Source organism: Nycticebus coucang, chromosome 6 (assembly GCF_027406575.1).
Source record: "Nycticebus coucang isolate mNycCou1 chromosome 6, mNycCou1.pri, whole genome shotgun sequence".
Taxonomy (NCBI): Eukaryota; Metazoa; Chordata; class Mammalia; order Primates; family Lorisidae; genus Nycticebus; species Nycticebus coucang.
In genome coordinates, this window is record NC_069785.1 from 66,331,010 (window position 1) to 67,476,104 (window position 1,145,095).

The 1,145,095-nt window shown below is 44.2% G+C and overlaps 16 protein-coding genes, 4 non-coding genes and 11 pseudogenes across 47 annotated transcripts; 14 read left to right on the plus strand and 17 right to left on the minus strand.

The window, feature by feature from the left end:
* Positions 1-775: 775 nt before the first annotated feature.
* Positions 776-137,683, minus strand: DAPK2 (death associated protein kinase 2). 7 transcript variants are annotated; one of them, XM_053594832.1, is made up of 13 exons: positions 137,560-137,625; positions 132,464-132,602; positions 131,132-131,229; positions 64,381-64,602; positions 52,090-52,228; positions 30,835-30,964; positions 23,657-23,705; positions 22,897-22,923; positions 20,558-20,710; positions 19,532-19,577; positions 5,452-5,541; positions 5,267-5,350; positions 776-1,987 (listed from the first exon to the last, which is right to left on the minus strand). In XM_053594832.1, exons 2-13 carry the CDS (start codon positions 132,575-132,577, stop codon positions 1,907-1,909), a joined length of 1,233 nt encoding a protein of 410 aa, XP_053450807.1. In that variant the 5' UTR covers positions 132,578-132,602; positions 137,560-137,625; the 3' UTR covers positions 776-1,906. The 7 variants fall into 7 exon arrangements, 2 of the variants coding, with proteins under 2 accessions (XP_053450807.1, XP_053450808.1); XR_008380726.1 differs by lacking the exon at positions 776-1,987 and adding an exon at positions 17,674-18,290 and having other exon boundaries at positions 5,328-5,350; XM_053594833.1 differs by lacking the exon at positions 132,464-132,602 and having other exon boundaries at positions 137,560-137,683.
* A 32,461-nt stretch (positions 137,684-170,144) lies between these two features.
* On the minus strand, positions 170,145-193,112 carry CIAO2A (cytosolic iron-sulfur assembly component 2A). Of its 2 annotated transcripts, XM_053594852.1 has the most exons (5): positions 192,739-193,112; positions 189,220-189,384; positions 181,993-182,042; positions 175,329-175,374; positions 170,145-170,602 (listed from the first exon to the last, which is right to left on the minus strand). In XM_053594852.1, exons 1-5 carry the CDS (start codon positions 192,860-192,862, stop codon positions 170,505-170,507), a joined length of 483 nt encoding a protein of 160 aa, XP_053450827.1. In that variant the 5' UTR covers positions 192,863-193,112; the 3' UTR covers positions 170,145-170,504. The 2 variants fall into 2 exon arrangements, with proteins under 2 accessions (XP_053450827.1, XP_053450828.1); XM_053594853.1 differs by lacking the exons at positions 170,145-170,602; positions 181,993-182,042 and having other exon boundaries at positions 192,739-193,090.
* Positions 193,113-195,954: 2,842 nt separating this feature from the next.
* On the plus strand, positions 195,955-251,280 carry SNX1 (sorting nexin 1). Of its 2 annotated transcripts, none has more exons than XM_053596109.1 (15): positions 195,955-196,235; positions 222,733-222,844; positions 229,022-229,149; positions 229,560-229,626; positions 234,356-234,399; positions 237,465-237,606; positions 238,396-238,474; positions 239,126-239,201; positions 242,923-243,036; positions 243,198-243,312; positions 244,357-244,562; positions 248,686-248,829; positions 249,672-249,752; positions 250,198-250,269; positions 250,843-251,280. In XM_053596109.1, exons 1-15 carry the CDS (start codon positions 196,077-196,079, stop codon positions 250,891-250,893), a joined length of 1,590 nt encoding a protein of 529 aa, XP_053452084.1. In that variant the 5' UTR covers positions 195,955-196,076; the 3' UTR covers positions 250,894-251,280. The 2 variants fall into 2 exon arrangements, with proteins under 2 accessions (XP_053452084.1, XP_053452085.1); XM_053596110.1 differs by having other exon boundaries at positions 243,219-243,312.
* Positions 251,281-270,366: 19,086 nt separating this feature from the next.
* Positions 270,367-273,798, plus strand: SNX22 (sorting nexin 22). Of its 4 annotated transcripts, none has more exons than XM_053596111.1 (7): positions 270,367-270,516; positions 270,898-270,981; positions 271,370-271,474; positions 271,945-272,039; positions 272,391-272,423; positions 272,642-272,709; positions 273,568-273,798. In XM_053596111.1, the coding sequence occupies exons 1-7, from the start codon at positions 270,442-270,444 to the stop codon at positions 273,786-273,788; spliced, it is 681 nt and encodes a 226-aa protein (XP_053452086.1). In that variant the 5' UTR covers positions 270,367-270,441; the 3' UTR covers positions 273,789-273,798. The 4 variants fall into 4 exon arrangements, with proteins under 4 accessions (XP_053452086.1, XP_053452088.1, XP_053452087.1 ...); XM_053596113.1 differs by having other exon boundaries at positions 273,145-273,708; XM_053596112.1 differs by lacking the exon at positions 270,898-270,981.
* Positions 273,799-273,893: 95 nt separating this feature from the next.
* Positions 273,894-279,602, minus strand: PPIB (peptidylprolyl isomerase B). The gene is made up of 5 exons (XM_053596115.1): positions 279,301-279,602; positions 278,476-278,589; positions 277,222-277,315; positions 274,827-275,011; positions 273,894-274,210 (listed from the first exon to the last, which is right to left on the minus strand). Exons 1-5 carry the CDS (start codon positions 279,433-279,435, stop codon positions 274,088-274,090), a joined length of 651 nt encoding a protein of 216 aa, XP_053452090.1. The 5' UTR covers positions 279,436-279,602; the 3' UTR covers positions 273,894-274,087.
* Positions 279,603-282,236: 2,634 nt separating this feature from the next.
* LOC128589516 (uncharacterized) lies at positions 282,237-282,319 on the plus strand (annotated as a pseudogene).
* Positions 282,320-282,372: 53 nt separating this feature from the next.
* On the plus strand, positions 282,373-282,526 carry LOC128589515 (uncharacterized; annotated as a pseudogene).
* A 5,171-nt stretch (positions 282,527-287,697) lies between these two features.
* On the minus strand, positions 287,698-512,541 carry CSNK1G1 (casein kinase 1 gamma 1). 3 transcript variants are annotated; one of them, XM_053595048.1, is made up of 13 exons: positions 512,362-512,496; positions 446,033-446,415; positions 408,397-408,437; positions 398,054-398,123; positions 354,493-354,644; positions 353,005-353,239; positions 344,056-344,141; positions 340,918-341,002; positions 340,510-340,658; positions 339,226-339,333; positions 316,122-316,232; positions 304,370-304,476; positions 287,698-294,165 (listed from the first exon to the last, which is right to left on the minus strand). In XM_053595048.1, the coding sequence occupies exons 2-13, from the start codon at positions 446,211-446,213 to the stop codon at positions 294,111-294,113; spliced, it is 1,380 nt and encodes a 459-aa protein (XP_053451023.1). In that variant the 5' UTR covers positions 446,214-446,415; positions 512,362-512,496; the 3' UTR covers positions 287,698-294,110. The 3 variants fall into 3 exon arrangements, 2 of the variants coding, with proteins under 2 accessions (XP_053451023.1, XP_053451024.1); XM_053595049.1 differs by lacking the exon at positions 316,122-316,232 and having other exon boundaries at positions 512,362-512,541; XR_008380748.1 differs by lacking the exons at positions 287,698-294,165; positions 304,370-304,476 and adding an exon at positions 317,086-317,228 and having other exon boundaries at positions 316,196-316,232.
* Positions 349,576-350,429, minus strand: LOC128587683 (squalene synthase-like; annotated as a pseudogene).
* Positions 368,066-368,713, minus strand: LOC128588316 (signal recognition particle 14 kDa protein-like; annotated as a pseudogene).
* LOC128588317 (60S ribosomal protein L39-like) lies at positions 381,019-381,174 on the minus strand (annotated as a pseudogene).
* On the plus strand, positions 403,086-405,107 carry LOC128588313 (eukaryotic translation initiation factor 4B-like; annotated as a pseudogene).
* LOC128588315 (60S ribosomal protein L10-like) lies at positions 496,004-496,761 on the plus strand (annotated as a pseudogene). The gene has a single exon (XR_008380749.1). The product of XR_008380749.1 is annotated as a 60S ribosomal protein L10-like (transcript).
* On the plus strand, positions 507,529-507,630 carry LOC128589387 (U6 spliceosomal RNA). The gene has a single exon (XR_008380979.1). It is a non-coding gene; the product is annotated as a U6 spliceosomal RNA (small nuclear RNA).
* A 7,968-nt stretch (positions 512,542-520,509) lies between the features above and the next one.
* On the minus strand, positions 520,510-533,995 carry PCLAF (PCNA clamp associated factor). 5 transcript variants are annotated; one of them, XM_053595051.1, is made up of 6 exons: positions 533,831-533,920; positions 533,492-533,572; positions 527,761-527,923; positions 525,678-525,772; positions 525,079-525,156; positions 520,835-520,963 (listed from the first exon to the last, which is right to left on the minus strand). In XM_053595051.1, exons 1-5 carry the CDS (start codon positions 533,874-533,876, stop codon positions 525,104-525,106), a joined length of 438 nt encoding a protein of 145 aa, XP_053451026.1. In that variant the 5' UTR covers positions 533,877-533,920; the 3' UTR covers positions 520,835-520,963; positions 525,079-525,103. The 5 variants fall into 5 exon arrangements, 4 of the variants coding, with proteins under 4 accessions (XP_053451025.1, XP_053451028.1, XP_053451026.1 ...); XR_008380750.1 differs by having other exon boundaries at positions 520,931-520,963; positions 525,678-525,744; positions 533,831-533,917; XM_053595050.1 differs by lacking the exon at positions 525,079-525,156 and having other exon boundaries at positions 520,510-520,963; positions 533,831-533,971.
* A 7,177-nt stretch (positions 533,996-541,172) lies between these two features.
* Positions 541,173-637,639, plus strand: TRIP4 (thyroid hormone receptor interactor 4). 5 transcript variants are annotated; one of them, XM_053593210.1, is made up of 13 exons: positions 541,173-541,331; positions 551,379-551,548; positions 554,250-554,383; positions 556,063-556,275; positions 558,785-558,863; positions 563,560-563,710; positions 571,323-571,538; positions 580,135-580,261; positions 588,339-588,526; positions 593,441-593,565; positions 595,237-595,328; positions 620,978-621,080; positions 637,333-637,639. In XM_053593210.1, exons 1-13 carry the CDS (start codon positions 541,231-541,233, stop codon positions 637,398-637,400), a joined length of 1,767 nt encoding a protein of 588 aa, XP_053449185.1. In that variant the 5' UTR covers positions 541,173-541,230; the 3' UTR covers positions 637,401-637,639. The 5 variants fall into 5 exon arrangements, with proteins under 5 accessions (XP_053449185.1, XP_053449187.1, XP_053449188.1 ...); XM_053593214.1 differs by having other exon boundaries at positions 541,211-541,331; positions 551,440-551,548; XM_053593211.1 differs by having other exon boundaries at positions 541,322-541,430.
* On the minus strand, positions 544,125-544,259 carry LOC128589469 (small nucleolar RNA SNORA70). Its single transcript, XR_008381038.1, has one exon. It is a non-coding gene; the product is annotated as a small nucleolar RNA SNORA70 (small nucleolar RNA).
* LOC128587278 (60S ribosomal protein L32-like) lies at positions 572,494-572,894 on the minus strand (annotated as a pseudogene).
* Positions 628,111-628,217, plus strand: LOC128589308 (U6 spliceosomal RNA). The gene has a single exon (XR_008380903.1). It is a non-coding gene; the product is annotated as a U6 spliceosomal RNA (small nuclear RNA).
* A 9,824-nt stretch (positions 637,640-647,463) lies between the features above and the next one.
* On the plus strand, positions 647,464-909,370 carry ZNF609 (zinc finger protein 609). 2 transcript variants are annotated; one of them, XM_053593202.1, is made up of 10 exons: positions 647,464-647,567; positions 689,855-690,725; positions 836,320-836,545; positions 895,031-895,118; positions 897,282-899,622; positions 900,780-901,146; positions 904,333-904,508; positions 904,778-904,994; positions 905,445-905,523; positions 905,840-909,370. In XM_053593202.1, the coding sequence occupies exons 2-9, from the start codon at positions 689,982-689,984 to the stop codon at positions 905,516-905,518; spliced, it is 4,233 nt and encodes a 1,410-aa protein (XP_053449177.1). In that variant the 5' UTR covers positions 647,464-647,567; positions 689,855-689,981; the 3' UTR covers positions 905,519-905,523; positions 905,840-909,370. The 2 variants fall into 2 exon arrangements, with proteins under 2 accessions (XP_053449177.1, XP_053449178.1); XM_053593203.1 differs by having other exon boundaries at positions 905,460-905,523.
* LOC128589520 (uncharacterized) lies at positions 738,213-738,331 on the minus strand (annotated as a pseudogene).
* On the minus strand, positions 788,953-789,050 carry LOC128589554 (uncharacterized; annotated as a pseudogene).
* LOC128587687 (NADH dehydrogenase [ubiquinone] 1 alpha subcomplex subunit 12-like) lies at positions 871,941-874,278 on the plus strand (annotated as a pseudogene).
* A 2,602-nt stretch (positions 909,371-911,972) lies between the features above and the next one.
* OAZ2 (ornithine decarboxylase antizyme 2) lies at positions 911,973-928,307 on the minus strand. The gene is given in 6 exon segments (XM_053593236.1): positions 911,973-913,199; positions 913,416-913,501; positions 914,295-914,470; positions 916,868-916,948; positions 916,950-917,025; positions 928,082-928,307. Coding segments are annotated over 6 exon segments (570 nt in total). The 5' UTR covers positions 928,102-928,307; the 3' UTR covers positions 911,973-913,068.
* A 3,412-nt stretch (positions 928,308-931,719) lies between these two features.
* LOC128589562 (U1 spliceosomal RNA) lies at positions 931,720-931,875 on the plus strand. Its single transcript, XR_008381104.1, has one exon. It is a non-coding gene; the product is annotated as a U1 spliceosomal RNA (small nuclear RNA).
* Positions 931,876-935,822: 3,947 nt separating this feature from the next.
* On the minus strand, positions 935,823-937,913 carry LOC128587269 (heterogeneous nuclear ribonucleoprotein A1-like). The gene is made up of 2 exons (XM_053593230.1): positions 936,186-937,913; positions 935,823-935,896 (listed from the first exon to the last, which is right to left on the minus strand). The coding sequence occupies exon 1, from the start codon at positions 937,346-937,348 to the stop codon at positions 936,449-936,451; it is 900 nt and encodes a 299-aa protein (XP_053449205.1). The 5' UTR covers positions 937,349-937,913; the 3' UTR covers positions 935,823-935,896; positions 936,186-936,448.
* Positions 937,914-951,545: 13,632 nt separating this feature from the next.
* On the plus strand, positions 951,546-952,074 carry LOC128587277 (ubiquitin-40S ribosomal protein S27a-like). Its single transcript, XM_053593237.1, has one exon. The coding sequence runs from the start codon at positions 951,564-951,566 to the stop codon at positions 952,029-952,031; it is 468 nt and encodes a 155-aa protein (XP_053449212.1). The 5' UTR covers positions 951,546-951,563; the 3' UTR covers positions 952,032-952,074.
* Positions 952,075-961,242: 9,168 nt separating this feature from the next.
* RBPMS2 (RNA binding protein, mRNA processing factor 2) lies at positions 961,243-1,000,079 on the minus strand. 2 transcript variants are annotated; one of them, XM_053593234.1, is made up of 8 exons: positions 999,691-1,000,079; positions 976,091-976,168; positions 975,479-975,517; positions 972,937-972,999; positions 972,529-972,679; positions 971,918-972,066; positions 962,633-962,702; positions 961,243-962,365 (listed from the first exon to the last, which is right to left on the minus strand). In XM_053593234.1, exons 1-7 carry the CDS (start codon positions 999,775-999,777, stop codon positions 962,640-962,642), a joined length of 630 nt encoding a protein of 209 aa, XP_053449209.1. In that variant the 5' UTR covers positions 999,778-1,000,079; the 3' UTR covers positions 961,243-962,365; positions 962,633-962,639. The 2 variants fall into 2 exon arrangements, with proteins under 2 accessions (XP_053449209.1, XP_053449210.1); XM_053593235.1 differs by lacking the exons at positions 961,243-962,365; positions 962,633-962,702 and adding an exon at positions 969,088-969,269.
* A 41,519-nt stretch (positions 1,000,080-1,041,598) lies between these two features.
* Positions 1,041,599-1,142,943, minus strand: PIF1 (PIF1 5'-to-3' DNA helicase). 4 transcript variants are annotated; one of them, XM_053593207.1, is made up of 14 exons: positions 1,142,764-1,142,940; positions 1,050,600-1,051,179; positions 1,049,107-1,049,239; positions 1,048,901-1,049,026; positions 1,048,628-1,048,781; positions 1,048,426-1,048,540; positions 1,048,241-1,048,347; positions 1,046,149-1,046,288; positions 1,045,437-1,045,543; positions 1,044,604-1,044,691; positions 1,044,320-1,044,465; positions 1,042,775-1,042,966; positions 1,042,394-1,042,567; positions 1,041,599-1,042,114 (listed from the first exon to the last, which is right to left on the minus strand). In XM_053593207.1, the coding sequence occupies exons 1-13, from the start codon at positions 1,142,805-1,142,807 to the stop codon at positions 1,042,508-1,042,510; spliced, it is 1,992 nt and encodes a 663-aa protein (XP_053449182.1). In that variant the 5' UTR covers positions 1,142,808-1,142,940; the 3' UTR covers positions 1,041,599-1,042,114; positions 1,042,394-1,042,507. The 4 variants fall into 4 exon arrangements, with proteins under 4 accessions (XP_053449182.1, XP_053449181.1, XP_053449180.1 ...); XM_053593206.1 differs by lacking the exon at positions 1,041,599-1,042,114 and having other exon boundaries at positions 1,042,432-1,042,966; positions 1,048,901-1,049,020; positions 1,142,764-1,142,943; XM_053593205.1 differs by lacking the exon at positions 1,041,599-1,042,114 and having other exon boundaries at positions 1,042,432-1,042,966; positions 1,142,764-1,142,942.
* PLEKHO2 (pleckstrin homology domain containing O2) lies at positions 1,064,886-1,093,999 on the plus strand. Its single transcript, XM_053593215.1, has 6 exons — positions 1,064,886-1,065,031; positions 1,073,404-1,073,553; positions 1,080,890-1,081,006; positions 1,087,375-1,087,479; positions 1,088,842-1,088,940; positions 1,091,794-1,093,999. Exons 1-6 carry the CDS (start codon positions 1,065,020-1,065,022, stop codon positions 1,092,832-1,092,834), a joined length of 1,524 nt encoding a protein of 507 aa, XP_053449190.1. The 5' UTR covers positions 1,064,886-1,065,019; the 3' UTR covers positions 1,092,835-1,093,999.
* Positions 1,095,623-1,097,247, minus strand: LOC128587264 (NADH dehydrogenase [ubiquinone] iron-sulfur protein 2, mitochondrial-like). Its single transcript, XM_053593221.1, has one exon. The coding sequence runs from the start codon at positions 1,097,226-1,097,228 to the stop codon at positions 1,095,837-1,095,839; it is 1,392 nt and encodes a 463-aa protein (XP_053449196.1). The 5' UTR covers positions 1,097,229-1,097,247; the 3' UTR covers positions 1,095,623-1,095,836.
* Positions 1,142,944-1,145,095: the final 2,152 nt, after the last annotated feature.

The window sequence follows — 1,145,095 nt, forward strand, 5'->3', positions numbered from 1 at the left end:
TCCGGGACATTCCCTGCTGAACCCTGTGACTAGCCACAGCCAAGAGCCCTGAATGAGGTCCACGTTCAGCCTAGGCGGTCCTCCCACACTGGGGTACAGCGCTGGTCCTGCATGAGGATTGAGGAAACCCAAGAAAGTGGATGTCGACTGCAGAATTTTCTGCAACAAGCTTGCAGGCCCACTCCATTTCTGGCCGGAAGCTTTTCTGAAACTAAATCGCCTTTGTGTTCTGGATCCATCGACTGGCTGCTGACAAGGGAAAGGGATGCTCCCTTTCTCTTTTTTTTTTTTTATTGTTGCAGTTTGGCTGGGGTTGGGTCCAAACTCACCACTCTCAGTATATGGGGCCAGCACCCTACTCACTGAGCCACAGGCACCACCCGGATGCTCCCTTTTTCAAGGGCCCTTTCATTTCTACCCTTTTTATTCTCCCCCCTCCGCTTCTTGACTCACTTCCTCAGCTCAGTTCTCTAATCTACTTTCTAAAGCTTCTTTCCCGCTCTTCCCACCTCTTCCCATGTACCTTCCCAGTCTGCAGGCCTCACACTGACTCCAGTGGTCAGCAACACCTTTCTTTCGGCTGGACAAGCAGGGCCCAGATTTCTATGACATTGAGGTTCTCTTGCCATTTTCACTCAAGGGTCCAGAAAACCCATCTCCTTTTCCTCTGCTTTTCCCCAGTGGATCCTGCCTTGCCCCCACGGTGGCTGTAGTTGGCAGGTGTATAGCCTGCTAAGGCCACTCTAACAAAGCACCACAGACTGGGTAGCTCAAACCGAAATTTATTTTCTTACAATTCTGGAGGCCAGAAGTCGAGGTGTCAGCAGGATTGGTTTTTCCTCAGGCCTCTCTCCTTAGCTTGTAGATGGCCACATTCCCCTGTGTCTTCCCATAGTCTTTCCTCTGTGTCATAATCTCTCCTTCATATAAGGCACCGGTCATATTGGGTTAGGGCCCACCCCAGTGAGTTCATTTTAATTACCTCTCTAAAGACCTTACTTATGTCCTAACACATGATATTACTAAGGATTAGGCCTTCAACATATGAACTTGGGGGAGACACAGCTCAGCCCCTAACACTGGATTGATGGCGGTGGTGGGAAAGGGAACACGGGCATTCTACTCGAGTCCCTGGGCAGATTTTCTTGTGCTAGACACCTTCCTCCCGGGGAAGCGCGTAGAAGGCAGGCAGGTCTCCTGCAGGCTGGAGGGGACGGTTCAATAGGCCCTTCTCGGCACCTCAATCTGGAAGTTCCCACAGAGTCAGAGGCGCCGGGCTAAAGGAAATTAGAAGGCGATAGCCCTAAAAAAAGCCAAGCATCAAGAAAACTGAAAGTTTAATAAAAATAAAAAAAATTACAACACAGTGGGCTGGCAATGGTGGGACTTGTTGGTCAGCTTGATGTCCTGACTCCTGTGGGTTCTGGGAGGTCACATGACTGGTCCCTCACACCCAAGATTCACTTTACTCACATGCCCTGTTCCCATGGGGAAGGCATCTGTCTTCCTGATGTAATTTGTGACCAAGCTGGTTCTGAACTCCCTCACTGTGAGGAAAGCTGCTGAGCCGGCCCTTCAGCCCATGATGATGATGCTCCTTTACATTGTTTCCCTAAGTACCATCCCCATCCTAGGTTCTGAGGTCAGCAGCTGGATGAAAGCCTGTTCTGCAGAGAATTAAGAACTTTGGGGATGCTGGCGCCTCCTGCACAGCAGACAGCCACAGTCCCCAGGGCCTCCTGGCCCCCTTGCAAGTCCCCCAGAATTCTGCAGGCCCATCTCTCATGCAAAGTGTTCAGGGATGCAGATCACATTGGGTGCTGGTGATGAGCTGGGTCCCAGAGTGTGCACAGAAGGAGCCCTGCTGGGCATGGACCTCCCTGGCAGCTGCGGCAAGCCAGGCCAGTTAGGAGGTGCTGCTCCTCCTCCGGGGGTGGAGAGCTTTCCTCTTGGCAATGTCCTCCTCAGTGTCACTCTCGCAATTCCTCTGTGGGGAGAAAATAAGAGGGGCCCAGGACAGGAGGTCATGAGTTGCTGGAAATAGGTTTATGCTGGGCAACACGGGTTGATACACGTACACTTAGCCCAGGAACCTGCAAGCCAGGGAGGTGGGTATTGAAGGTGGGTGTTGCTCCATCCAGAGACCAGTTGTAGGGAAAGAGGGGCTGCCTTGGAACAGAACAACTGCCTAGAAGCAGGTAGGGTAGGGAAACAAAAAACAAAGCATGGGAGCGGGGAGGGTGGTGGTGAAATTGTCACCATGAAAATTTTATCTGATGTTCTTTGTGGCTGCCACATAATTAAGACCACTAGGATAGGTGGTCTGGGGGCTGAGGTATCCTGAGCTCAGCCTAGAGAGAATGGGAGGGATGAGGCACAGGTTCCTCCCCGGGCTCTTGACAGCCACCACGCCACCCCCCTTCTTCTCTGATGAGCTTGGATTACATCTTTAGCAAGATTTTCTGGGCAGTGTTTCCAAGGAAATGACTTCTGAGTTCCATTTTTATGAAAGGAAGAGATTATAAAGTGCATTCCATCATTTGCTACGTGGCTAAACCAGAGCTGAGCAGCCATCTGGAGGTCATAATGCCTTTTCATTCAGGTCATACTGATCCAATTAAGTTGCTAAGATTATTAAAATATGTACAAATTCAGAAAGACTGAAATAAGTCATAAGAAAAAAGTCTGTTCCATCCTGAGCAACATAGCAAGACCCTGTCTCTACAAGAAATTAAAAAATTAGTTGGGTATAGTATCATGTGTTTATCGTCCCATGTACTTGGGAGGCTAAGGCAGGAGGTTTGCTTGAGTCCAGGCTGCAGTGAGCTATGATCACGCACTGCGTTCCAGCCTGAGTGACAGAGCGAGAACCTGCCTCACACACAAACAGATCTGTTGTCAGATATTCAATCCAATGTTTCCTAAACAAAAGGACCTAGCATTGCTCTTTTTTAAAAAGGAAAGTCCCATTGGGAAAACTGCATAACAGATGTCTGGGACCCAACCCTTTCCCACTTCTAGAGCTGATGGTGCTTGCTGAATGTTTGAGAAAAAAGAGGACTATTTAAAAATGTTTGCTCAAGCACAAAAGTTAGGAAAGAAATTCTTTCATCAATTACTCTCTGGTCCTCTCTCCCCACTGACTACATTCTGTCAGGGAAACCGGGCCAGGGGCTCAGCCTGAGAGGCGTACCCACTGCCTGCCACTTGTTCTCCCGGGGCCTTCTCTCTTTCCCTTGGCATGAGCCAGCTGGAAATCCAAGGTCAGGATCAACTTTAGCCAAATATATCCCAGACCAAGCCTGGCTGGAACAATAAAAATAACTCAAGCTCTGCTGAATAGCAACTTTTAGTATGAGTCAGACTCAAACAGTAAAAAAGTAAGCTGAGCAAATTCCACCTGTCATAATCAGGGCTTCTCAGAGGGAGGGCATTCCAGTCCCTTTTACAACAGAGGAGGAAAGTAACCAGAGAAGACACAGGGCTTGACCAAAGCTGCACAGCTGTTTCAGGCCTCTGGAATCATAAATCCTCAAGTCCTGGTAAGAACAAGAATAAATAAGACCTCAAGCTAAAGACCCCAGGCTATATGGGGGGAGTGGGGAGTGCAGGGCTATGCTGAGTCCCAGTACAGCCAGAGTGCTGTGCACCTTGAGGGGGCTGCTTGGGATTGACTGTGCATCCATCTAGGGCAGCTGCCTTGCAGCCCCTTCCTCATCAGGGAGTCACCTTCCATCCTGACCAGTGCCATCCCAGACATTCCTGAGCCTGCATCACACACCCTGAGCAGGGGAAGGGCTCTCCAGGGAACCCCTAGCAACTGAAATACTAACACTGGCATGCTCTTTAAAGTTTACAGGAGGATGTAAAAAATGGCCATCTAATATCTTTTGTGACAACCTGGATGGGACTGGAAACCATTCTTCTTAGTGAAACATACATGAATGGAGAAACAAACACATGTACTTGATACCAAATGGAACTAATCGACCAACACTTGAGTGCACATATGGAAGTAAATCTCAATGAAAATCAAGCTGGGGAAGGGTGAAGTCACACCTATGGGGTACGGTGCACACTATCTGGGTGGAGGGCACACTTATAACTTTGACTCAATCTGTACAAAAACAAAGTATATAAACCAAAGGTATGTCCCCCCTAATATTCTGAAATTAAAAAAATAATAATAAAAAAAAATAAAGTTCAGGCCAGGTGTGGTGTCTCACACCTGTAATCCTAGCACTCTGGGAGGCCAAGGAGGGTAGATTTTCTGAGCTCAGGAGTTTGATACCAGCTTGAGCAACAGCAAGACCCCATTCTATTAAAAATAGAAAAATTAGCCAGGCATTGTGGCCGGCACCTGTAATCCCAGCTACTAGGGAGGCTGAGGCAAGAGGATTACTTGAGCCCAGGTATTTGAGGTTGCTGTAAGCTGTGCTACCAGGCAGTCTACTCAGCGCATCAGAGAGAGACTCTGTCTCAAAAAAATTCACCAGAGGGTTTAAAAAAACAGTAATAATTGAGATTATTTATTGAGTACTGATATGCCAGGCTTTAAGCATATGTCATCATTTAATCTTCAGGAACTGTTATGAACTGTATTTTACAAATAAAATTTTAGCACAGAGAAGTTAAGTAATTTCCTCCAGGTCACACAGCTAGTAAGTGGCAGATTTGAATCTTGGCAGTCTGGTTCCAGAGGCCACACTCTTCTCAAGTATATTCTGTCATATGCCTCTCATTTTAAATGCACACAAAATTGCAACAAAGTGATAGAATATGTCATCTAAATATTATTTATGATGGTAATTGAAAGCAAAACAGAAATGGAAAAATTGAATAAGTATGTTAAAGCTCCCATTCTAAAGCAGATTTTTGGATCGTGAGAAATAAATTTTGGGTCGTCCGTGGCACTCATTCTTCAGAGTCCACAGGGTTCTGGTGGGCTACCCATCCTCAGGAAGAGACTGCAGGGGCGGGGTGGAGTGGGAACAGAAGTCCCTCTAAAGGCCCACTGGGAGAGGGTCCAAAATCTCTAGAAGCCTATGCTTCCATCAGAGGTCCCCTCCCAGGACCACCCAGAAGTCCCCTGAATACACATGCATCTGATGATCAAACTTCAGCCTTCAGGGAAGAGATAAGGCCAGCAGAACTGGCTAGAAACAGCTGGCACCCACCTGCCTTGGGGAAAAAGGGAGCTCTCCATCCCCTGAGCTCCAGGCCGCCCCAGAATTCTGCCCAGAGAGAGGGCACTGCATTTACCTACCAAGTCCTCATCTGGCCTCAGGTGCACCTTCTTCATCAGCGAGCGGGTGAGGTGGTTGCACAAGGAGACGATGCTGAAGGACAGCTGGGGGGGCAGAGGAAAGGAGCAGGTGAGAGCTTGCACAACCCTGGAGACAGCCCAGAACCCCACCTGGGCCCCCTGCCCACCCCCAAACTGGGACACACCTTCCACCGCCTGCGGACATATTGCTTCTTGAAGTTCTCCAGATTGACCACGGACTCCCTGCGCACCATGGCTTGCTGGTTGTCCACTGGCTGGGAGACAAAGAAGAAGGGGGTGGCCGATGCAGGGTGGCTTTGAACAGTAGCCACTGCCTCCCCACAGAATCCCCGTCCACACGCCTGCAGTCCTTGGCCTGCTTCTGATACCTCCCCCACCAGGCAGGGTATGCAGTGGGAATGTCACAGTGGGGCAACAGCCACAGACGTCTCAGCTGTTCAAGAGATGCCCTGGGTGCCCCTGAGCTATTATTACCACAGCCAGATGCACAGACAGGCGTAGCTAGAGGCTTGGCCTCTCCTGAAGGGATAGAGCAAGAGGCAGGGGCTTTGGTCACTCTGGAGAGAGGGTGATTTTAAAGCAGTCTAGGATGCTCCCTGTGCACTGGGGTGGTTCTGGAATTAGCAAGATACATGCCTTGTTGGCAGACAGGGCATTAATACACCATTAAAAAATAAAGGAAATAGGGGCTTTCATTTTGATTTTTTATTTGAAGGTCAAGAGGAGACTGGATGTGTTTGCCTTTCACAGCCTGGCAGTCAAAGCTCAGCTTAAATCTTGACTTCTCTAAGAAGCCTGACATGGCTTCTCTGAGCCCCAGCTTTTTCATCTGTGATATGGGGATAATAATATCATGTCATGGGGTTGTTAAGGATGAAATGATTGTGGGTATATAAAGCATTAATCCAGTGCCACTCAACATATAATAATTGTCATTAGCATTTCTGCCTTCTCTGTTCCCTCCTGAATTCCTCTTTTATAAAACAAGGTTTTCTAGATCAAGAGATGGGTTTCAAGGGTCCTGTGAACCTTCTGAAATGGTCTGTAAGTTTTAGAGTGTATATTTATACATGGATGTTCAAAGCAGTATTCAAAATAATAAAAAAGTGGGGAGAACCCGAACACACATCAACCAATAAATGAATGAAAAAATGTGCTATAGCCATACAATAGACTGTTACTCAGGAATGTCATTCATAAAAACAAATGCATCCCTGATACATTTTACAAAACAAATAAACCTTGAAAACATTGAGTTAAATGAAAGAAGGCTACATAAAATGTATCCAGAATAGACAAATCCATACAAATAAAGTAGATGACTAGTTGCCAGGGGCTAGGGAGAGAGGAGACCAGGGAATGACAAGTAAAGGGTAAGACTTTTCTTTGTTTCTAGAATAATAAAAATGTTCTGGAATTAGACAGCGATGATGGTTGCACATCCTTATGAATATACTAAAAACCACTGAACAGTACATTTTAAAATGGTGAATTTTTGATGTTACATAAAACAAGACCATCTTTAATTATAAACAAAAACAAAAAAATGGTGAGCTTTATGGCATGTGAATTATGTCTCAATAAAAAAACCAATTTAGTATGTATGTATAGACAAGCATTTCTTCTGAGTTGATAGATTTTATAGGTTCTCAAAGGACCCTGTGACCTCAAGAAAATGAACCGCCCAGGATGATCCATGGGACCCCACGAAGCTCTACTTTCTCTCTGCTCTGACAGCCCACCTGGATGAGTGCTGAATGCAGCAGCTCATTGATTCCTGAGTGCTAGTCTTGTTCCCTAACCATATTCAGAGCACACCTCTGTTCTTGTTATTTTTTTTTTTTTTTTTTTTTTTGTAGAGACAGAGTTTCACTTTATGGCCCTCGGTAGAGTGCCGTGGCCTCACACAGCTCACAGCAACCTCCAACTCCTGGGCTTAAGCGATTCTCTTGCCTCAGCTTCCCGAGTTGCTGGGACTACAGGCGCCCGCCACAACGCCCGGCTATTTTTTGGTTGCAGTTTGGCCGGGGCTGGGTTTGAACCCGCCACCCTCGGTATATGGGGCCGGCACCCCACCGACTGAGCCACAGCCGCCGCCCTGTTCTTGTTATTTTTCAAAACATGGCATCAAGCATCAGAAAAAAGCCAGTGCACAATGCTGGCCCACACTTCTCTGGACTCGGCATCCTCTGGGCCACCCGTCCTCGTCCCCCCTCCAGAAGACCTCCAAGTTTTCAATGCCCGATTCAAGTGTGACTTCCTCCAAGACAAATCCCTGAAAATAATGTCTCTCTCCCCAGTGTGGCCAAAGCACACGTGTGCTCCTTTCTTGTTTATAGCACCTGTCTCAGCCAGTGTTACAGAGTAATCATCCCGCCCCTGGAAATCAACTGGACAGCACAGAAACTTACCCCATGTCTCTGTCAATGCCCCCTGCACTCTCCTCTACACCCAGAACCTACAGCAGTTCAACAGTTGTATGATTGGCTCCCTGAGCCGGTGAAGAGGTAAATTGGAACAAAATCCCAGGACCTGGGAACTGCTCACGCCCATTGATAAAAGGCCAGGTCACCTGGATCAAGCCAGTGATAAGACCAGGAAAGGGTGTCATGACACCATGGCTCTGAGAGTCCTGCCGAGGAGTCAAGGATGCAGAGTTCCACGGGGGTCAGGGAGCAGCGGGAGACAGAGAGTCCACGCAACCTGCCAGTGGATGGGAGATGAGAAAGCCTGGGGCAACTCACCCTCCCAAACTGTAACATGGTGGATTGGGTCATAGTGTGCAGAAGGAAAGAGAGGAGGGGAAGGAGGCAGACAGGGAGAGGGAAGGAAAAAGGATGAGGCTGTTAAGGGACCATCAGGCCATGCCCACCTCTCTCTACCCTGTCCTTAACTGCCTGTCACCCCTCTGCGCACCTGTGAGCCCAGGGCTGGCTCTAGTGTCACCTGGAAGGGAAGCACAAAAGGGGCAGCGGGCAACCAATCTGTGCTGAGGACAGCTTTTTCTTCTTCTCCAAATATTCCAGCAGCTTCCCTGTCCTCTCCATACACCCAAGTTTGCTCAGGGGTCACCTCCTCAGGGAGGCCTTCTTGACCATCCCCAGTAGAGCCCCAACTGTCCCCCACAACTCACCGTACCCACACCCTTCTTCTTCACTGCATGTGTCATTCCCTGACATTTTATGCTGATTTATTTACAGTCCTTCCCTGGTGTCTGCAGGGGATTGGTTTTAGGGCCTTCATGGACACCAAAATCCTCGGATGCTCAAGTCCCTTAAATAAATGGTGGAGTGTCCGCATATAACACATGCACATCCCCCATACACTTTAAATCACCTCTGGATTCCTTATAATACCTAATACAATATAAATGCAGTGTAGGTTGTTGTTACACCATAGTTTTAAATTTGTATTATTTTTAACTTTTTTTCTGAGTATTTTCGATCTGTGGTTAGGTGGAGCCGAGGCTGCAGAACACTAGGGTGTGGAGGGCCCACTGTATTTATTTTTTGTTACTTCCCTCTCCTTCATATCTCCCCGCTCGGGCTATCTCCTCCCCAATCATAAAACACCCAATCTCCAACTTCACTAATGTTTGCATGAATGATCTTTAAGCCTAACCCTTGCAGGGGTAGTAGCACCTCAGGAAGAGAGTTTGATGAGGTGGGATTAGTAGGCTGGGGGCGGGGAGAAGGGACCTCTTTTTGTCCACTTACTGAATGGAATCTTTGCCCAGGAGAGAAACGGCTGAACCCATGGATGGAGATCAAATGCAGACAAGGGGGATCTGGTTAACAAGAATCCCACCCTCCTCCTAGCCCAGCTAAAATGTCAGGTGAACCATTCCTAGAGGCCGTTAATGGGAGGTGATGCAATTACTTGTAGGGCCCTGACCATGTACGATAGGCAACAGCGTGAAACCTGAGGCTGGCCTTCCCTGATCAGTAGACCTCCCTGGTTGCTAAGAGGCTCACCAAACACTAACGCAGTCACTTCAACCTTCAAAGTCACAGATATAAATTCCACAGTAAAATCTGTTCCCAGAAGAAATGTGGCACAAACACTTATGATTAAATTGGGGGTGTGAGGATATGTTCTGCCTTGTCCTGACCCACCCTTCTCTGCAAACAGAGTGCCCATCTCCAAGCCTTGTGGCCCATTGATGACACCAGGGAATTTGGGACAACTCTGACCAAGCTCCTAGGAGTGTGTTTGGTGTGTTGTAAAAATGTCAGAAAGGGAGTTGAGAAAACAGAAAGCTGTGGCTATAGTCAAGTTTTGTTTATGCAGATGCAAATGCCTTTCAAAAGTCCATTGGGGTGTGCTACGTCAGCACCGACATCCACAGGCAGGGAGAGTTAGCAGCAGCCATCACTAAGGCGTGAAAAAGGAATCCTGGCTTTATAGAAGAGGAGCTCAGCCAGAACATTTTCTGTAAACACTAGATCTCCTTTAGAAACTGCAAGCAGATTGTAAGTTTTCCAAGCTCCATCTGTGCCATCTCTTCAGCCCCCCACTTCAAAGAAAGCCAGGCGCACCCTCAAATCCACTTCCCTTTCCTGCCCAGGACGGTCACACCAGCCCTCACCCCTTCCTGTCTCTCCACCTCTCTCCTTTGCTGGCTGTTCTGATGGCTGGAGCCTGGGCCCTGTTGGCCTCCCCCACCTATCTTTCCAGGGAAGAACATGAGGCCGGTGGGTGCCTGAGTCTCTGCCTCTGCATAGCAGGTGGGGAGGACGGCAGAAAGGCTGTGAGCCCACGGGTTGCTCCCTACAGCAAACACGCCAATGGAGGGGGCAGACATGTCTCTTTCCTTGCTTGGCCTGGTCTTACTCTCCTGAGTTAGGGCCCAGCATGAATATATTCTCTGTTGTAATTCTCTTCTCTGAGAGCTTCAGTTTTCTCAGCAATTTTCTTTTCTTTTATTTTGAGACAGAGTCTCACTATATGCTCTTGGTAGAGTGCCGTGCATCACAGCTCACAGTAACCTCAAACTCTTGAGCTTAAGAGATTCTCTTGCCTCAGCCTCCTGAATAGCTGGGACTACAGGGTGCCCACCACAATGCCCTTTTTTTTCCTTGTCGTCGTTGTTTGGCAGTCCTAGGCTGGGTTCAAACCCGCCAGCCCTGGTATGTGTGGCCAGCACCCTAGCTGCTGAGTTTTGATTTTTTTGATCCCAGCAATTCTTTTGATCCCAGAAAAAGCTGCAAAAGTTCTTCCTCCTATACTGTTACAAAGCCCAAGAAACTTGAGACACAGCAACCAAATGCCACATATAGACTGTGTTTGGATCCTGAATTGAATAGGACACCCCTGAGAACAGTAGGGACATATGAATATAGAATGGGTATCCATCCAGATGAGATGAAGGAATTATTGCTGATTTTGTCAGGTGTGATAATGGCATGATAGTTATTTTAAAAAGAAAGTCCCAGCTGGGTTCATCGGCTTGTGCCTATAATCTCAGCACTTTTGGAGGCTGAGGCGGGAAGATCACTTGAGGCCAAGAGTTTGAGACCAGCCTGAGCAACATAGCAAGACCTTGTCCTCCCTCCCGACCCAAAAGTAAAAACTTAGCCAGGTGGAGTGGCACCTGCCTGTAGTCCCAGCTACTGAGCCAGGAGGATCTCTTAAGCCCAGGATTGAGTTATGATCACACCACTACACTCAGCCTACAGTGAGACCCTGTCTCTAAAATAAATAAATAAATAATAGAAAGTCCAGTACTTATCAGAGATTTATGCTGAAAAATTTAGGAGTTAAATAAATCCGGCCCCATATACCGATGGTGGTGGGTTCAAACCCAGCCCCGGCCAAACTGCAACAAAAAAAACAGCTGGGCGTTGTGGCAAGCACCTGTCGTCCCGGCTATTGGGGAGGCTGAGGCAAGAGAATCGTCTAAACCCAGGAGTTGGAAGTTGCTGTTAACTGTGATGTCATAGCACTCTACTAAGGGTGATAAGGTGAGACTCTGTCTCTAAAAAAAAAAAAAAAAAAGGAAAGAAAGAAAGTCCAGTTCTTATCAGAGATTTATGCTGAAAAATTTAGGAGTTAAATAAATATAAATTTTGCTTTAAAATGTTCTGAATGCCCCAGAAAAAGTAATGGGGGAAATGAAGGACTGGCCATGACGTGATCCCTGTTAAACAGGTACACAGAATTCACTATAGCATTCTCTATACTTCTGTGTAAGTTTTGAAAATTTTCCTGCTGAGAAGAATATAACAAAAAATTAAAAACCAAAAATTCTGTTTTCAATCTCTATAATCTCCCTCTGTTTAATCTCCATGCAACTGTTCCTGGCCGCTCATCCACCACCGTCCAAATTCAACTCATACCTTCTTCAGGGCGATGCAGCTTGGGTAGGGGTATCAGCGGTGAGGAGCCTGTCCCGGGGGAGGCCTCTGCTCTCTGCTGCCCTTCCTACCCTTTCTCAGTCACAACTCTCCCTCCATTTCCTGGACTTGGAGGTAGCTATTTTATCACTCACCACAGCACAGCATTTCCCATGTCTGAGTTGGTTGGTTTGCCCTCTGCCCCAGACACTGAGTCTTTTATTTGGGCTGTCTTGTCCTTATCTGTCACCTCCCTTTTCAAACTAGAGAGCATAATCAGGGTTTATTGAACTGAACTGACCCCTTCTGCAACTTGAATATGCCCACTGCTGGGTCTCCTCTCCAGGGCAAAGAATCTTCTCCACAGGCCAAGAATTTCACAGACAAAGGAGAAAAGACATTCAGTTTCATAGACATTCACAGAAGGTCGACAGTGGGGGTGACAGCTGGGCACACAGCCACCTCCAACACAGGCCAAGTGAGCTGCAAGATGAGGGAGGTGGGAAGCCACCACCTTCAGAGTCACCTGCAGGGGACCTGGTGGGGAGGGAGAGGGAGTCATGGAGGAGACTCTGCCTTCTCCTGCCATCATTCCTCTGCTTATCACTTCATTGCCAGCCTCCTGCCTCTGCAGAGTCATCAGTTAACAAACCATCCCCACCCTTTCTGACAGAAAGTCAGGCAATCATAAGCTGTGAGCATCTGCCTTGGAGAAGGGACAGGCTGCTGCCTTCCCCGAGGGCCACCTCTCCGACTTCCTTGGGAATCGTTACTCAGGGAGCTGTGACACACTCACCCTCCACCCCACCCCCACCAAACAGCCCAGGATGGTATTTGAACAGAGCACAGAAGCCGACCTTTAATCCTCTGCTGTGGCAGAGGGAAGAGGCCTGCCAACAGAGCAGTGCTCCCACAGGCATCCTTCCTCTAGGCACCATTCCCCACACCCCATCCCGCCACTGTTAGCCGGGTCCTCAACTCCATTGTTAAAATGCCAGCTGTGGGATGTGGGGGAAGAGTCAAGCAGGTCCTCTGGTGGGATTCACCAGCCTCCCTGGGCTCCCCTCGCCATTAGGTTCTGACACCAAAGGAGAATGAAAGTTCAACTGACCAGGTGGCAAAGAAAGGTCATAACCTCCTCTGATTTCCCTGAAAAACATGGGGGTATTTCTCGATTTTCTTTATACAGAAAAAGGTCTGCTTATGAAATGTCTAAATGAGAAGCAGTTACTGATAACTGGATGTGAATACACTGATTTCACTGCTCTGAGGAAAACCACTTACAGCTCTGAGACCAGCTTAGGAGCTGACTAGCTGGGTGAGCCTAGGCAAGTCCTGCCCTGTAAAATCTTGTAAAATAGTGGTGACTGGTGGTTTTCTCTGAGGACCCTCTTAGCACAAACAGTGTGTACAGCTGATTCCATGATTCTCCTCCTTTCCCCCAGCTTCCCGAATTCAAATCATCACCAACATTTCACTCGTGTAGTGCATTTTATTTTGACCTTCACTAGAAAGTTTGCCCTGCATTACTCAACAATCGATAGCTTCCTCTCCTTAGGAAATCTAGCCGTATGAAGGTCAAGGTTTGATGACACAACCAAAAAGACCTTTAATATTTGCAGCATCTTTTTTTTTTTTGGAGACAGAGTCTTACTTTGTCATCCTAGATGGAGTGCTATGACATCATAGCTCACAGCAACCTCAAAGTCTTAGGCTCAAGCGATCCTCTTGTTTCAGCCTCCCAAGTAGCTGGGACTACAGGCGCCCGCCACAATGCCCAGCTATTTTTAGAGACAGGGGTCTCACTCTTGCTCAGGCTAGTCTTGAACTCCTGAGCTCAAAGGATTCACTCTCCTCGGCCTCCCAAAGTGCTAGAATTAGAGGCATGAGCCACTGCACCTGGCCTATTTATAGCATCTTAACACCAAACAAGCAAACAACATCCTGTGACAAGGCAGGTAAGACCTTGAAGAATCTGTAGATAGGTCCTTTGTACCAATTCTCTTGGGTAGGACATAGGAAACAGGCTTTTGTCATCTTTCATTGGTTCCGAGATAAACATTTTCAGATCTCTGAAATCAGGAGGCATCTCCCAGTCAATGACAAATCCTGATGATCAAACTGGCATGCAGGTAGGAGCTTCAGGAAAGGACTGAACTGTTTCCACCAGCCATCTGGGGCCACCCAGCCTCAGACTGTTGGACATGATATTCTCTGTGTGGTGTTCTTTTGGATCACACTGACTATACAAGTTCAGAAAGCAAAATGCATGCGTACCACCATGCAAGGTTGAGACACATGTTTTCTTCTCTTCGTTTTGCATGGTCGCTTTTATTTTTCATCTATCCCCTCACTGAGAATATCGCAGCTTTATGTTGAGGGGGGGTTCCTACGACACTCTCCATCTTGGGCTCTTTTGTTTCATTCTTAGCGGTCCATAAAATAATGATGTCCTTATAAATACGGGTTTTCATATTTAATGAAAAAAGTTAGTTACAAATATTATATGTTATTTGAAATGATCCAAAATCAATATATGATATTTAATGTATATATTTTTTTGAGACAGAGTCTCAAGCTGTTGCCCTGGGTAGAATGCCATGGCATCACAGCTCACAGCAATCTCAAACTCTTGGACTTAAGTGATTCTCTTGCCTCAGCCTCCCAAGCAGCTGGGACTATAGGCGCTCGCCACAATGCCCAGCTATTTTTTTGGTTGTAGCTGTCATTGTTGTTTGGCAGGCCGGGGCTAGATTCGAACCCACCAGCTCTGGTGTATGTGGCTGGCGCCCTAGCCACTGAGCTACAGGCACCAAACCAATATATGATATTTAAAATATGATAATTCCTGCTAATAGAAAAGGTGATAGGATTTTGAAGAAATGGTTTCATGAGATCAAACTTTCATGTCCTGTCCTAAACCACTTTCTATGTGTGCTGCTCACTGGGCATTTCCCCTTTAGCAGCTGTCACTGTTGACTTGCCCAGGACCCATCAGTGGTTTCCTGTGATTTCTAGGATAAAGGCACAATTCTTTTCTTTTCTTTTCTTTTTTTTTTTTTTTTGAGACACAGTCTCACTCTGTTGCCTGGATAGAATGCTGTGGCATTAGCCTAACTCACAGCAACCTTAAATTCTTGGGTTCAAGTGATCCTCCTGCCTCAGCCTCCTGAATAGCTGGGACTACAAGCATGCACCAGCATGTCTGGCTAATTTTTCTATTTTTAGTAGAGTTGGGGTCTTGCTCTTGCTCAGACTGGTCTGGAACTCCTGAACTCAAGCCATCCTCCTACCTTGCCCTCCCAGAGTGCTAGGATTGCAGGTGTGAGCACCGTGCCAGGCTCAGGCACAGCTCTTTAACACAGCCACAGGCCTGCAGGTCCTGCCTCCTCTTTCCCATGCCTATACATACTCCCATTTGCTCCTCTCCAGTATGCGCAGCCTTCTAAGCCCCTCTCCTCAAAGAGCTCTGGCATGATGACTGTTTGGAACACTTGTCTCTCCTTGCTTTAACTGGTCTCAGATCCAGTGTCACTGCTTCAAGGACACTCCCGTGACTAGCTCAGACCCTAATTGCAAGCTCTGGGAGTGCTGCATGCCTCTCTCATAGTATGTGTCCCAGATGCAGTCCCACAAATGTGTGGGGTCTTGTTGTTGTTGTTGCTGTTTTGAGACAGTCTCATCATGTTGCCCTTGGTAGAGTACTGTGGCTTCATAGCTCACAGCAATCTCAAACTCCTGGGCTTAAGCAATTCTCTGGACTCAGCCTCCTAAGTAGCTGGGAGTACAGGCACCCGCCACAACACCTGGCTGTTTTTAGAGATAGGGTCTCACTCTTGCTCAGGCTGGTCTCAAACTCCTTAGCTCAAGCCATCTGCCCATCTTGGCCTCCCAAAGTGCTAGGATCACAGGCATGAGCCATGGCACAAGGCCAACTGTGTGGTTTTTGATCCCTGTTAGAACCCTCCACTGGGGGCGGCGCCTGTGGCTCAAGGAGTAGGGCGCCGGTCCCATATGCCAGAGGTGGTGGGTTCAAACCCAGCCCCCGCCAAAAAAAAAAAAAAAAAGAATCCTCCACTGGACTGAAAACACAGGAAGGGCAGGAAAAAGGTCTGGTTTTACTCGACATTGTATCTCCAGAGTCAACTGGAAGTTGGTAGGTGCCCGATCATTATTTGTGAATGGATGGATGATTCTGGGCATAATCTGCCTCCACAAGCAGAGAGTAAACTCTTGGAGCCTGAGGCAGTCAGGAGAGGCAGAAAGAGCAACAGACTTGTCATCAGAATGCTTCCATTTTTGCCCCTAATGACATGAACTTGGGCAAATCACACTTTCTCTGTTTCCTCATCTTTAAATTGGGAAAAACATTTACCCTGCTTTTTTCTAGCAGGGATGTTTTGTGAAGCCATGAAGGCACTTTTTAACCACAGGATCTGCCCTCCACCTCCAAGCTTCTAGCACAGGGCGGGGCCTATCGTCCCTGCTTTGTCTACAAGAGTCACTTGGACAGCTCCTCCTTCCGGAAAAGGGAGATGACATCTTATAATCCTCAGGGAGGGGTGCTCAAAGCTTTGGGTCATAAAGGGACCATGAAGCCTTATACGTCCCAATCCTTATGTCCACTCTTTGAAAAACCTCATGGAATTTCTTAGACCAGCAGTTCTCAACCTGTGGGTTGCGACCCCTTTGGACTGTATTAAAGGGTTGCAGCATTAGGAAAGTTGAGAACCACTGTCTTAGACCCTCAGGGCCTGATGGTCTAGGTATATAAGAAAAGGAACCTCCGATTGAGTATCTTTCTTCATTCTCACCCAAAGTTAGGGCCCTCAGCCAGAAGAGGGGAAGGGTTGGGGAAGGGGTGGAGATGGGCAGATGCTGTTCCTGCCCTCCTGCCCTGCAGGCTGGTCTTCAGACAGGGATGGGGCTGCGTAGGAACAGTGCCCGTCTTCTGGGACACAGTTCCTGGGCCAACGTTCTGCAAGTGCATGTCCAGCACCTATACCTGACAGAAGACATGAAGTCGCTTACTCTGCCTCTGGAATCTAAACTTTAATATTAGGGTGGATATTTACAGCAAAGCCTAAGTACTTCCTCCCCTGGGCCTCAACTTAGAGATGGCATCTTGGGTTTCTGTTTCGTCTGTATTGACCAGGTGTGAATGAGCCTAAGTCATTTCTCCTCTCTGCGTCCATTTTCTCCTTAGTTCCATGAAAATACTAGTAATGCCACTCACCTTCTTAACTCACAGAGTTCTTCTAAGCATTAAGTGAGGTCACGTGGTAAGTGAAGTCAATACAAATGAAGGGTAATATTATTTCTCCGTACATCTTTTTTTTTGAGACAGAATCTTACTATGTCACCCTTGGTAGACTACATGGTGTCACAGCTCACAGCAACCTCAAACTCTTGAGCTCAAGCGATTCTCTTGCCTCAGCCTCCCCAGAAGCTCGGACTACAGGCGTCTGCCACAATGCCCAGTTATTTTTTGTTGCAGTTGTCATTGTTGTTTAGCAGGCCCAGGCTGGGTTCAAACCTGGCAGCCTCAGTGTATGTGGCTGGCCCCGTAACCACTGTACTACAGGCACTGAGCCATTCTCCGTATATCTTAAATCCCTACTTCTGTAAGCAGGAAAAGCACCCTGCTAACTTACTTATCCCTATTTAACTCAGATAGTACCCAAGATCTGCATACCATAAGGCTTGGAGGCAAGAAGTGAGATGTGAACAACTCCATCATCACAAATCAATTATCAAGCATCTCCCCAGGCTAGCTGTACTCCCTCTGAGAAGGGTACACTAAGGGGTATTCATTCTCTAATTGTTTTAACAGCTTGGCTGTCCTACCAGCACCCTCCCAGAAAACCAGGTTGGTAAGGGGAGGTGTGGAGAGAATAATTAACCAGCACCTCTGCGATCCCGGCTTCTGCAGAGGGGGTGGAAGGCTACACTACAGACATACACTCCTGCAGGATGATTAATTCTAGCTGGATTCTGCAGCAGGGTAGATGAGCGCATGCTTCCTCAAACCATCCAGGATGCAGTACTGACTCTGGTGCTCAGAGCTTCCACCCAGCCAGGACTTCCTCAGTGCACGATCTGTTGAGCAGCTCTGACAGGGATTCACTGGGGTCCCGGCAGAATGCGGAGCCCAGGCCATCTGAGCTCCCACTCTCCAGCTGGAAGCTGCCCACCAGCTCCTGGATCCACTGTAGGTCTGCTGAGAGCTCCTGCCTCAGAGCTTCGAACTGGGTCTGCAGATGGTCCAGTTTCCTGGCCACACCTCCAAGGCTGGCCCCTGTGGCCTGGATGTCTTCTCTCAGGAGCTTCTTCATGGACTCCACCTTGCGGAACTCATACTTGAGCTGGGACAGGTCGTGTCGGGCACGCTCATTTTCCTCTCGGTACCAAGCTTCTTTTTCATTGTAGATGGAGACCAGGGCCTCCAAGTCATCCTGGACAGTGTCATGGGCCCCTGCCAGAGCACGGCATCCCTGGTCCACCCGAGCCACATCCTCTACCACACGGGCAAAGCGCTCGAAGTTGACATAGGTGTTGTTGGGGGGCATGCTTGAGTGGCACTTGAGAGTGTACTCCCTCAGGTGCTTGGTCTTCAGCTGGGTGGGTTCCATCTTCTGCTGTTCAGGGGCTCTGACTTCTCCTTCTGACTGGTGGGTGTTCAGACAGAAGAACCAGAGTGTTAATTTGCGGCATGCTCCACAGGGCAGTCCAGGTGCAGGCAGAAGGCACACATGTGGTCTCCTTGGCATTTGCTACATGCAACAGGCCGTGGGAAGAACCAGGGTGGGATGAGCACCCTCACAGACCATAAGAAAGGTCGAGGGGTGGGGTGGGGTGCTGCCTGCATGCTCACCTCAGAGGGATCCACAGGCATTAGAGAGTTCCACACACATAGCATTTAGGGGATGCCACGCATAGAAGCAGGTGACAGCTGGGACTCTGTGGCCCCCAGTCAAGGGCTGGAGCACACACGGCTGACGCAAGGAGGCGAGGAACACCTCTGAGGCCTCGGCAACACTCAGCACACTGAGCAGGAGCACGGCAAGAGACTCCAGAGCTCTGTGCTCGGGGCCTACCCACACCCGGAGGGCCTTTGGTCTTGCCCATTCTTCCTGGACCACTCCGGCCCTCCCTGTTCTCCATCTTCCACAGGTCTCACCCCTTTTATATGCACTCTCAGACCAGCCTCCCTGGCCTTCTCATTTAATAACTAAGGAGAACAGGAGGTCTGGTGACATCCCTGAGTGTGCGTAGCTAGCTAGTCAGCAGAACCAGGGCCAGAATCCTGGTCTCCGAGTCTCACCCTCCCAAACTGTTTTTCACTATACTAGACTTCAAGACCTCCTGAAAACCAGCAGCTGGAGGTTCAGTTACAAGGTGAGTTAGGCAGGGATTCACCAGACGGAAGAGGATTGCCTTGACAGGGGCTGCCTCTCTTCCCCACCAGGCCTCTGTGTCGGAGCCCTGTTTCTGAGCCCTTGTGGTACCCGAGGAAGCCAAGAGACTGATTTGAGTGTCATCCTTGAGTCAGAACCCCAGAAGTCAGAAAGCAGAAGCTCTGGTTACAAAGTTGGGGTGTTTATTGCCATAGATCTCTCTACACCTGGGGAGTCCTGATTCCTGCTTTGAGAAGTGGTGGTGACATATCCTCTGAAGAAAAAGATTTCAAGTGAGATTTGTGAGGGTTTCATTTCGTAAGTTACCTGAACCATGAAATGGGAATTTAAATTAGCATAAAGCTATATGAATAAGCCCAGGCCCTTTGGGGGCCCTGTTAGTTTTCATCTATACTTCAAAGTAAGTGTTTCAAGCAAAGGCCTCTCCGCAGGCCGGCCCTGGCAACACAGCAGAGCCCCCTGCCCGTTGGAACCAATGGCCGTGGCCTTACCGTGATCCAGGGGTGCCTGAGGGCCTCTTGGATTGTGAGCCGTTTCCTGCAATGAGGATTAGAAAACACTGATGACCCACGAGGATGGAGGCTGATAGCAACAGTCTCCACTCTGGCTCTTTTTAGACCTGTATTATGGCTTTCTTTGACCACTGGCATCAAACCGGTTTAACAGAGGATGCAGAGATGGACAGGAATTGGCTGCATGCCCTGCACTCCAGGGAAAGTGGTCCAGGCAAACACCTCCGTAGAGTGACCTTATTACTCAAACTATCACCTTCATTCCCAAAGCTGAAAGGCCAAATACACTATATGCTCTCCTAAGCTTCCAGAATTCTCAGAAAGTCAGGTCTCCATCACTAACCTTCTACTCTCTGTTCTGTTCGCCTCCCAGAGCCTTCCTCTGCCCTTTGCTGCTCTGTACCCAGGCAGGGGTCACTACTTAGCACTGCCCTTAGCCTGAGAGGACATGGCCTCTTGTCTGTTGGACCTCTCCCCGGCTCCATGCAGGCCATGCTCTAGGCACCTGATACCCTACAATTATTTGCCTGTCTCTCATTGACCCCACAGCCCACAGGACTCACCCTGGCCTTGAAGAAGATGAAGGACTGGCACATCTCCCATTCTCCCACTGTACTGACCTCTCTGAGCCCACCTCCCTCCCACTGACTCCCAACCCGAATTGGTTTGAGATCCCTGATACTCTACCTTTTCAAATCTGAGTTCCAGATGCCTTAGGAACAGACTGCACAAGGTAATGATTTCTAAGGAAACCCAGGCGGACCTCCAACACACATACACATAGGGTTATTTACATTTCAGCAGGAGGAGAAAGCAGAAAGACTTTAGCAAACAAGATGAATGCCAAGTCTCAGCCAGTCCACACTTCCCAGCACCTGCCCAGATTAGATGACAATGGTGCAGATGACAGCTGTGGCAAAACAGGGACAGACGGATGCATCTTTGAGAGAAGTGACAGGAGGGGGTCAGTACCTGAGAAACCAGTGGCTTTCTCTGTCCTCTTACCGGGTCTCTTTAACCAGAAGCTTCCTAATGAAGTCCTTGGCCAGCTCGCTAGTCTGGCTGAAGAATTCCTCATCAAAGTCGTAACTGACTGCTGTGATGTTCGCCAGTGTTTCCTGCTTTGTGTCTCCGAGGAAAGGGGATGCTCCACTCAGGCTAAGCACAATAGAGAGGAAACAACATGACTGCGGGGAAGTGGATGGAAGTGGGGGCGATGGACTTGGGGAACCCTTACTTGTACCGTTGCATGGGGCTGGAAAGCTCCTAGCCACACAACCTGCCCCCTCTGGGCAGCTAACTGGCAGCCTTTTCAACTGAGTCCAATCCAATACACTTTCATGGAGCTTCTATTATTTACTAAGTACCTGACAGAGACAAATTATGTCTTCGAGGGCCTCAAAAGTAGAGAGAAACACAAAGACACGGTTCTTTGTAATCCCCAACAGAACAAAGCAGAACGTAATAAGAGGCCAGAAAAAGAATGGGGCATATATATATAGGAAAGGGGGGGGGGGACATGCAGCTTCATGGTATGTGTAGTGTTGACATTTGCATTGGTTGTATAAGAGGTTGTCAGTAGTCAGAAAAGAGGATGGAAAGATCTTCCAGGCTAAGAGAGCAACTTGAGCCTAAAAGGTATGGAGATAGATGAGCCACCGGAGACTAGAAGAGTCTGTGGGGCTCTCTCCCAGGGATTGTCAAGGATGTGTCCATCAAACTCCCAAACTCACCCTCTTCTGACTCATATTCCAGTTGTTCTGGGATACTTCCACCCAGATGTACCACTGTCCCAGAACTCACTGCACCCAGACCCTACTCCATGCGTTTCTGGCCTTGTGGACATCACTTCATAAATGTCCACTGGCCAAAAGTCTTACAGGTTAGATTTAGGATATACCTCTTGAGAATCATGCTCATCTCTACTGCCGCTTTCTTAGCGTGGTGATGGAGAAATATATTGGGAAGACTTTGATATTTCAATCCTGGGTTTGAATCCCAGCTCAACCACTCATTAGCTTTATGAACCTAGATAAGTCACTCAACCCCTCTGAGCTAGTTTCCTCATTTAAAAAATAAAGCAAATAAAAGACGCCACCTCATATGATTATTGGGAAGAACACATGTATACAAAATGTTTCACGCATTCTTGGCCCAGGGCTCTGGAATTAATGGCCATTATTACTGTCAATATTAGACACAAAGAACCTTCCATGACTCCCTATTTTCTCTATAGATCACACCTACACTTCTGGAAGTTGGTCCCTTCCACATGCTCAGTATATTTCAACCCCACTTAACATGCTCACCATTCCTTTCCTCATGCTGGTTCCCCAGTGACACAGCCCTTCCCTCCCTCTCCACCAGGGAATTCATTCCTCTCTCTCCCCTCCACTGTGCAGCCAGGGGCAACACCCTCTGCCACAGCCCAGGGGAATCCACCACATCAATCCAGCAATCCAAGTGGTGCTGGGACATTCGAAGAACTGGTTTACAGGGGTCATTGAAAGGATGATCCCTCAGCTGTTGAACACAGGTGTCCCTGCCCGCTCTGGGCTCCCTCTCACATCCCTAAGGGTCGTAAACAACACATCCCATGTGTGCCGTGAGGGGATAAACAGTCAGGAAGCACTGATGAAATGAACACCTACTAACCAGCTGTGTATGTGCTGAAGTCAGTGCTAGCAAATGTGCATGTGCTGGATTATTTAGCCCTCGCAACATGCCTGTGGTGGGAAAGTTGTGATTCCTATTTTTCTCTTTAGTAGCTGCTCAAGGACACTAGGATGGAAAGTGACAGTATGATCTGACTCCGGCCCCAAATGTAACCCACTACACAATGGAGCTATGCAGGAAATCTCTGCTTAAGCAACCAAATACTTCATGGACAGCAAAGCAGGAAAGAGAAAGGGAGAGAGAAAATATTTGAGAAATAAAAAGGGATCTGGGGAAAGGAAGGAAGAAGGGGAGAAAAAGAAGAGGCAAGATCAGGGACGGCAGAGGCAGCTTCAGGGCAGTTCTGAGGCTCTCAGTCTGGGAGAGGTGGAGTGAGGAGTCCTGTTGTTCCAAGGTAGCAGTGCAGACACAGGCTGTGCAGGATGGAAGGCCAAGGCTACTCTCCAGGCTTCCTGCTCAAACTCAAGCCCAGGGTCAAATGTGGGAAATGGAGCTCGACCCACTTTGTTTAAAGTTTGCATGAGGTATGGACTTAACACCCAACCCACTTTGTTTAAGGTTTGCATGCGGTGGGAGCTCAGTAAATGTCAGTCTGTCTGCCTCTCTCTTACTCCTCCCAGTTGCCCCGGTATAAGCTATGTCAGAGCCCCAGGATCAGGGATACTCACAGGATGTAGGTGATGACGCCTATGCTCCTGCAAACAGAGAACAATCAGATCAGGCCGCCGGGTGCTAAGCCAGCAAGGGACCGCCACGTGGATCTCAAGGGAAGAGATCACTAACTTCCTCCTTAGCAGCTCCTGGATGTTATCTTAAACTCCACACTCCCTCTCTGTTCAGCCTGGGATGCATTTGACATCACTGAGCTCTGGACACTGAGTCCCAGGACCCAAGTTCAAGACCAGACTCTTATACTTGTAGGCTCTATGATTTAGGCAAGTCCCTTATCACCTCTGTGCTTCTTTCTCCTTATGAAATGAGGATAAGGATGACTACCTCACAGGACTATTGGCAGGATTTTAGAAAACCAGGTAATGAAGGTGCTTGGCCAACTGTAAATCAGTGTTCAAATAAAACAAGCCCTGTTCAAGAGAATCGATCACCGAACACATGAGGTTCTCTGTGATCGCTTGGTTGACTGACTAAGCTACAGTTACTATCATCTGCATCCTGGATGAGGCAGGCCTGGGGTGAGCCTGCGCCTCCTTCTCACCTCTCCCCCTGTTCCTCCACTGCTGACAGAGCTCTGACCCAGCCAGGTTCTAACTGGCCACAGGTCCAGGCCTGGTAGCCCTCAGATGCTCCAGCTGCAGGTCTAGCACACAGAGAAAGGAGTTTTCTCAGTCAAGAGGATATCACCCCAGCAGGGTCTGAGGACTTCTACCCTTGGAGGGACCCAGGTCTTCCTAGGTGGCTTGCATAACTTACCACATGTCGGCCTCCAGACCCAAGGGCTCATAGTTCACGATTTCTGGAGCTGAAAGAAGTCATATTAAAGAGTCAACAGGAACAGGAAAATGAGAGGAGATGATTCTAGGGAATTTTAGGGTATTTGGCACCAAATGTCTCCATCCTGAATGCCCAGTAAGGAAAATCAGAGCAGCAGATGAAGATAATCCACCTCTACGAATTCTGAGGAAAGGAGTTGCTTTGGCCCGGATGTTTATGTTTCCTCAGAATTCATATGCTGAAACCTAAAAGGTGATTATGTCACAAGAGTAGAACCCTCACGAATGAACTCCTGTGCTTATCCAGGAGGCCTGAGGGAGCTTGTTTGCCCCTTCCGCCATGGGAGGACCCGGCAATAAGGCACCATGTATGAAACAGAGAGCGGTTCTTCACCAGACTCCCCATCTGCTGGCACCTGGATCTTGGACTTCCCAGCCTCCAGAACGATGAGCGCTCCATGTGTTGTTTCTATATAACCCACTCTAAGGCATTTTGTTATAGTATCCCAAAAGGACTGAGGCAGGAGTTGTCTGTATTCCTGATAGAAATCTTTTACAAACAGGCCTAGACAGTGAGGAAGAGGGACAGTACACCTAGAAAAGGTGGGGAGAGGAAAGTCCAGGAGAAATGGGGCCCTAGAGGCTTGCTTTAGATCTCTGAGGTAAAAACCAGTCAGGTCAACACGGAAGGTGATGTAGAAGAAATGGTGGCAGAGAAGGAATCCACCCTCCTCTGAGTCTGGTCTGAAAGAGGGTACCTCCCACCTGACAGGCAGGAGGACACTTTCGGGGGCCACTGAGATGACGACCTAGAGGTGCCCGAGGGGCAGCCACAGGAAGGGGCAGGCTATAGGTGAGTGGGCCAGAATCATCAACGTACAAGTAGAAATAGGAGCTGAGCCACTGATATGGCAACCAGGAGACGGTGCCAAGTCTCTGAGAGAAGACTCTACCAAGGAGAGGACGGAAGAGGCCCAGACGCTTCCCAGAGATCAAGTGGATGAGCATTGGAACCTAGTGCTGAATTTCACACTCACTGCAGTTCAGAAGGTAAAAAGTGGAGAAAAGAGTGTAAACGGCCCTTTTAAAAAGCTTGTCAATTAAATGGAAGTGAAAGAGAGAGCAGAAGTTTGAGGATAAGGAAGCCTGTTCAACTGCTAATGAAAAGGTGGAGAGTGGGAGAGGCTAAGTTGGCCTACCCAGTGTTCTGTACAGCAGGACACCTGTATCCACAGGGTGTGTCTACCATTCTGTCATCCTGCCCCCCACACTTCAAGGTGCAGAGGTGTCACTTATTTTTTAGCCTTATAAAAGTGACACTGTCCTGGCGTCACTTCCTTTTTAACCTTATAAAAGTGGTATCATCTCTGGCAGCACTGATGTGACACTATTTGCTAATCGACATGGGCCATTTGGGCTTTGCCAGCAGCCTCACGGCACCTTCTGGCTGCAGATCCAAGCCAGGAACACTGGTTGCACCGGTGGCCTCCGCTGCTCCAGCCTGGGGCACTTCCTCAGTATTTTTCTGCCTTCCATGAATAGAATGCGACGTGCAGATACAAGAACTGAAGAGTCTCTGGCCAGCTGTTTTGTAGATTGGCCTGGCTCTCTTTCTGGGTTTGTCTGACGTTTCCTTGTGACTAAACTCAAGGTTGTACATTTTTGTCAAGACTACCTTAGAACTACTGTTGACAGATAAAATACGGAGTACTAAAGGGTCGCATGGGACACACTTACACTGAAAAGTCATTCACTGCTTGTCTCAAGTTCAGGTTTAACTGGGCATTCTGTATTTTTATTTGGCAAACCTGGAAAGCCTTTGCCTGTGTGGGTCTGTGTCCTGCTCAAGGCATCGCACACCACCACGTGTTCTGACATTTCTCACGTACTTTGCTTAGCTGGTTACCCTGCTGTCAGGTTTCTCCTCGTAAAGTCATTATTCTTCTCTTTTTGATTAGCATGCTTGGGTCTATATAAACTGCTATTTCTCATCTTAGTTTTGCCTAAGTTTAACATCCACTAATGATTCTTTGCCTGAAACAATTATGACGGTAGAGCTTTCAAAATGGAGACTTCACACATTCGTCACTCCTCCTGTGTTTATTAACTGGGATCGTGCTGTAAGGAAAAGCTGTGCATTCTCCGCTACTGATGTATTTGCTCAATTATATTTTACATCGTAAAAAAAAAAAAAAAAGTGGTACCATCAGCATATGATCTATAATCACTTGGTTTTTTTTCACTCAACATTACCTTCTAACATCCACTAGGCGTTCATCCATGGTCTTTCATTTTCCCTGCTATATAGTAGTTCACTATAGGAATATATATCATTTTTTTTTTTTGGGCCGGGGCTGGGTTTGAACCCGCCACCTCCGGCATATGGGACCGGCGCCCTACTCACTGAGCCACAGGCGCCGCCCAGGAATATATATCATTTTTTAGTCATTCCCCTCTCAGAGATCATTTGGATGGCTTTCATTTCTTTTGTTATTGGAACAAAATTGCTATGAAGTGTTTTGGTCTGTGTCTCCTGCTGCGTACATGAACGACTTCCTTTAGCATAGTGATATCCAAGGTGTGGTCCACAGACACATAGTCTGCAGACTCTCACTGGGCCAGAAATTGGGAGTATGCACCTAAAGACTCTTATAGCAATTTGACATTGCTATGACAGCCAAACTCTGATCATTTTCCTAAGAATTTCTTTTCATCGTATTTTACTAAAATAGCAGCCCAGGACACATTAAAAACATTTAAAAAATAAAAAACTATTTTTTGAGAAGCATAACTCACTTCCCAGCGTTAATCTGCTTGATATATATATGTCATCCATGTACTTTCGTCTATTTTGTGTGTGCTTTCCTTTTCCTTTCTTAGCCTTTTTAAATGGAGATTTTTAGTTAGTTTTTTTACTATGTTTTCCCCAACTTTTTTCAAAAATGTCTACCCTCGAGACTTGACTACAGATATCTAACAAATTCTAACATAAATCAATATTTTGACCCTCTCTTAATAATCTAAGAAACTTAGAACACTCATTTCAAACACTCTGTTATAATTCTTTTCTTCACTTTTTAGTTTTGTCCTTTTTCCTTTAAGCTCACAATTAAAACTTCATCATTTTACACAGAAAATGTTCATATTGACTTAATGCTTTCCAATTTATTTATTTATTTTTGAGACAGAGTCTCACTCTGTTGGCCTGGGTAGAGTGCTGTGGCATCATAGCTCATACCAACCTCAAACTCTTGAGCTCAAGAGATCCTCTTGCCTCAGTCTCCTAAAGTAGCTGGGACTATAGGCGCCCACCACCATGCCTGGCTAGTTTTTCTTTCTTTCTTTCTTCCTTTTTTCAAATTGAATCACGGATTTTTGTTGTTGTTGTTTTTATTTATTTATTTTGAGACAGAGTCTCACTCTGTTGTCCTGAGATTGAGTGCTAGTTTGTCTATTTTTAGTAGAGAAGGGGGTCTCACTCTTGCTCAGGCTGATCTCCAACTTGTCAGCTGAAGCAATCCACCAGCCTCAGCCTCCCAGAGTTCTAGGATTACAGGTATGAGCCAACTCACTCAGCCTTGCTGAGTTCTAAATTTCAGCAATTATACTAAATTTTTTTTTTAATTTTTCTTTTTTTGAGATGGAGTCTCACTATGTTGCCCGTGGTAGAGTGCTATGCTGTCACAGCTCACAGCAAACTCAAACTTTTGGGCTTAAGTGATTCTCTTGCCTCAGCCTCCCAAGTAGCTGGGACTACAGGTGCCCACCACAACACCCAGCTATTTTTTGGTTGTAGTTGTCATTGTTGTTTGGCAGGACCGGGCTAGGCTCAAACCTGCCACCTCCAGTGTATATGGCTGGTACCCTAGCTGCTGAGCTACCGGTGCTGAGTCTATTTCAAGTTTTTAAAAAGTTCTATTTATTTGGTTCTTTTTAAAATTTGTTTGGTCATTTTTGACATCTCTTGGTGCTTGCTTATTCTTGTCATTCTACCTTTTATTTCTATACATATTCCACATATTTTACTGTCAAAATCTGATAATTTCAACATCTTACATCCATTGAAATCTTATTAGTCTCTGATTGAAATGCTGATGTGCACGCCTGCCTCTGGGCGGTCCTCCTATTTCATTTTCTTTGCGGCTCACGGCCCCAGCTCTAAGTTCAATTCACTAGCTTTTGGGGGTGGGACAGGTAGTGCTGAAAGAGTTACTGCCTTTAATGATTTCTTTTTTTTTTTTTTATTAAATATTTGCTGTGTACATTAATGCGATCATGGGGCACCATACACTTTAATGATTTCTTATCTCCCATGAGATCTGAATTTCATTAAAAAGAAATTTTTTCTCAAGAATCCAGTTTTGTAGTGGGAGAGCCTTAAAGCTGACATTTTAACTTTGAGTATCAGTTGAAATTTTAAAGGAATAGTGGGAGTAGGGGAAAGTAGTTGTAATTGCTCAGGGATCTTGGTATAGAAATTCAGCATAATTTGGGCACGAGTTTTGAGAAGTTGCCCTATATTTCTATAAGGCAACTTCAAACACTGCAAACGAAACCATACTGGCTAATAGGAGCCAACGCTGTGCATGTCTTCCCAACTCAGTATTCAGTGACAAGGAGTGAGTAGCTTGAAACTGCCCAATGCTATAAAGTAAGGAAATTTTTGGAGACTTGGTTGTTAGACATTTATCAGCATACCACTGAGAAAAAACCTTCACAGTCTGGTCTCACTAATCAATACCCCACTCACACCAAAGTCTGGTGTAAACTCTGGGCTCCATTCAGAGTGGACAGTGACTTGCCCCCAGTAAATGTACTCATTCTGGCCTTACTTTTCTGCTGTGGTATCACAGAACCTAGGGTATGTTCCATCCTAGCTCCCTTCCCCCCAACTTCGGAGATGTCTTCCACCCCCAGTAGCAGCCCCTCACTGGTTCAAGGCCACAACAGATCCCATTGCCTTTGACAGAGTGGATCTCGTATCTGAACAGTCCTTCAGAGCTGTCTTATACGTGTGTGACTCGCTTTACAGTTAATCACCTCCTGTCCTGGGACACCTCTTCCATTATTGCTCTGAATTTCTAGTGGAACTATTGTTACTTAACAAGTAGTATAAACGTAATTAATAAACATGCATTTTTACCACACAGGCGAATGGTGGGCAGCAACTGCTCTCTCAAAGTGTCTGCTGTTTGTACCCCAGGTTTAGGCCGGCTCTTCCACCAAGCTGTGACCTTCGGTGTGCCATTCTGAGTGTGGCTAACTCAGTGCACCAGACTATGTCCTGTATGTGTCACCTAATAGCTGTCATACAGTAAGTGAAGAATAACCTTCATTGACCTTAACTAAAATCCCCCAGCCCTATATTTCCACATTTGTTAAACTGGACAAGATGATCTAAAAAGATTATTTCAGCCCTCTCATTTGCTGGTTTGGTGTCTTGTTTTCACAACCAAATTGTATACTCTTTGAGGGTCTTCTTAGAGAAATAACCAGCTATAACAGAAAGAGCATAGGCTTTGATGTTGGCTGTACCTGTATTTGAAACTCAGCTCCACCACCTATTGGTTGTGTTGCACTTGAACAAGGCACTTGATGAAGAAAATAATCAAATCTGATTCATGAAGCCCTTCGAGGGTTAACGGAGACAATGTTTGTAGAGCACAAGACTTAGAGCCTGTCACAGAGAAAGGGTTTCCTGCCCTGAGGTCTGTGGGGTCTCTGTAGCACCATTCCATAGTGGCTGCAGAGCTTGAAAATCCATCGGCTAATATGTGTGATGGTCTAACACATTTTGTTTTTCTTTTTGATTAGACTGTAGTCACAAGTTTTAGCCCCCAAATCCTGGGGAGACAATGCCCTCCCTCCATCTCTAAAACCACTCCCCTCCTAAGGACGGTAGAACAGTGGTTCTCAACCTTCCTAATGCTGTAACCCTTTAATACAGTGCCTCATCAAATTATTTTCATTGCTATGTCATAACTGTAATTTTGCTACTGTTATGAATTGTAATGTAAATATCTGATATGCAGGATGTATTTAGGTGACCCCTGTGAAAAGGTCATTCGACCGCCAAAGGGGTTGCGACCCACGGGTTGAGAACTGCTGCAGTAGAACCTCTGTAAGTTGACACCCAAGGGCCTGTAACAAACTGGTCCACATACAGAGGTGGTCAACATAAGGAACTAGGCCTCCTGTACTGACACGTATATGAGGTGCATATCTGATCTATGAAAACTTAAGGAGGTGGGCATTGTACGGAGGTGGTCAACTACGGAGGTTCTACTGTAGATGGCTGTTCTCAACTCTTATTCCTTTCCCTTCTTTTGGGCTGTTTTTTCCACAACTCTCCACCGCCAGCCCAAGCCTTATAAGGAGGCCTCTAGCATGCAGGACAGGCGGAGGCCTGGGCCAAAGGAGAGAAACAGAGGGAAGAGAAAGCAGCCAGAGCCCCACGGGAGCCAAATACCCCCATCCATGAAATAAAGGCCAAGCACATAGGGCAGGCAAACGAGCGCACCTGACAGATGGCTTCCTTTTTCCTTTTCAGAAAATCAAGCTACTTCACAGAAGGTGAAGTTTATGGGAATACAAAAGGGTGAGGCAATTTTTTTTTAATTTTTTTTTTTGAGACAGTCTCATTTTGTTGCCCTCAGTAGAGTACTGTGGCATCACAGCTCACAGCAACCTCAAACTCTTGGGCTTAAGTGATTCTCTTTCCTCAGTCTCCCAAGTAGCTGGGACAGGTGCCTACCACAATGCCCAGCTATTTTTAGAGACAAGATCTCCCTCTGGCTCAGGCTGATCTTGAACTTGTGAGCTCAGACGATCCACCTGCCTCTGTCTCAGAGTGCTAGGACTACAAGTGTGAGCCATGGCGCCAGCCTGGTGAGGAATTTTTACATCTTCACAATAAACTCATCTAAAGGAAGGAGATGGGTCCAGCACTGGGAAGATTTAACTCTGCAAGGCCTCTAGCCTTAACTGCACACCCCACCCCTATCCTGGCCCCCAGCAAGACATTTCCTTGCCCACCTGTTAGGTTTGTAGGGGATATCTCCAGGCATCAACTCTCAGCCCAGAGGTCATAGCCCCAGATGCAAGTTTGTTCTTGGGATTTCCCTACCCTTGATGCCAGATTCTTGCCTTAAAACTCACCAACAAATTCTGGCGTCCCAAAAATGTTCTTAAATTCAACTCCATCTTCTATTTCATGAGCCAGGCCAAAGTCAATCAGCTTGATGTGTGGAATGGGAATATTCTTGTCTAACAACATAATGTTTTCTGGCTGGAGGAGATAAAAAACAAACAAAAAAAAGGAATGAAGAAAAAACAAGATGGTAATTAAAGCCCTGTTTTGTGATTTTGCTTTGGGGTTTGAGGTGAGGTTAGGATGTTCTTTTTTAGGAGACTAAAATAGCATAAACTCTTTACTGTTTTTGGGTCCTATCTTCTCCTGTGAACTCAAAAACGGGCACAGTACTGAGGGCAAGGCCTAAGTTTTACCAAGCCTTTTGCTAACAGCAGAACTTAAGCCTTGATCTTCCTTCTGTCTCTGAGAGGCAGATCCCTAAAGCAGTGCCTATTTCCTGTTCTGTCAAATGAGATACTTGCGGCATTTCCTGTAAACAAAACTGCCACCTCTGTGTGAGTGTGATGGGGACAGGGCATCACAGCTCAGCCTCGCTGACCTTGGTCTTCCTGACTACTTTTTTTTCTGGCCAGCCGGCTTCCTGTTGACAACACTCTCCTCTTCTATACTAACTGCATGGCCCACATTTCTCTATGTGTTTAACTAATTTTGGCCCTCAGCAGGACAGGAAAAAATGCACCCGATTTCCAGGGAAAATACCAGCTGCTCAGGCTATTTCCAGCCCAGCAAACAGCTGCCAGGTCTGACACAACAATGCAGGTTGGTGGGGGTGGAGGGACAGACCCTCCCACATCCCAGGGGCCGGTCCTCATATACCCTGGACTCCCAGTAAGGCTAGAACAAGAACTGAGCTGTCCCTTCTCACTCTCACCCAACCCCCCACATGACAAAGTGGGTGAGCAAGTCCCTCTGCTTCATTCTCCTCCCACTCCCACCAACCGTCCTAGACTTCACCCAAAATGGAATGTCCTAAAAACATATCCTCACTAAAATGTGTACACAAACATTCACAGCTGCATATTTATAATAGCCCTACAGTGAAAACAACCCAAATATCCATCAACTGATGAATGGATAAGCCAAATGTGATATAGCCATACCATGTACAGGATTCATGTGGGAATAATATTCAGCCATAAAAAGGAATGAAGTACCAAGACCTGGTACAACAGTGTTGACTCCTGAAAACATTATGCTAAGAACCAGTCACAAAAGATTACATATATGATTCCATTTATATGAAATATCCAGAATAGGCAAATCCATAGAAACAGAAAGTAGATTAGCAGTTGCCTAGGACTGGGGAATGGAGGGACGGGGAGTGACTGCTAAGGAGTACATGGCTTCTTTGGGGGGTGATGAAAAAATGTGCTGGAATTGATTCTAAAATTATTCTATAAATGATGGTGTTGGTTATATAACTTTGTACATTGCATACATTAAGTAAGTGAATCATATGGTATGTGAATTCTATCTCAAATAGCTGTTAAATAATCGTTTAAGAAAATTAAATATTCCTGTTTCTTAAAGCACTGAAGGATTTCCCACCTTGCACCTTGCCCACACCATCTGCTTTGGGGCTACCTGGGAAGCCTTCTATTCAATTTCTGTCCATCAAAATCCTAGCTGGGCTTCAAAGTCTAACTCAGTGGTTCTCAACCTTCCTAATGCCGTGGCCCTTTAATACAGTTCCTATGGGTCGTGACGCACAGGTTGAGAACCGCTGGTCTAACTCAACCCACCTTATCCTGGCCCTGACTTTCCTCAGCAGTCTGGAGCCCTCTCTCCTCCAGGCCCCTTCAGGCATATTTGAACATTTCTGTTAAGACCTTCAGCACCCTCTCCCTTGTCCAACAGTCCTTTGCTATCTGTGTCCTAATATCCCTACCAAAGCTGGCCTCAGCTGGAGGAAGGATTCAGATCTTTCCATCTGCATGAGACAGAGCACAGTGGCTGGCACACTGAGGGTGACCTAGCTGTTAGCTGAGCTGATGTTGCATGTGCTGTTACCCCTGGGGCCCCTGACTCCCTGAAGTCTCTGTGACCTCCCAGCTGGAAACTTTCACTCAAGGGGACTGGCTAGGCCCTCCCTTGCTTTTTTCACCCCCTTAAATAAAACACACATATATTTCCTTTTGCATTTTTTTCTTTTTTGAGACAGAGTCTCACTTTGTCACCTTGGTAGAGTGCTGTGGCATCACAGCTCACAGCAACCTCAAACTCTTGGGTTTATGCGATTCTCTTGCCTCAGCCTCCCAAGTAGCTGGGACTACAGGCGACTGCCACAATGCCAGGCTATTTTTAGAGATGAGGTCTCACTCTGGCTCAGGCTGGTCTCAAACCTGTGAGCTCAGGCAATCCACCTGCCTTGGCCCCCCAGAGTGCTAGAATTACAGGTGTGAGCCACCACACCCAGCTTCCTTTTGCATTTTTATAAGCTTGTTTATTCTTCTTCCCCTCTGGAGATTACTCTTAAAATTATTTTGAGGCTTGGTGCCTGTAGCCCAAGTGGCTAAGGCGCCAGCCACATACACCAGAGCTGGCGGGTTCAAATCTGGCCCAGGCCTGCCAAACAACAAAGACAACTACAACCAAAAAATAGCCGGGTGTTATGGCAGGTGCCTGTGGTCCCAGCTTCTTGGGAGGCCGGGGCAAGAGAATCGCTTAAGCCCAGGAGTTGGAGGTTGCTATGAGCTGTGATGCCATGGCACCCTACCCAGGGTGACAGCTTGAGGCTCTGTCTCAAAAAAACAAAAAAAAAATTATTTTGAAAATGTGTCAAAGTTATTTCCCAAAGCAGTGAAGATGCTTAAGCCCTACAGAAAGGAGAGTCAGCGGGAGGCCAATACACAGGATCCAGGCAGGTGGCCCCACTCCAATACCCCCCAACCCAGCCTGCTGGTGGCTGCTCATGGACCCCAAGTATCCTGGCACTCCATGCAGAGGAATGGACTCTCTCTACTGCCCACCATCTCCCAGGCAGGCAGCCTCTCCCTCCATTCTTAGGATTATCTCTATCCTCTACAGATTGTCTCAAAAAAGCAAACAGGAAGAAAAAGTATCCAATGTACTCAGCCCTTTCATACAGCTTTCATATGAAAGCTATAACCCAATTATAGCCCAAGAATATGGGGAAAGGGGATAGGGAAGGGAGGGGAGGGGGGAGGATAGGTGGAGGGAGGGTAATTGGTAGGACCACACCTATGGTGCATCTTACAAGGGTACATGTGAAACTTACTAATGTAGAATATAAATGTCTTAACCTAAAAAATGCTGTGAAGACTATGTTAACCAGTTTGATGAAAATATTTCAAATTGTATATAAAACCAGCACATTGTACCTCATGATCACATTAATGCACACAGATATGATAAAAAAAAAATAAAAAAAATTTAAAAACAGACAGAAAAACAGAATCTCGCTCAGATGCCTTGGGGTTGACTGCCATGGCATCATAGCTCACAGTAACCTTAAACTCTAGGGCTCAAGTGATTCTCTTGCTTCAGCCTCCCAAGTAGCTGGGACTACAGGCGCCCACCACAACACCCAGCTATTTTTTTTAGAGATGGGGTCTCGCTCTCGCTCAAGCCGATCTTGAACTCCTGAGCTCAAGCAATCTACTGGCCTTGGTTTCCCAGAGTGCTAGGATTATAGGTGTGAGCCACGCCTGGCCTTTTAAAGGGACCTGCTTTCCTTTCTTTGGCTTTTTTTTTTACATATAAATTGTTGTAGTACATTTATATTAGTGCTCTGTGTGACCTTTGCAGCCACCCTGCGTAGAAGGCACCATTATCAACCCCATTTCATGGATTAGAAAACCAAGGCTCAGAGGGCTAAGTGATTTGCCCAGGTGTAAGGGCTCATAATATCACAGTTGGAGGGCAAGAGGGTGGGGCCTTCTCTGGCAGCTCCGTTACTTTCTCTTCACCACATCACCCAGTCTGGTGAAGTACCTTCAGTAATCCCACTGACCAGCAGAGAAAGTCTAAATGCCTGCCTGGTATTTGAGGCATTCAAGGCACCAGCTGCCCCTGCTACCTGTTCAGACTCACCACCTGCCACTTGCCTGTACCTGCTCTCTATCCCCTCTGGTGGATATTTCCACTCCCAGAACATCTCAATCCATCCTTTGCTCTGGCTGTTCTTCTGGCCTGGAATGCCTTTCCCGATCCTCATCCTCGTCACACTTGCACAGCCTACTCCCCCACGACCCCTCCCTCCTCTTATCCCCTTACTTTTCACTGAAGCTTCCCCTGGCCTTGTGCTCTAACCTCCTCAGCAGAGATGTGCTTGCTGGCGGTCCTAAGCTGTAGGCTGTCTCACAGGTGTGATGCCACTTTCCTAGGTAGCCTTTTCCTTGTGAAAATTCAAATTGGTTTTAGGGTTCCTGGTGGTCCCCTACAGTGTCTTGCATCCTGCATGTTTCACTAATATTTGCTGAAGAGAAAATCTAGGGGCCAGAGACTCCTTTTCTGCCCCCATGCAGATCCTCCACCACCACTAGGGGCACCAGAGTGCACTCCTCACGTAGAGCTGTAATAGGACTGGGTCAGGAAGGAACAGGGCTAAGGGAAGGTACAAAGCAGCCCCAGGGCCCGCAAAGCAGCATTCCAGGGTTTGGTCTAAGCTTCTCTGCTTCCCCTCTCACAGAGCAGGGTGGTGAAGAAGAGCAGGGGCATGTGGAAGGGAAACGGCCTGCCAGCTTCACCACCCAAGGCTGTGTGAGCCACTTCCTTTCTATGGGCCTCAGGTCCCCAACTCTAAGTTAGGCACTGGATGAAATCCCAAGCCCCTTCTAGCTCTAGGTGCTGCAATTTCAAGGTGGTACAATCTCCCAAGCTGGTTGGGAAAATGAATACTTTTGGGCACTGGGCCCCAAGCAGGACGTGTAAAGGCTCAGGCCTCCTGGCCCCCAGTCAGGAAAGAATAGGCCACTGGGCCCAAGCCACAGTGCCCCTGGGGTAGAATGATCTTATCCATACGCCCTTGCTCCTATCTTTCTCCTCCAGCTTTGTTTACTTCAACCAAATACTTCACCCACACACCTGACATCACCTCCAAAGCACAGCTGGAGGGAACAACCACATTCCCATAGCTGCTACCACCACCTAGCCCAGGGCCCGAGGAGCTGCCACCAGGAGTTTGATCTTCTCTCACCTGTCAAAACAAACCCATCCAGCTCAGTCCACCAGGAAGACACCTGTGGGAGAGGCCAATGTGCCCTTCATGTCCTGGTGGATCTGGCCAGAGGTATCTGCTGTGGTGCCAACCAGAAGTTAGTCCTCTAGGGAAGACCCGTGTCCCCTGCACAGCATGCCCAGGAGCCTTTGCAGGATGAAGTCACCCTCAGGGGACTGTGTGATCAAGCACAAACAAGTGCTGGGAGTCAGGTCTAGGTCCAAATTCCAGTTCTGCCACTCGCAATATGTAACCTGGGCAAAGTCACTGGACCTCTTAGAACCTTAGTTTCCCATCTATAAAAGGACAACATCTGCCGAGGCATAGGGTTGTTCTGAGGATTCATAGAGATGGTCCATGTAAAGAGCAGCACCCAGCAAGACTGCAGAGAATAATGGCCCTTTGTTCATTCTTTTCTGGGATGCAGCATTAACAGTAGTTCCCGGGAGCTCACACTGAATCCCTGTTGAATCATCTGCACTCAGCTGAAGGACGTGCCCCTTCACACACTCACCTCCTCCTCCCCACTCATCTGCTGCTTCCTTCCTCCCACCCCATTTCACCCCCAACTCACAATGTGGGGGCTGCAAGGGACTTCAGAGATCATTTAGTCCCTTTTACATGGCACAACAGCCCAGACAACTCAACACTGAGCAGAGCCCAAGTATGCTGGTCCCCTGCCCAGGGCCCTCCCCAGGTGCCAGTGTGGCCTGCCTGCTACCAAGTGAAGCTGTTCAGCTCAGCAGAGCAGAGGTTGGACAGGCAACATCAGGCACAGATTCTTCAGGCAAGTGCTGGGTGATCAAAGAAAGCAAAGCAGCCTGCTGCCAGGCCACTGTGGACATGTGTCCAGAAAACTATGGCTCCCTCTCCTCCTGGCACACTGTAGATGGGACCACAGGCAGTCCCTCTCCACCAATCTCCAGTGTAGCCCATCCCCAACATCCATCTTAGCTTGGCATTCAAGGCTCATCACCCCACCCCACTCTGCAGTTCACTTAGCCCTTCTTAACAAGACCCTTCTCCCCTCACCCACCAACACACTCACACCTGAATGTCTTATGCAATGTTCCCCCTCCAACACACTAGTTGCTCCCACCCAAGGGCCTATTTGGCACCTTGCATATGCCTCTGGCAGAAAGTCAACTGCCACTACAATTATTTCCTACGTAGTCTGTCCCCACTGTACTAATGTCCCATGAGGGAGGACAGGGGTCTTGGCCTCACTTCCATCCTTCTCACCCCAGAATAGCTGGCATTTTAGTCTGTACTCAGTTATTGTCTGCTGGATAAATGAATGAACCAAAGCAGTCATATATGCATCTTTTGTACATCTTGCTTTTGGAGAATCAATATAGATAATCGCTAAGGGTACAGGTCTTGGGATCTGAGTTCCAAACCCAGTTCTGTCATTCACCAGCTGCCTGACAGTAGGCAAATTACTTCACCTAAAGGTTCAAGTTAGGCTTCTCACCTATACATTAGGAACAGTAATAAAATCTCACTCAAGAAGGTTACTACGGGATCAAACAAGGCATATAAAGTGGCCTGTAGTTGTTACTGTCTTTGCAACTATTTCCTTGATTATATCTCTCCCTTCAAAAACACGAATCTTTACCACCTGCCTATTGAACTCCTACACAGCTTTCAAGACCCTCCCAAAATCCTCTCTCCTCCAGGAAGTATCATCTGAACATGCAGTCAGGCCCTTCTTCCCTCTCCCAGTCCTACTCACGCAGCAATCTCCACTGACCAAGACCACCTAGAGCTCTGTGAGCCCTGCCTCCCCCGCTAGACTACATACTTGCTGAGGGTGGAGCCTGTTTGTCACACTCCTCCTGCGTTCTTCCACACACCCAACCTGGTAGTTCATGTACAGCAAAACACTGAGCACTTTACAGTTTACAAAGTAGTCACACTCATCTCATTTGATCCTAACTCTGTGAGCCAAGTACTGCCATCACCCATTGTTCAAGTGAAGAAACCAAGGCACCAGAGGCTAAGTGTTTGCCCAAAGTGTCTCAGCTAATAGGCAGTAGAACTGAAATTCAAGTGCAGACTGACCCAACTCCTTTGTGCTTTCCACTCCCCCACATTTCCTCCCTTCCTCCAGTTGATGCAAGAGTGCCTACTGGGATCTGCTAGGAAAGTGTCCCTCGCTAGCCGGGCACAGTGGCATATTCCTATAACCTTAGCACTTTGGGAGGTTGAGGCAGGTGCATCACTTGAGCTCAGGAATTGGAGACCAGCCTGAGCAAAAGTGAGGCCCTGTCTCTTGGGTTTCATGGCACATGCCTGTAGTCCCAGCTACTCAGGAGGCTGAGACAAGTGAATTGTTGAGCCCAGGAGTTTGAGGTTGCTCTGAGCTGTGACTGACACCAGAGCATTCTACCCAGGGCAACAAAGTGAAACTCTGTCTCAAAAAAAAAAAAAGAAAGAAAAAGAAGTGTGCCTCCCTGAGCCAGCTCTGGTCCTTCATCAATTTGCAGCCCCGTGTTTTTCCCAGAAAATTGTAACTGTGGCTTAGGGAAAGGCTTGAACTCAGATGCACTTGGATTTGTTAAACCACAGCCTCTGGCCACTCACCATGCATGGCTGTGACCTCCAGCTGCCCTGCTGGGTAAAGCAGGAGAGAAAACCACTATCTACTCTGTCTCTATATTCTTGTGGGATAGAGAGAGATGAAAATTCACTCTCAAGGTCATTCCAGGACCACTGGCTTTCAACTTTGGGCCAGCCAGCACACTGGCCCTATGGTCTGTGCCACACAACTAGTAACTGCTATGGGCTCTCCCAGCACATCCCTTTATGAGACTCTCGAAGCCACCAGGTGAGGTCAAGATGGATGTTGCCTTCACCTAACCAGTGAGCAAGCTGGGCCTGGATCGAGGCATTCTGAGCACCAAGCTGTGCTTTGGGGACCCCCATCTGTGTTAATCATCTATCAGAATGCTTGGGGACAGTATGAAAAATACCAAACCAACCAACCAGTAGAATTCCAGAATTGGAATTGTAAAGCTAGCTCTGGAAGAAGTCAAAATCTGTGTTCAGTGTTTGAAAAAACAGCTCTAAAGAGGGTTCTGTCATCAGACATGGGTTTAAGTTCCACTTCTGTCCCATGCTAGCTCTGTGACCTTGGTGAGTCACTCATCTCTCTGAGGGTTGGGCCCCTCATCGGCAAAATGGGAATATTAATATGGAAAGGGTCTCTGAGGAGGCACAGTGAAGCCCCAGGAGCCCTCTAGCAGCCTCCCTTCTATAACGTGGGTATAAGCCATAGGCTTGTCATGTGGGTAAAATGGATAAATGCATGCAGAGCACTTAGGGCCTGCGTGCATATTACATGCTCAGTAAATGTTGGCTGCCTTAGCTGTTATTTCAGCACTGCTGCACTGTTGTGGTGACAACACTTCAGCCTGGGTACAGCACCATCTGTTTATAAAATGCTTTTGCTTACAGGGTCTCAGAGACCAGGGTTATGTTGGAGGCTACTGGCTCTTGAGAGTAGATTATTAAATTTGTAAGAACTTTGCAAGCCAATTGTTAACCAGGACCATTATTAAAAATTAAATTATATTCCTTTCAGCCAGAGATGCCATCTTCCAGGAAGTCACCAAAATGACAAAACAGAGGCAAAGGGGAGAGGCACCCGGTACATGTTCTCCAGGCCTTTTAGAAACCATGGAGTTGGGCGGCGCCTGTGGCTCAGTCGGTAAGGCGCCAGCCCCATATACTGAGGGTGGCAGGTTCAAACCCAGCCCCGGCCAAACTGCAACCAAAAAATAGCTGGGCGTTGTGGCGGGCGCCTGTAGTCCCAGCTACTTGGGAAGCTGAGGCAAGAGAATCGCTTAAGCCCAGGAGTTGGAGGTTGCTGTGAGCTGTGTGAGGCCACGGCACTCTACTAAGGGCCATAAAGTGAGATTCTGTCTCTACAATAAAAAAAAAAAAAAAAAAAGAAACCATGGAGTTGTTCCTTTGGCCACATATATGCGAATCTACAAGAAACGTGATATTGTAGACATCAAGGGAACGGGTACTGTTTAAAAAGGCATGCCACACAGATGTCACCACGGCAAAACTGGAAGAGTCTACATTACAGTGGTTTTCAACCTTCCTAATGCCGCAATGTATTTTCATTGTTACAAAGGGGTCATGACCCATGGGTTGAGAACCGCTGGTCTGAGAACCGCTGCTCTACAATGTTACCCGGCATGCGATTGGCATTGTTGTAAACAAACAAGTTAAGGGCAAGATTCTTGCCAACAAGATTAATGTTTGTATTGAGTATATTAAACACTCTAAGAGCCGAAATAGCTTCCTGAAACGTATGAAGGAAAATAATCAGAAAAAGAAGGAAGGCAGCCTGGGCCTGCCAAACAACAATGACAACTACAACAAAAAAATCGACAGGCATTATGGCTGGTAACTGTAGTCCCAGCTACTTGGAAGGCTGAGGCAAGAGAATCGCTTAAGCGTTAAGAGTTTGAGGTTGCTGTGAGCTGTGATGCCACAGCACTCTACCAAGGGTGATAAATTGAAACTCTGCCTCAAAAAAAACAAAAAAAAAAAAAAGGAATAAATTTCAGGCACTAGCTCAGTGGGTAGGGTGCCAGCCACATACACCCAGGCTGGCAGGTTCAAACTGGGCCGGACCAGCTAAACAATAATGACAACTGCAACAACAACAAAAATAGCCAGGTGTTGTGGTGGGCGCGGGTAGTCCCAGCTACTTGGGAGGCTGAGGCAAGAGAAACCCTTAAGCCGGAGAGTTGGAGGTTGCTGTGAGCTGTGACAAGACAGCACTCTACCGAGGGCGACAAAGTAATACTCTGTCTCAAAAAAAAAAAAAGAAGGAAGTCAAAGAGAAAGGTACCTGGGTTCAACTGAAGTGCTAGCCTGCTCCACCCCGAGAAGCACACTTTGTGAGAACCAATGGAAAGGCACCTGAGCTCCTGGAACCCATCCCCTATGTATTCATGGCATAATAGGCATATAACATAGCGCATAGGAGAACCAATGGAAGCATGATATTAGGTGCTGGAACTTATTTATTCCCCATGAATTCATGGCATAATGGGTGTACAGAATAGCACACAGAATAACCAACAGACCCCATGTAACAGTGATATAAGGTGCTGGTACCTATTTCCCATGAATTCATGCCGTAATAGTCATGTAACATTTTGTCACATTCAATGGCAAGGCACCTCCCTGAGCTACCGGAATCTTTTCCCTATGAATTCATGGCATACCAGATATTAAAAATAATAGCCTATGACTACTGTAAAAATGTTTCTCATCATTCACTAAAAGTGTGTTTTTTCCTCCCAAAGAAGTATTAAAGCAAATTTTAATAGTGTCCTAAAAATATATAAATAAAAAATAATTAAATTACATAAAATAACGCAAATTATGTTAAAAACTATAAATACTTAAAACCTATAACCTTTAAAGTATCCATATTTTAGAATTTCATGTTCTTTAGGTTATTTATAACACAGATTAAATTCAAAAGGGCACCCTGTCTATAGCCACTGATCCATGAATAGCACAGAAAATAGAGGAAACAGTCTTTCAATATTCAAAAACTATTGTTTGATTCTGTAAAGTCATGTCATTAGTGAACAGGTAAATGTTACACATGCTTCCTTTGTTTCATTTTCATCTTACTTGTTAAGATATATAAAAGTATCAACCAGAATTCTTTTTTGGGTGGGGGGGATGAGAGTTTCACTTTGTTGCCCTGGGTAGAGTGCCCTGGCCTCTTAGCTCACAGCAACCTCAAACTCCTGGGCTCAAGCAATTCACTTGCCTCAGCCTCCTAAGTAGCTGGGACTATAGGTACCTGCCACAATGCCTGGCTATTTTTAGAGATGGGGGTCTCGCTCATGCTCAGGCTAGTCTTGAACTCATGAGCTCGAGCAATCCACCCTCCTCTACCTCCCAGAGTGGTAGGATTACAGATGTGAGCCACTGTGCCCAGCCCTCAACCAGCATTCTTGTCAGAACTATACTCATGTGTGAGCTGCAGCCGTTAAGCTAGGTACAGATGCAAGAGTTTTCCAGGAGCCTTCAAGGAAGGTGTACTCTGAGAATCAATTGGGTGCATGGATATATATTTTATTATGTAAATTTTATGTTACAAACCTTTCTATCAGTGAAATTTACAACAAGCTTATGTGTGTATGTTTGTGTGTGTGTGCACAGGTATGCGAATGTGTATACAGTTTTTATTCCCCCTGGAGATCTTCCTGTTACCAGAATACCTTCAGTAAAGTAGATTACAGCCTGAGTTTTCGGATGAGGAAGGAAACCAAAGAACAAAGAAGTTGAGTAACTTATTTAAGGCCACACAATTAATACCTGGTAGAGCCAGGTTTGAGTCCAGGTCTTCTGAGTGCCAAGATACCTGTTCTTTCTACCCCCACCCCGCAAGCTGCTTCCAGAATTAGATTTCTTTCATTCTTACTGAGATCAGATGCAAGGGCAGGGCTCATGGTGAGGCTATGAATGGAACTTAAAAGGCACTGTTTGAACACATGGTGCATTAATGGAGATCAGGCCTGGACAGGGGTTCAGAGTGGAGGTCAGTGGGCAAGTGGGGAGCTGCAAGAGAACTTTGAGCACCTAACTGTAGTGGGGAATGAAATAAGGACAGGAGAGGGGGAAAGTTTTTGCAATTTTTAGTTTTCTCATTTGAAAAATGGAGATCATGATAAATTGTCCAAACCATATGAACCTGGGTTTTTAGACCCTGGGAATTACACAATGTCCTGCCATCCATGGAATCTGCCTGGCTTACCGGCTGGAAAATGCTATCTTATTCCTCCTTTGGATAGTTCATGCCCACCTCCCTTTGTGAATCCCTTTGGAGGCGAGAGTGGAACAGGGAGAAATGTGGTCCCATAGGGAGGCTAGTTGAAATTTCATTACCAATAATCATAAAGAGTTTGGATGGCCAGGCGCAGTGGCTCATGCCTGTAATCCTAGCACTCTGGGAAGCCAAGGTGGATGGATCCCTTGAGCTTAGGAGTTTGAGACCAGCCTGAGGAAGAGCGAGACCCTGTCTCTAAAAATAGATGGGTGTTATAGGGGGTGCCAGTAGTTCTAGCTACAGGGAGGCTGAGGCAAGAGAAGCACTTGAGCCCAAGAGTTTGAGGTTGCTTTGAGCTATGACACCACAATACTCTACCCAGGGGGACAAAGTGAGATTCTGTCTCAAAAAAAAAAAAAAAAGTTTGGAGCTTTCAGAGCTCTTTTGTTACACTGATATTTTCCTGGTCCCTCATTCTACTCCTGTGGGATAGGAAGAAGAGGTGATCTTACCTCCACTTTTTAGGCAGGAAAGGTCAGAGTCATGACCTTCCCAACATCACAGAACAGAGGTTTGACTCAAATGCAGACTCAGGCCTCTCCTCTTTCCACTATGTCATGTGGCCTCCTGCCAAATCAGCTGGTGGGTTTAATACCCCTCATTGCAAAGCATCTATATTTCAACTCTTTTTTTCTTGAGACAGAGACTTACTATGTCACCCTCAATAGAGTGCTCTGGTATCACAGTTCACAGCAACCTCAAACTCTTGGGCTTAAGCAATTATCTTGCCTCAGCCTCCCAAGTAGCTGGGACTACAGGCACCCACCACAATGCCTGGCTATTTTTTTTGTTGCAGTTGTCATTGTTGTTTAGCAGGCCCGGGCCAGGTTTGAATCCTCTAGCCCCAGTGTATGCGGCTGGCACTCCAACCATTAAGCTACTGGTACCAAGCCAATATATTTCAACTCTTTTAATAGTTGTTCTCCACGGTTTAATTTTTGTCACATTTTGTTCTCTTTCCCTCAATAATTTAGGAGTTCAGTGTCTTTGGTTCATTTCACCTCCAGATCGCCCTGCAGTAGTTGAGAGGCAGTTAGCATGTATTTCTAGAGGTGACAGGGGAGCTGAGATGCAGGGGCCCATGAGTGTACTCTGGGGCTGGAGCACAAGCTAATCCTTGAGCATAAGAAACAGGAAACAAGGGTCCACTCATCAGAGCACACAAAGAGGGTAAGGAAAACCAAGGAAGACGTGTATTAAACCTTCTACAGCAAAGAAAAATAGTTTGAAGTAAATGTGCACTGCTTGGGTTAGAGTGTAAAATGAAAAAAGCAAGGAGAAAATTGTGAAAGTAGTATAGTTATTAGAACCTTAAAGCACATACATACTCTTGTGTGTATACTATTATCTGTTCACAAAAAAGTTGGAAATACACAAAATGTTAATAATTTTTTTTTGAGACTCTATGGCTACCTTCTTTGTATATTTCTGTATGCTTTTATAAAAGGTCATCAACGTTTTGTTTAGAGTATATGGGTTATCATTGATTCATCCTTTCCCACATTATTATTATAGCTTCCAACCAGCTTACTCTCCCCTATCTATCCTCTTTCCCACCAGGAGAATTTTCTTACTAAATCAGAAATTGAGGCTCAGAGCCCGTAGCTCAGTGGTTAGGGTGCCAGCCACATACACTGGAGCTGGCAGGTTCGGATCCAGCCCAGGCCTGCCAAATGACAACTACAACCAAAAAATAGCCAGGCGTTGTGGCGGGCGCCTGTAGTCCCAGCTACTCGGGAGCCTGAGGCAAGAGAATCGCTTTAATCCCAAGAGTTTGAGGTTGCTGTGAGCTATGACACCACGGCTCACAGCAACCAAAGGTGACGTAGTGAGACTCTGTCTCAAAAAATTAAATAAATAAATAAATAAAATCAGAAATTGGATCATGTTTCTCCAGCAACTAAAGGTTTTCCATAAATTATTGCTAATTGTTTTAAGTGTAATAATAAGAATATGGGTCAATAGGACACTACCTGTAGTCTCGGGTGCTCGGTACATGCTAAGTACATGATGATATACACATACATGCATATGCTTTGTATATTTTTTCTTTCATTTTTAAGGCAAGAAAGAGGTAAATCAAAGGTGACCAGATGTTGAAACTAGGGAGAAGGTCTAATCATGCCCGTTGTATTCTTCCAATTTCTTCAAATGTTCTGAAATTTTTTTCTCAATAAAATATTTTGAGGGAACAAGTTACCCATGGCTGGTTACAGAAACTCTCTGGCCTGGCCCCAAACCTCTAACCCATATTGTCAGCTAAATCTCTACGAGATCTCATCTCCACTCCATGCCTCCAAGATTTAGTCTCAAAAACAGCTTCATTCTTAAGTTCTACTTTCAAACATGTGCACATTTCATAACAATTAATAAAATACAAATTAATTTTTTTAGGTATTAGGAATTACTTATTAGAAAGAGAAAACAATTACTAGAAAGAAAGGAGTGACCAGATGAGAATTAACTATGTAAAGAATAAATTTACGGCATATCACGAACTTTTTGATTTGATGTGAAGGTATAGTCTAAGGAAGCAAGAAATCTGGACTGTGAATCCAGAATCTGGAGACCCTCAGCTTTGCTTAGTGTATCCTTGCTGGCTAAGTTCAAGTCCTAGCCCTATCATTTAGTATCTGTGTGATCTTGGACAGGTTACTTTACCCCTCTGAACCTCAATTGCCTTGTATGTAAAAAAAGTGACAATACTTTACTTTCAAAAGGATCAAATGAGAAAACAGATGAGTAATCATGAAGTATTCTAGAAAGTTCCATGTATATTTAAAGTATTATGGCTTGGCACCCATAGCTCACTGGTTAAGGTGGCAGCCACATATACTGGGGCTGGTAGGCCCAAACCCGGCTTGGACCTGCTAAACAACAATGACAACTACAACAAAAAAATAGCTGGGCATTGTGGCAGGTGCGTATAGTCCCAGCTACTTGGGAGGCTGAGACAAGAGAACCACATAAGCCCAAGAGTTTGAGGTTGCTGTGAGCTGTGATGTCACAGCACCCTACCGAGGGTGACATAGTGAAACTCTTCTCAAAAAAAAAAAAAAAAAAAAACCTGGGCGTTGTGGTGGACACCAAAAGTCCCAGCTACTCAGGAGGCTGAGGCAAGAGAATCACTTAAGCCCGAGAGCTTGAGGTTGCTGTGAGTTGTGACACCATAGCACTCTACTGAGGGTGACATAGTGAGACTCTGTCTCAAAAATAAATAAATAAAAATTAAAAATAAGTACTATCACTACATTTCTTATGAAAGTTTGACCACCAGACCACGTTATATATCCTGTAAACATAAGAATAGCTCGAAAGGGGTGGTGCCTGTGGCTCAAAGGAGTAGGGCACCGGGCCCCTATACCAGAGGTGGTGTGTTCAAACCTGGCCCCGGCCAAAAACTGAAAAAAGAAAAAAAAAAAAGAATAGCTCAAAGGATGTTTAAAGACTAGAATTTGGATTTTTGGAGTATCTTGCACAGGAAAGAATTCACCCCTCTTAACGCTCTTGTATAAAGCAAAAGCCCCTTCAGTTCTGGGTTCCTCTCTTGCATGGAATTTTAATCAGTTCTCGCAGCTTGTTTTTCGGCTTAAAATACCATCAGACTTGAGGACTACCTTCCATTTCTGAGTTCTCAAGTTGGATCAGGCTCAGGTCAGTATAGGAGTGGGGGTAAAGACACACCCATTTTCAAAGGAGAAATGCTAAATCCAAAATAAACGCAAAACCACACAAAAACGCCCTCTATAAGGCCTTTGTGTTGGGATTGTGTAGTGGGGTGAGGTTCCTGGGTGGTACTGAGTCCATTTCCTTATGATCCATCCCACAGAAGTCATGTCTGAAGACAGGTCTGGTGCCCTCTCAGTACTGAAGACCAGTCAGCCCCAGGGTTGCTCCCACCTATGTCAATACAGGGCAATTCATCCACCCTCAGCACCTCCCCCTACCCAGGTCAGTGGGCCTTTCTCTGGTGAATGTACAGCACATGCCAGGATGGTCTCCATTCTGCTGAGACAGATTTCATCCCTTGCATGTGAGTATTTGTTGGTGGCGATCAGTTAGCTTTTATTTCAGAGGGGCGTCCCCACTGAGTCTCACTGTGCCCATCTCCCAGGAGATGGTGGGCCCCTAGCAGGCCAGGACCACAGTATATGATGTTTGTCACTCTACCCCCTGAGTGTATACAGTAGGCCTTCAATAATTGTTCATATCAGTAAATTGAAATCTGCCTGCAACCTCATTTGCATTTTCCAGGTAAGACATGAAAGGGCCTTAGGCATCCAAGTGTTTGTCTTCACTAAAGCATTCATTCATTCACCCATTCACCCATTCATTCAATACTGAGTGACTCACCATGTGGCAGGCATTGTGCAGCAGAAAGTGACTCAGCAACAAATGCTTCAGCAGGTTTGCACAAAGAGCAATAGAAGCAGAGAGGTTAGTTCTTAGTTATGCTTTTGGGAGATGACAGGGTGGCAAAGGCTTCCCAGAGGAAATGGGGTTTCTGTCGGATCTCTAAGGGCGAGCAGGAAGTCCGTGGGCAGACAATAAAAGAGCAGCAGCATCCTGGATGGGAAAAGCATGAAAGAGGAGGAGAGAGGCCAAATCATGCATATGTCATTTTGTTCCCTGGGGCTTGTTTTTTAGAGTGGGGCAGGGTGGATGAGGCTAGAAACTGGGCTAGGGCAGTGCAAGAAAGGCCTGAATTCCATGCTGAGAATGGGTTCATTTATCCTATGGTGAACAAGGACCCATTACAGATTTGGGGGGCAAGAGGTGTCATGATCTGTTTTTACCAAAACTGCTTATCTAACATTAATTTGTCCACTTGTCCACTCTCTACAAGGCTGGGAACATGCAGTAAGCAGGAACAGAACCTGACTGTCCCTAGCACAATGGCTAGATATAGGAAGAGCTAATCAAACAGCAGCTTGAGGAGAGCTCAAGGCCTCAAGCCCAGAGCCGCCCTCCTCCATCACCTGCTCCTTTCAGCAGGCAGGTGAGCATACAGAGCAGCTTACGAGGAGTGTGGAGATAGCTGTGGGGATGGGCTGTGCTCCTGGGCAGCAGGGCCAGCATGACTCGCTTGACAAGGAGTAACAGAATGCAAGCAGGAAAGGCAAGCGAAGGTCCCTGTGGAGAATGAAAATCAGGAAGAACCATGTGGATTCTGTATGGTAAGAAACAACATGGAACCAAGTAGCTTATTCTAAGCTATTAGTTGGACCGTCTGTCTGATTTCTTCCAGTTGGCAGAAGGTTCCAGCCAGAAGGCATACAGGCCCACCTTCTGGCTCTAGGAAGTGTCCAGTCAATTATAGGTTAATCCCTCTGAGCTCCAGCTACTCATCACTTCCTGAAGTTGTCTAGCAGGGGCTGGGCCAAGAGACCCATGTGTGAGGGAGTCCAAAAGCTTGGAGTCCTCACGACTCTGAGGACACATGACTATAGTAGGGGTTAGCAGCATCCTTACCCTACATGCATCCGAGGGAAACCCAGACTGTCTCCAGGCCATGGAAAATGTCCAGACTAACCTGGGAGCTCGATACAAGCCCCTGCCAGCAGTCGCACCTAGCAACCAACTCGGCTCACTGCTGGGCAATTTAGAATTACACTGGCAGGGTTTGTTTTCCTAGTCTATCGGGGCCCAACACACTGTAATAAGAATTGTGTTTTCTTTTCCTCTATTCTGGGAAGGGAAATAATAACAACAGCTACTATTACAGAGCACCTGTTCCATATTCTGCACTTAATGTTTCTTCTCTCTAACACAGTGATTCTCAACCTTCCTAATTGCTGCGTTGTTACAAACGGAAAAAAGGGGTCATGACCCACAGGTTGAGAACTGCTGCTCTAACCCTTACAACAACTCTGCCAGGTATGTGTTGTTATTTGCTGTGAAGCTGAAAAATTGAGGTTCAGGTGTATCCTAGTACATAGTAGAGTAAGGATGAAAGCCCTGAGGGGCTAACTCTGATCCAGGGCTCCCCTCAGCACTGAACTACCCCATCATAGAAACAAACAAAAACTCATGAACCTACGATAGTAATCCAGGTCTGAGGGCTCCAGCAACTCCTCCCACTTCTACCAGATCTATTAAAGGGAAGACAAAGGAGCTCATTTTGAGGCTGGTCTCCTGGAGTCAGCAAAGACACAAGAAAAGAAGTTAATTGTCCACAGCAATACCAGGAAGGAGACAGGTACAACTCAGGCAGACCTTTTCCTGCTTGGTGTATTACTACCCAGGTGCAAAGCCCTGCCCAGGCCTCACCCTCCTTGGTGAAGACTCTGAAAGATGTCTTCTGTTGGAGGTATTAAAAAGAGTGTTAAAAATACTGGGTGGTGCCTGTGGCTCAGTGGGTAGGGCGCTGGCCCCATATACCAAGGGTGGCGGGTTCAAACCTGGCCTCGGCTAAACTGCAACAAAAAAATGACCGGGCATTGTGGCAGGCGCCTGTAGTCCCAGCTACTCAGGAGGCTGAGAATCACCTAGGCCCAGGAGTTGGAGGGTGCTGTGAGCTGTGACACCACAGCACTCTACCGAGGGCAATAAAAAAAAAAGTGTTACAAATACTATGACAAGGCCAGGCACAGTGGCTTGTGCCTGTCATCCTAGCACTCTGGGAGGCTGAGGAGTGTGGATTGCCTGAGCTCACAGGTTTGAGACCAGCCTGAGCAAGAGCGAGACCCTGTCTCTAAAAATAGCCAGGCTTGGTGCCCGTAACTCAGTGGTTAGGGTGCTGGCCACATACACTAGGGCTGGTGGGTTCGAACCCAGCCCAGGCCTGCTAAACAACAATGACAACTATAACAAAAAAAATAGTTGGGCGTTATGGCAGGCATCTGCAGTTCCAGCTACTTGGGAGGCTGAGGCAAGAGAATCGCTTAAACCCAAGAGTTTGAGGTTGCTGTGAGCTGTGAAGCCATGGCACTCTACCGAGGGTAACAAAGTGAGACTCTGTCTCAAAAATAAATACATAAACATTCTATGACAATTGGCATAAGGAGGGGAACCACGCTAACAGGACTCACAGCAGGTATCATCCCGGACTTAGCGCTCTCCATCTCCACATCTAACTAGGTAGCTAATCAGTATTCACACTGACCTCTACAGTAGACCTTGAATCTGTCCCCTGCTCACATATCACCCAGATTCATGCATTAGTCTCCTAGCTGTACCCCCAACCCCTAGGCTGCCCCCAGTCTATCTATCCTCTCAGCCAGAAGGATCATTCTGAAACACGCCCTTGCTCCCTGCACCTCGCTGCTTGCCTGGCCCCTGGATCTCTCAGGGTAAAGGGCAACCTCCCTGGCTTAGTGTTCACACCCTGTGTCCGCCTCTGCACTCCTCTTAGCAACTTTCCCAGCCACTCAGCACACACTCCCTATGCCCGTACTTCCTGAATGCACTGCTCTGTTGTTTCGTGCACTGCTCTGTGTTGTGACTGCAAGGCGGGCCTCTCTTCTTTAGAAGGCCATTTCCCCCTGCTCACTCCTGCCATTCCTTTGGAACTCAACTTGATACCATCTCTTCCAGGAAGCCCCAGGCCGACTAAGGTGTCTTCTCCTTCAGGCTTCTCAGCACCCCCATGATTCCCCCATCAGAGAACTTGAGTTGTTGGTCTTTCTCTTCTGTCTGCTACGCTAAATTCTCTGGAACAATACCCAGGCCCCCAGCACAGTGTTCGAAAGACCACAGGGATTTTTGGATAGGAAAATGAAGAGGTCTCCTCCCCAGCAAACAGATCACAGGTTTGATCACAAGTCAGAGGAGCATTATGGTTTAGGTGTCTGTAAAGTCCCATCAGTCTTTGCAACTGAGCTCTGTTACCAAGGGAACTGATCCTTCTACTCTGACGACAGTCTTGCTTTATAAACTGTTGTTTGGTCACAGTGAACTTTCTCAACCCTGAGTACCAGTTACCACAAATGATCAGTGCCCTAGAAGCTGTTTTATGGCCACAGTTTGGGGCATGTTAGGGAAGGGAAGCCAGTGGTTCCTGGGCTCCAAAATTTACAGGTTCTGGTCAAAGAATGCTGGAAGCCACTACGTGCTGTTCTGGAGAACAAGCCCACCTTAGCAATCTTCTAAACACATCTAGTTCTGCCCAGGACTTAGCTCTTCATTATTGAAAATTTCAGTCTGTGAAATGTGTTTGGTTTCAAGCTTCTTGTCACGGGGATACTTATTTAAAAATTATGCCCAACCTGCTGCCTGAAGGAAAGGTGCTATAGTCTGATTAAGAAGCTTCTTGCACCAGCCTGAGCCAGGCATTGTGGCAGGTGCCTATAGTCCCAGCTACTTGGGAGGCTGAAGCAAGAGGATCACTTGAGCCCAAGACTTTGAGATTGCTGTGAGCTATGATGCCACGGCACTCTACCAAGGGCAACAAAGTGAGACTCTGTCTCAAAAAAATAATTTAAAAAACGGCTGGGTGTTTATAGCTCAGCTGCTAGGGCACCAGCCACAAGTACTGGAGCTGGCGGGTTTGTATCCAGCCCAGGCCTGCCAAACAACAATGACAACTACAACCAAAAAGTAGCCAGGTGTTGTGGCAGGTGCCTATAGTCCCAGCTACTTGGGAGGCTGAGGCAAGAGAATCGCTTAAGTCCAAGAGCTCCAGGTTGCTGTGAGCTGTGACACACAGCACTCTACCGAGGGCAACATAGTAACACTCAGTCTCAAAATAAATAAATAAATAAAATAGGGCGGCACCTGTGGCTCAAAGGGGTAAGGCGCCAGCCCTATATGCTGGAGGTGGCGGGTTCAAACCCAGCCCCAGCCAAAAACCGCAAATAAATAAATAAATAAATAAAAATAAAAATAAATAAGTATATAAGATAAAAAAAATTTTTTTTTAAATCAGCTTCTTGCAGTCAGCTCCTGTGTGCAGAAAACCTAAGCTGTGAAATGAACTGAAGAGGCAGGCATGTTCCAGGCAGCGTTTCTTGACCAAAAGCTGAGTTTTCATCTGAAAGACCAGGGAGGGCCGAGTGGTGAGGCCCTCCTGGCAATGACACTGGGGGTGACTGGGCCCCCTTCTTTTTTTTTTTTTTTTTTGCAGTTTTTGGCCAGGACTGGGTTTGAACCCGCCACCTTCAGCATATGGGGCTGGTGCCCTACTCCGTTGAGCCACAGGTACCGCCCAACTGGGCTCCTTCTTCCCTTTCAAAACTCTGGTTCTTTTCCCCTTCTCCTCTTACTGACCTTGAGATCAAAGTGAGCGATTTTCTTTGTGTGAAGGTAGTTCACCCCATCCAGGATCTGCTTAATGAAGCTAGTGGCCTCCTCCTCACTCAGTGACTCCTTCTGGGCCAGGAAATCGAAGAGCTCTCCTCCAGACACACTGTAAGACACCAGAGGGAGGGCCAGGCCCAGTCAGTGTTGTGTGTCAGGAGGAGTTGCATCTGATGGGTGCAACCCCTGATCCTGACACTCCCCCAGGGACCCTGTAGAGCAGAATCCTCCTAGCTCATGTCATGGGCTTTATCCAGCAACAGGGACTGACTGTTGCTTCTATTTGCTGTGTTCTTTCTTTTGGATCACAAGGGAAGGAATCACCCTGAGGGTATTTCCACAAGGGCCACTGCTCAGACTCCAGGCTGAGGTCCCTGGTTACCGTAGATGTTGCTGTCTGTTCCCACTCTGCAGGACTGAGATGGCAGAGGACAGAAACAAGCACGGTGAGATGATGCTATAGTCTGAATGTCTATGCTCCTCCTAAAATTCATATTTTGAAATCCTAACCCCTCAGGAGATGGTATTGGGGGAAGGGGCTTTGGAAGGTGATTAGGTTATGAAGACAGGGCCCCCTCATGAATGGGATTATTGCCCTGCTAAAAGAGACCAGAGGACTCATTCACCCTTCTCATCACGTGAAGTTACAGTGAGAAGCAGGTGAGGAAGCAAGCCCTCACCAGACACTGAAATCTACCAGTACCTTCATCTTGGAATTCCCAACTTCCAGTACCATGAGAAATAAATTGCTATTGTTTATCAACTACCAAATTTATATTATTTTGTTATATAGAGCTTGATTGGACTAAGAGAAGAAATTGATACCAAGCCTGGGTAACAAATATCTAAAAATGTGGAAGCAGCTTTGGAACCCGGAAGTAGAGGCTCAAGAGTTTGAGGTACGGACAAGAAAAAGCCTACATTGGTTGGCGTGGTGGCTCACACCTGTAATCCTAGCACTCTGGGAGGCTGAGGCAGGTGGATCGCTTGAGCTGACAGGTTTAAGACCAGCCTGAGCCACAGCGAGACCCCATCTCTAAAAACAAAAAAATAGCTGGGTGTTGTGGTGGGTGCCTCTAGTTCCAGCTACTTGGGAGGCTGAGGCAAGAGAATCACTTGAGCCAGAGTTTGAGGTTGCTGTGAGCTATGACTCGACAGCACTCTACCAAGGTGACAAAGTGAGACTCTATCTCAAAAAAGAAAAAGAAAAAGAAAAGGAAAGGGAAGGAAAGGGAAGGAAAAGCCTACATTGCTAGGAATGAACCCTTAAGGGTGGTTCAGGTGAGGGCTCAGATGGAAAGAAAAAGATTTCTCTGTCTTCTTAGGCAGGCATCCTCAAACTTTTTAAACAGGGGGCCAATTCACTGTCCCTCAGACCGTTGAAGGGCCGGACTATAGTTTAAAAAAAAAAAACTATGAACAAATTCCTATGCACACTGCACATATCTTATTTTGAAGTAAAAAACAAAACAGGAACAAATACAATCACACTGCCTCATGTGGCCGGTGGGCCTCAGTTTGAGGACCCCTGTCTTAGAGAATACCTAAGGAGCAGTATTATGGCCACAGTTTGGGGCATGGTAGGGAAGGGAAGCCAGTGGTCCCTGGGCTCCGAAATTTACAGGCTCTGGTCAAAGAATGCTGGAGGCTAACAGAATATTAGTATAAATATGGATGGTAAAGGCTAACAGACTATTAACATAAATATGGACAGTAACGGCCATTCTGATGAGGTTTCAGATGGAAACAAGGAACATGTTATTGGGCAATGGAAGAAAGACCATTCTTGTTATGAAACAGCCCTTATGAATTCACGAAGGGGTGCAAGGCAAGAAGTAGTATAAGGGCCGCAGAACTCTAAGAAAGAGTAGGCTTAGCAAAAATAATAACAATCTTGCTTGATAATAATCACTGTCACCTCTGTTTGCTTCTTTACTCTGGAATAGTTTTTGAGATATATTCCAGGTCCTACATTCCAATAAGGGCCACACGTAAGCCAAGGAATTGACTCAACTAGTCTTGAATCCTCCACCCAAGGTCCTTCATTCCAGTAACTGACCCACCTAGATACTGGCCTAGACCAAAGGACTGATGGTTCTGCCTTGAAACCAGCCAATTAGCAGACCCTGATCGCCTACCCCCATGCCCACAAAACTGTCTTTAAAAAGTAAACCCTCCTGTAAACTCTCCTATCTCTGGATATTGGCTTTCAGGCAGCCAGCAGATGACCCTGGCTGGGCAGCAACAGTTACAAAGTAACAGAGAACCTGACTGAATTGTGTTTGTGTCCTAGTGTTTTATGAAAGGTAGAACTTACGGGCGGCGCCTGTGGCTCAGTGAGTAGGGCACTGGCCCCATATGCCGAGGGTGGCGGATCAGGACCCAGCCCCGGCCAAACTGCAACAGAAAAATAGCTGGGCGTTGTGGCGGGTGCCTGTAGTCCCAGCTGCTCGGGAGGCTGAGGCAAGAGAATCGCGTAAACCCAAGAGTTAGAGATTGCTGTGAGCCATGTAACGCCTCGGCACTCTACCCAAGGGCGGTACAGTGAGACTCTGTCTCTACAAAAAAAAAAAAAAAAAATTGGATATTTGAGGAAATTTCTAACCAAAGCTTTGAAAAGCTTTGAAGGAATGGCCTGGTTTCTCTTGACTGTTTATATAGTAAAATGCAAAAAGAGAGAAACGAATTAAAGATGGAATTGTTAATCAAAAGGGAATAAAAACTTAAAAGTATGAAAAATGTTGAGCCTATTCATATTGGAAAAAATGAATCTGTTTGGGAGAGAACAAAGGTGTGGCCAAGCACTGTTTGATAAGATCAGCTAGCTCAAGGGAAACCAGGTGCTATTCATTAAGACAATAAGGGAATTAGTCAGCCACCTAAACAAAAGCTAGAATTTATTGTTCAAGACCATTGGAATGACCTGGAAGTCATTTCAGAGATTTTAAGGGGTAAAGGGGTTTCCTTCCCATCACAAAGCCAAAGGTCAGGGGCTAGGGGGTAGAAAGATATCAAAGAAGGGGCCTTCGCTGCCCAGGGCTGCCTCACATTGCAGGCTCTGCTCCCCAAACTCTGTTGCCATGCTCCTTAGTCACACCAGATCTGGCTCCCAGAGGGCAACAGTGTGGCAAGCTCTATGCCAATCAAAACTGGTGGGTGGGTGTCTGCCTCCACCTGGATTTCAAAGGATGCCCTGCAGAGCTGGGGGGGGCCCTGGGCAGAGAACAGCCTTGGAGGCAGGGAGCACCTATGAATGCAATACCCAGCAGAGCCATGGGGGTGGGGTTGCCTCCGGACTCCCAGCCAGTAGAGCCCCTGAGGTGCAATTTTAGCCTGGGAGAGCTGTAGGCAGGCAACTTCAACCCATAAGAATTATGGCATAGAGTATGCCCAGCAAAGTCATGGGGGGAGGGTCACCCAAAGCCACAGGGGCCGCACCTCTGCCCCAGCAGGCCAGGAAGGCAGAGTATTGAGCCAAAGATTACTTAAGGTTTTGGACTGGCTTGAGACCTGTCACTCACTCCTTTCCTTTTTGTCCCTTTCGGAATGGGAATGTCAATCCTGTGCCTGTCTCCGCTCCCATTGTAATTTGAAAGAACATAACTGCATGGGATGTCCCAGGTTCACAGCTAGAGAGCAATCTGTCTCATGAAAACTCTTGCCTCATAACTCAAAGACTTATCCATATCTGATTTAGATATTTAGACGAGACTTGAGACTTTAAACTCTGGCGATAATGCTGGAATGAGTTAAGAGTTTTGGAGCTATTGGGATGTAATAAATGTATATTACAATTAAGAAAGACATGAATGGGGAGGGGGGCAGGGACAGAACACTATAGTCAGAGTGGACTAAGACAGATAATAAAGAGGAACAAATGCTGGGCCAGACACTGGAGACCCAGATTCTGTTCCAGCCCTGTCACTGACCTTGGACAACTCACTCCCTTCTCCAGGCAGGCCTTGGTTTCCTCACCTACAAAATGAGAATATTGGACAAGCTGGCTCCTCAAGCAGATTTTCATTAATATTATAAAAGATGGCCTGTTCACAGATTCAAAAGACTCTAGTCCTGGCCCCAATTTAAACACAGGACCCCATTAATTACATTAACCTTTAAAACCTCTAGAATAACTACTTTTTTTCATACTACACACTCTCATACCCTATGGTTCGTGTGACAAAAATAGAGAACCACATGGCAAAAAGACCCCCCCTCCCCATTTAGAGTTGCAAAATAAAATAGGTTTTCACTTGCTAAACCTGGCAACCCTCCTGGGCTTGTTTATCCTCTGACAGATACGGGGCTATGCAGGCAGTATGTGCTTCTCCGGGGCTGGGACAGAGCCAAAGGTCACCACAGGAAAAAAAAATCTCAGGCAAAGATCTGGGGCAATGAATCCAGGACCTTAGGATCATTTGGGGCAACCTGTTTTTTTAAGAGACGGAGTCTTATTTTGTCATCCTGGGTAGAGTGCTGTAGCGTCATAGCTCACAGCAACCTCCAGCTCTTGGGCTTAGGTGATTCTCTTGCCTCAGCCTCCTGAGTAGCTGGGACTACAGGTGCCCGCCACAGCGCCTGGCTATTTTTTGTTACAGTTTGGCCAGGGCCAGGTTTGAACCCCCCACCCTTGGTATATGGGGCCAGTGCCCTACTTACTGAGCCACAGGTGCCGCCACTGGGGAACCTGTTTAAAATGCAGGTTCCCAGGTCCCACTACAGACCTCAACAAATTAGATTCTCTAGCAGTAAGGCCTTAGAACCTGTATTTTTATAGTAATAACAGTAATTAATATTCACTGAACACTTTTTTTTACATCCGTTAAGCACGCTCATTTAATCATCACAATACCTTAGGAGCTAAAAATTATTATTGTATTTTCCTGTTTCACAGTTAAAGAAACAGAGGCTCACGAAGGTTAAATGACTTGCCCACAGTCATACGGCTAGTAAGTAGTACAGTCAGGATTCAAACCCTAGCAGAATAACTCTCAACTATTATATCATATTAAGTATGCTTACATGATTCTTAGATGTCCGGAATAGCTCTATCCAGCTTTGAGAATCACTCCCTGCCACCTAGTCCATCCTAAATAAACACATCAATATTCTTCTCCCCTTTCTGTAAAAATGCCTAGAAGCAGCACACCTGGACCTGCTGGGTAATCTCAGCATCATGAAAAGTAGAACTGGATATGAGGGGATACAAAAGGAAGGACACAGCAACACTTCTGACATATCGTGACCTAAAAAAATCAAACCTATGTCTGCTTAAGCCTCTTGTTTAGCACTATCAGCAGAACTTTCTGCAGTGATGAAAATGTCCCGTGTGTATACTATCCAACGCAGCAGACACTAGTCACATGTGTTACCAAGCACTTGAGATATGGCTAGTGTGACCGATGAACTGAATTTTAAGTTGTATTTCATTTTTACAATTTTATTTAATTTTAATTAATCCTAATTTAAAAACCAAAGTCAGGTAAAATATTTCCCATGAAACACACCTTTATTGTTGCGGTAGGATTGCATTTCACTTCAACTATTGCACTGCTTATGAGTTGAGGTGTGCTGTACGTGTAAAAGTCACACTGGTATAAAAAAAGAAGGTAAAAGATCTCATTGATAATTTTTATATTGACATGTTAAATGATGTATATGTTGGGTTACATAAAAATATGATTAAAATTAATTCCCCTATTTCTTTCTACTTATTCAACCTGGCTACTAGAAAATTTAAAATTACATACGTGGTTCATACTACATTTCTGTTGGAAAGCACCAATAGGAAGGGTATCTCCTCTAGATCTAACTATCAGTTAATAAAAAATACAGGGGATAGAGGAACAAGTTAAGTAATACCATGAGGAAGGAATCAACTCTAATGCAGACTGTTAAGATCACTGATGAGACAAATAACCTAGTTTTTCCAACATATCAATGCCATCAAAAAAGATGAAGAAAAAGAGAGAGAGGGGAAGGTGCAAGGGCAAAGAGAGGGTGAGATAAGAAGGCACCTTTACGTGTACCATCTGCTGGAGCTACAGTGCCCCTCTGCTCAGGGTGAGCTGGCTGTGGCCTCAGGTGTTGGGGACGAGGCTGATGCATTATTTTCTCAGTAACTCATGTGTGAGGTTATCCTGTACCCTACCCCTGCCTCCACCCCCACCCCCACCCCTACCCAGGACAGGTTCTGGAACCAGGAGCATCCTCCCAGTTGCTGAAGGAGTACCTCTGAGTCTGCTTTAGAGGCTGAGGTCAAAGGGCCAGGTTGACTGGCCTCAATACTTCCACAACAAAGACTCGGCCTTCACTTTGGGGTGGGGCATCTGAGAGTTCTACGGCTCAGCTTTTCTTCTTGTGAAATAGGAGTGAGGAAAAAAAAATCGTCTCATCACCACCTTCAGAGGTGGGAGTAGGAGGAATCCTGATGCAGTGTGGGATAAGTGCCATGAGATTCTTGGTACAGTCCTTGACATAAATTCCACAAAGCACCTCATTGTCAGGGTGGCGGCAGTAGAAGAGGGCTTGATTTAGAGTTTATCTGAAGTTTGCCACCAGTGCAGTGTGCTTTCTCAAACATTCCCTCCCTTGAGCCTCTCATCTACCCTGAAGGGTAAATGGAACCTCTGTCTCCACTTGTCAGATGAGGAAACTGAGGGTATAAGAGAGCAAGTGACTTGCCCAAGGTCGCACAGGTAGTAAGTGGCAGAACAAGGATTTGGACCCAGATCTCTCAGCCCCAATCTATCTAGTGGCCCACTTACCATGATCCCTTCATGTTACAAAGCCTGAGTCGCTGACGCAAAAAGGAAAGCCTCAAAGCCACCCCAGGCACTGGGCAGTCCTCTGACAGCTCGTGCAGATGCATCCAAGCCCTCACCACACTGGGCTTCCTTAAGTCTCTCTCCACCCAGCTAGATTATGTTTGATTCCATAGCATTTAGTGTGAGAAAGACATTCAACAGAAGTATGGTGGAAAAAAGAACAAAGGAAAGAAATAAAACACTAAAAATAACAACACAGCCAGGCAAGGTGGCTCACACCTGCCATCCTAGCACTCTGGGAGGCTGGGGAGGAAGGATTGCTTGAAGTCAGGAAAGCAGCCTGAGCAAGAGCAAGAGCAAGACCTCTTCTCTACAAAAAAAATAGAAAAATCAGGCAGGCATGGTGGTAGGTGCCTGTAATCCCAACTACTCAGGAGGCTAAGGCAGGATCCCTCGAGCCCAGGAGTTTGAGGTTGCTATGAGCTATGATAAAGCCATAGCACTCTAGCCAGGTGACAAAGTGAGACAGCCTCAAAAACAAACAAACAAACAAAAAATCAACACGACATAGAATATGTTATATCATATAGACAGTGAAGCCTTGTAATTTATAAGAGTCCTGTCCAGAGACCTTTGCAAACTGCAAATTTCCAAATCCACAGTGCCCCTTCCGAAACACACAGAACCCAGCCCTGCCTTCATCTTTTATACTCCCAGAGCCTCCCAGCCCCTACCAAGTAAGGTTGTAACCTCAGACAAATCTCCAAATAAATAATAATCCTACCATTCTTAGCTTAAATGCTGCATAAATGTAAAAGATTATTACTATAAGGGGGAGGTATTCTGTACCCCAAACCCACTGATATCAAAGCCCAGGCTGGGTGAAAACTTTGGGTGAAGTAATCAGCCAACTGTTTAAAGGTGTGATCTGGGCAGGAGGCCTGGTGATCTATGGTCTCCTTGGGATGAAGAAGGGAACAGACACTGTGGCCCTTAGGGACTCAGAAGGATGGGAAGCTGATGACCTGCCTGGGGTAACTGCCCAAGCTGTGGACAACCAGGCTGGGGACACTCACATCAATGCTCAGTTACCTCTTTTCATAGCCCAGTCTAGAAGCCTGAGTTTTATTTCTTTCCCCCCTAACAATTTCTAGTAAGGGCTTCTCAGCGCTAAGACCTCTGCCATGGAGACATTTCCCATCTCCATCCAAATTCTTTCCTCTCATATCCTAAATCTTTTTAGCTTTAAGATACAAAGCAAAACCTAGAGCCTGGCCTCCCCTCTTCCCTGGTATTCTCAGGATCACCTCCTTCCTGCTGATCTGACCTTTGCCTCCTTCCTCCCTGCAGGTTGGTCTGCCTGCTGGAAATGCTTTTCATACCCTTCCGGGAATGTGTGCGCAAATGAACTGTGTAGGCGGTAATGGGGGAAGGATGCTGCTGGAGCTGCTGGGCCCCAGGAAGCTGGACTCAATTTGGGGAACTGGGAAACATTACCACCACCCTGAAGCACTTTGCCAGGCCGTTCTCTGGTATGCAACCACCAGGGTATTGCTTTCCACAGGCTTGGAATCGAGTAGGCCACAGAACGGTCAGGGGCCAGCAACAAGAGGCCAGCCCAACCCTCAAAGGGGAGAGGTACATTTTTCTGGGCAAGTTCCACATGTGTCATGAGTTAAACTACTGAGATTTTAAATAAATATATTCTTTATACCACACAGAAGTCAATGTACTCATATATGGACAACTAAATCCTTCCCAACTCTGTCTTCAGCAGCCATGACCAGAGGCAACTGCTTCTCAGGAGGTCACAGATGGGATAATCACAGCTGAAGGGGACTTAAACCAGGGCTGGGCATGTCCTCCTAGTGCTGAGCTCTTTTGCAGAAAGCAGGAGGAAGCCTTGCAACAGATAACAGATGCTGGAAGGGCAATGGGGTCAGGGTAGACTCATCCATAAAGCCTGCACCTGAGCATATTACAGCTGAGTCGAGGGACACTAATACCAAGTTCAACTACCAGGCAAACCACTTACCTGCTAGAGCACAGTGAGGATCAGGGGGCCAAAGACTCCTGATCAGCCCAACAGGAGTCACCAAGTCCAAGCACAAAGTCTATGAACTCCTCTCCTGGGAGGTCCCCCTCTCAGACCCTGGCCACACAAGGGTCACATGGCTAGGCACAGTCTTAGCAAGCCTGGGTCTTTTCTAATTCACGAATCCTTAGCATCCCACAAGTAGGTACTCTGAGAAGACAGCTTGGAAGTGAAGGAAGAGACAGAAACCATGAACAGATGAAACTCAACAAGCACAGCACCCCCAAGCAAGTCACAGGAGCGCCAGTGTGACAACTGATGCTATGCACAGTGCACCTGAGCTCACAAAAAAGAGGGCACAGAACTATTGGCTGACCATGAGCCTGCAGCTTGAAACAAGAACATCTCAAGGGTATCCCATACCCCAACTCTTGGGTTTCTGCAAACAGAGAGAAGCAGGTAATTTCCCCAGCAATTAGGCTCAGCACCCATAGCTCAATGAGTAGGGCACCAGTCACATACACCAAGACTGGCGGATTCAAGCCCGGCCCCGGGCCTGCTAAACAACCATGACAACTGCAACCAAAAAATAGCTGGGTGTTGTGACAGGCACCCGTAGTCCCAGCTACTTGGGAGGCTGAGGCAAGAGAATCGCTTGAGCCCAAGAGTTTGAGGTTGCTGTGAGCTGTGACTCCATGGCACTCTACTGAGGGTGACATAGTGAGACTCATTTCAAAAAAAAATTTCCCAGCAATTAAAGAAGTATGGGGCAGCGCCTGTGGCTCAGTGGGTAGGGCGCCAGCCCCATATACTGAGGGTGGCGGGTTCGAACTCAGCCCCAGCCAGCTAAAACAGCAGTGGCAACTGCAACAAAAAATAGCCAGGTGTTGCAGTGGGCGCCTGTAGTCCCAGGTATGTGGGAGGCTAAGGCAAGAGAATCGCTTAAGCCCAAGAGTTGGAGGTTGCTATGAGCTGTGACGCCACAGCACTCTACCGAAGGCAAAAGAGTGAGACTCTGTCTCAAAAATAAATAAATAAATAAATACAAAGAAGTGTCAATTAAAATAATAATGTTTTAATTTATATCTACAAAGATCAATAAATAATGAAAAATGTCTTAAAACAAATGACCCAGGGATGGCAAGACTGCAGGCCAATAAGAACACTTCTATGCTATATTGTTACTGGCTACCCAATACTATCCCTTGAGAGTGAGGATAATCAAAGCCCTATCAATGCAGCTTTTGACCTAATCACCCCACTCCTGCCAACTTAAGCTAAATCCTAGGAATTTAGCTGAAAGAATTCTAAATAAAAGGGGGTAATCAAGGGAAGAAAGTTGTTTTATCAGCGCAATTTGTTGGGGTTTTGTTTTGTTCTGTTTTATTTTTGAGACAGTCTCACTCAGTCGCCCCGGGGTTGACTGCTGTGGTGTCACAGCTCACAGCAACCTCAAACTCCTGGACTCAAGCGATTCTCTTGCTTCTGCCTCCTCGGTAGCTGGGACTACAGGCATCTGCCACAACACTCTGCTAGTTTTTCTATTTTTAGTAGAGACCAGGTCTCACTCTTGCCCAGGCTAGTCTCAAACTCCTGAACTCAGGCAATCCACCCGCCTCCGCCTCCTATCAATGCAATTTGTGAAGGTTAAAAACTGAGAAATGAAAGCCAAATGTCTAACGAGAGGGGAACATTGATATGTAATTCAAAGAAATAGGATACAGTCAGTTAAAAGGGAAAAGGCAATTTATGGAACTATACTAACTGGGGAAAAAAGTAGAGCAGGAAATTGAGCAAGTACAATGACTGTATACAAACAAAGATTGAGGGGAACAACAGAAAAACATAAATAGCAGTGTTTAGGTTGTAGGATTATGAATGTATTATTTATTTATTTTATTATTATTATTATTTTTTTTTTTGTAGAGACAGTCTCACTTTATCACTCTCAGTAGAGTGCCGTGGCATCACACAGCTCACAGCAACCTCCAACTCCTGGGCGTAGGCGATTCTCTAGCTTTAGTCTCCCAAGCAGCTGGGACTACAGGCGCCCACCACAACGCCTGGCTATTTTCTGGTTGCAGTTTGGCCGGGGCTGAGTTTGAACCTGCCACCTTCGGTATATGGGACCTGCGCCCTACTCACTGAGCCACAGGAGCCGCCCAAATGTATTATCTTTTGAGTTCCTCAAAAGTGTTGTTTCTTTTTAAGCAATAAACTTTTAGCAAAGTGACCTGGCCTCGGTAAGGTATGCTTGCCACTCTCTGCTGGGAATTAGGATGCCAACTAACTCTTAGCCTTAGGGCATGCCACACCTCAGGCTGTTGAGACCCTCTCCTGCCTCAGCCTCCTGAGTATCTGGGACTACAGGCCCACACCACGACACTCAGCTAATTTTTTCTATTTTTTGTAGAGATGGGTCTCACACTTTTTCAGGCCTGACCTCCAGGGACCCTCCTGCCTCACTAGAGAGGGGGGAGCACAGGCAATTCTATACATTTAAACATTGAAATGGATAATTTAAGAATCAAATGGAAGAGTATGCAAATGCCCATCTGCTACTTACATCTCTATCTTGCCAACAAGAGTTGTTCTCAAATTAGAATGATCTCAAATGTCAGGTTGTCCACCCAATCTGTAGGCAGGTTAAGGGTGGCTGCTTGGTTTACAGATGAGATCTGAAGTTCAGAGGGTTGACATGACTTGCTCAAGGGCACTAAATCAGAGACTGCTGAGACAGCTGCTACCACTTCCCTACTAACTGGCAGGTACATGTGTGCTTGTGAGGCTCAAAGCATTCCTAACATGGAGCATTGCTCTCGACTGGACACAGACATTGTGACTTGTGCCACACACACCCAACTCACACCCTATTGTTTGCCAGAGTCCTACCTCTCTGTTCCATGGAGATGCCTCTGAGTCTTGATGTCCCAGCCAACCCTCTGAGTCTTGATGTCAACTATCCAAATTCCACTAAGCATTCTGAAGTCCTCCCTGGCTTGGAAAGCATGAGGCCATCCCACCTCATGCTCATAGGTGTCTGCACAAGCCATGTGGACTCAAGTCGTGGCTCTACCATTTCCTGGCTATGAGGTCTTATAAGTGACCTGCTTAGTGTTCTTTGTCTGTCAAATGGGGATCATAAGAGCCTGTGTGTGAAAGCACTGCTATGAGGATTAAGTACAGTAATAGCATTTGGTACAGTGAGCACAAAATAACTTCTCCATGTGTTAGTAAGACATTCCCCTCATCATAGTCTCTGTAAGGATTGAACTAGCTGAGAAATAAAAAGCACTCAGCAAATGCTTGTCTTATAGTAGAGCTCCATAAATAAGAGCTATTATTATAACGATAAAGTTGTCAAACACAGCACAGAAGCAGTAGATTTTCCCCAGGAAAGGGCTGGAGAGGAGCTGCATGTCCCTACTGCCGCCCTGTGGGTCCCAGTACGCCACTCACAGCTCAAGGATGAGCACCACGTCGGTGCGGTCCTCGTAGACGTCATGCAGCGTGATGATGTTGGGGTGCAGCACCTGCCGCAGGATGCTCACCTCCCGCTCGATCTCCTCCCGGCTCACGCCGCGCCGGCTGGCCCGACTCTGCCGCTTCTTGATGAACTTGGCTGCATACTCCAGCCCTGTGCTCTTCTCCCTGCACTTCTTCACGATGGCAAACTGGCCACTGGGGAGACACAGACCCACATGTTTAGAATGTCACTCTAACTCAGAGTCACTCTGCCAGGACAGGACAGATCATCCCCCAGACAGCACCCCCACCAGGCTGACAGCCACTGATTGAGACAGGGCAGGTACTGGGCTTCCCCTCTCTTCACATGAATCCTGTTCCTCTTACTAGGAAGGAGTGTTAGTATTCTTGGTGCATGGGGTGAACACTGAGGCACTGAAAAGTCATTGGTCTAAATGACACAGACTTTTCATTGCTCAGTGAGAACCCAAGTCTCGTCCCCACCAGATGAAATCACAATGTCTATAAGCAGGCTGGGTAGGCAGGGGTGCTGGCTTGGGCACGGGTTGGAGTAGAGGCAGCTTAACAAAGTAAATCGTCACAGTGGGAGACCATCACAGTGAGAGGACTAGCATGACCCCAGAGTTGTAAAGTTAGGAAACTGAGGCACATGGAGAGGTCAAGGGACTCGCCTGATGTAATCACAGAGTTAATGGAGAAACTAAAGCTCAAAGTTAGACAAGCAGCTGTCCACAAAGCCTCTGAGACAGCTTAAGGAGTCCAGAGCATGCTTAGTCCCCTTCAGGTGCCAGCACCTAGGCTGGGCCTGGAAATCCTTCACTCTAGGGACCTTCACTCAAGACAGCAACCACAAAATGATGTCCATGCCAGAGCAGCAAGCAGTTCCGAGCCAGCTTCCCTGGGCACTCCAAGGGCAGCCCACCCTGTGGGGAAGGGTAGAGCCTTCTGCTTCTCCATCTCACTGCTGGAAATCAGCAGGAACAAAAAGAAGTCCTTGCAGCCTTCTAGTGGCTGTCCTTCCTGGGCATCCTTCCAGTTCCTTTCCACCACTGCCCACTGTTGCCCCATGATTTCTTACTACCCCAACTGCCCACTGCTTGCAGTAACTCAGAAAGTTTTATAATTCAGCTTAATAAAGGGCCAACAGACTCCAGACTCAGGATATACCCTCTTTTCTTAGAAACTCTGATTTAGAAGTTATACACAATGAAATGCTCTGGATACACAGCATTTGCCCCAACCTCAGAAAATAGCATTGCATCTGGACCACTCCATTATTAAAATAATCCTCAGTGGACCAGGCATGGTGGCACACACCTATAATCTTAACACTTCAGGAGGCCAAGGAAGGAGGATCCCCAGAGCTTAGGAATTCAAGACTAGCCTGAGCAAGAGTGAGACCCCCATCTCTAGTAAAAATAGAAAAATTAGCTGACCGTTATAGCAATGCCTGAAGTCCTAGCTACTCAGGAGACTGAGACAGGAGGATTGCTTGAGCCCAAGAGTTTGAGACCAGCCTGAGCAAGTGTGAGACCTATCTACTAAAAATAGAAAAATTAGCCAGGCATTGTGGTAGATGCCTGTAGTCCCAGTTACTGGGGAGGTTGAGGCAGGAGGATCGCTTGAGCCCAAGAATTTGAGGTTGCTGTGAACTAGGTTGACACCTTGGCATTCTAGCCTGAGGACAACAGACTAAGACTCTATCCCCCCACCCCAAAAAAAGTAATATTCAGTGAGACAGTTTTCTTTTTTGAGACAGAGTCTCACTATGTTGCCCTCGGTAGAGTACCATGGCGTCACAGCTCACAGCAACCTCAAACTCTTGGACTTAAGCGAGTCTCAAGCCTCAGCCTCCCAAGAAGCTGGGACTACAGGTGTCTGCCACAACACCCGACTATTTTTTTTGTTGTTGTTGCAGTTGTTATTGTTGTTTAGCTGTCCCAGGCTGGGTTTGAACTTGCCAGCCTTGGTGTATGTGGCTGACACTGTAACCACTGTGCTATGGGTGCCAAGCCAGTGAGACAGTTTTTAAAATAACCTGAGAAGCAATAGCAACAAAAGAGTCAAGTTGAGCAAACATGGAATAGATATGCCAACACTTGAATAGCATTCTATAGCAACCACGTTAGAGATGTCACCAAACACAAACTCAAGTATCTCTCCATCCCTTTATCCTCTTTTCACTCAGCACTGTCTGAACATCTCCTCTGTGCCAGGTTTTGTGCTAGGCAGTGAGGGACAGGGACTAAAGGCACAGACAATGGGCACAGAGAGTATTCTGGGGAGGGAGACATCCCCGGGGGCCAGGCTGGGCAGGGAAGGCTTTGTGGAGCCAAATTTATGTTACATTGTCAACTAAATATTTACAGCTATTTAGGCCCCAAATATTGGCTCTGAGCTGTCCACACACTAGAGGCTGACGCAGGTGGAGTGAAGCCAGGCCTCTCAAAGCCAGAGTGAACACATTCAGTGCAATCTCTAACACAGATGGTCACTTGGAGCCACTTTGGGCCTCGGGGACATTGAGTCCCTTAGTGGGTGCCAGCAAACACTTGACAAAGCTTCCAGTTCCAGGCGTCTGTGAGTCTCAGTGTCAGGGGGCCATGCTCCTCTCCTCTCCCTCTGACAGACACCTCAAGGGGCAGCTGGCAGGGCCTGGCATCTCAGACTGTCCCTGACCTTTACACAGCAGCCCTGAGTTCTGACAGGTAAAGCAAAGCTTAATGATTTTATGCACTGCATTGAAGTTTACAGAGTACACAGGTGATAGCTCAGGGTTTGGCTTGGCATATAAGTCCCCCAGCTCCCAGCCCCACACCATGTTGACAATGTTAGGACTTGTGAAGGGGCAAAAAGGCCCCTTGTTGTTGTTGTCTTTCTGAGACAGGCTCCCACCTCAACATCCAGATACTTTTTCTATTTTTAGTAGAGACAGAGGCTGGTCTCGAACTCCTGAGCTCAAGGGATCCCCTCCACCTCGGTCTCCCAGACTGCTAAGATTACAGGTGTGAACCACGGCACCCAGCCACCAAAGAGATTTTTGGAAAGTAGAGCTAAACATTTCAGATCACCTTGACACAGCTTTCGCTTTGCCTTACCAGGGAAACAATGCATGTATTTTTTTAACGTCACATGCCTGAAAAACTTCTCAAACTCTCAAAAGGCAAATGAGTGTTTATTTTTCCTGCCTGAGTTTTCTCTTTGTAAGAAAGCTGTGCCAATGAGAGGTAACAGGGTTAGGCCTAATGTGCAGGCAATTTCTCCCCTCCAAAGGGAAGTATTTTGGGAGTTTGGCAACACCACTCATCTTGCCTCTCTTCATAGGATGGTGAGGGGGCCTCAGGCAGAGCCAAGGCCCTGGCGGATTTCTTCTCTCCTCTGGCTATTTCCATAAGAGCAGAGAATACTCTCCACTAGGCCCAGGGCCCAGGCTTCAAGGTCCAACAGGCCTTCAATGGCCCCATGAACTTACGCTGTCACCTGCAACAAGTCACTATCTGTTCTAAGCCTCCGTTTCCTTATCTGTAAAATGAGAATCAAGATTCCCTGCTAGAGAACTTTGAAGACTAGAAATAATTGCAGGGTTGGCCTACAGTCAGGATTAATAAATGGATCATGTGCGGATTGATCAGGAAGTACCCACGGACATGAGTCACTGATTCAAATGGTCTGGAACATGTAACCAGGGAGTCAGCTTCATTTTAAAAACCCCCAGTGATTCTAGTACACAGCCAGATGTGAGAACATCTCTGTTCCAAGCAATTAGCCATCTCTTTTTATTGCTGTTATTGTTTATTTATTTATTTATTCTGAGACAGCCTCAAGCTGTCACCCTGGGTAGTAGAGTACCATGGCATCACAGCTCACAGCAACCTCCAACTCCTGGGCCCAAGCGATTCTCTTGCCTCAGCCTCCCAAGTAGCTGGGACTACAGATGCCCACCACAACGCCTAGCCATTTTTTGGTTGCAGTTGTTATTGCTGTTTGGCAGGCCCAGGCTGGGTTCAAACCCATCAGCTCTGGTGTATGTGGCTGGCGCCTTAGCCACTTGAGCTATAGGCGCCGGGCCATTAGCCAACTGTTTTAATCTTAAAGCAGTGGATCTCAACCCTGGCTACACACTGGCATCTCCTGGGGCATTTTACAACTACTGATGTCTAGGTCTCACTCCCAGAGAGTACTAACCTCCTGGGTCTGGGATGCAGCCTGGAGATAGGAAGATGTAAAAGCCCCTTGAGTGACAGATGTGCAAGTGGGGTGAGGACCACTGACACACAGCAGCTCTCTGATCATCTCCATTTCATAGGTAAAGAGACTATACCACCATTACTCATGTTATTCCCTGTCCTTTTCAGTATTACACTTTCCAGCAGTTCCCTGACCTGGCTATTTAAGGGAGGGAAGAGAGAAAGGGAATCTTATCTCCTCTGTCAGCACAGTTTTTGCTTCAGTGGGGCAACAATCTCACTGCTGTGAAATTAACTTAAAAATCAAGACAGATTATGCTAGACCAGTGTTTTTCAACCTTTTTTGTCTTACAGAACACTTGAGCCTATAGTTAAACTTTTATGGCACACTTATGTTCATCAGAAAGTAAAAAAGAGAATATACTTACTGTAGTTTGAACTGCTTTCAAAAATAAGTTAATTAATGATCTTTAAAAATTTTTGTAGTGGGCTGGGTGTGGTGGCTCACGCCTATAATCCTAGTATCCTGGGAGGCCAAGGTGGGTGGATTGCTTGAGTTCAGGAATTCAAGACCAGCCTGAACAAGAGACTCTGTCTCTACTAAAAACATTAGAAACTAGCCGATGTTGTGGTGGGCGCCTGTAGTCCCAGCTACTCGGAAGGCTGAGGCAAGAGGATCACTTGAGCCCATGAGCTTGAGGTTGCTGTGGGCTGTGATGCCATGGCACTCTACCAAGGATGACAAAGTGAAACTCTGTCTCAAAAAAGAAAAAGAAATGAAAAAGCCAATTTTGCGGAACACCTAAGATCCTCTCATAACGCCAGTGCGCCAGCTGAAAATCACTGCTCTAGGGTCTGTGGGTGACAACAAGAGTGAAAATGTGCGGTTGAGTACTCCCTGGCCACTGTACCCACAGCAGATACACAAAAGCAGAATGTGAAGGTGGTTCCATTATGCCCATCAGAGGGCACCAGCAGATCCAAGGGCAGAGGTGAAGACAGTGATGGTGACAGGTGCTGTCTACACACCAGGAAGGCTCTGCAGCCAGAAGTCAAGGTCCCAGGTGTAGAAGCCACCCTGCTAGGCCATGGGGTAGGCGTGGGAGGCAAGGGCCCACCTAGGGTAAGACAGAGCCACTCAGTGTGTTATCTGCGGAGGGAGCAGAGGAGAGCTATTTGATCTCTAATAGAGGTCACTGCCAAAACTAATTCAAAAACTACGGGAATATTGTAACACTGATACACACATGGGAAGCACACATATTCAATCCCTCTCCCTTTCCCCATCACAACTGTTGAAACCTAATCTGTGGTCTAATGTATCAAAGGGCTAGTAGTCGGGAGTCCTGATTGCTGGTCCGATCTGGCTTCAAAGTTTCACACTTGGACAAGGAGCTGCCTTCTGGGGTCATGTTTCTCTATTTGCCGCCCGAGATCTCACCTGAGAAAGCTTCCTGTCAGAAAGTTCCAAAAAGCCTGTGACAACTCTAAACAGAAATGAAGCCTTTCCCTTCACTATCCAAATTCCTATCTCTGGGCTGGTGTCAGGGACCCTGGCTTATAGTCAGAACCCTACCACTAACCGCCCATGACCCTGGACAACCTGTTCAATTCTCTAGGCTCCAGTTTCCCCCTTTGCCAAATAGGGATGATAAAACCTGCCCTGCCCACCTGCCAGGGCTGTTTGGGAAATCATGAGATAATGTCTGAGAAAGAATTCTACCACCCAGCCTTGTAGGAAGGTGTGAGGAGAGGGCGGGTGGGAACTGCGTGCCTGAGGCTGGCTTGCAAAAGTCACAAGTCACGTAGGAGGGTGTAGTGAGGGACAGTAAATCCACCAGACACAGAAGGGACAGCTCCTGCCAACATGCTCTCCTGCAATTGTGTCAGGAACACACCCCTCTCCCCAGGCAGAGGACTCAGCTCCTCACTCACTCAGCACCCAGGAGGACAAAGATTGGTGTTACTGGCAGATGGGCCTCATTCCAGAACTTGGCGGGGGTGGGGGTAGGCAACCCACAAGGGCTCTCCTATTGTTTGCACAAGAATCACATGCAAGGGACTATACCCAGACACAGACCCAACCTCAGCTCCCAAGCTCCATAGAAGAAGCTCCATTCCCCCAAATTCTTCACTGCCCATGGGGAATAACCCAGACATGACCCAAATGTCATACCATGGGACAGATTTGGTATAGCAATGTGGACAGCACAACAATTTACATCCAGCTGGGCACAGTGGCTCACGCCTGTAATCCCAGCAATTCGTGAGGTTGAAACAGGCCAGGAGTTGAAGATCAGCCTGGATAACAGCAAGATCCCACCTATACAGGCACAGTGGCCCATGCCTAGAGTCCCAGCTACTTGGGAGACTGAAGCAGGAAGATCCCTTGAGCCCAGGTATTCATGACTATAGTGAGCTACGATTGGACTATTGTACTTCTCCCTGGGTAACAGAACAAGACCCTGTCTTTTAAAATGTAAAAATAAAGTTGCTTCCTTAGGTTGGAATCTGTCTCTTAAAAAACAAAACAAAACATATTTGCATTTAGTTTTTCCCTTTACAAGCTAATTTCACATTCATTCTCTCTTTTAATATTTTCAAGCATCATTCTTAGTTTCATTTTACAGATAAAAAAAAAAAAAAACCCTCTGGGTTTAGAGAAGTCAAGTGCCCTGGTAGTTGGTCCAGGTAGCAAGGCACAAATCCATGTCTACTGACTCCAGCTTCAGGGAGACTCTTGGGTAACTGACCAGACCAGGTGTACCAAGGAGTAAGGAGAGAGGCCTATCCCAGAGGGGAGGGACATTTTATTATTGACATTGTTTAGAATTACTGGCATGTGATGATAATAAAAAAGCAGACTCTCATAGCACTCTGGGAGACTGAGGCAGGGGGGTTGTTTGAACTCACAAATTTGAGCAAGAGAGAGACCCTGCCACATGTTGTGGTGAGCACCTGTAGTCCCAGCTACACAGGAGACTGAGGCAAGAGGATCACTTGAACCCAAAAGTTTGAGGTTTCTGTGAGTTATGATGCCATGGCACTCTACCCAGGGTGACAAGTGAGACATCATCTCAAAAAAGAAAAAAAAAGCAGACTGATTTTTATTTGATTTGATTATTGTTTTCCAATTCTCAAAAGACAAGGCACCCCTCATGGTCTACACTGAGGTGGACCACTGTAGGATAATATTTAGAAATAAACAAGCCTGCGCAGCCACCCTCTGTGGTAAGCCATGGCCAACCAGACTTGTTCACTCTGTCAACTAGCAGTGGCCAGCTGCTAAAGGTTTTGTTGGGTCTATGATCAAAGCAGTTCTAACTCATTCCCTTTCTCACTGGACTCTAAAGCTTCCATCAATAGAGTGATTTGCCCCAATTTATCAAGGTGGTGATAAGACAGCTGCACAGAATGCAGGGATCCACCCCCGGAACAAGATGCCATATGAGGTGAGCAGCATCAAATGGGAAGTGTTCCCAAACAAAGGGATGTGGAGTGGGGTTCCTCCTCCAGCTTCCTCACAGAGGTCACTACAGTTCCTCTTCACACCCTAGAGAAAAAGGAGTTGAGATGCCTCTGGAATTACCCTGCAAGTTTTCAGGGCCATAGGGCAGGGATAATGTTTAAAAGGTTCCCAGTCAAGGCCAGCCCAGGTACAGCCCAACAGGCATGGGAATGAAACTGAAGCCAATGTGTCTGGAAGGCAGCAGCAGCTCTAATTCATAGTCCACAGGAATCAGATCTGCCTGATCTTAGGGGGCATACACCAAGACCTCACAGCCACAGCCTGTCTGAGGATGGTGTCACTGAGCCCCCTCCCCACTCCTCTGCCTAGCTGGGACGCCTCTGTTGCTGATCCACCCCTCTCTCCCACCTCTTCTCAACAATCAATCCTCTATCCAGTACACTCCCAATTCTCACAAACAAGTTCCTTTCCCCCATTGCCTTAGCAACCAACCTGTTTCTGATCTCCCCCACCCAAGTTCAGAATTCAGAGTAAAAAAACCCAGGTTCTAGTTTTAGCTCTGCTGCCCTTAGCAAATCACGTAATTTTGAGGCTCAGGTTCCTTGTATGTAACACAGACATAATATCCCAATCTCATCAGATAGTAATGAGAATGAAATGAGACAAGGATGTGAAAGCACCATGCAAACCATGCTTTCTCTATGAATGTCAATTATTATTTCTTTCTGTCCATTAAATCACTACATTGAATGCTGGTCTCTATTTTCCCATTGCAGTATATTCTTGAACCTGATTCAACTGCAATGAAACCCATCCTCAAATCCCAGCTTAGAAACAGACAGTGCTAATAGTCAGGTGTTGTGGCGGGCGCCTGTCCTCTCAGTTACTTGGGAGGTGGAGGCAGGAGAATCTCTTGAGCCCAGGAGTTGGAGGTTGCTGGGAGCTGTGATGCCACGGCACTCCACCCAGGGTGACAGCTTGAGGCTCTGTCTCAAAAAAAAAAAAAGAAACAGACAGAGTTGGGTGGCACCTGTGGCTCAGTGGGTAGGGCGCCAGCCCCATATACCAAGGGTGGTGGGTTCGATTCTGGCCCCGGCCAGCTAAAACAGCAATGAGAATTGCAACAAAAAATAGCTGGGTGTTGTGGGTGCCTGTAGTCCCAGCTACTCAGAGGCTGAGGCAAGAGAATCGCTTAAGCCCAAGAGTTGGAGGTTGCTGTGAGCTGTGACGCCACACACTCCACCAAGGGCAACAAAGTGAGACTCTGTCTCAAGAAAAAAAAAGAAAGAAACAGACAGTACAAGGGGAGACTGTGGCAGTTGAAAAACAGGGTCCCCAAGTGGTCTGAGGATCTAGGAAGGCAGAAAACACTTGGGGACACAGTTACTCAAGTTCAGGGAAAGCAAAGGACCAGATGTCCAAGAAACCAACACAGAAGAAACACAACTTTATCAGAAGTCAGAGCTGGAAGCAGGTCAGAATTACAGGCCAGAAAGATGAGGGTAAGGAGCAAAATATTACCACAGGCCAGGCGGGTAACATGTCAGAACTAGACAGGCAAGACGAGGAGTGAGAAGCAGGGAGTAGCAGTGAAGCCAGCACGAAGCAGGCAGAGAATCTAGAGCAACAGAAACATTGGCCAGGCACCTGCAGGCAGAAGAGGGCCCAGGGCCTCTCAGAAGGACTTTTCTCCCAGCAAATGGGCCACGCTTGCTATTTAATGAACACATTTCCCCTCCCTGATCATGTTGCCACTGCCTTTCTTGACAATGGCTTTTAAATATATCTGAGAGGTGGGGCAGCACCTGTGGCTCAAAGGAGTAGGGCACTGGCCCCATATGCTGGAGGTGGCGGGTTCAAACCCAGCCCCAGTCAAAAACTGCAAAAAAAAAAAAAAATATATATATATATATATATATATCTGAGAGGTGGAACTCCTTCTCAAATCTTTCACAGAAGTCCAAGGTGTAGAACAGTTCAAAAGCCCTGCTTCTTTTGGGGAGAGGCACTCAGAGCCCAACTATTCACCACCCCCACCTGTGATATCTAAAGGGATTTCATGGAACCCCCCGCCAAAAGTTCCAGGGAATATAGTTTGAGAAATACTGCTCTATAGCTTGGAAGTATGTTCTTAGGTGATCCCAGAGAAGTTTCAAACTGTAAGTGAAAATTAAGGAAAAACAGAACACGCCAATGCTTCTCAGAGTTATTATCTAATCTTTTAAGAAGTCACTCGAACCCACGGTCAACAGTGAGGAATACTTGTAGGATAAGTATCAGGAAGTAGACGTCTCCAGGGAAGTCTGACCACTGCATGGCCACTGTCCACAATGTCAGAGGTGGCTCCTTTGTGCTGGCCTGTGACAGCTGCTTTAACAGGTTAGAGACTTTAATTTCCTGGGCCTAGAGACTAAGAGACTAACTTCCTTCCTCTGTTCTTCCCCAACCCCCATTTTTTGGTCAGAAAAACTCTGAAAGCACAAAAAGGAAGGAATCGTTTAGAAAAGCCAAGTCAGGCTGAGGTACGATTACTTTCTGGAATCTATTTTTAAATTTAAGCACATTTTGATGCTGTTGTCAAATGAACATGAACCCGTAAGTCCAAGACCTGAAATAAATTAGGGTCAATTTAAGTAGGGCTTGCCTCTACAGAGAAAGATTTTCACTAAAAATACAGATCAGTGTCCTCTGATATTTCCCTAGAACCTAGATTTTAGACACTGACATGATGTAGGTTTCTGAGGAAGTGCTAGGCTTAGAGGGTACCACTCACCTACCCACCCATCCACTCACCAACCATCCACCCATCATCCACCCAACTGTCCATTAAGCCACCATCCAACCCTCATTTATTGATTATTGTTCTGAATGCTATAAATAAGACACACCCTACAACCTGAGAGGCTTATAGTCTATTGCAGAGATCAAACACCGATGAAAAGGAAATACACAGCATGGGTATGAAAGAAATGTCTGCAGCAGCTCCCTGGAGAGGCAAGCAGTGATCTGTAAATGCTTCATTCAGCAGAGGCCCTGTCACTGGTTTCCATTCCCCTCCCTCCCTGACTCCCTGTCAAGTGGTCACTTTCTCAAGGAAATACACCAGGAAGATGAACTTGACCTTTCTTCTCCTCCTTGTGGTGTGGAGGGAAGGAGAGAACAGCAGTTGAGTGGCCAGTTGTGCTCAGTTCCTGATAAGCATCAGGAAGGCACACTTCCCACCACCTCCCCAAGTTCCTAACAGGTGTACATTTGATTAATGAAACCATTCAACAGAACAGGTGGGCTTGGCTTAAAGTATAACACCTTAAATGTGACTTTTGCTATGCCACAGAAAAGGACTGCAGAAATAGATGGAAAAATCCAGAGTGACTTGAGGCTTTCCTATCACTGTGGGGGTTTAGGGTCATCTCTCATAAATAGGTGACACGAACCGCTCATCTTCTAGACTATCTCTCTCCAACTTGGCAGACCCCTCCCCTCTAGTGCAAAGAGCTCTCTGGCACCTGGCCTGTCTCCTGCACCTCTTCTGAGCCCACATGCCCCTGTGATCTTTCTCACAACTCACAGAAGGTGAGAAAGGATCTTCAAGGGTTAATCTGACCTCTCTCCAAAGCAACACCTTCACATTTTAACAGCATTTTGACCAACCGGGGGCTTTCATGGTGGCAAGTTTAGGCACACATTAGACAAGTGGGGAAATGACTTGGGGATAGAATGGTCTTTCCACGTTCCTAAAATTCCTACTAGATACCTCTACAGAGGATTATTATGTGTGTCTGTGAATGAGGATGTATGCACAAATCATAACCAATGATTTCTTGTCCATTTTCTTTTATACACATGGATCTTAAGGCCCAAGGGATTCTTTTTTTTTTTTTTGAGACAGAATCTTACTTTGTCGCCCTCGGTAGAGTGCCGTGGTGTCACAGCTCACAGCAACCTCCAGCTCTTGGGCTTAGGCGATTCTCTTGCCTCAGCCTCCCAAGTAGCTGGGACCACAGGTGCCCACCACAACGCCCAGCTATTTTTTTGTTGTTGTTGTTGCAGTTTGGCTGGGGCCAGGTTTGAACCCATCATCCTTGGTATATGGGGCCAGTGCCCCACTCACTGAGCCACAGGTGCCGCTGGGCCCAAGGGATTCTTACTCCAACTTCTTCATTGATATTCAACTCTTAGCCATCTAGGGTAGATGGTCTCTGTTTCCCAGCATTCTGTGAAATTTTTACCCCAAGTTTGCTTCCACGCCCTTACTTGACAATGTCTAAGATTTCCTGCCTCTCAAGGCATGCAGGGCTGTGAATGAGGAAAACCACACGTTGTGTTCAGAGCACAGGGTTAGGAGTCCTGGCTTCACCACCAACTTCCACACCCTCTTTTCTCAAGGGGCCTCGGTTTCCTTATCCAAAAATAAAAGGTTGGATCAAAACATCTGTTTCAAGTGCCCACTTTCATCCCTGTTAGATTCTCTGATGCAGATCAGTACGTCCTGTGTATGTATCAGTATGAAATACATTCCAGAGACACACAGAGTGGCTTTGGGTTTCCTGTTGCATGGGAACTGACCAGTCATGTGTTGGCTAACTGAACTTCCAAAGACAGGGGACCAGTGCTTCAGGAGACCAGATCTCAGGTACTCTCAGTGAGATGCCCTTGTACCTTCTTCCATACCCAGCAAAATGCTAAGAACTGCAAACACCCGGAAAGCATTTCTGCCACAAATAACCTGGGCATTCATCTTATCTCTTCACTACCAACAAGGCTGTATCTCCCAGCCTTACTTGGGAGAGTAAAAACTGTTATCTTTATAACTCTCATGGGGCCCAGCTCACCAGACATTCAGCCAGTGTTTGTAGCAATGATAATCTAAACTAAAGAAGCAGAAGTGTGACAGGGAAAGACCTTGTCACCTCAGCAGCCCTCAAGGTAGCAGGAGCACTTCTTTGGCAGACCCGCTTAAAGAAGAAAACATTCTCACCTTTCTCAATTACAAAAGAGAAATGTTCATTATTAGAAAAGAAAAATAGAAAGAAAAGCACAAAGAAGCAAATAAAAATCTTCCTTAATCCCATATTCCTGAGATAATCATCAATACTATTTTGGCATCTGGTCTCTTGGACTTTTTTTTTTATTATTGTTAAATCGTAGCTGTGTACATTAGTGCAATCAAGGGGTACAATGTGCTGGTTTCATATACAATCTGAAATATTCTCATCAAACTGTTCAACATAGCCTTCATGGCATTTTCTTAGTTATTGTACGTAAACATTTGTATTCTGTCTTTAGTAAGTTTCGCCTGTATCTTGGACTTTTTCAGAGTATATCTTAGTGTTTTTTGGCCAGCCACGGTGGCTTGCACTGTAATCCTAGCACTCTGGGAGGCCGTGGATTGTTTGAGCTCAGAAGTTTGGGACCAGCTTAAGCCAGAGGGAGACCCTGTCTCTAGAAATAGCTGAGCATTGTAACCAGCACCTGTAGTCCCAGCTATTTGGAAAGCTGATGCAAGAGAATTACTTGAGCCCAAGAGTTTGAGGTTGCTATGAGATAATGACACCATGGCACTCTACCAAGGGTGACAAAATTAAGACTCTCTCAGAAAAAAAAAAAACAAAGAAAAAAATGATAGCCTTTTTTGTTAATAGTTTTAATGCAAGTGAGACAATACTGTATGTACTATTTTAAAACCTACTCTTTTTATTCTTCGTGTAACAATGTTTCATTATTTTTTCATGTAACTAAAAATTCTGTAATATGTAATTTTAGATAGCTGCATAACATCCCATGATACAGATAAACCATGACTTTTAAAGAAAATTCTTTTTTTCATCTAAAGAGAGAAAAGTGTCATTGCACATTCTTCCTCCATATTTTTGCAAAATAGCTTTTTTTTGAAGATGGATTTTTTTTTTCCACAATATCTTCAATTTTGATGTTCTGGCTGGCATTGCAGTCTAACAGTGCTATTTCTTTCTTAAAACTTACACAATGAAATTGCTTTGGTGCAGAACAGCAGCTGTAGACAGCTAGAATTGATAACCTCCCTATCTGAGAATTATTTCATGTTGGGTATATTGTCAATGCATTTGTATAGGTTCTGCAAAATATTTTGTCATTATCACCAAAAATGATAGTTAAAAATTTCTTTCATTTTTTTTTTTTTTTTTTGAGACAGAGCCTCAAGCTGTCGCGCTGTGTAGAGCGATGTGGCATCACAGCTCACAGCAACCTCCAACTCCTGGGCTCAAGCGAGTCTCCTGCCTCTACCTCCCAAGTAGCTGGGACCACAGGCGCCTGCCATAACGCCCAGCTATTTCTTGGTTACAGCCATCATTGTTATTTGGCGGCCTCAGGTGTATGTGGCTGATACCTTAGCCGCTTGAGCCACAGGCGCTGAGCCAACAGTTAAGAATTTCTAAAGAGGCTCGGTGCCGGTAGCTCAAGCAGCTAGGGCACCAGCCACATACACCAGAGCTGGTGGGTTCAAATCCAGCCCGGGCCCGCCAAACAACAATGACAACTGCAACCAAAAAATAGCCGGGTGTTGTGGTGGGCGCCTATAGTCCCAGCTACTTGGGAGGCTGAGGCAAGGGAATCGCTTAAGCCCAGGAGTTGTAGGTTGCTGTGAGCTATGATATCACAGCACTTTTGAGGCTCTGTCTCAAAAAAACAAAAACAAAAACAAGAATTTCTAAAGAAACTCAACCTGCCGTCCCAGAGCATTAAACATTGGTAAGGTGCTATCATTACTGGGGAGAAAAGGGTTAGGGCAGGAATTAAGAAAATCTATTTCTTATGAACTTGTAATTTGACCTTTTCTTTCTGATCTCGGGTGATCAGCATTTTTGTGCATAGCTGATGATTATTGCAGAATAGTAGCATTTCAAGAGAGCTAATAATCCTCAGTTCTTTTGTTCATAAAAAAAAATTAGCTTTTTAGAAATGTTAATTATTAGCCAGCGTGGTGGCTCACGCCTATAATGTCAGCACTGTGGGAGGCTGAGGCAGGAGGACTGCTTGAGCTCAGGAGTTCAAGGCTTATCTGAGCCAGAGTGAGACCCTGACTCATGAAAAAAATGGAAAAACCCAGCCAGGCACCACGGCGAACGCCTGTAATCCCAGCAACTTCAGAAGCTGAGGCAGCAGGATGCCCACAGCCCAAGTCTGAGGTTGCAGTGAGCTACAACGCCATTGCACTCTGCTCAAGGCATAGGGTAGAACATTGTCTCAACAACAACAACAAAATGTTAATTATTTTGTTGTTTCACTGTAGAAACTTCTCATAGCTGAAACTACATTATTTAATCAAAGTTGTGATATAATAACAGTGACATATAATTTCCCATTCAGAATGTGACAGTATTATTTCCTAATAGTTTAGAAATCAATTTTGAGGACGGCGCCTATGGCTCAGTGCATAGGGCACTGGCCCCATATACTGAGGGTGGCGGGTTCGAACCTGGCCCCAGCCAAACTGCAACAAAAATAGCTGGGTGTTGTGGCAGATGCCTGTAGTCCAAGCTACTCGGGAGGCTGAGGCAGGAGAATCACGTAAGCCCAGGAGTTGGAGGTTGCTGTAAGCTGTAATACCATGGCACTCTACCCAGGGCAATAAAGTGAGACTCTGTCTCTAAAAAAAAAAAAAACGAAACAAACAAACAAAAAAGAAATAATTTTTTTTCTTTTTTTTTGTAGAGACAGAGTCTCACTTTATGGCCTTCAGTAGAGTGCTGTGACATCACAGCTCACAGCAACCTCCAATTCATGGGCTTAGGCAATTCACTTGCCTCAGCCTCCCAAGTAGCTGGGACTACAGCCGCTGCCACAATGCCCAACTATTTTTTTGTTGCAGTTTGGCCAGGGCCGGGTTTGAACCTGCCACCCTTGGTATATGGGGCCGGCGCCCTACCCACTGAGCCACAGGCGCCACCCAAAAGAAATTATTTTTGAATTCACTTGATGGTACATTTGGAATTATTATATCCAGGAAATAGAAATAGACTGAGTGGCAAAGACCTTCCAATTTTATTTCAGTCATGAAATTTTGCTTAAGTGGGAGCCTAGGTATGACAGAAATATTGGTATGCTAAAGGGAAGTTTGTTACTTTTTTTTCTTTTTTTAGACAGGGTCTTGCAATCTGTTCCCTCGGCTAGAGTGCAATGGCATCTTCATAGCTTGCTACAACTTCAAATTCCTGGCTGTAAGCAATCCTCCCCCCTTAGCCTCCTGAACGTGCTAGAATTAGGCATGAGCCATCATGCCCAGCTTTTTTTTTTTGAGACAGAGTCTCATTCTGTGGCCCTGGATAGAGTGCCATGGTGTCATCATAGCTCACAGAAACCTGCAACTCTTGGGCTCAAGTAATCTTCTTGCTTCAGTTTTTCTATTTTTAGTGGAGATAGGGGTCTCACTCCTGCTCATGCTGGTCTCAAACTCCTGAGCTCAAACAATCCACCTGCCTTGGCCTCCCAGAGTGCTGGGATTATGGGCATGAGCCACTGTGCTTGGCTGACCATGACAAGCTTTTTTTTTTTTTTTTTTTGAGACAAAGCCTCAAGCTGTTGCCCTGGGTAGAGTGCTGTGGCATCACAGCTCACAGCAACCTCCAACTCCTGGGCTTAAGCGATTCTCTTGCCTCAGCCTCCCAAGTAGCTGGGACCACAGGTGCCCACCACAACACCTGGCTATTTTTTTGGTGGCAGCCGTCATTGTTGTTTGGCGGGCCCGGGCTGGATTCGAACCTGCCAGCTCAGGTGTATGTGGCTGGTGCCTTAGCTGCTTGAGCCACAGGCACCGAGCCAACCATGACAAGCTTTAAAGGAAATTCTTTTTTTTTGAGACAGAGTCTCAAGCTGTCACCCTGGATAGAGTACTATGGCGTCACAGCTCACAGCAACCTCAAACTCTTGGGCTTAAGTGATTCTCTTGCCTCAGCCTCCCAAGTAGCTGGGACTACAGGCGCCCACCACTACACCCAGCTATTTTTTGGTTGTAGTTGTCATTGTTGTTTGGCGGGCCGGGCTGGATTTGAACCCACCAGCTCTGGTGTATGTGGCTGGCACCCTGGCTGCTTGAGCTATAGGCATCAAGTCTAAAGGAAATTCTTAATTTTAGACATTTACATTATTTCTAACTTTTAATATCATTAATAACATTATTATAAATACCCTTATGTATAAATCTTTGCACATTTCCTTATCTTAAGATAAATCCCAAGAAGTAGAACCTTTCATTAAAAAGTAGACATTTTTATGGTTTTTGATGCTTGACAAATTATCCTCCAGAAAGACTGTCCCAGTAATACTCACCCAATATCCTCAGGTCTCCCTTCCACCTCCCAAACATCTCACCAAATACTGGGTTGTTATCTTTTTTCATTTTAATACTTAAAACTTGATAGCTCGTCGTTTTTAACTTGATCTAATTCATTTGTAGCTGATTATCTATCATCATTATCGAACGTCTTTACTTTTTCTTGTTGGTAATGTGAACTGCTTTCTCATATATGGTTTGCTAATTTTTCTATTGGGGTGTTTGCTTTTTCTTATTATTTGTAAAAGATCTTTGCCTATGTGTCATATTAACTCTTTGTCACGTATGTTAAAAATATTTTCCCTAACCGATTTTCTTATGGGCCAGAGTCGTTACGAGTTTACTGTCTATAAAAAAGCTGTAGGTCTTTCCCAGCATCAGAAGATATTAACCAGGGGCGGCGCCTTTGGCTCAGTCAGTAAGGCGCCAGCCCCATATACCGAGGGTAACGGGTTCAAACCCGGCCCCGGCCAAACTGCAACAAAAAATAGCCAGGTGTTGTGGCGGGCGCCTGTAGTCCCAGCTACTCGGGAGGCTGAGGCAAGAGAATTGCTTAAGCCCAGGAGTTGGAGGTTGCTGTGACCTGTGTGAGGCCACGGCACTCTACCAGGGGCCATAAAGTGAGACTCTGTCTCTACAAAAAAAAAGAAGATATTAACCAGTCTCTTTTCTCTTGATCTCTCCCCTCCTGCCTGCCACTTCCATTACCCATCTGCTATGACTTAGGGGCTCTCTGAAGGCAGCAATATGGGCCTCATGAGATTCTTGACACTATTGGTCACCTTCAAACTTCCCACACAGTCCCAGGGAATCCACCACCATCCCTCAACCTCACACCTGGTCCTTTCCTCTAAGTCACCACACTCTTGCTCCTGGCAATGTCCCTCCTGTGGATCAGGTCTGCTGCAGAGTGGGCCAGCTGACCCCATGGTGGGCCACAGTTGTGTAGAAACCAGCACAATAGATACCCTAGAGATACAAAGCATCCCCCTGCTACCCAAGTACCCATTATGTTTTAAAGTCCTTTTTAACAGAACCTGCATAATGGCTGTCTTTTAGAAATTACCACCAAGATGTTTATCTTCCTTTAAAAACTGATACCCTACCTCATTTCAGATAACAAAAATGACATAACCTATCTTATTTCCTTTTCTCTTATCCTGGTGGTCAATGACAGCAACTATGGTGGCTTAGATCTTGGGTGTATTTCCTTCCTCTTCCTTTGCACCACTAGTTCTCACACTTAGGGGTGTATCAGCATCATGGGGGTAGGCAGACTGCTTGAGCTCAGGAGTTTGAGACCAGCCTGAGCTCCAGGGAGCCTCCATCTCTAAAAAACAGCTGGGCGCTGTGGTGGGCATCTGCAGTCCCAGCTACTAGGAAGGCTTGAGGCAAGAGAATCACTTGGGTTCAAGAGTTTGAGGTTGGGCGGCGCCTGTGGCTCAGTGAGTAGGGCGCCGGCCCCATATGCCGAGAGTGGCCGGTTCAAACCCAGCCCCGGCCAAACTGCAACAAAAAAATAGCTGGACGTTGTGGCAGGCGCCTGTAGTCCCAGCTGCTCAGGAGGCTGAGGCAAGAGAATTGCGTAAGCCCAAGAGTGAGAGGTTGCTGTGAGCCGTGTGACGCCACGGCACTCTATCCGAGGACGGTACAGTGAGACTCTGTCTCTACAAAAAAAAAAAAAAAAAAAAGAGTTTGAGGTTGCTGTGAGCTATGACACCATGGCACTCAACCCTGGGACAACTGAGTGAGACTCTGTCTCAAAAAAAAGAAAAGAAAAAAAATGCAGGCCTTATCACATTTTGCTAAGTCATATCCTCTGGAGGGCTGTGGCTTTTTGTGTGTGTGTGTGTGTGTGTTTTTTTTTGGCCGGGGCTGGGTTTGAACCCACCACCTCTGGCATATGGGACCGGCGCCCTACCCCTTTGAGCCACAGGCGCCGCCCTGGGGCTTGTGGCTTTTGATCATCTACCTTTATTTTTGAATTCTGTCTATGTGCCTCTTGTATGTTGCATCAAATTCCTAAGATACAGGAGCAAGAAGAACCGTAGGTGGTTCTGTGCTGCCATCCCTACAGCATTCACTGGCCCAGGAAATAGCGTGGAGAAAAGGTATGAGCTGCAGAGTGTGCCTCCAAAGACAGAGCCCGGCCCATTTCACAGATGGCTAAAGGGAGGTGGCACAGTGTTAAAGGCTTTGCCTAAATAATCATTTATGTTGATGCTAATAGAGAAGTTGATTGCTTGCAGAGCAGAAAGCATTTCCCACAGGAATAAAATGGTGCCACTCCCTCCTCATCCAGCCCCCATGCTTGTAGATGCCCACTCCCTCATCCCCACCCTCAAAGGGACTTGGCTTTAGGCCCACACCCAGCTGCCTTGTGCCCACAAGCCTGGAAGGCAGGGTGGGGACAGAAGGAACAGACAAGTCCTCTTAGAAGCATATTTTCCTCCGAACTCTACTCCCTCCTGGCCCCAACTTCCCAGCAGAAGCCAGCGCCTCTGTTAAGCAAGTGGCTCAGAGTATAGCTGGACCACCTCTTCTGTCATCACCACCCCCAATTAGCAGATACCAGGCGCCTTCAGGGTGCCACACCTGCTGCGTTCCTCTAACTCTGCTCTAAGTCATTACAGGCTTTGGCACAGCCTGACAGGTTTCCTTTAAGCCTAATTATCAGGAAAGGGATGTGTCATCTCCAGTATGATTTACTTTTTTTCTCTGCTACCCCAACTGAAATCTAGAGTGGATCCCAGACTCTTAAAATGGCCTCTTTCCTCTAGAAATCCCACCCACCAAGTCTCCTCCCCCACTCCCACCTCAGGGTAGCTGCCTCCAGGTGACCTAATCCTCTCTCATGGCTCACACTGGAGTCCCAGAGGGGCAGGGGTCAGCCAGTAGCACTCCAAGGGCACGGCAACCTCACATCTGGGAAGGACCCCAGGACAGCTCCAGCCCAGTCCCATCACTAGCTGGATGTGAGACTTTGGGTGAGTTTCATCACCTGTAAGACAAAGATGACAACCTCCTTGTAGGCTAAGATGAGGATTTAATGCATTGATGCATATAAAGTGCCTGGAACAGCATCTGGCACATGGTGAACGCCAATAAATATGATTTTATTTTTAGCTCTCTGGGATCCAGTTTCCTCACCCGTGAAATGAAAATAATACCCTTATCTCATAGCACAGTTGAGCAAATTTAATTTGAGAAATGTGAGACCACTTAGCACAAAGCCTGGCATACCCTTGGTACTCAGTGAATGGTTCTGATTGATCATGAGCCAATTACACAGTGAATGTCATGGTGCAAAGCAAACATTCTGACCCATGGTTGCAGGCTGCCCTTTCCTGCCCCTTGAAACCCCCAGAAAACCACCTACAGCCTCAGAGAAACAAGCCACAGAGCAGTCACTGCTCCCACATGGACCCAGGTTGGTCAGACAAGCACATTTCTGCCTTATCGTGAGTGATGGTAGGTCCAAGCTTTCCCTCTGGAACAGAAGGGGAGAAACCAGGTTGTGTCTCAACATGTCAGGATTCTGCAGGGTCTCCTGCCAGTAGACAGGCTGGCAAGGCTCCTGTACACACAGAGAAAGGTACCCCCTTAAGAAGGGTTCTCTGCCTGGGTCCCAGGGCCTCTACTGGGTGGCCCACCCCCAGAGGAGACCCCAGGGAATTGCCAGGAAGCGCAGGCAGGATTGGCTGGGGCTGCCGTGACTGTAACAAGTGCCCTCTGTGCGCACAGCTCGGCCTCCTCCCCATCACGGCCCTTACTGCCGCAGACTGTTCTGTCCACTTGCCTGAAGCCCACCCTCTGCTATAAACTCCTGGGACAGTGCTCCTGTCTTGTTCACCATTGTGCTTTTAGCATCTATCAGAGCATGATGAGTATTATAGGCACTGGGAACACAAAAATGAACAAGATGCTTAAAAAAATAAACACGATGTCATCCCTCACCCATAAAACCACCACCAAATATCGAAGAACAGAGACCCCATCCCCACCTTTGAAAATTTTCTCTTTACTACCTAACCATTTTGTGTATTGACTCTTGAATGTTCTTTGTGCACGTTATTTTTATCAGCTAGCCACAGAGGCTCACACCTGTAATCCTCACTCTGGAAGGCTGAGGCGGTAGGATCCCTTGAGTTCAGGAGTTGGAGATCAGCCTGAACGAGAGTAGATGTCCACTAAAATTAGAAAAATGAGGTGGGTGCGGTAGTGTGCACCTATAATCTCAGTTACTAGAGAGGCTGAAGCAGGAGGATCATTTGAGCCTAGGAGTTGGAAGTTGCAGCAAGCTATGATAACACCACTATACTTTAGCCTGGATGACAGAGTAAGACTGTCTTAAAAGAAAGAGAAGAGAAAAGAAGAGGAGGGCAGAGGAGGGGAGGGGAGAGGAGAATAAAAAGAAAAGACAAGTTCTTTTTACCTCCAGGAGACCCGCTCTCACATAAGGTACACAGGACCCACTTTGACACAGAGTAAACTCAGCTGGGGAGCACAGCAGAACGCTCTGCTGGAAGCCGGCCCATTTAGTCTTCCTCAGTCACTCTCTGTTCTGAAAGGAATTTTCCCATGGATCCCAGAGACCAGTAAGAAGCAAACTAATTTGATTAAAATCCCTCTTCCTCCCAGCCCAGGCATTATTTGACCAAGCCAGGGCTAGGATCAGGACTATCCACAGGCGAGGCATCAGACCCCAGGCTTTCCACAGCTGTCAACAGCTGCTGCTCATGGAACTGCAGGTCAGAGCACAGGGGGGATAAGCACCCTCTCCACTCCCATTTCACAAGGCTGCAGAGCAGCCAAGACTCCAGGTCTGTCTAGTCCTATGTCTTTTTACATCAACAAGGATTTCCAAATTGCTCCAGAGTCTTTTTCTTTTCATTATTTATTTTAATTTTTTTTTTTTTCTGTAGAGACAGAGTCTTACTTTATCGCCCTCAGTAGAGTGCTGTGGCGTCACACAGCTCACAGCAACCTCCAAGTCCTGGGCTTAGGCGATTCTCTTGCCTCAGCCTCCCAAGCAGCTGGGACTACAGGCACCCGCCACAACACTCTTGGCTATTTTTTTGTTGCAGTTTGGCCTGGGCTGGGTTTGAACCAGCCACCCTCAGTATATGGGACCAGCGCCCTACCCACTGAGCCACAGGCGCCACCCTATTTTAATTTTTTTAACAAAGTAATATATATCAACATAAAAATTGCACAGAAGGCCCTATGATAGATACAAAAGCTCCCTGCCAGCTCTGCTTGCCAAAGGCAACCTTTCTTATTTTTATTTTTTTTATTTATTTATTTACAGTTTTTGGCCAGGGTTGTTTTGATATGGTCTCACTCTGTCAACCTGGCTAGAGTACCATGGCATCAGCCTAGCTCATAACATCCTCAAACTCCTGGGCTTAAGCGATCCTCCTGACTCAGCCTCCCCAGTAACTCCCCAGTGGACTACAAGCATCCACCACAATGGCCAGCTAATTTTTCTCTTTTTAGTAGAGACAGGGTCTCATTCTTGCACAGGCTGGTCTTGAACTCCTAACCTCAAGCAATCCTCCTACCTCAGCCTTCCAGAGTCTAAGCGTGAGCCACCACACCCATCCTGCCAACCAGGCTTATTTTTTTTAACTTTTTTTGTGTGTTTCTTTGGGGGGGGGGCGGGTTATTTGTTTGTTCGTTTGTTTGTTTACCAGGCCCAGGTTAGGCTCAAACTCACTACCTCTCGTGTGCGGGGCCAACATGCTAACTACTGATCTATGGCGGCCAACTCTGGCAATCATTTTTAAGCTTCTTGTATATAAGAACACTTTTTTCAAATAAATCTTACATAGAAGTTTAATGTACAAAAGAGATCAAAGTGAAGATGCTTTGGTTGAAAGGGAAATGACACGAAGCACTTGCTTGACTACTATACACACCCACAAACAGCCCCTAAGTCTGTACACAGGACTCAGTGTGAAAGCCACACCACTACAGCAAACTTCCCCTTATACCACAACCACCTGCTTTTACTGAGGGCCTGCTGTGGAAGAGAGGAAACTTCTTTCCCTGAACAGACATGCCTATTTCCCAGGCATACTTAGATTTTTGTTCCCACAGCTCCCTCCATACCCAGACACCTGAGGTGTCACTGTCTATAGCAAAAGAGACCTCTGCAAAGTCTCGGGTTTTCCCTAAATCATAGGCTCTGAGAAAGAACTCAGGAGGAATCCAGAAGCACAAATAACTAATAGCTAGTTGGGTGAGTAGTCATGTATACCATAGTATGAACTAATTGAATAAATTGCTTTCCTACCAATTGACAAAATTCAGCTACGCTGAGTAGGAGAATGGAAATTTTGACATAAGAGGAGAAAGGATAATGTTAGGGGTGGGGAGAAAGAAGACAGAACAAGATGGGCTCTGCAGTGGAGGTGCCTGGGGTGCTAGAATGTGCCCACAGCCTGGCAAGCTGGGAATAGGAAAGGTCAAAAGTCATCAAAGGAATGCAAAAACAAAGTGGTAAGGGCACCCTCTGATTGCTTATTCCTCAGTCCTTTCCTTCTTCAAAACACTTGAGTCAACAAACATTCTTCAACCACCTCTACCACCTGCCAAAAAAAAAAAAAAAAAACAACCCTGTTCTGGCTCAGTGCCCATAGCTCAGTGAGTAAGGCGCCAGCCACATACACCAAAGCTAATGGGTTCGAGCCCAGCCTGAGCCTGCTAAACAACAATGACAACTGCAACCAAAAAATAGCCGGGCGTTGTGGCAGGTGCCTGTAGTCCCAGCTACTCAAGAGGCTGAGGCAAGAGAATGACTTAAGCCCAAGCATTTGAGAGTTTGAGTTTGTTGTGAGCTGTGATGCCACAGTGCTCTACTGAGGGCAACATAGTGAGACTCTGTCTCAAAAAAATAAAAAAAAACCTGTTCCACAGTCCCACACCACCAGATACTGAAGGCAGGCACCAGATCATTCTGCTATCTCTAGCTCACTGTCCAGCCACAGTGCCCCTAAGCAACTTGGGCCCAATAAGGGACAGTTCCCATATATGATGGTGTAATCATCTTCCTTCCTCATCTTACCCACAGATGGGGTTCAAGCACTCATTATGTACATTTTCTACCTCTAAAATTCAGAGCAAATTCACAGCCTAAGAAGACAACAGTCTCTTCCCACCCTAAGCAGATGAGAAGAAAGTAGGGGCAATAAATAGCAACTAGAGCTCTCAAAAAGATCTTTCTGGAAATCTCCCGCTATGGCTCAAACAGGTTCGGAGCATGTCCTGTCTCCACCCCACCCCAGGGCTCTCGGCTGTACTTTCTGTCCTCTCCTCACCACTGGACACTGCACCCCTAAATACATTGTTCTCAAAAGGTGGTCCTTGGACTGGCTGCACTAACTTCAACCGAGAGCTTGTTAGAAAAGCAGAATCTCAGACTCCAGTGCAGCCCTATTGCATCTGAATCTGCATGTTAACATGACTCCCAGGTGGTTCAGGTAGACAGCAGAAGTGTGAGAAGTGCTATTTCAGAAAACACTACAAGGTCCCAGTCTACTCCTTAACAGACTCCTGAGTATCCCAAATTCAATCCAACTTTCCTTTGGTTCCGAACTTCTTGATGAAAGACTGTTTTCCTACCTTGGTAAAGGCAGTGTCAAGGGCAAACACAAAGTGATAAACATCCATTTAATGACTCCTTCCATGCCTTCCATGAATAATAGTAAGTCCTTGAAGAGTAACTTTGTTTTGCAAAGTGGTTTCAGTTGTGTTTTGTCACTTCACACTCACAAAATCCCTGGTAAGTTCTTGGGGACAGGTATTAATTAACTCTTAGTACAAAGAAGCTCCGTTCAGGAGTCTTAGAGTAGCACCATCAGCCTCCAAGGCTGCCCTTCTGATCCACATCTGGTGGAAATGTCTCAGCTCAACATTGATTAATTGTAGTGTTCGGAAGAAAGGATGAGCTTGTTTAACATTTTTTTATTAACAGAAATTCCTTTGGGTCTTCTCTTTGGAAACATCAATCAGCTTTACATTCTCTAGTAAGGAACAATATTCTATACATGTGCTTTTTTTTATTTTTACATATACATGTGTTTATTAGGTTTCCATTTTTGCCTTCACAGAATTAAAAAGGCTTAAAATTTAATAACAATAACAATGCTTAAGATACGTACTAGAAACAAAAATCTCGTAAAGAATGAATGAAAATAAATACATTCAGAAAAGAAATCAGATGATTCTGCATAGAAATATTAAGCAATAATAATAATAATGTAAAGAAAATAACATTCACATTGTCAGATAAGAGTATGTCTATTATAGAATGCTTTGACTCTGAGGTTCAGTATGGAGTCATCAGTTAACTTCTTCTTATTATTTTTTTCCAAAGTCTCAAAAAATAGACAACTAATATTTACAAATAAAAGTAAAAGATAATTTCAGAAAACAGATCATGCCAAATCTTATAAACAATAGAAAAAGAAGAAATACTTCAAAATCATTCTTCTCAATCTGGATACACCTGATATTAAGAGACAGAGTTTTACTTTTGTCCTTGGTATAGTGCTATGTTGTCACAGCTCACAGTAACCTCAAACTCCTGGGCTCAAGCAATCCTCTCACCCCAGCCTCCCAAATAGCTGGGATTACAGGCACCCACCACAACACCCAGCTAGTTTTAGAGATAGGGGTCTTGGCTCTTGCTCAGGCTGGTCTTGAACTCTTGAGCTCAAGCAATCCACTTGCCTTAGCCTCCCAGAGTGCTGGGATTACAGGTGTGAGCCACCATGCTGGGCCCTGTGTATGTGCTTTGATATAACTTTTTGAAGATGAATAGACCTCAAAAGGTCTTAATAGTTTCTCCTATTTATCCCTGTGTCTTCCATAGCATTCATCGCACACATAACAGTCAAAAGTCAAAAATATGTTTTAGGTGGTGCCTGTAGCTCAGTGGGTAGGGCGCTGGTCACATGCACCAGGGCTGGTGGGTTCAAACCCAGCCCCAGCCTGCTAAAACAAAACAAAACAAACAAAAAAATACCCGGGCATTGTGGCGGGCGCCTATAGTCCCAGCTACTTGGGAGGCTGAGGCAAGAGAATCACTTGAGCCCAGGAGTTTGAGGTTGCTGTGAGATGTGACACCAAGGCACTCTACCTAGGGTGACATAGTAAGACTCTGTCTCAATTAAAAATATATATGTTTTATTTAATGCATGGATGGATGGACAACCAATTGGAACAATACATCCTAAACTTCCTCAACTTCAGTTTCCTAATCTGTAAAATGAGGGCAATATCTGCCTATATGAGGCTGCTGTGAGACCTTTGTGACAATATAACTTAACATAAAAACTGCGAAGGCATGGCCTCTCTATGGATTTCACACAGACAAACTAGGCAGCTATTTGATTAGAGGTCAGAGGGTCTTTGTCCCCATAATAAATCCATTAACTGTCATTTCATCTCTAAAGCATCATTCCTTAGAGTCCTGCATGTTTTTAACAAAAAGTTGCCTAATGAAACTAGCAGCAGAGGGTGTGTGTGTGTGTGTGTTGTGGGGGCAGAGGTGGTAGGATGGAGTTATGACTGAACCCTTTATGAGCTTATCCAAACCAGAAACAAGCCTAAGTATGGCAAAACTTGAAACAGCAACACTTCTATAGGGTGTGAAATTAATCTGAAGATTTAGCAACAACACTTCATAATAGCCACTGCTTTGCTCTGGCAGAGACCTGGATACACTTTATACTGTGGGGCATCCAATACTTGAAGCATCACTAGGATCTGCCTGCTTCTTTGCTGACCCAAGGTGGAGTTAAAAACCTGGGTTTAACCTATTGAATGATCAACAACAAATCACTCAAAGCTGGGTGTGGTGGCTCATGCCTGTAATCCCACCACTCTGGAGGCAGAGACAACCTTAGTGGTTCAAGACCAGCCTGAGCAAGAGCAAGACTCTGTCTCTACTAAAATAGAAGGAAAAAAAAACTAGCCAGGCATTGTGTCAGGTGCATGTAGTCCCAACTACTCAGGAGGCTAGGCAACAGGAAGTTTTGAGTCCAAGAGTTTGAGGTTGCTGTGAGCTACGAAGATGCCCATGGCACTCTACCCAGAGCAGACTCTGTCTCAAAAAACAAAACAAAAAGTCATCCTCTCTAGGCCTTAGTCTCCTCATTTCAAATGAGGTGATGGAACTGAAACAAGATCTATGGTCTCCAAACTTATCTTAAAAAGCCCAACATGTAGAACAAAGGATCCCCCTGTCCCCTTTCCCTGTGGTGTCCCGGGGGACCCTGGGTTCTAAGGAATACCAGGTCGAATGAAATTCAGATGTATTCCATGTTCCCCTCCATCTCAACCCTAGGGGAGTCCATGATCTGTCTAGGGGCCAATAAAGAATGTGAGAGAAATCAGGAGAAAAATCAATTCTTTTCTTTGTTGTTGGGGGTTTTTTTTGCAGTTTTTGGCCAGGGCTGGGTTTGAACCCACTACCTCCGGCATATGGGGCTGGTGCCCTACCCTTTGAGTCACAGGTGCTGCCCAAGAAAAAGCAATTCTTAGAGCCAAGTCAGGGACTCGTGTTATATACAAAATTGGCCATTTGGAGTTGGGGTATTAACAAGGCTCGTGGAGAATGCATCACTTGGGTAAACTAGTCATTCTGTGCCTCAGTTTCTTTGTTTTAACTGAGGTTAGTAAGTTTTCCTTACAGAAGAATCTCAAATAATGTATGGTTTAGAGATTATCCCTTCCATGAAGTGAAGCCTAATTCCCTTCCCCTTGAGTGTGAGCTGGACTGAGTGACTCACTCCTGAGAGAGTACGGAAAGGAAAAAGCAGCAACTTCACAGCGGGGAGACCTGGCGGGCACCACTAACTAAGCAGTCAAGGCTAATATTGCCAGTGATAAGTCACGTTGTTATCACGCACCACCTGATACCAAGGGATCAGAAGGCCACTTCCCTCTGTGGTATTATTCTCCAAATCTGTAACCTCTGTCTAATCGTGAGAAAAGACATCAGACAAACCCAAATTGAGGACTTCCTACAAAATACCTAACCAGGCTCGGCGCCCATAGCTCAGTGAGTAGGGCGCCTGCCACATACACCGAGGCTGGCGGGTTCAAGCCCGGCCCCAGCCTGCTAAACAACAATGACAACTGCAACCAAAAAATAAAATAAAATAAAATACCTAACCAGTCTTCCTCCAACTCCTTAAGGTCATGAAAAACAAAGAAAAAGACACAGAAAAGAAACAGACCACAGGAGACTGAGGAGAAACATGATAACCAAATAAATGCAATGTGGTATCCTGGATGGAATCGCAGAACAGAAAAAGGACATTAATGGAAAAACTGGTGACATCCATGTAAAGTCTGGAGTTCAGTTAACAGTACTAATAAATAATTAGTAAATGTGCTAATGTTGGTTTCTTAGTTTTGACAAATAGTTATGTAAGATATTAACATTAGGGGAAATTCGGTGAGGGGCCTATGGAACTCTGTACTTTGTAACTTTACTGTAAATTCAAAATTATTCCAAAATTAATAGTATATTATAAATACTAAGGCTGATGCACATAATAGCATCTACCTTGCGGGGTTGTTGTGAGGATTAAATGAACAAAAGGCTTGGAACAGCATCTGAAACACAGTAGGTTCTCCATAGATACTGATTGACTATTACTATTACTACCAACAGAAAATAATCCTTTTCTATGTTCTACTGTATTGGAGTTCATTTGATTTGCAAATACATGTATTAATATTTCAATAATACCCATGACACAAAGGCTGAGAGGTGTGTCCACACAACAAGGTAAGTTTCTGAATCAACTTGGAATCAAATGGTCTCATCTCCTAAAAGTTTTTGTCAAATCTCTTTAGATTTTTGCTTGAGTCATTCAAATATTTATTGAGCAAATAAATATTATTTATTATAATATTTATTGAGCAATAAATATTATTATTTATTGTATCTTTAAGGGGATAAAAAGTAATTTAAAACATTGTCAAAAAGGGGAGGCAAGTGCATGAGTAATGGAAAGCATAAGGCAAGGATAGTTCACCGTCAAAAGAAAGTGCTTTAGGAAATCAAGAGTGAGATTGTTTCCAGCCTGGCAGGGGGTGCAGGTGGCAAATGAGGAAAGGGGATTGAGATTAAAATATAGGACTTCAATCTGGATTGTTGGTGATACTCAGGATGGTCTACATTTGTCTCTCCTTTTCCTCTGTCCCCATCTTTGGGCTTAATTTACCAGTAGTGCCCAGGAATGTTCAATGTGCTTTTTCTTTTTTTTTTTGGTTTTTGGCCGGGGCTAGGTTTGAACCCGCCACCTCCGGCATATGGGACCGGCGCCCTACTCCTTGAGCCACAGGCGCCGCCCAATGTGCTTTTTCTTGACACAGAGTCTCACTTTGTTGCCCTCAGTAGAGAGCTATGATGTCATGGCTCACAGCAACCTCAAACTCTTGGGCTCAAGCAATTCTGTTGCCTCAGCCTCCCAAGTAGCTGGAACTACAGGCGCCCACCACAACGCCCAGGTATTTTTAGACACAAGTCTTGCTCTGGTTCAGCCTGGTCTCGAACCTGCAAGTTCAGGCAATCCACCCGCCTCAGCCTCCCAGAGTGCTAAGATTACAGGCGTGAGCCACTGTGCCCGGCTTCAATGAGCTTTTTATATACTTGCTTGCATTTTTGCCTTAATGTCTTCTGCAGAACTAGGTCCTTTTGGTGTTTTAGGAGTTTTCCTGTGTTTGGAAGGATTCTTGACCTTTTGATCTCGGTGTTGACGGTTTTGAATCCTTTCCATTCTGGTTTGATTTTTGTGCATTTTTGGCTGGAGTATCTCTACAGATTTCGTCACTGGAGCTTTTTCTTCAGTTTCTTCATCATCATCTTCTTCTTCAGCAGCAAGTTTTACCTTTTTCTGTGGAACTTTGCTATCACCTCCAGGGGCAGATCACTTTCCAGACACTTAAGAGTTTCACATCCTCCTCCTCTTTATCTTCTGACTGTATCTTCTTCCACAGCTACTAAGTGCTACCTTAATATATGCACAGGCCCCGAACCACACTTCAACCACAGGTGGCATTCTTTCAAATCCCCCAAGAGAAACCGTTGGCTGTACAGACATTTTCAAAGTCTCCAGTGTTGCTTTAATTGAACTGCCTTCATTAATTCATTGCCTCTGCTTCAACAATGTGCAATTCATCTTTTGTACCAGCCCCTAAACTGACCGTTCTTTTTTTTTTTTCATGAGTTTTTTTATTTTTCTTTCTTTCTTTTTTTTTGGTTGCAGTTTTTGGCAGGGGCCAGGTTTGAGCCCGCCATCTGTGGTATATGGGGCCGATGCCCTACTCCTTGAGCCACAGGCACCGCCCCCTAAACAACCGTTCTTAAAGATAACTGGTGCTCAATTTCATCATTAGCCACCTTAAAATGATAATGTTTGTTGTCCTTTAGTTCACAACTGAAAAGATAGTTCTGAGGCCTCAAGGGGCTCATGTTCATTATCATTGAATCTTCAATGAGGTGGTGGCACGCACTTAGGTGGGAGAGAAGACAGACAGAGATAAACAACTACTGCTCCAAGGCACAGCCGTGCAGGACGGAATCACACCAGGGACATTAGATTTATTTTATTTATTTTTATTTTTTTAGAGACAGAGTTTCACTCCGTTGCCCTCCGTAGAGTGCCGTAGCATCACAGCTCACAGTAACCTCCAGCTCTTGGGCTTAGGCGATTCTCTTGCCTCAGCCTCCCAGTAGCTGGGACCACAGGCACCCGCCACAACGTCAGCTATTTTTTTTATTGTTGTTGCAGTTTGGCTGGGGCCGTGTTTGAACCTGCCACCCTCAGCACCCTGCCCACTGAGCCACAGGCGCCGCCCCGGACATTAAATTTTTTTAAAACTTCAACTCGCATCAATCCATAGCCGTTCTATTTCATCTACATGCCTACTTATTCCCCTCCCCACTGTATTATTCTGAAGGAAATCTCAGATGTCATACTGTTTTATCTATAATTATTTCAATATATGTCAAAAGATAGGGTTTCTTTTTTTCAAACTATAACCATAGTACCTATCACATTTCTAAAAACTAATAATATTTTTTTTGTTTTTGAGACAGAGTCTCACTTTGTCACCCTCAATAGACGGCCATGGCATCATAGCGCACAGCAACCTCAAACTCTTGGGTTCAAGTGATTCTCTTGCCTCAGCCTCCCGAGTAGCTGGGACTACAGGCGCCAGCCACAACGCCCAGCTATTTGCAGAGGCGGGGTCTCACTCTGGCTCAGGCTGGTCTTGAACCTGTGAGCTCAAGCAACCCATCCACCTCGGCCTCCCAGAATGCTAGGATTATGGCATGAGACACCACACCCAGACCTAATAATAATTTTTCTTTTTTTTCAGTTTTTGACCAGGGCTGGGTTTGAACCTGCCACCTCTGGCATATGGGGCTGGCACCCTACTCCTTTGAGCCACAGGCACCACCCCCTAATAATAATTTTTTAATGTCATGGATATCCAGTTGGTATTTATATTTCCCCCATTATGCCATAAATGTGGGGTTTTTTTTTTCTTGGTAGTTCATTTCATCAAATCAAAATCCAAATAAGGTCATATATTGCCAATTGATTGATATGTCTCGTAAGCCTCTTTAATCTTTGGTCCCCCTCACCCTTCTTCCTCTTTCTCCACAGTCTGGATTTTGCAGATCACTTCCTCACAATGTTGTTTACATGTTCCTCTGTCTCCTGTTTTTCGTGCAATCTAGTAGCTGGATCTAGATGCTTGATCAGTTCAGGTTTGAATTTCTGGCAAGACCCCTTCATAGGCAGTGCTGTGTGCTTCCGTCAGGAGAGACATAATGTCAGCTGTCTTTCTTTGTGATAATAATAGCATTTGATAATCAATGCCTAGATCCATTATTCAATAGGGGGAACTGCATTTACTAAAAAAAGTTCTCCTGCCCCTCCTCCTCTCTGATTTGCCTCATACTGACACCTTTGCCTGCATGGGGCAGTTTAGTTCAGAAAAGATTAGTGTTCTGAGAATTTGCAACTCCTCAGTGGGACACAGACTTTCAAAGCTATTACTATCCCACTTGCAGGGGTGGAGGCAGGTGTCTCTGCTAGGCCTCAATGGAACCTGCTGGCTGGTTTGGTAGGGTCTCCCCCTCAGCTTTCCCGACGATGACCCCGTGGTAGGCCCTTGGGCTGGCAGTGGGCTTTCTCCACAAGCTCTGGGCACACACAGACACGTCGAGCACATGCAGCACTGCCTCCCAAGTCGGCCAAGGACACAACCCAAGGATCCTGTAACTCTGAGAGCCACACCTTCCCTTTCAGCAGCCACAGGTTGTTCTATAACCTCATATTCTTGGCTTCCGTACCAATATCAGTGACGACTCCTCTTTATTTCCTTTGAAACATTAATTCCTTCTACTCCCACAACTCCTTTGAGATGAGGTTTTTCACAAGCTTTCAAAACACTGTCTTACCTAATCCTCCTAGCACTTAAGAGAGTATTAAAGGTGACTAACAGAGAGCCCCATGTCCCAAAGCTCAAAGGCGTGGCTGGGGTACCTGCTGTCCTGCCCTGGCCTCTGCCCTGCACTTAAGGGTGCAAGGTTATGCCTTTGACAAGACAAAGACATGTCTTCTAATTAAGTCATCCCTGAGGGGTCCTCTGTCCTGTGGTCTCTGGCAAGCTGGGAAGCTCTCTTCAGCAAGGGTATCCCATTAGCTGACAGCAAATCATCCTATGGAGATTTTCTCAAAGAGTAGCAATTTCAAACACTGTTTTACTTTCAGGTTCTGTGTGTGAGGCTGCGTGTTTTGATCAGGGGTTTAGTAAATACAGTCGCCAAAGTCCTTAGAAACAAGAGCAGAAACTTATCTTCCCTTGACCTGAGTCCTACATGCCAGCCCAGGAATGCCATGTGCAATTCAGAACGACGTGCAAGTGCTGGAGAAAAGGCGGCAAGTAACATGTGAAATGACCCAGAAGGTGGAAGCACAGCCATGTGCCCTACCAAAATGGGAATGGGCTCACACCAGTTTGCCAGAGTCCTTTAAGCTTGAAGCCGACAGCAAACACTGGGAGACAGACAGCCAAGGTGGGAGTGGGAAGGGGAGAAAATAAAAAAACTATCTTGCCCACAAGGGAGAAGAAGAGAACACAGGACTAGATTTAGGAAAAGAACCAGCCTCAACTCAAATGTAAAATTCTGTGACACAGGCAAAGTCAGCCTGCCCAACAGGGCTCTCCCTTTGCCATCTTCTGTCACTCATCACTCCCAAGAGGGCTTCAGGACCAACCCAGACTGAGTGGTCCCAGCCCACCACACTTGTCCATCCAGCCTCCCCAGGCCAACCTGACCCCTCCAACACCAAAGCAGCACCTACTACCAAGATGTGTGCCCACTTGACTTCTGACACATGTAGCTTTTGCCAGTTTACTAAAACATAGTCGGCTTGGTGCCCATAGCACAGTGGTTACAATGCCGGCCACATACACCAAGGCTGGAGGGTTCAAACCCAGCTCAGGCCAGCTAAACAATAATTACAACTGCAACAAAAAATAGCCAGGCGCTGTGGCGGGCACCTGTAGTCCCAGCTACTTGGAAGGCTGAGGCAAGAGAATCACTTAAGCCCAAGAGTTTAAAGGTGCTATGAGCTGTGAAGCCACAGCACTCTATCGAGGGCGACATAGTAAGGCTCTGTCTCAAAAAATAAAATAAAATAAACAAAACAAAATAAATAAAATAAAAATAAATAAAGAAAGAATAGTCCAGAGGCTGAAGTGCAGCCTTTGCCATCAGAGGACAAAGGCCTCCAGACTAACTGGTCAGGGAGAAGAAAAAGCCACTATGACTTTTCTCCTCATATCACGCCCTGGTCTATACAATATATGTCGGCCCTTGGAAATCCCTAACTAAGGATGTACAACCTCATCACCTATGTTAGGGCCCTCAAGGGAAGCAATAAATTCCACAAACTCCATTCCCAATCCACCAAAGCAGGGCAGAACCAACCAAGGAAAGTTGTCTGAGATTTTCCCAGTACATGATAAACCTTAGATAACTTCACAGAACTATGGAAATAAAAGGAACTTCTCACCATCACCCTTTACTTTACAGATGGGAAAACCGAGGCCCAGTAAAAGGAAGGAGCTTGCCCAGATCACCTCCTCTCCCAGGCAGTGACAGATACAGGATTAGACAGGTCTCCTGATAGGCAGCTGGTTCTCTTCCCTCCTCACCCTGCCTCAGGTTTCAGACAGCTCAAACTTGGCACCTGCGTGGGGAAGGCCTGGCAGCTGGACGAGGATAAGGCCAGGTACAGATTACGTCAACCTAGCAGGTAGCCAAGAAGGAAGTGCAGGCCATTATTCCCTCCCACCCACAGGCAGACTGACTCCAGGAACTACTGAAATGCAAGAGGCTCAAACCTCACCCAGAAAAATTTCCAGCTGCAGGGGAGGGGAAATCTAAGAGGCAGTGGTGATCCACCCTCACTTCATCATGTTTACCACCACACAACCCTTTCTTGCCTACCTCCAAAGTGCTCAGAAGGTACAGGATCCCCTGAACCTTCCCCTATTTCCAGGAAGGCAACCCATCCCCTATTTCCATTTGCCTAAGATACCTACTTCCTCATAGCTCCAGAGCTTTCCAGCCTCTAAGGGCCTGCTGGAAGCCTCCCCTGTCTCTGAAGCCCCTGCTCCGATCTCCCAGCCCCAGAGAAAGTTAGTACTGGGAAGGAAGGCAGTGGTCCCCTCCTGGGGGCACACACTCTACATGAGGATTTCCCAAAGCTCCCTGGGAACAGCTCTATAACGCTTGTCCTAACAGTTAGCTAATTAACTATTAAATGTTGTAAAAAGGACCGACAGTTCTACTTCTTTTGACACATTAAATAGCCTGGACTGTGCACCAGTGTTTGCTACGTGCTATTGAGCACTATACATCAAGACCCATGTTAGCAGGATGATGGCCATGGAAGTCAGAATCTGCTAAGGAGGAACAACTCACCTGCTCCCCGACCCGGAAAGGATCCATACGGCACAAATGTCCATTAACTAGTGAATGGATGAACAAAACGTGCTATCGCCATACAATAAAAGGGATATCATTTGACAATTAAAGAGAATAAAGTACTGATCTATACTACAACATGAATGAACCTTGAAAATATTATGCTAAGTGAAAGAAGTCATCACAAAGAACCATGTATTCTATAATTCCATTTATACGAAATATCCAGAATAGACCTGCCATTCGATCCTATAATTCCTTTACTAGGTTTATACCCAGAAGACCAAAAATTACAATATAACAAAGACATCTGTACCAGAATGTTTATTGCAGCCCAATTCATAATTGCTAAGTCACGGAAGAAGCCCAAGTGCCCATGGACCCACGAATGGACTAGCAAATTGTGGTACATGTATACCATGGAATATTATGCAACCTTAAAGAAAGATGGAGATTTTACCTCTTTCATGTTTATATGGATGGATCTGGAACATATTCTTCTTAGCAAAGTATCTCAGGAATGGAAGAAAAAGTATCCAATGTTCTCAGCTCTACTATGAAGCTAAATTATAGCTTTCACATGAAGGCTATAACCCAACTATAGCACAAGACGATGGGGAAAGGGCCAAGGAAGGGGAGGGAGGGGGGAAGTTATGGTGGAGGGACGATAATGGATGGGGCCACACCTACGATGCATCTTAGAATGGGTACAGGCGAAACTTACTAAATGCAGAATACAAATGCCTACATACAGTAACTAAGAAAATGCCATGAAGGCTACGTTGAACAGCTTAATGAGAATGTATCAGATTGTATATGAAACCAGCACATTGTACCCCTTGATTGCACTAACGTACACAGCTATGATTTAACAATAAAAATAAATTAATTTTAAAAAAATCCCAGCACACAGAATAGGCAAATCCATAGAGACAGAAAGGAGATTGTCTAGAGTTAGGGGGATTGGGGAAAATGGGGAGTTGCTTTTCATAGATATGGGGTTTTATGGGGGGAGTAATAAAATATTCTTTTTTTTTGAGATAGAGTTTCACCCTGTGGCCCTCGATAGAGTGCCGTAGCATCACAGCTCACAGCAACATCAAACTCTTGGGCCCAAGCAATTCCCTTGCCTCACCCTCCCAGTAGCCAGGACTACAGGCGCCTGCCACAACACTAGGCCATTTTTCTGCTGCAGTTTTCATCATTGTCTGACAGGTCCAGGCTGGGTTCACCTGGACCGGTGTACGTGGCTGGCACCCTAGCCGGTGAGCTACAGGCACCAAGGCAACAATAAAATATTCTATGACAAAGGTTTAATAACCAGAATACACAGAGAACTCAAACGTATTAGCAAGAACAAGTAATCCCATCTCAGTGTGGGCAAGGGGCTTGAATAGAAACTTCTCTGAAGAAGACAGGCTCACAGCCTATAGACACATGAAAAAATGCTCATCATCCTTAATCATCAGAGAAATGCAAATTAAAACCACTCTGAGATATCATCTAACTCCAGTAAGATTAGCCCACATCACAAAATCCCATAACCATAGATGTTGGCACAGATGTGGAGAAAAAGGAACACTTCTGCACTGCTGGTGGGAATGCAAACTAACACGTTCCTTATGGAAACAAGTTTGGAGATCACTTAGGAATCTAAAAATAGACCTGCCATTTGATCCTTCAATTCCTCTACTAGGTATATATCCAGAAAACCAAAAATCACTTTATAACAAAGATATCTGCACCAGAATGTTTATTGCTTAGCAATTCATAATTGCTAAGTTGTGAAAGAAGACCAAGTGCCCACTGACCCAGGAATGGATTAATAAATTATGGCATATGTACACCATGGAATATTATGCAGCCTTAAAAAAGATGGAGACTTTACCTCTTTTATGTTTACATGGATGGAGCTGGAACATATTCTTCTCAACAAAGTATCTCAAGAATGGAAGAAAAAGTATCCAATGTACTCAGCCCTAATATGAAACCAATTTATAAACACCCACACTTCCATATGAAAGCTATAACACAACTACAGCCCAAGATGAAGGGGAAAGAGGAGAGGGAGGGGAGGGAATGGGGGAGAATGTGTGGAGGGAGGGTAATTGGTGGGACCACACCTATGGTGCATTTTACAAGGATACATGTTAAATCTACTAAATGTAGAATATAAATGTCTTAACGCAATAACTAAGAAAATGAGGTGAAGGCTATGTTAAACAGTTTGATGAAAGTATTTCAAAATGTATGCAAAACCAGCACATTGTATACCATAATTGCATTAATGAATGCAACTATGATTTAACAAATAAATAATAAAATAAAATATTCTAAAATTGATTATGGTAATGGTTACATAACTCTAAATAAAAATACTGAATTATACATTATAAATGAATGATTATATGTAAATTATATCTCTGTTTTTTATTTTTATTTTTATTTTTTTTGTTTTGAGACATTCTCACTATGTTGCCCTCGGTAGAGTGCTGTGGCATCACAGCTCACAGCAACCTCCAACTCTTGGGTTTAAAGCGATTCTCTTCCCTCAGCCTCCCAAGTAGCTAGGACTACGGGTGCCTGCCACAACACCTGGCTATTTTTTGGTTGCAGTTGTCATTGTTTTAGCAGGCCCAGGCCGGGCTCGAACCCGCCAGCCTCGGTGTATGCGGCTGGCGCCCTACTTATTGAGCTATAGGCACCGAGCCATATATCTCTATTTTTAAAAAAGAACCATAAAATATTCGCATGCTTTTACCAGATGATGTCAGCTGTGCCTTCACATGTAGGCTCTTAGGAAGCACTTCTACATACCTTGGCCTCAGGCCATATCTCAATGTCCTGCACCGTTAACATTATACAGACTAGAGAGCTAAGGTCACAGAGCTAACTAGCCACAGATCTGGAACTTAAACCAGATGATTTGAGTCCAAGAACAGTGTTCTTTGGGAATTTATCTGACAGAGAGACTTCAAAAGAAAGAACTCAGCTCCGCAGACAAGGAAAAGCTGCAAATGAGCTAAACATCCTCCACGAAGGAACTGCCATGGCAATCCGGTGTACTGGATGTAATGGACAAATACACAAACGTTAAAATGGTAAACATGAACATTATGAGGGACATGTTTATAGAATAACGATAAACCTGTAGGTTGTGGGGTCGGCAGTTTTCCATTTTCTGTAGGTTAATTAGACAACCTATTGCATTCAGCAGTTTGCAAAATATTCAGTTAAATTAGTGGCATTTTGTGTTGAGGTTTATTGCAGAAGCATTTGGTCCTAGATGAATTTAGCGCCAGGCCCATCTTTGTGTGCTTGCATCCAACTGTGATTAGCCTATACATGTTAAGTTGATGGAAGTCCTTTGTGCTAAACACCAAATCAACCTAATTAAGGCTAAGGACAATAAGAAACTTGGGGAGATGGGTAGGCCTTAGTAAAATCAACAGAAAGGGAAAACCCCGTAAAGTGGTTGGTTGCAGTTGTGTAGTAGGTAAGGACTATGGCAAAGAATCTCAGGCCAAGGATGTCACCGAAGAGTACTTCAGGTGCAAGAAATGAATAAATAAACCTTTGGCTCAAAAAAAAAAAATACAATAAGTGAACATGTGCAAAGGATATGCATGGCTTGATTCAATTTTTAAGTACACCCACATAGTCAAAAAATATTAGTGAGCACAGATGCAACAGTGTGCAAGCAGGATAAATAGTTGAGTGAAACTTTTCCTTTTAAAATTTCCTGTGTTGGCGGTGCCTGTGGCTCAAAGGAGTAGGGCGCTGGCCCCATATGCCGGAGGTGGTAGGTTCAAACCCAGCCCCAGCCAAAAAAAAACTGCAAAAAAAAAAAAATTTCCTGTGTTGTTTCAGCTTTGAGGAAATGAGAAAAAGAAACACTTGAATGGACACCCCCAACCCAGTACAGCGGTGTACTGTCATCATCCAATCAACGGTGTCCTCAGGGGACAGGCCCCTGAGCTACAGGGTAACCAAGGGTCTGACAGTCAACACAGGAGGAAAGAGCAGGACTCCCTTTCTAGTCTGCAAATATAAGACCTCTACCAAAAAGAGGCATAAGAAAGTTGGCCAGAACTTATTCAGTTACCACTAATCTTTCCCTCAACATGTTGTGTGTGTCCCGGACACAAGGCTCTGTCCTGTTTTCACCTCTGTGCTCACCTCCATCATGGGATTCAGCATATTTTACTGAACTTCTTCCTTACTAAACTGAGATGTCCTTGCTAGACTGTAATTGTGCATCCTTGTACCCCCCAGGAACTCAAAACCATGCTGGACACACCATGCTGGTCTGCAGTGCATGTTTTCAGAACAGAATTGGGCTAGACCCTCTTTGTCACCTGCCACACTCTTGAGCTAGATTTTTACAGACCAATGCACTTAGCATAACCTCCTCATCAGCATTCCTAGCCTCAGCCCTCCACCCACACTCCCAGTCCACACCCTACATCCCCCAGTCTATCTTCGAAAAACACTGATGTCATCATGTTCCCCTGTTTTCCCCTTCCCATCAAACCTGACCTCCTTGGCTGGGTCCCAGGGTCCTTTCATTATCTATCCCCATTCTACTTGTCCAAATGTGCTCTGGCTTCCCAGGAGACACTCATTCCCACCTCTGGGCTTCTGCTAGCCCAGTTTGCCTATTTGGGAAGTCATCTACCTACCCAAATCCCACCCCTAATTAAGTTTAAGTTCTAACTCTTCCTGGAAGTCTTCCCCGGCCATGCCAACCCCACAGATCTGCACCTCTGAACGTGTCAGCCCCTAAAGTTCAGTATACTTCACTGTCTTTTTGTGCACTTTTCTTTACTGTGTTTGTCCTCCCCTACCCCCAAAATGGATTAATCTACCTAGAGCCAATAACTTACACTTCACCTCCCATCTACATTAAATTGTGTAAGGCCAATGTCAAATAATTCACCTGTGTGAGCCATCACAGCCCTGTAAGAGGGACACATTGTGGAGTCTCAAGACTTAGTGGTAGTTAGGACTGAAAATCTGAAACACACTCACAATTATTAACAACAAAAGTGGTTTCTAGGTAGCACTAAGGCTTGGTCTAGGCAGCCAGCACAGTCTGGGACTGGGTAGGATTTATAAAAAGGGATTAGAAATGCAAATTACGGGCAGCGCCTGTGGCTCAGTGAGTAGGGCGCCAGACCCATATGCTGAGGGTGGCGGGTTCGAACCCAGCCCCAGCCAAACTGCAACAAAAAAATAGCCGGGCATTGTGGCAGGTGCCTGTAGTCCCAGCTGCTTGGGAGGCTGAGGCAAGAGAATTGCGTAAGCCCAAGAGTCAGAGGTTGCTGTGAGCCGTGTGACGCCACGGCACTCTACCCGAGGGCGGTACAGTGAGACTCTGTCTCTACAAAAAAAAAAAAAAAAGAAAGAAATGCAAATCACTGTGGCTGGGCACAGTGGCTCACGCCTATAATACTAACACTCTGGGAGGACAAGGTGGGTGGATTGCCTGAGTTCACAGGTTTGAGACCAGCCTGAGCCAGAATGAGACCTCATCTCTAAAAATAGCCGGGTGTTGTGGTGGGCACAGCTACTCGGGAGGCTGAGGCAAGAGAATCACTTAAGACCAAGAGTTTGAGGTTACTGTGAGCTGTGACACCATGGCACTCTACCAAGGGTGACAAAATAAGACTCTGTCTCGGAAAAAAAAAGGAATGCAAACCACTGAAATTCTACTGAGACTTAAATTGAGTTATCCATAGCTCCTGATGATATAAAGTAGTGGTTCTCAAAGTGTGACCCAGAACCAGTAGCATCAGTACTATCTGGGGACTTGTTAGAAATGCAAATTACCAGGCCCTCTGCTGGGGGGGCCAGCATCTGTGGTTCAACAAGCCTCCACTAAAGTTTGAGAACCACTAGTGTAAACACACTAGGACTGCCTATGGATGCAATTTTTTTTTTTCTTTTTTTGTAGAGACACAGTCTCACTTTATCACCCTCAGTAGAGTGCCATGGCATCATACAGCTCACAGCAACCTCCAATTCCTGGGCTTAAGTGATTCTTTTGCCTCAGCCTCCCGAGTAGCTGACACTACAGGTGCCCACCACAACGCCCGCCTATTTTTTGTTGCAGTTTGGCTGGGGCCAGGTTTGAACCTGCCACCCTCGGTATATGGGGCCAGTGCCCCACTCACTGAGCCACAGGCGCCATGCCCTAGGGATACAATTTTTAAGAAGTGTCTTTCTGATTACTACTATTCCTAATAATAATAGTAATGAAAATAACAGTATTGACTACTTACTACTCTCTGCCAATTTTCCCAACTACATTTTTCAGGAGCAAGAGATTAGTGACATAGATATAGGCATGGGTATAGGAAATTTTGGCCCTTTCAATGTGGTAATGTCCCCCATTTGTCTCTCAGTTTTAAACCAGTGATTTCTCATCACTCCCAAACCCCTGCCAGCCACTTCTAGCAAAGGCCCCACATACCTGCCTTCTCAATCATCTTGATTTTCAGAGCTGGCACTTTAATTGTTCTGAGCCCCTACAGCAGTTTAGGTCTGTAATTTGTCTATCCACCTCCACTCTGGACAACCCTAGGTCCGTCTGTTGGCAGCTCCAGTTTTATCCCATCCATGAAGACAAACTTCACAAGCCTTCATTCTTAGCACCTGTCGGTGGGTGGGTATGTGCAGAGCAGCAGCCTGGCTTCCCATAATCTTATTTATAAACTGTTATTGATGCGTGTCCTGACCTAATCAGAAGAGGGCTCAAGAGAAGGCCTGCAGTCCTGGGGCAGAATCTGCAGGGATTTGAGACCAGCAAGAAAGAGACCCTGAATCTACTAAAAATAGAAAAAACAGCTGGGCGTTGTGGTGGGTGCCTGTAGTATCAGTTACTAAGGAGGCTGAGCAAGAGGATCTCTTGAGCCCAAGAGACTGAGGTTGCTGTGAGCTATGATAACGCAACAGAACTCTACTCGGTCCTGCATGGTACTATGGAGATGGAGTAGGCCCACCACTACCTTCATATGACGGTTAAGAATTTACTGAGATTTTAGCCTGGGAGGATGCAAGTCAGAAGACATTAAGTGAATCTGTGTAATCTTAAGAGGCCAGGCTAGCAGCTTAAACTACGTAACATGTCTTCAAGACTTAATAATCAGGCAGAAAAGTGAAACCAGGCAAGAAGCTTCCGATAGCTGAGTTGTCTCTGATTACCCTGCATTTAGTCCTGTGGGAGCAAATACCTTAAGAAAACGGGAGAGTTAGCTGGGAGAAGTGGCAAGAATTTAAAAATAAAGAACCCAAGGGCTGGAAAGGCCCTGAAATGCCATCTAGCTCAACCCCACATTGCCAGAGAAGTAGCTAAGGCTCAGATAAAAATGCATTCCTTCTAGAATGACTACAGATCCAGAAAGGAGGATGTTATTAAGCGACCAGAGTTACAGGTTTCCTGGTGTTGACTGGAAAAGCAAGATGGATTTGAGAAATTATTCCTTCTGGAAAAATACAGTTGGCCGCATATCACTGTGAAGCCACAGGAAACATGGACACAGTCCCTGTAAGTGGTCCAGCCTCACATGAATAAATCATGCTGCCATTGTGAGCAGATAGGAATCTCCCACTTCAGAACTAATTAGTCATTTCACTTAGCAAATGGGAGAGGCCCTGACCTTCTCCAGGTGTGGTTATAGTTTGCCAGAACGAAACACCTTCCAGCTAGGATTCTGGGCCAGGAGGCTGGGCTGCCTGAGCCCTCACTGAGGTTGCAACCAATGCAGGTCAAGTGTTTATCAGTTCTCCTTTCTTTAGCTAGACTCCAAGATGGCCTTCACCCACCCCAGAAAACCTGACCCTTGGGATGTGGGGTTATCATGAAGACTTCTTCACAGAGAAAAGTGTGGTTCATTCTACTTCGGGTTTTTAGGAATATTACCTATGGAACACGGCTGGGACCAGGGGCTGCGTGGGATCTCTGACCCTCTTTGGTCACAGGGAGAACACTCATGTTGTTCTAGGCCCTGCCACTGTAGACATGAGCCCTCAGAGACCACAGGGCTGCTGGACAATCACGTGAAGTTCAATCTGAAAGGCATCTCTGAGAGTATCCAGTAGTCCAGTGGTTTTCCAGAGGAAGAAATAAAAACCCAGGAAGTCAATAACTTGTACAAAATCACCCAATAATTTAGAAAAAGATGAGATGAGGCCAAATAATTTCCCATGTCAGCTGACCAGCCAAGAGGACATCAACAGGTATTGACCAAAAACCACATGCAAGGTACAGCAGGGGAGCTTACATCGAACTGGAAAAACAAGACCTGATCCCTCAGAAAAGTTAAGACTATTAAATAAAAACAAGACCGGACACAGTTGAGGGAGGATGGATAAATTATCAGATATGCAGACAAGAGGCACATAGGAAGGAAGGACGCTGAGAGGAGATGGGCTGGAAAGGATGGGAGGATGGGAGATCTGGACAGGAGGAGCAAGAAGAGTGGATTTTAGCAGAGTGGTAAGCAAGGGTCAGGCAGCAGGAAAGGGTACCACGTGGTCAAGGACCTGTGCCAGCTGCAATCTGGCAGAACAAAAGCTTGGCTGACCCATGGGGCCCTGCCATACCTAGGACACCCTCTCATCTGCCTATGCCCCATGGGACAAGAGCAGCATGTCCCAGGTGGGAATTACCACTCCAAAGTTCAAAAGCAGCTAATCCCAGGGCTCTGTGAACACTTCCATCACTGGGCTACAGGTACCAAGACCCACTTGACCATAAGGCTCAGTGCACTGGTGGAGGGCAGGGCAGGCAGCTGCTGTCTGCACAGGTCCTAATTTGCAGTGAGCACTCTCCAAGAGGAAAGAGGGGTAGGCAAGTATAGTGAGATGAATAGTCGCGCCCCCAAAATATGTCCATATCCTAACCTCTGAAACATGTAAATGTGACATCATTTGGAAAAACAGTCTTTGCAGATGAAATTAACTTAAGGATCTTGAGATGAGACCATCCTGGATTATGTGGGTGGGCCCTAATCCAATGACAGGTGTCATAAGAGGGAAGCAGAGGGAGATAGGACAGAAGAGAACTCACAGAGACATACAGTAAGAAAGTGATGTAAAAACACAGGCAGAGATCAGAGTGATGTGTCTACAAGCCAAGAACAGCAAGGATTGCCAGCAGCCACCAGAAGTGAGGAGACAGGCATGGAACTGACTCTCCCTTGGAGCCTCCGCAAGGAATCCAACCCCACTGACACCTTGATTTCAAACTCCTAACCTCTACTCCTGCAACAGAATACACTTCAGTTGTTTTAAGCCACCCAGGTTGTGGTAACTTGCTACGGCAGCCCCAGGAAACTAGTAGAGCAAGGAAAGAGGGCATGGGAAACAGGCTTGGGGGCTTCAGGAAGGTGTCCAAGAGGATGGGGCAGCCAATGTTCTGCAGAGTTCACTCAGCCCTGGGAGGCCAGCTGGACACAAGGGCAATGAAGTGGTATCCCCCGCACCCTCCTCTCTCTCAGGTACTGGGCCACCAGCCTCTGACAGATTCGCCTCTCAGAGCTACAGTCCCATCCCCCTTTCCAGCATCCTCCACACCTGGCCCTCTTTATCCACGATTTCCCAAAAGTAACTGGCACCATCCTTCAGATGCTTACATCTCCCCATGCCCAGACAGCCTGCATTCTAGGACATGGGCAGGTCTACAACTTAACTGAATGCGAACCCTCTTTCCTTTCTTGGTGTGGAATCAGAAAACCTTGGCTCAACTTATTAGCTCATGACCAGGTCACTCACCCACTCTGAGCCTTAGTTTTCTATTAAAAAAAGAGTCAGTTATCCCTGCCTATCTAGTAATGTGGCCATGAGAATCAAATGAGATAAATATGTGAATGTGCTTTGTAAACTGTAAAGGTCTATACAAATACAGGTGATTTTTATAATTACCCCCATTGTGTCAAATAACAGGCACATTGGTGTGAACCTCTGAGAAATGCAGACTCCTGGGTCAGAAGCAGAAGAGTACAAACACCACTGTTCCTTTCCATTTCTGTAACTTTGAAACCTTCTCCATCAAATTACTATATAGCTTTGCCAAGAAACCAAAAATATTCTAGCCACAACTCGAGAGATCATAAGTAAAGCCATTTCCATAATGACCGCTGCTGGGCTTCAATCAGTTTGGCTACTTTGGCCAAAAAAAATAGCGTTTTTAAAACACCACATACCACCATCTGGCCCCTCCCCCGTCGCTCTCCTAAGAAAATAAAATCAGTGGAAACCAACTTTAATTGATGAAATATACCAAAGAGGCACTCATTCCTGGAAGGCAGGCCCTTCCCATGAGCATTCTCAAGATGCAGTTTGCAGGCAGAGGTTTCCCGTGGAGGTGGGAGAGGAAGTGAGCTCCTCCCTAGTCCCAAGGGCTGTCTGTGAGCACACGACCTGTGAACCCAATGAGGCAATTGCTGCCACAGACTCAAAAATCCAGTTAAAGGCTAAACAGCCTTAAGACTTCTTTACTGGGGGCGGCGCCTGTGGCTCAGTCGGTAAGGCGCCGGCTCCATATACGGAGGGTGACGGGTTCAAACCCGGCCCCGGCCAAACTGCAACCAAAAAATAGCCGGGCATTGTGGTGGGCGCCTGTAGTCCCAGCTACTCGGGAGGCTGAGGCCCAGGAGTTGGAGGTTGCTGTGAGCTGTGTGAGGCCACGGCATTCTACCGAGGGCCATAAAGTGAGACTCTGTCTCTACAAAAAAAAAAAAAAAGACTTCTTTACTGGTTGTTTCAATCAATCAGGCACAAAGAAGGCTGATAGACCAACTTCTCACCCATAGGCCTTGATGCTGCAATCCCACACTCCAACTTCCTGGCCCCCCAAAACTGGTCTCTCCCATCACACAGGCAGTCAGCAGATAAAGGGCCCTCCCAGACCAGCCAGAAGGTACCCCAAAGGAGGCCACTTATCCCATGGTGCTCATGGTTCCATGGCCCAGGTCAACAGGCCTCTCTGGGTCATCTCCGGATGAGGAGAGAGGACACAGCCACACCTGGGTTCAGGACTGACAAGGCTGGGATCCTACTTGTAGCTACTCATCCATATTTTACATCTGGGCTGCCTCTTTCTCCAAACGTCCTTGGTCCTGAGTGGAAATTGTGCGGATCCTGTTTGATAGCTCCAGCTTCCTTTCAAAGTTTCTATTCTCTATTACAAAACTCTGAACTTAGCTCGGTGCCCAAAGCTTACTGTGCCGGCCACAGACACCAGGGCTGGCGGATTTGAACCTAGCCCCGGCCCGCTAAAACTAACAATGACAACTACAAAAAAAAAAAGCCGGGCATTGTGGCAGGTGCCTGCAGTCCCGGCTACCTGGGAGGCTGAGGGAAGACAATCTTGCTTAAGCCCAAGAGTTTGAGGTTGCTATGAGCTGTGACACCACAGCAATCTACTGAGGGCGATATAGTGAGACTCTCTCTCTCAAAACAAAAACCTTGAAGAGGTGGCCTGGCATGGCAGAAAGAGCAAATGCTTTGCAGTCAGGTTTGAATCCAGGGCCTACTGCTGACTGGCTCTGGAGCTTTGAAGATGTGACTCTCCTGGTTCTGGTTTTCTCATCCCTAAAAAAGTTGCAAACACCTATTCCATAAAGTTTTGTAGGGTTAGTAACAATATATGGAAGGCTCCTGGTATACAGTTGTTATAGTATGATTACATACCCATAATCAGGGGTAATTACAATCATAATGACACTCCCACCTCCTTCCCTTAACCTAATGCTCTAAATACTGAACCTACCTTTGCTACCTTCAGTTCATGGGCAACCACTTTCCAAAATGTCCTGTCTCAGACCTGCCCAGCTGTGTCTGGGCCAAGAGGAGCCTAGCTGCTGTGGAGCACAGGGCTGGCAAACAGAAAGCACCCAAAGCAGTTAAGTTTTTATTTACTTAAAAAAAAAATCCTGACATCTTAAATGATTGCATTATTTTCCTACTACACTCTGCTTTTTTTTTTTTTTTTTTGGAGACAGTCTCAAGCTGTCACCCTGGGTAGAGTGCCATGGCATCACAGCAACCTCAAACTCAGGCTCAAGCGATCCTCTGGCCTCTGTTTTTCTATTTTTAGTAGAGATGGGGTCTCGCTTTTTTGCTCAGGATGGTCTCGAACTCATGAGCTCAAGCAATCCACCCACCTCGGCCTCCCAGAGTGCTAGGATTACAGGCGTGAGCCACCTCACCTGGCCCCGCACTCTGCTTTTGTGGGTTTAAATCAATAAGTAAACATGCTTAGATCAAGGATTATTCAGAAGAGTAACTTCTTTTGATAGCTATGGATCTACAGTGTTCAGTAGGCAAAACAAAAAGGTTTGAGGTATTTGGATGGTTCTGAGAGTTCTTTCATACTTTTTAGTGAAAATCGTTTTTTTTTTTTGTTTGTTTGTTTTTTTGGCTGAGTCTCATTCTGTTGCCTTTGGTAAAGTGCTTTGGCGTCATAGCTCACAGTAACCTCAAACTCTCTTGGGCTTGAGCAATCCTCTTCCCTCAGACTCCAGAGTAGCTGGGATTACAGGCGCCCTCCGTAACACCTGGCTAGTTTTTCTTTTTTTTTTGTAGAGACAGAGTCTCACTATGTTGCCCTCGGTAGAGTGCCGTGGTGTCACATGGCTCACAGCAACCTCCAGCTCTTGGGCTTATGTGATTCTCTTGCCTCAGCCTCCTGAGCAGCTGGGACTACAGGCGCCCACCACAACGCCCGGCTATTTTTTTTTTGTTGTTGCAGTTTGGCCAGGGCTGGGTTTGAACCCACCACCCTCGGCATATGGGGCCGGCACCCTACTCACTGAGCCACAGGTGCCACCCTTAGTGAAAATTGTTTTATTTCTAACACTTTGTCCTTTTCAGATTATTAAAGTAATATGTAATCATTGTAGACAATGTGCAAAATAGGAAAAGTATATGAAAGTACTAATCTGTGGCGACTTCACCCTCTCTAGATAATGCCACAATGTTTTGGTATATTTCTTTGCAGGCTTTTCCCCATAGGCCTGTAGGTATGTAAGTGTTCATTCATTTTTAAACGAATAAAGGAATAAGCCAGCCAGCCAGTGCAGACAGGAAAGCAGCCATTGAGCAACTGCCCACAGAAGGCTTCCTTGTCCTGTTTTCCAGCCTCCCCACCCCTAAACAACTTGTTGGTGACACACCTACATGCTGCATTACTATATCTTGTCTTATCAGGGGATGGTGAACTTCTACCTTCTGAGTGAGTTAACACAGACACCTCTGCTTTCCATTTTCATACCACGGAGTCAATATTTACTAACTATGTTGCTAAAACAGGCACTGTTCCGTGGACTTGGTGCCAAGTTGCCTTTTATAATCTCAGCAGAAGTCATCTCAGTGGCACCCATGGCTTTACTGTGCCGTAGGCCACAGCACTAGCTGAGTAATTCCTCCTCTAACTATGTAGGCAGCCTGGGGCCCAGCAAAGATGCTTCACATAATCATGAAGTTGCAGGAGGCTAGGAAGGCACCTGAATGTTAGAGTTCAGGAAACTGAGGCTCTGATGGGAGAAGGGACTTAAGTATGTGTAGCTTCAGAACCCAAGCCAGGACCCCTAACCTCAGCAAATTAAAAAAAATAGAAATTATTCCTTGCATCCTCTCACACCATCATGGAATAAAAGTTGAACACAATAACAACAGGAACCTGCATACCTATACAAAAACATGGAAGCTAAACAACCTTATGCTGAAGGATAGATGGGTTATAGACGAGATTAAGAAGGAAATCACCAAATTTTTGGAACAAAACAACAATCAAGACACGAATTACCAGAACCTCTGGGATATTGCAAAAGCAGTCCTAAGAGGGAAATTTATAGCACTGCAAGCCTTCCTCAAGAAAATGGAAACAGAGGAAGTTAATAACTTAATGGGACATCTCAAGCAACTGGAGAAGGAAGAACATTCCAACCCCAAACCCAGCAGAAGAAAAGATATAACCAAAATCAGAGCAGAATTAAATGAAATTGAAAACAAAAGAATTATACAACAGATCAATAAATCCAAAAGTTGGTTTTTTGAAAAAGATCAATAAAATAGATAAACCTTTGGCCAACCTAACCAGGAAAAAAAGAGTAAAATCTCTAATTTCATCAATCAGAAATGGTAATGATGAAATAACAACAGACCCCTCAGAAATTAAAAAAATCCTTAACGAATACTACAAGAAACTCTACTCTCACAAATATGAAAATCTGAAAGAAATCGACCAATACCTGGAAGTACACCACCTATCAAGACTTAGCCAGAACAAAGTGGAAATGTTGAACAGGCCTATATCAAGTTCTGAAATAGCATCTACTATACAAAATCTCCCTAAAAAGAAAAGCCCAGGATCAGATGGCTTTACGTCAGAATTCTACCAAACCTTTAAAGAAGAACTAGTACCTATATTACTAAACCTCTTCAAAAATATAGAAAAAGAAGGAATATTACCCAACACATTCTACGAAGCAAACATCACCTTGATCCCCAAACCAGGGAAAGACCAAATAAGAAAAGAAAATTATAGACCAATATCACTAATGAATATTGATGCTAAAACACTCAATAAAATCCTAACAAACAGAATCCAAAAACACATCAAAAAAATTATACACCATGACCAAGTGGGATTTATCCCAGGGTCTCAAGGCTGGTTCAATATACGTAAATCTATAAATGTAATTAAGCACATAAACAAACTAAAAAATAAGGACCATACGATTCTTTAAATTGATGCAGAAAAAGTTTTTTGGTAATATCCAGCATCCTTTCATGATCAGAACACTTAAGAAAACTGGTATAGAAGGGACATTTCTTAAACTAATAGAGGCCATCTACAGCAAACCCACAGCCAAAATCGTATTGAATGGAGTTAAATTGAAATCATTTCCACTTAGATCAGGAACCAGGCAAGGTTGCCTATTGTCTCCACTGCTCTTTAACATTGTAATGGAAGTTTTAGCCATTACAATTAGGGAAGAAAAGGCAATCAAGGGTATCCACATAGGGCCAGAAGATATCAAACTTTCACTTTTCGCAGATGATATGATCGTATATCTGGAAAACACTAGGGATTCTACTACAAAACTTTTAGAAGTGATCAAGGAATACAGCAATGTCTCAGGCTACAAAATCAACAACACCCATAAATCTGTAGCCTTTATATATACCAACAATAACTACGCTGAAAAAACCGTCAAGGACTCTATTCCTTTCACAGTAGTGCCAAAGAAGATGAAATATTTGGGAGTATACCTAACAAAGGACGTGAAAGATCTCTACAAAGAGAACTATGAAACTTTAAGAAAAGAAATAGCTAAAAATGTTAATAAATGGAAAAACATACCATGCTCATGGCTGGGAAGAATCAACATTGTTAAAATGTCTATACTACCCAAAGCAATATATAATTTTAATGCAATTCCTATCAAAGCTCCATTGTCATATTTTAAAGATCTTGAAAAAAATAATACTTCGTTTTATATGGAATCAGAAAAAACGTCGAATAGCCAAAACATTACTCAGCAATAAAAACACAGCAGGAGGAATCACGCTACCAGACCTGAGACTGTACTATAAATTGATAGTGATCAAAACAGCATGTTTTTGGTACAAAAACAGAGAAGTAGATGTCTGGAACAGAATAGAGAACCAACAGATGAATCCAGCTACTTACCGTTATTTGATCTTTGACAAGCCAATTAAAAACATTCATTGGGGAAAAGATTCCCTATTTAACAAATGGTGCTGGGTGAACTGGCTGGCAACCTGTAGAAGATTGAAACTGGATCCACACCTTTCACCATTAACTAAGATGGACTCTCACTGGATTAAAGATTTAAACTTAAGACATGAAACTATAAAAATACTTGAAGGAAGTGTAGGGAAAACTCTTGAAGAAATAGGCCTGGGTGAATATTTTATGAGGAGGACTCCCCAAGCAACTGAAGCAGTAACAAAAATACACTACTGGGACTTGATCAAACTAAAAAGCTTCTGCACAGCCAAAAACATAGTGAGTAAAGCAAGCAGACAGCCCTCAAAATGGGAGAAAATATTTGCAGGTTATACCTCCAATAAAGGTCTAATAACCAGAATCCACAGAGAACTCAAACATATTAGCAAAAAAAGAGCACGTGATCCCATCTCAGGGTGGGCAGGGGACTTGAAGAGAAACTTCTCTAATGAAGACAGACGCCCAATCTACAAACACATGAAAAAAAGCTCATCATCCTTAATCATCAGAGAAATGTAAATCAAAACTACTTTGAGATATCACCTAACCCCAGTAAGAGGAGCCCACATAACAAAATCCCAAAACCAGAGATGTTGGCGTGGATGTGGAAAAAAGAGCACACTTCTATACTGCTGGTGGGAATGTACACTAATATGTTCCTTCTGGAAGGATGTTTGGAGAATACTTAGAGACCTAAAAAGAGACCTGCCATTCGATCCTATAATTCCTTTACTAGGTTTATACCCAGAAGACCAAAAATCACAATATAACAAAGACATCTGTACCAGAATGTTTATTGCAGCCCAATTCACAATTGCTAAGTCATGGAAGAAGCCCAAGTGCCCATCGACCCACGAATGGACTAGCAAATTGTGGTACGTGTATACCATGGAATACTATGCAGCCTTAAAGAAAGATGGAGACTTTACCTCTTTCATGTTTACATGGATGGAGCTGGAACATATTCTTCTTAGCAAAGTATCACAGGAATGGAAGGGCTTACTCAGTAGGGCTGAGTATCCAATGTACTCAGCCCTACTATGAAGCTAAATTATAGCTTTCACATGAAGGCTATAACCCAACTATAGCACAAGACTATGAGGAAAGGGCCAAGGTAGGGGGGAGGTTAGGATAGAGGGAGGGCAATGGATCGGGCCACACCTACGGTGCATCTTAGAATGGGTACAGGCAAAACCTACTAAAGGCAGAATACAAATGTCTACATACAATAACTAAGAAAATACCATGAAGGCTACGTTGAACAGTTTGATGAGAATATTTCAGATTGTATATGAAACCAGCACATTGTACCCCTTGATTGCACTGATGTACACAGCTATGATTTAACAATAAAAAAAAAAAGAACTCACGGTCCATTGAAGGGGTTAGACAGATGGTATCTTGGGACCCTTCAGCCTAAATTCTAAGATAGTTTGATGACAAATGACTCTTTTCAAACCCCATGGGGTGTCTCTGCCAAAATTTTTCTGGCAAAAAAAGATGGCAGACTCACTGTAGACAACAATGTACAATCCTCACCATTTCTTTTTTTTTTTTTTTAGGGACAGAGTCTCACTCCGTCGCCCTCAGTAGAGTGCCATGCCATCACAGCTCACAGCAACCCCCAGCTCTTGGGCTTAGGCGATTCTCTTGCCTCAGCCTCCCGAGTAGAATCCTCACCATTTCTTTACCTTCCCCTTTAGCTGCTGCCACCCTAACATACTGATCCTTCCCTCAGCAAGTCTCTTCTCTTTGTCAAGGGGAAATGCAGAAGAGGGTGGAAGCACACTCCTAGGCAAAGAATGACAACACAGGTATCCACACTGTGCTGTGGGAACATAGAACATGTTTGCCCAACACTACCTGCAGCAGTCAGAGCAGGATTCCAGAAGGAAGCAGAACTTGAGTACAGCTCATTGTGTGGGCAAGACCTACATGAGCACAGGACTCTTTGAGGGAAAGGTGCCCACTGGAAGGGTACACACAGGAATGGGAAGAAAATCTAGCAGCCATAAAGGGACTGGCCTGCCAAGCCACTAGCACCTCTACTATTGTAGGCTCCCTTCTTCATCATACATGTGTGTGTATATGTGTGTATGTTTCTACACACACATGGTGGGAGAAAGGGAGGATCCCAGCAGGGATCTGGTGTGAGTAAAGCCAAAAAGGCTAATTTGGGGCCAGAAATGGTGGCTCATAACTATAATCCCAGCACTGTAGGAGACTGAGGTGGGAGGATCACAGTTCACAGTTACAGTGAGCTGTGAACATGCTACTGCACACCAGACTGGGCAACAGAGCAAGGCTGCAACTTGGTCAATCAAAGGAAAAAAGGAATAAACCAGCATCTCTGAAAGCCTACTTTGTGTCTCAAGTACCATTATGAAGAACTGATCTTGGATTCAGTTGTACATTCTGCACAAGTTGGGATTCTATAAAAAGAACATATGCCAGGACCTCCTTTCCTTGTGAACTCTTCAAAACAAATGACCACCGGTCCTTCAAGGATAGACTTATGTGGACAGTGGTCCTGACACTGGGCTTCCCAGAGCCCTGAGTCACTGGAGGTTCTTGTGAGCCACAAAAGGGTGGCTGGGCAGAAGCAAGTGGGCATCTGCTCAACCCTGCTTTTTCTTTTCCTAACACCGCACCTTCCATTTGATCTGTTTATCTGCCTCCACCCCATAACAATACACTTTAAAAAGATCTGGGCTTGGGTGGCGCCTGTGGCTCAGTGAGTAGGGCGCCGGCCCCATATACCGAGGGTGGCGGGTTCAAACCCAGCCCCGGCTGAACTGCAACCAAAAAATAGCCAGGCGTTGTGGCAGGCGCCTGTAATCCCAGCTGCTCGGGAGGCTGAGGCAGGAGAATCGCAGAAGCCCAAGAGCTAGAGGTTGCTGTGAGTCCTGTGACATCATGGCACTCTACTGAAGGCAGTAAAGCGAGACTCTGTCTCTACAAAAAAAAAAGATCTGGGCTTAAATAGCAAACCCAAGTGAAGCAGATCAGGGATAGGCACACTTTTTCCGCAAAGGACCAGAAGCTAAATATTTGAGGCATTGTAAGCCAAGTACCAAGATTTGATATTACGTAGGTACTTTAAAACAAGGGAGAAGTAAAATATCCACAAGGTTTTAATTAATGAAAATCAAAATATACTAATTGTTCTATTTTATTTCAATTATTTTTTGTAATACAGGTGTTCCAATGAAAAGAATGGAAATTTAGAGTGAAGGATGAATAACTTTTTGCTTAATTGGGGTCCAAAGTTAGTGTTCCCTATTATCAAATCAATTGGAATTTTTCATCTGTAAGACCCATTCTTAGCTCCAGGGCCATTTGCACAGGTGGTGGACCAGATTTTGGCTATAGTGCTGTCGTTTTCCATCCCCAGACTAGACAATGTAGAAGCCCTTGCAGGTTAAAACTTGTGGGCTGGGGGCAATCTCCAGAAGACTCTGAAGTCATGGCTGTCACTTCTATGAGAGGCACTGGAAGTTTCTGGGTCTCACACAACCTCCCATTTGCAATGCTAGAGCCCTGGAGAAGCTTTAGTACAGCTGTGGTCATAGGTAGCTCTTAACCCTCACTTTGTTTCCCCAGAAAGAAGGGGAACGAAGCTCTTCTCTTTGCCCTCTCAAAAGTACCCTCCACTCCAAGTACCTCCTCTGCCAATAGCACTCCCTCAGAAAGCTTCCTAACAGAACCCTTTCTGCCAGCTTCTAAAAGTAGAGACAGGCTTGGCACATGTAGTTCAACGGCTAGGGCATCAGCCACATACACTGGGGCTGGTGGGTTCGAACCCAGCTCGGGCCTGCCAAACAACAATGACAACTACAACAAGAAAAAAATAGCCAGGTATTGTGGTGGGCGCCTGTAGTCCCAGCTACTTCGGAGGCTGAGGCAAGAGAATCATTTAAGCCCAAGAGTTTAAGGTTGCTGTGAGCTGTGGTGCCACGGCACTCTACCGAGGGCAACATAGTAAGACTCTGTCTTAAAAATAGTAATAGTAATAATAATGATAATTTTTTTTTTAAAGCAAAGACAAAGCAACAGACCCCTTGGCTGGAGTTATGGGGTCCCTTGAGGACCATATGTCCTTTCTACTCCTGTGGGGAAGAAGGCAACACCATCAATCTATAGGGAAGAGCTCTGCCTCTAGTCCTGACTGGACTGGGCCAGGTAGATTGTCTGAGTCTCATCTCCATCACCCATAAAACAGTAACTATAGTATTTGCCTTGCCTAGCTAGTATTGCTGCTAGAACTTCAAATTACTCATGAAAATATAATGACATGAAAATAAAATGTAAACACCCTGAAAGAAAGTAAAGTAGGAGAATAAGGTTTGAGGCTAAGGGGAAAGCACAGAAGACTTCCATCACTTTGTTCCCTTATAGCAAAAATAATGGATCATTACAAAACTCATAAGCTACCAAGAACACACAAAAACAATGAAAGTAGAGTTTAGCAAAGCCACAAGGAAATAAGTACATGCTAATGATACTGTGAACTGGTTCAGTATTTCTAGTTTCAACCATTAAGCAAGTCAGCCAGAACATTTGACCTGGGATCTCACCTCAGGGAATATACCCAATAGAAATAATACAGAGAGAGGAAATTAAAGACATATGTTCACAGAAAAGCTATTATTTTTAGTAGTGAGAAATAATAGGGGAAAGTTAAGTAAATTGAGAAAGTCTTCATGGTAGAACATCATGAAAGGTTTTTGTTTTTGTTTTGAGACTCTCCTTGTTGCCCTAGGTAGAGTGCCCAGGTATCAGTGTAGCTAACAGCAACCTCAGACTCTTGAACTCAAGAAATCCTCTTGCTTCAGCCTCCCAAGTAGCTGGGACTACAAGCACCCACCACAATTTCTGGCTCATTTTTTTACTTTAGTAGATGAGGTCTTGCCCTTGCTCGGGTTGGTCTCAAACCCACGAGCTCAAGCGACCCACCTACCTCAGCTGCCCAGAGATCTAGTATTACAGGAGAATATCATGGAGTTAACAAAAGTATACATATTTATTTTTTTAAAGGCCAGTATTTTTCAAAAATGTCAGTGTCACAAAAGTCAAAGAAAGGCTGAGGAATTGTTCTGGATTAAAAGAGACTAAAGAGCCAGTATACTTGCACCCACCTATAATCCCAGCTACTGGGAGGCTGAGGCAGGAGGATCACTTGTGGTCACAAGTTTGAGACCAGCCTAGGCAACATAACCAGACTCTGTCTCCACAAAAAATAAAAGCTAGCCAGGTGTGGTGGCACACGCCTGTAGTCCCAGGTCCTTGGGAGGCTGAGGCAAGAGGATCACTTGAGCCCAAGAGTTTGAGGTTGCTTTGAGCTATGATGCCATGGCACTCTACCAAGGGTAACATGGTGAGACTCCGTCACAAAAGAAAAAATTATAGTTTAGATAAAAATATCCTATCGGTATTAAATATCCTGAATTTGCTAACTGTACTGTGGTAATGAAAGAGAATATCCAGGTCCTTAGGAGATACACAGTGAAGTATTAGGGGGTGAAGAGGCATAATGCTTGAAAACTACTCTCAAATGGTTTGGAAACAAGGATGGATGGGAGGATGGACGGATGGCCCACTCTGAGAGACAGGAAAAAGAAGTCAGAAAAGAGAACAGGAGGCAAGAAAAGGCAGAGAAAGAGAGTGGGAGAGGGGTAGGAAAAAGAGAGGGCAAGAGAAAGAGAATAAGAGAGAAAAAAATGTCAAAAATTGGCATATCTAGGGCAAGGGTTAATGGGAGTTACGTTATGACAACTTTTCAATGAATTAAAATTATTTAAAAACAAAAAATGTTAAGTATATAAACTGTGGATAATGGAAAGATATAAATTAAAATTTTAAAAAACACAAAATTTACACATTGACAATAAATATAACAATGAAAACAGAAATAGATACATAATGGCCTAAAGTGCCCCCCCAATTATTTACCCCCCTCCAGCTCTTACAGTTTTCATAATGCAAATTGAGCTCACTGAGACCAACCCTTTAGGGCAAATGATTTGCACTGTGTGCTGAGCTTCTAATCAAAGGGTGTGCAATGCAGCCACTTTGTTTGAGTGCCTTTGTGCTTTGTTTTCCCAACAATCGGTGATGAAAGCGCCGTCCCTCTCTCATCCATGGCTCCTGTCATCCAGGGCCCTCTGCAGTCTGTCCCCCTAGCAGCCGTCCCTTCACCCTCTCCATGTGCCCTCTTGCCCAAGCCCCAGTCCTCTACTACTCAGTGCTGGGAGAGCCCTTACCTGGAGATGGTTACCAGCCTATCTCCTGCATTAGACCTCAGGAGCTATCCCACCGAGGTGATGGTTTCCTCCTCTAAACTCCTGCCACACGTTTTTGGGGTCACCCATTAGCACGTGGTCTCATCCATCTTACCATTTTATTTACTTTTGGCAAGAATACCCCTGTCCTTCAACTGAACCTTAAGCTCTTATGGAGCAAGAGCTGATCTCTAAGTCTCCTCTACCCATCATGGTGCCCAACACACAAAGAGTACCTGAGGATATTTATTGTAGACTGTGACAGTGACCTAGACTATGGATGTGAATTTACTCATGAGCTTTTTCACACACATTTGGTAACCTTTTGGAAACCACCAGCTTGTCTAGGGTGCAGATGTGGCCCAGATGGCTTCTTCACCACTAACCAAGCTTGTCTGTGCTACGCAACAAGAGGCCACTCTGAACTGTCTCATTTTGCATCTAACTGACTCACAGTTCCCTCCACCCTTCAGGAAGCTGCCCTTTCATTTGTTCCACAGGCCAGAAGAGCTATGGGGCCAGCCCACATCCCCCCCCCTTTCTGAAGTCAGGTGGTGTTGACAAGAGCAGAGTTGATGAAAAATACCATTTTTTATCCTCTCAAGGTCGAGGGGCCCCCTGCTGGCTTCCCTCACCTACCTCTTCTGTTTCTGGTCACTCTCCAACCCTGAGCTGGACCAGTCTTCTAGCTATAAGGCCCACAGTTACAAGAACCCATTGAGGCTGCAGGATAGAATCATATCAAGGAAGTGTGGTCTGCTACGGTCCTACTGCAGCCCCATATCCTATCCTCCCCATTGGCCTCCTTTACTGACAAACCCTCTGATCCATAGCAAGTCCCTTAACCATCCTCACCTCCCCTGACTCCCTAACTACCCTGAGCCCTGGGTCTCTACTAGAACAGACGACCTCTGAGGAATCTCCTGGGTCAATTTTGATTTAATTATGAAATGAGCATAACAGAGTATGGGTATTGTACCCAACAGACCTAGGATGGAATCCTGACTGTATGACCATAGAATATGTTATCCAATTTCTAAGCCTGAATTTCCTCACCTGTGAAATGGAAATGTGATCATCCAGGTCAAATTGTTCTAGAAGGATGGGAAGTACCCAGCACAGACACTGACAGGTGGGCAGTAGATTTTTTTTTTTTTTTGAGACAGAGTCTCACTATGTCACCCTGGGTAGAGTGCCGTGGCATCATAACTCACAGCAACCTCAAACTTTTGGGCTTAAGCGATTCTCTTGCCTCAGTCTCCCAAGCTGGGACTATAGGCGCCCGCTACAATGCCCGGCTATTTTTTTGTTACAGTTTTGCTGTTGTTTAGCAGGCCCAGGCAGGGTATGAACCCGTCTACCTCGGTGTTATGTGGCTGGTGTGCCCTTACCCACTGAGCTATAGGCACTGCCAGGATAGTAGATTCTTAACATACACCACTTGTCTTCACTTTCCTGGCAGCAGGAAATAAAAGCATGTATGTGATCAGAGAGGCCAGGGTGGTGAGCAAGGTTCTGCCCAGAGAAGTTCTGGCTTTTATTTCTGAACTTCTCTGAGATCTGCTGTGTCTTAGCTTCTCCTTAACAAGGCAGGTCTTTTTTTTTTTTTTTGTAGAGATAGGGTCTCACTTTATGGCCCTCGGTAGAGTGCCGTGGCGTCACACAGCTCACAGCAACCTCCAACTCCTGGGCTTAAGCGATTCTCTTGCCTCAGCCTCCCGAGTAGCTGGGACTATAGGCACCCGCCACAACGCCCGGCTATTTTTTTTTTTTTTGTAGAGACAGAGTCTCACTGTACGGCCCTCGGGTAGAGTGCCGGGGCGTCACACGGCTCACAGCAACCTCTAACTCTTGGGCTTACGCGATTCTCTTGCCTCAGCCTCCCAAGCAGCTGGGACTACAGGTGCCCGCCACAACACCCGGCTATTTTTTTGTTGCAGTTTGGCCGGGGCTGGGTTTGAACCCGCCACCCTCAGCATATGGGGCCGGCACCCTATTCACTGAGCCACAGGCGCCGCCCCTTATTTCTTTTTTCTTTCTTTCTGTTTTTTTTTTTTTTTTTTGAGACAGTCTCTCAAGCTGTCACCCTGGGTAGAGTGCCGTGGCATCATAGCTTACAATAACCTCCAACTCTTGGGCTCAAGAGATCCTCTTGCCTCAGTTTTTCTATTTTTAGTAGAGACAGGGTCTCACTTTTGCTCAGGCTGGTCTTGAACTTCTGAGCTAAAGCTATCCACCCGCCTTGGCCTCCCAGGGTGCTAGGATTACAGGCTTGAGCCAATGTGCCTGGCCAGGTCTGTATTTCTTAAGCCAGTTATCCAACATTTTGGAGACTGAGTTGCTTCATCTGTAAGATGGGAATAATAACTACTTATTATCAGGGTATTATCAGAAGTAAATATAATAACACATGTCCAGTAAATGGAAGTAATTTTTGTGTTTTGTTTCTAATTTTGTATATGAGGAATTCTGGACATTCACAGATTCCAGGGCCTGTAGGAACTGGGACCATGGCTGAGGTCTTCTTCCTTAGATTTAACTCCCAGATAACCCTGCAATTAACTGCGGGTGTTAAGCATTTATCAAGTATAAAAGGCCTACCCTGGACACCATGGCAGGGGAGATGAAGGAATTAAAGCTGAAGTACACAGGAGCCCAGCCTGCAGGACCCTTCAGTCCAGCAGATGACTAGGTAAACCCTTTGTGTAACATGAGGTAAATTTGAGCTGGGGGTCCAGAATAAGAGGTAATTAACTCTGACAGAAGGGAGTGGCGTGGGATGGAGTGGGTCATGGCAGGTTTTGTCAGGGAGACAACATTTGATCTGGACCTTGAAGAAAGAGTATAATTTTTCTAAGAGTGAGAGAATGAAAAGAGCAAAGATAAGCCACAGTAATTTGTGGGGACCTCTGACCTCTATCCCAGTGCTGTAGTCATGCTCAAAATAGGAGAACAGCTGTGGACCTGCCTTCAAAGAGCTAACATCCCAGTGCAAACAAATGCGAGATTTGTTTGTTAGACCTAATCTCCTCACGGGGTGCCACAGCAGACACAAAGGCGGGGCCATGTGGGTGTGAGAAATTACACAGAAAAGCAGCAGTAGAAAATGATCATGAAAAGTCTACCTGTGGCTGGCTCAGCGCCTGTGGCTCAAACAGTTAAGGTGCCAGCCACATACACCTGAGCTGGCAGGTTCAAATCCAGCCTGGGCCAGCCAAACAACAATGATGACTGTAACCAAAAAATAGCTGGGCGTTGTGGTGGGTACCTATAGTCCCAGCTACTTGGGAGGCGGAGGCAAGAGAATTGCTTGAGTCCAGGAGTTGGAAGTTGCTGTGAGCTGCGATGCCATAGCACTCTACCCAGGGCGACAGCTTGAAGCTCTGTCTCAAAAAAAAAAAGAAAAGAAAGAAAGAAAGTCTACCTGTGGGGCATGAGACTTGGAGGCAGACCAGAAGGAGTTCTGCTTTTTACATTTTTTTTTTTTTTTTAGCTACACCCCTAACAGCAGGAATAACTTTCTTTTCTTTTTAAGGAGCAGGGTCTTACTCTGTTGCCCAGGCAGGAGTGTGATTGCACAATTATAGCTCACTGCAACCTCAAATTCCTGGGTTCAAACCCCTGCCTCAGCCTCTGGAGTAGCAGGGACTATAGGTGCATACTACAACAGAAGGCTAATTTTTTTTTTTTTTTGTAGCAACAGGGTCTCTCTATGTTGCCCAGGCTGGTGTTGAAGCAGCCTTGACCTCCCAAAGTACTGGGATTGCAGGAGAAATACTTTTCACTTTATACTCTTCATAACTTTATGATATTTGCCAAGCATTACTGTTATAATGAGAAATTCTTTTTAATTTAAAAAGAGGTAGCAGGCTCGGCACCTGTAGCTCAAGTGGCTAAGATGCCAGCCACATACAACATAGCTGGCAGGTTCAAATCCATCCTGGGCCTGACAAACAACAACAACTATAACCAAAAAATAGCTGGGAGCTGTGGTAGGTGCCTGTAGTCCCAGATTCTTGGGAGGTCGAAGCAAGAGAATCCCTTGAGCCTGAAGATTGCTGTGAGCTGTGATGCCCACGCACTCTACCCAGAGCAACAGCTTGAGGCTCTGTCTCAAAATAAATAAATAAATAAAAAATAAAAAGGGGTAGCAAAGCCCCCTTGCTTCAGAGTTCGTCTCAGAAACTCTTTTCCCAAAGACTGAGACAGATAAATGTGAACATCTATTTTTGTTTTCTATAGTGTTTAGTGGCTGGACTGGGTTACTAAACCCAGACTAGGTAAATTTGAACTCCACACATTTCCTGGAAGTTTTTATTTCTCTCCCCAAAGTGTTGCTCCAGTTACGCTGAGCACATGGTAGAAGATCTTAACCACAGATAACCCCAACAGGAGACATTAGTCTTGCCGGCTCCCTACTTTTGTGGCTGCACCAGGGAATTTCTTGGCTGTGTTGAGGAAGGCTGAGGATGGGGTGCAGTGCCTCCTTCCCTGGCCAAGGCTCCTGTCCCTATACTAGGAGAATCTGCAGGTTAGGTGTCTAGCAGGGTGCCTTTCATACACGAGCCTCCTGTAAGTGGTGGCAATTATGGCTGCTGTCTCACCAGGGCAGAGGGGAAAGGACATGCAGGGACGTGCAGGATAATGGAGGTAAGATCCATAGACAACTTTTGTCTGTTGGTGTAAACCAGCACAATGTCATTAAGAAGGTTCTGCCTTTGAGCTCCAGCCCCTATGTCACTTGCTCTATGACCCTGAACAAATCACCTCTCTGTAGGCTTCACTTTCCTCATCTATAAAAGGGGCGATCTGAATTCTTTTTTTTTTTTTTTTTTGAGACAGAGCCTCAAGCTATCATCCTGGGTAGAGTACCGTGGCATCACAGCTCACAGCAACCTTCAACTCCTGGGCTTAAGCGATTCTCTTGCCTCAGCCTCCCCAGTAGATGGGACTACAGGTGCCCACCACAATGCCCAGCTATTTTTTGGTTGTAGTTGTCATTGTTGTTTGGCAGGCCTGGGCTGGATTCGAACCCACCAGCTCTGGTGTATGTGGTTGGTGCCTTAGCCGCTTGAGCTACAGGCACCACCTGAATTAAATTCTTGTTGAAATCCAATTCAACAGTAATGTTTTATGATTTTATGTTAATATAATAAGCAATCAAAGTATAGGAAAAATGGAATCACTAATCATTACATGCTGTGTACATTGTTACTTTATAATCTGACACATACAGAAGTTGTCTATGTGGAAGGTCCATGGAACCATCACTGGGCTTATCTATCAGTGCCCCTCCCTTGGGGAACATCATTCCTTCCCAAAAGCTTGCCCTCCTAACTCTGACCTTTACCCTATCCTACCTTATATTCTCTCCCACTCCCAGAAGCATTCAAGTTAAAAGAAGGAATGATTTTGTGGATCCTCATAGTGTGGTGGCCAGAGTGCCAGGACAGGTGTCAGATTACAGTTCCCACTCTGGTTGTATCACTGCTCACTGTGTGACCTTGGACAAGCCACTTCTCTCCTCTGCCCTTAGCCTCATTTGTAGAATAAAGTCTGGATGGATGGGTTTCTCTTTAGGAACCCTGTTCTAATATTCCTCTGCTCTGCCCTGCAGGTGGGAGGAGGGCCAAAGTTGGGAGAGGCCAAAATCTACAAGTCAGCATTTCTCCAAACACTCCCAAAAACAGTATCCCAAGCTGTTTCTGGGAAATATGCAGGGCCTCAAAGCCCTCAAGCCCTCAAAGCCCCACTTCCCACCTCCAGAGCCCACCAGGGCCAGGTGGGATCCCAGCCAAACACCACAGCCATGGTACCCTGTTCCAATTCCAAGCTTTTCTTATAGATGTTCTCTTCCTCGTAGGATAAGGACAAACAAGGCCTCCAAAGGAATCAGAAACGTGCTTCAGGGATCAGGCCAAGGCAGGGAGTTAAAGGTTATTTATTAATATAACATTTTAGTTAAGGAATAATATAAAAACAGGAAAATGTACATACACTTGTCTTGATATAAATATTCATGAAATGAACACATCTATGAAACAAACACCCAGATCACAAAACAGAATAATACCTATACCCAGAAATCCCCAGTCACTAGTCCCCCAAGGATAACAACCATTGAGACTCCTAGCACCATGGATTCATTTTTCTAGTTTTGAATATCACACAGGTGGAATTACACAGTATGGACTCTTTTGAATCTGACTTCCTTTGGTCAACATTATGTCTGTGAGCTTCACCCACTGTTACATGGAACAGACTGTCATTCACTTTCATTATGCATAGTAAGCACTTAAAAAATAGCCAAAATCATGAGACAGCCCTAAATCTACCCTATGCTGCTCACTAAGAGCAAAGGAAGGAGGTTTACATACAGCTCCCCAGAAATCGTGAGGGTGCCCCTGCTATTCTTCCTGCAGTCTTATACCTTTCTCCTGGTGGGCTTTCGAGGAGGGAAGTAGGGCTTTGATACCCCAAACTTACATGAAATCCTCAGTCCATCATCGGGGGAAGGCCAGAAGCTCTTGTTCATTGTACACTGACCCTGTGCCCAGCTCTGTGAGGGACACTTTTCACTCAGCATCTCATTTCATCCTCACAGCCATGAGGCGGGTACTATTATTACTCCTAACTTACAGGTAAGAAACTGAGGGGCTCAGAGTTGAGTAAGTTATCTTAAGGTTGCATAGCTAGGAAAAGGATCCGAACCCTATCCCCAAAGGCCAAACCTCTCCACTGCTCCGTGTTGGCAGGGAACCTGCCATCTGCATCCGCAGTCTCATCTAGCTCCGCTTGCCATGCTGGCATCCTGCCCACTCCTCAGGCCCCAGGCTATCTCTTCCCTACTTGGGGCCTGTCCAAGTGCTATTGCCTTTGCCTGCACCTTGGCCTCTCAGTTCTCAAATTAACAGTCCCTTCCTCAGAGCAGCTGTCTCTGACCACCACCTGAACTACATCTCCCCTTATCTGGTAGAGCATCCTTCTTTCTCCTTCCATAGCCAGTAATGCACCTTATGACGACTTATCCTTTTATGTTCACCTATTCAGTGCCTTTCCCCACTGACAGAACATGAACTGCAAGAGGACAGAAATGCATGTATTTTGCTTACCACTGCCTTGCACAGTGCCTGGCACAGAATAAGTCCTCAATAATACATTAAGTGAAGAAAAGGAGAGAAGGACAGGGCTGTCCCTGCAGAAGCTGAGGGGTCACCTAGCTCCAGCTGATCTAGGAATGGCCCCAGGCAAGACCATTCCCTTCTCTGAGCCTCAGATTCCTCAATGGTCAAATGAGAGGCCTAGAAGAAAAGACTTGTAAACCCTTCCAGCTCATTGCACCTCTAGACCACAAGTCCTACCATGTCTGGCCATTCCACAGGCCTGAGGCCTCTGCTGCCTCTTACCCACATTTTGACCAGTAGGCACTTCAGAATGAACGGGGAAGCAAGAGTCATCCAAGGCACCCCAGGCTGTGAGGTACATGGGGCCTGCTCACTCTGTTGCAGGTAGAGAAGCAGAAAACAGGAAGTCTCTTCCAGTTCTATTGGTTCACATCTTTAATGGATGAGTGGGGGAGAGACAAGACTGAGAAGGAATAATAAACAAATTACCCATGTAACTGCTTCTACTTCCTTCTTGAGACTCCTGCCCCAGACTTCTCAGTTTCTCTGCCCACCCAGACTCCAGACTCTTCTACCTCTGCCCGTTACCATGCATGTAGCTGCCCCACTGCCAGGCTGGAGTTCCTGTGTTCAAGGCAGAGACTGTGTCTTGCTTATCTTTGTGCCCACAGGACTCAGGGAAGACCCCTACCCAGAGGATGTGGTCAAGCTGAGGCCACCAAATCAAATGATACTTGGCACTGCTGGCCATGATCTATTGCTGGTGTCACTAAGGACAGGAGAAGAACCTGCAGCAGAGCGATCCCAATTTCCCTTTCAGAGGTAGACTCCAGGGACCAACTTTCAGCCTCTGGCTCTCTGTTCTCCTCCCACCTTTACCAGGCCCAGGACTGGGAAGAGTCATACATCTGCAGTCTCTAACTACCCCACTCAATCAGCCAGCCAGCCAGGACAACTTAAACCATCTGCCACCTCCCGTTCTACTTCGAATAAGGTTCCTCTGCTTTTGAAACTCTTTGTTTTGTTTTTTGTTTGTTTGTTTTCCTGAGACAGATTCTCAAGATGTAGCCCTGGGTAGAGTATGGCATCATAGCTCACAGCAACTTCCAATTCTTGGGCTCAAGTGATCCTCCTGCCTCAGTTTTCTATGTTTAGTAGAGACGGGATCTCGCTTTTGCTCAGGTTGGTCTTGAACTCATGAGCTCAAGCTATCCACTTGCCTCAGTCTCCCAGAGTGCTAGGATTACAGGCGTGAGCCACCAAGCCTGGCCTCTGTTTTATCTTCAAAAATAAAAGAAGATAATTAGTCCTGATTCAAAAGTTGTATATAGAGAAAAGGACTCCTGTTTTACCAGTTGGATACAAGGGACACTCTAAACTCCCATGTTTTCTTTTCTCTTTTTTTTTTTTTTGAGACAGAGCCTCAAGCTGTTGCCCTGGGTAAAGTGCCGCGGCATCACAGCTCACAGCAACCTCCAACTCCTGGGCTTACGCGATTCTCTTGCCTCAGGCTCCCAAGTAGCTGGGACTACAGGCGCCTGCCACAATGCCTGGCTATTTTTTGATTGTAGTTGTCATTGTTGTCTGGCAGGCCCAAGCTGGATTCGAACCGCCAGCTCAGGTGTTTGTGGCTGGCGCCTTAGCCACTTGAGCTACAGGCACTGAGCCTCTAAACTCCCATGTTTTTGCCCATGGGTATGCAAAGGGGAGAGTGTGCCAATGCCATGCTCACAGAGTGACCATGACAGCTATGCTGGTACCAACGGGCTGGTCAGATCCTAAGATATATACCTTTGGGCAACTTGCTTAGAATATGCACCAGAGTTTCCCCAACTAAAAAGCAAGAGTAAGAATAATTCCTATTTCATGCACTATTGTGAAACTCAAACTTCGGGACTGATTTTTTGTAGTCACTAAAACACCATTTAAATATTAGCAGTTGTTAGCAATGAAAGGCAGTAAGACAACTTCAGAAAAATCTGAATTTCTCTTCTAATAATAACTAGAATACTTTCAGATCTCAGAGTTCAGCCAGGCCTGCATTCTGAGTTCAGCAAACCTGAAAACACACCAAGTAACTCAGATCCCCAGAAACTTCATGACTAGGTTCACATGGCTGGTTACTCAACACAAATCCATTTTCAGGATGATTACTTCACCTCCTATTCATGCTCAGAGCTTAAAAAACAAAATCCTGGGAACCTTGGAGAATCCCATGTGGGATTCAGAGAAGAAAACCAACAGGTCAGGTCACTGTCCGAGGCCTGGGGGTACTTTGTGAAAAAAGTAACATTAAGATTTGTCCTGTTAGCTAAATTATACTGAAAACAGAGAACTCTATCATTTAGTCCCTTCTCCTGGCAAGTCTTTATTTCCAGAGAGATGACTATGTGCAGAAGGTGTATAACCTATGAAGGTGTATAACCTCAGGCTCATTTTTAAAGCCTCCCACTAGTCCTGTGGCCAGTCCCTATCTTCCAACACCAGCTGACAGGTACACCAAGAGTGTGACTCTGGCTCCCTCTGCCATCCCCCACCTCTCATACGGTCTCTTACCTCCCCAGCTCTTCTCCTATGTCATAAAAGTCCTCCACCTTCAGCTGCTTGAATGGCTCCATGTTCGGGCTCCTCATTGAGGCCTGGACCACACAACACTGAAATGGGAAGAAACCTGAGGTTAGGACAGCCACGCAAATTAGCACAAGCTTAAGGATCTGAAAACTACAAACAATTGGCTGCAAGGGAGCCAATACTTTAACAATTATCCATAGCCCTGATTCCTGAAGAACTGCTCTGCTCAAGTCTTTTCTAACCTGCAGATGATCATGATTTATATGAGTTCAAATTTGTTAAAGAAACAGAAAAAGAGACCTCCTCACTTCTTCAAATCTGTCTAAAGAAGTTCAGAGAAACATCCATGGTGAGAATCAGCTATTTGCTCTCACTAAATTCAAACCTACTGAGGAAAGAGGCATCTGATGCAGGAAAAAAAAGAAGAATGAATTTTAAAGTCAGAGTTCTCAGGTTCAAGCCCCAGTTTTTCTTGAGTAAGTCATTTAAGGTGCCAGACACTGAATTCGCTTCCTCGTCTATAAAGTGGAGCTAATACTGTAAAAATCAACTTCAAGTCATGAAATTGTTTGTATAAAATGCTACAGAAAGGTAAGGGATTATCATGACCTCAGCTCCCTCAGGGATTTGCCACCCAATTTCGAGCCTGAACTAATCCGTAAACTCTCACTCATCACCCCAAAGAAGGACGGATGGGAGTAGTGTGACAAACTACAACAGGCACGAGAAGTCTTAAGGTGCTAGTTTCAGCTCTGCCTGTGACTAGCTCCGTGATCTCATCTCCTGTCAGAAAGACCCAAGTGTCCTCATCTGTTAAATGGAGCTAAATCTTCCTGCCCAGGGCACCTCAGTGAGAGCCAAAAGACAATTCTGAGCCACGGAGAGTGCTCACCACCTCAACAGAAGAGATTGTTTGCATCCTCCCCTAGGATCCCCTGCCCCAAGGAGCTCACCCACTCCTGGCATAGACAGTCACATACCACCCTGGTCAGCACCCCAGAAGCAAGGCCCAGAGCAGTCTGCAAATCTGTGTCTTTCAAGAGTCGTTAGCAAAGGCCTCTCAGAACTCATCTTGGCTAGCACTGGCAGCTTTTCTTCCGCCTGCCAATCATATCCCAACCACACCCAAGGCTTCACCAGCCCCCAAAGGCTGTTTTCACCAGGCTAGGTGGAGGCACAATTACATAAGGGTGTGCCTCATCAATGCCAGGTGGTTGGAGCTGTACTAACAACTCTCAGGGAATATATACAATCTACCCTCTTTCCTCTACCTCTGCCCCTTGCAAACCAGAGTGACATTACCAACATGCCACTTACCTCCCTCCCTTCCATCAAGGCACACACATTCCTGAAGATCCCCAGGCAGGGCTGGCCTGGCTCACAAGTCTTACTCTCAAGGTCGCCTGTCGGCTGGCACCTCTGGTCCACCATGCATCCTCCCAGCTTAGTCTTCACTCTGTGCTTGACCAGAACCCAAGCAAGCATGAAGTACTGAAAAGAGCAGGCTCCAGGAGCCCCAGTTCCAAACTGACTTCGATGTGACCCAATCAGAGAGGGTGTCAGGCTCTCTGGGCCTCAGTCCCCTCATCTGTAACCTCAGGGGGTGACACTATCTACATCACCTCCTTCACACATCCCTGTGAGTTTCCATTGTGACAAGAGTATTAAGTGCTGCACAAATAAGAATGATAGTTATTATTGTTGTTTGACTCACTCCAGGCCACTCTTCAGGTTTCTGCTTCCACAGGCATTGAGACAACTAATTCAGGTCCTTTCTGAGAAAAATATTTTGGGGTCTCCCTGGCAAGCTTGGCTTGACCAAAATTGGAAGCTAGACCCACCCTCACTCCCACTATCCAGGTAAATCTGAGACTAGTGTAAGGGGTGGTAGGACTACAATCTACCATCCTCTTTCTCCTGAAAAAAAAAATCCTTCCAAATAAACTTTTCAGGTCAGATTGGAAAGGGGTGGATGTTACTAATTTCACACAGCTAGATTCAAGCAGGAAATGCCAAAAAAATTCTGTTCTCAGAAACCCTGAGAGTGGTCCCTGGAACAGCTAAGATCTCCCATTTGGCACAAAACCAATTCCTTGTGCTATCAGGAGCCGAGCTGGACTCAAAGAAACCCCATTCCCTCAGCAAAATGTGGAGCCTATGCCTTGGGATTCATACCCCGTGTACCCAGAGATAGGGGCAGAAGAGTCCCCTAAGGGCAAACTAGGCCCACCAGTTTGGTTCTGACTTGCCTTTCCCGCCTTAGCTCTCTCCCCTACATATCCTATATTATAGACAAAGTAGATGGTCCCATTTCCCCAAAGCATTCACACCTGCTGTGCCTTTTCCATGGGAGGTCCACCCGCACAGCCCTCTGGCAAAGCTGCCCCCTTCCCACATGACCTGGCTCAATGCTACCATCTCTATGAGGCTTCCCTCCCAAAAACAGATGAAAAATTTCTCCCTCTTTAAATTCCCCAAGAGTGTTCTTCATACATATTTAAGGTTAGAGTTTATCACATTCTGGCTCACAAAATAATCTATGTCTATGTCTAACCCTGAAAGAAAGAATCTAGATTTCGCAGTCACACAAGCCTAGGTTCAAATCCCAGCCCTACCACTTCCTAGCACACTGTCCTTAGCTGAGCACAAGATAACTTTTCTGAGCTTCACATTACTCCATGTGTTGGTGAGTATGTAGGGCAACTAGAACTCACCAACAGGAGTATTACAGTGGGGCAACAACTTTGGAAAACTGGCAGTTTCTATGGACTTGTATAAGAGAATTGTATACAGATGTTTTCCAAAATGGTCTATGTTAGAATGTTCACCACAGCACTACTTTAGTAATAACTAAAAGATGGAAACAACCAAATGGTCATCAATAGAAGGACAAATAAATTGAGGTACAGTACATCCAACAGAATCATTATACAACACTAAGAATTAACAAAGTACTAGTACCTGCAACAACCTGGATGAATCTCACATGCATAATGTTGAATGAAAGTAGCCAGACACAGAAACTAGACTGTGATTCCACTTAGGCAGAGCTAATCTATGGTGCTACAAGTCAGAATAGTGGTTACCTCTGGTGGGGGGAGGGGGTGACACAAAGGCTTCTGAGTGCTGGCAATGTTTTTTCCAAGACAAAGTCTCTCTCTCTCGCCAGGGCTAGAAAGCAGTGGCATCATCATTGTTCGCTGCAACCTGCAACCTGGAACTCCTAAGCAATCCTCCTGCCTCAGCCTCCCAAGTAGCTGGGACTGCAGGTGTGAAGAACCACACCTGGCTAATTTTTCTATTTTTTTAATAGAGCCAGGGTCTTGCTATATTGCCCAGGCTGGTCTCAAACTCCTGGCCTCAAGCAATTCTCCCACCTCATCCTCCCAAAGTCTGGGATTACAGGTTCCAACCACTGTGTCCAAGCCTGTTTCTTTTTCTTTCTTTCTTTTTTTTTTTTTTGCAGTTTTGGCCGGGGCCAGGCTTGAACCCACCACCCCCAGTATATGGGGCTGGTGCCTTACTCCTTAAGCCACAGGTGCCACCCCCAAGCCTGTTTCTTGATCTGGGTAGGAGTTATATGGATATATAGGATGCACACTTATTTTGTAAGCAATCAAAATTTTACACAATTTTTTAAGATGAGACTAATATCTACCTTATGGGACAAATGAAGTAATAGGTGAAAGGTTAATGGTCCCTGAATAGTCCCAACAGATGTGAGTTCCTTCTTTCCTGCCTATTGTCTTGGAGCCCCATGAGGCTCCTATGTCAGCTTTGCCCACTTGTAGTAGCGAGTATACAGTAGGCACACCATAAATTTTATTTGATAGATTTTGTGCCCCAACCCCCTTTGCTCAGATGCCTCATCAGGTAAAACTGATAAGGGCTTGAAACCCTTTCCTAACACCTCTCCTAAATGAATTTGCATTTTACCAGGTTAGAAACATGAAACTAAAGAGGAGAAACTGAATTAAAGTCACAAACTAGGGCCCAGAGAAGGAGCCAGAGACACAGGCACCCTGAAAAGCTTCAAAGACATGGCAACAAGAGGGACACAGTGACAACTTTTGGCCAGAGACATAGGCCATCAGCTCCAGACATTCCAATTTTTTTTTTTTTTTTGAGACAGAGTCTCAAGCTGTAGCCCTGCTATGGCATCACAGCTCACAGCAACCTCCAATTCCTGGGCTTAAGCGAGTCTCTTGCCTCAGCCTCCCATGTAGCTGGGACAACAGGCACCTGCCACAATGCCCAGCTATTTTTTGGTTGTAGTTGTCATTGTTGTTTGGCAGGTCCAGGCTGGATTCGAACCCACCAGCTCTGGTGTATGTGGCTGGCACCTTAGCCTCTTGAGCTACAGGTGCTGAGCCCAGCCATTCCAATTTTAATGCCCATATTTCTCCTAACGGAGTCCTTGGAATTTACATGCCTACCTACAACCCTAATACAAGGCAACTAGGAGGTGAACATGGATTTTCTAGAACCCCGCAGAAAGAGACCTCACAGATCACTTATTTGTGGATTTTTAGACTCTTTTTCAGGAACCACCAGGGTGAGAAAAGGAGGCCAGAGTAGTTCCACATTATCTATACTATATTTTAGGGTTCTGGGTAAGAATTCACTGAAAAAGAAGTATGAAAACCACTGTTCACTGGTCTAACCCACTTGTTTTACAAAAGGAGGAAACTGAGGTGTAGACAGGGGAAGGAATGTGCTAAATGTCACATAGCTGCCCCATCCAGCTGCTGCTTCTCAGGGTTTTTGCTGATAGCCATCACAACCCCTTCAAAGGTGGCACCAGGGTTGGGGAAGTCAGTGGCCTCCTGAGGGATAACCTAGGAGGAGATGTCCAAGGCTGGAATTTCCCCCATAGGGAACTCACAGCACTTACTAGGCCCTCTTCCCTATGTCCCCCAGTTCACTCAGCAAAGTGAACTCTCCCAGGTCCTCACCCTACCTTGCTCAGTGCAAGAAGGCAAAACAGGACCATGGCAAGGGGCAGGCAGTGATTGGGCCAAACACACATCACTATCCTATCACACTTCCATTAGGAATCATCATGCCCAAGTGTTGGTGAAGTTGCCAACAGAAGGGAGGGGGCTCTGGCATTATAGAGTCCCTCTGTACATTCAGGGCTTTGACCACCACAAGCCCTGATGAGGAAGCTGGGGCTCAGAGGTCAGCCACCTGTCTGAGTTAACATGAGAAAAACTCCATCTTTTTGGTAACCAGCCTGCTCCATTAGCCAGCCTGCTTGTTGACCCCAACACAGTCAGGGTCTGTTCAGGTCTCATTCCTTTCAACCACAAACTTGCCCCAGAAGGACAGATATCCACTCACATCCACACATCCCCACCTCCCTACCCAGCCCTCCTGGGAGGCTGCTGAATTACCAGTGGTGTCATTGTTGGCGCTAAAAACATATCTTGGGAGATGGATAGTTTGGGGAAAAGCAAGGCTGTGAAGGTAACTGTGAAGAGGCCAAGGTGCCAGGACCCCTTAGTCAACAGGACTTTCTCAGGAATCCCTTACAGAGGCAGTTGGGAAACACAGTGTCAGAAACCGGAGCAGTATCCCGCAGCTGCTGAACTCTAGAGTACAAGGTGTCAGGAGATGTCCCTCCACGTGCCAACTGGGACCTTCTAATCTGCCACTGGGGCAGCCTGATACCCTGTCCTCTCCTCCTCAGTTCACCCCTAATTTGCCACTACCTGGTCTCTGGGCCTTTGTAAAGAATACTTTTCTCCTTTGTAAAGTGAGAAGGCTAACTTCTGCCTTGCAGAGCTTTAGTGAGGGTTAACCAGATCCATGCATAGCATGAGACATCCGCCATGCCTGGCCCAGAGTCCAAGTCAACTGTTGGTAACGTCCTTCCAAGGGCTTCCACACAGCCTGCTGGCTGCAAACCTGCTGGCTGCCACCATGCCCACGCTAGCTCTGCCCCGGGACCAGGCTCCTTAACAGCGGGTATCCAGCTTCATTCGGCCACAAAGGAGGGTCACAGTATCTGAGCACCCTCCTGGCATCACCTCCTACTGCCAGCGGGGATCCGGGGATGGGAGAGGCGGGATCGGACGCGCTCTCCTCCCTGCAAAGGGGGCTAATTTGATGGAAGTCTGTCTCCCATCTCCTCCCGCGGTCCTGGCTTCTGCCCGCCTCTCCCGCCCCGTCTTCCCGGGTCAAAGTGGCAGGCTTCGGAGCGCGCCCTGAGGAAGCTGCCGGCAGATCCCACGTTATGGTGCCGGCCACCGTGCCCAAGGCCATGCCAGGGGGAAGTGTCAAGCACCCGGGCTGCGGGCCCGGGATCCACGAGAGAGCGCCCCGGAGTTCTCTGCCCCGCCAGCCCCGGCCCCCGGCGCTGCTGCACTCGGACAGCGCGCCCGTCGAGCCCGCAGACAGGCGCTACTCACGGCGGGAGGCTGCGCTGCGGCGGCCGCGGCGGACACCCTGGGCACCAGAGTCGCGGCGGGGAGCGCGGCGTTGGGCTCGGGCTCTCCTCCCTGCGCGCCCGCCGCCCGTCCGCGGAGCCGCCGAGGAGCCGAGGGGGCGGAGCGGTCGGCCCAGTCCCAGGCGCCGGCTGGAGGCGCGCGCCGCCTCCCGGGACGGGGCTCGGGGCGCCCCCTGCTGGGGGCCCTCTCCGGACAGCCCTGGCCGACCCGGCACCTGCGGGGCCCGGATGGTCCGGGGCATGGGGTGAGACAGCCGGTGACAAGACCCTCTGGGCGTCCTTACCCGCTCTGCCACTCACCTGCTGTGCGGCCTTGGGCAAGTCCGCTAACCTCTCGGAGCGGTGTCTGGAAAGCGATTTAAATGAGCTGATACAAGTAGGCGTGGTCTGGCACAATAGCTCAGAAAATGGGATTTCCGTGTCACCCTCTCCCACCCCCACCACATACACCGTGAGAGGAAGTCCCACTAGGGAATAGGCCGGTCCTTGCCTCCCTCCCTCTCCGACGACTCAGCACAGGTCCTTCTGGGAACCTCACCACCCACGTCTCACAGCAGGATGAGCCCTGGAATCAGGAGGGACACTCTGTTCTCCACCGTCCCCAACCCCACCCCGCTCCCACACTTTGGAACGTCCTGGTCTTGTTTGCCCTTGTTAGTGAGTGAAACCCTCGTATCACCACCAAGTCTTCCCTAATAAAGGACTTGGGAGTGGATGCCTCCTCTCTTCCTTCTGCCAAAAAATCCCAGAGGAAAAAAGGAATTTTAGGGGAGGAGGGGATAGGAGGGAGGAAGCGGAAAGGGAACTTAACCCAAGTTCAGTGGTCTTGTTTCAAGACCCAAGACTAAGTTACTTAGCAGAAAGAAATGAGGACCTCCCCTCCCAGAATTTCCATCCCTACCTCATTCACACGGCTCCTCAAAAGGGTCCCATTCCATGTCTGTATTCTTGGCGGTGCCTCTTTATTCATCAGTAAAGTGATAACTAGAAGACTTCTACTAGTGTGAGCATCACCCCACCCCACCCCCACCTTTAGCCTTTGGCACTGGGACAAATACAGATGGACTCAGCAACCCAGCTGAGCAGTGCCTTAGCACCTGGGACAGCCTCAGGGAAGATCTCAGAGCTTCCTTGTTTATAAACTTTACAACATCCCAGGACAGTGCAGTCTCTGAGCCTCCTCTCCTAAGAGCACAAGGCTACAATGGGTATCCAAGATCAGAGGTGGCTTCTGATATTAATGGGCAGAGAAGAAAGACACCCACTGGTGAGATTTCACTAGCATAGGGAGCCCCCTGACAAACCATCCCTAACACCTCCTCCCCCATTTCCAGTTATCTGTTGCTACCAACAAACCACTACCAGATTTGGTGGCACAAAACAATTTCATTATGCTCACACATTCTAAAGGTCAGGAATTTAGACAGAGCACAATACATATGGCTTATCTCTGTTCCACAACATTTGAGACTTAAGCTAGGAAGACTTGGGTGGCTGGGGGTGACTTGAATAGCTGGGGGCTAAAGTCACCTGGAGGATTTTCCTTCACATGTTCAGTGGCTAGGCTGTGAATTCAAGACTAGGCTTAGCTGATACCACTGGGCACCTACATATAGCCTCTTGGTCCCTTTCCCTCTGAGCCTCAATCTGACCAATATTCAGCAGCAGCAGTACCTCTTGCATAAGTCAAAACAGATGAACTTGGATTTGTCACTTAACAAATTAGTTAAGAGAATTGCAGCTGGAAAGATCATTGTCAATCAACCCATGCAGCTTGGTCTTTCTTCAGATGAGGAAACTAAGGCTCAGAGGAGGGAAGTGACTTACCAAAGGTAACATGGCTGGTGAGACAGAGCTAGGATTAGAACCAGGCTTCATCCAGATTCTCATTTTGGCGCTCCTTCCACTGCACCTGCCAAAATGCAATTGCCAGGGAAGTACCACCTGGAGAAGAAGTTCATGCTTGAGGTTGAATGAGTTTGTCACCTGAGGCCCTGCAGCAATAGGGCGTGGAACACCGAACATGAGACCAGGGTGGCAGTGGGCAGAGAACAGGAGACCCCAAGGATAATGGTAACAAAGACACCTACTCCAGAATGAAGCCAGAGTAGGTCCAGGTCTTAAGAGCTAAGAATTATGCGGCTCAGCCCCTGCATGGTTCTCACTGCTGACCAAATCGAGTCTAAACACCTCACCCTAGCATTTAAGGCTCCAGTTTGCATTTTCCTGCTATGTATGAACATTCTCTTCCTTCTTGTGCACACACATCGGGTCTTTTGCCAGGTCACATTATTGGCTGTCCCTGTCTCCATGCTTTTGAGCCATTCCACCATGACTCCCCTTATCCCATTCAACAAAATCCTATCTATCCTTCAAGAGTCCTCTAAAGCAGAGGCTGTCAACCTGTGGGTCATGACCCCTTTGGGAGTCAAATGACCCTTTCACAGGAGTTGCCTAAATACATCCTGCATATCAGATATTTACATTATGATTCATAACAGTAGCAAAATTACAGTTATGAAGTAGCAATGAAAATAATTTTATGGTTGGGGGTCACCACAACATGAGGAACTTGCTTCCCCTCTGTCTGTTAAAGGGCCGCGGCATTAGGAAGGTTGAGAACCACTGCTCTAAAGTATTGTATCTTCCATGAAAACTTCCTTGATCTGCCCTCTAAATGCCTCCCTCCTCTTAACCATCTTTGTTAGTGCCTCTCTTGTCATTTACTCCCCTCTATTTGAGTTATAATCAGTGTCTACTTTTGTTTTTCTCAAGGGCAATTACAGCATCTTGTCCACCTTTGAAACCAACCATACAGTCCCTGATATCCCAAATCCAATAAAAGTTTGTGAAACAGAATTATTAGAATGTAAATGCCACAAGGTAAGTGACCACAGCTATCTGGTTTTCAATTGTCCCCTAAGGGCACTCAAGTACTTGGCCCTTGTAGATTCTCAATAATCACATGTTGGATGGATGAATGTGTAATTAATCTTAACAGCTGTCAAGAATTACATTTCTTTTAGCTTGGTCATTCCAGAGCCTTATTTCAAAGTGCTTTAGTTAAAGGTGGATGTTATTACTCCCTTTAACAGATGAGGTAACTGAGGCTTGAGGAAGTTGACTTGCCCAAACTCACTCAACATAAAGGTGGTTGAGCTGTGATATAAATGTCACAATCTCTTTGGAGATCGTGTGCCCATCTCCAAAGCCCAAGCTTCTTCTGTGCTACGACCTTCTGCTGTCTGCCCTCAACTGAAACTTCCAAGATTTCTGAAATAATGTTAACGTAGAAGTATTCAGCACTGGCAGCATATCAGAATCACTGTGCGGGTGTTTAAAATCCCCCACTCGGCCGTGCACATGGCTCATGCCTGTAACCCTAGCACTCTGGGAGGCCAAGGCAAGTGGATTGCCTGAGCTCATGGGTTTGACCAGCCTGAGCAAGAGCAAGATCTGGTCTCTAAAAATAGCTGGGCATTGTGGCAGTCACCTGTAGTCCCAGCTACTTGGGACGCTGAAGCAAGAGAATTGCTTAAGCCCAAGAGTTTGAGGTTGCTGTGAGCTATGATGCAATGGCACTCTACCAAGGGCCATTTAATAAATAAATTAATTAATTAACTAAATTTAATTAAATCCCCCACTCTCAGATTGCACCTTACATCAATAACAAGCTCATATGCTAGCAGAACTTCTAGGGGTAGGGATCAGTATTCATTGAAACTTCCAATGCACAAGTTGAGAACCACTTCGTCCATGTCACAAAGATCTGGGAAAATGAAAGGATCCTCCAACAACCCATCCAGCTGCAAACACATTTGAGCACCTCTTTGTACAAGATGCTCTAAGGGTTTATGAGATGGGAGAGCCACAGGAGCTCCAGGTTTCCATAGGATGAAAATACAAGCCCACAAGTAAAGATATAACCATGGCAGACAGAAAAGGGCAACGATTGTGGTGATATCCTAAAGGACACTCTGGAGCCTTGACAACGGGTCCAGTGTCGAGGAATCCTTTCTTAGGCTATTACATCATTCCAGGAGAGGGCACAGGTGATTGCTCCCCAGCTGGCTTGCCCAGTGGGTGGAAGGTAGGCAGGAAGCCTCCTCCTCCCAAAGTAGCCTGTGGCCTGGCTTCTCAGCTCTTCCTAGCCCTACTCACCCAATCCTGTGCCCTTTGCACTCCCACACCCAACCAGGCAGAGTCCTGGGTATAGAGCAAGCCTGGAAACCCTTCTTGCTTCCCCTCTGGTCTACTGGCCCCTGAAGCCCCTAGCCTTTTGGACTCAGCAAAGCCTTGACCCCCACAAGGATGGAGTGGGGAAGGGGAGGAGAGAAGAGAGGAAGGAGCTGGGAGACAGGAGGCTTTGCCTGCCCCTGGAGGCCTGGAAGATGGGGATTTCCTGGACATGTGTCACACTCATTCACTACACAATCATTCAACAGCACCTCAACAGCTAGGTGCTGGGGTAGGGGGAAATAGAGGTCCAATGCAGGAAGGATCAGCTATACTCTGGAAGCCTTGAAAGGAATGGAAGGCTTGAGTCCAGCTCTTTTGCCAGGATGGATTATTGGCTATTTCTTTCTCCATGCTTTTGAGCTATTTCACCAATAGCTCAAGAAGAATAGCTTGGAAGAAAAGTAGGAGCACCAGAAGAATATGAAGTGGGGTGAGGGAGTCAGGGCACACGAGGTGAAAGAAAAGGGCCGGGATATAAAACCACCTGTCATTTACTGCCCCCACTCCAACCTGAGTCAACACAGAGCCACATTGCAGGATCATGACCCAAGCAGGTTCCATTGCCTTCTATCTGGGGCAGAGGCTGGGAACATGATGCTTGGGCAGGGTCTCCAAACTCTGCCCACTTTTAGGGCTACAAATTCCATCTACCTACTTCTTTAGCCTCAGGAATCAGGCAGGCCTATTTGTATTTCTGCTCAGCCACTTTCTGGGCAAGTCATTCCTCTCTGAGCCTCAGTTGCCTCATCTATAAAATGGAAATAATTACATCTTTCTTTTTTTTGAGACAGAGTCTCACTATGTCACCTTTGGTACAGTGCTGTGGCGTCACAGCTCACAGCAACCTCAAACTTAGGCTTAAGTGATTCTCTTGCCTCAGCCTCCCAAGTAGCTGGGACTACAGCTATTTTTTATTGCAGTTGTCATTGTTGTTTAGCTGGCCGGGGCTGGGTTAGAACGCACCAACCTTGGTGTATGTGGCTGGTGCCATAACCACTGTGCTATGGGCACCAAGCCGGAATAATTACACCTTTCCTTCAGAGCTTTCCTTACAGCTTTCCTTCAGAACCAGACTTACAAACACTGTGCCAGATGTTTAACAAAGCACTAGCACAATGTCATTTCCCCTCCCAAAGCAGATGCTGTTTTCCCTCAAGACAGTTTGTCATTGGGCGGCGCCTGTGGCTCAGCGGGTAGGGCGCCGGTCCCATATGCCGGAGGTGGCGGGTTCAAACCCAGCCCCGGCCAAATTAAAAAAAAAAAAAAAAAAAAAAAAAAAGACAGTTTGTCATTTATGCCATCTCTCTCTCTCTCTAGCCATGTTGTTCCTGCCACTGTCTCTGCAGTACTTTCTTTTTTCTTTGTTTTTAGAGACAGAGTCTCACTTTGTCGCCCTCAGTAGAGTGCTATGGCACCACAGCTCATAGCAACCTCCAGCTCTTGGGCGTAGGCGATTCTCTTGCCTCAGCCTCCCAAGTAGCTGGGACTACAGGTGCCCACCACAACGCCCGGCTATTTTTTGTTATTGTTGCAGTTTGGCCAGGGCCGGGTTTGAACCTGACACCCTTGGTATATGGGGCCAGCGGTGCCACCCTCTGCAATACTTTCTTCATTTCTTCTTCATCTATCCAAGACTTAGCTCAATTCAAGCTTTATTCATTCTACAAACCTTTCCTGGTACCCATCCTGGGCCTGCCAGGAGATAGCCTGGGAACAAATGCCTAGAATCCTGTGTTCTGCAGCCAGGCCAGGAGCTGGGCAGAGCCCAGAGGGAGCCCAGAGTTGGGGGGGAAGGGCCCTGAGTGCCTGGGCAGGTGGGAGGACGAGGAGGCTCTTCAGAGGAGAGGAACACTTCCAGATCTCACAGTCAGAACTCACAATCATATCTGCTGAGCTGATCATATGATTTCATCTTGCTGTGTCTGCAAAGAACACTCAGAGGGTTCTTTGAGTGACCCTCATCACACTTCCCTACACCATGCCAGTGATGTGGCTGGATCCGCAAGAGGCTTTTGGTGGATCCATACGGGAAGGATGGGTAAGACAGCATTTCCTTCCCACCTTCTCCTAAACAGAAAATACAGGGCCAGATATGGTCACTCTGAGGGAGGCTCCTCCCACACTCCTGCCTGATCCCTGACCTCTGTGTGGGTTGGCCCTCCCACTAGAGGCCCCTGCTCTGCCCGCCCTGGTCTGCACAGGTCCTGACCCAGTTCTGAACAGCTGCATCTGGGAAAACAAAGGTACAGGAGGCCAAGTACGGCCGTCTACAGTGGCCTCTGTCCCAAACAGGACTGGGCTCTGTTTCAGCTGCTCCAGATCAGCTCTCTAGACTAAGGAACTCCAGGCTCTTTTGTCCTTTTCCTTTCAGGAGATTTTCTGGCCTCTGAGCCTTGGCTTCCATTATTCCATCTGCATAAAATATCTTCATCCTTCCACCCAGATCCAATCAACATTTGTAGATAATTTATCATGAGCCAAGCACTATGCTGTTTTCTAATTATCTCATTTAACCTCCAAGTTGAATACTTCTTTTAGACCAATATTATGATTTTATTATATAAGTGGGGAAACTGAAATTCAAAGAAGGTAGTAGATTTTTGCATTTATTTATTTATTATCTTTATCTTTTTTTGAGACTGAGTCTCACTATGTCGCCCTGGATAGACTGCCATGGTGTTATCATAGCTCACAGCAACCTCAAACTCTTGGGCTCAAGAGATCCTTCTGCCTCAGCCTCCCAAGTAGCTGGGACTACAGGTGCCTGATAATTGTTCTATTTTTAGTAGAGACAAAGTCTCACTTTTGCTCAGGCTGCTCTCAAACTCCTGAGCTAAAGCAATACACCAGCCTCGGCCTCCCAGAGTGCTAGGATTTAGGCGTGAGCCACGGTGCCTGGCCTTTGCATTCATTTTGGCTGTCCAATTTTCAATCCCCCCCGCCTTAATTGGGAGGGAACAACTATAGTGGCTATATTAGGATATAAGTAGATGGAATGTACAATCTCCCCCCACCAAAGTGGAAGGAAGAAAATCCTCCTTCCCTGAAGCCATGAGACTCAGTCTTGGCCAATCAGATACTTCTTCTGCCCAGCACTTTGAATCCTAAGTAAGTAATGCCAAGATGTTCACAGTGGGGGTGTGCAACAGTTGAGGTCTTCTAGACAGATTATTGTTCCATTCTGTGGTTCCTGCTGCTCCAGCCTCGCACTGATTCTGAGACCCTGTAACCCGCCAGTAAATCCCTCTGTGCTGAGTTGGCAAGAACCTGACTAATACTGGGGGGAGACAGGAACATGCTCAATGCCGAAGGGCCAGGAATTAAACATCTTCTTTCACATCTTCTGTCCACTTCGTCACAGAGCTTCCGACACAGGAGAGGGAAAGAGAATTCCCAGGATCACAGGGAAGGGAAGCCCAAGGATGACAGCATGCAGCAGGCTTACAGCAACCAGACCAGATTTTCACATGGGAGCTGCCAGTCCCAGGAGCAACGACTCCAACAAAAAAGTGAAACAGATACATTGGACAATCTGTTTTGACCTCAATAGGTTAACTTCAATAGGCACTCTTTGAGAGGAAACTTCAGAGATGAATTTAATGTAAGTATGTAGAAAAATTAAATGAATAAGTAAGAAAGTGATTATTAACCTTAGAAAAACAAAAAGGCACAAACACAAAATGTCATCACAATACACTATGGCTCAGTTCTGAATAATATTTGTATGTCATACTAATGTGAAAAATAAATGTTTTATCTTACCTCAAGAGAGAGAAGGATGAGAATGGAGAAAAGTATAAACATTAAATCCTCAACTTTCATAATGGGATGTGAATGGATACATAAATTGCAAAGTAATGAAGTAGGTCTGGCGCAGTGGCTCACCCCTGCAATCCTAGCAGTCTGGGAGGAAGAGATGGATGGATTGCCTGAGCTCACGAGGCCAAGGCGGGTGGATTGCCTGAGCTCATGGCTTTGACCATCCTGAGCAAGCGTGAGACCCTGTCTCTAAAAATAGCCAGGCATTGTGGGAGGCACCTGTAATTCCAGCTACTCTGGAGGCTGAGACAAGAGAATCGCTTAAGCCCAAGAGTTTGAGGTTAAAAAAAAAAAAAAAGAGTTTGAGGTTGCTGTGAGCTGTAACACCACAGCACTCTGCTGAGGATGACAAAGTGAGACTCTGTCTCAAAAAAAAAAAAAAACGCTTAAAGAATCCAAGAGAGGATGATATGGGATATAAGAAACAGTTTGGGCAGAGTAAAATTCAGAAGAATATACAGTGAAAAAAAGAATAGGCACTGACACTGGAGGATTCCTTAGTCAAGTGGCTAAAATTTAATAACATGGAATTATGTTTCCTTTTTCATGCACCCCCAAACACCACTTTAGAACATTTTAGAATCACGAGACCCTTTAAAGTTATTGGTTTAGAACTTCTAGGGATAGAACGAAGAAATATGGCTCGACACCTGTAGCACAGTGGTTACGGCACCAGTCACATGCATCTAGGCTGATGGGTTCCAGCCCACCTGGGCCAACTAAAGCACAATGACAACTACAACAAAAAATAGCTGGGCATTGTGGAGGACACCTGTAGTCCCAGCTACTTGGGAGGCTGAGGCAAGAAAATCTCTTAAGCTGAAGAGTTGAAGGTTGCTGTGAGCTGTGATGCCACGGCATTCTACCAACGGTGACAAAGTAAGACTGTCTCAAAAAAAAAAAGGAAAAAATAAAAGAACTAAGAAATGTGAATCTTCAACAGGCCCTGTAGATTCACATCTACACTAAAATAAGACCTAGCACATATGCGTTCCTAGAGATAATAATAAATTCTATACATAATCATAAAATAAAAGTCATATATTTGATGTTAAATTTTTAGAATCAACCTATGAGCAAAGGACTGATTAGTTTATAGGTACAAATCAAAATATCATGTTACAAATATTAATAAAAAAATATAGTGAACACATTTGGGAAGTGGAAAAGGAAAAAGCAATAGAAAGAAGGGAATCTGTTCTAGTTTATATTATTTTAAATTATAATGGAAGATAGTTTTTTTGAGACAGAGTCTCACTATGTTGCCCTTGGTAGAGTGCTGTGGCGTCACAGCTCACAGCAACCTCTAACTCTTGGGCTTAAGAGATTCTCTTGCCTCAGCCTACCAAGTAGCTGGGACTACAGGTGCCCAGCTATTTTTTGTTGTAGTTGTCATTGTTGTTTATCAGGCTCGGGCTAGATTCGAACCCACCAGCTCTGGGTATGTAGTTAGTGCCCTTAGCCACTGAGCTACAAGCCAGATTTTTTTTTTTTTTGAGACAGAGTCTAACTCTGTCACCCTGGGTAGAGTGCTGTGGCATCATAGCTCACAGCAACCTCAAACTCCTGAGCTTAAGCAATCCTCCTGTCTCAACCTCCTGAGTAGCTGGGACTACAGATGCCTGACAAAATGCCCAGCTAGTTTCTCTATTTTTAGTAGAGATGGAGTCTCATTCTTGTTCAGACTGGTCTCTAACTCCTGAGCTTAAGCAATCCACCCACTTATGCCTCCCAGAGTGTTAGGATTACAGATGTGAGCCATCCCACCCCGCCTATGAGAAATGGCTGATACCAGGGCTCGAATAAGGAGAGTACAAGGTAACTTATGCCAGATAGTAAGAAAATGCTCAAAAGTGGACAATAATGTGTCAAGAGGACAAGAAGCCTTCTTGAAGGGGATTTCACTGGCCACATTTGGAATTATGTGAGTATTGAAATAAATAATGACAGAAATAGATTATAACATAGCAAAAAAATCTGTTAAATTTATTAAAAAATAAAAAATTTAAAGGGACAGAAAAATGTCAACCAATAGTGTAGAAGAAATGATGGAATTAGAAAAGTCAACACTTTACTATCACATAGTAATAAGTGATTCAGGCAAGAAGCATCACTGTATATTAAAACCATTGAGTGAAAGATTTTTGGAGAGAAGAGGATGTTCATGTGGTCTCTATCACTCCTATCACTCTATCACTCTTTTCTTTTTGTCATTAATGAGAAATCACTCATTAATGACAAAAAGAAAAATAATACTTTTACAGTGGAGTAATCCAGCAGTCCTCCTTAAAAAAATGACCAAACTTGGCAGCACCCACGGCTCAGTGAGTAGGGCACTGACCCCATATACCGAGGGTGGCGGGTTCAAAGCTGGGCCCTGGCCAAACTGCAACAAAAAAATTGCCAGGCATTGTGGCGGGCGCCTGTAGACCCAGCTACTCGGGAGGCTGAGGCAAGAGAATCGCCTAAGCCCAAGAGCTGGAGGTTGCTGTGAGTTGTAACGCCACAGCACTCTACTGAGGGCAACAAAGTGAAAAAAAAAAGAAAATGACCAAACTTAGCATCAATAACAATCAGACAAAGTTGACATCATATGCCCACTGAAGTGCAGCACGGAGAAAGATATCACATCATCTGTGTGGTTCTCTTGCCAGAAATGTAGAATCTGAATCGAATCATGGGAAAACAATCAGACAAATCCAGCTTGAGGGGCATTCTGCAACTGACGTGTACCCTTCAAAAATATCAGTGTGATGAAAGAAAAGCATGATTGCTTTAAATTAAAAACTGAAGTGTTACAAAAATGTAGTGCAATGTGTGATGAGTGATTGGATCCTGGATTGAAAAAAATAGCTAAGGCTAGGCGCCTGTGGCTCAAGAGGCTAAGGTGCCAGCCACATACACCTGAGCTGACAGTTCAAATCCAGCTTGGGCCTGCCAGACAACAATGACAATTACATAAAAAAATAGCAGGCGTTGTGGCGGGCGCCTGTAGTCCCAGCTACTTGGGAGGCGGAGGCAGGAGAATCTCTTGAGCCCAGGAGTTGGAGGTTGCTGTGAGGTGTGATGCCACAGCACTACCCAGGGTGACAGCTTGAGGCTCTGTCTCAAAAAAAAAAGAAAGAAAGAAAGAAATAGCTAAAAGGAACTTTATTGGACAATTATAGAAATTTCAATATGAACATTTTATTAGATAATCCTATCAGTGCTACATTTTCTTTCTTTCTTTCTTTTTTTTTTTTTTGAGATGGAGCCCACGCTGTCACCCTGGGTATAGTGCTGTGGCATCACAGCTCACAGCAACCTCAAACTCCTGGGTTTAAGCGATTCTCTTGCCTCAGCCTCCCAAGTAGCGGGGACTACAGGCATCCGCCACAATGCCTGGCTATTTTTTGGTTGTAATTGTCATTGTTTGGCAGGCCCAGGCTGGATTCAAACCTGCCAGCTCTAGTGTATGTGGCTGGCGCCTTAGCCGCTTGAGCTACAAACGCCACCAGTGCTACATTTTTTGAGTGAAAGAATTATGTTATCGACCGGGCGCGGTGGCTCACGCCTGTAATCCCAGCACTCTGGGAGGCCAAGGTGGATAGATTGCTTGAGCTCACATGTTTCAGACCAGCCCAAGCAAGAGTGAGACCCCATCTCTAAAAATAGCCAGGTGTTGTGGTGAACACCTGTAGTCCCACCTACTCGGGAGCCTGAGGCAAGAGAATCACTTGAGCCTAAGAGTTTGAGGTTGCTATGAGCTAGGACACCACAGCACTCTACCAAGGGTGACAAAGTGAGACTCTGTCTCAAAAAAAAAAAATTATATTATGGTTATGGAGGAACATGTCTTTATTCTCAGGGCATGCATGTTGAGGTATTTCAAGGAGAAATAGCATTATGTCTACAACCCTTCTGCAAATGATTCAAGGAAAACAGAATATTTGCATATACGTAGAGTGTGAGAAAGCCAAATATGACAAATTGTTATCTGCTGATAAGTCTAGGTGAATTCTTACAACTTCTTTCTAAATTCGAAATTTTCAAAATAAAAAGTTGGAGAAAGGGCGGCGCCTGTGGCTCAGTCGGTAAGGCGCCGGCCCCATATACCGAGGGTGGCGGGTTCAAACCCGGCCCCAGCCAAACTGCAACCAAAAAATAGCCGGGCGTTGTGGCTGGCGCCTGTAGTCCCAGCTACTCGGGAGGCTGAGGCAAGAGAATCGCTTAAGCCCAGGAGTTGGAGGTTGCTGTGAGCTGTGTGAGGCCACGGCACTCTACCAAGGGCCATAAAGTGAGACTCTGTCTCTACAAAAAAAAAAAAAAAAAAAAAAAAGTTGGAGAAAGCCAGACATGATGGCCCATGCCTATAATCTTTGCACTTTGGGAGGCCAAGGTGGGAGGATTGCTTGAGGCCAAGAGTTCAAGACCAGCATGAACAAGAACGAGACCACATCCATACAAAAAAATAGAAAAATTAGCTGGGCATGGTGGCATACACCTGTAGTGCCAACTACTAGGGAGGCCGAGGCAGGAGGATAGATTGAGCCCGGGAGTTTGAGGTTGCTGTAAGATTTAACCACTGCCCTCTAGCCTTGGTGACAGAGCAAGACTCTGTCTCAAAAAGAAAAAAAGAGAGAGAGAAATAAAATACAAAATTTATTACAGAATTGGTAGAAATTACCACTTGATGTGTTTATGGTAAGAAGAAAAAAGAAAGAAAAGAAAAAAGAAATTGGCAGAAAAACTAAAAAAAAAAAATGTTAAAATTGGTTGTGTCTAAGGAGGGTCTTAGTCCATTCAGTCTGCTACAACTAAATGCCATATACTCAGTATATTATAAACAACACAAGTTTGTTTCTCATAGTTCTAGAGGCTCAGAAATCCAAGTTCAAGGTACCAGGAGATTCAGTGTCTAGTGAGGGTCCACTCTCTGATCATAGATGGCACGCCTTCTTGCTGGTCTTCACAGAGCAGAAAAGGCAAGGCAGTTCTCTGGACCCTCTTTTACAAAGGCACTAATCTTTTGAAAGGGCTCTAATCTATACCTAAGGCTCTAATCTACACCTAAGGTATATATCTATACCTTGCCTCCTAATACCATCACCAAGAGGGTTAGAATTTCAACAAATGCATTTTGAGAGAACATAAACATTTAGACCATAATTGAGAATAATAACACTAAGGTAGGCCAAAACAGAGAAATCTATTTTTTTTTATACTTCTTGGACTTTTTTTGTTCGTTTGTTTTGCTATGTTTCCATATTACTTCCATGATTAACAACAACTAAATTAATAAATAAAACAAAATATTTACAATAGAAGCTGATCTGAGGATAGTAAGCTTATCTATGGAGGTCTCTTCATTCTAGAAAAAAATTAATAAATACTGTGTTTAGGGCGGTGCCTGTGGCTCAGTGAGTAGGGCGCCGGCCCTATATGCCAAGGGTGGCGGGTTCAAACCCAGCCCCGGCCGAACTGCAACAACAACAAAAAAATAGCTGGGCGTTGTGGTGGGCGCCTGTAGTCCCCAGCTGCTCGGGAGGCTGAGGCAGGAGAATCGTGGAAGCCCAAGAGCTGGAGGTTGCTATGAGTCCTGTGATGTCATGGCACTCTACCAAGGGCAGTAAAGTGAGATTCTGTCTCTACAAATAAATCAATAAATAAATAAATACTGTGTTTAATACCTATCAATGGTTATCAAGTTTCTATCAAGACCTATTAATGAGTGCTGAGGTCCTTGCAACTCATTCAGGTTTCCTCAGCTTCATTTCTGTTCAACAACAGTATTTATTAAAGTGTATTGTATTATTCTTTGTCTACATCTTGCTGAGAGGGACAGGCACGGTGGCCCACCCCTGTAATCCTAGCACTGTGGGAAGCCAAGGTAGGCAGATCCGTTGAGCTCGGGAGTTAGACACCAGCCTGTGCAAGAGCGAGACCCAATCTTTAAAAATAGCCGGTCGTTGTGGCAGGCACCTGTAGTCCCAGCTACTTGGGAAGCTGAGACAAGACAGTCTCTTGAGCCCAATAGCTTGAGGTTGTTATGAGCTGCAACGCTACAGCACTCTACAGAGGGCGACAAAGTAAGACTCTGTCTCAAAAAAAAAAAAAGAAAAATCTTGCTGAAAGAAAAAATTTGCCAAGAACATTAAGTATCACTAATGTGAAAACATATTAAACTGTAAATATCCTTCAGAAATTGATGAAAATGACAAAACAAATAAAAGCATATCTTGATTTTGTATTCATCCCATGTCCTGTTTTTCACCAGGAAGTTCTATCTCTGTCGATCCACCTAGCCCCTATTTTCAATCCACAAAATAAATAAGGAACTCAGAAAATTGCACATTTTATTTTATCTGGGTTTTTTTGTTTGTTTTTCTTTTTTTTTTTTTTGAGACAGATACTTATTCTGTCATCCAGGGCGGAGTGTTGTGGCATCACAGCCCACAGCAGCCTCAAACTCTTGGGCTCAAGAGAACCTCAGCCCCTGGAGTAGCTGGGACTATTTGGTGCTTGCCACAACACCTGGCTAGTTTTTCCATTTTTAGCAGAGATGGGGTCTCACTTTTGCTCAAGCTAGTCTTGAACTCCTGAGCTCAAATAATCCACCCACTTTGGCCTCCCAAAGTGCTAGGATTACAGGCATGAGCCACTGGGCATGGCTTATTCTATCCTTTTATTTGCTTTTAACCAATAAGGAGAAATGACTGCCCAAATCATGCTGCTATTTCTTGGCAAAGGCTCCACTAGAAACCAGACCACTTCCCATAGATCCTCAACTCATAGTTCCCGATCCCAGTGGTTCTGAATCTTCCATGCTATATAAGTGTGGACAGGTCAGTCAACACTTCCCAGCCTCAGTGTTCTTACTGCTAAACACAAAATTATCTCTCATAGTCCCTGATGGTAGCCATGATTTTCAGTTGGAGAAATGAAGTTCCCATAAGGCTCTACGGCATGGTAAGGTTTACCCTGTAAGGCAACCTTGAGCCTTACACACGTGTTCATTTTATATTCTGATCATCTGAAAAGACTCACCCAAACAAGGCCAAAGAACACCAATATGACAGCCTCAGGAATCCAGCAACAAGGAAACTAAGTTGATATGACCCATTTCGCTTAATTAGCTTAATCAGAAGAACAACAGCAAGAAAAAAACCTAGTAACCATAACATTCCTCAAAAAAACAAAAGTGGCAGCACCCATAGCTCAGTCGGCAGTGCGCCAGGCACATACACCGAGGCGGGTGGGTTTGGCCAGGGCCAGTTAAAGCAAGGATAACTGCAACAAAAAAATCGCCAGGCGGTGTGGCAGGCACCTGTAGTCCCAGCTGTTTGGAAGGCTGAGGCAAGAGAATCGCTTAAGCCAAAGAGTTTGAGTTTGCTGTGAGCTGTGACGCCATAGCACTCTACCCAGGGTGACATAGTGAGACTCTGTCTCAAAAAAAAAAAACAAAACCCTACAGCTTATTAAGCTAATAAGATTTGGTAAAAGGTCATAATCATTTCTAATTCTGCATCAATCAGCAAATTAGCAATCATAAACCAAACTTAATATTAATCCTGTTGGTTGGGCAGCATCTGTGGCTCAGTGGATAGGGTGCCAGCCCCATATACCAAGAATAGTGGGTTCAAACCCAGCCCGGCCCAACTGCAACAAAAAAATAGCCAGGCATTGTGGCGGGCACCTGTAGTCCCAGCTACTCGGGAGGCTGGCAAGAAAATTGTCTAAGCCCAGGAGTTGGAGGTTGCTGTGAGCTGTGACGCTACAGCACTCTACCAAGGGCGATAAAGCGAGACTCTGTCCCTAAAAAAAAAAAAAAAAAATCTTGTTGGTTGTTATCATGCTAATGAATCCTTGAAACTCCTAAAAAGCTGAAATTCACTATGGTTTCTAGCAGGTAGGAATTTAAATCCAGAAGAGATCATCTAACACCTTAAAGTGTAGAAGGAAGGAGGTCCACAGAGAGAAAGCAACTTACCAAGTTCACACTTGCCTGGGGCAGAGCCAGAATTGAAATTCAGGTCTCCCAACCCCTAGATCAGTGGACATTCTACCCACGACATGCCATAGGCTGAAGCCCTGGGTAAAGCCAAATCTACTCATCATGACCAAGGTGAACCTATAATAATTCAACAAGGAATTTTGGAAGGCCTATAATATTCAAACACCATACCAGGAGCTGTGAGAAACAACGGATACATTCAAGGAGATCGGAACTAAAAAACATATTCAAGACAGCCAAAACGTCAGGTGTGGTGGCTCATGCCTATTATCCCAGACACTCAAGAGACTGAGAGAAGTGTATCACCTGAGGAGTTTGAGGTTACAGAGAGGTATTATCACATCACTGTACTCCAGCCTGGGCAGCACAGCGAGATAGCCAAGAATTTGAGCTATACGCTACTGACCAGACTATAGGAGTTTGAATAAAATCAAAGGAAACTATCCCAAGGGGGAAAATACATTTTATTTTCCACCTTAAAAAAACATTGTTTACAAGTGGTTTTCCAAAACACACATATACCATAAGAGGTATTAAATAATATTTATTAGGGGTTATCAAGTTATCAAAAGGAATATTCATTGCAACAAACTTTGTTATTCTTTTTTATACAAACAGGGTTTTGCTATGTTGCCCAGGTTGTTCTCAAACTCCTGGCTCCAAAGGATCATCCTGCCTCAGCCTCCCAAAAGGTGGAGATTTATAGGCAAGAGCCTCTGTGCCCAGTCCACAAACTTTTTTATTTTCCTTTTTTACACAAACTTTTTAAAAGACTGAATAACTACCCTTAAATTTCAGAAGGTTGAGGAAGGAGGATCACTTGAGGTTAGGAATTTGAAACTGCCGTGACATGTAATCGCATTGCAAAGTGAGACCCTGTTCCTAAAAAAGACTGGGTAGGGGGCAATGGCGCTTGGGTGGATCACTTGAGCTCAGGAGTTCAAGACCAGCCTGATCAAGAGTGAGACCCCATCTCTACTAAAAATAGAAAAATAAGCAGTGCATTGAGACAGGCACTTGTAATTCCAGCTACTTGGGAGGCTGAGGCAAGAGGATCACTTGAGCCCAAGAATGTGAGGTTGCTGCGTAAGCAGTGTATGATACCATGGCACTGTACCCAGTGTGGAAGAGTGAGACTCTGTCTCAAAAAAAGGAAAAAGGAAAAAAGAAAAAAACAGGGAGCAGAGGGAGTAATATATTTCCTTCTAACTTTTTTTATACATAAATGCACTCGTTTTTAATTGCCATCACTTGGCATATATTGTTTTGTATTTTGTTTTTCTGTCTTAATTTTTTTTTTTGAGACAGAGTCTCACTATTCGCCCTTGGTAGAGTACGGTGGTGTCATAGCTCACAGAAACCTCCAACTCTTGGGCTTAGGCAATCCTCTTGCCTCAGCCTCCCAAGTAGCTGGGACTACAAGCACTGGCCACAATGCCCAGCTTTATTTTTGTTGTTGCAGTTGTCATTGCTGTTTTAGCTGGCCGGGCCGAATTGGGCCGGCACGCTACCCACTGAACCACAGGCGCCGCCCATTCTGTCTTAATTTTTATCTTGAGAAAAAGTTCAAGAGTCTCGGAAAATACTAAGAAATTCCATTAAATAAATGCAATGTCAATTGTTTAACACAGGGTGGCGCCTGTGGCTCAGTGAGTAAGGTGCCAGCCCCAAGAACAGAGGGTGGCGGGTTCAAACTGGCTCTGGTCAAACCGCAGCAAAAAAATAGCCGGGTGTTGTGGTCCCAGCTACTTGGGAGGTTGAGGCAAGAGAATCGCCTAAGCCCAAGAACTGGAGGTTGCTGTGAACTGTGACGCAACAGCACTCTACCAAGGGCAACAAAGTGAGACTCTGTCTCTAAAAAAAAATTATTTAGCCCATTACCTTTTGTTAGTCACTAAGTAGTACATTTTCATTATATAAAATAATGCTGTGATCATATGACTCATAAAGCAGGATTTAAAAATAATAGTCATGGATAAGATGAACTATTCAATAAGTAATGTCAGGACAATAATTGGCCACCTGGATAAAAAATTGAGTTAGCTCTATTCCTCGCTCTCTACCAGTATAAATTTCAAATGGCTCAAAGACTGAAATGTTAAAAGTAAAACCATAAAGGTGTTAAAGGAAAGCATAGGAAAAAAGTTACCCTGTAAGACTGGAAGAACTTTTTAATTATGGCAAAAAAATCTAGAATACAAAAAATTAAGGATTGGGACCAGGTACAGTGGCTCACACCTGTAATCCTAGCACTCTGGGAGGCCGAGACGGGTGGATTGCCAGTGCTCACAGTTTCAAGACCAGCCTGAGCAAGATGCAGACCCTGTCTCTAAAAATAGCCAGGTGTTGGCTTTGCACCCATAGCTCAGTGGTTAGGGCACCAGCCACATACACAGGGGCTGGTGGGTTTGAACCTGGCCCAGGCCTGCTAAACAACAATGACAACTACAATAACAACAACAACAACAAAAAAATAGCCAGGCCTTGTGGCGGGCACCTGTAGTGTAGCTAGTTGGGAGGCTGAGGCAAGAGAATTGCTTGAGCCCAAGAGTTTGGGGTTGCTGTGAGCCGTGATGCCACAATACTCTATCAAGTGTGATATAGTGAGACTCTGTCTCAAAAAAATTAATGAAATAAAATTAAACAATAAAAATAAAAATAGCCAGGTGTTAGCTACTCAGGAAGCTGAGGCAAGAGGATCCCTTGAGCCCTAGAGTTTCAGGTGAGCTATGATGCCACGGCACTCTACTCAGCATGACAAAGTGACTCTCTGTCTCAAAAAAAAAGAAAGGGTGGCGCCTGTGGCTCAGTCGGTAGAGTGCTGGCCCCATATACCGAGGGTGGTGGGTTCAAACCCAGCCCCAGCCAAACTGCAACAAAAAAATAGCCCAGCATTGTAGTGGGCTCCTGAAGTCCTAGCTACTTGGGAGACTGAGGCAAGAGAATCACCTGGGCCCAGGAGTTGGAGGTTGCTGTGAGCTGTGTGACGCTACGGCACTCTACCAAGGGCCGTAAAGTGAGACTCTGTCTCTACAAAAAAAAAAAAAATTTAAGGATTGATAAATTAAATAACACAAAATTTTTTTAAATCTTCATGGTAATATAAAAAGTCAAAACAAATGACAAACTGGAAAAAAATGTTGCAACACACATCACTTCCTCAATATATAAAGACCTATGTATTATTAAGAAAAAGATCAGAAGGAGAAATGAACCAATCATATGAATAGACAGTACACAAAAAAGGAAATACAAATACCTCCTACTCATATAAAAAAGATCCTCAATCTCACTCCTAATGAGAGAAATACTAACTAAAAATTCCACTGAGATATAATTTTTCACCTATCAGTTTTACTAAAAATCCAAGTTTGATAATGTTCTATTTGGTTACAGTAAAAACAGGAGCTTTCATACATTGATGGTCAGAGAGAAAATTGGCACAAACTCTGATGAGGGTAATTTGTTAGTATCTATCCAAATTATAATTATGTAGAGTAGACCCTTTACCTAAAAATCCCATTTTCAGGAATTTATCTGAGAGATTTATTTGCACATGTGCAATACAAAGTGTATATAAAATTGTTCATTGTTTATAATAGCAAAATAATGGAAATAACCTGAATGTCTAACAATAGAAGGCTTGTTAAATAAAATATGATATGCACAATGGAACACTAGGATGCTATAAAAAATAACGAGGAAGCTCTTTGTATAGTTAATTGAGAACATCTCAAAGATACATTGCTAAGTAAAAAAACAACAAGGCATAGAATAGCAGGTGTAGCTAGCATGATGGATGCTAAAATCTATGCCAAACATATTTGTATTGGCTTTTAAAGTAGGTATAACAACTCTCTGGAGCACCAAGTAAAAAATTATTAACCATGTAACCTATTGGGAAAGGGTGAGAACTGGGTTGGGAAGGAAGACGGAATCTTTTCACTGTATACTCTTTTTTTTTTTTTTTTGAGACAGAGTCTCAAGCTGTTGCTCTGGGTAGAGTGCTGTGGCATCACAGCTCACAGAACCTCAAGCTCTTGGGCTATAGCCATTCTTTTGCCTCAGCCTCCCAAGTAGCTGGGACTACAGGTGCCTGTCACAATGCCCGGCTAGTTTTTGGTTGTAGTTATCATTGTTGTTTGCTAGACCCGGGCTGGATTTGAACCTGCCAGCTCTGGTGTATGTGGCTGGCACCCTAGCTGCTGAGCTATAGGCGCCAAGCCTTCTTCTTCTTCTTCTTTTTTTTTTTTTTTTAAAAACAGTCTCACTTTATTGCCCTTTTAGAGTACTGTGGTGTCATAGCTCACAGCAACCTCAAACTCTTAGGCTCAAGGGATCCTCTTGCCTCAGCCTCCCCAATAGCTGAAACTATAGGCACCCACTACAATGCCCAGCTATTTTTAAACATGGGTCTTGCTCTTGCTCAGGCTGGTTGGTCTTGAACTCCTAAGCTCAAGCAATCCACCTACCTCACCCTCCCAAAGTGCTAGGATTGCAGGCATGAGCCACTGCGCCCGGCCCCCAGTGTATACTCTTCTATGCTTTTTGCTGTTGAACCACCTACGCATTACTCTTTCACAAACTGAATAAACAGTGTTAAACATGTTTGCATAACAACATCAAAAAAAAACCCTGAGAAACATATTTGTAGTTTATTTGATAGAAAATGCTTTATGTACATATATTATATATATAAAATGTGTATATAAAATAAGCAGCTTCTTTTTTTTTTGTAGAGACAGAGTCTCACTTTATGGCCCTTGGTAGAGTGCCGTGGCATCACACAGCTCACAGCAACCTCCAGCTCCTGGGCTTAAGCGATTCTCTTGCCTCAGCCTCCCGTGTAGCTGGGACTACAGGCGCCCGCCACAATGCCTGTCTATTTTTTTGGTTGCAGTTTGGCCGGGGCCGGGCTTGAACCCATCACCCTCGGTATATGGGGCCGGCGCCTTACCGACTGAGCCACAGGCGCCGCCCTTTTTTTTTTTTTTTTTTAAGATAGAGAGTCTTGCTCTGTTGCTAGGGCTAGAGTGCAGTGGCATCACCATAGCTGACTGCAGCCTCAAACTCCTGGGCTCAAGCAATCCTCCTGCCTCAGCATCCAGAGTAGCTGGGACTATAGGTGCACACCACCATGCCTGCATAACTTTTTTTATTTTTTGATCTTTTATTTATTGTAGAGACAGAGTCTTGCTGTGTTGCCCACACTGGCTTCAAGTAATCATTCCACCTGGCTTCCCAAAGTGCTAGGATTACAAGCATAAACCACCAAGCCCAGTCTATAATCAGCTTCTTCTTTTTTTTTTTTTTTTGAGACAGAGTCTCAAGCTGTCACCCTGGGTAGAGAGCTGTGGCATCACGGCTCACAGCAACCTCAAACTCCTGGGCCCAAGCAATTCCTTTGCCTCGGCCTCCCAAGTAACTGGAACCACAGGAGCCGGCCACAACGCCCAGCTATTTTTTGGTCTGGGCTAGATTCAAACCTGCCAGCTCTGGTGTACGTGGCTGGCGCCCTATCCGCCTGAGCTATAGGCACTGAGCCATAATCAGCTTTTTTAAAATGAGAACATCTCAGTAGAAAAGTGGGCAAAGAATATAAACAGATAATTTTTTTTTAATCTCAATAGAAGCCTGTTGACCAGAAGTTTGTGGCTATCAGTAATTTACGAGTATACAAGCCCTTGGATGATGGTTCCTGGAGCCAGATGTTCTGTTCTTGCTCCTGTGATGCCACCACACCCTTTGAGATAACCTTCAACGACATAAAGACATTTACAAACCCACATGGCTGACTCGGCTTCTGACTTTGAGAACATGAAGTGCAGACTGTAAGACATCTTCGGAGATATCGACCAGTGATTGTTGCCCACCCTCTCAGGCCCTGTTGCCCTTTCCTAACTGTTCTGCTCAAGGGCTGGGGAGATGGTATGGCTAGACATCCCTGCTTCCAGCATCCTCTGCTTCCTCTACCACATTCCCATATCCCACCACATTGATTCACTGACTAAATCCTTAGTCTCAATGATGGTTTGGAAGATGGTGGGTTGGTAGCATCCTCTTTCATGGCCCTTCCTTATCCTAGGAAAAGAGGATACTCTTACTCTCCTTGTGTGTGTCTCTTTCCCTTGCCCCTAATTCTTCTGCTCTGTTTAGGAAGAACCTGGAGGAAAAGCTGACTTCTACTCCCACTGTTCTTACCCGCATGGTAGTGGCCCTTGGCGATGCCCCCAGCCTCCCTCCACCAACTCTCTCTTTGCTTTGGATAGAAGGGGCCCTTTGCATTCTTCCCTCCCATCATTTATTCTAATTTATTAGCTTTGGCCCACCCCATCTGAGCCCACAACTTTCCTGTGCTTCCAGGAGGCTGTCCAGTGAGCTGCCCAGTCTCTCCTAAACCTGACCCAGCCTGGGGAGTGGGAAAAAGGCTTGGGTGTGGCCTCGTTGTTGGTTGGTCTTGCTGTTTTTGCTTTTTGTCTTTGTGTTCCATGGTACTGGCTGAGATAGAAAATAAATGTGAGCACAGCAGAAGGAGGTGGGGAATGGATCCTGACCAGGTGTGCCCCACCCCAGGCCTTTCCTTCAGGGGTGGGGAACCTTTACCTCCCACAATGAATGTGCCCCTTCCTTGACCTCCATGTATTTCAAGTAACACATAACCTCCCAATAAAATGATTGAAACTGAAAAAAAAATACCAATAGAAATAATTTTTAAGGCCAGGCACAGTGGCTCACATCTGTAATCCCAGCACTCTGGGAGGCCAAGGCGGATGGATTGTCTGAGCTCAGGAGTTTGAGACAAGCCCAAGCTAGAGCAAGACCCTGCCTCTAAAAATAGCCAGGAGTTATAGTGGGTGCCTGTAGTCCCAGCTACTCAGGAGGCTGAGGCAAGAGAATCACTTGAGCCCAGGAGTCTGAGGTTGCTGTGAACTATGACACCATGGCACTCTACCAGGGGCGATAAAGTGAGACAGAGAGAAAGAAAAGGAAGAAAGGGAGAAAGAAAGGAAAGAAAGAAAGATTTTTTTAAATGCTTAACCTTAGCAGGCCAGGCACAGTAGCTCATGCCTGTAATCCTAGCACTCTGGGAGTTGAGGTTAGTGGATTGCTTAAGCTCAGGAGTTTAAGACCAGCCTGAGCAAGAAAAGTGAGACCCTGTCTCTACTAAAACTAGAAAAACTAGCCTGGCGTTGTGGCACATGCCCTACCTACTCAGAAGGTGAAGGCAAGAGGATCTTTTGAGCTGAGGAGGTTGCTGTCAGCTATGATGTTGCAGCACTGTAGCCCAGCCAATAGTGAGATTCTGTCTAAAAAAAAAAAAAAAAAAGCTTAACCTTAGCAAATAGCTGCAATTAAAAAAAGATATTCCACCTTTGAGCAAAGATTTTTTTTCAAAATAATAATACCCAATGTTAGTGCGGGGCATTTTTGGTGGGCTATCAATCAACACGGTTTCTTCAGCATTCAGTTCAGTAATCTGTATCAAAGCCTCAAAATTATTTATAATCTTTGGCAAAGTGATCCCACATCTAAGAGAATGATGATAATATTCTAATGATTATCACTGCCTCAGGGATAATCACCCCAGTCAGAACAAAGGCTCAGACTGCAATGAGTCCAGAGTGGTCTCTCACCATTTAATGGAGCCTGGTTAGAGGGGTGGTGAGTGTGCCCTCAGGGCCCCTTTCAGGTCTGTGAGCAGGTCTTTCAGCTGGTCCCCTGGTAGCTGCTGAGAACACCCAGGGCAGCAGTAACAAGCAGGCAATGCTGTCACTACGGAAGCAGGCTTTGCTGCCATCTAGTGCTCCCCCAGGTAATTGCACCCAGCGGGGAGAAAAATTGTCTCCCAACAAACTTAACACCAAGTGGCCCTCTTCTCCATTTCTTTCTTTTCTTTTTTCTTTTCTTTTCGAGACAGAGTCATTCTATTGCCCTGGGTAGAGTTCCGCGGAATTATCATAGTTCACAGAAACCTCAAACTCTTGGGCTCAAGCAATCCTCTTTGTCTCAGCCTCCCCGGTACCTGGGACCGCCAGCAGCCACCACAACTCCAGGCTAATTTTTCTGTTTTTTGCAGAGACAGGGGCCCGCTCTTGCTCAGGCTGGTCTTGAACTCCTGAGCCCTAGCAATCTGCCTGTTTCAGCCTCCCATAGTGCTAGGATTACAGATGATCCACTGCATCTGGCTCCTCTTCTCAATCTTTAACAAACACTAACAGAGTATGTACTGAGTTCCAGGCATTGTACTCTGCAGTTTACAAGCATTCCATCTTTTTTTTTTTTTTTTTTTTTTTTGGTTTTTGGCCTGGGCTGGGTTTGAACCCGCCACCTCCGGCATATGGGACCGGTGCCCTACCCCTTGAGCCACAGGCGCCGCCCAGCATTCCATCTTTTAATTCTCATAACATCCTTATGAAATAAAGTAATTTGATCATGCTCACTTTAAAGATGAAGGAACTAAGATACAGAGAGGTAAGGTAACTTGCCTAAAGTCACAGAGCTATTGAGTGAGTCCAGAATTAGAACAAGGTGGCAGTTTGGCACTAGGGTCTATGATCTCGATCATATCCTTTGTGAGAGTCAAGAGTCTGTGTGATACTAATAGCGCTTAGCGGGAACCTCACAACCCATACAGCATATCATCCTTCACCCCAGCATATCTGCCCCAAATAAGTTCACACAGGGACTGACTGAGTTCATCTGTGCCCTCCAGGCAGTCTAACCTGAGTCCTGGATGACCAACTCAGGCTAGATTCAATGAGGACTTTATTTAAATCTTTATTTGTAAAATATTTCGTATGCACAAAAAGATATAGGAAATAATGTAATGAATACTTAGTACCTACCAGCAGCTTTAAAAAAGCTATTAACAGTAGTAGTATCAACAGTAGTGAATCAGGGATGAGTTTGAACCCTACTGCCATTGTATTAACACATGAGAGATGCCAACTGGGCTATAAATGCAATGCGACTTTTATAGTAATCCTTCCCCTTCCTAATAAACATTCCTCCCCTAATTATGGTTCTTGTATCCTGCTGGACATAGCTGTAGTTTTGGTAACAAAGCAGCTGCTTCACAATAGAGCTGAGGAATTTTCTTGATTATACGCTGTGGTCTAAGAAGGTTATGGCTCCTATTGGGGCTGTGAAAACAATACTCCAAGTATGGCACGTTGGCATGCTCAGTAGTTTGAACTAAAGATTGTTAGGCCTCTGGAGCAGCCTCACAAGCAAAGTCTGTCTCTGACCATCTCCTGCCCTCCTGTCTCCAGCCCCTATTTCTCTCCTGAAGTGAGTCGCAGAAACCAGAATTCCTCCTCCTCAAGGAAGGTCATAGAAGCCAAAACCCCGGTGAGTCAGTCATAAAACTTAGAAATAGTACTCTAGGGCGGCGCCTGTGGCTCAAGGAGTAGGGCGCCGGCCCCATATGCCGGAGGTGGAGGGTTCAAACCCTGCCCCGGCCAAAAAAAAAGAAATAGTACTCTAACTTCACCCACCATGCTTTTCATGTATGAACTGGCTGTAAAGAAATTCTCTGACCTATCTTATCTAATAGTAGTATGTCAAAAGACCCTCATTCCAGAGGAATCCTGCCCCATACCCAGAAGGAAGGCATCTCTCCACAGAGAGGCCGAGAAGAATCTGAACAGACAGGCCTTCCTGGGTTCCTCCTCCCCCAGTCTATTACCATTGGATCACATCCCTTTGTCTAATCACTGTTTCCTGACCAATTCCTCACCAAACCTAAGGATAAAAGCAGATACTTTTGCCAGGCATGGTGGCTCATGCCTGTAATCCCAGCACTGTGGGAGGCTGAGGAGGGAGGATTGCTTGAGCTCAGGAGTTGAGGCTTGTCTGAGGGAGAGTGAGACTCCTACTCATGAAAAAAAATTGAAAAACCCCAGCCAGGCACTGCGGCACTGTGATCCCAGAGGCTCAGAGGCTGAGGCAGCAGGATGCCCACAGCCCGAGTCTGAGGTTGCAGTGGGCTACGGATGCCATTGCCCAGAGCAATGGGCATAGGGTAGAACTCTGTCTCGACAAAAATATAAAAATAAATGAATAAAGAAGCAGCAGACACTTTCCCTGGGTCTTTGGTTTCATTACTGAAGGCTCCTTTGTCACATAAAACTTGATTAAATTAATTTGCTAGGAGGCAGGCAGGGGATGGATGATGAGAAATGGGTACGATGTATGTCAAGCCCTGATTGGACCTCTACATAATCTATGTGTGGAACATAATTACACACACACCCCATAAATTTATACAAATTTTTTAATAAAATACAAAAATAAATAAACGTGTTGTATTTTTCTCTTGTTAACCTTTTATTATAGAAATGTTGGCTATGGGGAGGCGCCCGTGGCTCAGTGAGTAGGGCACCGGCCCCATATACCGAGGGTGGTGGGTTCAAACCCGGCCCCGTCCAAACTGCAATAAAAAATAGCTGGGCGTTGTGGCGGGCACCTGTAGTCCCAGCTACTCAGGAGGCTGAGGCAAGAGAATCGCATAAACCCAGGAGTTGGAGGTTGCTGTGAGCTGTGTGAGACCACGGCACTCTACCGAGGGTGATAAAGTGAGACTCTGTCTCTCTAAAAGAAAAAAAAGAAGAAATGTTGGCTATGATCTTTATCATGGGTGATAAAAGGCATCCCATCTTTTCCTATGAACTCCCAAACAAGGCTGTGAAGCCCCAAGGCTCTAAGCAGTTCTTCAAGAAGTAGAAAGCCCAAATGTTTAGCAGCCATTATTTGTATTCCAGAGTTATTAACTTGGAGTCTATTAGCTTCTTAGCAAGTCCATGAATGTCCTGGAGGCACATGCATAGTTTTACCTGAGGGCTTTATTTCCCCTAGGGAGAGGGTCCATTCCATATCTTTTATCTGATTCTCAAATTGGTCTGAGCCTTTCCAAAAAGGATATGAATCACTCTTATAGATCAGGAGTCTGAAAATGGCCCACAGGCCAAATCCAGCCAAATGCTTGCTTTTTTACAACCCAGAAACTTTTTATGCATATATATATATAGTTGTTGTTGTTGCAATTCGGCCAGGGTCGGGTTTGAACCCATCACCCTTGGTATATGGGGCCAGCACCCTACTCACTGAGCCACGGCACTGCCCATATTTTTTTTAGAGACAGTCTCACTTTATCCCCTTGGTAGAGTGCCATGGCATCACAGCTCACAGCAATCTCCAACTCCTGGGCTTAGGCAATTCTCTTGCCTCAGACTCCCGAGTAGCTGGGACTACAGGTGCCTGCCACATCACCTGGCTATTTTTTTGTTGCAGTTTGGCTGGGGCCGGGCTTAAACCCGCTACCCTTGGTATTTGGTGCTGGCGCCCTACCCATTAAGCCACAGGCACGGCCCTGTGCTTTTTATATTTTTAAATGGCTGGAAAAAAAAAATCAAAATAGTAATAGTTCATGACACATGAAAATAATATGAAATTCAAATTTGTATTTTCTTGAAAACCCTTTTTTTAAGTAAAATTTATTTACACATTGTTATGGCTGCTTTTATGCTACAAGGGCAGTTAAATACTTACAAGAGAGCATACAGTTCCAAAGCCTAGAATATTGCCTATGTGGCCCTTTTCCAAGTTTCCTGACCCTTGCCAGAGAAGGACTAGATACATACGTCTTTTATTCACTTGTATGTAGATGCTGTCATGATTGAAAAAGTACAAATTCATTTTCAAATATTTTTCATGTGGTAGACATTAGTCATCCAAACTCTTTTACTATATTTGGAGAAATTCCCAGCGCATGACTCTTGCTGGGAGATAGTCCATCTCTCCAAACAAAAGGCCAGATTCTCTTTTCTCCTACTTCCTTGCCAGCCAGGGCATGGACATATGACTTGGGACCAGCTGAAGCAGACCTAGAGGAGAAAGTATTCTGGCAGCAGTGGAGATAACGGAAGTTATACCTAACTTCCAGAAACAAACAGCAGGGCCAGCAGTACTTGGACACCTGTAGCAGTAATCTGCTTCTGCTTGCACATCAGTAGAGTCTTCATCAGCCAGACCCTAGCAGGGGTGTCCAACCCCTGACCCTCATGCAGATTGAGGACTTTTACTTACCTATGGTGGCAAATAATCACTAAAATTATGCACGAACCTTTCTTTTTGCTCACCAGCTTTTGTGAGTGTTTGCGTATTTAATGCATAGCCCAAGACAACTTTTCTTCTTCCAGTGTGGCTCAGTGAAGACAAAAGTTTGGACACTCCGTGGGCCCAAGGCATGTTTTTGTCTTTGGTCCTGCTACCTGGCCTCTGTATCTACTTGGTCAGGTACTAGATGAGACTGAGCTTGTATCGCTCACTGCCTGGAACAGGGAGCAGCTAAAGGTAGAGGCTGGTAAGTATGACTCCAGGACAGACGATGGCTGATCCATCTTTGTGTCTTCACTACCCCCAGACAGTGCCTAGAACTTAAAAATTGTTCACTAAATGACACTGTTCATAAGAGAGCCAGTGAGTAAGTACTTAAGAGGGTGAGTGATTAGAGTAGGGATCTCTGATTTTAATAGATTCCAGCATCTGAAATTGGCAATGAGAGTTTCATGTATCAAGGTCTTCTGAGAAGGAGGTGCAAAGACAACCCTGCTCATTTAGCTCTATAAATGGCTTCCTGAGTTTCTAAGACCATCATTTCATCCAGTGATGAGAAGTGGTCAAGAAATCAGGGATTAATGTGAATTTAATCTTGGGCCATCTTGAGCCTCAGAGTCCCCTCAGATGATGTATCAGATCTTCTAGAAGCTGATACGATAGCTAGTCAGAATACTACTGACTAGCTGATAGAAGCTGATAGCTACTTCAGAATACTGAAGAAGATATACATCAAACACACACAGCCCCTGCCTTAGCCCCGGACCACAGACTGCCATGAAGCAAGACACTTAGTGTTGGGCCTAAGGACTTTTTCCTAAAATCTGTAATTTAGAATTGGCCAAGCACAGTACGTCATGCCTCTAATCCCAACACTTTGAGAGTCTGAGATAAGAGATCACTTGAGCCCAGGAGTTTAAGACCTGCCTGAGCAACATAGGTAGACCCTATCTCTTAAAAAAAAAATTAGCAGGGGGATAGTGCTGTGCGTCTATAGTCCTAGCTACTTGGGAGGCTGAGGTGGAAGGATCGCTTGAGCCCAGGAATTTGAGGTTGCAGTGAGCCATGATTGCGCCACTGCATTCCAGGCTGGTGACAGTCAGATCCTATCTCAAAAAAAAAAGGGGGGGGGGGAGAAGGAAGGGAGGAGGGTAGGAGGAAGTAAAGTGATTATGTGATGATTAAAAATTAGGAACATTTCATCACTTCTGGATCTATTTATGTATACTATGTAACAGACTTTTTTTTTTTTTTTGAGACAAGGAGTTTTACTGTTGCCCTGGGGTAGACTGCTATGGTGTCACAGCTCACAACAACCTCAAACTCCTGGGCTCAAGCAATTTTCTTGCCTCAGCCTCCCCAGTAGCTGGGACTACAGGTGCCCACCATGATGCTTGGATAGTTTTTCTATTTTTATTTAACTTTGTTTTATTTATTTATTTATTTATTTTTGAGACAGTCTTGTTTTGTCACCCTCGGTAGAGTGCAGTGGCGTCGCAGCTCACACCAACCTCAAACTCTCGGGCTCAAGTAGCTGGAACTACAGGTGCCCACCACACACCCAGCTATTTTTACAGACAGGGTCTCACTCTGGCTCAGGCTGGTCTCTAACTTGTAAGCTCAGACAGTCCACCTGCCTTGGCCTCCCAGAGTGTTACGATTATAGGCATGAGCCACTGTGCCTGGCCTATTTATTTATTTATGTATTTTGAGACAGAGTTTCACTTTGTTTCCCTGGGTAGAATGCCCTGGTGTCATGGCTCACAGTAACCATAAACTCTTGGGCTCAACTGATTCTCTTACCTCAATCTCCCAAGTAGCTAGGACTACAGGTGCCCTCCACAACACCCGGCTATTTTTAGAGACAGGGTTTCACTCTTGCTCAGGCTGTTCTCAAACTCCTGAGCTCAAACAAACCTGCCTCAGTTTTCCAGAGTGCTATGATTACTGGTGTGAGCCACTGCGCCCAGCTAAATAACAGATTCTTAAGGAGCCAATGAGAACTTTCATAACAAATGATCAGAAATAGTGACATTTCCACAAATCCAGGGTTTCGATGATCTCATGAGAGAGGAAGAACACAGGAATAAAGCTGTGCTGAGACATTCTTTCAGTGCAGAGCCTTAGCAGAGTCGGGATGATTTTAACAGGACCTCTATAACCAGTAAGTTGTACAGGAATTAATTTCATTCCTGTCTCGATCTCTTGAAATTCTACTGAGGGCAAGACCTTCCTCTGCCTGTGGGTAAATTCTGTCAGATAAGTCCATTTGTCCTATAATGTCACTTCATTAAAGTATCTATCATTAAAATCAGTACTTCTTAATGGAAACAACATGACCAAAAATCTGTCACAGAATTTTGAGACCCCCCCAAAAAAGTTATCTATCACATGTAATAGTCAAAACTATAAACTTCACATTAAATCTTTTGCTAACCTGAGCTATGGAGTCCTTTGCTCCCTCTCGAATTGCCCCATTTGTGAGTTATTCTCCCCTGCCTTGGAAGCTAGGGAGGGAGGAGCAGTAAGGGTAGGGCCATTCTTACTTAGCTGGTCAGCTTTGTGCTCTCTGGGCCTGCCTGGTGGTGACTAGAGCTGGCTTTCTCTTGGAGTGGCACTTTCACAGGCTTACTAGAGGCTCCTGCTGAGCACCCCACCCTGCCAGATGCATCTCTACCCTGACACTTGTTGTTCTCTCGCCTCAGTCCCCAGGCACTAGGCTGTACATGTGCAGATCCTTTCTGCTGAGGTGACTTTGGCCCTGCTGATGGTCTATTGGTATATGACCCACAATAGGATCCATGAGAAAAACTCACACGTCTTGCTGCACCAACTCTGCCATCAAAGAGCCTTGCCTTTCACTTTCACTCGGAGCCTAGCCTTCTGCCTAGTTCTGCTTTCTTTCTCAGGCATGAGTCAGGCACCAGTTTTCTGAGTCTCTCAAGCATTTCCAAACTCCTGTCCCCTTGAAACTTCCCCATCTTTTTGCCAAAATCGGGATTGGAACTCAACAAAGCTGTACCTTGTACCTTAGTTAATTATTGCTTTATAACAAGTTGCCCCAAATCTTAGTGGTGCAAACAGTAAACATTTATTATCTCTTATAGCTTCTCTGGGTCATTAATTTGTGGTGGCTTAGGCTAGGCAGTTCCGGGTTAGGGGCTCTCATGAGGTTTCAGTCAAGATGTCACCCTGACTGAGGCTGGAAGAAAGCTTCTAGCCTTAGTCATGGCTCACTCACACAGTTTGCAAGTTGATAATACTTGTTTTTTTGGTGGGGGTTTTGGCAGTTTTAGCTGGGGCTGGGCTTGAACCTGCCACCCCCAGTATATAGGGCCAGCGCCCTACTCCTTGAGCCACAGGTGCTGCCGATAATACTTGTTGGTAGAAGGCCTCAATTCCTCTCCATGTGTAATTCTCCAAAGGGCTGCTTGAGTGATCTCATGACATAGTGGCCAGATTCACACAGAATGAGCAATGTAAGATACCTTTTATAATCCAGCCTCAGAAGTCACACACTCCAATCTCTGCCACTTATTATTATTATTTTTTTAAGTAGCTGCTCACTCAGTTGCCTGGTTTAGTGATGTCATCATAGATCACAGCAACCTCAAACTCCTGGGCCCAAGCAATACTCCTGCCTCAGGCTCCCAAGTAGCTGTGACTATAGGTACTCACCAACACACCCAGCTCATTTTTCTATTTGTAGTAAAGACAGGGTCTTGCTTTTGCTCAGGCAGGTCTTGAACTCCTGGCCTCAAGTGATCCTCCTGCCTCAGCCTCCCAGAGTTCTAGGATTACAAGCATGTCCTCTGAGATTCTTTATTAGTTACACCCTGGGTGGGGAAGAGGAGCACTAAGGAGATAGGATCAGCTCTGATTCAATATGCAAAGAAACTATACAAAGGCATAAATACCAGGAAGTAAGGAACATTGAGGGCCAAATTGGAGGCTCCTGACCATATCCTGTCATACTTCAAGTGACCACTACCCCTGAAACAAACTGAACCAAGTACTAATAAAGTACAGACCATAAGTTTAGATTGGTTTAATCAAAAATTCTTTGAGGGTAGCCCATGAGTGCATAATGTACATAGCTATGATTTAATAACAAACAAACTTCTTTGGGGGATTTGTTGACCTTCAAAATTGTGCACATCACCTGGCCCTCTCCACATTTGATCCTCATCTATAAATGGGTCCAGGACTCTCCTTAATGGCAGGCAGGGTCTGATCTTAAGAGTTCCTTTTGGTTCTCAGATCTCTGATTCTACATAATAATCAGCAAAAAATAAAGCTTTGGAAATATCTTTCAGGAGTTAACATTTACACTGGAATTTACTAATAATTCAATAAAAAAATTTTTAAGTGAGTTATTATAAGAATCATCATTTATTTATTTTACAGAGTAATGATTTAAATTGATGTATTTGGGCACACAGATATTTGACATGAAAAGTAGTTGTATCAGAATGGGCATCAGAAAAATAGCAACTCATCTTACACATAATAACTAGAAAATATTATTCTGTCTGATCATTTAAATGTTACAAATCCTGAGAATGTTAAACACTGAACAAATTAGGTACTACCTTATAAGTAAATTTTGCTTGGAAATAATTATTTAAAAAAATGTTTCAAGGTATAAATCACCTATGTATTAAACATGAATCTTTCATACTATACAAAGAGTTTAAACAAATGTATCAATTACAGTTTGGTGGCTCTTAGAACAGCTATTAGTCAGGTTCAAGGACACACTGTTCCACAATTTCCCGTAAGTTGGGGTTTTCCATGGCCGCTGCCACTCGCTCTTTGTCATTTATCTGCTTATTGACTGAAAAACACACAGACAAAAGGTAGCAGAGAATTGTGTCAATATTATAGTGCTAGACATAATTTTTATTAGCCTGCTAATACAAAAAGCTTAACTCCTTGAGAACTTAAAACTGTTTTTGGCCAATTACTCATAATGTAATTTCCAAGGTCTAGAAGGAAGACTTAAGAGGAAAACATCTCCTATAATCCTACCGCTTTCACATCTTTCTTTCTGGTCTTTGTCCAGTCAGTAGAACCTCCATATTTGACCACCTCCCTACAGTGACCACCTCCTTAAGTTGACCTAACTTTCATAGGCCAGACAGAAACCATATGTATAATAGGCCTAGTTCCTTATGTTTTTTTTTTTTTTAGTTCATATTATTTATTAAACTTCAAATCTTCACATATTATCAATTCCAGAAAAAATTTTTTTTTTTTTATTGTTGGGGATTCATTGAGGGTACAATAAGCCAGGTTACACTGATTGCAATTGTTAGGTAAAGTCCCTCTTGCAATCATGTCTTGCCTAGTTCCTTATGTTAACCATTTTTTTTTTTTTGAGACAGAGTTTCCTTATGTCGCCCTCGATAGAGTGCTGTGGCATCACAGCTCACAGCAACCTCAAACTCTTGGGCTTAAGTAGCCTCAGTCTCCCAAGTAGCTGGGACTACAGGTGCCTGCCACAACGTCCCACTAATTTTTTTTATTATTTTCATTGTTGTAATAGCAGGACCTGGCCAGGTTCCAACCCGCCAGCCCCAGTGTATATAGCTGGCACCCTAACCACTGAGCTATGGGCGCAGAGCCATGTTAACCATTTTGTTGCAGTCCCTTATATAGTCAACTTACAGAGGTTCTGCTGTATGTATTTCTATACAGTTACATTCAAAGTAAATACAATTTTGAAAATTGCTATTTTTCCCCCCTTAAGCCTAAATTTTAAATTATGATAAACACAGTAGGTATTCTAAATTAAAATATAAAGACTATGCTAAAATGAAGACCTTTAAACATAAAGCCTTCTCTGGGGAAACATTCTTTAAAAATCAATAGGTATGGGCGGCGCCTGTGGCTCAGTCGGTAAGGCGCCGGCCCCATATACCGAGGGTGGCAGGTTCAAACCCGGCCCCAGCTGAACTGAAACCAAAAAATAGCCGGGCGTTGTGGCGGGCGCCTGTGGTCCCAGCTACTCGGGAGGCTGAGGCAAGAGAATCGCTTAAGCCCAGGAGTTGGAGGTTGCTGTGAGCCGTGTGACGCCACGGCACTCTACCGAGGGCCATATAGTGAGACTCTGTCTCTACAAAAAAAAAAAAAATCAATAGGTATGAGTATTTTTATGCCTAATTCATCTCATTAAATTACTTTCCAAAATTACTTACCATCAAGAGCAATATATGAGCTTTCAGGTTGCCAGCAATACCTGGCGTTAGTTTTTACTTTTATTACCATTTATTTCTTTTAGAGATGATATCTTGCTCTGTTGCCCAGGCTGGAGTATAGTGGCATGATTACAGTTCACTGCAGCCTCAAACTCCTGGGCTAATTTTTTTTTTTTTTTGTAGAGACTTTATTACCATCTTTCTTCCTCTCACTTTGTTGCCCAGGTTGGTCTCAAACTCCTGGCCTCAAGTGATCTTCCCACATCAGCCCCACCCAAGTGCTGGGATTACAGGCATGAGTCCCCATGCCCAGCCAGTATCTGGTATTATTAATAAAAACAAAAATAGTGGGCAGCGCCTGTGGCTCAGTCAGTAAGGTGCTGGCCCCATATACCGAGGGTGGCGGGTTCGGACCCGGCCCCGGCCAAACTGCAACCAAAAAATAGCCGGGCGTTGTGGCGGGCGCCTGTAGTCCCAGCTACTCGGGAGGCTGAGGCAGGAGAATCGCTTAAGCCCAGGAGTTGGAGGTTGCTGTGAGCTGTGTGAGGCCACGGCACTCTACCAAGGGCCATAAAGTGAGACTCTGTCTCTACAAAAAAAAAAAATAACAAAAACAAAAATAGTACCCCTCTCTCTCTCTTTCTCTCTCACTCTCTCTTTTTTCTCTTTCTCCCTCTCTCTCTCTTTTTCTCTCCTCCTTGGTGCTGCTCTGTAGCATCCCTCCCTCACTAATAAAGACCTTTCACACAAGCCTTGGTGGTCTGTGAGATCTCTGCCAGTTGAGTGCCGCCCTTTCATTTGGTATCAGAAGCGGGATGTAATTAGGGAACACTCCCAAGGGTAGCTTCCACCCCTTCCACGGGGTTTTAGCTCCTGGGGGCTCCCTATCCTCTTCTTGCACTGCGGGCGCTCACCATCACATCAGCTTGTGTCCATTGGCCAAGGCTCTCCAACCAGCACTCAACACTGGCCTCATCCAGACTTAGTAACTACTCAGTTGATGCTCCAAATCTACACCCCAGATACAGCTCCCAACCTACAAAAAGAAACTGTTCTTCATGAATAGACTACACTCTACTCCAGGCCACAAGACTTTCCTGAACACCACTTCTAAACAACCACCGCAAAAAGGCAGACTGAAAGCAAAAACTTACATCCTTCCAATGAAAAAGATCATAACTGGCCTCTAATTGGCCAATTAAAACTACATGCCCCGGGCGGCGCCTGTGGCTCAGTGAGTAGGGCTCCGGCCCCATATGCCGAGGGTGGCGGGTTCAAACCCAGCCCCGGCCAAACTGCAACAAAAAAATAGCCGGGCGTTGTGGCGGGCGCCTGTAGTCCCAGCTACTCGGGAGGCTGAGGCAAGAGAATCGCGTAAGCCCAAGAGTTAGAGGTTGCTGTGAGCCGTGTGACGCCAGCGGGACAGTGAGACTCTGTCTCTACAAAAAAAAAAAAAACTACATGCCCCTCTCGGGTTGGTGCCTGTGGCTCAAGGAGTAGGGCGCCGGTCCCATATGCCGGAGGTGGCAGGTTCAAACCCAGCCCTGGCCAAAAACCACAAAAAAAAAAAAAAAAAAGCTACATGCCCCTCTCAGCAGGAAGAAGCTACAGAAGAGAGAACTCCACATCCCCTATCCCAAGGCCAACTCCCTATTTTTAACATATCAAGAAGGGAGGAATGTTAAGTAATTGTCCCAGAAAAAGCCCCTCCCCTAGAAAACCCCTTCCTGCTTTCAATAGACCAAGACTAGCTGTCTCACTCTTAAAGTTACAGCTACCCACTGAAAATTTCAAACTTATGGCCTGCCCCTAAGGGCTCTTCCCGCCAGAGCAGTAACTCATTGGCTATTCTACCATCCCATCACCATTCTAAGACTTCCCCTAACTGAACTTATATAAAGGTGTGCTCTCTCCTTTCTCTCTCTCTCCCTCACTCTCTCTCTTTTCTCTCCTCCTTGGTAATGCTCTGCATCCCTCCCATGCCAATAAAGACCTTTCATACAAAAAAAAAACACAAATATAGTAGCCTGTAACAAACTACCCAAGAGACAAACTGGTCAACATAAGAAGGTGGTCAACACAAGGAACTAGGCCCACAGTACTGATACATACCTGAGATGTATGTCCAATTAGGTCAACTTAAGGAAGTGGTCACTGTAGGGAAGTGGCCATATATAGAGGTCCTGATATATATACAAATTAGAATGTATATAAAAAAAGAAAAAGTATGGGCGGTGCCTGTGGCTCAGCGGGTAGGGCGCCAGTCCCATATGCCGGAGGTGGCGGGTTCAAACCCAGCCCCGGCCAAAAAAAAAAAAAAGGAAAAGTAAAAAATGGCTCCAACTTAATACTATAATCTTTATTTCCTTGATAGATAGTAAAACAGAATATTTTCCATGTTTATTTATTTGCTTGTCTTGTGTGAATTTTCTGTTCATCTCTCTTTCTAGTAATGTACTAGACCTTTTTTTTTTTTGCAGTTTTTGGCTGGGGCTGGGTTTGAACCTACCACCTCCAGCATATGGAGCCGGTGCCCTACTCCTTTGAGCCACAGGTGTCACCCACTAGGCCTTTTTTTCTAAAACCAGTTTGTAAGGATCCTCACATAATAAAGGTATTGGCCCATTATGTTGTGTATAATTTGTTAATAGTACCCTTAATGGAAGAGTTCAAAAAACAGATCTCCATATTCTTTTTTTTTTTTTTAAAAATAAAGACAGAGTCTCACTCTGTTGCCCTCGGTAGAGTGCCATGGCATCACAGCTCACAGCAACCTCAAATTCTTGGGCTTCAGTGATTCTCTTGCCTCAGCCTCCCAGTAGCTGGGATGACAGGCGCACACCACAATGCCCGGCTATTTTTTTTGTTGTTGTTGTTATTGTTGTTTAGCAGGCCCTGGCCAGGTTCGAACCCACTAGTCCCAGTGCACGTGGCCAGTGCCCTAAGCACTGAGCTATGGGTACTGAGCCGATTGTGTCCTTTTTTCCAAATGACCCAGCAAATAACTTGGCTGGCAGAACTAGTATCCAAGATAAAACATTATCTGAAATTGTTCTTTTTTTTTTGAGACAGAGCCTCAAGCTGTTGCCTTGGGTAGAATGCCGTGGCATCATAGCTCACAGCAACCGCAAACTCCTGGGCTCAAGTGATTCTCCTGCCTCCGCCTCCCAAGTAGCTGGGACCATAGGCGCCCACCACGATGCCCACCTATTTTTTGGTTGCAGCCGTCATTGTTGTTTGGCGGCCTGGGCTGGATTTGAACCCACCAGCTCAGGTGTATGTGGCTGGCACCCTAGCCACTTGAGCCAATTTTAGCCACACTGAGCCCTGAAATTGTTTTTAAATGTTTCAACATTCACTTACTGTCTTCTTCTGTTGAGTGGGTTCCTTCAGAAATGTAGATTTCCAACTGGAAAGAAAACAATAGTAAAAGTAAAACATTAAAGCGTCTATCCTATATAGGTATAAGTGGAATCAAGAAACTAGGGATGAGGCCCCAAATTCCATTTCTAACATCAAAGACTTAGAGACATACCCTTTACATTCTTCTCTAATACAATAACTGAAATTAATAGGATTTTTAATTTTGGTCACTTAGGGAAGGCCTGCAAGGGGCATGTCTATTAATTTTATTATATGATTACGCATAAATACAATTTCATACAAATGGGATCTCATACATGTTTTTTTACTTACGATACCTCTCCTTTGTACCCTACTTCTTCCCAAATCAGTACCTAAACTTCCTCCTGCCCTGGCTCAGTGCCTGTAGCTCAAGCAGCTAGGGAGCCAGCCACATACACCAGAGCTGGCGGGCTCAAATCCAGCCCAGGCCTGCCAAACAACAATGACAACTACAACCAAAAAACAGCTGGGCTTTGTGACGGGCACCTGAAGTCTCAGCTACTTGGAAGGCTGAAGCAAGAGAATCGCTTAAGCCCAAGAGTTTCAGGTTGCTGTGAACTGTGACACCATGGCACTCTATCCAGGGTGACAGCTTGAGACTCTGTCTCAAAAAACAAACAAAAACTTCCTCCTGCCCTACCCCCCAGGAAAGCTCTATTAACAATCTAGTGTAGTTTCTTCCACATTTTTCTATATATGCACATAATCTTACATAGATTTTATACACATACACCCTCAAGATTGGAAGTTTCTTTTCATTGCTTATTTTACAAAAATAGGATCACGGGCGGCAACCTGTGGCTCATTCGGTAGGGTGCCGGCCCCATATACTGAAGGTGGTGGGTTCAAACCCGGCCCTGGCCAAACTGCAAAAACAAAAACAAAAAAAAAATAGCCAGGTGTTGTGGCGGGCACCTGTAGTCCCAGCTACTTGGGAGGCTGAGGCAAGAGAATCGCTCAAGCCCAAGAGTTGGAGGCTGCTGTGAGCTATGTGATGCCATGGCACTCTACCTAGGGCCATAAAGTGAAACTCTGTCTCTACAAAAAAAAAAAAAAAAAAGGGATCACAATATACGGTTTTCTGCATCCTCTGCTTCTCATTTATTATCTCACTATATTTATTCTCAAGTATAATATCAGGTAAGCTAAAACCCTGGCCCTGCTCTACCCCTACAAATTAGCTAACCTCCAGATCCAGAATTTTTCAGACAACTCACAAAATTGTTGCAAATCCTGTGTCAAAGAAAGCACATTATATAATGAAGACGTGTATATGATACAGAGGACATTGAAGCACATGAACTAATTCTTATTTACTTATTTACCACTGAGATAAATATTTCTCATGAGTGAAAAAAGTCAGCTTATTACAGCTAAAAGATCTCAGAGATCATCTAGTCCAATCTCTCTTAAAACATAAAATACCATATAAGCCCCCCTAGTAGCATAAGACTCTGACTCTAAAACAACAGATAAAGGATCCCTCTATACTCATTTACTTTGGTTTAAAATTATAATATGAAACCAGTAGACGATCTAATTCACGACCACATGGGAGAAAAATCCATTTCATTTCAAGTTGGGGGGAGGGGGAACGAGGGAGGTGGAGGGGTGGTTGGGGGTTCTCCCACTGAATGGCCACAATGGAGGGGTGTATGAACATAACTACAAGAAGGACTCTACCTAACAAATTCAAATGTTATGATTTGGTTGTTTGTACCCTTGCATTAACCTGAAATTTTTTTAAAATTAAAAAATAAAATAAAATTATACATGACTCCATTATTCTGAAAAATGATAAAAGGGAAGAGTCAGCATTTATTCTGTTATTCCTATACGGGTAACAAGCAGTTGAGGAGGACTGTCACTAATAATGGGACAAACTGAAATTGTAGGCCTCTTGATATCTTATGTGATACAATGAGAACACATTTATTCAATATTCTTTAAACAAAAACAACAAACAAAAAAATAGAGTCTCCCTCTACCACCCAAGCTACAGTTCCATAGCCTCAGCATAGCTCACAGCAACCTTAAAATTCTTGGGATCAAGCAATCCTCCTGCCTATAGGAGGTGTGGGACTGCAGCATACACTACCACGCCCGGCTAACTTTTCTATTTTTAGTAAAGATGTAGTCTCACTTTGCTCAGGCTGGTCTCAAACTCCTGAGCTAAAGTGATCCTCCTGCCTTGGCCTCCAAGGGTGCTAGGACTATAAGCATGAGTCACTATGCCTTGCCTTTTATTTAACATTCTTGCCCAAAATGCATAAACTACATCTGAAAACTTGATTTGAAGGCTGACTTACAAGATATTTGGCCTGGCCTATATTCTTCAAAAATATCAAGGTCATGAAAGACGAAGGCTAAGGAACTACTCCAGATTAAATGAGACTAAAGAGACATGACAACTAGTGATGGGGAGAAGGGGACAGAAGTAGGACACAGGATTGCCATGAAGGATATTACTGCCCAATAGGGGAGATATGAATATGTGTTGGAGATTTGATGATAGTATCATATTGATATAAATGTTACATTTCCTGGTTTTGAAAATCATACTGTGGTAATGAAAGAGAATGTCCTGTTTTGGGGAAATACTTCCTATATTAGGAGTAAAGGGGCATTATGTCTACATTCAAATGGTTACTTTAGGAAGTATGCCCATGAGTATATATTAATATATATAAACATGTATAAGAACATACATATATATTTATAGAGAGAGAGAAAAAGGAAGATTGAGAGAGAGGTAATTAATGATAAAGCAAATATGGCAAAATGTTAACAATCAGTGAACACAGGTGAAGGATATATGTAAGTTCTTTGTACATTCTACTTTTTCTATAAATACGAAATCATTTTAAATAAAAAGACATTAAATAAAATAAAATTTTAGGATATCATATCATAAACCACTAGCATTAGCATTCATTAATTTATTCAATTTAATACACATTTATTGAATTCCTACTGTGTATAAGACCAGAGAAGAGCCCAGGCATGGGGGCTGACACCTATAATCCCAGCACTCTGGAAGGCAGAGGCGGGTAGATTGCTTAAGCACAGAGAATTGCTCAAGTCTGTAAGTTTTAGGTTGCTGTGAGCTATGATGGTACTCTACCCAGGGTGCCAGAGCGAGACTGTCTCAAACAAACAAACAAACAAAAAAAAACAACAGAAAAGAAAAAAAGACCATAGCAGGAATATAGACATGGATCATACATAAATCCTGACTTCAAAAAGCTGCCAGTCCAGGAAAGAAGATGAAAAACTTAAATAGTTAGAACACAAATTAGAAAATGACATTCTCAATAGCCGGGCGTTGTGGTGGGCGCCTGTAGTCCCAGCTACTAGGGAGGCTGAGGCAAGAGAATCGCTTAAGCCCAGGAGTTGGAGGTTGCTGTGAGCTGTGTGAGGCCACAGCACTCTACCGAGGGCCATAAAGTGAGACTCTGTCTCTACAAAAAAAAAAAAAAAAAAGAAAATGACATTCTCTACATTAGAAGACAAAGACAGCACCATGAAATTCAGAGGGAAATGGCTTTAGTTAAAGAAAGCAGGACTGATATCATGGAATATAGCACTTCGGTGGGTCTTAAAATATAGGTAGGATTTGGATACTTGAGATGGGAGGAAAGCACCCCCACGTAGATGGTGGGGTACTCTGAGCAAAGTCTAGGTAGCAGCAAGGTGAACAAGGCATACTTGCCCAGGAATCAGAAGGGACAGTAAGAGACAAAGCTGAACCATTCATAAGCTACAACCAACTACCATGAATAAACTGTGAAAACTACATTCTTACTTAATAGTTGGTCAAAATATCTTCCTTAGATATCATACCAAAAGCACAAGTAATAAAAAATCCCACATAAATTGGACTTTACAAAAATTAAAAACTTTTGTAATGCAAAGGACACCATTAAAAAACAAAAAGACAGGGCGGCGCCTGTGGCTTAAGGAGTAGGGTGCCGGCCCCATATACCGAGGGTGGTGGGTTCAAACCCAGCCCCGGCCGAACTGCAACAAAAAAATAGCTGGGCGTTGTGGCGGGCGCCTGTAGTCCCAGCTGCTCGGGAGGCTGAGGCAAGAGAATCACATAAGCCCAAGAGCTGGAGGTTGCTGTGAGCCGTGTGACGCCATGGCACTCTACCGAGGGCAGTAAAGTCAGACTCTGTCTCTACAAAAAAAAAAAAAAAAAAAAGACAGGGTGGCGCCTGTGGCTCAAGGAGTAGGGCGCCGGTCCCACATGCCAGAGGTGGCGGGTTCAAACCTAGCCCTGGCCAAAAAAAAAAACAAAAAGACAACATGGAATGAGAGAAAATATTTACCAATCATGTATCTGAGAAGGGATTTGTATCTAGAATACATAAAAAACTCGGTAGCACCCACAGCTCAGTGGGTAGGGCGCAGGCCACATACACCCAGGCTGGCAGGTTCAAACCTGGCCCAGGCCAGCTAAAACAATGACAACTGCAACAACAACAACAAAAATATAGCCAGGCATTGTGGCAGGTGCCTGTAGTCCCAGCTACTTTCGGAGGCTGAGGCAGGAGAATCGCTTAAGCCCAAGAGTTTGAGGTTGCTTTGAGCTATGATGCCACAGTACTCTATCTAGGGCGACAGCTTACAACTCTGTTTCAAAAAAAAAAATACAAAACTCTTACAAATCAATAATAAAAAGACAACTCTATTTAAAAATAGGCAAAGGATCTGAATAGACAGCTCTCCAAAGAAGATGTACAGGGCGGTGCCTGTGGCTCAGTCGGTAAGGCGCCGGCCCCATATACCAAGGGTGGCGGGTTCAAACCCGGCCCTGGCCAAACTGCAACCAAAAAATAGCCGGGCGTTGTGGCGGGCGCCTGTAGTCCCAGCTACTCGGGAGGCTGAGGCAAGAGAATCGCTTGAGCCCAGGAGTTGGAGGTTGCTGTGAGCTGTGTGAGGCCATGGCACTCTACCAAGGGCCATAAAGTGAGACTCTGTCTCTACAAAAAAAAAAGAAGATGTACAAATGGCCAAAATGCACATGAAAAGATGTTCAATATTATTAGCCATCAGGGAAATGCTAATCAAAACCACAATGAGATATCTATTACTTCATAACCACTAGAATGGCTAAAATAAAAAAGATAATAGTAAGCCAAGAGTTGTAGTGGGTGACTATAGTCCCAGTCGAGAGGGTGAGGCAAGAGCATTGCTTGAGCCCAAGAGTTGGAGGTTGCTGTGAGCTATGATGCCACGGGGCACTCTACCAAGGGGGACAAAGTGAGACTCTGTCTCAAAAAAAAAAAAAAAAAACAAAGAGATTAACAGTAAGTGGTGTTGAGGAGGATGCAGATAAATCAGGACCTCATACACTGCTGGTGGAAGTGTAAAATGTATAAAATGGTGCAGCTACTGTGAAAAACAGACCAGGGGTACCTTAAAATGTTAAACAGTTACCATATGACTCAGCACTTCCACTCCTACTGTGAAAGAGAAATGAAAACATACACCACACAAAAACTTGTACATAGGCTGGGCACTGAGGTTCGCACCTATAATCCTAGCACTCTGGGAGGCCTAGGTAAGTAGACTGCTTAAGCTTAGAAGTCTGAGACCAGCTTGAGCAAGAGGACACCCCATCTCTACTAAAAAAGAAAACTAGCTGGGTGTTGGGGTGGGCACCTGTAGTCCCAGCTACTTGGGAGGGAGGCTGAGGCAAGAGAATCACTTGAGCCAAGGAGCTTGAGGTTGTTGTGAGCCATGATGCCACAGCTCTAAAACCTGGGGCAACAGAGTGAGACTCTTGTCAAAAAAAAGCCTGCACATAATTGTTCACAGCAGCATTATTCACAGTAGACAAAAAATTGAAATAATCCACATGTTCACCACTGATGAACAGATAAAATATGAAACACTAATACATGCTAAAACATTATGCTAAGACAAAGAAGCTAGACAGAAAAGGCTCTCATATGTATGCTATCATTTAAATCAGTGGTTGTCAACCTTCCTAATGCCGTGGCCTTTTAATACAGTTCCTGTGGGTCACGACCCACAGGTAGAACCGCAGATTTATTTTTATTATTTTATTATTATTATTTTTTTATAGAGACAGAGTCTTACTTTGTCATCCTCGGTAGAGTGCCGCTGCATCACAGCTCACAGCAACCTCCAGCTCTTGGGCTTAGCCGATTCTCTTGCCTCAGCCTCCCGAGTAGCTGGGACTACAGGCACCCAGGACAACACCTGGTTATTTTGTTGTTGTTGTTGTAGTTTGGCCGGGGCCGGGTTTGAACCTGCTACCCTCGGTATATGGGGCCGGCACCCTACTCACTGAGCCACAAGCACCGCCCAGAGAACTGCTGATTTAAATGAAATGTCCAGGATAGGCACATCTATAAAGACAGAAAGCAGTGACTGAGGGATGGGGGTGGGAGGGAATGGCCGGGATGGCAAACGGGTACAGAGTAATCTTTTTGGCCTAATGAAAATGTTCTAAAATTGTATTAATGGCTGCATAACTCTGTGAATATATTAAAAACCAGTGAGTTGTACATATTAAGTAAGTGAATTATACGGTATGTGAATTATATCTCAATAAATCTGTTATAAAACAACAAAAACTCATCTTCCTTACCTTGTGTTTAAACGGTAAACACCGCTGAAGTTTTACTCTTAAACACAGCCCTGTAGAAGAAAAAAAAACCAACTCCAATTATCTCTTTATCTCTTCTTCATTGGTTCTTTCTTTCTAAATTTCAAAATATCAAGGGGGTAGGTTTCTTTTGAGCCTGGTACTATGCTAGGAAATTTAACATATAATCTTACATATTCCTCATGATAATCTAGCAAGAGGTATTATTAATCCCCTTCTACAAATCACAAAGCCATGGTCACAGAGCCAGTAAAGTGGCAGAGTTGAGATTGTAACCTAAAACCCCTGCAAGCCCAGGCCTTTTCTACTACATCAGCTGATCTTCAAGCAAAGCTCAACTAATTTGTTATTCTTCTTTTGTTGTTGTTGAGACAGAGTCTTACTCTGTTGCCCCAGGCTACAATGCTGTGGTGGCATACCTTTTAGCAACCTCAAACTCCAAGGCTCAAGTGCTAATCCCGCTTTATTATCAAGTGAAAGTAGTGCCTTCCCAGTACCTGGGACTATAGGCACCCTCCAAGATACCTGGCTAATTTTTCTTTCTTTTCTTGTTTTTTGAGACAAGAGTCTCAAGCTGTTGCCCTAGGTAGAGTGCCATGGTGTCACAGCTCACAGCAACCTCCAACTCTTGTGCCCAAGTGATCCTCTTGCCTCAGTTTTTCTTTCTTTTTTTTTTTGAGACACAGCCTCAAGCTGTCACCCTGGATAGAGTGCTGTAAAATCATAGCTCACAACAACCTCCAACTCTTGGGCTCAAGTGATCCTCTTGTCTCAGTTTTTCTATTTTTAGTAGAGACGGGGGTCTCGCTTTGGCTCAGGCTGGTCTTGAACTTGTGAGCTCAAGCAATCCACCTGCCTCAGCCTCCCAGAGTGCTAGGATTATAGGCGTGAGCCACTGAGCCTGGCCCTTAGTTTTTCTATGTATAGCAGAGACAGGGTCTCTCACTCTTGCTCAGGCTGGTCTCAAACTCCTGTGCTCAAGCAATCCACCCCCATGGGCCTTTCTATAGTGCCAGGATTACAGGCATGAGCCACTATGCCCAGACTCATTTTTTTTTTTTTTTTGTAGATACAGAGTCTCACTTTATCACCCTCTGTAGAGTGCTGTGGCGTCACACAGCTCACAGCAACCTCCAACTCCTGGGCTTAGGTGATTCTCTTGGCTCAGCCTCCTGAGTAGCTGGGACTATAGGCGCCCGCCACAACACTCGGCTATTTTTTGTTGCAGTTCGGCCAGGGCCAGGTTTGAACCAGCCACTCTCAGTGTACAGGGCCAGCGCCCTACCCACTGAGCCACAGGCGCTGCCCCAGACTCATTAATCTTTATTGGATGCCCACAACCGGCCAGGACACACGAAAATTTAAAACCAAGTAAAAGTCATTTAAAAAGAGGCACATGAAACACCTCACATTTGAAATCCTTTGTGCCAGGCGGTGCCTGTGGCTCAAAGGAGTAGGGTGCCGGCCCCATATGCCGGAGGTGGCGGGTTCAAACCCAGCCCCAGCCATAAACTGCAAAAGAAAAAGAAAAAAAAAAGAAAGAAATCCTTTGTGCCTGCAAGGTACAAATAGGGTTACTTCTCTAAAACAAGCTCTGCTAAAGTTCAGTGTATCATCTCATGCTAAGTCACAGTTCAGTAATTTCTTTCTCCAGTTGAGACTGCAGCAGAAATTACAACTGGACTTAGAACAGATCGTTCCTTGCTGTTATGTTTCACTTCTCTTCACCTCAAATTAAGGAAGGAATTTTAACTAACTCTATACTCCTACTAAACAACCAAAAATAAATCTCGAAGAGAAAATGTTCAGTAATCAGCTTTGAAAAAATAGTCACAATGGGTCTGTAGTCCACTGGCCTTGAAGGCTCTTATTATTGACAGCAATTTATTTCTTCTCCTAGCTAAGGGATTGTCATGCTATAAGGAACATTTTGTTAGTATTTTAGTTTGATTAAAAATAAATATATGGGCAGCGCCTGTGGCTCAAGGAGTAGGGCGCTGGCCCAATATACTAGAGATGGCGGGTTCAAACCCAGCTCCGGCCAAAAACTGCAAATAAATAAATAAATAAATAAATATCAAGACTAGATGTGGTAGTTCACGCCTATAGTCCCAGCAGCACTTTGGGAGGCTGAGGCAGGAAGACTGTTTGAGACCAGCCTGGGCAACATAGTGAGATCCTGTCTTTACAATACATTTTTAAAAATAGACAGGGATGGGGGTCTATATTCCTAGCTATTCAGGAGGCTGAAGGGGGAGGAATGCTTGAGCCCAGGAGTCCCCAACTATAGTGAGTTATAATCATACCATTGTACTCCAGCCTAGAAGACACAGGAAAACCTCATCTCTTAAAAAAATTATAAATAAAATAAAGAGGCTCATGCCTGTAATCCTACCACTCTGGGAGGCCAAGGGGGATGGACTGCTTGAGCTCAGGAGTTTGAGACTAGCCTGAGTAACAGCAAGACCCCATTTCTAAATATAGAAAAAAATTAACTGGGCTTTGGGGCAGGTGCTTGTAGTTCCAGCGACTAGGGATGCTGAGGCAAGAGGATAGATTGAGCCCAAGAGTTTGAGGTTGCTGTGACCTATGACACCACAGCATTCTAGACTGGGACAACAGAGTGAGATTCTGTCTCAAAAAAAAAAAAAAGGGCTCGGTGCTTGAGCTCAGCGGCTAGGGCACCAGCCACATACACCAGAGCTGGCGGGTTAGAACCCAGCCTGGGCCCACCAAACAATAATGACAACACAACAACAAAAACTGCACATGGCTCAGTGCCTATTGCAGAGGTTATGGCACCAGCCACATACACGGAGGGTGGCGGGTTGGAACCTAGCCCAGGCCAGCTAAACAACAATGACAAATGCAACAAAAAACAGCCAGGCATTGTGGTGGGCGCCTGTAGTCCCAGCTACTTGGGAGGCTGAGGCAAGAGAATTGCTTAAGCCTAAGAGTTGGAGGTTGCTGTGAGGTATGATACCATGGCACTCTATTGAGGGTGACATAGTCAGACTCTGTCTCAAAAAATAAAAATAAATAGGGCAGCGCCTGTGGCTCAGTGAGTAGGGCACGGGCCCCATCTGCCGAGGGTGGCGGGTTCAAACCCAGCCCCAGCCAAACTGCAATAAAAAAATAGCTGGGCGTTGTGGCTGGTGCCTGTAGTCCCAGCTGCTCGGGAGGCTGAGGCAAGAGAATCGCGTAAGCCCAAGAGTTAAGAGGTTGCTGTGAGCCGTGTGATGCCACGGCACTCTACCTGAGGGCGGTACAGTGAGACTCTGTCTCTACAAAAAAATAAAATAAAATAAAAATAAATAGCTTGGCACCTGTAGCTCAGCGGCTGGGGTGCCAGCCACATACACCGGAGCTGGCATGTTCGAATCCAGCCTGGGCCTGCCAAACAATGACAACTACAACCTAAAAAAAAAATAGCTGGGAGTTGTGGTGGGCACCTGTAGTCCTAGCTACTTGGGAGGCTGAGGCAAGAGAATCGCTTGAGCCAGAGAGTTTTGAGGTTGCCGTGAGCTACGATGCCACTGACACTCTACCCAGGGCAATATAGTAAGACTCTGTCTCAGAAAAATAATAAATAAAAATAAAAACAAATAAATATAAATACTAAATAAATAAAGAAACACCAACAAAGAAATACTCAAACCATCCAATACAGCAAATACAAGCGGGACAGGCGCCCTACTCCTTGAGCCACAGGCGCCACCCACAATTATTTCAACTATCTTTTAAAGATATATAAAACTGATTTGCTAGCTTGGCACCTGTAGCTCAGCGGCTAGGGTGCCAGCCACAAACACCAGCTAGCAGATTCGAGCCCAGCCTAGGCCTGCCAAACAAACCACAATGACAACTACAACAAAAAATAGCCAGGTGTTGTGGCGGACGCCTGTAGTCCCAGCTACTTGGGAGACTGAGGCAAGAGGATCACTTGAGTTCAACCAAGAATCTGATATTGCTGTAAGCTATGATAACACCATGGCACTCTACCCACAGTGACAGAGTGAGACCCTGTCTCAAAAAAAAAAATCATTCCCTCAAGAGGGTCTCCCTTTAGGATCTAAAGCATATTTAGGAGAATTCCTCCTCTCCATGCCCCAACATTGTTCGCTTAATTTGTTATCTGTATACCATCTGAGTATCCTCGTGCATTCTAGTCACTGTTGGTAGGTGTTTTACCCATAAAGTAAATAAATGTTTTACAATTCACAAAGCACTTCCTTAATATAGCATAAGTAAGATAGATATTTAGAGGTTGAAAAGTGGCTTACTGCACACTAGCTGTACCCCTGAGCAAGTTATTTAACCTCTTTGAGGTTCAGTTCCCTTATCGGTAAAACAACAGTATCACAATCTGTAGGGCTGCCACGAAGATAAGTTGCTATGTAATGTTCTTAAAACAGTACCTGGCACATGAGTGTACAGTAAATGTCAGCTATTACTATTTTTATATTATTTTAGCATTTTCATTTTACAGCCAGGAAACCAAGTAAAGTGATTTGTTACACAGCTAACTAATGGCAGCAGTACAAGCTGAACCTATACCTTCTGACCCCCCAATCCTATGCCCTTCCCATTGGACCATAGCTGCCTTCAGCCATTCTTGTCGCAACACAAAGGATTATCAACTGATTTCCCTGCCTTACCCACGTGTCCCCTTTGAGTCTTCCTTATCTTTGGAATTACTTACCGAAGTAACTCTGAACAGGTGACAATCTAAGCAATCAGGGTGGAACTCTTGGGTGCCGTAATAGGACTACTTACTCATAAGAAAGCTCTCTTCATTGAGTTTTCCAACTGTGTTAACTGAGTATTATTATTCTGATGCACTACTATATACTATCTCTAAAAAGCTAAGAGTCTTAATTTCTACCCACATCAAGGGCCAATAAAAGACCAAACTTTGTCCAGGAAGTATAAGAGATCTAAAATATCAACTATCTCCTAATTTTAGAACTCTTACATAAGAGGGTTTTTTTTGAAACAAAGTCTTCTCTATTGCCCAGGATGTAGGGTAGTGGTGCAATAATAGCTCACTGCAGCCTCGAACTCCTAGGCTTAACTGATTCTCCTGCTTCAACCTTCCAAATAGCTGGGACTAAAGGTCTGTACCACCACACCTAATATTTTGTTTTTTTTTGTAGAGACAGGGTCTCACTATATTGCCCAGGCTGGTACTAAACTCCTGGGCTCAAGTGATCCTCCTGCCTCTGTCTCATACATTGAGCCTAAGAGTTTGAGGTTGCTGTGAGCTATGATGACACCAGGGTACTCTACCCATAGTGACAGAATGAGACTCTGTCTCAAAACAACAACAACAACAACAAAAAGAGTACAAACTTTTTAATAAGGATTTGCCAACATATACCAAGAGGCTTGAAAATATTTATGCCACCAGACCTAAGAATTCCACTTACAGGAATTACAAATGAGGCAATAACAAGATACATAAAATTACAGTAGAATCTCCATTGCTGACCACTTCTCTACATTGACCACCTCCTTAAGTTGTCCTAATTTTCATAGTCCAGACATGTACCACATGTACACCTGTAATCTCATACATTTTTTATGACAACTAATTTTTATTTTTTCTTTATGCTTTCATGGAGTTTCAAAATTATTGTCAAAAATATTACTTTTACAATTTAAATAAAAGTTACTTTAAAAAATGAAATTTCTATAGGCGTTTGGATTCTTTATTTAAGAACTTTCTTAGATGTCAAAATATCTTCAGACACGCCCTCCACATCAGTATAGTAGTGACACAGGAAATCACCTGATGTTTTCTGTCTCTTTTTCTCCCACCCTTTTCAAAAACTAAAACCTGCACCCCTGCCTAGGGGAGTGAGGGGCAAGAGAGGGTTTTCTGTCCTATGCACTACAGCAGATGGGCCTGGGGGGCTGGCACCTGGCTGAGGGGCAAAGTGCAAGCTGTAGGTAGGTCTCCCAGGTGGGCACCGCACAGTTTTCTCTTGGCAGAGATGGGATATTAACTGTAGTTAAATGACAATAAGATATTTTACAAGCTTTAGGGTTTCCTAGCACTCTGGGAGGCCTAAGGAGGTGGACGGCCTGAGCTCATGAGTTCAAAATCAGCCTGAGCCAGAGGCAGAGGCAGACCTCATCTCTAAAAAAATAGCCTGGCATTGTGGCAGGCGCCTTAGTCCCAGCTACTTGAGACTTTAAAACTTCTCCCACTCTTTTCAAAAACTAAAACCTGCATCCCTGCGTAGGGGAGTGAGGCTGAGGCAAGAGAACAGCTTAAGCCCAAGAGTTTGAAGTTGCTGTGAGCTGTAACAACATAGTACTTTACTGAGGGCGGCAAAGTGAGACTGTCTCAAAAAAAAAAAAAGAAAAGCTTGGTGTGTGTCACACTTTATGGGGGCAAGACATGATTGCAAGAGGGACTTTAACTAACAATTGCAATCAGTGTAACCTGGCTTATTGTACCCTCAATGAATCCCCAACAATAAAAAAAAAAAAAAAAAAGCTCTAGATTTCTGCTTATGTGCAGGAAAAATCCATATTTTGAAGATGAACAGTCTGTCATTTTTCTTCCTTTGCCAGCAAAGTGAAATATTCCCTTTCCTTGTTCTGAGAAACCACCTGTTCTTGTTTTTGTTTCAGCCTCAAGAACAAGTACCAAACTTTCAGTAACATAGTGGCAGTTCATTCAATGACTGTTGGTTCAGAAATTGTTCAATGACAAATAATCACTACGCATTCAAATAAAGCTGTCCCTAGAAATGTAATTTTTTAATTTTTTATTTTTTTGAGACAGAGTTTTACTTTGTCACTCTTGGTAGAGTGCCATGGTGTCATAGCTCACAGCAACCTCAAACTCTTGGGCTTAAGCAATTCCAGGCTTAAGCTGGGACTACAGGTGCCCACCACAACGCCCAGCTATTTCTAGAGGCGGGGTCTCGCTCTGGCTCAGGCTGGTCTCGAACCTGTGAGCTCAGGCAATCCACCCATCTCGGCCTCCCAGAGTGCTAGGATTACCGGCATGAGCCACCACGCGTGGCCTTTGTTTCATTTTCAATAGGTCATACGTTCCCATGGTATGAAGTCTCCCTCCCACTCTGTTTCCATCTGCCCAGTTTCTACCACTATTAGGATATTACCTCCTAATATCCATCATAGCTAATAAGAATGATTTAAGATTTACACACATGCGTATATATAAAAACTTACCAATAAGAGTTGCCAGAGAGCAATGAGGTACTGTTGGTGTAAACTTGATAATTACCAGATAGTCTTCTTCATTTATCTCCTGAACCTCCACACAACTTTCCGTTACCACTTCCAGTTCTTCTAGAGTATTGGGCTTTTCTGGGTCCCGGATAGTTCGAATCAAATCTAAAAAATCAGAGACAAGATATTCTATTAAACCATGAATATTTTAAATAAGGATGAATAAGCACTGGCTTCTTTCAAGTGTAAGCAAATATTATGGCAATTCCCACATTTCTGATAGAAATTTTTACTACTGGTTTCCTTTTGAGAAAACCGTTTTCTTAGATTATTATCAGACCATACCCAACCTTGCAGAGAACATAAAAAGAACGTAGAATATCATGGAAGCTCAACAGGTAGAAATACTTTCAGCTTAGAAGAATATAGCATCAGGTTTTACAGAAGTAAAATCTGAATCAAGCCTTGAAAAAAGGGTAACATTTCAGAATTTGATATTTTAGGTGATAAAAAGTAAAGAGCAAGAAGCTTAGTTTGTCTGGAACCCAGATTAAGGTAAGAAAAGTAGTAGGATATCAGGTGGAGTCCTGAAGAGATTTTAAACAAGAGGACCTGGACAATGTTGCTATCAGCTGGTAACTCATCTATCCACCAGCTGCTGGCAGACTAAAAAGCAGAGCCAATGATAGCGCTGAAAAAGCCAGACCTGGAATAGTGCCTGCGAGAACAGTGACAGAATGAAAAAAATAAAAAAAGAAACTTGGGTGGGGCCTGGGGCAAATAATTTCAATTTCATAAATAATAATTTTGAAGTGCTTAAGGGGGTAACAAGATAGAACTTTCTAGCAAATATTGAACTATGGCATAGAGTTTAAGAGAGCACCAAAGCTATGCTTATGGGGGTTATTAAACACATGGATTCACTAGACTTTGGGTGAATTACCAGGAACGCTCTAAAATGTTAAAAACTTATGCCTGGGCCCTACCCCCAGAGATTCTGATTTAATTATAGTATGTCTGGCTATTGAGAGTTTTAAAAATTCCTCAGTTGTTCTTAGGTGTAACCCAGTTTGACAATCCCTGGTTAAAGGCAAAAAACCCCCAGAATACATCCATGGAAAGCACCTAAGTCAGGGATCAGAATGGGAAGGAAAAATGAGAAGAATTAGACAAGGGAAGAGGAGGTGGTTAACAAAATTAAATGCTGCAGAACAATTCAGACTGATGAGAGCTAAAACAGATTTTTAATTTGTTACCCACAAGGTCAGCTGTAAGAAAGCAGTTTCAGTAGAGAGGGCAAGAGCTGAAGTCAGCTTGTAGAAGGGGAAGTGAGACCTGAAAATGTCTTCCTAGGGCCTCGAAGAGAAAGGAAAGGGAAGAAAAGGACAGAGCTGCATAAGGAAGCTACAACAATGACAGGGACAAGGGAAACTTCAGTATGTTTTATAACCCAAGGAGAAGAGAGATTGAAAATAGAAAGTGGGGAGGAGACTGGCAAAATAAGAAGGGAATGGGACTCAGGATGTGGGAGCCTGGGTAGGCCTGGGAGAGGACAAGATTTTCTTCTTACTGATTGAGGTTGAAGAAAAAGATGAAAAGGAGAATAGTAAAAATGGTGAGGTAGAAAGAAGCAGAATTTCATGTATGATGGTCTTGATGTTCCCAAGCCCAAGGTTTTGTTCTATTATTTAGAGCACCCCTATAATCAGAAGCGTAGCTGGGAAAAATAAAATCAAGACTACTTTGTCCCTAGCTAGCTGCTGGGCTTGTCACTTGATTAGAAACAGAATTTGAAAACATAAGAGGATAAAGCTTATCCTTCACAGAACTGTGTTATCGTGGGCCTTAGGGAAACAGGTTTTTGGGGGTTTTTTTGTGTTTTTTTCGCACCTCCCACTCCTCAAACAGGGTTTTCTAAAAAGGAGTTTTATGTGTTTCAGCCTAGGCCTTCTCCCTGTAAGGCTCAGTGGGGGAATTACACAAACTGTATTATATTCTTTATATGCGTGTAAGCACTGAAATTAAATCTCATCCCTTATTAAATTTCTCTGGTTTTCTAGTTTCTAGATTTGAAAGGTATGAATTTCTTTAGAAAGAAAGCAATGTTACTCTTCTCACATTACTCCCTTCACTAAAATTCTTCTATAGCTCTGCACTAATATTAAAATCCTTCATTTATATTTAAAACCTTTAGTATCAAATTTCATCCTACTACCTAAAACAATGTTCAGCCACACCTCCACATATAACCACAAACTTTATCCTGTAGCCCCATCTATCTGTCATTTCCTATGCTATTTTGTCACCTCCAGACTTCCCTTCTAGCTTTCTCTTAGTATGCCCTCTGACCTTGTACAGAGCCAGATCCTAATTATTCTTTGAGGCCCGAGTCACGTGACTCCTCTTTAAAGTCTTCTAGATCTCCCCAGAAACAGGTATCTCTCCTTTCTCTGAATTTTTATATCTACTATTCAGAATCATCTCTCTTCCAAAGATGTATCCCAGTGTCCTAACGGTCCTAGACGCTGTAGATAGAGATCTTACAGGACAGGAATTATGTCTATCCGCTTTGTGGAGATCATTACACTGGTAATTATGTCTATCATCTGGTTGGGGCTGACTAGAGAAGTCTTGTCTCTACCAAAAGAGGTAAACTAGATTAGCTCCCAAGGTGTTTCCTATCTCTGGTTTCCTTTTACTGGTCTATAATCCTTACTTGAATTATATTTGTATTCTATAGAGAGCTCTCTCAATATTACATTCAGTCTTTTTAGTTTTCAAAAACCATATGACATTTAAAAAAAGAGTCATAAGACAATTGTGAAATGGCGGAAAGTGCATTAATTTTGGAATCAGAAGATACAGGCTTTGGTTTTTGCTCTTTTTCTTACTGGCAGTATAACCTCCAGGTAGTTGGCAGTTGTTTAACCCTTCCAAGCCTGTTTTATCATCTGTACAATGAAGGTGGTCCCAAAGGTTAAATAGAGAATAGTTAATACACTATAGAGAGAAGAATATATGTGCGTATATATGTATGTACATATATATACTTTTTTTTTTTTTTTACTTGAGGCCTTGCTACAAGAAGTCCTCTTCTCTTAGACGCCTCTACCTATTGACTTTGCTCCAGAAGAGTGGCTGTGACGTTAGGCCAGTCCCCAATTCTGTCACCCAGAAGTGCCCTCAGCAGTTAACAGGAGCGAAAGGAGGAAAAGGGCTCAAGTAGTGCAATAAAGCTACCTTTGCTTCCTAAGCAAGCACCCTAAACCTGTGCTCTGCCTACAAGTCTTGGGATTGCCGCTAAGGCGTGGGGCAAAGCCAGGCTTGCCTCAGATTGCCTCAGATTTACGAAGGTCCTAGAAGGAACTACACTCTCTCGAGGAACTCAGGACCCTAAAGAAAACGCTCCAGACGAGATCTGCCAAATGTCCAGGTCTCCACTCCCAGCCCTCACGTGAGGCTCTCTTATCCCCTCCCCGCGCCTCTACGCCAAATGCTGCTTTGGGTAAAATTAATTACCATAAATCTCTAGCGCTTTTTCTTCCATGATCCGGGGCTGCCGGGCAGCTCCCCGCTCAGAGAAGCCCGAGAGCCACAGGACTCTGCTCAGCGTCCAGGAGAGCAGCCCAGACACCCGATCCATCCTCACGCTCCGCCATCCCTGGCGACTGTCCCACCCGCGCCACCGTCTCTCAGCAGCCGGTCTGAAGATTTATCAACTTCCTGGTGTTCAAACAGGACAAGTCAAGCCTAAAGGTTAAAGGGAGCAGAGACTAGGCGGGACCGGACAGAAAAGCGCGGAGCACCTACGGAAGAAAGCAGCAAGGACTACAAGTCCCAGCGTGCTTTGCTCGGTTTCGGCGGGACAATAACAATCACGCCGCCCGCGAGGCGCATTGCATGCCGGGACGTATGGGCTCTTTCTTTGGAAGATGGCGAACTGCATTCTGGGCTTTGTAGTCTCCCCCGGGGAGAAGGGGCTGTAACGGTCTATTAACCATCACTAATCAGCGCCCATGATAAACTAAAGATGAATCCCGAAGAGGTAGGGGAAAGGAGGTCTTGGTTTCTAGTACTGGAGGAGGGTTCTAGCACAGAGGTTCTTTACAGTTATTTCTCCTAGGGAGCTGCTTCCAGCCAAAATCTTTACTTTCTAATCGGTCCAGAAGTGGGTTTCCGTTATAGTGGGAAGAGTTGTCTTAGGAAGCCAGTAAGGCAGTTAGGCATGGCTGGGGAGGCAGTTTTTGGTTTTTTCTCATCTGGGAGTCAGTCCAGCAAAACTTCCCACTACGGACTGAATATTTCTGCCAGTAGTCTTAACAGTTAATTTAGAATAAGAGAACTTTCCCTGTGTCCAATAGAAACATAATGGAGATCGCCATCTAAAAAGTGTATTTTAAGTAAACTTTCTGGTGTTCGCGGCTGTGATGCCAGTAATAAGGTTGATGATGTTATTTTAACCATGTATACCTCCCCAGTCAAATCGTGAAGATGATTTGGATACTTAATTTGCCATACATGATCTGTAGGCGCAGAGGATACGAAGGTAGGACAGAGCCCCAGCCTTCAAACATCTCACATAGCTGTGAGGGAGCTAATCCCTGATGTTGAGGAATTTGAAATTATAACCAGACTAAACCTTTTGTCAAAGTTGCTGAAAAGATTCACCTCTATTGGAAGAAAGGCAGGATTATCTTGTAGAATTATCCCATGGTCACATAACCATTTATCTTTAAACTCCAGTCTTGGGAACCAGGCGCGGCGGCTCATGCCTGTAATTCCAGCACTCTGGGAGACTGAGGCAGGTGGATTGCCCTGTGCTCACGACTTCCAAAAATAAATAAAGATAGCCAGGCGTTGTGGCAGGCGCCTGTAGTCCCAGCTACTCGGGAGGCTGAGGCAAGAGAATCACTTAAGCCCAAGTGTTTGAGGTTGCTGAGAGCTGTGATGCCATGACACTCTAACGGGGGCAACAAAGTGAAACTCTGTCTCAAAAAATAATAGTATGGGCGATGCCTGTGGCCTAGTAGGTAGGGCGCCGGCCCCATATACCGAGGGTGGCGGGTTCATAACCCGGCCCCGGCCAAACTGCAACAAATAAATAGCCGGGCGTCGGGAAGCTGAGGCAAGAGAATTGCCTGAGCCCAGGAGTTGGAGGTTGCTGTGAGCTGTGTGACGCCATGGCACTGTACCGAGGGTGATAAAGTGAGACTCTGTCTCAAAATAATAATAATAATTATTATTATTATTATTATAAAATAAACTCCAGTCCTGTTTGTCTAGTTGATTCAGGCTTTTGACACACCAATTAATGAACAGTTTAGGTCCCAGGAAGATTTATTCGGATTTAATAATTTCCCTGCCATTTATTCCACTGACTTTCTCCACACCAATTGAAAGAATAATCCTAACTTCTTTCTAATCAAATTTAGGACCCTGAGGTCTCACTTCCTCTTTAAAGCTCCCTGACTTCTCCAAGCAGAACTGATGATCTCTTTCACTGTGCATCATGACACTGAACATGAGGAATTGGTTTTCGTTTCGTTTTCTTTTTTTTTCTTTTTTTTTTTATTGTTGGGGATTCATTGAGGGTACAATAAGCCAGGTTACATTGATTGCAATTGTTAGGCAAAGTCCCTCTTGCAATCATGTCTTGCCCCCATGAAGTGTGACACACACCAAGGCCCCACCCCCTCCCTCCGTCCCTCTTTCTGCTTTTCGTTTCTTTGTTTTGGAGACAAGGTCTTGCTCTATTGCCCAGGCTAAAGTGCAGTAGCATCATCATTGCTCATTGCCACCCCAAACTCCTGGGCTTAAGCATACTTCTGCCCCTGCTACTCCCATAGGTGGGACTACAGGTGCTTGCTACCACGCCTGGCTAATTTTTGTATTTTTTCATAGAGACAGGGTCTCTGTGTTGCTTAGGCTGGTCTTAAAGAGTTAGAGGTTGCTGTGAGCTGTGTGATGTCATGGCACTCTACCCGAGGGCAGTAGAATGAGACTCTGTCCCTACAAAAAAAAAAAAAGCTCCTGACCTCAAGCAATCCTCCTCCCTGGGCCTCCCAAAGTACTAGGATGATAGGCATGAGCCATTATGCCCAGCCTGAACAAGATGTATTGTTGATTTACATGCCTGTCTCTCTCAAATTATAAACACCTCGTGGGCCAGTAGCCTCTTTATATTTCTGTAGTTCAAACGCATAGCAAGGTGCCAAGCAAAGAGTAAATGGTCGATATATATTTCTTGAATGAATTAACTGAATGCCGTCCAAGGAATAAGTGACGAAACTTTCTTGCGGTCTGTTCAGAGACCTCAATCAAAAATATTTATCGAATCTCTGAAGGCACTATGCTTGGCATGGGTGGGTGGTGGGTGTGGCGTGTAGAGGTATCAAACATTTTTAGCCACAGACTCCTTTATGCATACGAAATCTTTTTTTTTCGATTTTGGCCAGGGCCAGGTTTGAACCCACCACCTCCGGCATACGGGGCCGGCGCTCTACACCTTTGAGCCACAGGCGCCGCCCCATTCCTACGAAATCTTATTAGAAGCCTATGAGATAAAGCTATCCAGAGCACAGAGGGTCCTAGGCACTTGAGCTGACTGTAGGTCCTTCTTTTCTGCTTCATCTCACCCTGGTTAACATCTGGTCCTGATCCAGGGCTCAAATTTATTGAGCAACACCGAGGCCCGCTGCCGCCCCGCCCTCTGCGCCTAGGCCCCGCCCCTGGGCCCCGCCCCTCGAGTCCCGCGGTCTGTTGCAGCCCTCCCACTCCTAGCTCCGTTGGAACGTTTTTCTCGCGGCGCTATCTCTCGATAAAGTTGTTGTTGCGGCTTCCGCCGCGGGTGGAGGAAAATGGCGTCGGGTGGTGGTGGCTGTAGCGCTTCGGAGAGGCTTCCTCCGCCTTTCCCTGGCCTGGAGCCGGAGTCCGAGGGAGCGGCTGGGGGGTCAGAACCCGAGGCTGGGGACAGCGACATTGAGGGGGAGGACATTTTCACCGGCGCCGCTGCAGCAGTGAGTTCACACCATTTGGGACAGCTGTCGAGAGGGTGCCCCAAAAGGAAAAAGAGACTAAACGAGGGTCGGGGAGGCTGGGCCGAGTGGACCGGGTGAGATCTTACATCGGTGTCTGGAGTCTGGGCTTGGAGTCCCTGAATGAGCTTGGAGCTGTAGGTCCTGACGTCCCGGCCCTGGGGCGGAAAGAGTGAGGGGTGTGGTGGCTTCGCCGCCAACGTCCCTAACCCTAGCACGGGCTGCGGTGCCCGTCCTTTGGCCCTGCCTTGTAGTGACCCCACAGATTCACAGGGTTTTGCTGGTCGTGACCTGCCTAGGATGATTTAATAGGTGAAAAATAAGGGAATGGGGCGTACACCTTCCTATTCTCCGCCTTGCTGCGTCTGCGATGAATAATGTTATCTGGAGTGGACCAGGGTAGGGACCCGTCCCCAAGTCCTTTCCTTAGCTCAGCACTTACAATGATTACCAAAAGCCCTTTGTAGATCTTAGTTTACAAAAGTTAGGTCGAATCCTCTGATCTCTAGGAAAATTGGGCCAGAAGCCGTTGAGATAAGTCCCTGCCAGAGAAATCACTGCATAGACAAGAAAACTCTGTCCCTTTTCAAGGGGTGAGTTAAAGTGCCCAAATACTTCATTGGGACCAAATCTATACATGAGAGAAGGAAATGGTATTTCCCATAATTTGGGAAATGGTATTTCCCATAATTACTGGATTTGTAATAAGAGTTATGTATTTGAAAAAACTAATCTTTATATGTGGAATGAGGAAATCAGTGATCAGTTACAGAACCAGTAGAGATGTTTTGGGCTGTTTTATGAGAATATTTACTCATATCACTTGGTACAGTTTGTTCCAGGCTGTAAAATTATTCAGTGCTGGGTCTCTGAATTTATCTTTCTATCTTGGATAATGCTTCTCTTCATAGTAGCTTCTCAGTACATTCTGACTAAATAAAACAGGTTTACATTCTTTATGTAGCATGTGTCTGGAGAAGTTTGAAGCTTGCTTCATTTGTGTCAGGAAATTTTTCCCTGTATTTGGGAATTGAGTCCATAATCTCATCTCATAAAGTGCTTTGAATATACTACTGTAGCTCAGACTGTCTAATGAAGACTGTTATTCTGAAAAATAAGTACTCTTGTTGCTAATTTAGTTTTTCTGTAGCTCATTTAAAGTATATCTTTATTCTTTTAGTAATTCTCTCAAATGTCATAGAGAACAGCTACCGTTGTTACTGCTAGTATTATAAATATTCAGACTGGGTATCTGAAATAGAAACTTAGGCACTGAAAGTGATTGGTCACATAGGCAAATGTTGATTTATGTTCCAAAAATGAACCTGGAAGAGTGAGGAGTTGTTTTCTAGAGTTCTCCAGAGTTCAGGAGGCTGCAATTTAATTGATATCACCAGATTACTTTATAGAGTTATCAATACCTCTTGCAGTACTGTAAAAATGTTTTGCCTAATTTCTAGCTTGGGAGAGGTGGAGTCAGAATGACCTTGTTCTGCCACAGAAAGCATAATTGTTTTTATATAGATTTGTACTAGGGAAATTGAGTTGCTAAGGAAACTAAAATACCACATGTAAGCCATTTTTTGAGCTGCCTGCTGATGTTAATATTCAGGAAACCAAGACCCCAAGATTCTTCACTAAACTGAGGCTGTCTTATTAAACAGCAATTTAATACAAATTCCGATAAATGCTTTAGTTGTGAGACAGAAAAGATAGGAAATGCAGCACTTCTGTATGTTCAAGAACAAGATAGAAGGATAAAGTAATTAAGAATGTGTCTTTGAGGGCGGCGCCTGTGGCTCAAGGAGTAGGGTGCCGGTCCCATATGCCGGAGGTGGCGGGTTCAAAGCCAGCCCCAGCCAAAAGCCACAAAAAAAAAAAAAAAAAAAAAAAAAAAGAATGTGTCTTTGAAGTCTGTTTTAAATCCAGACTATACTGCTTGCTAGTTTAAGCTTGGACAGGTACTTAATTACTTTGTACACTTTCCTTACCTGTAATATGTGAATAACAATAGTATTTACCTCAACCACTGTTGTGAATGTTAAATTAAAATACCTGTAAAGCACTAAGAATGGTTTTTCCACTTATTATAATAAACCTTTAAAGAGTGCTGGGTGTGTTGGCGCACACCTATAATCCTAGCACTCTGGTGGGAGGCCAGGGCCAGAGTATCACTTGAATTTAGGAGTTCAAGATCAGCCTGAACAAGAGCAGGCTGGTCTAGAAGAGCTCTATTTTCTACTAAAAATAGAAAAATTAGCTGGGTGTGGTGGCTCATGCCTGTAATCCTAGCACTCTGGGAGGCCAAGGCAGGTGGATTGCCTGAGCTCACAGGTTCAAGACTAGCCTGAGCAAGAGTGAGACCTGGTCTCTAAAAAAAGAAGCCAGGTGTTGTGGTGGGCACCTGTAGTCCCAGCTACTTGGGAAGCTGAGACAAGAAGATCACTTGAACTCAAGAGTTTGAGGTTATTATGAGCTATGATGCATGGCACTTTACCAAGGGTGACAAAGTGAGGCTCTGTCTCAAAAATATAAATGAATAGGCTGGGCACAGTGACTAACGCCTGTAATCCTAGCACTCTGGGAGACTGTGGCAGTGGATTGTTTGAGCTCACAAGTTCGAGACCAACCTGAGCAAAAGCGAGACCCCATCTCTACTAAAAATAAAAAAAACTGAGCCAAGAGGATCATTTGAGCCCAAGAGTTGGATGTTGCTGTGAGTTGTGATGCCATGGCACTTTACCCAACATGACAGCTTGAGACTCTGTCTCAAAAAATGAAAAAAAAGAAAAATTAAGCTCAGTACCCGTAGCCTAGTGGTTAGGGTGCTGGCCACATACACTGGGGCTGGTGGGTTCGAACCTGGCCTGGGCCTGCTAGACAACAGTGACAACTACAACAGAAAAATAGCTGGGCATTGTGGCCAAGCATGTGTAAGTCCCAGCTACTTGGAGGCTGAGGCAAGAGAATCGCTTAAGCCCAAAAGTGTGAGGTTGCCATGAGCGGTGATACCACACTACTCTTACCAAGGGCAACATAATGAGACAAAAAAAAAAAAAGAAAGAAAATAGAAAAATTAGTTGGGTGTCATTGTAGGTGCCTGTACTCCCAGTTACTGGAGGTGGCTGAGGCAGGAGGATCACTTGAACCCAGGAATTTGAGGTTGTGTGAGCTAGGCCTGGGCAATAGAGTGAGACTCTGTCTCAAAAGAAAAAAAAAAAAACAACTTACTTTTTTTGAAGGCTTGAGCTATATTTGTTGGTGAGCATGTTGTAAACTGGAATTACTTTAAGAATTTGAAAACCAGGCCATCATGGTGGCTCACGCCTATAATCCCTGCACTCTGGGAGGCGGAGATGGATGGATTGTTTGAACTGAAGAGTTCGAGACCAACCTGTAGCTGGAGGCTGAGAAAAGAGGATCACTTGAAACCAAGAGTTTGAGGTTGCTGTGAGCTGTGACACCATGGCACTCTACCCAGTGCAACAAAGTGAAACTCCCTCTCAAGAAAAAGGCAGGGGTGTGGGGGGTGGCGCCTGTGGCTCAATGGGGGGGGCGTCAGCCCCATATATCGAGGGTGGCAGGTTCGAACCCAGTCCTGACCAAACTGCAACAAAAAAATAGCCAGGCATTGTGGTGAGTGCCTATAGTCCCAGCTACTCTGGAGGCTGAGGCAAGAGAATCACCCAAGCCCAAGAGCTGGAGGTTGCTGTGAGCTGTGACTCCACAGTACTCTACCGAGGGTGACAAAATGAGATTCTGTCTCTAAAAAGGGGGGGGGGGGACTTAAATCTAATTATAGGTTAGAAAAGTTAATTAACCCTAAAGATGGGTAATATCCACATATAGTTTCTTAAAATCAAAACTAGTAATATTGCTTTGATTAGCTAAAAGCCATTAAAATAGGCACTTACTGATTTTAATAGCATTTTATTGATTTAAGTTAATCTTCATGCTGTGTTTGTTGCATCTTTCAAACAGAGAGGGGCATTGAAGAATTGGAAAGCTGGAGCATGTAAAATTTAAAACTAATTCATGGTATTCTAGTAATTTCCTGTACATTGATATAATAGCTGCTGCTGTTAATCATCCCATCTGCTTTCTTTTATAGCCCAAGAGGCTTTCTTAATGCAGTAATAGAAATGTGATTTGATTTATAATTGAAAGAGCAGCCTATGGTATACATTTCAGAATTTATAAACCAGTTACTTGAGTAGGAGAGACTGAAGTTAAAAGAATTATTAAAATAAATCTGAAGTCATTGCTTTAAGACTGAAAACCAGCTTGTAGAAATTCCAATTCTTATCTTTCTACCTCTTGTGGGCTGATAAATAAAAAGATCTAAAACTCATTAAATATATTATCTGCATCTTTGATGTAGATCAAATTAAATCCAGATATGTATTATGTTAGGTAAAACTTTCTTAGTTCTGGGATAGTATTTCATTTTTTCCTTAATAAAACAAGAGATTGAATTGGAGCCATTCCTCTGGTTCTTCTGACTCTTAAAATTATAATGTTAGGGTGGTGCCTGTGGCTCAAGGAGTAGGGTGCTGGCCCCATATACCTTGGGTGGCGGATTCAGACCCAACCCTGGCCAAAACTGCAAAAAAAAATTAAAAAAATAATAATAAAAAAATTATGTTAAAAAAAAGACTACAAATGACATATGAATTTTTACACTTCCTTTGTAAACTTCTAAACCTGAATGATTAGAATTGAAGCAAATTCCTTTATTTGCTTTCCCAAGAGTTCTTACATGCCTTCTTTACCAGTATGCCAGGACCACAATTAGATTTACCCTCTATGTAAAAGGGAAGAGTTTTCTCATGCTGAGAGAAAGGAGGAAAACATAATTAAATGATATCCTAAGCTCAGATTTTGGCCAAATTTGGCAACTTCTCCTGCTAATGATATATTAGATAATTAGAATTTTCGCCCATTACTCTTTCACTTGAAATCCTAGCTATTAGAGAAAAAAATCAAATAAAATAAGGAATAACAAGGGAGTTAAAAAATCAAATGTTGAATAATTATTCTTTGATAAGTCAAGAATTTATGTATGTCTGCTGGTGTTGAAGATTAATAAACAATATAACTTTTATTGGTGTTCAAAAGTCTTGTTTAGTAATTTTATAGACTATAGAGAATTGTATAAATATAAGTTATGTATTAGCATTTAGACAGGAAAGCCTTGGTGCGGTGGCTCACAACTGTAATTCTAGTACTCTGGGAGGCTGAGGCAGGTGAATTGCCTGAGCTCAGGAGTTCAAGACCAGCATAAGCCAAGAGTGAGACTCCATCTCTAAAAATAGCCAGGTGTTGTGGCAGACATTTGTAGTCTAAGCCACTCGGAAGGGTGAGGCAAGAGGGTCACTTGAGCCCAAGAGTTTGAAGTTGCTGTGAGTTAAGACACCATGGCAATCTAGACGCTAAGGGCGACAAAGTGAGACTTTGTCCCAAAAAAAGAAAGACAGGGAAGGACATGGTCTTTTAGAATCTGGCCCTAGGGCGGTGCCTGTGGCTCAAGGAGTAGGGCACCGGTCCCATATGCCAGAGGTGGTGGGTTCAAACCCAGCCCCGGCCAAAAACCAAAAAAAAAAAAAAAAAAAAAAAAAAAAGAATCTGGCCCTAAATCTGTAATCAATGTAAAATGTTCTGGGTGAGGGCAGCAAATGAGTTTTTTCCAAAAATTGTGATTAAAAAAAAAAAAACATAATAGGCCTGATATGGTGACTCACACCTGTAATCTCAGTGCTTTGGGATGCTGAGGCAGAAAGATTGCTTGAGGTCAGGAGTTTGAGACCAGCCTGGACAACATAGTGAGACTCCATCTTTACAAAAATGGTATCTTTTTTTTTTCTTTTGAGACAGAGTCTCACTGTATCGCCCTTGGTAGAGTTTCGTGGCATCACAGCTCACAGCAATCTCAAACTCTTGGGCCCAAGCGATTCTCTTGCCTCAACCTCCCAAGTAGCTGGGACTACAGGCACCCGCCACAATGCCCAGCTATCTACAAAAATTTTAAATTGGATAGGTGTGGTGTCATGCTTCTGTAGTCCCAGCTATTTAGGAGGAGCTGTGATCAGCCACTGCACTCCACATGGGCAACAGAGGGAGACCTTGTCTCTAAAAAAACTAACAAAAATGCTCACCAAAATTTACCCTCTTGGGTGGCGCCTGTGGCTCATTGCGTAGGCCACTGGCCCCGTATACCAAGGGTGGCGAGTGTGAACCCAGCCCCAGCCAAACTGCAACAAAAAAATAGGCAGGCATTGTGGCGGGCGCCTGTAGGCCCAGCTACTCGGGAGGCTGAGGCAAGAGAATCGCCTAAGCCCAGGAGTTGGAGGTTGCTGTGAGCTGTGACACTATGGCACTCACTCTACTTAGGGCGATAAAGTGAGACTCTGTCTCAAAAAAAAAAAAAAAAAAGAAATTTACCCTCTCAATCAGTTTTAAGTTTACAGTTCATTTGTGTTAAGTATATGAGTAGTCACGTTGTTATGAAACAGAGCTCCAGAACTTGCATCTTGCAAATCTGGAACTTCATCCCTTTAGATAATACCATAGCTCCTGTTTTTATTCTGCTCCCCAGCTTCTGGTAATGACCATTCTAACATTCTGTTTCTGAGAATTTCACTACTTTAGATACCTCATATAATTGCTTCTCGGCCTTTTGGCTAAGATCAAGTGTAGATACCTCATATAAGTAAATTGAGGTATTTATACTTCTGGCTTGTTTCACTTAGCATAAGATTCATCCATATTGTATGTGATAAGATTTCTTTTTTAAGGCTGTGTAATATTCCATTCTGTGTATACCATATGCCACATTTTGTTTATTCATCTACTAGAGGACATTGGGTTGTTTTTACTTCTTGAGTATTATTAATAGTACTTCTATGAACAGTACTCTTCAAGACCATTCTTTTTTTTTTTTTTTTTTTTTTTTGAGACAGAGTCTCACTATCTCACCCTTGGTAAAGCGCTGTGGCATCACAGCTCACAGCAACTGTGAGTGGGCTCAAGTGATTCTCTTGCCTCAGCCTCCCAAGTAGCTGGGACTACAGGCACCCGCCACAAAGCCCAGCTATTTTTTGTTGCAGTTGTCATTGTTGGTTAGCTGGCCTGGGTTTGAACCCGCCAACTTCAGTGTATGTGGCTGGTGCTGTAACCACTGTGCTACAGGCACTGAACCAAGACCATACTTTTCATTCTTTTGCATGTGCAGAAATGAGATCCCTAGATCATGTCTTCAATTATTTGAAGACACTCCATCATACTGCTTTTCATAGAGGTTGTGCCATTTTACAATACTCTTAGCACTTTTTTTTTTTGAGACAGAGTCACTCAGTTGCTCTCAGTAGAGTGCCATTCTTCACAGCTCACAGCAACCTCAAACTCTTAGGCTTAAGTGATTCTCTTGCCTCAGCCTCCTATGTAGCTGGGACTATAGGCACCCACCACAACTCCCGGCTATTTTTTGGTTGTAGTTGTTGTTGGGTAGGCCTGGGCTGGATTCGAACCCACCAGTTCTAGTATATGTGGCTAGTGCCCTAGCCACTGAGCTACAGGTGCTGAGCTTTAGCACTTTTTTTTTTTCCTCATCCCCAGTAGAGTGCAGTGACATCATAGGTCATAACTCACAGCAACCTCCAACTCTTGGGCAATCCTCTTGCCTCCATTTTTCTATTTTTTAGTAGAGACGGGGTCTCCCTTTTGCTCAGGATGGTCTCGAACTCATGAGCTCAAACCTCCCTCGGCCTCCTAGAGTGCCAGGATTACAGGCGTGAGCCACTGCACCAAGCCTTTTCTTACTTATTTTATTTTATTTTATTTTTTTGAGACAGAGCTCAAACCATTGCCCTGGTTAGAGTGCCATGGTGTCAAAGCTCACAGCAAACTCAAACTCTTGGGCTTAAGCAATTCTCTTGCCTCAGCCTCCCAAGTAGCTGGGACTATAGGTGCCCATCACAATGCCCATCTATTTTTTGTTGTTGTTGTTGTTGTTGCGGTTGTCATTGTTGTTTTAGCTGACCAGGGCAGGGTTCGAACCTGCCAGCCTCGGTGTTTGTGGCGGCACCCTACTCACTGAGCTGTGGACACCGCCTGTTTTTTTTTTTTTTTTACTTTTTTTGAGACAGAGTCTCACTCTGGGTAGGGTGCTATGGCGTCATAACCCACAGTAACCTCAAACTCTTGGTCTGAAGTGATCATCTTGGGTCAGCCTCCTGAGCAACTGAGTCAGCCTACCCATCACAATACCTGGCTAGTTTTTCTATTTTTTATTTTATATTTATTTATTTTTTTTGAGACACGAGTCTCATTTTGTCACCCTTGGTTGAGTGCTGTAACTTCATAGCTCACAGCAGCCTCAAACTCCTGGGGTTAAGTGATTCTTTCGCCTCAGCCTCCCGAGTAGCTGGGACAACAGGTGCCTGCCACAACACCTGGTGTTTATCTTTTCTTTTTTTTTTTTTTTTTTTTTTGGCCAGGGCTCGGTTTGAACCCACCACCTCCAGCATATGGGACCGGTGCCCTACTCCTTGAGCCACAGGCGCCGCCCATCTTTTCTTTTTTTTTAGAGACAAGGTCTTGCTCTGGCTCAGGCAATCCACCAGCCTCGGCCTCCCATAGTGCTGGGATTATAAGTGTGATCCACCTTGCCCTGCCAATTTTTCATTTTTAGTAGGGACAAGGTCTCACTCTTGCTTAGGCTGGTCTGAAACTCATGAGCTCAAGAATCTACCTGCCTCAGCCTCCCAGAGTACTAGGATTATAGTCATGAGCCATCCTGTCCGCCCACCTTAGCACTTTTTTTTTTTTTTTTTTTTTTTTTTTTCTTTTGGCCGGGGCTGGGTTTGAACCCACCACCTCCGGCATATGGGACCGGCGCCCTACTCCTTGAGCCACAGGTGCCACCCCACCTTAGCACTTTTTAAAACCAGTTTAATGGGGAGAGGTTGGTTAATGGTTATGAAATCATGGTTAGGTGGGAAGAATGAGTTCCGATGTTCTGTAGCACTAAGGGTGAATATGGTATCTAAGTATATTATATATTTTTGAAAGGCTGGGAGAGAGGATTTTTTTTTTTTTTTTTGAGACAGGGTCTCTGTCACATCATCATAGTTTACTGCAACCTCAAACTAACTGGCTTAAGCCAGTTAAACTTAACTGGGCTTAGGTCATTCTTCTCCCTCAGCCTCCCAAAGTGCTAAGACTACAGGCATGAACCACCACGTCTATAAAAGAGAGGATTTTGAATGTTAATAGCACAATGATAAATGTTTGAGGTGATGGATATGCTAATTACTCTGACTTGATTGTTACATATTGTATACGTGCATTAAAATGTTACTATCCCATAATATGTATAATTGATAAATGTCAACTAGACACAAAGGAAAAAGTTAAAAATGTCTTAAATTTAAAAAAGAGGCCGGGCACAGTGGCTCATATCTGTAATCCCAACACTCAGGGAGGCCCAGGAAGGAGGATCCCTTGAATGCAGGAGTTCGAGAGCCTGAGCAAGAGGGAGACCCCCCTCTCTACTGAAATTGGAAAAAATTAGGCATTGTGATAGATGCCTGTAGTCCCATCCACATGGGAGGCTGAGGCAGGAGGATCACTTGAATCCAGGAGTTTGAGGTTGCTGTGAGCAAGGCTGATGTGCCACAGCCATCTAGCTCAGGCAACAGTAAGACTGTCTCCAAAAAAAAAAAAAAAACAAATTTTTGCTATAGGTTTTCTGTATCTACTGTTTATCAAGTTTTTAAAGTTTCCTTCTTTCCTATTTCGATAAGAATTTTTAAATAAAAGACTTGAATTTTATTAATATTTGACATCTCTTGGTCATGTGATTTCTGTGTTAAATCTGTTATGTGGTGAATTATGTTTGTTTATTTTTGAGATAGAGTCTCACTGTGTTTCTGGAATACAATGGCCTCATAGCTCACTGGAACCTCAAACTCTAGGCTCTTTTCAATCCTTCTGCCTCAGCCTCACCAGCAGGTGGGCCTACAGGGATGCACCACCATACTTGGCTAATTTTCCATTTTTTATAGAGATGGGGTCTCTCTCTTGCTCAGGCTAGTCTCTAGCTCCTAACCTCAAGCAGTCCCCCCACTTTGGCCTCCCAGAATGTTAAGATTACAGGCGTGAGCCACTATGCCCTGACTATGTACAAGTGTTTATGTGGGTGCTTGCCAAGTTACCTGGCTGGTTTTTCTATTTTTAGTAGAGATTAGATCTCTTGCTTAGGCTGTTCTCAAACCCCTGGCCTCAAGCAATCCTCCCACTTTAGTCTCCTGAAGTGCTAGGATTACAGGTGTGAGCCACTAAACCCAGCAAGTTTATCTTTTTTTTAAATGTTGCTTGCTCAAATGGATTCAACATGGTTATGATACATCATCTTATTTTTGTACAGATATAGTTGTACATATTTGTGGGTACATGTGATAATATGTGTGTACAAGTATAATGAGCTAGTCAGGGGTATCTGTCACCTCAAACATTTATCCTTTTTTTTTTCTTTTTATTTATGTGTTTTGTCTTCAGACAGTCTTATTTTATCATCCTCAGTAGATGCCATGGCATCATAGCTCAAAGCAACCTCAAAGTCTTAGGCTTAAGCAATCCTGTTGGCTCAGCCTTCTGAGTAGCTGAGACTAGAGGAGCCTGTCACAATGCCTGGCTGGCAATTTTTGGAGACCAGGGTCTGTCTCTTGCTCAGGCTGGTCTCGAACTGGTGATCTCAAGCAATCTACTCACCTTAGCCTCCCAGAATGCTAGGATTATAGGCATGAACCACCAGACCTGGCCCTATCCTTTCTTTGTGTTGGGACTGTTACAATTCTTCTCTGCTAGCTATTTTGAAATATGTAATAAAATGATTGTTACCTATAATTTCCCTACTGTCCTATTGAATACTAGAACTTGTTCCTTCTCTCTGACTGTGTTTTTGTACCAACTTCTCTTGATCCCTGCCTCTCCTTACCTCCTCAGCCTCCAGGAACCAACATTCTACTCTTTACCTCCATGAGATGCACTTTTTTAGCTCCCACATATGAGTGAGAACGTGCATTATTTATCTTTCTTTGTCAGGCTTATTTTATTTACGGTAATGACCTGTAGTTCCATCCCTATTGCTGCAAATGACAAGATTTCATTCTTTTCTTTTTTTAATTGAGACAGAGTCTCACTTTGTCACCCTTGGTAGAGTGCTATGGCATCATAGCTCAAGCCATTCTATTGTCTCAGCCTTCCAAGTAGCTGGGACTACTGGCACCCGCCACAATACCTGGCTATTTTTTGTTGAAGTTGTCATTGTTAGCTGGCCCAGGCCAGGTTAGAACCCGCCAGCCTGGGTGTATGTGGCCTACCCACTGTCCTACGGGCTCCAAGCCAATATTTCATTCTTTTTAATGGCTGAATAATATTCATTGTGTATTGTGTATTTTTCTTTATTCATTCAGACATTGCTCAATGACACTTCAATTAATTTCCTGTCTTAGCTATTGCGAATAGTGCTAGAATAAAAATGGGAACACAGATAGCTGTCTGTATACTGATTTCCTTTTAGAATGTACCTAGCAGTGGGATTGTATTATAGTTCTTTTTTTAGATTTTTGAAGAACCTCCATACTGTTTTCCACAATGGCTGTCCTACTTTACATTTATGACATGTTGGTATAAACCTGTAGTTTTTCTTTCTCATGAAAACTTTGTAAGGTTTTGGGATAGAAATTGTATGGTACTATATCCTTTTTTATTTTTTATATTTTTTGAGACAGAGTCTCACTATGTTGCCCTCAGTAAAGTGCTGTGGTGTCACAGCTCACAGCAACTTCAAACTGTTGGGCTTAAGTGATTCTCTTGCCTCAGTCTCCCAAGTAGCTGGGACTACAGGCCCCCACCACAACACCCAGCTTTTTTTTGTTGCGGTTGTCATTGTTGTTTAGCTGGCCCAGGCTGGGTTCGAACCCACCAGCCCCTGTGCATATGGCCGGCACCCTAACGGCTGAGCTATGGGCGCTGAGCCATGGTACTTTATCTTTTTCTCTTCTTTCGAGAGTGTTTATAGGATTGGAATGTTTTGTTTTGTTCTGTTTTGTTTTTGAAACAGGGTCTCAGTCTGTTGCCTAGGCTAGAGTGCAGTGGCCTTGTTATAGCTCACTGCAACCTCCAACTCCTGGGCTCAAGCCATCATCCTGCCTCAGACTCCCGAATAAGCCAAGACTATAGATGCATGCCACCACACATGGCTAATTTATTTTTTATAGATATGAGGGTCTGATTTTTGCTCATGCTGGTCTTGAACTCTTGGCCTCAAGTATTCCTCTCACCTCGACCTCCCAAAGTGCTAGGATTACAGGCATGAGCCATCAAGCCTGGCCAAAAGACTAATTGTTTCTTATTGAATTGTTCTAGCAGTTAGCCTCACAGTTATTGGAGGAAAAGGTAATAAAAGTGGTTATAGGGCGGCGCCTGTGGCTCAAGGAGTAGGGCGTCGGTCCCATATGCCGGAGGTGACGGGTTCAAACCCAGCCATGGCCAAAAAACCACAAAAAAAAAAAAAAAAAAGTGGTTATATAGCACTTTTTTTTTTTTTTTTTTTTTTTGGCCAGAGCTGGGTTTGAACCCACCACCTCCAGTATACGGGGCCGGTGCCCTACTCCTTTGAGCCACTGGCACCACCCATATATGGCACTATTTTTAAAGAGAGAAGACTTTTAAATATGACTAATAAGAACCCAACTGAAAATTTATTTAAAATTAGAGTTTGAGTCTTATGAGAGAAACAACCAAGTTTGCAGTTGAACTTGTGGTTTCTGGAGCCAGTTGCTGCACCTTTGCTTATTCAGGTAAGCAGCTCTGATAACTTGCCTATTTGCCATTCTTTAGGTTGGGAGGGAAATGAGGAAAAAAAATATTCTAATTTCTCTCCTTTGGTCCTCAAAGCTTCTCAGTACTCTTAAGTAACTTTTGGAAGAAATAAATCATGAATAGTTTATAGTTGCCAGAGTAAGTAGCCATAAGTATCTCATCTCCAGGAAAAGATGTTGCTCAACTTTTTCTGGCTTATTCTTTTGCTTAGTCAGATGGACAGCTGTGGCTTTATTCTGCTTTCAGAGCAGATTTGAACTGGGTTTGCTTTTTCAGTTTAGAAGATAAACCGCCCATTAGTACTCTGATTCCTCTGCACTTTTCTGGGCCCTTCTAGGTCTACTAATTTGAGACCCAAAACATTTATGGAAATTACTTTAGAGAATTCAGTAGAATGTCTGTAGCTAAATTTTGGGAGTTCTTGAGACCTCTGACAGCCATGGTTTTCCTTAACTAGCTCAATGGTCAGCTTCATGCTTATTTTCCCTACCCTCTGCCCTCTCCCCCTTACCATTTTCATTAGTCCTTCTACTCTTTAGATCATAAGTTCTTTACTTTTTTGAGTGGGCCCATTGGCAGGCCAGTAAACTTGGTGGATACATTCCTCGAATAATATTTTTAAATGTATAAAATTAAAATACATAAGATTACAAAGGAAACCAATTATATTGAAATACAATTAACATATTGAAACAATTTTGTATTACTAATGTGCTTTTTAATGCTTTAAATAATATCAAGAAATAGATATAAACATCAGAATTTTTAAATTGAAATGAGCATACATGATAATTTGAGATCTATAACAACTATAACATCATATAAAATATCTATTAGTTACAGTCTCAGGTACTGCTATTGCTGTTATGTTTTGTTGCCCGTCTTTATGATTAAAGGCAATGCTGAATTTCAGTTAGAGGTTAATGAAAACAAAATTGTAATTTAATTCCCATCCACATTCATAGACCACCCCCTGAAACCTGGGTCTCATAGATCCCAATACAAAAACTCTTAGTTTAATTCCTTAAGCTATGAGAGGGAGTAATATTGTAAAATCATTTAGGTTAATTTGTGTTTACCCAGTTTATAGAGTAAGTAGCACCCTATCCCCAATGCTGGTAGACACTGAATGCCCAATTTCTCAAGCACAGATGCATTTATGCTTTAAATGCATCTGTGCCAGTTTTGAAACATAGTGGTAGGAGAGGAGCCACTCCTTACAATGAGCAGAATAATGTTCCCCCTTCCCCACAAAGATGTCCATGTCCTATTTGTAGAACCAGTGAATATGTTAGGTTATGTGGCAAGGGGGAATTAAGGGTGAAGCTGGAATTAAGGTTGCGAATCAGGTGATCTTAAGGAAATTAGACCAGATACGGTGGCTCATGCCTACAATCGTACAAGCACTTTAGGAGACCAAGGCAGAACAATCACTTGAGGCCAGAAGTTTGAGACCATCCTGGGCAACATAACCTACAAAAAATTTTTAAGGGTTAGCTGGGTGTGGTGTGTAATCCTAGCTACTCAGGAGACTAAAACTGGAGGTCACTTGAGTCCCAGAGTTCAGGGACTCTAGCCTGGGTGACAGAGCAAGACCCTGTCTCTCTAAAAAATAAAAAAATGTTTAAAAGATAGGGAAGGCTAGGCGAGGTCCTCACGCCTGTAATCCTAGCACTCTGGGAGGCCAAAGCGGATGGATTGCCTGATCTCACAGGTTCAAGACCAGCCTGAGCCAGAGTGAGACCTTATCTCTAAAACTAGCCGGGTGTTGTGGCAGTTGCCTGTAGTCCCAGCTACTTGGGAGGCTGAGGCAAGCGGATCGCTTAAGCCCAAGAGTTTGAGGTTGCTGTGAGCTGTGACACCATGACACTCTACCAAGGGCGACAAAGTGTGACTCTGTCTTGAATAAATAAATAGGCCAGTGCCTATAGTTCAGTGGTTAGGGCGCCAGGCACATTCACCTGGGTGGGGGTGGGACTCAAACCCAGCCTGGGCCTGCTGAACAACAATGATAACAACAACAACAAAAATAGCCAGGTGTTGCGGTGGGAGCTTGTAGCCCCAACTACTTGGGAGCCCAAGAGTTTGAGGTTGCTGTGAGCTGTGATGCCACAGCACTCTACCAAGGGTGACATAGTGAAACTCTACCTCAAAAAAAAATTAATAAATAAATAAATAAAAGATAAGGAAATTGTCCTGGGTTATCAGGGTGGGACCAGTGGAAAATCACAAGGATCCTTAAAAATATAAGGATTTTTGAAGGTAAAATAGGCCATGAGCCAAAGAACGGCCTTTAGAAAGGGCAAGGAAACAGATTTTCCCCTAGAACCTCTAGAAAGTCACATAGCTCTTCTAACATCTTCATTTTAGCCCACAAATCTGTATCAGACTTCTATAGGACTGTAATATTTTGTATTGTTTAAACTGTCAGATTTTTGACAATTTGTTGTAGGTTACAGCAACAATAGAAAACTAATACATTGACCCACTTATTTTATTTATTTATTTATTTGAGACAAAGTTTCAAGCTGACCCCGGATAGAGTGCTATGGCGTTATAGCTCACTGCAATCTCCAACTCTTAGGCTCAAGCAATTCTCTTGCCTCAGTTTTTCTATTTTTAGTAGAGACGGGGTCTCATTTTTGCTCAGGCTGGTCTCAAACTCCTGAGTACAAGCAATCCACCCGCCTTGGCCTCCCAGAGTGCTAGGATTATAAGCATGAGCCACTGCACCTAGCCCACTGCCCCCACTTTGCTCATTTCTTCCTGTGAGTAAAAGTGGCCAAAGGAGTTGCTTTTCTTGCCAAGTCCTTCTAGGGGAATTTTTAAAGACTCCATGGCTGCCCTGTCATCTGTGCATAGCTTCTAGTATTGACTGCTTCCTAATTGTTACAATGTGATCACATAACTCAGTAGCTCTATCTTGCTTTACTACCCTGTTTCCCCGAAAATAAGACAGTGTCTTATTTTAAGGTGTGCTCCCAAAGATGCGGTAGGTCTTATTTTCAGGGGACGTCTTAGCTTTCCTGTAAGTAGGTCTTATTTTCTGAGGATGTCTTATTTTCGGGGAAACAGGGTAGTGTACTAATTTTCCTTGAAAAAAATGGGTATTCTAGTTCTGCAGTCCCTAACCCTGGTTCATGGCCTGTTAGAAACCAGGCTGCACAGTAGGAGGTGAGCAGCATGTGGGTGAGGAAGCAAGCAAAGCTTATTCTGTATTTACAACTGCTCTCCATCACTTGCATCAACACCGGAGCTCCGCCTCTCTTGTCAGATCAGGGGCAGCATTAGATTTTCAAGGGGCAAACCCTACTGTAAACTGCATGCAAAGGATCTAGATTGTTTAGGCATTATGAGATTCTAATGCCCCACTCCACCACACCCATTCCTGGAAAAATTGTCTTCCATGAAACTAATCCCTGGTGCTGAAAAGTTGGGGACCGCTGCCCTAGTTCTCGAGAAACAGTGTTACCTGAGCATATAAATCCCTTTCAGATTCTGTTTTAGACTTCATCCAACATAATGATTTTCCTGTTCCATTCCGATTTTGGAAGACATTGATATGGTTTTACTTGTTGCGTTCTACGCAAGCCCTCAACTTGCTCAGGAATTGCATAAAGTGAAAACACATTTAACGGGAACTGTTACAGCTTCTAGGAAGGATTTTCCAAGTGATCTGAAAAAGAAGACACTTCAGGAATATGCATTATATGCCTGTCAATGTGAAGTGAAAATGATATGCCTCTCATATTATGAAAAAACGTCACTGAACAGTGCTGAGTACACTCTTTGGCCCTCAAACACGGTTGATCACACTGATTATGGGAAGAAATAGCCTGTTCAGGCTCAGTGCCTGTAGTACAGTGGTTACAGCGCCAGCCAGATTCACTGAGGCTGGCAGGTTCGAACCCAGCCTAGGTCAGCTAAACAACAATGACAACTGCAACAACAATAACAACAACAAAATAGCTGGGTGTTGTGACAGGCGCCTATAGTCCTAACTACTTGGGTGGCTGAGGTAAGAGAATCACGGAAGCCCAAGAGTTAGAGGTTGCTGTGAGCTGTGACGCCACTGCACTCTACCAAGGACGACATAGTGAGACGAGCCACTGTGAACTCGTCACAGTGAACTATGTCAGTGGCTCGACACCTGTTCTGTCTCAAAAAAAAAAAAAAAAAAACAAAAGAGCCTGTTAGGTTTGAAAAGCCAACAGTTATTTTAGAATACATAAAGTTTATGGGAAGAGTGGACAGAGCTGATCAGTAATAGTGTGGATGTTATGGATTTACAAGGAGGTCATATAAATGGTGGAAAAAAGTCTTCTGAAAAAAAAAAATCTATATGCTGGAGGTGGCAGGTTCAAACCCAGCCCTGGCCAAAAACTGCAAAAAAAAAAAAAGAAAGGTCTTCTGGCTGATGGAAGTTGCACTTTGGAACAGTTATGACCTTTACTTATTAGATGATGACAGTGGGGAAAAATTACAGACATACATTTCCTACAGGAAAAAAAGAGGGAAGCCCATTATCTTCTGACAACTAAGGACAGGCTAAATGGGAAGACGTATTTTATAATACAAGATGAAAAAAATACAAAGAATTGTATGGTTTGCAGCAGAAGAAATAAGAAAGGTGGAAGGAGAGAAACCAGTTTTTACTGTGAGACATGCATGAAGAAGCCTGGGTTTCATTCTGGAGATTGCTTCAATAACTGTGACAGTGACTTGGTGCCCATAGCTTAGTGGTTAGGGCACTGGCCACATACACTGAGGCAGGTGGGTTCAAACCTAGCATGGGCCTGCTAAACAACGACAACTGCAACAAAAAACAGCCAGGCATTGTGGCAGGCACCTGTAGTCTCAGTTACTTCAGAGGTTGAGGCAAGAGAAGTGCTTAAGCCCAAGAGTTAGAGGTTGCTATGAGCTGTGACACCAGGGAACTCTACTGAGGGCTACATAGTAAGACTCTGTTATTTATATTTTTCTCTTTTAAAATTGTAAGATAATTACAAGTAATCTATCAACCTTTTTCCAGCCCAAAATAAATAAGCTGGGGGTGGCTCAGCACCTGTCACTCAAGTGGCTAAGGCACCAGCCACATACACCTGAACTGGCGTGTTCAAATCCAGCCAGGGCCCGCCAAACAACAATGACGGCTGCAACCCAAAAATAGCCAAGCGTTGTGATGGACGCCTATAGTCCTGGCTACTTGGGAGGCGGAGGCAGGAGAATCACTTGAGCCCAGGAGTTGGAGGTTGCTGTGAGCTGTGATATCACGACACTCTACCCAGGGTGACAGCTTGAGGCTCTGTCTCAAATAAATAAATAAGCTGGGGAGTATGCAGGTGGCAGAAAAGTTGGATTGGGAAGAATTTGGGTTTGACCTCTAAATGCACTGAAGAGTTTTAATTACCCTTTTGAGAGTCCCTTGAATGTAATATATGGGTTCTGTGTGGAGCCAAAAGCAGTTAAGCAACATGAGGCAGAATCACACTTGCTTAACGTAAAGGGAAGTTGCCCAGAATCCAAGTAGAACTTTTCAGTAGCGAATGGCTTTGCCAATTCTGAAAGGTAGCAAGCCCATGTCTGTCCTTCTCTGAGCTAAGAAAATTGTGTTAGTGACCTGGGCCCAATGGATTGAGGCTAGTAATGGTCAAGAAATACCTGCTTGTATAGCCGGGCGTTGTGGCGGGCGCCTGTGGTCCCAGCTGCTTGGGAGGCTGAGGCAAGAGAATCGCTTAAGCCCAGGAGTTGGAGGTTGCTGTGAGCTGTGTGAGGCCACGGCACTCTACAGAGGGCCATAAAGTGAGACTCTGTCTCTACAAAAAAAAAAAAAAGAAATACCTGCTTGTTTTTAACCAAAGTGCCCTTGTTGCTAGCAGATCTATTTCTTCTCTAACAAATTAGTATTTGTCTGTGTGCTTTTATAGATAGAAGCAGTTGAACTTTTTTTTTTTTTTTTTTTGTAGAGACAGAGTCTCACTTTATGGCCCTCAGAAGAGTGCTGTGGCATCACACAGCTCACAGCAACCTCCAGCTCCTGGGCTTAAGCGATTCTCTTGCCTCAGCCTCCCAAGTAGCTGGGACTACAGGCGCCCGCCACAACGCCCGGCTATTTTTTGGTTGCAGTTTGGCCGGGGCCGGGTTTGAACCCTCCTCCCTCGGCATATGGGGCCGGCGCCCTACTCACTGAGCCACAGGTGCCGCCCAGCAGTTGAACTTTTAAACAGACTTATCTGCGGAACTACCTGCTAGAATTAACAGCCAAAGGCAGTAAGCAAGTGTTGAATATCCTAACTAGGATTCTGTTAATTAAAAAAAAAAAGAGAGAGAGAGAGAGAATGCTTCCTTTATATTAAAAGAAAAAGGGGGGAGAGAGTCCAGGCACAGTGGCTAACACTTGTAATTCTAGTACTTTGGGAGGCCGAGGCACGAGGATCGCTTGAGCTTAGGAGTTCAAGACCAGCCCAGGGAAGAGTGTGACCCTATTTCTACTGCACTGCACTGCACTGCACTGCACTCTACCCTGGGCAACAGAGTGAGACTGTTTTCAAAAAAAGGCAGGACAGTTCTTTGGTCTTATTTACTATATTACAGACATAGCATTTATATTATTATTTTTTTTTTTTGAAACAGAGCCTCAAGTTGTTGCCCTGCGTAGAGTGCTATGGCGTCACAGCTCACAGCAACCTCCAACTCCGGGCTTTAAGCGATTCTCTTGCCTCAGCCTCCCAAATAGCTGGGACTATAGGCACCTGCCACAATGCCCGGCTATTTTTTGGTTGTAGTTGTCATTGCTGTTTGGCAGGCCCAGGCTGGATTCAAACCCGCCTGGGTTTGAATGTAGCTGGCACCTTAGCCACTTGAGCTACCCGCGCCGAGCCAAGTATTAGTTTTTTTATCTGTTGTTGAGAAATTTAGTCCCTTTTGAGCAGATAGATAGTTGTATAACTTACACTAAGATAGTGGTTCTCAACCTTCCTAATGCTGCGACCCTTTTATACGGTGCGTCATATAGTGGTGACCCCCAACTGTAAAATTATTTCATACACCTATATTTGTACGGGCTGTATGTGATGGTTTTAGGCTACCCTGTGAAAGGGTCGTTTGACCCCCAAAGGGGTCGCAACCCGCAGGTTAAGAACCGCTGTACTAAGAGGTTTTTAAAATATGGATTATAAACCAAGGCTTATTTTTAGTATTGACTTTTGCCACTCAGTGTAGTTATTGTGTTTCCAAGTTCTTTATAAAATTTTAACTGTTGATTGAAAATTTGTTTTCTCCCACCTAATGGGCACAATGTAAGGATATATGGCACATCTCCTGCGTGTGGGGCACAACTACAACAGGGACCTTACCTATCAAATGCAAACATTGTAACCTAATCATTTGTACCCTCATATTAATCTGAAATTTTATTTTATTTTTTTTTTTAATTTTTATTTTTTCTTTTATTTATACTTTTTTGCAGTTTTTGGCTGGGGCCAGGTTTGAACCCACCACCTCTGGTACATGGGGCCGGCGCCCTACTCCTTGAGCCACAAGCGCCACCCTGTTATTTTTTTTTTTGAGACAGAGTCTCACTATGTTGCCCTGGGTAGAGTGCTATGACGTCACAGCTCACAGCAACCTCAAACTCTTGGGCTTAAGCAGTCCTCTTGCTTCAGCTGGCCCAGGCCAGGTTCAAACCTGCCAGCCTCGGTGCATGTGGCCAGCGCCCTACCCACTGAGCTACAGGCACCGCCTTAGTCTGAAATTTTAAAAAAATTCACTTTCTAATCTGAATAGACTATAGTCTTGTGCAAGACCTGTTTTCTGTTAATAGACCTGTATGCGCATGGGGTACTATGAACATGCATCCATTTCTTCTTTGAAAGTAGTTCTACTCAGTTTTCTTTTAATCTTATAAGTAAAACTTAAGAATATTATGCCTCAAACACCAGCTGTATCAAGACAAGTCACAGGCGTTCAAGTGACCAGTAAACAAAGGAAACAAATTTAGACCAGTCAACCTAGCAAAGATTTTTAAAAAGAGAAGTATTAGGGGCTGGCACAGTGGTTCACACTTAACAGTCCTAGTACTCTAGTAGGCGGAGGCAGGTGAATTGCTTGAGCGCAGAAGTTGGAGACCAGCCTGAGCAAGAGTGAGACCCCATCTCTGAAAGAAGTCAGGCATTGTGGCAGGCGCCTGTAGTCCCAGCTACTTGGGAAGCTGACGCAGGAGGATGGCTGACGCCCCAAGACTTTGAGGTTCCTGTGAGCTATGGTGTGACAGTACTCTACAGAGGGCAGAGGGCGACAAAGTCAGACTTTGTCTCCAAAAAAAAAGGCTTAACGTTGCTATGGATGCAGCCCTCTTACATACTTATGTAATGTTATGTTATGTAAATTAGTGGCTTTTCTGGAAGACAGCTTAGCAGAGACTGAAACAATTTTATGTCCACTGATTCTTCTTAACAATCTATCCCAAGAAAATAATTGGATGTGCATTTATATGAAAGATAGACATCATAGCATTATTTGTGGAAACCTGGAAACTAAATGTCAAGTCTTAGGGGAATGATTATGTTGTGGTATACCTATATCGTGGAGAGTTAAATAACTAAAAATGAGGCCAGGCATGATCACTCAAGCCTGTAATCCTAGCACTCTGGGAGGCCAAGGTGGGTGGATTGCCTGAGCTCATAGGTTCAAGACCAGCCTGAGCAAGAGCGAGACCCCACCTCTAAAAATAGCTGGGCATTGTGGTGGGTGCCTGTAATCCCAGCTACTTTTGGGAGGCTGAGGGAAGAGAATAATCGTTTGAGCCTTAGAGTCTGAGGTTGCTGTGAGCTATGATATCATGGCACTCTACCAGGGGTGACCAAGTGAGACTCTCAAAAAAAAAAGGTAAAAATATCCCATTTTTAGGTTTTGGTTTTTTTTTTTTTTTTTTGAGACTGAGTCTCAGGTTTTTTACCCTTGGTAGAGTAGTGCCGTGGCATCATAGCTCACAGCAACTTCAAACTCCTGGGCTTAAGCTATCATGCCTCAGTTTTACTATTTTTTAGTAGGGACAGAGGGTCTCGCTCTTGCTAAGGCTGCTTTTGAACTCCTGAGCTCAAGCAATCCACCTGCCTTAGCCTCCCACAGTGCTAGGATTACAGGCATGAGCTATCATGCCCCAGGCCTTTTTTACAATTCTTAATGACATGAGAAAATGCTCAGATGGTAGAGAGGGAAGAACAAAATACAGAAGAATAATTTTGTGAAAGTACAGAGCAAAGATTAGGGTAGTAAGTATAATCAGTCCACATTGAGGTTTTTTTTTTTTTTGAGACAGAGCCTCAAGCTGTCACCCTGGGTAGAGTTCTGTGGCATCACCACTCACAGCAACGTCCAGCTCCTGGGCTTAAGTGATTCTCTTGCCTCAGCCTCCCAAGTAGCTGGGACCACAGGCGCCTGCCACAACACCCGGCTATTTTTTGTTTGCAGCCATCATTGTTGTTTGGCACGCCCGGGCTGGATGCGAACCCGCCAGCTCAGGTGCATGTGGCTGGCGCCTTAGCCACATGAGCCACAGGCGCCAAGCCCACATTGAGATTTTTTAAAACTCAGCTTTGTGTGGTTTTGGGGATTGAGTCCCAGCAGATAGCAATTTTCTGTTCTCACAGGTGGTTGTTACTTAGCTCACTAAGGGAGCACAAGTTTGTTTGTTTATTTGTTTTGAGACATTACCTTGGGTAGAGTACCATTGCGTCACAGGTCACAGCAACCTCAAACTTTTGGGCTTAAGAGATTCTTATGCCTGAGCCTCCCAAGTAGCTGAAACCACAGGCGCCAGCCACAACACCAGGCTATTTTTTTGTTGCAGTTGTCGTTGTTATTTGTCCCAGGCTGGGTTCGAACCCGCCAGCCTTGGTGCATGTGGCCGGGGCCATAACCACTGTGCTATAGGCGCCGAACCCGCAAGTCTTTGTTTTAACAAACACTGTTTGGGGTTTCAAAGGGGGTGGGTATAGGAAAAGAGATTAGGTATTAGTGCTCAAGTAGTCACTACAGTATCCCATTCATCTGGATCTTTTTCTTCTAATTAGTAGAAGGAAAGACAGACTGCTGTCTGACACTGCTCCAGAAAATGTGCTTGGGCATTAACATTCCAGGGTTAGGTGATAGGTCAGAAAGGGAAAGTTGTCTTTATTCATCTTCATATCACAGGAACAGGTCCTGCTAGGCATTTGTAAAAATGGCTAAATTCTAACCTGTGCCTTTCCTGTTGCTCTGGTCCCCTCTGTGAACTATTAGTAAATGATATTTGTACACATATATCCTAATGTGTACTGGGTTTTAATCTTTTCTAGATCTCCATCTGGAGATGACTGTTGTCATTTGGAAGTGAATTAAATCAAGTGACTTTAGATTAGATTGCTGTACTGTTAAGAGTGTAGGAGGGAAGTGATTATGGAAGAAGATGGTTGGCGATGCATGAGGCAAAAGTTTATGCTGGTTTTATTTTTACCCTTTTTTTTTTTTGTTATGTGACCCTGCGTAAAGTAATGTGTCACAGCTCACAGCAATCTCAAACTCTTGGGCTTAAGTGATTCTCTTGCCTCAGCCTCCCAAGTAGGTGGGACTATAGGTGCCCATGGCAACACCCAGCTATTTTTTTATTTCAGTTGTCATTGTTGCTTTAGCTGGCCCGGGGTGGGTTCGAACCTGCCATCCTCCGTGTACGTGGCCAGCACTGTAATCACCGTGCTACGAGAGGCAAGCCTTTACCCTGTTTTTTGTCTTTTGTCTCCCTGCAGAGATTTTTAAATTTTGGTTTAAAGGTGGTAGGTAGAAGCAGCTAGAGAGGCCGGGTCTGGTGGCTTAAGCCTGTAATCCTAGCACTGTGGGAGGCCGAGGCAGGTGGATTGCTTAAGTTCACGAGTTCGAGACTAGCCTGAGCAAAAGTGAGACCCCTGTCTCTACTAAAAATAGAAAAACTGAGGCAAGAGGATCACTTGAGCCTGAGTTGGAGGTTTCTGTGAGCTATGACACTACAGCACTCTACCCCGGGCAACAGCTTGAGACTGTCTCAAAAAAAAAAAAAAAGAAGGGCGGCGCCTGTGGCTCAGTCGGTAAGGCGCCAGCCCCATATACCGAGGGTGGCGGGTTCAAACCCAGCCCCGGCCAAACTGCAACCAAAAATAGCCGGGCATTGTGGCGGGCGCTTGTAGTCCCAAATACTCGGGAGGCTGAGGCAAGAGAATCACTTAAGCCCAGGAGTTGGAGGTTGCTGTGAGCTGTGTGAGGCCACGGCACTCTACCGAGGGCCATAAAGTGAGACTCTGTCTCTACAAAAAAAAAAAAAAGAAAAGAAAAGAAACAAAGGCAGCTGGAGGACAGGACCACTGTCTCTAACAGAATTGTTATAACATTTAAACATATGCAGTTAAGTGCTCTTTAAACTTTATTAGCATAGAATAGTTCCAGTAGAAGCATTGTTTGCTAATATAAATCTAAATATTGGTGACAGTTTCTTTCTTAAGTATGGCCTCTGTACTGGCATGAAGATGTTTGCAGGCCAAATTTAGAATGCCCAAATAGATCTATCATTTCACTTTGTTCTGTTGGATCAGAAAAGGCCTGTCTCTAAGGAAGAAACTCCCTCATATTTGTTAAGGAAATGTTTATAAAAGGTTCCTTAGCCGGGTGCGGTGGCTCACACCTGTAATCCCAGCACTGTGGGAGGCTGAGGAGGGAGAATCGCTTGAGCTCAGGAGTTCGAGACTCGCCTGAGCGACAGTGAGACCCCGACTCGTGAAAAAAATGGAAAAACCCAGCCGGGCACCTCGGCGAGCACCTGTAATCCCAGCGGCTTCCGGAGGCTGAGGCAGCGGGGTGCCCGCAGCCCGAGTCTGAGGTTGTGGTGAGCTACCACGCCCACTGCACTCTGCTCAGGGGCATAGGGTGGGACCCTGTCTCAACAACAAAAAAAAAAAAAGGTTCCTTAAGTCAGGTCTTGTAACTGATTTGCCCTTAGGGGGCTGACTTCAAAACCCTGTAACACTACACCATGGCTTTTGAAGCCAGATTCCCATCTTTCTCTTTATGTTCTGCACAGTCTAGCTTTGTTCATTCTGGTATGGGTCTGGGGATCCACCCTACCCTTGTTTAGGGCTGATCTCTGAGCTTTAAAGGCCATGGACTGACTGTATTTTCACCATGTGCCCACTAGGCTAAGCATGACTGGTTTTTATTCTCTAAGCCTGACATATGGTGTGGTTAAAAACTGTGAGTTAAAGGCCGGGCGTGGTGGCTCACGCCTGTAGTACCAGCGCTGTGGGAGGCCGAGGCGGTTGGATTGCCTGAGCTCAGAGGTTCAAGACCAGTATGACTAGCAGTGAGCCAGAGTAAGACCCCCGTCTCTACTAACATCAAAAGCAGCAGAGCATTGCCAGAGGAAGAAGAAAATGAACAAAAAAAAAAAAGAGTACTTCAAACAAAGAAGAATGAACAAGCAAGCTGAAATTAAAAATAAAAAAGAAAAAATTAAAAAAAAAATGTGAGTTAAGATGAAAGATAGGTTTTTTGGTTTTTTTATGCCCCCTCCCCAACAGGCTACTGGGAGAACTTTTTTTTTTAATGTCATATTGATACAAGGTTATAAACAATTGGGTTACATTGTTTGAGTTTGTTAGGTAAAGTTCAAGTAATTGAGCCCTTCGCCTGAGAGATGTGCCATATACCCCTACATTATACGGATTAGATGATAGCACACCAAAACCCCATCACCGTCTCTCTCCTCCTTCCCATGATAAGCTATATTTATTTACAGTATTAGATGTAAAGTGTTGTATCCTCTATTTGCCTATCAGGTAGGTCAGTGAACTCCATACAACTGGGCTTCAGTGAACATTGTAGCCAAGGCCACAGAGTAAGCCAGGGACAGAGTTTAAATTCTGGATTCCATTGTGGCATCCTGATCACTAGAATGTGCCCCATCAGCATTTGAAAGAATAAAGGTCATCAACGGAGAAGGAAAAATACATTTGGACAGGTTCTTTTGAAAATTATCTGTGTGTACACATACCCGTGTTGGTATCATGTGCTTTGGGGTAGGGCATTTGAACAGTGTTGTAGTGTTAGAAATTAACCCACAAAATTTATGAACTTATTTTAGCTCTGTGATCGGTTACTTAACAATATTAATAATGGGGTGACGCCTGTGGCTCAGTGAGTAGGGCGCCTGCCCCATATACCGAGGGTGGCTGGTTCAAACCCAGCCCCGGCTGAACTGCAACCAAAAAATAGCTGGGCGTTGTGGCGGGCACCTGTAGTCCCAGCTGCTCGGGAGGCTGAGACAGGAGAATCACGGAAGCCCGAGAGCTAGAGGTTGCTGTGAGTCCTGTGACATCACGGCACTCTACCGAAGGCGGTAAAGTGAGACTCTGTCTCTACAAAAAAAAAAAAAAAAAATTAAAAAAACAAACAAACAATATTAATAATGATTTGCTGTTTATTGAATTGGTTGACTAGTAGCAACTGAGGAATGTATTAAATGTAACTTTCTAGGCATACTGGGTTTGTTTTTAATGGTACAGTTTTATTCAGATTATTTCTTTGTCTTTAGAGCAAGCCCCAGTCTCCAAAGAGAACTACATCCCTTCTTCCTATCAACAATGGCTCCAAAGAAAATGGTATCCAAGAGGAACAAGACCAAGAGCCACAGGACCTTTTTGCAGGCAAGTATAGTTGAAAAACACATTCTAGGAACCTTCTATCTAAATGGTTTTGTTAAGCTGCTGAATTAAAGTCAAAACCAAAATAAAAATTATTGGAAATATAACATTTTGTAAGATGCTATTGTGGAGGGTTCCAAAGTATGTAAAATACAGGCTCTGCTATCAGGATTCTTAGGGAGTAAGACATAAATACACAGTTATGTAAGAATATGAGTTAAGGGCGGCGCCTGTGGCTCAGTCGGTAAGGCGCCGGCCCCATATACCGAGGGTGGCGGGTTCAAATCCGGCCCCGGCCAAAACTGCAACCAAAAAATAGCCGGGTGTTGTGGCGGGCGCCTGTAGTCCCAGCTACTCGGGAGGCTGAGGCAAGAGAATTGCTTAAGCCCAGGAGTTAGAGGTTGCTGTGAGCTGTGTGAGGCCACGGCACTCTACCGAGGGCCATAAAGTGAGACTCTGTCTCTACAAAAAAAAAAAAAAAAAAAGAATATGAGCTAAATAAACTATTAAACCATACTAGAAATGTAGCTGAGAAATGATCGAAATAATGAGTCATAGGAGCTCATAGGCATGAGATCACAGACTAAAACAGTAGCTTTAGACTTTATGACCAAGACAGTTACTAGATGATGGGAAGCGTAGTGGAAGGAGAGAGGCATAAAGTAGGGATGGTCGGTGGGTACAAAAGTATAGTTAGATAGCTAGAATGAACAATATTTGATAGCACAATAGAGTGACTACTATCAACAATAACTTAGAGTATACTTTAAAATAACTAAAAGGGTGGAATTGGAATGTTCCTAATAAAAAGAAAAGATACATGCCTGAGGTGAAGGATACCCTAATTACTCTGATTTGATTAATTCACATGGTATGCCTGTATCAAAACATCACATTTTACCCTATAACAATATATAGCTATTATGTACCCATAATAATTAAAATTAAAAAAAATTGTAAGAAATGCATTTGGCATCATAATCCAAAATCCTGCATATTTTTATAAAATGAAAAGTGACTTGCCCTTACTACTTCTAAAACAATCTGAAATTTTGTATTGTTTCTCCTTTTTTTTTTTTTTTGAGACAGTCTCACTGTGTTGCCCTTGGTAGAGTGCTGTGGCATCACAGCTCACAGCAACCTCAGACTCTTGGGCTTAAGTGATTCTCTTGCCTCAGCCACCCAAGTAGCTGGGACTACAGGCGCCCACCACAACGTCCAGCTATGTTTTCTGGTTGTTGCAGTTGTCATTGTTGTTTTAGCTGGCCCAGGCTGGGTTTGAACCCACCAACCTGGGTGTATGTGGCCAGCGCCCTACGCACTGAGCTATGGGCACTGCCGACCAGAGATTTTTTAGAAGGCAATTACAAATTAGTTCGAGAGGGTGGCACCTGTGGCTCAAAGGAGTAGGGCACCGGGTCCACATGCCAGAGGTGGTGGGTTCAAACCCAGCCCTGGCCAAAAACTGCAAAAAAAAAGCAAATTAGTTCGAGAATGAAATGATAGGCTGAGCACAGTGGCTCATGTTTGTAATCCCAGTATTTGGGAAGGCCAAGATGGGAGGATCACTTGAGGCCATGAGTTCAAGACCAGCCTGAGCAACATAGCAAAACCGACTTAAATAGAAAAATTAGCCTGGTGTGGTGGTTCACCTGTAGTCCTAGCTACTAGGGAGGTTGAGGTGAGAGGGTTATTTAAGCCCAGGAATTTGAGGTTGCAGTCAACTATAATCATGACCCTGGACTCTAGCCCAGGCGACAGAGTGAGACCCTGTCTTTAAAAAAAAAAAGGTATAAAATGACAAAGACTAAACATAATGTAATAGAAGTAGAAAGGGAAAGCTGAAAACTTTTCAAGAGCCAAATCTGGAAATCTGGTGTAAATGATTGAATATAATGGGTATCAAAAATATGAGGATCGAAGACCAAGTCAAAGGTTTCAAGTCCAAAGCTTAAGAAAAAAATAGTACCATTTTTAGAACTATATTCTAAACAAGAAACTGACTCTGAGAGAGAAAAGTTAGATTGGGTATTAGATTTCTTAAATTTGAGATACAGAAGAAAATCTCCAAGAGATGATTTTAGCTATGGTACTCTATCTAGGGAAAGAAAAAAGAACTAGAGACCTGGGAATCATCTTCCTAGAGGTGGTGGTTAAAACTGCCATGTGAATGACATCCTCAAAAGAGAGAATGGTGGGCAGCGCCTGTGGCTCAAGGAGTAGGGCGCTGGTCCCATATGCCGGAGGTGGCGGGTTCAAACCCAGCCCCGGCCAAAAGTCACAAAAAAAAAAAAAAACAGAGAATGGTAAGGAAGGGGAGAGACAAGATCATGACTGCACTCTTCACGTTAGAACTCTGGTAAGATACTTAAAGGGCATAAAAAGAAAGAAGAAATTAGAAGAAGGAATTTAAAGATTTAGAATATTTTTCTACTTCTTTCACCCCTGAACTTTAAATATACACTATTCATTCTGGTAGTGACTATTTTTTGATTAAATTGTCTGCAGGAGATATGGTATGAATGTAGGTAATAAATTCTCTTTAGTTTTATGGCAGATTGAAAAGAAGGTAAATTTGTGTCTTTAGGATCTTAACATTTATATGATCTTTCTTACCCTCATGATTGGTTTTTATGCACATGAACATGTAGGAGGTCTTTATTAGGGACATATTTCTTAGTAATAAAAACTCTGATTTATTTCATTTCCCTACCAGTTTCATAAACGACCAATATCTGCCTCACTACCAAGAAAGGAACATATGATATCTCTAGAAAGAGTAGCTTCTCAGATGTTGAAATATTGAATGTAGAAATTTACTTGTTCTGGTTTTATTTTTTACATAATTAGTTTAGTGGTGGTCAGAGTCTCTGATGGAGCCCAAAGGCTTTTCTGTTACTCTTACCAGAAGTTCAAAGAAAAAAGTAAGTCTTAGGGAAGCTGAGGCAGGAGAATCGCATAAGCCCAAGACTTAGAGGTTGCTGTGAGCCGTGTGACGCCACGGCACTCTACCAAGGGCGGTACAGTGAGACTCTGTCTCTACAAAAAAATTTAAAAAAAAAGTAAGTCTTAATGTTTAAGTTTTGACATCTTTGTCACATGAACTTTTTTTATTTTTTTAACAGAGTCTTACTTATTAACCCTCGGTAGAGTGCCGTGGCACCACAGCTCACAGCAACCTCCAAATCCTTGGGCTTAGGCGATTCTCTTGCCTCAGCCTCCCAAGTAGCTGGGACTACAGGTGCCTGCCACAACACCTGGCTATTTTTTTGTTGCAGTTTGGCCAGGGCTGGGTTTGAACCCAACACCCTCAGTATATGGGGCCGGCTGGGGCCAGTGACCTACCCACTGAGCCACAGGCACCGCCCTTGTCACATGAATTTTTATTGAAAATGTACAGTTCTTCAAAATACTTTCAGTAGCATTCTAATAAGCCAAAGGTTTGTGGGGGGTTTTTTTGTTTTGTTTGAGACAGAGCCTCAAGCTGTCACCCTGGGTAGAGTGTCATGGCGTCACAGCTCACAGCAATCTCCAACTCTTGGGCTTAAGCGATTCTCTTGCCTCAGACTCCCCAGTAGCTGGGACTACAGGCACCCACCACAACACCCGGCTATTTTTTGGTTGTAGTTGTCATTGTTGTTTAGCAGGCCCAGGCTGGATTCAAACCCACCAGCTGTGGTGTATGTGGCTGGTGCCTTACCTGCTTGAGCTATAGGCGCTGAGCCATAGCCAAAGGTTTTAAATGAGCAGTACCTCCTGTTTCCAAACACCTTTTTAACTTAATTATTTATACAGGAACTGCATGATGTGACTACCCTACACATACTTCAGCTGGTTGCTTGTTTCAAAGACTCCTAATAACCTAACATGTTCAGTATTTATACACTTGACCTTTGAATAACACAGGGGCTGGGGGCATGATTCTCACACAGTTGAAAATCAATATGTGGCTTTTGACTCCTCCAAAACTTTACTGACTCCTGTGGGTCAGGATTTTGGGAGGAGTCAGTATGTTATGTATATAAATATTGTGTATTCTTATAATAAAGTAATCTGAAGAAAAAGAAAATGTTATTAAGAAAATAATAAGGAAGAGAAAACATTTACTGTTCATTAAGTGGGAGTGGATTATATAAAGTTTTTCATCCTTATCATCTTCATATTGAGTAAACTGAGGAAGAGGAGGAGTTGGTCTTGCTGTTTTATGGCAGAGGCAGAAGAAAATCCTTGTATAAGTAGACAGTGGATACACACAGTTCAAACTTGTGTTGTTTTATATTCCCACACCAGGGTGAGATTATATTACCACTTGTTTTATTGATAAGGATCAGATTTCATTTCTATGGGTGGCACCTGTGGCTCAAAGGAGTAGGGTGCCGGCCCCATGTACTGGAGGTGGTGGGTTCAAACCCGGCCCCAGCCAAAAACTGCAAAAAAAAAAGAAAGAAAAACAAAAGATTTCATCTTTAATAGTGTGGCAGCCTTGTTTCCAGACATGATTCATGTTTAATGATTAGAACACCGATACAGGAATTGATTATGTCTACCAGGCCCCGTATTTGGTTTCTTTTTAGCCCCAAATGAAAATTTAGAAAAGAAGAAATAACATTCTTTGAATTTCCTGAGACTAAAATTGAATACCTACTGATCAGACTAAACCCAAATGGCTATTTATGTTTTTCTTTACTAAAAAGAAAAAAAGTTGAACTATTTAGATTTAGAACTCCTAGCTCCATTGTTCCCAAGTTGAAAGTGCATTCTTTTTATCTGCATAAGAAATTTTAATGCCTAAAAATGGTATATAATGTTATTTTAATAGTCCCCACTCTGAAACACTTAGGGAATGCTAAACTGCATTTTCCTCAGATGGACAAAGGCAGCAGCTCTTAAGCAAGCACTATTTTTTTTTTAGATCTAGAAGCAATAGAAATATTTTTAGATACACATCTTTTTTTCCCATTTAAATAGCATATATTAAATATAATTTAATCTTTACAAGGAGGTCTAAACTATAATTATGAACAGTTCTTTTTTTTTTTTTTTTTTTTTTTTTTTAGAGACAGAGTCTCACTGTACCGCCCTTGGTAGAGTGCCGTGGCGTCACACGGCTCACAGCAACCTCCAGCTCTTGGGCTTACGCGATTCTTTTGCCTCAGCCTCCCGAGCAGCTGGGACTACAGGCGCCCACCACAACACCCGGCTATTTTTTTGTTGTTGTTGCAGTTTGGCTGGGGCTGGGTTTGAACCCACCACCCTCAGCATATGGGGCCGGCGCCCTCCTCACTGAGCCACAGGCGATGCCCATGAACAGTTCTTAAACTCTGCTAAAATAACAGTGCTGTCTCAGGTGTGGCAAACTGCCCTTTCCCAAGTGTTACTGTGTGTATACTTGGGTCCATTTTTTTCTGTCTTACAGTTCTCTTGACTCTTCCCTTTGATGTTCTTTTTTGCCATCACTGGGCCTGCCTCTTCTGTCATACTGATTTGTAAAGCAGATAACCAAACCTAGTCTTTTATGAGCAGTTATAACAGGAGTAAATAAAGTTATATAAGGTCCTAAAGGAATATTCTTTTAAGAGTAGGGGTGGCGCCTGTGGCTTAGTGAGTAGGGCGCCAGCCCCATATGCCGAGGGTGGCGGGTTCAAGCCCAGCCCTGGCCAAACTGCAACAACAACAGCAACAAAAAAAATAGCCGGGCGTTGTGGCGAGCGTCCTGGCGGGCGTCTGTAGTCCCAGCTGCTCGGGAGGCTGAGGCAAGAGAATTGGGTAAACCCAAGAGTTAGAGGTTGCTGTGAGCTGTGTGACGCCACAGCACTCTACCGGAGGGTGGTACAGTGAGACTCTGTCTCTACAAAAAAAAAAAAAAAAAGAGTAAAGTTAATTGACACACTTATTTTGCTTGTGTAGTCTTTTTGCTTGGTCACTGGTTCTTGTCTAAATTCTAATCAGAAAGTAGCCAAGTAGTTGTATTTGGATAGGAAAGGGAGAGTTTGTTCTACTAAGCCTGTGGTAGAAGAACGTGTCCCTTACCATCCTCTCCTTTTATCTATGTAAAAACTGTACAACTCTTGTTCTCTTAGTCTGAAAGCCTCTAAATATTGAGAGAGGCAAATCTGTAAATTGAAGTTCATCCTTCCAAGACCCATATTGACCTTCATTTTAAAAATCAACTGTCTATAGATGCCACCGTGGAACTATCCCTGGACAGCACACAAAATAATCAGAAGAAACTGCCGGCCAAAACACTCATTTCTCTTCCTCCACAGGAAGCCACAAATTCTTCTAAGCCTCAGCCAAGCTATGAGGAGGTGAGCATTTGTGTTATTGGTCTTGTTGCTTTGGGATTTTTAGGACTATGAGCTGCTGCCAGTCTGAAGTTCAGTTGAGTATGAACCTTGAGAAAATACTTAACAGCTGTTGAAAGGAAACCTTTGTTGTTAATGGACAGCTAGAACCAGTAAAGGACTCTTTCTTCAGCAGAATATCTGTTGCCCAGAGGATAACACAAAAGCTTTAAATGGTTGCTAATGGTATTTAGTGTCTAAAGCTTCCATATTCAGGAGTATAGTTTCTTCTTACTCCCTCCTTAGCCTGCAAGAGGCATGTCTTTCAAAATCTAGCCATTATTCATTGTCATCAGAATAACGTTTTAAGGTAATACGCTGTAAAATTAATAGCTTTTTTGTATCAACTCATGATTTGTCATTTCTTTAAAAAGCTAGAGGAAGAAGAACAGGAAGACCAATTTGATTTGACAGTCGGTATAACTGATCCTGAAAAGATAGGTAAGTGCTCCTGGGACTCTTTGTGATGTGGCTGTAGAAAGTATAGGTAGTTAACTTTGGGAAGGCTACCTTCAGAGCCGAACCAGCCAGTGTGAAATACTTCATCAGGATCTTTCTGTAGAAGTATGCTTCTTGCTCTGCTTCTAAGGCCAGAGGTAACAGTTACCTAAGCTTTTCATGGCTTTAGGAAGAAAAATCAGAGACACGAATACTGTAAGAATGCCTTTTTAAAAACCCAAACATTGGCCAGGTGTGATGGCTTATTCCTGTAATCCTAGCCCTCTGGGAGGCCAAGATGGAAGGATTGCTTAAGCTCAGAAGTTTGAGACCAGCCTGAGCAAGAGCAAGACACTTTTCTTTACAAAAAAAATAGAAAAATTAGGTGGTGTGTGCCTATAGTCCCAGCTACTTGGGACGCTGAGCCCAGGAGTTTGAGGTTGTAGCAAGCTAGGATAACACCATAGCACTCTACCAAGGGCGATGGAGTAAAACTCTGTCTCAAAAAAAAAAAAAAAAAATTTTTTTTAAATTTTTTTCAAAAATGAATTGTGCTCAAATTGAAATTAGATTTTCAAAAAGCCCAACAACTTTGCTTTCGCCAGACTTAGATTTTTAGGATAGCATTCCCCTATTATGAGGGGAGTTACTAAGTATAGAACAATAGACCTCAATTTTCCTTGTTCCAGGTATAGTCGCTTACACAAGAGCTATCTAGAGTTTGTCCTAAACAGGTGTAGTGTTTATATGGGTAAGAGGACAAATGTAATTCCCGACCCTTTGTCTATTCAGAACTAGGTACAGATACTACTTAGAGTTAGACTTTGTACCAAAACAGTTGTGATGAAACTGTTGGTTTTACTTTTCCTGGACTGTTCTGGTGGGAGGATATTTATGAGCATCTTCTACAATCCTCTCATCTAACAATAGAGGAAATTGAAAACTAGAAAGGAAGTAGCTTTCCTGTTAAGGCATAACATGGCCATGGTAGAGCCTGAACCAGAACTTTCACTTACATGTCTAGGATTCTCTCTTGCTTCTCTAATATTTATACATACTCTATGGGCTTATTTTTAAGCTAGTTATTAGCTGCTTTAAATCCTTGTTGAAATAAAACATACAATGAATGGTACTAAATTTTTTTTTTCTTTTTTTTGAGACAGAGTCTCACTTTGTCACTCGTGGTAGAGTGCTGTGGAGTCATAGCTCACAGCAACCTCAAACTCTTGGCTCAAGCTATATTCTTGCCTCAGCTTCCCAAGTAGCTGAGACTACAGGTGCCTGCCATAACGCCCAGCTATTTTTAGAGACAGGTCTCGCTCTGGCCGAGGCTGGTCTCGAACCTGTGAGCTCAGGCAATCCACCTGCCTCAGCCCCCCAGATTATAGGTATGAGTCACAATGCCTGGCAGTACTAATTATCTTAAAATTGTATATGTCATGATGTTTGAACCAGGAGAGGGAGTTTATTAGTTTCTTAGGGCTGCTGTACCACAAACTTGGTGGCTTAAAACAGTAGAAAGGGGGGGTGGTGCCTGTGGCTCAGTGAGTAGGGCGCCGGCCCCATATACCAAGTGTAGCGGGTTCAAACCCAGCCTCGGCCAAACTGCAACCAAAAAATAGCCGGGCGTTGTGGCAGGTGCCTGTAGTCCCAGCTGCTCGGGAGGTTGAGGCGAGAGAATCATGTAAGCCCAAGAGCTGGAGGTTGCTGTGAGCCATGTGACGCCATGGCACTCTACCGAGGGCGCTAAAGTGAGACTCTGTCTCTACAAAAAAAAAAAAAAAAAAAAAAACAGTAGAAAGGGTAGGGCACAGTGGCTTACACCTGTAATCTCAGCACTCTGGGAGGCCGAGGCAGGTGGATTGCCTGAGCTCACAGGTTCCAAACCAGCATGAGCCAGAGGGAGACCTGGTTCAGTGCCTGTAGCTCATTGGCTAGGGCACCAGCCACATACATCGGAGCTAGCAGGTTCAAATCCAGCCGTAGGGCAGCACCTCTGGCTCAAGGAGTAGGGCGCCAGCCCCACATACAGAAGGTGGTGGGTTCAAGCCCAGCCCCCACCCAAAAAAAAGAAAACAGCAAATCCTGCCTGGGCCTGTGACAACTACAAACAAAAAATAGCCAGGCATCGTGGTAGGCACCTGTAGTCCCAGCTACTTAAGAGGCTGAGGCAAGGGAATCTCTTAAGCCCAGGAGTTTTGAGGTTGCTGTGAGCCGTGACAACGCCACGGCACTCTACCCAGGGCAACAACTTGAGATTCTGTCTCAAAAAAAAAAAAAAATTCCCTCACAGTTGTGCTGGCCAGAAATCTAAAATCGTGATGTTGGCAAGGCATCTCCCACTGAAGGCAGTAGAGAAGGGCTATTCCATGCCTCTTTCCTAACATCTGGTACCTGAAGCATCACCTAGTGTGCTTCCATTATCACATGGCATTCTTCCTAAGTGTGTCCATCTTGTTGTCTCTCTATGCATGTCTGTAAATGTGTCCAAATTTCCCTTCTTAAAATGAAGACACTGGGCAGAGTGTAGTAGGGCCCACCCTAATGTCCTCATTTTAACTTGATTGCAAATAAAGTCACATTTTTAGATACTGAGAGATAGGACTTTCAACACATCTATTTCAAAGGGGACATAAGTCCACTTAACAGAGTAATTTAAACATCACTGGATCAGTTTATTTAAAGACAGGCACTCTTTATGATAAGTTTTTATCCCTTGTACTATAGTCTAGATTCTTTGTTGTGTTATTGCCAGGAAACTAATTCAAAGCATTTTCATATTCAAGGCCAGATCTTTATGACAACATACTCTGTTTATGTGAGCTGTTAATTCAGTATGTACTTCCTGTTTCTGAACACATCTAAATAAATCAGAATCTTGCTTTTACCAGGATATTCTTTCTAGAGCCTTGGTAGTTTACATGTGCCATCTTCAATTATGAAATTATTTAGGACATTTATGTACATTTTAAGACAATTGGCTCGGCGCCTGTAGCCCAAGTGGCTAAGGCGTCAGCCACGTAAACCAGAGCTGGCAGATTCAAATCCAGCCTGGGCCTGCCAAACAATAATAACAACTACAACCAAAACATAGCTGGGCACTGTGGCAGGCGCCTGTGGTCCCAGCTACTTGGGAGGCTGAGGCAAGAGAATCACTAAAGCCCAGGAGTTGGAGGTTTGCTGTGAGCTGTTATGCCATGACACTCTACCCAGGGTGACAGCTTGAGGCTCTGTCTCAAAAAAAAAAAAAAAAAAATTTGTTTTAAGACGATTATATTACAAGCCTGTTGGTAGATCTCTAGATTTCTGTGCTCAAATGCGTATTCAGTATGTCTCTTTTCGTAAACATTGCCTAAAAGCAGCTAACATACTGGTAAAGTGTCTGAATATCTTGCCTTGCTACTGGTTTTATGTATGTTTGCATTTAGGCTGTCTTTATGGCAGGTACTAAATTATGAGATTTAGTTTTTAGATATTTGACCATGACTATTCTACTGTGAATGAAATTTTGAATACTACTTCTATAAAGTAAACGTAGATGTTTTTCTTTTAGCAGTAGTAAAACATCCTTAGTAGTATTAGAGAATGTATAATAGTGTACATGGTTTATAAGAACTAAAGGCGGTGATCAGTAATTTCTAAATTAGCTTCTGATTTCAGTTTTATACACACCCTTCTGGCAGGGTTAAGTAAGTAGAGCAGACAAGCCTTCTATTTCTATTTAATCTGTAACTTCTCTGTGTACTTTATAAAAGCAGGCAATTCTAGCCATCTCACTGAAACCAAACTATAGTATGTGGCCCTGCTGATAGTATTGCCTGCCCCTTTGTCCCCTGGTCCCTCACCCCAGAGCTAGTTCAGTAGCTTAAGCAGCTGGTAATTGTTGATCTAGGTTTTTCTGTTTGTTGTGGGGAATAATCAGGGGTGAGGGATGAAGGGAACAAAACCAACCAAAAATACCACAATTCAGCACTGGAGCTGTGCCTGTCTGGATTCCAATGTGTGTCTTTTCAGTGCTTAGGGAGTCAATGGTGGCTTTATCTCCAGACATGGTCTAGGATAGGACATTACCACGGAGCAAAACAGTCGTTTGAATCCCAGATTATGTAACAGTCAAAGGCTTTTTCATAAAAATAATTCCCCCAGGAAAGGGAGATTTGTGTGACATTAGGCAGCCAAAATGTCTTCCTGGCAAACCCTTTGCTCTTGGTGAACAGGCTAGATCAGAGGGGTCAGTGTCCCCTAGCACCAATGGAGGGGGCTGTGGCGGTATTTCTGAAAGAGCAAACCAAGCCCAGAGCTAACCTAGGGTAGAACTACTTGTTTCCTTTTATATCAGTTGCTTCCTTCTCCTCCTACTTTATACAGCAAGAGAATTGTTTGGTTTCGGACAGATGTGTATAACTAGCCCAAATATTGGCAGGATAACAACTGATGGATTGTCAGCCTCCAGTGCTGCTTTGTGGAGAGTATAAATGGAGCCTGGCTTTGGAACAGAGAGCTGACTCTCTTGTCTAACTTGAACTGGGGCCTAGCCAGCATCCATGGCGGAATGTATGTGCCTGAGGCAAAGTAGGAACTGGGTTCAGAGATTGCATATAAAGCCTGGAGATGAAACAAGTATTCCTTCTCACACAGGGCTCCAGGGCTTATGATTCCTGGTTAAATGTTAGCTTGATTAGCGCTGCTCTGGTTGTAAGATAACCCTCCCCTGCTCTCTTTTCTTCCACAGGGGATGGTATGAATGCATATGTGGCCTATAAAGTTACAACACAGGTGAGTCCAGGTGACCCTGCTGTGATGACCACCTTTATAGACTAGGATGCTCATACCAAGAAGGTCATCATTCAGATTTTTTCTGGGTATCTCGTTAGTTACTTTGCGAATATCTTTCTTCATGTTTGCTAGAAATGGAGCAAGCCTGCATCCCTTGGTAATTTCATCTGAGTACTTTAGACTGAGTCTTTCCAGTATTCTTCTAGAGAGCTAACCCTTTAGTGGGAAACTATAAGTTTTATTAAGTCATGTGATGTATCTGGTGTATCCCCCTCCCTCTTAGGAACTGTCAGTTCTTCTGAAGTTTCACACACAGAGCTTTTAATACTTTCCTTAACCTTTTTTGCCCTTCATATCTGGTCTTCCTTTTTTATGTAATGTTAACGCATGCAAAACTTACATAATGTAGAGCCAGGCATTGTGTTGGGCACCTGTAGTCCCAGCTACTTGGGAGGCTGAGGCTAGAGAATCACTTAAGCCCAAGAGTTTGAGGTTGCTGTGAACTGTGATGCCACTGACATTCTACCAAGGGCAAAAAAATGAGACTGTCTCAAAAAAAAAAAAAAAAACTTACATAATGTAGTATGCAAGTTATGAAATGTAATAATGAAGCCATGAACCTACTATCAGTCTTAAGATGAGTCCCACTGACTCCACACTGTCATGTCCCCTGCCTTGTACTCTCCTGAGTTGTCTCTCATTTTCTTTATAAAACATACTTATATACGTGTTTGGGCAGTGCCTGTGGCTCAAGGAGTGGGGCGCCAGCCCCATATACCAGAGGTGGCAGATTCAAACCCAGCCCTGGTCAAAAACTGAAAAGAATTATTTAAAGTATTTATACACGTGTTTCCAAATAATACTGCTTTGCTTTGCTTTTTAGTTTCATAAAAATAGTATCATGCTGAAAATAAGCATGACCATCTTTGTTGGTCATAGCTGTAGTTAGTCCATATATTTATCCATTTTCCTGTTGTGAACATGTTTCCAGTTTTTCTGTGAACTGTGAACTTTCTTGCACATCTCTAGTGCATATGTGGAAGAGTTTCTGTAGAGTACATAACCAGGAGTAGTTTCCCTTTGGTTGTAGGTACTTCAAATGATCAACACAGGAATACAAACTTTTTTTGAAGTGTTTGTACCAATTCATGCTCCCATTGGCAGTGAGTAAAAGTTCTCATTGAGGGCGGTGCCTGTGGCTCAAGGAGTAGGGCGCCGGTCCCATATGCCAGAGGTGGCGGGTTCAAACCTAGCCCCGGCCAAAATCCAAAAAAATAAGAAAAAAGTTCTCATTGATTCATTTCCTTGCCAGCTATCGGCAAGGCCAGCCTCCTTAAATTTTGCCTACCTAGTAAGTATAAAGAGATCCTTCCTTTTTGTGTTTTCTCTCTCCTGCTCGTTGGCCTCCCTTTTGTGAACTCTAGATTCTAATACACTTACAGTTTAATGTCTACAACTTAGACATTTCAACTAGTCCGCCCCCAGGTTCTCTCTTAGAAGCACTTTTCAGTCTGTTTTGTCTTTAGTTTGAATGCTTTAACATAGCAGCTGAGAACCTCAAATAACTCAGTGAAAGAAGAGCGGGCTATAGGTGACCACAGAGTTCTAATTTGTTTTTTTTTTGTTTCTTTTTTTTGTAGAGACAGAGTCTTACTGTACCGCCCTCGGTAGAGTGCCATGGCATCACACAGCTCACAGCAACCTCTTAACTCTTGGGCTTACGCGATTCTCTTGCCTCAGCCTCCCGAGCAGCTGGGACTACAGGCGCCCGCCACAACGCCCGGCTATTTTTTGGTTGCAGTTTGGCCGGGGCTGGGTTTGAACCCGCCACCCTCGGCATATGCGGCCGGCGCCCTACTCACTGAGCCACAGGTGCCGCCCCAGAGTTCTAGTTTTAAAGTAGAAGTCACATTTGTTTCTTTAGAGCAAGAGTTCTTTTTTTTTTTTTTTTTTATAGACAGAGTCTCACTTTTGTCACCCTGGGTAGAGTGGCATGGCATCACAACTCACAGCAACCTCCAGCTCTTGGGCTTAGGCAATTCTCTTGCCTCAGCCTCCTGAATAGCTGGGACCACAGGCACCCACCACAATGCCCGGCTATTTTTTCTTGGAGTTTGGCCTGGGCCAGGTTTGAACCCACCACTCTTGGTATACGGGGCTGGCACCCTACTCACTGAGCCACAGGCACCGCCCTAGAACAAGAGTTCTTAACCTAGGAATGCAACTATATTTGAATGTAATTGGTTGCCTTTATAATCCTATATATTTTATTTCATATATTTAAGATCATTACTCTAGGCTCAGTGACCGTACCTCAAGCAGCTAAGGCGCCAGCCACATACACCACAACTGGCGGGATAAACCCAGCCCAGGCCTGCCAAACAATAATGAGAGCTACAACCAAAAAATAGCCGGGCATTGTGGCAGGCACCTGTGGTCCAAGCTGCTTGGGAGACTGAGGCAATAGAATCGCTTAAGCCCAGGCTGCGCCTGTGGCTCAGTGAGTAGGGCGCCGGCCCCATATGCCGAGGGTGGCGGGTTCAAACCCAGCCCCAGCCAAACTGCAACAAAAAAATAGCCGGGCATTGTGGCGGGTGCCTGTAGTCCCAGCTGCTCAGGAAGCTGAGGCAAGAGAATCGCGTAAGCCCAAGAGTTAGAGGTTGCTGTGAGCCGTGTGATGCCACGGCGCTCTACCCCAGGGTGGTACAGTGAGACTCTGTCTCTACAAAAAAAAAAAAAGAATCGCTTAAGCCCAAGAGTTGGAAGTTGCCATGAGCTGTGATGTTACAGCACTCTACTGAGGGCGACATAGTGAAACACTGTCTCAAAAAAAAAAAAAAAAAAATCATTATTCTAAGAAGGGCTCCTTAGGCTTCCAGACCACCAAAGTGAGAGTATAACTTGAAAAAATTTAAGAATCTCTGCCTTGGAGAAAGTTATTTCCAGGTGTCTAAAGGGTGGAGATCTGGGAAATGGATTCCTTTGATGTTCGCTGAATAGCTTTCAAGATACTTAATTCATACCCTATTTGGAATGAAATCGCCTGTGTTTTTTCTGTCCCAAAGACGAGCTTACCAATGTTCAGAAGTAAACAGTTTGCTGTGAAAAGAAGATTTAGTGACTTTCTAGGTCTTTATGAGAAGCTTTCAGAGAAACACTCTCAGAATGGCTTCATTGTCCCTCCTCCACCTGAGAAAAGCCTAATAGGTAAGCTTGTGGTCTTTAATTGCATTTGGATATTTTTCTCTTTGTATACTCTCTGAAATACACTTAATGGCTAGTATGAGACTCCTACTGTTAACACTGTAGAATCTTGTGGTTAGAAAGGAGACATTTCCAGTATTTTCCTACCCTTCAGGTCTAAAGAAATAGCGTATTTTGACTTTTTAGGGGGCTCTGGTTTTAACCTACATTGTTTATTTTATATTGGTATCCATGAGTCTTAAATGATTGCTCTTTCCTTCAAATTGAAATATCCTAAATTGGGGCTCAGCACCCCATAGCTCAGGGGTTTTCAGCACTAGTCACATACAGTTTGAACCCAGCCAGGGCATGCTGAACAACAATGACAACTACAACAAAAAAATTAGCTGGGCGCTGTGGCAGTCGCCTGTAATCCCAGCTACTTGGGAGGCTGAGGCAAGAGAATCGCTTAAGCCCAAGAGTTTGAGGTTGCTGTGAGCTGTGACACCAGAGCACTATACCTAGGGTGACAGCTTGAGACTCTTGTCTCAAAAAAAAAAAAAAAAAAAAAACCCACAAAGAATTGGCTTTAGGTTGTGTTTTGTAGTGCTATTATCCTCATTGCTTTAACCTCTGTTGACATTTTTTAAACAAGTTTATCCTTTTCATGATAACTTACGGTTATTTTGCTTTTTAAATTTTTTTTTTTTTTTTGCCCGGGGCTGGGTTTGAACCCACCACCTCCGGCATATGGGCCAGCGCCCTACCCCTTTGAGCCACAGGCGCTGCCCTGCTTTTTAAATTTCATTTTAGGAATGACAAAAGTGAAAGTTGGGAAGGAAGATTCTTCTTCTGCAGAATTTCTTGAAAAACGGAGAGCTGCTTTAGAAAGGTAGGTGCCATATAACAATTTTCCTGAATAACATGAGAACAAGTGAGAAGCTGAAATTGAAACTGTGCCGGGCACAGTGGCTCACACCTGTAATCCTAGCACTCTTGGGAGGCCGAGGCAAGTGGACTGCTTGAGCTGACAAGTTCGAGACCAGCCTGAGGAAAAACAAGACCCTGAATCTACTAAAAATAGAAAAAATTGAGACAAGAGGATCGCTTGGAGGTTGCTGTGAGCTATGACGCCAGGGCACTGTACCCAGGGTGACAGCTTGAGACTCTGCTCAAAAAAAGGAAAAAAAAAGAAAGAAATTAAAACTTAATTTTGAGACTTTTGATTAAAATCAAGATGAAACAAGTGAATTAAAGTTTCACACTGCGATATTATCTCTAACCTTTCCTAATTCTTCTTTCTTTCCTCATCCTGAGGAGACAATCAAATATGAATAGCTCTGAGGTCTCTCCGATTCGTTCTTTTTCTGTCCCTTTTGGGAAATGTGAAGAACATGAACCTGAATGTGCTTACAAGTAGAGTCCTACTTTAGTGTCTTATCTGAGGACATTTAAGTAATGAAAGTCATGATGTCACTGCCAGCATGGTATGACACCTGGTCAGAGGTGAAATCGACTAACAAGGTAACTCTTTACCTTTCAGGTACCTTCAGAGGATTGTGAATCATCCTACCATGTTGCAGGACCCTGATGTCAGAGAGTTCTTAGAAAAAGAAGAAGTTAGTATTGTATAAACTAGATTTCATAATTTATATCTGCCTCTAATGAAATGGAAGGTAGTTTATTTAACAGAACAAATACATGTATTTGAGCAACTAACATGCCTCCTACCAGAGTATATCCTACTTTTGTGTGAACCCCTGAAGGTGACAAGTATTTTTCGGCCTTTGAAATAAAAAAAGCCCAGTTTGAACCAGGTGTGGTGGCTCACACCTGTAATGCTTGCACTCTGAGAGACTGAGGCAAGTGGATCACCTAATCTCAGGAGTTTGAGACCAACCTAAGCAAAGGCGAGATCCCATCTCCCACCCTCCCCCCCAAAAAAAGAAGAAGCCCTGCCTGTAGTCAGAGCAACCGGTTGTAGAGGTTAGATGACAACCTAGTGTTATCTTATTGGATCAGCACAATGATGCTGTCCTTGGCATGTCTTTCACATGCACAAGGATGCAAGTCCTTGACATGTCTTTCACAGGTTCCTGCTTGCCTCAGACTGAATACATGTTTTATGTTCAGAAGGGGATTGCTTAAAAACCTCTTACCACAGACCACAAAACCACCATGTAGTAAAAGTGTTAATTCTACTGGAACAGACTATTCATGGTTATAAAATACTGGAGACAGCCCAATTGCCAATAATTGAAGAATTAAGTAAAATATATCAATGCAACAAACATTTGATTCTACTTATAAGCAGAAAGTATACAGAAATTCTAGGATGTGAAAGCATATATTAAAAGAATTATAAAATCTAAAACATGGGCGGCGCCTGTGGCTCAAGGAGTAGGGCACCGGTCCCATATGCCGGAGGTGGTGGGTTCAAACCCAGCCCCGGCAAAAAAAAAACCAAAAAAAAAAAAAAATCTAAAACATGAAATAGCATATAAATACAACTGTAGAAACATAAGTCATTTGGGATCAAAGAAACACTGGAATAAAACAGGAAGTAAATGACAGGGTAGGACCATAGTTTTGTTTTTGGCTTTTTGTTTTTAAATTTTTCTTTAATTTACATATAGTATGTATTACTTTAATGAAGAAAATGGTGCTAAGAGGCTGGCTTGGGCTACATGCCACCATGTAGTCCCAGCTACTTGGGAGGCTGAGGCAGGAGAATCCCTTGAGCCCAAGAGTTTGAGGTTGCTGTGAGCTGTGATGCCATGGCACTGTACTGAGAGTGCCAGAGTGAGACTTTGTCTCAAAGAAAAGAAAAGAAAAAAGACCATAGCAGGAATTTAGAGTTGGATCATACATAAATCCTGACTTCAGGAAGCTGCCACTCTAGGAAAGAAGATGAAAAACTTAGAACACAAATTAGAAAATGACATTCTCTACATTAGAAGACAAAGGCAGAGCCATGGAATTCAGAGGGAAATGGCTTTAGTTCAAGAAAGCAGGACTTGGCAGCCCCTCAGTTGGTAGGATGCTGGCCACATACACCAAGGCTGGTGGGTTCAAGCCCGGCCTGGGCCTGCTAAACAACAATGACAACTGCAGCCAAGACATAGCCGGACAGTGTGGCAGTTGTCTGTAGTCCCAGCTACTTGGGAGGCTGAGGCAAGAGAATCACTTAAATCCAAGAGTTTGAGGTTGCTGTGAGCTGTGGTGCTATCACCTTACCAAGGGTGATATAGTGAGACTGTCTCAAAAAAAAAGAAGGACCGACTTCATGAAATATAGCACTTCATTGGGTCTTAAAATATAGGTGGTATTTGGATACATGAGATGGGAGGAAAGCACCTCCACGTAGATGGTGGGGTACGCTGAGCAAAGTCCGGGTAGCAACAAGGTGAACAAGACATACTTGCCCAGTGAGACAAAGCTGAATCATTCATAAGCTACAAACAATGACCATGAATAAACTGTGAAAACTACATTCTTACTCAATAGTTGGTCAAAAATATCTTCCTTGGATATCACACCAAAAGCACAAGTAACAAAATCCTACATAAATTGGACTTTACAAAAATTAAAACTTTACTTGGGTGGCTGAGGCAAGAGAATCGCTTTAGCCCAAAAAAGTTTGAGGTTGCTGTGAGCCGTGACACCACAGCATTCTATGGAGGGCAACATAGTCAGACTCTGTCTCAAAAAAAAAATTAAAAACTTTTGTAATGCAGAAAACACCATTAAAAAAACAAAAAGACAACATAGAATGAGAGAAAATATTTGCCAATCATGTATCTGAGAAGGTATTTGTATCTAGAATACATGAAAAAAAACTTTCAATTCAATAACGAGAAGGCAACCCTATTTAAAAATGAGCAAAGTTGGGCGGCACTTGTGGCTCAAAGGAGTAGGGCACTGGCCCCATATGCCGGAGGTGGTGGGTTCAAATCTAGCCCTGACCAAAAACTGTAAAAAATAAATAAATAATAAAAATGAGCAAAGTAGGCTGGGGACAGTGGCTCATGCCTGTAATCCTAACACTCTGGAAGCCTAAGGTGGGTGGATTGCCTGAGCTCACAGGTTCTACATCAGAAGAGCCAGAGCGAGACGCCCCACCCCCACTCCGTCTCTAAAAACAGCCAGGCATTGTGGTGGGAACCTGTAGTCCCAGCTAGTTGAGAGGCAGAGGCAAGAGAATTGCTTAAACCCAAGAGTTTGAGGTTGTTGTGAGCTGTGATGCCATGATACTCTACCAAGGGTGACAAAATGAGACTGTCTCAAAAAAAATTCTGTCAAACACTTTAAATCTTTTACTTCCTCTTGGAGTATTCCTAAATCCATTCTTCCTTTTCACCCTCTCATCCTCACTTTGTTACCTTAGAACAGGGTTTGTCTATAGCAGCACTGTGAACACTTGGGCCAGATAATTCTTCCTTCTGGGGGTTGCCTGTGCATTGTAGTGTTTTTTTAGCAGCATCCCTGGCCTCTACCCCCTAGATGTCAGTAGTACCCCCTTCCCAGTGTAACAACCAAGACCATTTTCAGACATTGCCAAATGTCCCCTAGGAGGCAACATGGCCTTAACTTTAGAACTACTGCCATGGAGTCATGGGCACTGAAATCTAAGTGCCCATGACTAGCATAGTATATTACATATAATGTACAGATTCTTCAGCATTTTTTCCAGGCCTTAGGAGAGTAGTGGTAACAGTGAACCAATCAAATTGTTTCTAAATATTTGACATGCTTGGCTTAACTAGGTTATCCCTAAAAGTAGTCTCAACCTGAATAAATAATGTTTCTGTCCTTTGACATTTGTTCACTGAAGAAAATCCAGATGGAATCACAGTACAACTTCAGAGTCTCTTAAGACTTTTAAGACCAGGGCAGCGCCTGTGGCTCAAGGAGTAGGGCGCTGGTCCCATATGCCGGAGGTGGCGGGTTCAAACCCAGCCCCTGCCAAAAACCACAAAAAAAAAAAAAAAAAAAGACTTTAAGACCAGTTGCGTGCAGAGTGTGATAATCTAAAGGAACTTTTGACTTTTAACAGAAGTATGCCTGGTATTAAAGCAGTTCTTGCCTGGATGGGCAGACTATTCTAAGTCTACTTTTTTTCTGTGTACAATATCAAAAGCTGAAAATTTTACTGATTCTTGTTTAACAGGCTGCTTCAGTTTTTCTTTTTGCACACATTAGTTGTGGATTCATCCGCCTTTGAAAACAACAATCTACAGTTCAAATAACTTATGTGGCAAGTTTAGGGCATGCCATCTGAGCCTAAAATAGGGGCAGCACATAATTTGCCATTGTCATCTTCTGTTCTTGGTCTTGTAGCTGCCACGTGCTGTGGGTACCCAGACACTGAGCAGTGCTGGTCTCCTCAAGATGTTCAACAAAGCCACTGATGCAGTCAGCAAAATGACCATCAAGATGAATGAGTCAGACATTGTAAGTAGCCCTGGGCCTCTCAGAAGCCCTGAGGAGTCCTGAACTTCCTGAGATCAGAGACTTTTTTTTTTTAAGATAATTTAATTCCTTTAAAAAAAAAAAAAAAAAACCTGCTATGGAAAGACTGTGCTCTGCACCTATACAAATAATTTCCATTAAAGCTCTGGGCTTGTGTGTTTCAGTGGTTTGAGGAGAAGCTCCAGGAGGTAGAGTGTGAGGAGCAGCGCTTACGGAAACTGCATGCTGTTGTAGAAACCCTAGTCAACCATAGGAAAGGTAACAACCTCTGAAATGCACTTGGAGCTGAGGGGAATTGATGTCTCCAGTGAGCTATAGATGGGAGGGCATGCTGTTCCCAAATCTCTCAGCCATCCAAGTTGAAATGTTCAGCCTCCCTGGTCTTTGATGTTCTGATCAAACAGATATGCTGTCCATCTCCTGGCAGAAAACACAACTCAACCACTGTGGGCTTTGTGCTTTGTACTTTGTAGCATGACCCAGGCTGTGGGTTTCTGTTGATATGATTTGAGTTTTGTGAGAGCTTGGGCGCAGTGGCTCATATCTATAATCCTAGCTTTCTGGGAGGTCGAGGAAGGTGGATTGCCTGAGCTCACAGGTTCGAGACCATCCTGAGCAAGAATGAGATCCTCATCTCTAGAAAATAAATAAATATATATGTGTGTGTGTGTATGTGTGTATATATATATATATAGCCAAGCGTTGTGATGGGCACCAGTAGTCCCAGCTACTTGGGAGGCTAAGGCAAGATAATCACTTGAGCCTAAGAGTTTGAGGTTGCTGTGAGCTGTGACACCAGGGTGCTCTACCGAGGGCAACAAAATGAGACTCTGTGTCAAAAAAAAATCTTTGAGTTTGTGGCTTACATCCAAAATGATGTCACACATACCTTAGTTACATGGTATGTGTAAATGCAGGGAAACTACATATATCTCCTAAAGCCTTTTTCACCTTTTTGGGGTAAGATTTGCTTAAGAGCTAGGGACATTTTCCAAGTATGAATGCTTTCCTTCTCTGCCTTAAATATGCACATAAATAGAATTCTAAACAAGTAGAAGACCCAGATACCATTAGGCTACTGTAACGATTGGCAAACTGTGACCTGACACCTGCTCCTGTAACTGGGCTACAGCCCCTTCACTTCTGAATACAGTTGACTGTGGTGTAAGTGACTGGGTTGCAGAGCCTATAATGTCACATATACAGGGGGCAGCATTCCTACGACATGCCATGTAATGCCAGCTGACTTGTCCCTGATCCCTTAGAGTTCAAAGGAGCCTCTGCTTCTTTTCCTCCTTCCAGAGCTAGCAATGAACACAGCCCAGTTTGCAAAGAGTCTAGCCATGCTCGGGAGCTCTGAGGACAACACGGCATTGTCACGGGCACTCTCCCAGCTGGCTGAGGTGGAAGAAAAGATTGAGCAGCTCCACCAGGAACAGGCCAACAATGATTTCTTCCTCCTTGCCGAGCTCCTGAGTGACTACATTCGCCTCCTGGCCATAGTCCGAGTAAGCTTCTATTTCCTTTCCTTTTTCTTCTTCCCTTGGTCCGGTTTGTCTTCCCTTTGCTCTTCTCCTCTTAAGAAAGTTTCATTCCGGGCAGTGCCTGTGGCTCAGTGAGTAGGGCGCTAGCCCCATATGCCGAGGGTGGCGGGTTCAAACCCAGCCCCGGCCAAACTGCAACCAAAAAATAGCCGGGCGTTGTGGCGGGCGCCTGTAGTCCCAGCTGCTCATGAGGCTGAGGCAAGAGAATTGTGTAGGCCCAAGAGTTAAAGGTTGCTGTGAGCCGTGTGAAATCATGGCACTCTACCTGAGGGCGGTACAGTGAGACTCTGTCTCTACCAAAAAAAAAAAAAGAAAAGAAAGTTTCATTCCATACAGCTTGTAAATAGGGATTACTTTTTCTGCTCTATGAGAGCAGGTATCCTGTAATCCAAACAATCCATTTAACTGTTAGCTAGCCATTTTGAGGCTTACAGCCAAGTCTCCTAGATGCAGTTGGAGAATAGACTACTCTTGTAGGCTCTCCTTATTGTTGAAGCTAGACAGTGCCCTCTCTGCTCATTTCTTCAAGCAAGTCTTGAAGATCTGCTATATTGGCCTCTGATGCAGTGACTTCCTCAGTCCTTTGGTCTTTGCCTCCTTAACAGCTGCAGCTTTGCCCTGGTAAGAGTTCTTGGTGGCTTCCACTTGTCTCTCTAATGTGGGCAGTCAGGTAACTAACTACACGGAACTGGCTTGGTCTTGCATGGGAGAGTATGGTCAAGGGGCTGAGAGAGCTTGTCCCCAGAGCCCTTCCTGTGCTGTGCTGGCCACACTGATAACGGCACTGCAGCCTGACATTTTTCTCCCAGTGATCAGGGCATCTGGTTTTCCATGAGCTCTCAGAGTGGTTAAACAAGCTGGAGGCCAGGAGAGGTGGCCAATGCCTATAATCCTAGCACTCTGGGACGGTAAGGTGGGTGAATTACTTGAGCTCACGAGTTTGAGACTGGCCTGAGCAAAAAGGGAGACTCCCACCTCTGCTAAAGATAGAAAAACTGAGGCAAGAGGATCACTTGAGCCCAAGAGTTGGAGATTGCTGTGAGCTATGACTCTCCAGCACTCTACCCAGGGTGGCAGCTTGAGACTGTCTCAAAAAAAAAACAAAACCAAGCTTGACTGGGCAGTAGTATTAGCTTTCACATGGCCTCTCTCAGACAGGTAAGAACCAAGAAGAAGCCTGGAAGCTCCCCTGTAAGGGCCTAAGTCTGCCCCTGATTCAGCTTGGGATCAGGACACGTGAGCTTCTGAGTTGGAACCTTGCCACTCCCCACTCCCTGCCCCCAACATTTCTCCCACCAGAGAGCTTCTGTGTTATGTCAAGAGCTGAGCCGCTCCCAGGGCAATCACTTCTCCATGGTAGAGTTACTTAATATAGCCCATGAGACTGCTCATCGTTCTCTCTCTTGGCTATTTGATTTGCTGCTAACTCCAGTGATAAAAAAAATGCTTAAAAAGTAATCTGCTGTGAAATTCTTAGAACTGGTCAAACTACTTAGACTAGAAAACCATCTCAGCAAAGGGTACTCTGTGGGATGCTTTCTGGCAGGAGCATTGTTTGGGGTCTCTGGAGTACACAGCTTTTGTCTTTGACACACGCACACCCCACACACACAGGATGAGCCTATGTGTATAGAGTGAGGACAGCCTAGCTAGGGAAAGCTCCAGGGGCTGAGGAAACATACTTAGAGCACAGAACTGCCAATGGCCTTTTCGCAGAGACCCTTTATCTGCCTACCTCATGATCATAAGCTGGTGGTAGGACTGGAGAGGTGAGCAGAGGTTTCTTTTCTCCACTGAACCTGCTGAACCTGGAGTAGGAGCATTGTTAGCCCAGTGGGTTAGACTTGAGTCTTGAATGTGAAGTCACCCATTACCTAATCCTTTGACACAGAGGTATTAAAAAATTGCAGGGGAGCAGCAGTGACAGTGCTGGGGGCAGGTGAATTTAGTGGCATTCCACTCCCTAAGGTTCAAGTTTTGGCAAAGGCCCAAGGAGGCATAGGAAGTATACAGGGAGCTTTTGCAGGGAAGAGGGGAAGCAAATGGAACAAGGCTGGGAGGCTGGCCCCAGGCACAGATCTTTGATTCAGGCTGCTTTGTGAAGCCTCCAAAGTAAATGAGGGGTAGGGGATGGTTTAGTCAGCCTATAGCTGTCCTCCTTTGGAAATGTTGATTGAGATCAAGGGACTGAAAACAGGAAAAACTAAGAAGACTTTGGGGAGCTTTTTGGAGACCTCCATAGCCTAGAACAGGTGAGTGTGTAGTAGGGTTGAAAGCAGTATGTCCCTGTGGTGGTTTCTAGTGTTTATTTAAAAGATGTGGTGCAGTCAGGCTCACACCTGTAATCCTAGCACTCTGGGAGACTGAGGCGGGTTGATTGCTTGAGCTTATGAGTTCGAGACCAGCCTGAGCAAAAAGTGAGACACCACCACCCCCATCTCTACTAAAAATAGAAAACCAAGAGGATTGCTTGAGCCCGAGTTGGAGGTTGCTATGAGGTATGATGACAATGCATTCTACCCAGGGTGGCAGCTTGAGACTCTTTCTCAAATAAATAAATTAATTAATTAATAAAAGATGCGTTGGCCAAATGTTGTGGTTCATACCTGTAATTCAAATGCTTTGGGAGGTCAAGGCGGGAGGATTACTTGAGGACAGGAGTTTAAGACCAGCCTGGGCAACACAGTGAGACCCGGTCTCTAAAAATAATAACAATAATAAATTTTAATTAGCTAGGTGTGGTTGTGTGCACCTATAGCCCTAGCACTCTGGGAAGCCAAGGCAGGAGGATTGCTTGAGCTCTGGAGTTCCAGACAAGCCCAAGCAAGAACGAGACCCCATCTCTACAAAAATATAGAAAACTTAGCCAGTGCGGTGGGCGAGCATGTGGTCCCAGGTACTCGGGAGGCTGAGGCAAGAGGATTGCTTAAGCCCAGGAGTCTGAGATTGCAGTGAGCTATTATCACAGTATTGCACTCCTGCCTGTGCAACAGAGTGAGACCTTGTTTCTCAAAAAAAAAAAAAGGAAGCCGGGCACAGTGACTCAACGCCTGTAATCCTAGCTCTCTGGGAATCTGAGGTGGGTGGATCGCCTGAGCTCAGGAGTTCAGAGACCAGCCTGAGCAAGAATGAGATGCTATCTCTACTAAAAATAGAAAAACTAGCCAGGCATTGTGACAGGCACTGGTAGCCCTAGTTAGCCTAGGAGTTTGAGGCTTTTGTGAACTTTCATGCCACAGCACTCTACCCAGGGCAACAGAGTGAGACTCTGTTTCCAAAAAAGAAGGATTCGTTACATTGGGTATCTGTTCAAAGATTCTCCCTTAGGTTGGACTTTCCTGATATATCTCCCAGGCTAAGCGAGGCCCCTAGCTTTATGTTACAGTACCCTGCTTTTTTTCTCAGTACTCTGGATTCTTGTAAGTATATATTGTAATTGTTAATGTAATGTTGGTCTTTTCCATTAGATCAGCGGTTCTCAACCTGCAGGTCACGACCAATGAAAGTACATCCTGCATATCAGATATTTACATTACAATTCATAACAGTAGCAAAATTACAGTTATGAAGTAGCAATGAAAATAATTTTATGGTTGGGGGTCACCACAATATGAGGAGCTATATTAAAGGGTCGTGGCATTAGGAAGGTTGAGAACCACTGCATTAGATGATAAGTTCTGTGAAAGTGGGACCATGTGTTTCACTCCCCACTATGTTCTTAGTTCCTGGCACGTGGCAGGCACTCAGGGAAAATCTGTAGACTCGTGAACCAACTGATCTGAGAGAGGTACTTTGGAAGCCATAGTACTGGGCACTGGCATCAGGCCACCTACTGTGCTCCCAGCTATCCAGCTGTAGGAGCAGCATGAAGCAGCATGGCACTGGCCTCCTGGAAGCTTGGAGAAGAATCTTACTCAAGCTTGGCTTCTGAACATTAAACTTCCCAGCTGGGCACTAACATGTGGCTGCAGAACCTGCCCTTGCTCAGTCCTTCCCTGGCACAGCAGTTGGGAGAGCCTCTCCTGAGGCAAACCCAGCAGAGCTCTTGGACAGCTGTTATTCTCCTCCCCAAACCCCTGGCCCACAGGCTGCCTTCGACCAACGCATGAAGACATGGCAGCGCTGGCAGGATGCTCAAGCCACACTGCAGAAGAAGCGGGAGGCTGAGGCTCGGCTGCTGTGGGCTAACAAGCCTGACAAGCTGCAGCAGGCCAAGGATGAGATCGTAGAGGTGAGTCCCAGGAGGCAGCCCAGCCAGGGCACTCTCCTGGCTCCTGAATGAGCCCTCGTCCTATCTCAGGAGCTTGGAACCCCCATAGCAGGCAAGAGAGCTGATTGAGTATTAGTATTAAGGGAAGTGGCGGGCCAGACGTGGTAGCTCACGCCTGTAATCTTAGCACACTGGGAGCCTGAGGTGGGTGGATCGCCTGAGCTCAGGAGTTCGAGACTAGCCTGAGCAAGAGCAAGACCCCATCTCTAAAATAACCGGGTGTTGTGGTAGGCATCTGTAGTCTTAGCTACTTGGGAGGTTGAGACAAGAGAATCACTTGAGCCCAAGGGGTTGCTGTGAGCTATGATGCCGTGGCACTCTACTAAGGGTGATAGGTAAGACTGTCTCAAAAAATAAAATAAAGTAAAAATAAAGGGCTGTAGCAGCTTGATTGCCGGCCTGGCTTTTCTCCCCTCCCTGTTTCACCCAGACTTGCCCCATCAGAATTACTGTAGGAGGGGTCCCGGCATGGGTTTTGAAAAGCTACCCAGGTAATTCAGATATACCTCCTTGTGAGAACTAAATTTAGTTCTCTGGGTCTTCTTGCCTTGCTGGTAAGTACCTAAACCAGAGGGTGCTGGAGTACCAGAGCTTTCTTGAAGACCAGGCTTGGCCTGGGGCACATGTCATCTCTTTTCCAACTAGCCCCTGAGAAGTGGCCTTCTGCTAGACTCTGACTTAATATGCTGAATCCTTATGGTATCTAATCTTACCCAGAGGGACAGATATTAATGATCAGGCCTCGTGTATAGAATTGCTGTCAATAATAGCATAATATTAAGCGATTCTTTCTTTCTTCCCAGTGGGAGTCTCGGGTGACTCAGTATGAAAGGGACTTTGAAAGGATTTCAACAGTGGTCCGAAAAGAAGTGATACGGTTTGAGGTGAGGTAGAAGGTCCCACTTGTCACTTAGTGTGCAGTCCACATTTTAGTAGTAGTTTGGTTTCATCCAAGTCTATTGGGTAGAAGATAAAGGTGCCAGTGACTTGGCAGTTATGATGAACAGGTGTGGCCTTCTCTGGATACGTGTGTGCTTATTCCTGAGGCACAGTGGCTATTTATATTTGTTGCTAAACTTCAGCAGTTAAACACAAAGCCTGCAGCTGCCATGTACCCTCTGGACCCATATTGTTCCTCCCCTTTGCACTGTGTCCACCCCCAAAGAACCCTTGGGCAGAGGCTATTTGGTTGGGACTATAGCTATTCCAGCTGCCGGCTCTATTTTACGAGTCCTTGTTTGACCTTGGTCCGCAATAAATACCACCCTCCCATCAAAAGGGGAAGGAGCAACTGTCTGGACGGTCAGTGTAGAATCCTGTCTCCCACAGAAAGAGAAATCCAAGGACTTCAAAAACCATGTGATCAAGTACCTTGAGACACTCCTGTATTCACAGCAACAGGTATGTAAGTAATGCATGACATTCGTCCTTTACTGCCTACTCCAGGCTTTGTTGACAAGATGGGCAGGCCCTGCTTCTGAGAGCTGGGCCCTGCTGCCCTAACATGAAGCAACCAATAGGGTCTCCTGCTAAGCAGGACCCAACTCTGCTTCCCTAATTCTGTGGTGGGTTAGTTGTTAAGTACAAACACTCCTTATTTGTACCCTGAGTGGCCACCCCATGGTACCACCTGACCCTCTGGAAGCTCAGGCTCCAATCAGTATGTGGAACAATGGCCCCACCACCAGGAACTAACTGAGCTGGTCAAAACTGTAACCTGCAGGGGTGCTCCCTCTGGGGGGAAGCAAGACTGCCCTTGTACTGAAGGCTCAAGAACTGCTGCTCCCCTAAGTCTGGAGAGAGGTGAGGACAGCATATTCTTACTCAAAACCTGGGCCTCCACATCTGTTCGACACACCTTCTTCTGAGTGGCTGAGGCCCTTGGGAGCACCACGGCATTGTGCTTGCTCACAGCCTGACTCGAGTTCTACCACTAGGAGGGGGCACTTGTTTACTGTCCCCACTTCTTTCTAGCTGGCAAAGTACTGGGAAGCCTTCCTTCCTGAGGCAAAGGCCATCTCCTAATGGACCGAGGACGCCAGAGCCCACCTGTGTGACGCTGCCTTTTTGTACACTGCCCTCCTCCACCTTGATGGACGTCCGTGATACATCCTGCCTAGGCTGGACTTAACCCCTTCCTCCCTGCCCCCACAACCAACTGTCCCCAGTTACTCTAACCTTATTTCATCTAGTTTCCGTATATATTTTCTTACCTAAGAGAATAGTTTCCTGCTTTAAGCAAAAGACCTACAATAGGTGGTGGAATTATGGGATAGGGGTGGAGTACTGATATAAATATATAAATACAAATGTATATTTTTCAGGATGTGCCATAGGAACTGGGAATAACGTTTTCTGTTACTCCTGATGGTGCCATGAAAAGATTATGTAATAAAATATTTTAAAATCAGGTTACATGACTCAGAATGGTGGTACTTTTTGCTTTAGGCTGGGGACAGTCGGGAACAGGAGCTATGGGGATTTACAGGTTTTTGCTGCTGCTTCCCTGTGGATATGGGGTTTCTTTTTTTCTACCTCCCTCAGCTACCTGTTCTGAGGGTCTTATTAATCTTGTTTAATTTTTTTCCTTCTTCTTTAGGGAACAGATTCAAAGACATCTCTTATAATCACAGGGGCAAGAACTGTTCTCTGCAGAGGAAGCAGAGACTTCCTCTTTATTCCTACCCTGTCCCCTAAGCCACCCTTCAAAACCTGTCCTCAAAAAACTGCGTGACAGCGTAAAGGACTGATAAGGACTTGATGCTTTATCCCCAGACACAGGAGCCAAGCACTCTGCCTCTAGATAGACCAATGGTTCTCAGCCTATGGGTTGCAACCCCTTTGTAACAATGAAAATACATCCCGCATATCAGATATTTACATTACGATTCATAACAGTAGCAAAATTACAGTTATGAAGTAGCAACGAAAATAATTTTGGTTGAGGGTCACCACAACATGAGGAACTATATTAAAGGGTCACAGCATTAGGAGGCATTAGGAAGGTTGAGAACCACTGAGATAGACTAATCCAAGAGCCACTAAACGTTTTGAGGTTCACAGAAGCTTTAGTTTGCCTAAGAGGAACTGTGCCAACAAAAGCCCCTTATAAGCACAAGCCCAGGGGTATTCAGACAGATCTCAGTTGGTCTGGCCAAGGGAAGCCAGAGTCTCAGCTTAATCGTAGCTGGGCTTCCTTCTCACTACATCCACAGCTGTTTGTGTTGGGCTGGTCAGAGCAGACTGAAGCCCCAGTGTAAGGCAGGTGGCCTACTGGCTATCATAGATATTTGGCCACTCCCAGCCCCACCTCCTCCAAACTCCAAAGATACCCTGCCACAGCACAGGGGCCCCATGTTCTGCTCTATCAGTTCTTTTTCTTTAAGACAGAGTCTCTGTTTCCCTGGGTACAGTGCCATGGCATCATCACAGCTCACAGCAACCTCAAACTCCTGGGCTCGAACAATCTTCCTGCCTCAGCCTCCTGAGTAGCTGGGACTACAGGCGCCAGCCACAATGCCAGGCTAGTTTTTCTATTTTCAGTAGAGACAGGGTCTCTTTCTAAGGCTGACCTCAAACTCTTGAGTTTAAGCAATCTGCTTCCTTGGCCCCCCTGAGTGCTAGATTACAGGCATGAGCTGCTTTGTCCGGGCCTCTATGAGTTCTCTTTGGTGGGTTGGGGAAGGGCAGCCTGAACCAAGAGACTGCAGTGAATGGTAATTGATTTCCTGTACACAGACCCAGCACCAGTGCTAGGGGAAGTGCTGATGCCACCAGTATTTTTATTAACAGGTTAATTACTATCACCTTTGATTCTATCCTTCCAGTCTTACATGTTTGCTTTTACATAGTTATAATAATATACACATAAAATATTTTGTATCCTGCTTATTCAACATTGTGTACGTTGCACACATTGTTTTCTAACATTGTTAATTATCTTCACAAACTTTATTTGTAAAGCTATATAATTTTAGGGCTTTCATAGAGTGTACTACAATTTTGATTCATCCTTTGTTGGATTCTTGGAGTTATTTGGTATTTTTGTTTCTTTGTTTTTGAGACACTCTATACTCTGTCACCCTGGGTAGAGTGCCAGTGGCGTGGCATCATAGCTCACAGCAACTTCAAACTCCTGGGCTCAAGCAATCCTCCTGCCTCAGCCTCCCAAGTAGCTGGGACTATAAGCACCTACCACAATGCCAGGCTAGTTTTTCTATTTTTAGTAGAGGCAGGGTCTTGCTCTTTCTCAGGCTGATCTTGAACTTCTGAGCTTAAGCAATCTACCTGCCTTGCCCTCCCAGAGTGCTAGGATTACAGCAGTAAGCCACCACACTTAGACGGATTATTGGGGTTATTTTTATAACTTTTAAAATTTTAATATAATTTCAAATTTACAGAAAAGTTACAGTAATAACAAAGATCTCCTATATGTCCTTTATCCATATTTACTAAGTGTATACATTTTACTCCATTTGCTTTATCTGTGTTTACATTTTGTACTTTCTGAATCATTTGAGAATAAGTTGCAGGCAGTGTACCCCAGTACCTCAGAAACTTCAGCATCCAGGCTCAGTGCCTGTAGCTCAGCAGCTAGAGTGCCAGCCACATACACCAGAGCTGGTGGATTCAAACCCAGCCCAGCCTGCCAAACAACGACAACTACAACCAAAAATATAAAATGGCTGAGCTTTGTGGCAGGTGCCTATGGTCCAGCTACTTGGGAGGCTGAGGCAAGAAAATTGCTTAAGCCCAAGAGTTTGAGGTTGCTATGAGCTGTGATGTTACAGTACTCTACTAAGGGCGACATAGTAAGACTGTCTCAGAAAAAAAAAAACTTTAGCATCCAGTTTTGTTTTGTTTTTTTTGTAGAGACAGAGTCTCACTTTATTGCCCTCCGTAGAGTGCCGTGGCATCACACAGCTCACAGCAACCTCCAACTCCTGGGCTTAAGCGATTCTCTTGCCTCAGCCTCCCAAGTAGCTGACTACAGGCGTCCGCCACAACGCCCAGCTATTTTTTTTTTTTTTTTTTTTGTAGAGACAGAGTCTCACTTTATGGCCCTTGGTAGAGTGCCATGGCCTCACACAGCTCACAGCAACCTCCTCCAACTCCTGGGCTTAAGCGATTCTCTTGCCTCAGCCTCCCAAGTAGCTGGGACTACAGGCGCCCGCCACAACGCCTGGCTATTTTTTGGTTGCAGTTTTGCCGGGGCCGGGTTTGAACCCGCCACCCTCAATATATGGGGCCAGCACCCTACCGACTGAGCCACAGGTGCTGCCCACGCCCAGCTATTTTTTTTTTTTGGTTGCAGTTCAGCCGGGGCGGGGTTTGAACCCGCCACCCTCAGTATATAGGGCCGGCGCCTTACCAACTGAGCCACAGGCGCCACCCAGCATCCAGATTTTTTAAAAACAAGGACATTCCCTTATAATTTAAGTATAGTTATCAAAATCAGGAAGTTCAGCACTGATATAATACTGTTATCTAGCTTATAGTTCATATTTAAATTTTTTGTGTGTGTGTGTAAATCTATTTATTTTGTGAAAGGTAATTCTCATTTAAGCAGTACAAATTTAACAACATATGTACAGAAACAACATCTGTCCTTAGTGCTTAGAAATACACTGAACAGGTGACCACAATATTGAATAGAAAGGCTTTGCATATTTAAATTTTGTCACTTGTCTGAATAATGTCTTTTGTAGCAGTTCTTTTTCCTTGCAAGGGAGTGTGTTACATTTAGTTGTAACATGATTATTTACTGATGTCACTTTTTTTTCACATGTGTCTCTCTTAATGCAAAAGTTCCTCAGCCTAGGCACAGTGGCTCATGCCTGTAATCCCAGCACTCTGGGAGGCTGAGGCGGGTAGATTACCTGAGCACACAGGTTCAAGACCAGCCTGAGCCAGAGCAAGACCACACCTCTAAAAATAGCTGGGCATTGTGGTGGGTGCCTGTAGTCACAGCTACTTGGGAGACTGAGGCAAGAGAATCGCTTAAGCCCAAGAGTTTGAAGTTGCTGTGAGCTGTGACACCACAGCACTCTACCGAGGGCAACATAATAAAACTCTGTCTAAAAAAAAAAAAAAAAAGATTTCCTCAATCTTTTTTTGTTAACCTATTCTTTTTGAAAACCACGGGCCAGTTACTTTGTAGAGCATTCCTTAGTTTGTATTTGGTTTGGGTGGTTCTACACAACTAGGTTAGTGTTTTGCATTCTGGGCAGGAACATTCCAGAAGCCCTCACAGCGTCTTAAATGAGCATATGATTTTGGTTAGTGCCATTAATGTCCGTGTTAATTCTGATCACCTGGTTAAGTTGATGTCTGCCAGTTTTCTCCGTTTTATTACTATTTTCCCTTTTGTAATTAACGAGTAATTTGTGGGGAGATACTTAGAAATCATGTAAATGTTTTATTCCTTATCTACTAGTTATGAATCAGTTACTGCAATCATGGTTGACCAGTGTGATTTTCTAACTCCTTATGCCTTTTAGATTTATTGGTTGGTCTTCTACTTCTAAAGAAAAGCATCTTTTCTCCCCATTTATTCATTCACTTGTTGACCCATGTAGATGTGTGGATTACTATTTTACTCAAAAGTTGCAAACCATTGCTTTGATTTATTTTACATCTCAAGCTGTCTTAGATTTTTTTTTTTTCAGAAAAATAAAATCCTTCATTTTAATTCTTTTTTTTTTTTTTTTTTTTTTTTTATTTGGCCGGGGCTGGGTTTGAACCCGCCACCTCCGGCATATGGGACCGGCGCCCTACCCGCTGAGCCACAGGCGCCGCCCCTTCAGTTTAATTCTTTAAAAGAGGGTGGAATTGCCACACAGTGCTGCTCCCCTTTCTCACAAGACGCGTGAGGCCTGGAGGAGCCATGGAAAATGTTTATATCTTCAAATACAAATAAGATAGGATACAGTCAGCTTTAGAGGAACACAAATAAATTGTAATTCTTCAACTGTAAAACAAAATCATAAAAATCATGCTTTCACAATTATTGTGGCCCAATAAAAATACAATCATCTACAATTTTCTAAAACCAAATGATTTCAAAGAGTTGATGACAATATTCATATTTTATTAAAGATGAGTATTCATCTTCCTCATTAGGTTTGTTCAGGTTTCTTTTTTCTTTGTAGAATTAATAGGATATAAATAAGAATTCCTTGAAAGTGGTATCTGTTTTTATCTCTTTTTCCTGAATGTTAAATTCACTTTATGCTCAATACATGTATCCTGACTGCAAAGTGAAAAACTTGCCCACTGATCTAACTTTTTCAGCAAAATAACATTTGATGAGAAACCAAAATAAACACTGGATGACATATGAATGATCACAAGCAATAGCATCATATTTATACTTTCTTTAAAAGTTCAATTTTTAATAATTTTAATACTTTGATATTTAAACAATTTGGATGCTTTCCAGCCATTCATTAGAAGGCGTCTTTTTTTTCCAAATGAACAAAGGAAAACAATCTCAAAATGGTTTCAAACCATCCCTCATAATTCTCCTTCTTCCGAGGTCTTTTCTTCTTGGAGTACAATTCACAGTTAACCGATATCTACTGATTTCTTGCACCATGGAAATATATGAATCAGGTACAGCACCCATTCAGTAAACAAGATAACCAAATCATCCTGATTGGCGTAATGTTCCATGACTTCTTTTATTAATCTCACTTTTTGGCCCCCTCCAATGCTATTAATTCCATCACCACCTCTCCACTCTTCTCCTTGACCAAGAACCTTCACAGTATAATTGAAGTATTTGGCAGACTGCATAAATCGATGGAATCCATCATTTTCTTTTGTTGCTACAGTTACGACTAATAATTTATCTGTGAACTGTTTTGGTGTCTTTGGACTTGGCACTCAGTTGAACTGCCTTGGGGAGAGCCTGAGTGGGAGTGCGGAGAACTTTGGCCATTGTCTAGGGCCCCAGTCTGAGCTGCTGAGCCAGACAGAGTTAATAGGGTTTGGCTCACTGTCTTAGATTTTTAGCAGGTTCCTGTGTCTTTATAACTTGTCCCCATCTTTTTTCAAGCACTTTCTTTCTGGTAGATAAAAAGATGTTCCAGCCTCATCTTGGGTCTTCCTTGCCCCAGTCCTGGAAACCAGCCATTTCTCCAGGGAGTCATGCTTCCTTTTAACAAAAAATGATATTTAAAACCTAGGTCTGGGGTTAGATGAACTCATCGCTACTGGATTGTCATTGCATCTAGGCTCCCAGCGGACAGAGCCAAGGAAATACCTCTAGATACATAGAAATACTGAGATAGCCAGGCACGGTGGCTCACGCCTGTAATCCCAGCACTGTGGGAGGCTGAGGAGGGAGAATCGCTTGAGCTCAGGAGTTCGAGACTCGCCTGAGCAACAGTAAGACCCCGACTCATGAAAAAAATGGAAAAACCCAGCCGGGTGCCACGAGCGCCTGTAATCCCAGCGGCTTCCTGAAGCTGAGGCAGCGGGGTGCCTGCAGCCCGAGTCTGAGGTTGCGGTGAGCTACCACGCCCACTGCACTCTGCTCAGGGGCATAGGGTGGGACCCTGTCTCAACAAAAAAATAAATAAATAAATACTGAGATAGATGGATAAATGACATAAATAGGTTTGGGTTTTTTTGTTTGTTTGTTTGTTTGTTTGTTTGTTTTGTAGAGACAGAGTCTCACTTTATGGCCCTCGGTAGAGTGCCGTGGCGTCACACAGCTCACAGCAACCTCCAACTCCTGGGCTTAGGTGATTCTCCTGACTCAGCCTTCCAGGTAGCTGGGACTACAGGCGCCCACCACAACACCCGGCTATTTTTTGGTTGCAGTTTGGCCGGGGCTGGGTTTGAACCCGGTATATGGGGCCGGTGCCCTGCTCACTGAGCCACAGGCGCCACCCTGTTTGTTTTTTTTTAAGAGTCTCACTTTATCGCCCTCGGTAGAGTGCTGTTACATCACAGCTCACAGCAACCTCCAACTCCTGGGCTTAGGCGATTCTCTTGCTCAGCCTCCCAAGTAGTACAGGTGCCCGCCACAATGCCCAGCTGTTGTTGTTGTTGTTGTTGTTGCAGTTTGGCCGGGGCCAGGTTCGAATCCGCCACCCTCCGTATAGGGGGCCAGTGCCCTACCCACTGAGCCACAGGCACCGCCCAGGTTGTTTGTTTTGAGGCAAAACATTCTGTTGCCTGGGCTAGAGTTCAATGGTGTGATCATAGTTCACTGCAACTTTAAACTCCTGGCCTTTGGCAGTTCTGCCTCAGCCTCTCAGGTAGATGATAGGCCCATGAGGGATGATAGGCCCATGCCACCATACCTGACCATTCTGTTTTTGTAGAGATGGGGTCTCACTCTTGCTCAGGCTATTCTTGAACTCCTGGCCTCTAGCAATCCTCCTACCTCAGCACCCCCCAGAGTTCTAGGACTGCAGGTGTAAGCCACCATGCCTAGCCTGATAGATAGCATAAACAGGCACAAAAAGGCATGAATTCACATTGATACTCTTGGTCCAGTCCCCCAGATTTATTCTAGTCTGCCCCCTTTCCCATGTTTGTAACTCTCTTGTCCAGAGAGACTTAATTTTTCTAAGATATCTGCATGCTTTTAATTCCATCCAATGATCATCTTGATGCAAGTCTGTTTTTATTATTTCCTTGGGATGGAGTCTCCTTTCAACCCTGAAGCTGACTGAGCAAATAGGTGTTTCTGTAAAGAGTTTCATGATGTGGAAATGAAAAAGGCCAGTAGCAGAAGCCTTCGCAAGGAATAATAGGGGTACAAAAGAAAACATCATTCTACCTGTGAATTTATAAGGGGGAAATGTGTGGAGGATGTGGTGCTAGGACTGTGTCTTCCCTGGGACTACTCTGCCTCCCTGTCTGGCGGGGTGAGGGAGGCACACCTAGGGAGATGGAAGTGGCTTAGTGTAGTCGAAGTCAGGTCATTGAGGCAGCCCACGGAGAGTAAGGAACGGGCTGGATCACACCGCATCTGATATGTATGACCCGTGTGGCACTTTGAACATTCCCCTGTAAGTGTGGGGAGCTTGGAGGGACTTAAATGGGAAATAACATGATCACTCTGATGTGGACATATCACAAGTGTGGGACCGGAGACAGTAAGAGCAGCACCTCACCACAACCCTCAGGAGGCTGAGGAGGACGGTGTCAGTGGGTCTGGAGCTCATGGGAGAGGTTTGGGATGTGGAGTTGGAACTATGGGGATCTGGTCGCCAATGTGATGAGAAGAGAACCCTGAGGGAGAGGAAAGTAGATAGTGAAGCCCTTCATGACACAGGAAACAGGAGGCAAACAGGTTTAGAGCAGATGGGAGAGGAATCAGTGGCGACAGTGAGTGCTGATGGTGGTTAAGAGGCTCCCCAGATGGGAAGGGAGCCGAGTAATCAGAGGTGGGGGAACCACAGAGTAAAAGGAAGCATCGTTGTATTTAAAGGTGTTGCAGATTTAGGCATGTGGGTGCAATTCAGAGGAGAGAAAGACTACCAGAAGGAAACCTATAGGTGGAGGGAAAGCAGAAGAGGGGAGGTTTCATGCTTGACCATTAATACTTTCTTAGATAAAAGGTATGGAGAGAAGTGTACACTTCCCTGCTTGCCCCTTGAGTTAGCTCGCCAAGAATCTCTGGGCTCCAGAGTCCTGAAGATAAGGATTTAGAGCTGGAGAGATCCCAGGATGCAGTACATGTATTCAGTGACAGAATAAATGAGATAAAGAGAAGACGGGAACTGTCACACAAAACCTAGTGACCTTGAGCTCTTCACAGAAGATTTTCATTCTGAGTTTATCTGTAGCTGGGACCCATGAAGAAATAATGATTATGCAGCAACTCAGATTCTATGAAAGGAGTGGCGCTGATGATCTGCTCGGGTGGGGCCGAGATCTGGTGGAGGAGAGCGCGGTGATGGAGGAGTGTCCTTTGCTGAGTATGCTTAGGACCCACATGAGGTCAAAGCCGCCATGGGTTTGGAGGGACATCTAGCCCCAGGTGGTGGAATTTTCTTGCCAGCAGTTGGCATCCCAGGGGAAGGAGGGAGGAGGAGGTAACAGCAGCGGCTCTCCTAGCATAGACGGACAGGGCTGTGCTGCAGTGGGCACGGGAACCGCACACTTTGCGGAGACGCCCACTGAGATTCTCCTCTCCGTGTGTGGGCGGGGTCGGGCCTGAGCCAAGAGGTAGAGATGGGCCCTGTCTTCTGAACCCTGGAATGGGGCCTACATTGGCTGTCAGTGTCTTGTGATGCCAGTTGCATGACTTTCTGTTGGTGGTATCCACCAAACTGCAAACTCCCTGAGGTCATACATCTTTATAACTATAGGGCCCGCAGCAAAGTCAGGCTCAAAACAGGTGCCAAATAAATGGAGACTTATTATTCTCCAGGCACAGGCTCACCACCTGGCATTCATACCGTCTGTGAGAGGACCCCGGCTCACCTTTCCCTCTTTGACTCCCAGTCTTCCTAACAGTGTTGACACCTCATGGAAACTGATTCCAAATATGCCCTTTTGCATTTGTTTGTGGCCTGAGAAGCCTTAGCTGGGCTTTGGGCGGCGCCTGTGGCTCAGTCGGTAGGGAGCCGGCCCCATATACCGAGGGTGGCGGGTTCAAACCCGGCCCCGGCCAAACTGCAACCAAAAAATAGCCGGGCGTTGTGGCGGGCGCCTGTAGTCCCAGCTACTTGGAAGGCTGAGGCAAGAGAATCGCCTAAGCTCCAGGAGTTGGAGGTTGCTGTGAGCTGTGTGAGGCCACGGCACTCTACCGAGGGCCATAAAGTGAGACTCTGTCTCTACAAAAAAAAAATATATATATATATATTAGCTGGGCTTTGCACCTGAAGCACCCTTTCTCAGAATCACACCTGTCTCATGCGGGCATTTTCTAGCACTAAGGATGGTAGTGTAAGGAGATCAAGGCTGTTTGCCAACGTGTCAGAACATTTGCTGAAGATCCTCATAGGTGCTTCTAAAAATTAAGTCCGTGAAGATGTCTATCAAGGCATGTGATGGCTCATGCCTGTAATCACAGCACTTTGAGGGGCTGAGGCAGGAAGATCACTTGAGCCCAGGAGTTCAAGACCAGCTGTCTCTATAGAAAATAAAAAAATTAACCAGGCAGGGTGGTAGGCATCTGTACTGCCAGCTACTTGGGAAGCTGAGGTAGGAGGATTTCTTGAGCCCAGGAGTTTGAGGTTGCTGTGAGCTAGCCTAGGAGACAGAGCAGGACTGTGTCTCAAACAAACAAAAAAAAATGGCCCCACATAGCATTGTTTACTGAAATCAATGGAAAACCTGAAAATCAATGTAAATATCCATCAGGAAGGATTCAACGAATTATGGTACAGTCATACAACTGGATATTATACAGCCATTGAAGATGACATATAGCTATATTCATTGATAAGGAAAGCTCATATTTTTTAATAAAAATAGGTTACAGAATTGCATGTATGATATCCACATTTATTCAAAATTTCATATATGGGAAGGATGTTGATTGAATCGTTAATGATAGTCACCTCTAGAGATGGCAGTTTGCATTACTTTTAATTTTTTATACCATTTTATATTCTTAAAATTTCTGTGTGTTATCATAATCAGAAAAATCAAATAAAGCTATTTTCATTATGGGAAACCAACCCAGTGCATCCTTTGAAGCCTATGTCTTAGGTCAGTTCTCTGATCCATCCAAGCTTTCTCTGATCCATTCTCCTTGCCCATCCCCAGACTGGATTGGGAGCCCCACCTCCTTTTCACCTCTTGGTGTGACACTATATCTGTCACCTTCTTTAACTTCTGGTCTTTCTCTCCCTGGTGTAATGTTCTCTGAGATGATCTCATTAGCATCCAGAGCTCTGGATTCCTTAAGCTCAGGGGCTGTGTTTCTGCTCATCTTGGGGCTCTCTCTATCTGCAAAGGCAGCCTAAGGGGGCAGTGGCTGCTCCAGAGATCACAGCCACACAAGCTTGTGGGCACCCTCAGGCCAGATCTTGGAATTTTCCAAGAGATCCAGGAATCTGGCCTAATTTGGGATTTAATAGGCTTTACCATGGTTGGCAAAATTGGTGCTCAGTGCCCCAGGTGGGGCCTGCAACCCGGAGGTGATAGGAGGCCTTCACCCTTATCTGTTGTGGGACTGCCCCTCTGGAGTGATGACCACGCCCCTGGGGCAGAAGGCTCCACTCATGCAGGACTGCTCAGAGGAAGCTGGCTGGCTGTTCATCCTCCATAAAATACTTTTTGGGTCTGGAAAAAACCCACAGAAAAACCCTGTCCAATCTGAGATAGGACCTTTCCATAAAGAGTTGTGAGGATTGTTTCCAAATGACTGCCCCCCACACAGTTCCTCTTGCAGTATGAGTGGCAGCAGAAACGACTACAGGGGCCAACCAACCACTCCCCTTAGGGCAGTGGTTCTCAACCTTCTCCCCTTAGGGCAGTGGTTCTCAACCTTCTCCCCTTAGGGCAGTGGTTCTCAACCTTCCTAATGCCACGGCCCTTTAATACAGTTCCTGTGGTTCGCAACCATAGGTTGAGAACCGTTGCCTTAGGGAAATGAACATCGCAGCCTCACCAGAAAAATGGATGAAGCACTTGCAGCCAGGAACATGGTACAGAGCACAGGGGACAGACTGCCTCTGATAGTCCCTTCCCTCCCCAGGGCCTAATTATTAACTATAGTAAAGACTGCCATCTGTTGAACATTCTGTGCCAGGCAATGTGCTCAGGGCTTTAAGGCATTTCTAATTTTTAATTCAGCACCCCTATCCTGCAAGGTGAGCATTCTGGTCTTACGTTAAGAGCCTGGAGCTCAGAGAGCTTGAGCAGCTGGCCCAAGATCACACCAGAGCTGAGACGCTCAAAGGTCTTCTGATTACCTTTCTTTATTTTTTTTTCATCTCTGCCCACCCCACCTTTTTTTTTTTTTAAATAAGATTGCCTTTTAACTCAGCTTGTCTGCCATGCCATATCCCACACAATCTAGACAGGGATGGACAAGAGGAACCTGGAAATTAACCCACTAAATTGTTTTCTTAACGACCTGAATAAATTTACACCATAGCCTTGTTAACAACAAGCCCCATTTGGGTACATGGACTGTAAGCATTTGAACTTCTCTACCGCTGTGAGATACTCTCCCTAGACGGCTGTGCAGAGGCTAAAAGATAAGAAGCAACTTTGGTGGGTATCTATAGGACTATTCATGGCAGCGACTATTGACCACACCCTGCAGAGGGGAGCTGCCCCTGCGAGAGTGTGAGGCAGGGCCACCTCCCTTCCAGAACTCGAAGCGCGGGGCTGCTGTCCCTCCTGGCCTTCACCTATTGTCCTTAGTTCTTGGTCCCACAGCTGTCTTCACAATAAAGGCCTATTACTTGAGGGATCTGAGTGTGTCTTTATTCCTGGCTAGCACACCAGAGGGGCCCGACTGGTTGGCTGACGGATGTACCCCGCTGAGGGGGTGTTAGGAGTCATTCTATCGCCAGAAAGATCTGCCTGGAAAGCTGTGACATGGGAAGTGCTGCGGTGGCCTCTGCAGACTCCCCGGGGTTAGCCCTGGGTCAGGCTGTCTAAATCAGCTGAGCTGCCTCTATCATATCTGGGCAGGGGACAGGTGGCTTCTAGAAGTGACATTACTGGCTGGAGCCCTGGGTCCATAATCAGTGTATGTCTTGGGAAACAGGTCACCAACTGGCCCTGGGCCCAGCCTTGCTCTCAGGTTGGGCAGGATGTGCTTGGATGTGCTTGTCACTGGTGCCTTCAAAGCCTAGTCCTTTCCAGCACCTACTTTCCTTCCTTCCTCATACCTCACTTTCCTCAGTTTGTAGAAGTTTAGTAATTTTAAACATCTTAGCAGGAGAACTCTTTTTTTTTTCTTTTGAGACAGAGCCTCAAGGTGTTGCCCTGGGTAGAGTGCCATGACACCACAGCTCACAGCAACCTTCAACTCCTGGGCTCAAGCGATTCTCCTGCCTCCGTCTCCTAAGTAGCTGGGAGCCCGCCACAATGCCTGGCTATTTTTTTGGTTGCAGCCGTCATTGTTGTTTTGCAGGCCTGGGCTGGATTCGAACCCGCCAGCTCAGGTGTATGTGGCTGGTGCCTTAGCTGCTTGAGCCACAGGCGCCAAGCCTCTTTTTTTTTTTTTTAAAGACATCTTACACCAAAATCCGGTATTCAAACATAAAAATTTTGTTTTTAAATTTTATTATAATTTATTATTTCAAATTTATTAAAACATACTAAAGAGGCAGCAATCAGTAGGAACTCAGAGGTTATTTTGAGGAGCAAGAAGCTCTGCTTTTGATTAATTTTTTTGTTGTACAATGTGGAAGAAATTAGGAAAATCCTGATCACAAAGTTAGTAGTTGAAATAGTTAATTGTTGTTTTGCTTTGTGACAGGGTCTCATTTCCACTTGCTTAGGCTAGAGTGCAGTGGCCTCATCAAAGTGCTCTGCAGCTGGGCGGCGCCTGTGGCTCAGTGAGTAGGGCGCCGGCCCCATATGCCGAGGGTGGCGGGTTCAAACCCAGCCCCGGCCAAACTGCAACAAAAAAATAGCCGGGCGTTGTGGCAGGCGCCTGTAGTCTCAGCTACTCGGGAGGTTGAGGCAAGAGAAATCGCCTAAGCCCAAGGATTTGGAGGTTGCTGTGAGCTGTGTGATGCCACAGCACTCTACCGAGGGCGATAAGTTGGGACTCTGTCTCTACAAAAAAAAAAAAAAAAAGTGCTCTGCAGCTTTGAACTCCTGGCTCAAGTGATCCTCCTGCCTCAGCCTTTCCAGTAGCTGGGACTACAGGTGAATGCCACCATGACCAGTTAATTTTTTTTTTTTTTTTTTTTTTTGAGACAGAGTCTCCCTCTGTCACCCTCAATAGAGTGCTATGGGGTCACAGCTCACAGCAACCTCAAACTCTTGGGCTTAAACGATTCTCTTGCCTCAGCCTTCCAAGTAGCTGGGACTACAGGTTCCCACCACAACGCCCGGCTATTTTTAGAGGGGGAGGGTCTCACTCTGGCTCAGGCTGGTTTGGAGCCTGTGAGTCCAGGCAATCCACCCATCTTAGCCTCCCAGAGTGCTAGGATTACAGACGTAAGCCACTGTGCCCTGGCCTAATTTTTTTTTTTTTTTTGGGAAACAGAATCTCAAGCTGTCTCCCTGGGTAGAGTGCTCTGGCGTCACAGCTCACAGCAACCTCAAACTCTTAGGCTTAAGCTATTCTCTTGCCTCAGCCTCCCAAGTAGGTGGGACCACTGGTGCCTGCCACAACACCTGGTTACTTTTTGTTGTTGTTGCAGTTGTCATTGTTGTTTTAGCTGGCCCAGGCCAGGTTTGAACCCGCCAGCCTCGGTGTATGTGGCTGGCACCCTACCCACTTGGCACCGGCACCACCCCGGCCTAATTTTTTAAAGACATCTTATACCAAAATCCAGTATTCAAACATAAAAGTTATGTTTTTAATTTTTATTATATTTTATTATTTCAAATTCATTAAACTGTATGTACAAAAGAGGCAGGAAAAAAAGAATTTGTGTTTGTGGCAGGCACCTGTAGTCCTGGCTACTTGGGAGGCTGATGCAAGAGAATTGCTTAAGCCCAAGAATTTGAGGTTGCTATGCACTATGACACCATGGCACTCTACCCAGGGCAACAGCTTGAGACTCTGTCTCAAAAATAAATAAATAAATACTTTGTGTTTGTTGTTCATATACCTATATTAGTATGAACCATATTTAATTGACAGTACCTCACTATTTTGGTACAAAAGCAACACATTTTTTTCTTTTTTTTTTTTTGTAGAGACAGAGTCTCACTGTACCGCCCTCGGGTAGAGTGCCCTGGCGTCAACCGGCTCACAGCAACCTCTAACTCTTGGGCTTACACGATTCTCTTGCCTCAGCCTCCCGAGCAGCTGGGACTACAGGCGCCCGCCACGATGCCCGGCTATTTTTTTTTGTTGTTGTTGCAGTTTGGCCGGGGCTGGGTTTGAACCCGCCACCCTCGGCATATGGGGCCGGCGCCCTACTCACTGAGCCACAGGCGCCGCCATCTTTTTTTTTTTTTTTTTGAGACAGAGTCTCACTTTGTCACCCTCAGTAGAGTGCTATAGTGTCACAGCTCACAGCAACCTCGAACTCTTGAGCTCAAGTGATTCTCTTGCCTCAGCTTTCCATATAATTGGGAATACAGGCACTGGCCACAACGCACAGCTATTTTTTTTAGAGGTCTTGCTCTGGCTCAGGCTGGTTATGAACTCAGGCAATCCACCCACCTTGGCCTCCCAGAGTGCTAGGATTACAGACGTGAGCCATCATACCCATCCAAAAACAGCAAATTTATTTAATTCAGACAAACAATAATAGCTGACATTCATTTACTGTGTGTCAGGCCCCATGCTAGACTTTTGGAAGCTGATGTCTTTTAATCCACACCCAGCTCTCCATTTTGTGAGGACCTTGGGATAAGGATGGATAAGGACCTTGGGATAAGGATGGATAAGGACCTTGGGGTTGTCTGGGGTTACACAGGTGACCAGCTGGGCTTGGGTTAAACAGCCAAGGGCCCACCCTGGCTCAGGCTGCCCTGCGTGGCTGGGCCTCCCTCAGCCAGCCTACACCACCGCTACCGCCCACCAAACACAGGCACAGAGAAGAATCCGGCCTCCGTGCCCAGCGGCGCCACCAGCCTGTAGCCCAGGGCAGTTTGTTTTCTTAACAGGGTTAACCAAACCTCCTTAACAGCTTCTGCTGGCGCAGCAGAAGCCCTGCTGCTGAAAGGGGCTTTGTGTGCCAGTGGCAGAGGGCAAGGGCCCTAGCCAAGATAAGAGCTGTAGGCCAAGGCAGGAGCGGGGACGAGTTGGGGGGACATCTTCCCCCCAGCTCTTCCTGACCTGCTCTCAGACCTTGGTCCTGCCTCCAAGCAGCAAGCTGCAGGCTCCAAACTTGTACAGAGCAGCAAACATGTTCCCCAACCAGGTGCAAGAGTGTCACCAAGGAACTTGTCAAAAATGCCCACTCTCCGGCTCTACCCGACCCAGCACTCAGAGAAATCTAGTCAGGGCACTATCATCTGAAATTTAATAGAGGTGATGTTGATTGCTAAAATTTGAAAACAACAAAATTTTAATATGGAAATACCCTGGCCAAGAAAATGTGATCAAGAGTACTTTCAGGCAACTTTCTCTTACCAAGTTTAAATTAAATTTATATTGTAAATAGTGAGGGAGAAAAGACAAAAGATTTGTATAGTAAAACACCTCCTGTTTTTCTTTCTTTCTTTCTTTTTTTTTTTTTTTGAGAAACAGTCTCACTCTGTTGCTCTGGGTAGAGTCCCATGGTGTCAAAACTCAGCAACCTCAGTCCCTTGGGCTCAAGCAATCCTCTTGGCTTAGCCTCCTGAGTAGTTGGGACTACAGGCACCTGCCATGATGCCTGACTAGTTTTCTTTTTTTTTTTTAATTTTTTTTTTTTTTTTGTAGAGACAGAGTCTCACTTTACCGCCTTCAGTAGAGTGCCATGATGTCACAGAACTCATAGCAACCTGTAGCTCTTGGGCTTCCGCAATTCTCCTGCCTCAGCCTCCCGAGTAGCTGGGACTACAGGCGCCCGCCACAACGCCCGGCTATTTTTTGGTTGCAGTTCAGCCGAGGCTGGGTTTGAACTCGCCACCCTCGGTATATGGGGCCGGCGCCCTACTCACTGAGCCACAGGCGCCACCCCCTGACTAGTTTTCTATAGCAAAACAGCTCCTTTTAAAAAGAGAAGTCACTGTGAGGTTAAATACCAGTCATATAGAGTCTGGAACTTAACAGTGTTCATATGCTGAGCCGGCCAGTTCCTAAAGTATATAGAAAATAAAAGTAAGAAAACTCTTCCTTTTACTAATTACTACTTTGGAGTTTACATCATCTTGTATGTTCCTCTTTGTAGGAAAATATTCTCCAAATCCTCTTTTATCTTCCCAGAGACATCTTAAATGCTTCCAGGTAAAGGATCTTTTTTTTCTTCATGTGGACCTACACTCTTGTACCATGGAATGCTATGGAATTAGGAGCTAGAGGTTTACTACCAGCTGTTTCACAAATCAGGTGCATAAAATCTCCTCCCATAACTTGTCCATCCATAATTCTGGTGGTGAAAACCTACTGATTCAAGGCTTCTCAGGACTGAAAATTAAGTAAACAGATAAAGTGGACAAGTGCAGGCATGCAAGAGGTGGAGGGAGAGAGGTGTGTCCCTCTCTCAAAGTGGGAAGGGGATTCTTACTGTCACCCTCCTGCAGGCAGGCCTTGTAACTCTTCAGCAGCCCTGCTCTCTCCCTTCCCAAGTTGACTCCCTTCCAGAGTCAACATTCCCACCACCACCACTGCCCATTCATTCACAGAGTCTTTCAATCAATAAATGTTTTTTGAGTGTCTACTAAATGCTTGGCGCCATGGTGACACAGAGTAAACAAATTGCAGATTGTATGGGTGGCACCTGTGGCTCAGTGGGTAGGGCACCGGCCCCATATACTGAGGGTGGTGGTTCAAACCGCAACAAAAAGTTAGCCAGGCATTGTGGCGGGTGCCTGTAGTCCCAGCTGCTCGCAAGGCTGAGGCAAGAAAATTGCCTAGGCCTGGGAGCTGGAGGTTGCTGTGAGCCAAGACACCACGGCACTCTACCGAGAGAGATAAAGTGAGACTCTGTTTCTACAAAAAAAAAAAAAAAAAATTGCAGATTGTAGTAAGTGCACAGACAGGGTGATGTGGTTGGGTGGTCAGGAAGGAAGCCTCATTGATGTGAATTTTAAGCTAAGAATTAGAAGGTGAGCCCACCAGGTGAAGAGTAAAGGAAGACTGTTCAAGGTAGAGCAAACGTTAGTGCAAAGGGCCTGAGGTAAGAAAGAGCATGTCTGGTTCGAAGAACAGGAAGGTCACAGTGACTGGAGCCTGATGCACAATGGGGAAAGGAGAGGAACTAAGGTGGAAGATGGGCTGGGTTATGTAGAGCTTTGTAGATGTGATAGGAAGAGTGGGTCTTATTGAAAATACAATGGGAAGCCATTGAAAGTTGGTAAGCAGATGCCTTGATAATAGTTTGTGCTGGCAAGGTAGAGAATGGACCTTATATTAAGAATGGAGGCAAGGAAAAACAGGGACAGATGACAGTCACCAGGACGGTTGACCAAGAAGTCTGAGGATCGGGAGCGCCTGTGGCTCAGCGGGTAGGGCGCCGGCCCCATATGCCGAGGGTGGCGGGTTCAAACCCAGCCCCAGCCAAACTGCAACAAAAAAAATAGCCGGGCGTTGTGGCGGGCGCCTGTAGTCCCAGCTACTTGGGAGGATGAGTCAAGAGAATCGCCTAAGCCGAAGGATTTGGAGGTTGCTGTGATCTGTGTGACGCCACAGCACTCTACCGAGGGCGATAAGGTGAGACTCTGCCTCTCCAAAAAAAAAAGAAGTCTGAGGATCCCAAGAGGGGCCTCTCTGGACAGCTGGAGTTGGAGATGTCCCATAGGCTGAGGAGAGCTGTCTGAGCGATGGGGCCCTAGAGTGCCAGGGAGGAAATGAAAGCATAGCCCTCCTTATTATGCATGTTTCCCTTCCATGAGTCCACACCAGGGTCCGGGAAGCTCCCCTACAGCTGAGAGCAGAGGCCCTTCCCAACACATGGGGTGAGAGAGCTCTGCATTAAATTCCTGCCACATACCCAGGAAGCAGCTACCCGGAGGGGAGGACATGCCGCTTTCACCATCCACTGCCCTATACCCCCATCCTGTCCATCCAGGACAAATCTACCATCACACTGCCCTTTACTCCACACCTACTCTGTAAGAGTTGGACATGAACCATCTCAATGTTTACACACTCTACTGCAGGAAGCATATTACCCTTTTTTGTAGATGAGCGAAGATCTGCACAATTCCTGAAATCTTGTCTGACTCCCAAATCAGAGCCCTAGGTCCCTAAACTGCCTCTTTCTGGCAAACAGCCTGGAGCAGGTTAGGACTGAAAGATACGAATAGATGGATGGACGGATATATAAAACATGCACGAATGGAACAGCCCGTGGATGCATTGAAGGCGGGTTGGGGCCAGGCCGCGCTCCCAGGGAACCAGGCTGAAAAGAGGAAAGTCTTGGTCCCGGGAAGGGTCTGAGGAACGCCGGGAACGCCGCTGGTTGGTCCTCAGGGGCCCACGCTCCACAAAGAATCGGTGAAATTGTGGCTCTCCCGCCTTACGGCGTCAGTGGGCGCTAAGTGTTTTGACGAATGACTCCCCACCCCGCGCCGCGTCCCCACTAGACTCAGCAGCCGCCCCGGGGTGCCGCCGCTCTGCGTTCCGCCTAATCTTCTGGAGTCAGGACCCGCCGACGAGAGGGAACGCCCGGGGCGGGGCCGGGGGCCCGAGGGGCGGGGCGGGATCGGCGAGAGGCGGGGCCGGGGGGCGCTCAAAGGGAGGGGCGGGGTCTGCGCGGGGCGGGGCCTCAGGGCGGGGCGGGTCCGCCGCGCGGGGTCCACAGTCAGCTCCGGGTAACTCAGGCTCCCAGCGTCGCCTGAGCAGGAACTCTGTCTGGGGCGCGGATGCTGGAAGTTCACATTCCGTCGGTGGGACCCGAGGCCCAAGGGCCCAGGCAGAACCCAGAGAAAAGCCACATGGTGAGCGGAGCCGCTGATTGGGGAGGGACGCGGGGACTTGTAAGATTTCTCCTAGCGGAGCGCAATGGGACGCTGCACCCGGGGCTGGGGCATTTGAGCGCGGCGGGCTGGACCGTCGAGGGACAGCTTGTGGAAGGTTTTAGGGCCTCGATGTGCCGGCGCCGCGCACCGTAGTTCAGGCTTTTGAGGGACCACATGGAGCAGAGGGCGAGTCCGCCTGGTCTTTCTCCAGGTGCGCGGGGAGCGCGGGAGGGTCTCCGGGGAGCACAGCGTAGCAAGGCTGCTTTGTGCCTAGGAGGGTGGGTGCCTCGCCGCGCGCGGGTCTTGTCGTGTCTTCCCGCGGGGCATCACGCGCACCTCCGCCACCCGCCCGCCCGCCAGGTGTTCCGAGTGGAGGTGCTGTGCAGCGGGCGCAGACACGCCGTGCTAAGGCGCTACAGCGAGTTCCACGCGCTGCACAAGCGGGTGAGCAGGCGCCGGCGACCGGCTGACCCCAGTGCAGCCCCTGCCCGGCCCCGGGGGGGCGGGAGGGCGACCTCTGGCCCCAGCCCAGGCCCCCCCCTCTTCCCCTCCCATTGCTACCTCATCCCCTGGAGTGCGGCAGGTCCAGGCCAGACTCCGGTGGGTTGTGGGGTCCATCGCAGGCAGGGCGCGACCTGGGCGGCACTGCGCCGCCGACAAGCTCCCCGGCTCCCCGGCTTCTGGGGGTGGGTTGGGGAAACCACTCGTCCCTGTCCCGAATACCACTCACCAGGGTCTGTTCCAGGATACGGGAGATTGGGAGGGCTGTTGGCTAGGGTGAAGTGGGCTTGGATGAGTGGGGATGCTGTTGTCACACCGTGGTAACCTGCAGCTCAAGAAACTGTACAAAGTGCCCGACTTCCCCTCGAAGCGCCTGCCCAACTGGAGGACCAGAGGATTGGAGCAGCGCCGACAGGGCTTGGAGGCCTATATCCAGGTGGGTGGGGGACACATTCTGTTGCCCCCAGCTTGCTGTACCAGGGGTGTGACCCAGACAAGTGTGGAGTATACGGGGTCCAAAAACTTGGGGATGGTACTCATTATCATCAGGTGTCCATTTTCTGAACAGTAAGGCGTCCAAACATCCCTCTCTGAATTATTGAAAGGATTGAATGAGGTAACAGGAAGGCAAGCAGCCCCCACCCCAGTGAAAGCTAGTTCTGTTTCCCTCCTGTGTGTGCCGCCATGATGGGATGTAGGGGTGTCCTTCCCTGGAGCAGCAGAGCCAGGACACTTCATGGGGTACAATCTGTGCAATCACACAGGATCCAGGCTCAGAAGGGCCCCGAGCTTGGTGTAATTATCTGCTGTCTTCAGATTAATTACTTTGACACAAAAGGTTCTGCATTTTCATTTGCTGTGCAAATTAGTAGCTAGATCTGATGATGGGTTTCCTCTCCTCTCCAGGGCATTCTATACTTGAACCAGGATGTACCCAAGGAGGTGCTGGAATTCCTGAGACTTCGGCACTTTCCTACAGACCCTAAGGCTGACAGTTGGGGGTAAGGGTATGTGTGTTGTGTTGGGGGTGGGGGGAGGATAGGGGCCTTCAGCAGCAAGCCGGTGAAGAAAGGTTTTGGAGGCAAAGCCCTTTTCCAGCTCACAGCTGCCAGGCCCTAGTTCTCCCTGCTTCTGAGACATGACTTCTCTCCTCAGCTTTCCTGAGCCAGGTACAGGAGAACGGCTTTTTTTTTGGACAGCCTTGGTTACCCCAGCCACCTCCGGAACTAGGCTTGTAAGAAATAGAAGCAGTGGTCTCCTGGGAGGACATGTTTGGGGCTTTTGTGTCTCCACCCCTTCCTCACGCTTTGTGGGCATCCCCAAGTAGCTCACAGTGTTTCTCTTCTTTTCAGCACCCTGGGGGAGTTCCTGCCTGGCGACAGCAGGCAAGTCAAAACCCTGGCCCGTGCGCGGCTCCTGCTGCCCCCTAGTGGCCGTGTGCTGGGAGGCAGGCCTGCTTCCTCTGGCAGGTCTTAGCTGCCCGTGGCCTGTTCCGCTGGTGCCTCCTGAGTCCACCTTTTGTTCACCTTTTCCTTTGTGGGTCCACGGTGACCTCCATCTCTAGTTTCTCTCTTCCATGGTTCATGACTGTCTTTCTTTCCAGCTCACAGCTGCACCACCGGCCTGTCCTGAGCTTCTGCGTGGACCCCTACATTTGCACCTCCTCCCCAGGTGAGGTGGTATCTCTGACTGGAACCCACATTTAGGGTTTAGGTACTAGGGTGGTGGGGGTGAACTTGCTATTTCACAGTTCCCAGGATCCCCGGGCTGCTAGCACCTCTCTCCTGCTGTCCTTTGAGGCTACCAGCTGCTGTTCCTGTGCCCCTGTGGCCTGCTTAGGAGACACATCTTCGAAGCTAGGCTCCCCTGGTCTCCATTCCTCACCAGTGTGGCTTTACACAGCTGATGTAAACAGAATGTGATCTGGGAGTGCCAAGACCCTCATTTGGGGTGGACAGCTGTTATCTGCTGCCTTGGCAGGGGCTCCTACTCCCAAGGGATGCTGAGCCCATGAGCAGAAGCCTGGGGAGCTACAGGCCTGGGGTCAGACCTGTAGCTTTCCCTGCAGCCCTCAACTCCTTCCTCCTGTTTACTTCTGTCCCACAGAACTTCTGCCCAACGTGGTGGTGAATGGTGTGCTCCAGGGCCTCTACAGCTTCACTGTCAGCCCAGCTGAAGAGCAGCCAAATGCTGCCAGTCACCCTGCTCCTCTGCCACCAATGCCCTGAGCAGCCCAGAGGCCTTTGGGCCACGTTCCAGGACAGTCATGTGCCTCAGTCCTATGGGCTCCATATAAGGCTAGGTCCTCCTTTGGCCCGGACCTAGAACTTAACTACACAAGGTGCAGTTGTGCCTTATCCCCTCAAGGCTCTGAACTCAACTTGCACGGGTAGCTGGGGGTAGTAGGATTTGTGTTGATAAGAGCCCAAGGGCCAAGACAAGGCCAAGATGAGGCGAGGAAGAAGTCAATTTAGAGGTAGGCTATGAAGAGATATATATATATGTTTTTTTTTTCTTCTTTTTTTGCAGTTTTGGCTGAGGCTGGGTTTGAACCTGCCACCTCTGGCATATGGAGCCAGTGCCCTACTCCTTTGAGCCACAGGCGCTGCCCAAGCATAGGTATATTTCTTAACGCAGACAAAGCAGCGGCAGTGAGGGAGTGGAAGTTGAGGCACAGAAGCCGGCCCACTTTAGAAGGAGCAAAAAGGTCCCTTTTTGTGGGTAACATCTGGGCCCAAGGTTTCAGGTAGAGCCCAGGGAAGGGGCAGGTACGTTGGGATGTAGACTTTGAGGAGGTGCTACAGGCTCAATAACTCAGCCCACACACAGGTTATAAAAAAACCCTTTTTTTTTTATTGGTCAGTGTTGGCAGGAATTTGTTACAAAACTGGGCCCGTGCACTTGTGGAATGTGAGGGAAGTGGGTCCACTCTGTCAGATGCCAGCTTTAGGGGCAGGGCACAGAGAGCCCTGTGGTAGACTATCTTCACCCCCACGACAGCAACAGGGCCTGCACAGACTGCTCATCAAATGGAAGGGTCCCTGCAGCCCTACTCCTTGGCAATGGCAAAGGGCTTCTCCACCTCAATCTTGCCACAGTCTGCAATGATCACATCCTTTAGGGGCTTGTCACGACCATCTGTCTTGGTGTTCTCCACCTTCCGTACCACATCCTGGTAAGGCAGGAGCAAGAGGGCACATGAGTTGGTATGTCTACCACTCAGGACAGAGGCCCTGGCATCTGGCTCAGGCGGGCTGAGTCCCACATGTGATCAACCGCACACAAAACTTGAAGCACCAAAATCCTAATGGACTCATGGCTAGGGTGCTAGGCCAAGGCCAGGGCAAAGCAGACTTGACAAGAAGATGCAGAAATTTTGTTCCTTGGAATAGGGTGGGCAAAGATAAGAAAGAGGAGGTTGGCTGCAGAGTGTGGTACCAAGTAGCTTCTTAGGGACATTCATGTTCAGCTGTACTCTGAACAACTCAGTGATGCGAGCCACACCTCATTAAGTGAATGATGGGACAGAGATTTCTGCAGTTGGTGCAGCCTGAACTAGGCCTCCTGGTTGGGCTCTGCTGGGGCCTGGGAGAATTTAGAACCTTGGGGGCATGGATCAGCCTATTTATTCTGGATTACCCCCAGGTTAGGTGATAGGAGCATGGGTCTAAATTTCTGGGTTGGGTTCTTTTGGGAAAGGGATGAAACTTATGGAGCCCCCCTGCCCCAGGGTCTGTGTTAGATTTCCAGTGAGGACTGCCCAGGTTAGCTCCCAACTCTGAACTCACCATGCCCTCTAGAACTTTGCCAAACACTACATGCTTGCCATCTAGCCAGGCTGTCTTGACTGTAGTGATAAAGAACTGGGAGCCGTTGGTGTCTTTGCCTGCATTGGCCATGCTCACCCAGCCAGGCCCATAGTGCTTCAGTTTGAAGTTCTCATCAGGGAAGCGTTCACCATAGATGCTCTTTCCTGGGGAGACAGAGTAGGTCAGGGGAGCAGGGTTGGCCCAAATCAAGCAGATGTTTGGGGTGAGGATAGAAGGGACTCAATCTGTCCTCTGTGCCTCTAGGCTTGAGTGGAGTACAAGGACATAAAAGCGGTCCCCTCCCTATCCTCTGGCCTCAGAAACAAACCATACTGACACCAAGTAGGGCATATGCCTGGTGGATGTAGTGAATAGCTTATGGCTTTGACATAAGGCACATATTATCAGTTACCCTTGGCTATGGCCTGAGGCCTGCCATGGAGGGACTTTGGTGGAGAGAGATGCTATGCAGGAGAGCCGGGGAGGTAGGAACCCTCTAGAAAAGGACTGCTGGCTGAGTGTGGTGGCTCATGCCTATAATCCTAGCACTCTAGGGAGGCAGAGGCAGGAGGATCTATTGAGCTTAAGAGTTTGAGACCAGCCTGAACAAGAGAAAGCCCTCATCTCTGCTGAAAACAGAAATATTAGGGCCAGGCAAGACCCCATCTCTAAAAATAGCCAGGCATTGTGGCAGGTGTCTGTAGTCCCAGCTACTTGGGAAGCTGGCAAACTCTTCCTCGGACCCAAGAGTTTGAGGTTGCTGTGAGCTAGGCTGATGCCACAGCACTCATTCTGGTCTGGGCAACAGAGTGAGACTCTGTCTAGAACAAAAACAAAACAAAACAGAAAAGGACTGCTGTGACTGAGCAGCTTGGCTTCCTAAAGCACAAAAGACAAGGTCACAGATGCAAAACTGAAAGCAGCCAGAGGTGGGTGGGAAGGAGCAGGAAGAGGGCTACCACTTGGGTTCTGGAGAGTCAAAGCCTCTTATTAATGAATGAACATAAAAGGCAGCTATGAATGTATGTAATGTGTCTGTCCATGTGGGGTTTGGGGACATGACAGAGGGAGCTGAAAACAGATTTCTATGTGATTTCAGGTCCTAATTCCAAAGCTGATTCCACAAAAACACTGAAAAACTTTTCTTTTTCCTTGTTACCTCTTGGGAGAGTGACACTGTGCATTCACCCCTGAGAAACCTAGCAATAAAGAGGTCATTTTCATTGTTTACCCAACACTTTTCAAACTTATTTGCATGCAAAACCCATTTTTCCTTCTCAATGCACCTAACTTCATCCTGTGGCTTAGGAAACTGTCCCAGGCCCATGCTAAGTAGGGAGATGTTCCTGATTGTGTAGTGGGTGGATTCCTGTCTCTGCTCATCCACACTCCAACAGTGGCTGACTTTACTGAGCACTCAATGCACGCCAGGCATTCAAAACTCAAGATCTACACTGATCCTCACAGTACTATACCTCTCCTCACCCCTGCTTTACAGAAGAGGAAACTGAAGTTCCAAGAATGCATCTGCCTGAGGTCAAGAAGGTGGCATACAATGGATCGAGCAGAACTGTGCCTGTCCCCAGGCATACAGTTCTTTGTATTCTGTTTGTGCCTTTTAGTCCAGTTACCTTGTTCCATGGCTTTCTGGAGTTTTCTCCTTATTCTTCCCACCTAAATGATAAGCAGGCTCTTGAGGCCAGAGCCTGAATCCTAAAAGATATATCATGGTCCACTTGTAAATTGTGAGGCATTAAGTGAAGGGGAGCTGCTGTCCCACTCATCTTTACAAGTTCAATATGAAGCACAGAGCCTAGCCTAGGAAATAGTTGTCCTCCAATCTCAGCACTGGTCTGAGGCAACAATGGGCTGTGCACCTAAGCTCAATGAGAACCACGGATTAGTCCAGAGTATCTGTCTTTCTGTCCTATGTGGACAAATTAATGCAGAGGTGACAGTTGGCCCTTGCGGAGTAGAGTCTGGTGGGATCTGCCAAAGAGCAACTTTTCCCACTCTTGCTGGGGCTTCCGAGGTGGTCCACACAGGCCTTACATTCCTGACCTACAACTGTTTACCCGTATCTTCACCATGCTTACACACATGCCACTTCCCCCAACTTTCACCCCAAATAAGTATGGGAGAAAGATCACCAGGGTGTAAGCCTGCACCACAGATCTGCCACCTGGGAGAGCTCTTCTTAGGTCTATCATAGGTCCACGCCATTACTCCTTCTCCTTTGTACTGGGTTCCCTCTATAGAGGGTGTAGATGGTCTCAAAGCAAGTAATAGGCTTGACTCTGTTTAATCCACACAGACTGGCCCTCCCATCTTGGAGCCTACAAAGACCTATGTCTCGCCCAGAGGCCCAGGTTACCTCCCGTGCCATCTCCCCTGGTGAAGTCTCCGCCCTGGATCATGAAGTCCTTGATTATACGATGGAATTTGCTGTTTTTATAGCCAAATCCTTTCTAAAAAAAGGGAAGAGAAGGTAAGGAGGTAGCATGAGGCAGGAGGCAGACATCAAATAGGTTCAACAGAAACCCATCCCAGAACTCCTGCTCACAGAAGGGATACCACTACTGGCCAGATTCACCTTTCAGTGGTCTACTGAGTGAGCAGGGACTTCAGGCCAGGCACAGAGCAGACTGGGGAATTCCTTTGCCTTTATAAAAATCCTCAGACATGCCAGGTGCAGTGGCTCACACCCGTTAGACCAAGGCAGGTAGAGTTCTTAAGCTCAGGAGTTCGAGACCAGCCTGAGAAAGATTGAGACCCCATATTTTAAACAACCAAACAAACAACAACAACAACAAAAAATAGCTGGGCATTGTGGCAGGTGCCTGCAGTCTCAGCTACTGGGGAGGCTGAGGCAGGAAGGCTACTTCAGTTCAAGAGTTTGATGTTGCTGTGAGCTATGACACTATAGCACTCTACTGAGGGCAACAAAGTGGGACTGCCTCAAAAAAAAAAAAATTCAGACTTTACAAAATTCCTTTTTTTTTTGTTTGTGACAGTCTCTAGCTGTTGTTCTGGATAGAGTGTTATGGTGTCACAGCTCACAGCAACCTCAAACTCTTGGGCTTAAGTGATTCTCTTGCCTCAGCCTCCCATGTAGCTGGGATTACCGGCACCTGCCACAACACCTGGCTATTTTTTGGTTGAAGTTGTTGTTGTTTGGCGGTCTGGGCTGGATTTGAACCTGCCAGTTCCAGTGTATGGGGCTGGCGCCCTAGCTGCTTGAGCTACAGGTGCCGAGCTAGACTTTACAAAATTCTACTTCACATAATGACCCTCTCGTTTCTTCCAATCATATGAACAAATGTAAGAAAACTTCCTGAGGAAAAAGGTCATTTGCAGGGTTGATGGAAAGTTAAAACACAAACTTTTCAAAGGAGGCACTATTGTTCCCTTGAAACCTGGTGCCATCACCCCATGTGAAGTGTACCTGGGAAGCTGTATCCCCTTTACTTTTCAGGCAGGACAAAACTAGGATCCCAGGACAACAGTCAGTTGGTATCCAGAGAGGGCTACTACTACAGCCCAGCTTCATTCTGCAGTTCAGTTCACTGCCATCCCTACTACAAAATTCACTTCATTTGAGTTGACAACCTCTACCCTGGCCACTTACCTCTCCTGTAGCTAAGGCCACAAAATTATCCACTGTTTTTGGAACAGTCTTTCCAAACAGACCAAAGACCACTCTGCCTACATCTTCATCTCCAATTCGTAGGTCAAAGTACACCTGAGGAAAAAGACCATTTCAAACTCAGGTTCTTTTAAGAGGACCTTGCTAGGGAAAGTAGGGCACAAAAGGCTACTCTGAGGATGGGACAGAGAACAAAGCCATATTTCTAGAGAAGAATTCTGAAACTGATTTTTGGTGTAGGCAAAACCCAGTGAGAATCTAATAAAAGCTCCAGACCCTATTCCTGGAATACATGTTTGTTTACATTCTCCTTAGACTACAGGATAACCCCCAATCCTAGAAATTAACATAAAGAAAACCCATAAGGAGGGAAGCCTAAGCTTACTACGCAAATTTAAAGTGCATTTACTGTGCTTTGCTACTGAAAGTACCTAAAAATTGGCTTAAGGAGAGAAAGGATTCGTAATTGGTCAAGCATATTTTTCACCATCTCCCCAGCTGTGCTGGGTGTCTGCAAAATGACTGGACTTGCCGGCGTCTGCTCCCGCTGGCATCCCGAGCACCAAATAAGTCCCTGGGTCCCGTCAGGGCAGTGGCGGTCGGAGAGGGTCGTTCCCTGGTCAGAATGGGTAAGACGGCTCAGGCGCCTCGAGGCCACAGCCGGGAGCTAGGGAGGGGCGAAGCGTAGCCACCCAGGCTCGAGCTCCGAAACCCTAAATCTTGGATATCACTGGCAAGAGGCGCCGAGGCCAGACCCCAGACAGCAGAGGTGGGCCTGGCGACAGGGCGAGAGAAGAGAGCCCAGACCTTGACGGTGACTTTGGGCCCCTTTTTCTTCTCGTCGGCCGCGGAGGGTCCTGGCAGCAGCAGGAAGAAGACGGAGCCCACAATGAGGGCCGCAGCCAAAAGCACCTTCATGTTCCGCTCCGAGAGGCGCAGCATGCACCGGCAGAGGTGAACGCGGCGGGGGAAGCCGAGGGCCGGAAGAGGGTGGAGCCGCCGCTGACGGAGCGCCGGCACCGCCACTCAACGCGGCGGGGGGTGCTGAGGCTCCTCCCGGCCTACCGGCTGGAGAGGGCACTGTTTTCCCCCCTCCTTCGCGGCGCTGGATGGTAGATCCCGCTCGGGGGCGGAGCTCGGCTCCCGGCGGGGCGGGCGGATTCGCCGGCTCGTGGGTGGCTGCCACGTTATTGCTTCCTCATTGGATCCCAGCTCGCCCACTCCCACCCACAGGAAGGCGGTCAGCGGAAGGCGGCACTCCTGGAGACCCAGCGGGGCGTGGGTCTTTGGAGAACCTACGAGCCCCGGCATGCCAAGTCGTTGGTCTCGGGCCCACCCTGCCTTTCTGGAAGCGCTCCTCTTTTGGCGGGGATGGGGCAGAGAAGACACTTGTCACTGTTTGTATTAGTCCAGTTAGGCATTAGTCACCACCAAATTGGGTGTTAAGTATGATAGCTTACAAAAACTCCGGAGACGGGGGCGGTGCCTGTGGCTCAGTTGGTAAGGCGCGGGCCCCATATACCCAGGGTGGCGGGTTCAAACCCGGCCCCGGCTGAACTGCAACCAAAAAATAGCTGGGCGTTGTGGCGGGCGCCTGTAGTCCCAGCTACTCGGGAGGCTGAGGCAAGAGAATCGCTTAAGCCCAGGAGTTGGAGGTTGCTATGAGCTGTGTGAGGCCACGGCACTCTACCGATGGCCATAAAGTGAGACTCTGTCTCTATAAAAAAAAAAAAAACTCCGGAGACATTTATCCTTGTGCAGAGTATGACCTCGTCCAGCTCCTTGTACTTGTCTTACAAAACTTGCTTTAAAGCCCGCTTCCAAGGCCGGGCGCGGCGGCTCACGCCTATAATCGTAGCACTCTGGGAGGCCCAAGCAGGTGGATAGCCACAAGATCGCGATCAGCCTGAGCAAGAGCGAGTCCTCATTTCCAAAAACAGCCGGGCGTTGTGGCGGGCGCCTGTAGTCCCAGCTACTCGAAAGGCTGAGGCAAGAGAATCGCTTAAGCCCAAGAGTTTGAGGTGCCGTGAGCTGTGATGTGACGGCACTACCGAGGGCGACAAAGTGAGACTGTCTCTAAATAAATAAACAAACCCGCTTCCTTTCGTACTTAAGTCCCTGTCACTTCCCTGTGCTTACTGTTACTAGGTGTTAGCGCTCACTTTATTGTACACAGTGGCTAACTTCCTTTTTTTACCTAGGTGTTTTTCCAGGTAGATTAACATTTTTTTGAGAGCAAGGGTTTGTGTTGCACTTTGTATACACTGCTGCAGGACTAAGTGCTCAACAAGTATACCTTAGGGTAGCTTCCCATTAGCCTGAGGTGAGAAACAACATCCCACATCTGAGGCTTACAGTCTCCTTTTGCTTTTCCAGAGATCCTTAGGAAGGTCAGGCATAGTTACTAGATGCCCCCCCAGGACTTAACATCCATTTAATGTTATCCAGTCTACAACACATATGCTTTGGGACTAGTAGTCTTTTTTTTTTTTGTAGAGACAGAGTCTCACTTTACCGCCTTCGGTAGAGTGCCATAATGTCATAGGACTCACAGCAAACTCTAGCTCTTGGGCTTCCGGGATTCTCCTGCCTCAGCCTCCAGAGCAGCTGGGACTATAGGCACCCACCACAAAGCCCGGCTATTTTTTGGTTGCAATTCAGCTGAGGCTGAGTTTGAACCCACCACCCTCAGTATATAGGGCCGGCGCCCTACTCACTGAGCCACAGGCGCCACCCTAAAGCTAGTAGTCTTATACACCCACAAAAATAAAAATGACATACTCACTCATCTTCTAAAATCTGGACCTATGGTGTTATTAAAGTCTCTGAAAACTGTCTTGGCACCTGTAGCTCAGCAGCTGGGGTGCCGGCCACATAACACCAGGGCTGGAAGGTTGGAACCGGCCCAGGCCTGCCAAACAACAGTGACAACTACAACAAAAAAATAGCCAGAGCTCAGCACCTACAGCTCAGCAGCTAGGGCTGGAGAGTTCAAACCCAGCCACATACACCAGGGCTGGAGAGTTCAAACCCAGCCCGGGCCCGCCAAACAACAATGTCAACTACAACAACAACAACAAAAATAGCCGGGCACTGTGGCGGGCGCCTGTAGTCCCACCTACTGGGAGGCTGAGGCAAGAGAATTGCTTAAGCCCAAGAGTTTGAGATTACTGTGAGCTGTGATGCCACAGCACTCTACCAAGGGTGACATAGTGAGACTACGTCTCAAAAAAAAAAAAAAGCTTCTGAAACCAATTTTCAAAAACTAACTTTAAGGGCTCGGTGCCTTAGCTCAGTAGTTAGGGGCGCCAGTTGCCTACACCAAGGCAGGTGGGTTCAAACCTGGTAAACAACAATGACAACTGCAACAACAACAACAAAAATAGTCGGGCATTGTGGAGGGCACCTATAGAACCAGCTACTTGGGAGGCCAAGGCAAGAGAATCACTTGAGCCCAAGAGTTAGAGGTTGCTGTGAGCTGTGATGCCACAACACTCTACCAAGAATGACAAAGTGAGACTCTGTCTTGAAAAAAAAATTAAGGCCAGGCATGGTGGCTCAATGGCTATTAGCATTAACTGGCCCTTCCCTACTCTGAAGTCGCTGCAGTAATCATACCTATAATCCTAGCACTTTGGGAAGCTCAGGTAAGAGGATCACTTGAGGCTAGGCATTTTAGACCAGCCTCAGCAACATAGTAAGACCCCATCTCTACAAAAAATAAATAAAAAAAAAAAAATTAGGGGGTGTGCTCAGAGCAGGGGACCTGAAGAATGGCTCCTTTGTTTATAACACACCCAACAGGCCTGTAGTCCCAGCTACTCGGGAGGCTGAGGCAAGAGAATCGCTTAAGCCCAGGAGTTGGAGGTTGCTGTGAGCTGGGTGAGGCCACGGCACTCTACCGAGGGCCATAAAGTGAGACTCTGTCTCTACAAAAAATAAAAAAAAATAACACACCCAACAGGAATGTGGGGGTCACTGTGATGAGGGGCACAAAACTTGTGGCCTCCCTATGAACAAATTCCCTACATGTGAAGAAGAAAAAAGTTATGAAATTGCACCAGGTGTGATGGCTCACTCCTATAATCCTAGCACTCTGGGAGGCCAAGGTAGGTGTACTGCCTAAGCTCACAGGTTTGAGACCAGCCTGAGCCAGAGTATGACCTCATCTCTAAACAATAGCCAGTTGTTGTGGCGGGTGCCTGTAGTCCCTACTTGGGAGGCGGAGACAAGAGAATCGTTTGAGCCCAACAGATTGAAATTGCTGTGAGCTATGACACCATGGCACTCTACCAAGGGTGACAAAGTGAGACTCTGTCACACACACAAAAAAAGAAATTTATGTGGTGGATGTATGGGTGATCACTGTATATAATTCTTTCAACTGTACTGTATGTTTGAAAAATTGCCTAATAAAATGTTGGAAAATTTAAACTACAAAAAACAATTAGTCCCAGTTACTTGGGAGGCAGAAGCAGGAAGATGGCTTCAGGAGTTTGAGGTTGTAGTGAGTTATGATAAGGCCTCTGCACTCCAGCCTGGAAGACAGAGCAAGACTCATCTCTAAAAATAAAAATTAGGCTCGGCGCCTGTAGCTCAAATGGCTAAGGCGACAGCCACATACACTGGAGCTGGCGGGTTCAAATCCAGCCTGGGCCTGCCAAACAACAATGACCACTATAACCCAAAAATAGCCGGGCATTGTGGCAGGCACCTGTAGTCCCAGCTACTTGGGAGGTTGAGGCAAGAGGATCACTTAAGCCCAAGAGTTGGAGGTTGCTGTGAGCTGTGATGCCACAGCACTCTACTTAGGGCGACAGCTTGAGACTCTTTCTCAAAAAAAAAAAAAAAGAATAGGCGGCGCCTGTGGCTCAGTCGGTAGGGTGCCGGCCCCATATACCGAGGGTGGCAGGTTCAAACCCGGCCCCGGCCAAACTGCAACCAAAAAATAGCCGGGCGTTGTGGCGGGCGCCTGTAATCCCAGCTGCTCGGGAGGCTGAGGCAAGAGAATCGCTTAAGCCCAGGAGTTGGAGGTTGCTGTGAGCTGTGTGAGGCCATGGCACTCTACAGAGGGCCATAAAGTGAAACTCTGTCTCTACAAAGAAAAAAAAAAAAAAAAGAATAAATAAATTAATTAATTTAAAAAATTGTAGAAATTCAAGGTCATCAAAGGCCAGCTTGTAAGGATGGCTTCATTTCACATTGAGACCATCTCTATGTGAGGTGCTGATCTGAGTGTGAAGATATGCATAGCTACTGGCATTAACTCATTCTTCCTTACACTGAATGTCACTGCAGTTAGGCTATAGAGCAACAAGACAGTTCTATAAACACAAATGACCAGCTTGGCGCCTGTAGCTCCAGCAGCTAAGGTGCCAGCCACATATACCAGAGCTGCTGGGTTTGAATCCAGCCTGGGCCTGCCAAGCAATGACAACTACAATCAAAAAATACCCGGGCATTGTGGCAGGTGCCTGTTGTCCCAGCTACTTGGGAGGCCAAGGCAAGAGAATCGTTTAAGTCCAAGAGTTGGAGGTTGCTGTGAGCTGTGATGCCACGGCACTCTACCCAGGGCAACAGCTTGAGGCTATGTCTTAAAACACGCACACCCAAATGGCCTTTCCTTTTTTTTTTCAGACAGAGTCTCAAGCTATCACCCTGGGTAGAGTGCCATGGTGTTGTAGCTCACAGCAATCTCCAACTCTTGGGCTCAAGAGATCTTCTTGTCTCAGTTTTTCTATTTTTAGTAGAGATGGGGGTCTTGCTTTTGCTCAGGCTAGTCTCAAACTTGAGAGCTCAAGGAATCCATCCATCTCAGCCTCCCAAAGGGCTAGGATTATAGGTGTGAGCCACCACACCAGGCCCACATTTCCTATTTTCTAATCCTTACACAATCCAGACAACTCAATCAGGGGGAGATTCTTATAGGTAAAATTATTACATTGACAAAAATAATCTTCTAAATGTGCCCTCCTACACCCCTCCCCTTTTTATTGTTCTGTCAAGCCTCTTTCCCCAACTCTCACCCTGCCCATAGCCATGGCTGAGAAAATGTTTAGGAAACCACATTTTCAAAGTAGCCTCCTGCATATGAGGAACTAAAGTTAGAATAAAAGCAGCCTTTCTTTACCCCCACTTTCAAAAGAAAATCAGGTTCTTGGATAAAATGCTCTTGATGTGAAACTTTTGTTAGGATTTTTTTTTTTTTTTGAGACAGTCTCACTTTGTCACCCTTGGTAGAGTTCTGTGGAGTCATAGCTCACAGCAATCTCAAACTCTTGGGTTCAAGCAATTCTCTTGCCTCAGCTTCCCAAGTAGCTGGGACTACAGGTGCCCACCAAAATGCCCAGTTATTTTTAGAGATGAGGTCTCGCTCTGGTGCAGGCGATCCACCTGCCTCAGCCTCCTACAGTGCTAGGATTACAGGCATGAGCCACTGCCCTTTATTTATTTTTTTGAGAGAGTCTCACTCAGTCATCCTAAGGTTGAATGCTATAGTGTCATAGCTCACAGCAACCTCAAAATCCTGAGTTCAAGCAATCCTCTTGCCTCAGCCTCCCAAGTAGCTGAGACTACTGGGACTATACAACGCCTGGCTAGTTTTTCTATTTTTAGTAGAGACAAGGTTTCCCTTTGCTCAGGCTAGTCTTGAACTCCTGAGCTCAGGCAGTCCACCTGTCTTGGCCTTCTAGAGTGCCAGGATTACAGGTGTAAGCCAATATGGCCAGCCTCCTGTTAGGATCTTAAACATTCTTTTTTGCAGTTTTTGGTTGGGGCTGGGCTTGAACCTGCCACCTCTGGCATATGGGGTCAGCCCCCTAATCCTTTGAGCCACAGGCGCCGCCCAGGATCTTCTTTTTTTTTTTTTTCCACTGTCCAATTTTTATTAAGTTTCACATAATTCATACAAATTAAGCCTTCACTCAGATACTCTTGACTGCATAGCAGAAAACTTATGTGGGAATATTAAAACAGGATTTTAATGCAGAAATTTTTCTTTTTGAGATAGAGTCTTACTCTGTCACTGCGGGTAGAGTGCAGTGGTGGCATCACAGCTCACAGCAACCTCAAACTCTGGAGCCCAAGTAATCCTGCCTCAGCCTCCCAAGTAGCTGGGACTACAGGTGCCCACCATAAGGCCTGGCTAATTTTTTCTATTTTTGGTAGCGAAGGGGGGGTCTCTCTCTTGTTCAGGCTGGTCTCAAACTCCTGATCTCAAGTAATCAGAGTGTTGGGATTACAGGCATGAGCCATTGCACCTGGCCTAGAAATTGTTTTAAACTGCAGCCGCCCAGGATCTTAAACATTCTTTTCTGCTTCTACTTGCCTATGAGTAAAGAAAAGAAGAAAAAAAAACCATTTAATTAGTAACAATAAAGCTGGAACCAATCATGCCCAGATTTTTTTTGTTGGCCATATGTGCAGTTGTGATTTTACTTTGCTCATCTTAGTTATATCTTCTGTTTCTCATTAGTAGAGAATTATAAAACTGTGCACTAAATGGACCTCATCTTGCCCAAGGGGACCCCCAAAATACCTTAAAGCAGAGATGCTGGCCATGAGAAGGGAGGTCAGTCATGCTTTGTCACAGCCCCCTCTATTCTTGAAGATACCCATTATAACTCACTAACAGGCATAAGTCTAATCACACCAGCAGGTTATCAATTTACTTAACAGATCCCTTGAGTCTGGGTGTACATCTGTCCAGTGGCTTGTCTCTGATTAACAGACATTTTTTTATTTTTTTGAAACAAGAGTCTTACTACGTCGCCCTCAGTAGAGTGCAGTGGTGTCACAGCTCACAGTTAAGTGATTCTCTTGCCTCTGCCTCCCCAGTAGCTGGGACTATAGGCACCCGCCACAACACCTGGCTATTTTTTTGTTGTACTTGTCATTGTTGTTTAGCAGGCCTGGGCTAGGTTCAAACCTGCCAATCCTGGTGTATGTGGCTGGCGCCCTAACCGCTGAGCTATAGTCACCAAGCCTTAACAGACATTCGTATCCTTAAAACATTCCAAGCCTTGGCTTGATGCCCATAGCACAGTGGTTATGGTGCCACACACATACACCAAGGGTGGAGGTTTGAACCCAACCCGGGACAGCTAAACAACAATGGCAACTGCAACGAAAAATAGCTGGACATTGTGGTGGGCGCCTGTAGCCCCAGGTACTTGGGAGGTTGAGGCAAGAGAATCACTTAAGGCCAAGAGTTCGAGGCTGCTGTGACAACATGGCACTCTACCAGGCAACATGGTGAGATTCTGTCTCAAAACAACAACAAAAACAAAAACACTCCAAGACAAAGCTTCATTTCTTTAACCAATCACAAATCAAAGAATCTTCAAACCCACCTATAATCTGTAAGGCCCTGTTCAAGATGCCCTACCTTTTGGGGCCATGTACACCTTTCATGTATTGATTTATGACATCACGTGTAATTCGTATCTCCCTGAAATGTCTAAGACCTAACTGTAACCCAACCAAGGCAAGACTATTTGCTCAAGGTTTCTTGGGCATGATTCTTTAGGCCATGGTTGCACATATTTGGCTCAGAATAAACTTACTTAAATTATTTTACTAAGTTTAGCTTCTTTTCTGGCTTTTTTTTTGTTTTGATACAGAGTCTCACTTTGTCCCCCTTGGTAGAATGCCGTGGTGTCATAGCTCACAGCAACTGCTAACTCTTGGGCTTGAGTAATTCCCTTGCCTCAGCCTCCCAAGTAGCTGGGACAATAAGCACCCACCACAACACCCTATTATTAAAGGCGGGGTGTAGATCTTGCTCAGGCTGTTCTTGAACCTGTGAGCTCAGGCAATCCACCCACCTTGGCCTCCCAGAGTGCTGGGATTACAGGCATGAGCCACTGTGCTTGGCCCTAAATTTGGCTTTTTTGTTGACAAACCTAGAGAAGTTATTCCCAGATCCTGACTTCTGGGTGTTCTACATACCACCTGAGAACCACAGGGATACAAGAAACTAGTATGTAACTATGTCCAAATTCTTCAGGAAATATTTACTTTTGAAGTGACTCACAGGAGAGAGCAAGATTAAACCTAAAGAAATGAAGCAAACAATGCCAAAATATGAGGCATTTTTTTTGTTTGCTGGAGACTTGACTCCCGTCAAATTAGTCCTAGTAGACTGTTAGTTACAAATGAGCCAGGATTAAAAACAGACAAACAAATCAACCAAACAAGTAAAAGTAGCCAAGAAAGGTAAGACATTTTATTTTACATACAAAAAGGGTGCAAACAGAGTCCTTTCCTCCCCAAACTGGAGAAGAGGTATACTTAAAGATCACATTTTTATTTTCCATGGTGCCCTAGGAAATGGGCTACTCTGAGATAACATATCAGAACCCACTTTCCAATTTTTCCAAAGAAGGCTACTTCCTCTGCAGAGAAGTTTTTCCTAATGGTATACAAGTATCTCCTCCCAAGGAACCATTTCAAATACACTTGAAATCAACATTCATGTTTAAAAATACTAAAAGTTTCATTTTCACAGCTGAGCTTTGTGACCAGTGCCAGGGTTTATGAAACATTACATATCTTAAAAAAAAAGAAAAAGTAGAAAAAAGGCATTTAACAATAATCAGACACATCCACACATCAATTAAAACTGATTTCCAAAGCTGATTTATACATTATTTAGTTTAAAAATTGCAATCAACATCCCAACATCTGTTTAGATGGGCAAAGATTAAAAAAACAAATAATAATATAATAAATTAGAGCATGTAATATATTCAATGAGAAATGCTGAATCAACATTATTTTCCTTGTGGGGGGCATAGCATTTTTGGTTTCATCTTTACCTTTCCTGATGTTACTCTTCTCTTGCTTGATAAATGGGGCTCATTCCCAGAGCCAGCTTGCTGAGACACTTACTTTAAGCTCACTTGTCACCTGTTTACCTTTGAGAATACTCAGGAACACATGGTTCCCAGTAGTCTGGACTGTGAGTCTTTATGAAAGTGAAATGCACATGGATGAGCACATACATAGGTACACACAGGCAATCACACACCCCCATCTGTAAGTATACTTCTCCCCAAAGAAATGGCTCATCTTTCCTGAGACATTCCTAGTAGATTGATAAGCCTTCTAAAAAGGGTTTCAGTGCAAGGGTTGGTCTAGGATTTGGTCTTGAGCTCATGAAGGGGAACACTGAAAATGTCGCACCTGCTGTTAAAGAGGTTGGGGGGCAGTCAGGATAGTTGTCCTCCTGTGCACTGCACACTCATTTATTACCATGAATAATCCTCTGCTATGAAACCTTGAAGGTAGTGATGGCACCAGAAAAGTGATTGTTAGTAATAGAAGAAAAATAACAAAAAGAAATTCCATCCACAGAATTGAGGTTTCTTTATAACATCAAGTTTGGTAATCAAACTAGAAATGTATGGAGTACATGTTCACTTTTTGCTTTCTAAGAGGATTTACAAATACTGGAGTGGGTGTCCTGGTTGCTTTTTGAGAAAATATGTCAACTACTATTGTGTATATCCAAGGAACCTACTTACTATTTTGAATACATTGAGAAATCTACTCTTTTACACTTAGTCACCTGCAGTAGGAGTTAGGAAAACATATTAAGACTGTTCACTGGATCAAGACTTCCAAGATTCCTTTTTGTGGCCAAAACACTGTTCCACATTTGACAAACCCATAAAAGGGCCATGGTTGCCTCTTCCTTTTATTCAGAAACAAAATCTCTCACACACCCCAAAACTCCCCAAAGAGATCCCACTTTGAGAGTCACTGGCCATCAACCACTACATCAGACTTCTCTGGACTCTGAAAAAACAGGAACCTCAAAGGTAGGTGCCTGTCACCCATGTGGCCAATCTTAGAAGGGGTGCCTACTTATCCTGACTCCCTGAGGATTTCTGAAATTCAATTACCCACCATAGGGGAACAGTGCTGGAAGCTCCCAATCTGAGAAACTAGCCCTAATGTAGTTCTGATAGTATAGACAATGTTGTCACGGCAACTCAAAGGGAATGGAAAACTAGTTCAAATATGAAAATGGAAAAGGTGACTGGGACACAGGTGTCGTCACATGGGTTTGGGAAGAGATGCATCAGAAGAAGGTTAAAATTTCTTTGAGGAGATGCTTTTTAGGCTGCTATAAAGTTCTTATTTTTGAGAAATGCAGGCCATCCTTTGTTCACTGGGAGAAGGAATGGACTTTTATCTTTTAACATTTAAAGACAATTAAGGCTCTGATCTTTAGTAACCACTTTGACATATTACCATTATTACATTATTTCTGGCACTTAAAAGTAGTTGGTAACACTGAAACTTCAACACTGAATAAGCACTATTAGTGTAGATTCTTTTATCAGTGTAGATTTCATTAAGTTGGAAGTTCTTTAGAGGTATTGGACACCTCTTCTGGCTAACGGGCAAAGACTGTTTCTATGTACTTAGAGTTTTCTGAGAATGAACAGGCAATCAACACTTCTACAAGAAACCTCAGGGCCCTGCTATTTCTAGCTCATGCATTCCAAAAGAAATAAAACAGAACTTTTAACTGGAGCCTAACCTAGTCACCCAACTGTACCTTCCTCGATCCTATTTACTCTTAGACAGATCCAAAATAGTAGAAGAATGTTAATTAAGGCAGTCATGAATGCATACTCACTGCTTGGATGCTCTGTGCACCCTTGCAAAGCAGTCTGGAGTAAGATCTCTGGAAAAGTGCCAGGGTCCACAGAGCAACTTATCAATTTTTACATGCTTAGACTGCAGCACAGTCTAAGCTAGAACAGACAGAAGTCCTTAAATCATGTTCTGGTTACAATGAGGGAGGCACCCTTTATGCCTTGATGGAATCTCAGTCTGCTTGCTTCAATCTGCTTAAGATGCGAAGCCTGAAGGGCTGGATAACTTGGGAGAACTCCTAATGGTATAAGGATAAGGTTTTTTTTTTTATAAACAGATGCTGAATTAGCTTTATGAAGAGACAACTTCATTATCCCAAAGAAAAAGGTCCTCAGGCATCATAGCTACAAAATAGAGAAAGCTCAAAAACTACAGAGCAAGTGGACTGGGGCAGGGGTGTGGGTAATGGAGGGAGTGCCTAACCCTAAGGAGAAGGCTGAGGCATACAGCTAAGCAACAGAGGGCAGCAAGAGGGCAAAGGAAAAAGCCCTGATATGCTGATGGGGCTGAAACTAATGGCCAAATTGCTTCTGGGGAACTCAATTTTTTTTTCTTTAATTTTAAGGAAGATCACAACAGCATCTTCCAAGTCTGGGACCACTTTGGAATGTCAATGGCCCTGGAAGGATCACCATTACCCTGAATGCTAACGGGACCTGGAGCTCTTCATCTTTGTCATGAAAACCAAGTTCTAGTGACAGATATGTGGGGAATGGAGGGTGAGGGAAGTGTATTAGGAAGGCTCTTTTTCCCACAGCCGCTCAGGTTCAACCCCTTAAAATCAAGCCTTTTAAAAGCTCTAAGGAACATCAAGGAACTTGTGAGGAAATGCCCACAACCAGAAAATATCCCCACATCCTCCAGTCACAAACCCAGATGTAAGCTGGTTTGCTCTGCAGTCAAGCTGGTCACTGCCTTTGCATTTTTGTAGAAGCAAGGTGGCAGGATGGGGGAGGCACTTAGGTATAGTGTGCCAGGATACTCCAGGCTTTGCTGCCATTTCCCCCTGCCCTCTCTTGAAAGGTAAGGCATGTTCTACACAGGGATGAAGAATTTAGTTTCTATACAGGACGTTACGAGTTACCCAAATGCCAATTAAAGAACTAAGAAAATTGGGCGGCGCCTGTGGCTCAGTCGGTAAGGTGCCAGCCCCATATACCGAGGGTGGCGGGTTCAAACCCGGCCCCGGCCAAACTGCAACCAAAAAATAGCCGGGCGTTGTGGCGGGCGCCTGTAGTCCCAGCTACTCGGGAGGCTGAGTCAAGAGAATCGCTGAAGCCCAGGAGTTGGAGGTTGCTGTGAGCTGTGTGATGCCACGGCACTCTCCGGAGGGCTATAAAGTGAGACTCTGTCTCTACAAAAAAAAAAAAAGAAAAAGAAAATCGGGCCGTGCCTGTGGCTCAGTGGGTAAGGTGCCGGCCCCATATACCGAGGGTGGCGGGTTTAAACCCAGCCCCGGCCAAACTGCAACAAAATAGCCAGGTTTTGTGGTGGGCACCTGTAGTCCCAGCTACTTGGGAGGCTGAGGCAAGAGAATCGCCTAAGCCCAAGGATTGGAGGTTGCTGTGAGCTGTGACGCTACGGCACTCTAACGAGGGTTAATAAGTGAGACACTGTCTCAAAAAAAAAAAAAAAAAAAAAGAACTAAGAAAATTTCAGTGATGGGGCTTTAACCACCAGGAAATGGCAAGGACACAAACCCCAATATTCAAAATCCTTGTGGGGAAGGGGTGTGACATTGCATCTTCCAGCCACTCCATGTTTCATATTGTATATAAACTTTTTTTTTAAAGAAATGACAGATTACAATCTATACATAAACTAAGCAGGTTTGAATCCAGTGAAGTGATATTTTCAAGCCAAGGTCCAATGTGACAGGTGAACCCCAGTAACTTTGATTCATGCTAGTGCTGCTACTTCTGCTCTAAGGAACATCAAGGGACTTGTGAGGAAATGCCCACAACCAGAAAATATCCCCACATCCTCCAGTCTAAAAGACAGCCTTATACCTCAAGTTGGATGTGAAGATTTCTGTGCTCCACAAATCACCAAACTAAGTGACTAGCCATGGTCCTCCATGCTTAGTGCTCTACTCCCAGATAAATGAACACCCACTTTCCCTGATGTAAATAATACCTTCTCTTCTGTCACATTTAGAATGACGAGTCGCTGTTTGGATAAGCTACTAAACTCAAATGAAAACTGAAAATGAGAAGAGGTAATTCCACATACTATTGGCTTTTCAAACAGTGAATGAAGAGTTAAGACCCTTCATCATAGTACCTCATATGGCTCCACCACAGTGGGAGACAGAGGGCTTACAGGGGAGGACATGCTTAGGTGCGTGGCCATTGTTATTTGGAAGGAGTCTATGTCCAATTGAGAAAATAATTTCAGACCTTTCATTTCAGTCTCCCTTTTCCCTGGAATTTTCCAGCACCAACCAGTCTTACCCTCCTGCTCACTGCAGCCCCATGTACTGAGTCCTAAGCTTGGTTTATGAGGAGGCAGGCCAGCCCAAATGCTACAACTTAGCTATTGGGGCAGACAGAATATGCTGATTTTCTTTTCCTGGCCCTATGATGCCATATCCTGAGGCTCCTCTGGGAGTTGGAAGGCAGATTCACTGTCCTCTTCTTTTTTGTCCACTCGTGGCAATATGGTGACGTCTGTTTCATCATCACTAATTTTATCCCCCAAGTCACCAGGAAGTCACATGGCTGTCTAATTGGAAATCCTGGCAGTGGAGAAAATAATTTTGAATTTTTTTGTTAAGCATCTCCTCCTCTGGGATGAGCTGTCTCCTGGTCACAGTCTGGCTTGGCTGGCTCATCCCATGTGCTGGAGAGCTGGACTTCAAACTGTAGGCTGATTAAGTCAAGCTGTTCTTGTAGGAACATTCTCCAGCAGCTGAGAAGATGAATGAAAATTCAAGTATGCTTTCTTGTCAACCTGAGTGTTCACTCAGAATGACATGGAGTTTGGCTTCTTCTCTTCTGGGTGCTGCAAATCAAACTTTTTCCACTGAGAATGTCCTCTGGACCCATGTTTTCTCTGAATGGCTTGGTTGGCCCCATATCCCTCAAAACAGAAAAAGGTAAAAACCCCTAATATAATCAGACACAATATGCATCTGCCACGTTTTTTTTTTTTTTTTGAAATAAAACAAAACAAAAAAACAAACTAAAAGTGCAATAAAGTCAGTTTTCTTTCCTTTGCTCAGAACAATGTGCATTGTCCTACTATCACCTGGAGAAAAGAGTTCACTTGTCAAGAAAGCTAAGAATACCAACACGCGGGGACAGTAGACTGCAGATTTCTCACAGCTTGTGTCCTACAGTGTAACTTCACAGGAGGGAGGGAGGAAGGAAACTGAACCCCACGGCCAGCTGGGATGGACACTGCATAGGCACAGAGGAAGAGGAAACCATACTTTCAGAGATACTGGGAGGTGAAGAAGGTTCTTCTCCAGCCCAGGTCTGCCATCTTCCTCCTACCTTCTTGGCCTCACCCCTAGCCTTTTGAACTCCTTTCACAGACAGAGCCTTTAGCTCACTAGCTTTATGCTAGAGAGGGTTGTGGGTGGAGCAAGAACCAGGAGTAAACTGAGAGGAGGGAAGAGAACAGTAGTCCTTGAGTTTTTTGTGAATGACACTTTCACTGTAAACAATGGTAAGGAGAGTCAGCCAGGCAGCCCCAAGGGCAAGCAGTGGAGGAACAGCAGCTCTGGGACCTGCGCAGAGCCTTAGGCAGGCAGGAATGGCCACTGACCCATTAGGCCCTGGTTGCCGACACTGGTTCCTTCCAGGGGTATCTAATAATTCTTCTTTTTGGTTTGGATCTCCACCCTCCCCCAAAGAGGAATCCCTTCCAATGAGAAATGGCAGGAGCTGCAGGTACAATTGAGTCAGAGTCCCCAGAGCCTGAGGACTCCTGGGAGGCACTGGTCACTTGTGGCGCTGAGCAGTCTTCTTCCTTTTCCTCTTAAAGAAACAGCAGCACCTGGAGCACAAGGAACATTATAAGTCAGTGTGGGAGGCCTGCAGCATCCAGCAGACTTTTGCCTGTTTCTGTTTACTGCAGGGAGTGGAATTTCCCCCCAGCACCCACCCACAGGGCCGCCCACAAACTACAGTGAACACTCTGGAGGCATTGGAAAGTGTTTGCCAGAAAAGTCAAAGGACATATCTGCTTGATGTCAATCAGCAGCCATCCAACCTGATTATCAAAATGGCGCATTCTAGGCTTGGTGCCTGTAGCTCAGTAGCTAAGGCGCCAGCCACATACCCTGGAGCTGACAAGTTTGAATCCAGCCCGGGTCTGCCAAACGATGACAACAACAACAACATAGCCGGGCACTGTGGCTGGCGCCTGTAGTTCCAGCTACTTGGGAGGCTGGGGCAAGAGAATTGCTTAAGCTCAAGGGTTCGAGGTTGCTGTGAGCTGTGACACCACAGCGCTCTACCATGTGTGACATAATGCAACTGTCTCAGAAAAAAAAAAAAAAAGATACAGTCTAGACAGGACTGAAACAGGCCTTTCTGGAAGGAGCATGAAGAATGCTTCTTTTCTAGTTAAACACCCAATCCAGATGTTTCATTTTTGTCTAGGACCACAGCTGGGGGTCCTCAGGGCTGCATAAGAACAGTTGGCATTGTCTGTTGCTTGACACCAAGGGTACAGGGTATTTAATGCAACTTACTGGCCAGCTGACAGGGAGGCTAAACGAAAGCAAACAAATCCCCAGGAGAGAATGATGTTTGGGATTCTAGGAGGATCTTTCCATGCCACCAATGCAGGATTTAGAATTCTCTCTACCCTCTACCTCTGCCCCCACCCAGGCACCTGGAGTAGGCAGGAGAGGTCCTACTTTTCTTTCTTTCTCTCTTTTTTTTATTTTTTCTTGAGACAGAGTCTCACTTTGTTACCCTGGGTAGAGTGCTGTGGTGTCACAGCTTACAAAAACCTCAAACTCTTGGGCTCAAGTGATCCTCTTGCCTCAGCCTCCCGAGTGGGGGAGTGCAGGTGCCCACCACAATGCCCGGCTACTTTTTAGAGACAGGATCTTGTTCTTGCTCAGGCTGGTCTTGAACTTGTGAGCTCAAGCAATCCACCCGCCTCAGCCTCCCAGAGTGCTAGGATCACAGGCATGAGCCACTGCACCCAGCTAAACACCTTCTTCTTCTTTTTTTTGAGACAGAGTCTCCCTATGTTGCCCTCGTAGAGTGCTATGGCGTCCCCGCTCACAGCAACTTCAAACTCTTGGGTTTAAGCGATTCTCTTGCCTCAGGCCTCCCAAGTAGCTGGGACTACAGGCACCCGCCACAATGTCTGGCTATTTTTTATTTTGGTTGTTATTGTTGTTTAGCTGGCCTGGGCTGGGTTCGAACCTGCTAGCTTTGGTGTAGGTGGCTGGTGCTGAGCCATGAAGATCTGCTTCTAATAAAAACTGTGAGCTCCTAGTTACTGATTATAAATACAGTTCCCCTTTTCATTTGGAAAGGGCCCATGCCACAGACTAGGAGCTGACCACCAGGACAAGAAGCTCTCTGATTACAGAGTACTGTCCAACTTGGTTTTCTGAGACTGCTGCTGCTGTGCCAGATGGGGTTTAAGAACTGGCCCTGGTTAGGGTAGAGTTGGGGCCCACTCCCTTATAAGCCCTCCAAGTTCTGCCTTGTAAGGAGCAATTATAGTTCTGGCATGAGAACTATGTTAATAGGGGATACCCTTAGTTCCCTAAGCCTGAGTATCCTTTTGCCTCAGCCTCCCGAGTGGGGGAATACAAAATGTCTCTCTTGCTCAGGCAGTCCATAAGGGGGTGGTGAGGGCTGTGGCAAGGCTAGTGCAAAAGATATGTCCTTTCCAGGGAGCTGATACATGAGAACAAAGAATGTGAGGGGCAGAGGTGGCGGAAGACTTCAGAAGACCTACTTCCAAATGATGGAAGCAAGTAAAGTTGGAAGTATAACTCAGACTTGCTAGGCCCTTGCAAGAAAAGGTTTTCTGAGAAAATTATCTCTGAGTCTCTTGCCTAATGATGCCAGGTTTAACACCAGGAATATTCATAGGAAAATAAAGAACTATTACTTACTTCCCATATGCCTAGGTTTTTTCTTATAGCTAAGATTCCCTCTCTTTTTAGTCAGAGTCCTTGGTATTCTTCTATCTAATGGACTGGTTATTAAAAACTTGGATTCGTTGGTGTTTGGATTAAAAAAAAAACCTGGAGAAAGTTTTTAAGAATACAGAATGAAATATTTATATAGACAACGATGGGCTTTAATCAGATCTGAATGAATCATATGGTAATTTTGGAAATAGGAGTACCTTAAGAGGGTCTTAAAAAATATTTTCTCTGGCAGTGCCTGTAGCTCAGTGGATAGGGCACTGGCCACATACGCCCCAGCTGGCGGGTTCAAACCTGTGCGGGCCAGCTAAAAACAACAGTGACGGGCGGCGCCTGTGGCTCAGTCGGTAAGGCGCCGGCCCCATATAACGAGGGTGGCGGGTTCAAACCCGGCCCCGGCCAAACTGCAACCAAAAAATAGCCGGGCATTGTGGCGGGTGCCTGTAGTCCCAGCTACTGGGAGGCTGAGGCAGGAGAGTCGCTTGAGCCCAGGAGTTGGAGGTTGCTGTGAGCTGTGTGAGGCCACAGCACTCTACCGAGGGCCAGAAAGTGAGACTCTGTCTCTACAAAAGAAAAAAAAAAAAAAAACAACAGTGACAACTGCAACAAAAAAATGCTGGGCGCTGTGGTGGGCGCCTGTAGTCTCAGCTACTTGAGAGGTTGAGGCAAGAGAATCCCTTAGGCCCAGGAGTTGGAGGTTGCTGTGAGCTGTGATACCACAGCACTCTACTAAGGGAGACATAGTTAGACTCTGTCTCAAAAAAAAAAAAAAGCGAAGTGTTGTGGCAGGCACCTGTAGTCCCAGCTACTTGGGAGGGTGAGGCAAGAGCATCGCTTAAGTCTAAGAATTTGAGGTTGCTGTGAGGTGTGACCCCACGGCATTCTACCCAGGGCTATAGCTTAAGACTGTCTCAAAGAAAAAAAAAAAATTCTTTTTCTCTGACAGTATAAATGACATTTGTGAAGTACTATTAATGGGTATGAATATAATCACTAACCAAAGAGTCTGTGTAATGGGAAACTGAATAAATTCTTTTTAATAAAGATGACTAACGTCTTCGATTGTTTAAAATAATCCTCAATGAAAACTCTGATGAAAAAAAGTTTTAAATGGTCTTTTTCTGTACATATACTTTAGACTGAGACGCTTTCCAAGTTGAATGTCCTTAAATTAATATATATATATATTTTTTTTTTGTAGAGACAGAGTCTCACTGTACCGCCCTCGGTAGAGTGCCGTGGCATCACACAGCTCACAGCAACCTCTAACTCTTGGGCTTACGCGATTCTCTTGCCTCAGCCTCCCGAGCAGCCGGGACTACAGGCGCCCGCCACAACGCCCGGCTATTTTTTTTTTTTTGTTGCCATTTGGCCGGGGCTGGGTCCGAACCCGCCACCCCCGGCATATGGGTCCAGCGCCCTACTCACTGAGCCACAGGCGCCGCCCCTCCTTAAATTAATATTAAAGGAAGCAAATTAAATCTCTATTTTAATAGACTTACCTGTTTCCCTATTAACCTTGATTTTCAGAGGCAGTACTAACTTTTAAGTCAATTTTTATTCTTTTTGGAGGATGCTAAGATGATGATTGTATTTTATTGTATAAAGTGACAGAGTCTCACTTTACCACCCTCGGTAGAGTACCATGACATCACAGGACTCACAGCAACCTCCAGCTCTTGGGCTTAGGCGATTCTCTTGCCTCAGCCTCCCGAGCAGCTGGGACTACAGGCGCCCGCCACAACACCCGACTATTTTTTTGTTGCAGTTTGGCCGGGGCCAGGTTTGAACCCGCCACCCTCGGTATATGGGGCCGGTGCCCCACTCATTGAGCCACAGGCGCCACCCGATGATTGTATTTTTAAATAAAAGCAGTCAAAAATATAATTTTGAAACACTGTTTAGTTCCATTTCAAACTGTACAATGACTTCTCTTATACCTCCTCCAAGACAAGCCATAAGAATTAACATCTATTTACAAAGCATACTGTAACTTATGTGTAATGCTGAATTCCTCTGACTGGAGGAGAGTATGAGCTGTGGTTTTGAGGAGCTGGAATATTTTAAATTTGGAACTCTAGATTAATTTTTGCTGGTTACTAGGGTTAACACTTCAGCAGTAGCAGGAGTTTTAATAATTCTATCTATGAGGAAGCAGGCCCCACAACCTGCTCTTAAATTCATTGATTTTTGTGGTGACTACTAGCAACAGGACCTATTAAACTGGGTCAGATCTAGATCAAGTTCACTGACTGACTCCTACACACAGAAGTGTCAATCTCAGAAGAGAATGAAAGCAGGTGATGAGCCTGTCTGTGTTTTAGGTTCCCTTCCAGTTGGTTATTTGTTTGGAGGACCAGAAGTTCTTTTTTTTTGGTTGTACTTGTCATTATTGTTAAGCAGGCCTGGGCCGGGCTCGAACCCACTACCTACAGTGTATGTGGCGGGTGGCCTACTCACTGAGCTATGGGTACCCAGCCAGGACCAGAAGTTCTTATCAGGCTGGAGTCAAAATCGATCCTAGTCTCCCTAGTCACAAGCCATCCAGTGCTCTTCCCCCAGCACTCTGACACACTACCTTTGGCACACTGCTTTGTTACTATGGCCTTGCTCTCTCCCTTCAACTATCCCTTTGCTATGTTGCTCTCCTTTTCCATATTTGTACGTTTTTCCTTTCCTCTAATACTACAACAACCTCTTGGTCCCTCAGCCTCACAAAAGCAATAACCTCAATGTTCTAAAGAACTCCTTTCCTTTCATGTATGTATATCATATCTCTCCAGCTAGATGGTACCTAACCTCTTTGGAACCCCTGAGAGTTCCAAGCACAGGGTTGAATGAACATAAAGTAGGCCCTGAGTACCTGTACCAGGATCATGTGACTGACACTTCACAGGAAAAAAATAGACCACGACAATGTCAGATTACACAGACACATATTTGCAAAATGAATAGGCCAAATGTACTCTTTGATACCCAAGACTATTAATTCTACATAAAACTCAGATATTATCTCCAGTATATTCCTGCCTCTAGGGAAACTCCTATAGCCAATTTGGCTTGGACAGTTAGGATTCATAAACCAGTGCCTAGCCCAGTTACTGAAGACAAATAGAAACAAGGTAGTCATAAAGTCTAGCAGGCTGTTATCATGCACAATATTACCCCATGTGTGCAAAGTGAGAGAGTTACAATTCCATATTGCAACAGACCAATAAGTTCAGGAACACTTGGAAAGTCATAGGTAGTGTCCAGAAAAGAGAGCTGAAGAGAGAGCTCTGTGTTGTACTGAAAATGTTCCTTGCCACACACGGAATCTTTAGTGTTTCTCCTTTCATATGCTCTATGTTGTTCCTAAGAATGCATTCTAGAAGCCTTTCCAGGAGTAGCAGAGACAGGCTCTAATAATGTCAATTAGCTAAGTCAACCCTTGGCCAACTAAACTCTCTTCTGAATAAAGACAGTAAATGAAAAACAAACAAAACAATCCCCCAAACAACAAAATGTCTATATCTCCCCCAAGAAGGAGCTCTCTTCTTGAGAGATTCCTACTCTATAGATCGAAGAATGAGCTGAATCAAAAAATGTCACAGATTTTCCCAAAGCAGCCAATTTCCAGATTAGAGATCAAGTTGCAGAATATAAAATTATATGGCAACAGCACTATCTTTGCGGTTGTGAGGAAACACAACTAATATCTAAACAACTGATAGAGAAAACTTGTTTTCTTACCTCTGTGTCCCTCTCCCTCTGATGATAGTTGGTCATATTAATTTGGGAGAAAATACACTCAGTTAAATATAAAGAGATAATTTTGTAAACTGTTTTGGCAGGAGGCAGTGATATGGTGGTTTTGTAAGGAAAGAGGGAATAGATTAATTCCTGGGTATAGGCCTGCCCCATCCCCACCTTGTGGAGCTAGTTCCCCAGTCTGGGTGGTTATGGCACAAGGAGGCAAATGGAAGTCATTCAGTGTTCCTAAGGCATTTGTTTGGCTTTGCCAGTCCCAGCCTAGTCTGGTCCGCTCCCCTTGCATGTGGACTGGAGAGAGGGACTCACCACAGGTTGAGCATTTTCAGGCAGCTACAGAGTATGTAAAGAGAAAAACATAGAAAGGAAGAGAGAGAAAGAGAGAGATATTAGTTCACAGAGGTGAGATGGAAGCGACTCCCTGTGAGCCATGCAAACATGCAGTAAGTGTCTGTGTTTAGTTTCTTCTTCTATCAAGGTAGGGTGAGTAGGCCCAGGCCACTTGGTCCCCACATAGATGTGGAGGGGGCAGGAGCCTGACAGAAACACCAAAGTGTACGCTGATCTCAGGGATAAGGCAAAACAGAAAGAGCTGATGGGAGCCCCAGGGTGGACTTTCTGGTTAACTTCCAGGAAGGCAGGAAGGGAAAGAACAAATGACTCTGCCTGTAAGAATTCAATCAAGCACTGAGGGCAAGCCATTTTGGTTTCCACATGAAGTCTTACACTGTGCAAGCTAACTATTTAGCTAATCCTCCTATTTTGAGGGAAAAATAATTCCTTTTACAAGTCCAACACGCATGACCAAAGCAGCTAGTAGTAGTTATCTCTACCTCTAAAAGAGAGAAAAGGTTTAAGAGACACTTTATCTTATTAGAAGAGGATAAGGGGCATGGCTCTGGATTAACGTATAACTACCAGAGAAGGGCTGAAATTATATTCTTGTTAATTCTCAGGAGAAATAGGTTAACTTTTGTTAAGTGATAGCTAAAGTCTGGATAATCAAAAATTCCTGTGTTCGTTCTTACTATAACAAAAATCAATCAAAAAGCTGCCTGTCCTTACCACCCCTCTATCCATATGTAAACAAGGATATGTGTTCTGCTGCTAGAGAAAAAGGGAAGTCAGAAGTTCATTTTGCCTACAGAACAAAACCCAAGACTCTGTTATTTCCTTCCACCTTCACACAGAACAAGCTGAGTAAGGAACCCAAAAGTTTGGAAGTGAAGGTTTACATAGTTTCCCAATACCTGAATTAGTCTCAACATAGGTAATAGCCCCCTCTACCCCACAGCAGGCAGCATGAATGAAAGGCATCATGGCTGCCTTCAATTGAAGGGCTGCTGGGAAAGCCTCAAGCTTCTCTAGCTATGACTTCTTCCCATGAAAATGATCGAGCAGGTGAACACATGGCTATGTCGCGTCCCTGCCTCTACGCACATAGAAGACCAAGAAGAGTAACATATGGCTAGGCCCTGACTATTCCCTGGACAAGATGGATTGGTAGCTCATGAAATCACTAGGAGATTCAGTATATAAAATACTCTAAGCCCTGAGCTTTTGGATGACATTTAGCAAATGTGAGTGTTCCCCTCTGGTTTCCACATCTTTCAGAAGGTCCGAGCATGGAGCCGATGGCAAAGAGGCACAGTCCTTTTTGCTAAAGGGGAAGACCTTAAACTCTCTTTACATTTGAGAGTTTAGATAATACCAGAACAGAGTACATCAGATTTAAATCTCTTTGCGTGAATGGGCCCCTATCTTACACACAGAACACAAACATCACACTCACATACACAATTAGAGTACACATTTACCAAAATGAAATGAGACGAATGGTTTCAAAAGATAAACCTACATAGGGTGTATTATAAGAATAAAGCCCATTCAATCTTGATATTCAAAGTGTAATATTAAATCCAGAGCTAAACTTCTAGCTTTCAAAATAAGGCACAAAAAAATACTGAGAGTAGGGTGGGTGTGGGAACAGGTACAGCTATCTTTCAAGCCTACATCATGCTCACTGCAGTGGTCCCAACCTTATCTACATATTAGAATTACTTGAACTTTTATTTATTTATTTATTTTGTGGTTTTTGGCTGGGGCTGGGTTTGAACCCACCACCTCCGGCATATGGGACCAGCGCCCTACTCCTTGAGCCACAGGCACTGCCCAGAATTACTTGAACTTTTAAATTCATTTTTTGTTTTGGAGACAGAGTCTCAAGCTGTCGCCCTGGGTAGAGTGCTATGCATAGCAACCTCTAACTGTTTGGGCTCAAGTGATCCTCTTGCCTCAGTTTTTCTATTATTTATTTTTTTTTTTTAAGTAGAGATGGGGTCTTGCTTTTACTCAGGCTGGTCTCAAACTCATGAGCTCAAGCTATCCACTCACCTCGGCTTCCCAGAGTGCTAGGATTACAGGCATGAGCCATCGCACCTGGCCTGAACTTTTTTTTTTTTTTGGCCTGTGTTTTTTTTATTGATATTCACTTCAGTAACTTTGACCTGGCCTGAACTTTTAAAATTCTTGATCCACCTGCGGTGCCTGTGGCTCAATGAGTAGGGCATGGGTCCCATATACTGAGGGTGGCGAGTTTGAACCCAGCCCCCGCCAAACTGCAAAAAAAAAAAAAAAATAGCTGGGTGTTGTGGTGGGCATCTATAGTCCCAGCTACTCAGGAAACTGAGGCAAGAGAATCACTTAAGCCCAAGAGCTGGAGGTTGCTGTGAGCTGTGACACCATGGCACTCTACCAAGGGCGACATAGTGAGACTCGGTCTCTAAAAAAAAAATTCTTGATGGACATGCTGTACTCAATAAATTAAATCAGAACCTCTGTGGTCAGACTTGGATATTTTTATTTTCTAACATACTCCAGGTGACTCCAAAATGCACCCAAGGATCAGAGCCAAGAGGGTGAGAGTAACATATTGTTTTTTAAGAGATTGTAGTTCTATCATGGAAACAGAAAAGCTGTGAGTATCATTAACATCTCCAAAGTCCCTGTGAACAGGGAACATGTTTCTTTACTAACATGGTGTCTTCCTGGCATAAGCAGCATGGCCTCCCTTACGTATCAGTGCCTTATAAGCTGGGAGAAGAGCATCTGAAGCTGCCTATAGTCAGCAGGGGCCAAACAGGAAAGAGTCCAAGTCATTCTCAGTTCCTTTTTATCTATTGGGTAGGAATCTTTAAGCCCTGGCTTTCCGAGGAAAGGACCTCTTGAAGCAAAGTGAGCTCATCAAATAGATGCTCAGGAGAGCAGGGAAATGGGCAGGGCACAGCCATGCGAAGTGACTCTGGAAGAAAGAAGAATGAAGGTCTTGGCTGGCTGCTCAGTGACTCACACCTGCAGGTGAAAACATCTTCTGGCTTGTACTTAGGCTATCTGGAAGCTCAGGAGACCTCTTAGGGCACAGTAACACAATAAATACCTTGCCTGCTTCAGAGAACAAGACACATGGATATCCTATATATTCTCAAAGGGTTTACAAGAAAGGTTATCCATATCATAGTTGGCAGTAGTTACTGACTCATGATGTCTATCCCTACCTGATGTCTCCTTAGAGTTTTAGAACTGAATTTGGGATGGGTAAAAAAGGGAAAGACATGGTAGAAATGATGATTATGCAGCAGAATCAGCAGTTATTTCACCTTCCACCCCAGATTCTAAGACTTTAAACACAGACATGCACAGAGCACCACAGGGCTGGTGGTATGGGCAGGGCAAGACATACACATGCAAGAGAAGCAGGAAAGGGCATGGGGGTTAGTAACCTCCTCACTCTCTTGGTGTAATGTCCTTTCCTGCCTAATCTCTTTCACAGGTGCAGATTATTTTTCTTGCCTGACTTGTTTAGTCTTTCTGAATCCAAAATCATTGAGATTGAACAAATGGCCATGAAACACTGTTCCAGTACTGCATACCCTGTTGTGAGCCCACAACCAACAATTAAATGCTGTTCAGCGTGGCCCAATGGTTTAACAGAAGAATTTTCTCTATATACAACAGGGAGCAAGAAGCTCCACAGCCCCAAAAGCTCATGGCTATTACCCGTTGCAGCCCTGATAACATGATTCCTTTAGTTCACTGTTATCTTTTGCCCTATGTGGACTAGAAAAATATCACTATCTTCTCCCAAATCACAGCTAACGAAGGGCAGCAGTAGCCTTAAGGTACCATGCAAAAAATAAAATGGTCAAAGGAAGAAAGCTGTGGATACGAGCATGAAGAACCCAGTCTAAGATGAGCAGCACGTAGAGAGGAAGAGACAGAAAGATTTTCAACTCATGACTTAAGAGCCCCCTTGAAAGATGAACGTACTTAGCTTCCTCCACTACCTCCACCTCGGCATGAGCTGTGATCGGTGCATTGGAGTGGGCTCCCGTGGGGTCATCAACATTCAGCTCTCCATTGGTTGAGCTAACCACCTGAAACAGAAAGACAGAGTATGACAGGCACCATGGCAACCAGAGCCTCCTGACAGCACCGCAGAGGGTCAGGGTCACTAAGGGAAATCTAGTCTCTAACTTAGTACTAGCCAGGCAGTGTCTGGAATATTTGTTTTCCTGGGTTAAAGGACCAACTGTACTAATTTAGGGAAGGTTCCCAGACCCATGTCATATAAGAACACTAAATGAAATGATATAATGATATAGTAATAACGACTTCCATAGTAAGTACCAACTTTGTGTTAGGCACTCTGCTAAATTGTGTGTGAGTGTGTGTAAATTTAACCTTTACAAAAATCCTATAAAATAAGGTGGAAAGGTCCATAAAAGATGAAAATGCTAAGAAATGACTTAACCAAGGTATAGAGTTAGGGTCTGTAGACATCTACAAGGGAAGCTTGTTCTAAATATACATATTGTAAAAATATGTAAAAATGTATGCAATACTTTATTAAATTAAAAATAACTGCACAGCTGACTTCTAAAGGTAAAACTACTTTGTTCCTTTTAATATGAGTAAATTCTATTCCTCTCAGTTTATTATGCTATAGTTTGTTTTAAAATGTAACTGTACTTGGATTAAAAAAAAAATTCTAGAAAGGAAACCAATGGTGGGCACCAGAAACTATAAACAATCACTTTCCTTCAAAAATTTCTTCATCACTTTGACCATTGGTCTGAAGTTATTCAAATAACAAAACTGCCACCTCTTCGGTGAGAGGGAAGATGAAACACTCTCCCTTGGAAAACCAGTCTTATTTCATCAACCTTTATTTCAGGTTCATTGTCATCCCACTTCTCACTGATGGTCCCCGAAATGTAAGTGAAGGCTCTCACTCCTGCCATCTGGTTTATGTGGAACCGATCGGGCTTCTCTTGCTTGTGTAGCTGCTTCTGCCACCTGGTTTCATTTCCAGCACACGATTCCTGTTTATGTGGGTGCTGGGAAGTGGGAAAAGGGACCCCGTTGCTGGACAAACCACTCTGCTGTTAAAGACCTTGGCTGAAACATGGGAGAGAACCACAAGATAGGATAAATGGTTCAGATGTAATATGCCCTTGAGTAAGTAATTTCATCTATTTGAGACTATTTCTTACAGAAGAATGAGAGAATTATATAAGAAAATGTATGAGGCAGTGTATAGGCAGTACCTGGTACATAATAAAGGAGGTGGCATAGCATAGAAAATAAGAATTGGGCTTTAAAGTTAGTAAGCCTTGGGTTTGAAAATCAAGCTTCATCAGTTACTTGCTATGGGCCCTTGGACAAGACGCACAGAAACTGCTTAGCTAGGGTGGCACCTGTGGCTCAAGGAGCAGGGCGCTGGCCCCATATACTGGGGGTGGCGGGTTCAAGCCTGGCCCCAACCAAAACTGCAAAAAAAAGAAAAAAAAGAAAAGAAACTGCTTAGCTCAGTGCCATGGTACATGGTAATGGCTCAATAAGTGTTCATGTTACTGTTATTCTCTCTCCATTACATGTTTATTCGTTTTTTGGGGGGGTGGGGTGGGGGGAAACAGTGTCTTAAGCTGTTGCCCTGGGTAGAGTGTCATGGCATCATCATGGTTCACAGCAATCTCCAACTCCTAGGCTCAAGAGATCTTGCCTCAGTTTTTCTATTTTTAGTAGAGATGAGGTCTTGTTCTTGCTCAGGCTGGTCTTGAACTCGTGAGCTCAAGCAATCCACCTGCCTCAGCCTCTCAGATTGTTAGGATTAAAGGTGTGAGCCATCACCTCCAGCCATAAATGTTTATTCTTTTCTTTTTTTTTTTTTGAGACAGAGTCTCATTATGTCACCCTCGGTAGAGTGCTGTGGCATCACAGCTCACAGAAACCTCAAACCCTTGGGCTTAAGCAGTTCTCTTGCCTCAGCCTCCCAAGTAACTAGGACTTGCCCACCACAAACGTAGCTATTTTTTATTGCAGTTGCCATTGTTATTTAGCTGGCCCGGGCCAGGTTCAAACTTTGGTGTATGTGGCTGGCACCATAACCAATGTGCTATAGGCGCTGAGTGGATACATGTTTATTCTTATCTGCCTGGGGTCTTCACCAGCATTTAATCTAAAAAAGTTTCCTGAATAGTCATAAAGAGGGAGGTAGGAGTTAGGAGTAAATGTTTAATACAGGGCAGACAGGGTGAATACTATTTAGTAATCTATATCCACCATTATCTCTAACTAGAAATAATTGTTGCACTATTGCTAACACATGCTTTTAAAAAATTAAAATAATGCTGTATGTTTGGTGAAAAAAATGTGTAACATTAAATTTATACCTGCCAAAAGGATACCCAAATTTCTCCTAGGGATCAAATTCAGCATCTTAATGAGACAACCTGACCTTATCTCCTGACACAATATAATAAACAGTATTCTTGTCAAAATAAATAGTATTCTCATTGAAAAATTAAAGTTTTATCTGAATCTAATCATGATAAACAGGTTAGACAAATCCAAAATGTGAGATAGTCTATAGAACAATTAGGCTGGACTCTTCAAAAAGGTCTTTCCTTTTTTTTTTTTGGATTTAATTTAATTTATTTATTTATTATTTTTTGTGTGTGGCTTTTGGCTGGGGCTGGGTTTGAACCTGCCACCTCCGGCATATGGGACCGGTGCCCTTCCCCTTTGAGCCACAGGCGCCACCCAAAAAAGGTCTTTCCTTAAAAGAAAAAGACCTTTCCTAAAAGACCTTTTCCTTAAAGATTAAAAAAAAAAAAAAAAACTGGGGAAGGCTCAGCACCCCTAGCATAGTGGTTACAGTGCCAACCACATATGCCGAGGGTGGTGGGTTTGAACCTCACCCAGGCCAGTTAAACAACAATAAAAACTGCAACAAAAAACAGGGCAGTGCCCGTAGCACAGTGGTAATGGTGGTTACGTGCCAACCACATGCACTGAGGGTGGCAGGTTCGAACCTGGCCTGGGCCAGCTGAACATCAATGACAACTGCAACAAAAAAATAGTGGGGCATTGTGGCAGGCGCCTGTAGTCCCAGCTACTTGGGAGGCTGAGGCAAGAGAATTGCTTAAGCCCAAGAGCTGGAGGTTGCTGTGAGCTGTGACACCACGGAACTCTACCGAGGGTGACAAAGTGGGACTCTGTCTCTTAAAATAAATAAATAAATAAATAAATTAATTAATTAATAAAATAAAATAAAATAAAAGTAGTAACAGGGGTGGCACCTGTGGCTCAGTGGGTAAGGCACTGGCCCCATATAAGGAAGGTTGCGGGTTTAAACCTGGCTTAGGCCAGCTAAAACAGCAATGACAATTGCAACAACAACAACAAAAACAAATAAAACAAAATAAAAGTAGAAACAGGCTTGGCGCCTGTAGCTCAAGCGGCTAGGGTGCCAGCGACATACACGGAGGCTGGCGGGTTCAAGTCTGGCCCAGGGCTGCTAAATAACAATGACAGCTGTAACCAAAAAATAGCTGGGTGTTGTGACGGGCACCTGTAGTCCCAGCTACTTGGGAGGCTGAGGCAAGAGAATCGCTTAAGCCCAAGAGTTTGAGGTTGCTGTGAGTTGTGATGCCATAGCACTCTATGGAGGGCAACATAGAGAGACTCTGTCTCAAAAAAAAAAGTAGAAACATTATCTGGATGTTGTGGTGGGTGCCTGTAGTCCTAGAGACTCCAGAGTCTGAGGCAAGAGGATCTTTTGAGCCCAGGGAGTTTGAGGTTGCTGTGAGCTATGATGCTACGACATCCTACCCACAGGAACAGAGTGAGACTCTGTCACAAAACAAAACAAAACAAGGGATTCAAAGAGACTAAGAAATTGGCCAGGCTCACACCTATAATCATAGCACTCTGGGAAGCTGAGCTGGGAGGATGGCTTGAGGTCAGAACTTCGAGACCAGCCTGAGCAGCAATATAACCAGATCCTGTCTCTACAAAAAATGGAAAAATTAGCTGGGCTTGGTGGTATGTGCCCGCAGTCCTAACTACTAGAGACACAAAGGCAAGAGGATCACTTGACCTGAGAAGTTTAAGGTTGCAATGGGCTACGATGATGCCAATGTACTCTAGCCTAGGCAACAAAGAAGAGACCTGCCAACCTGGCCCCCTACAAAACCACAGACTAAAAAATGAAAAGAGATTGAAGAGGCATAATAATCAGCACAATGTATGAACACTGATTAGATCTTGGACACAATAATACTGAGGACAACTGGAATTAGGCGAAATGTGATATAGACTGCATATTAGTTATTATGAAATTAATTTTCTCAGATATCACAATGGTGGTGTTACTTTGTAGATGCACGATGAAGTATTTTGGGATAAGTGATGTTTGCAACTTTCATATGGTTTGGCAAACACACACACACACACACACAATTAAATCAAGTACAGCAATATCTTAATCCCCTAATCTCAGTCAAGGATATACAGTGGTTCATTGCATTTCCTTCCCAACTTTTCTGCAGATTAGAGAATCACAGTTCCTCACTCTAAAGCTATCCTGTTAATTTCCTCATGTTTTACATTTGCTTCTTCTGGATTTATTTTGGCTGTACACTAATGATAGATAATACCGGTAAGTTCATTCTGTGAACTCAAAGACTACTACTCAAAAACTACACTAAGTTTCTTGAATAAGTCAAGAAAAGATATTAAATTAAATGTTTTGACATCACAATTGAGAATTACCTGGTGACTTTGGGTCATGCTGCCTGTTTACAGCGTTTCACATCTCTCGTATTTTCTAATTTCTGCTTGCTATGAATTGCCACATGGGCCTATAAGCAATGTCCTTGGGCAATCTAAGGAAGAAGAGGTTATCCTCATTTTACAGATTAGACATCTTGTCTGTATCAGTGAGCATCTGGTCTCAAATGAATCAAGCACAAATGAGAACCCTGCCACCAGTTCTCTACCTATAAACTTAACTGTACCTAAAACATGCCTGGGACTTTTAATAGCTACATATCTGGGCCTTTACAGCATCCACGTAATTATTTCAGGCTGGACGTATGGTATGTCAAACCACTGACCTGTTGCCTGGATGTGCAATAAAATAAACACTAGTGTAAGTGACAGAAGATCTGGACTCCAGGCCTACCTCTACCATCAACACTTGTAAGCCCTACTTTCTAAATCTGTAAGATAGAGCCAATAACTTTCATCCTATCTACCTCACAATTATGGGAATTAAATACAATGATGTCTAGGAAAGTGATCTGAAAAATGTAAAGAACCTCATGAATGTAATGAATTATTGACATTTTAAACAATATCACTTTTTCTACTGAATTTTTTTTTTTTGTAGAGACAGAGTCTCACTTTATCGCTCTTGGTAGAGTGTCATGGCATCATAGCTCACAGCAACCTCCCACTCCTGGGCTTAGGTGATTCTCTTGCCTCAGCCTCCCCAGTAGCTGGGACTACAGGTGCCCACCACAATGCCCGGCTATTTTTTGTTGCAGTTTGGCTGGGGCTGGGTTTGAACCTACCACTCTCAGTATACGGGGTCAGCACCCTACTCACTGAGCCACGGGTGCCACCCCTCTACTGAATTTTTAATATAATATAAAAATAATAAGCTTTATTACAAAATATTTTATTTACATAATCAAAATATTGACATTTATTTTGGTTTAATTACTATTAAAATTAATCTCACATTCCTCTAGCTGTATTACACAAGACCAAAGTAATTAATATCTTACAGATAACTATGAGAAAGACTAAAGTGAAATACTATTTAGACCAGCTTCTGGTGAGGCTGAGGCAGAAGGATTGCTTGAGCCCAAGAGATCAAGGTTACTGTGAGCAAGGATGAACCTCTAGGCTGGGGGGACAGAGCGAGACTCTGTCTCAAAGAAAATTAAATTGCTGGGTGTAGCGGCTCATACCTGTAATCCTAGCTCTCTGGGAGGTGGAGATGGGTAGATTGCCTGAGTTCAAATGTTCAAGACCAGCCAGAGCCAGACCCCATCTCTAAAAGTAGCTGGGCGTTGTGGTGGGCACCTGTAGTCCCAACTACTCTGGAGGCTGAGGCAAGAGTTGAGCCTAAGAGTTTGAGATTGCTGTGAGCTGTGACGCCACAGCACTCTACTAAGGGCAAGAAAGTGTTAAAATATGTTTATTCTTTATTCATACAAGATTGCCAGTTGGGTTGAGTACAGAATTCTAGGCTTGACATAACTTTCCCTCAGACTGCTGTTCAGAAATTTGAAGCTAAACTAATTCCTGATCCTCTTTTGCATGTGAGTATCTTATATTTCTGGAAGTCTGAAGGATCTTCTCTTTCTCCTCAGTGTTCTGAAATTTCACAATAATGTACGTTGGTGTGCTCTATCAGCCATTGTGTTGGGTATTCAGTGGACTCTTCTGATCTGGAAATAAATCTCTGAATATTGGGAAATTATTATTATTTTTTTTTTTGTAGAGACAGAGTCTCACTTTATGGCCCTCCGTAGAGTGCCGTGGCCTCACCCAGCTCACAGCAACCTCCAACTCCTGGGCCCAAGCGATTCTCTTGCCTCAGCCTCCCGAGTAGCTGGGACTACAGGCGCCTGCCACAACGCCCGGCTATTTTATTTTGGTTGCAGTTTGGCCGGGGCTGGGTTTGAACCCGCCACCTTCGGTATATGGGGCCGGCGCCCTACCGACTGAGCTACAGGCGCCGCCCTTGGGAAATTATTTTGCTAATGATTTCCTCTCTTCTACTTTTTCTGGAAATCCTATTTCTTAGCAATTGGACCTCCTGGACTTTCCCCAAATCTTCTTACATTGTTTTCTCCTACTTTCCTCTGTCTCTTTGCTCTACTTTTCTTTCTTGAGACAGAGTTTTGCTCTGTTGTATGGGCTACAGTGCAGTGGTGTCCTCATAACTCATTGTAAACTCAAGTTCCTGGGCTCTAGTGATCCTTCTGCCTCAGTCTCCCAACAGGTGTGCATCACTAAGCCTGACTAAGTTTTCTATTTTTTGTAGAGATGGGGTCTCAGTATGTTACTCAGGCTGGTCTGAAAGTCCTGGCCTCAAACAATCCTCAGCCTCCCAAAGTGCTAGAATTACAAATGTGAGGAACTGTACACGACCATTCTTGGCTTTACTTTCCTCAAACTTTATTCCAAATTAACGTTTATTTATTTATTTTTGAGACAGAGTCTCACTATGTCGCCCTCAATAGAGTGCCAAGGTGTCATAGCTAACAGCAACCTCAAACTCTTGGGCTTAAGTAATTCTCTTGCCTCAGCCTCCCAAGTAGCTGGGACTACAGGCACCCGCCACGATACTCAGCTATTTTTTTCTTCAGTCGTCATTGTCATTTAGTAGGCCCAGGCCGGGTTTGAACCCGGCAGCCACAGTGTATGTGACCAGGGCCCTAACCACTGACCTATGGGAACTGAGCCAAATGAACTTTTAGATTTTTGTTTAGTATGTTTTTAATATCCAAGATCTCTCCTTACTGTTTTTATTTATTTATTTTTTGTGTGTGAGACTGAGTTTCACTTTGTCACCCTTGGTAGAGGGCATCGTAGCTCACAGCAACCTCAAACTCCAGGGTTCAAGTGATTCTCTTGCCTCAGCCTCCCAAGTAGCTAGGACTACAGGTGCCCACCACAACACCCAGCTATTTTTAGAGATGAGGTCTTGCTCTGGGTCAGGCTGGTCTTGAAGCTGCAAGCTCAGGCAATCCACCCACCTTGGCCTTCTAAGTGCTGGGATTACAGGCATGACGCCACTGCCCCCAGCCCTTATTGCTTTTAGAATGTTGCTTTTTTAAAAATATTGAAATTGTGTTCTTTGATCTCTGTCTTAATAAAGGCTTTCCTTAGAAATCTGATAACCCTCAATAATTCATATTTTTTAATTTTAAGGCCTAAGTCATTCTACCTTTCCTATTTGATGTCTACTCATACTTAAAAGTGGGGGATTAGGCTGGGCGTGGTGGCTCATGCCTGTAATCCCAGCACTCTGGGAGGCCGAAGTGGGTGGATTGCCTGAGCTTATGAGTTCAAGAGTCAGAGCCAGTCTGAGCCAGAGCAAGACCTTGTTTCTAAAAATAGCCTGGCGTTGTGATGGACGCCTGTAGTCCCAGCTACTTTGGAGGCTGAGGCAAGAGAATTGTTTAAGCCCAACAGTTAAGGTTGCTGTGAGCTGTGATGCCATAGCACTCTAACGAAGGTGACAAAGTGAGACTCTGTTTCAAAAAAAAAAAAAAAGTTTAGAATAAAAAGTGAGGCTTACACCTGTAATCCTAGTACTCTGGGAGGCTGAGGCGGGTAGATTGCTTACCTGAGCAAGACCTTGTTTCTCCTAAAAATAGATAAAATTAGCTAGGTGTTGTGGAGGTGCTTGTAGTCCCAGCTACTTAGGAAGCTAAGGCAAGAGGATCACTTGGGCCCAAGAGTTTGAGGTTGCTGTGAGCTATCACACTAGAGCACAGAGTAGGAATCTGTCTCAAAAATAAAAAGAAAAAAAAAAAACAAGTAGGGGACTGTATAATTCATTGGCACTGTGAAAACACAGGTGGGTATTGTTAACTATGGGCTATACTGTAGGATTATCTGGCTGGGCCATTTCACTGGGGAAATCCTGCTGTCAATAACTGTAAGTGTTTTCAGCTCTTCAGATTTTCAAAAACATGCTCTTTCAGTCTTTTGTCTGAAAGGTACAGACCTGGCTATCAGCATTCTTAAGTACTAAATGGGAAAAACAAACAGTATACATACATTAAATTACTCTCCCTCTTTTCAGTACAGTACCCTGCCCACAACTGTACCACATGTCCCCTAGTCCAGAGATGCTCGGTGTTGCCCTATCCAGAGAAAGACATCTTTGGTCTTTTCTGGAGATAAGAGAGCATCTAGGGATCTATGGTTTCTTATATAAACTTTCAACCAATCTTCCTTGTTCCTCTGCCCCTCCTTTACTTATAGAAAGCTAATTCCTGAGCCTTTTCAGAATTCCCCAATGTAAACAGGTTTAATTGTTAGCATATTTCCTTCTACTGGCTCAGGACTTAGTTTTCTTGGAACTCCAAAGTCATTTAATACCTCTAACAGCTCCAAACATTTTGTTGCTGTTGCCTTCTCTTCTGTTTTCTCCATCCTTATATAAACTCATGCCTTATTAATAATTTCTTTACTATTCTTATAGTGTTGTTTCAGGAGGAGTGAAAGTAGACATGTGTTTTTAATCTACCATTTTTACCTAGATGTTCCTATGAAGTTTATATAGGGCCAAAGCTGTCTCTTAACTTCCTATGAATAACAAAATCTTTTAATAAATCACTCCTTATAAAAGCATATCGTAGACAATCAAGCCTATCAAGATGTGTTTTTACATGCTAAAAGCCTCCCTGCATCATCATCTTTTTTTTTTTTAAGACAGAGTCTTACTATGTTGCCCTCGGTAGAGTATCATACTGTCACAGCTCACAGTAACCTCAAACTCTCTCAGGCGTAAGCGATTCTCTTGCCTCAGCCTCCTAAGTACCTGGGACTAAAGGCACCCATCACAATGCCTAGCTAGTTTTTGGTTGTAGTTGTCATTGTTGTTTGGCAGGCTCTGGGCTGGGTTCGAACCTGCCAACTCTGGTGTACGTGGCTGGCGCTCTAGCTGCCGAGCTATAGGCACCTAGCCATGCATGTTAATAAGAATTTATGTTTGGTAGCTCTGGGTTCACTTGTATATCCCACTTGTATATCCCAATTGGTTATTTACCAGTATGAGAAAAATATTTAAGATTATTAAAAGAGTCATATATAAGACAAGTTAAGAAGAAATACAAGATACTCTTATTCCTAAACAGAGAAACGAGATTTAAGAGAGTCCAAATGAATCAGAAATAACTTTTTGGCTTGGCAACTCCTGTAATCTCACCACCATGAGAGGCTAAGGTGGGAGGATTGCTTAAGGCCAGGAATTTAAGACCAACCTGGTGTGGCTGGGCATCGTGGCTTATGCCTATAATTCTAGCACTGCAGGAAACCGAGGCAGATGACCTTGGAGTTTAAGACCAGCCCAAGCAAAAAGTGAGACTCCTATCTCTACTAAAACTAGAAAACCTAACCAGGCATTGTGGTAGACACCTGTAATCCTAGCTACTCAGGAGGCTGAAGTAAGAGGATCGCTTAAACCCAGGAGTTTGAGGTTGCTGTGAGCTATGATGCCATGGCACTCTACCCAGAGTGACAGAGTTCTGTCTCAAAAAAATAAAAAATAAAAAATAAATAAATAAATAAAGACCAGCCAGGTCAAATAGTGAGTCCCTGTCTATACATTAAAAAAAAAAAAAAAAAAAAAAAAAAATTAGCGAGGTATGGTGGTATGTGCCTCTAATCCCAGCTACTCTGAGGCTAAAGCGGGAGGTTTAGAAGATATACTTGAGCCAGGAATTTGAAAATACAGTGAAATATAATCTTGCCATTGCACTCTAGCCTAGGCAACAGAGCAAGACCCTGTCTCTCAACAACAGCAACAACAATTTAAAACTACTCTCATTTTAGGGAGAAAAAAAGGGAAATAGCCCAATTCCCTGGGTATGCATACTCAGAAACAGCTCACTTAGACCAATTAATATTCTCAGCTTGTCATGTACTAAGGCATATATCATTACTGAATAAGCTATATATGCAGTCCTTTATTTAAAAAATACTTACTTTGTATGTTTCAGTATGGTCCATATCTTTATAATTTACAGACTTGTTAACTAACATACTTCTACTTTGATGATATTTTTAAGGTTTATCATAAATAGATCATGTAGTCAGACTAGGTTAATCAGAAATCTGCATCAGAAATCATATAGCTGTTTCTTGGCTTGGTGCCTGTAGCTCAGTGGCTAGGAGGCCAGCCACATATACCAGAGCTGTGGGTTCAAATCCAGCCTGGTCCTGCCAAACAACAATGACAACTACAACCAAAAACTAGGTGGGCGTTGTGGTGGGCACCTATAGTCCTAGCTACTTGGGAGGCTGAGGCAAGAGAATTGCATAAGCCCAAGAATTTGAGGTTGCTGTGAGCTGTGAGGCCAGGGCACTCTACCCAGGGCGATAGCTTGAGGCTCTGTCTCAAAAACAGAAAAAAAGGAAAGGCTCCCTGTAGCTCAAGCGGCTAAGGTGCCAGCCACACACACCAGAGCTGGCGGGTTCAAATCCAGCCTGGGCCTGCCAAACAACAATGACAACTACAACCAAAAAATAGCTGGGTGTTGTGGCGGGCACAACAGCTGGGTAGTCCCAGCTGCTTGGGAGGCTGAGGCAAGAGAATCGCTTAAGCCCAGGAGTTGGAGGTTGCTATGAGCTGTGATGCCACAGCACTCCACCCAGGGCAACCCAGAGCTTGAGGCTCTGTCTCAAAAAAAAGAAAAAAAGAAATCATAGAGATGTTCTTAATCAAGGAAAACAATAAGCAACGTTCTCAACAAATGACTCTCAACCCAAGTCCACTTAGGCAGAAAATTAATACATAGACAATTCAGTTAACAATAGAAGTAGCTCACCCCGGCTATAAATTTCCATTCTAAAGGAACCCAGTCTGCGGCCATACCACCCTGAACGCGCCCGATCTCGTCTAAAGGAACCCAAGTTTCAGAAGCAAGCCAACATTCTACCAGCCAACCTGGGAAGGCCAGAATAAGGCAATAAAGGCAGTAAGTACCTGCACCGATCCCCCATGGCGATCTGCAGCCAAGTGAGACGTTAGGTATGAGGTATTGGTCTGCCGGCTGGGCTGGATTTCCCACTCTCCTCGGCGCTCTGACGATGTGGTCTGCTCAAGGATTAGGAAGCATGAGAGCAAGATATGGAAGGAAAGGTGAAGCAACAGCAAGCAATTACTAAATCATGTACATTAGTGTCCTTGCAGGTTTTCTTTTTATTTTGGATTTTAACAATCGTTGCAAAGCACTGAGAAAAAGTTTACTTGGCTACATTAATTTCAGCCTAATGAGTCAATAACAATCTATAGCATACCATCCTCACCCAGACACAGGAAAAGAACAACGAGCAAAAAGGGAAAAAGAAAAAAATGCCAACTACCAAAAGCTGGAGTCATCTTTCAGTTTCTATATTAGCAAAATTCCAATAGCTAATAAGCAGATCAAACTCAGAATGTTAAGACTGTTGGATAAAGGAATAGTTATACTTACAACAGTCAATTCACTGATTAAAGATCTATCTTAATAAATAGATAGTCAATCTGGGAAATTTCTGCATTAGGAGTCAATTTAGTAAGACTTTTCCTTAAATAGGGAGTCCACTACAGTAAACATTAACCTCCATAAGACTCTGTATTAAGATAAAACAAATAGTGGCTGGAATATGATTCCTTATTTAAAAGAGAAAATGAGGTGTCTCTTCAAAAACAGGTTTACATGTAAAGAAAGTGAAAAGATGAAGGGATAAAAAAGCAAGGCTACATCGTTTGCTTAGTTCTTCTAGCTAACAGCTTCTAGTCTGGAATTAGAAAAAAATTTAATTATTGACATACTACTATGAATTATTTTCTTGTAGAAAGCTAAAGGAAATCCGCTCTCAGCAAAAGGAGGCCCTTCCATTAAAAACCTCTTTGGAGTCTGCTTTTACTTTTGCTATCATATAGGCTTTCTTCATTCCTTCTTTACCTGTTTTTTAGATCTCATACTATTCTGATCTTGCTCATATGTGACTTTTGTTCTGAAGAATCTGTTTAGGTGCCTCTTCCCCTGTGCCAGATGGCTGAGGAGGTGTTAACATCATGATGCTCAGCTGTAACAGTCCTAAGGCTCTACAAAAATGAAAAAGGAGTAGTTGGAGAGGCAGCAACGAGAGATTAGTAAATCATATTTTAATTGCTGCTGATATAAACAGCAGCAGGGGTTGAGATGTAATATTGCTGCTCTGCATGAAAACCAGTAAGGACTCTATAGATCTTAGAAATGTTCACAGCTATAAGCGTTGTATTCTATAAAAAAGGAGGAATGAAGAAGAAAGGGTTTGAAGCCCCTTTCAGTATCTCATTGACTAGAATTGCTTAAACCTCACCCATAAGTTACCAAAAAGGCATTTCACATATAAGCCAGAACCTTGTACGCTAGCTACAACTTATCTTTATTAGCAAAGTATGAAGTCACATGGGTAACAGCACTGTAAAGGATCTTGGTCATATTTTCTCTGACATTCCTCAGGGAATAAGCATAATTATAAAAAGGCAGCTATATTAACTTGCTTGCTATAGAATTTTATAAATGAGGTTTTATAATGCTAGCAGATCAGAGAGAATCAAAGCTACCCAAAATATTTCCCCCATCCAATTATTTCTGCTAGCAGTTAATTCATTTGTTTCATTTCCCCAAATCCAACTGTGATACACATGTACATAACATAATCATACTATTTTATAAACTTATTGACAGTGTCCATATATTCAGAGCTCTTAATCTCCTTTATTCTGACTACTAAAGATCTGTGACTAAATCTATTCTTTTTGCTTTATTTATTTTTCTTTAAATAGACTCCCCTAGAGTGTCACCCCACCTAGAGTGCAATAGAGAGATCATAGTTCATTTAACCCTGAATGCCTAGCCTCATATGATCCTCCTGCCTCAGCCTCTCCAGCAGCTGGGAGTATTGGTGTACTTTAGCACACCCTGGGAATTTTTAAATCTTTTTTTTTTTTTCCCTAAGAGATGGGGTCTCATTATGCTGTGCTGGCTGGTATTGAACTCCTGGACTCAAGTGATCCTTCTACCTTGGGCACCCGAAGTGCTAGGATTACAGGCATGAACTACCTGTGCCTGGCCTAGTCTTCTAATCTTAGAATTATCTATAATTACATCTATTAGTGACAGCCTTTAGGGCCAGTTCTCTCTCTTCTGGAGAAAACTGTTTTATTGTAATATTTAAAGAGAATATTTAAGCTCCTAAACTATTATATACTACCATTAGTTCTCCAAAACTTTAAATAACTAAAAGACTATCTGGACAATTTATAAGTCATTTAGTGTTGTTTTGAATTTTATTATACACACTCAATGTAATTACTTTCTCTCATGAATGCTGTTTTTGCCTTTTTTGGGAGACAGAGTTTCACTCTGTCGCTCTGGTTAGAGTACCGTGGTATCATCACAGCTCACAGCAACTTCAAACTCTTGGGCTTGAGCAATCTTATTGCCTCAGCTTCCTAAGCAGCTGGAACTACAGACATGTACCACCATGCCCAACTAGTTTTTCTATTTTTAGTAGAGACAGGGTCTCACTCTTTGGGCTTGAGCAATCTTCTTGCCTCAGCTTCCTGAGCAGCTGGAACTACAGACATGTACCACCATGCCCGGCTAGTTTTTCTATATTTGGTAGAGACAGGGTCTCACTTTTGCTCAGGCTGGTCTTGAACTCCTGAACATAAGCAATCCACCCACCTTGGCCTACCAGATGCCTAGGATTACAGGTATGAGCCACCATGCCTAGTCTTTGCATTTGTTTTTAAGGAAGATAAAATTGAAAATGGCTAGAAAGGTACGTTCATATACATATATGCATAGGTTTTCAGGTTAAGAATGCCATGGACAGTTGATAAAGTATTATTTCCATTTTTACTGAAACACACATCAGAACTCTGGTTTGATGCTACTGATTCAAGGGGCTGTATACCTGTTTATATTCCTTCTAGCTAAATAAATAATTTGTTGGAGGATGTTTTTCTTTAAGTTTTGGCCCCTGAGGCTCTCCACACATGCCTGCTCTCCTGCTCTGCTGGAGCCACCTCTTCCTGGGTGCATGCCACCAGCATCCCTGCTCACCCTGCCTGGGCATGCCCCTACATCCCAGCCTACTCGGCCTCTGAGGTGCCCCGCCCCACCCCGTGACCAACTGGCCTATCTGGTGCCACTGGCCCAGAATGAAGGGCAGTGAAGAAGACATCAGTAAACAGGCCTCGGAAGCTAGAAGCCCCTGAGATGGCTTCACCCACTTGCTGTGGGTATTCAGCTGGTGCTTATTCTACCTCAGCCAGGCCAGGGTCAAAGCTTCCAGTCACATGTCTGCACTGCTCTTGGGCTTTGCCATGGTGGCCAAGGTAGAGATACAGCTGGAAAACATCATGAATACTCGCCCAGCTTGCTGGTAGTAGCTGAGCACTTCTTTGTACTCTGATCTGCTGCCCCACAATGAAGCCCCAAGAAAGATCCATAATTTCTTTTTTTTGTAGAGACAGAGTTTCACCTTATGGCCCTCGGTAGAGTGCCGTGGCCTCACACAGCTCACAGCAACCTCCAACTCCTGGGCTTAGGCGATTCTCCTGCCTCAGCCTCCCAAGTAGCTGGGACTACAGGCGCCCGCCACAACGCCCGGCTATTCTTTGGTTGCAGTTTGGCCGGGGCCGGGTTTGAACCCGCCACCCTCGGTATATAGGGCCAGCGCCCTACCGACTGAGCCACAGGCGCCACCCAGAAAGATCCACAATTTCAACTCTGTTCACTAGTGACCACACCAGAGACTCCGCTACTATGTGGAGTTGGCCTGGGGCTTTTCCACTGCCTTGGGTGCCTCTCTCTTCCTCACTGAAGTTGTCCTGGTTGGCTGCATCAAGTTTGTGCCCACTGGGGCCCCCTTGAACACACTGGTATCCAGGGTATCTGCATCCCAAGTGCCTGGGACTCTGCCACCGGTGGCTATCTCCTTTAGTCCCACATCCAACCTCCTACTGTCCTCTCCTTCTGTAGCTCTGTTACAGGCGGAGCCATCTGAGGTCTGCCCATCCCAGAAAGTATGCAGCGGTAGTGCAATCAGGTGAGAGGCTGGCAAGCAGCCATGGGCTCCACAGCAATCACTGTACCTGTGGGCCTTGTGTTTATGGCCTATGTCTGGCATTTCTACTGCTCCTTAACAAGACAGACTGTCACCAACAGGAGCTGGAGGAGCTGCAGGCTGTGAGGTTGGTATTAAACTGCTGCAAGCACTGCCTCCCTCTCCAAACTGCACGTGGCCCCAGGGCTTACAGGACTCATTCCTTGTCTTTGGCTCAAGCCACTCCTGAGGCCACTCAGGTAGAAACCAGTTTACTGCCTGCAAGGTCCTTCTTGGGGCAATTCCCACATTCCCAGGAATTTTCCTGTGAGGAAAACTACTCTATGCCTAGGCTGGGAGAAAGTAGATCTTCAATCCAAGGATCACATGGTAGATAGAGGAGTGACAGATACATATTTTTCCCTTTTTTTTTAGACAGAGTCTCACTACATCATCCTTGGTGAAGTACTGTGGAGTCACAGCTCACAATAACCTCAAACTCTTGGGCTTAAACAATTCTCTTGCCTTAGCCTCCCAGGTAGGCGGGACTACGGGTGCCCGCCACAATGCCCAGCTATTTTTTTTTTTTTTGGGGGGTTCCAGTTGTCAGTGTTGTTTAGCTGACCCATGCCAGGCTGGAACCCACCAGCCTCTGTGTATGTGGCTGGTGCCATAACCATTTTTTCCATTACTATGTGGGATGGTCACAAGGTTATATGCCTACAAAAAGAAGTCAACCCTTGCTTTATTTTTATTTATTTATTTTTTTGAGACAGAGCCTCAAGCTGTCACCCTAGGTAGAGTGCTGTAGAATCACAGCTCATAGCAACCTCCAACTCCTGGGCTTAAGTGATTCCCTTGCCTCAGCCTCCCAAGTAGCTGGGACTACAGGCACCGGTCACAACACCTGGCTATTTTTTGGTTGTAGTTGTCATTGTTGTTTGGCAGGCCCGGACTGGATTGAACCCGCCAGCTCTGGTGTATGTGGTTGGCACCTTAGCCATTTGAGCTACAGGCACCAAGCCCCTTGCTTTATTTTTGTAGAATTTATTTCATGGTTGGCATTTAGGAATAAATGTTTCCCTATCCCCAGATTTTGGTGGTTTCCACATTCTATTTTTTTTTTTTTTTTTGAGAGACAGAGTCTCACTTTGTTGCCCTCAAGAGAGTCTGGTGGCATCACAGCTCACAGCAACCTCCAGCTCTTGGGCTTAGGGCAATTCTCTTGCCTCAGCCTCTCAAACAGCTGGGACTACAGGTGCCCGCCACAATGCCCAGCTATTTTTTGCTGCAGTTTGGCTGGGGCCAGGCTTGAACCCACCACCCTCAGTATATGGGGCTGGCGCCCTATTCACTGAGCCACAGGCGCCGTCCTCCCACCCCCCGACTTTTTTTGAGACAGAGTTTTATTATGTCACCCTCGGTAGAGTGCTCTGGTGTCACAGCTCACGGCAACCTCAAACTCTTGCCTCAGCCTCCCAAATAGCTGGGATTACAGGCGCCCACCACAACACTAGGCTATTTTTTTTGTTGTTGTTTGAGCAGGCCCAGGCCAGGTTTTAACCCACCAGCCCCAGTGCATGTGGCCGGCACCCTAACCACTGAGCTACGGGCACCAAGCTGGTTTCCACATTCTTGCCTTAGTTACTATAGAGGGATTTAGGTGTCTCTACCTCTATGCATAAGGTCCAGCTTTTCCTAGGAGGAGCCTCTGTATTCTTTTTCTTTTCTTTTTGAGACAGAGTCTCATTCTGCTGCCCTGGGAAGAGTATTGTGGCATCACAGCTCATAGGAACCTGAAACTCCTAGTTTCAAGTGATTCTTTTGCCTCAGCCTCCCAAGTAGCTGGGACTATAGGCCTGCAACACAACACCCAGCTAGTTTTTATTTCTTCATTTTTAGTAAAGACATGCTCTCGCTCTTGCTCAGGCTGGTCTCTAACTCCTTTGGCCTAGTGATTCACCCACCTCAGCTTTCCAGAGTGCTGGGATTACAGGCATGAGCCACTAGCACCTGGCTTCCTCCCTATTTTTGAGATTCAAGTTCACATCCTACCGTAGCTACACACAGAAGGAATGGTATTTGACCCACTGACCTACCCCTATACTTAGGCACCTATAACTGGTTTCCAAGCTCCTGGGCCACAGCTGGGGATCTTTGCAGACTGAAAGCCCCTGTGCCCAGCTTGACTCCTAGTAAGTGTTGGGTAAAGAGGTTTTAGGGAAGAAAATCCAGTCCTCAGCCCTTGGAATACAGAGCTCTCTGACACTGAATTTTTTATGCACTTTGTTTTATATAATAAATTGTGTTTCACAGGAAAAAAAAGATTTTTGTTTAAATGAAAACAGCAAGACATTTTTCAAAGGCCTGAAGGTCACATTCCACCTCCATCCTCAAAGCAACAACCTATTTATTCTTTTAATATTTTTTTTTCTTGAAACAGTGTCTCACTTTGTCACCCTCAATAGAGTGATGTGGTGTCACAGATCACAGCAACTTCAAACTCTTGGGCTCAAGCAATTCTCTTGCCTCAGCCTTCCATGTAGCTGGGACTACTGGTGCCCACCACAATGCCTGACTACTTTTTTGGTTGGAGTTGTCATTATTTAGCAGGCCAGGGTTGGGCACAAACCTGCCAGCCTCAGTGTATATGGCTGGTGCCCTACTCACTGAGCTATCCATGTTGAGCCTCTACGAAACTCTTCACTCTTAGAGATCACTCATGCACACACATCTCACTAAATGGTTTTCAAGATCTATGAGTAGAAAAGTCATTCAGCAAAGTCAGTTTCTCTGCATTATTTTATCCATTTCACTTTATGGCTTCAAAATCCCTTAAAAGTTGCTTCTATAAAAAATATTTTGGGGGCGGCGCCTGTGGCTCAGTGAGTAGGGCGCCGGTCCCATATGCTGGAGGTGGCGGGTTCAAACCCAGCCCCGGCCAAAAACCACAAAAAAAAAAAAAAAAAAAAAATATTTTGGGCTTGGCGCCCATGGCTCAGTGGTTAGGGTGTCAGACACATACACTATTGGTGGTAAACAACGACAACTGCAATAAAAACAATAAAAATAGCCAGGTGGTGTGGTGGGCGCCTGTAGTCCCAGCTTCTTAGGAGGCTGAGGCAAGAGAATCCATTAAGCCCCAGAGTTTGAGGTTGCTATGAGCTGTGATGCCATAGCACTCTACTGAAGGCAACAAAGTGAGACGCTGTCTTGAAAAAAAATTTTGGTTTCTCACATCAATCTTCTCAGTCTCATTAACTGTTACTAACTATAATTAACAAAAATAGAGACTAATACTAAAAGGTTAGTAGAGAATGTAGTTACTTTTGTCTTTTTTTTTGGGGGGGGGAACAGAGTCTTAAGCTGTCGCGCTGGGTAGAGTGCCATGGCCTCACAACAACCTCAAACTCTTGGGCTTAAGTGATTCTCTTGCCTCAGCCTCCCAAGTAGCTGGGACTACAGTGCCTGTCACAATGCCCAGCTATGTTTTTGTTGTTGTTGCAGTTGTCATTGTTGTTTTAGTTGGCCCAGGCCGGTTCAAACCCGTCAGCCTGGGTGTACATGGCTGGAGCCCTACCCACTGAGCTATGGGGCACTGCCAAGAATGTAGTTATTCTTTTTTTTTTTTTTTTTTATGTCTCAGTTCAGGAGGTAATGTTTAATGGCTTTCCATCAAGGTTGGATCTCCATTTGGTGCAAACATACAGATATTTAATAAAAGACTTTACTATAGAAACAAAAGAAAAATAAAGGCCAATATCTGGAGCAGTCAACAAGCTAGTCCATGAGTCTGGAGGCCAGATTTTTGGATCTGTGTTAAAGCATCTTTACTACATCTTTACTACAAGTCAAACAGTAGTACTCTGAGAGATTTTCCTGGTTTGAAGTTTAAGAGTCACAAAGGTTGTCTATACAGAAGTCATTCTAGGAATTTCTTGAGAATATATTTGTTAAATCAACTATCTTCAGATTACAGAGCCTCAGAGAAACACAGTTTTCATTTTTAGTGATCCCAAGTCAGAAGAGTAGGAGAAAATTTGGAAATAATAATTTGGAGATTTGAAGTTAGATCAAATAATTTCCAGGGAGAGATAAAGGTAAATCTTTTAATTCTGTTTTTTAAAAAGGTATACTTTATCAAATTGGTACAAAATATACATAGATTATTAAAAATTCTCTTATATCTATAATCCCAGCTGCTCAGGAGGCTGAGGCTGGAAGATTGCATGAACCCAGGAGTTTAAGGTTGCAGTGAGCTATTTTGATGCCTCTACACTCCAGTCTGAGTAACAGAGCAAGACCTATGAACTGTTTTGGTGTCTTTGGACTTGGCACTCAGTTGAACTGCCTTGGAGAGCCTGAGCGGGAGTGCGGAGAACTTTGGCCATTGTCTAGGGCCCCAGTCTGAGCCACTGAGCCAGACGGAGCTAATAGGGTTTGGCTGGGCCGCAGGGAGCCATTGTGAGTCAGAATGTAGTTATTCTTATCACACTTCCAAGACTAAAATTTCTTTTTCTTATTTGATATGGTAGGAATAAGAGGAAAGAAGAAAGAATGGGGCAGAAAAAATGGTCAAGGAAGTATCTTAAGAATTTTGACAGGGATAAAATGAAAAAAAAAAAAAAAAGAAAAAGAAAAAAAGAACTAGCAAGCTTTTATTGAAATGTATACTTTAAGCTTGGTGCCTATAGCTCAGCGGCTAGGACGCCAGCCCATGCACCAGGGCTAGCGGATTCGAATCCAGCCTGGGACGGCTAAACAACAACAGCAACAACAACAACAAAAAATAGCTGGGCACAATGTTGTGGCAGGTGCCTGTAGTCCCAGGAGGCTGAGACAACAGAATCACTTAAGCCCATGAGTTGAGGTTGCTGTGATCTGTGACGCCACAGCACTCTACTGAGGGCAACATAGTGAAGACTCTGTCTCAAAAAAAAAAAAAAGAAATGTATACTTTAATAAAACTAATACTTTCTTCTTTAATGTCATGAAATAGAAACAATTTTCCTAGGTAAACTCCTGTGCCACAAGGAGTTATTCGTTGCAATCTGTCACCTGTGCAAATGGTGACTTCCTGTATTCTACAAACTTGATCAATACAGGGGAAGTTTAAAAACCATTGACAACAACATGAAAGGGATTATTCTCAGGTTCAATACTATGCAGGCTCATAGAGATAGAAGTTATCAATTCTGTGAAGGTCTTAGAAAAATCACAGGAACCATCGTAGAAGTTTGTAACTCTCGGGCTGGGCACAGTGGTTCATGCCTGTAATCTTAGCACTCTGGGAGGCTGAGGAGGGTGGATTGCCTGAGCTCACAGATTGGAGACCAGCCTGAGCCAGAGTGAGACTCCATCTCTAAAAACAGCCGAGCATTGTGGTGGGTACCTGTAGTCCGAGCTACTTGGGAGGCTGAGACAAGAGAGTCACTTGAGCCCAAGAGTTTGAGGTTGCTGTGAGCTCTGATGCCATGGCACTCTACCAAGGGCAACAAAGTGAGACTGTCTCAAAAAAAAAAAGTTTGTAACTCTCTATTCCAACTCTACCCTATCTATACTTGGAATGTTATGAAATGGCCCCTAGGAAATGATGGTTTATCTAGGTAAGATCATTTCAGAATCATTAAGTCTCTTCCAATAAGGAGAAGGCTCAGAACACAAAATATTTTGCTGAAATACAAAATATTTAAGAAAGCACACAGGCAGAAATTTTTTTACTATGGGATAGATAATTAAGAGGTGAGCAGCAGGCTCGGCGCCTGTAGCACAGTGGTTACGGTGCCAGCCACATGCACCGAGGGTGGCAGGTTCAAACCCAGCCCAGACCAGCTAACCAACAATAACAACTGCAACAAAAAAATAGCCAGGCATCGTGGCAGGTGCCTGTAGTCCCAGCTACTTGGGAGGCTAAGACAAGAGAATCACTTAAGCTGGAGGTTGCTATGAGCTGAGACGCCGCCACAGCACTCTACTGAAGGCAACACAATAAGACTCTGTCTCAAAAAAAAAAAAAAAAAAAAAAAGAGGTGAGTAGCAATGAGTAGGTGATAGAGCAGAAGAAGCTAAGTAACAGACTTTCATTTTGTACTTACTATTTCAATGCTCCCTCAGAGTTAAGGTCCCAGAAATGAGGAAGGGCAGCACTGTCCTACACTGAGCTCTATGTGGATCAAGACCAGGGCAGGCATACAATCTCTGTGCCTGTGCTTCTACTATACAGCAGGCTGCATGTTAGGAAATTATACACAGCTTAGAAGGAAGATCTTTGACTACCTAGACAATGTACCAATCTGATCTAGTCTCTCCTTTGGAAAAATTATGCTCATAATAAGATTTATTCGGTAAGCATAGCAGCACTAAACCAATAAATATATGTGTGTGTATGTGTATATATATATATATATATATATTTTTTTTTTTTGAGACAGAGTCTCAAGCTGTTGCCCTGGGTAGAGTACCATGGTGTCATAGCTCACAGCAACCTCCACCTCTTGGGTTCAAGAGATCCTCCTGTCTTAGTTTTTCTATTTTTAGTAGAGACAGGGTTCTTGCTTTTGCTCAGGCTGGTCTTGAACTCATTAGCTCAAGCTATCCACCTGCCTCGGCCTAACAGCGTGCTAGGATTACATGTGTGAGCCACTTCACCTGGCACAAAATACATTTTTCTAAGGCAATATATTCCTTAGAGAAACAAATAAATCCAAACCACTATTTTACTATAAGCACATCTTCAGAACTCAGTACAACTTGATTCTCTTAAATTTTGTTATTTACTTATGTGTTTATAAGGTATTGAGTTATTTTAAATATAGTTCTTAGGAAGAATGAGAGATCAGCTTTACTGTCTTTAACACGTATTTTCGTTCTTTTTATTTTTTGTGGTTTTTGGCCGGGGCTGGGTTTGAACCCACCACCTACGGCATATGGGACCGGTGCCCTACTCCTTGAGCCACAGGTGCCGCCCCCTATTTTCATTCTTAATCAAACTGAAGAATTTGCCAGGAATATTCCATCTAGTAGAAAATTATAAAACATCTACCTCTTGCCTCTTAGACAGATGCTGTGCATATAAAGACCCAAAAAGGAATAAGTGATATTTTGGGATTCGGTATCAGGAGTAGGATACCATGCCTGCTAGAATTCAATAGTTCTTGATGTCCAATATGACTTGGTCCAACTTCAAAACAGTATCTGTTCTCTCTAACCTTTTACACTAAGTAGACTTTCTTCTTAAATGCCCACAGAAAACACACCAAATAAAAGAGGTCAATGGGAGTAAAAAGAAACTATTAAAATTGTTTTTTTTTTTTGGCCGGGGCTGGGTTTGAACCTGCCACCTCCGGCATATGGGACTGGCGCCCTACTCACTGAGCCACAGGTGCCACCCGAAACTATTAAAATTGTTAAACCATGGTAGTGTATGTTTGTGAGGCACTTACATAAGGATAATGACAAGCTTGGATTTAAAGTTCCGAAGGAGCAGGAAGAATGTTGCCACATGCATGTCCTAGTTAATGCAATATTCTATATTTAGTGTGTTGAACATGTACACAGAATAAAACCTTTCATATTATATGGTATATTATGCTCTAATGTTAGAGTACTTGCAGGACTTACTTCCTCTTTTTTTTTTTTTTCTAAAGACAAGGTCTTGCTCTGTTGCCTGGGCTAACACATAAACTGCCATTTAACCTATGCTAGTTTTGGCCTGGGGCCTCATGAAGCATGTCTCTTGATCTATCTTTACCTAAAAAAACACTGTAGCCCCAGGGAAAAAATTTTTTTCTAGTGTGGCAGCCAATGTGCCAGAATATAGCGGCATCATCATAGCTCACTGTAGCCACAAGCTCCTGGGCTCAAGTGATCCTCCTGCCTCAGCTTTCAGAGTAGCTGGGACTACTATATAGGCACATGTTACCAAGCCCAGCTAATTTATTTCTTTTCTTTTATAGAGACAGGGTCTTGCTCTTGCTCAGGCTGGTCTCAAACTATTGGCCTCAAGTGATCCACTTGCCTTAGCCTCCTCAAGTGTTAGGGTAACAGGCATGTGCCATCTTGTTCCACTAGATTTAATTTGATCAAAAGATGCAAGGGTAGTTTTTCCAGGTAGAAATAGGCAGAACTATTAAAATTTTAATTCCCTTCCTGCTGGATGGTAATGCAGAATTCTTTAGAGAGGAATCAGAGCCACAGCAAGATTTATCATCTTTACAATTTGGGAAGGAAAAATGCCAAGAGTAAAATGATGGAAAAAACTAACCCAATTGGGATCTTTCTAAATGAATCTAGTGTTTGGAATATTGTATTCTATCCACATTCATGGTTTAATTACTGTCCTTTATAGTTACACAAAATCTGTGTTAAAACATTCTGGAGCCCGGGCAGCACCTGTGGCTCAACGGGGTAGGGCGCTGGCCCCATATGCTGGAAGTGGTGGGTTCAAACCCAGCCCCAGCCAAAAAAAAAAAAAAAAAAAAAACATTCTGGAGCCCAATAATTTGAGGTTGCTACGAGCTATGACGCCACAGCACTCTACCAAGGGAAAGAAAGTGACTGTCTCAAAAAAAAAATCTTCTGGTATTAAAGTATATATTACAATACAATGCAAATAACAGAAATTTTAATGTTTAAAGGGTAGATCCAAATATGTGAGTTTAAATGCAGTCCTTTGGGGGCGGCGCCTGTGGCTCAGTGAGTAGGGCTCTGGCCCCATATACCGAGGGTGGTGGGTTCAAGCGCAGCCCCGGCCAAACTGCAACAAAAAAATAGCCGGGCGTTGTGGCGGGCGCCTGTAGTCCCAGCTGCTCAGGAGGCTGAGGCAAGAGAATCGCAGAAGCCCAAGAGCTGGAGGTTGCTGTGAGCCGTGTGACACCACGACACTCTACCCGAGGGCGGTACAGTGAGACTCTGTCTCTACAAAAAAAAAAAATAAACGCAGTCCTTTGGGAACCATACGTAGGATTCATTATTGTATCTATGGACAGCAGTCACTTAAATACTTACCATCTAAACCAGCAAAGAAAAATTTTCCCACAGTATAAGGCAAAGAGAGTCTCACTGTGATAAGAGAAGGAAGACTAATAGGATTGCTTGAACTTTGCAGCAAAAGACTGCTGTGTTTTTTTACAACCCTCCCCCTTCAGTGTACACAATCCAACTCTACTGGGGCTGTCAAACAGGTAGAATGGATCTTTGAAGACATGGAAAACGAGTAGGAAAAAAATTTGTTGTTCATTTAAGGTTAAATAAAATTCTTTATTATAAACAAATATTTCATTTCATCTATACCCTTAATTTGGCAGATAGATTCATTCATTCAAACGTTTATTTATCAAGTGCCCACTACTCCAGACATTGATTTCGGTGTTAGGAACAAAGCAGTGAACAAAACAAATATCTCTGCTCTTATAAGGCATAAATGAGAAAGCTGAGACCCAAAAAAGGTTAAATGTCCTATGGCCAAAGTCTTAGAATAAGTTAAAATCAAGTTCTGAGCTCTTCTTTCTCTTTCTTCTTCTCTAAAGTATGGGACTAAACAGAGCTTGTTAATCCCAGGCTCGCTCCTCTATAACATAGTTGGATGGGTATTTACCCAGAATAAGGAGGCTCTTCAGGCACCATCAATGTCATCTCCATACCTTGACTCCCAAACATTTCTCTAGTTCTCTTATGAGAGCCATCCTCCCCCTACTAGACCTCTATAGGTATAATATACTGCTAGTATTTCAAATTTAAGATACATAAATTCAAACTCTAAACAAGTTCTCCCAACTTTCTCATTTCTAGTAACAATACCACCTGCTTTCTAATTATTCATGCCCAAATTTTCAGCAATAGATTTGACTCATTTTTTTCCCTCAATCCTTACATTAATGTGGGCTGCCAATTCTGATGGACTTTAACTTTGTAGCATTTTATAATTCTATTTTGGAGAGTGGAGGGAAGACAGAGTCTTGCTCTGTTACCCCACCAGAGGACAGTGATGTAACTGTAGCTCACAGCAACCTCAAACTCCTGGGCTCAGACAATCCTCCTGCCTTATCGCCCTGAGTAGTTGAGACTACAGATGTATACTACCATGCCCAGCCAATTTTCCTATTTTTAGTACAGATGAGATCTCCCCCTTGCTCAGGCTGGTCTTGAGCTCCTGACCTCAAGCAATACCCCACCTTGGCCTCCCAGAGAGCTAGGTTTACAGGTGTGAGCCACCACACCTGGCCGCTACAATTCTATTTCATTTTCAGTATTATATAATTCACCTAGGCACCTGATACCTTCTCTCCCCACCCTCAAAGATTGTAACTCTATTGCCCTGGGTTAGAGTGCCAAGGTGTGTTGTAGCTCACAGCAACCTCAAACTCTTAGGCTCAAGATATTCTCTTGCATCAGACTCTCAAGCAGCTGGGACTATAGGCGCACACCACAATGCTTGGCTAATTTTAGAGACAGGGTATCGCTCTTGCTCAGGCTGGTCTCAAACTTGTAAGCTCAAGCAAGCCACTCACCTTGTCCTTCCAGGAGTGCCAGGATTATAGGCGTGAGCCAGTGGGCCTGGCCACTGCCTTCTTCTTGGTCTCCATGGTGGCTGCCAGGCTACTACTACATTCAATGCCAAAAGATTTCTTTTTCTTGAGACAGAGTTTCTCTTTGTCACTCTCGGTAAAGTGCAGTGGTGTCAGCACTCATAGAAACCTCAAACTCTGGGGCTCAAGCGATCCTTTGTCTCAGCCTCCTGAGTAGCTGGAACTACAGGCACCGGCTACAATGCCAGGCTTTTTTCTTTTTTTTTAGTAGACACAGGTCTTGCTCTTGCTCAGGCTGGTCTCAAACTCCTGAGCTCAAGTGATTCACCGGCCTCAGCCTTCCAGAGTGCTAGAATTACAGGCATAAGCCACCAAGCCTGGCAGTGACAAAAGATTTCTAAAGCAAAATTTCATAATTTAACTCCTTTGATTAAGAACCTTGAGCTCCTATTCCTACTGAAATTAAGCACCAACTCTCCAGTCCAGCATTCTAGGAGCTTCATCGGATGGCTCTAAACAATTTTCCCAGTTTTGTATCCTAGGGCTCCTATGTTCTTATCGTGTATTTATTTATTTGTTTATTTTAATATTTTGAAATAGTGTTTCATTCTGTTATCTGGCCAAGGGATCATCACAACTCGCTGCAACCTCAAACTCTTGGGCTTAAGTGACCCTCCTTCCCTAGCCTCCTGAGTAGCTGGGACTATAGACATGTACCACCATACCCAGCTTTCTATATTTTGTAGAGATGGGGTCTCTCTATGTTGCTCAGTGTGGTCTTAAACGCCTGGCCTCAAGAGATCTTCCATAGCCTCAGCTTCCTAAAGTGCTGGGATTACAGGTGTGAGCTACCACGCTTTGCCGCATCTTATATTTCAGAAAATAAAACTAGATATAACATTTGTTGTTGTTCATGTATTGTTGGAATACCTCTTCCATCTCTGCTTAATGCTTCTGAGAGCACTTCAAACGCAGTTTCTCTCATCAAACTCTGTTATGATCATACTAAATGAAATATTTCCTTCCTCTAATCTCAAATGATAATAATTGAGACTAGGATTTTTACCTGTTCTGCCTTCTGTTATAGTTATCTGGCTACTTGGCTTATCTACTTGTTAGCTCTTTAAGGACAAGGATTCCCTACTTACATTGGTATCCACAGGATATACTTTCATATAGCAAGTCATCAGCTCAGATTTACTGAGGGAAAGTTGCTGAGAAGAGATTAGATGTCCGTAAAATCAATATCATTCCATTTTTCTCAAGGAGAGATTATATATCTTCCTTTACTGATTTTAAAACATGAAACAATTTAGTCTAGAAAAGCATACTGTTTCATTTCTAAAGTAATAAAAAGGAACATAGCTGGTTGCAAGTTTTCTTTTTCCTTGAGGCAGAGTCTCATTATGTCCACCTGGTTAGAGTGCCGTAGCATCACAGCTCACAGCAACCTCAAACTCCTGGGTTCATGCGATTCTCTTATCTCAGCTTCCCAAGTAGCTGGGACCACAGGCACCTGTCACATTGCCCGGCTATTTTTGTTGTCATTGTTGCAGTTGTCACTGTTAATTTCAGCTAGCCAGGGCTGGGCTCGAAGCCGCCAGCCTCTGTGTATGTGGTCAGCGCCTTACCCACTGAACCACAGGTGCCATCAGGCTGCAAGTTTTCTTAAAAAAAAAAAAATTAAAAAAAAAAAACAGAGTAGTGCCTGTGGCTCAAAGGAGTAGGGCACCAGCCCCATATGCCGGAGGTGGCAGGTTCAAACCCAGCCCCGTCAAAAACTGCAAAAAACCCCCAAAAAGCAAAAAAACTCCAAGGTGTGCATATTAGAGAAAGAAAAGAAAAGATAATCCTGAATATGGAACAGAAGTAATAAGACCACAGACTAAGATAGTGTGAAGGTTGAACAGACACTAGAAATCCATTTACCCACACTGCACAGTACAAAAAGAATTTTACTCAGCAAAGATTCACAATCTAGACGGGAAGGATATGTAAGATTTGCGTGAATGTAGAACTCCAATCCTTTAGTAGCCATGAGATATTAAAAACTCTAAAAGGAAAAATACAATCAGAGAGAGACTTCAAAAATAAGCTTACAGGTTATTTTAGGAGATTTTTGTAAATAATTAAACATACTGGCCAAAGACCTTTCATTTAAAAGTACACTGAAATTCTCTAGATACAACCTCATTTTTTATCATGGTAGTCCAGGTTTTCAACTCTTTTCCTCGTATAAAAATCCATTCAAAACAATATCACTGATTATGAATTCACTGAAGCAGAAAATACTAAAGAAGACATGTTTTTGGGCGGTGCCTGTGGCTCAGTGAGCAGGGCGCCGGCCCCATATGCCGAGGGTGGCGGGTTCAAACCCAGCCCCGGCCAAACTGCAACAAAAAAATAGCCGGGCGTTGTGGCGGGCGCCTGTAGTCCCAGCTGCTGGGGAGGCTGAGGCAAGAGAATCACGTAAGCCCAAGAGTTAGAGGTTGCTGTGAGCCGTGTGACGCCACGGCACCTCTACCCCAGGGCGGTACACTGAGACTCTGTCTCTACAAAAAAAAAAAAAAAAAAAAAAGAAGACGTGTTTTATTTTTAAGATATTCTAAAATTATCATTTTTTTTTGCAGTTTTGGCCGGGGCTGGGCCTGAACCCGCCACCCCCGGTACATGGGGCTGGCGCCCTACTTCTTGAGCCACAGGCACCACCCGATATTCTAAAATTATGAGCAGGGATATAGGCCATTTGTGACTGCACTATTTTTTTTATTTTTCTATTTAAGTGAATTTTTCATTATAAAGTAATAAAGCTTCATTATGAAATATTTTGGAAATAGTATTACTCAGAATACTACTACTTCCAATGTTACTACTGTTCATATTTTAGCATTATCTCCTTTGATTGATTATATTTCCCCCTTCCTCTCTAATTCATGTTACTATAATTCAGCTTATCCAATAAGGGATTAGAGGTAGATCCATAACCATTCCTTTATAGGTGAATAAGTAGATCCTTCCTATACCTTTGCTATAAATTATAATATAACAGTTTTATGCATATAACTTAACCTATATTTTTGGTTGTTTTATTATGATTAATTTCAAGAAGTAAGATTATAGCAGAGAAGACAGTAACTTTATCAAATTACCTTCTAGAAGACTTGTACTAATTTGGAAAATCAATAGCAATGCATGCAAGTGTCAGTTAAACTGTGTCATCACCCGCACTAGTGATTATCCTTTAAAAAAAGTGGTGGGTGGGTGAGAGAGAACAAGTGCAGAAGTCAACAGTCTTTTGTTGTTAATTCAGAAGACAAATTACAGTCTCAGAAAAACTTTGACTGAGGCATGTTCGGCTGGGTGTGGTGGCTCATGCCTGTAATCCCAGCACTCTGGGAGGCCGAGGCGGGTGGATTGCTTGAGCTCAGGCATTTAAGACCAGCCTAAGCCAGAGTGAGACCCTCATCTCTAAAAATAGCTAGGCGTTGTGTCAGGCACCTGTAGTCCCAGCTACTTGGGAGGCTGAGGCAAGAGAATCACTTGAGCCCAAGAGTTTGAGGCTGCTGTGAGTTATGACGCCATGACACTCAACCCCAGGATGACTGAGACTGTTCCCCTTCCTCCACAAAAAGCATATAACTACAGACCCAATTAGTGTCCAGTTTGTTAAGCTGCATTTTTTTGCTTATCCATTTTCTCTTTTTTGTACTCTCTAATAGATAGCTTTCCTTCCTTTATATGTTTTCCTCCCTCACCAAGTCAGATGTTTTACCAAGAGTATGTACTTGCTGGTGAATGATCTATATTTGTGGATATACTTCATTGTACATGTGTCTAATTCTACGTACTATTCTTAACGTATGTACAAACATGTATACATTCATGAGATATGTATTTCTATATTTCCTTTTTTTTTGAGACAGAGACTCAAGCTGTTGCCTGGATGGAGTGGCTGTGGTGTCTTAGCTCACAACAACCTCCAAAGTGGGCTCAAGCGATTCTCTTGCCTCAGTTTTTCTATTTTTAGTAGAGATGGGAGTCTCGATTTTTTGCTCAGGCTGGTCTCGAACTTGTGAGCTCAAGGAATCCACCCACCTCGGCCTCCCAGAGTACTAGGATTACAGGCATGAGTGCCACTGCGCCCGTCCTTATTTCTCTATTTTCTTGTAAAAATGTTTGTTAATATAAAAAAGCAAAGCCATGAGGAGGAGGAATAAGCTAATTTGATTACGTAATAATGATTAATGATTAAAAAAACACATAAAATCTGTTTCCTATTCTTTGCTTAATTTATCTACTGTGGTCTCCATTTTTCTCTTACTGATATATATGATATAAAGATAAAAACTGTTTGTCATATTTACTTCCCAATCAGTTAGCCCTTTCAAAAAAATGTTAGATTTGTTGTATTCCTTTCATTTTTGCCACTTCTATATTTAATGTGAGAGATGTCCCTCAGCTAGACTCAATAGTTTTCCAAACAATGAAAGGAGAGGCAACATGGCCTTCTCTAGAGTGGCCTAAAGCAAAACCTTTGGGTCTGTCGAAAACTTCCTTGGATGCTAATTTATAGCCAGCTCTCTCTTTAGCCAACAGATTCTGATAGGTCCAGATTCTCTAGAATGGATGCTTTACATTAGGTATCTGGATATATCTCTGTATAATGCCCCAAGGGTTGTTACAATGTCATTACTACACTAGTAAGAAGCAAGCTTATTATCTTTTAGTATGTATATTAATGCAGAGAAGCTGGAGAATTTGGGTTTAGTATTAGCCATAGGAAGACAAATGTCTAAAACAGTATTTTTCAACCTTTTTATTTTATATCACATGAACCTACAACCTACAGTTAAACTTTCACGACGCACTTAAATTATGTTAATCAAAAAAAGAACTATAAAGGCCGGGTGCAGTGGCTCATGACTGTAATAATCCTAGCATTCTGTGAGGCCGAGGCAGGTGGATTCCCTGAGCTCACGGTTCAAGATCAGCCTGAGAATGTGAGAGATCCTGTCTCTAAAAGATAAGGGGCGTTGTGGCGTGCACCCACAGTCCCAGCTACTTGGGAGGCTGAGACAAGAGAATTGCTTCCACCCAAGTGTTTGAGGTTGCTGTGAGCTATGATGCCAGAACTCTACCAAAGGTGACAAAGTAAGGCTCTGTCTCAAAAAAAAAAAAAAAAAAAGCTTGCCAACTTAGCTATTTAAGAAAAAAAAAGTAAAAAAAAAAGAATATACCTTTTTGATTTATTAACACAAACAAAATGTACCATTATGGCAAAAAACTAAAACAATTATTATTGTAATTTATAATAAAAAGATAACAATTAAAATTCTTTAAAAAGGCATTTATACTTATTATAATTTAACATTTAATGATGCCTGAGCTTGACCTTTTCTTAGAATACCTTCTTTTTAAGGTTGAATTTTTTTTTTTTTCGAGACAGAGTCTCATTTTGTTGCCCTTGGTGGAGTGTTGTGGCATCATAGCTCACAGCAACCTCAAACTCTTGAGCTCAAGTGATTCTCTTGCCTCAGGCTCCCAAGTAGCTGGGCCTACAGGCACCCGCCACAATGGCTGGCATTTTTAGAGATGGGGGTCTCACTCCTGCTCAGGCTGGTTTTGAACCCGTGAAACTCAGGCAAACCACCAGCCTCAGCCTCCCAGAGTGTTAAGATTACAGGCGTGAACCACTGTACCCACCTGACCTACTTTTTATATAATTAATAATTTTAACAGAGTTGTCTAGGATGTTTTATAATTCAGGCACACATGATTTTGATGGTAGCACTTCTCTATGTAGAAAACAGTGTATGAAAATAATTTTTGGATTCTTTTCTTGTGCAGTGTAACAAATCCTTCTACACCTCAACATAAACGGGGCTCCATCTGTACAAATACTAATGCTGGAATCCCAAGATAAGTTACTACAATTAAAGGTATTGATCAAATCTAAAGAATCTTTCCCCTTTGTTGTTGTTTGGAGTGGTCAACAAAATAAAAACTCTTCTATTATTTCTTCTTTACAGACAAATCTACTGAATGCTAAAATTTGGGGTTTACCATTGTTATTAGTAGATTCACCCAACTGAATTGCAAACATGTTTACTTCTTTGAGGTGAGATATTACTTGAACTCTCTTGTAATTTCCGATAAATCCTTAACGTGCTGAGAAACTGAAAGCAGAATTTTAAAAATTTCTTTTCCTTATCTTTCTTCAAACATTGTTTTTACAATTGCACAGCAGGCCAGTAAAATAATGGATTCTGTATTTGTATGAGATTTCATTTTCATAACGACAATTTCTGCAACTGCATAACACCTTCTTGTGCTTTATCTGATATTGTTGCACATTCGGTCCATATTTTTGCTTGTTTAGTATTACTGAGTACAAGTCGCTTGAAATAGTTCACTGGCTTTTAAGGCAAGTGAAAATGTCTGGATTATAAATACCTCTTTAATTTGCATGGAACCATAGCTTCATCTGCTAATGTTTCACCACAAATTACTCATATAGGATGTGATAGATTTCCTTTACTACATATGAAACCAAATGATAAATAATGTTCATTATATTGATGACTGTTTTTAATTTTTCAATGTATTGGATGAAGCAGTATTCGACACAGTAGTGTCTTCTTCTAATTTTTATTTCTTACTAAAAACTTGTCCGTTTTAATTGAATGCTATGTAATAAAAATAAAAATGCTAAATCAAAAACAATAAAAATAAGTAAATAAACTCATACTTTTTTTTTTTTAATAAACTCATACTTTAAAAAAAAGAAATACAGGTATTAATTGAACATACTTGGAAAATTTTCAAAACTAGGATCTGCAAGGTAATTCTGTCCAACTACTTTACTATTTCAAATACAGACAGAAAGGCTTGGCACCTATAGCTCAAGTGGCTAGGGTGCCAGCCATATACACCGGAGCTGGCATGTTCAAATCCAGCCCACCAAACAATGACAACTACAACCAAAAAATAGCCAGGTGTTGTGGCAAACACCTGTAGTCCCAGCTACTTTGGGAGGCTGAGGCAGGAGAATTGCTGATGCCCAAGAATTGGAGGTCGCTGTGAGCTGTGATGCTGCAGCACTCTACCCTGGATGACAGCTTAAGGCTCTGTCTCAAAAACAAACAAACACACACAGACAGAACTATACCACACATTTAGCACAAGCTACGCTTCCTTGCTACTTCAGGCACCAGGGATTGCTGAGTCATATAGCTTGGATGATTTTGGATCATTCCTCTGGATGATTTTGACATCTATCAGTGTTCACTGGCAAATCCTTATCAAATTGCACTATCCATGGATGTATTGCAAAATCTTAGTTTTCAAGGCTACACCCTACCCACTTCAAAAATAAGCTTATGTTTACTTATAACAATAAAACATTTATTATAACAATGATATACACACTTAAACAATTTAAAGCGGTTTTAACTGCTTTGAACTTCTTTTGAAAATTATTTATTCATTACTTATTTATGACATTATCTATCTATCTATCTACCTATCTATCTATCCATCCAAAACACAATCTCACTCTGCCGCGCTGGGTAGAGTGCTATGGGATCACAGATCATAGTAACCTCAAATTCTTTGGCTCAAGGGATCCTCTTGCCTCAGCCTCCCAAGTAGATAGGACTACAGATGCCCACCATAATGCCTGACTAGTTTTTTCTATTTTTAGTACAGACAGGGCCTCACTGTTGCTCAGGCTGGTCTCAAACTCGTAATCTCAGGCAATTCAACTGTCTTGGCCTACTAGAGTGCTAGGATTACAGGTGTAAGTCACTGTGCCCAGCCTCAAAAATGATTGAATTAAAGATCTTTAAAAAATTTCCAGCACGGGGGCGGCGCCTATGGCTCAGTGAGCAGGGCGCCAGCCCCATATGCCGAGGGTGGTGGGTTCAAACCCAGCCCCGGCCAAACTGCAACAAAAAAATAGCCGGGCGTTGTGGCGGGCGCCTGTAGTCCCAGCTACTCGGGAGGCTGAGGCAGGAGAATCGCCTAAGCCCAGGAGTTGGAGGTTGCTGTGAGCTGTGAGACGCCACGGCACTCTACTGAGGGCAATAAAGTGAAACTCTGTCTCTACACACACAAAAAAAAATTTCCAACATGGGCGGCACCTGTGGCTCAGTCGGTAAGGTGCCGGCCCCATATATCAAGGGTGGCGGGTTCAAGCCTGGCCCCGGCTGAACTGCAACCAAAAAATAGCCGGGCGTTGTGGCGAGCGCCTGTAGTCCCAGCTACTCGGGAGGCTGAGGCAAGAGAATCGCTTAAGCCCAGGAGTTGGAGGTTGCTGTGAGCTGTGTGATGCCATGGCACTCTACCGAGGGCGATAAAGTGAAATTCTGTCTCTACAAAAAAAAAAAAAAAAAATTTTCCAGCACACCTAAGATCCTCTCATGGCACACACTGGTTGAAAACCACTGGTCTAAAAGAATTAAGAACAACAAATACCTGATTTCGAAGATGCTGCTGTTGTGATGGCCGATCCCTATGTGTGTGGCTTTCACGAGTTATTGCAGATGCACCAGAATCTACATGAACTGACCCTACTGGAGTAGGCTGGAAAAATGAAACAAAAAGCCAGATGGGAAAAGCAGGTCTAACCTAATATATTTGCAAAGGATAACATCAATCTAATTCTAATTGTAATAGAGTAGTAGTGAATATTTTCAGTCATCGAGAGCAGTTTCAAGTCTTTCTGTATTCTCTTTGCTCACCTACAAAAGGGAGGCAGCCTGATCTTCAGTAGTTCATTGGGGAGTAGCTTACTCTTTAAAATAAAAAACTGGGGGCGGCACCTGTGGCTCAAAGGAGTAAGGCACCAGCTCCATATGCTGGAGGTGGCGGGTTCAAACCCAGCCCTGGCCAAAAACTGCAAAAAAATAAAAATAAAATAAAAAACTGGGTGGCACCTATGGCTCAGTGAGTAGGGCGTTGACTCCATATACCAAGGGTGGTGGGTTCAAACATGGCCCCAGCCAAACTGTAACAAAAAACAGCCGGGCGTTGTGGCAGGCGCCTGTAGTACCAGCTGCTTGGGAGGCTGAGGCAAGACAATTGCCTAAGCCCAAGAGCTGGAGGTTGCTGTGAGCTGTGAGGCCAAGGCACTCTACCGAGGATGACAAAGTGAGACTCTATCTCTAAAAATAATAATAATAATAAAATAAAAAAGAAATAAATAAAAAACTATCCTACAGGAGTATGTTACCATACTCTCTGACCCTGTGGACCTCTGGCCAGAAGAGCAAATCCAAAAGTTTCCTATGATACTGGGTTCTACTCCTATCGAAGTCAAAAAGCTTAACAGCATATGGAGCACCAACTTTTAAATGAAATAAAACTATAATAGAACCTCCATAGTTGACCACCTAGTTACACTGACCACCTCCTTAAGTTTGTCTAATTTTCATAGACTAGACATGCACCACATGTATGTGTCAGTACAGCAGGGCCATTTCCCTATGTTGATCACCTCTGTGTATTGGCCTGTTCATCACAGACCTTTGGGTGGTCAACTTACAGAGGTCTACTGTACTTCTAAAAAACTGGCTTAAATTCTGGTACCTTAGAACATACAAGTTATAATCTTAAAGAATATGTAATTCCTACTTCCTAACTCCAGTGAGAACAATCTAGGGTGACACTCTGAAAAGGCTGTAAATATAAAGTCTACAATCTAAGGAGTAGGGCAATGCTGTTCTGGCAAAGGTTATGGGGTAAAAAGAAGATACTTACAATAGGCCTTCCGACCCAATCATAGGCAAAGTCAAAGGTGTACCCTTTTCTTTCAAAGAGGTCTGTGAAGAGGGTCCGTAAATACTCATAGTCAGGTTTTTCAAAGAAGTCTAATCGTCTGACATATCGAAGGTATGTTGCCATTTCCTCTGTAGGAAAGAGGTGAAAGACAATGCTCATTAGCTGAATGCTTCTCAATGATGTGGTCACAGAAGGGATAATTTACATAGGCATTTAAGTATTTTCTCTATGAATCAAATAAAAGTGATAAAATCTATTTTGGTCTCAGTAACAATAAAAGGAAATGTAAACTAGCTGAACAGCACCCATTATCGAGAGATACCAAGTCAAGGACTCCATCTCCTTAAGGCTCAGTCACATTGCTGAAGTGTTCCTTTAGCATCCTACCTGGAAAGTTCTCACAGAGAGCTTCAATGGGAGTATTCCTTTTGGTGTCACCAATTTTTTGATATCTCTCTTTTAATGTATCAGCCTATAGAGAGTAAAAAGAAAGTTATTTGGAAAGAGGTGCTAAGTATGGGAGGTTCAGATACAATCTTCATTAAAATTGGCAGATTTGTTAGTTACATTCAATTTGTATTCTCTCTAACACTAACAATTAAGAAATGTAGAGATGATATATTCAGATACAGACAAACATCTGTGTACTACAAAGTTTTACTTGCAAAAATATTTAATAGTCTCAGATAAACACCATCAAATGTAATGAGATGAGTGGCTAGGATAAGAAAATAAAAATATTACGTGGCAACATTTTCAAAATTGCAGAAGCTTAGTAATATCCCATCGTCATTAGGGTTTAACAATGATTTAGCTTCTTCCTCTTAGATCAGCTCTAAGATAAAAGTATTGCTAATGCAAGTAGAGGAAATAGATGGTTCTACCACATACAAGTGAGAAGTTGAATGAGGTGGCGGTGGGGTACAGAAAATGAAAAATGCCTTTCAGGGCGGTGCCTGTGGCTTAGTCGGTAAGGCGCTGGCCCCATATACCAAGGGTGGCGGGTTCAAACCCGGCCCTGGCTGAACTGCAACCAAAAAAAAAAAGAAAAAATAGCTGGGCGTTGTGGCAGGCGCCTGTAGTCCCAGCTACTCAGGAGGCTGAGGCAAGAGAATTACTTAAGCCCAGGAGTTGGAGGTTGCTGTGAGCTGTATGATGCCATGGCACTCTACCAAGGGCCATAAAGTGAAACTCTGTCTCTACAAAAAAAAAAAAAAAAAAAAAAGAAAAGAAAAATGCCTTTCAACAATGTGGTTCTAATGGCTGGCTACCAAGGCTCACACCTGTAATCCTAGCACTCTGGGAGCCTGAAGGGGGTGGATTGCTTGAGATTAGGAGTTTGAGACTAGCCTAAGGAAAAGCAAGATCCTGTCTCTACTAAAAATAGAAAAAATGAGCTGGGGATAGTGGCACATACCTGTAGTCCCAGCTACTTGGGAAGCTGAGACAGAATTGCCTGAGCCTAGAAATTAAAAGGTTGTAGCAAACTGTGATGATGCCTCTGAATTCTAGCAGTGATAATAGAGTAAGACTCTGCATCTCTCCCTCCCCCCAAATAAACAAAAAAACAACCAAAAATAAAAAACAAGGAGGTGGTTCTATAAAAGAAAAAAATTATCTGTGGAATAGGCATGGCTAACAGATAGGTTTGGTGTATATGAGTGGCTCAGAGCAGCCTAAGTCTAGTGTGCTCACAACTGTAGTCAGAGGGTTTCTGGACAGTAGACCAACAGTAGGATCTCTAGAGATTCTTGTCAGGCTTTACCTAACCCGCTGCACCTATTAAACAATAGCGTTCTGAAGTAAACTGGAGAAATTGTGCAATTGTAACTACTATTAAAATGATTCACAGACCATGACAGAGTTAAGCAATTAATAGTACACTAATGCATTGTTTGGTGAGATAACAAGTAGGATGTGAAAATCTATTTGAAAGCTATTGATATCTACGAGAAAATGTATAGCATTAGAAGAAGACCATGGAAGAGATGTCACGAGAGGAATTAAGGGAAAAGAAATAAAATCTCAAGGAGGAATGGGTTGAAGCCTTACATTTTAGGACAATGTCCCGTAAAGCATAATAAAATAGATCATTCTGCCGAATTTCTGGAAATAGGGGGTATAGCAGCACCCCAAGCTACAGATTAGGGTTGGAAGCTCATCATTTCCTAATCTAATAGCCAGAAGCAGAATAATTATAATCTTATAATTATGATAATTAATAGTTAATTCTGACATGTAGGCACTATACAGATGCCTACCTAAGGAAGGCTATTTAAAGTCTATACATTTGGCAGAGTGTGGTGGCTCAAGTTTGTAATCCTAGCACTCTGGGAGGGTGAAGCAGGTGGATTGCTTGAGCTCATGAGTTCAAGAGCAGCCTGAAGAGCAAGACATCGTCTCTCTTTTTTTTTTTTTTTTTTTGAGACCGAGTCTCACTATGTCACCCTTGGTAGAGTGCCATGGCGTTACAGCTCACAGCAACCTCAGACTTTTGGGCTTAAATGATTCTCTTGCCTCAGCCTCCCAAGTAGCTGGGACTATAGGCACCCATCACAATGCCTGGCTATTTTTTTTTTTTTTTGGTTGTAGTTGTCATTGTTGTTTGGCAGGCCCGGGCTGTATTTGAACTTGCCAGCTTCCATGTATGTGGCTAGTGCCCTAGTCACTTGAGCCACAGGCGCCGAGTCAAGATGCCGTCTCTTAAAAAAAAATATATAGCTGGGCATCGTAGCGGGCACCTGTAATCCCAGCTACTTGGGAGGCTGAGGCAAGAGGATCACTTGAGCCCAAGAGTTTGAGGTTTCTGTAAGCTATGATGCCATGGCACTCTATCCAAGGGTGACAAAATAAATAAAGTCTACACGTATGGCAAGGAATGGCTATTGTCTGAACAGGCATTTATCCAATAATACATGCGAACAGCAATATTAAACCTAGATTTTCATTTTAGTTCAGGTGGGTCCTTAGCCTACACAGGAAAAGTAAATATTTTCCAGTTGCCCAGAGGGACATCCCCTGCTGGGCTTTCTGGGAAAACATGTAGCAGCTGCAGTCATAAATTTGTTCTAAAAATTTCCTAACATACTGGGAACACTCCTCCTGCTACATAATGGTAGTGGAGGAGGAATACCAACACACAGGAAAAAACAACACTGCCAAGGCTGGGAGGGAATGAAAGAAAAGAATATGGTAAACCCCAAATCAAGGATAAAAGACAAGAAAGAAGACAAATGTAAACAAAACAGAACTTCCAAAGCCTAGTTAAGAATTTACAATGTACACTAATAATATAACTAGGCCCTGCTTCTCATTTCTATCACCAATCTTCCCCTTTGTGCCTTTTTGGTTTTTTTTACAGTTTTTGGCCAGGGCTGGGTTTGAACCCAGCATATGGGGCCTGCCCCTTTGAGCCATAGGCACCACTCTCCCCTTGGTGCTTTTTAAGAGACATAGAGCCAGCAGTTCCTTCATTAAGAACTGAGCATTGAAACAAAGCCCTCTACTGAGCACTTTCAAGGATACCTTGAGTCCTTGCCAGGGTAGGCTGCCTCGAAGGAAATACATGAACATATGGCCTAGGGCTTCCAAATCATCTCTCCGGCTTTGCTCTAAAAGGGAAGACAGATCACACATTAATGTTTGCAGTTATTAAAACAGAAAAGAGTTCAAAACCAAGTAATCTCTTCAGAAACCCTTCTGTTCCAGAAAGGCTCCGTTGACTAATTCTTTCAGGGATAGTATTTTGGATCAAAACAAACAAAACAATCAACGTGTACATTCTTTGCCTAGATCTGTTGCTGCTAAGTAATTATCAAATGAAAAGACCAAATCCTAAATTAAAACCAACCTCAGCTGTGGCTCAAGCCTGTAATCCTAGCACTCTAGAAGGCCAAGGCAGGTGGATCGCCTGAGCTCAGGAATTTTGAGACCAGCCTGAGCAAATGTGAGACTCTGTCTCTACTAAAAATAGAAAAACTAGCTAGGCATTGTGGTGGGCACCTGTAGTCCCAGCTACTAGAAAGGCTAAGGCAAGGGGATGGCATGAGTCCAAGAATTTGAGTTTGCTGTGAGCTATGATGCCACGGCATTCTACCCAGGGCACAGAGTGAGACTGTCTCAAAACAAAACAAAAAAATACCAAGCCTAAATCACTGAACAGTGAGTAATCACCCCTAACTCAATGCTGTCACCCTCCTGACAGAAAATTTAAATAAAATGCTATTTCCAGTATATGGGCTACAATTATACATTGGTTACCACCAGAGAAAGTGAGCAATAGATTAAGCAACAAAAACTGTTACAACAGTTCTTTCCGGCTAGGCCTAGCATACATGCTTAGTGCTTTTGATTCATCATAAAAACACTTACATGAAAATTCAGTTTCATACAAATGAGCATCAATGCATAATCTCTTGGCTCCTATTTCATTTGTACCAGGTCCTATAATTACTGCCTTTAAAAGAAAAATTTTAATTTTTTACTAAGATGCTCTGGATGAGCACAAAAAACAAAGTTCCAGCCAGGTATGGCAGTAAGCACCGGTAGTCCCAGCTACTCAGGCAGCTTAATGCAGGAGGATTGCTTGATCCTAGGTATTCAAGACCACCCTTGGAAACAGACTGGGACCCCATCACAAAAGAAACAAAATAAAAAACCCAAAAGTCCTTGCATTTTGGGAGCTTATCCAAAACAAGTTGCTGGATTTTTCTTTCCTTTAATTGAGAATGAGATGATAAAAAATAGTTAATAAAAAACTCTAACTTTCTCAGAAAATATCCTAAATATTCTTTGGTTCTCTGGTTGTCAGACTAAAGTACATGCCTTTATTTCTAATTTGTCAATTATGGTTCATCTCAGACATTTTATGTATTTATTTTTTAGAATCAAGTTTAGGGTTTTATCAAAATAAATTAGAGAAGCAAGACTGAAAGGCTACCTTCAACATGACTGTGCCTTCCTTGTACAAAAAGTAAAACTCAACAGGGCAAGGAGGCAAAGAAAGCCACTCAGCTCAAAATAAAGAAGCACAATATGGTGGATTGGTACCTGAAATTCTGGGAAATGTGCATGAAAAAGAATGAATAGTACTCTACTGATTAGATGAAGGAGAAGCAACTTTCTACATAGCTGTTTCAAGGAGGTCTATGGACAGGTGCTCACTAAGTGAAGGAGAGGCTCCCTAACAGAAGGATGAATAACATGAAACTGAGTTGGTATACATCAATTGAAATAATCTTCAAAAGAATGAAATAAAGGCTAGGCATGGTAGCTCACGCCTATAATCCTGGCAGTTTGGGAGGCTGAGGTATGAAGATCACTTGAGGCCAGAAGTTTGAGACCAGCCTGAGCAAGAGTGAGACCCCTGTCTCTACAAAAAAATAGAAAAAAATGAGCCAGGCGGGGTAGTGTGCACCTACAGTTCCAGCTACTTGGGATGCTGAGGCAGGAGGATCGCTAAAGACGAGGAGTTTAAAGTTGTAGGGAACTATGATGACATCACTGCACTCTAGTCTGGGAGAGAGAATAAGACCCTATCTCTAAACAAACAAACAAACAAAAGCGATACCATCAGAAGCTTTTGTCTGAATGCCTTGCCTAAAGTGTGCAAAATATTATAAATAGTTGACAACAAAAAAATAGTTTGGTAATGAACCTAAATATTTACAAATGAAAATAGAAAAGAGCAAGCAGGGTGAGCTGATGCCTCCCATAAAGCAGGGCAGATAGAGAAACCACATTGCAATTTCTCAAATTGTATCATATCTATTCACTGCCTCTCCATTTTCATATCAACTTGGTAATTAAAATATTCACTAGACAAATGTTTGAATTCTAGTTTGTTGGGCACTAGAGGGCGAAATTCTCCACATTTTCAATATAGATTGGGCCTAAAGAAAAAATATTTCTCTCTATAGCAAAGTCAATTATAAAATGAGATTAAAATAATTTTTAAACTCACTGGAATAAGTAATAAGGTAAACTTTCAAATCCTGAGAATGATGAAAAATAGCTATGAAATATGGGATAATAGGAAAACAGATCCTAAATCAGGTCAATGATCTAGGTGTTGGCTCATCTTGTCTTATTCAATTCAGTGAAATTAAGAATTGACAAATCACCTGCTTTGGGCCTCACTTTCCTCATCTGAAAATAAAATAGTCAATTTAGCACATTTGAAAAGTCATTTGCCAGCTTTAGAATTCTAAAGTAATCTGTGATAATTTATAACTTAAGCTATTAGGGCTTTTCAAGAAAAAAAAAATAATGAAAAAAAATCAGAGCACACTTATTTCTGTAATTCTTTCAACATTCCATACTTGTTCAATTCATTATTTCCACATGCCCTCATTATTTTTCATGCAGGATATTGTTATTTTCGAAAAAAGGTTTCATTATTAGTGAGACGTCAGACACAAAAATTCTTCAACCAATTAGAAATATGAGTTTGGTTTATATGCATCACATCTCTGATTTTAGGTTAAATATAGGGTACTCTGTAGAAAGAAAGGGGAAAGAATATCCAATATTCTTGCCCTAATTTTAACCATTAAATAATATAAATTGGGCTGTCCCAGCCATATCTTTTTTTTTTTTTTTAAGAGACAGAGTCTCACTTTGTCGCCCTCAGCGTCACAGCTAACAGCAACCTCCAATTCTTGGGCTTAGGCGACTCTCTTGCCTCAGCCTCCCGAGTAGCTGGGACTACAGGCACCTGCCACAAGGCCTGGCTATTTTTTTTTGTTGTTGTTGTTGTTGCAGTTTGGCCGGGGCCAGGTTTGAACCCGCCACCCTCGGTATATGGGGCCGGGGCCCTACTCACTGAGCCACAGGCACCACCCCCAGCCATATCTTAATAATTTGGAATGTGGCTATTATGGTCTGGATGTCTGTTCCCAAGCCTCATGTTGAAATTTGATCTCAATGTTAAAGGTGAGGCCTAATGGGAGGTCTTTGGGTCGTGGGGGTGGATCCCACATGAATACATTAGTGCCCTCCATCTGGGGGAGTAAGTTCTCACTCTACTAGTTCTCTACATAGGGGTCGTTAAACAACAGCCTGGCACCCCTCCAACTCCACCCCCATTCCTCTCTCACCATGAGATCTTTGCACAGCTGGGTTCCCACTTGCCTTCCACCATGAGTGGAAGCAGCCTGTGACTCGCCTCACCAGAAGCCAAGCAGATGCTAGTGCCCTGCTTTTTGTACAACCATGAGCTAAACAAATCTTTCTTCTTTATAAATTACCCAGCCCTCAGGTATTCCTTTATAGCAACACAAAGTGGACTAAGACAGTGGCTAATCTATTGTGGTAACATTACGTTTAGGACTCTTCCTTTTATTTTTTTTTTTGTAGAGACAGAGTCTCACTTTATGGCCCTCCGTAGAGTGCCGTGGCATCACACAGCTCACAGCAACCTCCAACTCCTGGGCTTAAGCGATTCTCTTGCCTCAGCATCCTGAGTAGCTGGGACTACAGGCGCCCGCCACAATGCCTGGCTATTTTTTTGTTGCAGTTCAGCCGGGGCCAGGTTTGAACCCGCCACCCTCGGTATATGGGGCCGGCGCCTTACCAACTGAGCCACAGGCGCTGCCCAGGACTCTTCCTTTATTCTCCTCTCCCTTCTCAGTCCTCTTTTCATTACAACATAAAGGATGCAACACATTTTAAAATCAATAACACTGGAGTTCCTATGAAAGCCTCTCTAGTTTGAGACACAGGACAGAGTTTAGAGAACAGTGACAATCATCTGTAAGTATTCTCTATAATGGGAAGAGAACAAATATGGTGACGGGGCTTGGCACCCATAGCTCAGTGGTTAGGGTGCCAGTCACATACACTGGGGCTGGCAAGTTCGAACCAGGCCAGGGCCTGCTAAACAACGAGAACTACAAAAAAAAAGTAGCCAGGTGTTGTGGCGGGTGCCTGTAGTTCCAGCTACTTGGGAGGCTGAGGCAAGAGAATCCCTTGAGCCCAAGAGTTTGAGGTTGCTGTGAGCTGTGACGCCACAGCACTCTACCAAGGGTGACAGAGTGAGACTCTGTCTCAAAAAAAAAAAAGTTGTTTTTTGATGGTAACAGTATATTTCAGTGAGAGTTGCATATCCTTTACATTTTTTCATTTTCTACTATGATGAATATTCAAAGGTTGCTTCAAATTAAAGCTATAGCTAAATATAGTTAATTATACTAGCACTCTGGGAGGCCGAGGTGGGTGGATTGCTTGAGCTCAGGAGTTTGAGACCAGCCTGAGCAAGAGTGAGACCCTCTCGACTAAAAAAAAGCAGAAGAGGAGCGGCACCTGTGGCTCAAGGAGTAGGGCGCCAGCCCCATATGCTGGAGGTGTGGGGTTCAAACCCAGCCCTGGCCAAAAACTGCAAAAAAAAAAAAAAAAAAAATAAGCAGAAGAATTAGCTGGTGGTAAGGATTGGTGGCTCACACCTGTAATCCTAGCATTCTGGAAGGCTGAGGCAGGTGGACTGCCTGAGCTCACAAGTCTGAGACCCTCCTGAGCTAGAGCCAGACCCTGTCTCTAAAAATAGCTGGGTGTTGTGGCAGGCACCTGTAGTCCCAGCTACTTAGGAGGTTGTGGCAAGAGGATCACTTGGGACCAGGAGTTTAAGGTTGCTGAGCTATGACACCATAGCATGCTACAGCCTGAGGCAACAGAGTGAGACTGTTTAAAAAAATATATATATATATGTATATATACACATATGTATATTTAATTATAATTCTAGCCAGACCTCATGACCAGTCCCATATGCACCCATGTCACCTTATCTGTAGCACAGAATGCTCTGTCATTAGCACAAGAAACTAAAGTGGTCAGCACTCTAAGTACCAAGCTGCTGAAGGCAAGGCAGCCTTTCCTTTCATTTTATATTCTTCTCAACTGCATTTCAATTTCTTAAAGGTTGCAGTCACCAAGAGTTCTTTTAGGGATTAAAATGGAAAGAAAAAGATGTTAGGAAGCCAATATCCATCTTTGAAGAAAAAGTACATCCATTTCATGGTGACCCTCAGCTTCCACACAAATCGCAAATCAGAGTTCTCCAGTCTGAAAATAGTCTTCTGTGACCTAGGGGAGTGTGTTCAGATACGATCGGCCCAGGGCAGCCAAGAGCATGACAAATGACGGGTAAATGGGGGGTAGTGGTGTGGGGAGATTCTGCATCCTGATATTGGAGATGATTTGCCTTGTTTAACTGCAAGATGGATCTGAGTTGGGAATTTTATGATAAATCTCTTCTATATATGGGTATATTATAGCTTTCACAGATGGCATATTGGTGGTATCTATTATCAGGTCACTGCTTGACCTTTCTGAATCTTCACCACCCCTTTGAACACCTGATTATTGAAACAGGCAGCCAATGTAGCAGGCCATTACCTATGGAATAGCACAGAAGTTAAACACGCTCTGGTTTCTTGAAAGATAGGTGATAACATCTGGACTGTAGTGTAGGGCATTGGTGATCAGATACGGCATAGCCAATATTCTCTGCCTTATCAAAATCCCTCAATTTCTTAACATACCTGCCCAAACCTCTTGAGGCCAAAACTTTCTTCCTTCTTGTTGGTCTTCCAAATAATCCCTAATGTTGTTTGTTTTCTGCAAAAACAGTCCAACCGAGTTGGCACTACCAAGTAAAGGGTCTTTGAACTCTGAGACTGGGAAGAGATAGGCCAATTCCCACTGGTCCAACAACATAGTGATAGTACTTGCCCCACTTCTTTTCAGAGGTCACGTGTTAATCCAAAACTGTCATCTCAATTCCCGTTTCCGGCAAATGTCAGCAATCACTTATATTTCTCAGCCAAGTTGCTAAACTTGAGGAAAATCGTTGGAAAATTCTCTAGCACTTGTCAAGCCTTCTGTCTCTCTCTCTCTTTTTTTTAGACATTCTTACTCTGTTGCCCAGGCTAGACTGCTATGGTGTCACCACAGCTCACTGCAACCTCCAAGTCCTGGGCTCAAGTGATCCTCCTGTTTCAGCCTCCCAAGTAGCTGGGACTAAAAGTGCACACCATCATGCCTGGCTACTTCTTTTCCTATTTTTAGTAGAGATGGGGTTTCAATCTTGCCCAGACTGGTCTTGAATTCCTGAGCTCAAGCAATCCACCTATGTCAGGGTCCTAGGATTATAGGAGTGAGCCAATTCCTTCTCCATGTCCTGCATGAAATATCAGTCTGGTTCATAAAGAGTGAAAGTTATAATAACAGTGTGACCTTTTCTTCCCCACACCGATGGTCATGTCATCTTCCAGAATGTCCACAGCATGGACAACTAGATACAATATGCACACTGCATTCCCCATTTCCCCATCCAGCACATCGATAATAGCTGCAAAACTGAGACTGTTCTGATTCAGATACTTGTAGCAAATTTTCAAGTTGCTGCTGAGTGAGTACATCCTGCCATGATTGCTCTCAATATGCTTCTTTTTTTTTTTTTTTTTTTGGTAAAGACAGAGTTTCACTCTATGGCCCTCCCGAGTAGCTGGGACTACAGGCGCCCGCCACAATGCCCGGCTATTTTTTGGTTGCAGTTTGGCCGGGGCTGGGTTTGAACCCGTCACCCTTGGTATATGGGGCCGGCGCCTTACCGACTGAGCCACAGGCACCGCCCTCAATATGCTTCTTGCGTGGCACAGGTGTTTAATAAATGTCTGCTGAATAGTCTACTGGGGTGACACTGGTCCATCTTGTGTATCACTATCCACCTGCCCCATCTGGAATCACAGCAAGTTGTAGAACTTCTGGAATGCCCCAAGCACTTCACAAACTACATTGATGGCAGGTAGCAATGAGCTTTCATTTACCTTTTTCCCAGGGGTATCCAATCAGTGGCCCATGGACCACATGCTGATTTTGTGAGGACTTTTTTTTTGCTTATCTGTGCTGTTGGATAGAACAAAAAATTTGCAGGGACCTTTTTTTTTTTACTAATCAGCTTTTGCTAGTTTTGTGTGTTTAATGTGTAGGCCAAGACAACTCTTATTCTTCTAATGTGTGAGAGAGAAAAAAGGGTTGGCATCTGTGGCACTGTACCTCATACAAACACCAGGCACAGTGTTCTTGTTTTTCCTGACAAAAATAAAAAAATCAGTAGGAAAACTACTGAATCCAGGAAGCAGGCATTAGAATAGCAATTTCTAGTGTTTGTCAGTTAAACCAATTATGACTTTACTATTTAAGATACAGTATGATTCCAAGTGAAAGGGAAGATTACATGTCATTATGAAGAAAGAAGGGGAGCAGTGTGCAAGAGACACATGTTACGTGTTGTACTTGTATATATATTATCCATTCAACCCTCAACACCCTTGTGCAGTACTATCTTCATTGTACTTAAAAGTTTCAGTGAGATTAAATAACCTGTCCAAAGTGATACCAATAATAAGTGGCAGAGGACCTTTTAGTCTAATTTGAAGTATTACATTCAGTTAAGTGAGAATTTCTGATGTTTACTAAAAAAAGTCCTGATAATGTCATAATTTCTACTCAAGTTGTAATGTCACTTCTACTCTTTGCTGTCACTAAAACCCTCATGTGAATACCTGTGTAGTTAACTCAATAGGACAATTAAGCAGGTATTACATTTGTCTTTGAAATACTTATTAGGGTGTAACAGTTCATTAATATTTAAAAATCTTATGTAATTAGCTATGTCTAGGAGTATGGAATGTGATATTGTTTACATGTCTATTCTCTAGGATGTCGATTTCGAAACATTTTTTTTTAATCACCTAGTAACCTTTTCTTGAAAGATTCTTCCATGGAAGCCCAACATATAAAACAGATAAAAGGGGAAGCATTTCTGGAGAAGCTGGCAAAGGGCTCTGCCTGCTGGGCATCCCACTGTTCCTTACGCTTCTCTGGCAAACACTCCCTCTTTGTCTAGCTCCTCTTATAAGTAAGGTCTTTTTTTCTTGATTAGAGCTTTTAGCAAAACTTGTACTGATTGTCCAACCCAAATAACTAGACTCATGGTAGAGCAAATATATTTTCATTGGATAAGACAGCAGCTCTTCCTTCAAGAATTATGAATCGTTTACACAAAGGGAACAGATGTTTAGTCCAGTTTTAGTGATATACCCTCCCCCCCAACAGACACCAGCCTAATGTCCTTTTTAGGACTGTCACATATGGGTCATATTTAAGTAAATACCAAATTCATTACTAAACTCATTTAAATGCTATCACCTTTTTACAATAATTCAAGTACTCAAACTGCTCAGAAACTAAGCATCTGGAAACATATAAAGTATTAAGAATCTACAAATAATCAATAGGATACTTAGAAAAGTTATTGACTTACCCATCCCAATATCACAAGTATGAAAATCACTTAGCATTATGAAGCAATAAGAATAACAAGTTGTAATGCAGAGTAAGAATAAAAGTGTTATTGGAATAAATGACTGTTCTAAGGACCCGTTCCCTTCAGGGAGCAGAAAATAAACACACCTTTGCCAAGATGCGTGTTGATAGACATATATCTTGCAGTTCCAGTTAAACTTTTGTGCTCCCTATAAGGTATGTGTTTTTTGGTTTCAGGATCAATATATTCCTTGGCCAGTCCAAAGTCTATAATGTGTATAACATGCTCTTTCTTATTGCCTTGTCGGCCAATCAGGAAGTTTTCTGGCTTGACATCTCGGTAAATGAGGTTCTTTGAGTGCACATATTCCATTCGAGAAAGCTGAAAGAGAAAAAAATAATAGAAGTCGTCTGAAGAAGTATATTGGGAAAGTATAGCAAAACTTTTTTTTATTAGCCCAAGGTTTTAATTACTGAAGTAACAAATAAAACTCATCTCTTCTTTATCACCCAGAGTCATTTCAGTGACTTGTAAACCAAAAAATATTTTTCATTACAAATACACATCTAACAAATATCAAGATTAGGAAAAGGAGGATAATACAGTTCAGTAAAATTAATTTTACTTCAGAAAATGAGCATTTAGGAGAAAGCAAGTATTCCAAGGTAGAATAAAAGACCTGGTGGCTTTTGAGGCAGGTGCCACTAATACATTCACCTCCTATCTGTATCTTCCTATCCTCAGTTGGACAGAATGCCCTAATCCAGCTCTTGCTGTTATAGAAAAAAGAAAAGTGAGGCCTAGAGAACTTAATATTAGCTTAACATCACATAGCTAGTTAGCATAGAGATAGGAATATAGTTTTATGTTAAAGGAAACATGACCCAAAATAATAATCATAAAATTATTTCACATTTTATTAATTATTTTTAAAGCTTCTCTACTTATAGAAAGTAGAAAAATGAAAGCTCAGACTTTTCCAAATATTTGCCAGACAGTGGCAGACTATCACCTTTTGAAACTAATAAAGATACATTTGCATCTTTCAAGAGGGCTTGACAAATTTCTCAAAGTAACTGTTGCAAATGTTCCTTAAACTAGTACTGATGTGTAATTTGGTAGAAGCTGCAAGAGCCACCCCTTCCACTCTACCAGTCTGTGAAAAATGGAGGCCAGAGAATTAAGGCAAATTCTTGGTCATACAATTTTTAAATCTGAGTGAAAGTGCTATGGGTTATATCTCCAGTCCTTTCTTGGATGGAACAGTGAAAGGAGAGGGATGACATGACAAAACTTTACAGCTATATGTTTAAAACCTACAAATGAAACATCAAAGAAATTATTTGCATTTATACAACTGTATCTAATCATGCTTTCTCCCTAAATTGTATGCTTCTACTTTAGTTAAAGGCAGAGTACTGCTTGAAGGTGCAAATTCTTAAAATAAAGCAAATTGTAGGTGTAGAATGACTTTTCTGAATTAACTCCTTTTATCCCAGTCAGCTTCCAAGAAGGCCCATCAAGCCTATGAGCACTAGTTCACTAGGTGTCACATCTGCAAATCAACAAAAAGCCCACAAGGATGTGTCTAGAGGACCAGTCCGTTCTCTCCCAGAATGGCCACTCCAACTTACCAACTGGATGGCTATCATTAACACCGTCTTCAAAGTAAATGTTCGGTCACAGAGGTCAAATAAGTCCTCCAAGCTAGGGCCAAGGAGCTCCAGAACCATGGCATTGTATTTCCCACATGGTCCAAAGTAATACACCTGTGGGAGACCTTCACCTGAAATCAGAGGGTAAAACAGGGTACAGAATGGAAGACACAAAACTATGAGACAATTGCATTAGCATTGAGTAAGATTTTGTGAGATTTCTAATTTCTTTCTTTAAGTTTCCTATTGGAAACTTGAGCTCATCTTCACTAATAATGGGTGGAAAAGGCTAAGTCATTGCATAGTATGTTTGAATAAGCAGATTTAATAGTATGATGTCAAAGGCATTTCCACTGCTATATAAGACAGAGAATGGTCCCTGATCCATCATTAGAGCAGAGTATAAACTATTCTTCCCCAAGGATTGTAGAAGTACTATATCATAAAAGGTTCAAAGGATGGCTGACTGGGGTCAAAGGCCAGGCTAACCGACCTTGTTGCATTATTTGGTTTTATTAGCACTCCATATGCTTACGGACAAAACCTCAAAAGCTCTTAGCAACTACTGCCCCATGGAAGACTTTGATTGAAGGGGCGAGGTCACAGACAGCACAAGCTGGCTATAGGCCAGCACAACTGACATTCTTCTCACACGGAGAGAACTCTGTAGTTTTCTATTTACTATCAGCTGAAGGAAAGTCAACAATTAGTTTTTTTATTGCTGATAAGTAATTATGAAGGGCAGGAAAAAAATACAAGACTGGATTTTCCCTAGATTTGAAATTCATAGCTATTAAGAAGCCAAAATGTACACTTTCTCATCTAAGTGGTAAATTTTGAATGAATTTCCTCTACAAAGAGCATTGTAAATGTGATATATTCAGTAAATATGTAATTGTTACCATGACAGTTAATACCCAGATAATACTGTGTATTATCGAAACTACAGAACATTTTTGTAATTATAAACATTTCCACATTTATGTAAATCATAGTCTACAGTTGTATATGTTGTGGATTACTGTCTGTTTCTGCCTTTAAGTTTTTCAGATAGTAAAACTGTCTCCATCTTCCTAGTCCCTTTTAATTTGTTATGGGTGAGAGATAGGCAGAGGTGATGGACATCTAGTACATCTTTCTCTCCAGGGCAGATTTTGTATATATAGATCAGTGCAATTCATTGCTATGATGTGTGTATGTTTGACTATTTCATGTACCACATTAGACTATTTTACTACACATAAATATTAAACAACTTGAGTATTTGCTTTAAATAGTTCATTCCTCACTTGTATCATCTAATATACAGTATACATTGTTTCTGCTAGCTCAGTAAATAGCCATTGAATTGTTTTTTGTGTTTTGACTCTTCCTATCTTCAAAAAAACAAGGGATCTAATATAAAGTATCTTTTTTCCCTGTTGCTTTTAAGAACTGTTTTTTTAAAGTATTCAAAACCAAATAGCTGTTATCAGTGAGTCCTGCTGAGAAATCCAAGGCAGAACACTCTATTCTAGAGATATGCTGTTTTTATTAATCAGACACATGGTAAGTGAAGTTTGGGAATCTTTTAAATTTATGTCCAAGTAAGTTTTTTATGTCTCTAAAATGTGAGATTCCTAATATAGAGTTTATATTCTTTTTTTTCCTTTCTTTTTTTTTTGAGACAGAGTCTCACTATGTCACCCTCAGTAGAGTGTCATGGTGTGACAGCTTACAGCAATCTCAAACTCTTGGGTGTAAGCGATTCTCTAGCCTCAGCCTCCCAAGTAGCTGGGACTTACAGGTGCCCGCCACAGTGCCCAGCTATTTTGTTTTTTTGGTGGTTGCTGTCATTGTTGTTTAGCAGGCCCAGGCTGGGTTCAAACCCACCAGCCCCAGTGTATGTGGCCATTGCCCTAACCAGTGAGCTACGGGCTCCAAGCAGGTTGTGGCAGTCTATCTATAACCTGTTCAATGTCCATTTTTCCCTTCTTTCTTTTATTTGTTTATTTATTTATTTTGTGGGACAGGGCCTCACTTTGTTGCCCAGGTTACACTACTGGCATCATTAGAGCTCACAGCAACCTCAAACACCTAGGCTCAAGTGATCCTCCTGCTTCAGCTTCCTGAGTAGGGATTACAGGCACCCACCATGCCTGGCTATCTTCAATTTTTGTAGAGATGGGGGGCCTCTCTATTGTCCACACTGGTCTTGAACTCCTGTCCTCAAGCAATCCTCCCACCCCTCCCAAAGTGCTAGGACTATGAGCCATAGTACCTGGCTTCTCCCCTTCTTAGAAAACTTCTCATTGTTGCAAATAACAACTTGCCTAGTTATAATTCTAGCCTCCCATGACAACAGGAAAGACCAGTGAGGTGGAAGCAGAAATCAATGGATTGGTGGTTCTAGAAAAGTTCTTTCAAGGGAGCCGACTAGAAGAGGAGGTACAATCCTTTGAAGGTCTAGAAGCCATTTAGAATCATCAGACACCTTGAGGACGTAAGATAGTACCAAGACTAGAATGAACAAAAATGAGAAGAACCTGAGGCCCTGATGGCTGTGAAGTACCATGCCACTGTTGGTCTTCCCTTCTCTCTGGCTTTTCTTTTTTTATACAAAAGAGAAATCAATCCCTACTTTGAGCTACTGTTATTTGAATTTTTCAACAGCCAATCTAATCTTAATTAATAAATATACTATTCTTTAAAGTGGTTGAATGGGATATCTGGGCATAATATACTCTTACTGAAGTATAGTCTAAAAGCCAGGCCTGCTTAGAAATATACCATTGGCATAATTTCCTAAACTTGCTGCCAATAATGAAGAATCAGATTAAATAAGACAAGTGATTTTCTTGTTCTCCACGATCTTCAGTACCAAATCTGGATTATCTTTCTCCAGAAATTTCCATGTTTATAAATAAGTCACAAAACAATCTTTAGAGTAATGCCTGTAATTTCTAACTACAATGTCACGAATAACTTCTACCTAGGAACTTTAAAGAATGAAGAGCCCCTGCTTGATGTGTTATTGTTTTTACTAAGTAGGCTGAGACATCACAACACCCCAGCAGGCTCTGCAATGCTCGGGACAACTTCTAGACCATTAAGTAGCTTTGCATTTCTGGGAAAGGAACTAGGTCCAAGATACTAATGCAAAAACAGCCAAAGTCAGAATCTTGGATCTAGTATTTGCTTCTGCTACTAACTCTGTCAAATTCCTTAGCCTCTATGAGTTAGTTTATGAATCTGTAAAAGGTAAGGTTTTAGACTGGTTCCTTTTAAAATCTAAATCCTTATTATGGCTAGAATTCCCTTCTAGCTACTTTCTTGGTTCCTTTTTATAAATCCAAAGAACCATTATAAATGGAACTCACCTCCATGTATACAAAATATATGTGATACCCATTCAAATGTAAGCTGGTAGTAGCACTCAACTGGAAATGTGCCTATCAGAAACATCTCTAAAACTTTAAAATTTTTTAAAAACTGACTTTACCTCATACCCTAAATCAGAATTTCTAGTAGTAGAAGCAAACATAGTTCTATAAGTAGATTCTGATATATGGTCTCAGCTGGACAACACTATATGTAGAAAGTAGAAATAAAGGGTATTGCTTTGTTTTATGACTAAGATATCATGAGGACTCAGAAAACACTGACAAACCAGTCTCTTTCAGAAGTTCTTTCAGAACAAAACAATCGTATTCAATTCTCTTTTATGGAAATAATTTTAAGGCTAGTTAAAAGACTTGTCTGTTTAAAGTTTCTGAAGTATTATAGAAAATGTGCCATGAGTATGAGTCTCTTTATAAAATGTGGTTGTGATTTATTAGAACTATCTGTAAATAAAGATGTGGGGACAAATTCTGTTCTGTGCCTGGTTTGGCTATAAAGTGGTCAGTGCTGGTCATAAAAGACACAGACATGGGCCCATTAAGAAAGTCTGTCTAGGGCGGCGCCTGTGGCTCAGTTGGTAAGGCGCCGGCCCCATATACCGAGGGTGGCGGGTTCAAACCCGGCCCCGGCCAAAACTGCAACCAAAAAATAGCCGGGTGTTGTGGCGGGCGCCTGTAGTCCCAGCTACTCGGGAGGCTGAGGCAAGAGAATCGCTTAAGCCCAGGAGTTGGAGGTTGCTGTGAACTGTGTGATGCCACGGCACTCTACCGATGGCCATAAAGTGAGACTCTGTCTCTACAAAAAAAAAAAAAAAAAAAAAAGAATGTCTGTTTGGTCAAAGATTATTAAATAGTAATGGTTTATTACATAGGTTTCATTTAAATGAAAATACTGCATATTTTACTCTTCTTTTGTACATCTATCTCTAATCTAGTGCTTAAGAAATTTTTAATTAGGGCCAGGCACAGTGACTCATGCCTGTAATCCCAGCACTCTAGGAGGCCGAGGCAGGTGGATGGCTTGAACTCAGGAATTCAAGACCAGCCTGAGCCAGAAAGAGACTGCGTCTCTAAAAAAAAAGTTTTGTTTTTTTTTTATATTATCAATATTATGCTGTAAAATACTTTAATAATACTGAGGGTAAAGGCAGATCCTTAAATGCCACATAAGTTGTATCTGTGGTTAAAAAGGTACTTCCAGTAAATAATTATGAGGAAAAGGAATGGGGTGGGAGAGTTGGGGAAGGTAAGTTTTCTCTGGATTCTTTGATCTATTTCTCTTAGAAAATAAGGCAGATGGCTTGGCACCTGTAGCTCAAGTGGCTAAGGCACCAGCCACATACACCAGAGCTGGTGGGTTCGAATCCAGCCTGGGCCTACAAAATAACAATGACAACTACAACCAAAAAAACAGCCGGGCAATGTGGTGGGTGCCTGTAAGTCCCAGCTACTTGGGAGGCTGAGGCAAGAGAATCACTTAAGCCCAGGAGTTGGAGGTTGCTGTGAGCTGTGATACCACTGCACTCTACCCAGGGTGACAGCTTGAGGCTCTGTCTCAAAAAAAAAAAAAAAAAAAAAAAAGAAACTAAGGTAGTTGTATAATCTCTCATCTGCTCTAGAAATATTACTCTAGTGAGGTCACTCCCTCCTAAATTGGTGAACCACACAGAAGCTAAGGAAGTTTCCTTTTTCAAAGGATTTCTGATAAAAGATTTCCTTTAACCACAAGTTAAATCTCTCTCTCTCTCTCTCTTTTTTTGTAGAGACAGTCTCACTGTACCATCCTCGGGTAGAGTGCCATGACTTCACACGGCTCACAGCAACTTCTAACTCTTGGGCTTAAGCGATTCTCTTGCCTCAGCCTCTCAAGCAGCTGGGACTACAGGCGCCCGCCACAACACCTGACTATTTTTTTGTTGCAGTTTGGCGGGGGCTGGGTTTGAACGCGCCACCCTCGGCATATGGGGCTGGCACTCTACTCACTGAGCCACAGGCATGGCCCTCTTTTTCTTTTGTTTGAGACAGAGTCTCAAGCTGTCGCCCTGGGTAGAGTGCCGTGATGTCACAGCTCACAGCAACCTCCAAATCTTGGGCTTAAGCGATTCTCATACCTTAGCCTCCCAAGTAGCTGGGACTACAGGTGCCTGCCACAACGCCCGGCTATTAAATCTCTTATAAAACCAAACTGCAAGGTTATATATACAACAGACATGTAACTCTTACACATTTTCCATGAGTACTAAGCCTTTCCATCCAACCATAGCATTTTCTTATAAACACTGTGGGATTTTTGGCTAACATATACATATATCTCATTGCATAGAACAGGAAAGTGAGGTGTACAACACTACAGCTAATTTCCAGTCTGTCATAAATTTATAATAACTTGGGTTAAACACACCAAATCAAAGATAATGGCTTCTTTATAGTCTAAGCTGCTATCTGAAAAGAGTCAATAATGCATTATGAACAGAAACTACTCTAAGAAGAGATATTTTTAAATGCATATCTGTTTGAGAACTGAAGTAGAACCACCTTGAGGCTTTTGGTAATTTGATCATATTATTGCCTAATAATTAGCCTTTGTTCTTTTTTAAAAACTAAATTACCCAATTGTAAAGCAAATTCAAATAAGTCCCATATCTACATTAATATCTGGATTTAAAAAATTATATCTATTTTATATGTCAATGTAAAAAATAAGAATATGTTGGTATGACTATTTTCTTTCTTTTTTTTTTTTTTTTTTGTAGAGACAGAGTCTCACTTTATGGCCCTCAGTAGAATGCCATGGCCTCACACAGCTCACAGCAACCTCCAACCCCTGGGCTCAAGCGACTCTCCTGCCTCAGCCTCCCGAGTAGCTGGGACCACAGGCGCCCGCTATGGCTATTTTTTGGTTGCAGTTTGGCCGGGCAGGGCTTGAACCTGCCACCCTCGGTATATGGGGCCGGCACCCTACCGACTGAGCCACAGGCGCCACCCTGGTATGACTATTTTCTAAAGTTAGACTAGAGAAAACCTTGAAGGACATAACCACCTTGGCAAGTACCTTCTTCTGCTTTGTTTATATAGTTTTTTTTTTTTTTTTTAATTTGGCCGGGGCTGGGTTTGAACCCGCCACCTCCGGCACATGGGACCGGCGCCCTACCTGCTGAGCCACAGGCGCTGCCCGTTTATATAGTTTTTTAAAAAATATTTTAAAGAGGCGGTGCCCGTAGCTCAGTGGGTAGGGCGCCGGCCACATGCACCAGGGCTGCCAGGGCTAGTGGTTTCAAATCCACCCTGGGACTACTAAAAAAAAAAAATAGCTGTGCGTTGTGGTAGGCGCCTATAGTCCCAGCTACTTGGGAGGCTGAGGCACGAGAATTGCTTGAGCCCAAGAGTTTGAGGTTGCTGTGAGCTATGATGCCACAGTACTGAGGGCAATAAAGTGACACTCTGTCTCAATTAAAAAAAGAGAAAGAAAAAAATTTAAAGAAAATAGGATGGTTTTTCTACAAAATTAAGCTCTCTTTTCAGTGTCACTAATGGTAGCTATTTCTAACACAACTATTAAATGTCAGAATACGATGTTTATGAGCAGAGGATTACTAACACTTGGGGAATGATTATTAGGGAAATAAATAGGACAATTAAACATATACACTTAACAAGAAAGCAGAAAGAATAGGCAGATAAATAAGATGATGCTCCATAGGAAATAGTGAGAGGGGTAAAAAAACAGCACAGCCTTTAAAACTCAGAGAATAAATCTATAAAAACAATGCATTATTACAAAGATATAAGAAAATACATAGGATTTCTTTTAGACAAAGAACGAGTAGAATCCCTCTTATTTCTCTGACGCTGAAAAATGCCTCTTTATAACATGAAACCAGTTCAACATATGAATCTGTCCAAAATGCTGCTTTAATAACAACAACAAAAGACAAGATTCAGAATTAAGGAATCAGGATTACTTTGTCCATCCTATAATGAAAACTGTTTTATAATCATCTTGTTCACAGGCCTCTTGGGAACTGAATATTGCCGGACATACACTGTTAATACAACTCAAATTTGCATGGTTGGGGAAGAGATGTGAGGAAAGGCAAAAGCAGAGGAATAATCACTTTTTTTAGCCACAGAAATTGAGTTTTTATAGCTACTTTATCACAACATATACACAATTACTAAATCCTTGAGCCTCAAAGCAGGCTCAAAATCTTATTTATCCAAAGAAGAAGGGAAAGAAAGCCCAAGATAGGATAATTTCTTCTGTAGCAGCCAGCAGATAAGATACACACAGATAAAGTTTCACTTTGTCGCCCTTGGTAGAGTGCCATGGTATTATAACTCACAGCAACCTCAAAGTCTTGGGCTCAAGTGATCCTCTCGCCTCAGCCTCCTGGGGGGGGAGTCTACAGGGGCCCATCACAATGTCTGGCTATTTTTAGAGATGAGGTCTCGCTCTGGCTCAGGCTGGTCTTGAGCTTAGGCAATCCACTCACCTTGGCCTCCTAGACTGCTAGGATTACAGGTGTGAGCCACTGTGCCTGGCCAAGATACACACTTTTATTAAAAGTATGGTGTGTATTGAGGGCAAGGGAAGGGTAACAGAAGAGGGGTACTTAGTTTTTCCAAAGAGACTAACTCGGCTGAGCTGAGTTACTAACAGATTGACTTTACTCAGTTGGTAAATTAATGGGATAAAAAACCCAGTGTGTAATTTTTCCATGTTCCTCAGTATTTTAGTTCCTGTGATTAAGTTACAAAAAGGAATAGGCTGGGTGCCCATAGCACAGTGGTTACAGCACTGGCCACATGCACTGAGGCTGGTGGGTTCGAACCTGGCCCCGGCCAGCTAAACAACAATGACAACTGTGACCAAAAAAATATGCAGGCATTGTGGTGGGCGCCTGTAGTCCCAGCTACTTGGGAAGCTGAGGCAAGAGAATTGCTTAAGCCCAAGAGTTTGAGGTTGCAGGTGGCGCCTGTGGCTCAAGGAGTAGGGCACTGGCTCCATATGCCGTGGGTGGCGGGTTCAAACCCAGCCCTGGCCAAAAACTGCAAAAAAAAAAAAAAAAAAGAAAGTTTGATGTTGCTGTGAGCTGTGATGCTACAGCACTCTACTGAAGGATGACAAAGTGAAACTCTGTCACAAACAAACCAAAGAAGGAATAGCTACTGAAGTTCAAAAGGTACCTCAAAAGCTAAGAAAAGAGGCCGAGTGCAATGGCTCAGGTCTGTAATCCTAGCACTCTGGGAGGCCGAGGCAGGTGGATTGCCTGAGCTAACAGGTTTGAGACCAGCCTGAGCAAGTGTGCGGCTCCTGTCTCCAAAAAAATAGTTGGGTGTTGTGGTAGGCACCTGTAGTTCCAGCTACTTGGAGGCTGAGACAAGAGAATCGCTTGAGCCCAGGAGTTTGAAGTTGCTGTGAGCTATGATGCTACAGCACTCTACCGAGGGCAACAAAGTAAGACTCTGTCTCAAAAAAAAAGAAAAGAAAACTTGAAAAATTACATCTCAAACTTAAGAAAATTCTAGTAAGCATAGTATAGTGATCCCCTTCTGTTCTTCTCTCACTATACTTTCTTTGCCCACGTGTCTATATTCCCCCATTAACTGAAGGCTATTTGAAGGCAGTAATTACATGTATTTAACCATGTCTGAACGTCAGAATCTAGCACTGGTCCAAACCTCTGGTAGATATCAGTGAAATAAGTACTAAGTGAACAAATAAACACAACTCAATGCAATGTGCTTGAGTTTTCTATTTGGAATGCCTGATGTTTTCCTTAAAATGCTAACCACACAAAATAAAACCAATTCATCAGATTTTAAATGTACACAGAATGATAATACAATTGATTTTTCTGAGTTCTTAAATTTCATGGGAATTTTTAAAAATAGTTCTGTTGGGCATTCACAAGTAAGAAGACTCCAAGTAATTCAGTGTTGCAATATTTCTACATTGATTTTCTTCTGTGTATTTTCTTCCATGATGGTTGTATATGGTATCTACAGTTTATCTTGCTCTAGGTAAACAACTATGTAGGTAAACAACTGTACTTAATAGTACTGAAAACTATACACAAACATCTTTCCCTCTCTCAAAACAGCACCTGCCCATCCAAATACATTAAATGACCAACAAAATTAGTCATCTTAGTCATCTTATATGGGAAAAAAAGCTGATGACTTTTCCCTAACCTTTTCTCCTCCCTATTTATAACGAATTCTTTATTTTGGTACTGTCTAACTTACAATTATGTAATCTTTTCTTTACATAAGTAACCCTTTCCCACTTCACCTGAATTAAGGGGAAAGTACTAATAATCCCATTTTACAGGTAAAATAGGAACCCTGTGAAATAGTATATGAATTTTCCCAGGTAACAGGGTTCCCAAATGTATATTACCAGATCTCTCAATTCCGACTGAGTGCCCTCTTCCCTACTACACCAATCTGCTTGCATTCTGACTCTAATGTTCTTTTTTCATTTGTGTAGTTGCTAGTTATTCTCCATGCTCCCCATCTTACCTCTTCCAAACCATGTGTCCTGCCCTTTTGGCTAACATTTTACTTTTTCTAGCAATTCTTTGTCATCTTTTCAGGATATATGGTATAATCCCTTCACTGTTTCTCACAGGCAGCTTGATCTGTTCTACTCATTCTTCTTGGTTCCTGTTATTATCATCACCATCATCATTTTTAGAGACAGCCTCATTCAGTTGCCCAGGTTGGAGTGCAGGAGCCGAATCATAGCTCATTGTAGCCTCGAAACTCCTGGGCTCCTGTAGTCCCAGCTACTCGGGAGGCTGAGGCAAGAGAATTGCTTAAGCCCAGGAGTTGGAGGTTGCTGTGAGCTGTATGATGCCATGGCACTCTACCGAGGGCCATAAAGTGAAACTCTGTCTCTACAAAAAAAAAAAAAAAAAAAAAGAAACTCCTGGGCTCAAAGAAACCTCCCACCTTAAGCTTTCTGAAGAGCACACCACCACACCTAATCCCATTATTTTTATATAGACTCCATGAATACTATCTTTTCATGTTACCATCACATGTCCATCTCTTGGCAGTTTTCAAGGCTTTTCAATTCCAGTCTCTGGTCTGGAACATGGGCCATTTTTGGCATTACTTTTTGAAATTATTAAAGTGAATACACACATACACTAAACAGTTGAACACAGCAGCAAATCAAAAGCTACACCAAAATACATGAATAAAAAGTATTCATAACCATAAAGGCACATGATTTTTTTTTTTTAATTTTTTTTTTTTTTGCAGTTTTGGCCGGGGCTGGGTTTGAACCCACCACCTCTGGCATATGGAGCCAGCACCCTACACCTTTGAGCCACAGGAGCCGCCCAAAGGCACATGATTAACAACACTGCACTGCAACTTCATTTTTGTTTTTTGAGACAGTCTCACTCTGTTGCCCCAGGCTAGAGTGCCATAATAATAGTTCACACCACAATGCCTAGCTAATTTTTCTAGGACTAGGGTTTACTCTAGCCCTTATTTTGGACAGAAACTTCCCCTGTCTTTGACCTTCTTAAACAAGCATTCTCTAAAGACAGTAGCTACTCAGTGCCTGAGGAATGGCTGTATATGCAAGGAAAAGAAACATGTAGGTACATTGTAAGAGAGGTGAGTAAAGACAAAAAAGTCAAGCATGACGTAGAATTAAAGGGGAAAAATGGCAACAGAAACTTTAGGGTCTATGTTTATTTATAAGCAAACATTCACTAACCAGGCTTTAGTGATTGACCTTCTCCAAACCTCTGCCTTCGTAAATTCTATACTTGTTTTCTGAACTAATCACAATTCTCCAGCATGGTTCACTTATATATAAACTATTTGGGTCTATTTTTGGAACCTTACCATGTGTTTTTTCATAATATCCCTTAAAAAAAGATAAAATCAAGTAACAAATTCTGTCTTCACACTGAGCAAATACCTCTAGCAGTTCTGCACTTTGCCAAACAATGCGCTGAAAAGCTGTTAGCACTCTCTGTTACTGTGAGGTGTATGCAGGCCAAACAATTTCTATAATAAACTCATGATGCTCTATTTGCAATTAAAAAAAATTATTGGTCCAAAATGTTTAAAATAGAAATGTTTTTCTTTCATAAAGACAGATAGAAGCTATAAAATTTTATTTATGTAATTAAAGATAATTACTCTATATGTTTCATGTGACTTAGAGCTATTGGAGAGTTTTAAGGGGCAAAGAGCCACATGGATTTGGCTCTAATAGATAAGCCAAGTCTTTTACAGCAAATGAATTTTCTTCTCCTTATATTTCACTATGTGGCAGGGTACACTGTTAGCCCTAATATGAGAAATGTCCCAGAAATGCCAGTATTTTATTTTTCAAACTAGCATAGCTAGTTAATAAAGGTTAAGGTCAGGAAGTATCATTGGTAGAAGAATAGATGGGAGTTTATAGTATCACTATTTTAGTTCCATTAAAGACTAGCAATTATTAGCACTGAGGATACGAATTATATCTTTCCAAGCCCAGTGAATAAAACCACCCTTTCTATTTTTTTCCACACAGAATTAAACATCAGCCATAGACCTAAGATGCAACATCAACGGAAGCATTTAAATAACCTTTAAAAATGTTTCCTGACAATGTAGGTGTATTTAGAATCTCTCTCCCCTCCCCTTACCCCTCTCAAAGGCAAAGGTGACCACTTCACTCTTCCTTGTCTAAAGTTTGTTCTGTACACTATGACAGAACTGCTTTTCACATACTGATTTCAGGTTCTTACTGCTGACTCACCCAACTCAGGCACACTTATATTTAGGTTCTGTTCCCGAAAAGGAACCACTGTTGACACTGGTGCTGCTCCTTCTGCAAAGTATATTCAAAGATTCAGATATTTTCAAATACCCCTCTCTCTCTTTACCAATGGATATTACTATAACATTTTGTTTTTAATAAGAGGCTTCTGACACTGCCTTACTATTTACTTATTTCAAATAGGTTACTCACACAGAAAGGACCAGGTCCACAGAGGGGCAAAGTTTGGCAGATAATAGCTTTAAATCTCAATCCCCTCAAAGTATTAAAGGAGCTGCCTCTCTTGTTTTATTTATTTTTTTAAGACACAGGATCTCACTCTGTTACCCAGGCTACAGTGCAGTGGCCCAATGATAGCTAATTGCAGACACAAACTCCTGGGCTCAAGCTATTCTCCTGCCTTACCACAAGTAGCTGGGACTACAGGCGTGGCTTCCCTCCCCTGGCTTGCATGTTAGCAAAGGCCCAAAGCAGGTTTATCTCCTAAAATGATTGTTTTCCACCAAGAGTTGCTAAGTACAGCTTATTGTGAAAAGGGCCGTTGTCTTTCCGGGAGTACTCATTGCCCTATGCCAGGATACCAGACAGCTACTCACCATTCTCTTATCATACTGTTAACTATTTTCTCCCAGTTCTTAAGACCCATTCTTAGAGACACTGTACTCTGTTCAGTGATGAGACCCATGTGATTGTGTACTCTTTGAATAAGCTACCTGGACCAGGACTAGAAAAGTAACGCAATCTGGGTCACCCAGTCTCATTCTTAGGAACTTGCAGTTGTGACAGAGGGGCTCCAATCAATCTCTGCTGATAACTTATTGAGGACAAAGATTGTACAAGAGCCTATTTCCTACAAAACATAAGGAGAAGAGAAGGCTGTAATGTGGAAAAAATGATGCAGGTGAATACAAGCTGAGGCAAGAGACTTTACCATCCCAAGTAGGGGAGTCAAATGGAGTTGTACAGAAAGCCAGCAACAAAAAGTAATTGTCTTGGTCTTCAGAGATTACCCAAGTGCTATGTTCTAATCCCATGTGAGGTCTGTATGTTTCCTTCCTTGGTTCCATGACATGTCCTTTGGTCTTCCTTTTGAGTTTAAGCTAATTTGAGCAGGTTCTATTCTTTGCAATTAAAACAGTGTTGCTGGATAGGGTAGCCCACACCTGTAATCCCAGCCATTTGGTAAGCTAAGGCAGGAGGATCACTTCAGCCCAGCAGTTTGAGTCCAACCTGAGCAATATAGAGAAATCCTTTTGTCTAAAAGAAATGTGAAAGAAAAAGGGGGGAAAAAAGTGTTGACTAAGACACACGTAAGTCTTTTTTTTTTTTTTTTTTTGATAAAGCAACATGTTTAATGATACATTGCTCTTCACACAGATGATTACTCAGACTTTTAATCTATAATCCAGGAATATACGATCATGCAGCTCAGACCAATTAGTTAAATCTAAAATAAATGACTTCTCACCACAACTACACTGTTAACACTGCAAGCCCTTTCTACAAAATGACCCTAATTTCACATGAAAGCAATTAGTGTAGGGGAATCAGAAACCTAGCTTTGTAGCCAAAAGTAAAAAACAAAGGAAAAATAGCAATTCAGCGGTTAGTTGGTGAAAGCAGGACACTCAGTGTCCTTCACTGTGCTGCTTTGCTCTTCTTACTCTTGCTCTTTTTGTCCCGCTTCTTCAGCCCATCCATGTTAGCTCTCAACAGGTTTGAATAAGCCATCTGAAACTTTTTCACTTCTTTAGAGCTCACCACAGTGCTGATCTTCTTTTTCCCATCTGTAGCTCTCAAACAGACACTTGTCTGCGGGATCGAAGCCCTCCACAGAACCTTTCTTTGGAAGGGCTTTAGTTTGAACATCATACTTTTTCAAGGTGATGTACACGCTGCCTGATGACCTGCACTTCTGGGAACAGCCTGGTCAGGTCTGTCAGGAACTGCTTGCTCTCCAGGAGCACCATCACAGCGTTCACGGTTCGACTTGGTCCAGTCCGATCTTGACACACCTAAGTCTTATAAGCAACTGATCAACTATCTCCTTTGATTGTTGGTTTGTTTTTTGAGACAGTTTCACTCTGTCACCAGGGTAGAGTGCCGTGGCGTCATAGCTTACAGCAACTCTAACTGGGGCTCAAGCGATCTTCTTGCCTCAGTTTTTCTATTTTTAGTAGAGACAGGGGTCTCACTTTTTGCTCAGGCTGGTCTCATGAGCTCAAGCAATCCACTCACCTCACCCTCCCAGAGTGCTAGGATCACAGGCATGAGCCACGGGGCCTGGCCTTATTTTTCTTTGTAATAACAGTCTTACTCTATTGCCTAGGCTAGAGTGCAGTGGTGTCATCACGCCTTGCTGCAACCTCAAGCAATCTTCCTACCTCAGCCTCCCGAGTAGCTGAGACTACAGGTACATACCTGGTTAATTTTTCTATTTTTTGTAGAGATGAGATCTCACTCTTGCGTAGGCTTCATCTACCTCTTCTTAAACCAACATTTCCTAGACACTCACTATGTGCAAGGTACTGAACTAGATGCTTTAAAGAGGGAAAATAAGATATAGACTTTGCTTTCAGAGAATTTAGTGGTAAACAGCTAACATGATACTAGAAATAACTTAAGTCAAGCTTTTCATTAAAAATTAGTAAAATGGATGAAGAACATAAAGTACAGTGGTATAGGAGCCAAATTTACCTAATGAAATAAAATGATACATACTTGAGAAAAAAATTTTGTGACAATTAAAAAACTACCAAAATTTTTTTTTTGTTGTTGAGACAGGGTCCCACTCTATGCCCCTGAGCAGAGTGCAGTGGGCCTGGTAGCTCACTACAACCTCAGACTTGGGCTGCGGCCACCCCGCTGCCTCAGCCTCCGGAAGCCGCTGGGATTACAGGCACTCGTGGCGGCGCCCGGCTGGGTTTTTCCATTTTTTTCATGAGTCGGGGTCTCACTGTCGCTCAGGTGAGTCTCGAACTCCTGAGCTCAAGCGATTCTCCCTCCTCAGCCTCTCACAGTGCTGGGATTACAGGCGTGAGCCACCGCGCCCGGCCCAAAAATTCTTTTGTAGATGTACAGACCTAATTTTTTATATATATATATCCACACACATACATGTGTACACATATAAAATTTGCACTGCTGTATATATAACATATCCATACTGTACAGTATATATTCACTGAACGTGATCATCCAATTAGATTATCCTCTATGGGCAATCTAAAGGATTTTTCAAGGCTAACTTTGATTCTGAGTATTTTCACCTAATGTGCAAATTTTAGGTCATAACCTCACATGTGACTTCATTGTATTTAACAGCCGGTTTCCTTAGAACTATTAAGAACTGTTATCCTTGGCCAGGCATCGTGGCTCATTCCTATAATACTAACATGCTGGGAAGCCAAAGTGGACCAATCGCTTGAGGGCACAAGTTCAAGACCAGCTTGAGCAAGACTGCAACTCTGTCTCTAAAAATAGCAGGTGCTGTGGTGGGCGCCTATAGTCCCACCTACTCTGGAGGCTGAGGCAAGAGGATCACTTAAGCCTAAGAGTTTGATTGCTGTGAGCTATCACACCATGGCACTCTACCCAGGATGGCAATGTGAGACCCTGTCTCAAATAAACAAACAAATCCTCATCTAACCTTTATATCAGAAAAATTTCAACAGAAAAATACATGCACAGGCTCGTGCCCGAAGCACAGTGGTTACAGCACCAGCCACACACACTGAGGCTGGCGGGTTCAAACCCAGCCCAGGGCAGCTAAACAACGACAAGTGCAACAAAAAATAGCCAGGCACTGTGGTGGGCGCCTGTAGTCCCATCTACTTGGGAAGCTGAGGTTAAGAGAATCATTTACGCACAAGAATTCGAGGTTGCTATGAGCTGTGACGCCACAGCACTTTACTGAGGGCGACATAGTGAGACTGTCTCAAAAAAAAAAAAAAATACATGCATTAAAAGGGCTAAATAGGGGGCAGCGCCTGTGGCTCAAAGGAGTGGGGCACCGGCTCCATATACCAGAGGTGGCAGGTTCAAACCCAGCCCCGGCCAAAAACTGCAAAAAAAAAAAAAAAAAAGACTAAATAGGCTTGGCGCACATAGCTCAGGGGTAAGGGTGCCGGCCACATGCACCAGCAGAGCTGGTGGGTTGGAACCCAGCCTGGGCCAGCTAAACAACAACAACAACAAAATAGCCAGGTGCTGTGGCAGGCATCTGTAGTCCTAGCTACTTGGGAGGCTGAGGCAAGAGAATCTCTTAAGCCCAAGAGTTTGAGGTTGCTGTGAGGGTGACAAAGTAAGACTCTGTTTAAAAAAAAAAAAAAAAAGACTAAATACATATGGCCACAGTACCTATGTGTGGAAAAATTAAATCTTTCATTTACACATTTACACACACAATCTGACAATTAAGTTCATGAACTTGGCACTGTGCACTTACATTGGCTATACCGTAAAAACAACTCAGTAAAGGTTTTTATAACCTTGGTATATCAATGTCTTACAGCTGTGTTCATGTTGACATGTGGCAGTATCTTGCAGAGTGGTGTTCATTATTGTTGTTGCATGTTTTTATGGGCCATTTTAAAAGTGTCTAAGGTTGAATTAGAGCAACAAACATTAAATATCTTGCTAAACCTGGCAAGAGTGGCTCAGTGCCCATAATTCAGTGGTTAGGGCACTGGCCACATGCACTAGGGCTAGTGGGTTCAAACCTGGCCTGGGCCTGCTAAACATCAATGATGACAACAACAACAACAACAACAACACAAAATAGCCAGGCATTGTGGCAGGTTCCTGTAGTCCCAGCTACTGGGGGAGGCTGAGGCAAAAGAATCGCTTAAACCCAACAGTTTGAGGTTGCTGTGAGCTGTGACACTATGGCTCTCTACTGAGAGCCACAAAATGAGACTCTGTCTCAAAAAAAAAAAAAAAAAAAAAAAAAATGAAACAAACAAAGAAACACCCTGGCAAGAGTGAAAGTGAAATCAGGGACATGGTAGTTCATGTTTATAGGGATAATGCCATAAGGAAAACAGCAGTACAAATGGGTTAAATGTTTTTCTGAGGGGGGAGAAAATGTCACTGATGAAGAGAGGTCAGGGGAAGCCAGTAACAAGCAGTACAGATGAAAACATTGTGAAAACTGGCTCGGCGCCCATAGCTCAGTGGTTAGGGTGCCAGCCATATACACTGAGGTTCAAACCCAGGTTCAAACCTGGCCCAGGGCGATAAACAATAATGACAACTGCAACCAAAAAATAGCTGGGCATGGTGTTGGGCGCCTGTAGTCCCTGCTACTTGGGAGTCTGAGGCAAGAGAATTGCTTAAGCCCAAAAGCTGGAGGTTGCTGTGAGCTGTAATGCCACAGCACTCTACTGAGGGTGACATAATGAGACTCTGTTCAAAAGAAAACATGGTAAAACCTCATGATCTATCCCTCAATGATTATTTTCTTTACCGGAAAATAAAGGAAATATTGAAAGGAGGGCATTTCGATAATATTCAGGACATCAAGGGTAATAATGACAGCTCTGATGGCCATTCCAGAAAATGAGTTCCCAAATTGTTTTAAAGGGTGGACTAGGCACTGGGGTTAATGCATAGCTTCCTAAGGGGAGTACTTCGAAGGTGACCGCAGTGATATTCTGCAATGAGGTATGTGGCACTTTCTCCAAGATGAGTTCATGAACTCAATTATCCAATTGTGTGTGTGTGTGTATATATATATATTTTTTTAATTTTTTGAGACAGAGTCTCATTTCGTTGCTTTCAGTAGAGTGCTGTAACGTCATAGCTCACAGCCACCTCAAACTCCTGGGCTTAAATGATCTTCCGGTCTCAGCCTTCTAAGTAGCTGGAACTACAGACAATACCCAGCTATCTTTAGAGACAGGGTTTCACTCTTGTTCAGGCTGGTCTCAAACTCCTGAGCTCAGCCAATCTACCTGCCTTGCTTGGCCTCTGAGAGTGCTAGGATTACAGACGTGAGCCACCATGTCTGGCCAATATTTCCTTTTTTATTTTTGAGACAAAGTCTTGCTCTGTTGCCCCAGCTAGAGTGCAGTAGCACCATCATAGCTCACTGCAACCTCAAACTCCTGGGCTCGAGCAATCCTACTCTCTCAGTCTCCCAAGTAGCTGGGACTAATAGGCATGCACCACCATACCCAGCTATTTTTTCTATTTTTTTTTTTGTAGAGACAGGGTCTCACTCTTGCTCAGGCTGGTCTGGAACTCCTAACCTCTAGGGATCCTCCTGCCTCGGCTTCCCACAGTGCTAGCATTACAGGCATGAGCCACTGCCTTTGGCCTATATTTTTCCTAAACTTTCAGTGATATTAGTTTTTTCTTGAATTTCCAAATTACTGCCCCCACCATGATTGCATACATTTATTGCAGAGCAAAGGTAAACAAAATACAAGGAGAAGAGAATATATTTCTTCAAGACAGGTCCCTCTCCATTAGTGGAGAAGCCCCTAACTTTTTTAAGTGCATTTCTTTTTTCCCTTCAGGCAAGCTGTACATAGAGAATTGCAAATACCTTCTCTAAAGTTATTCCCTGATTTAGGTAGCAGAGTAGCAGACAGAAAGAGCTATCTTTGTTGAACTGTAGTTGTTCAGAGTACAGCCAAGGCAAAAGTTGACAAGATTATGTCTACTGCCTCAACGTGATTGTGTCCAAATAAATCTCTAGCAACTCATTTACTTACATATCACCTATAGCTTCTTCTGTGGCACAAGGGCAACAGTGAGTACCTGCCTCAGAGACAGTTGGCCCACAAAGCCTAAAATATTTACTATCTGGCCTTTTACGCCTGTTAGGCCCAAAGATCTGCACTGGGGATGAGAATGACACATAGTTCCTACTTGCAGAAGGTAGGAATTTCACATGAACTCTTGGCTGCTCTGAGCTTGTAGATAACAGTAAATAGGTATGTCTCTAACAGTATTCTAAATCCTTATAGAAATAATTTGTAGGACCTTGCACTAATATCCTTAATTATTTGCTCATCTATTTTCTTTTCTTTCTTTTTTTTTTTTTTTGAGACACAGCCTCAAGCTGTCGCCCTGGGTAGAATGCCGTAGCATCACAGCTCACAGCAACCAACAACCTCCAACTCCTGGGCTCAAGCGAGTCTCCTGTCTCCGCCTCCCAAGTAGCTGGGACTACAGGCGCCCGCCACAAGGCCCAGCTATTTTTTGGTTGCAGCCGTCATTGTTGTTTGGCGGGCCCAGGCTGGATTCGAACCCGCCAGCTCAGGTGTATGTGGCTGGCGCCTTAGCCGCTTGAGCCACAGGCGCCGAGCCTGCTCATCTATTTTCTTAATGTAGTTAATCAAGAATAGCTGGTACAGCAAATGAAGAGGCTGAGAGTTTGGAGAGGGGAGTATATGTAAGACAGACTCCCCTCAACTGCACATTGATCTTATTGCCATGCTGATATTTCATCAATTTAACAGACATCTGTTGAAACTCTTCTTTGGATGAAGTGATATGTACATAATACAATAATAAAAGACGCTTCTTGATCTTAAAAAGCTCAAAAGCCAGAAGGATATTATACTGCAAAAAGTTTGCAGAGTGATACAGATCTTTCTATAAAGCCTCTCACTAAAGCACCTCAAGAGTAGGATACACTTCATTGAGATAATTTCTATATTCTGCAAAATGAAAATACTAAAAAAAGAATGGGAGCTTTGCTCACTGCCATGCTACAGCACAGGTCAGCAACTGTGGCTCACAAGTGAAATCTAGCCCACTTGTGTTCTGTATGATCGGCAAACTAAGAATGAAAAGTTTCTACATTTTTAAATGTTTAGGGGGGAAAAATCTGAATAATAACAATATTTTATGACATTCAAAAATTACATAAAATTCAAATTTAAACATCTGTAAAAGAAGTTTCATTGGAATACAGCTCATTCATTTATATATTGTCCCTGGCAACTTGTGTGGTTTAAGGGCAAAGACGAGTAGCTGGCCCAGAAAACCTAAAATATTTAGTATCTGGCCTTTTAGTCTATCTGCTTTCATAATAAATCTTATCTTCCACACTAGAAGCAAATATACCTATCTTTCCTTTTTCTATGGGTAATGATATCTACTAACATTCCCATAGACCATTGCATTAAACTTTACTTGTGGTGTTTCAGTAGTTCAGCATCAAAACCACACTTTCTTTGAGAATTCATAGATGAATCCAGTCATAAGGACCAATGTTAATTGAACCAGTTGCTCTGGTCCTTATATAATGGTTTCAAGTTGATTTTACATAATCAAAAATAAGGCAATTAAATATTTTCTTCTGAGGTCCAAGTGTCCCCTTCAAACTGGCATGAAAGGCTATAAAGTTGTAGAAGTAAAAGCATTCATTCTCACCAAGGAGACTCAAGTGAGGATAATTATATTTCGATGTGACCACACTTAGCTTGTCTGAAAAAAACAAACATTTCCCTAAAAATGACAGATGTGATTGGTTCACCACAGCTGGGATTCTGACGTATTGAGTCAGAGAAAGGACTGAAAAATACTAATTCACTATTGCGTGGGAATCCATCTAAAGTCTTCACAGCTGAAATGATTTCATCACCCTTCACTCTCATTTTTTAAAAGACCTTTGGGGAAAAAATGCAAATTTTAAGGATATTTCCACTTTTACAGGAAAGTTGTATCTTTCATTCTAATGTAAAACAGTATTACCTTGTGTTTATAAAGCACTTTCCCATTAAGAATTCAAAGCCTTGGGTGGCGCCTGTGGCTCAGTCGGTGAGGCGCCAGCCCCATATACCCAGGGTGGCAGGTTCAAACCCAGCCCCGGCCAAACTGCAACCAAAAAATAGCCAGGTGTTGTGGCGGGCGCCTGTAGTCCCAGCTACTCGGGAGGCTGAGGCAAGAGAATCGCTTAAGCCCAGGAGTTGGAGGTTGCTGTGAGCTGTGTGAGGCCACGGCACTCTACCGAGGGCCATAAGGTGAGACTCTCTCTCTACAAAAAAAAAAAAAAAAAAAAAAGAATTCAAAGCCTTTATCTCATTCAACTCCAGCAGGTCTGAAATGTAGAATGTAAATGTTTTGGCACAGTAACTGAGATAACGCCAGAAAGGCTATGTTAACCACTGTGATAAAAATGTGTCAAATGGTTTATGAAGCGAGTGTATGATGCCCCATGATCATATCAATGTATACAGTTATGATTTAATAAAAAAAAAAAAAAAAGAAACAAGGTTTTCTTGTTGTATGAATAAGGAAACTGAGGCATTGTAGGGCACATGGTTAACCCTGAGTCACACAGAAAACAGTGGGGAAAATGTGCACTGAATTTTTTTCCTCACTTGAATTCTTGGCTATCTCCACTTATTTACACTATCCAGAATTAAGGATGGGAATGTCTAAAAAAATCCTTCACAATCCTCAAAATATAATTTCAAGGACAAGAAAACTTTTCCCTAAATGTAGTACAGCAGAACCTCCACAGTTGACCACCTCAAGTTTACCTAATTTTCACAGAATGGACATGCACAACATGTGTGTATTAGTACAGTAGGCCTAGTTCCTTATGTAGACCCCCTCTGTATGTTGACAGGTTTGTTACAGTTTTTTGGGTAGTCATCTTGCAGAGACTCTACTGTGCTTGTTTCCTCTTTCTATATAGTACCTCTGGCAGAGAGACCTCTGAAAAGTTTATACATGAAAAGAAAGGATCCAGATTTTACTTTATTTATTTATTTGAAACAGAGTCTCACTATGTAACCCTTGGTAGAGCGCCGTAGCATCACAGCTCACAGCAACCTCCAACTCTTGAGCTTAAGAGATTCTTTTGCCTCAGCCTCCCAAGTAGCTAGGACTACAGGCGCCTGCTACAACGCCAGGCTATTTTTTGTTTGCAGTTGTCATTGTTGTTTAGCAGGCCTGGGCTGGGATCTAACCCACCAGCTTTGGTGTATGTGGCCAGTGCCCTACTCACTAAGCTATGGGCGCTGAGCCCAGATTTTACTTTCTTTTACGAAATTCATCCTTTCTTCCCTTGTCATGTGAACTTTCTACCAAATGGAGACAGAAAGGCTTTTTCTAAATTCCTTAAGCACTACAAAGGGACAATGAAATTAAGGCACTATTATTATTACTATTTTTTTTTTTTTAGTGGTAAAATAGGATTTTATTAGAAAGGAATACGTAATAAGTAAAAAGCACCAGAGCTTCTGGCAAAGGGGAAGACTCAAGTTGGAAGTTTCCCTGAAATTGAGGCATATTAGACAGAAAGGTTTTTTGAAAATTCTTTGAGCACCTTTAAGGGTCAACTAAGTTGAGGAATATTACACTTAGAAGAGTCACTTCTCCTTTAATTTATACTTCCATGTTTCTAATATATCTTTTGAAGTCTGTATACTTGAATTCTTGTGTACTATTGCCTCTGCTTAGCTGGCTTATAAGGTGCTCCTACTGATGTTCATACTATAGGAGGTCTTATCAATTTCTCATTGTCCTATGATTTCTCCAGGTCTATGCTTTATTCAGCCTTTCAAACAGAGGCATGTTCATGTCAATTTAATAGTAGGCTACATTCAAAGCTCTGTTTGAATGGTAAGAAACAGCAACTCTTGTCTTTTCTGCATGCATATAAAACCATTCCCTCTATCTAATTTCAAAATTGCAAAGCCCATCTATTAATACTTTCTTTAACCATAGCATAAAGGCTTCAGTGGGTAAAAATGGTTTGCAAACAGACGAGGGTCCTCAAACTTTTTAAACAGGGGGCCAGTTCACTGTCCCTCAGACTGTTGGAGGGCGGGACTATAGTTAAAAAAAAAAAAACTATGAAATTCCTATGCACACTGCACATATCTTATTTTGAAGTAAAAAAACAAAACGGGAACAAATACAATCACATCACCCCATGTGGCCCACGGGCCAGAGTTTGAGGACCCCACCTTTCAGTGTACAGACACCCTATGCATTCAAAATAAATGATTACTCTGGAAAGAAAAGTTTGAAAACCTAAATAGCCCAGAGCCTTAAAAGGGTTTCAAGGTAACAAAAACAGACTTCTACTTCACAAAATTTGGGAGTGCCATGCAAAACAGAAAATTCTATTCTTTCACTGGGGGAAATGTCCATCCTTTGCCTCAATTTTATCAATTTTCTATTACTATTTTAAAATTAGGTAAGGGAAAATATGTGGATGGTTCCAGGCATCTACTGGGTATATGCTCACAAGACAAAAAAAATCTGTACAAAAACATGAGAAAAACACTCCTTTTTCAGGACTGCCTATTGTGTGACCCTTAGGGAAGTTATGAAACTTCCCTGAGCTCAAAAATGGGGACAAATGAAATAATCATACCAAAAACTAGACTGAGCCTTACCAACTCAGGCTCTTCGTTATAGCCATAGCCCATCCTTCTGAGCTCATACTTTCAGAGTATCCCTTATTTCTGGAATCATGCCAGGACTGTATGCTGCCTCCCAGAGGTAAAATCAAAGTTGCAACCCAACCCTGTATACTCAAGCCGTGAGCAGGTGCCTCAGAGTCACAGATCCTGGTGCTGTGAGTCATCCATACCCAACCCTGCCATGGAGAGTAAACCTGCACATCGAGGCCCAGGTGCCACAGTATGTTCATGAGAACCTGAAGCTAGTATCCTGGTTCCATAGCTTCTCTGAGCACCTGCAATGAGAACCCAGAGTCATAGCAGCTGCCTGTAGACCATATCAGACTTAATACTAAGAGGGAACCCCTGACATAAGTCTCGTCATTGTAGGAAAAATGAGAATAAAAGGATTCCAAAGCCTTTGCCACTAAGGATATAAGCATTTTACCATCACTGCCACCACCGTAAAAATTCTAGAGCCCAGGTCACTGAGGCACCCAAAGTTCCTGCTGACATTTAATGTAGCTGAAAAAGTTACACAAAAAACATGAATACTGACAATTAAATTCAAGAACTCTAGAAAAAGTGCTACATACCTCATTGCAAAATATCACTGCAGTCACCTTTGAAGCCTCTGCTTAGCTGGCTTATAGCCCTTAGGAAGCTACGCATCAACTCCAGTGCCTAGTCCACCCCCCCCTTTTTTTTTTATTAAATCATAGCTGTGTACATTAATGCGATCATGGGGCACCATACACTGGTTTTATAAACAGTTTGACACATTTTCATCACACTGGTTAACATAGCCTTCCTGGCATTTTCTTAGTTATTGTGCTAAGACATTTACATTCCACATTTACTAAGTTTCACATATACCCTTGTAAGATGCACTGTAGTCCACCCTTTAAAACATTTTCTGGAATGGCCATCAGAGCTGTCATTATTACCCTTGATGTCCTGAATATTATCAAAATGCCTTCCTTTCAATATTTCCTTTATTTTCCAGTAAAGAAAATCATCATTGAGGGACAGATCAAGTGAGTAGGGAGGTGTTCCAATACAGTTATTTGTTTACTGGCTAAAACTCCCTGATAGGCAGTGCCATGTGAGCTGGTGCACTGTCATGATGCAAAAGTCACACATTTCTCATGCCAAAATTTTCAGTTCAGATTTTCCTGTTTGTTTTTCTATTGATGTTTACTTGGTCTGCTATGCTTCTCACAGTTAGCTGACAACTCTGACACACAATTTGATGAATTTTTATAATGTTTTCATCAGTTCTGCTTGTTACTGGCTTCCCCTGATTTCTCTTCACCAGTGACACTTTCTCTCCCCTCAGGGAAATATTTAATCCATTTGTACACTGCCATTTTCCTTATGGCATTATCCCCATAAACTTGAACTAACATGTCCCTGATTTCACTTTCACTCTTGCCAGGTTTAACAAGATATTTAATATTTATTGCTCTAATTCAACCTTGGACATTCCTGCAATGGCACATAAAAACATGCAACAACAATAACGAACACTCTGCAAGATACTGCCACATGTCAACATGAATATAGCTGTAAGACACTGATATACAAAGGTTATAAAACCTTACCAAGTTGTTCATACAATGCTGCTAAGTAAGCCGCATGCACCAAGTTCATGATCTTAATTATTAACCTCTTATATCACTGAATGTACCCAGACATAAATCCAATCATCACATCTTTTGCAACTGGCACGCTAAGACCTAAATGCAAAGAAAAGTCTTTCTCTATGAACAATATTCTAGAAAGCTTGAAAGGGGAAACTATTCCATTAAAAGTCAGACATCAACACAGGGACATAAGAAAAATTAAAAAAGCAAGGAAATATGACATCATCATGGAACATAACTCTCTAGTAACAGACTTCAATGAAAGGGAAATTACAAATTACTGGGAAAGGAATCCAAAAAATGATCTTAAGGGAACCTAAATGAGATATAAGAAAATATAGACAGGTAATTCAACAAAATCAGAAGAATAATTCATGATACGAACAAGAAATTTAACAAGGAAATACATATAACAGAAAGGAGCAAACAAATTCTGCAGCTGAAAACTTCAATTAATTAAATAAGAAATATATTAGAGAGCTTTCACCAACAGACTTGATCAAGCAGAAGAAAGAATCTGAACTTGAAGTTAGCCTACTTGAAATCACTCAGTTAAAAAAATAATAAAAATGAAAAAGAGGGCGGGGTGTGGTGGCTCATACCTATAATCCTAGCACTCTGGGAGGCCGGGCCAGTGAATTGCCTGAGCTTAGGAGTTCAACACCAGCTTGAGCAAGAGCAAGACTAAAAATAGCCAGGCACTGGAACAGGCACTGGAACAGCTATTTGGGAGGCTGAGGCAAGAGAATTGCTTGAGCCCAAGAGCTTGAGGTTGCTGTGAGTTATGATACCACGACACTCTAACCAGGGTGACAAAGTGAGACTCTGTCTCAAAAAAAAAAAAAAAGAAAAGAAAAGAGTGAAGAAAGACTACAAAACTTACAGGACAATATTAAGCTAACAAATATTCATATTGTAGGGTTTCCAGGAGAAGAGATAGAGAAAAAATCTATAATAATAGCTACAGACTTCTCAAGTCTAATGGGAGACACAGACATCCAAAAGAAGAAACTCAAAGATTCTCAAGTATTTTAAACCCAAAAGGTCTGCCCTAAGGCACATTATAGTGAAATTTCAAAAAGTCAAAGAGAAAGAGAATTTTTTTTTTTTTTTTACTTCAAACACAAGGTCTCACATATTTATTATTACACCAGCTTATTAGGGAATAGCACATAAATGAAGAGAAAACTCATTTTCCCAATGAAGTGTGGCAAATGTTCAAGTGATGACATTTTCAGCTTGATATGGTAAGACGATGATAGTGACCGTAATACAGCATATGTACATGCCGTCTCATGTGCAATTTCTTATAGACCCAGCTTGGTTCTTCTCCAGTGTCTCCTCTTCGAGTCGTACCTGATTTTATTACCGGTTTTCATTCAAATCCACTGGGGAATGGGACGATTTTGTTTTTGTTTCTTGGCCAAAAACCACTTGATTCTGAAAGTCTTATAAGAGGACATGGCGACAAACAAGACTACTCACACTCACCACAATGGAGAAGAGCCGAGAAAGAAATTCTTTTAGCAAGAAAAAAAATTGAGTCACATATAACAGAATCCCCACTATACTAATAGCAAATTTCTCAGCAGATACTTTAATACCAAGAAAGAATGTATTGATACACTCAAAATACTGGAAAGAAAAAAAAAATTGCCAGCCAGTAATACTGTATTCAGCAAACCTATCCTTTAAAAACAAGGGAGAAAAAACATTCTCAGGTGAGCAAAAACTGAATTTGTGGGCTCGGTGCCTGTAGCTCAAGCGGCTAAGGCACCAGCCACATACATCAGAGCTGGTGGGTTGGAATCCAGCCCCGGCCTGCCGAACAATGATACCTACAACCAAAAAATAGCTGGGCGCCTGTAGTCCCAGCTTCTTGGGAGGCTAAGGCAAGAGAAACACTTAAGCCCAGGAGCTGGAGGTTGCTGTGAGCTGTGATGCCACAGCATTCTACCCAGGGTGACAGCTTAAGGCTCTGTCTCAAAACAAACAAACAAACAACAACAACAAAAAAAAAACCTGAATTTGTCACCAGTAGACCAACCTTATAAAAAATGCTCCGGCGATGCCTGTGGCTCAGTCAGTAGGGTGCTGGCCCCATATATCAAGGGTGGTGGGTTCAAACCCAGCCTTGGCCAAACTGCAACAGAAAATAGCTGGGCTACTTGGGAGGCTGAGGCAAGAGAATCACCTAAGCCCAGGAGTCGGAGGTTGCTGTGAGCTGTGATGCCACAGCACTCTACCAAGGGCCACAAAGTGAGACTCTGTCTCTAAAAAAAAAAAAAAAAAAACAGGGCGGCACCTGTGGCTCAGTGAGTAGGGCATCGGCCCCATATGCCAAGGGTGGCAGGTTCAAACCCAGCCCCAGCCAAACTGCAACAAAAAAATAGCCGGGCGTTGTGGCGGGCACCTGTAGTCCCAGCTGCTCGGGAGGGTGAGGCAAGAGAATCGTGTAAGCCCAAGAGTTAGAGGTTGCTGTGAGCCGTGTGACGCCATGGCACTCTACCTAAGGGCAGTACAGTGAGACTCTGTCTCTACAAAAAAAAAAGAAATGCTCAAGAGGGACGGAGGGAGGTGGGTGGGGCCTTGGTGTGTGTCACACTTTATGGGGGCAAGACATGATTGCAAGAGGGACTTTGCCTAACAATTGCAATCAATGTAACCTGGCTTATTGTATCCTCAATGAATCCCCAACAATTTAAAAAAAAAAAAAGAAAGAAAATCATTAAATACTCCTTAGGAGGGTAAATACATTGGAAAAAAAAAAGAGTGTAGAAAGGAAAAAAAGGCCCATCTAAACAAAAGAAAATTCCCAAACCAGAAGCAACACCTTCTCTGGATGAGAAGAAACCAGCACAAGAATTCTGAGAGTATGAAAAGTCAGAGTGACAGAACACCCCCAAAGAATCACACCAGCTATATAGCAAGGGATCTCAACCAAAATGAAAATACTGAAATGACAGATAAAGAATTCCAAATATGAATTATAAACAAACTCAATGAGATCTGAGAGAAAATGGAAAACAAACTCAAAGAAACAAAAACATGTAGAAAATGAATGAAAAATTTACTAAAGAGACAGACATATTAAAAAAAAATAGAACTTCTGGAAATGAAAATTTCATTTAGGAAAATACAAAACATAGTGGAAACTTTTAAGAATGGACTAGACCAGGCAGAAGAAAGAATTTCAGAGCTTAAAGACAACTTTTTCAATTTAACACAGTTGGTCAAAAATAGAGAATAAAGACTTGATCTAGTTAATTTTTAGGAACTATGCAGAAATCCTTGTGATCTTTCCCTTTTCACTTCTAATCATATGTTAACGAAGTAGAAACCATTAACAGGATGATTTGTCTTTGTTAAAGTTATTTACATTTTCCAATCATACTGTAAGATGAAATATATGTCTTTTGTCCATGCTACTTCCCTGTACTGTCTATGGTACTTCCCTGTAGACAATTCTCTTGGGATACTATAAAATAAAGCTGATTTTGTGCCTTGAAAAAAAAAAAAAATGCTCAAGAGAGTTTGGCACCTTCAAGTGAAAAGACTATACTCACAATCAAGAGAACATGCAAAGAGGCCAGGTGTGGTGGCTCGCATCTGCAATCCTAGCACATCAATAGGCAAAGGCAGCAGGACTGCTTGAGGCCCAGAGTTCAAGACAAACCTGACCAAAAGCATGACACTGTCTTTAAAGAAATTAAGAAAAATTAAGCAGGCATGGTAATGTGCTGTATGTAGTCCTTGCTACTCAGGAGGCTGCCTTAAGCAGATCACTTAGGCTCAGGAATTTCAGGTTACAGTAAGCTATGATGATGCCAACTGCAATCTAGCCCCGGGACAAGAGTAAGGCACTGACTCAACAAAAATAACACACCATACAAAGTCAATAGTAGAACAGATATACAAAGAAGAAAGATAAAAGAATCAAATTTCATTACTGTAGAAACCACCAAACTATTTTATAATCTGAAATGACAGTAAGAGAGCAAAGAAGGAAAAAAGTAGTAACAAAAATCCAGGAAATGATTAAGAAAAGGACAAGAATAAATCCTAACCTATCAATAATAACTTTGAATATAAACATATTGGCCATGCATGGTGTTTCACACCTGTAATCATAGTACTCTGAGAGGCTGAGGTGGGAGAATAACTTGAGCTCAGAAGTTCAAGATCAGCCTGAGGAAGAGCGAGAACCCAACTCTGAGTCTACTAAAAGTAGAAAAATCAGTTTCGGTGCCTGTGGCTCAAGCAGCTAAGGCGCCAGCCACATCCACCTGAGCTGGTGGGTTCGAATCCAGCCTGGGACTGCCAAACAACAATGACGGCTGCAACCAAAAATATAGCTGGGCGTTGTGGCAGGCGCCTGTAGTCCCAGCTACTTGGGAGGCTGAGGCAAGAGAATCACTTGAGCCCAGGAGTTGGAGGTTACTGTGAGCTGTGATGCCATGGCACTCTACCCAGGGCACTCTTTTTGAGGCTCTGTTTCAAAAAAAAAAAAAAAGAAAAGAAAAATCAGCTGGGTGTCACAGGGCGCACTAGTCCCAGTCACTTGGGAGGCTAAGGCAAGAGGATCACTTGAGCCCAGAAGTTGGAGGTTGTTGTGAGTTAGGCTCATGCCATGGCACTCTAGTCTGGGCAACAGAGTAAGACTCTCTCTCTCTAAAAAAAAAAAAAAAAAAGGAGGGAGGAGGAGGAGGAAAAGAAGAAGGAGAAAAGGAAAAAAAAGAACATATTATCTGAGTGTCATAGTATGTACCTGTGCCTGTAGTCCTAGCTACTAGGAAGGCTGAAGTAGGAGAATCACTTCAGCCCAGGAATTCAAAGTTACATACAGTGAGCTCTGATGATGCCCGTATACTCCAGCCTGTCCAACACGAAACAGTTTTAAAAAAAGTGAAGATTTTGGCTGGGTGTAGTGGTCCTGAGATAATGCTTGTAATGCCAGGACTTTGGGAGGCCAAGGCAGGAGGATTGCTTGAGTCCAGGTAGGTGTTCAAGGCTGCAGTGAGCTACGATCATGTCACTACACTCCAGCCTGGGTTACAGAGAAAGATTTTGTCTCTCTTTTTTTTTTTTTACTTTTGCAGTTTTTGGCCAGGGCTGGGTTTGAACCCGCCACCTCTGGCATATGGGGCCAGACCCCTACTCCTATGAGCCACAGGCACCACCCAAGATTTTGTCTCTTAAAAAAAAAGAGAGAGAGAGAGATTGAAAATAAGCAACCTACTCATGCATCTCAAGGAATGAACTAAACCCAAATTCAGTAGAAGGAAAGAAAAACATCAGAGCAGAAATAAACAGAATTAAAGATAAAAAAACCACAAGAGATCAACAAAACAAAAAGTTGGTTATTAAAAAGATAATCAAAATTGCCAAGCCATTACCTACACTAACCAAGAAAAAGAAAAGACCCAAATAAATAAAATCAGAACCAAAAAGGGAGATAAGACAACTGATACTGATGAAATATAAAAGGTTCATTAGAGACTACTGTGAACAACTACTTACCAACAAATTGGAAAGCCTAATGAAAATGGATAGATTGCTAGACAAGATTGAACCAAGAAGAAATAGAAAACCTGAACAAGCCAAACAAGACTGAAGCCGTAATAAAGACTATTCCATCAAAGGAAAGCCTACGACCGATGGTATCACCACTGAATTCTATCCAACATTTAAACAAGATTAATACTAATTCTTCTCAAACTCTTCCAGAAAATTGAAGAAGAGGGAACTTTTTTTTTTTTGAGACAGAGTCTCACTATGTCACCCTCAGTAGGGTGCTGTGGCATCACAACTCAAGCAACCTCAAACTCTTGGGCTTAAGCAATTCTCTTGCCTCAGTCTTCCAAGTAGCTGGGACTATGGGCACCCGCCGTAATGCCCGACTATTTTTTGGTTACAGTTGTCGTTGTTTAGTAGTAGGTCCAGGCCGGGCTGGAACCTGTTGTTGGAGCCGGGTATGGTGTATGTGGCGGGCGCCCTACTCACTGAGCTACAGGCACCGAGCCGCCGAGCCGGAGAAGAGGGAATTCTTCTAAACTCATTCTGCATCTCAGCATTACTCTGACACCAAAACCAGACAAGAACACAATAATAAAAGAAAACTATAAGCCAAAATACTTGATGAACATAGATACAAAAAAAAAAAATCAATAAAATATTAGGAAACTGATCCAGCACAGCACATTAAAAAATCATTCACCGTGATCAAGTGCGATTCATCCCAAGGATGGTTCAACATATACAAATTGATACATCACATCAATAAAATGAGGGGCAAAAACCATATGATCATGTCAACATAAGCAGAAAAGGCATTTGATAAAACTCAACACCACTTTAGGATAAAAACACTCAACAAATTAGGTATAAGTGAAATATACCTCAATACAAATAAAGGCCATACATGACAAACCCACAACTAACATCATATTAGGAAAAAGCTTTTCCTCTAAGAACTGGAACAAGACAAGGATGCCTACTTTCATCACTCTTATTCAACACAGTACTCAAAAGTCCTACCCAGAACAATTATGCAAGAGAAAAAAATAAAGAACATCCAAATTAGAAAGTAGGAAGTAAATCTGTTCCTGTTTGCCAATGACAAGATCATATATATAGCAAATCTCAAAGACTCCACCAAGAAACTATTAGAATTTATAAAAGAATTCAGTAAAGTTGCAGGATATAAAATCAACATACAAAAATCAAGTGTTTCTGTATGCCAACAATGAACTATCTCAGGAAAAAAAAAATCTCTTTTGCAATAGCTACAAAAATAAAACACCCATGAATATATTTAACCAAAGAGGTAAAAGAGTCCTACAAGGAAAACTATAAAACACTGATAAAAGAAATTGAAGAAGTCACAAAAAAAGGGGAGAAAGATATCCTATGTTCATGACTTGGTAGAATTAACACTGTAAAAATGAACAAAAGCAATCTACAGATTGAATGCAAGCCCTATCAAAGAACCAATGACATTCTTCAGAGAAATAGAAGAATAATCCTAAAACGTATATGAAACCATAGAAGACCCTGAATAGCCAAAGCAATTCTAAGCAAAAAGAACAAAGCTGGAGGCAACACACGCTTCCTGATGTCAAAATATACTATAAAGCTCTTTAACCCAAATAGGTACTGGCATAAAGATGGACATGCAGACCAATGAAACAAAATAAAGAAACCAGAAATAAATCTACATTATTTATAGCCAACTGATTTTCAACAAAGGTGCCAAAATCATTCTATAGGGAAAGGAAAGTCTCTTAGTAAGTCATGCTGGGGAAACTGGATATCCACATGTAGAAAAATGTAGCTGGATCCCTATATCTTCTCATATTGAAAAATCACATCAAAATGATTAAAGGCTTAAATGTAAGATCTAAAACCATGAAACTACTAAAAGAAAACACTGGAGAAATGCGTCAGGCCACTGGTCTTGGCAAAGATCTTTTTGGATAGAACTTCCAAAGAGTTCTCATATGTGGTAGCTTAAAAAAGTATATCTCATAGAGGTAGAGAATAGAATGATGATTATTAAAGGCTGGGAAGCCTTGGGGGAAAGGAATAAAAAGAGTTTAGTTTACAGATACAAATACATAATTTGTTAAAAGGAATAAGTTCTAGTGTTAGCACATTAGAGTCATTACAGTTAGTAACAGTTTATTGTATATTTATTTCAAAATAGCTAAAAGAGATCTGAAATGTTTCCAACAGAAGTAAATGATCAATGTTTGCTGTGATAAATATCCTAATTACCCTGAATTGATCATTACCCATTGTATATATGCATCAATATATCACATGCACCCAGAAATATGTATGATTATGATATACCAATTATAAAAAAACGAAGTGACTACTAAGTATTCAACATGTCCACTCGCTTTCTCTGCCCAGTGAGATTCTGTCATAGCTTCAAGTTTCAATAAGCATCTTGTCATTTGGGGAACTGCAATAAAAACTGTGTCATTTCTATGAGGATTAGCTTCTTTACAAGACAGACAAAGCAGGATAGCCATTAGCAGATTAAAATAGCTGCTGGAAAGCCAGGAAGTGGTAGCTTAGACTTGGATCAGGTATAATATGATATTTATTTCTAGAACCCTTAAAAGATTTTCCCAAAAAGGTTGCTGTGTACAAGTGGAATTAAGTATTTTTAACAAGAGCAACATGAATTTCACCACTTCTTTAGGATCACTCAGCCCAATTCATCAAGAAGGGTCCAGAACGTCGGGCGCGGTGGCTGATGCCTGTAATCCTAGCACTCTGGGAGGTTGAGGCAGGTGGCTCAGGAGTTCAAGACCAGTCTGAGCCAGAGTGAGACCCTGTCTCTAAAAATAGCTAGGCAATGTGTTAGGTGGCTGCAGTCCCAGGTACTTGGGAGACTGACGCAAGAGAATTGCTTTAGCCCAAGAGTTTGAGGCTGCTGTGAACTATGACGCCATGGCACTCAACCAAATGTGATAAAGTGAGACACTGTTTCCACAAAAAAAAAAAAAAGAAGGGTCCAGATGAAAGGAGATTAGAGTTTCTGTTTCTACTATACTTAGGCCTTTCCAAATGCCCAGTGAAGTTCTAGGAATTTACCATAACCAATTTTAGTACTTTTACTTAACAATGTCAAAGCTATTATTCAATATCACTGTTTCTAAGAAACAGACCACTTAACTCTGAGAATAATAAAGGCAATTTTATAGCTTCAGTCAATGTTAGGATCTCTACCATGTTTTATCGACTTGAATTCTCATTTCTGTATCTAGAATCCTATTTTCTTGCCATCTGACTACCCTCCCAACCCCCTATCATCTTTCATTTGTTCCTACCCTGCAGGACACATTGCCCTCCCTCCCTCTTCTCCTCCCACTTAAGTTGCACGCTTGGTACTGGTTTACTTATCTTTTATTCAATTAACAAACATACAACAGGCCCTTATGATGTAGCATCCTGGTAGCAACAGTCTTCATTTTTACAGTCACACTCCTAGTGGGGATCTTTTTAGGCCACTGGCTGTTGGCTAACTCTGTCCAAAATCTGTCATCCATCAAGTCCTGTTCTGTGCACTAGGACAGAAGCAAAAGTGGGAGCTGTGTTGGAAAAAAAATTTTGAACTGGAAACTTTTTTTTTTTTTTGTAGAGACAGAGTCTCACTTTATGGCCCTCTGTAGAGTGCCGTGGCCTCACACAGCTCACAGCAACCTCCAATTCCTGGGCCTACGCGATTCTCCTGCCTCAGCCTCCCGAGTAGCTGGGACTATAGGCGCCCGCCACAACGCCCCCCTATTTTTTGGTTGCAGTTTGGCCGGGGCCGGGTTTGAACCCGCCACCCTCGGTATATGGGGCCGGCTCCCCACCGACTGAACCACAGGCGCCGCCCGAACTGGAAACTTTTTTAACTGACAATATATACATGTGTATATCTTCCTAAGTAAAAGACCCTGAGGACATATGGAAACCTAAAAACATTCCTATAAAAAGAAAATAAATTTAGAACTTGCTCAAGGTGACTACCATAAAATTAACATAACATTGATGAATAAAGAAAATGATGAGAACATAAGAAAAATGGTTATAACTCACAGGATGTTTTCAGCTATTGATTTCAAGCCTTATAGCCTTTAATTACTGTGATTGAAAGAGTTCCCATTCTTTCCTTTGAAGAAGGAAAGGAAAGCTGGCCCACTGTAACAAACAAATACCGAAGCTCTCAGGAGAGTGAGGAAGTTCCTGGAAACCCAAAGATAATCTTTAAGTCCCTAACTCCTAGTCGGTGTAAGCAAATTGTACTCAATGCCAAAGCCCTCTGTGCCTATAGGAAGGAATGAAACAAAAATCAGACAAAATTCTACGGTGCATCTTACAAGGGTACGTGTGAAACTTACTAAATGTAGAATATAAATATCTTAACACAATAACTAAGAAAATGCCAGGAAGGCTATGTTAACCAGTGTGATGAAAATATGTCAAATGGTATATAAAACCAGTGTACGGTGCCCCATGATTGTATTAATGTACACAGCTATGATTTAATAATAAAAAAAAGACAAAATTGAAGACTGAGTCTTCTTTGATTTAGTTGTTTGATTTAGACAGAGGACAAAATCTAAAACTTGGCTTCTATAAATAAAAAAAATAATAATTTTTCATAGTCATTACATGCAGTTGCAGCCTCACATTTAAAATTTTTTTATTTCCTTCTAATAAGTTTGGGAAATTCTCCATCAGTTTTAGGTTTCATAATCTGAATCGCAATTTGTAAGTAAAAACCCACCCCTGCCATCCTAATATATGAAAACACATATACTGTTCTTTTTTTTTCTTTTTGTAGCCCTCGGTAGAGTGCCATGGCATCACACAGCTCACAGCAACCTCCAACTCCTGGGCTTAAGCGATTCTCTTGCCTCAGCCTCCCGAGTAGCTGGACTACAGGCGCCCGCCACAACGCCCAGCTATTTTTTGGTTGCAGTTCAGCCGGGGCCGGGTCTGAACCCGCCACCCTCGGTATATGGGGCTGGCGCCTTACCGACTGAGCCACAGGTGCCGCCCACATATACTGTTTTTATGTTAACTGACCATCAAATGTTCTTTTTACCAGAGTTATATTTATAATGTAATTAATCTCCAAAAAAAGTTTGTATCTTCTGAAACGGAGGAAGATACCAAATATAATTGATCTGCAAAAGAAACATAACCAATAGAGAACATGTATTCCGTTAGAGTTTCTCATAACATCTTAAGAGTTTAAATAAGTCTTAAAAAGTCATATGTTCTAACTTACTATCCAGTGCACAAATCTCCCTCACCACATTTCAAATGCATACCTGTTCAACTTCTGCCTGAGCACCTCCACCCTCTCAGAGATGGGAAATCCTACTGCATGTAAGATACCTCGTTCCAGTTTACAATTTGCTTTCTTCCTACAATAACATGTTCAGAAATATAGGAAGCAAGATTTGTACTACTTTATCATTTGTTGAACTTACTGTTAACACATGGCTCAGGATAAACAGGGACAGGAGCAGATTGCTCTGCTTTTTTATCATCAGGCTATGGTGACTATAGAGATTACGCAGAGACAATAAATCCACTGCTGCAGTCTTTCAAAGAATTAGCATTATAAAAATAATTCATGCTCAGGGCAAAAAATGAAAATAATACTAAAGGGTTAAAGTGAAAATTTGAGTGTCATAGCTTCTTCCCATTCCTAATCATACCTCTTCTTCAAAGGTAATAATTAATAAATTCTTTTGTATTCAGGACCAGCCTGAGCAACATAGAAAGACCCCATCTCTACAAAAAAATATAAAAATTAGCCAAGTGTCATAGTGTGAACCTGTAGCCCTAGCTAATGGTGAGGCTGAGCCAGGAGGATCACCGGAGCCCAGGAGTTGAGGTTGCAGTAAGCTATTATGATGTCACTGCATTCTACCTCAGGCAACAGAGTGAGACCCTGGCTAAATTAAATTAAAAGTAAATTATTTTTTGTCTCAATTCAAATATTTTCTATGCTATGTGAACATATTAGATTTCATATATATATATATATGCATATATATGTACATTTATAGCACACAAACAGGCCCATCCTACATTGTTTTGCAAACATGTTGCTTAAAAATATTTTGTAACATCTTTCCATTTTAGTGAACAGAGCTCTAAACCATTTATTTATTTATTTACTTATTTATTTATATTTTTTGAGACAGAATCTCACTATGTGGCCCTCGTAGAGTGCCGTGACGTCACAGCTCACAGCAACCTCCAACTCTTGGGCTTAAGCGATTCTCTTGCCTCAGCCTCCCAAGAAGCTGAGATTACAGGTGCCCACTACAATGCCCAGCTATTTTTTTGTTGCAGTTGTCATTGTTGTTTAGCTGGCCCAGGCTGGGTTGGAACCCACCAGCCTGGGTGTACGGCACCGTAACCACTGTGCTACATGTGCCAAGGATACACCTTCTTTATTTTTTTATTATTATTATTATTATTATTTTTGGTAGAGACAGAGTTTCACTTTATTGCCCTTGGTAGAGTGCTGTGCCATCACAGCTCACAGCAACCTCAAACTCCTGGGCTTACGTGATTCTTTTGCCTCAGCCTCCCAAGTGGTTGGGATTACAGGCACCTGCCACAATGCCCAGCTATTTTTTTGTTGCAGTTTGGCTAGGGCTGGGTTTGAACCCATCATCCTCGGTATATGGTGCTGGCGCCCTACCCACTGAGCAACAGGTGCTGCCCAGATAAACCTTCTTTTTCATAGCTAATTCCATGGTATAAATATTACTCTTCTTTACTCAGTTTCATATATTCAGAGGCATTTAGGTTACTTTCAGTCTAATTGTTATACAAAGCCAAAATTTTATCTTCTTGAATTTTAATAAGTTTTGTTCTGAATCATTTGGAATACCTCTAATCTTTCATTTTATTTATCTTTAAGCATTTGAAAATAACCTATCTTATGGGGGCTGAGAGAACTTAGAAAAGTTTTGACCAGGCATGATGGATCATACCTGCATACCACCCTTAGTAAAAGAACAAAGCCAACAATAGTTTTGGATTTATAATACTCAAGAATCAAATTAATAGGGAAAAGTAATTTCCCAAAATGAAAATGATTTGGCCAGACAAGATGGCTGGAGGAGGCTGAAGGAGAATCACTTGAGGCCAGGAGTTTGAGACCAGCCTGTGCAATACAAGAGACTGTCTCTATAAAAAGTTTTTTTTTTTTTTTTTTTGTAGAGACAGAGTCTCACTTTATGGCCCTCAGTAGAGTGCCGTGGCCTCACACAGCTCACAGCAACCTCCAGCTCCTGGGCTTAAGCGATTCTCTTGCCTCAGCCTCCCAAGCAGCTGGGACCACAGGCGCCCGCCACAACGCCCGGCTATCTATAAAAAGTTTTATAAAAAGCTAGGTGTGATGGCACATGCCAGCTCCTAGGGAGGCACAGGCAGGAAAACTGCTTCAGCCTAGGAATTTAAGGCTGTAGTGAATTATGACTAAACCACTCTATTCTAACCTGAGTGACAGATTAAGACTCTGTCTCAAAAAGAAAAAAAAAGCTTTTTAAATGTCTGGAAACACAAAACAGTTGCTTATAACACAAAACAAACCTATGGTTGATGAAACTGATGGGGTATTATACAATGACTAGAAACAAGAAGACTATGAGGCATCATGACAAATACTATAATGTTAAGTAAAAGAAGACATGTTGCACACGAACTGAGATTAACTATGAAGTATGTTACATACGAAAGGAGAAGGGAGCATTCAAAGAAAATGTAGCTGGGGTAAGGCGGTAAAAATATAGGTAATTATGGTCAGCATTTTCTATCAAAATGTCCTTTAAGATGTTATAATTTGGTTTCTACAGTAAGTGAAAAAAAAAGATAGCTAATAGGAAGATGAAATTGCTTACTCTCAGTTTCAGGGCTCTCAAGGGCCCCTTTACTTTCTTCTCTGCTTAACTTAGAGATATCAATTTTTTTTTTTCTTTTTTTGAGACAGAGTTTCACTATGTGGCCCTCGTAGAGTGCCGTGATGTCACAGCTCACAGCAACCTCCAACTCTTGGGCTTAAGTGATTCTCTTGCCTCAGCCTCCCAAGTAGCTGGGACTACAGGCGCCTGTCACAACATCCAGCTATATTTTGGTTGCAGTTGTCATTGTTCTTTAGCAGGCCCGGGCTGGGCTCAAACCTGCCAGCCTGGGTATACGTGGCTGGTGCCCTACTCAACTATGGGTGCTGAGTCACAAGCCTTATTCTTAAGTGGCTTATAATCTTACAGGGAAGGGGAGGAAGCAAATGTGCAATTACTATTAAAAAACAAAAGGCAAGGGTAGCTCCTGTGGCTCAAGGAGTAGGGCACTGTTCCCATATACCGGAGGTGGTGGGTTCAAACCCAGCCCTGGCCCAAAAAAAACTAAAAAAAACAAAAACACACATACACACACAAAAAAAAAACAAAAAATAAAAAACACACAAAAGTCAATACCTAGGGCGGCGCCTGTGGCTCAAGGAGTAGGGCGCCGGTCCCATATGCCGGAGGTGGCGGGTTCAAACCCAGCCCCGGCCAAAAGAAAAAAAATAAATAAATAAAAAAAGTCAATACCTAATCATCAACAGGATAATAGAATCAAGATTTTTTTTTTTTTTTTTTGCGCAGTCTTTGGCCGGGGCTGGGTTTGAACCCGCCACCTCCGGCATATGGGGCTGGCGCCCAACTCTGTTGAGCCACAGGCACTGCCCAGAATCAAGATTTTTTAAATATCCCTATATAGCAATGATAGAATAAAATAAAATGAAGTTTAGGTGCTCAAAATCAATTATATAACTAGAAAATGTAGAAAGCTTTGATTGATAGAAGCTTATGTTAAGCTACTGTATGTGTATATACATATCAAAAAATCATGTACATCTTAAATACACTTTTTTTTTTTTTTAAGAGACAGAGTCTCACTTTATCGCCCTCGGTAGAGTGCCATAGCGTCACAGCTCATAGCAACCTCCCAACTCCTGGGCTTAGGTGATTCTTTTGCCTCAGCCTCCTGATTAGCTGGGACTACAGGCACCCACCACAATGCCCGGCTATTTTTTGTTGCATTTTGGGCAGGTGTGGGTTTGAACCCGCCACCCTCGGTATATGGGGCCGGCGCTCTACCCACTGAGCCACATTTGTATTTAGCTGCCCTAAATACATGTAAGTTTTTTTTGTTTTTTTTTTTTTGTGGTTTTTGGCCGGGGCTGGGTTTGAACCCGCCACCTCCAGCATATGGGACCGGCACCCTACTCCTTGAGCCACAGGCGCCGCCCAATACATGTAAGTTTTTTTTTTTTTTTTTTGTGGTTTTTGGCCGGGGCTGGGTTTGAACCCACCACCTCCGGCATATGGGACCAGCACCCTACTCACTGAGCCACAGGCACTGCCCAACATGTAAGTTTTAATTGTCAATTATACCTCAGTAAAGTTGGGGGTGGCCTTAAATGTAAATTAACAAAATGTTGTGTCCTGATCAAAGAGGACAGTAAACCCTATGTCTCCCTAACCACAGTTACATGTTTTGTTTTATAAAGTTCACTTAAGAGGTGCACACAAAAACAGGGGTATTGTATGTGAAAGGGCTGGGGTGGTGGCTTCATGCTTGTAATCCCAGTACTTGGGAGGCGTGGGTGGATTACCTGAGCTCACAGGTTCAAGACCAGCCTGAGCCACAGCAAGACACCATCTCTAAAAATATCTGGGCATTGTGGTGGGCGCCTGTAGTCCCAGCTATTTGGGAGGCTGAAGCAAGAGGATCACTTCTGCCCATCCTTTCTAGGGGAGCACGGATGCAGTGATAGTGAAGTATCAGTAAGCCATGTTATGCAAAAAGACGGAAGGAACTGAAGACTCTTATCTTTAAAAAAGACTTAAAGGTGGACAGTAGAGGGGGCACTGTATAGCAGATGTGAAGAATGCCTCTGAGCTGGTCAAAGAAGGCGCAACTGTGCCCCATAGAAATAAAAACAAGCCAATTTTGGCCCAGTATGAAGAACCTCAAATACTTTGGGCTCTAAAAACAAAGTACCTTGAAGAATGGTGAACTCCATGGCTAAAAGTTGTCAAACAGAAAACAGATGACTATATCTATATCTGTCTGTCTATCTATTTATCTACCTATTTATTTTTTGAGACAGAGTCTTGTTCTGTCAATCAGGGTAAGTACCATGACATCATAGCTCACAGCAACCTCAAACTCTTGGGCTCAAGCAAACCTCTTGCCTCAACCTCCTGAGTAGCTGGGACTACAAGCCCCTGCCACAATGCCCAGCTAATTTTTCTGTTTTTAGTAGAGACAGAGTCTTGTTCCTGCTCAGGCTGGTCTTGAACTCCTGAGCTCAAGCAATCAACTCGCTTCAGCCTCTCAGACTGCTAGGATTATAGTTATGAGTAACTGCTTCTGGTCTCAGATGACCATTTACTAAGAAAATCTAAAAGGCCAGGTGTGGTAGCTCAAGCCTGTAATCCCAGAACTTGGGAGGCCAAGGTCGGTGGACTGCCTAAGCTCACAGGTTTGAAACCAGCCTGAGCCAGAGCGAGACCTCCTCTCTAAAAAATAGCCAGGTATTGTGGTGGGCATCTGTAGTCCCAGCTACTTGGGAGGCTGAGGCAAGAGGATCACTTGAACCCAAGAGTTGGAGGTTGCTGTGAGCCATGACCCCATGGCACTCTACCAAGGGTGACCAAGTGAGACTCTGTCTCAAAAAAAAAGAAAATCTAAAAGCAATTCTTATACTGGATTGGAGGATTTGAAAAAAGATATATAATGCTCTTCCTATCTTGGGAAAGCTTGTAGCTACCCTGTTAATTGTAGGGCAACTGTTAGAAGACAACATCCACCACAGCTACTTTAAAAGCAGGATGATCTCAAGAAACAGAAAAGAAGCCAGGAATCACCACTGAACTTCATACACATATAAGACCTAGGAGGCTTTGTGACTTTTAGGTGATTGTTAGTGATTGTTAGAAAAGGTACTGGGGGGCGGCACCTGTGGCTCAGTCGGTAAGGTGCCGGCCCCATATACCGAGGGTGGCGGGTTCAAATCCGGCCCCGGCTGAACTGCAACAAAAAAATAGCCGGGCGTTGTGGCGGGCGGGTTGCTGTGAGCTGTGTGATGCCACGGCACTCTACCGAGGGCCATAAAGTGAAACTCTGTCTCTACAAAAAAAAAAAAAAAAAAAAAGAAAAGGTACTGGGAAACAGACTAACGATAGCCAACCTACCTATGAGCCAAGAGCCTGCATGAACACTAGAACAGAGTCCTCTTATTCCCACTGATGGCAATTACAATGCACGAGTCTCAGAGCTTCCAGTTTTTCCTTGCCGCCTTAAATGAAAGGCAGTATTTATGGTCCCCTTTCCTCCAATACTCTCCCTAATTACTCCTTGTTTTCAGTGAACAGAGAACACTGAAACTTAAAGAACCTGCAATGTTCTATATTTCAGGAGAGTACAAATCTAGCAACACAGATGTTATTTCTATGTAACAAGTTCATGAAACTTTTCTTTGGCTCCTGATAGGGTGCTTGGAAGGTCTTAAAGAGGAAATTCTAAAAACTGGCCTAGTCACTTTCCTACTCAAACTTCTAAGTTGGGCTAGATTGAGCATGTTTCTATCTGAGCCTCAGATTTATAAAACACATACAGATATGCTTATCTTAAATGAGCTGTGACAGTCATTACCCTAAAATTTATGAAACCTGGAACATAACATTATGAAACTAGAAGGAACATAAGAAAAACAATTAAAATTTAGTTCTGGAGCATCGGATGAGCCTCAGGTTATACATACATCCTGTGAACTCAGGTGCCTGTCTTAAATTTATGTCAGAAATATTCATATCAATCAACAAATATATATTGACAGGCTATTAATGAGCAAGAATTCATAGTAAGTTGAGTTCACGATGGCCTTCCTAGGTTATGACTATATCTAATAAATGCCATGGTCAGGCAATAGTAAGACTCAAATAACACTCAATGGCTCTTATATAAGTCTATGTATTTTAGGAAGTACAACTCCAATCCTCTCAATAGCATCTTCAATGGTCATGCTTGAAACCATAGTCATGTTTCAGTTATTCATATAAAACTACCCGAAGGAAGCATGAAGTAGAAGAATTTGTACTAATGTCAAATAATGAAACTTGTCTGAAGGATTTTATCTACTGAGAATTGTCACCCACAGTTGGAGTTGATAATCTTAGTCAAACAAAACATTTTTCTGGAAGTCAGTAAAATATTTCAAAAATTATAACTTTGATGTAAAACAGACTTTTTTAAAAATTATAAATTGGATTTTTAGAAATTGCCATAAGTCACAGATTATTACAAACATATGGATAGCTCTTGAAAATTACTGAGAATATATAAAATGATAGTGTTGTGGTGTTTCAGAATGTCTTTAATGCATAAATAGTTTCAGTGTATTAAAGTACAGCTTGAGAATTACCAACCTTTCTGCCTTTCTTTTGGTATACATGAAGAAATGAGAAAAAAAAAATGAATGAACTACCAAAGAGCAAACCCCCCATACCATGTGTACTTCAGACAGGCAAAAGCATTTGAAAGTTGGTCTTTGGACACAGTGATGGTATTATAGATCCCTAATTAACTCAACTACCCTCCCAGGAACCAAAAGCAAGTAGCTCTTTAGATGACAATGTTTATTTACCTATCTAACAAGCAGAGGAGATATATGGTCTAGTAAAAAGGGTAAAGCAGACAAGATTTAGGGCTTCCAGCTAAGCTGTATGCTAAGTAAATGAATAAAAAGACTTGACTTACCTGCACTGCCAAGCTGTTTATAAAACCTGTACTCTAAATGAAGCTGTGGAGCACGTGATTTTATTGGTTCCTGAAACCCAAGAAGAAAAAACGTGATCAGATTCAGACAAATGATATTTTTCCATCACTAGATTTTATGAGTAAATAAGGCTAATATCACTTCATGTTTTAGAGATGCTATGGGTGTTATGATAGCTTTTTCTTAATCACAATTTGTTTTAGACAGTGCAGCTAAGAGTAGATGAAACTAAATTACATATAACCCCTTCCATAGATAAATAAAAATACACTCTGCCTGAGCCATCATATAAGGATGGCTCCCTCACCATAGAAGTGCCCTGAAATGTATTCTCTAAGGAAACCAGATGCCAAACCTTTAAAAAAATACCACCTTGGGGCGGCACCCATAGCCCAGTGGGTAGAGCATTGGCCAAATACACTGAGGCTGGCGAATTCGAACTTGGCCCCACCCAGCTAAAATCAATAATGACAACTGCAACAACAACAAAAAAATAGCCAGGCATTGTGGCAGGGGCCTATAGTCCCAGCTACTTGGGAGGCTGAGGCAAGAGAATTGCTTAAGCCCTAGAGTTTGAGGTTGCTGTGAGCTATGATGCCACAGCACTCTACCAAGGGCAACATAGTGAGACTGTCTCAAAAAAAGAAAAAATAAAAAAACCACCATGTATGTCCTGCTTGTTTTATTATGACTTCTGGTCGTATACAGTTTTATTATCCTTAGAAAAATAAGGATACATGGCTGGAAAAAAATCATGTAAAAAATAAGGATATATGGCCGGAAAAAAAATCAAACATACAAAAATCATAAAGAAAGTAAAAATAATCTGGGATGCTATCATTTTAAAGATAGCCACTTTTAACATTTTGGTGAATATCCTTCCTAGAATTACTTTTCTTTCCTTTTTTTTTTTTTTGAGACAGTGTAGACAGTGTCTCACTTTGTCACCTGGGCTAGGTGCAATGGTGTGATCATAGTTCACTGCAACCTCAAACTCATGGACTTAAGAATCACTAAGCTTGTGGTGGGGACGCACTGCTCAGTGGTTAGAGCGCTGGCCACATGCTCTGGGGCTGGTGGGTTTGGGGCTTGCTAAATAAAAAACATAGCTGGGTATTGTGGCGGGCACCTGTAGTCCCAACCACTAAGGAGACTAAGGCAAAAGAATCACTTGACCCCAAAAGTTTGAGGTTGCTGTGAGCTATGACACTATGGCACTCTACCGAGGGTGACAAGGTGAGACTCTGTCTAAAAAAAAAAAGAAATCCTTTCTGGGGACAGTTGGGACAATAGAAACATACTACCATGCCCAGCTAATTTTTCTAATTTTAGTAGAGACAGAGTCTCACTCTTGTTCAGGCTGGTTTCAAATTCTTGGCCTCAAGCAATCCTTCTACCTTGGCCTCTTAAAATGCTAAGATTACAACAGGTAGGAGCCACTGTGCCTGGTCTCCTGATATTTCTTTATTCATATATTCATTATAGACTCAAAAACACAATTTTATTTTTTTTTTTTGAGACAGAGTCTCAAGCTGTCACCCTGGGTAGAGTGCTGTTGAGTCACAGCTCACAGCAACCTCCAACTCTTGGATTTAAGTGATTTTCTTGCCTCAGCCTCCCAAGTAGCTGAGACTATAGACGCTCACCACAATGCCTGGCTATTTTTTGGTTGTAGCTGTCATTGTTGTTTGGCGGGCTCAGGCTGGATTCGAACCCACTAGCTCCGGTGTACATGGGTGGTGCCCTAGCTACTTGAGCTACAGGCGCAGAGACCCAAAACACAATTTTTAGAGAGATGAGAGCATATTGCATTTGCTGTTTATTAATCTATTTCTGCATTCAGCAATGTGATGATAATTTTCTTCTACGGCAGTAAGTGAAGGTGTATAATATTAATTTTATTAGCTGAAGTATGCCCCTGCACGTATGTATGTATGTACATGTGTATATACACACACACCCTATAATTTGGGGACATTTTGATTGTTTTCAGTATTATGAACACTACTATTAGGACCATCCTTACATAATTTCTTATTACGCTTATGAAAGTTAAAGATTTTTTTAGTGCAACTGACACCACTACAACCAAAGTGGTGTTCAAGTTTCTAGAAAAAGGATTTTCTAAAGATCCCAAAGATAAAGCCAAACAACCACACTTTGTTCTATACCAAACTTCAAGAACTGGCTGGTTAATTATTCCAAATTGACATTGTTCCAGGAACCTTGCTAATAAGACAATCAAACATTACCCTAAAAAGATAGGGTTTTCTATCCTTTTTGTGAATAAACTGATAGGCAAAAAAAAACACCACAAACTTATTACATATACTTAAAATCTCAACATTTAATTTACTCACCATTACTATGACTAGTATCAAGAACATAAAATAACTAGTGTCGGCAAGGATGTGGAGAAATTAGAAACCTGTGCATTGCTAGTGGGAACATAAAATGTTGTAAGCCTACTGTGGGGGTGGTGGTGGTGCTGAATACCTTCACAATGTGTCCATCAGGCGAGATCCCACCAAATGCCCTCCTTCCTCCTGCCAATCGTCCTCCGTCTCCTTCTGCCCTCTCCCTCCTCACCCATCCCCCTTGCTAGACTATATTTGTGTTTTAACAATTGTACGAGCATGTGTTTATATACTGGTTTCATATTATTATTGAGTATACTGGATACTTTTTTTCCATTCTTGAGCTACTTTACTAAGAAGAGTGTGTTTCAACTCTTTTCCAGATAAACAAAAAAGATGTAAAGTCTCCATCTTTTTAATGGCTAAATAGTATTCCACGGTATAGGTATACCACAATTTGTTAATCCGTTCATAGTTTGTTGGGAGCTTAGGTTGCCCCCATGACTTGGCAATTAAGAATTGAGCTGCAGGGCAGCACCTGTGGCTCAGTTGGTGCCGGCCCCATATACCGAGGGTGGCGGGTTCAAACCTGGCCCCGGCCAAACTGCAACCAAAAAATAGCTGGACGTTGTGGCGGGCGCCTGTAGTCCCAGCTACTTGGGAGGCTGAGGCAAGAGAATCGCTTAAACCCAGGAGTTGGAGGTTGCTGTGAGCTGTGTGAGGCCACGGCACTCTACCGAGGGCCATAAAGTGAGACTCTGTCTCTACAAAAAAAAAAAAAAAAAAAAAGAATTGAGCTGCAATAAACATTCTTTCTGGTCCAAATGTCTTTGTGGTAAAATGATTTTTGTTCTCCTGGGTAGATACCTAGTAATGGGATTGTGGGATCAAATGGAAGATCAACTTTTAGTTCTATTTGACCTATTTTTAAAACAGACTCCGAAGAAGGAGATTCTACATCTTTCCTTGATAATTCATGCTGGTGTTCAGAAAGTTTCATGGTTTGGAAGGCTTTTATATGTAGTTGAAGTCTCATTACTGAAACTTAAACCTACATGTATTAAGTCTTCAAAAACAAAATAAAAAAACTCAAGTCCAGGCGCAGTGACTCACGCCTATAATCCTAGTATTCTGGGAGGCCAAGGTGTATGGATCTCTTGACCTCAGGAGTTCAAGACCAGCCTGAGCAAGAGTGATACCCTGTCTCTACTAAAAATAGAAAAATTAGCTGGCCATCATTGCACACATCTGTAGTCCCAGCTACTCAGGAAGCTAAAGCAAGAGGATCGCTGGAGCCCAGGAGTTTCAGGTTGCTGTGAGCTGTGATGCCATAGCACTTTATACAGGGCAACAGAATGAGACCGTCTCCTCAAAAATAGAAGAAAAAAAATAACTCCTTATTAACCTTTTTAATACTATAGTAGTGATCTTAAAATAATAATTCAATTATTTCTTAGACTTTCTTTTATTGGGGAAAGTAATTTCAATACTTTAACCTTTCCTCATTGTTCCTACTTTTTAATTCATTGATCATCTTTGAAGACACTTTCTGAAGCCACTTGAAGGTTTCTGTATTTTTCTTAAGGTAAAGAATCCATAAATCATATAATTCCAAAGTTTTTCTTGAATTTATCTAGTCTATTCCCTCTGCTATTCAATTTGCTTTTATGAAGGTTTCACCTAAATTAATTCAGACAGACTAGAATATTCATATCCCTAGTGAGTTCCATGAAAAACTCAAAACCTTCTTTGAATGTAAAATCAGTAATTATTAGGAGCTGAACTTCAAGTTTCTTAAGATTCGTATAATCAAAAGAAAAGTATCTAAGACTAATTATAGACTCTAGAGTCACTTTCTTTTTCTTTTTTTTTTTTTGAGACAGTCTCACTTTTATCGCCTTCAGTAGAGTACTGTGGTATCCTAGTTCATAGCAACCTCAAACTCTTGGGTTCATGTAGTTGTCTTGCCTCAGCCTCCCAAATAGCTGGGACTACAGGTACCAGCCACAACATTCAGCTATTTATTTTTTTTTTTATTGTACATTCAGCTATTTTTAAAGACAAGGTCTCACTCTGGTTCAACTGGTCTAGAACCTGTGAACTCAGCAATCCACCCACCTTGGTCTTCCAGAGTGCTAGGATTATAAGTGTGAACCACCGTGCCCAGTCCACTTTCTTATTCATTTATCTCTACAGAGAGAAGGAGCACTCCTGAATCTCCATTTAGTTGTAGAACTTTCACTATATCACTATCAAAGCATCCAGATATAGAATTTGTACTTTAGCAAAATCACTAAGAATTCATAAGGAATCAAACAGAAACAGTGATGGTAAATAAACATGGACCCAGAGGTTGATCAAACACTAGAAAAGGAACTGTTTTTTTCTGGAGAAACATCCTTTGTATTCCAACAAACCCTAAGAGACAATAAACTTAAAAACCACAGATCCTTCCTCAAACAAATTCTCAAACTTCATGCTGTAAACCTTAATAGGACATATTCAATTTAATCTTAGGTAACCAAATAAATAAATCAAAAAGCAAAACCTCTAAGAGTTCTAGGGCTGAAAGGGAGCATAGACCTCATATATACTCAGACATGAGAGTCTTTTTATTGAAGACTGAGGGATGCTTTTCCTTTCTCCGTTTCCCAACATGGCAGCCTCAGCAATAAAAAAGAGTAAAAAGGGGAAGATTATCTCCCTAACAGACTTTCTGGCTGAGGATGGGGACACTGGTGGAAGAAACACATGACTTTGAAGAAGACATTTCAACCACCTGGCACAGTAATGATGATGGCGAACAAAGAGCAACCTCCAATTGACCATTCCATCCTTCCCACTTCTCTGCAGGCTGCTAGGGAACTCAATATTAATCAGAGTGGTTTTCCCAAATTGCCACCCTATACTGCTTTTCTAGGAACCTGCCCTAAGATGTGACAGAAGACTTGATTAGATGTAGTGCAGTGTGTTTACCCCAGGAACTCAGTAATCTAGACAGGTTGAAAGGTTGTGGTTATGCTAAATTTCCTGAATTCCCTGCACAGTGCCCTGAGCCTCACTGAAGAGTCTCTAGGTAACAGGAGAATTTGAATACACAATGCTGATCAAGCACAGGATAAAGACAGGGATGATTGTTCTTTTGGCCAGGATAAAAATCAGGATTCTGACTAACAGATACAGACTGGAAAGCCCAACCTGCCACAGAAAACTCTGATGACTATCCACCTAGAAGAGGTGATGTTAGCAGTGGAGACAAGTATCAAGATCATTATGATCCAGATTGGTATCGGGATGGGTATTGTGATGGCCTATGCTGGGCATGAATCAATATGGGGGCCAGGATCACTACAATGACCGGGGCAGCAGAGACTATGATTCTAGGTTAGGGCATGGCAAGAGCATTTTGGTAGTGGTTACTACAGAGATGATGATTACAGAGGAGGCAAGGACCACTATGAAAATAGTTACAACAGAAGGGACGACAGATCATGGAGTGCCAGAGATGATTATTTTTTTTTTTTTTTTTTTTTTGTAGAGACAGAGTCTCACTGTACCGCCCTCGGTAGAGTGCCGTGGCGTCACACGGCTCACAGCAACCTCTAACTCTTGGGCTTACGCGATTCTCTTGCCTCAGCCTCCCGAGCAGCTGGGACTACAGGCGCCCGCCACAACGCCCAGCTATTTTTTTGTTGCAGTTTGGCCAGGGCTGGGTTTGAACCCGTCACCCTCGGCATATGGGGCCAGCGCCCTACCCACTGAGCCACAGGCGCCGCCCTGCCAGAGATGATTATTATCAGGATGTTTATAGGTGTGATGTTAAAGCACCCCCAACAGATCAAAATGAATCTAAAGATTCAGAGTACTACTAAGCAAAACGATTCCTCTGCTACCACCTCTCAGTTCAGTTGAACGGCTTCTATCTTTAGAAGGACAAAGCCCATTGACATAGCTGCTAGAGTAAGAAAAGTAGAAGAACAACTACAAAAGGAATAAGAGAAACTGCAATGTCAGCTGGATGAGTCAAAACCAGAATGGCCTCAGGAGAGACACCCAAGCTGGCGAAGTGAAGAAATTCAGCAACAGGAACAGTGGAGGACGGGAAGTGAGTCATCACAAACTGAGACCTCAGTCACATCTGGCAGAAATGTGTGAAGGAGAGAGTATGGAAAGTCTCTAGAATAAATGAAATACTTTATAAGGAGGAAGACTGTCACTCTTCCAACTTTTAAGCCTCCCAAACCTGATCAGACCCCAAAGGTAATGCCAGCCCCTCCCCCAAAGGAGAATGCTTTCGTGAAGTGAAGTTCTAATCCTCCTGCATAAACTCTGAGTTCAAACACAGAGTCACATTCCCTACAAGTGACAAGGGGAAACTAGCTTCAGTTCAGCCATCTGAGGAGGGATCAGCAAGGAAGATGAAAATAAAGTAGATGGGATGAGTGTCCCAAAAGGCCAAACTGAGAACTCCAGCCATGGTCCAGGAGATGGAGGGAATAAAGACCAATGAATGGTAGGAGTCAGGTAAGAAAGATGACAAAAAGGATCAAGACTCCAGATCTGCACCTGAGCTGAAGAAACCTGAGGAAAATCCAGCCTCCAAGTTCAGTTCTGCAAGCAAGCACGCAGTTCTGTTGATGGTGAAGATAAAAACAAGGGACAAGATTACACTGAATAGACCTCAACATCCTATGCTTTTTTTTTTAGACAGAGTCTCAAGCTGTCAGCATGGGTAGAGACTCATGGCGTTACAGCTCACGGCAACCTCCAACTCTTGGGCTTAAGTGATTCTCTTGCCTCAACCTCCCAAGTAGCTGGAACTACTACAGACATCCGCCACCATGCCTGGATATTTTTTATTGCAGTTGTCATTGATATTTTTGGCTGGCCCGGGCTGGGTTTGAACCTGCCAACCTCAGTGTACGTAGCTGGCACCCTACCTACTGACCTACGAATGCCACCCGACATCTTGTGCTTTTGCCTAGTCTCTCTCCACCCTGGAACATCTGAGAGCAAATCAAACCTCTATCCAGATAAGAGAAAATAAAACTCACCATCTCCTGGGGAGAAAAACATAAAAAAAAAGAGAGACTTACACCCTGAAGTCAGTCTCTTTAGCACATTGCTGTAGCCTGCTCAGCTAAAAGGTGGCTTTATGTTTTTCAGGAAGCACTATAAGTAAAACACATAACAAACACTCAATCCACAGCTTGGGGAAGGCAGCAAGATGAGTAGCATACAGAAATTTTGTTTTTTAAACAATTATTAGAAAACCTCTGTCAAAAAGAATACTAGGGCTCGGCGCCTGTGGCTCAAGCGGCTAAGGTGCCAGCCACATACACCTGAGCTGGTGGGTTCGAATTCAGCCCGGGCCACCAAACAACAATGACGGTTGCAACCAAAAAATAGCCAGGCGTTGTGGCGGGCGCCTGTAGTCTCAGCTACTTGGGAGGTGGAGGCAGGAGAATTGCTTGAGCCCAGGAGTTGGAGGTTGCTATGAGTTGTGATGCCAGTGCACTCTACCCAGAGCGACAACTTGAGGTTCTGTCTCAAAAATAATAATAATAATAATAATAGAAGTCTGGGTGATACATAAAGGAAAGGCTCATTAAACTATTTTGTTTACTTTGCATACGATTTTTTAAAAGAGTTCTTAGAAATCCAAGCTATAAGAGCCCACAATGAAGATCCAAACAAAGTAGAACTAAAGCAGCAGTAGCAGGGCTTCCTTGTATTTCTGTGCCAGATGCTGATTACATTGCCGTAGGAGGCTGGCCACTTGCCAAAACATTTGCAGAATCACCCTTCTTCTGGAACACATATGCCTGCCTGAAATCCTAAACCAACAGCAGATGGCTACCTTGTAGGAGTGTGATGCTTAAGGCAAATTTTGCTGTCACAAAGAAAAGACTTGAATTACTGTGCTCATATCTCCCTTAGAGAATAGAAGCTCAACAGCAAGAGAGGTAGCCCACAGACAAGATTATTAACCCCTACAATGCCTGTATCAAAGACTTATTTGAAAGGGAAATGTAGTACTAAGACACACCATACTAGATGATAAGAATTTTATTTTTAGCTTTAATTACTGACTACAGAAAACAGAATAAAAATTTAATGAAAGGAAAGTGAAATGTAATGGTCCATCATTACAATGGTCCAAGCTTACAATGTATTATGTAAGCTTATCTATCCTGGTCAATCATTATGTTGTAGAGAAAGCCCAGCTATTTTTTTGTTGTAGTCATCACTGTCGTTTGGCAGGCCCGGTCTGGATTTGAACCCTCCACCTCTGGTGTCTGTGGCTGGCGCCCTAGCTCCTGAGCTACAGGTGCCAAGCAGCGGTCAATCATTATGAAAGCCTAATAAATATATAATAATAAGGCAAAATTTTAAAGTGTTTTAGGGACTGCTGTTTCCTTGTTAGTAATTTCAAATAATTTAAGATTATTTCAATTTACCAACGTAGTAAAACAGAAAAAATAAAAAAGCAGATGTACTAAAGAACAATTTTATAACCACATTCCTATAAACTAGAAAAATATGTTTAAGGCTTTAATATTCAACCTGAAAGGATATTGGACCTGCACTTATACGCATTACCTCTTTTCCTGCTCCCATCTCTTCAAAAATAGCCTCAATCAAAAAACAAAAGATACTACTTGGTTCCCTAGAAGTTACCCATACTAAGCCTTGCTCCCTCTCCACCCATATGCATTACCTCTTTTCTTGCTCCCATCTCTCCAAAAATAGCCTCAATCAAAAAACAAAAGATACTACTTGGTTCCCTAGAAGTTACCCATACTTAACCTTGCTCCCTCTCCACCCCTTGGTAGAGAAACCAATCTGGTAACTGTCAGTTCTTTACAAGACAACTCTAACTCCTCCACAAACTAGCAAGCTAAATAAGAGGTAAGTGTCCACCACAGAACAGGTGTGGATGTAGTAAATGCAATTCATTAGAAAAGAATAGCATTCAACTACCATAATACACTTCTTTCCACCATTAACTCCTTTGGCTTCCAACTAACAAAGTCCAAGGCTACCCATAAAATGAGAAACTTACTACGATTCACTAGGAAAAAAAAAACTTATACAGTTTCACTGAAACTAGTCATATTTGATATGACTAAAAATGGTTTTGTTATCAATTTTAAATATAAGATAAAGAATTGTTTCTTCTGAAATTATGATTCCACAAAAGTAATAAAAGTATTAATTGTCCTTTTTACTAGGACATTATTTTCTATGACTAGTTTAGTTATTCACAGGATTAGTACTATTAAATAACATAATCAAATGACCTCTGTACTTCTAATTTGACCACATGATGTGTTTTGCACGTTTGACGTATTTTTAAGGCCATGATTAGATGATCAGATACAGTTTTTTTCTACTAAGTACATTAAAAAAAATCAGTTGTGTTTAAGAAAAAAACTAAAATTTTCAAATGATTTTATCTTTTTAAGATAGCTCTGTGAACGATACAGAGTTCACAAAATTACTAGTTCTTCCAACTATTTTTTTATCAACTAATTTCTGATTCATCATTGCTAACACCATAGTTAGTATCATCTCAATTATACGAGAAACTCTGTAAATTGATCACTCAAGGGACTGTAATGAACTGGTCAGCATATGGAGGTGGTCAACATAAGGAACAAGGCCTGCCATATTGATACATATATATGGCGCTTGTCTGGTCTAAGCAAATTAATCAGCTGAAGGAAGTGGTCAATGTAAGGAAGTGGTCAACTACAGAGGTTCAACTGTCTATAGCATTATATACTCTACACGGTGATTCATCACTGTAACACTGTAATTAAAAAAAAAAGACTGTCTGGTATCATATGCTGGGGCAAAGTAACATTAGTATTCTTATGAATACTTAAAACTATTTCTTATAAAAAGACATGAGCAAGAAGGGCACCAAAACAATAATTACCACAAACATAAATTCTACTCACCAGTTTGATTGCTACATATTCATTGGTGTAGAGATTTTTACCTAAAGGGAAAGCAGAATGTTTAAGTTTTAGTGATAGTTATTCTGGGAAGTGCAAAGTAAAATATTAACTTACAGGGTCATGAGAAAGGTCATATTCCTAATGCTGTTCACATACATGAAACATGATTTATAAGCAAAAAGCTAAACAGAGAAAATGAGATCCAGCAAAACTAGAACAAAAACAGCTTGAGAACTTGGAATTTTATGCTGCACATGAGAATTTTTTTAAAAGAGAAAATAAATCTTTCTCTTACTCTCACTCACACATGTGTGTTCTTATTTAATATTTCCCAACTATTAAGCTAAGAGGTAAACCAAGAAGAAATGTTAGAATTTCAAAGGTAGAGATTTTAACTCTTGACCCAATAAACACAAATCCTCTTCTAATTGACAAATAAAAATTTAAAATGTTTTGTCATGATATTTATGGTCAACTTTAGATGGCATACAGGATAGTGTGGCCTGGGGGCAGAGGCTCATGCCTACAATCCTAGCACTTTGGGAGACTGAGCCGGGAGGATTATGTTTAAGACCAGCCTGAGCAAGAGTGAGACCCCATCTCTTCCTTTTGGTGGGAACATTAATATGCTAATGTTAGACAATTTAGCCAGGCTTGGTGGCATGTGCCTATTTAGCTGAAGTCCCAGCTACTTCAGAGGCTGAGGCAGAAGGATCACTTAAGCCCAGGAGTTGGAGGTTGCCATGAGTTATGATGACACAGGATGCAACCGCACTCTTGCCAGGGCAACAGAGCATGACACTGTCTATAAAAACAAATAAAAAAGAACAATGTGAAATAAAACCAATCACTGCCCAACGTTCCTTTTGGAAAACTCATCTAATGTCTCTAAGTAGATGATTCTCAAAGTTGTTTTGACTGTTCACCACAACTCTAGCTCTGTATGTATAGGAAACAGATCTACAACCAGACAACATTTGAAAAATCTCTAAGTTCTTCCTGAAACATCAATTTTTTCCCTAAATTTCCCTCTTTATAAGTGGAATCAAAAGAATCTGGAATTAGAACAACTATCATTTAGTAAATCCATATGTCATGCTGAATACTTAGTTCCTCTCACTTCTCCAACCCCTACTGATCCTTGAAGCTTAACTTTAATTCCTTCTCAGTGCATATCATATAGTTTAGCCATTACACTAGATTTCATATTGCTCCTTATACATTCATTCTATCTTATCCAGCTAGATAGTAGGTATCTTAAGAGTATAGATTTTAATAGTTATTAAAATCTTAATAATGAAATAACAACTATTATATTTAATAATAATTATTATTTTAATAATTTTTCTCAATGCCCTATAGTGATTAAGACCATGTGCTATACATATTAGCCACTCAAAATCTCAACTAACTAAAAATTATTGGTACTATATGGGTAGTATGACTACTTTTTAAAATAATACACAGAAGTATATTTTAAATAATGCACAGCTATATATACATATCTGAATATATACGGATTGAAAAGGATATAAAAAGATGTATATTATTAAAGTAATTGTTTCTTAGTATTTTCTGATTTTTATGTAATACATATTATTTTTATAACTAAAAAACGGCTTCATGTCGAAATCAAAAATGCTTGCAATACAAGTTCTCATTTTCAAGCTCTAGAAAACAAAAGGTCCTCTGCAGTATAACTAGATCATAAAACTTTTTTTTTTTTTTTTTTTGAGACACAGCCTCAAGCTGTCGTCCTGGGTAGAGTGCCATGGCATCACAGCTCACAGCAACCTCCAACTCCTAGGCTCAAGCGATTCTTCTGCCTCTGCCTCCCAAGTAACTGGGACTACAGGTGCCCGCCACAACACCCAGCTATTTTTTGGTTGCAGCTGTCATTGTTTGGTGGCCCAGGCTGGATTCGAAACCATCAACTCAGGTGTATGTGGCTGGCGCCTTAGCTGCTTTAGCCACAGGCGCTGAGCCAGATCATAACACTTTTAATAGTGCTATCAGGTTGCTGAGTACCTTTATGTATCAAAAAATACACTAATTAGAAGTAATTTTTTTGAGCTGGGTGTGGTGACTTACCCCTATGATCCTAGCAATTTGGGAGGCTGAGACTGGTGGATTGCTTGAGCTCAGTAGTTCAAAACCAGCCTGAGCCAGAGTGAGACCCTATCTCTAGAAATAGCATTGTGGCAGGCTATTGTAGTCCCTGTAGTCCCAGCTACTTGGGAGGCTAGGGCAAGAGAACTGCTTAAACCCAAGAGTTTGAGGTTGCTGTGAGCTGTGATGCCATGACAGGCTACTGAGGGCAACAGCTAAGACTCTGTCTCAAAAAAAAAATTAAAAAATTAAAAAAAAAAAAAAAAAAAAAGAAATAATTTTTGTCTGCAAACAACATAATTAAGACTCACAGGCTGCCAAACACCTAATATGAACAACTTCTTTTTCAAGGGAGCACAAATAGAAAGTATTTTCTCGCTATATATATAATTATTTTCATTAAGCTTTTTTTTTTTTGAGACAGAGTCTCAAGCTGTCACCCTGGGTAGAGTACCCTGGTGTCACAGCTCACAGAAACCTCCAACTTTTGGGCTTAAGCGATTCTCTTGCCTCAGCCTCCCAAGTAACTGGGACTACAGGTACCTGCCACAACACCTGGCTATTTTTTGTTGCAGTTGTCATTGTTGCTTTTAGCTGGCCCTGGCTGGGTTTGAACCTGCCACTTCAGTGTACGTGGAGCTCCATCCACTGAGCTAAGGATGCGCCTATTTTCATTAAGCTTTTAAAAGTTCCTTTGTGGTTCAGATTAATGTTCCTACCAAAAACACCTTTTTAAAATATACTTTATGAAATTGTAAAAAGGATAGTAATAACTAAGAGAAGAACAGATGAAGTAGTAAAAGAGAGTGAACTCCCAGGGATATTAAAACTTTATGAGCCACTCTTCCTCGCAGGCTGCCTGAGGATTGCCCGCCATCATGAATGACACAGTAACTATCAGGACTAGGAAGTTCATGATCAACTGACTGCTTCAGAGGAAACAAATGGTCATTAATGTCCTTCACCCTGGGAACGCAACAGTACCAAAGACAGAAATTAGGGAAAAACTAGGCAAAATATACAAGACCACACCCAATGTCATCTTCATATTTGGATTCAGAACTCACTTCGGTGGTGGGAAGACAATGGGCTTTGGCATGACTTACGATTTTTTGGATTATGCAAAGAAAAATGAACCCAAACATAGACTTGCAAGGCACGGCCTGTATGAGAAGAAAAAGACCTCAAGAAACCAGCAAAAGGAATGCAAGAACAGAATGAAGAAAGTCAGAGGGACTGCAAAGGCTAATGTTGGTGCTGGCAAAAGTGAGCTAGAGACTGGATAACAAGCAAAGGAGTAAAGACTCTACAGTGATGTCATCTGCAGCCATTGTGTAGATTTTTCACAAGACTTCTCATGTGGAAAAAAAAAAAAACTTTGTGAGTAAGACATCTGTAATCTCAGCAATTTGGAAGCCTGAAAAATTACTTGAGGTGGAAGAAGGTGCCAGGAGCTATCAGCCTTGACAACAAAAGGAGACTTCATTACTACCACCCCCCCAAATCAGCTGGCTGTGGTGGTGCAAGCATATCGTCCCAGGTACTCATGAGGCTAAAGTGTGAGGAGTGCTTGAGCACAGAGATTGAGGCTGCAGTGAGCTATGATTGAGTCACTGCACTCCAGCATGGGAGACAAAGTAAGATACTATTTCTAAAAAAGTTTTTTAAAGATCCATTTGGCCAGGTGTGGTGGCTCACGCCTTTAATCCTAGCACTCTGGGAGAATGAGGCAGGTGGACAGCTTGAGCTCATGAATTCCACTAGCCTGAGAAAATGAAGACCCTGTCTCTACTAAAAATAGAAAAGCTGAGGTAAGAGGATCACTTGAGCCCAACCAACAGTTGGAGGTGCTGTGAGCTATGACACCATAGCACTCTACCCAGGGTGACAGCTTGAGACTCCATCTCAAAACAAACAAACAAGAACTTCCATTTGGCCCAGAGTTTCATCTACACCACATATGATGTTGCAAAAAGATTTTACATGACAGTCCTCTGGGCTCTGTATAAGCTTGTTATTGTGACTTAAAATCAATTATAGCACAGGCTGAACCCTAAGAACTTAACATTGTTTAGAGAAAAAAGATCAGGTTTAAATTAGAAATGTGTTTAGAGGTCTTTCTGGATTGTTGACATTTCCCCTGCCAAAGTTTTACTAATGAGAACTACTAGGACATGAGGAAGAGTAGGCACCAAAATTTGTCCCTTAGTAATTCAGAATATAGCATGACTATACTATTAAAGAATTAATATAGCTTCTTCTCTGAGAAACCACCAAATGGTGAATGACACTGGTGTAGCAGGAGGGTCTGGAGGCCCCAGGGGGTCCTGGAATAAGAGGTGGTGAAGGCTTGTGTCCAGGCTTTGGCAGTGGCATTTTGGACTAGGGTAGCACCCATGATTGCAGCTGGGGCAAGGCTGAGGATGTATACTGGATGACCATCAAAAAGCTGAGCCACTGGCTCGGCGCCCATAGCTCAAGCAGCTATGGCGCCAGCCATATACAACAGAGCTGGCGGGTTTGCATCCAGCCCGGTCCTGCCAAACAACAATGACAACTACAACCAAAAAATAGCCAGGCATTGTGGCAGAAGCCTCTAGTCCCAGCTACTTGGGAGGCTGAGGCAAGAGAATCGCTTAAGCCCAGGAGTTGGAGGTTGCTATGAGCTGTGATGCCATGGTACTCTATCCAGGGTGACAGCTTGAGGCTCTGTCTCTAAACAAATAAATAAAATTTAAAAGAAAAAAAAAAAGCTGAGCCACCAGGTCAAGGACACAAAGCTCAAATCCCTGGAGGAGATCTATTTCTTCTCTCTCCCATCAAGGAGTCTGAGAACAGACCTGCGCTGGCCAAAGGACCTGGTTCCAGGCATTTGTTGCCACTGGAGACTACAATGGCCATGTTAGTCTGGATGTTAAATGTTCTGAGGAGGCAGCCACTGCCATCTGAGGGGCCATCATGCTGCCCACGCTCCACTGTTTCAGCGTATAAAGGCTACTGAGGAAACGAGATTGGCAAATTCCACACTATTCATGAAAGCTGACAGGCCTCTGTGGCTCTATGATGGTACACCTCATACCTGCCCTTAGTAAAGTGGTTCTCAACCTTCCTAATGCTGCAGCCCTTTAATACAGTTCCGGTGGATTGAGGCCCACAGGTTGAGAACCGCTGCCCTAGACGAATTGGCATTATCTCAGCCCCTGTGCCTAAGAAGCTGCTGCTGATGGCATTATCTATGATACACCTCAACTGGGGCTGCTGTGCCACCCTTGGCATCTTCGCCAAAGCCACATTTGATGCCACCTCCAAGACCTATAGCTATATGACTCCAGACCTCTGGAAAGAGATTATATGCACTAAGTCTCCCTGCTAGGAATTCACTGAGCATCTGGTCAAGAGTCTCTGTGCAGTGGACCTAGGCTCCAGCAGTGGCCATAACATAGCACTTTTATACAAAAAATAAAGTGAATTAAGCCTGTTAAATAATGAATTAATATATTTGACATATATGTTTTAAAGTAACAGATGTTCAATTCCAGAGATATAACATTTAAGGTAAATTGAAGGGATGGCATGTATTTTCCCAAGGAATAAACCTCAACACTGATCTGTGAGGAAGAAGAGAAGGTAATTACTAATTACAGAGATCCTAATGTTTCCAATACCAACCCTATCTGGAATATTTTATAGGATGAACTGCTCCGTTCTTTCAAGAACTGAACTTTCTCTGGGGTGCTAATTCAGTTACCACTTAACTCCATGCTTGCTAGCCTCCAAAATTGTAACATTTCTCATCTCTTTCCCTGTTTTCTTCCCTTTTTTAGTTCCCAGTGGTTATATGTCATTTACTTATTTATTTATGGAGACAGAGTCTCACTTTGTCACCTTTGGTAGAGTGTTGTGGCCTCAAAACTCACAGAAACCTCAAACTCTTGGGCTCAAGTGATTCTCTTGCTTCAGCCTCCCAAGTAGCCACAACACCTGGCTATTTTTAGAGATAAGGTCTCACTCTAGCTCAAGCTGGTCGAGCAAATCAACAAGAAACAACCACATAACCCTATTACAAAGTGGGCAAAAGACATGACAAAAAAATTTTCAAATGAAGATATACTAATGGCATCAGCTTTTACTGAAGGCTATTTAAAAAAAAGAAGATATACTAATGGCCAACAAACTCATGAAACAATACTCAATGTCTCTAATAAGTAGGGAAATTCAAATCAAAACCACAATGAGATATCACCTAACTCCAAGGAAAAATGGGTCATATTAAAAACTCCCAAAACAACAGATGCTGGCATGGATGTGGAGAGAAAGCATCTCTTATACATTGTTCATGGGACTACGAACTAGTACAACCTCTATAGAAGGTTGTATGGAGATACCTCAAAGAACTTAAAGTAGACCTACCATTTGATCTAGTAATCCTACTGCTGGATATACACCCAAAGGAAAAAATGTCCTTTTATAAAAAGAACACTTGCACTCAAATGTTAATAGCAGCACCATTCACAATTGCAAAGATGTGGAAATAACCCAAATGCTCCCCAATACGTGAATGGGTTAATAAAATGTGGTATAAGCATATCATGGAGTACTATTAGCCATTAAAAAAAGAATGGCGATGTAGTATGTTTTGTGACGACCTGGATGGAATTGAAAAGCATTCTTCTAAGTGAAACATCTTAAGACTGGAGAAACAAATACATGTACTCAATATCAAATTGGAACTAATAACGCTCAAATGCACATATGGAAGTATGTTACATTTAAAAAATTGTTTTCTTCAAAATGCCTTACATAAAAATTAATAAAAAATGAAAAGTGCACTTTTCATTTATCTCAATGGAAATTAAGGTAGGGGAGGTGGAGGAGGGGATAAAGGGCAAATTCATACCTACAGCATACTATCTGTAACTTTGAGTCAATTTGTACAAAAACAAAGAATGCAAACAAAATGTGCACCCCCTGTCATGGTGGCATCTATAGTCCCAGATACACAGGAGGACAAGGGAAGAGAACTTCTTGAGCCCAGGAGCATACAGTGAGCTATGATAACACCAAGGCATTCTAGCCTGGGCAACAAAGCAAGACTCTGTCTCAAGTTATATATACATAACTGCTGAATTACAGTAATTAAGACATCCTACTTAACAACAAACATAGTGGCTAATATAACATGAAATCCTATCTTGACTGTGTTTACTTATTTTCTCTAATGGCACTGAAAGAACTGAATACATGTCTCCCTCTTATTATCCTTATTCCTTAGAGGTACTGTAGGTAACCTGACAATTCTTTTTTTTTTTTTTGGTTTTTGGCTGGGTCTGGGTTTGAACCCGCCACCTCTGGCATATGGGTGAGCCACAGGCGCCACCCAACCTGATAATTCTTAAGCTAAAGTTTGCTCAAACAAATTCCATTGCAAGAAGAGAAACACATCATTAAAAGTTAATAGGGCCCCGTGCAGTGGCTTGTGCCTGCAATCCTAGCTACATGGAAAGCTGAGGCAGGTGGACTGCTTGAGCCCAGGAGTTTGAGATCAGCCTGGGTAACATAGCAAGAATCCAACTCTAAAACTTTTTTTTTTAATTAGCAAGGTGAAGTAGCATACACTTGCAGTCTCATCTACTCAGGAAGCTGAGACAGGAGGATGATGACTTTAGCCCAGGAGTTTGAGGCTGCAGTAAGCTATGATCAGGCCACTGGACTCCAGCCTGGGCAACAGAGCATGACCCAGTTTCTAAAATATAAATAAACAAACAAAACAAATAAATAAATAAAACATAAGGCTTGGCACGGTGGTGCACGGTGGTTCACGCCTGTAATCCTAGCACTCTTGGAGGCCAAGGGGGATGTACCGCCTGAGCTCATGGGTTGAAGACCAGCCTGAGCCAGAGCGAGAACCCACATGTAAAAATAACTGGGCATTGTGGCAGGTGCCTGTAGTCCCAGCTACTCGGGAGGCTGAGGCAAGATAATCACTTGAGCCCAAGAATTTGAGGTTGCTGTGAGCTATGATGCCAGAGCACTCTATCAAGGGTGACAAAGTGAGACTCTGTCTCACAAAAAATAAAATAAATAAAACATAATAGGCCAAAACAAATGTAACTATGTTTTGGAAATGTACATAATCATTCAGTTACTATCTTGAGTAATAACAATACTCAGAAATTGTGCTCTGCAATAATTTAATTACTAAGATTGAGGATAACTGTTTCAGCTAAAAAGTATATATATACATCCCATTAACTGTGAGAAAGGCAGGCAGTTTAATGGGCAGAAAAATACTATTGATGAGCTGGCAGAACCCCAAGCACTCAAAGCTTTTAGTATTTGTTGCATAAAATCCACAATGCTTCCCAAGCTCACTTCCTGGCTTCAGGTTCTTTTATTGTTAATAGAAAAGAAACTGCATTACATAGTAGTTTTTGAAGCTTTATATTTAAACTCAGCCCTTTTGAAGTACAGTCCTGGATATGATGTTGTCCATAAAACCCTCTACATAAAGACTTCCTATTTCAGTAAGTCACCTACAGAGAAAGCATTTTACCGTAAGCTTCATCAGGCAATTATTTCAAAGAACCAGCAGGTCTCAGTTCTCAGAGCCATACTGATAAAGGAAAATACAGCTTCAGATTTCCAGTTTAGTTAGATCTAAAGCTGTTACATTTTCTTGCCCTTAAGTGATAGTACATGTATAAATTACTACCTAGAACCTGTAAAAAAAAAATCCAGTGAGGGTGGCGCCTGTGGCTCAGTGAGTAGGGCACCGGCCCCATATACCGAGGGTAGTGGTTTCAAACCCAGCCCTGGCCAAACTGTAGTCCCAGCTGTTCGGGAGGCTGAGGCAAGAGAATCGCGTAAGCCCAAGAGCTACAGGTTGCTGTGAGTCCTGTGACGTCATGGCACTCTACGGAGGGCGGTAAAGTGAGACTCTGTCTCTACAAAAAAAAAAAAAATCTAGTGAAATGAACATGAGGCAATTAGCAATTAAAACAAGTAATCACTTTTATATAATTTGATTGGCTGTCGTAAATATTCAGGGCAAAGAGGACAAGTTAGCCTATTGCCTCCTCCACCCGCAGAGCATCTCCTTAAGTAGATAGTATGATTAGGGAGAAGAAAATAAAAAAATGGCACTACAGGCCAGGTGAGGTGACTCATGCCTGTAAGCTCAGCACTCTGGGAGGATGAGGCAGGAGGACCGCTTGAGGCCGGGGGTTCAAAACAAGCCAAAGAAAGAATAAGCTCCATCCTACAAAAAAATAGAAAAAAAATAGTCAGTAGTGGCTACAGTTGTGTAGTCGCAGGTACTCAGGAGGCTCAGGTAGGATTGCTTGAGTCCAAGAGACTGAGGTTGCAGTGAGCTATAATGATACCACTGCCCTTTGCCTAGGGCAACAGAAGGAGACTTTGTCTCAAAAAAAAAAAAAAGGGGGTGGGGATAAGCACTACAACTTTAAAGAAAAAAACCAGGGGACTTTTTCATTTTGACTAACTTAATACTATTACTATGTCAGCACACTATACAGAAACATTTCCCAAATGGTTATAGCTAAGAGCAAAGATAATTTCTTCCAGGGCCAAGTTTTTTCAAGGGATTACCCACCAATAACTGTAAGCAAGCAGCTAATTATAAAAACTGGCCAGGCGTGGCTTATGCCTATAATCCCAGCTACTCCAGAGGCGGCAGAATCTCCTGAGCACAGGAATTCAAGGCTGTAATGAGCTATGACAATGCCACTGCACTTCAGCCTGGGTAAGACTTTGTCTCTAAAGAAAAAAATCTTATTAAAACTTGCTTAACACCATTGGTGATGATATAGACTATACTTATTGTTTTTTTTGTTTTTGTTTTTTTTTTTTTGTGGTTTTTGGCCGGGGCTGGGTTTGAACCCGCCACCTCCAGCATATGGGACCGGCACCCTACTCCTTGAGCCACAGGTGCCGCCCTAGAGTATACTTATTGTTAACAAAACAGACAATGCTAAATTTTTTCTAAACTGTAGGACATAATCCATCAGTGGGATATGAAGTAAATAAACATTTAAAAACTTGAAGAAATGTCTTAATCAACAAATTCTTTACAGAAAAAAAGAATAAATTAATAATAGGTATTAGAGTGTACCATAATAATAATAGGTATTAGAGTGTACCATACTTAGTAAGGGTAAATATTATTTCATAAAACTTTTCAGATACATATTATTAATTAGGTATGTACTAAATCAAAATATTCATTCTTAGTACAAGTCACAGTCAAAAAGAACAAAAGCTATCAAAAACCTTCTAAAAAGAGGTTTCAATTATTTCATTTTGAGATAAAAAGTTAGCTTCTGTAACTTTTCTAAGGTATTAAACATGATAGTCTGATCAATCGGTTAGTAGGAAAAATGAGGATGCTGCTAAAAGCTGAAAGTCTGGAGTGAGGCTAAGTGGAATGAAGTAAATGAGTTTGAGGTTGCTACGAGCTGTGGTGCCATGGCACTCTACCCAGGGAGACAGCTTGCGACTGTCTCAAAAAAAAAAAAAAAAAAAAATTTCATTATGGGTCTATAATGGGTTTACAAAACAAATGTGTAAAACTTCCTAATTATGGTGATACGGGCAAAACTAGAATGAAATCATTTCAAAAAGCATGATAGTCTGCAGCAGAGAAATATTTTTTAATTATGTGTTATGTCCAGGGTATATGATTCTCCCTATCTAATATACACAATTAACCGAATTATTTTGAAAAAATTTTCAGATGTACCATTTCATCAAGAAATATTTTGGCTCCAAGCCTATAGCTCAGCAGCAAGGGTGCCAGCCACATACAACTTCAACAGTTTGAGGTTGCTGTGAGCTGTGAAGCCACAGCACTTAACCCAGGGCGACAACTTGAGACTCTGTCTCAAAAAAAAAGAAATATTTCATATGGGTTTATAATAGATTTTGAAGTAGTTTTTGAACAGATAGAATATATTTGCTATTTAAGGATGGCTGTAATATCAAGGTGAAAAGTTAAAAGACCAAATGGAAACCCATGGAAATAAAGAAAATGACAATACCAGTGACATTTCAGCTATCACGGTAGAAAAAGAGTTAAATCAATCCTCTAAAAAGTAAAACTGTTGAAAATGGGAAAACAAGGTGGGGCAAGACATGATTGCAAGAGGGACTTTACCTAACAAATGCAATCAGTGTAATCTGGTTTATTGTACCCTCAATGAATCCCCAACAATAAAAAAAAAAAAAGAGGGGGCAGAGACAAGATGGCTGACTGAAGCCAGCTTTCCACAGAAGCTCCCATCCAGAAGGAGAGTTAAAGGACAGAAATTTAGCAAGTAACCAGGCAGATTAGAGCTACGCCAAGAGAGAAGGTTGAAGAACGCACATCAACCCTGCTGAGGCGAGCTGCAACCTCAAGGACACAAACAAAAGGTACAAAATCCATCACCAAGCAGACAAGAGTCCCCTCCCCCATGAGAACGGCTCGGACTACCCGATAAACAAACAAGCAGAGTTAAAAAGTTCTCCCATTATATTCCATGGGAGAGACCCTCTAAAAACTGGACCTACTTCCCCTACTAGGGTGCCATGGCACTCTCCTGCCAGGCATAAAACTGTATATGTTCTCTGTATATATTCTGCAATTCTTAGCTCCCAGCACTCCCCTCCACTCTCACTCTGAGGTCTGGAAGCCTGTCCCCCAAGAGTCCAGATCCTTGGGTATTTTCTCGAGAGGTGTGGACAGGGCATGGACTGCTGCTGGCCAGTGCTGATTATGTAGCATGAGAGTGAGGAGAGGAGGTCGGTTGTCAGGGAACCACACAGGAGCAGAGGTGCCTCAAGGCACAGAGCAGCAGCTGTTTTTAGGCAACAAAGGGGCTCACCCCTGGATATTCCGGAGTCACACCCCCTGTCTCTCTGGGCAACCAGAGGAGGCCGGGCAACTTCTCAGGTGGCAACCACCAGCGGAATGGAACAGATCTGGGACAGAAAAGCAGGTCCCGTGGGTAAAGGATTTGCCTGAGGTGGTATCGGCCTGGGTGGAGAACGGAGACTAAAAAACACACATGCAGAGCCAGCAGATTGGGGGGTGGGGGGGGGCGCCTGACCCAGAGGATGGCTTTACTGAGCCTAAGGCACACCCAGCCCTCAGGGGATCACCAGCCTAGACAAAGGAGGGCAGTCAGAGGCTGGAACTGACAGGTAACCACGCTGTGAATACAAACTACAGCTGAGACCAGATAGCAGCACAGACAGGGCCTAAGGCACAGGTTCTGTGAACTCAAAACAGCTTCTCTTCTGCAGGGGAATTTAGCCAGGACAGAAACAAATTCCGCAAAGTCGTTCTGTTCTGTCAGTAACATCCATCAGGGGCGGGGCTGTAACTGAGTGAACATAACCCAGCCTCCATTAAGCACCCAAGGTTGTCAGGCCTCACTTCCCCCTGCCGGATAGTGGCAGAGAGCAGCAGAATGGCTGAGGAGACATAGATCTCCCTGTAATTCAGGCAGGTGCAAACCCCTGGAGTATCTATTCATTGGAGGCAACTGGGTCACAGCCTTGCAGGGTTATCAGTGACTGGGTGTGACAGAGGTGCAAGGTGGGGAAGGAGGCATCAACCTTCCCAGAATAATCTATTTGCTGGGTGGGTCCTCCTGACCTCACGGAGCACCGGAGCAAGTCATATTTGAGTTATCGGCAGAACCCTGTGATTCTAGTTGCCAGACCTTTTAAACTCTCCCCGAGACAGGTGCTGACTGAGACAATTGATTTGGATTTTTTGAACTGAGCCAATCGCCCAAGGACTATCCAAGTGGCACCCTGGGTGTGTGGTTGTAGGAAGGTTTGATTTTCCTTTTCCAATTGTTGGCTATGGGGGGCGGGGTGACTTAATTGCTGGTATTTCTCCACAGCTGAGACTTCAACCCAGAGTAACTGTTTCACTAGGGTCGGACAGAGACCAGCTGAAAACAAGACAGAGCCACTTAGCCCCACCACAACAAGCAGGCCCCCAGTTTCTCAGGCCATAGCACTGTACGAGTCCTCGGCAAAGCTCCAGGGGAAAAGGTACAGACACCAGTCCCAGCTTTTGGGAAAAGGGCTAGTTAACCACTATTCCTGGAGCCCCAAACCCAACTTTCCTTTATCCAATCATTAGTCAAACGGTGTAAAATAATCATGGGGCAGAATCAGTGGAAAAACTCTGGTAACATGAATAACCAGAGTAGATCAAACCCACACCAAGGAAAGATATGGCAGAAGATCCCATTCATAAACAGATGGCTGAGATGTCAGAAATCAAATTCAGAATTTGGATTGCAAACAAGATTAATAGAATGGAGAAAAAGTTGGAATTAGAAATTCGATGAGCAATTCAAAAGTTGTCTCAAGAATTCAAAGAATTTTTAGACAAAACCACCAAAGATTTTGACACATTGAAGCAAGAATTTGCAGCCCTCAAAGATCTGAAAAATACAGTAGAATCCCTCAGTAACAGAGTGGAGCAAGCAGAAGAAAGGGTTTCTGACATTGAAGACAAAGCTTTGAACACTCCCAAACTCTCAAAGAGGAAGAGAAATGGAGAGCAAAAATCGATCATTCGAGCAAGATGGTGGCCGAGTAACAGCTTCCTTGCATCTGGGCACTGTGAGTCTGGGGAGATAGGACTCCAGGCATCTCTGGCTGGTGGGATCTGCCTATCATCGCCCCAGTGAGGATACAGGGAGTCAGCGAGAGACTTCTGGACCCCAAGAGGAGGACTAAAACAGTGGAAAAACGGCAAGTGGTCGCAAGTGTTCAATCCGTCTAACCCTGCCCGCAACTTTAAGTTCAGTAGCAGCGAGACTGCAAACCAGAAAGGCCTTACCTGTGAACTGTTTTGGAGTCTTTGGACTTGGCACTCAGTTGAACTGCCTTGGGGAGAGCCTGAGCGGGAGTGCAGAGAACTTTGGCCGTTGTCTAGGGTCCCAGTCTGAGCCGCTGAGCCAGACGGAGCTAATAGTGTTTGGCTGTGGGTCACAGGGAGCCATTGTGAGCCATCTGCCCCGGGAAGCTCCGCCCTCAGGGTCGCAGAGCTAGAATCGGGTGGGAGCTGGTAACCCAGCGACCGAGTAGCCTAAGGGTGGGGTCTGAGCTGCCTTGCAGCCCTAACCCTCAAGGGCAGAATGAGACCGGTTTTGGCACACTGGGTAAGTGGATAGCCACTTCAGCAGTGATTCCAGCGACAAGCACTTTCCTGGGAAAGCTTCTGCTCAGCAAGTTTACAAGTTCAAAGTGCCTTTTAAGTGGGCTGAAGAGAGATTTAGGGTGTCTACCTGCTGGGGTTTGAGAAATCAGCAGCCTCCAGTCCTATCAGAACTGTGATTAACATCTCATACCCCAGAAGACCACGTGTTGCCCAGACAATATTCAATAACATATACATACTACTTGGTTTTGGTTGTGTTTTTTTTTTTTTTTTTTTGGTTTGGTTGTTTTTTTTTGTTTATTTTGATGTTGTTTTGTTTTTAATTTCAACCTTTTCATACTTCTCGTCAGCCCACAGAACATACTCCAAAATCGATCACATCTTAGGTCACAAGTCTAATCTCAGTAAATTTAATGTAATAGAAATTATTCCTTGCATCTTCTTGGACCACCATGGAATAAAAGTTGAACTCAGTAACAACAGGAATCTGCATACTCACAAAAACATGGAAGTTAAATAACCTGATGCTGAATGATAGCTGGGTCACAGATGAGATTAAGAAGGAAACTGCCAGGCAGCTCAGTTAGTAGGGCGCCGGCCCCATATACCAAGGGTGGCAGGTTCAAACCCAGCCCCAGCCAAACTGCAACAAAAAAATAGCCAGGTGTTGTGGCAGGCGCCTGTAGTCCCAGCTGCTTGGGAGGCTGAGGCAAGAGAATCACGTAAGCCCAAGAGCTAGAGGTTGCTGTGAGCCGTGTGACGCCATGGCACTCTAATGAAAATAAATAAATAAATAAAATAAAAATAGATCTGCCATTCAATCCTATAATTCCTCTACTAGGTATATACCCAGAAGACCAAAGATCACATTATAACAAAGATATTTGCACCAGAATGTTTACTGCAGCCCAATTCACAATTGCTAAGTCATGGAAAAAGCTCAAGTGCCCATCGATCCATGAATGGATTAATAAATTGTGGTATATGTACACCATGGAATATTATGCAGGCTTAAAGAAAGATGGAGACTTTACCTCTTTCATGTTTACATGGATGGAGCTGGAACCTATTCTTCTTAGTAAAGTATCTCAAGAATGGAAGAAAAAGTATCCAATATACTCAGCCCTACTATGAAACTAATTTATGGCTTTCATATGAAAGCTAAAACCCAGTTATAACCTAAGAATATGGGGAAGGGGGAGAAGGAGGGAAAAGAAGGTGGGAGGATGGGCGTAGGGAGGGTGATTGGTGGGATTACACCAATCCAAGTGTACATGTGAAACTTACTAAATGTAGAATATAAATATCTTAACACAATAACTAAGAAAATGCCAGGAAGGCTATGTTAACCAGTGTGATGAAAATATGTCAAATGATATATAAAACCAGTGTATGGAGCCCCATGATTGCATTAATGTACACAGCTATGATTTAATAATAAATAAAAAGAAAGAAAACAAATGGGAAAACAATTATGAACAAAATTCATGGTAAAGCAGTCAATCTCAAAAGAACAAAAATCATTGTCAGTGACTTGATCATTAGGGAAAATAGTCAAATATATTTTCCTGCCAATAAGAACATAGACCCCCAGTCTAGTAACAATACAAATTCTGAGAAAAATACAGATGTTATTAATGAAGTGGTAGCAGGGGTAAAAGAATATTTTTTAATATTATAAAATTAGATAATCAATGTACATATTGGAGAAGCCACAGTATAACAACAACTTCTTCTCACTGATACACCTATGTCCCCTGCCTATGCATTTCTCATCCTAATAAACGTATGTAAATAGGAACAGTGTTAACCCTACATATTTCATATTTCTTTAAAAAGTCCTGCTTCATTGTGGTGGGCACCTGTAGTCCAAGCTACTCCGGAGGCCGAGGCAAGAGAATTGTTTGAGCCCAAGAGTTTGAGGTTGCTATGAGCTGTGATGCCACCGCACTCTACTGACGGTGACAAAGTGAGACACTGCCTCCAAAAAAATAAAAAGTCCTGCTTTATTGCTAATTATCCGAATAATTTCCTAAAAAGTCCGGGACATAATTTTTAGTACTATTTAGAGACAGTGATAGTAAAACACTGCCACCTCAGAGATAATGGAATGCTGTGCAAGAGTCACTGAAATATACTGTTAACATCGAAAAAGAACTCTTAGTTTTTATTTTTTTGAGACAGAGTCTCACTATTTGCCCTCAGTAGAGTGCGTGGTGTTACAGCTCACAGCAACCTCAAACTCTTGGTTTTAACCGATTCTCTTGCCTCAGCCTCCCAAGTAGCTTGGACTACAGGCACCCACCACAATGCCTGGATATTTTTTTGTTGCAGTTGTCATTGTTATTTAGCAGGCCCAGGCCAGGTTTGAACGTACCAGCCCCAGAGTATGTGACTGGTGCCCAAACTGCTGAGCTACAGGCACCGAGCGCAAAAAACAACTCTTAGTCCTCTTGCACAAATGATGTACGTTTTTTGTGATTTTAGTTTAATTTTTCTTTTTTATTGAGGTATAACTTAAAGAAGGTGTATTTTGGGCTATTATAAGTGAAACTGTTTTTAAATTTCATTTTTGGATTAAACTTTTGCAAAATACTGATTCAGACCTATTCTCTCACAATCCATTTCCAAAAGTCTAACATATCTTTTTTTTGTCTATTTTTTGAGACAGTTTTACTTTGATGACTCCTTGGTAGAATGACATGGCATCAGAGCTCACAGCAACCTCAAACTCTCATATTCAAGCATTCTTCTTGCCTGGGTTTTTCTTCTCTTTTTTTTTTTTTAAGTGTGGGAGGGGTCTCACTCTTGCTTAGGCTGGTCTCGAACTCGTGAGCTCAAGCAGTCCACTCACCTCGGCCTCTCAGAGGGCTAGGATTATAGGTGTGGGCTACCATGCCCAGCCTCTAATATACTATCTTTTAACTTGAATAGTACTAGTATCTATTAAACACCATCTAGGGAACTATTTTGACTGTTGAGAGATTTTTAATTTTTATTGTTGTTTGGTTTCCTAGTTCTCAGCTTTGTTATACAGAGCTAGAGCTTATTAACATGAATGATATGAAGTTTACCATGACTAAAAATTTCAGCAAGTATAATTTATGATTCTAATTTATATTACCATTAATTCATACACTATACAAATTTTCATTAAAAAATTACATATTTTTTAGGCTCAGCACCTGTAGCTCAGTGGCTGGGGCGCCCGCCACATACACTTGGGATGGTGAGTTTGAACCCAGCCTGGGTCTGCCAACCCCCCATAACAACTACAACAAAAAATTAGCTGGGCATTGTGGCAGACGCCTGTGGTGCCAGCTGCTTAGGAGGCTGAGGCAACAGAATCACTTGAGCCCAAGAGTTTGAGGTTGCTGTGAGCTGTGACGCCACAGCACTCTACTGAGGGTGACATAGTGAGACTCTGTCTCAAGGAAAAAAAATTACACATTTAGCCTTGACTACTCTTCAATATAAGTATTTTAGAGAGGAATAAAATTGTAGAAAAATGTATCACCAGTGTATAAATTTCCAACCCAATACATAAAATAAAAATAATTTATCTAGTAAACTATAGAAGAAGATACCTTTGTTTTGTTGGAAACAGCGTCTCACTTTGTCTCCATTGCTAGAGTGCCATGGTGTCATAGCTCACAGCTCATAGCAACTTCCAACTCTTGGGCTCAGGAGATTCTCTTGTCTTAGCCTCCAAGCAGCTGGCACCGCCACAATGCCCAGCTATTTTTTTAGAGACCGGGTCTCACTGTTGCTCAGGCTGGACTCGAACCTCTGAGCTCAGGCAATTCTCCTGTCTTGGCCTCCCAGAATGCTAGGATTACAGGTGTGAGTCACCACACCTAGCCAAGAAGATATATTTCCAATAATTATCTTCATGAAAATGCTTATTAAGGTATTTATTTAAAATAATAAAAGCTATATGTAACTGGAAACCCAATTTTATGGTTAACAGTCCTAGTAATACACTTCAAGAAACAGAATGTGGCTGTAACCATTAAAATATATTCAGAACTAATATGAAGCCAGTAGACAATCTAATACATGCCCATGTAAAAGAAAAAAAGTAATTCAATTCATGTTGGGGGGAGTGGGGAAGAGGGAGGGGGACTGGTGGGCTCTCATTTAATGGGCACAATGTAAGGGTATATGGCAAACCTCTTGGGTTCAGGACACAACTACAAGAGGGACTCTGTCTAACACTGTAACCTAATTGTACCCTCACATTAACCTGAAATTAAAAAAATTAAAACAAAGATATTCATGAAAATCACATAGCAGTTTAATATATAAAAAAGCAGAATCCCAAGGTATATCAAATTTTGTTTATATCAAAGTTACCTATACACAAACACATGCACAACTCAACAAGGACTTTAATTTTTTGTGATGTTGCAATACTCCCTACAAAAAGAACCCCCCAAATCTGACTCAGTGTCCAAAGCTCAGTGGTTACAGTGCCAGCCACGTACACCAGGCTGGCGGGTTCGAGACCGGCCATGGCCTGCTAAACAACAACAACTACAATAAAAAAAAAAAAAAAAAAAAGCCAGGCACTGTCGCGAGTACCTGTAGTCCCAGTTACTCGGGAGGCTGAGGCAAGACAATCACTTGATCCCAAAAATTTGAGGTTTCTGTGAGCTGTGCTGCCACAGCACTCTACCAAGGGCAGCATAGTGAGACTCAGTTTCAAAAAAAAAAAAAGAAACCCTCAAATCTAACAAAAAAGGTACATAAACTGAAATTTTTCTAACCTTCTATATAGTTCAGATGTTCAAATCCAAACAATCTAATTATTATTTAGGTTAATCTATCCCTGAAGCACTTTGTAAAATGAAAAAGACTAAAAGCTGGGCTCCATAGCTCAATAGAGTGCTGGGCCTGTAAACTGGGGGCTGCAAGTTTGAGCCTTACCTGGGACTGATTGAGAAAAAAAAGAAAGAGAGAAAGAAAAAATAAAGAAGGCTAAAAAGTACAGAAAGTACATAATCCTCAAAAAGGGCTGCACTCTGCTAAGTTATTGAGAACACATTAACTTCTAGTTTTATAGTACAAACATTAACCCAAACTATTATAACCTATAATAGTACTTTATTCAAATAAACACTTAGAATTCCTTAAATCACAAAGCATTTACTGTGTTAGCTTTTTGCCATCCCAACAAACTAGAGGAATTCCCAATAGTATTCTTTATTTATTTATTTATTTATTTTTTTGTAGAGATAGAGTCTCACTTTATGGCCCTGAGTAGAGTGTTTAGATAGCACCACTAGACCGAAACAGATTGCCCCATGTCTTTTTAAAAATATAGAAAAAAATATGTTTTGGGGGAAGGGAGAATCAGATCACTCTAGATAATTTATCTTCTCCAAGGCAAAAAAATAAGAAACATGATATTTAATTCCTTCCAAGTTTTTTCACAGTCTATAGAACAAAGTCTAAAATCTCTAGCCCACAGCTGGTCAACAATAGGCTCTGCACACATAACCTAGCTTCACTTTCCAACACCTGTTCTCCAAAGTGAACCACCCTTATGCAATTTAGCCACAAGAGCTCCTAATAGCACTGAACTTCTTTACACGTTTTCTTGTGGCAGAACTCCATGCCTTGGAATGGTGCCTATTCCTTCTTAGTCTTCCATTCCCATTCTTACTGCCTGCCCCCAGACTTTCTCATATACACTGTCCAAATCAAGCCTTGAAGATTCAACTCAAAGTGCCTTATTTATGCAGGTTTTCACCATTTACAAATTCCAGCAGAGATACTACTCTTGCCTTCTAAGCTACCATTACATTTTTTAATATTTTGTATTATTTTACTTAGGACACTTAAGTATATTTATTATTTACATGTGTGATTTTCCAGACAGCGATCTATATGACAGCAGGGTCCATGTCGTATTTGTGATCTTTGTACCCCCGCAGGGCCATCGCCTGCCAGTAAAACAGCTGCTCAATACTTATTTAAATGAATAAATGGCCAGGTAATTATGGAAATCTACCATTAGCCTTTTATTTGACTAAGATACAAATATTTGACTAATATTCTCCATTTTGGTTTAGTTCTAAACTTACTGTGTAATAATATAGTACTAAACTTTGTAATAATTAATTTACTCATGTTTTTCTTTCTCACTCTCTGGAAAATCTCCAAAAAGTAATTTTGGGAATGGTCCACCATAGAAACTAGATAGCATAAAAGACTATCAGCTATAATTTTTTTCTTTTTGAGACAGAGTCTCACTGCTACCCTTCGTAGAGTGCCTTGGCATCACAACTCACAGCAACCTCAAACTCTTGCGCTTAAGCGATTCTCTTGCCTCAGCCTCCCAAGTAGCGGGGACTACAGGTGCCTGCCACAACGCCTAGCTGTGTTTAAAGATGAGATCTTGCTCTGGCTCAGACTGGTCTGGAACTCATGAGCTCTGGCAATCCACCCACCTCAGCCCCAGAGTGCTAGGATTATAGGGGTGAGCCACGGCACCCAGCTGATCAACTATAATTTTATTTCTTTTCCTGGTAATAGGTAATTATATTAAATGCCAATGACAACCATCTTTGGAATTAGATATTTATTGTAATATTCTTTCAAATCATTTTCATCTGGCATATATTTCAATTGTACACTTTAACAGGTTAAGTTAAACAGGTACTTTAACAGGTACCACTTACCTACCTAATAATATAGTACCTATCTAAGTGCTAGTACCTACCACTTACCTACCTAATAACTACATGGCATATAGTAAAAGAAGTATTTGTTCGGAATATCTTACGCCTGGTTTCTAGTTCCAATTCTGCAGCAAGCCACCTGTTTTCCCTTGACCAAGTCATTTAATTTCTATTTTCTCTCATCTTTAAAGATAGTTGAATTAGACAATGCCAAGGTTTCTTAAAGGCCTAAAACTTACTTTTGCTCATGTATCTATCAAGTCAGCCAAAGTTTCCATGGGCTTTTTGAAAGCAAGGGCCCATTCTTGTCTGATACTAAACTTGCAGTTATATTTTTCATACTAACTGCTGCTAATTCAAAGGGTGTCCCCAAAATCACCATATATAAGGAAAATAGGAAATTATACTTATATATACCTTTATTTACAAAATATTCTTTGTGTTGGCTACCTCTTTGTAAAATAGTTGAACTTTTCAGATCCAACACTGCATGTAGAATTTGTGAACCATGGTCAGAACTTTTGTTCAACTTGTTGCTTATTTAAGATAATGTTGAACATTGAGCCTGAGCTATAGGCAAAACTCCATCTCCACTTAAGAAAAATTAGCCAGCTGTGGTGGCTTGTGTCTGTAATCCTAACTCCACAGGAGGATAAGGCAGGAGGATCCTGTAAGTGGGGCAGTTTGAGGTTGCATGCTCTAGCTGGGGCATCAGAAGAAGACCCAGTTTCAAGGACAAAAAAAAGAAAGAGAGAAAATGTTGAATCTTAATTCTGCTAATAAGTATAATAGCTGTGCCACCCAAAGCGTTGTGTTGTATATAGATTTCATTAGGATGTCCTTCAAAAGTCTCAATCCAATTCACTGTTGAACTGTGAAGGACCAAAATACAGAACTATACTGTTCAGTATCAATGACAGCAATGTTCCATTAACCAATTCTCTTGGGTGATGAAGGTTAAAAGAACTAAAACTCTACTTAATTATCTTCTTAGTCACTTTACATTTTTAAATGTTACCAGAACTTCACAGAAGTCTGTCATCTAAATGCCTTGTTGAAATAAAAATGTATAATATACAGACACAACCATTTCTTTTTTTGTTTTTTAAATCAGCTTTATTTTTATTTATTTTTATTTTTTTGAGACAGAGCCTCAAGCTGTCGCCCTGGGTAGAGTGCTGTGTCATCACAGCTCACAGCAACCTCCAACTCCTGGGCTTAAGCGATTCTCTTGCCTCAGCCTCCCAAGTAGCTGGGACCACAGGTGCCTGCCACAATGCCTGGCTATTTTTTTGGTTGCAGTCGTCATTGTTGTTTGGCGGGCCCAAGCTGGATTCGAACCCGCCAGCTCAGGTGTATGTGGCTGGTGCCTTTGCTGCTTGAGCAACAGGCACCGACCCCACAACCATTTCTTATTGGTGAAATTGTGACCATGACAAGTATGTATATAGCAGAAAAAAACAAAGAAAGCAACATTGCTAACAAAAATACTCAATGTGGTACTTGTAGAATGATAAGTTTCATTAGAAGAAATGGAGTTCTTTGGTGTAATACTGAACATGACTCCGAATTTGAAGGCACAATTAGTTTTACCAAGGAGTGGCTACACTGAAACCCCTTCTTCAAGGATGTTTTTTCCTCTCCGTTTTTTCCGAATACTTTGGATGCTGCATATAGTTCCTCCTGTCACAGCTCAAGGAACTGTGCATACCAAGGGAGCAAGGTGAAGAATGTTAATGAGTATAGTGACAATAAATGCAAAGAACGTTATGTACAGGGAAGAAGTGTGGCTGTAAGAGTACAGTGGTTTTAAAAGGAAGGATTTAATTCAAGTGCTACAATCCAAAGAAGCCTACAAAGTGGGGCCTATACAACTTTTGCCTATGTGATTCAGAAAATGGTTGTGTTTTCTCACAATTCCTATTATGGCAAAATAACAACAGAAAGCCTATTTGTCCTGATCTGCCATTTATATCTTGAATAATGATTCATTTGGCACAAATTTTGCAAGTATATACATGTGGTTCAGACTGCTACATCTACACTAGCTATCGACTTGCTTGGAAATCACGTAAAATGAAAATACAAGAATAGTTGTGGCTTCTAGGAAGAACTTTCCAAGTGATATGAAAAAGAAGAAACTTCAGGAATATGAATTATGTACCTATCAACATGATAAAAAATGATGTGCCTCTCATTCCATGGTCAAGAGGTTAGTGACAATACTGAGTACATTCTTTGGCCCACAAACATAGTTGATCACTGGTATAGGAAGAAAATGGTAGAAAAAAAAAACAAAGAAAAAGAAAAAAGGAAAAAAAAAAAAAAGAAAATGGCTGTTCAATTTGAACAACCCACAGTTATTTTAGAATACACAAAGCTTATGGGAAAAGTGGACAGAGCCGATCAATACTGTGGATGTTACAGATTTACAAGAGGTCCTACAAATGGCGGAAAAAATTATCTTCTGGCTGATGGAAGTTGCAGCTGTGAACAGTTTACTCATTAGATAAAAAACTTATGAGCGGCTCGGTGCCTATGGCTCAAGAGGCTAAGGCGCCAGCCACATACACCTGAGCTGGCAGGTTCGAATCCAGCCCAGGCCCACCAAACAACGACGGCTGCAACTAAAAAATAGCCGGGCGTTGTGGTGGACGCCTATAGTCCCAGCTACTTGGGAGGCTAGGCAGGAGAATTGCTTGAGCCCAGGAGTTGGAGGTTGCTGTGAGCTGTGATGCTACAGCACTCTACCCAGGGCGACAGCTTGAGGCTCTGTCTCCAAAAAAAAAAAAAAAAAGCTTATGAGCAATGTGAGGAACAGAAATTCAAGAAAAAGGAGAAGATCATAATCTTCTAAAACTGGTATTTTATAATGCAAAATGTAAAAAAATCAACAAAGGACTGCATGATTTGCAGAAGAAGAAATGAGAAAGGTGGGAGGAGAGAAACCATTTTCTGCTGTGAGACATGCAAGAGGAAGCCTGGACTTCATCCTGGAGATTGCTTCAAGTATGACACTCGGCCAGGTGCGATGGCTCGCACCTGTAATCGTAACACTCTGGGAAGCCGAGGTGGGTGGATTGCTTGAGCTTAAGAGTTTGAGACCATGCAAGAGGGACTTTACCTAACAATTGCAATCAGGGTAACTGGCTTATTGTACCCTCAATGAATCTCCAACAATAAAAAGAAAAAAAAAAGGAAAAAAAAAAAGTTTGAGACGAGCCTGAGCAAGAGCGAGACCCATCTCTACTAAAAATAGAAAATCTGAGGCAAGAGGATGGCTTGAGCCCAAGAGTTGGAGGATGCTGTGAGCTATGAAGATACCATGGCACTCTATCCAGGGTGACAGTTTGAGATTTTGTCTCAAAAAAAAAAAAAAAAAAGTACGGCTCAAGCGGCTAAGGCGCCAGCCACATATATACACCTGAGCCTGCGGGTTCAAATCCAGCCCGGGCCCGCCAAACAACAATGACAGCTACAACCAAAAAATAGCCAGGTGTTGTGGTGGGCGCCTGTAGTCCCAGCTACTTGGGAGGCAGAGGCAGGAGAATCGCTTGAGCCCAGGAGTTGGAGGTTGTTGTGAGTTGTGATGCCATGGCACTCTACCCAGGGTGACAGCTTGAGGCTCTGTCTCAAAAAAAAAAAAAAAAGTGTGACCTTCAAAAAAATTAGAACCAAAAACATTTTAGTTATTTTATGTAACCTAAAATAGATAATAAAATTACCAGATGAGCTCAAATTTATGCCTTCTCTTTTTTTTCTTTTTTGCAGTTTCTGGCCGTGGCCACCACCTCCGGCATAAGGGGCCAGCATCCTACCCCTTTGAGCCATAGGTGCTACCCTATGCCTTCTCTTTTAAAACTATAGGAAAATTACAAGTAATCCACCAACTTCTTTCCTGCCCCAAATAAATAAGAGCTGAAGAATATGCTGGTGGCTGCAAAATTGAACTGAAAGAGGACATGGCAGAAAAAGTGTAGGCATTTAGCTTTATTCATTTCCCAAATCCCAATGCAATGACAAAGGAAACAAGGACAAGGAGAACAGATAAGGAGATGGCAGACTAGAAACATCAACAATATGGTAAAAGATAAAAAGTGAATAAATGGTAACTGATTTAGCAGAAATTAGAAAGCTTACATATTGCAGAAAAAGAATCTAAACACTAGATTACTTACTTGTACTGAAAGAAATTTTACATTTCTGTTGGAGGCTTAAGGGGAAAAATTAATGAAAGTATGTAAATAACAATGAGGATTTTGAGAATTTTTTTGCTGGGCATGGTGGCTATCATCAGTAATCCTAGCACAGTTGTCTGGGAGGCCAAGGCAGGAGGATCTGATGAACTTGGGAGTTTGAGACCAGCCTGAACAAAAGCAAGAGTCCCATCTCTACTAAAAAATTAGCTGAGCATTGTGGCAGGCACCTATAGTCCCAGCTGCTCTGAAGGCTGAGGCAGGAGATTGCTTGATCCCAGGAGTTCGAGGTTGCTATGAGCTAGGCTGACACCACTTTGTACTCTAGTGTGGTATAAAATAAATTAAAATCTAAGACAAGTTCCAAAAGATTTTATCTAATCTAGCAGGTTGTTATTTTTCAAAATTTATCAATTTTAGTTTTGGTTTTTCAGGGATGGTGGTAGGGGGAAGATTTAAAATCTCTAAAAATGGCTGGGCATGGTGGCTCATGCCTGTAATCCCAGTACTCTAGTAGATCAAGGCAGGTGGATTGCCTGAACCTATGAGTTTGAGACCAGCCTGAGCAAGAGCGAGACCCTGTCTCTAAAAAATAGCCAGGTGTTGTGGTGGGTGCCTGTAGTCCCAGATAGTAGGGAGGCTGAGGCAAGAGAATCACTTGAGCTCAAGCGTTTGAGGTTGCTATGAACTATGATGCCACATTATTCTACTGAGGGTGACAAAGTGAGACTCTGTCAAAAACAAAAAAAAAGAACTTTTTACAAAATCAAGTATCAGTAATTTTTAATTCTGAGGGAAGGAAGATGGGGGTCCCACTAAAAAGGAAACACAAAAATGATTTTCTTGGTCGGGCCTGGAGGCTCACACCTATAATCCTAGCACTCTGGGTGGCCAAGGTGGGTGGACTGCCTGAGTTCAGGAGTTCAAAAACAGTGTGAGCAAGAGTGAGACCCTATCGCTACTAAAAATGGAAAAATCAGCCAGATGTTGTGGTGGTTGCCTGAGGTCCCAGCTAGTTGGGAGGATCACTTGAACTCAGGAGTTAGAGGTTGCTATGAGCTATGATGCCATGGCAATTATCCAGGGCCACAGAGTAAGACTCTGTCTTCTTTTTTTTTTTTTTTTGTAGAGACAGAGTCTCACTTTATGGCCCTCGGTAGAGTGCCGTGGCCTCACACAGCTCACAGCAACCTCCAACTCCTGGGCTTAAGCGATTTTTTTGCCTCAGCCTCCCGAGTAGCTGGGACTACAGGTGCCCGCCACAATGCCCGGCTATTTTTTGGTTGCAGTTTGGCCGAGGCCGGTTTGAACCCGCCACCCTCGGTATATGGGGCCGGCGCCTTACCGACTGAGCCACAGGTGCCGCCCAAGACTCTGTCTTAAAAAAAAAAAAGACGTTCTCATGGCTCAGCTATAAACAACATCTTCATAGTGAAAATGCTATAAATGTAGAAAAATAGTTTAACCCCAAAATAGGGCATAAGTATTTTGGGAGAACACAGAAGTATATATATGCCATTAACAATGGCATGTGTGAGAAAATCAATCAATATCTAATATTGGAAAAAATCAAGAAATAATATTATTGGTCTTTCTCTATGCTCAGAGAACAACCTGTCTCTCCATCTGAGACGTACTTTGACTTTGCAATAAATATTGTGTAGGGAAAAAAATAAATAATATTTAGAAATAAAGAGGAAATTTGCCTATGGGGGTCAGGACTTTTACATCTATATAACATAGTTATTGTAATTAAAAACAAATATATAGATGTATTTTTTATAATTTATAGTTATGTATCTATGTACTCTCTTGCTTTTATAACCCCAACTCAGAAAAAAATGGATTAATCTGGCATCATCTGCTCTTTGAAAGCCCAATATGACTAGCAGTAAACTCCACTGCCTATTTTAAGAGCTTTGCATTTTTTCCGCAAAAGTAAATTCAGATGGTTTTCTCCTTAGGATATATGATGATATCATGTAAATAAGGATTCTAAATTTCACCAACAATCAAATTTTCTTTCTATAAATTATGTGCCCCAACCATCCTAATTTTGTAGTCCTGCTCAACAATTCCAAATTGGCTTACCAAATCTAAAATTTTTTTTTTTTTTTTTTGAGAGAGACTCTCTTTGTCACCCTTGGTAGAGTGCTGTAGCATTACAGCTCACAGCAACCTCCAACTCCTGGACTTACGCAATTCTCTTGCCTCAGCCTCCCAAGTAGCTGGGACTACAGGCACCTGCCACAACACCCAGCTATTTTTTGGTTGTAGGTGTCACTGTTGTTTGGCAGGCCCGGGCTGGATTCGAACCCATCACCTCTGGTGTATGTGGCTGGCGCCTTAACCACTTGAGCTACAGACACCAAGCCAAATCTAAAATTTTTAGCATTACATTTTTCTGATTCTCCTGAGTCAAGACGTCAACACATAATCCTACAAGTATCACATCTGTAACACTTCTAAAATTACCATATTAACATGATGCAGACTATGCCTACGAATGTGGTTAAAACTCTTCACTCCTATATTTTTTGATGTGCCACACTATTGACAGAATTCTTCCTCAAAATCTGTTAATGCTGTTTAACCTCAACAATTAAACTATAACATCACAAGGAACAAGAATATGATGTACAATTGATACATTCTTTTTTTTGAGATAGGGTTTTACTCTGTCACCCAGTGGCATCACCTTAGCTCACTGCAACCTGTAACTGCTGGGTTCAAGCAATCCCACCTCAGCCTCCTGCCTGGCTAGGATTATAGGTGTGAGCCATTGTGCTTGATCCCCACATTTGACATTCTTCTAAGATAATTAAAATGCACTTTAACTCAAGTGATAGTTTTAAATTGAATCTCCCCATAACATATAGTGTTTTATATCACTAAAACAAAGGATATAACATGTGACACCTGTAAAGTAGACGCATAAAATAATCATCCCTTATTGAGGGGAAACAAAGGAAAAAGGTTTGTCAGGTCTACAACTTATTTTTAAATGGCTCAAAAATACAAACACACACACATACCCACATACATATTTCCAAAGAGATAAAGCAGAGAAGATAAAATATTCACAACTGGTAATTCTAGATGACAGTATATTATGGATATTCTTTTACTTTTCTGTAAGATTGAACATTTTCTTCATATAAAGTTAAAAATTAAAACAACTTTTGTTGGGCGGCGCCTGTGGCTCAAGGAGTAGGGCACCAGTCCCATATGCCGGAGGTGGCAGGTTCAAACCTAGCCCCAGCCAAAAACCAAAAAAACCCCACAACTTTTGTTTGTTTGTTTATTTTCAGACAGTCTCTGTTGCCCTGGGTAGAGTGCTGTGGTATCATCATAGCTTACAGCAACCTCAAGCTCTTGGGTTCAAGTGATCGTCTTGCCTCAGCCTCCAGAGCAGCTGGGACTAAAGGCACTACTACGCCTGGTTAGCTTTTTCTATTTTTAGTAGAGACAAGGGTGAAGGGGGTGTCTAGCTTTTGCTCAGGATGGTCTCAAATTCAAGCAATCCACCTGCCTCCGAGAGTGCTAGGATTACATCCCACCATGCCTGGCCCAAAACAAATTAAAAAAAGAAAAGTTTTATATTATGTATATAAACCATACGTACACACATAAAAATGTATATATACATTTTATATATATGTATATAAACAAGTGTTCACATGTATCAAGTACTGACGATCATTATGTACATTATCTAAATAAGATCTTCACAACAAATCTATATGTACATTTACTATTTTTACTATCTGTCTTTTACAGAGGAAGAAAATCAAATTTGGAAAGGCTTCAAGTCTCCTACTTTTAGCCACTTTAGGTGGAAAGTAATGACAGGACTTCTAACACTTGTTTGTTCCATCCACAGAACCTAAAAATTTGCAAATTTATAGGAAATATTGAACAATGTTGCAAATGCTTGAACAATATCAATGTTTGGTTGGTTGGCTGGGTTTTCCACTGATTCAGTTTCATTTGTTTAAGAAACTAGTAAGTAAAAGGTTAACATTTGATTTTACCTTCATTTTAATACTTTTAAACACCATGTTTCATCATAAGCTTGAACTCTTTCAGATAAATGATTTTCAAAACTTGTTAAAGCAGAACCACACCTTTCAAGCAAAATCTTATTAAAAACTCAATACATAAAATAAATAACAGAGTCCTGCCTGCTCACTTCTCCTTTCCCATTCCCTGGACTTTGTGGGATACCATATGAAACCAATTAATTTAAATAATACCCAACTGTAAATTGTTAATGATCACAACTGCCAATAACATAACCAGCTAAAGAAGCTGAAGTTACAAATTACAATTTAAGTGCATGAATGATAGTTTAGTAATTCAGATAAAGAAAGAACATAGAAATAAATGTCTTATTTTATTTAGAACTCATGGAAGAGTGTGTCACAGGACGAGTTGCTAACCTTAGCCAATTTACCTTTATCAGAACCATCATTTTGTGCTAACACACTTCTGCATTTCATCAGATACCAAAGAGGGAAAAGAGCAAAGATGTCAATTCTCTATGCTTCTATTTTCTTATATGAAAGTAAAAACATCCTAGTCTAATCCTTATCTACTTCATAAGGATAATATGAAGATTCTTAAAATTATATGTTCCCCTCTCTGGGGTGGCGCCTGTGGCTCAGTCAGTAAGGCGCCAGCCCCATATACCGAGGGTGGCGGGTTCAAACCCGGCCCCGGCCAAACTGCAACCAATAAAATAGCCGGGCGTTGTGGCGGGCGCCTGTAGTCCCACCTACTCGGGAGGCTGAGGCAAGAGAATCGCTTAAGCCCAGGAGTTGGAGGTTGCTGTGAGCTGTGTGAGGCCACGGCACTCTACTGAGGGCCATAAAGTGAGACTCTGTCTCTACAAAAAAAAAAAAAAAAAAATTATATGTTCCCCTCTTTAAAGGATCTCCCACAAACACAGGAACATTCCCACCTGGATGTGAACGAAATACCACTTATCTATCTATTCTTGCAACTATGAAGAAAAACAGAAAAGCACAGTGAATTAGGTGCAGTGGCTCTCGCCTGTAGTCCCAACTACTCTAGAGGCTGAGGCAGGAGGACCACTTGAAGCGAGGGGTTTGAGACCAGCTAGGGGCAACATAGTAAGATCCTTTAAAAAATGAAAAAATATTAGCAGGACATGGTGGTACAGGCTTATACCTGTACAAGCTGAGGTGGGAGGAGTGCTTGAGCCCAGGAATTCAAGGATGCAGGAAGCTCTAATTGTGCCCATGCACTGCAGGCTGGGTGACAAAGCAAGCCCTATTGCTTTAAAATAAAATAACAGGAAGGGAGGGAGGAACTGTTTGTAAATTAGGGATATATATACATTTTCTTAATTCTTAAGAAAATAATTATTCATATTTTAATGTTTACATAATTCTTTCAGAGCTGGTTCGGAAGCCTCAAAACTTTAAAAACAAAAGTCTCCAAAATATTCCCTATGTTTTTCAATTAATAAATATCAATCTGGAGTGAGACCTCATCTCTACTAAAAATGAAAAAAACTGAGGCAAGTGGATCGCTTCAGCCCAAGAGTTTGCATTTTCTGTGAGCTATGATGCCGTGACAATCCACTCAGGGTAACAGAAGAAAAAAAAATTCAATCTGCAAAATCTATTTCCACTACACTGTGTCCTCCTACCTACAGGATTATGATCCATCAAATTTCCCCTCTCTCTTAAATCTTCAAAATTCCCCTTTCTATTGGAACAGTATACAGGGTCGCCATAAAGTTTGTGTACAATTTTAAATAGTGTACAGTTTTAAATTACAAACGGACTCTATATAAAACTTCACAACTTCACAGAAATAATCTTTCCACAGAAAATGAGCAGAAGACATAAATAAACAATTATTAAAAGAAGAAATATAAATGTATATAGTAAAAATGTTTAACTTTACCTAGGAACACATATACATTTAAATAATACCATTTTCCCTATCAGACTGGCATAAATACGACATTCAAGGTTTTGAAGTAGTAAGGAAATAACCATACACACAGACACACACACAAAGTAAATGAAAACATCTTTCTGGAGGACAAATCGGCAATATATAACAAAAGTGCAAATTTACATATCCTTCGATATAGAAAGTACACACACTTCCAGGATTTAGCCAAAGAGAATAATCAGCAAAGTATGAACTACAAGGATGTTCAGGACAGGCTCAGCACTTATAACTCAGCAGGTAGGGTGCCAGCCACATACACCAGAGCTGACGGGTTCAAACCCAGCCCAGGCTTGCTAAACAACAATGACAACTACAACCAAGATGCCCTGGGGGCATCTGTAGTTCCAGCTACTTGGAAAGCTGAGGCAAGAGAATTGCTTAAGCCCAAGAGTTTGAGGTTGCTGTGAGCTGTGACACCACTGCACTCTACCAAGGGCGACATAGTGAGACTCTCAAAAAAAAAACAAAAAACAGGATGTTCACTACAGTATTAATTGTAATATTAAAAAACAGAAAACAATTTATATGTATACTGAGATTGGGAATAATACACTGAGTAACATATAGAAATTGAAAATAAGTGGTCTATATTTAAGTTGAAATAAAATGTTTGTGCTCTATTAAGCAGGCTTACAGCACAATTTGATTGAATTTCTAAACTATGCCCTCATGAACATTTTTTAGAGCCATTACTTTTCCAGTATTTTTTTTCCTTTTTTTTTTTGAGGCCAGGTGAGACTCTGCAGTCCAGGCTAGATTGCAGTGGCATTGTCATATAGCTCACTGCAATCTCAAACTTCTGGGCTCAAGTGATCCTCCTGCCTCAAACTCCTGAGTAGCTCGGACTATAGGTGTGTGGCATCATGCTGAGCTACTTTGTGTAGAGATGAGGTCTCACTATGTTGCTCAGGTTGGTCTTGAACTTCTGGCCTTAAGTGATCCTCCCAATTTGGCCTCCCAAAGTATTAGGATTGTAAGTGTGAGCAACTGCAACTGGCATTTTCAAATTCTGAAAAATTATATTATCATTACTTGTTATCTCTGGAGATACTTCTAAAGTAGAGTTTTTTAAAAAATTTTGGAAATCGGCATTTTTTTTTTTTAAACTTTGCTTTTTGTTTACTGATTTTTTTTGTTTTTCAGATTACAAAATACATGTGTTCATTCCAGGGGAGAGGTCAGGCGCAGTGGCTCACGCCTATAGTCCCAGCACTTGGGAGGCTGAGATGGGTGGACTGCCTGAGCTTACAGGTTTGAGACCAGCCTGAGCCAGAGAAAGACCCTGTCTCTAAAAAATACCTGGAACCCAAAGCAGTCCAGGCTTTCCCTCCCTTCCCATCATTTCCACGGCATTTAGTGCTTGTGTATCCTGTAGCTGTGGCAGGTGTCTATAGTCCCAGCTACTTGGGAGGCTGAGGCAAGCAGATCACTTGAATCCAAGAGTTTGAGGTTGCTGTGAGGTAAGATGCCACAGCACTCTACCAAGGGTGACTAAGTGAGACTCTGTCTCAAAAAAAAAAAAAAAAGGGGGGGGGGGAGAAACATCTCAGAAATATATAAACATAAGTGAAAGATCAAAGGCAATAATTAGCCCTCTCCTTTGTCTTCTAGCATCCTCCTTTTCCCAGTCATAAAAGCCCCACAAAGCAGAGGGAGACACATCTCTCCTTTCTGTCCCATTTGCAGCACTGGTTTTGTTTCCTTAATAAATTTTTAGTTTTGAAAAAAAAAAAGAAAGAAAGAAAAGCCCCACAAAGCATCATGTCTTCACCCTTTGTGTGTTCAATAACACCCACACAGTAGTTTCTTAATGCCTACCTCAAGCCTAAACTTTTTTATTATTATTATTACTATTTTTTTATATTGAGACAGCGTCTTACTTTGTCACCCTTGGTAGAGTACTATGGCGTCATAGCTCACAGCAACCTCAACCTTTGGGCTCAAGTGATTCTCTTGCCTCAGGCTCACCACTTGCTGAAACCACAGGCGCCCATCACCACACCCAGCTATTTTTTTTTTTTTTTTTAGCAGACCTGGGCCAGGTTTGAACCCCACCAGCCCCGGAGCATGTGGCCAGTGCCCTAACCACTGGGCTACAGGTGCCCAGTCAAGCCTAAACTTTCTAAGTCTCAGATACACATTTCTGCACATATGCCAAACACCCCTCAAAGTCAAATATTCACAAACTGTGTCTTATGTGCCTTCCCAACCGTTCACCCTAGTCCCCTATTTCCTATCTCCATTAAAGGTTTCCTCACTCATATGATTTCTCCAAGCTGACAAATTTAGTCATCATTGACTCCTGCCACTCAAATAACTAGTGACTAAATCCTAACTAAATCCTGCCTAAGTCTACTTCTAAAATTTCTTTCTAATTCACCCCTTCCTCTATCTCATTGCCATTTTCAGAGTTAAGATCTAAGGCTCTGATATTTCTGACCTAGATTATTTAGCCTACAAACATTTCTCAAGTAGCTATTACATGCCATACAGTTAGGGATGTGAAGAATAATGAAACAAAAAAGTACCCATTAATCCTGTTTTAGGGTATATGGAGAAAGAAGTACAAGTACCACAATTAGAGCAAAATCTACAAGATGTCAACTTCTATACTATCTGCCCGAATCTTAAAGTTACCTGAATTCTTTTTCTAAAAAGATCATGACATTTTTCTGTTGTAAAATCCTTGATGATTCCTTCTAATGCCCATAGGATACAGTTTAAATGCTTTAATACCATGCAAACACACAATCTGGTCCCAACTTACCTAACTGCCTCCTACTATTACTTTTCTTTCGCTTCACATCCTAGGACCCAGTCATGTGTAGCTAGCTGCTGCCCTGACAATATACTGGCCATTTCTACAGCATTTAGTGCTTGTGTATCCTGTAGCTGAAGAGTCCTTCCTTGTGACTACCAGCAGAAATCCTGTCCTTTTACTAAATATCTCCTCTCTGGAATCTTCATTAACCTTCTCTGCCAATGAGCTTCTATAAAATCTAATATAATAATTATCAATTTGTATTGCAATTAGTCTTTTTCTCTCTACCACTACACTGTGGTATTCTTAGGGACAGATATTACATCTTGTTATTTGTATCCTTCCCAAAGTCTAGCATGACAACAAATACTCAAGAAATGGTTTTAAATGCATAACAGGGTTGAAACATTTGCAGAGAACCAAAACACACTGACTGACACTTTTTTCTTTTTTAATCTATAAGTTTACCTAAACACTAGGGCCACTACCTACCACTGCCACCACCTTACCGCCCACATAAACCTGGAACTCAAAGCAGCCCAGGCTTTCATTTTTCCCTTCCCTTCATCTTCATCCATCTTATCAATAATAGTAAACAACACAAGGAGAAACCCTGCCTTCCAAAGAGCTTATACCATGTATTCAAGAGAGGCAATAAACAGGTAAACAAATACACAAGGTCATTTCAGATAATTATCACTGCTATTAATAATTTGATAAGAGAGAATGTGCTAGAGAAGAAATGTGCTATTTTAACTGTGGGTGGGGAAGAGGTTTATAGAGTTCTCCAAAAAGGTAAGAAAGACAAAAAGCTGAAGCCAGAAAGATGAGAAACAGCCAGTTATGCAAAATATTAGGGGTAAAGTTCTGTAAGCAGAAGGAATTGCAAGTATAAAGCTTTGTATCAGAAATGCACTTGGCTGTTTGAAGGACAGAAGAGACAGTGTGGCTAGAAAAGGAAATTGGTTTCGAGAAGGAGGGCCTTGTAGGTGGTAGCCAGGACGGAAGCCTACCCGCACCTGCTTTGTGTTTAGAATTTCCTAGTTTACATTTCCTGTTGTCTGTGCAATCTTCTACTTAACTAATAATAGAGCAAGAGAATAACAGAATGGGGCTTAAAGCCCACATATTGTTAGGAAGATACTAAATGAGTCAGAAAGCATTTTTACTGGTTTCTGCTGATAAGAAAAACTACTTCTAGATACAATGACACAACAATGTGGTCCCAGTGCTAAAGAAAATCTGATAAACACAAAAGAATAAAACCACTTGAAAAGGACAAGTTCTTTCTACTGACTACAGGCAAGCCAAAATAAGAAATAATAAAATTATCCCAGATTCATTAGAAGAAATAAAACACAATACTGCTCTGAAAATACGTATGTGCTACAAATTTATCCTTTTAACTGACCAATTTGTCCAATCCCACATAAACTTATACTACACATCTAGGCTTAATGATTAAACAGATTTCCAGTTTTCATTGGCCAAGGATGTTTCATCTTCATAGACATTAAACAATTTTCTGATGTTTTAAGAATTCACAGATTTATATGCATTAGAAACTCCCTCTCAGCAATAATTCAATGCAAGTAGTACTGTGATGTCAAAACAAAGTCAATCCATTACATAAAGGAATATTCATGAAACTAGTTGCTAAAGCAACTCTGTAGTTGCTAATAAGTCAAGCAGTGTGAAATTACACATCTTACTCCTATCCTCAGTAGCGTCTGCTGGCTTTGCTAACCTGAACATGAATATAACCCTAAATATAAAGACCTTTTTATTATCCTAGTCAGGTCTTTAAATTTCAGATTGCTAGCCTTCTATTGGTAAAAATAAATTCATTCTTAGTATCCTTAAATTTAATTCTGTGCCCACTGATCTCAGGCTAGTGTACTAATGTTTCACCAAAGCTCACTATGAGGAATCAAGAGGTAAGACTTTTTCTTTTTTTTTATTAAATCTTAGCTTTGTACATTAATGCAATCATGGGGCACCATGCACTGGTTTTATATACAACTTGAAATATTTTCATCAAACTGGTTAACATAGCCTTCCTGGCATTTCTTAGTTATTGTGTTAAGACATTTATATTCTACATTTAGTAAGTTTCACATGTACCCTTGTAAGATGCACCATAGCAGAGATAAGATTTTTTTTCCATCTTCTTTGTTGCAAAGTTAACAGAGGTAACAAGCAGTAATCATACACTCCCACCCTACTGTTCCCCCAAGGGCCAAAGTTTCTTGATATGGGGCGGCGCCTGTGGCTCAGTGAGCAGGGCACCGGCCTCATATACCGAGGGTGGCGGGTTCAAACCCAGCCCCGGCCAAACTGCAACAAAAATAAAAAATAGCCGGGTGTTGTGGCGGGCGCCTGTAGTCCCAGCTACTCGGGAGGCTGAGGCAGGAGAATCGCCTAAGCCCAGGAGTTGGAGGTTGCTGTGAGCTGTGAGGGCAATAAAGTGAAACTCTGTCTCTACAAAAAAATAAATAAATAAATAAATAAATAACAAAGTTTCTTGATATTCATCTTCATAATAATCCATGATCTTAATAATGTCTCAATAGCTACAAAGAAAAAAACTTTAGCCTAAAGAGAGACTTTTCCAAATTCTCTAAGCTGATCTCCATCTTTATACACTTATAAGGCCTTTCATTTTCTCTTCCCCATTCACAAAGAAAGGGCCATTAAAAGTTATATAAATATCCAACATACCTTCTTCTCAATCTCCCATCTTCAAAGTGGTTGATTTTATCATTATTCATCTTCTCACCCATAAATTCACACTTGAAATAGAAAATCAGCCAAGTGCAGTGGCTGATGCCTATAATCCTAGCACTCTGGGAGGCTGAGGTATGTGGATCACCTGAGCTCAGGAGTTTAACACCAAACTAAGCAAGAATGAGACTCTGTCTCCACTATAAATAGAAAAACTGCCAGGCTTTGTGGCTAACACTTGTAGTCCCCACTACTTGAGAGGCTAAGGCAAGAGTATCGCTTAAACCCAGGAGTTTGAGGCTACTGAGAGCTACCAAGATGCCACCAAGGCACTCTACCCAGGGCAATAGAGTTGCAGAAAATCCCTTTCCTTGGTTGGGGAAAAAAAAATTCTCAATTTCTCCTTGGAGTTCAAATTTAATTCTAATGTTGGGAACTCCATGAAGAAATGCAAACATGATTATCTCTGCTAGAAAACTTCTCTTAACGTATATTATATATCGTTCATATACATTGTACACTAAGTCTGGATATTTCTAAGGATTTACTCCTATGATTTTAGGGGCAGAATTAAAGTAAGGCCTTATTCCCTTCTTAAGATGTAGTTCAAAGACCAATAGCATCTGTACCACCTGGTAATTTGTAAAAAAATCTAGAATTTAGGGCTCTACCTCAGACCTATTCAACCAAAATCTGCATTTTATTGATATCTGTATGCAGATCTGCCTACAGATCTAAGAACTGGTAGAAAAATCTAAGAACTGGTAGAAAATTTAAAAGCTTCTCACACAGAAAGAGAGATGAACCTTGGGTAATAATTATTACTGATAGTGACTACAGCCCCCTTAAAAAGTTCTATATTTCTCATAACACATCCAACTTAAGAGAAATTTCTCATAAAAGTTATGAATTGTTTGCCTTGAAACACATCAAAGCTTATTGTTGCTGTTGTTAGTGGTAGCCAATGACATAACCAATTTCTTACCTAATCTGAGCTCTCCAAAGTTTCCACACCCTATCTTCTTGCCAACCCTGAAGTTGGGTCCCACCATAAGAACCCCTGAAGATGTTGAGGAGCCAGACGGTCGGGAACAGTGTGCACTCCTTTGTGCCATGGGTTTAGTTGCCCGTTGTCTTTCATCCTTTTCCCGACTAGGATGGTCCATGATCCTACACGATGGTCTCAGTGTGTATACTTCTCTTTGATACAAAAGTATGTCCAAATAAACAGTAGTCAGAAAAAGGTAAGGAGTTCTTTTGGCACCATATTTATGTTTCTAATGTATCTCCAGGAGATGAAAAACTATTGATTAATTCCTGCAGGACATGTAGTCTGGAGGTCTCAAGCACAGGAGGACATTTTGTAACCTAGGTAAAAATCAAGAAAACATGCAATTAAGAATTATATTTTAAAACAAATTGAGGAAGTCACTACTAATTAGAATGGATGCCATCCAAAGATGAACAAAGTGAATAGCCTCCTGAAATGGGTTTTGGTTTTCTGTGCACCAACACTTTAGCCATCTGGATTAGTTATTCATGTGGTAACATAAACTCAGTAGGCTGCAGATTATGGAAACTAAGGGAACACATAGCCTTTATTGGAAAATGCTTTCTTCTAGTAATGTACATATGACCAAAAGAAAGTAATTTGGTAGTTTTTTCATCATTGTCTAACAGAAAGATATGACAACCTTAAAACTAAGTTAAATAAACCAAGGACAACTTAATTAAAAGCTCTTCCTTTTAATTTGTCCAAAACTTAATCAGAAATGCCTTTCTCCTTTATCCCCACCATTTCCCAAGCACAAGCAGCAATCATATAATCCAAACCTACTGATCAACACAGATTTCTGAGGAAATTTCTAAAACTCTACTGGTACTAAGTTAAGTAGTCATAAACTAAAGCTTTGGAAAACTCAACTCTGCATCCAGTTTTTGTTGTGGACTAAGCAGGCAAAAACTGAGTGGCTGAAGAATCCTTTGCAAAACCCCAAAGTGAAAACAAAGCTGGGGGAAAAAAGGTCTTAAACATAACACTCCTTTCTACTAGAATTCTCAAGTGTCCCAATTAAGTACTGAACCTAACACAAAAGTTTACATCTGATAAGCCATCTAAGTATCCTTAACAAAAAAATACTGTTACCACAAATCATATACTAAACACATACTTACATTTCAATTTCCTAAGTACTTTCCTTAAAACTTTAAGAGAAAAGAATTAGAACCACTGTTTGGTTATTATCACCAAATTATATAATAGAGCAAAAAAAGTCTAGACGGTGAGCTTCCTGTGGACAATTTTAATTCCTCACTACAGTAACAAGTACAAAGCAGTTAGCTGACTGTTATCTAAAAATATAATCTACTTGCTCCATTATAGTCATTAAAATAAACTGCTTAATTTTACCTTTTCTATTTGTTTTATTGCATTATGAAAACTTACGATGAATGAGGCTCCCACAATGCTACTTATCAATAACACATTTCTCTGAATTCAGGAAACAACATATTTACAGTTATAATGTATATTAAATAAAGGAAGAAAAGTCAGGGTGATGGTGTCAGCAATTCCTTAATTTCCTACATGAACACCATTATGAACTCATACTTCTTATTCTTTCTCTTATTTCCAACATTATTATCCCAATGTTCTCCAATTATCTTTGTCTTTTACCCAAATCCCTCAAACAATATTGGAAAGAAAGTGCAAATAAACATCTTAATTATTGGGAGTATATCTATTTGTGAGAGACTGTCAGCTATAATTTCTTGCCTCATATTATAAATACTTTTGAGGACAGAAACAGAATGTGTCTTAGCCCATCCAGTCAATTTATAAACATTCAACTGACACCCCAACTTTCATAATTGATCTATTTCTCTTCATACTTTTCATTTGTGTTCACTGTGCTTGCTTTTTCTAATAGGGGGAGGTTTTGTTTTGTTTTGTTTGAGACAGAGAGCCTCACTATGTTGCCCTTGGTAGAGTGCTGTGGAGTCACAGCTCACAGCAACCTCAAACTATCGGGCTTAAGTGATTCTCTTGCCTCAGCCTCCCAAGTAGCTGGGACTACAGGTGTCCACCACATTGCCCGGCTACTTTTTTGCTGCAGTTGTCATTGTTTAGCTTGCCCAGGCAGAGTTCAAAACCGCCAACCCTTGTTGTATGTGGCCACCACCATAACCACCATGCTAAGGGCACTGAGCCAAGATGGCGGTTATTTTCATAATGCTTTTCATTATTTTTTTCTATTGCACTTAGACTCATGTAACATTAGATAGAACAATCATATACAGCCCCTAAAATCCATGTATACCTGCACATAAGTATTAGAACATATAGTACCTGAAAGGTTAAAAACCTGTAAAAAATAAGACACAGTAGCACATGCCTGTAATCCCAATTACCTGGGAGGCTGAGGGAGAGATCACTTGAGACCATGAGTTTGAGGCTGTAGTGTGCTATAATACACTATTCACTGCACTCTAGCCTGGGCAACATAGTAAGACTCCATCTCCCTAAAAAAAATTCTAAGTTAAAAAATAAAATCTTCCAGAAACCCAAAAATATCATTCAGCTGAGAAAAGAGTGTTTGTAACACCTGCTTTTAAAACAAAATAATCATTTTACCTCCATAAACATGGCAAAAATTTGCATTTAAGATGTCAATTTTCTGATCTATGATGGGACATTAGCATAGTCTAATCTATAATTAAGAAAGATAAACTGGGTGGCACCTGTGGCTCAGTGGGTAAGGTGCCGGCCCCATATACCAAGGGTGGTGGGTTCAAAACCAGCCCTGGCCAAACTGCAACAGAAAAATAGCCGGGCATTGTGGTGGGTGCCTGTAACCCCAGCTACTTGGGAGACTGAGGCAAGAGAATCACCTAAGCCCAAGGATTTAGTGGTTGCTGTGAGCTGTGACAGCACAGCACTCTACCGAGGGTTAATAAGTGACACTCTGTCTCAAAAAAAAACAAAAAAGAAAGAAAAAAAAGAAAGATAAATTATAGTCAATACTACTATACTACTTTATATGCCATTTGTTTCTAATTTTTATTTTTAGAGTTAGGGTCTTGCTTTGTCACCCAGACTGGAATCCAGTGGTATGATTATAGCTCACTGCAACCTCAAACTCTTGGGATTGAAACAATCCTCTCAACTCATTGTCCTGAGTAGCTAAGATGACAGGCATGTGAAACAAGGCCCAGTTATTTTTGTTGTTTTGTTTTGTTTCTTTTTTTTGTAGAGACAGAGTCTCACTTTACGGCCCTCCGTAGAGTGCCGTGGCCTCACACAGCTCACAGCAACCTCCAACTCCTGGGCTTAAGCGATTCTCTTGCCTCAGCCTCCCGAGTAGCTGGGACTACAGGTGCCCGCCACAACGCCCAGCTATTTTATTTTTGGTTGCAGTTTGGCCGGGGCCGAGTATGAACCCGCCACCCTCGGTATATGGGGCTGGCGCCTTACCAACTGAGCCACAGGCGCTGCCCTGTTTTGTTTTGTTTCTAAGAGACAGGTTCTCACTGTGCTGCATAGGCTGGTGAACTCCCATCCTCAAGCAATGCTCCTGCCAAAGTGCTAGGATCACAGGCATGAGCCACCATGCCCAGCCTATCAGTTAAGAAATTAAAATAACTGAATAATTTTTTAAAATCCTATTTCTTTATCACTACCCTCTGCTCAAAATTATTTTTTGGTTACCAATAACAAACTCTTCCGTACATCTTCTGAGGCCCTTCAATATCCAATCCCTATTTAAATTCATGTATTAGAAAGCTACTATATAGGCATGGTGCCCGTAGCACAGTGGTTACAGTGCAAGGCACATACACCAAAGGCTGGCAGGTTCGAATCCAACCTCTACCAGCTAAAACAATGACAACTGCAACAAAAAAATAGCCAGGCGTTGTGGTGGGCGCCTGTAGTCCCAGCTACTGGGAGGCTGAGGCAAGAGAATTACTTAAGCCCAAGAGTTTTAGGTTGCTGTGAGCTGTGTCTACAGAGGGTGACATAGTGAGACTCTGCCCCATATACTGAGGGTGACGGGTTCAAACCCGGCCCTGGCCAAACTGCAACCAAAAAATAGCCGGGCACTGTGGCGGGCGCCTGTAGTCCCAGCTACTCGGGAGGCTGAGGCAAGAGAATCACTTAAGCCCAGGAGTTGGAGGTTGCTGTGAGCTGTGTGAGGCCACGGCACTCTACCGAGGGCCATAAAGTGAGACTCTGTCTCTACACACACACAAAAAAAAAACTACATAAACATGGGGAGCATACATGTCTTAGCGTTATTCCTAGAATGGCCTGTCAACTCTTCTGTCTGCATTTAAAGCATGACAAATATCTTAACACCTTTGTGAAATCTTTTGTAACTAAGTTATCATTAATACTTGGAGTACCACTGTCTATATCATTCATTTCCCACCTACAATGTACCAGATTATATGTAGACTAATACCTGATTTGATTATAAGCATTTGGAGATACAGATCTTGTCATATCTCCTTTAACCTTTACATAATTAGTAATTTAAAAATATTAATACTTATGATGATCTTAACTAACAGAAAATAGATTGCCAGTGACATAACCAAATACTTACACAATTCTGATTAAAGAAAATGGAACTCCTAGAATTCATGTACCAATAAGCTAGTATTAATTCATTTAAATTCATGACTGCTAAAGACATAGTTTAGAATTTTCATTTCATAAGGACATTATATAGTTTACTTATAGTTACTAGCAGATAACATGTGAAAGAGCTCAAAAACCAGGTCAAATAGAATATCCAAAGTAAACATTAAGTTACATGTTAACCTTAAAAAAAATTGGCTTCCGGCTCAGCACCTATAGCTCAATGGATAGGGCACCAGCCACATATACGGAAGCTGGCGGGTTTGAACCCACCAGGGCGTGCCAAACAACAATGACAACTACAACCAAAAAACAGCTGGGTGTAGTGGCAGGCGCCTGTAGTCCCAGCTACTTTGGAGGCTGAGGCAAAAGACTCGCTTAAGCCCAAGAGTTAGTGGTTGCTGTGAGCTGTGATGCCACAGCACTCTACCGAGGGTGACATAGTGAGACTCTGTCTCAAAAAAACAAACAAACAAAAAAAATGGCTTTCCAAGCCAATATAGAACAGTAAAAGACAAACTATATGTTTATATTATTTCCTATATTGTTATCTGTTTCTTAAATTATTTCCACTCCTTTTTTGACCCAGTAAAATAAGGAGAGGGGAAAAAGAGAGAAATTATGTAAATATAATAAGCAGGTGTTTGTCTAGTGAATAAACCATCTGGCAATCACTTGTAACTTCTTAAACATGTTACATGTGATGACAAACATATATTTGAATTTTTAGAGTCCTATCAGTAAGTCCTTAAGAAATTTCAATTCTAGGGCAGCACCTGTGGCTCAAAGGAGTAGGGCACCGGTCCCAAATACCGGAGGTGGTGAGTTCAAACCCAGCCCCGGCCAAAAACTGCAAAAAGAAGAAAAAAAAAAAAAAGAAATTTCAATTCTAGTAGTTTCCATCAATTTAGACATGCCAAAATTGTAATTTATTTCTGGAACTGGTTTTATCTTCCCTAGCAGGCATCATTCTATCAATAAAGCCCCACTCAATCACTGAATAAAACCAAATTTATATACGCGACTTTCTTGACCAGAAAATTGTAAGAGCCTTCCAGCATATTAAGGAATTACTGCTAATAGCAAAAACAACAAATCAATACAATTTACTGAACAGTGAGTGATGAACTGATACCAAATACATATAGATGTGGTTTATGTTAGAGGTGAAGAAAGAGGCTATATTTTACTGTGGTCAGTGAGAAGTTTATTTTCATAAAACAGCTCTAGTAGGTATCTTACAGCAATCTATCAAACTGAAATGAGAGAAATTTATGTTTCTAGTACTACCATCCTGATCCAACACATAAAATAAACAGTATCCTAGGTCAAAACCAAGAGTTTATATAGCTCAAATTCATTCTCTATACACAGGAGCAATGAACACCTGGAGGAAGGGATAGAAGTAGTTTTCTATAATGAATAATATTACTAAGTGAATTTATTGCTTTATGTATAACAGTATATTAGGTTGAATAAAGTCTAAAACATTAAGTCATATAATAAAAGTAAGAGTGAGACCGGTTTTGGCACACTGGGTAAGTGGATAGCCACTTCAGCAGTGATTCCAGCGACAAGCACTTTCCTGGGAAAGCTTCTGCTCAGCAAGTTTACAAGTTCAAAGTGCCTTTTAAGTGGGCTGAAGAGAGATTTAGGGTGTCTACCTGCTGGGGTTTGAGAAATCAGCAGCCTCCAGTCCTACCAGAACTGTGATTAACATCTCATACCCCAGAAGACCACGTGTTGCCCAGACAATATTCAACAACATATACATACTGCTTTGTTTTTGGTTGTGTTTTTTTTTTGTATTTTTTTTTTGTTTGGATGTTTTGTTTATTTATTTTGATGTTGTTGATGTTGTTTTCTTTTTTAATTTCAACCTTTTCCATACAGATTCTTTTTCTTTCTCAATTTTTTTAGTTTAATTATAATTTCCCATTGTTGCCTTTTTCAATAACTAGAACTTCATTTTTTCTAGTGTTTCTACCGCTATTATTTGGTTTTTCACCCAATTTTATCCCGTAAAGTTTTCTGTTTGCTTGTTTTGGTTTGATTTATAGCATTCTTGTCTTTCCTCTCTACTTGGTAGAGGTGGGGTACTGTGTCTGATCAGGTTAGCAAAGAACTGCTGACCTCAAGGGAACCACGCAACTGGGCACCCCCAGAAGGTGGGGGTTTTTTTAAGGTTGTGTCAAAGTACCCTACTGTACACCTATATTGCTCTGTCTCCCTCTTTCTGTGCCTGTCTTCTTTTTGTCAATATTCCTTTTACCCACTCCCTCTCCTTTCTCTATGTTTCTTTTTTTTTCTTATCACTCGGTCCTCCTTTCTTTCATCCCTTTTTTGCTCTTAAACCTTCTCACCCTTCTGGTCCTGTAACCCTTAGTCCACAGGCACGAGAACTTAAAGAGCAAGAGGAAGTGAAAGGAAAATTAGGGCAAGGAAACAGATAAAAGAAATCACTCATGAGGAAGAATCAGCAGAAAACTCAAGGCAACATGAAGAACCAGTCCAGAACAACCCTGCCAAGGGACCATGAGGTAGCTACTGCAGATGACTCCACCTATAAAGAAATGTTAGGAATGACAAAAAGGGAATTTAGAATACACATGTTGAAAACAATGAAAGAAATGATGGAAACAATGAAGGAAACTGCTAATAAAGTGGAAAATAACCAAAAGGAAATCCAAAAACAGAATCAAATAAGAGATGAACGATATGAAGAATATAAAAAGGATACAGCAGAGCTGAAGGAACTGAAACAGTCAATTAGGGAACTTAAAGATGCAATGGAAAGTATCAGCAACAGGTTAGACCATGCAGAAGAAAGAATTTCAGAGGTAGAAGACAAAGTTCTTGAGATAACTCACACAGTAAAAGAGGCAGAAAAGAAGAGAGAGAAAGCAGAACGTTCACTGTCAGAATTATGGGACTTTATGAAGCGTTCCAACATACGAGTTATAGGAATTCCAGAAGGGGAAGAAGAATGCTCCAGAGGAATGGAAGCCATACTAGAGAATATTATAAAAGAAAATTTCCCAAACATCACCAAAGATTCTGACACACTGCTTTCAGAGGGCTATCGGACCCCAGGTTGCCTCAACTCTAACCGAGCTTCTCCAAGACACATTGTGATGAACCTGTCCAAAGTCAAGACAAAAGAAAAGATTCTGCAAGCTGCCAGGAGTAAGCGCCAGTTGACGTACAGGGGCAAATCCATCAGAGTTACCGCAGACTTCTCTAATGAAACTGTCCAAGCAAGAAGACAATGGTCATCTACCTTTAATCTACTTAAACAGAACAATTTCCAGCCCAGAATTCTGTACCCTGTTAAGCTAAGCTTAAAAATTGACGGAGAAATCAAATCATTTACGGATATACAAACATTGAGGAAATTTCCCACAACAAGACCAGCTCTACAGGAAATACTTCAACCTGTTCTGCACACTGACAATCACAATGGATCAGCAGCAAAGTAAGAACTCAGAAATTAAAGGACAGAACCTAACCTCCACACTGATGCAAAAGATAAAACTAAGCAATGGGACTGTCCTGGGAGGCGGAGCAAGATGGCAGCCGAGTAACAGCTTCCTTGCATCTGGGCACTGTGAGTCTGGGGAGATAGGACTCCAGGCATCTCTAGCTGGTGGGAACTGCCTATCATCACTCCTATGAGGATACAGGGAGTCAGCGAGAGACTTCTGGACCCCAAGAGGAGGACTAAAACCGTGGAAAACCGGCAAGTGGTCGCGTGTGTTCTATCCGTCTAAACCCGCCCACAACTGTAAGTTCAGTAGCAGCGAGACTGCAAACCAGAAAGGCCTTACCTGTGAACTGTTTTCATGTCCTTGGACTTGGCACTGAGTTGAACTCCCTTGGAGAAGGCCTGAGCGGGAGTGCGGAGAACTTTGGCCGTTGTCTAGGGCCCCAGTCTGAGCCGCTGAGCCAGACAGAGCTAATAGTGTTTGGCAGTGGGTCACACGGATCCCTTGTCAGTGATCTGCCCCGGCAAGCTCCGCCCTCAGGGTCGCAGAGCTAGAAACGGGTGGGAGCTGGTAACCCAGTAACCAAGTAGTCTGAGCCGCCTTGCAGCCCTAACCCTCAGGGGCAGAGTGAGACCAGTTTTGGCACAATGGGTAAGTGGATAGCCACTTCAGCAGCGATTGCAGCGAGAAAGCTGGGAAAGCTTCTGCTCAGCAAGTTTACAAGTTCAAAGTGCCTTTTAAGTAGGCTGAAGAGAGATTTAGGGTGTCTACCTGCTGGGGTTTGAGAAATCAGCAGCCTCCAGTCGTATCAGAACTGTGACTAACATCTCATACCCCAGAAGACCACGTGTTGCCCAGACAATATTCAATAACATATACAAACTGCTTTGTTTTTGGTTGTGTATTTTTTTCTTTTTTTTTTTTTGTTTGGTTGTGTTTTTTGTTTATTTATTTTGACGTTGCTGATGTTCTTTTGTTTTTTTAATTTCAATCTTTTCCACACAGATCCCTTTTTCTTTCTCAATTTTCCTACTTTAATTATAATTTCCCATTGCTGCCTTTTTAAATAACTTCAACTTCATTTTTGCTAGTGTTTCTACGGATATAATTTGGTTTTTCACCCAATTTTATCCCTGTAAAGTTTTCTGTTTGCTTGTTTTGGTTTGATTTATAGCATTTTTGTCTTTCCTCTCTACTTGATGGAGGTGGGGTACTGTGTCTGACCAGGTTAGCAAAGAGCTGCTGACCTCAAGGGAACCACGCAACTGGGCACCCCCAGAAGGTGGGGTTTTTTAAGGTTGTGTCAAAGTACCCTACTGTACACCTATATTGCCCTGTCTCCCTCTTTCTGTGCCTCTCTTCTTTTTGTCAATATTCCTTATACCCACCCCCTCTCCTTTCTCTATCTTTCTTTTTTTCTTATCACTCGGTCCTCCTTTCTTTCATCACCCTTTTTTTTTGCTCTTCAACCTTCTCACCCTTCTGGTCCTGTAACCCTTAATCCACAGGCACGAGAACTTAAAGAGCAAGAGGAAGTGAAAGGAAAATTAGGGCAAGGAAACAGATAAAAGAAATCACTCATGAGGAAGAATCAGCAGAAAACTCCAGGCAACATGAAGAACCAGTCTAGAACAACCCCACCAAGGGACCATGAGGTAGCTACTGCAGATGATTCCACCAGTATAGAAATGTTAGGAATGACAGAAAGGGAATTTAGAATACACATGTTGAAAACAATGAAAGAAATGATGGAAACAATGAAGGAAATTGCTAATAAAGTGGAAAATAACCAAAAGGAAATCCAAAAACAGAATCAAATAAGAGATGAACGATATGAAGAATATAAAAAGGATATAGCAGACCTGAAGGAACTGAAACAGTCAATTAGGGAACTTAAAGATGCAATGGAAAGTATCAGCAACAGGTTAGACCATGCAGAAGAAAGAATTTCAGAGGTAGAAGACAAAGTTCTTGAGATAACTCACACAGTAAAAGAGGCAGAAAAGAAGAGAGAGAAAGCAGAACGTTCACTGTCAGAATTATGGGACTTTATGAAGCGTTCCAACATACGAGTTATAGGAATTCCAGAAGGGGAAGAAGAATGCCCCAGAGGAATGGAAGCCATACTAGAGAATATTATAAAAGAAAATTTCCCAAACATCACCAAAGATTCTGACACACTGCTTTCAGAGGGATATCGGACCCCGGGTCGCCTCAACTCTAACCAAGCTTCTCCAAGACACATTGTGATGAACCTGTCCAAAGTCAAGACAAAAGAAAAGATTCTGCAAGCTGCCAGGAGTAAGCGCCAGTTGACCTACAGGGGCAAATCCATCAGAGTGACCGCAGACTTCTCTAATGAAACTTTCCAAGCAAGAAGACAATGGTCATCTACCTTTAATCTACTTAAACAGAACAATTTCCAGCCCAGAATTCTGTACCCTGCTAAGCTAAGCTTCAAAATTGACGGAGAAATCAAATCATTTACGGATATACAAACATTGAGGAAATTTGCCACAACAAGACCAGCTCTACAGGAAATACTTCAACCTGTTCTGCACACTGACCACCACAATGGATCAGCAGCAAAGTAAGAACTCAGAAATCAAAGGACAGAACCTAACCTCCACACTGATGCAAAAGATAAAAATAAACAATGGACTCTCACAAAATAAGACGAATAGAATACTACCACACTTATCAATTATCTCAATAAATGTTAATGGCTTGAATTCCCCACTGAAGAGACATAGATTGGCTGACTGGATTAAAAAACACAAGCCATCCATTTGCTGTCTGCAAGAAACACACCTGGCTTCAAAAGACAAATTAAAGCTCCGAGTCAAGGGTTGGAAGACAATTTTTCAGGCAAATGGAATTCAGAAGAAAAGAGGAGTTGCAATCTTATTTTCAGATACATGTGGATTTAAAGTAACTAAAGTCAAAAAAGACAAAGATGGTCACTTTATATTGGTCAAGGGAAAACTACAACAAGAAGACATTTCGATTCTAAATATTTATGCACCCAATTTAAATGCTCCCAGATTCTTGAAGCAGACCTTACTCAGTCTGAGCAATATGATATCTGATAATACCATCATAACAGGGGACTTTAACACACCTCTTAAGGAGCTGGACAGATCCTCTAAACAGAAATTAAACAAAGATGTAAGAGATTTAAATGAGACCCTAGAACAATTATGCTTGATAGACGTATATAGAACACTCCACCCCAAAGATAAAGAATATACATTCTTCTCATCACCCCATGGAACATTCTCCAAAATTGATCATATCCTGGGACACAAAACAAATATCAACAGAATCAAAAGAATTGAAATTTTACCTTGTATCTTCTCAGACCATAAGGCACTAAAGGTGGAACTCAACTCTAACAAAAATGCTCAACCCCACCCAAAGGCATGGAAACTAAACAATCTTCTGTTGAATAACAGATGGGTGAAGGAAGAAATAAAACAGGAAATCATTAACTTCCTTGAGCATAACAACAATGAAGACACAAGCTACCAAAACCTGTGGGATACTGCAAAAGCAGTTTTGAGAGGAAAATTCATCGCTTTAGATGCCTACATTCGAAAAACAGAAAGAGAGCACATCAACAATCTCACAAGAGATCTTATGGAATTGGAAAAAGAAGAACAATCTAAGCCTAAACTCAGTAGAAGAGAAGAAATGTCCAAAATCAAATCAGAGATCAATGAAATTGAAAACAAAAGAATCATTCAGAAAATTAATGAAACAAGGAGTTGGTTTTTTGAAAAAATAAATAAAATAGATAAACCATTGGCCAGACTAACAAGGAATAGAAAAGTAAAATCTCTAGTAACCTCAATCAGAAATGATAAAGGGGAAATAACAACTGATCCCACAGAGATACAAGAGATCATCTCTGAATACTACCAGAAACTCTATGCCCAGAAATTTGACAATGTGAAGGAAATGGATCAATATTTGGAATCACACCCTCTCCCTAGACTCAGCCAGGAAGAAATAGAGCTCCTGAACAGACCAATTTCAAGCACTGAGATCAAAGAAACAATAAAAAAATCTTCCAACCAAAAAATGCCCTGGTCCAGATGGCTTCACTGCAGAATTCTATCAAACCTTCAAGGAAGAGCTTATTCCTGTACTGCAGAAATTATTCCAAAAAATTGAGGAAGAAGGAATCTTCCCCAACACATTCTATGAAGCAAACATCAACCTGATACCAAAACCAGGAAAAGACCCAAACATAAAGGAGAATTTCAGACCAATCTCACTCATGAATATAGATGGAAAAATTCTCAACAAAATCCTAGCCCACAGATTATAGCTTATCATCAAAAAAGTCATTCATCATGATCAAGTAGGCTTCATCCCAGGGATGCAAGGCTGGTTTAACATACATAAGTCCATAAACATTATCCACCATATTAACAGAGGCAAAAATAAAGATCACATGATCCTCTCAATAGATGCAGAAAAAGCATTTGATAAAATCCAGCATCCTTTTCTAATTAGAACACTGAAGAGTATAGGCATAGGTGGCACATTTCTAAAACTGATTGAAGCTATCTATGACAAACCCACAGCCAATATTTTACTGAATGGAGTAAAACTGAAAGCTTTTCCTCTTAGAACTGGAACCAGACAAGATTGTCCTCTGTCACCTTTACTATTCAACACAGTGCTGGAAGTTCTAGCCAATACAATTAGGCAAGACAAGGAAATAAAGGGAATCCAAATGGGAGCAGAGGAGGTCAAACTCTCCCTCTTTGCTGACGACATGATCTTATACTTAAAGAACTCCAAAGACTCAACCACAAGACTCCTAGAAGTCATCAAAAAATACAGTAATGTTTCAGGATATAAAATCAATGTCCACAAGTCAGTAGCCTTTGTATACACCAATAACAGTCAAGATGAGAAGCTAATTAAGGACACAACTCCCTTCACCATAGTTTCAAAGAAAATGAAATACCTAGGAATATACCTAACGAAGGAGGTGAAGGACCTCTATAAAGAAAACTATGAACTCCTCAGAAAGGAAATAGCAGAGGATATTAACAAATGGAAGAACATACCATGCTCATGGATGGGAAGAATCAACATTGTTAAAATGTCTATACTTCCCAAAGCAATCTACCTATTCAATGCCATTCCTATCAAAATACCAACATCGTACTTTCAAGATTTGGAAAAAATGATTCTGCATTTTGTATGGAACCGGAAAAAAACCCGTATAGGTAAGGCAGTTCTTAGTAATAAAAATAAAGCTGGGGGCATCAGCATACCAGATTTTAGTTTGTACTACAAAGCCATAGTGGTCAAGACAGCATGGTACTGGCACAAAAACAGAGACATAGACACTTGGAATCTAATTGAAAACCAAGAAATGAAACTAACATCTTACAACCACCTAATCTTCAATAAACCAAACAACAACATACCTTGGGGGAAAGACTCCCTGTTCAATAAATGGTGTTGGGAGAACTGGATGTCTACATGTAAAAGAGTGAAACTGGACTCACACCTTTCCCCACTCACAAAAATTGATTCAAGATGGATAAAGGACTTAAATTTAAGGCATGAAACAATAAAAATCCTCAAAGAAAGCATAGGAAAAACACTGGAAGATATTGGCCTGGGGAAAGACTTCATGAAGAAGACTGCCATGGCAATTGCAACAACAACAAAAATAAACAAATGGGACTTCATTAAACTGAAAAGCTTCTGTACAGCTAAGGACACAATAACCAAAGCAAAGAGACAACCTACAAAATGGGGAAGGATATTTGCATATTTTTAATCAGACAAAAGCTTGATAACTAGGATCTATAGAGAACTCAAATTAATCCACATGAAAAAGCCAACAATCCCATATATCAATGGGCAAGAGACATGAATAGAACTTTCTCTAAAGACGACAGACGAATGGCTAACAAACACATGAAAAAATGTTCATCATCTCTATATATTAGAGAAATGCAAATCAAAACAACCCTGAGATATCACCTAACCCCAGTGAGAATGGCCCACATCACAAAATCTCAAAGCTGCAGATGCTGGCGTGGATGTGGAAAGAAGGGAACACTTTTACACTGCTGGTGGGACTGCAAACTAGTACAACCTTTCTGGAAGGAAGTATGGAGAAACCTCAAAGCACTCAACCTAGACCTCCCATTTGATCCTGCAATCCCATTACTGGGCATCTACCCAGAAGGAAAAAAATCCTTTTATCATGAGGACACTTGCACTAGACTGTTTATTGCAGCTCAATTTACAATCGCCAAAATGTGGAAACAGCCTAAATGCCCACCAACCCAGGAATGGATTAACAAGCTGTGGTATATGTATACCATGGAATACTATTCAGCCATTAAAAAAAATGGAGACTTTACATCCTTCATATTAACCTGGATGGAAGTGGAAGACATTATTCTTAGTAAAGCATCACAGGAATGGAGAAGCATGAATCCTATGTACTCAATTTTGATATGAGGACTATTAATGACAATTAAGGTGGGGGGGGAGGAAAAGCAGAAAGAGGGACGGAGGGAGGAGGGTGGGGCCTTGGTGTGTGTCACACTTTATGGGGGCAAGACATGATTGCAAGAGGGACTTTACCTAACGATTGCAATCAGTGTAACCTGGCTTATTGTACCCTCAATGAATCCCCAACGATAAAAAAAAAAAAAAAAAGAATAATTAAACTATGGCAAAACAGTAAATATATTGATTTTATATGATACTGTATATATAATTTTAGTGTTTTAATTATGCATGATTTCATATGGTATTCTCTAATAAAAGCTGTATAAGAAAGTGAAGTACATGTATGTATCAGTATAGCAGACCTAGTTCCTTATGTTGACCATCCCCATATGTTGACCAGTTTGTTATAGTCCCCTGGGTGGTGAACTTACAGAAACTCTCCTGCAAATTTCAAGAGTAGTATCATACCCAGGGTAGATATTCACTGAACATTTAGCAAAAATGTCATCTTGTATGCTCGTGTGAGTATGTGTATGTTTGTCTGTAAAACTATCAAAAACTACGGGACAATTACAAAAACACTCAAGGACAACTGAAGTACAAATAAAAGGCACATAATTCATGTTAGCTAAAATAGAACAAAGTACATACTAAGACCTACACTTCAGTTAACCTAACAAATGATCAAAATTGATTCATTTCTGCCAAAATACGTTTGAGTACTCCTATTAAAGGGAAAAACAATGTTTACAGTGCTGGTACTACTCTTTTCCACAAATTCCAATTATTAACATCATTCGGTCTCAACCCTTCGTGCCACAGTGCTCAATCTGTTCCCAGTGGACAATTTTCAATACTCACATCATTTTTACATCTCTTCACTTAGAAAAAAAATTATATTCCTATTTTCAAATACATATTCTCAGCCACTAATTTTGTGGTTGTCGACAAATTGATTCTAAAGGTTATATGGCAAAAGACCCAAAATATCCAAAAATACTGAAAGAAAACAAAGTCAGAGAACTGACAGACTCAACTTCAAGACTTACTATATAGGGCAGGCGGCGCCTGTGGCTCAGTGAGTAGGGCACCGGCCCCATATGCCGAGGGTGGCGGGTTCAAACCCAGCCCCGGCCAAACTGCAACAAAAAAATAGCCGGACGTTGTGGCGGGCGCCTGTAGTCCCAGCTGCTCGGGAGGCTGAGACAAGAGAATCGCGTAAGCCCAAGAGTTAGAGGTTGCTGTGAGCCGTGTGACGCCACGGCACTCTACCTGAGGGCGGTACAGTGAGACTCTGTCTCTACGAGAAAAAAAAAAAAAAAAAGACTTACTATATAGCCACCAACAGAAAACTATAACTCCTACAAGATTCTGTAGGAGAAAATCTAATTGACTTTGGGTTTGGCAAAGACTTTATACACAGGATCCAGGCTTGGTGGCCATTGCTCAGTGATTAGAGCACAAGCCACATACACTGGGGCTGGCGGGTTCAAACCTGGCCCAGGCCTGCTAAACAAAATAAGGACTACAACAACAACTAAAAAAATTGCCAGGCTTAAGCCCAAGAGTTAGAGGTTGCTGTGAACTTGACGCTATAGCACTCTACCAAAGGTGACATAGTGAGACTCTTGTCTCAAAAAAAACAAAAAGCACGATCCATGAAAGAAAAAATTGATAGTAAGTTGAACTTCTTTAGAAAACTTCTGCTCCATAAAAGACTCTGTTAAGAGAATAAAATACAAGCAACAGACTGGGAAAAAATATTTGCAAAACACATATCTGATAGACAATTATTATCAATAATATACAAAAATTTTAAAACTCAACAAAGAGTTTCTTTGTTGGAAAACAAAGAACTCAATTAAAAATGGGCAAAAGGGGCGGTACCTGTGGCTCAGTGGGTTAAGGCACCGGCCCCATATACCGAGAGTGGTGGGTTCAAACCCAGCCCCGGCCAAACTGCAAAAAAAAATAGCCGTGCCTTGTGGCAGCACTACTTGGGAGGCTGAGGCAAGAGAACCCTAAGCCCAAGGATTTGGAGGTTGCTGTGAGCTGTGACACCATAGCACTCTACCAAGGGTTAATAAATGAGACTCTGTCTCAAAAAAAAAAAAAAAATAGGCAAAAGATCTCAGTCAGACACTTCAACAAACAGATATACAGATGGCAAAGTTAAGAAAAGATGCTCAATACCACATGTCACTAGGGAATTGCAAATTAAAACAAAGAGATATCACTACACGCCTATTTGAATAGGGAAAATCCAAAACAGTATCAATACCAAATTCTAGGGAAGATGTGAAGCAAGAGGAACACTCATTCATTGCTAGTGGGAACACAAAGTAGTACAGCCTCTGTGGAAGAAAGTTTGGCAATTTCTTACATAATTAAACATACCCTTACCTATGATCTACCAATTGTACTTCTTGGTATTTACCCAAATGAACTGAAAACTTAAGTCCACACAAAATCCCCCACATGTTTATAGCACCTTTATTTGTAATCAATAAAAAAATAGAAATAACTAGCTCGGCACCTGTAGCTCAAGTGGCTAAGAAACCAGCCACATATACCAGAGCTGGAAGGTTCGAATCCAGCCCCGGCCTGCCAAACAACAATGACAACTACAACCAAAAAATAGCCAGGCATTGTGGTGGGCGCCTGTAGTCCCAGCTACTTGGGAGGCTGAGGCAAGAGAATCACTTGAGCCCAGGAGTTGGAGGTTGCTGTGAGCTGTGATGCAAGGCATTCTACCCAGGGTGACAGCTTGAGGCTCTGTCTCAAAAAAGAAAAAGAAAAGAAATAACCAAAGTATCCCTCAATATATAAATGGATAAACAAATTATAGTACATCCATGCTGTGGAATATTATTCAAGAAAAAAAAGAAATTAGCTATCAATTCACATAAAGACATGGAAGAACCTTAAATGCATATTACCAAAGTTAAAGAAACCCATCTGAAAAAACTAATACTATATTCCAACCTACATGACATTCTGGAAAAGGCAAAATTCAATGATCAATGGTTGCCAGTGATTTGGGGAAAGAGAGGGAGAGAAGGTTGAACAGGTAGAATACAAGGGATCTGAAGGGCCGTGAAGCTATTCCTTATGATATTATAATTGTAGACACATGTCATTGTACATTTGTCATAACCCATACAATTTACACCACAAATAGTGAACCCTAAAAAAAACATGAAGATTAGGGCCAGCCTGCCCAGGCAGGTACAGGTGTGTGCAAACACTGGTCTGTTAGAAATAATTTTTAATAGATAGAAAATGAGCTTTAGTTTATAGCAGTAATGTATCAATATTGGCTCATCAACTGTAACAAATATACCACAGTCATGAAAGATGCTAATAATACGGAAAAATGGTGGGAGGATGTTAAGGGGTATTATGAGAACTCTCTGTACTTTCCCGAGAACTTTTCCTAAAAAGCTAAAAATAAAGTCCATTAATTAAAAAAAAAAAAAAGTCCATTAATTAAAATAATTACAATTCTATGTATAACAGCACCAAGAAACTAAAAGTACTTAGAAACTTATTTTACAAAACCTGTGTAAAACCTCTAGGCTCAAAAATATTAATACAAAATACTGGCTGGACACAGTGGGTCATGTCTATAATCCAGCACTTTAAGAAGCTAAGCCAGGAGGATCACTTGAGACCAGCCTGGGCAATCTACAAAAAAATTAAAAATAAGCCAGGCGTGGTAGCATGTACCTATATAGTACTAGCTACTTGGGGGCTAAGGCAGAATAATCACTGAAGCCTGGGAGGTAGAGGCTGCAGTGAGCTATGATCACAACATTGCACTCCAGTCCGGGCAAAAGATCAAGACCCTGACTAAATAAATAAATAAATATAAAATGAGGCCAGCCATAGTGGCTCACATCTGTAATCCTAGCACTCTGGAGCTCTAGAATTCTTGAGCTCAGGAGTTTAAGACCAGCCTGAGGAAAAGTGAGCCCCCATCTGTACTAAAAATAGAAAAAACAGGGCGGTGCCTGTGCCTCAAGGAGTAGGGCACTGGCCCCATATGCTGGAGGTGGTGGGTTCAAACCCAGCCCTGGCCAAAAACCGCAAAAAAAAAAAAAAAAAAACAAGAAAGAAAAAACAGCTGGGCGTGGTAGCTCACGCCTATACTCCCAGCTAGTTGGGAGGCTGGGGCAAGAGGACTGCTCAAGCCCACAAATTTGAGGTTGCAGTAAGATATGACACCACAGCACTCTACCCAGGGAAACAGAGTGAAATTATGTTAAAATAAAATAAAACAAAATAAGTAAAATAAAATATAAAATAAAATGAATAAAATAACAAAGTTGGAGGACATACCTACCTAATTTCAGTACATTAAAGCCACAATCATTAAGACATGTTATTTCATGTAAAAGGCTGGGGAAGGAGCAGGATGGCGGCCAAGTAACAGCTTCCTTGCAACTGGGCACAGTAAGACTGGGGAGAGAAGACTCCAGGCATCTCTGGCTGTTGGGATCTGCCCAGAAACATCTGGACCCCACGGGGGACAAAAAGCAGTGGAGAACTGGCAAGTGGTTGCATGTGTTCGTTCAGTCTAATCCCGATGACAGCTATAAGTACAGCAGCAGTGAGATTGCAAACTGAAAAAGCCTTACCTGTGAGCTTGTTTGTTTTTTTTTTTGGACTTGGCACTCAATTGAACTATCTTATGAAAACTTAGGCCAGAGTGCAGAGGTCTTTAAGCATTGTCTAGGGCCCTGGACTGCACCACTGAGCCAGATGGGCTAATAGTGTTCAGCTGTGGGCCACGTGAAGCCATTGTGGGAGAACTGCCCTGGCAAGCTCCGCCCTCAGGGTCACAGAGCAAGGACCAGGCAGGAGACCTTGGGCGAGTAATCTAGGGACTGAGCAGCCTAAAGGCGGGTACTGAGATGCCTTATAGCCTTGGCCCTCAGGGGCACGGAGTGAGACCGATTTTGGCACACTGGGTAAGCAAGCAGCCACTTCAGCAGTGATCCCAGTGACAATTGCTTTCCTGGGAAAGCTTCTGCATACCCAAGATTAAAGGACCTTTTAAGCGGGCTGGGGAGAAATTTAGGCTGTCCACCCTGCAGTGTTTAAGAAATCAACAGAGGTCTCAGTCTCCATCTCGAATAGTTGTATCAGCATTGTGATTAATATCTCATACCCCAGAAGATCACCTGTTGCCCAGACAACATTCATCAAGATATATATACTGCTTTTTTAAATTTGTTTTTTATTTTTAATTTCAACATTTTTCCCAAGATTTCTTTTTTCTATTCTTTCTTCATTTTTCCAGTTTAAATATAATTTTCCATTGTTGCCTTCTTTAACAACTAGAACTTCATTTCTGCCAGTGTTTCTATCCCTATTATTTGTTTTTCCACCAATTTTATCCCATAAAGTGTTCTGTTTGCTTGTTTTGATTTGATTTATAGCATTTTTGTCTTTCCTCTCTACTTGGTGGAGGTGGGGTACTGTGTCTGAACAGGCTGGCAAAGAGATGCTGACCTCAAGGGAACAACCCAACCCAGCAGCCCCAGGGGTTGAGGGGGTTTTGAGGTTGGGTCAAAGTACTCTACTGTACACCTATATTGCTCCTGTCTCCCTCTTTCTGTGCCTCTCTTCTTTTTGTCAACATTCCCTTTTACTCACCCCCTCTCCTTTCTCTTTTTTCTTTTCTTTTTTTTTTTTTTATTAATCTTTGTTTCCCTTCTTGCTCTTCAGTCTTCTCATCTTGCTGGAGCTGTACCCAAAGGACTCATTGAAAACCTAGGCCAGAAGATAGTAACTTAAAGAGGAAGGAAAAGGAAAATTAGGGCAAGGAAACAGATAAAAAGAAAACACTCATGAGGATGAATCAGCAGAAAAATCCTGGCAACACAAAAAACCAGTCTGGAGCAACTCCTCCAAGGGACCGTGAGGTAGCTACTGCAAAAAAATTCCACCTAAAGAAATGTCAGAAATGACAGACAGGAAATTTAGAATACAGATGATGAAAACAATGAAGGAAATGATGGAAACAATGATATAAGGGACTTTTGGATTTATTGATCTGTTGTATAATTCTTTTGTTTTCAATTTCATTTAATTCTGCTCTGATTTTGGTTATTTCTTTTCTTCTGCTGGGTTTGGGGTTGGAATGTTCTACCTTCTCCAATTGCTTGAGATGTTCCATTAAGTTATTAACTTCCTCTCTTAACATTTTCTTCAGAAAGGCTTGTACCAGAATGTTTATTGTACAGAATGTTTATGGTACATCTGTACCAGAATGTTTATTGCAGCCCATTTTATAATTGCTAAGTCATGGAAGAAGCCCAAGTGCCCATCGACCCACGAATGGACTAGCAAATTGTGGTACATGTATACCATGGAATATTATGCAGCCTTAAAGAAAGATGGAGACTTTACCTCTTTCATGCTTATACATGGATGGAGCTGGAACATATTCTTCTTAGTAAGGTATCTCAAGAATGGAAGAAAAAGTATCCAATGTACTCAGCCCTACTATGAAGCTAATTTATACCTTTCATATGAAGGCTATAACCCAACTATAGCATAAGAATATGGGGAGAGGGCCAAGAGAAGGGAAGGGAGGGGAGTAAGTCAGGGTGGAGGGAGGGTAATGGGTGGGGCCACACCTACGGTGCATCTTAGAATGGGTACAGGTGAAACCTACTAAATGCAGAATACAAATATCTACATACAATAACTAGGAAAACGCCATGAAAGCTACATTGAACAGTTTGATGAGAATATATCAGATTGTACATGAAACCAGCACATTGTACCCCTTGATTGCACAAATGTACACAGCTATGATTTAACAATAAAAAAAAAAATACAAGGACTTAATGAGACCTAGAACTGTGCTTGATAGATGCATATAGAATAATCCATCTCAAAGATAAAAAATATACATTCTTCTCATCGTCCCATAGAACATTCTTCAAAATTGATCATATCCTAGGACACAAAACAAACCTGAAGAGAATCAAAAGAATTCAAATTTTACTTTGGATCTTCTCAGAAAATAAGGCACTAAAGGGAGAACTCAACTCTAACAAAAACGTTCAACCCCACACAAAGGCATGGAAATTAAACAACTTTCTGTTGATTGACACTTGGGTGCAGGAAGAAATAAAAGAGGAAATAACTAACTTCCTTGAGCATAACAACAATGAAGACACAAACTACCAAAACCTGTGGAATACTGCAAAAGCAGTTCTGAGAGGAAAATTTATCGCTTTAGATACCTACATTCAAAAAACAGAAAGAGAGCGCATCAACAAACTCACAAGCCATCTTAGGGAATTGGAAAAAGAAGAACAATATCTAAGCCTAAACTCAGTAGAAGAAAAGAAATCTCCAAAATCAAATCAGAGATCAATGAAATTGAAAACAAAAGAATCATTCAGAAAATTAATGAAACGAGGAGCTGGTTTTTTGAAAAAATAAATAAAATAGATAAACCTTTGGCCAGACTGACTAGAAATAGAAAAGTAAAATCTCTACTAACCTCAATCAGAAATGATAAAGGGGAAATAACAACTGATGCCACAGAGATACAAGAGATCATCTCTGAATATTACCAGAAACTCTATGCCCAGAAATTTGACAATGTGAAGGAAATGGATCAGTATTTGGAATCACACCCTCTCCCTAGTCTTAGCCAGGAAGAAATAGAGCTCCTGAACAGACCGATTTCAAGCACTAAGATCAAAGAAACAATAAAAAATCTTCCAACAAAAAAATGCACTGGTCTGGATGGCTTCAAACCACAATTCTATCAAACCTTCAGAGACAAGCTTATTCCCATACTGCAGAAATTATTCCAAAAAATTGAGGAGGAAGAAATCTTCCCCAACACATTCTATGAAGCAAACATCACCCCAATACCAAAACCAGAAAAAAAGACCCAACTAAAAAGAATTTTGGACCAATTTCACTAATGAATATAGATGCAAAAATTCTCAACAAAATCCTAGCCAATAGATCACAGCTTATCATCAAAAAAAGTCATACTTCAGGGATGCAAGGCTGGTTTAACATACGCAAGTCCATAAACGTTATTCACTGTATTAACAGAAGCAAAATCAAAGACCATATGATCCTCTCAATAGATGCAGAAAAGGCATTCGATAAAATCCAGCATTCTTTTCTAGTTAGAACACTGAATAGTATAGGCATAGGTGGCACATTTCTTAAACAGATCAAAGCTAGCTATGACAAATCCACAGCCAACATTTTACTGAATGGAGTAAAACTGAAAGCTTTTCTTCTTAGAACTGGAACCAGACAAGGTTGTCCTCTGTCACCATTACTATTCAACATAGTGCTAGAAGTTCTAACCAATACAAATAGGCAAGACAAGGAAATAAAGGGCATCCAAACGGGAGCAAAAGAGGTCAAACTCTCCCTCTTTGCTGACAATATTATCTCATACTTAGAGAACCCCAAAGAGTCAACCACATACTCCTAGAAGTCATCAAAAAATACAGTAATGTCTCGGGATATAAAACCAATGTCCATAAGTCAGTAGCCTTTGTGTACGGCAATAACAGCCAAGATGAGAGGCTAATTAAGGACACAACTCCCCTTACCATACCTTCAAAGAAAATGAAATACCTAGGAATATACCTAAGAAAAGAGATGAAGGACCTCTATAAAGAAAATTATGAAACCCTAAGAAAGGAAATAGCAAAGGATATTAAGAAATGGAAGAACATACCATGCTCATGGATGGGAAGAATCAACATTGTTAAAATGTCTATACTTCCCAAAGCAATCTACCTATTCAATGCCATTCCTATTAAAATACCAACATCGTACTTTCATGACTTGGAAAAAATGATTCTGCATTTTGTATGAAACCAGAAAAAAAACCCTGTATAGCTACGGCAGTTCTTAAAAATAAAAACAAAGAGTGGGGCATCAGCATACCAGATTTTAGGCTGTACTACAAAGCCATAGTGGTCAAGACAGCATGGTACTGGCACAAAAATAGAGACATAGACCTTCAGAATCGAATAGAAAACCAGGAAATGAAACTAACATCTTACAACCACCTAATCTTCAATAAACCAAACAAGAACATACACTGGGGTAAAGACTCACTATTCAATAAATGGTGCTGGGAGAACTGGATATCCACATGTACAAGACTGAAAATGGACACACACCTTTCTCCACTCACAAAAATTGATTCAAGATAGATAAAGGACTTAAATTTAAGACATGAAACAATAAAAATCCTCAAAGAAAGCATAGGAAAAATACTGGAAGGTGTCGGCCTGGGGTAAGATTTCATGAAGAAGACTGCCGAGGCAATTGCAACAACAAAAATAAACAAATGGACTTAATTAAACTGAAAAGCTTCTGTACAGCTAAGAAGATAACAAGCAAAGCAAATAGATAACCTACACAATGGGAAAGGATATTTGCGTATTTTGAATCAGACAAAAGCTTGATAACTAGGACCTACAGAGAACTCAAATTAATCCACATGAAAAAAGTCAACAATCCCATATATCAATGGGCAAGAGACATGAATAGAACCTTCTCTAAAGAAGACAAACGAATGGCTAACAAACATATGAAAAAATGCTCATTATCCATAATTATTAGAGAAATACAAATCAAAACCACCCTGAGATACCATCTAACCCCAGCGAGAATGGCCCACATCACAAAATCTCAAAACTGCAGATGCTGGCGTGGATGTGGAGAGAAGGGAACACTTTTACACTGCTGGTGGGACTGCAAACTAATACAGTCTTTTTGGAAGGAAGTATGGAAATCCCTCAAAGAACTCAACCTAGACCTCCCATTTGATACTGCAATCCCATTACTGGACATCTACCCCAAAGGAAAAAAATCCTTTTATCATAAGGACACTTGTACTAGACTGTTTATTGCAGCTCAATTTACAATCGCCAAAATGTGGAAACAGCCTAAATGCCCACCAACCCAGGAATGGATTAACAAGCTGTGGTATATGTGCACCATGGAATACTATTTAGCCATTAAAAAAAAATGGACACTTTATAGTCTTTGTATTAACCTGGATGCAAGTGAAACACATTATTCTTAGTAAAGCATCACAAGAATAGAGAAGCATGAATCCTATGTACTCAATTTTGATATGAGGACAATTGATGACAATGAATGACACGGTGGTGGGGGAAGGGGAGAGCAGAGAGAGAAAGGAGAGAGGGGTGGGGGAAAGGAAGAGCAGAGAGAAGGAATGGGGGGAGGGGTCTTGGTGTGTGACACACCTTTTGGGGGCAAGACACAATTGTAAGAGGGACTTTACCTAACAAATGCAATCAGTATAACCTGGTTTCTTGTACCCTCAATGAATCCCCAACAATTAAAAAAAAAAAAAGACATATGTTATTTCACTTATATGAAGTTCAAGAACCAGCAAAATTAATGTGCAGTGAAAGAAACCAGAGTGTTTGACCACAGAAAGGTTGGTATTTAATGGTAGATGACACTAGATTAGGAATATTGACAGGTATATGTATTTACCAAAATTCATCAAAGTGTACATTTAAGGTCTAGGTATTTCATTTTATATAACATCACATATAAAAATATACAGGTCTACAGAGTGGGGAAGGGAGGAAAAGGCCCAGTGTAGAGAGTCCAGTCCTGAAAGTGGTGAGAAGCCCAGGATGGAGGTCAGAGTCCAGGCACAGAAAGTGCAACCCAACAGGGTGCTGGACAGGAAGGGTGAGGATGGCATCCTTGAAGAAGAGATAGTCTGGCATGTGGTGTAAAAATTCAAGCAGAGTGGGCGGTGCCTGTGGCTCAAAGGAATAGGACACTGGCCCCAAATGCCGGAGGTGGTGGGTTCAAACCCAGCCCTGGCCAGAAACTGCAACGGCAAAAAAAAAAAAAAAAAAAGAAAAAGTTCACAAAGTTTGGGCGGCACCTGTGGCTCAAGGAGTAGGGCGCCGGTCCCATATGCCGGAGGTGGTGAGTTCAAACCCAGCCCTGGCCAAAAACCAAAAAAAAAAAATTCAAGCAGAGTGAGGAGTGAGTAGAGATGGCAATGGGAAATTATTTATATACAGGAAGACTAATCAAATAGGTAAATATATTGAGAACAATGATAATCAAATTTCTATTATTGTGAGAAGAGAGTTGTAAAAATGGAAAGGGAAAAAATAAAAAGAAGCATATTGGATTGACATTGGATGTATCAGGATAAACTCATGATTTTATACACACCTACATACATGACATGTATGTATGCACACATATGACAAATAAATATAGCAAAAAACAATTATTAGCTTTATTTGTTAACTGCATAATGAGCAATGAGCAAATCTGTCAAATACTATGCTCAAGTAAAAGGAACCAGAGTTCCATGGAAAAATGGCTGATTGCAGAGCTGAGGCAAATAGAGTATAAGATAAGCCTAGAAACATTAGAGTAAATAAGTTATCAATGGTTTCTTGTACCCTCAATGAATCCCCAACAATAAAAAAAAAAATTCGGGCGGCGCCTATGGCTCAGTCGGTAGGGCGCCGGCCCCATATACGGAGGGTGGTGGGTTCAAACCCGGCCCCGGCCAAACTACAACCAAAAAATAGCCGGGTGTTGTGGCGGGCGCCTGTGGTCCCAGCTACTCAGGAGGCTGAGGCAAGAGAATCGCTTAAGCCCAGGAGTTGGAGGTTGCTGTGAGCTGTGTGATGCCACAGCACTCTACCGAGGGCCATAAAGTGAGACTCTGTCTCTACAAAAAAAAAAAAAAATTTCATGCAAAAAAAGAAGTTACCAATGAATGACAGGAACATGTCAAAATGACACAGAAACAAACTTGCAGGAACTACTGGCCAAATCTCAACATCAACATAAATGACAGCGAAAAAATTTTAAGCCACTGATAAAATAGTAAACAAGTAATGTACACAGAATTAACTGAGTAACACAGCTCGGCGCCTATAGCTCAGTGGCTAGGGTGCCAGCCACATACTGCCAGGTTTGAATCTAGCCAAGGCCTACCAAACGACAATGACAACTACAACCAAAAAACAGCTAGGCATTGTGGCAGGTGCTTGTAGTCCCAGCTACTTGGGAGGCTGAGGCAACAGAATGGCTTAAGCCCAGGGTCTGAGGTTGCTATGCGCTGTGAGTGCCACAGCACTCTACCGAGGGCAACGAAATGAGACTCTGTTTAAAAAAGAAAGAAAGAAAGGGGCAGCACCTGTGGCTCAGTGGGTAAGGCACTGGCCCCATATATGGAGGGTGGCGGGTTCAAACCCAGCCCCTGCCAAACTCCAACAAAAAAATAGCCAGGCATTGTGGCAGGTGCCTGTCGTCCCAGCTACTTGGGAGGCTAAGGCAAGAGAATCACCTAAGCCCAGGAGTTGGAGGTTGCTGTGAGCTGTGACGCCCAGGTACTCTACCGAAGGCGATAAAGTGAGACTCTGTCTCTTAAAAAAAAAAAAAGAAAGAAATAACTGAATAACATGAAATATTAGAAACAGAATATTTAACTTAGTCTTAAAGTACTTCTTCTTAAAATATATACCATGATTTTAAGGTGGATCCTTTTGCTATAAAGAACATCATTAGATATTTAACAAACACAAACAATGTAACTTGTTTATACCCACATATCAATCTGAAATTTAAAAAAAAGAGAAAACCAAACACCACGTGTACTCAATGCTAAACTGGAACTAGCTGATTAATACATACATATATGAAAGTAAAACTGAATGGAAATCTAGTAGCGGGGTGGAAGGATAGGCTAAACTCACACCTAACAGATACAGTGCCCTTCTGGGTGAAGGGCACATTTATAACATCAACTTATCATGCATCAACAAATGCATATTATATAAACAAAATGTCTGTAACCTAGTAATAATCTGAAACAACAATAAAAACATTTAATAAAAAAAAAAAGAAGAAGAAGAACATCAGTGGGGTAAGTGCCAAAACTTTAATAGAGTCTGAAGATGAGATAGACCATGGTTATATTGGAGCTTATGAGATAACCTTGTCAGCAACTTATCATTTTTTTCTGTTTTGTTCTGAGACAGGGTCTGACTCTGTCACCCTGGGTAGAGTGCTGTGGTGTCATAACTCACAGCTACCTCTTGGGCTTAATCCTCTTGCCTCTGCCTCGCAAGTAGCTGGGACTACAGGTGTACACCACCACACCTGGCTAGTTTTTCTATTTTTAGTAGAGATGGGGTCTCACTCTTGCTCAGGGTAGTCTTGAAGTTATGAGATCAAGTATCAGCCTCCCGGAGTATCAGGATTGAAGGTGTGAGTCACAGGGCCCGGCCAACAACTCATTCTTTTTTTTTTTTTGCAGCTTTGGCCAGGGCCAGGTTTGAACCTGCCACCTCTGGTATATGGGGCCGGGGCCCTACTCCTTGAGCCACAGGTGCCACCCCCAACAACTCATGATTAGGAGAAAATCTATTCTGTATGCAATTGTCAAAAAGGTATAGAAAGTATTACCTACTTAACCTGTAATACTTGGTTTTTATGTTATTTCCTTATTATAATAGTGATCACTGGCAATCACTGGATCCTACAACTGAAAAGCAAATTAAAATGCAATTTTCTTTAATGTCAGGTTTACATCTTCAGCTTTCATACTTCTTTCAATGAGAAGAACTAATCTCATTCTCATCAATTAGTCTGTTCCAATAGCTATGTATTTTTAGAAGTGCTATCCATGGGGCGGCGCCTGTGGCTCAACGGGTAGGGCGCCGGTCCCATATGCCGGAGGTGGTGGGTTCAAGCCCAGCCCCGGCCAAAAAAAAAAAAAAAAAAAGAAGTGCTATCCATTCTTTTTTTTTTTTTTTTTTTTTGTAGAGACAGAGTCTCACTTTATCGCCCTTGGTGGAGTGCTGTGGCATCACACAGCTCACAGCAACCTCCAACTCCTGGGCTTAAGCGATTCTCTTGCCTCAGCCTCCCGAGTAGCTGGGACTGCAGGCGCCCGCCACAACGCCCGGCTATTTTTTGGTTGCAGTTTTGGCCGGGGCCGGGTTTGAACCCGCCACCCTCGGTATATGGGGCCGGCGCCCTACCGACTGAGCCACAGGTGCCGCCCTGCTATCCATTCTTAAAGTAAAAGCAAGTAAACAAGCTAAAGCAATGCAGTGACACTTTAATTTTATTTGCCCTCCAGCTCTGTCACTCATTTACTCTGACTATACATGTTCTATGATTGCATCAACCTCTGAGGGCCCGCAACTCTCTGGCAGCTTCTTCCAATCTTTCATTGCCCTTAATATAAAACATAAAATTCTTTATATGGCTTAACACATTAAAGGCCATGTGAGTTGTATGTAACTCACTCTAGTTTTGAGCCTAGGGCCTCATGAAGCATATAGAACTGGTGGACAGGTGAGATGGTCCATAGCATGCCTGCCTGCTATAAAACCTCTCCTCGTTTTCACTGTCAATTAACACATCTCCCCCACCTGTAACCCTGTTCCAGCAGCTAGCCCAAGTACCCACACATGCTGGAATGAGTTCTCCAATTACTATAACTTCCAATTGCAAATTTCCCTTTGAATGTTTACCTGGCAGTTCTTTGAATGATAGTATGTAGCTGGCCAGCGGGGTGACATTTTTGTACACACTTAGGGGGTATGACTCAGAGGTCTTCATCTAGGAACACCCAAGGTCCCCTTCAGATAACTAAATATTTGTGACAAAAAACTTAATTCTCAAAAACAAACTCAATAAATATGTCCTGAGTCACATATAACTCAAGTGGTGTACAGTGTAAAACTTGATTCTAGTGCCACTTGAGTTGCATATAACTCATGCACAGAAAACAATAAAAAATAAAACATCTTTCATTAAATTAGAAAGGATCATCTTGTTTTTGAAGTTTTTGTTATATTTTCATAACAAACACTGTGGCCCTAAAGGAAAAATATTTTTTCTAGTGTGGCAGTCAATGTGTCCTTCTAGATCTGGCACTTGCTTGCCTCTCAAGCTTCATCTCTATTAAATCCTTCCCTTACATTATGTATTTTTTTTTTGAGACAGTCTCACTATGTCACCCTCGGTAGAGTGCCGTGGTGTCACAGCTCACAACAACCTCCAACTCCTGGGCTTAAGTGATTCTCTTGCTTCAGCCTCCCAAGTAGCTGGGATGATAGGTGCCCGCCACAATGCCCATCTATTTTTTGTTGCAGTTGTCATTGTTGTTTAGCAGGCCCGGGCTGGTTGGAACCCATCAGCCCCAGTGCATGTGGCTGGCACGCTAGCTGCTGAGCTATAGGTGCCAAGCTCCTTACATTATATGTTAATGAAAACCAAACTTACCTCAATTCCTCCAAAGGGCCCTGGGCCTACATCCCTCTTTATCCCTACTCTTCATTATGTTCATATTTAGCTTAAATTTCTTTTTTCCAAAATAAGCAATTACAGTGTCTCTCTCATATACTCCTTTAGCACCTCACCATAGCACTAATCACAGTGCATAATAATTGTGTAATAAGCTCTATGAAAGGAGGAACTGTTGTCACATTAACCATTGTAATTTTAGGGCTCTCAAATGTTTAGTCAATAAAGGAATACAAAAATGAATAAATGTATTCCTTATCTTGCTGCTCCACCAATGAACACACTTAACAAGGCTGAAAATCCCAAAGTCTAGCGATCATAATTCCTGCCACCATTTACAGGAGAAAGAAAAATAAAATAACCACAAAAACCTTAACAATGATATCTTCCCTTAATTACCTACAATGCGTTATCACTGTAGAAAACGACACTAGCCATTAGTGAATTATGACCCAAATTTTACCCATTTTACACAGCATAAGAGAGCATCAAAAGATGAAAAACAATGACTAAGAAACTGGTTTTTAAAAAAACCAATGGGGCTGGGTGTGATGGCACTAGGAAGCCAAAGCGAGTGGATCACTTGCACTCAGGAGTTCGAGACCAGCCTGAACAAGAGACAGACCCTGTCTCTAGAACACAAAAAGCTAGCTGGGTGTGATTGCAGACACCTGTAGTCCCAAGCTCCCCGGGAGGATAAGCAAGAGGATCGCCTGAGCCCAAGAGTTTGAGGTTGCTGTGAATTATGATGCCATGGCACTCTACCCAGAACAACAAAGTGAGACTCCGTCTCAAAAAATATATATATATAAATAAATAAATAAATAGATAGATAAATTGTAAGTATGCTTATCTGGTAGTTTCTCTCACATTATCAATATTCAGCTCTTGAATATTTTTCTAGGCAATGCAGAAACAGCTTATTTATTTATTTATTTATTTTTGAGACAGAGTCTCACTATGTCGCCCTCAGTAGAGTGTCATGGTGTTACAGTTCACAGAAGCAACCTCAAACTCTTGGACTTAAGCGGTTCTCCTGCCTCAGCCCCCCAGGTAACTGGGACCACAGGCACCCACCACAACACCTGGCTATTTTTTGGTTCTAGTTCTCACTGTTGTTTAGCAGGCCAGGGCTAGGTTCGAACCCGCCAGCTCCGTGTATGTGACTGGCACCCTAGATGGTGAGCCATAGGCACTGAGCCTGTAAACAGCCTATTTGACATAGGCACAAAGTTGCTGAGATAGAAGAACAAGGCCAGAAATCTGCACTTTTATTCTCAGCCCTCAGATCAATTTGCCTCCCTCCATTCAATTCACCTACTTAAACAAGAAAACTGACCCACAAGAAATGTACCATGTCTTGTACCCAAGCAAAAAAAGACTTAAAGAAATGTTTTTAAAAAGATATACTACCACTCGTCACCTGTAGCTCAGCAACTAGGGCGCCAGCCACATACACTGAGGCTAGCAGGTTCAAACCGGGCCTAGGCCTGCCAAACAACAATGACAACTACAACAAAACTACATAGCCGGGTGTTATGGTGGGCACCTGTAGTCCCACCTACTTGGGAGGCTGAGGCAAGAGAATCACCTGAGCCCAAGGTTTTGAGGTTGCTGTGAACTATGATGCCATGGCACTCTACCGAGGATGACAAAGTAAGACTCTGTGTCAAAAAAAAAAAAGAAAAAAAAAGCATAAAAAAAATGTGATGCCTATAATTTCAGCTATTTGGGAAGCTGAGGTAGGAAGACTGCTTGAGCCCAGGAGTTTGAGACTAGCTTGGGCAACACAGTGAGACAGCATCTCAAAAAATAATAGCAAAGGCTGGGCATGGTGACTCATATTTGTAATCCCAGCACTTTGGGAGTCTGAGGCATGAGGATCACTTGAGGCCAGGAGTTTCAGACCAGCCAGTACAAAGCTCCCTAGAGCCTCATCTCTACAAAAAATTTAAACATTAACCAGTCATTGTGGGGTACACCTATTGTTTCAGCTGCTCAGGAAGCTGAAATGGGAGGACAGCTTGATCTCAGGAGTTCAAGGTTACAATGAGCTTTGATCTTGCCTCCACACTCCAACCCAGGCAACAGAATGAGACTCTGTCTCAAAGTAAAATTTAAAAACAATAAAAAGTTTAAAAAAATTTTTTTGTTTAAAGGAAAATACTGCTTGTCTAAAAGGCTTTAAAAAAAAAAAATGATGGCCTAAGCAGACCAGAGCTTTTTCCTATTCTCCAGATAATTCCACTGAAACAGGAACACATCAAGAAATAACCTCACTGAATGCAAAAGTTCTTGCAATGCTCAGAAGGAAAAGATATCAAATGTAATGAGTGATGACTACTAGGAAGGTATACAGTGGTTAAGTGCACAGTGGGTGTCTTATGTAAGCAGCACAGCTACCTCTGTTCCTGCTGAGTTTTGCCACCCAAGAATATGAACCTAAAGCTACTGGTTTTAATTTTTTAGGAGTTGCTGAACACCAAATTTTTTTTTTTATTGGTATAGTAACAGGAAATATTTAATTTTCCAATTTCCAGTTTTATAAACTGAACAAAAAAGTTTAATACATTACAAAATATTTGTATATAGACAAGGTATACCCAATATGGGCAAAAACAAGAGAGAAAGGTATACAGTGTCAGGGAGAATGAGGTGGCAACTGACACTTTTCTGATGTAGCATTCTCCCTCAAAACCTGCTGGTAACCACTTTAGCACCGTAACTATAGATGTATATTATATATATGTACACACACGCACAAGTGGTTGGGTAATGTCTATGGCATAAGCTAACATAAATCTTAACTTACAAATTTATGCTAACTGCTCTGCTTTAAATGTACAGATCTGAATTAGTTTTCAAATCCTTATCATTTCTATGGGCAGTTGAAGAAAAAAAATAAGGAAATTGGGTCAAACAAAAATTTTTTGGAATTCAAAAAAGGATTTGCTTTATACAAATTAGATTGTAGTAACAATCTAATATTCTCTTCAGTATTAGAAATTCTAATTGTTTCCATCAGTATTGAAAGAACTTTTTTTTTTTTTTGGAGACAGAGTCTCACAGTATTTTCAAACTCCTGGGCTTAAGCAATTCTCTTGCCTCAGCCTCCCAAGTCGCTGGGACTACAGGCACCCACCACAATGCCTGGCTATTTTTCAGTTGCAGTTGTCATTGTTGTTTAGCAGGCCCGGGCAGGGTCAAACCCACCAGCCTCGGTATATGTGGCCAACGCCCTACTCACCAAGCTTAAAAATTCAGGGTGGCGCCTGTGGCTCAGTAGGTAAGGCGCCGGCCCCATATACCGAGGGTGGCGGGTGAACTGCAACCAAAAAATAGCTGGGTGTTGTGGCGGGCGCCTATAGTCAGTCCCAGCTACTTGGGAGGCTGAGGCAAGAGAATCGCTTAAGCCCAGGAGTTGGGAGGTTGCTGTGAGCTGTGTGATGCTACGGCACTCTACCAAGGGCCATAAAGTGAGACTCTGTCTCTACAAAAAAAAAAAAAACTTAAAAATTCAAATTCCTTAATCACAAGGTAAGTATCTATACAAGAAACGCAATGGTTCCTTAAGGAGAAGGAGCAACTTGAATTAATAAAACTTTACCTTCCCTTTATCTCACCCACAAGCAGCATAGCAAACTTCTATTTGAATTCTACAAATGTATATGATCAGCTTTAAGCTTCATCTTTCCTTATTTTCTGTGACAGTACTCCAAATTCTTTCATTTAGAATAGGGCAGGTGCGGGCTCAAGTCCAAAAAATCATCCACCTGGGCGGCACCTGTGGCTCAGTGAGTAGGGTGCCGGCCCCACATACCAAGGGTGACGGGTTCAAACCCAGCCCAGGCCGAACTGCAACAAAAAATAGCCAGGCATTGTGGCAGGCGCCTGTAGTCCAAGCTACTCGGGAGGCTGAGGCAAGAGAGAGGCAAGAGAATTGCCTAAGCCCAGGAGTTGGAGGTTGCTGTGAGCTGTGACGCCACAGCCAGGCACTGTGGCAGGTGCCTGTAGTCCAAGCTACTCAGGAGGCTGAGGCAAGAGAGAAGCAAGAGAATTGCCTAAGCCCAGGAGTTGGAGGTTGCTGTGAGCTGTGACGTCACAGTACTCTACCGAGGGCGATGAAGTGAGACTCTGTCTCTACAAAAAATAAAAAAAAAAAAATTCCACCTATACTGACAGCTGTTAGTACTGCACTATTCTCGTATTATAATGGTTTACCTCATACCAAGAAACACTCAATAGCTCCAGAATCATAAAAGATTATCTAATCATTTCTACAACGTATTTATGAAAAATTACAGAGAACTAGAATTACTTAAAATTAAGATTTTGAAAGCTCCATAATTGCAACTATCTTTAACTACTATAATTTTGGGATTTAATTCACAATAAAAAGTATCTTTGTGTGTCTACTGCATACTAGGTACTATAGAAGACACTTCACCTGGTTATCTTACCTAATAACTATTCTATGATACTATTATCTTCACTTTATACAAGACAGAAATACAGTTCAGACTTGCAGGGGTGTCCAACCTGTAGCCCACAGGCCACATGCAGATCATTTGAGGACTGTCTTGCTTATCTGTGATATTATATATCATGAAAAATATGCATGGACTTTTTTTTTCCATTAGTATTTGTGTATTTATTCTTCCAGTGTGCAGCGGGAAAGAAAATTAATGAAAGAAAATTAATGTCTCCCTGGACATTAATTTGCCTAACACTGCACAGCTAACAAATGACAATGAGAGAATTCAAACTGATACATGCCTTGATTCCAAAGCTCCTACCTACATCATGTCACATCTCATTGTATCATACCACACCCCATGCAAAGTAAAGGAAAAACTTTGCACCTCAGTGTTCAATTAGTTTTGCTGTGTTTTAGACTACAAAAAGAAAATAGTTTTAAGATGACCATAAAAACAAAGATTTTACATTTATGCTTAATTTCTTTTTTTCCAGGAGTCTCACTCCGTGATCCTGGGGAGGATGCCTTGGTGTCATCATAGCTCATAGCAACCTCAAACTCTTGGGCTCAAGCGATCCTTTTGCTTCAGCCTCCCAAGTAGCTGGGACTACAGGCACCCACCACAACACCTAGCTATTTTTAGAGATAAGGTCTCCCTCTGGCTCAGGCTGGTCTCTACCTCATGAGCTCAAGCAATACACCAGTCTTGGCCTCCCAGAGTAGAATGATTATAGACATAAGCCACTGTACCCTGCCTATGCTTAATTTTTAAAGTTATATAAAAATTACCAACTTACATTAACTTATACTCATTAAAACCAATTGTTCTGCCAGGCACGGTGGCTCACGCCTGTAATCCCAGCACTGTGGGAGGCGAGGCCGGAGGACTGCTTGAGCTCAGGAGTTCAAGGCTTGTCTGAGCGAGAGTGAGACCCCAACTCGTGAAAAAAAAAATGGTAAAAACCCCAGCCGGGCGCAGTGGCGAGCGCCTGTAATCTCAGCGGCCCCGGAGGCTGAGGCAGCAGGATGCCCACAGCTGGAGTCCGAGGTTGCAGTGAGCTACGACGCCACTGCCCTCTGCTCAGGGCATAGGGTAGAACTCTGCCTCAACAACAACAACAAAAAAAAAAACAATTGTCCTGGGGCGGCGCCCATAGCTCAGTGGGTAGGGAGCAGCCACATACACCAAGGCTGGCGGGTTTGAACCCGGCCAGGGCCTGATAAACGACAACTGCAACCAAAAAATAGCCAGGCATTGTGGTGGGCGCCTGTAGCCCCAGCTCTAGGGAGGTTGAGGCAAGAGAATCGCTTAAGCCCAAGAGTTTGAGGTTGCTGTGAGCTGTGATGCCACAGCACTCTACCCAGGGCGACAGCTTAAGACTGTCTCAAAAAAAAAAAAAATTGTTCTGATAAACACAAGTGATATTAATTTATAGCCCCTAAAAATTTTAATATATAAAAAAATTTAATATAATAGATATTATAGGGGTGGGAAAATGTATCTTTATTTTCAGAGATTATATACTCAGCTTTTAACATGAGCTAGTATTACTTGGGAGGAAGGGAATAGGAAATTCTAATATGTATATCTCAAGAGTAAGACAAAATTTTCTGCTAGGCACAGTGGCTTGTGCCTGTAATTCCAGCTACTTGAGAAAAGCTGAGGCAGGAGAATTGCTTAAGTAGTTTGAGACCAGCCTGGGCAACACAGTAAGATCCTCATCTCTAAAAGAAAAAATGAAAAAATTAGCTGGGCATGGTGATATAGTCTCAGCTACTCAGGAAGGTGAGGCAGAAGCATTTGCTGGAATCCAGGAGTGTAAGACCTGTAATCAGCTATGCTTGTGCCACTGCCCTCCAGCTTGGACAACTGAGCATAGCCCTGTCTTTAACATAAATATTGTAACACAATAACTAAATGAGGTGAAGGCTATGTTAATCACTCTGATGTAAGCATTCCAAATTGTATACAAAATCAGCACATTGTACCCCATAAATGATTTATGTATTTATGACTTAATAAGAAAAAAAGAAACTTAAAAAAAAACTTAAGAAAAAAAGAAACTTACTGTTTTCTTTTTTTTTTTTTTTTTTTGGTTTTTGGCCAGGGCTGGGTTTGAACTCGCCACCTCCAGCATATGGGACCAGCGCCCTACTCCTTGAGCCACAGGTGCTGCCCAACTTACTGTTTTCTAAGAGTATTTTATTCAGAAGTTTGAAAGAGGTACTTTTAATTTCAAACTAAAACAAAGAAATGATACAAAGCTTGAACTATTGAAATCTTTTATCTACTGTGTACAGATACTAGTAGTTAAAGTAACTTTACCAAAAAGTACACTCCTAGAATCACCTAGTTTTCTCTAATTTAGGGTAAGCCTAGAGACAACATATTATTTCCATTTTTGGTTTCCATAATGATACTTCCAGAAGAGTTAATACAAAGATTCAGATTATGTGTTAATTTTGTAAATATTGTTCAGATAATACATGCTACAAAGAAAATGAAAATTTGTTTCAAATACTTCTGACATTTCAGAACACATCCTGTGTGACAAGGGTAACTAAATACAGCTTTGGGGGTGGGGGGGGCACATATATATATATATATATTTTTTTTTTTTTTTGAAACAGAGTTTCACTATGTCGCCCTTGGTAAAATGCTGTGGCATCACAGCTCACAACAACTTCAAACTCTTGGTCTTAAGCAATTCTCTTAACTTAGCCTCCCAAGCAGCTGGGATTTCAGGCACCCGCAGGCACCCACCACAATATCTGGCTATTTTGCTGTTGTTGTTGCAGTTGTCACTGTTGTTTAGCTGGCCTGGGATGGGCTCCAACCCACCAGTCTGGGTGTATATGTCCAGCGCCCTACCCACTGAGCTATGGGTGCTGCCCAGGAAAAACATATTTCAATACCTGGTAAAGGGTTTTCTTTTTCTACCTCACTAAAACTTTTTTGAACCAAGTTATGCTAAAATAACAATGAAAACATAACTTTCTCTGAGCAGATGACTCTTCTACTCTACTCAAGGAAAATATATAATAAAATAGTCATGATGGCTCGGTGCCTACAGCTCAGTGGCTAGGGCGCCAGCCACATACACCAGAGCTGGCCAGTTAGAACCCACCCGGACCTGCCAAACAACAAAAACAACTACAACCAAAAAATAGCTGGGAGTTGTGGTGTGCCTATAGTCCCAGCTACTTGGGAGGCTGAGGCAAGAGAATCGCTTAAGCCCAAGAGCTGGAGGTTGCTGTGAGCTGTGACACCATCGCACTCTACTGAGGGTGACATAGTAAGACTCTCTCAAAAAAATATTTTTTCTTTTCTTTTTTTTTTGTAGAGACAGAGTCTCACTCTATGGCCCTCGGTAGAGTGCCGTGGCCTCACACAGCTCACAGCAACCTCCAACTCCTGGGCTTAAGCGATTCTCTTGCCTCAGCCTCCCGAGTAGCTGGGACTACAGGCGCCTGCCACAACGCCCGGCTATTTTTTGGTTGCAGTTCGGCCGGGGCTGGGTTTGAACCCGCCACCCTCAGTATATGGGGCTGGCGCCCTACCGACTGAGCCACAGCTGCCGCCCAAAAAAAAAAAAAAAATTTTTTTTTCTTTCTTTTAATTAAAAAAATACTATTTTCAAAGAGCATTTTATTCAGAAGTTTCAAAGAGGTACTTTTAATTTCAAACTAAAGCAAAGAAATTATGCTAAGCTTGAACTACTGAAATCTGGATTGTGGAACTCTACAGAACCAAGGTACTTAAATACCTTGTGTCAAGCACTGTGACCAAAACACAGTGTCAAGCACTGTGACCAAGTGCCAAGCACTGTGACCAAAACAAATTAAATAAATGCAAAATCAAACTGTTTTCAATTAACTGAAATTTTCCTGACAAATACATTCAATTAACTAGATCCTATCCCCCTCATTTCACTATTTATTCTAATTACAAGAAAATAATAAAACCATGATACACCCTAAACCCATAACCCACACTCTACATACTTAAATTTTCTTTCTTCCCTTCTTTGCTTTAAGCTCAGGAAGTCTACTGCAGTTAGCATAAATGCTACCTGCACTCAATAGTTAACCTATGTCACTGAAGATGCTTAATTGATACATTTTGAAAATAATTTTTAAGGTGAAAATGTAGAAGATTAAGAACTGATACAGATATAACAAACTAGAAAACATCTATAACCAATAAAAACCTACCCTGTACTAAAGAGGAAGTTTACTTTTACTCACTAGTAACAGTTCTATGGAAAAATCCTCTAATCAAGTAATCCAAAAATTTTAACTACTGAGAAGATTTACATTAGTAACAATCCTTAGAGCTTATAGACATCTGGATAAAATATATATATATATATACACACACAAATATTTTATAAATATATACATATATCTTTTCAAAATAAATTTGCATTTTTCTGATTATAGAAACACATGCTTGTTATTTGAAAAACTAAGAACTCATAGAAATATATGATACAGAAAGCAAAAAGTGAAACCTCACTACTATAGACTTCTAAGTTTTTTCCAATCACATGCTAACATTTTCTTTCCTTTTTTTTTTGAAACAGAGTCTCCCTATGTCACCCTTGGGAGAACGCCATGGCGTCACAGTTTACAGCAACCTCAAACTCTTCAGCTTAAGCAATTCTCTTGCCTCAGCCTCCCACTAACTGGGACTACAGGAGCCTGCCACAATGCCCGGCCTTTTTTTTGTTGTAGTTGTCATTGTTGTTTAGCTGGTCCAGGCCAGGTTCAAAACCGCCAGCCTCAGTGTACATGGCTGGCACCATAACCACTGTGCTACAGGTGCTAAGCCACACATGCTAACATTTTCAATTGTTTATTGTGGCAAAATAGTATTTATAACTATCTGTAAGCATACAATTCAGTGACATTTAATACATTCACAATATTGTGTAAGAGTCACCACTATCTATATCCAAAATCTTTTTATCATCCCCAACATTAACTCTGTGTTATTAAATAACAGCTCCCTGTTTCTCTGCCCCCTCGGTCTCTGGTAACCCCTATTGTACTTTCTCTCTAGATGAATTTGCCTACTCTAGACATAAGCGAAATCATACAATACTGCTCCTTCTATGTCTGACTCATTTTACTAAGCATGTTTTCAAGGTCCATTCATGTTACAGCATATGTCACAATTTCCTCCTTTCCAGGGCTAAATAATATTTCATTGTGTGTATATACCACATTTCGTTTACTTACTCATCTATCAATGGGATATCTGGGATGGTTCTCCCTTTTGACTACGATGAATAATACTGCTATGTGTTGTAAAATAACTGTTTGAAGCCTGTTAAAGATGTTTTCTAGCTTGTTATATCTGTTTTCAATTCTTTTGGATATACGGTATATGCCTAAGAGTGGAATTGCTGGGTCATATGGTAGTTCTGTGTTTAGACTTCTGAGAAACTGCCAAACTTTTTCACAGTGGCTGTACCATTTTACATTCCCATTGGCAATATACAAGCATTTCAATTTCTCCACATCCTTACCAAAACTTTTTTTCTTTTCTTTTTTGTTAATAATAGCCATCCTAATAGATATGCAGTGGTACTTAGTATGATTACAGCTCTTACAGATATAGGAAGTATTGGGGACATAAGTAAGCATCAGATAAGGGACATCTAACAACTTCATGGCTAAAAATACTTTCAAGAAGAGAAGAAATTTATACTAGAGGGTACTGGGAGGTTCTGGGAAAAAAGTTAAATATAAGGGAGAGAAAAAGAGGTGAAGGAAAAGAATTAGTAGTTACAAAGGGATGGAGTCAAGAGAATGTACTGTATGGTACTATGGTTCTCAAAACACAGTCCCCAGGTCAGCAACATAAACATCACCTAGCAATTTGTTAAAAATGGAAATGTAAGCATAGGGCACTGTGGTTCATGCCTGTAATGCTAGCACTCTGAGAGTGGCCAAAGTGGGCAGACTGCTTGAGCTCAAGAGTTTGAGACCCCACTCTACTAAAATTAGCCAGGCATTATGGAACGCGCTTCTTGTCCGAGCTACTTGGGAGTCTGAGACAGGAGGATCATTTGAGCCCAAGAATTTGAGATTGCTGTGAGCTATGATGATGCCACTACAGTCTACCCTGTGGTGACACTGTGAGACTCTGTTCAAATGGTAAAGCATACCTCCATTTCTTTATTGGTAAATTAAGAACGAGCACTAACAAATCTGATGAGAGATATAGAGCTATTCAAAAGAGTGCTCTTTCCCCTCATTCCTGGTCTTCCTATAAACAATTCCAAAGCAGCATGCAGGAAGGAGGAGTTATGTAGGTAACTAGTTAGACTAAAACACCCATAACCTGAAATTTAGAAGGACCTCTACTCATATCCACACAGAATAAGCACTGTTTTTCTTATGCCTGCATACTAAACTAACATAAGCCTGAAAAGAACTTGTATTTGTTTGGCAGTTTACCTTTATTTATTACCACTGCTGAAAGACCCAGAAGTTTTTCCTTTCCTGTTTTTATTGTTTGTTTCTTTTGTTTTTGTGGGGTTTTTTACAGACAGAGAGTTGCTCTGTAACCTCCATTGGAATGGAGTAGCCCAATTATATATCACTGTAACCTCAAACTCCTGACTTCATGAAATCCTCCAGCTTCAGCCTTCCAAGTAGCTAGGACTACAGACACATGCCACCGTACCTGGCTAAACTTTTTTTTATTTTTGGTAGAGATGAGAATCTCAATATATTGCCCAGGCTGGTCTCAAATCCTGGCCTCAAGTAATCCTCCTGTCTTAGCATTCCACCAAAATCCAGAGAATATGTATACTCTCATGCCTTACTGAGGGGATCAAACCTCTCTGGAAAACTGTTAGGGAAAACGTTCATTTATTGAACCCTAAGTAATAAATAATAACATTCACCTATTAAACTCAAAGGAAATAAGTTTCCTAAAGAAATAACTTAAAATTAACATTAAAAAGCTGGATGAGGTGGAGAATGCCTGTAGTCCCAGCTACTTGGGAGGCTGAAGTAGGAGGATCACTTGAACACTGGGAGTTCAAGGTCATTCTGGGCAATACAGTAAGATCCTATCTCCCAAAAGTATATTAATAAAAATAAATCGACATAAAAAGAGTTTACATCTTTTACATTTACCTAGATGGAGTTGAAATACATTCTTTTTAGTAAAGTATTGCAAGAATGGAACAATATATATCCAATGTACTCCATACTAATATGAAACCAATATATAAACAATTACATGTTCATTATGAACAGTAAAACACAAATATAGTCTAGTATGGGGGTAAAAGGCAGAAGGGGGAAGGGGGGAGGACGCTTGGCAAAAGAAGGGAAGTTATGAGGTAGGATTTCACCTAATGTGCACATTGTAAGGGTGTATGTGTAACATGCCCCTGGGTGAGGGGTTCTTTTACAAACGGAACTTTACCCTGGAAGTGAGAACAATGTAATTTAAAAATCTGTACCCTATATTAATTTGAAATAAAAACAAATTTAAAGATGCATACTAAACATTATAATCCAAATTTAATTTAAAACATTGATATATAATATAATCATAGAACAAAGTGGGAAGAAACTTTAACTGCTAATAATAATTACATTCTAGGAAGGAAGTATTAAGCTTGGTTTTTTCTCATTCTTTATAAATGTTTGATATTATTTAAATTTTTACAATAATCATATATAAAATAACCACATAAATTATTTGAAAAAAGAAATCAAACCAACACCTTGCCCATATCCTCAGAACAATGAATAAACAGAGGTATCGCAAAGAAAAATGTCTTTTTAAATAAGAAAATAATAATTAGTGAACAATATATTATCTAAGAGAGAATAAAAATATGTTAGCATATATAAAGAAATAGAATTTAATAGAATTTAAAGGAATATACACCAAACAAATTTCTCAATGGAGGTAAAACTACAAGCACTAACAATGGAACTTTTCTTTTTTTTTTAAGAGACAGGGTTTCACTTTGTCGCCCTTGATAGAGTGCCATGGCATTACACCTCATAGCAACCTCCAGCTCTTGGGCTTAGACGATTCTCTTGCCTCAGCTTCCCGGGTAGCTGGGACTACAGGCACCCGCCACAACGCCCAGCTATTTTTTTACTGTTCTTGCCGTTTGGCTGGGGCTGAGTTCGAACCCACTACGCTCAGTATATGGGGCTGGCACCCTTCTCAGTGAGCCACAGGCGCCGCCCAACAATGGAACTTTGTATAATAATGAAAATTTTACCTCTGCAAACAGCTTATAAGGATATTCTTACCAATACCAATATTTGAATTAAAAATGACACTGCAAGGAACCATTAGCCCAAGAGTTCAATTAAAACTGCCACAACAAAAATTAGTAGTTACTCTAAGTACACATTATGTCAAAGTTACTACTACTTAATATAATTATACCTTATTTTGATGTTACAGTTAAATGAAACTGGATTCACAATATATAAAACAAGCATGGATGCAACAGTTATATATGCTATAATTCTTGAAAAATTAAGTTTCAATGTGACATGCTTCTAGGATCAACATTTATTATTTTTAAACCAAAACTTTTGTGTACAATATATGCTATTTCTTTACTGGGCAAACTAGAAATTATTCTCAAGTCAAACAGAGGTCTGAACTATCCTGTGGTCACTCTAGTCAAAAATCAATATTAAATTCTCCTACCTCTGTCATTCGTCCTCCTGCAAACAAGATTTTACAATAATATGACAAATCAATATATTTTTAGTATTAATGATTAGGTGGAGTCAATGTTTAGCTCTCCCTGAATAAAATACAGTTGATGATTCTGAATAACTAAGTCAACATCCTAATATAGTTTAGCACCAAAGGAAAACCAATGCAAAAAATCCAAAGAAGAATAGAGAAAAATGTCCCATAGAGAGGGAGTGGTTATAAGAACTACCCTAAGGGCTAGAAATTCTAAATTCTAATTGTAAATAAGCCAGTGATCCAAATAAGTAGTTTTTATCTCAAATTTCTCAACCATAAGTTGGTAAGAATATTCAATCATAAAATGTTTGAAACAAAAAAGAATTAAAACTTAAAATTTTTAACCAGAGAAAAAGAATTCATTGTCCTAACCTGGTTCACACATAGATAAATCCCAATGGCCCTGAAATCAGTACTGGTAAGCATGGCAACTTAGAAAGACTTAAAGTATGTTTAGTAACTGGGAGTTGGTATATTAATAGCAAGGATGTAACCTTAGTTTAATCATAGCTGAGTGCATAAAGAGGTTTATGCTGTCAGTATCGTCCTAACAACAGGAAGTTAAATTTCAAAGAGGCTACTATAGCCTTGTTTATAAAATGATAAAGTGTACAGATCAAGATCTAAAGAAAACAGTTAACTATATAAAAATGCAGTACAAAAAAAGTAGATTTTCTTCATAAAATACAAGTTGTTTAACCATTCTAAAATATACTGTACTGGGCGGCACCCATAGCTCAGTAGGCACAGTGCTGGCCACATACACCTAGGGTGGCGGGTGCGAACCTGGCCTGGGCCCGCTACGCAACAATGACAACTGCAACCAAAAAATAGCCAGGCGTTTTGGCAGGCACCTGTAGTCCTAGCTACTTGGGAGGCTGAGGCAAGAGAATCGCTTAAGCCCATGAGTTTGAGGTTGCTGTGAGCTATGATGCTATAGCACTCTACCCAGGGCGAGAGCTTGAGACTGTCTCAAAAAAATAAATAAATAAAAATAAAATAAAATACACTCTATAGTAAATTACAAGCTCTTACTTTAACCATATTAGTACTTATTTCATAAGTACTTCTGCCTGTTTTATGGATATTAGACTTTTGATCTTTTATTATTTTAACAAAGCAGTATTACTGACATTCTTCACTTGATAGTTCAAAACTAAGTTAAAATTATTTCTCCAGTTTTTAAAAATTACCATGTTAGGGGCGGCACCTGTGGCTCAAAGGAGTAGGGCACCGGCCCCATATGCTGGAGGTGGCGGGTTCAAACCCAGCCCCGGCCAAAAACTGCAAAAAAAAAAATTACCATGTTAGGTGAAGCTAATGACATAAAAATGGATGAAACTGGTTAAGAGCAAGATCTGGGATTTACTATACAAAAAAGTTTGAAGGGGGAAAAAAAAATAGAGCTAGGTTTCCAATTCTAGAAATACAAAAGAATATCCAAACAACCCATCTACTAAAAACTGAAAATGTTGAATTAAAAGCAGCAATTCATCCTCACTACTCAGGAGGCTAAAACAGGAGGATCACTTGAGCACAGGTGTTTAATACCAACCTGAAAACACTGAGATCCCACCACCCACCCCCCAAAAAAGCAAGAGAATACAAGCAACAATTTAGGTATTTTTCAGTTCCAAAATTTTTTTCTTTTTGAGACATCGTCTCAATCTGCTGTCCAGGCTAGAGTGCTAGGGCATCAGCCTATCTTACAGCAACCTCAAACTTCTGGTTCAAGCAATTTTCCTGTCTCAGCCTCCTCAGTAACTGGAACTATAGGTTGCAGGTGCCACCATGCCCAGCTAATTTTTCTATTTTTAGTAGAGACAGGGTCTTATTCTTGTTCAGGCTGGTCCCAAATTCCTGAGCTAAAGCGATCCTCCTGCTGGGCCTCCCAGAGTACTAGAATTATAGGTGTGAGTCACTGTGGCACAGTCAATTCTAAAAGTTTTAATTGATTCTTTCTTACATCATCTTTTCAATATTTTCACATTTGTCTTTAAATTCTTAAATTTACTTATAACTGTTTCCAAGCCCTTCTATAGTATCCTATCCCTGTCACCTCAGTATTTCTAGGTCTATTTCTTTCTTTTTTTTTTTTCTTGAGACAAAGTCTCCCTGTCTCTTCAGAGATGTCATCAGAGCTCACTGCAACCTCCAATTCCTGGCCTCAAGCAATTCTTCTGCCTCAGCCTCCTGAGTAGCTTGGACTAGAGGTGTGCACCACCAGGCTCACCTGATTTTTCTTTTTCTAATTACTTTTTTTTTTTTTTTGGTAGAGACAGAGTCTCACTCTACCACCCTTGGTCACAGGATGGGTGATGTCACAGGACTCACAGCAACCACAGGCGTTCTGCCACAACGCCCGGCTATTTTTTGGCTGCAGTTCAGCCAGGGCTGGGTTTGAACCCGCCACCCTCAGTATATGGGGCCGGCGCCCCACTCACTGAGCCACAGGCGCCACCCTGATTTTTCTATTTTTTGTAGAGATGGGGTCTTGCTTTTGTTTAGGCTAGACTCAAACCCCTAACCTCAAGCAATCCTCCCTCCCCCAACTCTAAGAAAGCAAGGATTCTAAGTGTGAGCCTACCAAGCCAGGTCCATTTCTAATGATTGAGTTTTCTTTTAGTTATGTGTCTCATTTTCTTACTCATTTGCATACCAAATTAACACAAAATTCAGGATAATGGTGACCTAGAATAACAGAAAAAGGAAAGGCCATACAGAGCCTTTTAAGGTACTAGTAGTGTTCTATTTCTTGAGTGATGGGTATGCAGTCATTTACTTTTGGTCTCTAAATAATACATAACTTTTTGTATGTAATGTAGTTCTTGAAAAATATTATACAAATTAAATTGAATGCTTTCAAAAGATTAAGTAAGAAAACTTAAAACAAGGGTGGGGTCACCAAAAATACCAAAAAAAAAACACCACACAAATAAGCTGGCAAAAAAAAACAGCCAGATCAGCTTCTACAGAACTCTGAAATTTAGTCAGACAGTTATAAAAACAAGTGGAAGACTTATCAAAGAAAGCCGCCTGGGCTTGGTGCCTGTAGCTCAGCGGCTACAGCGCCAGCTACATACACTGGGGCTGGAGAGTTCGAACCCAGCCCGGGCTTGCCAAACAACAATGACAACTACAACCAAAAAATAGCCAGGTGTTGTGCTGGGCGCCTGTAGTCCCAGCTGCTTGGGAGGCTGAGGCAAGAGAATTGCTTAAGCCTAAGAGTTTGACGTTGCTATGAGCTGTGATGCCACAGCACTCTTACCAAGGACTTAGTGAGACTGTCTTAAAAAAAAAAAGGCTCAGCACCCATTGCACAGTGGTTACGGCACCAGCCACATACATTAAGGCTGGGGGGTTCGAACCTGGCCGGGAACAGCTAAACAACAATGACAACTGCAACAAAAAATAGCCAGACATTGTGGCAGGCGCCTGTAGTCCCAGCTACTTGGAGGCTGAAGCAAGAGAATTGCTTAAGCCCAAGAGTCTGAAGTTGCCGTGAGCTGTGACGTCACAGCACTCTACCCAGGATGACATAGTGGGATCCTGTCTCAAAAAAAAATAAAGCTGCTGCTGCACTGACTTAAAAAGGTAGTGTAGGGATACTGGGGTCTTTTTGGTGTTTTTTTTTTTCTTTTTGAGACACAGTCTCACTTTGTCGCCCTTGATAGAGTACTGTACTGTCATTGCTCACAGCAACCTCCAACTCTTGGGTTTAAGCAATTATCTTGCCTCAGCCTCCCAAATACCTGGGACTACAGGCACCAACCACAACGCTTGGCTATTTTTAGAGATGGGGGTCTCGCTCTTGCTTAGGTTGGTCTCCAACCCATGAACTCAGAAAATCTACTCACCTTGGCCTCCCAGAGTGCTAGGATTACAGGTGTGAGCCATCATGCCCAATGGTAGTGTAGGGTTGTTAATTGCCTGCCTACCATCCCCCACTCCCCAGATCAACAGCAACCATGGTTCACCATCCTGGTGCAGGATGATCATATTGCACACAGAGCAAATCTCAGTTTCAAAAACTGTCATAGTTCAGTGTTTTCAATCCTTCTTATCTCCTGGCACAGTTGAACTTCAATGACCACACATGACAAAGAATACAGATTCTACAGAAATAGTGTTTTTCTTTTTTTGCAGATTTTAGGCCAGGGCTGGATTTGAACCCGCCAACTCCAGCATATGGGGCTGGCGCCCTACTCCTTGCACCCTACTCCTTTGAGCCACAGGTGCCACCCTCTGCAGAAATAGTTTTATAATCACATTAAACAAACAAAAAATAAGCAAAAATAATACATGGTAATCATCAACAATAATCCCTGGAGAAAGAGAATTCTGACTTCTAGAGTTGCCCACATTATGATGTTAAAGACGTCTATTTTTCAAACAAAAATTACTGAGGCATATAAGGAAACAAATTATGATCCGTGCATAGGAGAAAAGAAAGGAATAGAAACTGTCCCTGAGAGCACCAAGGCAAGAACTTATGAGACAGAGACTTTTTTTTTTTTGAGACCGAGTCTCACTTTCTTACCCCTAGTAGAATGCTGTGATATCACAGCTCATAGCAACCTTCAAGTCTTGGGCTCAAGCAATCCTCTTCCCTCAGCCTCCCACCTCGCTGGGACTATAGGCACCTGCCACAACACCTATTCGTTTAGAGATGGGGAGGTCTCACACTTGCTCAGGCTGGTCTTGAACTGGGGAGCCTCAAGTTCTCTACCTGCCTCTGCCTTTCAGAGTGCTAGGTTTATAGGAGTGAGCCACCATAATAGGCCCCGGGCTTTTTTTTTTTTTTTTTTTTTGAGACAAGAGTCCAAAGCTGTCGCCCTGGATAAAGTGCTTTGGCATTACAGCTCACAGCAACCTCCAGCTCTTGGGCTTAAGTGATTCTCTTGCCTCAGCCTCCCAAGTAGCTGGGACTACAGGCACCTACCACAACACCCAGCTATTTTGTTGTTGTAGTTGTCATTGTTGTTTGGCAGGCCCGGGCTGGATGTGAACAGGCCAGCTCCAGTGTATGTGGCTGGTGCCCTAGCTGCTGAACTATAGGCGCTGAGCCAACTTTTTTTTTTTTAAGATAATTACCTTAGGGTGGGGCGCAGTGGTTCATGCCTATAATCCTAGCACTCTTGAGAGGCCCAGGCAGGTGGATTGCTTGAGCTCAGGAATTCAAAACCTGCCTGAGTAAAAGTGAGACCCTGTCTCTAAAAACAGCTAGGTGTTATGGCAGGCACCTCTACTCCCAGCTACTTGGGAACCTGAGACAAGAGGATTGTTTGAGCCCGAAAGTTTGAGGTTGCTGTGAGCTACGATGCCACAGCACTCTACCGAAGGTGACGAAGTGAGACTCTGTCTCGGAAAAAAAAACAAAACAACACTCAACTAGCTAATAGAAACCATGGACAAACTAAAGAGAATTAAGAAAACAATGTCTCACCAGATAGAAAATATCCATAAAGAAATCACAATTATAAAAAGGAAGGAAACACAAATTCTGGAGCTAAAAAGTCTAACAACAAATAAAAAAACAACTAAAAGGGTCAGGCACGGTGGCTCACGCCTGTAATCCCAACACTCTGAGAGGCCAAGGTGAGTAGATTGTCTGAGCTCATAGGCTGGAAATCAGCCTGAGCAAAAGCAAGACCCCATCTCTAAAAATAGCTGGGCGCTGTGGTGGGCAACTGTAGGTCGAGCTACTCCAGAGGCTGACGCAAGAGAATTGCTTGAACCCATGAGCTTGCTGTGAGCTGTGACATCACAGCACTCTACTGAGGGTGACAAAGTAAAACTGCCCCCCCCCCAAAAAAAAAAACTAACTAAAGAGGTTCAACAGCAAATCTGGGCAGGAAGAAAAATAAATCAGCATACCTGAACATACCAAGTATATTATAGATTGAAGATCAGAAAGAGAAAAGAATAAAGAAAAATGAACATAGCCAAAGGAACCTGCAAGACATCATCAATTGTACCACCATACACATAATGGAAATTTAAGAGGGAAAAGAAAGGGGTAGAAAGAAGAATTCAAGAAATAATGCTTCAGACTTCCTAAATTTGATGAAAAATATAAATTCACACATCCAAGCATCTCTAATAAATTTAAGAGCATAAACTAAATAAGGTCAATACCAAGACATATTACAGACAAACTGATGAAACACAAGGCGAAAAAAATCTTCAAAGAAGCAAAAGAGAACAAGGGAGACTTCATAGGATTAAGAGTCAATTTCTCGAAATCATACAGGCCAGAGGCAGCAGGATGACATTTAAAATGCTGAAAGAGATGTTGAAGAGAGGTGACTGACTACACCAAAATGGTAAAATAGAAGACAACCTGCTCAGATTATAACAAGAATTCTGCACTCATCCACAGTTCAAAGTCTCTCAGCAAAAGATCCAGGATTCTGGTGGCGCCTATGGCTCTGAGTAGGGTGCCGGCCTGATATACTGAGAGTGGTGGGTTCGAACCCAGCCCCAGCCAAACTGCAACAAAAAAATAGGTGGGCGTTGTGGTGGGCACCTGTAGTCCCAGCTACTTGGGAGGCTGAGGCAAGAGAATCACTTAAGCCCAAGAGTCTGAGGCTGCTGTGAGCTGTGACGCCATGGCACTCTACTGAGGTAAACCAAGTGAGGCTCTTGTCTCTTAAAAAAAAAAGAAGCAACAAAAAAATAGCCAGGCGTTGTGGTGGGCACCTGTGGTCACAGCTACTCGGGAGGCTGAGGCAAGAGAATCACCTAAGCCCTCTTTACCTTCGGTGCGGTCAGGGCGACTTCGAGCTCGCCACTGAAGACCCTGGTGTTGCCATGGGCCATCACCCTGCCCGGTGTTACCGGTATTGTAAGAACAAGCCATACCCCAAGTCTCGTTTCTGCCGAGGTGTCCCTGATGCCAAGTTCGCATCTTTGACCTGGGGCGGAAGAAGGCAAAAGTGGATGAGTTCCCACTTTGTGGCCACATGGTGTCAGATGAATACGAGCAGCTCTCCTCTGAAGCCCTGGAAGCTGCTCGTATTTGTGCCAACAAGTACATGGTGAAAAGTCGTGGAAAAGATGGCTTTCATATCCGAGTGTGGCTTCACCCCTTCCATGTTATCCACATCAATAAGATGTTGTCCTGTGCTGGAGCTGACAGGCTCCAGACAGGTATGCGTGGTGCCTTTGGAAAGCCCCAGGGCACTGTGGCCAGGGTTCACATTGGCCAAGTCATCATGTCCATCCGCACCAAACTACAGAACAAGGAGCATGTGATTGAGGCCCTTTGCAAGGCCAAGTTCAAGTTCCCTGGCCGTCAGAAGATTCACATCTCCAAGAAATGGGGTTTTACGAAGTTTTAACTCAGATAAATTTGAAGACGTGGTGGCTGAAAAGCAACTCATCCCAGACGGCTATGGGGTCAAATACATCCCCAATCGTGGCCCCCTGGACAAGTGGCGGGCCCTGCACTCGTGAGGACTTAACATTGTGTTGCCTATCAATTGTGCCTACCAATAATAAATCCTACTTCCTGTCCAAAAAAAAAAAGAATCACCTAAGCCCAACAGCTGGAGGTTTCTGCGAGCTGTGATGGTATAGCACTCTATGGAGGGCAACAAAGTGAGACTCTGTCTCTAAAAAAAAACTATGACTGTTCCATCCCTGAGATTCTGAATTCAGGTGATCCCAGGAAAAGTTCTCCAAGTGATTCTAATGAGTACTAAGAGTTGAGACCAACTACTTTAATCTAATCTCCATCAGAATTATGAATACTCAATGGTTTTCTCCTCTCTAAATTCCTGTAAGATTCACAGATTACATCATCCAGTTTGTACTTCATTATATATCCAATTGTGTTACTATCTACCTGTTACCCTTTTTCTCCATCCTAATCAGTGAAGATATAGACCACATATTCAATTTCTATATTCCTGCAGTACTAGTATGGTGATGAATACACAGGAGAAACTCTGTAATTATTTCTCCATTAATTCTGGGTTCAAATTAGAATTCAGAACCTTAAAATATTTCTAATGTACCCAATTCAGCAAACTATATTCTCTTTTTTTAAAGTTCTGCAACAAACTCATTTTGTTATGGTGAGACCCCTTTCTTCTCCAATAAATATATTAGAAAGAAAAATATTAGTGTATAAAAATGCAATGCACAATAACAAAATGAGTAATAGTATCCTAAGTGACTTCACATTTGCTTCCTTAGAACAAATAGCCTTTTCTAAATCCATTAAAGATTGTTTCAAAACAGTTAAAATAGAATCAAAGCATACATATTCAAAGATGCTAAAGCTCTGAATAGTTGTATGATTTGTTTCCTCAACAGATGTGCATCCTTCAACCTCTGAATTCACCAGATGCATATTAAATTAATCTGTACTTTTTAGTTTTTATGTAACACTTCACTCTAGTTTTATAAATACATCACCACATGAAAGCAGAATTCCATTATTGCTTTATGGCATTAAATATTAACAGATTATCTCCACTGTGCAAAAAAAATAATAATAATAATACATTGAGATTCATTTCAGTGCAGCCAAATGTGTACTCAGTAAATACAGGCTATAATGACTTCAGCATTATTTTTAAATTGGCCGATTTTTATCTTGAATGTAAAATAATAAATTTGCTGATAACTAAAAATCCAGTGACATCTGGTACCTGTAAGAAATGCACACTAACTCACTCAACACTTCAGACATAAACTAGGAATTTAACCAAATGTTTAAATTCTAAGAAACATTGTAACTCTTTGATAGTCCCTTAAATTTCTTGGGACAGGCAGGGTGAATCAACCCTGTAATCCTAGCACTTTAGGAGGCCAAAGCAGGAGGACAGGTTGAGGCTAGGAGTTTGTTTTTTTGTTGTTGTTTTTGTTTATTTTTTGAGGCTAGGAATTGAACCAGCCTGAGCAAGAGCAAGACTCCATCTCTACAAAAAACAGAAAAATTAGCCAAGTGTGGTAGTACAGGCCTATAGCTATAGTTACTTGGGAGGCTGAGGCAGGAGGATCACTTGAGCCTAGGAGTTTGAGGCTGCAGTGAGCTATGATCACACCACTACACTCTAGCCCAGGCAAAAGAGCAAGGTCCTATCTCAAGCAAAATAAATAAATGATTAATTAATTTAATTTCCTGGAAATTTTACTTCTTTTTTTTTGTAGAGACAGGGTCTCACTTTATGGCCCTCGGTAGAGTGCCGTGGCCTCACACAGCTCACAGCAACCTCCAACTCCTGGGCTTAAGTGATTCTCTTGCCTCAGCCTCCCGAGTAGCTGGGACTACAGGCGCCCGCCACAACGCCCGGCTAGGAAATTTTATTTCTTATAAAACCATACCTTCTTCACTAACTAAAAAGAAAGAATTAGTGTAATTATATCAGAAATAAGACTGATTGGGAGTTAGGACACCTGAGTTCCAGTTTGACTCATTTAGTAGCTATACAATCTTTCTTTTTTTTCTTTGAGACAGTCGCACTCTGTACCCTAGGTAGAGTGTCACAGTGTCATAGCTCACAGCAACCTCCAACTCTTGGGTTCAAGTGATTGTCTTGCCTCAGCCTTCCCAGTAGCTGGGACTACAGGTGCTCACCACAACGCCCAGCTATTTTTAGACACGAGGTCTTGAATTCCTGAGCTCAGGAGATCCACCTGCCTCAGCCTTCCAAAGTGCTAAAATTATAGGTGTGAGCCACCTTGCCCAGCAAGTTTTTCTATTTTTAGTATAGGCAGAGTAGGGTCTCACTCTTGCTCAGGCTGTTCTCAAACTCCTGAGCTCGGTTAATCCACCAGCCTCAGCCTTCCAGAGTGCTAGGATTACAGTCATAAACCACCACGCCCAGCCAGCTATATAATCTTGAACAAGTCGTTAGCCTCTCTGCATGTAAGTAGCCTCAGTTGTAAAATGAGTGTCTAATTAGCCCATCTCAATGTTTTCTTTTAGCCTTATGATTTCTTGATTATGAAATTCAAGAAAACACAAGCATTAACCAGATGGATCCCATTAAAGACAAAGTGAGCTTGCATACTGATTGATTTGGAAAGCCTCTATCCCTGGAAAATTTAAGTGCTTTCACAAGATAGTTCCTTGGGTCTATTATTTTGTTATTGTTGTTGTTACAGAGTCTCACTATGTCGCCCTTGGTAGAGTGCCGTGGCATCACAGCTCACAGCACCCTCAAACTCTTGGGCTTAAGTGATTCTCTTGCCTCAGCCTCCCAGGTAGCTAGAACTACAGGTGCCTGCCACAACACCTGGCTATTTTTTGTTGCAGTTGTCATTGTTGTTTTTAACTGGCTTGGGCTGGGTTTGAACCCGCCACCCTCAGTGTATGTGGCGTCAGTGTATGTGGGTCTATTATTTAACTAGGTGAAAGGAAACAAAACCCACCAAATACAGAGTTATTAAACAACTCTTGCACAATGCCCTAGATGACCAGAGTATTTGGATGCCACAATACCAACTAAGGTTAAGATGCTTTGAATTCGCGCCGGCCCCATATGCCGAGGGTGGCGGGTTCAAACCCAGCCCCGGCCAAACTGCAACAAAAAAATAGCCGGGCGTTGCGGCGGGCGCCTGTAGTCCCAGCTGCTCGGGAGGCTGAGGCAAGAGAATCGCGTAAGCCCAAGAGTTAGAGGTTGCTGTGAGCTGTGATGCCATAGCACTCTACCTGAGGGCGGTACAGTGAGACTCTGTCTCTACAAAAAAAAAAATAAAAAAAAATTAAAAAAAAAAGATGCTTTGAATTCTAGGTAACAATTAGAACTGAGACTAAGAGAGAATGTATCAGTCAGCATACTATTATTTAGAGAATTGAGATTCTCAGCCCCAGTCAGAATCAGAAATAATCAGGCAGCTATCACAGTACCTATAGTACCTCTTTCTACTCAATCTTGGGCAATTCAAGCTTCTGGATAGTTTCAACAAGTGTAATAGGAAGAAGCAAACATGGGAGATGGTCGTCAAAATATCTGCATAGCTAAAGCCCTTCACAACAAGAAGCAGCAAGTGGCAAAGACTCTTATCTTTAGTGACAGTTCAAAAATTCTGAACTTAGATCTCCTGTCAAGTCCCTTTACCATCTGCAACTGTCACATGACAGCACAATTAACTCACACTTCCTAAGGCTCCAATATGTAAATCAAACAAAAAATTAAGCACTTGTCAATTAACACCTAATAACCTAATAATCTTTTTGAAAAGGAAAACCAAACAAACAATGGTTCTTTTTTATTTCTTTTTGGAGAGAGAGTCAGTCTCACTTTGTCCCCCTCGGTACCCACTGCACTGTATTTCTTCTTCAATGAAGCGTTCAAGTCTAATGCTCATTTTTACAGTTGATCTTAGCCAAAAGGCCGAGAAGCGATATATTGCTCATTTTTAAATTGAGTTGTTTTCTTTTGTTGAGTTTTAAGTGATAACTGTATATTTGTATTTTAAGGATTTGGGTACAATCTTTTTTTTTTTTTTTTTTTTTTTTTTGAGACAGTCTCAACCTGTCCCCCTGGGTAGTGCCATAATGTCATAGCTCATAGCAACCTCCAACTCAGGATCAAACAATCCTCTTGCCTCAGTTTTTTTTCTATTTTTAGTAGAGAAAAGGTCTCACTTTTGCACAGGCTGGTCTCAAACTCATGAGCTCAAGCGATCCACCCATCTCAGCCTCCCAGAGTGCTAGGGATTTGGGTACAAATCTTTTTTTAAATTTTTCTTTTTTTAAGAACTGGTCTCGATCTTTTTCCCAGCCTGGAGTTATACAGTCATACCTCACTGTAACCTGGAAATCCTGAGCTCAGGCTCCCAAGTAGCTGAGTTCGCAGGTGCATGCCACCATGCCTGGCTAACTTATGTTTAGCAGAGATAAGAGTCTTGCTGTGTTACTCAAGCTGGTCTTAAACTTCAGGCCTCAAGTGATTCTCCTGACTTGGCTTCTCAAAGTGCTGGGGTTACAAGCATGAACCACTCCACCCAATCACAAATGCTTTTTGCGGATATTTTCTTTTCTTTTCTTTTCTTTTTTTTTGAGACAGAATCTCACCTTGTTGCCCTTGGCAGAGTACCATGGCATCACAGTTTACAGCAACCTCAAACTCTTAGGCTCAAGTGATTCTCTTGCCTCAGTCTCCCAAGTAGCTGGGATTACAGGCACCTGCCACAATGCCTGGCTATTTTTAGACACAGGGTCTGGCCCTTGCTCAGGCTAGTCTTGAACTCCTGAGCTCAAGCAATCCACCCACCTCAGTTTCCCAGAATGCTAGGCTTGCAAGCATGAGCCACGGTGCCCAGCCCCAATTTTGGATATTTTCTTCCATCCTACTGCTTGTCTCTTTATTCTCTTCACAGTGTCTTTCATAGTACAAAAGTTTTTGTTTTTGTTACTCTAGTCCAGGCTAGAGTGCAGTGGCCACATCACAGTTTACTTTAACTTCAAACTCCTGGATTCAAGTGGTCCTCCCTCCTTAGCCTCCCCAAGTGCTAAGCTACCATGAGTAGCCCCCAAATTTTTAATTTTAAAAAAGTACAACTTGCCAATTTTTTCTTCCATGAACAGTGCCTTTTGTGGTATATCTAAAAACTCATTGCCCTGAACAATTACATACCCACAAAAAGAAACATTTAAATTTGGGGATAGGGACGTGTGGTTAAGCTCTTACCTAATGGGTACGATGTAGGGGTATATAGCACACCTCGTGGATGAAAGGATCGACTACAACTTGGACTTTAACAAATGAAAATAATATAAACATAATTTTTTTTTTTTTTTTTTTGTAGAGACAGAGTCTCACTGTACCGCCCTCGGTAGAGTGCCGTGGCGTCACATGGCTCACAGCAACCTCTTTAACTCTTGGGCTTACGCAATTCTCTTGCCTCAGCCTCCCAAGCAGCTGGGACTACAGGCGCCCGCCACAACACCCGGCTATTTTTTTTTTTTTGTTGTTGCAGTTTGGCCGGGGCTGGGTTTGAACCCGCCACCCTCGGCATATGGGACCGGCGCCCTACTCACTGAGCCACAGGCACCGCCAATATAAACCTAATTGTATGTACCCTTATATTAATCTGAAATAAAAAATAAATAAATAAAAACTCATTGCCAGATGTTAGGTCACCTAGATTTTCCCGTTACCTTTGAAAATGTTTATAGTTTTGCATTTTACATTTAGGCCTAAGATCCATTATAAGTCAATTTTGGTGAAAAGTGTAAGTATTATGTCTATTATATTTTTGTACATGAATGACCAAGTATTTCATAAAAATTTTTTCTATTTTGCAAATGTTAATAAGGAATTTTTAAAAGAAACTAAAATGAATAAAATAGTTTGTTGGTGGGTTTTTTTTTTTTTTGAGACAGAGTCTCAAGCTGTCGCCCTGGGTCAAGAGCTGTGGCATCACAGCTCACAGCAACCTAGCAACCTCCAACTCCTGGGCTCAAGCGATTCTCCTGCCTCCACCTCCCAAGTAGCTGGTAGAGTACAGGTGCCCACCACAACACCCAGCTATTTTTTGGTTGCTGCCGTCATTGTTGTTTTACGGACCCGGGCTGGATTCGAACCCGCCAGCTCAGATGTATGTGGCTGGAGCTTTATGTTGGTGGTTTTTTAGAATGAGATTTTCTTAACATTTGTGAATATAATTAGAACCATTGTTCAGGGGTGGCTCATGCCTGTAATCCCAGCACTTGGGAGGCCGAGGTGGGTGGATTGCCTGAGCTCACAGGTTCAAGACCAGCCTGAGCTAGAGGCCTTATTTCGAAAAATAGCCAGATGTTGTGGCAGGTACCACAACAATAATCCCTGCTATTCGGGAGCCTGAGGCAAAAGAACCATTTGAGCCCAAGAATTTGAGGTTGCTATGAATATGATGCCACTGCACTTTCCTGAGGGCGACAAAGTGAGACTCTCTCTCAGCTCAGCGCCTGTAGCTCAGTGGCTAAGGCACCAGTCACATACACCAGAGCTGGTGGGTTTGAACCCAGCCTGGGCCTGCAAAACAACAACAATTACAACAAAAAAATAGCCAGGCGTTGTGGCGGGCACCTATAGTTCCAGCTACTTGGGAGGCTGAGGCAAGAGAATCACATAAGCCCAAGAGTTTGAGGTTGCTGTGAGCTGTGATGCCATAGTACTTTATGGAGGGTGATATAATGAGACTCTGTCTAAAAAGAAAAAATGCAGGCAGTCCAGGTGTTACGAATGACAGATTCCATACCTTGGTTCTTAAGCTGAATTTATATGTAAGTTGGAAGGGTTATGTTTACCTATTACTTGTAATAGTCTCTGTTCATAAGTTCAAGTTGTACATTAGTCAGATGTTTGTAGAGCAGGGACTTAATAGTTTCTATTCATAAGTGCAAATTGCATGTAAGTCACATGTTTGTATCTGTGGGGCTGCCTTTACATGGTAATAAGCATATAAAAGATGCCCAACCTTATATTATCATTAGGGAACCTCAAATTAAAACAAAACAACGAGAGCCTGGGCAAAGTTGCTCATGCCTTTAATCCTAGCACTCTGGGAGGCCGAAGTGGGTGGATCACCTGAGCTCAGGAGTTCAAGACCAGCCTGAGCAAGAATGAGATCTCATCCTTACTAAAAATAGAAAAACTAGCTTGGCATTGTAGTGTGTGCCCATAGTCACAGCTACTCAGGAGGCTGAGGCAAGATGATTGCTTGCGCCCAGGAGTACCAGGCTGCTGTGAGCTATGATGCCTCAGCACTCTAGCCAGGACAAAAGAGTAAGACTCTGTCTAAAAAAACAAAAAACAAACCGGGGCGGCGCCTGTGGCTCAAGGGGTAGGACGCCAGTCCCATATGCTGGAGGTGGCGGGTTCAAACGCAGCCCCGGCCAAAAACCAAAAAAAAAAAAAAAAAAAAAAGCCACTAGTGAGATACATACCTATGAGAAAATGGCCACAATACAAAAAATGCAGAGAAATATAAAAAAACTACAATACCAAATGCTGGTGAGCATGTAGATGGAAAGGAACTCTTGTTCATTGCTAGTAGGAATGCAAAATGATACAGCCACTTCAAAAGAAAGTATGGCAGTTCCTTAACAAATTAAACATTCTTACCACATGATCTAGCTATCAATACTCGTAAGGATTTACCCAAAGGAGTTGAAAACTTAAACGCCCATAGAAAAACCTGCATATGTATGTTTATAGCAGCCTTATTCATAACTGCCAAAACCTGAACCAACCAAGATGTCTTTCAACAGATGGAGATGAACTGTAATAAATATATACAATAGAAAATTATTCAACAATAAAAAGAAATAAGCTATTAAGCCATAAAGACATGGAAGAACCTTAAATTCATATTGTCAAGTGAAAGAACCCAGTGTTAAAATGCTACATATTATGTGATTCCAACTATATGACATTTTGGAAAAAGTAAAATTAAGGAAGGACAGGAGAGATGAATATAAAAAAGCACATAGGTGACTGGGTACAGTGGAGACTTTACATCTTTCATATTAACCTGGATTGAGGTGGAACACATTCTTTTTAGTAGAGTATCACAAGAATGGAGAAGCAAGAATCCAAAGTAGATAATATAAAGGTAGAAGACAAGAAATGAGGGACAAGGAAGAGGGGAGGAGAAAGGGAGAGTGGGAGAGGTCACAGTGTATGCCACACCTCTTGGGGGCAGGACACTATTATAAGAGGGACTATACCTGACAAATGCAATCAGTGTAACCTAATTCTTTGTACCCTCAATGAATCCCAAACAAACAAACAAAAACACACACTAGGGGATACACAATCTCAAAGTGTAGATAATGCCACTGTAACCTACTGAAATTCTAACGAAGTGCAAATAAAATTAAGACATTTTAATTCCTTTGCCTTTTTCCTGACATTGATCATTTCCGTGCTCAATGGCACATACTTTAGAGAGTAACCACTAGGAAATGAAAATGTTCTAAGCTGGGAAGCTGTTTGACTACAGCTGTGATTAGCAATTTATCTTAAAGAAAGCTAGTGATTACCATGAACGCTAGACCACCAAAAAAAAAAAAAAAAAGGAAAGAAAGAAAAAAAACATTTTCACATCATTCATCATGCCCAACAAATTAAAATGTACTTTAAAACATGTCAAGAAAGATGTAAACATGTGATACTTTCATTCGGAGGCCCAAAAGTCCTCAGTGTCCCTTATTCATTAGGCTAAGAAGTTAGAATGCACAAGCAACAGAAATCAATGTCAGTCCAATGCTATCATGCCCTGGAAAATGTATGTGGCATTTTGATGATGGTATCAAGCAGTAGCATTTTGCCAGGATTCCCCAGCACCTACGCTTACCCCTCTTTGGTGGCAAGAGCAAGGGCTACCTATCCACCCAGATTCTCTGCCAAAAACAAAATCAAAGAGAATATCCCTTTTCCAGTATGTCCCTAACTCCATTACCACAAGTGAAAGATTATTAAAAGACCATTCTAACCAGATGCAGTGGCTCACGCCTATTAATCCTAATCCTAGTACTTTGGGAGGACAAGGTAGGAAGATCACTCCAAGAGTCTGAGACCAAGCTACGCAATAACGAGACCTCTATCTCTACAAAACAGAAAAATTAGCTGGGTGTAGTGACACATGCCTGTAGTTCAAGCTATGTGAGAGACTGAGGCAGGAGGATCACTTAAGCCCAGGAATTTGAGGTTGCAGTGAGCTATGATCACACCGCTGCGCTCTAGCCTGGGCAAACAGCAAGACTTTGTCTCCAGCTCGGCACCTGTGGCTCAAGCGGCTAAGGCACCAGCCACATACACCTGAGCTGGCAGGTTCGAATCCAGCCCAGGCCGACCAAACAACACTGACGGGTGCAACCAAAAAATCGTGGCAGGCTCCGGTAGTCCCAGCTACTTGGGAGGCTGAGGCAAAAGACTTGCTAGAGCCCAGGAGTTGGAGGTTCCTGTGAGCTGTGATGCTACAGCACTCTATCCAGGGCAACAGCTTGAGGCTCTGTCTCAAAAAAAAAAAAAGACTTTGTCTCCAAAAAAAAAAAAAGGAACAATTCCCATCCTTGCCTATAACTATTCTTCCCACTACTTAGCTTCCAGGTGAGGGACAGAGTAAAATGGTCCATCTGTCTTTCTACCTCACTAGAACATTTCTATTATAGACAAAACATGGCTCTCTTGTATCGAGATAGCTCTCTCTTTAGGCCATTTCTGAGACACCACACTAAAGCTACTTCACAGTTTCTCAAACACGCCAGCATCTTTCTAGTCCATGCTAAGTTATAAGTTATGTTTATTCCACAGTTCAGTAAACCCAAAAGTATGCTCCTAGGGATTTATTAAAATCCAAAATGAAAAGTGCCGAGTACATGCACATATTTAGGTGAAAACTAAGCAACAGGCATAGAGGTAAGGCAAAACCCACTACTAAGAAAGCAAATTTAAGTAGGCTTACACTAAATTAAAAATCCTCAGCAGAAGGATTCTGGTTTTAAGACATAAAGTAAATAAACATTTATTTTAACATCCCCATATCCATTTTTAGAAATTTCCACCAGCAAGTGAATTGTGCTAAATAATGACAAAAATGATCAAGTGCATGATGACAATTAAAGATACAATGATGCTACATAATGTTCAGAGTTTGAAGAAAGTTAAAAATTACCTTTAACCAACTGTCTATCATCCTATAAAAAATCAAGTTCTTTATATGTTTACTGATAGAGCTAACATTATATAACCTAAATCTCCTGAGGATTTTCATTTTTGAAAAATAATCTGATGAAGGCAAAGCCATAAAACGGGTAGGGAAAGAAAGAATCTGAAACAGATGGCATCTTATTTTTTTTCCTGAGTCCATCCTGAACACAATCCCAATAATATCAAAATCCAATTTAGCTCTTCAAATAAGTAATCTCCAAAACTCAAAATGATAATTCTGAAGTAAATTCATTCTTTTTTTCCCTCCCAGCTCCTGAATGTTTCTATGTTAAGCAGGAATAAGTAGAGATAAGATGTTAAAAAGAGAAAAAATACTACCATTCATGCTCGACGCCCATAGCTCAGCGATTGGAGCACCAGCCACATGCACCAGGGCTGGTGGTTTCAAACCTGACCCCAGGCCTCCTTACACAACAATAACAGCAACAACAACAGCCAGGCATTGTGGCAGGCACTTATAGTCCCAGCTACTTGGGAGGCTGAGGCAAGAGAATCGCGTAAGCCCAAAAGTCTGAGGTTACTGTGAGCTGTGATGACACAGCACTCTTCCGAGGATGATATAGTGAGACTGTCTCAAAAAAAAAAAAAAAAAAAAATTGTCCTCGCTTCAACAGCATATATACTAAAATTGAACGATACAGAGAAAATTAGCATGGCTCCTGCGCAAGGATGACACGCAAATTCGTGAAGCGTTCCATATTTTATGTTCACAGTTATGATTTAGTAAAAAAAATAAAAATAAAGAGTAATAGAAAACCAAAAAAAAAAAAAAATTATCATCCCACAGATTAAAAAGTTGTGTCAGGAAAATCTACTTCCACCTAACTAAAGCCACTGAAGCACTTTCTATCAAAACTGATATTAAAATCTCTCTGTGACATCAGCCTTTTTTCTTTACATAATGATTGCATATCCTCATTAGAGACTAAATCATATCGCGTAAAAGAAATATGCTTTAAAATAAATAACAAGCGGGCGGCACCTGTGGCTCAGTGGGTAGGGCGCCGGCCCCATATACTAAGGAGGGGGTTTCAAACCCAGCTCCGGCCAAATTGCAACAACAAAAAATAGCCGGGCGTTTTGGCGGGCACCTGTAGTCCCAGCTGCTCAGGAGGCTGAGGCAAGAGAATCGCCTAAGCCCAGGAGTTGGAGGTTGCTGTGAGCTGTGTGACACCATAGCACTCTACCAAGAGTAATAAAAAGTGAGACTCTGTTTCTACAAAAAAAAATAATAATAATAATAAATAAAATAAAATAAACAACAAGCTCTGGCAGAATACTCATTTGGTTTGAGTAAAAAAGTAGTAAGGCGCTGGCCCCATATACCAAGGGTGATGGGTTCAAGCATGGCCCGGGCCAAACTGCAACAAAAAATAGGCGGGCGTTGTGGCGGGCGCCTGTAGTCCCAGCTACTGGGGAGGCTGAGGCAAGAGAATCACCTAAGCCCAAGATCTAGAGGTTGCTGTGAGCTGTGTGATATCACGTCACTCTACCAAGGGTAATAAAGTGAGACTCTGTCTCTACAAAACAAAAGCAGCACTGCCTAACATTTTTTAACAATAACTTTGCATTACTGATTTTACAACACCAATAAAATTAACTTTACTTTGGCTCAGCACCTGTAGTACAGTGGTTATGGCATCAGCCACATACTCCGAGGGTGGCCAGTTCGAACCTGGCTCGGGCCAGCTAACTAACAATGACAACTGCAACAAAAAATGGCCAGGCGTTGTGGTGAGTGCCGGTAGGCCCAGATACTCGGGAGGCTGAGGCAAGAAAATCGCTTGAGCCCAGGAGTTTGAGGTTGCTGTGAGCTGTGACACCATGGCCCTCTACCGAGGGCAACATAGTAAAACTCTGTCTCAGAAAAAAAAAAAAAAAAAAAAACTTTACTTTGTTCATTATATGATTCTAGTACATATATATACACCTTCTCAATCTTCCCTAAAACTTTGAGGTCAGCCAAGTGATAAGATATTAAAGGAAGGTTTAGTCATTTTTAGATTTCCTGATAAGCAAATTCCCTGACAACTGCAAAGATCCTTGGAATGGTCATAACTTTGTGAGTGGAGAGGTCATCAATAAAAGTATCATTAGTAACAATCTCTATTTGTTGCATATACTGTAATTTAAATAGAACTTTTTAATCTAGCAACTAGTACCCTAGCTCTTATATCAAAATTGAAGTTTTATGAGAAGATGGAGGGAAACAGGAGCCTCTTGACAGCTTTAACAAAGTAAGATAATATGATAAAGATAAGGAAAAATAATAATAAAAGTAAACGTAGCAAAAAGCTTAGATATTTAAAGATTTTACACTCTCAGAATAGCCATTTAGGAAGCTGGATAATCTTACCAAAAAGCTATAATTGTAACAAACATGATTTCAGTTCTGTGTAAAAGAGGCATGGGAAAAAAATTTGAAAATTTCTCTTAAATTTATGCAAAACCTATTACCTCCCTAAAAAGTCATACCAAATCACAAAACTTTGTATTTATACCAAAAAAAAAATCATTAAAGTTAATTTGATTTTTGTCCTTTGAGTAATTCTAGCACTTTAGGAAGCCAAGGTAGATGGATAGCCTGAGCTCAACAGTTTGAGACCAACCTAACCAAGACCGATACCCCATCTCTACTAAAAACAGAAAAAACTTGGCAGCGCTGTGGCTCAACTGGCTAAGGCATCAGTCACATATACCTGAGCTACTTGGGAGGTGGAGGCAGGAGAATAGCTTAAGCCCAGGAGTTGGAGGTTGCTGTGATCTGTGATGGCACAGCACTCTACCCAGGGCGACAGCCTGAAGCTCTGTTTCAAAAAAAAGAAAGAAAAAACTAGCCACGCATTGTGGCTGGCACCTGAAATCCCAGCTACTGGGGAGACTAAGGTTAAGAGGATCGCTTGAGCCCAAGGGTTGCTGTGTAGCTATGACACCATGGTACTCAACCCAGGGTGACAGAGTGACACTCTGTCTCAAAGGAAACTATGTTAGCTAAAAATCTGATATATAATAGGTCACATATAACTGAATTACTTTAAATCCAGAAAAACAAATTAATATAAAGACTTCATGTTTCTTGTGTATTTATTTTACAGATTATATCTGTAAGAATTCTGTAAGTTGGGCGGCGCCTGTGGCTCATTGAGTAGGGCGCCGGCCCCATATGCCGAGGGTGGCGGGTTCAAACCCACCCGGGCCAAACTGCAACCAAAAAATAGCCGGGCATTGTGGCGGGCGCCTGTAGTCCCAGCTGCTCCGGAGGCTGAGGCAAGAGAATCGCATAAGCCCAAGAGTTAAGAGGTTGCTGTGAGCTGTGTGATGCCATGGCACTCTACCGAGGGCGGTACAGTGAGACTCTGTCTCTACAAAAAAAAAAAAAAAAAAAGAAAGAATTCTGTAAGTTTACTCTAATAAAGATGAGCAGTGCTCTCTAATTGAGACGAGTGATTTCGTTTTGTTTTGTTTAGAGATGGGGTCCAGTTCTTTCATCCAGGCTGCAGTGCAATAGCCTGATCACACCTCAGTGTAACTTTAAATTCCTGGGCTCAAGCCATCCTCCTGCCTCAGCCTCCCAAAGTGCTGAAACAACTGGCATGAGTCACCAAGCCCAGTTTGATGTTGATTTTATCTTAAAATTACAATTACTTTCTATTTTACATTCCATTTTAATTCTTTTTAAAGACATACGTAATGTTAATTAAAATTTGCATACATTACTTTTCAAATATGTTTCACATCAATCCATACTGAATACACCAGTATGGTGTATCTGAAAAAAACTTATAAAACACATTTTGGTCATTTCATATTTATAAATTTTAATAAACTACTAGTAATTAAATTTCATACTACTTACGATCAATTTCTACAAGCCACTGAAAGTCCTATTGTATACATATGTTTTGTAATATTACTATCCTATCTCTTCCTATCTCAAATCTCATTTCCCAAAACTAGGCTACCTGGGCTTTGTACAATTAATAACAATTCACCTTGCAATTCCAAGGTGTTTCCATTTAAAATTGGCTGTTATTTAGGGCGGTGCCTGCGGCTCAAAGGAGTAGGGCGCTGGCCCCATATGCCGGAGGTGACGGGTTCATACCCAGTCCCGGCCAAAAACTGCAAAAAAAAAAAGCTGTCATTTAAGCACATCACCCCCCTTTTAATACAGATAAAAAATTTAATTCATTTTACTTAGGAAAAAACTGAAGCTTGGGTGGGTTCCATGACTCACCCAAGGTCAACAACTAGCTTTGACACAGTCTGGATTCAATTTATGCCCCACAAGCCAATACTTCAACTTTACCACAATTATCTCCTTAAAAGATTAAGAGACAGGCTCAACAGCTGAGAGTCTCTTCTCTCTGAACGTTCATAAATCTATTCGGAGAAACCCATCACTACACCATACCTACAATTCAGTCAGTGACTAAAACATAAAAGAGGATCTTTCTACTTCATTTAAACTAGGGCAGGTTTACTAGGAGGTAAGAAAGAGATCGGAAGACTTGCCTCAACATGTCTTGCCTAGACCTCTTTATCTATACGGTTTCCACAGTCTATTTTTTTTTTATTTTTAACAAACATGCACATCTACTCTACAAGGCTACACCTGATTAGCCTATAGTTAGGTGCTTTTCATAACTGCACTTTCCTAAGATAATTTACACCAGATTTAGCATCAGGATAAGCTACTTGGTTGAATACGCCATTAAAGCACTTTTCTAAACATCTAAGTACCATTTATTTTTCTTTTTCTAAGTACCACTTAGAACAAATCCAGTTCCATCGTCCTTATCTTACGCAGTGACGACTGCCCAATTGGGGGACACCGGTCTTAAAAGACGTGGGGGCGAAGTAGCAGTAAAGGAAGAAGCGGGGGAAGCGCACGAAGTTGGGTACACGGAGGTCTTATTACCCACTCTTCTGCCCTAGCTCTGCTAAGGGCGGCTCCCCGCGGCGCCCAGCCAACTCAGAGTCCCCACAACCCACGAAGCCCGCCGCTGTCCCAATGCAGTGAGTAGGGAAAATGAGCAATGGAAGCATGGAACTGCCCCAGCCGCCCTGCAGAGTCCATGCCCTCCTTTTGGCCCCAGAGGATATTCCCTCTTTCAGAACGAGCCCTCCAGGTGGCAAACTCCCGATGCACACTAGCCGAAGTCTTTAGCCTCCTCCATCTGCCTCTACTCCGCCACCCGAAACTCTCCTCCCGCAGTGTCCCCCACCCAGCCCCTCCATTCCGCCCCCACAATCCCCGACAGACACACTCGCGTGCCTGTGCCCCACCTGGGATCCTAGCGTCGTCTGCCCGGACCCAGGAAAGACTACCCCCCCTTTTCTCCTCAGACACACGCGCGCGCGCGCACACACACACACAAACACACACACACCCTCTCACTCCAGCCTCCCGGACCGGTAGAAGCCGGAGCAAGTACCTGGTCCGGCCGTGTTCCGGGGCTCAAATGGGGCAAGCATGGTCCCCACCCAGAGGCGCTGAGGGCTTCTCTACCCACTCACAGCAGTGGCTTCTCTCTTTCCCGAGAGCGGGAGGGAGAACAGGAGGGGAGGAGGAAGGCGAGAAACCTAGAGGCTGCAGGAGCCGAACCGGAACCACTAACATTGGCCCCGCCCTCCGCCTGAAGCCGCTGGGTTCTCTGGCCTCTTGATAGGACAAACCTAGAGCAGACAGCGAGAGATTGACACCACCACTTCCGGGCTGTCCCCGCTGCTGCCCCTCCTTAGCAACCGCGTGGGGTTGCTAAGCGGAAGTGGCTTCAGAGACGCCCACTCCCACTTCTGGGAGTACCAAGTAGCTTAGGAGCGTTGCCCTCTCTCTTTGGTGGGACGCTTATCTTCTACTCACGGTCTTAGACCAGGAACCGGCTTCGCTGACTGAATCACGAAGCCCTTCCCGCTTTTACATTCAGCTGTACTCCTTCACCAGCCCATCACCACTGTATACACCTGCTCCCTCCGGCCCCTTCAGTGCCTGGCAGACCCCTGGCTTTTCCTAAGGCATATCTCTCCGTTCCCTCCCAGGAGTTATTTTCTAGCAGTTTAACAAGCATCTCCCTCTTGCGGATTTTCGACTGTGTTTCAGCCAGATGTTTTTCAACGTCAGAAAACTTTTTCATGCACTTCGTTCTCCTGTGAAAACCAGTTTTAGTAAGGAAGTTTTGTCTTCACCTAACTTTTGTAAGGATTGCATGCTTGCAGGTGGCCTAGAATTAATGTGATTAAATGGAAACAACACAAAAGATACGATGAAGTCGACTGGAATTATTTTAAGTCAGAAAGCAAAGAAGGCGGCGCTGGGAACAAGGAAGACGTCTCATCCTTCCCTCAAATTTTCATAACTACACTGTGGACAAGAAAAGTGTCAACAAGAGACCATATTTATTTATTCTTATGCCGGGTGACTTGGAGTTTGAAAATACTGGGGAAAACAAGACTCTGTTTAGAAAAATAATCCACATCATTTCACAGAAATGTAGTTGAGCATTCAGAGAAAAACGAGTAGAAATCTTCACTTGGCTTTCTGATCTTGAATGGGTTTGCTTAAAAGAAATCAAGCTTGAGTAGCTCTTGAGTGTTTTCTATTATACAACAGTGAATATGCATGCAACCACAGGCTCTAGTTTTATTGGTTATGATAATCTCTTAGTCACCAATATTTGACAGCTGTCCACCTGCACTGGGGCAGAGAGAAAAGGATCTTTGGAGACTTGAAAACACCAGGTCCTCTCTGCGTCCGTAGCTCAGTGAGTAGGGTGCCCACCACATACAACAAGGCTGGCAGGTTCAAGTCCAGCCCGGATCAGATAAAGAACCATGACAATGGCAACCAAAAAATAGACAGGCATTGTGGCAGGCGCCTGTAGTCCCAGCTACTTGGGAGGCTGAGGCAAGCGAATTTCTTAAGCCCAAGAGTTTGAGGTTACTGTGGGCTGTGACGCCAAGGCACTCTACTGAAGGCTCTGTCTCAAAAAAAAAAAAAAAAAAATAGAAAAAGAAAGAAAGAAAGAAACACCAGGTCTATCTGTTTCCTGTGTGCATGACACAGCATTAAATGGATTCACTGTAGGTGCTCACTTCAGCAAAACCTTTAGGAAATCACTTCAGGCTCAACTATGGCAATAGTAGATTGTTTAAACTATTTTCACCCCGGCCATGGACATGAGAGTATGAAAGTACATACACACACAATTCAAATGGACTCTGATACATACGTTAATTAATAGTTCTTTAAAAAATCTGGGCAAAAGTGCCAAGTGATAAGCCTCTCAATATAAAAAATAGAGCTCAGTACAAGTATTTCAATTGCCGACAGGTTTAAATATCATACAACTTTAAATTAGAAAAGTAAATGAAGGGCAGCGCCTGTGGCTCAAAGGAGTGGGGCGCTGGCCCCATATGCTGGAGGTGGTGGGTTCAGACCCAGCCCCGGCCAAGAACTGCAAAAAAAAAAAAAAGAAAAGTAAATGAAATTATGAGCCAAATGAGGAACAACTTATTTAAAACCATGATAGACTTGGATAGTTCTAAGAAAATTAAGACATGATTATGGTAAGTAAATGTGTTCTGTAGAAATGTTTTATTGAGAAAATTAAGAGTTACAGACAGGGTATAATGGCTCACACCTGTAATCCTAGCACTCTGGGAGGCCCAGGTAGGAGGATGGCTTGAAGCCATGAGTTCGAGACCAGTCTGGGCCAAAACAAGAACCCTTTCTCTACCAAAAATTAAAAAAATTAGCCATTCTTTGTGGCCCGTGTCAGCTATTATACTTGGGAAGCTGAGGCAAGCGGATTGCTTGAACCCAAGAGTTTGAGGTTGCAGTGAGCTATGATGTCATCACTCATACTACAAAAAAAAAAGTTACAATTAAACATGATAGTTTGGTCCCTCAGGGTGGCTCATGCCTGTAATTCTAGCTCTTGGGAGGCTGAGGCCAGAGGATGACTTGAGCTCAAGAGTTAGAGATTACAGTGAGCTAGGATGCCACAGCACTCTACCCAGGGCAAGAGTGAGACTCTCAAAATAAAATAATAAAAAACTTCAAAAATAGGGCGGCGCCTGTGGCTCAGCGGGTAGGGCGCCGGTCCCATATGTCAGAGGTGGCGGGTTCAAACCCAGCCCTGGCCAAATTAAAAAAAAAAAAAAAAAAACTTCAAAAATAAACATGATAATTAAAGCCAATACAGAAGCACCAAATTTCTATGCATTCATTCTATAGACACTGCCCAAAGAAAAATGATTTACGAGCAGCATTTGGTTGCATCCTACCCTCGTACTTTTTGTTTTTTACTTCAGTCACTTTCGTGTAGGTGTACGAATGTCTTGACTTTTTATTTTTTTGAGACAGTCGCCCTCAGTAGAGTACTGTGAACTCACAGCTCACAGCAACCTCAAACTCTTGGGCTTAAGCAATTCTCTTGCCTCAGCCTCCCAAGTAGCTGGGACTACAGGTGCCTGCCACAATGCCCAGCTATTTTTTTGTTGTTGCCATTGTTGTTTGGCAGACCCGGGCCAGGTTCGAACCCGCCAGCCTTTGTGTATTTGGCTGGCGCTGTAACTACTGTAGCACAGTAACTACAGTAGTTACAGCGCCTGAATGTCTTGACTCTTAAATGTTCACATGTCCTCTATAATTCTACTTTATTCATTGCTTGGAGACCTCTAAAGATAAATAGTACAATCCCCACCTAAAACAAGCTATGAGAGTGTGACTACACTTTAAGGATTTTGTGAGCAAAACTAGAGAAATCCATATCCTTAATATGAACTGTAAGACAGTGCTTTCAGATCTGGGATAGATCTCAACTAGCTTTTGGAAGTCAGTACAACACCTTCATCTTCCTGTTGAAGATGACACCTCCAGTCTTTTCTCTCTGGCTCTTGAAAGCTTTACAATTTATTAAAAATTGCCTCTTATAATATTTTCTAAAAGACTTAGCATTTGGGGGGAAACACAATACTCTTACTCAATAATTAATATTTAAATATAAGAGTTCTATTGAAATCTCCAAATATGAAAGATACCAAAATTAGAGTCTAATAGTCAATGAATAAATTCTTAGGGTCAGTAAGAAGAAACATCAAAATTTATGATTTATATGCCTAAGCAATATACAATCTAAAAGACAGCCTCTTGCACAAGGAATTCAGAGAAATGCAGGATACATGTGACATAAACAATAGAATGTTGAGCCGGGCAAGGTGGCTCATGCCTGTAATCATACTACTCTGGGAGGATGAGGTGGGTGGACTGCTTGAGCTCATGAGTTTAAGACCAACCTGAGCAAGAGCGAGACCCTGTCTCTAAAAATAGTCCGGCGTTGTATCAGGCGCCTGTAGTCCCAGCTACTCAGGAGGGAAGAGGATTGCTTGAACCCAAGAGTTTGAGGTTGCTCACTCTACCAATGGGCAACAAAGTGAGACTGTCTAAAAATAAAATTAAAATAGAATGTTGGGAGGTGCCTATGGATCAAAGGAGTGGGGCGCCAGCCCCATATACCAGAGGTGGTAGGTTCAAACCCGGCCCTGGCCAAAAACTGCAATAAATAAATAAATAAAAGTAAAATGCTTTCTTTAAAAAAATAATAAATAAATAAAAATAGAATGTTAAGCCTTACGAAGAGAACACTAAAGATAAAACAAGTTTCTTTAAATAATTGAAGGTTGTCATGTGCAAGGAATAACTTGTTCTATTTATGTTATTTCAAGGATAGAACCAAGAATAGGAGGAGGGGAATTTAAAACATACAGAAACAAAATTTTTAACTCATAACATTTTTCATGATTAGAGTTGCCAACCAATGAAACATTCCACCTAATAAAGAGTCATAATTGACCTGGGTTGAATAAGATGACTTCTAACATTCCTTCCAGTTTTTAATTCAGTGAAGATTGCTCTCTCTCCCACTTACATATGCTAGTCTCAAAACAAAAAAAAAATTATAAGAAAATAAAATTATAGCAATGTTGTTTGTACCAAGGCCAAGTTGAACCTTCAGTTATTCTGAACGCAAGTTAGCCTGAAGGATTCTAAGTACAGGAGGATTTGTAAGCAGTATGTATGAGAAAGGTTCAGTTTAGGCTTTAATTATTTTTTTAAATATGGAACAGAATGAGGAAAAAGAATAAGTTTTTGTCATCTTGTAAATAACCCTTCGAACACTATAATTTTCTCTATTAGATTTGTTCTTCCTTTGTGAAACTATGCAAACACAAAATACAATGATCCTCACAATTTTCTAGCACTCAAAAATTCCAGAGAGGTAGTTGTAATCACTATTTAGTGAGGAATAACACGATTATTAATGTGAATAATTTATTTTAAGAACAAAACTAGGGGTGGCACCTGTGGCTCAGTGAGCAGGGCGCCGGCTCCATATACCGAGGGTGGTGGGTCCAAACCCAGCCCCAGCCAAACTGCAACAACAACAAAAAAAAATAGCCGGGCGTTGTGGCAGCTATTGTCAGTATATTGTCAGCTATAGTCAGTACCAGCTACTGGGGAGGCTGAGGCAAGAGAATCACCTAAACCCAGGAGTTGGAGGTTGCTGTGAGCTGTGATGTCATTGCACTCTACCAAGGGTGATAAAGTGAGACTCTGTCTCTAAAAAAAGATAAATAAATAAATAAAAAAGAAGAAAACTACACAAACTTTGTGAAGAGGGGTACAAAATTAAAAACTTTGGCCTTGGCTCCACGCCTGTGGCTCAATTGGCAAAGGTGCCAGCCACATACACCAGAGCTAGAGGGTTCAAATCCAGCCCCAGCCTGCCAAACAACAATAACAACTACAATCAAAAAATAGCTGGGTGTTGTGGTAGCGCCGGTAGCCCCAGCTACTTGGGAGGTTGAGGCAAGAGAATAGCTTAAGCCCAGGAGCTGGAGGTTCCTGTGAGCTGTGACACTACAGCACTCTAACCAGGGTAACAGCTTGAGGCCCTGTCTCAAAACAAACAAACAAACAAAAAAAAAAACTTTGGGCTGGGCACCCGTAGCACTGTGGTTATGGCACCAGCTACATACACGAAGGCTGGCGGGTTCAAACCTGGCCGGGCCAGCTGAACAACAATGACAACTACAACCAAAAAATAGCTAAGCGTTGTGGCGGGTGCCTGTAGTCCCAGCTACTTGGGAGGCTGAGGCAAGAGAATCGCTTAAGCCCAAGAGCTGGAGGTTGCTGTGAGTTGTGATGCCACGGCACTCTCCCCAGGGCAATAGCTTGAGGCTCTGTCTCAAAAAAAAAGAAAAAATCTGCAAAAAATGTTCAATTATTGTTTAATGGATAAATTTTACTTTTAAATTCAGTTTCAGTGGAAACAAAGAGGTCTGTACTTCCATTATGCTTTTTTTAAAGCTTTGAAAAGGAAACAGATTACATACACATAGAACCTTTGCCTAATAAAAGTGAGACATCATCAAATACTGTATGCTTGCAAAGACTATAGGTCCTTTAAGATTAAAATATTTTCCAGACAATTACATATTAAGCTTAGACCTAATTGGGCACACCACCAGAAAGTTTCTCTATCAGTGAAAAACAACAAATTAGGTTGTTGTTTTTCTCATTAAAACTTGATTTTAATAAACTTAGTTTAAACTACTCCTTAAAAAGAAGCCTAACTGGCTCGGCGCCTATAACACAGGCCACATGCACAGAGGCTGGTGGGTTCGAACCCGGCCCGGGCCAGTTAAACAACTGCAACAAAAAAATAGCCAGATACTTTGGCAGGTGCCTGTAGTCTCAGCTACTTGGGAGGCTAAGGCAAGAGAATTGCTTAAGCCCAAGAGTTTGAGGTTGCTGTGAGCTGTGATGTCACAGCAATCTACCGAGAACAACATAGTGAGACCCTGTCTCAAAAAATAAAATTGTGGGCGGTGCCTGTGGCTTAGTGGGTAGGACACTGGCCCGGGTGGTGGACTTGAGGCCAGCTCCGGCCAAACTGCAAGAAAAAAATAGCTGGGTATTGTGGCAGGCACCTCTGGGCACCCGTAGTCCCAGCTACTCAGGAGGCTGAGGCAAGAGAATGGCCTAAATCCAAGAGTTGGAGGTTGCTGTGAGCTGGGATGGTACAGCACTCTAAAAAAAATTTTTTTTTATTGCTCCCAATCGGCAACATTCTGTTAAAAACAAAGCCAGGTTGGGGTGGCGCCTGTGGCTCAGTTGGTAAGGCACAGGCCCCATATACCGAGGGTGGCGGGTTCAAACCCGGCCCCGGCTGAACTGCAACCAAAAAATAGCTGGGCATTGTGGCGGGCGCCTGTAGTCCCAGCTACTCGGGAGGCTGAGGCAAGAGAATCGCTTAAGCCCAGGAGTTGGAGGTTGCTGTGAGCTGCGTGATGCCATGGCACTCTACCGAGGGCCATAAAGTGAGACTCTGTCTCTACGAAAAAAAAAAAAAAAAAAACAAAGCCAGGCCAAGCATGGTGGCTCATGCCTATAATCCTAGTACTCTGGGAGGCTAAGACAGGAGGTCACAAGTTTGAGACCAGCCTGAGACAGAGACCCTGTCTCTACTGAAAATAGAAATTAGTTAGACAGGGTGGTACACAACCTATCGTCCTGGCTATTCAAACGGTTGAGGCAGGAGGACAACTTGAGCCCAGGAGATCAGATACTAGACGATAGCCAGGGCAACAGAATGAACTCTGTCTAAATAAAAAAGTAAAGTAATATAAAATACAGTCATCAGTACTCAAAAAGTTCCAAAAGTTGATGAATCAGGTCAATGCACTAATGTGGGTTTGGAAGGAATAAGGTAGAATTATCCGGTAGAACACAATCTTAGGAAGCATACAGATAGTATATTGTAAAAATAAGTATTCATTTATTACAAACAAATTGCAGAAAAACATGCTGGTTAAAACATGGCTAATTTTTGACAATTGAGCTTTCAGCAAAAAAGTGTCAGTAAGAAGCAAGAAGATTAGTTACCAAGTAATAATTATACCCACTTCATTAATCAGACTGCTGGTTATCTTGGAAGATGTAATGGTAGCTTTGAGGACTTTAGATATAGCTCTAGGTTGATGGCATGATTTGCCTTTCATGTTTTATTGATTTCCAATTTTAAAAGTATAAGCACAGAGGACAAGATTTTTATGATTTTGAAAAACATGCACATTCTAGGAAAATTCTTTTTTAATAGTCTGTGGAATCTTCCTTTCTGATTTTATGCAAATATTTTATCTTTATATTACTGTCATAAAAGTTTGTATTATTAACTGTTTAAACCAGTGATTTTCAACTGGTGTGCCAGGAGAGATCTTAGGCGTGCCGCAAAAATGTTTTATAGATCATTAATTAAATTATTTTTGAAAGATGTTCAAAACATAGTAAGTATATTCTTTTCTTTGCTCTTTTTTTTTGATCAACATGATTTAAGTGTGCCATGGAAGTTTAACTATAGGTTCAAGTGTGCCGTGAGATAAAAAAGGTTGAAAAGCACTGGTTTAAACCCTTAAGACCCAATTATCGTCAAATGTTTCTAAAGAAAAGATATCCACCCAGTTTTTTCAACATTGGATCTTGGGCCACTTTTCTAAAAAAGGGTAGAGTTTAAGTTTATTTAATACTGAATTTTTTTATGTGCAAAATCTAATTCTGCTTTTTAAAGCAAATAAAAAGAATAAAAATATGGCACCATTCCAATAATCAAATGCCAATAAAAATGGCAGCAGTAAAAAAACTAAACAAATCTTAAATACAGAAAATCTATAATTAGAACATAACATAATGATTTGATTTTAGCAAGAAGAATAAGCTTAATTTGGTAAAAGAAACCAAATACTGCATTATATTGGATACTAAGCTAAGTAACCATAATTAATATTACAAATTCTCCAAATTCATAAAGACTTTTTGAACAGCTAAATTTAAGCCGCATTTTTTAAATTAAATGCTTATCAACAAAGCTAATTGGAACAAACACATTTATGTAAATTTACATTGTAGAAGGCCAGAGTAAAGAGGAGTTCTATTCTTTTTCTTCATCTGTGTGATCAGGTTGCAAAGGACATGCTCTGTGGAAAGAATTGATAACTTTAATAGTTAGTAAAGTATGAACTGTTTTTTTTTATGAACTGTTTTTTTAAAAATCCACAGAAAGTTACAAACCTATATAAATCGGGAACATTAAATAACAGTACAGTGACTAGAAATTGGAGAAAATTAAGTTCTATTAATTGAGAAATACCTACAAATTTCAAGTACTAGTACAAGAAAAAAATTTTTTTTTAATTTGCAGTTTTTGGCCGGGGTCAGGTTTGAACATGCCACCTCCAGTATATGGGGCCAGCACCCTACTCCTTTGAGCCAAAGGTGCCGCCAGTGCAAGAAAATTTTTAACAATTCACCTGGCCTAGTAATTTGAAGAATGAGAGTTTCTCTTTTTCAACATGTTGGCTTTTTTTTTTTTTTTGAGATAAGACTCTTGAGCTGTCACCCTGGGTAAAGTGATATGGCATCATGGCTCACAGCAACCTCTAATTCTTGGGCTCAAGTTATTCTCTGGCCTGAGCCTCCCAAGTACTAGACTATAGGCACCTGCCATAATGTCTGGCTGTTTTTAGAGATGGGGGTCTCTCGCTAGCTCAGGTTGCTCTCGAACTCAGGTGATCCACCCACCTAGACCTGTTGGCATTTTTATTAAAAAGGGAGGCTCTATACTATCTTCTTTCAACATGTTAAATGGATTGATAATAGTTTAGTCCTTCAATAAGAGCTAAGCAAACAAACCAATTCACTTCAGCAGAGAAAGCATAGCAAGTTGTTGTATTTCACTGTATACCCTTTTGAACCATAAGAATGTATTACCTGGACTTGGCACCTGTAGCTCAAGCAGCTAAGGCGCTAGCCACATACACCAAAGCTGGAGGGTTCAAATCCAGCCTGGGTCTGCCAACCAACAATGACAACTACAACCAAAAAATAGCCGGGTGTTGTGACAGGTGCCTGTAGTCCCAGCTACTTGGGAGGCTGAGGCAAGAGAATCTCTTAAGCCCAGGAGTTGGAGGTTGCTGTGAGCTGTGATGTCACAGCACTCTACCCAGGGCGACAGGCTTGTGGCTCTGTCTCAAAAAAAAAAAAAAAAGAAAAAAGAATGTCTTACCTGGCAGGGCGTGGTGGCTCATGCCTATAATCGTAGCATTCTGGGAGGCTGATGTGGGTAGATTGCTTAACCTCGGGAGTTGGAGACCAGCCTGAGCCAGAGCCAAGACCTGTCTTTAAAAATAGCCAGGCATTGTGTCCAGTACCTGTAGTCCCAGCTACTTGGGAGGCTGAGACAAGAGGATTGCTTACACCTAACAGTTTGAGGTTGCTGTGAGCTACAATGCCCTAGCACTCTACTGAGAGGGACACAATAAGACTGTCTCCAAAAAAAAAAACTATTACCTAATAAGAAAAACCCCAAAATTGTTTTAGTATACGGTAGTTGTAGCTTTTGAAAAATAATTTACACTATCCCAAAGCCATTTTGTATTCATTACACTTTTTTTTTTTTTTTTGAGATGGAGTCTCAAGCTGTCGCCCTGGGTAGAGTGCCATGGCGTCATAGCTCACAACAACCTCCAATTCTTGGGCTCAAGCAATCCTCTTGCCTCAGTTTTTCTATTTTAAGTAGAGACAGGGTCTCACTTTTTTTGCTCAGGCTGGCCTCGAATCCACGAGCTCAAGCTGTCCAGCCACCTTGGCCTCATAGTGCCAGGATTATAGGCATGAGCCACCACGCCCAGCCTACACTTCTACTTTATTTATTTTTTTTTTTTTTTTGAGACAGAGTCTCACTCTACCCTCAGTAGAGTGTCATGGCGTCACAGCTCACAGCAACCTCTAACTCTTTGGCTTAAGTGATTTTCTTGCCTCAGCCTCCCAAGTAGCTGGGACTAGAGGTGCCCACCAAAACACCCGGCTAATGTTTTTTTTTTGTACTTGTCGCTGTTTGGCAGGCAGTGATCAGGTTTGAACCCACCAGTCGCAGCGCATGTGGCCAGCGATCTAGCCACTGAGCTATAGGCACCTAGCCCTTTTTTTTTTTTTTTGAGACAGAGCCTCGCTTTGTCACCCTCCACAGAGTGCTATGGTGTCATAGCAACCTCAAACTCTTGGGCTCAAGCAATTCTCTTGCCTCAGCCTCTGGAGTAGCTGGGATGATAAGTCACCCACAATGCCTGGCTATTTTTAGAGATGGGGACTCCCTCAAGCTCAAGCTGGTCTTGAACTCATGAGCTTGGGTGATCTGCCCACCTTGGCCTCCCACAGTGCTGTGATTACAGGAGTGAGCCACCGCATCCTGCCCTCATTACACTTCTTAAAGAGAAAAAAATCAATTAGAAATTTAATCATAAATCACATTTTTTCTAAAATTCATGAAGATTTGTGAGATCTACTCTAAAATCTTTAGTTTCCAAATTAGATCCAGTAGGCCTGAATAGTCAAGACCTAGGTAGTGAAGAAAAAAATCTAAAATGAAAGTAATCACACTTGGGATAAGATTTTCATTGATTGGGTGGCGCCTGTGGCTCAGTCTGTAAGGCGCCAGCCCCATATACCAAGGGTGGCAGGTTCAAAACGCCGCCCCGGCTGAACTGCAAACCAAAAAATAGCTGGGTATTGTGGCGGGCACCTGTAGTCCCAGCTACTCGGGAGGCTGAGGCAAGAGAATTGCTTCAGCCCAGGAGTTGGAGGTTGCTGTGAGCTGTGTGATGCCATGGCACTCTACCGAGGGTGATAAAGTGAGACTCTGTCTCTACAAAAAAAAAAAAAAAAATAGATTCATCAACTTAAAAAAAAAAAAAAAAAGATTTTCCAATGAAAATCTTTACTTACTATTAGATTACAGAGAGGTCTTCATTATATTTTTCTTTTCTTTTTGAGACAGAGCCTCACTATTTCACCCTTGGTAGAATGCTGTGGTGTCACAGCTCACAACCACCTCAAACTCTTGGGCTTAAGCGATTCTCTTGCCTCAGCCTCCCAAGTAGCTGGGACTACAGGTGCCCACGACAATGCCCGGCAATTTTTTGTTATTTTATTGTTGTTTAGCTGGCCCAGGCCGGGTTCAAACCCGCCAGCCTCACTTGGTGTATATGGCTGGCACCATAACCAATGTGCTGTGGGCTCCAAGCCATTCTTTTTTTTTTTTTTTGACACAGAGTCTCACTTTGTCACCCTGGTAGAGTACCGTGGCATCACAACTCACAGCAACCTCAAATTCCTGGGCTCAAGTGCTTCCCTTGCCTCAGCCTCCCAAGTAGCTAGGACTACAGGCGCCCGCCACAATGCTCGGCCATTTTTTTGGTTGTAGCTATCATTGTTGTTTGGCAGGCCTGGGCTGGATTTGAACCTGCCACCTCTGGTCTATGTGGCCAGCGCCTTAGCTGCTTGAGCTACAGGCATGGAGCCTGTTTTGTTTTTTTTTTTGAGATAAGAGTCTTACTTTGTTGCTGTTAATAGAGTACCATGGCGTCATAGCTCAAACTCCTGGGCTCAAGCGATTCACTTGCCTCAGCCTCCTGAGTAGCTGGGACTATAGGTGCCAGCCATAACGCCCACCTATTTTTTTGTAGAGACGGGGTCTCACTCTGGCTCAGGCTGGTCTCGAACCTGTGAGCTCAGGCAATCCATCTGCCTCAGCCTCCTAAGTGCTGGGATTACAGACATGAGCCACTGAGCCTGGCCCCAAAACATCAATTTTTAAGTTGTAAAATTTGTTCAACACACGCTGAGATAAAAGGTGTTGCTTTAAGATAATTTTAAATTAATGCACTTCTAGTTGACTCATATATGGTAGCTAAATGAATCTGGCACTCCTCTTGAATAGGAATGTGTGATGGAAAAGCCTATCACTTTACTTTTAAGTATATATGCAAGTATCACTCATTCTTGGATTTGGAGTAGATTTCCAATCCATCAATGCCCTGTCACATGTCAATTACTACTTAGAAAGTCAAATGCAATGTCAAATCCAAAGCCCCAGAGGCAGAAGTGCCTAAGAGTCAAAGTTTAACAATGTAAAACTATAGTATATCAGCATTAAATTAGAACTGCTGAAACAATACACAGAGCATTTATAGTAACACTTATAAATTCCTTCCAATGTACATATAAATAGAATCAAGGAAGCTTTTTATATTACCTAATCATTTTACAGCCTTCTGGATTTAATGAACCAAAAGGAAAACTGAATCTCCATCCCGCAGCTCATCCTTTATCTCTAGATCAAGGTGAAATTATTATTTTTAAGCCACATTTAATGAAATCATTAACTGATTTTCCATGTTGTCTTTTTTCTTAATTTTGCACATGACGCTCCAGCAGGTTTAATATTGGCATTTGTCATCTAGTCAGATCCTTCAGATGCTCTTTAAACCAGTCTAATTTGGGACTTGCAAGATTTTCTGTGTTACCAGAATAAGGAATGGAATCAGTAGACTTGATGAAGACCTGGGTTTTTTCCTTGCCACACTAGACTTCTAGATACCGTTTGGATAGAGTTAAAGAACTGTAGCTTTTTCTTGGCCTTAGTCTCTTAATGGTAGAAATGTAGAAGGGCCAGGAAGACCACGAGGAGACTGGCTGTAGCCTGTAGAGCACTGTTGGAGGGTTTTGTAGTCTCAGAACTTATAGTTGTAGGTTCTGGCGTGCTGGTTAAAGGTACCAATGAATAAACTTGCATGGGTAGCACCAGCACCACAAGTAGCAGCCCCAGACTGAGCCTGGCTACCATGCCCTTACCCATGTGGATCAATGTGGCGAGGATCCAGCTTGATGCTTGGTGTGCTGGAGACTCTTGGGCTTCTGGCTGATGAGGGGAAGACAGCAAGCAGTACCTTATATTCAAAGAGCATCACAATGGCAGTGACATGGCACTACCCTCTCCTCTCACACATCCAGTCAAATACTTCATTTTTCAAGTAAAACATTTAGAAGTTGTTTAGAGAACCTGGACCTCATTACTTAAAAATCTATAAAAAAGCATGTCTTAAATCTTTTTTTCCCCAAGCAGCATTATTTTTTTCCTAATTCTTAAAAGTGATTAAATGTTTTTTGTTAAAAGTTGGTAGCAGAGTATAAGAAGAGGTTTTTACCCAGATACACACAGATAAGCATTATTGATATTTAGTATATTTTCATATGGTACACATACATGTTGGGGGGGGTTGTTGTTTTTTGAGATACAGTCTCACTTCACCTGGGCTAGAGGGCAGTGAAGTCATCATACGTCACTGCAACCTCAAACTCCTGAGCTCAAGTGATACTCCTGCCTCAGCTTCCCAAGTAATGGGGACTATAGGTGCACAACAGCACACCTGGCTAATTTTTCCATTTTTTTATAGAGATGGAGTCTCACTCTTGCTCAGGCTGGTCTCAAACTTTTGGCCTCAAGCAATAACTCCTGCCTTGGCCTCCCAAAGTGTTAGGATTTCAGGCATGAACCACTGCTCAGCAGATGTGTTTTATACTATAAAGATTATACTTTTGTATTTAGAATTGTTGCTTAACATTTATTATGAGCATGTTCTCGACATTAAAAGCTTTAAAAGCATAATTTAATTTGCTTTTGACAAAGTTTGCCCACTGAACTCTTTGTGTATAGTTTTATCCCAACTTCGTTTTGTTATTAAGTATTCTTATATATTTATAGAGACACTGTAAAGAAAACACACCATGTTGTTAGCCTTGGTTTTTAGTTAATGGGACTTTCTGTATTTTCCATCTTTTCTCTATGTGTTATATATTTCTTATGGCAGCTGAACTAGAAGGTTTTTGAGCGACAGGATTAATTGAATTCAGGCTAGATAAATGAACATGGAAATTGCCTTTTAAGAAAAGACTAAAGAAAAAGGACAATAGGGCGGCGCCTGTGGCTCAACGGAGTAGGGCACCGGCCCCATATGCCAGAGGTGGCAGGTTCAAACCCAGCCCCAGCAAAAAAAACTGCAAAAAAACTGCAAAAAAAAAAGAAAAGAAAAAGGACAATAAAAAATTAAAGAACAGGGGCGGCACCTGTGGCTCAGTGAGTAGGGCGCCGGTCCCATATACCAAAGGTGGAGGGTTCGAACCCAGCCCCAGCCAACCTGCAACAAAAAAATAGCCAGGCGTTGTAGCGGGCACTTGTAGTCCCAGCTACTCGGGAGGCTGAGGCAAGAGAATCACCTAAACCAAGGAGTTGGAGGTTGCTGCCAGCTGTGACACCACAGCACTCTATCGAGGGCAATAGAGTGAAACTCTGTCTCTAAAAAGAAAAAATTTAAGAATAGGCTCAGTGTCCATAGCTCAGTAGTTACTGTGCTGGCCACATGCACCAGGGCTAGCAGGTTCAAACCCAGACAGGGCCTGCTAAGCAACAATGCAACAACAACAAAAAAAATAGCCGGGCACTGTGGCAGACACCTGTAGTCCCAGCTACTTGGGAGGCTGAGGAAAGAGAATTGCTTGAGTCCAAGAGTTTGAGGTTGCTATGAGCTGTGACACTACGGCACTCTACTGAGGGCGACATAATGAGACTCTGTGTCAAAAGAAAAAATTAAATAATTAACACAGTAAGTTCAGAGTTAATAGCATAGCACTTAGTTTTATATGAATTGGAACTGATCCTCTTTTAGTGAATGGAAATGAGTGAAAATAATACCTTTTACTAATAATACTTGAAATCTGGGTGACTTATAAGAAGAAATTAGTACAAATTGTAAAACGTTTCAGCTTGTATTTTGTTATCAATTGTGATAGATAAATTATAAAGTTATTCACTATCCTATTTGTACTTTATTTTCAAGAAGACAAAATCTTCTTTTTATTCCAGCATATAAAAACTTACTTTCTCTTTGCTTTTCCTAAACCACTGCTTCCTGCCTCTTCAGGAATCCGATTCTCTTTTCCAGAATCTTTAGAGGACAGCCTGAAGAATTCTCCAATTCCTTTTTGCCACTTGGGAGTTGGACGCACACAAACTGGATTCCCGCCTGCGTACTTATTTTCAGCTATAAACATAAGCAGATGAAACTAAGAATACAATCACCATTCCTTAAACAACTTAATTCAAACATCAAATTCTCAAAGGTATTACCTGTGGGTCGTGACCCGTTTTAATACAATGAAAATACATTGTGGCATTAGGAAGGTTGAGAACCACTGCTTTAAGACATCTTAAAGAATTAGAAAATGTATCAAAGGCTGGACGATGTGGATGTGGCTCACGCCTATAATCTTTGTACTCTGGGAGGCCAACATGGGTAGATTGCCTGAGTTCAGGAGTTCAGGACCAGCCTGAGGCAAGAGCAACACTCCACCTTTAAAAATAGCCAGATGTTATGGCAGCCCCTTGTAGTCCCAGCTACTCAGGAGGCTGAGGCAAGAGAATTGCTTGAACCCAAGAGTTTGAGGTTGCTGTAAGCTAATGACGCCATAGCACTCTACCCAGGGTGATAGAGTGAGACTCTGGCTAAAAAAAAAAAAAAAAATGTCTGAATATAAAGCTGTAGTCCATCAATAAACTTCAGTTTGATAGTTTTTCTAGAAAAACAGCAATAACAGACCTTTATAATCAGAAAATATCTTTCATATTTTGTCTCCAAATAAAGCTATTTAAATAGCTTAATATGTGCTGTCATACTAAAGTTTGACAGTTTTTCCTAACATGAGATAGCCCCAAGTAGTAAAAACTGCCAAAATTTTACTTAATAAGGTCATTTAGTTAAAACACACGTAAGAGGCAATGTAGGCTAGTTGTACTTTGGGAACCCGAAGCCCAGAAGGTTAAGATCAGCTTTAGCAAGAGTAAGGCCTCATTTCTACAAAATCAAAAAAGGAAGAAAGAAAGAAAAATGACCAAGGCATAATGGTGAGGGGCTATATTCCCACCGACTTGGAAGGCTGAGGCAGAGGGTCACTTGAGCCCAAGAGTTTGAGGTTGCAGTGAGCTATGTTTATGCCACTGTACTCTGTGACAGAGCAAGACCCAGACTGGGGGGAAAAAAAAGGTAATATAAAAGTTCTTACTTCTCAAAGCACTTACCTCCTTTTCAGTTCATAAGGGAAACCTAATTACTGACTATTTTAAAAAAGTAATATAAAAGAGAAATTGAAGAACAATTCTTGCCTCTATATGAAATAATGAACAGAAGACCGGCAATAGCAAATTATTCAGATACTACATATAACTTTAGTTTTAAGCTAAAACGCTAGGGTTTTTTTTTTGTTTTTTGAGACAGACTCTTACTCTGTCACTTTGGGTAGAGTCCCTTAGAGTCATCATAGCTCACAGCAACCTCAATCGCTTGGGCTCAAGTGATTCTTTTGCCTCAGCCTCCCAAGGAGCTGGGACTACAGGTGTGTACCACCAGGCCCAGCTAGTTATTTTCTCTTTTTAGTAGAGACAGGGTCTCACTCTTGCTCAGGCTGGTCTTTGACTCCTGAGCTTAAGCAATCCACCAGCCTCAGCCTCCCAGAGAGCTAGGATTACAGGCTTGAGCCACCGCCCCAGCCTAAAACTATAGCTATTAAAGAAAGTTTACAAAAGTTGTTTTCGTATAAACTGTCTAAAGTTATATTCTTTTGCACTTTTTTTTTTTTGAGACTCAAGCTGCTGCCCTGGGTAGAGTACTGTGACATCATAGCTCACAGCGACCTCTGACCTCCAACTCTTTTTTTTTTTTTATTAAATCATAGCTGTGTACATTAATGAGATCATGGGGCACCATACGCTGGTTTTATATACCATTTGACATATTTGTGACCTCCAATTCTTGAGCTCAAGCAATCCTCTTGCCTCGTTTTTCGATTTTTATTTTTTTTTTTCGTTTTTCTATTTTTAATAGAGTTGGGGGTCTCGCTTTATTGCTCAGGCTGGTCTCAAACTAATGAGCTCAAGCAATCTACCTAGGATTACAGGCGTAAGCCACCGTTACTTTTCATGAGGTACAAATAGCCTTTAAAAAATAGTGATCCTGGCTCAGCGCCTATAGCTCAGCAGCTAGACCTGCAGACACATACACCAGAGCTGACAGTGTGAACCCAGCCCGGGCCTGCCAAACAACGACAACTACAACCAAAAAATAGCCCAGTGTTGTGGCAGGCAAGAGAATTGCTTAAGCCCAAGAGTTTGAGATTGCTGTGATGGCACAACACTCTACTGGGGGCGCCATAGTGAGACTCTGTCTCAAAGAAACAAACAACAAAGAAAACCTGGTAGCTGGGAGGTTGGCATATCCATCAAGAACAGTAACTATCATGGTTTCCAGTGCTTTGGCCAAACCTCAGATGCGTGGCCTCTTGGCCAGGTGCCTGTAAATTCATATTGTTGGAGCATTTGTTGTACCCCTGGGGGTTGCAGCTTTCTATAAGTTTGCTATGGCTGAACCAAGAAAGAAGGCATATGTAGATTTCTACAGAAATTATGATTCTATGAAAGATTTTGAGGAGATGAGGAAGGCGGGTATCTTTCCGAGTGTAAAGTGATTTTGGAATATAAAGAATTTCTTTGGGCTGATTTACATAGACCTTTGTCTCTGACCTGTGTTCCTGAGCTATGAATATGAGTGATAAACTATAAATAAATTAAAAGGAAAAAAAAAAGAAAACCTGGTAAACGGCAGCACCTGTGACTCAAGGAGTAGGGCGCCGGTCCCATATGCCAGAGGTCGTGGGTTCAAACCCAGCCCCGGCCAAAAAAAGAAAAACGAGGGGGGCGGCTATGGCTCAGTGAGCAGGGCGCCGGCCCCATATACTGAGGGTGGCGGGTTCAAACCCAGCCCTGGCCAAACTGCAACAAAAAAATAGCCGGGCATTGTGGCGGGCGCCTGTAGTCCCAGCTACTCGGGAGGCTGAGGCAGGAGAATCGCCTAAGCCCAGGAGTTGGAGGTTGCTATGAGCTGTGTGACACCACGGCACTCTACCGAGGGCAATAAAGTGAAACTCTGTCTCTACAAAAAAAAAAAAGAAAACCTGGTAATAGCCCTATTTTAAACATGAAGAAATTTAAACTTGGGTTTCATAACTTGCTAATGGTCACAACTAAATCAGTGGATCTGGGTTTGAATTTGTTACTGCTACATATTTTCTAGTAGTGAAAGCACTCCCATAAGTTTTCTTAGAAAAAATTAATCAAAGGATCATCATTTTTTTTTGAGACCGAGTCTCACTATATCCCCCTCCATAGAGTGCCGTGAAGTTACAGCTCACAGCAACCTCAAACTCTTGGGCTTAAGCAATTCTCTTGCCTCAGGGTCCCAAGTAGCTGGGACTACAGGTGCTAGCCACAACCAGCTATTTTTTGTTGCAGTTGTCATTGTTGATTACCTGGCCCGGCCCAGGTTCAAACCGCCAGCTTTGGTGTATGTGGCTGGTACCATAACCACTGTGCTACAGGCACTGAGCCCATATTACCAGTTTTATACACTGATTATTGGGATTAAAAATAGAGATCTGGGGCCTGGCATGGAGGCTTACACCTGTTATCCCAGCGCTCTGAGAGGCTAAGGCAGGTGAATCACCTGAGCTGAGGAGTTCAAGACCGGTCTGAGCCAGATCGACATCCTGTCTCTAAAAATAGTTGGGCATTGTGGCGGGTACCTATAGGCCCAGTTACCTGAGAGGCTGAGGCCAGAGGATCACCTGAGCCCAAGAATTTGAGGTTGATGTGAGCTATGATGCCATATCACTCTATCCAGAGTGACAAAGTGAGACTCTGTCTAAAAAAATTTTTCTTTATTGTTAAATCATAGCTATGTACATTAGTGCAACAAGGAGTACAATGCGCTGGTTTCATATACAATCTGAAATATTCTCATCAAACTGTTCAATGTAGCCTTCATAGCATTTACTTAGTTATTGTATAAAAAATTTAATAAAAGAAAAAGAAAATAAGGGCAGTGCCTGTAGCTCAGTGGGTAGGGTGCACTGGGGCTGGCACATTCGAAACTGGCCTGGGCCAGAAAAAAAACAATGACCACTGCAACAACAACAACAAAAATAGCCGAACATTGTGGCAGGCACTGATAGTCCCACGTATAGTCCCAGTTACTTGGGAGGCGGAGGCAAGAGAATGGCTTAAGCCCAAGAGTTGGAGGTTGCTGTGAGGTGTGACGCTTGGCACTCTACCCAGGGTAACACAGTGAGACTCTGTTTCCAAAAAAAAAGCCACACGCATTAGCTCTCACCTGTAATCCTAGTGTTCTGGGAGGCTGAGGCGAGGCGAGTGGATTCCCTGAGCTCACAGGTTCAAGCCCAGCCTGAAAAAGAGTGAGACCCCTATCTCTAAAAGTAGCCAGGCATTGTAGTGGGTGCCTATAGTTCCAGGTACTCAGGAGGCTGAGGCAAGAGAATCACTTGAGCCCAGAAGTTTGAGGTTGCTGTGAGTTATGACTCTATAGCACTCTAGCAAGGGTGACAAAAGGAGACTCTGTCTCAAAAAAAAAAAAAAAAGAAGAGAAGGAGAAAAGAAAAACTAGCTGGGGGCTGGGTGCTTCACGCCTATAATCCTAGCACTCTGGGAGGTTAGGAGAGTTGATTGCTTGAACTCAGGAGTTAGAGACCAGCTTGAGCAAAGTGGAATCCCATCTCTATAAAAAATAGAAAAATTAGCCGGGTGTTGTGATAAGTGCCTGTAGTCCCAGCTACTTGGGAGGCTGAGGCAAGAGGTCCTGCTTGAGCCCAAGAGTTTGAGGTTGCTGTGAGCTAGGACACTCCAGCACTCTACCCAGGGCGAAAAAGGCTGAGACTCTGTCTCAAAAATAAATAAATAAATAAAAATCAACATAAATTCCAGGTGTTAAAAAAGAGTAAGAAATGAAAACAGAAAGAAAAAAACATGCAATAACAAAAACAGGAAAACGTTTACACCGTTTAGAAGACAGTGTGATTAGCACTGTCTGCCATCATCCTATTTCTGTTTATTTCGTTCTTTCTGATACAGAGCCTCGCTCAATAGCCTTGGGTAGAGTGCCCTAGCATTATCTTGGCTCACGGCAACCTTAAACTCTTGGGCTCAAGCAATCCTCTTGCTTTCACCTCCTAAGTAACTGGGACTATTATAGGCACCTGCCATTACACCCAGTTAGTTTTTTCTATTTTTAGTAAAGACATGGGTCTCACTCTTGCTCAGGCTGGTCTTGAACTCATGAGCTCAAGTAATCTACCTGCCTCCACCTTCCAGAGTGCTAGGATTATAAGCCTGAGCCACTGCACCTGGCCCCGTCCTAATTCTTGATCTAGTCAGAATGCTCTTACATAGTGTCCAACAAGAAAAAGCCAACTGTCGATAGTAAGAAAAAAAAAAACACTAACCCGAAAAAAAACCCTACATTTAAAAATAAACTGTGTCTGTGTCTAATCATAACACCAAGACTTGATTTCTCTTTCTTAAGACCCCACCTCTTCCCCAGCCCGCCAAAAGGCTAAGGTCTCCCTCGTTATATCACGGGCAAGGAAGGAGTTAGGGCATGAAAATCTCAAGAAAAATAAATTTCATGGCAGGTTAGAGGCTCCAGATGCCAGGCCTTATCTATAGGAAGGTGTCTCTTATTCCAGAAACTTGCAGGGGCTTTTCTTACCTTTCCTTGACGAAGGCGACGCAGAATTAGTGGCAGAAGTGGAGGAACCAAGCACCTTCCTGGGAGCTCGAGAAGCCACCACTGCGGAGAGGCAAAGGAGGGCGTTTAGAGGAGGGAAGTTTCGAGCACAGAGTCTAGTCCCAAGCCCATCGGTTTCAGAACAGGATAACCTTCCCCTGCCCTCGCCGCTTCCTCCAGAAGGTAAAGGGCCGGGCGGCTGCTTCCTGTCCAGGCGCAGCTGGGCTCACAGGGCCCAGGGGAACCCCGGGCATCTCCTACTCGTGGACAGTCTGCCAGGAAGAAACCCCTGACCTCCACTCCCTCACTCAATCGCCTCACCTTTTCTGTAGGTGCCTGGGACGCTGTCTGCTTTAGTCCGCACCATGTTCAAAAGGGAGAAGCCGAGAATAACCAACCGTTCTTAGCCGAGAGCGATTCACTGGACAAGGACTTGAAAACTGAACTCCCGCCACAGTTTATATTGTCCTTTTTCCCGCGCGCTCCACGGGCTCTCCCGTGCCGCCGCTCCCATTGGTTCCGCGCCGTTCCCACTCGAACCAATCCCCTGTGTCCAGAGCTGACAGCCGCAAGGCCTGAGGTAGCACAGATCCGTCCATCAACCCGCAGACTCATGCGATTCGTACCCGCCCCAGCTGGGCAGTGCCAGGACGCTTTCCACGGGTAACCGTGCGTAGGAACTAAGACTCTGAATTAGAGAAATAGGTCGACTTAGAAAAGAAAACCCGGAAAACATACCAAATTACAACTCTTCAAAAGTATCTTTAGGGTTACATCCATAAAGATTGACTTCTTGAAGTGAAACCTGAAATTAACCGAACTTTCTGATGCGAATCAAAATAAAATGAACTTGAGCACTTTTCCTTTAATACCTCAGGCTTTGAACTTGTACAGCATCCGTACTGGAACAATTCTATGGAATGGGGGAAAGGAGGGTAATCCAACTTATTTACAAGGCGTTTCAATGCTTTTAGGATGTATTTTGCTAAACGCTCTCCTGAAAGGCAGCCCTGGAAGTGTAAAGACAGTATTGATTATCTGTAAAGAGTTACGCTTAACCGTTATAAAAATAGGCTCAGTGAGGGCGGCGCCTGTGGCTCAGTGAGTAGGGCACCGGCCCCATATACCGAGGGTGGCGGGTTCAAACCCGGCCCCGGCCAAACTGCAACAAAAAAATAGCCGGGCGTTGTGGCAGGCGCCTGTAGTCCCAGCTGCTCGGGAGGCTGAGGCAGGGGAATCGCTTAAGCCCAGGAGTTGGAGGTTGCTGTGAGCTGTGTGACGCCACGGCACTCTACCCGAGGGCCGTAAAGTGAGACTCTGTCTCTACAAAAAAAAAAAATAGGCTACTTAATACTTTATTTATTTTTATTACTTTTTTTTTTTTTTTTTTTTTGTGGTTTTTGGCCAGGGCTGGGTTTGAACCCACCACCTCTGGCATATGGGACCAGAGCCCTAGCCCTTTGAGCCACAGGCGCTGCCCGTTATTTTTTTTTTTTTTTACTTAATACTTTAAATAACTGAACAGCTACACACACTTTGCTATATTATTAAAGGATCTAGACAACAGGTTAAATTAACATAATAATAGTAGGAAATGCATTGGCAATTACCCCTAGTATTATCTAAACCTAGAGTTTAAGATTACAGCCAAATCAACTGGAAAAAGTCAAGAAGCCCCAGGGTATTCCTTTGCTCTTTGTTCTCATGCTGGGTCTCTATGTACAGTAGTTCTCTATCTCTCTTTTTTTCTAAAGAAAGGGTCTTCATTAATTGATCTTATTGCCTCAGCCTCCCAAGTACCTGGGACTACATATGTACACCACCACCTGAGCTAATCTGGGTGTTTTTGGGGGAGGGTGGGCAGTTATTTTTGTAGAGACAGTGCTGGTCTCCAACCCCTGGTCTTAAGCAATCTTACCACCTTGGCCTCCCAAAGTACTGGGATTGCAGCTGTGAGCTACGGTATCCACAGTGGTTTTTAAATGTCAATATTTCCTTTTCAGTTAACATAGCTTCTACATAGATCCAAATTACTTAATATGAACTCACGTCTTCAATTCCTGAAGTAGAATCTTGAAGTCTTCTTTTAATCCACCTGCCAAGTAAATTGCTAGCAAAAATTGCAAATACACATTTTCATACAGGAGCCGTCTACATATTACTATAGTTGTAATGTGTTTGTTTTCGTCTTTTCTTTTCTTTTTCTTCTTTTTTTTTTTTGAGACAGAGCCTCAAGCTGTCACCCTGGGTAGAGTGCTGTGGCATCACAGCTCACAGCTACTCCTGGGCTCAAGTGATTCTCCTGCCTCCACCTTCCAAGTAGCTGGGACTACAGGTGCCTGCCACAAAGCATGGCTGTGTTTTGGTTGCAGCCATCATTTGTTGTTTGGCGGGCCCAGGCCGGATTCGAACCCACCATCTCAGGTGTATGTGGCTGGCACCTTAGCCGCTTGAGCCACAGATGCCAAGCCTGTATGTTTGTCTTTTCAATGCCAGTGATCAAAATGAAGGATACAAGTTAGGAAAAAAGGAGTTATGCCTGGTAAAAATCCTTTATTCCCCTCTAATTCAATATGATGAGTGATCTAGTAAAAATTCTTAAATGAAATGTTTAAAAAAAAAATGTTTGCTGACTCGGCGCCTGTAGCTCAGCAGCTAGGGCTCTAGCCACATAACCCGGAGGTGGCAGGTTCCATCCAGCCCAGGGATGCCAAACAACAATGACAACTACAACCAAAAAATAGCCAGGCATTGTGGCAGGTCCCTGTAGTCCTAGCTAGCTACTTGGGAGGCTGAGGCAAGAGAATCACTTAAGTCCAAGACTTTGAGGTTGTTGTGAGCTATGACGCCATGGCACTCTACCCAGGGCAATATAGTGAGACTGTCTAAAAAGAAAAAAAAAGTTTGCTTTGCCGAAGTGCTTCTCCTTGACAATTTATTTATTTATTTATTTATTTGCAGCTTTTGGCCAAGGCTGGGTTTGAACCCACCACCTCTGGCATATGGGGCCAGTACCCTACCCCTTTGAGCCACAGGCATGGCCCCTCCTTGATAATTTAATGAAACAGAGAGTTGTGTAATGTGAATCTGAAAATTTCTAAGGCTCAAGGCATTAACAGACATTGCGATGTGTATGGGTGAAATTTCTACCTAAATTTATGGCAAAAAATATCTTTAAGTCACGTTAAATGGGTGTGTTTGCGTTGTTCAAGCAAAAATACATAATTTTTTTTTTTGAGACAGAGTCTCACTTTGTCACCCTCCATAGACTGCCATGGCATCACAGCTCACAGTAACCTCAAACTCTTGGGCTCAAGCCATTCTCTTGCCTCCGCTTCCCAAGTAGCTGGGACTACAGGCGCCCACCACAATGCCCGGTTATTTTCTTGTTTTGCTTTGTTTAGCAGGCTGGGACTGCGTTTGAACCCACTAGCCCTGGTGTATTTGGCTGGCACCCTAACCACTGAGCTAGGGTGCCAAGCCAGAAATATATAATTTGTTATTTTATTTTACTTTTTTTTTTGAGACAGAATCTCACTATGTTGCCCTCAGTAGAGTGCTGTGGCATCACAGCTTACAGAAACCTCTTAACTCTTGGGCTTAAGCGATTTTCTTACCAGTAAGCCTCCCAAGTAGCTGGGACTAAAGGCACCCACCACAATGCCCGGCTATTTTTTGTTGCAGTTGTCATTGTTGTTTAGCTGGCCTGGGCCAGGTTCGAACCCGCCAGCCTCAGTGTATGTGGCAGACGCCATAACCACTGCACTACAGGCACCCTCCTTATTTTACTTTATTTTTGGAGACAGAGTCTTACTGTGTTGCTCTGGCTAGAGTGCACTCATACTCAACTAATTTTTCTATTTTTGTAGAGACAGGGTCTTGCTTTTTTTTAAGTGGTCTTGAACTCCTGACCTCAAGTAATTCTCCTGCCTCATACTCCCAAAGTATGGGATTATAAGCGTGAGCCACTGGGCCCAGCCTTTGAAATGTAATTTAATAAATGATAATGATTGTGGTCAGTTGCAGTCTATAATGCTAGCACTCTGGGAGGCCACTCAGCTCATAGGTTTAAGACCAGCCTGAGCCAGAGGAAGACCCTGTCTCTAAAAATAGCTGAGCACTGTAGCCGGCACCTGTAGTCCCAGCTATTTGGCAGGCTGAGGCAAGAGGATCACTTGAGTCCAGGAGTTAGAGGTTGCTGTGAGCTATGGCTCCATAGCACTCTACCGAGGGTGACAAAGTGAGACTTTGTCTCAAGTAAATAAATAAATAATGATTGTAAACGGCATTACGGCCGTTTGGGAGGCTAAGGCAGGAGAATCGCATAAGCGCATGAGTTGGAGGTTGCTATGAGCTGTGATGCGACAGCACTCTACCAAGGGCAACATAGTAAGACTCTGTCTCAAAAAAAAAAAAAAAAAAAAAGGGCGGCGCCTGTGGCTCAGTGAGCAGGGCGCCGGCCCCATATTCTGAGAGTGGCGGATTCAAACCCAGCCCCAGCCAAACTGCAACAAAAAAATAGCCGGGCGTTGTGGTGGGCGCCTGTAGTCCCAGCTGCTCGGGAGGCTGAGGCAGGAGAATCGACTAAGCCCAGGAGTTGGAGGTTACTGTGAGCTGTGTGATGCCACGGCACTCTACCGAGGGCAAAAAGTGAAACTCTGTCTCTACAAAAACAAAAACAAAAACAGATGTTGTTTTTTCCTGCAGCATATGTTAATTCCTATGATCTCTAGTTTGTAAAGTACAGGCCTATATTATTCTTGAGCACGTACTCATTTCATCATAATTTGTATGATGAACCAAGTTCAACTGTACAGAAAGACTTAAGCCATATTCCATGTTCAAGAAGTTAATATGTTAATTATAGGGACTATTTTGTTAACGTTAGGTGTCCTTTATTAAGGAATCCCTAGAGAACTGGTAAAGCATTACTCCTGGGTATGTCTGTAAGAGATTGTCCAGAAGAGATTGGCAAATTATCAGTAGAATGGGGCAGATCCAGTGTCAGTATAAGCACAGCACTATCCCATCTGTTGGCAACCTGGATCCAGAAAAGAAGAGAAAAAAGTTTCCTCTCTGAAGGTGGACTCTCTTCCTCCTGCTATTGTAGATCAGAATTCCAGGCTTTAAGGCCTTGAGCCTGACAGTTACACCAAAGCTTCCCTGATTCCAAGACTTTCAGATTTGGATGGAGCCTCGCTTGAGCATCCCAGAGTTTCCATCTTACAGATGACCTGTGGTAAGACTTCTCAGCTTCCCTAATCTCAAGAGCCAATTCCCCCTTAAGTCCACTAATCTATCTGTCTATCCTATTGGTTCTGTCTCTCTGGAGAACCCTAAAACAAGGACTGAATAAATAGATGACAGATAAATTATTTGCATACAATCTGATTATTATTAAATATAGCAGATTTTTATGAGGAGATAAAACTTGTACCCAATAATGAATATAGACAGGATATATGTATATATATATATATATATTTTTTTTTTTTTAATGGGGGGAAAGGGTGGCATCTGTGGCTCAGTGGGTAGGGCGCCAGCCCCATATACTGAGGGAGGGGGGTTCAAACCCCGCCCTGGTCAAATTGCAACAAAAAAATAGCTGGGCGTTGTGGCGGGCGCTTGTAGTCCCAGCTACTCAAGAGGCTGAGGCAAGAGAATCGCCTGAGCCCAGGAGTTGGAGGTTGCGGTAAGCTGTGTGACTCCTTGGCACTCTACCAAGGGCGATAAAGTGAGACTCTGTCCCTACAAAAAAAGAATAATAATAATAAATGGGGGAAAAAAACCAGAAAAACAAATAAAAATCAAACAAAAAAGAAAAAAATGGGCGGCGCCTGTGGCTCCGTGGGTAGGGCGCTGGCCCCATATGCCGAGGGTGATGGGTTCAAACCCGGCCCGGGCCAAACTGCAACAAAAAAATAGCCGGGCGTTGTGGCGGGTGCCTGTAGTCCCAGCTACTTGGGAGGCTGAGGCAAGAGAATCGCCTGAACTCAGGAGTTGGAGGTTGCTGTGAGCTGTGATGCCACAGCACTCTACCGAGGGTGACAAAGTTAGACTCTGTCTCTCCAAAAAAAATAAAAAAGAAAGAAAGAAAAAATGGGAAATCATACATTTTCCAAATTAATGACAACAAAGACAATCTGAAGTGAATATAAATCAGTACACTTATATTTTATTTATGCCAATGAAAATATTAGCATGAAAACATGAAACAGAATCAATTTAATCACAGTTTAAACAGCCTAATAGGAAAGAAAAACTTTTAACTTGTAAAAGTAATAAAAAGGTAGCATTCTGCCTTCCAGAATAGTCTGGCTAAATTTTCCCCAGCTCCTTGTCCGCAAGGAGTTAGAGAAGTACAGAAGACCCTTAAGTCTGGTCATTTTGGGTTGAGAATTCACGTGGAAAGTCTTCAAAGCTAAATACCAGCACTTTAACAAAATTCCCCCTCCCCGGATTCCCCCCCCTTGAACTGGCGATCTTAGTTCTCCCAGAAAAGCCCTTGTTGAAACACTAGAGGTTTTAGAGGTGTGAATCTATTATTCGACAAGGGGAATATAACAGCCACCACCACCAGAGCACAAACTGCTAGCGCTTACTATTGCTGTTTTATTTGACATAAAACCATAATGATTTAAAAGCTGGCCTTTTTCTTTTTTAGAAAGAGCCTCACTTTGTCGCCCTGGGTAGAGTACCCTGTCGCCATAGCTCACAGCAACTCAAACTCAGGTTCAAGCGATCTTCTTGCCTCAGTTTTTTTCATTTTTAGTAGAAATGGGGTCCCACTTTTGGTCTCCACACTTTATACATTTTTTTTTAGAGTGCTGTGGCGTCACAGCTCACTGCAACCTCAAACTCTTGGGCTCAAGTGATCCTCTTGCCTCAGCCTCCCAAGTAGCTGGGACTACAGGCGCCAGCCACAATGCCAGGCTATTTTTTTGTTGCAGTTTGGCTGGGGCCGGTTTCGAACCCGCCACCCTCGGTATAGGGTCCGGCGCCCTACTCACTGAGCCACAGGCGCCGCCCAACGCTTGGCTATTTCTAGAAACGGGGTCATGTTCTGGCTCAGGCTAGTCTCCAACATGTGAGCTCAGGCAATCCACCCGCCTCGGCCTCCCAAGTGCTGGGGTTACAGGCGTAAGCCACCACACCCGCCCCCGCCCCCCCATTTTTCTTTAATCCTTTTTTGTTGTCATAGCCGTTTATGTCAGACAGTTCTTCCTTTGCCACTCCAGACAGGAGTACAATGCCATAAGCCACAGCTCGCTACAATCTCCAACACCCAGGCTCAAATGATCCGGAGTAGCTGGGATTACAGGCGCGAACCACCACACCCTAAAGCTGTGCTAGTGTTGGAACAAACTGTGAAAGGTGGGGAGGGAAGAAACCTGACCCCTCGTATTTCCGGGTATTGGTTTTTCTCCTCTAAACTGTAGTTTTTATTTGCACTGTATTTTCAGGAGAATAGTCAATAACCTTCCTCAAGTCCTGCATTTAACCAAGAAGTAGAACGACATCGAGCGGCGCCGGGGTACTATTGTAAAGCGGAAAGGCGTAGGAGGCGGCACAGGTGGGCGGGATCTACACTGGAGGCGGTGCGACCGCGCGAGGCGGAGCTGGCTGGCGGAACCCGCGTGAGGGAGGTCGGTGTTGCGAAGGGAACTAGTCCCGTGCAGGACGTGGGGCTTTTATAGCCCAGCTGGTTCCGGCTGGGGAAGATGGCGGTGGCTGGGGTGGTGTCCGGGGATCAGCTGGTTCACTGGTGCACGCAGGAGTTGCGGAAAACTTTCGGCCTGGATGTCAGCGAGGAGATCATGCAGTGAGACTGGTTCGGGTCCGAGGCGGGAAGGAGCTCTGGGATTTGCACTGGTTGAACGAACCGGGAAGCGGGGAGTACTGAAAAGTTGAGAGAAGAAATGTAATGAAAGGGGTTACAGTTGGTCTTTAGGCGCGTAATTTTCGCCTTCACCTTTATAATTTAGCTTCTGGAACAGGGTGTCAGGCTCGACAACTTACCGGTGGGGTCTTTTTTCCTACGAAAATGTCAAATCCGTATTAAGTAGATCTGTCGCGGGAGTCCGTTTCCTTACAGATTATGGAGAAAAGGGGCAAGTCAAATATCTTCCTAGAAATTCTTTACTCTGAACGTTTTAGTTGGTCCAGTCAGAGCTCTGTCAGGTCGGACCAGAAATGTAAATGGAGGCGGTGTGGTACAAGTGCAAATAGCTCTCAGAAGCAGGTTGCATTTTCTGTTGTGATTTACCAGTTTTGGAACCTTGGACAACTTAATTTTACTCTTTCTACCTTGGTGTCCTAGTCTGTAAAATGAATAATTATTAGAGCTTATTATTTATGTTTTCTGATTTTTACGAAGTGAACATGATTTAATATCTCCTTTAAATTGATCAACGAACATTTCTTGCCCTACTACTACATGGCAGATGCTGGGGCAACAAAGACGATCAAGATAATTGGGTTCTACTTTGTTGATGAGTACTGAGGTGGGGGAAATAGAGGGCATTGTAGTAGCACGGAATAAAAGATTCTCATTAAGATTTGAGAAACTCGGAAGGTTTACTGGAAAGGTTGGCTTTCACCTTAGAACTAAAGGATACATAAAGGTGTAATGAACAGTGTTTGGGAGAAAACTTCTGCAAAAGTGGAACTTGATCAAGGAACCTTGATTCATTCACTGAAGCTGAAATGGAAATTGTGATTATAGGGCTTTTGTAGGAAGTAAGGTGATTTTATTGTTGTTGTTGTTGTTGAGCCAGAGTTTCATCATGTCCAGAGTCTCATCATGTCTCCCTGGGTAGAGTTCCCTGGTGTCATAGCCCACAGCAACATCAAACTCCTGGGCCCTACGTGATTCTCTTGCCTCAGCCTCCCAAGCAGCTGGGACTATAGGCACTCCCCACAAAGCCCTGCCATTTTTTGGTTGCGGTTGTCATTGTTGGTTGGCAGGCCCAGGCTGGATTTGAACCTGCCAGCTCAGGTGGATGTGGCTGGCACCCCAGCCACTGAGCTATAGGTGCTGAGTCAGTAAGGTGAATTTTTGATTTGGGGGTAGACTTTTTTATTTATTTATTTATTTTTTTGTAAGAGACAGAGTCTCACTGTACCGCCCTGGGGTAGAGTGCCATGAGGTCACAGGGCTCACAGCAACCTCTAACTCTTGGGCTTACGCGATGCTCTTGCCTCAGCCTCCCAAGCAGATGGGACTACAGGCGCCTGCCACAACACCTGGCTATTTTTTGTTGTTGTTGTTGTTGCAGTTTGGCCGGGGCTGGGTTTGAACCCGCCACCCTTGGCATATGGGGCCGGCACCCTACTCACTGAGCCACAGGCGCCGCCCGATTTGGGGGTAGACTTATTGACAAGAGAGAGTTAAGACAGGTTTTTTAAAAGTTTTTTTTTTGAACACAGGAATTAGTTTTACCTTTGTTTGAAGGCAAAATCAAATAGTTTTCAAACATTTTTTAAAGCAGTGGAATGATAGCAAATGAAATAACTAGACTTTGAAATATATAAAACAGAAGAAGTGGGTTTTATTAACATAAATATAGGTTCAAATTTACCACATTCATTACAAAGTCATTCAGTATTAAACGAAAAAAAAAGATGATGCTATTTTTTGTTTGTTTGTTTTGAGACAAGAGTCTCACTTGGTCACCGTTGGTAGAATGCTATTGAGTCATAGCTCACAGCAACCTCAAACTCTTGGGTTCAAGTGATCCTCTTGCCTCAGCCTCCCAGTTAGCTGGGACTACAGGTGACCATCACAATGCCTGGCTATTTTTAGAGACAGAGTCTCTCTCTGGCTCAGGCTGGTCTTGAACCTGTGAGCTCAGGCAGTCCACCTGCCTTGGCCTCCAAAGTGTTAGGATTACAGGCGTGAGCCACTGCACCCAGCTGGATGTGCTGTTTTTGACAAATCACAACTTGGAAAGATAAAAGCAGTCTTCTGTCTCAGAAATTCAATTGTATTTTGATTATACAGTATTAAGAAAATTCTGATTCTCAAAACAGTAGTTTAAAAGGTCATTTTGCAAACTCAGGTGTTCCTCAGTTAAATTTACCACATTCATGAAAGTGAAGTGATAAGAAATTTGTTTTAATGTTGAATCACTAAGTATGGCTGAACACTTCCTTGCATTGTTTTCTTTTTTCTTTTTTTTTTTTTTTTGGACAGGAAGTAGGATTTATTATTGGTAGGCACAATTGTTAGGCAATACAATGTTAAGTTCTCACGAGTGCAGGGCCTGCCACTTGTCCAGGGGGCCACGATTGGGGATGTATTTGACCCCACAGCCATCTGGGATGAGTCGCTTTTCAGCCACTATGTCTTCAAATTCATCTCAGTTAAACTTCGTAAAACCCCATTTCTTGGAGATGTGAATCTTCTGACGGCCAGGGAACTTGAACTTGGCCCTGCAAAGGGCCTCAATCACATGCTCCTTGTTCTGTAGTTTGGTGCAGATGGACATGATGACTTGGCCAATGTGAACCCTGGCCACAGTGCCCTGGGGCTTTCCAAAGGCACCACGTATACCTGTCTAGAGCCTAGATTGGGGACAGCACAAGGTCTAACACATGAACATGTATTGGAAAGGAGTGTCTCCAAGGTCCCTTAGAGCAACCTATACAAGCAACAGGCTGCGTACACTACCGAGGAGGCTGCTATTTGCAGCCACTGCACACCAGGTCCCCATGAGGAAAGGAGCATGGTCGACTTAATTAGCTGCAGGTGCATTGTTTTCTTAAATATGAATTAGATGAGAACTGTCCAAGGCCAGGTGAGGTGGTCTGTAATCCTAACACTCTGGGAGGCTGAGGTGGGTGGATTGCCTGAGCTCACAGGGTCGACAGCCCAAGCAAGAGTGAGACCCCCATCTCTAAAAAATAGCTGGGCGTTGTGGCTGGTGCTCATAGTCTCAGCTACTTGGGAGGCTGAGGCAAGAAAATCACTTGAGCCGCGGTGCATCTTACAAGGGTATATGTGAAACTTAGTAAATGTAGAATGTAAATGTCTTAACACAATAACTAAGAAAATGCCAGGAAGGCTATGTTAACCAGTGTGATGAAAATGTGTCAAACGGTCTATAAAACCAGTGTATGGTGCCCCACGATCGCATTAATGTATGCAGCTATGATTTAATAAAAAAAGAAAGAAAGAAAATCATTTGAGCCCAAGAGTTTGAGGTTGCTGTGAGCTATGACACCACAGCACTTTATCAAGGGTGAGAAAATGAGACTCTGTCTAAAAAAAAAAAGTGTTCAGAACTTTTAAGTACTGACGCTACTGTTTGAATCATTTATTAGGCATTCACAGGTTATTGCATAATAGCTTGCTATACTATGATGAAAGCATTTGATGTGTCTTCCCTAACATTTAGTTGAGAATTATCCAAGTGTACTAATTTGAACAATTTTATGAGTGGCCTGAATTTAAAAAACAGCGGAGAGCTGTTAACTTTCTAATCAAAGACACATTTATAACACATAAATATGTTTATTCCATAATCTACATGAGTTCATATTTTGGTTGGCTGTATTTTGCAAACATTTGATATATATCACATTTGGATGAATGTTCTTTGTTATACTTTGTTAAATAGTTAAAATAATATTTATTTAAGTCTTTCTGGAAGTCTTTTTACTTTCCTGGTGGTTTGAAAAACTCCAGGGTTAAATGATCCCTTGAGGTTCCTTACAGATCTATAAGTCTTTGATAGCAATTGATCTTCAATGGGGTCTAGTAAGATTTCAGATCAAGATGGTTAAATGGGCCAGGCGCCATGGCTCATGCCTGTAATTCAAGTACTCTGGGAGGTAGAGGCCGGCATATCACCTGAGCTCGTGAGTTCGAGACCAGCCTGAGCCAGAGAAAGATCTTCTCTCTAAAAAACATAGCGGGATATTGTGGCAGGGGCCTGTAGTCCCAGCAACCAGTGAAATTGAGGCAATAGAATCTCTTGAGCCCAAGAGCTTGAGATTGCTGTGAGCTATGACTCCATGGCACTTGACCGAAAGTAACAAAGTAAAACTCTGCATCAAAAAAAAAGAAAGAAAGAAAGAAAAAAGGCATGGTGCTTGTGACTGAAGCGGCTAATGCACCAGCCACATATACCTGAGCTGGTGGGTCCAAATCCAGCCTGGGCTGCCAAAACAACAATGACGGCTGCAACCAAAAAAAAAAAAAAAAAAAAATAGCCGGGCATTGTGGCAGGTGCCTGTAATCCCAGCTACTTGGGAGGCAGAGGCAGGAGAATTGCTTGAACCCAGGAGTCGGAGGTTGCTGTGAGCTGTGATGCCACAGCACTCTACCCAGGGTGACCGCTTGAGGCTCTGTCTCAAGAAAAAAAAAAAAGGTGGGGCGGCGCCTGTGGCTCAAAGGAGTAGGGAGCCGGCTCCATATGCTGGAGGTGGCAGGTTCAAACCCAGCCACAGCCAAAAACTGGGAAAAAAAAAAAAAAGTTAAAATGTGTAAGTCCTGAGTCTTCCCCACTACCTCTTAATTTGTCACGATTAGAAGATGGTCTTAATAAGGCCCAAAGGGCACGACACCTGTAGCTCAGTAAGTAGGGTGCCGGCCATATACACCAAAGCAGGTGGGCTCGAGCCTGGCCCAGACCTGCTAAACAACACCCAGTGGTAGCTGGGCATTGTGGTGTGTGCCTGTAGTCGCAACTACTCGGGAGGCTGAGACAGGAGAATCATTTGAGCCCAAGAGTTTGAGGTTGCTGTGAGCTATGATGCCATGGCACTCTACCAAGGATGACATAGTGAGACTCTGTCTCAAAAAATAAAGAAAGGGTGGCGTCTGTAGCACAGCGGTTACAGTGCTGAGCACATGCACCGAGGGTGGCGGGTTCAAACCCAGCCCGGGCCAGCTAACCATCAATGACAACTGCAACAAAAAAATAGCTGGGCATTGTGGTGGGTGACTGTATTCCCAGCTACTTGGGAGGCTGAGGCTAGAGAATCTCTTAAGCCCAAAGAGCTTGAGGTTGCTGTGAGCTGTGACACTACGGCACTCTACTGAGGGCGACATAGAGAGACTCTGTCTCAAAAAAATAAAAATAAAGAAAGATACAGCATTATTAAAATTTTTCTTGCATTCCATACTAGTGTGTCTAAATTATAGTTTCTTCAGATCTTTATAAAACCTTGAAGGTCTTATATGTTAATTTATAAGGGATTTTTTTCTTTTCTTTTTTTTTTTTGTAGGGCACTTTATTGCCCTCAGTAGAGTGCAGTGGCATCACAGCTCACAGCAACCTCAAACTCAAGGGCTCAAGTGATTCTCCTGCCTCTACCTCTCAAGTAGCTGGGATTACAGGTGCCCGCCACAATGCCTGGCTATTTTTTGGTTGCAGCCGTCATTGTTGTTTGGCGGGCCCAGGTTGGATTCGAACCCACCAGCTCAGGTGTATGTGGCTGGCACCTTAACCTCTTGAGCCACAGGTGCAGAGCCGATTTTTTCTGTTTTTAACTTTTGTTGTTTACCACGTCAATTGACATAAGTGATTTCGATCACTTTTTTCTTCTATAATGTAAGACATTCTCTGTAGAAAACTAAAAATGTGAGAAGATGATAAATGAGGAAAACAAAATTACCATACCACAAACCAGAAATAATCAGTTTTTTCTTAGTGTCTTTCTCATATACATATTTTAGTATTTTACATTTTCAAAACATTCATTGTAGAAAAAAGAAAATTAAAATCAACCTTAATCCTACCACTCAGTAGTAATCATTTGGTGTACATATACACATTCCTTTGATAGCAATTAGGATCATATCTAGTCTACTGTTTTCCTTACCATTATAATAGGAGCATTTTCTCAGGTCAATGATAATTATTTTAAAATTCACTTTTAGTGGTGGCATTATATTACATTTTCTAAAATCCCAAAACTTTAATTATTTACCCTTTCCCCATCAATGGATGTGTTAAATAGTTTCCAGTTTTTCACTAATTCAAATAGTGATGTAATTAACTTTTTTTGGATAAAGTTTTCCGTGTCTCTTATTTCATGTAAAGTCTTATGAATAGAATTATTGACCATTTTTTTGTTTTGTTATTGAGACAGAGTCTAACTCAGTGGTCCTGGGTAGAGTGTTCTGCTATCATCATAGCTCACAGTAACCTCAATCTTTTTGGCTCCAGACAACCTCCTGCCTCAGCCTCCCAAGTAGCTAGGATTACAAGCATGCACTACTGCACCCACCTAGTTTTTCTGTTTTTTTTTTTTTTTTTTTGATGGGATCTTGCTCTTGTTCAGGCAGGTCTCAAAACTCATGAGCTCAAGCAATCCAGGATTGCTAGGATTATAAGTGTGAGCTACCATGCTAGCCTATTGAATCTTCTTTTTTTTTCCCTTTCTTTTTTTTTTTTTTTTGAGACAGAGTCTCACTGTGTCACCCTGGTTAGAGTGCCATGGCATTAGCCTGGCTCACAGCAACCTCAGACTCTTGGGCTTGAGCAGTCCTCTTGCCTCAGCCTCCTGAATAGCTGGGAGGACTATAGGCATGCATCTATATGCCTGGCTAGTTTTTTTCTGTTTTTAGTAGAGATGGGGTCTCTCACTCTTCCTCAGGCTCTATTTTTATTTTATTTTATTTTATTTATTTATTTATTTATTTATTTATTTTGTAGAGACAGAGTCTCACTATACTGCCCTCGGTAGAGTGCCATGACGTCACACAGCTCACAGCAACCTCCAGCTCTTGGGCTTACACGATTCTCTTGCCTCAGCCTCCCGAGCAGCTGGGACTACAGGCGCCCGCCACAACGCCTGGCTATTTTTTTGCTACAGTTTGGCTGGGGCTGGGCTTGAATCCACCACCCTCGGCATATGGGTCCGGCGCCCTACTCACTGAGCCACAGGCGCCGCCCTATTTATTTATTTTTTGTTGTTGCAATTTGGCTGGGGCCAGGTTTGAACCCGCCACCCTCTGTATATGGGACCTGAGCGCTACCCACTGAGCCACAGGCGCCACCCATATATATATATATACTTTTTTTTTTGGGGGGACAGAGTCTCACTTTATTGCCCTCAGTTGAGTGCAGTGGTGTCACAGCTCACAGCAATCTCCAAATCCTGGGCTTAAGCAATTCTCTTGCCTCAGCCTCCCAAGTAGCTGGGACTACAGGTGCCCGCCACAATGCCTGGCTATTTTTTGTTGCATTTGCCACTGCTGTTTTTAGCTGGCCGGGGCTGGGTTCAAACCTGCCATCCTCAGTATATGGGGCCAGCGCTCTACCCACTGAGCCATAGGTGCCACCCTTTTATTTATTTTATTTCATTTATTTATTTTTATTTTTATTTTTTTGAGACAGAGCCTCAAGCTGTCACCCTGAGTAGAGTGCTGTGGCATCACAGCTCACAGCAACATCAAACTCCTGGGCTCAAGGGATTCTCCTGCCTCCGCCGCCCAAGTAGCTGGGACTACAGGCACTCACCACAACGCCTGGCTATTTTTTGGTTGCAGCCCTCATTGTTGTCTGACGGGCCCAGGCTGGATTTGAACCCGCCAGCTCAGGATTATGTGGCCTGCTTGAGCCACAGGCGCCGAGCCTTTTTATTTATTTTTATTTTTTTTGAGACAGAATCTCACTATGTTGCCCTTGGTAGAGAGCTGTGACATCACAACTGATAGCAACCTCCAACTGTTGGGCTTACGCGATTCTCTTGCCTCAATTTCTCTGGCTCATATCTCTTCAGCACTCTCAATTGACAAAACATACCCTCCTCCCAAGTAGCTGGGACCATAGGTGCCCACCACAATGCCCAGCTATTTTTTATTGCAGTTGTCATTGTTGTTTAGCTGACCCGGTCTGGGTTTGAACCCGCCAGCCTCAGTGTATGTGGCTAATGGCGTAACCATTCTGTTACGGACACTGAGCCATGGCCCTATTTTTTTTTTTAATTTTTATTTTATTTATTTATTTATTTATTTGTAGAGAATTATTTGGTTGCAGTTTGGCCGAGGCTGGGTTTGAACCCGCCACCCTTGGTATATGGGGCCGGTGCTCTCACTGAGCCACAGGCGCCACCCTAATTTTTATTTTTTTTAAATTAAATCATAGCTGTGTACATTAATGCAGTCATGGGGTACAATGTGCTGGCCTCATATACAATTTGAAATATTTTCATCAAACTGGTTAACATAGCCTTCATGGTACTTTCTTAGTGATTGTGTTAAGACATTTATATTCCACATTTAGTAAGTTTCACATGTACCCTCGCAAGATGCACCGTAGGTGTGGTCTCTCCAATTACCCTCCCTCCACCCATCCTCCCCCCAATTTTTTTTTTTATTGTTAAATCATAGCTGTGTACATTAGTGCAATCAAGGGATACAATGTGCTGGTTTCATATACAGTTTTTAATATTCTCATCTAACTGTTCAACGTAGCCTTCATGGGTCCCCCCTAATTTTTAAAGTGCTTGAAATATACTGGCTGATCTCTAGAAGAATTATACTAACTTACACTCCCACCTCATTTCACTTTAAGCAATTTTCTCTTAACATTTGTTTAATATAGTTCTGGTTATTATGATTTGATGTTAATCTTGATTTATAATTTTTTGGGTTGTTTTTTTTTTTTTTTTGTAGAGGCAGAGTCTCACTTTATTGCCCTCAGTAGAGTGCTGTGGCATCACACAGCTCACAGCAACCTCCAACTCCTGGGCTTAGGCCTCAGCCTCCCGAGTAGCTGGGACTACAGGCGCCCACCACAACACCCAGCTATTTTTTGTTGCAGTTTGGCTGGGACCGGGTTTGAACCTGCTACCCTCCATATATGGGGCCATCGCCCTACTCACTGAGCTACAGGCGCCGACCTTTTTGTTTGTTTTTGAGACATGGTCTTACTTTATTCCTAGGCTAGAGTGCAGTAGTTTCATCATAGCTCACTGCAACCTCAACCTCCTGGGCTCAAGCAATCCTCCTGCCTCACCCACCCTAGTAGCTGGGACAACAGGGATGCACCACCATACCCTGCTAATTTTTCTATTCTTTGTAGTGATGTTGTGTTGTGGTATCTCATGTTGTCCAGGCTAGTCTAGAACTCCTGGCCTCAAGCAGTCTTACTGCCTTGGCCTCCCAAAATGCTAGGATTACAGGTGTAAACTGCTGTACCCAGCTTTTAAGAATGTTGATTCAGGGCGGCGCCTGTGGCTCAGTGAGTAGGGCGCCGGCCCCATATGCCGAGGGTTGCGGGTTCAAACCCAGCCCCGGCCAAACTGCAACAACAAAAAAAATAGCCGAGCGTTGTGGCGGGCGCCTGTAGTCCCAGCTGCTCGGAAGGCTGAGGCAGGAAAATTGCGTAAGCCCAAGAGTTAGAGGTTGCTGTGAGCCGTGTGACGCCACGGCACTCTACCCGAGGGCGGTACAGTGAGACTCTGTCTCTACAAAAAAAAAAAAAAAAGAATGTTGATTCAACTAATTAAGTTGTAGTATATATTCATATCTTTGGGAAAAGTAAGAGAAATTGTAGATTATTCAGTATTTTAAGTATTTGTATCATTTCCAGGAAAATATGGTGACTACACGTATGTCATTATAGGAGATATTCTTTAAGTAAAGACAGCCCCATGACCTTTTACACCACTGATTTGATTCTAGAAATTATAAAGTAAATTGCTAAATACATATGAAGGTTAGGTTATGAACTACTTGAAATCCAAGTTTCCATCTTGATCAAAATTATATTTATAGCATCTAGCATAGTACTTGGCTCAAAGTAAACACAAATAGGTTAAGGAATGGTTTTTACTACCTTGATCTCTGTTAATAATTATTAAAAAGCATCTCCTAGTCTTGTTTCAACAATTTATATGTTTGCCTCCTGAGGTATGTTTTGTCAATTGAAAGTGCTGAAGAGATACGAGAGTATGTTACTGATCTCCTCCAGGGAAATGAAGGCAAAAAAGGCCAATTCATAGAAGAACTTGTAACCAAATGGCAAAAGAATGATCAGGAATTGATTTCTGATCCTTTGCAACAGTGCTTAAAAAAAGATGGTAAGTAGGAGTGGTACCTGTGGCTCAAAGGGGTAGGGCGCTGGTCCCTTATGCCAGAGGTAGTGGGTTCAATCCCAGCCCTGGCCAAAAAACACACACACACACACACACACACACACACAAAAAGATGGTAAGTAATGTAATTAAATGAAAGTTGAAATAATGGTAAATGGGCAGGCTTAAAGGACATTTTACTTCCTTTCTTTTTTTTTTTCTTTTCTTTTTTTTTTTTTTGAGACAGTCTTACCATGTTGCTCTTGGTTGAGTGCTGTTGCATCACAGCTCACAGCTTGGGCTTAAGCAGTTCTCTTGCCTCAGCCTCCCAAATAGCTGGGGCTACAGGAGCCCACCACAACACCTGGCTATTTTGTTGTCATTGTTGTTTAGCAGGCCCTGGCCAGGTTTGAACCCACCAGCCCCAGTGTATGTGCCACTGCCTTAACCACTGAGCTACAGGTGCCAAACCCATCCTTTATTTCTTTTTTTTTTTTTTGTAGAGACAGAGTTTCACTTTATTGCCCTCAGTAGAGTGCCATGGTGTCATACAGCTCACAGCAACCTCCAACTCCTGGGCTTAGGCGATTCTCCTGCCTCAGCCTCCCAAGTAGCTGGGACTACAGGTGCCCGCCACAACACCCGGCTATTCATCCTTTATTTCTTAATATTAACTATGTTAGTATTACATTAATACTTATGTTAGTATTAAGAAATATATATGCATATTTGTAGTTCATATATATACATATTTGTAGTTCAGGTCTATTCAGTTTATAACAAATATTATCCTAATTCAGACCTTTTCAACTTAGAAAATTTCATAAAACTACCAGTGTGTAGACATAAATAGGGCTTTAGAATAATTTGAAAAATTTACATGTGGATTAAAGAAACATTTTTCAGTTATGTGCATACATAGATGAAAATAAAATATTTTCACCAGGCTAGATGTTGGTGGCTCATGCCTGTAATCCCAGCACTCTGGGAGAACAAGTCCGGTGGATCGCCCTGAGCTCAGGAGTTTGAGACCAGCCTGAGCCAAAGTGAGACCTCCTCTCTAAAATTTAAAAAAGCCGGGTGTTATAGCAAGTGCCTGTAGTTCAGCTACTTGGGAGACTGAGACAAGAGAATCACTTAAGCCTAAGAGTTTGAGGTAGCTGTGAGTTAGGACTCCACGGCACTCTACTGGGGGCAATAAAGTGAGACTGTTTCAAAAATAATAATAATAATAATAGAGTAAAATATTGACAGATTATAGTACGAATAACATTTAGAAGTAACTGAATAGTACAGAAGATGAACACCAAACAAATAAGTCATTATTACTCTACAATCTAAAATATCAGGTTTTGACTTGGTGCCCATAGCTTAGTGGCTAGGGCGCTGGCCACATATACCAGGGCTGGTGGGTTTGAACCCAGCCCAGGCCTGCTAAACAACAATGACAACTACAACAAAAAAAAACATCCGGGCCTTGTGGCGGGTGCCTGATTTTATTTATTTTATTTATATAGACATAATGAGACTCTGTCTCAAAAAAATAAAATAAAATGTCAGATTTTATTTATTTATTTAGACATAGTGAGACTCTGTCTCAAAAATCAAATCAAATCAAATCACATTTTATTCTATATTTATTTTTTGAAACAGAGTTTCTCTTTGTCTCCCTTGGTAGAATCCCATGGTGTCACAGCTCACAGTAACCTCAAACTCTTGGGCTTAAGGGATTTTCTTGCCTTAGCCTCCCAAGTAATTGGGACTACAGGCACCTGGTTCAATGTCTGGATATTTTTTTTGTTGTTGTTGTAGTTGTCATTGTGTCTGGTAGGCCCAGCCTGGGTTCGAACCCGCCAGCCCCAGTGTATGTGGCCGGCACCCTAGCCACTGAGTTATAGGCGCCAAGCCAAAACTAAAATATCAGATTTTAATATAACTTTTTAACCCCAGCCAGGTGTTGAGTTCTTTATCATTGACTACAATCTTGAAAATTATGGTTCAAATTTAATTGTGGCTGGGTGCAGTGGCTCATGCCTGTAATCCTATCACTCTGGGAGGCCAAGGCGGGTGGATTGCTTGAGCTGAGGAGTTGGAGACCAGATTAAGCAAGAGTGAGATCCCGTGTGTACTAACAAAAACTAGCTGGACATTGTGGCAGGCGTCTGGTACCTGGAAGGCTGAGGCAAGAGGATTACTTGAGCCCAGGAGTTACTGGTTGGTATGAGCTACTATGCCACAGCACTCTTGTGTGGGGCAACAGAGTGAGACTGTGTCTCCAAAAATATTAATAAATTAATTAATTAATTAAACTGTGGTTTGAGAGGAAGCAATAATTAAAAGTCTGCCTTACTTCCAGGCGGCGCCTGTGGCTCAGGGCGCCAGCCCCGTATACCAAGGATGGTGGATTCAAACCTGGCCCCAGCCAAACTGCAACAAAAAAATAGCCGGGCATAGTGGCCGGTGCCTATTGTCCCAGCTACAGGGAGGGTGAGGTAGGAGAATCGCCTAAGCCCAGGAGTTGGAGGTTGCTGTGAGCTATGTGACGCCACGGCACTCTACCGAGGGTGATAGAGTGAAACTCTGTCTTTATAAAAAAAAAGTCTGCCTTACTTCCTATCTTGACTGTAAATATTAAGCATCACCTATTTATTTGCTATAAGAGTTCATCATCCTGCTGTTATCTGTTAATTTTTTTTTTTCTTAAAAGAAATTTTAGATGGACAGAGATCAGGAGACCAGCTAAAGCGTGGTAGGCGGAAAGGGAGAAACAGACAAGATGTTCCTGCATTTGCTGAACCTGATACAACTGTAGAGGTCAAAACACCTTTTGATTTGGCCAAGGTGAGTACTTAAAGAATGAACCTTTTTCTGGCTTGGTGGCTCACACCTGTAATCCTGCACTCTGGGAGGCCGAGGTGGATGGGTAGATTGCTTGAGCTCACGAGTTTGAGACCAGCCTGAGCAAAAGCAAGATCCTGTCTCTACTAAAAATAGAAAAACTGAGGCAAGAGGATGGCTTGAGCCCAAGAGATGGAGGTTGCTATGATCTATGACGCCACAGCACTCTACCCAGGGTGACAGCTTGAGACTCTCTCTCAAAAAAAAAAAAGAACAAACCTTTTTCTGACTATACAGAAAAGAGGCAGTGACTAATACATTTCAGAGAACAAAGTGTACAAAATGGCTTCAAATGACAATTTTTCAACAAATGCATGAATTTTAGGGAGAGAATGTGATAATGATGACAATTTGCTTTCTTATGGGGGCAGCCTGGTAAAGTCTTATAAGGACATCTTTGCTGAGAGATAAGATTAACACAGATAATTATAAGTTGAAAAATATTTAATGAAGTGCCCTGAGCTTCAACAGTTTTTGCGGGTGTATAGTAAAAGAATGTACAGTTCTAGCTGTTATTAAGGGTGTTGCTATTTTTAGCCAGCCACCATCATCACCATTATTCAAATTTTAGAGATTTTTCATATTTTCTTTTTTGGCCTTTATGATAGTTCTTTGTGGTAAACAGAAATATAGTTGGCAACCTCCATAGTTGATAACCTTCTTATGCTGACCACCTCCTTAATTTGATCTAATTTTCATAGACTAGACATGTACCTTCAGTGGAAGACTAAACTCTATATATTGACCACCTCTGTAAGTTGTATCTTTTTTTTTTTTTTTTTTGGTAGACACAGAGTCTCACTTTATCGCCCTCGGTAGAGTGATATGGTGTCACAGCTCACAGCAACCTCTAGCTCTTGGGCTTAGGCGATTCTCTTGCCTCAGCCTCCTAAGTAGCTGGGACTACAGGTGCCCGCCAGAATGCCCGGCTATTTTTTTTTTATTTTTTTTTATTTTGAGACAGAGTCTCAAGCTATTGCCCTGGGTAGAGTGCTATGGTGTCACAGCTTACAGCAACCTCAAACTCTTGGGCTTAAGTGATTCTCTTGGCTTAGCCTTCCAAGTAGCTGAGACTACAGGTGCCCCCCACAACTTCCGGCTAATTTTTGGTTGTAGCTGTCATTGTTCATTGTGTTTGGCAGTCCCAGGCTGGATTTGAACCCATCAGCTCTGGTGTATGTGGCTGATGCCCTAGCTGCTGAGCTACAGGTGCTGAGCCCATTGTGTAAAATTTTTATTGATTTTTCTTATTGTTTGCTTTCAAATTCATAAATATTATTTGCTTTTAGAGGCATTCTTGTTTCTTTCTGATTTTCAATTTATCTGTGCTTAAAGATGTTCTATAAACAGCTTTGACTGCTGCATTTACCTTTCATCAGCCCTAATAAGTGAGCTGAGAGCTACCAGTAAAAAGGGCAAGGAAGGTTATTAATAGCTAGTTTTTCTAGAGCATAACTTTTCTTCAGATCCTTCATTATGACTAATTTGTATTCTCCCTCTCCCTTCTCTTGTGGTTTTTGAATAATGTATAACTTGTTATTGAATAGAGCTGAGGGTTTCCCCCTTGACTTGTGTCATTATGTTAATTACTTGGTGTTATTCTGATGTCTTTGTATAATTAGGCACAAGAGAACAGCAACTCTGTAAAGAAGAAGACAAAGTTTGTCAATTTATACACAAGAGAGGGACAGGACAGGCTTGCAGTCCTGCTCCCTGGTCGCCACCCTTGTGACTGTTTGGGCCAGAAGCACAAGCTCATCAATAACTGTCTGATCTGTGGGCGTATTGTCTGTGAACAAGAAGGTTCCGGTCCCTGCTTATTCTGTGGCACTCTGGTAAATTGTTTCTTTTCTATTTTATTTTACAGTGTTTTGTGTTAAAACACAGAGCTGTTCAAATCCCTAGTAATTTTCCTTTTTCTTAGTAAATTTTTTCTTTTAGTTGTCCAGTGAACCCCAGTAGCAGAGATTTGATTAGTCAGAAACCCGAGATTATATCCTAGTACTGTGGCCTGTTAGAGAGAAGAGTTTTGAGAACATACATTATTGAGAGATCTAAGTTTTGTATCAGATTAACTTTAATTCAAGAAAACTTCAGGGTGTCAAGTGTCAAACCACTTTTTCAAAGTCTTAGATATGTGATGATACCACTGTACTCTAGCCCAGGTGACAAAGTGAGACTGTCTCAAAAACAAAAAACAAAAAAACAACCCTAGGTGTGGTTCATATCCCTAGGAAAACAAGGCCACTGTGATATAATCCTCAGTCATTACAGCTTCTGTTTCCAGGACACCACCTTGTTATTTCTCTGCTTTGTCTGAAAGAATGACCTCAAGAATGTAGAATAATGACTCCCTCACAAAAACCCTAATGAGCTGTCTAGAAAGCTTATTCTACCAGTTGAGCTGGCCTGCAGAAGCAATGACATTTGGTAATGATAAAGGTATCCACTTTATATCACTTTATTTTCTCCTCTTTAGGGACCCTTCATTTTCCCATATACTGAGAGAATAAGCTGATACACAAAGGAAGACTTGAAAAATGTAGTGTCAACCAATAAAAATGTTCATATAATGGCAGTAACTCTCCTTCTGTATGTGGTTTTCTCTTTAGAAACACTCATAACTGCTGCAGAAACTGTGTGTCATTGGGGTAACTGTTAGTATATACTATGCAGTGTTTTCTCTTAGGTCCTTTGGTTCCTTTCAGTTCAAGAAACAGTAATATAAAGCAGATTGACCTTGAACTTTTACAGTTTTATAAGCTCAGTGTATCTCCTTCTCAGCCTCTCTTCTTTTTTTTTTGCAGAGACTGAGTCTCACTTTATGGCCCTCGGTAGAGTGCCGTGGCCTCACACAGCTCACAGCAACCTCCAACTCCTGGGCTTAAGCAATTCTCTTGCCTCAGCCTCCCGAGTAGCTGGGACTACAGGCGCCCGCCACAACGCCTGGCTATTTTTTGGTTGCAGTTTGGCCGGGGCCGGGTTTGAACCCGCCACCCTCGGTATATGGGGCCGGCGCCTTACGGACTGAGCCACAGGCGCCACCCTCAGCCTCTCTTCTTACAGTTGCAGTGACTTTATAATAAAGAGAGCTTTTCTTTGCTTAGTATATGCACAATTTTATATATAGGTAGATTTGAAGGCAAAGGAACAAAATATATACAATATAGAGTATAAAAGGCAGACTAGTCTCTGGTTACTTTATAATTTGCCTCTTTTTCTGGTTTTCTGTAATAAGGTAATTATATATTATATATGATTATATATTAATTTATCACACCAGATTTAGACTTTATGATTATAAGTGGAAGGCTTTTTTTTCTCCAAAGTCTTTTTTTTTTTTTGAGATGGGGATCTTGCTATATTACCAAGGCTGATCTCAAACTCTTTATCTCAGGTAGTCCTCCCACCTCAGCCCTCAGCCTTCTGAGGAAGTGGCTGGCATAAGCTATAGCATCCAGCTTTTTTCTTCCTTGTTGTTTTTTTCATTTTTTTCTGGGACGGAGTCTTAGTCTGTTGCATAGGCTAGAGTGCCATGATGTCAGCCTAACTCAACAACTTCTAACTCCTGGGTTCAAGCAGTCCTCCTGCCTCAGCCTACCCTACAGCTAGAACTATAAGATCCTACCCCAACACCCAGCTACTTTTTCTATTTTTAGTAGAAAAGGGGTCTTGTTCTTACTCTGGCTGGTCTTGAACTCCTGAGCTCACGGGATCCTGCTAACTTGGCTTCCCAGAGTGCTAGGATTACAAGTGTAAGCCCCTGAGCTGGGCCAGGTCCAGCTTTTTTTTTTAAGTCTCATTTGTTTTTTTTTGTTTGTTTGTTTGTTTAAACTCTTTCTATATTTTATTTTATTTTTATTTTTTTTTTGCAGTTTTTGGTCAGCGCTGGGTTTGAACCCGCCACCTCTGGCATATGGGGCTGGCGCCTTACCCCTTTGAGCCACGGTGCCGCCCTCTCATTTGTTTTTTAAGTATTCTCTGCAGCAGCAAATACTTATCCTTTGAAAGTAGGTTAGTTTTTGTTTTTGTTTTAAACCAGTAAGTCATTTGGGAATACTTGCAATGAGATTTTTTTTCTTTTGCCTTGGTGGGTTTGAACCCGCCAGCCCTGGTGTATGAGGGCACAAGTTCCAGCCATGAGATGTTTTTAATGGCTCATAAAAAGAAATGGGAAGAGGTTGAGGACAAAACATATTCAGATATGTGTATTTGTCTGGAGGAAAACACACCAAGTCTCATTATTTTACTGTCATATCTGATGTTTAATTTGACATAACTTTAGGTATATCAAGCAAACAATATAACTATTAGATCACGTGTTTTACTCTCATTACTTTATAGGTATGTACTCATGAAGAACAAGATATTTTACAGCGTGACTCAAACAAAAGCCAGAAACTGCTAAAGAAGCTCATGTCAGGTAGACTGCAGCCTTCTATTTGGATCACTATGGTGATGAATATTTATTGTATTTGTGGTGGTTTTTCTTTTCTGTTCTGTGGTGGTAGTATGCAATATGCAGTTTATTCACTCATTAGCTTTACAGGGATTTATTTTTTTTAATTATTAAGATTACATAACATTAAGTAGGAAAGTAAATAATAATAGTATTGGATTCTAACCCCCAAAATAAAATTAATACCCATGAGACCACATTTCTATAAGTAACTGAATGAATTAATAAATGGGGGAGAAGGGGCAATTCTTTCTTATAGAATAATTCTGATAAATAAAGCAGAAGAAGGCTAGGTGCGGTGGCTCACGCCTGTAATCCCAGCACTCTGGGAGGCTGAGGCGAGTGGATTGCTTGAGCCCATGAGTTCAAGACCAGCCTGAGCTAGAGCAATACCCTGTCTCTAAAAATAGCCAGGCATTGTGGACACCTGTAGTCCCAGCTACTTGGAAGGCTGAGGCAAGAGAATCGTTTGAGACTAAGAGTCTGAGGTTGGGGAAAAAAAACAGGAGTCTGAGTTTGGTGTAAGCTATGACACCACTGCACTCTGGCAGAGTGTGGGGAGGGCACAAAAGTGAGACTGTGTCTCAAAAAAATTAAAAATGGGCCAAACACAGTGGCTCATGCCTGTAATCCTAGCACTTTGGGAAGCCGAAGCAGGTAGAGTGCCTGAGCTCACAGGTTCAAGACCAGTCTGAGCCAGAGCGAGACCTTGTCTCTAAAATAACCAGGCCTTCTGGTGGGTGCCTATAGTCCCAGCTACTCAGGAGGCTGAGACAAGAGAATTGCTTGAGCCCAGGAGTTTGAGGTTGCTGTGAGCTTATGACGATGTGACTCCATGGCACTCTAGCAAGGGTGACAAAGTGAGACTCCGTCTCCAAAAAATAAATAAAATAAAATAAAATAAACAGAGACAAGAGGATTGCTTAAGCCCAAGAGTTAGAGGTTGCTATGAGCTGTGATGCTACAGCACTCGACTGAGGGCGAAATAATGAGACTCTGTCTCAAAAAAAAAAAAGAAAGAAAGAAAAAATAAACAAATAAATATTAAAATAAAATAAAAGTGGGCATGGTGCCTCACTCCTCTAATGCTAGCATCCTAGGAGTCCAGGGTGGATGGATTGCTTGGGTCAGGAGTTCCAGACCAGCCTGAACAAGAGTGAGACCTCATCCTTACCAAAAAGGATCCTTACCAATCTTAGAAAAACTAGCTGGGCATCATGGTTCCTGTAGTCCCAGCTGCTTGGAAAGGTGAGGTAGGAGGATTGCTCGAGCCCAAGAGTTTGAGGTTGCTGTAAGCTATGATGATGCCATGGCACTTTACCCAAGGTGACAGAATGAGGCTCTGTCTCAAAAAAAATAAAAATAAGAAAATAAAGTAGAAGAAATGAGGATATTAGAAAATTTCCATTAGGGCCGGGTGAGAGGACTCCCAAGTGCTAGGAAACAAAACAAAGAAAGAAAATCTCCACTAAACATCTCAGTATTGCTTGGTGCCCGTAGCTCAGTGGTTAGGGTGCCTGCCACATATACCAGGACTAGCAGGTCAAACCTAGCCTGGGCCTGCTAAACAACAATGACAACTACAATGACAAATAGCCCGATGTTGTGGCAGGTGCCTGTAGTTCCCAGCTACTTGGGAGGCTGAGGCAAGAGAATCACTTAAGCCCAAGAGTTTGAGGTTGCTGTGAGCTATGATGCTACAGCACTCTGCCAAGGGTGACAAAGTGAGTCTCTGTTTCAAAAAAAAAAAAGAACAAACACCTCAGTAAGAGATTCTAGGGTCATAAAAGACACGAAGAGACTGAAGAAAGAAGAAAAGTCACAGATTGGAGCATTCTTTTTTTTTTTGAGACAAAATTTCTCTTTGTCACCCTGGGTAGATTGCTGTGGTATCCGTAGCTCACGGCAACCTCAAACTCTGGGCTCAAGCGATCCTTTTGCCTCAGCATCTCACGTAGCTGGAACTATGGTCACCTGCCACAACACCTGGCTAGTTTTTTCTTTCTTAGAGACAGGGTATCACTGTTGCTGAGACTGTTCTCAAACTCCCGAGCTCAGATAATCCATCTGCCTCGGCCTCTCAGAGTGCTAGGATTACAAATGTGAGCCACCACACCCAGCTTGGTTTTCTTTTTTTTTTTCTGTAACAGTCAGGGTCTTGCTTTGTTGCCCAGGCTGGTGTGCAATGGTTTGATCATAGATCACTGAAGCCTTGACCTCCTGGCCTCAAGCAGTCCTCTTGCCTTGGCCTTCCCTTTTTTTTTAGAAACAGAGTCTCACTTTGTCACCCTCAGTAGAGTGCCATAGCATCACAGCTGACAGCAACCTCCAGCTCTTGGGCTTAGGCGATTCTCTTGCCTCAGCCTCCCAAGTAGCTGGGACCACAGGTGCCTGCTACAATGCCCGGCTATTTTTTTGTTGCAATTTGGCTGGGGCAGGGTTTGAATCTGCCACCCTCGGTATATGGGTCTGGCACCCTACTCACTGAGCCACAGGTGCCACCCTGCCTTGGCCTTCTGAACTGTTTCTACCTTCTAATTTCTGAGTCAATTCAGTAAATTTTTTTTTTTTTTTTTGAGACAGAGCCTCAAGCTGTCGCCCTGGGTAGAGTGCTATGGCATCACAGCTCACAGCAGTCTCTAACTCCTGGGCTTAAGCAATTCACTTGCCTCAGCCTCCCAAGTAGCTGGGACTACAGGCACCCGCCATAATGCCAGGTTATTTTTTGGTTGCAGCTGTCGTCGTTTGGCAGGCCGGGCTGGATTTGAACCCACCAGCTCAGGTGTATGTAGCTGGCGCCTTAGCCGCTTGAGCCACAGGCGCTGAGCCAACTCAGTAAATTTATGACCATCTCCAAGCTTTAGTCTTCTTATTTCTAAAACAAAGATAGTACAAACTGTCTTATAGGATTATTATGAGAAATAATATAATTTGGGCAAGGTGGCTCACGCCTGTCATCCTAGCACTCTGGCAGGCCAAGGAGGGTGGATTGCTTGAGCTCAGGAGTTCAAGACCAGCCTGAGCAAGATTGAGATCCCCGTCTCTACTAAGAATAGAAAAACTGAGGCAAGAGGATCACTTGAGCCCAGGAGTTTGAGGTTGCTGTGAGCTATGATGCCATGGTACTCTACCGAGGGCAAAAAGTTAGACTCTTTTTTTTTTTTGAGACAAAGTCTTAACTATGTTGTCCTTGTGGCATCATAGCTCCCGCAACCACAAACTCCTGGTCTCAAGTGATTCTCTTGCCTCAGCCTCCCAAATACCAAGTAGCTGGGACTACAGTTGTCCACCACAACACCCAGCTATTTTGTTGTTGTTGTTTTAGTAGGCCCAGCCGGGTTTGAACCTGTCAGCCCTGGTGTATGTGGCCGTTGAGCCCAAAGTGAGACTTATAATCCAAAAAAAAGAAAAGAAAAGAAGTATATTAAGTGCCTTAGATTATTATTAATATATTTATTTTTGATTAAGAGTCTCCAGTTGTCACTCTGGCATCATAGCTCACAGTAACCTCAAACCCTTGGGCTCAAGCTCTTGCCTCAGATTTTCTGTTTTTAGTAGAGATGGGGTCTCGTTTTTGCTCAGGCTGTTTTTGAACTTGTGAGCTCAAGTAATCCACCTGCCTTGGCCTTCCAGATTGCTGGGATTACAGGAGGAGCCACTGTACCCGGCCATTCGATTCTTACTATTCATTTTTGCCACTTTCTTTCTTTTTTTTTTTTAGAGACAGAGTCTCACTGTACCGCCCTCGGGTAGAGTGCCATGACGTCACACAGCTCACAGCAACCTCTAACTCTTGGGCTTATGCAATTCTCCTGCCTCAGCCTCCCGAGCAGCTGGGACTACAGGTGCCCGCCACAACGCCCGGCTATTTTTTGGTTGCAGTTTGGCCAAGGCTGGGTTTGAACCCGCCACCCTCAGCATATGGGGCCGGTGCCCTACTCACTGAACCACAGGTGCCGCCCCATTTTTGCCACTTTCTAAAATTTTTCTCTTCTATTATTTTGTTTTTAGTTTTGACATACTACGTACAAAAGTACATTTGAGGCTGGGCACAGTGGCTGACACCTATAATCCTAGCATTCTGAGAGCCTGACGCAGGAGGATGCTTGAGCTTAAGTTTTAGATCAGCCTGAGTCAGAGGGAAATACTGTCTTTACTTAAAAAAGTAGAAAAAAATATGCTTGGCATTGTGGTGGGCACCTATAGTTCCAGCTACTCAGAAGGCTGAGGCTGGAGGATCACTTGAAGCCAGGAATTTGAGGTTGCTATGAGCTAGGCTGACATGATAGTATTCTATCCTGGATGTCACAGTGAGACTCTCACTCCAAAAAAAAAGTATGTTTAAATGTGATATTCAGCCATATTCGTTAAAGTTCCTCATTGATAAGACATTTTTATGTTGTATTGTTAAATAGTTTGGTATCTTTAGTGATGCAACTTTCTGGAAGGGGAGAAAAAGACCTTAACATTTACTGACAACCTATTATGTATCAAGCACTTCTTGATTCTTTATAGATAAGGCCTGATCTATGTACTTGTTTTCCACTGAAACAGAGCCTCCTGTCCATCTGACCAGATTTTTGAGATTTCGTTCTTTGCTGAACAGTGATACAACTCATTTGTGTTTGTAGCCTGAATTGATTTCCTTATTGAATTTCAGGAATGGAGAATTCTGGGAAGATGGACATCTCTACCAAGGAACTCCTCAATCAATCCAAGGATCTTCTCCCTCATCAAGAATTACAAATTAAGTCTGGCCTGGAGAAGGCCATCAAGCATAAAGACAAACTATTAGAGTTTGACAGAACTAGGTATGATAAGATTAGGATATAAATGCTAAGAGATAGACTAGTGCACAGATTCTGTCCATTAAAACATTATTTTGGTTCTTGATACCCTGTCAAAGTGAAGTATGAAAAGGTTTATAGCAAAAGAAGAGCTAGAGGCCGGGTTACTCACACCTATAATCCTAGCACTCTGGGAAGCCAAGGTAGTTGGATCGCCTGAGCTTAGGAGTTTTAGACTAGGTTGAGCAAGAGCAAGACTCCGTCTCTACTAAAAGTGGAAAAATTGGGCAGATGTGGTGAATACCTGTAGTCCCAGCTACTCATGAGGCTGAGGCAAGGGGATCTCTTGAGCCCAGGAGTTTGAGGTTGCTACAAGGTATGATGACGCCATGGCACTGTAGCCTAGGTGACGGAGTATGACTGTCTCAAAAGAAAAAAAAGAGCTAGTTGATCTATATAGGAGGTCTCTGTCTTATTTTTTTTTCCTTTTTTGTTTGGACACAGAGTTTTACTCTGTCACCCTCAGTAGAGTGCTGTGGCGTAAGAACTCACAGCAACTTCAAATGCCTGGGCTCAAGCAATTCTCTTGTCTCAGCCTCCCAAGTAGCTGTGATTACAGGTGCCCGCCACAATGCCTCGTTATTTTTCTTTTTTCTTGAGGCAGAGTCTCAAGCTGTCTCCCTGAATAGAGTGCCGTTGTGTCATAGCTCACAGGAACCTCCAACTTGGGCTCAAGTGATCCTCTTGCCTCAGTTTTTCTATTTTTAGTAGAGGTGGGATCTCACTTTTGCTTAGGCTGGACTCAAACTCTTGAACTCAAGCAGTCCACCTCAGTCTCCCAGAGTGCTAGGATTACAGGCATGAGCCTCTGTGCCAGCCAATTTTTTTAATCTATGTTTGGGTAAGATAGGCTCCCAGCAAAAGTATCCTACTCTATAGCATCTTTTGATTACTGGCAAATGCTAGTGTACCCTCTGGATAGTTGATTTGATTTATTAGAATTTTTCACTTGTTTCACTTATAGCCATTCATTCATGTCCCTTCCACGGGAAAAGCGCTAGGCTGAGCTCTAGACAATATGTAAAAAATTGCCTTTGGGAGAACAGAAATTATGTCATGTCATAGTGAAGGAATGCTTTAACTTTCTAATTCCCTTTGACACTAAATCTTTTTTTTTTTTTAATTGAGACAGAGTCTTACTTTGTCACCCTCTATAGAGTGCTATGGTGTCATAGCTCACAGCAACCTCAAACTCTTCTTGGGCTCAAGCGATTCTCTTGCTTGAGCCTCCATAGTATCTGGGACAATAGGTGCCCACCACAATACCTGACTATTTTATTTTGTTTGTTTTTAGCAGGTCCAGGCTGGGTTCAAACCCACCAGCTCTGATGCATGTGGCCAGCGCCCTAACCGCTGAGCATGCGTGCCCTGACGCTATGTCTTTTTAAAAGTGATAGGTTCTCACTATATTGCTGAGGTTGGTCCTGAATTCCTGGGCTCAAGCAATCCTCCTGTCTCAGCCTCCCAAGTAGCTAGGATTGCAGTTACATACTCCTGTGTTTAGCTCTTGATGTGTTCTTTTTTCCTTCTTTTTTTTTTTTTTTTAAGACAGAGCCTCAAGCTGTGCCCTGGGTAGAGTGCCGTGGCATCACAGCTCACAGCAACCTCCAACTCCTGGGCTCAAACGATTCTCTTGCCTCTGCCTCCTAAGTAGCTGGGACTAGAGACTATTTTTTATTTTTATTTTTTTGGTTGCAGCCGTCATTGTTGTTTGGCAGGCCAGGCTGGATTCGAACCCACCAGCTCAGGTGTATGTGGCTGGCGCCTTAGCTGCTTGAGCCACAGGCGCCCAGCCTGTTGTTTTTTTTTTTGATACTTGTTTCCCTAGGTAGAATGCTATAGCATTGTAGCTTACAGCAACCTTAAATTCTTATGGTTGAGCAGTCCTCTTGCCTCAGCCCCTAAGTAGCTGGGCCTATAGGCATGCACTACTATGCTTGACTTGTTTTTCTATTTTTAATAGAGATGGGGTCTTGCTCTAGTTCAAGCTGGTCTCAAACTCCTAACTCAAGCGATCAATCCACTTAAGCCTCTCATAGTGCTATAATTAGAGGTGTGAGCTACTGCTCCCTGCCTTATTCATTTTTTATTTCCTCATTTCACTTGTTTCTCTTTTTGGGTAAAATATATGTTAAAAACCAGTTAGGGTGGCGCCTGTGGCTCAGTGAGTAGGGCGCCGGCCCCATATACCGAGGGTGGCGGGTTCAAACCCGGCCCCGGCCAAACTGCAACAAAAAAATAGCCAGGCGTTGTGGCAGGCACCTGTGGTCCCAGCTACTCAGGAGGCTGAGGCAGGAGAATCGCCTGGGCCCTGGAGTTGGAGGTTGCTGTGAGCTGTGTGACGCCATGGCACTCTACCAAGGGCAATAAGGTGAGACTCTGTCTCTACAAAAAACAAAAAAAAAACCAGTTAATAGGTGGCGCCTGTGGCTCAGTGGGTAGGGTGCCGGCCACATATATGGAGGGTGGCGGGTTCAAACCCAGCCCCAGCCAAATTGCAGCAAAAAAATAGCCAAGTGTTGTGGCGCCTATAGTCCCAGCTACTCAGGAGGCTGAGGCAGGAGAATCACCTGAGCCCCAGATTTAGAGGATGCTATGAGTTGTGTGAGGCCATGGCACTCTATCAAGGGCAACAGGGTGAGACTCTGTCTCTAAAAAAAAAAAACCAGTTAACGGTAAAGAGTGTTTAGATAGGACTTATATGCTTTCTTCTCAAATGGCCTTGTGAGAATCAGTGAGGGTCTTTAGACAGATCTTGAATGTCTTACTTACTGTTACTGACCTCAGAGTCTATTCTTGGCATTATAATCCTTTGTGGAGCTGCACCTGCTACTTTCAAAACGTTTACTTTGAACGCATGATAATGTAATTTAGAAAGCTATTCCTAGGCCGGGTGTGATGGCTCACACCTGTAATCCTAGCACTCTGGGAGGCCGAGGCAGGTGGATTGCCTGAGCTCACAGGTTCAAGACCAGCCTGAGCCAGAGCAAGACTTTGTCTCTAAAAGTGGCTGGGTGTTGTGGTAGATGCCTATAGTCCCTGCTACTTGGGAGGCTGAGGCAAGAGACTTGCTCGAGCCCAGGAATTTGAGGTTGCTGTGAGCTATGACATCACAACACTCTACTAAAGGCAACAAAGTGAGACTATCTCAAAAAAAAAAAAAAAGAAAGCTATTCTTACCCAGGTGTGGTGGCTCACACTTGTAATTGCATCAATTTGGGGAAGCTGATGTGGGAAGAGTGCTTGAGGCCAGGAGTTCAAGACCTGCCTGGGTAATATAAAAAATTAAATTAAATTGAAAAAAAAGGAAAGCTATTCCTTAAGTAAGCTCTGTTTTTTTTTTTTGTTTGTTTGTTTGTTTGTTTTTGGCCAGGGCTGGGTTTGAACCCGCCACCTCTGGCACATGGGGCTGGCGCCCTACCCCTTTGAGCCACAGGCACCGCCCCCTTAAGTAAGCTCTTCTCAAGGTGTGTAACTCATTCATATATTTACTCTCAGTCTTTCAGGTATCTCATTGGACCTTATCGTTAGAAATATAGTTTTTTTCTCTTTCATTTCCTTTTTGATAAAAGGCCTCATTATGTCACACTCAAGCTGAAGTGGTACAGTGACATGGTCATAGCTCACTGAAGCTTCAATCTCCCGGGGTCAAGTGATCCTCCTGCCTCTGAGTAACTGAGACTAGAGTCACACACCACCATGCCTGGATAGCATTTTTTGATAAATAGAAAATGGAAAAAGAATTTTCCCTATTATTGTTGCTGCTTTGCTGATGTGGTTGTGTGCACCGATTTTATTATCTACATTTTCATGTAGCACCAGTTTCCTCTTGAGTTCTCTTAAAATCTTCCCACTCTAGGGTGGCGCCTGTGGCTCAACGGAGTAGGGCGCCAGCCCCATATGCCGGAGGTTGCTGGTTCAAACCTGGCCCCAGTCAAAAACTGCAAAAAAAAAAAAAAAAAAAAAAAAAATCTTCCCACTCTAAGTCTACTTTTAAGTCCAAAATTTTGGACAGGCTCACACCTGTGATTCCAGCCCTTTGGGAGGCCAAGGCAGGAAAATCATTTGAGGCCAGGAGTTTGTGACCAATCTGGGCAACATAGGGAGACTTTATCTCTTTGAAAAACGAAACAAAAATTTAACTTGTATGGTGGCATGTGCCTCTGTAGTTTAAGCTACTCAGGAGGCTGAAGCAGGAGGATTACTTGAAACTGGGAGTTCCAGGTAACAGATTAAAGTAAACTATGATCATGCCACTGTACTCCAGTGTGGGTGATAGAATAAGAGACTGTCTTTAAAAAAAAAAGGAAAAGGCCAGGTGTGGTAGCTCATGCCTATAATCTTAGCACTTTGGGAGGCCCAGTGGGTGGATTGCTGGAGAGCGAGAGCAAGACCTCTTCTCTAAAAAATAGCTGGGGGGCGGTGTCTGTGGCTCAGTGACTAGGGCTCCGGCCCTATATACCAAGGGTGGTGGATTTGAACCCGGCCCTGGCTAAACTGCAACAAAAAATAGCTGGGCGTTGTCGTGGGCACCTGTAGTCCCAGCTACTTGGGAGGCTGAGGCAAGAGAATTACCTAAGCCCAAGAGCTGGAGGTTGCTATGAGCTGTGATGCCACAGCACTCTACCAAGGGTGATAAAGTAAGACTCTGTCTCTAAAAAATAAATAAAATATAGTTTGGCATTGTGGGAGGCACCTGCAGTCTCAGCTACTTGGGAGGCTGAGGCAAGAGGATCACTTGAACCCAAGAGTTTGAGGTTGCTGTGAGCTATGATGACACAGCACTCAACAGCAGGGCACAGAGTGAGACTTTTTCAAAAGACAAAAACAAAATAGGAAAAAAAAAAGGAAAGGCCAGGTGCAGTGGCACATGCCTGTAATCCTAACACTCTGGGAAGCCAAGATAGGTAGATTGCTTGAACTCAGGAATTTGAGACTAGCCTGAGCAAGGACAAAACCCCATCTCTAAAGGTAGCCGGACGTTGTGGTGGTTGCCTGTGGTTCCCGGCTACTTGGAAGGCAAGAAGATCACTGGAGCCCAAGAGTTTGAAATTGCTGTATGCTATGATACCATGGCATTCTACCCAGGGTAGCAAAATGAGACTCTGTCTTAAAATAAATAAAACAAAAAAACTAAAAGGAAAGGCCGGGCATGATGGCTCATGCCTATAATCCTAGCATTCTAGCAGGCGAAGGGCTGTGTTTCTTCTGAGCTCAGGGGTTAAGATTAGCCTGAGCAAGAGAGAGATCAAGAGGCCATCTTTACTTAAAATAGAAAAATCTAGACAGGTGTCATGGCAGGTATCTGCAGTCCTACTTATTTGAGAGACTGAGGCAAGAAGATTGCTTGAGCCCAAGAGTTTGAAGTTGCTGTGAGCTATGACGCACCTTACTCTACCCAGGGGCAGCAATGAGACTCTATCTCAAAAAGATAATAAAATAAAAAAATTAAGGAAAGGGCAGCGCCTGTGGCTCAGTCGGTAAGGCGCCAGCCCCAAATACCGAGGGTGGCGGGTTCAAACCCGGCCCAGCCGAACTGCAACAAAAAAAATAGCCGGGCGTTGTGGCGGGCGCCTGTAGTCCCAGCTACTCGGGAGGCTGAGGCAAGAGAATCACTTAAGCCCAGGAGTTGGAGGTTGCTGTGAGCTGTGTGAGGCCACGGCACTCTACCAAGGGCCATAAAGTGAGACTCTGTCTCTACAAAAAAAAAAAAAAAAAATTAAGGAAAGACAAAATCTATTTGTAATTCAGGTAAGCTTTAAAAAAATTGAAATTTGAAATTAATATATGCATCTGATTTCAGTATTTCCTTTAAGCCTATGTATATCAGTATTTATAGTTATAAAGATAGGCAGTCTTTTTTTTTTTTTTTTTTTTAGACAAGAGTCTCACTATGTTGCCCTCAGTAGAGTGCCGTGATGTCACACCTCACAGCAACCTCAAACTCTTGGGCTTAAGCTATTCTCTTGCTTCCATCTCCCAAGCAGCTAAGACTGCAGGCGCCTGCCGCAACACCTGGCTATTTTTTGGTTGCAGTTGCCATTGTTGTCTAACTGGCCTGGGCCGGATTCCAACCGGCCAGCTTTGGTGCATGTGGCTAGCTCTGTAACCACTGTGCTACGGGGACCGAGCCCAGAAAAGCAGTCTTAACTGGGTTTCTGATTTTGATATAATTGATCATCATTATCTGTAGAATGAAAAAGTTAGGTCATCAAGAGTTCTAGTTCTCAGTTTCTTTGTCAGTATGATCTCAGAGATAGACCTTATTGTTATATTTTGGAACTTGGACATAGTGTATTACTGAGGGACTAAAAAGTTGGGGGAGTAGTAAGTGACATAGAGGAGTAGAGTAATAATGTATCCTAAGAGTAAATAGTTAGGGCATAGGACTGAAATTTCAGGGTAGAACTCCAATAAGCAAATGGGCCTAGCAAGAATAAATTGGACCCCATAGGCTAGGTGCAGTGGTTTACGCCTCTAATCCTAACATGCTGGGAGGCCGAGGTGGATAGATTGCATCAGTGTAGGAGTTCAAGACCAGCCTGAACAAGGGTGAGACTGTCTCTAAAAATAACCAGGCATTGTGGCAGGCGCCTTTAGTCTCAGCTACTCGAGAGGTTGAGGCAAGAGAATTGCTTGAGCCCAAGAGTTTGAAGTTTCTATGAGCTATGACGCCGTGGCACTCTACTGAGGGCAACAAAGTAAGACTAAAAAAAAAAAAAAAAGAAAGAATAGATTGTTTCCCAATTACAGAGGGACTAGGGTATCAAGTACACTGCCAAACAAACAGGAACTCCAATGCAACAAAACCAGGCTGAAGCTCAGTTATCAGAAGATGTAGGCTAGACTAGTAACAAAGGTAGAACTATGGGCCAGGTGTAGCGGCTCACGCCTGCAATCCTAGCATTCTGGGAGGCTAAGGAGGATGAATTGCCTAAGCTCACAGGTTCCAGACCAGCCTGAGTAAGAGAGACTTTGCCTCTAAAATAGCTGGACTTTGTGGTGGGCACCTGCAGCCCCACCTACTTAGGAGGCTGAGGCAAGCGAATTGCTTCAGCCCAAGAGTTTGAGGTTGCTGTGAGCTATGATGCAACAGCACTCTACTAAGGATGACAAAGTGAGACTCTGTTTGAATAAAAAGAAGAAAAGGTGGAACTATGGATTAGGGTGCTATGTCTTTTCCTACCTGAGGCTGAGATTAGTTCTAGACGCTCAGGTGAACGTACAATGGAGATTAAGATAAATGCAGAATCTGGGAACCAGACAGAGATTGCCCTGGTTGGGTTTTGTAACGTGTTTGGGCATCTTTATCTGGAATAGCAGGAGTATAAGCTACATTGAAACTGGTTTTTTTTTTTTTTTGTAGAGACAGAGTTTCACTTTACCGTCTGTCCTCGGTAGAGTGCCATGATGTCACATAACTCACAGCAACCTCCAGCTCTTAGGCTTACTCTATTCTCTTGCCTCAACCTCCTGAGCAGCTGGGACTACAGGCGCAGACATTGAAACTTTTCCGTTTACCTGTCCTTGTTTATCAACAAGTGACCTAATCACCATGTGTTATTTTTTTCCTTAGCATTCGAAGGACCCAAGTCATTGATGATGAGTCAGATTACTTTGCCAGTGATTCTAACCAGTGGTTATCTAAACTTGAGCGGGAAACCCTCAAGAAGCGAGAAGAGGAGCTGAGAGAACTTCGACATGCCTCTCGACTCTCTAAGAAAGTCACCATTGACTTTGCAGGCAGGAGGATCCTAGAAGAAGAAAGTCCACTAGCAGAGTATCATAGCAGGTAAGTGAGTAGCACCAGATAGGATCTGAAAAAAGGAGTAAGTTGACTGTAAAGGATTTGTCTTATATAACAGATTTGTTATTTTGGTTGGTTTTTTTTTTTTTTTTGTAGAGACAGAGTTTCACTTTATAGCCCTCGGTAGAGTGCCGTGGCCTCACACAGCTCACAGCAACCTCCAACTCCTGGGCTTAAGCGATTCTCTTGCCTCAGCCTCCCGAGTAGCTGGGACTACAGGCGCCCGCCACAACACCCAGCTATTTTTTGGTTGCAGTTTGGCCGGGGCTGGGTTTGAACCCGTCACCCTCGGTATATGGGGCCGGCGCCTTACCGACTGAGCCACAGGCGCCACCCTATTTTGGTTGGTTTTAAAAATATGTTCATTTGAAATAGAAAACATGTAACAATAGGCAAAGCCACTTGTATCTCAGTGGTTAGGGCACCAGCCACATACACCGGGGCTGGCGGGTTCTAACCTGGCCTGGGCCTACTAAACAATAGTGACAACTACAACAAAAAAATAGCTGGGCATTGTGTCAGGCACCTGTGGTCCCAGCTGCTTGGGAGGCTGAGGCAAGAGAATCGCTTAAGCCCAAGAGTTTGAGGTTGCTGTGAGCTGTGACACCACAGCACTCTACTGAGGGCGACATAGTGAGACTTTGTTTCAAAAAAAAAAATAATGGAAAGGTACAGTGGCTCATATCTGTAATCTTAGCACTCTGGGCACCTGAGGTGGGAGAATTGCTTGAGCTCAGATGTTTAAGACCAGCCTGAGTAAAAGTAAGATCCTCTCTCTCCTAAACATAGAAAAATGAGCTGGATATCATGGTATATGCTTATATTCCCAGCTACTCAGAAGGCTGAGGCAGGAGGATCTCTTTTTTTTTTTTAAGGAAAATGCCAGGTGACAGTATTTATGGTTTTATTTAAACACAAATAGAATGTGCACATGAGCTATCTATTCATACTCTTCACTGCACAGCCTGGCATTGGGACTGGTGACTCTGATGGCCAGCTGGGCTGCTCTTTCCACAATGGCTTTGCAGTTCTTGGAGGAAACGATTTGAGCAATCTCTGTGCAGTAAGATTTGTTGCACATCAGCAGCACTCCTTGATATTGTGGATGAGGAACTTCCGGAAACTACTGGGCAGCATATGCTTTGTTTTCTTGTTGCTCCTGTAACCAGTGTTGGGCATCAAGATCTGGTCCTTGAATCTTCTCCAAACCCTATTGTCAGTATCTCTGGATTTCCACCAGTTACGCTTAATTTTGACTTATCGGTCTGACTGGTGCCGGGTAAACTTCTTGGTCCTCTTTTTGACAATCTTTGGCTTCACAAGGGGTCTGAGGATGGCCATGATGCTGAATAGGAGATGGCTCAGGAGGATCTCTTGAGTCTCAAAATTTAAGGTTGCAGTGAGTTATGATGATGCCACTAGACTCTACTCAGGTGACAGAGTGAGACTCTGTCTCATAAAAAACAAACAGGCTTGGCACTTGGCTCAAGTAGCTAGGATACCAGCCATATACACCAGAGCTGGTGGGGTTCTAATCCAGCCCGGGCCCACCAAACAGCAATTACAACTACAACAAAAAAATAGCTGGGTGTTGTAGCGAGCGCCTGTAGACCCAGCTACTTGGGAGGCTGAGGCAAGAGAATCACTTAAGCCCAAGAGTTTGAGGTTGCTGCGACCTGTGCACCATTGCATTCTACCCAGGGTGACAGCTTAAGACTCTGTCTCAAAAAAAAAAAAGTAAGAAGTAATAGAAAATTTTTTCTTTTTCGTAGAGACAGAGTCTCACTGTACCACCCTCGGTAGAGTGCCGTGGCGTCACACGGCTCACAGCAACCTCTAACTCTTGGGCTTACATGATTCTCTTGCCTCAGCCTCCCGAGCAGGTAATAGAAAATTTTGAAATGAAAAGTGAAGGGAACTTATCCTACTTGTTAATTACTGTTATTTTTTTATTTATTTGTATTTCTTTTTTTTTTTTTTGTGGAGACAGAGTCTCACTTTATGGCCCTTGGTAGAGTGCTGTGGCCTCACACAGCTCACAGCAACCTCCAACTCCTGGGCTTAAGCGATTCTCTTGCCTCAGCCTCCCGAGTAGCTGGGACTACAGGTGCCCACTACAACGCCCGGCTATTTTTTGGTTGCAGTTTGGCCGGGGCCGGGTTTGAACCTGCCACCCTCCGTATATGGGGCCGGCGCCTTACCGACTGAGCCACAGGCGCCGCCCCTATTTGTATTTATTTATTTATTTTTAGATGGAGTCTCATTATGTCGTCCTCGGTAGAGTGCTCACAGCTCACTGCAACCCCAAACTCTTGGGCTTAGCAAACCTCTTGCCTCAGCCTCCCGAGTAGCTGGGACTATAGGTGCCCGCCACAACGCCCAGCTATTTTTTTGTTGCAATTGTTGTTGAGCTGGCCTGGGCTGGGCTCGAATCCACCAGCCTCGGTGCATGTGGCTGGCACTGTGACTACTATGCTATGGGTGCCAAGCCCTATTACTTTTTTAAAAACTGTTAAGCCAGGCACAGTGACTCAACCCTGAAATCCCAGTGCTTTGAACGTTCAGGGCAGGAGGATCACTTGAGCCTCAGAGTTTGAGACCAGACTGGGGCAAGGAGTGATACCCTATCTCTACAAAAAAACTTAAAAATTTTGTTGTGGGGTGGCGCCTGTGGCTCAAAGGAGTAGGGCGCCCACCTCATGTGCCGGAGGTGGTGGGTTCAAACTCACCCGTAGCCAGAAACTGCAAAAAAAAAAAAGAAAATTTGTTGTGGATGGTGGCATGTGCTTGTAGTCCCAGCTACTCAGGAGGCTGAGGTGGGAGGATCCCTTGAGCTCAGAAGTTTATGGCTGCTGTGAAATATAATCATTCTGCTGCACTCCAGCCTGGGTGACAGAGCAATACTCTGTCTTTTAAATAAAAATAAATATATGTAAATATAAATTTCAAATATATACAATAAAAACTTTTTAAAACACTGATATGAAGTTTGAGCACAGGAATCCATGAAACATAAAACCCAGAGAGACTGGTATGTTTACATTGTATATGTGTGTATGACTGTATGTAGGTATGAATGTGAGTTAGTAATCAATAAAACTAAAACTTTTAAGCATTAAAGAAAGGATTAATGATCTGATGTTGGGATAATTTTAGTTTTTCAAAACCACCAATTTGGAAAAAAATCTAGGTTAGATCTCCACCTCAAACCATGCTATGTTACTGTTAATAAGTTTGACTAAAGAGTTAAATTTAGGCTTGGCACCTGTGGCTCAAGCAGCTAAGGCGCCAGCCATATACACTTGAGCTGGCAGGTTCGAATCCAGCCTGGGCCCGCCAAACAACAATGACGGCTACAACCAAAAAATAGCCAGGCATTGTGGTGGGCACCTATAATCCCAGCTACTTGGGAGGCAGAGGCAGGAGAATCGCTTGAGCCCAGGAGTTGGAGGTTGCTGGGAACTGTGATGCCACGGGACTCTACCCAGGGTGACAGGTTGAGGCTCTGTCTCAGAAAAAAAAAAAAGTTAAATTTAAAAGAAATAAAAGAATCAGAAAGAAATACAAAAATATAGAAGAATAGGGCGGCGCCTGTGGCTCAGTCGTTAAGGCGCCGGCCCCAAATACCGAGGGTGGCGGGTTCAAACCTGGCCCCCGCTGAACTGCAACCAAAAAATAGCCGGGCGTTGTGGCGGGCGCCTGTAGTCCCAGCTACTCGGGAGGCTGAGGCAAGAGAATCGCTTAGCCCAGGAGTTGGAGATTGCTGTGAGCTGTATGATGCCATGGCACTCTACCAAGGGCCATAAAGTGAAACTCTGTCTCTACAAAAAAAAAAAAAAAATGAGAAAAATATAGAAGAATATACTTATAGTCTTGGGATGATAAAGCCCTTTCTAAGCAAGCTACAAAACCCTAAATTCATATAGTTATATTGTAAATAAAGTTAAAAAAAGTACCAAATTCAGAGAAAATATTTTAAATGCTTCTAACAAAGGAGCAATGTCCATATAATATAAAGAAAAAGGCCTTTTTTAATTATTTTTTTCATCATTTGGGATTCATTCAGGATATGAAGAATTATGCAATTATGCTGATTGCATTTGTTAAAGTCCCTCTTATAATTGTGTTCTCCCCCCAGGAGGTGTGCCATACACCGTGACCCCCCATTCTTCTTCTCTTTCCCTCTCCCCGCTTGCTCATTTCCTACCTCCCCCTTTGTATTAGCTCATCTACTGACTTCATATTAGAATGGAACACATTGAATTTTTGCTTCTCCATTCTTGTGATGCTTTACTAATGAGAATGTGTTCAGCTTTCATTCAGGTTAATACAAAAGATGTAAAATTGGGCAGCGCCTATGGTTCAAAGGAGTAGGGCACCAGCCCCATATATTGGATGTGGCGGGTTCAAACCCGGCCCTGGCCAAAAACTGCAAAAAAAAAAAAAAAAAAAAGATGTAAAGTCTCCATCTTTTTTAGTGGCTGAATAGTATTCCACGGTATACATATACCACAACTTGTTAATCCATTCCTGGGTTGGTGGGCATTTTTTTTTTTTCTGAGAGTACTCACTCAATTGCACAGGCTAGAGTGCAGTGGCATCATCACAAATCACTGCAACCTCAAACTCTTGGGCTCAAGTGATCCTCTTGCTTTAGTGTACTGAGTAGCTGGGACTACAGGCATGCACCATCATACCCAACTACTTTATCTATTTTTTTGCAGAGATAGGGTCTCATTCTTTGATCAAGTTGCTCTTGAACTTCTAGCCTCAATCCTCTCACCTTTGAGAGGCCAAGGTGAGAGGATTGAAGTTCCGACCAAAATGCCTGCTCAGATTACAGGCATTAGCCATCGCACCTCACCTCCTGAATTTACTCCTGAATGTTAAAGAAAAAGACCAAAAGATCTTGTAGAAAAATGGACAAAGCTAAGAATAGACAATTCACAAGTGGGTAAAAGCGAATATTCAATAACATTTAAAAATATACTCAGGAAATATATATTTTAAAACATACCATTTTTTTTGCTCATTGAATTTACTAAAATCACAGATACGTTAATATTATATTATCATGTGTAGAAAGATGAGTCTATTCTCTTAACTATAGATGAGAGTATTAAAATAGTATAGCCTGCTTACTTTGTGATTCCAACTATTTAGTAGTTTCCAGGTCTTAGAGGGGAGGGAGGAATAAATAGGGGGAGCATGGAGGACATTTAAGGCAATTAATCTACTCTGTATGAAACTATAGTAGTGGTGGATATATGTCATCATCAATTTGTGTAAATCCATATAATATACAACACCAACAGTGAGCCCTAATGCAAACTGTGATCTTTGATTGATAGCCTGCCAGTGCAGATTCATCAGCTGTAACAAATGTAATGCTTTGGTGGGAATTTGATAATGGTGAAGGCTATTGTGTGTGTGTGTTTAGGGCTGGGTATGTATGGGGTATCTCTGTCTTCTCAGCTTTTCTCTGAACCTAGAACTGCTTTAAGAAATAAAGTCTCGGACAGCGCCCATTGCTCAGTGGTTAGGGCACCAGCCACATACACCGAGGCTGGTAGGTTCAAACTCAGCCTGGGCCAGCTAAAATCAGCAATGACAACTACAAAACAAAAACCATAGCCAGGCATTGTGGCGGGTGCCTGTAGTCCCTCGGCCTTGGGAGGCCGAGGCAAGAGAATCACGTAAGCCCAAGAGTTGGAGGTTGCTATGAGCTGTGATCCTACAACACTCTACCAAGGACAACATATTGAAACTCTGTCAAAAAAGGGCAGCGCCTGTGGCTCAGTGAGTAGGGCACCGGCCCCATATGCCAAGGGTGGCGGGTTCAAACCCAGCCCTGGCCAAACTGCAACAAAAAAATAGCCGGGCATTGTGGCTGGGACCTGTAGTCCCAGCTGCTCGGGAGGCTGAGGCAAGAGAATCGCGTAAGTCCAAGAGTTAGAGGTTGCTGTGAGCCGTGTGACGCCACGGCACTCTACCCGAGGGCAGTACAGTGAGACTCTGTCTCTACAAAAAAAAAAGAGCTCAACACCCATCACGGTGGTTATGGCTCCAGCCACATACACTGAGGGTGGCGGGTTCGAACTTGGCCTGGGCCAGATAAACAACCGCAACATAAAAAGAGCCAGGCCTTGTGGCGGGCGCCTGTAGTCCCAGCCACTTAGGAGGCTGAGGCAGGGGAATTACTGAAGCCTAAGAGTTTGAGGTTTCTGTGATTGTGATGCCACAGCATTCTACCAAGGGCAACATAGTGAGACTTTGTCTCAAAAAAAAAAAAAAAGAAAGTCTATTTCTCATTGTCAGTCTAAATAAAAAAAAAAAAATCAAATAAGTTTTTAAAAAGTATATTAACTTAAATAAAAACGTATAGTCTTTTAAAAGAGAAATTGGGCAATACCTTAAAATTTAAATTGTGCATGATTTTTGACTTACCAGTTATATACCAGATATCAAAATAAGTTTCTTCTTTCCCTTGTCAACGATTTCTAAAAAATATTTGTCATCTGGGCGGTGTCTTTGGCTCAGAGGCGTAGGGCACTGGCCCCACATACTGGAGGTGGCGGGTTCAAACCCAGCCCCGGCCAAAAACTGCAAAAAAAAAAAAAATATATATATATAGTCATCTAACATACAAAAATGGTTTATAATAATATTCACATTCCTTTGCTTTGGTTGTTATTCTGGTGAGTGTTTTAAAAATATATTCTTAGCTATTTGTATTGTTTCTTTTATAGTTTTTGGAGTTCTGGATACACTTACCCCTGGACCATTTCTCAAATCTATTTCTCTCCTTCAGACCCCATTGTCCCCATCCTATTTTAGACTTAACTTCTTCTAAGAAATGCTTTTACTTTTATTTTATTGTTATTTTTTAGCTTCCTGTTTTTTTTCTGCTTTTTTTTTTTCTTTGTAGAGACAGAGTTTCACTTTATGGCCCTCAGTAGAGTTCCATGGCATCACACAGCTCACAGCAACCTCCAACTCCTGGGCTTAAGCGATTCTCCTGCCTCAGCCTCCCGAGTAGCTGGGACCACAGGTGCCCGCCACAACACCCGGCTATTTTTTTTGTTGCAGTTCGGCTGGGGCCGGGCTTGAACCCGCCACCCTCGGTATATGGGGCCGGCGCCCTACCGACTGAGCCACAGGTGCCACCCTTTCTGCTTTTCTTTGGTTTGGAAATCCCTCTCCCAATTTTTGCCTTTCAAATATCTAACTCTCCTTTGAAATTACTTGGTACAACCCAAGTAGGTTGGAATAATAACTATCATATGGGTTGTGCCTGTCTATTGTAATTATTATTACAATAGTAATTATTACATCCTCTCATGTATGTTTTATCATCTGTATAGCTCTCTTCAACCTGCCACTTCAAAGCTTCTTGAAGGTAGATACCATATCCTCCACACCTATTAAGTTGCTTTGCATATAAGAGGTTCCTAATAAATATACCTTGGGCTGAATTCAAGATCAAGTTTAGCCTTTCCTATTAGTTGAAGCTTTTCATTCTGAGTGCCTCAGAATTATCATCACTATCCGCATACATTTGTCAAACATTCAATGGGGGCATGGAATACAGCAGAAAGTGCTATAGAACTACAGAATGGAACAAGATAGTTTGCCTCCAGGGCCTATGATCTCTTAATAACCAATAGGATTTTGCAGTCTTCAAATGAAAATCATCACATTCTTTTTATGGGTTTAGAGGCAAATACCTGCCTATCGTAGTTATAAGATGAGAGGTAGCTGGTGGCGCCTGTGGCTCAGTGCGTAGGATGTCAGCCACATACACTGAGGCTGGCGAGTTCAAACCTGGCCTGGGCTAGCTAAAGCAACAATGACAATTGCAACAACAACAACAACAAAAAATAGCTGGGCATTGTGGTGGGCGCCTGTAGTCCCAGCTACCTGGGAGGCTGAGGCAAGAGAATTGCTTAAGCCCAAGAGTTTGAGGTTGCTGTGAGCTGTGATGCCACAGCACTCTACCCAGGGTGACAGCTTGAGACTCTGTCTCAAAAAAAAAAAAAAAAAAAAAAGATGAGAGGTGTTCCATGATTAATGTTTAGATCGTAGATGCTCCAGGGCTTTACAGAAAGAAGTAAGCACTTTTGTGCTGGGCCTGTAGGGTGCCTTTTTAGAACTACTGAGTCTTGAAGCAGGGGTAGAATTTAGATCAACATGGAGGCATGGAGAAGGGACTGCAAAGTAGGCAGAGAACTAACTGTGTAAGGTGTGTTGAGCAGATAAGCTGCCATAGAATTCTCTTTTGTGGGGTCAGGCTATTTCTAGGCAACTTATCTAATCTTGGTATATTTAATGACCTTATTAAATAGATGAATGATTGTAGTTGCCCTGTCCATTTTCTTGGTGTTCTGGAACATTTGCTAACTCTTACTCCTTAGGGTTTTATTTTGAAAAGAGGAAGTTGGGATGGGGAGCAGGGAAGGTCTTATAGGACTCCTCTTTGAATTCCAAATTTTATTACTATTTAATCATTTTATGTTGATGTAAGGGCATTCTGAGCATAGAACATTACCAATTATTGCATCTCTTTGGTTTGTTATCACAGACTAGATGAGACAATACAGGCCATTGTCAATGGAACCTTGAACCAGCCACTGACCAAATTGGATAGAGCTTCTGAAGATCCTTTGGGAGTTCTGGTAAATCCCAGTCTGTACCAGTCCCCTCCCCAGGTTAGTGGACCTTTGCTCTGACTAATAATGAGGGAAATTTGGCTCAATATATTTTCCCTTTTAAATGTGTCTATTTCATAAGCTTTAGATAACCAATTCACTCTTTTTTTTTCTTTTTTTTTTTGGATTTTTTGGCCGGGGCTAGGTTTGAACCCGCCACCTCTGGCATATGGGACCGGCGCCCTACTCCTTGAGCCACAGGCACCGCCCCCCAATTCACTCTTATAACACACCCGCCAACCTTATTCTCTGATCCACTTTTTTCTAATTTTTATTGTAAGCACTCTGGCAAGTTGACCTGTATTATTGTCTTAGAGTTTCCCAAGAGAGGGTTTTGTTAAATACTACGTAAATTTAGAAAATAGTCTTATGGTCCTTTTGTTAATGTTCTTTCTCTTTTATAAAATACGGGTAGTCCCATAGAGTGGTGTTTGAAATTAATTTATTAATTCTCTCATTCATTGTCATTCATTTTATTGTCCAGTACACGAGCATCTACTAGTGATAAGTACAGCAGTAAATGATCAGATACTGATTCTAAATAGACTAGTAGGGGAAAAGATCTACATAAGCAGCTCTAATACTAATAGAGTATAAATTAAGTGTTGTGGAAATCCAGAGGAGAGAAAGCCTGCCTCCAGTTGAGGAAAATCAAAGGTTTTTACAGAGAAGATGGCATTCATTAAAGTAAATATTCAAGAAAATGGATGCTTAGACATGGTGGGGGAAAAAATTCCAAACAGGATGAATTGTAAGAGCAAAGATAAATGTGTACTATAAGCATATGATTTATGAATATATATATAGTTAGTAGTAAATACAGGCTACCTAGATAGGACTTATAAAGTAAATTATCATGAGAATTAGAGTAGTTAGGTAGGATGAGACACTAAAGAACTTAAATGTTGGCCAAGTACAGCGGCACATACCCTATAGTCCCAGCTACTTGGGAGCTCAGCAGGAGGATTGCTTGCACCTAGGAATTGGAGGCCAGCCTATGCAACATAGTGGACCCCCATCTCTTTTTTTTTTTGTAGAGACAGAGTCTCACTGTACTGCCCTCGGGTAGAGTGCCGTGGTGTCACACGGCTCACAGCAACCTCTAACTCTTGGGCTTACGTGATTCTCTTGCCTCAGCCTCCCGAGCAGCTGAGACTACAGGCACGTGCCACAACGCCCGGCTATTTTTCTGTTGCAGTTTGGCCGGGGCTGGGTCCGAACCCCCCACCCTCAACATATGGGGCCAGCGCCCTACTCACTGAGCCACAAGCGCCGCCCGAGACCCCCATCTCTTTTTTTTTTTTTTTTTGTAGAGACGGTCTCACTGTACTGCCCTCGGGTAGAGTGCCGTGGCGTCACACGGCTCACAGCAACCTCTAACTCTTGGGCTTACACGATTCTCTTGCCTTAGCCTCCCGAGCAGCTGGGACTACAGGCACCCGGCTTTTTTTTTTTTTGTTGTTGTTGCAGTTTGGCCGGGGCTGGGTTTGAACCCGCCACTCTTGGCATATGGGGCCGGCGCCCTACTCACTGAGCCACAGGCACCGCCCAGAGACCCCCATCTCTTAAAAACAAGGAAAAAAAGGCTGGGTGTGGTGGCTCATGCCTGTAATCCTAGCACTCTGGGAGGCCAAGGTAGGTCAATTGCCCTGCGCTCAAAGGTTCGAGACCAACCTGAGCAAGAGTGAGACCCCATCTCTAAAAATAGCAGGGTGTTGTGGTGGGCGCCTGTAGTCCTGGCTACTTGGGAAGCTGAGGCAAGAGAACCGCTTGACCCCAAGAGTTTGAGATTGCTGTGAGCTATGACACAGGGCACTCTTCAGAGGGCTGCAAAGTGAGACTATGTCTCAAAAAAACACGTTATCATCTAACCCCAGTAAGAGTAGCCCACATAACAAAATCCCCAAACCAGAAATGTTGGCGTGGATGTGGAGGAAAGGGCACACTTCTACACTGCTGGTGGGAATGCCCACTACTACCTTCCTTCTGGAAGGATGTTTGGAGAACACTTAGAGACCTAAAAATAGACCTGCCATTCGATCCTATAATTCCTTTACTAGGTTTATACCCAGAAGACCAAAAGTCACAATACAACAAAGACATCTGTACCAGAATGTTTATTGCAGCCCAATTCATAATTGCTAAGTCATGGAAGAAGCCCAAGTGCCCATCAACCCACGAATGGACTAGCAAATTGTGGTACATGTATACCATGGAATATTATGCAGCCTTAAAGAAAGATGGAGACTTTACCTCTTTCATGTTTACATGGATGGAGCTGGAACATACTCTTCTTAGCAAAGTATCTCAGGAATGGAAGAAAAAGTATCCAATGTACTCAGCCCTACTATGAAGCTAAATTATAGCTTTCACATGAAGACTATAACCCAACTATGGCACAAAACTATGGGGAAAAGGCCAAGGAAGGGGAGGGGAGGGGGGAGGTTTTGTTGGAGGGAGGGCAATGGGTGGGGCCACATCTATGGTGCATCTTAGAATGGGTACAGGCGATTGCACTAATGTACACAGCTATGATTTAACAAGAAAAAAAAAAAAAAAGAGGGAGACTTGGTGTCTGTAACTCTGTGGTTAGGGTGCCAGCCACATGCACTGGGGCTGGTAGGTTTGAACCCAGCCCAGGCCTACTAAACAACAATGACTAGCCAGGCATTGTGGTGGGTGCCTGTAGTTATGGCTACTTGGGAGGCTGAGGCAAGAGAATCGCTTAAGCCCAAGAGTTTGAGGTTGCTGTGAGCTATGATGCCATGGTACTCTACCAAGGGTGACATAGTAAAACTCTGTCTCAAAAAAAAAAAAAAAAAAAATGAGGCAATTGGATCACTTGAGCCCTAGAGTTCGAGGTTGCTGTGAGTTCTGATGCCACAGCACTCTACTCAGGGGGACAGCTTGAGACTCTGTCTCAAAAAAAAAAAGACATGAAACTATAAAAGAGAGTGCAGGGAAAATGCTTGAAGAAATTGGCCTGGGAAAATATTTTATGAGAAGGACCTCCCTGGCAATTGAAGTAACACCAAAAATATATTACTGGGATCTGATCAAACTAAAACACTTCTGCAAAACTAAGAGCACTGTAAGTAAAGCAAATAGGCAGCCTTCAGAATGGGAGAAGATTTTTCGCAGGTTATGTTCTGACAAAGGTCTGATAATTAGAACACACAGAGAACTTAAACTAATCAATAAGGGAAGAACAAACAACCTCATTTCTTTGTGGGTAAGAGACTTGAACAGAAACTTCTCTGAAGATGACAGGCAAATGGTCCACAAACACATGAAAAAATGTTCAACATCTTTAATCATCAGAGAAATGCAAATCAAAATCACTTTGAGATATCATCTAACTCCAGTAAAATTAGCCCACATCACAAAATCCCAAAACTAAAGATGTTGGCATGGATGTGGACAGAAGGGAACACTTCTACAGTGCTGGTGGGATTGCAAACTAATACGGCCTATTTGGAAAGAAGTTTGGAGAATTCTTGTTTTTTTTTTGTAGAGACAGAGTCTCACTGTACCGCCCTTGGTAGAGTGCTGTGATTTTACACAGCTCACAGCAACCTCCAGCTCTTGGGCTTATGCGATTCTCCTGCCTCAGCGTCCCGAGCAGCTGAGACTACAGGCACCCGCCACAACGCCCGGCTATTTTTTTGTTGCAGTTTGGCTGGGGCTGGGCCTGAACCCACCACCCTTGGCACATGGGGCCGGCGCCCCACTCACTGAGCCACAGGCACCACCCTAAGTTTGGAGAATTCTTAAGGTACTAAAAGTAGACCTACCATTTGATCCTTCAATTCCGCTACTAGGTATCTACCCAGATGATCAAAAATCATTTTACAACAAAGACATTTGCACCAGCATCTTTATTGCAGCCCAATTCATAATTGCCAAGTCAGGGAAGCAGCCCAGATGCCCATCGACCCATGAATGGGTTAATAAATTGTGGTATATGTACACCATGGAATACTATGCAGCCATATAAAAGGATGGAGACTTTACATCTTTTATGTTTACCTGGATGGAACTGAAGCATACTCTTTTTAGTAAAGTATCTCAAGAATGGGGAAAAAAAAGTATCCAGTGTATTCAATACTATTATGAAACTAATATATAATCACCTACACATTCATACAAATGATAAAATACAAGTGGGAGGAAAGAAGTGGGGAGAGGGAGAAGAGGGAGGGTATTTGGTGGGACCTCACCTATTGTGCATAATGCAATGGTATATTACAGATCTATTAAGAGTAGAATAGAGTATAAATGTCTGACCACAACAAATAAGTAAGTGAGATAATGGTTATGTTAATCAGTTTGATGTAAGTATTCCATATTGTATATCAAATCAGCACACTGTACCCCATAAATGTACATAGTTACGATTTAATAAAAAAAAAAAAACAAGGAAGAACTTAAATGTTTAGCTAGGAAATAACATTTTTATTTTGTAAATAAATATGTGCCATAAAAGATTTTTGAGCAGAGAGACTATGCAATCAGGGTAATGCTTTAGACAGTTTAACTGGAGACATTTATTAAGTATTATATATATGCCAGGTTCTGTGCAATTCTTTAATATCTATAATATAGTTACATGTTGTGAGTATAGTAGGACTTTGGGAGAGTGTTCATAAATCTGCTAGAGAAGTCACAAAATAAAAAATGTTTTAGGCAGCGCCCATAGCTCAGTGGGTAAGGCACCAGCCACATACACCGAGGCTGGCAGGTCCAAACATGGCCTGGGCCAGCTAAAAACCACAATGACAACTGCAACAACAACCAAAAAATAACTGGACGTTGTGGCAGGTGCCTATAGTTCCAGCTACTTGGGAGGCTGAGACAAGAGAAACACTTAAGCCCAAGAGTTTGAGGTTGCTGTGAGCTGTGACACCATGGCACTCTACCAAGGGCAACAGCTTGAGACTCTGTCTCAAAAAAAAAAAAAAAAGAAAGAAAGAAAAAATGTTTGAGAGGAGGCCTAAGGAATAAATAGAAATTTCCAAACAGACAAATCTGAGAAGGGAATTTCAGACAGAAGGTACATTGTACAAAGGCTCCCTAGTTGAAGAACATTGTGGTAATTAACTATTGTGGACTGGTAAGGAATTAGTTTCCTTTGTTAGCTGCTGTAACAAAGTACTACCTACTGGGTGATTTAAGGCAACAGAAATTTATTCTCTTACATCTTGTAGCAAAAAGCTTGAAATGAAGGTGTTGGCAGGGCCACATTCCTTGCAAAGGCTTTACAGGAAAATTCTTCCTTATTTCATTAAGCTTTTGGGCCCTAGGCGTTTCTTGGTTTGTAGTTACACTACTCTAATCCCTGCCTCTATCTTCATGTGGCCTTCCCTGTGTGTCTCTCTCTGTGCGTCTTCTCCTCTTGTAAGGACACCTGTCATTGGATTAAGGGACCACCATAATCTAGTATGCCCTGATCTTAGAATGATTATATCTAAAAGACTGTATTTCCAAATAAGGTCATATTCACATATTCCAAATGGACATAAATTTTGGAGGGATGCTACTCAATCCAGTAGGTAGGCAGCACCTGATCTTGAAGTCCTTTATGTTTCATGGGAAGGAGTTTAGGTTTTATTCCAAGGTAGGCAAAGAAGGGCTCTTGAATTTTAGCAGAAGATAGGCATGGCACTCATGTCTATGTAGAGTTGGAGGTAAGACCGAAAGCAGGGAAATTACTAAGGAAGTTATTGCATTAACACAATGGGGAGATGATGAGAGCCCAAATTAGTGTTGTCACACCAGTGGGGCAATAGAGAGTCATTTAAAGACTAAAAATATAGATGAAGAGAACTGTTAGCATGTTCAGTAATAGCATTATTGAAAGATAACAAGAGATTAATTTAGGAGAGTGGCTGCATAAACAGAGACAAGAGCTGTAGTAGAGATAGAAAAGAGAATTCAGGCTTCAGGATTGTTCAGATACCAACATTTTTATGAAATTATTTAATGGATCAATTCTTCTTCCTCTATTTTCCCATGTAAGAACTTCTATCCCTATTAGTATTTACTCCATTCTGCCTGTGTTTTGGATATTTATGTGTCTGTCTTCTACTAGGATTACAAATTCCTTGAAAGCAAAAGCCATATATTTTCATATTTTATTTGTCTCCCTAGTTTATGTGCTTTTCATATAGGTTAATAACTAATTAATATGTTTTTTAAACGTATGACATGATTAGAACCATAACATTTTATTGAGTAAGATTCTTAGAGATTTGTTTAGTCCAACCTCATCCTTTTATAGTTGAAAACCAAAACCTTTAAGGGTTAAATGATAGCCTAGGGTCTCCACACCAGCACTCTCAGTAGTTTTCTTATCTCTTTTTCTTTTCTTTTTCTTTTTTTTTTTTTTGAGACAGAGTCTCACTATGTCGCCCTTGGTAGAGTACTGTGGCGTCACAGCTCACAGCAACCTCAAACTCTTGGGGCTTAAGTGATTCTCTTGCCTCAGCCTCCCAGGTAGCTGGGACTACAGGCACCCGCCACAATGCCTGGCTATTTTTGTCTTGTTATTGTTGTAGTTTTCATTGTTGTTTAGCAGGCCCGGACTGGGTTCGAACCCGCCAGCTCTGATGTATGTGGCCAGCACCCTAACTATTGAGCTATAGGCACCAAGCCCTAGTAGTTTTTTTCAATAATTTATTAGTAGTACTATTTTGAGACAAGGTCTGATTCTAGTTGCCTAGGCTAGAATGCAATAGTGTCATTGTAGCTCATTCCAGCTTCCAGTGCCTGGACTCAAGTGATCTTCCTGCTCCAGCCTCTTGAGTAGCTGGAATTACAGGAGCATGCCCCCACACCCAGATGATTTCTTTTATTTTTTTCAGAGATAGGAGAGTCTCACAGTACTGCTCACGATGGTCTTAAATTCCTGGGCTTCAAATGATCTTCCTGCCTCAGCCTCTGGAGTAGCTGGAACTACTGGCACATGCCACCACACTCAGTTATATATAAATTATTAAATTTAAAATATTAAGACAACTAACCCCAAAACCTCACCATCCTAATAGCTTTTTTTGTTTTTTTTGAAACAGACTCACCCTGGGCAGAGTACCGTGGCATCATAGCTCACAGTAATCTTAAGCTCCTGTATATGAGCAATCCTCTTGCCTCACCTTCCTGAGTAGCTGGGACTACAGGTGCCCACCACAACAATACCCAGCTAGTTTTTCTATTTTTAGTAGAGACAAGGTCTTGTTCTTGCTCAGGCTGGTCTTGAACTTCTGAGCTCAGGCAATCCACCAGCCTAGGACTCTCATAATGCTAGGATTACAGGCATGAGCCATGGCCCCAGCATTTTTTTTTTTTAATTCTGGAGCACTTAGTCTTCCTTTGGAAAAACATTAACCTTTGTCATGTTCTTTTTGTTTGTTTTTCTTTGTCATGTTCTGACTGAACTATTCCCAAGACTCTTTAGTTTCCTATAATTACCTGTACTGTAAAATTCTCTATTCTTTTTGCATGATGGAAATCTTATTTCAGTTGTCTTCCATCCTCTCTTTCAGGAGACAAGTTGTTTATTTCAGGGTAAGACAATACTTCATAATACTCATAAATCCCATAGTCAGAACTGCTGCCTTTGATAGCATGTTTAGCTTTTTGATTGTGCTAATGTGTGACTCTGCCTCTCAAACACATGAAGAATTATGGACCAAACTGTTGAATCTTCATTTGGGTGATGGAATTATGCTGGACAATTATCCAGAATCCAATATGGATCATTAATAAATATAAAGTAGAAATAACTACAGCTCTTATGGTCTGATAGTTGTGTTGTTGCTGGAATTAGGAAGTGTTGATTGTATGGAGAGTTCAATGTTTTAATTATCCTTAAAAGTGGAACCTTGTTATCACATCAGAACTTCTACTGGATTTATACCATCTGTACCCTTCTTGGCTTTGTTTCAGACAACAATGGGATAAATTTATCTAAGAAGATATTCCCAGTATGATTTCTTCATTATTAGTGTTCATTTCATTTTGTCTACCTCATGTTCTTCCCTTACAAGACAGAACTGTATGTTTGTTTGTTTCTATGCAGTGGGTTGACCACACAAGTGCCGCCTCACAGAAGAAGGCTTTCCATTCAGCAGGACTGGGACTAGAGTTCAGTTCCTTTCAGCACCAGTTGCGAATCCAGGATCAAGAATTTCAAGAAGGCTTTGATGGTGGCTGGTGCCTCTCTATACATCAGCCCTGGGCTTCTCTGCTTGTCAGAGGAATTAAAAGGTAAGAACTGAGGCTGGGCATGATGGCTGACACCTGTAATCCCAGCACTTGGGGAGACCAAGGTAGGCGAATCACCTGAGCTCATGAGTTAGAGATCAGCCTGAGCTAGAGCAAGACCCCCATCTCTGAAAATAGCCAGGCATTATGGTGGGCACCTGTAGTCCCAGCTACTTGGGAGGCTGAAGCAAGAGAATCACTTGAGCCCAAGAGATGGAGGTTGCTGTGAACTGTGACATAACTGCACTCTACCAAGGGTAATAAAGTAAGACTCTGTCTCAAATAAATAAGTAAATGGTAAAAACAAAAATGAATCTTGGCCCTGAAAAACCTTAGAGTTGGCTCAGTGCCTTTTGCTCAGTGGTTGGGGCACCAGCCACATGCACCTGGGCTGGTGGGTTTGAACCTGGCCCGGGCCTGCTAAACAATAATGACAGCAACAACAAAAAAATAGCAGGGCATTGTGGCAGGCACCTGTAGTCCCAGCTATTTGGGAGGCTGAGGCAAGAGAATCACTTAAGCCCAAGAATTTGAGGTTGCTATGAGTTGTGACTCCATGGCACTCTACCGAGGGCGACATAATAAGACTATCTGAAAAAAGAAAAAGAAAAAAAAAAAGAAAAATCTTAGAATGACACAAACTTGATTAAAATTGTGGACTGAAATTAGTTTTCCCACTGTAGTAATGATTTATAATACTTTTCAGTAGATAGAACTTAAAACCATATATTCTTAAAACCATCTTACTGAGTTGGTAATAGGGTTTTAAAAAAAATTATTTAAAAATTAAAAAAAAATTTCAACTGACAAAAATGGTACTGAATAGCTTAAAAGGTAAACTGAGCTTTCAAAGGGTAATGATCCAACTCATTACCAATTATTATTATTTTTTTTTGAGACAGAGCCTCAAGCTGTCACCCTGGGTAGAGTGCTGTGGCATCACAGCTCACAGCAACCTCCAACTCCTGGGCTCAAGCGATTCTCCCGCCTCTGCCTCCCAAGTATCTGAGACTACAGGCACCCGCCACAATGCCTGGCTATTTTTTGGTTACAGCCATCATTGTTGTTTGGCGGGCCCAGGCTGGGTTTGAACCAGCCAGCTCAGGTGTATGTGGCTGGTGCCTTAGCCGTTTGAGCCACAGGCATCGAGCCGTCATTACCAATTATTTTATCTTTGGAAGGACGTCTATTGAAAAAATTTCTCATAGCTTTGTCTTTGTAATATACTACTCAGCAACCTTAATGGTTTGATACTATTTGAAATTTAAAGTTTTAGGCCTAGCATGGTGGCTTACACTTATAGCATTCTGGGAGACAGAGGCAGGTGGATTGCATGAGTTTACCAGTTCGCTATCAGTTTGAGGAATAGCTGGATGTTGTGGCCTGTGCCTGTAGTTCCAGCTACTTGGGAGGCTAAGGCAAGAGGATCTCTTAAGCCCAAGAGTTTGAGGTTTCTGTGACCTATGACGCACTGTACCAAGGGTGACAAAGTGAGACTCTGTCTCAAAAAAAAAAGAAAAAAGAAATTAAAATTTTTTATGCCTATTTATTCATTTTAACTGTGATTTTATTTTCTTATTTATGTATCTATTAATTTGGCTATCCATATTGAGAAAGGATTTTACCACAAATAAGTAGAACCTCTGTAAGTTGACCATCCAAAGGACTGTAACAAACTGGTTAACATAACAGCCGTGGTCAACATAAGGAACTAGGCCTACTGTACTGATAGGTATATGTGCTGCATGTCTGTTCTATGAAAATTAGGTCAACTTAAGGAGGTGGTCAATGTAGGGAGGTGATAACTATGGAAGTTCTTTTACTGTATTACCAAGCTATGTTTTACCTGTTAGTGATGGTAATAGCTTACTGTTCTATGGTTTCTTATGTTTCTTCTCAATTAAATTTTTTTTCAATTAAATTTTTTAAAATAGCCTTTTCTTTGCTTTTTTACACATGAATAGAAAATTGTAAAATACTGAAAAGTAGCTAGAAAAAGAATACCTACAATCTCACACCTAGAAATATGTATTATTAGCATTTTGGTGTGTTTATTCTTTGTCCTGTGCAAATTGTTACATGTTTGTGTTTCTTTTTTGCTTAATACTACAATACAACATTCTCATTTTCCTTCTTATTTTTTTCCTGTTAGAATTTTATGTGATTGGATATTTCCCAACTTATAACAATAAAATATCTTACATTTAAATAGAATTTTAGTTTTCAAAGTGGTACTGCTATGAAATATAGTCATGTGCTACATAGCATCTTTTTGGTAATGTACCACATATACAGCTATGGTCTCATAAGATTATAATACCATATTTTTACTGTACCCTTCCTATGTTTAAATATGTTTAAATGTACAAATACTTACCATTGTGTTATAATTGCCTCCAGTATCCCATACAATAACATACTGTACAAGTTTGTAGCCTACGAGTGGTAGGCTATACCATATAGCCTAGGTTTATATCACAGCTGTATCATAGAATGTACAACAATGAAATTACCTAAGGACACATTTCTTAGGATGTATTCCCATTGTTAAGTGACACTTGACTATAGATTAGGCCAGTATTACTATAATCTTTGTCAGATGAGGACACTGAGGCACCCAAAGGTTAAAGAAGATTGCTCTGAATTACAAAGCTGGTCCGTGGCAAAGGAGGAACTAGTATTCAGGTCCTCAAAGTGCTCTTTCACTCTGCTGTGCAGGCTTCAGTTATTTCTGTACTTTCCTGAAAGAAAAATTAATCAGCATTTAGGCACAATCATTTCTACTTTGTGGCTATTAGCTGTCATTTCTCTCTTTGTTAAGGTGCACTACATCTTTTCTACTTTTTTTGAGGCAGTCTCTAGCTGTTGCCCTTGGTAGAGTGCTGTGGTGTCACAGCTCACAGCAACCTCAAACTCCTGGGCTTAAGCGATTCTCTTGCCTCAGCCTCCCAAGTAGTTGGGACTACAGGCGCCCACTGCAATGCCCGGCTATTTTTTGTTACAGTTGTCGTTGTTTAGCTGGCCCCGGGCTGTGTTTGAACCTGCCAGCCTCCCGGGCTGAGTTTGAATCTGCCAGCCTTGCAGTGTATGTGGCTAGTGCTGTAACCACTGTGCTACAAGCGCTGAGCCTCTTTTCTTTTTTTCTTTTCTCTTCTTTTCTCTCCTCTCCTTTTTCCTCCCCTCCCTTCCTCTCTTCTTTTCTTTTCTTTCACATAGGCTTTTGCTCTGTTGCCCAAGCTGAAGTACAGTGGTATCATCATAACTCACTGTAGCCTCCAAGTCCTGGCTAGGCTCCAGCTATATTCCTGTCTCAACTTCCTGAGTGTTGAGGCTACAGGTGCAGGCAACCATGCTCAGCCAGTTTGTGCGTGCATTTGTGTGTGTGTGTGTAGAGAAGGGGCTATTGCCTAAGCTGGTCTCTTTTTTTTTTTTTTTGAGACAGAGTCTTATTATGTCACCCTCGGTAGAGTGCCATGGCGTCACAGATCACAGCAACCTCCAACTCCTGGGCTTAAGCGATTCTCTTACCTTAGCCTCCCAAGTAGGTGGGACTACAGGCACCCGCCACAATGCCTGGTTATTTTTTGGTTGGATTTATCACTGTTGTTTTAGCAGGTCTGGGCTCAAACCCGCCAGCCTCAGTGTATGTGGCCAGTGCCCTAACCACTGAGCTATGAGCGCTGAGCACCAGGCTGGTCTCTTAACTCCTGGGCTCAAGCAACCCTCCTACCTCAGCATCTCAAAATGATAGAATTATAGGCATGAACCATTGTGCCCATCTACAAGTTGTTTAATTATTCACAGAGAACACAACACTATGTACAATTAGAAAATATAAACTGGGACTCAGCGCCTGTATATACCAGAGTGGGCAGGTTCAAACCCAGCCCAGGCCTGCCAAACAACAATGACAACTATAACCAAAAAATAGCTAGGTGTTATGGAGGCGCCTGTAGTTCCAGCTACTTCGGAGGCTGAGGCAAGAGAATCGCTTAAGCCCAAGGGTTTGAGGTTGCTGTGAGCTGTGACGCCATGGCATTCTGTGTCATTCTGGGTTACATAATGAGACTCTGTCTCAGAAAAAAATATATATATAAATTGGTGTGATTGTAATTTAAAGAATAAAAATTATAAGTATTTTTATTTACTTCTATTAAATAATAATTTAAAAGTACCAGTTTGGGGAGTTAATGTGAGTTCGGATTTTTTGTCAGATTGGAGTACAACTCTTTCAGGAAAAGTTAGGTTTGCCTCGGGGGCAAGGATTTCCGTATGTGTGGGATAGTGTGAATGCCTTGAAAATAGAGTATTTGCATTGTAGAAGTCCCTATAGAAGTTCCAGGTCTAAGTTGTAGGGATCAGGAGAAAAGCAGTCAGGACTTGTGAGAGATGAGTTGTCTTTATTCTGATGTTAGAAGCAATTAGAGGTAGGGTGCAGTGGGTCATGCCTATAATACTAGCCCTCTAGAGAGGCTGAGACAGGAAGATCGCTTGAGGCTAGGAGTTCCAGATCAACTTGAGCAAGACCTCACTTCTAAAAAAAAAATAAATAAATAAAATAAGATAGATAAAATTAGCTGGGTGTGGTGGCATGGGCTTGTAGCCCCAGCTACTCAGGAAGCTGAATCGGGAGAATTGCTTGATCTCAGGAATTTGACTCTGCATTGAGCTATTTTGGTGTCACTCTACTGGGTGACATGAGACTTTGAGAAAAACTCCAAAAACAACAAAGAAGTTAGAGAACAGAGTTCATCTTCAAGTGAAAGGTACTAGATGAGAGAGATCTCTCTTAATAAGGTATCATCTATATATCTTTTGTTTCAATTAGATAATCTGCTATAGGATTTGTTGTATATTATAGAATTTTTCAGAAAACTAGAATTAAGATCCTTCCCACTAAATTTGTATTTGTTTAAGGGTGGAGGGCAGATCCTGGTATACTCCCCACAGAGGACGATTATGGATAGCAGCCACAGCCAAAAAACCATCCCCTCAAGAAGTCTCAGAACTGCAGGCTACATATCGTCTTCTTCGTGGGCAAGGTAACAGCCATGTATTCTATTTTCAGTCTTTCTTTGTAGAGAGAAGTCATTGACATGCATCTTCTGTCACTTCTTGCCGTGGCTTTTTTAATGTTTGTGTCTGTTTATTTGTTTAGTGGCAAATCATAGACAGCTAGCTGTTCAAAGCTTTACTTTGTCAAACAGTGCAAATAAAAATACCAGTTTCCAACACCAGAAATCAACTAGTCTATTTTATCTCAATTTATCCTAATTTTTTTTTTTTTGTAGAGACAGAGTTTCACTCTTGCCTCAGCCTCCCGAGTGGCTGGGACTACAGGCGCCCGCCACAACGCCCGGCTATTTTTTGGTTGCAGTTTGGCTGGGGCCGGGTTTGAACCCGCCACCCTCGGTATATGGGGCCGGCACCTTACCGACTGAGCCACAGGCGCCGCCCCAATTTATCCTAATTTTTAACTAGAAAATCTTCTCTTTTTTACTATAAAGGTAAAAGGGGGGGAGGGAGGGTGCCCATTGCTCAGTGGTTATGGTACCAGCCACATGCTCTGGGGATGGTGGGTTCGAACCCAGCCTGGACCTGTTAAAACAAACAAACAAACAAAAAAAAAAAAAAAATAGCTGGGCATTGTGGTGGGTGCCTGTAGTCCCAGCTACTTGGGAGGCTGAGGCAAGAGAATCGCTTGAGCCCAAGAGTTTGAGTTTGCTGTGAGCTATGATGCTACGGCACTCTATCAAGGGCAACAAATTGTGATTCTGTCTCAAAAAGAAAAAAAAGTAAAATTACTGCTATAAACCTTGAGATCTTTAGATTGGGAGGAATAACCATAAATAAGAATTTTTTATCAAGAGTGACCCAAATAGACACCTGCTATGGATTTGGGCAGATCAAAGTTGATTGACTGAAGGAATGTATTTTGGGAATCACACCAAGTACCCCATCTTTGGAGCCTCAAAAAGACTCCTGACCTGTAGGCATCCTGTTTTCCTTCCTCTTATCTAGTTCATATAGGTGTTGTGGATGTAGAACAAAGGGATGACTACAGGACCACCTTTAAAAGTTTTTTTTTTTTTTGGCCGGGGCTGGGTTTGAACCTACCACCTCCGGCATATGGGACCGGCGTCCTACTCCTTGAGCCACAGGCGCTGCCCACCTTTAAAAGTTTTTAAAAAGCCAAGCTTAAGGAATCTCTAGGAACCAAAAGTGCATGCTTCCTTAAAAATACATGTATATTTTGACTGCTATGACTTGCTTGTTTTATATTTGTGTTCTGCCATTTATTCTTACAGCTTTACCACATTTTTATGGTTTTTCTCTTGTCATCTGTAGCTGCCATTCTTTTTTCTAAAACTCCAGTCTGGTCCAACTGGGTATAGTAGAATCAGTTTGGAATGAACTTGTAGAATCAGTTTGGAATGAACTTGGAGGTCCTTGATCTTTGGTGGCACGAGGGCTATAGTTCTCTAAAGGAAAAAATTGTAACCTTTGAATTTGGGTAATGGACTAAGCTATCCATTCACTAGATTTTTTTGCTAAAATATAAATAGTTGTGCCATATAAAGAGCTCGTTGTTTTCCTTATGTCTACAAATAGATAATGGAAGAATTTATTTGTTCAGAATTGAAAACAGATTCCTGAGTTCTAGGATCACAAAGAAGGAAATTTATTCAATCCTTTTGTTGTTCTTGATTCAGACGTAGAATTTCCCAACGACTATCCATCAGGTTGTCTTCTGGGCTGTGTGGACCTAATTGACTGCTTGTCTCAGAAGCAGTTTAAGGAGCAGGTGAGTATAGAGTATCTGTTCTCTTGGACAGATGCTTGGTTTGCTATCATAACTGTCTCATAGATGTTTCAATACAGAATATCCTCTTTTTAGTGAGATACAAAAACTGAATTTAGACATGTGAGAAGATAAAGAGACAAGTTATTTTTCTTCTTGAGACAGAGTCTCTGTTGAGGTGCTTAGTATGCCGTGGTGTCAGCCTAGCTCACAGCAACTTCAAACTCCTGGGTTTGAAGTGATCCTCTTGCCTCGGCTTCCTTAGTAGGGGTGCCATAATAATGCCTGGCTAATTTTTCTATTTTTAGTGAGACAGGGTCTCACTCTTGCTCAGGCTGATCTCAAACTCCTGAGCTCAAATGATCCTCCTGCCTTGGCCTCCCAGAGTGCTAAGATTGTAGGTGTGAGCCAGTGTGCCTGGCCTGGGGACATTTTTAATAAGGAACAAACTATTGGAAAGAGAAAGGACCAGGCTAGAAACAGAAGTAACTTAGCAATGCTTTCGTTTCTGATATGTGGAAAACTGGTGCCTATATATTTCTGCCTATAAAGCTATTGTCACAATTCAGTTAACAAATACACGTCTTTGTTCCTTACTAAAACCTTGTTTCTTTTGGCAAAGAAATTCTCAGGTGTACTGTGAATCTTTTTGAATGGGTGGTAGGGATAATAGAATCTTTTTTTGGTGATTCTGGCATTTTTGGTCCCAGCCATTGAACTCATGATAGACAAGTGTGTTTGAACTCCGACTGTGCCAGATCTGAGGTGTATATGTATGTATGAATATACATGTATGTATATATTTGTTATTTATTTTGATCACTAAAGTCATGACTAAAGTACATGTTTGAACAGTAGAGGGAACTAAAGAACTTCGGCTGAATTACAAAAGACCTGAGCTGTAGTGGACCTTTCTGTTTAGGCTCATACTGGCAGAAATCCAGAATTGGAGAGTGCATCCTTGAAGCATGAAGAATGTTACCTAAGGGCGGCGCCTGTGGCTCAGTCGGTAGGGCGCCAGCCCCATATGCCGAGGGTGGCGGGTTCAAACCCGGCCCCGGCCAAACTGCAACCAAAAACATAGCTGGGCCTTGTGGCGGGCGCCTGTAGTCCCAGCTACTCGGGAGGCTGAGGCAAGAGAATCGCTTAAGCCCAAGAGTTAGAGGTTGTTGTGAGCTGTGTGATGCCATGGCACTCTACTGAGGGCCATAAAGTGAGACTCTGTCTCTACAAAAAAAAAAAAAAAGAATGTTACCTAACTGTGGTTTTCCTCTTTGTAGACAGTTATTTCAGGTAATAATAGGGCTTCCACCACTGTACCTAAGAAAATATGCTTCAGCTTAATTTTTCTCAGTAAATTCTTTGTTTTTTTTTTTTTGTAGAGACAGAGTCTCACTTTATGGCCCTCGGTAGAGTGCCGTGGCCTCACACAGCTCACAGCAACCTCCAACTCCTGGGCTTAAGCGATTCTCTTGCCTCAGCCTCCCGAGTAGCTGGGACTACAGGTGCCTGCCACAACGCCCAGCTATTTAAATTCTTTGTTTTTAAGACTTATATGCCAGGCAGTGCCTGTGGCTCAAGGAGTAGGACGCCGGCCCCATATATTGGAGGTGGCGGGTTCAAACCCGGTCCTGGCCAAAAAGTGCAAAAAAAAAAAAAAGACTTATATGCCTTTTATTAGTATTATTACTATCCACTACTTTTTCTTTACTCTTCCTTTCTATTTCGCCCTCCCCATCCTTTCCTCATAGATTTTAGCCAACCCCCATTGTTATCCCTCTAGATGTCTGTCTTTCATTTTCTTGGAGGTTGCCTTCTCTGAGTGCTTTATGTGTGTATGAGTACAATGAATGCATTTTGGTGTGTGTTTTAATTCCTGTCCTTTGTTCTGAACCAGATCTAGTGAAAACCATAGACATGTTTCATGGTGTTCATGACCACCCAGGTGCTTGTACTATCCCTCTTTGTCCATTTTTTCCCCAGTATCTTCTTTCTTCCTCTTTCTCCCATTCCCAACCCCCCCCCCAGTCTAGAAGTACCCTGTTTCCCCAAAAATAAAACAGTGTCTTATTTTAAGGTGTGTTCCCAAAGATGCGCTAGGTCTTATTTTCAGAGGACGTCTTATCTTTCCTGTAAGTAGGTCTTATTTTCGGAGGATGTCTTATTTTCAGGGAAACAGGGTAATAATAATTAAAATGTCTTCTATTAGCGTAGGCTTTACAGTTTTAGAGACTCATAACCATTAACATTTTAGTGTAACTAACTTAATGCATTATTTTCTTCCTGGGATATGTATTTACATTCTAAAAGACAACCTGGCCTGGCACTGTGGCTCCTGCCTGTAATCCCAGCACTCTGGGAGGCCAAGGTGGGCGGATCTCCTGATCTTACCAGTTCAAGATCAGCCTGAGCTACCGCAAGACTCTATCTCTAAAAATAGCTGCCAGGTATTATGGTGGATGCCTATAGTCCCAGCTACTTGGGAGGCTGAGGCAAGAGAATTGCTTAAGGACAAATGTCTGAGGTTGCTGTGAGCTATGACGCCAGGGCACTCTGGGGGAGGGAGGGACCACAAAAGTGAGACTCTGTCTCAAAAAAATAAAATAAAATAATAAAAGAGGCTGAGTGTAGTGGCTCACGCCTGTAATCTTAGCACTCTGGGAAGCTGAGGCAGGTGGATTGCTGAACTCAGGTTTGAGACCAGCCTGAGCAAGAGCGAGACCCCTGTCTCTAAAAATAGCCAGGCATTGTGGTGGGCACCTGTAGTCCCAGCTACTAGAAGTGCTGAGACAAAGAGAATTGCTTGAGCCCAAGAATTTTAGGTTTCTGTGAGCTATGACTCCTGGGCACTCTACCGAGGGCAACAGATGAGACTCTGTCTCAAAAAAATAAATAAATAAATAAAAATAAAAGATAACCTAGGTGTATCTCAAGTGATCCTCCCAGCTCGGCCTACCAAAGTGCTAGGATTTCAGGCATGTGCCCAGCCTGACCTCCCATTCCTCGGCTTTTCTTTGATAAGTTAAAATATACTAAGGCCTCACCATTTTGGCATGGTGTGATCATTTAGTTCTCTAAAAACTAACAATAATAATAATAGTAATAACGGAAAAGGTTTTATTAATATTTATTTAAAACCAAGTGCCCTACACTGTAAGGGGCTTTTAAAGATTCATTCTTAAAATGCTTTCCCCTGAGCTACGAACTTCCTTTAATCTTCTAAGACTAGTACGGCCAGCATACTTAATTTGTGCCAGAAAAAAACCCACTGGACCCTCGGTCCTCCTTAGTAATGGCAAGGGATCAAGCTAGACAGTGTAAGTGTAATACAGCCAAAGGCTGTGGGTTCAACTCAGGAGAAAAAGGTAGATGAGAGTCATCTAGTTAAAGCTTCTCCTGTTATACCCCTGGAAGGCACCGTGCAGTTTGCCAGCACTTTATCTGCCAGCAGCAGATGTAAGCTCTCAAAAACAGCAGGGAGGATGTTGACTGCAACAATGCATCAAGGCTGTGGTTTGCAACCTCAATAGTAAGGCAGTTAAAACTTTTTTTTTTTTTTAACAAAGACGTTTTGATTGCCAAATCCATAACTATTAGCAGCTGTGGTTGTGAACAGTTTTCTAGACCTAACAAGTTTTCAAATAAGAAGTTGAGTTGGTGGCTTTTGTTTCTATGTGTCTGTGTTGTATTTATGCTATTTATATCCCTACTGTCTAAAGAAAATCTGATTTGTCTGAAATTTCCAAGGTCATTGATTATTCTTTTTTTTTTTTTTTTTGTAGAGACAGAGTCTCACTGTACCGCCCTCGGGTAGAGTGCCGTGGCGTCTCACGGCTCACAGCAACCTCTAACTCTTGGGCTTACGCGATTCTCTTGCCTCAGCCTCCCGAGCAGCTGGGACTACAGGCGCCCGCCACAACGCCTGGCTATTTTTTTGTTGCAGTTTGGCCGGGGCTGGGTTTGAACCCGCCACCCTCAGCATATGGGGCCGGCGCCCTACTCACTGAGCCATAGGCGCCGCCTGGTCATTTATTATTCTATTTCTTCTGAACAGAATCTATTCCTTTCCTGCCAGCTTGCTGACCCTTTAGTCCATTTGGTCTTCTGGCTTTTATAACAGTCATGACCCTATCTTCAAGGAATTATGCTGAAGCAGTTGTACTTGCTAGCTGCATGCCTATATCCAGTAATTGACATCAGCAATAGAATTGCCCTCTTCAAGGGAATAGAATATTACTTGTTCCTTCTTCTATAAGAATAGCCAAACAACGTAGATCTTTAGAAAGATTGCAGGTATCACTTCATGTGTGTAAATCACTGGCTTCTATCACCAGTGGATTATTTGTGAGTCTGAAAGGTGACAAAAAAGAAAATGAAGGAAGTAATAGTCAATATTCAAACAAGGCATTGGACTTGAAAATGCAGTCCCCAAATTCCCTTTTAAAATATGTAAAAGAGGACCGGGCATGCTGGCTCATGCCTGTAATTCTAGCTCTTTGTGAAGCTAAGGTAGGTATATCGCCTGAGATCAGGAGTTTGAGACCAACTTGAGCAAGAGCCAGACCCTGTCTCTACTAAAAATATATAGAAAAAAGTAGGCAGGTGTTGTGGTGGATGCCTGTAGTCCCAGCTACTCGGGAGGCTGAGGTAAGAGGATGGCCTGAGCTCAAGAGTTTGAGGTTGCTGTGAACTATGATGCCGTGACACTCAGGGTGACAAAGTGAAACTCTATGTCCTAAAAAAGAAATAGAATAGAATAGTAAAATAAAATAAAGTAAAATAAGTTAAAATGGTCTGGGCACAGTGGCTCACACCTGTATTCCTAGCTACATGGTAGGCTGAGATAGGAAGATTGCTTGAGCCCAGGAGTCAATGCTGCAGTGGCTGCAGGACGTAGCCACTAAGCTATAGGCACTGAACCTGTAAACTATATCTCAATACGAGGTCTAACTTTGGCTCAGGCCAGGCAATCCACCTGCCTTGGCATTCCAGAGTGCTAGGATTACAGACGTGAGCCACTGTGCTCAGCCTATAGAGCTGTAATTGAAAAAAAAAAAAAAGAAGCAGCTCAGTGCCAGTAACTCAGTGGTTAGGGTGCTGGGCATTTTTACTGGGGCTGCGGGTTCAAACCTGGCCTGGACCTGCTAAACAAAAATGACTAACTGCAACAACAACAACAAAAATAGCCGGGTGTTATGGCAGGTGCCTGTAGTCCCAGCTACTTGGAAGGCTGAGGCAAGAGAATAGCTTAAGCCCAAAAGTTTGAGGTTCCTGTGAGCTGTGATGCTGCGGCACTGTACCAAGGGCAACATAGTGAGACTCTGTCTCAAAAAAAAAAAAAATAATAATTAAAAATCATAAAAAATAATAATAAAAGAAAAGAAAGTCATATTCCAAGGAGAGGGAATAATGTGAGCAAAGTCACCAAGATGGGAAATAAATGATGGTCCACTATGGAGAATGGTGGCAAACTAGTTTGTTGAAAGAAGCGTGTGAGTGAAGAACAAGCAGCAAACAAGAATGGAAAGGTATATTTGGTGAGATGATAGCTAGCTTTAAATGAACGGCCGCTGAAGTAAGACTTGTTTCTATATTTATTTGTAGGATGAGGGAGGAGTGTTTTGAATGTTTTTATGAGGGACTGCCATGATCAGAGCCATGTTTGAGGAAAACTAATCTGGCAGCAACATGGCAGATGAATAGCAGGATTCTGAAGATTAGTGATGAGATAGTTGTAGTTGAGGGTAGAGATACTAAAAAAAAACTGTCTAGGATAATGCCAATGAAATTATATAAGGGCAGAATAGATGCATGAGGGTTTTTTTTTGTGATTTTTGGCCGGGGCTGGGTTTGAACCCGCCACCTCCGGCATATGGGACCGGTGCCCTACTCCTTGAGTCACAGGCGCTGCCCGATATATGAGGTTTTATATAGATAGAATCAGTTATTGATATGATGCCTTCATTTTACCTTTATTTATTTATTTATATATTTTTGAGACAGAACCTCAAGCTGTCGCCCTGGGTAGAGTGCTGTGGCATCACACGGCTCACAGCAACCTCTAACTCTTGGGCTTACACGATTCTCTTGCCTCAGCCTCCCGAGCAGCTGGGACTACAGGCGCCCGCCACAACACCCGGCTATTTTTTTTTTTGTTGCAAGGGCTGGGTTTGAACCCGCCACCCTTGGCATATGGGGCCGGCGCCCTACTCACTGAGCCACAGGCGCCGCCCGTCTCACTTTTTTTTTTTAGGCAGAGTCTCACTTGGTCACTCTCAGTAACGTGCCATGGCATCTTAGCTCACAGCAACCTCAAACTCTTGGGCTCAAGTGATCCTCTTGCCTCAGCCTCCTGAGTAGCTTAGATATAGGTGCCCACGACAACACCTGCCTATTTTTAGAGATGGAGGTCTCACTCTTTCTTGTACTGGTCTTGACTCCTGAGCTCAGTTGATCCACCTGCCTCAGCCTCCCAGAGTGCTAGGATTGTAAATGTGAGCCATGGCACCCTGCCTTTTTTGAAAATAATTTAATTAATGATTTTTTTTTTTTGAGACAGAGTCTTCAAGCTGTCACCCTAGGTATGGTGCCATGGCATCACAACTCACAGCAACCTCAAACTCCTGGACCCAAGTGATTCTCTTGCCTCAGCCTCCCAAGTAGCTGGGATTACAGGCACTGGTCACAACCCCCAGCTATTTTTTGGCCTGGGTGGATTCGAACCTGCCAGCTCCGGTGTATGTGGCTGGCTCCCTAGCCACCTGAGCTACAGGTGTCGAGCCTAATTAATGATTTTTTAAATTTTTCCAGGCACACCCAAGATCCTCTCATGGAACATCAGTGTGCTGTGGCTCACTAGTGGAAAATCACTGATTTATATCTTACTCAATTTTATATCTCTAGTGTCCTAACATGTATAGTCTGGTCTGGAACATAGTAAATGCTCAATGAATGATTATGACAATAACTAGAGAGGCAGGCAAGGTTTGATACATGAAAAACGTTAAATGCCGCATAAAAAAATTTGACTCAAAAAAAAAAAAAACAAAGAAAAGAAAGGCTCGGCACCTGTGGCTCAAGCGGCTAAGGCGCCAGCCACATACACCTGAGCTGGTGGATTTGAATCCAGCCCGGACCTGCCAAACAACGATGACAACTGCAACCAAAAAATAGCTGGGCCTTGTGGCGGGTGCCTGTAGTCCCAGCTACTTGGGAGGCAGAGGCAGGAGAATCTCTTGAGCCCAGAGTTGGAGGTTGCTGTGAGCTGTGATGCCACAGCTCTCTACCCAGGGTGACAGCTTGAGGCTCCGTCTCAGGAAAAAAAAAAAGAAATTGAACTATATTTTAACAGCAACCATGTAAATGGTATAGTAAGATGTGTGTTTTAGAAATACTGTCCTGGCTGCTCAGCGCCTGTGGCTCAAGTGGCTAAGGCCCCAGCCACATACACCTGAGCTGGTGGGTTTGAATCCAGCCCGGGCCCGCCAAACAACAATGACGGCTGCAACCAAAAAATAGCCGGGTGTTATGGCGGGTGCCTGTAGTCCCGCCAAGCTACTTGGGAGGCGGAGACAGGAGACTCGCTTGAGCCCAGGAGTTGGAGGTTGCTGTGAGCTGTGATGCTACGGCACTCTACCCAGGGCGACAGCTTGAGGCTCTGCCTCAAAAAAAAAAAAAAGAAAGAAATATTGTCTTGGCATAACAATGGGAAAGATGGAGTAGATGGGACAAGCCTCAAAATAGGGAGGTGATTTAGGAAGTTGTCATGGTTGTCCAGGTGAGGAACAATGAAGGCCTACGCCAAGGGTTCTCAAACTATGACCCATGGGCCCCATGAGGTGGTGTGATTGTATTTGTTCCCATTTTGTTTTTTTACTTCAAAATAAGATATGTGCAATGTGCATAGGAATTTGTTCATAGTTTTTTTTTTTAAACTATAGTCTGGCCTTCCAATGGTCTGAGGGACAGTGAACTGGCCCCCTGTTTAAAAAGTTTGAGGACCTTGATATGAGGACAATTAATGACAAGGTTATGAGGGGGGGAAAGCCGAAAGAGGGAGGGAGGGGGGTAGAGCCTTGGTGTGTGTCACACTTTATGGGGGCAAGACATGATTGCAAGAGGGACTTTACCTAACAATTGCAATCAGTGTAACCTGGCTTATTGTACCCTCAATGAATCCCCAACAATAAAAAAAAACAAAGAAAAGAAAAAAAAAGTTTGAGGACCCCTGCCAGCAATACGCTGACATTTGAGTTGAGGAGAAAGGAAGTGGTGATTGAAATATTTAGGAAGTTTAGGAAGTAAATTCTGTAGGACTTGGTGATTAATTGGATATGAAAGATGAGAGAAAGAAGTCTTAGAATAAACTTAGGTTTCTGACTATGGTGAGGTGAATGGTATAGTGTCATTAATCCAGATGGTGTATACAAAGGAAAGGAACTGAAGAAAAGGAAACCTGTAATATGTCGTTAAAAGAAAGATGTTCTGGGCGACGCCTGTGGCTCAGTGAGTAGGGCACCGGCCCCATATGCCGAGGGTGGCAGGTTCAAACCCAGCCCCGGCCAAACTGCAACAAAAAAATAGCCGGGCGTTGTGGCGGGCGCCTGTAGTCCCAGCTACTTGGGAGGCTGAGGCAAGAGAATTGCGTAAGCCCAAGAGTTTGAGGTTGCTGTGGGCTGTAACTCCGTGGCACTCTACATAGGACAATGTAATGAGACTCTGTCTTAAAAAAAAAAAAAAAATATATATATATATATATATATATATATAGAAATAGAAAAACTATTCAGGTTTGGTGGTGCATGCCTGGAATGCCAGTTAGTCGAGAGGCTGAAGCAAGAGGATTGCTTGAGCCCAAGAGTTTGAGGTTGCTGTGAACTACAATGATGCCACAGTACTCTAGCCAGGGCAACAGAGTGAGATTCTGTCTCAAAAAAAAAAAAAAAACAACAACAACAACAAAAAAAAAACCCAACAACAAAAAAAACCCATGGGGGGGCTCATGACTGAAATTCTAGTGTTCTAGGAGGCTGTGAGTTGTTTGAGCTCAGGAGTTTGAGACCAGCCTGAGCAAGAGTGAGAGACCCCATCTCTACTAAAAACAGAAAAAAAGTAGCTGGTGTTGTAGCAGGTGCCTGTAGTCCCAACTACTCTGGAGACTGAGGCAAGAGGATTTCTTGAGCCCAAGAGTTTTAGGTTGCTATGAACTATAATGCCAGGGCACTCTACTCACTCCCAGGGAGTGAGACTGTTTCGAAACCAACAAAATGCGGTAATCTGGTCAAAGTATTGTGATTAGAAAGAGGGGAGGAGAGAGGGAGATTGGTGTGCTCCCACCTAATGGGCACAATGTAAGGGTATATGGCACATCTCCTGGGTGCAGGACACAACTACTATAGGGACTTTATCTAACAAACATAAACAGTGTAAGCTAATCGTTTGTACCCTCATATTAATCTGGAATTTTTTAAAAAACTACTATGATTAGTATGTTACCCTAATGTAAGAAAAATTTTATTTTCCAGTATTGTGGAGCCTGAGGTGCTAGTTATCCTGGGCTTTCACTGAAGGAAAATGTAAATGAGAACTATCAGAGAACACAGTTGCTTTTAGGGTATGGTTCTTGGATCTTTTGTGCTTATAGCCTTTTTATCAGACTCATTTCTCTCTCTTTCTATTATCTCCTCAATCGTCTTGGAGTTGGTTTTTAACTAACTAGATTTCAGAGCCTGATTTCATGTCCTATCTAGTTCCACAAAGTTCAAACCAAAAAAGCCTACAGTAAATATGTTTTCTTTGTTAATGAGTTCCTTATTAATTATTTGCTTTATTAGCTGTTAGACCTCTGGACACTGGTGTAAAATTTATAGATTATCTGGGGATTTCTTGTCAAGAGTGATATAGTTTAGTAATTATTGATCATTTCAATAGAGAACAAAGTGGAGACTTACAGATTTGTTGGAAATACCCACTTGGCTCTGAATCAGTGATGGTTGCCAAAACTTACTAACCTTTCTTTCTCTTATGAAAATAGCAAAAGAAATGTTTTCTAAATGGTGAACAATTTCCTTCTGGAGAGGAGAAGAAAATGGCTGTTTAATAGTTAATTACCTGTTATGTTAGACAGCTATGAAACTTAGGAGGCATGAAAGAAGAGTAGGTCTACCGCCCCTGTTCCTCAGGCTGGAGACTAGGTGAAGAGGAGTCCTTGTAGGCAATAACAACAGCAACTTCCTAAAGGGTCTTTTTTTTTTTTGTAGAGACAGAGTTTCACTTTATGGCCCTCAGTAGAGTGCCATGGCATTACACAGCTCACAGCAACCTCCAACTCCTGGGCTTAAGCGATTCTCTTGCCTCAGCCTCCCGAGTAGCTGGGACTACAGGCGCCCGCCACAACACCCGGCTATTTTTTTGTTGCAGTTTGGCCGGGGCCGGGTTTGAACCCACCACCCTCGGTATATGGGGCCGGCGCCTTACCGACTGAGCCATAGGTTCCGCCCCTCCTAAAGAGTCTTTTACCAAATCTGGATAGTTGCTCGATTTTAGAATTCCCTAACTAGTCTATTGTACTATGTCAGAGACTCTTAATATAGTATCCTCTTTAAATTGGATGTGACATTCAGAGATTATCCATTCTTCACCTGCCTTCTCTTATTTTTTCTTTGGGTTAATTGCATGTTAGTCTTTTGACTCTCAGATCAAAGATCCCTTCCTTATAAGCCCTTAACTTGTTAGTATGTAGCGTGGTCTTTACTATCCAGGCCTCATTTGGAAGGATTATACATTTTTGGAGGATCCAAGGCTCTTCCAAGCTGATTTTGCTCTAATGCATTTGACAATGAAAAATAATTGGCTCGGCGCCTGTGGCTCAAGCAGCTAAGGCGCCAGCCACATACACCTGAGCTGGTGGGTTCGAATCCAGCCCAGGCCTGCCAAACAACAATGACGACTGCAACCAAAAAATAGCCGGGTGTTGTGGCAGGCGCCTGTAGTCCCAGCTACCTGGGAGGCTGAGGCAGGAGAATCGCTTGAGCCCAGGAGTTGGAGGTTGCTGTGAGCTGTGATGCTATGGCACTCTACCTAGGGTGACACCTTGAGGCTCTCTCTCAAAAAAAAAGAAAAATAATCCCTTCTCCCAATGCATAGGCCTTACTTTATTCTTTGCAGGCTACTTTGCTCTTCATCTCTGTTTTTTTTTTTTTTCTTTCTTTTTTGAGACAGGAGTCTCACTTTATCACCCTCGGTAGAGTGCCGTGACATCACAGCTCACAGCTACCTCCAACTCCTGGGCTTAGGCGGTACTCTTGCTTCAGCCTCCCAAGCAGCTGGGAATATAGGCACCCACCGCAATGCCCAGCTTTTTTCTTGGCCGGGGCTGGGTTTGAACCTGCCACCTCTGGCATATGGGGCTGGCGCCCTACTCCTTTGAGCCATAGGCGCCACCCTGCCCAGCTATTTTTTTTTTCTTGTTGTTGTTGCAGTTTGGCTGGGGCTGGGTTGAACCCACCACCCTCGGTATATGGCGCCAGCACCTTACCTACTGAGCCATAGGCGCCACCCTTCATCTCTGCTTTTTGTAAGGCACTTGAAGTTCAGTGGTAGTAATGGGAAGAGGGTTATGTCATGTGTAACTTGAATTTGAGATTCATTTGGTAAAACTGATTTGATTTGATTTTTTAATTTTTTTGCGGTTTTTGGCCAGGGCTGGGTTTGAATCCCCCACCTCCGGCATAGGGGGCCGGCACCCTACTTCTTTGAGCCACAGGCACCACCCAAAACTGATTATATTTATTTGTTGCTTTTTTTTAGGGTAAGCATGGTTTTTTTAAGTTAAATCATAACCGTGTATATTGATGCATTTATGGGGTTCAGTGTACTGATTCGATATGCAATGTGAAATGCTTACATTGAACTGATTAATACATCCATCACCTCGCTTACTTATTTGTTATGGTAAGACAATTATACTCTTTTCTTTCTTTTTTTTTTTTTGAGACAGAATCTCATTTTATCACCCTCGGCATCACAGGTCACAGCAAGCTCCAACTCCTGGGCTTAGGTGATTCTCTTGCCTCAGCCTCCTGAGTAGCTGGGACTACAGGTGCCCGCCACAACGCCCGCCTATTTTTTTGTTTCAGTTTGGCTGGGGCCGGGTTTGCCACCCTTGGTATATGGGGCTGGTGCCCCTGTACTCTTTTTTTAATGGTTCTGAAATGTATCATTGCATTATGCACATTAGTTGACCTCACCTAATGTAAAACTGATTTTAATCTTTATTGTGAGGCATGATGGGTCCAAGGAAGATGTTATATCTTTCATTTGTCCATCATTTTTCTACTTTTCCCATTATTTAATACTTGTTTAGTCTGCTAATATATGTCAGAGTAGTTTTACTTAAAGCCGTATTGGCCATTTGCCAAGACAAATATTTTAATTTATCTTGAGAAATAACACATTCAGAATATCACCTACTTTCACCCAAAGTTATAGTCCTTAAGGGTGTCCAATTCCCAGCTTATGTGTACTCAGCGTAAATAAGATAACCTTAACGCACAAGTTGGTAAATTCTTTTATTCAATGAAAATTATTATTATTATTATTATCATAATTATTGTTGAGACAGAGTTTCACTGTGCCCTCTCAGTAGAGTGCCATGGCGTCATAGCTCATAGCAACCTCAAACTCTTGGGCTTACGTGATTCTCTTGCCTCAGCCTCCCAAGTAGCTGGGACTACAGGCACCCACCACAACACCCGGCTATTTGTTTTGTTGTTGTCGTCACTGTTGTTTAGCAGGCCCAGGCTGCGTTTCAATCCCCCAACCTGGGTGTATGTGGCTGGCGCCGTAACCACTGTGCTATGGGCACTGAGCCTATTTTTCTTTTTTGAGAGGAGTCTCACTTGATCACACTTGGCAGAGTGCCGTGGTATCTTAGTGTACAGCAACCTCAAACTCTTGGGTTCAAGTGATCCTCTTGCCTCCCAAGTAGCTGGGACTACAGGCCCTCCACAACACTGGCTGTTTTTCAGAGACAGGGTCTTGCTCTGGCTCAGGCTGGTCTCTGGTCTCAAACCTATGAGCTCAGGCAATCCACCTGCCTTGGCTTCCCAACTGCTGGGATTATTGGTGTGAAACACTGCACCCAGCCCAGTGAATATTTATTGATTGCCTGCTATGCGCTAGGCATGGTTCTAGGTGCTAAGAAGTAAACAGAACAGACAAAAATCCCTGTCTTTGTGGAGCTTTCATCCTATTAAGGGGAGACCAAATAAAAACATTATATAGGGTGACACCTGTAGCTCAGTGTTGTAGGGTACTGGCCATATACACTGAGGCTGGCAGGTTCGAACCTGGGCCGGGCCAGCTAAAACAACAATGACAACTGCAACAATAACAACAACAAAAATAGCCAGGCATTGGTACAGGTGCTTGTAGTCCCAGCTACTTGTGAGGCTGAGGCAAGAGGGTCACTTTAGCCCAAGAGTTTGAGGTTGCTGTGAGCTGTGATGCCACTGCAATTTACTGAGGGTGACAGCTAGGAGAGTGATGTTAACAGTGCCAGATTTGTCATGGAAGCTAAATAATCTTAGGCTAAATGATAGCTGGGTCAAAGACGAGATTAAGAAGGAAATCACCAAATTTTTGGAACAAAATTATAATGAAGACACAAATTATCAAAACCTGTGGGATACTGCAAAGGCAATCCTATGTGGGAAATGTATAGCATTGGAAGCCTTCAACAAGAAAACAGAAAGAGAGGAAGCCAACAACTTAATGGATCATCTCAAGCAACTGGAAAATGAAGAACATTGCAACCCCAAACCCAGCAGAAGAATAGAAATAACCAAAATTAGGGCAGAATTAAATGAAATTAAAACAAAAGATTCATTCAGAAGATCAATGAAACAAAAAGTTGGTTTTTTGAAAAGATTAACAAAATTGGGAGGTGCCTGTGGCTCAGTGAGTAGGGCACTGGCCCCATATGCCAAGGGTGGCGGGTTCAAACCCAGCCCCAGCCAAACTGCAACAAAAAATAGCTGGGTGTTGTGGCGGGCATCTGTAGTCCCAGCTGCTTGGGAGGCTGAGGCAAGAGAATCATGTAAGCCCAAGAGTTGGAGGTTGCTGTGAGCCATATGACCTCATGGCACTCTACCTGAGGGCAGTACAGTGAGACTCTGTCTCTACAGAAAAAAAAAAAAAAAAGAGGGCAGCGCCTGTGGCTCAGTGAGTAGGGCGCCGGCCCCATATGCCGAGGGTGGCAGGTTCAAGCCCAGCCCCGGCCAAACTGCAACCAAAAATAGCCGGGCGTGGTGGCGGGCGCCTGTAGTCCCAGCTGCTTGGGAGGCTGAGGCAAGAGAATCGCGTAAGCCCAAGAGTTAGAGGTTGCTGTGAGCTGTGTCACGCCACGGCACTCTACTGAGGGCGGTACAGTGAAACTCTGTCTCTACAAAAAATAAATAAATAAATAAAAAGAAAGAAAGAAAAGATTAACAAAATTGATAAACCTTTGGCCAACCTAATGAGAAATAAAAAAGTAAAATCTCTAGTATTGTCTATCAGAAACGATAAAGGAGAAATAACAATAGACACTTTAGAAATTCAAAAAATCCTCAATGATTACTACAAAAATCTCTAGTCCCAGAAATACGAAAATCTGGAGGAAATGGACCAATACCTGGAAGCACGCCACCTTCCTAGACTCAACCAGAAAGAATTAGAAATCTTGAATAGACCTATATCAACCACTAACATAACATCAACGATATGAAATCTCCCTAAAAAGAAAAGTCCAGGACCAGATGGCTTCACATCCAAATTCTATCAAACCTTTCAAGAGGAACTAGTACCTATATTATACAACGTTTTCCAAAGCATAGAAAAAGAAAGAATACTTCCCAACACATTCTATGAAGCAAACATCACCCTAATCCCCAAACCAGGAAAGGATCCAACAAACAAAGAAAATTATAGACCAATATCATTAATGAATATTGATGCAAAAGTATTCAATAAGATCTTAGCAAACAGAATTCAACAACACATCAAAAAAAATTGTACACCATGATCAAGTTGGTTTTATTCCAGGGTTACAGGGTTGGTTCAACATACACAAATCTATAAATATAATACATCATATCAGTGAAATACAAAGACCATATGATTCTATCAATTGATGCAGAAAAAGCCTTTGATAATATCCAGCGTCCTTTCATGATCAGAATTCTTAAGAAAACAGGCATAGGGCGGTGCCTGTGGCTCAGTCGGTAAGGCGCCGGCCCCATATACCGAGGGTGGTGGGTTCAAGCCCGGCCCCGGCCAAACTGCAACCAAAAAATAGCCGGGCGTTGTGGTGGGCGCTTGTAGTCCCAGCTACTCGGGAGGCTGAGGCAAGAGAATCAGTTAAGTCCAGGAGTTGGAGGTTGCTGTGAGCTGTGTGAGGCCATGGCACTCTACCGAGGGCCATAAAGTGAGACTCTGTCTCTACAAAAATAAAAAAGAAAATAAAAAAAAAGAAGAAAACAGGCATAATCAGTGTATCCTGGCTTATTGTACCTTCAATGAATCCCCAACAATAAGAAAAAAAAAGGAAAGAAAAAAAAAAAAGAAAATAGGCATAGAAGGGACATTTCTTAAACTAGTAGAGGTAATCTACAACAAACCCACAGCCAATATCATGTTGAATGGTGTAAAATTGAAAACATTTCCACTCAGATCAGGAACAAAGCAAGGATGCCCACTGTCTCCACTGCAATTCAACTTAGTAATGGAAGTCTTAGCCATGGCAATCAGGCAAGAGAAGGCAATCAGGGTATCCAAATAGGATCAGAGGAGATCAAACTCTCACTCATCACTCTTCACTGATGATATGATCCTATACCTGGAAAATCCCAGAGACTCAACTTCAAAACTCTTAGAAGTGATCAAGGAATACAGCAGCATCTCAGGATACAAAATCAATACTTACAAGTCAGTAGCTTTTATATACGCCAACAATAGTCAAGCCGAAAAAACAATCAAGGACTCTATTCCTTTTACGATAGTGCCAAAGAAGATGAAATATCTGGGAATTTACCTAACAAAGGATGTGAAAGATCTCTATAAGGAGAACTATGAAACTCTGAGAAAAGAAATAACTGAAGATGTTAACAAATGGAAAAACATACCATGCTCATGGCTAGAAAAATCAACATTGTTAAAATGTCCATACTACCCAAAGCAATGTACAGATTTAATGCAATCCCTATTAAAACACCATTGTCATACTTTAAAGAACTTGAAAAAATAATACTTCATTTTATATGGAATCAGAAAAAAACCTCGAATAGCAAATACATTACTCAGAAATAAGAACAAATCAGGAGGTATCACATTACCAGACTTCAGGCTATACTATAAATCTATAGTGATCAAAACAGCATGGTACTGGCACAAAAACGGAGCAGTAGATTTATGGAACAGAATAGAGAACCAAGAGATGAACCTAGCTACTTATCACCATTTGATCTTTGACAAACCTATCAAAAATATTCAGTGGGGGAAAGACTCCCTATTTAACAAACGGTGCTGGATGAACTGGCTGGCAACCTGTAGAAGACTGAAACTGGATCCCCACCTTTCACCATTAACAAAAATTGATCCTCACTGGATAAAAGAATTAAACTTAAGACATGAAACTATAAAAACACTAGAAGAGAGTGCAGGGAAAACACTTGAAGAAATTGACCTGGGAGAATATTTTATGAGGAGGACCCCCACCCCCCCCACCCCCCGGGCAATTGAAGCACCAAAAATGCATTACTGGGATCTGATCAAACTAAAAAGCTTTTGCACCACCAAGAGCACAGTAAGCAAAGCAGACAGACAACCTTCAGAATGGGAGAAGATTTTTGCAGGTTATGTTTCCAACAAAGGTCTGATAACTAGAATCTACTGAGAACTCAAACTAATCAATAAGAAAAGAATAAAATAGGTGGCACCTATGGCTCAGTCAGTAAGGCGCTGGCCCCATATACCAAGGGTGCAGGGTTCAAACCCGGCCCCGGCCAAACTGCAACAAAAAAATAGCCGGGCATTGTGGTGAGTGCCTGTAATCCCAGCTACTCAGGAGGCTGAGGCAAGAGAATTGCTTAAGCCCAAGAGTTAGAGGTTGCTGTCAGCTGTGTGATGCCACAGCACTCTACCAAGGGCCATAAAGTGAGACTCTTTCTCTACAAAGAAAAAAAAAGAATAAATAACCCTATTTCTATGTGGGCAAGAGACTTGAACAGAAACTTCTCTGATGAAGACAGGCGCATGGCCCACAAACACATGAAAAGATGCTCATCATCCTTAATCATCAGAGAAATGCAAATCAAAACCACTTTGAGATATCATCTAACTCCAGTAAGATTAGTTTTGGGATTTGGCAAAATCCCAAAACTACAGATGTTGGCATGGATGTGGAGAGAAGGGAGCACTTCTACACTGCTGGTGGAACTGCAAGCTAATACAACCTTTTTGGAAAGAAGTTTGGAGAACACTCAAGGAACTGAGGAACTGAAAGTAGACCTACCATTCGATCCTACAATTCCTCTACTAGGTATATATCCAGATGATCAAAAATCATTTTACAACAAAGACATTTGCACCAGAATGTTTATTGCAGCCCAATTCATAATAGCCAATACACGGAAACAGCCCAAGTGCCCATCGACCCATGAATGGATTAACAAATTGTGGTATATGTACACCATGGAATACTATACAGCCATGAAAAAGACAGAGACTTCACATCTTTTATGTTTACCTGGATGGAGCTGGAACATATTCTTCTTAGTAAAGTATCTCAAGAATGGGGGAAAAAAATATCCAGTGTATTCAGTACTACTATGAAATCAATGTATAGCCACCTACACACTCATATGAATGGCAAAACATAACTATAGTTCAGAAAGTAGAAGGGAAGAGGAGAGAGAGGGGAGGGATGGGGAATATGAGAGGAGAGAGGGTATTTGGGGGATCTCACCTAATGTGCATGATGTAATGGTACATTTCAAAACTATTAAGAAATGAGTATAATTGTGATGGATGTGTTACTTAGTTCAATGTAAGCATTTCACATTGTATATCAAAGCAGTACCCTGAATCCCATAAATGCATCAGTGTACAAAGTTATGATTTAATAAAAATAATTTTTTAAAAAGTGCCAGATTTGTGGGGAAATTGGTGCTCTGATTTTAATAGGATGATTAGGGGCTGGGGAGAGGGGGATCACACCTATAATCCTAGCACTCTAGGAGGCTGAGGCGGGTGGATTGCCTGAGCTCACAGGTTTGAGACCAGCCTGACCCAAAGTGAGACCCCATCTCTAAAAATAGCCAGTGTTGTGGAGGATGCCTGTAGTCCTAGCTTCTCTGGAGGCTGAGGCAAGAGTAACGCTTAAGCTCAAGAGTATGAGGTTGCTGTAAACTGTGACGCCATGGCAGTCTACCAAGGGCGACAAAGTGAGACTCCTTCTCCAAAAAAATAAATTAATGGGTGGCACCTGTGGCTCACTGGGTGGGGCACCGGCTCCATATACCAAGGGTGATGGGTTCAAACCTGGCCTTGGCTAAACTGCAACCAAAAAATAGCTAGCTGTTGTAGCAGGCACCTGTAGTCCCAGCTACTCAGGAGGCTGAGGCAAGAGAATCACCTTAGCCCAGGAGTTGGAGGTTGCCGTGACCTGTGACGCCAGGGCACTTTACTGAGGGCGATAAAGTGAGACTCTTGTCCTCTAAAAAAAACAGGAAGGGTGGGGCCTATGGCTCAAAGGAGTAGGGCGCTGGCCCCATATGCCGGAGGTGGCGGGTTCAAACCCAGCTCCGGCTAAAACTGCAAAAAAAAAAGATTAAAGGAAAAAGAAAAACAAATAAGATTATTAGGGGGATCATTGACTACACAGTTAGCATTTGGACTGGATACAGTGATGTGTGTCTGTAATTCGAGGTGCTCAGGAGGCGGAAGCAGGAAGGCTGAGGCCTCTGCTTGAGGCCAGAAGTTCAAGACCAGCCTGAGTAACATAATAAGACTCTGTGTCTTTAAAACCACTACAACAATAATAACAAGAACAACAACAAAATAAAGTTGACATTAGAACAAAGTTCTGAAGGAAGAGAGGTAGAAAGCTATGTAAATATCTAGGGTTAAGGGCAGTGCCTGTGGCTCAAAGGAGTAGGGCACTGGCCCCATATGCTGGAGGTGGCGGGTTCAAACCCAGCCCTGGCCAAAAACTGAAAGGAAAAAAAAAAAACGTATCTAGGGTTAAAAGCATTCCGGGAAGAGGGAACAGGTAAGTACAAAGAACCAGAAACAGGAACAACCAAGCCAGTATGGCTAGTGTGGAGTGAAAGTGAAGGAAAGTAGTAAGAGAAGGTGTCAGAGAACAAATGGGTGGGGCCAGATTGTCTAGGGATTTATAGTCCTGCTAAGGACTTTTATTCTGACTGAGATGAAAAGACATTGAAGAGTTTTAGGCAGAAGAGTGATATGATCTGATTTTTTTTGAGAAAGAGTCTCATTTTGTCACTCTCAGTAGAGTGCAGTGGCATCATAGCTTACAGCAACTTCAAACTCTTGGGCTCAAACAATTTTCTTGTATTAGCTTCCCAAGTTGCTGGGACTACAGGCACCTGCCCCTGTGGCCGGCTATTTTTAGACATGGAGTCTTCCTCTTATTCAGGCTGGTCTCCAACTTGTGAGCTCAGGCAATCCATCCCCTTTGGCCTTCCAGGGGGCTAGGATTACTGGCGTGAGCCACTGCGCCTGGCATGATTTTATTTATTTATTTTTTTTTTGGAGACAGAATCTCAACTGTGTTGCCCACGGTGGAGTGTGGTGGCATCACAGCTCACAGCAACCTCAAACTCTTGGGCTTAAGTAATTCTCTTGCCTCAGCCTCCTAATAGCTGGGTATATATGTGTCCGCCACAATGCCCAGCTGTTTTTTTGTTGTTTTTGTTATCGTTGTCATTGTTGTTTAGCAGGCCCTGGCAGGGTTCAAAGCCACCAGCGCAAATGCATACAGCTGGCGCCCTAACCAGTGAGGTATAGGTACTGAGCCTTTTTTTTTTTTTTTTTTTTTTTGAGACAGCCTCACACTGTCACCCTGGGTAGAGTGCCATAGCATCATAGCTCACAGCAACCTCAAAATTTTGGGCTTGAGCAATCCTCTTGCCTCAGCCTCCCGAGTAGCTTAGACTATAGGCATGCACCACAATGTCGGGTTAGTTTTTCTATTTTTAGTAGAGATGGGGTCTTGCTCTTACTCAGGCTGGTCTCAAACTCCTGAGCTCAAGCAATCTCCCACCTTGGCCTCCCAGAGTGCTAGGATTACAGGCATGAGCCACCACGTCTAACGTCTAGCCTCTATTTCTCTTCTTACACTTCCATTTCTGATACTATTCTTTTTTTTTTTTTATTTGAGACAGAGCCTCAAGCTATTGCCCTGGGTAGAGTGCCGTGGTGTTACAGCTCACATCAACCTCCTACTCCTGGGCTTAAGTGATTCTCTTGCCTCAGCCTCCCGAGTAGCTGGGACTACAGGTGCCCGCCACCACGCCCGGCTATTTTTTTGGTTGCAGTTTGGCCGGGGCCGGGTTTGAACCCGCCACCCTCAGTATATGGGGCCGGTGCCTTACCGACTGAGCCACAGGCGCCGCCCCAGTTTTTCTATTTTTAGTAGAGACGGGTCTTACTTTTGCTCAGGCTGGTCTCAAACTTCTGAGCTCAAGCAGTCCACCCACCTCTGCCTCCCAGAGTGCTAGGATTATAGGCATGAGGCACCGCTCCCGGGCAATCTGATATTTTCTTAAAAAATAGCTCTGGTGGCTTGGTGCCTGTAGTTCCACGGCTAGAGTGCCAGCCATATACACCAGAGCTGACAACTGCAACAAAAAATAGCTGGGCATTATGGTCTCAAACCCATGAATTCAGGCAATCCACCTGCTTCCACCTGCTAGATTCAATTTCTTCACATCTTTCCCAACACACAGCTCACAGCAAGCTCAAACTCTTGGGCTTAAGTGATTCTCTTGCCTTAGCCTCCCAAGTAGCTGGGACTACAGGCGCCCACCACAATGCCTGGCTATTTTTTTTTCTCTTGCAGTTGTCATTGTTTAGCAGGTGCAGGCTGGGTTTAAATCTGCCAGGCTTGGTGTATGTGGCTGGCGCCTTAACCACTCTGCTATGGGTGCTGAGCCTCATTTTTGTTTTTCGTTTTGTTTTATAAAAGCCATCCTAGTTGAGTATGGAGTGATATCTATTGTGGTTTCAGCTTGCATTTCTAGAACCTTGGGAAATCCATGAAGATAGATTTTTCTTTTCTTTTTTTTTTTTTTTTTTGAGATAAAGTCTCACTCTGTCACCTTTGGAAGAGTGTCATAGAGTCATCATAGCTCATAGCAACCTAAAACTCTTAGAATCAAGAGCCTCTTGCCTTAGCCTCCCTAAGTAGCTGGGACTACAGATACCAGACTAATTTTTCTGTTTTTAGTAGAGACAGGGTCTCGCTCTTGCTCAGGCATATCTTAAATTTCTGACCTCAAGGGATCTGCCCCGCTCAGCCTCCCAGAGTGCTGGAATTATAGGTGTGACTCACTATACTCAGCTGATAGATTTTTTTCACTCTGAGACTAAAGGAGATCAACATGATTGAATGTAGAGAGAGAGGTCTGAGGTGGGACTTCTATGTACTCCAACATTAAAGGAATGGGAGATAAAGAACAGCTAGTAAGGGTGGCGCCTGTGGCTCAATGAGTAGGGCGCCGGCCCCATATGCCAAGGGTGGCGGGTTCAAACCCAGCCCCGGCCAAACTGCAACAACAACAAAAAAATAGCCGGGCGTTGTGGCAGGCACCTGTAGTCCCAGCTGCTCAGGAGGCTGAGGCAAGAGAATCGCATAAGCCCAAGAGTTAGAGGTTGCTGTGAGCTGTGTGACGCCACGGTACTCTACCCAAGGGCGGTACAGTGAAACTCTGTCTCTACAAAAAAAAAAAAAGAAAGAAAGAACAGCTAGTAAAGTAGTAAAACCAGAAAGAGAATGGTATCCTGGAAGCCAAGTATAGAATGAGTTCAAGGCTCGGCGCCTGTGGCTCAAGCGGCTAAGGCACCAGCCACATACACCTGAGCTGGCGGGTTTGAATCCATCTCGGGCCCGCCAAACAACAATGATGGCTGCAACCAAAAAATAGCAGGGTGTTGTGGTGAGCACCTGTAGTCCCAGCTACTTGGGCAGCAAAGGCAAGAAAATTGCTTGAGCCCAAGAGTTGGAGGTTGCTGTGAGCTGTAATGCCATAGCACTCTCTACCCAGGGCGGCAACGCGAGGCTCTGTCTCAAAAAACAACAAAAATAATATGTTCAAGAAAGAGAGAACATATAAAGTTCTACAAATAGATTAAGAAGAGAACTGAAAATTGACCATTTGATTTAGCAACATGGAAATCAATGATGACCTTTACAAGCATAATTTTGGTGGAGTGATGAGCATGAAAGCTTGTTTATAGTGAGTTCAAGAAAAAATAGAAGCAGGCTCGGCGCCAGCCACATACACCTCAACTGGCAGGTTCAAATCCAGCCTGGGCCCGCCAAACAACAATGATGGCTGCAACCAAAAACATAGCCGGGCGTTGTGGCCGGTGCCTATAGTCCCAGCTACTTGGGAGGCGAATTGTTTGAGCCCAGGAGTTGGAGGTTGCTGTGAGCTGTAATGCCACGGCAGTCTACCCAGGGTGACAGCTTGAGGCTCTGTCTCAAAAAAGAAAGAAAGAAAAAATAGTAGAAGAATTAAAGGCAGGCAGTACAGATAATCTTTTGATGAATTTTATTGTAAAAGAGGTATGATTAAATAGGTAGTAGCTGGAGAAGGATGTGGGATCTACATAAGAGTTTTTATTTCATGACAGACATTACAGAATGCCTGTTAATGAGATTGATCCAGGAGAGATGGAACCATTATTGATGTGGAAGGAAGAGGAGAGAATGACTGAAATGGCTTGTAGTTTTGGGAAAACGTTCAATTCCTAACAGCATTGTCCTTAGCCTCAAGGCTCTCTCAGCTATAAAGAAGGAAAAGCAGGAAAATTGAAGAGATGGTAACTGTGACTGCTGTTGCTTTGGCCTTTGTAGAATTAGGTTTGAAGATCTTGACAGCAGCCTCTGGTCTTATTGTGCCAAAGCACCTCAGCATTGATCTTGTGTAGAGTTTACTTCCTTCTAATACCCAGCACTAAGTGGGCCCTGCTTTTCTTGATGTTCTAAAAATCCAGATAAAGAAAGAAGAGGATTTATCATCCCGTCTTTAGTCTTTCTTTTCCATCAAGAACATTTTGGCCTATGAATGTGATTATAGCTGATCCTTGATATTAAGTTTATATTTTATCAAAGTACATGTCACACCTGTTCCACACGGAAAGCTGTGGTATGTGGGCAGTACAAAATGATACCAAAAATCTGTTCTGTTTTCCATACAGCATCACTTAACCTCTGACAGGAGTGGTCCATAAAGAATTTTAACTGGGAGGGAAGAGGGGAAGATGGGTGTAGGGAGGGTAATTGGTGGGATCATACCTATGTTGCATCTTACAAGGGTACATGTGAAACTTACTAAATGTAGAATATAAATGTCTTAACACAATAACTAAGAAAATGCCATGAAAGCTATGTTAACCAGTTTGATGAAAATATTTCAAATTGTATATAAAACCAGCACATTGTACCCCATGATTCCATTAATGTACACAGCTATGATTTAATAATAATAAAAAGAATTGGCTCAGCGCCTGTGGCTCAAGCAGCTAAGGCGCCAGCCACATACACCTGAGCTGGTGGGTTTGAATGCAACCTGGGCCTGCCAAACAACAATGACGGCCGAAACCAAAAAATAGCCGGGCATTGTGGTGGGCGCCTGTAGTCCCAGATACTTGGGAGGTGGAGGCAGGAGAATCACTTGAGCCCAGGAGTTGGAGGATGCTGTGAGCTGTGATGCCATGGCACTCTACCCAGGGCAACAGCTTGAGGCTCTGTCTCAAAAAAAAAGAAGAATTGGGTGGCACCTGTGGCTCAGTGAGTAGGATGCTAGCCCCATGTGCCAGAGGTGGTGGGTTCAAACCCGACCCTGGCCAAAAAAAAACTGAAAAAAAAAAAAAAAAAAGAATTTTAACTATTTACATTCCCACTAGTTCCAGAAAAATTTCTTTCTTTCTGTTTTTTGGAGATAGAGTCTCAGTCTGTTGGCCTGAGTAGAGTGTTGTGGCATCACAGTTCACAGCAACCTCAAACTCTTAGGCTCAAGTGATCCTCTTGCCTCAGCCTCCTGATTAGCTGAGACTACAGGTGCCCACCACAATGCCCAGCTAATTTTTCTATTTTTAGTAGAGATGGGAGCTTGCTCTTGCTCAGGCTGATCTTGAACTCCTGAGTTTAAGCAATCCACCCACCTCAGCCTCCCAAAGTGCTAGGATTACAGGCATGAGCCTTCTCGCCCAGCCTACTTCATAACCTTAAATATTTAGAAGGCACATCTGGGGAGGCTCCTGTAGGGAGTAGGGCACCGGCCCCATTTACGGAGGGTGGTGGGTTCAAACCCAGCCCCGGCCAAACTGCAACAAAAAAATAGCCAGGCGTTGTGGCGGGCGCCTGTAGTCCCAGCTGCTCGGTAGGCTGAGGCAAGAGAATCGGGTAAGCCCAAGAGTTAGAGGTTGCTGTGAGCCGTGTGGCGTCACGGCACTCTACCAAGGGCAGTAAAGTGAGACTCTGTCTCTACAAAAAAAAAAAAAAAGAAGGCACATCTGAGCAGATGAATAAACATGGAAAATACAGATAATTTCATACTTTTGATGGTAGGTACTCAGAGAAAGCCTCCTAATAAAGAAGCCTGACCCATAAGCCTATGAGTCATACTTGTTGAACAAACTAAATATAAGTCATCCTAAGACAAAATTCCAAATTGATCAGTTGGGCATTGCTAGAGAACATTTTCTGCAAACCCCCAACTGTTCCTTAAATTGTATTTCTAGCGTAGTCTTATTCTGTGTATGTTTTCAGAGAAGGAATAAAAGTCCTAACTATTCACACAGATTTGTTTTGTGATAAGAGATCCAAAGGAGCTTGTAAATAATTTTTAGAATTGCTCTACCAGTTACCTTTTCACCCTAAGTAGGTCTGGAAGGCGTTCAACAAAACAGCTTTTGCATGTTCATACCTTTCAGAATGAATCATCTTCCTTCCCTTTAGGGAGAAAAGGGCTCTGTGTGCTGGGTTTCTGGTGAAATTTCAACAAACGTCTCCTTCCAGTGCTTCACTTGAGTTGCAATAGGAGGATGTCTGATGTTCCTGAAGGAGACCTCTGAATCTCCCAACTCAGAGTTGCTTATGTTAAGAGGACAGTCAGTTCTGATTGTTCTAGAAAAGTGCCTGGCATCCTTTTTCTATGAAATTTTTCCTACTATAGGAAGTCAGAGATGGCAGGCAATAGACTGTATGATACTGTGCTAAGGCCTGCAGAAAGGTGAAGGTTTATCCTTGTGTGAAATGGGCATTATTATCAGGATGTTGAAGTAAAATTTGGGACATCCTTTGATCTGAAAAGCTATAAGTTTTCTACCTAGCCTGAACTTTTTATTTTTATATTTTACAGTTTCCAGACATCAGTCAAGAATCTGATTCTCCATTTGTTTTCATTTGCAAAAATCCCCAGGAAATGGTTGTGAAGTTTCCTCTTAAAGGAAATCCAAAAATCTGTAAGTTACTTTTTTTTTTTATTTAAAAGACTAGTCGGGTACAGTAGTGAGAAGAGGGGAAAGAGCAGAACAGGGAGTTCAGTCAGTAGTTGACTATGAACAATAAATTGAGGTAACTTGCTACCTTTTAGCCACCTTGTCAGTCATAATCTTTTTTTTTTTTTTGAGACAGAGTCTCACTTTCTTGCCCTCAGTAGAGTGCTATGGTATCACAGTTCACAGCAACCTCAAACTCTTGGGCTCAAGCGATTCTCTTACGTCAGCCTTCCAAGTAGCTGGGACTACAGGTGCCTACAATAACGCCCGCCTGTTTTTAGAGAGGGTCTTACTTTGGCTCAGGCTGGTGTCAAACCTGTGAGCTCAGGCAGTCCACCTGCCTCAGCATCCCAGAGTGCTAGGATTACAAGCGTGAGCCACCGTGCCCAGCCATCAGTCATAATCTTTGATGGTCTAATTTTCTTTTATTGTTTTGTCTTTCATCTCAATAGTATAATTTTTTTTTAAATCTCTGTTTTACTCTGTTTTATGCATCCCTAGTGTTAGAGGATTAATATAATTATATTTCAATAACTTTAATGTTAGGTTAATTAAAGTATACCCTTTCCAAAAGGTAACTTGATCCACAATTATTGGCCTACCAGTGAATCACTCTAAACTTCTTAGACCCCATTACATTAAAATGCTACTTGTCAGCTAAGAAAGTATGCTCTGCCCCACTGTAATGCTCATTAAAGGAAATAGTAAGCCAGTGCCCATGGCAACATGATTATTTATTTATTTTTTTGGCAACTTGATTATTTATCCACTGTTCTTTAGTGTTTAATTCAAGAATAAGACTTAATATTTTAAGTGGCTTTTTTTTTTTTTTTTTTGAGACAGAGCTTCAAACTGTCAGCCTGGGTAGAGTGCCGTGGGGTCACAGCCCACAGCAAACTCCAACTCCTGGGCTTAAGTGATTCTCTTGCCTCAGTCTCCCAAGTAGCTGCGACTACAGGTGGCCACCACAATGCCCAGTTATTTTTTTGTTGCACTTGTCGTTGTTTAGCTGGCCCATGCTGGGTTTGAGGCCGCCACACTTGATGCATGTGGGCAGCGCCGTAACCACTGTGCTATAGGCGCCGAGCCTTAAGTGTTTGTTTTTGAGCATCTGTTTGGAAGTACCACTTTCCACGTTTCCCTTGATTATTGTTTCCTTGATGCTGCTCTAGCCCCCTTGCTTTTCTTTTTTTTTTTTTAATTATTAAATCATAGCTGTGTACATCAATGCGATCATAGGGCACCATACACTGGTTTTATAGACCATTTGACATATTTTCATCACACTGGTTAACATAGCCTTCCTGACATTTTCTTAGTTGTTGTGTTAAGACATTTACATTCTACATTTACTAAGTTTCACATATACCCTTGTAAGATGCACCGCAGGTGTAATCCCACCAATCACCCTCCCTCCGCCCACCTCCACCTTCCCACATCCCCTTCCCATATGCTTAGGTTATAACTGGGTTATAGCTTTCATGTGAAAGCCATAAATTAGTTCATAGTAGGGCTGAGTACATTGGATACTTTTTCTTCCATTCTTGAGGTACTTTACTAAGAATATGTTCTAGCTCCATCCATGTAAACATGAAAGAGGTAAAGTCTCCATCTTTCTTTAAGGCTACATAATATTCCATGGTGTAGATATACCACAATTTATTAATCCATTCAGGGATTGATGGGCACTTTGGCTTTTTCTATGACTTAGCAATTATGAATTGGGCTGCAATAAACATTCCGGTACAAATATCTTTGTTATAATGTGATTTTTGGTCTTCTGGGTATATGCCTAGTAGATAAATTATAGGATTGAATAGCAGATCTATTTTTAGATCTCTAAGTGTTCTCCAAACATCTTCCAAAAGGAATGTATTAATTTGCATTCCCACCAGCAGTGTAGAAGTGGTCCCTTTTATCCACATCCATGCCAACATCTCTGGTCTTGGGATTTTGCGATATGGGCTAATCTTACTGGAGTTAGATGATATCTCAAAGTAGTTTTGATTTGCATTTCTCTGATGATTAAGGATGATGAGCATTTTTTCATATGTCTGTAGGCCGTGCGCCTGTCTTCTTCAGAGAAGCTACTCTTCAAGTCCCTTGCCCAGCCTGCGATGGGATCACTTGTTCTTTTCTTGCTTATACGTTTGAGTTCTCTGTGGATTCTGGTTATTAAACCTTTGTGGGAGACATAACCTGCAAATGTCTTCTCCCATTCTGAGGGCTATCTGCTTGATGAACACAGATAAACTGTGTTCTTGGTTGTGCAGAAGCTTTTTAGTTTGATCAGGTCCCAGTAGTATATTTCTGAAGCTGCTTCAATTGCCCAGGGGGTCCTCCTCATAAAATACTCGCCCAGACCGATTTCTGAAAGGGTTTTCCCTGTGCTCTCTTCTAGTATTTTTATAGTTTCATGTCTTAAGTTTAAATCTTTAATCCAGTGAGAGTCTATCTTAGTTAATGGTAAAAGGTGTGGGTCCAGTTTCAGTCTTCTACAGGTTGCCAGCCAGTTCACCCAGCACCATTTGTTAAATAGGGAATCTTTTCCCCACTGAATGTTTTTAATTGGCTTGTCAAAGATCAAATAATGGTAAGTAGGTGGATTCATTTCTTGGTACTCTATTCTGTTCCAGACATCTAATTCTCTGTTTTTGTGCCAATACCATGCTGTTTTGATCACTATTGATTTATAGTATAGTCTGAGGTCTGGTAGCGTGATTCCTCCTGCTTTGTTTTTATTTCTGAGTAATGTCTTGGCTATTCGAGGTTTTTTCTGATTCCATATAAAATGAAGTATTATTTTTTCAAGATCTTTAAAGTATGACAGTGGAACTTTAATAAGGATTGCATTAAAATTGTATATTGCTTTGGGTAGTATGGACATTTTAACAATGTTGATTCTTCCCAGCCATGAGCATGGTATGTTTTTCCATTTGTTAACATTTTCAGCTATTTCTTTTCTTAGAGTTTCGTAGTTCTCTTTATAGAGATCTTTCACATCCTTTGTTAGATAAACTCCCAAATATTTCATCTTCTTTGGCAATACTGTGAATGGAATAGAGTCCTTAACTGTTTTTTCAGCTTGACTATTGTTGGTATATATAAAGGCTACCGATTTATGAATGTTGATTTTGTAACCTGAGATGCTGCTATATTCCTTGATCACTTCTTTTTTTTTTTTTTTTGTAGAGACAGAGTCTCACTATACTGCCCTCGGGTAGAGTGCCGTGGCATCACACGGCTCACAGCAGCCTCTAACTCTTGGGCTTATGCGATTCTCCTGCCTCAGCCTCCCAAGGAGCTGGGACTGCAGGCGCCTGCCACAACGGCCGGCTATTTTTTTTTTTTTTTGGTTGCAGTTTGGCCGGGGCTGGGTTTGAACCTGCCACCCTCGGCATATGGGGCCGGCACCCTACTCACTGAGCCACAGGCGCCGCCCTTCCTTGATCACTTCTAAGAATTTTGTAGTAGAATCCCTGGTGTTTTCCAGATATACAATCATATCATCTGCGAAGAGCGAAAGTTTGATCTCTTCTGACCCTATATGGATACCCTTGATTGCCTTTTCTTCCCTAATTGCGGTGGCTAAAACTTCCATTACAATGTTAAAGAGCAGTGGAGACAATGGGCAGCTTTGTCTGGTTCCTGATCTGAGAGGAAATTATTTCAATTTAACTCCATTCAATATGATATTGGCTGTGGGTTTGCTGTTGCTGGCCTCTATCAGTTTAAGAAATGTCCCTTCTATACCAGTTTTCTTAAGTGTTCTGATCATGAAGGGATGCTGGATATTATCAAAGGCTTTTTCTGCATCAATTGAGAGAATCATATGGTCTTTGGTTTTTAATTTGTTTATGTGCTGAATTATACTTATAGATTTACATATATTGAACCAGCCTTGAGACCCTGGGATAAAACTGACTTGGTCATGATGTATAATTTGTTTGATTTGTAGCTGGATTCTGTTTGTTAGGATCTTGTTGAATATTTTTGCATCTATATTCATTAGTGATATTGGTCTGTAATTTTCTTTTTTTTTTTTTTTTTGTGGAGACAGAGTCTCACTTTATGGCCTTCAGTAGAGTGCCCTGGCCTCACACGGCTCACAGCAACCTCCAACTCCCGGGCTTAAGCGATTCTCTTGCCTCAGCCTCCGAGCAGCTGGGACTACAGGCGCCCGCCACAACGCCCGGCTATTTTTTGGTTGCAGTTTGGCCGGGGCCGGGTTTGAACCCGCCACCTTCGGTATATGGGGCCGGCGCCCTACCGACTGAGCCACAGGCGCCGCCCTGTAATTTTCTTTTCTTGTTTGGTCTTTTCCTGGTCTGGGGATCAGGGTGATGTTTGCTTCATAGAACATGTTGGGTAGTCTCCCATCTTTTTCTATATTTTGGAAGAGGTTTAGTAATATAGGTACTAGTTCTTCTTTAAAGGTTTGGTAGAATTCTGACATAAAGCCATCTGGTCCCGGGCTTTTCTTTTTAGGGAGATTTTGTATGGTTGATGCTATTTCAGAACTTGATATGGGCCTGTTCAACATTTCCACTTGATTCTGGCTAAGTCTTGGAAGGTGACGTGCTTCCAAGTATTGGTCAATTTCCTTCATATTTTCATACTTCTGAGAATAAAGTTTCTTGTAATATTCATTAAGGATTTTTTTAATTTCTGAGGAGTCTGTTGTTATTTCGTCTTTGTCATTTCTGATCGATGAGATTAGAGATTTTACTCTCTTTTTCCTGGTTAGGTTAGCCAAAGGTTTATCTATTTTATTGACCTTTTCAAAAAACAACTTTTTGATTTATTGATCTGTTGTATAATTCTTTTGTTTTCAATTTCATTTAATTCTGCTCTAATTTTGGTTCTTTCTTTTCTTCTACTGGGTTTGGGGTTGGAATGTTCTTCCTTTTCCAGTTGCTTGAGATGTCCCATTAAGTTGTTAACTTCCTTTCTTTCCATTCTCTTGAGGAAGGCTTGTAGTATTGTAAATTTTCCTCTTAGAACTGCCTTTGCGGTATCCCAGAGGTTCTGATAATTTGTGTCTTCATTGTTGTTTGATTCCAAAAATTTGGGAATTTCCTTCTTAATCTCATCTCTGACCCAGCTATCATTCAGCATAAGGTTATATAAGTTCCATGTTTTTGTATGAGTATGCAGGTTCCTGTTGTTACTGAGTTCAACATTTATTCCATGGTGGTCCGAGAAGATGCAAGGAATAATTTCTATTCCTTTAAATTTACTGAGGTTCGACTCGTGACCTAAGATGTGATCGATTTTGGAGTATGTTGCGTGGGCTGATGAGAAGTATGTGTATTCAGTTTTGTTGGGATGAAATGTTCTATGGATGTCTGCTAAATCCAAATGTTGGATGGTTAGGTTTAAATCTAAAATTTCTTTGCTCAGCTTCTTATTGGAGGATCGATCCAACACTGCCAAAGGAGTGTTGAAATCTCCAACTATTATGGAGCTGGAGGAAATCAAGTTGCTCATGTCTGTTAGAGTTTCTTTTATAAATTGAGGTGCATTCTGGTTGGATGCATAGATATTAATAATTGAAATCTCATCATAGTGAGTATTACCCTTAACAAATATGAATCGACCATTCTTATCCTTCCTTACTTTTGTTGGTTTAAAGTCTATTATATCTGCAAATAGAATTGCAACACTTGCTTTTTTCTGGTTACCATTTGCCTGAAATATGGATGACCATCCTTTCACCCTGAGTCTATATTTATCTTTTAAGGTAAGATGTAACTCTTGTATGCAGCAAATATCTGGCCTGAGTTTTTTTTGTTTTTTTTTTTGTAGAGACAGAGTCTCACTTTATGGCTCTCGGTAGAGTGCCGTGGCCTCACACAGCTCACAGCAACCTCCAACTCCTGGGCTTAAGCGATTCTCTTGCCTCAGCCTCCCGAGTAGCTGGGACTACAGGCGCCCACCACAATGCCCAGCTATTTTTTGGTTGCAGTTTGGCCGGGTCCGGGTTTGAACCCGCCACCCTTGGTATATGGGGCCGGCGCCTTATGGACTGAGCCACAGGCGCTGTCCTGGCCTCAGTTTTTGTGTCCAGTCAGCCAACCTGTGCCTCTTTAGAGGATAGTTTAAGCCGTTCACATTAATGGAGAATACTGATAAGTCTGGTATAATTTTGGGTATCAAGTTTTTTGAAAGTCCAGTGGACATTTTTAATCCTTTCGCCACTGTGGAAGTTGGAGTTTGATCAAAAGTTTCTGAGTGAGTTTACTTTTGTAGTAGAGGATTGGGCTGGTCATTATGGAGGATAGGTCTGAGAATATCCTGAAGCGCTGGTTTGGTTATGGCAAATTTCTTCAACATATGAATGTCATTAAAGTATTTAATTTCTCCATCATAAATGAAACTCAGTTTAGCTGGATTCAGGGTCTGGGGTTGAAAGTTATTTTGCTTTAGGAAATTAAAAGTCGATGACCACCCTCTTCTGGCTTGAAAAGTTTCAGCAGAGAGATCTGCAGTCATTCTAATATTCTTCCCTGTGTAGGTTATGATTTTCTTTTATCTGGCTGCTTTCAGAATTTTCTCGTTCATATTAACTTTAGTGAAGTTAATTATGATATGCCTGGGGGATGTCTTATTTGGATTGAGTCGTGCTGGGGTTCTGAAACTGTCTGCTATCTGAATTTCAGAATCTCTTGGCATGTCTGGAAAATTCTCTTTCATAATTTCATGGAGAAGGGCCTCTGTGCCTAGTGAGGCCACTTCATCACTTTCAGGGATTCCAATGAGGCGGATATTAACCTTCTTGGAATTATCCCAGAGCTCTCTGAGAGAATGATCCATTTTTGCTCTTCATTTCTCTTCCTCTTTGAGAGTTTGGGAGCGTTCAAAGGCTTTGTCTTCAATGTCAGAAATACTTTCTTCTGCTTGCTCCACTCTGTTACTGAGGGATTCTACTGTATTTTTCAGATCTTTGAGGGCTACAAATTCTTGCTTCAGTGCATCAAAATCTTTCGTGGTTGTGCTCGCTTCGGCAGCACATATACTAAAATTGGAACGATACAGAGAAGATTAGCATGGCCCCTGCGCAAGGATGACACGCAAATTCGTGAAGCGTTTCATATTTTTGGTTTATGAAGTGAGTGTATGATGCCCCATAATCATATCATTGTATACAGTTATGATTTAATAAAAAAAAAAATCTTTCGTGGTTTTGTCTTTAAATTTGTTAAATTCTTGAGACAACTTTTGAATTTCTCCTCGAATTTCTAATTCCGACTTTTAAATTGCTCCTCAAATTTCTAATTCCAAATTTTCCTCCATTCTATTAATCTTGTTTGCAATCCAAATTCTGAATTCGATTTCTGACATCTCAGCCATCTGTTTATGAATGGGATCTTCAGTTACATCTGCCATATCTTTCCTTCGGGGGGTTGATCTATTCTGGTTATTCATGTTACCAGAGTTTTTCTGCTGATTCCGCCCCAATATTGTTTTACACTATTTGATTTTTTCCCTGGAGCTTTGTCGAGGACCCGTACAGTGCTATGGCCTGAGAAACTGGGGACCTTTTTGGTGTAGTGGGGTTAAGTGGTTCTGTCTTGTTTTCAGCTGGTCTCTGTTCGACCCTAGTGAAACAGTTACTCTGGGTTGAAGTCTCAGCATTGGAGAAATACCAGCAATTAAGTCACCCCGCCCCCCACAGGCAACAATTGGAAAAAGAAAATCAAACCTTCCTACAACCACACACCCAAGGCACCGCCTCAATATTCCTCAGGCGATTGGCTCAGTTCAGAAGGTCCAAATCAATTGTCTCAGTCAGCACCTGTCTCAGGTCGGAGAGTTTAAAAAGTCTCTGGCAACTGGATCACAGGGTTCTGGTGACTACTTAGATATGGCTTGCTCTGGTGCTCTGTGGAGTCAGGAGGACCCACCCAGCAAGTAGATAAGTCAGGGAAGATTGATGCCTCCTTCCCCACCTTGCACCTCTGTCACACCCAGTCACTGATAGCCTGGCAGGGCTGTGACTTAGTTGCCTGTAGTGAACAGATACTCCAGGGGTTTGCACCTGCCTGAATCACAAGGAAATCTATTTCTGCTCAGCCAGGCCTCTGTGCTCTGCCTCTACCTAGCAGGGGGATGTGAGGCCTGACAACCTCAGCCACTTGATGGAGGCTGGGGAGTGTTCACTCAATTCCAGCCCCACCCCTGATTGCTGTTACTGATAGAACAGAACAGAACAACTTTGCGGGAATTTGTTTCTGTCCCTGCTAAATTCCCTTGCAGAAGAGAAGCTGTATTGAGTTCCCAGAGCCTGCGCCTCAGGCCCTGTCTTTGCTCCTGCAGGTTTGTATTCAGTTACCTGTCACTTCTAGCCTCCTGTCTTCCTTTGTCTGTAGACTGACAACCCCTGAGGGTCTGGTGCGTCTTAGGCTCAGTCAAGGGGTCCTCTGGGTCAGCCTCGCCCTGGGAACTTCCTGGCTCTGCGCGTGCGTTTCTTGTCCCTGCGTTCCACCTAGGCCGGTACTGCCTCAGGCAAACCCTTTACTCACAGGGCCTGCGTTTCCGTCCCAGATCTGTTCCGTTGTGGTTGCCACCTGAGTAGATGCCTGGCCTCCTCTGGTTGCCCAGGGAGACGGGGGTGTGACTTCGGAATACCCCGGAGTGAACACTATTGTTGCCAAAAGACGGCTGCTGCTCTGCGCCTCAGGGCACTGCCGCTCTGGTGTGGTTCCCTCTCAGCCCACCGTCCTCTCCTCACTCCCGTGCCATAGAGTCAGCACTGACCAGCTGCAGTTTAGGCCCTGTCCACACCCCTCAAGAAATCACCCAAGAATCTGGACTCCTGAGGGACAGGCCTCCAGACCTCAGAGTGAGAGCAGAGGGGAGTGCTAGGAGCCCAGAGTTGCAGGTAGAGAATATATACAGTTTTATACAGTTCTATGCCTGGCAGGAGAACGCCGTGGCACCCTAGTATAGGAAGTAGGTCCAGTTTTTAGAGGGTCTCTCCTGTGGAGTATAGTGGGAGGACCTTTGAACTCTGCTCATTTGTTTGTGGGGCACTCCAAGCCATTCTTATGGGGGAGGGGACTCCTGTCCGCTTGGTGATGGATTTTGTACCTTTTGTTTGTATCCCTGGGGTCGCAGCTCGCCTCAGCGGGGTTGATGTGCGTTCTTCAACCTACTCTCTTGGTGCAGCTCTAATCCGCCAGGTTACCTGCTAAATTTCTGTCCTTTAACTCTCCTTCTGGACGGGAGCCTCTGGAAAGCTGGCTTCTGTCAGCCATCTTTTCTCTGCCCCCTGCCCCCTTGCTTTTCATCCTTTTTTTGAAACCTTGTAATGATTTCGTTTTTTTGTAACCTTTTCTCTTAGATATTTATGATTACAGTACCTTCTGCATATTCACTTCTCAGAAAATGCTCATTGACTTTACTCTTTCAACTTCCAACTTTCCTTAACTCCTAACTTCTCTTCTCTGTGAAGTGGTAGAGCAGCCTCTTCTATTTCAACACGATCTCCAAAAACATATAGTAGGATCCTCCTGACTAACTTCCTAGGAAAAACTACATCAACAACTCTCTCATTTGTTCATGTCAGTTACCGGATTTTGTGCTGCTGTGTGATTGTTTTCCAATTGTGTGAATTGGATGATTCTGGGTCATGAATTGTCGTTACTGATGCACAACTCTACCTCACTCTATACACTGTGGACCAACTAGCCATTTTATAAATCTGTTCTCTAGAGAAGTATTTCTTTTTCTTTTTTTTTTTTTTTTTTTTTGCAGTTTTTGGCTGGGGCTGGGTTTGAACCCGCCACCTCCGGCATATGGGGCTGGCACCCTAGCCCTCTGAGCCACAGGCACCGCCCCAAGTATTTCTTTTTCTTTTCTTTGTTTTTTTTTTTTTGAGACAAAGCCTCAAGCTGTCATCCTGAGTAGAGTGCTGTGGCATCACAGCTCACAGCAACCTCCAATTCCTGGGCTCAAGCAATTCTCCTACCTCTGCCTCCCAAGTAGCTGGGATACAGGCACCTGCCACAATGCCTGGCTATTTTTTTGTTGCAGTTTGGCCAGGGCCAGGTTTGAACCCACCACCCTCAGTATATGGGGCTAGTGCCCTACTCACTGAGCCACAGGTACCGCCCTAGAGAAGTATTTCTTAAGCTATAATGAAAATAAAAACCAACCAGGCACAGTGGCTCATGCCTATAATCCTAGCAGCAATCTGGGAGGCTGAGGCAGGTGGATTTCTTGAGCTTATGAGTTTGAGACCAGCTTGAGCAAAAGCAAGATCCAGTCTCTACTAAAAATAGAAAAACTGAGGCAAGCAGATCACTTGAGCCCAAGAGTTAGAGATTGCTGTGATCTATGACGCCAGGGCACTCTATCCAGGGTGACAGCTTGGGACTGTGTCTAAAAAAATATATAAATGAATAAAAATTAAAATCATCTAGTGAACTGTTAAAACAGGTTCCTAGACCCTCCTCTCAGGTGATAAGAATGCTGTTGGTGGCTGGGCCCAGTGATTTATGTATGTAATCGTAGCACTCCAGGAGGCCAAGGCTGATGAATTGCTTGAGCTAAGTTGTTCCAGACCAGCCAGAGCAAGAATGAGACCCCATCTTTACTAAAAAAAAAAAAAAAAATAGAAAAATTAGCCAGGCATAGTGGTGCACGCCTGTAGTCCAGCTACTCATGAGGCTGAGGCAAGAGTATTCCTTAAGCCCAAGAGTTTGAAGTTGCTATGAGCTAAGATGCCAGGGCACTCTACCCAGGACACAGAGTAAGACCCTAACCAAAAAAAAAGAAAGAAAGAAAGAAAAAAAAAGAATGCTATTGGGGCTGCATGTGGTGGCTTGCACCTGTAATCCTAACACAGGTGGGTTGCCTGAGTTTAGGAGTTCGAGACCAGCCTGAGCAAGAGCAAGTCCCTGTCTCTACTTAAAACAGAAAAACTAGCTGGGTGTTGTGTTAGGTGCCCGAAGTCCCAGCTACTTGAGAGACTGAGGCAAGGGGATCTCTTGAGCCCAAGAGTTTGAGGTTGCTGGGAGCTATGATGACTCCATGGCACTCTACCTAGTGTCACAGAGTAAGACTTTGTCTCAAAAAAACAAAAAAGAGGCTCAGTGCCTGTGGCTCAAGCAGCTAAGGTGCCAGCCACATATACCTGAGCTGGTGGGTTCGAATCCAGCCTGGGCCCGCCAAACAACAATGACAGCTGCAACCAAAAAATAGCCATGTGTTGTGGTGGGTGCCTGTGGTCCCAGCTACTTGGGAGGCAGAGGCAGGAGAATTGCTTGAGCCCAGGAGTTGGAGGTTGCTGTGAGCTGTGATGCTATGGCACTCTACCCAGGGTGACAGCTTGAGGCTCTGTCTCAAAAAAAAAAAAAAAATCCTGTTGGCCAGCTGACTACAACTTAAGTTTTTTTTTTGGTTTTTTTTTTTTTTTTTTTTGTAGAGACAGAGTCTCACTTTATGGCCCTCGGTAGAGTGCCATGGCATCACACAGCTCACAGCAACCTCCAACTCCTAGGCTTAAGCGATTCTCTTGCCTCAGCCTCCCGAGTAGCTGGGACTACAGGTGCCCGCCACAACGCCCGGCTTTTTTTTTTTTTTTGTTGTTGCAGTTCAGCCGAGGCCGGGTTTGAACCCGCCACCCTCGGCATATGGGGCCGGTGCCCCACCGACTGAGCCACAGGCGCCACCCTTTTGGTTTGTTTTTTATGTTTTTTTTTTTTTGGCCTGGGCAGGGTTTGAACCCGCCACCTCTGGCATATGGGACCCGCGCCCTACTCCTTGAGCCACAGTTGCCGCCCTAAGTTAAACTGTTTTTTTTTTTTGTAGAGACAGAGTCTCACTGTACCGCCCTCGGGTAGAGTGCCATGGCGTCACACGGCTCACAGCAACCTCTAACTCCTGGGCTTACGCGATTCTCTTGCCTCAGCCTCCCGAGCAGCTGGGACTACAGACGTGCGCCACAATGCCCGGCTATTTTTCTGTTGCAGTTTGGCCGGGGCTGGGTTCGAGCCCGCCACCCTCAGCATATGGGGCCGGCGCCCTACTCACTGAGCCACAGGCACTGCCCCAGTTAAACTGTTTTTAATCATAAAATGAAATGCTTAGAGTATGAACATAGATAAATGTATATTCACTGCAAAATTCGAGCAACCATTGTAATTAATGAGACATGTTCCTGAAATTCCTACAAATCAGAAAGTCTGAACCACACTGCCCTTAACTTGTACATTTTATTTACTTCAGATGTACTTGGTGGCCAAATAGGCCTGGAAGTTCTTTTTTTTCTTCACTACTAATTAGGACTTAAATCTCATTACTCTCCCTCTTTTTTGTTTGTGGCATTCTATCCCTTCCTCCTCCATTCCATTCTCACCTTACTTTAGGCACTGGTGACAACACTGATGGCCGGAAGAAAAGATGGTAGGTCTTCTCTCTCAGACTCACTGTTTCTTGGTCTTTAGTTTTACTTCTCTTTGTTTAGCTTCTTCCCCTATCTTGGTTTTCATCTGCTGCTTAAGCTACTGTGAAAAAATGTTAATCTGTAAACAGAGCTTATGTATTTCTCTGAAATGCTTTACTTTAGTATTTTTTCTACCCAAAGACCCATACTTCATTAAACCTTATTTTTATAAGGTTTCTATTAGTTAATAGTAAACCAGACCAGGTTAAATACTTGCCAGAAACAATAGGTAGTTAGTGAAAATTTTTATTATTATTATTTGTTTTTAGACAAAAGGAGGCTCAGTGCCTGTAGCTCAGCGACTAGGGCACCAACCACATATACCAGAGCTGGTGGGTTTACATCCAGCCTGGGCCTGCCAAACAACCATGACAACTACAACCAAAAAATAGCTGGGCTTTGTGGCGGGTGCCTGTAGTCCCAGCTACTTCGGAGGCTGAGGCAAGAGAATTGCTTACGGAGGCAAGGTTGAGGTTGCTGTAAGCTGTGATGCTCTAGCACTCTACTGAGGGCAGCAGAGTGAGACTCTCTCTCAAAAAAAAGGAGACAAAAGGAATCATGCAAATATCGTCTCATATTTTATCCAAAGCATGTGAAAATTCCTATGAGAGTTGCATTGATTAATGACAAATACTTTTGCCACTTTTAACCTGTTGCTCATCTGCTGCACATTCATTTGTTTTCTCTTAGATAATATGATTAAAGGTGTGGCATTTACTAAATGTAAAAATATTGGGAAAAAACAGAAATCTAAGCATTGGCATTCTATTATAAAGAGAATATATTGTACATCACTGTAGTTCACTGTCCAGCTCCCAAGTCTCGAAAGCCTAGGCTGACCTAGAACTCAGAGCTCAGAGTTCCTGCAGTTAGAGAATAGCCATGATGACTGATTCTTCCTTTGGCTTTAGGGCCCCAGCTGCTACTGTTGGCAATCAGCTCTGGTTAGATGTTAGGAATACAAAAAAATCCCTTGTTACAGGGAGTTCACAGATTGTTGGCACATGTCTAGTTTTTAGACAGCTTAGAGGATGAAAGAATTTATGAATCCCTGGGAATGCCCCAGAAATCCTTGTTCCTCTCATATTTTCTTCAACCTATTAGTTTTCCATTTTATGACATTATCATTAAAGCTAGAGATTATTTTTCCCTACCATTGAGTGCTTTTTTCTCATGGGTTGATCTTACATGATCTGGTCTCACTTGAGTGCTTTCACAGACTTGAGTTTTCTGAAACTTAGACTTGGAATGTTCTTACACAGTAAAGCTTTGAGAATGTAAGGAAGGTGATGTCTTTTAATATGAGGAATCTGAATTACATGTAATTGGGCGGCGCCTGTGACTCAGTGAGTAGGGCGCCGGCCCCATATGCCGAGGGTGGTGGGTTCAGGCCCAGCCCCGGCCAAACTGCAACAAAAAAATAGCCAGGCGTTGTGGCGGGCGCCTATAGTCCCAGCTGCTTGGGAGGCTGAGGCAAGAGAATCGCGTAAGCCCAAGAGTTAGAGGTTGCTGTGAGCCGTGTGACGCCATGGCACTCTACCCGAGGGCGGTACAGTGAGACTCTGTCTCTACAAACAAAAAAAAAAATGTAATTAAAAGACTTGCCTGGGGTTTTATGGTAATTTAAAGGTGAAATTGTGACCATAACTAAGATAAACAACTCTCAAGCCTCAACATAAACAATACAATCAGTCTTACCTTTTCAGGAGACTTTGAATTTATGAAGCATTTTAACATATTTCATTTACAGGTTGAGGATCCCAAATCAAAAAATATGAAATGCTCCAAAATCTAAAACTCTTTGAACTCTAGCATGATGCTCAAAGGAAATGCATATTGGAGCATTCCAGATTTGGGATTTTTGGATTTGGGGTGCTTAACTGGTTAAGTATAACTGGCCACCTTCTTTGTCTAATGCATTTGGATGAAGCATTTGTTGCGCATCTACCATGTGACAGTCACTATGGTAGCATTAGGGAGATACAAAGATTTATTTGCCTTGTAATAGGGCTCTTTGCCAGATTGCTGCCATGTTCAGGTTTCCAGCCAGGCACCATAGGGTATGAAAGAACTCCTAAATCCCTGAGAATGCCCTGTGCTCTGAAGCCCAAATTAAAATCAATAGCATTGTGATTGTTAAGTATCATTTAGTGATGGTTTCTGAAGAAGCCCAGGAAAGGACTGTTATGTTATTCCAGAAGCAAGTGTAGCCTTAAAGAAAGAGACAGGGGTGGGAGTTGGAAGAAACTTAAGAAACTAGGGAAGCTGGGCGCGGTGGCTCATGCCTATAATCTTAGCACTTGGGAGGCTGAGGTGGGTGGGTTGCCTGAGCTCACAGGTTCCAGACCAGTCTGAGCCAGAGTGAGACACCATCTCTAAAAATAGCCAGGCGTTGTGGCAGGCGCTTGTAGTCCCAGCTACTTGGGAGGCTGAGGCAAGAGAATCGCTTACACCCAAGAGTTAGAAGTGGCTGTGAGCTATGATGCCATGGCTGTTTTGTCACTCTACAAGAGTGACAAAGTGAGACTCTGTCTTGAAAAAAAGAACACAGGGAAATTTGTTAGGCCAATGTTATTTTTTTCACAATCTCTTAGTGCAGTATTCTTAACTTAGTTGGACAAATGAGAATACTGAAATCCAGAGAGATGAAATGACTTGTCCCAAGTCATACAGCTAATTAATGTCTGAGAAAGGTAGACTAGAACCTGGGTCTTCTGACTTGGATTCAATGGTATTTCTGTTATACCTTATTACTGTAACAAAAGGACAACATAAGAGAAGCAATATGGAAGCGGGAGACTCCTTGTTCTTCTGTTTTATTTTTTAGTACTGAGACTGAACTGCTATGTTTCCATTTTCAGCATCATTGTTAAATAAGACTTTGTGTGAGAGAAAGCAAATTACAAACCGTTCTCAGGCCACACAATAGGAATTCTGTTAAGATTCTTCTAGGGAGGTGGATGGATGATTCCTGAAGCCACTGCCTTAAGCCAAACTCAATCCTGCTAGATCTAAGAAGTCAGAAGTCAGAGACCACATCACTAGAGTCACCTGGAATGGGACGGTTGCTTGTTTTCTAAGTTTAACACTTAGAAGAATCGCACAGCAGGGCGGCGCCTATGGCTCAAGGAGTAGGGCACCGGTCCCATATGCCGGAGGTGGCGGGTTCAAACCCAGCCCCGGCCAAAAAACCAAAAAAAAAAAAGAAGAATCGCACAGCATATCACCTTTACCATTCTTAGCTGATGATAGGGGCCCTTTGTCAGTAAAGCATTCATGTGGATTCTATTCCAGTTTCAGGTCACTCCCCCTATTAAGTGTGAGGTAGCAAAGGGGTGAGTTAAATTGCTTTTCCCACTGTGAAGGAGGTTCATGCATTACTGCATTATGCTCATTCAGTTAACTGGTCTGGGGGAATGGGGTTCCCACTGTGTGAAATGCCTTCCTTTTTTACATGTGTGTATTCCTAAAAAAAATTTACCATAGCATCAGATATCCTAAAACACGTGATATTTCTTTTCTCAGTAGCTACAAACTTAGAAATATTAACGTCTTATTTTTGGGGACAGGACGGTACTCATTTTGTGTGTGTATTAGTGTTCCCACTGCTTCCTCATTCTCTGAAGTTTGGAAGTGTTTGAGTCCTGAAGCAAGATAATTGAATGTGACAGGAACACAGTAACCAGAAGACCTGGGAGGCCACAAAGGATTTGCATTGCAAATATAAAAAATAAATAATGAGACTTCTTTTTTTTTTCCTTACAGGGAAACTGGATTCCAAGATCCATCAAGGAGCAAAGAAGGGGTTAATGAAGCAGAATAAAGCTGTCTGACACAGGAGAAAAGGCACTATACAGCATAGCGAAGTTTTCTATACTAAATAAAATTGCTATCCAGTGGTCCTTTAGAATTGAAGCAGTAGAAATCTAAAGACTTGATATCAGCCTTGACTCTCTCAGAACTTAAACTCTTACCAAAATCTGTATATTTTTCTTAAAGCGTGGGATTCTTACTTTATGTAATGGGTCAAAATCTTTGAATACATTCTTTATAAAAACACATTTTAAAAATTTTAGGTCTTTGATGTTTTTCTCAGAATGGTATAAAAGCAACAAGGTAGAAACTGCTTTCCTCTTTGAGACTTGTACCTAGTATTTGTACTTAGGAAAAATTTTAACCTAGGTTAATGACTTTTTCGAGGGACATTTGGATTTTGGTTTCTTTACAAAGTAATAGTCTGGATATTTGAGTAGTCCTATGTTTAATACAAACCTGTGATATGGGATAGCTTTTTAACAAGTTTTTTGCTCTAGTCCGACTAAGACAGAGTCTTAGTATGTCACCCTCAGTAGAGTGCTGTGGCGTCACAGCTCACAACAACCTCAAACTCGGGCTTAAGTGATTCTCTTGCCTCCACCTCCCAAGTCCAACGTCTTTTAAAGTGAACAGTCTCAACATGTGGGTCACGATCCCTTTGGGGATCGAACGACCCTTTCACAGGGGTTGCCTAAGACCATCCTGCATATCAGATATTTACATTACAATTCATAACAGTAGCAAGATTACAGTTATGAAATAGCAACGAAAATAATTTTATGGTTGGGGGTCACCACAACATGAGGAACTGTATTAAAGGGTCATGGCATTAGGAAGGTTGAGAACCACTGGTCTAAGTGAAAAGCACAGTAACCTTCTTTGGCAGATTTTTTTTTTTTTAAGGGATCATCTGAAGAAGTGCTTTCCTTTGTTCTTTGGTTTCAGAAGCCAGGACATGGTAGGTTCAGTATGGGAGGAAATGGAGCCACCTGCTAAAGTAGCATGAAGCTGCCCTATTTATTCTGTTGGTATTGAAAAGTATCACTTGGATAGGGCAATTAGAAACAAACTGAAACATAAAATCACTTCAGTAAATGCATCCAAATACCCCTAAATGTTGAGGCCAAACCTTTTAAACCATTCACATCACAGGAAGCTATGAGCTTTGGGAAAACAAGAGGTCGGTTTGTAAAGAGATTTTTACTTGTCAGTATGGCCCTACCTAGTGAAGCACTTTGTTTCTGAGACTGTTCTGAAGAGCTGTCAGAATCTCAGTTGCTAGCATCCTAAGGAAATTCATAGTCTCAAATGTGTATGTTCTGCTTTTTATAAAGCAACACCACCACATTGAGGAAGTTGGACTCCCTCCAGCAGTTGTGTGCATGACTTAAAAAAGAGAGAGTGAGGGAGAGAAAAAAAGTGCGCTGTGTTATGAAAAAGATTAATTTCCCCTTTCTTTAATCCTTCATATTCAGCGTTATTTGCATTGAAATGCCTCCGCTCATTATGCATTGATGTTCACTCAACTGTGAACCCAGCTTGTTGCATAGCTCTAGGCATTGGTTCTGCAGGCCCTGATCACTCCAGATTCCCAGGGAAAACCCACTCGATTCTTGTCCTGGCGATGCAGACATGCAGTATTCTCTTTCTGTTCAGCCTCTGTGGAGAAAGTGGAAAGCACAGCTAATGGCACTTCTTTTTTTTTTTTTTTTTGTGGAGACAGAGTCTCACTTTATGGCCCTCGGTAGAGTGCCATGGCATCATACAGCTCACAGCAACCTCCAACTCCTGGGCTTAAGCGATTCTCTTGCCTCAGCCTCCCAAGTAGCTGGGACTACAGGCGCCCGCCACAACGCCCAGCTATTTTTTGGTTGCAGTTCAGCCGGGCCGGGTTTGAACCCGCCACCCTCGGCATATGGGGCCGGCGCCTTACCGACTGAGCCACAGGCGCCGCCCAAGCTAATGGCACTTCTTTAGGGAAAAAAATTCTCTTTCTGGCCTCCTAAAGACTCTAATATTAATGAAGCCATCCTGGGTTCACTATGCAATGAAAAATTTACCATGCAGTGGCACCTTGAATTCTCTACCTGAGTTGCCTGGTTCTCTTAAAGCCAAAATAAAACCAAAAGGTAAGAGGTGAAGAGCCTAGGGAAGAAAAAAAAAAATTATAACGGCTCGGTGCCCGTAGCACAGTGGTTACAGCATTGGCCACACACACCAAGGTTGGCGGGTTCAAACCCAGCGCAAGCTAAACACCAATGACAATTGCAACAAAAAAATAGCTGCCATTACTCTGCCAAGTGCATTGTGGTGGGCACCTGTAGTTCCAGCTACTTGGGAGTTTGAGGCAAGAGAATTGCTTAAGCCCAAGAGTTTGAGGTTGCTGTGATGCCACGGCACTGTACTGAGGGCAACATAGTGGGACTCTGTCTCAAAAAATAAAAAATTATAACAATAGCTTGAGAGCTTGAGGCTTGGCGCCTGTAGCTCAGCAGCTTGGGTGCTGGCCACGTACACCAATGCTGGCAGGTTCAAACCCGGCCTGGACCTGCCAAACAACGACAACTACAAAAAAAAAATAGTTGGGCGTTGTGGTGGGCACCTGTAGTCCCAGCTACTGGGGAGGCTGAGACAAGAAAATCGCTTAAAACCCAAAAGTTTGAGGTTGCTGTGAGCTGTGACACCATAGCACTCTACCAAAGGTGACATAGTGAGACTTTGTCTCAGAAAAACAAAAAAAGAACAATAGCTGAGCATAGAGGTATCCGGGTTGATTTTTCTGTCTGGAAAGACTATGTGTGTATACTTAAAGAGAAACAGGAGCTATAATAGATCAGGTTATGCAGTCATTTTGTGTGCTGTGATAAAGTCTAAAAGAACTTTACGAGTTTATAAGAACCCACCTTACCATCCAAAATATGCAGCTGGAGCCATATGAATAAATGGCCTAGTAAGCTGGAAACTCCTTTTTAGGGTTAGACCGGGAAAGCCTGTCTTTAGTTCACATGATGGTGGTAGTATAAGGTCTCTCTTTTATTTGCAGAGACACTTGGGAAGAAGTGTGAGAGAAACTTGGGGGTATGGCCCTCTCTTGCTCAGTAATGAATAACATAATTTAAAGCCTCATGGAAATTCTTAGAGCACAAACTCACCCAAGAATAGAGCTCAGCACCTGCAAAGTGGTTATGGCGCCAACCAAAACTGGGGAGTTCGAACCTGGCCCAGGCCAGCTAAACAATAATGACAACTGCAACAAAACAAATAGCCAGATGTTATGGTGGGCGCCTATAGTCCCAGCTACTCGGAAGACTGAGGCAAGAGAATCGCTTAAGCCCCAGAGTTGGAGTTTGCTGTGAGCTGTGACGCCAGAGCACTCTACCGAGGGCGACATGAGACTCTGTCTCAAAACAAACAAAAAGAATATTCTTTCATTACTTTACAACACTTTGCTCTGACCCCATAACTCTGGGAGAGCTTGGCCTGAAGGAAATTTCACATTTTTGAGTTTGTTTCCTGTAGCAGTGTAAGTATCTGTGCCCCCTTTAGGATGATTGGGTTCGTTGCTGTCCATTTGTATTGTACATGGAAGAGGTAGCTTTTTGTTTTTATTTATTTATTTTGAGACAGAGTCTCACTCTGGCTCCCCAGGTAGAATGCCCTCGCATCATAGCTCATAGTAACCTCAAGCTCTTGGGCTCAAGAGATCGTCTTGCCTCAATTTTTCTATTTTTAGTAGAGATGTGGTCTTTCTCTTGCTCAGGGTGGTTTCCATCTCCTGAGGTCAACAATCCACCTGCCTCAGCCTCCCAGAATGCTAGCATTACAGGTGTGAGCCGCTGCAGGCCTGTTTTTTTCTAGGCAAGACTCAGTCTCATTTATATAAGGTCAGAGTAGGGGATATATAAAACTGGAGACTTTCTTTTTTTTTTTTTTTTTTAATTTGGCCAGGGCTGGGTTTGAACCCACCACCTCCGGCATATGGGACCGGCGCCCTACCCGCTGAGCCACAGGCGCCGCCCAAAACTGGAGAGTTCAGAAGCCTTAGCCTTGTGTAGTTAGATATTTAGAATAGAGTAAGGTTTTTTTCCTTTGATATAGCTAAACTGGAGAAAGAAAACTAGGGTGTCCCCTCTTTATAGGAATCCATTTTGTCCTAGGAAGAAGGTGTGAAAAATGTAAACTTTAAAGATTTTTTTTTTTTAATTTTTTTTATTGTTGCAGTTTGGCCGGGGTTGGGTTTGAACTCACCACCCTCAGTACATGGGGCCAGCACCCCACTCACTGAGCCACAGGCACCATCCACTTTAAAGATTATTTTTACAAATAAAGTATGGCTTTTATGAGTTATAAAAACCTTAAACCTCTTTCCATTTTAACTCCTTTCTCGACTAAAGCCCATTTATGTGGATTTCATTTAATTTTTAAAAATAATTTTTAAAAATAATGCCCTTACTATCTTTCCTAGCCAAGATCAAGACAGCATGGGGATTGTTCTCTTGGCCAGCTAAAAAGGACTAGTAAAAAGCAACCATCTGTTAAACTAGAGAAATCTGTGAACTTTAGTTTGTTAGGCCTGAGGGTGGAAAGAAAGTTCAGGGATGAAGGAATTTTTTTCCTTGAAATTCTAATAGTACACATCTCCTGTTCTCAGCTTCTGTGAATGTGTTTGGAAGGAGGTCATCCATATCACAGGCTGCAGGAGCAACAAACGATCCAACACATGGAGGCCATTTCTACTATCATGCACAGATGAAAGAACATAGCCACACTGCTATCCTCTGATACGAGGAAATTTATACAAATGTCTGAACATGTGTGAATAATGTGGCTTAATTCATTGGGTGACACTTGGTAAACTGATCAGATTTCAGACTTCAGTTGTGACAATGTAGAGCCCAGAGAGACAACCTAGGAAGTATATCCTAGCGTGGAGTCAGAAATATGGGTGTGTATTTGGTAGGTGGGGTTGTGGTGGGGCGGGGGTGCCTTGGAAGCCATAAAGAAGTATGTCACAAGAAGGGAGTGAAATTTTGATACGAACAAAAAATGTCAATATAGGCTCGGCACCCATAGCTCTGCAGTTAGGACCAAGCCACATGCACCAGGACTGGTGGGTTCAAAAGGGCCTCAGCCTGCTAAACAAACAAAAAATAGCCAGGCGATGTCGCTGGTGCCTGTAGTCGCAGCTGCAAGGGAGCCTGAGGCAAGAGAATGGCTTAAGCCTAAGAGTTTGAGATTGCTGTGAGCTGTGATGCTATAGCACTCTACCGAGGACAACATGGACACTATCTCCAAAAACAAACAAACAACAAAAATTTGCAGGTGCAGTGGCTCATGCCTATGATCCTAGCACTTTTGGAGGCCAAGGCAGGTGGATTGCTTGAGCTCATGAGTTTGAGACCAGCCTAAGCAAAAGCGAAACCCCCATCTCTACTAAAAATAGAAAATCTGAGGTAAGAAGATCACTTGAGTCCGAGTTGGAGGTTGCTGTGACCTATGACACCACGGCACTCTACCCAGGGTGACAACTTGAGACTGTCTAAAAAAAAAGTGTCAACATAAAAGATATGAGAAGAGTCTAGAGGCTTGGCGCCTGTGGCTCAAGCATCTAGCCACATACACCTGAGCTGGTGGATTTGAATCCAGCCTAGGCCCGCCAAACAACAATGATGGCTGCAACCAAAAAACAGCCAGGTGTGGCAGGTGCCTATAGTCCCAGCTACTTGGGAAGCTGAGGCAGGAGAATTGCTTGAGCCCACGAGTTGGAGGCTGGCATCCAACTTCCAACATTGCTTGAGCCGTGGCATCACAGCTCACAGCACTCTACCCAGGGCAACCGCTTGAGGCTCTGTCTCAAAAAAAAAAAAAAAAAAAAGTCTAGAGCTGTACTGTCTTAATATGATAGCCACTAGCCACATGTAGTTATTTAAATTTCAACTATTTAATAAATTAGTACTTGGCTTGGCACCCATACCATAGTGGTTATGGCACCAGCCACATACCACCGAGGCTGGCAGGTTTGAACTTGGCCCAGGCCAGCTAAACAATGACAACTACAACAACAACAAAAATAGCTGGGCATTGTGGTGGGTGCCTGTAGTCCTAGCTACCTGGGAGGCTGAGGCAAGCGAATCGCTTAAGCTTAAGAGTTGGAGGTTGCTGTGACGCCACAGCACTCTACCGAGGGTGATATAGTGAGACTCTGTCTCAAAAATAAATAAATAAATAAATAAATAAACAAATAAATAAATTAGGACTCAGTTCTTAAGTCACCGTTAACCATATTTTAGGTGCTCAGATAGCTATATATGGCTAGTGACTTTGGATTTGGACAATACAAATATAGAACATTTCCATCATTGTACAAAGTTGTATCAAATATTACTTGTCTAGAGTAGGGGTTGGCAAACTTTTTCTGCAAAGGGCCAGATAGCAAATATTTTTAGGCTTTACACAGGCCATACAGACTGTTAAAAGTATTCAACTCTGCTGTTGTAGTGCAAATATATCCATAGACAACGTAAATTAATGAGCTTGGCCATAGGTTGTGGACAGTGAAATTTGAATTTATATAATAATTTTCCCATCATGAAATAGTCTTTTGATTATTTTTAATTGTTTAAAAATTTTAAAAATAGGATGGCGCCCCTGGTTCAGTGGGTAAGGCACCAGCCCCACATACTGAGGGTGGTGGGTTTGAACCTGGCTCCAGCCAGCTAAAACAGCAGTGACAACTGCAACAAAAATAGCCGGGCGTTGTGGCAGGCACCTTAATCCCAGCTACTTGGGAAGCTGAGGCAAGAGAATCACGTAAGCCCAAGAGTTGGAGGTTGCCGTGAGCTGTGATGCCATAGCACTCTACCAAGGGTGACAAAGTGAGATTCTGTCTCAAAAAAAAAAATTTTTTTTTTTGAATAATTAAAAAATCAGGCCAAGGGCGGTGCCTGTGGCTCAGTGAGTAGGGCGCCAGCCCCATATGCCGAGGGTGGCGGGTTCAAACCCAGCCCCGGCCAAACTGCAACCAAAAAATAGCCGGGTGTTGTGGCGGGCGCCTGTAGTCCCAGCTGCTTGGGAGGCTGAGGCAAGAGAATCGCGTAAGCCCAAGAGTTAAGAGGTTGCTGTGAGCCGTGTGACGCCACGGCACTCTACCCGAGGGCGGTACAGTGAGACTCTGTCTCTACAAAAAAAAAAAAAAAAAAAATGGGGCGGCGCCTGTGGCTCAGTGAGTAGGGCGCCGGCCCCATATGCTGAGGGTGGCGGGTTCAAACCCAGCCCCGGCCAAACTGCAACAAAAAAATAGCTGGGCGTTGTGGCGGGCGCCTGTAGTCCCAGCTACTCGGGAGGCTGAGGCAGGAGAATCGCCTAAGCCCAGGAGTTGGAGGTTGCCGTGAGCCATGTGATGCCACGGCACTCTACCAAGGGCAATAAAGTGAAACTCTGTCTCTACCAAAAAAAAAAAAAAATCAGGCCAAGTATGGTGGCTCATACCTGTAATCCTAGCATTTTGGGAGGCCAGGGTGGGAAGATCACTTGAGGTCAGGAGTTTGAGACCAGCCTGGGCAACACAGTGTCTCTACAAAATCACTTTTAGTTCATGGGATATATATATATATATATATATATTTTTTTTTTTTTTTTGTAGAGACAGAGTCTCACTTTACTGCCCTCGGTAGAGTGCCATGGCATCACACGGCTCACAGCAACCTCCAGCTTTTGGGCTTATGTGATTCTCTTGCCTCAGCCTCCAGAGCAGCTGGGACTACAGGCACCCGCCACAACGCCCGGCTATTTTTTTGTTGTTGCAGTTTGGCCGGGGCTGAGTTTGAACCCACCACCCTCGGTATATGGGGCTGGCGCCCTACTCACTGAGCCACAGGCGCCGCCCAGCTCATGGGATATTTTAAAACAGGCAGCAAGTCTGATGTGACTAGTGAGATGGAGTTTGCGCATCTTTGGTCTAGAGCAGTGATTTTGCAACCAGAGTGCCATGAAAGGATCTTAGGTGTGCCAGGAAAAATTTTAAAGATCATTAATATTTTCAAAAATTCAAAGCACAGTAAGTATATTCTTGTTTTTACTCTGCTTTTTCATCAACATAATTTAAGTGTGCTGCAAAAGTTTAACTACAAGTTCAAGTGTGCTGTAAGATAAAAATGGTTGAAAAACACTGGTCTAGAGGAACAAGAAGTCTAAATTTAAGATTCTTTTACTGGGCCAGGTACAGGGGCTCACGCCTATAATCCTAGCACTTGGGAGGCTAAGGTGGGTAGATTGCTTGAGCTCATGAGTTCGAGACCAACCTGAGCAAAAGCGAGACCCCCCTTACCCCCATCTCTACTAAAAATAGAAAAACTGAGGCAAGAAGATCACTTATGCCCAAGAGTTGGAGGTTGCTGTGAGCTGTGATGCTACGGCACTCTACCCAGGGCAACAGCTTGAGACTCTTGTCTCAAAAAAAAAAAAAAAAGATTCCTTTACTGTACAGGAGGACGTCTGATCGTGTGAAAAGTTTTTAGTGGTTCTTCCCGCCTTAGGAACTATCTCTGGCTAAAAATTGGGGTTCACTGCAGAAATGTTTTTTTTCTTCCCTATTTTGGCAATCTAGTCCTCTCCAATGATAGAGTCATGTTCCTTCTGTAGATGACTATTGGAATGTTTAACCCTTAAATAAGTAGCTGAATCCTCACTTGTCACATCACCTGGTACACACTGGAAGTACACATTGAAAATTTGCTGTCACCTGGGATCAGTTTTGTCTTTGGACTGCCCTAGAACAATGTGAATATTGATGGACCAAAGGGGCATTATTTTTCTTAGACCAGACAGATTTAGTATGTATCTTTAGCTGTCAAGCCTCCCTCCTTTTTTTTTTTTTTTTTAATTGCTGGAGATGGAGATGAGGAGTAAAGGAACTTTATGACCTCACTTTGTCTTGAAGTCACATGCTATCTTGAGTGGCACTATTAAAGGATGCCTCAGGATAGGGAAGAAAGGAAAGATAACTGCAAAGCCACCTAAATGGTCAAGGACACAGGAAGGACATAATGGGAGAACACATGGGGAGCCTTGAGAATTAAGGTAAATTGGTTTGCTATGAAATGAGGTAGAAGTCTTGGGAGGTCACCATAAAGAATATATGAGTCACAGTGTGAGGTGGGTGGGGAGGAATCATTTAAGCATGGACTACTCTGTACTAGATAGTGTGCTTGGTCAATCAGAGATGAATGGTAGATAAGGAAAGATAAAAGTTATAATCAGAAATAGAATGGTGGGGTTGGAGAAGGACAGAATAAGACTTTATTTGTTTTTTAGAATAAGACTTTTAGATAATAAAAAACAAGATTTAGTGATACAGGGTGGTGAAGTAAAAAGAGATACAGAAGAATTAGAAATGGGTACTTTGGAGAGAAAAATAAATGGTAATCCTTTAAAAAGCTGGAGGACAAAGGATAAAAATTAGATTGGTTCTTTTCTCAACTAATGGGTAAAATGGATGAAACCGTCATGAGCTGGGGTTGCTTTTCGGTTCTTTGTGGATGTTCATGTTCAGACTTCCCTGTGGTCCTTTCCTCTTCCCACAGTTGAAGGACATCTACAGAATGGTGTCTTAGGTAGCTAAGGTACAAGACTTTGCCAGAGACCTCTTTATGAGGAAGTCTGGTCCAGCAAGAGTTCTCTTGTCTATGAGGAAAGAAGGCTAGGTTCGAGCTCTCCAATCCGGGTTTCTTCGACGTCATCCCTGTTTTAATCGGCTCGCCGGGTTTTCCAGCATTCCCCTAGCTTCCACTCTGAAATCCGGGCTCCGGGTGACCGCGCATTCCAAGATCCAGGATTTGACTTCTTCATCCAGGTTCCGGGTTTCCCCTGCGCTCACCCGTTCCAGACTCCACACCGGCACGGAATCCGGATCCGAGGACCTAATAATCCAGTGTCCGTGTCTTCCATGCGATCCTGGTTGTCCCGGATCGCGGCGGCGGCGGCGGCTGAGGGACCGCGGCCCCGGACACAGCGGCACCGGCCGGGCGGGGCGGAGTGGCGCGGGGAGGGGCGGAGAGCCGGAGCCGGGGTGGGGTGGGGGGAGGGGCCGCATGAACGGATGGCTGCCTGAGCCCCGTAGCAGCGGCGGCTCTACGGCCCGGGGCCCCCGGCTGGCGGAGGTGGCGGCTCCCGGGACCAGCCGCGCGGTGAGTACGGAGCTTTGTGTGGAGCCGGGGCTGTGGGAGGAGGGAGGCGGCAGCGCCGATGGGGTTTGGGGCTGAGAAGAGCTGATGGGGGCCGGGGGCGGCGGCGCCTGACGGAGGAAGTGGGGGTTGGGGGATTGGGGTGGAGCGAGGGGAAGGTGTGTATGGGGGGGGGTCGTTGCGTGGGTGGGGGAGGGGGCGTTGAGGGGAACAGGGTGAAGTTCAAAGCGTGGCCCGGGGCGGTTCAGGTAGAGGGTAGGGGCGCCTAGGCGGGCATTAGGATCTGGCCAGGTTGTGGAGACAGCCAGAGAGTTTCTGAGGCGAGTCTGGGTATGTTGAGGGGACCCAAGGCAACTGAGGCTAGTGGAGGAGTTAGGGGGGTGTTGAGACCCAAGGGTTGGAAACAGGACGTGTGCGCGGCCCGGGGGCGGGGGGGGAGCAAGGTGGCTGGGAGCGTGCAGTAAGTAGGTTGTGGGGGTGTGCCCCAACTGTCTTCAGGTCACATTTACTCCTTTCCTTTTCTTCAAGATGGAGGGATCCCTGGGCCTGGACCTTAACTGCTATCCTGGCACCCCCTGGAGGGTTTGTGACCCTGTCCTGTTTGGAAAACCCTTGCTGCCCTCTTTTCCCTTTATGTGTAATTACGGTTGGATCATCTCTGCCTTGCTCAGATTCTCCTTCCTCCCTCTGGGGTTGAGGAGGAGGAGACACATCTGACCAATTAATGTGTGTTTGTGAAACAGGCAGCAGCAAACAGTCATTTCAGCTTCTAGGAATTAGGCTCACACAGGGTGGAGAGATCAGAGCCCTTCAGGGGGAATATTTCTGAACAAATCACAGATGATTAAATTCTCTAAGAAACAAGCTTCCTACCTAAATGAGAGTGGGAAAGATGGGAGAGAAAGCATGTCTGTTGCCAGCCATGTGTCCAGGGCCCCAGGGGTTGAGGAGAGTCTCTAAGCCCCCACAGGCCTCTCTTTTCTGTATTAGGCTTAGCTCTGCAGCCTTGAGTTAATTTCATCCCTGCTGCTTTGTCTTGGGGGAGGGAATGCTGGTTTAGGCTGTTATGAGGAGATGACTGTTCTGCTGCCACAAACAATAGTCATGTCATTTTATCGGGAGTGCTACCCCAGGGCTGAGAACTGCTGCAGCAGAGATAAACCGGTCCCTCTCACCCGTCTATTGTGTACACAGTGAAGGTCATAGGTTCAAGTCTTGTCTGAGAGCTTTGGATATGCTCCATCTCCCAGGCTCCTCAGTGCCATTTTCTTCCTTTTCTAGACTGGGGCTTGCCATTGGAGGAGGCCAGACAGAAAGGCTCTTCTTTTTGAGTGAGGAACAATGCAGAGCTCATTGGCACACATTTTTCAGAAGAATAGGGGATGCCAGCCATGTTGTGCCTGCCTCTATAGCTAGCCTGTACTAAGTTAGAATAGTGTCTAGGAGACTCAACCATGATGTTTGTGTCAGACCCTTAAGGAAGAAGACTCCAGGGAGGAATTTCTACTGTTACTTGAGCCATCATGTATAATTCTTTTATGTAGATGGGGCATGCATTCTATGATTTTTGTTTGTTTGTTTAGGAATATACAACTAAAAACCTGTACAGGGTTAAGATAGGGAGTCAAGGACCAAGTACCTTTTTAATGGTGACTTCCTGATCAATAATTGTACAACAAAAAAGCCATAGAATTTGCCTATCTGGGCAAGGGCTGTGGAAACAAAACTTTCCTTTTAATTTTATTTTAACTCTAATGAAAGATGACTTACTCATTGTTCAGAAAGTCCTTGTCTGCTTCTGTATTAGGGAAGAATTTAAAAGAAATGAACATTCAAAAAAATACTTTAGGTCTTGGGGATTATTAATGAAAGAACGATGGGAACAAACTAGAAGGAATCCTATGTATCTGATAGAAGTGCCAAAGTAATATTTATATGCTATAAATTGTATAAAAATGATTTGGGGTTAGAAAAGAGGTTTGCTCTTAGGATATTAAGGAAAACTTTCAAGAGAGAGTAGAAATAAAACTTACTATGAGAGGGGAATTGTATTCATTACACTGGGCACACAATAACCATTTCCCATAGGTATAGTTGGATGGGAACTTAAGCATTTGGTTTGGGTAAAGGTCTTTCTGAGGTAATGAATCTGACTTTGGCGCCTGTCTTATCCCTTTATTCCATGAGTTTCTTAAAACAATGGCCTGCCAGTTAGGTGTTGTGTTGATCAGAAGGAACAGGTAGTTCTGACCTTTATATTTTTTGGTGACAGAACTGTCTTAAGGCCTTACTGGAGGTGTCCTCTGGCTATAGACTATTTCAATCTCTAGGTCTCTGAGTGAAGCCACAGCTAAACTGCGTCCAAAGCTTTTTGCTCTTGGGTGGTTGGCATTTATTTCTGAATGCTGTTAGGTGACAGTGAAGGCAGAAGCCTCAGATTAAATTTGCCATGATTAGATTTAGTGGCTTCAGAATTGGGCCTTTGCCACAAGGAATCTTCTATGAGTCTTCTGATTATGACCATCTTTCAGAGAATGCTTTGGATTTTCCCCCCAGCTTCTTGGTGGATAATATTTTCTTGTGAGAGTTCTAGATAGCTGGACAGATTAGTGTTTATTTTGTGAGGAGATGGAAGCATAATTTTGGCTCCTGGTAGCAATTATGTTGCAATTAGCCTATAGCAACTAAATGACTGGAACAGGATAATTTGTTGAGGGGTTTACTGATTGCTCTATCAAGTGGAAGTGCCACTCCTTATTTATTTGACTCAGAACACTATTGCCTTAGCCACAGAGACATAGATAGGTACAGCAATGGTATATGTTCTCCCTAAATTCCCACTCTGTTTCCTCTCTCTAGTTACTTCTCTGCCAGGTACTTAGTACTTCTGTTGCCAGTTTCTCCTACTCCAGAGGTACCTGAGCAATTGTTAAATACCTTGTGGAAAAACTGGTCATGGATGGGAACACTGCCAGGCAGATGGGGCTATGCTGAGATAAGGCAGCTTTATGTCGTGTGGCAAGTTTTCTTTCAGCAGCTTAAGTCTCATTTTCTACTTGATTTTAAAAATCAGTTTTCTTTTAAAAACAAAGAACAAAATCTCCACAAAATACAAAATCTCGTAATGTACTAAATATACCTTCATAATACCTCTTTGAAAAGCTGGCTGTGACAGACATAATGAAGATAGGTGATGTTGATAGGCAGGTTCTGGAGCCACTAACTATCAGGGAAGGACTCTTTTCACTAGGGAACAGGTAATTGGCCAAAGCACCTGCCTAGCTGGGCATGTGGAATTGGCAGCAGCTGTGCAGCTGAAGAGGGATTATTGAGCAGGTGGTTGAAGAATCACATGCCGTGGTGACAAATACTTGGTCTTCTGTGGTTTAGGTTCAGTTCATATGTGTGAAATTGCACTTTGTTTCATATTTCTAAATGCTTGTTGTTGATTTGTTAGTGAGATGATGATGGAATAGAGCAAAGAGATTCTTCTGTGTCTCTTTCTTTCAGATTACTGAGTAGCGTGCTCTGGACGTGCCCTAGCTGTGGTCCTACATGCCCTATTGTATTTCTGGGAGATCTGGCTTTATGTCCTATGAATGGAAAGGAAATAGTGGTAATTCAGTGTTTGTAGTACTTGTTTTTCAGGGGGAGAAAAAAGGAGAAAGTTCTTTGCTTTCAGTGTGGTGAAAAAGATTTAGCCCAGAGAGAGGTAGCCAACAGGTTTTATGCAAAGGATGTATTTGATATTTTATTAGGTTTGCCTGACATGTCTTACTTAAGCAATTTGCTTGTGTTTTTATGTCATGAATATAATTCTCCACCTGAAGTTGCATTGTTTTATTCAATTTTTAGTTTCTCCCAGGACCTTGGTAATTCTTTCCCTGACATTGAGGTTAATATCACTTGGGCTTTTTTTTTTTTTTTGCAGTTTTTGGCCGGGGCTGGGTTCGAACCCGCCACCTCTGGTATATGGGGCCATGCCCTACTCCTTCAAGCCAAAGGCGCCACCCTAATATCACTTGTTAAAACCAGATCATCACCATAAGTCCACCTAATGTTAAGGAAATAGCTTTATCATTATTAATTCTCTTAAAAACAAATATAGCATTTCCTGTAACTTCGAGAAAGACTATTTTGAGGTTTTCCAAAAGTTCCCAGATTTTTCTTATAGATTATCATCTTCTGTTAATAAGATTTTATTTTATTATTATTTTTTTTTTTGTAGAGACAGAGTCTCACTTTATGGCCCTCGGTAGAGTGCCATGGCCTCACACAGCTCACAGCAACCTCCAACTCCTGGGCTTAAGCAATTCTCTTGCCTCAGCCTCCCGAGTAGCTGGGACTACAGGCGAAAAGATTTTATTTTTATTTCAGATGTTCATGTCATTGTAGTAGGGAGTGTGCCTATAATTTACTTGTTTATTTTAGAGACAGGAACTAGTTCTGTTGCCCAGGCTGGAGTGCATGCAGTGGCACAATTAAAGTTCCATGTAACCTTGAACTCCTGGGCTCAAGTGGTCCTCCTGCCTCAGCCTCCTGAATAGTTAGGACTACAGCCACATGCCACCGTACCTGGCAAATTTTTATTTTTTTTGTAGAAACAGGCGTCTTTCTGTATTGCCCAGGCTGTGTTGCCCAAGAGTTTCAAACTCTTGGCCTTAAGCGATCTTCTTGCCTTGACCTCTCAGTATGCTGGGTTTATCAGTTTGAGCCACTGGCCCTGGCCCTGAACCTAAAATTTATAAATAAGTGACTACCCCGTTTCCCCGAAAATAAGGCAGTGTCTTATTTTAAGGTGTGCTCCCAAAGAGGCGCTAGGTCTTATTTTCAGGGGACATCTTATCTTTTCTGTAAGTAGGTCTTATTTTCGGAGGATGTCTTATTTTCGGGGAAACAGGGTAGGTGTTTATTTTCTGACCTTTTGAGTGCCTTATATTCATTTCCTATATTAGGCCAATAGGCTATATGTTCCTTCTATTGAAACACACACACACAAAAGGCAGCACCTGTGGCTCAGAGGAGTAGGGTTCTGGCCCCATATGCTGGAGGTAGCGGGTGCAAACTCAGCCCTGGCCAAAAACTACAAAAAAACAACACACACACACACATACATGATTTAGTGGGATTCATAGGGTACTAATTAATAGTTAATTGAAGGGAAGTAAGTCATATTAACTGTTTCAGAGTTAAGAAATTCCTTTCCCCCAACCCCAGTGGAATGAAGGCTCTGACCTATTTATCAAAGAGAAAGAGTTGTGGGAAAGCAAGGTAAACTTTGACTCTGAGCAGGGTTTATGGATCAGTCAGTACATACAGAGGGACATTTGCAAGGAGATGCTTAAACCTAGTTTGTAACCTAGCTTTAAGTGTGAGCCTAGCCATAGCAGTTAATTGTTTAGTATTCACTTCTGGGGAAGAACGTAATCTTGATTTCCCTATATGAAGCTATCATGGTTTTATTTGTTTTATTAAAACTGTTCACAAACCACATCCTTTCCTAGCATTCTCAGTTGTTTGCTTCCTCTTGCTTCTCTCCTTCCCCCATCTCTCATCCTAGTTCTGTGCTCTGAAGACTTTTCTGGCAGCTAGGAAACACTCTAATTACTGTAGCTATTATAGTCACTACCCAGATCCTCCACCTCCTTCCCTCTCACCCCTTTCTATCTTCCTTCCCTCCTCCCCTTGCTCTAGCAGCAGGAGTTGAACTGCAGTCTCATGAGCACAGTCAGATCTATGAATGAGCTTTATATCTTGTCAAGGCAGAACTCCAGATCCAACAGGGCTAATTTTTCATGGTTCTCTTGCTGTTTGTTCTTGGATCAGAGTCCCAGAAATAAGAGATGGCAAGTACATATTAGGTCATATCTAGTCCATCACTCAGGGGCAAACCTGGGGCTTTTCTCTTGTCTCCATGAGAATCTTTTCCTCCTTTCTTTTGCAGGTGAGAGCTGTCTGATGCCAAGCAAGCTCTGTAACTGCCTTCTTTTTATTGTGCTCTCTGGTTATTAGTGTCTGGCCAACTTCTCTCAGATTTTTATTCTTATCCCATTTTCAGGATTACTTGCTCCCAGCAATATCTTCATCCCTTAAACTTTAGACCTTTCTTCTTGATGGTTGGCATCACATTCGTGGGTTCCTTTTGTACCATCAGTTAACTATGCCAGAGGATCTCTTTTCTAATCTTTGCCACACTGTGGCCTCTTCTTAAGGGGATACATTTGATGGAAGAATAGGACACACATTCTAGCAGGTGGTAATAAATAAAATACCTCAGGATTTTATTTACGTTCCAGGATTCACTTTTTTTTTCTTTTTTATTGAGACAGAGTCTTACTTTGTCACCCTTGGTATAGTGACGTGGCATCATAACTCGCAGCAACCTCAAACCCTTGGGCTCAAGTGACTCTCTTTCCTCAGCCTCCCTAGTTGCTGGGACTGTAGGCGCCTGCCACAATGCCTGGCTTTTTTTTGTTTAGCAGGCCCGGGCCGGGTTCAAACCCACCAACCCCAGAGCATTTGGCTGGTGCCCTAACTACTGACCTATAGGCACCCAGCTCCAGGATTCACTCTTTTTTTTTTGTGTGTGTGTGGTTTTTGGCCAGGGCTGGGTTTGAACCCTCCACCTCCGGCATATGGGACTGGCGCCCTACTCCTTGAGCCACAGGTGCAGCCCCCAGGATTCACTCTTAAGGGGCCCTATACTAAACGAACAAATGCTTCCTTTTAAAAATGTTGATTGGGGGGCATTTCCATGTGCATGAAATTTTATTATCATGTGACTTAGTTGCAGTTAAAGTATTGTCTGATCTAAAGAGGAGTCGGGTTTTTTTTTTCAAAGCATGGGGGGGGGGGAATCCCATAGTATTAGGAGTCATAAAACTCAGGTTCTATTCACTACTATGCCTCAAACTAGGTCTTGCTCTGGTGCAGGCTGGTCTCGAACTTGTGAGCTCAGGCAGTCCACCCATCTCGGCTAGGATTACAGGCGTGCGCCCTGGTGCCGGCCTCTCACTTCTTTTTGACTTCTTTGAAAAGCTATACTTTTTATTAGGCCATCTTTTTTTAGAAGGCTTTGTAGTCTCATTCTGCAGACTCACCAACTTGCCACGTCTTTTTTTCTAGCGAGTTTAAGACCTAGGAATGGGAATCAGAAAGCTATAGGAAAGAAATCTTAGCTTGCAAGATAGAAGCTGTAGACCAGGCCTGGTGGCTTATGCCTGTAATCCCAGCACTCTGGGAGGCCAAGATAGGTGGATTGCTTGAGCTCATGAGTTCCAGACCAGCCTGAGCAAAAGTGAGACACCCCCCCCATCCCCCGTCTCTACTAAGAAATAGAAAAACTGAGGCAAGAAGATCAATTGAGCCCGAGTTGGAGGTTGCTGTGAGCTATGATACTATGGCACTCTACCCAGGATAGCTTGAGACTCTGTCTCAAAAACAAAAAAAAGAAGTTGTATAGAAGGATTTGCCAGGTATCAATATGAAGTAACTTTCTGAATCTAGTAATCTCTTTTATGTGAAATCATGAGCTAATTTGGACTGATTGTGTGGAGGTTGCTTAGGCATTTTTACTTTTTGAGCCAGTTAGTGGAAACCCTGCTTTGAATTGATTTCTTTTTTTTTTTTTTTTTTTTGCAGTTTTTGGCCGGGGCTGGGTTTGAACCCACCACCTTTGGCATTTGGGGCCAGGGCCCTACTCCGTTGAGCCACAGGCACTGCCCTGAATTAATTTCTTGAGACTGAATATGTTGAGTTGGCAACTATGTTTTATTAGGAAAATAAAAATGTTATTTTTTAAACACTGAAAACACAAATGGATGGCATTTTCTGAAGTATGATGAACAAGGGAGGGTTCCTCTGAAATAACCCCTGAAAGGAACTGAGAGATTAAAAGTTGGTGGGTGACTGAAGGAACTTTGAGGTTGAAAATAATGTTAGGAAATCTTTGCTTTCAACATTGCATAACCAAGTTGTTAATTCCCCAAGTTAGGATTTATTTAGCATTTCCCAGTTCTTTAATGTGGGACTTCTAATAGCAGCTATTTATTGGTTAAGAGGTCATCTTAACCAATAAATAGCATCTTAAAATTAAGATGATTCTTAATTTTTTATTGTTAATGTAGCAAAATTAAATGTTTAATCTACCTTTAAAAATTGGAGTATATGTGGCCGGCGCCTGTAGTTCCAGCTGCTCGGGAGGCTGAGGCAGGAGAATCGTGTAAGCCCAAGAGTTAGAGGTTGCTGTGAGCTGTGTGACGCCACGGCACTCTACCCGAGGGCGGTACAGTGAGACTCTGTCTCTACAAAAAAAAAAAAAAAAAAAAAATTGGAGTATAATTGGGCAGGGCCTGTGGCTCAGTGAGTGGGGCACTGGTTCCATATACTGAGGTCCCAAACCCAGCCCCGGCCAAACTGCCACAAAAAAATAGCCGGGCGTTGTGGCAGGTGCCTGTAGTCCCAGCTACTCGGGAGGCTGAGGCAAGAGAATTGCCTAAACCCAGGAGTTGGAGGTTACTGTGAGCTGTGACACCACAGCACTCTACCAAGGGTGATAAAGTGAAACTGTCTTTAAAAAAGAAAAAGAAAAATTGGAGGGGCGGCGCCTGTGGCTCAGTCGGTAAGGCGCCGGCCCCATATACCGAGGGTGACGGGTTCAAACCCGGCCCCGGCCAAACTGCAACCAAAAAATAGCCGGGCGTTGTGGTGGGTGCCTGTAGTCCCAGCTACTTGGGAGGCTGAGGCAAGAGAATCGCTTAAGCCCAGGAGTTGGAGGTTGCTGTGAGCTGTGTGAGGCCACGGCACTCTACTGAGGGCCATAAAGTGAGACTTTGTCTCTACAAAAAAAAAAAATAATAATAATAATAAATAAATAAATAAAATTTATAAAAAAAAAAAAGAAAAATTGGAGTATAATTTACTGTTTTTAAATTTGTACTTAAAACACTCATTGATCTGGAATAGAAAAATTTGGTGGCAGGAAATAATATTTGTTTTTGGACTCAAAAAGTCCTGGGTGTGCTTTACTTTATTCCTAGCCATCTGTAGCACGTTACTGATTTTCAGGTAGTCTAAGGTTATGTTTAGGCCTGGCTTGGTGGCTCACACCTGTAATCCTAGCACTCTGGGAGGCCAAGGTGGGTGGATTACCTGAGTTCATGAGTTTGAGACCAGCCTGAACCAGAGAAAGACCTCACCTCTAAAAATTGCTGGGCATTGTGGGCGCCTGTAGTCCCAGCTACTCTGGAATTTGAGCAAGAGAATCTCATGAGCCCAAGAATTTGAGGTTGCTGTGCTGTGATGCCACAGCACTCTACAGAAGGCAACAAAGTGAGACTCTTAAAAAAATAAATAAATAAAGGTAATGTAAAGTGTTCCACTTGAATGTGAGATTTTTAGAAGGATTTATATCAGAAATATAAGTAGCTAGGTGCAGTGGCTCACACCTATAATCCTAGCACTTTGGGAGGCTGAGGTGGGTGGATTGCTTGAGCTCATGAGTTTGAGACCAGCCTGAGCCAGAGCCAGAGTGAGACCTTGTCTCTAAAAAATAGCTGGGCATTGTTGTGGGCGCCTGTAGTCCAACTACTTGGAAGGCTGAAGTGAGAGGATCGCTTAAGCCCAAGAGTTGAGGTTGCTGTGAGCTGTGATGCAATGGCACTCTACTGAGGACGAGAAAGTGAGACTCTGTCTCAAAATAAAAAAAACAAAAACAAAGAAAGAAAGAAATAAAAGTAGTTTTTGTAGATAGGTTAAAAAGTTTCGAGTGTAGCACAGGGGATTCAATTAGAAATTGCCCAAAGTAGGTGCCACATGATACTTTTGATGTTTTTTTTTTTTTTGTAGAGACAGAGTCTCACTTTACTGCCCTCTGTAGAGTGCTGTGGCGACACACGGCTCACAGCAACCTCCAGCTCTTGGGCTTACGTGATTCTCTTGCCTCCGCCTCCCGAGCAGCTGGGACCACAGGCACCCACCACAACGCCCAGCTATTTTTTGTTGCAGTTTGGCCGGGGCTGGGTTTGAACCCACCACCCTCCGTATATGGGGCTGGCGCCCTACTCACTGAGCCACAGGCGCCGCCCGATGTTTTTTTTTTTTTTAATCTTTTTTTTTTTTTTGAGACAGTCTCACTATGTTGCCCTTGGTAGACTGCTGTGATGTTACGTCTCATAGCAACCTCAAACTCTTGGGCTTAAGTGATTCTCTTGCCTCGGCCTCCCAAGTAGTTAGGACTACAGGTGCCTGCCACAAGGCCTGGCTAATTTTTGTTGTTGTTGTAGTTGTCATTGTTGTTAAACATGCCTGGGCCAGGTTCCAATCTGCCAGCCCTGGGGTATGTGGTTGGCGCCCTAACCACTGAGATACAGGCGCTGAGCCGGAATTTTTGGAAATGAGACCACAGCATGAAATTGAGATCATGGCATACCCTAGTCCCCATCGTTTCTTAGACTGTAGTTCATGATTGTCCTATGTACAAAATAAGCCAGTGGACTTTGGTATGTTATCAGACTGTTTCTTAGAAACAGTCCTAGGTAGAGTATTTTGAATCTGGTTGGGAAAAACTTTTATTTATATAAGCAGAATTTTTTTTTTTTTTTTTTTTTTTTGAGATGAAGTCTCTGTCACCCTGGGTAGAGTTCCATGGCATCATCATAGCTCACAGCAACCTCAAACCGTTGGACTCAAGTGATCCTCTTGCCTCAGCTTCACCAGCTTCTGGGACTACAGATGCCTGCCACCATACCCAGCTAGTTTTTCTATTTTGTGTAGAAATAGGGTCTTGGTCTTGTTCAGGCTGGTCTCCAGAGCTCAGGAGATCCACCTGCCTCAGCCTCCCAGCGTGCTGGGATTATAGGCAGAGTCACCACACTTGGCCTATGTGAACTGAATTTAATGTTCAAGATTATACCTTACAAATGTCAGTTGCTGTGAGCAATAACACCATGGCACTCAACCCCAGGGAGACTGAGTAAGACTCTGTCTCAAAAAAAAAAAAAAAAGTAAATAAGTGTCAGTTATAAATTCTGAAGTTTGGTGTGAAACTTACCATATATCTTTGTTTTGGAACTGATGGCTTCTAGAGCAGAGTCCTAAAGAATAGTATCAGAGGTGGCGCCTATGGCTCAGTCGGTAAGGCACCGCCCCATATGCCGAGGGTGGCGGGTTCAAACCCGGACCCGGCTGAACTGCAACCGAAAAATAGCTGGGCGTTGTGGTGGGCGCCTGTAGTCCCAGCTACTCGGGAGGCTGAGGCAAGAGAATAGCTTAAGCCCAGAAGTTGGAGGTTGCTGTGAGCTGTGTGATGCCATGGCACTCTACTGAGGGCCATAAAGTGAGACTCTGTCTCTAAAAAAAAAAAAAAAAAAAGAAAAACTAACCCAACATTGTGGTGCATGCCTATAGTCTAAGCTACTCGGGAGGCTGAGGCAAGAGGATTGCTCAAGCCCAAAATTTTGAGGTTGCTGTGAGCTATGATGCCATGGCACTCTACCCAGGGTGACAGTGTGAGGCTGTCTCAAAAAAAAAAAAAAAAAGGAGGCTTGGCGCCTATAGTTCAAACAGCTAAGGCACCAGCCACATACACCAGAGCTGGCAGGTTTGAATCCAGCCCAGGCCTGCCAAACAAGAATGACAACTACAACCAAAAAATAGTTGGGTGTTGTGGCAGGCACCTGTAGTCCCAGCTACTTGGGAGGCTGAGTCAAGAGAATCACTTAAGCCCAGGTCTGAGATGCTACGGTGCTCTCCCCAGGGCAACAGCTTGAGGCTGTCTCAAAAAAAGGAATGGAATTGAGAAGTGTATATTAATCTGAAAGGCATACAGAGGAGGGAGTGTATATTAATCTGAAAGGCATACAGAAGAGGGAGAATTTTTTTTTTTCTATTTGGTATCTGCTTTCAATTGTCCTTCCAGTTCATAATTTCTGAAGCCTGCCTATGCTTTTCTCCTTCAAACATTGCTGTTTTTCCAGTTTCTGTGGCTCAAAATTTTAGACTTACATTTGTTTCTTTTTTATTCCCCACACCACCTCATCTAATCATTCACTTAAGTTGAGTATGTAATCATTTACTTTATAAATTGGATATCTTGTCATTTAGCCTCACTTTTTCACATGACCTAGTTCAGGTCTTCCTTTATCTTATACATATTATTGCAATAACCTCATAGTTAATGCCCCTTTCTGTATTCCATACTATATGCTACTACTATATTATTATAATGTTTATGTATTCATTTAAGTAATATTTATTGAGTTATTTTACATGCTAGGTCAGACTTGATCCCTGTCCTATTGGGACTTGTAGTCTAGTGGGAGAGACAGTCAACAAATCAATGTATGATTATGAACTCTAAAGAAAAGTATTTGTCGGGTGGTGCCTGTGGCTCAGTCGGGAAGGCGCCGGCCCCATGTACCGAGGGTGACGGGTTCAAACCCGGCCCCGGCCAAACTGCAACCAAAAAATGGCCGGGCGTTGTGGCGGGTGCCTGTGGTCCCAGCTACTCGGGAGGCTGAGGCGGGAGAATCGCTTGGGCCCAGGAGTTGGAGGTTGCTATGAGCTGTGTGAGGCCATGGCACTCTACCGAGGGCCATAAAGTGAGACTCTGTCTCTACAAAAAAAAAAAAAAAGAAAAGTATTTGTCTCTAGAAGAGTGTATAACAAAGAAATCTAGCATAGATCTTTTTTTTTTTTTTTTGACACAGAGCCTCAAGCTATCACCCTGGGTAGAGGGCCATGGCATCACAACTCACAACAACCTCCAACTCCTGGGCTTAAGTGATTCTCTTGCCTCAGCCTCACGAGTAGGACTACAAGCACCCACCACAATGCCAGGCTATTTTTTGGTTGTAGTTGTTATTGTTGTTTGGCAGGCCTAGGCCAGATTCGAACCCACCATCTCTGGTGTATGTGGCTGGCGCCTTAGACGCTTGAGCTACAGGTGCCACCCTCTAGCATAGATTTTTAAAATTACAATTCTGTTTGGGCATAGTGGCTCAGGTCTGTAATCCTAGTGTTTTGGGAGGCCAAGGCCGGAAGATCCCTGGAGCTCAGGCGTTCTAGACTGGCCTAAGGAAGAGTGAGATCCCATCTTTACTAAAAATACAAAAATTAGCTGGGTGCAGTGGTGTGCACCTGTAGTCCCAGCTATTTGGGAGGCTGAGGCAGGAGAATTGCTTGAACCTAGGAGTTTAAGGTTATTGTGAGCTAGGGCTAATACCAAAGCACTCTAGCCTGGGCAACAGAGTGAGACTTTGTCTCAAAAGAAAGTAAAAATCACAATTCTGTTCATGTTACTTCTTTTTTTTTTCTTTGAAACGGAGTCTCACTTTGTCCACCCTCATAGAGTACTATGGTATCATAGCTCACAGCAACCTCAAACTCCTGGGTTCAAGTGATTCTCTTGCCTCAGTCTCCTGAGAAGTTGGGACTACGGGCACTGGGCACAAAGTCCAGCTAGTTCTAGAGATGAGGTCTTGCTCTGACTGAGGTTGGTCTTGAACCTGTGAGCTCAGGCAATCCACTTGACTCGGCCTCCCAGAGTGCTAGGATTACAGGCGTAAGCCACCACATCTGGCCTTCATTTTACTTCTTGTGGAAAAACCTTTAATGGTTCCCATTGCCTACATAGGCCAGCATTCAAGATTCCTTATGACTTAACCAAAGCTGGCCTTCTTCATTCTTATTTCATATCTCTCACATCTATCTCTCATATTTATCCGTATCTTTTTTTTTTTTTTTTTTTTTTTTTTAGGAAACGAGTCTTGGTGTATTACCCAGGTTGGCCTTGAATTCCTGGGCTCAAGTGATCTTGATACTTCAGCCTCCCCAGATTACCAGGAGGCCCCAATGCCCCTGCCTTGTCCTTATCTTTTTGTAGCCCTTCCTCTAGCTTACCCAGTATTTTTCTTTTCTTTTCTTTTTTATTTTGAGATAGAATCTGAAGCTGTCACCCTGGGTAGAGTGTTGTGGCGTCATGGCTCACAGCAACCTCAAACTCCTGGGCCCAAGTGATTCTCTTGCCTCACCTTCCCAGGTACAGGTGCCCACCACAACACCCAGCTATTTTTTGGCCTGGGCTGGATTCGAACCTGCCAGCACCTGTGTATGTGGCTGTCACCCTAGCCACCTGAGCTACAGGCACCAAGCCACCAGTATTTTTCTTACAGAGACAGAGTCTTGCTCTACTGCCCAGACTGGAATACAGTAACCCATTCATATTTCACTGTACCCTCAAACACCTGTGCTCAAGCAGTGCTTCTTCCTCAGCCTCTCAAGTAGCTGAGACTATAGGCATGCGACCCTGTGACTTTTTTTTTTTTTTTTTGACAGAGCTGGGGTCTTGCTTTATTGCCCAGGACAGAGTGCTATGGTGTCACTCTAGCTCACAGCAACTTCAAACTCATGGTTTTAAGTCATACTCCCACCCCAGTCTCCTGAGCAACTGGAACTACAGGCATTTGCCACAATGCCCAGCTAATTTTTCTTTCTTTCTTTTTTTTTTTTTTGAGACAGAGTCTCACTATGTCACCTCAGTAGAGGGCTATGGCATCACAGTTCACATCAATCTCCAACTCTTGGCTTAAGAGATTCTCTTGCTTCAGCCTCCCAAGTAGCTGGGACTGCAGGTGCCCACCACAATGCCTGGCTATTTTTTGTTGCAGTTGTCATTGTTTTTGCTGGCCTGGGCCGGGTTCGAACCCACCTAGCCTCAGTATATGTGGCTGGCACCGTAACCACTGTGCTCCAGGTGCCAAACCTAATTTTTCTATTTTTAGTAGAGGCAAGGTTTCATTTTTGCTCAGGCTGGTCTTAAATTTTTTTTTTTTTTTTTTTTGTAGAGACAGAGTCTCCCTTTATGACCCTTGGTAGAGTGCCGTGGCCTCACACAGCTCACAACAACCTCCAACTCCTGGGCTTAAGCGATTCTCTTGCCTCAGCCTCCCAAGTAGCTGGGACTACAGGCGCCCGCCACAATGCCCGGCTATTTTTTGGTTGCAGTTTGGCCGGAGCGGGGTTTGAACCCGCCACCCTCGGTATAGGGGGCTGGCACCTTACCCACTGAGCCACAGGCACCGCCCTGGTCTTAAATTCTTGAGCTCAAATAATTCTCCTGCCTCAGCCTCCCAGAGTGCTAGGATTATAGGCATGAGCCACCAAGTCTAGCTGCTATCTCTAGAATTGATTTCACCTTCCTGTGTGTCTTGTTTAACTTTTTGCTTAACTTTTTGCTTAAGATCTCTGTCATAGGGTGGCGTCTGTGGCTCAATGAATAGGGTGCCGGCCCCATATGCCGAACCCGGCCCTGGCCAAACTGCAACAAAAATAGCTGGGCGTTGTGGTGGGCACCTGTAGTCCCAGCTACTTGGGAGCCTGAGGCAAGAGAATTGCCTAAGCTTAGGAGCTGGAGGTTGCTGTGGACCATGATGCCACGGCACTCTACTGAGGACGATAAAGTAAGACTCTGTCTCAGAAAAAAAAAGAGATCTCTGTCATAGTACTTTATCACATGTTATCTTTAATTATAATTGTTGGTGAATGTATTTTCTTCCTCAGTCTGAACTTCATAAAAGACCTATGTCTCCTCTGTTCCCAAAACTCATAGTCAGTACTTTGAATACAACATTATACTTAATTAATGCTTGCTAAATTGAACTATAATTTGATTTTTGAAAAAAGAAACTTGTGATTTTTTTCTCCTAGATCTCCTTTTTTTTTTTTTTTGTGGTTTTTGGCCAGGACTGGGTTTGAACCTGCCTCCTCTGGCATATGGGACCGGCGCCCTACTCCTTGAGCCACAGGCGCCGCCCTCCTAGATCTCCTTTTATGCTAAGGTAACTTTCATTCAACATATTTTATCCCAAATTGAATAAAATAGGAACAAAGTTGAGTATGAAGACTGGGCTTGGTGGCTCACATCTGTAATCCTAGCACTCTGGGAGGCTGAGATGGGCGGATTGCTTGAGCTCAAGAGTTCAAGTCCAGCCTAAGCAAGAGTAAGACCTCATCTCTAAAAATAGCTGTGTATTGTGGTGGGCACTTATAGTCCTAGCTACTTACTTGGGAGGCTGTAGCAAGAGGATCTTTTGGGCGGCGCCTGTGGCTCAGTGAGTAGGGCGCCAGCCCCATATGCCGAGGGTGGTGGGTTCAAACCCAGCCCCGGCCAAACTGCAACCAGAAAATAGCTGGGCATTGTGGCAGGTGCCTATAGTCCCAGCTGCTTGGGAGGCTGAGGCAAGAGAATCACATAAACCCAGAAGTTGGAGGTTGCTGTGAGCCATGTGACCTCATGGCACTCTACCCGAGGGTGGTACAGTGAGACTCTGTCTCTACAAAAAAAAAAAAAAAAAGAGGATCTCTTTTTTTTTTTTTTTTGTAGAGACAGAGTCTCACTTTATGGCCCTCGGTAGAGTGCCGTGGCCTCACACAGCTCACAGCAACCTCCAACTCCTGGGCTTACGCGATTCTCTTGCCTCAGCCTCCCGAGTAGCTGGGACTACAGGCGCCCGCCACAACGCCCGGCTATTTTTTTGTTGTTGCAGTTTGGCTGGGGCTGGGCCTGAACCCGCCACCCTCGGCATATGGGGCCGGCGCCCTACCCACTGAGCCACAGGCGCCGCCCAAAAGAGGATCTCTTAAGCCCAAGAGTTTGAGGTTGCTATGAGCTATGATGCCATGGCACTCTACTGAGGGCAACAAAGTAAGACTCTGTCTCAAAAAAAAAAAAACAAAGGCAGACTTTGAGAAATCCTTCAGATTGAAGGACATGAATCTGTTCTCTTTATTGCTTATAGCACTACTGTGGTTCCATACATTTTAGCTGATGGAAAAACTTGAAGGAGTGGGTAGGAATGATACATAGTAGGTGGAGACAAGGTAGGTTAGTCATAGAAACCAATTGATACCGTTAGAGGAATATAGGTGTTGTTGAGTCCTCTGGGTATCATTGACCTGGGAGATATTTTTTACTTTTTCTTACTTTTATTCCATAAGTATTTATTGGGTGTCCCACTATATGCAGGGCCCTATTCTAGCTGCTTAAGATTTATTAGTGAACAGAGTAGACAGAAAGTCCTAGCCTGTGGATTTTATATTTTAGTAGAAGATAGAAATAAACATAATAAATAATTGTATAATATTAAGAGAATGATGAATAGGCTGGGCCCGGTGGCTCACATTTGGAATCCTAGTGCTCTGGGAGGCTGAGGAGGGTAGATTGCTGGAGTTCAACGAGATCAGCCTGAGCAGTCTCTACTCAAAAGAGAAAAATAAGCTAGGTGTGGTGTTGGGTGCCTGTTGTCCCAGCTAGTTGGGAGGCTGAGGCAAGAAACTAGCTTGATTGAGCCCAAGAGTTTGAGGTTGCTGTGAGCTGTGACCCCACGGCTTTCTAACCTGGGTGATAGAGTAAAACTGTCTCAAAAAAAAAAAATGTGATAAATAATGAAGTAAGGGAAAGTAGAGCAGGGTAAGGGGCATTAGTGCTGTGCACGAAGCTTAGAGGGGAGAGACAAGAGGGTTGCACCTTTAAATAAGATGGTCAAAGTATCACATCTTTGATAAATGTGATGCTAATGTGTTTGAGTTGTTAGGCCCTTCCCTGAGGTTGGTGGATGCCCTTCTGCCCAGGAGAGAGAAAGAAACAGTGTCTGCAGTTATTCCAGCATCCAGCTGACATTGAGGGGAAATAGTTATGTGTTATGTTCTTTTCTTCTGGCTGCTCCTCTGGCTGGCATTCCTGGAAGTTAATCAGGGTGAAAATTGCAGTCAGTCATGTCTGGAAGACACCATGGGTAGAACTGGAGGCCTTATAACCAGTTCCCTAAGGGGTGGGATTTATACTTCTGCTGACTGGGCCTTGGCTGCCTGGAGTAAAGAATTAATTGGGCCTTTTACGTTTTCTCCTTCCTTGAAGGGAAGGCCCACTATCATGACCTCCCCTCTTTTTAGCAAAGTTTCAACAACTTTATTTGGGAGAGCTCTTTAAAAATAAGATTTCACTGTACTACCAGCTTTAAAGGTGAATTTTCAGGTCTGTGGTGCTTTGACTTCCTCTTAAGATATTAGCTGAATTTTAGAAGTCTCAGTAGTTAATTCAGCAGGCTAAAGGTGAAGATGTCTTATGTCCACACGCTCTGTTTGAATCATACATTGTAAATCTTCATTTTTTTTTTTTTTTTCTTGAGACAGAGTCTCACTTTGTTGTTGCCCTTGGTAGAGATCCCTGGCGTCATAGCTCACAGCAACCTCAAACTCTTGGGCTCAAGTGATCCTCTTGCTTTAGCCTCCCAAGTAGCTGGGACTACAGGTGCCCACCACAACGCCTGGCTATTTTTATTTTATTTTATTTTTTTTATTTTATTTTTTTGTAGAGACAGAGTCTCACTGTACCGCCCTCGGGTAGAGTGCCGTGGCAGCACACGGCTCACAGCAACCTCTTAACTCTTGGGCTTACGCGATTCTCTTGCCTCAGCCTCCCGAGCAGCTGGGACTACAGGCGCCCGCCACAATGCCCGGCTATTTTTTGGTTGCAGTTTGGCTGGGGCTGGGTTTGAACCCGCCACCCTCGGCATATGGGGCCGGCGCCCTACTCACTGAGCCACAGGAGCCTCCCGCCTGGCTATTTTTAGAGAGGGGGGTTCTCGCTCTGGCTCAGGCTGGTCTTGAACCCGTAAGCTCAGGCAATCTACCTGCCTTGGCCTCCCAGAGTGCTAGGATTACAAGTGTGAACCACCATGCCCGGCCCCTGTAAATTTTCTTACAGTTTCTTTTCTTTCCTTTTTCTAACCCTTCTTCTTCTTCATTTCTCCTGATACCGCTTTTCTTTTTTCCATATGTGAAGCTGATAGGAAATAGAAGTTCCTTAAGCCAGATTGTTGTTTTGGTAATTAATTTGGAGCCAGAATTTATACCTAATGTACAAAAGATGGAATATCTTATTTCCATCCTTATATAGGGTGCAGCCTATGGACATCAAGTTCTCAGCCTATTACTCTGTATGCCATTTGAAATAGCTGAGCTTATATTGGAACTTGTCTGCTCTGTTTTTAGTTATACCACCAGCTTGTACAGTTGTAGTGCACAGGAAAACCCACTTGCTATTTTGTAAAAATACGATCTTCTTGATATAATTGTGAAATAAAAGTTGGGTTTTTTTTTTGTTTTTGTTTTTTTTTGAAACTAGGTGTCTGAGCTAGAGTGTAGTGGTATCCTTATAACTTACTGCAACCTCAGTCTTCTGGGCTGTCGTAATCCTTGTGCCTCAGCTTTCCCAATAGCTGGAACTACAGGCTTGTATCACCACAACTGGTTAATTTGTTAAAAATTTTTTTATATAGGGCGGCCCCTGTGGCTCAGTCGGTAAGGCGCCGGGCCCATATACTGAGGGTGACGGGTTCAAACCCGGCCCCGGCTGAACTGCAACCAAAAAATGGCTGGGCGTTGTGGCGGGCGCCTGTAGTCCCAGCTACTTGGGAGGCTGAGGCAAGAGAATCGCTTAAGCCCAGGAGTTGGAGGTTGCTGTGAGCTGTGTGATGCCATGGCACTCTACCAAGGGCCATAAAGTGAGACTCTGTCTCTACAAAAAAAAAAAAAAAATTTATTTTTATATAGTGACAAGGTCTTACTATATCACTTAGACTGATCTTGAACTCCTGGCCTCTAGCTGTCTTCCCATGTTGAGTGCTAAGATTACAGGCCTAAAATTCTTTTTTTAAGAGGTGAGGTCTTGCTATGCTGCCCAGGCTGGAATGCAGTGACTATTCACAAAATGACCCTAGCACACTATAGCAATGAATGCCTGGCCTCAAATGATCCTTGTGCTTCAGCAATCTTCTTCCCCAGTAGGTGGGACTACAGGCACATGCCACTATGTCACCATGCCTAGCAGAATAAATTTTTTTTTTTTATTGAGATATGGTCTTACTTTGTTGCCCTTTGTAGAGTACTGAGGCATCCTAGCTCACAGCAACCTCAAATTCTTGGGCTCAAGTGATTTTTTTTTTTTTTTTGCAATTTTTGGTCCAGCGTTGGATTTGAACCCGCCACCTCTGGCATATGGGGCTGGCACCCTACTCCTTTGAGCCACAGGTGCCACCTGAGCTCAAGTGATTCTTTTGCCTCAGCTTCCCAAGTAGCTGGGATTATAGGCACCCACCGCAATGCCCAGCTATTTTTTTTAGAGATGAGGTCTTACTCTGTCTCAGGCTGGTCTCCATCTGGTGAGCTCAGGCAATCCACCTACCTTGGCCTCCCAAGTGCTAGGATTATAGGTATGAGCCACTGCACCCGGCAGAATAAAAGTTTTAATGAACCCAGTTCTATGCTAAGAAAAATCTATGGCTCTTAGGAAGATAGGGTTCTAATATTAGGTGGTCTTCTAGGCATATTTCACATTATCTGTCTCTGGAAGGATTTGTTAAATATTAAACTTGAAGTCATACGTTCTTACTGTGTATGTTTAAGTGGTACAATAACATATTACTGATACTGTGATCTTTTTTTTTTTTTTTTTTGTAGAGACAGAGTCTCACTTTATGGCCCTCGGTAGAGTGCTGTAGCATCACACAGTTCACAGCAACCTCCAACTCCTGGGCTTAAGCGATTCTCTTGCCTCAGCCTCCTGAGTAGCTGGGACTACAGGCGCCCGCCACAATGCTCAGCTATTTTTTGGTTGCAGTTCAGCCGGGGCTGGGTTTGAACCTGCCACCCTCGGTATATGGGGCTGGCGCCTTACCGACTGAGCCACAGGCGCCGCCCTGATACTGTGATCTTTAAAGCCAGCAGCTGTTGATTCTAATGTATGTTGGCCTCCGAGAGTGCTCGGATTATAGGCATGAGCCACTGAGCCTAGCCAGAAGATGTGTTTTTTTGTTTTTGTTTTTTGGGGATAGGGTCTTGCTCTGTTGCCCAATCCAGAGTATAGAGGCCTGATCATAGCTTATTGCATCCTCCAACTCCTGGACGCAAGTGATGTTCCTATCTCAGCTTTCCATGTAGCTGGGACCACTGCCTGGTTGTCTTTAAAATATTTTTTGTGGAGATGGGGTCTTGTTCTGTTGCCCAGACTGGTTTCGAACTATTGGCATCAGATGATCCTTCTGCCTCTACCTTCCAAAGTGCTGGGATTATAGATTAGAGCCACCATGTTGGAGATACAGTTTTACTAAGATAAACTATTCCCTACAATTCACAGTTTTAGAACCAAAGCAAAGAAATAACCTCAATTTTAGTTACAGCAACAAATAATCTCTATTCTTCCCTAATTTTTTAAAGAAAAAACAGAAAACAAAAAAGCACATCTTTGTTTAACTTGAAAGACTTTTTATAAGGTCAGGCCAAAGGTTATTTAGAGTACTAGAGAAATGTTCTCTTGTGAACTAGCCAACTGACTTTATTTTTGAGACAGGGTCTTTTTTTTTTTTTTTTTGTAGAGACAGAGTTTCACTTTATGGCCCTTGGTAGAGTGCCATGGCATCACACAGCTCACAGCAACCTCCAACTCCTGGGCTTACGCGATTCTCTTGCCTCAGCCTCCCAAGTAGCTGGGACTATAGGCGCCCGCCACAACACCTGGCTATTTTTTTTTTTTGTAGAGACAGAGTCTTACTTTATGGCCCTCGGTAGAGTGCCGTGGCCGCACACAGCTCACAGCAACCTCCAACTCCTGGGCTTAAGCGATTCTCTTGCCTCAGCCTCCTGAGTAGCTGGGACTACAGGTGCCCGCCACAACGCCCAGCTATTTTTTGGTTGCATTTTGGCCGGGGCTGGGTTTGAACCCGCCACCCTCGGCATATGGGGCCGGCGCCTTACCGACTGAGCCACAGGTGCCGCCCTCTTTTTTTTTAGAGACAGAGTCTCACTGTGTTACCCTTGGTAGAGTGCTGTGACATCACAGCTCACAGCAACCTCCAGCTCTTGGGCTTAGGCGATTCTCTTGCTTCAGCCTCCTTGAGTAGCTGGGACTATAGGCGCCCACCACAACGCCCGGCTATTTTTTGTTGCAGTTCGCTCAGAGGCCGGGTTTGAACCCACCACTCTCTGTATTTAGGCCCGGCGCCCTACTCACTGAGCCACAGGCGCCACCTGGGGTCTTGCTTTCTTGCCTGGACTAGTATCTGTGGTGGCGTCGTCAAAGCTCACTGCAACCTCAGATTCCTGAGCCCAGGCAATCCTTGTGCCTCAGCCTCTCGAGTAACTGTGACTATAGCTGTATACCACTGTGCCTGGCTAATTTTTTAAAAAAATTTTTGGGGGAGACAGGTCTTTTTTTTTTTTTGTGAGATGGAGTCTCACTATGTCGCCCTTGTAGAGTGCCGTGGTGTCATATCTCACAGCAACTTCAAACTCTAGGGCTCAAGCAATTCTCTTGCCTCGTTCTCCCAAGTAGCTGGGACTACAGGTGCCTGCCACAATGCCCGGCTATTTTTTGGTTGTAGGGCTGGCTTTGAACCCGCCAGCTCTGGTTTGTGTTGCTGGCGCCCTAGCTGCTTGAGCTACAGGCACAGAGTTGAAACAGGGGTCTTGATCTTTTTCAGGCTGATCTTGAACTCAAATGATCCTTCTGGCTCTCGAAGTGTTGGTGTTATGGTGTGAGGCACTGTTCCTGGACTGACTGTCTTTTTTTTTTTTTTCTGTTGTAGTTTGGCCAGGGCTGGGCTCGAACCTGCCACCCTTGGTATGTGGGGCCAGCACCCTACCCACTGAGCCACAGGCGCCATCCTCCTTCCCTTTTTTTTTGAGACAGAGTCTCACTCTGTGCCCTGGGTATAATGTGGTAGCATCACAAACTCTTGGGCTCAAGTGATCCTCTTGCCTCAGCCTCTCAAGTAGCTGGGGGACTATAGGCACCTGCCACAGCACTGGGCTATTTTTTATTTATTTATTTATTTTTTTCTGATGAAAAATTTTTGTTGTTGTTGTTTTTTATTTTATTTTATTATTAAATCATAGCTGTGTACATTAATGCGATCATGGGGCACCATACACTGGTTTTATAGACCATTTGACATATTTTCATCACACTGGTTAACATAGCCTTCCTGGCATTTTCTTAGTTATTGTATTAAGTGGGCTATTTTTAAAGACAGGGTCTCGCTCTTGCTCAGGCTGTCTAGAGCTCCTCAGCTCAAGCAATCCAACTGCCTCAGCCTCCCAGAGTAATACTAGAATTACGGGTGTCAGCCACCATACCTAGCCTTTGACTTTCTGACAGTAACAGTAGGGTTATTGTTCAGTCTCTTCAGGTTTTGTTGTTTGTTTGTTTTGTTTTGTTTTTTTTTGAGACAGAGTCTCACTATGTTGCCCTCAGTAGAGTATTGTGGTGTCACAGCTCACAGCAACCTCAACCTCCTGGGCCCAAGCCATTCTCTTGCCTCAGCCTTCCAGGCAGTTGGGACTACAGGCGCCTGTCACAATGCCCAGCTATCTTTTTGTTGCAGTTGTCGTTGTTTAGCAGGCCCAGGCCGGATTCAAACCTGTCAGCCTTAGTGAATGTGGCTAGCACTGTAACCACTGTGTTATGGGCGCCAAGCCTGTTTTTTGGTTTGTTTGTTTTATATAGGGGATTCACCATGTTACCTGAGGTGGTCTCTAACTCCCAAGCTCAAGAGATCTTCCTCCCTTAGCCTCCTGAGTAGCTGGGTTTATAGGCATGTGCCGCTGTACCTGGCTTTTTTTATTTATTTATTTATTTTTTTTGGCCAGGGCTGGGTTTGAACCCACCACCTCTGGCATATGGGACCGGGGCCCTACTCCTTGAGCCACAGGCGCCGCCCACCTGGCTTTTTTTTTTTGAGACAGAGTTTCAAGCTGCCCTCCTGGGTAGAGTGCAGTGACATCATAGCTCACAGCAACCTCCAACTCCTGGGCTTAAGCGATTCTCTTGCCTCAGCCTCCCAAGTAGCTGGGACTACAGGCGCCCGCCACAATGCCTGGCCATTTTTTGGTTGTAGTTGTCATTGTTGTTCGGTAGGCCCGGGCTGGATTTGAACCTGCCAGCTCAGGTGTATGTGGCTTGGTGCCTTAGCCACTTGAAGTACAGACGTCAAGCCAATATATGGAAGAATTTAAGCAATGACATTCATCTTATTTGACTTTTTTTATTTTTGGTAGAGACAGAGTCTCACTGTATCATCCTTGGTAGAGTGCCATGGTGTCACACCACTCACAGCAGCCTCCAGCCCTTGGGCTTAGGCAATTCTCTTGCCTCAGCCTCCTTGCCACAACGCCCGGCTATTTTTTTGTTGCAATTTGGCCGGGGCCTGGTTTGAACCTGCCACCCTCTGTATATGGGGCCAGCACCCTACCCAGTGAGCCACAGACGCTGCCCCTTATTTGGCATTTTTTTTTTTTTTTTTTTGTAGAGACAGAGTCTCACTTTATGGCCCTCGGTAGAGTGCCATGGCATCACACAGCTCACAGCAACCTCCAACTCCTGGGCTTAAGCGATTCTGTTGCCTCAGCCTCCCGAGTAGCTGGGACTACAGGCGCCCGCCACAATGCCCGGCTATTTTTTGGTTGCAGTTCAGCCGGGGCTGGGTTTGAACCCGCCACCCTCGGTGTATAGGGCTGGCGCCTTACCAACTGAGCCACAGGCGCCGCCCCCTTATTTGGCATTTTAATAAATGTTTTATGTAAGTGAAAAAATCAGGTTTTCCCATGACATTAAATTCTTCCAGTTAGTTAAATTTTCAAATTTTTGAGATTGTGCTTCAGGAATATCTTGACTGTGTAAGTGAGATGATGAGGACCATGGTGGCTCATGCTTGTAATCACACCACTTTGGGAGGATGAAGTGGGAGGACTGAGGCTAGGTGTTTGAGACCAGCTCTGAGCAAGAGCAAGATCCTGTCTCTACAAAAAATAGAAAAATTAGTTGGGCATGGTCATGCCTAGCTGTAATTCTAGTTAATGGAGAGGCCAAGGCAGGAAGATTCCTTGAGCCCAGGAATTCAAGGTTGCAGTGAACTGTGATGAAGACTCTGCACTCTAGCCTAGGCAATAGAGCAAGATCCTGTCTCTAATTAATACATAAGTGCATATGTATGTATATGCATTATTATTCAGAAGAATCCTTTGTACCATTTACCTAGTTTCCTCTAATGGTAACATCTTTGTATAGTACAAAATTGTAATTTTGTACAACCATCTTGTTTAGATTTTTTCCAGTTTTACTTATATTCATTTATGTGTGTATGTATATATGTATATATTGAGTTTTGTGCAATTTTATCACGTGTAGGTCCATAGTATGTCCACCAACACATCAAGATGCAGAACAGTTTTTTTTTTTTTTTTTTCTGTAGAGACAGAGTTTCACTTTATTGCCCTCGGTAGAGTGCCGTGGCGTCACACAGCTCACAGCAACCTCCAACTCCTGGGCTTAGGAGATTCTCCTGGATCAGCCTCCCGAGTAGCTGGGACTACAGGCGCCCGCTACAACGCCCGGCTATTTTTTTGTTGCAGTTTGGCTGTGGCTGGGTTTGAACCCGCCACCCTTGGTATATGGGGCAGGCGCCCTGCTCACTGAGCCACAGGCACCGCCCAAGACGCAGAACAGTTTTATCACCAAACAAGTTTCCTTATGACCTTTATTAGCCATATCCTTATCCCTTCTATGTCCATATTCCATTTTCCAGAGGAAGATTTTTGTTAAATTATTGTATTGATACTATTTTCTCTCTCTCTCTCTCTTTTTTTTTTTTGAGACAGAGTCTCATTCTTCTCACCATAGCATACAGAGTGCTGTGCTGTCATAGCTCACAGCCCAACCTCCAACTGTTGGGCTTAAGTGGTCCTTTTGTCTCAGCCTCCCGAGTAGCTGGGACTGCAGGCATATGCCACCACACCGTGCTAGTTTTTTCTATTTTTAGTAGAAATGGGGTCTTGCATTTGTTCAGGTTGGTCTTGGCTTAAGCAATCTGCTTCTGCCTCCTGGAGTGCTAGGATTACAGATATGAGCCACCATACCCACCCTGGATTGATGCTATTAAGCGTATCAGGAATTTTTTAAAAATGTTTTATTTGTTAAAGCAACACAAAAATTGTTTTTGTTTTCGCATGAGTTTTGTATTTAAAAGTCAAATAGTGCTGGCTTGGCGACTGTACTCAGCAGCTAGGGTGCCAGCCACATACACTGGAGTTGGTGGGTTCGAATCCAGTCCCAGCCTGCCAAACAACAATGACAATAGCCAGGTGTTGTGGCAGGCGCCTGTAGTCCCAGCTACTTGGGAGGCTGAGGCAAGAGAATTGCTTAAGCCCAAGAGTTGGTGGTTGCTGTGAGCTGTCACGCCATGGCACTCTACCCAGGGTGACATAGTGAGATTCTGTCTCAAAAAAAAAAAAACTGCGACAAAAAAATAGCTGGGCGTTGTGGCGGGCGCCTGTAGTCCCAGCTACTCAGGAGGCTGAGGCAAGAGAATTGCCTAAGCCCAAGAGCTGGAGGTTGCTGTGAGCTGTGATGTCATGGTACTCTACTGAGGGCAATAAAGTGAGACTCGGTCTCAAAAAAAAAAAAAGCCAAATAGTGCTGCAGCTTTTTTTTTTTTTTGAGACAGAGTCTCACTATATTGCTCTCGGTAGAGTGCTGCAGTGTCACAGCTCACAGCAATCTCAAACTCTTGGGCTTAAATGATTCTCTTGCCTCAGCCTCCCAAGTAGCTGGGACTACAGGCTCTCGCCATGACACCCCACTATTTTTTATTTTTATTTTTTTTTGTGGTTTTTGGTCAGGGCTAGGTTTGAACCCACCATCTCTGGCATATGGGACCGGCGCCCTACTCCTTGAGCCACAGGCACCGCCCAGACACCTGGCTATTTTTTTGTTGTAATTGTCATTGTTGTTTGTTAGGCTGGGCCTGGGTTTGAATCCGCCAGCTCTGGTGTATGTGGCTGGCGCCCTAGCCACTGACCTACAGGTGCTGAGCCAGTGCTGTAGCTTTAATGAAAAACTTTTATTTGCTATTTATCCTTTCCTACCAAGGGCAACTACTTTCAAGATTTTAATTATTTTCTTTTATTTACTCTCATGTTTCTTTCTGTCTTTTCTTTTCTTTTTTTTTGAGACAGAGTCGCACTTTCTTGCCCTCAGTAGAGTACTGTGGCATCATAGCACATAGCAATCTCAAACTCTTGGGCTAAAGTGATCTGCCTGCCTTAGCCTCCTAGTAGCTGGGACTATAGGCTCCCACACAACACCCACCTATTTTTTGAGACAGGGTCTCACTCTTGCTCAGGCTGGTCTCAAACTTTGTGAGTTCAAGCAATCTATCTGCCTCGGCCTCCCAGAGTGGTGGGATTACAGGAATGAGCCACCTTGCCTGGCCCCACTCCCTTATTTCTTTTTCTTTTTTGAGATGAGTCTCACTAGGTCGCCCTGGGTAGAGTGCTGTGGCATCATAGCACTCAAACTCCTGGGCTTAAGCAATTCTCTTGCCTCAGCCTCCCAAGTAGCTGGGATTACAGGCACCCACCCCAATGTCCGACTATTTTTCTGTTGCAGTTGTCACTGCTGCTCAGCTGGCTGGGGCTGGGTTCGAACCTGCCAGCCTCGGTGTACGTGGCTGGCACCATACCCACTATGCTATGGGCGCTGAGCCTCCCATATTTCTAAGTAATAAATAATATTTGCTTGTTGCCCTCCACCTTCTTATTGAATTCTCATAGTTATAATCACAATTTTTTTTTGTAGAAACAGAGTTTCACTTTATGGCCCTCGGTAGAGTGCCATGGCATCACACAGCTCACAGCAACCTCCAACTCCTGGGCTTAAGCGATTCTCTTGCCTCAGCCTCCCAAGTAGCTGGGACTACAGGCGCCCGCCACAACGCCCAGCTATTTTTTGGTTGCAGTTCAGCCGGGGCTGGGTTTGAACCCACCACCCTCGGTATATGGGGCTGGCGCCTTACCAACTGAGCCACAGGCGCCACCCATAATCACAATTTTTGGTTAGATCAGTATTCATTATTTATTGTGTTAATATTTATATTGAGCCATTTAGTATACTACTATTATGTTTTCTATGTGCTTTTTTTCCCCTTGGAATTTTTTTTTGAGACAGAGCCTCAAACTATCACTCTGGATAGAGTGTGGTAGTATCACAGCTCACAGCAACCTCCAATTCCTGGGCTCAAGAGATTCTCCTGCCTCCGCCTCCCAAGTAGCTGGTACTACAGGTGCCCGCCACAACGCCCGGCTATTTTTTGGTTGCAGCTGTCATTGTTTGGTGGGCCCGGGATGGATTCGAACCCACCAGCTCAGGTGTATGTGGCTGGTGCCTTAGCTGCTTGAGCCACAGGCGCTGAGCCAAGATTGGCCAATGTTACGTTTTGATAAAAGAAGTTTTCTTCATCACCTCACATTTATTCAGTGGTTCCTTTTTTTTTTTTTGAGGTAGAGTCTCAAGCTGTTGCCCTAGGTAAGGTGCTGTGACATTATAGCTCACAGCAACCTCCAACTGGGCTCAAGCGATTCTCTTGCCTCAGTTTTTCTATTTTTAGTAGAGATGGGATCTCGCTTTTACTCAGGCTGATCTTGAACTTGTGAGCTTAAGTAATCCACCTGCCTCAGCCTTTGAGAGTGCTTGGATTATAGGCATGAACCACCGCTCCCATCTATTCAGTGGTTCTTATGTAAGGTATTTGGAAAGGGAGATGAAGTCTAGAATATAAAAAGTGATGGTGGCCGGCTCAGTAGCTCACATCTGTAATCACAGTCCCCTCTCTCAAGTTTAAGAGTTTGAGACCAGCTTTGGTAACGTAGCAAGACCCCTGTCTCTACAAAAAAAAAAAATAATTTTTGTTTTTGAGATAGAATCTCATTGTCCTGGGCTCAAGTGATTTGTCTTGCTTCAGCCTCCCAAGTAGCTGGGACCACAGGTGCCTGCCATAACACCCAACTATTTTTAGAGACAAGCTTCAAGCTGGTCTCGAACCTGTGAACTCAGGCAATCCACCTGCCTTGGTCTCCCAAGTGCTGGCATTGTAGGGGAAAAAAATTTTTTTTTAAAATTAACTGGGCAGCGCCTGTTGCTTCAGTGGTTAGGGCGCCAGCCATATATACCGAGGCTGCCGAGTTCGAGCCAAGCCTGGGCCTGCTGAACAACAATGACCGCTACTGGGCGGCGCCTGACCATATACCTGAGGTGGTGGGTTCAAACCTGGCCCCAGCCAAAAACTGCAAAAAAAATAAAAAAGAAAAAAAACAATGACAGCTCCAACAAAAAATAGCTGGGTGTTGTGTTGGGCGCCTGTAGTCCCAGCTGCTTGGGAGGCTGAGGCAAGAGAATCGCTAAGCCCAAGAGTTTGAGGTTGCTGTGAGCTCTAACGTTACAGCACTCTATAGAGGGTGACACAGTGAGACTCTGTCTCAAAAAAAAAAAAAAAAAAATTAACTGGGTGTAGTGGCATGCACCTATAGTCCTAGCTGCTTCAGAGGCTAGGGTGGGAGTTTGAGGTTACAGTAAGTTATGATCACACCATTACATTCCAACCTGGGGTGAGACAGTGAGACTCCATCTCAAAAAAAAAAAAGTGAAGGTAATTCTTTGTACTTTTTGAAAAATGCTCTTTTCCCCCTTTCCCTCAAGCTATAAATTTGACCATGTTTTAGAGATGAAGAGATTGAAATAAAGCAAAGTTAATACTTTGACACAACAGTTATGTGTACAATGGTAGTTTCTCAGATCTCTTGATTTTTAGCTATCTCCACTGTTTAATTTTTTCCTAAGAATTTGACATCACGTTCTCTTTGGCTCATAAAGTTTAGCTTTGGGGATAAGAACTAAATTATAAAAGACTCTGTAGCTCTCCAATTACAAGGGGTAGAGGATTGACAGCTTTTTTTTATTGTTTTTTTAGATAATCTTTGCTTTTTGGCCTACTTATACATAGGCCTCTGTGTGGTTTGATTTCACCAGATGAATCCCTATAGAGTTGGGACTGAATTATATACATATTCTGTATGTTATTTAGCTTGTTTTAGGATGTATTCTGGCATAGAAAAGGCCAACACCAAAGATCCAAATCTGAGCCCTATTGAACTGCTATGTCTTCGTAGAAGTGTCAGTTGCTTATGTGAAATGAAACAGGTCAAGTCTCATAATCTTTTTTTTTTTTTTGTAGAGACAGAGTGTCACTGTACCGCCCTCGGGTAGAGTGCCGTGGCGTCACACGGCTCACAGCAACCTCTAACTCTTGGGCTTACGCGATTCTCTTGCCTCAGCCTCCCGAGCAGCTGGGACTACAGGCGCCCGCCACAACACCCGGCTATTTTTTTGTTGAAATTTGGCCGGGGCTGGGTTTGAACCTGCCACCCTCAGCATATGGGGCTGGCACCCTACTCACTGAGCCACAGGTGCCGCCCAAGTCTCATAATCTTTGTTTGAGAATAGCAGCCTATGAGGACCATAAAACTATTCATGAGCTGTAGCATACTCAGGGACTGAGAGATGCTACAATTTGTCCTTAGGTGACACATGGTCAGATGGGTCCTGTTCAATTGGATCTTCCTTCTCAAGTTGGCACTGTTGGTCTGTTCCTTATCTAATCTCAATCGCAGGTATAGACTGAGACCTATGGTACTTGAGATGATACAATTTCTTTGTTATAGTAATTAATGTAATAAATTAAGGGAGAGGTCCAGAGGGAAGTTGATTATTTCTTATTAGAGCCCTGGGTGGAAATTCAGTTGATTAGTGAGCTCCTATGAAGTGTGGCAGGTGGAGAGAGAGATGCCTGTTCTTACAGCTGGGTAAACCGAGAGTTACCGAGGATGGTTTACATGTTGTACTAACTTCACCTGAGGCTGGCTAAATATGAAGTGATTTTAGGGCAACATCTGGAATTCAAGGAAGATGATAAAATGTGGTTCTTTTCTCAGCAACTTTGTTGTATCTCATTGGTTTATTGAGAGTTCTCTGGGGCATCAAACCCTGTGAACCTCAAACAGGTAGATTTGAAGTCCTGTTTCTGTCAATGTGGTTAGCAACTTGGTGGGTTGGAACAGTTAGCAAAAAATATAGTCCACATGTTAACATCATGAGTCTTGAGATTGATACTTTGGCCCTGAGAGATTTTTAAAGCAAGATGGAGTCTCTCACTATAAGGAAGGGCTTTATGAGCCACATCTGAAAGTAAGAGTATCCTAAAAGGAAGACCCAGATTACCTAGTACAAGAGAGGAAGATTGTCATTTCCTTTCATAGAACTCAAATGGGTATTGGTACAACCTGTAATTTAATTTATAAAAAAATTTAAGTTATTTTTTCTTTCTTTTTCTTTTTTTTTTTTCCTTCTGAGACAGAGTCTCACTATGTTGCCCTTGGTAGAGTGCTGTGGTGTCACAGCTCACAGCAACCTCAAACTCTTGGGCTTAAGCGATTCTCTTGCCTCAGCCTCCCAAGTAGCTACAGGCTACAGGTGCCCACTACAACACTCGGCTATTTTCCTGTTGCAGTTGTTGTTGTTTAGCTGGCCCAGACTGGGTTTGAACCCACCACCCTTGGTGTATGTGGCTGGCACCGTAACCACTGTGTTATGGGTGCCAAGCCTTTCTTTTCTGTTCTTTTTTCTTTTGAGATAGTCTCACTGTGTCGCCCTTGGTAGAGTGCAATGGCATCACAGCTCACAGCAACCTCCAACCCTTGGGCTTAAGCAATTCTCTTGCCTCAGCCTCACAAGTAGCTGGGACTACAGGCGTCCACTACATACAACATTGGCTATTTTTTAGTTGTAGTTGTTGTTTGGCAGGCCCAGGCTGGATTGGAACCCTCCAGCTCTGGTGTATGTATGTGGCTGGCGCCCAAGCCGCTGAGCTATAGGTACTGAGCCAAGTTTTTCTAATTTTAGTAGAGACAAGGTCTTGCTATTGCTCTCAAACTCCTGTGCTGAAGTAATCCACTGTAATGTTAGCATTACAGGCATGAGCCACCTTGCCTGGCCTTATTTTTCTTAATAATTTAGATACCCTACAGAAGACATAATCATGAAGCAGTCCTCTTTTAAGACCAAACACAAGAATATTTAGGTTGGTCAGGTGCCGTGGCGCTCGTGCCTGTAATCCTATCACTCTGGGAGGCTGAGGCGGGTGGATTGCCTGAGCTCACAGGTTTGAGACCAGCATGAGCAAGAGTGAAATCCCATCTCTAAAATAGCCAAGCGTTGTGGTGGGCGCCTGTAGTCCCAGCTACTCGGGAGGCTGAGGTGAGAGAATCACTTGAGCCCAAGAGTTGGAAGTTTCTGTGAGGTATAATGCCATGACACTCTACCAAGGCAACAAAGTAAGACTCTGTCCCCCACCCCCCAAGAAAAGAATATTTGCGCCTGTAGTCCCAGCTGCTCGGGAGGCTGAGGCAAGAGAATCGCGTAAGCCCAAGAGTTAGAGGTTGCTGTGAGCCGTGTGATGCCATGGCACTCTACCCGAGGGTGGTATAGTGAGACTCTGTCTCTACAAAAAAAAAAAAAAAAAAAAAGAATATTTGGATCATCTGATATCTTTTTCTTTCTTTCTTTTTCTTTTTTTTTTTTTTTTGAGACAGAGTCTCACTTTGCTATGCTATGCTATGTATCATACCTTACAGCAACCTCAAACTCTTGGGCTCAAGGGAACTTCTTGTCTCAGCCTCCTGAGTAGTGCTGGGATTACAGGTGTGAGCCATCATGCCCAGCCCATATTATATTTTTGAATTGCCATTTTCTGTTATATATCCTAATGATATGCTTAGAATGTGATAGATTCTCTCTCCATCTTATAATGAGAAAATTAATATTTAATGAAGCAACTTGGCTGGTCAATGGAAATCTGAATCCAGAAATCACATCTAAATCTAATTTTAGTGTTCTTTTTACTACACAGTGCTACCTGCCTAGAATTGAGTATGGCATTATCTTTTGTTGGCATGCAGCTTTTGAAAGGGACTACCAAGCACATAGTTCTGACTTTCATATTCTAAGTACAGGACCTGTGTGGTTCCAAACACACTGTATACACTGACGTACAGTTGTCACTTATTCAGGCCAAAGCCTATAAGAAGATTGATACAAAACCCATAGAAAGGGCAGTGCCTGTGGCTCAGTGGGTAGGGTGCTGGCCCCATATACCAAGGGTAGTGAGTTTGAACCCTGCCCCAGCGAAACTGCAACAAAAAATGGCCGGGCGTTGTGGCAGGCGCCTGTAGTCCTAACTACGCAGGAGGCTTAGGCAAGAGAATTGCCTAAGCCCAGGAGTTGGAGGTTGCTGTGAGCTGTAATGCCACAACACTCTGCAGAGGGCAACATAGTGAGACTCTGTCTAAAAAAAAAAAAAAGTTCTAAAACCCATAGAAAAGGGAAGAACAGATAAATTTACAGTAGAACAGCATTGGACAATTTACTGCTTAGACTGGATTGTTTATGGGTAGTTACCATTTAAAGTCTTCTAGAATGGATATAGAGATCTGAGAGAAAAGAGAAATACAGTTTTTCTTATTACGTGTGGACATAAGGAGGGCCTAGTTGCTGTTTTTGCTTTCTGAAAACTTTTTCATTCTTAGCCTTCTTGAAGAGAGACCTTTTTCATTCCTTAGGTAGAGTAGTGATGTGATCTTTGACATGTGCTCTACAAAAGCAATTAGTGAAAAACAAACAAAAAAGCAATTAGTGACCTGAAATGTGATTTTTTTTTTTTTTTTTTTTTTTTGAGACAGGGTATCACTATGTCACCCTGGGTAGAGTGCCATGGTGTCACAGCTCATAGCAACCTCCAACTCTTGGGCTTAAGCGATTCTCTTGCCTCAGCCTCCCAAGTAGCTGGGACTACAGACATCCGCCACAATGCCCAGCTATTTTTTTTTATTGTAATTGTCATTGTTGTTTGGCAGGCCCAGGCTAGAAGGCTGCATTTGAGCCTGCCAGCTCCGGTATATGTGGCTGGCGCCTTAGCCATGGAACTACAGATGCTGAGCCGAAACATGTGATTTTTAAATGTACCAGTCTTGGTTGAGAATCAGAGATAGGTATTTAGGTTCCAGATAAGAAACTAGGATCTGAACTTCTTTTAGGATGTGTTACTTTTAAGCATGAATGCTTTCGGTGGGTATAAGCTATAGAGAATGATTGTCATGACCTAACTTTCCCTTAGCCATATCCATGCAGAGGGAATTTCTACAAGCACACAGTGAATTGTGGTCATAAATAAGGACACAGAGTACAATTAAACAAAAGGAATAAAGAGAGAGGAAAATATTCACAGAGGCTCTTGCAAATTGTCAAATGCCTTGTGGTCTCTGTAAGGTATTGATTCTCCTGATTCTGCACTTTCTCTGCCATGGAAGTAAGAGGTCAGTGCTTTTCATTTCTATCTAGCATGTTAGTTACCCTACCTCCTGGGGTTAAACATCTCTGCAGTGACCTGTCAGAGGGTTGATTATTAGCTGTATAAAGCCAGGGAGCAGATGGGAAGTGGTTTGGCTGGTGCAGCCAGGCTGATTAAAGAACACTTGGCAGTTTTACAGCGTATCATTGGAAATGTGCTTCCGAATTTTTTATCAAGCCTGCTGGGTTGGAAAGTTGGATTTCTGAAAAGTCACTGCTTGAAAGTAGTACTTATGAAAACTCACTCTCAAAAATAGGAGAGTGACTCTTAGAGAACATCAAGACCACTGAAGATCAATCCTCAGAATATTTTTTTTGCATCCTGATCAGTCACAGAACCATTAGAAAAAAATCACTTTTTGATGGGTGCATCAATAGAACTATAGACTGAAAAAGACAAAGTTAATTTAGGCAAGTCTAGATTAACCCTACAACACATAGGGGGGTATTTTGTGTATTTGCTTGACAGGTAATTATGCTTTTGTGCACGAATACTTTGAGTGATAAAGACATGATCATTAAATATTAAAGGTTGTTAGAAATCTCAAGTTATTACATTTTTTCATGAGTAAAACATGTCTTTCTGTAGCTTCTACTTGCTGATCATATTTCTCCCTGAGCATCACAGAATAACTTTCTTTTCTACACTACAACCCATCATATATTCGAAGCTAACCAGCCTGTCTCCTTTCAATGTTTACCTTTTCAGTGTAAAAAACCCCAGTTTCAGAGACTTTCTATAGCACATTTTTTCATTTAATGACTGTTTCACTTAAGATGTGGAATCTGGACATGAGTGTAGATCATCAAATGTTCTTTTCATTTCCTTTTTTAAAAAAAGTACAATTAAAAAAGAAATGTAATAGCAATAATATTTGCTAGAACAACCCAAAGTACAAAATAATTTTCCATTATATATGCAATTGGAACACGAGGAATTTAAGTGTCAGCTTTATAACTTGTGATTTGTCTTTCCTAATTTTTTTCTTTTGTTTTTTTTTGAGACAGAGCTTCAAGCTGTCCCCCTGGGTAGAGTGCTATGACATCACAGCTCACAGCAACCTCAAACTCCTGGGCTCAGGCGATTCTCCTGCCTCAGCCTCCCAAGTACCTGGGACTACAGGCGCACCACAATGCCTGGTTATTTTTTGGTTGCAGCCATCATTGTTGTTTGGCGAGCTGGGCCGGATTCGAACCCACCAGTTCAGGTATATGTGGCTGGCACCTTAGCAGCTTGAGCCATATGCACTGAGCCTGTTTTTCCTTATTTATTTATTTGTTTATTTTTTGATAAAGAGCCTCCACTTGTCACTCTAGGTAGAGTGCTGTGGCATTACAGCTCACAGCAACCTCCAACTCCTGGGTTCAAGTGACTCTCTTGCCTCTGCCTCCCAAGTAGCTGGGACTATAGGCACCTGCCACAATGCCCGGCTGTTTTTTGGTTGCAGCCATCATTGTTGTTTGGTGGGCCCGGGCTGTATTCGAACCCGCCAGCTCAGGTGTATGTGGCTGGCGCCTTTAGCTGCTTGAGCCACAGGCACCGGGCCTGTCTTTCCTTATTGATGTTAGGTGGAACTTCTTTTCTCCCCAGCAAACACATTGCTCTATAAGGTGGTACCTTCTGAGCTACATTATTATTATTTTTTTATTTTTTATTTTTTTTAGAGACAGAGTCTCACTTTGTTGCCCTTGGTAGAGTGATGTGGTGTCACAGCTCACAGCAACCTCCAGCTCATGAGCTTAGACGATTCTCTAGCCTCAGCCTCCCAAGTAACTGGGACTATAGGCGCCTGCCACAACGCCTAGCTATTTTTTGTCACAGTTTGGCCAGGACCGAGTTTGAACCACCCTCAGTATATGGCGCGGTGCCCTACTTAACCACAGGTGCTGCCCCTTGAGCTACATTATTATTTTTTTTTTTTTTTGTGATTTTTTGGCCAGGGCTGGGTTTGAACCCGCCACCTCCGGCATATGGGACTGGCGCCCTACTCCTTGAGCTACAGGCGCTGCCCCCTTGAGCTACATTATTAAAGTACTGATTTTGCATCACATCTTTTTCAGGGATAATTTTTTTTTTTTTTTTTTTTTTTTGAGACAGATTCTCAAGCTGTTGCCCTGGGTAGAGTGCTATGGCGTCACAGCTCACAGCAATCTCAAACTCTTGGGCTTAAGTGATTCTCTTGCCTCAGCCTCCTAAGTAGCTGGAACTACAGTCACCTGCCACAACACACGGCTATTTTTTTGTTGTTGTTGCAGTTGTCATTGTTCTTTTTTAGCTGGCCTGGGCTGGGTTTGAACCCATCAGCCTCGGTGTATGTGCCCGGCACCCTACCCACTGAGCTACAGGCACTGCCAATTTTTATTCCTTTTTTGAGGCAGAGTCTAACTCTCGTTCTGGGTAGAGTGCTAGGGCATCATAGCTCACAGCAACTTCATACTGTTGGGCTGAAGAGAGCCTCTTGCTTCATCCTCCCAAGTAGCTGAGATTATATTTTCTATTTAGTAGAGACAGGGTCTTGCTCTTGCTCTTGCTCAGGCTAGTCTTAAACTGCGATCCACCCATCTCGGCCTCCCAGAGTGCTAGGATTACAGGCTTGAACCACTGCATCTAGCCTGAAGGATAATTCTTTTTTTTTTTTTGTGATTTTTTGGCCGGGGCTGGGTTTGAACCCGCCACCTCCGGCATGTGGGACCGGCGCTCTACTCCTTGAGCCACAGGCGCCACCCTCAAGGATAATTTTTAATATTGGTGTTGAATTTATCTTAGATTACAAGATGCTACTGGTTTTTTTTTTTTTTTCAGTTTTGGCCAGGGCTGGGTTTGAACCCACTACTTCCTGCATATGGGACCAGCGCCCTACTCCTTTGAGCCACAGGCGCCGGCCCGATGCTACTGGTTTTTGTATTTATAAAAATTATTTATATTTTTGCTAGGTTGAACTGATTTTGGTGCTTTAGGTAATTTTTGACAAGATACATATGTGCTCTTATATAGCTGAAAATACATTGTTTTTACACATGATGAACAATTTGGCTCAGTGTAAAATTCTTGTCTTTTTTTTTTTTTTGAGACAGTCTCACTCTGTCACCCAGGCTAGATAGAGTACCATGGCTTCAGCCTAGCTTATAGCAACCTCAAACTCATGGGCTCAAGTGATCCTTCTGCCTCAGCCTCCTGAGTAGCTCAGCTTACAGGCATCTGCTAATTTTTCTATTTTTAGTAGAGACAGTGTCTCACTCTTGCTCAGGCTGGTCTCAAACTCCTGAGATCTTCATGGGATCCTCTTGCCTCATCCTCCCAGAGTGCTAGGGTTACAGGGCCTGAAATACTGTGCTTATTAGCCTTGAGTAGCCCTTTCTCTTCAAAATTCTGTAGGTTGCCATTCTCTTTTAACATTTAATATTATAGAGCAGTCTGAATTCAGTCCAATTTTTGTCCTTTGTAATTTAAAAATATTTCTAAAATGTATGCAGGTTTGACTTACTACGTTGATTTTACTGAAAATGAATCCCTTCAATCTGTATGAATGATCTTTGTTCAGTTCAGGTGTTATTCATTTGTCTTTTATAGGTTGCTTTAATTCCATTTGTTCTAGTATCTTCTAAAGTTTTCTTTTCTGTTTTTTTTTTTGTTTGTTTCTGGCCGGGGCTGGGTTTGAACCCACCACCTCCAGCATATGGGGCTGGCACCTTACTCCGTTGAGCCACAGGTGCCGCCTGAAGTTTTCTTGAAGTGTTATAAAATCCTTTATCTCTCTTAATTTCTGTCATTATTTTCACAACACCGATGGCTCAGTAAGTAGGGTGCCGCCCCATATACCCCCAGGGCTGGGTTTGAACCTGCCACCTCCGGTATATGGGGCTGGTGCCCTACTCCTTGAGCCATAGGTGCTGCCCTGTCATTATTTTCTTTTCACTGTTTTCCTTTGCAATCTGGAAAACTATCTTAAGTTCTCTTATAATTCACTGATTTATTCTCTGTAATTTTAGCTCTGTGCTTTTCTGATTTTTGTGTGAATTTTAATTAATACATTTTCCTTTCCTTTTTTTTTTTTTTTTTTTGTAGAGACAGAGTCTCACTGTACCGCCCTCGGGTAGAGTGCCGTGGCCTCACACAGCTCACAGCAACCTCCAACTCCTGGGCTTAAGCGATTCTCTTGCCTCAGCCTCCCAAGCAGCTGGGACTACAGGCGCCCGCCACAACGCCTGGCTATTTTTTTTTTTGTTGTTGTTGCAGTTTGGCCGGGGCCGGGTTTGAACCCACCACCCTCGGTATATGGGGCCGGCGCCTTACCGACTGAGCCACAGGTGCCGCCCCTTTCCTTTTTTTTTTAATGTTGTGTCCTTTTTTTTTTTTCAAGTAAGATGTATCTTTCCATTTTAACTTGTTACCTTCTTAATGTTCTCTCTTCTTTACTGGCATACTTTGTCCTCCCTTACACAGCCAGTCAGCCAGTAGAGTAAAGGACTGTTTGAAGCTCTCAGCACTAACATTTTTTATGTTACATACTTTCCTTACTTCTCCAGTGTCTCTTCCATTACTACCTTGTTTTCTAACGAAAGAGCTTTGGGATCCAAGGAAAGTTTCATTGTTTTTTTTGTTTGTTTGTTTGTTTTGTTTTGTTTTGTTTGTTTGTTTTGTCCAGACAGAGTTCTACCCTATGCCCTGAGCAGAGTGCAATGGTGTCGTAGCTCACTGCAACCTCAGACTCGGGCTGTGGGCATCCTGCTGCCTCAGTCTCTGAAGCTGCTGGGATTACCGGCACTCGCCGCAGCACCTGCCTGGATTTTTCAATTTTTTTCATGAGTAGGGGTCTCACTCTTGTTCAGACAAGTCTCGAACACCTGAGCTCAAACAGTCCTCCTGCCCCAGCCTCCCACAGTGCTGGGATTACTGGCATGAGCCACTGTGCCCAGCAGTTTCATTGTTTTTCTAAAAATAAAGCCATATGGGTTGTTGTTGTTTTTTTTTTGCAGTTTTTTGCCGGGGCTTGGCTTGAACTTGCCACCTCTGGGATATGGCGCCGGCGCCCTACCCCTTTGAGCTACAGGCGCTGCCCTGATACGGGGTTGTTTTAATGGTTAAGTTACATACTAAGAATAGTGGGTAAGTTTTCGATTAATGTGGGTTACACTCTAAGGCTAGCCATGATTGCAAAGATTGCAGAGGCAATATATTAAGATTTTGAAAAGAACTGTGCTCTAATAATTCTCATCATGGAGATTCAGTTGGCATTTCCTTTCTTAGAAATGCCCTCTGCCTCCCACAATAGAAATAATATTTTCAGTGCCACGTTCTGTTGTCTTATTTGCTGTTTTACTTGCTGCTGTATTCCTAGCACCTCATTTAGTACCTGGCACATAGTAGGCAATAAATAAAAATGTTTCTAATGAATGAACAAAAATCTACTTCACTACTATTTCTTGGAGGCTAAGTTTTCCTTTTTTTCTTTTTGAGACAGAGTCTTGCTTTGTTGCCTTGGTAGAGTGCCGTGGCGTCACAGCTCGCAGCAACCTCAAACTCTTGGGCTCAAGCAATTATCTTGCCTCGCCTCCCAAGTATCTGGGACTACAGGTGCCTGCCACAACATCTGGCTATTTTTACTGTTGTTGTTTAGCAGGCCCAGGCTGGGTCTGAACCTGCCAGCCCTGGTTTCTTGGCCGACGCCCTGACCACTGAGCTATGGGTACCAAGCCAAGGCTAAGTTTTCTTGTGTAGTGTTGAGAATTCCTAAGAGTTTACTAAAATTTCTTTATAATTCTAGATCATTTTCAGAGGTTATCATGTCTCTAATTCTTAGGATTATGTTTTCTTTGCCTTGTGGGTGACATGTTTTTCATAGTTCCTATATCATGTTCTTCACCCCACCCCTTTTTGTTCACTCCTTAAGAGGTAAAATCTATATAGAATTGATGTTTGCTAATAAACAGTGGTTGGTTGCTGTTAATATTAAGCTTTTTAGTTGGGTAAAGGATGCATTTTCTTCTCAGATCTACAACAAATGTCAGATTAATGTGTATGCCTCTTAAATCCTAGTTGCTAGCAGGCATTCACCTGGTACAGTTTTGCTCTACTAGTATGATATCTTTTCTTCTTTCTGCACTCTGGTTCCTTTACACCGTTCTGAGGGAATAGGTGAAACAGTACAATTTATCTTATCTGTGTCCTAACTGTAGCACTTAACCTGTTAGAGATCCACTTTGCAGAACACATTGTGACACTACTAGCTTGCCCTTTCTACTCAGTTAATCTCATGAAAAAATTATTATTATTATTTTTTAGAGATAGAGTGTCACTTTGTCGCCCTCGGTGGAGTGCCGTGGCATCACAGCTCACCGCAACCTCCAGCTCTTGGGCTTAGGCAATTCTGTTGCCTCAGCCTCCCAAGTAGTTGGGACTACAGGCGTCCACCACAATGCCTGGCTATTTTTATTTATTTTTTTTTTTGAGACAGAATCTCACTCTGTTGCTCTTGGTACAGTGCCATGGCGTCACAGCTCACAGCAACCTCCACCTCTTGGGCTTAAGCGATTCTCTTGCCTCAGCCTCCTGAGTAGCTGGGACTACAGGCGCCTGCCACGACACCTGGCTATTTTTGTTGCAGTTGCCACTGCTGTTTTAGCTCGCCAAGGCTGGGTTGGAACCCACACCCTTGGTATATGGGGCTGGCGCCCTACCCACTGAGCCACAGGCGCTGCCCTCGGCTATTTTTTTGTTGCGGTTTGGCTAGGGCTGGGTTTGAACTCGCCATCTTGGTATATGGGGCTGGTGCCCTACTCATTGAGCCATAGGCACTGCCTGAAAAAAATTTTTAATGGATATAGAAAGATGGTAGACAAAGAAATAAGCAAGAGCAGAACTCTTTGGATTTATCATAAAATAAAACCTAGATGGTATATATTGGCTGTCAGGTTTTCTAGATGGTTTTCTTCCCAGTTCTCATGAGTCAGGAAACAGTGGAGAAATGTAAATTGCCCTTTTAATAAACCCTAACCCCCACCCCCAGCCAATCTCTGACTCATGAAGTGTAAGGCTTTGGTATTTGTTAATAGAGTGCCATCAATCTTACATGAGAAAGTGAAAAGTTATCCAACATCGTGGTGTTAGATTTTTTTAGTAGTATCTAATTTTTGGTAGGATAAACATTTTTCTCTTTTTCTATGTCTTCGTATGTATTTTAGTGGGAAGCCAGAAAGGCTATATTGAAGCCTACTAGACATAATTTGAAACCTGGAATTTGATAAGGCTGATTTAACTTCTCTGAACATAAGCTGATTGGTTGAGTCCTCTCTGAGAATTGTTTTCTCCAGTTGCAGTCTTTGCCTCTGTCCTGAAGTTACATTTTTCTCAGTTCTGCTTGCTCTTCTCTTTTTTAATTTTTTTTGCTCTTCTCTTTAGCCATTAGACTTTCCCCCCAAATAGTAGAATAACAAGGAATCTATACTATTTTTAGTAGGGGCTTGCCCTGTTAGTAGTGGGCATTTGAAGCTTTGGCCTAGATGATATTCTGAGTCTCTAATAATGTAAAAGAAATAGCAAGAAGAAAAGGGATTTGAACAAAGTTGTGCTAGAGTTGAAATCTGTGATTATGCCGTTATATACAGTTGTGTTGTACTGACTGAGGGAAGATTATCAACTGGTAGTTTAATGGAAATAATTTTTTCAAGAATGGGAAAGTAACTCTAAAAGACTCTTAGTTAAAACTTACCACAAAATCTCCAGGCATTTGGAAATATTGTACTCTCCCCTGGGGAGATGAAGTGAGAATTAACTTTTCCCTAGATCCAATGTGACTTGGTTAGAAATACAGTTGTACCTGTTTGTCTTGTCCATTGTGATGTGATAGCCCCATAGGAAGGGTCTGTGTTGTGTGGGAGTTTATTTCAGGCTGTCTCCTTGCCTGTACTGTTTCTTTTAACAGTTTTTTAAATTTTCTTTTTCCAGCAATGATGTTGTCCACTGGGCATATACTGACCAATGTGGCAGGTCTGAGAACATAGCTGAAGCTGAAAATAGGAAAACTGGGGGCAAGGAAGAGCCTTGAATCTTGAGGTGGGACGTTGACTCTAAGATGTCCTTGAGCAGTGGAGCCTCCGGAGGGAAAGGAGTGGATGCAAACCCGGTTGAGACTTACGACAGTGGGGATGAATGGGACATTGGAGTAGGGAATCTCATCATTGACCTGGACGCCGATCTGGAAAAGGACCAGCAGAAACTGGAAATGTCAGGCTCAAAGGAGGTGGGGATACCTGCTCCCAATGCTGTGGCCACACTACCAGACAACATCAAGTTTGTGACCCCAGTGCCAGGTCCTCAAGGGAAGGAAGGCAAATCAAAATCCAAAAGGAATAAGAGTGGCAAAGACACTAGCAAACCCACTCCAGGGACTTCCCTGTTCACTCCAAGTGAGGGGGCAGCTAGCAAGAAAGAGGTGCAGGGGCGTTCAGATGGTGCCAATGCAGGAGGTCTGGTTGCTGCTATTGCTCCCAAGGGTTCAGAGAAGGCGGCTAAGGCATCCCGCAGTGTAGCCAGCTCAAAAAAGGAGAAGGAGAACAGCTCATCAAAGAGCAAGAAGGAGAGAAGCGAAGGAGTGGGGACTTGTTCAGAAAAGGATCCTGGGGTCCTCCAGCAAGTTCCCTTAGGAGGACGGGGTGGTCAGTATGATGGAAGTACAGGGGTGGATACAGGAGCTGTGGAGCCGCTTGGGAGTATAACTATTGAACCTGGGGCAGCGCTCAATCCTTTGGGAGCTAAACCGGAGCCAGAGGAAGGGGAGAATGAGTGTCGCCCACTAAAGAAAGTCAAGTCTGAAAAGGTAAGAGGTGGCCAGATCTGGCTGCCCACTGTCAGTCAGAACTGCCCTGGACTAACTGCCAAATGCTATGTGTACTCTGTGGGAAGCTCATTAGTTTGTGGTTAATGACCAATTACAAGGTCAGAGCAGCTGGTAATGATAATGTGGTTTTGTTCCAAATTAGAGGAGTCCCTACAGACTAATTTTCAACAGGCATGGACATTTTGGAGTAGGATATCTGTTGTTGGGGGCAGCTACCTGGTAGAATAAATTTTCTGTAGTCTGAATTGAGACCTTCTCTTCTCCTTGTCCCACCACAGACACATGTTGCTAGAAGCTGTTATCAAACCTTTATTTGGTTCTCAGCTTGGTCATTTCATCATCAGAGTCTTAATAGATGATAAACTTAAGTTTACCACAAAGCTTATGGTTATATGTATAAGTTGAATAGAGTTCTTGATGAGGTAAATGGTACTGTTGGGTCTCTAAAAAGACCAAAAGGGCTTGGTGCCTGCGGCTCAAGTGGCTAAGGTGCCAGCCACATACACTTGAGCTGGTGGGTTCGAATCTAGCCCAGGCCTGCCAAACAACAATGACAGCTACAACCAAAAAATAGCTGGGTGTTGTGATGGGTGCCTGTAGTCCCAGCTACTTGGGAGGTGGAGTCAGGAGAATCACTTTAGCCCAGGAGTTGGAGGTTGCTGTGAGCTGTGATGGCACGGCACTCTACCCATGGTGACAGCTTAAGACTGTCTCAAAAAAAAAAAAAAAAACACACACACCAAAGGGTTAATTAGGTTTCATGGCTTATCTACCAAGTGTTCTGTTGATAGCTACCAAAGAGCAAAGGGGCACAGTTTGAGTGCAGAAGGTACTGACTGTACCATGAAGTACTTAATCAGACCTTATGAGTTAGTGTTGTAGCTATGAAAGTTTGGCTTAGAATGAAATTCTTTGGCCACTAAAGATGTAACTCTTTGCCAGTGTCTTCCACAGCTTTTAGGACTTAAAGTCTCTGGGTGGTTTAATAGCTGCCAAACCATGTAATGATACCTTGCCTTCTGCTTAACTTGGAAGGACAGGTGCTTGCAGCCCCAGGAGGAGCTAAAACTGAGTCCTTTCTCTGGGAAGATGATTTTAGTTTATGTCTCAGGAAATGAGCTTGCAGTGCTAGAGCAGAGTAGATGTGAGTCTGGAGTCAGCTCAGGCTGCTTTAAATTTCAGTAGCTTATAATTTCTTACAAAGTGGCTTGCCTAGTGATGAGCTGTTCATTGGCTCTTGATTTTCTGCTCTGTGCTTTGCTCACCCTGTGCTTTCAGATGATCCCAGCAGATGCAATATAAATTGATTTCTCTGTAATTACATCAGCTACATCAGGGAATACCTATTTCCATATGTAAATGTTAATAAATAAAGGCTTATTTATTTATGTTTGGGTGGTGCTACCCTCTTAATTCCTGGATTGGTGCAAGTGATAGCTTGTGCTTCCTTTACTGTACCAAAGATTTTGGTCTTTGTCTTTGACATGTCTGTAGCTCTTAGCAACATCTGGGCATCTCTGGTAATAGGGCTGTGTGGCAGCTGCCAGGGAGGCTGCCTGTGTTTAGGTGGCAGATGCTATAGTCCACTTCAGCAGAGTCAAGTTCCAGCTGGTTACTGGCATGGTTCATCCTGTACTGCCTGTCATTTACCATTCTCTCTGGGGTACAGATGGATAATACTGTTTTAAAGAGACCTGGGAAAACCAGGTTACTGTGCCCTACATCTAGTTTCAGGAATCTCTTGCCATATTTCCATGTTCATAATAGCCATTGTTCTTTCTGTGCTGAAAAGTACTTCCAAGGGTGGCCTTTATTTTCCTGGGGGTTTTTTTGTTGCTTTTTTTTTTTTTTTTTGAGTCAGAGCCTCAAGCTGTTGCCCTGGGTAGAGTGCTGTACCATCACAGCTCACAGCAACCTCCAACTCCTTGGCTCAAGTGATTCTCCTGCCTCTGCCTCCCAAGTAGCTGGGACTATAGGCACCTGCCACAACACCGGGCTATTTTTTTTTTTTGGTTGAAGCCGGCATTGTTGTTTGGTGGGCCCGAGCTGGATTTGAACCCTCCAGCTCAGGTATGCTGGCGCCTTAGCCACTTGAGCCACAGGTGCCGGGCCGTTGTTGCTTTTTTTTGGTACAGACAGTGTCTCACTGTACCGCCCTCAGGTAGAGTGCCGTGGCGTCACACGGCTCACAGCAACCTCTAACTCTTGGGCTTCCGCGATTCTCTTGCCTCAGCCTCCCGAGCAGCTGGGACTACAGGCACCCGCCACAACGCCCAGCTATTTTTTTGTTGCAGTTTGGCCGGGGCTGGGTTTGAACCCGCCACCCTTGGCATATGGAGCCGGCACCCTACTCACTGAGCCACAGGCGCCGCCCGTTGTTGTTGTTGCTTTTTTTTTGAGACAGAGTTTTACTTTCTCCTCCTTGGTAGAGTGCTGTGGCATCAAAGCAACCTCAAACTCTTGGGCTTAAGTGATTCTCTTGTCTCAGCCTCCCAAGTAGCTGGGACTACAGGCACCCACCACAACACCCAGCTATTTTTAGAGACCAGGCCTCGCTCTGGTTTAGCTGGTCTTGAACCTGTGAGCTTAGGCAGTCCACCTGCCTCAGCCTCCCAGAGTGTTAGGATTACAGGCATGAACCACCATGCCAGGCCCTGATTTTGTTGTTGTTGTTTTTGTTTTGTTTTGTTTTGTTTTTTAAGAGAACTTGGCTTATGTAGCAGTCTTCTAAGCACAGTCTGTGGGTGAAAGGATTAATATTGCTTAGCTTCATATTGAAATTTTTTTTTTTTTAGACAGAGCCTCAAGCTATCACCCTGGGTAGAATGCTGTGGCATCATAGCTCACAGCAACCTCCAACTTCTGGGCCTAAGTGATTGTCTTGCCTCAGCCTACCAAGTAGCTGGGACTACAGGCACCTGTTACAATGCCCAGCTATTTTTTGGTTGTAGTTGTCGTTGTTTGGCAGGCCCAGGCTGGAGCTTCATACATGTCCATGATTGTCTTCAGTGAAGTAGCAAATGGAACCCATTTTCTCTTATGGATTCAGGGACTGGTTGGTTGACTACCTTTCAGATTATAATTGGGCTAAAAGATGCAATATATTTGGCTAAGAATAACCCTTGGGACTAAGCATGGTGGCTCATCCCTGTAATCCTAAAATTTTGGGAGGACGAATTGGGAGGTTTGTGATGAGCCTAGGCAACATAACAAGACCTGTCCTTATAAAAAATTAAAACGTTACCTGGGCATGGGTGGTACATGTCTGTAGATCCAGCCACTCGGGAGGCTGAGGCAGGAGGATTGCTTGAGCCTAGGAGTTTTAGGTTAAACTGGGCTATGATGATCCCACTGCACTATAGCCTGGGCAACAAAACAAGACCCCATCTCTTTAAAAAAAAAATATAAATGCACCTTGGTGCAAGGGAGTCAGGGAGTTGCTTTGAGGGTGGCGCCTGTGGCTCAAGGAGTAGCGCCGGTCCCATATGCCGGAGGTGGCGGGTTCAAACCCAGCCCTGGCCAAAAACCACAAAAAAAATAATAATGTTGCTTTGAGTTGGGCATGGTGGCTCTTGCCTGTAATCCTAGCACTTTGAGAGCCTGAGGCAGGTAAATTGCTTGAGCTCAGGAGTTCAAGAGCAGCCTGAATGAGAGCAAGACCCCATTTCTACTAAAAATAGAAAAATTACCTGGGTGTTGTGGTGGGCGCCTGTAGTCCCAGCTGCTCAGGAAGCTGAATCAAGAAGATGGCTTGAGCCCAAGAGTTTGAAGTTGCTGTGAGCTATGATGACACCACCCCACTCTGCGCAGGATAACAGATTAACACTCTGTCTCAAAAAATATATAATAATGATGATGAGACTCTGAAAAAAATATATAATGACGATGATAATGATGACGACGACGATGATGTTGCTTTGCTATCTTATATATTAGCCTTGCCTTTCAAGGAGATTGAGGACGGGGCAGTGGAATGATAAGGAAGAGAGATTGTTCTTCAGTTTTTGGAAAATAGATAAAATTGCTGGCAAATGCTTTTCTTTTTTTGAGACAGTCTCAAGCTATCACCCTGGATAGAGTGCCATGCCATCATAGCTTATAGCAAACTCCAACTCGGGCTCAAGCAATCCTCTTGCCTCAGTTTTTTTCTGTTTTTAGTAGAGATGGGGGTCTCACTTTTACTCAGGCTGGTCTTGAACTTGTGAGCTCAAGCAATCTATCCACCTCTGCCTCCCAGAGTGCTAAGATTATAGGCATGATCGACTGCGCCCGGCCTGGCAAGTACTTTCAGAAGCAGAAAATTTGCTGTGCAGTTTGATGTTACCATAAGCAAAAGCCTGCTTTCTCCATCACTTCCCCTGTTCCCTCAACCCTTTGGGGCTGTCTGGTTGTGGGGGTGTCCTTTCCATATTGTCTTTGGCCATTGGAATAAATAATTATATAAAGAAATGTTTAAAAGTTGCTAGGAGATGAAAATAAGCTGTGCGGGGAGAGAACTCTTCTGGAATGGGAGGAGGGGAAGAGACAAGTTAAAAGGAAAGAAAAGGAGCTTGGAGTGGAGCAGCTTTTGAGAAACAAAAGGGCTTAGGGTGTAATGGGTGCTCATTTACTGTTTGACAATGAGTGCTATAATTTATAAACAAAGTATTTGAAAACCTCTTAAGGTTTTCTGAGAAATGGGTTTGCCTATGGCATAACTAGTTGGGAATGTTCCTTCTATGTAGGGACAGCAAACAAAACCAAAACAGCAAAACAGATGTTTTGATAGAATCTAGGAATTGTACAATCTAAACTGGGAACTGTCATAAAGAGGGAATACTCGTAAGATTTGGAAAATGTCTTGACTAAAGTCTCCTTTCCCTTGGAAATAGGAGAGAAAATAATCAAGTCTGTGATACAGGGTAGAAGGTTGACTGCTAGCTAATAAGGAACAATTGAATAGTCAAATTATCTATTTCAGGGTCTTCTCTCTTATCAAGGTAGATATCACACTATGGCCTAGGGAGGTTTTTGTTAGACAAGGATGTGGATTTACCTTCATAGGATCCCAGTTTTGCTCTACTATACCTCTCTCTGGCAGTGCTCCCTGAGCTGTTTACCAGAGTTCTAGAAGAGACCAGAGATGGCTCTTAGCAACTGCTGCTGCCCTGAATTGTTATTGAATGCTCCTGCCTCATACTTCCTGCCAGCTAAAGAGATATACATGGGGGAGGGAATGTTGAGGAATAAACAAGACAGAGCCTTCTGGCTCCTGCCTGTTCCCTTGCCTTTGGTTTGATTGATGGGTTGTTAGGGGTGGTAGGGGAGGTAAGGAGAAGGGAGGGAGCCTGTCGAAGTGTCCTGAGCTCAGTGCTTGTGTCACCACTCTGACAGGCAAGAAAAAGGGAATTGACAAACCACAGATGACAGCCATCTACCTGTGCTGACTCTGTCAGGGTTTATAACGAGGAGTTTAAGGTGAGACTCCTTTTTTTTTTCAAATCATATAAAGAACCAGTAGGCTCTAGTGGTTAAAGGATTTAGAAGTTTGCAACCAGAAGCTCCCCCTCACCTACCTCTCTTTAGCTGCTGCTTTTGATCATGCAATGTAGGAACGCTGCACTGTGCTTTCCCCATGTTTGTGTGTCAGCTTCTGCTTTCAGAATGCTGCATGTATTTACCACTTCGCCATTAGTTTAGGATACAAAGAAGGTGTTCAAGTGTTCTTTTTGCTCTTCTGCCTCTGATCATGTTTGTTATTATAACCTGTGTTCTAAGAGCATCTTCTTTTGCCCTTGGTTTTGTATTCTTGCCCTAGTTTGTACCTTCTAGCTCAGTTCTCTTGTGTTGCAATTCTTCATTGCCCAAGCAAGGTCAGGTCTCTTTTATTCCTTCTAATCCAAAGCTTTCTCAAATGCCTTCCTCTTTCACTAGCTGTTTTTTCTTGGCTATTGATGGCGTAGCAGTCAACCTTGTTTCCTAAGCCAAATACCTTCAAGTATTTTCCTTCATGGAAAAAAATAAAAAAGAAGTTGGTATTTATGTGGGACAGAGTTCCATTCTCTATCTGTTAGCTTAATTTATTTTTTCATTCAGCTGCTCTGTTTCTCTTCTGGGTGTTATAATTAATGGAGGGCCCAGAGAAAGATTATCTTGTCCAGTTTCCTCATTTGGTAGAGGAAACAAAGATCAAGGAGGTCATGTGACTTGCCCAGGATCTCACAGTTAGTGGCAAAGCCAAGCATAGAAGCCAGGTTTCTAGACACCAAAATTCTTATGGTATGTTGTTACTTTGGGATTTTTAACAAATCTAAACTGTCACGAGGGATTCCCCATTTTCCCACTTTAAGGGTACCTTAGAAATGCCCACATAATCCAAGATTCCTTTCACTTGTTTTTCATAGTTACTTTAGCATTGTAGATACTCAGTAAGCAAAGGATCTTTGAGTTTAGGGTTCTTAGGTAAAGTGATGATATTTGCAAAGAATAACCATTTACAGTTGGTGCTAAACCCATCCTGTTATAAAGTATAAAGAAGGAAAGTTACTTTTATTTATTTGGAGGCAGAGTCTCACCTTGCCACCCCTGATAGAGTGCCGTGGCATCTTAACTCAAGTGGCTCAAGTGATTCTCTTGCCTCAGCCTGCCTGGTAGCTGGGACCATAGGTGCCCACCACAACACCCTAGCTATTTTTAGAGACAGGGTGTTGCTGTAGCTCAGGCTGGTCTCAAACTAATGACCTCAGACAGTCTACCAGCGTTAGCCTCCCAGAATGTTAGGATTATAGGTGTGAGCCACCGAGCCCAGCCTCTATTTCTTTTTTTAGGTAAAGTCCCTCTTATAATTGTGTGCCGCCCCCAAGAGGTGTGTCATACACATGATCCCCCATTCTCTTCCCTCTTCTAACCTCTCCCCCTCCCCCATTCCCCTACCCCCCATGTATTGCCTTCATATTAGAATTGAGTACATTGGATTTTTGCTTCTCCGTTCTTGTGATGCTTTACTAGGAATAATGTGTTCTACCTCAATCCAGGTTAATATAGAAGATGGAAATTCTCCATCTTTTTAATGGCTGAATAGTATTCCATGGTATACATATACCACAGCTTGTTAATCCACTCCTGGAGGAAAGTTACTTTTAAACAGGTACTTTGAGCTTGACTACTTAAGGTATATGTGTGCATTTGTGTTCTGGAATATTTCATTCACTCAAGTTTTCATTGTGGTTATTGAGAGTTCAAATACAGTTCCTTCTGTATTTGGCAGTGACGGGTAAGAAAAACCCCTGTTTTAGTGCTTCTTACGTGGGCACATCACTAATAGCACTTTCAAATGCGTTGTGAAAATTATTAAGTATTTTGTAAAGAGAGGATAACTGTTGGATACTGTTAACACTTTCCATCATTCAGTACATTAACTGAGTGCATTTAGATTTTAGGTACTTTACTTGGTGCTTGATATAGTCTGGTGAATATATCAACCAACAGAGATGGTTCCTGCTTTTTGAGGAGCTTACAGTTACATCTAGGGTGGAGTTGCTACAAGTATGTCCCATAAAATTATCTGCATCATATCACCACAGTGTCAAAAATGAAGTTCTTGGCCCCTAACCTAAATCTGCTAAAAACGTTTTGGGGATAAGGTTCCCAAAAATCTGCACTTTAGAAGTCTCTTCAGATAATTGCTATATACATTAGAGAATATTTGTGCATTTTCTTTGTAAGATAGGCATTGGTAGTCATATCACATTTAAAACACCAGCCTTCAGTTGGGGCATGGTGGCTTTTGTCTGTAGTCTAAGCACTTTGGAAAGCTCCATGGGACAATATAGTAAGATCCCTATCTCTACAAAAAAAATACAAAAATTACCAGCCTGAACAAGGGTGAGACCCCCATCTCTAAAAGTAGCTGGGCATGGCTCGGCACCTATGGCTCAAGTGGCTAAGGCCCCAGCCACATATACCTGAGCTGGCGGGTTCGAATGCAGCCCAGGGCTCGCTAAACAACAATGACGGCTGCAACCAAAAAATAGCCAGGCATTGTGGCAGGGACCTGTAGTCCCAGCTATTTGGGAGGCTGAGGCAAGAGAATCGCTTAAGCCCAGGAGTTGGAGGTTGCTGTGAGCTATGATGCCACACACTCTACCCAGGATAACAGCTTGAGACTGTGTCTCAAAAAAAAAAAAATAATAATAGCTGGGCGTTGTGGCAGGTGCCTTAGTCCTAGCTACTTGGGAGGCTGAGGCAGGAGGATCACTTGAGCCCAAGAGCTTGAGGTTGCTGTGAGCAATGCCACCACACTCTACCAAGGTTGACAAAGTGAGTCTGTGTCTTAAAAAAAATCAAAACAAAACAAAAATTAGCCAGATATGTGGTGTATGCCTGTAGTCCTAGCTACTTAGGAGGCTGAGATGGGAAGGTCATTTGAGCCTGCGAATTAGCGGTCGCAGTGAACTATGATCACCCAATGGCATCTGTTTCTATAAAAAAACAGAATAAAAATAAAACACCAATCTTCTAAACTTGAATTTTAAATTTCTCATCAACTCTTACATATAATTTTGTGGTTAAGAGTATAAGAAAGCACTGGCCAGGTACAGTGGCTCATGCCTATAATCCTAGCATTATGGGAGGCTGAGGAGGGAGGATCCCTTGAGCTCAGGAGTTTTTAAGACCAGTCAGAGCATGAATGAAACAGTATCTCTACTAAAAATAGAAAAATTAGCTAAGATTGTGGTGGGCATCTGTAGTGCTAGCTACTTGGAGGCTGAGGCAAGAGGGTCATTTTAACCCAGGAGTTTGAGGTTGCTAGGAGCTAGACTGATGTCACAGCACTCTAGGCTGGGCAACAGAGTGAGACTTTGTCTCAAGAGAGTATAAGCACTGGAGCCAGACTACCTGGGTTTGTATCCCAGCCCTGCTGCTTATTAACCAAGTTATTTAATCACTCTTCTTTATTTTTCTCATCTGCAAAATGAGGAAACCAATAAGGTGTAATGAGATTAAGTCAATTCAAGGCTGGGGGCTGTGGCTCACGATGTGTAATCCTAGCACTCTGTGAGGCCAAGGTGGGTGGATTGTCTGAGTTTAGGAGTTAGAGACCAGCCTGAGCAAGAGTGAGACCCTGTCTCTACAAAAAACAACTGGGCATGGTGGTGGGCGCCCGTAGTCCCAGCTACTCTGGAGGCTGGGGCAAGAGAAACGCTTAAGCTCAAGAGTTTGAGGTTACTGTAAGCTATAATGCCACTGTGCTCTACTGGGGGCAAGAAAGTGAGACTCTGTCTCAAAAAAAGAAAAAAATATTAGTCAATTCATATTAAACAAAACAGCACCTGGCATATAGGAAGCATTCAATAAAAGAAAAACAAAAACATGATTTGAATTGAAGTATGTATGTCTGCCCTAGGCAACAATTGACTGAAATATAACAACATTCCAGTATGCAGGAAGCCCAGTATGAATAAACAGGTTGGGTTAGACTTTTAGCACTGTGTTTAGAAGTGCCAAACTTAGGTTAGAAAATTTGCATGCTGGTGATGTGTTCTAAAGCCCCGGATATTTTTAGTTTGGTGGGGGGGAGACCAAAAATCAGCTTCAAAGGATATTGAAGTGGCCTGTTGAATTTCATATTTCATATGAATTTAGTGTCCTTTCTGGCCGTATTCCCAGTGTGAGTGGATAGATGTTAGTTTGGGTTTGCCAGCATATGCGTTTCATGGATGCTGGAAGAGCACTAATTGTTTTGTGAGGTTAGGTATGTTGAATAGATGTTAGTTTGGGTTTGCCAGCATATGCAGTCTCATGGATGCTGGAAGAGCAGTAAGTGTTTTTGTTTCTATGCAAGAATGCATGGAAAACCTAAGTCCAAGTCCTTAATCTTCCTCCCCCAGTGTGAACTTGTATTTTTGCCATTTGGGTATAAGAGCTTATGCCATCAGAGCTCATCCAGAGAGGCAGCAGGGCTTGGGCTTTCAGGCTGGAGGTGGCAGTAACATACACAGCTGAGATCCTGCCACTGCTGACTGTCTGAACCCTCCTCTCTGTGGTTTTTGCTCTTCAAGCCATGCTTGAGTAACCCGCCTCCAGAGCTGCTGACAAGGCCGTGTTCAGAGGCCTTGGAAATTACACTGTTCATTTCCTTATCATCTCCTGACCTGCAGTGCAGAGCCTTCTGGTGCAGGAACAAGGCAGAAAAAATCCAGACAGCTCCCAGCCAGCATGTGTCAGGAGCTACAAAGAAGGAAATTGGACTTGTTCACTTAAAAACCATGGGGTTAGGCTTTGATTTTTGGTTCCTGCAGAGAGTTATTTGTGTGTGTGAGCATATTCCGTCTCTGTGTATATGTATAGAATGAGTCTGTGCATGGCAAACCTGTAGAGGGAAGAGCATTTGAAAGTACAGAGCAGAGGGAAAATTGCCTTTCTCTTCAGTTAATTTCCCTATTGTGCCATTGGGGTGGGCCTGGGAGCATTAGCATCAGGAAGGTGACAGACCATATTAATATTTTAAAATATACTTCTCTTGGTACAGTTTAGTCATGGTTGAGAGCACCCACACAAGAAGCTTCCCTGGCTGTCTGAGGATACATTTTTAGCAAATCCTATTCCCTAAAGTCATTCATTCAAAATGACATTGACTTAATCAATATTTAAGCTGCCTAAGAAGTTGTAGACTTTGGATCAGTCTTGGGTAAGATAAATAGCTCTTTTGAGATAATGGATAGTGTGACAGAAGAGAGACAGGAGGAATTTAGAGCATTTTGAGGTTTTGTTTATAGTACAAAATTCTATTATGTTTTAAGATCCCATCTTTGACTTGGGGATTGGTATTACAAAAAACTCAACTTCCTTTTTCTTCTGGAATCTCTCTTGCTCAACAAAGTCCAAAAGAAAGACTTTTTCAGACTGAAGAAGTAAAATGTGAATGATAAGAGGTTCTTGAGCAAAGTTTACAAGCATTCTCTTCTTTATTTATTTTTTTTTCTCGATTTTCGTTGCCTTAATGTCACTGTTGACATTGAAGACTTCATTAAGTAGGGGGCAATCTCTTAGCTTTCAGACTTGGAAGTGTCTCTTTTTTTTTTTTAATTGAAACAGAGTCTCACTTTGTCACCCTCTGTAGAGGGCTGTGGTGACATAGCTCATAGCAACCTAAAATTCTTGGGCTCAAGCGATTCTCTTGCCTCAGCCACCCGAGTAGCTGGGACTATAGGCGCCTGCCACAATGCACAGCTATTTTTTTTTTTTTTTTTAGCAGGCCACCAGCCTGGGACCATGTGGCCAGCGGCCTAGCCACTGAGCTACAGGCGGCCAGGCAGGAGGTGTCTTTTTGAAAGTACTCTTTAGAAAAGTGTTTTCATTTGAGGTGATAGGTAAGCTAGGTTGGGATTACATTTTTTCCCTTCATATAAAGCACTGGAACCCATATCCTCAGTATCTGGGAACTTGTTAAAAATTTGAATCTCAGACCTCATACCAGGCTCCAAAGTCAGAAATTCTCGGCTTGAGACTTTAAGCAATTACATTAGCAGTCCCATTAATTGTGGTTCACACTAAAGTTTGAGATCCACTATTGTAGAGCATGCTTCCCTCTCAATAGTGAAAATGAAATGTCCCAAAACTTTTTAAGGGAACAGTAAATGTGGTATTTTTTCTTTGATGTCCAGAAATATTTTTTCTCTTTGTGAACAAACTGACAGGAACCTAAATTTGGAATGAGTATCTAAGGGTTTAGGACTTTGAGAGCAGAAGAGCAGAAAATATAGTCAAGGAAGCCTCGTTTTTCTTATCTGTAATGTGGAAGTAAATAATAGGTTGACCTCATAGGGTTATTGCAAGGATTAAATAAGATAAAGGAGGTTAAGCACTCAGCACAGTGCCTAATATATAGTAAATACTCAATAAATGTCTGTTGTTGCTGATGTTATTCTTAGCTGTGAGGTGCAAGTTCATTGTGAAATAATGGAGAAAAGGGTATCCTTAGAGACTTTGAAGTGTGAAGCCCCTAAAGACTTTGGAAAATAATGAATTTATGATAGCGTATGTTCCAGCTCCTACTGATTTCCAAAAAGGCTTGAAAGAGAGAGATTGATTTAGAACATTTAGAGCCATTGATGTTTGGGGTTTATTGTTTGATTTGTTAGTTTAAAAGTACTTGTTGGAATCCTTTGGTAGGGGGCAATACCAGGTTAGTTTAGAAAGTTTTTTTTTTTTCTCTCTGTCAATCCTTGTATGTTACAGACTTCAGCCCTATGAAGGGAATATTAGCACAGTTTAGCTTGAGCAGTCAAGAGAAGAATGAGAATTGAGATATAATTGTCTTGCCCTTATCCTTGTTTTTGCTGAGATTTTAGTTAGCTGTGGTCGATCATGATCTTAAAATTTTAAATGGGAAATTCCATAAAGAAACAGTTTTTAAGTTTTACATTACATCATTCACCTCACTTCATTTCATCATGTAGGCATTTTATCATCTTACATCATCACAAGGAGGAAGACAATGCAGTACAATAAAATATATCATTAGACAATACGGTACAATAAAATATATCACTTCCTGGCTTTTTGGCTAAGATCATGTGCAGTACAATAAGATATTTTGAGAGAGAGAGACATACCACGTTAATGTAACTTTGATTACAGTGTATAGTTATAATTATTTTACTTTTATTTGTTATTGTTATTAATCTACTGTGCCTAATTTATAAATTAGACTTTAATTACAGGTATGTATGTTCAGGAAAAAAGCATAATATATATAGGGGTTGGTTAATATTTGTGGTTACAATGATTCACTAAGGGTCTTGGGATGTATGCCCTAAAGATAGGGGAGGACTAATACGCAAATTTGTTACTAGCTGCAGGAGAGCAAAAGGGCAGTTTTTAGATTTTTGGAGGTGGTCAGTTTTACCTTGAAATCTTTGCTGTCCATTGGTAGAATATAATTTGACTGTGTGCCTGAGAAATACTCTAATTGCTATTTAAATTTAGCACCACTGGGTTATAGCTTTAGTGACAAATACTGGATTACATTTTGATGAGCCAGACCAAGGTATTAAATCCTTTCTTGGGCTTTGTTTTTGTTTATTAATGGTTTCTTTTCATTGTCAAAAGATTTGCGTAAATTGGTACCCAACTTTTCCAGCTCTGAGTTGACTATTTCTGATTTATATGTTTCCTTACAAGTTAGGTATTTAGCTCTGCACCAAATCAAACTTTAGTTAAAGGTGTAGAGAGTGGTAGAAAGGAAGTATACATACTCATCATTACACCAAGCGCTGTAGAATAATGTTAGAGAAATTAATATTCAGGCTGTAGAGTTTCTTGATGCTGAGACTTCTCAACTTAGGCTGCAAAGTACAAGTGACTTACTGAAGTAAAAGCTTTGGGGCTGGGGACTCTAAGCATATACATTTCTATTTGAATTTTTTTCTCCCTTGAGAAATATAGATACCTGCTGCCCCCGAATATATATATATGCTCCTTAATGTTGTTCCTCTTGGTCAAAAATCAATACTGTGTGGAGTCGACTTCGTCTTCACTATGCTGCTTCTAGAAATCCCCATGATTCCCTTAGGCAGTGAGCTCTTGAAGTTGTCCTTGCTTTTTGCTGTTTCTAGATGGAGCTATGTATTGCACTTAAGATGTCATATGATTCTCAGGTGCCTTACAGCATAGTCAAAATTTTCTGCTAACATTCCATTTTCATTGCTCAGTCTACAGGGTGCTTATGTTGGGGTCAGTCATTTAAGAATGAGCAGTCAGGTTCAAGGATAACCTGACTTCTCATTATCACCTTAATTAGAATTAATTATTGCATTTCTGACAGTTAAAAGCCATAATAGTGTTGCTAATTCAGTTTTAGATGATTTTTCTGAACTATTTCTAGGTAATTTTGAGCAAAATTTTTCTGACTATATTTGCCATATATAGGCTATGTGATTTTTTTTTTTTTTTGGCGTAGATTAGAAAGGCAAAGAAGATGGATTTGGGTAATAAAAATTTACTGCTAATACATAGTTTCTTTTTTCATTGATTTATGAACATATTTCTTTGCCTATATTGAACAATAGTTGTTCCTAATTTACTGAAAATTCATGTCATTCCAAAATAAAATAATGCAACTATGTAAAAAACAACTTATTCCTGAGTCAACTTCTGAATGAATTCAAATTAAACATTTTGTTTCAGGAAGAGAGAGTATCATCTTACAGAAATAGAAGTGCCTTGTCTCTCAGTTCTTTTATTATTATTTTTTTATTATCAATTTCTTTGAAATCAAAAAGAAAATTAAATGTTTTGAGTATGAAATAGGTTCCTGCTGAGTTTTTTTTTTTTTTGAGACAGAGTCTCCTATGTCGCCCTGGGTTGAGTGTTGTGGCGTCACAGCTCATAGCAACCTCAAACTCTTGGGCTTAAGCGATTCTCTTGCCTCAGCCTCCCAAGTAGCTGAGACTACAGACGGCTGCCACAACGCCTGACTATTTTTTGGTTGTAGTTGTTGTTTGGCACGCCTGGGCCAGATTTGAACCCACCAGCTTCAGTGTATGTGGCTGGCGTCCTAGCGGCTGAGCTACAGTTACCACGGCCCCTGCTGAGATCTTAAGTCTTATATCTAAGGAAGAGTAATGAGAATGCTGATAGTTATCAGATACAAACACATAATACACATACTTGAATATGCAATGAACTCACACTTAAAACATTCTGTGACCCAGGAGTTCAAGACCAGCCTGGGCAATATATAGCAAGATCCTATCTTAAATTAAAACAAAATAAAACATGTGGTTCATGCCGAGGCTGGAGAATGGCTTGAGCTCAGGAGTTCAAGACCAGCCTAAGCCACAGTGAGACCTCATCTCTACAAAAAAACGGAAAAAAAATTAGCTGGGTCTGGAAAAAATTAGTTGCATCTGGAAGCCCAACTACTTGGAAGGCTGAGGCAAGAAGACCTCTTGAAGCCAGGAGTTTGAGGTTACTGTGAACTTTGATGACACCACTATACTAGCTGGGGCAACAGGGAGTCTCCATTTCAAAGAAAACAAAACAAGAGAAGGGAACACTTCTATATGCTGGTCGGATTGCAAACTAATGCAGCCCTTTTGGAGAGAAGTGTGGAGAATCCTCAAAGAACTAAATGTAGACCTTCCATTTGATGCTGCAAGCCCATTCCGAGGTATCTAACCAGAAGAACATAAATCATTTTACAGGTGGCGCCTGTGGCTCAGTGGGTTGGGTGACAGCCCCATATACCGAGGATGGCGGGTTCAAACCCGGGCCTGGCCAAATTGCAACAAAAAAATAGCTAGGCATTGTGGTGGGCGCCTATAGTCCCAGCTACTCAGGAGGCTAAGGCAAGAGAATGGCTTAAGCCCAGGAGTTGGAGGTTGCCGTGAGCTGTGTGACACCACAGCACTCTACCAAGGGCGATAAAGTGAGACTGTCTCTATAAAAAACAAACAAACACATTTTACCTCAAAGACATTTACACTCAAATGTTTATTGCAGCTCAATTCATAATAGCCAAGTCATAGAAGCAACCTAAGTGCCCATCAATCCATGAATGGATCAACAAACTGTGGTATATGTATGCCATGGAATATTATGCAGCTGTTAAAAAAGATGGAGACTTTATGGCTGGGCACCTGTAGCTCAAGTGGCTAGGGCACCAGCCACATACACCTGAGCTAGTGAGTCTGAATTCAGCCCAGGCCCACCAAACAACAATGACAGCTGCAACCAAAAAAAAAAAAAAAAAAATAGGGCGGCGCCTGTGGCTCAATGAGTAGGGCGCCGGCCCGTATGCCGAGGGTGGTGGGTTCAAGCCCGGCCCCGGCCAAACTGCAACCAAAAAATAGCCGGGCGTTGTGGCGGGCGCCTGTAGTCCCAGCTGCTCGGGAGGCTGAGGCAGGAGAATCGCGGAAGCCCAAGAGCTGGAGGTTGCTGTGAGCTGTGTGACGTCACGGCACTCTACCGAGGGCGGTACAGTGAGACTCTGTCTCTACAAAAAAAAAAAAAAATAGCCGGGTGTTATGGCGAGCACCTGTAGTCGCAGCTACTTGGGAGGTGGACGCAGGAGAATTGTTTGAGCCCGGGAGTTGGAGGTTGCTGTAAGCTGTGATGCCATAGTACTCTACCGAGGGTGACAGCTTGAGGCTCTGTCTCAAAAAAAAAGGAGACTTTACATTTTTTACATTTACCTGGATGGAGTTGAAATACAAGTTCGGGGGTAGAGGGAAGCGGGAGTGGGGAAGATGTATGGCGGATAGGGGGAGAGCATGAGGTGGAATCTCACGTAATGTGCACATTGTGGTTTTTTTTTTTTTTTGAGACAGAGCCTCAAGCTGTCGCTCTGGGTATCACAGCTCACAGCAACCTCCAACTCCTGAGCTCAAGCAATTCTCCTGCCTCTGCCTCCCAAGTAGCTGGGACTACAGTTATCCGCCACCAACGCTCGGCTATTTTTTTGGTTGCAGCCGTCATTGTTGTTTGGTGGGCCCGGGTTAAATTCAAACCCACCAGCTCTGGTGTAGGTGGTTGGCGCCTTAGCCACTTGAGCCACAGGCACTGAGCTGTAATGTGCACATTGTGAGAGTGTATAACATGCCCCCGGGTGAGGGGCTCTTCTACAAATGGAATTTTGCCCTGGAAGTGAGAACAATGTAACCTAAATATTGTACCCTCATATTAATTTGAATAAAGTTAAAAAAAAAAAAAGATCAAGGGGGAAAAAAACAAAACAAAATAAAACATTGGAAGGTCGTATTTTGACCAAAATTATAATTACATAAACTTAAATTACAGTTTTTAGTGCCAGTGCATGTGTAACCTATGGTTAGAATATATATTAATCTATCTTTCTTTTGCAGTTTTTTTTTTTTGGCCAGGGCTGGGTTTTAACCCACCACCTCTGGTATATGGGGCCAGCTCCCTACTCCTTTGAGCCACAGGCACCACCCTAATCTTTTTTTAATGAATTTCAGAAAGGCTTTATTTTTATAATTTCAATGGTAACTTTGAAAAATCAGCCCTTATTTAAATTTTGGAATACATGGCAAAGGGCATATTTATTAATTACTTTATTTTATATTTTTCTAATGTATCTAATTATTATTTAGTAAATTAGTTAGCCTCAGTGTGGATTCAAGCATGTTATTATGAATCCACAGGTTAATTTGTTTTTTTTTTTTTTTTTGGTAGAGACAGAGTCTCACTTTATGGCCCTTGGTAGAGTGCCGTGGCCTCACACGGCTCACAGCAACCTCCAACTCCTGGGCTTAAGCCATTCTCTTGCCTCAGCCTCCAGAGTAGCTGGGACTACAGGCGCCCGCCACAACGCCCAGCTATTTTTTTTGGTTGCAGTTTGGCTGGGGCCGGGTTTGAACGTGCCACCCTCGGTATATGGGGCTTGCCCCTTACTGACTGAGCCATAGGCGCCGCCCTCTACTTTTTATTTATTTTTATTTATTTTTTATTTTTTGAGACAGAGCCTTAAGCTGTCGCCCTGGGTATGGCATCACAGCTCACAGCAACCTCTAACTCTTGGGCTCAAGCGATTCTCTTGCCTCCGCCTCCCAATTAACTGGGACTACAGGCGCCACCACAATGCCCGGCTATTTTTTGGTTGCAGCCGTCATTGTTGTTTGGTGGGCCTGGGTTGGATTCTAACCCGCCAACTCGGGTGTATGTGGCTGGCACCTTAGCCGCTTGAGCCAGAGGCGCTGAGCTGAGTTTCTACTGTTTTTTGTTTAATTGTTGGGGATTCATTGAGGGTGCAAAGAACCAGGTTACATTGATTGCATTTGTTAGGTAAAGTCCCTCTTTTAATTGTGTCCTGATTAATCTATACTTTTTAGATAGATCTTATTTTAGTTTTTGGTGTATCTCAGATGTATATACCACTGAGTGGGAGGGGAAAAAATTGGCAAATGTGGGGGAAAAGTCATCATACAAAGTGACTACACATTTATATATACCATATTAAACTAGATGTTAATTCCATCAATGTGCAGATTCTTAAATATCTGATAGAGTGTCTGTTTTAGATAAAATATGCTGTAAGGCATTTTTCATTTTGTTTATGCATATGTGCTTGGATTAAGGGCATAGAGGTTTGGAATCAAACATATTGATTCCTTATTATAATTTTAGAAAAAGTCTGAGAAATCCCTTTCTTTTTTTTTTTTTTTTCAGTTTTGAACAGGGCCAGGCTTAAACCCGCTACCCCCAATATATGGGTCCGGCACCCTACTCCTTGAGCCACAGGTGCTGCCTAAGAAATCCTTTTATTTTTGTTTGCCTCTAGTTTCTCTCCTGTCCTTTCCCATTTCTTTTTATTTAGTTACTTATTTTTTGAGACAGAGTCTCACTATGTCACCCTTGGTAGAGTGCTGTGGCATCACAGCTCATATCAACCTCCAACTTTTGGGCTTAAGCAATTCTCTTGCTCAGCCTCCCAAGTAGCTGGGACGACAGGTGCCTACCATAATGCCTGGCTATTTTTTGGTTGTAGTTGTTGTTGTTTGGTGGGCCTTGGATGGATTCAAATCCGCCAGCTCAGGTGTATGTGGCTGGCACCTTAGCTGTGTGAGCTACAGGCGCCAAACCCATCTTTCCCGTTTCTTACAAAGATCAGGTTATAAGAGTCAAGGTAGGCTCAGCATCCGCAGCTCAGTGGTTAGGGCGCCAGCCACATACACTGGGGCTGGTGAGTTCGAACCTGACCCAGGCCTGTTAAAGCAACAATGACAACTACAACAACAACAAAAAAATAGCCTGAGGCAAGAGAATCACTTAAGCCCAAAAGTTTGAGATTGCTGTGAGCTGTGAGTTGTGAGTCCACGGAGCCTACCACAGGCAACATAGTGAGACTGTTTCAAAAAAAAAAAAAAAAGAGTCAAGGTATAAGGCACTTAGTCAGAAATTACCTTCAAAATTACTTAGGATGATGTCATGTTGGAGATTGACATACTGACTCCTTAAATTTAACACAACCAATTTTTTCTCCAGTATTAAGATAAGTCATTATATCTTCAGTTTAGTTCTCCATGTACAAGCTAGGTTGTGTTTAAAGACTGTATTGATGAAGTAAATGTATTTGTAAATACAAGAATTATCCTAAGCCTAGTGAAACGTTTATACTATGCAAAAGCACATGGGAGTGGAAACCAGATTTAGTAAACAAGCCAGTTCAAATGTCCTATCTCTGGCTCCCCCTGAGCATATATCCAATGACTAGAATAGCTTTGAGCCCCAAACCAAATTGTTTTTTTCCTTTCTTTCTCTCTTTCTTCCTTTCCTTTTTCTGTCTTTCTTTTTTTTTTTTTTTTTTTGAGACAGAGCCTCAAGCTGTCGCCCTGGGTAGAGTGCTATGGCATCACAGCTCATAGCAACCTCAAACTCCTGGGCTCAAGCAATTCTCTTGCCTCTGCCTCCCAAGTAGCTGGGACTACAGGCACCCACCACAACGCCCGGCTATTTTTTGTTTGTAGCCATCGTTGTTTGGCGGGCCCAGGCTGGATTCTAACCCACCAGCTCAGGTGTATGTGGCTGGTGCCTTAGCTGTTTGAGCCACAGGCGCCAAACCACTCTCTTTCTTTCTTTATACTTTTTTTCTTTTTTTTTTTTTTCAATTCCATCCTTCATGTTCCTCACAATGCCCATAAATTAATTGTATTTATGATCCTTTGGTCACAGAAGAAATAAGACCATTTCTGTATGATAACCTTTCGTCTGGCTCCTGAGTTGAATAAGAACCATCCTGTAGGCAAACTAAATAACAGAGCTGTTTTTCCTCTTACCAATGTAATTATTCTTGTGCCTAGTTTCTCTTTCTTAGGCTCAGTACTTTTGATAGCTTCTTTGAGGTACCCTTCATTTTCTAGCCCAAGTAGGGGGGGGAAACCTGTGGCCTTCTAGGTCCTTTTTTAAAAAATTTTTTGAGACAGAGTCTTACTTTTATTGTCTTCAGTAGAGTGTTGTGGCATCACAGCTCACAGCAACCTCAAACTCTTGGGCTCAAAGTGATTCCTAGTAATTGGGACTATAGGCGTTAGCCACCATGCCCAGCTAATATTTCTATTTTTAGTAGAGACAGGGTTTCACTCTTGCTTAGGCTGGTCTCAAACTCCTGAGCTCAAGTAATCCACTTTCTTCAGCTTCCCAGAATTCTAGGATTTATAGGCATGAGCCACTGCACCCAGCCTACCTTGCCCAACTTAAACCATGCCTTTTTTTTTTTTTTTTTTGAGACATAGTCTCACTCTATTGCCCCCGGGCTAGAGTGCCATGGCATCAGCCTAGCTCACAGTGACTTCAAACTCCTGAGCTCAAGTGATCCTCCTGCCTCAGCCTCCTGAGTAGCTGGGACTACATGTGCACACCACATTGCCCACATAATTTTCATATTTTTAGTGGAGACAAGATTTCACACTTGCTCAGAATGGCCTGGAACTCCTGAGTTCAAAGGCTTCTACTCCTTCAGCCTCCCATAGTGCTAGGACTATAGGCATGAACCTAAACCATGCTTTTTATTTAATTTTTATTTTTTTGAGACAGAGTCTTACTTTGTTGCCCTCTGTAGAGTGCTGTAGCATCACAGCTCAACAGCAACCTCCCAAGTAGCTGGGACTACAGGTGCCTGCCACAACGCCCAGCTATTCTGGGGGATGAGGTTTCACTCTGACTAAGGCTGGTCTGGAACTTGGGAGCTCAAGCAATCCACCTGCCTTGGCCTTCCAGAGTGCTAGGATTATAGGTGTGAGCCATGGCACTGGCCTGAACCATGCTTTTTAAAAATCCTGTTGTTAACTGTTTTTTTGTTATTTCTGAAACTCACTTTTGCATTTGTTGTTGGTCTTAAGCAGATGAGATTATAAACAAAAAAGCAGTTGTTTCCGTTTTTATGTATTCTATCTGGGCATTCAGTACAGTTCAGGTGCAGAATTGTCTGTATCATAGAACTACTACACTATTTTTGACAGTGTGGTTTCTTACTGATGGTTCAAAATTGCTGTTAGTGCTAGACGCAGTGGCTCATGCCTGTAATCCTAGCACGCTGCGAGGCTGAGGCAGGTGGATTGCTTGAGCTCAAGAGTACAAGACCAGCCTGAGCCAGAGAGAGACCTGTCTCTAAAAATAGCTGGGTGTTGTGGCACGTGCCTGTAGTCTCAGCTACTTGAGAGACTGAGAAAAGAGGATTGCTTCAGCCCAGGAGTTTGAGGTTGCTTTGAGTTATGATGCCATGGGATTCAGAGTAAACTCTTTTTCTAAAAAAAAAAAAAATTGCCGTTAGCTACTATTTAGAGATGACAGTGCTGTGAGTAGTACGTCTCATTTGAAGGCTTGGTGCTGATGCTATACTTTTAGCTGTGTAGTAGTGGTACCTCTTGGACAAGACAGTTGCTCCAGAGGACTGGAGCGACAGAAGTTTTCATGTTGAGCTAAGTAAAAATTACTCTGGGTGCAGGTCAAGATGGTATCACTGAAGAAAAAGAAAAGTACATTTTGCCTCTCTCCCTGAGAAGCAGTTTGGCCAAGGCAAAGCTCCCAGAAATGGAAACTCCAAGCTTATTGATTTGGGAAGCTTTTGGTGTTTGCCCTTCAGCCTTTGCGAAGTGGAGCTGCTTTTTAAAGGGGATGGTGGTAAGATGGAGGAGCCTTAAAGTGTTAAAATAATGTTGCCGTCCAACCTGCTAATCACCCGTTTAGAACCAGACAGGTGGTTCTAAATGTCACAGAAGAAAAAATTGACTGTTGTTTTGAAATAAATTTAGAATTTAGATAGGGCTATCTGTAGTTTTTGGTGGATTAGTGACCTGAAGTGGGAAGATAGTTGGAAAATAATACCCCAGTGACATTTTTCCTATCTGGCTAAAATTTTCAGATTTCTCATTTGTTTTTATTCCCTAGTCATAGTTCATCCTCTTTCCTGTGTTTTTTTTTGGGGGGGGAGTTGCGGGGAGGGGGTGTTTGTAGATAGGGTTTTGCTCTGTTGCCTCAGTGTGATGGCAGTGGTATGATCAATAGCTCCTGAGTCCAGTGATCTCCCGGCCTCCTGAGTAGCTGAGTAGACACCATGCCCAGCGAATTTTTTTATGTGTTGTAGAGACAGGGACTCACTGTTTTGCTTAGGCTGGTTTTGAAATCCTGACCTCAAATGATTCTTACATCTTCACTTCCCAACGTGCTGAGATTACAGGTGTGAGCCACCTTCTTCCTGTTTTCTGTCTAATAACCCAAACCAGGAGAAAGGGGCCAGGCAAATCCCTCTTTAATCCCTTCCATTCCCTTGCTCCTGTATTATTTTCATACTGGCAAAAGCTTGTTGAATTGCAGCTGAGAACAGTCTGAAAGATAGTTGGAAGGTAGTGATAGTGAAGAGGTAGTAGGATTGGGCTTTGTGATGGTGAAAAATAGATACTTAAATATAAACGTGCATTTTCTTTGTTGTTTGTTTTGTTTTTGGAGACAGAGCCTCAAGCTGTCTCCCTAGCTAAGAGTGCTGTGGCATCACAGCTCACAGCAGCCTCCAACTCCTGGGCTCAAGCTATTCTCCTGCCTCCACCTCCCAAGTAGCGGGGACTACAGGCGCCTGCCACAATGCCTGGCTATTTTTTGGTTGCAGCCATCATTGTTGTTTGGCGGGCCGGGCTGGATTCGAACCCACCAGCTCAGGTGTATGTGACTGGTGCCTTAGCTGCTTGAACCACAGATGCCAAGCCGACGTGCATTTTTTTTTTTTTTAACAACAAATCTTAATTCTTTCCCTACTACCTATTTTTACTTCCTTTTGGGCAGAAGAATAGGAAATGGCTGGTTTTTACCACGAGGAATTTGCGATTAGGATAATTTAGATGGTGATAGCAAGAGATGATATGTTTGGTCTAAATGATACTCCCCAAAAATAGACAGTTTTTTTTTTTTTTTTAAAGGAATTTAATTTTAGGATTTTAATGTGTTACCCAGTACTGGTTACCCTGTAAAAATAAGTTATCTTTCTCAAAATAATCTTACATTGCTCTTCCCTTAGGAATGGTTCCTTATAATTACATTTATCCTGCTTATGTGTTTCTATATCTTCTAGAACCATTTCCAAAGTTAATCTTACAGGTTATTGAATAATAAGTTCAATCTTAGCTTATCAACTCTCAGAAGCTTCTGATTAAAAAAATCATACCAGGGCAGTGCCTGTGGCTCAATGGAGTAGGGCACCAGCTCCATATGCCGGAGGTGGCGGGTTCAAACCCAGCCCCGGCCAAAAACTGCAAAAAAAAAAAAAAAAAAATTCATACCCGTAGACTGGGTATGGTGGCTCTTGCCTGGAATCCTAGCACTCTGAGAGGCCAAGGCCTGAGGATCCCTTGAGAGCTCAGGAGTTTGAAACCAGCCTGAGCAAGAATAAAACCCTGTCTTTACTAAAAATAGAAAAATTAGTCAGCATTGTGGTACATGCATTTAGTCCCAGCTATTCTGGAGTCTGAGGCAGAAGGATTCTTAAAGCCTGGGAGTTTGAGGTTGCTGTGAGCTAGGCTGATGCTACAGTGCTCTAGCCTAGGCAACAGAGTGAGAATCTGTCTCAAAGAAAAAGAACCAAAATTCTTAGCAGCTTCCAGCTTTTTCCCCTTGTACCATATCATTTTCTTTTCTTTCTTTTTTCTTTTTTTGAGACAGAGTCCCACTCTGTGCCCTGGGCAGAGTGCAATGAAGTTGTCATAGATCACAGCAACCTCAATCTCTTTGAGTTCAAGAGATCCACCTGTCTCAAACTCCCAACTTGCTGGGACTACAGGTGCCTGCCAGGATACCCAGCTAGTTTTTTCTTTTCTTTTTCTTAGTTGAGAGCTCAGGGTTTCTCGAACTCTCGAGCTTAAGGATTCTACTTGGCTCGGCCTCCCAGAGTGCTAGGATTACAAGTGTGCCACTTCTTATTTAAGAAACCATTCACTTGATGATGTTTTTCTGGCTCTATTTGTTCTTTTTTTTTCTTTTAATCAGAGACAAAGTCTCACTTTATTGTCTTTGGTAGAGTGTCATGGCATCACAGCTCATAGGAACCTTCAGCTCCTGGGCTTAGGTGATTCTCTTGCCTCAGCCTCCTGAGTAGCTGGGACTACAGGCACTTGCCACAACGCCCAGCTATTTTTTTGTTGCAGTTTGGCTGGGGCCGGGTTCAAACCCAGCACCCTCAGTATATGGGGCCGGCGCCCTACCCACTGAGCCACAGGCACTGCCCTGGCTCTATTTCTTTTAACCTTATTTAATTGGAAGTTTTACATTTCTTGCTTTAATAATAATATTAGCTGATTTTCAATGCCTTCTGATTCAACAAATCCCACTTAGGATGCTCTATTACAAAATTATTGTATTTCTATATTTAAAGGTTGTAGGACTCCTAACCAAGCTCTTCAAATTTGTAGATACTCATTGAGTTCACCCAGTAAATACTTGTAAAGCAATTACCATATGCCATACACTGTTCTGGCACTTGGGATAAAGAGTTGAAGTCAGGCATGGTGGTGTATGCCTGTAGACTCAGCTACCTGAGAGGCTGTGGTGGGAGAATTGCTTGAGCCTAGGATTTCGAATCCAGCCTGGATAACATAGCAAGACTCTGCCTCAAAGAATAAAAAAAGTTGAATAAGACTGTCATGGTCATGGAATAAGACATTCCTGCTCTATGGAATTGTATTTTACTAAGGGGCACAGATAAATGAGTTATTATAACAAAGTTTGATGAACTACTATAGCATAGGGTATTGTGGGTGCACATAGCAGGGGTGGCCAGAGTATAGGGTAGGGTGAGGAAAGATCTTCTCTTTTTTTTTTTTTTTGAGACAGTGCCTCAAGCTGTTGCCCTGGGTAGAGTGCTATGGCATCACAGCTCACAGCAACCTCCAACTCCTGGACTTAAGCAATTCTCTTGCCTCAGCTTCCCAAGTAACTAGGATACGGGTACCTGCCACAATGCCCAGCTATTTTTTTGGTTATAGTTGTCATTGTTGTTTGGTAGCCCTGGTTGGATTCAAACCCGCCAGCTCTGGTGTATGTGGCTGGCACCTTAGCCACTTGAGCTACAGGCGCCAAGCCGAAAGATCTTCTGTTAAAAGAGGTTAGAAAGATCTCTAATCTTTGTGATGGTTAAACAGAGACTTGAAGTGATACGCAAGAGATAGACAGGCAAAGGTATAGGGGACAGGAGGCTTGTACTAGACAGAGAGAATAGCATAATCCAAGGCTTGGTAGTAAGATTAATCTTAGAGCATAAGAACTGGAAAAAGTTTGCTATGGCTGAAGAATGGGGCAGGTTTGTAGGGAAGGGTAATGAGTTTTATTTTGGATGTATTTGAGATGCCTGCATTGCCTGTGCTAGGGGAGACAGAATGGAATCAAATAATCACAAGTGTGTGTATGTGTATATATATATATAAAATAATTATATGCTATTAAAATTATAATAAGCAAAGGTGGGCGGCGCCTATGGCTGAAAGGAGTAGGGCACTGGCCCCATATACTGGAGATGGGGGGTTCAAATCCAGCCCCCGCCAAAAACTGCAAAAAAAAAAAAGCAAAGGTTATAAGGGTGCTGAGAGCTTATAAGTGGGAAACAATGCATGGGAGGTAATTGGTCAGGGAAAATATCCACAAAGAAGATTGAGTAAATATCTGAAGAATGAATAGTAGTTAATTTGAAGAGAGTTGAATGAGCGAACAACCAAATAGAAACATCCCTTGAGGTCTGGACGTTGTGAGGGAGAACTAGGAATCTGGAGATTTAACATGAACACATAAATGGGTAATTGATGCCATAGAAGTGGGTGAGCTTTAACAGTCAGCTACATGGAACGAAGGGGGGTCAGGATGGATCACTAATGAACACCAAGAAGGTTGTTAACTTTTTTTTTTTTTTTCGAGACAGTGTCTGACTATGTTGCCCTCGGTAGAGTGCTGTAGCCTCATAGCTCACAGCAACCTCAAATTCCTGGGCTCAAGTGATTCTTTTGTGTCAGCCTCCCAAGTAGCTGCGACTGCAGGTGCCTGCCATAGCACCTGGTTTTTTTTGGAGATGGGATCTCACTCTTGCTCAGGTTGGTTTTGAACTGAGCTCAAGCAATCTGCCTATCTCAGCCTCCCAAAGTGCTAGGATTACAGGTGTGAACCATCACACCTGGCCTTAAGGTTGCTAGCTTATATGGCATGTTAGGATGTTAGTTCTGTAGTTGGATTTGGTTTTACTAAACTGAGCCATTTTTTTTTTTTCGAGACAGTTTCACTTCGTCTCCCTCGATAGAGTGCTGTGGCATCCTAGCTCATAGCAACCTAAACTCTTGGGCTCAAGTGATTCTCTTCCCTCAGCTTCTGGAGTAGCTGGAACTACAGGTGTCCTCCACAGCCCCTGGCTATTTTTCAAGACTGGGTCTCACTCTTGCTCAGCCTTGAACTCTGAGCTCTGTCAATCCACCTGCCTCAGCCTCCCAGAGTGCTAGGATTACAGGCATGAGCCACCGCACCTGGCTGTTTAAGGAATGTTTTGAGAAAAATATTCATTTACCATTCAATTTGTGACAAATGAAGGGACTGTCTTTGTTTTTTACTTCAACTATTTCCCATATTTTTCCTGCTTTTCCCTGCCTAGCCTCATCACTCCCAACTTTTAATAGTATTAAAATGAAAGCATAGATATTATAATCAGACCTGTGTTTGGATCTCAGCACTGCCACTAATAGATGTAGGATCTTTTGCAAACTACCTCTCTGTCTGTATCTCATTTTCTTTGGATTTTGTAGGATACTTACACTCTAAAGTATACAGTATTATAGTAGTTGTTTGCCAGTAACAAAAATTCGTTCTGTTTGTCTTTTTCCTTACAGCCCCTCTTGTTGTTCTAGGTAGGCGAGTTATTTCAACTGTGATCATTTATGCTCTGTACCATCTCCTTGTGGCAGAATATTAACAGCAGCTTTTCCCTCAGAGCAAAAGAGCCTTTCACTGTAGTGGAAAAACTCCTTTCTGGAAAGGAAGTACAGGAGGGTTTCTGGATTATTGTAATCTAGGATTTTTTCAACAATGACTCTATTGACATTTGGAGCTAGGTGATTCTTGGTTATGGTGGTGGTCCTGTTTATTGTTAGAATGTTTTGCAGCATCTGTGCCTTTACCTACTAGATACCAGTAGCATTCCCCCCAGGTTGAGACAACCAAAAATATCTTCGGACATTGCCGAGTGTTTCCTAGAGGGCAAAATATCTGTTGGAGAGCCATTTGCTAAAATAGTCTGTTTCTTCACATACATGCTGTTTACATGGCTAGGTTTAGTTTATGAAAATGCAGAATTATACATATAAGAAATGCAACTTTTTGTTATGAGTATTATATTTCCATAGAAAGTAGAAACCAAAAGCAGTTAGAGAACCAGACTCTATAACTGATAAACTATGTTTAGGTATGTCTGGGTTTTCCTTCCAGAGGTCCTCAAACTTTTTAAACAGGGGGCCAGTTTACTGTCCCTCAGACCGTTGGAGGGCCGGACTATAGTTTAAAAAAAAAAAACTATGAACAAATTGCTATGCACAGTGCACATATCTTATTTTGAAGTAAAAAAACAAAAAGGGAACAAATACAATCACACTACCTCATGTGGCCCGCAGGCCGTAGTTTGAGGACCCTTGGAAAAGGCTAGGTGGGATTAAGGGGAGAAAAGGCTTCCTGATAGGATGGAAAGGCGGCAAAATCTGACTTCCAAATGTCTCTTTTCAATTCCTCGCCAGTAGAGTATGGAATTCAACCTAGGAAAATTTTTATTCTAAGATTTCAGAAAAATGCTCTGGATGCAAGATGAAGTTGAATTATCAGCAAAACAGATATCTTCCTACCCACCTTCTCTTCTGTACTGTGACAGCAAAGGAGAGGATCACTTGATTTTGTCATTTCAGCTCTTAGGACTCTTCCTCATGGCCACTGAAGTTACTTCTGTCTTTTGTTTTTTGTTTTTTTTTTTTTTTTTTTTGAAGTTACTTCTGAAAGTGTTTGCTTTTACCCTTAATGTAAAATCTTTCAGTTTTTCTTTAATTTGTACAGGTGTGTAGAATGTCCTTCCATGTTAGATGTAATGACTGCTCCCTGAAAATGTAGTACCCAGAGAATTCCTTGGATAGGATCCAAGCTGGAAGCAATAGGTTAAGTAATCCACCTCAGTGTCTTGAGAGGAGTCCAAGAAAAGATTCCATTTTGAAGTTTGAAAGATCTTGTAAAGAGAGGGCAGGCCTTGGGCCAAGCAACCTTTGAGGTGGTAAACAGCTCATAAGCAAGAGCTGGCATGTGCCAACAAAGTCTCTCAAAGGCTTCAGAGTTAGCAGATGAAAGAAGTTTGTGGGAGCCTCTGCAAGTGGTAGGTTTGTATGCTGCAGAGCTGGAAATGGAGTAGGAGAGAGAGCTTGGACTTGGTCTCTGGGGTCTGGGCATTGTACTGAAAGAAAAATTTTTATTTCTTCTTTTCTGGTTTTATTTTTTCCTCCCCCTTAATAATAAGATTTCAAGGTATAGGAAATAATTGGATATTGAGTGTTTTGTAACTCTTCTAGGGCAGCCCGTTAATAATATTCTGGTCTGCATAGCCGGGCGTTGTGGCGGGCGCCTGTAGTCCCAGCTACTCGGGAGGCTGAGCAAGAGAATCGCTTAAGCCCAGGAGTTGGAGGTTGCCGTGAGCTGTGTGAGGCCACGGCACTCTACCCGAGGGCCATAAAGTGAGACTCTGCCTCTACAAAAAAAAAAAAATAAAATAAAATAAAATAATATTCTGGTCTGCCAAGAAGACAGAAGAAATTTGAACTATGTACAATCAAAGCTCATAACCTTTATGAAATACCCTAAGCAAGGAACTTTCTGTTTATTTGGGGATGTTTAAGTTGCCACTGCGGTGTTTTGTTTTGTTTTATTTTGTTTTTGTGAAAGAGTCGTACTCTTGTTGCCCAGGCTAGAGTTCTGTGACATCAGACAGGTTCTGTGTGCCTAGCTCATGGCAACCTCAAAGTCTTACACTCAAGGGGTCCTCCTGCCTTAGCCTCCTAAATAGCTGAGATTATAGGCGTCCACCACAGTGCTTGACTGATTTGTTCTATTTTTATTATTTATTTATTTATTTATTTATTGATTTTGAGGCAGAGTCTTATTCTATCACCCTCGGTAGAGTGCTGTGGCATCACAGCTCACAGCAACCTCCAGCTCTCGGGCTTAGGCAATTTTCTTGCCTTAGCTTCCCAAGTAACTGGGACTACAGGCACCCGCCACAATGCCCAGCTATTTTTTTGTTGCAGTTTGGTTGGGGCCGGATTCGAACCTGCCACCCTCCGTATATGGGGCTGGCGCCCTACTCACTGAGCCACAGGCACCACCCTGGGTTTGGTATCTTAAGGACAAGAAGCATGCCTTATCTTTGTGATGATAGTATGGTAAATTATCAATAAACAGTTGTTGAGTTTGGATTTATTTAGCTTACTTGAAAAAATGTTAGGAGACCGTCTTCAAAATAGTATTCCCTGCTAACTTGACTGCAGTGCTTTTGGGATTTGAAGGGGTTTTTGTTTTGAGACAGAGTCTCACTATGTCACCCTCTGTAGAATGCTATGGGCATCACAGCTTACAGCAACTTCAAACTCTTGGGCTTAAGTGATTCTCTTGTCTGGGCTTCCCAAGTAGCTGGGACTACAGGCGCCCACCACAACACCTGGCTATTTTTTGGTTGTAGTTGTCATTTATGTTTGGCAGGCCCTGGCTGGGTTCAAACCTGCTAGCCCTGGTGTATGTGGCCAGTGCCCTCGCCACTGAGCTACAGGCATGGAGCTGATTTGAAGGTTCTGAGTTTCCCATTAAAATGCACATCCTGGGAGAGAGAGATAATACTCTGAGCTATTATCAACAGATATCTTATGGGAATTAGTTGTTTCTCAGCTGATTTCTCATCTGAAAAATACCTTGCAGGATGAGACTTGGGTAGGAAAGAAAGGAGAAGGGCAGGGACTTGAGCACACTGTACCATGGGGAACAAAAAAATCACCATTTCCCTTAGAGTTACTGATTTCTTTTCCTAATGTGTAATGTATATCACTTCACTTGACATAGGTGTGCTACATTTAGAAGCCTTGGTTCTGCAGTGGAACTAGAGGATTAGATCAGCAGAAATGAGTCATTTCTATTACTTGAAGGTCTGAATCACTTAGGTTATTTAGTACTTTGTGATATTACGGGTCTGGTGGCATACTCACTCTTTGCAGAGATACTTAGTAGCTTTATTTAGAGTACTTAATAATATTCTAAACCTGCTCCCTAATTTGACCCGCCATTTTGTAAATGAATGGTAGCTATCAGTTACCCTATTAACTTCCTGGAGAATTGTTGAGCACAAGATGAAAGAATAAACCTGAAAACACTGAAAAAATTACACAAATGCAAAAAATATTATTCTAGTCTTTAATACATGATTTTGGAAAACGCAACTTCTTGAAATCCCGTTTATCTTGGAAAAAAATTAGTCCTAAGACCCTCATCAGCTCTAAAATTGTGAGCGATGACTGGCATGGTGGCGCACACCTGTATTCCTAGCACTTGGAGAGGCCAAGGCTGGAGGATCCCTTGAGCTTAGAAATTTGAGGCCAGCCTGAATAAGAGCGAGATCCCATCTCTACTAAAAATAGAAATATTAGCCAGGCTATTCCCAGCTACTCGGGAGGATGCGGCAGGAGGATTGGTTGAGCCCCGGAGTTTGAGGTTCTTGTGAGCTAGGCTGGCATCATGACACTCTGGGCAAAAGAGTAAGACTCTGTCTCCAAGAAAAAAAAAAAAAGAAAAGAAAAATCTGAGAGATTCCCTTTTTTATTTCATTCTTACCTGTGTCCCTTGCTTCCATGTAATTTCTTCTTAGCACAGCATCCATAGAGATTCTTTTAAACTTGGCCAATCAAGGATCAAATGAGGCCAGTTCAAGACTAGCCTGGACGATTCAGGGAGACCCCAATCAGTGTTACTCTTCTGCTCAGACCATTCATTGGCTCTTCATTACAAGCACAGAAAAAGCCCATAGTTAGTAAGTTTCGACATGATATGCACTTTCTCTGTCATATCACTGTGGGCTTATCTTCTCTTTCTCTCCTCCAGCCATACTGGGTTCTGCTTTTCCTTGAATTGCAGCTCCTTTTGCCTTAAGACTCTTGCACTGAAGGTTATGGCTGCTTGAATTCTCTTTTATTAGATAAATAAGTAGTTTGGTGAACTACCTCATCTGTCTTAAGACTTTGCTCAAATGTCACCCTATTTTAAATTTGTAACTTCCTCTGCACTTTCCCTACTCATCCTGCTCCATTGTTTTTTCCTTAAAACACTAATCTCCTTTTAATCTACTATATGTGGTTATTTATTATATTTATTGTTTGTTATCTGGATCTGTCTGCTAGAATGTAAGCTCTACCAGGACAGAGATTTTTATTTTGTTTTATTTTGCTTTTTGTACCTTTGTTTCCTATGCACTTATGATAGTAACTGGCCCAATAAATATTTGTTAAACATATGAATGAACTGTGCAATATGATGAATACTAATCTCATTTTTAGCTAATATAATCCCCAGTTGGCTCATTTATGAAATACTGAAATCTCTAAATTATATATCGGCGGCTTTCCTCAGATTATTTTGTAATCCTTGATTGTCTGCTTATGTTTTAAACATCTTGAAGATGGGACATTGAAAGTTACATTTGAAGCTCTCAGTGAATCTGCAGGACATATTTATGATGATCTTCACAGTGAGATGACTGTTAAGTTGGGAACCCCAGATGTCAATATTTTTAGGTCTATCCTCATGGGTTTATTGCATTTCTTTTAAAAGAAAAAAATCAAAGCTTCTTCTAATTCTCCTAGAGGATAAAGAATAACAGTCGGGGCTCGGTGCCTGTAGCTCAGTGAGTAGGGCGCCAGCCACCTACATCAAGGCTGGCGGGTTCGAGCCCAGCCAGGGCCTGCTGGATAACAATGACAACTGCAACCAAAAAATAGCCAGGTGTTGTGGTAGGTGCCTGTAGTCCCCGCTACTCGGGAGGCTAAGGCAAGATAATCACTTAAGCCCAAGAGTTTGACGTGCTGTGAACTGTGACAGTACAGCACTCTATAGAGGGTGACATAGTGAGACACTGTCTCAAAAAAAAAAAAAGAATGACCATCAGTTTTCTTTATGCCAAATGAAAAACAGGACTGGGGGCTCAGTCTTTAGCATTCAGTACGCTTAAATCCACATTTAGCCTCCTTATTTTAGGTATGGTACTCCTTTCTTCTACTATGCGTAGAACATCTTAATCCAGAGATCCTCTTAATTTAGGGTTGTCCAGCCTTTTTTTTTCTTTTCTTCTTCTGCCACACATTGGAAGAATGAAAGTTGTCTTGGGCCACACATTAAATACACAAACACTAACAAAAGCGAATTAGCAAAAAGAAAAAAAAAGTGTTCATGCATACTTTTCGTGATATTGGACAGCACAGATAGGCAGAAAGTCCTCATAAAGTCAGCAGGTGGCCTGTGCCACAGGTTGGACATCCCTGCCATCAGTGATTCTGTCTCCCAAGTGGGGGATGGTATCTGAGTGACAACAGGAATTAAGGCTATAACTGCTTCTTACGCAGTTTTCAGTCAGTCTTATTTATTCTGAATCACCATTTCCCCATCACGAGTCACCTGGTGCTTGCCAATTTCTGAACTTTTTGGGGAAAGATTCTGTGGTGTTGAGTGAAAGTTTTCCCTGTTAAGGGCTTACTTAGTATTCAAATATAATATTCTTATGTTGGTTTAGTCAGTTACCATTCCTTTATTTGCTTTCCAGGTTCTAAAGTGTTACTGCAGTCGGGCGGCGCCTGTGGCTCAGTGGGCAGGGCACTGGCCCCATATGCCGAGGGTGGCGGGTTCAAACCCAGCCCCAGCCAAACTGCAACAAAAAAATAGCCGGGCATTGTGGTGGGCGCCTGTAGTCCCAGCTACTTGGGAGGCTGAGGCAGGAGAATCGCCTAAGCCCAAGAACTGGAGGTTGCTGTGAGCTGTGTGACACCACGGCACTCTACCGAGGGCAATAAAGTGAAACTCTGTCTCTACAAAAAAAAAAAAAGTGTTACTGCAGTCTTTCTAGGTTCTAAAATGTTACTGTAGTCTACTCTTCAGTTCTTTTTTTTTTTTTTTTTTGTAGAGACAGAGTCTCACCTTATCGCCCCTGGTAGAGTGCCATGGCGTCACACAGCTCACAGCAACCTCCAAATCCTTGGGCTTAGGCGATTCTCTTGACTCAGCCTCCCAAGTAGCTGGGACTACAGGCATCTGCCACAACGCCTGGCTAGTTTTTTGTTGCAGTTTGGCCGGGGCTGGGTTTGAACCTGCCACTCTCGGCGTATGGGGCCGGTGCCCTACCTACTGAGCCACAGGCGCCGCCCTACTCTTCAGTTCTTTATACTCTTCAGTTCTTCTCTTCCTTATGGGCTTAAAGTCTTTTAAAATCCTTTATTGTAGTTTTTTTTTTTTTTTTTTTGAAACAGTCTCACTATGTCACCCTCAGTACAGTGCTCTGGCGTCACAGCTCACAGCAACCTCCAACTCCTGGGCTCAAGTGATTCTCTTGCCTCCACCTCCCAAGTAGCTGGGACTACAGGTGCCCGCCACAATGCTCGGCTATTTTTTGGTTGTAGCCGTCATTGTTGTTTGGCAGGCTCTGGCTAGATTCAAATCTGCCAGCTCAGGTGTATGTGGCTGGAGCCTTAGCCGCTTGAGCCACAGGCACCGAGCTGGTTTTTGCATATCTTAAGAGCTCACTCATTAGTGCTGAGCATTATGACATGTTACAGAAGTACCATAATTTGTTTTAACATTCACCTGTTGGGGGCGACGCCTGTGGCTCAGTCGGTAGGGCGCCGGCCCCATATACCGAGGGTGGCAGGTTCAAACCCGGCCCCCGCCAAACTGCAACCAAAAAATAGCCGGGCGTTGTGGCGGGTGCCTGTAGTCCCAGCTACTCTGGGACTGAGGCTGAGGCAAGAGAATCGCTTAAGCCCAGGAGTTGGAGGTTACTGTGAGCTGTGTGAGGCCACGGCACTCTACCGAGGGCCATAAAGTGAAACTCTGTCTCTACAAAAAAAAAAAACAAAAAACATTCACCTGTTGAAGGACATCTGGGCTATTTCAGTTTTGGGCTGTTGTGGAAGGAAAATAAAAAAAAGACTATGAACATTTATGTGCTGGGGTTTTTGTTTCTCTGGGACAGATAAACAAGAGTGCCATTGCTGGGTCATATGGTCTTCATTTCTCTGGGACAGATACCTAAGTGTACAGTTGCTAGGTCATAATGTTTTTATTTCTCTAGGACAAATACCCAAGGGTACAATTGCTGAGTCATACAGTTATTTTGTGCTTAGCTTTTTAAGAATCTACCAAATTGGTTTCCAGAGTGGATGTACCATTATATTACCACCAACAATGTGTGATAGATCTGGTTTCTTTGCATTCTTTCCAGTATTTACTGTTTTCACTGTTTTTTTAATTTAGAAATTCTGATATCTCATTGCAATTTTAATTTGCCTTTCCCTAATTATTAATTATGTTGAAGATCATTTCATGGGATTCTCTCTCCAGTATATTCTCTTCAGTATAATGTCTGAGTGTTTTTTGCCCATTTTCTAATTGAGCAGATATTTTTATTTATTTGTTTTTATTTATTTATTTTTTTGAGACAGAGTCTTACTATGTCACCCTTGGTAGAGTGCTGTGGCATCACAGCTCACAGCAACCTCAAACTCCTAGACTTAAGCGATTCTTTTGCCTCAGCCTCCCAGTAGCTGGGATTATAGGCACTTGCCATAGCGCCTGGCTATTTTTTGTTGTAGTTGTCATTGTTTTAGCTGGCCTGGGCTGGATTCGAACCCGCCAGCCTCGGTGTATGTGGCTGGCACCGTAACCACTGTGCTTTGGGCACCAAGCCTGAGCGGATATTTTTACTATTGAGTTTTGCAAGTCCTTTATTCTAGATCCATTCTTTTGTCAGAATAATTGTTTGTATATATTTTCTTCCAGCCTATGGCTTTTTTTTTTTTTTTTTGAACATGAGAAAAATTTTTCATAGAGCAAAAGTTTTAGTTTTGATGGGGTCTAGTACCAGTTTTTCCCTTTATGATGGACTATGTTTTAGTGTCAGGTCCAAGAATTTGTTGCCTGACCTAAATTCTGAATATTTTCTGTTGTTTTTTTCTTAAAGTTTTGTAATTTTATGTTTTACATGTAAATGAATGATCCATTTTTATAGAAAATGTGAGGCTTAGATTGAGATAATTTTTATATGTTCAATTCAATTCTTATGAATGTTTAATTGCTCCACCACCATTTGTTGTAAAGGCCTTTTTTCTTCCATTGAACTACTTTTGCACTTTTGTCAAAAACTAGTTGAGTTGGGTGCCATGGTTCACACCTATAATCTCAACACTTCAGGAAGATGACCCAGGAGAGAATCAATTTGAGATGAGGATTAGAAGCTGCAGTCAATTGTGATTATACCGCTTTACTCTAGCTGGGTAACAAAGTGATATTTTGTTTCTAAGAAAAAAAGAAAAGAAAAAAGAAACAGTTGAGCTTATTGGTATATGTCTATTTCGGGGTTCACTACTTTGTTCCATTGATCTATTTGTCTGTCCCTCTGCCAGTATCACAATGTCTCTATTACTATAGCTTTTTTTTTTTTTTTAGATATTGTCTTTCTCTCTCACCCCAGGCTACAATGCCCTGTCATCATAACTCAGGGCAACCTCAAATTCCTGGGTTCAGGAAATTCTCCTGCCTCAGCTTCCCAAACAGCTGGGATTACAAGTGCTCACCATGATGCCTAATGGAGTCTTTGCCCTTGCTCAGGCTGGTCTCGAACTCCTGGGCTCAAGCAGTCCACCCTCCTCAACCTCTAAGAATGCTGGGATTATAGGTGTAAGCCACCACACCCGGCCTACTGTAGCTATTTTAATAAGTATTAATATCGGGTAGATCAATTCTTTTACTTCATTTTTATTTATCAAGATTGTTTTTGCCTTTCCACATAAATTTGGGGAGAATTGACGTTTATTTTTTAGTTTATTTTTGGTCTTAAAGTAGTCTGTGTTTAGTGTAATCTGTCAGTCTTTTTCTTACGATTTCCTGAATTTCATGTCTAATTAAAAAGTGACCATTTACCTCAAGAATGTAAAAATAGGAACTAGTGGTTTTTTACTTAAATATTTTGGTTTTATATTTAGTTCTTTAAACCATCTGGTATTCATTTTGGTGTGCTGTAGGAATCTAATCATCTTTTTTTTGTTGTTGTTTTGTTTTGTTTTTGCAGTTTTTGGCCAGGGCTGGGTTTGAACCCACCACCTCCAGCGTATGGGGCCGGTGCCCTACTCCTTGAGCTACAGGCACCGCCCCTAATCATCTTTTTTTTTTAACCCTTATTATTATTGTCCAAGTATTATTCATACTTTTAAACTGATTTAAGATGCTGTTTTTAATCATATTTTTAATTGTTACATGTTTCTGGGTTTGTTTCACTTGTTAGATCATTATATCATGATTTTTAATGATCTGTTATGATCCTATGAGATGTTATAATGTCTAGGAGGAGGCATAGGATGATAGTTAAGAGCTTGACTTGGAAGTCAGACTGCCTAGTTGAACATGAGCTCTACCATTTACCAGCTAGTTGTTTTATGGCAAGTTATTTAAATTCTCTATACCTCAGTCTCATCTAAGAAATGAATACTGTAATATCTAAATATTTTAGGGTTATTGTGAGGACTGAATGTATTTAATATATGTAATGCTTGTAAAATACTTTATAACATAGTGCCATGTAAGAGTTATGCTTATTTATTATTTATTTATTTATTGAGACAGAGTCTCACTTTGTCGCCCCCACTGAGTGCCATGGCCTCATAGCTCACAGCAACCTCAAACTCTTGGGCTCAAGTGATTCTTTTACCTCAGCCTCCCTAGTAGCTAGGACTATAGGTGCCCGCCACAGCACCCGGCTATTTTTAGAGATGGGGTTCTCACTCAGGCTCAGGCTGGTCTTAAACCTGTGAACTCAGGTGATCTGCCCACCCCAGCCTCTCAAGTGCTAGGATTACAGGCGTGAGCCATTGCGCCCAGGCCTTTTTTTTTTTTTAAGACGGAGTCTTACTTTGTTGCCCTCAGTAAAGTGCTATGGCATCATAGCATCACAGCAATCTCAAACTTTTGATCTTAAGTGATTCTCTTGCCTCAGCGTCCTAAGTAGCTGGGACTACAGGTGTCTGCTACAACACTCAGCTATTTTTGAGACCAGGTCTCCCTCTGGCTCAGGCTGGTGTCAAAACTGAGCTCTTGAATTTAAGGCGCAAGTCACCACCACACCTGACCTGAGTTTTAATAGAGCATAGTTATCTTCTCATTACTTCTATCTACACCAGTGGTTCTCACCCTTCCTAATGCTGCCATGTATTTTCATTGTTACAAAGGGGTTGCAACCCACAGTTTCAGAACTACTGATCTAGACTAACTTTAGTTTTGTCAGGTGCAGTGTCTTGCACCTATAATCCTAGCACTTTGGGAGGCTGAGGCAGGAGGATCACTGAAGGCCAGGAGTTGGAGAACAACCTGGAAAATGTAGCCAGACCCTGTCTCTGCAAAAATAATATTTTTTTAATTAGCCATGCATGCATGGTGGTGCATACCTCTAATCCCAGCTACCAGGAGGCTGAGGGGGGAGAATCGCTTGAGCTGGGGGTTTGATGTTGCAGTGAACTACTGTAATGCCACAATACCCTAGCCCTGGCAGCAACACAGCAAGACCCTGTCTTGAAAAAAAAAAAAAGTGTTTTGTTATACTCCCCAAATCCAATTGAGCCATTGATTGGAATCATACTGATTTATATTTTAGTGAATCTAAAGGGGATATGGCCTTTGTAAGACCAATAATATTGTGTGATCATTCCATAATACTAGCTTACTGCCTAAGAACAAGATGCATCTCTTCATTTAGCCTAAGAACAAGATGCATCTCTTCATTTACTCAAGTCTAAGGTCTGTTTTTTTTAAAGACAGAGTCTCAAGCTGTCGCCCTGGGTAGAGTGCTGTGGCGTCACAGCTCACAGCAACTTTAAACTCTTGGCCTCAACCTCCCAAGTAGCTGGGACTACAGGCACCCGCCACAACATCTGGCTGTTTTTTAGTTGTAGTTGTCATTATTGTTTGGCGGGCCCGAACTGGATTCGAATCTGCCAGCTCTGGTGTATGTGGCTGGTGCCCTGGCCGTTGAACTACAGACACTGAGCCCAAGTCTAAGGTCTTAATACAGAAAGAGAGAAATATTGGGACCTATGTAAAAATCACAAGTGTGACATTGTGAGTTTGTTTTTCCCTGTAAGAGTAAGAATATAGAGAAACGTGATGCAACTATCTGCAGATGCTGATAATTATTTTGCACTATACTGGTTGTTTCAGCAGGTCTGCTTGGTGCTATGTCACCTTTCCCCTATAGTGTACTAGTGACTAGTGTTTGAGAGAATAAAAAAGCAAAACTGAAGAAATAATAAGCTTTGGAATGGTAATATAGTAATAAAACTCAGAATATTGCCTAAGTGTGAATGTATGTAAATAAAATGTGTAAATGCCATTGATTCTTTTGAATTTGTCCATTGTAGTTGTTTTGTGTTTTTTGTCCCTAAGAGAACAGTCTTGCTATGTTGCTGAGGCTGGCCTCAAACTCTTAAATTCAAGTGATTCTCTTGCCTCTCCTTCTTGAGTAGCTAGGATTATAGGTGTGTACCACCACCACCAGTTTGCCATCTCCCAGATTTTTACTGGGAGATTCCTGCTGTAGGAAAGAATGCTAATTTTTCAATGCTTTGTTTTTCAGTTACTATAAAAAAGTATAAATAATTGTGCTGCTGTAGACCTCCCAACAACTATCCTATTTTCTCTGATCAGTCTTTCTTAACTATCTGCCTACAAATTCTAGTTAGATTTTCTTATATTTTAGTTTATTCATTTTATTTATTTATTTAATTTATTTTTTGAGACAGAGTCTTACTTGGTTGCCCTTGGTAAAGTGCTGTGGTGTCACAGCTCACAGCAACCTTAAGCTCTTGGGCTTAAGCCATTCTCTTGCCTCAGCCTCCCAAGTAGCTGGGACTACAGGCGCCTACCACAACACCCACCTATTTTTAGAGACAGGGGTCTTGTTCTTGCTCAGGCTGGTCTCCAACCCCTGACCTCAGGCAATCCACCCACCTCAGCCTCCCAGAGCGTTTAGGATTATAGGCGTGAGCCACCAAGCCAAGCCTCAGTTTATTCATTTTAAAAGGAGAGTCTAGTTTTGATTGTACATAAATGAGCTACCTGAATCCCCAATCCCCATTCTTCTGGAAATCAGCACGTAGGAAGATTCTTTTTTTTTTTTTTTGTGGTTTTTGGCCGGGGCTGGGTTTGAACCCAGCACCTCCAGCATATGGGACCGGCACCCTACTCCTTGAGCTACAGGCGGAAGATTCTTTTGAGTCCAGTAAAGGCTGTAGGACAATGGTTCTCAACCTTCCTAATGCCACGAACCTTTAAATACAGTCCAAAGGGGTCATGACCCACAGGTTGAGAACTGCTGCTGTAGAAGATGTCCTATGCATATGGACTTAAACCATGTTTGTTTCTGTTTGGGGGATTTTTTTCCCCCAGAATTGTATTTGGTTAATAAGTGGTCATATTTGTGCTGGAAAGGGGTTGACTAGGGAAATGGGAACTGTAGATTTGACTAAGAAATGTTAAACTAAAAGATTAGTAGAGGTGCCATTTGAAATACAACAATTTATACTATTCTATTTTTGTGTACTTTTGAAAATTTAATAACATTCTGGGGGTACAATAATACAAATATGTGGGAGTAATAATTGTCAATTATGTAGAATAGGGCGGCGCCTGTGGCTCAACAGAGTAGGGCGCCAGCCCCATATGCTGGAGGTGGCAGGTTCAAACCCAGCCCCAGCCAAAAACTGAAAAAAAAAAAAAAAAAAAGGAAAAAAAATTATGTAGAATAATATATACTTAAATTTTTTTTTGTTAAACCAAAAAAAAAAAAAATTACACTAGATATAAGCTTATGGCTCAATGAAGTTTCACAATTTGAACATGTTCTTGTAACCAGCACCCAGATCTAGAAATATCACTAGTTCCTGGAAACTTCCCTCATGCCCTCTTTGAGTCAGAAACCTCCTAAGACTAACCACAGTGCTGCCTTCATTAGTTTTACTGTGTTTAATTTTTATATAAATGAAGGTTGTGAGGGTCACCCTCTGAGCATGTGAGGGTCATATATGTAATTGCATGTAGTTGTAGTATGTTCACTTTAATCAATATAATATAGTTCATTATGAGAATATATCATAATTCATTTAACTACTCTACCATTAATGAGATTTTGAGCATTTGTTCTCTTCAGAGCACCTTTCACCCATTTTTTTTTTTCTTTTTTTGTAGAGACAGAGTCTCACTTTATGGCCCTCGGTAGAGTGCCGTGGCCTCACACAGTTCACAGCAACCTCCAACTCCTGGGCTTAAGCGATTCTCTTGCCTCAGCCTCCCAAGTAGCTGGGACTACAGGCGCCCGCCACAACGTCCGGCTATTTTTTGGTTGCAGTTTGGCCGGGACTGGGTTCGAACCCGCCACCCTCCATATATGGGGCCAGCGCCCCACCAACTGAGCCACAGGCACCGCCCCCCATTTTGTTTTTTAATATTACAAGAGTGTTGGACATTTTCAGAAATATGTTGATGAAGAAATCTAAAGATTCTTATTCATCAGTTCTCTGCTTTAGAAATTACATACTGGTCTTGTTGCCTGTACCTCAGCAGCTAGGGGACCAGCCACATACACCAGAGCTGACGGGTTCGAACCCAGCCCAGGGCCTATCAAACAACAATAACAACTACAACCAAAAACTAGCCGGGCATGTGGTGGGTACCTGTAGTCCCAGCTACTTGAGAGGCTGAGGCAAGAGAATTGCTTAAGCCCAAGAGTTTGAGGTTGGCATGAGCCGTGATGCCATGGCACTCTATCAAGGGCCACAAACAGAGAGACTCTGTCTCAAAAACAATAATAATAATAATAATGAACCAGAGAGTATATAATATGGTGGTCTCATTGGAGCTGAAAAATTCATGACCTTTTTATAGGCTTAGGCTAATGTGTGTATTTGTGTCTTAGTTATTAACAAAAAAGTTTAAACAATAAAATGAAAAAAATTTTAAATAGAAAAAAAGCTGATAGGATAAGGAAATAAAGAAAGAAAATATTTTTGTACAGCTGTGCAATTCATTTTCAGCTAAGTTATATTAGCAAAGAATCGAAATTTTTTGTAGTTGTTGTTGTAGATCGGCCGGGACCCGGTTTGAACCTGCCACCCTTGGTATATGGTGCCGGTGCCCTACTCACTGAGCCACAGGTGCCGCCCTCAAAAATTTTTTTCTTTCTTTTTCTTTTTTTTTTTTTTTGAGACACAGTCTTATTTTGTCATCCTTGGTAGAGAACCATGGCGTCATAGTTCAAAGCAACCTCAAATGCTTGGGCACAAGTGATTGATCCTCTTACCTCAGCCTCCTGAGTAGCTGGGACTATAGGCGCCTGCCACAACACCCGGCTATTTTTTGGAGACGGGGCTTGTTCTTTCTTAGGGTGGTCTTGAAGTCTTGATCTCAGGCGATCCATCCACCTCAGAGTGCTAGGATTACAGGTGTGAACCACCACACCAGAATAAAATTTTATTTATTTATTTATTTTTTGAGACAAGAATATCACTATGTTGCCCTTGGTAGAGTGCTGTAGTGTCACAGCTCACAGCAACCTCAAACTCTTTTTGGGGGGCTTAAGCGATTCTCTTGCCTTAGCCTCCCAAGTAGCTGGGACTACAGGTGCCTGCCATAACGCCCGGCTATTTTTTGTTGCCGTTGTCATTGATGTTTAGCTAGCCTGGGTTAGGTTTGAACCTGCCACGTTCTGTGCATGTGGTTGGTGCTATAACCACTGTGCTATGGGCACCGCTCCAAAGTTTTTTGAAATGTTAAAGTTTATAAAGTAGAACAGTTAGGCCGGGAGTGGTGGCTCATGCCTGTAATCCCAGCCAGCACTTGGGAGGCCGAGGTGTCTGGATTGCCTGAGCTCATGGGTTTGAGACCAGCCTGAGCCAGAGCGAGATCCCATGTCCAAAAATAGCTGGGTATTGTGGCAGGCACCTGTAGTCTCAGCTACTTGGGAGGCTGAGGCAAGAGAATCGCTTAAGCCCAAGCACTCTACTGAAGGCAACAAAGTAAGAGTGTCTCAAAAAAGAAAAAAAAAAGTTATAGAAAGCTAAAGTTAACTTACCACTGAAGAAAAAAATTGTTTTTGCAAGTTTAGTTAGCTAAAGTGTACAGTGTTTATATAGTCTGTTGTAGTGCACAGTAATGGCTTAGGCCTTACGTTCCCTTCCTACTCACTGACTTGCCCTGAGCAACTTGCAGACTATGTAAGTACCCTATACAGGTGTGCCGTTTTTTATCTTTGATGTTGTATTTTTGCCTTCCTTTTTCTAGGTTTAGATATGTTTGGCCACACAAAGATGTATCTTTTGTGTTACTTGTATAGTTGCCATGCCGTACAGGTACTTCGTAGCCTGGGAGCATTAGGCTGTACCACATAACCTAGGTGTGTAACTATCTAGGTTTGTGTAAGTACACTCCATGATGTTCACACAACAACAGACCTAGATACATTCTCAGAATATATCCTCTGTCTTTAAGGAACACGTAACTGTAATTGGTTCTGGTGATCCAGACCCCACTTGGCTTACCTTGTGACAACTGAGCCACCTTCTCCTGTGATCTCTTATCCTTCAACGAACTATATCAAGGTTATTCACTTGCTGCTGGTAATCTTCCTCCCCAACAGCAGCAAGTGTAGGATGTGTTCGAGGCCTCTTGAAGCTCAAGCAGAGAATTGACACAACTTTTTTCCTGTTACCTTTTACTGGCTAAAGCCAAGTCACATGGCCAGCACAGATTCAAGAGATAAATAGAATACCATATCTTGGAGAGAGAATTCCAAGTGTGTGGATTCCAGAAGAGGTAGAATTTGTGATACTTTTTTTTGGAGGGGTGGGTAGGTGAGGGGGCAGTCTACCACACCCACATTTTGATTTGCTTTTAGGAGAATAAATCTCGTTGATCTAACTTGCCTGGCATCTCTTCATTTGTATTTGATATGCATTTATACAGGCTTTTATTTTCTCTGTTTTTTTTTTTTTTTTTTTTTTTAAGAGACAAGAGTCTTACTTTGTCACCCTGGGTAGAATGCTGTGGCATCACAGCTCACAGCAACTTCTAGCTCTTGGGCTTAAGCAATTCTCTTGCCTCAGCCTCCCAAGTAACTGGGACTACAGGTGCTCGCCACAATGCCCAGCTATTTTTTTGTTGCAGTTTGGCCGAGGCCAGGTTAGAACCTGCCACCCTCAGTATATGGGGTCAGTGCCCTACTCACTGAGCCACAAGCGCCACCCCCTATTTTCACCTCTTTTTTTTTTTTTTTTGGCCGGGGCTGGGTTTGAACCCACCACCTCCGGCATATGGGACCAGCGCCCTACTCCTTGAGCCACAGGCGCCACCCAAAAAATGGTTTTTGGCCGGGGCTAGGTTTGAACCCGCCACCTCCGGCACATGGGACCGGCGCCCTACTCCTTGAGCCACAGGCACCGCCCTTTCACCTCTTTTTTAAAACAGCGTTTTGAATGATAAAATACAACTAGGACTATCTTATATTGAAGTGATATTTTATTCTTCCTCTTCCCCTTAATTTTTTTTTTCCTACTAACTAGTCATCTTATCATTTAAGATGCTTAAGAAAAACCTCATCCAAAAAATCCTTTTCTTCAGTACTCAGTATAGTCCATAGTTGTTTTCTTTTTTTTTTTGTAGAGACAGAGTCTCACTGTACCTCCCTTGGGTAGAGTGCCGTGGCGTCACACGGCTCACAGCAACCTCTAACTCTTGGGCTTACACGATTCTCTTGCCTCAGCCTCCCGAGCAGCTGGGACTACAGGCGCCCACCACAACACCCGGCTATTTTTTTTTGTTGTTGTTGTTGTTGCAGTTTGGCCGGGGCTGGGTTTGAACCCGCCACCCTTGGCACATGGGGCCTTTGCCCCACTCACTGAGCCACAGGTGCCGCCCCCCTTTTTTTTTTTTTTTAGAGACAGAGTCTCACTTTATGGCCCTCGGTAGAGTGTGCCGTGGCCTCACACAGCTCACAGCAACCTCCAACTCCTGGGCTTAAGCGATTCTTTTGCCTCAGCCTCCGGAGCAGCTGGGACCACAGGCGCCCGCCACAACGCCCGGCCATTCCTTGGCTGCAATTTGGCCGGGGCCGGGCTTGAACCCGCCATCCTCGGTATATGGGGACGGCGCCTCACCGACTGAGCCACAGGTGCCGCCCCATAGTTGTTTTCTTTTTTTTGAAATTCTTTTCTAACTTTGTGTCTATTCCACCCTACCTCACCCTGGCGTCTTTCCTTTGATTCCTCTGTGGCAGCATTTAGTATCTGTAACATTTCATTGCAATACATTCAGTCGTTTTCATGTGTCTGTTTTCTATAATTAGACTCTGGGCTTCTATATGTATCCCCCCATTGCCTGACATACAAATCTTTTAAAATCATGGATGGAATTGTAAGAGGGCTAATAGAGTTTTTTCTTTACCAAATTAATCTTTTCCATTTTAGTACAGAATTATTTATCCCTGTGTTTCTGTTTGTACACAATTGCTGTGGCTTTAACTAGATGGTAATTAGTATTTAGATATGAGTTACTGAAAAAAGGTCAGACAGCACGATTTTTCTGTGAATAATTGCTATAACTTCTTTGGACCTACTTGTTATTTGATTAAATACAATTTTTCTTTTCTCCTAGGATACTGTGCTTTTATTTGGAAGGTAGTATTTTCCATAGAAGTGCCTTTAATACTTTGGAAGATGGAATAATGCAATACATATAATAAGCATTTGTCTTTTTTTTCTTACCCATTAGCTGAGCTTCTGTTAGAGAAGTTCCTTACTTTAAATGTCCAGTGTTTACTATAAAATCTGAAAATACCAGATGGCTTCCTTTTACAGCTTTCTTAGCAATAAGAGTTTGAGACCTTGACCTAAGCTTCACCTGCTAGGTTTTTCATCTCTGAATCTCAATCAGTTTCAGATCAGTTTCTGATGGTAAGGGACAGTGGAAAATTGGTTAAGGTAATAATGGTGACAGTGGCATCACTTGTTCAGTGATGAAGCCAGCTGAGTCCTTACCAATCTGATTCTATAGCGTGATTTTAGAAGTGACTTTGGCTTGCATGGGCTCTTCCTATTCCTGCTTGTTTTCTGAGCCTGATTCTTCAGAGTTCCTGGGAGTTCTGTGAGTCAACCACTAATGGTACATCTTTTGCTTAAATCAGCCAGAGTTGGTTTCTGTAAGCAACTAAGAACCTCGAGTGACGCAATTTTTGTATTTTGAGAGTAGAAACCACCGTACATGTTAAAGAAGTATACCCTCTTGGGCGGCGCCTGTGGCTCAGTGAGTAGGGCGCCGGCCCCATATGCCGAGGGTGGTGAGTTCAAACCCAGCCCCAGCCAAACTGCAACAACAAAAAAATAGCTGGGCGTTGTGGCGGGCGCCTGTAGTCCCAGCTGCTCGGGAGGCTGAGGCAAGAGAATCACATAAGCCCAAGAGCTGGAGGTTGCTGTGAGCTGTGTGACACCACGGCACTCTACCAAGGGCAGTAAAGTGAGACTCTGTCTCTACAAAAAAAAAAAAAAAAAGAAGTATACCCTCTTATCGGGTAGACCAGACTCATAAAATATTAGAATTATACTACACAATTATGTGATAGCTTATTTAACACAGATAAGTGATTAAAGAAGGGAAACATTAGTGGCTGACATCTTTGGAGCAGGTTTATATAGAAAGTAAACTCAAAAAGTAGATAGAATTTCTTTAGGAAGAAGAAATGTTTATGTACTATGGCCCTTTGGCAAAACAGAAATCATTGAAGTATGATCCCCCCACCCCCACCCCAGGGGTAATAACTCCTTCATTGAGAATGCATACTCTGTAGTGTTCTGGTTAAGCTAATCTCCTTTCTTTGTTGCATTAGGAGGTGAAAAAATTTTCAGATGGATTAGATTTCCCTTAGAAATATTCCTAGTAGGGCGGCGCCTGTGGCTCAGTCGGTAGGGTGCCAGCCCCATATACCGAGGGTGGCGGGTTCAAACCCGGCCCCGGCTGAACTGCAACCAAAAATAGCTGGGCATTGTGGCGGGCACCTGTAGTCCCAGCTACTCGGGAGGCTGAGGCAAGAGAATCGCTTAAGCCCAGGAGTTGGAGGTTGCTGTGAGCTGTGTGATGCCATGGCACTCTACCGAGGGCCATAAAGTGAGACTCTGTCTCTACAAAAAAAATAAAAAATAAAATAAAAGAAAAGAAATATTCCTAGTAGTGAGTTGTTCTAACAGTGCATTGGGATCTACTGTTAGATCTTTAAGTCACTTGTTAAGAGACTTGATTGTCAGCACAAACTTTTACCATCTTGGTAATTTAAGTTTTTTGGAAATGAAAAATAATTGTTCTTTACCAAAATGTTTTATGCTTTTGCTTTAGTTCATAGACTGGTTTTACAGTTTGTAAAAGTGGCTCATCATAGAGTATATTAGTAAATTTGGTCATAGGCAGAGGTCAGAGAGTTTTACAAATTTAAGTTTTTGTTTTTTTATTTTCTTTCAAATTGAAGTTTTATTTTATTTATTTTTTTTTTCAGACAGAGTCAAGCTGTTGCCCTGGGTAGAGTACCGTGGAATCCCAGCACATAGCAATCTCAAATTCTTGGGCTCAAGTGATTCTCTTATCTCAGCCTCCCAAGTAGCTGGGACTATAGGCGCCTACCACAAAGCCCAGCTATTTTTTTTTTTTTTTGTAGTTTTTGGCCCGGGCTGGGTTTGAACCCACCTGCCTCAGTGTGTGTCTGGCGTCCTGCCCCCTGAGCTACAGGTACGGCCAAATTTAAGTTTTTAAACTATTATCTGTAAAGTGAACATTTTTATTACTAGCTGGTTTGTTATGCTAGTTCTTTGCAAATCTCCTATACTTTTATGATAGGGAAAAGATTCTTTTCTCCCCTCCTTATATTCTCTGTTCTCTAGAGCATGTGTTCTTGGAGAGAAAGGAGTATGCAGGAGTTTGTGATGAATGGTGGGGGTGAGAGGGCTAGACAAAAGAGAAGACTCAAGTTTAAGGCAATATTAACTACCTTTAAAATTTTTTCCCAATGTTTTTTTAGGCAATTTTTCAAACATATAGTTGAAAGAATTATACAATGATCACCCACGTACCCATCATATACATTTTATAATTTTTTTCTTCTTCATATGTAGGGCATTTATTTGTAGGGAGGCCACAATTTTTTTTATATTTTTAGGTCACAAGTTTTGTACCCCCATCCCAGTGACCCCAGATTCCTGTTGGGTGTGTTGTAAACATACCTTTTCTTTTGTCAATTGCTAATAACTTTGTGTTTAGCAATCCAGAATAGATCATTTATCTTATGAAATAAGTTTTTAATGTATAGTTGAAAACTTCTAACAGCAAAACAAAATCCATTTTAGTTCCCTTCCTCTTCTCCATCAATAGGATATATGGAAAAGCAGAAAGAGTTGGATTTTTGGCTCAGTGCTCCTTGCTCAGTGGTTAGGGCACCAGCCACATACACTGAGGCTGGCAGGTTCAAACCTAGCCCTGGCATGCTAAACAACAGTGACAACTGCAACAAAAAAAATAGCCAGGTGTTGTGGTAGGCTCTGTCTCAAAAAAAAAAAAAGAGTTGGATTTTGGGCGGCACCTGTGGCTCAAAGGAGTAGGGCGCTGGCCCCATATGCCAGAGGTGGCGGGTTCAAACCCAGCCCCGGCCAAAAACTGCAAAAAAAAAGCATTGAATTTTCCTGGAAGGAGAATACTTGGTAGAGTGGGAACACTTGCAAATGAATTGCACTGGGACTATAACAGATTTTATACAAAGAGAATTATTATCTAGGTAGAATCCCTTCTCTTGTCCTTGCCTACTCCTAACTAAAATTTTTCTTCCTTCAGTGGGACCTTTTTATCCCTTTTAAAAGTAGGTCTTGCTAAGAAAGACGAACCCACCACCTATTCCCTAGTATGTATTTTCTGTGCAAGATTTAAATGTTCACCTCTCAAACTTTTGAGTGCTACAGTACAATAATACTCAGTGTATTTTAATCAGCGTGTCAAACAGTTTTTATCTTTCTACCTAAACCTGATTATTTATTGATATTTTATATCTTGGCAATGCTTAATGCACCAACCACTCAATTGGTAAGGCTGAAACAAAATTATCTTATATTCTCTCCTTTTCATTTATCTAGAAGTCATATGTCCTGTGGATGATTCCTTTTTAAAAATATCCTTTCTTCTTCACTCCATACTTTCTCTGCTTTATTTGGACCTCATCAGGTTTTTTTTGTTTGTTTGTTTTTGTTTTGAGACAGAATCTTAAACTATTGCCTTGGGTAGAGTGCTGTGGCATCACAGCTCACAGCAAACTCCAACTCAGGCTCAAGCAATCCTCTTGCCTCAGTTTTTCTATTTTTAGTAGAAATGGGGTCTTGCTTTTTCCTCAGGCTGGTCTCTAACTCATGAGCTCAAGCAATCCACCCGCCTCAGCCTCCTAGAGTGCTAGGAATATAGGCGTGAACCACCACGACCAGCCATCAAGTTGGTTTTTGTTTTTTGGTTTGGTTCCACTCTTGCCCAGGCTGGAGTGCAGCAGCCTCATCATAGCTTGCTGCAACTTAGCATACATGAGATCAAGTGATCCTGCTGCCTCAGCTTCCCCAGTTGCTGAGACTACAGGTGTGCACCACCAGGCTTGGCTAATTTTTCTATTTTTTGTAGAGATCAACCTCTTGCTCAGGTTGATCTTAAATTCCTGGCTTTAAGCAATCCTCCTGGATTAGCCTCCCAGACTGCTAGGACAATAGGCATGAACCATCATGCCCTGCTGACCTTTATCCCTTTTAACCTGAATCATTCCAGCTGCTTCCCAGTTCTCTGGCTTCCAGTCTAGCATCTCTCCAGTCCGTTCTCTGTTTTGCTTCCTGATTATCTTTCTAAAATGAAAGTATTATATCACACTCCGGCTTAAAATCTGGGTTATTTTATATAACATTCTGGACTAAATTTTAGTTCCTTAATTATAAGACACATGCCCTTCAGAATTCCATCCCAATTTCCCCCTACTAATTTAATCTTCTACCATTCCTCCTTTATTTCAGGTACATAGATGCATGTCAGTTCCCTAGACATGCCATGGGGTTTTGTACTTTGTATGTAGCATTGTTTCATATCATTATGCCTTTGTATATACTTTATTTCTCTGCATAGAACACCTTTCCCTGCCTTTTTGGATCAAATAACTTCTAGTTCTACTTTGAGAATCAATTGAAGTTTTACTCTGGGAAGTCCTTATTTCCTGTACATATTTGTGTCATAGTATTTGTCACACCATAGTATATAATCTTATTATATCATCTTTCTCTTAGGTTCCACACGACTTAACACATCCCTTGCCTCAGCCTGCTGAGTAGATGGAACTATAAGTGCCTACCGCAACACCTGGCTTGTTTTTCTCTTTTTAGTAAAGATGAGGTCTTGCTCTTACTCAGGTTGGTCTCAAACTCCTGAGCTCAGGCAATCCACCTGCCTCAGCCTCTCAGAGTGCTAGGATTATGGGCATGAGCCACCATGCCTGGCCAAGTAGTTATTTTCATAAATGCTCATTGACTGACTCTTAGTCCTCTTATAAACAACAACAAAAAAATTCCATGGAGCAGAAAGATTTTCAACTTGAGCACTGGGTTCATTTATTCCAAATAATATTCTTTAAAACCAAAGTCTGACAAAATCAAACTATTTGAAAACACCTCAGGGCCTATTGTAATATAATTTGATGTGCTTTATATATTTGCCAGTTTGGGGTAACCAGATTTTGTGCAGAATGTGATTTTTGGCTCATAGTTCAACCAGACAAATGATGCTGAGGTATGTTGTTAGGCTGGGTTTTCTTCCTTTGTGTTGAAACAGCAGGCAGCATTCTTTTTAGTTCATGAAGAAGATCTGGTTTCTTCTATAGCCTCATTTGAAACCCCTTTCCCAGGCCAGGAGTTGCTGTCAGACTTTGTCCAGAGTTCTCTCAATAGCAAAATCAGGACTAATCCCTTCTCTTAAATCCTCTAAGCCCTCAATAAACAAAACGCTTCTTAACAGTCTAGCATGAAAGCCTTGAGCTAGGAATACAAGACAGGTACATTTGTTGTTAAAGAGCATTTAGTTTTTAGTCTCTGGATTGCAAGCCAGTACTCTTTCCTCTGTTGTCAGATCATCAAGTTGTAGGTGTTGTGCTGCATGTTTCAAGGTGGCCCATAGATATTGGACAATTACAAAAGCAATGGTTTCAGTATTATGAAAGAATTGTGTGCTTATGGGTTTTGCCATTCTGTTTAGTAGGTATAAAAGATTAAGACTGGCTACTTAGCAAGATTAAGTGAGACTAGAAACCCACTTTGTGTCTCTCCTGTCTGTTTCTTTCATCTTTTGCAACTTAATCTTGATAAAAGGGAATTGGGACACTCTTTTACTGGAATGGCTATCAAAGCTGTTGTCATATTACCCTTGATGTTCTGAATGTCATAAAAATGTCTTCCTTTCAGTACTTCCTTTATTGTTGGGTAAAGAAAAAGTCATTGGGGGCCAAATTAGGTGAGTAGGGAGGGTGTTTGTAAAAGCCCCAAACTAGAAATAATCTACCTTTTCTTCAGCTGGTGAATAGATAAATAAATATCTATACAACGGAATAGCACAGCTTACAGTCAGCAGTGGTTTGAGCTGGTACATTGTCGTAAAGCAAGAGCCATGAGTTATTGACCAAGATTTTAAACTAAGATTTTCATAGTTCTCTGTGTTTACTTGGTCTAGGATGCTTTTCATAGTCATGTGATGATTTTGATATACAGTTCCATGAATTTTTGCAATGTTTTTGTCAGTTGAGCTTATTATTTGCCACCCAGATCTTTCTTCATCAGTGAGGCTTTCTCTCCCCGCAGAAAAAGGTTTAATCCATTTGTACACTGCCATTGTTTTTATGACATTATCTTCATAAATTTGAACTAACATGTCCCTGATTTCACCTCTTCTCTTGCTAAATTTAATAAGAAATTTATGAACATTTGTTCATTGCTCTAATTCAAGCTCTGACACTTTCCTAGTGGCACACAAAAACACACAACATTAATGAACACCACTCAGCAAGACACTACTGCATGTGAACAAGAACACAGCTGTAAGACAGATATACCAAGGTTATGAAACTGTACCAAGTTGTTTGTATGGTGCTGCCAGCATAAGTGCAGGGTGGCAAGTTTGTGACCTTAATTGTCAGACTTCATTATAACATTATAATACATACAATGAAAATCACTGATTTTAAGTGTATAGATTGATGCCTTTTGAAAATGGATGCACCTCTTTGACCACCACATTTTGATTTCCTCAAAAGGTCCTTTGAATCTCTTTGCAGACAGCCTTCTCCCCCACCATCTCCTTCATTGCAGTCAACCACTCACTGATTTCTAGCATTATAGATTGTGTTTTCCTATTTTAGATTATGTATTAAAGGAATCATACAGTGAGTACTTTTTTGTGTCTAGCTTCTTTCACTCTGTATAACACACTTGAAAATTCTCCATGTTGTTGCATGTGTTAGCAGTTTGTTTTCTTTTATTGCCAAGTACTATTTCATTGTATAGTTGTATCACTTTGTTTATCTTTTCCTCAGTTGGAGGAAAGTTCAATTATTTCTGATTTGTGTCTTTTATGAATAAAGCTGTGAAGATCTGTGTATACAAGGTTTTATATGGACATAGGGTTTCATTTTTATTGGATAAATACTCAAGAGTAGAATTACTGGTTGTATGATAAATGAATATTTAACATTGTAAAAAACTGGCAAAATGTTTTCCTGAGTGATTGCACCCTTTTACACTCTTACTACCAATGTATGAGAGTTGTAGTTGTTGTAAATCCTTGCCAGCCCTTGACATTGTCTTTTTAAATGGCTGAACGTTCTAGTCAGTGTTCAGTAGAACATACCTCATTGTGATTTTAATTTTACATGCTTTTTGATTCTATTATAAATGGTATTTTTAAAATTTTGTTTTCCATTTATTTGCTACTAATACATAGAATGCAGTCGATTTTTGTATATGCTCATATATCAATAGAATTAGTTTTTTGTTGTTTTTTTTTTTTTGAGGCAGAATCTCAATTTGCTGCCCTTGGTAGAGTGCCATCACATCACAGCTCACAACAACCTCAAACTCTTGGGCTTAAGTGATTCTCTTGCCTCAGCCTCCTAAATAGCTGGGACTACAAGCGCCATCTGTAATGCCCAGTTATTTTTTTTGTTGTTGCAGTTGTCATTGTTGTTTATCAGGCCCTGGCCGGATTTGAACCCGTCAGCCTTGGTGTATATGGCCAGCACCCTACTCACTGAACTATGGGCGCCAAGCCAGAATTAGTTCTCATTTCTAGTAGTTGTTTTGTTTTAGATTTCCTAGGATTTTCTGCATAGACAATCATGGTGTTAATACTGCACTTATCTCATTCAATTATATTTTTGCATTTTGTTTTGTTTTGGAGACAGAGTCTCACTTTATCATCCAGGCCAGTGATAAAAGTACAGTGCCATGATCATATCTCACTACAGCCTCAACTTCTGGGCCTAAGTGATCCTCCTGCCTCAGCCTTCCCAGATAGCTCATGCCTGACCCCTTATGAAACTTTTGAGGATAGGATGTATTTGATCTGGATTTTTGGCTCTTTTGGTTTTCTGGATGTTTGAAAGCCTTGTCTTTATAGGCCTGTACATTTATGTTAGAATAACATAATCAAAGAGTAAATTAAAGTGTGTGACTACAGTTGCCCTAATAATTATATGTAGAATTGGCATGGCAATTGGTAAAGAAGAGTGCTTTGCCTTCTAGGCTTTTGAAAATTTAGGAAGTTAGACCCTGTGCTTAAAGAACAATAAAATTTGCCTCTACCTCAAAGAAAGCACTTCTTAAAACCAAGTTATTCAGGAAGATAGTGGCATTACCTCTATCCATTTGTAAAGCCATTTATTAGGTTCATTTACTGGACAAATATTTAGTGAATGCTCACCAGGTAGGTACTATTTTGGTGTTTGGGCTAAGTAGACTACTTCTTGATTCAATCTGAAAAGTCATCAGATTCACCTCACAAACCAAGTAGCAAGAGAAAAAAATAAATTCATAATTAATTATTCAGTTCACAATGACCTGATGAAGACGCTCAATTGCAAATGTGTATTCCCCAATGATTTCTCTTCCCCAGTATAATTTGCTTATGTGCAAAAGGTATATTCAGAAGAAATGGTTCCAAGCAAACTACATTGATCTTCACCATGAAACATCCCATTTTAACAGAAAAAGATTTGAGTTTTTTAATACCTATAAACAAAATAGCCTTCAGATTCACCTCACAAACCAGAGAATTGCAGAATTGCTCATTTTACCATTACACTTAGAAATGGTCAGTATTATGTTTGAGATCAAGGAAACAAGGGAAGTTAGAAAGGTGTCACTTTACAGTAGTTCTATGGGCACTTTAACAAAACAAATCAAATGCCAAAGAAACAACACTACGTCAAATAGCTATTAAATTGTATGCTTTTTCATTATAGATTGATGAATTAATAGACATTAGTAAATGTGCTTTTAGTTAGTGTACTACTTAGAATCCTTGAAGAGAAATTCTTAGAACATTATTCTTTCTATGTGGCAAAACAGTCTACTTGAGATGAAGTTTTCAGAATTAAACAAAATTAAACAAAATCTTTGAAAAAATAAGGTGATGTGGAAATGCTTCCTCAGTTTATAAGTGGTAGTGCTGCCAAAAAGACAGTCATATGGAGCTTAGGGCTTTGAAATTGTTGAAATTGTCAGGAAATTGTTGTTGGGCAAACATCCCACAGCTATGTGGATTTGCCTAGCATTGCTCTGTAGCTCAGGAGAAAAATAAAGAATGAAAACAAAAACACAATATTATATCATAGGGATTGGATTAAGGTTATGTTAGGAATAATCAGGTTAGGTTATGTTAGGAATAATCAGGTTACAAGGAAACGAAATCCACTCTAAGGTAAGTCAGTGGAAAAGTTATTGTGAAGGCTTCAGGAGACAGTCATAAATACATTTCATATTTCTTTTCTTCTTTCCTCCTGTTTATTTATTGGCCTATTCTGCACATGGCTTCATATGACTGACATAGCACTTAACTCTATGTAAGTCTCCACCGTCCTCATGAATTGCAGATTTTGACTCATTAGCGGGTTATGAAATCAGTTAATTTGGTTACAACCAGCATTTTTAAAGAAAGGAATTCAATATATTTAATAAGGTTTTCAGCTGTATCTTTGTGCACTTAAAATAATTCAACATGTTTGTTGATGGCTTACTGTATACCATGCAATTCTCTACTTGCTTGGAATATATTAGTAAACAAACTTTCTGGACACTCTATTTTGATTTCATTTATCTACCTTAATGACACTTCTAACATTGTCTTGATTACTAAAACTTCATAATAAATTTTTTTTGGGGGGGGCACAGAGTTTCACTTACTTCACTCTACTTCACAGTAGAGTGCTGTGACATCATAGCACACAGTAACCTCAGACTCTTGGGCCCAAGCAATTCTCTTGGCTTAACCTTCCAAGTAGCTGGGACTACAGGTGCCTGCCACACTATCCAGCTATTTTTTTAGAGACAGGGGTCTTGCTTTAGCTCAGGCTGGTCTCGAACTTGTGAGCTCAGGCAGTCTGCCTGCCTCAGCTTCTCAAAGTGTTAGGATTACAGGCGTAAGCCACTGTGCCTGGCAACTTTATAATAAATCTTATTTAGTTATTTAAATTTTTTCTTTTTTTTTGTGACAGTGTCTCACTTTGTCACCCATGATAGAGTTTCATGGGTCATAGCTCACAGTAACCTCAACTCCTTGGGCTAAAGTTACTCTTGCTGCAGGCTCCCAAGTCTCTGGGACTACAGGGGCCTGCTACATTACCCACTACTTGTAGAGACAGGGTCTCGCTTTTGCTCAGGCTAGTCTCAAACTCATGAGCTCCAGCAATCCACCCCCATCGGCCTCCCAGAATGCTAGGATTACAGGTGTGAGCCACCATGCCCAGCTTTATAATAAGTTTTTAAAGTCAGATGGCACCCTTCAACTTTACTCTTCTCTTTCAAAGTCTTTTGGCTGGTGTAGATCTTTTCATTTTCATATACATTTTAGAATCAGCTTGTCTATGTTTTTGTAGGGGAGCCTGATGGGATTATTTTTTTTTTTTGCAGTTTTTGGCCGGGGCCGGGTTTGATCCTACCACCTCCCGTATATGGGGCCGGCACCCTACTCCTTTGAGCCACAGGTGCCGCCCAGCCTGATGGGATTTTAATTGGGATTGTATTGAATCTGGCAATAAATTTGGAGAGAATTGCCATCTTAACTACATTGTCTTCCAATCCATGACCACAGTTTCTCTCTCTTTTATTTTAGGTTTTCTTAAATTTTGTTTTCAGTGTACATATTTTACACATTTGTTCTGTTTTCAGTGTACCTATTTGAACTCTGCCTGGGCCAGCTAAAACAACCACAACTGCAACAACAAAAAGTAGCCGGGCATTGTGGCGGGCACCTGTAGTACCAGCTACTTGGGAGGCTGAGGCAAGAGAATTATTTAAGCCCAGGAGTTTGAGGTTGCTGTGAGCTGTGACCCAATGGCACTCCACCCAGGGCGACAGCTTGAGACTCTGTCTCAAAAAATAAAATTCTCTGTAAAAATCCTAGTACTCTGAGAGGCTGAGGTGGGTGGATTGCTTGAGCACACGAGTTTGAGACCAGCCTGAGCAAGAGCAAGAACAAGACCCTGACTCCTTTTTTTTTTTTTTTGGAGACATAATCTCACTTTGTCGCCCTCAATAGAGTGCTTTGACATCATAGCTCACAGCAACCTCAAACTCCTGGGCTCAAATGATTCTCTCTTTTTTTTTTTTTTCCAGTTTTTTTTTTGGCCAGGGCTGAGTTTGAACCTGCCACCTCTGGCATATGGGGCCGGCGCCCTACTCCTTTGAGCCACAGGTGCTGCCCTCAAATGATTCTCTTGCCTCAGCCGTCTGAGTAGCTGGGACTATAGACTCCCACCACAACACCCAACTATATTTATAGAGGTCGGGTCTTGGCTCTTGTTCAGGCTGGTCTGGAACCTGTCAGCTCAGGCAGTCCACCTGCCTTGGCTTCCCAGAGTGCTAGGATTACAGACGTAAACCACTGTGCCTGGCCCAAGAACCCATCTCTTAAAAAAAAAAAAATAGCTGGGCACTGTGGTGGGTACCTATAGTCCTAGCTACTTGGGAAGCTGAGGCAAAAGAATCACTTGAGCCTACGAATTTGAGGTTGCTGTGAGCTATGATGCCACGGCACTCTACCCAGGGCAACAGAGTAAGACTCTGAGAAAAAGAATTATCTGTAAAATTCTATGCTTAAGATAGTTCTTAGATATAAATAATGTTACAGTGCACATTGTTATGCATACATATTTGTTTGCATTTATTTTCTTTCCTGGGAAGATTTTGAGAAGTAGAGTAACTGGATAATTTTTCAAATGTTTTGTACCAAATTGTATTTCTTCTTTTGTAAATTCTCTTTTTGTAAATTATTTTGTTGTGTTTTTTTTTTTTCATTTTCTTTTTAGGACTTAGCAGATCTTTTTTTATTTTAATTATTTTTATAAGTCCTTTATTAAATTTACTAATCTGCCAATAATGATGATGATGGTGATAGCACTTATTTTATTTATTTTATTTCATTTCATTTCATTTTATTTTATTATTTTATTTGTTTATTTTTTTAATAAATCCTGCCTCAGGTTTATTTGTACTAATAGCACAGGAGGACGCTTCCCAAAGTTGGTGTGGGCAATGTAGGCAAGTCGACTGAGTTTGCCACTGGCACCCTTTGGAATCTTGGTATTAACCTCCTTGGGCTTTACCAGGGCCTTGAAAGCTTCCCCGCATGTACTCTTGGCCTTGGCATTGTTGGCCTGCATCTTCTTCAGGCCCTTCTTGTTGTGCTTCTTGACAAAGCGCATGTTCCTTAGGAACTTGAGATCCACCTCCTTTAGAGATTCATATCTTTTTGATAGGGGTTTATTTTATTATTATTATTTTTTTTTTGAGACAAAGCCTCAAGCTGTCACCCTGGGTAGAGTGCTGTGGTGTCACAGCTCACAGCAACCTCCAACTCCTGGGCTCAAGTGAGTCTCCTGCCTCTGCCTCCCAAGTAGCTGGGACCTCAGGCATCCGCCACAACGCCTGGCAATTTTTTGGTTGCAGCTGTTATTGTTGTTTGGCGGGCCCAGGCTGGATTCGAACCCGGCAGCTCAGGTGTAGGTGGCTGGCACCCTAGCCGCTTGAGCCACAAGCGCCGAGCCTGATAGGGGTTTCTTGATGCCATTTCTGTGCCACTTTTGGGACTGGTTGTGTGTGGTATGATTCTTGGACTTGGCCATGTGTGCACCATGACCCGCTGCCAAAGCCCCTGGGACCAGAAGAGAAAAGGTGGTCAGGGTGCACCATGGGAAATAGCTTATTATTATTATTTTTTTTGAGACAGAGTCTCACTGTGTCACCCTTGTTAGAGTTCTGTGGCATCATTATAGCTCACAGCAACCTGAGAATCCTGGGCTCAAGCAATCCTCATGCCTCAGCTTCGCTGGTAGCTGGGACTACCAGTGCCAGTACCATGATGCCCAGTTATTTTAAATACTGAGCATTGCTCTAAATGCTTCTTATGGGCTTGGCGCCTGCAGCACAGTAGTTACAACACCAGCCATATACACCAAAGGTAGTAGGTTCAAACTTGGCCCAAGCCAGCTAAATAACAATGACAACTGCAACAAAAAATAGTTGGGCATTGTAGTCCCAGCTACTTGGGAGGCTGAGGCAAAAGAATCACTTATGCCCAAGAGTTGGAGGTTGCTGTGAGCTGTGACGCCACAGCACTTAACTGAGGATGACAGCTTGAGACTCTTGTCTCAAAAAAATAATAATACTAAGTAAATAAATAAATACTTCATATGTATGAATTTGTTTAATCCTTATGACAACTGGATATTTTTTATTTCCATTTTATAGATGAAGAAACACATGAAAGGTTAAGTAATCAGTTTCCCAAACTTTTTTTTCTTTTTTTTAGAGACAGAATCTCACTTTGTCACCCTTGGTAGAGTGCTGTGGCATCACAGCTCACAGCAACGTCCAGCTCTTGGGCTTAGGCAATTCTCTTGCCTCAGCCTCCCGAGTAGCTGGGACTACAGGTGTCCCCCACAACACCCGGCTATTTTTTTGTTGCAGTTTGGCCGGGGCTAGGTTTGAACCTGCCACCTTCAGTATATGGGGCTGGTGCCCTATCCACTGAGCCACAGGTGCCGCCCCAATTTCCCAAAGTTAAAAATTTAACAGAAATCTTTCTTTCTCTCCTAGTCACTAATACTTAAGACTACTTTATTAGTCTTTTGCAGAGACTGTTTATAATCAGTTCTCAGTTGTTTTACAGTGTTTACCTTTCTATCTGCTTTTATGTTTATTTTTTATTTTATTTATTTATTTTGAGATAGAGTCTCAACCTATTGCTCTGGGTAGTGTGGCGTCATAGCTCATGGCAAACTCCAACTCTTAGGCGCAAGTGATCCTCTTGCCTCAGTTATGCTATTTTTAGTAGAGATAGTGTCTTGCTTTTGCTTAGGCTGGTCTCAAACCTGTGAGCTCAGGCAATCCACCTGCCTCAGCCTTCCAGAGTGCTACGATTATAGGCATGAGGCACTGCACCTGGCTCTATCTGCTTTTCAAAAGGATTTAATTTCATTCATAATAAATAAGACATGCATTAAGACTTTTTTTTTGTTTGTTTTTTTTGTAGAGACAGAGTCTCACTGTACCGCCCTCGGGTAGAGTGCCGTGGCGTCACACGGCTCACAGCAACCTCTAACTCTTGGGCTTACGTGATTCTCTTGCCTCAGCCTCCCGAGTAGCTGGGACTACAGGTGCCCACCACAACGCCCGGCTATTTTTTGGTTGCAGTTTGGCTGGGGCTGGGTTTGAACCCGCCACCCTCGGCATATGGGGCTGGCGCCCCACTCACTGAGCCACAGGCGCCGCCCGCATTAAGACTTTTAAACATTAAAGATTAAAATCTTTAAAGAGGAAACAGGATAATTCTACCCCAGATCTAGGCTCATTTAGTCATAACATTTAATATTAATTTAATTTGTCTTCCTGACATTTTTGATGATAAGAATGAGATTCTGGGTTTTGAATATATAGCCCACATTATTAACTTAGAATTATAGTATTTGTTAGGTGAGCTATTTTCTGAGTGCTAATAAAATGTGTGTCTTCTAACAAGCCTGAAATGTAGTTTTTTACATATCTTCTAGTAATAGTACGTAGTAAAATTTTTTTTTTTTTGAGACAGAGTCTCACTATGTTGTCCTCCGTAGAGTGCTATGGCATCACAGCTCACAGCAACCTCAAACTCTTGGGCTTAAGCAGTTCTCTTGCCTGAGCCTCCCAAGTAGCTAGGACTACAGGTGTCCACCATAACACCCGGCTATTTTTTATTGCAGTTGTCATTGTTTTTTGGCCAGCCTGGGCCAGGTTCGAACCCACCAACTTTGGTGTATGTGGCTGGTGCTGTAATCTCTGTGCTACAGGCACCGAGGCAGTACTCAAAAATTTTTATACATGAAATGATTTTAAGGAGCACTAAAAAGTAAGTAATAAAGAACTGGCTCTTTTTGCACAAATTCACTCTTCTTCTCCCTCCTTTGACACCCACTCAAAATCATAACATTCCAAGTGTGGTAAATATATTGTTTGTAGGTTGAAGTATGACATAGAGTGTGAAATTGAAATATTTCTTCCAAATTTTTATTTAGCAATGAGTGCTTCTTCCAAAGGCAAAAAATAATTCTGTCTAGTGCTGAAATTGATAGTGGGGGATTGGTGGAAACAAAGGTACATAAAAGAAATGGAATCCATTTTGTTAAAGGCTGATAAATTTAGTGTGAGTCTTACAGTCAATGAAGAGCTATTAAAGACTTTTTAATCAGGATAATGCCATCATGAAAATGGTGTTTAAGCAAGCTGAATTCTGGTTGTGGTGTATAGATTGTCTTAAAGGAAGAGACACCAGGAAATCACTTTATAGCCCATTGCTGTATATCATTCATACACTATTGAGTCTCTATTTTTCTCCCTTAGAGACAGGGTCTCACTCTTTTGCCCAAGCAAGAGTGCAGTGCCATCGTCATAGCTTTCTGAAACGTCAAATTCCTAGACTCAAGTAATACTTCTGCCTCAGCTTCCAGAGTAGCTGGGACTACAGAATCATACCACCATGCCTGGCTAATTTTTTGAAGAGATGGGGGTCTCACTATGTTGCTCAGACTGGTCTGTTTCAAACTCCTGACCTCAAGCAATCCTCTTATGGTATCCCAAAGTGCTAGGATTATAGATGTAAACTATTAATATCTAAAGTGTAAAGAGCCTCAACTTAATCTGGTTTTAAAAGTTCTTTTCTTAACCTTTCCCAAGAGCCTACCGTACTGAACTTCCTTTAGTTCTTGCTATGTTTTTTCATTTCTCCAAGTTTTACTGCATATATCTCACAACCTGTTACCCTTTCATGTCCCCTTCCCTTGCCATCTCCTTCTACTCCTCCCATCATGTTCAACCTTTATCTAGAGAGGCCTCTAAAGTTCCTGGGTTCCAATCTCAGTTCTGTCCCTTTTTGGTATATGACTTTGGTAATTTACTTAATCCCTCAAAGTCTCTATTTCCTCATCTATACAACATAGATAATTCCTACTTCATAAGATGCTTAGGAGAATTAATGGGCAAATATATGAAGTACTCTTTAAACAGTTTACTAGCAGGGTACACACCTGTAATCCTAGCTCTCTTGGGTACCCCAGTCAGGAGTATCTCTTGAGCTTAGGAGTTTAAGACCAGTCTGAGCAAAAGTGAGACCCTGTCTCTATTAAAAATAGAAAAACTAGCTGAGCAGCATGACCAGCACCTATAGTTCCAGCTACTCAGGAGGTTGAGGCAGGAGGATCACTTGAACCCAGTAGATTTAAGTTGCTGTAAACTAGGCAGATACCACAGCACTCCAGCTTGGGTGACAGAATGAGAACCCATCTCAAAATAAAAGTTTGCTTCTACCTTCTGAGAAGTCTTTTCTGATCTAAAGCTGTCAGATATTCCTTCTTTGTGTTCGTATAAATTTCTGTATCTTCTTTGCCTTGCACGTTGTATTATAAGTCTCTGGTTGCTTGACTACCACAACCTTTTTCTCTGCTACTATCACATCATCACATCCTCCTTAACTGGCATGTAGTAACTACTCAATAAGTATTTGTTGTCTAGCACACACATGTAGTTCAAATCAAAAACTAAAATTTTGAGTACATTGGATGCTTGCTTTTCCATTCTTGTCCTACTTTACTTAGGAGGATGTTCTCCAAATCCATCCAGGTAAATATAAAAGATGTAAAGTCTCCATCTTTCTTTATGGCTGGATAGTATTCCATAGTATACATATACGATAGTTTATTCATTTGTGAGTTGATGGGCCCTTGGGTTGTTTCCACATCTTGGCTATTGTGAATCAAGATGTGGTAAACATTCTAGTGCAAATGTCCTTATGGTAAAATAATTTTTTTTTCTTCTGTTTAGATACCTAGTAATAGGATTGCAGGGCTACATACCCACACAAGAAGAAACACAATTGAATTCAAATTGGGAGGAAGGCAGCAAGGGGAGGAAGGAGGAAGTTTGGTAAGCTCTCATATAACAGGTACAATGTAGGGGTGTATGGCACACCTCCTGGGTGAAGAAGGGGTCAATTACAACTTGGACTTTACCTAACAAACACAGAGCATCTAACCTAATTATTTGTATCTATATATTAATATGAAATAATAAACTACTATTTTGTTATAACAAAAAAAAAAACCTAAATTGACTACAGTGTGAGAAAATACTGGTATTTGAACTGAAGAATGAGTTTTACTTCAGAGAGGTTTATTTTGCAGATTCCTTTGCATTGATTTGAAATTCTAAACTATTTCCTGTTTTGTTTTGTTTTTTGTAGTCACCATTTCCTTTTAGACAGAAAGCCTTTTTTCTGGATCTTGACTCAGTAAGTTTTTTCTGACTATTCCTATTTCTATTTCCCAGTCTGAAGTCACTTATTACATTAAGTGACTATTTTAATGTCTGAGGGACATCAAGCATTTGCAGTTAAATTAAGCCCTTTAGCTTTGGCTGGAATGTGAATAAACCCCAAAGAGGATAGATAATTCCCAGGCTGGATCCTAACCTTGTGAACTATTTTAATGAGGAGCCGTAAAGATGTGATTTTTTTCATCTTAAACTCAGGAGGGGTTTGTTGTTCTGCCTAAATCACAACTTCTGTTTAGAAAAAAAAGATCCCTTAGCTTTAAGATAGAATCAAAAGCTAGCTCAGTACCTGTAGCTCAAGTGGCTAAGGCGCCAGCCACATACAACAAAGCTGGCAGGTTTGAACCCAGCCCAGGCCTGCCAAACAACAATGACAACTACAACCAAAAAATAGCCGGGCGTTGTGGCGAGCACCTGTAGTCTCAGCTACTTGGGAGGCTGAGGCAAGAGAACCACTTAAGCCCAGGACTTGGAGGTTGCTGTGAGCTGTGATGCCATAGCACACTACCCAGGGTGACACCTTGAGGCTCTGTCTCAAAAAAAAAAAAAAGAAAAGAAAAGAAAAAGAAAAAAGATAGAATCAAAAGCTAATAGTAGTGAAACTTCTTGGAGATTAAAAGTGGAGAGCCAAAGCTAGGAATGGTATTACATACCTATCATTTCAGCTACTTGAGAGGCTGAAATACTTGGATCAGTTGAGCTTAAGAATTCAAGACCATCCGATAAAATTCAACATCCTCTTCTAATTAGAACTGAAGAATATAGATAGAGGTGGCACATTTCTTAAACAAATACAAGCCAGCTACAACAAACCTAAAGCTAATATTATACTGAATGGAGTAAAACTGAAAGCTTTTCCACTTAGAACTGGAACTAAACAAGACTGTCCTTTATCATCACTACTATTCTACATAGTGCCTGAAGTTCTAGCCTATATAGTCAGGCAAGAGAAGGTAATAAAGGGCATCCAAATGTGAGCAGAAGATGTTAAACTCTCCCTCTTTGCTAATGATATGATCTTATACTTAAGAGAACCCCAAAGACTCAATCCTAAGACTCCTGGAAGTGATCAAAAAATACAGTAATGGGCTCGGTGCCTGTAGCTCAGCATCTAAAGGTGCCAGCCACATACACCGGAGCTGGCAGGTTTGAACCCAGCCTGGGCCTGCCAAACAACGACAACTACAACCAAAAAATAGCTGGGCGTTGTGGCGGGCGCCTGTAGTCCCAGCTATTTGGGAGGCTGAGGCAAGAGAATCACTTAAGCCCAAGAGATGGAGGTTGCTGTGAGCTGTGAGGCCATAGCACTCTACCGAGGGCAACATAGTGAGACTATCTCAAAAAAAAGAAATACAGTAAATGTCTCAGGGTATAAAACAAGTGTACACAAATCAGTGGTTTTTGTATATGCCAGTAACAGTTGAGAAACTAATCAAAGACATAATTCCCTTCACAGTAACCTCAAAGAAAATGAAATACCTAGGAATATACCTAACAAAAGAGGTGAAGGACCTCTATAAAGAAAATTACCTAAGAAAAACCCTATGAAAAGAAATAAAAGATATTAATAAATGAAAGAACATACCTTGCTCATGGCTGGAAGAATCAAACATTGTTAAAATGTCTATACTTCCCAAAGCGATCTACAGATTCAGTGCCATCCCTATTAAAATACCATCATCATACTTTCAAGATTTGGAAAAATCTTCATTTTGTATGGAACCAGAAAAAAACCCCTGTACAGCTAAGGCAATTCTTAGTAATAAAAACAAAACCTGGGGCCTCAGCCTTCCAGACTTCAGGCTGTACTACAAGGCCATAGTGATCAAAACAACATGGTATTGGCACAAAAATAAAGACATAGATAGCTGAAAACGAATAGAAAACTATGAGATGACACTAATATCTTATATGTCACCTGATCTTCGATGAACCAAACAAGAACATACACTAGGGGAAGGAATCCCTATTCAATAAATGGTGCTGGGATAACTGGATAATCACATGTGAAAGACTGAAACTTGACCGGAATCTTTCTCCACTCACTAAAGTTGATTCAAGATGGATAAAAGATCTAAATCTAAGGCATGAAACAATAAAAATCTTCAAGGAAAGTGTAGGGAAAACATCTGAAGGTATCAGATGCAAGTGGCAATTGCTACAACAACAAAAATAAACTAATGGGACTTAATTAAACTGGAAAGCTTTTGTACAGCTAAGGAGACAACAACCAAAGCAAAGAGACAACCATCAGAATGGGAAAAGATATTTGCATGTTATCAATCAGACAAAAGCTTAATAACTAGAATCTACAGAGAGCTCAAATTAAGCAACAAAAAGCAAATAATTCCTTATATCAATGAGCAAGTGAGATGAATAGAACCTTCTCTAAAGAAAACAGACGAGTGGCTAACAAACATTAAAAAAAAATACTCGTCACTAATTATTAGAGAAATGCAAATCAAATCCACCCTGAGATACCATCTAACCCCAGTGAGAATGGCCCACATCACAAAATCTCAAAATTGCAGATGCTGGCATGGATGTGGAGAAGCACTTTTACACTGTTGGTGGGACCGCAAAGTAATACAACCTTTTTGGAAAGAAGCATGGAGAATCCTCAAAGAACTCAAACTAGACCTCCCATTTGATCCTGCAATCCCATTACTAGGCATCTGCAGAAGAAAAAAAAAAAATCATTGTATCATAAGGACATTTGCACTAGACTGTTTATTGCAGCTCAAATTATAATTGCCACATTGTGGAAATAACCTAAATGCCCACCAATCCAGGAATGTTTTAGTAAGCTGTGGTATATGTATATTCAGCCACTAGAAAAGATGGAGACTTTACATCTTTTGAATTAACCTGGATGGAGGTGGAACGCATTCTTTTTTAGTAAAGCATCACAAGAATGGAGAAGCATGAATCCAATGTCCTCAATTCTGATATAAAGACAATTGATACTAATATATGGAGGGTAGTGGGGGATGGGGGAGTGGAGAGAAGGAATGAGGGAAGAGGGCAGGGTCACAGTGTGTGACACACCTCTTGGGGGTGGGACACAATTATATGAGGGACTTTAACAAATGCAAGCAGTATAACCTGGTTCTTTGTACCCTCAAAGATTCCCCAAAAATAAAAAAATAAAAATAAAAAAGATTTCGAGACCAGTTTGGGCAACATAATGAGACCCCCATCTCTTAAAAGAAAAGGGGAGGCCCAAGAGCAGATCTTACTGCTTAGTCAGTCATGGATGGAAGTGAGAGGAAACCTCAAAGATTTCCCCTTGGTTGATGGAACCAACTATCCGAGGAGAAAGGAAGGTTGACTGAGGCCCTAAAGTGTGCACCAAGAAGGAGACCATTGGTGGCCAAGTTAGAATCTGAGAAGGGGCGCTGCAGCTAAGCATTAAAAAAGCCTTTGTGTGATGCATTCCCAGTACTGTCATTCATTCATTCATTCATTCAAGACAAGGTCTTGCTCTGTTACTTGGGCTGGAGTGCGGTGGTGTGATCATAGCTCACTGCTGCCTCAATCTCCTGGGCTCATGTGATCTTCCTGCCTCAGCCTCCTGAATAGCTGTGAGAACGGGTATGTACTGCCATAACTTGTCTAATTTTTTTTTCTTTTGTAGAGATAAGGTCTCGTTATGTTGCCCGGGCTGATATTGAACTCTTGGCCTCAAGTGATCCTCTCATTCAGCCTCTCCCAAGTGCTAGCATTACAGGTGTGAGTCACTGCACCCAGCCCCAGACATTTATTTGTCACGTGCTATGTACCCAGTGTGTGGTCATCATTAGGGAGAATAAAAAAGTGTAACAAGTCTGCTGAGAGAATCTCTGTATCTGGTAGTTAAGTTATCATATTAATAACTCCTAAGATGCCCCACCACCTGTACTGATATAAACTTCATGAGCACATAGACCATTTTCTTTGTGTTTAGTTCAGAATAGTTCTTCAATAAATATTTATTGAATAAATGAATTTGTTTAACCTTTTCAGTTTACTAAGTACCTTCACAGATACCTTGTTTAATATTCCACCTTCGTCTTCTGTTCACCCCCTTTCTGATATAAGCAAGCTGAAATCCATAGGAAAAATAGTATAATGTAAGACAAAATAAATTGACTTAAATAGAATTTCAAATAATAAATAGTGAGTAGAGGACAATAGGAGCTTTTGTAGCCACACCTTAACCAGATGAGTTGCTATACCTCTGTGCAGAATCATGTATAACCACATACTTTTTTCCACCTTTCTTCTTGTTTCCCTGTTTTTGTTTTTTTTTTTTTAATTTTTTGCAACAGAAGATCCTTTGGCTTTATATAACACATCAGATGTTATTCCATCTAGAGTTTATTTTTTATTCATATTCATCTCTTGCCCAGGGAATTCCTTATTTTCTAGTCCTGAAAATGGAATACATTATATTCTGTTATACTTATTATTTTGATTCTAACAGAAAACTGAGACCTCCTTTTTCGACAGGGTTGTCTTAAATTTTCTGCCCATCTGTGTGCATTCATGCACATGAGCATGTGTTTGGAGGAGGGAAGGAAAAGAATAGAGATGGAAAAAATTTAAAAGTGGGATGCTTGATAAGAGGAATAAATAGATTGTGAAGGAAAAATTGGCAGGACTTCTTAACTGAGTAGATTAGGGGAGCAAGGATAGATAAACAGGTCAAAGATGGCTGAAATCCATAGAATATTTATTTACTTACTTACTTATTGACAGAGTCTCACTATGTCGCCTTCGATAAAGTGCTGTGGCATCACAGCTCATAGTAACCTCAAACTCTTGGGTTTAAATGATTCTCTTGCCTGAGCCTCCCAAGTAGCTGGGACTAGAGGTGCCAGCCACAATGCCCAGCTATTTTTTGTTGAAGTTGCCATTGTTGTTTAACTGGTCCAGGTCAGGTTTGAAACTGCCAGCCTGGGTGTATGTGGCTGGCGCCATAACTACTGTGCTACGGGCACCGAGCCAATTTATTTATTTTTTTGAGATGGAGTCTCACTTGGTCATCCTCAGTAGAATGCCGTGGTATTATAGCTCACAGCAACCTCAAACTTGGGTTCAAGTGATCCTCTTGCCTCAGCCTCCTGAATAGCTGGGACTGCAGGTGCCCACCACAACACCTGGCTATTTTTTAGAGACGAGGTCTTGCTCTGGCTCAGGCTGGTCTTAAACTTGTGAGCTTAGGGCAATTCACCCTCCTCAGCTTCCCAGACTGCTGGGATTACAGGCAGGAGCCACCACACCTGGCCTGCTTATTGTTTAAAACCTAAGGTTTCTGTATTCTAACTCCCTTTTTATAATGCAAAATAGATTTTCTCATAGTAATTTTTATTCCTGACTTTTTCAGAACTTACCTCTAAAAAGAAACAAGCGGCTATACCGTCAGGGTGTAGCCACATGTTTGTTAGTTAATAATTGTTAATTAATAGTGTATTTCCTTTCCTCTGAGAACCAAGATCTAGACATTGTTGTGTTCAGTTATTGTGAGGGCAGAAGCCATTCAGTTATTTTTCAGAGCAAGCTTGGAGCATGGCTCTTTCTTCCTTTCCTTTTTCTTTCTTTTCCCTTTCTCTTCCTTTCTCCTTTCCCTTCCCCTTCCCCCTTCTCCTTCCCTTTCCTTTTCCCTTTCCTTTCCATTTTTTTGACAGAGCCTCAAGCTGTCGCCCTGGGTAGACCCTGGGTAGAGTGTCGGGCGTCATAGCTCACAGCAACCTCAAACTCCTGGGCCCTAAGCGATTCTCTTGCCTCAGCCTCCCAAGCAGCTGGGACTACAGGCGCCTGCCACAACACCTGGCTATTTTTTGGTTGTAGTTGTCATTGTTGTTTGGTAGGCCCGGGCTGGATTCCAATCCACCAACTCTGGTGTATGTGGCTGGTGCCTTCCCCACTTGAGCTACAGGCGCCAAGCCACATGCCTTTTTCTTAAGCTACCTTGAGAACTGGAGTTTGCATTCAAAATTAAGTGAAATAAGGGTAGACCTCCTCTTGCCTGTGAAAATTTTCGTATTAAGTTTCATCTGACATCATAACGTACTGCCTGGCATCTAAATAATCTTTTTGAGTTTTATAAATCTCCAAACTTCAAATACAGGTAAAACCTAATGATTTCAGTTCAATCATTCATTCTCTAGGGTCCACTTTTCATTCTCTTAAGTATAAGCCCTATACTTATAGGCTTTGGCATAGTACCAAGAATATTGATGAATGTTGGTCCCCAAATAAATGTCAAAGTTCTATTCACTTGAAGTTAGTGCAATTAGTAACAATAGCTATCTTTTTTTTTTTTTTTTCTAGAGACAGAGTCTCACTTTGTCGCCCTCAGTAGATTGCGGTGGCATCACAGCTCACAGCAACTTCCAGCTCCTGGGCTTAGGCAATTCTCTTGCCTCAGCCTCCCAAGTAGCTGGGACCACAGGTGTCCGCCACAATGCCCAGCTATTTTTTTTTTTTGCAGTTTGGCCGGGGCTGGGTTTGAACCCACTTCCCTTGGTATATGGGGCTGGTGCCCTACTCAGTGAGCCACAGGCGCCGCCCAACAATAGCAATCTTTTATTTTAAGTGCCAAAGTGGACTATGCTAGGCAACAATTTATCTTGATAATCTCACAATAGCCTTAATGAGTAGGTAGTAACTATTCTCATTTTACATTTAAAGAAATTTTGGCTAAGAAACACTTAGGTCATGTTGACATGAACCAAGATGACACAACTAGAAAGGAGCAGAAGTCAATTTATCACCTAAGTCTGAGTGACTTACCACTATGCCTGGCTGCCTATATTGTTTAATGTGATGGAGGCACTAATGTGATGCCCAAACACATTATGTGTTACTAATAATCCCTCTGTCTCACAGCTATACACATGCTCAAAGTTCTTGGCTGAGATCGGTCTACATAATTATATTAAACTTCTCAGGTTTATCTGTGGTAGTAGACAAATAGGAAGAGGGTTTTATAGTCTTAGTTTATTTGCAGTAATTTTATGATTGTTATAAACTATGATCTGTGTTTAAAAATAAGAAGCAGAAGCTAGCAAAATTTTTTAATATTAGCATCAGAGAGAGAGCATAAAGGAGAAGTAAGGTCATTTCTGATGTCTAATATGGGGGTGGGGTGGGGGAGAAGGGCAGTAACCTATACATATAAAAAAGTTTAAGAAGATAACTAACTACAAAACAGTATATGAATGACAGTCAAAATACAGTTTTGTTTTCTATGGTTTGGCTTTCCACAGGTTCAGTCTGAGAATATTAAATGAAAAATTCCAAAAATAAACAATTCATAAGTTTTAAATTGTGCCCTATTCTAACCATCCCACCCTGTCCCACCCAGGATGTTAATTGTCCGTTTATTCAGTGTATCCACACTGTATACACTGTTAGTCACATAGTAGCTGTGTTAGTTATCAGGTTGAAAAAACATAATATACATTAAATATAAGGTTTAGTACTACCTCTGGTCTCAGGCACAAACTGGGGGTCTTGGAAGGTACCCCCAAGGTTAAGGGGCAGGAGAACTATTGTAATTGCTCCAGTTGCTTGGAGAAAGGCAATCTGTTGGGGTCAGGGAAGCTGCTTGTTATGTAAGCCACACCAGTACACAGTAATCATAAGAGGAGCTCTAAGTATACTGGGTATTGTTACATCGCTGCTTCTTTGGTCTTATTTAAGTTGGGGCCAGTTCTAAGGGGGAGGTTAACATCTAGAAGTTGAGAATAAACCAAGAGTTTATTTTGATTTTACTTTAACACTTAAGACAAAAAGCAATTTGTTTTAGGCATAGCAATATCCGTCCCTTAGAATTGATTCCCCATGTTTTTTGGTCTTATTCACAAGGGAAACCAGAGTCTTGTCTGCTTCTCTAGAAGAGCAAATGAAGAGAACTAGAATAAGCTTCATTAATAATGAGTTATGTTTCATTTTTGTATCCCTTAAAATTAGCATGAGTTTTGATTAAAGTAAGGAGGGCCATCACTACTTACTTGACACTGACTTATACATTCATTCAAAGATATTCTTCAGCCAGGCACGGTGGCTCATGCCTATAATCTTAGCCCTCTGGGAGGCAGAGATGGATGGATCGCTTGAGCTCAGGAGTTCTAGACCAGTCAGAGCAAAAGAATGAGACGCTGTCTCTAAAAATAGCTAGGCATTGTGGTGGGCACCTATAGTCCCAGTTACTTGGGAGGCTGAGGCAAGAAGATTGCTTGAGCACCGAAGTTTCAGGTTGCTTGGAGCTGTGACGCCATGGGACTCTGCTGCAGGTGACAAAGTTGAGACTCTGTTCCAAAAAAAAAATTAAAAAGGCATCCTTCAATCAAGATGTTTTAAATGGGCCTACTGAAGAAAGCCATGGAGAAAGAAGTAAGCATGACCAGTCAGTGACTAACATTTAAACTGAGAAAAATAGACTTGATTTTTTAGGAAATTTACACAAGACTCTATGTAAGTGGGTACTTCAAAATATGTATAAATGTAAATATATCAGTGTTGACCATGATGTGATTTGAAGAAACTGCCAAGAACCAGAAATTCTAGCCATTTCTTGAAAGGCCAGTTAGCTAAACATATTTAATTAGGATTAATTTATTTAATGAATTCACAGCTTAAAATTAAGTGTGAGAAAAGGAAACAGATGCAAAAGAGATGGGGAAAGATTTAGAATTAGAGGGTCCTCAGCTGCTAGTGTAGGTAAAGAGAATGTTACCTACTTCTCAGATTACCTTGGGTGACCCTAGTTACCACTCTGAGCTGCTTTTGAGAGCTAGAAGAGAGAGATTGTATTACATCGCAGGAGTATGTAACTCAGTTCTGCTGGAGGCCAGGCTTCTCTTCAGGTCATGGGTAGTGTATCTCTTAGTGTCATCCAGAGGTGAGGACTATTTCATGACAGGCAGCCTTAAGCTGCTGATAGGACAGAGCCTTTGTGGTAAGGTTTGGGAAATATGATTCCCAGAAAGACTGAAACATCAGAAACCTGGTGTGTGAATTTCACCCTTATTCAATTAAAAGGAATTAAAGAGCTAAAAAGGACCCGGTTAAGTAGAATTGAGAGAAAATATTTATAAACAGACTTTAAATACTTTAAAGGCGGGCTTTTGTTTTAGACTCTTTTAGCGGGGATGATGTGAACTGGTACCTCCTTTAAATAGCCTGCATTCCACTTAAAAAATTACCAAGAAGATACCTATCCAAACATGATGGACTTAATTACTGTATTTTATGGCAAGATACTTTCCCTCTCCAAACATTTTATTATGAATAATCTTAAATGTATAGAAAACTTAAAAGAAGTAAAATCACCTACCACCTGAATTCAATAACTGTTAGCATTTTGCCATATTTGCTTTATCTGTGTATGTGTATTTTATGTTTGTTTTCCTGAACAGTTTGGAAGTTTGAGACATGGAATTTCTATCCTGAATACTTTACCATGAATCTCAAAAAAATGAGGCTATCACTATTGTATTATATTATAAATAATTCCTCATTATCATCTATTAATATTATCCATGTAATATGGATAGCAAGACATTTTATTTAGACACTTATTTAAATTAATTTCTCCTCACTTTAATAACTCTATTCCCCCCAAGGCCTTATTGTTCTTTGCCTTGCTGATGCCCACCAATAATTGATACGGTTGTTTAAATGTTCATATGGTTTTAAATTTGGGAACCTCTAGAGCAGTGATTTTTAACCAGTGTGCCTCCACTGGTATGCCATGAGAGTATCTTAGGTGTGCCACGAAAATTTTTAAAGATTAAATTATTTTGAAAGAACTTCGAAGCATAGTAAGTATATTCTTTTTTTTTTACTTTTTTTTTTTAATCAACATAATTTAAATGTGCCACAGAGGTTTTTTTTGTTTTTTGAGACAGAGTCTCACCCTGTCACCCTGCGTAGAGTGCCGTGGCAATCTGAAACTCTTGGGCTTGAGTAATCCTCTTACCTCAGCCTCCCGAGATGCTGGGACTACAGACATGCACCCACACCCAGCTAATATTTCATATTTTTAGTAGAGAGTGAATCTCACTCTTGCTCAGGCTAGTCTCCATCTCCTGAGCTCAAGCAAACCACGCATCTCAGCCTCTCAGGGTGCTAGGATTACAGGCGTGAACCACTGTGCTCGGCCCATGGAAGTTTAACTACAGATTCAAGTGTGCTATGAGATAAAAAAGGTAGAAAAATATTGCTCTAGAACAATGGCTCTCAAATTGAGCTACCCATTAAAATAACTTGGGGTGCTTTTTAAAATGCCGATCCTCCTCTATCCCAGACCACATAAATCAGAATTTCTGTGTGAGCAAGACCCAGGCATCAATATTTTTCAGTTTTCTAAGTGATCTCAGTGTGCATCTGTGAGAATCACATTGTAGATCCTAGTAATCTTCAGTGAGAGAGTATTCGTTGTTTGGGTAGGCAATTGATGTTTTTCTGACCATAACAGAGATGAAGAGGTATGCCTAGGACAAGTGTTTAAGCTTTTTCCTTTTCTTTCAATAAACACTTCCTGATAGCACCTGTAGCTCAAGCTTTCCTTTTCTTTCAATAAACACTTCCTGGTAGCACCTGTAGCTCAAGGGACTGAGGCGCCAGCCACGTACACCAGAGGTGGTGGGTTTGAATCTGGCCCCAGCCTGCCAAACAACAATGACAACTACAATCAAAAAATAGCTGGGCATTGTGGTAGGCACCTGTAGTCCCAGTTACTTGGGAGGATGAGGCAAGGGAATCACTTAAGCCCAAGAGTTTGAGGTTGCTGTGGGCTGTGACACTACAGCACTCTACCCAGGGTGATAGCTTGAGGCTCTGTCTTAAAAACAAAACAAAACAGGGCCGCGCCTGTGGCTCAAGGACTAGGGCACCCATCCCATATGCTGGAGGTGGCGGGTTCAAACCTAGCCCTGGCCAAAAACCACTTCCTGAACAAAATGTTTACTCATTAATATATACAATATTTAAAGCAGTGGGCTAGATTTCATTCTTCATGATAAATAAGATTATGTTAACTGTGGTATTCTAGAAAGACCATGGACTTAGGGTTAAACTTGTATGAGGTTAAATTCTAGCTTTGCCTATAACAAGTTGTGTGATTTTAACTAAGTCCTAAATCTTACATGAGGCTTTAACATGACCTGGCTTAGCCATCATATGTTACCTTAACCCCTCTTACTATCTCTGTACTCTAGCCACACTGGTCTTTATTCTGTTTTTCAAGCATAAAAAGCTTTTTCTTTTTCTTTCTTTTTTTTTTTTGAGACAGAGTCTCAAGCTATCACCTCGGGTAGAATGCCATGGCATCATAGCTCACAGCAACCTCAAATTGGGCTTAAGCAATCCTCTTGCATCAGTTTTTCTATTTTTAGTAGAGATGGGGTTTCACTTTGTTCAAGCTGGTCTCTAACTCATGAGCTCAAGCAATCCACCCGCTTTGGCCTCCCAGAGTGCTGGGATTACAGGCATGAGCTACCTCACCCGGCCATAAAGCTTTCTCTTACTCTAGGATCTTTGCCCACCCCCTTGGGACACAGACTGGCCCTGTTTTCAGTTAAAATACCATCTTCGTCCTGGCACAGTGGCTCACACCTGTAATTCTATCATTCTAGAAGGCCAAGGCAGGTGGATTGCTTTAGCTCAGGAATTCAAGACCAGCCTGAGCAAGAGCGAGACTCCCTCTCTAAAAATAGCCAGGCATTGTGGCAGTTGCTTGTAGTCCTAGTTACTTGGTAGGCTGAGTTAGAGGATCACTTGAACCCAAGAGTTTGAGGTTGCTGTGAGCTATTATGCCACTATACTCTACAGGGGGCGACAAAGTGAGACTCTGTCTCAAAAAAATACATATATATAATCTTCAAATTGAGGCTTCCCCATCCATCTAATTCAAAGTAACCTCCTATATAGTTTACGTGATACATGTTTGATTTTCATTATGGCCTTTTCTGGTTTGTTATGGTCTCCCTTACTCTTCTTCATAAAACATTACCATGATGTCTGGTGTGTTTTTTAACTAGAAAAATGCCTGACATGGAGAGTGATGCCTAATAAATATTTGTTGAATTAACGAATAAGTAAAGTGGTAAAAGAATCCCACCTTAAAAGCTCCTGACAATTTCCCAGCAATTCCACACATGCTTTTTCCCCAAGGAGCATCTTTTCTTATAAATGCTAAAAGCCAAAGCCCTTGTTTGTGCTTAGAAAATCCAAGCAGGCAGAGAGTACTTCTTATGAATATGTAAAAAGTGTATTGTCTCTTTCAGTTCAATATCCCCCTCTCCAGACTAGGGTTATAGGGTTCCTTTTTGCTCTCACAGTGATTCTTCTTGTGTAAAGGAATCAATAGTGATGGTAGCACTTTTTCTCTGAATAGGAATTTGTTGTTTAAGCTTTGGGTAATGCTAGAGAAAAAGAATTCTTTTTTGTATATCATGAAGAACCAAGAAGGAGGAGCATCAGCCAGCCAGTTAAGTTTCCTTCTACTTTGTCTTTTTTGAGCTAAAAACCAAATAGAGTAAACATACTCAAAAGTTGGGTACGGTGGCTTATACCTGTGATTCCAACCCCTTAGGAGACCAAGGCAGGAGTATCTCTTGAGGCCAAGAGTTTGAGACCAGCCTGGGCAACAAGCAAAGGCCGCTGCCATCTCTACCAAAAACAATTAGGCTGGCCCGGTGTTTTATACCTGTAATCCTAGCACTCTGGGAGGCTGAGGTGGGAAGATTCCTTGAACCCAGGGCCTCTGTCTCAAAAAATAGGTATAGTGGTATATTTCTGTAGTCTCAAAGCAATGGACGTCAGGAAAGTTTCTGGAGGCCTTGATCAGAAGCCATGTTCAATAAAAATTCTTTAAAAAAATAAATAAATAAAAATTCTTTAAAAATAGTAGTGTCAACATTTGTTGTTGTATGTTAGTGGGATGCATGTGAAAAGTGGAACTTTTCTTTCCACACATATCCACTAACACACATGGAAGTTCAGGACTTGATGTTTCTTTGGGGTGGGGTGGGGGAGAAGAGGGGAACAGAGTCTCATTGTGTTGCCCAGACTAGAGTGCTATAGCATAGCCTAGCTCACAGCAACCTCAAACTCCTGGGCTTAAGCAGTCCTACCTCAGCTTGCCGAGTAGCTAGGACTACAGGTGCCTGTGATGATGCCTTGCTTCTATTTTTTTCTATTTTTAGTAGAGACAGATTTGTTCTTGCTTAGGATGGTCTCAAACTCCTGAGCTCAAGGGATCCTCCTCCTTCAGCCTTTCACAGTGGTAGGATTTCAGACGTGAGCCACTGTGCCTGGCCCAGACTTCCACGTTTCTTTTAAGACTTTGGATTATTTTTTGATGCCTATGGTAAAAGATTCAAAATGAGCATTATGTCTAATCCTAAAAGCTTTTGAGATACTAATGTTATCAAAAAAGTAATTCTTATTTTGTCAGATTTGTAAAGTTAGTTCACAAACTTTGTTACTATGGTTGGTTTAAATAACATGAGGAAAGCCCTCTGTGTCATAGTTCCTGAAGATGACTGTTTTCCATATGTCATCCTGTGATATATGTGTGGTCTACACTAGTGTCATTCATTTTTACTTTGATAAATAAAAATTATATGTATTCAAGGGCAGGGCACAGTGGCTCATGCTTATAATCCTAGCACTCTGAGAAGCCGAGGTGGGTGGATTGCTTGAGCCTCATAGGTTCAAGACCAGCCTGAGCAAGAGCAAGACTCCCCCCCAATCTCTAAAAATAGCTGGGCGTTGTGGTTGGGTGCCTGAAGTCCCAGCTACTTGGGAGGCTGAGCAAGAAAATCGCTTGAGCCCAAGTGTTTGAGGTTGCTGTGAACTAGGACGTTACAGCACTCTGCTGAGGATGAGAATAAGATTCTGTCTCAAAAAAAGAAAAATTGTATATATTCAATGTGTATGTGATGATTTCATATATGTGTACATTGCATAATGATTGCCCTAATCTAATTAATATATCATCACCCATAGTTACCTTGTGTGGGGAGTAGGGAAGTGAGACACTTACAATCTATTCTCGTAAGAAATTTCAAGTAAACAGTACACTATTTCTTTTTAAAATGTAATTGCAGTCAAGAGAAAATAGGTATTTATGGTTTTGAGTAGGATAGTTCAGCTAAAAAAATCCCTGCTTATTGGAAAGGGTAAAATTTAAGAAGAAATGATCCTAGTGCTAACATCTAGTTCATCTTCAAGTTAAATTTCCTGATCCTGGATGTTAAAGTCTTATCACTTGACTTGTACAAGCATTTGTTAGTGCCCATTACTATACTAGGTACTGTGACACATGTGTGGTCTCCTCAAATCTAGAGTTCAAATCTAATAGTAGATTTTCTTGGTTGTCTTCATTGTCCTTGGTTATAAATGTTCTTCCATGTCTCACTAATTTTTTCCACAACATTTCTAAGTCAAAAGATTTAGGTTCCAATTATTAAGCATTAAGTCCAAACAATTTAATTATTTATGTTCTACGTAGTATTCATTTGTTGAAATAATTCTCATGTATATGTGTGTACACAAAAATTCCTCAAAAAAATATATATTTTTTAAGATAAGAGTCTTTCTCTGTTACCCTGGGTAGAGGGCCATGTTGTCAGCCTAGCTCACAGCAACCTGAAACTCGGGGTTCAAGCAACTGTCCTACCTCAGCCTCCCAACAATTGTCTTGCCTCAGCCTTTCACATACCTGGGACTACAGGCATCTGCCTCAACACCTGGCTAATTTTTTCTATTTTTAGTACAGATGAGGTCTCTTTGCTTAGGCTGGTCTTGAACTCCTGAGCACAAGTGATCCTCTTTCCTCGGCCTCCCAGATTGCTAAGATTATAGGTGTGAGCCACTGCGCCCAGCCCCCTCCTCTTTCTTTTCTCTCTTATTTAAAACTAATAGCAAATTGGTCTTGCTAAAGCTTGTTTATCTTGAAAATCATATTGCTAATCCTAAAATGATACAGTGTATCAGTTCCGTTGAAAAGACTTTAGAAATAATTAACCTATCTCTCCCATTTTCTGAGAAATGAATTGTAAAGAAAAAAGTGATTTACCTAATGTCATAAAAATAATGGCAGAACTAAAATTCTAACCTACTTTATTCTTTTTACTACAGGAAGAATCACGTTTACTATAAATTAGCCTTATAATTAATTTTTTTTTTCTTCAGTTTTTGGCCGGGGCTGGGTTTGAACCTGCTACCTCTGGCATATGGAGCCAGTGCCCTACTCCTTTGAGCCACAGGCACCACCACTAATTTATTTATTTTTATTTATTTTTGAGACTGAGTCTCGCTCTGTAGCCTAGGGTAGAGAACTGTGGCATCGTAGCTCACAGCATCCTCCAACTCTTGGGCTCAAGCAGTCCTTTCATCTTAGCCTCCCAAGTAGCTGGGACTGCAGGCACTTGCCACGACGTCTGGCTAGTTTTTCTGTTTTTAGTAGAGATGGGGGTCTTACTTTCCTCAGGCTGGTCCTGAATTCCTGAGCTCAAGCAAGCCACTTGCCTGAGCCTCCCAGAGTACTAGGATTACAGGTGTGAGCCACGGCAACTGGTCTCCTTAGTTTTTCAAATGACCACTTGGAATTGGTAGTCTATGGGGTCAGGAGGGAAAGTATTGGATTGGGAGATAGGAGATGTAGATTCTTGTCCATCTTTAATGAACTTATTAAAGATTGAGTATCCCTTATCTGAAATGCTTAGGACCAGAAATGTTTTAGGTTTTATACTTTTCAGATTTTAGCATATTTTCATCATACAGATTGAGCATTCCTAATATGAATATCCAAAATCTAAAAATCCTTTGAACATGTTAGCACTCAAAAAGTTTCCGATTGTGGAGTGCTTCATATTTTGGACTTTTGTATAAGTTACTAGACAAGTTGGCACATAACATCCTTTCTCTGAGCTTCATTTTCTTAATGTGTAAAATGAGGGATTAACCTGGATAACCTTAAACATTATTTATTTATTTATTTATTTATTTCGAAGCAGAGTCTCACTCTGTTGCCAGAGTAGAATGCCACGGCGTCAACCTAGCTCACAGCAACCTCAAAGCCCTGGGTTCAATCAGTCTTCCTGCTTAGCTGGGACTGCAGGCATTTGCCACAATGCCTACCGATTTTTTTTCTATTTTTAGCACAGATAGGGTCTTGCTTTTTGCTCAGGCTGGTCTGGAACTCCTGCTGATGGGATCCTCCCATCTCAGCCTACCAGAATGTAAGATTAGAGGTGTGAGCCAGTAGGCCAGGCCTCCCTTAACATTCTGTGAATCCAGACTGAACCTAGGGATTTTGACTTACTGTTCCACACTGCCTTACTAAGTTCCCTGTCTTTCAGTGACTTTTAAAGCATATGATCCCTAAAGGCAGGCAGTCTTTTTCTTTTTTTTAAGTTCATGCTGGTGCTAGGAATAAGAGATCATTTTGCATGAAGTGATTGGTAAGGTTGATGAAAAAATTCCTTTGTAAAGTATTAATCTTAACATAGAAAATAAAGAACTTTTGAGTATAGAAAGTTAGGAAGAGGACTTTGGCATCTCATAACAATAACTAATAATGCTAACACTGATGGTGGTAATAATGAGAGTAACAGCAAACGTTATTCACTATGCTAAATATAGTGCTGAGCACTTTAAATGTATTAAATCTCTGGATTAAATGGGTTAATAAATGTAGGACACATAGAGTAATGCCTGGTACATGGTGAGAACTGTATAAAAAATAGCTGCTATTGCAATTTTTTTTATGAGATAGAGTCTCACTATGTCACCCTCAGTAGAGTGTCATGGCATCACCGCTCACAGCAGCCTCCAACTCTTGGGCTTAAGTGGTTCTCTTGCCTTAGCTTCTCAAGTGGCTGGGGCTATAGGTGCCACAAAGCCCGCCTGTTTTTTGTTGCAGTTGTTTAGCTGGCCCAGGCCAGGTTCGAACCCACCAGCCTTGGTGTATGTGGCTTGCACTGTAACTGCTGTGCTACAGGCACCGAGCCTGCTATTGCTATTTTTATTGTTTTATTATTAGGGTAGTTGTAATTGTCTGCACAGCAACCCTTTGTAAGTTAGGTACTGTCATCCATTTTGTAGATGGGGAAGCTGAATGCCAGAGATTAAGCCAAGAAATAGTAGAACAGGATTCAAATCTCTGTATATAGTTGAGTCTTCATTTATTTAGAAATACCTAGGGATATAGGTAGCTGATGTACTTAAAAGTAGCTAGGAAGTTGCCACTAAGGCTGAGACTGAATGGTAAAAAGCTCAGCATGTAAAAATTGAGGGAAAGAAGAGTTTTAGGGAGAGAGTAAAACAAATGCAAAAGCCTGACAGGAAATGGAATTGATATGGTTCTAAACACAGAAATGTCACTTCAGTGAGTCCTTCCCTGAATATTTTTTAAAATTACATACCCCCACAAACTTTATATTCTTTCTTCCCTGTTTTATTTTCTCTGTAATATTTATCATTGTTTAATATACTATATAATTTATTTTGGTTTCATTTCTCTCTCCCACAATAGGATGTAAGCTCCACACAAATAGGAATTTTTGTCTGATTTGTTCATTGCTGTAGGTAGGGCATCTTGTAAGTTATGAGGGTTTTTTTTCCAACAAATTAGTTAAAAAGTCTCCTTTCCAAAAGGTTGCAGCTCCATACCATGGCATGGAGTCTAGTTAGCAAAGCATGGACTTGGATTTCAGCCTTCTCTTGCCTCCTCAGCCAATTATATGAGACATAATTGAACAACCATTATTACATGGCAGGCCTGGGTGCATCCATAGTACCCAGAGCAGTGCCAGCACAAAGCAGACATGAATAAATATTTGTAGAATGACAGAATCATTTAGAATGAGGGGAAGACTAATTATGAGATGAGAAGGTTGGCAGAAACCAGATCTGGTAAGGACTTCTAAGGATCCTGTTTGACCTTTTTTTTTAAGTAGCAGCAGTCATCTGGCAGGTCCCATGGAGTACTTTTTATTGAATCATAATCTTCTATATTTTCTATAAGTGGTACAGGTAATTGTAGTAGAATAAGTCATAGGACAAGTTACTTGTCCAGCTCTCAATACTTGTGAACCTTGACTTTAGGAATCTCCTGTTGACTTCATTGTTGCCTATTTGGCATTTCATTTTGCCTGCATATGTGTGTTTACCGTGTTCTATCAAGCTGTATGCTAGGAGCTTTGGGATGAAGTGTATATAAAATGATCATTTTTTTTCTTGCAATCCCATATCCACACGTAGCAGAATAGAATTTTTATTTTATTTTATTTTATTTTATTTTATTTTATTTTATTTTATTTTATTTTATTGAGACAGTCTTACTGTGTCGCCTTTGGTAGGGTGCTGTGGCGTTACAGCTCACAGCAACCTCAAACTCTTGGGCTTAGGCGATTCTCTTGCCTCAGCCTTCCAAGTAGCTGGGACTATAGGCACCTGCCACAATGCCTAGCTATTTTTTTATTGTAGTTGTCATTGTTGTTTACAGGGCCAGGTTCAAACCTGCCAACTCTGGTGTATGTGGCTAGCGCCCTAACCACTGAGCTACAGGCACCAAGCCCAAAATAGGATTTTTAATTGGGGTTATTGTAGAAAACTCAGGACCTCTGGTCCTTGTGACTGAATGGTGAGCAAGGAAGGAAATAAGGGTACCATTTTTCTGTGAAGGAACTTCCTATATGTGAATTAGTTAAGACCATCAATTTTCTTTTTTTTTTTTTTTTTTTTTTTTGCAGTTTTTGGCCGGGGCCGGGTTTGAACCTGCCACCTCTGGCATATGGGGACTGCATGCCATTCCTTTGAGCCGCAGGCACTGCCCAAGACCATCAAATTTTTTTTTCTTTTTTGACCATTAAATTTTTTGTCAACTCCTAACTTTATTGTCCCCCCCAAACATGAACTTTCACTGAGAGAATGACAATTGGAATCTCGTCATAAAATTACTGTTTGAGCTTTTGTTTCTCCTTCATGCTAATTTTTGGGCACTCGAGGCCACATTTGAGAGTTCACTTACTTTTTGAGAGGTTTGTGTTAGTTATTATCTTATTGCCTTTCTCTTTTGTGATAGATTAAGGATACAGCTTGAAAAAGAAGGACCTGTCCCATCATGCCCTGGGCCTAGTTATGTACATGCTTCTGACGAATCACTGCTATTAGTATTTAGTATTTACTGATCCTCGTATCCCACGTTTTTCTTTTTTTTTTTTTTTTTTTTTGTAGAGGCAGAGTCTCACTTTATCACCCTTGGTAGAGTGCTGTGGCGTCACACAGCTCACAGCAACCTCCAACTCCAGGGCTCAGGCGATTCTCCTGCCTCAGCCTCCCAAGTAGCTGGGACTACAGGCGTCCGCCACAACACCCGGCTATTTTTTTGTTGCAGTTTGGCCGGGGCTGGGCTTGAACCCACCACCCTCGGTATATGGGGCCGGCACCCTACCCACTGAGCCACAGGCACCGCCCATATCCCACGTTTTTCAAAGCTTAAATAATCTGCCCAAGGGACTTAATAGCTAAGACATCCATTCTCCCTCCCTCAACTTTGTTGGTGATTACAGAGAAGAACATAGGAGTTACAGAACTATACAGAAGAGAAAATCTGGACTATGTAGCTTTATGGTTGTCTGGAAAATGGCCTGGGAGTTAAAATGCAAGAATTTGGTGGTTTGTGCAGCTGACATAAATAACCTGCTCTTATTGAGGTAAGGATGAAGTATTTCCACATGGTTGTTCAAGTCACTTTTCTCTTTGCCCTGATGCTCCCTCCCTATCTTCTCTTTCATTAATTGCTTAGCAGTTGCTTATGCAATTAAAAGGAGATGGGTCTGCAGCCTCTGTGGTTTCCAACTCCAAGGTCTTCATCTTGCTGCCAAGGATGGGTGAATATCTGATTTTGAAGCCAGAGGAGGGAGGGACATGTGGCTGCAGTTAAATGCATTTTTCTAAAGCAGGGGCTTGAAGAGTTGGATTTCTTCTGACACTCTCATTATTTCACCAAGCCAAGCCCTAGTCCCTTGTGCTGTTCATTAATGGTGCTTGTATTTGGCAGCACAGTTAGAGAAATGAATCCTGCTGAATTGCTTCTCTTGGTGATACAGAAAGTGCTTTTCATTTTTAACTATGAAAGAACAAGAAGAAAACAATCTCAAAGTGCAGAAGAGTCAAAACCAAATCCAGGGCCCAGGTGCAGTGGTTCACTCTTATAATCCTAGTTCTTTGGGAGGCTGAAGCAGGAGGATCGCTTGAGGTCAGGAGTTTGAAACCAGCCTGAGCAAGAGTGAGATCCTGCCTCTACTAAAAATTGAAAAATTAGCCAGGCATGGTGGTGCATGCCTGTGGTCTTAAGCTACTCCGGAGGCTGAGGTAAGAGGATCTCTTGAGCCTGAGAGTGTGGTTACTGTGAGTTGCCACGGCACTCTACCCAAGATGACAGAATAAGACTCAGTCTCCAAACAAATAAACAAACAAACAAAACAATCCCACAAATTGAGGGATTTCTGTGGAAAACGAGAATCTGGATATATTATAAGCGCTAGATTATAGCACTTCACAAGCTTCTGTATTGAAGTATTGATTCTGCCTATCTGCTGAACACACTTTAAATAATTCTGGCCTAAAGGTAATGCCTTATACATAGCTAATACTTAATATTTATTGCTTTGATTTTTCTGATAGTCCATTCTCTCTTAGGATGTAACAGATTCCAAAGATTTTTATCAGCTTTAACTTTCAAGCAAAACTGGGCTATTTAAATCATCTGAGCTTTTTTTTTTTTTTTTTTTTGTAGAGACAGAGTCTCACTTTACGGCCCTCAGTAGAGTGCTGTGGCTTCACACAGCTCACAGCAACCTCCAACTCCTGGGCTTAAGCGATTCTCTTGCCTCAGCCTCCCGAGTAGCTGGGACTACAGGCGCCCGCCATAACGCCCGGCTATTTTTTGGTTGCAGTTTGGCCGGGGCCGGGTTTGAACCCGCCACCCTCGGTATATGGGGCCGGTGCCCTACCGACTGAGCCACAGGCGCCGCCCCATCTGAGCTTTTTACTAAGCTACCCTCTTCCACAATTCTCTTACCAGATTGTGTGTTTTCTATCTCTATTACACCTGAGGGTACTTAATTCTGATATGCAAGAGGGGTTCTCAAAAGAACTTCTGATACGCAAAGATGTAGTTACTTTGAAACTTAAGTATCATTGTATTTATGATTAGACAACTGATCTGGTGGTAGTTATGTACCTGGAAGAGAGGTTCCATATTTTTTCTAAGGCAGAAGAAGTGTACAAGTCATGATTTTGTTTGTGAATTCTAATATATTTTATTAAATTCTCTTGATTTGTCAAATCTCATCTGACTTGGGGATTGGGATCATTACTGGTATTTTCTTTTTAATAGACTTTGTTTTAGTTTTACAGAAAAGTTGAGAAGCTTAGGGAGTTCCCAATTTTTCCTGTTATTAACATCTCCAATTGTTATAATCAGTGAATCAATATTGGTATATTATTATTAAGTAAAATCAAGGCTGAGCATGATGGCTCATGCTTGTAATTCTAACACTCTGGGAGGCTGAGGCAGGAGGATTGCTTGAGGCAAGAAGTTCCAAATGAGCCTAAGCAAGAGCAAGACCATCTCTACTAAAAACAGAAAAAAAATTAGCTGTGCATCATGGCACATGAGTAGTCTCAGCTATTCGGGAGGCTGAGACAAGAGAATTGCTTGAGCCCAAGAGTTTGAGGTTGCTGTGAGCTATGATGTCATATCACTCTACCAAGGGTGACAAAGTGATACTCTGTCTCCAGTAAATAAATAAATAAAATCCATAGCTTATTTACATTAACTTAGTTTTTTCTTTTTCTGTGGTTCTTTGACAGACTCTTATACGGGGGCTGTGTATGTGTGTGTTGTTGGTTTTTGAGCACTTCTTTACTTTCTAGCACTAAAAGATGCTCTGGTATATTTTCTGCTCTACTCTTAGAACCATTTTTCCAAGGAGCGCAATTCATTTTATTGGAGAATAGTATTAGAAATTAAGATCTGAAAAAAAAAAAAAAAGAAATTAAGATCTGAGCACTATGCATGCTCCTTGCTACTGGTGTGGGATCACTTTTTTTTTTTTTTAACACAAATGTATTATTTCTATTGTTTGTATTTTTAATAGTATTATTAAAGAGATTTGTTGTTGATGTTAAGTATAGTTCTTACAGAGGTTGAGGTTACATCGTATATAGTCTGTATTGATCCTGCAAATGCTTATTAATATTTTAGATGTCCTGTAGTTATATGAAGTAAATGCAAATTTCTCCTTGCCCTAGTCTAAATCTCTCTGTTAGTCCTTTTTCTTTCTACAAACCTCCAGATTGCTTAATTTATTGTAGGCGCTGATGGGTGACAAGACCTCGGGGAGCCCAAAGGACGGCTAGAATGCCCCCTACTTATACATTTCTCCTTAAGAGATAAAAGGAGAGGCCAGGCATGGTGTCTCCTGCCTGTAATCCTAGCAGTCTGGGAAGCCAAGGTGGGTGGATTGCTTGAGCTCATTAGTTCAAGACCAGCCTAAGCACAAGCAAGGCTGGGCATGGTGGCTCATGCCTGTAATCCTAGTACTCTGGAAAGTCGAGGCAGGTGGATTGCCTTGAGCTCAGAGGTTTGAAACCAGCCTGAGCCAGAGTGAGACCCCGTCTCTACAAAAAGAAAAGGCGGGTATTGTGCAGGTGCCTGTAGTCTTAGCTACTTGGAAGATTGAAATCACTTCAGATTGCTGTGAGCTATGATGCCAGAGCACTTACTGAGAGCCACAAAGTGAGACTCAGTCTCAATAAAAAAAAAAAAAAGAGAGAGAGAAAGAAAACAAAAACTGAGGCAAGAGGATCACTTGAGCCCAAGAGTTTGAGGTTGCTTTGAGCTATGATGTCACAGTACTCTACCCAGGGCAACAGCTTGAGACTCCGTCTCAAAAAAAAAAAAAAAGAGAGAGAAAAGGAGAGATTCTTTTTTGAACACCAGCATTGATGCCTAGAAGCTGGGTGTGGGAAGTAGAAGAAAGAAGAGGGGAGAAACAGATTGCCTGTAGTCAGTAGCATTTTTTTGCACTTGTAGAATTTCTGGCAACAAGAATCTTCTGGGCATAGTATGTGAATAACAAACCATTGAGGAACTTTTGTTTTCTGAGGAAGGTCAACATCTTTATTTTCTCTTGATACTGAATTATTTTTTCTTATTCAGGATTTTTATATACTATTAATTATATAAATAATTGGAATTATGGACAGTATAGTGTGTAGGACTTTGTTTACAAAAAGAAGGTTATGAATCCAAGTGTGGATTCATGAAGGTTATGAATCCAAGTGTGGTCACTTCACCTGTAGTCCCAGCTACTAGGGAGGCTGAGGTGGAAGGACTGCTTGAGACCAGGAGTTCAAGGCTGCAGTGAGCTATGATTGCACCACTGCACTCCAGCCTGGGTGATAGAATAAGAACCTGTCCTAAAAAAAAATCAGGTTATGAAATTTTAGCAAGGTGAACTTAAAGACATAGCCACTTGAACTTTATGAAGAGATGGAGCTCAATTTACATTCCAGCCAAGCAAGCCAGTTTTACCCAACTAAGAAAATATAAGTGTAAAAAAAATTACTTGATTGATATACTTGAGAGATAAATAAAAATGAGGACTAGGCCAGGCGCAGTGACTCAATGCCTATAATCCTAGCACTCTGGGAGGCCGAGGCAGGTGGAATGCCTGGGCTCATAGGTTTGAGACCAGCCTGAGCAAGAGCGAGACCCCATCTCTAAAAAAGCCAGATGTTGTGGCAGTCACCTGTGGTCCCAGCTACTTGGGAGGTTAAGGCAGGAAAATCACTTGAGCCCAAGAGTTTGAGGTTGCTGTGAGCTGTGATGCTACAGCACTCTACCGAGGGTGACAAAGTGAGACTCTGTCTCCAAAAAAAAAAAAAAATGAGGACTAATCAAGGCATCTTGAGAAACCAAAGCCTCTTGTTTGGCTTCTTTTAGGTCAGATTTATCTACTTCATTTTTATTGGAATTTGCAGGTGTTAATAAGGTTTTTTTTTAGTAATAGTAAATCATTTGTTCGGCGCCTACTTGCTGCTAATTTCATGAGCCTTACTTTAAACATTAACACTAATTTATGACTAGCTTAAATATATTGAAAATTCTGATATAAATTATAAATTTCTATAGTTGTGTGCGTCTCAGTTACTCTATCAATTCATCATGAGTTTTTTATTCTAGAAGTTAAAAAGAAAGTCAATTATATCAATGCTAGAAATTATATCCAAGAATGTAGGCTAGAATAAATTTGCAATATCTGAAAAAATTTACCTCCCATGCACCATTCTAGGAAGCTACTAGAAGATGTTTTTTCCAAAATTAGTGTATAAACCAGGAAAGGAGAAGATGTGATAGAGAAAACAGGAAATTCAATAAATAAGAACAGCTAAGGGAATCCTCAAAATAGTGAATGGATATTTCAGGAAAACAACCATTTTCCATTACTGAGAGAGCAGTCAGTCCGGATTCCAGAAGGTCCAGAGTCTCCAAGATAGACTTCTTCAGGAAGATGAAATAGAATCCTTGATGGGTTTGAATGACTTGAGAGGAAATTAAGGCAATGACAGGTTCTGGGGTTAATTATTGATAAATACATACTACTCTAAGCATATGTATAAAAATATTTACAGAAAAAGCAAAAATCTGTGCAAGAGAGGAAAAGGAATCATAGTTTACTATATGTTTTAAGAGTGAATAGACTTAAGGCTCCAGTCGTGCAATCGGTTAGTGCATGGTACTGATAAGAGTGAATAGACTGAGTTGGAGCCTGTGGCTCAGTGGGTAGGACACCAGCTCCATATACCAAGGGTGGTGGGTTCGAACCCGGCCCTGACCAGCTAAAACAGCAGTGACAACTGCAACACAACAACAACAAAAAAGCCGGGCATTGTGGTGGGTGCCTGTAGTCCCAGATACTCGGGAGGCTGAGGCAAGAGAATCACTTAAGCCCAAGAGTTGGAGATTGCTGTGAGCTGTGACGTTACAGCACTCTAACTGAGGGTGACAAAGTAAGACTCTGTCTCAAAAAAAAGTGAATAGACTTACGTAGTCATAATGTACACTAAATATAAATTATTCAAAATTGCAATATTATATTGCCTCATTGAGGATTCATGTGTATGATGGATATAAAAGGAGAAAAGAGATCTAAATCATCATCTTCCAAAATGGAAAATCAGTAGATAATTCCAAAGACTGAAAAATCTAGAGGTAGCATATCATTTAGAAACATGAAAATCTGGGTGGCGCCTGTGGCTCAGTGAGTGGGGCACCCCATATACCGAGGGTGGCGCGTTCAAACCCAGCCCTGGCCAAACTGCAACAAAAAATAGCCAGGTGTTGTGGCGGGCGCCTGTAGTCCCAGCTACTTGGGAGGCTGAGGCAAGAGAATCACTTAAGCCCAAGAGCTGGAGGTTGCCATGAGTGAGCTGTGATGCCACGGCACTCTACTGAGGGGGATAAAGTGAGACTCTATCTCAGAAAAAAAAAAAAAAAGAAAAGAAACATGAAGATCAATTTCAAAGTAATCTATTAAAAGATGTGCCAGTGGTATGCCTCTGGGGAACAGAAGTAGAACAGCAACAGTGCCAACAGCATGCTGGATAACACTGTAGATTTTGCCTTGGTAACATTTGTGTGGCATGCCTTTTTGAAGAGTACCCATTCCTTTGATGTCTACAATATCACCTTTCTTGTAGACTGCCCTATATGTGGCCAAAGGAACAATTCCTTGTTTTCTTTTTGTTTTGAGACAGAGTCTCACTGTGTCGCCCTCAGTAGACTGCCATGGCAGCACAGCTCACAGCAACCTCTGACTCTTGGGCTTAAGCAATTCTCTTGCCTTAGCCTCCCAAGTAGCTGGGACTACAGGCGCCCGCCACAACACCCAGCTATTTTTTTGTTGTAGTTGTCATTGTTGTTTAACCAGACCCAGGCCAGGTTCGAACCTGTCAGCCCTGGTGTATAGTAGTGGCCGGCGCTCTAACCACTGTGCTATAAGCGCCCGAGCCAATTCCTTGTTTTCTAAAAAGCCTAAAGAACATTTCAGGGTGCTTCTCCTCTTTCCCTTTGTGTTTGTCATTTTGGTGAATTACTGGAAGATAGCATCTCCAGTCTAAAGGAAGCAAGGAATCCTTTCTTAGAAGCTTCCAGTAGTCATATATTCTCATTGACTGTTACATCTCACTGGGCATAACTGGGTCATAAATTCTCTCTTTGTTTTTAATTTTTTTCTTTTTCTTCTGTTATGTCCTTGTTTTAACAGTTACTGACAAAAGGAAATAAACTTTCAGTAATTGTCTTAGACTGACCATCTCAAGTAAAGTAACGTAAGGACTGCCCACAGTCTGCTACCTCAGTCATTACCTCTCAACTATGTATTGAGAATTACTCCAGCTTGCAAGTTTTACTGTTAAGTTAGAGAAAAAAGAAAGTGGATGAATGAAACAAATAGTTCATCAATATGCATAGTGCCATATATTGTATAAGGACTCAATAAATATTTATTTAATAAATTAGGTAAATGTAAGTAAAACTTTCTGGCATATAAATGTTTCTCCACTTGTTGTAAAGTAGGAAAAAATACATGAAGTTTTTCAGATCTAAGCAGCTCTGCAGAAAATAATACATGAAGTTTACTTAGAGACCTAAAAATAAACCTGCCATTCGATCCTATAATTCCTTTACTAGGTTTATACCCAGAAGACCAAAAGTCACAATATAACAAAGACATCTGTACCAGAATGTTTATTGCAGCCCAATTCATAATTGCTAAGTCATGGAAGAAGCTCAAGTGCCCATCGACCCACGAATGGACTAGCAAATTGTGGTACATATATACCATGGAATACTATGCAGCCTTAAAGAAAGATGGAGACTTTACCTCTTTCATGTTTGCATGGATGGAGCTGGAACATACTCTTCTTAGCAAAGTATCTCAGGAATGGAAGAAAAAGTATCCAATGTACTCAGCCCTACTATGAAGCTAAATTATAGCTTTCACATGAAGACTATAACCCAACTATAGCACAAGACTATGGGGAAAGGGCCAAGGAAGGGGAAGGGGAGGGGGGAGGTTTTGGTGGAGGGAGGGTAATGGGTGGGGCCACATCTATGGTGCATCTTAGAATGGGTACAGGCAATTGCACTAATGTACACAGCTATGATTTAACAATAAAAAAAAAGAAGAAGAAAAATAATAAATAAATAAAAATACATGAAGTTTAGACCAGGAAGCTTCTTGAAAAAAGAATACTTGAATTACTATGTGCTCATGAGCTAGTCTTCAGGATGTATCTATTGGAATAAATATACTTTTGTCCAGTAGTTTGCTGGTAAATATTTAACTGGCTTGGGGAAAGGGACAGGACTTACTTGAGTTTACCAATTTCCATGGTATAAATAATCTACTCTGGCCAATTTCACTCTTACAAATTTTACATCAACTGTCTTGTATATATCTGCATCTAACAGCATTATTTTTATTTCTAATTTCTAATTCATATTGATAAAACCAACAGTTAGATTTTTTTAGCCTTATAAATGATCAATAATAAAACCCAGGTTACAAAATAAGGTTTTGATGTATGTTTGGTTTTGCTTTTTTGGATGGTCATGTGTTGGAGAAAGTGTAATTTTTTTTTTTTTTTTTTTTGAGACAGAATGTCACTATGTCACCCTCAGTAGAGTGCAATGGCGTCACAGCTCACAGCAACCTCCAACTCTTGGGCTTAAGCGATTCTCTTGCCTCAGCCTCCCAAGTAGTTGGGACTATAGGTGCCCGCCACAACACCTGGCTATTTTTTTGTTGCAGTTGTCATTGTTGTTTAGCATGCCCAGGCTGGGTTCAAACCCACCAGCCTGGGTGTATGTGGCTGGCTGTAACCACTGTCCTATGGGCACTGAGTCAAGAGAAAGTGTAATGTTAAAGTAATATTAAATGCTAGTCTTTGAAAACTTGTTGTGCTATTAGCTTTAGGTGTTAGTTCAAAATTTATTCATTCTGTTTTTATGGGGCACCAACTATGTGTTCAGTGCTACAAAAATAAATAGGACTAGAGGCTCAAGGGCTTCTCTAAGCTTTCAGAAGGATAATTATTTAATAGGTAACTTCTAGTAGAAGAATGTTAAGGGCTCTTGAATTTTAAACAAGTGCTATGAGAACACAGGGACAACTACGTTTAGGGACATATATTGAAAGAAAACACAATGTTTGCCTTGAAGAGATGAAGGGAAATAACCATTTCAGGCTATAGGAATACCATGTCCCTAATTGCTGAGGGATAAAAACAAAAATCTTCATGTTTCTTCTTTGTGACGTATGGTAAAGTTCAGGATGAGTAGAATAGAAAAGAGAAAGGAAAAGATAGGTCAAGGCTAGATTGTGAAAGACTTTAAATCTTATCAAGGAATTTATATTTCAAAAGGTAAATAAGATTCACTTTATTCAAATTATATGAGGGTACAACATTTAGGTTAGGTTTAGGTTGTTCTCTCTTCTAGGGTAAAGTTCCATTAGTAGAAGAGCCCCTCACCCAGGGGGCATGTTATCCACCCTCACAATGTGCACATTATGTGAGATCCGACCTCATGCCCTCCCTCCTTCTGCCATATGTCCTCCCACCCCACCCCCATCCCGCTTCTCTTTACCCCCGAACTGGACTATAATAGTCCAGTTTTATTGTTTTATTGTTCTTAGGAACATGTAATTGTTTATATATTGATTCGATACCATATTATTATTATTACTATTTTGAGACAGAGTCTCACTATGCCGCCCTTGGTAGAGTACTGTGGCATCACAGCTCACAGCAACCTCCAACTCCTGGGCTTAAGCGATTCTCTTGCCTCAGCCTCCCAAGTAGCTGGGACTACAGACACCCACCACAATGCCCAGCAATTTTTTTGTTGCAGTTGTTTTAGCTGGTCCAGGTCTGGTTCAAACCTGCCACTCTTGGTGTATGTGGCTGGTGCCATAACCACTGTACTATGGGTGCTGAGCCTGATTTCATATTAATATGGAGTATATTGGATATTTATCTTTCCATTCTTGTGATAGTTTACTAAGAAGAATGTATTTCAACTCCATCCAAGTAAATATAAAAGATGTAAAGTTTCCATTATTTTAATGGCTGCATAATATTCCATGGTACACATATACCACAGTTTGTTGATCCATTCATGGGTCAACTTAGTTTGCTTCCAGGACTTGGCTATTATGAATTGAGTCTCAATAAACATTCAAGTGCAAATGTCTTTGTGGTAAAATGATTTATGTTCTTCTGGGTAGATACCTGGTAATGGGATTGCAGGGTCAAATGGAAGGTCTATATCTTTGCTTGCCTGAGCCTCCCGAGTAGCTGGGATTATAGGCACACGCCATGACACCCAGCTATTTACAGATGGGATCTTACTCTTACTCAGGCTGGTCTCGAACCCATGAGCTCAAGCAATCCACCTATCTTGGCCTCCCAGAGTGCTAGGATTTCAGGTCTGAGACACCACATCAGGCCCCCTGGCTTAATTCTTGAATTCATTGTTCATATTGTCTTTCTAACACCTTTGCTTTTTAGTTCCTTGACCATCTCTGTCTCTCCTGCCTTAGCTACTACTTCCTTAGTCATACCATAGACAAGTGCCCCAGGACCAAATTAACTGCTTTTCTAAACAAAGAGTTTTTTATTTATACAAATTTATGTGAAATTTTGTTAATTGAATATAATACATAGTGTTTAAATCAGAGTTTTCAGGGTTTCTATCACCACCTTGTTCCTTCATTTACATATTGTTTACAGTTTCTTTCACACCACAGTAGCTGAGTTCAGAAGTTGCAACAGACATCATTGGCCCTCAAAGCCTAAAATATTTACTCTTTGGCCCTTTACAGAAAGTTTGCTGAACATAGAGTGGGTCAATAAGAGCTACATCTTCTCTGTTCTTTTGATTTCTTTCTTTTTTTTTTTTTTTTTTTTGTAGAGACAGAGTTTCACTTTATGGCCCTCGGTAGAGTGCCATGGCATCACACAGCTCACAGCAACCTCCAACTCCTGGGCTTAAGCGATTCTCTTGCCTCAGCCTCCCGAGTAGCTGGGACTACAGGCGCCTGCCACAACGCTGGCTATTGTTCTTTTGATTTCAAGCACCTATTCTCCATCCACCTTCTACTCCCATCTGCGAGAGTCTAGACTTTGCCAATCCTTTGACACTGTGAACTACCACTTTTTTTTTTTTTTTTTTTTTTTTGAGACAGTCTCACTTTGTCGCCCTTGGTAGAATGCTGTAGCATTATAGCTCACAGCAACCTCAAACTCTTGGGCTCAAGTGATTCTCTTGCCTCAGCTTCCCAAGTAGTTGGGACTACAGGCACCCTCCACAATGCCTGAGTAGAGATGGGGTCTCGCTCTAGCTCAGGCTGATCTTAGAACTGTGAGCTCAGGCAATCCACCTGCCTCAGCTTCCTTAGAGCTAGGATTACAGACATGAGCCACTTGGCCCAGCCTGAATCACAACTTTTTGCACTGTGCATCAGGCTCTTTTAAAGTCTGTACTTCTCTCAGTGTTTCTTTTATTATTATTTATTTATTTATTTATCTACTTTTGTGATAAGGTTTCACTTTGTCACCATGGCATCATAGCTCCCAGCAACCTCAAACTCTTGGGCTCAAGTGATCCTCTTGCCTCAGCCTCCCAAGTAGCTGAGACTATAGGCATGCACCACAAGGCCTGGCCATTTTTTAGAGACAGGGGTCTTGCTCTTGCTCAGGCTGGTCCCAAACTCCTGAGCTCAGGCAATCCACCTGCCTGGGCCTCCCAGAGTAGTGAGATTACAGGCATGAGCCACTGTGCCCGGCCTGCCTCCGATGTTTTATAGAAATTGCCCTTTTCAAAATCATCAATGACCTTTCCACTGATTAATCCAACAATATAGTTCTCAATTATTTTTTTAAAATAGCTTCATTGAGATACAATTCACATGCTATAAAATTCTCCTTTTCAAAAGTATAATAAATTCAGAGGATTTTAGTATGTTTACAGAGTCAACTGTAGGTTGTAATTATAATACAGCGTATCTATACCCTGTCTAATTTTAGAGCACCCTCATCACCCCAGAAAGGAACTCTGTGCCCTTTAGCTGTCATTCTGCATTCCTCCCTTACTCTGGCCCTTGGAAACCATTACTCTACTTTTTTTTTTTTTTTTTGCAGTTGTTAGCCGGGGCTGGACTTGAACCCGCCACCTCCGGCATATGGGGCCAACGCCCCACTTCTTTGAGCCACAGGTGCTGCCCCCATTACTCTACTTTTTGATTTTATGAATTTGCCTATTCTGGATATTTCATATAAATGGAATTATACAATATGTCACCTTTGTGTCTCGATTATTTCACTTAGCAGAATACTGTTAAGGTTCATTCATTATAAGGTTTATTATAAAATATATCAATAGTTTCTTCTTTTACATGCCAAGTAATACTCTATTATATTGACTTATCATATTTTGTTTATCCATTCATCAGTCGATCAACATTTGAGTTGTTTTCTACTTTTGGCTTTTATAGATAATGCTGTTATAAACACTCATGTACAAGTTGTTGCATGGACATTTGTCTTCAGTTCTTCAGGCATCTGAGATCAGACCATTAAGTTCTCGAACTCTTTCTAGAATGAAGTACTTCATACCCATTGCTGAATATTACTGCAGTCACCTTTGAGGTGCTCCCCTTGGCCATCTCATGACCAAAGTGATACTCAACAATGAGGTATGTAGTTCTTTTTCCTGGATGAGTTCGTGAACTTGATTGTCAGATTCTCGGAAAAAGAGCTCGAAAATTGCTTTGAAGGGTAGATTAAGCACTGGCAATGATCCATAGCTTCCCAAGGGGAACACCTGGAAGGTGATTGTAGTGATATTCAGCAGTAGGTATGTAGCACTTTTTCTGGGATGAGTTTGCATACTTAATTGTCCAACCTCATATATCTAAGAGTAGACTTGTTGGGTCATATGGGAACTCTGTGTTTAAATTTTTGAGGTGGTACCAAACTGTTCCCTGAAGTGGCTATGCCATTTCACATTACCACCAACAATATACAAGGATTTTTAGTATCTCCACATCTTTAGCAACATTGTCATTGTCCATGTTTTAATTAATAACTATCCTACTGGGTTTAAAATGGTATCTCATTATGGTTTGATTTATGTTTCCCTAATGACTAATGATTCTGAGCATTTTTTCATGTACTTACTATTTATGTACCTCTGGGAAAATACCTAGTGAGATCCTTTGCCCATTTTTAATTAGATTTTGGTCCTTTTCTTGCTGAATTGCAAGTTTTTTGTATATTATGGGTATAGATCTTTTATCACAGCAGTCCCCAGACTTTTTGGCACCAGAGACCAGTTTCAGGGAAGACAGTTTTTCCACAGATGGGGCATAAGGAGGTGAGATGGTTTCAGAATGATTCAAGCACATTACATGTATCGTGTAGTTTGTTTCCATTATTATTACATTATAACATATAATAAAATTATTATACAACTTATCATAATGCAGAATCAGTAGGAGCCCTGAGCTTGTTTTCCTGCAACTAGATGGTCCCAGTGCGGGCATCACTGCCTCAGCTCCACGTCAGATCATCATCAGGCATTGGAATTTTTTTTTTTTTTTTTTAGAGACAGAGTCTCATTATATCACCCTTGGTAGAGTGTTGTGGTGTCACACCTCACAGCAACCTCAAATTCTTGGGCTTAAGTGATTCTCTTGCCTCAGCCTCCCAAGTAGCTGGGACTACAGGCGCCCACCACAACGCCTGGCTATTTTTTTTGTTGTAGTTGTCATTGTTGTTTAGCAAGCTCTGGCCAGTTTCAAACCCATCAGTTCTGGTGTACGTCACTGGTGCCCTAACCACTGTGCTATGGGCGCCAAGGTTGTAGCAGAGCTCAGACAGTGATGCAACTGATTGGGAGCAGCTGTAAATATGGATGAAGCTTCTTCCCTAGCTCCCTGCTGCTCACCTCCTGCTGTGTGGCCCAGTTCTAACAGGATACTGACTGGTAATGATTCCAAGCTGGAGTGCTGGGGACTGCAGCTTTATCAGATATGTGATTTGTAAATACTTTGTCCAATTATTTCTTTTTTTTTTTTTGTAGAGACAGAGTCTCACTTTATGGCCCTTGGTAGAGTGCTATGGCATCACACAGCTCACAGCAACCTCCAACTCCTAGGCTTAGGTGATTCTCTTGCCTCAGCCTCCCAAGTAGCTGGGACTACAGGCACCCGCCATAATGCCTGGCTATTTTTTTGTTGCAGTTCAGCTGGGGCCGGGTTTGCACCCGCCACCCTCAGTATATGGGGCCAGCGCCTTACCGACTAAGCCACAGGTGCCGCCCTGATTTGGGTTTTTAAATATTGCATTAAGGGCTCGACACCTGTGGCTCAAGCGGCTAAGGTGCCAGCCGCATACACCTGAACTGGTGGGTTCGAATCCAGCCCAGGCCCGCCAAACAACAATGATGGCTGCAACCAAAAAATAGCTGGGCATTGTGGCAGGTGCCTGTAATCCCAGCAACTTGGGAGGTGGAGGCAGGAGAATCGCTTGAGCCCAGGAGTTGGAGGTTGCTGTGAGCTGTGATGCCATAGCACTCTACCCAGAGTGAGAGCTTGAGGCTCTGTCTCAAAAAAAAAATATATATATATATATTGCATTAAGATATTATTCATTTTGATTACTGATTTTTTTTGTGCCTACTTAAATTTTGTTCTCACCTGCCTCATTTGCCTCAACGTGTTCAGAAAACTAGGAATAGAAGGGATATTTCTCTTGGTTAAGGTTTATCTACCATAAACATTGTATTTAATGATGAAAAACTGAATGCTTTTCTTAAGTTCCTAGGTAAGGCTATATCCTCTTACCACTTCTTTTTTCTTAACTGTTTCTTTTCATTGCACTGGATGTTCTAGCTAGTCTGATAAGAGTAAGAAAAAGAAATGAGGCATTTAGAATAGAAAGGAGGAAACAAAATTTATGGATGTTATGATCATCTTTGTAGAAAATGTTGTAGGGCCGAGAGGGACCCGGGCACGCCGGCTGGGCTCAGCCGCGGCACCAGTTGCCGCACCGCGACCACGGGGCTGCCCGCCTGGAACCCGTGCAGGATTGGTGGTGATTTTCATAGCCAAGTAAGTACCTGCGTCCCTCAGCGTGAGAAAATAAAAAATAAAAAGCGCCCCACTCCGCTGTCCCCTTGCTCCCTTAAAAAAAAAAAGAAAATGTTGTAGGGCCATATGTGGTGACTCGCACCTGTGATTCTGGCACTTTGGGAAGCCAAGGAAGCCTCCTTGCTTGAGGCTAGGAGTTCCAGGCCAGCCTGAGCAATACGTAGATACCATCTCTACAAAATAATAGAAAAATTAATCCATTGTGGTTGTATGTGCCTGCATTCTCAGTTAGTTGGGAGGCTGAGGCAGGAGAATCACTTCAGCCCAGGAGTTTGAGGTTACAGTGAGGTATGACGAGGCCATTGCATTCTAGTCTAGGCATCCTAGCACTCTGGGTAGGCAAGGCAGAAGAATCCATTTATCTCAGGAGTTTGAGACCAGCTGTAGCAAGAGTAAGACTTCATTTGTAAATTAGCTAGGCCTTGTGGCAGGTGTCTGTAGTCCCAGTTACTCAGAAGGTTGAGACAGGAGGATCACTTGAACCCTAGAGGTTGCTGTGAGCTAGCCTGATACCATGGCACTCTAGCCTGGGCAACAGAGTGAGACTGTCTCCAAAAAAAAAAGTGGCTGGGTACAGTGGCTCACGTGCAGTGCTGTAATCATAGCACTCCAGGAATGGGTGGATTGTTTGAGCTTAGGAGTTCAAAACTAACCTGTACACGAGTGAGACCCTTTCTATACTAAAAATAGAAAAACTAGCCAGACGTGGCAGTGCACACCTGTAGTCCCAGCTACTTCAGGAGCTGAGGCAAGAGGATTCCTTGAGCCCAAGAGTTTAAGGTTGCTGTGATTTATGATGCCATGGCACTCTACCCAGGGCAACACAGTGAGACTCCATCTGAAAAAAAAAAAAAAAATGCTATGGAATCTACAAAAATGTTATTAGTACTAAAATGTGAGTTTAGCAACATTTCAGTATGGACATTTAATGTGTGGAAATTAATTGTATTTCTGTACTGGCAATCAAATTGAAAATTTTTAAATACCATTTACAACAGCATTAAAAATATGATATATCTGCAGCAGGCAGATCTTGAGGCCAGGAGTTTGAGACCATCCTGGGCATCTTGCTGGAGCCTCCAAAAAGAAAAAAAAAAACTACCTTACGCAATATAGTGAGACCCCATGTCTATAACACACACACAGTAAGCCAGGTGTAGTGGTATGCACCTATAGTCCTAGCTCCTGGGGAGACAAGAGAATGCTTGAGCCCATGCTTCGAACTTGAGTTCAAAGTTACAGTGACCTATCATCACACCACTGCACTCCAGCCTGGCCAACAGAGTGAAACCCTGTCTCTTTAAAAAAAGAAGGAGAAGAAGGAGGAAATATAAAACAAAATTTTTTTTAATGAAATAGTTAGGGATAAACCTGACAAAAGATGTATAAGACCTTGCTGAGAGATACTCGAAAATACTTAAATAAATGCAGAAATGTACTATGTTTATGGATCAAAAGATTCAACAATATTTCATGCTTGAGCATGAAAACCCAGACATCACACTTATGAACTACAAAAGGATCCTAACTTCAATTTTATTATAAAGTTACAGTAATGGGGCATTGGCATCGAGATAGCTGAGTTGAACAGTGGAAGAGAGTCCATACATTGATCTACATACATTGTCAATTGATTTTTCTACAGAGGCAATTCCATGAAGAAACAATAGTTTTAACAAATGGTGCTAGAACTATTGTACGTCATCTGTAAAATGTGAAGTTCTATCTAAACCTTATAACACATAGAAAACTTAATTCAAAATGAATCTAGACATGAATGAATACTCTGAAATTATAAAACTTCTAGAGAAAAATCACGGGAGAAAAACTTTATGACCAAGGGTTAGGCAAATATTTCTCAGCTGTGTCACCAAAAGTACAGTCTATTAAAAGGAAAAGTTGCTAAGTCAAAATTCATTAAGATAAAATTACCTCTTTTTTTTTTTTTGAGGCAGAGTCTCACTTTGTCACCCTTGGTAGTATACTGTGGCATCATAGCTCGCAGCAACCTCAAACTTTTGGACTCAGGTGATTCTCTTGCCTCAGCCTCCCAAGTAGCTGAGACTATAGGTGCCCACCCCAATGCCTGGCTATGCTTTTTTTTTTGTTGTTGTTGTTTTGTTTTTTTAAGAGATGAGGTCTCACTCTGGCTCAGGCTGATCTTGAATTCCTAAACTCAAGCAATCTGCCCACCTAGGCCTCCCAGAGTGCTGGGTTACAGGTGTGAGCCATTGTGCCCAGCCTTTTCAGTTAGTATTATCTTCTTTTTATTGTTAGTGTTCTGAAATTTTGTGCTTTGACATGGGTTTCTTTTAATCTGTAATACTAGTAGCTAAGTCCTAGATAGTCCTTTAAATCCAGACATTTTTATCTGGACATTTTCTTTTTTAAAAAATAAATTTCTTTCTTTTTCTTTTTTTTTCTTTTTTTTAGAGATAGAGTCTCACTCTGTTGTCCTCGGTAGAGTGCTGTGGCGTCACAGCTCACTGCAACCTCCAGCTCTTCGGCTTAGGCAATTCTCTTGCCTCAGCCTCCCAAGTAGCTGGGACTATAGGCGCCTGCCACAAAACCTGGCTATTTTTTTGTTACAGTTTGGCCGGGGCTGGGTTTGATCCTGTCACCCTCAGTATATGGGGCCGGCGCCCTGCTCACTTCACAAGCACTGCCCCCCAAAATAAATTTATTTTCCTCCTTTTTCTTTATTCTTTCTTTTGCGACTTTATTAGTTACTTGTCAGCCCTACTACACTGCTCTTCTAATTTCGTAACTTTTTTCCCATTTGCATCTCTTTATCTTTTTTCTAAGAGATTTTTTTCAACTTCCTATTACAATTTCAATCTGATGTATAGTTTTGCTTTATTTTTCAATTCTATAGCAAATTGCTAATGATTTTTACTGGGTTGAGGTACTCATTTAGGGGATAAATATCCCTATGTGTTCCCTTTGACTATATTAATTTAATTTAATTTTTTTGAGACAGAGCCTCAAGCTGTCACCCTGGGTAGAGTGCTGTGGCATCACAGCTCACAGCAACCTCCAACTCCTGGGCTCAAGTGATTCTCCTGCCTCCACCTCCCAAGTAGCTGGGATTACAGGTGCCCGCCACAACGCCCGGCTATTTTTTGGTTGCAGCCATCATTGTAGTTTGGCGGGCCCGGGCTGGATTCGAACCCACCAGCTGAGGCGTATGTGGCTGGCGCCTTAGCCACTTGAGCCACAGACGCCAAGCCTGAATATATTAATTTTATTTCAAAGTTTTGTTTTGTTTTTTTTTTGTAGAGACAGAGTCTCACTTTACTGCTCCCAGTAGAGTGCTATGACGTCACACGGCTCACGGCAACCTCCAGCTTTTTGGGCTTACGTAATTCTCTTGTCTCAGCCTCCCCAACAGCTGGGACTACAGGCGCCCGCCACAACTCCTGGCTATTTTTTGGTTGCAGTTTGGCCGAGGCCGGGTTTGAACCTGCTACCCTCGGTATATGGGGCTGGCGCCCTACTCACTGAGCCACAGGTGCCACCCTATTTCAAAGTTTTTTGACTAGGTTCCAGTGTAGCTACCTAGTGCTCAGTAAGCTTAGTTAATGCTCACTTTTGGCTTCATTTGAGCCTTTGCCAGCCATATGCAGTAGAATTCAGGCATGTCTTTCATTTTGACATTCTGATTACTAAATTCTTTTTTTTTCTGAGGCAGAATCTCATTATGTCACCCTTGTTAGTCACCCTTGTTAGAGTGCTATGATGTCATAGTTCACAGCAACCTCAAACTCTTGGGCTTAAGCAATTCTCTTGCCTCAGCCTCCCAAGTAGCTGGGACAACAGGTGCCCGTCACAACACCTGGCTATTTTGTTGTTGTTGTTGTTGTTGTTGCAGTTGACATTGTTGCTTTAGCTGGCCTTGGCCAGGTTTGAACCCACCAGCCTTGGTGTATGTGGCTGGCGCCCTACCCATTAAGCTATGGGCACCACCTGAGTACTAAATTCTTGTCCCTTAGACAGCAATTCACAGGAGACCCCATCTAAGGGATTTTAAAATACAAGTTTTATTTTTTTTATTTATTTTTTTTTTATTCTTTATTTTTTTGAGACAGAGTCTTACTATGTTGCCCTCAGTAGAGTGCTGTGGCGTCACAGCTCACAGCAACCTCAAACACATGGGCTCAGGAAATTCTCTTGCCTCAGCCTCTCAAGTTGCTGGGACTATAGGTGCCCACCACAAGACCCAGTTACTTTTTGTTTCAGTTGTCATTGTTGTTTAGCTGGCCTGGGCTGGGTTCGAACCTCCCAGCCTTTGTGTATGTGGCTGGCGCAGTAACCACTGTGCTATGGACACCGAGCCAGAAATACATGTTTTAAATTGAAATAGTACTCAAAAGGAAATGTGCCTCATGAAGTCAAGTTATGGATGTTCTTGTTAAATTTTTAGGGAGAAGTTAAAGTTAGTTCCCTCAGAAGACAATCAATGCAAAGCTGGATCCTCTTCATGTCCTACCTAATTCCATGATTCATTTTTGATTTCTTAACTTTTAGGTGTAGCTTAAGTAAGAGGTAGGAAGGAAGAGAAGGGCATTAAAGAATAACCTGAACTGATAGTAGGTATAGCAATATTTTCTACTATGTCCTTTAAATGAATACTGGCTAGAGTGATTACTATTACAGTTTTGGACAAGACTAAAAAACAGCAAAACTCTAGGGCCAGGCATGATTCTCATGCCTGTAATCATAACCCTCTGGGAGGCCGAGGCAGATGGATTGCCTGAGTTCACAGGTTTGAGACCAGCCTGAACAAGAGTGAGATCTGGTCTCTAAAAATAGCTGGGCATTGTGGCCGGCACCTGTAGTCCCAGCTATTTGGGAGGCTGAGGCAAGAGTATCGCTTGACCCCAAGAGTTTAAGGTTGCTGTGAGCTGTGACAGCACAGCACTCTACTGGGGGTAACAAAGTGAGACTCTGTCTCAAAAGAAAAAACAAAAAACCCACTTGACTTTAGTGAAATAAAATAGTTCTCAAGTTTACTAAACTCATCATTTGTGCTTTTTCATAAGCTGTCTCTAATTTTAACTTTTTCCATATATTGCCAGCAAAGAGGCAGGTGTAGTATGGCAATCTCTGACTCTTCTCTTTGATCTCCAGAATTGTGATGTTTAATAATCATTTCTTTCCTTTATAGCTTTTCTTCCTATGACTTCCTATGATCTCTACATGTTGCTTCTTAGAAGATATTCCAGAAGGAAAATGCTTTGCTGTTTGTTCATTATTTTAAGAGAGACTATCCTGCAGAACACAGAATGATATAATTTAAGTCACAAGAAAATAACAATAATAATGATAATTTAACTCACAAGGATGGCAAAGACTAAAAATTACTTCTTCCATTTACAGCAGCTAAAGGAAAACAGTAGTCCATTGTTCTCTAAAGTGGATCTTACCACCTACCACTTGTTGAAATCTTAGCCTTGTCTTTGTACATTTCAGTATGGAAAAAGGTCAGGAGGAAAAATCCTATCTTAACATCTTCTCTTTATATGTAGAGTGGCTGTTACGCAGGTAAATAAAACTATATTTACTCTGTCAGTACCTACAGACAGAGGTAGCACTAATTCAGTGCCTACTTATAGTGGGCCTTAGTAAATATTTTTGGATAAATGCTGAATTAACTGCTGAGTTCTGGAACAATAGCACCTAATAACAGGAATGAAACTGTTCCTGAAAAATTGTGGTGTGTTTCTTGCAATTTGTGGAGAGACTATTAAAAGTTATCCTAACTTAAGTAAATTTTCAAAGCCATTTAATTTTTATATTAATTCAAAAATATTTATTGAGGGCCGGGCGTGGTGGCTAACACCTGTAGTCCCAGCGCTGTGGGATGCCGAGGCGGGTGGATTGCCTGAGCTCAGAGGTTCAAAACCCATATGAGCAGCAGTCAGCCAGAGTAAGACAACATCAAAAACAGCCAGCACCGCAGGAGAAAGAAGAAAATCAACAAAAAAGGAGTACTTCAAACAAAGATGAACAAGCACACTGAAATTAAAAAAGAATATATATTTATTGAGTATTCCCCAAGAGAAGGCAGTGGGCTAGATCATGATATATAGAGGATTTATAGTTTTGAACAAGACACTTAGGACATAGGAAAGAGGGAATACTCTCCTTTATGAAACTTCCAGGTTATTATGGGAGGGAAGCATTACAAAAATATCTATTTTATATGAGGTTAGTGTTATAAAGGAAAATTATACTTCTGAGATCCTATGGATGTGATCTTTCTAGCTTAATTTTTCTGAAATTTAATCTATTGATGTAGTTAGTAGAATCTCTAAAGTCATCAGAAAAGCTTGGCATGGTTCCTCATTATAGTCATGTGTAGGCAATAGATAGTAAAGATTGTCTCTAGGTATAATCTGTTTTTTTCTCTTACTTTTTTTGGGGGGGAGGAGGAGGGACAAAGTCTCACTCTGATACCCTGGGTAGAGTGCTATGGCATCATAGCTCACAGAAATGAGGTTTTTCCTCTTGGGCTCAAGTGATCCTCTTTTTTCAGCCTCCCCAGTAGTTGAGAATACAGGCAGCCGCCATGATGCCCAGCTCCTTTTTCTGTTTATAGTAGAAACAGGGTCTTGCTCTTCCTTAGTCTGCTTTCAAACTCCTGAACTTAGGCTATCTACCAGCCTCAGTCTCCCAGAGTGCTACGATTACAGGCATGAGCCACCATGCCTGACCTTTCTCTTAGTTTTAAATTGTGAAATATATGTTATAAACTTGTACTCTCTCCTTTCTCCCTACTTCTCACTGACTGGCATTTTATATTAATCATTCATTTCTTTATATTTTTCCATTTGTCTATCTCTAAGCAATATTTTAGTTTTGCCTGATTTTCTTCTTTATGTAAATGGATTCACAATGTCATATCTTTTTTCTGTGACTTACTTTTTCCTTGTACATTTTGATATGTGCAGTGTAATTTATTTTCACTGTTTTAGTGTTCCTTTATATGAATATATGAAAATATGTATTGTTTAATCTATTGATGAACATTTTGGTTCTCCCAGCATTTTTACTGTTAGAAACATTGCTACTGTCAACATGATGTGCTGCTATCTTGTCTTCTGGTGTACATGTACATGTGTTTCTCTAGTGTAGAATTCTAGGGATGTAGTTGCTATGTAGAGTGTGCACCATGTTTTTACTTCCTAGGTAAAACCAATTTATGAAAGTAGTTGTACCAATTTATATTTCTACCAGCTTTGCTTTATTAGTACTTAATATTGTCAACTTTTAAAATTTTACCAGTATGGTAGGTGGAAAATACTGTCTTCATATATGGGCAGTAATAAGATTATGGACAATGATAATATTGTATATTGAAGTCTATCTTTTGTTTCTCTTACTTCCATCCTTTAACCAAAACAGACCCCAAAAGGAATGTAGCTATGAGAATATAAAATTCTCAGGGCTTACTGTAAGGTTTATAAGTTCAAAGTATAGCTTTTTCTAAGTCCTGTGAATAAAGTACAAAGTATGATGAGAACATCTCTCTAAATTTATGTAAGTATAAACTTTTCCTCTAAATGGAAACTGTGGTCTTCTTGAGATGGTAATGAAATAACTGTCACTTAATCATGGGAATACATTCTGATAAAAGTGTTGTAAGATGATATTGTCGTCACATGAACATCCATGGGGCAGCAGTCCTCAGTCTTCTTAGCACCAGGGACTTGTTTCATGGAAGATAGTTTTTCCGATTAGGGCAGGGAGAGTTCAGGATGATTTAAGTACATTACATTTTATTGTACACTTTATTTCTATTCTTGTTATATCGTCACACTAAATTACATTATTACATTCTCATAAGAGTGAATGAGATCCCTTGCACTCACAACCTAGATCCCTTGCACTCACAGTTTATGGTAGAGTTCATGCTCTTAGGACAATCTAATGTAGCAGCTGATCTGACAGGAAGTGGAGCTCAAGCGGTGATGTGAGCGTGGGGAGTAACAGTAAATACAGGTGAAGCTTCATTTGTTTGTCTATTGCTCACCTCTTGCTGGTTCCTTTTCTGGTTTGTTTTGTTTTTGAGACAGAGTTTCAAGCTGTCACCCTGAGAGTGCAGTGGTGTCTTAGCTCACAGCAACTTCTAACTCAGGCTCAAGAGATCCTCTTGCTTCAATTTTTCTATTTTTAGTAGAGACGGAGTTCTCGCTTTTGCTGAGGCTGGTCTCAAACTCAGGAGCTCAAGCAATCCACCTGCCTCGGCCTCCCAGAATGCTAGGATTACAGGCCTTAGCCAACACACCCCACCTTTTAGCCGGTTCCTAACAGGCCATGGACTGATACAGGTTGGTGGCCCAGGGGTTGGAGACTACTTTTCTATTTGATTCTTTGTGCTTCCTTCATTGATGCTTTCTGTTCATCAAATATTTATTGAACATCCAGTTTGCCAGGTATTTTGAGGACATAAGCATTAAAATATTAAGATTTTTTTATCTTCAGATATCTGTTTATAGTCTGTTCCAACACCCTTAATGTTTTTTTAACTATGATGACAGAGGTGTTGGGTATATGTTGATTTGTGGGTATGTGTTATGGCCCTGTTTATTTTCAGAGCTCAGTACGGTCTCAGTGTTATAACTGGCCTTATATGTAAAATGGCATGAGTACTACCTATGTGTCGCTCTCTTATATTGCTGCTTGCTTCCTGCTGTGTGGCCCAGTTCCCCAGGGGTTGGGGACTACAGTCATAGCGTGTACTTACACAAACCTATATGGTATAACATATTGCTCCTAGGATAAAAACCTATACAGCATATTACTGTATTGAATGCCTTAGGCAATTGCAAAACAATTTTAAGTATTTGTATCTAAAGATACTTAAACATGCTCAGTGCCCATGGCTCAGTGGTTAGGGTACCAGCCCCTTTCGCCGGGGCTGGCAGGTTCAAACCCAGCCCGGGTCTGCTAAACAACAGTGATAACTACAACAAAAAAATAGGCATTGTGGCAGGCGCTTGTAGTCCCAGCTACTTGGGAGGCTGAGGCAAGATAATCGCTTAAGCCCAAGAGTTTGAGGTTGCTGTGAGCTGTGACGGCATATCACTCTGCTGAGGACGACATAGTGGGACTCTGTCTCAAAAAACAAAAAAAAAGAAAAAGAAAAATAAAGATACCTAAATAGATATAGTAAAAATATAGTATAAAGGATTTTGAAAATTATGTCTGTTTAGGGAACTTACCATGAATGGTGTTTTTATTGAAGTTTTTCTAGGTGAGTTAATAAGTGAGTGGAGGCCTAGGATGTTGTTCTGGGTGAGTTACTAAATGAATATGAAGGCCTAGGATGTTGTGATACAGTACTGTACATGCTATGAACACTTTACTTAAGCTACACTAAATTTATACTAAAACTTTTTTCTTAATGAATAAATTATTCTGGGTGGCGCCTGTGGCTCAAAGGGGTAGGGCACTGCCCCATGTGCCGGAAGTGGCCTATTCAAACCCAGCCCCGGCTAACAACTGCAAAAATAAAATAAAATAAAATAAAAATATTAAATTATTCTTAGTTTACTGTTACTAAAAAAAAAAAAAAAAAGTATGGTCTCACGGTGTTGCCCACCTTAGACTTGAACTCCTGGGCTCAAGCAATCCTCCTGCCTTAGCCTCCTGAGTATTGGGGACAAAAGGCACAGGCCACTGTGCCAGGCTTAGCTTGCTGTAACCTTTTTGTTTTGTAAACTTTAAAAATTTTTTTTTCCGGTTTTTGGCCAGGGCTGGGTTTGAACCCACCACCTCCGGTATATTGGGCCAGCACCCTATTCCTTTGAGCCACAGGCACTACCTTAAATTTTTTAATTTTTTAAAACCTTTGGCTCTTTTTAACAGGCCGTGGTCGGTTAGGACCAAGGTCAGTGGTGTAGGAGTTTTAAATTATTTTAAAACACAAACACATTAAATAGCTGTACAAAAACATTTTCTTTATATTGTTAGTCTATACAATTTTTTCTATTAATTTTTTCTATACCCTATCTAATTATCATCTATTATTTTTTTTAATTTCTTAAGCAGTTTTATTAAAAGCTAGGATACAAACACACATTTTAACTTAGGCATACACAAGATCAGGGTTATCAATATTTGTCTTTCCACCTCCATATCTTCTAATAACAGGCATGGAGCTGTCATTTCCTATGATAAGGAGACTGTCTTCTGGAATACCTCCTGAAAGACCTGCCTAAGGCTATTTTACAGTTAATTTTTTTTTTTTTTTTTTTGAGACAGAGTCTCACTCTGTTGCCCCAGGCTAGAGTGCCACAACATCAATCTAGCTCACAGCAACCTCGAATTCCTAGGTTCAAGGGATCCTTCTGACTCACTCTCTGGAGAAGACTAATGCACAGCCACAGTGCCTGGCTAACTTTTTATTTTTAATAGAAACGGGACCTCAGTCTTGCTCAAGCTGGTCTCAAGCTCCTAAACTCAAGTGATCCTCCCACCTTGACCTCCCAGACACTAGGATTACAGGTGTGAGTGAGCCACTGCACCCAGCAGTATACTCTATAAACGATTGAAAGAAGTATAGTATAGTATCATATACATAAACAAGTAGCATAGTCATTTATTAACATTCTGAATTATTATTGTATGATCGTCTGTTCTATACCTTTTTTTTTTTTTTTTTTGTAGAGACAGAGTCTCACTTTATGGCCCTCGGTAGAGTGCCATGGCATCACACAGCTCACAGCAACCTCCAGCTCCTGGGCTTAAGCGATTCTCTGGCCTCAGCCTCCCGAGTAGCTGGGACTACAGGCGCCTGCCAGAACGCCCAGCTATTTTTTGGTTGCAGTTTGGCCGGGGCCGGGTTTGAACCCGCCACCCTCGGTATATGGGGCCGGCGCCCTACCAACTGAGCCACAGGTGCCGCCTTGTTCTATACTTTTTTGTTTGTTTTAGCAGGACCTGGCTGGGTTCTAACCCACCACCCCCAGTGCACAGGCCTGGTACTCTAACCATTGAGCTACAGGCGCCCAGCCTGTACTATACTTTTATGTGACTGGCAGCACAGCAGATTTGTTTACACCAGCATCATCACAAACATCTGAGTAACATGACCTCACAATGACCTCACAACAGCTACAAAATCACTAAGCAACAGGAATTTTTCAGCTCCATTATAATCTTATGGGATCACCGTAATATATTTGGTCCATCATTGACCAAAACATTATTATGCAATGCCTGACTATACTTTTGTTATATGACTTGCAATGCAGTTAGGCAAGTACTCCTCAACTTACAATGGGGGTTACATCCTGATAAACTCATTGTAAGCTAAAAATATTTTTTTTTTATTTATTTTATTTTTGTAGAGACAGAGTCTCACTTTATGGCCCTCGGTAGAGTGCCATGGCCTCACACAGCTCACAGCAACCTCCAACTCCTGGGCTTAAGCAATTCTCTTGCCTCAGCCTCCCGAGTAGCTGGGACTACAGGCGCCCGCCACAACGCCTGGCTATTTTTTGGTTGCAGTTTGGCTGGGGCCGGGTTTGAACCCACCACCCTCGGTATAGGGGGCCAGCGCCTTACCAACTGAGCCACAGGCACCGCCCAAAGCTGAAAATATTTTAAGTCAAAATTGTGTGGCTCAGCTGGGCACAGTGGCTCACCCTGTAATCCTGGCACTCTGGGGGCTGAGGCAGGTGGATTGCTTGAGCTCACAAGTTCAAAACCAGCCTAAGCAAAAGCGAGACCCCTTCTCTACTAAAAAATAGGATCATTTGAGCTGTGAGCTATGATGCCACGGCACTCTACCCAAGGTGACAGCTTAATACTTATCTAAAAAAAAAAAAAATTTGGAGCTCATTGTGAGCTGTGGCTCACTGCTGCTGTCTAGCATCATGAGAGAAGTACAGTATGGTTTTTTACACCATTATAAAGTCAAAAAATTGTAGGTGACTGTAGTCCCAACTACTCAGAAGGCTGAGGCAAGAGAATCGCTTAAACCCAAGAGTTTTGTTTTTTTTTTGTAGAGACAGAGTCTCACTTTATGGCCCTTGGTAGAGTGCCGTGGCCTCACACAGCTCACAGCAACCTCCAACTCCTGGGCTTAAGCGATTCTCTTGCCTCAGCCTCCCGAGCAGCTGGGACTACAGGCGCCCGCCACAACGCCCAGCTATTTTTTGGTTGCAGTTCAGCCGGGGCCGGTTTTGAACCCGCCACCCTCGGTATGTGGGGCCGGCGCCTTACCTACTGAGCCACAGGCGCCACCCCTAAACCCAAGAGTTTGAAGTTGGTGTTAGCTATAATGCCACAGCACTCTACCAAGGGAGACTTAGTGAGACTCTGTCTCAAAAAAAAAAAAAAAATTATAGGTGAAACCATTAAGTTGGATTACCTTCTATATAATGATATGAGAACTTCTTGGAATATGACTTCATTTTTCCCCCTTCTTTCTATAGGAGATTAGAAAAGAAATTCTTTGATTTATAGTTGGGTAAGACCTTACTTTGAGGGAAAACTGGTATTTCTGCATTGAGTCTGTAACATTACTATGAGTTTTTCCTTAGTCTGATGTGGTTTAAAACATTGAATTTTAAAAGCGTGTGTTTCTGTCACATGTATTTGTTAGAAATGCAAAAGTGTTTATCTGATATACTGGTCTCTCCTTCTATTCTTGCAGCTGTGACTTGGTTTTTTTAGTTTCTTGCTACTTCTTGCTTGCTTTCTCACTCTAATCTTTTACCCATTCGGACTTATCCAACTTTGTGGCTAGAAACCCATAGAATCTTTTCTAGTAATAAGAACAAAACCTGTAATGGGGGGAGATCTTTAGAGCTAGATTCTGGGACACTGGAGATATGAACATCATGCCAAAATAGGCTATTTTAATATTTCATAGATTAAAAGAAAAGGAATCTGAATCTGAGGGATAAATGGATCTAAACTATTTTCACCATTTATTATATTCAAAATACACATATCTTTTGGACTCAAAAATTGTGATTCTTCATGTTAGGGTCCAGTCATCTTGGACCCTAAGCCTGATGTCAATCTACAGTCATTGGATTTAGCTAAGCTGCCTTTATCTTATTCTTATCATTTTGAAGAGGTTCTTGGTTGGCAGTGAAAATGCTCTCTGAATGGTAGAGGTTCTCATTATAATAAAGCTCAGGTTAATAACAGTACTGTCAAGGATAGCTGGATGCAGTCATACCAGTTTGTATTTAGACAAGATTAGAAATTAGAAGAGAAACTACAATCCTAACATTTTTAATTTCATAAGGAAACTAGGCCAACAGAGCTTAAATGACCACAACTAATGTCTTAAAATCTTGAGGGTGCTAGAAAACTGTAAAATAGAAGCCAGGAAAACTTGCTTTACAGAGCTAAGTGCAGCTTGTTATAGAGCAGTGGTTCTCAAACTGTGGGTCGCAACTCCTTGGTAACAATGAAAATACATCCCAGCATTAGGAAGGTTGAGAACCACTGTTATAGAGGGAAGGGAAAGAGGGAATTGAGAGAGACCTCTCATCTTTTTAAAGATAGCAAAAGTAGGCTCAGCACCTGTAGCTCAGCGGCTAGGGCGCTGGCCATATACACTGGGGCTGGTGGGTTCGAATCCAGCCTGGGCCTGCCAAACAACAATGACAACTACAACAAAAAAATAGCTGGACATTGTGGCAGGCACCTGTAGTCCCAGCTACTTGGGAGGCTGAGGCAAGAGAATCACTTAAGCCCAAGAGTCTGAGGTTGCTGTGAGCTGTGATGGCACATCACTCTACTGAGGGTGACATAGTGAGACTCTGTCTCAAAAAAGAAAAAGATAGCTAAAGTATTGTGCTGTAGAAATTTTTCTGCTGTTAGAAGCTGTCCCGCTCACCTGTTTTTCCAAAGTCTTTTTCTCAGACAGGTGACTAGCCAACTGCTTCATTGAAGTGGAGATTAAGTACTTTCTCTCTAACTCCTTAGAGAATTATGGAATTATTACCAACTTGTCTCCTAACTGACCAGTTGTATCTGCATGGGAAGACTGTGTTCTATATTATGTGTTCTAAAATTATGCAGTTTATTCTTTAAGAAGTGGAAGAGGAAGATAGTAGAGATGATGGCAACTTCTTAGTCTTAATAATGTAATAAAGACAATGTTGCAGCTACCCCAATAGAGCAGGTAGTTTAATTATACATCAGATTTTTATTTTGTGACTTTATCTCCTGGCTTGCTCAGGTGAACATTAGTCAAGTTCCATTTTAGCTATTCTTCTGGAGACCAGAGCAGAATAATAGAAGAATTATGGAAGATGTTCCTGTCTTATTTCTAACCTAAAATAAGGATGGTCTTGAAAAGCCAAAAAAAGAGAAGGCTCATTTAAGGGTTTGTTTATTTTGGTTTTTCTGAGACAGAGTCTCACTCTATTGCCCTGGATAGAGTGCCATAGCATTATTAACTCACTGCAACCTCAAACTCTTGGGCTTAAGTGATCCTCTTGCCTCAGCCTCCTGTGCAGCTGGGACTACAGTAGCCTGCCACAACACCCGGCTTAGTTTTTCTATTTTTAGTAGAGATGGTGTCTTGCTCTTGCTCAGGATGGTCTCTAGCTCAGGTGATCTACTGGCCCCAGCGTCAGCTTCCCAGAGTACTAGGATTATAGACACAAGCCACTGTGCCCAGCCCATTTGAGTTTTTTAGTTAATAATTTAGTACTTTAGACGGGCATTGTGGCGGACGCCTGTAGTCCCAGCTACTCTGGAGGCTGAGTCAAGAGAATCACTTAAAACCCAAGAGTTGGAGGTTGCTGTGAGCTGTGATGTCACAGCACACTACTAAGGGTGACATAGTGAGACCCTGTCTCAAAAAAATAATAATAATAATTTAGTAGGGCGGCGCCTGTGGCTCAGTCGGTAGGACGCCAGTCCCATATACCCAGGGTGGCGGGTTCAAACCCGGCCCCCGGCCAAACTGCAACCAAAAAATAGCCGGGCGTTGTGGCAGGCGCCTGTAGTCCCAGCTACTCGGGAGGCTGAGGCAAGAGAATCGCTTAAGCCCAGGAGTTGGAGGTTGCTGTGAGATGTGTGAGGCCACGGCACTCTACCCGAGGGCCGTACAGTGAGACTCTGTCTCTACAAAAAAAAAAAAAAAAAGAAAGAAAATTCTGTGGTCCCTTAAGGGCCAAGAAAAAAAATAATAATAATTTAGTAGTCAACTTCTAACCTGTTCTTTTTCTTTACTTTTTTTTTTTTTTCTCTTTTTGAGACAGAGTCTTACTTTGTCACCCTTGGTAGAGTCTGTGGCATCACAGCTCACAGCAACCTCCAACTCTCTTGGGCTTAAACAATTCTCTTGCCTCAGCCTCCCCAAGTAGCTAGGATTATATGCGCCCACCACAACACCCAACTATTTTTAGAGATGGCATCTTGCTCTGGCTCAGGCTGGTCTCGAACCTGTGAGCTCAGGGAAATCCACCCCCTTTGGCCTCTTAGAGTGCTAGTATTATAGGCGTGAACCACCACACCTGGCCTTTTTGTTTGTTTGTTTGTTTGTTTGTTTGAGATAGAATCTCACTCTGTCACCCTAGGTAGAATTCCATGGCATCATAGCTCACAGAAACCTCAAACTCTTGGGCTTGAGCAATCCTCTTGCCTCAGCCTCCCAAGTAGCTGGGACTATAGGGCCTGCCACATTGCTGAGCTAGTTTTTCTATTTTTAGAAGAAACAGGGTTTCGCTCTTGTTCAGGCTGGTATCAAACTTCTGAGTTCAAGCATTCCACCCACCTTGGCCTCCCAGAGTGCTGGGATGATAGGCATGAACCTTCCTAACCTGTTCTTAGCCTGAGAAGAGCTACTAATAATCAGGGTAATCTATAGTCAGAGATGAAGGTCAGCAGGTGAAGCCCCTTTGGAGAATCCCTAGAGCATATTTAATAACAATAGAAACTGCCGCAACAGCATTTATCAGACTGTGTTCCTGGCAACAATGCTAAATGCTTAATATATGACATTTCATTTAATTCTTATAGTAGCTCTGGGAGATACATACTAGTATAATTTTCAGTTTACTAATGGGAAAATTGTGGCTTAAAGATATAAAATGACTTCCCTAAAGTTGCACAGCCAATAGTAGAGGATCTATTTGAACCTAAGTTGGCTATCTTCAAAGTCTATTTATTTCTCTTAAACATTATCCCCTCCTACTTACCTTCACCTTTAACTTCTATTTGAAGAAGTCCTTCTTCCTTTATCTCATCTTTTCTTTAACCAAAGCCCTCCTCTACGTCTTCCTAAAATAGTCCACATTTATGGAGCTTTTCATAGATACTCTTTTTTTTTTTTTTGAAACAGAGTCTCACTATGTCACCCTCAGTACAGTGCCATGGTATCACAGCTCACAGGAAACTCAAACTCTTGGGCTTAAGCGATTCTTTTGCCTCAGCCTCCCAAGTAGCTGAGACTACGAGTACTCATCACAATGTCTGGCTATTTTTTGGTTGCAGTTGTCATTGTTGTTTGGCAGGCCAGGGCTAGATTCGAACCTGCCAGCTTCAGTGTGTTTGGCTGGCATCCTAGCTACTGACTTAACAGGTGCCAAGCTGTAGATATTCTTTTATGTGAGATTTTTCTTTCTACAAGGTCAACTAAGAAGTTTTTACATATTACATATTACAAACAGACCCAACATTTAAGAGGTTTGTTCAGGCCAGGTTGGGTGGTTCTTGCCTGTAATCCTAGTACTCTGGAGGTGAGGTCAAGAGTTCAAGATGAGGCTTAGCGCCCGTAGCTCAGTGAGTAGGGCACCTGCCACATACACCGAGGCTGGCGGGTTCCAGCCCAGGCCAGGCATGCTAAACAACAATGACAGCTGCAACAAAAAAATAACCATACGTTGTGGTGGGCACCTGTAGTCACAGATACTTGGAAGGCTGAGGCAAGAGAATCTCTTAAGCCCAATAGTTTGAGGTTGCTGTGAGCTGTGATGGCATCATAGCACTCTACCCAGGGCAACAAAGTGAGACTCTGTCTCAAAAAGAAAAAAAGAAGAGTTCAAGATCAGCCTGAGCAAGAATCAGAGCCTGTCTCTACTAAAAATAGAAAAAATTAGCTGGGCACTGTGGCAGACACCTTTAGTCAGCTATTCAGGAGTCTGAGGTAGGAGGATCACTTGAGCCCAGGAGTTTGAAGTTGTGTGCCATGGCACTCTAGCCTGGGACAATAGAGTTGAGACTCTGTCTCAAACAAAAAATAAAAAGAGGTTTGTTCATTATACAGATTTGGTGAAAAACAATCTACCCTTTTAGAAAGCTGTTGGTGGTATTCACAGGTAAGTGTCACCCATAAGTTATAGTAAAAATTGAGACTAATAGATGCTAGTAAAAGGTAGATGTGGAATGTAACTGGTTGTGATTCAAACTAAAACATTTAAGTCTACTAGAAAATTAAAATGCTTTGGGCTGATCCAGCAGATCTTGGAGAAGGAAAAAAAAAGCGTACTGCACATGGCCCACATTTAACTTATGAAGTTTGGCTGGGTATAGTGGTTCACATCTATAATTCTAGCACTCTGAGGCTGATGTGGGTAGATTGCTTGACCTCAGGAGCTCAAGTCCAGCCTGAGCAAGACTCCGCCTCTACTAAAAAAAATGTAAAAGGCTAGGTGTGGCAGCTCACACCTATAATCCTAGCACTCTGAGAGCCTGAGTCCAGTGGATCATCTGAGATCAGGAGTTTGAGACCAGCCGGAGCAAGAGGTAGACCCCATCTCAACTAAAAATAGGAAGAAGGGCGGCACCTGTGGCTCAGTGGGTAGGGCGCCAACCCCATATACCAAGGGTGGTGGGTTCGAACCCGGCCCCAGCCAAACTGCAACAAAAAATAGCTGGGTGCTGTGGCCAGCACCTGTGGTCCCAGCTATTTGGGAGGCTGAGGCGAGAGAATTGCTTAATAAGCCTAAGAGTCGGAGGTTACTGTGAGCTGTGACACCACAGCACTCTACCAAAGATGATAAAATGAAACTGTGTCTCTATAAAAAAAATAATAATAAATAGGAAGAAAAAAAAACTAGCCAGTAGTTTTTTAGCTACTAGCCTACAGTCTCAGCTATTCGAGAGACTGAGGCGAGAGGATCTCGTCAGCCCAGGAGTTTAAGGTTGCTGTGAGCTATGATGACACCATGGCACTTTACTCAGGGCAACAGAAAGACTGTCTCAATAATAATAATAATAATTTTAAAGGCTTGGCGTCTGTAGCTGAGTGGCTAGGATGTCAGCCACATACACCGGAGCTGGAGGGTTCAAAATACAGCCCAGGCCTGCCAAACAATGACAACTACAACCAAAAAATAGCTGAGTATTGTGGTGGGTGCCTGTAGTCCCAGCTACTTGGGAGGCTGAGGCAAGAGAATCACTTAAGCCCAAGAGCTTGAGGTTGCTGTGAACTGTGACACCATAGCACTCTGCCAAGGGGGACATAGTGAGGCTCTGTCTCCAAAAAAAAGAATAATAATAATTTTAAAAATAAAATAAGAAAGTAACTTATGAACTTTAATCTTTCCTGGCTATCAACTACTTGATAATTAGAAATATCAATTCTGAACCTGTGTGCTATCCTGGCTTAAGGGAGATTCAGACTATGCTCAGTATTCAAGTTTTGCGGCCTGAACTATTTGAATATCAGCTATGGTTCAGGGGTGTGGGTTATTTGATGATAAAAGAAAAAATGAATATCACCTATGGATAAGTATAAGGTCATACATATGGACAGAGAAAGGGGTATGTACGATAAAGGGTTATCTTTCTCTATATATATATCAGGGTTTTGATTAGTCATAACCCAAGAAAAAAATCCAGAAATTAGCCAGGACTGGTGGTGCATGCCTATAGACTCAGGCTAAGGCAGGAAGATAGCTTGATCCCAGGAGAACAAGACTGCAGTGAGAATGTAAATGTCTTAATACAATAACTAAGAAAATGCCAGGAAGGCTATGTTAACCAGTGTGATGAAAATGTGTCAAATGGTCTATAAAACCAGTGTATGGTGCCCCATGATCGCATTAATGTACACGGCTGTGATTTAATAAAAGAAAAAAAAAAAAGACTGCAGCGAGCTATGATCCCACCATTGCACTCTAGCCTGGGTAACAGAGAGAGATCCTGTCTCAAAAAGAGTAGGAAAAAGAAAGATTTCTGTCACACTTATCTGTACAAGTAAAAGTTAAGACACCCATAATATCCATGTGTAGGAGATTGGTCAAATTATTTAAAAGAATGATATTCTAACATTTAAAATTGTATTTTAAATTATACCTAGGCCAGGTGTGGTGGCTCACCCCTCTGATCCCAGGACTCTGGGAGGCTGAGGCAAGAAAATCACTTTTAGCCCGTGTTTGAGGTTGCAGTAAGCTATGACGCCACTGCACTCTACCAAGAGCAACAAAGTGTGAGAGTCTGTCTCAAAAAAAAAAAAAAAAATTATACCTAATTGACACAAAAATGTTTTTAATGCAGTAAAATTCTGGTAATCTGGCCTTTTGTAATCTGAAAATTCTAGTTGGTCTTGAAGAAAGTTGCCATATTCAAGAATATCCAGAATGGTCTGGTGGTCTTACTATAACTCATTCCTATGGTAGAATTGGGAGGGTAAGGATTGCTGGCTGGATGCAGTGGCTCACACTTGTAATCCTAGCATTCTGGAAGGTGAAAGCAGGTGGATTGCTTGAACTCAGGAGTTCACGAGCAGCCTAAGCAAGAGTAAGACCTTGTCTCTAGTAAAAATAGAAAAACTACCTCAGCATGGTAGTATATGCCTGTAATCTCAGCTACTCAGGAGGCTGAAGCAAGAGGATTGCTTGAGCCCAAGAGTTTGAGGTCGCTGTGAGCTATAATGCTACGTACTCTACCAAAGGCAACAGAGTAAGACTGTCTCAAAAAAAAAAAAGGATTGGGATTGGTGTTTTCTGTCTGCTTACAACACTTAACGAGGTGGAACATTTTAACGATCATTCAAGTACTGTGTTTAAGGATGATGCAAAAAATTTAATTTTTTGAAGAGCAGGAAGGGTTTGAAATGTTTTATGTCATAAACACACATAAAAGACTCATTTACGGCTCGGCGCCTATAGCTCAGCAGCTAGAGCGCCAGCCACATACACAGGGGCTGGAAGGTTCGAACCCAGCCTAGGCATGCCAAACAAAAGACTGTGATTTGGACAAAACAAAGATTTGAAGGGGATATGATCAAATATTTAAAAATGCAAAGATTTTAAAGAACATTGGCTTTTGAACTCCAGGAACTGATCCAATCAGAATGAATCCAAGGATTTTTGTTAGTGTGAAAAGAAACTGTCTCTTTCCACTGAGTTTGGAGTTATAAGCCTGTAAAGCTTTAACTGCCATAGCTACCTGGCCACTTGAGAGAAGAGCCTAGTTGAAAATGGAGCTAGAATAGAGAAAGCAAGAGAGGGAGGCATAGAAACTGGATCCCTATGACATTTGAGCCCCTACATTTAGGCCATGCTTGACTTAGACTTGCTCAGTTTCATGAGAGCCACTAATTGCTCATTTTGCTTAAGTCAGTTTGACTATGGTTTTCTGTCACTCGTAACAGAAAAAGTCTTAATACAATCTCCTTATTGATCATTAGTCCAACTACTTCATTTCTTGAAGTTGAAATTTGGAGAATAAATGGTAGAAAACTGGAACTAAACCCCTGCTACCTCCTTTATAAGCTTTATCAGTTTTAGTAGGTTTGGAGTAAACTCTGTGATGGATTTGGGGATTTTTTTTTTTTTTTGTAGAGAAAGAGTCTCACTTTATGGCCCTCGGTAGAGTGCCGTGGCCTCACACAGCTCACAGCAACCTCCAACTCCTGGGCTTAAGCGATTCTCTTGCCTTAGCCTCCCCAGTAGCTAGGACTACAGGCGCCCGCCACAACACCCGGCTATTTTTTTTTTGGTTGCAGTTCGACCGGGGCCGGGTTTGAACCCGCCACCCTCGGTATATGGGGCCGGCGCCCTACTGACTGAGCCACAGGCGCTGCCCGGGATTTTTTTTTTTTTTTTTTAATAGAGTCTTGCTGTGTCACCTGAGCTAGAGTACCAGGGCTTCAGGTAGCTCACAGCAACTTCAGACTCCTCTTTTTAGTACAGATGGGGGCTCTTGCTTTGCTCAGGCTGGTCTTGAACTCCTGAGCTCAATCAATCCTACCACATGGGCCTTGTAGAGTGCTAGGATCATAGGCATGAGCTACTGCACCCCAGCCTTGAAGATGCCATTGAAGATGAACTAACAGAAGTTAGCCCTACTCTTACAGTGTCTTTTGGAATGACAGTGACTGCTGATGGAATAAAACTGACCCCAATACTATAGTTCTTATTTTTCTAAGACATTGGATAAGTGTTCTTTTTTTCTTAGATACCATGGACCATAGTATCTTCAGATTGTTGGCTTAATAACTCAGTCATGTGTAAACTCAATGGATAACATTTGGCTAGCTTTTTTTTTTTTTTTCTTTTGGAGACAGAGTCTTAACTCTGTTGCCCCAGACAATGGCATCATCATAGCTTACTGCAGCCCCAAACTCCTGGGCTCAAGCAATCATCTTGCTTCAGCCTCCCAAGTAGCTAGGGCTACAGGTGCATGCCACCACATCCAGCTAATACTTCTATTTTTTATAGTAACAAGGTCTCACTATGTTGCTCAGGCTGGTCTTGAACTCTTGGACTCAAGTGATTCACCTGCTTCGGCCTCCCAAAGTGCTAGGATTACAGGCATGAGCTGTTACACCCAGCCTTGGCTACCTTTTTTTGATGTTACCCATTGCCTGGGTCTCCTAAGCTTCTAGGATCAGCAGACTCATTTTCTAGGGGTATGTCTAGTAATATGTAATGGGATAATGGATTTCAAATATATGCCAGGCTCTTAATCTGCCTTAGGAGTTTGATATGCTGTTCCTACTGCCTATAGTATTCCATTATGGGGTCTTCATATGGAGGGCTCCTTCTCATCCTTCAGGTCTCAGTTTAACTCCAGCATCTTCAGAGATACCATCTCTAACTACCCCAGGAAGCTTCCATCTCATTGTTCTCTTATCATATGTCCTATTTGTTTCTATTTCTTTGTTTATTTGTTTGTTTTTGGTAGGGGGCAGTCTTGGGCTGAGCCTTGCTCTGTTGCCTGAGTTAGAATACAGTGGTATTGGCGGTGCCTGTGGCTCAAAGGGGAAGGGCACCAGTCCCATATGCTGGAGGTGGCAGATTCAAACCCAGCCCTGGCCAAAAACAGCAAAAAATAAATAAATAAATAAATAAATAAAAATAAAATCTATAAAAAAATAGAATACAGTGGTATCATCATAGTTTACTGCAACCTCCAACTCACAGACTCAAGCAATCCTCCTGCCTTAGCCTCCCAATAGCTGAGACTACAGGTATAAGCCACCATGCCCAAGTTCCCCCGTCCTTTTTTTTTGAGACAGCAGTCTCCCTAATGCCTAGGCTTTTCTTGAACTCCTAAACTCAAGTGATCTTCCTGCCTTTCTTTCCCAAAGTGCTAGGATCACTGTGTCTGCCCTCTATTTGTTTCTTAATAGCAGTTTCTAATTTATACATATTTACCTGACTTTTCATTTACCAACCCATACCCAGTACACAGGAGCCACACATAAGGGGTACTCAATAATTATTTTTTTTAATGATTGAGTTCTGTATTTCTAGGGCTTGAAAAACATTAAAAGGCCACTATTTGGGCCCTTTCCCCAGTTCTGTCCCAAGTACCTTAATTGCCCTTATATCTTCACTGACTGATCACATGCCACAAATCCTGAAGACAAAGGAAATTGAAAACTGTACTCAACTACTATACAAATAGATGTCTCAGGCAGTTTTGAATTAATATTTTATTATCTCTATTTTATAGTTTATCATGCCTCATTTTTCTCTTTTCTGTAACTTCTCACCTACCCACTTGACTCTGACTCAGATTCCTCACACTAAAAGGGTGTATTAGAAAAGTGAGGTGGCCCTGAGCACCAGAGAGGATGTATGGAATGACAGGGGCCACCAGAAATCTCTTTCATGACTAATCACTCTCAGGTCACAGTTTAGAGTCTAGAATGAGAGGGACTTTGAGTGCCTCTTTTTCCTGCTTAGTGCCCTCAGCTTGAGTGCTTAGCTGGCAGACGGGCACCTTTTCCTCCTCAGTTACTGTCAGAGCAACATGAAGGTCAGGCTGAGAGAGACAAATGAGAGCAGCTCCGGGAAAGGAGGTTACCACGGTAACAAGCAGGCAAGCCTGCTATTTGGAAAGAGGCCTAATCTTTCTCCTCCTTCTCCCTCCTTCTTAGCACAGGAATATGGGTATTGTTTAGCTGACCTGCATCCATGGGATGAGAGGCATAATCCCTTTCTGACAGTTACCAATGACACTGGGAGTGAGCTGCTTTGCATTTTAATTTGATAAGTAGCAGCCACAGTTTTCTCAGAAGTGCTGGAAACATGGCCTTTTTTGGCTCAATTCCAGATAGGATATTCTGGTTGCCACAGGGTGGGAGTGATGGTGTTGTATTGTTTATTTCTCAACAAAGATTTTTCATATTTGCATATATGTAGAAGATGGTGCTTGGTAGATAATTAGAATCAAATGAGTACAGGCTGTCTTTCAGTTATAAATATCTGCCTTAGAAAGGCCATAGAGCTCTTAGGACCACCCAGCTGTTCTAGGTTCCACTGACCTGTACAATGGATATTCTAACTTTATTTTATTTATTTATGTTTTTTGTGGTTTTTGGCCAGGGCTAGGTTTGAACCCGCCACCTCCAGCATATGGTAGACCGGTGCCCTACTCTTTGGGCCACAGGCGCCACCCTGGATATTCTAACTTAACATCCTCTACTTATAGGCCACTATTCTTACTCTCTCCCTCTACCTGCTCATTTCCTACTAGCCCAGTTCTTTTATAATAAATCTTCACATACATAAACATCTTCCCTTTTTCTTCAAAATAAAAGGAGCAGGCTGGGCACAAGGGCTCACTCCTGTAATCCTAGCCCTCTAAGAAGCCAAGGTGGGTGGATTGCCTGAACTCAGGAGTTCGAGACCAGCCTAGGCAAGAACAAGACCCTGTCTCTAAACATAGGTGGGTTTTGTGGCAGGTGCCTATAGTCCCAGCTACTTAGGAGGCTGAGGCAGGAGGATCATTTGAGCCCAAGAGTTTGAGGTTGTTGTGAGCTAGTGATGCTACAGCACTGTACAGGGGCAAGAAAATAAGACTCTGTCTCAAAAAAAAAAAAAAGTTCAGGCTTGGTGCTTATAGCTCAGTGATTAGGGTGCCAGCCACATATACCAGGGCTGGCAGATTCAAATCCGGCCTGGGCCTGCTAAACAACAATGACAACTACAACAAAAAAAGTAGCCAGGCATTTGTAGCGGGCTCCTGTAGTCCTAGCTAGTTGGGAAGCTGAAGCAAGAAAATTGCTTAAGCCCAAGAGTTTGAGGTTGCTGTGAGCTGTGACGCCATGGCACTCTACCGAAGGCAACATAGTGAGACTCTGTCTCAAAAACAAAGTGTTTAAAAGTAGAATAATACTCAATATAATGAAAAATTAAATGCCAAAAATGCTTTTAGGGGAACTAAAAATCATCTACTGCTTAGGTATCTTTCCAGATCTGAACCTCTAGTCCTATCTGCTGATCTACACATTATATGCATAAGAGTCGTATATAGGCTCAGCACCCATAGCTCAGTGGTTAGGGCGCCGGCCACTTACACCAGGGTTGGCAGGTTTGAACCCGGCCCGGGCCTGCTAAACAATAATAATAACAACAATAAAAAAACAGCCAGGTGATTTTTGAAATTATCTTTTACTTTTATTTATAAATATTAGTTGTCTATTTTTTGAGACTTTGGGAAAAAAAAAATAAGAAGTTAACTGATGACTCTGTACTGAACCTCAGAGTCAAAGCATTCTATAATAGACATACTCTTATCTGACAATGTGAATCTTACTTTCTATGCATTATTATTATTATTATTATTAGTGCTTAATATTTTGATACAGCAATCGTCTGATTCTTTTCTGAATGTATTTGTCGTTCGTTCTTAACGATGTTTTTGTTTCTAGTCCTTATCTTAAACATTGTTATTGTTATTAAATTTTAAGCCTTTTTAATTCTGTGAAGGCAAAAGTGGAAACCTAATAAACACATGTATATGTAAAAATAAAATAAAATAAAATAAAAATAGCCAGGCATTGTGGCAGGCGCATGTAGTCACAGCTACTTGTGAAGCTGAGGCAAGAGAATAGCCTAAGCCCAAGAGTTTGAGGTTGCTGTGAGCTGTGACGCCACCGTACCTCTACCAAGGGCGACATAGTGAGACTCTGTCTCAAAAAAGAAAAAGTCACATATACTTATATAGAGATCAGTTTAACATCAATGGGCTAATGCTACATTATAACCTGTTTTCCTTTTATTCACTAAAAACTACGTTAGTATCTGTCCTTGATGGTAGATAGAGATTTATGCTATGGTGGATATATAGATTATTTATGATGTTTCTATTTCATTATTAAAAATAGTATTGAAGCAAACTATGCATCGTACATCTTTTGTACATATCCTATTATCTTCTTGATACAAATTCTAGGAATGGAATTTGGGGACAAAAGAGCATGCGCATTTTATTTTACACTTCAATGCATATTGCCAACTGCCCTTCTAGAGAGCACCAGCTAATACTAAGAGTGCCTGTTTTTTTACATATTCTTGCCAATTTGGGTATGTTCAACACTTTCGTCTTTGCCAGACAGGTGATAAATTATATTGTGTGTTTGGGAGGGGGAGGTTGTTTGTTTATTTTGTTGTGTTTTTAGAGACAGGGTTTTACTCTGTCACCTAGGCTGGAGTGCAGTGGCATGATTACAGCTCCCTGTAGCCTTGACTCAAGCAATCCTCCCCTCCTGCCTCAACCTCCCAAAGTACTGGTATTACAGGCATGAGCCATCATGCCTGGCTATACTTCATATTGTATTATTATTTGTATTTGTATATTGTTCTTGGGTCCTTAAAAATATTTTATTGAACTTTTTTTTTTTTTTTTTAGAGACAGGGTCTCACTTTCTTGCACTTGGTAGAGTGTGTGGCGTCACACCTCACAGCAACCTCCAGCTCTTAGGCTTAGGCAATTCTCTTGCCTCAGCCTCCCAAGTACCTGGGACTACAGGCACCTACCACAACGCCCAGCTATTTTTTGTTGCAGTTTGGCTGGGGCTGGGTTCGAACCCACCACCCTCGGAATATGGGGCCGGTGCGCTACTCACTGAGCCACAGGCACTGCCCAAGTCTTAAAAATCCTCAGATTATACGCTAAAGACCTAGCTGCTTCTTTTCCTGTAATATGTTTTCCTTATAGTGCTGGCAGTTGAGCAAAGTAAAAAAAAAAAATTTAAATAACCCAATCACACTTTTCTCTATAACCTACATTCACTTTTTTTTTTTTTTTTTGCAGTTTTTTTGGCCAGGGCTGGGTTTGAACCCAGCACCTCTGCCACATGGGGCCAGCGCCCTACTCCTTTGAGCCACAGCACTGCCCTTATAACCTACATTCAAACCAAAACTAAAACCTATTTCTTAGCTGGGTGCAGTGGCTCACACCTGTAATCCTAGCACTCTGGGAGGCAGAGACGGATCTGAGCTCACAAGTTCGAGACCAGCCTGAGCCAGAGCAAAACCCCATCTCTAAAAATAGCCTAGTGTTGTGGCGGGCATCTGTAGACCCAGGTACTTGAGAGGGTGAGGCAAGAGAATTGTTTAAGCCCAACCATTTGAGGTTGTTGTGAGCTGTGATGCCACGCACTCTACCAAGGGCAACAAAGTGAGACTCTGTCTCAAAAAAAAAAAAAAAAAAACCTGTATCTTTTTCTTGGAATGGACAGTAATCGAATACCATCCAAGGCCAGGGGCAGTGGCTCACGCCTAGAATCCTAGCACTCTGAGAGGCTAAGGCAGGAGGATTGCTTGAACTTAGGAGTTCAAGACTAGCCTGAGCAAGAGCAAGTGTTCATCTCTACTAAAAATAGAAAAATTAGCTGGGCATTGTGACAGGCACCTGTAGTCTCAGCTACTCAGGAGCCTAAGGCAGGAGGATTGGTTGAACTCAGGAATTTGAGGTTGTTGTGGTCCAGGCTGATATCATGACATACTAGCCTGGGCAACAGAGTGAGACAGAGTTATTTATTTTGGGTTAAAGAGTACAGGGAGAATGGAATTTGGAGGAGTAAAATAAATAAATATTTATTTATTCTAAAAGAAATAAATAAATAGGGTGGCACCTGTGGCTCAAAGGAGTAGGGTGCTGGCCCCATATGCCGGAGGTGGTGGGTTCAAACCCAGCCCTGGCCAAAAACTGCAAAAAAAAATAATAAATTTAAAAAATAAATAAATAAAAATAATGCCATCCACTCAAATTCAAGCTCCAAATACTGGGATTTTTATGTGTTTTCATTTATAGCTATATCCTCAGTGCCTAGAGTAGTACCTGGCATGTATTAGGTACTTGGTTAATATTTGTGAAATGAATCATCTCCCAGCTATCTGAATCAGAAATTATAATCATACCAGACTCCTTTACTGATTACCAACATGTCTGATGCCTTGCAAAGTCAAATTGCTTATAGGTCCTAAATGTCTCCTGAGTCGTTCTCGTTATCCCCCTACTTCTGACCTTTATTACTTATTGTGTTTATTCCTAGGAGCCCTCCATTTCAATTTCTTTAGTTTACTCCTCTCCTTCCATTAATTTTATCTTTAAATATACAAATCTGATAAATTACCCTCAGTGGCTTCTTAATATCTGCAAAGGTAAGTCCAAATTCCATTCTCCCAGTACTCTTTAACCCAAAATAAATAACTTGCTGTTCTTTGAATATAATTGTGTTTGTTTATGCCTGTGAACCTTGGAACAGGCTGTCCTTCTGGTTGGAATATACACTTTTCTTTTTCTCTTGGGTAGCTGCTTCCTTAGATACACACCAGTACCAAGTCTTCCCTATTCCCCATGGCAGTTATTCCCTGGTTAGGATACAGGATATTTGCCCTTCTACTGTGATTCTTTGTTTACCAATTCATCTCTATTTTTTTTTATTTTTAAACTTTAATATGAGGGTACAATATTTAGGTTACATTGTTATCACTTCCAGTGTTTACCAATTCATCTCTAATCTAAAAAGTTTTATAAACAAGGATGTGAAATTTGTATCAATTCTACAAATAGAGGTTATCTATTTTCCTGAGACTTATAGAGTCTTCATTTTACTTTTGGATGTATTGGTGAGAATTAGAGAATAAGGATCATGTTTAGTAGAAAAGAGCAGTAAAAATCTGTTAACTATTATAGAATATAGTGACAGTTATATTATCGGGTTTGCTGGATGTTCTACCTTAGTTAAAAAAAATTTTAAGGACAGAGCAATTTCCAATATAAGAATACTCTGATGGCTTTCTTAGTTATAGTATTCAAGAAACTTAAATTTTTGGGCGGCGCCTGTGGCTCAGTCGGTAGGGCGCCGGCCCCATATACCGAGGGTGGCAGGTTCAAACCCGGCCCCGGCCAAAACTGCAACCAAAAAATAGCCGGGTGTTGTGGCGGGCGCCTGTAGTCCCAGCTGCTCGGGAGGCTGAGGCAAGAGAATCGCTCGGGCCCAGGAGTCGGAGGTTGCTGTGAGCTGGGTGAGGCCACAGCACTCTACCAAGGGCCATAAAGTGAGACTCTGTCTCTACCAAAAAAAAAAGAAACTTAAATTTTCGGTCCCTTGAAAAATAAATTGCCAGCCAGGCACACTGTTGCTCACACCTGCAATCCTAGCACTCTGGGAGGCTGAGACAGGAGGTTCAGGACTAGCCTGAGCAAGAGTGAGACCCTGTCTCTACTACAAATAGAAAACTAGCCAGGCGTCATGGTAGGTGCCTGTAGTCCCAGCTCCTTGGGAGGCTGAGGCAAGAGGATCACTTTAGCCCAAGAGTTTGATATTGCTATGAGCTATGATGCCATGGCACTCTTACTCAGGGCAACAGACTCAAAAAAGAAAAAAAAATTGCCCCTCTTAAATTCTATAGGATTTTGTAAGCTCTAAATGTTAAAAATGTTCTACAAAATTCTGAATTATATATAGTCTTCTTATTTGTATTTTGGTTGTTTGTTGGTCTGTTTTAGAAAAGGTGAGCTAAGGAATAGTTGTTGAAAATTGAAATACAAATTTTTTTTTTTTTGAGACAGAGTCTCGCTATGTCACCCTCAGTAGAGTGCCGTGGTGTCAAAGCTCACAGTAACCTCAAACTCTTGGGCTTAAGTGATTCTTTTGCCTCAGCCTTCCAAGTAGCTGGGACTACAGACGCCCGCCACAATGTCCAGCTAATTTTTTGTTGTAGTTGTCATTGTTGTTTAGCAGGTCCAGGCCAGGTTCGAACCTGCCAGCCCTAGTATATGTAGCCAGCACCCTAACCACTGAACTACTGGCACCAAGCCTGAAATTTTTTTTTTGAGAAAGAGTCTCACTTGGTCACCCTCAGTAGAGTACTGTGGTGTCTTAGCTCACTCACAGCAACTTCAAACTCTTGGGTTCAGTTGATCCTCCTGCCTCAGCCTCCCAAGTAGCTGGGATTACAGGCCTGGCTATTTTTTAGAGACAAGGTCTCGCTCTAGCTCAGGCTGGTCTTCAACTTGTGAGCTCAGGCAATCCACCCACCTTGGCCTCCCAAGTGCTGGGATAACAGGTGTGAGCCACCACACCTGTAAAATATAAATATTTTACAGCTGAAAAGTAAACTATAAATTTTTTTAAAAGTAAACTAAAATATAGTTTATCAATATAGTTGTTGGTAAGTGAAATACGACAGATATTTCAGCTCCACATTGCAGGATATTTGTACTGAAAAATCAGAACCATGTTATGATGCAACTTTAAGTAGAATCAGTATTTTTAGGTGCCTATTGCATGCTATAACTTGTTACTGTCCTTTTGGTCTGGTACGTTCCACTCACCATGGAGTTAAGCTGTCACATCCTCCCATTTGTTCACCTCACTCCTTACCACTCTGTCCTGCATGTTATGCCCCTTCCTTACCCAGCAGCTAGCTAGGTCCTGTGATTTGGCCCGCTTATTCTGATGCCACCACCCTAGTTGAACATTTTCATTATTTTTTAAGTAAACTGGTCTTATTTATTTGAGACAGAGTCTCACTTTGTTGTCCTCGGTAGAGTACTGTAGCACCATAGCTCACAGCAATCTCAAACTCTTGCCCCAGCCTCCCAAGTAGCTGGGACTACAAGCGCCTGCCACAACACCTGGCTATTTTTAGAGATGGGGGTCTCACTCTGGCTCAGGCTGGTCTTGAACTTGTGAGCTCAGGCCATCCACCTGCCCCGGCCTCCTAAAGAGCTAGGATTATAGGCGTGAGACACCTTGCCCTGCCAGAACCAGTAGTTTTTAAACATCTTGTTTAATAACAAAATTCTTTCTCCCCATGAAACTCAGAGCATAAAGTGGGAGAAGAAGAGTAACGGACTATGAGGTTAGGGAAGGAGACAAATCGTTATAGCATATATTGAGCAGGAACTAAGCTAGACAGTGTGCTAAGGGTTCTGTAGGCCTTTTCTCTCCCACTTTCAACAGCTGTCTGCGATAGTTAAATCCCCATCTTACAGATCAGGATTCATTTGTGTGGAAAGTTTAAATCAGCTTACGAAGGTCATAAAGCTAGTGGAAGGAGAGCCAGACCTCTTATCTAAGAATGTACAAAAATTCCCGTGGGAATTCAGATTTAAAAATAGATACAAATCATTGAAAAACCTTTGATTGTCTTTTTTATGGAAGATGAATTTTCTTCAGCAGAGAACTACTAAATGGCAAGTGCCTTCTTTTTTTTTTTTTTTTTTTTTGTAGAGACAGAGTCTCACTGTACCGCCCTCAGGTAGAGTGCCGTGGCGTCACACGGCTCACAGCAAACTCTACTCTTGGGCTTACGTGATTCTCTTGCCTCAGCCTCCCCAGCAGCTGGGACTAAAGGCGCCCGCCACAACGCCTGGCTATTTCTCTGTTGCAGTTTGGCCGGGGCTGGGTTTGAACCCGCCACCCTCGGCATATGGGGCCGGCGCCCTACTCACTGAGCCACAGGCGCCGCCCAGGCAAGTGCCCTCTTGTTTGTTTGAGAAAGCAACTCAAGTTTTGGTTTTCTTTTCTTTTTTTTTGCAGTTTCTGGCCGGGGCTGGGTTTGAACCCACCACCTCTGGTATATGGGGCCGGCGCCCTACTCCTTTGAGCCACAGGCACCACCCTCAAGTTTTGATTTTCAAGTGTCTAAGTCAAAATTAATCATAATGGAGAATGTTGAAAGAATTTGCACATGTAGTCAGTGATCCTGTTGTCTAGGTTATTCTGCTAAATTGGGCAAAGACTTCGGATAGGCAGATGTCCAAATCTTCAAAATTATAGACCACAGAGCATAACAATGATCTTCAGGAAAATCCTAGAACATAATATAAACAGATTGTGAGCTACTTTCATGTCTCCCTTCTCTACTTCTAAGCTTCTTTGGAGTATTATGATATAGCAGAAAAGACCAAATGCTTTAAAATCAGACATACCTTGGTTCAAATCCCAGCCCTGCCACTTAATAAAGCTGGCTAAGTAATTACAAGCAAGTCAATTAATCTTCCTGTGGCTCTGTTTATTTTCTGTCAAAGCTGTCATCAGCCAACTTCAAAGGAGTATTTTGAGATTTAATGAGGTAACATATGTAGAACTTGCACACAGTAGGCATACAGATTCTAATTATCTTCCCTTTGCCTCATCTTGCTCTCCTTGGCCCAGTGCAGTTTTGCTTTTGTGTCCTTTTTCTACAAGTAGAACTTTTTGTTAAGTTTAACAATAGCCCATTTATTTATTTAAACTCCCATTTCCCCTTGACTTCTTGTGACATCATTCATGGATTCTGAAGCCAAATTTCCTGAGTTTGAATCCCAGCCTCATCACTTACTAGTAACCTTGGCCAAGTTACCTACCCGCCCAGCCTTAATGTTTTCACCTTTAAAAGTATATGCTAGCTAAGTGCAGTGGCTCATGCCTATAATCCTAGCACTCTAGGAGGCTGAGGCAGATGGACTGCTTGAGCTCAGGAATTTGAGAACAGCCTAAGCAAGCGTGAGACCCTGTCTCTGCTAAAAATAAGCTGGACACATCAGCATATGCCTGTAGTCCCAGCAGCTAAGGAGGCTGAGGCAAGAGGATTGCCTGCACCGAAGAGTTTGAGGTTGCTGTGAGCTGTGATGCTACAGCACTCTATGCAGGACTACCGAATGAGACTTTGTAAATGAACGAATGCATAAATGAATGAAAGCATAAATGTATATGGTAATAGTAATTACCCCCAGATGATTATTTTAAGGCATAAATGAAATACACATAAAATACTTAGAAAAATGTACACAGAATAAGCAATAAATTAAAGTATGATTTTATCATCATGATTATTATCATTTCCAGACTACTTTGTGGTCTTTTCTTCCTGGATTTACTCCTTTAAATGTTGATGTTCCCAGGTTTTCACCTCAGCTTTCTTCCTTTTTTTCTCCCCATCCAGTCTCCTTGGGCTATGGCCTGAGCTGTGTCTCCCAAAGCAGCCCATGAATTTCTTTAACTATTGCCCTGACTTTTCTCCTACGTTCCTGTCTTTTATATCCAGTTACCTACTTAACACTGTGTTTCTGATTCAGTCTCACCAACAATTTATGTCATTATTGTTGTTGTTGCTGCTGCTACTGCTATTTTCTTGTTTCTCCTGTCTGAGATAATGGCACCAGAAACCTTGAAGTCAGCCCAGATTTTTCTTAATTCCTTAATTGAGGCAATCTCTGAGTCATACTAATTCTACCTATAACCCATTTCATTTTTTGCATTAAACTACTGTCTTGGTTCAAGCCATCATTGTATCTTACTTGGACTGTTATAGTGGACTTTAACTAGTGTCCTCGCCTTCTGATTAATGTCCCTCAAAGCCAAAGTAAAACTTTTTTTTTGAGAGAGAATCTCATTTTGCCCTTTTTCGAGTGCCGTGCATCATAGCTCACAGCAACCTCAAACTCCTGGGCTCAAATGATTCTCTTGCCTCAGCCTACCAAGTACCTCGGACTACAGGTGCCCTCCATAATGCCTGGGTATTTTTAGGGACAGTGTCTCACTTGCTCAGGCTGGTCTTGAACTCTTTTTTTTTTTTTTTTAATTTCAGTTTGCTTGTTCATTCTTCTTTGTTTGAAGTACTCCTTTTTTGTTGATTTTCTTCTTCCTCTGGTGGTGCTGGCTGTTTTTGATGTTGTTAGTAGAGACGGGGTCTTACTCTGTCTCACTGCTGCTCATAATGGTCTTGAACCTCTGAGCTCAGACAATCCACCTGCCTTGGCCTCCCACAGTGCTGGGACTACAGGCGTGAGCCACCACGCCCGGCCTGGTCTTGAACTCTTAAGCTCAAGCAATCCACCCACCTCGACCTCTCAGAGTGCTATAATTACAGGAATGACAAAGTAAAACTTTTTTTTTTTTTTTTTTTTGAGACAGAGTCTCAAGCTGCCCTGGGTAGAGTGCTGTGATGCCACTCACAGCAACCTCCAACTCTTGAATAAATAAAAGGAAGGTACATACAACTCTAATAAAGAGAAAGTATATACCCAACTCTATATAGTAGAGTTGACTACCCAAGGGACTTTAATAAACTGGTCGACATAAGGAACTAGACCTGCTATACTGATACATACATGTGGTACATGTCTGGTCTACGAAAATTAGGTCAACTTAAGGAGGTGGTCAACTATGGAGGTTCTACTGTGTGTGTGTGTGTCTGCGCGCCCACGCGCTATGTATTTGTCTCACATTGAATGGTTCTGGAAAAGGGAACTGAGTGTCGGGATGGAACAGAATCTTTTCACTGTATATCCTTTGCTACTGTGTGTGTTTTTAGTTAAAAATAATCAGCTATTATAAGTACAGACATTTAGGAAATCTTGCTGATTAAAATTTGTGTAGAGAATCATGGGGGGACTTTAATGGATGTGAAACTCAATTTGAGCTTTCAAGAATGACTTGACTCTCAGCCAATAATGGCAAGGCTAATAATGGCTATCATGTGAGATTGCCAGAACACTGTAGCTAGGCACGTGACATATGTTATAGAATTTAATCTTTTCAGTCACGCCAATATAGTAAGTTGTTTTCTCCACCCACCTAGGCAGTTTGAGGTACAGTTTAAATAGAAATTTTAGACTACCTATTATGAAAATATTATACCTTAAAAGTTAAATTAGATGATTTAAGGTTCTTCCATATTGTGATGCTATGATTTCGTTTATGCATATTCTTTTAGGAACATATACATGGTATACAATATATAAATATGCTTTGTGGGAACACAAGTCTGCTTTGCTGCTTAAAGTACATTCTTTAGATAGGAATCACCTCTCATCAGAATCACCCATTATCTCATTTCAAATCCATGAGTCTTATATGCAAGTTATGCAAATCAGTAGATGTTCTGGGACCTCTTCCAACACAAAATTACCTAGGGGTGATTTTGGTTTCCTGTAGGAAAACGATTTCTCCAACCTTACTCTACTATAGGAGGAGATCCAAAATCACCTAAGTGATTTTGTGTTGGAGAAGGTCCCAGAACATCTACTGATTTGGGCATTGAATGCTATGTAAAGAGATAGGATAGATTCACTTGGGCATTGAATCCTATCTAAACAGAAGGCCGTTTCCTGTGTGGTTCAACAGTGCTAAGGTTGCTAAGGTATCCATAATCAGGAGTTAACCTGTATTATACAATACCCTTCATACGATTTTGAAGTTTTATCTCTACACTTTTAGCTTAAATGGCAAGGACAAGGAAGCTTTTGTAGGAAATGATGACTCCTGGTTAATTAAGAATGATTTTAAAATTTATTTTAGGTAAGAGGATGTTTAATTTCTGAATTACTAAATTATAATTTCAGAGAAGTCTTATTTATCCTTCCCAATTGCAAAACAAATAGTTACTATAAAGAGTGACTCCCCTAACCCCTGCCAAGGGTAAGGGGCAATTTTTATCAGCAGTTGATGGACATTCCTCATTCTCCCAGATATTTTTACTCAATTGCTAAAATGTATTAATGCCTAATTTGTAAACATTCTTACTTATAAAATCCTCAGTCTAGCTGGGTGTGGTGGCTCATGACTGCTTAAGCTCACAAGTTCGAGCCCAGCCTGAGCAAAAGTGAGACCCTGTCTCTAAAAATAGCTGGGTGTTGTGGCGGGTGTCTGTAATCTCAGCTACTCAGAAGGCTGAGGGAAGAGAATCACTCAAGCCCAAGAGTTTGAGGTTGCTGTGAGCGAACACCTGCGAACACCATGGTACTTTATCAAGGGTGTCAAAGTGAAACTCTATCTCAGAAAAGAAAAAACAAAAATCTTCAGGCTGTGGATCACAGCAGCACTCACTTCTTTCTATTCTACTGTTGCTAACAAATTTCTCTGCTTTCTTATCTCTTTTTCCTTTACCTTTCCTTTCAAACTGTCCTGTTGTGGCAAAAACTGTTGTTTGTCTAAAACTGAACAGTCAATCTTCCTCTGCTTCATCCCTACTAGAATTCCAGTTTTGTTTAGGAATCAGATGGACATATGCTTCTGGGGCAGCTGATCTTGTCCTCAGTCTCAGATCTTGAAATTTGATTCGTTATCAAAATTTTCAGGGGTTCTGCAAGGTCAAAACTATTTTCTTGATAATACTGAAACATTATTTGCCTTTTTCACTCTGTTGACATTTGCACTGCTGGTGCAAAAATAATGGTCAGCAGATGGCTGGCATTTTGGCACTGAATCAAGAATGACACGAACCTGTACTAGTAGTTATCAGGTTTTGTTTTTGTTTTTGTTTTTAAGAGACTAGGTATTGCTCTGGTCACCCAGGCTGGAACGCAGTGACACAATCATAGCACACTGCCATCTTGAACTCCTGGACTCAAGCAATTCTCCTGCCCCAGCGTCCCCAGTAACTAAGACTACAGGCATTTCACAACCATGCCCAGCTAATTGTTTTCTTCTTTATTGAGTGATTGATCGATTGTAGAGATGGGGAGAGGTCTTGCTGTGTTGTCCAGACAAGTCTTGAACTCCAAAAAATAAATAAATAAATAAATAAATAAATGAATAAATAAAAAAGTCTTGAACTCCTAGTCTCAAGTGATCCTCCTGCCTTAGCCTCTCGAGTTGCTAGGATTATAGGACATTCTTTACCACTGTGTGCTCAAAGTGAAAGATAAAAAAATTAAAAGCTAGTTTCATTTTTAAATGTTTTTAATAATGCATTTTAAATTATTAATTTTATTAAATCCCAGCCTTTGGATACATGTCATTTTATATTCTTTTTTTTTTTTTTATCTCAAGATACTTAATTTAATCATAGCTTCAAGGACCCTTTCCCCAAATAAGGTATCATTCACAGATTTCGGGGATTTTAGGTAGGTGTCTGCCTACCACAAATGATCTAATTGATTAATACTATGGATAGATTTATTTTAAAATGAATAAGTAGGTATTTGCCAGGCAGAGAGGAAAGAGAAGACTGTGTACATGGGAAAGTTCCCAGAATGTGCTCCATGAGGATTATGCTGTATTTCACCAGATTCATGAACTGCCCTCCCACCCCCACCGCCGCACCGTGGCTGGAGGAATTCTTGTGTTCACGCACACAGGCGTGCATATATGCAACTTTTGTTTCAGCTGCATTTTGGACTAGTCTTTTTTTCTTTCTTTTTTTTTTTTTATTGTTGGGGATTCATTGAGGGTACAATAAGCCAGGTTACACCGATTGCAATTGTTAGGTAAAGTCCCTCTTGCAATCATGTCTTGCCCCCGTAAAGTGTGACACACACCAAGGCCCCATCCCCTCCCTCCGTCCCTCTTTCGTCATTTTATATTCTTTGTGACAAAATGGGAAGTATACATAAAGCACTTCTGCTACATGCCCAAGTACAATATTTGTCTCTAGGAAAAGCACTTACGCAATTGAGTTGTGAGCTGAACCAGTTTGTTTATGGAATGCCATTTTTATTTAAAAGAACAACTGACATAATTACTCAGACTTGGTTGTTTGGCAGATATTTTCTTTAAAATATGAACCTATGAAATGAACCTATTACTCCAAGGAGAACAATGGTTAATATCTGTTAATGATAAAACTTGAGCTTTTAAGGAAAAATTATAATTTGAAAAACTTGTATTTGGGGCAGTGCCAGCCCCATGTACCGAGGGTGGCGGGTTCAAACCTAGCCCCGGCCAAACTGCAACAAAAAAATAGCCGGGTGTTTTGGCGGGCACCTGTAGTCCTAGCTAGTCGGGAGGCTGAGGCAAGAGAATCCCCTAAGCCCAGGAGTTGGAGGTTTCTGTGAGCTGTGATGCCACGGCACTCTACCGAGGGCCATAAAGTGAGACTGTGTCTTAAAAAAAAAAAGAAAGAAAGAAAAATTTGTATTTGTGAGCGTGACAGTTTACCAGTGCCTAAAGTCTTTTCTGATGAGATCAGAGACAGTATTTCAGATATAACTTTTTGATATTAGTGAAGTATTTCGATATTTGAAAGAATTATATAACTCACTAAATCAGTATGTTCATAATGACCAATGGGTGTTAAATCATGCATGGATAAAAGAAACATTCAAAGTACAGGATGGACCAATAAATTTTAGTGTAAGAGAGTACAAAAAGTTCATTGATACAGTCTCAGATTCCACATTGCTACTAACATTTCTAATCTTTAAGAACTATCACTTTTGGCTCTGCACAGTGGTTACAGTGTCAGCCACATACACCAAGGCTGGCAGGTTTGAACTTGGCCTGGGCCAGCTAAACAACAATGACAACTACAACAAAAAAAATAGCCGAGCATTGTGGCAGGCGTCTGTAGTCTTAGCTACTTGGGAGGCTGAAGCAAGACAATTGCTTAAGCCCAAGAGTTTGAGGTTGCTGTGAGCTGTGAAGCCACAGCACTCTACCGAGGTCCAAAAAAAAAAAAAAGAACTATCACTTTTACCCCTGTAATCCTAGCACTCTGGGAGGCCAAGGCAGGTGGATTTCCCGAGCTCAGGAGTTCAAGACCAGCCTGAGAAAGACCAAGACCTTGTCTCTAGGCTGAGCACCCATTGCTTAGTGGTTAGGGCGCCGGCCATATGAACTGGGGCTGGTGGATTCAAACCCGGCCAGGGCCTGCTAAGCAAAAAAAAAAAAATAGGGCGGCGCCTGTGGCTCAGTCGGTGGGGCGCCTGCCCCATATACCGAGGGTGGCGGGTTCAGACCCAGCCCCGGCCAAACTGCAGCCAAAAAATGGCCGGGCGTTGTGGCAGGCGCCTGTAGTCCCAGCTGCTTGGGAAGCTGAGGCAAGAGAGTCGCTTGAGCCCAGGAGTGGGAGATTGCTGTGAGCTGTGTGAGGCCACGGCACTCTACCGAGGGCCATAAAGTGAGACTCTGTCTCTACAAAAAAAAAAAAAAAAAATAGCCAGGTGATATGGTGGGTGTCTTAGTCCCAGCTACTAGGGAGGCTGAGACAAAAGAATCGCTTGAGCCCAAGAGTTTGAGGTTGCTATGAGATGTGACACCCTGGTACTCTACAGAGGGCAACAAAGTGAGACTCTGTATCAGTTAAAAAAAAAAAGATCTCATTTCTAAAACAAGAGCTGGGCATTGTGGCGGGTGCCTGTAGTCCCAGCTACTTGGAGGCTGAGGCAAGAGAATCACTTGAGCCCAGGAGTTTGAGGTTGCTGTGAGCTATGATAGCACAGCACTCTACCCAGGGCTTTAAATAAAAAGTACTCTTTTTCTTTTTTCTTTCTTTTGGAAGCTAGCTTTTTTATTTAAACTTTTATATATGTTTGTATGTATTAGGTTTTTAAATCATATTTTAAATAAGTTAATATGTATTCAATTTTGTTTTTTGATTCTTTTTTTTTTTTTGTGGTTTTTGGCCAGGGGTGGGTTTGAACCCGCCACCTCCGGCATATGGGACCGGCGCCCTACTCCTTGAGCCATAGGTGCCACCCTGTTTTTTGATTCTTGTATGATGAATATCAGTATATATCTCTCACATCAATAAAAGTTCTTAGGGACTCAGTGCCCGTAGCTCAGTGGTTAGGACACCAGCTACATACACCAGGGCTGGTAGGTTCAAACCTGGCCCTGGCCTGCTAATCAACAACAATAACAACAACAACAACAACAACAACAAATAGCCAGGCATTGTGGCAAGTGCCTATAGTCCCAGCTACTTGGGAGGCTGAGGTAAGAGAATCACTTAAGCCCAAGAGTTTGAGGTTGCTGTAAGCTGTGACACCACGGCACTCTACTGAGGGTGACATAGTGAGACTCTGTCTCAAAAAAATATATATGAGGCTCGGCGGCTGTGGCTCAAGCAGCTAAGGTGCCAGCCACATACACCTGAGCTGGTGGGTTCAAATCCAGCCCAGGCCCACCAAACAACAATGACTGCTGCAACCAAAAAATAGCCAGGCATTGTGGCAGTCTCCCAGCTACTTGGGAGAAGGAGGCAGGAGAATCGCTTGAGCCCAGGAGTTGGAGGTTGCTGTGAGCTGTGATGCCCAGGGCGACAGCTTGAGGCTCTGTCTCAAAAAAAAAAAAAAAAAATATATATATATATGAGACAAAAGTTCTTGGGCAGGTCTCAATTTTTTATTAATTATTTTATTTTGAGATAATTGTAGTTGTAATAAAAAATACAGAGAGATTTTGTGTGCCCTTTTGCTAGTTTTCCCTCATGGTAATGTCTTGCAATATCGTAATATGGTATCAAACTGGAATGTTGGCGTTGAGGCATTCACCTATCTTGTTCAGATTTTCCTCATTTTACTGGTACTTATTTCTGTGTGTGTGTTTGTTTAGTTCTGTGCAATTTTGTGACATGTATCCATCACCCAGTCAATACAGAACAGCTTCATCACCATAAGGAACTCTTATGTTGCCTTTTTTATTTTTATTTTTATTTTTGAGACAGTCTCACTCTGTCGCCCTGGGTAGAGTGCGTGATGTCATAGCTCATAGCAACCTCAAACTCTTGGGCTTGAGCAATTGTCTTGGCTCAGCCTCCCAAGTAGCTGGGAGTATAGGCATGCATCACGACACACAACTAATGTGTCTATTTTTGATAAAGTCTTGCTCTTCCTCAGGCTGGTCTTAAACTCCTGAGTTCAAGCCATCCACCTACCTCAGCCTCTCAGTCTTGTGTTGCTCTTTTTTTTTTTTCCCCAAGGGAAAAAATACTTCATTTACAAATCATTACAGTTGACAACAGAGGAAACAAAGTAAGACCATATAAAATAATTTCTGAAGGATCTTGTGTTGCTCTTATGATCACCACACTCACCTGACTCCTCCACTTTCCCTGCCCTCAGCCCTAATCCCTCGCAATTACTAATCAGTTCTCAAATTGTTATTTATATCTTTTAATTATAATTTCTAATACATTAAATATCAGTAAAAAGAGCCTACATAAATAAAAACTCTTTAAGGCTCTCAATTTATAAGAGTTTCCTTGGCCAAAAACTTGAGAACAGCTGGCTTAGAGCCAAGAGAAATCATTCCATTTCTCCTTTCTCGACTACAGCAGAGCAAGATGTGGTTTGTGATGTCTCCATTTAGAATTCTTCTGTTTTCTCATAGGACTGTTAATCTAAATGATGATTCATTAGTTTTTTTTTTTTTTTTTGTAGAGACAGAGTTTCACTTTATCGTCCTCGGTAGAGTGCCATAGTGTCACACAGCTCACAGCAACCTCCAACTCCTGGGCCTAGGTGATTCTCCTGCCTCAGCCTCCCAAGTAGCTGGAACTATAGGCGGATTCATTAGTTTTTTAGTACAGTTTGATCCAGCCATATTACAGGTTAAATAAGCTTGTGTGGGCTGGTCTAGAAATCACTGTTTTGAAACATCTGACATCTATAATTCTGAATGATTCAGAAAAAGGCTTTTAAGCTTTCTTTTATGTTAACTTTAGTTTGTAGGTTTTTTACTTATTTTGTTTGCTGGTTTATTTTTATATTCTGAGGGACAAAATAATGGAGTAGAGATAAGACACACTCAAGCTTTGACTTTTTACGAAGTGCATTATGAAAGAAGGTAAGAGGTATGTTCAGGAAGGACGTAGTTACAGTAGTTATTTATTTTGAAGAAATGAATTCTAGTGCTTCCCTTGGAATGATACAGAAATGGGAGGGATCATCAGTCTTCTGTGGCAAAAATACAATCACTATCAGAGGGAGTTCTTAGGTCTTTATCACCACTCATCTGCTGCAAAGTTAATAGCTTTCCTGAAGGAAAATGTGAGTTTCAAGCAGGAAGAAGGTTGTAGAGTGAAAAGACTTAGGAAAGAGCAAGTGGAGATGCTTCATTCAGCAGTCGTTTATACCTGTAATCCCAGCAATTTGGGAGTTTGAAGGAGGAGGATTGCTTGAGGCCTGGAGTTTGAGACCAGCCTGTGCAATATGGCAAGACTCCCATTGCTCAAACATATAAATAAATAGATAAATAGATTTTTAAATAAAACTTTGCAATAGTAATGGATACTGCCGTGTAATATATGTTGTGCATTGATTTCACTTATGAGATATTTTTTCCTTTGCTAATTTCACATGCAGGGAATTTAAACAGACTTGAATATTAAAATTGTTTGATATGCTATTTCTTTCTCTTTACCAGAAAAAGTCTTTAGGGGCTGAGCCTGAGACCATATAGGGATTACTGCAGAACAGGATCTGTAGTCTTCAAATTAATGTGATCACTACACTTGCATTTTCTGGTGCACACTGGAATGGCCTTCACTGCTGACCTGGAGCAGATGCTAATTGGTTAAAATTAAGTGCTGAAATAAGTCTTCAGTGAATAATAGAATATGTAGTTTCTAAGAACTATTTGAAGACCGATTATATTGCCACATATGGTGTTCTTTCTCTCTTTTGCCTTGTTGCCTTCTGCTACCAGAGTTACAATCAAATTAAAGCAGCCTGGAAGCTCAGGAGACCTGGAGCTTCTTTTTTTTTTTTTGCAGTTTCTGGCCAGGGCTGGGTTTGAACCTGCCACCTCCAGCATATGGGGCCAGAGCCCTACTCCTTTGAGCCACAGGCGCTGCCCTGTCTTTTTTCTTTTTTTATAAAGGTGGGGGGGAAGCAATGTATAAGTGTATGTGCTTAGTGTTTGGAAAGGTGCTAGATTTCCCTCACAAATAGTTAAATGTTGTAGTTATTTTAGTATTTATTCAGTTTATTCTTTTTCTGACATGAGCTGTGGAAAGGAGGCATTAAGATTTCTCCCTTTAGGGCAGCGCCTGTGGCTCAGTGAGCAGGGCGCCGGCCCCATATACTGAGGGTGGCAGGTTCAAACCCAGCCCCGGCCAAACTGCAACAAAAAAATAGCTGGGCGTTGTGGCGGGTGCCTGTAGTCCCAGCTACTCAGGAGGCTGAGGCAGGAGAATCGCCTAAGCCCAGGAGTTGGAGGTTGCTATGAGCTGTGTGACGCCACGGCACTCTACGGAGGGCAATAAAGTGAAACTCTGTCTCTACAAAAAAAAAAAAAGATTTCTCCCTTTATCCTCAATTATTCCATGATTTCTGCCTATCAGCTTCTTGTGACAAGTAATTGATGATTTTTTTTTTTTTTTTTTGCAGTTTTTGACCAGGGCCAGGTTTGAACCTGCCACCTCCGGTATATGGGGCCGGCGCCCTACTCACTGAGCCACAGGTGCCACCCAAGTAATTGATGATTTTTAATATCTTATTAACATAGTACAACTATTAGTGTATTTGATGACATTCTATTTTCTACACAGTCTTATAATTCTGAATAAATCTGAATGTTCAACTATTAGCCCCAATTTATCTTTCCATTCTTGTTTTTGGTTGGGGAGACAGTCTTATTCTGTTGCCCTGGGTAGAATGCCATGGCTTCATAGCTCACAGCAACCTCAAACTCTTGGGGTCAAGCAATCCTTTTGCCTCAGCCTCCCAAGTGGCTAGGACTACAGGCATGTGCCTCTATACCTGGCTTTTTTTTTTTTTTTTTTCTATTGTTAGTAGAGAAGGACTCTAGCTCTTATTCAGGGTGCTGTCCAACTCACCTGTAATCCCAGAACTCTGGGAGGCTGAGGCAGGTAGATCCTCTGAGCTCATGAGTTCAAGACCAGCCTTAGCAAGAGCGAGACCCCCATCTCCAAAAATAGCCCAGTGTTGTGGTGGGGATCTGTAGTCCCAGGTACTTGGGAGGCTGAGGCTCTGCTATCACTATTCTATGTCACCTGCCTATCAGCACTCAGATCCTTAATAAGTGCCATTAAAGTAATACCTGAAGGTGAATTGAAAAGAAGTTATCATCAAAAGATAAAAGACACAAACTGTTGGAAACTCCAGAGATTTCCTCTTCAAATTCTCTGTAAATCCCTTTTCAGTTTTTTGTTTACTTCTCTGGTAAACTGAGCCCCAGGAGCCATAGTGGCACTTCTTAGCGTCTTAGAGACTGAGAATTGACATAATTTTAGTTGTTGCTGTAGTTATTATATTAAGGCACTTAATGACCTTAACTTTTTAACATTTCTATTCCTTATTTTCCCTGATGGGATCAATCTTCTGACACTCCTTGCTCTTGTACCCTGAGTATATGAGAAAGATGGTAAAATGAGTTCTTTTCTGATGTTTATCTTCTCCTGGAGAGTGTTAAGTGAATAGTAGAATTCACTTTTTTTATTGCAGTGAATAGTAGAATATGAAATCCTATAAAGCCATCTAAGTTATTAGATGAATATCACAGAGCTGCTTAATATGCACTATGGCTTAATGAAGGTTATAAATGTTACCAAATGATAATTAGCAGAGCTAATTAAACACTATTATTCTGCTATGATCTCTCCTTAGATTTCTGTTGCAAAGTAGAAGAAAACTGAATAATTCTAAACTCATATATGAATTTCTTCACTTCTCCCCACCACTAAACATTTCTTTTAATTAATTAAATAATTAAATAAAGTCATCCTCATACAGAGATCCTGAACTCCACTTAATAATTGATCAGTTAAGAGTGGTTTGTTACATACATATTAATGAGCTCCTCATGTGTATGAGTCAGTACTGTTATTTTATTGATCAGTCCAACCTGAGTTTTTTCTCCTAGTGTGTTCTTTAGCAGGATTTAATCTGGCAAACTGACTACAAGAGTGGTGTTTTCAATTTACATCTTAGGTGTTGTCTTATGAATTTTTCAGTACAGAATCAGGGGCTTGGCTTTGTATAAAATGTAGTAGCATATCTTCCTCCTGGCATCCCAGGAGCACTGACTAGCAGGAAATAAAACCACTTCCAGAAAAGAGCTTTCCTTGATGACTGAGTGAGTATATAGGTGTCCCACTGGGGACTTAGCTCCTTCTGTGCCTGGGATTGCTGTCTCAGCTGTGAAACAATTTGGTGATAGGTTGTGCACAAGCAAGGCAATCAGAAAGTTCACAGGAGTACCTGGAAGATTTAGGCCAGTGCCTGTGTCCAAGAAAGAGGGACCTTGAAAGAATGCCCCTTGCTAATATAAAGTATACAAAAGGGACAAGCAAAAGAAATGCACAGATTGACCATGAAATTGCTTCTGTCTCAGTTCTTTTCTTTTTTTTTTTTTATAGAGACAGAGTTTCACTTTATTGCCCTCGGTAGAGTGCCGTGACGTCACACAGCTCACAGCAACCTCCAACTCCTGGGCTTGGGCGATTCTCTTGCCTTAGCCTCCCAAGTAGCTGGGACTACAGGCGCCCGCCACAACGCCCGGCTATATTTTTGTTGCAGTTTGGCCGGGGCCAGGTTTGAACCCGCCACCCTAGGTATATGGGGCCGGTGCCCTGCTCACTGAGCCACAGGCGCCGCCCTGACTCAGTTCTTTTCTAAGAGAAAGAACAAAGAAACAAAAGTAAAGCCAAGAGTAAAGATGATTATATATTCTTTGTCCACAATTTCCTCTTTCTAGTGACTCTCTAAGGTTTCTTACAGCATTCCTGAAAGAGTTTAAGGATTAGAGTGACATTCCAACCCTACGAAGGAATAGCAAGGAGGCTCCAGTTTACTTTCTCTGGTTACTTTTTATCTTCAAATCAATACAAAGAAAAAAAATTGTTTTTTTTTTGGAGACAGTCTCACTTTGCTTCCCTCTGTAGAGTGTTATGGCGTCATAGCTCACAGCAACCTGAAGCTCTTGGAATTCTCACATCTAACCCTCCCAAGTAGCTGAGACTACAGGCACCCACCCCAACACCTGGCTATTTTTAGAAACCAGGTCTCTCTCTGGCTTAGGCTGTGTCAAACATGTGAGCTCAGGCACCCCCATAGTGCTAGGATTACAGGCATGAACCACTGCACCTGGCCACAATACAAAGAAATTTCAAAGGGTCTTTCCAGGATCTACCACATATCAAGAAAGTTGCCAAAGTAAATTATAAATGCTTGATTTTCAAAAAAGCAAAAATGCCTTTTGGCATTTATCATAAATTCAGAACATTGATTTTATGAAAAAGGTAGAATTATGAAAGTACACGGAGGGGGTATGAGAGAGAAAGTAAGCAGGTAAGGATAATGTTTTGGCAGGTCTTTAGGGACCAGAATTAATCAATTAATCAGAATCAGTGTTATGAGCATTCTCTGGACTTTTAACAGTGATGATCTGCAAATATTGATAACTTTTCTTTTCTTTCTTTTTTTTTTTTTTGAGTCAGAGTCTTATTTTGTCGCCCTCGGTAGAGTGCAGTGGCATCATAGCTCATAGCAACCTCAAACTCTTGGCTCAAGCAATCATCTTGCCTCAGCCTCCCTAGTAGCTAGGACTACAGGGACCTGCCATAACACCCAGCTTTTTTTTAGAGACAGGGTCTCACTCTTGATCAGGCTGAGCTCCTGAGCTTAATCTACCCACCTTGGCCTCCCAAGAGTGCTAGGATTATAAATGTGAGCCACTGCAGCCTATCTATAGTGATGACTTTCTAACCCAAGAGGTCAGAGCCAGCTATACAGAATGCACACAGTAATCAGAACTCAGCTTCTAGACTAGTTTTCAGTGTCAGAAAAGTGTGTGTCTGTGTTTGTGTTGAGGGAAGGAAGAAGGATTACAGGTAGAGTGGTGGTCATTCAGTAAATTACCCCAGAACTGGACATCTGTTTCAGACTGTTCAGCAGTTTGGATTGTGGACACATGTGTGATTTTCTTTTTTTTTTGTAGAGACAGAGTCTCACTTTCTGGCCGTCGATAGAGTACCGTGGCCTCACACAGCTCACAGCAACCTCCAACTCCTGGGCTTAAGCGATTCTCTTGCCTCAGCCTCCCGAGTAGCTGGGACTACAGGCGCCCGTCACAACGCCTGGTTATTTTTTGGTTGCAGTTTGGCCAGGGGCCGTGTGATTTTCTTAAATGTCTCTATTCAAGGACTACATTTAAATTGGACTGAAGAATCTTTCACAAGGGGAGAGGTTCCCAATCTTTGACTCTCATTTTCTACTGCTGATTGGTATCATATTTAATCTTCAGAGAAAATCAGCCAATATGTGAATTGAGTGCCTTTGTATATGTAGGATTATGCTCATTTAGGATTTGGGTACTATAAACTCAGAGTTGGTACTTTATCAGCCTAATAAATGGTAAGATTTAAGGAGTTAAGCAATCATCACCACCTTCATTACAACTTTTATGTTATCTCTGGATGCGTCGCATTCTCTTTGGAGCCTATTATGTTCTAAGTGAAAAGGTCTAGTTTTGGAGGTAGATTGCTGGTGTTTGAGTGTCTATCTATGTATGTGTAGTCAACTACATCTTTGGACTGCTATGGATTGGCTTCTGGATGGCAACAGCACCTCCTGTCAATTTAATGTTAGAGTCATTCCAAGATATTCTCATTAACCAACAACTGCAATAATCTCTGAGGGCTAGAAACCCCCACCACTGGGGCGGCGCCTGTGGCTCAAAGGAGTAGGGCGCTGGCCCCATATGCCGGAAGTGGCGGGTTCAAAGCCAGCCCTGGCCAAAAACTGCAAAAAAAAAAAAAAAGAAAGAAAGAAACCCCCACCTTGTTTCTCCCAGCAACACCTAAGATCATTAAGAATCACAGCATTCCGGGCGGCGCCTGTGGCTCAGCGGGTAGGGCACCAGTCCCATATGCCGGAGGTGGCGGGTTCAAACCCAGCCCCGGCCAAAAAAAAAAGAATCACAGCATTCCTAGGACCTGGGTATAAAAATCCTCTCTTTATCAACATCCATATGCATGGATTTTATACCTAACTAATATGTTGTTTGTTGGATGTTAAATTGGTAGGAAACAGTGGTGGGCAATGGAACATGCCTCAAAAGCTGGGTTTTTCCTTTCTCATCACTCTTTGTTCTCTAATAATATTGAAACTTGGCTCTGTTTCTGTTTCACTACAGGTTTTTTTTTTTTTGTTTTTTGAGACAGAGTCTCACTATGTCGCCCTCCCTAGAGTGCCATGGTGTCAAAGCTCACAGCAACTTCAAACTCTTGGGCTTAAGTGATTCTTTTGCCTCAGCCTCCCAAGTAGCTGGGATTGCAGGTGCCCACCACAATGCCTGGCTGTTTTTTTGGTTGCATTTGTTATTGTTGCTATTTAGCTGGCCCAGGCCAGGTTCAAACTACCAGCCTTGGTGCATCACCCTGGTGATGTGGGCACCAAGCCAAGATTATTATTATAATTTTTTCTTTTTTTTTTTTTGAGACAGAGTCACACTCTTCATAATTGGCAGAGTGCCATGGCTTCATCATAGCTACCTCAATCTCTTTGGCTCAAGATATCCTTTTGCCTCAGCCTCCTGAGTAGCTGGGCCTATAGGTACCCACCACCACGCCCAGCTAATTTTTCTATTTTTAATAGAGACAGAGTCTCACTCTTGCTCAGGCTGATCTCGAACTCCTGAACTCAAGCAATCGACCTGCCTGGGCTCCCAGAGTGGTAGGATTATAGGCATGAGCCACCACACCTGGACTCACTAGAGATTTTTAAATAAGGTAGAAAAATATAGAATTTTATTTTTTTTTTTCTAAGAGACAGAGTCTCGGTGCCTGTAATCCCAGCTGCTCGGGAGGCTGAGGCAGGAGAATCGCGGAAGCCCAAGAGCTAGAGGTTGCTGTGAGTCCTGTGACATCATGGCACTCTACTGAAGGCAGTAAAGTGAGACTCTGTCTCTACCAAAAAAAAAAAAAAGAAAGAGACAGAGTCTCACTTATCACCCTTGGTAGAGTGCCATGACGTCACAGCTCACAGCAACCTCCAGCTCTTGGGCTTAGACAATTCTCTTGCCTCAGCCTCCCAAGTAGCTGGGACTACAGGCACCTGCCACAACGCCTGGCTACTTTTTGTTGCAGTTTGGCCAGGGTCGGATTCGAACCTGCTACCCTCGCTATATGGGGCCAGCGCCCTACCCACTGAGCCACGGGTGCTGTCCAGAATTCTTTTTTTAAAAAACACTTTTACCCAGACACAGTTTATCAGGAAGATCATTAATAAGAAATAGAGCTTCTCTTGGCCAGGATGCTCTCATCTAAACCACTAGATATGTAGTGGTATCATAAGCTAGAATTTTAAAGGAAGGACCAAAGTCTTATATTTAAAGCTCTCTGTAGTCACAAGAAAGCATATAGGACTAGATTAAATACAGAAAAGGTATTTCCTCTAAATGTTCTCCCTGTAACTCAGCTACTACTTTCTTTTTCCACACAGATGGAGTCCCCTGTCTCCACACCAGCAGTGCTGCCACTGCACCTTTTGGTGCCAGTGGTCAATAATGACATCTCATCTCCCTGTGAGCAGATCATGGTTCGTACTCGATCAGTTGGAGTCAACACATGTGATGTGGCTCTAGCCACAGAGCCTGAATGCCTGGGCCCCTGTGAACCTGGAACCAGTGTCAACCTCGAAGGCATTGTGTGGCAGGAAACGGAAGATGGTAAGTATGGTGTGTGGTTTTCCACATTCCTTCTCAACCTACTTCTTCTGGGGAGCCTATTGCAGATTGTTGTTATAAATATTGCCAAGTGTTTATTAGGAGTCTCAGGTGTCCACAGCCTGCTGGCAATAACCCACACAGAGGATTTAGATTTAGCAAACTTCTTAGTAAATATCCCTGCTTCTGGAGATTGCCAATGCCAAGTTTTTAGGTTAATTATCTCCCTTCTATAGCTATTCAACAGTGTTGGTCCTTGTACCTAACAGTCACTTATTAGATGCTGGGCAGGCCATTCAAATTGTGTCTATACTTTCCATACTGCTTCTGTCATTTTATATGGGAGATTTGGTTATTAATGAAATTTGGGGTCAGACTTGAAAAGAAAAGGTAATAAAAAAGCCTCTAAGGGAGTCAAGGGACTGGAGAATAGTCACTCTTAAGTTGCTTAATGTTGGTCTATTAATATGCAGTTCTTGCCTTTTTCTAACACCTCTTTCCTGTTTTTTTAATGCCTGGAGGTAAAGCTAGCTCCTTCCTTCCACTTGTTGCCTCATTGCCCAGCCACCTTGCCATTTCACATATCTGTCAATTAGTACAGATTTTATAGGCCAGGTCAACAGGGAAATATTTACATGATCTTATTTTCAGGCATCCACTAAGCACTTGGCTCCCTATAGGTTACCATTACCCAAGGCTTCTTATACGTTCCATTTACCCCTCAGAACAGAATGTCTTCTGCTTTGGAAGTTCATAAATCTGAAAAAGTGTAAAGGAACTTAACCTGGTATTTCAAATCTTTTGGTAACACCTTGCGGCAATTTGTTTTCAGCACATTCTTTTTATAAAGAATCCAAGTCCTTGTCAAGTATATGTACTTTGAGAGGCTGGCCCTCAGAGTCCCATCATGTCTCTGCATCAGTAACCAGGCTTTCAAACTGTCCTCACTCTGAGGAGTTTAGAGGCCCAGAAGAGCATAGATAATTATCTCTGATTATCACAGAGCTATCTTGTCAGTCTGCCCATAGAAAGTCAGGCATTGCATTCTGGTCTGCTCCCCTGAATATTTTGTTGTTGTTCAGTAGTTATTTAAAGTTCACCAAGCAGTAGGTGCTGATGTGTTACAGGTTAAGAACTCTGTGTTCTTGGCTTTCTCATCATTAGGGATATATTGATAGTAAATCTTTGCTTTCACAGTAGCATTGCTAATGAGGTTTTATTGTTTGCCTGAGTGGTAGAAACTGATGCAGAGAAAATAGAGAGGTTGAATCTAGAGCAATGATTTTCAGTTGGTGTACTGTGAAAATGTTTGAAGATAATTGATTAAATTATTTTCAGAAGAAGTTCAAAGCATAGTGAGTATATTCTTTTTTTAGTCTTTTTTTGATCAACATAATTTAAGTGTGCCGCAGAAGTTTATAGGTTCAAGTGTGCTGTGAGATAAAAAAAGGTTGAAAAACACTGCTCTAGAGGTTAACTCTGAATGTGCGTACACAGTATACAATCTGGAAGTAAAGTGCCTATCTGATTTTAAAATGTTATCTGCTTATGGCCAAACAGAGTCTGTTGGAATGATGAACATATCCAGACCACAAATTTTGTGCCACCAAGCAACCTTCAAGGCCTCTTGTCTCAGTGTATTGAAGATAGAAGACATTGATTTCCTACCTATTTGTTCTACCCACTTTATGATGGTGACTTTTCTCTAAGGGCAAGATGCTTTTTATATATGTGCACCTAACGAAAACTTGGTGAGAATGAAGGCACTCTCTTGAGGACAGTGATTACTTTTTATTTGAGAATATCTTTTTGTCCCTCCCTGCCAGGGGGCTGTTAACACAGATTTGGTTGTTGTGGCTATAAATCATTTGCTATGAAAGCCTGTCTTGCAGGTTGTTACTGGCAGCCTGGCTCTTGTTGGGGAACCAAGTTTCCTTGTTATATATTCTTAGGGTACCATATACTTTATTTCACAGCATACATCACAGTTTGCAACTTTATAATTGTGTACTTTTTCTTTTTTTTCTTTTTTGGCTGGGGCTGGGTTTGAACCCACCACCTCGAGTATCTGGGGCCGGCGCCCTACTCCTTGAGCCACAGGCACCGCCCTACTTTTTCTATTAATGGCCATCTCTTCCACGGTTCTAAAAATTCTGTGAGATCAGGTACTCTTTTTTCTTTTTTTTTGTAGAGACAGAGTCTCACTTTATGGCTCTCGGTAGAGTGCCATGGCATCACACAGCTCACAGCAACCTCCAACTCCTGGGCTTAAGCGATTCTCTTGCCTCAGCCTCCCAAGTAGCTGGGACTACAGGCGCCCGCCACAACACCCAGCTATTTTTTGGTTGCAGTTCAGCCGAGGCCGGGTTTGAACCCGCCACCCTCGGTATATGGGGCCGGCGCCTTACCAACTGAGCCACAGGCGCCGCCCGAGATCAGGTACTCTTATTTTGGTCACCATTCTATCCATTTTACTCAATCACCTGGCACCTATAGTAAGCTCTCAAAAATATTAGGATGAGTGTTTACCTCCACATTATTATCATTTCTGAATCTGTGTTAATATACAGAAGGTGCGGAAAAATGTGTGTACATATTTATATATTTATTTATATTTTGAGACAGAGTCTCACTTTATTGCCCTTGGTAGAGTGCCTTGGTGTCATAGCTCACCTCAACCTCAAACTCTTGGGCTCAAGTGATTCTCTTGCCTCAGCCTCCCAAGTAGCTGGGAGTATAGGCACCTGCCACAACGTGCAGTTATTTTTAGAGATGAGGTCTCACTCTGGCTTAGGCTGGTCTTGAACTTGTGAGCTCAGGCAATCCATCCACCTCTTTCTCCCAGAGTGCTAGGATTATAGTCATGAGCCGCTGCACCTGGCCTTTATACACATTTAAAGAAGGGAAAATGCTGTATTAAAATTGTAATACTCGGGTGGCGCCTGTGGCTCAGTCGGTAAGGCGCCGGCCCCATATACCGAGGGTGGCGGGTTCAAACCCAGCCCCGGCCAAACTGCAACCAAAAAATAGCCAGGCATTGTGGCGGGCACCTGTAGTCCCAGCTGCTCGGGAGGCTGAGGCAAGAGAATCGCGTAAGCCCAGGAGTTGGAGGTTGCTGTGAGCTGTGTGAGGCCATGGCACTCTACCGAGGGCCATGAAGTGAGACTCTGTCTCTACAAAAAAAAAAAAAAAATTGTAATACTCAATATATACCAATAACAAAAAATGAATACAAATCACATTTAAACACCTTTTGTAATTGCAGAAGTCAAACGTGACTTGAATATTACAATTTTAATACAGTTTTTTCTTAAAATAGGCGTACTTTTTTTTGGCACCCTTTGTATATCTAAAAGATACTACAATATTGCTTAAACTTAGGAATCACATCAAAATACTTTCCAAAATTCTACACTTTCTCTGAAACTCAGAATAAATACTGCTTTCACCAGGTTTGAGATCACTCATTTATCTAAATCCTTAAGATATTTAACTGTACTTTTAATACCAGGTTTTCTCCCATTTACTGTGTTGTGTTTCTAGGCTTATTACCTCTCTTCTTTCTTTTTCCTTTCATTCTAAGAGAAAGAGAATTGTTCTGCAGTGATACACTCAACTTTTCTTTGTTTTCTGGCCACCCCAGAGGGCCTTCACTTGAACTATCAGTTGGCGAAGGTCTGAATTGGGATCAGAGTTGGTTCACATTCCTTTTCATCTTCAGGTAACAGATTTCCTGCAAAGATCATTCTCTAAAGATCTATAAGATCTAATGAACTGAGTCAGTCCTCAAGTTAATCATAAGAACTACATACAGATATATTTTTTTAATCTTCCAGCTTTCTAGATTTTTCGACGTTTTGTAATTCTGTCTGTCTCTTTGCCCAGCAAACTAGTATCTTCAAATAGAAAAGTCATTACAGCGTGAAGAAAAGCTGTGATTGATTGGCTTCTGAGGGGAAGGGAGGACGCTGAGGTCCCTGTAGAACTGAGCCACCTTGCCGTGAACAGTTGTAGGGGTCATAGCCTCAATTATTCCTGGTTTCTTTGCCTCCTTGTCCTATGGTGTTGCTTCTTTCTTTCCTCCTCTCTCCCCGTGGCTTACTTTAAACCTTGCCTTGGAGGCATTTTGAAATTCCTGCAGATTCCTTCTCTTTTTGGGCTATTCATAATATAGTCAGCACTGCAGAGATCCTTCTTGACTATGTTCAACCTTGGGACTATTAAGAACACCCAAGTAGGCCAGGCACAGTGGCTAACACCAGTAATCCCAGCACTCTGGGAGGCCAAGGCAGGTGGATTCCCTGAGCTTACAAGTTCAAGACCAGCCTGAGCTAGAGCAAGACCCTGTCTCTAAAAAATAAAAATAAAAAATAGGGCGTTGGGCTAATTGTGGTCCCAGCTGCTTGGGGAGGCTGAGGCAGAAAGATCACTTAAGCCCAAGAATTTTAGGTTGCTGTGAGCTATGACGCGACAGCACTCTACTGAGGGTGACATAGTGAGACTCTGTCTCAAAAAAAAAAAGAAAAAAGAACCCTCAAGTAGAACCTGGAGTGTTTTCTTTGTTGTTTTTGAGACATATTTTTAGCACTATGCAAGAGTCTAAATAATTCCACCTTATTTTTCTTTGTTCCACATCATCTCAAAATCAAGATAGCAGGTACCAGGTCTATTCCAGGTTCACAAGGCTTAACCTTAATCCAGAGTCCTGGAGACAATGTATAAGAAGCCATACGCTTTTGCTGAAGCAAAATTGCTTACTAGTTTCAGTGGTGTTTTAAAGAAAGGTTGACGTGAGATAAGAATTCCAGGAGATCCATGATCGCATTAATGTACACAGCTGTGATTTAATAAAAAAAAAAAGAGAATTCCAGGAGATGTGGTAGATTTTCCTTTTATGGACAGCAGTACTAAAGTGAAGATAAACACCAGTGATGTAGTTTACTTTGGCAAATATGCTTTACAGAAAAATTTGTGGTACAGTGGAAGGTGTACTGGAATGAAAATCAAAAGACTTCTATATCTCTGTCACTGTCATTTTTGACCCTGGGCAAAGCCCTTAACTTCTCTGGGCTTTGTTACTTCATGCCTCAAGTAAAGTTGAACTAGGTGACAGTCAGCTCTTAAGTTATATATACATGTAAAAAATCTTTGGTTTAAACCGTGTGACCAGCATGGATCCATTACTAGTTGACCATGGCAACTTAGAAAAAGAACAGTTTCACATAACAACTGAAAAATATTGATACTGGTGATGAAATTTTATTATATAGTTGTTGGATAGATTGGTTTCATCATAAAATGAAAGTCCTTTGTTCCTTAGTCCATTTTTGTGCGGCTGTACATGGAATAGGATATAGGCAGTTCCTAGGTTACAAACAAGTTAGGTATTATAGGTTTGTTCTTAAGTTGAATTTGTATATAAGTTGGAACAGGTACATTTGCCTATGATCTTGTAATAGCCTCCATTCATAAATGCAAGCTGAATGTCAGTCAGATGTTTGTAACTTGGGGACTGCCTGTACCACAGACTGGGTAATTTATAAGCAATAGAAATTTATTTGAGGGGCCAGGCATAGTGGCTCATGCCTGTAATCCCAGCATTTGGGAGGCCAACGAGAGTGGATTGCCTGAGCTCCCAGGTTCGAGACCAACCTGAACCAGAGCAAGACCTCGTCTCTAAAAATAGCCAGGCATTGTGGCAGGCACCTGTAGTCCCACTACTAGGGAGGCTGAGGCAAGAGTATCGCTTGAGCCCAAGAGTTGGAGGTTGCTGTGAGCTATGACGCCATGGCACTAGACTGAGGGTGACAGAGTGAGACTCTGTCTCAAAAAAAAAAAAAAAAAAAGTTTTTTTGATTCAACAGTTCTAGAGGCTGGGAAATCCAAGATCATTGAGCTGCATATGGTGAGGGTCTTTCTGTTGCATCATTTCATGACAAAAGGCATTACATGATGAAGGACCTGTGAGAGAGGGAGGAGGAAAGAAAGTGGAACTCATTCTTTTATCAGGAACTTACCTACTCCTATGATAACAGCATTAATCCATTCATGATGGCTGTGCCCTCATGACCTAATGACATCTTAAAGGTCCTACCTCTCAACCCTGGTTACACTGAGGATTAAGCTTCCAGCACAGGAACTTTGGGGCATATATTTAAACCATAACACCACGCCAGTCTCAAATTCAGGAAATCTCTACCTCCCATTTTTTTAACTCCTGATAGTACACTGAACTGGGTTTTTTTGTTTGTTTATTTTTTGAGACCAAGTCTCAAGCCGTTACCCTGGGTAGAGTGCTGTGTTGTCATAGCTCACAGCAACCTCTAACTCAGGCTCAAGCGATCCTCTTGCCTCAGTTTTTCTATTTTTAGTAGAGACTGGGTCTTGCTTTTGCTCAGGCTGGTCTTGAACCTGTGAGCTCAAGCATTCCACCTGCCTCGGCCTCCCAGAGTGCTAGTTAGGATTACAGGCGTGAGCCACCACTCCTGGCCCGCTGAACTGTTTTTGATGGAAGATATGCTAGCTTACATAAACTAAGCCTGCAATACTGCTTAGTAGTTCCTTCATCTCCCTATTAACATTCCCATTCCCCAACACTTATTTCATTCTCAAGATTCATTAGTCCCGGCTTAGTGCCTGTAGCACAGTGGTTATGGCATCAGCCACATACACTGGAGCTGGCAGGTTTGAATCCAGCCCAGGCCTGCCAAATGACAAGGGTAACTACAACCAAAAAATAGCCGGGCGTTGTAGCAGGAGCCTGTAGTCCCAGCTGCTTGGGAGGCTGAGGCAAGAGAATTGCTTCAGCCCAAGAGTTTGAAGTTGCTGTGAGCTGTGACTCCACAGCACTCTACTGAGGGCGACATAGTGAATTCATTCTCAAAAAAAAAAAAGATTCATTAGCCCCATTCATTCCCTTTTTGTGCTCTTAAACAACTTAAGATCCACCACCTTAAGTCTACTCACCTTCCCTCCTTTCTTCCTTAAAATGTATTTTCTCACCCTATCATATGATTTTTCTCTCCTTACTCAGAATATTTTTTGAAACTTTATACCATCAACTTTATTTGCTTTCTCCTTCATCTTCATTCTTTCCCCTTCTATTTAAATTCTTTCCCTCTGCAACACTTTTGTACAGTGAAAATATTTTCCTTGCTCCCTCTTTGAACTACTAACCTCTCATCGCTTCACTACTTTCTGTTGGTGTTTCCCATTTCTTTATTTTTTTTAACATCTCTGATTTTATTTTATTTTTTTATTTTTATTTTATTTTTGCAGTTTTTGGCTGGGGTTGGGTTTGAACCCGCCATCTCCAGCATATGGGGCTGGCACCCTACTCCTTTGAGCCACAGATGCCGCCCTCCCATTTCTTTTTACCTGCTCACTATTGTATAATGTCCTGTCGTCAGATTTCTTCTATCTCCATTTCACTAAAATATTTCCCATACCAAAGATTATTTCCTAAAGGTCTTCTCTCTTACCTAGGCTGTTAGAATCTTTATTATTTCTGTATTCTTGAAACTCTCCTTTGTCTTACTATACTTGTCTAAATCTAATTTTTTTCTTTTTTATTTTATTTTATTTTATTTTATTTTTGAGACAGAGTAGAGTGCCCTGGGTAGAATGCCATGGCATCGTCATAGCTCACAACAACCTCAAACCCTTGGGCTCAAGAGATCTTCTTGCCTCAGCTTTCCAAGTGTCTGGGACTATAGATGCCTGCCAAATACCTGCCCAGTTTTTCTATTTTTTAGTAGAGACAGGGTCTCACTCTTGTTCAGGCTGCTATCAAACTCCTGAGCTAAGCAGTTCTCCTGCCTTGGCCTCCCAGAGTGTTAGGATTATAGGCATGAGCTACCACACCTGGCCTCCTAAATCTAATTTCTTTGTAACTGATTATTCCTTTTATTTTGTGCCAGTTCCTCTTCCTCCTTGTATTCATTTGGTCAGAAGTTCTTTGGATTTTAGGATTCTGAAATATCAGTCAATTCAGTGCTGTTGTCTTCTAAATAGGGCCTATAGCAGCTGGTGCCCTGATCCCTTCCCCACAGGAAAGCAGCCTTATCTACAGTATATTTTTTCTTTATTTTATTTTATTTTATTTTTTGAGACAGTCTCATTACATGACCCTCGGTAGAGTGCCGTGGCGTCACAGCTCACAGCAACCTCAAACTCTTGGGCTGAAGCACTTCTCTTGCCTCAGCCTCCCAAATAGCTGGCACAACAGGCACCCGCCACAATGCCAGGCTATTTTTTTGTTGTAGTTGTTGTTTAGCTGGCCCGGGCCGTGTTTGAACCCGCCACCCTCAGTGCATGTGGCTGGTGCTATAATCCCCGTGCTACAGGTGCTAAACCTTTTTTTTCTTTACTATACAGACTATAAGAGAAAGTTGAGAGAACATTGAGTTAGGAATGACATTGGCATTGAGTTAGGAATGACATTTGGCTGCTAAAGAAAGAAAATGAAATTATAGGGCAGCGCCTGTGGCTAAGTGAATAGGGCACTGGCTCCATATACCGAGGGTGGCGGGTTCAAACCCAGCCCCGGCCAAACTGCAAGAAAAAAATAGGCAGGCGTTGTGGTGGGCGCCTGTAGTCCCAGCTACTTGAGAGGCTGAAGCAAGAGAATTACCTAAGCCCAAGAACTGGAAGTTGCTGTGAGCTGTGATGCCATAGCACTGTACTGAGGGCGACAAAGTGAGACTCTGTCTCTAAAAAAAAAAGAAAGAAAAGAAAAAAAAATGAAATTATAATAAATTTTTTTATTTATTATTAAATTATAGCTATGTACATTAATGCAATCATTGGGCACCATACACTGGTTTTATATACCATTTGACATATTTTCATCACACTGGTTAACATAGCCTTCCTGGCATTTTCTTAGTTATTGTGTTAAGACATATATATTCTACATTTAGTAAGTTTCACATGTACCCTTGTAAGATGCACCGTAGGTGTGATCCCACCAATCACCCTCCCTCCGCCCATCCTCCCCTCCCCCCTCCCCTCCCCTCCTTCTCCCCCTTCATAATAATTTTAATATAAGAGAATCTGCAGATAAGGTAGTTAGTTTAAGACTGGTATGGTAACTTCACAATGTAATCAATGTTCCAGGTACCTTAAAGTTACTTCTTTATTACAACATTGCTACCATAGCTCCATCCATCACATTTACTTTTCAGAGCTGAAAAGAAGGAAAAGAAGAAAAAAAATTTCCCTCCTATCTAAATCTGTTCCCTTTGAAGAGCTTTACCAGAAGTCACAACCTAAGACTTGTGCTTACATCTTATTGGTTACCCTGTATGAAAGGAAAGGAAAGAAATGTAGCTTTTTTGCTGGATACGCTGCTTCCCTACACAAAATAGGGACTGTTATTAAGGAAAAGAGGAAGCAATTAGAAGATTCTACCACTCTTCTGCTCTGCATAGACTTCGTATGTCATGACTCCCAAAAGCTAATACTCCAACAGCCTTCTTTCTAAGTGTGCCACTATGTATTTGTCGCTTTAGCTATCTCCCCCGTATGAACAATATCTAAAACTACCTCTACGCTTGATGTTTTGCCAATATCACTCAAACTGCTAACTTGAAGCTGATTTCTTAAATTCAAAATGTCTGAAAATTTACTTCTCTTTTTTTCTTTCTCTTCATTGCATCTACCTTCATCATTATACCTTCATTACCATCCTACCTATTATTATCTTTCTTTTTTTTTTAATTTGAAACAGAGTCTCACTTTGTCATCCTGGGTAGAGAAACCTCAAACGCCTAGGCTCAAGCAATTCTCTGGCCTCAGCTTCCCAAGTAGCTGCGACTACAAGCACCTGCTACAGTGCCCGGCTATTTTTAGAGATGAAGTCTCACTCTTGCTCAGGCTGGTCTTCAACCTGTGAACTCAGGCAATACACCCGGCCTAGGCTTCCCAAAGTGCTAGGATTACAGATGTGAGCCACCAATCCTGGCCCCATCCTACCTGATTTCTAGATTCCAGCCTCCCTGGTTGTCTGTGACTCTTTGTCTCTCTTTGTATAGTTTTTAGTGATTGGCCTAAGGATTTTAAGATATCTTATTTAATGTTTTATATACTTAAAATTGGTATTCTTACCATCTCAAGTGTATTATAGAAATCTTATCACCATATAAATTCCTTTACCCTCTTTACCCTCATTTCTTTTTTTTTTTTTTTTTTTTGAGACAGAGTCTCACTATGTTGCTCTCGGTAGAGTGCCATGGCACAACCTCAAATTCTTGGGCTTAAGCGATTCTCTTGCCTCAGCCTCCCAAATAGTTGGGAGTACAGGCACCTGCCACAATGCCCAGCTATTTGTTTTTTCTTTTTTGTTGTTGTTGCAGTTGTCATTGCTCTTTAGCAGGCCCAAAAATAAAAAATACAAATAAATAGGGCTCGATCCTGCCAGCCTCGGTGCATGTGACTGGCGCCCTACTCACTGAGCTATGGGCGACAAGCCTACTCTCCTTTTTTTATGTTGTAGTTGACTCACTATAGCCCACTGCCTATTTTAGTATGGCTTATGAGATAGGAATAGTTTTTGGCTTTTTGTTTTTCTGGGGGTTTTTTGTTTTGTTTTTCTTAGAGACAGAATCCTACTCTTTCACCCAGCCTAGAATGCCATGGCATCAGCCTAGCTCACAGCAACCTCAAACTTCTGGGTTCCAGGGACTCTCTTACTCCAGCCTCCAAAATAGCTGGGACTATGGGTGCCTGCCACAACACCCAGCTAATTCTTCTATTTTTAGTACAGATAGGCCATACTACCCAGCTTAGTTTTTGTATTTGTAATGGTCAAAAAAAATCAAAATAGAGCTGGGTGTGGTGGCTCAAGCTTGTAATCCTAGTACTCTGGGAGGCCAAGGCAGATGGATTGCTTCACCTAACAGGTTCGAGACTAAAAATAGAAAAAAACTGAAGTAGGTGGATCTCTTGAACCCAAGAGTTGGAGGTTGTTGTGAGGTATGATGCCACGGCACTCTACCCAAGGCGACAGCTTAAAACTCTGTCTCAAGGGCGGCGCCTGTGGCTCAGTGAGTAGGGCGCCGGCCCCATATGCCCAGGGTGGCGGGTTCGGACCCAGCCCCAGCCAAACTGCAACAGAAAAATAGCCAGGCGTTGTGGCGCGCGCCTGTAGTCCCAGCTGCTCAGGAGGCTGAGGCAAGAGAATCACGCAAGCCCAAGAGTTAGAGGTTGCTGTGAGCCGTGTGACGCCACGGCACTCTACCCGAGGGCGGTACAGGGAGACTGTCTCTACAAAAAAAAAAAAGAAGGGCGGCGCCTGTGGCTCAGTCGGTAAGGCGCCCCACATACTGAGGGTGGCGGGTTCAAACCTGGCCCCGGCCAAACTGCAGCCAAAAAAATAGCTGGGCGTTGTGGCGTGCGCCTGTAGTCCCAGCTACTCGGGAGGCTGAGGCGAGAGAATCGCTTAAGTCCAGGAGTTGGAGGTTGCTGTGAGCTGTGTGAGGCCACGGCACTCTACCGAGGGCCATAAAGTGAGACTCTGTCTCTACAAAAAAAAAAAAAAAAAGACTCTGTCTCAAAAAAATAAAAATAAATAGGGCGGCACCTGTGACTCAGTGAGTGGGGTGCCGGCCCCATATACTGAGGGTGGTGGGTTTGAATCTGGCTCCAGCCAAGCTGCAACAACAACAAAAAAATAGCCGGGCGTTGTGGCGGGCACCTGTAGTCCCAGCTAGTCAGGAGGCTGAGGCAAGAGAATCACCTAAGCCCAAGAGCTGGAGGTTGCTGTGAGCTGTGACGCTATGGTACTCTACTGAGGGCAACAAAGTAAGACTCTGTCTCTAAAACAAATAAGTTAATTCATTAAAAATAAATAAATAAAAATATGTATACAATATTTATGTGCATATGTATTTGTGAGCCATGAATATTATATGGAATTCAAATTTCAATGTCCATAAGTAAAGCTTTGTTGGAACACAGCCACATTCACTTTGCATATTTTTGGCCACATTTGGCCTACAGTGGCAGAGTTGAGTAATTGTGAAAGAGACCACATGGCCTGCAAGGCCAAAGATACTTATTTCAGACATGAAAGTTTTTCTGGCCTTTTACTGAAAGTTTGCCAACCACTGACCTTTGTATCATAGCTAATACATGGAAAACCCTATGAACCAACTTTTAAAATGTTTCCTTTTTAACCATCATATACTGCTGCAGTCTCTAACCCCTGGGCCATGGACTGGTACCAATATATAACCTGTGAGGAACCTAGGCCCAACAGCAGGAAATGAGAAACAGGCCAACAAGAGAAGGTTCATCTGTATTTATAGCTGCTCCCCATGATTTATATCACCCCTGGAGCTCTACTTCCTGTCAGATAAGTGGTGGCATTAGATTTTCATAGGAACACAAACCTTACTGTAAACTCTGTACGCAGAGCATATAGGTTGTGTGCTCCTTACAAGAATCTAATGCCTAATGATCTGAGGTGAAACTGAGGCAGTGATGTTAGCAAAGGAAAACAAGCCCAGGGCTTTCACTGATTCTGCATTATGGTGAGTTGTACAATTATTTCATTATATATTACAACGTAATAATAATAGAGAGCACAATAAATGCAATGCACTTAAGTCATTCTGAAACCATCTCTCCCCACCTCTGTGGAAAAATTGTCTTTTACGAAACCAGTCCCTGGGGCCAAAAAGATTGGGGACCACTGATACATTGTAAAGAACCCAAGAGAATGATTTATTATGTCTACCCAGATATTTAACATTTCTGTTGCTCTTCCTTCATTCCTCCTGTTCCAAGAGTTCCTCTACTACAGCGGTTGTTAACCTGTGGGTTGCGACCCACAGGAACTGTATTAAATGGCTGCAGCATTAGGAAGGTTGAGAACCACCGCTCTATTATTTCCTTTCTGTCTGAAGAACCTCTTTCAATAATTCTTTTAGAGCAGTTCTGCTGCTGTCAATTCTCTAAGAATGTCTTCTTTTATTTTACCTAAAGGATTTTTTTTCTGGCTATGGAATTCTGGGGCTTACATTTCTTTTCTTTCAGCATTTTAAAACCTTTTATCCTGTATGGTTTCTGATGAAAAATATACAGTTATTTGAGTTATTTTCTTATATCTTTTTTCTCTGATTGCTTTAAAAGGCTTTGTTATTTTCAGCAGTTTGATTATGATACGTCATGTCTGGTGTATATTTCTTTGGCTTTATTCTGTTTGGGGTCACTTAGTTTCTTTTTTTTTTTTTCAGACAGAGTCTTTTTTTGCCCTCAGGAGAGTGCTGTGGCATCATAGTTCACAGCAACCTCCAACTCTTGGACTCAAGTGATTCTCTTGCCTCAGCCTCCCAAGCAGCTGGGACTATAGGCACCCACCACAACGCCCAACTATTTTTTTAAGATGCAAGGTCTCTCTCTGGCTCAGCCTGGTCTCAAACCTGTGAGCTCAGGCAATCCACCAGCCTCGGCCTCTAAGAGTGCTAGGATTACAGGTGTGAGCTACCGCACCTGGCCCACTTAGTTTCTTGAATCTGTGAGTTTTGTCCTTTTTCAAATTTTGAGCATCTTTAGGCATTACCTATTCATACATTTTTATTCTGCACTACTTCTTTTATTTTCCCCTTTTAGGACTACAGTGTCACAAATATTAAGCCAGTTCTTACTTGCTTCCAAAATATAGGATTCCTATATTTCTTTCTCCTTTATTAGACTATAAGGTGGCTAAAGCCAGGAATTAACTATTTATATATTATTTTATTTTCCCAAGGATTCATTTAATTTTTACATAAAAAATCTGTAAATATTTGATTAATAAAATTGACTATGCTTTGGTCAGGTGTGGTGGCTCACACCTGTAATCCTAGCACTCTGGGAGGCTGAGGCAGGTAGATCACTTGAGCTCATGAGTTCGAGACCAGCCTGAGCAAGAATGAGACCCCGTCTCTACTAAAAATGAAAAACTGAGGCAAGAGGATCACTTGAGCCCAAGAGTTTGAGGTTGCTGTGAGCTATGATGCCACAGCACTCTACCGAGGGTGACAAAATAAGACTATCTCAGGAAAAAAAATAGCTATGCTTTGCAGGTAAAAGTGGTAATTTTTAAATAACATCTCTTTGGTTCTCTTGCTATGTATTGACTATAAATAATGAGAGATTTTATGTTATACTTCCCCTTTTTTAGTTTTTTTTTTTTTTTAAGTATAATTTCCATTTTATTTTTGCCCAAAATATAGCTTTTCTTCAGTCCTCAAGAACTCAACTCCTTACATGGGTTTTGGTGGAGGTCGTGGAGCAGCACCCGCAGGTCTAAAAATCTGGGTGGAGATGTTGGGTTCTTGTGGGCTCCCGAGAATGGTTCCTGGCTGCCTTGCTGTGAATAGCACAACTCACACAGTAATGTGGCTTCACATAGAGCTTGGGAATCACATAGGTGTTGAAGACACTCGCTTCAGAAATGTCCCTCACAGCTGCGGCCTCCTCTATGTTCCAAATGATGAACTTCTTTACAGCCTTGTCTTTGGGCGTACATCAGGCACAGTTTGTGCAGCGAATAGGTTGCACATGGCCACAGCCCTTTTTTGGCACAACCCTTGTTCCTTCTTTTCTTTGTCATCTTTGAAGTGAGGACGCAAAAGAACTCATTTCTTTTTTCTTTTTTTGTAGACAATCTCACTTTGTCATCCCCAGTAGAGTGCCGAGGCGTCAAAGCTCACGACCTCAAACTCTTGGGCATAAGCGATTCTCTGGCCTCAGCCTCCCAAGTAGCTGGGACTACAGGCGCCTGTCACAACACCCAGCTATTTTCTTTAGAGACAAGGTCTCACTCTGGCTCATGCTGGTTTCGAACTTACGAGTTCAGTCAATACACCTGCCACAGCCTCTCAGAGTGCTAGGATTACAGGGATGAGCCACCGTGCCCAGCCTATACTTCCCCTTTTGTTAAAAAAATTTTTTTGAAGTTGAGGTCTCACTGTATTTCTGAAGCTAATCTCAAACTCCTAGGCTCAAGTGTGCCTCTCCTTAGCCTCCCAAGTAGCTAGGACTGCAGACACGTGTTCTGTGCTCAGTCTTTTTGTTTTGTTTCTTTTTTTAAATAAATAGTAGCTTCCATCACCAATCTTTTGAAATTATGGAAGTTAGAGATAGAGAAGTGTGGTGGCTTATGCCTGTAGTCCCAGCTACTTTGGAGACTGAGGTGGGAGGATTGCTTGAGGCCAGGGGTCTGAGGCAGCAAATGAGCTATGATCATGCCAGAGATGATCAGCAGAGTTCATAACAAAAAAAAAAAAAGGTGGCTCGGTGCAGTGGCTTACTCCTGTAATCCCAGCACTCTGGGAAGCCAGGGCAGGTGGATTGCCTGAGCTCACTGGTTCAAGACTAGCCTGAGCAAGAGCGAGAGTTTGTCTCTAAAAAAAAAAAAAAAAAAATAGGGCGGCGCCTGTGGCTCAGTGAGTGGGGCGCCGGCCCCATATGCCGGGGGTGGCGGGTTCAAACCCAGCCCTGGCCAAACTGCAACAAAAAAATAGCCGGGCGTTGTGGTGGGCGCCTGTAGTCCCAGCTGCTCGGGAGGCTGAGGCAAGAGAATCGCGTGAGCCCAAGAGTTAGAGGTTGCTGTGAGCCGTGTGACGCCACGGCACTCTACCCGAGGGCGGTACAGTGAGACTCTGTCTCTACAAAAAAAAAAAAAAAAGAAAAGAAAAAAAATAGCCAGGCATTGTGGTGGGCACCTGTAGTCCCAGCTGCTTGGGAGGCTGAGGCAAGAAGATCACTTAAGCCCAAGAGTTTGAGGTTGCTATGAGCTGTGACATCACAGCACTCTACTGAGGGGGACAAAGTGAGACCCTCAAAAAAAAAAAAATCACTGATAGAATTTTCAATGTTTTCAGAGTCAATGGTTTGAAGATACACTCTGAGAAATTTGAGCATGCAGGAACCTCAGAGGCAGTCATAATGGAGTGAGAAGTACCACTGGGTATCCTAGCTGCCTCCTCTGCTATTCTCCCAGCTACAGCCCAGAGTTCTATTTTTCGATGACTTGTACATTAGACTCCTTTGTAAAACTTTATTTAAGCGATGGCTACTGTGGCTCAAGGAGTGGGGCCCTAACCCCATATACCAGGGGTGGTGGGTTCAAACCCAGCCCTGGCCAAAACTGCAAACAAATAAAAAATAAAAAAACTTTATTTAGAAAGGTTTCTTCTGCTTAAAAATGTGTTTTATTAAAAAAAAAATGTGTTGGGCGGCGCCTGTGGCTCAGTCAGTAAGGCGCCGGCCCCATATACCGAGGGTGGCGGGTTCAAACCCGGCCCCGGCCAAACTGCAACCAAAAAATAGCCGGGCGTTGAACTGGCGGGCGCCTGTAGTCCCAGCTACTTGGGAGGCTGAGGCAAGAGAATCGCTTAAGCCCAGGAGTTGGAGGTTGCTGTGAGCTGTGTGAGGCCATGGCACTCTACCGAGGGCCATAAAGTGAGACTCTGTCTCTACAAAAAAAAAAAAAAAAAATGTGTTTTATTATGACTACTTATAAACTGAGAGGATTAACCTAGTAAATGACTAGTTAGCCCTCCCACCCCATGTAGAAATTCTTACAACAGTCATCTCAGAAATTATAATTCCTCTTTATTTCTGGTCTCTCTTTTTTTTTTTTTTTTAATAGTTTTTGGCTGGGGCTGGGTTTGAGCCCACCACCTCCGGCATAGGGGCCAGCACCCCCTCCACTAGGGGCCAGCACCCTAGTCCTTTGAGCCACAGCCACAAGCACCCTATTTCTGGTCTCTTTTTACCAAAATATCAGAAACAAAGAAATTGTGGTGCTTTAAACTGTATTTCTGAAGCTGAAGTATGTGTGACTCCCTTGTTTGTCAGTGGGTATGAAAATCTATTCAATAAGCTTGGTCTGTCTTCTAAAACAGAATTCTGACTTAATGATTTGGTGGGGAAAAGGAAGTTTTCAGTTTTTACACTTAATAAAGGTTTTGTCATAAATGTGTAAAGAAACATAGGAATGCTGTACATCCCCATCTCTATCTCAGGTTATACGGTACATTTTTATTCCAACAACTAGGAGCGTTTGGAACTGAGAACTGTTTTAAAGAATAATAGTGCCATAAAGGCATAGTAGTGTAGTATAGATACATAGGTCACTACAAAAGTTTTGAGACAGACTGTGTTAAGGTCCATTATTTTACTTCCAAGAAACACAGTCACAGGCAGCGCCTGTGGCTCAAAGGAGTAGGGCGCCAGCCCCATATGCCAGAGGTGGCAGGTTCAAACCCAGCCCCGGCCAAAAACTGCAAAAAAAAAAAAGAAAAAAGAAACATAGTCAGCAATGTCCTGTCTTATTCACCTGTGCAAGTTTCAACTTGTTTGGCTTCTCAGTGTTGCTGAAGAGGGCTTCATTTGTTTCTGTATGCACAGATTTTACATTTCTTTATTTTTGTGTATCTCAAAAGTTTTGTAATGGGCCTATCCTGGTGGCTCATGCCTGTAATCCTAGCACTCTGGGAGGCTGAGGCTAGTGGATTGCTTGAGCTCAGGAGTTCGAGACTAGCCTGAGCAAGAGTAAGACCCCATCTCTGCTAAAAATAGAAAAACTAACTGGGTGTTGCAGTGGACACCTGTAGTCCTACCTACTCCAGAGACTGAGGCAAGAGGATTGCTTGAGCCCAGAGTTTGAGGTTGCTATGGGCTATGACCAGCGCACTCTACCGAGGGTGACCAAATGAGACTCTGTCTCAAAAAAAAAACTTTTGAAGTGACCCTATCTCTGAACTAAAGTTAGGAGAGTTGAATACTACCCTGTTTCCTCGAAAATAAGACATCCTCCGAAAATAAGACCTACTTACAGGAAAGATAAGAGGTCCCCTGAAAATAAGACCTAGCGCGTCTTTGGGAGCACACCTTAAAATAAGACACTGTCTTATTTTCAGGGAAACAGGGTAGAACATGTTGCACTTTAGTTAGCTTGTGTGATCTTGGATAAGTCTCTTAACTTCTGTCCTTGGATTTCTAACTTATAAAAGGGACTTGGACTAGATCTATACTTTCAAGTGGTAGCCTCTTGTCATATGTGATATTAAGCACCTGAACTTACCTGATATTAAGCAAGTAGAACTGAGGGACTAAATATTTACTTTTATTTGATTTAAATTTAAATAGCCATGTGTAAGTAGTGGCTTAAAGTTCTGGACAGCACAGGAGCTAGACAATCTTTAAAATATACTCAAATGTATGTGTGCACACCGAGATCTAAGGAAGAGTAATTGTGTGGGAGGATGAAGTGGGGTGAGTAAGTAGCTAACATCAAAATAGACCCAGGGTGGCTTCTCCGTTTTCTGGCCCATTACCTAGGTGAACATTCAGGCCTGCTTCAAACTTTGTGGTTGAGCCCGTGCTTTGGTCTGTGGGTTGCCGTTTTCTCATTATCAGAGTAATAGGCGGTGGTTTTGCTTAGCAGGAAGTTAGTTTGCCTGTGGTTGCTCCTCGGAACCTATCCCAGCAATTCTTTATCCTTATCTGATTGTGGAACATAGACCCACCTGTGGGTCTCTTCATTAATCTTCTTTTCATGGAAATGGTAACCTTGGGAGTTACCCTTGGATAATTCTGCATGATTCTGATAAAGGAACCTATGAGTGTGAAGCATGAAATGCCTAAATTTAGATATTTGTACTGAAAAAGTAAAGTGGTACTCAGCTACAGGTTTTTCTATAATTAATGCCCCTTCACCTTCCATCTTGCCCCAGGCAGCACTTATCTAGGGAGAGATGGTGTACAGACACCAAGCTTTCTTCACTGCTTAGGCAGTTGTGACTATCCTGGCTCCTGCAAAAATAGCTCTACCAATAGCACAGTCATAAAGAGCCTAGCAGCCATTGTCTGGCACCACAAATCTTCATAGCAACAGACCACCACCTGGCAACAGCAGCCACACAAAGGAAACATTAGGGAAATCAATACTTACTTTCTCCCACCCCTCCCCCACCAAAGACAATGGCCACCACATTTTCCCACCCTTACTCCCAGGTGATGCTTTAGGGTAGTAATGGGTTATGGATTGTGTTATCTGTCCACTGTCGTATATTTAAATCCTGAAGCTCTAAAGAACAATTTTAGTCACAGCCTTTTTTGAGTGTCATTTTGCAAATTGCAAAATAGACTAATCTCCAAGGGAGAGATAATGTCCTCCTCTTGTGCACTTTTATCCACCTCTTCCCTTCCTACAGCAAAGCATAGTGAGGCAGTATAGGTGGCCAGACTGTGAGTTCCCCAAATGAGTCGAGTTGTTTTAAAATGAGATTTTTTTGATATTTCAGTAGGGAAACCTACTCATATGGTCTCAAACACAAACCTATTGGTTACCAAAGCCTTTACCAAGTAATTTAGTTCCTGATACTTACTTAAGAACTCAAGTGAGTGATACCTAGGCAATAAGTAATACCAGGTTCTGGTCTAACCTGGGATTAAGCACTACCCCTAGCTAGTGATTCCCATGGGGTAAAGGCCCCATTTGAGAGCCTTGCTGCTTTCTTACCCTGTCGATAAGGTCCTTTAACTGGTTTGGGCTTCAGTTTTCTCATTTGAAATATGAGGAGGTTGGATTACGTAATCTCCGTGGTCTTTCTAGCTCTGATATCTACAATTCTGTAATCACTTGTGTAGGACAGAAGAGGGAATTGTCTCAGTTAGTCATTGGTTGTGATGAGATCTGCTGGAAGATGTTGAACCCTCTGGTCTCAGTGCTTACACTGCTAAAAACAGGTCCTGGCCCTGCCCTAGTTGATAAAGCTGCTGTAACAATGATAGGCAGAAGCTATTAACAAACTTGGCAACTAGCCTTTTCTCCCAAGGCAGTAGTTTCAGACCTGTTCAGGCAGAGCCTTGCTCCCAAGCTGTTGCTATCAAGTCTGCTGCCGCCCCTTAATGATTCCAGTGAGAACTAACTCTATTTCTTTCTGTCTCTCACACTGCCTCTACTGCTTCCCTTCCTCTTTCCCCTTTTTCCCCTCTTTCCCCTCTCTCTCCTCTCTCCCTTCTTTCCTTTCTCTCCCTCTCCTTCTGCCACTATGAAACACATAGCCATTCTCCACCTCTTCTGATATCTCATTATCCCATCTCCCTTAGGCTTTATAGAACAAAGAAATCACAGGCATCAACTTTATAATTTAGGCAGCTGGAGATATTTCCCCAGGATAGGGTGGGTAGGTAGCTGATTCCTCCTGGCATGAGGCTGCATTGCTAAATGGACTTGTATTTTGTCAGCCTTAGGCTTTGTTAGGCCCAATCAGGCATCTCTGTATTTGCGTTAAATTATAGTGGCAAACCAGGTTCATGTAGGGATTAGGAGAAACATGGAAAGTGTGTCGTTTATAGGCTCTAGTACTTGCTAATTGCTCAAGGAATTTTTGTTTAATCCACTATCCTTGTGCTTACTCCTGCCAGATCCTTTATTTTCCTTAGTGCTGCCTTCATGGCCTTCTCCATAGCAACAAGCTATGTGACAAAAAGGCTACAGTGAGAAATTGAGCAGTTCCTCTCCCCTCCCCATGTTGTACTTTATTTTCTCTTTAGGATATTTTTTTGAAAAACCTAAAAGGCCACTACCAAATAAGTTTCTATCCCCACTGAATCACAATCAAGTGACATTTTTAACCCTGAACTAATACAGTAAATAATGTACATTCTTTTTATTTTACTCTGATTATCCCTACCTTTTGAAAAATTTCCCAGATGGTTCAGTACACTTGAAATATTGTGTATCTTCCCATTTACCAGGCTCCTTTCTACTTTTCATCTTTTAGCTTACTCCTTAGAATTATTTTAAAATTTTCCTAGAATCAAGTATTGGTATGGAGAAATTTGCTTTAGATAGTAGACTAGTCTGATGCCCTGAACTGTAAAACTAGCCTACCTCACAGCTGATCCTGGCATTGCCTACTATGTTATCCTTTGTTACACTACTTGCCATTTATCTACAGGAGTCATAGAGCCAGAGGTTTTGTTTTCATTTTATGTTAATAGGTCTTACAGGACAGTAATATGAATTATAAGTGTGCAGGTCTTTGAATTTCCAAAGTAAACACACCACATGGTGCTACTACCTAGATGAGTAGGTTATTTCCAGAATCCCAGAAGGCCTTTCATGCCTCCTTTCAGAAAACTAGTGCCCCTCCATCAATTCTGACTTATCATTATATTGTGTGTTTTTCTAAATGTTGAGCTGCTTAGCATTATGCCAGTGAGATTTCATCCATGTTGTTACATGCACTTGAACTTTGTTTATTCTAATTTTTTTATAGTATTTCATTACGTGAATGTACTGCTAGTTATTTATGCAGCTCTTGAATGAGCATTTGGTCTGTTTGCAGTTCCAGACTGTTAAAAAAAAAGTGCTGCAGTGAAAATTCTTGTACATATATTTTGGGAAATATATGTATACATTACTATCTACATATACTTAGGATTGGAATTCTCGGGTCATAAGGTATGCATATAATCAACTTTAATAGTTGTTGTCAAGTGTCCCAAAATACCTGAAACAATTTACACTCTTACTCCACTGTATTAGAATCCTGGTTGCTCTACATTCTAGCCAACACTTGACCTTATTTGCCTTTTTAATTTTTAATTTTTATTTTTTTTTATTTTTTTTTTTTTGTAGAGACAGAGTCTCACTTTATGGCCCTCCGTAGAGTGCTGTGGCCTCACACAGCTCACAGCAACTTCCAACTCCTGGGCTTAAGCGATTCTCTTGCCTCAGCCTCCGGAGCAGCCGGGACTACAGGCGCCCGCCACAACGCCCGGCTATTTTTTGGTTGCAGTTCGGCTGGGGCCGGGTTTGAACCCGCCACCCTCGGTATATGGGGCCGGCGCCTTACCGACTGAGCCACAGGCGCCGCCCTAATTTTTTATTTATTTTTTATTTTTTTATTTTTTTGTAGAGACAGAGTCTCACTTTATGGCCCTCTGTAGAGTGCGATGGCCTCACACAGCTCACAGCAACCTCCAGCTCCTGGGCTTAAGCGATTCTCTTGCCTCAGCCTCCCAAGTAGCTGGGATTACAGGCGCCCGCCACAACGCCCGGCTATTTTTTGGTTGCAGTTTGGCCGGGGCTGGGTTTGAACCCGCCACCCTCGATGTATGGGGCTGGCGCCTTACCGACTGAGCCACAGGCGCCACCCTTATTTGTCTTTTTTATTGTAGCCATTCTGGTTGTTGTGTAGTGGTATCTCATTGTGGTTTTAATTTGCATTTTCCTGGTGAGTAATGAAACTGAGCATCTTTTTATGTCTTCATTGGCCATTGGGAAGTCCTCTTTTACAAACTGTCAAGTCTTTTGCCCATTTTGGGTTGGATTGTATGTCTTTACCTTATTGATTTGTGGGAGTTCTTTGTATATTCTGGTTATGAGTCCTTTGTTAGAGTCGTGTATTATAAATTCTTCTGTTTCTTGCCTTTTCTGTTAAGGTGTCTTCTTCATTTTTATATAGTCTAGTTATATTTTTTCCTTTTATTGTTAGTGTTTTTTGTGTCCTGTTTAACGAAGTTTTTCCTATCCCAAGATTGTGAGGGTATTCTGTGTTTTTTCTGAGAGCCTTATTGTTTTTCCTCTCATATTTAGATCTGCAGTCTATCTGGAATTGATTTTTGGTTAAAGTGTGAGCTAGAAGTGAAGATTCTTATTTTTTACCCCTATTGATATCTAATTGGCCTAGCACCTTGTTTAAAAGACTATCACTCAGCCTAACAAATGCAAACATTGTAACCTAATTGTTTGGACCCTCATATTAATCTGAAATTTAAAAAAAGACTATACCTCTCCCACTGCACAGCAGTGGCACATTTGTCATAAATCACTTAACATGTATGGGTTTACTTCTAGGCTTTCTTCTGTTCCGTTCATCCATTTGTCTATTCTCGTGTCAGCACTACATTGACTTAGTAATTATGGCTTTATAAGTCTTGGTATCTTGTAGTGTAAGTACTCCAGCTTTGTTGTACTTCAAGATTGCATTGACTATTTTTGGCCTCTTTCACTTATGTATATAAATTTTAGTATTAGCTTGTGAATTTTTACAAAAAATTACCTGCTGAGATTTTGATTGGAATTGCATTAAATATATAGATCAATTTGGAGAAGGCCCGAAGTTTTATTCTTTTTTTTTTCCTCTAGAGACAGAGTCTCACTTTATCACCCTCAGTAGAGTGCCACCTCCAGTTCTTGGGCTTAGGTGATTGATTCTCTTGCCTCAGCCTCCCAAGTGGCTGGGATTATAGGCACCTGCCACAACGCCTGGCTATTATTTTTGTTGCAGTTTGGCCAAGACCGAGTTTGTACCCATCACCCTCGGTATATGGGGCCGGCACCCTACTCACTGAGCCACATGCACCGCCCTGAAGTTTTATTCTTTAGTGTTACTCAGTTACTGTGGGAAGAGAGGATCAGAGCAAGTCACTAGAATCACTTAGGTAGCTTGTTCAAAATAGTGGCCAGGCACAGTGCCTCACACTTGTAATCCTAGCACTCTGGGAGGCTGAGGTGGGTGGATCTCTAGAGTTTAGAAGTTCGAGACCAGCCTGAGCAAGAGGAGACCCCCATCTCTACTAAAAATAGCAAAACTGACTGCGAGTTGTGGCAAGTGTCTATAGTCCCAGCTACTTGGGAAGCTGAGACAAGAGCATCACTTGAGCCCAGAGTTTGAGTGAAGTTGCTGTGAGCTATAGAACATGGCAGTCTACCCAGGGTGATAGAGTGAGGCTCTCTAAAAAAAAAAAAAAATTTTTTTTTAAATTAAATATATATATATATATGTTAGTTAGCTATCCCTTACTCACATTCTGAATCAGCAGGTTCAGAATGCAGGTTGGGCATGTTTATCATGAAAGAGCTCCCCAAGAAATTATGGTTTGCTGCCATCACCACTATTCTCCACCCATAGTTTTTTTTTTTTTTTGAGACAGAGTCTCACTATGTCACCCTTGGTAGAGTGGTGTGGTGTCACAGCTCACAGCAACCTCAAACTCTTGGGCTTAAGCAATTCTCTTGCCTAGGCCTCCCAAGTAGCTGGGACTACAGGCACCCACCACAATGCCCAGCTATTTTTTTTTAATTATTTTTTATTAAATCATAACTTTGTACACTGCTGCATTTATGGGATTCAGAGTACTGCTTCGATATATAATGTGAAGTGTTTACATTGAGTTAAGTAACACATCCATCACAATTATACTCATTAATAGTTTTGAAATGTACAATTGCATCATGCACATTAGGTGAGGTTCCCCCCAAATACCCTCCCTCCTCCTACGTCCCTCCTCCCCTGCCCTCTCTCTCCTCTTCACTTCTACTTTCTGGACTATAGTTATGTTTTGCCATTTGTATGAGCGTGTAGGAGGTTATATATTGATTTCATAGTAGTATTTAGTACATTGGATGCTTTTTTTTTCCATTCTTGAGATACTTTACTAAGAAGAATATGTTCCAGTTCCATCTAGGTAAACATAAAAGATGTGAAGTCTTCATCTTTTTATGGCTGCATAGTATTCCATAGTGTACATATACCACAATTCATTAATCCATTCATGGGTCGATGGGCACTTGGGCTGTTTCCATGTCTTGGATATTATGAATTGAACGCCCGGCTATTTTTTGTTGCAGTTGTCATTGTTTAGCTGGCCCAGGCCGGTTTCAAACCCGCCAGCCTCGGTGTATGTGACTGGTGCCACAGGCACCAAACCCATCCGTACTTTCTTTTTTTTTTTTTTTTTTGTAGAGACAGAATCTCACTGTACCGCCCTCAGTAGAGTGCCGTGGCGTCACACGGCTCACAGCAACCTCTAACTCTTGGGCTTATGCGATTCGTTTGCCTCAGCCTCCCGAGCAGCTGGGACTACAGGCGCCCGCCACAACGCCCGGCTATTTTTTTGGCCGGGGCTGGGTTTGAACCCGCCACCCTCGGCATATGGGGCCGGCGCCCTACTCACTGAGCCACAGGCGCCGCCCTCCATCCGTACTTTTTAAGTGCCACTGATCTAGACTGTGATCTACGAGCAGTAATTCAGTGAGGCTAGTTAAGGTGAAATCTGACAATTTAATCAACACCATATCTGCCTTTGGGGCTGTTAGTTTCCTAGGGCTACTGTGACAACATACCAAAAACTGGTGGCTTAAAACAACAGAAATGTATTATCTCACAGTCATGGAGATTAGAAGTCTGAGATCAAAGTGCTGGCAGGGCCTTCTGTCTCTTACAGCTCTAGAGGAGAATCCTTCCTTGCTTCCAGTGTTAGCTGGCAATCCATGTTTTTTGCTTTGTTAGATACATCATTCCAGTCACATGGCTGTCTTCCCTCTATGCGTACCTGTGTCCAAATCCCTGTCCCCCTTGTTTCTGAGACAGAGTCTCACACTCTGGTTCCCTCAGTAGAGTGCCATGGCATCATCACAGCAACCTCAAACTCTTGGGCTCAGGCAATCCTCTTGCCTCAGTCTCTTAGTAGCTGGGACTATAGGAACCTGCTTTCTATTTTTAGTAGAAACGGAGTCTTGTTCTTGCCAAGGCTGGTCTCGAGCTCATGAGCTCAAGCAATCCACCTGTCCCAGCCTCCCAGAATGCTAGGGTTATGCACATAAGCCACTGTGCTAGGCCTAAATGTTTCCCCCTTTTTTTAAGAACACCAGTCATATTGGATTAAGGTGGATCCTAATGACCTTATTTTGTTTGCCTTTGTAAAGACCCTGTTTCCTAATAAAGTCACATTCTAAGATACTAGGGATTAGTATTTCTACATGTCTTTTTGAGGAGACACAATTCATAATAAGGGCCAGTGAAAATTTCAGAATAATTATTGTCACAAATTGGGGAGAGGAAGATTATTTGGAACTATGCATAATGAGAGGCATTGCTTCCCAAAGCCAATCTGGGCAGAAGAGCCACTTTTGACCCCTGTTACTGAGTTCCTCTCTCTGCATTACTGATTGCCCTTCTTTGGTGTCCTGAGAAGCAAAGGATGGTTTGGTTATACTCGGTTAACAAACCGTGAAACTGCCAAGTGGAGGTTACTAGAAAGAAAAATAGATTTCAGCAGTTGGCGACATCTCTATCCTCTGCCTAAAGGCTGAAAAGAAAAGTCTCATGTAAGTCAACCCTACCCATGTTCTTATCCTAGTTCTTCCTACTAGGTTATAAGCAGTAAAACTATGGACAGTGGTATTCCTTCTCAACCACAGGCAGCTTTTTTCAAAGCTGTTCCATTGAAATGATACCATTTAGTGGTTTTCAGAGGACTCCCAACTGGACAGGTGAGGGCATGATGACCTCTGCTGAACTGCCTCTTCCAACCATGGCTATACAGCTCATCCTCAGCAAGAGGAAAGGGAGGATGTGTGATTTAAGAGTGTGGTGAACCAATCTTTGTTGCACTTATGCAAAGTTCTAAGGTGCAAGAACTTGTAGATGAGAGGAGGAACTATATCAGATCATGTAGGGAACCACTGCAGTTGTTCTCAACCTGTGGGTCATGACCCCTTTGTAACAATGAAAATACATCGCGACATTAGGAAGGTTGATAACCACTGCTCTACAGCCTCACCATTCCCACTGCCTGGGAGTAGAGTGTTTTACATTTAGTAGGTGTTCACTTTGGCGTTACTTCTCTATCATATACTTGTTCTTGTTTCTTACTTAGAGTTTTAGCAATATCAGATCTACCTAGTCGCTTACCAAATTTATTTTTTTTTTTTTTGGATTCTGATTCTCACTTTGTTGCCCTTGATAGAATGTCGTAGCATCATAGCTTACAGCAACCTCAAACTCTTGGGCTCATGAGATCCTCGTGCCTCAGTTTTTTGTTTTTAGTAGAGACGGGGTCTCACTCTTGCTTAGGCTAGTCTTGAATTCCAGCGCTCAAGCAATCCACCCATTCTTGGCCTCCCAGAGTGGTAGGATTACTCCAAATTGATACTTGTTTGATTGTGGTTTCAACTGTCTCTCTAGTATACCATGAAAAGACCATGGTTCTGTGAAAATGGTTACAGGATGATGAGTGTTAGTCATCTGTGTACTTTCTTTAGGTCATTCAGCCCCAGAAGATCCCAGACTTCAGCTTAGGCTTTTTGTTTCCTATCATTCTCAGACTTGAAGGTAGAAAAATTTGAAGACACTATTTTCTATAGCAGTTGTTCTCAATTTTGCTACACATTAGAATGTGGGGATAGGGATTTTTTAAAATGGCCAGATCTCAGTTACATTAAATAAGAATGTCTATGGGTGGAATGCAAGTGTCAGTATTTTTTTTTGGCATGGGGAGTGGTGGGGACGACAGAGTCTCACTCTCCATTGCCCAGGCTAGAGTACCGTGGTGTCAGCCCAGGTCACAGGAACCTCAAACCCCTGGGCTCAAGCCTCAGCTTCCCGAATAGCTGGGACTTACAGGTGCCTGCCACCATGCTCAGCCCATTTTAGTATTTTTCGTGGAGACAGGGAACTCCTGAGCTCAAACGATCCTCCCCCTCAGCCCCCCAGAGTGCTAGGATCACAGGTGTGACCCGCCACACTTGTCCAGCTGTTGGTGTTTTTTAAGCATCTGTAGCTTGATGGGCTTCAGACATTTTTGCAGAACACTCTCCCAAATTGCTTATTAGATCACCTCAGAGATTCATAATTAGAATGTTAATGAAGAATTCTTGAACATTGTAGATTCTCTTTGGAAGTACCCTCCCTGAAGGAATGATAACAATGTTTTTGCCTTTAGAAGACTCATAATTCGATCCTTCCCTATAATAAGACTCAGGGTGGCGCCTGTGGCTCAGTGAGTAGGGCACCGGCCCCATATACTGAGGGTGGCGGGTTCAAACCCAGCCCCAGCTGAACTGCAACCAAAAAATAGCCGGGCATTGTGGCGGGCGCCTGTAGTCCCAACTGCTCGGGAGGCTGAGGCAGGAGAATCGCTGAAGCCCAAGAGCTAGAGGTTGCTGTGAGTCCTGTGACATCATGGCACTCTACTGAAGGTGGTAAAGTGAGACTCTCTCTACAAAAAAAAATAATAATAATAAGACTCAGGACTTGAAATAGAATATATTGCTAGGATAAGTAGGATAAAAAACCTAGAGATGGTGCTGTTAATCTGATTTGAGGTTCTACTTGCATGAGGTTTGATAGGGCAAAAGAATTTATAGGGTGGCAAAAGCATTCTAATAATGATTATTACAGTGACAAGCTTGGAACTAGAGCTTTTTTTTTTTTTTTTTTTGTAGAGACAGAGTCTCACTTTATGGCCCTCGGTAGAGTGCCGTGGCCACACAGCTCACAGCAACCTCCAACTCCTGGGCTTAAGTGATTCTCTTGCCTCAGCCTCCCGAGTAGCTGGGACTATAGGCGCCCGCCACAACGCCCGGCTATTTTTTGGTTGCAGTTTGGCCGGGGCCGGGTTTGAACCCGCCACCCTCGTTATATGGGGCCGGCACCTTACCGACTGAGCCACAGGCGCCGCCCAGGAACTAGAGTTTTCTTTAAGTATGTTGGTTTGGTTTTGGGGGGGGTGGGGTTTGGTTTTTTTGGGTTTTTTGTTTGTTTGTTTGTTTGTTTGAGACAGAGTTTCACTTTGTCGCCCTCAGTAGAGTGCAGTAGCATCATAGCTCACAGCAACCTCAAACTCTTGGGCTTAAGCAATTCTCTTGCCTCAGCGTTCTAAGTAGCTGGGACTACAGGTACCCGCCACAACACCCAGCTGTTGTTTGTTGTTGTTGTTGTTGCAGTTGTCCTTGTTTAGCAGGCCCAGGCTGGGTTCAAACAACAATATGTGGCCAGTGCCCTAACCACTGAGCTATGGGCGCCAAGCCTGGAATTAATTTCTTTCTTTTTTTTTTTTTTTTGTAGAGACAGAGTTTCACTTTATGGCCCTCAGTAGAGTGCCATGGCATCACACAGCTCACAGCAACCTCCAACACCTGGGCTCAAGCAATTCTCTTGCCTCAGCCTCCCGAGTAGCTGGGACTACAGGCGCCCGCCAGAACACCCGGCTATTTTTTGTTGTTGTTGTTGTTGCAGTTCGGCCGGGGCCAGGTTTGAACCTGCCACCCTCGATATATGGGGCCGGCGGGCGGGGCCTGTGGCTCAAGGAGTAGGGCGCCGGTCCCATATGCCGGAGGTGGCGGGTTCAAACCCAGCCCCGGCCAAAAACCACAAAAAATAAATAAATAAATAAAAATAAAAATAGATATATGGGGCCAGTGCCCTACCCACTGAGCCACAGGTGCCGCCCTGGAATTAATTTCTTATACATGCTACAATTTTGATGAACCTTGAATATGTATGCGTGTTAAGTGAAATAAGCCAGTCACAAAAAGACAAATATCGTATGATGTACTATAGGTGGTGTCTAAAATGGGTAAAGGAGGATAAAGTAGAATATTAGGGGATAAGAGAGTTGAAGGAATGGGAGTTATTGCTTAATGGTAACAGAGTTCTATTTAAGGTGATGAAAAGCTTTGGAAATTTTGGCTATTTGCAAATAATAATAATAATAATGGCTTTTTATTATTTAAAATTTGAGAAATGGGCCTGGTGGGCTGGCTCACACCTATAATCCTAGCACTCTGTGAGGCTGAGGTGAGTGGATTGCCTGACCTCACTCACTGGAGACCAGCCAGAGCAAGAGTGAGACCCCATCTCTAAAAATAACTGAGCATTGTGGCAAGTGCCCGTAGTCCCAGCTACTTGGGAGGCTAAGGCAAAAGAATCACCTGAGCCCAAGAATTTGAGGTTGCTGTGAGTTATGAAGGCACCGTACCCTACCAAGGACAACAAATTGAAACTCTGTCTATAGAATAGAATAATTTGGGAAATAAAAAGAAGAAATAAATCCCAAAGAAGAAAATAATAAATAGGCTCAGCACTTATAGCTTAAGCGGCTAAGGTGCCAGCCACCTACACCAGAGCTGGCGGGTTTGAATCCAGCCCAGGCCTGCCAAACAATGACAACTACAACCAAAAAATAGCCAGGCATTATGGCAGGCACCTATAGTCCCAGCTACTTGGGAGGATGAGGCAAGAGAATCGCTTAAGCCCAGGAGTTGGAGGTTGTTGTGAGCTGTGACGCCATGGCCCTCTACCCAGGGCGATAGCTTGAGGCTCTATCTCAAAAAAAAAAAAAGAAAAGAAAAAGAAAGAAAGAAAATAATAAATAACCCAGGGATAACCACTGTTAAAATTTTTATATTACACAGACAGTTTTGCTAGGGGTTTTTGGTTTTTGTTTTTTGGGGTTTTTTTGAGACAGAGTCTTACTATGTCACCCTCGGTAGAGTTCTGTGGCGTCACAGCTCACAGCAAACTCAAACTCTTGGGCTTAAGTCCTCATTCTCTTGACTCAGGCCCCCAGGTAGCTGGGACTACAGGCATCTACCACAATGCACCGCTATTTTCTATAGGTTGTGTCTTTGCTTTGGGTCTTCTTCATAAATTATTTCCCTAGGCTGGTAAGATTAAGAGGTTTTTCCCACATTTTCTTCTAGGGTTTGTATAGTTTTATGATTTAGATTTAAATCTTTATTTATTTATTTATTTTTATTTTTTATTTTTGTAGAGACAGAGTCTCACTGTACCGCCCTCGGGTAGAGTGCCGTGGTGTCACACGGCTCACAGCAACCTCTAACTCTTGGGCTTACGCGATTCTCTTGCCTCAGCCTCCCGAGCAGCTGGGACTACAGGCGCCCGCCACAACACCCAGCTATTTTTTTGTTGCAGTTTGGCCGGGGCTGGGTTTGAACCCGCCACCCTCGGCATATGGGGCCGGCACCCTACTCACTGAGCCACAGGCGCTGCCCTATTTATTTATTTTTTGAGACAGAGTCTTACTATGTCACCCTCCATAGAATGCTGTGGCATCACAGCTTACAGCAACCTCAAACTCTTCAGCTTAAGCAATTCTCTTGCCTCCGCCTCCCAAGTAGCTGGGATTACAGGCGCCCCCACAACACCCGGCTATTTTTTTGTTGTTGTTGCAGTTATTGTTGTTCAGCTGGCCTGGGCTGAGTTCGAACCCGCCAGCCCGGGTGTATGTGGTAAGTGCCCTACCCACTGAGCTATAGGTGCTGTCCTGGTCTTTGTTTTTAACTTCTGTTTATAGATTTGCATATGTTGACCCAGCCTTGCATCCCTGGGATGAAGGTTGTGATGAATTTTTTTCTTTTTTTGATGTATAGCTGAATTCTGTTTGCAAAGATTTTATTGAGTATTTGTCCCTCAATGTTCATTAATAAAATTGGTCTTTAGTTTTCTTTTTGTTGGGTCCTTTCCTGGTTTTGGTATCAGGGTAATATTTGCCTCATAGAAGGAGTTGGGAAGAGTTCTTTACTTCTCAATGTTTTGGAATAGATTCTACAATATAGGTATGAGTTCTTGTTTGAAGGTTTGGTAAAATTCTGGCATGAACCCATCTGATCTGGGACTTCTTTTCTTTGTCAGAAGCTTCTTTATTGTTGTTTCAGTTTTGCTACTTAATAGTGGTCTGTTCAGGCTGGGCACCCGTGGCTCAGTGGTTAGGGTGCCAGCCACATCCTCTGGGGCTGGTGGGTTCGAACCCAGCCTGCACTTGCTAAAGAAAACAAAACAAAACAAACAAACAAAAAAATAGCTGGGCATTGTGGTAGGCACCTATAGTCTCAGCTACTCCGGAGGCTAAGGCAAGAGAATGGCTTGAGCCCAAGAGCTTGAGGTTTCTGTGAGCTATGACGCCACAGTACTCTACTGAGGGTGACAAAGTGAGACTCTGTCTCAATTAAAAAAAAAAAAAAAAAATAGGCTCAGCGCCCATAGCTCAGTGACTAGGGCTCCAGCCACATACACCAAAACTGATGGGTTCGAGTCTGGACCAGGCCTGCTAAGCAACAATGACAACTGCAACCAAAAAATAGCCGGGCATTGTGGTGGGTACCTGTAGTTCCAGCTACTCAAGAAGCTGAGGCAAGAGAATCTCTTGAGCTCAAGACCTTGAGGTTGCTGTGAGCTATGACACCACAGTACTCTACCGAGGGTAACAAAGTAAGACTCTGTCTCAATTAAAAAAAATAAATAAATAGCCGGGCATTGTGGCGTGCGAGCTGCTTGGGAGGCTGTAGTCCCAGCTGCTTGGGAGGCTGAGGCAAGAGAATAGCCTAAGCCCAAGAGTTAGAGGTTGCTGTGAGCCGTGTGACACCACGGCACTCTACCTGAGGGCGGTACAGTGAGACTCTGTCTCTACAAAAAAAAAAAAAAAATAGGCTCAGTGCCCACAGCTCAATGAGTAGGGCTCTGGTCACATTTACCAAAGCTAATAGGTTCAAGCCCGGCCCCGGTCTGCTAAGCAACAATGACAACTGCAACCAAAAAATAGCTGGGCATTGTGGTGGGTACCTGTAGTCCCAGCTACTCAAGAAGCAAGAGACTCTCTTGAGCCCAAGAGCTTGAGGTTGCTGTGAACTATGACACCACAGTACTCTACCAAGTGTGACAAAGCGAGACTCTGTCTCAGTTAAAAAAGAAAAAAAATAGGCTCAGTGCCTACAGCTCAGTGAGTAGGGCTCTGGTTACATATACCAAAGCTGACAGGTTCAAGCCCAGCCCAGGCCTGCTAAGCAACAATGACAGCTGCAACCAAAAAATAGCCGGGCATTGTGGTGGGCAGCTGTAGTCCCAGCTGCTCGGGAGGCTGAGGCAAAAGAATCACTCAAGCCTAAGAGTTTGAGGTTGCTATGAGCTGTGATGCCACAGTGAGACTCTGTCTCCAAAGGAAAAAAGAAAAAAAAGTGGTCTGTTCAAGAGTTCCACTTCTTCCTCGTTGAGTCTAGGGAGGTAATGTGATTCCAGATATTTGCCCATTTCCTCCATGTTTTCAAATTTCTGAGCATAGAGATTTTTATGGTATTTGGTGATATTTGGACATTTTATATTTCCGTGGTATCTATTAATTCCCTTTTTTCATTTCTGATTGAGCTTGTTAAAGATAAGTTCAGAAAACAGAACTTTTCTGTTTCTGATTAATCTGGCCAATGGTTTATCTTTTCTTTCTTTTTTTTTTTTTTCATTTGAGACAGAGTCTCATGCTATTGCCCTGGGTAGAGTGCTGTGGTGTTACAGCTCACATCAACCTCCTACTCCTGGGCTTAAGTGATTCTCTTGCCTCAGCCTCCTGAGTAGCTGGGACTACAGGCGCCTGCCACAATGCCCAGCTATTTTTTGGTTGTAGTTGTCATTGTTTGGCAGGCCAGGCCAATTCAAACCCACCAGCTCTGGTGTATGTGGTTGGCGCCTTAGCCATTTTGAGCTACAGTCACCACCCAAGGTTTATTTATCTTTTCAAAGAACCAACTTTATGTTTCGTGAATCTTCTGAATGGTTCTTTTGTTTTCAATATCATTTAGTTCTGATCTAATTTTGGTTGTTTCTTTTCTTCCACTGGGTCTTGGATTGGATTGTTCTTCCTTTTCTGGTTCCTTGAGATAATTCATTAGATTATTGATTTGTACTCATTCTGATTCCTGGATGTGAGCATTTAATACAGCGAATTTCACTGTTAGCGCTTTTGCATTATCACACAGGTTTTGAAAGTTTGTGGCTTCATTGTCATTTAGTTCATGGAATCAAATGATTTCCTTCTTTATCCCGTCCTTGACCCAGGTATCATTTAGCAATAATTCTTTAGTTTCCATGACTTTGTGTAGGGATGAGTGTTTCCATTGGAATTAAGTTCTACTTTAATTTCACTGTGGTCTGTAAATTTTCATATTATTTCTATCTTTTTAAATTTGTTGAGGTTTGATTTGTGACCTAGGATATGATTAATCTTGGAGAATGACCCATGAGCTGATGAGAAGAACATACATTCAGTAGTATTGGTGTGAAATATTCTGTATGTCTTTTAACCCCATTTGTCCTAGAGTTGTGTTTAAGTCCATCATTTCTTTGCTTAGTTTCTGCTTGGAGGATCTGTCTAGTTCTGTATGTGCACTGTTGAAGTCCCCAGCTATTATAGTGTTGTTCTTATCATATTGTTCAGACCAAGTAGGATTTGCCTTATAAATCTGGAAGTATTTAAGTTGGGTACGTAAATATATAGGATTGAAATGTCTAATTGTTGGATTGTTCCCTTGAGCTGTATATAGTATCCATTTTGTCTTTCTTTACTTTTGTTTCTTTAACCCTACCAATCCTATGTCAGACTTCATCCAACATAATGATTTTCCTATTCCACTCCAATGTTGGAAGACATCCAACACTTTTTGTTGTTGCATTTGTTCACCTGCTCCTCTGTTGGAGCCTGTCTGATGCATTTCCTCATACAGTATAGAGTCTACCCAACAGATAGCATAGCTTGTACTATTTCCATTTTTCTTTCTGTTTTGATGTGAATAGGTGATCATACATTGTAGTAGTATGGTTGTGCTTGTAGGAGAGTGGCAGGGAGAAGGTGTGTAAGTGATGATGATACTGCAACATGGATTTTTGAGGACAGTGAACTTGAAGGAAAGTTGAGTGATGAAAATGAGCATGAAGAAACTCTTCATGTGTATAGTGATACTGGTTCTAGTGAATCTAAAGTTAGTAATGAAGAAGAAAGTGATGAATATAACATAACCTGTAACAAGCAGCTGGAAGGTTTATCATGATGGTGATAGTGATCTTATAAAGTTCCTCTACTCTGTCACACAATAAGGATTTACTCTTCTTCAAAGTAAAGAGACTTTTTCAAAGTCTTTTCTTGGCCAAGAAAGTAAGACTGTTTCTCAAAAACAAACAAACAAACAAAAACAGTGCTTGGCCAAAAACTGAATTTGAGTATTTCTAGGTCCTTTCCTCAGATAATCTTAATAGTGAAATTGTGAGGGCGGCGCCTGTGGCTCAGTGAGCAGGGCGCCGGCCCCATATGCCGAGGGTGGCGGGTTCAAACCCAGCCCCGGCCAAACTGCAACAAAAAAATAGCCGGGTGTTGTGGCGGGTGCCTGTAGTCCCAGCTACTCGGGAGGCTGAGGCAGGAGAATCGCCTAAGCCCAGGAGTTGGAGGTTGCTGTGAGCTATGTGATGCCATGGCACTCTACTGAGGGCAATAAAGTGAAACTCTGTCTCTACAAAAAAAAAAAAAAAAGTGAAATTGTGACTACGACAAATATGTATGCAGCAGAAAAAATACAAAATGTGACTCCACTAACGAAATATTTAATGTGGCACTTATGGAAGGATATTTCATCAGAAGAAATAAAAGCATTCTTTGGTGCAATATGGAACATGGCTCTGAATTTAAAAGGCACTGTTTTACCAAAGACTGAAAGAGTGGCTAAACGGAACCTTATTCTTCAGGGATGTTTTTCTCTCATCTCCATTTTTACCAAATATGTTGGATGGTACATTTAGTCTCTCCTATTGCAGCTCAAGGGACTATGGTACCCAAGGGAGCAAGGTGAAGAATGTTGTGAGTATATTGACAATAAATGCAAAAATATGACTATAGATGAGAGCACAGTAGGTTTCAAAGGAAGGATTCAAGTCAAGCACTGTAATCTGAAAAAGCCTACAAAGTGGGGCCTATGAAATTTTTGTCTGTGTGATTCAGAAAGTGGTTGTGTTTTCTCACATTCCCTATTATGGCAAGACAACAACAAAAAATCTTTTTGTCCTGATTTGCCACTTATATATTGAATAGTGATTCCTTTGGCACAAGTTTTGCAAACACATGTGAATGGTTCAGACTATCACATCTACACTGTCAGGTTCTACACAAGCCCTCAACTTGCTTGGGATTTACATAAAATGAAAATACATATAACAGAAAGTTATGGCTTCTAGGAAGGATTTTCCAAGTGATCTGAAAAAGAAGAAATTTGAGGAATATGAATTATGTACCTAGCAGTATGATAGAAAAATGATGTGTCTCTCCTTCCATGACAAGAGGTTAGTGACAATGCTGAGTACATTCTTTGGCCCTCAAACACAGTTGATCACTGGTTGTAAGAAGAAACTCTGTGGCTCAGTGAGTACAGCGCCGGCCCCATATACTGAGGGTGGTGGGTTCAAACCCAGCCCCGGCCAAACTGCAACAAAAAAATAGCCGGGCATTGTGGCAGGTGCCTGTAGTCCCAGCTACTTGGGAGGCTGAGGCAAGAGAATCATGTGAGCCCAAGACCTGGAGGTTGCTGTGAACCGTGTGATGCCATGGCACTCTACCGAGGGCGCTAAAGTGAGACTCTGTCTCTACAAAAAAAAAAAAAAAGAAGAAGAAGAAACTCTTCAACTTGAAAAACTGACAATTGTCTTAGAATACACAGAGTTTAAGAGTGGACAGAACTGATCAGTATTGTGAATGTTATGAATTTACAAAGACATCCTACACATGGTGGAAAAAGTTATTCATCTAGCTAGTGAAAGTTCCAGTTGTGAGCATCTACATCCTTTACTCTTTAAATAAGAAGAAAGTCGGGGGAAAGTACAAACACACCTTTCTTTTTTTTTTTTTTTTTTTTTTGTAGAGACGGAGTCTCACTGTACCGCCCTCGGTAGAGTGCCGTGGCGTCACACGGCTCACAGCAACCTCTAACTCTTGGGCTTACGCGATTCTCTTGCCTCAGCCTCCCGAGCAGCTGGGACTACAGGCGCCCGCCACAACGCCCGGCTATTTTTTTGTTGCGGTTTGGCCGGGTCTGGGTTTGAACCTGCCACCCTCGGCATATGGGGCCGGCGCCCTACTCACTGAGCCACAGGTGCCCCACACCTTTCTTTTTTTCTTTTAGACAGAGTCTCACTTTGTTGCCGTTGGTAGAGTGCTATGGTGTCATAGCTCACAGCAATCTCAGACTCTTGGGCTCAGGCGAGTCTCTTACCTCAGCCTCCCAAATAGCTGGGACTACAGGTGCCCACTAAGATGCTTGGCTATATATTTTTTTGCAACTGTCATTGTTGTTTAGTTGGCCTGGGCCAGGTTTATACCCGGCAGCCTCGGTGTATGTGGCTGGCGCCGTAACCACTGTGCCATGGGTACTGAGCCCAGACACACCCTTCTTACAGGAGAAATCTTACCACTCAGCTTATGAGCAATGTGAGGAACAGAAATCCAAGAAAGGGGAAAACTATCATCTTCTCACACCAAGGAAAGGCTAAATGGGAAGATGCATTTTGTAATGCAAAATGAAAAACAACAACAAAGGATTGCATGGCTTGCAGCAGAAGAAATAGAAAGGTAGAAGTAGAGTAACTATTTTCTACTGTGAGACATGCAAGAGCAAGCCTAGATTTCATGCTGCAGATTGCTTAAAGAAGTATCACACTCAAAAAAATCTAAACAAAAATAAACATAGGCAGGTCCTGAAGTGTGGGCTGCAGCAGATCAGCATCTCAGCAGCCTCCACGGCTATCTATGAATATTTTTCAGGGCAAATGATGTGAAGGTTGGTATATTAGTGGATGAAGACAAATATGGAAACTAATCCTATGAAGACAACAAGCAATTTTTTGGCTGTCACCAATGGGTTATATATACTACCAAAATGAATGCCAAAAACACATTCTAGGATATGGAAGGAAGCATGGTGCCTCCTGAATATCATTGTTGCTTTCACTGTATGACTGATGATCTTCCAACAACGAAACTACCTTCTGCTTGTAAATTTATTTGGTCAAACCATAAATTCAATGTAAGTGGCACCCCAGAATAATGCGTACTTTACTCCACCACTAGAAAAAAAGATTCAGAAATGGGTTCCACCCTCAACATTTTATAAGTAAAGACAGTAAAAAGCAGATTAGGCTCAGTGCCTGTGGCTTACGCAGCTAGGGTGCCAGCCACATACACCTGAGCTGGTGGGTTCGAATCCAGCTCGGGCCCGCAAAACAACGATGACGGCTGCAACCAGAAAATAACCGGGCGTTGTGGCAGGCTCCTGTAGTCCCAGCGACTTGGGAGGCGGAGGCAGGAGAATCGCTTGAGCCCAGGAGTTGGAGATTGCTGTGATCTGTGATGCTACAGCACTCTACCCAGGTGACAGCTTGAAAAAAAAAAAAGAAAAAGAAAAGCAGATTAAGTTTTGGCACAGTAACTGAGATAACGCCGGAAAGGCTATGTTAACCACTGTGATAAAAATATGTCAAATGGTTTATGAAGTGAGTGTATGATGCCCCATAATCATATCATTGTATACAGTTATGATTTAATAAAAAAAAAAAGAAAGAAAGAAAAGCAGATTAAACATGTACAATATGGGACTTTTCATGTAATTGCACTTTTACTGCTGATCATTAACTTAATAAAAATTGTTTCACAGGCGGCACCTGTGGCTCAGTTGGTAGGGCGCCTGCCCCATATACCGAGGGTGGCGGGTTCAAACCCAGCCCCGGCCAAACTGCAACAGAAAAAATAGCCGGGCGATGTGGCGGACGCCAGTAGTCCCAGCTACTCAGGAGTCTGAGGCAGGAGAATCGCCTAAGCCCAGGAGTTGGAGGTTGCTGTGAGCTGTGTGACGCCACAGCACTCTACCGAGGGCAATAAAGTGAAACTCTGTCTCTACAAAAAAAAAAAAAAAAAACTGTAGGATAATTGCAAATAATCCACCAGCATCTTTTCTTCTCAAAATAAGAGTTGGGGAGTATGCAGATGTCAGAAAAATTAGATTGGAAAGGGTTAAAGTCAGTCGTATCTGGAATAAGAATTTCATCTGCCACTTTCTTGTGGTTTCAGAGCCCTTGACTTTGTGTCTTGATTTGTCCTTGGAGGTTAGGTGTGTTTCCTGAAGTCACACTTGGCTTGTATTTTTTTAATCCAGTCAGCCATCCTGTGTCTCTTCAGTGGGGAATTCAAGCTATTCACATTTATTTGAGAGGATTGATAAGTGTGATAGGTTTCAGTTTGTCTTATTGTGTGGGGCTTTGTTACCTTGTTTTATCATGTGGGCCATTGTAGTAGCTAGGTTTTGTCCCTTGGTTTCCAGGAATCTTTATTTTGCTGGGGATCCACTCTGTTCATCAGTATATAGTACAGATCTGAGTACTTCCTGCAGAGCAGCTCTTACAGTGGCAAGTTTCCTCAGTGTTTGCTTGTCAGTAAAATATTTGATTTCTTCATCGAATATGAAACTTAGTTTTGCAAGATACAGAATCCTAGGTTGGCAGTTGTTTTGTAAGAAAAGATTGAAGGAGGCTCGGCGCCTACGGCTCAGGCGGCTAAGGCGCCAGCCACATACACCTGAGCTGACAGGTTCAAATTCAGCCCAGGCTCACCAAACAACAATGATGGCTGCAACAAAAAATAGCTGGGCGTTCTGGCCGGCACCGTAGTCCCAGCTACTTGGGAGGTGGAGGCAAGAGAATCGCTTGAGCCGAGGAGTTGGAGGTTGCTGTGAGCTGTGATGCCAGGGCATTCTACCCAGGGCGACAGCTTGAGGCTCTGTCTCAAAAAAAAAAAAAAGATTGAAGGTAGGAGTCCACTTTCTTCTGGTGGGTAAAGTTTCCACAGAGAAGTCAGCTGTTAACCTGATGAGTTTGCCCAAGTAGGTCAGATGCTGCTTATGCTTGGCTGCTTACAGGATTTTCTCTTTCATTTTGACTTTGGCCAGGTTAATTACAGTATGTCTAGAAGCTCTGAATTTAGTTGTCCTAGGATTCGATGTCCTTCTAGTAGGTGTATGTGTGAATCTTTGGCAATGCTTGGGAAATTTTCCACTATAATACCATTGACCAGAACTTCCATGCTTTGGGGAATCTTTTCTTCTTCAGGGATACCGATGATTTGTATCTTTATATACTTAATTCAGTCTCAGGACTCTCTAAGAGATTGTTCTGCTTTTACTCTCTTCTTTTCTTCTTAAAATGACTGGGTTAGCTCAAGAGCCTTTTCTTCAAGCCCTGAGATTCTTTCTTCTCCGTGACTTAATCTGTTGTTGAAACTTTCTCCTATATTTTGAAACTCTCTGAATGTTTCCTTCAATTCTTTAAGCTCATTTATGTCCTTTCTAATTTCGTCCAGATCCTTGGAGACTCATTACATTAATTTCTTGGGACAATTTTTATACTTATTTTTGCTGGTTTTCCTCTTTCTCTTCAATTCTCTTCGTCATATTTACCATTTCTGTCATTTCCACAATTTTTTCATAGTTGGGATCTTCTGTATTGGCTGCATTGTGATTGATCCCTTGGAGGAGTTGATCTGTTCTAGTTGTTCATATAGCCAGAAATATTTTACAAGTTTTTCCTCATGTAGTTTCTTCTTCTCCCTCTTCTCCCTCTTCCTCCTCTTCTTTTTTGGAGTCTCACTCTGTTGCCCAGGCTGGAGTACAGAGGCATCAGCCTAGCTCACAGCAATCTCAAACTCCTGCCTCAGCCTCCCAAGTAGCTGGCACCCACCACAATGCCAGTCTAATTTTTCTATTTTTGGTAGAGACAGGGTCTCAGTCTTGCTCAGTCTAGTCTCTAACTTGTTTAAGTTCAAGTGATCCTCCCACCGCAGCCTCCCAGAGTGCTAGGATATAGGCGTGAGCTATCACACCTAGCTGGTTTCCTCTTCCCCTACTTTATTATCTCTTTTCCTCCTTCATTTGTTTCTCTTCAGCTCTAGGTTTTGGAGTTTAAATGACCTATGGTCCTCTTAGATACCCAGACAGTTTTTTTGTTTTTTTTTTTTTGTAGAGACAGAGTTTCACTTTATTGCCCTTGGTAGAGTGCCATGGCATCACACAGCTCACAGCAACCTCCAACTCCTGGGCTTAGGCGATTCTCCTGCCTCAGCCTCCCGAGTAGCTGGGACTACAGGCATCTGCCACAACGCCCGGCTATTTTTTTTTGTTGTTGCAGTTTGGCCGGGGCTGGGTTTGAACCCGCCACTCTCAGCATATGGGGCCAGCGCCCTGCTCACTGAGCCACAGGCGCCACCACCCAGGCAGTTTTTCAAAAACTTTCAGTGAGAGCAGAAAGTGGCGCTCCAGTTGTCAGCAAAGACAGCTGCTTCTGACAGTAAAGATCCCTGTCTGGATTTTGGGTTGCCCAGCCTTGGTTGGGCAATTGTTGTCATCAATTGGTTGTCAAGGAGATCAGAGCTGGATTTCTTACTCCTTTTCTTGAAAACCCTGGGAGTAGTGCCACAGGCCTGGAGGGTACACTGGATAATCAAGGATGTCTCAGCCTCATTTTCAGACTGGTTAAGGGTGTAAGGTGTCTTTGCTTGAGTGGGGATTGTGCCTCAATAATTCAAATGAGACCCAGAAATTGAAAGGATAACAGTGGGGAGGGAAGAGGAGGACCTCCCCAATCTGCTGGAGCTAGGGGTCAGCGCAAAGATGGCTGCCTGAGCTTGTAGGACAGAGCAGAAGCTGGCCATGGCTGTTCAACTACTAGCCATGCCTCAAAGTCCCTGGGAAGCTGGGCAGAGCAGTGCCCACGCAGGCATCCAGAGACTCAGAGCTGCAGCAATCTCCCCCATGTCTCCCTGAATTGTGGTGGCAGGCTGTATCTCCATAATACTCCTCAGGCCATTGGATTTCTCACTCCCTCAGTCCCATACCCAGACCCCCAGTGCTCTGCAAGGGAAGCAGCTAGTGACAAGTTACCGGCTCTGTTGCAAAGAAGCCACAAAACAGACCACTTCCTCTCTGGCCCTCCCTAAAAGGGCCAGTGTTTGTACACCCAACAGCCTTGTGCATTCCCAGCTCCTATTCGCCCCACTCCACACTCTCTGGTGAGACAGACCCACTCCAGAATCAGGTCAGTCCCTGGTCCACCCCTGCAGGGGTTGTAGGGTGTGGCCAAGGTTTTCTAGCAGCTCTAATACCCCAACGATTAGACATGCAGGCTCTGCCCCTGGCACAACATTCCCTTTCACCCATTTATGCTGGCTTCCCTCTCTTACCTTTTCCACTCTGGTGTCCCATGCTGTCATTCTGTACCTTTACAAAGCAGTTTCTGAGCAGGATGATCTCAGTAGTGGTGGATGGTCACATTTCTCCCTGATTTCCCAGGAAAGCCTGGCCTCTAGTTTACCATCTTGGGGCACTTTCCTACATCCTTTTTTAAAAATGGTTTTAAAAGGGCGGCACCCGTGGCTCAAGGAGTAGGGCACCATACCCATATACTGGACATGGTGGGTTCAAACCTGGCCCAGGCCAAAAAAAAAAAACTGCAATAACAACAACAACAAAAAAAAATGGTTAAAAAATTAAGATACGGGGCAGCACCTGTGACTCAAAGGAGTAGGACGCTGGTCCCATATACCAGAGGTAGTGGGTTCAAACCTGGCCCCGGCCAAAAACTGCAAAAAAAAAAAAAAAAAATTAAGATACTTCTTAAATTTTCTAGCTCTTTGAGAACAGAGCTTTGTTTCTTTTATTGTTAATAAAGCACCTCATACACAAAGGAAACACATTATATGTTTCATAATAAGAACTTTGCTTTAGCTTGGTACCCATAGCTTAATGGTTAGGGCACTGGCCACATACACGGGGGCAGGCGGATTCAAACCCTGCTCGGCCTGCTAAACAACAATGACAATTACAACCAAAAAAATAGCCAAGTGTTGTGTCAGGCACCTGTAGTCCCAGCTACTTGGGAGGCTGAGGCAAGAGAATTGCTTATGCCCGAGTTAGAGGTTGCTGTGAGCTGTGACACCATGGCACTCTACCAAGAGCAACATAATGAGACTGTGTCTCAAAAAAAAGAACTTTGCTTTGGATCTCTGAATTTCTATGCCTAATTTCTATCCTTTGCTGTCTTCTGCTCAATTTGACATTGCCTTTTTGCTTCGTGCCTCCTCTACTCGAGGTATCTTTCCCTTTGCCACCAATATGCAGCTTTATTGCTGCTTCTCTTTTCTTTTCTGGTACAGAGAGGTCAAACATAAAATCAATAACCTGCTTCTCAACTCAAACCTACTGGTGTTGATGTCTTTCACTCTAGTCCACAATGTTATTCTCAAGTGCAGTACATAGACCATTTAGTGTTTTACACCTGGAAATATGAGCTTCTGGAACCAAGAAAATGTATTTTTATCTTGTGAGGCAACGTAGTTTAAAGTACATACAGGCTTTAGTTTAAGGTCAGATCATTTGGATTCAGATCCTAACTTTGCATCTTATTTAGCTATATAACATTGGAACACAGGGTGGGAGAATCACCTGCGGTCAGGACTTTGAGACCAGTCTCATTAAGAGCAAGACCCCATCTCTATCAAAAATACAGAAAAAATTGGCTGAGGGTGGTGGCTCAGACTAGTAATCCTAGCACTCTGGGAGGGCAAGGTGGTTGAATTGCCTGAGCTCAGGAAGAAATTGAAGACCAGCTTAAGCAAGAGCAAGACCCCATCTCTAAAAATAGAAAAAAAACTAACCAGGTGTTGTGGGTGTCTGTAATCTCAGCTACTCAGGAGGCTGAGGCAAGAGAATTACTTGAGCCCAAGTGTTTGAGGTTGCTGTGAGCTAGAATGCCGTAATGGTACTCTACCCACAGCGACAGTATGAGACTGTGTATCAAAAGAAAGAAAGAAAAGGTGCCTGTGTGCAGTGGTTACGGCACCAGCCACATGCACCGAGGCTGGTGGGTTTGAGCCCGGCCTGGGTCAGCTAAACAACAGTGATAACTACAACAAAAAAATAGCCGGGCATTGTGGCAGGCACCTGTAGTCCCAGCTGTTTGGGAGGCTGAGGCAAGAGAATTGCTTCAGCCCAAGAGTTTGAGGTTGCTGTGAAGTGTGACGCCATGGTACTCTACTGAGGGTGACATAATGAGGCTCTGTCTGAAAAAAAAAAAGAAAAGAAAAGAAATAGCATGCTCAAAAGAGAAAAAAAAGAAGAAGTCTTTTCTTTTTTTTTGAGACAGTCTTACTCTGTTGCCCCAGGCTAGAATGCTGAGGCATCATAGCTCACAGCGACCTCAAACTCCTGGGCTCAAGCCTTCCTCTTGCCTCAGCCTCTCAGTAGTTGGGACTATAAGCACCCACTACAATGCTCAGCTAGTTTTTCTACTATTAGTAGAGACAGGGCCTTGCTCTTGCTCAGGCTAATCTCGAACTCCTGAGCTCAAACAATCCACCCACTTTGGCCTCCCAGAGAGCTAGGATTACAGGTGTGAGCCACCACATCTAGCCTAAGTCTTTAATTTTTTTAAAGTTGTTTATTGGACATCTACTACCTACCTACACACACACAACACTTAAAGCTTACTGAAGAACTATAGTTGTAGGGAGTTACCAAAAATAGTTTTGTCTGGCTAACTTCTTTGGCTATTAGCTGTAGAGTTTTTACCCATAGATCTGAATTGCAAATAACAGACTCCATGAGGGCGGCACCTGTGGCTCAAAGGAGTAGGGCGCTGGCCCCATATGCCAGAGGTGGCAGGTTCAAACCCAGCCCCAGCCAAAAATTGCAAAAAAAAAAAAAAAAAGAGGATCATGTAATTAGTGGTGTCTTAACTCCCTGGTTTCCTCACCTATAGTAGATTAGAAGGAAGTTGGAGAGGTTGGTGATAAAGGAACAACTGCTGCCAAAGGTAGACATATTAACAACAAGAGAAAGTAACTACTGACAGCCAAAGAAGAGACTCTGAAGAGCAAAACACAGAAACTCAGCAGAGTAATTAGGTCTCAATTAATAAAGGGCTGGCTTGGCGCCCCTAGCCCAGTGGTTACGGTGCCAGCCACATACACTGAGGCTGGCGGGTTTGAGCCCGGCCCAGGCCAGCTAAACAACTATGACAACTGCAACAAGAAAATAACTGGGTGTTGTGATGGGCGCATGTAGTCCCAGCTACTTGGGAGGCTGAAGTAAGAGAATCGCTTAAGCCAAAGAGTTTGAGGTTGCTATGAGCTGTGAGTGCTGTGTCTCACTCTACCGAGGGCAACATAATAAGACTGTCTGAAAAAAAAAAAAAAAATGGTGGCACCTATGGCTCAAGGAGTAGGGTGTCGGCCGCATATACTGGAGGTGGTGGGTTCAAACCTGGCCCCAGCCAAAAAAAAACTGCAAAAAAAATTTCTTTGGCCCAGAACCTGTGGCTCAAATAGCTAAGGCACCAGCCACGTGCACCTGAGCTGGTGGGTTCAAATCCAGCCCGGTCCTGCCACCCGACAATGACAGCTGCAACTAAAAAATGGCCAGGCATTGTGGCAGGCGACTCACTTGAGCCCAGGAGTTGGAGGTTGCTATGAACTGTGATGCCACAGCACTCTACCCAGGGCAACAGCTTGAAGCTTTGTCTCAAAAAAAAAAAAAAAAAAATCAATTAATAAAGGGCCATTAACCCTAATACTTCAGGAATCTTTAAAGGGACATTGCTTTAGCACACTATAGGATAATCATATCTAGAATAATGTCCTTGAGTAATCAAGAAAAGATTTAAATATCCTATTTTGGGGAAGTCCCCAACTTGTGAATGACCTATGTTCAAAAGTTAATTTTGTAAGTCAAAACATTTTTCTTCAGAAATAGTGAAATAATTAAATTATTTGGGTCTCAGACAAGAGGATTTTTCATTTTATCAGTTCAATGAACAACCTTTGTTTGATTCATAAAAGTATTTCTGTTATTTCTGGCCCTCATTTATAGCTGTGTTTCAGCCAAGTACATTCCGAGGCCAAAGCCTGGACATAAATATTGTTCTTCTCCAATCTCCATTCCTAGTTAGGAAGCTACTACAATAATTCAAGGAGGGTTTGGAGTAGTAGAAGTGGAGGTTGTGAGATGTGGCCAAAATCTGGATATATTTGGAAGGTTGAGGCAACAAGTTTTGCTGAGTGTCAGTTGTGGGACATAAGAATAGGAGAGGAGTCAAGTATAAAACTCCAAGTTTTGGAGCCTGAAAAACTGGAAGGATGGAGATGCCATTAGCTAAGATAAGGATAATTTAGAGCAAGTTATTTTTGTTGTTATTACTGGGGGTGGAGGTGTCAAGGGGAGGATGGATATCAGTTTCAGTTATGTTAGGTTTGGCAACTCTATTTAGACATCAAATGGAAATGTCAAGTTTGCAATTAGATATATGAATCTGGAGTTTAACAGAAAGGGGCTGGATATAGAAGTTCGAATCATCACCTATACATGAAGTACAGCAAAAGAGGCTGAGAAGTGACCGGAGATATAGAATTGGGCCAGGCACAGTGGCTCATGCCTGTAATCCTAGCTCTTTGAGGGGCTGAGGCAGGAGTATTGCTTGAGCTCAGGAATTCAAGGTTATAGTGAGCTATGATTATGTCACTGCACTTCAGCCTGGGCAACAGAGTGAGATCCTAGCTTTTAAAAAAAGAAAGAAAATAGGCTCAGCACCCATTAGCACAGTGGTTAGGGTGCCAGCCACATACACCAGAGCTGGTGGGTTCGAATCCAGCTCAGGCCAACAACCACCAAAAAATAGCCGGGCGTTGTGGTGGGCCCCTGTAGTCCCAGCTACTTGGGAGGCTGAGGCAAGAGAATTGCTTCAGAGGTCGGCGCCTGTGGCTCAGTGAGTAGGGCGCCGGCCCCATATACCGAGGGCGGCGGGTTCAAACCCAGCCCCGGCCAAACTGCAACAAAAAAATAGCCGGGCGTTGTGGCGGGCACCTGTAGTCCCAGCTGCTCGGGAGGCTGAGGCAAGAGAATCACGTAAGCCCAAGAGCTGGAGGTTGCTGTGAGCCGTGTGACACCACGGCACTCTACCGAGGGTGGTACAATGAGATTCTGTCTCTACAAAAAAAAAAAAAGAGAGAATTGCTTCAGCCCAAGAGTTTGAGGTTGCTGTGAGCTGTGACGCCACAGCACTCTACTGAGGGCGACACCATGAGGCTCTGTCTCAAAAAAATTAAAAAAAATATTTTTTAAGAAAATAATCAGTTAATTAATTAATTTTAAAAAGGAGAATGATCTGAGCATGAAGGACCCAAACATGAAGGTTACTATATCGTGGGAGGAAGTGTGCACTGACAGAGATATTAAACATGAAGGGCCTAGTCGTAAAATTTACTCTTTCTGCTATTACGCTCGAATCAGACTTGACTACACAGACGTTTCAGGATTTTGAATTGTCCCCTGAAACAAGAAATGCTGCGTTAGAGTTGGATTGTCCCAGCATTGCACTCCTGAGAACTGGAGGAACCTTGCTACTACCTCCTACATAAGTCATTTCCCTTTACCCTGTTCCAATATTGATTACCTTTAAGGAGGGAAAATAGTCAGCACTCTTAAACTAAACAGTGGCAAACAAGATTATGTTCATATGACTTGTTGGTAAATCTGAAAATAACCACCTAGAGAAATACAAAGCACTATTTATTACAACTATCTTTAAAAGTATTATAATCATCTTCAAATATGCCAAACCTTTCCTTATTTTGTGAACACTTACAAAAAATAGGAAACTTGGGGCCAGGCGTGGTGACTCATGCCTGTAATCCCAGCACTCTAGGGGGACGAGGCAGGTGTATTGCTTGAGCTCACAGGTTTGAGACCAGCCTGAGCAAGAGCGAGACTTTGTCTCTCAAAATAGTTGTGCACTGTGGCGGGCACCTATAGTCCCAGCTACTCAGGAGGCTGAGGCAAAAGAATTGCTTGAGCCTAAGAATTTGAGATTGCTGTAAGCTACGACGCTACGGCACTCTATCCAAAGTGACAACTTGAGACTCTGTCTCCAAAAAAAAAAAAAAGGCAGGCACAGTGGCTCACACCTATAATCCTAGCACTCTGGGAGGCCAAGGCCGGTGGATTGCCTGAGCTCAGGAGATCGAGAGCAGCCTGAGCAAAAGCAAGACCCTGTCTCTACTAAAAAATAGAAAAACTGAGGCAAGAGGTTCGCTTTAGCCCAAGAGTTGGAGATTTTTGTGAGCTATGATGCCACGACACTCTACCCAGGGTGAAAGCTTGAGACTGTCTCAAATAAAAGGCAAGAGAATTGCTTGCTTAAGCCCAGGACACTGAGGTTGCTGTGAGCTAGGATGCCACAGCACTCTACCAAGGGCAATAAAGTAAAACTCTGTGTCATAAAAAGAAAAAAAAAAAAAAGGAAACGTTCTTTCTTTTTTTTCTGAGACAGAGTTTTACTTTGTTATCCTCTCAGTAGAGTGCCATAGTGTCATAGCTCACTGCAAGCTCAAACTCTTGAGCTCAAGTGATTCTCTTGCCTCAGCCTCCCAAGAAGCTGGGACTACAGGCATATGCCACAATGCCCGGCAAGAGTCTCACTATGTCACCTGTAGTAGAGTGCTGTGGTGTCACAGCTCACAGCAACCTCTAACTCTTGGGCTTAAGTGATTCTCCTTGCCTCAGCCTCCCAAGTACCTGGGACTACAGGTGCCCGCCACAACTTTGTTATTTTCTTGTCGCAGTTGTTATTGTTGTTTAGCTGGCCTGGGCCAGGGTTGAACCCGCCAGCTTCAGTGTATGTGGCTGGCGCTGTGATGATTGTGCTACAGGCATTGAGCCAACGCCTGGGTATTTTTAGAGATGGAATTTCGCTCTTGCTTAGGCTAGTCTCAAACCTGTGAGCTCAGGGCAATCCATTGACCTGGCAATCCATTTCCACCCAGAGTGCTGGGATTACAGGCGTGAGCCACCTTGCCTGGCCAGGAAACTTTGTAAGATGAAATTTAGTTTTTCTTTCCCTTCAGCCTATTTGCTGCCCTAAATCTAGCCCTAGTAGAAAAACTAGGACTGTAAAGTGTTACTTGCTGTTTTTCCTTCCTGTCTTCTTATTCTCCCAGCTGTCTTAACTCAAAACCTTGTAGGAAGAGTGTTATACTTCAACAAATTTGGCATTTAAACTAGCCTTTTTTCTTTCCATATTAGAATTTTTCCTCTTCCCCTCTCCCATTTTCAGAACTCTGTCTGGCCTGTCTTCTCTTTAGATCATTCATTATTGCTAAAGTTCGCAGATTATACCAGAGGAAGAAGCTCAATTTATAAACATGTGTTCCCACCCAGCTATTTCAAGAAGAGAAATAACATCTTCCAATTGTATGCCTGTTCTCTATATACAGCTATGTTCATCTGCCCTTATAAATGGGTTACCTATCTCTAACTCTTACCTTGTTTAGAAATAAATGAACTCTTCCTGTTATTAACTTGGTTAGACAGTAATCAGAGTAGTCCATCTTTGGGAAGAAACATTCACTTGAATTCACTTTGCTAATAGCCAGAGATAATTTAGCCTAATTGCTTTCTTAGGAGATATGTGATTTTCCTTAAGATGCCAGGGTACTGGAAAGGACTAGAAATCCTGTCCTTCTCCTCCTTCTGAATCCCCCTGCCCTATAATCCTAAACATGTCTTTTATATAAGGTAAAGAGAAAGAGACAGTCTAAGGAAATTATGTTAAAAGAATTAGAACTTATTAGAGATGGCTATATCATGCTTTAGTCTGAATCTGTCCTAATAGTGAGAACTTCACTTGGGAGGCCAAGGCAGGAGAATCATTCGAGGCTAGAAGTTCAAGGCCAGCCTGAACAAAATAACGAAATGCAGCATACATACACACCAGTCTCTACAAATAAAAAACTAAAGTTAGCCAGGCATGGTGATATGTGCCTATAGTTCCAGCTATAGGAAGCTGAGGCAGAATGATCATTTGAGTCAGGAATTCAGGGTTGCAGTAAGCTATGATCAGGCTTGTCACTCCTGCCTGGGCAACAGAGTAAGACCCTGTCTCTTTAAGAAAAAAAAAAAAAAAAAGAAGATGATGAATATAAGAGAGTTACTATAGGTAGGCCCTAGGAGTACTGAATCAAATAGTATTTTATTAATGTGTGACTAAAGACAGACAAGAGGCTAATTCTAGATTCCCCAGATTTGTTCTCTTGATACATTCCATAGAAAATGTGGCTTGGACCTTCCGATCAAGATGACTTTCTAGGTCCAAACTCTTGATATAGCCCCTCTGTTGCAAACACATAGCAAGAAGTTAAATGTAAAAAAAAACAAAAAAGGGTGGCGGCATCTGTGGCTCAAAGGAGTAAGGCACCAGCCGCATATGCTGGAGGTGGTGGGTTCAAACTCAGCCCCGGCCAAAAACTGCAAAAAAAAAAAAAAAAGTCAAAGAACATATTTGGGCTAAAAAACAAAATAACCATCTCCATGGATCAAAAAAGAGAGGCAAGTCACTAAATGAGTCTGAAGCTGTGGACTTGCTGACCTGCAGATCTGAGAGTTGAGTTCCTGAGAAGTAAATAGATACTGAAAATATCCCATAAAGAGATTGAGAACATGAGGCAGGAGAGTGAGATGCTAACCCCTAACCAGCTTCATGAAAAGAAGCTAAAAATAGTTAATTGAGGTGGGGAAAAGGAAAGCTTTACAAAGTTGGAAAGGACTATGTTTAGAAAGTTGGAAAGGGGGCGGCGCCTGTGGCTCAGTCGGTAAGGCGCCAGCCCCATATACCGAGGGTGGCGGGTTCAAACCCTGCCCCGGCCAAAATGCAAAAAAAAAACAGAAAATAGCCGGGCGTTGTGGCGGGCACCTGTAGTCCCAGCTACTTGGGAGGCTGAGGCAAGAGAATCGCTTAAGCCCATGAGTTGGAGGTTACTGTGAGCTGTGTGAGGCCATAAAGTGAGACTCTGTCTCTACAAAAAAAAAAAAAAAAAAGTTGGAAAGGACTGTGTCAGTGATTAGAACTATGATCCTAAATTTCACTGTGGCACAGGTGATGTTAGGGAACCAGAAAAAAGAAATTGCAAAATGATTAGACAAGAGAAAGGGGGGAAATTAATAATAAAAACACCCCACTCAAAAGAGCTTGCAAACCAAAATTTGCACTGACACTGAAATAATAGAAATCAAATGCTAAGAAAGATAACCAATAAAAATTAACCAGGACTACCACTTCAGGGAAGATGGAATAGACAAACTTTTCCTTATTCCTCCCCCTAAATACAACTAAAAATCCTGGATATAATATATAAAACAAATATAACCAGAATGCTGTGAAGGGTAGAAAAAAAAAATCAGACTAGCAAGGAACCTTAGGACCTGGAAACAACTTGGTGATTAGTTTCCTGGGTTTTCTTTTGTCTCCTATATCCCAGACATGGAAATAAAACTGAACATTATATTTGATGGTAAAAAACTGAATGATTGGCTCTGCGCCCTTAGCACAGTTGTTATGGCATCAGCTACATACATGGAGGCTGGCGGGTTTGAACCCAGCCCCAGCCAGCTAAACAACAATGACGACTGCAACAAAAAATAGTCGGGCATTGTGGTGGGCACCCGTAGTCCCAGCTACTTGGGAGGCTGAGGCAAGAGAATCGCTTAAACCCAAGAGTTAGAGGTTTCTCTGAGCTATGACGCCACGGCACTGTACCCAGGGCAACTTAGTAAGACTGTCTCAAAAAAAAACACTGAATGATTTCTCAATAAGATTGGGCAAGGAAATTTACTCTTACTGCTCTTATCCAAAATAGTGCTGGAAGTGGTAAGGTGAGAAGAGGAAATACAAGACATAAAAATAAAAAAGTGTTCCTACTTTTAGATCATCTAATGAGGTTGGGCACAGTGGCTCATTGCTGTAATCCCAACACTTTAGAAGGCCAAGGCAGGAGGATCATTTAAGACTAGGAGTTTAAGACTAGCCTGGGTAACATAATGAGGCCTTGTCCAGGTGTGGGAGCAGGCCCTGGTAGTCCCAGTGATGCAGGAAGCTGAAGCAGAAGGATCTCTTGAACCTAGGAGGCTTTAGTGAGCTGTGACCAGTCTATGCTACTGCATCCCAGCCTGGCCAACAGAGTGAGACCCTGTCTGGAAAAAAAAAGAGAAAAAGGAAAGAAAGAAAAAAAAGAAGAGAAAAAAATTCCATTGAATATACAAAAAGATCGGGCAGCGCCTGTGGCTCAGTCAGTAAGGTGCCGGCCCCATATACCGAGGGTGGCAGGTTCAAACCTGGCCCCGGCCAAACTGCAACCAAAAAATAGCCGGGCGTTGTGGCGGGCGCCTGTAGTCCCAGCTACTCGGGAGGCTGAGGCAAGAGAATCGCTTAAGCCCAGGAGTTGGAGGTTGCTGTGAGCTGTGTGAGGCCACAGCACTCTACCGAGGGCCATAAAGTAAGACTGTCTCTACAAAAAACAAAACAAAACAAAAAAAAAATATATATATATATATATATACACAAAAAGCTCCTAGAACTGGTAAGTTCAGTTAAGTCACAGAATATAAGATAAATGTACAAAAATCAGTTGTATGTCTGCTGTATGCTACTATGAACACATGGACACTGAAATTAAAAATATAGTATCTGAGAGTTAGGAGACCTATCCTTTAGTACAGCTTTGTCCCTTAGCTATGTGATATCACACGTCATTAAACCTCTCTTGACTCCAGTTAGTTGATGTGTAAAACCCAGAGCCTAGGTTTAATTGTATAATTGTGTACATAATACAATGGTGTAAAAGTATCTCCAGAGTTCTTTTTTTTTTTTTAGTAGAGACAGAGTCTCACTTTGCTGCCCGTAGAGTGCCATAACGTCACACGGCTCACAGCAACCTCCAAGGTTTTGGGCTTACACGATTCTCTTGCCTCAGCCTCCTGAGCAGCTGGGACTACAGGCACGCGCCACAACGCCCGGCTATTTTTTGGTTGCAGTTTGGCCAAGGCCGGGTTTGAATCCACTACCCTCGGTATATGGGGCCAACGCCCTACCGACTGAGCCACAGGCGCCACCCCAGAGTTCTTAAATATATATATATATATTTAAGCAACCTCTAGCTCTTGGGCTTCCATAATTCTCCTGCCTCAGCCTCCCAAGCAGCTAGGACTACAGGCGCCCGCCACAACACCCAGCTATTTTTTGGTTGCAGTTCAGCTGGGGCTGGGTTTGAACCCGCCACCCTCGGTATATGGGGCCGGCGCCCTACTCACTGAGCTACAGGCGCCACCCTCTTAAATATTTTTTTAGATTAAATAATATCATAAAAGCTTTAACCTTCTATGATTCAATGACTCTATCTACCCAATACAATTTTTGCAGTTATCAGAGATTCAGTTAAGGAGAGTATGTATGTGTGTACGTGCACAGGAGAGGAGGGGGAAAGTGAAGAAAAGAAATGATTCAAAACTGATGAGAAACCCAGTAAGAAGGACATAAATGGTTTAAAAATAAATTGATGTTAGCCGGGCGTTGTGGCGGGCGCCTGTAGTCCCAGCTACTCGGGAGGCTGAGGCAAGAGAATCGCTTAAGCCCAGGAGTTGGAGGTTGCTGTGAGCTGTGTGAGGCCACGGCACTCTACCGAGGGCCATAAAGTGAGACTCTGTCTCTACCAAAAAAAAAAAAAAATTAATTGATGTCTGGTTATTTTGATTTACACTAAATGAACCATCGAACAGTGTTGGGTCTTAGCCTGGAAAGTTTGTTTTGAGAGCTCCCTCAGATTTTCAACCATAAATCCTGTCTCAAAGTCATGCAAAGGAAATTTTCTTGTGAGTCTGTAAATCTCTATCAGCTGATATATGAAAACAAGGGTGAAACCAGCTTTATGATAGGGAACCAAGAGAACCCTTTTTCTAAAAAAAAAATTATTTACATTGGCCTTCCCCCCCCCCAAGTGAAATACTTAGGTATAAATCTAGCAAAACAGCAACAAAATCTTGTGTGCTGAAAACTACACAATGCTAATCAAAGAAATCAAAGAACATTTAGAAAAATGGAGAGATATGCTATGTTCACAAGTTGAAAGACTGAACATAGTAAAGATTCAGTTTTCCCCAAATTGATTTGTAGGCTTAATGGAATGCCTATCAGAATTCCAGCAAAATATTTTATAGATGTAGACAAGATTATTCTAATTTTTTTTTTTTTTTTGAGACAGAGTCCCACTATGTCGCCCTTGGTAGAGTGCCAATGGCTTCACAGTTCACAGGTGGGCGTGGTGGTGTGCAGTTCCAGCTACTGGGGAGACTGAGACAGGAAGATTGCTTAAGCCTAGGCGTTCGAGGTTACAGTGAGCTATGATGACTGTAGCCTGGGGGACAGAGCAAAGTTTGAAATCATACGGAGTATGTCTCTGACTATGGTAGAATTATATTAGAAATCAATAACAAGGGCGGTGGCTTGTTACTGACTGTGGCTCAGTCAGTAAGGCGCCGGCCCCATATGCCGAGGGTGGCGGATTCAAACCCAGCCCCAGCCAAACTGCAACAAAAAAATAGCCGGGCCTTGTGGCGGGCGCCTGTAGTCCCAGCTGCTCGGGAGGCTGAGACAGGAGAATCGCTTGGGCCCAGGAGTTGGAGGTTGCTGTGAGCTGTGTGAGGCCACGGCACTCTACCGAGGGCCATAAAGTGAGACTCTGTCTCTACAAAAAAAAAAAAAAAGAAATCAATAACAAAAACCTACCTGAAAATTTGGTAATTTATTTCTATATAACCTCAGGCTCAAAACAAATTGCCAGGGAAACTAGCAAATATTTTGACCTGAATGATAATGAAAATATATCAGAACTTGTGGAATGTAGCTAAAGTAGGTAATGAGGGAAATTTTTACCTTTAGATACTTAAATTAGAGAAGAAGAAAAAATCTAAAGCGGCTTGGCAAACTTTTTCTGTAAAGGGCCAGATAGTAAATGTTCTAGGCATTGCAAGTCATACAGTTTTGTTGCATACACACCTCTGCCTGGTGGGCATGAAAGTAAACATAGATAATGTGTAAATGAAAAAGTCTGGCTGTGTTTCAATAAGACTTTTTTCATGGGAAGTAATATTTAAATGTCCTTTCATTTCATATCATGAAATATTATTATTTTCATTTTTTTATACCATTAACGATGTAAAAATAAGCCTGGTGTGGTGGCTAATGCCTGTAATCCCAGTACTCTGGGAGGCCAAGGCAGGTAGATTGCTTGAGCTCAAGAGTTCGAGACCAGGGCGGCACCTGTGGCTCAAAGGAGTAGAGCGCCAGCCCCATATGTTTTTGGCCCTGGCCAAAAACCACAAAATAAATAAATAAATAAATATTTTTTTAAAAAAGAGACTAGCCTGAGCAAGAGTGAGACACCATCTCTAAAAAATAGCCGGGCTTATGGCAGGTGCCTATAGTCCCAACTACTTGAAAGGCTGAGACAAGAGGATCACTTGACCCCAGGAGTTTGAGGTTACTGTGAGCTATGACACCATGGCATTCTACTGACGGCAACATAGTGAGATTCTGTCTCAAAAAAAAAAAAAAGCCAGGTGCGGTGGCACATGTTTTTGTAGTCCCAGCTACTAGGGAAGCTGAGGTGAGAGGATCACTTGAGCAGAAGAGTTCAAGGCTGGTTTGGGCAACATAGTGAGACTCCCCCTCCCATCTCTAAAAGTAAATGAATGAATGTATGAATAAATAAATGTTCCAAGGCTGAGGCAGGTGAATTGCTTGAGCTCACAGGTTCGAAACCAGCCTGAGCCAGAGTGAGACCCTATCTCTAAAAATAGCTGGGCATTCGGCTAGTTGCCTATAGTCCCACCTACTCGAGAGGATGAGGCAAGAGAATTGTTTGAGCCCAAGAGGTTAAGGTTGCTATGAACTGTGACACCCACAGCACTCTACTGAGGGTGACAAAGTGAGATTCTGTCTGAAAAAATAAATGTTCCAGGTGGATCAAAGATTTAAATATTAAAAAATCAAATTATAGGCCAGCAAGGTGGCTCATGCCTGTAATCCTAGCACTTTAGGAGGCCGAGGCAGGTGGATTGCTTGAGCTCACAAGTTCAAGACCAGCCTGAGCAAAATCGAGACCCCCATCTCTACTAAAAATAGAAAAACTGAGGCAAGAGGATTGCTGGAGCTATGACAGTATGGCACTCTAACCAGGGCAACAGCTTGAGACTGTCTCAAAAAAAACGTAAGAGTACTAGAGGAAGTGAGAAAAGCTGTTAACAACATGATGCAATGGGGAAAGCCTTTTAAAATACGACCAAAAAACTCGAAGCCATAAAAGATCCATAACCATAATAACATAAAAGTAAGCAATTTCTGCATAGCATTAACTACTATTAGCAAATGACAAACAAGGGGGGAAAATCTGATTCATATTATAGACAAAAAACACATTAAGGGTCACAAATAAGAAACAGGCTAATTTGTAGAAAAGGAACAAAGAATAGGAACCATTTAATAGAAATGAAATACACGTCTTATGATGTATTTTAATGAATTGATATACAAACTCTTAAATATTAAAACTATATAAAACATTATTTTTCTTTTGTCTGGCAAAGATCACAAAGTTTGAGAACACTCTGTTGCCAAAGGGAAAAAGGGGCAAGGGGCAGACGGGGCTCAGTGGCTCATGCCTGTAATCCCAGCATTTGGGAGGCCAGATGGGTGAATTGCCTGAACTTACAGGTTCGAGACCAGCCTGAGCCAGAGCAAGACCCCATCTCTAAGAAATAGCCAGGCAGGCAGCACCTGTGGCTCAGTGAGTAGGGCACTGGCCCCATATACCAAGGGTGGTGGGTTCGAACCTGGCCCTGGCCAAAATGCAACAAAAAAATAGATGGGCGTTGTGTCAGGCGCCTGTTGTCCCAGCTACTTGGGAGGCTGGGGCAAGAGAATCGCCTAAGCCCAAGAGCTAGAGGTTGCTGTAAGCTGTGATAAAACGGCACTCTACTGAGGGCGACACAGTGAGACTCTATCTCAAAAAAAAAAAAAAGAAAGAAAAGAAAAGAAATAGGCATTGAGGCAGGTGCCATAGTCCCAGCTACCTGGGAGGCTGAGGCAAGAGAAATGCTTGATCCCAAGAATTTGAGGTTGCTGTGAGCTATGATGTCATAGAACTCTACCAAGGGCGACAAAGTGAGACTGTCTCAAAAAAAAAAAAAAAGGGACAAGAGGTGTTTCGTGGAGTACTAGTGGATGAGTATATAAATTAATACATCCTCTTTGAAGAAATTTGTTAGTATTTATCAAAACTCCATCTACAGGGGGTGGCACCTGTGGCTCAGTGAGTAGGGTGCTGGCCTCATATACAAAGGGTGGCAGGTTCAAACCCAGCCCCAGCCAAACTGCAACAAAAAAATAGCTGGGCGTTGTGGCGGGCACCTGTAGTCCCAGCTACTCAGGAGGTTGAGGCAAGAGAATCACCTAAGCCCAAGAGCTGGAGGCTGCTGTGAGCTGTGACACTATAGCACTCTACACAGGGCGATAAAGTGAGACTGTCTCTAAAAAAAGAGAAAAAAGAGGGGCAGCGCCTGTGGCTCAGTGAGTAGGGCGCCGGCCCCATATGCCGAGGGTGGCGGGTTCAAACCCAGCCCCGGCCAAACCGCAACAAAAAAATAGCCGGGCGTTGTGGCGGGCGCCTGTAGTCCCAGCTGCTCGGGAGGCTGAGGCAGGAGAATCGCGTAAGCCCAAGAGTTGGAGGTTGCTGTGAGCCGTGTGACGCCACGGCACTCTACTGAGGGCGGTACAGTGAGACTCTGTCTCTACAAAAAAAAAAAAAAAAAAAAGAGAAAAAAGAAAACTCCATCTACAAATGCTCTGTTCATAAGCAATTTCGTTTACAGGAATTTATCTTACAGACATATTCATATAGGTAACATAAAACATGTACCAGGTTATTTTTGTAGTTTATTTGTAATAGAAGAATGGAGCAACCCAAATGTCCATTTAAATGCAGCCATTGATGGTATGGTTTCTGTCTACACACATGGAATGATGCAAAATATTTGAATACATGAAAAAAGCAGGGTGCAGAACATTGTATGTGTGTTGCTACTATTTAAGGAACAATATTTGCTTATATTGTATAAAATATCACAGATGGTTCTGAGTAGAGGAACTGGAAGGCTGGGTGGGGGCTCTTCATTTTATATTAGGGTTTGTTAGGGGGGTTTTTTGCTACTTTTTTTTTCGTTAGTGTTGCAATTTGGCGGGGGCTGGGTTCAATGCCGCCAACCTAGCCATGTGGGGCTGGCACCCTACTCACTGAGCCACAGGCGCTGCCCTTTTTTGCTACATTTTGAATTTTGGGGTATGACTATATTACCCATTCAAAAGCATTTTTATGCTGGGCACAGTGGCTCATGCCTGTAATCCCAGGACTCTGGGAGGCTGAGGCAGGCAGATTGCCTGAGCTCACGGGTTCAAAACTACCCTGAGCAAGAGTGAGACCCTGTCTCTAAAAATAGCCAGGCATTGTGGCAGGCGCCTATAGTCCCAGCTACTCCGGAGGCTGAGGCAAGAGAATCTCTTGAGCCCAAGAGTTCGAAATTGCTATGAGCTATGACGCCATAGTACTCTAGTGAGGATGACAAAGTAAGGTTCTGTCTCAAAAAAAAAAAAAAAAGAAAGAAAGAAAAACATGGAATTTCCATTGTGAAGTCCTTTAAGAATAAAAATGCACAAAAAAAAGTGTCGGTCGAGTATAGTGGCTCACACCTGGAATCCTAGCACTCTGGGAGGCTGAGGCAGGAGGATCTGTTGAGCTCAGGAGTTCCCATGCAATTATTCAGGCCCAATTCTATTCATTTATTAGTACCCAGAGCACCCCCAAACCAGTCAGAATGCTGCTCAAATGAAGAATACTCTTCTTGGTGGCCAGCGGGGTTTGTCTTGTCTATATCTGTATATTCTTATTTTCCAGGGATGTTAGTGGTAAATGTAACATGGAGGAACAAGACATACGTAGGTACACTTCTCGACTGCACACGGCATGATTGGGCACCTCCAAGGTAAGCACTTATATTTGTTTGGTTTATATTAGGTTGAACCCCTCTAGTCAGGGAACTTTTATGCCTTTATCCTGCTAGAGTTGTACACCCTGCTTTTAAAGGACAAGGGAAAGCACTGTATTCATCTGAAATTCAAGGAGACTAAGTGAATGATGTGTTGAAGTGTGTTGGTGGTGGATGAGTTTGAGAAATGGGGAGGAATCCTATTTTAGTCTTTGTCTGGAATTATTAAATTCTGGCTTCTTCCTATAGTCACCTGGAGACCAAGCCTATAAAGTGTGTGGGTGAACAAACATTCATTGATTGATATTTTGATGGTAGCTATTTCTCAATAATTTAAAGTCAAGAACATTTTCAGCTACATAAACTCTGCTAGACCATATGGGGTTTGCAAGGACCTTCTCAAGTTGGAGTTTGACTTTAAGATGAACATTTCTGTTAGTGCCATCTTACAGCTTGCTCTTTGCTCCAGGGCTTGGGAAACCCAAACGTTGAAAGTAATTTACAACTAGCATGCAAATAGCATCCTAGGAGTTCACCACTTAATCCAGTTCCCACACATTTACAAGTTCCTTTAACAAATCATATTCATTGATAATGGTATTAATAATTATCATCTGGATAGTTCTTTTAGAAAAATTATCTTTAACCTTCACCTGCCCATTGTTCCCACGAGACAAAGATGGGCATGGATGTCCCACGGAGAAGTATTCTGGGCAGCGCCTTTGGCTCAGTGAGTAGAGCGCCAGCCCCATATACTGAGGGTGGTGGGTTCAAACCCAAGGAGAAATATTCTAAAATTCTTTGTTCCATACCACTTTGGTTTTCTCAAATGTTATTATGCTCTACCTAGGGATATGTAGTTTTCAGAGATGCTGGACCAGGTTCCTAGAGGCTTAGCCCATTGTAAGACTAACTATATTCAGACTATCGTAGAAGTTGTCCTCATAAAAAAATCAAAATCAGTTGAGCTAAAACCAGTTTGTAAAGTTTTTTACATCCTCCCTTGGCATTTTTGAGAAACTTTTAGAAGAGCTTGCTTCTACTTTGGGCATGCAAAACTCAGAGAGACAGGAGCTGAGCAGATAGGTGTTAACATAGTAAGTGGCTTTGTAGTAGGGTTGTTCTGGGGACCAGAAGGAGGTATTTCAGAAAATTTGCTTTTTTTGTTCTGCTACAGCTATAGTTGTTTCTATGTTTTGAAAACAACCTGCTCCAGCTATCCCCTGGAAGGGAGTCAAAACCATCTTTAGATCTACAAGGGAACCAACCTTAGCTAAGAGTTTAATTCTAAACAGTTTTTTGAACTCTGTGAAAAGCTAAATTAGGGCCAGTGAGAAATGATTCATAGGTACAAATCTTCAAACATTCAAAGAACTCATGTACTCTTGACTGTATCTGATGTTTAAAGACCTCTTAAATGGGCTAGGCCCCCGTAGCTCAGTGTTTAGGGTGCCTGCCACAAACACTGGGGCTGGTGGGTTCGAACCCAGCCTGGGCCTGCTAAACAACAATGACAACAACAACAACAACAAAAAAAAAACAGCTGGGCGTTGTGGCAGGCGCCTGTAGTCCCAGCTATTTAGGAGGCTGAGGCAAGAGAATCGCTTAAGCCCAAGAGTTGGAGGTTGCTGTGAGCTGTGACACCAGGACACTCTACCAAAGGCAACATAGTGAAACTCTGTCTCAAAAAAAAAATAAAACCTCTTAAATGGATGAATACTTTGTGTTTATTGAGGTATGTAGGGGACAAAAGCATTGAGCTAAAAGTAGATGTAGATTCTGGTCATATGTTGCCATTAATCAATGATGCAACTTTAGGCAAGTCACTTAGCATGCCTGGCCTCAATTTCCTGGATGATCTCTAAAGTCTTTTCTGAAACTATGGCTATGTCTACATATAGGAAATGCAGGCATGATTGCTCTTTGTCTTATGGCTTTAGAGGTAAATGTTGGGGAGTAATTTAGAGCTATCGTGGAGATAGCATCCTAAGAGCTTACCACTTAATATAGTTCCCACACAATCAGAAGTTCTTTTAACAAATCATATTCATTGAAAATGATGGTCACCATCTGCAAAGTTCTTCTAGAGGCTACAGCTAAACTAGTTTGAAGATGTTTTCACTTCTTAATTATAACCTGTTGTGTTTGTCCTTTACCAAGGTTCTGTGACTCCCCCACCAGTGACTTGGAAATGCGTAATGGTCGGGGTAGAGGCAAACGCATGCGTCCCAACAGTAACACACCTGTCAATGAGACAACCACGGCCTCTGACACCAAAGGAACCAGCAGTAGCAGCAAAACCCGGGCAGGGGCCAACAGCAAAGGCCGTCGGGGCAGCCAAAATTCTTCAGAGCATCGCCCACCTGCCAGCAGCACCTCTGAGGATGTCAAGGCCAGTCCTTCCTCAGCTAACAAGCGGAAAAACAAACCCCTTTCAGACATGGAGCTGAATTCTAGCTCAGAGGACTCCAAAGGGAGCAAACGTGTCCGTACGAATTCTATGGGTTCAGCCACTGGCCCCCTTCCAGGGACCAAGGTAGAACCCACTATTCTGGACAGAAATTGTCCCTCTCCTGTCCTGATTGACTGTCCCCACCCAAACTGCAACAAGAAATACAAGCACATCAATGGACTTAAGTACCACCAAGCCCATGCTCATACAGATGATGACAGCAAGCCAGAAGCAGATGGAGACAGTGAGTATGGAGAAGAACCTGCTCTCCATGCAGACCTCGGGAGCTGCAATGGTGCATCTGTTACACAGAAAGGTTCCTTGTCCCCTGCCCGCTCAGCTACCCCCAAAGTTCGCCTTGTAGAGCCCCATAGCCCTTCTCCTTCAAGCAAATTCAGCACAAAAGGCCTCTGTAAGAAAAAGTTGAGTGGGGAAGGGGACACAGATTTTGGGGCCTTATCCAATGATGGCTCTGATGATGGACCCTCAGTAATGGATGAAACAAGCAACGATGCCTTTGATTCTTTGGAAAGGAAATGTATGGAAAAAGAAAAATGTAAAAAACCCTCCAATTTGAAATCTGAGAAGATTCCTTCTAAGAGCTTGAAGTCGGCCCGGCCCATTGCCCCTGCCATCCCCCCACAGCAAATCTATACCTTCCAGACAGCCACCTTCACTGCAGCAAGCCCAGGCTCCTCCTCAGGCTTGACCACCACAGTGGTCCAAGCCATGCCCAACAGTCCCCAGCTCAAGCCCATTCAGCCCAAGCCCACTGTTATGGGAGAACCTTTCACGGTCAACCCCGCCTTGACACCAGCCAAGGAGAAGAAAAAGAAAGACAAAAAAAAGAAGGACTCTTCCAAGGAACTTGAAAGTCCTCTAACCCCTGGGAAGGTATGTCGATCAGAGGAAGGCAAAAGCCCATTCAGGGAATCATCAGGAGATGGGATGAAAATGGAGGGGCTTCTAAATGGCTCATCAGACACCCACCAAAGCCGACTGGCTAGCATCAAGGCTGAAGCTGACAAAATCTACAGCTTCACGGACAATGCCCCCAGCCCGTCCATTGGAGGCAGTAGCCGCCTAGATAGCACCACCCCTACTCAGCCCATGACTCCCTTACATGTAGTGACCCAGAATGGAGCTGAAGCCAGCTCAGTCAAAACCAACAGCCCTGCATACTCTGACATCTCTGATGCTGGGGAGGATGGGGAGGGCAAGGTGGAGAGTGTTAAATCAAAGGACCCTGAACAGTTGGTTAAGGAAGGGGCTAAGAAAACTCTTTTCCCCCCTCAGCCACAGAGCAAAGACTCACCATATTACCAAGGCTTTGAGAGTTACTACTCTCCAAATTATGCGCAGTCCAGCCCAGGGGCTCTGAATCCCAGCAGCCAGACAGGAGTGGAGAGCCAGGTCCTGAAGACAAAAAAGGATGAGGAGCCTGAGAGCATAGAGGGGAAAGTGAAGAACGATGCCTGTGAGGAGAAAAAACCTGAACTGAGCAGTTCCAGTCAACAGCCTTCTGTCATCCAGCAGCGTCCCAACATGTACATGCAGTCTCTGTACTACAACCAGTATGCCTATGTGCCCCCCTATGGCTACAATGACCAGAGTTACCACGCCCACCTCATGAGCACCAACACAGCATATCGGCAGCAGTATGAAGAGCAGCAGAAACGGCAGAGTTTAGAGCTGCAGCCACGGGGACTGGACAAGAAGGCAGAGATGGGCCTCAAGGATCGGGAGCCAACACTCAAGGAAGAATGGAAGCAAAAGCCGTCAATTCCACCAACTCTTACCAAAGCCCCCAGCCTAACAGACCTAGTGAAGTCAGGACCCGGCAAGGCCAAGGAGTCAGGGGCTGACACTGCCAAGTCAGTCATCATTCCCAAGTTAGAAGACTCTTCAAAACTCCCCAGCCAGGCCCCTGAAGGACTTAAAGTGAAGCTGAGTGAGGCCAGCCACCTAGGCAAGGAGGCCTCTGAGGCTAAAACAGGCACTGAGTGTGGCCGACAGGCAGAGGTGGATCCAATACTCTGGTATCGACAGGTAACTGCTGCCCTGGGAGGAAGTGGATATACTGTTTGTTAAACTTTCTGTCTTCCTCACAAATCAGGGCTGTCCTATGTAGAGTTTCAAAAGAATTGAGATTCGCAGGAGAGCTGTGTTAATATAATTTGGGGGATTCTTCATAAACCATTTTAATGTTTTCTAAAAAGCATTTTTACATAAGAGGTACTTTTCCCATACAACAAGAAAGACTCAGTTAAGTTAGTTTAATTTGTCTCACATTACTTGAGATGTCACTAGTAGAGCTGAGACTAGAACCCGGGTATCTTGATCTTAGTCCAGTGTTTCCTCTATTGTTTGGTTCCTATGGAATGAGTTAATGATAATCTCTTCCATTTTTCAGAGGAGATTAAAAGTACCCCACTCAATTGTTGAGTTCCTTTAAGTTCTATAGGTAGAGTTAGAACTAAAACTTGGATGTTCACATTTTGTTCCACTCATGAGATTTAGAATATTTTCCTTCTCTTTTGGCACCAGAGTTATACCTCCCTCCTCTGACCTGAGTGGCATTTACAGCATTCCACCCTCTGAGCTTGCTCTGAAGAATAGAAACAACCTAACCGCGTCAGAAGGGGTCAGCCTCTTCTGTTCTGACAGGAATTTTTCCACAATGCTCGCTGTCACCTGGAGAACATCCACTGATGGACTGATGACTTTTCCTTTTCTTTCCTCACATTTTGTTCCCTGGGGGATGCAGGAGGTGGAGGGTACTTTTTAAGCAAAAGGTTATAATCATCAATAGAGGCCAAGATCCTGCTCTGTCTACAGTGTCTAGTTCTTTTTTTTTTAATAGACAGAGTCTCACTTTGTCGCCCTGGGTAGAGTGCTATGGCATGACAGCTCACAGCAACCTCCAAGCTCTTGGACTTAGGCGATTCTCTTGCCTCAGCCTCCTGAGTAGCTGGGATTATAGGCGCCCACCCAGCTATTTTTTTTATTGCAATTTAGCTAGGGCTGGTTCAAACCCACCACCCTCTGTATATGGGGCCAGCACCCTACTCACTGAGCCACAGGCACCACCCCGCCCAGAGTGTCTAGTAACTGTCTGCTCTGATGGTTCTACTGAGACCTTGGGCCTGACTATTATCTCTGTCTTATCTGTACAGCACTCAGTCCTTGTTCTGTGATTGTTGTAGGAGGCAGAGCCCCGGATGTGGACATATGTTTATCCTGCCAAGTACTCAGACATCAAATCAGAGGATGAGCGGTGGAAAGAGGAACGGGACCGCAAATTGAAGGAGGAAAGGAGCAGGAGTAAGGACTCTATCCCTAAGGAAGATGGGAAGGAAAGCACAAGTGGTGACTGCAAGCTGCCCACATCTGAGGAGTCCCGCCTTGGGAGCAAGGAGCCCCGACCAAGTGTACATGTGCCTGTGTCCTCCCCACTGACTCAACACCAGTCCTACATCCCCTACATGCACGGCTACTCCTACAGCCAGTCTTATGACCCCAACCACCCCAGCTACCGTGGCATGCCTGCTGTGATGATGCAAAACTACCCAGGTACAGCACCCTAGTGCCAGCTGCTGTTCCATTCACTGAGAAAGGAGATGAAATGCAGCTTTCAGATCCAGAATGCTCAGCCCTAAGGCTTAATGAAGCTTACTTAGATGACAGCTTTTTTTTTAGAGATAGAGTCTCACTTTATCGCCCTTGGTAGAGTGCTGTGACAATCACAGCTCACAGCAATGTCCAACTCCTGGACTTAGGCAATTCTTTTGCCTCAGCCTCCCAAGTAGCTGGGACTACAGGTGCCCACCACAATGCCCGGCTATTTTTTTTTTTGGTTGCAGTTTGGCTGGAGCTGGGTCTGAACCCACCACCCTCAGTATATGGAGCCGGCGCCCTAGCCACTGAGCCATAAGCGTCGCCCCGACAGCCCTTTCTTGAAAGTGTTATTCTGTCAAATGGCCACTCCAACCCATAGTTCTTTAAATGATCCCTAATTACAGTCTGGTGGATCTCCTGTCCTTCCCTTGCTCCAGCAAGAAGGTTATTGGTGTAGTTTTCATTGATAACTAAGGGTAAAATTCCCTCTCTACCACTGCCATCTTTCATCAGCTGGAATTTTTTTGTTTTTTTTTTTTTTTGAGACAGAATCTCACTTGGTCACCCTCGGTAGAGTGCCATGGCGTCTTAGCTCACAGCAACCTCAAACTCTTGGGCTCAAGTGATTCTCTTGCCTCAGTGTCCTGACTAGCTTGGGCTACAGGCACCTGCCACCATGCCTGGCTGTTTTTAGAGATGAGGGTCTCACTCTAGCTCAGGCTGGTCTCGAACTCCAGAACGCAGGCAATCCACTTGCCTCAGCCTCATAGTGTTGGGATTATAGGCGTGAGCTACTGTGCCTGGTCTTCATCAGCTAGGATTTTTTTTTTTTTTTGGCTGGGGCTGGGTTTGAACCCGCCACCTCCAGCATATGGGACCGGCACCCTACCCTGAGCCACAGGCACCACCCATCATCAGCTAGGATTTTTAAAACATAAATAGGGGGCGATGCCTGTGGCTCAAGGAGTAGGGCACCACCCCCATATGCTGGAGGTGGTGGTTTCAAACCCAGCCCTAGCCAAAAAAAAAAAAAAAAAAAACTCCAACAAAAAATAAATAAATAAATGTTAAAAAATAAAGATTCTTTTAAATAAATAATAATAACAATGAGGCCTGTAGTGCTGGCTCACACCTATAATTCTAGCACTCTAGCAGGCCAAGGCAGGTAGATTACTTAAGTTCAGGAGTTTGAAATCAGCCTGAGCAAGAACAAGACCCCATTTCTACTAAAAATAGAAAAAATTAGCCAGACATTGTGGCAGGTGCCTATAGTCCCAGTGACAATCACTTGAACCCAGGAGTGTGGCTATGAGCTATGATGGCACCACGGCACTCAACCCCAGTGAGACTCTGTCTCAAAAAATAAATAATGAAAAAAAAAAGTAGATAAGACTGGTTCCCTCCCCTCAAGAATCTAGGACCAGGCAGTGGCTAACACCCATAATTCTAGCATTCTGGGAAGCTTTTGTAGGAGTATTACTTGAGCTCAGGAGTTTAAGACCAGCCTGAGCAAGAGCAAGACCCCATCTGTACTAAAAACAGAAAAATAATTAGCCAGGCATTGTGGCAAGCACCTATAGTCCCAGCTACTCAGGAGGCTGAGGCAAGAGGTTCACTTGAGCCCAGGAGTTTGAGGTTGCTGTGAATTATGATGATGTCATAGCACTCTAGCCCAGACAACAGAGTGAGACTTTGTCTAAAAAAAAAAAAAAATGAACTTACAACTGAACTATAGAACGAGATACACATGGAACAAATAAAATTCAAACCAGAACAGTGCATATATTCAGTTGTAAGATCATCTTCAGCTGTCAGATGGGAAGAGTAGTTTGAACTCAGATTGGGGGGAAAGTCCAGCTAGGTTCAACTTGGGACTTTAAGCTTTTTATACTGCTGTTGATACGTTCTTTGTGGAGGGGAGGCACAAAATAGAAGTTTACATTTATTTATTTATTATTTTATTTTTTTCGCAGTTTTTGGCCGAGGCTGGGTTTGAACCCGCCACCTCTGGCATATGGGGCCAGCGCCCCACCCCTTTGAGCCACAGGCGCCGCCCAAAGTTTAAATATTTTTTAACTTGTTAGAATAAAATGCTCTTATCTAAGACTACTCACTGATTTCTGTTGTCCAAAGAGCCATATGGGATGCTTCTGGAGTGAGGGGCAATTCTTTATCTCCTAGAGCTCCCAACTTCCTACAGCAGCCTAAATAGTCTGGAGATTGTGGTGACATTATTATATGGAGGAAACTAGTCTCTAAATAGATCAAGTGAGCTTTTCCAACAGAGGTTGAAGATTATCTTGCCCTTGTCAGCTCCCGTAGCTCAGTGGGTAGGGCGCTTGCCACATACACCAAGGCTGGTGGGTTTGAACCCAGCCCGGGCCAGCTAAAACAGCAATAACAACTTCAACAGCAACAACAAAAATAGCTGAGTGTTGTGGCGGGCACCTGTGGTCTCAGCTACTTGGGAGGCTAAGGCAAGAGAATTGCTTGAGCCCGAGAGTTTGAGGTTTCTGTGAGCTGTGATGCCACAGCTCTCTACCCAGGGCAACAGCTTGAGACTGTCTCAAAAAAGAAAAAAAAAGATTATCTTGCCCTTGAGGTATTCCTTTCTCATTGTCACCCTCACCTGTAGATATAAAAATCTTAGTTCCACTTTTTCACTGCTTGGCCAGGCCCTGTCCTACAAGACTTAACACACATTGCCTTTATTAATCCACCCAATCACCCTATGAAATAAGCATTGGTATCTTTATTTTGGTGATGAAGAAACTGAAGCTCAAAAACATTAATTTTAAGTCTAGCTATTAAGTCTCAGAGGTGGGGTTTAAAGCTAAGGCTGTCTGACTCCAAATCCCATTATCTTTCCACTTTACATATCCCTTTCCAAGATAAATCTCTGAGACTAGTTCACAAACCCACAATAGGTCTGAGAAATTGACTGCAGGAAAAGGGCTGTATTCCTGATAACCTGTAGCTATTTTTTTCTGTAGAGCTCAGCTGAGTTAGAACAAACCAATAGTCACAGCCCAGACATTCTGAGGTAGCAAATAGGAAAGCTGATGCCCAACTAACCAAGCTTACTACAGCAGAGTTTTTTCTACTTCTTCCATCTCTTTGACTGCTTAATTTCTCCTCCAGGTTCCTACTTGCCTTCCAGCTACTCTTTCTCCCCATATGGCAGCAAGGTCTCAGGTGGTGAAGAGGCTGACAAGGCACGAGTCAGCCCCAGTGTCAGTTGTAAATCCACCTCAGAGTCCAAAGCCTTGGACATCTTGCAGCAGCACGCCAGTCACTACAAGAGCAAGTCTCCCACGGTAAGGGAAGTACAGTGATGTTACCCAAAGACTGATATGGCCAGATCTAGGGTCTGGAAGAAGGTGGACAAGATCAGCTCCACAGCACAGCTTGGTTGATTGGACATTGGCCTCACCAAGGCATCTCCTTGATTCTTATGTGGCCTGCGTTTTTAGGGAGTCATAATGTGGGGCCTTGGGTATCTCACACTTGGGCATGTACACACACGCGCATGTGTGTGTATGTGTGTCTCACTATAATGCTTTTTTGTGTCTGCTTTCCTTTCCAGATAAGTGATAAAACTTCTCAGGAGAGAGATCGGGGAAGCTGTGGGGTGGTTGGGGGTGGTGGCAGCTGTAGCAGCGTCGGGGGAGCAGGCGGGGGTGAACGGAGTGTCGACCGGCCCCGCACCTCCCCTTCCCAGCGCCTGATGTCTACCCACCACCACCACCACCACTTGGGATACTCATTGCTCCCAGCACAGTACAACTTACCCTATGCAACAGGTAAGCCAGTTTCTCCTACTGCCCTGTTTTTTGTCTTCATCCCAATAGTAATGCCCACAGCAAGGATCCTTCCTCTCTACCCCATGAGAATCCTTTTTGTTGTTGTTGTTGAGTCTGTAATCTGTTCAAAGTCCTATCTTTCTGCAGTCATTAAAGCATATGACATTTATTTCCTCCCTTGGAGCTTCGGGACTCTCAAACTCCTCTAGAATATTGGCTTTGATATTCAGAAGAATAAGGAACAGGTTTCTCCACAGCCAACGAGAAACGGCAGCTGAAAAATAGAGCCTTACTATCCATCTCCAGCCAGTAAATCTGGCCAAGTTTAGACTTTTTTTCTGTCAGCACCTTAGAACTCAGTAGAGCTAGGAATTTAAGGGGTAACTCCTCTCAGTGCTTCATAGGAGGTTTCTATGAATACCACACTAACACGTTCTCCTGCTCACTCAGGGCTTTCTTCTACAGCCATTGTTGCCAGCCAACAGGGCACAACTCCTTCGCTCTACCCACCCCCCAGGAGGTGAGAATGGTAAGGAAATTTTCTTAATTTGGGGCAATACACACATAGAGCAGGGGTAGTTGCTACCTGGATCATAGAATCCCTGTGGAGCCCGGGTGACAATAGTTATGTGGGGTTAGTGGTCTGGAAACAGCAGAACCATGGCCAAGCCTCTTGTACAAGAGCCTCCTGTGAAGCCATGTGCATCTGGGAGAATCTGTGGAACACAGATGTCCCCTTAGTGACCAGTAGGCCTCCCCTGCAATTCACGTTCTTGGAGTGCCATCTTGTGGTTATTTGACCCTCAGGCTGAGTGCCTGGTTATCTGTCCATGTTTCCCTTACAGAACACCAAGTGCCCGGATAAGTCAGCTTCACGGGCCCGGACTGGCTCACCCAAGGAGGTGCTGGAGGTGCCATTTAGACATCAGTTAAATGGTGTTGATCATCCTGTTTGCCGTTTTTCCACCACAACCGAAGGCAGACCCTTGGCTATCTCACCTCCACCAGACCTCTGGACTCCTTGACCCTCCTTCTTCCTCAGGAGCTGGAGAGCTGGTACTTAGCAAAAATATTTATTCTCTTGGCCACAGTCATGACTTTTGTGGTCTCTGTGGAAATGAAGGCACAGGGAGAAACCAGGGGAACATGGCTTAGCCCAGAGAAGTCACTGCTCTGTTCCCCAAATCCCTGGTCTGTTGCCAGAGCAGTACCAAACCCACCCCCCTCACATTGGGTAAGGTCTGGAGACAGCACAGCAGCCATACCCCTCTCACCATCATTACCATCATCACCAGATTCCGCATCTCCCAGTGGTTTGTACCCTGGGAATTGGCAGCATGAGGAGGAATTAGAATCTCAGGAAAGAAATTGGGGATTGTTTTCTATGTAATTGTGAAAACAAGGTCTTCAAACATGGAGACTATTCCCCTCTTACATGAGCACATACAAACGCTCAGAGCCTAGCCCGGAAGGGAAGACCAAGGCATTTGCCCCACCGTGGCCTTATGCTGCCTGTCAGCAGGGGTAGGGGTTCCAACACCAGCGCAGGGCTCCCCAGGGATACTGGGAATCAGCTGGAGCTGGTGCATGAATGGAGTCTGTGAAGTAGAACCTACATCCCCACTAAGACCTGCTGCTTCTTGTCCCCCAACCCCTTGCCCTTTTCTGTTCCCTCCTGACCCCCTTGGTGCCTTTCCCAGGGGGATCCCCACACTGGTCTCATCTCTTTTCCACTGCTTGGCTCTTAAAGCGCAGGCAGATAAAACAGTATTCCCCAAGCTTGGAGAGTCTGCCAGGTCACCTTAAGGCAAGGCCCAGAAGGCAGACCCCAGGAGTACCCAGCAGTTCTTGGAGATGTCCTGTTCATTTAGCCATCTAAAGCACCTTCCTCATTTAGGGCCACAAATATATACAAACCAATTCCTCTGTCTATAAAGTACATGATTTTATATAGCTCAATCTTTAACGTCCATGTGTGCCAATATAAGCTGTTTCTTTTTAACACACGTTTTTGTTTTAGAGGCCACTGGCCATGGGAAGTTATTTGGTCCTCAGACCCCTGGTTAACACATCCAAGCCATTACTTGTGAGAGCACAGAATGTACTCAAGGGAGCTGTGCTTTGGAGGCAGCAGACATTTCTCTGCTCTTTAGAAAGGCAGTCCCCCAGTCGAAGCTTTATGCTGTTTGCACTGGGAAAGTGATTTGGTAGCCTTATTGGCGCAATTTCTTCCCCAGAGTGTGGGGAGCTTTAGCTCTTACTTTGCTTTTGAGGTATCAATCTCTTTGTTCTCCTCTCCGCCTATCTTTCCTTGACCCTCTGGATTTAGAGAGAGAAAGACTAACAGATACCAAACTAGCCTTATGAGGGGTGTTTGTGACCAGAGTGTCGAAAGTGACAATTTAAGAACAGGAATTTGGCTCTGACTCAATTTGGAGAAAAGGCGGTAGGGGACAGTAAGCACAGTGCCCAGAGGTTCTAAGAACCCTGGAGCCCTTCACATAGATAGGCTCAGGGTCATGTGCCCACAGGGAGTCCCTCCAACCTTCAGACCTTTCCCTTAAGTTTCCATGCCCTTGTTTTTTGTTTAAGTTGAGTTCTGCATGCTGCCTAAAAACCCCATTTTAGACCCCCTTGGCAGGCCCTCCTCACACCCACCAACCCCTCTGCCTCCTGCTGCCCCTGTGGGCAGTGCTCTGAGCAATGACTTCCCTTTCATCCATGGAAGTAGCTGGTATAGATAGCTTTACCCTACCTAATCTGAGTCACCGTGCCAAGAGGATGACTAAATTTCAGCCTGATTCACCCCTCCCAGGCTCCTGTGGGGTAGAGCCAAGAGCCCATCTCTGTTCCTGTTTGTTTTTAAATATTGTTGTGTGTTTTTTATCTGTGGCACCGGCCTACAGCATACTCTGTACATATTGTAAAGAAACAGTTGGAGTAATTTTCTTTCTTATTGGGCAAGCGTGGTCCTGTATTCCTGCCCTTTCCACTTTGTTCTGTAATACAGAAGGAGAAATTTCTACATTAGCTGGGCAGCCTTGGTTTCTACAGAAGGATACAACTTTTTCTTTTCCTTTTTTTTTTTCCTCAAAAACATTTGGCTCTTTGATTCTTATATCCACACCTTCCTTGAAAAGTAGGAGCTGCCCAGAACAGCAGGTAAACACAACAATGGCAGATTGGCACTGCATCCCCCTGGTCCCTGCTCCTTGCTGAGTCCAATCTTCTTTCCCTGAAATAACATGAAGCAGCACCTGTGGAGATCCTTGACAGTGCTGAGTGAATGATTTGCTCTCCACTTCTAGCCCCTCTACATGGGGAAGAGAAACATAGGTGGGTGCTACCTGTGGGACCCATGACCTGGTCCGAGGGATGACACACACTCAGGCAGGATCTCCATCCCGCAAGCAAAGGCTGTAAGTTTGCTGCTGAAGGCCCAGACAACCAGACCAAGCCCATCTGTGAGCCCCTTGCTCAGGCCTTACTAGACATCACTCACTGGGCTCCCTTAGAGGTGAAGCTAAGGGAGAAAAAGCCTCCTCCCCAGCTGGGACAGCCAAGGCATGGAGAGCTGCTCTTCAGGATTCTCATCTCCTTCTTCCTTGTTTTAAGGTGTACCAGTTCCCTTTGTCCCCTTTTCCTGCCTTGTACATGTATATGTACATGTATAAAATTTCTTTCTCTTACCCCACTCTCTCCACACATGTCAAATTCAAAGAACCAGATGCAGAAGGATAAGAGGGCACCCTATGAAATGAAATGGTCTCTTGAATTTCTTCTTTCCAGGCTCCAAGGGGCTGTGGGAGGACTTACCTTAGGGAGTTGGGAGTTAAGACTGCAGAAGGGCTAGAGAATATTGTATACAGGCTTTGAGGCCACTCATGTCACTTATTATACCACATACCCTATATCAACATCCTATTGTCTACTCTGATGCCACCAAGATTTAACTGGGCAGCTAGTTGGCCCCATTAATTTTGGGCCTTTGTTGTTCATTTTATTACTAGGGCATCCCAGGAAGCTTTCCAATGATTCCCTACCATGGGCCCCTCCCAGCCCCTCCTGCCCCAGCCCACCCGCTTGCCTTGGTGCTCAGCCCCCCCCCCCCCGCCCCATTGGGAGCAGGTTGGGGCGAGCTGGAGGCCCGGGCTGGAGGGGCAGTGTTGCTGTTCATAACTTTTGTTCCTTTGGCATTGCTCTGTTGGGTTTAATTTCAGTCTTCCTGATTCTCCCCTTCTGTAAAGTGTACATTACCAAGTTCCTTGTTTTTTTATATATATATATAAATATATATATATACAAACTGTACTCTTTTTGCCTTTGTACATTGAGGCAAGAAGAGAAAATAAATCTTTTTAAGAGACAATCACAAATCTGTGAGGGCTGCTGGTTATTTCTCCTGGAGTTTGCTGCTGAGCTGTCTCCTCCTTCTTCCTGACTTTTCTATTCTCCCTCAGCTTTCCTGATCTTCCTCGTCCTGCTCCATATGCATCCTGAGCTTCACAAACTTCTTAGCTGGCAGCAAGCTGTTGAATCCCATGTCCAAACTACTTGCCCTTTTCTGCCCAGTACTATTTTTTGACTTGGCCTCTGACTTAGCCCAGGAGCTTTATCCTATGCCCTGGCCTCTCCTCTCTTCACCCTGTTCACCAAAGTGGCTTTGTACACTTATCTGTGAACTATGCAGCTGGGAGCTCTCTGCCTAAGAGTTTGCACTATTTAAACATGCCAGGGAGTTAGGATGGATGGTTTTGAGGAGTAAGTGGGAAACTTCCCCTAATAGTACCCCACATTCCAGCCTCCAGAGTGCTCTGATCCAGAGCCCAGAGAATCCTTCCTGGCTGGTGAACTCCTGTGGCTTCCCCATCAGAACAAGAACCTAAGGGTTTATGGGTCAAGAGCATTTGATCAGAATTTCAAAGGGTGGTACATTCTGAAACAGCCCAACCAAATCATTCTTCAATCCGTTTTCCTTTTCTCCTTCTCCTTCCCCGCCCCCTTCTTCCTCTTAATTGGCTTTGGAATTGAAGTATATTTTTAAATTATTTGTTGTATTTATTGAATAAAGTTTTTAATGTCCCTGTTCTTAAATTTAGACTTAGTTTGCCTTTCACATCTCTCCTATCTCAACCAATCCTCAAATGTTCTACTTTCTAAGTTGCTTTTTTAACTGTAGTGCAGCCTTCAGGTACCGTATTGTATTTCTTTCCTGTCTGTGATCTTCAATAACAAAAGTTCTTTTTTTGAAAATGAAACATTAGGGCAGCGCCTGTGGCTCAAGGAGTAGGGTGCCGGTCCCATATGCTGGAGGTGGTGGGTTCAAACCTAGCCCCAGCCAAAAACCAAAGAAAATGAAACATTAGCCAAGGGCAGTGGCTCATGCTTGTAATCCTGTCACTCTGGGAGGCTGAGGTGGGAGAATCACTTGAGCTCAGAAGTTCATTCAAGACCAACCTGAGCAAGAGCAAGACCCCATCTAGCTCTACCAAAAACAGAAAAATTATTCAGGCATTGTGGCTGACACCCATATTCCCAGCCACTCTGGAGGCTGAAGCAGGAGTGCTTGAGCCCAGGAGTTTTGAGTTTGCTGTGAGCTAGGCTGAGGCCATGGCACTCTAGCCTGGGGCAACAGAATGAGACTCTATCTCAAAAAAGAGAGGAGGTGATCTTGACTGGGTGCCTGCATTTCTATTCACTCTTTTAACTCTGGCTGTATTGAAGAGGAAGCACCAACAGATGGCAGCAGAATCTCAGGCATGTAAGCATGTTTCCCATCCATTCTGCTACCTGAGGGCGGGGGGTGGGGGGGTGGAGTAAAGGACTAAGTTTTGTCTTGGTTCTTTATCTCAGTCTTGAAGATTCCTTGGGTTTGAGTTTAATATCTGAGTCCTAAACTGTCTACTGCCTTTAGGCTGCCTCTAAGAGTGATTTGCTCAGTGGAAGACATCTTTAAGCCCTGCTGATTTCAACTGAATGTCTATAGTTCCAGACTTGCTGTAATATGGGGGGGGGGGGGGATTTGGAGCTCATTTCTTTTAATGAATACCAGGTGGAGTCCAAGGTTAATTATTGACTTGGCCCAGAGTAAAAACTGAAGTAAGATCCATGAAGAACAATGTGAAAATGAGCCAAGACCCATAGCATAACTAAGGACTGCCACAGCTCAACAGTAGACAGTTATAAAGCTATAGCAGGTAGAACATCCCCTTCACTTGTAAATCACTTGGAAAAACAGAAACAAAAGGAAAAAAATACTAGTAAACCCTCAAGAAATTAAAAGAACAGAGATAAAGGGGATTCTAGCCTCCTGTAGTGTGACTGAGGGGCCAGGACACCATTATCTTAGGCCATTGGGCCCCCAAAAAGACAGAAGAACAGGGAAGGTGAATGCTACCCCCTGTAAAGGAATGTAAGTGTGAGGCAGCTCCATGCAAAAGCCAAAAGAGTTTCAGGACCCAGCCTTCTATATAAAGAACTATATAAAGAAGAGCTAAAACTTGTAGGATCCTGAGTTCAGCCTTTCCTCCAGATGAAGCAAACCTGTCTCTCCAGGGGGTTCTGGCAGTGTGTCCCAGACTCCTAGCAACCCCACTTTTGACAGTGTAATGTGGCCCCAGAGACCTTGGCCAGTTTATCTGCCCTGCTATGCTGCAGCTTTTTTCCTAAAGAACATATACCACAGGCTTTGTTCGGTTAGGCCAGGCGTCCTCAGACTTTTTAAACAGAGGGCCAATTCACTGTCCCTCAGACCGCTGGAGGGCCAGACTATAGTTTAAAAAAAAAAAAAAAACTATGAACAAATTCCTATGCACACTGCACATATCTTATTTGAAGTAAAAAACAAAACGGGAACAAATACAATTCACACCGCTTCATGTGGCCTGCGGGCCGCAGTTTGAGGACACCTGGGTTAGGCTCTTAAAACAGTAGCGATAGGAAGTTGGTCCTGGTACAGGAATAAAGAACAGACCAACCACAACTTTAAATCAGTTTATTGACACAGTAACACAACACACTTGCCTCCCTGACATCCCCATCTCCCTCACCCACTCTAGCTCTCTTCCCCTTCCTCTCCCTTATATTAGCTGTTCCATGAAAACATTCCTACCCCTAAGCCCTGCAGAGCACCGTCTCAGGCACTACTTAGAACCTGTCAGAGGAGGCAGTAAGCATTTTACTCTGCCAGCCAGAGGCATCCAGTCCCCAAGGACAGATTTCCCCCACAATTTCCAGGCCCTGAGTTGCTATTTCTCTTCCTCTCTGCTCTTTCTTTGTAACCCTAGGAAGGAGACCTTGGGGCCTGGGCCTGCAGCCAGGAGCAACTCCTGGTGGTGACTTGCAAATTGGAGTTTGGCTAGTGTTTTCTAAGGCCCAGGCACTCCCCAAAAAAACCCTGGTGGTGGGAGTAAACTTCAATGCCCCTATTTAAAATGCACTGATAACATTAACAGATTAAGCCAGCTTAACCAAATGCCAGAATAACAAACACTAAACTGTAAAGAAAGGGGGTCAGACCTGCTTACTCCAGGCCAGACACAAATGCACATAGAGAAGCCCAGGTAGAGTGTCAAAAAACAACTCAAGGACACTGCCCAGGGACTGAGAAGCCTATACTCAGGAGCCCCTGGTGTGACAGGAAGCAAAGAGAAAAAAAATACACAAATCTTAATAACCAAAACATAAAGTCCAGTAGCAGGGGAGGTGAGCTGATGGGTATTGCCATCAGCCCTCCAGGCTGTGCCCCTAGACCCAGATAGTCCCTCCCCTCTAGGCAATGTCCTTCCCTAGGCTAGATAGAGCACATCACACAGCGCAGTTTAAAAAGCTTCTAATGCCAGTTCATAAACATCTTCATTTACTATTGGTGATTACATGTGAATAATATGTTTATACTGTTCTTTATGGAAAACAATTTCAACGAGTCAACTCCCAGAACACAATAGGCAACCCTCACCCTGACCCCCTCAGCATCCTTTCCTAGACAGCAAGGGGCCCTCTCCTCTGTCCCAGGGCTGCCTAACTTCCCCTCTTCCCCCATTGTGGCTCTTGGGCAAAGCATCCTCTATGACCATTAGTCCTCATCGGACAAGTTCTGGTCCAGGGGGTAAACCATGAACATCACATCTGGCCGAGAGGGGACACAGGGATGGCCTGGATGCACAATCTCAAAGCCCAAGAAGCTGAAGGTCTTCAGGAGTGGAGCTGCAGAAAATAAAGTACAAAAAAGATTGTGATGAGAAACACAAGGGTAAGCTCAAATCAAGGGAAAACCCCAAAGATGGAATGAATAAGCAGTAAGCTTTTTACTCACCCTTGGGACAACTGACCTCCCCCCAGGACTTCCCAGAGTTTGTGAGGCTTTACATATGAGCTCCCTTTTCTCCTCCCCAGTCTGTACAGGCTGTTCTGACCCCTCACCTCTGTCTTCCCGTCCCTTCCTGAAGCAGATGAAGACATAGTTCACTTTCATCTTCTCTTCAGCAAACTCTAGCAGTGCTAACAATCTGCAAAAAGGAAAGAAACCACTCAGGCCCATTGTCACCTCCCTATATCTCACCTCCAGCTAGTACTCCCCCCACACACACACAAACACACAAGAGGCTTTTTGAGGCTTATAGTCAGCAGTATAAATACAGGAGATCCAGGGAGAAAAGAGGCCTCAGTTCAGGGAGGAAAGGAGGGGGGAAAAAAAAGCCACAGTGCCTGAGAAAAATAGAGATTCTTTATCTGAAAGTAACACTACTTATCTTCAGAAGATAAGAGTTTAGGGCCTAGAAATAGAACTTCAGGGGCCCCCAGATTGCCAAGTCTGAATCACCTGCTCCTAAGAGGAACACTCTGGGCCCTAACAGTGCCTAAAAGGATTTTCTGAAGAGGTTGGGGTCACTGAAGAGAACTCTGTCCTCAGGACTATTTCTTATACACCTAGCTGTTTGGAGAGTCTTGCCCAATCCAATGAAATCCCACTCTATCTCTGAACTTCCTGGCCTTTTGAACTGTACCACTGTATGGTGGCTGGGGGGAGGAGGAGTTACTATCTGCTAGGAAGATGAACTACAAGGTGATTAACTGGCAAGCATTTTGTTAATGTGATAATTATCTGCTTTAATTATAACCTAGAACAGGCCCGGTTTAGTGGCTAAAAATAACCTGTTACAAAATGGTATCTGCTAGAGCTAGGAAAGAAAGTACAGACTCTCCTACAAATCTATTATCCCCAATAAACATACACCCTTCTCTTGGAATGGTACCTCCTTCCCATTTGTTCCTTTCCTTTCCTAGTACTTGGCTCCTTACCCTTCTTTGCTCCCATCAGCTAATAATCCATCTGGGATTTCTACAAACAGGCTCTGGCTGGACAGGACTGCATCCCAGGAAGAGATCTTCACCTCGGTGACCTCATAATGGAAGTGGACAATGTGAGGTTTTCCATCATTCACAGGGAGGTCCTGGGTCACAGTGAGCTTCTCGTCCTGAGAAGGAAAGCAGAACAGAGGACCAGGTCACTACTCCTCTGGCCAGATCACTGGCTTCCTACCCTAGGTTGTGCTGAGAGTCCTCTTAGGTCAATCTCAGGGTAGCATGGGATAGAGGGCAGCTGATGGTGGTAAAGACCAATGTGATGGGAAGGGAAATACTTACCAAGTGTCCACTAGGTGCCGAGTACTGCGCCAGGTAGTATGAATCATCATGACAAGCACTTGGGATGGGAATTAATATCTCCGCTTTAAATCTGAGATATTGAGGCCTAAGACCAGGGGTCCTCAAACTATGGCCCACAGGCCACATGCGGCGGTGTGATTGTATTTGTTCCCATTTTGTTTTGTTACTTCAAAACAAGATATGTGCAGTGTGCACAGGAATTTGTTCATAGTCTTTTTTTAACTATAGTCTGGCCCTCCAATGGTCTGAGGGACAGTGAACTGGCCCCCGGTTTAAAAAGTTTGAGGACCCCTGTGACAATCAACTGACACAAATTAGTAAATGGCAGAGCTGAGAATGAAATGCAGGGCTTCCTGACTTGAAAACCCATGCTTTTTCTCCAATGCCACATTCTCTCCCTCTTAAAGGGAAACATCAAGGGTGGCGCCTGTGGCTCAGTGAGCAGGGCGCCGGCCCCATATACCGAGGGTGGCGGGTTCAAGCCCACCCCTGGCCAAACTACAACAACAACAACAAAAAAAAGCCAGGCGTTGCGGCGGGCGCCTGTAGTCCCAGCTACTCGGGAGGCTGAGGCAGGAGAATCGCCTAGGCCCAGGAGTTGGAGGTTGCTGTGAGCTGTGTGACGCCACAGCACTTTACCGAGGGCGATAAAGTGAAACTCTGTCTCTACAAAAAAAAAAAAAAAAAAGGGAAACATCAAAAACAAACAGAGAAGGCAGCAATGTGGAGCACAATGGTTCATGTGGCTACTCCTAGCACTCTAGGAGGCCAAGGCAGGAGGATCCCTTGAGCTCAGGAATTTGAGACCAGCCTAAGCAAAAACAAGACCTTGTCTCTGCTAAAAATTGAAAAGTTAGCTGGTCATCATGGCAGGTACCTATAGTCCCAGCTCCTCACACAACTGAGGCAGGATGATGGCTTGAACCGAAGACTTTGAGGTTGCTGTAAGCTAGGCTAAAGCCATGGGACTCTCCAGGGCAACAAAGTAAGACTCTTGTCTCAAAAATAAATAAGTAAATAAACAAACAAAATAAACAAAAAAAAAAAAACAATGAGATCTGGGCACAGCTCACATCTGTAATCCTAACACTTTTCAGAGGCCAAGGCAAGAGGATCATTTGAGCTCAAGAGTTTCAGGCTGCATTGAGCTATAATTGAGCCATTGCATGTCAGCCTGGCAACAGAGCGAGACCTTATCTCTTAAAAAAAAAAAGAACAGGGCGGCACCTGTGGCTCAGTCAGTAGGGTGCCGGCCCCATATACCGAGAGTGGCAGGTTCAAACCCGGCCCCAGCCAAACTGCAAAAACAAAAACAAAAAAAAAACAACAACAAAACACTGGGTACCCGGGTGGTGCCTGTGGCTCAGTGAGTAGGGCACTGGCCCCATATACCGAGGGTGGCAGGTTCAAACCCAGCCCCGGCCAAACTGCAACAAAAAACAATAGCTGGGCATTGTGGCGGGCGCCTGTAGTACCAGCTGCTCGGGAGGCTGAGGCAAGAGAATCGCTTAAGCCCAAGAGCTGGAGGTTGCTATGAGTTGTGATGCCACAGCACTCTACCAAGGCTGACAAAGTGAGACTGTCTCAAAAAAACAACACTAGGCATGGTGACTCATGCCTGTAATCCTAGCACTCTGGGATGCGGAGGAGGGTAGATCTCGAGCTCGCGAGTTCAAGACAAGCCTGCACAAAAGCAAGACCCCATCTCTACTAAAAATAAAAAAACTAAGACAAGACAATTGCTTGAGCCCAAGAGTTGGAGGTTGCTGTGGCACTCTACCCAGGGCAAAAACTTGAGACTCTATCTCAAAAAAAAACAGTAACAAAACACTCAAGGAAAGGATATGTGTAAGGGTTTCTCTGGAGCCCTGATCAACCATAGCCTGCTTCCAGATGGACTATAGGTGCCATTTTATCTTCCCTGGGCACAATTTCAAGAGAATAGAACTCAGTTGCTCTGCTAACCTTCCACCTCAGTCTTAGGGAAAAACTAAACCATCTGGGCCTCAATCACAGCAATTAAAAGGCAGCAAAAAATGCTGATATCCTCCCTCTAGTAATCCCAAAAAGCCACACAGCAGCCTCAGTTGAAAGAATTCTTCCCAGTCCCCCTACTGGCCTGGCCTTAAAGAACAGTGATCACTGCCCTTGAGCAACAGCCCAGTATAGTTAGGGAAGGCTCACCTTCCATCCCAGGGTCCCCTTACCTTATATATTAGAGCTGAGAGAGAAGGATCCCTGCCGCCCCCTCGCCCACCGGGGATCTTCGACAGTGGGTGAGGGGCATCAGGAGCACCACAGAGGCCCCGGAACAATGTGCCTGCAGCACTGGAGCTGGGGACAGTTACTCAAAGGCAAAATACTACTGCGAGAGAGAGAGAAGGTGAGACAATAAACAACAAGACTTGAAGATTTTAACTCAATTCCACCCAACTCCTACCTTGGCTCTCCCTAAACAAATGTTCTTTCTGTGTCTACACCACTGTCCCAATCCTTTAGCTTTAGCTTCTAGAACTACTACTACTCTCAAAGGAAACCCACCATCCTATAGAGACATGGGGAATCCCAGAGGGCCAAGGAGTCCAATTGGATATGTCTGACCAGAGTAGCACTTATCAAACATCTTCAAACAAGTCTGTGGCACTGGCAGCGAGGGACCAGAACCTGGCTTGCCCATTAGGTCTTGAGCTGCCCTCCAGTCTCTTTCCTTACCCCATCTATGCCTCAACAATTGATGTGGTAGGGTTACAAAACCTACCCAATATCAGGCTGGAGAGGAGACGCACACAGGCCCTAGGAAGTCGTGTGGACCACGTAACTGTGCTCCTGAGGAATTCCTAAAACCACTTTCCCATAGTCCCATCCCCTTTCTAAACAGAGGAACTAGAAATCACCTACGCAAATCCCTCTAGGGTTAAGAATCGGCTCAGCGCCCAGAGCACATTGGTTACGCCGCCAGCCATATACACCAAAGGCAGGTTTGAACCTGGCCTGAGCTAGCTAAACAATGACAAATACAACAAAAAAGTAGCCGGGCCTTGTGGCGGGTGCCTGTAGTCCCAGCTACTTAGGAGGCTGAGGCAAGAGAATTGCTTAAGCCAAAGAGTTTGAAGTTGCTGTGAGGTGTGCCACAGCACTCTATCGAGGGCGACAGCTTGAGACTCTTTGTCAGGGCAAAAAAAAAAAATGAAACTAAATCCAAAGATTTGACTCCCAGAGCAGACGGGCACTAGTACACAGACTATTATGATGTCTGATTTTATCCCCGGTGTGCCACCAAATGCTAGGCCTCCCTGCCCTTCTTTGCTGGTCCCTTCATGACCTGAGCGTGGTAGTTCAGGTAACACTGATGTGGTCAGAAGAGACACTCAAATGGAGGGGTTAGTGTTTTGCTGGGACAAGGTATACATGCTATAACCTGAGTAAGGAAGCCAAAAATCAGATGGACTGCAGGGGCTGCAGCTCCTTGTCGCCTCCTTACCAGCCCCCATAATTTTCAGATGGAACCAACAGAGCTCTAGATCTACCCCCACTGCCTTCTTTGAATCCAATTTAATGGCTCCTTAGGCTGAAATGTAGCTCATTCTCTGGGTCAAGGACAAGTGAAGCAGGGAAAGAGGTAAATTGTCTGTGCCTGTACACCATGACTCAGCAAGAGGCCACCCTATAGCCACAACACACCAGCCTCAGGGCAGCTGGAATGCAGTAGATACATACTGGGGTGGGAATGGGGTGCTGCTGAAGCCAGCTCACAGAACTGAGCACATCTCTTCCCAAATACATTTAATGTCCTGCTGGTAGCCTGTATCAGCCCCAAGAGGGATAGTAATTATATAACAGAAATCAGCAAATGCTATTAATCAGGGTTTTTTTTTCTTGAAAGCCAATTGTAAAACAGTATGAAATAACCATTCTTCACACTGTCCTTTGTTGTATTAGCATCTGACTGAGACACGTAGTCCAAACCCTTCACTTCTCAGCTTCTAAGTTCTGGTTCCTCAACAGAACTGGGGGCATACTTGGAAGCAGTATACTTGGAAATTTCATTGAGAAATGGATTTCCCAGGGAAGTATCTATGGGCCAGGATCTACAATCAACGTCTAGGAGTGATAACATGTCCCACCAACAGCTTCTAACAGAGAGGGCATGACAGAGGACTCTGCCACCAAATGTTTCCAAGGACAGCAGTAATTTTCTGCTAGAGACAATGAGTTATTATGATTCACCCTTCCAGGCTCGGCGACCATAGGACAGTGGTTATGGCGCCAGCCACATACACTAAGGGTGGTGGGTTCAAGCCTGGCCCGGGCCTACTAAACAACAACTGCGGGGCAGCACCTGTGGCTCAGTGAGTAGGGCGCCGGCCCCATATGCTGAGGGTGGTGGGTTCAAACCCAGCCCCGGCCAAACTGCAACAACAACAAAAAAAAATAGCCGGGCCTTGTGGCGGGTGCCTGTAGTCCCACCTGCTCGGGAGGCTGAGGCAAGAGAATCGCGTAAGCCCAAGAGTTAGAGGTTGCCGTGAGCCTTGTGACGCCATGGCATTCTACCCAAGGGCGGTACAGTCAGACTCTGTCTCTACAAAAAAAAAAAAAAAAAAAACAACTGCAACCAAAAACTAGCCAGGCATTGTGGCAAGCACCTGTAGTCCCAGCTACTTGGGAGGCTGAGGCAAGAGAATTGCTTAGGCCCAAGAGTGTGAGGTTGCTGTGAGCTGTGACACCACTGCACTCTACCGAGGGTGACATAGTGAGACTGTCTCAAAAAAAAAAAAATAGATTCACCCTTGCAATGTATTAAAGGGCAAAATAATAGTATCCAGACTAGAAAGAATAAGGGTGGGAGTTCCCCAAGGGCACACACCATCCACGTAATGTGATATCCTTCTCATTCCCCAGTGACCATGTCTGGCCTATATTGAGGTTCCTGCTGAGGCACCAGGAACCCTGGTGGACCCCTGGTGCAGAAGAAGGTGGCTTACTTCTGTTGGCCAATGGAGCTACCCAAGAAAAGAGCAACCCCACTCTGGGATAAATAGATATTACTTTCTAATACAAGGAACACTACCTAAATTCACAAAATAACCATTATCACCAGGGCCTTTGAATTTCTGGTGCTAGACTCCTATTTCCAAAGAAATTATTGCTCAAATAACCTTTAGATGAGTGAACTACATTCTATCTCTGCCCTGCATTCCAACCACCATCTTGATTCTTAACTAATTTTTACTTGCAAATGACAGAAGCAATGGGGCCAACCCACTGAAAAAATCAGAATAAAGTGGGTTTTTTTTAGTCCTAAATCTGATAGTCTTCCTAGAAATAATCCCTGAGGCCTGCCCTATGAGTTTAGTGATATTTTATGTGATACTTATTTCTTTAAGCAAGTCAAAATTAGCAGGGGCTTGTGATATTTCTGGTTTCCTGATCTCTCTCCTCAAATGCAAGTCTACACCATGGTAACAAATCATTTGCTTCCACACTCTCACACAAATGGATCTTGGAGACTCTTTGCTCCTCCCCCACAAATTCTGCACAAGATAGTAAGTGCATAGCTGGGTGCAGTGGCTCATGCCTGTAATCCACTTAGCACTTTGGGAGACTGAGGCAGGAGGATTTCTTGAGGCCAAGAGTTCAAGATCAGCCTGAGACAGAGCAAGTTCCCATCTCTACAAAAAATAGAAAAATTAGCTGGGTGTGGTGGTAGGTGCCTGTAGTACCAGTTATTCAGGGGGGTAAGGGGAAAGAAGAACTCAAACTCAGGAATTCCATGTTGCAGTGAGCAATGACAACGCCACTGCATTGTAGCCCAGGCAACAGAGTGAGACTCTATCTTGGAAATTAAAGAGAAAAAAGAAAACAAAAAAGCACGTGTGTGTTGTGAATGAGTGTGGGATCCAGTTCCAGTCCCCTAAGAGAAACAGCTAGGGTTTGGGATAAACTTAGTATACAGTTGATCATGATAATTATCTTTATCATTTATATAAAGCACCTGTTGTTATTTTCTCTGAATGGCCAATTGTTTCTCTTCTAAAGAAAACCTTATTATCATTTCTGAAATGAGAAGGGGAGGAGCATGGATACAGATGTGGTAGTTAAAGAAATTAAGGGATATGAAATTGCCCAGCAATGACCTCTTTTTTTTTTTAGAGACAGAGTCTCACTTTATGGCCCTCGGTAGAGTGCCGTGGACTCACACAGCTCACAGCAACCTCCAACTCCTGGGCTTAAGCCATTCTCTTGCCTCAGCCTCCCGAGTAGCTGGGACTACAGGGCAATGACCTCCTTTAATAATGTCTTTAGTGTTCAAATGGTACTGTGGCAAGACATGCCACCAAACTTCATTAGGAACAGAGAAATTGTGGAAGAATTTAAGCACAAGAGAAAATAACTTCTAAACACAAGTCTTCCTGTTATAAGATCCAAACAGGTCAGGTTTCATGACCAGTTTAGTCTTGTTTGTTTGTTTTGAGACAGAGTCTCACTATGTCGCCCTTGGTAGAGTGCAGTGATGTCACAGCTCACACCAACCTCACACTCTTGGGCTTAAGTGATTCTCTTGCCTCAGCCTCCCAAGTAGCTGGGACTATAGGCGCCCATCAAAACGCCCGGCTCTTTTTTGTTGCAGTTGTTGTCGTTTAGCTGGCCCAGGCCGGGTTCAAACCCACCACCCTCGGTGTATGTGGCTGGCGCCCTAACCACTGTGCTACCGGCGCCGAGCCACAGTCTTGTTTTTAACTGACTGATGCCAAGAATCCTTCCTTACATCCTGTGACTCCACTGGGGGGGGGGGGGCATGGTTTAATCTCTACCATTAAAAGGATGATTTAAGAAGCTCAGTCCAAAGGCTGAAAAGATCAGACTGATTAAGGAGAATCAAATGTAGCAGACTGAACCCAAACAACCAGCTGGGCTGGTCCTGCTTTTGGAGAAGAAAAAAACATACCATGCTGGAAATGAAGGTATCAGGTATCCAACATGCAAGGCAATTCGGAAGAGAGATGGAAGATTAGAGCTGATCTGTGGTGCCTTTTATTTCCTCAGTTGTTATAGGACATGTCCTCGGAAACACTCCTTAGGATACATAAGAGTGCTAGCAACATATCACATCCTGCTGCTCCTAATTTAAAGTGTCTGTGGAACTACTGTCTGAATTCCCCTCAGCCAGTTATGGGGGTTTTTTTGTTTTTTGTTTGTTTGTTTGTTTGTTTTGAGACAGAGTCCCACTATGTCACCCTTGGTAGAGTGCCATGGCGTCACAGCTCATAGCAACCTCAAACTCTTGGGCTTAAGTGATTCTCTTGCCTCAACCTCCCAAGCAGTGGGGACTACAGGTGCCCCCACAATGCCCGGTGATTTTTTTGTTTCAGTTGTCATTGCTGTTTAACTGGCCGAAGCCAGGCTCGAACCCACCAGCCTTGGTGCATGTGGCTGGCGCTGCAACCACTGTGCTACAGGTGCCGAGCCAGCCGGTTATAGTATTTCACACACTGGCTACTGATAGGCAGTGTATGCAGCAGATATATTACTCAGAAATGTTGATGGTAAGTCAAATTTTTGCAATTTAAATTTTTTTTTGAGACAGTCTTACTTTGTCACCCTCAGTAGAGTGCCATAGCATCAGCTCACAGCAACCTTCAAATGATTCTCTTGCCTCAGCCTCCCAAGTAGCTGGACTATAGGCACCTGCTACAATGCCTGACTATTTTTAGAGGCGGAGTCTCGCTCTGGCTCAGGCTGGTCTCGAACCTGTGAGCTCAGGCAGTCCACCCACCTCAACCTCCCAGAGTGCTACTACGCCCTGCCCGTAATTCCTTTTTTTTTTTTTTTTTTTGAGAAAAGAGTCTCACTTTGTCCACCCTGGTAGAGAGCTGTGGCATCACAGCTCACCATAACTTCAAACTCTTGGGCTCAAGTGATTCTCTTGCCTCAGCGTCCCAAGTAGCTGGGAATACAGGCACCTGCCACAACACCCAGCTATTTTTATTTTTATTTATTTATTTATTTATTTTGTAGAGACAGAGTCTCACTTTGCTGCCCTCAGTAGAGTGCTGTGGTGTCACAGCTCACAGCAACCTCCAGCTCTTGGGCTTAGGCGATTCTCTTGCCTCAGCCTCAGGAGTAGCTGGGACTACAGGCGCCCGCCATGATGCCTGGCTATTTTTTGTTGCAGTTTGACAGGGGCCAGGTTCGAACCTGCCACCCTCAGTATATGGGGCCTGGCACGCTACTCACTGAGCCAGAGGCGCTGCCTTTTAAAAAAAAATTTTTTTTTAACACCCAGCTATTTTTAGAGACACTGTCTCACTCTTGCTCAAGCTGGTCTCAAACCCATGAGCTCAGTAATCTACTTGTCTTGGCCTCCCAGAGTGCTAGGATTACAAGTGTGAGCTGGCCTTACATTTGCAGTATTCTATATTCATTTCCCTCTTTGAACCTCTTGACCCATTCAGGTCTCAGGCCCTACCTCATAGAACACCCAGGGTCCCCTCACACAGGCTGCTTTTACCCTGAGATTAGGAAATGTCTCTCATGACTAATCCCTACAAAGCAGGGGGGATGCCATCACACTTAGCAAAAAAGAAATAGGAAGAAAGGTGGGAGGTGATGGCCACCTCCAGTCTACTAGTGTCACCATAGAGGCTAATTTCCAGCTGCCAATTCCCCTTCCTCTGAGAAAGGGCCCTGGGCAGATGCCAGGCATAAATCATTTCACTAGTGGTGCTCTGCATTCCAAAGGGAGTCTTCCTGCTAAGCATAATAATAATACAAAAATGACATCACTACTCTGAATCATAGGCTAAAAGCAATATTGCATGTTGGTTGATTCTCCACAAGAAACACACTTACAGCAGTAGCTAGAATATCTGTGCCTCTGAGGTTTGCTTATCTGTCACTCTTCTGACAAAGGTAAGCACAATCACATATGCTACTGGAGAGCTAGGTAATTAAGCTTTAATACAAGATCTCACTTTTGGGCAGCACCTGTGGCTCAAAGGAGTAGTGCGCCGGCCCCATATGCTGGAGGTGGCAGGTTCAAGCCCAGCCCCTGCCAAAAACTGCAAAAAAAAAAGAAAAGATCTCACTTTTACATATTGAGTACCTCAATCTAGTTTATATAGGAAGCTCATCACACAGGTCCAGCCTCTTTTCCCAGGATAGAATTACTTCTTTGTTTATATAGTATTAAAGGCCTAGGAAATTTTCTTAAGGCTTAACTTATACAAAGCATTTCATGCTGTTGCTGCTGCTACCAACAGGAAACTACCTGTTTTGTTCACCTGAAGTAACAAAATTCTTGCTCATCTACTTGGCCATTTCTGGTCTATAGCTTTTAATTAGGCTTCATAGCCTTCAGAATCATAGCGCCAACTTGAATCAACACTGCATACTGTTTCAAAAAGGGATGAATTACTAGGATTTTTTTCTAGAAATGCACATTTGTAACATCCCTCTAACCCACTCCTCAGTCCCCTTTTTGTATTTATGAGCATCTCTGAGGCTAAATTTGGATTTCTTGGCAAAATGAGGAATTTCTATTATTAGTCGCACTGCTTTCTGAAGTATACCTCCAAGTTTGAGGGGATTCCTGACCAGGAGTTTCTTTCTTTCTCTCTCTCTTCCTCTCTCTGTAGAGTGATGTTGCTTTCCTCGGATTTAAACCTTATGTTCAAAAAACATAATAATAAAGGTGCTCATGCTTGTGTCTTCTCCCCCTACCATCAGGAATTTTGACATTTTAGAGGTACCAAACAGAACAAAACTGGAAAGGAAGAGTCTTGTTTTCAAAACATACTGCAACTATTTCTTCCAGGAAACCAAGCCTCCACCTCCTGAGTTTTTCACCGGAGCCAGAGAAGCTGAAAATCCCATCCCCCACTCCAGCCAGTTCCCCGCTCTGCGGATACAAAACACCAAGAACTCTCACTGGGAAGAACGTTCGGCTCTTACAGAATCCCTAGTTAAGGCTCTACCAGGATTTCTTCTAGAAAGTTAGGGGCAGGCTGAGGAAGCTGGGAAACATGCTATGGAAAAAGGATTGCCATAACTCGATGAAACCAGACACCCTGCACACACCACCCCACCCCCAGGCCAAACTGGAGAAGCCCAATCCAAGGCCTAGCTCCTGCCCAACCCAGGCAGCCAGTTGGCTCCTCCCTCCACCTGCCTTTCACAGTCAATCCCCTCAAATTACCAACACAATAGGCAGAGTCTAGGAAACAAGCAAGCCTGTTTTACCACTTCAGGAGCTGGAAAAGAACCTCCAAATTAAGCTAACCCAACCCCCTCTATTTACATGTGAGCTCACAGGCTAAGCCAGAACTAGAACTCAAGTCTTTCAGAAAGTCTTCACAGCTGGTGAAGGCCTTTATGTGTTAGTCTCAAGTGCTCAACTCCTAGGGCTTAGCCTGCAAAAGACTTGGTTGGCATCTAAACCACCTCAGTCCAGAGCACTGCAGAGAACCACTGAGACCACTCTACCTTCCAACATCCACTGCAGAGACAAACTTAAAAACAGAAATCCACCTCACATACACCTTAAGTAGGTTTTGGTGCAGGTTCTCTTTCTTCCTCCACCCCTGTACTTCATCCTGCCCTCATACCTGCCACCAATCCTCAGCACACATAGCTGTCTTCACTGTAAGTAACACCTTTTGAATCCAGCACTATCCAGATATATACCCACCTCCACCTCCTCAGCTCCAGAGGGGCTGAGTTAGAGAAGATGAAATAAAGGGGATAAGGCAAAGGCAGGCAGACAGAGTCTTGGCAAAGGAAAATCTAACAATGGCATGGGACTGTAGGTAAACAGGGATTGGGAGGCAGGGATAATGGTTCAAGTAAGATACAACAAACCTGAAAATGAGGAGTGTTCTACATGTAGAAAAAAAATGGGCATAGGGGACTAGAGAAGAGTCCTGAGACTTGAGGAAAGAAAATGGCTAACGGCTGAGAACTGAGTACTTGGAGAATTTAACAGGCTGTTGCAGGGATCTTGGGAACTTCTGAATAGTACCTGAAGAAAGACTAAGAAGTTCCTGAAGATGATTAGGCCCATTTGTCAGTAGGGAAAGGATAGACACCCACTAAAGGAATATGATGGGAAAGTCTGAGGCCTTCTGGGAGAGAGGAGGCAGTATTTTTCAAGCCTGAATGTGCGTTATAAAGAATTACCTGGTCAGCTTTAAAAATATATGCTAATGACCAAGCCACCTAGGCCAATTAAACCAATCTTTGAATGTGAGGCTCAGATAATTGATTTTCCAAGTGTGCAGCCAGGGTTAAGAAACACTGAGATACAAGAAAAGTTGAAAACCCAGCTGGAGTATTTAAGGATGGTGCTGCTAAACAAGTGGGAAAGTTAAGAGACCATTTTAGTGAGAAGGGAGCCCAAGTTCAAGAAGAATCTTGAGTGTCAGTTACAGCCTTATATGAAGAAAAGCAATAAGGATATGAAACTTAGTAAATGTAGAATATAAATGTCTTAACACAATAACTAAGAAAATGCCAGGAAAGCTGTTAACCAGTGTGATGAAAATGCGTCAAATGGTCTATAAAACCAGTGTATGGTGCCCCATGATCGCATTAATGTACACAGCTATGATTTAATAAAAAAAAGAAAAAGAAAAAGAAAAGCAATAAGGAAGGGTATGTTTGTAAGGATAACTAAAGTAGTTCTGGATAGACCATGGCACAATCTAAGGAAGATTTATGGGGAATGGATCTGTAAAATAATGAGACCCAAATGAGAGGCAGAGGCCATAAGGCCAAATCTAGGGACAAAAGGTCTGGTGTGGGGAACTAATGAGCTTCAGACATGTTTTGGAGGGGACAGCAACAAATCTAGGGAAAAAATGAGGAAGAGAATTAGGTCTAAACTGTAAACAGAAGCCATTCTGATTTATAAGGAGCAACTGGGGTTGGAAATTGTGGGGGATCAGGAAATTACACAGCAGTCAAAGAGTGTTTGAGGCAAAAATATGGGCTATCATTGAGGGAAGGATGGGTGAGATGAGCTGTCTTGGAGCATAAGAGCAGCATAGAGAAAGGAAAACTAACTAATTCTCCCTAGCCTGAACAGGGGAAAAGATATACAATGCAAGTTTAGAAAATCACTGGTGCTGCTGGGGCGGCGCCTGTGGCTCAGTGAGTAGGGCGCCGGCCCCATATGCTGAGGGTGGCAGGTTCAAACCCAGCCCCGGCCAAACTGCAACAAAAAAATAGCCGGGTGCTGTGGCGGGCACCTGTAGTCCCAGCTACTCGGGAGGCTGAGGCAAGAGAATCGCTTAAGCCCAGGAGCTGGAGGTAGCTGTGAGCTGTGTGATGCCACGGCACTCTACTGAGGGCCATAAAGTGAGACTCTGTCTCTACAAAAAAAAAAGAAAATCACTGGTGCTGTTTTAGAAGGATGTGCAGCCTTCCTCTCTAATTAATGGGGGCAAGGCTGGAGTCTGGTTTTGCTGGAGGAAACTGTGAAGGCCCCATGTCCAGAATATAAAGCCTGATTTGAAGGCACCGAAGGTACAGGGAAAGGGGTTCACTGGAAACGGGCTGGCCTGAGTTATGTCATCTAATTGTTTAAAGATGGAGTTCAGTTAAGATGGGAAAGATAAAGAGCAAAGATGAGTTCCATTTGAGAGTAAGTGTTTAAAGGGTAGAAGTGTTTAGGAGAATGCTGGGGGAACACCATTAGGGACAAAGGATGGAGGAAGGAAGCAAATCCAAAGTGTTTAATGAAAGGAATGACTTTGGGAGGCTAGGAAAGTGGGGCCTAAATGGAAGAGGGGTGTAGAGGGGGGGAAGGCAGGGAGAAGATGAAGCTGGAGTGAGGGCCCAAGGGAGGGCTGGTATCAGTGTAAAGATTACTAGGCCTGAGAAGAACGAAATGAGGTGATGAGTGGGGGGATTGGGTCCACTTGAGACCTCAAGGATGGAGCTTGACTTGGGGTGGCAGGGACAGTGATAAGAGGAGTCGGAAGGAGGGGTGCAGTTTTCATTTGGGAGGGGATTCTAAGGGAAGGGCTAAGTGACTTAATGGGGGAGTAAGAAAGATGTAGAGAGGATGGGAAACAATCTGGGGCATCCGGATGCGGGAAAGAGCTCAGTCTGGGGAATGAACATCGTTCGGCAGAGCTGAAGAAAAAAGGAGACCTGACTGGAAGGTTGGGTCCCGCTTTATGGGGGTTTAGAGGAGGAGGCCCGAATGAGGGGGATGGGCCGGGCTGGAGGGAGGGGGGTAAAGGACGGAAGAAGCCCAGTGCGGGGACGAAGCTCAGAGTGGGGTGGCTAACATGGGGAAGGGGCTCAGTGGGTGCGGATGGGGCTCAGTGGAGGGGGCAGGAGTTGACTGGGGGAGGGGAAGAGTCTTCTAAAGCAGATGAGAGGAGGATGGGGGCGGGGAGCCTGGGCCGGGCCGTTACCTGTCCTGGGTGTTTATCATCCTCGGCGGCTCTGCTCAGGGTGGGAGGAGGCGGCGCAGGGAATGGGTAGGTGGATGACTGGGTGGGTGTGGGGTCGCGCGCGCGGGGCCGATCTCTGCGGGCTAAGTCCCTGTCAGGCCGCGGGCCGAGAGCCCTCCTCCTGCCTCAGCGAGCGCCTGCCTCCAACTGACCCTCCCCGGCCGCCGCCGCCGCCGCCGCCGCAACCGCCCCGCCCCCGAGTGCTCATCTGCATAGCCCCACCCCAGCGCCGCGCGGTGTCCTGGGAAACTGGGGCCCACAACAAAGGGCAAAGCACCACCCCTCCTCGGCGCAGGCGCAGCTGGGGCAGTATCCGGAAACGGAGTCGGGGGTCAGAATTGAGGGCCGCGTTTGGTGGAGGCTGTGGCCAAGGCAGTGGCTAAGAGTGCAGCTTCGCCTGCACGGCCCTAGAGGTGTGCTGGTTTTTTCGAAGGGTTTTCTGTGAGGATTGACCCAATCTAGTCCTCTTACCTACTTGTTGGTGTGGGGTCAAGCAGGCCTATGCTTTTGTAGGCCCTAGGAGGATAGTCATTAAACAAAACAAAATAAGAAATCTAAAAGTATTACACACATATTAGCACTATTCGCAGTATGAGAACAGGCCCACAAATCTCAATTACCTCAGCTTACTGTAATGCAGATCAATAACCTCAGCTGTCGGCTGAGATAAACAATCTCAGCATCCTGAAGACACATCTCAATGGACACATGGTCAAGGCTCCAGTGACTTGCTCATGGTCATTGAAGCCAGATCTCTATAGACGGTGATTACAGGCACATCACAGTAGTCAGGTGGAAGTCATCAATAACTTGTCCACAGTCACTAGCTCTCAGTCAATGCGGGTAACTTCTAGCAATCATGCAAGGTTACTAGTTCACTGACAACCGCTCGCTGTCTATCCTTCCTGGTCCGTATAACACATTTGTGCCAGAAGGTCATAGTCACTGGTGCACAGATCCCTCAGATCACAGTTGTTGCAGGTCACAATCACAGGCACTGTAACACAATCATCAAAGCCCCCTACTCTCTGTTCACAGCCACCTTAGATCATAGTTGCGGTCACCTCAAATTACATTCATTCGTGTATTCAACAAATAATTACTAAGCAGCTACTTACTATGTGCTTCTGCTTCAGGCAAGTATTAAAGAATCCAAAATACTCAATGATCAACTAGACAAGGTTCCTGCCTTAGATGTCACAATCTGGTCAGAGGGAGAGACACAGAGGCCATCACAATACAAAGTAATGCTCAATCTTAGGGATGCCACGGAGAAAGTAACTGGGATTAAGGGACTGCTTCAGAGAAAGGATGATAACTCTGAGAAAGGGTGATGCTCCAGATCAGAGGTCACTATGATTTTTGGTTCCTAATAGCCTCAAATCACAAAGTCCCACAACAGAGCCATAATTACTTCACAAACAACACGTTTTTGCTTTTTGGGTGATGGGGGTGCAGAGACAGAAGAAAGTTTGAAGGCGGGCATAGTGGCTCACGCCTATTATCCTAAACACTCTGGGGGACCAAGGTAGGTGGATTGCCTGAGCTCACAGGTTCGAGGCTATCCTAAGCCAGAGAGACCTGGTCTCTAAAAATAGCTAGACATGGCAGGTGCCTGTAGTCCCAGCTGCTTGGGAGGATGAGGCAAGAGAATCGCTTGAGCCCAACAGTTGGAGGTTACTGTGAGCTATGATGCCACAGCACTCTACTGAGGGTGACAAAGTGAGACTCTGTCTCCGGAAAAAAAGAGAGAGAAGAAAGTTTGAAGCTGCCAAGCAAAGTCTTTTTTAGCAAATTAAAGTGGTAAATGATACCAGAAGTCCCATACTCTGGCTCACATTAAAATCCTCTGCCTTGGCTCTGCGTCCATAGCTCAGAAGTTAAGGTGCCAGCCACGTACTCCAGAGCTGGTGAGTTTGAACCCAGCCTGGGCCTGCTAAACAAACAAACAACAACAAAATAGCTGGGCATTGTGGCAGCTATAGTCCCAGCTGCTTGGGAGACTGAAACGAGAGAATCGCTTGAGCCCAAGAGTTTGAGGTGGCTTGTGAGCTGTGACGCCACAGCAGTCTACCAAATGTGACAAAGTGAGACTCTGTCTCAGAAAAAAAAAAATCCTTTGCCTTGTCCCCTCAGCTATCCCTATCTACTCTTCCAAATTCAAGCCAGGTATGTTCTTAAATTAGTACCTAGCAGAATTGGACAATTAACCCTATCCTAATCTTCCTTATCTCATAGTCCCAGAGACCTGGGCAATCCTCCTGGTCCTCAAAGAGAGTGGGGATGCCTCGCTTCTGCCAGCCCATCCCCAAACAAGTAACCTTTTGTCCTGAAGGGAAGTTTCTGACCAGTTGGTTAGCAAATATAGAGAATTCACTATGTCAACGATAGCGGTCATTTATTGAACATCATGAAAAACTGCTCATTTTTACAGCTTTCCATCCCCAATTTACAGATGAAAAGAATTCATCCTCAGGGAGGCTTATTCTGTCAGCTAATATTTATTGAGGGTCTATCTAATACCAACAAAGTTAATCTGCATTCTATAATTCCAAGCTGTTAAGTGGTGGAGTTGGAATTCAGACTTAGGGTTATCTGAATTCACATGGTGGAAGAGTCAAAAACTCTAGGCCACAGATTGCTGTTTAAAAGAGTGGCCACCTGGGGCAGCACCTGTGGCTCAGTGAGTAGGGCGCCAGCCCCATATGCCAAGGGTGGTGGGTTCAAACCCAGCCCCGGCCAAACTGCAACAACAACAACAAAAAAAAAAATAGCCCAGCTGCTCGTGAGGCTGAGGCAAGAGAATCACGTAAGCCCAAGAGCTGGAGGTTGCTGTGAGCCGTGTGACACCACGGCACTCTACCGAGGGCAGTAAAGTGAGACTCTGTCTCTACAAAAAAAAAAAAAAGAGTGGGCACCTGATAGATGCTTGTCCATCAAGTGAAAAATTCACAAAAATGGGGGGCCCCTGCCTCTAACCTGTACTATCCAATGTGATAGAAATAAAGTTTATTTATTTATTTAGAGAGACAGAATCTCACTATGTCGCCCTCGGTAGAGTGCTGTGGCGTTACAGTTCACAGCAACCTCAAACTCTCGGGCTTAAGAGCAGGCTTTCTTTTTTTTTATTTTTGCAGTTTTCGGCCGGGATCAGGTTTGAACTCGCCACCTCCGATATATGGGGCTGGCACCCTACTCCTTGAGCCACAGGTGCCACCATATTTATTTTGAGACAGAGTCTCACTATGTTGCCCTCCGTAGAGTGCCATGGTATCACATATCACAGCAACCTCAAACTCTTGGGCTCAAGCGATTCTCTTGCCTCAGCCTCCCAAGTAGCTAGGACAACAGGTGCCCGCCACAACGCCCAGCCATTTTTTTTTTTGCAGTTTTTGGCCAGGGCTGGGTTTGAACCCACCACCTCTGGCATATGGGCCAGTGCCCTACTCATTGAGCCACAGGCACCGCCCTCAGCCATTTTTTTAGTTGCAGTTATCATTGTCTAGCAGGCCTGGGCCACCTTTGGTGTATGTGGCTGGCACCCTACTCACTGAGCTACAGGCACCGAGCCAATGAAGTTAATTAAAATGAAATAAAGTATACTTATCTCGCTGGGAAGATACATGATCGGGAAGGTGGTTTTCCCAGGGCAAGGCTTATCCATTGCACTCTAGATGTGCTCACCCCTGCAATTTCCCTAAATGGGAGACCTTGACTGCATAATTTGTGGGGGACTGCATTGGTGTTCCCCCCGCCTTCTTTTTTTTTTTGTAGTTTTTGGCCGGGGCTGGGTTTGAACCCACCACCTCCGGCATATGGGGTCAGCGCCCTACTTCTTTGAGCCACAGGTGCCGCCCTCCCCCACCTTTTTTTGAGACAGAGTCTTATTTTGTCACCCTAGGTGGAGTGCCCTGACGTGGTAGTTCACAGTAACCTCAGACTCTTGGGCTCAAGTGATCCTCTTGCCTCAGCCTTCCAAGTAGCTGGGACTACAGGCACCCATCACAAAGCCCACCCACCACCAAAATTAGTGGGGCATTGAGATGGGCACCTGTAGTCTCAGCTACTCAGGAAGCTGAGGCAGGAGGATTGCTTGAGCTCAGGAGTTGGAGACCAGCCTGAGCAAGAGCAAGAGCAAGAACCCAACTCTACTAAAAATAGAAAAATATTAGGCCAGGCGAGGTAGCTCATGCCTGTGATCATAACACTTGGAAGGCTAAGGCAGGTGGATTGCCTGAGCTCACAAGTTCGAGACCAGCCTGAGCCAGAGCAAGACATCTCTAAAAATAGCCAGGCATTGTGGTTGTTGCCTGTAGTCCCAGCTACTTGGGAGGCAGAAGCAAGAGAATCACTTGAGGCCAGGCACAGTGGCTTATGCCTATAATCCTAGTACTCTGGGAGGCCAAGGCCCATGGATTGCCCTGAGCTCAAAGGTTCGAGACCAGCCTGAGCCTGAGCAAGACCCTGTAGTCCCAGGTACTCGGAAGACTGAGACAAGAGAAGCACTTGAGCCCAAGAGTTTGAGGTTGCTGTGAGCTATGATGCCACAGTGCTCTACTGGGGGCAACAGAGTGAGACTCTGTTTCAAAAAAAAAGGTTCATTTAACTACAATTTCCCAACTTTGTTTGTTTGTTTTTGCAGTTTTTGGCCAGCGCTGGGTTTGAACCCGCCACCTCAGGCATATGAGGCCAGCCCCCTACTCCTTTGAGCTACAGGCGCTGCCCAATTTCCCAACTTTGAAATCTGGAATAATTGATACTCTCCTGTGTGAGTCTACTGTTAGCTGATGATACTGGGTTGTTGTTTTTTTCTCTCTCCATTTCTCTTTGCAAATAGAGATAGCACATTATTATAAAACTAGTAATATTATTTCTTTTTTTTTTTTTTTTTTTTTTTTTTGTAGAGACAGAGTCTCACTGTACCGCCCTCGGGTAGAGTGCCGTGGCGTCACACGGCTCACAGCAACCTCCAACTCCTGGGCTTAAGCGATTCTCTTGCCTCAGCCTCCCGAGTAGCTGGGACTACAGGCGCCCGCCGCAACGCCCGGCTATTTTTTGGTTGCAGTTTGGCCGGGGCTGGGCTTGAACCCGCCACCCTCGGCATATGGGGCCGGCGCCCTACTCACTGAGCCACAGGCGGCGCCCCAGTAATATTATTTCAAAATGTCATTAAAAAAAAAAAAAGTTGTAGGGCGGCGCCTGTGGCTCAGTCAGTAAGGCGCCGGCCCCATATGCCGAGGGTGGCGGGTTCAAACCCAGCCCCGGCCAAACTGCAACCAAAAAATAGCCGGGCGTTGTGGCGGGCGCCTGTAGTCCCAGCTACTCGGGAGGCTGAGGCAAGAGAATCGCTTAAGCCCAGGAGTTGGAGGTTGCTGTGAGCTGTGTGAGGCCACGGCAGTCTACTGAGGGCCATAAAGTAAGACTCTGTCTCTACAAAAAAAAAAAAAAAAAAAAGTTGTAGGTCAGTGCCTGTGGCTTAGTGAGTAGGGCGCAGGCCCCACATACCAAGGGTGACGGGTTTGAACCCAGCCTCAGCCACACTGCAACAAAAAAATAGCAGGGCATTGTGGCAGGCACCTATAGTCCCAGCTACTTGGGAGGCTGAAGCAAGAGAATCACCTAAGCCCGAGAGCTGGAGGTTGCTGTGAGCTGTGATGCCACAGCACTCTATCGAGGGCAACAAAATGAGACTCAGTCTCAAAAAATAAATAAATACATAAATAAAAATAAAAACTTGTGTACCATAATTATAAAATTATTTCAAACAATTTCCCACAAAATCATATACATATTTAAATTTATTTATACATATTTAAATTTTTTAACAGCATTTCAGTTATTTTTATTAGGGCAAGTGTGTGTATCAAGCATAAGAGTACAATCTCTCTCTCTCTCTCTCTCTCTCACTCTACATGAGTGGCTCCATAGGTCTGGTCACAATATGCCCCCACAGTGGGGGCAAATCACCTTCCTTTCTAGCAAGAGGCAAAGCTTCAGTCAAAGGACCACCAGGTGGGTTTTCCTCTTACGGCTGCTTAACCTCTCCCAGCTGTCCCTCCACAATTTCTTCCACTGCTCTCTCTGGGCAAAGTAATCGGATACATTAGCTTCTCAGAAGGATGCTGGTCATCTACGCACCACTCTGGAACCTGGTAGCGCTCATATCTCTTATAAGAGGTACTTTCAGTGAAAACATGTATGATGAGAATATGATGGAGTCATTCAGACTAGGGCTGAGATGACACAGCTGATCTGGTCAATTTAGGTCCTAAGTAACCTTTTCCTCACATCTCTCATTCTTTTTTTGTTTTATTTTGCGGTTTCTGGCCGGGGCTGGTTTTGAACCCACCACCTCCGGCATATGAGACCAGCACCCTACTCCTTTGAGCCACAAGTGCCACCCACATCTCCCATTCTTGCTGTTTTGTAAATTCAGCTTTAACCTAAAATTGTATATCTTGAGTAGTTTAGAGCAATCAATTTAGGAGATTAACCTTTGAATTGGAATGCTGTTTTGGTCATGGATAAACCTGATTATTGTTTATTATGGGTCATGTGTTATGTGGATTACTAAGATAAAGATTAACCTGTTTCTTTTTATTTATTTATTTATTTATTTATTTTTTAGATAGAGCCTCACTATGTCACTCTTGGTAGAGTGCTGTGGCATCACAGCTCATAGCAACCTCAAACTCTTGGGCTTAAGAGATGCTCTTGCCTCAGCCTCCCAAGTAGCTGGGACTACAGGCGCCTACCACAACGCCCAGCTATTTTCTTTTCTTTTCTTTTTTTGAGACAGAGCCTCAAGCTGTCGCCCTGGGTAGAGTGTGGTGGTATCATAGCTCACAGCAACCTCAAATTCCTGGGCTCAAGCAATTCTCCTGCTTCTGCCTCCCACGCACGTAGCTGGGACTACAGGCACCCGCCACAACGCACGGCTATTTTTTTGGTTGGAGCCATCATTGTTGTCTGGAGGGCCTGGGCTGGATTCGAACCAGCCAGCTCAGGTGTATGTGGCTGGCGCCTTAGCCGCTTGAGCCACAGGAGCTGAGCCGCCCAGCTATTTTCTTGTTGCAGTTGTCATTGTTGTGTAGCTGCCCTGGGCCTCAGTGCATGTGGCTGGCACCGTAACCACTGCAGGTGTCATGCCAAGGTTAACACGATTTTAAACTGTGATTTTGGAAATGGAAAAACAAAATAGTCTTGGAGAGGCTACTCTCACTGTTCTCCACAATTGCCAGCTATCTGATAAAGTTTGGTAGATCTAGCCCCAGTCTCTGCATATTTGGCTGACAGTGACAGGTGGCCGGACCCTCTTTGTCCAATAACATTTATTTATTTATTTATTTTTTAAAAAGACACATTTATTCAGCGTCATGATCAGATTATTACATTTAGCAATCAACAGCATGGGTGCAAAAAAAAAAAAAAAAAATCTACGGGCGGCGCCTGTAGCTCAGTGAGTAGGGCGCCGGCCCCATATGCCGAGGGTGGCGGGTTCAAACCCAGCCCCGGCCAAACGGCAACAAAAAAAAATAGCCGGGCGTTGTGGCGGGTGCCTGTAGTCCCAGCTGTTCGGGAGGCTGAGGCAAGAGAATCGCCTAAGCCCAAGAGTTAGAGGTTGCTGTGAGCCATGTGATGCCACGCCACTCTACCCGAGGGCGGTACAGTGAGACTCTGTCTCTACAAAAAAAAAAAAAAAAAAAAAAAAAAATCTACATTAAAACCCTTTGCTGGAATGCTTTACACTTTCCACAAAACAGAAACTAAAATAACCTGTTATAGGGCGGCGCCTGTGGCTCAGTGAGTAGGGCGCCGGCCCCATATGCCGAGGGTGGCGGGTTCAAACCCAGCCCCGGCCAAACTGCAACAAAAAAATAGCCGGGCGTTGTGGTGGGCGCCTGTAGTCCCAGCTACTCGGGAGGCTGAGGCAAGAGAATCGCTTAAGCCCAAGAGCTGGAGGTTGCTGTGAGCCGTGTGACGCCACGGCACTCTACCCGAGGGCAGTACAGTGAGACTCTGTCTCTACAAAAATAAAAAAAAATAAAAAAAAATAAAAAATAACCTGTTATACAATTAGTCACAAATACAGTCCTCGAGTTTTTTGCCCATACACATGAGTATTGTCTAAAACATGTCTTCTTTGTAGCAGCTAGGGCCTGCCACCACCGTGCTTGGCTGAGTTCACAAATCTGTTGTAACCTGTAGCTTCCCTGTCACTTCTCTGGCTCTCCTCTCCTGCTAAGCTTTGTTTCCTGGGAATAATTAAAACCTTCTGCCACTGCCATAGCTACTGCTGCTACTGGAACCACCATAGCCACCTTGGTTTCATGGTTTGGCAAAGTATTGGCCGCCACCACCATAAGGGCCAGAGCTTCTGCCTCCAAAATTTCCCCCCTTCATAGGTCCAAAATTTGATGACTGATTGTTGTAATTGCCAAAATCATTGTAACTTCCACCACCTCCAAAATTGCTTCCATCATTACCAAATCCGTTGTAGCCATCCCCACTGCTACCATATCCACCACCACCACAGCTGCCACCAAAGCCACCGCGACCACTGAAGTTTCCTCCACTGCCAAAGTTGTCATTTCCACCAAAACCACCTCCACGACCCCCACCAAAGTTTCCAGAACCACTTCGACCTCTTTGGCTGGACGAAGCACCAGCCATCTCTTGCTTTGACAGGGCTTTCCTTACTTCACAGTTGTGGCCATTCACAGTGTGGTATTTCTGAATGACAGTCTTATCCACAGAATCATGGTCATCAAAGGTAACAAAAGCAAAGCCCCTCTTCTTGCCACTGCCTCGGTCAGTCATGATTTCAATCACTTCAATTTTCCCATACTGTTCAAAATAGTCTCTTGAGTGATGTTCTTCAGTATCTTCTTTAATGCCACCAACAAAGATCTTTTTCACAGTTAAGTGGGCACCAGGTCTTTGAGAATCCTCTCTGGAAACAGCTCTCTTTGGTTCCACAACTCTTCCATCCACTTTGTGTGGCCTTGCATTCACTGCTGCATCCACCTCCTCCACGGGGGCGTGTGTGACAAACCCAAAGTCCCTGGAGCACTTGGTGTTTGGATCTCTCATTACCACGCAGTCTGGGAGCGTTCCCCATTGCTCAAAATGGCTCCTCAGACTCTCATCAGTCGTTTCAAAGCTCAACCCTCCAATGAATAGCTTCCGCAGCTGTTCGGGCTCTTTAGGAGACTCTGACTTAGACATGACGGCAGTGGGAAGAGAGACTTTAACGATGCTTCCTCGGCAGCGTCCACAGGCAGAAAGGAGTAAGCTAACAAACGTCTCTCTCCAATAACATTTAGATGAACAACCTTACCAACCCCCCACCCTTCAGCCTCAGATGACCACCATTTTTTAATCTCTGTATGACTTTTTTTTTTGTAGAGACAGAGTCTCACTTTATGGCCCTCTGTAGAGTGCTGTGGCCTCACACAGCTCACAGCAACCTCCAAGTCCTGGGCTTAAGCGATTCTCTTGCCTCGGCCTCCCGAGCAGCTGGGACTACAGGTGCCCGCCACAACACCCGGCTATTTTTTGGTTGCAGTTTGGCCGGGGCAGGGCTTGAACCCGCCACCTTCGGTATATGGGGCCGGCGCCTTACTGACTGAGCCACAGGCGCCGCCCTCTCTGTATGACTTTTTTACAGTGCACATATAAATAAGAACATGCAGTATCTGTCTTTCTGTGCCTGGCTTGTTTCATTTAATATAATGTCCTCCAGGTTTATCCATGTTGTTGCAAATGTTAGATAGCATTTCCTTCCTTTTTAAGGCTGAATGGTATTCCATTGTGTATAAATACTACATTTTCTTTTTTTTGGTTTTTTTTTTGTCCGGGTCTAGGTTTGAACCCGCCACCTCCGGCATATGGGACCGGTGCCCCACTCCTTGAACCACAGGTGCCGCCCTACATTTTCTTTTTCTTTTTTTTTTTTTTTAGAGACAGAGTCTCACTTTATGGCCCTCGGTAGAGTGCTATGGCATCACAGCTCACAGCAACCTCCAACTCCTGGGCTTAAGCGATTCTCTTGCCTCAGCCTCCCGAGCAGCTGGGACTACAGGCGCCCGCCACAACGCCCGGCTATTTTTTGGTTGCAGTTTGGCCGGGGCCGGGTTTGAACCTGCCACCCTCGGTATATGGGGCTGGTGCCTTACTGACTGAGCAGTGTCTTTTTTAAAGAGAGAGTCTCACTATGTCCCCTCAGTAGAGTGCTGTGGCATCACAGCTTACAGCAACTTCAAACTCTTGGGCTTAAGCGATTCTCTTGCCTCCAGCCTCCGAAGTAGCTGGGACTACAGGCGTCCGCCACAACACCCGGCTATTTTTTGGTTGTAGTTGTCATTGTTGTTTGGCAGGCCTGGGCTGGATTCAAACCTCCCAACTCTGGTGTTATGTGGCTGACGCCCTAGCCACTTGAGTACTTGAGCTACAGGCACCAAGCCCAGTTTTTGTATTTTTAGTAGAGACAGGATCTCGCTTTTTTACTCAGTTGGTCTTGAACTCCTGAGCTTAAGCAATCCACCCACCTTGGCCTCCCAGAGTGTTAGTATCACATGCATGAGCCACTGAGGCCAGCCTAGCACTGAAATATTTCTATTTTTTTTTTTTTTTTTTGTGATTTTTGGCCAGGGCTGGGTTTGAACCCGCCACCTCTGGCATATGGGACTGGCGCCCTACTCCTTGAGCCATAGGCGCCACCCTGGCACTGAAATATTTCAAAGCAGAGAAAGCCTATGGATGGAGCCAGTAGCTATGAGTTGATGATCCATTGCATCATGCTTTTGACATTTTCCATAATAAAAATTTATTTATTTATTTAAGACAGAGTCTCCCTTTGTTGCGCTCAGTAGAGTACTGTAGCATCACAGCTCACAGCAACCTCAAACTCCTGGGCTTAAGCAATTCTCTAGCCTCAGCCTCCCAAGTAGCTGGGACTACAGGCGCCCACCACAATGCCCAGCTTTTTTTTTTAGAGAGGAGTTCTCACTCTGGCTCAGACTGGTCTCAAACTCCTGAGCTCAGGGCAATCCACCCACCTTGGCCTCCCAGAGTGCTGGAATTACAGTCGTGAGCCGGGCCCATAATAAAAATTTAAAAAACCAAACTTACAACAGCAACAACAAATCTCAAACCACTCCACTGACACATAACCCCCCCACTCCACAGAGACGCTCATGTCTAGGTCACCTCTGGTCTCTAAGTAGCTAAATCCAGAGTTGGCTTTTGTCCTGTTACGTAAATTCTGAAATGTTTGAGTTGACCGTTCCTTCCCCCCGCTCCCAGGGACACTGTCCTCTCTCCTTTTCTGTGTTCTCCTAGGGATTTTCTGGCCACTTCTTCTCAATGTCCTTTCCCAAGTTCACCAACTCTACCTGAACTCTAAATGTTTGAGCCTTGTCCCTACATCTCTAGCTGACCTCACTCATCCCCATGGATTTAAATATCATCTGTAGGGGGGCAGCTCCTGTGGCTCAAAGGAGTAGGGCGCCAGCCACATATGCCAGAGGTGGCAGATTCAAGCCCAGCCCCAGCCAAAAACTGCAAAAAAACCCAAAAACAAGTATCATCTGTAGGGCGGTGCCTGTGGCTCAATGAGTAAGGTGCCAGCCCCATATACTGGAGGTGGCGGGTTCAAACCCGACCAAAAAATAAAATAAAATAAAATAAATAAATATCATCTGTAGGGCCAGGAGCAGTGGCTCACACCTGGAATCCCAGCACTTGGGAGGCCAAATCAGGTGGATTGCCTGAGCTCACAGGCTCAAAACCAGCCTGAGCCAGAGTGAGACCCCCGTCTCTAAAAATAGCCAGGTGTTGTAGCAAGTACCTATAGTCCCAGCTACTCGGAGAGGCTGAGGCAAGAGAATCGCTTAAGCCCAGGAGTTTGAGGTTGTGAGCTATATCACAGCACTCTACCAAGGGTGACAAGGGAGACTCTGTCTCCAAAATAAAATTAATTAATTAATTAATTAATTAAATATCATCTGTAGTCTGATGGCTTCCAAAGTCTGGAGATAGGACCCCTTGAAGGTACAGAGCTGCATCCCAAGGCCAGCCAGATGTCTCTGTGGAAAGCCTCTATCTAACCTTTCATACAGGGACTTTTTTTTTCCTGAGACAGAGTCTCATTTTGTCACCCTCGGTAGAATGCCATGCTCACAGCAACCTCAAACTCTTGGGCTCAAGTGATTCTCCTGCATCAGCCTCCCAAGTAGCTGGGATTACTGGCACCTGCCACAATGCCCGGCTAAGTTTTGCTTTTTGTTTTTATTTTTTGAGACAGAATCTCAAGCTGTCACCTGGGTAGACTGCCATGGTGTCATAGCTCACAGCAACCTCCAACTCGGGCTCAAGCAATCCTCTTGCCTCAGTTTTTCTACTTTTTTTTTTTTTTTTTTAGTAGAGATGGGAGGTCTCACTTTTGTTCAGGCTGGTCTTGAACTTGTGAGCTCAAGTAATCCACTTGCCACGGCCTCCCAGAGTGCTAGGATTATAGGCATGAGCCACTGTGCCAACCATAAATTCTCGACTCCTACATTGTCTTGTTTATTTTATTTTATTATTATTATTTTTTTTTTGGCCGTTTTTGGCCGAGGCCGGGTTTGAACCCGCCACCTCCGGCATATGGGGCCAGCGCCCTACTCATTGAGCCACAGGCGCCGCAGGAACAGGAACCTTTGATTCCACCCCCCTCTAACCTGGTTCTTCCCCAGGCTGCCCCATCTCCATAAATAGTCCCATCCTCTTCAGTTGCTCTGGCAAGGTTGTGCCAATTACTTTCTTTTCCTCCCCTCTTCCCATCCTCATAGAAGTCCTGCCATTTCTGTCTTCAAAATGGGTATTACAGGCTTGGTGCCTATAGCTCAGTGGCTAGGGCACCAGCCACATACACCAGAGCTGGCAGGTTCTAATCCAGCCCAGGCCTGCCACAACCAAAAAATAGCTGGGTGTCATGGCAGGCACCTGTAGTCCCAGCTACTTGGGAGGCTGAGGCAAGAGAATTGCTTAAGCCCAAGGGTTTGAGGTTGCTGTGAGCTGCGATGTCACAGCACTCTATAGAGGGTGACATAGTGAGACTCTGTCAAAAAAAAAAAAGAAAGGGCGGCGCCTGTGGCTCAAAGGGGTAGGGCGCCAGTCCCATATGCCAGAGGTGGTGGGTTCAAACCCAGCCCTGGCCAAAAAAAAAATAAATAAATAAATAAAAAAAAAGGGGCGGCGCCTTTGGCTCAGTGAGTAGGGCGCCGGCCCCATATGCCGAGGGTGGCGGGTTCAAACCCAGCCCCGGCCAAACTGCAACAAAAAAAAAAAATAGCCGGGAGTTATGGCGGGCGCCCGTAGTCCCAGCTGCTCGGGAGGCTGAGGCAAGAGAATCGCGTAAGCCCAAGAGTTAGAGGTTGCTGTGAGCCGTGTGACGCCACGGCACTCGACCCGAGGGCGGTACAGTGAGACTCTGTCTCTACAAAAAAAAAAAAAAAGAAAAGAAAAATGGGTATTACCACAGCCTCCTGGTGGTCTCCTTGCTCCTTTCTTGCCCCTTTCAATCTAATCTCCTCCAAAAAGCCAGGTTTCATAGTTTATTTTATTTATTTTATTTTATTTCGTTTTTTTTTTTTAAGAGACAGCATCTCACTTTATTGCCCTCGGTAGAGCACCGTGGTATCATACAGCTCATAGCAACCTCCAACTCCCGGGCTTAGGCGATTCTTTTGCCTCAGCCTCCCTAGTAGCTGGGACTACAGGCGCCCGCCACAACGCCCGGCTATTTTTTTTTTTTTTGTGGTTTTTGGCCGGGGCTGGGTTTGAACCTGCCACCTCTGGCATATGGGACCGGCACCCTACTCCTCGAGCCACAGGCGCCGCCCCACACCTGGCTATTTTTTGTTGCAGTTTGGCTGGGGCCGGGTTCGAACCCGCCACCCTCAGCATATGGGGCCGGCGCCTTACCCACTGAGCCACATGCACTGCCCCAGGTTTCATATTTAAAAATATAAGTCATGTCATTATTCTACTTCAAATCCTCCAATGGCTTTTCTTCTCACTTGTAATAAAATCCGCCTTCCCCACCCCTACTGCACACAAGACCCTGCAGGACCCCAACCCTCGTTCCTCCAACTGCATCCTCTGCTCCTTTCCTTCCTGGGGCAGCTCTGGCTTCTTTTCAGGGTCTCAAACAGGACAAACTACTTTTTGCCTCAGGGCATCTTTTATTCCTGCTATTCCCTTGGCCTTCACCACGCTCCCCTAGATCTCCAGGGGGCCGGCTCCAGAGAGCCCTCAGGAGCATCTCTCCCTCCTGTGTATTTTCCTCACACTACCAGGTCTGTAATTAGCCCCTTGTTGTCTTGTTCACTGCAGTCCCAGGCACTGCTAGAATGAAAGCTCCGGGAGGGTCGGAAGCAAAGAGCCTGGGCCATAGTAAGCACTCAATGAATTTTTTTTTTACTGTGGTAAAATTCAATATATATATGCTCCGTGTGGGTATATATATATATATATATATATATATATATATATATATATATATGTACACACACACACACACATATATTTTTGTTTGTTTGTTTTTGTTTTTGTTTTTTTTTTGGGTTTTGGCCGGGGCTGGGTTTGAACCCGCCACCTCCGGCATATGGGACCGGCGCCCTACCCCTTGAGCCACAGGCGCCGCCCATACACATATATTTTTTAATTTTTATCTTGAGACAGAGTCTCACTCATTATGTCCCCCTTGGTAGAGTGTCATGGCGTTATAACTCACAGCAACCTCAAACACTTGGGCTTCAGCTATACTCTTGCCTCAGCCTCCCAAGTAGCTGGGACTACAGACACCAGCCACAATGCTTGGCTAGTTTTTCTATTTTTAGTAGGGATGGGGTCTGGCTCTTCCTCAGGCTGGTCTGGAACTCCTGAGCTCAAGCAATCCAAGCAATTTCAGCCTTCCAGAGTGCTGGGATTATAGACGTGAGCAACTTCAAACTCTTGGACTCAGGTGATACTCTTGTCTCAGCCTCCCATCAATGAATAATTTTTGAAATATGAAAGTGTTACAGTCCAGTTGGAGAGAGATAAACATATATGTATGAAACTACTAGGAAGCAAAGGAACACCCACGTAATTAGTGCAGAAGTGGGTTGCTCAGCCTGCTGGAGGGGTTTAGAATTAGCATCAGCTGTCTGCTGAGAACAATTTTGTAGAGACAGAGTCTCACTTTATGGCCCTCGGTAGAGTGCCGTGGCCTCACACAGCTCACAGCAACCTCCAACTTCCTGGGCTTAAGCGATTCTCTTGCCTCAGCCTCCCGAGCAGCTGGGACTACAGGCGCCCGCCACAACACCCAGCTATTTTTTGGTTGCAGTTTGGCCAGGGCCGGGTTTGAACCCGCCACCCTCGGTATATGGGGCGCGTGCCTTACCGACTGAGCCACAGGCGCCGCCCTCAAATGCCACTTTTTGAAGGTGGAAATAGAGCCCACAGCACCAGAAAAAAAAAAAAAAAAAAAAAGAGGGGTGCTTGTGGCTCAGTGAGTAGGGTGCTGGCACCATATACCAAGGGTGGTGGGTTCAACCCGGCCTCGGCCAAACTGCAAAAACAACAACAAAAAGTAAATAAATAAAAGTCTTTTAAAAAATTAAAAAAAAGAGAGATAAAAATAAAGGTTCGGAGGCTTGGTGCCTGTGGCTCAAGAGGCTAAGGCCCCAGCCACATACACCTGAGCTGGTGGGTTCGAATCTAGCCCGAGCCCGCAAAACAACAATGACGGCTACAACCAAAAAATATCCGGGCGTTGTGGCAGGCGCCTGTAGTCCCAGCTACTTGGGAGGCGGAGGCAGGAGACTCGCTTGAGCCCAGGAGTTGGAGGTTGCTGTGAGCTGTGATGCTACAGCACTCTACCCAGGGCGGCAGCTTGAGACTCTGTCTCAAAAATAAATAAATAGGGTTTCTGAAAAACCCAAGCCAAGAAGATCAGGATGCTAAGAGACTGGAATTTTTCTTTTTTTTTTTTTTGAGACAGAGTCTCAAGCTGTCACCCTTGGTAGAGTGCCCTGGCATCACAGCTCATAGCAACCTCCAACTCCTGGGCTTAAGTGATTCTCCTGCCTCAGCCTCCCAAGTAGCTGGGACTATAGGAGCCCACCACAACCCCCGGCTGAGACTGGTATTTTTCTTTTGCTTCCTCCCCAGGTTATGCTAAAGCTGCCTTTGAAAACCAAGGGAAGTCACAAAAAGGCCTTGCCTAAGAGTCAGAACACTTTAGAGTCCAGATCTCTCTTAGCCCCTCCCTGCTTTTGCTTACCTCACCTTGTTACCCAGGTTGCAGTGCAGTGGCATGATCGTAGGTCACTTGTAACCTCAACCTCCCAAACTCTTGGCTTCAAGTGAGCCTCCCTAAGTGCTGGGACGGCAGGCGCCACCATTCCCTCTCTTTTATTGGCTTCTGATCTCAGGCAAAGTACTTGTGTTCTTTGTGCGTCAGTTTCTCATCTAAACTTTGAGGTTGGGAGTAGACTCTTTTTTTTTTTTTAGAGACAGAGTCTCACTTCATGGCCCTCTGTAGAGTGCCGTGGCCTCACACAGCTCACAGCAACCTCCAACTCCTGGGCTTAGGCGATTCTCCTGCCTCAGCCTCCCGAGAGGTTGGGAGTAGACTCTTAAGGGATCTTTCCCACTGTAAAGACCTTTTAGGTTTCCAGTGGTCACCTGTGTACAGTTTGAGCAAAAATCATTGAAAGGGTAAAAACGAAACAGCAGAGGAAAAAGAGGTTCAGGACTCATCTCCCCCACATCCCAGAACCCCTATGGCAGGAGGAGAGTATGATACTGGCCTGTCATCACCTATCCAGGGAGCCCCTCACAGAGTCTAGCTTGGTTCTACTACCAAGGCCTGAGTCAGGATCTGAGAGGTTTGTGAGGAGCCCTGGCCCTTGGCTAGCAAGGCAGGAAGTGCCTGGCGGAAGGTGAGGCAATTCAAGGCACTAGAACTGGGAGAGAGGGGTAGTCCTGCCTAGGGTTCCGGTCCCAGGCAGAATGTTATTTTAGGCCAACAGGAAAAACAAAAGTAGTGGTTCCCACCAATTTCCCAGCTCCAGGAGGCTGGAAATGACTAGTAATTCCTTTCTGTCTCTCTGAGAGTGGCCCTACAGAGATGGCTCTGTCCAGAAGAGAGAGTGAGATCTCAGGGCTCTGTGGCCCTTGTTCCAGCAGTCTTCCTTCTCTGGACGTGTTTTCCCTGACCGCTAGAGGAAGACTTCAGAAAAAATGACCCTTTCTGCCCACCTGCCCCCACTAGCCAAAATCCCCATCAAAACCTAGCTTCACCCCCCTCTACCCACGAGGAGCATGGAATGTGGATGTGGAAGGACAGAGGGAAGTGGGGCACACACCAGCTGTCACACGGTGAGGAAGAGGCAAACGGGAAAGGGGAGAGAGATTGATCAGCTGTGCAAATTTCCACAGGGATGGAGAAACGTCCAAGGAGGGCCACCTCCAGGGAAGCCGGCTCAGAGGGCGTAGGGCAGCCAGGGGTCAGAGCCACAGCCTGTGAGGGCCACTCCTGGGTCCCGGGTCCTGGGCTCTGTGCCCATTCTTTGATCTGCCACATTGTTCAGCTATTTCCTTCTCTGGAAGTAGTAAGGGGGTGGAGGGGGCTGGGGCTTGCATGGCCAGGAATTAAAGGCAACAGGGTGGAGCTTCCACTTGGAGAGGAGGCCTTTTGGTTCATTCCCATGACCAGCTGCCCTGGGACTGCGTGGGAAAAGATCTGGGAAGTGCTGTGTGTGTGTGTGTGTGTGTGAACGCAAGTCCAGAGAAGGAACACTACTGGGACCTCAACCTCTTGCGTCTGCCGGAACCTCAACTTCTTATGTCTGCCTTGCAGGACAAAACTCTTTGAGAAATAGTCACCAGTCTATGTTCCCACTGGGCTCTTGTCCTGGGAGAGGCACAAGAACACACCCTAGGACTTAGGACCAATTCTCTGGAGGGCTCTTGGCTTCTAGTGAATCAAGCCAAGAGCCCTAAAATCTGGCTGACTTGCCCAGATTTATGGGGATGCTTGTGGAACCTTCTTTTTTTTTTTTGTGTAGAGACAGAGTCTCACTTTATGGCCCTCAGTAGAGTGCCATGGCCTCACACAGCTCACAGCAACCTCCAACTCCTGGGCTTAAGCGATTCTCTTGCCTCAGCCTCCCGAGTAGCTGGGACTACAGGCGCCCGCCACAACGCCCGGCTAACTTGTGGAACCTTCTGCTAAGCTCCCAGCTTCCTGGCAACTCTCTATTATTGTTGGAAAGCAGGTGTGAACCGGACATGGGGAGTAAAGTCAGCTACTCCTGCAGCATCTACCTAAGAAGCCCGGAATCCTTCACAGGCACCCAGTTCTCAGAGCCTAGCAGCTGTCAGGAGATTAAAGGAAGGCCAGGCCCTGCCTCAGGCAAGAAGCTCTAAAATAGAGAACATAAACTAGCAGCTCACAGGCCAAGTGCCGGCTGCAAATATATGTCTTTATTTTTGGAGAGCCTCACTCTGTAGCCCTGGGTAGAGTGCTGTGAAGTCATAGCTCACAGCAACCTCAAACTCCTCAAGCTCAAATGATCCTCTCCTGTCTCAGCCTCTCGAGTAGGTGGGACTACAGGCACGGCCACAATGCCTGGCTATTTTCAGAGAGTGGTCTCATTGTCGCTCTTGCTCAGGCTGGTCTTGAACTCTTGAGGCTCAAGTGCTCCTCCTGCCTCAGCCTCCCACAGTGCTAGGATTACAGGCATGAGCCACCATGCCCGGTGATAGACATATATTTTGTTTGGGCAACACAGCACTTAGGAAATGTTTGAGCCCCCAAACTGGGACAAGACAGACAAATCACACTGCTCCACCAGCCAAAACCAATCGTTTTCGGCTAATCCTGCCCCCTGGTGGCGGCTGGAGGCATTGCGGATTCAGCATTACAAGGAAGCCCCATTCTGTCTCTTCCTCAAGGGAGATTGGGATTGATGTGGGTTAAGGGAAGATGCTCAGCTAACTCAGCCTTTGTGTCTGGCTCTGCTGGCTGCAGAAAAAGAAAGGAACAAAGGAGGGATAGGAGAGGGCCATACATAAAGATTGAGGGTAATTGAATGCTTGGGGGCAGATTTGTCCCTAGACATAGTACACAATGTGAAAACTATGGCTTCACTTTTTTTTTTTAGAGACAGAGTCTCACTTTATCACCCTAGGTAGAGTACCCTGGTGTCACAGCTCACAGCAACCTCCAACTCTGGGCTTAGGCGATTCTCTTGCCTCAGCCTCCTGAGTAGCTGGGACTTACAGGAGCCCACAACGCCCGGCTACGTTTTTTTTTGAGACAGAGCCTCAAGCTGTCACCCTGGGTAGAGTGCCGTGGCATCACAGATCACAGCAACCTCCAACTCCTGGGCTCAAACAATTCTCCTGCCTCCGTCTCCCAAGTAGCTGGGACTATAGGGGCCCGCCACAACACTTGGCAATTTTCTTGGTTGCAGCCGTCATTGTTTGGTTGGCCTGGGCTGGATTCGAACCTGCCAGCTCAGGTGTATGTGGCTGGCACTGAGCCAGCTTTACTTTTTTTTTCTAGAGACAGAGTCTCGCTCTGTCACTCCAGGTATAATGCAGTGGCATCACTGCAGCTCACTGCAACATCAAAATCCTGAGCACAGGGGATTCTCTGCCTTAGCCTCCCAGAGTGTTAGGATTACAGCAATGAGCCATCACTTGGGCAGCTTTACATTTTTTGGTTAGTTGCTAATGTATCATCCAGCACGTGCTTGAAGACCTCCAGGGACAAGAAAGTCACTGCCTATTAATTAAGGTGTGGTTCCTTGTGACTTCCCGTAGGTCTGACTGCTTTTGCTGGGTGAGAACGTCCATTAAGGCTGGGTTCCCATAAAGACACAGAGATAGGAAGCAATCAAGTTGTAGATGCAGGTTGCATCTCTTGCTTGCAATATATGTCAAAAATGAAGTAGCCAGTTAGCAAGCCTGAGTTAGGTACCAAGTGCCCCCACTGGCCTCACCTGTGCTCTGAAGGAACTTCCTGTCTGGCCAGGGACCAGCAGCATTCACAGAGAGGAGATCTACTGCCTGACAGTGCCAACTAACAGAGTGACAGCCAGGAATAGCTGGCTGAAAGGGAACGAGCCCAAATCTGAGTTTCCAGGGAGGTCTATCCCTGCCATGCCTGTGGGTAAAAGGCCTTCCAGATATGAGAAATTAGGAATGTAAGTTCCAAAAATATCAACTGTGGTTACTAAGCTTTGTTTTTATGGACATGGAGGGGTTTAATCAGAAACTGACTTGACCTTCCATAGCAGAGTGGGGACACCTAAGATTTATGTCCATTCTGCATCTTCACATGAACTTGGCACATCTCTCTGCCTTTTAGGACTAAAGCTTCTCCATCTGTGAACCAACTGAGGGGGCTGAATCAAATGTCTCCAGGCCTAATCTAGTAGGTGCTGCATAAACGTCTGTGATTGACTGCATGCCTCTGCTGCTGGGAGCATTACTCAGAACAGAGGCGCCCAGACAGTCCAGAATAAATGGACCCTTAGGTATCCCTGGGGAGAGATTAGCTCTGGAAGAGCTAAAGGGAAAAATATGAGAGAGATGTGTCGAGCATTTGTCAACCACAAGAGGACGCCCCAGCCTTACTCGCCTGCCAGCTCTAAGGGAGGAAGGAGCCAGCGTCAGAGGCACCTGAGTAGTGCTGGCTTAGCTGAGCGGAAACCTTACGTTGGTCACCAGTAGGCCAGGACGAGGGGCCTGAGATGTAAACAAGGTGGGCACAGAACAGGGAGGGGGCCAAAGAGAGAAAGGGACTTTCTGGAGCCACAGAACATGCCTACAAGATACATCAGAAAAGGAGAACTGAGGGGGAGTCACACTGAGGCCTTCCGTTACCTTGAGGATGGAGGTAGTGCTGGAGCTGATGGAGAAAAACCTCTCTGTGAGTACATCAGGGCCTGCACAGTGGTCAGCAAATGTCTTGACTTGAATGCACAGGGGAGAAAGGGCCAGAAGCATGATCAGGATGGGTCCTGAATGCCTGACTTTGGTCATCTGCCCATATGCTCTAGAGAACCATGGAAGGAAGTTCTCTGAAATTGTGAAAGTAGACAAGGGCGGTGGCTCATTCCTGTAATCCCAGCACTCTGGGAGGCTGAGACTGTTGAATTACCTGAGACCAGCCTGAGCCAGAGCAAGACCTTGTCTCTAAAAATAGCTGGGCGTTATGGCAGGCTCCTATAGTCCCAACTACTCAGGAGGCTGAGGCAAGGGGATCCCTTGAGCCCAAGAGTTGAAGGTTGCTATGAGCTAGAACACCAAGGCACTCTACCAAGGGCGACAAAGTGATACTCTGTCTCAAAAATAAATAAATAAATAAATAAGTATAAATAGTCGGGTGTTGTGGCGGGCGCCTGTAGTCCCAGTTACTTGGGAGGCAGAGGCAAGAGAATCACTTGAACCCAAGAGTTTAAGGTTGCAGCTCGGCACCTGTAGCTCAGTGGTTAGGGCGCCAGCCACATAAACAGAGGCTGGAGGGTTCAAACTGGCCCAGGCCTGCTAAAACAATGACAACTGCAACAACAACAAAAATAGCTGGGTGTTGTGGTGGGCGCCTATAGTCCCACCTACTTGGGAGGCTAAAGCAAGAGAAACGCTTAAGCCCAAGAGTTTGATGTTGCTGTGAGCTGTAAAGCCATGGCACTCTACCGAGGGTAACATAGTGAGACTGTCTTAAAAAAAAAAAAAAAAAGTTTAAAGTTGCTGTGAGCTAGGATGCCATAGCACTTTACCAAGGGCTATAAAGTAAGACACTGTCTCAAAAAAAGAAAAGAAAGAAGAGAAGAAAAGAAAAAAGAGGATAAGGCGCCAGCCACATACACTAGAGCTGTTGGGTTCGAATCCAGCCCAGGCCTGCAAAACAATGACAACTACAACCAAAAAATAGCCGGGCGTTGTGGCGGGCACCTGTAGTCCCAGCTACTTGGGAGGCTGGGGCAAGAGAATCTCCTAACCCCAAGAGCTGGAGGTTGCTATGAGCTGTGATGCGACAGCACTCTACCAAGGGTGACAAAGTGAGACTCTGTCTCTAAAAAAAAAAAAAACAAAAAAAAGAAGCTCAGCCCCTGTGGCTCAAGCGGCTAAGGCGCCAGCCACATACACTTGAGCTGGTAGGTTCGAATCCAGCCTGGGCCCGTCAAACAACAATGACGGCTGCAACCAAAAAAATAGCCGGGCATTGTGGCAGGTGCCTATAATCCCAGCCACTTGGGAGGCGGAGGCAGAAGAATCACTTGAGCCCAGGAGTTGGAGGTTGCTGTGAGCTGTGATGTTATGGCACTCTACCCAGCCCAACAGCTTGAGGCTCTGTCCCCACCCCTACCCCGAAAAAAAGAAAGAAAAAGAAACTGTGAAAGTGACTTTTTTTTTTTTTAACTGAGACAGAGTCTCACTTTTTTGCCCTTGGTAGAGTGCCACGGCGTCATAGCTCAAGCAACCTCAAACTCCTGAGCTCAAGCCATTCTCTTGCCTCAGCCTCCCTGTAGCTGGGACTACAGGCACCTGCCACAACACCTGGCTATTTTTTTGTTTGTTTGCTTAGCAGGCTGGAGCCAGGTTCGAACCCACCAGCCCCGGAACATGTGGACAACACCCTAACCACTGAGCTACAGGTGCCCAGCCGGAAGTAACATTTTGACATGATTCATCCTTCAGCTGTAGACAGGTAAGATTCATGTTTTTATTTTTTTATTTTGAGACACAGTCTTACTTTGTCACCCTGAGCAGAGTGCTGTGGCATCATCAGAGCTCACAGCAATCTCAAACTCTTGGGCTCAAGCAATCCTCTTGCCTCAGCCTCCCAAGTAGCTGGGACCACAGGTGCCTGCCAAAATTCTCAGCCAATTTTTTCTGTTTTTAGTAGAGATGGGGTCTAGATCTTGCTCAGGCTGGTCTCAAACTCCTGAGCTCAGGTGATCCACTCGCCTCAGCCTCCCAGGGTGCTAGGATTATAGGCATGAGCCACTGTGCCCAGCCTGACAGGGAGATTTACATAGATAGGTGCAAGCAACATATATGCAAACAAGTAACTGGGGATATGGTCTTTGGGGAAAATCCTAAAGATCATTTGATTCTCTCCTTATTTCCCTTTTCATGTCTTCCCAAACACAAGTTAGTTTCCAGAAGACACACTCCTGGTTCCAGAACTAACTGAGTAGCTGGGTCTGGAGAGAGAAGCAGGCCCATTCAAGAAGCCTCTAGACGGGCGGCGCCTGTGGCTCAAGGAGTAGGGCGCTGGTCCCATATGCTGGAGGTGGCGGGTTCAAACCCAGCCCCGGCCAAAAACCACAAAAAAAAAAAAAGAAGCCTCTGCTTTCCGATCCGCCATAGTGGTGGGACAGCCACCAAGATGCAGATTTTCGTAAAAACCCTTACAGGGAAGACCATCACTCTCGAGGTTGAACCTTCGGATACGATAGAAAATGTGAAGGCCAAGATCCAGGATAAGGAAGGAATTCCTCCTGATCAGCAAAGACTCATTTTTGCTGGCAAGCAACTGGAAGATGGACGTACTTTGTCTGACTACAACATTCAAAAGGAGTCCACTCTTCATCTAGTGTTAAGACTTCGTGGTGGTGCTAAGAAAAGGAAGAAGTCTTATACCACTCCCAAGAAGAATAAGCATAAGAGAAAGAAGGTTAAGCTTGCTGTCCTGAAATACTATAAGGTGGATAAGAATGGCAAAATAAGTCGCCTTCGTCGAGAGTGTCCTTCAGATGAGTGTGGTGCTGGAGTTTTTATGGCCAGCCACTTTGATAGACATTATTGTGGCAAATGTTGTCTTACTTACTGTTTCAACAAACCAGAAGACAAGTAATTATATATGAATTAATGAAAGACATGAACTAAAAAAAAAAAAAAAAAAAAAAGAAGCCTCTAGTATGAGAGACCACCTCCTCCAGAGGACAGAACCTGAGAGTGTACTGCTCTGGAAAGACACCTCAAGTCACCTCGGGTGGGAAGTTGGGGCAACTCTCTCTGTGCCTCTTTTTTTTTTTTTGGAGACAGAGTCTTACTATTTTGCCCTCGGTAGAGTGCCGTGGCGGCACAGCTCACAACCTCAAACTCTTGGGCTTAAGTGATTCTCTTGCCTCAGCCTCCCAAGTAGCTGGGTTTACAGGCGCCCGCCACAACGCCTGGCTGTTTTTTGGTTGCAGCTGTCATTGTTGATTTGGCGGGCCTGGGCTGGGTTCAAACCTGCCAGCTCCACTGTATGTTGCTGGCAACTTAGCCGCTGAGCTACAGGCGCTGAGCCGCTGTGCCTATCTATGTAGGCAACCTTAGTAGGTGTTATGAGAAGCCAAGTACAGAAGCACGATACCACAGGGACTGTACAAAGTTCTGTGACCTTGAGGGAGGACAGGCAGTAGAATAGCATCCAGGGTGAAGAAGGGAAATTGAGCCATTTGGAACCCCTAAACTTTAACTTCCCTCCAGCCCAAACTCCCAGGCTACACATCCCCTGAGAACAGAAGCTATGCTTTACTTTCCACCTCAACACCAACACAACTCCAGTAGAGATCAGGTACTCAAAAAATGTTTACTGAGAAAAATGACTAATGAGAGAGAACTTTGTTGTTTTTTTTTTTTTTTTTGCGACAGAGTCTCATTTGTTGTCCTCGGTAGAGTGCTCTGGTATCACAGCTCACAGCAATCTCAAACTCGGGCTTAAGCAATTCTCTTGCCTCAGCCTCCCAAGTAGCTGGGACTACAGGCTCCGGCCACAATGCCCGGCTATTTTTAGAGAGGGGATCTCACTCTTGTTCATGCTGGTCTGCAGCATGTGAGCTCAGTAATCCACCTGCCTCTGCTTCCCAGAGTGGTAGGATTCAGGCGTGAGCCACCAAGCCCAGCCTTTGAATGAGAGATAATGAATGAATGGGTAAGTCGGTGGGCTCTCTTGCCCCTGGGTGACAAGAGCCCAGGGTTCAGTGTTCTTCTGGCTCAGCTCATCACAGCCAAACAGTATCTTGGTATCTTTCCAAACTTGAACTTCCTGTCTATGAAATGGAAATTATCATTCCCAGATATCCTTCTCAGGACAACTCTGAAGATTAAAGGTAGGACTGCTTTGTGGAAATAACTTGTGGATTTAGCTCTTTCCTTCTTTGCTGCTCCATAATTTCAAGTGATTGAAAACAATAAATTTAAGAAATTCATCTTGTAGCCGGGCGTTGTGGCGGGTGCCTGTAGTCCCAGCTACTCGGGAGGCTGAGGCAAGAGAATCGCTTGGGCCCAGGAGTTGGAGGTTGCTGTGAGCTGGGTGAGGCCACGGCACTCTACGGAGGGCCACAAAGTGAGACTCTGTCTCTACAAAGAAAAAACGAAATTCATCTTGATTCACAAAAGGTACTCATTCAGGCAGTATTGTGAAGTTGTGATTGCTCACAAACTCTAAAGAAGCAGTTTTCAACCTGTGGGTTGCAACCCACAGGAACTGTATTAAAGGGCTGTGGCGTTAGGAAGGTTGAGAACCACTGCTCTAAAGCGATAAACAAATTAGGTAGTTGATACTGGCACATGTATAATCTATCTTTGACCAAATTAGGAAGCAAGTCTACCCTGAGAGATTTTTCTTTTAGTGACAGTCTAGCCGCAGGCTGGAGTGCAGTGGTATAGCTCACTACTTCAGCCTCAAACTCCTGGCCTCAAGTCATCTTCCCACCTTGGCCTCCACGTATGCTGGGATTATAGGAGTGAGCCATGGATTTTGAGCCAGTTTTAACCAGGTTACTAGAGATCTGGGTATGCTGGCTCTCACCCCTTCCCATGCTAGGCTTCTCTGGTCCCCATGAGGTTTTCCTGGAGTTAGAGGAACCTTGGCCTTTATAGGCCTCTGGGACCCAGAATCACAGAGGACCCCTTCACTCTGGATGGAGAACCAGAAAACCTGGAAATTGAGTTTTCTGCTTTCTCTGGGATGTTTTAAATGTTTTCCCCATAGGGTGGCACCCATAGCTCAGTGGTTAGGGCACTGGCCACATACACGGAGGCTGGAGGGTTCAAATCCGGCCCGGGCCAGCTAAAACAACATCAACTACAACAACAAAAAGGCGGAGGCAAGAGAATCGCTTAAGCCCAAGAGTTTGGGTTGCTGTGATCTGTGACATCGCAGCACTCTACCCAGGGCAACAGCTTGAGACTCTGTCTCAAAAAAAAAAAAAAAAAAAAAGAAGAAGAAGAAGAAAATTTTTTTTCCCCTAGCTGCAAAAAGTAGATGATCACCTCATTGGGCTTTGTGGCCATCATCAATAGTTGTGAGTGTGAGTGTGTTTTGCAAACTCTAACACAGTATATGAATACTACTACTTGGGTTAGAACCCTGAAATCCTAAATGTTTGATTAACAGGCTAGAGTTAAGCCTGTAGCTCAAGCAGCTAAGACCACATACACCAGAGCTGGTGGGTTCGAAAAAAGGCTAGAGTTAGATTCATTGCCAAGTTAGCCCCAGGGGATTGTTGATGTTCTTTAAGATTCCCTATCTCCCCTTCTTTTTTTTGAGACAGAGTCTCACTGTGTCACCCTGGGTAGAGTGCCGTAGCATCATAGCTCACAACAACCTCAAACTCTTGGGCTGAAGAGATTCTCTTGCCTCAGTCTCCTAAGTAGGTGGGACTACAGGCGCCCACTACAACGCCCGGCTATTTTTTGGTTGTAGTTGTCATTGTTGTTTGGCAGGCCTGGGCTGGTTTCGAACCTGCCAGCTCCAGTGTATGCGGCTGGAGCCCTCGCCACTTGAGGGAGTTAGGATTATAGGAGTGAGCCATGGCACTGAGCCTCCTCTCTCCCCTTCTTCCACCTCTCTTTCTAGGTGAAACAGGGGATTAAAAATCTTTCATTGATCCATTGAAAAAATAGTCAAGGAGCACATAAACTGGAATCAACTCAATTTCATTTCTTTTTTTTTTTCGGCCGGGGCCAGGTTTGAACTCACCACCTCTGGTATATGGGGCCGGCGCCCTACTCCCTTGAGCCACAGGTGCCACCCCCAATTTCATTTCTTGTTAAGGATAAGAGAAATATGAAAATGTGTCCTTTTTAAGATAACCATAGAAAACATTGAGTGAGCACGTTCTACTCTTTCTTTTTTTTTTTTTTTTTGTAGAGACAGAGTCTCACTGTACCGCCCTCGGGTAGAGTGCCGTGGCGTCACACAGCTCACAGCAACCTCTAACTCTCGGGCTTACGCGATTCTCTTGCCTCAGCCTCCCGAGCAGCTGGGACTACAGGCGCCCGCCACAACGCCCGGCTATTTTTTTGTTGCAGTTTGGCCGGGGCTGGGTCCGAACCCGCCACCCTCAGCATATGGGGCCAGCGCCCTACTCACTGAGCCACAGGCGCCGACCGTTCTACTCTTTCTTGCGTTATCATTGACTCTCATAATAACCTTGTAAGGGAAGGGCACAAGGTTGCAAAGAAATACACAGGTACTAGGAAGGAAAACAATAGGCTTTTCCTAGAATGAGATAGCCATTCCTTATCTCACCTTTTAAATTCTTTTAAATTCCTCCTCCTAGGCTTGAGCCTGTAGCTCAGGGAGTAGCGCTTCGGACACATACACCAGGCCGGGAGGTTCAAGCCCAAGGGGCCTGCTAAACAACAACGATAACAACTGCAACCAAAAAAAAACAAAAAAAAATTAGCCATGCATTGTGGCAGGCGTCTATAGTCCCAGCTACTTGGGAGACTGAGGCAAGAGAATTGCTTAGGCCCAAGAGTTTGAAGTTGTTGTGAACTGTGACACCACGGCACTCTTACCAAGGGAGACACAGTGAGACTGCCTCAAAAAAAAAAAAAAAAAAAATTAATAATAAAATAAAATAAATTCCTTCTACTAAACTGTGTTGCATTTTCTCGACTACAGGCAGAAATAGAGATATAGAGATATACTATCTTGGTTCTGGCATTAGCTGAGGGCCAGATGTGTCCTTGAAGGCCCAATCAGCCTAATCCCTGGGTAAAAAGACCAGAGACACACACACACACACACACACACACACACACACACACACACACACAAGACCAGACAGACTGCACAGGACTGGGCTGAAGCTAGGTATCTTTTTGTCCCTTCATCAAGAAGCAGAACTTAGTTTTCTTTTTTTTTTTTTAGAGACAGAGTCTCGCTTTGTCACCCTGACTAGAGTGCTGTAGTGTCACAGCTCACAGCAGCCTCCAGCTCTTGGGCTTAGGTGATTCTTTGCCTCAGCCTCCCAATTTTTTTTTTTTGAGACAGAGCCTCAAGTTGTTGCCCTGAGTAGAGTGCTGTGGCATCACAGCTCACAGCAACCTCCAACTCCTGGGCTCAAGTGATTCTCTTGTCTCAGCCTCCCAAGTAGCTGGGACTTCAGGCGCCCACCATAACACCCAGCCATTTCTTGGTTGTAGCTGTGTCATTGTTGTTTGGCAGGCCCAGGCTGGATTTGAACCCACCAGCTCTGGGGTATGTGGCTGGTGCCTTAGCTGTTTGAGCTATAGGCGTCAAGCCAGAACTTAATTTTCCAGAGAAAGATCAGGTCATAGTTAGACCCAGGTACCCCAGGCAGATAGCAGTCTGTGGCATGCTGGTGCTGGGAAGACTGCCATCAGCAGACTTGAGCTTTAGTCCCAGCTCCTGCAACTGTAGAGAGAATCTCCAAGCCTGTGCCCTCCATCATATATTACCTACCCGTGAGCAGTTCTGGAACGGCCGTGTGTGTGTCGGGACGGAGCACCGGACTGGGAAATGGAATGCATTGGCCACTGTCTCCCTGACAATAAAGTGCTTTTTTAATTAATTTTTTTTTAGAGACAGAGTCTCACTTTATTGCCCTTGGTAGAGTGCCCTGTGGTGTTACGGCTCACAGCAACCTCCAAATCCTGGGCTTAGGTGATTCTCTTGCCTCAGCTGCCCAAGTAGCTGGGACTACAGGTGCCTGCCACAACACCCGGCTAATTGTTTTTGTTGTTGTTGCAGTTTGGCTGGGGCCGGTTTGAACCTGCCATCCTCGGTATATCCTACTCACTGAGCCACAGGCACCGCCCAAAGTGCTTATTTTAGTTTACAGAAAACACCTCTCTGCTTCAACTTTCTCATCTGTAAAAATGGGAGAGGGAAGGGGACTAAATACTCTCAATGCTAATATTTGATCCTGGTTTTCTAGGGTCATCTGAAGGGCCCTTCAGAAAAAGGGGTTTGCTCCAAAGGCATCTCTTCTCACTCACTGACCTCCCTCCAAACTACGGCAGGGCTCTTACCAGTCCCAACCAAAGGCCAAAGGGTAGGGGAGCCATCCAAGCCTTCTATGTGATCCACACTGCCCACTAGGTGTGGGAGGTGAGCGTGTAGGAGGGTTGAGTGTTAGTTGAGGAGATTAGGGAAAATGGGTCAGGAGCTCACTCCCCATTCTGGTCAGCTTTGAGACTTGCTGAGACAGAGGTCTGCCCAGCCTTTCTCCCCTCAATGATGCCTCCCCCCATAGTCTCTCCTCTGTGCCTAAGAACAAGGGTCAAGGAGTGGGGCCTGCTCTCTTGGAGTGGTCCAGGCCCACCCAGCCCACTGGGCAGAGACTCAACTGGAGGGCTGAGGAAGTGGGGCGGGCCTGGCCCAGGGCGGAGCTGGTTTTGCTCCCTCCTCCTGACACCTTTGTAGGGAAGTCCTTCTTCCCCCATTTTCTATCTTTCCCCTTCATGCTCATCTTCTGGAACTTTCCTTATCCCTACATAGAGGGGCTTAGCCCAGTTCCTCAGGGATATTAATTAGCACTCAACAAAGAACACCTCACAACTCTGGGGCCAGGTGCGGTGGCTCACACCTGTAATCCTAGCATTCTAGGAGGCCGAGGCAGGTGGATTGCTTGAGGTCACAAGTTCAAGGCCAGTCTGAGCAAGAGCGAGACCGTGTCTCTACTAAAAACAGAAAAACTGAGGCAAAAGGATTGCTTGAGCGCAAGAGTTGGAGGTTGCTGTGAGCTATGATGCCATAGCACTCTACCAGGGTGACAACTTCAGACTCTGTCTCAAAAAAATAAATAAAATAGGGCAGCGCCTGTGGCTCAAAGGAGTAGGGTGCTGACCCCATATACTGGAGGTAGTGAGTTCAAACCTGGCCCCGGCCAAAAACTGCGAAAAAATTAAAAATTAAAAAATAAAATAAAATAAATGGAGCTTGGGGCGGTGCCTGTGGCTCAGTGAGTAGAATACTGGCTCCCTATACCGAGGGTGGCGGGTTTAAAGCTGACCCTGGCCAAAACTGCAACAACAAAAAAATTAACTGGGCGTTGTGGTGGGCGCCTGTAGTCCCAGCTATTTGGGAGGCTGACGCAAGAGAATCGCTTAAGCCCAAGAGCTGGAGATTGCTGTGAGCTGTGATGCTACAGCACTCTACCGAGGGCAACAAAATGAGACTTTGTCTCTTAAAAAAAAAAAAAAAAAAAAGCAGCTGGGCAAGTGTGGGACGGGCAGGGCAGTGAGGAGAGGGGGCAGGAGTGTGTCCTGGTCCATCCTGATACCTCTGGGCCCTATGCAACCTGTGCCTTTTCCCTGCTGATTCCCAGGGATGCTTCATGTCAGGCCACACAGCCTGGAACCTGGGAGCCTGCTGTTTTGTCAAGGCCCCAAGATAAGTCACATCCCTAAAAAGTGGCTCAAAGGAGTAGGGTGCTGTGAATAGCCTGGCTGGGTGTGAGCCCCATCTCTGTCACAAGAAGGAGTGTCAAATCCTGACCAGGGCACAGGGGTAGCAGGGCTCTCAGTGCCTCCTAGCATCTGCTTAGCACTGTCCTCCCTGGAGCGTGGAAGAGGAACACACAAAGATGGCCTCTTATTTTAGTGCTGCAGGGACGGGACCCCAGACCAAAAGAACCCTGGTTATTCTCAGATCCCTAAATACCTTTCACAAAGGAAAGATGCTTTTCATCGCGGAAGCCCAAGAGTTAGAGGTTGCTGTGAGCCGTGTGACGCCATGGCACTCTACCCGAGGGCGGTACAATGAGACTCTCGTCTCTACAAAAAAAAAAAGGGGGGGCAGCGCCTGTGGCTCAGTGAGTAGGGCGCCGGCCCCATATGCCGAGGGTGGTGGCGGGTTCAAACCCAGCCCCGGCCAACTGCAACAAAAAAAAAATAGCCGGGCATTGTGGCGGGTGCCTGTAGTCCCAGCTGCTCGGGAGGCTGAGACAAGAGAATCGCGTAAGCCCAAGAGTTAGAGGTTGCTGTGAGCTGTGTGACGCCACGGCACTCTACCCGAGGGCGGTACAGTGAGACTCTGCCTCTACAAAAAAAAAAAAAAAGGAAAGATGCTTTTCACCTGCATCAGAGACCAAGATTCAACACCTCTGGGAAGGAATAACATGCTTTCTGGGAAGAGCATGGGACAGGGAGTCAGGATACAGCTGCTTCTGTCCCCAGCCAGGCTATATCCTGGCTAGGATGTCCTTTAACTACTGGAGACCTGTCAGCTCAAGTTTGGTCCAAACATAACTGTCCTCCAAGGCCTTCCGCAGAGATCCCACCCTAAGAAAAGCCCCTAGTGTGGCTGGACAGTCCTCTCACGAGCGGCTAAGGGCCTCCCCCTGCCCCTGGCTCCTCCTCTCAGGCCCAGGCGTGGGCCCTGCTCACCAAAGCAAGCGTGAAGGAGGCCCTCCAGGGAAGCCACAGGCACAGGGGCCTTTAAATTATGGAGCAGCTTTTCTTAGCCCCTCTCAGAATGGCCCAGGCGTCCCAGCTAAATAATTCACTACCTCAGGAAGACTCAGCGGTTCCTGACAGAGCTGAAGTAGGTCAGGCATGGGCTTGGGCCTGGGTGGGGGCTGCAGGTTGGGAAGGCCTTGCTTACTTGGCAAGTGGCAGCTGGTTCCAATACTGCAGTGAGAGGAACGGTATACACAGGAAAGGCGTCAACACCCCTTCCTGGCACAAACACAGCCACCAGCTCCCCTGCCCCTAGCGCCTCTTCTGAGGGCCAGGTAACCCACCCTGCTGCCACCCAGTTACCTCTAGGGCCTATGCCTGGACAGGCTCCTCCTCCGCCCTCATAGCACCTGGGCTGCATGTGTCACCAGAGTCTCTGACAGCTGCCACACTCATCAACGGCGAACACCTCAGACTCATGTTGCCCAGTGCACAGCTGGGATTCAGGAGAAGGGGTGAAGCAGGGAGTGGTCACTCAAGGTGCAGGTGAGGAAGTGACCAGGAAATGCAGGGTGGGGTGGAGGTGGGGGCTGCTAAGGCCTCTGCTACCCTCTCTTTCTTAGGCAGGGCTTTGAGTGTGGGCTAGAGGCTGGGCAAAGGACAGCTTTCCCAGGAGTGCATGGAAAATGCTGGCCCTCTGGTAAGAGCTAGAAAGTATGTCAACCACCACTTCACAGATGAGGCAACTGAGACCCCAAGTCACAAAAGGGAAGAATCAAGGCAGCTGCAGGCGCCCTGACACCTGGCCCAGGCCAGTCTGCTCCTGGCACTCGGCAGCTTCCCTGACCTTCACACCCATTTGCTCCTGCTCCTAAGAATCAGTGTCAGTTGTAGTTCAGAGCCTGCACGGTGGATTAGGTTAACTGTTTCTGGGCAAGATTCCTGGGTCCTCTCCTTCTCTCCAGAACAGCCTCACAAGATGCACACCAAGGACAGGCACCATGCAGAGAGCTCAACATTCCAAACCTGAGTCCTTTTCTACTAGAGGGCTTACGAACACCACAGGCCTTGAAGGGTTAAGCCAAGTAGACAGCAGTACCCTGAGAGATGGAACTGCTAGCTAAAATTCTGAACTCAGAATTGCTAACAGGAGGAAGTGAAGGAATTAAACAGAATGGACTGACAGGCAAGGGGCGAGCTGTTCAGGACCCTTGGGCAAGTCACTTCCCCCCTAGGCCTTCCTCTCTTAAGCTAGACCGAAGAGGGGAGGAGGAAGCGGCCGGGTGCCAATGCCCAGTCTCAGCTCCACTGGGCCTGGGCCCAGTTCACTTCCTTCCCCAACACTCTGAACATCTCTATGGTCTGCCCTGTGAATGGCAGTCCTCATCCCAAGGATGGTAGAAGCAAAGGTCAGAGAGCAGTCATTTTGACTTTTTTTAATTTTGCATTTCATATATTATCCAGTTTCACATTCTCACAGGATCAGCAATTACAATAGCCACCTAGTCTCTCAAGTCTGAAATGGCAAGACAGTCATAGCTGCGCTAAAGGTAAAGCACTGATACGCTCACAAAACAAAATAAAATTGCACAATTTCTCCTTCATTTTCCTTAAACTAATGCCTGACACAAACTCTTATTGCTGAAGAATGGAAACCCTTTTCTTCTTCATGCCTCAAACTAAACATTAAACTTATCTGACAGGGCGAACAAGGTCTCTTTAATAATTAATGGTACACACATGAAAAATCCTTTATGATGCATAAATATTTTGTTACACAGGGTACAAAAATACTTCTCACGGTTTTGGTTGGTTTCAAGGTTTGGAAAGAACGAGGAGCAGCCCCAGGCAGGGTGTGCGATGGAGAAGTAAGGGAAGTGGGCAGAGAAAGGGCTTTCTTACGATCATTGGCCCATCTGAGAAGGAAGTGGAGGACCCTGATTTGAAATGAGAAAGCAAACATATTTGTTGGGTGGTGGTGAAGCCTGGAATTGTGTGTGGGTGGTGGGGATGCTGGGCCATCAGGGAAGGAACAGCAACAGGACTCAGGCCCGAAGTGGTGGGTGCAGGGGTGGGGTGGAGAGGGACCAGGCAGGATGAAGCACTGGTGGCCAGGACCTGTTGCTATGGTGACACAGTGGGAGAACAAACTGTACACTCACATATACACAAGTTTAAGTGTCTTAATTCATGCCAGAAACATGCAAAATTAAACGCCTTGTTTCCTTGAGGTGGAGCTACAGAAGCAAATTTGGGCCAGAGGTCAGGCCTTGCTGGGTCCCAGTGAGGCGTCCGAGCTGGATCTGGGAGCCCCAACAGGCAGGTCATCCCCAAATCCTCCTGGGAGGCCTTGGGAACAGAACAGGGCACAGGGCTGAGGAAGAGGGAAGAGAAATAGGAAGCAGTCCACTGAGTCAGGCTTCAGATTCACAGTCTGGAGGGCAGCAGCAGCTCTGCATGGGCCGCCTGGGGGCAGTGGAATCTCAGGGCGCCTATTCTGGCACCATTGTACAGGTTCCAGAACCAACTACCCGGTGACAAGACCTGGACAGAGGAGAAGAGGTGGTCATGAGTAGAGGTGTGGGACTCGAGCTGACCCCAGGCCTTCCCTTAGGGAGGAGGCTGTACAAGTGGATGGCAGGCGGTCACAGGGTGGGAGGAGAAGGGAAAAAGCCAGTCACATGAGCCGGGGAACAGGCTCTGGGCGAGGCCTAGCACTGCCATGCGCCTAGGACTCAGTAGGAGGAACCACACCCCCACAGAAGGTCATCGAGGACAGCTTTCATCGTGGGCTTTGGGGCCAACACTTACTGGAGAACTAACAGAACTGCCGATACTTCCATCCTTGCTGGGTGGTGTCCGAGGAAGGGTACCAGCGCACCTGCAGGAGAAGCCAACGTCAGGAGCCAGCTGTGCAGTCCCTTCCCTCAACGGGAGCCCTGAGTGTTGCTGCTGGAGTCCTGGTTCTGGCATTGACTGGTCAGCAGACATTGAGCCAATTACTCACCTCTAAGTATCAGTTTATTCATTTTGAAAATGGGAAAGCAAAGCCAGGCGCGGTGGCTCACGCCTGTAATCCTAGCACTCTGGGAGGCTGAGGTGGGTAGATTGCTTGAGCTCATGATTTTGATACCATGCTGAGCAAAATCGACACACCATCTCTACTAAAAATAGAAAAACTGAGGCAAGAGGATCATTGAGCCCAAGAGCTGGAGGTTGCTATGAGCTATGACACCATGGCACTCTACCCAGGACAACAGCTTAAGACTGTCTCAAAAAAAAAAAAAAAAAAAAAAAAGAAAAAGAAAATGAGAAAGTGCCATCTGATTTGCCTCCTCTGGGTACAGAGGGTCAAGTACATGGTTATGAGTACTTTTTTTTTTTGGTAGAGACAGAGTCTCACTTTATGGCCCTCGGTAGAGTGCTATGGCCTCACACAGCTCACAGCAACCTCCAACTCCTGGGCCTAAGCGATTCTCTTGCCTCAGCCTCCCGAGTAGCTGGGACTACAGGCGCCTGCCACAACACCCGGCTATTTTTTTGTTGCAGTTTGGCCGGGGCCAGGTTTGAACCCGCCACCCTCGGTATATGGGGCCGGCGCCTCACCGACTGAGCCACAGGCGCCGCTTTTTTTTTTTTTTTTTTTGAGACAAAGTCTCTCCCTGTCACCCTCAGTAGAGTTGCTGTAGCATCACACAGCTCACAGCAACCTCCAAATCTTGGGCTTAGGCAATTCTCTTGCCTCAGCCTCCCGAGGAACTGGGACTACAGGCGCCTGCCACAACGCCCGGCTATTTTGTTTTTTGCTGTTGTTGCAGTTTGGCCGGGGCAGGTTTGAACCCGCCACCCTTGGTATTTGGGGCTGGCACCCTAACCACTGAACTACAGGCGCCACCCCATGAGTACATTTTTTTATACTCTAGTAAGCCTGGTGCAGGGCCCTACAGGGAGTCCTGGTACTGGTAATCGGCCCTCTACTGGGAGAGCATGGAGTCCCTAACAATTAGTAGAAAGATCAGCCTTATAAACTTTTGCTCAGCTTCTCTGGGTCTCAATATAGGGCAGAAATGATTAAGTCATGGGTGGTTACGAGGAGTGGGTAACAGGGTGTAAAGAAATTAAAACCTGGGTGGCGCCTGTGGCTCAGTGAGTGGGGCGCCGGCCCCATGTGCCGAGGGTGGCGGGTTCAAACCCAGCCCCGGCCAAACTGCAACAGAAAAATAGCCGGGCGTTGTGGCGGGCGCCTGTAGTCCCAGCTGCTCGGGAGGCTGAGACAGGAGAATTGCCTGGGCCCGGGAGTTGGAAATTGCTGTGAGCTGTGTGACGCCACGGCACTCTACCCGAGGGCGGTACAGTGAGACTCTGTCTCTACAAAAAAAAAAAAAAAGAAAGAAATTAAAAGCTGGGCAGCGCCTGTAGCTCAAAGGAGTAGGGCACCGGCCCCATATGCCGGAGGTGTTGGTTCAAACTCAGCCCTGGCCAAAAACTGCCCCCCCCCCCAAAAAAAGAGAGAGAGATTAAAAGCCAAAGTCAGTGTGGTCTCCCAGATTGCAGTCTTGGGTCCTTGTCTGATCTTCAGAGAAGCCTTGGAAGGGACCCCACTGCATGCTCCCCTGTTTAGACTCTGCCATCCTTTGCATTCCCTCATCACCAGCCTCCTGAGTCCAGAGGTTTGGAACCTATCAGCTGAGCCCTCAGGTAGGTATGTGGTGGCTTCAGATCATTGTCACCCGTACCTGGTAGCTACCTAAACTCCTGCACTTGCCAAAAGGACCTATGGAGCAGTGCCCCAAAGCTGGATTCACAAGAGACTGGTAAGAAAATGACATGTACCCTTCTCTCGTGGGCCAGTTGTCTGGAAGGCAAAAGCCATGCTGGTGGCCAACACCGCAGGGCCAGCCACCTGCCCGTTCCATTTGGTGAAGCACGTCTGCCCTGGCCTGACCCAGGCTGCCTGGGAGAGAGTGGGGGCAGGGCACCACAGGACACAGAGTCGGGGGCATCTGGGGTTGGGACCCTGAATCTCTTTAGGAATGGGAGGGACAGCACATGAGAACCATTGTAGGAAGCAACTGGAAGATGGCCATGCAGACAGTTCCCCGGAGGCTGGAGCAGGCAGACCCAGCTACCCACTTGGCTGTGTGCAGTTTCTGCCTCCTTGGGTAGACAGAGAGGGTATCAAGCAGTATCAGGCCATCTAGGGGCTGACTAAGGCTTCGGAAGAACTCGCTCCTGTACAGCCCAGAATTCCAGCTAGCACATCCTCTCAGGAGCTTGGCAGAAAGGTAGGGACTGGCTATCCTAAGATGCCAATATATTTGGTACATAGTAGGACCAGTCCTAGGCCACTTAGCCAACACCAGGGTCTTCCCTGGGCTCCAAGGATGTGACAGTACTTGGATCAAGACATAGCTGACCCCAGGGCTGCTGGAACCACCTGAAGTGAGCCCCACACCACACAGAAAGAGCCAGAAGCCTTCCCCAGCCTTTGAGCTGTCCGAATTCAGAGGCTGTATTTCCTATCCTGTCTCTAAAACATCTGGAAGTGGTTCCTTCCTTTCTTGGCTGACAGCTGTGTGGGAGGAAACTTCTCTCGCCCTATGCCGAGCCATGGGATGCCCTCTCAGCTAGAAGCCTACGGTCTGACCTAGCTCAGGGAGCCCTGACCACTGCCCTTCAGCCAGCCTCTAGCTGGGGCAGCCCCATGGCAAAGAACTGCCTGCCTGGCTGGGTGTCACAAGGGGAGAACTCCAATGACAGAGTGGAGGGACTCAGGAAGCCTCCAACTTACCCTCTTTTAATAATGGAGAAGCTGAGGCCTTGGGTGGCTTCCTAAGGCCTCCCTCAGCAATTCTGCTAGATCCTGTCCCACGCTCACTCCATAAGGTGCTATGGTACCTGCTGCCTCCAAACCAGAAATGTTCCCTCCAGTCTGAGGTGAGTCAAACGACTTCTTGGGGAGAAAGCAGAGGAAGCTCCCATTTATGGGTTGGGACAGCTATGACACTGAAGCAGAAGGATGCACTTAGTGGGGCTGCTTTTTTTTCTTTTCTTTTTTTTTTTTGAGACAGAGCCTCAAGCTTTCGCCTTGGGTAGCGTCGTGGCATCACAGCTCACAGCAATCTCCAACTCCAGGGCTCAAGCCATTCTCCTGCCTCTGCCTCCCAAGTAGCTGGGACTACAGGCACCCGCCCCAACGCCTGGCTATTTTTTGATTGTAGCTGTTATTGTTGTTTGGCAGGCTCTGGCTGGATTTGAACCCACTAGCTCAGGTGAATGTGGCTGGCGCCTTAGCTGCTTGAGCCAAGGGGCTGCTTTTCCATTTCCCCTCAGACACTTGGCGTAGGCCCCTGGCCTGGGTCCTCCAGAAGAGGCACTACCCCTTCCTAGATTTCTTCTTCCTGCTCCAGCTCTGAAGAGGAGTCTCCCAGGCCCGGGGGCAGCTGTCAGTGTCCTTTCATGGGCTCCAGCTGTCCACAGGGGTAGCAGGGCTCCTAAGAGGCCACTTCTCAGGCTACAACTAGGATCCCAAGAGGGCTGTTTCAGAACAAAGAGGGTAGCAGCACACAAACTCAGCCCTCTATCAGGTATGAGGACTGAGAAAATATACTTGAGTGGCAGGCAAAGGAAAGAATCTCCACAAGAAGAAATATGAACAGCCAACAAATATGAGAGCCTCGCTCATCAGAAAGTCAATTAAAACAATACTTAACCCAGAGCAGCAAGTCTATATTTTGACCTTAAAGTAGTCCTAGGAATTTATCATAAGGAAAACAAAACAGGAGAGGTGCCCACTCGTGTGAACAAGGACATCCACTGTGGTACAGCCTATCAGTAGCAACAAGTTGCAGAACCAGCCCTAACTTACCATCCACCACAAGGAGCTGGGCACATTTATACAGTGGTGTGCTAGTCAGGCATGCAGAACGTGGATCTACACTTACAGACGTGGAAAAAAATGTCCTAATATTTAGTTTTAAAAAGATTAAATAGGTGCAGTAATTTTTGTCTAAGATTCATACCCATGGATTTATTTACATATGTTCTCCCAACTACCTAAAAAAGTAGCAGCGGTTTTCTGGGGAGTAATATGATGTGGCAAAAGAGGAAGAGGAAAAACCCTTCCAATCTTTTTTCCCCATAAACACAGACTCACCATAGATAATGCTTTGAAGCTCTTACCACATGCCAAAAGCAATTCCAAGTAACTTTCTTTTTTTTTTTTTTGTAGAGACAGAGTCTCACTTTATGGCCCTCGGTAGAGTGCCATGGCATCACAGCTCACAGCAACCTCCAACTCCTGGGCTTAAGCGATTCTCTTGCCTCAGCCTCCCGAGTAGCTGGGACTACAGGTGCCCACCACAACGCCCGGCTATTTTTTTTTTGGTTGCAGTTCAGCCAGGGCCGGGTTTGAACCTGCCACCCTCAGCATATGGGGCCGGCACCTTACTGACTGAGCCACAGGCGCTGCCCCCAAGTAACTTTCATATACTATGTTCACTTGATCCCCACAAAAACTTTACAAAATGGATGCCATTACCATCTCCACTGTACAAATAAGAAAATAGAGGCAAGAGGGTTTATGTAGGGCGGCGCCTGTGGCTCAGCGGGTAGGGCGCCGGTCCCATATGCCGGAGGTGGCGGGTTCAAACCCAGCCCCGGCCAAATAAAAAAAAAAAAAAAAAAAAAAAAGAGGGTTTATGTAAGCTTGAGGTCACTAGTAAGGGTCTGAACCAACTTAAGGTGAAAAAGAGCCATGAGAGACCCCCATTTCCTCAGGATGAAATGGAAAATGAAATTCATTCTGGGAAGACCCTGAGATGTCAGAAGAGACAGAGTATCCTGCATTTAGGTACCGTCTTTGCATGTTAAACCCCAGGGTATCCCTGACATCCACATCTGCTTTCATGTCTCACCACACTTTATTTATTTTTATTTTTTTATTTTTTGTGGGTTTTGGCCAAGGCTGGGTTTGAACCGGCCACCTCCGGCATATGGGACCAGCGCCCTACTCCTTGAGCTACAGGCGCCGCCCTCACCCTCTTTATTTTTATTTATTTATTTTATTTTTTAAATTAATTAATTTTTTTAGAGACATAGTCGCACTTTGTCATCCTTGGTAGAGTGCCATAGCATCACAGCTCACAGCAACATCCAGCTCTTGGACTTACGTGATTCTCTTGCCTCAGCCTCCAGAACAGCTGGGACTATAGGCGCCCGCCACAACGCACAGCTATTTTTTGCTGCAGTTTGCCTAGGGCCGGGTTTGAACCCACCACCCTTGGTATATGGGGCTGGCACCCTACTCATTGACCCACAGGCACCACCCATGTCTCACCCTCTTAAAGAGGAAAATTCGGGGCGGCGCCTGTGGCTCAGTCGGTAGGGCGCCGGCCCCATATACCGAGGGTGGCGGGTTCAAACCTGGCCCCGGCCAAACTGCAACCAAAAAATAGCCGGGCGTTGTGGCGGGCGCCTGTAGTCCCAGCTACTCGGGAGGCTGAGGCAAGAGAATCACTAAAGCCCAGGAGTTGGAGGTTGCTGTGAGCTGTGTGAGGCCACGGCACTCTACCGAGGGCCATAAAGTGAGACTCTGTCTCTTACAAAAAAAAAAAAAAAAAGAGGAAAATTGTATCAAGAAGATTAGAAAGTGGAGCAAGATGGCCTCATGCCAAGACAAAGGACCAAACAACCTCTACCTCCCTTTCTGTAGGTTTGGTCCCTGCAGCCACATGGCCATGGAGCTTTCACTCACAGGCTAAAGGTAGAGAAAAGAGGTCCTAACCCTTAGCCCCTCACCTCCTTGTCCCTAGGCAAAGAAAAAATTCAGTCCTTTTAGGATCAACAATGTTCACTCCCTTTGTTTAGATACTTTTAGCCTCCATCTCTGGGGGCAGTGCTGTTGAGGGGCCAGGAGACTCTTGCAAGGAAAAAAGAAAATGTTATTCCTTAGAAAACACTTTCATGGGGGGCGGCACCTGTGGCTCAGTCAGTAAGGCGCCGGCCCCATGTACCGAGGGTGGCGGGTTCAAACCCAGCCCCGGCTGAACTGCACCAAAAAATAGCCGGGCGTTGTGGGCAGGCGCCTGTAGTCCCAGCTACTCGGGAGGCTGAGGCAAGAGAATCGCTTAAGCCCAGGAGTTGGAGGTTGCTGTGAGCTGTGTGATGCCACGGCACTCTACCGAGGGCCATAAAGTGAGACTCTGTCTCTACAAAAAAAAAAAAAAAAAAAAAAAAGAAAACACTTTCATGCTTATTACTGCATTTGGCCCTCACAGCTCATTTTACTTGTTGAGAAAATGCATTTCAATAGGAGTTTAAGTAGCAAGCACATAACTAATGACTAATCTCTTGCCATCCCCCCAAAACACCACTACCTGTTAGAGTGGCCTCCATTCCCTTTCAGTTCCAGGAAGGTCACAAGGCAGGAACTCAGGCACTGTTAGGCCTGCAGAAGGTACTCAAGGGGGCCCAGACAAAAATGGCATAAATTACAATCTGATCATCAGCACTTTTTTCTTTTTTTTTTTTTGAGACAGAGTCACTCTGTCACCCTTGGTGTCACAACTCACAGCAACCTCAAACTCTTGGGCCTAAGGGATTCTCTTGCCTCAGCCTCTCTAGTAGCTGGGCTATAGGCGCCTGCCACAATGACTAGCTACTTTTTTGTTACTGCTGTCATTGTTGTTTAGCAGGCCCAGGCGGGGTTTGAACCCACCAAACCTGGTGCATGTGGCTGGCTCCCTAACCACTGAACTACGGGCGTTGAGCCATCATTTGCACTTTTATAGCATCAACTCTAGGTTACAAAGGCTAACAACAGCCTTGGGAGCAGGTACTATTATCGCTACATTAAGACAGAAAGAGATTAAGTAACTTGTCCGAGTTTTATATAGGTGTTGAGACACAGAACCAGCCTGGGAGAGCTGCAAAGCTTGGGTAGGGCGGGAGAAAACGGGAAAGAAAAAGATCAGGAGGGCCCAGCCGTGCAGGCTGGGGCTCAGAGCCAGGGAGCAGCACCAGCCTGGCTAGCAGGGCAGAGGTACCTCCCCTGAGAGAGGACGGAGCAGGACCTCTCCACTCGATCCACTCTAACCCTCTTGTTTTACAGATGGGGATAAGGAGGCCCAGAGGTGAAGATCATGTAGCTAATTGTGGCAAAACTGGGAGCAAAGGTGAGGAGCCTGGCAAGGCAGGAACCTGTGATTCTACCCAGTGCCCTCGCAGGGCCCCTGCAGTTAAATCCACCCTGTTTGGCCCAAAGGACAACAGGTTCCCTGCTCCCTGCTCTATTTCAGCCACAGAACTTTGTTTGCAGTAAATAGCCTCCAAAGGAAGATCTTTACCATCTAATCAATTCTCAGGCTTATCTGTGTGTTCAGCTGCGGAAGAGCACCAAGTATAACCATGATTCTACCCTCAGCACAACTGGAAGTTGCTGGGGCCAGGCAGAATTCCCCTGCTGGGAAAAATGGGTTTGCTAGTACAGCTGCAAACCATTTAAACTTCCCACCTTAGAACTGGGTGAACCCAGATGTCACTACGTGTCTCAAAGGGCTGGAAAATGGATGTGTACTCAGCTCTTGGCAGAGTGCCAAGCTCCTCCCATCTCTGACTTCTGGATCCTGTGAACTTTCTTTCCAGTTTCTCTTGTCTTTTCCCTCCTCATCCCCCACTACTGATCAGGCCAGGCCCATCCCGGCAACCTCAATTCTCTCCCTCTCAAAAAGCACAGTACTCCCCAGCTGGGCTGCTCTTACTGAAGTGGGTCTGAGACCGCCCCTCAGCTGCTTGCTCCTATGGCTTCTGGGCAGTGTCCTGTCATTGCCATCGTGAGACATCTCACCACCCTCCACCCACAGTGGGACGAGGTCTCCCCTGCAGTGAGTACCAGGGGCACAGTTATCAGATCAGAGGAAACACTCATGTGGCCAGGGCCAAGGCTGGGCTCTGGGGCTCTGACCACCTGCCTGCCCCTCAAGCATCTGGCCTGGCACTGGGCCCATAGTCCTCCTGGCCTGCCTCCCTCTCTCCTGCCCCAGAACAGGTTCCCAGTGGACAGTGTCCATCTAGCCTTCACAGAAACAAGAGCACTCCCGGCATAGAGTGCCGTAGCATCACAGCTCACAGCAACCTCAAACTCTTGGGTTTAAGAGATCCTCTTGGCTCAGCGCCTGTAGCTCAAGGGGCTATGGCACCAGTCACATACACCAGAGCGGGTGGGTTCAAATCCAGCCTGGGCCTGCCAAATGACAATGACAACTACAACCAAAAAATAGCCGGGCGTTGTAGCGGGTGCTTGTAGTCCCAGCTACTTGGGAGGCTGAGGCAAGAGAATCACTTAAGCCCAGGAGTTGGAAAGTTGCTGTGAGCTGTGATGCACCGCACTCTACCCAGGGCGACAGCTTGAGGCTCTATCTCAGAAAAAAGAAAAAAGAGATCCTCTTGCCTCAGCTTCTCAAGTAGCTGAGATTACAGGTGCCCACTATAATACCCAGATATTTTTAGAGACAGGGACTCGCTCTAGCTCAGGCTGGTCTTGAACTCCTGAGCTCAAGCACTGTACCTGCCTTGGTCTCCCGTAGTGCTAGGATTGCAAGCGTGAGCCACCCCTCCTGGCCCATTTCACAGGTTTTAACATCTAATTCTCACCACAACCCTGAGGCAGATTGTATTATTCTTACCATTTTTCATTAAGTAAAAATCAAGGCACAGAAAGCTTAAAAGGTTTCAAGTTCATAAAGACAGAAAGAGGCAGAGGAAGGTGGTCTAGCTCTAGAGACCACACCCAGGCTGGGACACAACTCAAGGTTTTGTTACCACAACCAGTGCCTGGCTGTGCATGTCAGAGATGGCTGAACCAGGGCTGGTGTCCCTGTGCTCACTGTGTCTGCCGTGCATTCTGCACGGGCCTAAAGGATTACCTTCTCCGTCCCCCTCTCAGGTCCCTGGGACCTAGGCTTTTAAACCATCAGGAAGACAACAGTTCTGCAGCAGGTCTGGGGACACAAGTGGCCCAGTAGCCAGGCAGCTAAAAGTCTGACTGTCTTAGAGAGCTTGTTCTTTCTGCTGCTCGCCCCACCAAAAGAGGCTCACCTGAGCATGAAGGGCGGCAGCAGCAGCAGTGGCAGCTGGGTAGGTAAATGCAGCATGGGAGATGGCTGGGGTCAGCTCTGTAGTATACAGAGGGTAGGGGGCCCAGGCCTCTGGGGACGCAGGGATCAGAGCAGCCCCCATCAGGTCACCTGTAAGGAAAGACAACGGCCTCATCATCAGAACACTGGTCTTACCTTCTCTGTTTGGAAAGTGGCCTGGCACTATGTTTGAGCAATAAGCCCCTCACTAAAGCCAGACCCCTCCCCACTCCTAAGACCAGGGAAGGAAGCCATGTTAACTTGGCCTGGCACAGTGAGCATCCTGTCTGCTTCGAGATGCTCTCAGGTGGTCCTCAGCCTGTCTCAACCAAGAGAAATCAGAGAAGGCTTCACGAAAGCTGGGCAGCCCTGACAGCTCAAGTAGCTCAGGAAAGGACACAGGGGAGGAAGGAAGCCTAACATCTTAGATGCGTGGCTATAGATGCAAGAAGAAAGGGGACAGATGGGCAAGACTGATTCCCTCAAAAAAAGAAACCCAACGTCTGCTCTGTGTGAAACTCTTCCTCAGCCTGGGCCAAGTCAAAGGGCAAAAGAGCTCAGAGTGCCACTCACAAGGGTCCCGTGCGATGAAGTGTGCTCCTAGGGCGGGGTGCACATTGCTGGGATTTGGAGTTGCTATCAGCTTGCTCTTGGCCATCTTGGTGTTGGCTTTGGCAAACTCTAGCCTCAGGGTCTGCGGGTTCTCAGGATCAAAGCGAATGCCCTGCACAGGAAGGAAGGACAAGAAAGACTTACTCTGTAGGACTCAGATTGCAGTGAGTATAGAAGGGCCCAAGAAACAAGCCTGCCCGAAAGACTTGCCACAGCAGAGGAAAGGCTGCTTGGGCCTTGGGAGTAACGGCATTTGGCACAGTGTAGCCAAGGATTCTGCCCTGGGATAGCTGGGGAAGAAGGTACATCTGGACACCCATTGCCTAAGAGGTCTGTGGGTCGAGGAGGACCTGTTCTCCGCCTACTCACATTCAATGCATTCTTGGCAGCTTCTGCTCCTGCACGGCTGTCAAAGATCACAAAACCAACAGGCTAGTAGGAAAAAGAGAGAACACCCTTGCATTTCTCCCAGCATTCCATCTCTCCCCTCAAAAAAAAAAAAGGAGCATCACCTAAGTAGAGATAGTATTTGTTCTGCTGATGAGAATGGAGAAGGTGGGGGGAAACCTTTTCCACATCCTTCCTCCATTCAGCTGAGCAGGTTAGCATGCACCCAGAGTCAAAGGTCTCCCTCCTTGGTAACACGTGAGAATGATGCCAACAGACCTTTAGTCCACTGAATTAAACATTGCCCTTTCAGTAAGTTTCCTTAAATGCATGCAGATAATTCAGAATAAGTTCTAGCATTTTCCCTGGCAAGAAAAGGGACTTCAGGGCAGCGCCTGTGGCTCAGTGAGTAGGGCGCCGGCCCCATATACCAAGGGTGGCAGGTTCAAACCCAGCCCCAGCCAAACTGCAACCAAAAAATAGCCGGGCGTTGTGGCGGGCGCCTGTAGTCCCAGCTGCTCGGGAGGCTGAGGCAAGAGAATCGCTTAAGCCCAGGAGCTGGAGGTTGCTGTGAGCCGTGTGACGCCACGGCACTCTACCGAGGGCAGTAAAGTGAGACTCTGTTTCTACAAAAAAAAAAGGGACTTCAATGTATCAAGGGCATGGGACAGCTCTCAGTTTGATCAGAGAACAGCATAGTTCGAGGCCAGGCATGGTGGCTCATGCCCATAATCTTAGCACTCAGTGAGGCTGAGGTGGGTAGATTGCTTGAGCTCAGGAGTTAAAGACCCTGTCTGTAGGGCGGCGCCTGTGGCTCAGTCGGTAAGGCGCCGGCCCCATATACCGAGGGTGGCGGGTTCAAACCCGGCCCCGGCCAAACTGCAACCAAAAAATAGCTGGGCGTTGTGGCGGGCGCCTGTAATCCCAGCTACTCGGGAGGCTGAGGCAAGAGAATCGCTTGAGCCCAGGAGTTGGAGGTTGCTGTGAGCCGTGTGAGGCCACGGCACTCTACCGAGGGCCATAAAGTGAGACTCTGTCTCTACAAAAAAAAAAAAAAAAAGACCCTGTCTGTAGTAACAAAAAAAAAAAAAAGAAAGAAGAAAAGAAAAGAGAAACTAGCTGGGTATTGTGATGGGCACCTGTAGACCTAGCTACTTGGGAGGCTGAGGCAGAAGGAATGCTCAAGCCTCCGAGTTTGATGTTGCTGTGAGCTATGATGCCACAGTATTCTGCCTAGGGTGAAAGAGTGAGACTCTGTCTCAAAAAAAAGGGGTGGGGAGCGGGGCTCAGCACCCATAGCCCAGTGGTTACAGCACCAGCCACATACACTGAAGCTGGCAAATTCAAACCTGGCCCAGGCCTGCTAAAAAAACAATGACAACTGCAACAAAAAATAGCCAGGCGTTGTGGTAGGTGCCTGTAGTCCCAGCTACGTGAGGCAAGAGAATCACTTGAGCCCAGGAGTTTGAGGTTGCTGCGAGCTGTGATGCCATAGCACTCTACCAATGGTGACATAGTGAGACTCTCTTAAAATAAAAAAAACAGCAGGGCAGCACCTGTGGCTCAAGGAGTAGGGCGCCGGTCCCATATGCCAGAGGTGGCGGGTTCAAACCCAGTCCCGGCCAAAAAAAAAAACAAAACAGCAGGGCGGCGCCTGTGGCTCAGTAGGTAAGGCACTGGCCCCATATACCGAGGGTGGCGGGTTCAAACCCGGCCCCGGCCAAACTACAACCAAAAAAAAAAAAAAAAAACAGCAGCAGATGGAAAACTTCTTCAACTTCACCTAGCTAAGGATTAGTCCTGAATGGCCTGAAGACTATTGCCCTGGCCTCCTTTCATCAGAAGTCAGAGCTCAACTACCGCCTCTATCATCCTCAGCCATGGGGCCAGGCCCTGGTTCCCAAATTCCTAAGAGCCAGATAAGAAAGACCAGGAGCTGGGTGGCGCCTGTGGCTCAAGGAGTAGGGCACCGGTCCCATATGCCAGAGGTGGGGGGTTCAAACCTAGCCCCGGCCATAAACAAAAACAAAAAGACAGACCAGGAGCTGACTGGGCTCAGATGGCTGGTAAAGATGCAGGAGGTTCTGTGGAGGCCACCCCTTCCTAGCAGGGAGCAAGTTTCTGCTGCCAGAAGCCTGAAGATTAGGGAAAAGTGGCAGTGCCTATAGCTCCGTAGTTAGGGCGCTGGCCACATACACTGAGGCTGGAGGGTTCGAACCTGGCCCAGGCCAGCTAAAACAACAATGACAACTGCAACAACAACAACAAAAATATCTGGGCATTGTGGCGGGCGCCTTGTAGTCCCAGCTACTTGGGAGGCTGGGGCAGAAGAATTGCTTAAGCCCAGGAGTTTGAGGTTGTTGTGAGTTGTGACACCATGGCACTCTACCCAGGGCGACAGCTTGAGACTCTGTCTCAAAAAAGAAAGAAAGAAAGAAAAAAGATTAGGGAAAAGTTAGCAGGCTGCAGTTTCAAGCTCAGCTATCAGTCTGGGCTGGGAGGAAAACCCAGAGAAAGCGATTACCTGTCTGGCGGTGAGCTTGATCAGGGACCCTTCATACCCCTGTGGAGAGAGATGGCCATTACATGAAAGTCAGAAGCCTTTGCTGTGCTAACCGAGCACTGCCTCCATCAGCTCTACCTTCCCTCAATGCTTCCCTGAATTGCTCTCACACCATCCTCCCTGCAGCGTCAACACAGCCTGACCTCCAGAGCCCCATGCTCTAAAGCACACGGTCCGGCGCACAGCCGGGCATCACGCGGCAGCTCTCATTTCATGTGCAAGCTCCCATTTGCTCCACTAACTTGTCATGCTGGAGCACAGACCTTACCTTTTAAGTTTTCTCATCTGCAAATTGAAAAGGCTACACTGAATCTCAAAGTTTCCTTATATGGCCATGTCTATTTAAAGATTCTTTATTGTCTTTAGAGATGAGGACACAGGCCCACAAGGGCTAAGCAAGTGGCTGAGGCAGCGTGTGAATCAGCAGACCCAGGACAGAGCCAGGCCTGTGAGCATGGTTTCTGATTGGCTTTCCTGCACCTCCCTGCTGCCCAATCCAGGGCAGAGATTCATTCCTGTTGCTTTTCTTCAGTCCTAGGCTCTTACCCCGTGGGTGGCCAGGTCCCGACTCACCTTGAATGGCCGGAAGAGCAGGTAGAGTTCTCTGGGTTTAATGTCCACAGGGAGACCACTGACAAACAGCGTCCGGACCTGGGGACAGAGACCACAGTGGTCAGGGCCAAGCTGGACAGGAGGAACGGGACGATGGCTCCTTTTTCAGGTAGGTGACTGGAATCCTTCTAAAGCTCAGGAAATACTGGATCCAGTATTTCCTGGGCCTTCTTTGGACACCAAGGCAAATTAACCTGAGTTTCACAGCATTGAACTTTCCAAAGCCCTCTGTAATCTCCCTTCCTCTACGTTCTCCCTAGAGGTGTCATTCAGCTCGAGCATCTGCTAGACATCTCTGGTAAAAAGGGGCAAGACAAAAGCACCCTGCTTAATAAGTGCACAAATCAAGCATGCTTTTCAGATCAAGGACTCCTCCAAGAACCTGAAGAAAGCTATAATACTTTACTCCTGCCCCGAAAATGCACATATACAAATATATACATTTTTTCAGATGATACACACAGACCTCTGGTAGAGAGGCTCTCTCTGGTCTTGGGGAGAGATGGACGTAACAGAACATGGGTGCTGTGCCATGCTATGCCCTGGAGTAATTTCTTTTTTTTTTTTTTGTAGAAAGTCTCACTTTGTTGCCCTGGGTAGAGTGCCATGGCATCACACAGCTCACAGCAACCTCCAACTCCTGGGCTTAGGCGATTCTCTTGCCTCAGCCTCCCGAGCAGCTGGGACTACAGGCGCCCGCCACAACGCCCGGCTATTTGATTTTTTTGTTGCAGTTTGGCTGGGGCTGGGTTTGAACCCGCCACCCTCGGCATATGGGGCCGGTGCCCTACTCATTGAGCCACAGGCGCCACCCACCCTGGAGTAATTTCAATAGAGGACTCAGCACTTTCTCCTCTATCTCCTCTTCCTACACTGGATGTGGGCTCTTCAAAGGCAGAGAACATGTTATATTTTTGCTTGTAGACCCAGCTCCTATCATGGTGATGGCACTAAAACATTTACTGAATCGGAGAATAGATAAGGAGTCAGAAATGAAATAATTCTACTTGGTTTTGAATAATAAGATCTTGCAAGCTTCACGCGAGTTAGATGATGCTGCAAGTTATGAGCCCTGCCCTCAGCATGGTTACAAGGTAGTCTAAACAGCAGGTGTCTATCCAGTGACTCCACCCAAACCTGGCCTCTGAACTGCAAGTGAGGTTCAGGAGAGAGGGTTGGCAGAACCACTTACTGCTATTTAAATGCTGCTGACACCTGATGCTAGCCCAGATCAGCCAATAATCATGATGGCGAGGGGTGATTTTCCATAGTTTATATGCATTAAAAACACATCTTGTGGGGCGGTGCCTGTGGTTCAGTGGGTAGGACATGGGCCCCATACACCGAGGGTGGGGTTTGAACCTGGCCCCAGCCAGCTAAAACAGCAGTGGCAACTGCAACAAAAAATAGCCGGGGTAGGGCAGTGCCTGTGGCTCAAGGAGTAGGGCGCCGGTCCCATATGCCAGAGGTGGTGGGTTCAAACCCAGCCCTGGTCAAGAACCAAAATAAATAAATAAAAAACAAAAAAAAAAATAGCCGGGCATTGTAGCGGCCGCCAATAGTCCCAGCTACTTGGTAGGCTGAGGCAAGAGAATTGCTTAAGCCCAAGAGCTGGAGGTTGCTGTGAGCTGTGACGTCACGGCAATCTACTGAGGGCGACAGAGTGAGACACTGTCTCCAAAAAAAAAAAAAAAACCCCACATCTTGTAACCATGGCTTTATTAATTATGGAATAACAAAAAATTTGAACAAGCATAGCTTCCCTACACACTCAACTCTTCATTTGGGATGCATCTTATACCACTAAGCCAAGCTTAGGTCTTCTCAACTCACAACTGCAGATTTAAGGAGAAAGTTCACATGCTGCACTCCACCCCACGGCCACTCTTGAGAGCATTTAGCTGTCCACAGTGGGTCACGTCCTTCTCCAGGGGTACCAAAGAACCTGTTCCATTTCGAATAATGGCCTCCTAAACTCAGGCAATGGCCTTTTTGAGGCAATGGCTTGTATCAGGAACCTGGAGCAGTGTCAGGCAAAATTCTACCCAACAGAGACAAAGATCTCAACCGAACCAGGACTGTCAAAAGAAACCAGCCAGGATAGCTGCTGGTTACTGCTGTCACCACCCCCATCCCCACATGAATGACTCAACTCCCAGCCACGGTAAGGGCAAACATTTTCCCTCACATGATTTTTGCCAAGCACACCCAAGCAGAATCTCTGGCCAATTAAGACACATCTTCCCCGTTTGCTCAAGCCTTTCCCGTCACCAGACAAGCCATTTTACCAGCCTCTGCTCCCAGGCCTGGGATGAAGGCTCTTTGCATCTCACAGCCCTTAGTAGCTCTGTGCCCTTGTATACACAGTGGTGTCCTGTTCATGGCTGCCCCAGGGGCAACCAGACAGCTGAGGCTCCAGGGTGGGCTAACCCCAGCTCCTGGATTCTAGAAGCAGTCCCAAGTCCTGATAGGCCCATCCCTCTGCCCTTTGATGTAAGGGCCTTGAACTGCACAAGTAAATCCCCAAATGGCTTGCCCAAGGTCACACAGCTTGTTCTTTAAAGGCAGCAGACTCAAAACCCAGGCCTCCCTACCACACACCCAGTCTGGCAGAGCTTTTGAGTACCAGGAAAGTGTGGCAGAACCTGAGCACCTAGCCCTCAGGGTAACTCAGGGTCTACCCCACACCACACCACACCCCCCAGAAGATGGGCTGAAAGAGCACAAGCTGCTAGGGCCCTGCTGGATGGGCCTGGATCTGCACTCCCCCCTCCCCCCCCCACTTCCCTCACCCAGGTAGTAGGACTTTGGTTGGGGTCAAAGACCCAGCTCCAGAGCAACCCCCATACAAACCTCTGCTTCAGTTGTCCCCAGGGGCCACACATTTCAACCAAGCTAAATTTTTTTTTTTTTTTGTAGAGACAAGAGTCTCACTTTATGGCCCTCGGTAGAGTGCCATGGCATCACACAGCTCACAGCAACCTCCAACTCCTGGGCTTAAGCGATTCTCTTGGCTCAGCCTCCTGAGTAGCTGGGACTACAGGCGCCTGCCACAACGCCCATCTATTTTTTGGTTGCAGTTCAGCTGGCGCCAGGTTTGAACCCGCCACCCTCAGTATAGGGGGCCGGCGCCTTACCGACTGAGCCACAGGCGCCGCCCTCAACCAAGCTAATTTTAAACCCTCCCTCAAATGGTTCCTCTCTAGCCAGATGTCTCCAGAGGCCCCCTTTAACACCAAGTTCTCAGCACAGTTTCCTGCCTGGGGTGGGATGGGACGAGTAGAGAGGAGTAGAGGGAATTGTTTCCTAGTCTCTCCTGCCCAACCTGCCAGATGACCCTTTTCCTCAGGTTTCCATCTTAGAGGTTCTTACGGTCCAAAAGGCTATGCTATAGCTCCCACCTTGTCCCTGGCTACCTCTCAGAAAACAAGGGGAGGTAACAGCAGTATGGGTTAGGTGGTGGGTCCCTGGCTGTGGGGAGCAAAGTCTGGGAGGCTAAGTCACAAGGACTCTGACCTGAATGTTCTTGATTCTTTTTGAGACAGAGTTTTACTTTGTTGCCCTCAGGAGAGTGCCGTGGGGTCTTATCTCACAGCAACCTCAAACTCTTGGACTCAAGAGACCCTCTTGCCTCAACCTCCCAAGTGGCTGAGACTATAGACACCCGCCACAACTATGCTAGTTTTTCTGTTTTTAGTACAGATTAGTACGGGTCTCGCTGTTGCTCAGGGCTGGTCTCAAACTCCTGGCCCAGGGGATCCACCCACCTCGGCCTCCCAGACTGCTAGGATTATAGGCATGAACCATCTTGCCCAAACTTTTTCAGTATTTTTTATCTCACAGCACACTTGAACCTATAAACTTCCCTGGCACACTTACGTTCATCAAAAATAAAAAAATAAAGAGTTAAAAGAAAGAATAAACTTACTATGCTTTGAACTTTTTTTTTTTTTTTTAAAGAGAGTCTCACTTTATCACCCTTGGTAGAGTACCGTGGTGTCACAGCTCAAGGCAACCTCCAACTCCTGGGCTTATGGGCTTAGGTGATTGTCTTGCCTCAGCCTCCTGAGTAGCTGGGACTACAGATGTCCACCACAACACCCAGCTATTTTTTGTTGCAGTTTGGCCGGGGCTGGGTTCAAACCCACACCCTTGGTATATGGGGCTGGTGCCCTACACCACACAGGCAATGGCCTTTTTATTAATTATGGAATAATAAAAAAGATCAATTAATGATCTTTAAAAATTTTCATAGCCTGGGCTTGGTGCCCATAGCACAGTAGTTACAGTGCCAGCCACATTCACTGAGGCTGGTGGGTTCAAACCCAGTCTGGGCCTGCTAAAACAACGACAACTGCAACAAAAAATAGCCAGGCATTGTGGAGGCACCTGTAGTCCCAGCTACTTGGGAGGCTGAGGCAAGAGAATCGCTTAAGCCCAAGAGTTTGAGGTTGCTGGGAGCTGTGACCACAGCACTCTACTGAGGGTGACATAGTGAGACTATGTCGCCTGTAATCCTAGCACTCTGGGAGGCCGAGGCAGGTGGATGATCACCTGAGCTCACCAGTTCAAGAGCAGCCTGAGCAAGAGTGAGACCCCGTCTCTAAAAATCGCCAGGTGTTGTGGTGGGCGCCTGTTATCCCAGCTACTTGGGAGGCTGAGGCAAAGAACTGCTTGAGCCCAGGAGTTCGAGGTTGCTCTGAGCTACGAGGCCATGGCACTATACCCAGGGCAGCATAAGTGAGACTTTGTCTCCAAAAAAACCCTTTAAGGCTTGGCACCTGTGGCTCAAGCGGCTAAGGTGCCAGCCACATACACCTGAGCTGGCGGGTTTGAATCCAGCCTGGGCCCGCCAAACAACGATGGCTGCAAACAAAAAATAGCTGGGCGTTGTGGTAGGTGCCTGTAGTCCCAGCTACTGCGGAGGCAGAGGCAGGAGAATCGCTTGAGCCCAGGAGTTGGAGGTTGCTGTGAGCTGTGATGCCACTGCACTCTACCCAGGGCCACAGCTTGAGGCTCTGTCTCAAAAAAACAAAACAAAACCTTTAAATTAGAAGCATCTGAAGAAAGCCTAAGGGATGGTTCACACAATCCCTAGGCTGCTAAAAGGCACCAAACTCATTTACTTGGGCCCCTCTCCATCCACATACTCACACCTTCTGCAGAAATATCCAAGTACCCCAAGGGATTATTTCCTTCCTGTCCTAAAATATGAAAACTATAGCCCTTTCAAAATGTTTTTATTGTTGTCGAGAGTTGAGACAACGTCTTTTTTTTTTTTTGAGACAGAGCCTTAAGCTGTTGCCTTGGGTAGAGTACCATGGCATCACAGCTCACAGCAACCTCCAACTCCTGGGCTCAAGCGATTCTCCTGCCTCTGCCTCCCAAGTAGCTGGGACTTCTGGCGCCTGCCACAATGCCCAGCTACTTTTTGGTTGCAGCCATTGTTGTTTGGCGGGCCCAGGCCGGATTCGAACCTGCCAGCTCAATTGTATGTGGCTGGCACCTTAGCCACTTGAGCCACAGGCGCCGAGCTAACAAAGTCTTACTTTGTTGCCTTCAGTAAAGTGCTGTAACATCCTAGCTCACAGCAACCTCAAGCTCTAGAGCTCAAGCAATCCTCTTTCCTTAGTTTTTCTATTTTCTAGTAGAGACTAGGTCTCATTTTTGCTCAGGCTGGTCTTGAACCCATGAGCTCAGGCAATCCATCCACCTAGGCCTCCCAGAGTACTAGGATTACAGGTGTGAGCCACCATGCCAAGCCTTACCATTCACATTTTACTATACTCGCTTTATCACATTAAAATGGTCATCTTCATGGTAAATAACAGCAGATGGTGCTAGGACCAGTCATGTCTCTGCACAGGTGGAAAAAGTTTGTATATAGCAATTGATGGAGCAGGTAGTGTGGAGAAATGGAGAATGGAGAATCTTTAGAACTAAGTCAAAGAAGAGGCCGGGCGTGGTGGGGTCACACCTATAATCCTAGCACTCTGGGAGGCTGAAGTGGGTGGATTGCCTGAGCTTACAGGTTCATACCAGCCTGAGCAAGAGTGAGATCCCCGTCTCTAAAAATACCCAGGCATTGGGGGGGAGGGGGGCGCCTGTAATCCCAGCTACTCAGGAGGCTGAGTCAAGAGGATCTCTGAGTCCAAGAGTTTGAGGCTGCTGTGAGGTAAGACACCATAGCATTCTACCAAGGATGATAAAAAAAAAAAAAAAAAAAAAAAAAAACTTAGTCAAAGAAGATACATGTTAAAGAACTAATTTGGGGTGGCACCTGTGGCTCAGTCGGTAGGGCGCTGGCCCCATATACCGAGGGTGGCGGGTTCAAGCCCGGCCCCGACCAAACTGCAACCAAAAAATAGCCGGGCATTGTGGCGGGCGCCTGTAGTCCCAGCTACTCGGGAGGCTGAGGCAAGAGAATCGCTTAAGCCCAGGAGTTGGAGGTTGCTGTGAGCTGTGTGAGGCCACAGCACTCTACCGAGGGCCATAAAGTGAGACTCTGTCTCTACCAAAAAAAAAAAAAAAAAAAGAAGAACTAATTTGCTTGTGGAACCTACTAGAAGCACCAAATTCAACATGGACAAGGAACTTAGCCAAGGTTCTGTCCCCATACAGAACATCAGATGTGGCTGATGACCCTTACAAAGGTCAAGAGCAGACCCAGCCTTGCTGGAGGTCCTGGCCAGCACCAGGCCTGCATAGCAAGGCTCTAGGGGCTCCCAGGGCTGCTCTTCTCTTAGGTGAGTCCTGCTGCCTGTCCTCCCTCTAGAGTAGCAGTTCTCAACTTGTGGGTCGCAACCCACAGGAACTGTATTAAAGGGCCTCAGCATTAGGAAGGTTGAGAACCACTGCTCTAGAGTCACTGGGAATGGGGGATGGATAGGAGAGGGGCCCAGCTCCCTGCTGCTAAGTCCACCTCACAGGCTGCCACTTGCTGGTAGACTTCCTGGGCCTGATAGGTCTTGGTTGCCAACTGCTTGTAAGCTTGACTCCCTCAGGGACAAGGCCTGTGTGTTCTCAGGCTCTTTCCCTCCTGCCAGTGCTAGACCTAAAGTGCCTGGGGGTTTCCCAACCACTTCTAGATGCCCTCACCTCCTTTGCAGGAGGCACTTCAGTCTCATTCCCAGCACCAGATCCTAACACTAAGCACCTGGGGAGCGGAGGAAGGCAGCACCTGAAAGGCACAGGAAGTAGACGCCCCCATCCAAAGCCTTGTTCTCATGGGCCCTGGGGTGGGGAATCTTTCTTAGTCACAAACAGGTTTAGGAGCTTCTCACCCATGCTGTCTAATCCCACCATAGCAGAGGACCAGGTTCCTAGCCCACCTAGACCTCTCCTTCAGGAAGATGTTTGACAGCTACAGGCCAACATCCGAGTTTTTCTTTTTCCTCCACAGCCCTCTCCAGCCCAGAGGTAAGAAGTCACTTTAGAGAGAAGATATGTAGGAAGAAGACAAACCCCTGCACATCTGTGTGTCGGTGATATTCTTTGTTCAGACAAACTGAAATTTGTTTAAAGATTTTCAAAAACTGCTGGGCAGGCCAGATGCAGTGGCTCACGCCTGTAATCCAAGCACTCTGGGAGGCAAGGCAGGTGGATCAGTTGATTTCAGGGGTTTGAGACCAACCTGAGCAAAAGCGAGACTCTATCTCTACTAAAAATAGAAAAAAGTAGCCGGGCGTTGCGGTGGGCACCTGTAGTTCCAGCTACTCGGGAGGCTGAGGCAAGAGGATCACTTGAGCCCAAGCAGGAGTTTGACATTGCTGTGAACTAAGACATGACACCACTCTACCCAGGACAACTAAGTGAGATTCTGTCTCAAAATAAATAAATAATAAAATTAAAATAATTAGTTTAAAAAAAGAAAGAAAGAAACTGCTGGGCATGGTGGCTCATGTCTGTAATCCTAGTACTATGGGAGGCTGAGGTAAGTGGATTGCTTGAGCTCAAAAGTTCCAGACCAGCCTGAGCAAGAGTGAGAACCCCATCTCTGCTAATGAAATAAAATGAAATAAAATAGGCTTGGCGCCTGTAACACAGTGGTTATGGCGCCAGCCAGATACACGAAGGGTGGCAGGTTTGAACCTGGCCCGGGCCTGCTGAACAATAATGACAACCGCAACAAAAAAATAACCAGGCTTTGTGGCAGGTGCCTGTAGTCCCAGCTACTTGGCAGGCCAAGGCAAGAGAATCACTTAAGCTCTAGAGTTTGAGGTTGCTGTGAGCTGTGACGCCATGACACTCTACCAAGGGCAACGTAGTGAGATTCTGTCTCAAAGAAAAAAATAAAATAAAATAAAATAGCTGGGCATTGTGATTGGCACCTGTAGTCCCAGGTACTTCCGAGGCTGAGGCAAGAGGATCACTTGACCCCAGGAGTTTGAGGCTGCCATCAGCTACGATGTCATATCACTCTACCTAGGGCAACAGAGTGAGATTCTGTCTCAAAAAACAAGGTGACAGTGATACCTAAGACACCAGCCTAATACCCTGTTTCCCCAAAAATAAGACAGTGTCTTATTTTAAGGTGTGCTCCCAAAGATGCGCTAGGTCTTATTTTCAGGGGACATCTTATCTTTCTGTAAGTAGGTCTTATTTTCAGAGGATGTCTTATTTTCGGGAAATCGGGGTAGTACAAATTTAGGCTTGTGTGGAAAAGGCTTCCAGGTAGACCTTAGCCTCCTTTTATCAGCCCAGGCAGACATCTCTCTTGGCCCTAGACACCCCCACGATCAGACCCATCATTTAGCTGCTCCCAAAAACGCCACTGTCCTGAACAATGACTGTTCAGTCATCCCTTCTCCCATGGGTACACCCAAGACCCAGCTCATGAAGGGGTCCTGTCGGAATGGGAAAGGGACTGGCAGAGGAGACAAGGGGGTGCTCCACACAAAGGAAAGCCTCTGAGTAAGGCCTTCATGAAGAAGGGGACAGGATGTAGGGTCAGCTATAAGCCACGGCCACAAGGCCCTTCCAGCGAAGATGACCCATAATCGCTCAGAGACATGGCTGGGAACTGGCCGCTCATCAGATGTGTATCTTCCTCTGCAAGGGGAAGGACAGACCTGACTTTAAGGGCTCCAACTCTCCCCAACCTTTCTGACACACAAAAAAACTCCCTCTACTTGGCATTAAACACTTAATTTCTCAAACATCTCTAAGAGGACAGGCTCAGTAAGTGCTGGCTTCTATTAGAGATGGAAAAGGTAAATACTGCTTTCCAAACCAATGGTATGCCCGGGCATATTAAATCCTCTAATCCTTTAACTCTAAAGGACTATATAGGCCTCTTCAAACCTGAGCCTTAGAATCACCAAGACAGGACCCTGGACTCCAGACACCACCAGCCAGAGGACAAACTCTTCTCCACCAAGGATCCCGAGGCAGGAAACTGTCAGGGTCACTCCTCACTCTTTCCCATCCGCAGACAACAGTCTCCCCTCATGGCAGACCGGCCTTTGGTAAATCCCTGCCTCGCAGAGATTGAGGCTTGGGGAGAAGATACTCCCAGGACAATTTATTTGGGACAATAGAAACATACTACACGAGAGAAAATGATGTTTGAAAACTGATTTCTTCGCAGCAATCCTTTAGCATCTCTATAAGTTAGGACTCTATCTGGAAAGGAAGAACTGTTTCAAGCGTCCACTCCATCAAAATGTTCAAGACCCTGCTTACGGGCGGCCCCTGTGGCTCAAGGAGTAGGGCGCCAGTCCCATATGCCAGAGGTGGCAGGTTCAAACCTAGCCCCAGCCAAAAAAAAGACAAAAAAGACCCTGCTTACTCACTGCAAGTGCTCCTGGTGTCATCTGGATGGAAAACACTACTTCGGGAAGGGGGTGGAGAGAGGAGGGAAATCCAAAAAGGGAAAAACAAGCCTCTTATAAACCCCTCCCACATCCTTCCCCAACTCCCAGCCCTCAGCAGCAACCCAAATACAGAATATTTGAGCTGAAGAGAAACCTTATTTTTAGATGAGGAAACCAGGGCACAGGGGTCCAGTGAGTTGCTCACAGTCACTGAGCAAGTCAGAAGCAGTCCCCGTGTCCCCCGATACCCAGCTCATGAGTCCATCTCTTTTGCAGACCTCAATCTCACATCACCCCACTCAAACCCAGTGGGGTCAGCCTGAGGTACCCAGGAACAAGTGGCCTTTAGCTCTTTTTTTTTTTTTTTTTTGAGACAAGGTCTGACTTTGTTGCCTTGGTTAGAGTGTCATGGCACTACATCTCACAGTAACCTCAAACTCTTGGGCTCAAGTGATCCCCTTGCCACAGCCTCCTGAGTAGCTGGGACTATAGGTACCCGCTACAATGCCCAGCTATTTTAGAGATGGGGTCCTGTTCTTGCTCAGGCTGGTCTTGAACTCCTAAGCTCAAGCAATCCACCTGCTTCAGCCTCCCGGAGTTCTAAGATTACAGGTGTGAGCCAGCCTTTAGCTCTTGGGAGAAGACAGCAGACACAGAATTTTCCAAAAGGTAGAGGTGGGTGTGGGGGCAATCCTATTCCATGATGCTATGATGAGTCTCAGAGAGCTAAAGGGAAAGCAGACAGACCACCAACGCCCAATGGCTGAGCAGCTCTGTGCCCACTGACTGTGAGGAGATAGGGCCGTGGGGCAGCTGGAACAGCCCAGGCCATCTTCACCGGCCTAGACCTCGGGGGGGTTATGAGCTATAGCCTATGTATATAAAGTTTATGGCTTTCCTGTTACAAAGACACTCACCATGTATTTTTAAAATTTGTGCCAGTCATCATCATACCCAAATTTGAGCTGGCTCCCCTAAGAGAAAGAGACCCCACTGAGAACCAAGACATTCAGAAAACACCTGCTGACCAGACTTAAAAACGAAAAGAAAAAGAGCCTTAAAAGAATGGTTAGCGGGCGGCACCTGTGGCTCAGTGGGTAGGGCGCTGGTCCCATATGCCGGAGGTGGCGGGTTCAAACCCAGCCCCGGCCAAAAAAAAAAAAGAATGGTTAGGAAGCCTGGACTGAAATCCCAGCCCTATCAGGCGGCGCCTGTGGCTCAGTGAGTAGGGTGCCGGCCCTATATACCGAGGGTGGTGGGTTCAAACCCAGCCCTGGCCAAATTGCAACCAAAAAATAGCCGGGCGTTGTGGCAGGCACCTGTAGTCCCAGCTACTTGGGAGGCCGAGGCAAGAGAATCGCCTAAAACCCAGGAGTTGGGGGTTGCTGTGAGCTGTGATGCCATAGCACTCTACCGAGGGTGATAAAGTGAAACTCTGTCTCTAAAAAAAAAAAGAAAGAAAGAAATCCCAGCCCTATCACCAGCCATGGTAGGTGGCTTCCTGGCCTTCCCTCCTCAGGCTCAGCTATAAAGAGGAGGGTGGATTAGCTTCAGTTTCCTCCATATTCCAGCATTCCGGGACGCCAGACTTTATAGGAACTGGGAGATGGTGACCGAGTCTCAGGATAAGACTAAGGCACTGTGCTCCATCTGTTCAGAGCATTGGTGCTTCCTTGTGCCCACAAGAAGGCAAAGAAGTGGTGAAGAAGGGGACAGAAGAGAGGGAGACAGGAGGTCAGAAGCCAGCTCCTGGGGCCCCAGGCATAGCTGGGCCTGGGAATTTGACGGGGGTCTTGGCTGGGCCAATGCTGGGGTTACCAAGCAGAAACCTCAAGGCAGTCACACTCTCAGTGCGGTCTCGGTTGCCAGGGTTTTCTCCTTGTGTGTATTTGTGGACGCGTGTTTGTTGGGGTTCTGCCTGGGTCCTGTGTTTAGGCTTGGCACCAGCGGGTTACTCTCACCCCTCCCAGAGAAGGCCCTTTGAATGGGGCCACTTGACGCGAGGTGGATGGAATGTGGCGACATGGCCCATAGACCCGGGACTTATAAGGCACTGAACAAGGACACAAGGAATGAGAGCAAGCAGCATGCAACCAGACAGGGGATGTGAATCTAGACGCACACAAGCAGAGCCCCAGGCGCTCTCGGGAGGCCTCTGGTGCTTCCAGCAAGGGGCTCTGGGGCTGCTCAGCTACCCAGGCTAGGACACGGCCCAGATCCCCTTCCAGGCAGCTTCTACCTAACAGACACCTGATCCCAGAGCTTACCAATGTCATCAAAGCCTGACCAGGTGTGGTGAAGTCCAAGGCTCAGGGTAGATCCTAGTGTTCTTCCTGCTCCTGCTAACTCCAGCCCCAAATCATATGTTATCAGAGCTTGGTTATAAGACCTGGTTCTGGGCTGCAAATTGACGTTTCATTCCTTTACACAAACCACTGGTTGACAGTCCTTTGTTGTAACAGGTAGAATATTACCTCTCTAACTCCATTTTACAAATGAAGAAGCCAACTCAGGCATCAAATGCCTAGCTGGCTAGTGGCAGAGCTGGGGGTCAAGTTCAAGATGCCCAGGAAGTTTGGGGCTCTTGCCATAGCCTGCAATGTGTCCAAGTTCCAATTACACTTGTGTAGGGGTGGGGGAACCAAGCTGGGGTGATAAGAAATTCCCTAAAGGGAGAGATAGGGCTAAGCATATACAAAGGGCTAAATAAAAAGGTTTCAGACCTCATTCTCCAATCTAACTAAGCCCCAGCAACAGAAAGCTTAATGTCTTGAGAACATACTTGGTCAAAGCCTGCTGTGTGCACTGATCTACATAGGGAACTAGACCGAACAAAGCAAGAACTTGCTGTGTAGACTGGGTGCCTCAGCAGGCTGGCTGAGGTGGGGAAGGGTCTGCTTTCCCTATGGCTCCAGACAGAGCCAGGGGCCAAGATGTGGCCTTCAGAGGCAAGGCTCATTAGGTCTTCCAGCATGGGGGCTTCCCAGGTCCACGCTCCTCCGCCCAAGCCCTTTTGGGGCTATATAGCCTCCTGCATCTATTGGCCTGCTTGTGTGCCTGGCAGGGGGTGCAGCTGCTACCACTGCCACACAACACACCAGAGACGGGACCAGATTCAAGGCACTGGGCTAGGGGACTCCTGCCCCTTCACCACCTCTGGCTCCTAAATCAGTATCTCTGACCCTTACACCACATGAGACTATGCCAACATGAAGCACGGAGCCCACCACACCTGCTCTGTCACTTGACCTGGGTAGATGATGTGTGACAAGACAGGTTATTTCCTAATGTAATGCTCCCATGGGAAGAGAGTTTCTGTCTAGGAGTAAGAACTGCTTCTGAGATCTGGTTTGGATCTCCTGAGTCACAAACACAGTAGTAGCTATATCCTTCCATTCCAAGCTGTGACTGGACATGGCCACAACTGGTAACAGCGACCAGTCCAGGAAAAGCTGGAGGGTACACAGAGCCTTCACAGCAACAGAGGTTCTCAAAATAGTCTCAGGTCCTATTCCAGTATCCCTGATACAAGCACAAGATCAATTTGTGGATGAGGAAGATGGCTAACCATGAAGAGGGGCTAAGGACTCCAGATCTGTATGTGTACTATGGCCTGGTACAGGTCTGGTCCTATCCTTTCTCCCTGCAGATCCTGGGGCAGCCCTGTGGCTTGCGACAGCCAAAAGCCTCTGCTCAGTGTGCCATGAGTGACCTGACTTACGACCAAGGCAAATGGGCCTGGGCAAACGCTCCCACCACACCTAGCCCCTACTATATTCCAGAAGCCTCCAACACTGATGGAGCCACCAGTGGACTCTTTAGGAAGGGAGGACCCCATGATTCTGCCACCTGTCTAGCCTTGGCACATCTCAGTGATAATCATATTTTTTCTATCCAAATGGAAAGGTGGGTGGAAAGTGGGAAGCAGCAGAAAGCAAGACCATGCTGGTCCCTGGGCAGGCAGTGGACAGGGTTCTGGTACATGAAGCCTTGTGAGTTGTCCACAGATCCTACCTAATGGCAGTATGGTTTCTGAAGCTCTGCTCCACTGCCTCGTGCCTTGCCAGGGACATAAGGACCCCTGTAGGGCAGCCATGGTCGGGGGTGACAGAAGAACTGAACAGAACCAGATGTCACTGCTGCCCATAATCAATGCTGGAGTGGAGGCTAAAGGCTACTACTGAGCCATGCCAGGTTCTAGTTCAGCTCTGGGTAACTTTGGAGTAGGAACTCAGCACTCAGGGCAAGTGGGGCCATCTCCTCTACTTCTCAGGACTATCTCAAGATCCCTTGGGATAAACAGGTTGGGAACCAGGGAGCAAAGCAAAGGCTGTGTCTATAGTTCCTAGCTTTCTGTACTTACAGTACTGTCAGCCCCACCCAGGGGAAGAAAGGAAAGCCACCATGTTCAAATAAGGAGTGGGATTTAGAAGCTGATTCTCATGCAAAGTAGCCATGCTGCCCATATTGGGGTAGGAGAGGACAAGGAGACCCATGAGAACGGCCCCCCTAGAATGACAGGCATCACTTTACAGCAAGTACCATTTCTTTAGTTAAAGATGCCCAAAGCAGTGGGCAATGAGGGGATATTTCGTGAAAGCAGTCAGCCCCAGGTATAGGCAACAAGTGGGTATGCCATTTTTATTCCCATGTGATGGCAATCTAAATAGTATCTGGGATGAAATGCTCCCCCTGACACAGGCTGATAGCTCCCATCACCCAGTCTTGGGATTTCTTAGCCCAAAAGAAACTAATATGGATTCAGTCTTAGGGCTCCTACTTGGGATCCTGGCATCACTCAAAGGTCAGCCCTCAAAAACTTTAATTGCAGGCTTGGCGCCTGTAGCTCAGTGGGTAGGGCACCAGCCACATGCACTGGGGCTGGTGGGTTTGAACCCAGTCCAAGCCTGCCAAACAATGACAACTACAAATAAAAAACGGCCAGGTGTTGTGGCGGGCGCCTGTAGTCCCAGCTACTTGGGAGCTGAGGCAAGACAATCACTTTAGCCCAAGAGTCTGAGGTTGCTGTGAGCTGTGATGCCACAGCACTCTACCGAGGGTGACATGAGACTGTCTCCAAAAATAATAGTAATAATAACAACACAAATTTTAATTGCAGATACTTTTTCTGCCCTACCCCCAAGTCTTACAAAAACCTCCCAATATAAAACAGCAGGCATACTGTGTAGTCAAGAGCAAACTCAGGGTTCAAATCCCAACCTCCCCACTTAATAGCTACATGAAAGTTATTTAGCCTCTCTGTGCCTCAGTTTCTTCACTTGCCAAATGGGGACAATAACTAAGTACTTCATAGTGCTATTGTGAAGGATTAAATTAACAGTTAAAATGGCAAAGTGCGGGCGGCGCCTGTGGTTCAAAAGGGTGGGGCGCTGGCCCCATGTGCCGGAGGTGGTGAGTTCAAACCCAGCCCCGGCCAAAAAAAAAAAAAAAATGGCAAAGTGCTTAAACAATGCCCAGTATCAATACTACATACAGTTTCCTATTACTAGTACAGCCTCTTCACTGGATTTTTTGAGCAGTGGGGACACATCCTCAATAACCCCTAGGAGGGAGGGGAACCTGACCTCCTACCAAAATCTACCTGGTCCAAGACCCTAGAAGCACAGAAGCCTCCCTTCCTCATGCTCAAAGCCTGTAGACAGGCTCAGGTGCAGTAGATCTCGCCTATAATCCTAACACTCTGAGAGGCTGAGGCAGGTGGATCGCCTGAGCTTAGGAGTTCAAGACCAGCCAGAGCAAAAGCGAGAACGTCTCTACTAAAAACAGAAAAACTAGCCAGGTGTTGTGGCAGGCACCTGTAGTCCCAGCTACTCGGGAGACTGAGGTAGGAGGATGGCTTGAGCCCAAGAATTTGAGGTTGCTATGAGCTAAGATGATGCCATGACACTCTACCCAGAGACAGAGGAAGACTCTGTCTCAAGAAAAAAAAAAAAAAGCTGGGGAGGTGCCTGTGGCTCAACAGGGTAAGGCGCCAGCCCCATATGCTGGAGGTGGCAGGTTCAAACCCAGCCCCGGCCAAAAGCAGCAAAAAAAAAAAAAAAAAAAAAAAAAAAAAAAAAAAATCACATTAAGAAAAAAAAAAAACGGGCAGCGCCTGTGGCTCAGTGAGTGGGGCGCCGTCCCCATATGCCGAGGGTGGCGGGTTCAAACCCGGCCCCAGCCAAACTGCAATAAAAAAAAAAAAATAGCCGGGTGTTGTGGCGGGCGCCTGTAGTCCCAGCTGCTGGGGAGGCTGAGGCAAGAGAATCGCGTAAGCCCAAGAGTAGAGGTTGCTGTGAGCCGTGTGACGCCACGGCACTCTACCCGAGGGCGGTACAATGAGACTCTGTCTCTACAAAAAAAAAAAAAAAAAAGCCTACTGCCAGAGCACTAAGACGTCCAGATTCTTTTTTTTTTTTTTTTTTTTTTTTTTAACTTTTTTATTTTTATTTTTTTATTTTTGGCCAGGGCTGGGTTTGAACCCGCCACCTCTGGCATATGGGACCAGCGCCCTACCCCTTTGAGCCACAGATGCTGCCCAGACGTCCAGATTCTTTAAAAAAAAAAAAACTGGGCGGTGCCTATGGCTCAAAGGAGTAGGGCACCGGCCACATATACTGGAGATGGTGGGTTCAAACCTGACTCCAGCCAAAAACTGCAAAAAAAAAAAAAAAAAAGTATTATTTTGTGACAGAGTCTCACTTTTGTCACCCCGGGTTGAGTGCCTTGGCATCATAGCTCATAGCAACCTCACTCTTGGGCTTAAGTGATCCTCTTCCTTCAGCCTCTGAGTAGCTGGGACTTCAGGCATTCACCACCATGCCTGGCTATTCTCAGACAGAGTCTCTTTCAACCTCAGGCTGGTCTCAAACTCCTGAGCTCAAGCAATCCACCTGCCTTGGCCTCCCAGAGCATTAGGATTACAGGTGTGAGCTACCACACTTGGGTCTTTCAAACTTTTTTTAACTGAGACAGAGTCTCATTTTGTCACCCTCGGTAGGAAGCTCAAACTCTTGGGCTCAAGAGATCCTCTTGTCTCAGCCTCCCGAGTAGCTGGGACTTTAGGTGCCTGCCACAATGCCTGTCTATTATTATTTTGTTGTTGCTGTTTAGTAGGGCCTAGTCGGGTTCAAAGTCACCACCACATGGCATGTGGCCAGCACCCTAACCATTGAGTTACAGGAGTCCTCAAATGTTTTGATGTCAAATAAAAGAAAAAGGGAGGTGCCAAAGCCACACATTGGACCCCAGAATTCCCTTACACTCAGAGTGCCTATTCTGGCCTTTTCTACCTCCTCATCTCAGGAATAGCTGACTGTAACCTTTTTTTTTTTTTTTTTTTTTGGCCGGGGCTGGGTTTGAACCCGCCACCTCCGGCATATGGGACCGGCGCCCTACCCGCTGAGCCACAGGCGGCGCCCAACTGTAACCTCTTAATGGTATCAGGGACCTGGCTGTGTCCTGACATCCCTCTGAGTACACACGATGGACCCTGGTACCAGATCTGCAAGGAGCCACCTTATTCTAGCCCATTGGGGTGGGGTGGGAGGGGGGTGAGAGGCCAAACCCTTCAGGTCAAACTGTAGCCCCCTAAGCAGCCATAACCCCACAGGCTGACAAAACTTTAACTTTAGAAAATTATGGCCCCAGGCGGTGCTGGTGGCTCAGCGAGTAGGGCCCTGGCCTCATATACCGAGGGTGGAGGGTTCGAACCCAGCTGAGGCCAAACTGCAACAAAAAAATAGCCGGACATTGTGGCGGGCACCTGTAGTCCCAGCTACACGGGAGGCTGAGGCAAAAGAAATCGCCCAACCCCAAGAGCTGGAGGTTGCTGTGAGTTGTGACACCATAGCACTCTACCAAGGGCAACAAAGTGTGACTCTGTCCCTAAAAAAAAAAAAAAAAAAGAGGGGCGGCGCCTGTGGCTCAAAGGGATAGGGCGCCAGTCCCATATGCTGGAGGTGGTGGGTTCAAACCCAGCCTCGGCCAAAAACCACACACACAAAAAAAAAAAAGAAAATTATGGCCCGGGCGGCACCTGTGGCTCAATGAGTAGGGCGCCGGCCCCATATACCAAGGGTGGCAGTTCAAACCCAGCCCTGGCCAAACTGCAATAAAAAAAAAAATAGCTGGGCGTTGTGGCAGGCACCTGTAGTCCCAGCTACTCAGGAGGCTGAGGCAAGAGAATTGCCTAAGCCCAGGAGTTGGAGGTTGCTGTGAGCTGTGTGACGCCACGGCACTCTACTGAGAGTGATAAAGTGAGACTCTGTCTCTACAAAAAAAAAAAAAGAAAGAAAGAAAATTATGGCCCCAAGGCAATAATCCACCCTTCTCTTCCCAGAGATATCCCCCAGTCAAAAAATTACTGTAACTAAATGCAGCTCAGTGCACTTCCAGTGTGTACTGCTGGAGCAGGGTGCTAAGGTAAGCTCCTTGGCTGGACCAAAAAAAACAGATTACTGTAACAGGCTGGGTATGGTGGCTCAGGCCTATAATCCCAACACTCTGGAAGACTGAGGAAAGATGATCGCTTGAAGTCAGGAGTTTGAGAACAACCTGAGCAACACAGTGAGACTTCATCTCTATAAAAATCAGAAAAAATAGCTGGGCATGGTGCACAGGCCTGTAGTCCCGGGTTTTGGAAGGCTGAACTAGAGGATTGCTTGAGCCCAAGAGTTAGAGACTGTAGTGAGATATGACTGAGTCACTGCATTCTACCTGGGCAAGACCATGTGCAAGACCATGTGGTGGGGAGGTACCGTAACTTAATTTCCAAACTTATCAAATTGTATACATTAAACATGTGCAGCTTTATGTATGTCAATCATACCTCAAAAAAGTGGCTTCAAAAATATCACTGTAACTTAGTATTATACAGTCATTCCCTGGTATCATCTCATGGGGACTGGTTCCAGGATTCCCAGATACCAAAATACACAGATGCTTAAGTCCCTAATATAAAATGGCACAGTATTTGCAAACAACTTATACATATCATCCCAGAAAGTTCAAATCCTCTCTAGGTCACCTATAATACCAAATACAATAGAAGTACTATGTAAATATTTATACTATGCTTTTTAATAGATTTTTTTTTTTTGAGACTGCGTCTCACTTTGCTGTCCTCAGAGTGCCATGGCATCACAGTTGACAGAAATCTCAAACTCTTAGGCTCAAGCAATTCTTTTGCTTCAGTCTCCCAAGTAGCTGGGACTACAGGCGCCTGCCACAACGCCCGGCTATTTTTTGTTGCAGTTTGGCCAGAGCTGGGTTTGAACCCACCACCCTCAGTGTATGGGGCCAGAGCCCTACTCACTGAGCCACAGGCGCCGCCCTAAATAGATCTTTTTCTAATTTTTTATTTTTTTTGTTTATATATTTATTTTTGAGAGAGTCTTACTTTGTCATCCTTGGTAGACTGCTGTGGTGTCACAGCTCATAGCAACGTCAAATTCTTGGGCTCAAGTGATTCTCTTGCCTCAGCCTCCTTAGTAGGCACCTGCCACACACACGGGTATTTTCTTTTCTTTCTTTTTTTTTGTAGAGACAGAGTCTCACTGTACCATCCTCCAGTAGAGTGCCATGACGTCACACGACTCACAGCAACCTCTAACTCTTGGGCTTATGCGATTCTCTTGCCTCAGCCTCCCGAGCAGCTGGGACTACAGGCGCCCGCCACAACGCCCGGCTATTTTTTTGTTGCAGTTTGGCCGGGGCTGGGTTTGAACCCGCCACCCTCAGCATATGGGGCCGGCGCTCTACTCAATGAGCCACAGGCGCTGCCCTCTTTTCCTTTTAGAGACAGGGTATCTAGCTGGGCATTGTGGTGGGTACCTGTAGTCCCAGCTACTTGGGAGGCTGAGGAAAGAATCGTTTAAGCCCAAGACTTAGAGGTTGCTGTGAGCTGTGACACCACAGCACTCTACTGAGAGTGACAAAGTGAGACTGTCTCAAAAAAAAAAAAAAAAAAAGGCTGGCTCAGTGTCTGTAGCTCAAGCAGCTAAGGCGCCAGCCACATACACCACAGCTGGTGGGTTCAAATCCAGCCTGGGGCCCACTAAACAACAATGACAACTAGAACCAAAAAATAGCCAGGCGTTGTGGTGGGCACCTGTAGTCCCAGCTACATGGTGGGCTGAGGCAAGGGAATCGCTTAAGCCCAAGAGTTGGAGCTTGCTGTGAGCTGTGATGCCACAGCACTTCACCCAGGACAACAGCTTGAGACTGTCTCAAAAAAAAAAAAAAAAAAAAAAAAAAAACAGCTGGGCGCAGTAGCTTGCGCCTGTAATCCTAGCACTATGGGAGGCCGAGGTGAATGGATTGCTTGAGCTCAGGAGTTGGAGACCAGCCTGAGCAAAAGCTAGACTCTGGCTCTACTAAAAAAAAAAAAAAAAAGAAAAGAAAAGAAAAGAAAAACTGAGGCAAGAGGAATGTTTGAGTCCAAGAGTTGGAGGTTGCTGTGAGCTATGACACCATATCACTCTACCCAGGGCAACAGCTTGAGACTGTCAAAAAAAAAAAAAAGCATATTATGTGGATAAAACCCATGAGTTAAGGCAGGGAGAGTCAAGGCTATACAGATAAAATAGTTTAAAACAAGCAACCTCACCGATAACCCCCAGAATCACAAAAATACACACCCTCTCCTGCAAACTAACACCTTTAGCAATTGAGGGTTTTTTTTTTTTTTTTTGTAGAGACAGAGTCTCACTTTACCACCCTTGGTAGAGTGCCATGATGTCACAGGACTCACAGCAACCTCCAGCTCTTGGGCTTTTGCGATTCTCCTGCCCCAGCCTCCTGAGCAGCTGGGACTACAGGCGCCCGCCACAACGCCCGGCTATTTTTTGGTTGCAGTTTAGCCGGGGCTGGGTTTGAACCCACCACCGTCAGTATATGGGGCCGGCACCCTACTCACTGAGCCACAGGCGCCACCTGTTTTTTTTTTTAAAGACAGAGTCCTCACTTTATTGCCCTCAGTAGAGTGCCCTGTCATAGGGTTTGAACTCTCCACCCTCAGTATATAGGGCCAGTGCCCTACTGGCTGAGCCACAGGTGCCGGCTTTTTTTCTCTTTTTTTCTTTCTTTTTTTTTTGAGACAGAGCCTCAAGCTGTCACCCTGGGTAAAGTATCTTGGCATCACAGCTCACAGCAACCTCCAACTCCTGGGCTCAAGTGATTCTCTTGCCTCAAGCCTCAAGTAGCTGGGACTACAGGCACTCGCCAGAACACCTGGCTATTTTTTGGTTGTAGTTGTCATTGTTGTTTGGCGGGTCCGGGCTGGATTCAAACCCGCCAGCTCTGGTGTATGTGGCTGGCACTTTAGCACTCGAGCTACAGGCGCCAAGCCAGCAATTGAGTTCTTATGTTGGATAGCAGAGTTCCCTGGTTTTCTAGGCTCTAGCTAATTTCCAATAGTCCAAAGAGTTAGCAATAGATTGAACAGCCTAAGTTATCAATGGAAGCGAACCACCACTATCGTGGGACAGCGCCTGTGGCTCAGTGGGTAGGGCGCCGGCCCCATATGCCGAGGGTGGCGGGTTCAAACCCAGCTCCGGCCAAACTGCAACAAAAAAAAAAAAATAGCCGGGCGTTGTGGTGGGCGCCTGTAGTCCCAGCTGCTTGGGAGGCTGAGGCAAGAGAATCGCGTAAGCCCAAGAGTTAGAGGTTGCTGTGAGCCGTGTGACGCCACGGCACTCTACCCAAGGGCAGTATAGTGAGACTCTGTCTCTACAAAAAAAAAAAAAAATTAAATTAAAATGACAATGACAACTACAACAAAAAAATAGCTGGGTGGGCGCCTGTAGTTCCAGCTACTTGGGAAGCTGAGGCAAGAGAATCACTTAAGCCCAAGAGTTTGAGCTTACTGAGAGCTGCGATACCACAGCACTACCCAGGGCAACATAGTAGACTGTCTGGAAAAAAAAAAAAAAAAAGCCGGGTATTGGTGGCGGGTGCTTGTAGTCCCAGCTACTTGGGAGGCTGAGGCAAGAAGATTTCTTGGGCCCAAAAGCTTAAAGTTGCTGTGAGTTACAATGCCATGGTACTCTACTCATGGTGACAAAGTGAGACACTGTCTCAAAAAGAAGGACAGAAGGGCCAAAACCTCAAATACTTTTTTCAAGACCAGCCTGGGCACATGCTTCATCTTTCTTACCTGACAGCATTGGGTCTAGGGTCAGCCCAGCTCCAGACTCTCAAGCATTGTGAAGTCAACCCTCTAGCAGATAGATGTGGGGTTCTGGGTCCTCACCCAATTTCAACCCACAGATAGCCAAGCAGAGACCCCACACACTAGCAACCCTGTCACTCTCCCACAACTGACCGGAGATTCTGAACAACCATGTAGAGCCAGGATGGGGTTAAGGTCCCCAAAGGCCTGTCATCAAGGTCCAAGAAGAACAAGGCTTTCGGGAGCCAAAACAACCCCACCACACTCAAGTGACTTGAGGACAGATGTAGAGCCCTCCCTTGCAACCCCTCAAAGTGAGAGTTGTATATTCTTCCCTTCCCCCCAAAAGCAGAGATCCAGACCTAGATTCTCAAGATGTCATGCCATTGGTAGACTACCAGCAGCAAGCAGGCCTCTACACTGCTAGGAGTGGGAGCGGGCAATGCTGAGCCCAGCCCAGCCCAGCCCAGCCCTGCCATTCTGCACCAATACACCGCACAAGGGAGGGAGCAATACCAGCCCCCACCAGGGACTCTGCGGTTACTCTCCTAGACCAAGGGGAAGGGCTCTCAGGGTGGATAACCAGCCCTTGGTTTCCTGGGCAAGAGCAGGACAGGATAGGAAGGGTCTCTCTGCCCTGGAGTGACACAGCAGAGGCCAGAGTCCCCGCAAAGCTGTCCTTTTCGCATCAGTTCTTGTCTTTGTCAGCTTATCTCCTAGTCCTTATTTGCTGATAGCTTTAAGGCTTTTATCCACCACCCCATCCCGCACATCAGTCCTTCACACCATCCCATTAACCCTCCAGCTGCTGGTGATTCCACGAAGCCCACTTCACACTCCCTCCCTTTAGCATATAGTCGATGGACGAGACGATGTCTACTCTCCTTGTAGGATCCCACCCAGGCCAGCTATGGGGTCCTGGCTTGCCTGCTAGGGCAAAATCGGAGGAGGAATGAGCGTCTTTAGTCATCTCCTTCCCAAGTCTAATTAAATTGCTGGCTCACCTCTGCCAAAGCCCAAAGCTCACCTCTGGGACGGTGGGAAAGCCCCCCGCCCCTACGACTCCAGCTCCAGTTAACTAAGGTGTCGGGCGGCCGGCTGGCCCAGGCCTCCAAGGTCACCGGGAGGGGTCAGGGTGGAAAGGGCAAGGGAGTGAGGGTGCCGCCCGCAGGCCCGGCCAGCTCCGTCCAGCCGAGGCGGGGTCCCGGCCACGCGGGAGGTGCGCCTCGGAGGAGGGCAACAAGGCAGGTCCGGGATGGGGAGCGAGCGACCGGCGGCTACAGGAGTAGGACAGATGCGGCGTTGCTCGCCCGCTGCCGGACGCCCGGACGACGGCCAGCGAGCCCCGCGCCCGGGAAGGCGGGGAGACAATGCCCGCCCTGCGGGGCAGTTCAGGCCGCACGCCCCCGCCTGCCGGGCACGGGCTGCTCCTCGCTGGGCTACGGGCAGCGGCAGGAAGGCGCCAGGAGCGACGGCCAGACCGACCCCGAGCGGCGCGGGAGGCCTCGCTCGCCTTCTCTCGCGCCCACCTCCGCGTGCACTTCACCCGACAAGTCCGGGGGCCACAAACCCACCTCCTCCTCCAGGGTGCCGCCGGAGCCCGCGCCAGTGCCCGTGCCCGTGCTGGTGCTGTGCTCGCCGTCCGGCTTCAGGTTGCTCATGGTGCGGGGGGAGGGGGTGGCAGGGGAAGGCAACGCGGAGGGCGAGCGCGGCGCCGGCCCCGGCGGGGAGGTGGGAAGGGGCGCGGTGAGCGGTGCGCTCCGGGGGTGCGGGGCGGGGTGGCGGTGGGGGCCCACGGGGCGGTGAGGGGGCAGCCGCCGCTTCGGGCTGGGGTCACATCAAGTTTGGCGAGTGCAGGAGGCGGGGAGGGGGTGCGGCAGGGGAGGCACTAGGAACCGGAGCCGAGCTGGAGTGGCCGCCACCTCCGCCTTTTCACTGCGACCGGCTAGTACGCCCGCGGCGGCGGCGGGGGGCGGGCGCCAGGGGAGGGGGCGGGCGCCGGAACCGGCCTCAGCTGGGGCCCGGCCGGCCCCCTCCCCCGCCCTCCGCGCGGTCTCCGGGGGAACGCGCAGCCAATCCCCGCCGCCCACTGCGGGCTCGCCTCGGCCCGGGCCGCGGCGCGCCGGCCTCCGGCTGGGCCTTTCCCTTCTCCCTTTGGTCTGCTCTCTCCCTTTCTCTTCTCCCACTCCCTTCTCTGCGACAAGTTTTTAAACTTTGATGAACTCGCCCAGCGAACTTTCTTAAAGGGGCCGCGCGCTGCGCGCAGTCCCAGCCCGCGGCGGGAGGTGGAGCCGGCTGCTCCGCACCGCGCTGCCCCTACCCTCGGCATCCCCTGCCCAGTGCCCCACGCGAGGAGCGCCTGCAGCGGGACTCCCTGGTCTTCGGCTCCCCTGTATCCTGATCTAGGGCTTTGGGATGTCCTGTGTGTTCTTTTCACCCCAAAATTCAGTCGCCCCAGTGCCTGTCTGCGCCCTCCCCCGCTCCCGCGCCGCCGGCTCGGAGCCGGGTTCTCCCGCCGATGGCGGGCGGGTGGGGGGCGGGGGGTTGGGCTGACACCTGGCTTTGGCCCCGGCTCCGCGCTGTTTTGCTGAGTGACCTTGAGGAAATCACTTCCCATCTCTGGCTTCAGACTCCAGCCCAGAGGGTGGGACTTAGGAACGCAAACTCCCTTCCCGCTCCCAGTCGCGGAATAGGATTCAGGGCGGGACCCTAATAGTTGTTAGTCCGGAGAAAGAGTGCTTGGAATGACCATTGCCCCTGCCTACAGCGCGGCTTTCGGGTCTTCTCATTTTTCTCCCAACCTAAAACCCCTCACACCTTTTCCCTACCTCCAATTCCGAGCTCCAGGGCTGGAGAAGGGGAGCAGCCTCGAAGGTGGGGCGGGGTCGTCTGGACTCCCACTGGGGCGGGTCTTTAGGGCGCGGCTGCCGGGTTGGTTTTCTTGTGTTTGAATACCTGCGCCGACCAGGACTATCCCCTGCCGCCACCTTGTAAAAATCCGCACGCACCTCGGGTTATACTGGAAGCGCCGCAGCCCTGCAGAACCGCCTGACCATTGGGTCCCTCCCCGGCGCCCCCACCCCAAGCTCGTACTGCACCTTAGGGATCCTAGCCAGAAGGTGCCATCCGGCCGTGAGAAACCACTGCCGAGAAGTGAGGAAGCTCCCGCGGCGCCTGGGCCGAGGTCAGGCATCACCAAGGGTGATCTACCGCCAGGCGCCCTGCACCTGGGTTTTAAGCTGGGCGCGAAGGTCTGCGTCGGTGAACCTGGAAAAGCTGGAATTGCAGTCACCCCCCCAGTTAGGATCCCAGACATTGGACTAATGGCTCAGAACCGCAGTATGCCAACCTGCTAAATAGGGCTAGTATCACCATACAGGAGTACTGTGGCTTAGACTCCCCAATAAATTATAATTTCCATCCTAACCTGCCATCTCATATAAGTAAATTGAGGCCAGAAGATGGGCAATATCTTTCCCCATGACCCAGTCATTCTTTTAGTAAATAATATTTGAGCTGGTGAACCACATTCTGCGGGTGGTAAGGCCAGAAGCACCCTGGTTTCCCACCACCTCCATTGCTAACACGTGGCTGCGGCCCGCGTATAAGGAAACTGGGTCCTATAGAAATCAGGCCTTCACTTAGAATTCTCAAGGTACTTTCAGCCTTTGGCACATTCAGGTGGAAACACACTTGTGAATCCTCAGGTACTCCAGGATCCTTCACAGGCCTCAGTCCAAAACCACACCACCATTCCCTTCTCTAGAGTAGATCTTCCCTCTGGTTTGTCTCCTTCCAGCTTCGGTAGGAATAGTCTTCCTCCTTCCAACCCCTATCTTCCCCTCCCCCTCCATGCCAATGCAAATCTTCCCTTTCCTTAGGATCCTGCGTCAGCCCTGCTCCTTCCAGGAGGAGGAGCCTGGACAGTTTTCTAAACTCTGGTAGCCCCTATACTACATGAGTTTTTCAAAGAGGAAGGGGCTTTTATCTTGTAGTTATGGTCTCCATTTATAGATGGGGAAGCTGAGATCCAAAGAAGTGATGAATGACCCAGTGGCCAAAACTGATCCCATCTCTGTACTTTGCATGAGAGGAAGCTGATGGTTCTTTAAAAAAAAATGTTCATGGGTGGCGCCTGTGGCTCAAAGGAGTAGGGCGTCAGCCCCATGTATCAGAGGTGGTGGGTTCAAACCCGACCCTGTCCAAAAACTGCAAAAAAAAAAAAAAAAAAAACAATGTTTATTGCTTTTCTGATGATTTTAGTATTGTTGAATAACTGAAAGCTATAAACTTGTTTAGGAAATAACTGGTCGATTCAGTGTCTGTAGCACAGTGGTCAGGGCTCCAGCCACATACACTGAGGGTGGTGGGTTTGAACTGACCGGGGCCAGCTAAACAACAATGACAATTTCAACAACAAAAATAGCCAGGCACTGTGGTGGGCACCTGTAGTCCCAGGTACTTGGGAGGCGAGGCAAGGGAACTGCTTCAGCCCAGGAGCTGGAGGTTGCTGTAAGTTGTGATGCCACGGCACTCTACCAAGGGTAATATAGTGAGAGTCTGTCTAAAAAAAAAAAAAAAGAGATACAGCTGGTCCTGGTCATGGTGGTGTATGCCTGTAGGCCCAGCTACTCAGAAGGCTGAGGCAGGAGATCACTTGAGTGAGTCCAGGAGTTTGAGGTTGTAGTGAACTTTGATCATGCCACCACATTCTAGCCCTAGTGAAAGAGCAAGACGTTCTCTAAATTAATTAATTAATTAATTTTAGAAGTAGGCTGGGCACAGTGGCTCACACCTGTAATCTAGCACTCTGGGAGGCCCAGGCGGTGGATCACTTGAGCTCATGAGTTCCAGACCAGCATGAGCAAGGGCGAGATTCCGCCTCTACTAAAAATAGAAAAATTAGCCAGGTATTGTGTTTAGGTGCCTGTGATCCCAAATACTCAAGAGGCTAAGGCAAGAGGATCATCTGAACCCAAGAGTTTGAGGTTGCTGTAAACTATAATGACACCAGAACATTTATCCAGGGCAGCAGAATGAGACTCTGTCAAAAAAAAAAAGACCAGCTTGAGCAAGACTGATTCTAGTAAAAATACAAAATTAGCTGGACATTGTGTTTGGTGCCGGTAGTCCAAGCTACTGGGGAGGCTGAGGTAGGAGGATAACTTGAGCCCAGGACTTTGAAGTTGCTGTGAGCTAGGCTGACACCATGGCACTCTACCCTAGCAATAAAGTGAGACACTGTCTCAAAAAATAAATGAAATAACTAAAGAAATAAATAAACAAACCTATCTTAGAAGAAAGGATAGGCTTGTCTCTTATGAGCATTTCTTTTTGAATTCTTGAGTCATAGGACTTAACCTCTGTTAGATCACCATTGTTTGTTTAACTTATTTCTTATTAGACATTTGCATTATTTCCAGTTTGTTTTTCTTATTTTTTGCTTTCAGAAAAGCAATACTTTATATGGGATTCTTTTTTTTTTTTGAGACAGTCTCAAGCTGTCACCCTGGGTAGAGTACTGTGGCGTTACAGCTCACAGCAACTTCAAACTCTTGGGCTTAAGCGATTCTCTTGCCTCAGCCTCCCAAGTAGCTGAGACTACAAGTGCCTGCCACAACACATGGCTATTTTTGTTGTTGTTGTTGCAGTTGTCATGTTGTTTTAGCTGGCCCAGGCCAGGTTCAAACCCACCAGCCTCCGTGTATGTGGCCAGCACCCTACCCACTGAGCTACGGGTGCTGCCCCCTATATAGGGATTCTTTTATTTATTTATTTATTTTTTTGAGACAGAGTCTCAAGCTGTTGCCCTGGGTAGAGTGCAGTGGCGTCACAGCTCACAGCAACCTCAAACTCTTGGGCTTAAGCGATTCTCTTGCCTCAGCCTCCCAAGTAGCTGGGACTACAGGTGCCCGCTACAATACCCAACTACTTTTTGGTTGTAATTGTCATTGTTTGGCAGGCCTGGGCTGGATTCGAATCTGTCAGTTCTGGTGTATGTGGCTGGCACCCTAGCCGCTGAGCTACAGGCACCGAGCCAATATGCGGATTCTTTTTTTGCAGTTTTTACCAGGCCAGGCTTGAACGCTCCACCCCTGGTATATGGGGCCAGCACCCTACTCCATGAGCCACAGGCGCTGCCCCTAATATGGGGAATTTTTTTTTTTTTTTTTTTAAGACAGAGCCTCAAGCTACCACCCTGGGTAGAGTGCTGTCCCGTCACAGCTCACAGCAACGTCAAACTCCTGGGCTTAAGTGATTCTCTTGCCTCAGCCTCCCCAGTAGCTGGGACTATAGGCGCCTGCCACAACACCCAGCTATTTTTTGGTTGCAGCCGTCATTGTTGTTTGGCGGGCCTGGGCTGAATTCAAATCTGCCAGCTCTGGTGTAATGTGGTTGGGGCTTTAGCCACTTGAACTACAGGTGCCACCTAATATGGGGATTCTTAATGCCTCAGAAAGCTTCCTGTATGTGTAACCAGGCCTTAAGTACTTTGGAGGCAACAACCATCTTATTATCCCTTCCTGTGACCCCATGGTTCCTGGAGTGGCAGAATCTTCAACCCCAAAGGGATTTGGAAATCACTTTTGTGAGTACCCATTGATGCTGAGCCAGAGCTTGATACAAAGGAAGCTGGAGAAAGGATTTTGGGGTGTACAACTCCGGTAGGCAGCTAAAGCATAGGAACTTTTATCTCTGTCTTTCCCAATTATGACCTGGTAGCCTCTTCGGTGCTCTTCCTCTCCCTTCCCCAGTGCCAAGCTCCATGTCATCTCTGAGTTTCCTCACATTGCTGTTCCCTTTGTTTGGGACCTACCTCCACTCCCCAGCTTTCTGACCTTCGCCAGCACCCATTTCTCTTTCCCTGTGCTCTCAGAGTGCCTTTGATATGTTCTATTTAGCCTAGGACTAACTTGTACTGAAGTGTCACCTCCAGGGAGTGGCAGTAAACAGAACCCCTGAGTAAGCAGAACTCCTAAATGTCTGCAGTCAGCCCCCTGGTTTGATGAGGGTGGACATTCCTGGTGGTAGGGTCCAATTAACCTTACTTGAAATGATACAGGGCTATTCTTGGAGTTTCTGGGTTATCTGGTACCTGTAGTCCTTTCTCTCTCTCTCTTTTTTTTTGTTTTTGAGTCTCACTATGTCGCCCTCCATCGAGTGCCCTAGTGTCACAGCTCACAGCAACCTCAAACTCTTGGGCTTAAGCAATTCTCTTACCTCAGCCTCCCCAGTAGCTGGGACTACAGGTGCCTGCCACAACACCTGGCTATTTTTTTTTTTTTGTAGAGACAGAATCTCACTTTATGGCCCTGGGTAGAGTGCCGTGGCATCACACAGCTCACAGCAACCTCCAACTTCTGGGCTTAAGTGATTCTCTTGCCTCAGTCTCCCGAGTAGCTGGGACTACAGGCGCCCGCCACAACACCCGGCTATTTTTTTGGTTGCAATTCAGCCAGGGCCGGGTTTGAACCCACCACCCTCCATATATGGGGCCGGCGCCCACCTGGCTATTTTTTTGTTGTAGTTGTCATTGTTGTTTAGCTGGCCTGGGCCAGGTTCGAACCCCCCAGCCCCGGTGTATATGGCCAGGGCCCTAACCACTGAGCTATGGGCACCAAGCCAGTCCTTTCTCTTTGACTCACTGTGCATATTGCATCTGTGGAATTTCATTTGTAGGATAAGGAAGAGTCAAGTGGCCTCACTCCTAAGAAATGCTACTCTGGGATCAAGCATCCGGAAAGTGTACCTGGGTACTTTGGGGCAGGCCTCAAAGCTGGAGTTGACCCCAGCTCCCCCAACATCAGGAAAGCTGAGCAATGAGAAGCCAGGTAGAGAGGGTGCCCTGGAAGCCCAATGGATGGGCTGTATCAAAGGGATATTTTCTTGGTGCTTATAGGTTCAAGGTCCACTTGGGTGCAAGAAGTCTTAGAAAGGGGATGGCACCTGTGGCTCAAGAAGTAGAGGTGCCGGCCCCATATACTGGAGGTGGTGGGTTCAAACCCAGCCCCGGCCAAAAACTGCAAAAAATAAAATAAAATAATTAAAAAAAAAAAAAAAAAGAAGTCTTAGAAGGGAAAGGGGCAGGGTCCCTGCCCCAAGCAGTTAATATGCTATCTCAGGCCAGGTGAGGTGGCTCATGCTTATAATCCCAGCACTCTGGGAGGCTGAGGTGGGCCTGAGCAAGAGCAAGACCCCATCTCTAAAAATATCCCAGTATTGTGGCAGGCACCTGTACTTCCAGTTACTTGGGAATTTGAGGCAAGAGAATCACTTGAGCCTAAGAGTTTGAGGTTGCTGTGAGCTATGACGCCACGGCACTCAACCCCAGGACAACAGAGTGAAGACTCTGTCTCTAAAAAAAAAAAAAAAAAGTGCTATCTCAATATCTCGATCCTTCCATTTATTTCCTGCTATCCCTAGTTATAGGTTAGGAAACTGAGGCTCAGAAGTGTTAGGGGAACTTGATTAGCCACTGGTGGATGGCATGGGTGGTGGAAAAAGCATGAGAAAGCCCTGTGATACAGGTGGCTCCTATGGCTCAGTAGGTAGGGCGCCAGCCCCATATACCGAGGGTGGTGGATTCAAACCTGGCCCCGGTCAAACTGCAACAAAAAATAGCCGGGCCTTGGGCGGCTTGAGCCCAGGAGTTGGAGGTTGCTGGGAGCTGTGATGCCATAGCACTCTACCCAGGACAACAGCTTGAGGCTCTGTCTCCAAAAAAAAAAAAAAACAATAGCCAGGCCTTGTAGCAGGCACCTGTAGTACCAGCTACTCAGGAGGCTGAGGCAAGAGAATCGCCTAAGCCATGGCACTCTCTACCTAGTGCAATAAAGAGAGACTTTGTCTCTTAAAAAAAAAAAAGCCCTGTGATAGGATTCTGATTCTGTGACCTTGGGCAAGTTGCCAGCTGCTATCAACCAGTTCATCTGTAAAATGGGGATACAAGTGCACGATTGCAGGCATATATTTAAGTAAGATACAAAGAACTCATGGTGAGCTCTTGGTGATTGTGATTTTTTTTTTTTTTTTGTAGAGACAGAGTCTCACTTTATGGCCCTCGGTAGAGTGCCGTGGCATCAAACAGCTCACAGCAACCTCCAACTCCTGGGCTTAAGCGATTCTCTTGCCTCAGCCTCCCGAGTAGTTGGGACTACAGGCACCTGCCATAACGCCCAGCTATTTTTTGGTTGCAGTTCGGCTGGGGCCGGGTTTGAACCCGCCACCCTTGGTATATGGGGCCGGCGGCTTACCAACTGAGCCACAGGCACCGCCTGGTGATGGTGATTATTGCCCTTGGTCCTACAGCTAGTTTGCAGATCAAGGTCAGAATCGCCGTCATTTCAACTCAAGGTCCCTCCCTGAGCTCTCCCCTTCTCCTCTTGCCTGCATTACGTGGGCCACATTGTGAACCTGGTTCCCAAGTTCAAATCCCAGACAAATGGTATTTCCAGAGTAACTGTGCTGGAAGACCTAGATTTGTGTTCAGGTGACCATGACAACCTGTGTGGCCATAGGCAGGTAGTTTAATCTCTAAGGCTTTGTTTTCTCAAAGTAAAACCAGAGACACATTTCAGGTTCTCGTATTACTCAAGCTTCCATAAGTATTAAATGAGATCCTGTCTCTGAAAGTTCTTTGATGGGCTCAAATCTCCAGTTCAACAGGAAGGGTGATTTTAAAGTCAGCAGAGGAATAGAATGGGGAGCTGGGGACCGTGCCATGTGCCTATGCTTTGTACTTTCAGCTACTCCAGAGGACGAGGCAGGAGGATTGCTTGAGCCCAGGAGTTCAAGACCAGCCTGGGCAACAAAGTGAAACCCCTTATTAAAAAACAAACACACGGGTGGCACCTGTGGCTCAAAGGAGTAGGGTGCCAACTCCATATGCCGGAGGTGGCGGGTTCAAATCCAGCCCTGGCCAAAAACTACAAAAAAGAAAAAACAAACACACACAAAAAATCAGAACAGAACTGGAATTTTATACCCAGCCTGCCTGAGAGGCAGTGTCTCTTCCCTGCATCCGTCTTCTGAAAGACATTACTCCTCACCCCACTACATAGTGGGGGACCCCCTGAGGATAGGGATGATGTCTTTTTTCATCTTTGAATCCTTGATGCTCAGCCCAGGTCCTAGCAGAGGCGGATTAGTAATGAATACCAAGTGATTGAAAGGCTAGCGTTACCAAGGAAAAAAATCCCTTGGTAAGACAGAGTATCACTTGTGAGACAGAGTATCACTATGTCACCCTCTGTAGAGTGTTGTAGTGTCACAGCTCACTGCAACCTCAAACTCTTGGGCTTAAGCAATTCTCTTGCCTCAGCCTCCCAACTAGCTGAGACTACAGATGCCCGCCACAACGCCCAGCTAGTTTTTGATATAGTTGTCATTGTTGTTTGGCAGGTCCAGGCTGGATTCAAACCTGCCAGCTCCCGTGTATATGGTCAGCACCCTAGCCGCCGAGCTATAGGTGCCGAGCCAAGAGAGAAATATTTTTATACTAACATGTCAATGACTACTTCCCCCCCTCCCAACATGGGAGAGAGTGGGATACCAGGAGTGTAAATGGGAAGGGTACAGAGGATCAAAAACCAACAAAAAGAAGCCCCAAAGGGGTATCTGGGCTGGCCAAAAGTTTCTGGCCTGGACTTTGAGCTGCCTACGCACACATCCTCCTCAGCAGCAGAGCCTCTGCCTTGTTCCACCACCAGATCCTAAGCAGCCTTAGTACCAATTCCTTTTGCAGATAAGGAAACTGAGTGAGGTTCAGTGACTAAAATCAACTCAACTAAGGTTCTATTGCAAGGTACTGAGTTCGTTTCATAATTTCTGCTTAATTTCTTTTTTTTTTTCTTTTTTTGTGGTTTTTGGCCGGGGCTGGGTTTGAACCCGCCACCTCCGGCATATGGGACCGGCGCCCTACTCACTGAGCCACAGGCGCCGCCCTTTCTGCTTAATTTCAAAAACAGGTGGCTTGGAAAAAGAATTTTTTTTTGAGATGGAGTCTCACTTTGTCATCCTTGGTAGAGTGCTGTAACATCACAGCTCACAGCAACCTCAAACTCTGGGGCTCAAGCAATCCTCTTGCCTCAGCCTCCCAAGTAGCTGAGACTATAGGTACTCACCACAACACCTGGCTATTTTTAGAAACAGGGATCTCGGGTGGTGCCTGTGGCTCAACAGAGTAGGGCGCCAGCCCCATACACCAGAGGTGGCGGGTTCAAACCCAGCCCTGGCCAAAAACTGCAGGAAAAAAAAAAAAAAAAAGTAAAGTAAAGAAACTGGGATCTCACTCTGGCTTAGGCTGGTCTTGAACCTGTGAGCTCAGGCAATTCACTCACCTTGTCCTTCCAGAGTGCTAGGATTACAGGTATGAGCCACAGTGCCTGGCAGGAAATATTTTCTAAGAAAAAAACCGGGGCAGGGCGGCGCCTGTGGCTCAGTGAGCAGGGCGCCGGCCCCATATGCCGAGGGTGGCGGGTTCAAACCCAGCCCCGGCCAAACTGCAACAACAACAAAAAAATAGCCGGGCGTTGTGGCGGGCGCCTGTAGTCCCAGCTGCTCGGGAGGCTGAGGCAAGAGAATCGCGTAAGCCCAAGAGTTAGAGGTTGCTGTGAGCCGTGTGAAACACCACGGCACTCTACCCGAGGGCGGTACAGTGAGACTCTGTCTCTACAAAGAAAAAACCGGGGCAGTGGCTGTGGTTCAGTGGGTAGGGCACTGGGCCCATACACCAAGGGTGGCAGGTTTGAACCCGGCCCCAGCCAAACTGCCACAAAAAATAGCCGGGTGTGGGCGGCGCCTGTGGCTCAGTCGGTAAGGCGCCGGCCCCATATACCGAGGGTGGCAGGTTCAAACCCGGCCCTGGCCAAACTGCAACCAAAAAATAGCCAGGCGTTGTGGCGGGCGCCTGTAGTCCCAGCTACTCGGGAGGCTGAGGCAAGAGAATCGCTTAAACCCAGGAGTTGGAGGTTGCTGTGAGCTGTGTGAGGCCACAGCACTCTACCGAGGGCCATAAAGTGAGACTCTGTCTCTACAAAAAAAAAAAAAAATAGCCGGGTGCTGTGGCAGGTGCCTGTAGTCTCAGCTACTCTGGAGGCTGAGGCAAGAGAATCTCCTAAGCCCAGGAGTTGGAGGTTGCTGTGAGCTGTGATGCCACAGCACTCTACCAAGGGCTGTAAAGTGAGACTCTGTCTCTTAAAAAAAAAAAAAACTAACCAAAAATCTTTTCTTTTTTTGGTTGCATTTTGGCCGGGGCCAGGTTTGAACCCGCCACCTTCGGTATATGGGGCTGGCGCCCTACCGACTGAGCCACAGGCGCCGCCCCACCAAAAATCTTTTCATATGGACCTCTCAAGTGATCTTTTATCCTCCAGAATGTGTGTGTGTGCATGTACATGTGTGTTTTTATCTTTCTTTTTTTTAAATTTTTTTTATTGTTGGGGTTTCATTGAGGGTACAATAAGCCAGGTTACACTGATTGCAATTGTTAGGTAAAGACCCTCTTGCAATCATGTCTTGCCCCCATAATCTTTCTTTTTTTTTTTTTTCTGAGACAGTTTCACTATGTTGCCCTCGGTATAGTGCCTTGGCATCACAGCTCATAGCAACCTCAAATTTTTGGGCCCAAGTGATTCTCTTCCCTCAGCCTCCCGAGTAGCTTGGACTACAAGCACCCACCACAATGCCTGGCTATTTTTTGGTTGCACTTGTCATTGTTGTTTAGCAAGCCTGGGCTGGCTCGAACCTACCAGCTTTGGTGTATGTGGCTGGCGCCTCACTGAGCTACGGGCTACTCACTGAGCTACGGGCGCCAAGCCTGTGTGTGTTTTAAATAGGGTTTAAGGGCCAGACATGGTGGCTGACGCCTGTAAACTTTGGGAGGTCAAGGCAGGAACATCATTTGAGGCCAGGAGTTTGAGACTAGCCTGAGCAACATAGCAAGACCCTGTCTGTAAAAAATAAAAATAAGCAGGCGGCGCCTGTGGCTCAAGGAGTAGGGTGCCAGTCCCATATGCCGGAGGTGACGGGTTCAAACCTAGCCCCGGCCAAAAACCACAAAAAAAATAAAATAAAATAAAAATAAGGGGTGGTGCCTGTGGCTCAAGGAGTAGGGCGTCAGCCCCATATACCAGAGGTGGCGGGTTCAAAACTGGCCCTGGCCAAACTGCAACAAAAAATAGCTGGGCGTTGTGGTGGGTGCCTATAGTCCCAGCTATTCGGGAGGCTGAGGCAAGAGAATTGCCTAAGCCCAAGAGCTGGAGGTTGCTGTGAGCTGTGCCGCCACAGAACTCTACCGAGAGCGACAAAATAAGACTGTCTCTACAAAAAAAATAAGTAAATAAAAATAAAAATTAACCAGGTATGGTGGTTTACACCTGTAGTCCCAGCTGCTTAGGAGGCTGGGGCAGGAAGATTGCTTAAACCTGGGAATTCCAGAGGCTCTTAAAAAAAAAGAGAGATTTTATAAGTTCTGGCAACAATTCAATGGCACTTGCTAAACTTTTACTGGTTTTGAGTCCTTCCCCGGGAACCAAAGGTCACTGAGAATGCCTCTCTGGCCTGTTTCCCTGCCTAAACCCCTGGTCTCTCCTGGGAGGGTGTTCCTCTAGGCCAGACAAACTCTGCCCAGCATACTCTAGGGGTCTAGCTTTACCAGGCAGATTCCAAGAAAGACCCAGGGGCTTAGAGTGGGAATGGTTATACTTGACTAGGGTGTAGAGGGGTAAGTGACAGTCTTTTGGGGACTGGGGCTCTGTATGGAGTGAGGTGGGTCAGGGCAAGCAGAAAAGGTGAGCTGCCCTTCTCTCACACTAAAGGTGGCAGCGTGATTCTCTGCCTCCTCCTTTACTACCTTTTTGCCTTCCAGAAATCTTGTTGCCCATGAGGGGAAGGGAGCAGTGGAGAGGTGCCCTGAAGGAAAGGTACCTACCTCACTCTCTTAAGCTTTAGGGATTTAAGGAGGCAGTAGGAGAAGAGGACAATGCCTGTCCCAAAGGAATGCTTCCCTAGAGGGGGTGTTAGGGCTTCACAGAGCACAGAAACCATGCCCTGGCTTGGAGCCTGTGGCTCAAAAGGCTAAGGCGCCAGGCATATATACCTGAGCTGGTGGGTTCGAATCCAGCCTGGGCCCGTCAAACAACAATGACCGCTACAACCAAAAAATAGCCGGACGTTGTGGTGGGCGCCTGTAGTCCCAGCAACTTGGGAGGCGGAGGCAGGAGAATCTCTTGAGCCCAGGAGTTGGAGGTTGCTATGAGCTGTGATGCTACAGCACTCTACTGAGGGTGACTAAATGAGACTCTGTCTCAAAAAAAAAAAAAAAAAGAAAAGAAAACAGGTATTCATGGGTACCCGTCGCTCAATAGTTAGGGCGCCAGCCACGTGCTCCTGGCAGCTGATGGGTTTGAACCTGGCCCCGGCCTGCTAAACAAACAACCAAAAACAACCACAAAAAAAATGGCAAGGCATTGTGGAGGGCGCCTGTAGTCCTAGCTACTAGGAAGGCTGAGGCAAGAGAATCGCTTGAGCTCAAGAGTTTGAGGTGGCTATGAGCTATGATACCAGGCACTCCACCAAGGGTGAGAAAGTGAGACTCTATCTCAATTAAAAAAAAAAAAAAAAGAAAAGAAGGGGCGGCGCCTGTGGCTCAGTCGGTAAGGCAACGGCCCCATATACCGAGGGTGGTGGGTTCAAACACGGCCCCGGCCAAACTGCAACCAAAAAATAGCTGGGCATTGTGGCGGATGCCTGTAGTCCCAGCTACTTGGGAGGCTGAGGCAGGAGAATCGCTTGAGCCCAGGAGTTGGAGGTTGCTGTGAGCTGTGTGAGGCCACGGCACTCTACCGAGGGCCATAAAGTGAGACTCTGTCTCTACAAAAAAAAGAAAGAAAAGAAAAGAAAACAGATATTCAAACAAAAACTCAAAAAAAATTTTTTTTTTTTGCAGTTTTGGCTGGGGCCGGGCTTGAACCTGCCACCCCTGGTATATGGTGCCAGTGCCCTGCTTCTTATTTTTTTCTTTTTTGTGGTTTTTGGCCGGGGCTGGGTTTGAACCCACCACCTCCGGCATATGGGACCGGCGCCCTACTCCTTGAGCCACTGGCGCCGCCCAGTGCCCTGCTTCTTGAGCCACAGGCGCCGCTCCTAAAACTCAAATGTCATAGTAGCACTGTTCATAATAACCAGAAGGTGGAAATGCTACAGCTGTCCATCAACTGATAAATAGACAAATAAAATGTGGTATATCTATACAGTGAAATATATAACAAACCATTGAAAGGATCAACATGGATGAACCTCAGAAACATGCCAGCCAAAAAAAGCCAGAGAAAGTCACATATTGTATGATTTCATTCATATGAAATGTCCTTAATAGGCAAATCCATAGAGACAGAAAGCAGTTTAGTGGTGGCTAGGAGGTATGGGGGTGGAGGGATGGAGAGGGACTGCTAATGAGTATAGGGATCTCTATTTGGGGAGATGAAAATGTTCGGGGTGGCGCCTGTGGCTCAGTGGGCGCCGGCCCCATATACTGAGGCTGGCGGGTTCAAGCCCGGCCTTGGCCAAACTGCAAAAAAAAAAATAGCAAGGTGTTGTGGCGGGCGCCTGTAGTCCCAGCTACTTGGGAGGCTGAGGCAAGAGAATCGCTTAAGCCCAAGAGTTAGAGGTTGCTGTGAGCTGTGATGCCACGGTACGCTACCAAGGGTGACATAAATGAGACTCTGTCTAAAAAAAAAAAAATGTGTTCTGGACCTAGATAGAGGTGAAGGTTGAGCAACACTGTGAATGTACTGAATTGTAAACTTTATTTATCTATTTATTTATTTATATTCATTTTTTGAGACAGAGTGTCCCTATCTTGCCCTCCGTAGAGTACTATGGTGTCATAGCTCACAGCAACCTCCAACTCTTAGCTTAAGCAATTCTCTTTCCCCCAAGTAGCTGGGACTATAGGTGCCCACCACAACGCCTGGCTATTTTTTTTTGTTGCAGTTGTCATTGTTGTTTAGCTGGCCCTGGGCCAGGTTCAAACCCCCAGCCTCAGTGCATGTGGCCAGCTCTGTAACTACTGTGCTACAGCCCGAAGCCAGATAAATTTCATTTTGTGCTCTGTTAACATTACTTCCTAACACTGTCCCCCAGCAACTGTTACAAGTTCCACCCCTATTCTAAGCATTATAAACATTTGTGTGTATACTGCAGCTCTCACATCTCCAGTCTTTCCTGGAAATAATAGTATCCTGTGTACATTGTTTCTTTTACTTAGCGAAGATCTTAGAGATTGTTCTACCTCTGTACTTACAGACTTGCTATGTTTTCTTTACTGTTCCATCTCCATACTGTTCCATTTGTGGGTTTGTCTTGGTTCATCCAGCCTGCTCCTACCCTGCACACCTAGATTGTTTTCAGTCTTTTGTTATTTTATTTATTTATTTTTTTTTTTGTAGAGACAGAGTTTCACTTTATTGCCCTTGGTAGAGTGCTGTGGCGTCACACGGCTCACAGCAACCTCTAACTCTTGGGGTTACGCGATTCTCTTGCCTCAGCCTCCCGAGCAGCTGGGACTACAGGCGCCCGCCACAACACCCAGCTATTTTTTGTTGTTGTTGCAGTTTGGCCGGGGCTGGTTTTGAACCCGCCACCCTCGGCATATGGGGGCGGCACCCTACTCACTGAGCCACAGGCGCTGCCCCCTCTTTTGTTATTTTAAAGGCTGCCCCAGTAGTTCTGTACACCTAGGTCATTATTACACATGCTTCTATCTGCGGGGAGATTCCTAGAAGTCTGTAATTGCTGAGTCAAAGGGTATGTGCATTTTAATATTTCTACTTGCAAAAATTATATATACTTTGTTGTTTTTGTTAATGTCTGTTTTTGAGACAAAGTCCCACTCTTGTCACCCTGGGTAGAGTCCTTTTGTGTCATAGCTCACAGCAACCTCAAACTCTTGGGTTCAAGCAGCCCTCCTGCCTCAGCCTCAAGAGTAGCTGGGACTATGGGCACCCGCACAATGCCTGGCTAGTTTTTCTATTTTTAGTAGAGATGGGGTCTCACTCTTGGTCAAGTTGCTCTCAAACTCCTGAGCTCAAAAAGTCCACCCTCATCAGCCTCTCAGAGTGCTAGGGTAACAGGCATGAGCCACCGTGCACAACCCTATATTTTTTATATGAATTTCTTTTTCTTGGGCAGCGCCTATGACTCAAGAAGTAGGGTGCTGGCCCATATACTAGAGGTGGTGGGTTCAAACCCAGCCCTGGCCAAAAACTACAAAAAAAAAAAAAAAGGGGTGGCACCTGTGGCTCAGTGAATAGGGCACCGGCCCCATATACCGAGGGTGGTGGGTTCAAACCCAGCCCTGGCTGAACTGCAACCAAAAAATAGCTGGGTGTTGTGGCGGGCACCTGTAATCCCAGCTACTTGGGAGGCTGAGGCAGGAGAATCGCTGAAGCCCAAGAGCTAGAGGTTGCTGTGAGTCCTGTGACATCATGGCACTCTACTGAAGGCGGTAAAGTGAGACTCTCTCTACAAAAAAAAAAAAAAACACAACTTTTCTTTCTTTCTTTGTTTTCTTTTTTGAGACAAAGTCTCACTTTATCACACTTGGTGGAGTGCTATGACATCACAGCTCATAGCAGCCTCCAAATCCTGGGTTTAGGCGATTCTCTTGCCTCAGCCTGCCGAGTAGCTGGGACTACAGGCGCCTGCCACAACGCCCGGCTATTTTTTTTGTTGTTGTTGCAGTTTAGCAGGGGCTGGGTTTGAACCCACCAACATCCGTATGCGGGGCCGGCACCCTGCTCACTGAGCCATAGGCACCTCCCTTTTCTTTGTTTTTTTGAGATCGTGTGTCAATCTGTCACCCTGGGTAGAGTGCCATGGCCTTATCACAGCTCACAGCAACCTCAAACTCTTGGGCCTAAGCGATTCTCCTGCCTCAGCCTCCCCAGTAGCTGGGACTACAGGCACCCGCCACAAAGGTAGTCTGATTTTTCTATTTTTAGTAGAGACAGGGTCTCACTCTTGCTCAGGCTCGTCTTGAACTCCTAAACTCAAGGGATCCTCTGGCCTGGGCCTCCCAGAGTGCTAGGATTACAGGTTTGAGCCACTCTGCCTAGCCTGTTTATATAAATTTCAAACAACTCTGAAGCTCAGAGGCTAAAAGTGAAAGTGCCCTTCCGACTCCTTCTTTGGTCCCACTCACTCCTCTGCTCCCATTGGCCTGGCCTGGCCCTGCAGCTCTCACATCTCCAGTGTCTTTCCTGTCTGCCCAGCCCTGCCCAGCACTGCAGACGATTCCAGCTCTCCCCTCAAGTTTCTCCACTCATTCATTCCCTTGTTCTTCAAAAGAGACTTTTTTTTTTTTTTGTAGAGACAGAGTCTCACTTTATAGCCCTCGGTAGAGTGCCATGGCCTCACACAGCTCACAGCTCCTCCAACTCCTAGGCTTAAGCAATTCTCTTGCCTCAGCCTCCCGAGTAGCTGGGACTACAGGGCGCCGGCCACAATGCCCGGCTATTTTTTGGTTGCAGTTTGGCCGGAGCTGAGTTTGAATCGGCCACTCTCCGTATATGGGGCCGGCGCCTTACTGACTGAGCCACAGGCACTGCCCTTCAAAGGAGACTTTATCATGTGTCCCCTGAGCTGGGACCGAGGATCACAGTCAAATATAGACTATTAGCTCTAGACCTAGCAGTGGCCCACCCAGCAAGTGCTTTCCAAACAGTGTTCTAACCAAAAGGTTACAGGGGGTCTCATGTAACTTTCATGCTCTATTTTACATAGACAACTACTGAGGCCTCGCTGAGTGTGTTGGCAGGGCCAGAAAGAGAAGTCAGATCACCTGACACTCTGTCCAGGGGTCGTTTTATTTATTTGGTAAATGATTATTGCGGGCCATGAATGCCTACTACACTAGACACTTTTCTAGGCACTGGGCTCCAGCAATGAATGAGACAGAAGTCCCTGTCCTCCTGGAGCCCACATTATACTGAGGGAGACTAACAAAAACCAAGTGAACAAAAAAATATTTCACATAATGGTAAGTGCCATGTAAAGTACTTGGGCCCAAGGGTGACTTGGGCTCAGTAGTCTTAGTTTTTTTGCAGATTTTGGCCTGGGCCAGGTTTGAACTTGCCACCTGCTGTATACGGGGCTTGTGCCCTACTCCTTTGAGCCACAGGCGCCACCCTCAGTTGTCTTACTTGGTCAGTATCTGAAAGATTGGAAAGAGCCAGCTAAATCAGCATTTGCAAAGTTCCTGAGGTAGGAAGAAATGTATATTTGACAGACAAAACGAAGGTCAATGTTACTGAAGCCCAAGAGGGAGAGGAGGTGACAATAGTGCATAGGACTGATCATTTAAGGTCCTGAAGACAGGGTGAGGTTTTGCTGCAAAGCCATAAAGTTAGCTGCTTCTCCCTCTTTCCCTCCTAGTAGCTCCAGTGCGGAGATGTATCAGGTGCTCCCTGAGCCCTGGTTGAGTGAATGAATGAGCCAGGGTGTTAAAGGTGAGTGAAGAAGAGAGCAGACAGCAATCTGTGTGATCATCATAATGGCCAGACCTTAGAGAACTTTGAACCCCGCAGTTGCAGCTGTGTTGTAACTGTTCAACATTGCCCTTGGAGCTGTGTAGGAAAGAAGCCATAGACAATACAAAAACAAGTGAGCCTGGCTGTGTTCCAAAAACTTTTTATTGGGCGGCGCCTGTGGCTCAAGGAGTAGGGCACTGGTCCCATATGCCGGAGGTGGTGGGTTCAAACCCAGCCCTGGCCAAAAAAAATCAAAAAAACAAAACAAAACAAAAACTTTTTATTTACAAAACTAGGCCGTAGACCCACCTGTGCTTTACAGTGCACTGAAAACGTACCAGTTACAGATGTAAGAGCCTGATGTGTATTAACACCTTTATACAGCAGGGCTGGACAGATAAATTGTCCTTTAGGTCTTGGACCCCTGTTGTGATGTAAGGGATGTCACTGCATCATGCTGGCTCCAGAAATCTGCACGCACACAGATGCATCATCGTAAGAGTTAAGAGCACATCTGGGGCGGCGCTTATGGCTCAGTCGGTAAGGCGCTGGCCCCATATACTGAGGGTGGCGTGTTCAAACCCAGCGCCGGCCAAACTGCAACAAAAAAATAGCCGGGCGTTGTGGTGGGCACCTGTAGTCCCAGCTGCTCGGGAGGCTGAGGCAAGAGAATCGCTTAAGCCCAGGAGTTGGAGGTTGCTGTGAGCTGTGTGAGGCCACAGCACTCTACTGAGGGCCATAAAGTGAGACTCTGTCTCTACAAAAAAAAAAAAAAGAGCACATCTGGGGGACAGGGTGTAAAAACCTGAGGACTTTGTGAACCCTCTGAATAGGTAATCCCTCAGACCGTGACCAGGTGCTAGGAATTGTGGAATGGCCAGCAGGAAGGCTCTGAGAGAGAGAGTGGGAATCAGGGAATCAGGGACTTCCTGGAATAGTTGATTGTTCTGGGACAGTGGCCAGAGGGTTGGCTGACAAGAGGCCACCACCAGACCTCTCTTCCCCCTAAGGACTTCCTTCCTTCCCAAAGTGAATGGCAGAAAGGCCTAGACCCATCCTCAACCCTGCCTCCTGGCTGCTGGTAGTGGATCTAGCATATCCCTTCAACTCTGCCTCCATTGTAGAATGAGTTGGGTGAGACTCACTCTTCCTACTACAGATGGACTGGGGGGTTGGGTACTGGGCAGAGGGCACTGGGGACAGACCTGGGCCAAAAGTAGAAGTGGTCCTTGTGAACTTGCTAGGTGTCCAGATGTGGTAAGAAATCTCTCAGGCGGGGGCGGCGCCTGTGGCTCAAGGAGTAGGGCGCCGGTCCCACATGCCGGAGGTGGCAGGTTCAAACCTAGCCCCGGCCAAAAAAAAAAAAAAAAAGAAATCTCTCAGGCGGATTGGAATGGGAGGCTAGAACTGGGGAGAGATTAGGGCAAAAGGGGCTGCTCCGAGTGAAGGGCAGGCAGTTTCAGAGGGGAGATGTTGGTAGGTGCTGCAAGGAAATAAATTCGGGGGAGGCTGCATTCCTCTCCTGTCCTCCCCCACCCCAGTACTCCGGAAGGTTTACAATGTATATTAGCATGTGAAAGGCTCAGGAAGAACCTGAGGGAAAGTGACTGGTTTATTCCACACACTTTCCTTTTTTTTTTTTTTGAGACAGTCTCACTTTGTCACTCTCAGTAGAGTAATTTCCCATCACAGCTCACAGCAACCTCAAACTCCTGGGTTCAAGTGATCCTCCTGCCTCAGCCTCTCAAGTAGCTGAGACTACAAGGCGCCCACCTCAATGGCTTGGCAAATTTTTCTATTTTTGGTAGAGACAGGGTCTTGCTTTTGCTCAGGGTGGTCTTGAACTCCTGAGTTCAAGAGATCCTCCCACCTTAGCCTCCCAAAGTGCTAGGGCATCTTATTTAAGCACAAACTTTGCTAGAATGAGGCTCTCTCTTAGCCCTGTTAAGTCCTCCTGGGCCTCAGGGTCTCACTGAGATACACAGGTTGGCATTGCCATCTTTGTTTTCTGCATGAAGAATCTGTGGTTCATAGAGGTTCAGAAGCTGCTCCAAGATCCCAGAGCAGGAAAGTAGAGAAGCCAGGCCTGGAACCTGAGAGTCTCTGACCTCAGCTCCTGTACTTAACCTCCATGGCATAGGACCTGGCATTTAAGTTTAACTATAAAAAGTCAGGATTAAAATTTAGGCTCAGTGCCCGTAGCTCTGTGGTTACAGCACCAGCCACATACACTGAGGCTGGCGGGTTCCAACCCAGCCCTGGTCAGCTAAATGACAATGACAACTGCAACAAAAAAATAGCTGGGCTTTGTGGAAGGTGCCTGTAGTCCCAGCTACTTGGGAGGCTGAGGCAGGAGAATCGCTTAATTAAGCCCAAGAGTTTGAGGTTGCTGTGAGCTGTGACTTTACAGCACTCTGCTGAGGACGACATACTGAGACTCTGTCTCAAAAAAAAAAAAAAAGAAAGAAAAAGGCACAGTGGCATGCACCTGTAGTCTCAGCTACTTGAGAGGCTAAGGCAGGAGGATTGTTTGAGGCTGTTAGTGAGCCATTGGTCATGCCACTGCATTTCAGCCTGGTCCATGGGGTGAGTCTCTGTCTTTAAAAAATAAAAACAAGGGCGGCTCCTGTGGCTCAGTGAGTAGGGCGCTGGCCCCATATGCCGAGGGTGGCGGGTTCAAACCCAGCCCCGGCCAAACTGCAACCAAAAAATAGCCGGGCGTTGTGGCGGGCGCCTGTAGTCCCAGCTGCCTGGGAGGCTGAGGCAAGAGAATCGCGTAAGCCAGGAGTTAAGAGGTTGCTGTGAGCTGTGTGATGCCACGGCACTCTACCCGAGGGCGGTACAGTGAGACGCTGTCTCTACAAAAAATAAATAAATAAATAAATAAATAAATAAAAACAAAAAATAGAGGCGGCACCTGTGGCTCAAGGAGTAGGGTGCCAGCTCCATATACTGGAAGTGGTGGGTTCAAACCCGGCCCCAGCCAAAAACTGCAAAAAAAAAATAGATGATGGACCTGAATGTAAAACATAAAACTATAGACACTTACTAGAATTTCTAAAATAACACCAAATTAAGTGAGGTCTGGTAAGAATTGTTAGCAAGTAGTGTTGAACTTCCATATGCTGCTGGTGGGAATATAAAACAATATAACCACTTTGGAAAATAGTTTGGCAGTTGCCACAGTTGCCGCCCTTAAGGAATTGTTTTATAAAAGCAAGAATTGTATAATCCGGGCAGCGCCTGTGGCTCAGTGAGTAGGGCGCCGGCCCCATATGCCGAGGGTGGCGGGTTCAAATCCAGCCCCGGCCAAACTGCAACCAAAAAATAGCCGGGCGTTGTGGCGGGCACCTGTAGTCCCAGCTACTCGGGAGGCTGAGACAAGAGAATCATGTAAGCCCAAGAGTTAAAGGTTGCTGTGAGCCGTGTGACGCCACGGCACTCTACCGAGAGCGGTACAGTGAGACTCTGTCTCTACAAAAAAAAGCAAGAATTGTATAATCCAAGTTATGTTTTCCTTGCTCAATTACTAATTCTGTTACTTAAAACAGAACTGACATTCTGAGCTATTCCACAGGAATAGCCAAAATTAAAGAAAGGAAAACTTTTTTTGGGGGGGGGGCGGCGCCTGTGGCTCAGTGAGTAGTTTGCTGGCCCCATATGCTGAGGGTGGCGGGTTCAAAACCAGCCCTGGCCAAACTGCAACAAAAAAAAATAGCCGGGTGTTGTGGCGGGCGCCTGTAGTCCCAGCCGCTCGGGAGGCTGAGGCAAGAGAATCGTGTAAGCCCAAGAGTTAGAGGTTGCTGTGAGCTGTGTGACGCCATGGCACTCTACCCAAGGGTGGTACGGTGAGACTCTGTCTCTACAAAAAAAAAAAAGAAAGGAAAACTTTAAATTTCTTTTTGTGTTTTAAAGACATTGCTTCACTGTCTTCTCACTTGCATTGTTTGTGACCAAAAATCTGCTGTCATCTTTTTTTTTCTTTTTTTGCAGTTTTTGGCTGGGGCTGGGGCTGGGTTTGAACCCACGATCTCCAGTATATGGGGCCGGCACCCTACTCCTTTGAGCCACAGGCGCCGCCCTGTCATCTTATTTTTGTTCGATATGTTTTCTCTAACTTCTTTTTAGGTGATTCTCTTTATCACTTTTTAAAGCCAATTTGATTTATGATGTAAGTTGGTATAGTTTTCTTTATGCTAATTGTTCATGGGATTAATTGAGTGTCTTTGGTATGTGGGTTTATAGTTTTCATCAAATTTGGGCATTTTCCAGGTTTTTTTTCCCCTGAAATACTTTTCCCTGTCTCTTCTCTCCTTTGGGGTCTCCAATTACACATATATATTAGGCCACTTGAAGTAGTCTCATAGTTTACTGATGCCATATTAAATTTTTTTAGCTTTTTTTCTCTTTGTGTTTTGTTTTGGATAGTTTGTATTATTATGTGTTCATGTTCACAAATATTCTTCCCTGTATAATGTTTTATTGATCCATGTAGTATATTTTTCATCTCAGACATTATAATTTTCATCTTTGGAATTTTAACTTGGGTCTTTTAAATGATGTATCTTCTTTTTTTTTTTTTTTTTTTGTAGAGACAGAGTCTCACTGTACCGCCCTCGGGTAGAGTGCCGTGGCCTCACACGGCTCACAGCAACCTCTAACTCTTGGGCTTACGCGATTCTCTTGCCTCAGCCTCCCGAGTAGCTGGGACTACAGGCGCCCGCCACAACGCCCGACTATTTTTTTGTTGCGGTTTGGCCGGGGCTGGGTTTGAACCCGCCACCCTCGGCATATGGGGCTGGCGCCCTACTCACTGAGCCACAGGCGCTGCCCAGTATCTTCTTTTTTTTAATTAATTAATAAATTTTCTTTTAGGGCGGCACCTGTGGCTCAGAGGGGTAGGGTGCCGGCCCTATATGCTGGAGGTGGCAGGTTCAAACCCAGCCCCAGCCAAAAATAAAAAAATAATAATAATAACAATAAAATAAAAGTTACTCATTTCTAAAAATAAATAAATAAATAAATAAATTTTATTTTACTTTATTTTTTTGTGGGTTTTGGCGGGGGCTGGGTTTGAACCTGCCACCTCCGGCGTATGGGACTGGCACCCTACCCCTTTGAGCCACAGGTGCTGCCCTATCTTCTTTTTTTGTTTATTTTTGTTTTTGTTTTTGTTTTGTTTTGTTTTTGTAGAGACAAGAGTCTCACTTTATGGCCCTCGGTAGAGTGCCATGGCCTCACTTAGCTCACAGCAACCTCCAGCTCTTGGGCTTAAGCAATTCTCTTGCCTCAGCCTCCCAAGTAGCCGGGATTACAGGCGCCCGCCACAACGCCTGGCTATTTTTTGGTTGCAGTTTGGCCGGGGCCGGGTTTGAACCCGCCACCCTTGGTATATGGGGCCGGCGCCTTACGGACTGAGCCACAGGCGCCACCCTTTTTTTTTTTTTTTTTTGAGACAGAGTCTCACTATGTCGTCCTGGGTAGAGTGCTGTGGCATCACAGATCACAGTAACCTCAAACTGTTAGGCTTAAACTATTCTCTTGCCTCAACCTCCCAGTAGCTGGGACTACAGGCTAAATGATATATCTTTTACATCTCTACTTAATATGGGTCAGTCTCTTCTTTTTTTTTTTTTTAATTTGGCCGGGGCTGGGTTTGAACCCGCCACCTCCGGCATATGGGACCGGCGCCCTACCCGCTGAGCCACAGGCGCCGCCAGGGTCAGTCTCTTCTTTATCTTTTTGCATAATAGAACATAGTGGAGGCTCAAAGGAGTAGGGCACCGGCTCCATATGCCAGAGGTGATGGGTTCAAACCCAGCCCTGGCCAAAAACTGAAAAAAAAAAAAAAAAAAAAAGAACATAGTTATAATAATTATTTTAATGGTTGAGTCTCCTAATTCTATAATCTGTATAATTTCTAGGTAGATTTAAATTGATTTGTTTGTATTTTTGTTTTGGGTCATATTTTCCTGTTTCTTTGTATACATGCTAATTTTTATTGGATGCCAAACATTGTGAATTTTGATTTGTTGGATGATGGAATTTTTTTGTTACAAATATTCTTGAGCTTTGTTCTGGGATACAGAAGTTACTTGGAAACAGTTTGTTCCCTTTAGATTTGGCTTTTGTTAGATGAGGCCAGAACAGTGTTTAGTTTTTTAACTCACTGCTGAGCCAAAAACTCTTGAGTATTTTACTCCATGCCCCATTAATTGTGAGCTTTCCATTCCATTCCACAGGAATCAGCCCTGTTCTCAGTCCTGTGTGATTCCAAGAATGGTTCTTTCTAATCCTTTTGAGTGGTTCTTACTCTGCTCTCTGGTAGTTTCCTCACATGCATGCACTGAGCTGAATTACTACTGAGGAGGTACCGTCTGAATTGTGTAGCTCTCTTTTTTTTGATTCTCTGCCTTGAGAATTCTAGCCACTTGTTTCCTGGTTTTCCAGATTCTTTTTTTTTTTTTTTTTTGCAGTGTTTGGCTGGGGCTGGGCTTGAACCCGCCACCTCTGGCATATTGGGCGGGTGCTCTACCCCTTTGAGCCACAGGCACCGCCCTTTTTTTTTGAGATAGGGTTTACCCTGTTGCCCATACTAGAGAGCAGTGGCATCATCCATAGCTCACTACAACTTCAAACTTCTGGATTCATGTGATCCTCTCACCTCAGCCTCCCAAGTAGCTAGGATTACAAGCACATACTATTGGCTTGGCGTCTGTACCTCAGTGAGTAGGGTGCCGGCCACATATGCTAAGGCGGGTTTGAGCCCAGCTCGGACCTGCTAAACGATAATGACAACTCCAACCAAAAAACAGCCAGGCATTGTGGTGGGCGCCTGTAATCCCAGCTACTTGGGAGGCTGAGGCAAGAAAATCGCTTAACCTCAACAGTTTGAGGTTGCTGTGAGCTGTGACACTACAGCACTCTACCGAGGGTGACATAATGAGACTGCTCTGTCTCAAAACAAAAAACAAAACAAAACAAACAAAAAAACCAAGCACATACCACTGAGCCTAGCTAATTTTTTTTTTTTTTTTTTGATAGAGATTGAGGCTTGGTTTCAAGCAATCTTCATGTTTTAGTCTCCCAAAGTGCTAGGATTACTGAAGCCAGCACCCTGCCTCCAGCTTCACTTTTTCATGCAGGATGACTCCTGGACTCCGCCTGGTTTCCTTCTCTCTGTGCTCCGGTCTGGAAACTCTCTTTAGGCCATAAGGTATGTCATTTGTAAAGTTCACCTCACTTGTTTTCTCACTCTCGTGGTTGGCTGAGATGACTCACAGGTGACTATTTTTCATTTTCTGGGCTTCAGTGTCTTGAGAACTGTTGTTTCATACAAATTGTATGAAACTGTTGTTTCATACAATTTTAGTTGTTTTAGGTAGGAATGTAAGTCATCTTGGCTGGAAGCAGAAATGCTTATGATATTTTTTATTGTACAGGGGCATTTGTTGAGGGAGAGTATGCTATGTGCCCCCCTTACACTGGTCTTGCACCTCCCTAAATGCTCCAAATTTTACTGTCTTAGGGCCTTTGCATGAGCACTTTTCTTTGTCTAGAATGTTCTTTCTAGATGTACTTTCTTCCTTTAGCTCAAATACACCTTCCCTGATTACTCTATTTAAAGTGAATCACTCACTCAGTTGGGTGCAGTTGTGCTGGCCTATAATCCTAGCATTTTGGGAGGCTGAGGCAGGAGGATATTTAGAGATCAGGAGTTTGAGACCAGCCTGAGTAAGAGCCAGACCCTGTCTCTATTAAAAATAGAAAAAAACAACCAACCAAACAACCAACAAATTAGCTGGGTAGCCCTAGCTACTTGGGAGGCTGAGGCAGGAGGATTGCTTGAACCCAGAAATTTGAGATGGCTGTGAGCTAGGCTGACTCCATTGCACTCTAGCCTGGGCAACAGAATGAGACTCAAAAAACAAACAAAACAAATATTTTATTTTATTTTGGGACAGAATCTCACTATGTCGCCCTTGGTAGAGTGCTATGGAGTCACAGCTCACAGCAACCTCAAACTTTTGGGCTTAAGCAATTCTCTTGCCTCAGCCTCCCAAGTAGCTGGGACTACAGGTGCCCGCCACAACGCCCGGCTATTTTTTGTTGCAGTTGCCATTGTTGTTCAGCTGGCCCAGGATGGGTTCAAACCCGCCCGCCTCAATGTGTGCAGCTGGCGCTGTAACGACTGTGCTATGGGTGCCGAACCCAAACAAAACAAATAAAGCGACTCATTCTTTCTTTTATTTCCCATCACATTTCTGATTGTTTTTTTTTTTTAGGCCTGTCTGCTCCAGGGGACAACTCAGTGCCGGCATATTGTAGGTATTTGATAAATATTTATTTATTTATTTTTAATTAATTAATTAAATTTTTTTTGAGACAGTCTCACTATGTTGCCCTTGGTAGAGTGCTGTGGTGTCACAGTTCACAGCAACCTCAAACTCCTGGGTTTAAGCGATTCTCTTGCCTCAGCTTCCCAAATAGCTGGGACTACAGGTGCCCGCCACAACGTCCTGCTATTTTTTTGTTGTTGTTGTCATTGTTGTTTAGCAGGCCTGCGCCAGGTTCGAACCCACCAGTCCTAGTGTATGTGGCTGGCACCCTAACCACTGAGCTGTGGGCGCCAAGCCTGATAAATATTTATTGACTGAATAAGTGGATACATGAGGTCTTTGAATACTTCATGGTGCCTGTCACATATAGGAGCTTGGTCAAATTTGGAGTGCTTGGCTGACTGGATCACAACTTCCTGCTCTGAGGTCCCCAGCATGGATGGGATTATCAGGCCTCTGGACTGAAGCCACGTTTGGCTCACCCACCCTTAGCTGCGGCTCTCCTTGGTGATAACCAAAGGCCCCGTGTAAGGCCAGGGGAGGGCTGACAGGTGGAGCTGATGAATTCCAGACCCAGGCCTCTTGGCCCCAATTCAGCCCGATAGAACTGGATGCTGGCCAGAAGCCAGAGCCAAACTTCCATGACGTTTTGCCTCCTCCCTTGTCCCTTGGTAGCCTTCCTTTAGGTCTTGCCTGCCCACGTCAGTGCTGTCTGCCACTGGGCTCTGGGGAACATTATGCTCCCTGGTTCTAGTTTCAGGTTTATTCCTATGGCCAATGACAACTATTAGAATACTCACAGAAGGGTGGCACCTGTGGCTCAAAGGAGTAGAGTGCTGGCCCCATATGCCAGAGGTGGCGGGTTCAAATCCATCCCTGGCCAAAAACTGCAAAAAAAAAAAAAAAAAAAAAATACTCACAGAACTAAATAGAAGTCAGCTCCACAAAGTGAAAAGTACTTTGTAAATTTAAAATGTTCTATAAGTACTCCATAAATTGGAAAGGATTTGGGAATCTTCTTTTCCAAATTTCCACTTTTTTTTTTTTGTCACTATTTTTGCAGTTTTTGGCCAGGGCCGGGTTTGAATCTGCCACCTCTGGTATATGGGCCGAAGCCCCACTCCATTGAGCCACAGGTGCTACCCCCAATTTCCATTTTTTTTTTTTTTTTTTGTGGTTTTTGGCCAGGGCTGGGTTTGAACCCACCACCTCCGGCATATGGGACCAGCTCCCTACCCCTTTGAGCCACAGGTGCTGCCCCCCAATTTCCATTTTTAACAGAAGAAGCAACTGAGATTTATTTGTTATTTTTATTTATTTATTTATTTTGTGGTAGCATTATAGCTCACAGCAACCTCCAACTCTTGGACTCAAGTGATCCTCTTGCTTCAGTTCTTCTATTTTTAGTAAAACAGGGGTTTCACTTTTGCTTAGGCTGGTCTCGAACTCATGAGCTCAAGCAAGCCACTTACCTCAGCCTCCCAGAGTGCTAGGATTACAGGCGTGAGCCACCAAACCTGGCTGTAATTATTATTTTTTATTTTTTGGAGACAGTCTCGTTCTGTTACCTAGTCTAGAGTGCAGTGGCATCATTATAGCTGGGCTCAAGCAATCCACCTGACTCAGCCTCCTGAGTAGCTGGGGCTATAGGTGTATACCACTTCATCTGGCTAATTTTTCTATGTTTTCTAGAGACAATGTCTTGCTGTTGTTCAGGCTGGTCTCTAACTCCTGGCCTCAAGGAATCCTCCTGACTCTGTCTTTCAAAGTGCTAAGATTATAGGTGCGAGCCACCAGGTTAGGCCAGAAATGGAGATTTGAATGAAATAACATGGGCGGCACCTGTGGCTCAGTGGGTAGGGCACCGACCGCATATGCCAAGGGTGGTGAGTTCAGACCTGGCCCGGCCAAACTGTAACAAAAAAATAGCCAGGCTTTGTGGTAGATGCCTGTAGTCCCAGCTAGTTGGGAGGCTGAGGCAAGAGAATAGCCTAGGCCCAGGAGTTGGAGGTTGCTGTGAGCTGTGTGACACCATGGCGCTCTATGGAGGGCGATAGAGTGAGACTCTGTCTTTACAAAAAAAAAATGAAATAATGTATGTAAAGTGCTTAGCATATGCTTAGGATTTTGTGTTTTCACTCTAGCTCTTCACCACTCACCCAAGTTGTATCTTGGATAAGAACTATAGCTACCATTTTTTTTTTTTGCAGTTTTTGGCTGGGGCTGGGCTTGAACCAGCCACTTCAGGCATATGGGGCCGGAGCCCTACTCCTTTGAGCCACAGGTGCCACCCTATAGCTACCATTTTTTTATGCATTTATGAAGTACCAGGCCTTGAGCTAAGCACCTTGCATACATCATTGCATACATCATTTTATTCTCACATCATAAGATAAAATAGGTATCATTGTCCCCATTTTACTTACGAGGAAACTAAGGCTTGAAGATGTTAGGTGACCTCCTTAGTTACTATAATGAGTAAGTGGCTGAAGCAGTTTAAACCCTAAAGTGAGAAGTCTCCAAATTTGTAGCTTCTGGCTTCTTTCCCTTAGCAGTGTCTTCTAATAATTTGTATCTCCTACTAGCTAACCCTCCCTGGGCCTTTGGGGAAGGAATCAGAGAGTCTATTTGGTCAGTACTGAAACTGGGCTGCACAGGGTCTAAAGCTTCCAGCTGAGAGCCTGCCGCGAGCCCCAACTCTGAGCTTTTTTAGAGTTGGCAGTAAGGATGTTTCTGAAGGTCAGAGATAATCGCATGTCAACAACAGCCCTGGGAGAAGGAAGGAGGAGTATCCCCTGTTGGACTGAGCCCACCAGACCCAGTCATTCTCTCAGCAAGTGTCCTGCCAGCTGATTCTCCTAGAGTCCCCAGTTCTGCCTGCCCACAGGATGTAGAAGCTGCAGAGGGCGGCAGACAAGTGGTAGCCCAACCCTGTAGGAGATCCAGAAGTGGGAGGTTCCCCAGAGGGGAACTGGCCTCCCAAGGAGGGAATAGGACTTGAATCAAGCCTTGGAGGCCTGACCACCTTGGATGAAGAAAGAGAGTGAGGGTGAGATGGACAGCCTTTCTTTTTTTTTTTTTTTATTTTTTTTTGTAGAGACAGAGTTTCACTTTATTGCCCTCGGTAGAGTGCCGTGGCATCACACAGCTCACAGCAACCTCCAACTCCTGGGCTTAGGCGATTCTCCTGCCTCAGCCTCCCGAGTAGCTGGGACTACAGGCGCCCGCCACAATGCCCGGCTATTTTTTTGTTGGCCGGGGCTGGGTTTGAACCCGCCACCCTCAGTATATGGGGCCGGCGCCCTGCCCACTGAGCCACAGGCGCCGCCCAAGAGATGGACAGCCTTTCTTTCCACCAGGATCAAACTGTCAGCATTTTCCAAAGCCTCTCCCGGGTACGGGGTATGCCCCACTGCATGTCCACACCACAGAGCCTCCAAGTGAGAAGTCATTGCTGTGTGGCAGATGAGAAAACTAAGACCAGGGTCCAAGATTGCAGGTGGAATGTGCTGAATGATGTGTGATGAGGTGGAACATTTTGGGAGAGGCTATGGGCCCGTGGGAGGTTCCCAAGTTCAGGAGGTTACCTGGGAAATATGTGGGTGGTTTATCGAAGAGAAGGGAGTGGATGCCAGAGACTATAGGACAGTATCAGCAAGCAAGGAGGCAGACCTGAGCCAAGACAGGAACCTGGAAACAGGTGTGGAAGGATGGGGGTACAGGAGGTCTGGAAGAGCTGGAAGGATCTCAGAGACCATCTATCCAAACCACCTACCTTACTCAGAGAAAATGTACAAAGAGAAGGTGGCGCCTGTGGCTCAAGGAGTAAGGGGGCCGGAGGTGGCAGGTTCAAACCCAGCCCCATCCACACACACACAAAAAGTGTACAAAGAGGGAAAGAGTCTTGGCTGTGGGCACACACAAGTTAACAGTAGACCCAAGCTAGAAAGACCCTGATAAGCTCCAGCACAGGGCCATTAAACACAGAGCTCCTCCTCCCCACACACAGGCTGAATTTCCTCTTTTAATAGACCTTCTGCCCCCAGGAATGAAGCCCCCACCCAAGGCTATCAGGAGTCCCAGTTAGACCTAGCTCAGCTTCTGTCTCACTGAGCCCTGGGGGCTTTCCTTCCCATGCCCTGGGCCACAGTTTGCTCATCTGTGATTTGTATCTAAAGAGAGGAAGCCAGGCTGGGGCTTCTTCCTCACTCTGGTGTGCCACCTCCCAGTCCAGCCAGACATGGGTGGGGCAGCCCACTGGGGCTCACATGCCTGAGGAGTGAGTGCCTGGTCCCAAGGAGACAACATGATCTGTAAAAGATCCCTGACCATCTTTTTGAACCCTGAAGAGGGCATCTCAGTCATGTGAGGACCACAGCGGGATTAGGGATGCTGAGGGGGTGGCAGCCGCCTGGGGGAGAAAGGAGGAAGAGGGAAAGAGGGGAGAAAGGGGCCCAAATGGGCCAGGAGCCTGCTGGGGAGCTATGCAGGCAGAGGTAGGGTGTGGGCTGGGGGCTTTGAATGATGCCTAATCCTGAAAGGGGCCACTGTCATGTGTCACAATACTGCTCCAGGCACAGGGTGACCTGGCTGAGAAGGAAAGAAAGCATGAAATTTGGAGTCTGCCGGGCGGCACCTGTGGCTCAGTCGGTAAGGCGCCGGCCCCATATACCGAGGGTGGTGGGTTCAAACCCGGCCCCGGCCAAACTGCAACCAAAAAATCGCTGGGTGTTGTGGCGGGCGCCTGTAGTCCCCGCTACTTGGGAGGCTGAGGCAAGGGAATCGCTTAAGCCTAGGAGTTGGAGGTTGCTGTGAGCTGTGTTATGCCATGGCACTCCACCTAGGGCCATAAAGTGAGACTCTGTCCCTACAAAAAAAAAAAAAAAAAAAAGAAATTTGGAGTCTGCCAGCCTGAATTTCAGAACTTTCCACTCACTAGCTGTGTGGCCTTGGGCTGGTCTCTTGGCCTCTCTGAACCTCAGGTTCTAACAAACAAGAGTTGTGTTTCACCCTAAATATGGGGTGGGCAGTGAGGGCAGTGAGGTCCCTACTCCAGAGCCTCCTACTCTCCCACTGGTCACCCTGCATCCCTTTGTCTAAGCTTAGAGACTGCAGTCAGCCCACTGGGAGTGGGAGGGGGCAGGGCAAGGACCTTCCCAAGGCTCATTTTGGGAGGGGGGAATGAAAACCTGCCTTGCCATCCCTGCTGTCCCCACCAAGGGAGCTCCCCTTGGGGTTCCCCCCCCTTTCCCTACAGGCCCTGCTTGCGAGGAGTGAATGTTATTTAAAAGGAGATCAGGAGATTTGCCTTAAATAGGCATAGAGCACTGTGCCAGTGCCCAGGGTGAGGGGTGGGGGAGGAGGACATCTGAGTGGAGGAGAGGAGGAAGCTGAAGGAGGAGAGCAATCTCTAGGGGTGTGCATAGCCCTTCACAGTTTACCAAGTACAGTTTCAGTCTGCAGATAGATGCCAACATCTTTCTGCTACAGCCCCCAGGAGTGGACAAAAGTTGTTCAGGGAGGCTAGGAGCCCAGGTGATGGGGTCATCCCTAACACCTGCCCCCACGATCAGTTCCCCGACCTTTGGCCCCTGCCCCCTGGTTGCCCTACCTGTCCTCTCAGCCCCAGCTTGTAACTGGACGCCCTCCTCACTCTGCACCTTCCCAGGTGAGCTGGGGCTCTGCTTACTGAATCCTACACCGGCTGTGGGAGGGAAGTGAGGGGACACCATGGGGGTGGGCCTTTGCCTGGAAGCTGAGGCGGAAGGAGGGAGCTGAAGCTGAGGAGAAGGAGTCTGAGGCTCTCAACCCCCAACCCCAGGGTTAGTCTGGCACCCGGGGGTTCCACTTTCCTATTCTCGTCTTCTAAGCCCCACCCCTCCCATCTAGGCCTGGCTTGAGGACTCAGGGGGTATTCTGTGTCCCAGCAGGGGATGCTTTTAGAATCATAAAGAAACGGGAATCTTTTATGTGAGGTTTCTGGACTGAGCGAGGGGGAAAGGAAGCAGCCATGTTCAAACCTTTTTGTAAAGGCCTTGAACACCAAGGTGAGGTGTCAGATACCTGGATGCCTATCCTGGCTCTGCCGTTTACAGCTGCGTGACTGGAGTCCAGCCACCTTCTGTGAGCTGCCACCTTCTCTGTAAACTGAGTCTAATTTTGGATTCCACTCCTAGATGATGCTTTGCTAAGAAATGGCATGTGCACTGACTGACCGGGGCCGGGATCTGTTCAGGAAACAGGAGTGGGCGAGACTACCTCCCCTTCCCCATAGTGGGCGGGCACAGTCTGGGTCCTCCAGGGGGCCAGGTAGGAAGGAAGGCTTTGTGAAAGAGGGCATTCATTTGCTCTGGGCTACTGTTAATTCTCTTTGTTATTCCTCAGAGAATTCTCTGGAGGGGGTGGGGATGGCCCCTACAAGTGAGAGTAATGAAGGCAAATCTGAACTAATTTAGAGGGTTTACCGTATCCCTGTTATCCCCATTTAACTAGTGAAACCAATGCTCAAAGATTTGCAGAACGTCCAAGTTCTTGCCATCAGGAAGCAATGAAGCCAGTATTTAAACACAAGAATCTGGTCTCAGGGTTCTCTGTTGCCTTAGCTAAAACCCCAGCGCCCTGTATCTGGGACTTGGATTCCAGACACAAGTTGCAGTATGGCCTTGAACAAGTCACCCCCGACTACAATGCAATGGCATCATAGCTCGCTGCAACCTCCACACCTGGGTTCAAGCGATCTTGCTTCAGCCTCCCGAGCAGCTACAACTGCACCACACCAGGCTAATTTTTCTATTTTATTGTAGAGACAGGATCTCACTATGTTGCTTAGACTGGTGTGGACCTCCTGGCCTCAAGCAATCCTCCTATATTGACCTCCCAAAGTGCTGGGATTATAGGGATGAGCCACCACACCCAGCCAGGTTTTTCTCTTCTTTTTTTTCTTTAATAGAGAAGGGGGTCTCCCTCCTGCTCAGGGTGGTCCGGAACACCTGAGCTCAACCAATCCACCCTCTGCCACCCAAAGTGCTAGGGTTACAGGAGTGAGCCACTGGGCCTGCCTGAGCTGGTTTCTCTCTCTTTTTTTGAGACAGAGTCTCACTATATTGCCCATGGTACAGTGCCATGGCATCACAGCTCACAGCAATCTCAAACTCCTGGGCTTAAGTGATTCTCTTGCCTCAGCCTCCTAAGTAGCTGGGACTACAGGCGCCCGCCACAACGCCCAGCTATTTTTAGAGATGGGGTCTAGCTCTGGCTCTGGCTCTGGCTCATCTCCAACTTGTGAGCCCAGAAAATCCACCCATCTCGGCCTCCCAAAGTGCTAGGATTATAGGCGTGAGCTACCAAGCTGGACCATGTTTCTCTCTTAAGATGGAGACAACTGTCTGCCCTCTTCTTAAGGTTATTGTGAAAAACAAATAAGAGCATTGATGAATACAAATGATGAGGCACTCAACAGATACTTGGTGGAAGCTTCTTAACAAAGGAACAGTCCCCAGACGGCGCCTGTGGCTCAAGGAGTAGGGCGCCGGTCCCATATGCCAGAGGTGGTGGGTTCAAACCCAGCCCCGGCCAAAAATAAAAAAAAGAACAAGCTGCTCGGGAGGCTGAGGCAAGAGAATCACATAAGCCCAAGAGCTGGAGGTTGCTGTGAGCCGTGTGACGCCACGGCACTCTACCAAGGGCAGTGTAGTGAGACTCTGTCTCTACAAAAACAAAAAACAAAGGAACAGTCCCCTGAGCTTCACTAACAGCTCTCAGCTCTAGAAGTGTTCATGTGCCCCATAAGCCTTCAGACTGGGAGACAAAGATCTGCAGGTCTCTGCAAAGGCATTAAGTGACCACTTGGCGCCATCTAATGGCCTGTGGTGCATGGTACTTGGGGAGCTGGAGGGGCCGGCTGCTCTGGGTTTGGAGGTCTGACTGTGAGGATTGGCCCAGTGAAGATGGGAAAAATATATTAGGACTTCAGCTCTTTTCGAGAGTTGTGCAAAAAAACAAAACCAAACCCAGGATCCCAGACAGGATGCCATCAGGCCTACCTGGCACCTCATTGGATGCAGGCTGGGGGTGAATATCCTACTAGTTCTGCCATCCTGTCCTGTCAAGGTCCCTCCCCACAACTTGTGCTCTTTGGACAGCTGGGTGGAGACCAAGGAGAGGACACAGGGTTCTAGTTCAGCTCTGCCTTGAGACCCTCTGTAGCCCTCACTTACGTCTTCTGCAAAATGAGAATAAATATTCCCTACCGCTCAGGGATCTGTCACTGTCTGTGCCTATGTTCATTTCTAACACATTTTATAAGGTGCCCACTTTCAAAAATCATTGTGTTGAGTGCTGTGGGACACAGAGACATCTAAACCAGGTCTCATGGTAGGGGGTGGAGGTGGGGATGATCCTCTCATTCCAGGCAGTAGACCGGCTTGTCTGTTGCTCAGCACCCTCAGCTGTAGATCCCAGAAGCACTGAAGATGGTGCACTGAGGCGGTGCCTGCGACTCAGTGAGTAGGATGCCAGCCTCATATATTGAGGGTGGTGGGTTCGAACCTGGCCCTGTCCAAACTGCAACAGAAAAAAAAAAATAGCTGGGTGTTGTGGCAGGCACCTGTAGTCCCAGCTATTTGGGAGGCTGAGGCAAGAGAATCGCATAAACCCAAGAGTTAGAGGTTGCTGTGAACTGTGATGCCATGGTACTCTACCAAGGGCAACAAAGTGAGACTGTCTCCAAAAAAAAAAGAGATGGTGCACTGAGACCAGGGAAAGATGGGGGGAACAGCAAAACGTGGGGCTCACCCCACCCACCCCCAACCCAGGTGAATGTCTTTGAGAAGTGGCAGGGATTGCAGCAAGTCAGGTCAAAGGGTCCTCTTTCTGAGGGCTCGCTGCTCCCTTCTTGCCCTGCCCCTTGCCTGATTCCTAGCTGGGGACTGGCTTGCTCTATAAGCATCCCCCTACTATGGGCCCAACCCCCTCAAAGCCAGGCCTGTCTCCCCCAACTTCCACCTTCTCATGCGCTAAAGCCTTTATTATTATTATTTGAGACAGAGTCTCATTCTGTGGCCCTGGGTAGAGTGCTATGGTGTCATAGCTTACAGCAAACTCACACTCTTGGACTCTAGCAATTCTCTTGCCTCAGCTTCTGGAAATATAGGAGCTTACCACATGGCTGGCTATTTTTAGAGACAGGGTCTCGCTCTGGCTCAGGCTGGTCTCAAACTCCTGAGCTCAAGCCATCCACTTGCCTCAGGCTCCCAGAGTGCTAAGACTACAGGTGTGAGCCACCACTCCTGGCCGCACTAAAGCCTTTAAAATGGGCCATCAGCTCTATCAGGGGTAGATCACACCTGCTCTGTGCGTTTGCACAGCCACTATGTAGTTCCTCTCCTAAACACTCGTCCAACACCTGACACATCTCCAGCCTTCCATTTGGAGAGTGGAGAGCAGAGTGGGAAACCCCAGCAACTAGGGAGAAAGCAGGTCCAGGATTCCTGCTCCCGCTCCTCAGCAGCAGCACAAACACCCACAACATGGCTGTGTTCTCAGGCAGGTAACAAGCCTTCGTGGTCCCCTGAGGGTAGGCTTTCTGCATTCCTCCATGCCTCAATGTATATATATGTCCACTTGCTATACACACAGAGGCTTCAGAGAGCCAGGGAGCTCAATCCTATTCTGAGGAAATTTCTGATGAAGGAACAGACCCACAGCAAAGCACCATACAATGGTGCTCGGAGGCAGGAGAGGACAATTCTGCCAGAAAATGTTGTCACACTTGGTAGAGTGCTGTCATAGCTGATAGCAACCTCAGATTCTTGGACTCAAGTGATTCTCTTGCCTCAGCCTCCCAAGTAGCTGGGAGTAACTGCCACAACACTCGCCTATTTTTAGAGATAAGGTCTTACTCTGGCTCAGGCTGGTCTTGAACCTGTGAGTTCAGGCAATCCCCCACCTCGGCCTCCCAGAGTGCTAGGATTACAGGCGTGAGCCACCATGCCTGACCTTGTTCAGCTATTTTTAGAGAAGGGGTCTCCCTCTGACTCAGGTTGGTCTTGAACTACTGAGCTCAAGGGATCCACCTGCCTTGGCCTCTCCAAGTATTGGGATTACAAGCGTGAGCCACCTTGCGCCACCCTTCTTGTTTTCTTGTTTATATTTGGTCTCCCCCTCCACTTGCTCTAAGTGTCCTGAGGCACGGCTACGTCGGTCTGTTGGTCTGATCTATTGTAGGATCTCCAGTATCTTGCCCAGCCCCTAGCATAGTAGGAAAACTTGATAAAGACTTGTGGGATGTAGGGCTTTGAGGTTGCTATGAGCAAGGCTGATGCCACAGCATAGCACTCTAGCCTGGGCAACAGAGTGAAAAGAAACAAAAAAGTCTTGTGAGATGAATGAATGAACACACAGGATGAGCAGTAGTCTCCTTTATTCCAGTATGACCAGTTCATTACTGGGGATATTACCTTTGTTCTGCCTGTACTGTACTTACCCTTCCACTCCTGCCCACATGGTCTAAGCAGGTCACCCAGGCTTTGTGCTTCTTTGCTTCAAATCCAGAAGCTCCCTGAGGACAGAGTCCTGGCCTTTGCTTCTTAGGTGAAGTTCTTTTAGGGGCTGATGCTGGTGGGACAGAGAGGCAGAGAGAAGGAGTGTCCCTGAGATGGGGGGGGTCACATGGTCAGAGGGTCCCCTGAGAGCACCACGGGAGGTGGCAGGGTTCTGGAGGCCTGGCTGGAGGCATCTGGAGGGTGGAGGTGCTCCCAAAGTCCCTCCCCATGTTGCACCCAGGCCCAGCAACTATCTGTGGGTTCTGGCAGTGGGGCCTCTGGGGCGAGGACTGAGGAGGGTTTCCCTACACCCCCAGTGATTCAGAGTTAGATTAAATTAAATGTCAAGAACTGTAAGCTTTCTTGTGTACACATGCCTCACAAGATATTTTATTATTGCTTTCTGGCCTGAGGTGCTTTCTGGTGAGGGGCAGGAATGTCTGTAGGTCCCCCACAGGGCACATGCTTGCCTTCCTCCAGTGGTCTTCTGGAGAGCATTTTCACAACAAGGAGAGGACTTCCTGGTGCCTGCATAATCTCATGAGGAAGACATCTTTTTTTTTTTTTTTTAGAGACAGGGTCTCACTTTATGGCCCTTGGTAGAGTGCCGTGGCCTCACACAGCTCACAGCAACCTCCAACTCCTGGGCTTAAGCGATTCTCTTGCCTCAGCCTCCCGAGTAGCTGGGACTACAGGCACCCGCCACAACGCCCGGCTATTTTTGGGTTGCAGTTTGGCCGGGGCCGGGTTTGAACCTGCCACCCTCGGTATATGGGGCCGGCGCCTTACCGACTGAGCCACAGGCGCCGCCCGAGGAAGACATCTTTAAGCAGGGCAGGTGCCTGGGGTTCCCCGGGCATGGCGTCTCAAGCCTGTAATCCTAGCACTCTATGAGGCCGAAAGCTTCAGTCGGCCCCTGGAGGAGAGGAAGGAGCCGGGTGGGTGAGGGTGCCTCAGCAGTATGAGTGGAGGATGGGATCAAAGAGGAGAGTCCCAGGAGAGGCTGCAGAAGAAGTAGGCCAGGGGAGGTGGCTGAGCACCTCCTTCCAGTAAGACCACAATCTTCCAGTAATTCCCAGGTGGCTTAGCACCTCCCCTGGGAAGCCATGCTGGGAGGTTTGCTTAGGGCTAGGAGTTCAGGAACTGCCTGGGTAATACAACAAGATCTGTTCTCTTCAAGAAATAGAAAAAACTGGCCGGGTGCCTGTAGCTTAGTGAGTACGGTGCCAGCTACATGGCTTTGTCTTACTGGTCCGGACCTGCTAAAACAATAATCACAACTCTAACCAAAAAATAGCCGGGCGTTCTGGCGGGCGCCTGTAGTCCCAGCTACTCAGGAGGCTGAGGCAAGAGAATCACTTAAGCCCAAAAGTTTGAGGTTGCTGTGAGTTGCGATGCCACAACACTCTACAGAGGGCGACATAGTGAGACTCTGTCTCAAAAAAAAAAAGAAAAGAAAAAACTACTAGCCAGGCATGTGGCACCCTGAGGGCAGGGTCTCTGTGTGATCTGCTCAGAGTTAGAGCCAGGAGGAAGGCTGTATATCATGGGTAGATTGAAAACATCTTGACACCTAAATGGCGCCACATTTAAAGATTCCCCATGCCTTCCTTTAGAATGGGACCACAATCTTCCAGTAATTCACCAAAACACAAAGGGAAAGAGGAGAAACACCTGCAATAATCTCTAGACCTTTTATTTTAGTTTCTTTCTTTTTTTTTTTGAGACTCAAGAAGATGAGGCAGGCAGGTCACTTGAGTTTGAGGTTGCTGTGAGCTATGATGATACCATGGCACTCAATTCCAGGGTGAAAAAGTAAGACTCTGTCTCAAAAAAGAAAAAAAAGAACGAAAGAAAAGAAAAGAAAAACATGGAATTGTGGCCAGGCTGGGTGGCTCACGCCTGTAATCCTAGCACTTGGGAGGCTGAGGCGGGTGGATTGCCTGAGCTCACAGGTTTGAGACCAGCCTGAGCCAGAGCAAGACCCTGTCTCTAAAATTAGCCGGGTGTTGTTGCGGGTGCCTGTAGTCCCAGCTACTTGGGAGGCTGAGGCAAGAGAATCGCTTGAGCAGGTGGATTGCATGAGCTCACAGGTTTGAGACCAGCCTGAGCCAGAGTGAGACCTCGTCTCTAAAAATAGCTCAGTGTCATGGGGGGGCGCCTGTACTCCCAGCCACTTGGGAAGCTAAGGCAAGAGAATCGCTTGAGCCCAAGAGTTTGATGTTGCTATGAGCTAGGATGCCGTGGCACTCTACCAAGGTTACAGAGTGAGACACTGTCTCAAAATAATAATAATAATAATAATAAAATAAAAGGGCTCGGCGCCTGTGGCTCAAGCAGCTAAGGTGCCAGTCACATACACATGAGCTGGCAGGTTCAAATCCAGCCCGGTTCCACCAAACAACAATGAAAGCTGCAATCAAAAAATAGCTGGGCGTTGTGGGGGGCGCCTGTAGTCCCAGCTACTTGGGAGGTGGAGGCAGGAGAATCGCTTGAGCCCAGGAGTTGGAGATTGCTGTGAGCTGTGATGCCACAGCACTCTACCCAGGGTGACAGCTTGAGGCTCTGTCTCAAAAAAAAAAAAAAAAATAGCTGGTGTTGTGGTGGGCACCTATAGTCCCAGCTACTTGGTAGGCTGAGGCAAGAGAATCACTTAAGCCAAAGAGTTTGAGGTTGCTGTGAGCTGTGATGCCATGGCACTCTACCGAGGGCAACATAGTGAGACTGTTTGTCTGTCTGTCTGTCTCTCTCTCTCTATATATATAATAATAATAATAAAATAAAAGGGCCAGTTACCACCTGCACTTTATAGGTGAAAAAAAGTCTCTCAGAGAGGTTTCATAATATGCCTAAAGCCACACAGCTGGCCAGTGGCAAAATCAAATGGAAAGCCAGATCTGTCTCCTGAGTTACAACCATTGGTAAAATTCTTCATAGGTTCTTGTCCAGTTCCTCCCAGAATCCCAGAGTGAAAGGCTGAGGCCTGCAGGCCCTCTGACCCACCACAGCTCTGCCCCTGTGTCAGTGGTCTCCACTATTTAACCAGACACTCCCTGAGCATATAAAACACTGCAAAATTTTATTTTTTCTTTTTTTTTTTAGAGACAGAATCTCACTTTGCTGCCCTCGGTAGAGTGCTGTGCCGTCACAGCTCACAGCAACCTCCAGCTCTTGGGCTTAGGCGATTCTCTTGCCTCAGCCTCCCCAGGAGCTGGGACTACAGGCGCCCACCATGACACCTGGCTATTTTTTTGTTTTGCAGTTTGGCTAGGGCTGGGATCCAATCCTCCACCCTCGGTATGTGGGGCCGGCACCCTACTCACTGAGCCACAGGCACTGCCCAAAATTTATCTTTTCTTTGTAGCTGAGGCTCAGAGGTTTAGGTCCATGTTCTGGTCTGAGGCTGCCTCCTCATCATTTGGGGACACTATTAAAGCCAGAGAAGCCCAAACATGGGTTTGTGCTATTCCCCAGGACCACAGCCTGGAGACCAACATCTCTTCCCTCACTGTATACTGGGTCTGGGACCTCTGCTGGCTTTTAGGAGACAGGGATAAGAGCCTTCCAGTGCCTAGATTTTGTGTCCCCCAGCAACTAGCATGATTTTATTCTTAACTTCTCTCACTACTGGTGGTTTTACAATTTACATAGTCATTGCTTTCTTTTATTAATCAGATACTGATAGGCTATCTGAATGGTGGCTCATGCCTGTAATCCCAACACTCTGGGGAGGCCAAGGCAGGTGGATGGCTTGAGTTCAGGAGTTTGAGACCAGCTTGAACAAGAGGCAGACCCCATCTCTAAAAGTAGCCAGGCATTGTGGGCTGCCTCATCATCATTTGGGGACTCCTGGATTAAAGCCAGAGAAGGCCAGTCATGGCTGGGCTTTTCCCCAGCACAAACAACTGCCCCTAACAATATTTATCCCCTGAAAAAAGCTGCTTAAGATGTGGGCATGGACTTTGCAGTTTATAGTCTCAGGTTATGCTTAGAAGGTGCTTATACTGGGCTGTTGTAGGCTGGGCCTTGCTGTGGAGATATATCCCCAAGTTCTGTTCTGTTTGTGGCCTGCACCTGCCTGAGTCTGCCCTCGGCCCCCAAGACAGCAGGCACAGCTCTTACACAAGTCACAAGTTTATTTGCCCTGAATAAATACAACCTGAGAACATCCATTTCGATGCCGCCAATAATATTTATCCCCTGAAAAAAGCAGCTTAAAATATGGACATGTATTTTGCAGTTTATATTCTCAGGTTATGCTTAGAAGGTCCCAGCTTCTTGGGAGGCTCAGGCAAGAGGATTACTCAAGCCCAAGAGTTTGAGGTTGCTGTGAGCTATAATGCCACAGCACTCTATCAAGGGTGATCAAGTGAGATTGTTTCAAAAAAAAAAAAAATCAGATACTGGTTGCTGCCAATGCATGCCTCCACTATAACCTATGCTTACCACCCAGAATTGATACCTTTCACTCATAAGCAGAGAATATCAGTTTTAGCTAGTGTATGAGGACCCCTGGACAATTTCCATAAGGCTTTTTGATAAACTGGTTAGTTTGTTAATGATTCCTTCCCCAACAGAATGTCCAAGCTGGAGCCTCAGAAAAGCCCCAAATGAGAAAGTTTCTACCCTGTTTCCCCGAAAATAAGACAGTGTCTTATTTTAAGGTGTGCTCCCAAAGACGCTCTAGGTCTTATTTTCAGGGGATGTCTTATCGGTCCTGTAAGTAGGTCTTATTTTCAGAGGATGTCTTATTTTTGGGGAAACAGGGTATGCAGGCCTCTAGCAAATGCTATGTGACATCTGTGGCAGGCCTGCCTACCTTTCCCACCATATGAATTCTCTTATATGTTCTGTCTGACTGTTGGAGGGGTGGTGATTCACCTTGTCATTTCGTTGTTAATCACTGACGTTGAATAACCGAGCTTTCCAAACAACCAGTGATGCTAACAAAACCTCACCTAAGGGTGCTGTGATCTCAGCCATCAAGGTGTAACACCTCTGTGTGCACGTGCACAAGTGAGAGGGACAGAGAGGAGGCAGAAGGCACAGCTCTTACACAAGTCACAAGTTTATTTTTCCTGAATAAATACAACCTGAGAACATTTATTTCCATGCCCCCAACAATATTTATGCCCTGAAAAAAGCAGCTTAATATATGGGCATGCATTTTACAGTTTATATTCTCAGGGTATGCTTAGAAGGTGCTTATTCGGGGCTGTGCTAGGCTGAGCCTAGCTGTGGAGATACCCCCAGGTTCTGTTCTGTTTGGGGCCTGAACCTGGCCTGAGTCTGCCCTCAGCACCCTACTAGAGAGGCCTGATGCTTCTCCTGGAGCACTTGTCTTCACTGCCTCTCCCTTCTGCAGCCCAAAGGGAGGAGTGTTCAGGACTCTGTAGCTCTGTGCTCAGCCTGTGCAGAGAGCTTTGTCTTCTGATATCAGATACTACCACAAGCCTCTTCCCAACTGGCCCAGCAAGGGTTACTTCTGACCTTGAAGCAGCTCAGACAAAAGGAGAGAAACCGAGGCACGGCTGGTACACAGGTGGGAAACTCTCTCCCTTTTACCCTGCCAGGAGGCCAAGAGCGCCTAAAGAATGGAGCAAGAGTGGGCGGCGCCTGTGGCTCAGTTGGTAGGGCGCCAGCCCCATATACCGAGGGTGGCGGGTTCAAGCCCAGCCCCGGCCAAACTGCAACCAAAAAAATAGCAGGGTGTTGTGGCGGGCGCCTGTAGTCCCAGCTACTTGGGAGGCTGAGGCAAGAGAATCGCTTAAGCCCATGAGTTGGAGGTTGCTGTGAGCTGTGTGAGGCCACGGCACTCTACCGAGGGCCATAAAGTGAGACTCTGTCTCTACAAAAAAAAAAAAAAAAAAAGAATGGAGCAAGAGGTGCAGACCCTCATCCCCCTTATCCCCTGGGGTCCTGGTCCTCTAGGGAGCAGGAAGGTGGGGAGACCACCATTTATCTTCTCTTTATAGCTGAGGCTCAGAGGTTTGGGTCCATGTTCTCCTGGTCTGAGGCTGCCTCATCATCATTTGGGGACTCCTGGATTAAAGCCAGAGAAGCCCAGTCACGGGTTTGTGCTGTTCCCCAGGACCACAGCCTGGAGACCAATATCTCTTTTCTCTTGCCTCACCCCAAAGGACCTGGTAGAAGGCTTTGCCACCCCCAGCCAGGTCCTATTTGGCCTTCTCTCTGTCCTAGCTCCTGACCATGGCCACAGGGATCCTCCACTAGGTGACTCCCACTTACCAGACTGAGGCCCCTGCCCCGCCGCAGAGTGGCATAGTAGTGCAGCACACAAGGGTCACAGCGAACCACCATGGGGTCAAAGTCTAGCACACGCAGGCCCTGCAGGCTTCGAGCCCGGGACAGAGCCACGTAGGCCTGGCCGCTGGCAAACACTCGGCCTAGAGAGATCTCCACACAATCCAGGGACATGCCCTGGGGGATGGAGGGACAGAGATGGACTCAGCTCAGCCTGAAGTCTTTTGCCCCTAAAATCCTGACTCTGTACCAGCCTGGCTACTGCCCCTGGATCTCCTCACTTAATCCAGAGAATCTTAAGACAGAAGGAGAACATGACAGCAGATGGTTGTCTGAGTAGCAAGGGGACCAGGAGTTCAGCTCTGGGATAAGAGTTGAGGGATGGGGTGAAAGGAAAGAGCTCAAGCTCTGGGTCAGACCAGAGCTTGACTCTGGTCAAGCCAGCTGACTCCTGGCTTGCCCCTCACTAGTTGTATGACCTCGGACAAGTTCTTTAACCTTTCTGAGCCTTGGTTTCTTTCTCTGTAAAATATGAAAGATTATTAGTTACATCTATACTTCATACAGTTGTAGAAATTATATTTAATGTATCCAGTAGTGGGCTTACAAAATGGTGGGGCGGGTGGCGCCTGTGGTTCAAAGGGGTAGGGCACCAGCCCCATATGCCCAAGGTGGCAGGTTCAAACCCAGCCCCGGCCAAAAAAAACTGCCAAAAAAAAAGTGGGGCATTGAGACTTGTAGAAGCAGAGGGAAAAAAAAGAAAAACAGAAATTAAAGGGCTCAGTCAGTAGGGCGCCGGCCCCATATACCGAGGGTGGTGAGTTCAAGCCTGGCCCTGCCTGAACTGCAACCAAAAAATAGCCGGGCATTGTGGCGGGCACCTGTAGTCCCAGCTACTTGGGAGGCTGAGGCAGGAGAATCGCTTGGGCCCAGGAGTTGGAGGTTGCTGTGAGCTGTATGATGCCATGGCACTCTACCAAGGGCCATAAAGTGAAACTCTGTCTCTAAAAAAAAAAAATGGTGGGGGCTCGGCGCCTGTGGCTCAAGTGGCTAAGATGCCAGCTACATTCACCTGAGCTGGTGGGTTCGAATCCAGCCCGGGCCTGCCAAACAACAATGACGGCTGCAACCAAAAAATAGCTGGGCATTGTGACGGGTGTCTGTGGTCCCAGCTACTTGGGAGGTAGAGGCAAGAGAGTCACTTGAGCCCAGGAGTTGGAGGTTACTGTGAGCTGTGATGCCACAGCACTCTACCCAGGGTAACAGCTTGAGGCTCTGTCTCCAAAAAAAAAAAATGGTGGGGCAGGAAATGGCAGAGGGGAAGTGAACATGTCTAAGTGAAAGAAAGAGAAGGACTGGACTAAGACATTCACTAAAGAAAGGTTTGTTCTACTCCTGACCTGGAACTTTCCATCTAGGTCCAGCTCAACCTCCATAAGCCTTCAAGACACATACAGCCCCAATGTGCCCAAGGCATGTCCTGTGCACTTCTGCTCTGCCCTGTCCCCATTCCCCACAGTGGGTGCTCACTTGGCTCTTGTGAATGGATATCGCCCAGGCCAGCTGGAGGGGTAGCTGCTGTCGGCTGAGGAGCTGGCCCCCAGTGGCGTGCACTGTCCAGCGGTCAGCACGGATGACCTCAGTGACTCCACACAGGAAGTGCACCTGAGGCAGCCCTGAGGAAGAAATGGAGAAGGCCCACCTGTCAGCCCTGTTGGACTCAGAGGTAAGGGGCAGGGGCCTTTGGGCCTTTCCTTCCTAGCTTTTTCCTTGCTCACTGACCTGGAAGCCCTGCCATAAACCCAAGCACTTACCTCTCCCTTCAGTCTGGAACCCGACTACCACCCCTCGGGCACCATTCACCAGGCCCCGGGACACTGCTAAGTTCTTCACCAACATCACCTGTGAGGGAATGAGGACAGGAGGAGTAGAGAGCAGCTTGTCCCCACAGCTGTTCTCAGAGCTGGAAAGTAGGAGGTGTCATGGCAGGGGCACCAAGTCCCAATCCTTAACCCTGCCACCAACTCTTGGTGATCCCTGGGGCAAGCTGCCTTATTTTTCCAGATCTCAGTTTTCCCTGCATCAAAGAGGAATAACATTTACTTAGCTTGCCTCAGAAGGAGATGGTAAAGGTCATTATGGTAATGTCTATCATAGGGCTTTGAAGACAATCAGACCTATTGAGGGATGGCCCCTAGGTCCTGCCTGTCCTCTCTGAGCCACACTGTGCCTGTATTTTCCCCTTGGATTCCCTCTGGATGCTGAGGAAAGTCTCCCCACCTGTCCGCCCCAACATCGGGAAGGAATCAGGACTCTCTCACTTTCTCACACCCATAAGGTATGCTACACAAGACAGCCATAGGGGGAGGTAGTTCACTCCCCATTTTAGAGATGAGGGGACAGAGCTTGAGAAAGGGAAAGGGACTTGCTCAAGGCAACACTGCTTGGAAGACCTGCAGTTACAGAAGGAAGAGAGCAGTGGAAGGCTGAAGACAGGAAAGTGGGTATTACAGGGGTGGAGAGAGGCTTTAGTATGGTCAAAGCTGGGAGCACTGGCTACAGAGTGGCCCAGGCAGAAGGGACAGTTCAGAGAGGGCCATGCAGGACAGCCCGAGCTCCCAGAGTCTAGGCATTGCCTCGCACTCACCTGAGCCCCCAGCTTTAGCTGAAGGAGCCGGCTAGCAGGACACTGGGTATCCAGAGTCTGGGCTAGCTCAGGGTCACTGTCCATAGCCTCAAAGTTGTGTACCTCACCTGGAAAAAGAGAGGGCAAACAGGTTACAAATCACTGACTTGGTGGCTCGGTGTCCAAAAACACATTTTAGACCAGGCCATGGAGGAGCCCCCTAAGTGCTGGGGCAGCTTAGGCTTAGCTGAGCTTTGGTCTACCAGGCCTCTCAAAGTCAGTTACAAAAATTAAATAAAAAAAAAAAAAAAAAAAAGTCACAGTTACATCTGCAAAGGTAAGGGCCATAGAGGTTGGGACCTAGATACCTAAATGACCTCATGGGCCTGGGCTGCCACACCTGCTTGATGGCCCCTCCTGCCTGGTGGTTTTTTTTTTTTTTTTTTTTTTTTTGTAGAGACAGAGTCTCACAGTACTGCCCTCAGGTAGAGTGCCACAACGTCACACAGCTCACAGCAACCTCTAACTCTTGGGCTTACGCGATTCTCTTGCCTCAGCCTCCCAAGCAGCTGGGACTACAAGCGCCTGCCACAATGCCCGGCTATTTTTTTATTGCAGTTTTTGGCTGGGGCCTGAACCCGCCACCCTCAGCATATGGGGCGGGCGCCCTATTCACTGAGCCACAGGCATCGCCCCTCCTGCCTGGTGTTGCCCAACCCAGCTCTCTGCTCACCTGGCAGCTCCTGCAGCCGTCTCTTGTTGGTGAGGGCCACGTCATCCTGGTGGGTACAGAGCCTTGTGGCCACAATTCCATCCCGCCCCACTTTGTTGGTGGCTGTGGCCTGGAGCTGGTGAGTCACCTCATCTGTGCACCTGTCGGGGCGAGGCTATCAGGACGGAACCCACCCAAACAGCAGGGAAAGTGGGGAACATGTGCAGTGTGGCCCAAGCAGCAGGACATGAGTCAGGCCTTGGGACTGGAAAAGGGCACCAGGGCAAGATTTGCTGGCCCCCAAGCTGCCAACCTGGCTCTTCCCCACTTGGACACTATGGTGTGGTAATGGGTGGTACTAGGCTGTGATCACAGGTGGGTACCCTTCCTGCTGCTGCTCCCAAATCAGAGCTGGCCAGCCTTCTACACTGTTCCTATGGTTGTGATGAGCAAGCACCGGCCAGTGGTTTGTAGGACCTGGACAAGGGGCTGATGTGCACACCCTATAATACTGGGTGATCTATAATCAGTTCAGCCTCTAGGGTACAATCTGCTAGCCACTTGCCTGTTGCCTTAGGTGAAAAATTCAGCCTAGTTTCAATTCTCTTCAATCTCAAGTCTTCTTCCAAACCTGGAAGACTGGGCATAGCAGCAAAACTCAAGTGGGCGGAGGGGAACAGCATGGAACTGTCTCTACCTGATCTGCCACTCAGTCTTCTCCTGGTCCCCCAGTGTGTGCTAACCCCCTTCCCGTCTGTCTTCTGTGCCTGTGCTAGGGGGCCCCAGGCATAGAAAGCCTCTCATGGCCACTACACTGTCCTTATCCCAGCTCCCATCTGACCTGTCTTTCTTTTTTTGTGTGTGTGTGTGTTTTTTGGCTGGGGCTGGGATTGAACCCGCCACCTCCAGCATATGGGACTGGCGCCCTACTCCTTGAGCCACAGGCATTGCCCCTGACCTGTCTTTCTTCTTTTCTTTTTCTTTCTTTTTTTTTTTTTTTTGAGACAGAGTCTCAAGCTGTCACCCTGGGTAGAGAGCCATGGCGTCATAGCTTACAGCAACCTCCAACTCTTGGGCTCAAGTGATCTCTTGCCTCAGTTTTTCTATTTTAGTAGAGATGGGGTTTCGCTTTTGCTGAGGCTGGTCTCAAACTTGTGAGCTCAATCTATCCACCTGCCTCAGCCTCCCAGAGTGCTAGGATTATAGGCGTGAACCACCAAGCCGGCCCTGACCTATCTTTCAAGGCCCAGCTCTGGCATGTATCTTATGCCCTCCTGGCCTCCTTTCTACTCCCACATTAGAGTGGCTATGGCATTTCAATCTTTTGTCCTGAGAAGAAAGAACATGTCTGAACCTTCCTTCCCCGACCTAGTCATCTCATGGGCTCTAAGAGTAGAAGAAACTTGGGCTTTAAAGTCAGACTTTGAAAAAAAAAAATAAGTCAGACTTTGGTTCATATTCCAGCTTGACCACTTATTGGCCATGACTTTGGGTGAGTCACTTCACCTTCTTGACCCCCAGTTTCTGTATCTGTGAAATGGAGGTGTTAACATCTCTGAATACCTTCTGTATATCCATCTTTGTGCCAGCCCCTGTACTGGGTGATGGGGAGCCTGGGTCCCAGTGCTCAGAGTGACTTTCTCTTACAAGGCCATGAAGTTTTTTTTTTTTTTTTTGAGAATCTCAAGCTGTCGCCCTGGGTACAGTGCCGTGGCGACACAGCTCAAAGCAACCCCAAACTCTTGGGCCTAAGTGATTCTCTTGCCTCAGCCACCCAAGTAGCTGGGACTATAGGGGCCCACCACAATGCCTGGATATTTTTTGTTGTTGTTGCAGTTGTCATTGTTGTTTTAGCTGGGCCAGGCTGGGTTCAAACCAACTGGTATGTGGCTGGTGCCCTACCCACTGAGCTGTAGGCGTTGGCAGGGCCATGAAGCGTTTGATTACAATCTGTCCTAGGTCACCCAGTATCCCGCACAAGGCTTCTCTTCCTATACATACTGCTTGGTCCTAAGGACGAGCATTTCTCTACCTTCCCTGGGTTCCTGTGTTCCACTCTGACCCAAGCTTGGATCCTCATCCCATGGTCCCTTCTCTATCCACCAGGGCCTACCTGCCTAGCCTCACAGCCTGCAGCAGAGAGATGAAGGTCTGGTCTGCCTGCCTCCACACCTGAGTCAGCTCCAGGGTCACTGGTACACACCTCTTCCAGCTCTTGGCCTGGTGGGGATAGGGTGGGGATGAGTCAGGTCACAGAGCAGATCCCCATGGGGGCCAGAGCCAGGGGGTGAGTGGTACCTGGAAGCAGAACTTGGGGGGCTGGGAGCCCTTTGTTACAGGTGGCAGCTGTAGGAAGTCCCCACAGATGATGAGCTGGATCCCTCCAAATGGCTTGTTCTGTTGTCGAACAGCTCTAGAGAGGGGCACGGGGTGCTTTAGGGGCTAGGGTGGGTGGGTTCCACACAGTACGACCACTCAGCCCTCACAGTACATTACTGACCTGGCCACAGCCTCCAGCTTGTCAAAGAGGTCTGCCTCCACCATTGAGATCTCATCAATGACCAGCCGCTGGCAGTTCAGCCAGCCCTGTCGCACACCTGGCCTTTGGGCCAGGGCCACACACTGGGCCAGGGGAGCCTGTCCTGAGCCGATGCCTGTGAGGGATACTATTCAGCCTGGGCTAAGACCCAAACATCCTCTTAACCCTGACCTCCTCCCTTCTTTCCCACAGGCCTCACTTCTCTTAGCTCAAGCCCCAGTGACTTCCATTTACCTGCAAAGGCATGGAGGGTGGTGCCCCCAATGTGACATGCTGCCACCCCAGTGCTGGCAGTGGCCACCGTGCCTGTGGGGGGCAGTGAGCCCAGGATACGCTTCAGCAGGTATGACTTCCCTGTCCCTGGGCAAGGGGCAAAGTCAGGACCACCTCCTCCTTTATCCCATCCTACCTGTCCTCCCACCCCACTCTGGCCCCGCTACCTGCACTCCCAGTGAAGAAAACGCTCTGGCCTTTCAAGATGACCCTCAGCACAGCAGCCTGTTCCTCAGAAAGCTGTGGCTTGGTGGGGGGCAAACTCAGCCTCTTCACAGGCAGGGGCCACTTTTGGTTTTCCTGGAGGGTCACAAGGCTGTGTCAGGGGTTCCTCCTATCCACGAGGCATTGCTCTACCTTTCTCTCTCTCTCTCTCTTTTTTTTTTTTTTTTGAGCTGTTGCCCTGGGTAGAGTGCCGTAGTATCATAGCTCATAGCAACCTCAAACTCTTGGGCTCAAGCAATCCTCTTGCCTCAGTTTTTCTATTTTTAGTAGACATGGGTCTTGCTTTTGCTCAGACTGGTCTTGAATTTGTGAGCTCAAGCAATCCACCTGCCTTGGCCTCCCAGATTGTTGTTAGGATTACAGGCGTGAGCCACCGTGCCTGGCCTGCTCTACCTCTTTCTTGGCTCCATGTGATGCTAGGCCTGGTGGCCCTGTTGCTCTGCTGGCTTTGTTTTTTGGAGCTCTTGGGCAGCCCTGGTTCACTTAGAAATCTTGCTGGCAATTGTTGGGTTCCTAGTCTCTTCTTGGGGCCTTAAAATGTTCAGTATGTGGGTCTGAATCCTCCCTCAGCTCCTTTTCCTGGGTTCCCTAACCCTCTGGTCCTGACACTCAACTCTCCTCATTTCTCTATCACAAACTGTCTTATCACTTCAAAACACCCAAGCAAATCTTTGCTTAGCCAGGGCCCTTCTTGTCCCATTTCTTTCTTTCTTTCTTTCTTTTTTTTGAGACAGAGTCTCACTACATCGCCCTCATAGCAACCTCAAACTTTTTTGAGCTTAGCCATTCTCTTGCCTCAGCCTCCCAAGTAGCTGGGACTATAGGCACCCACCACAAAGCCCGGCTATTTTTTGTTGTTGTTGTTGTAGTTGTCATTATTGTTTGGCAGGCCTGGGCCCTGTTCAAACCTGCCAGCTCCGTGCTTGTGGCTGGCATCCTAGCCGGTGAGCTTACAGGCTTGAACCTCTTGTCCCATTTCTATCTTCTCCCTCACTTAATCTCAACCCCCCCGTGGCTTGAGCTCCACCTCCTCTAGCCCACAAACATCGTCAAATCCATCAGACTTATTCACTCTCATGTGATTGGACTGATGGCTTCCCCTGACACTGCTGACCACTTCATTCTCTCCCCTCTGGGCCTGCTACAGTCTCCTCGGTTTCCTTCCAGGCCTACAGCCTCCTGTTTTCTCTTTTCATGTGGCCTATACTGGTTTCCTATTTTCAGGCACCCAGTCTCAGGGGTAACACTGTGAGAAGCACAGATGCAATGCCCACCCTGCTGTCCTATTCAGATGTCTGACGGCTGTCTCCTCTGACATCAACAGCAGCCCCTTCAAATACCCACACCAGCTTCCCCCAACCTCGGGCCTCCTCAGTCTCTTCCATGTTAAAGTGTGGCACACCCACTCCCAAAGTGCCCCGTTTCCTGTCCTCACGGTGCTAGGTTCCGCCTCTCTAGTCTGGGGCTCTGCAGGCCGCTTCACCAGCGTGGTGTCTGGAACCCGGGTGGCCACCGTGCGCTGCAGCTCCTCGGGCTGCAAAGGGCTGATGGTGACGAAATCCCGGGGCCGTGGACTGAGCAGTTGCTCACGGGCAGAGGCCGGGCCAGGACCCGGTGCCGCAGCAAGCTTGAGGCGCAGCGTGCGCAGGAAGCGGCGCAGGCGGTCCGGGGGGCAGTCGGAGAGCAGTAGCTGCACCGCGCCGGCCCTGGCAGCGCCGTGGGCTGGGAGCCTCAGGGTGCTGCGCCCGGCCGCCGCGAAACGCGTGAAGAGGCGCGCGGCGCGCAAGGGGAAGCAGCGCGGCCGCTCCGCTGGCCCCGGCGCCTGCAGCCGCAGCATCAGCTCGCGGCGCTCGTTACGACCCAGGCTTAGCGCCGCAGTGCGCAGGGCCTGGCGCCTTCGCGGCTGTCCGCCTGGGCTCAACTCCTCCACAGCCACGCGGCACCGCAGCTCCGCGTCCTCGCATCCCGCGGCTGCCGCTTCAGTGCCGAAGAGCATCGTCACCTCCTTGGCAGTTCTGTGAAGAGACAGCAGGGGTCACGAGGATGCAGGGGATAAAGGCCACAACCGGGAGCCGGTCAAAGCCACTTAGGGTCGTGGAGGCTATCCCTGTTACTAGGAACACAAGGAAGTCATAGAGACCCCAAGCCTAACCGAAAATCCACTCTTAGCATGATGTACCCTGCTACATAACATTTCTGGAGTGGAGGATGGGCACCCAGGTTTGGGGAGTTTCGGTTGTTCTGCAAGGGTCTCACATTAGAAGGGAGTCCCTGCACAAAAAAGAAGCCTGTTTCCAGGCCAGCAGGGGAATCCTCAGTGTTCACTCTCCAGGAAGCAGAAGACAAGTAATAAGTGCCCTTTTGTCTCCCAAGTACGTTCACCGGTTTATATGCTGCCATGCAGGTCTCATTATTCTCTGTGTACAGAAATGGAAATAGGCCGAGAGTGGCAAACTCATTTGTCCTTCATAACACACACCAGCTAGAGGGGTTAGAACTGGTGTGATTCCCATGCCCTGACACTTTCCACCTTCAAGGTGGGGATGGAGTGGAGAATATTTGGCTAGAGAAATTGAGGAAGGACCCTGGAATACAGGAATCCAGTGCTCCCTCAGTCTGACCTATTCCTCTTCACCCTCGACTGAGATTCCCTAGAAATATCAGGGGTTCGGAGAGAAACTCACTTTTGCGGAGACGGGTAAACAAGCTGATCAGAGCCGGCTTTCTGGAGAAGGTTCCAAACTGAGAACTTTCAAATGTTGGGGCTAGAAAATCACCCAATCACTGGCTGGATCTTTAAATTCTCCAGCCAATTAGAGGCAGGGGCGTGGTTATAGGCGAGTCTTTAGTCTGCTAAAGACATCCTTCGGATTGGGCTGTACCAATCGCATACCAGGAGAAGGAGGTTTAGTGTTGGTGCCCGAGCATACCAAATCGAGGGAATTAGTGGACTGGTGAGAAGAGAGTGGGACCGCGGCTGGTCAGTGCGTGGTGTAGTGTCAACTAATGCGGCAATGGAGGTTTATTTTCAGAATCATCCCTCCATCACACTCCCTCTCCCCTCTAAGCTGCACTCAGCGGCTAGACTTAGCCTTGAGGAAACTCTCACACCCCTGTTTCCATTCACAGTTACGTCTTCCACTCGCCGACAGACCACGCCAAGGCCTGCCCACGCTGGTGCACCCGCCCCCATAACCATTTCCCCTTCTTTGCCTTTGTAAGGGGCATTTTACACATTTCTCTTTCCCACCCTGCTTAAGGCCCAAAAGTGAGGAACTAAGACGTATGCGTCCCTATCTCCAGGGAATCATCATCATCATCATCATCATCATTATTTTGGAGACAGAGTCTCACTTTGTTACCCTTGGTAGAGTGCGGTGGTGTCATAGCTCACAGCAACTTCAAACTCTTGGGTTCAAGAGATTCTCTGGTCTCAGCCTCCCAAGTAACTGTGACTACAGGTGCCTACACACCCGGTTATTATTATTTTTATGTGTATGTATGTATTTATTTTCTTGAGACAGAGCCTCAAGCTGCCGCCCTGGGTAGAGTGCTATGGCATCACAGCTTACAGCAACCTCTAAGGCATCACAGTTTACAGCAACCTCTAACACCTGCGCTCAAGCGATTCTCCTGCTTCCGCCTCCCCAGTAGTTGGGACCAAAGGCGCCCGCCACAAACGCCCAGCTATTTTTTTTTGGTTGCAGCTGTCATTGTTGTTTGGAGGGCAGGGCTGGGTTTGAAACCACCAGCTCAGGTGTATGTGACTGGAGCCTTACCCGCTTGGGCCACAGGCACAGAGCCAACACTGGTTATTTTTTAGAGAGGCCTCGCTCTGGCTCAGGCTGGTCTCGAACCTATGAGCTCAGGCAATCCACCTGCCTGGGCCTCCCAGAGTGCTAGGATTACACACGTGAGCCACTGCGCCTGGCCCACCAGAGAATTCTTGTCCCTCTTATTTCACTGTATACTCGGAGGATTTTCACTCTCTGTTGCCCTGAGTAGAGTGCTATGGTGTCATAACCAACAGCAACCTCAGACTCTTGGGCTCAAGTGATCCTTCTTGCCTCAGCCTCTCAAGTAGCTGAGACTACAGAAGCTGGCCAGAGCACCTGGCTAGTTTTTTCTATTTTTAGTAGAGACAGGGTCTCACTGTTACTCAGGCTGGTCTCAAACTCCTGAGCTCAAGCAATCTACCAGCCTTAGCCTCCTAGAGTGCTAGGTTTACAGGTGTGAGCCAGCACTCCCAGCTTTGAGAATTTTTTTTTTTTTTTTGAGACAGAGCCTCAAGCTGTTGCCCTGGGTAGAGTGCCGTGGCATCACGGCTCACAGCAACCTCAAACTCCTGGGCTCAAGCCATTCTCCTGCCTCCACCTCCCAAGTAGCTGGGACTACAGGCGCCCACCACAAGGCCCAGCTATTTTTTTGGTTGGCAGCCATCATTGTTGTTTGGCGGGCCCGGACTGGATTCGAAACCACCAGCTCAGGTGTATGTGGCTGGCACTTTAGCCGCTGGAGCCACAGGCGCCGAGCCGAGGATTTTTCTTTCTTTTTTTTGCAGTTTATGGCCGGGGCTGTGTTTGAACCCGCCACCTCTGGCATATGGAGCCGGTGCCCTACTCTGTTGAGCCATAGGTGCAGCCCAAGGATTTTTCTTAATTATCTTTTTTCCGTCATAGAAGCTTGGAATTATGTAGGTGGAAGGGTTCTTACGGGTGAATCAGCTACCTCATTTTACAGATAATCATGGAATAAAGTAACCTCATTTCTTTTTTTTTTTTTTTTTTGAGACAGAGTCTTACTATGTCGCCCTTGGTAGAGTGCTATGGCATCACAGCTCACAGCAACCTCAAACTCTTGGGCTTAAACGATTCTTTTGTCTCAGCCTCCCAAGTAGCTGGGACTACAGGCACTGCCACAATGCCCGGCTATTTTTGTTGCAGTTGTCATTGTTGTTTAGCTGGCCTGGGTCAGGATCGAACCTGCCAACCTAGGTGTATGTGGCTGGTGCTCCAACCACTGTGCTATGGGCACAGAGCTGTAACCTCATTTTTTCCTTTTCTTTCTTTTTTTTTTTTTTCCCCAGACAGAGTCTCACTTGTCACCCTCGGTAGAGTGCTGTGGTGTCACATCTCACAGCAACCTCAAACTCTTGGGCTCAAGTGATTCCTTGCCTCAGCCTCCCAAATAACTGGGAGTACAGGCTCCCATAACAACACCCAGTTAATTTTGGAGATGAGGTCTTGCTTTGGCTCAGGCTGGTCTGAAACCTATGAAATGGGAGAGGAGTTGGCTATTTGTAAGTGTGCCAGGCCCATTTTCTTTTTTTTCTTTCCTTTTTTTTTTTTTTTTGTTTTTTGTTTTTGTAGAGACAGAGTCTCACTTTCTCGCCCTCAGTAGAGTGCTATGGCATCACACAGCTCACAGCAACCTCCAACTCCTAGGCTTAGGCGATTCTCTTGCCTCAGCCTCCCAGTAGCTGGGACTACAGGCACTTACCACAACACCCGGCTATTTTTTTGTTGCAGTTTGGCCGGGGCCGGGTTTGAACTCACCACCCTCAGTATATAGGGCTGGGTTTGAACCCACCACCCTTGGTATATGGGGCCCAATGCCCTACCCACTGAGCCACAGGCACCGCCCACCAGCCCCATTTTCAACAGAGGGTGATAAGAACAGAGAACATAGGGGTGGTGCCTGTGGCTCAAGGAGTAGGGGGCCAGCCTCATATACCTGAGGTGGCAGGTTCAAGCCTGGCCCCAGCCAAAATTGCAACAAAGAAAAAGAACAGAGAACACAGCCATTAAAAATTGACAGACTTGGGTTCATAATCCCAGCTCATTCACTTTATAGCTATGTGATTTTATTTATTTATTTTTTTTTTTTTTGTGGTTTTTGGCCGGGGCTGGGTTTGAACCCACCACTTCTGGCATATGGGACCAGCGCCCTACTCCTTGAGCCACAGGTGCCACCCTATTTATTTCTTACCGATACTGCTGCTATAACAAATTACCACAAATTTAGTGGCTGAAAATGACACAAATTTATTATCTTGCCATTCTGGTGGTTGGGAATCTGAAACGTGTCCACTGTGCTAAAATCAAGACCTGTGTTCCTCCTAGACTCCAGGGCAGAATCTAATTCCTTGACTTTTCCAGTTTCTAGAGGCCTCATGAATTCCTTGGCTCCACTCATGACCCCTTCCTCCACCATCAAACCCAGAAGCAATGTCTTCACAACACTCTCTCTCAATTCTCTTCCTTTGTCACAGCTTCTCTTCTGTCTTCACTTTTCCCTTCTGATTACCCTGGGCCCCATCCAGATAATCCAGGATAACATCCCCATCTCAAAATTCTTCAAGGAACTCAGAAGTCCCTTCTGTCAATGTAAAGTAACATTTAAAAATTCTAGGAGACTGAGCCGGTGGTTCATGCCTGTAATCCCAGGACTTTGGCAGGCTGAGGTGGGAAGATCACTTGATGCCAGGACTTTGAGACCACCCTGGGCTATTAATATAGTAAGACCCTGTCTCTACAAAAAATAGAAAAAATTAGCTGGCCACCATGGTACATGCCTGTAGTGCCAGCTATTTGGGAGACTGAGACAAGAGGATCACTTCAGTTCAGGAATTCGAGAGTTGTAGTGAGTTATGATGATGCCACCGCACTCTAACCCCAGCAATAGAGCAAGACCCTGTCTTAAATAAATGAATAAAATTCTAGAACATGGGCATTTGAACACTAAAGCCATTATTAAAAGAGGTCATTGCCCTGTAGTCCCAGCTACTCGGGAGGCTGAGGCAAGAGAATTGCCTAAGCCCAGGAGTTGGAGGTTGCTGTGAGCTGTGTGATGCCAAGGCACTCTACTGAGGGCGAGAAAGTGAGACTCTGTCTCTACAAAAACAAAAACAAAAAAAAAAAAAAAAAAGGAAAGAAAAAAAGAAAATGGGCCTGGCACACTTACAAATAGCCAACTCCTCTCCCATTTCTCTGTGATTAGCCCAGCCTGCTTTGGGGAAGGCACTGGGACTTCCAAATGGATTTTCTCCCAACATTTTGCTTTCTTTTGGCTTTCAAATTTTAAAGAAAAAAAATTATGGCAAAGTATACGTGACAAAAACAAAACAAACTGTTTTATTGATTTTTTTTTTTTTTTTTTGTAGAGACAGAGTCTCACTGTACCGCCCTCGGGTAGAGTGCCGTGGCGTCACATGGCTCACAGCAACCTCTAACTCTTGGGCTTACGCGATTCTCTTGCCTCAGCCTCCCGAGCAGCTGGGACTACAGGCGCCCGCCACAACGCCCAGCTATAACAAACTGTTTTATATTCATGGTATTAAGTACATTCAAAATTCAATGTCTGTCCAGGAGCAGTGGCTCATGCCTGTAATCCTAGCACTCTGGGAGGCTGAGGTGAGTGGATCAATTAGGCTCAGGAGTTTGAGTCCAGCCTGAGCAAGAGTGAGACCATGTCTCTAAAAAAAATAGCCGGGTGTTGTGGTGGGCACCTGTAGACCCAGCTACTTGAGAGGCTGAGGCAAGAAAATCACTTCAGCCTAAGAGTTTTAGGTTGCTGTGAGCTATGATGCTCAATGGTGACAAAGTGAGACTCTGTCTCAAAAAAAAAAAAAAAAACTCAATATGTATAACTATCACCACAATCTTTTTCAGAACTTTTTCATCATTTCACATAGAAATTCTGTACCCAGGCTGGGCGCAGTGGCTCACCCCTGTAATCCTAGCACTTTGGGAAGCTGAGGCGGGTAGATTGCCTGAGCTCACGAGTTTGAGACCAGCCTAAGCCAGAGTAAGACTTCATCTCGAAAAATAGCCAGGTGTTGTGTCTGGTGCCTATAGTCCCAGCTACTTGGGAGACTGAGGCGAGAGAATTGCTAAGCCCTAGAGTTTGAGGTTGCTGTGAGCTATGATGCCACAGCACTCTACTGAGGGCAAGAAAGTGAGACTCTGTCTCAAAAAAAAAAAAAAGGCAAAAGAAATTCTGTACCCAGGCTGGGCGCCTGTAGCTCACGGCTAGGGTGGCTAGGGTGCCGCCACATATACTGGAGCTGGCAGGTTCGAATCCAGCTCCAGATTGCCAAACAACAATGACAACTACAACCAAACAATAGCCTGGCATTGTGGCAGGTGCCTGTAGGTCTGGCTACTTGGGAGGCTGAGGCAAGAGAATTGCTTAAGCCCGAGGTTTGAAATTGCTGTGAGCTGTGATGCAACAGCACTCTACCCTGGCGACATAGTGAGACTCTGTCTCAAAAAGGAAAAAAAAAGAAAAGAAAAAGAAATTCTGTAGCCATTAGATAGTAATTCACTATTCCTCCCTCCTCTCAAACTGTGGTTCTCCCATTTTATTATGAAAATGTTCAAGTATCACATGACATAATGCTGAAAATGTATTTTGTAAACCGCCCTGTGTTAATGTCATTGTAGTTGTTATTAATGAGCCAGAGACTGGACTGAGACCTCTCAGTGAGAGTAGGCAGATAAGACGTGTGGAAGACGTTCTGAGTAGGAAATTTCTTTTTTATTTTCATATATTTTTTTGAGACAGGGTCTCATTTTGTTGCCTTCGGTAGAGTGCTGTGGCATCACAGCTCACAGCAACCTCCCACTCTTGGGCTTAAGCAATTCTCTTGCCTCAGCCTCTCGAGTAGTTGGGACTACAGGTGCCCCCCACAACGCCTGGCTATTTTTTGGTTGTAGTTGTCATTGTTGTTTAGTGGACCCGGGCTGGATTCAAACCTGCCAGCCCTGTTGTATGTGGCTGGCACCCTAGCCGCTTGAGCTACAGGCGCCGAGCCAGGTTATTTCATTTTAAATTTAAATCACTTAAAATTAAATGAAGCTCAGAATCAGTGCTCAATGCTATATGTGTCTAGTAGCTTCTACATGTGACAGCATAGTGGACAATCTCCCTTACTGCCTAAAGTTTTAAGAACATTATCATCATCTAGAAACCTCCTTTCTGCCCCATCCCTGTGGATCTTAATTCTCCATCCTCAGAGCACCCTGTTCTGATTTTGTTTACACCATAGATTAGTTTGTTCTAGAACTTCTTATAAATGGAATTACACAGTACTTATTCTTTTTTGCATAAGGCTTCTTTCATTCAGCATGATTTTGAGATTCAGCATGATTTTGAGATTCACCCATGTTGCTGCGTGTATCAATAATTGATTCCTTTATATTTTTTTTTCTTTTTTTTTTTTTTGTAGAGACAGAGTTTCACTTTATTGCCCTCGGTAGAGTGCCGTGGCGTCACACAGCTCACAGCAACCTCCAACACCTGGACTTAGGCGATTCTCCTGCCTCAGCCTCCCGAGTAGCTGGGACTACAGGAGCCCGCCACAACGCCCAGCTATTTTTTTTTGTTGCAGTTTGGCGGGGGCTGGGTTTGAACCCGCCACCCTTGGTATATGGGGCCGGCGCCCTGCTCACTGAGCCACAGGCGCCGCCCGATTCCTTTATATTTCTAATTAGTACTCCATTGTTGAATATACTACATTTCATCGATTTTTCTGTTGATGGGTATCTGGGCTTTCCATGGATTTATGTTTTAACTTCTTTTTTTTGAGACAGAGTCTCACTTTGTCGCCGTTGGTAGAGTGCTGTAGCATCACAGCTCACAGCAACCTCCAGCTCTTGGGCTTAGGCAATTCTCTTGCCTCAGCCTCCCGAGTAGCTGGCGCAACGTTGTGGCGGGCACAACGTTGTGGTGCCCGCCACAACGCCCTGCTATTTTTTCGTTGCAGTTTGGCCGGGTCGGGGTTCGAACCTGCCACACTCGGTATATGGGACCGGCGCCCTACTCACTGAGCCACAGGCGCTGCCTGTTTTAATTTCTTTTGAATAAATACTTAGGTGAGAAATTCTAGGCCATAGAGCAATTGCATATTTAGTTTTATATGAAACTACCAAATCTTTCTCCAAACTGGTTGTATTCCCACCCAGGTTTTCACGTAAACAACACTGAGTGCTCCTACAGAAACTAACGGAGTCATAACCAGACCCTGCATCGCGGTGGAAGACTTTAGGTTCAGCCCTCTTCCCCGCCCCTGCGCTGCCGTCCTGTCATCTGGGTCCTGATTGGCTGGCAGAGAAGACAGGCGGGGCTAGAGGGAGCCCATACATCTAGGGACCCACATCCTCCTTTTCGGTTTTGGGTGGTTCTCGGCATCTGCTAGGTTCTGTGCTCAGTGGTGCCGCCGTGAGGTCAATCCTGAGTGAGTTGCAACTCTGCTATCGATTTGTGTTCATTATGAAATTTTCTACTCGGAAGTTCTTCCACACGTCTTATCTGCCTATCTGCCTTCTCTCACCGAGAGGTCTCAGTCCAGTTTCTGGCTCATTAATAACAACTACAATGACATTAGCACAAGGCGGTTTACAAAATGCATTTTCAGCATTATGTCATGTGATACTCAAAGGAACCCCCACCCACCCTCTCTCTGTCTTGTCATCCTTTCTAGCCAAGTCTTTTTTTTTTTTCTGAGACAGAGTCTCACTCTGTCGCCCTGGGTAGAGTTGGGTAGCGTCATCATAGTTTACAGCAACCTCAATCTCTTTGGCTCGGTCTCCCAAATAGCTGAGACTACGTACAGGTGCCCGCCACAGTGCCCAGCTAGGTTTTTTTCCATTTTTAGTAGAGATGGGGTCTTGCTTAGTCTGGTCTCTATCTCCTGAGCTCAAGCAATCCACCCACCTCGGCCTCCCAAAGTGTTAGGATTACAGGCGTGAGCCACTGCGCCCAGCCTCTCTCCAAGCTTTTTTTGTTTCCTGGTCTTCCAGCATTCAGAGCACTATCTCACCTCACACTGCTTCACCCGGGCAACAGGGCAGCGCCTGTGGCTCAGTGGGTAGGGCGCCGGCCCCATATACCGAGGGTGGCGGGTTTGAACCTGGCCCTGGCCGGCTAAAACAGCAGTGGCAACTTCAAGAAAAAATAGCCGGGCATTGCGGCAGGCGACTGTAGTCCCAGCTACTCCGGAGGCTGAGGCAGGAGAATTCCTTAAGGTCAACAATTGGAGGTTGCTGTGAGCTGTGACACCAGTGTGCGACTATCTAAAAAAGAAAAAAGGGGGGTGGGGCGGCGCCTGTGGCTCAAAGGGGTAGGGCGCCGGCCCCATATGCCGGAGGTGGTGGAGTCAAACCCAGCCCCTGCCAAAAACTGAAAAAAAAAAAAAAATAAAAAATAAAAGAAAAAGAAAACACTGGGCAGCAGACACTCATTTTATTGAACCTCTTATACGGATGCCTCCTTGAAAACTCTTCTATTAACTTCCACAACATCACACTGTCTGGGTTTCTTTCTAGCTAAGGCTGCTCCTTGTTAATCTCCTTTGCTAAAAATTCTTCCTACAGGTGCCATGGCTCATGCCTGTAATCCTCACATTCTGGGAAGCCGAAGTGGGTGGATTGCCTGAGCTCACCGGTTGGAGACCAGCCTCAGCAAGCGCTAGACCCTGTCTCTAAAAATAGCAGGGCATTGTGGCATGTACCTTTAGTCCCAGCTACTTGGGAGACTCTGTCTCCAAAAAAAAAAAAAAAAAAAGCCATATGTGACTCTCTTAGCAAAAAGCCCACAGTTGGCTGGGTGTAGTGGTTCAGGTTTGTAATCCTAGCACTCTGGGAGGCCAAAGCAGGTACCTTTAACTGAGGAGTTTAAGACAAGCCTGAGCAAGAGTGAGACTCCATCTTTACTAAAAATAACTGGGCTTTATGGTGTGAGCCAGTAGTCCCAGCTACTCAGGAGGCTGAGGCAGGAGGATTGCTTGAATGCAGGAGTTTGAGGTTGCTGTGGCCAACACAGCACTGCAGCCAGGGGCAACAGAGTAAGACTCTGCTTCTATAAAAACAACACAACAGCAACAACAAAAAACCCAAAACCACTCCACAGTCCTTACCGTACCTTGAGGCCAATTTCTCCCTTTCTTCCACTGTAACCTCAAGCCTGTCATGCTCCCTTGCTCACTAAGCTTCTGTGACACTGATCTCCTTGTTGTTTCTTAACACCTAAACCCTTTTCTTGTGCCAGTTTTTTTTTTTGCAGGGCTGGGTTTGAACTTCTGGCATATGAGGCCGGCGCCCTACCCCTTTGAGCCACAGGTGCCGCCCTTGTGCCAGGTTTTTTACACTTGGTTTTTTCCTCTTCATGAAATGCCCTCTCTCGTCTTCCCCACCTCTTTATGTGGCTGTTTTCTCATCTTTCAGGTCTCAGCTGAAATATCCATTCTTCAGAGAGCCTTCTCCCCACCAACACACTGTTTCTAAAAATGGGCTCCCCCCATTTACTATCTTATACCCTGTTTATTTCCTTTATAGAAATGTATCACATTCAGTTGTCATGTTCTTTGTTTACTTGAGTATGTTTCCTCTCTTCCAGCCTCATGGAGGTGGGGATCATGCCTGTATGTTTATGGCTTTGTCCCTTGTGTTTAGAACACTGCCTGATACATGGTAGACTCTCAACAGGTATTTATGGAATGGATGAGTCAATGACTAATGTAACCACCCTCTCTAAGTCCCCTTCTCTCTATCTCTTTATTATCTCTTGAATCTGTCCCCACCATCATTATAACCACTGGCCTCAGGTCACTGGCCTGAGAGCTAGGGGCAGACTCCTCTTCCTAACCACCATCACCTCCAACCTGTATTTCTGGAATAATTTCCAACTCAATGGACCTATTGGTCTCTCCTTCTTCCCAGTCACTCCTTCCTCCACTCAGCAATCATGAAAATGAGCTTGTAAGATGAAAATGAGATTGTGTCACACCCTGCTTAAAGCTTCGGTACTCCCCTGCTACTTGCTGGAGGAATTTCAAATCTCTCAGGCCAACACTCAAGGCCCTTAGGTGCTCTGGCTCCTGCTGCCTCCTTGGTGGCATCTTACAGAACTTGCCTCTCTACCCCATCCACTTCACCTATGACTGCACAAAAACTGTCTACAGTTCCCCTGACAAGTCAGGATGTTCTCATTGTGTGAGGTGGTCCCTCTTCCTGAACTCTCTTCCCACATTCCATCCTACCAACCCTGCTAGAACATAACTCAGGCCCTCTTCTGGGAATCAACTCTCACCATATACTGTGTACTTCTTCATCAAAGCCCTTATGAGGACTTGTCTACCCTCCTACTGGTTCATCAGGTCTCCCAGGCACTGCCCAGGTCTTGTGTGGCCTGCTCACACAATGCTGCCCAAAGTGATCATTTGGTAGGGAGCACGGAGCACTTGATAAATTTTGCTAGATATTATATGATATGCATGCAAAATGCACTCCATTACTTCTACACCCCACAACCTTCAGTGGCTTGCAGTTTCCCAACACAACCTATAAGGTCTCCTCTACACTGAATCCTGTTTGCTTCTTCAGGTTGGCTTACACACACACACACACACACACACACACACACACACACACACACACACACACACACACACACACAGAGTATCCTGTTTCATGCCTCCATGTCTGTACTATTCCCTCTGCCTAGAATGCCTGTTCTACCCCTTTGTCCTAGTTTTGGTGCCTTTCCTCTGTGCATTTAACCTTTCATTTAACACATGACATTCTCATCTGTTTTCCTTTTTTTTTTTTTTTTTTGAGACAGAGTCTCACTCACTTTGTCACCCTTGGTGGAGTGCTGTAGCGACCTAGCTCACAGCAACCTGAAACTCTTGGGCTTAGGTGATTCTCTTGCCTCAGCCTCCCAAGTAGATGGGACTACAGTAGATGCCACAATGCCTGGCTATTTTTAGAGATGAGGTCTCATTTTGCTCAGGCTGCTCTCGAACCTATGAGCTCAGGCAATCCACCCACCTCAGCCTCCCAAGTACTGGGATTACAAGTGTGAGGCACCAGGCTTGGCCCTTCTCATCTGTTTTCATACCTTTCTCCCCCCAAAGAGGATAGGGCCTCTAGCCCTGCCCTTATCTCCCAATGATTAGTATAGGGCCTGACAGACAATCAAGGCAAACAAAATATTTGTGTTGAATATGTGGTATGGAGGCCTATAGTATGGAGTCAAAACCAGAAAGGGTCATTGTATGGGAAAAGTGAGACCAGAGTGTTTATCAGTGGCTTACTCCCCCAAATGGCAGAACTGGCTTGATATCAAAACCAGCCTCATCTTACTGCCCTTTCCTCTTCAAGGGCTGCTTCTGTGTAACCAGATGAATTTCCTGAGGGTCTCTGATCTGCTGCACATGGAACCTAAATTTCCAGACACAGGATCTTCTGAGTCTTGGGAATGGGGTTCAATGCTGCACAGCTCTGGGTTGTTGAGAGCTTGAAGGATTAAAGGAATAAAATTACGTGGTAGCTGAAAGAAGTTGCCACAGACACTGTGACTTTCTCAGATCCTTGGGCTTGATTTTCTTTATTCCTTTATCTGTGGTTCTCAACCTTCCTAATGCCGCAGCTCTTTAATACAGTTCCTGTGGGTCACAACCCACAGGTTGAGAACCGCTGGTTTAGATAAAGGAACCCAGGCCTAGGTCTGAGGGAATACTGTGCCTGCATCTCCTTCTCCCTTGGCCCTGGAGCGCCAACCTTCCATTGTCCACATTTGCAGTGCTGGAAGTAGCCTGGGATCCTGAGGGCTGGCAGAAGGCAGTGAAAGGGGAGCTTGGTCACTGGCACAGCTGCTGCTATGGCAGCCCGAGCCAAAGGAGGTCACCGTCGATCCCACATGCACTTAATTTTCCCTTCCATGGCAAGGGACAGAGTCCACCAGGAGAGCTGAGGGGAAGGAAGGGAGGTGGGAGTGCTTGAGGTTGAGATGTTGCCAGTCACATTCTGTCTCTGGGCCTCAGTTCCTTCAGTGTAAAATGAGGGGGCACCATATAACTAAAACCATCATTCCCTGTGGGTCTCTGCACTCTTCAGCAAGATCGTCAGGGCTGCAAGATCACCACAGATGGGAGGGAACATTAACCCTTGGATGTGGGAACCAGACAGGGGTTGGACGATGCCCAAGGAGGGCAGAACACTGCGTCTGGAGAGCCCTGAGAGCTAGGGGCAGACTCCTCTTCCTAAGCACAAAGGGCCCTAGAGTCATTAGACTCCCAGATCCAGGACAGCCCGTTACTCTACCCTCCGTATAGAGACCCAAGCTCCAGGTCCGGCTGGGTCCAGAGGTTCCAGGGAGAAGACCAGGCCATCGCCACTGCCCTGGCGTCGGGGAATAAAGAGAAGGCGCCTCTTTGAGCCCCATCTCTGGCCACCCACGGCAGCTCGTTTCGGTCTCGCAACCTCAGCCGGCTCTCAGCCCGGAGACCTCAAACGCGCCAGCCGCCAGCGCCTCCAGCGCTCTATGTCGGCCCCACCCCGGCCCCGCCTTAGGGCCCCGCCTGCCCCCCGCCTCAGTCTCCGGCCGGAAGCCCCCTCCGCCTCTCCCTCAGCCTACACCCCTGTCACAAGTCGGTCTCCCTGTACCAGTCCAGGAAACTTTTCTCCGCCCTGTCCCGCCCTCTTCCTCCCGCCACCTCCACCGGGGCTCCTACGTCCAGTCCCCAAACCTACGCCCAACCCCGCCCCACCCCGCCCCTACTCGGTCCCCGCCCGGCCGCGGCCCCTCGACCGTCCCCGACCCGGGCTCCGCCCCGCCCACTTCCCGCCCCTGGCCGGAGCCTCCCGGCCCTGGTAGTTCCCTCCCCGGCCCCGCCCCCGGGTCCCGGAAGCCTCTCCCCGCCCCCGGCCCCGCCCCCCGAAGTTTCTTGGGCCCCCGGAGGCGGGCGGGACAGATCGCAGAGAGCCGCCGCCCGGCGGGGAGTAGATGGAGGAGGCCGAGCCCGCAAGGCGCCGGGAGTGAGCGGCACAGCAGCGAGACCGCAGAGGACTCGCCATGGAGGAGGAGGTGAGGGCAGGGCCCGGCGAGGGTGCTGGGACGGGGTTTTCGAGCCCCTCATGGGGCTTAGGGTCCTGAGCTCAGGCCCTTGTTCATGCTGGCCCCACTCCTGCTAATCTCACGACCCTCGCCCCTGCACCCTAGACAGAGCCTAGGCACATGAGGGTAGGAATCCTCATCGGACACTTCGAAGACCGCGTCTTCCTTCATTATCTCTTTGGCTTTGCTCATTGGTTGTGGAGCTTCACGTTTGTTGTTGTTCCCATTGGACTGACCGGGAGACTGAGGCTCCCTTGAGTTTTATGCTGAGACTGGCCTGGGCTACTGTGCTCAAACGCTGGTTACCGCTGACTGCTCGCGCAGGCCAGGTCTGAGGGTGCAGACGTGTGTGTTAGGAGGCGTTCCCTGACTCTAGGAATCTGCGGTTGTGACCATGCCTGGGAGGCTGGAGGACTGGAGAAGTCGCTTTTTTCTCCCCTGTGTAAGTCCCTGTGAATTTCCTTCCTCCACCCTCTCCCCTGCTCCACATTTGAGTATGCTCTAATCTGGCAGGTGGGCAGAAGGCAGGCCCCTGCCTTCCCCACATCCATAGGAGGGCTAACTCCCAGAAGGAACTGAGGGACCAGCAGTGCCCCTTAAGCTTCCTTCTATACCCTCTTAGGACAATCTTGGTCTGGGGTGGGGTCAGTCTGTCTGATCCTTGCCGTTTGCTTGCAAACTCTGAGTTTGCCCAGCAGCCCCATCTTCCAAAGGTCTAGCACACAGCAAGTACTTACTGTATGCCTGTGTAATGAATAAGTTAGAAAGAGGGGTCTCCGGGGTCTAGAGGTAGGTGAATTTGTTTCTTATCCCCTGAAAAAACCACCTTCTGCCCCTCCCAGCCCAAGGGAAAGGGGTCTTTGCTTGGACGGGTGGGGAGGAAAGAAAGCTTTCTCTCAAGGCAACCCTGGCCAGCTGGGGAGCCCTGAGTGGACCAGATTGCCTGTGTCCCCATCAGTGTACACTCCCTACTTCCCTTCCCCAGGCTACTGTTTGTTAGGAGCAGCTAGGCTGTCTGTCAGGGTGCCCTCCAGGCCAGGCCCCACATTTCTGTGGGATGGTAGATAAGTCACTTCCCCTCTCAGCCTTCATTTCCTCTTCTGTGAAATACAGGGCCTGGCCTCCTCCCCTGGGCCTGACTGTATGATTGTGGCCCCTCTTTCACAGTGGGTGGAGGTAGGGGGCAAAATCAGGCCACTGTGATTTACCATGGTTTCTTTCTTGCTGTCAGGGTGGGACTCTGGTGTCTGCCCCAGGTCCCTAATGTGAGGGCGGGGCTCTCTGGCCAGGGCTCCACCTCCTCTCCCAGAGGATGTGGGTCAGGATTACTCCATCTCCTGATCTGCTCTGGCCCCCAATTAAGGGAAGTTCTCTGGGGATCTCTGGCCCAGCTCTGTGCTCCCCTTGGTCCTGAATCTCTAATATTACCCCAGTCCCTGCAAGCCTCACCCACACAACCAGGGGCTCCTCACCTCCTATCTCCCCTTTGGCATCCCTAAATCTGTTTTCCTCCTCCTTTTCCCAGTAGCTTCCCCTATTTCACTGGGCTTCAATGCCCATCTTTGTTTCTCTAAAACACCTCTGAGATCAGAATCACCTGCTCTGCCCTACGACCCCATCTTCTTTTCTTTCTTTTTGTGACAGAGTCTCGAGCTGTCACCCTGGGTAGAGTGCCATGGCATCACAGCTCACAGCAACCTCAAACTCTTGGGCTTAAGCATTTCTCTTGCCTCAGCCTCCCAAGTAGCTGGGACTACGGGCACCACAACGCCTGGCTATTTTTTGGCTGTAGTTGTCATTGTTGTTTGGCAGACCCAGGCTGGATTAGAACCTGCCAGCTCCTATGTGACTGGCGCCTTAGCTGCTTGAGCTACAGGCGCCTAGCCCCTATGATCCCATGTTCATCACCTCCTTTTCACCTAGCTGCTTTCAGCCCTCCTGGTGGCTTTGAGCTTCTTCCCTATGTCCCATTAGCTCTGGACCAAGACTCCTCAGCCTCAGTGACCTCCCCTGTGCAGTGCACTGGTAGACCCTGTCAGGCTGAAGCTTGGTGAAGAAGTGCTGGTTTGGGTACCTGCCCACTGTGTTCTCTGGGCCTCAGTTTCTCCATCTGTAAAATGAGAGGGGTAGGTGTTCCAGATATATGGTGATGCACATGCAAGAGCTTTGAAAAGGGCAGATATACATGGCGAGTGTTGCTGCTATTGGGGTAAGGCTGGGAATCTTGGACTTAGGCTTTTCCATTTCTGCTCTAGGGCTCTGCCCCCTTCCCCTATTAGGTCTTTCTCTGGCTCAGCCTTTTTTGGGTCTGAACTGCCCACTCACCTTTACCCATCTAGAGACAGGGCAATGTCCTTCCCAGTACTGGTTTGTGATGTTGGGCTAAGCTCTTGCCCTTCTGGGCTATACTTTCCCTTTTTGCAGTAAAAGAAGTTGAGAGTATAGGGTCTTTGATACACTATTGTTTGCCTTGCCTTCCCCACCTCAGAGCCCTACCTAAACCCTGCCTTCTGCAAGTGTCTCCCAAACTAACCCCAAGCCCTTACCTCACCAGAGAGCTGGCGGATCCCATAGGGCAAGTGCTGTGTCAAGCAGATGTCCCCTGACTGGGGACTTCCTTGTGTAGGGTCTGTGTTGCCCCCATCAGACTTGAAGTTCCCCCAGGGCAGAGCCTGTGTGTCCTCTTTCTAAATGTCCCATCACAGGGCTCTGACATGATGGATTCTTTTTTTTTTTTTTTGAGACAGAGGCTCAAGCTGTTGCCCTGGGTAGAGTGCTGTGAAGCCAGCACAGCACTCACAGCAACCTCCAACTCCTGGGCTTAAGGGATTCTCTTGCCTCAGCCTCCCAAGTAGCTGGGATTATAGGCTTCTGCTGCAACGCCTGGCTATTTTTTGGTTGTAGTTGTTATTGTTGTTTGGCAGGCCCAGGCTGGATTCGAACCTGCCAGCTCTGGTATATGTGGCTGGCGCCTTAGCTGCTTGAGCTACAGGTGCTGAGCCGACATGGTGGATTCTTTTTTTTTTTTGTAGAGACAGAGTCTCACTGTACCACCCTCGGGTAGAGTGCCGTGGCGTCACACGGCTCACAGCAACCTCTAACTCTTGGGCTTACGCGATTCTCTTGCCTCAGCCTCCCAAGCAGCTGGGACTACAAGTGCCCGCCACAATGCCCGGCTATTTTTTTTTTTTTTTTTGGCCGGGGCTGGGTTTGAACCCACCACCTCCGGCATATAGGACCGGCACCCTATTCCTTGAGCCACAGGCGCTGCCCTGCCCGGCTATTTTTTGGCGCAGTTTGGCCGGGGCTGGGTTTGAGCCCGCTACCCTCGGCACATGGGGCCGGCGCCCTGCTCACTGAGCCACAGGCCCCGCCCACGACATGGTGGATTCTTAGTAGAGTTTGGTCAGAGCACCACGGCATTTAGTTAAAGGGCAAAAGCTGCTCATGGTGTGAGGTGCCAACAAAGTTTATTCTGCTGGTCTCTGTCTCTCTGTCATATTGTATTATGGCTTTCCATTTGTCCCCTTCTGTACATAAGGTCAAGGTGATCTAGCTTTTTTTGTTTGTTTAAATGAGGACCCAGATGCCCTCCTATGTTAGGCTCATGGGTGCCACAGGAGCTACTCACAGCTGGCTGGAAAGGGCCTGGGTGAGGGTGGATGGGAGGGAAGAGGGTAAAACAGGAAGAACAGTGGTCAGCTAGTTAATAAGGAGAGAAGGCCGAGAAACTGGACTGAGCAGGACAAAACCTCCCCTGTGAGCCCTGCCAAGGGGAGGGGCCCCTTATTAAAACTTACTGGGGCATAGCCAGGCCCCCTGGAAGGAGGGATGTGAGGGGCAGGAAAGGGGGCTGAGTGGAGGCTGGAGGCAAGTAGGATCCTGGCCTCTGGCCAGGCCTCCCCTGGGTGGCTGTTGCTGTGGCTAGTCTTTGGTTCACACCATCTGCATCTTGGCTGTTCCTTCTTCCATCCCAAAATGCTGTCCCGCCCAGTCCTGCCTGGGTCCCACCCATCCTTCAAGGCCCTGGACTTGCTTCCCTAGCTAATCCAGTCCTGGTACTCTCTGGGCCCTGATGTGCCACACCTGGCCCAGAGGTGGCAGTGATCTAGGCATAGTTTCCAGCCTTGCCCCTTGGAGCTTCCAGCTGGTAGGAAGTTTTCAGGGGAGGTCCCAAGTGGAGGGAGTTTTGAAAGGAGTGTGAGATCTCATGGGGTGGTGGGTAGGCCCCCTGAAAAGCAGGAGGCAAGCTTGGAGCTAAGAGTAGGGAGATGAGACAGCAGCTTCACCCTCCACGGCCCTCACTGCCTTGTTTTAGTCCCAGCTGCTCGGGAGGCTGAGACAAGAGAATCGCGTAAGCCCAAAAGCTGGAGGTTGATGTGAGCCGTGTGACGTCATGGCACTCTACTGAGGGTGGTAAAGTGAGACTCTGTCTCTCCAAAAAAAAAAAAAAAAGAGAGGCAAAGAGTCTTCCCATCAGTGTGGAGGGTCTGGGAGGTGGCCAATAGTATTATAGTTGCTGGTAGGAGGGTATGAGTGTGTGAAATTCAGGGTGGGATTTCCCATTCATTGTACCAGTTCTTCCCTTTCAGCTCTGGGCCTGTGACAACCTGCAAGGGTTACTAAAGGGATTAGGCCACTGGGGTCACGTAGCTCATGGGCTGGAACACAGGGCCTCAGTAGTGATGTAGGGAGTGGGAGTTGGGTGCATGATAGGATGAAAGAGCTTCTCTCTGTTCTTGTCAAAGGGCTCTGAAGTCCCTCTTCCCCTGGGCAGGGTGGCGTATCACTGGCTTACCTCTTACTTCCTTATTCCCGTATTCGGGAAGAACATTTGGGACCATCCCACTTCCCCATTTTTCTTGCCATCTACAAGTTAGGGATAGACCTTGGGTCGGGGGGGACATATTCCTGGAGCTCCTGGAGGTCTGAGGCTAGCACCTGTGGTTCAGAAAGGCCTTATCCTGGGTGGCGCCTGTGGCTCAGTTGGTAAGGCACCGGCCCCATATACCGAGGGTGGCGGGTTCAAACCCCGCCCCGGCTTAACTGCAACCAAAAAATAGCCGGGCGTTGTGGTGGGCGCCTGTAATCCCAGCTACTCGGGAGGCTGAGGCAAGAGAATCGCTGAAGCCCAGGAGTTGGAGGTTGCTGTGAGCTATGTGATGCCACGGCACTCTACCGAGGGCTATAAAGTGAGACTCTGTCTCTATAAAAAAAAAAAAAAAAAAGAAAGGCCTTATCCTGAATTGAGAGCCAGGCCCAGGGAGAGGGTCCCTGAGAGCCTAAGGGGATGGCAGTGACAAAAATAGTAGCAGTAATGACAGCTACCATTTACTGAGGTTAGCATATCCTAGGAGATACTTTATGTGCTTTATATTTATTCAGCAACAGACATTTATTGAGCAGTTACTATGTGCAGGCATCCGGAGGTCCCCAAACTGTGGCCCATAGGCCACATGAGGCAGTGTGATTGTATTTGTTCCCGTTTTGTTTTTTTACTTCAAAATAAGATATGTGAGGTGTGCATAGGAATTTGTTCATAGTTTTTTTTTTAAACTATAGTCTGGCCCTCCCACGGTCTGAGGGACAGTGAACTGGCCCCCTGTTTAAAAAGTTTGAGGACCCCTGGTAGGCATTGAGAATATAGTAGTAAATAAACCAAAATCCCTGGCCTCGGGTAGTTATACTCCTTAACTACTGAAGTTAACTACTTATCAACTTCTGCTGTTAATATCTCCATTTCACGGATGAAGAAACGGAGACTTAGAGAGATGAAGTGCTTTGCCTCAGTTTACAGGACTGGGGCTCCCAACCACAGTTCAGAGAAGGGCAGGGGCTACAGAGAGAACCAGGCTGGCACTCCCCTGCTGTGACAAAGAGCAGAGAAACTGGGCCCTGCCTGACTCCTGACAGCTCACCACACTTGTATCTGCCTAGGCTTGTCCTTCTAAAGGCAGCTGTGGCTGCAGGGTATCCCTGGGGAGAGGCATGCCTCTTTTAACTAGGGCCCATTTTTTAAAGTTTTATGTAAATTATAACATAGTCAAAATTAGTCAGTGCTAATTTCCTTCCAGCAGCCTCTAGATTCTATCACACTCTTGACTGCCTCTCTTCCTCCCTCCCCTTCACACTCACCACTCTGGGTACCAGCCAGTGTAACAAAGTGGTTAGCAAATTGGGTATATTTTTATTTTCATTTCATAGTTTTGTTTTTTTTTTTTTTTTTTAGAGAGACAAGAGTCTCATTTTGTCGCCCTCGGTAGGGTGCTATGGTGTCACAGCTCACAGCAACCTCCACCTCTTGGGCTTAGGCAATTCTCTTGCCTCAGCCCCCAGAGTAGCTGGGACTACAGACACCCGCCACAATACCCAGCTATTTTTTGTTGGAGTTTGGCTGGGGCCAGGTTTGAACCCGCCACCCTCGGTATATGGGGCTGGCACCCTTCTCCCTGAGCCACAGGCGCTGCTCCAGATTTTTTTTTTTTTTTTGAGACAGCCTCAAGCTGTCGCCCTGAGTAGAGTGCCATGGCGTTACAGCTCACAGCAACCTCCAACTCCTGGGCTCAAGCAATTCTCCTGCCTCCGCCTCCCAAGTAGCTGGGACTATAGGTACCCGCTATAACGCCCGGCTATTTTTTTGGTTGCAGCCATCATTGTTGTTTGGCGGGCCTGGGCTGATTTTGAACCTGCCAGTTAAGGTATGTGTGGCTGGCGCCTTAGCTGCTTGAGCTACAAGCGCCAAGCCAGATTTTTTTTTTTTTTTGAGACAGAGTCTCACTCTCTTGCCCCAGGCTAGAGTGACTTGGTGTCATAGCTCATAACAAACCTCAAACTTTTCAGCTCAAGCATCCTCTAGCCTCAGCCTCCCAAGTAACTAGGACTACAGGCAAATGCCACAATACCTGGCTAATTTTTTTTTCAGGTTGGGGGACAGAGTCTCACTTTGTCACACCCAGTAGAAAGCTATGGCATCATAGCTCACAGCAACCTCAGACTCCTGGGCTCAAGTGATTGTCTTGCCTCAGTCTCACAAGTAGCTGCAACCATAGGCATCCAACACAATGCCCAGCTATTTTTAGAGGCAGAGTCTTACTGTATCTCAGGCTGGTCTCGAACTCATGAGCTCAGGGGATCCACCCACCTCAGCCTCCCAGAGTGCTGGGTTACAGGTGTCAGCTACCGCGCCTGGCTTAATTTTTCTATTTTTTTAGTAGAGTCTGGCTCCTGCTCTCATTCATCCCCTTGGCCTTCCAAAGGGCTGGGTTTACAGGTGTGAGCTATCATGTCCTATCCATTTCATAGGTATTTCTTGAGTACCCATTATGTGTAAAAGAACAGAGCTGGGTGCTGGGGACCCAAAAGTGAATCTAATCCCAACCCCATCTACTGGGCATGTACCTGGCATGCAGCCACCTAAGCAGGCAATCTACAGGGTGCAAGGTAACAGTGGCTGGCACTCAGGGTCTAGGGTGGCTACTCATGTCTGGGAGAAGGACTTGAATTTACACTCCTGTACTAGCCTGTGGTTGAGTCCTTGGAACTCTCCTCAGATGTGGTAGCTGCCCTAAAGTCCTGGCTTAGGGTGGTGAGGAGGGCAGAGGAGCCTCCTGCTTTAGGGAGGGAAGCAGGAGCTGCCGAGTGTCCTTTTCTAGAAGTGCCGGGGTAGAGAGGCAGATTGCCATTCCACCTGCCTGACCCTCTGTCCTTCTGAGCCCTTTTCTGGGAGGCCTTCCTGGGCCACCCCAACCTGAACCAGCTGTCCCCTCCCTGCCCCCTGTTTGTTCTCTGGGTAGCATTTCACACGGGCTAACAGCTTCTGTCTGGGCATTTATTTGTTCAGCTCCTCCTTCCCCCCACTGTGAGCTCTATGAGGGCAGAGACTGTGCTACTTTTATTATGTTTATTCTTTCCTCATGTAAGCACTCAGTACAACTTTGTTGATTGATTGAATGAATACGTGGAGGCAGAATGGTGGAGCGGGAAAAATGTGAGGTCAGAGAGACCCACTTTGAATTTTGGCTCTGTCGTCTAGACGTGAGAGTCCAGCTAGTCATCTCTCTATTCTGAGCTTCAGTTTGCTGTGACAGATAGATAATGGTGCTCCCACCTCAGAGGGTCATTGTAAGTTCAGTGAGACTATGCATGTAAAATGTAATGCAGTGGCCTCTATCAGGTGGCTGCTGCCATTATTACTGTCACTATTTTTGATATCTGGTTAGGAGTATCTGGCTTGGGGGTTGTGGGGAAGTTCACATAGGATGATTTCTTTAGGTACTCAGCACAGGGAGGCATCCTTTGTGTGGCCTGTGGACCATGTGGCATGTCCTGGTGCTGTCTTACAGGGTGTAAAGGATGGGGGTGAGAAGCCTCGAGGAGCACGGATGGCAGACAAGGCTGGCTGGATCAAGAAGAGCAGCGGGGGCCTCCTGGGTTTCTGGAAAGACCGATATCTGCAGCTCTGCCAGGCCCAGCTGCTGGTCTTTGAGAACGAGGTAAGGACTGGCTTGGCTTTCAAGCAGGTTGGGGATTCTGGGGCAGGGGGCAAAGTCAGGCAGCCCAAGCCAGTAGGAGGACCCCAAGATTGGAGCTGGAAGACCTGCTCTACTTTTGACATGGTGTGCTACCTGGGTCAATGCCTCATCTTCTCTGGGTCTCTGCATGTGAGGCAAGTCTAGAGTTCCTGGATGAGAGAGGCTCTTTTTTTTTTTTTGAGATAGAGTCTCACTCTATTGCCCTTGGTAGAGTGATGTGTTGTTACAGCTTACAGCAACCTCCAATTCTTGGGTTCAAGCGATTCTCTTGCCTCAGCCTCCCAAGTAGCAGGGACTATAGGCGCCTGCCACAACAGCTGGCTTTTTTCTATTTTTTTTTTTTAGTTGTTGTTTTTAGCAGGCCCAGGCCAGGTCTGAATTCCCCAGCCCTGGTGTATGTGGCTGGCATCCTAACCACTGAGCACAAGCATTGAGCCTTTTTTTTGAGACAGTTTCAAGCTGTTGCCCTGGGTAGAATGCCATGTCATCATAGCACAGCAATCTCCAACTCTTGAGCTTAAGCGATATCCTCTTTGCCTCAGTTTTTCTAGTTTTAGTAGTGATGAGATCTTGCTTTTTGTTTAGGCTGGTCTTGAACTCATGAACTCAAGCTATCCACCCGTCTTGGACTCCCAGAGTGCTAGGATTTACAGGTGTGAGCCACCATGCCTGGCCGAGAGAGATTCTTTGAACTGTGTGTGCATCTAGTGTGTGAGTCTCTTCCTTTCCCTGGGCAAGTTTCCCTATGAGTGAATGTTCCAGAAAATTGAAGCCTGCTCTATTTAGCAGTGGTAGTAGAAATAATGATTAGCACTCATACATAATGTATTATTATTTTTTTTTTTAAGAGATGGTTTCTCACTCTGTCACCCGGACTGGAGTACAGTGGCATCATAGCTCACTGCACCCTCAAACTCCGGGACTCAAATGATCTTCCTGCCTCAGCCTCCCAAGTAGCTGGGAGTACAGGCACCCAACACCACACCTAGCTAATTTTTCTATTTTTTGTGGAGACGAGGTCTTGCTGTTGCCTAGGCTGATCTCAGACTCCTGGCCTCAAGTGATCCTCCTTCCTCAACCTCTTTAAGTATTTGGATTATAGGTGTGAGCCACCACGCTAGGCCAGGGCACTTTCTTGTTTCACATTCTTTTTTTTTTGGTTTTTGGCCAGGGCTGGGTTTGAACCCACCACCTCTGGCATATGGGACTGGCACCCTACTCCTTGAGCCACAGGGGCCATCCTTGTTTCACATTCTTACATGTCTCCCTTATGATGGTCAGAGTAGTCTCATGAGAGTGGTCATCATGTTACATTTTGCAGAAAAGCATACTGAGGCTCAGGGTGGCAGAGTGACTGCTCAGCATCTCATGGTAAATGGAGGAGTTAGGTCTAGAAACAAGTCCAGTGCTCTTTCTACCAAGAAAGTAATTATTATTATTATTATTATTCTTATGGCAGTTTTGGCCAGGGCCAGGCTTGAACCTGCCACCCCCGGTATATGGATCCGGCGCCCTACTCCTTGAGCCATAGGCACCGCCCCGAAAGTAGAAATTATTACCAACTTATTTTTGGTAGAAATTCTCTAAAAGATGTTAAACATTCTCTGCCTTCTTGGTCTTTCCCTGACGGCTCAGAGTCACTTGTCAGACTGTTTCGTACTGCCAGACTGTACTTTTCAGTTTTTCTTTCTCTTGTAACATCAAGTTGCTAGTTGCTATTTCTGATATCCTTGTGCCTCTAATAGTTCTCACATCTTCCCACTTCAGATTCTTGTTCTCATTCTAGTTTCAGGCAGACTTGGTATTTGGACAACTAAGTTCGTGTTAAATAAGAGCCGATGAAGCTGCAGGTGAAGTTGAGGAGGAAAGGTGGCTTTTCCTTGTAGATGCTGTTTGAGTTCTGGGGTGAGGTGATCAGGGAGCCTGTCCACTGAAAATAGAGTATCACTATATGCCTTTGGCAGGTGAAATACTTGGGGAAGAACTGGCTTGGGGGCAGAGGAAGGGGGAGCCTACCTCTTCCTAATCAGCTTCTCCCAGCCTGCCTCGGGATATCTTGGCAAATTCATAATTGTCCCAGACCAAGAAAGATCAGGCTACCTGGAGGTAAGTGATTAAGGGAGCTGCCTTGGACAAGGCCTGTCCTGCGTGGGTCTCTGGCTCATGGAGCTGGAGGGTCAGAGAAATGGGGGTGGGTGGCTCGGTGCCTATAGCTCAAGTGGCTAAGGTGCCAGCCACATAACACCAGAGCTGGCGGGTTCGAATCCAGTCTGGGTCTGCTAAACAATGACAGCTACAACCAAAAAATATCCAGGCATTGTGGCAGGCACCTGTTGTCCCAGCTACTTGGGAGGCTGAGGCAAGAGAATCACTTGAGCCCAGGATTTGGAGGTTGCTATGAGCAGCGATGCTATGGCACTCTACCCAGGGTGACAGCTTGAGGCTCTGTCTCAAAAAAAAAACCAAACAAAAAAAACGGGGTGAGGGTGGGATGGGGCAAGGGGATGAGGGTATATAGACAGCCCCCGTAGAGGTTCTCTACTGCTGCTGTTACCAAATTAGGATGTGCCAGTTAGGAATGTGGCAGCGAGGGAATATTTTTATCAATAAAGGGGGTTGTCACAGCTTCCTCCATTGCCAGCAGCCACAAGAGTTAAGTGACAGGCTCTTAGCTGACAGCCCTTCAGGCGTTGCCAGACTTGTCCTGGACTGCTTCTCTACATCTGGCCATGGCTGGGAAGCAGGAAGGAGGATTTCACATCTCCTAAACATGAAAAATAGAAATCCAAATCATGCTTTCTTTTTTTAAAAATAAAGATTACTATTAAAAACTTAAATACAATTTCAAGAACTTAGCACTTGGGGTAGGGGAGCTTGGCCCAGGAATAGGAATTGAGAAATGTTTATTAGGTCAATTCCTCTTTCTGATGCAGGGAACTAGGCGAGTGTGAATGGCTCTTGGCTGTTTTCTTGCTGTCAGAAAGGCTGACATTCCAAAGATGCTACCCCCGCCCTGTGCTGCTGGCTTATCCGTTTTTCTGGGCTGCAGAAGGGCTGGGATGATTCAGCACCTCGGGTGGAGAGGAGACCCAGGATAGGCAGCCGTGAGGAGCTGGATGGTGGAAGTGGACTTAAATTTTGATCCCAGGCAGAGGAGGGAGGATGCCTTTTGACCAGTGGTTGTCCCAGTGGGGAAGGCCTGTGGACATGGGGCAGGTAAGTGGCTCTCTCAGGAGACAGGATCCTTCCCCAGGCAGTTTCCGTCCTCTGGATGCCCAAGGTGGAGGAGATTTCCTGGGTTGTCAGCCTCAGCCAGGCTGTGGGGGAAACACGAAGGAGAGCAGATGGAGAGAATGGGGGAGGTGGGAGAGATGGCCAAGCAGAGAGTTAGGACTGTGCTTTCTTATGGCCAAACTCTGTGCCTCTTGCACCTTGCAGGGTGCCTGCACCTAGCATTGCTTTGTAGATGTTGGCATGTCCCCAGAAGTAAGTGGTGGGGACTCCAGAGAAGGGAGAACACCCAGGCTCAGGGATTTATGGTGGGGAACAAAAAGCTTCTCAGAACAGGAGGATTTTTCTGGCTCTTATGTTTAGTGGAGAAACCTGGAAAGGACTGGAGACTAGGGCTTGGAAAGAGACACCTGATTGAATGTGGTTGGGAGGGATGAGGCCACCCTGGCTGTCAATTCTCTTTTCCTGAGAGGCTGAAGAAAGAGTAGATCATGGTTTTCTACTTTAGCTGTACATCATCTGCTTTATAAAGTCCTGAGGTCTGGCCAGGTGTGGTGGCTCATGCCTGTAAACCTAGTACTCTGGGAGGCCACGGCAGGTGGATCACCTGAGCTCAGGAGATCGTGACCAGCATGAGCAAGAATGAGACCCCGTTTCTAGAAAAACTAGCCGGGCATTGTGTCAGACACCTGTAGTCCCAGCTACTTGGAAGGCTGAGGCAAGAGGATGTCTTGAGCCCAAGAATTGAGGTTGCTGTGAGCTGTGACAACACCGCACTTAACAAAAACAAATCCTGAGGGCTGGCCGGGTGCGGTGGCTCATGCCTGTAATCCTAGCACTTGGGAGGCTGAGGCGGGTGGATTGCTTGAGCTCACAGGTTCAAGAGCAGCCTGAGCCAGAGCGAGACCCAATCTCTAAAAATAGCCAGGTGTTGTAGTGGGTACTTATAATCCCAGCTACTTGGGAGGCTGAGGTAAGAGGATCACTTGGACCCAAGAGTTTGAGGTTGCTGTAAGCTAAGATGCGACAGCACTCTACAGAGGGTGAGCAAGTGAGACTGTCTCAAAGAAAGAAAAAAATCCTGAGCTCTGGGCCCCATTCCCAGAAATCCTGGTATAATTGGTCTGGGATGTTGCCTAGGCCCTGGGGTTTTTTAAAGCTACATTTCTTCTGTAGAGCAATGGTTTCTAAAAATTCACATACATCAGAAGCACCTGGAGAGCTAATTAAAACTCAGACTGCCAGGCCCATTCCCCTAAGTTTATGACTCAATAGTGTTGAGGCCCAAGAATTTGCATTTCTAACAAGTTTTCAGGTAATGCTGATGCTGCTGGCATAGGTCCCACACCTGGAGGACCGCTTGTGCAGAGCAACCTATTGATCAAACACTGGCCAACCCCCTGACTCTGGCTGGAGGAGTGTGGTGTGTTGTTAGGTGCTCTGGCCTGGGAGTCAGATGATGTGGTTTGAGTTGGCCCTGCCCCTTGTATTTGGGTCTATACCCCTAGAGCAAATCACTTCACCTCCAGGCCTCATTCTCTCCATCTCTAAAATGAAGCAGATATTGGGGCTCTTGGCTTTCAGGGTTATTGTGAGGTTCAGGTGAATTAGGATTGCAAAAGGCTTGCTTTGTTTTTTTTTTTTGCAGTTTTTGGCCGGGGCTGGGTTTGAACCCACCACCTCCAGCATATAGAGCTGGTGCCTTACCCCTTTGAGCCACAGGCACCACCCCAAAGGCTTGCTAAGTGTCAGGTTTCTTGCTGTTGGACATCACCTTTAACTTGTTGGCCAGTCTCCAGGAGAGTGGACCTTCCCACTCTCTCACTCCCCACCATCCAAAGGGCCTGATTCTGCTTCCCTGGACTTCCCGGCATGAGAATGTGCTATGCCCAGGAAGTTATTCCAACTGGGACTCCACTGGAAGAGGACCCACTGACCACCATTGAGGGAGGAGCTTGTGCTAGGCAGATTGCCAGAGAGGCACCTGATGGGTAGAGCTCGTGGAGAAAACATTCAAATGTTGGCTGGTGGCCAGGAAGGCAGCCTGGCTGGTGGCCAGGGATGGCCTGGAGGAGGCTGGGCACTGTCTGGGCCACCAGCCCTGCTAATTAGTGATAAGGCCTCCGGGTGCCTGATGTGGGGTGAGCTACTTTTAAAGGAACTCTCGCCCTCTTCATTGTGCATGGCTTGCAGCCTGGGGTGAGGGACCACTGTCCCGAGCCAAGGATCAGCAGAGGAACGTGTCAGGTGAGGGTACCAATTTAGCATTACGTGTAATCCCAAATGTGCCTTGTTCCGTGCTTCCCTCTGCAGCTCTTCCTGGAAAGTTTTTGTCTCCCCATTTTATGACATTGTGAATCCCACTTTTAGGCTACCTCTTCAACAAATGTCCTCCTGGCCTCTGGGTCTGCACGGACCACCAGGCACCCTTTACTGTCTTTCTTTTTTTTTGAGACAGAGTCTCACTTTGTCACCCTTGGTAGAGTGCCATTGTGTCACAGTTCACAGCAACCTCAAACTCTTGGGCTTAAGCAATTCTCTTGCCTCAGCCTCTCGAGTAGCTGGGACTACAGGCGCCCGCCATAATGCCCGGCTACTTTTAGAGACGAGACCTTGCTGTAGCTCAGGCTGGTCTCGAACTCAGGCTGGTCTTGTAAGCTCAGGCAATCCACCCGCCTTGGTCTCCTAGAGTGCTAGGACTATAGGCATAAGCCACCGTGCCGGCCCAGGCACCCTTTTCTAAGCCTCTCTAGCTTCCCCTCTGCTTCCTCCTCTGACCCGAGACACATACCCAACTGTGGGCTGTGTGCCTCATTTCTCATCTGGATGGTGAGCCTTGCTGTCCAGATAGCAGGGACTTTCCAGTGTCTGAATGCCATATCTTGGTGATTGATTGGCAGCCTGAGGTCTTCCCTGTGACCACATAATGTCTTCACTGAGTGGGATCAGGGTATAGGGCAGTGGTTTTCAACCTTTTTTTTGTTTTAAGAGACAGAGTCTCACTTTATTGCCCTGGGTAGAGTGCTGTCATGTCACAGCTCACAGCAACCTCCAGCTCCTGGGTGCCTGTAGTCCCAGCTACTTGGGAGGCTGAGGCAAGAGAACCGCTTAAGCCCAAGAGTTCGAGGTGGCACTCTACCGAGGGCGACATAGTGAGACTCGGTCTCAAAAAAAAAAAAAAAATTTTTTTTTTTACGTAACCTGGCAGGCTAGGGCACCAGCCACATACACCAGAGCTGGAGAGTTTGAATCCAGCCTGGGCTTGCCAAACAACGATGACAACCACAACCAAAAAATAGCTGGGCGTTGTGGGCACCTGTAGTCCCAGCTACTTGGGAGGCTGAGGCAAGAGAATCACTTAAGCCCAAGAGTTTGAGGTTGCTGTGAGCTGTGACACGATGGCACTCTATCCAGAGCGACATAGTGAGACTATGTCAAAGCCTAAGGTCCAGGCACTGTGGCTTATGCCTGTAATCCTAACACTCTGGGAGGCCCAATGGGTGGATTGCCTGAGCTCACAGGTTCAAGACCAGCCTGAGCCAGAGCAAGACCCCATCTCTAAAAATAGCCAGGCATTGTGGGGGGCAGGGCACTTGTAGTTTCAGCTACTCGGGAGGCTGAGGCAAGAGAATCGCTTGAGCCCTAGAGTTTAAGATTGCTGTGAGCTGTGAGTTCACAGCACTCTACTGGGGGCAACAAAGTGAGACTTTGTCTCAAAAAAACATTTTTTTTTCACAGCCTGATCAAGAGTGAGACCCTATTTCTACCCAAAATAGAAAATCTAGCCAGTGTTGTTGTAGGTGCCTATAATCACAGCTACTTGGGAGGCTGAGTCAAGAGGATTGCTTCAGGCCAAGAGTTGGAGGTTGCTGTGAGCTGTGATGCCATAGCACTCTATCCAGGGTTACAGAGTGAGACTCTCTCAAAAAAAAACAAAAAAAAAAAAAATTAAAAATTTTCATAGCATACTGGTTGAAAATCATTGGTCCAGAGAGTAGCCTGGGTTGTTGAAGGTTATGGTGGTCTTCCTGTCACCAGTTCATGTCCCCTCTGTTTCCTCCCCCAGGATGAGCAGAAGTGTGTAGAGACGGTGGAACTGGGAAGCTATGAGAAGTGTCAAGACCTTCGTGCCCTCCTCAAGAGAAAACATCGATTTATCCTGCTTCGATCCCCAGGGAACAAGGTAGGGAGATGCCTGCTGCTGCCTGAGTGTCCTCCATGCCAGGGCCTGCCGTGGAGTTCACCCCTGGAGATGTAAGGCAGGCTGGGCTCTTTAAAGAAGTCTGTAGGTTTTCTGTTGGTGTGTGGCTAAGGCTTAAACCCAGCAGCCACTATAGAGTGGATCTTTTACTCATTTTGTCTTGGTGTCTTCTCAGCCCCTGACTGGTAAGAGATGCACTTAGGGCTCTGCTGAGAGAGCTCTGCTCCCCTATCCCTCCCAGGCCCTGGGGCCTTCATCACAGGCTGTAGTTGGATAGTAGCCTTTGGGAGGTGGTGCCTTTTTGGCCCTTACCCACACTCTGGGGGAGGCCCAGGGCTGAGGAGAGCTGGGGCTAAGGTCTCGACCTCACCAGGCCTCTGACAAGCTGACATAGCCTGGGGCAGAGAAGAGAATGTGGCTCCTCTTTAGTTCAGGGCTGGGAGGCCTGCAGGCCTCTAGCTTTCCTCCCCTTGCACTTTCCTTTCTTGGCCATAGCTGGGGAGGGCTCTTGCTTAAGAGAGTCTTTCCTGGGAATATGCTGTGTGTACAGATGAAGTTTGCTGTTTGCACCACATTTCTCTGGCGGGGAGTTGGGTGGGTGTTGACACATGATGTAGCTTCACAGATGTTAGGAGGGAGTTCAGCTTTGAGGCTGGCATGTACTGCACCTCTCCCCAGCCTGCAACTGGGCCACGCCTCACTGCTATCCTCTGCACGTCACACAGAGCCTTGCAGAGCCTTGCAGAGCAGGGCTGAGTCACAGAGGCCAGAGCCTTGGGAGCAAGTCTGGTCTGGGCCTGCGGAGGCCATTCTGTTTCTCCTCTAGCTTTTTAGGGGCCAGGAGCAGGCCATGATGCTTTGCTCACTGACCCTTTGATCTGCTCTGCAGGGGGTATGGAGAAGGAACTGAAACTGCAGTGGAGGGGGCTATGTAGCTCTTAAACTGGAAAGCTAGAGGGTGTGCCCCAGAGTAGGGGCCGGTTTAGAGAGTTAGGAAGGTTCTTGGGACTGGGCTTAGGTTTTACTTGACATCTCCTGCTTAGAGCTCTTGGGGGACAAGGAGAATCACATTTTAATTTTTCAGGTCTTAGACCCCCTACCTTGTCCTGGAGACCTATTTCCTCTCTAATGGGCACTGTGCATGTGTATGTGTGTTTGAGAGATGCAAAATACCTTATGCATGAAGATCTCTGCCTGGGTGTCTGGCGTTCATGTGTGCACCTCTGTATATGCAGGTGAATGTTCTGGCGTGGGTCTGTCTGGGTGTGTGTCTCTGAGTGTGCTTATGTGGATGTGGGGCACGGGGGCCTTGCCTGTTGGTTCTCTGCGAGTGCTGTTCTATGGGCAGCCTCCTTCCCCCAGCTCTGAGAATCAGCTGGTGGTAGACTAGGTGGGGCGGGCCCAGCTCAGGGTGGGACATCACCTTCAGAGAAGCCTATTTGTGCAGCTGCATTCTGGCCGCTTTAGCCAACACCCTCCCTCCCGTCCCCCAACCCTGCAAGAGTTCAGGTTGGCTCTAGGAACAGGACAAACAAACTGGAGCTGGGGCTGGGAGCAAGTGGTGGGTGTCACAGTGTGAAACAGCCACACTGGTTCCAGCTCACAGGCTCCTGACCCTCACGACCCCAGGAGCCCACAGAGCAAGGGCTCCCCAGAGGCCAGATGGTGGACCTGGCCCGAGCACCACATTCCTGCATCTTTCACCCTCCTTTCCTGTCGCCCTGGGTGTTCCCATCCTCTGTGAGGCCTTCAGCCTGCAGAAGGTCACATGACCCCGCCAGTCTGGTCCTGAGGCCGCCTTTTTTTCCCCCTCTAATCAAATAAACAAAGACTCCAGTGTCTTGCATGCCCCTCTCCCCCTGCCTCTCTGTCCCCACACCCCTGCCCATGAGGTCACAGGCAGACGCTGCCAGGAAGCGGGGTGGCCACTGCCCGGCCTTGCTGCCCTGCTGGTCTTGGCCAGCCTGGCCCTTTCCTCTTTCCTGCCTCCTCTCTTCCCCTCCCTACTTTTCCCTCTCTGCCATTTTGTCCTTCCCCTTTTCCTAGGCCTTGTGGGCATATTTTGTGGCCAGTCCTATTAGCATCTAATCTAGCAGGGCCTATTTCCCTGAGGCTTCTTGGAAGAGCTAGGGAGGGACCTTTGCAGCCTGTGGCCCTTCAGGGCATAGAGTTTGGGGGTGGGGCCAGAGGCACGACTTGTAGGTGTTTTAATTGTCCTTGTGGGATGCTTGCTCATTTGGCCAGGAGTACAGGGCTCCTTGGGGTGGAGCTGGGTCCCAGTTAGTCTTGCGTTCCCTCTCCTATGGGAGCCCTTTGCTTGTACTGTAGGTCTTCCCTGTGGCCATTTCTCTGCTGGGGAGCAGAAGGGATGGGCAGCTGGCCTCAGGCGGGCTGGGCAGTCTGGGTTGGGCCTGATGGTTCTGTTCTTTTGCCCTTGGAGGCCTAGAGTAGTAAGTCAAAGGCCTCACCCCCAGGCCTGCTCTCTGGCGCATTCTTGTTCTGTGGACTACTGAGTTCTCAAGCTCTCTGGGATGCTAAGCCCTGGACCAGGCAGGGGCTCCACCCGCTCAGGGCCCATGAATAGTAATAACAGCTGGGGTCAGAGAGCCTGGCCCCAAACCCCTGCTCTGGTAGCTCCCATCACAGAGTTGGGCGGCCTTTTCAGTCTCCAGATGCAGTGGTCCTTCCCTGAACCCCCAATAGCCCTGATGGCTGGGCTAAGTTGCAGTTGCCAAGGTTCCCTGGGGTTTCTGACTTAACTGCAGATCTGCTGCCAGGATCAAATTTACCCTGGTCATGCAAATGAGCATTTGGCTGTGCCTGGTGTGGTGGGGGTGGGACCCCAGTCTCTGTATGAGGAGGAGGCAGCAGCAGCCAGGAGGAAGTTATATAATGAGGATGCAGAGGGGGCCAGACTGCAGGTTACATAACTGGGAGAGTGGGGGCAGGGAAGCAATATCTAACACCAGGGCGGGGGATGGGCTGGCTGGCAACTGCCTGCTGATGGAGAACTAGGGCATCTTGAGGTCAGAGTGTAGGCAGCAGCCCAAAAACAGGGTGAGGAAAGGAACCTGGGGCCAGTTTATTTATTTACTGGCTCATTCATTCAGTAACTATTTACTAAGTACCTACTATATGCCAGGCCCTGGCTTTAATCATTTTTAATTTTTTCAGCATTGCTTTGTAGTAGGAGGTCTTATCCCATTTTACAGATGAGGAAACTGGGACTGTTTTGTCTGGAAGGAAGGTAGAGGTGTTAAGTCCTATTACTGAGTATTCACTTTGCCCAGTTGCAGATTTAGCACGTTAGATACATCATTCTTCCCCCCATTTTTTTTTTTTTTTGGAGACAGAGCCTCAGGCTGTTGCCCTCAGAGTGCTGTACCATCACAGCTCACAGCAACCTCCAACTCCTGGGCTTAAGCAATTCTCTTGCCTCGGCCTCCCAAGTAGCTGGGACTACAGGCGCCTGCAACAAAGCCTGGGTATTTTTTGGTAGTAGTTGTTATTGTTTTTTGGCAGGCCTGGGCTGGATTCGAACCTGCCAGCTCTGGTTTATATGGCTGGCGCTTTAGCTGCTTGAACTACAGATGCTGAGCCCCCAATTTTTAAAAATTGTGCTCAAATACACATAATATAAAATTCACCATCTTAACCTTTAAAATTTTTTTTATAGGGTGGCATCTGTGGCTCAGTGAGTAGGGCGCCAGCCCATATACTGAGGGTGGTGGGTATGAACCCGGCCCCGTCCAAACTGCAACAAAAATTAGCTGGGCGTTGTGGTGGGCAACTGTAGTACCACCTACTTGAGAGGCTGAGGCAAGATAAGCACCTAAGCCCTAGAGCTGGAGGTTGCTGTGAGGTGTGATGCCACAGCACTCTACCTAGGGTGATAAAGTGAGACTCTGTCTCTAAAAAAATATATATTTTTTATAGATTTAGCTGGGTGCAGTGGCTCACACCTGTAATCCTAGCACTTGGGAAGCCAAGGAGGGTAAATTGCCTGAGCTCATGGATTGGAGACCAGCTTGAGCCAGAGTGAGACCTCATTTCTAAAAAATAGCCAGGCGTTGTGGCAGGTGCCTGTCGTCCCAGCTACCTGGGAGGCTGAGGCAAGAGAATGGCTTGAGCCCAAGAGTCTGAGGTTGCTGTGAGCTATGACGCCATGGTTCTCTACCAGGGGTGATAAAATGACTCTGTCTCAAAAATTAAATTAAAAATAAAATAATTTTTTAAAAATAGATTTAGGGGGTTATCTAAGCTTTTATTTACACTTTTAAAACCTTTTTGTAGAGATGAATTCTTACTATCTTGTCCAGGCTGGTCTCCAAATCTTGCCTTGATGTCTCAAAGTGCTGGGATTACAGGTGTGAGCTACCACGCCTGGTCTATCTTAACCATTTGTATGTGGTAAAGTATAAAGTTCAGTGTTATTAAGTGTGTTCATGATGCACAGCCATCACCACCATCCGTCTCCATAATGCTTTTCATCTTGTAAAACTAAAATTCTATACCCATTAATAATGCCCCACTCCCCCTGTCCCCCAGCTCCCAGTAGTTACTACTCTACCTTTTTTTTGAGACTGAGTCACTATGTTGCCCCCAGTAGAGTGCCCTGGTGTCACAGCTCACAGCAACCTCAAAAATCTTGGGCTTAAACAATTCTCTTGCCTCAGCCTCCCAAGTAACTGGGACTACAGGTGCCCACCATAACCCCCGGCTATTTTTTTTGTTGCAGTTGTCATTGTTGTTTAGCAGGCCAGGGCTGGATTTGAACCCGCCAGCCCCGGTGCATGTGGCTGGCGCCCTAGCTGCTGAGCTACAGGCGCCAAGCCTACCATTCTACTTTTTAAGATTTTCACTACTCTAGGCATCTCATATAGGTATAATCATACTCTTTATCTTTTGTGCCTGGCTTATTTCACTTAGTGTAATGTTTTTAAGTTTCATCCATTTGGTAGAGTGTACCAGAATTTCCTTCCCTTTTTTTTTTTTTTTTTTGAGGCAAAGTCTCCCTCTGTTGCCTGGCCTAGCATGGAGTAGCATCATAGCTTGCTGGGATCTGCAATTCCTGGGCTCCAGTGATTACCTGCCTTATCCTCCCCAGTAGCTGGGCACTACCATGTCTAGCTAATTTTTCTAGTTTTGTAGATGGGTGTTGCTTTATTACTTAGGCTAGTCTTGAACTCCTGGGCTCAAACAATCCTCCTACCTCAGCCTCCCAAAGTCCTAGGATTACAGGCATGAGCCACTTTGCCCAGCCTAGAATTTCCTTCTTTTTTAAGGCTGAATAATATTCCGTTGTATGTATGTATCACATTTTGCTTACCCATCCATTATGGAACTCAGGTTGCTTCCCCTTTTTGGCTATTGTGAATAATGCTGTGAGCGTGGGTGTATAAATTAGACACTTCATTCTTTAGTGATATTCAGACAGATTTAGTGATATTAGGCAGGTTGTGGTGGTATTTACTTTTATAGGTAAGGAAACTAGGGCCCAAGGTCAGATACCTATAAGTGGTGGACTTTCTGGCTCAGAGGCCCTACAGCTCTGTCTTCAGCACAACCAGCCCTTCTGTTTGCATGGCCTTACTTTTCCTCTCATTCCTATCTGGAATCTGGGCCTGGCAGGGATGGAGTTCCCTGAGCTACCCTCTAATTCTAACATAGGAGCTCAAAGCTCCTGCCCGAGATGGGAAGGGACCTGTGGTATGGGGTGGAGAGTTAGGAGTCATGAGTACTTCAGGCCACCTTGGCCAATTCCTGTCTCATCTACTGAGCCTCAGTTTCATCATGTGTATGATGAGGGGGTTGGAATTGACCCTTGTCTTTTATAATTTCAGATTCGAGGCTGGGTAGGGAGCCCTGAGACTAGGAGTTAGGCATTTTTTTCAGTTGGGGCCAGGGCTGGGTGTGGGGCTCAGTGGAGAGCTGAAGGTGGCCCCGGTTCCAATGAGCCTTTGGGAATGGACATCCCTCACATCTGTTACCTGTCATCATACTCAGCCTGGCATGGATGTACACTAGGACTATTCCTACTTACCAGGTAAACTGAAGCCTGGCAACCAGGGAGTTGGCCTGTGGAGTCCCACGGAGCGGGACCAGATCCAGGCTGTTTCTATAGGGCAAGGCCGATTCTAGTACAAACCTCTGGCAGATACATGCTGGGGGAGGCCCCTTCCCTGCTTGATCTTTCCATTTCCTTGCCCTGAAGTCCAGATACGAGACTTCAGGGCGTCATAAGGGCTCTTTTGTTTTGACTTTGGGATCTGCAGGGGAAAGCCTCTTTAAGATGCCAAACATGAGCCTTGTCAAACATCTGTCACCGTCACCAACCATCTCGCCTGCAGGTCAATGATATCAAATTCCAGGCACCCAGTGGGGAGGAGAAGGATTCCTGGATCAAAGCCCTCAATGAAGGGATCAACCGAGGCAAGAACAAGGCTTTCGATGAGGTACGATGCAGTCCTGTGGATAGCTCTGCATCCCTTGCCCCACTGTGTGGTGTGGGAGAGGACCTGCCCCACCTAGCTCCCAACTACCCATCGATATGTAATTGCTATGGGGCATCTGTTGTTGTTACCTCACTAATCCTCACAACGGCCCCTCAAAGAAGGTGGTGGAGTCCCATTTTACAGATGAAATAGAGGCATAAAGAAATGAAGTAACTTGTTTTAAATTAAAAGGCAGGTAAGTGGTGGGGTAGAATTCGACTGGTTGCAGCCTTTCTGACCCAGCCTCAGTAGAAATAGCAGGTGGGCCTAGGCCAGAGTGAGCTGGGGTAAGCTGAGAGCTCTCTTTTCAGTTTCCATGAAGCCCACAGGAGCCATGGGCTGGGCCTCAGCCTACAGTCTTGGTGGAACAGCGTCCACCCTCCATTGAGGAACAGAGACAGGTGGGCCTTCAGGTGGGTCCCGGCTCCCCTCACTCCCCATCATAGGGACAGGCTGCTCAGGGGTTCAGAGTTCTGGTTCTCCTATGCGAATCTTTTTTTTTTTTCTTTTCCTTTTTTTGAAACAAGATGTCACTGTGTTACCCAGGCTAGAGTGCAATGGCGTGATCATATCTTACTTCAGCCTCAAACTCCTGGGCTACAACGATCCTCCTGCCTCAGCCTCCCAAGTTGCTGGGACTGCAGGCACGCGCCATCATACTTGGCTAATATTTTATTTTTTGCAGAGATGGAGTCTTGTTATGTCACCCCTAGGCTGGTCTCAAATTCTTGGGCTCAAGTGATCCTCTTTCGCCTCCCTAAGTGCTGGGATTACAGGTGTGAGTCACTACACCTGGCCTCACTCGTGAATCTTACTCTGAGGCTTCCCAGCTACTCTTGACTGTCTTTCCTTACCCTCAGAACATGCTGCCCTCTAGACACCTAGGCCCAAGGAGTAGAGGCCCTACCCTTTCTTAGCTAATCCCTACATGTCCTGGGAGAGCGGCAGACACCAGGGCAGACTTTCTGTGGAAACCAGGTACTAGGGATTCATGGGTCCCTCCCCCAGCTGTGCCCCAAAGCAACCTCAGCGTTGCTTATATAATTTGTGATAGGATCAGGGGTAAGGGCTGATAGTGATTATTTGGGCAAGAAGACTGAAGCAAGGAGGGCAGTAGCAAAGAGGAGCAGCCTCGGACTTTGCAAATAACGCCAGTGGCAGTGTAGAGTCACAGAGAGAAACAGAGGTCCAGAAGCAGGGAGACACCCAGAGAGAGGATAATGGTGGGACACCAACCCTGCCTTTAAGTCAAGTCAATGCCTGGATATTTCCTACTCTCCCCAAGTCCTGGCGGAGGTTGAATTCATTCCTTCTCCCTCCCAGGTAAAGGTAGACAAAAGCTGTGCCCTGGAACATGTGACCCGGGACCGTGTGCGGGGAGGTCAGCGGCGCCGGCCACCAACAAGAATCCACCTGAAGGAGGTAAGGCTTTGCCCCCAGCTTGGATGGCGGAGGGCAGCTGAGCCTGGGATCCCAGCTCCTTTGGGTGGCAGCCAGGCGTGGGGCCACCTTTTTCCTGAGCACACCTGGAGTTGGGGCTTCCTGAGTGGTGCACGGATGAATGATGGGGGCACCTGTGTTATATGTAAGCAGGGTGTAGATATCTCAGAGCCCATAGCCCCATTCATTTGTTGAATCCACACGCATGTTGTACCTGGCCTAAGCCAGAATTGGTGCCAAAGGGAAACTGAGGCCTGTGAGGGTAATCCCTGTCCCTTACAACTCAGATTCCACCTGGAAATAGGCCCATCCACAGATTGTTTCAAGCAGAGACTCATCTAAGTTTTGTACAGGGGAGGGTTCTGGGAGGTCAGAGCAAGAGGGACCATGAGGAGCCCCTGGCATTTGAGCTGACCCTTAAAAGGCAGACGAGGTTTCAGGTGGCAGACCGGGAGTGAGGACATCCCTGTGGAGGAATGGCCTGAGCTGGTTCAAGCTGTGCTGAGTGGCTGCAGGAGTTCAGGGGTGGGGATGGGAGAGTGCATTCCAGAAGTCAGTATGAGGCCCTAGGTAGGACTGGTTGGGTCAGAGAAAAAGGCAGGGGCCAGGCAGGAGGTGAGGAGGTGGTTTGCCAGGTTCTAGGAGGGGATGATAAAGGTGGGGGTGGGGGTAGGGGCCATAGGAGAGACATTGGAGAGCAAGGACTACGCAGGCTTGGGATTGAATACTGGGACTAGACAGAGGGCAGGTTGTCAGAGGTGTCCCTAAGCCTGGAGCCTGGGTGCCGGGAGGCCCTGGACACAGGGAATTTTTTTTTGTAGAGACAGAGTCTCACTTTATCACCCTTGGTAGAGTACCGTGATGTCACAGCCCGGCCATTTTTATGTTGCAGTTTGGCTGGGGCCGGGTTTGAACCCGCCACCCTCGGTATATAGGGCCAGCGCCCTACTCACTGAGCCATGGGCGCTACCTGACACAGGGAATTTGAGTAAAGGTACAAGTGGGCCGGATGCAATGGCTCACGCCTGTAATCCCAGCACTCTGGGAGGCTGAAGTTGATGGATTGCCTGAGTTCACAGAGTGAAACCTCATCTTAAAAAATAGCCTGGTGTTGGGCGGCGCCTGTGGCTCAGCGGGTAGGGCGCTGGCCCCACATGCCGAGGGTGGCGGGTTCAAACCCAGCCCCGGCCAAACTGCAACAAAAAAATAGCCGGGCGTTGTGGCGGGTGCCTGTAGTCCCAGCTACTTGGGAGGCTGAGGCAAGAGAATTGCCTAAGCCCAAGGATTTGGAGGTTGCTGTGAGATGTGTGATGCCACGGCACTCTACCGAGGGTGATAAGGTGAGACTCTGTCTCTACAAAAAAAAAAAAAAAAATAGCCGGGTGTTGTGGTGGGTGCCTGTAGTCCCAGCCACTAGGGAGGCTGAGGCAAGAGAATCACTTGAGTCCAAGAGTTAGAGGTTGCTGTGAGCTATGATGCCACGGGGCACTCTACCAAGGGTGACAAAGTGAGACTGTCTCAAAAAAAAGAAAAAAAGAAAAGGTACAAGTGGGGGGAGGGATGAGAGAGGCACTTGTTTTAGGCCAGCAGCTGAGGGGGAGGGCAAGGGTAGGTTTGTGGAGTCAGGTGAGAATCTCAGCAAATGCTACATTTGGGGATTGGAGGGGGCTCAGCAGAGAGCCAAGGACAAGGAAACCAGGGAGGCAAGTGGCACATCCCGAGAGAAATGGGCACAGATCCTGGCAGTCATCAGTTACGTTGGCAGCCACAAGTCACAAGGGCAGGACCAAGGAAAAGGCAGAGGGTGGCGTTGTTTGCAGCATGTTTCCTAAGAGAAGGAGTCAACATAGGGTGAAGGGCAGGGGGTGCCAGGAGAACGGAGGCCATGTAGAGAAGGACCCATGGGCACTGGAGGGTTTGTTTTTGTGATGAGGCAGCCTGTGCCTGTCTGTCAGCTGAGGGACGAGAGCCTGCAGAGGAAGCAACTAAAGTGGCCAGAAAGAATAGGAATGCTGGTGTTGGGGCGGGGTGGGGGGCAGCCTTGGAGGGAGGGGCCCTCTGCAAAGTTTGGGTGTGTGTCAAAGAGAATGAGGGTCCCAGTCAGGACCCCACCATCGGAGGAGCCTTGGGAAGGGGCCCCTGAGGCTCCCTTGATGGTTCCCGTGACCATGGGGCTGCTATGTGTCTCTGTGGGTCCCTGGAGCCTTGGTGCAGCTGTTCTGTGGTGGTCAGCTGTGTCTGATGATGTGAGGCGAGTGGACAGAGGCTGCTGCTGAGCAGCTGGACAGACAAGGGCTGGAGAGTGGCCGGCAAGCTGCACAGAGGTCTCCAGAAAGGCACACAGAAGTGAGGGAGCTTGAGGGGACTCAAGATAACTCTGTTTGAATCCTGGTCCTGTCACCAACTGACTGTGGGGATACTGGGCTGCTGGTGGGTGGGTGGGCTGTAGAGAAAGAACCTTCCCAAGGTCATACCACCAGGTAGAGGTCGGAAACAGGGCTAGTACCATGTCTTCTGTTGCCCAGGCCAGCACAGTTGCTCCTAAAAGGAATCTCTTTCATCAGCTGAAAGAAACCAGGCTGGGTCTTCAAGAGGACGCTGGCTCTGACTTCCTGGCCAGTGATTCCAAAACAGAATTCTTTGGCAGTGAGGAGAGTATTCATCAGGAAATCACTTTAGCTTCTAATCAAATAGCCTTGGAATCCAGGACAAAGGAGTAGGGGTAGGCTGGGGGCCTGGATAGGCTGGATTGGAGGGCTTGAGAACTTCAAGTAGACACACCTGACCCAACGGTCAGTCAGTGCAGATGTCACCTGTCTACTGTCCCTCCACCAGGTAGCCAGTGCAGCTTCTGATGGGCTTCTGCGCCTGGACCTTGATGTTCCGGACAGCGGACCACCGGTGTTTGCCCCCAGCAATGATGACAGCTCAGATCAGCCCCGGGAGACACTGCAGCCCCCCATGCCTCCGACCAAGCCTTCCCTGGCACCTGAGACGACCAGCCTTAGTCACACAATGGAGACTCCTGTGGGGGAGAAAGCCTCAACCCCTGTGGGGGAGAGAGCCCCAACCCCTGTCTCAGCAAGCTCTGAAGTCCACCCTGAGAGCCCAGAGGACTCAGAGACCCCGGCAGGGGAGGACAGCAGCTCTGGTCTGCCCCCCAACAGCATCCTGCCTGACAAACTGAAAGTGAACTGGGAGAACCCCAGTTCCCAGGAGCCCCCTGCTCCAGAAAACACAGAACTGTCCCAGGAACCCTGTCCTGAGACTTCAGAGGCCATATCCAGAAAGGGTGGGAAGCCTCCTACACCCCCGCCTAAGGTCTTATCGGAGAAACTGAAAGCCTGTATGAGTGTGATGAAGGCTTCTGGGCCAGCCCAGAGTCCTGGGGCCCCTGAGACCTCTGTCCCTGGCCCAACACAGGTCTCAGTGAATGGCATGGATGACAGTCCTGAGCCTGCCAAGCCATCTCAGGCCACAGGCACCCCAGAAACTCCCCCAAAGGATGCAACAACATCCACAGTACTGCCCCCCTGGGATCTGTCACCTCAGTTCCACCCCCGCTGCTCCTCCCTTGGGGACCTGCTTGGGGAAGGCCCCCGGCGTCCACGGCAGCCTGGGGAACGGCTATATCGGGCCCAGCTGGAGGTAAAGGTGGCCTCAGAACAGACGGAGAAACTGTTGAACAAAGTCCTGGTCAGTAAGCCGGCTCCTGTGAGTGCTGAGACATTGCTGAGCCAGGCTGTGGAGCAGCTAAGGCAGGCCACCCAGGTCCTGCAGGAAATGAGAGATTTGGGAGACCTGAACCAGGAAGCGCCTGGGCTAAGGGAGAAGCGGAAGGAGCTTGTGACCCTGTACAGGAGAAGTGCTCCCTAGGGCCCACCGGGCCAGGGGCTCAGTCCCTTCTGGTCGCCTCTGTCCATCAAAACCCAGCCCTGCTGAGAAATGTGCTTCTGTTCAGGCTATAGAAGGGCCATTGGGCGTGTCAGGATTTGGCCAGCACCTGAAGAGAATCCTGGTGTCCTTCCTGCCCTGCTCTGGCCAGTGGTGCCAGGTGTTAGCAGGGCCACTGTCTGGCTGTCTGACCTGTTCTCTGGGCTCTGGGCCTGGACTGGGAGCACACACACTGGGACCTATGTGCTTGTGTGGTTGTTCCAAACTGCCCCAGAGCTTTGGCACACCATTTGGGGTTTCTGGGGGTGGCATCATCTCTGTAGTTTACATTCCTGACTTCTGAATAGAGCACAGCTGAGCCTTCTGCAGCCCCCATCTCCAAATTTTCCCAGGCAAAAAGCTTCATGGCAAGGCTGCCTCAAAGCCAACCCCCTCCTCCCTATTCTGAGTAGCTGCAGAGGTCTGGGGTCCAGGGCATAGGTTCATTTTCCATCTGGCAAAACAAGGGCATTTTTGACAGCCCCCTCTTTGTCAGCCAGCTGTGATTAGGGGGCTTAGATCTGGCGGAATCCAGAGTGGAAGAGGAACTGCTAGTCTAGTGTCCCAGGGTTAGCACGTGTCCACCCTTGCACATTCCTGAAGAGGTGAGCCCGAGAGAGGCCCCCATGTCAACACCAGAAAAACCAGTAGGTAGGGTAGTTATAAACCAACCTTCCAAAGAGAATCCCCTCAACCTCTGCTGCCTGAGATGGGTTTTTGTTTGGGCCTCTGTGGTTCCTTCTGCGCCCAAACAAGTGCAGTATCCCAGTCATTTCATCAGACGCTGATGGGGTTATGCTGGGATCCGAATCCACTTCCCTCTCCTCTTTCTCCCTACCCCTGCGGCTCAGGCCCCAGATGGGGTGCTCCCCCATCATTTCCTAATAGAAGGAACATTTCCTTTTCCTTTCCTGGTTTATTCCTGCACAGTGGTCCTCTCCCATCCCTTCATCCCACACGGTCCCTGGCTCTGGGAACACATCTAGTCTTCATCCTGCTGCAATAGCTGGACCAAGGGCAAGAGTTTGGAGGTGCAGAGGCCCTGAGTGTCACTGGTCTGGGCCTGGCTGCCCTGGGGCCTGTGGGGATGAGAGCAGCTTCAAACAGGACCTGCCCAGGAGATCTTTGCATGTGCACTTTTGTTTACCGAAAGAGAAGATGAGAGGGTCGCAGCAGCATGTCCTGGCCTTCCTGCCCACTGCCTTCACACCCAGCTGCCAGCCGTGCCTGCCGAGGCCTCACCGTACTGTCATTTTATTCTAGAGAGCAGAGGTTCAGGAGGGGCAGGTGTGGACATGAGTGGTAGCGCCTGGGCTCTGAGCCCCCACTGGGGCTGCCTTGCCACAGTCTGCCTTTCCTCCCACCTGGCTCCACTATAGAAGCAAGAGTGTCACCAAGTGCCCATAGTCACGTGACACCTGCCATCTTCTCTCGGGGAACAGACTTCCCCCACCAGTGTCAGGGCAGGCGGGGACTTTAGGCAAGTCACCTACTTCCAGGATATTAGAGCCTCAGTTTCCTCTGTCAAGTGACTGGGTTGGGCAAGTAGCTCTAGGCCACCTCAGTGGTCAAACGTTGTTGGTTCCCAGGGGGTTCCCCTGCCTTGGAAGCCTGAGGCCTGGGGAAGCTGGCTTCCGGGGAAGGAGTGGAGGGGCAGCAATGTGTGGAGGCTGCCATGCACACCTTCTGGAAGGGGATGGCATTCTATCTCCTGCTTATGAAGCGCCTTTCTTGAAGTCTGGCAATAAATCCCTTTTATAGAACTTGTCTGCCCAAGCCTGTTTATCAATGTTGGGGGACCAGCTTCAGGTCTGTCCTCTGGGCTGGAGGTGCTGCCTGCTCTGTCCTTGCTAAACTCAGGCCCTCTGATTTCACACCCCCACCCCCAGTGTTTCTGCAGGGGGTGGGGGCTAAGTGTCATCAGGAACAATGTTTTTCAAATTTTTTTTTTTGCGACAGTCTCACTTTGTCACCCCCAGTAGAGTGTCATTGTGTCATAGCTCACAACAACCTCAAACTCTTGGGCTCAAGCGATTCTCTTGCCTCAGCTTCCCAAGTAGCTGGGAATACTGGCATCTTGCCAAAATGCCCGTCTATTTTGAGAGACGCTGCTCTGGCTCAGGCTGATTGCAAACCTGTTAGCTCAGGCAATCCACTCACCTTGGCCTCCCAGAGCGTTAGGATTACAGGTGAGAGCCACCGCACCCTGCCTAATGCTTTTCAATTTTTTTCCTGTTTTTTTAATTTGCATTTATTTTATTTATTTATTTACTTTTTTTTTTTTTTTTTTTTTTTGGCCGGGGCTGGGTTTGAACCCACCACCTTTGGCATATGGGACCGGCGCTCTACCCCTTTGAGCCATAGGCGCCGCACTATTTATTTACTTTTAAGTCAGAGTTTCACTTTGTCACCGACATCAGAGTCTCACTTTGTCACCGTTGGTAGATGCTTTGGCATCATAGATCACAGCAACCTCAAACTCCTGGGCTCAAGTGATCCCTCCTGCCTCTACCTCCCAAGTAGCTGGGACTATACAGGCGCCTGCCACAACACCCAGCTATTTTTAGAGATGGGGTCTCATTGTTGCTCAGGCTGGTTGCCAGCTCCTGAGCTCAGGCACTCCACCCGCCTTAGCCTCCTAGAATGCTGGGAATTTCTTTCTTTCATTTTTTTTTTTTTGGAGCCAAGTGCTTTTCAATTTTTATTTTTTTTTTTTATTTTTTTATTTTTTCCTAGGGGCCACAAGATGGCTAATTTATTGTAATTTCTCCTTTTCTGGTACATGCACAGAAAGCTCAACAGCTAAGTGTACATAAACATGTACACAAACATGTACACACACACACACACACACACACATATATAAGCTCAGCCCCATATCCAATGAGGGACAGGCTCCACAGAAGAGGCTGAGAGGCAAAGGAGATCAAATGCTGTTTCTCTGCTCATCGATCTACTTCTCCGAACACAATATCTTGAGTACCTATGATGGCAACAACATCTGCCAACATGTGTCCCTTAGACATCTTGTCCAAACCGGCCAGGTGGGCAAAACCAGGTGCCTTGATCTTGCATCGATAAGGGCGGCTACTGCCATCAGATACCAGGTATACCCCAAACTCTCCCTTAGGAGCCTCGATGGCAGTATATGTGGCTCCTGGAGGAACTTGGTAGCCCTCAGTATACAGCTTAAAGTGATGGATCAGAGACTCCATGGAAGTCTTCATCTCTGCTCGCTTGGGTGGGGACACTTTGGCATCATCAACCTTGATCTCTCCAGGAGGCATCTTGTTTAGACACTGTACAATGATTCGAAGGGACTGGCGCATCTCCTCCACCCGGCACAGGTACCTATCATAGCAATCCCCTCGAGAACCAATAGGAACATCAAACTCGACCTGGTCATAAACATCATAGGGCTGGGTCTTCCGCAGGTCCCACTGGATGCCTGAGCCCCGGAGCATCACCCCACTAAAACCATAGTTAAGTGCATCTTCTGCTGTTACAACCCCAATGTCAACTGTCCGATTTCGCCAGATCCTATTGTTGGTCAGCATCTCCTCCAGCTCATCTATCCGAAGAGAGAAGTTCTTAGAAAACTGATAAATGTCATCCATAAGCCCAAGAGGTAGGTCCTGGTGCACTCCTCCTGGCCAGACATATGCAGCATGCATTCGGGCTCCAGACACTCTCTCATAGAACTCAAACATCTTCTCCCTTTCTTCAAACAGCCAGAAGAAAGGAGTCATGGCTCCAATGTCCAGGGCATGTGTGGTCACAGCCATGATGTGATTCAAAAGTCGTGTGATTTCTCCAAACAACACTCGGATCCACTGTGCCCGGGGAGGAGGCCGGATGTTTAGCAACTTTTCCACAGCCAGTGAATAGGCCTGTTCATTACACATCATGGACACGTAGTCCAGCCTATCAAAGTATGGAAGGGCCTGCAGATAGGTCTTGTATTCAATGAGCTTCTCAGTGCCTCGGTGCAGAAGCCCGATGTGAGGGTCACACTTCCGCACCATCTCCCCACTCAATTCCATCACTAGCCGCAGGACTCCATGGGCTGCTGGGTGCTGGGGCCCAAAGTTCAGGGTCAGGTTCGACACCATTTTGTCCTTTGGAGGGTCCACATCATTCCAAGGTGGAGGCTTCCAGTGAGCGGTTTCCTTAGATGGGTACATGACAGCTCCCCCAAACTGTTGTGCCCATTCCACATCTGGCTGCCACTGTCGAGCACCTCTGCTGGGCTGAATCTGCAGTCGGAACTCAGCCCTGGGCAGCAGCACCTGGGCCGCTACGCCCCGGAGCCTGCACAGGGCGCTGAGCGCCGCCATCTTACCCCGGCTGCAGACTCCTTTTCAATTTTTAAAAACTTTGTTGGGAAGTAATCTCAAGCTTAGGGAAAAGTTGTGAGAATAAGAATAGTGCAAAGAACACCCATTTAGCCAAATTAACCCATTGTTTTCTCATTTGAGCATTTTTTCTTTTTTGAGACCGTCTCACTTTGTAGCCCTTGGTAGAGTGCCGTGGTATCACAGCACACAGCAACCTCAAGCCCTTGAACTCAAGTGATTCTCTTTTTTTTTATTTTTATTTATTTATTTTTTTAATTTTTTTAGAGACAGAGTTTCACTTTATGGCCCTCGGTAGAGTGCCGTGGCCTCACACAGCTCACAGCAAACTCCAACTCCTGGGCTTAAGCGATTCTCTTGCCTCAGCCTCCCAAGTAGCTGGGACTACAGGCGCCCGCCACCACACCCAGCTGTTCTTTGGTTGCAGTTTGGCCGGGGCCGGGTTTGAACCCATCACCCTCAGTATATGGGGCCGGTGCCTTACTGACTGAGCCACAGGTGCCGCCCTCAAGTGATTCTCTTGCCTTGGCCTCCCAAGAGGCTGGGACTACAGGTGCCCGCCACAACACCCAGCTATTTTTTAGAGACGAGGTCTCACTCTGGCTCAGGCTGGTCTCGAACCCGTGAACTCAGGCAATCTACTTGCCTCGGCCTCCCAGAGTGCTGGGATTACAGGTGTGAGCCACCAGGCCCAGCCTCTTGTGAGCATTTTCTCTTTTTCACATATACACATAATTTTTTACTGAATCATTGCAAAGTTGGTTATCGTGGTCCCTTGCCCCTAAAAGATTCAGTGTGTATTTCCTAAAAATAAGTACCTCTTCCCATGTAATTATGTACATCAGTTATCAACATCAGTACACTAATTTATTATTCAAATTCCTATTTTGTCATTGGAGCCAATAATACTTTGTATCTTCCCCCCAGTTAGGGTCAGGTATTACATACAATTGTCATCTCTCTTTAGTCTCCTTTACTCTGAAACATTTCCACAGGGTTTCTTTATCTTTGATGACATTGACATTTTTGAAAAATAATCCTACTCCCCCCCTTTTTTTGGAGACAGAGTCTCACTCTGTCACTCTTGGTAGAGTGCTGTGCCGTCACAGCTCACAGCAACCTCAAACTCTTGGGCTCAAGTGATCTTCTTGCCTCAGTTTTTCATTCTTTTTAGTAGAGACGAGGTCTCACGCTTGCTCAGGCTAGTCTTGAACTCCTGTGCTCAAGCAATCCACCAGCCTTGGCCTCCCAGGGTGCTAGATTACAGGCGTGAGCCACCATGCCAGGCCCCTCCACTCCCCCCTGCCCCCGGCCTTTTTTTTTTTTTAGAGACAGAATCTCACATTGTTGCCCTCGGTAGAGTGCTGTGGCGTTACACAGCTCACAGCAACCTCCAGCTCCTGAGCTTAGGTGATTCTCTAACCTCAGCCTCCCAAGTAGCTGGGACTACAGATGCCCACCACAATGCCTGGCTATTTTTTTGTTGCAGTTTGGCTGGGGCCAGGTTTGAACCTGTCACCCTCAGTATATGGGGGTTGGTGCCCTACTCACTGAGCCACAGGCGCCGCCTCCTCCACCCCTTTTTAATAGACCGAGCCTCACTTGGAGTTTGTCTGAGGTTTCCTCAACAATTAAATTGAGGTTATACATTGCGTCTGGAAAACTGCATGAGTGATATTGTGTCCTCAGGGTATCACATCTGAAGACACACTCCATCCATCTGCTCCTCATTGGTGATGTTCATTTTGATCATCTGGTATCTGATTTACATATCATATAGTTAATGTTTTTTCTCTTGAAACTAATAATCTGTGGGAGACATCTTGAGACCATGCACATATGTTGTACCTCACCACAGATTCCCCCAGATTTAGTATCCATTGATGATTCTTGCTGAACAGGTGTTTCCTGTAATGGTTTCAAAATGATGATTCCAGCTGTCATTTTACCCTCAGAGCTAGTCCTAGCTAAGGGTGAGCCTGGACCCTGTTTTAAGCCTGTGGTATCTGACACATGTCAGCAGAACCCCAGGGCTTTCCTGAGCACTCTTGTGAAGTTCCTGGGCCGGACAGAGATCCAAGTCAAGTTGCCAAGGTTCAAATCCCACCCAGGGACTTTGGGTGAGTCTCAGTTTCAGGGGTCTCTATTTTCTGCACCCACAAGAGTTTACAAAAATGATTCCCTAATGCGGGAAAGCTCAGCTGTGCTCACCAAGGGCTGGCTCCCTTCCTCCTCTTCTGTGAGGGCTGCCGGACAGGCCCAGTGGCCAACATAACAGGAAGCACCTGACCCAGAACCTTTCAACAGTAGCTATGACACTCACATCTCTCCTGAATGCCCGTGCCTCTGGCCTGGTGTGTGACAGTCATAGCATGTGAGTATCCTGCAGAAGCTGGGGACCTCAGGTAAATCACTTCACCTTCCCAGGCCCCTTCATCTGAGAGGCATTCTTTATTGATGGGAGTTTGTCCCCTTAACCCTAACCAAAACTAGGTCCCTTCTGGAGGTTACTTTGAGGGCCAGCCTGACTAGAAGCTCTGTATCTGCTGGTATGGTGTTGGTGGCCAGCCACAAAGCTGGGGAAGGATGTGGTAAGAACTTTTCCCCTCTGGTCTTGGGGGCTGGAGGCCTGTGTAGAGAAGCACAGCCCTCTTTCAGAACACAGGCTGCCATATCTCAGTGGCCTGAAGTCCTGTGGGTAGTGACAGCGCAGGATTTTACAAACTATGAAGTGGCTACCTTCAGACAGGACCCAGGACAAACAGGGAGGAACTGATGGGGAGGAGCCTCTGGATTGGCCCCTCTGTACCCACACTTGAACCTGGGCCTTGGCAGCATCCTTTGTCTCTGGAGTCAGTAAGTCTACTGCCCTGCTCCTAGTCCACACGAACCCATTCCAGGGGTGGTTTCTGTGATGGAGGAGCACATGGAACATGGAAGGAGGAGAGGTGATGGTGGAAATTCCTCTCTGTTGTCATAACTTTATTTAAAAACAGAATTCCTGGGTGTAACAGTAGGGTGTAAATAGAAAAAACATGCTTATAGGTTTGGAGGCAGACACTCCTAGATTCGAACTATTTAAACTGAGGTCATCAGTGACCTCAGGCAAACTGTGCTTCAGTTTCTCCTATCTGTAAAATGGACTGACTCTCTCCTTCACAGGCTTGCTGTGAAACACTACCTAGTCAGTGGCCTGCCTCATAGAAAATGCTTAATCTCCCCCAGAGCACCTGCTATCTGCCAGGCCTATTGTTTTCTCACTGACAACACAGTGGCCTCACGAGGAAGGTATAAGGTTCACTCCATTTTATAGGTTAGGAAACTGAGGCTTAAGCAACTTGCTTGGAAACCTGCAGTGTTGGGACCTGGGATTTGACTCTGCCCTGGGGCCACAACTGACTGCTTCCTGCTATTTCCCTGGGGAGCCTGTGATTTTAGATGGAGGCTCAGCCCAGGAGACTGAGGCAACCCCACCTTTCCTGGCACCTAGAGGACACCCCACAGCCTGGCCACATTCTCCACCACTTGGCCCTGGCCCAAGGGCTCTGAGGCCCTTCCCTTATAAGGACAACTCAGCTGTGATGAAACCTCTTGGCCTCCCAGCTGGGGCCGGGGGTGGGGTGGGGAGTGGGGGGGTGGCGGGCAGGGGCAGGAAGGGAAATGACTGCAGCTCCTAAGGGCTACAGCTGAGAGGTAGCCTCAGCTACTGCGAGGCCAACCCTCTCCCCTTCCTGTGTCAGCTGTGGGCACTGAACAGGGCTTTCCAGAGGGTCCCATTGGCAGGAGTGGGTGGAGGGCCCAGGCAGGACCTGTGAGGCTAGAGAGAGTGGCCCAAGGAAAAGAAGATGCTTAAAATAAGGGGACAGGACCCTTCCACACCCAGCAGGAAGCGCTAGGTCTGGATTCCCAGCTGTAGGCCCATCTGGTGCCATCCTCACCCTTTGAAGGTCCTAGAGAGGAGATGGGAGGAGGCTCTTTGGCAAGTTGTGCCTTGGTGCCTTTCGACCCCCAAGGTCAAGTCTTTAGTAGAGAGAGATGGTCATTTGCACCATCCCCCATCTTCCCCTCCCACAGCCTGTGTCCTGAGGGTGCTGCCCTCCCCAGAAGAATTCACCAGCTCACTGTCCATCTGAGAAGCTAGTTATAGAATCACAGGATATAATGACTGATAAGGATCTCTGAGACCATCTAGCCTCACCTGCTAGTTTTAGAGAGGAGGAAGTAATTGCCCAGACGGAGGACCTGAACTTGCCCATCTGTTTCTTTCTTTCTTTTTTTTTTTGCAGTTTTTGGCCGGGGCTGGGTTTGAACCCGCCACCTCCAGCATATGGGGCCCGCGCCCTACTCCTTTGAGCCACAAGTGCCGCCCCGCCCATCTGTTTCATTAAAAATATCTGTGTGTATGTTTGGCTTTTCCCTGGTTTCTCATTAAAAGTTCACTTTCAAAGAATCCCAACCTGTTAACTAATAAAAGGACAAAGGCCTTTGGTTAGTTCTGAGGATCAGGGCTTCCCTGGAGACTGTGTCTGGGGTTGACAATGGGGTGAGCCCAGATCCCAAGGGAGAGCCAGGTGTGGCAGGTAGAGGTCTCTGACGGTGCTGTGTGTAAGCTGTGTGACCTGGAGCAGCTACTCAACCTCTCTGAATGCAGTCTCATCTCTTGGGACATAATCACTCCAGGCAGGGAGATTTTGAAGGATAAAATGAAATAATGTAGATAAACTATCGAGCTCAGGGCCTGGCACACAGTAAAGGCTTAGTAAGTGGGTAAGATGATGATACTACTGTGTATTGGGCATCTACTCTGTGCTGTGGATTCCAAGTGCTGTGAATATGATCTTTTCCCAAGTTGCTCACTGCAAGTCAGCAAGAGAGACACCCTGACTCAGTGAAATGCTGTAGGACAAGCTGTGGGGTCAGACAGACAGGCACATTCTGTGGCAGCACAGAGCAGAGATCAGTCAGGGCCTCGTGGGGGAGGTGCCTTTCCTGCACCTTGAAAGAGGACTAAGAATTTACCATGCAGAGGCCTGGTGGTGGTGGGGGCATCTGAGACAGAGGAAACAGAAACACTGTGAGTGACTGGAGCTGTGGCCAATTCTCTGTGAGGAGTCCCCTGGTGGGGGAGGTGGGATCACCCAGGAAGCTTGAACTTTTGCTGGAGACCAAGGAGGGTTGTGAAAGCGATTTAAGGAGGGCAGGCACAGGCTGTGGGGTGGGGACTGGAGGCAGGGAGACCCGTTAGGAGATGGTTATGATGAACCAGATGAGGAACTCAGAGGGCCTGAGCTAGGGCAGTTAGCGCTGGGAATGAAGTGCAGGGCTAGATTCCATTTAGGAGGCATGACGGGGTTGGGGGGCATTGTGAGTATGGGAGACATGAGTGAGAGGAAGGAGAGTCAGGGATGACTCAGTTCTGGGGTGTGGGGGTGCCCTGTCCTGAGATGGGAGCACTGGGGGAGAGGCAGGAAGGGCAGAGGATGGCAACCATTTGGAGGGTGAACTACCAGAACTGAGGCACATCTGACAGTCACAGGCATCTAGATGGAGGTTTGACCATGATCTCTGTTAGGAAAGATCATCAGAAGCTAAACCTGAATTCTGGGGAGTTAGGCTGAGATAACTGTGACACAAGTTCATTTCTTGCCTATGTGACTTAAGTCCAGTGGTAGAGGCCATCTCATCCATGGCAGCTCCAAGGTCACTGGGGACCCAGCCTCCTTCTCTCTCACTGTTCTATCATCTTAGCCCTTGACTTCGACTTCCTAACCTATGAGGCAACTCAGCTCCAGCCACTGCACTTGACTCCCACCAGTGGGAAGGGAGAAGGAGGGTAAGGATGACACCTTCCCTTTTGCACTTTTGGGCGGTGCCTCTGGCTCAGTGGTTAGGGCACCGGCCCCATATACCGAGGGTGGCGGGTTCGAACCCGGCCCCGGCCAAACTGCAACAAAAAAATAGCAGGCCGTTGTGGCGGGCACCTGTAGTCCCAGCTACTCAGGAGGCTGAGGCAAGAGAATCACCTGAGCCCAGGAGTTGGAGGTTGCTGTGAGCTGTGTGACACCCTGGTACTCTACCAAGAGGGATAAAGTGAGACTCTGTCTCTACCAAAAAAAGAAAAAAGAATTTGCACTTCTGTATCTCATTGGCCAGAGCTTGGTCACGTAGCCACACCTGACAGTAAGGGTGGTCTGGTGGCTTCTTGGTCTTTTTGTCCTGATGACTATGTGCCAGCTGCAAGTAAAAAATCTTATCACTAATGGCTCATGCCTGTAATTCTAGCACTCTGGGAGGCCAAGACAGGTGGATTGTCTGAACTCAGGAGTTCGAGACCATCCTGAGCTAGAGCAAGCCCTCGTCTCTAAAAATAGCCTAGTGTGTGGCAGGTGCCTTTAGTCCAAGCTACTAGGAGGCTGAGGCAAGTGAATCACTTGAGCTCAAGAGTTAGAGATTGCTGTGAGCTATGATGCCATAGCACTCTACTGAGGGTGACAAAGTGAGACTCTGTCCCCTCCCCCAAAATCTTATCACTAAAAAAGAAGGGAAAAATGGAACTAGAGCATTGGTTCTCAGCCAGGGGTGCGATGTTGCCCTTCAGGACACATTTGTCAATGTCTTGGAGATATTTTGGTTTTAGCTTGGGAGTGTTGCTACAGCACTTAGTGGGTGGAGGCCAGAGCTGCAGCTGAGCATCACACACAGCGCAGGACAACCCTACACAACTCCTGCCCCAAATGCCAATAGTAGTGAGGTTGAGAAACCCTGACCTACATGGACAATAAATAGTCCCTTTGCCACAACTGGGACAGGGTGTAGAGTGAGTATACTGGTCACTGTGAACATGTGAGACGCCTGTCCCTGACAGGCCATAAGATCAGGAGACTTCAGCAGCAGCTCAGGCCTAGGCTCTGGGGTTTTGTCAGATTTGCCTCAGCGTGGTAGGGCTCCAGCCACAGACAAAAGCAACAGGCTGTGTTTGTTTGTTTTGTTCATGTCTCATTGTTTTGATATGTTGGCTTCTTAAATGCAGAGTCCCAGGCTGGAGCCCTGGGGAAGAGGCTTTGTGGAGATCTGTGCATTTCTTTTTTTTTTTTTTTTTGGTTTTTGGCTGGGGCTGGGTTTGAACCCGCCACCTCCGGCATATGGGACATACTCCTTGAGCCACAGGTGCCGCCCAGATCTGTGCATTTCTTTGCTCACCAGCCATCCCCTCAGCTGCTGAAGAGGGAAAAAGTCCTACAGTTTGGGGAGCCAGACCCAGGTTCTGGCTCAGTTCCTCACTTACAGTATGACCGATCAGGACTTCCCCAAGCCTTCTGGCTACAAGCTGGGGCTGAGGGGACAAGGTGAGGTTCTTGTAGCCCTGAATCCGCAGAGGTAACAGGGAGGCTGTATTGGGTTTGCCCAAAGCGCTGTGCTGGCCTTGCTGTGCTCCCTCCCAGGCAGCCTTCCAGGAAGGTCAGCCCTTCTGGAACCCTCCCTCTTCTGCTTCCTTTTCAGCTTGTGGCCTTGGGTCTGAAGGGAAGCTGGACTGCCTCAGCTATGGCCAGGCCCTACTGAGGCTGAGGCCTGTGGATCCCTGGAGTCCCCAGGGTGTGGCATGGACAAGAGTGTGAGAATATAGGTAAGGGTGTGGGTGAGAGTGTCCATTCTGTAGGTCCCTGCTACCGGTGAGTAAAAGTCTCCCTCTGGCCAAACAGCTGCCATCTTTCCCCCAGATCTGAAAAGGTCCCCTTGAGAGAAACTTGTCTCAGAATCACCCACTGGGCCTGGGCCAGTGTCAATTCCTTCAGAGGATATGGGAGACAGGGAGTGCTAAGCTCCTGCCATTCAATCTGGTTCTAGCGGTCTAGAGGGACTCTGGAGTTTTTTTAGCATTTTCAAATATCCAAGTTCTTCAATAGGAGTGCAGTGGTGTCATCATAGCTCACTGTAGCCTCCAACTCCAAGGCTCAAGCAATCCTCCTTCCTCAGCCTTCCAAATAGCTGGGACTAGCAGCACATGGCTAATTTATTTATTTATTTATTTTTCAGACAGATTCTCATTATGTTGCCCTTGGTAGAAAGCTGTGGCATTACAGCTCACAGCAACCTCAAACTCTTGGGCTTAAGTGATTCTTTTTCTCAGCCCTCCCAAGTAGCTGGGACTACAGGTGCCTGGCTATTTATTTGTTGTAGTTGTCATTCTTAGCTGGATTCAGGATTTGAACCCGCCAGCCTCGGTGCATGTGGCTGGCCTTGGTGCATGTGGCTGGCTTTTTTTTTTTTTTTTTTGAGACAGAGCCTCAAGCTGTCGTCCTGGGTAGAGTGCCGTGGCATCACAGCTCACAGCAATCTCCAACTCCTGGGCTCAAGCGAGTCTCCTGCCTCCACCTCCCAAGTAGCTGGGATTCCACATGGCTAATTTAAAAAAATAATTTTTTTGTAGGCTGGATGTTGTGGCTCACACCTGTAATCCCAGCACTCTGAGAGACTGAGGCAGGTGGATTGCCTGAGCTTAGGAGTTGGAGACCAGTGAGACTCCATCTCTAAAAATAATCGGGCTTTGTGGCATGCACCTGTAGTCCCAGCTACTTGGGAGGCTGAGGCAAGAGATTTGCTTAAACCTAAGAGTTTGAGGTTGCTCTGAGCTATGACACCATGGCACTATACTGAGGGTGACAAAGTGAGACTCTGTCTCAAAAAAAAAAAGGAATTCAGTATTGCCCAAGCTGGTAGAGCCAGTCTGAACTGGATTTTGAGGGGGCCCAGCTGAAGTCTGGTGGACAAAGAATACCCTATTAGCCTGACTGAAGACTTCCTGAGAGGGTCACAGCCATAAGCTAGAGACAAAAGCAGCCCCTGCCTGCCTCTGAGCTCATCACTGACTATTTTATTAATAGAAGTAGCATATATATAATAATTCTAATATATTAGAATCTATATAGAATAATAATTCTAATAACACTGAAACGTATGGAATGAAAAGTAAAATTTTCCCACCTCCAGAACCACTGCCTAGAAGTAACCACTTTAATGGTCTTGTGAATCTGAATTGAATGATTTTTAGTGCTTATGAATCCTCTCCTCGACTACAAGGAGTCAGTGATTTTTAGTGCTGGTGAATTCCCTCCTTGGCTGCAATGTGCTCCTGCCTCTAGTTTTTTGACGTATCGGTTCTAGAATAACTCTAGTTACCCTCTGCTGGAAAAGTTAGTTTGCTTCTGGCTGTTCCATCTCGCCTCCCTTCTCACCCTATTTCCAATGTTAGATTGTTTCTTAATTAATGCTAGATGTTCTGCCAAATCCTGAAGCTGCTGCCACAGCTGTATTGCAGGAAGCCCAGTCCTGTGAGGTTGCCACCCCCTAGCAAGAGGACATCAGATAGGACACTTCCCATAGTTATCCTGTTTCCTGATTCCAGGCAGCAATGCTGAGCTGGACAGAAGGAAAACAGGCTCTGGTGTCTGGGCCTATTCCCAACAACAGTGCAAATGACAGGACTGGGCCACTTCCTGAACGGGAGAGGATGGGGAAAGGAATGTTGCCAGTGGGTTCACTGATGCCCTGCCACGGGCCCTCTGTGTGACCTCGAGCAAGTCCCTTCCTTTCTCCCTCCATCTGTAAAATGCAGGTTATGAGGTCCCTCCCACCTCAGAGTTTCTGTGACAAGAGTTACAGGCAGAGAGATGGCTCCAGGGAGGATTTTCTGAAAGAGTGGAAAGGCTCTCCTGAGAAACAACGTGGTAATACAATGATCATAGCTGTCACTGCTTCCTGAGGGCCTCCTGTGGGTACTGACCAGGCACTGTCCAGGTGCCATGCATGCATGATCCCATGTAACACTCGGGACTCATGGGTTGGCATTATTCTCCTCATCTAACAGAAAACTGGGGACGAGAGGTTAGGCCACTTGCTAAAGGTCACAGGGGCAGAAGATCTGTGCCACCAATCCAATGTACTCTGCCACCTAGTCCTAGAACTTGGGCCCAGGTGACAGAATGAGACCTTGTCTTAAAAAAAAAAAAAAAAGGGTTGGTGCTTGTAGCTCAAGCAGCTAAGGCGCCGACCACATACACCAGAACTGGCAGGTTCAAATCCAGTCTGGGCCTGCCAAACAACAATGACAGCTACAACTCCCCCCCCAAAACGGCCAGGCGTTGTGTCAAGTGCCTGTAGTCCCAGCTACTTGGGAGGTTGAGGCAAGAGAATCACTTGAGCCCAGGAGTTTGAGGTTGCTGTGAGTTGTGATGTGATGGCACTCTACCCAGGGGGACAGCCTGAGGCTCTGTCTCAAAAAAAAAAAAAAAAAAAAAAAGATTGGCTCCAGAAAAAAAAAAAGAAAAATGAGCTCCAGACTGTTCAATAAATGGAACTAGAAAATTTGGTTATCGGCTCGGTGCCTGTGGCTCAAGCGGCTAAGGCTCCAGCCACATACACCTGAGCTGGTGGGTTCGAATCCAGCCCAGGCCCGCCAAACAACGACGGCTGCAACCAAAAAATAGCCGGGTGTTGTGGTGGGTGCCTGTAGACCCAGCTACTTGGGAGGCAGAGGCAGGAGAATCGCTTGAGCCCAGGAGTTGGAGGTTGCTGTGAGCTGTGATGCCACAGCACTCTGCCCAGGCGGACAGCTTGACACTTTGTCTCAAAAAAAAAAAAAAAAAAAAAAGAAAAAAGAAAATTTGGTTATCTATATGGAAATGGAAAAAAGTTAAAAATCCTTACATTATATGATTAAAAAAAAAATCAACTTAGGTATGAGCCATTGCACCCTGTCTGGACCATGATATCTTTTTTTTTTGTGGTTTTTGGCCGGGGCTGGGTTTGAACCCGCCACCTCCAGCATATGGGACCGGCGCCCTACTCACTGAGCCACAGACGCTGCCCGATATCTTTTTTTTTGGTAGAGACAGAGTCTCACTTTACTGCCCTCGGTAGAGTGCTGTGGCATCACACGGCTCACAGCAACCTCCAGCTCTTGGGCTTATGTGATTCTCTTGCCTCAGCCTCCCGAGCAGCTGGGACTACAGGCACCTGCCACAACGCCCAGCTATTTTTTTTTTGTTGCAGTTCGGCCGGGGCTGGGTTTGAACCCACCACCCTCCATATATGGGGCCGGCGCCCTACTCACTGAGCCACAGGCACCGCCCATGGACCATGATATCTTTCTCTCTTTTTGTTTGAGACAGAGTCTCACTCTCTAGCCCTGGGTAGACTGCTGTGGCGTTATGATAACTCACAGCAACCTCAAACTGTTGGGTTCAACTGATTTTCTTTGCCTCAGCCTCCCAAGTAGCTGGGACTACAGGCCTGCACCATTATGTCTGGCTAGTTTTTCTATTTTTAGTACAGACGGGGTCTACTTGTTGGTCTTGAACTCCTAAGCTCAGGCGATCCACCCACTTTGGCCTCTCAGAGTGCTAGGACTATAGGTGTGAGCCACAGCACCAAGCCTGGACCATGATATCTTTTTTTTTTTTTAAACAGAGCCTCAAGCTGTCGCTTGGGTAGAGTGCTGTGGTATCACAGCTCACAGCAACGTCCAACTCCCGAGCTCAAGCAATTCTCCTGCCTCTGCCTCCCAAGTAGCTGGGATTACAGGTGCCCGCCACAATGCCCAGCTATTTTTTGGTTGCAGCCATCATTGTTGTTTGGCGGGCCCGGGCGGATTCGAACCCGCCAACAGGTGTATGTGGCTGGCGCCTTAGACACTTGAGCCACAGGCGCCGAGCCTTGAACCCGCCAGTCTTGGTGTATATGGCTGGCACCCTACCCACTGAGCTACGGGTGCCACCAATATGTCTTGTACACATTTTTTTTGGAGGAAAAATTATCACAACCACTTTAGAAAACAATTTGACATTTTCTTGTCAAGGTGAACATACATCTACCCAGCCATAATTGAATTATAATTGTTTTATAGATGAGGAAACTTAGAAACAGGGTGGTTAACTGATTTGTCCAAGGTTATAGCTAGAAAGTTTCAAAACTGGGATCCGGGCTCTGCGAGTGAGTAGGACACCAGCTATATACACCAAAGCTGTCGGGTTGGAGCAGGGCCCGGGCCTGCTAAACAACAATGACAACTGCAACCAAAAAAATAGCTGGGCATTGTGGCCGGTGCCTATAGTACCAGCTACTTGGGAAGCTGAGGCAAGAGAATCACTTGAGCCCAAGAGTTTGAGGTTGCTGTGAGTTTGATGCCGTGGCATTTTACTGCGGGTGACCCAGTGAGACTCTGTCTCAAAAACAAACAAACAAATAAACAAAAAAAGGCTCGATGCCTATAGCACAATGGTTATGGTGCCAACCACATACACCGAGGCTGGTGGATTCTAATCCAGCCCAGGCCAGCTAAAACAACAATGACAACTGCAACAAAAAATAGCCGGCATTGTGGCGGGCGCCTGTAGTCCCAGCTACTTGGGAGGCTGAGGCAAAAGAATCGGTTAAGCCCAAGAGTTTGAGGTTACTGTGAGCTGTGATGCTACAGCACTCTACTGAGGGTGACATAGTGAGACTCTGTCTGAAAAAAAAGTTAATAACAAATTAAAAAACAAAGATCCCCGATTCTCTCAATTGATGCAGAAATAGCTTTTGATAATATCCAGCATCCCTTCATGATCAGAACACTTAAGAAAATTGGTATAGGGCAGCACCTGTGGCTCAAAGGAGTAGGGCGCCGGCCCCATATGCCAGAGGTGGCGGGTTCAAACCCAGCCCCGGCCAAAAAATAAAAAATAAAATAAAATAAAGTAAAATAAAAATTACATTAAAAAAAGAAAATTGGTATAGAAGGGACATTTCTTAAACTGATAGAGGCCATCTACAGCAAACCCACAGCCAATATTGTATTGAGTGGAGTTCAGTTGAAATCATTTCCACTCAGATCAGGAACCAGGCAAGATTGCCCATTGTCTCCTCTGCTTTTTAACATTGTAATGGAAGTTTTAGCCATCGCAATTAGGGAAGAAAAGGCGATCAAGGGTATCCATATAGGGTCAGAAGAGATCAAACTTTCACTCTTTGCAGAGGATATGATTGTATATCTGGAAAACACCAGGGATTCTACTACAAAATTCTTAGAAGTGATCAAGGAATACAGCAGCGTCTCAGGTTACAAAATCAACATTCATAAATCGGTAGCCTTTATATATACCAACAATAGTCAAGCTGAAAAAACACTCAAGGATGCTATTTCGTTCACAGTAGTGTCAAAGAAGATGAAATATTTGGGAGTTTATTAACAAAGGATGTGAAAAATCTCTATAAAGAGAACTATGAAACTCTAAGAAAAGAAATAGCTAAAAATGTTAATAAATGGAAAAACATACCATGCTCATGGCTGGGATGAATCAACATTGTTAAAATGTCCATACTACCCAAAGCAATATACAATTTTAATGCAATCTCTATTAAAGCTCCACTGTTATACTTTAAAGATCTTGAAAAAATAATACTTCGTTTTATATGGAATCAGAAAAAACCTCAAATAGCCAAGACATTACTCAGAAATAAAAACAAAGCAGGAGGAATCACGCTACCAGACCTCAGACTATACTATAAATGGATAGTGATCAAAACAGCATGGTACTAGCACAAAAACAGGGAGGTAGATGTCTGGAACAGAATAGAGAACCAAGAGATGAATCCAGCTACTTACCGTTATTTGATCTTTGACAAGCCAATTAAGAACATTCAGTGGGGAAAAGATTCCCTATTTAACAAATGGCGCTGGGTGAACTGGCTGGCAACCTGTAGAAGACTGAAACTGGACCCACACCTTTCACCATTAACTAAGATAGACTCTCATTGAATTAAAGATTTAAACATAATGGGTGGCGCCTGTGGCTCAGTCGGTAAGGCGCCGGCCCCATATACCGAGGGTGGTGGGTTCAAACCCGGCCCCGGCCAAACTGCAACCAAAAAATAGCCAGGCGTTGTGGCGGGCGCCTGTAGTCTCAGCTACTTGGGAGGCTGAAGCAAGAGAATCGCTTAAGCCCAGGAGTTGGAGGTTGCTGTGAGCTGTGTGAGGCCACGGCACTCTACCGAGGGCCATAAAGTGAGACTCTGCCTCTACACACACGCACAAAAAAAAGATTTAAACATAAGACATGAAACTATAAAAATAATAGAAGAAAGTGGAAGGAAAACTCTTGAAGAAATCGGTCTGGGTGAGTGTTTTATGAGGAGAATCCCCCGGGCAATTGAAGCAGCCTCAAAAATACACTACTGGGACCTGATCAAACTAAAAAGCTTCTGCACAGCCAAGAACACAGTAAGTAAAGTAAGCAGACAGCCCTCAGAATGAGAGAAGATATTTGCAGGTTATGTCTCCGACAAAGGTTTAATAACCAGAATCCACAGAGAACTCAAACATATTAGCAAGAAAAGAACAAGTGATCCCATCTCAGGGTGGGCAAGGGACTTGAAGAGAAACTTCTCTGAATTAGACAGGCGTATGGCCTACAGACATGAAAAAATGCTCATCATCCACAATCATCAGAGAAATGCAAATCAAAACTACTTTGAGATATCATCTAACTCCAGTAAGCTTAGCCCATATCACAAAATCCCAAGACCAAAGACGTTTGCGTGGATGTGGAGAAAAGGGAACACTTCTACACTGCTGGTGGGAATGCAAACTAATACGTTCCTTTTGGAAAGATGTTTGGAGAACACTTAGAGATCTGAAAATAGACCCGCCATTCGATCCTACAATTCCTCTACTAGGTATATACCCAGAGACCAAAAATCACATTATAACAAAGATATTTGTACCAGAATGTTTATTGCAGCCCAATTCATAATTGCTAACCTCAAGTGCCCATTGATCCACAAATGGATTAATAAATTGTGGATTTATTATGTACACCATGGAATATTATACAGCCTTAAAGAAAGATGGAGACTTTACCTCTTTCATGTTTACATGGATGGAGCTGAAACATATTCTTCTTAGTAAAGTATCTCAAGAATGGAAGAAAAAGTATCCAATGTACTCAGCCCTATTATGAAACTAATTTATAGCTTTCATATGAAAGCTATAACCCAATTATAACCTAAGAATATGGGGAAAGGGGAAAGGGAGGGAAGAGGAGGGGGGGATGGGCAGAGGGAGGGTGATTGGTGGGACCACACCTAGGGTGCATCTTACAAGGGTACATGTGAAACTTACTAAATGTAGAATATAAATGTCTTAACACAATAACTAAGAAAATGCCAGGAAGGCTATGTTAGCCAGTGTGATGAAAATTTGTCAAATGGTATGTAAAACCAGTGTATGGTAAAAAAAAAAAGAAAAAAGAAAAAAATTAGAAAAAAAAAGTTAAAAAAAAAACCCCACATTGGGCAGCACCTGTGGCTCAAAGGAGTAGGGCACCGTCCCCATATGCTGGAGGTGGCAGGTTCAAACCCAGCCCCAGCCAAAAACTGCTAACAAAACAAAATAAAACCTGGGATCTGAACCAGATTGCTAGTACCAAAGAAGGACAGAGGGCACTGATGAAAACCCCCCAAACACTGGGGCAACTGCTGGCTGAGGCTGGAGTTTTCTGTGACCCCACAGGTAAAGCAAAGTGAAATATTTGCAAACATCACAAATGTAGATACGCGATCACAGCCTCATGGGGAAACGGAATTTCCTGGGCTCTAGCCCTGCCAGTATTAGGTTCTGGAATGATACTTATAGGTTACCACCTTCCCTTCCTCCCTCCATTCAGCCACTGTGTACAGTGAACACCCACAAGTGCCCAGCACGTGAGGATAAGGAAGAAGGCACTTCTGTCCTCTGCAGAAGCCAGCCAAGGAGCAGACAGATACGCAGGAGGCAGTTTGGGGGCTGTGCACCTCACTGCCCTGTCTAACTGCAGGCATTTCTGTGTCTTATGAACCTGGGAATCTTCATAAGACCCCACTGAGTTGAACGTTGTTATAAGCCTGTTACACACACAGGAAACGTAGGTCAGATGTGACCCATGCATAGGCACACAGCTGAGGTACAGCAAAACAGGGTGTGGAATCCAGGTCTCCTGATACTAAACCCTGCATGATGGTAGCAAGTCACACTCCAGGCCCCCAAGCCGAGCAGTGGTTTGGAAACACCCTTCTGTGAGCCACAGGCTCTACCCTGCAGTGGGGTATCCACCTTTCCTGGCTCTCCTCCTAGGAAACTGATGTTTGGGCCTCTTGGTTCCACAGTGGTTGTTGAGACAAACTGGATGAATCACATCCAAAGCAGAAGCAGAACTATATTAGCCCCAGCACTTCCCCAGCCAGTTTCCTGTGTTAGGTTCAGAGAGGTCATTGTGCACTCCTACCCAGATTCAAGACGAGACTCGGCCTCCTGCAGTACTGTCTGGGGAGGGGATGGGAATGTGTGGCAGGGCCCTCTGGTGATATGGACCTCCTGAAAGCCCACCACTAACGCCATTTGTTTGTATCATTTCCCCGGAGGGATTCTGATAATTGAAATACACCAAACGACTGCTCAACTATGAGTCCCACATTATAGCTATGTAAGTGCTTTACAGTTTATAAAGTGATTTCATATCTAAAAATGTTTTTGATCCTCCTAACAGCGTGAAAGGTAGAGCAGTAATTTAAACATATCCATGGCACAGATGGGGACACTGAGCAAGGCTCAGAGAGTCAGAGGACTTCCATAGCTTATCAGAGTCCACACTTATGTACTAATACCTCAGATAACTGGGGGTTACATTGGAGAGCAGAGAGTGATGGGACACAGAACATGCAGTGATTTTTTTGTTTTGTTTAGGACAGGGTCTTGCTTTGCCACCCAGGGTTAGAGGGCAGTAGCATCATCGTAGCTCACAGCAGCCTGAAACTCCTGGGCTCAAGCAATCCTCCTACCTCGGGGCGGCGCCTGTGGCTCAAAGGAGTAGGGCGCTGGCCCCATATGCCGGAGGTGGCGGGCTCAAACCCAGCCCTGGCCAAAAACTGCAAAAAAAAAAGTAAAAAAATCCTTCTACCTCAGCCTCCCAAGTAGCTGGAACTACAGATGTCCACCAGGATGCCTGGCTAGTTTTTTTCTAGTTGAGTAGAGTCTGGGTCTTGCTTTTGCTCAGGATGGTCTCAAATTCCTGAGCTCAAGTGATCCTCCTGCTGCAGCCTCTCAAAGTACTGGGATTATAAAAATGAGCCACCATGACTAGCCCAGGCATGTTTTGATAGGAAAGTTGAAGAGACGAGGGGAAGGGTTCTAGATTAGGAGGAATAGATGACAGAGCTTGGCTATAGGAGAGCATGAGTCCCCAGGGCATCGAGAGTCAGGGGAAAGGGCAGCCTGGCAGAGAGGACTGAGGATGAGCTCTGGATGTCAGAGCCTGAGTCCTGGTTGGGTCCTGACCTGAAACCTGAGAGGCTGGAGTGGATTTTTCTCTAAGCCAATGATTTTTCAACTGGTATGCTGTGGCACATGGGTGCACTGTGAGAGGATCCTAGGCGTGCCTTGAAAAAAAAGTTTTGTTTTGTTTTTTTTTGCAGCTTTTGTCTGGGGCTGGGTTTGAACCCTCCACCTCCGGCATATGGGGCTAGCACCCTACTCCGTTGAGCCACAGGTGCAGCCCAGTTTTTTTTTTTTTTTTTGAGACAGAGCTAGTCCCTTGCCATGGCATCATAGCTCACAGCAACCTCAGACTCTTGGGCTCAAGCAATCCTCTTGCCTCAGCCTCCAGAGTAGCTGGGACTATAGATGTCTGTCACAATGCTCAGCTAACTTTTCCTATTTTTAGTATCGATGGGGTCTCACTCTTGCTCAGGCTGGGAGCCACAAAAATTTTATAAATTGTTTCTGAAAGAAGTTCAAAGCACAGTAAATACACTTCTTTATAACTCTTTTTTTTTATCAACATAATTTAAGTGTGCGCAGAAGTTTAACTATGGGTTCAAGTGTGCCATGAGATATAAAAGGTTGAAAAAATGAAAAACACTGCTCTAGGCTCTGTCTGCCCTCTGGGCCCTGAGGACCTCCCAGCTCAGCCCTTTCTGCTGCCGAAAGCTGGGCCAGGCGCTCAGAGGCTCAGGGTGTCTTGTGAGACTGTCAGCACTGACCTTGTCACACAGCTCGTGACTGTGCCTCATGCGACCTTGGATGAGTCAAGAGGGGAAGCAGGCGCCAAGGGCTTCCGGGGGATTCCCAGGATGCAGGCCCCTCTGGGCCCTGGGGGAGGGAGGCCTCAGGATGACTTGGAGGCTGGGGCTCAGCAGGCCTGGGCTGTGAAGCCACCCTACTCCCAGGGTTGAGGGCCAGTCAAAATATCCTCAGACCTAATGCGATTTCTCCCCTGCCAGCTGGCAGCAGTGCAGTATCAGGGCACAAAGGCCATTGAATGCAGGAAACCCTGACCCAGTCCCAAGCAGCAGTGGGTGCCCCTGGAAGAATGAGCAGATAAGGGTGCACAGAGAGCACCCTTATCGAGACCTACTATCTGCCTACTACCTTCTGTCTGCCAGGCTCTTTATTTTTGTGTTAATTAAATCAGATTTTGAAACTACATATGATAGAATTACATACACATTACTATTATATAAAATAAAAGATGGAACCAGACCAGGAATACTTTTTCTTTCTTTTTTTTTTTGAGACAGAGTATCACTTTGTCGCTCTTGGTAAAGTGTCGTGGTTCATAGCTCACAGTAACCTCAAGCTCTTGGGCTCAAGCTATCCTCTTGCCTCAGCCTCTAGAGTAGCTGAGACTACAGGTACCTGCCACAACGCTTGGCTACTTTTTTTAGAGACAGGATCTCGCTCTTGCTCAGGCTGGTCTCCTATGGCTGAGTTCAGGCCATCCACCCACTTCAGCTTTCCAGAGTGCTAGGATTACAGGTGTGAGCCACCACGCCCAGCCGTAGACCAGGAATTCTTTCTTTCTTTCTTTTTTTTTTGAGAAAGAGCCTCAAGCTATCGCCCTGGGTAGAGTGCCCTGGCATCACAGCTCATAGCAACCTCCAACTCCTGGGCTTGAGCGATTCTCCTGCTTCCGCCTCCCAAGTAGCTGGGACTACAGGCACCCACCACAATGCCCGGCTATTTTTTGGTTGCAGCCGTCATTGTTGTTTGCCGGGCCCAGGCTGGATTCGAACCCGTCAGCTCAGGTATATGTGGCTGTGTTTTAGCTGCTTGAGCCACAAGCGCCGAGCCTAGACCAGGAATTCTTAATCTGGGGATCTGTAAGACCCCCTAAAGATCAAAGGATAGAATTCAAGGAGTCCAAAATTTTGGAAGAAAAAATATATATCATATATTCACTAACTTCTACCTGAATTTTCTAATGTTCTTCAATGATGAATATAGGCAACATTCCATAGCAATATTAGCAGTGCCTATGATGGTACCACTAACAGAATTACAGATAGTTTCAAATCATATTACAGTTTTACAGATATTTCAAAATATGGTTTATAGGCCAGGTGTGGTGTCTCACACCTGTAATTTCGGCACTCTGGGAGGCCGAGGTGGGTGGATCACCTGAGCTCACCAGTTCAGGATTTGAGACCAGCCTGAACTAGAGAGAGAGACCCTGCCTCTAAAAATAGCTGGGTGTTGCGGCAGGCACCTGTAGTTCCAGCTACTTGGGAGGCTGAGGCAAAAGACTTGCTTGAGCTCAAGAATCTGAAGTTGCTGTGAGCTATGATGCCATGGGGGCGGGCGACAAAGTGAGACTCTGTCTCAAAAAACAAAAAACAAAAAACAGGCAGCGCCTGTGGCTCAAGGAGTAGGGCGCCGGTCCCATATGCCGGAGGTGGTGGGTTCAAACCCAGCCCCGGCCAAAACCCACAAAAAATAAAAAAAAATAAAAAAACAAAAAACAATAACAACATCAAAATATGGTTTATGTTCCTCACTATTTCAAAATTACAATAGCTATTAGACCTATTGCTGGATCTTGATATTTCATGCATTAATTAGAAAGTACTATCTAATACTACATCAAAATTTGATTTTCAAAAATTAATGCCAGGCCCAGTGGCACATATCTGTAGTGCTAGCTATTTGGGAGTTTGAGATAGGAGGATTGCTTGAGCCCAGGAGTTTGAGTCCAGACTAGGTAAGGAAGTGAGACTCAACCTCTGAAAAAAAATAATTTGTGGCCGGGCACAGTGGCTCACACCTGTAATCTTAGCACTCTGGGAGGCGAAGGTGGGTGGATAGCTTGAGCTCACAGGTTTGAGACCAGCCTGAGCAAAAAGTGAGACTGTCTCTACTTCAAATAGAAAAACTGAGGCAAGAAGATCGCTTGAGCCCAAGGGTTGGAGGTTGCTGTGAGCTATGACATCACAGCACTCTACCCAGGGTGATAGCTTGAGATATCAAAAAAAAATTTTTTTTTGTTTGATGACTACATTTTATTAGAGTTCATTTTCTTTGCAAGCCTATGGTATTTTATTTTGTGCACTTCAGAACATTATTCTGAGAAAGGGTCCACAGGCTTCACCAGATGGCAAGGGGGACCATGGCACACACACACAAAATGTTTGTTTGTTTGTTTTTGAGACAGAGCCTCAAGCTGTGGCCCTGGGTAGAGTGCCATGACATCACAGCTCATAGCAACCTCCAATTCTTGGGCTTAAGTGATTCTCTTGCCTCAGCCTCCCAAGTAGCTGGGACTATAGGTGCCTGCTACAATGCCTGGCTATTTTTTGGTTGTAGTTGTCATTATTGTTTGGCGGGCCCGGGCTGGATTTGAACCCACCAGCTCTGGTGTATGTGGCTGGTGCCTTAGCCTTTTGAGCTACAGGCGCCGAGCCCATACACACAAAATATTAACAACTCCTTAGCTAAGTATTTTGGTAGGCATCCACATTTTAAAAATGAATCCTGAGGGCGGCACCTGTGGCTCAGTCGGTAAGGCGCCAGCCCCATATACCAAGGGTGACGGGTTCAAACCCGGCCCCGGCCAAACTGCAACAAAAAAATAGCCGGGCGTTGTGGCGGGCGCCTGTAGTCCCAGCTACTCGGGAGGCTGAGGCAAGGGAATTGCTTAAACCCAGGAGTTGGAGGTTGCTGTGAGCTGTGTGAGGCCACGGCACTCTACTGAGGGCCATAAAGTGAGACTCTGTCTCTCCAAAAAAAAAAAAAAAAAAATGAATCCTGAGATTTTAAAGACCATTTCTCAGTGATCCCAGAAAGTTGAATTCTGATCCGATTATTTCTCTTAGTCAAGTGAAATTCACCTCTGAGACATTACTGGACAGTGAGCAATCCACAGTTGTACCATGGAACACTTCCAAGTCTACTAGCAGGAAAATCTTCCCTCCAAACAGGCATTTACATTGTTTAATTTAACTTAAAAACAACCTTGAGTCCTCTGCATGTTTTTCTTCATACTCATGTATAATCACCATAATTACACAATGTCGTAAGAGGCAGGGTTAAAGGACTCAGAGTCTTTGGCCAGAAAAAGAGGCTGGCGTTGGAGAGCTGAAGACACAGGACAGCTGTCTTACTTTCACAAGAGGTGGCCCTTACATTTCTGCATAGCTCTGGAAGATCAACAAGAACCCACAGTTTGAAATCAGGATACCTGGCGAGTGTCCATATGGTTTCTGTTCTTTCTTCACAGCCCCCCTCTCCCACTCCAAGGCCCTTTCTCCTCTTTTTGGCTCCCCTCCCTCCTATCAAGATGTGCTCTGAGGCTCTGTAATCCTAGCACTGTGGGAGACCAAGTCAGGCGGATTGCCTGAGCTCACGAGTTTGAGACCAGCCTGACCCTGTCTCTAAAAATAGCCAGGTGTGGTGGTAGGCACCTGTAGTCCCAGCTACTTGGGAGACTGAGGCAAGAGGATAGCTTGAGCCCAAGAGTCTGAGGTTGCTGTGAGCTATGACACCATGGTACTCTACCAGGGTGACAAAGTGAGACTCTGTCTCAAAAAGAGAAAAAGAAAAAAGATGTGCTCTAGGAGGAAGGTCATGAGAGAGGGGGCTAGTGGTGCGGACAGAGTGACCAACCCAACAGTGGGGGCTGGTGGAAGTGCTGGCTGGACACCGCCCACCTGTGCAGCTGAGGCTCAATCTCCTCTGTGGTAAGGTGGGGATAAGCCTATCTATTCTCATTGGCATGGACTAAATTACATGGGAAATGAGAAAATATTTATGGTACAAGGTCTCCCACTAAGGTACAGGTAACTGATACAACTTTAAGGATGGCTTTATTTTGTATTTAGCTGGGGAGTCTAGGTTGAAGGACTGAACTTCTTTTCCAATGGTGAACTCTCCCTTCACAGGGATGGGAGGAAGAGCACAGGTTCAGAATCAGATAGCTCTGAGATCGATCAGGCTTCTCCATGCCTGACATCTGGCCTTGAGAAAGATGGTTCACTTCTCTGAGACTCAGTTTATCATTTGTTAAGTGGGGATAATAACAGGTCTTCTGCCAGGTGGGTGCGGTGGCTCATGCCTGTAATCCCAGCAATGTGTGAGGCTGAGGAAGAATTGCTTAAGCTCAGGAGTTCGAGACTTGCCTGAGTGAGAGTGAGACCCCAACTCCTAAAAAAAAAATGGAAAACCCAGCCGGGCGCCACAGTGAGTGCCTATAATCACAGAGGCTTCTGGAGGCTGAGGCAGCCGGATGCCCACAGCCTGAGTCTGAGGTTGCAGTGAGCTATGATGCCATTGTACTCTGCTCAGGGCACAGGGTCGGATTCTGTCTCAACAAAAAATAAATAAATAAATAAATAAATAAATAAAATAACAAGTTTTCCTTCTCAATGTTGTGAAAATTAAATAAAATCCTGTGAGAAGAACACTCAGCCCAGAGCTTTGAGGAGAAACCCCTAAAAAATGTTTATTAATGAATATGATCATGTTTGTTTAGGATCCAGACCCTGCTGACCGACTTAGCTAGGCATGGTGGTGTGCACTTGAAGTCCTGGCTACTGAGGAGGCTGAGGTCACGTGAGCCCAGGAGTTTGGGGCTCACAGTGAGCTATGATCACACCACTGCACTCTAGTCTGGGTGACAGACTGTTTCTGGGGGGAAAAAAAACAAACCTAACCAAACTGACATACTCCCCAAATCCTACTGAGGCCAGGAGCAATTAAGGCAGAGTGAGCAGACCGAAGGCCAATGTGGTAAGGGGGCCAAAGGCAGATGAGGCCCCCTCCAAGACCAGTTCCCCCACAGGGCTTCCTACTGAGGGAAGATGCTGCCCCATAGGCCTGTCCGTGTCAGGCCTTGGAGTGGGTGCACTTGATCTCCCTGATGGCCTGGCCCTCTGGGGCTGACCCCAGACTGCGGCCCTAGCCTGGACTCTGTGTCCTTCCTCAGTTCCCTGGGCCCAGGAGTCTGGCAGTGGCCAGGCCTGAGGCTCAGCTGCATGGAGCTGGCTCCCTTGGCCAGGCCTAGAGGCCTGTGTGCCTCCTGTCAGACGGCTCCTCAGACAATGAGCAAGGCTGAAACTGGGCCAGGCAGAGGAGAATGGGAACTGGGACCCAAAATGAGGAGCTAAAACTGAGAGAGGCAGCCATAAAAAGGAATGAAATAATGTCTTTTGCAGCAACTTGGATGGAAGTGGAGACCGTTATCCTAAGCAAAGTATCTCAGGAATGGAAAAACCAACACCACACGTACTCTCTAATAATTGAGAGCTAAACAATGGGCACACATGGGCACAATGAGATGTAAAGGCCCTTGGACCCAAGAAATGAGGAGGGGGGAGGGGTAAAAACTTACTTACCGGAGACACTGAACACTATTCTGGTGATGGGCCCACTAAAAGCCCTGACTGAAGCAATAGACAAGGTATCAATGTAACAAAATCATTTGTACCCGTTAATATTTTGAAATTAAAAAAAAAAACAAAAAAAACTGAAAGAGGAAGGGAACCCACACAGGGCAGAGCAGGCTGAGGGGAAAGCTCCAGCACCTCCTCAAGCTGACTTGAGGTTCCCAGGGGTCACACTTCTGAGCCCCCCACAGGCCTGTCCTTCCTCTTTCTGCTCAATTCCCTCTCCAGAAGCAGCAATTCAATCTCGCTCTTTCCCTTCTCCCTGGGGCTGGAGTTACCAAGGATAGCCGCCTCCCTGTCCCCCGCCCCCACACACACCATGAGAGCCCAGAGCTCCGGAGCTGTACCGGCAGGACTGGGCAGCAGGGCTCACACTCAGGAGTCACTCCATGTTGCCAGCAGTGGGGGCCAGAAACAGGCCCATATTTATTGCTGTGACCAGTGGGGTTAAAGCACTGTTTCTTTTTTTCTTTGAGACAGACTTGCACTATGTCACCCTCAGTAGAGTGCTGTGGCATCACAGCTCACAGCAACCTCAAACTCTTGGGCTTATGTGATTCTCTTGCCTCAGCCTCCCAAGTAGCTGGAACTATAGGCGCCCGCCACAATGCCCCACTATTTTTGTTGTTGTTGTTGCAGTTGTCACTGTTGCTTTAGCCGGCCCAGGCAGGGTTCCAACTCACCAGCTTTGGCGTATGTGGCTGGCGCCCTACCCATTGAGCTACAGGCGCCACCCTAAGCACAGTTTCTTTCTTTCTTTTTAAATTTTGTTCAGACAGGGTCTCACTCTGTTGCCCAGGTTAGAGTGCTGTGGCATCAGCTTACAGCAACCTCAAACTCCTGGGTTCAAGTGATCCTCCTGCCTCAGCTTCCCGAGTAGCTGGTACTGTAGCGCTTGCCACAATGCCTGGCTAATTTTTCTGTTCTTAGTAGAGATGGGGTCTCCCTCTTGATCAGGCTGGTTTAAACTCCTGAGTTCAAGCAATCTACCCGCTTCAGCCTCCCAGAGTGCTAAGACTACAGGTGTGGGCCACTGCGCCCCACCTCAAGCACTGTTTCTAAAGCTTCCACCATTCATGCATCACTTTTCAGATTTTTGCTACTTGAACTATCATCCATTTGTTATATTCCTTTAAATCAACTCCTTGTGGCTTGGTGCCTGTAGCTCAGTGGTTAGGGCACCAGCCACATGCACTGGGGCTGGTGGGTTTGAACCCGGCCTGGGCCAGCTAAACAGCAATGACAACTACAAAAAAAAAAACAATAGCCAGGTATTGTGGCGGGCACCTGTAGTCCCAGCCACTTGAGAAGCTGAGGCAAGAGAATCGCTTAAGCCCAAGAGTTTGAGGTTGCTGTGGGCTGTGAAGCAACAGTACTCTACCAATGGCGACATAGTAAGACTCTGTCTCAAAAAAAAAAAAAATCAACTCCTTTTAAAACTTAGCCTAGTCCCAAGGTATAGTATCTGTGAAATCATGAGTTGCTTTTTCTTTTCTTTTTTCTTTTTTTGAGACAGAGTCTCACTACGTTACCCTCAGTAGAGTGCCATAGTGTCACAGCTCACAGCAATCTCCAACTCTTGGGCTTAAGCGTTTCTCTTGCCTCAGCCTCTTGAATAGCTGGGACTATGGGCGCCCATCACAATACCCGACTATTTTTTTGTTGTAGTTGTCATTGCTGTTCAGCTGGCCCGGGCCGGGTTCGAACCTGCCAGCCTCGATGTATGTGGCTGGTGCCGTAACCACTGTGCTACAGGCCCCGAGTCATGTTTTTTTTTTTTTTTTTGTAGAGACAGAGTCTCACTTTATGGCCCTTAGTAGAGTACCGTGGCATCACACAGCTCACAGCAACCTCCAACTCCTGGGCTTAAGCGATTCTCTTGCCTCAGCCTCCCGAGTAGCTGTGACTATAGGTGCCCACCACAACACCCAGCTATTTTTTGGTTGCAGTTCGGCCGGGGCAGGGTTTGAACCTGCCACCCTCGGTATATGGGGCAGGCGCCTTACTGCGAGTCATGTTTTTCTTCTTTTTATTGAGAGAGAGTTTCACTTTGTCACCCTCAGTACAGTGCCATGGTGTCACAACTCACAGTAACCTCAAACTCTTGGGCTCAAGTGATTCTCTTGCCTCAGCCCCCTGAGTAGCTGGGACTATGGGTGCCTGCCTAACACCTATCTATTTTTCTTTCTTTCTTTTCTTTAGAGACAGGATCTCCCTCTGGCTCAGGTTGGTCTCGAACCTGTGAGCTCAGGCAATCCACCCACCTCAGCCTCCCAGAGTGCTTGAATTAGAGGTGTGACCCACCATGCCCAGCCTGAAATCATGAGTTTCGTGAACTGTTTTTTTTTCCTGATTTACATTTGGATCAATATATTGTTTTTTTTTGTAGAGACAGAGTCTCACTTTATGGCCCTCTGTAGAGTGCCATGGCCTCACACAGCTCACAGCAACCTCCAACTCCTGGGCTTAAGCGATTCTCTTGCCTCAGCCTCCCAAGTAGCTGGGACTACAGGCGCCCGCCAAAACGCCCAGCTATTTTTTGGTTGCAGTTCGGCTGGGGCTGGATTTGAACCCACCACCCTCAGTATATGGGGCCGGCGCCTTACCGACTGAGCCACAGGCGCCGCCCCTGGATCAATATATTGTTAAAATAATGATAATAATAAAACTAATTCACCTTGGGCGGCGCCTGTGGCTCAGTCGGTAAGGAGCCGGCCCCATATACCGAGGGTGGTGGGTTCAAACCCGGCCCCGGCCAAACTGCAACCAAAAAAATAGCTGGGCGTTGTGGCGGGCGCCTGTAGTCCCAGCTACTTGGGAGGCTGAGGCAAGAGAATCGCCTAAGCCCAGGAGTTGGAGGTTGCTGTGAGCTGTGTGAGGCCATGGCACTCTACTGAGGGCCATAAAGTGAGACTCTGTCTCTACAAAAAAAAAAAACAAAAACAAAAACCAATTCACCCACATATCTGAACTCATCTTGGGGACTGTGTTTTAAAATTTGTCTTGTGTTTCATGTCTTGGAAAACTAGTGGAGAGGACAAAGATTTTGGAGTCATAACACATCGGTCCAACTACTTTCTAGCTGTGTGACCTTAGGAAAGTCATTTACCCCTCTGGGCTTCAGTTTCCTCTTCTGTAAAATGGGGGTCTATCTCTCACAGCTGTGGAGGGAATGGGAGTGAGTACTGAGCACTGGGCCTGGCTTTCCTCCTCCTCCTGGATCTCCCAACCCCACGTACAACCTGGTAGAATAACTTAGCCTGGAAGCCTGGTCTCTCCAGCTCAATTCACAGAAGGCTATTGCCTTCCAGGGTAGTTACTGTCCAGGCTGGGAGAGGTCTCTGCTCTTTTGCTACCTTCCCCAGAGTCTACCAATCCCAGGGGAAGTGCCCCCTGGTGTCCAGCCTAAGTCCCCTTGCTGCAGTGTCAGCTCCTGCTCTTGTGTTCTATCCTCGGTGGACGTGGGCATTGGTTAGAGACCCTCCTTGGAGGGGCAACCTGATGATGTGGAAAGGCTGTGGGAAGCTTTGCTCAATCTTGGCACGGCCACTGTCATGCTTTGTGCCCTTGAGCAAATCACTGCCCCACTCTGGTTGTGGGTTTGCTCATATGTAAATTGAGGGGAAGAGGGTGAGGGCCAGTGGCTCATACCTCCAGCACTTTGGGAGGCTGAGGTGGGCGGATGGGCTGAGCTCACGAGTTCAAGACCAGCCTGAGCGAGACGCCACATCTAAAATTAGCTGAGTGTTGTGGTGGGCGCCTGTTATCCCAGCTACTAGGGAGGCTGAGGCAAGAGAATCGCTTGAGCCCAGGAGTCAGATTGCTGTGAGCTATGAGGCTACGACACTCTACTGGGGCAACAAAGGGAGACTCTGTCTTAAAAAAAGAAAAAAAATGAATAAAAATATGTAAAATGAGGGACCAGCTCTGACTGCGAACCCAGCCCTTTCCTCCACTCCTTCTCCCCCACTACAGATGGGTATGTGGAAGGGGCAGGGGCTCCTACCTTTTCTTATTGAGCAACTAATTTGTGTTTCTGTTCTGGGTGAGGATGTGGGGACTGGGAGGGGATACAGCAAAGTGGAGTGGGGTGGACGGGAAGTTGCTGATGAGAGTGGGAGTCTGGCTGCCACTAAGTCCTTCCCCCCACTCCCCCAACCCCCCATCTCCACTCCTTCTCGGTGGCTCCCAGACAACCTCATGGAAGGTGCTTCCTGTGGTGGTCTGGGGGAGTTAGACCAATGTGGGGTGGGTGATGTGCCTGGTGCCTCTGAATACTAATACTCTGGATACTAATCCATGCCGAAGAGGAGGTAGGGTCAGAGGTCATCTGGTTTAATCTCCCCTCCTATTTTAGTTTTACTTATGTTTTTTTTTGTAGAGACAGAGTCTCACTTTATGGCCCTCAGTAGAGTGCCGTGGCCTCACACAGCTCACAGCAACCTCCAACTCCAGGGCTCAAGCGATTCTCTTGCCTCAGCCTCCCAGTAGCTGGGACGACAGGCGCCCGCCACAACGCCCGGCTATTTTTTTGTTGCAGTTCGGCTGGGGCCGGGTTTGAACCCGTCACCCTCGGTATATGGGGCCGGCGCCCTACCGACTGAGCCACAGGCGCTGCCCAGTTTTACTTATGTTTTTATTTTACAGATCTTGATTCTGCACCCTCCTGCTTATTCATTTTTTATTTATTTAACCAGATACTACCTGTTCTTACTGCTTTTTTACTTTTTATTTTTTTGAGACAGAGTCTCACTTTGTCACCCTCAGTAATAGAGTGCCATGGCGTCATAGCTCACAGCAACCTCAAACATCTGGGCTCAAGCCATTCTCTTGCCTCAGCCTCTCACGTAGCTGGGACTATAGGTGCCCGCCACAATGCCCAGCTATTTTTAAAGACTGGGTCTCACTCTTGCTCGGGCTGGTCTCAAACTCCTGGGCTCAAGCGATCCACCTGCCTTGGCCTCTCAGAATGTGTTTTTATACCTTTAAAATTGTTTTTTCAGAGATGGGGGTCTTGCATGTTGCCCAGGCTGGCCTTGAACCCCTAGGCTTAAGCCATCCTCCTGCCTCAACCTCTCTAATAGCTGGGACTTACAGGTCCATGTCACCATGCCCAGCTTCCGCTCCTGCTTTTACAGAAAGGGAAACTGAGGCGAGAGAGGTATGGTGACTTGTTTAGGTCATATATTGACTTGGCACCACAGTGAGATGAGAACTTGGAGTCCTGACCTCTATGTCCCCAGTGCTGTTCACGGAGACATCTTTCCTTCCTTGCCTTTTTACCTCTCCTTCCACAGCTCTGATGACCCTCACAGGGAGATCTGGGGCTTCTATAAAAAATGCTCTAATTGATTCTAACAGGAAGTGTGGGCTTTTTCACTCTGAGTTGATAACCACAGCAGCTAAACTGACACACACACACACACACACACACACACACACACTGTTAAGGTTTGAATGTTTGTCCCCTCTGAAACTCATGCTAAAACTTAGTCTCTGTTGTGACAGTATTGAAAGGTGAAACCTTTAAGAGGTGATTGGCTCATGAACCCATGAATGAATTAATCCATTTGTGGATTAATGGATTAAATGGGTTAATGGATTAGTGAGTAGGAGTGGGACTGGTGGCTTTATAAGAAGAGGAAGAGAGACCTGAGCTAGCACGGCCAGGCCCCTTGCTATGTGACGCCCTGCACTGTCTTGGGCCCCCATCAGCAAGAAGGTCCTCATGAAATGTGGCCCCTCAGCCTTAGACTTCTCAGCCTCCATAACTGTAAGAAATAAATTCTTTTTAAGTTATCCAGTTTCAGGTATTCTGTTATAAATAAGCAACAGAAAATGGACTATGATACACATCCGAAGTTTGTACACAGCTATATGCACACACAGAGAGCTACCTGCTCATCACAGTTGCACATGCACACGCGGAACCACCTGAACGTGCTCCCAGCCCTTCAGACACCCAGATGGGAATACACCCGTTCACTTCTTTCTGGTGCCAGGAGATGCCCAGTTGGAGGCTCCCACCTGCGCCCTCTGACCTACGTTACATTTTGATAGCAGTGGGTGGATTTAAAGGAGAAGACCTGATACCATATGTATCCTGAATGGCTATATCCTGAACCCTGGGGTTCAAAGGGCAGCAAAGACTCCTACGCCCCAGGCTGGACCCCATGGCCAGAGCCTATTGGTCCTAGGCCTAGAGGGGCTTCTCCCCACCCAGCAGGGCAGATTGACAGAAACATCACCAATTTGTCATTGGGGCCCAGTGAGGGACACTCAGGATTGTACAGAAAGAAGGCTGACACTCGTACACCACTTTTACCAGGCACTGTGCTGGGCTCATTCACATGTCACTTCATTCCCACTTTGCAGCTAAAGAAATTGGGCCACGGAGGGGTTAACTGACTTGCTCACAGTGACCCATTTTGTACATAGCAAAGCTAAATTTGAAAACAGGTCTGTTTGACCTCTCACAATCAGATGGGTCATAAACATCTATGTTACTCTGGCTGTGTACAGTGGCTCATGCCTATAATCCTAGCACCCTGGCAGGCTGAGATGGGCAGACTGCTTAAGCTCAGGAGTTTGAAACCAGCGTGAGCAAGAGTGAGATCCCCATCTCTACTAAAAATAGAAAAATTAGCCAAGAGTTGTGGTAGATGCCTGTGGTCCCAGCTACTTGGGGGGCAAGAGGATCTCTTGAGCCCAGGAGTTTGACATTGCTGTGATCTATGATGACACATGGCACTCATGGACAAAATAAAGGAAGCAATGATATTACTGGGAGCCCAGATGCGGGAGAGGGAAGCTTTGTGGACATGTTAGCGTTCGATGCTGCTTTTAGGAATGGATGAGATTTTACTAGAGAAAGAAAAGAGTGGAGGGGACAAGAAAGGGCATTCCTGGCAGAGGGAACAGTATAAACAGAGGCAGATCAAGCAGGTGCGAGGGGTAGGGCAAGCGAGGTGGCGATGGAGGAAGGGTGACTACCCAGAGCTCTGGGACAGGGCTGGGGGATTGGCATGCAAGTTGGAGGGGCTGGAAGGGCTTTGGGTGCCAGGATGTTCTGGAAGGTGCTTAAAGGGTTGTGTGGCTCTGTCATTTCTGTGATCCAGAAGCTCACTTTGACTCCATGATGGAGAATGAGTATATGGATCCAAGGAAGAGCTGTTACAGGTGTCCTGGCAGAGGCCATGGGGCTAGAAGCAGGCCTGATGGAGAGGAGGGTGGGAGAAGAGAGCCAGCCCCGGAGTGGACAAGGGCTCTCCAGGGATGAGAGAACCTTGTGCCCCCTATGCGGAGGCTTCTGAGACTACCAGTGCCTACCTCTTCCGAAGCCCAGGACACAAGGCTCAGGCTAGAACACCCCAGAAAAAGTCTCACTCCTATCCCAGGTTCCTCCCACTCTATTCACCCTGATTTATAGGCTCAGCAGGACTTTTTCCCTTTCTCTACTGCAAAAAAGCGACTCTGAATATCTCCTGCCAGGCTGGAGGGATAACTCTGGCTACCATTAGTGACCACAGACACTGGCTCTACCAGCGATGACTGAGGGACCCCGTTGCTTCTGGAAGTCAGACGTGGCTGCCATTGTTACTGCCCTTACTGACTACCATGGTGGATCTATAAGGTCATAGCTTAAACATAGTCTGGTCACATATCTAGCCCTGGCAACAATGAAGGCTGGAAGAGGGAGTATCTGTCATATTTAGTTTTAGAAGTAGGAGTTGGGGGGGCGGTGCCTGTGGCTCAGTGGGTAGGGTGCGGTCCCCATATACTGAGGGTGGCGGGTTCGAACCTGGCCCCGGCCAAACTGCAACAAAAAATAGCCAGGTGTTGTGGCGAGTGCCTATAGTCCCAGATACTCAGGAGGCTGAGGCAAGAGAATTGCCTAAGCCCAGGAGTTGGAGGTTGCTGTGAGCTGTGAGGTCACGGCACTCTACTGAGAGTGATAAAAATTCTGTCTAAAAAAAGTAGGAGTTGGGCTCTTCCAATTAAGTGGAGAATATCTCACACATAGGAAAGGCTTTCAGATTTTGAGTAGCCAACCGAATGACAAAGGTCCACTGTGGCACTTTATGGGGATATTGTTGAGAATTAAATAATATGATCCATGCAGCTGGTTAAGGAGAATGGTCCATGAACATGAGCTTTCATTCTGTTTAAACTGTAAGCTCCATGAGGGCGGGAAGTGGGCCTGTGTTTTGGTCTCCACTGTATCCCTAGGGCCTAGTATGGCACCCGGCACATGGGAGGAGCTCAACAAATGTCTGTTGTATGAACGTCCTGCCACTGACATCTGCGCTCCATCCAGCTCTTCTTTCCTGTCCTTTTTCTTGGTGCCCTGGCTGTGGCCATAGCAATTTTCAAGGAGGAAGCATGTGCTGGTGCAGAAAGAACACCAAGGGAGGGGCCAGAGCCCACATCAGCTTTACCACCATCTCACTGTGTGGATCTTAGGCAGGTCACTTCCCCTCTCCTGGCCTGGGTTTCTGCACCTTCAAAATGGATACAATAATCTCAGTTGCCTCCCATCTCTGGTGTGAGGCCCAAATGAGAAAATGTGAGAAGCTGGTTGCAAAGCAGTAAAAACACTTCAGCACCAAAGCTGGGGAGAAAGCTGCTGATGAAACTATTGCTGAGAAGTGTGCAGACCCCACCCCAGAGGATCTGCTTTTGAAGAGAGGCCAAGGGGAATGCACATGGGGAAATGGCCTTCTTCTTCCCTCAGTGAAAAGGGCTGTGTTCATGTATCTGTGAACTGAAGCTATTTTTATGTGGTACAACTGTGATTATGACAGGGCCTCTTCCTGCAAGGGAAGGGTGGGAGGAAACCTGAGTCATCAGCAAGGCAGCTGGGCCCCACGGGCTGACACAAGGCTGCCTGTGGAAATCAGTCTTATCTCCCAAAATGACTCCCAGCCTCTGCCTCTCTCAGGTAGGCCCCCAAAGAACTGAACGTGCCAACTCACCTGCTTCAGGACAGTCACTGGCCCGGTCAGTCACTGTGCTCAGGGCCTGTCAATCACTGTTGGGTGTCCAGTGAACCGTGCTCTGGCCCTCCAGAAAGAACTAGAGTAGTTGGAGAGACTTGATACCTGGTGTCCCTTCCTACCCCAGCAGGGTTGGCCGGCTGGAATTATTGGGCACGTAGTATGTGTGGCCCACACTGTGTTTAGAGGCCTGATATGTCCTATTTTACTGGATTCTTCCAACCTCCCTGCTCTCCACCCCCCATTTTTTAGATAAGGCATTGGGACCCAGCCAAGGGATGTGACTGACTCGAGCTCCACAGGTCTCCTGACCGGACTGGGAGCCCGGGGCTGAGGGAGCCAACAGGAAGAGTGATTATTTTGTTTACCAGAAAGACAGGGGAAGGCTTCCCAGAGAAGGTGACATACGAGCTGGGTCCTAAACAATGAGCAGGATTTAACTCCTATAAGGAGGGCGAGAAGGCAGGACGTGTGACTTGTGACACAGATGGGATACAGCACGGGCAAAGGCTTGGAGGTGTGGGAGTGCATGGCTTGTTGGGGAGGGCAGGAGCTAGAGCTGGGGTTGTGGGGGGCAAACAGGGAGGCCTTGCATGCCAGCCCCAGGGGTGTTGGGGCTCTTTGGGGTCCCATGGAGTTGTGCAGGCCCTAGCATCCTCCCAGAGGGAAGGGGAGCCCATGGGGGAGTGAGGTGGGAGGGGTGGTCTGTCAGGCTCAGAAGAAACCAGGTAGGTTTCCTGCCCTGGAGTCAGGGCTCAGGTAGTGGCCACTGTGCCCACAGGTCCAGGCTCAGGGCCCATCTTCTCTACCCCTGAGGCCAGCACCATGTGGATATAGTACTCCTTTAACCCTCACAGCCCCCTGCAAGGTGAATATTACCACCCCCATTTCATGGGGGAAGAAATTAAGGTTTAGAGAGGTTAGGAGACCTGCCTTTCTGGACCACCCCATGGAACGGCCACCGTCTTTCTCCAAAAAAAGAATCCTCTCTGAGCCCCGTTCTCAGGCAGGGCAATGACAGCCAGCAACCTCCTTCCTTCAGAGTAAAGGGGATCCCGAAACCCTGACCCGACTCTAATCATCTGCCTTCGAGGCACCCTCAGCACAAGCTCCGATGCCAAATCCAAATGGCCCCTTAGAGACTATTTACCCACTCTACATATTACACATGGGGAAACTCAGGTCCAGAAAGGAAAAGACCTGCTTGGGGCCCCACATATGGTCTTACAAGTGATTGCCCAAAGTCTCTCAGCAGGGCTCTAGCTCAGCTGGGAAGTTGAGCAAAGAGGGACAAGTGGCTTAGAGCACAAAGACTAGGGGTAAGGTGGCTTGTGGGACAGGGACTAGCTTGGGGCTTCTGGGAGATCAGGAGCAAAAGGCACTCAGTCCTGTCATCCCACTAGGAGAACTTCAGACTTTCTTCTCAGGACACTTTACTCCATCTGCCTTAAAAGTGCACTAGTAACTATGCACGTTTTTTTCTTTTGAGTTTCACAGTATCATAGTTCACAGCAACCTCAAACTCTTAGGCTCAAGCGATCCTCTTGCCTCAGCCTCCCAAATAGCTGGGACTACAGATGTCTGCCACAATGCAGGTTTCATTTTTATGAAAACACAGGTTTTTTTTTTTTGTTGTTTGTTTGTTTTTCTTTTGGAGACAGAGTCTCAAGCTGTTGCCCTGGGTAGAGCGCTGTGGCGTCACAGCTCACAGCAACCCCTAAGTCTTGGGCTTAAGTGATTCTCTTGCCTCAGCCTCCCAAGTACCTGGGAATACAGGCACACACCACAGCGTCTGCCTATTTTTTTGGTTGCAATTGACATTGTTGTTTGGCAGGCCCGGGCTGGATTCGAACCCACCAGATCCGGTGTATGTGGCTGGCGCCCTAGCCGCTGAGCTACAGGTACTTTTAGAGATGGGGGTCTCACTCTTGGTCAGGCTGGTCTCCAACTCCTGAGCTCAAGCAGTCTGCTTAGCTAGGCCTCCCAGAGTACGAGGATTACAGGCGTGAGCCACCACTCCTGGTCACGCACATTTTGGTGATGTCCGGGGGACTCATGTCCTTTAGAGCTGAGCAGTGTACAATTTGCACAACTGTGAGTTTTCACCCAGCCCTGAAAATAGCACAGCAACTCCCTTCCTACCTCCATCTCTGTCCCCTCCCGCCTTCCACTTCTTCCTTCCCACAGAGCCAGGGACCAGGATGGGAGAAGGAAAGAAGGAAGGAGGCAGGGGAGGAGGAGTGAGAGGGTGGAGGGCAGGGTTCCTTTCTGCTCTCAGAAACTGAAACCCAAAGCTCTGGCAGGAGTTCCTGAACAAGACAGGTCCATAGGCTGTGGGGGCAGGGCTGCTGCATCTGAAGATGGCAGCTCTGGACACAGACACCCTAGCTGCAACTCTGGTGTCACCTAGACTGGGCCTTGCCCTTCAGGCTGACAAGAAGCATGCAAGGCAAAGTATGTTTCTTCTGAGGCTTTAAAAGGCCCCACCAGCCCTCACAGTGCCTAGCACTGGTGTTAGGACTCTTGATAGAAAAGGGAGGTAACACTAACTCGAGACCCTAAATCATCTAAGCCTAAAAGTGGTGACCCTTTGCCTTGGCTGCTGTTTGTGTCTGTGTGGATGTGTGCACACTTATGAGGCTGGCAACCAGCATAATAAGGACTCTGTCTCCCCAAGTCAAGTTTAAGACTATAGAGTAACATAGATTTATTTATTTTTTTTTTTTTATTTTTTTATTTTTTATTTTTTTGTAGAGACAGAGTGTCACTTTATGCCCTTCGGGTAGAGTGCCATGGCATCACACAGCCCACAGCAACTTCCAACTCCTGGGCTTAAGCGATTCTCTTGCCTCAGCCTCCCGAGTAGCTGGGACGACAGGAGCCCGCCACCATGCCCAGCTATTTTTGGTTGCAGTTCAGCCGGGGCCGGGTTTGAACCCGCCACCCTCGGTATGTGGGGCCGGCGCCTTGCCCACTGAGCCACTGGCGCCGCCCCTATTTTTTGTTTTTGAGACAGAGTCTCACTCTGTTGCCCAGACTAGAGAGCTGTGGTGTCATAGCTCACAGTAACCTTAAATTCCTGGGCACAATCCACCCTGCTGCCTCAGCCTCCCAAGTAGCTGGGACTATAGGTGCCTGCCACTATGTCCAGCTAATTATCTATTTTTAGTAGAGCCAGGGTCTTGCTCTTACTTAGGCTAGTCTTGAACTCCTGAGCTCAAGCGATCCTCCTGCTTCAGCCTCCCAGAGTGGTAGTACTACAGGTGTGAGCTATTGCACCTGGTCGAGTAACAGATTTTTGCAAACTATCTGGTTGTGAAAGGTCATTTAAATGCCACAATATGGATTCTTCAGGGCACCTGATACTCTATTATGACAAAGGGATAGAATATTTGAAATTTGGACTTGTCTTAAAAAATTCAGATTGTGTGGTCATATTTCTTGTGATCTTTTGTTTGTCTTTTTGTTTGTTAGTTTTTGAGACAGAGTCTCACTCGGTTGCCCAGGCTAGAGTGCCATGGCCTCAGGCTAGCTCACAGCAACCTCAAACTTCTGGGTTCAAGTGATCCTCTTACCTTAGCCTCCAAAGTAGCTATAATCACCCACCTCAATGCCTGGCTAATTTTTCTGTTTTTAGTAGAGACAGGGTCTTGCTCTTGCTCAGGCTGGTCTTGAACTCCTATGCTCAAGGGATCCTCCCACTTTGGCCTCCCAGAGTGCTCCATTACAGGTTTGAGACACCATCTGGTCTCGTGTGACCTTTTTGAATTGTGTACTGGAAAACTAGATGCCACCTCCCTGAAGGCTTCCTGGATCCTCTATGTAGGGATAGATGCTGCTCCTGACTGGCAGTCCCTTGAGGCTTAGATGGGGTTTAATTCATTGTTGTACCACCCATGGTGACAGGAGCCTCCTCTTCCCTCAGAGGTGCCCAGAGAGCATAAGATTCTGCCTTCTCCATACCCGAGGGAGAATGGAGCAGAGGCAGGGGGAGGAGGGCTTTGGGGTCTGGGCTCTACGACTTCCCAGCCCTGAGGCCTCAGACCTTCCCTCAGTCTCAGTTTCTTCATCCGCAGATGGGATGATTTAAACAGCTGACTTTTCTTGAGCATGTACTTAGGCCCTGGGCTAAGGGTTATGACATGCATTAACTTATTCAGAAAGTACACATAGGGCCTCCCAGGTGCTAGGGACACAAGGTCAGATGAGGATATGGAAGCTTGTACCCCAGAGCCTAATCTTATAACCAGCCCTCTGTACAGGACGGATCTTGCAGGCCTGACAGGATGGGCCAGAGGAGAGCTCAGCACCGAGCCAGCGGGGTAAAGCACCGTGTGGTAGTGTGCCTATCAGTGGAGGCCCAGATGGCCTGGAAGGAGCCCATAGCTTGAATTCAGGACCTGGGGAAGTGAGTCCAGCCAAGGGGCCCCATGCAGGATGCCGTGGGAGGAGGCCCTCCAAACAAGGCTTCTGAAAGACCATGGCCAACAGGAGAGGCAGGGCTGCTGAGGGCCCGGAGGAAGAGGGTTGGGCCACCCCTGAGTAGGCTCTTCTCCCATGGCCTCAGCTGTCCCCACAGAGGGCTGGAGCCTGAGAACCAAGCGGTGGTGGAAGAAGAAGCTGGTCACCTTGAGGGCTGTCTGACCCACGGGACCTGGGCTGAAGGGGATAGGTCTTGGAGTGCCCCAGGAAATGTTCACTGTACAGTCAACTTACTGAGGCTGTCTCTGGGGATCAGGCATAGCTGCCCTTCCCAGTGCCCAAGGGCTGAATCCACTTCCCCACCCCAACCAGTGACCAGATGGCACCAAGTAGAGGGGGCTTTGACTTGCGCAAGGACCCCTCCTGGCAGAGGCTGACAGACCTCTAGGCCTGCCAGAAGAGGCGGGCCTGCAGTGTACATTCCCAGCAACTGGACCCATGCACACACATCCCCCACAGGGTCAGGATGTGAGCGCCAGGTTGGGGGATGCAGGGAATCTTGAAGCCACCTTTGTTTCCTAACACCCCACAGCACAACACAGCCTCTTTTTGTTCCTTTCCCCTCAGCCTCCCCCTCACCAGCCTCCCTGCTTCTACCCTTCACCATAATTTGTTCTCAACACATCAGCCAGAGAGATGGTGTTAAAGATCATATCACTCCTCAGTTTAAAGCCCTAAAGAGATCCACCACCTCCACTTCATGCAGAGCAAAAGCCAAGCCTCCCACCTCCCAACATACACCTCTTTGATACCATTTGGGCCCCCTCCCTCAGTGCACCAGCCACTCCTGCTATCTTGCTTTTCTTCAAACAGATCAGGCACAGCACCCCATCCCTCAACCCCTGGCCATTGCACTGACAGTTCCTGCACAGAACACTCTCCCCACAGCCATCTGAATGGCAAACCACTCTACTTACTGCCTTCTAGCCTGTTCAATGTCACTATATTTCCTAGCATTCTGGCAGAATGCGGCATGCAAAGCAGCATTTTCCAAGGACTATTTACAAAGGTGTGAATGCAGTATAAAGAAACCCCAAGAGAAAGTTCAGTGTCCCTGCCCAGTAGCACTGGCAGGAGGGGGAGGGGCAGGGGAAGACCTGGCTGCTGGTATCGGAGAGGAGAGAATTTTGGGAGAGGGCTATCTGACAGGGCTGTGACTCCCAGGAAGGAAGCCAGGGGGACAAACACCTCCCCTACCTCTCTCAACTCTCCTGCAAAGTTCCCCACTGGTAGAACCCAGCCACAACCAGGCCTCAGTCCTTCAGGTCTGGTCCCTGAGGAACTGGAGAGCAAAGGAAGGTCCCCAGTGCTTTTTGTTTTGAGACAGAGTCTCACTTTGTCACCCTCTGTAGAGTGCCGTACTATCATAGCTCACAGCAACTTCAAACTCTTGGGCTGAAGAGATTCTCTTGCCTCAGCCTCCCGAGTAGCTGGGACTATGGTTGCCCACCACATCACTGGGCTATTTTTAGAGGCAGGGTCTTGCTCTGGCTCAGGTTGGTCTCAAACCTGTGAGTTCAGGCAATCCACCCATCTCGGCCTCCCAGAGTGGTAGGATTATAGGCATAAGCCACCTTGCCTGTGCTTTTTAGGGAATTTGACACCCCCACCTCCAACTCTCAAGTCCTCTTACCTTGCCCTAATTTTTTCCCTTGGCACCTATGGCCTAACATATTTGCATATTTATTGTGCTTATTTTTATTGTCTACAACCTCTAGGAGGACAGCAATTTTGGTCCCTATTATTCTCTGGTGTACCTCAAGTAATTAGAACGCTAATTTGACCCGCTGTAGATACTCAATAAATAACTGCTGAATACGGCTCTGTGCCTGTGGCTCAAGCGGCTAAGGCGCCAGCCACATACATCTGAGCTGGCGGGTTCGAATCCAGCCCAGCCCGCCAAACAACAATGATGGCTGCAACCAAAAAATAGCCGGGCGTTGTGGTGGGCACCTGTAGTCCCAGCTACTTGGGAGGCGGAGACAGGAGACTCGCTTGAGCCCAGGAGTTTGAGGTTGCTGTGAGCTATGATGCCATAACACTCTAACCAGGGCAACAGCTTGAGGCTCTGTCTCAAAAAAAAAAAATAAATAAAAATAAATAAATAACTGCTGAATACAGGAATTTCCATTCAGTGTCCTTGGTACCTTAAGGAGGAACGTCCCCCACCCTCCCCAGGAAGGAGTGGATCGGTCCTGCCCACTGGGACTCCGGGACTGGAAAGAAGCCAGCAGAACCCCAGCTGGGAAGGAAGTTGAGCCTTCAGGGCTGTGTCCACAGCAGCCTCCCATTCCTGTGGTTGCTGCAGTAGGTCCCTGTCTCTCCCCAAGGCTGAACCTTCGAGACCAGTAGGATATTCTTTGGCAAATGCATCACTGTGCTTGGTCAAAGATCTTCCCAATAAGGCGCCTCTCTGTGAAACTCCTACCTCATAAATCAGCCCTCTGAGGAAACGTCTGTCTCTCCTGGGCCTCCCAGGAATGCTTTCTTCAAGGAGTCCTGGAGTCACCCTGCAGTGGAAGACCCAGGAGTTGTAGACTTAGAGGTTATGTTCTAGGCCTCCCTGGCCAGGCCTTGGCTTCCCAGGGACAGGTGTTGCCAAGCCTGTCTAACCCCTGGGTGCCTTTGGTGCACTCTTGGGCTCCTTTCCCCATAGTTACCCAGGATGCTGAGATGGTGATACCCCTTTCCCCCCAAGGCTTGACATGGGAGAGAAGATTGAAACCATGCAAGGTCCAGCCTTGTCCTCTAGTTGTAAGGTTGTACGTTTTCTCTAATGAAAGCAATTTCAGTCAAAACACCAGCAGGATTTGAGCAGGGAGCCTTGGAAAATGATACTAATCTTCATCTGGAAAAATAAACATTTGAGACTAGCAGAAGATTTCTGAAAAAGAAAAGGAAGACACCACATAAAATCCGGAAGCCTTAAAGCAAAAGATTATTGGAACATGTAAAAATTAAAAGCCTGAATTAAGAAAATTATCAAGAAACAAAGTCAGGGCAGCGCCTGTGGCTCAGTCGGTAAGGCGCCGGCCCCATATACCGAGGGTGGTGGGTTCAAACCCGGCCCTGGCCAAACTGCAACCAAAAAATAGCCGGGCGTTGTGGCGGGTGCCTGTAGTCCCAGCTACTCGGGAGGCTGAGGCAAGAGTATCGCTTAAGCCCAGGAGTTGGAGGTTGCTGTGAGCTGTGTGAGGCCACGGCACTCTACCGAGGGCCATAAAGTGAGACTGTCTCTACAAAAAAAAAAAAAAAAGAAACAAAGTCAGCCAGGCGTGGTAGCTCACGCCTGTAATCCTAGCACTCTGGGAGGCTGAGGAGGGTGGACTGCCTGAGCTTACAGGTTCAAGACCAGCCTGAGCTAGAGCAAGACCTCTCTAAAAATAGCCAGGTAGGTTCGGCACCTGTGGCTCAAGCGGCTAAGGCGCCAGCCACAAACACCTGAGCTGGTGGGTTCAAATCCAGCCCAGGCCTGCCAAACAACAATAACAACTACACCCAAAAAATAGCCGGGCATTGTGGCAGGTGCCTGTAGTCCCAGGTACTTGGGAGGCTGAGGCAAGAGAATCCCTTGAGCCCAGGAGTTGGAGGTTGCTGTGAACTGTGATGCCACGGCACTCTACTCAGGGCGACAACTTGATGCTCTGTCTCAAAAAATAAATAAATAAGTAAATAAATATAGCCAAGCATTGTGATTAAAATCGCTTAGGCCCAAGAGTTTGAGATTGCTGTGAGATGTGACTGCCAGAGCTCTCTACCAAGGGTGACATAGTGAGACTCTCTCAAAAAAAAAAAGAAAGTCAAAAGGCTACACCATGGAAAACACCTTGTAATAAAATAGCAGATGAAGGGCTAATCTCCTTAATATACATATATTTTATAAATCAACGTGAAATAAAAGGGTAACCAAATGTAAAAATGGACAAAGTATACGAACAGACATTTCACATGGAAAATTTTTCTTTCTTTTTTTTTTTCAACAGGTTTTTATTATTTCTCTGAGGTTTTTTTTTTTTTTTTTTGTGGTTTTTGGCCGGGGCTGGGTTTGAACCCACCACCTCTGGCATATGGGACCGGCGCCCCACCCCTTGAGCCACAGGTGCTGCCCTTCTTTTTTTTTTTTTTAAGACAGAGTCTAGCTATATCACCCAGGCTGGCCTCGAATTCATGGGCTCAAGCAATTCTCTTGCCTCTGCCTCTGGAGAAGCTGCTATAGGCACATGACACCTGCCACAATGCCCGGCTATTTTTTTTTTTTTTGAGTCTCATTATTTCACCCTTGGTAAAGTGCCATGGCATATAGCACACAGCAACCTCTAACTCTTGGGCTTAAGCAAATCTCTTGCCTCAGCCTCCCAAAGCCCCATGCCAGGTTCGAACCCATCAGCCCAGAACATGTGGCCAGCACCCTAACCACTGAGCCATGGGCACCCCTGAAAAAAAATTTTTTTAAATGAACACTAAATACATGAAATGATGTTCATCTTTACTCATAATTAAAGAAACGCAGAGCAGAATAACAATGAAGTACAGGGCCATTTTCATTGCCAGATTGGCACAAGTTAAAATGTTTTATAATGTTGATGACAGTGTAGGGAAAGACAATCTTCTACATTGGTGGAAATGCATATTGACCAGCATTTTGGAGGGCAATTGGAAATAGCTATTGTGGAGGAGTAAAGTGGTCACAAATTCTTTGAAATGCCTTTCATGGAAAGGTAGGGTCTATGTTCCCTTTCCTTAAATTTGGGATGGACTATGAGTTCCCTGGTCAACAAAATACAGAAAAAGTGATACTGTCCCAGTTCCAAATGTATCCCTTAAATTGCCCAGCAGGTTCCATTTCCTGCCTCTTGAAAGCCAACTACTTGGTTACCTAAACTGTATTATCTGCCATTCACATGCTGTGAAAAGCCCAAACCATATAGGAAAGTCCTGGAGGATATAATACCTCATACTGAGAGAAGGGTCAAAGAGCACTGAGGCCCAGTCAGGTGGGTGATAGAGCCATTTTGGAAGAGAATCAGAGATGAACCATCAGCTGAACCCTTTCCAAATTCCTGACCCACAAAATCATGAGCAAAATAAAGCAGTTGTATTAAGCACTAACTTTTGGGGTAGTTTGTTATATGGCAATAGGTATAAAGAACAGCTATCTAAATTTAAATTTGCCCTTTGCCCCCTCCAATTGCACTTCTATGAAACTAACCTGAAATATTTGTACAAGGGCACAAAGACACCCAAGAAAAGAAGTTAATCGCAGCACTGTTTCTAATAGAACAAGATTCAAAATAATCTTTATGTCTATCATTAGGGCAATGGCTAAATGAATTCAAGTATATCTACTTAATGATATGTATGTCAGCTGAAATTCTGAGACAAGGAAAAGTCTCATTCGAGGTCCTGTGAGCCTAGGGTGACATAACACAGTGGTTATAAATATAGACCCTTGCTCTGCCATTTATAATTTCTATTACTTAGGGGAAATTGTTTAACTTCTCTATGCCACAATTTCCTCATCTATAAAATGTGGATGATAATTATAGTGTCTTCTTCAGAGAGCTGTGATGAGAAATAAACAAGTTAAAATAACATGACATATATCTATCTTATATGTATTTTGAAGATGCAAAGAGCTTAGAATTTTAAATTGGGTTGGACTCAGACTTTTAATATCCTAAAGGGATTGCAAAGCACAGTATCGACTAGATTGTCATCCTGGGACAGGGCAGGGAAATTTTATAGATAAAAGTTGGAAAGCAGTGACTAGAGAATATTTTTAAAGAAATAGACTCAAAATTTACTTCCCGTTCTGACTCTTGCTATCTTTTAGAGATTCGTCCTATCCCAGCACATACAGATTTGCTCATTCCTTTTTTTTTTTTTTTTGGCAGTTTTTGGCCAGGGCTGGGTTTGAACCCACCACCTCTGGTATATGGGGCTGGCACCCTACTCCTTGAGCCACAGGTGCCACCATGCTCATTCCTTTTTCACAACAGCTCAGCATTGCATTGTGCTGCTGCATCACAATTTATTTGGTCAATTTGACGGACCCTTGGGTTGTTTCCAGTTATTTGCTACAGTTACAAAAACTACTTTAATAGACATCCTTGCACATTTATCCTTGCCCAATTACTACTATTATTTCAGTGGTATAGATTCTTAGAAATGGAGTTGATGGCATAAAGGTTACGTTCATTAAAAAAAAAATTCTCTTTTTTTTTTTGTAGAGACAGAGTCTCACTTTATGGCCCTCGGTAGAGTGCCGTGGCCTCACACAGCTCACAGCAACCTCCAACTCCTGGGCTTAAGCAATTGTCTTGCCTCAGCCTCCCAAGCAGCTGGGACTATAGGCGACCGCCACAACGCCCGGCTATAAAAAAAAAAAAAAAAAAATTCTTGGTGAGTAGGGCGCCGGCCCCATATGCCAAGGGTGGTGGGTTCAAGTTCAAACCCAGCACTGGCCAAACTGCAACAAAAAAATAGCCAGGCGTTGTGGCGGGCGCCTATAGTCCCAGCTGCTTGGGAGGCTGAGGCAGGAGAATTGCGGAAGCCCAAGAGTTAGAGGTTGCTGTGAGCCGTGTGACGTTATGGTACTCTACCCGAGGGTGGTACAGTGAGACTCTGTCTCTACAAAAAAAAAAAAAAAAAAAAAAATTCTCTATAGGCACTGTCAAAAATTGTTTCAATATCTGGTCCCATCTCTCCCTCTGCTGTTCTTTGTTTTCATAAGTTTGCTGTCTGTTTTTACAGGTTTATTATTTTTTAGATGAATTTTAGTATCATTTTACCAAGTCTTTTTTTTTTTTTTTTTTTTGAGACAGAGTCTCAAGCTATCCCCCTGGGTAGAGTGCAGTGGCATCACAGCTCCCAGCAACCTCCAATTCCTAGGCTCAAGCGATTCTCTTGCCTCAGCCTCCCAAGTAGCTGGGACTACAGGTGCCTGCTACAACATCTGGCTATTTTTTGGTTGTAGTTGTCATTGTTGTTTGGCAGGCAAGGCTGGATTCGAACCCACCAGCTCTGATGTATGTGGCTGGCGCTTTAGCCACTTGAGCTACAGGCGCCAAGCCCATTTTGCCAAGTCTTACCAGATTTCATTTTTGAATGAATAATCCATCTCTATGAATTAGCTACCATATCTGCCTTGAAAAAGTTCACAGCCAAGCAGGGACTAGGGTTGGGATAGAGCTATAGTGGGAGCCAGGGATGTCAGCTACAAAACAAAGTTACCTTCAGGGAGACCAGGGTTGGCACTGAAGGGCTCTGAGAAACCCCAGGAAAGAGCTACATTTTGGGTTTAGAGAAATCAGGAAGGCCTCCACAGAATAGATTTCCTGCCTAGCCTTTGTACTGGTTACAGAGCACTTTCTGGAACACCAATTCATTGAATTCTCACAACAGTCCTTTGCATTAAGTAATAGTATTATCTTCACCTCCCAGATAAGAAAACGGAGCCCTTCCCTTTTTCCTTTCTCTTTGCCTTGCTTCCCCAGGCTCTCCTCTTACCCCAACCTTTTGTTCCCAACCCTGAGCCACACTGGCTGGGCTGACAGAGCCTTGGGCAGTGGTCACTGCCTAAGAATATTGAACATGGCTGTGCCACCTTCCTATAGAGACCTGGGACCTGGACCCTGTGTCCTAGGGTGCACTGGGCTGTCACAGCAGACACACTTCCCCCTGCTCTGGGGCCCAGATACAGAAGCTGCCTCACCTATCAAGCCAGGAATAACAGGTCCGCCCATCCATTCTCCAGGCAAAAAGAGCTCTCCCACCAGCTTGTTGGTCTCCAAAAGTAGGCCTTTAGAGGTTCCTATTGGTTAAGCATTTCTCCTTCCTGCAGCTTTTCTAAAATACACATTCCTCTGACAGGAACCCATAGTAGTTCCCAAACTCAGTGTGAATGAAGTTATTCTGTCTTTCTCTTCATTCCTGAGGCAGCAGGAATAAATTAGCAGTTAACCCTATATTTGCTAACGTCCTTGCTGCGGCCCTCCCACCCCATGAAAATCCTCAGTCTGGCTTTCAGTTACTCTCACTGGCAATTTTGGGGAAAGCCTCAGAAAATAGCACAGCACAGAAGCCTGACCTGAATGTGCCACTTGGGAGGGACTCAGAGGGGATGAGCACTCCGCTTTTCCACGCAATGCCTCATCCGTCACTGACGAATACCGCCCACCTCAGGTTAGACTACAGCCTTCAAATGCCTAGCCTCTCCCTCCTTGGGCCCCTCTGGTCTCCGCCACTGTCTACCTAGGCCTTGTTGGGTACAGATCATGTATGCGCACACCACAGGGACTTACGGTACTGACCGCAGCAGCTCTTGCTCGGCTCTGGCTCCCCCGCGTGTCGACATCCGGAACAGCAGCAATGCCGAGCGGGCACCGCCCACTCCCGTGGGAGTTCCGGGAGGACGCTCAGCGCAAAAGAGGTGGGCGCAGAGAAGAGGGCCGCAGTCATCTGGGTCCTCCCCCGTCTGAGCACGTGCTTGCGCTCTTTTCTGAGGCTTTTCCTCAAATCGCTTTCCTTCTCAGGGAGAGCCGCCCCCTAGAGTCTGAGTGCCCCAGCGGCCAGGTTGCTGGCCTGATTGAACATCCTCGGACTTCACCTGCGGCCGCTGTCTGGGACCCAGCACCGGGTGCAGCGCCATGGGGATCACTGCAGAGTTCGCCTTTGGTCACTCATGGTCCCTTGGGCCTGACCTCCAGGTTCCCGAGGGGAAGGCTGGAGGAGTGTGTACAGTCCCCAGGCAGCAGTGGCTGCAGTAGGAAGGGGATAGGGCAAGCATTTTGCTCTGCTGACTCAGCTGCTCCCTGCATCTCTGCTTCATCCACCTGGGAGGCCAGGAAATGGAGAGTGACCAACTGTCTGCTGTCTGCCCATTTTGACCCTATCAAGGTCCTGTCCATCTGCCAGAAGCTCATGCCATGACTCTTGAATCAGACCACGTGGGTTAGAAGCCTGGGTCCACCACTCAGTGGTGTGAGGTGGAGTTACCTACCCACTTTGTGCTTTAGCCCCCCACCCCCAATAAAGAGGATAGCACCCATTATATAGTTCAGTTTGGGGGACAAAATGACATTACCTACACAAGGTGCTTGGCTCAGGGCTCATTGACTGTTAGCTATTATCATTATGTTATTTTTCAAAGGCCATTCCAAATACATCTTCAGGAAGCCTTCCTGAACTGTACCCAATGGGCTATTGACCCACGCAAAAGAAGCTGTAATATCTTAAAGCAGCGGTTCTCAACCCACAGGAAATGTATTAAAGGGTCAGGTCGTGGCATTAGGGAAGTTGAGAACTACTGCCATATCATGTAAAATGCAGACATAGACATCTCCAAAGGGTCTAAAGTACAACCCATTCTCATGTGTTTATGTGTATCTTTTTGTTTGCATGTGTCTTTGCAAATCTTCCTCATTTTGTGTACATGCATTTTAAATATTTTTATTGGTATTGTGTCTCATTTGATTGTTTTGCTTTTTTTGTCCAATACTTAAATCTTTCTTTTTTTTGAGACAAAGCTTCAAGCTGTCGCCCTGGGTAGAGTGCCGTAGCATCACAGCTCACAGCAACTTCCAACTCCTGGGTTCAAGCAATTCTCCTGCCTTCGCCTCCCAAGTAGCTAGGATTACAGGTGCCTGCTACAACGCCTGGCTATTTTTTAGTTGCAGCCGTCATTGTTTGGCGGGCTGGGCTGGATTAGAACCCGCCAGCTCAGGTGGATGTGGCTGGTGCCTTAGTCACTTGAGCCACAGGCTGCGAGCCTCTTTTTTTTTTTTTTTACAGAGTCTCACTCTGTTGCCCAGGCTAGAGTGCCATGGTGTCAAGCCTAGCTCACAGCAATCTCAGATTCCTAGGTTCAAGTGATCCTTTTGCCTCAGCTTCCTAAGTAGCTGGAATACAAGGTGCTGGCCATAACGCCTGGCTAATTTTTCTGTTTTTGGTAGAGACAGGGTCTCCCTCCTGCCCAGGCTGGTCTCCAACTCCTGAGCTCAAGGAATCCTCCAGCCTCCAGCCTCCCAGAGTGCTGGGATTACAGGCATTAGCCACCATGTTTCCACAAATACATTTTGTCTCTTGTTCTAATGCTGCACACTGCCTTTTTACCTATTAACTTCCAATGATGAATTGTAGTTGCTACCAACTCCAGGAAACCACAAAACAACACAGCAATGCACACCCTCCTGCATATCCCTTTAGGGGTCTGCAACAGAATTTTGGAAATCTATATCTAGGAACTGGATTTTAAGGTTTGCTGTGGTTAATTTCCCTCATTACCGCCAGAGGGTGTTCCAGAATGACAGCCACTGGCTACTCCACCAGTTGTGGTAGCTCCACGTTCTTCAGTGACATTTGGCATTATCTAGCTTTTTAATTTTTGTCAGTCTATTTACTTTTAAGTGATATCTCATTGTCATTTTAACATGATTTTTCTGGTTCAAAGCAATCTGACAATCTCTTCTGTGCTTGCAGACCTGCTGGGGTTGCAGTACCTCAACTCTGCCTGCTCAAGTCGTCGGGGTCTGACTTTCTCGGCCTGGGAGAGGCAGGACGATACCCCCAGAGTCCCGGGGTAGGGTGGAGAGGGATGCGCCTGCCGGATGCCATCTGCCCATCTCCAGGGCGGGGAGGAGACAT

What these genes read in the sequence shown, in the direction of transcription:
- PCLAF (XM_053595050.1), bottom strand. Translation starts at nt 533,876, where the DNA reads ATGGTGCGGACTAAAGCAGACAGCGTCCCAGGCACCTACAGAAAAG. An exon ending in GTCGCCTTCGTCAAGGAAAG is followed by an intron (nt 527,924 to 533,491) that starts GTAAGAAAAGCC and finishes TTATGTTTATAG; the next exon opens with CTGAAAATAAGTACGCAGGC. An exon ending in TTAGGAAAAGCAAAGAGAAA is followed by an intron (nt 525,773 to 527,760) that starts GTAAGTTTTTAT and finishes TTTGAATATAAG; the next exon opens with GTACTGCTTGCTGTCTTCCC.
- CIAO2A (XM_053594852.1), bottom strand. Translation starts at nt 192,862, where the DNA reads ATGGATCGGGTGTCTGGGCTGCTCTCCTGGACGCTGAGCAGAGTCCTG. An exon ending in CTCTCTGGCAACTCTTATTG is followed by an intron (nt 182,043 to 189,219) that starts GTAAGTTTTTAT and finishes TTTCTTCTACAG; the next exon opens with GGCTGTGTTTAAGAGTAAAA. An exon ending in GTTTACCGTTTAAACACAAG is followed by an intron (nt 175,375 to 181,992) that starts GTAAGGAAGATG and finishes TTTTCTTTCCAG; the next exon opens with TTGGAAATCTACATTTCTGA.
- CSNK1G1 (XM_053595048.1), bottom strand. Translation starts at nt 446,213, where the DNA reads ATGGACCATCCTAGTCGGGAAAAGGATGAAAGACAACGGGCAACTAAA. An exon ending in CAACACGCATCTTGGCAAAG is followed by an intron (nt 344,142 to 353,004) that starts GTGTGTTTATTT and finishes CTTCCCTTTTAG; the next exon opens with AGCAAAGCCGGAGAGATGAT. An exon ending in GCCATGGGGGATCGGTGCAG is followed by an intron (nt 304,477 to 316,121) that starts GTACTTACTGCC and finishes TTTCTGTTTCAG; the next exon opens with GTGGTTAGCTCAACCAATGG.
- PLEKHO2 (XM_053593215.1), top strand. An exon ending in TGCTGGTCTTTGAGAACGAG is followed by an intron (nt 1,073,554 to 1,080,889) that starts GTAAGGACTGGC and finishes TTCCTCCCCCAG; the next exon opens with GATGAGCAGAAGTGTGTAGA. An exon ending in TTCGATCCCCAGGGAACAAG is followed by an intron (nt 1,081,007 to 1,087,374) that starts GTAGGGAGATGC and finishes TCTCGCCTGCAG; the next exon opens with GTCAATGATATCAAATTCCA.
- TRIP4 (XM_053593210.1), top strand. Translation starts at nt 541,231, where the DNA reads ATGGCGGTGGCTGGGGTGGTGTCCGGGGATCAGCTGGTTCACTGGTGC. An exon ending in ACAGTGCTTAAAAAAAGATG is followed by an intron (nt 551,549 to 554,249) that starts GTAAGTAGGAGT and finishes TTTTCTTAAAAG; the next exon opens with AAATTTTAGATGGACAGAGA. An exon ending in TCGTCTTCTTCGTGGGCAAG is followed by an intron (nt 593,566 to 595,236) that starts GTAACAGCCATG and finishes TTCTTGATTCAG; the next exon opens with ACGTAGAATTTCCCAACGAC.
- RBPMS2 (XM_053593234.1), bottom strand. Translation starts at nt 999,777, where the DNA reads ATGAGCAACCTGAAGCCGGACGGCGAGCACAGCACCAGCACGGGCACG. An exon ending in TGCTCTTCCGGCCATTCAAG is followed by an intron (nt 975,518 to 976,090) that starts GTGAGTCGGGAC and finishes CTCTCTCCACAG; the next exon opens with GGGTATGAAGGGTCCCTGAT. An exon ending in CTGCCGCCCTTCATGCTCAG is followed by an intron (nt 962,703 to 971,917) that starts GTGAGCCTCTTT and finishes CTTCTCCTGCAG; the next exon opens with GTGCGCTGGTACCCTTCCTC.
- LOC128587269 (XM_053593230.1), bottom strand. Translation starts at nt 937,348, where the DNA reads ATGTCTAAGTCAGAGTCTCCTAAAGAGCCCGAACAGCTGCGGAAGCTA.
- SNX22 (XM_053596111.1), top strand. Translation starts at nt 270,442, where the DNA reads ATGCTGGAAGTTCACATTCCGTCGGTGGGACCCGAGGCCCAAGGGCCC. An exon ending in TCCACGCGCTGCACAAGCGG is followed by an intron (nt 270,982 to 271,369) that starts GTGAGCAGGCGC and finishes GGTAACCTGCAG; the next exon opens with CTCAAGAAACTGTACAAAGT. An exon ending in CATTTGCACCTCCTCCCCAG is followed by an intron (nt 272,710 to 273,567) that starts GTGAGGTGGTAT and finishes CTTTTTTTGCAG; the next exon opens with TTTTGGCTGAGGCTGGGTTT.
- LOC128587277 (XM_053593237.1), top strand. Translation starts at nt 951,564, where the DNA reads ATGCAGATTTTCGTAAAAACCCTTACAGGGAAGACCATCACTCTCGAG.
- SNX1 (XM_053596109.1), top strand. Translation starts at nt 196,077, where the DNA reads ATGGCGTCGGGTGGTGGTGGCTGTAGCGCTTCGGAGAGGCTTCCTCCG. An exon ending in CGGAGAGCTGCTTTAGAAAG is followed by an intron (nt 238,475 to 239,125) that starts GTAGGTGCCATA and finishes TTTACCTTTCAG; the next exon opens with GTACCTTCAGAGGATTGTGA. An exon ending in AAGAAGTGATACGGTTTGAG is followed by an intron (nt 249,753 to 250,197) that starts GTGAGGTAGAAG and finishes TGTCTCCCACAG; the next exon opens with AAAGAGAAATCCAAGGACTT.
- ZNF609 (XM_053593202.1), top strand. Translation starts at nt 689,982, where the DNA reads ATGTCCTTGAGCAGTGGAGCCTCCGGAGGGAAAGGAGTGGATGCAAAC. An exon ending in CAATACTCTGGTATCGACAG is followed by an intron (nt 899,623 to 900,779) that starts GTAACTGCTGCC and finishes TGATTGTTGTAG; the next exon opens with GAGGCAGAGCCCCGGATGTG. An exon ending in GATGATGCAAAACTACCCAG is followed by an intron (nt 901,147 to 904,332) that starts GTACAGCACCCT and finishes TTTCTCCTCCAG; the next exon opens with GTTCCTACTTGCCTTCCAGC.
- PPIB (XM_053596115.1), bottom strand. Translation starts at nt 279,435, where the DNA reads ATGCTGCGCCTCTCGGAGCGGAACATGAAGGTGCTTTTGGCTGCGGCC. An exon ending in GGCCCAAAGTCACCGTCAAG is followed by an intron (nt 278,590 to 279,300) that starts GTCTGGGCTCTC and finishes CTTTTTCCTCAG; the next exon opens with GTGTACTTTGACCTACGAAT. An exon ending in GCAAAGTTCTAGAGGGCATG is followed by an intron (nt 274,211 to 274,826) that starts GTGAGTTCAGAG and finishes CTGCCTTACCAG; the next exon opens with GATGTGGTACGGAAGGTGGA.
- PIF1 (XM_053593205.1), bottom strand. Translation starts at nt 1,142,807, where the DNA reads ATGTCGACACGCGGGGGAGCCAGAGCCGAGCAAGAGCTGCTGCG. An exon ending in TTTCTTCACTGGGAGTGCAG is followed by an intron (nt 1,049,027 to 1,049,106) that starts GTAGCGGGGCCA and finishes CCCCTTGCCCAG; the next exon opens with GGACAGGGAAGTCATACCTG. An exon ending in CAGGCTGTGAGGCTAGGCAG is followed by an intron (nt 1,046,289 to 1,048,240) that starts GTAGGCCCTGGT and finishes TCGCCCCGACAG; the next exon opens with GTGCACAGATGAGGTGACTC.
- LOC128587264 (XM_053593221.1), bottom strand. Translation starts at nt 1,097,228, where the DNA reads ATGGCGGCGCTCAGCGCCCTGTGCAGGCTCCGGGGCGTAGCGGCCCAG.
- DAPK2 (XM_053594832.1), bottom strand. Translation starts at nt 132,577, where the DNA reads ATGGTGGACCAGAGGTGCCAGCCGACAGGCGACCTTGAGAGTAAGACT. An exon ending in GGCGTCATCACCTACATCCT is followed by an intron (nt 20,711 to 22,896) that starts GTGAGTATCCCT and finishes TATTGTGCTTAG; the next exon opens with CCTGAGTGGAGCATCCCCTT. An exon ending in CTTCTGGTTAAAGAGACCCG is followed by an intron (nt 19,578 to 20,557) that starts GTAAGAGGACAG and finishes TCCTCATTGCAG; the next exon opens with GAAACGGCTCACAATCCAAG.